General features: G+C 41.3%; 1 protein-coding gene across 7 annotated transcripts; it reads left to right on the plus strand.

The window, feature by feature from the left end:
• Window positions 1-339,757: 339,757 nt before the first annotated feature.
• Window positions 339,758-931,438, plus strand: grik3 (glutamate ionotropic receptor kainate type subunit 3). 7 transcript variants are annotated; one of them, XR_011883665.1, is made up of 17 exons: window positions 339,758-340,579; window positions 539,572-539,739; window positions 542,307-542,564; window positions 549,243-549,424; window positions 551,114-551,167; window positions 574,375-574,548; window positions 584,868-585,011; window positions 588,856-588,963; window positions 606,743-606,856; window positions 626,927-627,130; window positions 722,243-722,466; window positions 777,861-777,979; window positions 816,746-816,963; window positions 896,616-896,841; window positions 898,097-898,347; window positions 917,215-917,299; window positions 931,386-931,438. XR_011883665.1 is itself a non-coding variant. In XM_072247415.1 (16 exons), the coding sequence occupies exons 1-16, from the start codon at window positions 340,495-340,497 to the stop codon at window positions 917,227-917,229; spliced, it is 2,544 nt and encodes an 847-aa protein (XP_072103516.1). In that variant the 5' UTR covers window positions 339,758-340,494; the 3' UTR covers window positions 917,230-918,070. The 7 variants fall into 7 exon arrangements, 5 of the variants coding, with proteins under 5 accessions (XP_072103516.1, XP_072103514.1, XP_072103515.1 ...); XR_011883664.1 differs by lacking the exon at window positions 931,386-931,438 and adding an exon at window positions 903,365-903,754 and having other exon boundaries at window positions 917,215-918,070; XM_072247415.1 differs by lacking the exon at window positions 931,386-931,438 and having other exon boundaries at window positions 917,215-918,070.
• The last annotated feature ends 221,995 nt before the right edge of the window (window positions 931,439-1,153,433 follow it).

The following is a 1,153,433-nucleotide window of genomic DNA, read 5'->3' on the forward strand; positions in this document are numbered from 1 at the left end:
GGACCTCATGTGGTCTGTACACACCAGCTGTGTGGTGAAAAAGGCACAACAGCGCCTCTTTCACCTCAGACGGTTGAGGAAGTTTGGTATGAGCCCCCAGATCCTACAGGAGCACAATTAAGAGCATCCTGACTGACTGCATCACTGCCTGCTATGGGAACTGTACTTCCCTTAATCGCCGGACTCTACAGAGAGTGGTGTGGACGGCCCAGCGCATCTGTAGTTGTGAACTTCCCATGATTCAGGACATTTACAAAGACAAGTGTGAAAAAAGTATCTGAAAGATCATTGGGGACCTGAGTCACCCCAACCATAATCTATTCCAGCTGCTACCATCTGGGAACCGGTACCGCAGCATAAAAACCAGGACCAATAGGCTCCAGGACAGCTTCTTCCACCAGGCCATCAGACTGAAGAATTCACGCTGACTTGAGTGTACTCTATATTACATTGACTGTTCTATTTAATATAAATTATTATAAATTACTATGATTGCAAATTTCACATTTAGATGGAAAGGTCACGTAAAGATTTTTATTCCTCATGTATGTGAAGGATGTAAGAAATAGTGAATTCATTTCAATTCAATGATATAAAAGAGGATAGAACATAGATTAGTACGGCACGTACAGGCCCTTCGGCCCACAATGTTGTGCCGACCGTCAAATCCTGCCTCCCATATAAGACCCCACCTTAAATTCCTCCATATACCTGTCTAGTAGTCTCTTAAACTTCACGAGTGTATCTGCCTCCACCACTGACTCAGGCAGTGCATTCCACGCACCAACCACTCTCTGAATAAAATCCTTCCTCTAATATCCCCCTTGAACTTCCCACCCCTTACCTTAAAGCTATGCCCTCTTGTACTGAGCAGTGGTGCCCTGGGGAAGAGGCGCTGGCTATCCATTCTATCTATTCCTCTTATTATCTTGTACACCTCTATCATGTCTCCTCTCATCCTCCTTCTCTCCAAAGAGTAAAGCCCAAGCTCCCTTAATCTCTGGTCATAATCCATGCTTTCTAAACCAGGCAGCATCCTGGTAAATCTCCTCTGTACCCTTTCCAATGCTTCCACATCCTTCCTATAGTGAAGTGACCAGAAATGGACACAGTACTCCAAGTGTGGCCTAACCAGAGTTTTACAGAGCTGCATCATTACATCGCGACTCTTAAACTCAATCCCTCGAGTTATGAAAGCTAACACCCCATAAGCTTTCTTAACTACCCTATTCACCCGTGAGGCAACTTTCAGGGATCTGTGGACATGTACCCCCAGATACCAAAAGTTTTTTTTCAGAAATATAAAGAGTAAAAGAGAGGCAAGAGTGGATATTAGACCAGTGGAAGATGAAGCTGGAGAGGTAGTAATGGAAGATAACAAAATGACAGGCAAACTTACTAAGTATTTTGTGTCAGTCTTCCCTGTGGAAAACACTAGCAGTATGCCAAAAGTTGGAAAGTGTCAGGTGGCAGAAGTGAGTGTCATTGCTATTGCTAAGGAGAAGGTGTTTGGTAAAATAAAAGATCTGAAGGTAGATCTGTCACTTGGACCAGATGGACTACAACCCAGGATTCTGAAAGAAGTAGCCGAGGAGACTGGGGAGGCATTAGTAATGATCTTGTCAAAAATCTCTAGATTATGGAATGGTTGCTGATGGCTGGAAAATTGCAAACGTTACTCCACTCTTTAAGAAGGGAAGGAGGCAAAAGAAAGGAAATTATTGGCCAGTTAGTCTGACTTCAGTGGTTGGAAGGATGTTGGAGTTCATCATTAAGGATGAGCTTTTGAGGTATTTGGAAGCACATGATAAAATAGGTCAAAGTCAGCATGGTTTCCTTAAGGGGAAATCTTATCTGACAAATTTGTTGGAATTCTTTGAGGAAACAACAGGCAGGATAGACAATGGAGAGTCAGTGGATGATGTGTACTTAGATTTTTGGAAGTTCTTTGACAAGGTGAGGCAACTTAACCAGATAAGAGTCCCTGGTATTACAGGAAAGATACTAGCATGGATAGAAGATTGGCTGACTGGCAGGAGGCAAAGAGTTGGAATAAAGTCATAGTCATAGTCATACTTTATTGATCCCGGGGGAAATTGGTTTTCATTACAGTTGCACCATAAATAATTAAATAGTAATAAAACCACAAATAGTTCAATAGTAATATGTACATTATGCCAGGAAATAAGTCCAGGGCCACCCTATTGGCTCAGAGTGTCTGACCCTCCAAGGGAGGAGCTGTAAAGTTTGATGGCCACAGGCAGGAATGACTTCCTATGACACTCTGTGTTGCATCTTGATGGAATGAGGTGAAAAGGAGGCCTTTTCTGCTGATGTCCAATGTTGTTCCAGGGTTGGAGTTGGAACAACTTCTTTTCACGTTATATATCAATGAGTTGGATGATAGAATTGATGGTTTTATGTCCAAGTCCTTTTGCAGACGATACAAAGACAGGTGGAGAGGAAGATAGTGTTGAAGGAACAGGGAGTCTGCAATGAGGTGGCAGATGGACTATAGTATAGGGAAGAGCAAGGTTATTCCCTTTAGTAGAAGTAATAAAGGCACAGACTATTTTCTAAATGTGGAGAAAATTGAGAAATCAGAGGTACAAAATGTACTTGGGAGTTCAAATGTAGGATTCCTTAAAGGGAAAATGTTGAGTTAGTGGTAAGGAAGGCAAGTGCAATTTTGGCATTCATTTTAGGTGGACTAGAATATAAAAACAAGGATGCAATGTTGAGGCTTTGTAAGCTATTGGTCAGACTGCACTTGAGGTACTGTGAGCAGCTTTGGATCCCTTATTTAAGAAAAGACGTGGAGAGGGCCAGAGGAAATTCATGAGAATTATTCTGGTAATGAAAGGGTTAATGTATGAGGAGCGTTTGATAGCTCCGGAGTTTAGAAGAATGAGGAGGACCTCATTGAAACCTATCAAATATTGTAAAGTCTAGATATTGTAGAGTGACTGTGACGAGGATGTTTCCTATAGTGGGCAAGTTAAGAACAACAGAGCACAGCCGCAGAATAGAGGCAGAGTTGAGGAATAATTTTTTTAGCCATAGGGTAGTGAATCTCTGGAATTCATTACCATAGATGACTGTGAAGGCCAAGTCTTGGGTATATGTAAAGTGGAGGTTGATAGTTTCTTGATTAGTCAGGGTTCAAAAGTTATGGGAGAAGGCAGGAGAATGGGGTTGAGAGGGATAATAAATCAGCCATGATGGAATAGCAGAGAAGACTCAAGTGGCCAGGTTACCTAATTCTACTCGTATGCTTTATGGTCATGTTTCCCTAATGCATCTGCTTCTATCATTACCTCTGGCAGGGTATTCCACGCATCCACCATTCTCTATTAAATATCTTACCGCTGACATCCCCCCTATACTTTCCTTCAATCACCTTAAAATTATGCCCTCTGGTATTCATATTCATCCTTTTTGCTTTATTGAATTGGTAACCCTCTTCCAGGGCTTAAAGATGGAAATACTGAAGCATTGCATGGAACACCAATGTTTTTTTTCTGAACTCCTGGCAGCCCATCACAATGTTAACCAGTGTCAGCCTAGACAGTCACTCATCTCCAGCAGAGCTTCCTAAGAGACACTTCACCCTTCAACCTTTCTGTCAGAGAGAACACTATGAGTTGATCAAAATAAGATTTTGTGGTATAATGGAAAAAAAAACTTCTCCAGTTTCTTGGGTAGATACTCTATGTGATCTTTATGTGAATGTGACTGTCACTGTCCTGTCAAATCATGGCAAATGATACATTTTGAAAGCTCTTCCAAGAATGTTGAGTTCAGAATACCAAACCTTTGCAGTTTCTTTTTTACACCCAGCCTGGACAGAATAAAAAACCCGATACTCCAGATATGAAAGCGAGTGTTCTAATCCTTTCACTTATACAACCACAGTGCCTTTATTATTAAGGGGAGCTGTAGTATATCTGGATCAAGTAATAGATTTCACACACAGTAATATAGGAACCCAACAATTTCTGTTAAATTAATTCATTGTGGCAGCACTAGAAGGGTTTGTATCCTTGTGTTCATTACATGAATCAATGCACCGACCAACACACACAAAATGCTGGAGGAACTCAGCAGGCCAGGCAGCATCTACGGAAAAAGTATAGTCGATATTTCAAGCCGAAACCCTTCAGCAGGACAGTGGCATCGACCAATATGGTTAAACTGGAAAATATTAAAGGAAAAAATACAGTCATTTTGCTAATTATTTATAGGTCACAGCCCATTTGTAGTTGTAAAAGTTGATATACACCCTCCAGCACCACAATTTCCCGATGTGAATCAAGGCTGTGATACGCCAAAAATATTTGGTAGTTATCGATTAAAGAAATTGTCACATAATACTGTAAAATTAAATTAGTAAAAGAAAATAAAACACAAATGATAAACCCGCTAAATAGTTCAAATGCAAAATTAGAATGTCTCTCACAAAGCTGAACTTCAGTGAAATACAGTGGAAGATGTTTGAGTTGCTTCAGTTCCACACTGAGGAGATGTCAGGTTTTACTGCCTAGATTTACGTCTTGGAATGATTGACAGGTGAATTGACTCCATGAACCACTTACCTGTACATCACATTCTCATTGAATATAAGTTCCCACCCTCTCTCCCTTCCCTCAATTAGGGTACCTCAAAATGACAGTGAATGAATTATGAGGGGTGATTGATAAGTTCATGGTCTAAAGTAGAAGGAGTCAATTTTAGAAAACCTGGCACATTTATTTTTCAACATAGTCCCCTCCTACATTTACAAACTTAGTCCAGTGGTCGTGTAGCACACGGATCTTGGACCTCCAGAAAGTGTCCACAGCAGGGGTGATTGATAAGTTCGTGGCCTAAGGTAGAAGGAGATGAGTTATACAGCTCTTCTTACATGCACATGCAGTTCAACTCTTTGAGTGATTATGCAGAAAGCTTGAAGTTAATAACTCATCGGGGTGATTGATAAGTTTGTGGCCTAAGGTAAGAAAGACCTACAATGTACAAAGAATTGTATACATTAGGGAGTCTACTGATCATGGTGTTAGACTTATCTGTTCACAATGTTGAGAGAACAACATATTAAGGACAATTGCTTATGAGTCTTGATGCTTCCCTTTAGGAAACTTACAGAAACCCTTTCCTACAACGTGGTTCATAATTATGATAAACTTCATTCTGTAGATGCAACCGATGGAAATGACTGTTGTACCACTTCTCTCACACGTCAATCATAAATTTTTGGAGAGTGGATCTTCAAACTGTTACATCGTATATATTGCTATTAACTGCAAATCTCTTCAAGGGAATAATTTATGTAATATCTTGGATGAGTTTCTATAGGAACGTAAAATCAATGTTCTGTTTCCACAAGATTTGTGGTTATTTTAAGATGCTTTATCAATCATGCTGAAAGCTGCCATCTGATTTTTGATAATGTCCCGTCATAGTTGTTGTTTTTGCAGAATACCTATTTTAATTTTATTCTCCACATTGAAGGCACAATTACCTTTATTTGGAGAGCTGATATAGGCTTTATGTCACGTCAATTTCTTCCCTGCATGACTTTGGCGTAGCTTTCATCTGATTTCAAATACAAGTCATATCTTTATGCCCTTATTTGTGTTTGTTTACCTGGCTATCAGTTGTTCAATGGTGTCATGACTGATCCTGATGAGTTTTCCAATTTTCCAGTTTCACCTCATTTCAGTCCAATCCTTCACTATCCAATATTTTGCCTCTGTAATCGTTTTGTTATTGAAAATGGCAGTCAGCTCACTATTCTATCACTGGGCTGGTCTTCCGTTATCTATCCCCAAGGCTGTCCTATCACTGCTCAATAGCCAGATGTCTTTCTCGTAGGGTCATGGAGTTTACAGTTTGGAAACTGGGCATTTGGCCCATCATGTGCACACTAACCAGTGGATAGCCACTCATATGAATCCCATCATCTAGCCCTCGGTCCGTAGCCTTCAATGTCAAGGCGATTGAAGTGCTCATTAAGACACTAATTAAATTCTGTCAGAAACTCTGTTTCTACCACTTTCTCAAGCAGTACTTCCCAAATACTCACTGTGCTCTGGCTGAAAAAGAGCCCCCCCCCCCCACTCCAATCCTTTCCAAATCTCTTACTCTAAACTCTTGTCCTCTGGCTTTTTCCGGTCTCTCATATAGGGAGGTTTCCTGAAATCTTCACCATTTCTACCCTTAGAGTTTTATATACCTCAGTCATATTACCTCTTAACTGTTTCCATTCCATGGAGAACAGACCTTAGCCTCTCTAGTTGTCCCTCATAACCAAAATGTTCTATCCCAGAGCAACATTCTGGTAAATATCCTCTGCACCTTCATCAGCACTATCACATCTTCCCTATAGTGTAGTGATCAGAGCAGCCCGCAGCACCCCATCTGAGAAAAGACAAATGCTTTATAAAGCTGGAGCATAACGTCCTTGCTCTTGTATTCAGTGTGCTGGTTAATGCAAGCCAGTATCCCATGTGCCTTCTTAACTTAGTTATCTATATTTCTTGCCACTTGCAAGGATTGCAAGGATTTTTTGACTTGCACACCAAGGTCCCTTTGTTCCTCAGTACTCTGTGGAACATGACCATACATGGCATACTGTATATCTCAGCCTCATTAGTACTAACAAAATTCATCACTTCACATTTATCAGTATTAAACTTCATCTGCTGCTTCTTAGCACATTCTTCCAAATGTACTGATCATATCTCCTACATCCAGATCCAAGTCATTCATATATGTTATAAGTAGCAAGAGTTCCAGCATGGTGGGGCACTAGTCACAGGGATTCCATCACAAAAAAACAATCCTCTACCTTCATTCTCTTTTGTTTCTTGCCAAGCAAGTTTTGGATGCAGTTTACTAACCTGCCCTGGATCCCAAGAGCCTTGACATTTGGATCAGTATCCAAAGTGGAATCTCGTCGTAGGCCATAACGAAATCCTTGCAGACTATGCTACTACACTGTCTTCATTGATACACCCATTTACCTTTTCAAAAAATTATCAGATTGTTCAGACAGAATCTGCCCTTGACAAAGCTAGGCTGGCTATTTCTGATTAGCATTTGTCTTTCCATATGATCAGTAAATCTGTCCCTCAGAAATTTTCCCGATAAATTCTTTCTTCTGATGCTTGGCTCACAAGTCTGTAATTGCCAGGATTTTCACTGCTGTGCTTCATGAAATGGGCTTGGGAATGTTTGGTCACCTGCAGCCTCTGGTACCTCGCTTATGGCCATTGAAGATTTAAAGATCTCAAACAAAGACCCAGAAATTATTGCCCTTGTATTCCAAAGCAGCCTGGGATAGACTTCACTCAACCCTGGGGATTTATCTATCTTTAAGCCTGTTGGCCCATCATGTATCTCCTCTTTATTTTTGGAGTTTAGTATCAGGATTTTATCTGCTTTTTCACTGAATCCTCAACTACAAAATCTGTTTATTTTGTATATATTGGCAAAACTATTTATTTAGGGCTTCACTTATACTTTCTGATTCCACGCACCGATTGCCCCCATTGTCCTTCATAGGCTCTACTCATTTACAGGTTCTTTCTTTATACTTAGTATATTTATAAAACACTTTTGAATTGCATTAATTCTGTCCATTAGCAATATTTTGTGACTGTTCTTCCCTTTTTAAACACCTCCTTAAAATTTTTATACTCTTGACCATCCTCCCTCCTCTTTAGTCCTCCATACAATGTTTCCCATCATCTCTATATCTAACTCTCGATACCACTCAACATCCAGGGTTTTCTATACTTGCTGCTCTGGAATTTCACTTTTACAGGGACATATTGGCCTGAACTTTCACTATTTCTCCTCTGATCTACTTATCGGCAGCACACAACTAAATACTTTATTAATAACACTTTTTCTGTTAAATGTTTACTGCAAACAATAGCCTGTATCTTCCCTTTGGACTTGGAGGCGGCAGAACAGAGAAGGCAAAGTGAGACAGAGTCAAAGCAAGTGGAGACGAGGCAGCAGGCCCATCGCTGAAAAGTGTGGAAAGACATGAGGTTTGACTGATTTAAGTGCTGGGCTAAACTGAAAAGTTCATGTACAGGCTGAGTTGAGGTGGGATGGTTCCAAGCCCAGGCTGTATCAAAGCACAAAAAAGCAATGTTTGGACAATGATTTAAGCAATAGGCCAGATTGAAAAGGTGAGACTGTCAGGGCCAGTGCAGCTTTCTGCTACATGACGTTTACTCAGCTCTGTACTGAACTGAAGCTATGGTTTTGTGTCTGTGGACGGACTCTCTTTCATGGACTTTAGTTCTGAATACTTTTTGCTTGCTTTTATTATTTGCACAATTTGCTTTTTTTTTCTGCACATCAGGTGTTTGACGGTCTTATTTTCTTAATTTTTTGGGGGGTTTCTTTGTTTTGTAGCCATCTATAAGGAGACAAATAACAAGGTGGTATAATGTATACCTACTTTGATCATAACAGTACATTGAACTATGAACTTTGAATACTGCCTTGTGCAGATAGAGTCTTTGTTGCATTAAGATGCTGCCAGAGTACCTTTGCCATATCCTGTATCATTTTAGTGAAATTTAAGACATTTATTCTAGACCAGGGGATCCTAGCTTTTTCTATATGAACAGGGATCAATACCATTAAGCAAGGGGTCTGTGGACACCAGATTGGAAACCTCTGTTGTAGACCCGTTCCTAATTTTCCCATGACAACGTTGAAACAAATGGAGTGATCGACACTATCTGCATAATGTTCCTCCATTGATCCTCCTTCTATTTGACTGGCTACATTTCCCAAAATAATAATTCCTTCCCTTGGCAGAAAGCTCTCATAGACACATCTCAAAATTCCTAGAAATTAAACTCCTCCGATATTGCAACCCAATTTTTATTAGTTCTCTACTCTCTCTACCATCAAAGTACAGTCCTCTCACACTAATGGCAAAGATCTGACCCATTGTCTAATATTAGTCTGCTTACCTTATGCTTAACAGCCCAGCCTCTGAATCTGTCCTGTCCTTGCTCTGTCAATAGGCTGCCTATTCACACTTCTGCCATAAGGCCACGCTCTCACTCTTCTGACAATGGTCAGTTCCTTTTACATTGTTGTTAGAAGGCCATCCCCTCGCTATTCTGTCAATGGGCTTGTGTGTCATGCTTCTGACAATGTGCCACCACAGATTCTCATAGACTCATAGAGTTGTACAGCATGGAAGCTGCACCTTCAGTCCACCCCGTCTATGCTGACCAAGGTATCTAGCTGCGCTAAACCTATTTAGCTGTTTTTGGACAGTTCCACTAACTTCTACCTTGGGAAAAAGACTGTGGCTATCTAACATATCTATGCATCCAAAGATTCTATAGATCTCTATAAGGTCACCCCTCAACAACTTTCACTCCAGGGAAAACAAATCCAGTCTAAACAATCTCTCCTATTAATTTAAGTCATCCAATCCAAGCAACATTCATGTCAACCTTTCTTTGCACCCTCTCCACATTAATCATATCTACAATACAACTGTCAATTGGACATCCTTCTCCTTGACTATTTATATATAGTTTCCCTCTCCTTCCACCTGATGAGCTATTGTCTCATTCATTAAATCCACCCTCCCCACTCTTAATATGGCTGTTCAACTTCCAGCTTTGTTTACTATTTAAATACCCATTCTTCTATTTCTGCCTCTTCTCTCTTTTTTATTATAATGTTAGCATTTGATGCTCTTAAAATTCTCATTATTTCATTCATGTTTACACATCTACTAACATCTAATGCCTTGAGATGATTCTGTAGTGAATAGTTATCTTATTGAGACTGGCCCAGTATGTATGCAGCGCTGTTAAGTATGTTCCTCGTATATATTATACAAGTCCAGCAAGCAATTAATTATACATATGTCCAGCAAAGCATTTAATTCAATTTAATCTCTTTTACTATTGACTGAGTTTAGAATAGCAATACAATTTATAAAGTTATGTAGACAATATTTGTATATTAGTTGACTATGGATAAAATGTGCCAGTCTTAGATTGTCTAAATAAATAAATAATGCATCCGTTAGTCTTGCGAGACCATGGATCTGCGCCTGGAAAGTCTTCACTCTTCAGGGCACAGGCCTGGGCAAGGTTGTATGGAAGATCAGCAGTTGCCCATGCTGCAAGTCTCCCCTCTCCACAACACCGATGTTGTCCAAGGGAAGGGCATTAGGACCCATACAACTTGGCACCAGTGTCATCACAGAGCAATGTGTGGTTAAGTGCCTTGCTCAAGGACACAACACATGTTGCCTCGGCTGGGGCTCGAACTCACGACCTTCAGGTCACTAGTCCAATGCCTTAACCACTTGGCCACGTGCCCACACTAGATTATCTAATATCCTGTGTACTATTACAATAAACATGCCTTTGGGAGGCAAAAACAGACAAATTTCTGAGATGTATGTGTTGTTTACAAGGCCAGTATTTATAGCTTATCCCTAACCATCCTTGAGAAAGCCAGTTTCTTGAACTCTGTTTTGATTCTGAGAATTAGACCCAGAGATAATGAGAGACAGCAACATATTCACAGGTCAGGATGTTGTGTGACCCAGAAGAGAGCTTGCAAATAGTGGCTCCCAAGCACATGACACTGATAGTAGAGGCAGAGGTTTTTGTGTTTTGGAGATGCTGCCTGACTAAACAAGGAACTGCAGTGTGTTTTGTAGATGGCTACTGTCAGGGCAACACATGTTTAGAGCTGTCATTTGGTACCAAATAATTGGTTTGCTTTGTCCTGAATGAGAGTTGTCGGTGCTTCACTCATCCAGTCAAATGGAGAATATTACACTGCGTCCTGGAAATGAGCTTTGAATGGGAATTTTTTAGCCATCCTCAAATAATTCTTTTGATGGTCCGCTGCTGTTTCATAATTCTATTTCATGGAAGACCTACTGTGATGTTCACAGTAGATTAAGCTTTATATACTTAGTTCAAAAATAACACAAGTGGAGGAAACCATGTAATGTACTGCAAACAAACAAGCCAAGAATAAAGTCTGCTTCATAACTGGAACCAGTCCTAATGAAGGGTCTCTGCCTGAAACATCGACTGTTCACTCTATTCCATAGATGCTTCTTGGCCTTATAAGTTCCTCCAGCATTTTGTGTGTGTTGCCTTGAATTTCCTGCATCTGCAGACTTCCTTGTGATTGGAATAAATCAGCAGGGAGGGAAATAGACAGTTGACATTTCACGTTGTTGCTCTTCATCTGATCTAAAAGATAGAGCAGAGTTAATGAGTATAGACATGCAGAGAGAAGAGCTGGAACAAGAACAAACAAGCAAAGGGTGGATTCAGTTGAGGATGGTGATAGGCAAATGGAGGAGCAGAGAGCTGAAATAGCAACTAAAGCTGGGAGTTGCTAGTTGGTGACACCAATGAGTTGAAGACAATGGAATCTCATAGGAAAGGAAAGTGGTGCATGGAATTAAGTGAGGGGGGTGGTCTGGGTAGATGGGAATGCTGCGGAAGGGCTGTAGTGTATTCACTATTTCAGTAATATTTGACTAACATTGCAATATATAATGTTTGACTAAGCCTTCTTTGTTTACATAATTCATAATGTGTTATATTTAACAAGTACGTGAATGGCATATGTCATTATGCTGCCACTCCATATACAGACAGGAATCCCAGCCACTATTTTTTTCTTTCATTTAGATTCAGGAGTTCAAAACATAACAGTGGTCTTCAGGAAGTTGTAAAGTGAACCAGAGATGACTACCTACCCATTGAAGTGCACCAGTTATTTTTTCGGAAGAGGTGAGAGATATTTGAGTTTTAAAAAAGGGACAGAAAAAGGATGAAATTAACAAGCAACGTTAATGGCCATGGGTTCATAAACAGTGAATACTGGGTGATAATAACAATAATTTTTTATAAAAGCAGAAAGTTAGATGGGTTTGATTGCACAACAGATAACAGGACGGTGTATACTGAATGAACTGAGTGGTATTTTGAAGCAAGTAAAATAGCCGATGAAAAATGAGTACCAGTGTTGTTGAGTGCATATAGTTGAGATGCATTCTCCATTGAGTTGCTTAAAGCTAAGCAGAGAGGAGTGTTGCGTATTTAATATTTCAATAATATTTAAGTAATCATGCATATATATTGTTTTATTAAGCATTCATCTACATTTAAATAATTAATTACAGGTTATATGTAACCCATAGTTGTATTATGTAACATACTTTACATATTTGAATTGAGATGCATATCGAGTTGGAATTTATAGCTCAGTAAGTTTCAATAATTGAATGGTTCCATTTAATATCAGAGAATGAATACAATATACAACCTGAAATTCTAACTCTTCACAGACAAATAGAATTACCCCAAAAGAATGAATGACAGAAAAACAAAGAATTTCAAAGCCCATTGCCCCCTTCAGCATCAATCAGCATCAATCCTCCCCTCCCCTCCCCCCACTTATTGTAGCAGAAAGCATCAGCATTCCCACCATGCAAGCAACAACAAAACCCCAAAAAGATACCATGGTTGACCTTCCATCAAAGACTATTGTTCATCCCAACAGTTCAATATCCCTCAGGGTCTTTGTCTCACTAACAAGGGAGAGACAGATATCATTCCTTCCACAGCAAGAGGGGAGACAATCAGTCACTGTTTCAATGTTACAGTCTGTAGCACCACTCTTATTCTGAGTTCTCCCCACTCAAGTATTGGCAGCAAACTCTCACTCAACTTCGAAAGAGTGCAGAGGTTTCCCACAGTACACTTGCTGTCTTGATGTTCTGACACCCCACGATGCTTTAGTTCACAGTACTGGCAAGAATTTGGGACCACAGCACCACATTAGGCCACACCCCAGTCTTCCAGGATACTCCTGGAAATATCAAAAATGCAGCCGATGCACAAGCTCCAAGAACGGAAACACGCCGCCTTGCAGAACCAGAGTTTGAGTGCAGCTGTAGATTACAGACTCTGACAGGACCCCAACCACCTTGAAAAGGAACAGAGACAATAGAAGAAAAAAGTTTAAACTGTTCCGCTGATGGATTGGGCGAAGTCACCCCCGGTGACATCTTTAGCTCCACCTCCTACTAGGAGTGTGGAATTTTCAATATTTCAGTAATATTTGAATAATATTATAAATATATTTTTGATTAAGAATTCTTTGTTTACATAATTCATTATGTGTTTTATGTAAGAAATACGTGAAGTGTGTATGTCATGATGCCAACATGTCATAGGTGAGTACCACACTAAAGAAACAAAGGAAAATAAACTGTAGACAAGGATTCTAGCTCCTGTGTTTCCCTTTCAATTAGTTTCTGGAATTTTAAAACTAACAGGGGCTACCAAAGGGAATCCTGTGGGTGACAGGCAATGGGATGGAGTGGAAGGCAAAGAAACATGGATATGGAGGCTATGGTGAGTGTGGGAAGACCTCAGTGGGTGAGGAGGAGAGAGCTATGTGACGGGGGTGGGGTGAAGTTTAGCAGAAGTTAGAAAATCAGGATCACATTTAATATCACCAGCATATGTCATGAAATTTGCAGTCTTTGTCGTGTCCATGGGTTCAATGTCCATTCAGAAATCAGATGGCAGAGAGGAAGAAGCCGTTCCTGAATCATTGATTGTATGCCTTCAGGCAATTCCGTGTCCATGGCATTGGGCTGTAGACTATTCCGATGGGATGTGAGGTGCTTTCCCTGTAGTCTGCATTTCGTCTCACCCTGTCTGTGGAGGAGCCAAGAATGGGCATGTTGGTGGAGAAATGGACAAGGAAATTAAACTGGCTGGCAACTGGGTGTTCCAGGCAGCCATGGTGAACGGGGTACAGGTGTTCAGTGAATCATTTGCCCTCTTTGCACTTTTCTCAGTGATGGAGAAGGGGCCACAGCAGAAGCACAAAATGAAGCTGGAACATTTCTTTTATTCTCTGCTCTTCTGCTCACACTCATTCTCTCTCAAACAGAACAGGCACCGAGGTCCGCTGGCCTACTCACCAGCCTACACATCCTGTATATCATTCTTCACAATTTCCACCAACTCCACCATAATCCCACCACTATCCACAATTTCTCCTACCCACTCTTCTGCCTTCCACAAGGACCATTCTCTCTCTAACTCCTGAGTCTTTTCACCACTCTCCGCCCATCCCTTTTTCTCCCTGGCAACAGTAGAAATGCTACTGCAATCTGCAATAAATGTACTGGGGAGAAAAGTAAGAGAGATTGAGGCTCCTAGTTCTGGACAACCCAGTTAAGGAAAGCTTTAAATCTGCTTCTATCATGTTTCACCCTGTAAGAATTTTGTATGTTCAATGAAATTGTCTCTTATTCTTCTGAACTCCTGAAACTGAAAACTGAAAACTGCAACAAACAACAGGAATTCTGCAGATGCTGGAAATTCAAGCAACACACATCAGAGTTGCTGGTGAACGCAGCAGGCCAGGCAGCATCTATAGGAAGAGGTACAGTCGACGTTTCAGGCTGAGACCCTTCATCAGGTCCTGACTAAGGGTCTCGGCCTGAAACGTCGACTGTATCTCTTCCTATAGATGCTGCCTGGCCTGCTGCGCTCACCAGCAACTTTGATGTGTGTTACTGAAAACTGTGATGCATTTCAACCCTATATCCCTGTGATATGTCAGGATAAAGCACAAATGTCTAATAAAATATGAAGAATTTAATAACAAGCTAATAAAATATGGAAATCCAAACTGACTGAACATCAATTGTAAATTACAATCTGATTTTGTCAATTAAAGGGTTAATGTATGAGGAGTGTTTGATAGCTTTGGGCCTGTATTTACTGGAGTTTAGAAGAATGAAGGAGGAATCTAATTGAAAGTTAATGAATATTGAAAAGCCTGGATAGAGAGGATGTGGAGAGGATGTCTTAAGTGGGATAGGGAGGTGGTTGGGTCTATGATCAGAGGGCATAGACTCAGAATACAAAAGACAGTCCCTTAGAAGAGAGATGAGGAGGAATTTCTTTAGTCAGAGAGTGGTGAATCTGTGGAATCCATTGCTACGGATGGCTGTGGAGAGCAAGTCATTGGGTATACTTAAGGCAGAGATTTTTGATTAGTAAAGGCATCAAAGGTTACATGGTGAAGTCAGGAGAATGGGGTTGAAGGGGAAGAATAAATCAGCTGTGATGGAATAGCAGAGCAAATGATGGGCTAAGTGGCCTACTTCTCTCCAATGTCTTATGGTCTTATGATTTATGAAGAAACTAAGCTGAGGTGGATGAAAGTGACCATGAAGCTGAGATTGGTACTGGTTTATTTTTGTCACATAAACTTGGTCTTTCACTGTATCTCAGTACATGTGGCAAAAGGAAATCAATACAAATCATCCCGACGCAAAATTATATTGAGTTAGTACAAAGGGAAAAGTAATAACAGAATGCTGGATGCAGAATATATTGTTGTATTTACAGTGAAAGTACAGTTTGGGCAAGAGCGACAAAAAGAGAAGAGTTCTTGGAGGAAAATCTTGGAAGGTTCAAAGGTTCATTAGTGGCCTTTATAGGGGACAACATCCCATTGAATTTACAATTTCAATTCAGCATATATATTGTTAATCATAAACACAAGAAATTGATGCTGGAAACTTGAAGTAATACACACAAAATGCTGAAAGAATGCTAAGTGCCTCAGTTCAGTCATATCAAATTCCAATAATTCTTTAGGAAGGTGTACCACTGCTGTCCTCTCAGGAAGACTTGGAATGTCCAATAACAATAGGTCTTGCCAGAAAAGCATGTTTCCAAGAAAGAATATTTAAATTAGCAAAATTTGCACCTCTTCAATTTGCAGAGAAATCCCTTTTGATTCTGTGCTTGTTCAAGGAGTGAAAATAAGGCTGACCAACACTGAATTCAAACCAGAGAAAAGTCCACGTACTTGTATGATATTGTATCTAAACGTCAATGAAATAAGCACCAATGTTACTAGTTAAAAAACTATATGCATCACATAACATGTGCTTTATGAGTACTAGCATCTGTTAAATTACCTCCAGGTTTAATTCTTGGATTATGATAGCCTACTGAACATATTTTAAAATAAATTTACACCTTAACTGTTTTGATGTTATATAATAGTTCCAGTGCCATATGGAGAAAAAAATAAAATGTACTTATAATGTAGAGAATTCATTACTTACATATTTTACACATTAATGCTTGATTCTATTTGAGGCAAACAACTCAACTAATGTAAAGTATTGATGAATGTTGCTGACAGTACGCAAAATAATGGTTATTTTATTGTCCACTGCAAGTTAGTGCAGCACATCTTTAATATGCACATTCCCTTATAAAGATATGACAACTAACTTGATATTTCAGCAGAAATAGTAAGCAACTAGTTTAATATGAATGTTACTTTGCAGGTCCTTATTAGGCAAGGTATTAGTAGAAAACAAGTTTCTTTCTAATACATCCTCATGTGTATTCAGATTCCTGTATGAACTCACCAGCTTCTCAGTTTCATCAATAGTAACTCACTGGTTTGGGATGAAGCTGCTATCTCCCCAGCACAGCAATGATCAGGTACGGGAGCAGCAGAACATCAAACCAGAAGTCTGTACCAAGAACTGTGAGAATGACTGAGGGGATCATAGGGATCTCCCTCTCATTCATCAGGGACAGTTATGAGGAGAGCTGCATACACAGGGCCTTCAGTATTATCAAGGATCCCACCCATCAATCCAGAATCCTCTTTCTTTCTATCATCAGGCAGGAGAGTCCGATGCATAAAGACAAGAACAGTTAGGATGGGCCATTAGGCTTCGGAGCTTCAGGCTGCATCACATTCGGTGTCACTGGATAATTTGTACTGTACCCAACAATATTTAATGTATGCACTTTGCATTTTTTATGTACGTGTAATTCACTTGTAGGTTATATTCTTACTTTCCTAAGTTATTGTTTGGTACATGTGTGTTATATGTGCTGCTGTGCTCTACACACTGGTCCAGTGAAACATTGTCTTACATGTACATGGCTAAATGACAATAAACTTGACTTAAAAATGACATGATCTGTCAAAAGCACCCTTTGTTTAGTTGGAACTATGGGCATTGTACATTCTGTATGAAATGGGGCATCGTTGTAACAACATTTTCAAATGAAACTGATAACTGATCACTTGTGAGTTGAGACAATTGAGAATTGTGGCTCCATGAGTAATTACTTCCCCAAATGGTTAACCTCCCATAGCTCCCAAAGCTTTCCCTTTAGAATCAAACAATGCTTGAACTGCATAATAAGCTGAGTGAAGATTCAGTGTCGTGATAGATGTACTTATATGCATCCCAAACTACATTAGAGCATGGACATTTCAATATATTGATTTTTCCAACTGGTACCAAGACATAACCCACAGACAAGAGCTTCTGCGATGAATACAGGAACTGGCCCTTCGTCCCAACTCATCCACGCTGACTGAGATGCCTTTCTAAGCAATTCTATTTGCCTACATTTGACCCATCTCCCTCTAAACTTGTCCTATCCATGTACCTTTCCAAATGCTTTCAAACACTAAGACTTTATCTGGCTCAACCATCTCCTTAGGCAGCTTGTTCCATATTGTTCCACAACTTCCTCTGTCTGGAAAAACATGTATTGAGTGTCTCTCCCCTTTCACCTTAAACTTATTATCTCCTGTTTTAGATTCACCTACATTGGAGAGGACTGTGACAATCTCCAGCCTTTCCCCTTTCAATCTCAAACTTATGATCTCCAGTTTTAGACTCACCTACATTGGACAGGACTGTTATTATCTCCATCTTCTCCCCCTCAACCTTAAAATGATGACCTCTAGTTTTAGACTCCATTAACTCTGGAGAGGACTGTGATTATCTACACTTATTAGCCAATAATTTAACTCGTGGGCATTTTAGTTTCCATTTGCTCCTGGGTGGTTACACAAAACACATAGACAGCTCGTTTTATTAACATTCCCAGTATGAGTCATTGTTAGACCATTAACGAACCAAGTAAATATCTGAAACATCTAAGTTCAGCATTTCTTTTCTTTTTAAATCCCCTTTATTATCACTCCCCTCTTTAAGAATCATCAGTGTAGTACAGTATATATGGTAGAACAGATGACACTTTAAAAAGAACTTACTCATAAAATTCATTGGTAATTTTTTATGACCAATGTTTAGTATGTTCATATAACAGCTTGTCTAATTTCTTATAGAGCTATTAACATGACAATATAGTAGAAAAATGCCAGGCATATTGATTATTATCTGAAAAGTTTTTGTTTGCACACATCTCATTCCATACACGGGGACAATGAGGTCATAGAAAAGGGAAAAAATAGAATGCAGGTCAAAGTGCAAGAGTTAAAATAGATGGAGACATCAAGAGTTCATCTTGACCAGGTCTGTTCAAGAGTCCTATAACATTGGGATAGGAGCTATCCTTGAGCCTGGTGGTATCTGCTTTAAACTTTTGTATTTTCTGCCTGATGGGAGTGGGGTGAAGAGCTGTGTCAGGATGGGTTTTTGACTATACTGGCTGCTTTCCATCCTTCTCTTACTTTATTTAATAAATCTGTGTGAATGGTATCAAGTATTGCAGTCTTAGTCAAAATCTAACTTCTCATAGTCAAAATCTCCCTTCAGTAAAAATGTTATTGATCCAGAAATGAGATGTATCTTTCCATTCCTGGGGTGGGACTCTCTTTTGTGCCAGCTCTGGCAGGGGTGGTTCACTAGAAATGTAGTAGAATCCAAAATGACTCGGCCAGGTAGAAAATATAAAAAAAAGCCTGCAGATGCTGGAAAACTGAAATGAAAACAGGAAATACTGGAAACATTCAACAGATCAGACAGCATCTGTGGAAAAAGAAATAGAGTTATTGCTTCATACTTAAAAACTTTCCAATCTCTCAAATGGTCTTGGGCCTGAAATGTTAATTGTATTTCTTCCTCCACAGGTGCTACCTGACTAGCTGAGTGTCTTCAGCTTTTTTTTTGTTATCATTACACTCAAATAAACCTTCCATTCCACATGGGGTGATGAGATAACAGCAGAGAAGAAAGCTTCGGTCCATTGGTCTCCTGATCTTTGTCAGAAAGCTATTCTGTGAGTAGATGAAACCCCACGTGAATGATCTGATCCATCAGAAATTGCCATGGTGTTGGTAATTGGACCAATCAAGTGACAATTTGGTTCTCCAAGGATTTTGGTAGTGTGAAGCTGAAAAATCCACAATGCCTGATTCAACAGCTATGTGGTTGTTACATTTTCATTAAAAGTTGGTTTCTTTTGTACCAAATCTTGACTGTGCTTTCCATTTAGAAAATCCATTCTTAGCAATAGGTTGAGGAAGTAATCCAAACTGTCAAAATGTACTTTGATATGGCAATTGTATAGGAAGAAGGAGAAATATTCCTGGTTATAATATTACTACAAGATCACTTGTAAGACATATCTCTTTTTATTAGACAATAAAAATCTGCCAGTCTTTGCAAAAGAATCTTATGGAAATCACCTCATATAATTAGAAGCTACTTTGCCAAACAAACAGCAGCAGCATCTGTGCCAATCAGCACTCCTGGCAGGTGATTTATGAGAATGCATCATCTAAAAATAACTGGGGAAAATGAAAGCCTTTCTCAGTCGTATTGTCTGAGTATACAACCTGACTAAAGTTGGAAAATTACTCCATTCTCAAATGGGAACAGAGTGCACTCAGTGTTCATCTGATCCTTACGTCGTTGATAAATGAATAAAATTTGCCTTTGATTTTTTTGTCAGTGAAATAACACTATTTTCACAGCTTAACACTAGAGTGGAATAAATGAATGTGAAAAGTAATGCTCATGTGAATATATATCTGGATTACAAATATAATTGACCAATCTGTAGTGTTCCATGCTCTACAACCATTGTGTCATATACCCCGTGACGGGTTAAAGATCCAGGAGAAATGGAAAACACTTTGGAGTCCAGTATTGCTATCAACTAATGGTATTTATTGGTAACTACGCGATACAAATGCAGATATATCAAACAGCTTAGCAATGATTTTATATATATAAGTAAGTGTGGAAATATATGAAAACCAAATTTCTTCAAGTCTAGGGGTAAATAGATAGTCTTACGATGATGAGTAAAGTTCAGTTCAATTCGTGGTATTGAGTTGAGTAGTGATGGAGAGAGAGAGAGGGAGAGATTTGAGTCTTCAAGGTGAGCTGACACCGTCGATCTTCCCATTGTCCTCCGAAATCCTTTAGAAGTCACCGACTGTGACTACAACAAAGGGGACTGTTCTTCTGTGGTGGAATTATCAACCCAGGCGAGGACTGGACACACAAATAACACCCCACCGGTCACACCCTTTTCACACTGCAAGAGCCACTGATCGATCCGCCTGATCGATTCTCCAAATCCCACTTTTCTGTGGGCACAACAAAGCTCATTCAGTGTCCAAAACCATGTGTCTCCAGGTCTAACAGCTGACCTTCTATTTATCTCACCGTGCTGAATACTAGCTGTCCATCAAACAGCTCCTCCCTTCTCTCTCTATAAGAGCTTGGAAGTTGCCAGTGTCCTTATAGAAAGTAGAAACAAACTGTGAGCAATCTTTGCCTCCCCCTCTCTCTTCCTTTCTCCCTCTTTTTCACAAGGTGTCTGGTGTTGAGCAACTCTCTCTCTCTCTCTTTTCAAAAGCACAGTTCATAGGGGTAATTCAGGACCCCGTCACAATTGTTATTAAAAGGTTAGATGCTCTCACTTCCAATATTAATTGGGCAATCTTTACAGGATAGTGTCTCCAGCAAAGAATCATTGGATGATCAAATATGGCATACTGATTTATTACTCTGCTGGAAGAATATGAAGGGGGGCAATCAAAATGTCAAAGGTAGCAAACAGCATCACTTCAGTTAACATGTCTATCAGAAAACCCCAAGATAGGGTGCTGACCAACATAACCACTCAAAGCGAATTAGGATAGATAATAAATTCTAGCTTTGTATAAAGGTAGCATTCCCATTAATCAAATTTACCACTTTAGAAGGGTACCCGACCTGAAATCTCAGCCCCATTTCTGTCCCCATTGCTGCCTGATCTGTTGAACGTTTCCACCATTTTGATTTTGGATTTCCGGGCATCTACATTTACTGTTCCTTTGGATCCTTTGCCTAGCTTGAATACACAATGTCTTCTCAAACAATTGTATCTTACATGAGAAATCTAGGATTTATAGGTAGTCATTTTCTTTTTATATTCATTCAAGGGATGTGGGCTTGGCAGGCTGAGTCAACATTTAATTCATGATCCCTAGTTGCTCCTGTTGGTTTGAAGAGTAGAGTTATTATTGTTCTTGTAATTTAACTTTCTAATGCGTGTTTGTATTTTTGTATCATGTTCCACATTATTTTAATCTAATTTCTATATAAGTGGAATTGTTCAGTGAATTTTCCAGGAATTATAGTTCAGTTCCTTCTGTATTTTTTTTTAGCAACTTCATAGTTTTGTCATAATTTTGTTTAGTGTGGAGAGGCTGATGTACAGGAAGCCACCACATGGTTTTTGACAGATCAGGATCAGGATCCCGAGGCGTGGAATGCAAGACAACTAGGGACTCTTCAGTTTTGCATCTCTCCTCCACCTTCACTGCTGCTGTGATGTGCCATCATCTTCTGCTAGCTCCACCACTGAGGTCTTGGTTGGATCACACTTTGTATGGAACCTTCCTGTTGACCTTCCTGCCATGGGTGACCTCACTAGGAGCTCTGTACCAGACCGCTAAACTGCAGACAGTTTTGCCCTTGAAATCTCAGGAACTCACAAGTCTCTCCATCACGACAAGGTGACGATCATCGGAGAAGCTCTATGTTGTACTGTTCAAACCTCATGTCCATTCCACCATTCAGTATAACAACTTATCATCTATGACTCCAATTTCCTGCACCAGCCCCACATCCCTTGGCTCATCGTCCAGCCCCAGCTGCCTTTGAGAAGGTGAAAATGAGCTATCATCTTTCCCTGCTGAAGTCCTTCTGTAGAAGGCATTCCTACAGTACTATCGAACAGGGAATCCCGGAACTTGGATTACCTATGACGCAGGAGCAGCAATGGATTTCCAAGTCGGGATGGTGTGTGATTTGGAGGGAAAGTGATGACATCCCCAGGAGCCTCCTGTCTTTGATTTTCTTGGTGACAGAGGAGGCAGGTTTACAGACTGTTGACAGCATAGCTTAGGTGAGTAAATTCAGTGCATTTTGGAAATGGTACCACATAAATAAAATGACTTGCCGAATGCACCTTTTGTTAAGTTGGAGGTTTGGGGACCACACATATGAAATGGGACACCTTAACAGCAACATTTGCAAATTGAACAGGTAACTGGGGCCCTCTGCTAATCCTGGCTTAAGCCACAATGGGAGTTGTGGCTCCATGAGTAACTACTCCCCTCAGACTCAATGCCGATCTAGATAACCTCTCATACCTCCCAAAGCTTTCACTACAGCATCAAATAAATCTTGACCAGCAAGTGCAAAGATGCAACATCACCTTTAATAGATTTATTTGGGTGGGGAGAATGAAAGGTTACAGAGGTTTCCGTGAAAAGGGTTGTTTTATTGTAAATACCATCAAGCCAACTGCACTCACCCAAACAAGAGATATTCTGTCATACTCCTGACAGGCCTTGTGGAAAAGTTATAAGTTACTCAGTTCCTCACCTTTCAATCAATGCACACCAGAATTTGACAGCTTTCTGCGTATGTTGATGTTTGCCTTAAATTCAGTACGTTTTTTTGAAAAACTTTTAACACTCGCATACCCTTCATAATAATCATTTAATAGCCCAAGTTAATTCTACAACAAAAAGAGAATGCATTGGAATTTCAAGATAAGAGTTCATATGTGATGTATTGATTGATATTTAAATTATGAGTATGAGCGATAACTGTAAAAGGTCCATCATTAAAGAATTGCCAAGTTGTTTTGGTTCTGAGTCTACATATAAAGTTGAATATTTTAATACCCAGTCTGCATCAGTGATAGTGTATTCAATATTTTTAATGAATGAACAACAGGGCAAAGACTGCCAATGTTAAAACTTGCTAATGTTAGATGGTCTAAATCCTACTCAGTGACACACCTCTGATACTGTAAATTTAATGCATTTACAATCTCCTACTTGGAACAGATTCAAACACATTCACTAAACCAATTTATAAAAAATAGCAAATTGTAATAAGACGTCATTAACCCAGTATACCAGGAACTTTGGTTGTGCTGGATCAAATTTTTCTGAATTGTTCTGTGTTACTCTTATTAATACACCAACACACCTTTAATTTGCTTTTTGTTGAATGTTGAATATTACAGTAAAATCATAGTTTTTTCTGGGAATTTGATAAGCTGAAAGGAAGCACATAAACTGGAGCCCTGCTGAGTTTCAAGGAACTGTAGAAAGCAGAACTAGGTGAGGGTAAAATGAGTATGGGAACTGGAACCTCAGTCGGTTTAAAGGGAGCATATTTAAGAACTGCGGTCCCAGTGTGTGAAAGGAGGTATGGAAATCAGAGCCTTGGTGTGTAACAAAGAGCTTTGGAAGTGGGACTACAGTGAGTGAAAGTAGGCATAGGACCTAGAACCCTGGTGTATGCAAAGGAGCACAGTGGTGCATTTAAACCAGATGCTGAACCATATGGATTTCCAATCAGTTAAACGGTAGATTACCAGAGTTCAGCTGTTTTTCAAAATAACAAGAAGCAAAATTCAGTCATTATGTCTCTCATTTGGGGTCTATTACACGAAACAACAATCATATAAATTTAAAGTAGTTTCAATTTTAATCATTTATTATATCTATCATAAAGATTATGTGAAATTAAAATAAATCTAATTTAATTAATTTTAACAAATTAAAAAACACTACTATTAAACTTTTTGGCAAAAGAAGATATATTTACACGTTTGTATATTAAGAATATAAGTTAACATATCACTATCAATAATAGAGCTAAAATTCAGCTCATGTAGCTCCTGAAATGTTAAGCATAATTCATATTGTTAAAGTCCATATTTTCATATTGTTTTATGGAAGGCAGCCAGAGCATTCACCGAGGCAATGTTGGCTCACAAATAGTCCCATTGTCCCAATTCTTTTCTTATTTTACTCAGATACCAATCAACTCCTCTACGTCCTTCCAACTCCGCACTGGAGTTAATGAATAGTAATCGATCAACCCACTTTTCCCTAGCATGTGGGAGAAAACCAGAAGCATTTGATAGGAAGCAACATGGTCAAAGTGAAAATGTGCAAACTCCACTGTAGGTCATGATTGACCCCAGGTCACAGGAGCGGTGAGGCAACAGCTGTACCTGTCAATCCACTGTTCCACTCCAATATGTTGGGTACAAACCACACACAAAATTATAGCAAAATGTAACTCCTCCACATAATGGATCAGGGCAAACAATAGTCAAAGTTCAAGATAAATTTATAATGAAAGTACACATATGTCAGCTGGCTGGTGGCGCAGTGGCATCAGCGCTGGACTTCGGAGCCGGCTCCCTTGCACACTTTCCATCCGTGCTGGGTTGAGCTAGCAACTTGACCTTGTAAAAAAGAAATTGCCTGATACAGAAACATCAACAGCAAAAAGTTAAACTCTCTCGTGAGTTTAAAAGACAATTTCTTTCCTTTCCACACATATGTTCATTTTCTTGCGGGCACACTCAATAAATCCACGGTAGAATAATAACCACAATAGAATCAACGAAAGACCGCACCAACTTGGGTATTCAACCATTGTACAAAAGACACAAACTGTGCAAATACAAAAAGAAAGATCTAATAATAAATAAACAAGCAATAAATATCAAGAACATCAGATGAAGAGTCTGTGAAAGTGAGTCCACAGGTTGTGGAGGTACCTCAGTGAAGGGGTGAGTTACGATGAGTTAAGTTATCCCCTTTTGTTCAAGAGCCTGATGGTTGAAGGTTAATAATTATTCCAGAAGCTTGTGGTGTGAGACCTGAGGCTCCTGTAATCTCTTTATGATAGCGGTAGCGAGAAGAGAGAATGTCCTGCATGGGTGAGGGTCCCTAAGGATGGATGCTGCTTTCTTGCAACAACATTTCATGTAGCTGTGCACATTGGTGAAGAGGGCTTTACCCGTGATGAACTGGGCCGTATCCATATCATTTTGTAGGATCTTCCGTTCATGGGCATTGATATTTCAATGCCAGGCTGTGATGCAGCCAGTCAATTTACAATCCACTACACATCTATGGAAGTTTATTGAAGTATTTGATATCATGGCGAACCTCTGCAAACACCGAAGGACGTAGAAGCCCTGCTGTGCTTTCTTCATAATTGCACTTATTCGTTGGGCCAAGGACAGGTCCTCCAAAATAATAGCACAGAGGAATTTATTGCTGACCTTCTCCACCTCTTATTCGCCAATGAGGACTGGATCATGGGCTTCTGATTTCCTCTTCCTGAAGTCAGTAATCAGCTTCTTGATCTTGCTGACATTGAGTAACATGTTGTTGCTGTGGCACCACTCAGCCACATTTCCAACTTCCTTCCTATATGCTGAAACATCACCACCTTTGATTTGGTCTACGACAGTGGTGTCATCAGCAAACTTGAATATGGCATTGGAGCTGTGCTTTAGCATTGCCGTCATATGTATAAAGCTTGTAGAGCAGGGGTCTAAACACACAGCCTTGTGGTGCACCTGTGCTGTTGGAATCAGTGGAGATGTTCTTGCAAATCTGAACTGACTAGGCCCTGCAAGTGAGGAAATCAAAATTCCAATTACACGAGGAGATATCGAAGCCAAGGACTTGAAGCTAATGGATTAGTTTTGAGGGGATATTGGAAAAGAATGCTGAGCTGTACTTGATAAAGACCATCCTGATGTATGCATCTTTGCTATCTAGATGTGAAGAGCCAGTGAGATGGTGTCTGCTGCAGATCTGTTGCTCTGGTATGCATATTGGAGCAGATCCAAACATGGAGTCGACATGTCTCAAGCAGGACTTAACATGTTTCATCACTCTCTGTATATAAAAATAAACTTGCCCCTCATGAGATCATTGAAATTACTCCCTCTCACCTTAAATGCATGCCCTCTGGTATTAGACATTTCAACCCTTTGACAAAAAAGATACTGTCTGTCTACTCTATCTATGCATCGCATAATCTTATAAACTTCTATCAGATCTCCCTCAACCTCCGCCACTTCAGAGAAAACAACCCAAGTTTGTCCAACCTCTTGTTATAGCATATGTTGAGAATAAGGGGTAGGCCATTTAGAATGGAGTTGAGGAAAAACTTTTTCACACAGAGGGTTGTGGATCTGTGGAATGCTCTGCCTCAGAAGGCGGTGGAGGTCAATTCTCTGGATGCTTTCAAGAAAGAGTTAGATAGAGCTCTTAATGATAACGGAGTCAAGGGATATGGGGAGAAGGCAGGAACAGAGTACTGATTGTGGATGATCAGCCATGATCACAGTGAATGGCGGTGCTGGCTCGAAGGACCAAATGGCCTACTCCTGCACCTATTATCTATTGTCTATTGTCTATCAACTAACTTTCAAAACACTTCATCACTGTGGATGTAAGTGCTATTAGATTATATCCATTGAGGAAGGTACCATGTTGTTCTTAGGCACCGGTGTAATTGAAGCCTGCTTGAAGCAGTTTGGTACCTCAGTCTGCCAAAGCGAGAGGTTAAAGATATCGGTGAACACTCCGCCCAGTTGATCAGCACAGGTTTCTCGTACTTGGCCAGGTACCCCATCTGGGCCAGATGCTTTTTGTGGGTTCACCTTCCTGAGAGCTGCTCACACATCAGCATGAGAGACTGAAATCACAGGAGCTGGACAATCACCGTCAGGGGTGTGTAAAAAGAGCCAACTTTTAATCAGGATGGCAATCAAGATTTTAAAGGCAGAGTTTTGCGGCAGTTTCTCTGAGTTGAGGAGCAACCATACAGCAAGAGGGATTCACTAGAAAGGGCCACTAAAAATAATTCTTCTGGAGTGTGTTAGTCGTTAGAGTGGCTTTGGCTCATCAGGCTTGGGCGAGTAAATTGTCTTGTAGGTTGCTCTACCTCTGTTCTTACTTGTTCTTTCCTCATCTATTAGTAGTTTAGTGAGAATGGCTCCAGGGGCGATGTTTTGTGGGATGCGGGAGGTCTGGAAGACTTCCTGTCTCCCAGATAAACACATCTGCACCAGGTGTATCGAGCTGCAGCTCCTGAGAGAACGTATTAAGCAACTGGTGCTGCAGCTCGAAGACCTTTGACTCATACATACGGGTGTATGAGGAGGTGATAGACTGGAGCTACACGGAGGTAATTACCCCTAGATTGCAGGAGACGGATAACAGGGTGACTGTCTGGAGAAGGAAGGAAAATGCATAGCCAGTGCAGAGTATACTTGTGGCTGTTCCCTTTAATAAAAAGTATGACAACTTTAGATACTATTGAGAGGGAGAACATACTGCGGGGGGGGGGGAGCCACAGTGACTGGGTCTCTGTCATTGAGTCTGGTGGGGTGACTCAGACAAGCAATGAGGACTCCAGTGTTGATGGGAGATTCCTTAGTTGGAGGAACAGAGGTGAGGCACCATAGGTGCGATAGACACCTGGGTGGCATGATACCTCCCTAGTGCCAGAATCAGGGGTGTCTAGGGTCGGTCCCATGGTATTCTGAAAGGTGAGAATGAGCAGCAAGAAGTTTCAGTACATACGGGCAGCATTGACAGAGATAGACAAGGTGAGGAGGTCCTGAAGAGAGATTTTAGGGAGCTGGGTAGAAAGCTGAAAAATAGAACCTCCAGGGTAGTAATATCTGGATTGTTGCCAGTGTCGCATACCAGCGAGAGTAAAAATAGGCTGATCTGGTAGGTGAATGTGTGGCTGAGGAACTGTGCATGGGACAATAGTTCAGAGTTCTGGATCATTGGGATCTCTTCTGGGGAAAGTATGACCTGGACAAAAGAGATGGGTTACACCTGAACCCAAGGGGGTCCAATATCTTTCTGTGCAGGTTCGGTAGAGTTGTTCGGGTGGGTTTAAACTGATTTGGCAGGAGGATGGGAAACAAGTGATAGTGCTGAAGATGAGGTAGTTGGTTCACAAACAGAGGAAATATGTAGTGAGTCTCCTCTCCTAGCAAGGAGAGGCAGATGGTACAGCAAAATTGCAGCCAACAGGATGAGTTGCCATGTAAAAGGCAGACTTGAATTGAAAAGGGTGAATACAGGACTGAAGGTGTTATATTTCAATGTGTGCAGTATGCACAATAACTTTGATGAACCTGTGACACAGTTATATATTGGCATGCATGATGCTAAGGACATCACTGAATCATGGCTGAAAGAAGATTATAGCTTGGAGCTGAATGTCCAAGGATACACATTGCATTGAAAACAGGCAGGAAGGCAGAGGGATTGGCATTGCTCAGTTAGTAAAACATGAAACAAATCATTAGAGAAAAGTGACATAGGGATGGAAGGTATTGAATTATTGTGGATAGAGCTAAGGAATTTCAAGGTTAAAACGACCCAGATAAACAGTAATAAGACCATAAGACAGAAGAGCAGAATAAGGCCATCTGGCTCATTGAGTCTGCTCCATCATTTCATCATGGTGACCCATTTTTCCTCCCAGCCCCAATCTCCTGCCTTCTCCCCGTATCCCTTCATGCCCTGACCAATAAGTATCTGGTCTACAAGTTACAATGGGAAATAGAAAATGCATATCAAAAGGGCAATGTTACAATAGTCATGAGGGATTTCAAAATGCATATAGATTGGGAAAATCAAGTTGGTGCTGGATTCCAAGAGGGGCAATGTCCAGAATACCTACGAGATGGCTTTTTAGAGCAACTCATGGTTGAGTCCAGGACGTTGGAGAGGTAGTAATAGGGGACAAGGAAATGGTGGATGAACCGAATAAAAATTTGCATCAGTCTTCACAGTGGAACACGCTAGCAGTATGGTGGAAGTTCCAGGTGTAGGGGTCATGACATCTGTGAAGTTACCATTAATAGGAAGAAGGTTCTTGGGAAACTGAAGGTCAGAAGGTAGATAAGTCATCTGGACCAAATGGTACGGGAATGAGAGGGTTAACATATGAGGAACGTTTGTCCGCTCTTGGACTGTATTCCTTGGAGTTTAGAAGAATGAGGGGAGACCTCATAGAAACATTTTGAATGTTGAAAGGCATGGACAGAGTGGATGTGGCAAAGTTGTTTCCCATGATGGGGGAGTCCAGTACGAGAGGGCATGACTTGAGGATTCAAGGGTGCCCATTCAGAACAGAAATGCGAAGAAATTTTTTTAGTCAGAGGGTGGTGAATTTATGGAATTTGTTGCCACGGGCAGCAGTGGAGGCCAAGTCATTGGGTGTATTTAAGGCAGAGATTGATAGGTATCTGAGTAGCCAGAGCATCAAAGGTTATGGTGAGAAGGCGGGGGAGTGGGACTAAATGGGTGAATGGATCAGCTCATGATAAAATGGTGGAGCAGACTCGATGGGCCGAATGGCCTACTTCTGCTCCTTTGTTTTATGGTCTTATGATCTTATGGTACATCACAGGGTTCTGAAGGAGACAGTTGAAAAGATTGTGGAAGCATTTGTAATGATGATCACTAGATTCTGGAATGATTACTGAAGGCAGGAAGACTGCAAATACCACTCCCCTCTTCAAGAAGGGAGAGAAAAAAAAAACATTATATGCCAGTTAGTCAAACCTCGGTGGCTGGAGTAGATTATTAGGATGAGGTCTTAGGGTACTTGGAGACACATGGTAAAATAGGCCATTCTCAGCATGGGTTCCTCAAGGGAAAATCTCGCCTGACAAATCTGTTGGAATTCTTTGAAGAAATAACAAGCAGGATAGACAAAGGAGACTTGATTGATGTTGTGTACATGGATTTTCAGAAGACCTTTGACAAGGTGCATACATACGGCTGCTTAACAATCTACGAGCCAATGGCATTACAGAAAAGGTTCCAGCATGGATAAAGCAGTGGCTGATTGGCAGGAGGTAAAGTGAGAATAAAGGGAGCCTTTTCTGGTTGGCTGCCTGTCGCAAGTCATGTTCCACAGGGGTCAGTGTTGGGACCAATTCATTTTACATCATATGTCACTGATTTGGATGACAGAATGATAGCTTTGTTGCAAAGTTTGCAGTCGATATGAAGGCAGGTGGAAACACAGGTAGCTTTGAGGAAGTGGAGAGGTTACAGAAGGACTTAGGCAGGTTAGGAAAATGGGCAAAGAAGTGGCAGATGGAATATAGTGTCAGGAAGTGTATGGTCATGCACTTTGTTGGAAGAAATGAAAGGGTTGACTATTTTCTAAGTGGAGAGAAAATACAAATATCTGAGGCGCAAAGGGACTTGGAAGTCCTTGTGCAGGAATCCCTAAAGGTTAATTTGCAAGTTGAGTCTGTGGTGAGGAAGGCAAATGGCATTCATTTCAAGAGAACTAGAATATAAATGCAAGGATGTGATGTTGAGACTTTATGAAGCACTGGTGAGCCTCACTTGGAGTATTGTGTGCAGTTTTGGGCACCTTATCTTAGAAAGGATGTGTTGAAACTGGAGAGGGTTCAAAGGAGGTTCATGACAATGATTCCAAGGTAGAACAGTTTGTTGTATGAAGAGTGGTTGATGGCTCTGGGCCTGTATTTACTGGAATTCAGAAGAATGAGGGGTGACCTAATTGAAACCTATCAAAACCTGAGATAGTATGGATGTGGAGAGAATGTTTCCTATGGTGGGGGAGTCTAAGACCGGAGGATGCAGCCTCAGAATAGAGGGGTGTCCTTTTTGCAACAGAGATGAGGAAGAATTTCTTTAGCCAAAGAGTGGTAAATCTGTGGAATTTGTTGCCATGGCAGCACTGGAAACCCATTCTTTACATTTAAGGCAGAAGTTGATAGATTGTTGATTGTTTAATGAATGAAGGGATATGTGGGGAAGGCAGGAGATTGGAGCTGAGAGAGAAAATGGAATATCCATTGATGGGCCAAATGGCCTATTTCTATTCCTATATCTTATGGTCTTCTGATCATCTGGGGCTGTAGGAGTTTCTGATCATTCCTCCATGATTTGACGGTCGAAGTGTGCATTGTAGGCATTGAGCTAATCTGGAAGCGAAGCCCTGTTGTTGACTATGTTGCTTGATTTGACTTTATAAGAGGTGATATAATTCAAGCACTGTCACAACTGTCAATCATCCTTCATTGATTCAGGTTTAATCTAGAACTGCCACTTCATCCGTGAGATGACTTTCTGGAGATCTTACCTGGACTTTTTGCAACTTCCCTGGTCACTAGACCTGAATGTCACTGATGTGGCTCTCAGCAGATTATGGATCTTAATGTTCATCTGGTTGGGAAAGACTCTGAATGACTTTGTGGGTTCACACTCATTCTACGACTGTTTTAATAAAACCTATGACAACCGTAGTGAATTTATTCAGATCCACAGATCTGAGCATGGCCTAGTCCAGCAACTCAAAGTAATCCCATTCTTGCTTCTTTGCCTCCCATGAGCACCTCTTTGTTATCTTATTCTCTGGAACTTTGCTGTTTAGCCTCTACCTGGATGCATGGAGGAGGAGGACAGCCAAGGTATTCAATTTACTGAAATGTAAATCCTCAGCTTAGTATAACAGTGGTCTAGTGTGTTGGGCCCTCTGGTGCTATAGGTTAAATGCTGATGTTAATTGGGTATGGTTTTCTTCAAACAAGCCTGGGTGAATTTCCCAAAAATGATCTGAAATGCGTTGGGATGAATTGTTCCTTGTTTGTAGACAGCATCATGCAGTATCTCAAGTTCTTGATTACAGTCAGCCACTGGTTGTATGTAATCTGCAGTCAGGAGAACTCCTTAGGTAAGTAGAATGGATGGCATTTGATCGTTAGGTGTTCAAGGTTGAGGAACATGAGTTTGAAAAAACCATCACATCAGAGCAGCACTGGGAGTTTATAATGGTGCATGCATCTCCACCTTGACCTTTCCCAAATTAGTAGTTAGATCCATTCTGTTAAATGAGAAGACTTCTTGTCTGATCACTGTATCTAGCATGCTGGGAGAAAGCCATATCTTGCTCAGACATAGAACACAACAATCCCTCATTTCCCCCCAATACAGCAATCTTGACCTCAGGTCCTCAACTTTGTTCTCCAGCACCTGCACATTTGCTAACAGGATGCTGGGTAGAGGAGTCACTCTGCATTTCAGCCTGGCTTGGAGTTCCATCTTCCATATCTTCCATCACACCACCCCCCTGTCTCACTTCTGGAGATGGTGATTAACTTTCACCCACTTAAAACTGCTGTATCTGCTTTGTCCGGCAAGTCCTTTAGAAGACTGTGAAGTTGTCAATCATTAAGTTGATTTAAAAGTATATAGCTTAGAGGGAGATTACAAGCTGCAGATTGCAGTGAGAGTAATTGAAAGGAAGTAAGTTTAAAAATAGCCCTCAGATCATCACCATTGTTCACCAGTACCATTTTGTAGTAACAAAAAATACAGGCTGTCTTGACTCACTAATTAGTTTCATTGTTCAAGTAGCATATGATGAAATGATAACTCTATGTACAGAGTCAACACACAAAGAAATCACTATTTAAATAATTCCCAATTTTGTTTGTGAATCCTTGCAAACTTAGAAGAAAACTCTTGCTGGAAAATTGACTGAATTTGTTAAGCTCATCCCTGATTCCATCCTCTCCTATTTTAACATTCAACCCGACATCAACATTTAACCCCACTGTTGTTATTCCTTGCTGCATCTTGCGGTGCCTCAGGTGATAATCTTTCTGTTTTTTTCAGTATTTTGAGGAAAGCTGACGCTCAACCCAGCATGGATGGAAAGCGTGCCGGATTCGAACCTGGGACCACTCACCTTGAAGTCCGGTGCTGATGTCACTGCACTACCGGCCAGCTATCTAACCTCAGTACTTAAATATGCAAACTATAGTCATTTTGAATACATCTGCTGTAATGGTATGTGTGCTTCAAATTTAATTTTTCCTCATTTAATTTTAACTTCTGTATCTGATCTCAAAATGGACCTAAAACAGCTTTAAGGGCATGAATAAGCATGAAGGAGTAATGTCAGCATTTAATGTTTCAGAGTTTGAGTGGATAGACACAATTAAATCTACCATTAAGATAATTATGCTGTATTATTAACGGCTGACAATACAAACCTATATTCTTCAATTTAACAACGTGTTTGCATGCTTTGTAAGCAAACACAATGACATATTATCTGAGAAACACAAGCATAATCTTTTGCTTTTCACTTGTGTCTGGGATTTCTTTACTTAGCACAACCTAAACTCCCTGTCCCAGCCTTTTTTTTTAAAAAAAAGAAATACTTGCTCATCACCAGACACAATAATCACTTTGATATTGCAATGTGTTTCTTGAGGTTGTCTGTTCCCATATCAACCAGCCTGAAAGTAATTGTTGTCCAGTAATGGAGATGCAAGGGTACTTTTCCAAAGCTCTGTGTGTGTGTCTGATAACTCCTGCTGTTCTGACTCAGAGTCAGTTTTCTGTTTAAAAAGTAAATGGCTGCAAAACAAAAAAATGCTCTAATGCACAATGTACCAGGGTGTTTCAGAGATTGGGGATAATTATAGTGCACCAGCAAATCTGAAAGAGTAGCTGGTTGTGCTTAAAAGTCTCCTTCATCTGAGGGAAAAATTGATTAGAGGTAGATCGGGAAGAGTTTAGATTCTGTCACGTAACTTTAGATTTGTGCAGAGAACTAAATGACCTGCAATAATGAGCAACCACCCTGCAACATGGATTGATGTGGGAGATATAGTGTGAACACTCGAGTTGAGTGTGTTGTTCTTCAGATGGGTTGTCCATTAGTGGGTCCTCAAGTGGCTGAAGAGACTGATCTGGGATTCACATAACCAGGATGTTAGGATGGATTCTCTTAACGCCTTTGTGTTACTTTATCTTATGCACAGACAGCCACCACACGGTCCTTGGCAGAGGAGGCTCGGAGTCCAGTGGCATGGAGTGCAAGATGACTGGGGACCCCTCACTGCCGCAAACTTCCTCTGCCTTCACTGCCTTTGCGATGTGTCATCATCATCTGCCTGCTCCACCGTTGAGGTCTTGGCTGGATTTCTCTTTGTCTGAAACATCCCCTTGACCTTACTGCCTCTCCCCCCCCCCCCCCGCTGGAAGAGCCTGTTACTGTGCTGTATCCCTATAACTAAAAAAAAATGGGATTCCATGCTTAAGGACCTCATAGTTACTGCAAAAATAATAAACCAGAACAGAATGCGAGATTGAGAGATGTTATTTAAGGATAAGCATACTTAGAAGCAGTGGAATGAAGATTTCCAGGATGTTCATGGCTGTGGATGGAGGGTGTGGATGGAGAATTGCTCAATGAAGAAATATTGCCAGAGTTCTGCTGAATTCGGATATTCCTTTGACTGCTTCCCACTCTGACAGGCTGTTGCCTCCATGGTTTGGAAGATCCTCTATCTGCTCAGTACTTCCTAATCTATTTTAACCTTGCAATCCTTTCCAGCTCTTGACAATTTAGATCTCTTTACTCCTCTGATTCTCTCCTCTTGCATGTACTTGATTTTAACTGCTCTACCATGAGAAGCTATGCTTTCACTTTCCTCAGCACAACACTTTGGGAGTCTTCCTCTGAAGCGTTCTGTCTCACTGCACTTCATTAAGAAAAGAGCTTAAAATCTACCATTTTAACCAAGCCTGGGATCATCTGTTCTCATTTCTCTCTCTGGCTCAATGTAAAATTTTGTCAGTTTATTTTGTCTGATAATATTCCCATGAAGGGACCTTCCTTTAGAAAAGAGAGCATTTGTTCAGGACGAACTACTGTTGATTTTGTACTAGAGAGAAGAATGAAATATTTCTTTGATGTTTACAGTACCTTAAAAGGATAGCAAGCGGTTGGATGTTTCAGGTCTCTGGAAAACTGATGGATACTGATTATCTGCCTCCTGACCCTCAACACAGGTGCCCCTCAGGTTTGTATCCTAAGCCCCCTCCTTTACCCTCTGTATACCCATGACTGTATCGCCACCCACAGCTCCAATCTGCTAATTAAATTTGCTGACGATACAACACTGATTGGCCTAATCTTAAATAATGAGGCAGCCTACAGAGAAGAAGTCACTGACGCAGTGGTGTCCAGAAATCAACCTCTCCCTCAATGTTGCAAAACAAAGGAGATGGTTATGGACTGCAGGAAGAATGGAGAGAGGCTAATCCCTATTGACATCAATGAATCTGGGGTTGAGAGGGTGAACAGCTTTGAGTTCCTCGGCAAACATATCACCAAGGACCTCACGTGGTCTCTACATACTGGCTGTGTGGTGAAAAAGGCACAACAGCGCTTCTTTCATCTCAGACGGTTGTAAGAAGTTTGGTGTAGACAAATCCTAAGATATTTCTACAGGGCCACAATTAGCATCCTGACTGGTTGCATCACTGCCTGGTATGGGAACTGTACTTCCCTCGATTGCAGGACTCTGCAGAGAGTGGTGTGGACAGACCAGCACATCTGTAGTTGTGAACTTCCAACTATTCAGGACAGGTGTGTAAAAAGGGCCCAAAGGATCATTGCTACCATCCGGGAAATGGTACCGCAGCATAAAAGCCAGGACCAACAGGGTCCAGAACAGTTTCTTCTACCAGGCCATCAGACTGATTCATTCATGCTGATACAATTGTATTTCTATGTTATATTGACTGTTCTGTTGTACATACTATTTTCATAAATTATTATAAATTGCATATTTAGATGGAGTCGTAACGTGAAGATTTTTACTCCTTGTGTATATGAAGGATATAAGTAATAAAGTCAATTCAATTCAATTCAATGATGGGATCAGTTGATTAACGCTGTGATGAGAAGGTATTTCCACAATCTCAAGAAGTTAATCTTTGGAAATTTCTGCCACAGAAATTTATGGACATTTAGTCATTGAGTAAGAATGGCAAGAAGCTGAGAGATGTCTGAATGTGAAGCTATTTAAGGGTTGTGAGATTATGGCAGATTTAAAATAAGACATGAGCACCTTAGTAATGATTGATGGGCCAAATAACATGTTGCTACACTGTTATTTCTTTATGTTCTTAGCCTCTGTGTTCAGAAGTATTTTTCCCAGGGACACAAGATTAAAGGAGTATAATAGGTATACTTGAAACAAAGTTTAAAAGTTCAAAGGTCAAAATAAATGTTATTATCAAATTACATATATATCACCATATACAACCCTGAAATTCATTTTCATGTCAGCATACTCAACAAATCTATAGAATAGTAATGATTACAGAATCAACAAAAGACCACTCAACTCAGGTGTTCAACCAGAGTACAGAAGTCATCAAACTGTGCCAGTGCAAATATAAATAAATAGAAACAAATTTTGAGAACATAAGATGAAAACTTCTTGAAAGTAAGTCCGTTGGTTGTGGGAACATTTCAATGCTGGGGCAAGGGAAGTTGAGTGAAGTTATCCCCTTTGTTTAAGTGTCTGATGGTTGAGTGGTAATAACTGTTCTGAACCTGGTGGTGTAAGTCCTGAGGCTCTTGTACCCATGGTTGTTAACACATAGTTGTCTTACATTTGTGGTCAAATTTACAAAGAATAATGGAAATATGTTTTATGTAAGGAAGACTTCAGTTGAGTATGGGATAACAGGAGAAAACTGAAGCTCAATTTTACAAGAACAGCTGGAAAATGAACCATTACATGTTATATTTTCAGTTCATTGACAGGAGAACACATTTAACTATGTCCTAATTATCATGATCAATCAGTAATGATTGATTTGACTACTTTTGCTTCGCAGTTCACATCTTGTCTCAGCCTATCTTTCTTTGTTCATCTTTTGGTTCAGAATCATTACTGTTAAATACTATTTCTCATGATGCACATGCCACTGCACCTGCTGGAGTGAGCTGATCTCCAATCCACAGAAATTTATTTGTTCTCAACAAAGATAAGCACAGGTAAGGAAAATAGTTCAATTCAACATTTAAAGATCAAAGTAAATTTTTTTATCAAAGTATGTACACCATATAGACCCCTGAGATCCATTTTCTTGCAGGCACCCACAGGAACACAAAGAAATACAATAGAACCATTGAAAAAGACACATATAACAAAGGCCAATAACCGTCCAGTGTGCAAAAGAAGACAAATTTTGCAAATAATAAAAAAAAACAAATAATACTGAGATCATGTGCTTAAGAAAGTGAGTCCACAGGCTGGGGAATCAGCTCAGCAGGGAGGTGAGTGAAGCTGGTCCAGGACCCAATGTCTGCAGAACAACAAACTGCTTCTGAATATGCCAAGTGTGGGATCCAAGACTTCTGCACCTCCCACTTGATGGTAGCAGTGAAAAGAGAGGGAGACAGAGACACAGGCAGACAGGTTGTGCTCAGGTGGGGGATCTTGGCTGGCATGGAGTAGTTGGGTAAGCACCGGTTTGTTTTCCACTCTTGGGCCTCGACGCTTTAATCTGGTTTAAAATCTGCCCTGGTCAACTCTTCCAGTAATGACAGCCAGGTGCTATACCTGTATTCCTGAGAATCAAGCTCACTGAGTCCTTCAGGAGATCGTAAAATCACTAGTTTGTTTAGACGGTTCAAAAGTACATTCCTTAATAAGAAATTAGAAGCTGCAATAGTAGCTCAGAAGAAATATATCTGGTAAAATATCTAGTAGTTTTCTGTCTGCATAACCTGGTCCTTATTCACCAGCGCCATCTTAATTGATCCACTTTATTCCTTTAGTGACACAAAAAAAATACTCCTGTTGCCTCTTTTGGCATGAAAGCTGAACCTAGTTCTTACATATGATAGGAGTCATGATGAAGAGATGGTCACTGGCACTTGTTAACATTTCAACCCATTTTCCTTTTTAACTCAGTTTAATGTTAGGGTTAAGTGGAAAGGCATATATTAGCTGTCACCAAATGTCAAAATTTTTATTGAGAGATACAGCACCAAGCAGGTCCTTCTGGCCCACCGAACAACCCAAGTTCAATCTACACAAATACCGTAAAGCTGTCTTTAGGGGTTTAGTCTAAAGAATAGAAACAAGAAGCATAATCCATACAGGTACAACGGATACAATGCTTTGTTCATTACATGTATTACTAGCTGTTTCTCTTGAATTTACCCTTCATGGCGTCAAAGAAGTCATAGAACACTATGGCAGACAGGCAGGCTCTTCAGCCCAAGAACTCCATACTGAACTAATATGCTGCCTAGTCCAATCGACCTGCACCCAAGCATAGTACCCCATACCCCTCCCATCCATGTACCAATCCAAATTTCTCTTTAGTGTTGAAATCGAACCCATATCCAACACGGGCAATTTGTTCCATACTCTCACCATCCTCTGAGTGAAGAAGTTACCCCTCATGTTTCCCTTAAACATTTGACCTTTTACCCTTAACCCATGATTCCAACCTCAGTGGACAGAGCCTCCTTACATTTATCATATCTATATCTCTCATAATTGTGTATACCCCTGTCAAATTTCCTTTCATTCTTCTATGCTCTAGTGAATAAAGTCCCAATCTATTCAACCTTTCCCTGTAACAAATGTCCTCGAGTCTTGGCGACATCGTTGTAAATTTTCTCTGCACTCTTTCAATCTTATTGATATCTTTCCCGGAACTACATACAACACTCCTAATTAGGACTCACCGACATCTTATACAACTTCAACATAACAACCCAATCCTTGTACTCAATACTTTGATTTATAAAGGCCAATGTGCCAAAAGCTCTCTTTGTAACCCTATCTACCTGTGTCTGCACTTTTAAGGTCCCTTGTTCTGTCACACTCCTCAGTGCCCTACTGCTTCCCATACAATTTCTACCCCAGTTTTGGCCTCCTAAGGTTATTGAAATTAATGCAGCATGTCAAATTTCAAGATATTTAATTAAATTAAATTGTTTATAACATAATACTTCCAGTAGATAGAATCAGTCAAGAATGCTTCAGTATTTATTATTCTTAGCTTGTTACCGAAGCTTGCTGAAGAGTACAAGGAGAAAATAGACTGGAAGATCACAGAAGATGCAAAATGCTGAAGATGTTTCCAATTGACGAGACTATCTAGATAGTATGCTCTACTATGTCCACAACAACAATTTCTGAGCAGTATAATATCTGCATAATCAATGGCTATCAATGACTGAGAACTCAAACTATTTATCTTTATGATAACCATGAGAAAGTCTGCAGATACTGGATATTCAAAGCAACACACACAATATGGAAAAGAGTAAACAGTCGATTTTTCGGCAGAGACCCTTCATCAAGACAGAAATGTCAGTCTCGTCCTAAAACACTGACTGTTTACTCTTTAACAATGATTCTGTCAGGCATGCTGAGTTCCAGCATTTTGTGTAATTATGGGTGTGGCTTGCTTTGATCTGGAGCTGGTGATGTTGCCAAGAGCTTACAATGCTCTGCTCTGGAAGGAAATGGTTCTCAATGGAAGTACAGGTGCGAAAATGGGAATTAAAAAGAGAGATATCAGAGTATGGGGTTATCAAAGTCTGATGAAACTTTGTACAAGGCGACTGCATTAGATTCCGCAATACCGGTATTTGCAGGGCATAAAATATACTCTCAGTCTGTTTTATGCTGAGAACCTGCAATAAATGTTACTTCTATCCACAAGACAAACAGGTGAAGAAATTGAGCAACAAAAGAGGGAAAACAAAAGGTTTTACCTTTGTGAAGGAATTATTGAAGTTAAGGCCCTAAGGAACCTTGAAGTAGAACAAATGAACATGTGAAATCGTTCATGTTTATTTTTTTCTATAACTTCACTTGAAAGTTTGGGCTGATAATAAATTATCAAAAAAATGTTTGGATAAAACTATCACTGCAATAATGGTATTTATTTCATTAATGTTATAAAGGTTCTCCAGTAGCCTTGGGTTATATAAAAGTGAACATAAAATTTTAACTTTAATTTCTTTCCTGGACAGACATTGATTGCGAACCCTACTAAAATCATTAAAAAAAAGGATGTTTCCATGGGGACACTTCCTGAGTAAAGCAAGATCATTAAACCTGTGTAAAGTATAGCTTCTAAAATCATTTGAAATACCAAGCATGTCTGATTAGTTTGAAGGATGTGTGCCAGAATTTGCAATATTGACAGCTTTATTTTATTTATATCTCATCAGGTCAAGCAGCAGCAAAACAAGTAGTGATGAGTTCATTAAAGAAGTCATTAAAACAAGTACTGAATTTTGTTTAATAACGCATCACGATTTTCAATCATCTTCCTTTCTCCCGGTGATCGCTCTTGCTCAAACTGATGGGACAGGAATGGGTCAAAACCATCATTTATCAGCAAAAGTGGTAATGGGGTGCATGATGGATCAATTTATCAGCCCAAGTAGTGATGATATATGGAGATAGTGGAATATGTTAATGTACAAGTCCCATGGCCATTGCAAAGGCAGTGAGTTCATTTTACAGTGAATGTCAGAATAAATGGCACACTACAATACTATGATTGTCAAAGTATCATGATTTATTTTTACTAATTATTCTGGAATAACAATAAATCATAACACAACATTTCTATTCTGAGACAGTGCTCGTGCTCGCTAAACTTACCTTGAACCATCTCTTCAGGTTAGCTCAGGAAACTGCTGCAGTATAATTCGGCACTTTAAGATTCAAGATCTATTCTGACATCTAGCAAAACACTGTCAGGTGGTTAGCAATTATACACTGATTTTTGGAGATGAAATAATAAGCCTTGAACAGTTAATTGCATGTATTATTTTGAATATTCAAATAATCACCGTAACCCTATGAATCTGAGGATGTGAAATGGGAAAGCAATTTCTTAATTGGACCTGGAGTCTGTTATAATTCATGTAAGTATTCACATAGCAGGGATCTCAAGCTGATTAAATGTCTCAGCTGCACCCTGAGTTTTAATCAGCCTGCCATTGACTCTTACCACAAAGAGCACTGTGCTGAAAATATTAATCAGATCGGTGTTCTATTGACTTCTTCATCTACACATGTCATGAGCATTGTGTAACTTACTTATACGAGGTACATCAAGTGAAACAAACCTGTTTTCCATGTGACCTAGTGTGTTAAGGTAATTGTAATCCCACTACTGATAATACAATACCTACATTTAAAATTAATATACGTCCTTCTCCTTTAAAAAAGTAATGAACATTTGGACAACATATTTATCAGTGAGGATTATGCTGGGCAAATGTTAGAGTAACAGAGGCATAGAAAAGTACAGCACAGAAACAGAACCTTTGGCCCATCAAGTCCATGCCGAAACCATTTAAACAAACTACTACCATCGACCATAGCCCTGCATACCCCGACCATCCATGTATCTACCAAAACTGTTCTTAAACTTCGAAGATAAGCTGGCATGCACCACTTGTGCTGACAGCTCGTTCTACACTCTCACGACCCTCTGGGTGAATAAGTTTCCCTTCATGGTCCCCTTAAACTTTTCATCTTTCACCCTTGAGCCATGATCTCTGGTTGTAGTCCCACCCAACTTTGTGGAAAACCTGTTTCCACTTACCCTATCTATACCCCTCTTAATTTTGTACAACTCTATTAAATTTTCTCTTAATCTCTTACATTCCAAGGAATAAAGACCTAATCTATTCAATTTTCCCTATAACTCAGCTCCTCCAGACCCAGCCACATTCTTGTAAATTTTTTCTGTAATCTTTCAACCTTGTTTACATCTTTCCTGCAGATATGTGACCAAAACTTCTCACAATACTCCAAGTTAGTCCTCACCAATGTCTTATACATGACATCTCATCTCCTGTACTCAATACATTGATTTATGAAGGCCAATGTGCCAACATCTTTCCTTATGAACCTGCCAACCTATGACACCACTTCCAATGAATTATGGACCTGCATTCCCAGATCCAATTGTTCTACCACACTCCTCAGTGCCCTACTGTTCACTGTGTAAGACCTACCCTGGTTGGTCCTACCGAATTGTAACACTTCCCACTTCTCTAAATTAAATTCCATCTGCCATTTTTCAGCCCATTTTTTTCAGCTGGTCCAGATCCCGCCACAAGCCATGATGGCCTTCCTCACTGTCCATGACATCCCCAATTTTGGGGGTCATCTGCAAATTTTATGATCCAGTTAACCATATTGTCATCTGGATCATTGATGTAGATGACAAACAATCATGGACCCAGCACCGATCCCTGCGGCACTCCACTAGCCACAAGCCTCCAGTCAGAGAGGCAACCATCTATACCACTCTCTGGCTTCTCCCACTAAGTTAATGTCTAATTTACCAGTTCATTTTGAATGCGGAGCAATTGAACCTTATTGACCAACCTCCCATGCTAGATCTTGTCAAATGCCTGGCTAATGTCCATGAAAACATCATCCACTGCCTTGCCTTGATCCATTTCCCTGGTAACTTCCTTGAAAAACTTTACAAGATTGGTTAGACATGATCTATCACACACAAAGCATGCTGACTATCCTTAATCAGTCAATATCAATCCAAATACCTAAATACTCAGCACCTTAGAATAACTTCCAATAACTCTGCCACTACTGATGATAGATTCACTGGCCTATCACTTTATAATTTAGTTTTAGAGCCTTTCTTAGACAGCAGAACACCAGTGGCTATCCTCCAATCGTCTGGTGCCTCACTTGTTGCTAATGATGATTTAAATATCTCTGCTAGAGCCCCGGCAGTTTCTGCATTTGCCTCAGGCAAGGTCAGAGGGAACACCATGTCAGGTCCTGGGGATTTATCCACACTAATTTGCCTCAGGACAGCAAACATATCCACCACTGCAACCAGTCTAGGGTCTGTGAAGTTGATGCCGCTTTGACTCATTTCTATAGACTCTGTGTCCATCTCCTGAGTAATTTTTTTTAAGATCTCCCCCATCTCTTTTGGCTCTAGGCATAGATTACCATTCTGATCTTCCAGAGGACCAATTTTGTCCCTTGCTCTTAACATATCTGTAGAATGCCTTGGGATTCTCCTTCATCTTGTCTACTGGGGCAATCTCATATCTTATTTTGGCCCTCCTGATGTCTTTCTTAAGTATTCTCTTGCATTTATTATACTCCATAAGCACCTCATTTGTTCCTGTCTGCTATACCTGATATGTACCTCCTTTTTTCCTCTTAACCAGGGGGCTCAATATGGCTTGAAAACCAAGGTTGCTGGCACCTGTTATCTTTACCTATTATTCCGACAGGCAAGTACAAGGTTTGTACTCTCATATTTTGCTTTCAAAGTCCTCCCACTTACCAAGTAGTCCTTTTCCAGAAAACAGCCTGTCCCAATCCACACTTGCCAGATTGTTTCTGGTGCTATCAACAATGGGCTTATTTCAATGTTGCTATGCTTCTGGCATCAACATAGCATGCCATTCACTCACTAACCTGAACTGTTTGTCTTTGAAATGTGGGAGGAAACTGGAGTACCCTGAGGAAACCCATGTGGTGACAAGCAAAACATACAAATTCCTTACAGACAGCAGTGGGAATCAAACTCTGTTCGATTTTACAGCTGACATTGTAAAGGGTTGTTCTAACCGCCACACAACCATGCTGGCCATTAGAATAAAATAAAAACATATGACTTAATTGTAAACTTTTTGAATTTAATGTTCTGCGCCTGTGATGCTGCTGCCAGCAAGTTACATGCACAAATGTGTCAAACTGCAACATCTCACAAAGTGTGTCAAATTCACACTGTAATCATTGACTGTCTCCTCTGGCACATGATTACATGGACAGAATGTCTAGTTTGAAATATTTGCAATGGTACTGAATGAAAGTAAACCTTCAATATCTAAACCAGCCAATTAAACAAGAACACAAGGAAGCTGCATTGACATTTTTTTTGGAAGTATTCAAACTGATAATGTAGTTTTCTTCCACTTTACAGATATGTCCTTTACAGGTCATATTTTGTCATTTATGGTTCAGAAGCCTTTATAGTAAATGCTAAATTCATCTCAAGTTTCATACCAACTGAGAACAACAATTTCTGTTTTTGCAATCATATCTTGAGCTCTGTTTATTCATGCTAATTCTCACATTTGTATTCAGGGATGTACCCAGCCATAATTTCACATTTTCTTTAAAATGTAGACTCCCCAGCCTCACTTTAGAGATGTAGACTCTTCCTGAAGGGCATCAGAAAACAACCTTTCCCTTAATGTCAACAAAAGGAGCTGGCTGTTGACTTCAAGAAAGGGAAGACAGTGCACAGGCTCCTGTCTAGTTCAACAGTGTTGAGATTGAGATTAAGAGCTTCAAGTTCCCAGGAGTGAACATCACCTACAGCCTGTCCTGGTCTAATCACATGCACACCATGTTCAGGAAAGCACATCAATATTTCTACTTCCTCAGGAAGTTAAAGAAATGTGACATACCCCCATCTACCCTTCCCAATTTTTATTGATGTACCATAGAAAGCATTCTATCTGGATACCTCTTGGCGTGGTTAGGCAACAGCTCTTCACGTGCCCACAAGAAACTGCAGAGAGCCGTGGACACAACCCAGCACATCAGAGAAACCAACCTCCCCTCCATGGATTCTGTCCATACATTTCACCGCCTTAGTAAAGCTTGCAGCCTAAACAAAGCTTCCCAATTTTGCTCCAGAAATTTTCTCTTTTCCCCTCTTCCATTGAGCAGAAAATACAAAAGCCAGAAAGTACATGTGATCAGACTCAAGGGCAACCTCTATCCCAGTGTTATAGTTCTAGTTTGATAAGATGGACTCTTGGCATTGCAATGTACCTCATTATGATCTTGCATTGCACTCTTTTGTAGCTGTTATATTTTATTCTTCATTGTTAGTGTTTTACTTTGTCTTCTTCAGTGCAATGTGTAATGATTTGATCTGCATGAACAGTATGCAAAACAAGCTTTTCACTGTATCTCAATACATGTGACAATAATAAACCAATTCCAATTCCATCCCTATCATGAGTATGGTGCATTGGGTTCTTTGTGCACTGAATTTGTGGAGCATTATGTAACTCAATTAACTTAGTATATTAAGGCAAAAATGTCCTTCAGAATGGTTGTTGATATTCATCTACCTAAAGCATGCTATATAGAGAGTGGCTAAAGGGTTACTTACACAACACAATACCTTGAGGTATATAGAACATAGAATATCAAACTTTCCAGCACAGTACAGGCTTTCAGATCACTATATTATTCCAACTTTTTAATCCACTCTAAGAGCAATCTAACCCTTCCCTCCTACAAAACCCTTCATTTTGTTATCATCCACGTGCCTATCTAAGAGTTTCTTAAATGCCACTAATGTATCTGCCTCTACCACCACCCCTGACAGGGTGTTCCATGCACTCACCACTCGCTGTGTAAAGAACTTACCTCTGTCATCTCCACCTTATGATGATAATAGGGATCTCTCTAACCTTTCAAGTAAAGTATTATGTCATGTACACAACCACGGCGAGGTACAGGTACAATGAGAAATCTTTTTGCAGCAGCATTACAGACACATACATATAGGCAATGCACAGAATATAAATTATACTCTCATGTCTTGGTTTGACCATCTGGGGGCGCCAGAGTCCTCCAGGCGCTGATGCTTCTCCTCCCCTTATTATTAGTTGATTATTTTTAACTGTGTCTTGTTTTAGTTATTAGTGCACCTGTGCCTTGTTTTGTTTGAGTATTTAAGTTCCTTCTGTTTTGTTTGTCTTTGCTGAGTTTTGAGTTTACCTACCCTGTGTGCAGTGATTCTCAAATCCGAGCCTGTATTCTCTACAACCCAATCTTCAAGTAAAGATTATTTGTTCAATTCCATCCTTCACTCTGGTATCCTCTGCATTTGAGTTCAACTGGTTTAAATTTCTCCTGGTAATCTGTTGATTAAAGATACAGAACTTCACCGTACAGCCCCAGTTCGAACCAAACCCTGTAACCGTTCCTGGTACAGTAAGACTGAATCATTCATGGCCCTAGCAGAGTATGAGCAGTGTTGGCTAGCCAGGAAGTCACGGTGAGTAGACATGAGCAAATACTTCACCAGATCTTGATCACCCAGGATGTGGATGAAAGGCAGCCAAATGACTACTCCAAGTTCATCAGGGTACCTGTAGAGTGACTGACTACGTAATCGAGTTCCACGCCCTGGTGGTGGAGAACATTGAGGACTTCATAGTTACGTTCCACCATGAGTTATCAGATAAAATTAAAGATGAACCGGCAGATAGAGACCCAGTTGAAGATCTTGAGACTCTCATTGATACCTCCATCCAGGTTGACAATCATGTCCAGGAAAGTAGAAGAAAGCATCGCAGTAAGTCTTCTAAGGTTGCCATTCCATGACCCTTCCCGCCTCATCGCATTGGATGTAGTCATGCGCACCTTACTGCTCCCCTCATCTTCCTCCACAAGAGCTGATGCAACTGTGCAGTACCTAACTTCCTTCAGCTGAGCAGGACCAGAGAATGAAGGCCAAGTGTTGTTTATATTCAGGTTGAGAATCACTCTATGTAACTGTAAAGAGACACTATTTATTCAGGGTGAGGGTCACTGAGTGTGGAACTATACAGAGACACTGTTTATTCAGGGTGAGGGTCACTCACTGTGGAACTATACAGAGTAGCAGTAATATGATACCATAGCCTGAATGGAGGTGTTCCTTGAGGATAATGCCACCTTCTTGAGGCAGTACCTTCTGCTGAAGCTGTCAAGGTGGAGTTGGGGTTCATGTGAAGATGGATGTGCTGATAATATTCTGAGTTGCCCTCACTACTTCCTGCTGCTTCTTTAATTCCTGCTCATTGAATGTTACACTTCAGCTGGTGCATGTGTATCATGGCAACCATTCACCAGCAGGATAAACAAGCGCACACATTGGCAGACAGTCGCCTCCCATGTACCAACAGCGCTGCCAGTCTGCTGAAAATGGCTTCCGCTGTGCCTGACCCTATGCAGAGCCAAATGGGGTGCAGACGGTAGTTTGCATTTACTCTCCTCTGCAGGGTCATCCTCATGCTACTGAGGTAGGGCATGCATGTACGTGCATAACCGCACCAGATTTGTACGATGAGGGGTTGGTGGAGGGTGTAGGTGTATGTTAGTGTGACACTGCTATGCATGATACAGGCAGCTGATGCCTCGTAAACAGCTTCTGAATCAAGATCTGGTCACTTTGGTAACCTTTCCATGATGACATCCTCTTTTCCTCTCACTACCTTGCAACCCCCAAGGAGATTCTTATATGCTTTGAAGAAAGAATATAAATGCAGATATTTTACCTAGTTATTACTTTCATTTCAGTGAATAATTCCTACAAATTGTCCGTTTTAACCTCTTAACCACGTACAAGTTTTTGTAAAGGATATGTTTCATATTAGCTGTGCAAGTGTGGAATATTGCAAGAATTTGCTGTTATTGATCTATGCAAAGAAACAAACGAGCTTTTTGTCCGTTTTTATCTATGATTTGGCAGTTGGAAGCCATTGGAATAACATCAAAGATGTAATGACAGCTTAATCATCCTACCCAAAAAGTAAATCAGCTTTACTACGTTCAAGTGTTTGGCTTAAATAGTAATAGGAATAATGCTGTCTAAGGTTATATTAACACATTGTGAGATCTTAATCGCTCAAAATAAGTTTCTGTCTCCTTGTCAAAAATTCCAAAAGGTATAATCCAATTTTAAGTTACTATGAACTGTATGTGTTTTGCTCCAACAAGTTATGGTACCATCAGGGACCCTGAATTGGATTGCTTTCTTTTAATCACACCTCTACACTCATCCCTAAAAATCTGGCTATGTCCTGTCCACAAGTCAGCTCGTCATGTGTTTCTGAACCCGAGTAATGTAGTGTGAAAATGTGAGTAATCTATGGTCAGAGGCTGGCGCAGCCGATACTGCTGCACAGCACAAGCATCCCGAGCAGAGAAGGCAGGATGCATTTTTCATCTGGCCCCTCAACCTTACCAGACATTACCACATTTGTGCATATAGAATTGCTGATCTTAATTAAAAAGATAAATAAAGGCAAGTAGGTTTATTTATTTATTTATTTATTTATTTATTCTATTTACATTAAAATTATGTTTTATTTTATTATTTCTACAGTTTTAGTGTAGGGTTATTTGAACAGTTTGGAAATGTTTCTGACAATTTCAAGGAAGTTAAAAAAAACTGTTTCAAGCTCTTACCCAGCAATGGGCGATCAAAAGGTCACCAATGTATTGCAAGAGTAGGACTTCAGGATTAATTGACTGAAGTGAAAATGCAACTCGATTTCTCGGGACAGTCATAGTAGCCAGGCCTTTCAGTCACCTGTTGATGCAGAAGCACAAGAACTAAGTGTGACCATGGGGTGGAAAAGGTGCCTGACTAAACATGATCCAGCCCAATAATATCTATACTGTAGGATTCAAAATGGTGTATCCTAACCCTATATTCTACAGGGTGCGACACAGTAGCATAGCAGTTGGTGTAATTGCTTTACGGCGCCAGTGATCACCGATCAGGTTTCGATCCCCATTGCTGTCTGTAAGGCGTTTGTACGTTCTCCCAATGACTACATAGGTTTCCTCCAGGTACTCTGGTCTGCTCTTTCATTCCAAAGACGTATGGTTAGGGTTAGTAAGTTATGGACATGTTATGTTGGCACTGGAAGCAGGGTGCTACTGGCGAGCTGCCCCCAGCACAATCTTTACTGGTTTGATCTGACACAAAACAATGCATTTCACTGTATGCTTCAGTGTACATGTGACAAATACAGGCTATCTTTAAACCTTATCTTTACTCTACTTTAAAGGCAGTGACCATAGAAATGAGGATGACAGTAAGACCATTGGTCACCTCAAGTTGAATGCTTTTGCAGTAGCCTCACTCAATCAAATCTTTTTTATCCATGTAATTTCTCATTATTTTATCTTGCTGAGTGCTTTCTACGCTGGCTGCTATCTTCCCTGTCAATCAATCACCTTCACCGTAGAGTTTTTGTGAAACTTATTTTGTCACGAATAAAAAGCAATATCATGATTTTAACTGAGCCTGGGCAATCATGGGTTGAAAATAAGCACAGTGTGCTTCAGCTTTCACAGCTTTAAAAAGCCGGTAGCTCAGTGAAGCCCCCAGGTGTTGCTCCTGGCCATTCATTTCTCTATCTCCTTGTAGATTATTAAAGTAACCAAGTCACAGTATCATTCATTAGACCAAGAGCTTACACAAATGCTCTTTTAGTACAGTACTGTGAAGCACTTAAAGAAACAACAACACACATCAAAGTTGTTGGTGAACGCAGCAGGCCAGACAGCATCTCTAGGAAGAGGTGCAGTCGACGTTTCAGGCCGAGACTCTTCGTCAGGACTCGGCCTGAAACGCCGACTGCACCGCTTCCTAGAGATGCTGCCTGGCCTGCTGCGTTCACCAGCAACTTTTATATGTGTTGCTTGAATTTCCAGCGTCTGCAGAATTCCTGTTGTGAAAGAAACAACAGCCAGCCTTCTACATTTGATGAATGATTATCAACCTAAAATATCATCTCTACTTTTTCACTCCACAGAAGAAACCCAGCCTGCCATGTATCAGCAGGGTTTCTCATTTTTATTTCAGTTTGCATTATTTGCAGCTTTGTGCACTGCAGCTTCCAATTGCAATGGCTTTAGCAAGGCAATGTACCCAAGGTACATTTGTATTTTACGGGGACAATAATGTGTCTCATTGGGCGGGCAATCAAAGGCTCATTCAAATGGAGATACTGCAAAGCATCTATAGGTGGAGAGGGAGATACTTAGAGAATTCTAGAGTTTTTAAAAGCCATTCCTCATTGACAAAGTCAAAGTAAATTTATTATCAAAGAGCACGTATGTCAACATATACAACCTTGAGATTCATTTTCTTGCAGGCACTTACAAGAAAATATATTAAGATTAAACACATTCTAATAGTATAGATCTGAGCACATTCCAACAAGATTTTCATGTAATGGAAAGGAGCAATTACTTAAACATACAAAAATAAAGCACGGGAATAGGCTCCTTATCTCCACAAGTGGATGAATAGTTCCTTTCTCCATTGTAATTTCTGCTTCTGTGGGACCAGTTGTAATCTGAACATGTATCCAGACTTGCTTTGATGACGATAGTTGAATCGAGAGGAATTTTCTGTTGCTTTTTCACATATATCGAGATGTCACCCAGCTGTGGGTAAGATTGGAAATGCTGAAGGCATCATTAACATATGGGGCACAGGTTGGAACATTTTGAAAAGAAGTTATATTTACTTCACCCCATAAAATCCTTGGGGCACTCGAACATATTTTACATTCAGTTTAGTATCTCCAAACCATTGTTGTTGTTATATTGTATGAAAAGTGGTAGTAAGATGTATACAGCAAAATCCCACAAAACTATAGCGTGGTAATAACCAGATAAACTCCTGATTGCCCAGGGATAGACATCAGCCGGTTGTGCAGGTGTAAGTCACATGTGCTTCTTCGAAGTGGTACTAAATGGTAATCTCCATAGTCATAGTCATAGTCATACTTTATTGATCCTGGGGGAAATTGGTTTTCATTACAGTTGCACCACAAATAATTAAATAGTAATAAAATCATAAATAGTTAAATAGTAATATGTAAATTATGCCAGGAAATAAGTCCAGTGCCAGCCTATTGTCTCAGGGTGTCTGACCCTCCAAGGGATGAGTAGTGAAGTTTGATGGCCACAGGCAGGAATAACTTCCTATGACGCTCTGTGTTGCATCTTGGTGGAATGAGTCTCTGGCTGAATGTATTCCTGTGCCCAACCAGTACATTATGTAGTGGATGGGAGACATTGTCCAAGATGGCATGCCACTTGGACAGCATCTTCTTTTCAGACACCACTGTCAGAGAGTCCAGTTCCATCCCCAAAACATCACTAGCCTTACGAATGAATTTGTTGATTCTGTTGGTGTCTGCTACCCTCAGCCTGTTGTTCCAGCACACAACAGCAAACAGGATCGCACTGGCCACCACAGACTCGTAAGACATCCTCAGCATCGTCCGGCAGATGTTAAAGGACATCAGTCTCCTCAGGAAATAGAGATGGCTCTGACCCTTCTTGTAGACAGCCTCAGTGTTCTTTGACTGGTCCAGTTTATTGTCAACTCGTATCCCCAGGTATTTGTAATCCTCCACCATGTCCACACTGACCCCCTGGATGGAAACAGGGGTCACCGGTACCTTAGCTCTCCTCAGGTCTACCACCAACTCCTTAGTCTTTTTCACATTAAGCTGCAGATAATTCTGCTCACACCATGTGACAAAGTTTCTTACCACAGCCCTGTACTCAGCCTCATCTCCCTTGCTGATGCATCCAACTATGGCAGTGTCATCAGAAAACTTCTGAAGATGACAAGACTCTGTGCAGTAGTTGAAATCCGAGGTGTAATTGGTGAAGAGAAAGGGAGACAAGACAGTCCCCTGTGGAGCCCCAGTGCTGCTGATCACTCTGTCGGACACACAGTGTTGCAAGCACACGCACTGTGGTCTGCCAGTCAGGTAATCAAGAATCCATGACACCAGGAAAGCATCCACCTGCATCGCTGTCAGCTTCTCCCCCAGCAGAGCAGGGCGGATGGTGTTGAACGCACTGAAGAAATCAAAGAACATGACCCTCACAGTGCTCGCTGGCCTGTCCAGGTGGGCGTAGACATGGTTCAGCAGGTAGACAATGGTATCCTCAACTCCTAGTTGGAGCTGGTAGGCGAAGTGGAGGAGATCTAAGTGTGGCCCTCACAAAGGTTTGGTTTAACCTACAACAAAGTTTCCTTCATATGGTATTGGACTCTGCACATTCTTGTATCTCAGAGTCCTATCATTTGAACCACCGAAGTGAAAGATTACCTTTACTTTTCACATGTACCCCGAAGCATCAGGACGTACAGTGAAATGCATTGTTTGTGCCTGTGCCTGGTACCGTTCGAGGATGTGTTGGGGCGTGTCCGCATGTGTTGTCATGCTTCCTGTGCTAACATAGCGTGCCTACAATATACTAACACAAGCCCAAACAGCTCTGAAATGTGGGAAGAAAGCAGAGAACCCAGGGAAAACCGATGTGGTCATGGGGAGAACGGCAAACTCCTTAGAGACAGCAGTAGGGATTGAACCCTAAATGGCAATGCTGTCAAGTGTTGCACTAATCACTGTGCTGCACAACATTACCATGCCACACAATATATTCATGGCACGTGGACAACAGTGGCATTGCCAGCAATTACTGTCCATCCCTAGCTACCTCCCAGTTTACTTTGAGAAGGGCAGTCAAGAAGCAACAATACTGAAGGGTCTGGAGTGGAGTAAGGATGTCTTCCTTTCGATAGCCAACTGTGAAGTAAATGGGATTTTATAACAATCTAGTGGTTTCATGGTTTCCATTACTGATGCTAGTTCCAAAATCACATAACTACCTGAATTTCAAATACCTCAGTTGCCATGGTGCCATTCGATGTGAATCAATGATCTGGGGCCCTGGTTACTAGCCCTGTAAAAACTATTATACCACTACAACCTTTTGTCTTCATCTGGTGCCAAAAAAGGAGAATTATAAGTATTTGTTTTGTTTGGCCATGCATGTAGCTTTATCCAACTCTTCTTCATCGCTACTGAACAACAAAACAATAGAATCCCAGATTTAAGTTCACGTCACTACATCAGTTTCTTTCTGGTTTGATTGAATTCTCAACAGAGCTATGCCTCTCAGACTTCACTGGAGTGCTGATGTACAGGACTCTCAGAGTTTATTCTTTTAGTTATGATATTGATCTAAGAGCAAGCTAAGACATCTCCCGCCGGAAAATATTAGTAATGAAAGCTGCCACAATTGTAGCACATGTTAGCTTTAGCTAAAGTATAGAATCTCAATTAACTGGAAAGACCTTGTAGATTGTTTATAAGATTATAATTCACTTTGCCATAATTAATTTAAGTATATTTAAGTAACAAGTAATTTTCTGCTTAAGGTTAGTAATATAATAAAATTCCCAGTTGTTGTAACCTAATTTCCAAAGATCCCTTGTTTCTCCACCCCCTCCAAGAATTTATCAATATTTACAATTTACAAAACTATTTTGACTACCACCAGGGAGGAAGTACAAAAGCCTGAAGACACACATTCAATATTTTAAAAGCTGCTTCTTTCCCTCACACGTCAAATTTCTGAACTGCCCACGAACAAGTGAACACTACCTCGTGATTTTTCTCTCCTTTTGCACGATCTATTTATTTTATATTTCTTATTGTAACACAATATTTTTATATATTGCACTGTACTGCTGCCACAAGAGACAAATCTCACGACATATATCAATGGTAATATACCCCATCGAGTCTGATTCTGAATTAACATCAAGGTCACTGAAAAAAAAAATAATTGCAGCTTTAAGACAAAGCATGCTTCTAAAAAGATAATTTTCTTGGCAACAGCACTTTAAAATCTTGTATTCTCAGAGTACATTATGGGGATTGGTGAAGTCATAAGTCACGACATTCAGCCAGGCAGATGTTACATTTTAAAGTGACTCTGACTGATTTGATTTAGCCAGATAATATTTCAGCCTTCGTGTCATTCACTATCACTACCAGAGAGTTTGGTGTTCAATTACCCACAACTAAACTGTTGGTGTAGACTTGGACTCCTTTCATTATATGACCTGGAGACGGGACAGAGACTAAAGCGAGGTTGAGTATTTCCTTGCTATCCCTGTTATGATATGATACCCAATGTACCTAGCAAGATAAAGCCATGTTCTAATGACCGGTATATGGAACATGTATCCCTGGTCATTAGATTGAAGTGTTATTTTGCTTGGTATACTGATCATCGTATCAGAAGAGGCATATCAAAAAATATTGGCAAGGAATTGAAGTTTCAGAAAATGCTGTTTTGCCTCTATGACCACTATCTTCTAAAGTCACCTTCAGTAACTTTAGATTACAGGCATTTCTTTCGGCTCGTCATTAAACCTATTCCCTGCAGAACTGTCTGCGCATTTTAATTGCCAATAATTACCTCACTATCTGCTGATCTTCTACTTACATTGCTGAAGACGCTTTCTTGTCTTTCTTTTATCGTCTTCACAAGAGTGATCCTTATGATTCTATTTTTTCTAGTTTCAGGAGTTATGCAAATAAATTGGACTGACCTGCATAGTTTTTGAAATGCAATTCACACTTAAAAGCCATACTTTCAAACAGTAGTTTGCACCAACAATCATTTCCAGGTTTATTAGTGCCCTTTTGGACTTAGTCATGTAGCTCATGATATCATAGTTTCTGCCTCCACTGCCAGCAGAAATTAGGGGTTTGGGAGAAAACCTACAACATTAATCATTCATTCATGAAAAGTCTAGGAGCACATCACACAGGGATCAGGAACAAGATGGTAATTAAAGGACCTATACAGACTCATTAATCTCCTGCGTACAGCCTTCCTCAGCCTCACTTTTAATGGCCAGCATAATTTTGCATGACTCTCTGAAGCTCCCATCACAGTTTGCAGCCTTTATCCAAATATCATTGCTGAAATGTGTGTGACAATCACCGTGGTCTTGATCGCTGCAGCTCCCGAGGACATTTGGGGAGCTACAGAACTCATTCATTAGGTGTTAAAGGGTTTCTGTGAAAGGTACATTTGAAATGGCCACGTGTCCCTCTCCTTTCTTTTCCACCTTCCCAGTGGTGGTCCATGCAGAGAGTTCTTTAAGCAGCAACTGTGTTCCCAACAGTCAATGTGGCAATGACTCCACAGTGAAAACCTTAATAAAATGAGACGCACCTGGTTGTAGCACAAAGATTGTACAAAGTCACACAGTGATGTTTGCTGAACTGCATAAATTATCTGGGGGATCAGAGGAGGCTGAACCCAATACAATAAATATCATCCCCTTAACCTTCCTTCTCCACAATGTCTTTTAATGTTGGCATTGGAATTGACAGGATTACGGTTGTGCACTTAATATTTCAATGACCTTTTAATTCTAGTGTTTGATTAAGCGTTATTTTTGTTTATATGCAGTAATTCATTATGATTATATGTAAAAATATGTGAATTGCATACAGTATCATGCTACCATGTGATAAGTGCACGCCTTCCTTAAGGTAAGAATGAAGTTAGACTCACATTTCAGTCTCCCATGTCTTCATTTGAATTAGTTTAATTTTTTAAAGTCACAAAACATAACAGTGGAAATGAGGTGTTTCTAAAATGAACCAAAAATGGGTAACGACTTGTTGAAGCGTGGAGAGACATTCAAGCTAAGAAAGAAGCAGTATAGCACATGCTCTTCGAAAGGGAAGACACGATCGAGTTAAAAAGTTTCAAGTATTTGGCTTTTGTGAGTATGAGGAACTAGAATCTAGTTTGCATTAAGGGTATTGCATGAACTTCAAGCGGGAGACAAAATTTGCTTGTAAAAGTGGATGGAAAAAAGAATGTCCAGCTGGATGAATGGAAGGTCAAAAGGAAAGGAGTCAATAGAGATATGAATACAAAGGATTCATCAGGTAATGTTGTGGATGAGGAAACGATGAGAAGAGATCAGATCGTAAAGGGACCAATATGAGGATTAATAAGAGAATACCCCAGTGAATTAACTGTACCTTCCCAAGATCAAGATGCACAAACTAGAAGAAGAAAAGGAAGAGGAAGACTGTCCAGAACTGTTATAACCATATTTTGCAGCCTCACAATCAACTCTTACAACTAGCACAGAGGAGACCCCAGAGCCCCTAATACAAATTTATTGATAGCTGACCTCAGGCTCTTTAACTCTATTATGCACCATCATGTCTTCCAAAAATGCTACTCAATCCCTTATAACCAGCTCATTCCCCATAGATTGTAACTCCATTTTCATCACAGACAAAATGCTAGAGGAACTCAACAAGGCAGACAACATCAATGGGGGGGGGGGCGGGGAATAAACAGTTTATGTTTTAAGCTCAGACCCTTTATTAGGATTACAAAGGAAGGGTGTAGAAGCCAAGAAGACCCTTTCCTTTCCATTCTTGATGAATAGTCTATGTCCAAAACATTAACTTTTTATTCCCTTCCATAGATGCTGCCTGACTTACAACATTTCATCGGCATTTTGTGTGCATTGTTTAAACTCAAAATTTCTGGCATCTGCAGAATCTCTTGTGTTTGTAATTTCACTTGCTTCAATTTGGTTTCCTAATGTCAGATTGAAAACTTCACATTTCATCTTAATGAAGAATTGTTTTTTTCTGTTACAATAACACGCCTCTAAAGATTATCACAAAATTTCTCACTAGCTGGTATCTAATGTATCTAATCTTGGTTTAGCCATTCCTCCATTGGTAGCAGATTTAAAAATTTACATTTGAATTTCACCTCGGATTGAAGTTTCTATCAGGAAACAAGTTTAGTCATTGAATATGTGAAGTGATACTAAATGTTGGAAATAGTTTACATTTTATTTGTCAATATTACAGTGAATTTAGTGTTATCACTTTTTAGATGTTCTGATGTTATTGCACACAATTTAAGAGAATATGCACTTACTGTTATGTTTAGTTAATTTTAATTTGCAGTTAAATTTAGAGACTTTCCTATATGAGTTAAAAAGAAAAGAGAGATCAGCATGAGACGAAACTAAGCTGATCACTGGATGCAGTGGAGCATGAGCTGATTATTGTATAATATGCTATGGGTGTTTAGTGTTGAGAAAGCCTGTGGATTCATCCAAAAACTCATATGTCTAGTAGGAATCAGGGCAATGCAAAGCTTGGTTTTGCTTTTAGCTTAAAAATATTAGTTTCCTACTTATTAAATGTTTTCTTAAGTTTTTAAGGACATCATTTCAGGATTTTTAATGGGATGATTAATCTATCATATTTTTTTCGTGGTTGTCATTGCTGGTAATGATCACAACCTTTTGCCAAAAGCTGCCTAGAGAATTAGACATCTACCAGAAGATTGCAGATGGGAAAGATCATCCTTGTGAGAAGGAGAGCAGGGAGTCAGGGCAATGGTCGGGAACAGGTGCAGTTAATAGGCATTGGAGCAGGAGTGAGATGCAGTGTCACGTCTACAGACTCAGCTGCGTGGTCTACACGCCCAATCCAGGGGCTGCGGAACAGGTTCAGCAATTGCCCTCGTAAGTATGCCCATTACAGTGAATTACTTGTTCATTATGGTGGTATTTAACTCCCTTCTTTTCATTCTAGTGTTGTTGAGACTTGATTAAAAGTGAGCAATGTTTATGCTCCTTGCTTAACCTTGTCCTTCTTTGGGAAAAAAAAGCTAACATTTTGATATATGCTGTAAAGGAGTGGTATTCATTTAGTATTCAGTTATTGCTTCCAGTGCAGTATTAGCATTCTACTTTCAGTTTGAAGTGCTCTCTGCACTTGGGCCATATCCAAACGTTTTGACAGCAAGTCTCAACTACAAAAATAGACCCACCAGAGAGAGAACAGCTGACCTTGACCCTGAGATTCTTTGTCTGGGTAGGAGAGAAGTTACAAGCAATTGAATCTGTGTTGGGAGAAGTGACCAAAGCAATGCGACAGGTAATTTCTGTTCAACAAGACCAGTCTCAGCTGGAGGAACAGGTGACATCCCTGGTGTGGAACTGTCTGAGATTTATTTATTTTCTGAGATACCATGTGGAATAGGCCCCTCCAGCCTTTCAAGCCACACCACCTAGCAATCCCCCAATTTAATCCTAGCCTAATCATGGGACAATTTACAATACTCAATTAACCCATCAACTGATACATCTTTGGAGCACCAGAGGACACCCACACATTTATGGGGCAAAAAAAATCCCTTACAGTCAGCATTGGAAATTGAACCCAAGTCGCCTGTTCTGTAGAGTGTTGTGCTAATATAATGATCATCTTAAGGTCTTCAGTGAAAAGAAAGCCACTTCCCTGCCTCCACACTGGTCATATGACTGCACCATTGACCTCCTACCTGGTGCTAGTCCTCCCCGGGGCCGGCTCTTTTCTCTCTCTCATCCAGAAACAATGGCCATGGAAGAGTACATCAAGGAGGCATTGGTCTTATGATTTATCCATCCATCAACCTCGCCAGTGGGGTGGGCTTCTTTTTACGTGAGTAACAAGGATGGGATGCTCCATTCCTGGACTGATTATCGGTACCTAAACAATACCACTGTAAAGAACCATTACCGCCTTCCCCGATAGCCTCTGTGTTTGAACATCTCTAGGTGGCAATCATATGTCGCAAGAAAGATCTACGCAATGCTTATAATCTTGTTTGTATCAGAGAAGGGATGAATGAAAGACAGCATTCAACACCTCCACTGGCCACTATGAGTACCTTGTGATGCCCTTCGTTTTGGCTGTTTTGCAGGCCCAAAATCAAGAATGCACTCTGGGACATGTTGGGTCAGTTCATTTTTTGAATATGGATGACATTCTAATCTATTCCTGCTCTCAACACTCCAGCATATCTGAAGGGTTCTCAAATGGCTCCTTAAAAATAACCTGTACGCCAAGCCAGAGAAGTGTGTTCCATTAAAGCCAGGTGTTGTTTGTGGGCAACATATTTACAACTTCCAGTGTTTAAGTAGACCTAAGTAGAGCTCAGGTGGTCACGGAGTTGTAAGAGAGTTACAGGCTAAGAGAGTTGTAAAAGAGCGCCTGAAGGCTTTGTGTGTCAATGCAAGGAGCATTCGTAACAAGGTGGATGAATTGAAAGTGCAGATTGTTATTAATGATTATGATATAGTTGGGATCACAGAGACATGGCTCCAGGGTGACCAGGGATGGGAGCTCAACGTTCAGGGATATTCAATATTCAGGAGGGATAGACATGAAGGAAGGGGAGGTGGGGTGGCGTTGCTGGTTAAAGAAGAGATTAACGCAATAGAAAGGAAGGACGTAAGCCAGGAAGATGTGGAATCGATATGGGTAGAGCTGCATAACACTAAGGGGCAGAAGACGCTGGTGGGAGTTGTGTACAGGCCACCTAACAGTAGTAGTGAGGTCGGAGATGGTATTAAACAGGAAATTAGAAATGTGTGCAATAAAGGAACAACAGTTATAATGGGTGACTTCAATCTACATGTAGATTGGGTGAACCAAATTGGTAAAGGTGCTGAGGAAGAGGATTTCCTGGAATGTATGCGGGATGGTTTTTTGAACCAACATGTCGAGGAACCAACTAGGGAGCAGGCTATTCTGGACTGGGTTCTGAGCAATGAGGAAGGGTTAATTAGCAATCTGGTCGTGAGAGGCCCCTTGGGTAAGAGTGACCATAATATGGTGGAATTCTTCATTAAGATGGAGAGTGACATAGTTAATTCAGAAACAAAGGTTCTGAACTTAAAGAGGGGTAACTTTGAAGGTATGAGACGTGAATTAGCTAAAATAGACTGGCAAATGACACTTAAAGGATTGACGGTGGATATGCAATGGCAAGCATTTAAAGGTTGCATGGATGAACTACAACAATTGCTCATCCCAGTTTGGCAAAAGAATAAATCAAGGAAGGTAGTGCACCCGTGGCTGACAAGAGAAATTAGGGATAGTATCAATTCCAAGAAGAAGCATACAAATTAGCCAGAGAAAGTGGCTCACCTGAGGACTGGGAGAAATTCAGAGTTCAGCAGAGGAGGACAAAGGGCTTAATTAGGAAGGGGTAAAAAGATTATGAGAGAAAAGTGGCAGGGAACATAAAAACTGACTGTAAAAGCTTTTATAGGGACCGAGATTAGGAAAAACTTCTTCACACAGAGAGTGGTGAATCTGTGGAATACTCTGCCACAGGAAACAGTTGAGGCCAGTTCATTGGCTATATTTAAGAGGGAGTTAGATATGGCCCTTGTGGCTACGGGGGTCAGGGGGTATGGAGCGAAGGCTGGGGCGGGGTTCTGAGTTGGATGATCAGCCATGATCATAATAAATGGCGGTGTAGGCTCGAAGGGCCAAATGGCCTACTCCTGCACCTATTTTCTATGTTTCTATGTTTCTATCTATGGACATACAAGGACGGCACTTCTTGGGGTTTGTGAAATTTTGTCTCTGCCTCATCAGACGTTCCAGCTCTATCACAGCCCCCATGAATGAACTCTCCAAGAACACCCCTGCAGACTTCCAGTGAACCAATGAAGCAGACCGAACATTCTCAGAATTAAAGTGATGCTTCACCAGCAAAGCTCAGACCCATCCCGATCATTCATTGTCGGGGTCGATGCATCTGATGTTGACATTGGACCTGTACTCTGTTAATGTTCTTCTGAGGTTAGCTGGCCACACCTCCGTGCCTTTCTTTCCCGTCACTTGATTTCGGCTGAGAGTAACTATGATATTGGGAACAGAGAATTTTTGGCATTCAAGGAGGCCCTGGAAGAATTGCAACAGTGGTTGGAGGGGTCAGAGCATCCCTTTTTGGCTTGTACATATCGCAAGAACCTCTACTACATCTGGGATGCGAAGAGACTCAACTTCCATCAAGCCCATTGGGCTCTCTTCTTCACACAGTTTAATTTCATCCTCATCTTTCATCCTGGCAGCAAGAATACCAAGGCCGGCACTCTCTCCCGGCAGTTCGACATGTCTGAGGACAACACCAATCCGGAGCCCATCCCTCCTCGTTTGCGCATTGCTACTTCGGTGATTTGGAGAATAGAGATGGAGGTAAGGGCCGCCCAGAAGCCAGATCCAGACTTCCTAACAGAAAGCCTTCTTAAAATGGGATGTTGAATTGTGGTCCTTGATCAGACCCTTTCTCCTGATGGAGGTCGTGAACCATGATGATGGGAGACTCATGAGCCAATGTGAGCCTAGGGAGAGCAATGAAGTGGGCAGCCTTGGAGAACTGATCCACAACGACCAGAATAGCAGTGTTTCCTTAGACAGGGGCAGACCAGTGGTGAAATCCACTGAGAGGTGGGACCAGGGGCAATAGGGTACAGGCAAAGGACATAACAGACCTGCAGGGCACTGTGCGACATCTTGCTCTGAGCACAAGCGCGATCTGTCAGCCAGCTGCTTGTTCCTGCTACTTTGCACACCAAAATGTTGGAATGGGGCCATTCCTCCTGTCTGGTTGGCCATCCAGGAATTCAGCACACCTGAGACTTTATCAAGAGGTTATTTTGTTTCCAATCAATGTCTCAGGATGTCTATGGCTTCATCTCTCTCTCTCCCACTTGTTTTCAGAGCAGGAAGTCACATTTCTATTGACGTTGCCTGACCTGTGAGTGTTGAATGGATGGGCTGACATTCAATGACTCCCCCTGGTGCTCCTCCCTCATTTTCTTTCTTCCATGGCTTTCTGTCTCTTCACCTATCAGCTTCCAAGCTCTTTACTTCATCCCTTCCGCTTCAGGTTTCAGCTATCACCTTGTCTATCTCTCCCCTCCTCCCCCCCCCTTTTAAACCTACTCATCAACTTCTTTTCTCCAGTCCTGCCGAAGGGTTTCAGCCCCAAACGTTGACAACACTCTTTTCCATAGACGTTGCCTGGCCTGCTGAGTTCCTCCAGCAATTTGTGTGAGTTGACAGGATTTCCAGCGTCTGCAGATTTTCTCGTGTTTGGGCTGAGTATCCTCCCAAATTTCAGTAAATATCTTGAAAATCCTACAAAAGTTGATTTTGTACCGGGCACAACGTGTTTTATTTATGCATCCAAATTTATTCCAAGTGACTAAATAACACAATTGTTAAAACAAGGTTGCGAAATTCTCACAGAGCTTCTCTGATTCCTTGAATTATTTGTGCTACAGAAATGATCTGGACTTTAGAAAGTTCTAAAGAAAGAGAATGTTTGCATTAACCAACATTTTGGTTAGAGTCAGAATAGTTTGGTATCAAGTAAGGCGGCTGTGAACATATTATCTGTTCAAAATCTACATTCACCACTTGTCTGATTCAATCCCCTGTGTGCTACACTTACTTGGGAATTGACTCAGCACACACTCTGAGCTATTGCAATTTTATGTCAAAATGGAGAATTTCTTGAAAGTACTCCTCTGGATCTACAGATTTTCTTTTCACAATGCCTGTGCTTTGCTTCTTAAGCTAGGTTTCTATGCTCTCCTCCAACCATCGTTAGCCCATCAAAGCATGATCCCTAGAAGCAAATGCACCATTTAATCAACAAAATCTTGAAATGGAAGTGTTGACTCTCGGTGATATTTGTAGCAAGGTTTCTTGCTTTTTAGCTAGGGATATTCAATAGCTATAAATCAATAAAGAGAGGGAGGGAGAGAGGAGGGAGGGGGAGGTTATTTTGCCACTTGCCAACACTGAAAGTCTATTTCTAGTAGCCAATTAATTAGTAGCATATTTTTAGAATGTAGGATGGCGTGGGAGGAGCTAAAAATGGCACCAGCGGTTTTTGCGGACCTGGGAAACTTCTTTCAGTTCATCCACAAGACAGTTCAATTTCCTCTCTTTAATGACTTTCCTTTCCTTTTCGAGGTGGCTGGGTTCCTGTCGAAGTCTGTGATCTACGGCTGCACTGATTGTGGACTTCAGGAAGGGTAAGACGAAGGAACACATATCAATCCTCACAGAGGGATCAGAAGTGGAGAGAGTGAACGGCTTCAAGTTCCCGGGTGTCAAGATCTCTGAGGATCTAACCTGGTCCCAACATATCAATGTAGTTATAAAGAAGACAAGACAGTGGCTATATTTTATTAAGGGTTTGAAGAGATTTGGCATGTCAACAAATACACTCAAAAACTTCTATATTTGTACTGTGGAGAGCATTCTGACAGGCTGCTTCACTGTCTGGTATGGGGGGGCGACTGCACAGGACCGAAAGAAGGTTGTAAATCTAGTCAGCTCCATCTTGGGCACTAGCCTACAAAGTACCTAGGGTATCTTTAGGGAGCGGTGTCTCAGAAAGGCAGTGACCATTATTAAGGGAGCGCAAAGCGCAGAATCAGATATCACTGTGATGATTGTACGTTCTATTATCAATTGTTTGGCGACAATAAGGTATAAAGTATAAGGTCCTCCAGCACCCAGGGCATGCCCTTTTCTCACTGTTACCATCAGGTAGGAGATACAGAAGCCTGAAGGCACACACTCAGCAATTCAGGAACAGCTTCCTCCCCTCTGCCGTCCGATTCCTAAATGGACATTGAAGTTTTGGACACTACTTCACTATTTTTTTAATATACACTATTTCAATATATGTAATTGATTTACTTGTTTATTTATTATTATTATTATGTTTTATTTTATTTATTATTATTATGTTTTTTTCTCTCTGCTAGATTATGTATTGCATTGAACTGCTGCTGTTAAGTTAACAAATTTCACATCACAGGTCGTTGATAATAAACCTGACTCTGATTCTGAACTGTAGTTCTTCACTCTCGGAGCTCGACAAGCAGCCTAGCATTTTCGATATCTCCAGGAGCAGCTAGGATTGCGGCCCAGTTCATAACCTGATTCCTCGCCAGTGTCACCACTGATGCATCGTGGGAGATCGTAACATCGAGACAGCAGTGTACGCTGCCGTCAAAACAAGCGACATTGCAGACAGTAACACCAGGACAGTGATCTGCTGGCCTTCGCTCTTACTGTGGCAGTAGCGATACCCCTTTCTCCCTCATGAGTGAGAGAGTGGGCCTGTGAGATGCTGAAGTTATGTGGTGGACGGTAATTTTTTTGATGGGTACCAGATCATGGTCTCTGAAAGGTTTTGCTATTGCTTGTATGGTGCATGGAGTGGGTTGATGTTTTTACTGGAGCTAGTGGGCGTTGGGGAGGGGGGAGGGTTGATTTTTTTTGCTGCTGCTTGTTCATGGGAGGTGGGAGGGGAACTTTGACATTCTGACATTTCCGATCATTCATTCTTTGGGGTTTCTTCTTCTGTTTCATGGATGCCTGCAAAGAGTAAGGATTTCAGGTTGTACGCTGCATACATTCTCTGATATTACGTTGAAACATTGAACCATTAAACTATTGAATAAACAGGAGCCCCCGGCAGAAACCCATATAAGAACTGGAAGAACTTACGAACACCGCAGAGATGAATGACTCTGTGAACATTCAAAGATCAATTATTTAACTTGTTAAATTGTATTTCTGCATACCTCAACACGGTTTTATCCCCCCTTGTTCAATCCCTTCCTACCTATGTTCATGACACTTCTCACGCTCTTAAACTTTTTGATGATTTTAAGTTCCCTGGCCCCCACCGCTTTATTATCACTGTGGATGTCCAGTACCTATATACTTCCATCCCCCATCAGGAAGGTCACAAAGCTCTCCGCTTCTTTTTGGATTCCAGACCTAACCAGTTCCCCTCTACCACCACTCTGCTCCATCTAGCGGAATTAGTCCTTACTCTTAATAATTTCTCCTTTGGCTCCTCCCACTTCCTCCAAACTAAAGGTGTAGCTATGGGCACCCATATGGGTCCTAGCTATGCCTGCCATTTTGTTGGCTCTGTGGAGCAATCTATGTTCCAAACCTATTCTGGTATCTGTCCCCCACTTTTCCTTCGCTACATCAATGACTGCATTGGCGCTGCTTCCTGCACGCATGCTGAGCTTGTTGACTTCATTAACTTTCACCCTGCCCTCAAGTTTACTTGGTCCATTTCCAACACCTCCCTCCCCTTTCTAGATCCTTCTGTCTCTATCGCTGGAGACAGCTTATCTACTGATGTCTACTATAAGCCTACTGACTCTCACAGCTATCTGGACTATTCCTCTTCTCACCCTGTCTCTTGCAAAAATGCCATCCCCTTCTTGCAATTCCTCTGTCTCCGCCGCATCTGCTCTCAGGATGAGGCTTTTCATTCTACGACGAGGGAGATGTCCTCCTTTTTTAAAGAAAGGGGCTTCTCTTCCTCCACCATCAACTCTGCTGTCAAACGCATCTTCCCCATTTCACGCACGTCTGCTCTCACTCCATCCTCCTGCCACCCCACTAGGAATAGGGTTCCCCTTGTCCTCACCTACCACCCCACCAGCCTCCAGGTCCAACATATTATTCTCCATAACTTCCGCCACCTCCAACGGGATCCCACCACTAAGCACATCTTTCCCTACCCCCCACTCTGCTTTCCGCAGAGATTGCTCTCTACGCGACTCCCTTGTCCATTCGTCCCCCCCATCCCTCCCCACCGATCTCCCTCTGGGCACTTATCCTTGTAATTGGAACAAGTGCTACACATGGCCTTACGCTTCCTCCCTTACCACCATTCAGGTCCCCAGACAGTCCTTCCAGGTGAGGCGATACTTCACCTGTGAGTCGACTGGGTTAATATACTGCGTCCGGTGCTCCCGATGTGGCCTTTTATATATTGGCGAGACCTGACGCAGACTGGGAGATCGTTTCGCTGAACATCTATGCTCTGACTGCCAGAGAAAGCAAGATCTTCCAGTGGCCACACATTTTAATTCCATGTCCCATTCCCATTCTGATATGTCTATCCACGGCCTCCTCTACTGTCAAGATGAATCAACACTCAGGTTGGTGGAACAACACCTTATATTCCGTCTGGGTAGCCCCCAACCTGATGGCATGAACATTGACTTCTCAAACTTCCGTTAATGCCCCACCTCCCCCTCGTACCCCATCTATTATTTATTTATATACACACATTCTTTTTCTCCCTCCGTCCCTCTCACTGTACCCCTTCCCATCCTCTGGGTTTTTCCCTCCTCTCCCTTTCCTTTCTCCCTAGACCTCCTGCCCCATGATCCTCTCATATCCCTTTTGCCAATCACCTGTCCAGCTCTTGGCTCCATCCCTCCCCCTCCTGTCTTCTCCTATCATTTTGGATCTCCCCCTCCCCCTCCAACTTTCAAATCCCTTACTCACTCTTCCTTCAGTTAGTCCTGACGAAGGGTCTCGGCCTGAAACGTCGACTGCACCTCTTCCTAGAGATGCTGCCTAGCCTGCTGCGTTCATGAGCAACTTTGATGTGTGTTGCTTGAATTTCCAGCATCTGCAGATTCCCTCGTGTTTGCGAAATTATATTTTTGTTCATTCTTTATGAGATGCTGGCATTTAATGACGATCCCGAACTGTGCTGAACTGAGGTGGCAGTGATGAGTTGCTCAAATTAGTGGGTTTGGAGTCACATGGAGGCCAGACTGGGTTAAGATTTCCTTCCCTGAAGAACTTTAAGGAACTGGTGCAATTTTATAATTCTGGGACTATTATCTCTAACACGAGCTGTTATTTTGAAAAAAAAGATACTCCAGATTTATTAAATTATTTGATTTTAAACCCAAGCTACTATGGCAGGGTTTGAACACTTGCCCTTGAGTCAATAGTCCCAAGTTCTGGATACCAGACTTGCAAGTTAACCCTAGCATTATAGAATGAGAATCAAGTTAAGTAGTGGATGAAGTCCCACACAACCAGCTTCAGGAACAGATATTACCCCTCAACTATCAGGCTCCTGAACCAGAGTGGATAACTTCACTGACTCCAACACTGAACTTGATTCCACAACCTGTGGACACACTTTCAAGGACTCTACAACTCATGTTCCCGGTACTATTTATTACTTATCTATCTATTATCATTTTGTTTTTCCTTTTGTATTTGCACAATTTGTCATCTTCTGCACAGTGTTTATTTGCCCGTCTTCATGTGCAGGTTTTTCACTGATCCTATTGTGTTTCTTTGTATTTGCTGTGAATATCCACAAGGAAATTAGTCTCAAGGTAGTATATGCTGACATGTATGTATGTTGATAACAAATTTTACTTGATCTCAGCAGCACTGAGCTAGCAGGATATAACTTGGGCAGCACGGTAGCATTGTGGTTAGCACAACACTTTATAGTACCAGCAACCCAGGTTCAATTCCTGCCACTGCATGCAAAGAGTTTGTATGTTCTCCCAGTAGCTGCATGGGTTTCATTATAAATTGTGATTACGCTAGGATTAAATTGGGGTTTGCTAGGCGGCATGGCTCAAAGGACTGCAAGGGCCTATTCTGCTCTGTATTTCAATAAGTAATAAAGAAAAATACTTCTTAGGCTAAATGAATAGTTCAAAAAATTACAACATTATTCTTCTAAACTTGCTTTTGGAGAAAGCAAACCAGGGAGAGGAAAGCAACAAAATCTCAATGATGACTGAAAAACCTGATCCAGAGAACACAAAGTTGTGTCCTTGAATCAAATGCTCATAGCTCTGAAAGTCATAACTCTGATATTCATTGTTACCGGTCTTTCTGCTCCCGTCACTCATGCAATAGAAAAACAAAACCTCATACCCTATGTGCCTGCATTATTAAATCAGAGAGCAATCCTTTCCCACAAGGCAGAAGAAAGAAATGTGCAGAGGAATAAAAAGTTGTTTCCAACCTGTGTAAGTTCAGCAGCAAAATTAACTACGCGGTATTCCTGAGCTGAGTCAATGACTGTTCTGACAGTCCTTTTTTTTCTGAAGATGACCTGCCCTGCTCTCTAGCTAAGAACAGACTATCTCACACTATCGATCACAACACTCCTGTCTTCACTCAAAAAAAAGAAGAGATTGTAAGGGATATGTGGCCACAAAGTGACTTCATCTTTCAACTGAAGGCAGATGTTTCTGGAATTAAGGAATGACTCAAAGTTCGATTTCTAGGCTCTGTAATAAGGTTTTTTCTTGTTAATAGAAAACTGCTTGCTCCTTGCTGTAATGTCTGGAGATTCCTTTGGTGTTGCAGCAAGAAATATCAGTCAGACAATTCAGAGCGAACAGCAGAACATCCTTTATTGAAGGCAGTCTTTCTGGAACTTGACAAGTGTCTGATACAACAATGTATCAGGATCAAAAGACAAGGCAAGCTCAGTACTTAAACGTGTACTTATAGTCACATACACAACACCATCAAAACCGAAGTTGTCCATTTAGCCTATGAGTCTGTTTCACCAAGGTAATAAGATGTCACTCTTCTATGATCTAACTCTAAGCTTCCTGCCTTATAACCTTGTGAACTATTGTTCTTCAATCCCAGAGTTCTGTCACTTGTTCTCTGCAGTTTCAAGTTCACATTAATTGTTGTGGATATAGAAACATAGAAACATAGAAAATAGGTGCAGGAGTATGCCATTCGGCCCTTCGAGCCTGCACCGCCATTTATTATGATCATGGCTGATCATCCAACTCAGAACCCCGCCCCAGCCTTCCCTCCATACCCCCTGACCCCCATAGCCACAAGGGCCATATCTAACTCCCTCTTAAATATAGCCAATGAACTGGCCTCAACTGTTTCCTGTGGCAGAGAATTCCACACATTCACCACTCTCTGTGTGAAGAAGTTTTTCCTAATCTCGGTCCTAAAAGGCTTCCCCTCTATCCTCAAACTGTGACCCCTCGTTCTGGACTTCCCCAACATCGGGAACAATCTTCCTGCATCTAGCCTGTCCAATCCCTTTAGGATCTTATACGTTTCAATCAGATCCCCCCTCAATCTTCTAAATTCCAACGAGTACAAGCCCAGTTCATCCAGTCTTTCTTCATATGAAAGTCCTGCCATCCCAGGAATCAATCTGGTGAACCTTCTTTGTACTCCCTCTATGGCAAGGATGTCTTTCCTCAGATTAGGGGACCAAAACTGCACACAATACTCCAGGTGTGGTCTCACCAAAGCCTTGTGCAACTGCAGTAGTACCTCCTTGCTCCTGTACTCGAATCCTCTCGCTATAAATGCCAGCATACCATTCGCCTTTTTCACCGCCTGCTGTACCTGCATGCCCACTTTCAATGACTGGTGTATAATATACCCAGGGTACAAGTACCATGAAAATTTGCTTTTTCAGCACATTGCGAACATGTTACAGAAACGTAAATTAACATAAATTATACATAACATATGTGTCAAAATAAGCATAAAATGAACATAATGTCAAAATAATCATAAAATGATAATGTCAAAATAAGCATAAAATGAACATAATGTCAAAATAAGCATACATAAATATAAGGCCATCAGTGCAATTTGAGGGTGTTAAATTACAGGGTAGTATTGAGTTTTTCCAGGCCACTTCAAGGACCAGATGGCAGTGATAAAGAAGTTATTGTTGTACCCTGAGTGTAGGTCCTCAGGCCTCTGTATCTTCTGCCTCATGGCAACGATGAGAAGAGGGCATGAACCAGTTGGTGTGGGTCCTTAAAGATGGATGATGCTTTCCTGAGCCATTGCCTCTTTTAGATGTCCTTAGTGGCAGGGAAAGCTAAAACTATGATGGAAATGGCTGAGTCCATCACCTTCTGTCACCTCTTGTGTTCCTGTACATTGGAGATCCCATATTAGGACATAATGCAACTAATCAGAAATTGAAGGAGCTAGCGTGCATACTTCATGACCGCATCTATGTGCAGGAAGGACCCAGATTAGATCCTCTAAGATGCTGACTTCCAGGAGCTTGAATTTGATCCCCCATTCCAGCACAAACCCTTCAATGAGAACTGAAGTTAGTTCACCGGACTTCCCCTTCCTAAAGTCCACACTCAGTTCTTTGCTTTGGTTGACTTGACGGCAAGGGAGAGTTCGAAGTTCTACCACAGCCTATGTGTAGAAATGTGTCTTACCCTGAAATTCAGGCCTGAATTATCAGCAACCTTCCCACATCCTTAGTCTCATAATCAGCAGAAGTAACTTTGCGCTATCAAGTGTAATTACCTCCGTCCGCTGAAGGTGTATGTAATAGTGTGCTGCATGTTTCTGAACTACCCAAGCAGACGCACACCTGAGTAGAGCAGCAATAAAGGCAAGTTCTACCATACTACGGAAATGCATTATAGACGGTTGTACAAGGAGCCATGAAGCATAATTCTACATCTATAATGTCCTCAAGCTATTAATGCTGCGATAATTGTTTTGGATTCAGTTATCTGTTCTTTGCAAACCGAAATACCTCTAATTATCCATTTAAACGCTATAATGATAATTACAGATAGTGTGTGATATTATGTTTGTACTATATGCCATTAAAATTAATCTGGAAGGCTTCAGCAGTTACTAAGATGAATGAGACTAATAATACTAAAATGATAATAAATATTTATATAGGTTATGATCATTTTATAAAGATAATACAGTGCTGAATTTATTATTCCAATATTCAATTGTACAACAATGAAGAAGGAGTTGTGAAGTTAAATGGCTGAGAAATTGAATTAGATAACACCACCTTTGTGTGCTACAGGATTCAATTTCAATGAGGTATCAATTATAAAGGAAAGTTTTATCATTTTGTGAGTTTCATAGAATCCATTATTTTCTTTTAGCGTGTGCTAGTAATGATTAAGGGCTAGGTGCCCTGACAGATAGAGACTGCTGATGAGCGGGTGACAAGTATTATCAACGGAGATGACTTTTCGCATTACCTGGATCGTCCTGATGAAGTCAGGCATTTACAACATTACTACAGCTAGATGCTCAGGACTGAAGTCCAACATTGACCGTGTCACCAATCTGCTCCCGTTCTCTTCAATAGGTATATTTAATGTCAGAGACATGCATACAATATACATCCTGACATTCTTTTTCTTCACAAACATCCACGAAAACAGAGAAGTACCCCAAAGAATGAATGGCGGTTAAATGTTAGAATCCCAAAGCCCACCCACAACTGCCCCCCCAAACGCACAAGCAGGAGCAAAGCGTCAGCACCCTCCACCGAGCACTCAAGCGTGCAGCAAACTTCCATAAAGACACAGACCTGCAGTACCCCAATGTCTACTCGTACACCCGGTAATTCAACACACCAAAGGCTCTCTCTCTCCCTACTGTGTGAGAGTAGCTGAAGAACCTATGGATGAATTACATCTTTTATCCTCCTCCTACTTGCCCCAAATTCTCTCAAGGATTGCTGGAAAACTTTGGAGCTTGTTTTCCTCCATGCAGTGGTACCTTGTAAGGAATCAGGCCCGGACCAACTTATTAAAAAAACACTGAACATGGCTTACAGCTACAAATGCCTTCAACCTACAAGTGCAAACTTGCTTATAATACTTTATATAACAATACTATAACAATGTTAATCCTTATGTATGTATAATGAGCACCTCTGTCAGCATTGGTTGACATTTGTCTGTCTCAAAGGATAATGTGTGAAGATGATCATCATCACAAGCGTGGATGGAAGGTATAGCGATCCTGAGATGTCCAGTCATCAATGTTCCCCTCTCGGCCTCGCCAGTGTAGTCCAAAGGAAAGCATATGAACAATACATTTGGCACCAGCTTGACTACAGGAGCAGCCAGAAAGATTTTCAAAGACATCCAGCCGCCTTAGGGGCTCCACTCCAGATTTGCTGTCTGGGTTTACTCCCATAGACTTTGCCTCTCCCAAAGTTGTCCACAAGGCAATGGGGCTATTTACCCATAGCTGGGAATCTGGTTCACAAGCACCAGGTCGTGCCCACACGCTGGTGGGCCTGCATGCTGTGTGAGCGGGGACCAGGCCTCATCCCCATCCTCTGTAGTTCAGCCTGAGTCCGCAAGGAGTTCAATTTCTGTGTGTCGCCAGCGAGGAGGCACTGCTTGAGGCTTGCTGTTGGAGAGGCAGGGAGAGACTTACACATTCAGCTCTCCTTTTCACAAGACTGCTAGCCGGCGGTGGAAGCTGAAAGTGAGAGCGACAAGCACTATCCACTATGCTACCTCACTAGTCACATCACAACAACCATTTTGACACTTCTCAGCATTGCCTTACCGGAAATCATAAAATTGTGCATTAAAAATTATCATTCTACTTGTGTTGTAAGCAATTGGGTAAAGCTGCACAAACTGTCAATTTGCTGGGGAAAATATTCAAACAATGGAGGAGACATCCTGCCATTAAATTTGGTAATAACTGCAAGAAACCCTTCTGTTTGAAAATTCTCTCCCTTCCTCAGTCTATAAGACACCGGAATGAAAAATCTTTTTAAAATGCCACCAGCATCCTTCAGGCAGTGCCCTGTTTGGCATGCACTCCATCTCTATGTTTTCAAGGATAGATGAACTTATCTTCCGCTACAATGGATCAGCAAGGAAAGTTTTGATACTGTTTGGATGAATATTCTGTTTAAGAGTCTTGTTGTATGTCATTATATTCAGCCAGAGTCTGATACAGAAAGATTTTAGGTCCCAGAACACACTGTTGGTTGCTTTTCTTCATTAATCTGATACATTTTTGAGTAGCTTCCAAATAGTAGAATCAGCAGTTCATCCAAATTAAATTTCATACTTTGTGCTCAGATTTTGGATAAAAATTAAAGAGGTTTATTTCATAAGAATGCTGATTATAGATTATAATTGGAATGTTTATTAGTTACAGAATGTTGGTGATTGGTAGCTGACGGGGTAGATTGATTGGCATCTGTTGAACCAGAAGGCAAAGACCATAAGACGTAGGAGAAGATTTACACCATTTAGCTCATCGAATTGATCATGGTTGATTTATTATCCCTCTCAACCCCATTCTCCTGCCTGCTCCCCCTTACCTTTGACACCCCAGGAAAGTTAAATTAACACCAAGAAATTAATAATAAAAACCGAAAAGCTGGAAATACTCAGGGCATCAGGCAGCACCTCTGGGGAGAGATATGGTTAATGGCCTTCAAGGTTTAAGATCTTCCATTATGATCCATTGGGTGGCCAGGTGGAGATATTTCTCTACCATAAAAGGAGGAAGGCACTTCTTCCCTCCACTAGCCTTCAGGTCTCTCTTGGGCAAGGTGTAGCACCTGGTTATCCCCCCAACCCCGAATAGGGTCATATGAAGCCATTGGAGAAGGTGGTAGATGGTCATATGAGCAGCTGGTGCAGATCACAAATCCTGGTTATGCCACCATTGATGCCAGGCAGACCATCTCCGAAAAGTATCGATAATGGCTGGAGTCACCCATCGTGTAAAGAAACTGCCCAGAAGAATGTAATGGTAAAGCATTTCTGTAGAAAACTTTGCCAAGGACAATCATGATCAAGGAGAGACCATAATCGCCTAATTCATTGGACATGGCACATAATGAATGAATGATTATGATCCAATTCCAAAGGAAAGTAAGTTGACCAATCAATGATGACCTTCATGGCAAAGCGTTCTCAATCTGAGTGGTGCATTTTCTAAAACCTAAGCTATTTGTTCTTATGTTTATATGAAGACAAGTGTTATAATGGAATAAAAATTTAGAGATTTGACAGGAGATTTAACATAGATGTTAGAAACATGGAAAATGGAAATGGTGGAAGGACAAAACCAAAGTGGTCTGACACAGGCTAGGATCAGATCAGCTGGGGAAAAAGGAGTTAAAAGGAGAAAAGGTAAAAAGAGTGAAAGATATTGCAGAACAGAACTGATTCAGAGGAAGTAACAAATGCAGAACCAGTATCTGCTAAATACAGCAAAGGAGTTGCTGACCTCAGTATTTAGCATGGACAAAAGATCAAAGGCCACTCCTCAGATTACTGTAGAGCTGCAAAAGGGCAGTGTAGGAGGCTGAGAAAAATGAGATCCCAGTGGGATAGGGAATTAATATATCAGGATCATACATGTGGACTGAAACAAGTGTCAGTTAAACAAGAACTAACATTGCACCTGATCTCTCTCCTGAGTGAGTTTTGAGCTGTTCAATAAGCTGAAGGTACATCAGAGATTTCAGCTTTCACCAGGAAGAAGAGTTTCATCTTCAGTTCCCTTCTACTCTTGCGAGCAGCCTTTCCTTGCCTCTGAATTTGTTCAAAAATAGATACATCTCTTGCTTTATCCAACCTGTTAAAAGGTCATAAGAGTATCAGAGAGAGCAGCAACTGTCAATTGATCAGGCCCTTGATCAGCCCCTTGATTCTGTGGACGCAGTCCAGAGACCCGGATGGTAGTTTGCCTCCCTGGTGCCAGGGTCCGGGATATTTCTGATCGTGTCCAAGATATCCTGAAGTGGGAGGGTGAGGAGCCAGAGGTCGTGGTACATATAGGTACCAATGACATAGGTAGGAAAAGGGATGAGGTCCTGAAAGGAGAATATAGGGAGCTAGGAAGGGAGTCGAGAAAAAGGACCGCAAAGGTAGTAATCTCGGGATTACTGCCTGTGCCACGCGACAGTGAGAGTAGGAATGCGATGAGGTCGAGGATAAATGCGTGGCTGAAGGATTGGAGCAGGGGGCAGGGATTCAAGTTTTTGGATCATTGGGACCTCTTTTGGCGCAGGCGTGACCTGTACAAAAAGGACGGGTTGCACTTGAATCCTAGGGGGACCAATATCCTGGCAGGGAGATTAGCGGGGGCTACTGAGGTGACTTTAAACTAGAATGGTTGGGGGGGTGGGAATCAAATTAAAGAGGCTAGGCGTGAGGAGGTTAGTTCACTACAGGGGGATGGGAACCAGTGCAGAGTGGCAGAGGGGCGTAAAGTGAGGGTAGAAGCAAAAAGTACTATGGAGAAAAGTAAAAGTGGCAGGCCGACAAATCCAGGGCAAGCATTAAAAAGGACCACTTTTCAGCATAATTGTATAAGGGTTAAGAGAGTTGTAAAAGAGCGCCTGAAGGCTTTGTGTGTCAATGCAAGGAGCATTCGTAATAAGGTGGATGAATTGAAAGTGCAGATTGTTATTAATGATTATGATATAGTTGGGATCACAGAGACATGGCTCCAGGGTGACCAGGGATGGGAGCTCAACGTTCAGGGATATTCAATATTCAGGAGGGATAGACATGAAGGAAGGGGAGGTGGGGTGGCGTTGCTGGTTAAAGAAGAGATTAACGCAATAGAAAGGAAGGACATAAGCCGGGAAGATGTGGAATCGATATGGGTAGAGCTGCGTAACACTAAGGGGCAGAAGACGCTGGTGGGAGTTGTGTACAGGCCACCTAACAGTAGTAGTGAGGTCGGAGATGGTATTAAACAGGAAATTAGAAATGTGTGCAATAAAGGAACAGCAGTTATAATGGGTGACTTCAATCTACATGTAGATTGGGTGAACCAAATTGGTAAAGGTGCTGAGGAAGAGGATTTTTTGGAATGTATGCGGGATGGTTTTTTGAACCAACATGTCGAGGAACCAACTAGAGAGCAGGCTATTCTGGACTGGGTTTTGAGCAATGAGGAAGGGTTAATTAGCAATCTTGTCATGAGAGACCCCTTGGGTAAGAGTGACCATAATATGGTGGAATTCTTCATTAAGATGGAGAGTGACATAGTTAATTCAGAAACAAAGGTTCTGAACTTAAAGAGGGGTAACTTTGAAGGTATGAGACGTGAATTAGCTAAGATAGACTGGCAAATGACACTTAAGGGATTGACGGTGGATATGCAATGGCAAGCATTTAAAGGTTGCATGGATGAACTGCAACAAATGTTCATCCCAGTTTGGCAAAAGAATAAATCAAGGAAGGTAGTGCACCTGTGGCTGACAAGAGAAATTAGGGATAGTATCAATTCCAAAGAAGAAGCATACAAATTAGCCAGAGAAAGTGGCTCACCTGAGGACTGGGAGAAATTCAGAGTTCAGCAGAGGAGGACAAAGGACTTAATTAGGAAGGGGAAAAAAGATTATGAGAGAAAACTGGCAGGGAACATAAAAACAGACTGTAAAAGCTTTTATAGATATGTAAAAAGGAAAAGACTGGTAAAGACAAAAGTAGGTCCCCTGCAGACAGAAACAGGTGAATTGATTATGGGGAGCAAGGACATGGCAGATCATTTGAATAATTACTTTGGTTCTGTCTTCACTAAGGAGGACATAAATAATCTTCCAGAAATAGTAGGGGACAGAGGGTGCAGTGAGATGGAGGAACTGAGCGAAATACATGTTAGTGGGGAAGTGGTGTTAGGTAAATTGAAGGGATTGAAGGCAGATAAATCCCCAGGGCCAGATGGTCTGCATCCCAGGGTGCTTAAGGAAGTAGCCCAAGAAATAGTGGATGCATTAGTGATAATTTTTCAAAACTCATTAGATTCTGGACTAGTTCCTGAGGATTGGAGGGTGGCTAATGTAACTCCACTTTTTAAAAAAGGAGGGAGAGAGAAACCGGGGAATTATAGACCGGTTAGCCTAACGTCGGTGGTGGGGAAACTGCTGGAGTCAGTTATCAAGGATGTGATAACAGCACATTTGGAAAGCGGTGAAATGATCGGACAAAGTCAGCATGGATTTGTGAAAGGAAAGTCATGTCTGACGAATCTCATAGAATTTTTTGAGGATGTAACTAGTAGAGTGGATAGGGGAGAACCAGTGGATGTGGTATATTTGGATTTTCAGAAGGCTTTTGACAAGGTCCCACACAGGAGATTAGTGTGCAAACTTAAAGCACACGGTATTGGGGGTAAGGTATTGGTGTGGGTGGAGAGTTGGTTAGCAGACAGGAAGCAAAGAGTGGGAATAAACGGGACCTTTTCAGAATGGCAGGCGGTGACTAGTTGGGTACCGCAAGGCTCAGTGCTGGGACCCCAGTTGTTTACAATATATATTAATGACTTGGATGAGGGAATTAAATGCAGCGGATTTAAGTTTGCGGATGACACGAAGCTGGGTGGCAGTGTTAGCTGTGAGGAGGATGCTAAGAGGATGCAGGGTGACTTGGATAGGTTGGGTGAGTGGGCAAATTCATGGCAGATGAAATTTAATGTGGATAAATGTGAAGTTATCCACTTTGGTGGCAAAAATAGGAAAACAGATTATTATCTGAATGGTGGCCGATTAGGAAAAGGGGAGGTGCAACGAGACCTGGGTGTCATTATACACCAGTCATTGAAAGTGGGCATGCAGGTACGGCAGGCGGTGAAAAAGGCGAATGGTATGCTGGCATTTATAGCGAGAGGATTCGAGTACAGGAGCAGGGAGGTACTACTGCAGTTGTACAAGGCCTTGGTGAGACCACACCTGGAGTATTGTGTGTAGTTTTGGTCCCCTAATCTGAGGAAAGACATCCTTGCCATAGAGGGAGTACAAAGAAGGTTCACCAGATTGATTCCTGGGATGGCAGGACTTTCATATGAAGAAAGACTGGATGAACTGGGCTTGTACTCGTTGGAATTTAGAAGATTGAGGGGGGATCTGATTGAAACGTATAAGATCCTAAAGGGATTGGACAGGCTAGATGCAGGAAGATTGTTCCCGATGTTGGGGAAGTCCAGAACGAGGGGCCACAGTTTGAGGATAGAGGGGAAGCCTTTTAGGACCGAGATTAGGAAAAACTTCTTCACACAGAGAGTGGTGAATGTGTGGAATTCTCTGCCACAGGAAACAGTTGAGGCCAGTTCATTGGCTATATTTAAGAGGGAGTTAGATATGGCCCTTGTGGCTACGGGGGTCAGGGGGTATGGAGGGAAGGCTGGGGCGGGTTTCTGAGTTGGATGATCAGCCATGATCATAATAAATTGCGGTGCAGGCTCGAAGGGCCGAATGGCCTACTCCTGCACCTATTTTCTATGTTTCTATGTTTCTATCTTCTCTACTATTTTCGCTTTGGCACCACTTTTCTGCACTAACCCCATATCATTTGATTGACTCAATGCTTAAAAATATATTGATCTGAACTGCTTGTCCTGCAGACATGCTTCCAAATTTTCATCATCCACAACAATTCACCTTTGCAACACACACACACAAACTGCTGGAGGAACTCAGTAGGTCAGGCAGCATCAATGGAAGTGAATAAACAGTTTTTGTTTTGGTCGAGACCCTTCACCAGGACTGTAAAGGAACTGTGCAGGAGCCAGACCATTCCAGCCCTGATGAAGAGTTTCAGCCGAAACTTCGACAGTTTACTTCCCTCCATAGACGCTGCCTAACCTGCTGAGTTACTCCAGAAGTTTGCATGTGTTCTTTTGGATTTCCAGCACCTGCAAGATCTTTGGTGCTTATGATTCCACCTTTGCTTTCTGTTCCATGAATAAAGAAGAAACTTTGGCCACTGCTTTATACAATTCAAATGAGATTAAGGTCAGGAATTATAGTCACTAGGGAGGACTTGAAAGGAAATCAACACACAACTTATCAAAACTATGAACAAATTCTTCACAACAAATGATGTAAATACTTATGATTCATGCCGTGCTTGGAAGAAATTATCCCTCTTAGAACAAACAGTAGAAATTGAGAATTTTAAACCCTTACATTCTGCTTGAGCAAAACACCCCACTGAGAGTGAGATTGTTAAATGTAATTAATTTCTACCACACATCAGGGTCTGTTCTTCAAATATGATCAAAGACAAACTCAAAATGAAATTAATCCAAATTAGTAATAGCAGAGATCAGTAACCTTTTGCTAATAGAGGTCTCATGGTCAGCACAACGATAGTATTTGAAAATGACACAGCAAAGGAAAGCAATATTTCAAACAAACATTTAATTCAGACCAACACACACAAAATGTTGGAAGAACTCAGCAAGTCAGGCAGCATCTCTGGAAAAGAGTAAACAGAGGACGTTTTGGGCCGAGACCCTTCTACGGCACCTTGTGTGTGTTGATTTGGATTTCTGGCATTTGCAGATTTTCTCTTGTTTGGGATTTCACTCAGAGCTGCCAGTGGAAATCCACTAGTACGTTCAAATGGGGTCATTTAACAGGAAGATTAGGCCCAGGAAGGTAAAGGAGAAAAAAAAACAACAGGATAGAAGGTCAACATCCTTTTCATCTCTGGAATACTGCTCTCTTCCACAGATGGCACTTTAGGTATTTAGCCAGTGCAATTGATCAGTAAATAACATTTCACTGTGCAGCTTGAATCCTGTCCAGTGATTGAAATCTACCTCATATGTAATCTGGATAGAGCTCAGTGCATTCTGAAGAAGCATAAGAAGGGTCAGAGCCGTCTCTATTTCCTGAGGAGATTGAGATCATTTAACATCTGCCGGACAATGCTGAGGATATTCTACAAGTCTGTGGTGGCCAGTGCGATCATGTTTGCTGTTGTGTGCTGGGGCAGCAGGCTGAGGGTAGCAGACACCAACAGAATCAACAAACTCATTCGTCAGGCCAGTTATGTTGTAGGGGTGGAACTGGACTCTCTGACGGTGGTGTCTGAAAAGAGGATGCTGTCCAAGTTGCATGCCATCTTGGACAATGTCTCCCATCCACTACATAATGTACTGGTTGGACACAGGAGTACATTCAGCCAGAGACTCATTCCGCCGAGATGCAACACAGAGCATCATAGGAAGTCATTTCTGCCTGTGTGCATCAAACTTTACAACTCCTCCTTTGGAGGGTCAGACACCCTGAGCCAATAGGTTGGTCCTGGACTTATTTCCTGGCATAATTTACATATTACCACTTAACTATTTATGGTTTTATTACTATTTAATTATTTATGGTGCAACTGTAACAAAAACCACTTTCCCCCGGGATCAATAAAGTATGACTATGACTATGACTAAAGAACTGACCCACACTAAGGACCCGCCCCCCCCCACCCAGGACATGGCCCCTTCTCATTGTTGCCATCAGGGAGGAGGTACTGAAGGCTGAAGGCACACACTCGGCGATTCAGGAACAGCTTCTTCCCCTCTGCCATCCAATTCCTAAATGGACATTGAATTCATGAACACAACCTCATTAATTTCTGTTTTTGCACTACTTATTTTAACTATTTAATATACATATATACTTACAGTAATTAAGTTATTTTTTTCCGTATTTATCACATATTGTATTGTACCGCTGCCACAACGTTAACAAAATTTCACGACCTGTGCCAGTGATATTAAAGCTGATTCTGATTCTGATTCAGTCACAGAACACTGAAATAAGCAGAGTTATGCCTCCTTGTTAAATGTGGTTGTGTATTTCTTAAGGGAACACATGCATTTGAATCAATATGAACACAGAGATTATATCCTTAGCTTCATGAGGAAGACTGGAATGAATACTGATATCCTGCTAAGCCCTGTGTAGCATTACGCGGAGTAAATTACCTGCAGAATGTACGGATTATCATGCAAAGCAAAGTACATTACCTCCCAGCTCTATACCCCAATTAATAAACTGTCCTGCAGTGCATTGTTCATTGTGCTTTCTTCTACATTCATCTGTCGGATAAAGTCCCTTACTATTTCACTTCGATATGGAGCTTCAAGTAAACACAGCCTTTACATGAAAACAGAAAGTGCTGGAAACACTAAACAGATCAGCAGTAACTGTGGAAATGAAAAGCACAGTACATGTGTCAGGTCAAAGAGTGAATACAAATCCTCCTGTTCCTCAGTGACTGATTTGAATCTCACTTGCTCACTGTGCACTAGAGCTATATACAAATGCAAACAATCCCACTCTTACACAGAGACAGAGGCCATCAGATCTTTCCGACAAAGGCTCTTTAACCAGAAACATTTACTTTGTTTCTCCTTCCACGGATGCTGCCTGAGCAGTTTCAAGTTCCAGGGTGTTAATATTTCTGAGGACCTCACCTGAACCCAACATACCGACACAGTTATAAGGAAGGCAAGACAGTGACTATATTTCATTAGGAGTTTGAGGAGATCTGCTATGTCACCTTAGAAATCTCTACAGATGTACCATGGAGAGCATTCTGGCCAGCTGTGTCACCATCTGGTCTGGTTGTGGGGGGGCTACTGCAAAGGATTGAAGTAAGTTGCAGAGAGTTGTAAGCTTAGTCAGCTCCATCTTGGGTACTAGGCTCTGGCAGTATCGAAGTTATCTTCAAGGAGTAGAGTCTCAAAAAGGTGGCATCCATCATTAAGGATTCCCACCACCCAGGGCATGCCCTCTTCTCATTGCTACCATCAGGAAGGAGGCACAAAAGCCCGAAGACACATACTCAACGATTCAGGAACAGCTTCTTCTCCTCTGCCATCCGATTCTGAATGGACATTGAAACCATGAAAGCTACCTCACTACTTCTTTATTTCTGCCTCTGCACTACATATTTAATCTAACTATTTAATACACACACACACACACACACACACACACACACACACACACACACACACACGTGTGTGTCTATTCACAGATCTTTTTTATACATTATCATGCTGCAAAGCTAACAAATTTCACAACATATACTAGTGATATTAAACCTAATTCTGACTCAGATTCTGATCTGCTGCGTGTTTCCAGCATTATCGGAGTCTTTGTTCAGATATACAGTATCTGCAGTCTCTTTACTCGTGATCGACATCGATGCAACAGAATCTAAGCATGTGACACATTCTCTTAAATTAGCCGTAAAACATCAACCACAAGGTAGTGCTTTCTTTCGCTAATGGACATACACATAGAGTGGTTAAAGAATCAGGCATCAAAAGGGTGCAATAATTCATAGGCATAACAGGCAGCAGCTGGTGAATACACAGCTGCATCCCTCAAATAATTTAAGCTCCTTTACATTGGTTCCATGCATATTAGTCCCAGGGGACTCCCTGGCAGGTGACCACAGTAAAACTGCTTAATTAGGACATCCTTCCAGTCACAGGCTCACAGTCTTATTTGACACAAAGCCAATACTGCAACCATTTAATTTTACTATCTAGACAGATAAACAAGGGCAGCAGGCATCTGGTGCTATAGAATATGTGTTCAATGGCATTGCTCAATGTAAACCCCAAGTGAATATATTTTCTACTCTTTTATCACCACAGTGAATTCTGGGCATTTATTTTTGCAAGTATTTCAAAGAGCACATAAGAATGCAAAGTACCTGTTGCCCTTGTAATGATGCGCCTTGGGAACTTGAACCCATTTTTGATCCGTTGGTTTCATAATTCTTGCTGCATTCAGAACCTCGGTGTACCTGCTGGGCTACTGAGCGGTTATTATTGTTCCTGAGAGCTCTTTCAACTTCAGCTTCTGTCAATGGGGCCTGTTAGTTCTGATACCTCTGGATGTGCCATCTCTATGCCTCAGATACCAATGTTCAGACTCTAGAATTCAAAATGCCATGCACATTCTCAGTATCATGTAAACAGCATGCATTTTTTTCCCTGTCAATACCAAGCCTTGACATTGTGGGATTAACAATATGATTAAAGAGGGTGGATACGCTCGTTAAGTTAAACAAACTCAAATCTGACATACTCCTCATCAAAGAAACAGGACATCTGTGAAGCTACACCAGAGACTTGCTTCTCTGAACCAGCGTGCACCCTCCATTGGATGATGAAAAAATGCTGTCTAATTTTTTCCCGACAAGTGCTGAAGTTCAGATTAGCTTCCTCCTTCTGTACATGTCTCCTACTTCATCATCCTGAGATCCTCAAGCAAATAGAAAGAGAAGGGTTCTGGTCCGAAACGTTGACTGATCATTTCCACGAATGCCGCCCGACCTGCTGAGTTTCTCCAGCGTATTGTGAGTGAAATGAAAAGAGAATCCTTTAAACTCCAAATTCAAAGTAGCTTTATTATCAAAGTACGTATATGTTTCCATATACTACCCTGAGATTCATTTTCTTGCAGGCATTCAGAGTTGAACAAAAAAGTACAACAGAATCAATGAAAAAATGGACAAACATCCGATATGCAAAAAAATGCAAACTGTGCAAATGCAATCAGTCAATCAATAAATAAGTAAACAAACAAATAAATAATACTGAGAACATGAGATGTAGAGTCCTTGAAAGTGAATCCATAGGTTGTGGAGTCAGTTCAGTGCTGAGGTGAGTGACATTATCCACGCTGGTTAGAGGAACTTCCACAACAGTGTTAGGTTGAGTTTAGCTCATGAGTAGAAAGTGAGTGAGCATTGTATTAGGCACATTGGGATAATATGGAAATGTAAAATAGATTTCAATGGAGAAAGAAATGAGGGAGCTGATAGCATTAGTACAATTTATTATTACTTTATTGTTGCTAAACAATTGATACTAGAGTGTACAATCATCACAGCGATATTTGATACTGCGCTTCGCGCTCCCTGTAATACAAATCGATAGTAAATATAATAAAAATGTAAATTATAAATCATAAATAGAAAATAGAAAAGGAGAAGTAAGGTAGTGCAAAAAAACGAGCCGCAGGCCCAGATATTTGGAGGGTACGGCCCAGATCCGGGTCAGGATCCATTCAGCAGTCTTATCACACTTGGAAAGAAGCTGTTTCTAAATCTGGCCATACGAGTCTTCAAGCTCCTGAGCCTTCTCCCAGAGGGGAGAGGGATGAAGGGTGTGTTGTCTGGGTGGGTCGTGTCCTTGATTATCCTGGCAGCATTGCTCCAACAGCGTGCGGTGTAAAGTGATTCCAAGGACGGAAGATTGGTTTGTGTGATGTGCTGCGCCGTGTTCACGATCTTCCATACCAGGTTGTGCTGCTTTCTACGGTGCATCTATAAAAATTAGGGAGGGTTTTAGGGGACTCTCTCATTTCTTTCTCCATTGAAATCCATGTTACATTTCTATATTATCCCAGTGTACCTAATACAATGCTCACACAGTTTCTACTCATGAGCTACATTTCTTTAGCTTTCTCAGGAAGTAAAGGCGCTGGTGGGCCTTCTTGGCAATAGACTCTGCTTGGTTGGACCAGGTCAGGTCATTTGTGATATTGACCCTGAGGAACTTAAAGCTCTTGACCTTTTCCACCTGCGCACCACTGATGTAGATGGGGTCGTGCGGTCTGCTACTCCTTCTGAAGTCAACAACCAATTCCTTCGTCTTGCTGACGTTGAGGGATAGGTTATTGTCTTCACACCATGCCACCAGGTTCTTAGTTTCCTCTCTGTACTCAAACTCATCATTACTCGAGATACGGCCCACAATTGTGGTGTCATCAGCTAACTTATATATTGAGTTTGATGGAAACTTGGCTATACAATCTTGGGTGCACAGTGAGTACAGCAGGGGGCTGAGTACACAGCCTTGTGGGGTACCGGTGCTCAGAGTGATTGTAGAGGAGAGTTTGTCACCAATTTTTACAGCCTGGGACCTGTCTGAGAGGAAGTTGAAGATCCAGCTCCAGATCTGAGTGCCAAGGCCCAGGTTCCAGAGCTTAGGAATCAGTTTGTTTGGAATGATGGCATTAAAGGCAGAGCTGTAGTCAATGAAAAGGAGCCTTACATATGCGTCTTTATTCTCCAGGTGTTCTAAGGAGGAATGTAGGGCCAGGGAGATGGCATCTGCCATTGATCTGTTGTTCTGGTAGGTGAATTGCAAAGCATCAATGTTGACCAGTAGGCTGTGGTTGATGTGTGCCATAACCAATCTCTCGAAGCATTTCATAGCAATTGAAGGTTAGCAATTTACTCATCTTTGTTCATTTGTCATTCTTTTATTAGAACCAGACCAATATGAAGTATTTCTAGGGGTTCAGCTTTTCTGTTTCACTCACTAAGGTGCCAAACATGAGGCGGCTTAACAAGACAAAATTCTATGGCATTACAGGAAAGATACTGGCATGGATAAAGGAACGGCTGACAGGCAGAAGGCAGCGAGAGGGAATAAATGAGGCCTTTTCTCATAGGCTGCCAGTGACTAGTGGTGTTCCTCAGGGGTCAGTATTGGGACCGCTTCTTTTTACATTGTTTGTCAATAATTTGGATAGTGGAATTTACAGGTTTGTGGCAAAGTTTGTGGATAATACAAAGATAGGTGGAGGGGTAGATAGTGCTGAGAAAGTAATGTGTTTGCAGAAGGAAGAATGTATGATAAATGGTGTTGGGAAATATATGATAAATGTGCAGACTATTATCTAAATGGGGAGACGGCTCAAACATCAAAGGTGCAGAGGGACTTAGAAGTCTCATGTAAGACTCCCAGAAGGTTAATTTAAAAGTTGAGTCTGTAGTAAAGAAGGCAAATGTGCTGTTGGCATTTATTTCAAGGCAAAAAGAACATAAAAGCAAGGAGATAATGCTGACACGAGGAATTCTGCAGATGCTGGAAATTCAAGCAACACACATCAAAGTTGCTGGTGAACACAGCAGGCCAGGCAGCATCTCTAGGAAGAGGTACAGGAAGAGATAAAATCTCTTACTAGCTCTTCCTTCAGTTAGTCCTGACGAAGGGTCTCGGCCTGAAACATAAATTTCTTACTAGCTCTTCCTTCAGTTAGTCCTGACGAAGGGTCTCGGCCTAAAACGTCGACTGTACCTCTTCCTAGAGATGTTGCCTGGCCTGCTGCGTTCACCAGCAACTTTGATGTGTGTTGCTGGGATAATGCTGAAGCTTTATTAGACAATAGTCAGACCGCACTTGGAGCATTGTCAACAGTTTTGGGCCCTATATCTTAGAAGGGATGTGTTGTCATTGGAGAGAGTCCAGAGCAGATTCACAAGGATGATACCAGGAATGAAGGGGTTAAAATATGAGGAGCATTTTGCAAATATGAGGCAGCTTTGGGCCTGTACTCAATGGAATTTAGAAGAATGTGGGAGTTCTCATTGAAACCTACCGAATGTTGACAGGACAAGATAAAGTGGAGGTGGAGAGGATGCTTCCTGTGGTGGGGCTATCCAGAACTAGAGGGCACAGACTCAAAATTGAGGGGCAATCTTTTAGAACAGAGGATAGGGAGGAATTTTTTTTAACCAGAGAGTAGTGAATCTGTGGAGTGGTCTGCCACAGACTGCAGTGGAGGCCAAGTTTGTGAGTATAATTAAGGCAAAATTTGATAGTTTCCTGATTGGTCAGGGCATCAAAAGATATGGTGAGAAGGTAGGTGTATGGTGTTGACAGGAATCTGGGATCAATCGTGATAGAATGGCAGAGCAGAGTCGATGGGATGAATGGCCTAATTCTGCTCCTATATCTTATGATCTGTTGAACTATCCCATACAGCTCTCCCTCATCACTTTCCAATGGTCTCTTTTCACTACATTACCAGTTACATTCTGGAACAATTGTGACTTTTTAAGTGTCTGCAAGTTTTGATGCTCCACAATTCTTTAAAATAAATCTTTCAAAGTTATTGTAGGTGTCTCTATACCCAAACATGCATGCTTTACATGAGCAGTTTTCTAACATCATTTCTAAATGTTCTTCTGGCAGATTATCACTTCTACCAGACAAGATCATTAGCCTGAAGTGGTAACTCCATTTATTTCTCCATCTACAGTCTGCTACCTGGCCTGCTGAGTAATTCCTGCCTTATTATTTTTTTAATTTCAGATTCAAGCATTCAGAGAAAATTGCTTTCATAGATTCTGTTATGTAGACAATTATTGTGAAAACATCTGAATGATCTCCTTTCAAAGGTTATAAGTTTTCAGATCTGCTTTACACTCAATCTTGTTATAGAGTTTAGAACATAGAACACTACAGCACAGTACAGACCCTTGGGTCCACGATGTTGTACCAACTTTCTAACCTACTCTCTATAACCCTCACAACAACAGGAATTCTGCAGATACTGGAAATTCAAGCAACACACATCAAAGTTGCTGGTGAACGCAGCAGGCCAGGCAGCATCTCTAGGAAGAGGTACAGTCGACGTTTCAGGCCGAGACCCTTCGTCAGGACTAACTGAAGGAAGAGCTAGTAAGAGATTTGAAAGTTGGAGGGGGAGGAGGAGATCCAAAACGATAGGAGAAGACAGGAGGGGGAGGGATGGAGCCAAGAGCTGGACAGGTGATAGGCAAAAGGGATATGAGAGGATCATGGGACAGGAGGTCCAGGAAGAAAGACCGGGGGAGGGGACCCTCTATAACCCTCTATATTTTTACATCCACATGCCTATCGAAGAGTTTCTTAAATGGGTCTAATATATCTGCCTCTGTCACCACCCCTGGCTGGGCATTCCACACACCCATCACCCTTGTATCTCTACCCTGAACTGCATTGTAATATACAATAACTCCCTTGATGAAAACCAGATACAGGACATAATGTGGTCTGAAGTTCTGTATAATCAGAGATCTACTGGACATACCCAAACCTAAAGCCATGGATGAACCAGGAGATTCATAGTCTGCTGGCATTCAAGACCAATGATCCAAATGATACAAGAAATTCAGATATGACTAACGGAAAGCAATCTTAAGAGTGAAACAACAATTCCGATTGAAGTTAGAGACAGAATCAGATGCACATCAACTCTGGCAGTGTTTGTAGGCCATTACTCTCTCTAAGGTAAAACCTAGCATCATGAATGGCTGTGATGCTCCACTCCCAGATGAGCTTGATGGCTTTTATGCACACTTTGGAAGAGTAAGACAACACCTACGTAAGCCCCAGCAGCATCTGGTGACGCTGTGATCTCTGTCTCAGAGGCCGAAGTCAGAACATCTTTCAAGAAGGAGAACTGTGGTGAGGGTCAAGCCCCGGTGGTGTAGATGGTTGGGTTCTGAAAACCTGTGCCAACCAACTGGTAGGAATGGTCAAGGATATCTTCAATATTTCACTGCAGCAGTCAGAGATTCCCAACCTGCTTCAAAAGATCAACAATCATACCATTGCCCGAGAAGAAGAATGGGTTGTCTCAACAGTTATAGCCCAGTTGTACTCACATCTACTGTGATTAAATGCGTTGAGAGATTGGTCATGGCCAGAATCAACTCATGGCTAATCAAGGATCTGGACCCGCTGCAATTTGCTTATCACCACAATAGGTCTACAGCAGAAGCAATCTCACTGGGTCTCCAATTAGGCTTGGATTGCCTGGACTATAGCAATAAAACACATTCATACCCTCAGTTCTAATTAACAAGTTCCAAATTCTGGGCCTCCGTACCTCCCTCTGCAACTGGATCCTTGTCTTCTGACAAGGAATAACATCTCCTCCTCACCGCAAATCATCACTGTCACACCTCAGATAAGCATTCTTAACCCGCTGCTCTACTCTACAGCCACGACTATGTGGCTACGCATAGCTCAAACAGCATCTATAACTTTGCCAGTGATACAACTATTTTGGCAGAATTTCAAATGGCAACGAGGAGATGTACGGGATCGTGATAGATCAGCTGGTTGAGTGGTGTGGCAACAACAACTTTGCAGTCGATGTCACTAAGACCAAGGAATTGATTGTGGACTTCAGGAAGGGGAAGTCGAGGGAACCAGTCCTCAACGAGGGATCAGAAGTGCCAAGGGTGAGCAGTTTCAAGTTCTGGGTATCAACAACTCTGAAGATCTATCCTGGACCCAACGTACTGACGCAATTAATCAGAAGACCCGTGGAGATCATTCTAACTGGTTGCATCACCATCTGGTCTGTAGGGGCCACTGCACAGGATAAAAAAAGATGCAGAAAGTTGTGAACTCAGTCAGCGCTATCATGGGCATTTAGCCTCCCTATCATCATGGACATCTTCAAAATGCAATTCCTCAAAAAGGTGGCATCTATCATTAAGGACCGCCATCACCCAGGGCATGCCCTGTTTTCATTGCTACCATCAAGAAGGAGGTATAGGAGCATAAAGACATGCACTTCTTGCCCTCCACCATCGGATTTGTGAATAGACAATGAACCCATACGCACTATCTCATTATTTTTTATGCTTGTTTTTTGTACTATATATTTAATTTAAATTTGAATATATATTTCTTATAATAATTTACATTTGTTTAATTATTTTGTATTATAATGTACTGCTGCCACAAAACATCAAACTCCATGCTGCACGCCAGTGATATTGAATCTGGTTCTGCTTCTCAGACTCTCTCAATAAGTAATCCATTGAACTCATTATATTGTTCAGCATTTCAGTTGAACAGATGCTTTGGATGAAAGAAAGTTACAAATGACCTGGGATGAATGGAAATGAGGAGCATGCAAGAGTGCCTTTGGCAATTGAAGAGTTGGAGAGTATTGATGTGAGGGGGAGGTATTAGGAATTGGTTGCAATGGTAGCAAGGAGGGTGGAGGACCAGTGTGTTCCAGAGTGAAAAGGACATAATACAAGAAAGACCTTGACATGGCAACCAAAATTAAGATGTACCATTTATATTTTATAACATTTATATTCACTAAAACATGTGGCTTAGTTACTAAGCCCAGCTGAACCGTTTCTACTGACAAGAGACGAGACAAAGGCAAGTTACTGGCACCTTAAAACCAGTTGCTTTGGGCAGATTGGTCTCGTCATCCATGGTTGGCAGCTCACTAAGAAGAAGGGAAACTCTGATCTCAAACCCTGCCTTGCTTCTATTCCCACTCATGGGGAATACTTTGGGATAAACCTCGAAGGAAAAATCCAGAGCTGGAGTCCCTAAAGTAGTCCTACATTGAGTTCAAAATTGACTGGCAACTCCTGCGATGCTGCTGGTACCAAACTGCATTGATCTCTGCCGTTCTTTGGGTTCATCAGATGCATGGAGAAGGGGAGCTTGCTGCATGGGCAACAGCTTGCATGCATTGCCCAGGTTTGCATATCTAGATAGCTAGGCCGCAATATCCATGGTAACTCTGACCGTTGGAGGCCCTCGTTCATACATTAAATGAAGTTATCTCAAAACAAACTAAACTTCTTTTGCAGATGAGAAATTGAAGCTTTAGATTTAAATTCTCAATAGCATTTTGATAAAGACCATGTTTGCATTGTGGCACTGAATGCATTTTATTAGCAAATAATCAGGATTTTTGTCAATAATAGTTGGTCTAAAAGTTTCATGTTTACTGAGAAAAGCATAGTGTGATTATTCTACTTGCAATTTTGTAGCTTTATTATTTTTCTATCTTGTGTTTTGGTCTCAACATTTGTACAGGATATCTGATTGATTCTTTCAAACCTACCACAACTAATTGACTGCCTCTTTGTTCCAAGTCACTGAGTTTGTGAAAATTTATGATCTTCTCTATTGGATATAATATTAGAAACAGCAGATAAATCATCTTCACTGGTTAATGTTGGTGTGCCTGGTGCATTCATACATCAATATTACCCTGTGAACCTATTAGTGTTGATGTGCCAGGTACATAGATAGATGGACACTACAGAAACTGGCTATTCAACACAATTGGTCTAAACTGGCAATAATGCTGTACTTAAACCTACCCCTATCTCTCTTCACCTCATGCTGACAGCAGATTCTTCAATTTCCTTCTCCATCAAACTTTCATTGGCTGTATTTCAAAGTTCTCATTAGTTGGCCTCTGATTATGCTGATTAAAACTTAATTGGTAGAGAGCACAGTAAAGACATTTTTTAAGAGATCAAGCATATATATAAAAAAAAGCAGAGTGGATCACATTACTCCACACTCCACCATCCTCCCACCTCCTGCCCTTGTCCTGTTCTACCATCCATTAAGATCACAGTTGATGAGTTCTCTAAAATCTACTCACATCCTCTGATTTCTTTAGTGCCTTAAAACATTACAAAATCAGCCTTAAATATACTCATTGACCTGAGCATCCAGAACCCTCTCTAAAGATTCATAACTATCTGGATAATTAAGACATCTTGTCATGAATTCTAAAGTTATATTAAACAAACTCTCCTTAATAACATGTAAATCTTTAGAATCTAAAGAAATGTGATGGTTCAAAACATTGATCCAAAATCAAACAAAACAATTACCACCTGCCTACAACTGTATGGATTTGATTATACTTGTATGACACACCCACAGCTCCAATGGTTGCTCTAAGGAATCAAATTCCTTATTTTGTTCAACACACATAAAAGTTGCTGATGAACGCAGCAGGCCAGGCAGCATCTCTAGGAAGAGGTACAGTCAACGTTTCAGGCCGAGACCCTTCGTCAGAACTAACTGAAGGAAGAGTTAGTAAGAGATTTGAAAGTGGGAGGGGGAGGGAGAGATCCAAAATGATAGGAGAAGACAGGAGGGGGAGGGATGGAGCCAAGAGCTGGACAGGTGATTGGCAAAAGGGATATGAGAGGCTCATGGGACAGGAGGCCCAGGGAGAAGGAAAAGGGGGAGGGGGGGAAAAACCCAGAGGATGGGCAAGGGGTATAGTGAGAGAGACAGAGGGAGGAAAAGGAGAGAGAGAAAAAAAGAATCTTAGAAGATGAATGAAGTCATGTGGTGAAAGTAGAAGCCACAGAGCTGAACAACATTCAACCCAGGACAGAGGACGCTGGCGACCTGCTGTCAGCAGCCTATGCATCAGTAGTGGTGCTGAGAAGAAGAAGGATTTTCTGCTTCAAGTAACACAGTAAGCATCAAATTACTGTATGAAACCCATGTTGGTTCCTCAAATTATACTTTCAGTTTCTATATATTTTTGGTATTATTATTTGAGTAATGAAAGATCTATTATTTTTCCTGCCATTGATGTTTAGCTAAATATCTTATTGTTGAAATCTAGCCCTCTTTTATTTCAACAGAGGAATAGTATCAGATATTTAGTAAAACATGTGGCGCAATCCAGACCACCTTTTTCTTAACCCTGAAAGACAAGTACATTATTTGCATTAACTACCTTGGGAATTTTATTTGATTTCTTTGTCTGACTCTGTTTGCTTCCCTGATAAATGTGGGATTAAAGTAACTGTTCAGTCTTTTTTTTCCCATTTTGCTGCTGTTCACTATCAGCTTAAATTGTAAATCCCTCATTAGTACTGAATCAATCCTGGTTTTTGTTTTATTATTTAAAAAATTCTAGCATACTTTATCATTTCTTTTCATACTCTGTGACAATTTAGTTTCATAGTTTAGCTTTGCTTTCCCAGTAATTTATTTGGCTTCTTTCACTGACTATTCCATTGTCATTTTCTTCATGCGTAATCAGAATGCTTTTTTCGATGAGTTTGAATGTACCAGTTATTTCCTTATTTATCTGTGGCCACTTTCATCCTTGTCCAATTTATTTTTACTTGTGTTTGAATTGTTTTCTCTTATTGATTTCTTTTTGATATTTTGTCTCTGTTCGCTCCCCTTGCCAATTTTGCACAGCTAACATTCTCTTGCGCACTTCTTACCCACTCAAAGTTATCTTCTCCCATTCTGTTCCATTGGTGCTTTGGCTTTACCTCTGTTATCCTCGATCAGTATTTTAAAGCTCAGTGCTGTGAATACTATTGCTAGAAGTTCACCAGATAATATTATTGTTATTGATTGTTGGTTGTTGTTGAAACCTCAGGTTCACTAAGTAATACCAATAAATCACGCTCATTAGTGCATCAAGAGAGGGTTTCAGGATAAGGCAATGTTAACTGGTAAACAGTGATGACTTTCACCTTGATGGGTACAAATACTGGACTCCATAAAATATGTGTTTGTTTTATTAGAATGTCTCCTTATTTCTTATTAATGTATAATTTATGGTTACTAAGACATAAATAATAAATAAATAATTACTTATATATTGCTAGCTGTTCCAGTGATGGAGACAAGTGTCACAAACATGAGAAAATCTGCAGATGCTGAAAGTCCAAAGCAAAACACACAAAATGCTGGAGGAACTCAGCAGGCCAGGCAGCATCTGTGGAAAAGAGTAAACAGTCAACAATTCAGGCCAAGACCCATCCCAATGAAAGGGTCTGTGCCTGAAATGTTGACTGTTTACTCTTTTCTGGAGATCTTGCTTGGTTTGTTGAGCTCCTCCACAGAGAGGCATTCAAAGTGATTTGGAAATAAAATTTCTTAAATGCTTTGTTTATTTTTAAATTTCTTGTTCTGCCATTTAAATTACCAGAAGCAGGAATTAATGTAATTAGTGATATGCAGCACTTAGCCATCTGGAATTCACAATGCCTCCAGTACGAACAGCGTTCAATATTTTCAGGGCAAGTATAAAATAATTCAGATACTTAATTAATTCCTCCTCATTTTTATGCCAACTCTGGTGTATTTTTTGACATTTGAGGAATATTGTATTCTTTGTTGCTTACATAATTCACTATGAGTTATACAGTATGTATGAAGTATGTGAATGACATATTATTTTGCCACCACATCATATGTGAGCGACTCTCTAAAAAGAAAATAAGTAGACATCTATTACTGGTTCCAGTGTTTTTCTTTCAATTAAATTCTGGCGTTACAAATCATAACACCAATAATCTATCTTTATTATTAAATACTTCATTAGACATTTATTAGTTTTTTTGACTTCATCATTGTACTCGTCCTTAAATATTGATCCGTTCTTATAGATTTTGTTTGTTATGCTTTCTAAGAGCAAATTTCCTAATCCCTAGCCATGCCAAGCATTATAAATTTTACACTGTTCAACCAGACAGCTATGTATAATATTGATACAATTAAGCAGAAGTGTCCATCTTAGCTTAACAGATGGTAGCTATGATCAACAGATCAGATTGGTTGTACCTGTAATAATAAATGCTTGAGAATGAATTGTGTTCTTTAACAAAGTAAGAAATGCATTTTTTTATTTTTCATACCACCATTCAATGGATAATTTGCAATCTTGCTCTGCAATCTGTTAGACAGTATTGTTCATCCTTTTTTTATTGGGTTGTGGCATAAATCTCTTGAGAAAATTTCATTACATTGCCATCTGAATGACTTTCATAATGAGTATGGTTGAGGACGTGGTCCATGGCCTCCTCTTGCGCCAAGATGAGGCCACTATCAAGGTGGCGGAGCAACACCTTATATTCTGTATGGGTAACCGCCAAACTGCTGGCATGAATATTGATTTCTCCTTCTGGTTTAAAAAAAAAATTCCCTCTCCCCTCTTCCTCTATTCTCCACTCTGTCCTTTTACATCTTCTCACCTGCCTATCACTTCACCTCCAGGCCCCGTCCTCCTTCCCTTTCAGGTCCCATCCTCCTTCCCTTTCTCCTACAGTCCACACTCCTCTCCAATCAGATTCCTTCCACCCCACGCACCTGACTTCACCAATCACCTCCCAGATAGCCTGCTTCCCCTCCTCCCCCACCGTTATATTCTGTCGTCTCCCCCCCGCCACCTTTAAGACCTGAAGAAGGGCCTCAGACTGAAACGTCAACTGTTTATTCATTTCCATAGATGTCGCCTGACCTGCTAAGTTCCTCCAGCATTTTGTGTGTGTTGCTATAGTTAGCAATTCTCATTTAATTCTGATGACCTGAGGAGGATTGATTACTGACACCCAAATCTATAAGATCTAAGGAAATGGATGTCAGCCCATTCAATAAAATCATTGCTGAACAAGTAGATAAATTTGTTAGAAAACAGTGACTGTGTGTTTCATAGTGATGTTGGACCAGAGTAAAATATCAGTGGACTAATTTTTGTGGAGAGAAAAGTGACAAATGAAGTTCTAAATGGTGGGTACAAGGAAACAAGTAATTGTGCACTAAGTGGCAAGAAACCAAATGGTAAAGAAGATGCAATGGCACAGTAGAACATCTGCCTTAAAGTATGAGATGGCCAGCTTCAATCCTGACCTTGGGTACTATGATTGTGAAGTTTGCACAGTGTTTCTCCAGGTGTTCTGATTTCATCCCACGTCCCCAATGCATGCAGGATGGTAGCCACTATAAACTATTCTTAATGTGTGAAGCTAAGTGGTAGAAGCTGGGATAAGTTGATGATAATTTAGGGAAAATAAAATAAATGGGATCAATATATTCATTGTAAAATGGGTGGTTGATGGGCGATTGGGGTGAAGGGCCTGTTTTGTTGTATCTTACAAAGGCTCCATAAATCTGGGAACTGAGACATCTTGGACACCTAGACCTCAGGTTACTGAAGTCAGCAAGGTAAGTAGATTAGATGACCAAGAGTGCAAATAAAGTACTTCCTTTAATCATCTAGGGCATACTTTTAGTGCCCCCTTTATTAGGCATGTGGCCAAGTGGTTAAGGCGTTCATCTAGTTATCTCAAGGGCAGCGTGTTTGTGCCCTTGAGCAAGGCACTTAATCACACATTGCGCTAGTCTGTGTGAGGGGTGGCGCCCCACATAGACTTCCAATCTGCGCCTTGTAAGGCATGAAAATGCCCGACGTAGGCCTCAGGTCTGAGTCGACATTCCCTCCCCTTTATTAGGTACAGCCTGCATACCTGCTCATTAAAGCAAATGTCTAATCAGTCAATCATGTGGCAGCAACTCAGTGCATGGTCAAAAGGTTCGGTTATCGTTCAGGCCAAGTGTCAGAATGGGGAAGAAATGTGATCTAAGTGACTTTGACTGTGGAATAATAGTTGGTGCCAGAATGGTTGGTCTGAGTGTCTCAGAAATTGCTGACCTCTTGGGCTATTCACACACAGCAGGTTGCAGAGTTTACAGAGAATGGTGTGAGAAAGGAAAGCAGAATATGCAATGAGCAGCAGTTTGGTGGGCAAGAGCATCTTGTTAATGAGAGAGGTCAGAGGAGAATGGCCAGACTGGAAGGTAAGAGTAACTCAAATAGCCATGCCATTCAACAGTAGTGCGCAGAAGAGCATTTCTGAACGCACAACACGCTCAACCTTGAAGTGGATGAGCTACAGCAGCTGACGACCATGAACATGAGGGGCATTGATCGTGTGGACAGCCAGCGGCTGAAATGGCTGACACGAGGGGAGATAGTTTTACGGTGCTTGGAAATAGGTACCGAGGCAATGTCAGGGTTAAGTTTTTCACACAGAGAGTGGTGGGTGCGTGGAATGCACTGCAGGCAGTGGTGGTGGAAGTGGATACAACAGGGTCTTTTAAGAGCCCCTTAGATAGGTACATAGAGGGCTATGGGCGAGGGAAATTCTAGGCTGTCTCTAGAGTAGGTTACATGGTCGGCACAACATCGTGGGCCGAAAGGCCTGTAACGTGCTGTAAATTTCTATGTTCTATGTGCGAACATACACTCAGGAGGTATCTAACAAAATGGCATCTGAGTGTAGAACAAAGGAGCTGAGAGTTGTGTACAAAACACATGTAGGGTTGAGTTATTGGTTTGGTCACAACATTACAGGGAGGATGGCACAGTTGAGAATTACAGATCTGGAGAAATTTATGTTGTGGGGAAACTCTGGGTTTGTGACTCAAGTAGGTGTTAGGTCTTCTTTTGTGGGGAGAGGTCAGGTTTTGTGATAGTAGCTAGGATATCAGGGTTGGTGGTTACAGCCTGGGATGGGGGTATGTGTAAATGAGGAGCTTCATGGGTAACCGGAGTCCTGGACATTGGTTGAAACTGCAGTAGAAGCTGGTAAGGTTGCATCATGTGATTAATGGTTGGGGTTGATTAAATTGGATGAACTGTGGGTGGTAACAATACGATTCATGAGCCATTTGTTAATATGATGGGTGGAGTCAGTACCAAAATGTGCAGGTGGAGGCCACACTCTGAACAAGAGCTTGGAAACAAATATACTGAAGGATGTCTGCCCAAGTCAGGCTGGGAATTTAGCCTCCAACCTGATGGCATGAACATCAACTTCTCTAACTTCCGCTAATGCCCCACCTCCCCCTCGTGCCCCATCTGTTATTTATTTTTATACACACATTCTTTCTCTCACTCTCCTTTTTCTCCCTCTGTCCCTCTGCATATACCCCTTACCCATCCTCTGAGTTCACACCACCCCCCCCCCCCCCCGTCTTTCTCCCCGGACCTCCTGTCCCACGATCCTCTCGTATCCCCTTTGTCATTCACCTGTCCAGCTCGTGGCTCCATCCCTCCCGCTCCTGTCTTCTCCTATCATTTTGGATCTCCCCCTCCCCCTCCCACTTTCAAATCTCTTACTCACTCTTCCTTCAGTTAGTCCTGACGAAGGGTCTCGGCCTGAAATGTCGACTGTACCTTTTCCTAGAGATGCTGCCTGGCCTGCTGCATTCACCAGCAACTTTGATGTGTATTGCTTGAATTTCCATCATCTGCAGAATTCATGTTGTTTGGGAATTGCTCAGACAGGACTCCTGTAAATCACACCCTACAGAGCATGTATGCACTACGAGCGTCTGCTTAGATAATGAATGCTGAATCCTGGGAATATTTTGGAGAATCATATTCTAATATGTAACAGCAGTTCACTGAAAGAGGATTATGGTGAGAATTATGTCATTATGTTAGCCCCTGTACAGACAGGGTAGATCCAAAGAAGCAAAGCTCAATTCGTGATTAGAATCTCCATGGTTCATTTTCAATATTCTTTCACTGATTTTTTTTTCATCTCAGCATTGTTGGAAGACCAGCATTTATTGCCTACCTCTAACAGCCCTTCAGATGGTAGTTGAAAATTGCCTTCTTAAACTATTGAAATCCTGCTCCCAGCAGTCCACCACAGCATTTGCAGGATTTAGATCCAGAGGATGAGGGACCAACAATATATCTGGGGTCCCATAATTGGCAGGACTAGAGTTCAAGGCCTAATTTTCAGGGCCCTGTCATCAGCAAGTCCGGTTTTTGAGGCCTTGAGTTTGGGGCACTTGTCCAGGGACCTCAGTCATCATCCGTATATACTGAAGATCGAAGCCTGAGGCTGAATGACAGTCTGGATCAAAGCCCAAAGGCCAATCAGAGGTCTAGATTGAAGTCCATAGATCAACCAGAGGTCCAAATTGGAGCCTGAAGGTCGATCAGATGTCCAGATTGAAGTCCGGAGTCGATCAGCAACCCAGAACTCGAGGCCTGATGGCTAGAGCCTGGGTCAGTAAATCTCTGTGAGTCCACTGGGAAAGCCTGCGCGCAGTTTTAGTGAATCCAAACATCCATTGGAGACTGAAGAAGATAGCGAAATCTTGGATTAGCAAAGGTGTATGTGTGTGGGTGGGTGCCTGTGAAAGACGAATGGGGGTTGTGTCACTGCCGTTGCTCTGTTACTTAATATGTTCTGTTTTGTTGTATTCAGTGTTGGTCTGCTGAGGATGGTGGGCGTGTTATTTTGGCACCAGAATTAATAATTGAATCCAAATCCAAAATCTGAACTCTCAAATCTGAAATCAATATATTTCCATGTGAGGATGATTTGTAATATCCTGAGGAATATGTAAATGACAGTTTTCCCAAGTAATTGCTGTCTTTGTCCTTCCTGTTTGAATTTGGGAGATCAGCCAAGTAGCTGCACAACATTTTGACAACAGAACACAAGATGGTTGGGAGATCAGCTGCATTTACAAAGTTTGGGGAATTTAGGGGAATTAGGAAAGATGGTAAGGCCACCCAAATTTTTGCTAAGTTTTTTATTTACCTGTTATACTCATGGTCAAAACGATGGGGTTCAATGATAGAGCCCAAAGACAGCCGCCTCCTGAGAACATGGTTCTCGTTCTACCCATAATCTCTCATAAATACTGCACTTAAACAAACATCATCTTCTGCAAGTCTAAGTCCAAAGTCACTTTAGGATTGCAAGCAAGCTCACAACAGGAAGAGTCCAGTCAGCTTTCATGAATGGAGTGACCTGAATCAGAAATTATTGCAAACATGATTAATTCGGGATTAAATTGATTTTCTGTGACAGTGCATCAGTGCTACATTACCCAAATGCAGAAAAAAAACTGTTATTGTTTAGCCTGTTGCAGGTTTATTGCTCATTAATTGATTAAATATACGGTGCAGATTCAGTCCAAGGACTGAGACCAATGTACAATCAACATATGTTAAATAATAATGTATTTTGTCACAGCATGACTGAGCAATTCAGAAGTGTTGCACATCAGAAAGCAACAAGGTTTAGTTTCCATAGCAACCCACAATACTGAGAGTGTTGGATTCTTAAGCTCATTAATTTTAATGTTAAATGTTCTGAAATGCATAGTGAGTGCATTCTGGTTGGACCGCTCATAATGTCAGTGTTTGGAGATTATTGGTGAATACCTTATTATACTCCATAAAGGTATATATGCCTTCTAGAGCTCCACTCCTGCAAGACAAGACTGCCAGCTTACGAGGAGAAGGACACATCATGCAGCCGCACACCATCAAATTAAACTGAGAGTGAATGTCTGCTAAATGACAGCAATTACTGCACTTAAAAATGGTGATTCATTGTGTGAGAGGGATTGTGAGATTTTGATATGACAATGCAGGATAGACACGCAAATATGCCTTTCACTGAAAGGGTTAGGGAGCACAAAATCATATGAACCAGTTCCTATTTCAAATTCACATATCACTGTAGATGTTCCTACCTTCGAAAAATAATACCCTGGGTAACAGCTGTTTAAAGTATTCAATCAAAATTCTAACTTCTCCAGATTTATTATAAGCAGATGAATATTTCTTTTAAATTAAAATAGAAATTTGGCTAAAATTTACCTATTATTATCCTAAGGAGTCACTTATCAAAATGGTGTCAAAATGGTTGTTGTGACGTGTCTAGTGTCGTAGTGTAGTGGGTATACCTTGTTGCTGTCACTTTCAGCTTCCAACGCTGGATAGCAGTCTTGTGAAAAGAGCTGAGTATGCATGTCTCTCCAACATGTAGTGCCTCCTCACTGGCGACACATGGAAACTGAACTCCTTTCGGACTCAATCTGTACTACAGAGGACGGGGAGGAGGTCTGGCCCCTGCATATGGAGCACACCATCCCACTGGCACATGGAACACCCTACTGCTCATGAATCAGATCCACAGATAAATAAATAGGCCCATTGCCTTGTGGGCAGCATCGGAAGAGACGAAGGCTACGGGAGTAAATCCAGACAGCAAATCCGGAGTGGAGCCCCTCAGGCCACTAGATGTCATTGAACATCTTTCCAGCATCTCCTGCAGCCAAATGTATTGCTTCATAAACTTTCCTTTGGACTGCACAGTTGAGGCCGAAAGAGGGATCTTGACAACTGGGCATCTCAGGATATCCATACTTTCCACCCAGGCTTGTGATGGTGATCATCATCACCCGTTGTCCTTCCAGACAGACAGATGCTAACCACTTATCATCATATAGATTTAAAACTTTAACTGAAACATCCATAGAGAGAAATAAAAGAATGCGATTTATAAACTCTTTTAAACAAGCATGCTTCATTAAAGGTAAAAAAAAAAAAGGTGGTTCCGCTCAGCACCTAGGGTGGGTTTGTGAGTTGGAGCTTCTGGACAAATCTGGCTCTATTTTATTTTAATTTAGAAATATGAGGAAAGACAAAGAGATTGATTCTCTTTTATGAAACACATTACTATCTGGAAAGCACCACCCGAGAGGATAATGGAGCTGTAACTTCCATTAGGGATTTGAATAAATAGTAGAAAAGATGGCATTTGCAGATGTGGTGAGGAGAGTTAGTAGTTATACAGACATTTAATAAGAAAAAAAGGCTCTTTGGCACAATGAATCCATACTAGCTAGCAAGTGCATGTTTACTCTAATCTCACTGCATTCTCCCTTAATTCCCATCAGCACGGCCTTTATTCCACCGCTCTCCTGTGCTCTGAGGACAGCTTACAGAGGCTAATTAAACTTCCAACCAGTATATTTCTGGCCAAAATAATTCTTCCTTGTGCCTGTTCTAAAGAGACATCCTTGTATTTCAAGGCTGTGCCCTCTAGTTCTGGATTACCCCATAAAAGGAAACATCTTCGTCAAGTCCACTCTACCAAAGCCTTCATCTACAGGGAACACATTCACCTGGAGACTGATTTTATGCATGAAGGGAATCATGAATATGGGGTTAATATGGGCTTTTTTTTACCGTGCCCATGGTCTGTTCTTTATCAAATTACGGTTTTGCTTTGCACTGCTGTAACTATATGTTATAATTATGTGGTTTTTGTCAGTTTTTTTAGTCTTGGTTTGTCTGGTGTTTCTGTGATATCATTCTGAAGGAACATTGTATCATTTCTTAATGCGTGCATTACTAAATGATAATAAAAGAGGACTGCGTGTCCTCATAACCTAGTCTAATCTAATACAGGAAACTGGTGCTGAGGTCAAAGATCCTGAATCATAATACTGAATGGTACAGAATGCATGAGTGTGGAATGGGGAGTGCATGACCTATTCCTACTTCAATTTCATAAATTTTAGCCAGTCTGTAATGATAGTTGAAGCACTTTCATTCAAGTAAGAATGCTTTATCTATGAAGTTGTCAATGATAGAACAAGAAGCTTAAATGAACTATCAGCAACATGGAACATTAGACAGAATCCTTTCTAATCCCCAATGCTCTCATTGCCACTGAGATGCCAAAAAAAGACAATGGTCTATGCTCCAATGGAATGTGCAACAGGCAAGTTAGCTGACATTTCACTTCTCTATTCCAAAGTACATGAACTACAAAGAAAACAGTATCCTCTCGTTAATGGGGGTTTACTTTCCTTCATTGTTCTAACATATGTTTTACAAATTGTGTAGACAACCAGTGCACTGGCCCAGGCCTAATGTTAAGTCTAGACCAAATGCAACAGAAATGGCATTAGACTGTAGTTATGTAGCAGGTGACACACTCAAATCCAACTAAAAAAATGTTCACTCTAATATTCAGCACTTTTCTTTCTGATGGATTATCACTTCAAATGCATCATATTTTCCTTCATTCTACTAAAAAAAAAAGAAAACAAATCACCAGTCATCATTATTTTTATTTTTTTTCCTAGTTCAAGCTGGTAAAACCTAAGGTACATGCCTAGCCAAGCACACTCCATTTCACAATTGCTATGAGCTTTTGGACTATTCTAATGATGTTTACTATTGTGGCTTTCCTGAGATTTACATAAATGTTGCTCTGTCTGTCTAATTGTTTAATACTATTGTGCAGTGACTTTGAGATGATAGCAATTGTAGATGTTACTGTTGGAACAATGTACACCCTGTTTACAGTCCACAATCTTTCAATTTCCTCTTTTAATTCAGCATATTGCTGGTGTTTTTCACTTATTGCTTTCTATGAGTTATGTGTGTTTGGAAAGATTATATCTAATAAGTAAGTTGCTCTTTCTTATTTATCCTATACTATTAAATCTGGATGATTATTATGAATTACTCTAGCTGTATTAATCGATTGTAATATAATTTGTAGGACTCTGACTCTAAAACTGAATCGGGTTTGTATTTATAGTAAGGTATGGTGTCTTTCATGAGTTTGTATTTTAAAGCAAGATTTTGGGGAATGATGTTTGCTACTTGGTGGTGCCTGTGTAAGTAATCGGATTATGTTAAATGGCCACACGATCCTGTAATGTGTTGAATTGTTTCTGGTTTCTCTTGATGTTTTCTGCATTGATCGTCTTAAATTTGTTGGTCTTTATTATGCATTTTTGACACTTGTTTGTGTTAACCACCTTGTCCTATATTGCCACAAGGAACCCCTTTGTTTATAAGAAGAGGTCTCCAACTCTGAGCCAGGCTTCCTTGTTGACATCTAGTCTGCTCAGACCATGAGGATATCTCCTATGGAGGGCCATGTTCTTCCATTGGTTAACTTTTTCTTCTATAGTGATAATGTCTTCACTTTTCTAGGTTGTGCTTTCATTTAAGTTTGCTTCTTATCAGAATTGCATATGCTCATGAATCCTGTTTTCATTGATGAATATATATCCTTAGAAGCTTTATCTGACTGTTGTGCAAATTTTTTGTCTGTAATTCTTCTTCCTCCTTCTGTCCTAGGCAATGTTAATCTAAGTGCATTCAAGCCTACATAGTGTTTTCTAAAATTTGTCATTTCAGTTCTGATTTTACTTTGTAAATTTTCCAGATTGGATTCTGTCCAAGATATTATGCTAAAAGAGAATGTTAATGTGGGTATAATGAAAGTGTTTATTGCCTTAGTTATATTTTTACTATTGAGCTCTGTTTGGCAGTTTTTCTTAAACCTTGTAGTAAATTCTTTCAAAAGTTTTTTTTCTATGATCTATTTTCTTTGCTTTTTTTTACTAGTTCAGTAAATTAACGAGCGGGTTTAAAGCTAGACAAAAACCATTGTGGGCTTAGGGAGTCACCCTGGAAAATGCCTTGGTTTGTTTTGATAATGGTGGTTGTTGCTTTTCAGTTGTTAATTGATATGGTGATTATTATTGTTTTATTTCATTATTATTTTGTGACTGTATGTTCTTCTGCTATCATATGTGCTCTATGTGTTACGTTATGTGCTGTGTGCTGTTGGGACTGTGTTTTACACCTTGACCCCAGGCGAGTTCTGGTTCATTTGGCTGTATTCATGTATATGGTTCAATTACAATTAAACTTGACCTTATACTTAAAATACATAGTCCAGGATGGTAGACACATAGAGTCGGATATAGGGTTCGTAGGGTTGTTAAGGAGGTAGATGGTATGTTAGCCTTCATTAGTTGGTGATTAAGTTCAAGAACTGCATGGTAATGTTGCAGCCCTATAAACCTCTGGTTAGAGCACACTTGGAATATCTTATTCAGTTTTAGTTGCCCCATCATAGTTGGAATATGGAAGCTTTACAGACAGTGCAGAGGAGATTTACCAGAAGATAGGTGGGGCTTGCTATGGTTTTTCTCTTTGGGGCAAAGGAGGATGAGAGGTGGCTTGATAGAGGTATCCAAGGTAATAAGAAGCATAAACTGAGGGGATAGTCAGGGACTTATTGTCCCCCGTGTGGAAATCCGAGGGGGCATCTGCTTAAGGTGGAAAGTATAGAGTAGATGTCATCACAGAGTGATGGACTATTGTCTAGGATAGAAAGTTTCAGTTATAAGGAGAGACTGGTAAAGCTGGATTGTTGTTCTTTGATGGGAAATTGGGCAGTTTCATAACAGATATTGAATGAAGATTTTATTCTTGAAAATTGTGTCATGTAAGGCCCTTGTGATTCATGAATAGTTCTCAAATGTTAAAAAAAGAAATCACATCATTTTTTTTAGCCTAGACTAAATATGAGAAATATTTAGAGTTGGATAAGAGTCCTTCCTGATCTTCAATGAAAATATTAGGCTTTATTACAGAGCAACAAACACAAAATGTGAAAGGGACTCAATCCCTTGTGGTTAAGCTTGATTATGAGTTGGCAATCTGCTTTATGTTAATTTCAACTGAAATTGCATTTAAGCCATCGAGTAATGTATAACCAGTTAATTTTTCTACTTATCTGCTTATCTATGGGTGGCTATTATAAACCCATTGATTCTCACAGCTACCGGGACTATACCCCTTCCCACCCTGTTACTTGTAAAAATGGCATCCGCTTCTCTCTATTCCTCCGCCTCTACCATATCTACTCTCGGGATGAGGATTTTCTTTCCAGAACTAAGGAGATGTCCTCCTTCTTCAAAGAAATAGGCTTCCATTCTTCCATCAACAGTGCTGCCCTTAACTGCATCTCTTCCATTTCGCGCAGTGTCTGCTCTCACCCCATCCTCCCGCCACCCCACCAGGGATGGGGTTTCTCTTGTCCTCACCTACCAACCCACCAGACTCTGTGTCCAGCACATCATTCTCCGTACCTTCCGCCAACTCCCGTGGGGTCCCATCATGAAGCACATCTTTCTTTCACCCTCAATTTCTGCTTTCTGCAAAGATCACTCCCTACGTGACTCCCTTGTCCATTCGTCCCTCCCCACTGATCTCTCTCCTGGCACTTAACCTTGCAAGCGGAACAAGTGCTACACCTACCATACTACTCTTCCTCCCTCACTACCATTCAAGGCCACAAATGGTCCTTCCGGGTGAGGCAACACTTCACCTGTGAGTCTGTTGGGGTGCCATCTACTGTATCTGGTGCTCCCAGTATGACCTCCTGAATATCGGTAAGACCCAATGTAGATTGGGAAAACTCTTCACCAAGCACCTGCACTCCATCTGCTTGAAAAAGTGGGATCTCCCAATGGCCACCCATTTCAATTCCACCTCCCTTTCCCATTTCATCCTCCTCTACTGTCGTGATGAGGCAGTCAGGTTGGAGGAGTAACACCTTATATTCCATTTGGGTAGTTTCCAAACTGTTTGCATGAACATCGAGTTTTTGAACTTCTGACAATGCCTTCCTCCCCTCCTTCAACATTCTTCATTCTCTTTCCCCTCTCTCGCCTTTTCTCCTTACCTGCCTGTCATCTCTCTCTGAAGCTTTTCTTTCTTTCATGGCTTTCAGTCCTCTCCTATCAGGTTCCCATTTCTCCAGCCTTGTATCTCTTTCACCTACCAACTTCCCAGCTCTTTACTTCACTCCCCCCCCAGTTACACCTATCACCTTGTGTTTCTTCCTCCCATACCCCCACCTTCTCACTCTGATTCCTTTCCTTTCTTTCACCAATTCTCATGAAGGGTCCCGGCCCGAAACCTCGACTGTGCTCTTTTTCACTGATGCTGCCTGACCTGCTGAGTCTCTCCAACATTTTGTGTGTGTTTAAAAACACAAACACGAGCGAATTTACAGATGCTGGAAATTCAAGCAACACACACAAAGTGCTGGTGGAATGCAGCAGGCCAGGCAGCATCTGTAGGAAGAATCCCTTACTATCTCTTCTTTCAGTTAGTCCTGATGAAGGGTCTCGGCCCAAAACGTCTACAGTACTTCTCCCTATAGATGCTGCCTGGCCTGCTGCGTTCCACCAGTATTTTGTGTGTGTTGCTTGGATTTCCAGCATCTGCTGATTTTCTTTTGTTTGTAATTTTCTAAAGCCCGGTTTACATGATTGATTAAGTCTGCTGAATATTCCCCATAACACTTTTAATATTGATTAATAAACTTTTTTAAATTATTATTAAAATTTTATTAATCAATATTAAAAGTGTATGGGGAATATTCAGTAGACTTAATCAACAGCTCCCTCTAAAGCTGACTGGAATAGCTAGCCACCTTATACATTTCGCCAACCCCGGCACAACTTGACATACAATGCAATGCACGGTGGTGTAGTTAATAGAGATGCTCCCTCACCATGCTGGGGACCGAGATCTGACCTCAAATGTGCATTCCCCTGTGACTGTCTGGGCTTCCTCTAGGTGGCCTGATTTTCCCTCACATCAATGTGCTTGTGGGTAGATTAACTGGCCACTGTAAATTGTCCAAGTGTGTGTGTGTGGGTGTGTGTGTGTGGGGGGGGGGGGGGGGGATTGTTTATGAAAATGTGGAGTGAATAAAGAAAAGATTAGTGAAGGATTAGGGTAAATGGGTGCTAAAAGGCCAGTTTTAAGTCTATACATAAATATTTCATCTTTACAACAATGTTCATTCAAAATTCAAGATTGTTTATTGTCATTATTCAGTTCACAAGTATGACGAGAATGAAATGATTGTCACTCCAGATCTGATGCGGCATAAAAAAATTCAAAAATATATACAATAATTACATAAGATGGAAACGTTTGATGATGAAATTCAATAAAAAATAAATTACAAAAAAATTACAGTAGCTTATATACATAGACTGATAGTATGTACATAAAGTTACATTATCTACAGGAGTATCTGCACATAACGTAACAGGAAATAATAAGGTACTGGTGGTGTGAAGTGTGGTGGGGTGGGTTAATGGATGGAGGTGTTGATCAGCTTGATGGCTTGGGGGAAGTAACTGTTTTTGAGTATGAGTGTCATGGCATGCCCCGTAGCCTCTTCCTTCATGGGGATGGAACAAGCAGTCCATGAGCAGGATGGGTGGGATCTTTTATGATGTTGCTGGCCTTTTTCTGGCACCTATCTGTATGTACACTCAGTTTCCACCTTATGTATTATACCTGTACACCAGCCCATTAATGCAAATATCCCACCTGCCTATCACGTGGAAGCAACTCATTGCTTAAAAAGCATGCAAACATGGTCAAGAGGTTCAGTTGTTCAGACCAAATATCATAACGGGGAAGAAGTGTGGCCTAAATGGCTTCGACTGTGGTTGGTGCCAGATGGGGTGGGGTGGTATGAGTAACTCAGGAACTGCTGATCTTCCAGGGATTTGTCACACGTAACAGTCTCTAGAGTGTACAAAGAATAACGTGGCCACTGAGTGTATACCCTTGATGGTGGGTAGGCTGTTGCTGGTGATTCTTTGGGCAGTTTTAATTACCTGTAGTAGTGTCCTCCTGTCCACAGTGCGGGTTCCATACCACAGAGTGATGCAGCTTATTGAGATGCTCGCCATTGCGCACCTATAGAAGGCCATGAGTGTTGACTTGCATAATCCAGCTCAGCTTCCTTAGAACGTAGAGGCATCGGTGAGCTTTCTGGACTGTGGAGGATGTGTTCTGGAACCATGTGAGGATGTGCAAGACGTGCGCTTCTAGGTGGTTGAAGGTCCTTGCAATTTCCATTGCTGTGCCTCCGATGTACAGAGGGGTGTGAGTGATATGGGTTGTCATGGAGCCGATAACCATTTCCTTTGTATTACTGGCATTGAGTGAAAGGCTGGTTGCCTGGCAGCAGGACTTGAGCTCTTCCACCTCTTTTCTGTCGGCCATCTCACCATTGTTGGTGATGAGCCCCAGCACGGCCTTGTTGACAAACCTGACAGTGTGATCTTTCGGGTGTTTAGCCATGTGGTCTTGTACGAACAGAGCCTACAGCAGTCCAGGGGGGTGGGGGGCACCATTTTGAGGATGATGGGGAGGGAAAATGGTTATTCATTTTGACTGTCTCACCATGTGGGAAGACAATGCAGCTCACAGCGAACACTCCGGTGGTGATGTCTGTTATTTATCAAGTAGGGTGCCGTGCACAATCCTGATTTGATGGAGACGGACGTGAGAAGCACGGAGGAACATCTGGTGAAACTTCTTGAAATGCCTGCTTCGCTGTTGCTGCTGCTGTGTGGTCCAGAATCTCCGGAGGAGACGGCTCCGAGTCCTTGGCTTTGCTTGCTACTCAGCAGCCGGGGCGGGGTCGAAGTGCTCGGCAGAGGATGGTGCTCGGAGAGGCTGTGTTGGAGGCTCAAAGTTCTCAGACAGACTCAGAGTCCACTGCACTCGGGTGCTTCCAATGGTGCTGTATCGGCAAGTTTGCGGTGCTTGGAGGTTCATGGCGGGGAGAGTTCCTCCCTTCTGCCACCTGCGTGAGATGATGAGTCTATCGGGACTTTGAGACTTTTTTTTACCGTGCCCATGGTCTGCTCTTTATCAAATTATGGTATTGCTTTGCACTGTTGTAACTACATGTTATAATTATGTGGTTTTGTCAGTTTTAGCCTTGGTTTGTCCTGTGTTTTCTTGTGATATCATTCTGGAGGAACGTTGTATCATTTTTTTAATGCATGCATTTCTAAATGAAAGTAAATGAATACTGAACTGAACTATCTGTGATCTGTTTATTTGGAAATCCAACACGTAGTTGCACAGTGAAGTACTGAGACTGAGGAGTAGGAATTTATTTACTAAGGTCTCTGGGCCAATAGTACTGAATGCTGAACTGAAATCCATAAATAACATTCTGACATAGTGTCCTTGTTTTCTAGGCGTGTCCGGGCTATGTTCAAGGCAGATACTATGGCTTCTGTTATACAGCAGTACTATATTTATATATATAATTACTGCATATATAGAATATTTTATACATCAAGTTTGAGGCACAATAGAGCAACATCAACATTGATAGAAACATAGAAAACCTACAGCACAATACAGGCCCTTTGGCCCACAGTGGTGTGCCAAATATGTAGTTACTTTAGAAATTACCTGGGGTTACCCATAGCCCTCTATTTTTCTAAGCTCTATGTACCTACCCAGGAGTCTCTAAAAAGACCCTATTGTATCTGACTCCACCACCATCTCTGGCAGCCCATTCCACACACTCACCACTCTCTGTGTAAAATACTTACCCCTGACATATCCTCTGTACCTACTTCCAAGCACCTTAAAACTGTGCCCTCTTGTGTTGGCCGTTTCAGCCTTGGGAAAAGGTCTCTGACTATCCACATGATTAATGCCTCTCATCATCTTATACACCTGTATCAGGTCACCCCTCATCCTCCAACGCTCCAAGGAGAAAAGGTCAAGTTCACTCAACCTATTCTCATAAGGCATGCTCCCCAATCCAGGCGACATCCTTGTCAGTCTCCTCTGTACCCTTTCAAAACTTTCCACATCCTTCCTGTAGAGAGGTGACCAGAACTGAGCACAGTACTCCAAGTGGGGTCTGACCAGGGTCCTATATAGCTGTAACATTACTTTTTGCTCTTGAACTCAATCCCAAGGTGTATGAAGGCCAATACACTGTATGTCTTCTTAACCACACAGTCAACCTGTGCAGTAGCTTTGAGTGCCCTCAACACTAACCACAGCACACCCAACCTTTGTGTCATCAGCAAATTTACTAACCCATTCCTCCACTCCTTCATCCAGGTCATTTATAACAATCGTGAAGAGAAGGGGTCCCAGAACAGATCCCTGAGGCACACCACTGGTCACTGACCATCATGCAGAATATGACCTGTCTACAACCACTCTTTGCCTTCTGTGAGTAAGCCAGTTCTGGATCCACAAAGCAAGTCTCCTTGGATCTCATGCTTCCTTACTTTCTCAATAAGCCTTTCATGGGGTACCTTATCAAATGCCTTGCTGATATTTCAGTACACAAAATGCTCGAGGAAATCAGCAGCTTTGTCATCTCTGGAAGGAAATAAGCAATCAGTGTTTTAGGATGAAACCTGATTTTATTCTATTAGATACTTCTTCTCCAACCCTTTGCCTCTTCCACCTATTAGCTCCTTGTTTCTCACGTCATTCCCATTCACCTCCCACCTCCGCCATTCCCCTACCTTCACCATCTCACCGACAACTGCCAGCTTGTGCTCCACCCCCTCCTCCTACCTTCTAATTCTGGATTCTACCCCTTCCTATCCAGTCCTAATGAAGATCCCCAGCCTCAAAACATCAACTGTTCATTTCCCTCCATAGATGCTGTCTGACCTACAGAGTTCCTCCCACTTTTCTGTGCAGTTCAAGATTTCTTGTAACTGCAGAACTTCCTGAACCAACGTTGGCACTAACATTTTCTGACTTTGTCTGAGTTAGGCCAGTGGGGAACATGAGAAGAATCCTTCTATTTTTCTTACAAGAACGGCCTTGTCAACTCTTGTGCTGTGCTTGCCTGTGGAATTATTGCCTAGGCAAGTTTAGCTGCTTCCATTTGCAGTTTTCCATAATCAGGTATAAACCATTTGACAACCAGTCAATGAAATGCAAATAAATCCCATGTGCTTTTACATAACATTTTACAATATTACAGAAAAATAAACGGCCAGAATTGACTACAAATTGGTGATTTGATCAGTGAAATCCCAACAGTGCATACATTTACGATTCTCCCAAAGATCAGACCTAGCTGGATGTGGATAGTTTACATATGTTAGGGTATATTCTGATGTTAAGGTATGTAGCATATATTAATTTCTACAGCAACTGATCTTCAGATTTGAATGTGGATTGTAGGTTGAATTTAAAATGCAGCTCTGAACAATAGTCTTCCAGAAGCTGCAGACTGGGGCTGATTGCAAACCAGGATACACCAGTTCACTTGATATCTGCAGATGCAAGAATGCAGCTAGAGAGATGCAGTGGGGTGTAACATTTATTTTGGATGTCTGGAGTATGGGTGTGAAGAAGAGCATGTTTGAAGTCTAGTGCACATTCTGGAGCAGGGGGTGGCGGTAATGCACCATTAAGCTGGATGCCAACCGCCGTAAAACAAGATACAGACAGACAGCATGTTTGAAAACTATACGTAATTCAAAGGAAGCATTGTAGATACATTGCTGTTACCTTTGATCTTTATCATATAAAATGTCATGTAATATTGTCTGGAAGGCCTCTTCTTCCAACAGTGTCTCAAATATGATGCCCACCATTTGTTTTTGCCGAATAAAGTCTTCTATATCCATTAGCTTCAGTCTCTCCAGTGACTTTGTTCACAGTCATAACACATGCATAAAATGGATGGAAAATCCAGGTGTGGAATAATTCATATCTGTGATTGATTACTGTGCTTTAATTTAACCATATTTCCTCAGGAAATCATATCAAAGCTGCGAAGGTAGAAAAATTCCAGCTGGTTAAAATCGTATTCCCAATGATAGTAGTGTTGGCTGAAAAAATATGCCAAAGTATCAGCTCTGCTGAGCACTCATCACTGTGAAAGGTGGATTTTATTCAGCTTTTGCCCAAATTGCTCTTCAGCTTTTGCTCTCATTTATACCTTTGGGAACTGTCTGTATTGCCAAAGGACCAATGAATTAATAACTGAGGCATCATTACTTTGAGTTTGAGCCAAGGAATGGTTCGCAGTCAATTCCCTGGACCAGTCCATACTGCAGAATAATTCTCAGCAATTCAGTGCCACAAGCAGCCCTCCCAGGGTCCGATCTAATAAAGTCACTGCAGTCAGATGATCAAATGATTTAATATTGAGAACCCTTTAAAAAATCCCCAATGATTAATTTAATACACAGTTGCCTGTGCATTTCTTGCTACTTCAGAATGAGAATCTAATAAAGCACAGAACAACAGAAGGCGACAACGGCTATTTAAACACTTGGTATTTCACAAGGTGACCCCTTTTCTTGTGGCTTTTCCATCTACTGTCAGTGACTAAAACCTGCAAGCTATGCCTGTGATATGCATATTACTGTCCACAATCAACGTAAAGAAGAAACATTTCCGTGACTTGTACAGAATGCACTTAAATCTTCCGCTATCAATTCAGGAACTTATTAGGAAATTACAACTGGATTTCCAAAGCCAGTTCTTCCTCATGCACGAGGAACAAAGTTTTCCACAGATTTTAAATCATTTATCATACTCAGGTTTTGAACCCAACTGTTCCAGCTGTAGCAATTAAAAATTAAATACTTTTTTCAGGGCAAATCGAAACAAAAAAAAAGCCAAATTTTCCCTAATGGTTTGGAAACTGGATATCTGAATATTTTGCTACAGTTAGCACAATGTCAGATCTTGGACCAGCTGAATTAATTTACATGAGCACAAAGCAAATCAGCAATGCAATACAATAGCCTGATAGTCATATTTTTATACATCTTACTGTCTAAAAATTATTTTGTGGAAATTGAAAATATTTCTTTGTTAACCTTCCTTGCTTTTATATGACACTAGTAGCATTATCTTCGGTAATGGCGAAAATAAATGATTTTTTAGAAGTAGGGAGTTTCACTCTCCTATTTATCCTAGAGTCATGGATAACTTTAGGTTTGAGCTGAAATTCATTTAATCTCAATAGGAGATTCAGTAAACAGAGCATAATTCATTCCTCATTACAAATTGGTGCCACTGTTGAAGCGGATATAGTGATTGATCTGGTACTGATGAGGGTGCAAATTCTATCTTTTCACCTGTTATGTAAAATCTAAAATACTTCCACATTCCATTGCAGGGAGTTTGGTGATGGCACTGGTAAGTGTGAGAGTCATTTAAAAGCAGTTCCTAAAACTTTCTTCTTGGTGAACTTTCATAAGGCCATCAGCACAATTTGTGGTTGTGACCCTATTGCGACCCTGACACTGGAGTATTTTCCACCCAGCATGACTAACTTTGGAAATGTGATTTTAAACTGCTTGGATTTTTTCTGCCTTGACTGTACTGACAACTGTGGTGTCTGAGTCTCTGTTGCTGCTTGACAACTCCTCTGCTTCCTGGAAAGGATCTAAGGAACAAAATATCATCTCAGAAAGTTCTGCATCTGGTTAAAGCATGCAAGAGGTTCATTAGACTATAAGACATAGGACCAGAAGTTGGCCATTTAGCCCATCAGGTCTACTTTGCCAATGTGGCTGATTTATTATCCCTCTCAACCCCATTCTTCTGCTATTTCCCTGTAACTTTTGCCATCCTAATTAATCAAGAACCTATCAACCTCCACTTTAAAAATATCCACTGCAAATGGAGAATGCGGGAAATGGATGTGATCCAGTACAATAAAATCTCATGCTAATCCATTATCATCCATTCTATCTTTACCTCAAAAAATGTGAGAAACAATAAGTTCAAGTTGACTGTTTTCCAAGGTGAAATGGGAATGCTACGTTTGTACTAGTTCAGGGCCCCAACTATTCAGTTATGACAAGAACTGCCAGAAATAGCAACAAGGATGCATTTATTATCATGGCAGTCACATGGAACAACATCAAGATGGAGGATGACTTGCATCTATGCCAATTCTCTGAGACCTGAGGTGATTGATGAGGCCAATGTTGGACACACCATCTCTGCCATATATGGGGCAGGAGGTGCCCAAAGCAACAGGCAGGGAGTAGTTTCTGAAACATCTTGCTTGATGCTACAGCTACCAGCCTGGCTCCAAGTTTACACACAAAAGGCACGGACAATAAGGCAGCAGGGTTTATTATAAATACCACCCAGTGGTGTAGTGGCATCCCCACCAGACCTCATGGTAAGAGGTCCCAGGTTCGAATCCAGCCAGCTCCTTGTATGCTTTCCATTTGTGCTGGGTTAAGCACCAGGCCAGCAACTAGCCTCATTAAATAAACAGACAAATGTTAAGGAAATGGCAAAAGGCTGCCGCCTGATGTGCTAAAGGAGCGGAAAGGAACAACAGCAATTTATTTTAAAGAAGTAATGGAGAAATTAATGGGACTGAATGGCAATAAATCCCCAGATGTGTTGACCTCCACCCAAATGTTCCAAAGAAGGTGACCATGCAGTGAGTAAGTGTCATTACATTCTACAGAGATACAACACAGAAACAGAACCTTCAGCCCAACGAGTACATTCTGAACATCAAGCTCCCATATTTACACAAATCCTACTCTATCCTGATTAAGGGTCTCAGCCCAAAGCATCAGCTGCTGATTTCCACTGCATAGATGCTGTCTGACTTGGCCAGATTTTCAGCATCTGTAGAATCCGTTATGCCTCCTACTCTAACCCATTTTATTATCCCGCTAACACGAGGAAATCTGCAGATGCTGGAATTTCAAGCAACACACACATAAAAATTGCTGGTGAACACAGCAGGCCAGGCAGCATCTATAGGAAGACATACTGTCGACGTTTCGGGCCGAGACCCTTCATCAGGACTGGCACCAACAACCATTCTACTGTCAAAATCACTTAAATCACATTTCTTCCATATTTTGATGCTTGGTCTGACTAATAACTGAACCTCTTGGTCAAGTCTGCATGTGTTTACGCGGTGAGTTGCTGCCACATGATTGGCTGATTAAATATTTGCATTTACAATCAGGTGTACCTAATAAAATGGCCACTGAGTGTATGTTTTACCACTATTTGACTGTCTAACATGCATCACTTCACATTTGTCAATATTAAATTCGTTCTGCCAAGTGTTCCATCTGATTTGCATCCTGCTGTAGATTTAGATAACATTCCTCATAATCTATACACCACCAACCTTCATGTCATCTGTAGACTTAATAATTATACCTTCTAATTTCACATCCACAATGATCAAGGATCCCAGGACTGATCCCTGCAGTACACCACTACTCACAGACTTCTATTCAGAAGAGCATTACCACGTCACCCTACAACTACTATAACCAAGCCAAGTTTGGATCCAATTAGTCAGTCTGCCTTGGATCCCATGTGCTTTAGCCTTCTGGACCAATTTACTATATGAGACGTTATGAAGTGCTTATAGGCAACATGCTGATATGACTACATCGCTGTTGACCCTTTGAGGGTGGAGGTATGCTTTAAAGTTTGAACAGTGTCTAATGGAGAAACATAACTTATTTGAGTACTACTATATTCAACATTGCTAGGACTGGTGAGCACCTCCTCAGGATACAAGGACGTCCCTCTAAAACAGAGATAATGAGGAACTTCTTTAGCCAGGGATTGGTGAATCTACTGCAGAGGCCAAGTGTTCTAGTATATTTGAAGTAGAGGTTGATAGATTCTTATTTATTCAGGGCATCAAAGTTTACAGGGAGAAGGCAGGAGAATGTGGTTCAGAGAGATAATAAATCAGCCATGATTTAATGGTGGAACAGACTCAATAGGCTGAATCGTTTAATTGTGCTCCTACGTTTGATGATCTTATGGTCTTTTGGGAACACAGCACTGCGCAGCCCTGTCAAGTAGCAGCCAGTGGAATGCTGATTCAACTTGAAACCCAAGGAAGGGACTTTGAGAGTTTCAGATCATTGCTAACATTGAGGTTAAAGGTGCACAACAACAGGAAATTGAAGTTAATGGTTGGTTATTGGATAGCCAGTATGAAATCAATTTCAGCTGGTGAAGTTTCCCCTCTCTGATCTGAAATGGATATCAAAATATTGCTTACTGTTAGTGTATGAACTATGAACCAATAAAAGTGTAGGAACTTACATATGTAATATTGGAGTCTTAATCTGTTGGAACTGTGATTTTGTTGTTCCTTTCTACACCCTGTAATGCATTGGGCAACAACCTTGCCGTTTCTTTGGCATTTTTGTCTGTTTTTTTGACAAGGTTGAGTTGCTAGGTTGACACTTAAAGCAGCATGAATGAAAAGCATGCAGCGAAACAGCTGGATTCGAACCTGGGCCCACTCGCCTCGAAATCTGGTGCAGATGCCACTACTCCACCGGCTGGATAACTGGGTGGCTCACTAGCAATGTACTTTACGTCTTAATTAAACTGCATCTTCAGAAGGCTTGGAATTGATTCATGGCAAATATTCCGTTACCCTTCAACATCCTAAGAGCACTATATGCATAAAAATTTCCTATGATCGGTCTATGAGCCATTCTGAGAAGTGCATACTTCACAATTTGTTGCTAAGAATGGCCTTGGGTGCCAAAACAAGATGTTGCTTGATAGTATTGCACTTGAATTGTACTATTTAGTGCCAATTTTAAATGTTTTGCCTCAGCCCAGTAAAATTGATCTGCTGTGAGAATATTAATTCTCAGGCAATAACCTGAACTTTTTTTTAGGGATGATAATAGGAAAATACAGTTTATTGTAGAGGTCTTTCTTATGTCAATGGGGAGTGCTGCACATCGATGGAGCATATCAGCAAGACTATTGACTTTGTGAAAATTCCACTGCATTTAGTCTCAAGCTGCTGAAATGCAGTACACAGCTACGATAACACCACAGGCAATATAACTAAAAACCGTGAACACCAAAGAGGCCAACTAGATCTATAGCATGTAATTATTATAATTTGATCAATAAAGCAAGGTATTGATTACTAAACATATAATTGCATTATGCCTAATATATTTTTGATGGATTTTCAGATTCTGGCATTTATCATTTGAAAATCGGGAAAGATCAATAATAAAATTCTCACAAATCTCTCTAATTTGATTAAACCAATTTCAACAGGAGTTGTTCCCTTGTTATTTTTGTGGAGGCCTCTTCAAAGCAGAAGTAGTGAAAATAAAAACTGCCTCAGTATAGACCAAGAAATATAAACTCATTGTAGATTTATCCTTCAGGGAAGGTTAATAACGTCCGTAAGCTCAAAATTAACCCATGCAATGCTATTTCCCCCTCTATGGATGCTGAATTTTCTTCCCCTACCTTCTTATTCTGACTTCTCCCATTTTACTTTCCAGTCCTGATGAAGGCTTCCACCAGCAATGTTTATTCATTTTCATAGGCACTCCCTGACCTGACAAGTTCCTGTTGCATTTTACGTGTGTGGCAGCAATAATGAGTTTTTCATACAAACACTTCTTGGCAAGTAACCTGATTTAGACATAAAATTTCCGAAGTCTGGGACAGCCTGTGCGTCATTAATAGCTGTCTGTTGACAAACTAAGATTACTTTTAAGAAAATATCATAAAGTACTGATCCCATTGAGCAACTGGGAGTTTTAAGGCAACTGATAGAATACTTTGACTGTCAAATTGTTGTGGAAAAATGCAGTAGAAAATTAAGGGTGTGCTGTGTTGCATTCAGGATTTGATTTGACTTTTTATTTTCAGACTGGGTACTATAATCACATATCACAAGATACAGGAGAAGAATTAGGCCAATTGCCCATAGAGTCTGCTCTGCCATTTTATCATAGCTGATCCAATTTTCCTCTCAGCCCCTAACTCCTGCCGTCTCCCTGTATCACTTCATGCCCTGAATAATCGAGAACCTATCGACCTCTGCTCTAAAGACTTGGCCTCCACACCTGCCTGTGGCAAAGAATTGCACAGATTCGCCACCTTCTGGCTAACAAAATTCCTCTTCATCTCCCTTCTAAAAGGATGCCCCTCTACTCTGAGGCCGTGTCCTCTGACTTTCCAACCATAGGAAATATCCTCTCCACATTAACTCGACCAAGGCCTTTCACCGTTCAATAAGTTTCAATGAGGTCACCCCTCATTCTTCTGAATTCCGGTGAATACTGGCCCAGAGCCATCGAAAAATCATTTTCGTAAACCTCCTTTCAACCCTCTCCAGTTTCAGCATTATCCATTCTAAGTGTCCGATAGCTGCTCACAATACTCCAAGTGAGGCCTCACCAGTACTTTATAAAGTCCCAAAATTACATCCTTGCTTTTATATTCTATTCCTCTTGAAATGAAAGCTAATATCACATTTTCCTTCCTCACCACGGATTCAACCTGCAAATTAACCTTTAGGGAATTCAGTACAAGGATTGCAAAGTCGCTTTGTACCTCAGGTTTTTGTATTTTTTCTTAATTTCTTCTATCAAAGTGCATGACCATACATTTCCTGACCTTATATTCCAGCTGCCCCTTCTTTGCCCAACTCCTAATCTAAGTCCTTATGTAGCCTTTCCTCAAAACTACCTCCCCCTCCAGCTATCTTCATAACACCTGCAAACTTTGCAACAAAACCGTTAATTCCATCACCCAAATCATTGACATATAACTTAAAAAGAATAGGTCCAAGCACAGACTCCTGTGGAGCACCACTATTCAACAGCAGCCAGCCAGAAGAGGCTCCCTTTATCCCCACTCTTTCCCTCCTGCCAATCAGCCACTGCTATATCCATGCTAGAATCTTCCCTGTAATACTATGAGCTTGTAGTTTGTTAAGCAGCTTCATCTGTGGCACCTTATCAAAGGTCTTCTGAAAATCCGAGTATACAACATCAACTGATTCTACTATGTATATCCTGCTTGTTATTACCTCAAAGAGTTCTAACAGGTTTGTCAACAGATTTTCCCTTGAGGAAACCATGCTGATGATGGTCCATTTTATTATGTGCCTCCAAGTCCCTCAAGACCTCATCCTTAATAATCGAGTCCAACATCTTCCCAACCACTGACGTCAGACTAGTTTCCCTTTTTCTGCCTCATTCCCTTCTTGAAGAATGGAGTGACATTTGCAATTTTCCAATCTTCCAGGATCATTCCAGAGTCTAGTATTTCTTGAAAGATCATTACTAATGCCTCCACAATCTCTTCAACCACCTCTTTTGGAACTCTGGGGTGTAAGCCATCTGGTCCAAGTGACTTATCAAACTTCAGACCTTTCAGCTTCCCAAGAAACTTCTCTCTAGTAATGTAAACACGAGGAATTCTGCAGATGCTGGAAATTCAAGCAACACACATCAAAGTTGCTGGTGAACGCAGCAGGCCAGGCAGCATCTCTAGGAAGAGGTACAGTCGACGTTTCAGGACGTCAGGACGAGGGTCTTGGCCCGAAACGTCGACTGTACCTCTTCCTAGAGATGCTGCTTGGCCTTTCTCTCTAGTAATGGTGACTTCACACACTTCATGATCCCTCACAGCTGGAACTTATACCATACTGCTGGTATGTTCCATTGGGAAAACTGAAGCAAGATACTTATTCAATTTGTCTGCCATCTTGTTGACTCCCATTACTACCTCTCCAGCGTAATTGTCTTGAAGGACTGGAAATGGTCTAACATTTTCCCAGTATGTAAGAAGGGTGACTGCACTGACTTTGGTAATTATAGTCCACTAAGCTTAATGTGTATTGCAGAAAGATAATGGAAACAACAATAAATAATGAGGTGGAAAAGCAACTGATAAGAACAGACATGTTAGCAGAAAGCCAGCATGAGTCAAAAAGGGGAAATCATCTTTTACTAATATACTGGAGTTCTGTGAAGAGGCAACTAAAATTTATGGCAACAACAGAACAGTTTACTTTCCTTAGACTTTCAGAAGGATTTTGATAAGGTACCCCACCATAGGTTAATAATTAAATTACAGGAGGTAGGGATTCAGGGTAAGGTGTGTGTTGGGTGCAGAATTAGCTCAAAAGCGGAAAACAGGTTATGGTGAGAGGATCATTTTCACACCTAGAAGATGTTGAAAGTGTGGTTCCGCAGGGATCGGTTTTGGGGCCACTATTGTTTTTAATTTAAATTAGTGATCTGGATCAGCACATAACAAATAAACTACTAAAGTTTGCCAATGACACGAAATTAGGGGAGGGGCTAAAAACATTCAGGCAGCAGAATCAATACAGTTAGATCTAAACAAAATCCAGAAGTGGGGCAGATAAATAGAAGATGAAATTTAATGTAAGTAAATGTGCAATATTACATATAGGAAGTAGAAATTTTAGATATAAATACACAATGTCGTGTCTTGAGTTAGAAAGCGCACTGTATGAGAAGGATTTTGACATCCTGGTAGACTCATCACTATCAACATCTAGAAAATGCACAGAACTGATCAGGAAGGCTAATAGAATATCAGCTTTATAATGCGTTCAGTGGAATTCAAACCAAGAGATGTAGTTGTTCAAAAACGCCATCCCCTTCTCACAGTTCCTCCATTTCCTCCGCATCTGCTCTCAGGATGAGGCTTTTCATTCTAGGACGAGGGATATGTCTTCATTTTTTAAAGAAAGGGGCTTCCCTTCCTCCACTATCAACTCTGCTCTTAAACACATCTCCCCCATTTCACGTACATCTGCTCACACTCCATCCTCCCGCCACCCCACTAGGAATAGGGTTCCCCTGGTCCTCACCTACCACCCCACCAGCCTCCGGGTCCAACATATTATTCTCCGTAACTTCTGCCACCTCCAACGGGATCCCACCACTAAGCACATCTTTCCCTCCCCTCCTCTCTCTGCATTCCGCAGGGATCGCTCCCTACACAACTCCCTTGTCCATTCGTCCCCCCTATCCCTCCCCACTGATCTCCCTCCTGGCACTTATCCGTGTAAGCGGAAAAAGTGCTACACATGCCCTTACACTTCCTCCCTTACCACCATTCAGGGCCCCAAACAATCCTTCCAGGTGAGGCAACACTTCACCTGTGAGTCGACTGGAGTGATATACTGCGTCTGGTGCTCCTGATGTGGCCTTTTATATATTGGCGAGACCCGACGCAGACTGGGAGACCGCTTTGCTGAACATCTACACTCTGTCCACCAGAGAAAGCAGGATCTCCCAGTGGCCACACATTTTAATTCCACATCCCATTCCCATTCTGACATGTCTATCCACGGCCTCCTCTACTGTAAAGATGAAGCCACACTCAGGTTGGAGGAACAACACCTTATATTCCGTCTGGGTAGCCTCCAACCTGATGGCATGAACATCGACTTCTCTAACTTCCGCTAGGCCCCACCTCCCCCTCGTACCCCATCTGTTACTTATTTTTATGCACACATTCTTTCTCTCATTCTCCTTTTTCTCCCTCTGTCCCTCTTGCCCATCCTCTGGGTTCCCCCCCCACGTTTTTCTTCCCGAACCTCCTGTCCCACGATCCTCTCGTATCCCCTTTTGCCAATCACCTGTCCAGCTCTTGGCTCCATCCCTCCCCCTCCTGTCTTCTCCTATCATTTTGGATCTCCCCCTCCCCTTCCAACTTTCAAATCCCTTACTCACTCTTCCTTCAGTTAGTCCTGACGAAGGGTCTCGGCCTGAAACGTCGACTGCACCTCTTCCTAGAGATGCTGCCTGGCCTGCTGCGTTCACCAACAACTTTGATGTGTGTTGCTTGAATTTCCAGCATCTGCAGAATTCCTGTTGTTGACGTAGTTCTTAAGCTTTGTAATGTACTTGTGAGGCCACACCTTGAACTCTGTGAACAACTTAGGTCTCTATATTGTTTGAAGGATGTGTAGGCACTGAAGAGAGTCCAGAGAAGGACGACTAGACTCATTCCAGGTCTGCAGGGTATGAGCTGTGAAGAAAGATTGAAAGAATTTAATCTTTTTAGACGTAGAATGAGAGGAGACATGATGGAAACACAAAATACTCTGCAGATGCTGGGATCAAAGCAACACTCACAACACGCTAGAGGAACTCAGCAGTTGGGGCAGCATCCGTGGAAACGATCAGTCAACGTTTCAGACCAGAACCCTTCGTCAGGACTGAAGAGGGAAGGAGCAGAGGCCCTATAAAGAAGGTGGGGGGAGGGTTATGTACTGATCTGCTGTCTGTGCATGTGCTGTTGTCTACACATGCACATTGTTCTCTCGCTCTCTCTCACTCTAATGTGAATAGACCAGTTAAAGCCAACTCCCGTGTGCATGCTTTTATTTAATATATAGGTAGTTGTGCACAGACACAACAAATTGGCGATGAGTACAAACCTGAATGTCAGAAAATATCATCGACTCCATTGACAGTTACAGGACAAACAGCAAGAATTAAACAGCACGAGAATGCCGAAGGACCCGTTGGTAACAGTGAAAGACACGCTGAATTTAAACTGAAAATAATATGGCGATGGCTTCATTTGGGAAAGTTGATGAATTTGATAACACTAATGAAGACTGGGAGTGGTACAGTGGCATGCAAAAGTTTGGGCACCCCGGTTAAAATTTCTGTTACTGTGAAGGGCTATGCGAGTAAAAGACTACTTGATTTCCAAAAGGCATAAAGTTAAAGATGACACATTTCTTTAATATCTTAAGCAAGAAAACTTTTTTTTTATTTCCATCTTTTACAGTTTCAAAATAACTAAAAAGGAAAAGGGCCCAAAGCAAAAATTTGGGCATCCACATGGCAATACTTAGTAACACTCTCTTTGGCAAGTATCACAACTTGTAAACGCTTCCTGTAGCCAGCTAAGAGTCTTTCAATTCTTGTTTGGGGGATTTTCACCCATTCGTCCTTGCAAAAGGCTTCTAGTTCTGTGAGATTCTAGGGCTGCCTTGCATGCAGTGCTCTTTTGAGGTCTATCCACACATTCTCGATGATGTTTAGGTCAGGGGACTGTGAGGGCCATGGCAAAACCTTCAGCTTGCACCCCTTGAGGTAGTCCATTGTGGATTTTGAGGTGTGTTTAGGTTCATTATCCTGTTGTAGAAGCCATCCTCTTTTCATCTTCGGCTTTCTTACAGACGGTGTGATGTTTGCTTCCAGAATTTGCTGGTAGTTAATTAGATTCATTCTTCCCTCTACCAGTAAATATTCCCTGTGCCACTGGCTGCAACACAAGTCCAAAGCATGATCGATCCACCCCCATGCTTAACAGTTGGAGAGGAGTTCTTTTCATGAAATTCTGCACCCTTTTTTCTCCAAACATACCTTTGCTCATTGTGGCCAAAATTCAGCGAAAGAAGTTTGCAAAAGAACATCTAAACAAGCCTGATGCATTTTGGAAACAAGTCCTGTGGACTGATGAAGTTAGAATAGAACTTCTTGGCCGCAGTTGTGGCAATTGGTACCGTTTTGTCACACATTATGAAAGATGGATCTGAACACCCAATTGCATTTGTTTGAAGATCACTGATGAGTGCAGAATGCAACTATGCCCAGATTGACCAAGAGGCCCTTAGTCTAGTATGGGGAATAAAGAAGTTTCATCACTACCTCTATGAACAAAAGTTTATTCTAGTTACAGATCAACAGCCCCTTGTGTCTATTTTCAATCCCAGGAAGGCAATTTTAGTGATGACTGCTACAATGTTGGGCACTGTTCCTAGGAGCCTACTCTTATGACATAGAGTTCAAGGGTACCAAACAACATAGCAACACTGACTTCTTGTCATGTCTTCCACTATTGGCAAATGGAGAAGAAAAGTTTTCATACTGTGGTCCAACAGAAATGTTCCACGCCACACTGGTGGATCAGTTGCCGGTAACAAATTCTGAAAAACAAAGGGAAACGAGGAATGACCCGACATTGTCAAAAGTCTATGAAATCACTGTGCAAGGATGGCCAGCTCATGGTAACTCTATGTTTCCTGAGTTCTCAGTGAACTGAGACCTATTGTTGATATGTCAAAGAACGCTGATGTGTGGATCTCGTGTTATGGTTCTCTCTAAACTGTGCACCAGAGTGTTAGAAAATCTGCATGAAGGATAACTGGGTATAGTCAAGATGAAGAGTCTTGCTCGGAGCTACGTGTGGTGGCTGAGAATAGATAAACAGATTGAAGACTTGGCCAAAAGGTGTTCTGAATGCCAAAAAGTTCAAAATGCACCCCCACAGACACCGTTACACCTGTGGGAGTGGTCATTGTAACCATGCAAAGAGTACATATTGACTAAACTAGCCCATTCATGGACTTCGTATGTTTGTTACTGTGGATGCTCATTTGAAATGGCTGGAGGTCGTACCAATGAAATCAACCATCACAGCAAAACCGTCTCCACTCTGATGAATATCTTCGTCAGAAACAGCTTACCAAACAAATTTTAAGTGACAACTGATCACAATACACGTCGGAGGAATTCCAACTCTTCGTGAAGAAAAATGGCATCAGACATTTCAACTCAACATCCTACCACCCAGCAATGAATGAGTTGGCTGAAAGTTTTATCCAAACTTTCAAGATGTCCATTGAAGTGATTGACAAGTAGGACATTTCTCTACAGCACAAAGTAGACAACTTATGTTTAGTGTATCGGAACTCCGTTCATGCGACGACAAATCAAACACCTGCAATGCTGTTCATGAACAGGGGTCTGAGATCTCACATAGACATCCTGAAACCAGACCTCTGGAGGGAAGTAAAGAGTAAACAGTTCAGCCAGTTGCCAAGTGAAACAGCAAGGAGCTTCAAGATTGGACAGGTAGTCCTAGCACATAATTACCAAAAAGACAAGTGGACACTCAGTAGGATAGCTGCAAGAAGTGGACTCCTCATGCACACAATGGATGTTGGAGATCATACATGGGGACATCGTGTGGACAATATACTAGAAGCTCTACCGAAAAGTGTACCTGAGTCAATTGCTTCAAACAAGGCAGGCACATTACAGTCACCAGAATTACCTGTCATTGATGATCATGTCACTGACAAGAAACGCAACACCAGAAACTGTCTTGGACAAGACGCTTGCCAAACATGATGTCACTCCACAAGTCCAGAGGCACTATCCTGAAAGAAACTGAGTCTCACCCAAAAGACTGAACCTTTAGATCTATGAAGTTAGTTATGGATAGGCATCATGAAAGCATGTTTATTTGATATATGGGTTTATGAAAGGGAAATTTAATGCTTTGTACATATACAGTTTTATTTGTATTAATCTAGAGGAGGAAGAAGTGTAATGTATGGATCGATTTCTTTAAGAGAAATGACACCCTCCCCCCTTAGCACCAAGTATTGATCTGTTGTCTGCACATGCACATTGTTCTCTCACTCTCGCTGCATTGTGAATACACCAGTTAAGCCAAACTCCTGTGTACATGACTTTATTTAATTGATACATAGTTGTGCACAGACAAAACAGGTAAATTTCAGACTAACATTGGGAAGCATTTCTTAATACAGCAAGTTGTGGACACATGGAGCAAACTACCTAGTCATATAATTGAGAGTAGTACCTCAGCGAGGTTCAAATCTAAACTCAATAGTTATTTCAACACACTATGTGAATAGGAATTTGGCAACATTTGTTGGGCAGAATGGCCTGTTCTTGTCAAAAACTTTCTAATGTTTTAACTGTGTGTAGCTTATGTAGTGTGTGAGGTGTATGGTATTATGGGATGGCTTGTGTGTACCCTAACGTATTTCTCTCAGTCAATAATACTGTGAATGCATGCGGGTTTCAGCTCAGCCTGCCTCTCATTAGAGGGTGGAGGCACATGTTTATCTGGGAAGGAGTCTGAGCTTCACTAGCAAGGTGAGTATTAAGTATCAATCCCAAATTGCCTTTGGGATGACAATGTTGTTCGCTCTATTTGAACTACAGCAGTCCAAGTTGTGAAGATGCTCTCACTGTGCTATAGGATGGCAGTTCTAGGATTCAGACACTGTATCAATGAAGGTTCTGTAATATACTTTCAAATCAAAGTTCTGCACAACTTGGAGGGAGACCAGCAGTTAATAGCATCCCCATGCATCTATTGCCCCTTGCCCTTCTAGTTGGAAGAGGACGTGGCTTTGGAGTAGCATGGGTGAGCAAATGCAATGCATTTTGCAGATGGTGCACACTGTATCCACTGTATGGAGGAGGGAATAGATGTTTGGGGTGTTAATCAAAATGACTCCTTTGTCCTGGATTGCATCAAGCTACTTGATAGTCATTGCTCTTGCATACATCCAGATCAGTGGAGAGTGTTCTATTACACTCCTGGATATTACAGGTGGTGAATAGACCCTGGTGTATTAGCAGGCAAAATAGTCACTACAGGAGAAAAAAAATTAGACCCAAATTATAGTTGCAGTATTGAAGTGCCTGGAGCAATTAAGTTCCTGGTCAGTAGTGACCCCCTGGATATTAATGCTGATAGGTGCAGCAATGCTAATGCCATTGAAAGTCAAGGATATTGAGGTCGGCTTTCCTGTTAGTCAATGGCTGTCACTTCTCTGGCATGGAAACTAAGTGCCACTTCTCAGGCCTTGTCTCAATGTACTCCAGATCTTGCTGCCTGCTGGTATGGACTGCTTCATTTGCTGAAGAGTTGTTCTTGGGATTAAATATTATGCATTCATGACAGACATCCCCACTTTGGACCTTATGATGGAAAGAAATTTATGGATGAAGTAGTGGTAGATGGCTGGTCCTAGAACACTATCCTGAGGATGGTGTTCTAGGACCCAGAGGTTGTGATCATCATAATCAGAATCAGAATCACATTTAATATCTCTGGTATGTATCATAAAATCTATCGTTTTGCAGCAGCAGCACATTGAGATACATAATAATTTTAATAAACTATAAATTACTACATATATACTTACATTAAATTAGTACAAAAAATGAACAAAAATAGTGAGGTATAATTTACAATAAAAAGTACATAAAAAAGAAAAATAAATTAAATAAGCAGTGCAAAAATGCTGAGGTACTGTTCAAAATCAGAGGTTCAGTTAGAGTGATAAGAATCTGCAGATGCTGAAACCTGGAGCAAGAACATTTTGCTGGAGGAACTCAGTAAGTTGAGCTGCATGCATAGAGAGAAATAGACAGTTAACCTCTTTCAAGCCAAAATATCACTTGCCCATTTTGGTTTACAGATACTACCTGACCTACCGAGTTCCTCCAGCAGTTTGGCTTTTGCTTGAACTACAATTGGTACAATATCAGTAAAACTCTATGTGGTACAATCTTGTTCCTCATAAATTTGAGGAACAAGAGCAAAAGTATTTCTCATTTTACTTCAATTCTGAACTAGTACAATGGTAAGATTTACAAAAATTGTCTTCCTAGATAGTTGAGTGATTATCAACTTGACTATCATTCTAATTGTTCAATTTCTTGGTCAGATGCTGGTTGGTAATCATTAACAGCTAGCAGCTTATTAAAGTGAATTTTCTGCATCGCGTTTTCTGGGCATTTAATTTGCAAGTGCAAAACCTTCATAAAAGTCACAGAAAAGTGATTAGATGTGAAATGTTGTTTCCATAAAACTAATGGCAATTTAATGCCAATCATCCAGCAAATTATGACAATTCTCAGTTTAGATCTTTTGCTCACCATATGTTTCTGATTGATTAGAGTCTTACTAACAATTAACATCATTTTGTGGCCTTTGACTAGAGTGCTTTCTGGAACTATCACTGGTTTTCAAAACAAGTACAGAAATATGCATAACAGGAACCAGATTAAACCATGTAGTTTCTCAATCCTCCACCTACCCATTCAATACATCATGGGCAATCTCCTACCTCAATAGCATTCTGCAACGTTATCTATTATCAAACAAGAAGCTTCACAATTTCCTCCTGATTTCCCTCAAAATTTCAGGATAGACTCTATCCTGACCACTAAGCCTTCAAATCCAAGTGGTACCAAATTTTATACAAAATACCTCTTCTGTGTTCAAATGTACCTACTAAAATGGTCTCAGTGTCTCGTCCTTTACTGAGATATTCTGTAACAGCCAGGTGGAGAATAACCATTTAGTTCTTCAATCATGTCCTCTGTCCTCACCCTTCTTTAACTGAAATTCCATTACTGATTTGCTTAAATGTAAGGGTGTTGGAATTCTTTTTCTGTAAGAATATATTCATGGACTCTTTTTCTTTCTCTGCTTTTCTCTTTACTTTCATCTTTAGTTTTATTCTGTCAGTAAATTATGAACCTGATACTTATGGTAAACCTGCCTATCACCTCCCCCTGGGTCCTTTCTCCCTCCTTTTCACCTATGGTCTACTCTCCTTTGTTATCAGATTTCTTCTTCTCCAGCCCTTTATCTTTCCAACCCACCTGGCTTCACCTGCCACCTTCCAGCTATCCTCCTTCCCCTCCCCTCCAACTCTTCATTCTGGCATCTTTCCCCTTCTTTTTCAGTCCTGACAAAGGGTCTCGACCTGAAATGTCAACTATTTGTTCATTTCCATTGTAGAATGTTATTGCCTGACCTGCTGAGTTCCTCCAGCATTTTGTGTGTGAGCCAAAATAAATCTTGTTGTTTTTGTTTGAGTGAGGAGAAGATGGCGGCACGACGCAGCACACGCAACCTCTCGGGTAAATGATATCTGTACTTGTTAAGTAGGATGCCATGCACAGTTCTGATTTGACGCGAGAAGCATCTGGAGAAACTTTTGAAATGCCAGCTTCGCTGCTGCTGCTACTGTGCAATTGAGAATCTCCAGAGGGGAAAGCCCTGAATCCTTGGCTTTGCCTGTTGCTTGGCGGCTGGGGCCGGGGTCGAAGCGCTCGGCAGAGATGGTGCTCAGTGCTCAGTGTTGGAGGGCTGGTCCGAGGCTTGAAGTTTTCGGTCGGACTCAAGAGTTGGCTGCTTCCAGGGCGCTGCAGTTTCAGGGAAGGGAGAGTTTTCTTCCTTCTACCGTCTGCGTGAAATAACGGGGCTATCGGGACTTGAGACTTTTTTTTTACCGTGCCCATGATCTGTTCTTCATCAAATTACGGTATTGCTTTGCACTGTTGTAACTATATGTTATAATTATGTGTTTTTTGTCAGTTTTTTATTCTTGGTCTGTCTTGTGTTTCTGTGATATCATACTGGAGGAACATTGCATCATTTCTTAGTGCATGCATTACTAAATGACAATAAATGAGGACTGCATGTCCACATAATCTAAAAATATTATTTTTCTTACACAGGTAGTTTTAAGACCATAAGACATGGGAACAGAATTAGTCCATTCAGCCCATCGAATCTGTTCCAATTATGGCAGATTTATTTTCCCTCTCAACGCTCTTCTGCAGTCTTCTCACTGTAATCTTTGAAGGCCTTACTATACAATTTAAATTTTCCTGCCTTCTTTCCCCTGCCACAGAATTGCATTTCTGCTCTTACTAAACTGTCTCCTCTTTGGTCTCCAAGGTAAGTTTCACAGTCAGTATTCAAAGAATAACTAGTACATTTCCAAAGTCAAAGTTGTCTCTTGGGTGTCCCAAGTATAAAAGCATATAAGATTTTTCCCTGACTTGCTGGCTTAATGAAGCAGGTAGCCCTATCTTCCCTTTTGGATGTACTTTGTTCCATCTGAAACAAGCCGTCTTCAACAGTCATGACATTTTTTTAGATAGCTTCTTCTTCTAACCTAATAGACATGAAAGTGCTTTATTTTCTCTGTTATGTTAGCCCACATTTTATCTCTATCCTGATTTATTGCGTTATTTAATGAAATTTTCTAAGTTTTTGCATTCATCTAAAAGTTATAAGTTTCCAGTATGGTCACATTATAAAAGTGTAAAATCTTGACAGGCATTGTAAGTCATCTTAGGTATTACATAAGGGCAAGTCATTCTTTCTTTTTAGCTGTGTAACTGCATACTGTTTCCAAAGCCCCAAGCTATGTTAAACCTTTTGACTTTAGTACACTTTACTTTCTTCAATGCCTTCTGAAGGTCTTGCACATTGTTTTTCAACATCCATTTACAATTTACTTTCGTTTTAAAAGAAATTAAATTTACAAAACTGTCTTACCACTTTTCAAGCTTCCCAGGTTTTGCTTGTAAGGGAATGATAAAGTTTTGAGGATCTAGATCAATGAGGGAGAAAGAACACGCCAAAGTTGTTGCAGGGTATTTCATTAGTATAATAAGCAATGAGGAAAAAGAAACATAAAGATATATAAAACACTATGTCTAAAATAATATGTAAAGTGATTGACAAAAGAACAATCCCGCACCTTTCTATGAAGTGATGCAAAGGATTAACAAAACAACAAGTCTAAAATTAATAATAATTATACAAGAGCAAGTTTCACTGTCTTCTGCTAGTTGAGAACTCTAAATTACAATGACTAGCCTGGAGACTCTTAGATATTGCTGGATCTCTGTTTCATTTCTGATCCTCGGCGTTCTTCCGGGAGTCAAAAATGGCAAGCAGTCTTAATTCCAAGATTTCAGTTTATTTAAGAGTACAAACATGCAAATACTAAGCAAACTAAATAAAGAGCTGAGAAATGGTGGTTAAGAGGATAATTAATGCTAAGGAGTATAAGACAAAGGAATAAAGATGGCACTTCTGAAGAATCTGTCACTTTTATAGATAAGATAAAAGAAATTGCTTAGATAGGAATGAATTAATTAGTAGGCTGCACAATTAAAACAATTATACTATGTGGGTAATGTGCTAATACTTAGCCAATAAGAAAGGTGATAAACTGTTAGTTTAGCTGCTATACTCTTTTCTGCCAGTGAGTCTGAAAAATACATAAGTTTGTTAAAAAGAACAAATCTTATAAAAAGTATTATTTAAAAAAAGAGACAGTGTACATAAAATACACTTTTCAAATTACTTCATTCCCTTAATTTGTGTCTTCTTGCACTTGGGTTGAGGTAGTAAATTGGATTAGAAAGTGGCTTGTGGGAGAAGCCAGAGAGTGGTAGTAGATGGAAGCCAGCTTGCCTCACTTCAGTAGATTCTGTGTGCATCTCCTGAGTAAATACAGATGCAAAATATGCATTTAAGATCTCCCCCATCACTTTCGACTCCATGCGTAGATGACCACTCCGATCTTCCAGGGGACCAATGTTGTCCCTTGTAATCCTTTTTCTCTTAAGTAATGCTGGTGAATATGTCGTGGCACTCACTGAACTGACCTCACTCTGGAGCTCAGTGGCTTTGAAGAAAATTAGCAGTGCGTACTGCTGCCATTATTTACCAGTAAGTGGCAGGCAGACTATCCCAGTCTCAAGTTTTTGCATACCAGTTCAATCCTCCAAATGTTCATTCACTAAACCAATATCCATGAAGAGCTGTGGCAATAGACCTATAAAACGCTGTCCACAACAAGTATTGCAACTAGTTCTGGTCACTGCACATTTGCAAAGGACATTAAAAATCTTGGAGTGCAAAATAGATTTTTCTACAATTGCTCCACAGATGGGAGTACTTAAGGCAGAAAGTTAGACCGAAGGTAATAAAATTGTCCTCCATGAAGGAAATAAGGCTGATAAGAAATGAGTTCAAAGTATTTTAAGTCATTAAATATTTAGTTGTGTTGGGCCACTGCAAAGGATCGGAAAAAAGCTACAGAAAGTTGTAAACTCAGCCAGCTCCATCATGAGCACTAGCCTCCCCAGCATCTAGAATGCCTTCAAAATACAATGCCTCAAAAAGGCGTCATCCATCATTAAGGACGCACCCCCTCAACCCCGGACTTGCCCTCTTCTTATTGCTACCATCAGGAGGAGGTACTGGAGCATGAATACACACACTCAACGTCTCAGGAACTGCTTCTTCCCTTCCTCCATCAGTTTCCGAATGGACAATGAATCCATGAACAGTATCTCAGTACTATTTTTCCTCTTTTTATTTTCCACGACTTATTTAATTTAATTTCTTTTTTATGTACACTTCATATTGTACTTCATAGTTTTTATTACTATATATTAACAAAAGTTCGTGAGATATCGACATATTCCAGTGATTTTAAACCTGATTCCGATTCTTAAGTTTGGTAAAGGCAGGGAGCTCCAGGAAATAAAAGTGTTTTAGTGGGGAGTGTTCATGGTCTGGAAATCATTGTGAGTGAAGGTGGTGGAAACCGTCAAACCAGCTCATCCCAATTGCCCACATTCAGCCCATGCCCTTCAAGCCCTTCCCCTCTATACACCTATCCAAATGCCTCTTTAATGTTGTAATTGTACTCACCTCAACCACTTCCTCTGGCACTTCATACCAGTTACTCAGTGCCCTTTGTGTAAAGAAATTAACTCTCAGGTCATTTTTAATCCTCTTCCCTCTCATCTTGTATCTGTGCTGTCTAGCGTTGGACTCCCCAAACCCTAAGGAAAAGGCTATGAATATCCAGCTTGCCCATGGAAAAAAAACCTGTGGGAAAATAATTTTTAGAATTGTGACTAAGGAGTGGTATAATGGGACCTGATAGGGTGCTCCACAAGAAACCTGCAATACTTCGAGGGGCAAATGACTACCTTCTGTGTGATTATGATTTTATGGTCACAAATCCAACTATTTTAATGTAGTTGAAAGATCTCTATAAAATTGATTCAGAAGTATAGTTGTTAATGGCAGTTTGGCAGGCAGCACTTTTGCCAAAGGTGGTGAGGGGAGTGGAGAGCACATCACATAGTGTTTCTATTATTTCAACATTTCCTTTTTCCACCCCATTGATGGTTAATGGAACAACAATTTCAGAAGCAGTGGGCAAGAGTAAAGATTGTTGTGCCCAATTGTTGATGATAATTGTAGACCCTGAGCATTAGAAAGTTGGATTTACATCTCCCACATGGATGACATGCTCCCTCTAAAGTGGTAACTGCCACACAGAGCGTTTAGACCAATCATTTCTTTCTGAGGCCTGACAGCTGTGCAGAAGGACTCATCTTTAATTTTGAATAAGCATGCAAAATCTTAAATATTGTGGAGTGATTGTGTAATGCAGCACAGAACAAAATCCTTCAGCCTAACTGGTCCGTGCAGACCACAGCATCCTCCCTGCTCATCCCAGTTACCCACATTTGGCCCATAACCATGTAAACCGCTCATCTATACACCTATCCAAATGTCTCTTTCATGTTGCACTTCTACTCACTTCGACCACTTTCTCTGGTAGTTCATTCCAGATAATCACTACCCTCTGACTAAAGTAATTTCCTCTCCCCTCTCACCTTGTATATGTGCCCTCTCGTTTTGGACTCCCCAAACCTGGGGAAAAGACAATGAATGTCCACCTTATCTATACCCCTCATGACACTTGGACAAATGGAAAATTGCGTTGGAGAGTTAGACATAGGACAAAGGAATAGCAAATGATCTTCATTTGTACTTTGTGTCAGTCTTTACTCTGAAAGACATGAGAAGTTTGGCAGAAATTTGAGAGAGTCAGGGGCAGGAGTGCATGTAATTGCTATTACTAAGGAGAAGGACTAAATCTGAAATGTCTGAAGGTATCACCTCAACCAGATGGACTACACCCCAGGGTTCTGAAAAACTTAGCTGAAGAGGTTGTTGAGGCGTTAGTAGTGATCTTGCAAGAAACACTAAATTCTGGAATGGTTCCAGAGGACTGGAAAATTTCAAATGTCACTTCACTCTACAAGAAGGGAGGGAGGCAAAAGGCAGGAAATTATAGTCCAGTTAGACAGACTTCAGTGGCTGGCAAGACTTTAGATACCATTGTTGAGGATGAGGTTCTGGGGTACTTACAGGCACATGATAAACTAGGCCAAAGTCAGCAAGGTTTCTTTACGGGGAAATCTTAACCGACAAATTTGTTAGAATTTTTTGAAGAAATTACCGGCAGGATAGACAAGGATAATCAGTGCATATTATTTACTTGCATTTTCAGAAGGCCTTTGACAAGATTCCATACATGAGACTCATTAACAAGGTAAGAGCCCATAGTATTACAGGAAAGATAGTAACATGGATAAAAGATTGGCTGACTTGCAGGAGGCAAAGAATTGGAATAAAGGGAGCCTTTTCAGGTTGGCTTCCAGCTGACTAGTGGTGTTCCACAGGGGTCAGTGTTGGGATTATTTCTTTTTATGTTATATGTCAATGATTTCAATAACCAAATTGATGGTTTTGTGGTCTAATGCAGATGATACAAAGATAGATAGAGAGGCAGAGAGTATTGAGGAAGCAGGGAATCTACAGAATGACTTAAACAGATCAGGAGAATGTGCAAAGAAGTGGTAAATGGAATACAGTATAGGGAAGTGCACGCTTATGCTCTTCTGTAGAAAAAATAAAGGTGTAGACTTCTTTCTAACCTCCAAGAGGACCAAAACCTTGTTGAGGTTTGGAGGCTTTCATGCCTCAATGACCTAGAGAGCTATGTTGGCTGGAATTAGGGCTTTATGCTTTGGCTCTTTCTAGGGTCACCCATGCCTAACTGGTCAAAGGATTGACAGACTAAGAGTGGTCCACCGATCCTCCAGGTTCAGGGGTTCATGTCGGGACTAACAAATACAAAATTGTTATGGAAACAACAATCAAGAATCCTTCTATATCTGAGTGCGATGGTATTCCTGAATTTCCACCTGGGATTTGCATAACTGAAGTAGTGAAAACTGAGAGGAAGCTACTGACACAATGAAGGAAGCCCTGAACACTACAAGAGATGGAGGATCTTCATTGCCAACTTCAACGCTAGCAGCATAACAGGCAGTAAGTAAGTATTTGCTAAACAGAACAAATGCAAAAACCAGAGGTGCAAAGAGATTGGGAGTAGTAGTGCAGGATTTGGGATAACTTGCAGACTCAGTTGGTAGTAAGGAAGGCAAAACTTTTCCATGGAGGGCTTCCAGACCGTTCGGGCTGACCGGAAGTGCACTGAGAGCGGTAAGCGTAAAGGGGTTGGGGGCTTGCTGGTCTGGTTAACAACGGATGGTGCAATCCTGGTCATATTACGATCGAGGAACGTTTGTAGCCCGGATATTGAACTTTTTGCTGTTGGATTCCGGCCATATTCCACCGAGATACAACACTGGGCATCATGGGAGGTTGTTCTTGCCTGTGGCCATCGAACTTTGCAGCTCCTCCCGTGGAGGGTCAGACACCCTGAACCAATAGGCTGGTCCTGGACTTATTTCCATCTGGCATAGTTTGCATATTGTTGTTTGATTGTTTGTGGTTTTTGTATTGCTATATTTATGCTGTATTCCTTGTTGGTGCAGCTATAACAAAACTCAATTTCCCTCAGGATCAATAAAGTATGTCTATGTCTATGTCTAAATACATTGTTAGCATTCATTTCCAGAGGACCAAAACGTAAAAGCAAGGATGGAATGCTGAGTCATTAGAAGGCATTGGTAAGACTGCACTTGGAATATTGTGAGCAGTTTTGGGTCTTATATCCAAGAAGGGATGTGCTGGCATTGGAGAGGGTCCAGAGGAGATTCACAAGAATATCCAGGAATGAAAGGGCTCATGTATGTTGGCTTTAGGCCTGTGCTCACTGGAGTTTAGAAGAAGGAGAGGGGGATCTCATTGAAATCTATCGACTATTTTAAGACGTAAATAGAGAAAATGTGGAAAGCATATTTCTAGTAGTGGAAGAGTCTAGGACTAGAGGGCAGAACCTCAGAATATAAGGACGTCTCATTAGTTTAGAACAAATATGTAAAGGAATTTCTTTAGCCAGAAGGTGATGAATTTATGGAATTCATTACCACAAATCCTCTAATGATATTTAGAAAACTTCTTTGTCAGCTTCCAGCTAAACTGAAATCAGTGGAGAATTATGAGAATAATAGATTTGTTGTAGTATAGTAGCTGTTTATTACATTGTTACAGAAGGCATATGAAGGCTTTGGAGCCCTTGTTATTTCTGCTTTATATTAACAGTTTTAATTTAAGAACCCGTGCAAATTTACAAATGATACCAAGCTGGAATGGTCAGATAATTCCAAGGAAACAGCCTGGGAATTACAATGCGATCTGGACAAATGAATGGAAATGTGACAGATGAAATTTACTCCCCACAAATGTGATGTGCTGGCCCAGAAAAAGCCACAGATGAATTTGAAATCAGCCAAGGGCTGTTAATGAATTCACACTGAAGCAGCAGCAGTCAACCAATCTGCACAGCCAAAACAGATTGTCATGCTCTGTCTGTGGTCAGAAAATACCTTGAACACTATTTCCAGCAGCAAGAGAAAATTAGATATGTACCACTTGTGGAATGAGAGTGCTGATCGCATTGGAAAACAATCTTGGGAACATAGAAACATAGAAAACAGGTGCAGAAGTAGGCCATTCGGCCCTTCGAGCCTGCACCGCCATTCAGTATGATCATGGCTGATCATCCAACTCAGAACCCTGTACCAGCCTTCCCTCCATACCCCCTGACCCCCGTAGCCACAAGGGCCATATCTAACTCCCTCTTAAATATAGCCAATGAACTGGCCTCAACTGTTTCCTGTGGCAGAGAATTCCACAGATTCACCACTCTCTGTGTGAAGAAGTTTTTCCTCATCTCGGTCCTAAAAGGCTTCCCCTTTATCCTCAAACTGTGACCCCTCATTCTGGACATTCAGCCCATCTCCGCCATGTGGGGTGTCAACTATTTACCTGGATCTGCCCATATCCCTTGAAATATTTTCTACCCCCTATACTTGCCTAAATGTCTTTTAAACACTCAAATTGTACTTGTGTGTACCACTTCCATTGGCAATTATTCCACATACCCATCACTTTAAAAGTACTGGTCAGTGGATTTGGCAGAAGGTGAAGACATATCACAATGGCAGTCAAGGTAGAGGAAGGCTACAGCAATGAAGGGTCCCCAGTCCTCCTGGTTCCGATCTGTCGAGGACCTTGTGGTGGCTGCCCATGCATCAGCCATCCTGTGTTAAACAAATTCATGCACAGGCATTCTCCATAAAGAGAACCCACAACCCCTTTAGAGAACTTCAGACTCGACTCGAGTGATCACATTACCATTACTGGTCGAAGTATTAAGCAGAGAGAGAAGATCCGAGAGTATTTCAACTTTGAAGGATGGCAGCTCTGTGGAAAATGCAGTAAGCAAAAGGAAAACATAGATGGGGATCAGCAAATCATAAACACGAGCAAGTCTGCAGGTACTGGAAATCCAAGCAACGAACACAAAATACTGGAGGAACACAGCAAATCAGGTAACATCTGTGGAGATAAATAAACAGTCGATGTTTCAGGTCAAGTCCCTTCATTAGGACTGAAAAGGAAGGGTGAAGACAACAGAATAAAAAGGTGAGGGGAGGAGAAGGAGGCTAGCTGGAAGATAATAGGTGAAATCAAGGGCTGGAGAAGAAGGAATTTGATTGGAGAAGAGAGTAGACCATCAGAGAAAGGGAAGGAGGAGGTTACCCAAGGGGAAGTGATAGGCAGGTGAGAATAGGTAAAAGGCCAGAGTGAGAAAGAGAGGAAGGGGAGGGGGAAGGGAAAAATGCTGGAAGGAGAAATCGATATTCATGCCATCAGGTTGGAGGCTACCCAGACAGAATATCAGGTGTTGCTCCTTCACCCTGAAGGGTGAATAGGGGATACCACATGCAAATAAAGCTCGAACCTTAGGGAGTGCAATGCTAAGATAAATTAATGACCAACCAAGTTACAACTAAAAAGAAGGAAGGTATAGGAATGCAATAAGAATGATATTGTGCACTCCAAACTTAAAGCTGGCAAATGATTCACAAACAAGAGGAAATCTGCGGGTGCAGGAAATCCTAGCAGCACACACAAAATGCTGGAGGAACTCAGCAGGCCAGGCAGCATCCATGGAAAAAGGTACAGTTAGTGTTTTGGGCCAAAACCCTTCAGCAGGACTGGAAAAAAGAACTAAGGAGTAGATCTAAAAGGACAGTAAACATATCTTTCCCTCCACCCTCACTTTCAGTTTTCCACAGGGATCAGTCCTTGTGCATTTCCCTTGTCCATTCATCCCTCTCCACTGATCTCCCTCCTGGCACTTATCCTTGCAAGTGGAACAAGTGCTATAACTGCCCCTACACCTCCTCCCTCACTACCATCCAGGTCCTAAACAGTCCTTCCAAATGCGGCGACACTTCACCTGTGAGTCTGTTGGGGTCACTTACTGTGTTAGGTGCTCCCGGTGTGGCCTCCTGTACATTGGTGAAAACCGACGTAGATTGGGAAACCACCTCACTGAACATCTATGCTCCATCCACCAGGACAAATGGGATCTCCTAGTGGCCATCCATTTTAATTCCACTTCTTATTCCCATTCCAATATGTCCATCCATGGCCTCCTCCACTGTCATGATGAGGCCACACTTGGGTTGGAGGAACAACACCTTAAATTCCATTTGGGCAGTCTCCAACCTGATGGCAAGAATATCAATTTCTCGAACTTCTAGTAATGCCCCCCAAACCACCCCCCTTCTCCATTTCCCATCCCCTTTTCCCTTTCTCACCTCATCTCACCCATCAACTTCCCAGCTCTTTACTTCATCCCTCCCCCTCCAGGTTTCACCTATCTCCTGGTGGTTCTCTCTCCTCTCCTCTCCTCTCCTCCCCCCAACCTTTTAAATCTACTCTTCAACTTTTGTTCTCCAGTCTTGCTGAAAGATTTTGGTCCGAAGCATCGACTGTGCTTTTTTTTTTTCTATAGGTGCTGCCTGGCCTGCTGAGTTCCTCCAACATTTTGTATGTGTTGCTGGCAATTGATTGCTGTATTTGTTCGAGTTTTCTGTGTCCATTTGTAAAGCAGTGAAAAGTATGCACAACCCACACCCCCCACCCCCCACCCACCAAATGGGGGCTGTTTGTTGCACAGCAAAGTTGCCAATCAGCATGTAGTACATGTGTATTACTAGTGCTAAAGGGAACAGTCAAGTCCTGATACATGCTTTGGGGATGGAAGATTCAACATCGCTTTGTATCAGACGTCCACCTTTCACAGTACCAAACCCTTGGAGATGTACATGCAGATGCCCATGGATACATTTAACCTGCCCTCCCCCAAGCAAAAACCTGCCATCAGACTCCACCCGAGTACATGAATCAGGCAGGAAATTGGGGCTCTAAGTTAAATACTTGTAAGCAATATCACCTGTCCAGTGTGTTTACAGAAATTGCTCTATGAGCTCTGAGCAAAACTGATGTGAATCCCAAGCAGACGTAGTAAGTGTACATTTTGCAGTGCTCCAGTTCTAGATGAGGAATTTATCCATGACTCAAACAGAGCCAAATTGTGAATACCAGTATGCATCACAATAATGGTATCGTGGGACCATAAGACAATGGAGCAGAATTAGACCACATGATCCATTGAGTCTGCTCCACCAATTCATAATGGCTGACCCATTTTCCTCTCAAACCTGATATCCCGCCTTCTTCCCATATTCCTTCATACCATGACTAATCAATATACTATCAACCTCTGCCCTAAATATGGGGATAAAGGTGAGGCTTCCACAGCTGCCAGTGGCAACGAATTGCACAGATTCACCACATTCTGGCTAAAGAAATTCCTCTTAATCTCCATTCTAAAAGGATGCACTCCCCCCCCCCCATTTTGAGGCTAGGCTGTGTCCTCTGTTCTTAGACTTTCTCACCATAGGATACACCCTGTCCACATCCACTCTATCAAGGTCTTTCACCATTTTTAATAGGTTTCAATGATGTCATCCCTCATTCTTCTGAATTCTAGTGAATACAGGTCCAGAACCATCAGACACTCTTCATATAATAAGCTACTGAACTTTGGAATCACTTTTATGAACTTCCTTTGAACCACCTCCAATTTCAACACATTCTTTCTAAGATAAGGGGCCCAAAACTGCTGACAATACTCCAAGTGGGACCTCACCAGTGTTTTATAAAGTCTCAACATAACATCCTTGCTCTTATAATTAAGTCCTCTTGAAATGAATGCTAACATTGCATTTGCCTTCCTCAACACTGACTCAATCTGCAAATTAAACTTTGGGAAATCCTGCACAAGGACTCCAAAGGCCTCAGTTTTTTGTATTTCTCTCCATTTAGAACATAGTCAACTCTTTTTCATTTCTTCTACCAATGTACATGACAATGCACTTCCCGACACTATATTCCACCTGCCACTTCTTTGCCCATTTTTCTCATCTAAGTCCTTCTGTAGCTTCTGTATTCCTCAAAACTACCAGCCCCTCAACCTATCTTTGTGTCATCTGTAAGCTTTGCAACAAAGTCATCAATTCTATTATCAAAATCATTAACATATAACATAAAAAAGAATCTGTCCCAACACAGATCCCTGTGAAACATCACTAGTCAGAAAAGGCTCCCTTTATCCCCACTCTTTGCCTCCTCCTAATCAGCTACTGCTTTATACATGCTAAAATCTTTCCGGTAATACCTTGGGCTCATAATTGTTAAACAGCTTTATGGCACCTTGTCAAAGGCCTTATGAGAATCCAAGTACAGAACTTCAACTGATTCTCCTTTATCTATACTACTTGTTATTTCTTCAAATAATTCCAACAGATTGGCTGGCAAGATTTTCCTTTGAGGTAACCATGCTGACTAAAGCCTATTTTATCATGTGCCTTCAAGTTCTCCGAAACCACATCCTTAACAGTTGACTCCAACATCTTACCAACCACTGAGGTCAGACTAGCTGGCCTATAATTTCCTTTCTTCTGCCTCTTTCCCTTCTTGAAGAGTAGAGTGTCATCTGCAATTTCCCTGTCTTCCGGAACTATTCCAGAATCTAGTGATTCTTGAAAGATCATCACAAATGCCTCCACAATCTTTTGAGCCACCTCCTTCAGAACCCTGGGATGTACACCATTTGGTCCAGGTGACTTATCTACCTTCAGACCTTTCAGTTTCCCAAGATCCTTCTCTCTAGTAATAGTAACATGTCTCCACTTCACGATCCCTGACACCTGGAACTTCCAGCAAACTGCTAGTGTCTTTCACTGTAAAGAATGATGCTAAATACTTATTCAGTTTGACTGTCATTTCCTTGTCCCCCATTACTACCTCTCCAACACTGTCTTCCGATGGTCTAATATCCACTCTCACCTCTCTTTTATACTTTCTGGATTGCGACCTTGGAGATAGAAATGCAAATAAAAATTGCAGATGCTGGAAATATGAAGCAAACACAGAAACTGGTGGAAACACTCTGTGTATGTAGCCCCTTCCAGGACAGAGCAAATTACTTAGTTGGTAACACATTTATCACCTTAAACATTCATTCCCTCCACTTGTGGTGTTTAATGGTTGCAGTACACACCATATATAAAATGCATTGCAGTTCCTTTCCAACCCATTTCAATAACGTGTCCCAAAGCCATATCTATGATGAACAATGAGAACTACAGCTGGGTTCCAAGTCACGCACCATCTTGACTACTTGCTGGTCCTTGCTAGATGGAATTCTCTGCACTGTGGGAGAACCTCCACCAGAATGACATTGGAACTTCAAACCTGTGGTTAGTAAGCTTCTTCTCAATTAATGCTGGCATTGTCAACTGTTTCCTGATTCCAAATTTAAATGTCAATATAAAATACAATTGTGACAAGACAGAGTTAAGATTTCCAGTTGATGCCCATACATCAATTCCTACATGTTTAATCTAAGACCCACTCGATGGTTTGATCAAATGGCTTTCTTTTTTAAATTACTTTCATAATTTTCATTTCATAAGTGCTATTATTAAATATAGCTTATTAGGTAAATAACAAACAAAACGCTTTAACCTACAGTGAATGACTATCAGTATAATTTTAAAATATTAATGTTCACTTCATCTTTTAATAATAATTAATTTATGTGGTAAAATTTAAGACTGATCGTGAAAGCTATGCTGTTCAAAAATTTCCTGTTCCTGTCAGTGTACAACAGTGTATGATGATTGGCTGTCATGGCAAATGAAAGTTCAAAGTAAATTTTGTTATGAAAGTACATATATGTCACCATATACAACACTGAGATTCATTTTCTTGTGGGCATACTCAGCATATCTATAGAATAGTCACTATAACAAGATCAATCAATGCAGAAGACAACAAACTGTGCAAATGCAAATATAAATAAATAGCAATAAATAAATAGAATATGAGATAATGAGATAACATGTCCTTAAAAGTGAGATCATTGGCTGTGGGAACATTTTCAAACTAGATCTTGAGTGCCCACTCAGATTATTACCTTGCAGATCTTATGAACAGAGAGAAAGAATTTCCATGGAGATATTGACAGTGTCATCCGACCTTTGGTTTTAGAGCATGGGATATCTTCCAATATTTTCTAATATCTTCCAATGAAGTTATGTCAGTGATATATGAACAGAACCAAATAAAACTTCCCCGTGAGCTAATTTTCCATCATTATATACAGTATCAAAGCACTTCTCTTACAGGAAAGCACAGTGGTCCAGACTTCTTCAGAACAGGGCAGGTAACAGCATCTGTTCACAAAGGTACAGAGCTGGAAGGAGGCCATCTCCAGACAATATCACTAAGAACTGAGAAATGAATACAAGGACTGCTTATTTAATGTCAAGTCAGATTCTGAAATAGAAAGCAAGATGGAGCACCTCGAAGTTATCTGTTCTAGTCAGCACAGGAGTAAAATCTTCTACAAATAACATTACAGAGACATTGGGATTCAATCCCCTACCTATTAAATTAAACAGCTTCCTTTGGTAAAATCTGCAGATGCTGGAAATCCCAAACAACATATTCACACAATGCTGGAGGATCTCAGCAGGACAGGCAGCATCGATGGAAAAGAGTACAGTCGATGTTTTGGGCCAAGACCCTTCATCAGTTCTCTGGAGACAGCTTATCTACTAATATTTATTATAAACTCTCTGTCTCTGGGGAGAGCTTATCTACTGATGTCTATTATAAACCCACTGTGTTACCTGGAATACACTTCTTCCCACCCCGTTACTTGTAAAAACATCTTCCCCTTCTCTCAATTGCTCTGCATTTGCTCTCAGGATGAGGCTTTTCATTCCAGAGCTAAGGAGGTATCCTCCTCCTTCAAAGAAAGGGGCTTCTCTTCCTCCACCATCAACGCTGCCCTAAAACGCATTTCTTCCATTTCATGCACATCTGTCCTCACCCCATCCTTCCGCCACTCCACCAGGAACAGGGTTCCTCGTCCTCACCTACAAACCCACCAATCTCCGTGTCCATCACATAATTCTCCGTAACATCTGCCATCTCCACCGGAGTCCCACTACCAAACCTCCTCCTCACTTTCTGTTTTCCGCGGAGGTCACTCGCTAATGACTCACTTGTCCATTCATCCATCCCCACTGATCTTCCTCCTTGCACTTATTCTTACAAGCGGAACAAGTGCTACACCTGCCCTTACACTTCCTCCCTCACTACCATTCAGGGCCCCAAACAGTCCTTCCAGGTGAGGCGACACTTCACTTGTGAGTCTTTTGGGGTCATCTATTGTATCCGGTGCTCCTGGTATGGCCTCCTGTATATCAATGAGACGTAGATTGGGAGACTGCTTCACCGAGCACCTATGATCCATCTGCCAGAAAAGGCGGGATCTTCCTGTGGCCACCCATTTTAATTCCACATCCCATTCCCATTCCGACATGTCAGTTCACAGCCTCCTCTTCTGTCACAACGAGGCCACACTCAGGTTGGAGGAACAACACCTTATATTCTGTCGGTAGCCTCCAAACTGATAGCATGAACATCGGTTTCTCAAATTTCCAGTAATGCCCCCCCCCCACCTGCCTTCACCATTCCTCATTCCCATTTCCCTGTCTCACCTTATCTCCTTACCTATCCATCACCTTCCTCTGGTGTTCATCCCCACTTTCCTTTCTTCCATGGCCTTCTGTCCTCTCCCCTTCTCCATCCATTTCTCTCTTTCACCAATCGACTTTCACAGCTCTTTACTTCACCACTACCCCTTTGGTTTCATCTATCACCTTGTGTTTCTTCCTGTACTCCCCTTACCTTCTTACTCTGACTCCTCATCTTTCTCTCTCCAGTCCTGGTGAAGGGTCTCAGCCCAAAGCGTCAACTGTACTCTTTTCCGTAGATGCTGCCTGACCTGCTGAGTTCCTTTGGCATTGCGTGTGCATTCCTTTGGTAGAAGTTGGTTTTCAATTATAATTGGGAGATGATAAAACCGCACATATGCGAGCTGTTCTATGATTGAGCAGTAATAGAGTCATTGCATCAACAATACACAAGAAGATCCTTCAGCCCACCAGGTCTGTGCTGATCATCAGCCAACTATTTAAACTAAAACTACTAACCCCATTGGTAGGTTTGATGTAAGTAGCTAAACCTACAGCTAAATAGCTAAATCTACACTAATAAAGTTTTCTATCCTCATCAACTTCTCCAGGTCCCACCACTCACTTGCACACTCGGGGCAATTAACAATGACCAAATTGGCCGACTAGGCTGCATGTCTTCAGGATGTGGAAAGAAACCAGAATGTCTGTCTAGGTACCGTTTCTGATGCGGACTTTGGTGACCATGGTTTTCCATATAGATCTATCCTTCGTATTTTAGATGACTTCCATTTCCTCGATGTGTAGCCATCTGGCTATGCTTTTGATGTACGTAAGCCGAGGTCTTCCTCTAGGTTTACTCCCCTCAATCTTTCCAGAGAGTATGAGTTTTTCTAGTTCATCTTTCCGCATGATGTGTCCTAGGAATCTGAGTTGTCTTTCTCTTATTGTTGGTATGAGTGATCGAACTGCTTGGGCTCTTCCGAGAACTTCTTCATTTGATGTGTTTGTGGTCAATGATATTTTTAACATTCTCCTGTAGAACCATAATTCAGCTGCTTCTAGTCTTTTTTCCATTGTTGGAGAAATGGTCTAGCATTCACTTCCATAAGTCAGGATAGAATAAATGTAGCACTGCAGTATTCTGTTTTTAGTGTATGTGCTCATTTTTCTGTCTGTTAATATGGTCTTCATTTTTTGGAAAGCTTCTTTCGCCATTGCTATTCTGTATTTGATATCTGTGTTACACCTGCCATTACTTGTTATTAAGCTGCCAAGATATTTGAATTTGTTGACCTGTTTCATGTTTGTATTTCCAAACTTGATCACACATTGTGGGATGCTTATTCTTGAAACCAGAATACCTGGAGGAAAAACACCTGGTCACAGGGAGATCATGCAAACTCCACAGAGAAAGCAGTCATAGTCAGGATTAAACTCGTATCACTGGCATTTTGAGGAAGCAGCTTTATGAGCCACCAACATTATCAAATACTATAAGGTCCTTTCTTCAGTGTGCTAGTGCTGGATTTGAAAGTGTTGAACCAAAATTAAAAATAAGATAGATTCCCCAAGACCTAAAAAAACATTGAATGAGTTATTAATAGATTCTTCAGGCTTTCTGCTGCCCATTATAACTTGCTGGTTGGAAAATCAATTATTTAACAAGGTAATGCCTTCAGATTGGAGAGCTCTCTGCAATTATACATGTACCTAAATAACATGTATGAACACAAGAGGCATGGAAATCACATATTCTAAAATTGCTGAAGGGCAAAGTAAAGATATATACTTTTTAAGTTTTTTTTTTTAGTTAGAGTTACAGCACAGTAATAGGCTCTCTGGCCAAATGAGCCTGAACTGCCCAATTACACCCATATGACCTATTAACTTACCAACCCATACAGGCCAAACATGTTTCAAATTTGGGAGGAAACCAGAGGAAACAGACAGCAGCAGAATTGGGTCAACACATACAAATGCTGGAGGAAATCAGCAGATCAGGCATCATCTATGAAAATGAATAAATAGTTGGCAGTTCAGGCCAAGACCTTTCTTCAGGACTAGTCACAAATAGTATTCAAATGGTATTTTGCTTTTGCTGTCTTTATGCTGTGATAACGCAAAAGCCTTCGCTATCCAATATTCAAACAAACTAATTGATTGCTAACATGATATCTTTGGATATATCTAAGATTTCATTGTGTCCTTTGCAATCTCAACTAAGGTCCTTACAGCTGATGTGTCTTTATACTCCCGTCACTTCCAGACTAGGAGCCACTGCAACCACAAGCAACAACGTGAGAGAAACCAGTTGAGTTGTATTTTTGGTGATGTTAATGGAGGGATAGCACTGCCCGGGCAAACCTCTCCTACTCTTCAAAATAATGGTGTGTTACTTTACAAGTACGCTAGAACAGTTAAGTGCACGTATCCATTGGAAGTCTCATCCAATTGAAAGCACCTTTAACAAGATAATAAAATGTCACCTCGACATTGGATTGTAGCAATGATTTTTGTTCTCAATATTCTTGAGTGAAATTTGAACAACTGTAAGGCTCAGAGGCAAGCGTGATAGCCGGCAAGCCTTGAGGTCAATAAATTGAAAGGCAATGGTGTTTCAAGGTTTTCGGAATCATATGGAAGATCCCAGTCACAGCGCCCTCAGTGGGTTTCCAATTCTTCATGTGGTACTCTTCTGCCACCTGTAGGTGAGGGACACCCACTGCTCAGGATAGCTTCTCTCACAGCAGCACTAACTCATGCCTTTGCGTCAAACTTTGCTTGTCCATCAAATTTTATTCTAGAACATTAACTACATAATCTTCAGCAATGTTCCTACGATTCAGCAATGTTGGAGCTTGCAGTCTTTACAGGTGATGAAACGGCAAAGGGAAGTCCCAACAGTCTTAGCAAAAAGTCATTAGGAATATTATAGTAGATTTTTTAAAATGTGCAATGACAATTGGTCACAGTGTTAACTTATATGAAGAAAATAATTATAATTCCCCATGATTTCAGTGGCTGTAATGCATTGTGGGATTTCCTATGGCTGAGAAATGCTCTATCATTTCAAGATTCAAGATTGTTAAATGTCGCTTCCTGTATACAAGTGCAAAGAATAAAATAGTTGTTACTATGGATCCAATCCAGCACAAAAAATACAATAAAATAAAGAACTCAATAATACTAATAAAAACACAATTAATATAAATAGCTTTTATGCATAAATTCATAAAGTGATGCTTGGCACATGAGTGTCTGTTTAGAAGGTGACTGACAGGAAATGATAAAGTAGTGCTGGTGGGGTAGTCATTTGTTCTGGCATTAATTCACTAATACTTGGGAAGCTATAGATCTATCTCATGATCTGTATCTCACCCCTATTGTATGCAGCTATGAAAGATGGCTCACTTACCCTTGAAAAATAGCACCTGGATATTCCTATGACAGGTGAGCAAGTATTCAAAATTCAAAGTACATTTATTATCAAAGCATGTATACTTCATATAACATTGAGATTTTTCTCCTAACAGGCAGCCACATAACGAAGAAGCCCAAAAGAACCCATTTAAAAAAGACCGTCAAACATCCAATGTGCAGGGAAAAAAAAAACAAATCATGCAAACAATAAACGTAAGCAAATAGCGTTCTGAACTAAAGTTCACAAAGAAAGTCTATCTGCTAACTGTTTGACGCAGAGTCGAGTGGTGAAATGAACTGTTTCGAACCTCTCCTCAGGCCCTGACACCCTAACCTTTTCATTCTGGCCCAGCAGCTAAATCGTCATCCAAACATCAGGTTTAGCTGCTTTAATATACTCTTGGGCCTGGACCCTGCAGCCTCGATTCAACCTGTACCTGACCTTTCCAAGTTGGCCCAGCGTTTTATTAAGAGCAATGTGAATGCATTGTACTGTTTGCCTTTTTTCCCTAATATATCATTGAATTAATCTTTGGAAACCATTAGTAAATATGAAGACAGAGTGGACAGCTATGTGTGGAGCCAAAAGAGATGGGGGAAATTCTGAACAATTTCTTTTCTTTGGTATTCACTAAGGAGAAGGATATTGAATTGTGTAAGATAATGGAAGCAGGTAGGGAAGTTATGGAAACTATGATGATTAATGAAGAGGAAGTACTGGAGCTCTTAAGGAATATAAAAGTGGATAAGTCTCTGGGTCCTGACAGGATATTCCCTAGGACCTTGAGGGAAGCTAGTGTGGAAATAGCAGGGGCTCTGACAGAAATATTTCAAATGCCATTAGAAACAGGGATGGTGCCAGAGAATTAGCGTATTGCTCACGTTGTTCCATTGTTTAAAAAGGGTTCTAAGAGTAAACTTAGCAATTATCGGCCTGTGAGTTTGATGTCAGTGGTGGGTAAATTGACGGAAAGTATTCCTAGAGATGGTATATATAGTTATCTGGATAGATGGGACTGATTAGGAACAGTCAACATGGATTTGTGCGTGGAAGGTCATGTTTGACAAATCTTATTGAATTTTTTGAAGATGTTACTAGGAAAGTTGACAAGGGTAAAGCGGTGAATATTGCCTATATGGACTTCAGTAAGGCCTTTGACAAAGTGCCACGTGGAAGATTAGTTAGGAAGGTTCAATCATTAGCTATTAATATTGAAGTAGTAAAATGGATCAGTAGTGGCTGGATGGGAGACGCCAGAGAGTAGTGGTGGATAACTGTTTGTCAGATTGGAGGCTGGTGACTAGTGGTGTGCCTCAGGGATCTGTACTGGGTCCAATGTTAGTTGTCATATACATTAATGATCTGGATGATGGGATGGTAAATTGGATGAGTAAGTATGCAGATAATACTAAGATAGATGGAGTTGTAGATAATGAAGTAGGTTTTCAAAGCTTGCAGAGAGATTTAGGCCAGTTAGAAGAGTGGGATGAAAGATGGCCGAATGAGTTTAATGTTGATAAATGTGACGTGCAACATTTTGGTAGGACTAATCAAAATAGGACGTACATGGTAAATGGTAGGGCATTGAAGAATGCAGTAGAACAGAGGGATCTAGGAATAATGGTGCATAGTTCCCTGAAAGTGAAATCTCATGTGGATAGGGTGGTGAAGACAGCTTTTGGTATGCTGGCCTTTATAAATCAGAGCATTGAGTATAGGAGTTGGGATGTAATGTTGAAATTGTACAAGGCATTTGTAGATTTGTAAATCTGTAGATTTTGGAGTATTGTGTACAGTTTTGGTCACTGAATTATGGGAAAGATGTCAACAAAATAGAAAGGGTACAGAGAAGATTTACTAGACTGTTACCTGGATTTCATCACCTAAGTTACAGAGGAAGGTTGAACAAGTTGGGTCTCTATTCTTTGGAACCTAGAAGATTGAGGGGGGACTTGATGGAGGTATTTAAAATTATGAGGGGGATAGATAGAGTTGACATGGATAGGCTTTTTCCATTGAGATTGGGGGAGATTCAAACAAGAGGACTTGAGAGTTAAAGGGCAAAAGTTTAGGGGTAACATGAGGGGGAACTTCTTTACTCAGAGAGTGGTAGCTGTGTGGAATGAGCTTCCGGCAGAAGTGGTTGAGGCAGGTTCGATGTTGTCGTTTAAAGTTAAATTGGACAGCTATATGGACAGGAAAGGAATGGAGGGTTATGGGCTGAGTGCAGGTCGGTGGGACTAGGTGAGAGTAAGAGTTCGGCACGGACTAGAAGGGCCGAGATGGCCTGTTTCCATGCTGTAATTGTTATATGGTTATATGGTTATATAAGATACCCAAGTTCTAGTGCACCCTATTTCAAGTCTACCATAGCACCTGGATATATCAAACATAAGAGGTGCTGGTAATGCTTAAACAACACTCACAAAATACTGTATAAACTCGGCAGATCTAGCACCATCTATGGAGAGGAAAAAACACTGATGAAGGGTCTCCGCCTGAAATGTCAACTGTTTATTCCTCTCCATAGAAGCCGCCCGACAATGCTCAATTCCTCCAGCACCGGAATATCTATCTTTTGTTTGCATACCACTAGTGTTATTGCAATACATCGACAGATGTAGTTTCACTGCAACAAACTAAGATTCTGAGGGAAAATTTTGAGGGGATGGCATGGTAGTCTAATGGTTAGCACAACGCTTTATAGTACCAGCAACCCAGGTTCAATTCCGGACGCTGTCTGTAAGGAGCTTATACATTCTCCCCTTGAGCACATAGATTTCTTCTGTGTCCTCTGGTTTCAAAAGACAAACTGGTTGGAAGGTTAATTGGTCTTGTAAATTGTCCTGTGATTAGAGTAGGGTTAAATAGGGAATAGCTGTGTGGTGCAGCCAGAAAGGCCTATTCCATACTGTATCTCAATAAACAAATGAATAAATAAATAAATATTAATCCTAATATTTCTCCAGCTGTTTCCTTCTTGCACAGTGCTCTCACAACACCTAACTAATATGAAAACTGTGAGGAAGTAATGGGAATGTGTGTAAGTACAGGTACTGCCATCCTACCTGGTGCAATTTCTCAATCTCAGTGTAAAGTTAAATAGTTTACAGTCTGTGAAGCTTCCTAGAATAATTGCACCTCAGTATACTTGCAGCAGTGTCCTGCTGTACAGTGCTATGCTGGTGAAATGTTGAGCTGCCTAAAAATATGTGTGATAACATAGCAATTTGTGAAAAATAGCAAAGGTTTTTCAGAGTGCAAAAAACTCACAAATTTACATCCTGTTTAAGCTCTGCTTATCTTACTGGAATGTACATTAGCTTAGTATAACTTTGTTAGCAATGTACCTCAGAGCCATAGGATACTACAGCACCAAAACAGGCCATTCAGCCCATCTAATCCATGCCAAACTATTATTCTGCCTCGTCCCATACTTGGGCAGATGTGTGCAGCTTCAACAACAGTCATGCAGCTTGACACCATACAGAACATAGTAGGCCACTTGAATTGGTATCCCATTGTTTTGTACCTTTCACGAGGTCATATAACAAAAAAAGCAAAAAACACAGAGTGGATCTGTTCAAATACATGCTTATTAGTTGCAAGGAGAAGCACTTCCACTCCTCATAGATGGCAGGCTACTTTTGATTTACAGCTTACAAAGTTTGTTTTTACAAACATTTTCAGAGTATTCTTTGGTTGATACCTGTCTTGGAGGTCAGCTCCTCCACTGCTGTACTGCTGCAGTACTGAAGGCCACAGAGTACATTCATCTCCCCTTGCTTACACAATGAACAATGATCAGGACATTGCATGCCACTTGACACGTACAACACTTAGCTTGTAGAAAGACGTTCTGGGTTTATATAGGTTCCATTGTGTCACATTACAAGATTAAATGCACAACGAGTCTCTAAGTTTTGAATATATTACCACACCATCCACCATCAACATATAGTAATAGTTTGTAGCATCTTCAGGGATGCATTTCAGCAAATCGCAAAGACTGCTTTGGCAAACACCTTCCAAACCAATTACCTCTATTTGCTAGAAGATAAACAGCAGGAAAAGCATGGAAACACCTAAGAAATTGCCCTTCAAAACACACACTACCCTGGCCGTTCCTTCACCATCACTGGTTCAATATTCTGGAGCTGCCTTGTCAGTGTACCCACACCTCAAGGACTGCAGTGGTTCAAGAAGGCAGCTCACCACCACCTTCTCAAGGTTAAGAAAGGATGGGCAGAGACCATACCCCTTGAATGAATATAAAATAAACACAAAATGCTGGAGGATCTCAGCAGATCAGGCAGCATCTGTAGAGGTGGAGATACAGCCAACGTTTTGGACAAATACCCTTGCTGAGTTCCTCCAGCATTGTGTGTGTTCTTCTGGATGTCCAGTATCTACTGAACCTCTTGTACTTATGAACATAAAAAAAGTTTCGTTACTCAAGGACTTGGGAATTGTCATAAACAAGTAGATAGCCATAGTTAATGCTCATCTTGCCACTGAGGGGTAAAATCCATATAAAAACCCCTTAGACTGCTTTAGATATGGAAATTATGTAAAATATGAATTGTATTATGCTGATATAATGTGAATCTTACCAGAAAGTTCTATGATCTATCTGTACTGTACTAAATATGCACATATTTTAAGAATAAAATATTTTTTGGGAAAAAATGCTATCATTAATGCACCAAGCCAAATTATTGAAGTGCATGAGAAAGAAAGGAACTAAAAGAATATACTGATAAAGTTAGATGAACTAAGGTGGGAAGAGACTTATGTGGAACATAATACTGGCATATACCAGTTGGTTTTATCTCTGAGATGTAAATACTATTTAAGTCATTTTAAGGGTTAGGTCAATGATTTGACAACTATAAGATTTTCAATATTTTAATAATATAGGTTCTGCAGAGGTTTCCCTGGTTATCAGTTTAATTGAAACTGATTTAATCCCATGCAACATTATAAACTTCGTTTCAGTTGGCACTGCAAACTTGTATGATAGAATCATTAAAGAAAACAAACACGTATCATTCTAGTCTACCGACCTTGCTACCGAGGTGGCACATTAGAGTAATCATTAGCACAGTGCTTTACAGTACCAGCGATGCAGGTTCAATTCCCACCTGCTGTCTGTAAGGAGTTCATACATTCTCCCCGTGACCACCTTAGTTTCCTCCCACAGTGCAAAGACATACTGGTTGATAGATTAATTGATCACTGTAAATTGTCCTGCGATTAGCTCAGGTTAAATTGGGGGTTGCTGGGCAGTGTGGCTCAAAAGGCCAACTCAGCTCCTTATCCCAGTAAAATAAAATACAAATAATTCTTGTTCATTTCTCCCAGAATATATTTAATTGTGTCCTGAATTTCTATTTTCACCTTCTATTTTACTTTATTTCCCAAGCTGTTGATACCACAATCTCATTTGCCTTCATTATGAAGCTTCTGCCCAGCTAAATTTTCCTGACCTTCAATCTTAAATCTCCATACTAAAGGCATTTTGTCAAGATAGGGATTATAAATAGACTCTTAGCAAACTTTTCCGAAATAAGAAAGTTATTTGCCCGTGGATGGTCAATAAGCCATGTAATTTGCCTAAGCAACAACAATTGTGTAAACTAAGAACATGTTGTTTAAATTTATGCTTTTGTGAGATTATTTTGTTCTCTCTGAAATAATATTATTTCTATTCAAAGAACAGATCACACTTGGGATTTAAACATATTGTCATGTGACTTTGAAGGAGGATGTTCAGTCCATTGAGTCTTTGCTGGTTAATAGAGTATTAATTGTCATATGTGCACTGGCAATGTTGGAACCCAAGTGCGGAGGAAAGGCAGACTCTGATGTAGAGTTGGCGAGCAAAGTGTATTCAAAAGAATTCCAACAGAACATTGGCGGCTCAACTGAGCGACAGCACATGACATAACATTCTCAAAACTACAACTTCGTAATTAGCGTTAACCAGGAGTCTGCATAAATAAAAATAAACTTAGAAAGCTTAAATAGAAAGTACCAGGAGACCGCATTGCAAAGAACGAGTCACTCAAGAGAAACACAAGCGTGATTATGACTCTCATTAAACTGAAATAACCATGTGTTCTAACAGTGGTGTGTAGAAGAGCATCTCTGAATGCACAGCACATTGAACCTTGAAGTGGATGGGCTATGCCAGCAGAAGACCATAAACATACACTCAGTGACCACTTTATCAGGTACAGGATGTAGCAAATAAAGTAGCCACTGAGTGTATGTGACAATAATTTACCAATTCCAATTCCAATTCAGATGTAAGGAACTTTTAACAGTTATCAAGATGGCCATTCTGGTCCAGGCCTTGACTTTGTTACCAAGTTGAAGACTTGTGCACAATGCAACTAAAACCACCTGTGCAACTCAAGAATAGATCTTACCATGAATGGAAGTTAGGTAACAATTAAACATACTACCCAATTCTCCATGATCTATGAATATGACAATTTGGTATAGTACAAATTCCATCAGGAAATCAGAAAACGATTGATGATATCCTACCAGGTTATTTTTTAAGGACACTGCTGCATGCTTAGTCAGGATGCACAACCACACGGGTAATCAAGAAACACCTGAGTAACCACATTGTCAAGTTCACTGATGAGTCAGATGTGGTGGGGCTCATCACCAACAACAAAGAGACAGCTTACAGAGAGTTGATAGAAGAGTTTGAGGCCAGATGCCAGGCAAATAACCTCTTCCTCAATGTCAACAAGACAAAGGAGATGGTGATCATCTTCAGAAAAACTCGCATTAATCACACCCCTCTTTACGTCAGCGGCAAAGCTGTGGAAACTGCAAGCAGCTTCAGAATCCTGGGAATGCACATCTTGCACAATCTCTCATTCTGCACAGTCAGGAAAACTCATCAACGGGTTCTACTTTCTGAGGAGACTGAAGAGAGCTAGAATGTGTGCATCTATACTCCTGTCCTTCTACAGATGTGCAGTAGATCGCATCCTAATAAGCTGCATCACTGGAAGGACAGGAAGGCTCCACAACTTGTAGTCAAAATGCCCAACACATCACCGGCAGCAGCCTACCCGCCATTAAGGACGTATATACAGAAAGGTGCCAGAAAAGACCAATAACTTCATAAAGGAACCCACCCACTTTGCTCATGGACTGTATGTCCACTCCCATCAGAAGGAGGCTACGTAGCATCCACACTAGGGCCAGCAGATTCAAGAAACAGTTACTTTTTCCATCAGTAAGGCTGGTCAACACATGCACCCACTAACCCACCCCTCCACAACCCCAACGACCACTACTTTACCATCTCCTGTTAGTCACCTTATGCACAGACACTGCTCTGCCAAGCATCACCTTATCAGCAAGGGAGATAAGGCTGAGTACAGGGCTTTGGTAGGAACCTTTGTCACATGGTGTGAGCAGAATTATCTGCAGCTTAATGTGAAAAAGAATAAGGAGCTGGTGGTAGACCTGAGGAGAGCTAAGGTACCAGTGACCCCTGTTTCCATCCAGGGGGTCAGTGTGGACATGGTGGAGGATTACAAATACCTGGGGATACGAATTGATAATAAACTGGACTGGTCAAAGAACACTGAGGCTGTCTACAAGAAGGGTCAGAGCCGTCTCTATTTCCTGAGGAGACTGAGGTCCTTTAACATCTGCCGGATGATGCTGAGGATGTTCTATGAGTCTGTGGTGGCCAGTGCTATCATGTTTGTTGTTGTGTGCTGAGGCAGCAGGCTGAGGGTAGCAGACACCAACAGAATCAACAAACTCATTCTTAAGGCCAGTGATGTTGTGGGGATGGAACTGGACTCTCTGATGGCGGTGTCTGAAAAGAGGATGCTGTCCAAGTTGCATGCCATCTTGGACAATGTCTCCCATCCACTACATAATGTACTGGGTGGGCACAGGAGTACATTCAGCCGAGACTCATTCCACCATGATGCAGCACAGAGCGTCATAGGAAGTCATTCCTGCCTGTGGCCATCAAACTTTACAACTCTTCCCTTGGAGGGTCAGACACCCTGAGCCAATAGGCTGGTCCTGGACTTATTTCATAATTTCCTGGCATAATTTACATATTACTATTTAACTATTTATGGTTCTATTACTATTTATTATTTATGGTGCAACTGTAACAAAAACCAATTTCCCCCAGGATCAATGAAGTATAACTATGATTATGACTATGACTATTTGGAATTGTCTATTAGTTCATAGCAAGTGCACTGAGATTAGGTCAAGGTTTAGTGGTATAAGAACATAAAAACATAAGAAATAGGACTAGGAGTCGGCCATCAGTCCCATCGAGCCTGCCCCGCCATTCAATAAGATCATGGCTGATCTGTCCGTAAACTCAGCTCCATCTACCTGCCCTTTCCCCATAGCCCCTAATTCCCTTTCTATTTAAAGACCTATCTAACTGTTTCTTAAATATATTTAGTGAGGAAACCTCAACTGCTTCCCTGGGCAGAAAATTCCACAGATTCACCACTCTCTAGGAGAAACAGTTTCTCCTCATCTCCGTCTTAAATCTTCTCCGCTGAATCTTGAGGCAATATCCCCTAGTTCTAGTCTCACCTACCAATGGAAACAACTTTCTTACTTCTATCTTATCTACCCCTTTCAAAATTTTGTATGTTTCTACAACATCCCTTCTCATTCTTCTAAACTCCAGAGAGTATAGTCCCAGGCGACTCAATCTCTTCTCATAGGTTAACCCCTTCATCCCTGGAATCAACCTGATGAACCTCCTCTGCACTGCCTCTAAAGCTAGTATATCCTTGGTCTTTGTATGAGATGTGAGAACTCTGGGAGATCTCCAGTCCCCCTATTAACTACATGAAGTCCATTGATCGGTAGCTCCTTAGTGACCATGTTATGGAACTGGAGCTGCAGCTTAGTGACTTTGGGTGAGACGGGAGAATGAGGAGTTGATAGATAGGAGCTACAGGGAGGTAGTCACCGCTAAGTTGCATGAGACAGGTACCTCCATGACTGCCAGGAGAGGAAAAGGGAATAACCAGGATATGAGTAAAAATTACAATAGGAGATAGAAAAGACATGTAAAAAGGGCAAGTTACAATAGTGATAGGGGATTTCAATATAAGATGTCAGCATGATTTCCTTAAGGGAAATCTTGTCAGACAAATCTGAGGCTGCTTAACATGATTTGAGCCCATGGTATTACAGGAAACATACTAGCATGGAGAGAAGATTGGCTGAATGGCCTTTTCTGGTTGGCTGCTGGTAACAAGTTGTGTTCCACAGGGGTTGGTGTTGGGACCACTACTTTTCTTGATATATGTCAGTGATTTTGATGACTAAATTGATGGTTTTATGGTCAAGTTTGTGGGCGGTGCAAAGATAGGTGGAGGGGCAGATAGTGTTGAAAATGCAGGGAGTCTGCAGAAGGGCTTAGACAGATTGGGAGAATGGGGCAAACAGGTGACAGATCAAATATAGTGTAAGGAAGTGTATGATCATGTACTTTAGTAGAAGAAACAAAGGTGTAGACTATTTTCTAATCAAGGAGAAAATTCAAAGGTCAGAGGTGCATAGGGACTTGGGAGTCCTTGTGCAAAATTCCTAAAGGTCAATTTGCAGGCTGAGTTGGTGGTAAGGAAGGCAAATGCAACGTTAGCATTCATTTTGGGTGGACTTGAATACTGAATCAAGGATGTAATTCTGAGGCTTTATAAGTCATTGGTCAGATCGTACTTACAGTACTGTGAGCAGTTTTGTGCCACTTATTTAAGAAAAGATGTGCTGGCATTGGAGGGGTTCTAGAGGAGGTTCACAAGAATAATCCAGGAATGAAAGACTTATCATTTGATGGCTCTGGGCTTGTACTCACTGGAGTTTAATAGAATGAGGGGGTGATCTCATTGAAACCTATCGAATATTGCCAGATAGAGTGGAGGTGGGGAGGATTTTTTTCCTATAGCAGGAGAGTCTAAGACAAGGAGGTGAAGGCTCAGATTAGAGGCATATCCATTTATAAAAGAGATGAAGAAAAAATATTTAACCTGAGGGTAGTGAATCTGTGGAATTCATTGCCACAGACAGCTGTGGAGGCCAAGCCATTGAGTATATTTAAAGCAGAGATTGATAGGCATCAAAGGTTATGGAGAGAAGTCAGGAGAATGGGATTGAAAGGGATAATAAAATCAACCATGATGGAACGATGGAGCAAACTTGATGGGCCAAATGGCCTAATTTTGCTCCTATGTCTTATGGTCTTATTATGATCTTATGAATATACAATCAACCTTTGTACGCAGTATAACTATCTTACGCATTTATATTTATTGTTCTTTTCTATTATTGTGTACATTATCTTACTTCGGATTTTTTTTGTGCTGCATTGAAGCCAGAGTAACTATTATTTTGTTCTCCTTTCCACTTGCACATTGGAAATTACGTACATTAAGCAATATTGAATATTGAATCGTTGCTGCAGTATCAACAAGCAGCAGTCTTAATTTATTCAAGGACGTGAAAACTTTTGGATTTAATTCTGCCTTACATAAATGTGAAACTATGAGGCTACAGACAACCAAATGTGACACTGCGTGTCTGAGTATTCACTGGTGTGGAGCTTGCAAGGAATGTTGGTAAGCGTGTGATTATTACCTCTGCTTCCAAACCTAGAAAATATAGCAGTGAGCTTAGTGATAATTGACATCCAGGTTGCTCGCAACACCAGCTCAGCAGGCATAAAGGGATATTGGTATAGTGTGAGTCTTGCCAGACATAGTGAGGATGGCAGGTTTCCTAATCTAGACAATGAGACATTTGGGTTTTTATGACAATCTGGCAGCTTTCATGTTCTCGGTTCCTGTCAGCAGCCTGCAGATAACCAGCAGTGAGTTCAATTTCACAATTTCCAGTACCGGGATTTAAATTCGCAACCTTTGCTTTGATAAGCCACTGTACTGCCACTTTCAATGGAAAACATGCTCCTGACAAGCTACTAAGCACAGTGTGTCTATCAGAGCCAAGGCACTGGGAGGAAGGGGTGCAATTTTAAACATGTGAGAATTGCAGGCTATGAAATTTCAGCAGGTGACTGATTCCTCCCATGAGTACATCTGTTAGGACCATAAGACATAAATTAGGCCTTTCGGCCTGTTCAGTGCTACTTTATAAATTACAGAGAAAAAGATGTGGCAGGGTATGGAAGAAACTGAGTCAGAAAACTTTCACCAGCCATGGAGTTGGGGGTAGGGTGTATGAGACGCTTAGTTTGAGGTGAAGACACAGATAATCTAAAATAATGCCAAAAGCAACGTGCCTTGTAGAACTGGTCTTGAATATGGGTTAGCACATTAAGGCTCTCCACAAGTGAGGGCAGATAAATCGAATGCTCAGTAGTAAGAGGGAGATTACAGGAAGAGTAAGATGTTTTGTGCTAAAGACTGTCATGCAGGGTAGGTGCGAGTATGCAGAGGAGAACACATGTGGCAAGATGAGGGAGAACAGTGAATGAAAGAAGAGCCAGTTGCTAGCTAGAGATTGGAGATTAATGTCAGGGGGTGAGGAGTAAGTTGCGAGGTAGTGTTATTGGGAGGTGGTATTCAGAGGGAAGATTCGAGCAGCTAGGGAGGAAGTCAGAGGAGTTGGGAAGTAGCGCAAAGATGCACAGGAAGCGACTGAGAACTTCCAGTGCTGGGATATAATCAAGAAGAGAATGGGAAATAAAAGGGGAAATGAAATAGAACTGAGTGGAGATCGAGCAATGAGTGGGTTGGGAAAAATCTCAGGCAACTGAAAGAAAACTATTGATGAGGTAGAGAAGTACTCAAATGCCACAACAGGCATTGTAACAGTTGGGGTAAGTACTGTGGATGGAAGATTAAACTGCAACCTAGAGTCATAGGGTTAGACAGCATAAAACTTGTCTATGCTGACTAAATTGGCTACCTAACTAATCCCATTTTCTAGCATTTGGCCCATATGCCTCTAAATCTCTATAAACATTATATTGGTATGTGTCTCACCATTTTCTCTGGCAATTTGTTCCACATACTCACCACCGTATGTATGAACAAGTTGCCCCTTCGTTATTTTTTTTTAAGTCATTTCACTCTGACTTTAAACTATGCTTATGCTTTCCCTATATCCCTCAACATCCCTGTTAATCTTCTTCTTCGCTTTGAGAAGTTGGTCATGGCTAGAATCAACACCTGTCTCAGGAAGGACCTGGACCCACCGCAACTTGCCTATCATCACAGAAGGTCTACAGCAGACACGATTTCAATGATGCAGCCTTGGATCACCTGGACAATACAAGGTCCTATCTCAGGAAGCTGTTTATTGACTATAGTTCAGCATGTAACACCATCATTCCTGCAGTCCTGATCAAAACGCTGCAGAACCTAGGCCTCTGTACCTCCTTCTGCAACTGGACCCTCGACATCCTAACCGGAAGACCACAATCTGTGCGGATTAGAAATAAAATCTCCACCTCACTGACAATTAATACTGGCGCTCCACAGGTATGTATGCTTAGCTCACTGCTCTATCTCTCTACACCCATGACTGTGTGGCTAACATAGCTCAAACAGTATCTATGAATTTCCTGATAATACAACTATTGTTTAGCAGAATATCAGATGGTGACGAACAGGTATGCAGGAGTGAGATATGCCAGTTAGCTGAGTGGTGTCACAGCAGCAACCCTTGCACTCAACATCAGCAAAACCAAGGATTTGATTGTGGACTTCAGGAAGGGTAGGACGAGGGACCACAAACCAATCCTCAGAGAGGGATCAGAAGTGGAGAAAGTGAGCACTTCCAAGTTCCAGGGTTGTCAAAATCTCTGAGGACCCAACCTGGACACGATATATTGATCCAGCTATAAAGAAGGCAAGACAGCGCTATATTTCATTAGGAATTTGAGGAGATTTGGTTTGTCAAATAAAGCACTCAAATTTCTACAAATGTACCGTGGGAGCATTCCGACTGGATGCATCACCATCTGGTATGGCGGGGTGGGTAGTTGGTGCTACTGCACAAGATTGAAATAAGTTGCAGAAACTTGTAAAATTACTCAGCTCTATCAAGGGTACCAGCCTCCGCAGTATCCAAGACATCTTCAAGGACCAGTACCTTAGGAAGGCAGTGTCCAACATTGAGATCCTCACGACCAGGACATGCCCTCTTCATATTGTTACGATCGGGAAGGAGGTACAGAAGCCTGACGGCATACACTCAGGGATTCAGGAACAGCTTCTTCCCCTCTGCCATCCATTTTCTAAATGGACATAGAACCCACGAACACTACCTCACTACTTCTTTTATTTCTGTTAATTTGCACTACATGTTTTAACATAACTATTTAATGGACATATATATATATATACTTAATGTAACTCACTTTTTTTACTCTATATTTATTTATCATGTATTGCATTGTACTGCTGCCATAGTGTTAACAAATTTCACAACATATGCCAGTGATATTAAATCTGATTCTGAATATATATCAGTGATGTTAGAACCACAGCTCTCTGGGGCACAGAATTCCAATGAGACAGAATCCTTTGCAGGGAAGAAATCCCACGTCATCTCTTAAATGGATGAACTGTTATTCTGAAACTACAGTATGCCCTCAAAATTTTCATACGGGGAGTTATTCTCTCAGTATTCACCTTGTCAATCCCCCTCACAATGTGATGAGTCAAGAAGAATGTCACTTACGTTTTTGAAACTTAATGTGTGTAAGGTCAACGTGCTCAACCATTCTTTAAATGTCAAGCCATTCAACTCAGGAATCAATCTTGCAACCCTTCTCTGTACTACCTTCAATACTTTCATAATTACTTGCTGAACCTGTACACAAATATCTCCAGAACACATGGATTTTCAGTAGGTTACAACTAATATGTTGTCTGTCTCTGCAACCACTTGGTTTACAACCCTAAAATGTAGGCCTGGGGGAGCTTGTCAGAGACTGGTCATATTGGCTCACCTAGTACTCTCGCTTATTGTTTTCCTTAAGTTCCTCCCTCCCATCCTTTATCGCCTTAATTACTAATTAATTTTGGGATGCTTTTACCTGAATTCATCTAAACCTGAAGGCAGAGTACAAGTTAATGGCAGTATTCTTAGCAATATTCTAATTTCAAAGTTCAAAGTAAATGTTATTATCAAAGGATGTATATGCCACCATATACAACTCTGAGATTTATTTTCTTGTGGGCATACTCAGCAAATCTATAGAATAGTAACCATAACAGGATCAATGAAAGATCAACCATGGTGCAGAAAACTGTGCAAATGCAAATATAAATAAGTAGCAATAAGTAATGAGAACATGAAATAATGAGATAAGGAGACCTTGAAAGTGAGATCATTGATTATGGGAACATTCCAATATAGACAAGTGAGAGTTGAGTGTAGTTATCCCCTTTTATTCAAAAGCCTGATGGTTGAGGGATAGTAACTGTTCTTGAACTTAGTAATGTGAATCCTGAGGCTCTTGTACCTTCTACACATGGTCAAGTGGTTAAGGCATTTGACTAGCAATCTGAAGGTCGTGAGTTCAGGCCCCAGCCGTAGCAGCATGTTGTGTCCTTGAGCAAGGCACTTAACCACACAGTGCTCTGCGACAACACTGGTGCCAAGCTGTATCGGCCCTTGCCCTTCCCTTGGACAACATCAGTGTCGTGGAGAGGGAAGACTTGCAGCATGGGCAACTGCCGGTCTTCCATACAACCTTGCCCAGGCCTGCGCCCTGAAGAGTGAAGACTTTCCAGGTGCAGATCCATGGTCTCGCAAGACTAACGGATGCCTTAACTAACTGTACCTTCTAGCTGATGACAGCAGTGGAAAACATCATGAGCTGGGTGGCAAGGATCTTTAATGCTGGATGCTGCTTTCCTATGACAGTGTTTCATGTAGATGTGCTCAGTGGTTGGGAAGGCTTTACCCATGATGTACTAGGCAAAAATTCATTGCTCCTTGTGGGACTTTCCATTAAATGTCTTTGACATTTCCATACCAGGCTGTGATGCAGCCAGTCAATATACTCTCCACTACATACCTCTAGAAGTTTGTCAAAATTTTAGGTGTCATGCTGAATCCCCACAAACTCCTGAGAAAGTAGAGGCACTGCCGTGCATTCCTCACAATTGCACTTACATGCTGGGTCCAGGGCAGGTCTCTTGGGTCTCAGCCTGATGTGCCAACTGTTTACTCTTTTTCATAGATGTTTCCTGGCTTTCTGAGGTCCTCCAGCATTTTGAGTTTTGCTGCTTATGAGGAAAGGGTGAGCGAGCTAGAGCTTTTCTCTTTGGAGTGATAAGGAATGAAGGGTGATGACAGAGATTATGAAAGGCATGGACAAACTAGACAACCAGCACCTTTTTCCCAGTGTGGCAATGACAAATACAAGAGGACATCTGTTTCAGGTGAGTGGAAGAAAGTTTAAGGGAGATGTCAGTGGTAAGTGTTTTTCACATGGAGAATGGTAGGTCCTTAGAATGTACTGCCAGGGTTGATGGTAGATGCTGACACAATAGAGGCATTTAAAAGACTCTTGGATAGACACACAGATTTATGAAAAATGGAGGGCTGTGGTCTGTGAAGGAGGTAAAGGTTAGATTGATCACAGAGTAGATGTATACATATAGATTAACACAACATAGTGGATCAAAGGGCCAAATTATTCTATGTTGTAAACCAAGCCCTCCAGTCCAGGTAAACTTTCATAAATTGCTTTTGCACCCTCAGGACTTTAATAACATCCTTCCTATATAAGGATGAATGGAACTCTACATAGTAATCCAAATATGGCCTTATCAACATCCTGTAGAGCTGTTAGTTAATGTTCTAACTCCAATAATATAATGATTGAGGAAGGCAAGTGTGCCATATGCCTTCTCAACCACCCTGGTTGCCACCTTTAAGGAAGTATGTGCCTGCACCCTGAATTCTCTCTGTTCCACTACACTCTCCAGGATGCGATCATTAATTGTCTAAGTTCTGCCCTGGCTTGTCTTGCCAAAATGCAACAGCTCAGCTTTATCTAAATGGAACTCGTCCACTTTTCTCAACCCTCTGGCCCAGTTGATCAAGACCCTGCTGTAATCATAGATAACCATGTCCAAAGTCCACTATTCAGTGCCCTCTGCCAACTGTTCACAAGTCTGAGTAACATGCAACTGTTTGTACCCCACTGGAACTGCTTCCACATAAAGCATGTTACCTTGATTTTGCTGACAATATAATTTAGCCCATCAGCAATATAACATCCTTCTGCTCTGTGGAGATTCAGCATAATTTCCAGCTGAATTTGGAAGCAGCCTCATCTTGCTTCAGCTCATTTTGTTTTTATGTGCCATTTACTGTGCGACCGCCGGCAGAATTTTCATGAAATGGCCCAGTTGCAATGATCCTTTTAATAATGCAGCTGATCAGCATTATACCTGCTCTCCAAAAATAATAAGTTGTTGGATTTAAAAAGCCATTGATAGACTCTGCTGAAGATGATTTTCTGCACACCATTCTATTCCAGCTACACAACTCCAATGATATCAGAATGTTAAAAATCAACCCCTGTTCTTCAATTAAAGAATCTTTAATCAGATTGGAAAGGAGGTTTCCCCAATACACAGTTCACCTGTGTTAGACTATTTCTAAATGGAGAGAAAATTTGAAAAATCTGAAGCGCAAAGGGACTTGGGAGTCCTTGTGCAAGATTCCCTAAAGGTTCAGGTTGAGTCGGTGGTGAGGAAGTTAGCATTCATTTCAAGAGAACTAGAATATAAAAATAAGGATGCAATGTTCAGGCTTTCTACAGCACTGATGAGGCCTCACTCGGAATATGGTGAGCGGTTTTGTGCCCCTTATCTTAGAAAGGATGTGCTAACACTGGAGAGGGTTCAAAGGAGGTCCATAAAATTGGTTCCAGAAATAAATGGCTTGTCATATGAAAAGTGCTTGATGGCTCAGGGCCTGTATTTACTGGATTTCAGAAGAATGAGGGGAGACCTAATTGAAACCTATCGAATGCCTTGATAGAGTGGATGTGGAGAGAATGTCTCCTATGGTGGGATTGTCTAGGACCAGCGGACACAGCCTCAGAATAGAAGCGTGTCCTTTTAGGAGATGAGGAAGAATTTCTTCAGCTGGAAAGTGTTGAATCTGTTGAATTTGTTGCCACAGATGGCTGTGGAGGCCACATCTGTACATATGTTTAAGGCAGAGATTGATAGATTCTTGATTGGTCAGGACATGAAGAGATACCGGTAAAAAGCAGGAGATTGGCGCTGAAAGAGCAAATGGATCAGCCATGATGAAATGGTGGTGCAGACTCAATAGGCCAAAGGCCTAATTCTGCTCCTATATCTCATGGTCTTATGGTCTAATTACAAGGAACAGGACATTGCAGTAGTCCCAGGTACCAGAACATGACAAAAAAAAAGAAAAACTGAAGGCCATTTATTTACAGCAATGTCCAAACAGCAGTGTGACAACCATGCATTCTGTATCCTTGCATTCACAGCTTCAGTGGCTTACGTTCTATCTTGATCTTCAGTGTTGTCTGTTTGGAGTTTGCGGATTCTTCCTTCAACTGTGTGGGTTTCCTTCAGCTGCCCTGGTTTCCTGCCGTGTCTCAAAGACAGGTTAGTAGGTTATTTGGCCAATATAAGTTCTCTCTAATATGTGGGAGTGATGTTATTGGAGAGAACAAGATCAGTATATGAATGGTACAGATGGTTTCTTTATGGTCAGAATCAGCTGTGTGGGCTGAAGGGCCTATTTGCATGTTGTATGGATGCAAAGTGGAAAAGAGTGAGCAATTTCATATTTCTGTGTGTCAACATCTGAGGATCTCTCCTAGGCCCAACGTATCAATGCAGCTACAAAGAAGGCACAACGGCGGCTGTATTTTATTTGGAGTTTGAGGAGATTTGGTATGACATCAAAGACACTCGCAAATTTCTACAGATATACCATGGAGAGCGTTCTGACCGGCTATGGGGATTTGGGCTACTGCGCAGGATCAAAATAAGCTGCAGATTTGTAAACTTAGTCAGCTCTATCATGGGTACTGGTCTTCGTAGTATCCAGACACTACATCTTCAAAGAGCAATGCCTCAGAAAGGTGGCATCCATCATTAAGGACCCCAATCACCCAGGACGTGTCCTGTTCTCATCGCTATCATCAGGAAGGAGGTACAGGAGCCTGAAGGCACACACTCAATGACTCAGGAGCAGCTTCTTCCCCTCTGTCATCCATTTTCTGAATGGACATTGAACTTATGAACACTACCTCACTGGTATTTTTAAATTTTTATTTTTACTCTACTTGTTTAATGTAACTAACATATATACTCACACACACACACACAGCAATATACACATATACACACTTGACGTAATGCACAGCATTTTTCTCTGTTGTTATGTATTGCATTGTAATGCTGTTGCATAGACATCAAATTTCATGACATATGCTGGATACACTCTGATTCTATGAGTCTATCAATAGCTGACATCCTTGTCTAAAAGTGCTCCAAATGCCTAGACGCAATTGCAATGCAGTTTGTTCAGGAAATATTATTAGATTAATTAATGAATCTTCCAAGATGACCACAATCTTGTCATGGTTTGTAGGCTTGCATTCTTCAATGACCCAGAGAGCGATGTTGGCTGGAGTCTGGGCTCTTGAGAGGGTCATCCATGCCAAACAGGTCAAAGGGTAGAGGCCAGACTAAGAGTGGTCCACCGATCTTCCAGGTTTGGGCGTTCAGATGAGGGCTAACAACTCTGACTGGTAAAACAAAGTTGTTATGGAGACAGCAATGAAGAATCCTTCTACACTTGAGTGTGATGGATTTCTGGAGTCTCCGCTCGCTTCTTGCATGACTGACAGTAGTGAAAACCGAGTGGAAGCTACTGATATTATGAAGGATGACCTGAACACCAGAGATGAAGGACCTTCACTGCTGCCCTAAATTCCAGCATCATAACGGGCAGTAAGTATGTAAGTATTTAATGAGTGTTTGTTGATGGGTGCACTAATGGATTTTCTTAGGATGTTTGAGAGTTGCTCCACATAATGTTGAAATGGAAGACATTAGAAGGAATGAAGAAAAATGTGTGATCTAAGGGTGATTAAAGAATGAAAAATAAGCAGCAGTAGCTAATAATTTTTCATCAGATTGAAGATCAGTGTTCTCCTCAGTCTATTTCGATCACCCAGAATATGGTCAGAGGGTAAAATATCAGAATGCGCAGACAATACAAAAATTGGAAGTATGATTAACCATGATGAGAACTAAAAGTGACTCCAGGAGCAGATCGAGTTGGTAGTTAATTGGATAGATCAATTTAAGATGAAATTCATTGCAAGGAACAGCAGATAATACATTTTCGGAGCAAGAATAAGTCAAGGAAATATAAAGTAAATTACAAAGCTTTAGAAAGTGTAGAGGAACATCAGTACTACTCTTTAAAACTGGGTGCATCAATTGACAAATCAGTCAACTAAACTTTATAACTTCAAGTTTTATGAAGTGGAACACAGCAAAGAGAGGGAGAAATAATATTAAACTTATAATCTATACTGTATCTTATATCCAGTTTTGGGCAATATAAATTTTGGAAAATACCAAAACCAAGAGAATTATGACCCTGGATTTTGCAGAAAATTTCAGCAACAGCACAAAACTGCTGGAGTCTGAAACAGGTGGAGTGGATTGAATCAATGAGTGGAGTGGATCAATGTGCAATGAGTTGACAGAAAGGCTACCTGCGACTGCTGGCAGAGGCCGTGAGTCAGAGCATAGGTAATAATCTCAATCACAGAATGTGACCTAGGAGGAGGATTATAGTAGACAGTTCAGCTAAGGGTCATGCTCTTGAGGGTTGGAAGTTATCACAGTGTATGGGGGTAAGGCTGGAGGTGGCTCCACTGGCAATTTTTGCAGATATGGGGACTTGATTCACTGCTGGATTGGGGCTACGTCTGGGAGGACATACAGTTGGTATTTCAGGTTGAAACTCTTCGCCTGCACTGACCCAGAGTCTAGCTGAAAGTGCCTCAGACTGAAACTTCAACAGTCCCTTTCCCACCGTAGATGCTGTCTGAACTGCTGCCCAGCTTTTTCAGGGTTTAAGATTGCTTATTATCATCCTTCTGTACACAAGTGTAAAGGAGAACAAACTGATTGTTGCTCCAGATCCAACACAGCATAAGAAAACACAATAAGCATAAAGAACACAATAAAGAAAATTTAAATACACAATAAATATAAATATGAAAGCAATCCTATAAACTGCAATGTGCAGGTATCAATTATATACATAGACTGATTGTATGTACATAAAGTGAAGCAATATGATGCATATGTAATTGTGAGGAGTGGGTTAATGGGTGAAGGTGTTGATCACCTTGGCAGCTTCGGGGAAGTACAGTACCTGTTTTTGAGTCTAGTGGTTCTGGTGTGGGAGAGGTTCAAACAGTCCATGAGCAGATTGGGAGGGATGCTTCATGACATTGCTGACATTTTTCCTATGTTTTTCTCTCTGTATATCCCTGATGGTGGGTAGGCTGGTGCCAGTGACACATTAGGAAGTCTTAACTACCCGATGAAGAGCCACACTAAATGCCTCAGTGCAATTTCTGTGCTACACACCGATGCAGCATTTTAGGATGTTCTCCACTGCACACCTGTGGAAGGTCATGAGTATCGGTGTTTATAGACCAGCTCTCTCAGAAAGTTCCAAAGTTCAAAGGTTCATTTATTATCAAAGTATACAACTCTGAAATTCTTCTTCTCCAGACAGCCATGAAACCAAGAAAGAAAATAAATGGCAGCATGATTGTCAGCTCTTGAATCCTTCCTCCCTGCACGAAAACGAGGAACAAGCACATTGACCCCCAAATACCCCTCCTCCACAAAAAAAATTAGAAAGAGCGGTCAAAATTCACAGAATATAAAAAAAACTTCTGTAATCCATATCCAAAACGCAGAAAACCTGGGTAACGTTCTCCGAGTACAGCATCAGGCCTTTCACTGTACAGCAGCATAGCGATCAAAAGGCGGTTCCCCTCTCCGATAGCAGAGCGATCCCACCAGCGATCAAAAAGCAGTCTCCCTTCTCTGTAGCAGAGTGATCAACCACCAGCAATTAAAAGGCAGTCAATCTGCGCTCACCTCAATGTTTCAATCTCCCTCGTCACTTTAATCAGCGATGGATGCTTTAATCGGAGAAATGGAGTCGAACACCAGCTTGCACCCTGCAACCTTCTTGCCACGAGGTTCACACCTGCTACCCCTGCCTCCCAGAATCCTTTGGGAGACAGCAGAGCACTGAAACACCCAAACAATCTCCAAACTGCAAATCACAGACTCCAGCAGTTCCAGAATCACATTCAAGATTAAAAACAAATGTAAAAGACACAAAGGAAGTGAAATATATGGTTTCATGATCTATCCAGATGAAGCCGACCGAAGGAGCGTTGTACACAACCGCCATCTTGACAGGAAGTATATGTGTTGGTGAGCTTTCTTGACTGTGGAGAAGTGCTCTGAGATCATGAAAGGTTGTGTGGGGTGTGCCCTCCCAGGAGTTTAAAACCTCTTGCAGTTTCCACTGCTGTGCTGTCAATGTGAAAAGGGGAGTGATTGTTGCAGGTTTGCTTGAAGTCATTAACCTTCTCCTTTGTCTTGTTGACATTGAGGAAGACGTTACTTGCCTGGCACTAGGCCTCGAGCTCTTCCACCTCCTCTCTGTAGGCCACCTCATCATTGCTGGTGATGATCCCCACCACTGTCGTGTCGTCAGCAGACTTCACAATGTGACTGCTCGGAGTTTGGCTGTGCAGTCACATGTGAGCAGAGTTTACAGCAGTCTGGGGGGGGGGGCCCACGTTGAAGATGATGGGGAGGTTGGACCAATTGTGCATCCTGACTGACTGAAATCTGTTGGTTAGGAAGTCCAACACCCAGTTGCACAGTGGTGTATTTGGAGTGGACTGAGGAGTGGGAGTTTATTCACCAAGGTCTGTGAGACAATGGTGTTGAATGCCGAACTAAAATCCAGAAACAACATTCTGACATAAACGTCCTTGATTTCTAGGAATGTCAGGGCCAGGTGCATGACAGACACTGTGGCATCTGTCGTAGAGCAGTTGAATCAGTAGGTGTATTGGTGAGTGTCCAGTGTGGCAGGAATAGAGTTTTTAATGCGTGCAATTATCAGCTGCTCCAAGCACATCGTGATGATTGGTGTCAGTGCCACAGGTGGTAGCCGTTTAGCCTCTGTGGTACCTGGATAATGGTGGCTAATTTGCCTGGATTATTGAAGTGTTCAAGATGTTGAGTTGCTCATGGCTCATGGAAATGAGTTTCCAGTATGGAGTAATTCAAGCAGGAAATGATTGCATTTACCTTCCACTTGAAAATCCCCAATTTAATTTGCACAGCAGCAAAAGAAAGGATACTTCACACAAGAGTTCCTAGCCCATGTGACATACATTTGGTTACTAAAATGAGTTTGCAATTAATACAATTCAATATGCTGTTAATTTTCATCATTATGTATCCTCTAATTAATGAACGTGTGTTTAAACTGCTTCATAAAGAGTTGGTTATACAGTGAGCAAAGAGGCTTTCTTTTCTTTCAATAAAAATTTCAAAACCATTCAACATAATTGTGTTACACTGAGATCAATAGAGATTTATATTCAGCTTCATTCAAAGGTTGAGTCATTGAAAGAAAATTATCACCTTGCTATACAACTTCCTGTCCTCCTATAGAGACTGATCTGGCTTACTTTTTGTTACGTTGAAATATTCTTTATTTCATCTCCTCTGGAATAATGATTGAGAATGGGATTGCAACACTTCACAGCCTATCAGAATAAGTTTTATATCTGTATTGATTTAATATAGCTGTTATTTTCTTTCAAATCCATCAGATTCCAGAAGTAATAAATGCATATATAACTTATTTACCATTTCTATTCTGCAATGAAACTGACACAAAGAGGAAACAAGCAGGAGTAATATTTGTTAAATTACATGTTTTTAAAATATTTCAACATAAAAATTTGAAATACATATCCCAGATGAAATCCCATTGGAATCCTCCCAATATTTGATCAAGATCAGAATGTAGATAAATAGATTGCAGAAATCTAGAAACATAAACAGTAAGTTTTCTATTTGTGCTAATAGCTTTAAGAAATAATTATTTTAACAACATATCAAGAGGATTATTTGGACTTCAATGAGTGATGTTATGCTGTAAAACATTTCTAATATCCATTGAGAATAAAGATAAAATATCTCCAGGTTAGGTAAGCACCATTAAATGTGGAAAGCAATTAACATTGTTTAACATGGAGCCTCAAATTGAGTCAAAATAAGGTCGTATTATTCTGTCTTCCCCAAACCACAACAGGTATTTTCTGACTTCCTCAAGTAAAATTGCTTTTAATATTAATCATAGCTGAAATGGTATCAACATTATGCTGCAGATTCTAATGTAAAATTCTTATCCTTGATTCAGTTCTCTTCATGCCTCCCCCTTCCCTTTTGTTGCATACATCTCAAGTCAAAAATGGCTTTAGGCTCCTTCCATTCCAACATGTTGCTCCATTGAAGGTTATATTTGTCAATCTTTTTTTCAGCGGCCTTGGTCATAAGATCTAAACTTCTCTAAACCCCTCAGCTACACCAACACACTCCCTCTCTCTCATGAAGTTTTTCTTCAAATCTTCCCTCTTTGAATGAGCTGTGGACTCCAAGTTCAAATGAAGAGGGTGTCTTCACTGTTGCTGGTGACTTCAATCACACCAACTTAAAAACAGTATTGCCAAAGTTCTATCAGGATGTCAACTTCACAACTAGAGGAGAGAATACAATAGACTTGGTTTACACCAACGCTCATGGAGCCAACAAGGCTGGCCCCGCCATCACCTTGGCTGCTCAGACCATATATACAGTTTGCTAAATCCTGCATACAGACCACTGCTTAAACACGTCACACACACAAAACGCAGGAGGACCTCAGCAGGTCAGTCAGAAATCTACACGAATGAAGAGCAACACCTAATATTTCGTCAAGGTAGCCTGCAACTTGATGGCATGTTTTCCGATATCAGTTTTTCAGCTTCTGGTATATTTTCCCCTTCCCCTTCCCACTTCTTCATTTTCTCACTCTGACCTCGTACCTCTTCTGCCTATCACTTCTCCCTGGTGCCCTCCTTCCCATTCGCCCATGATCCACTCTCCTCTCCTATCACATTCCTTCTTCTCCAGCTGTTTGCCTTTTTCACATCACCTCCCAGCATCTTACTTCATCCCCCCGATCCCACACACTTGGCTTCTAGCTTGTCCTCCTTCCCCTACACCACCCACTTTCTTATTCCAGCATCTCCCCCCTTCCTTTCCAGCCCTGATGAAGGGTCTCAGCCCAAAAAGTCAACTATTTATTCATTTCCATAGATGCTGCCTGACCTGCTGAGTTCCTCCAGCATTATGTGTGTGTTGCTCTGGATTTCCAACATCTGCAGGATCTCTTGTGTTTAGGTTAAATGAGTCACACTAATTAATAGGGAGATCGGGACCTGACCATAGGGTCACCTCATTGCTGCATGGATGCTTTGAAAGCACAGAATGGAGCATATTTAGGGAAGCAGCTACTAATGATCAACACATCAACATTGATGAATATGTGGGATTGGTGACAGTCTGTTTGGGAAAATGCTTTGAGGACATTAACACTACACTGTCAGAGCAAACCAGAAACCATGACTGAATGCCAAGGTTCATGCACCGCCAAAGGACTTTTCTTTCTGACCGGGGGTCATAATGACTGCAAGGTTTGCAATAGTCCTGCTCTTCTATGCCATCAGGGTGACCAAGCGTGAGTTTGCACAGAAAAATCACAGATAACTTTGTGACAGCAAGGATATGTGGCGCATGTGGCAAGGTATACAGACCATGACTGTCTACAAGTTCTCCTTGTGCTTCAATGACGGTGACACTTCCCTTTCTGGTAGGCTGAATGCCTTCTATGCACAATTTGATGCATTGAATGATGTGATATCAAGGAAAGCCCCCCTCTCTGCCTGAGGAACCAGCACCGTACGCAGTACACAGTCGAGGTGAGGAGGATCCTAGCCAGGGTAAACTCATGCAAAGCTACGGGGCCAGACAACATACCTGGTGAGGTGCTAAGGGACTGTGTGGCCCAACTAACAGAATTCTTAATGGACATCTATAATATCTCTTTGAAACAACCCACTGTCCGTGCAGGCTTCAAGGCAGCCACCATCATTCCGGTGCTCAAGAGAGTGACGATAACTGGCCAAAATGATTACCGCCCAGTGGCACTGACTTTAACAACATGAAGTGCTTTGAGCAGCTGGTAATAGGTTGTATAAAGTTCCTCCTTTCAGCTACATTGGACCCTTTCCAGTTCACCTACCACTCAAACCAGTCCACTAATGATGCTACAGCTTCAGCTCCCAACTCCACCCTGTCCCACCTGGAAAGTTATGCCTTATACTCCATTGACTTCTGTGTTTAACAAGATAATCCCTCAGAGGCTGTCCTTGTTGGGCCTCAACACCCATCTCTACAACTGGATCTTGGACGTCTTGGTGGAAAGATCTGAGTCAGTCCAAGCGGGTAGCAACAAATCGAGCTCCATCATGCTGAGCGCTGGTGCCTCACAGCTAGGAGTGCACAGTCCGCTGTTGTTCTTGCCGCTGACTTATGACTGCACTGCCAAATCCAGCTCAAACCTCTTCATCAAGTTCACTGATGATACTGCAGTGGTTGGCCTCATCAGCAACAATGATGAGTCGACATGCAGGGGGGAGGTAGAGAGGCTTGTCAAATGATGTGAGAAGAACAACCTGAGTCCCAATGTGGACAAGACAAAAGAGCTGATTGTGAACTTCAGGAAGGTGTATGTTAACCACTTTCCATTGCTCATCAATGACTCTGACAGTGAGTGAAGTTCCCTGATGTACACTTAATGGATGATCTAACCTGAGCCCACAACACCTCATCACTAGCCAAGAGGGTTTGCAAGGCTTTCCGGCCTCATTCCAACAACTTCCTACAGAAGCACCATCGAGAGTGTCCTGTTGCCTGTATCATTGTGTGCTACGGAAATGCAAGGCATTGGACTGCAAGACCCTGCAGAGGATAGTAAAACCTACCAAAAGAATCACTGAGGTTTTCCTTGCCCCCTGTTTGTGACATTTACCAGCAGTGTTACAGGCGAAATGCTTGAGGCATTGCTGAGAATCCCTACCACCCATTGCACAATCTCTTTGACCCACTACCACCAGGAAGGAGGTACAGGAGCATCAGGACTACGATGGCCAGACTGGTTAACAGCTTCTTCCATCAGACTGTGAGACTAATGAATACCCTGCCATCACCGAGGTCTTGTCACTAACATGGCAAGTTTTCTGTTTACCTGTGCTACACACTACATGCATTTTGAATTATATTTTATTAACTAAAATAAAATGTTTCATTGGTCTCCCCTCTCACTGTGGAAAAGGAGCGACACCCCTCTGGCCCTTTATTAGGGGGAGAGAGAGCCTGTGGCATGTTGAATTGTCGGGTGAACAAGTTGTTTTTGTTGGACTGCAGATCATGGACTCTCTTTAGGGGCTGTGCTTTTACTTGCTTGGTGAGGGGTGGGTGCTGATGCTTTCTGCTGAAATAAGTGGGGGAGAATTGATGCTTTACAGCTGCTTGTGCAGGGGAGGGGGGAGGGGGGGAGGGAGCTTTGGGATTATAACACCACAGCCATTCATTCTTTGGATTCTCTTCTGTTTTTGTGGATGTCCGTGGAGAGTGAGAATTTCAGGCTGTATATTGGATACATTCTCTGATATTAAAAGGAACAATTGAGCCATTAATATTTTGATTTATGTGCTGTGTGTGAACGTTGTTTCATTTGGTTGTATATATCTGCTGTACAGTTATATGACAGTAAACCTTGAGCTGGAACTTATGGAGATTATGTTTGTTAATTGTTCTGAGAAGCGCTTTGAAGTATTAGACTGTTAGCAGGTGCATTTTGTTGCCTCGCACACATGAGAAACTGACAGGAGACCATTTGGAATTCACAGTGGGCTGAATGATGTGAACTGATGGGCAGTGATCCATGGGGTTCCACCAGATTGTGAGCTGTTCAGGATTCAGTTTATACATGGTGAAAAGATAGATGTTCATTTCAGACATATGACGAGATGTGCTGAAGAGAGGATCAGGACATACCTCAAAGCTGATGCATTTGAAGGAAGTCAATAGTGCTGAAAAATGTACAACTTAAAAAAAAATTCTCACTGTCATAATCTCTATAAACAGCTAAGAATCTTTTCACAGCAGGTGAGCAGGAGTTGTTGGGTCTGAGCCCTTCATTATGTTATAGAGCCAAAGAGTCATAAAGCCTTCCTGATTAGTGTGTGCTTGGCTCACACCCCTTTAAACCTTTCCTACCTACATACTAGCCAGCCAGTGGTGTAGTGGCATCCGCACTGGGCATCGAGGTGAGTGGCCCCAGGTTCGAATCTGGCTGGCTCCTTGCCCGCTTCCCATCCGCGCGGAGCTGAGCAACTCGGCCCCGTAAAAACCAGACAAATGCAAAAGAAATGACAAGGTTGCCCCGCACCCCCCCCCCCGATGAAAGGAACAACAACAAACTACATACTAACTGTAACTTAAATGTTTTAATTGTACCTGCTGCTATCACTTCCTCTGGCAGCTTGTTGCATATACCTGCAACTCTGTGTGTCCTACATGTCCGCTTTAAATCTTTCCCCCTCTCTTTAAGCCTGTGCCCTCTTATTAGAGATTTGTGAAGATATTCAGTGTTTGAGGCCTGCTTCGCATTACTGGGCATCTTCTGAGTGCCGGGTGTGGGGGCAGGGGTGGAGGGGAATAGTGGTGTAAGGGACAAGCTGAACCATTACATTTGTGCAGATGGCCAGGGGCCACTTATGGAAGGCATAGACAGCAGGCCAGTGCCAGGGCAATCTGGCCCATCTGTTGGACATCAGTGAAAACCCACTTGCATTTCATCCAAGCTAGATTCAAACCGGAGTTTTAAAAGTTAAAATCCATTCCATTACCCACAGTGCTTCTACTTTTCATAGGGTAATGGAGCATGAAAGCAGGCCTCACCACTCGCTGAGTCCGTGCCAAACGTAAGTACTCATTATACAAGAAATACAAAACCTCACGAATAGAGGGAAACACAAGCAAGAAAGACGGAATGAGTTCAATTTTCATGCCAGTTCATAATCTTTGATCTTTCAAATATTTACTTTTATTTCCACATTAATTCAGGCCTTGAGCACCTTCAGGGGCACAGCATTCCAGGGATTCACTACATATTGGGAAAATAAATTTCTGTCCACCTCGGCATTAAATAACCGGCTAGTTATCCTTTAGCTTTGTCCTCTTGTTTGCGACCCTCCCGCTAATGAAAACATCTGAACATCTAATGTTTAAAATTTAAAATAAATTTTATTATCAAAGTAATATAATTCATAATATACAACCCTGAGATTCATTTTATCATGGGCATACTCAATAAATCTATAGAATAATAACTATAACAGAATCAATGGAAGACAACCCAATTAGGGTTTCCAAACAGTGTGCAGAAGACAACAAATTGTGCAAATACAAAAAGAAGCAATAATCATCATAAATAAATAAGCAATAGATATCAAGAACAAGAGATGAAGAGTCTTTGAAAATGAGTCCATTGATTATGGGAACATCTCAAAGATGGGATGAGTGAAGTTATCTCCTTTGCTTCAAGAGCCTGATGGATGAGGAGTAGTAACTGTTCCTCAACCTGGTGGGGTGGGTCTTGAGGCTCCTTTACCTTCTTCCTGATGGCAGCAGCGAGAAGAGAGCATGACCTGTGTGGTGGGGGCCCCTGATGATGGAAGCCCTCTTTGAATATAATATCCCTGAGTGAGGTCACCCCACATTCTTCTAAATTCCAGGGAGTACAATCTGAAACTGTCTAACTTCTCTTGAAAGGACAAGCCTCTCTCTCTCAGTTTAGGAATTGGATTTGAGAATCTCCTTTGGACTGCCTCAAATGCTATACTTCTCATCAACTCCCCTTGGATTCTACCACTCATCAGGGGGAATTTACAGTGGCCAAATAATGTACCAAGCTGCATGTCTTTTGGATATGCAAGGAAACGAGAGTACCAAGAAGAAATGGAAAGTGTCACGGTCAGCAAGATGTCATTATACCTTGGGGTATTAGAGTTTGGAGTTCAATTCTGCTGCCATCTGTAAGGATTTGCACGTTCTCCCTATGACCACCTGGGTTTCTTCCAGGTGCTCTGGTTTCTTCCCACGGTCAAAAGACGCACCGGTTAGGAGGCTAATTGGTCATTGTAGGTTGTCTCGTGATTAGGCTCGAGTTAAAAAGATGGGTTGCAGGGCAGAGCAGCTACGGAGAAAGAGGAATCTCTAGCCTACAAGAAAAATGTGCAAAGACAGGCAGCTCCAGAGTTCAGCACTGAACACAGGTCACTAGAACGGTGCTGCCCTATCTCACAGTAACTTTTTTAATACTGCTCTCTAGTAAAATTGAAATCAACAGCAATGAATAAAAACATTTTTCACAGACTTGGGTCATACCTCACACTAATGAAGATGGTTATCATTATTGAAGTAGTTCAATCATCGCCATCCCAGAATATTCCTTAAAACCACGTCTTTTGTAGACCTAACCATCCACAACAACTTTCTCAATAATCTTTCACTATCATAAGGCCAGAAATTGAATCTGTCTTGTGTTGGTGAGTTGAATAATTTCATCAGCATAGGTACTTGGTCAGTCCAGAGATCCTTCAAGCCTTCCTTCACAAAAGACTAAGCAATGATATCTCCAACAAGAGACTAACCACCCCTGGCTACCATTCAACAGTAAAACCATTGCTCATTTCCCAACTGCCGATCTCCAGCGAGGTCATCATTGACCAAAAATATAAATAGGTCGGCCACACAACTACATTGGTACAAGAGCATGCCACAGTCTGATTGAGCCAGGCTCAGCTGAAGAGGTCAACAGAATAGTCTTCAATGCTGTGATTGGAAGAAGTTCCAAAATCCATAATACCATCCAGGAACGAAGCTTAAACACAACAAATTCTGCTGATACTGGAAAGGCAGAGCAAATAAAAACACACAAAATGCTGGAGGAACTCAGCAGGCCAGGCAACATCTATAGAGAGAGATAAAGAGTTAACACATCTTTTCCACCCACCCTCACTCTGCACTTCCAACCGGGATTGCTCTCACTATGATTCCCTTGTCCATTCATTCCCCCCGAGTGATCTCCCTCCTGGTACTTATCCCTGCAAGTGGAACAAGTGCTACTCCTGCCCATTCACCTCCTTTCTCATCACCATTCAGGAGCCCAAAAAGTCCTTCTAAGTGAGGCAACACTTCACCTACAGGCTTGTCGGGATTAGCAACTGCGTCCTGTTTTCCCGATGTGAAACCCAACGTAGACTGAGTTCTGGCAGCTTTGTCGAGCACTTTCACTCCATCTGCAACATAAAGGAATCCCCGGCGGCCAACCATTTTTGTTGCACTCCTCATTCCCATTCTAACATGTCGGTTCATGGCCTCCTCAAATTTCATGATGAGACCACACTCAAGTTAGAGGAGCAACACCTCATATTCCAACTGGATAACCTCCAAACTGATGGTATGAGTGGAGACTTCTCCAACTTCTGATAATTCCTCCTCCCCTTTCCTTTCTCTTTTTCCACTTCCCATTCCAGTCATAGTCATAGTCATAGTCATACTTTATTCATCCTGGGGGGAATTGTTTTTCATTACAGTTGCACCAAAAATAATAGATAGTAATAAAACCATAAATAGTTAAATAGTAATATGTAAATTATGCCAGGAAATAAGTCCAGGACCAGCCTATTGGCTCAAGGTGTCTGACCCTCCAAGGGAGGAGTTGTAAAGTTTGATGGCCACAGGCAGGGATGACTTCTTATGATGCTCTGTGCTGCATCTCAGTGGAATGAGTCTCTGGCTGAATGTACTCCTGTGCCCAACCAGTACATTATGTAGTGGATGGGAGACATTGTCCAAGATGGCATGCAACTTGGACAGCATCCTCTTTTCAGACACCACCATCAGAGAGACTAGTTCCATCCCCACAAGATCACTGGCCTTACGAATGAGTTTGTTGATTCTGTTGGTGTATGCTACCCTCAGCCTGCTGCCCCAGCACACAATAGCAAACATGATAGCACTGGCCACCACAGACTCGTAGATTCTGACCCCTCTTATCCCATCTCTTTTCCTCCCCTGCCTATCACCTCCCTCTGGTGTCCCTCCTGCTTCCCTGTTCCCATGGTCCACCTCCATCTCCCTTCAGATTCCTTCTTTGTCAGCCCTTTACCTTTTGCGCCTGTCACCTCCACACTTCTCAATTTACCCACCCTACCCCATGCACCTACTTCCCCCTCACTTGACTTCACCTATCACCTGCCAGTTTGTACTCGTTTCCCTCACCCCCCCCCCCAAGTTCTTATTCTGGCTTCTTCCGCCTTCCTCTCCAGTCCTGATGAAAGGTCATAGCCCGAAACATTGACTCATTATTCCTCTTCATAGATGCTGCCTTCCCTGCTGAGTTCCTCCAGCATTTTGTGTGTGTAACAAAGATGGCTGCTTGCATGTCTTCTATCCACTATCCTATATATAAAAAACACTCCACCAGAATGTATCTGGTTTGCACCACCTGTACAATGTATATGGCTGCAAATCACCAGGGTTTCTTTCACTTTTCCTGCAATTACAAATTCTGACGACAATGCAGCAGGGGTTTATGAGCAAAGACAGTTTATCTCCTCAGTTCCATACCCAACATTTCCCAACTTGTGTTGTCACTTCGAGTGTGAAGTATATCACTAGTCATTTCTGGGTCAGTCATAATCCAGGATTTCCCTTCCTAGCAGCAGGAGTGTTTTAACCATGGGAGAGCAGCTCACCACAACCTTCGGAATGAACGTTAAATGCTGACCTTGCCAGTGGCATCCACATCACGTGAATGAATTGAAATAAGCTTTACATACATAATTTTCATTAACTTTATCAAGATCAGTCCATTCCACTGCTCTCCCTTTCTCTCTATTTAAAGTAGTCTTCCCTTTGTTTAAGCAGAGCAAGTCAAGTTTATTGTCATTTAAACATATATATATGTATAATACATAAAATCACAGCACGCTGGAGGAACTCAGCAGGTCGGGCAGCATCAGTGGAAACGAGGAGTCAAGGTTTCGGGCCGGAACCCTTCGTCAGGACTGAACAAAGAAGGAGGGGGAAGGATTCGAAGAATGCTTGTAAGTTCAGTTGAAAGACCAGTAATTTGAAAGACAAAGGGCGCTGTGAGTGTTGCTTTGATCCCAGCATCTGCAGGTTATATTGTGTTTATAATATATATAATCATATAATGTATATAGAAATGAGACAACATTTTTCCGAACCAGGGTGTAAAGCACAGTAGTACACATAACACACAATAACTTATGAAGGTAAGGATAAAATCTGCAGATGAGTCACTCATAAATAATGAACTGAAGTGCATAAAGTAAATACTGTACGGTACAGAACAGATTACCCAGTGACACTTCGGGTACAATGTGGCAGGGAGTTCAGAAGCCTAATGGGCTGAAGGAGAAAACTGTTGCCCATCCCAGCCGTTCTTGTCTTTATACATCAGAGTTTCCTGCCTAATGGTAGAAAGTCAAAGAGGATGCTGGTTGGATGGTGGGATCCTTAATAATACTAAGGGACCTGCGTACGCAGCATTCCTGATAAACGTCCCCAATGGATGGTAGGGAGGCCCCTGAGATCCTCTCAGCCATCCTCACAGTCCATTGTCAAGCTAATAATATCACTGATAAAACTGTCTGGGATGAATAAGTGAGTCTGGTAATGTGGGGATGCTGATTAGCAATAACAAATACAATCATTAACCTAATGTACTTCAGTAATATCTATATTACAACCATGGGAGTTTTAACCTAACTCCCTTCCTCATACTGCAGGCTCAGCATCTCCCCCAAGCTCCAGTGTTAACATCAGCACCCATTCTTAGAGTATGTTTTGAGAAACAAAATCAAGATACTGCAATATTAAGCATATTTACTGGAAATTTATTTTCAAGATTTCATAGTTAATTTCATTTAATCCCAAGTGTTCATTAATTGCCGGAAACATTCATCAAAATGCTTCTGCTAGATTAACAATTTGTCATGGTACATTGGAGGATTATGTAAACAACATTTAAGTCTGCTGCATCTTGTGGAACCCTGTAATATCTGCTTGCTAATAAAAAAACTTCCCTGTTATCAGATTGCTGATAAGCATAATTGGTTTAATGTGTTCTGGCCAAGCTGAGAAGAATCTAACCCTTGAGCATTGAGGCTATTTATTCATCAACTTCCCCCATCAATAATGTAATTGCATTAACCTAGAGTTCTGACCTCCTATGAACCTTCCATTGAAAGTTTTCACCGTAAGTAAGTTGCCTCTTAAGACCATAACATATAGGAGTAGCACTAGACCATTTGGCCCATCAAATCTGCTGCTGTATGTCATCATGGCTGCTCCATTTTCCTTCTCATCCCCAATCTCCTGCCTTAGCTCCGTATCCCTTCATGCCCTGACTAATCAAGAACCTGTCCTCCGTGGATTGTCATCTTGTCGCAGTGGAAAAGCTTGTGTGGTCCTGAGTTCCCGAGAGCGATGCCGTCTGGAGCTGTGCTCCTGGTAGGGTCACCCATGGCAATAAGGTCGAGGGTGAAGTTCCTGACAAAGAACAATCCAACCAAGACCCCAACGGTGGAACAAGCAGACAAAGTTACTTCGAACCCAACGGCTGTGAAGGCGTATGAAGGCTGCAACAAATCCATCAGCTCCAATCATCGTGGTTTCCGTACCATTGGAATCAGTTGGTTGATTTGTGAAGTATCGTGTGCTTCTTGGAGCACAACATCAAGTACACGTTAAACAAATACACGCACAGGCATCTTCCCTCTGTGGGCCACTTCTTCAGAACGAAGACCATCATCCTCGACCTCGAGGGATAGCCATGATGGCAAATCAAGAACCTTTCAAGCTCTGCCTTAAATATATCCAATGACCTGGCCTCCACAGCCATCTGTGGCAACGAAATCCACAGATTCATCACTCTGTGGGTAAACAAATTCCTCCTCATCTCCATTCTTAAAGGGACAGCCCTCAGAGTTGACTGAAGAATGCAAGTACCCTGTGCCTGTATTCGGAATATCCTGGAAATTATCCCAGCTTCGGCTACAGCAGGTCAAGAAATCATTAATTCACATATGCTAGGGCTTGGCTATCATAGAGAAGGCCACAGAGTGGAGCAAGCTATTGGTACTGCTGCCTACTATGCAAGTAAGCTGGGTTCAATCCTGCCTATACGCAGTTTGCATATTCTCCCGGTGAACTCATGGCATTCTTCAGGGTGTCAAAGTAGTGCAAGGTGGTAAGTTACCAAGCCAGTGTGAATTGCCCCTGCCGTGTCAGTGCATGTTAACATCTGGGAGGCATTGATTAGAATGTAGGGAGAACGAAATAGGATTTGTGTAGACAGGTGCTCAACGGTAGTGGAGACCCAGTTAAGGGTTGTTTCTGTGTTGAATGACTATGTTTATAAGCAAGATGTACACAGCCATCCCTCTGTGTCATTCAGAATCACAGACATTGTCAGGCTCCTTTCCATTAACCTTCTGAATGTCACACTTGACTAGAAATTCAGCTTGAACGGGCAAATAAATACTGTTGACACCAACAATGACAACAAGCAATGTAAATTCCTTATGTCCTGACACCATGGTTAATTAATTGTCTATAAGATATAAGTTAGGAGTACAATGGAATCTAAGACTCTCACTTATTATTAATCGAGATACAGCATGAAATAGGCCCTTCCAGCCCTTTGAGCCAAGCTGCCCAGCAATCCTCCAATTTAATCCGAGCCCAATCGAGGGACAATTTACAACGACCAATTAACCTGCCAACCAGTCTTTGGACTGTAGGAGGAAAATGAAGTAACAGGAGGAAGCCCACACGGTCACAGGGAGAACGTAAAAATTCCTAACAGGCAGTGGTGGGAATTGAACCCAGGTTGCCAGTACTGTGAAGCGCTATGTTACACAATGATAGCTGCCCACAGTTTACAAGACTTGCCTTATCCACAACAAAGCAGCTCATTAGCCTGGAATATAATCTATCAGTTTAAACTGTGGTGATGTGCCAGTACATGATTCGACAGAGCACTGAGCATGCGCGGGATTGCCAGAATGTTCCAGCACGTGGCTGGGTTAAGACGTGTTTGTTTATTACTGTAAATAAAAGTTCTCTAACTCTTCCATAATATGATTCTTTATTGTTAACCCACGGTATGTTTAAACAGAAGTAACATAACATAAACATTTACAGTTGACACAGCAGGGCTCCTTGTTTGCAGTGTATAATAGGGGTCCCCAAACTTTTTCGCACTGCGGACCGGTTTGATATTAACAATATCGTTGCGGACCGGCCAACCGGGGGGGGCGGGGTGGGGTGGTAAGGTTGCCAACGAACAAGAGTGGCAGTCAAGTACGTTGGGTTTACCCCAAGAAAGACTACAATGACCATGAAGCCTTGCGCGGGCACCAGTGCGCATGCGTGAGTTGCGCATGCGTGTACGTGTCGATTTTTTTCTACAATTCGGTTTTGGCGATTTGTGGGAGGGGGCTGTTAATCACGAACACAATATAGGTGATAAGTGGCTAATACACTCAATTTCGTTTCTAAAAGGGTTTATCTAATGAATTTAATATTAAACACACAGCGCATATTTTCCTCGCATGAATATAGCAATAAGTCATTTATCAGGGGAGATTGTAGTAAGTGCTGAACGAACTTCCAGTAGAAGTGGTAGAGGCAGGTTCGATATTACCATTTAAAGAAAAATTGGATAGGTATATGGACAGGAAGGAAATGGAGGGTTATGGGCTGAGTGCAGGTCGGTGGGACTGGGTGAGAGTAGCGTTCGGTATGGACTAGAAGGGGAGAGATGGCCTGTTTCTGTGCTGTAATTGTTATATGGTTATATAAGTCAATAGCATCATAACATTTTAAGTAACGTTTGGATATTAAACACACAGCACATATTTTCCCCATATGAACATATAAAATCATTGCAACACACCAATATCACTGAATCAGTGGGAACCCTGGGCTTATTTCCCTGCAACAAGATGATCCTATCGAGGGGTGATGGGAGACAGCGATAATCGAAGGAGGTTCCTTATGTCCAGTCTATTTCGCAATTTAGTTTTTGTTGCATTCATTGCAGAGATATGTTGGAAATGGAAGCAACGTTTTCAGTGCTTTCGTGGCTATCTCAGGATACTTGGCCTTGACTTTGATCCAGAATGCCGGCAGAGATGTTATGTCAAACATGCTTTTCAGCTCGCCGTCATTTGCAAGCTCGAGGAGTTGATCTCCTTCCCGCGCTGACATAGATGACAAGTGCTTAATGACCTCACGTGCATTCAGTCTCAACAGTGGGCGTGACAGGTAGTGAGGAAAGGTGCAGCTGACTCCTATCGCCAAATCATATCGTTTCCTCGCGGCCTGGTAGCGCATGCTTTGCGGCCCGGTACCGGTCCATGGCCCAGTGGTTGGGGACCGCTGGTGTATAGTGTCTCCAGGTTACACCACAGGGGGACTTGACTTGCACCATCTAATGGGCAATTGCAGTAGAAGCATTATCATGCCCATAATCTCCCAGATTCACCTCTGACGCATTTAGTAACGTTCCTTTAAGGTCATATGATGATAATCTAGAATCTCCTCTCTGATCATAAGCATCAGTGCTGCAGTATTTCAAGCAAATTTCATCACCAAGATTTAAAGATCTGATAAAGATTCGCTTTATTTGTCAAATAAATCACGTCAAAACATTCAGTGAAATGTGATGTTTGCGCTAACAACCAATGCAGTCCAATGATGTTCTGGGGGCAGTCAGTAAGCCATGCTTCTGGTGCCAAAATAGTGTGCTAACAACTTACTTACCCTGACTTGTATGTCCTTCGAATGTGGGAGGAAACTAGAGCACCCAGAGGAAACCCATGCAGTCATAGGGAGAATGTACGAACAGATAGCAGTGGGAATCAAACCTGATCTTAGAACTAGCACCATAAAGCATTACACTAACTGCTATACTACCAGTTCAGGTTAAATTCAAGAAGTCCCCAGTGAGAACTCAAAGGGTTTAGGCTTGGTCTGCATGACCCAAATTATAAAAATATATTTTAAAGAATTACAAGATGTAACCCCATTACATCTTTAAATCTACTTAAAGATGTAATGAGGTTACATCTTTGTAACTCCTTTCCTTTAATTACTGTACATCAAAGAGCTTAATGCTCTCAATCCCATAAATATATATATATTTATATCTACACAAGAGTCATCGCTCTTCAATTTTTTATACCCAAATGTTTTAAAATTAGAAATCAGAAGGCATCATGCATGTGTATGTACTTCAACTGACAACACAAATTCCATTGTGGGGTTAAAGCATACAAAGCAAATGAAAATGCTTGCCTGTGATACCAGACTTAATTCTGGTTTGTCAAAACTAGCAAAATTCTCACAGAAACGTGCAAGTTCTGAAAGGGGCTAGATGTAGGAAGGTAGTTCACTGGATTGAGCAGCACTGGGGAAGGGAGCACAGTTTCAGAATAAGGTGTAGAGCAGGCATTTCAGTAACAAGACGAGCAGACATTTCTTTTCACTTTGGAAATCACTACTGCAAGTGGAAATGGAGTCTGAATTGCTGAGCACACATACTGCAGAGGTTGATAGAGAAAGAGACATAAAGGGAATCAAGGGAGATGGGGTGGTTAGGCTGGAAAAATAACGTCGAAATTGAATAACAGAGCAGTATTAGAGAATTAGATGGCTTTCTTCTGATCCTAGTTTCACATTCTTTATACCTGAAGATCATAGTTATGGATGAACCAAAAATGGAAGCTTCAAATATCTAAACATCTTTTTCCTTCCAATCTATTTATCTGTGCATAACTTGTTAAAGATTGAATTAATTAGTGAAAGGTAACACCCCTACATGGCCTTTTGCTTTATTTCCTATCCAGATTTAATGACATCAGCAACATCCACTGGCAAGAGGATAAGGCAGACTGAAGGCAGACTGGCTGCCATTACAACCTGCCTTACTCTCTTAGCAACAGAGAGGCAGTACCACTAATGTTCTACTTACCACACAGCCACTCAGGTATTTTCCTTAATGAACCTGTTCTTCATTAAACTACCATTGCAAGCAATGCACATTAGGACAAAGTAAGTGACTGCAGTAAGGGTACTTCACAAATGATGCCGCAATAGCAAACTAGTATAAAACATTAAAAATACTGCCAGAATACTTAGATGCCCTGACGGTATCTGAAGAAAGGGACAATAGAATCAAAAGTCTGGTCTTTCATTGGAATTTCATCCTTTATGATCAAAGCTGTTTTCTCAATATAAAGAATATATAACAAGAAGACTGAGGAAAGTACCACATTGAAATAGATGCCTTAGTCACTGAGAAACTTGTATTTCTTTGGAAATAGATATTATTACTCAGGATAAGATTGCTAGAAAGACTGAAGCCTGTACTTATTCAATTAACATGCCATTACACCAAGGATTATGTTCCTCACCTGCACCTGTCTTATGACTCACTTCCTCTGAGATACATCAGTCAGATGGTTAAGCCATTTAGAAATTATTTAATGAAATGTGTGAATATGAGAAACCAACTTACTCTTTCATAACCAAGCTTAGAGACACTAGATAATTCATGAATCAATTTAATCATGAAACAATTTTAAAAATAAGATTCATTCATTAGAAACTCATAAAAACTATAAGCAGTACTTTGAAAACTAACTGTTAATTTCCACTTTAAATAAAAGAGAAGCACTGAAGTTTTGCAGAACTTCAACGGATTCTCTTGGGGATGCCTACGCCCACTATATGGCCCCACGGTTTAGCGTGTACTCTCACACATGACCATCAAATCAGTGGGTCTAATCTGTCACGATTCAGATTTACTTATGTAGGAATATCACTGGCAAGCTTTTGCCAACACCATTAGTTTGATTGTTTGTGCTTGCCCAGCCATAGCTATGTTGTAAATATAAACTTTCCAGGGAATATATCTTTATATTATCAATGACTTTCTATCCTTTGTGGATTTAAACAATCAAATGTTCAGCTGCCTCCAATCAAGCAGGCCATTTTGAATCATTAGCAAAATTTACCCTTCCTCAAAATTTCCCTCAACTTTCATGAAAATTGCCAACATACTGTACTTGGGAGGATTTCCAAATAATAAATAATTTCATTCTGGAGAACCACGCATACAGCTTGAAGAATTAAACATTGCTCACAAACAGTGGAGAACATCAACAACTTAGATTCATTCGCAGTAGGCGTAACCACTTTGTCTATAAGCAGAAAAGGAATTGCCTCAGCAGTAACCATGGAGCTTCTAATCTTATTTGAGCATGTCATACAATACCACCTCTGGAGACAATCTGGGCATGCTACAGGATATCCTTACACTTACAATGGATGTTCTGGTCTAGACAGTTAGCATGCACATTAACATTGGATTTGCCTCACTACTGCCATATGAAAGAAGACTTTCAATACTGTTGTTCAACTAAAATACTATCATTTCTATCTCAGTAAATCAACTTCACAATCAGTTGTAAAAATAATAGACCATTTTTTTATCATTACACTTTAATGAATAGATGTCACAGCTATTCTTTCCTTAGCTGTGAGTGAAAACAATAGCTATTTTTATACTTAGAATTTTAATAGGTCCATCATATAAATGGTGTATAACAGTTGGAACAAAATTAGATGGAATGAAAAATTCATTCGGGAGTAAAATTCTTATTGCAATTAAATTTAACATTGAAGTATTTTATCCTTTCAGACATTTTCTTTCCATCTTAAAATATTCATGCTCCATTTAGTGAATATTTTACAGGCTTTTGCCGGATCTGTTCCAGGGATTACTATTATATGTGTAAATGAATAAGCATACAGTACATGCGATTTTTTTTAACCATACGAAGTCTTTGACTGATCCAATTGAGAAAGATTATAGATTATTTCTCCCAGATTTGGATACCTGCAGAAACTCATCTCCATTTTAAGCCTGCTTCACAATGGTAGACCGCCAAGAGGACCACAACCCCTCGCCATGGTTTGGAGGCTTGCTTGCCTCAATGACCTGGAGAGCTATGTTGGCTGGAGTCAGGGCTTTATGCTTTGGCTTTAGTAGGGTCATCCAAGCCAAACAGGTCAAAGGGTAAAGGCCAGACTGAAAGTGGTCCACCGGTCCTTCAAGTTCCAGGGATTCAGCTCAGTTCTAACAACCATAAAACAAAATTGTTAGGGAAACAGCAATGAAGAATCCTTTTGCACCTGAGGGCAATGGTATACCTGGCTCTCCATTCAGGACTCGCATGACTGACGGTAGTGAAAACTGAGAGGAACCTACTGACATGATGAAGGAAGCCCTGAACACTACCAGAGATGAAGGACCTTTATTGCTGCCCTAAATTCCAGCAGCATAAAGGGCAGTAAGTTAGCAAATCACAAAAGCATGTAAGTAGTCATCCTAATCAACAGATCTATAATGGATCCAATCTCAGAACACACTGGTGGTTAAGCAAGGGTGTGCATTCATCTCAGTACTCCTCTCAACCTTTCACATCTCATTGTGCATTTTATCTTCATTTCCCAATGCAGTGGAGATAATCTGCAGCACAAATGAGAAACTGTTCCACCTACTTCATCTCCATTCTACAGTTCTATTCTTTACTCTGTCACAATAAGGTATTTCCTAGGGGGTCAAAGCAAAAAAAAACTAAGGATACGCAAAAATGTTCATGAAAAATTTAATATGCGGGAAAGGTCAAAGATCAAAGATATTTGGGATAGCATTAAGAATTGTGAGTCCATTCATCAGGAGCATAGAGAAGTCCAGTGGAAAGAGTGCACATCAGGTAACTCATCTAACTGTCCTATCAACCTTGCCCACCTGTAGCTGCTTCAGTGGGCACAACCCTCGTCTCATCATTATTTTTGTATAGGTATTGCATTGTGCAAAGAAAGGGAGATGGAAATTGAAAGTTAGACCAATTCCTTACTTTCAAAACATTATCAAAGCAGTCCAAAGTTTCAGTGCAAAGTCCGTGCCAATCCAACACCAATTGTTTCCAACGCTTGTGACAGTTCCTTTATTAATTATTTTGGGACTACTGCAATCATGATGCATCAGAAAACATTGTTAGCCAGGATGTTTAAAAAAAAGTTCTTATGAAGTCAGAAGAAGCAGTTCCAATGTATAATACTGTTGTAATCTCTCCTTCTGGACTTACTCAAGGACCAGACTACTGAATCATTCCATCCATCACAACAAACTAAAGCAGGCTGCTGGCTGGCAAGGGTAGTTTTTAGATAGTCGGGACAAAATCCTCGTTCAGGGAGAACCATGCTGCAAGATCAGATATGATGAATGCCATGCTGGAATCACTCCTGAACCATTCCAAATCCAAGGAGGCACAGTAGTGTAGCAGTTAGTGTAACGCTGTTACAGTCCTAGTAATCACCAACCAGGTTTCAATTCCTACTGCTATGTGTAAGGAATTTGGACATTCATCCCATGACCATATCAATGTCCTATGGGTGCTCTGGTTTCTCCCACGTTCCAGATATGTTTGGTTAGGGTTAGTGAGTTGTGGGCATCAAATCAAATCAAGTTTAATTATCAGTCAACCATACATGGAACATCAGCTGTTCCTCTACAAGCAAAGCATACACAGAGTATTCAAAATAGCATGAAAAAAGCACATTGCCTTGCAAGAAAATACATATATAGTCCAAAACCCTGAGCGACATGTCCCACAAATTGATGGTATAGTTCCTGGCATTCCAGCCTGTCACTCCACCAGTCGAACACTGGAGGGCAGCACCGACAGGAGAGGCCAGCTCTTAAATGCCGACAAGGCTATGTCACCACCAGAAGTATGTAACATCTGCAAGCTGCCCAACACAATCTTTGGTGATTTGATATGACATAAAGCAACACATTTTACTGTATGCTTTGATATACATGTGACAAATAAAGCTAATCTTTCTCTCTACTTTGAAGCACAAGAGATTCTGCAGATTGTGGAAATCCAGAGTAACACACACAAAATTCTGGAAGAACACGGCAAGTCAGGCAGCATCTATGGAGAGGTATAAACAGTCGATATTTCAGACCGAGATCCTTCATCAGGCCATGCACTCTCTTGTGAGGTGCCTGTACTCTGGACAGAAGGTCATTGTTAGTTATAGGCTGCACAACTTCCCATCATGAGGAGTCAAACCTGTGCAAGAGAGCAACTGAGGAGAAACTGGAAAAGGGAGAAGAGAAACAGGAGGAAAAAAGCAAAGAGGAGAAGGAGCTGCATGGGGGTGGCGAGAGAAACACTTCACTATGCTTCGGTTGACCATGTAAAATTACTTTGAATGCAATCAGAGAAATAGCAATCACTATTTCCATTCATGAAAGTTCCAACACTATACCTTCCTTGGTAAATGACCATCACCCCTTCCATTTGACCATAATGCAGGGGTATAGATAGGGTAAATGCAAATAGGCTTTTTTTCTCTGAGGTTGGGTGGGACTACAACCAGTGGTAATGGGTTAAGGCTGAAAGGTGAGAAGTTTAAGAGGAACATAAGGGGAAACTTCTTTACTCGGAAGAACATGAGAGCATGGAATGAGCTGCCAGCTCAAGTGATCCATGCAATCTCGATTTCAACGTTTAGGAGAAGTTTGGATAGATACGTGGGCAGTAAGGATATGGGGGGCTACGGTCCTAGTGCAGGTCGATGGGAGTAGGCAGTTTAAATGGTTTCAGCATGGACTAGGTGGACCAAAGGGCCTGTTTTTGTGCTGTACTCCTTTATGACTCTATGCAGAAATAAAGACCAAGTTATTCCAAACTAAATACATAAAAGTAATTCAAAATGCATTAAACACGAACTAGTTGCCATTGCAGATCACATTGGTACCTGCTTCTCTCCGAGCCTTTGTTTGCTGGTGCGCCTGTGTAATGTTATTCAATTTGCTGGTGGAAGACCATTGATGCACAGTGGAAGAGCACTGGGCTGGAGCCAGCTGGAACCTGGTGTGTATCAAAACTCAGGCAATAACAATGACCATAACTTCATGCTCATGCAGAGGGGAATAAGAAAATTTGGCATGGATAGCCATGTGTAATGGTCAAATATAGAGCTAACAAGGGCCTGGGCAAGGATCTTAACAACAGATTAATGGACCAGATTCAATATATTATGGGGAAAAAAAATCATTTTGAAATGTGTGTACTTACAACCCAATATGATAACAGATGGCTAATACACTCTGCTTTTGAAATTCAGTTCTATTCCCTTCAATGAAACCAAATTTCAAAGTGGAGCACAACATGCAGCTGGCATTCATTCAAGAGTACTTAAAGACTTAAATTTTTAGGCATTTGTAACTCCATGGCAATTCTATAAATGTACCGTCTTCTGTTGGAGTTTTGCAGAAACTTGTACAGCCTCGCCGCATTTCAAACATCCCGTTGGTCACGAGTAGGCCCTCACCATGACTTATTCATGCCTTCTACAGTCCTGAAGGAGTAACCATTGCCTTGCCTCACAGGAAATGCTCTTTGTACTGAAAGGAAAAGCAAAATAACTTGTAACGCAGGCACACACTGTGCTTACATTTCTGTGAAAAATAATCACAGACATCAGAAACTGACTTAACCCCTGCAATATACCATACTCACTCTGAAATGTGGAGCTGAATTATTCCATGAATAAGAGGTCTGTGGCTTTCTGCTATTCAGCGCAATGTATGGAATAAGGGTGTATGATGTGATTTCTTTATCTTTGCCCTTTTCTCTTCTCAACAAGGTCATCTAATCCCTTGGAGACTGACAACCATTCAGCTCATGTGGGAGTTCTGGCACAATATCACAACAGGTAGAGTTGCTAGCTCAGAGCTCCAGGTTTCTGCATTCAATCCTGATGCCTGTTACTGTCTGTATAGAGTTTGCACGCTTTTCCTGGAGTCTGAGCTTGTTTGTATGATGTATGATTCTGACACTGTCTCTGACACCTGCCTAAGGTGGGTCTTGGTGTTTTGACCGTGTTCACGAGGATTTGCGCAATGATGGTATGGCGGCTAGGGAAAGAAGATCTTGCCTGATGCTCATTTGTTCACACACAAATGTACATGGATGTGCACTTGCATTCAGAATCAGAATTAGGTTTATTATCACCGGCATGTGTCAAGAAATTTGTTAACTCAGCAGCAGCAGTTCAATGCAATACATAATATAGAAGAAGAAAATAATAATAATAAATAAATCAATCAATTACAGTATACATGTATTGAATAGTTTTAAAATCATGCAAAAAAACAGAAATAATATATATTAAAGAAGTGAGGTAGTAGCCAAGGGTTCAATGTCCATTTAGGAATCGGATGGCAGAGGGGAAGAAACTGTTCCTGAATCACTGAGTGTGTCCCTTCAGGCTTCTGTACCTCCTACCTGATGATAACAATGAGAAAAGGGCATGCCCTGGGTACTGGAAGTCCTTAATAATGGATGCTGCCTTTCTGAGACAACGCTCCTTGAAGATAGCCTGGGTACTTTGTAGACTAGTACCCAAGATGGAGCTGAATAGATTTACAACCCTTTGCAGCTTCTTTTGGTCCTGTGCAGTAGCTGCCCCCTCCCAAGCCAGACAGTGATGCAGGCTGTCAGAATGCTCTCCACGGTACATCTATAGAGGTTTTTGAGTGTATTTGCTGACATGCCAAATCTCTTCAAACTTCTAATGAAGTATAGTCGCTGTCTTGCCTTCTTTGTAACGTCATTATGTCTTCTTTATAACTTGTCTTCTTTGTCATCTTCCCATGACAAAATATATTTCCTGGTAATCAAGTTTTGGAATCATAGAATGATTTCCCCTTCCTAGTGTGGAGATCCCTCTTTTATACACTTTATGCAAGTGTATAAATTCATGAGGGGTACAGATAGGGTGAATGCACAGTCTCTTTCTCAGAGAAAGGGAACCAAAGCTAGAGACAGTCGATGCCTCCAGAAGACACGGTACGTCATTAAAGACCCCTCACACCTTCTCCATGAACTGTTTGTTCTTCTGCCATCAGGCAAACGTTACAGGAGCATCAAAACTAAAACCACAAGGCTACTAAACAGCTTCCTCCCACAGGCAGTCAGACTGCTAAATAGCTGCTCCACCTGACTCTGCTTTGGACACTTTTAACTTGCACTGGACACTTATAACATGATTTTAACTGACATGTGGCTGTTGTGTTTTACTATTTATTGTTATGTTTATTATTTAGTGTTACGTTTGTTATGTTATGATTGCACTGCTCCTGAGAAGCGCTGTCTCATTCTGCCCTGCAGAGCTGATGTACGGTTAGAATGACAATAAAGTTTTTTGAATTTTTGAATCTTGAATCTTAAGACAAGAGTGGGATGATTTAAAAGGCTTATGAAGGGGAAATTCTTCACACAGAATGCGGTGCGTATATGGAATGAAATAATAGAGGGAATAATAGAGAATAATGTGGAGGCAAGTGCAGTTACAATGTTTAAGAGCAATTTGGATATGTATACAAGTAGAAAAGGCTTGGAGGGGCATGCTCCAAACGGGGTCAAGTGGGACTAACTTAGATGGGCATTTTGGCTGGCATGAACCAGTAGGCCCGAAGAACCTTATTCCATACTGTATTACTGTACAACTTTTTAATCAAAATCACTTGAGGCCTTCTAATTCGATTTTAACTCTGATGCCATGACTGTGCAACTGTGTGTGTGTGTGTGTGTGTGTGTGTGTAGTTTTTTCATTGATTCTATTGTATTTCTTTGTTCTACTGTAAATGCTTGCAGGAAAATGAATTTCAGAGTAGTCTATGGTGATATATACATAGTGTGATAACAAATTTAATATGAATTTTGAACTATGGCTGTGTAGGGATCCAATGAGAGACTGATCTCCTTTGGTAACCTTAGCCTAATTTAATATCTGAGCACTGCAATTAACTTTAAATGAAAAACCTGTAACTGGGAACAACAGAACAGCTACCACTATGAAGCGCACGTATGGAATGGGAAGAGAATGAGAACTTTATCCACAATGTCCTCCACTTACAAATGGCTGAGTGATTTCCCATATAGCTCCAATACAAAGGACTGAACTAATGGGCACATTTCTCAGCAAAAGTCTCCACCTTCAGGAAAGAAGGAGGAAAACAAAATGTTGAACAGAAGATCTCTTAAGAGTTTCTTCACAGCCCCATCATTCGCACAAGGATTAAATGACTTTACAATCTACTAAGTGTCTTGATTTGACTCACAACCGAGTTCAAGTTCAAATTTGTGGTAATCTGACTGTACATATATACAACCAAACAAAACAATGTTCCTCCAAACTACAGTCCACCCACAAATCTGCACATAAACCAAAATATTGCCATAAATAAGTTGATAAAATATAATTCAAAGTTCACTCAGCACGGGTAAATAGTGAACAGTACAGCGTACAGTATACAGCTCAATGACCCAGTGACAAGGCCTCGGTGGTGGCAGGGTATTATTAGTCTCAGTCTGAGGGAAGAAGCTGTTACACGTCTGGAAGACCTAGTCCTGATTCTTCTGTACCTTCTTCCTGACGGCAGTGGGTCAAAGAGATTGAGGCATGAGTAGTGGGAATCCTCAAAAATGTTTTGGGTCCTTTGTCTACAACGGTCCCATTAAATGTCAGAAGTACAGGGAAGAGAGATCCCGTTGATCTTCCTGGTGGGTTTTACTATTCTCTAGAGGATCTTGTCATCTGACGCCTTGAAGCTTCATATCACAAAATAATGCAGTCATTCAGGACACTGTCAATGGTGCTCCTGTTATGGGGAAATGCTATGTGTATCAGCAAGTATACCACCCCAGGGATTTGTTTTAAATATGCTAACTTTGAGGTTGCCACTTTAGGTAGTTACTGTACTTTTCAAAATGAAGCAGCAACACACTTGCTGAGCATGAACGGTCGTTGCTGAGGCAGTATCTCCATTTGACAGAAAGGCACATCAATCCTGAGTTCTCTGGATTTTTCAGATGCAGAGAATGACATGCAAAATGTGCCTTAGGTGTTTTCTGGTGTCTTTCCCTGGCTCTCTAGTGTATATTCTTCTCAAGAGAGAGAGTTTCTTCTGATTACAATGCACCTTTCAAAATAGCAGATGTTTTGGGATTATTGGGGACCATAACTTGGAAGACAAAAAGGTGCAATGACCGACAATACAGAAAGACAAACTGAGGCAGAGAGAGGAAAATAGGGCTAAGCTCATAGTCTTGAGGCCAGGCACACCAGCTGTGAACATAAATAAATACAGAGCATAACAGATAGATCCTCCAAGGGGGTGCAACCCTGTTGTGGTTTAAAGTTTGGTGCCTCAATGACCTGGAGAGCTATGCTGGCAGAAGTCAGGGCTTTATGTTTTGGCTCTTGGCTGGGTCACCCACACCAAACAGGTCAAAGGGTAGAGGCCAGTCAGGGAGTGGTCTACCAGTCCCTCCAGTTACTGCAGTTGTCACGGTCCTGGTCGTTTATTCCCTAGTTTCCTCTAATTTCCTTTGATTGCGCCACTGTTCCGACCGTTAATTTCCCAATTGCTTCTAATTTTCTTTGATGACAGCAGACCTGGTTTCCATCAGGACCTGCAGTGTAAGAATCCCGACATTACAAAACCTAGTTACCAGATCGTTGTTTTTTTTTTCCTGTGTGATAACTAACATTTTCCGACCGCTTAGAACCATTTATTCTAAGTTTAGCTCCAGTTTCAAGGTTTACCCATGAAACCCTGCGTCTCCATGTCAAGGTTCCGTGTCAAGGTCCCTCCTGTTTGCTGTCGAACGTTCAGGTCTGTGTAAGCATCCTACCTTAATCTCCAAGCCTGTGTCCTGCACCTGGGTTTGCCTCAGTCGTTCATTGCAACAGAATGATCTGGCCACTATGAACCCAGCAGACACGAATACCCTGCAACAAGCCCTCGCCATCCGGGGATCCCTACTGGGTCTGCACGACCAGTTTCTCTGGGATGCCATGGAGAACATCCGTTCCCTGTCTGCTAATGTAACGAAGATTGGTGACCAGGTGGACCGTGTACCCACTTACCTGACCCATCCACTCTAGGTACTCTGTCTAACCAGCCCAGACAGCCTGTAGTGGCAACCCCCTACATGGCAGCAACACCCCCGCCAAGAGAGCCACACGTACCTGAACCAGAACACTATGCTGGGGATTTGTGGAAGTGCCGGGCCTTCCGTCTGCAATGCTCCTTGGTGTTCAAACAACAGTCATCCATGTACTCCACGAGTAAGTCGAAGATAACTTATATCATGGGGTTATTGCAGGGAAGTGCCTTAGCGTGGCCTACAGCTGTTTGGGAGAATCAACCAGATATCTGCTCTCCTTTCCTCACCTTTATTACAGAAATGAGGAAGATCTTTGACCACCCCATCCGTGGTAACGATGTCGCTAAGCATCTATTCACTCTCCATCAGGGCTCACGCAGCGTTGCCGATTATTCTGTGGAGTTCCAGACGTTAGAGGCCGACTCGGGGTGGAATGATGAGGCACTCCAAGGGTATTTTGGAATGGTCTCAGTGACATGGTGAAAGACGAGTTGGCGGCAAGAGATGATACCGACAGCCTGGATTCATTGATCTCTCTAGCCACCAGGTTGGACTTCGAGAATGCCATAGGAAGAGAACTGGTTGTTCACCACTTTTGGCCGCTCCCTGGCACTCTTCACCATCTCGCACAAGCACAAACCTCTCATCTCCTCCCGCTCATAGAATAGCTCCCAGCCCAGCCGTTTCCACCGCCCCGGGAGAGGAACCAATGCAGCTGGGACGGAACCGTCTTTCTCCCACAGAGCCAGAGCAGGGGATTGTTTCTATTGCGGCCAGTCAGGCCACTTCCATGCTACTTGTTCCCTTCGGCCAAAAGGGAGGGCTCACCAGTAGAGAGGGGGATGCTGGTGAGCCAGACAACATTCCCTTCTGTCCCCTGAACCCCGATGCAGATCCAAGCTACTTTAAGTTACAACCAACAGTCCCTGCCTCTGTCCGCTCTAGTGGACTCTGGCGCTGAGGGAAACCTGTTGGATGAAGACATAGCTTCCTGGGCCGGAATTCCCCTGGAGCCATTGAGTACCCCTCTGGAAGCCTGGGCACTGGATGTTAGACTTCAGGCCCGAGTGTACTCACTGCTCACCACCCCTGTCTCTTATTCTGTCTGGGAACCATGAGGAACAGGTACAATTTAACCTAGTTTCCTCTCCTCAAGCTCCTATAGTTCTTGGGTACCCCTGATTAAGCCGCCATAATCCCCACATTGATTGGCCCACCGGGAGAATGGGCAGCTGGAGTCTGTTCTGTCACTCCACTTGTATTCAGTCGGACCTTTCCTCTGTGAGAGTCACCGTGACCTCGTCTGCCTCTGAAACCCCTGACTTATCCAAGGTTCCAGCAGATTATCACGACCTGGGACAAGTGTTCAGTAAACAACAGGCCTTTTCCCTGCCTCCACACTGCCCTTACGGTTGTTCTATTGACCTTCTCCCCGGAGTCCCTCTACCACCAGTCGGCTATATAACGTCCTGGCCAGAAAGGGAAGCAATGGAGGCTTACCTAAATGACTCTCTCGCGACTGGCATTATCCGCCTCTCATCCTCCCCTGTTGGCGCAGGTTTCTTCTTTGTGGGGAAGAAAGATGGCTCACTGCGCCCCTGAATTGAGTACCGAGGCCTAAATAGCGTAACCATAAAGAACAGGTATCCACTGCCTCTTATCAACTCTGCTTTTGAACCACTTCACGGAGCCACCATCTTCTCCAAGTTGGACCTATGAAGTGCCTACCACCTGGTCAGAATAAGGGAGGGAGATGAGTGGAAAACAGCATTTAACACCCCTCTTGGTCACTTTGAATACCTGGTCATGCCATTCGGCCTCACCAATGCCCCCGCCATCTTCCCAGCTCTGATAAATGATATCCTTAGAGATTTTATTAACCATTTTATATTTGTTTATGTAGCCCCCCCTTGCCACCCTCAGGGTCACTCGGCTTGCTGTTGTCTAGGGAAACAGCCCTCGGCCCCTCCAAGCTGGGTAATTAGTTTGTGTGGATGCTGTGTGAGGTACCCCACCCCGCCCCAAATAACGGACAATACACCAGATACAATTAAATGATTTACAGTTTATAGATACTACTGGGACTATATAAATAATAGAGAATAAAATATAAAAGGAAAATAAAAGGCGCCACACTTATCAAAGTTCAATCTCTTCATGCACAAACAGTTGGAGCCTTCTTCTTCACCCTGCAACCCCTCAGACCACCTCGACCGGCCGTCTCGGACCAACAATGGTGGTCGACCAGACGCTCCACATGAGTCCGTCCCCGTCTCCCCTCCTCGCCGAACGCCCTCCTTGGGGTCTGACCCCATTGGCGGACATCACAGCACCTGATTCATTCTCTGTCCCTCTCTCCCACCTTCTGCCCCAAAACCCCGCGCATACAGTATCTTCAAATACACCAAAAACATAACAACTATCCCAATTCGTTCATTCATCCTCATATCAATAGATAATACAAACAACTGCTAGCAGGAAGGACTTTCTCAGCGTTTAACATAACAAAGAAGCATTCCTAAGTATAACATAACAAAGAAGCCATTTAATTAGCCTCCACAGTAACAAAAAAGATGAAACCCCCTTACATTTATTTGGATGACATCTTAATCTTCTCCAACAGTCTTCAGGAACACACCCACGATGTCCGTCAGGATCTATAGAGGCTATGGGAAAACAAAATATTTGTTAATGCTGAGAAGTATGTGCTTCATGTCCCCTCAGTCAGCCTCTTAGGGTACATCATCGGGCGCAGGCGAGTGAGAGCGGATCCCGCAAAGATACGGGCGGTGGCAGAGTGGCCAAAACCCACGACACGCAAGCAACTGCAGCAATTTCTGAGGTTTGCAAACCTCTATCATCGTTTCATCAGGGATTACAGCCGGGTGGCAGCACCCCTTACTCGACTCACCTCACCTACAACCCCTTTTCACTGGGACCCCGAAGCTGACTCAGTATTCTCGGAGCTGAAGAGGCGTTTCACCTTCGCTCCCGTCCTGGTCCAACCAGACCCCTCTTATCAATTCATTGTGGAGCTCAATGCCTCCGACTCTGGGGTGGGAGCGGTCCTCTCCCAACGTTCCGGCCCTGACCAAAAACTTCATCCCTGCGCCTTCTTTTCTCGCCAGCTGGCCCCCACCGAGCAAAATTACAATGTAGGGAACCGGGAGTTACTGGCCATCAAACTGGTTTTGGAGGAGTGGAGGCACTGGCAGGAGGGAGCCAACATCCGTTTGTCATCTGGACTGATCACAAGACCTCACATACCTCCAAACCACCAAATCCTGAATTCCCAGCAAGCCCGTTGGGCATTATTTTTTGGCTGGTTCAGGTTCACACTCACCTATCGTCCGGGGTCCAAGAACGGGTCTTTCCCGTCAATACCTTTCCAAGGAGGATCTTCTCAACCCCAAGACCATCCTTCCACCATCCTGTGTAGTGGCTGCCTTCACCTGAGAGATCAAGTCTATAGTCAAAGAGGCCCAATGGACTCAACCTGACCCAGGCAACGGACCCTCCAATTGCCTCTTCGTGCCCGATTCTGTTCGGTCGCAGGTTCTCCAGTGGAGGCACACTTCTCATTTTGCCTGCCATCCCAAAATCGATTGGACTCTGTCCCTTCTGAAGAGACATTTCTGGTGGCCCTCCATGGATGCTGACACCTGTTCCTTTGTCTCTTCATGTTCTGTTTATGCCTGCAGAAAAGCCTCCCACCGACCACCTGCTCGATTGCTTCATCCCCTACCTGTCCCTAGCCGCCTTTGGTTGCACATTGCACCGGACTTCGCTACAGGACTACGCCCTTCACATAGGAACACTGCCATTCTCACCATGGTGGACCACTTCTCTAAAGCCGTGCACTTCATAGCCCTTCCCAAACTCTGTACAGCCCGTGAAACAGCCGACCATCTCGTCCATCACGTCCTCTGCCTTCATGGGATTCCCTCGGATATTATTTCTGACCAGGGTCTCCAATTCGTCTCTCAAGTCTGGAGATCTTTTCGTCAAGCCTTTGGAGCCTCAGTAAGTCTGTTGTCCGGCTTCCATCTGCAGACGAACGGTTAAACAGAATGGGCAAACCAGGATTTGGAAGCAGCATTACGCTGCATAACCGCCAACAACCCGTCTTCCTGGAGAACCCATCTCACTTGGGTAGAGTACACCCACAACTCCCTGGTCAGCACCGCCACCGGAATGTCTCCCTTCAAATGCTCCCTCGGTTATCAACCCCCTCTGTTTCCCGCCCATGAAGACGACATTGCTCTGTTTTCTGTTCAGGCCCATCTCCGCTGGTGCTGCAAGATCTGGAAAGACACACGCACGACCTTGCTCCGCTCAACTGACCGCAACCAGGGGATTGCTGATCACCATCGGATCCCTGCACCTGATTATCGGCCTGGGCAGAAAGTTTGGCTCTCTTCTAAAAACATTCCCCTCAAGAATGAACCCAGGGAACTCGCCCCTCGCTACCTGGGACTATTCGAGATTGACAGTATAATCAACCCCTCGGCGGTCAGACTCAAACTGCCAAGGTCTATGTAGATTCATCCTATATTCCACATCTCCCAATTGAAACCAGTATCTGTCAGTTCTTTGTGCCCTCCTGCCGAACCCCCTTCACCTGCCCGGATCATTGACGGCCACCCACCATATATTGTCCAGCATATACCTTCCAGCGAATACTGGATGTACACCGCCGAGGCAGAGGCCTCCAGTACCTGGTCAATTGGGAGGGATACGGCCCGGAGGAACGCACCTGGATTCCCCACTCCTTCATTCTGGACCCTTCCCTCATTAGTGATTTCCATTGTGACAATCCAGACAAGCCTGGTGGTTCGCCTGGAGACCCCCATGAGGGGAGAAACTGTCACAGTCCTGATCGTCTATTCCCCAGTTTCCTCTAATTTCTTTTGATTGTGCCACCGTTCTGACCGTTAATTTCCCAATTGCTTCTAATTTTCTTTGATGACGGCTCACCTGGTTTCCATCAGGACCTGCAGCATAAGAACCCCAGCGTTACAAAACCTAATTTCCAGATTGTTGGACTTTTTTCCTGTGTGACAACTAACGTTTCCCGACCAATTAGAACTGTTTGTTCTAAGTTTAGCTCCACTTTCAAGGTTCACCTATGAAACCCCACGTCTCCGTGTCAAGGCTTTGTGTCAAGATCCCTCCTGTTTGCTGTCGAACGTTCAGGTCTGCATAAGCACCCTACCTTAATCTCCATGCCTGTGTCCTGCACTTGGCTTTGCCTGAGTCGCTTATTGTAACAGGGGTTCAACTCAGGGCTAACAACCCTGACTGGTAAAAAGAAATTGCTACAGAAACAGCAATGCAGAATCCATCTACATCTGAGTGTGATAATATTCCTGAGTTTCTACCCGGGGCTTGCATGACTGACAGTATTGAAAGCCAAGTGGATGCTATTGATCTGATGAAGGAATCCCTGAACAGCAGCAGAGATTCAAGATTCAAGTACATTTACCATCAAAGGATGTATAAGTTATACATCCTTGAGATTTGCTTGCTCACAGCTAGCCACAAAGCAAGAAACCCTAAATAACCCAATTAAAGAAAAAGAAAAAAATAAAAGACCAACACTTGATGTGCAAGAGAAAGAAAAAAAATAGAAATCATGCAAACTATTGAAGCTAACAACAACAGGTGTCACGGTCCTAATCGCTTATTCCCTAGTTTCCTCGAATTTCCTTTGATTGTGCCACAGTTCTGACTGTTAATTTCCAAATTGCTTCTAATTTTCTTTGATGACGGCTCACCTGGTTTCCATCAGGACCTGCAGTAAAAGAACCCCAGCGTTACAAAACCTAGTTGCCAGATCATTAGTTTTGCCTATGTGGTGATTATCGTTTCCCATCTGCTTAGGACCCTGTGTTCTAAGTTTTGCTCCAGTTTCAGGGTTTACCTATGAAACCCCATATCTCCATGTCAAGGCTCCATGTCAAGGTCTCTCCTGTTTGCTGTCGAACGTTCAGATCTGCGTAAGCATCCTACCTTAATCTCCATGCCTGTGTCCTACACTTGGGTTTGCCTCAGTCGCTCATTGCAATAACAGGATTGCGAACCAAAATTGAGTCCTCAGATCCAAACCCCTGAGCAGCCCAGAGTAAGCCCAAAGCTTCGTTTATCAGTTGTCATATTAGTGAGCACAGAGCACAACAGCAGGAGCAGCTTCATAGTCTCGGAGCCAAGGAGAAAAGAGTGACCATCAAGGAGAACAAGTGAATTTGGCTCTCGTCCTGATCAACACCCTGTCCTTTCAGTCTATCTGGGTCAGCGTTTGAATTGACCCAACAACAGAACAGCGAAAGGCTCCGGCACCCTTAAGAGAGGGGTGAAGATCGCGGAGAGCGAGCGAAATCGGCCCACGCCTTGGATCTGGTCCGGCGTTTAAGTTATCTAAACAGTACCTCGCAATAGGATCCAGGCACTGGGTCTAGACCATGGCTTCCAGTGACTAGTGCCGGGCCCAGATTCCATCACTCAGCCCAAAGTTCTTCAGATCAGCTCAATGATGGTGGATCTTCATTGCTGACTTAAATGCCAGTGGCATGATGGGCAGTAAGTATAAACAGACACATACACGGGCTGTTGGAGGTAGTGGTTGAGGCAAGCACACAGTGAATTACAAGTTAAGACACTGACGTACCAGTTACCCAAATTGAGATGGGCATGTACACCTATAAAGGGATACATGTTCCTGTACAGATATACAACTTACATATACAACAAAGGTATAGCTAAATACCATATTCAAAAACACAATAAAATGGTACCATTTAGACTGGCTATCTTGTGTTTATATTTATCAAATGAAAATAATCAGTAATATGTACCAGCAGGAGTACATGATTACTACTGATTAAGCAAGACATTTACGTACTAACAGTCAGATCACTGGCCTAAATCCACTATATAATGACTTTAAAAATACAATTAAACTCCAAAGCAGAAGTCTCAGAACAGATCATATAAGTCGTGAGGAAATGATTGGGTTGTATGGACATCACATTGAAGAGGATGTGAAGCTTGAATCATTGGAGAGTAAGATGAATGAGATAATAATGGATGAAAGGAAAAGTTCAGATGAGGCAGGAAGACTAAAGAAGACAAACTACTGGGGCCTTTTCAGAATAGATCCTGGATCCTGAGAAAGAAATTGCTGAGGTCCTAGAAATTATATCACAAGGTCTATTTATTGTGGATTTTTGCCACTATAGACAACTATTTTTTGCCCTTTTCTGAAAAGAGAAACCGAGCTAACTCAGGTAATACAGGTCAATTGGATCAAAATCAGTGGTAAGAACCATTTTAGAGCTTCAATTTAAGGACAAAATTATGATGGATTGGATAAAGAAGAAAAGGACAGAGATAGCATGGTATTGAAAACCCAATAGTACCAGAAAGTCCTCAGAACTTTTGAAGAGTCAACATGCCCTGAGCTCTAATAGTGTCATGCTAACTGCTGAACTACAGCAACTGCAGTACACACAGACTTAAGGAAAACCTGTGTCAATATGTCACGTAATTGTTACAGGAGATACAGAGGTTGTCTCGCAGTTTGTTCTAGACTAGTGAGGTAAATATGCCAAAGATAACAGGTACTTTGCCAATTTTTGAAACATTTTTTTTATCAAAGCTAAGTGGCCTGCTAAAATACAAGAGATTCTGCAGATGCCGGAAAACATGATCAACACACATCAAAATGCTGAGTGACCTCAGCTCAGCAAACTCTGGCTTCTGCCCCCTTCCTTTCCAGTCCGGACGAAGGGAATCAGCCCGAAACGACGACTACTTTTTCCGCTCCGTAAATGCTGCCTGACTTGCTGAGTTCCTCCAGCAGTTTGCGTGTCAGACTCTAAAACAGTGGATCAGATAGTGAAAGCAATCCATGTTGTCAAAAACCTCATTGACAAATGCAGATTTTAAGTGGAATGGCGATGCCTGGGGTGACACGACAATGGTAGTTTTGGTATTTGTCGGTGTGACATACTTGGTGCATGCACTGGGGAAATGGATTCTCATTATCTGCAATTCATCTGGTAAGAGCAGATAAGACTATATGATCATACGTCACAGGAGCACAATTAGGCCATTTGACCCATTGAGTCTGCTCCGCCATTCCATCATGGCTGGTTTAGTAGTCCACGCACCCCATTCTTACGCCTTCTCCCCGAAACCTTTGACACCCTTTATTAATCAAGAACCTATCCACCTCTGCTTTAAATATACCCAGTGACCTGGCTTCCACATCCATACATGGCAAGTTCACTGACAAAAAAATTCTCCTCATCTCCATTCTAAAGGGACATTCTTGTATTCTGGGGAGGTGTGCTCTGGTCCTAGAGTCCCCCACTGTAGGAAACACACTCTCCATGTCCACTCTATCCAGTTCTTTCAATATTTGATAAGCTTCAGTAAGATCCACCCCACTCATTCTTTTGAAATCTTGGGAGTAAGGAGTAGGGAGTCAGAGCCCTCAAGCAGCCCTGTCACTCCCAGGATCATGCTCCTCAACTTCCTCTGGACCATCTTCATTGTCAGCGCATCCTTTCTTAGATGTGGGGCCCAAAACTTCTCACCATATTCTGAGATTGGTCAGATTCCAAGTTCAGGTTTAATTGTCATTCAACCATACACATGAATACAGACAAACGAAACAGAGTTCTTCCGGGGCCAAGGTACAAAACACAGTGCCAACAGTCACGCACAGCACAGGGTACATAGAGCTCGTATAACTACAATAGTAAAAAAACACAGAGTAACAAAAAGTAATGATATATCCCTGAGGGTCATAGCCTGTAAAATGATAGTGCATGGGACAATAGACAATAGGTGCAGGAGTAGGCCATTCAGCCCTTCAAGCCAGCACCACCATTCACTGTGATCATGGCTGATCATCCACAATCAATACCCTTTTCCTGCCTTCTCCCCATATCCCTTCGCTCCGCTATCTTTAAGAGCTCTAACTCTTTCTTGAAAGAATCCAGAGAATTGGCCTCCACTGCCTTCTGAGGCAGAGAATTCCACTGACTCACAACCCTCTGTGTGAAAAAGTTTTTCCTCAACTCCGTTCTAAATGGTCTACCCCTTATTCTTAAACTGCGGCCTCTGGTTCTGGAATCCCCCAACATCGGGAACAAGTTTCCTGCCTCTAGCGTGTCCAATCCCTTAATAATCTTATATGTTTCAATCAGATCCCCTCTCATCCTTCTAAATTCCAGTGTATACAACCCAGTCCCTCCAATCTTTCAACATATGACTGTCCTGCCATCCCAGGAATTAACCTCGTGAACCTACGCTGCACTCCCTTAATAACTAGAATGTCCTTTCTCAAATTTGGAGACCAAAACTGTACACAATATTCCAGGTGTGGTCTCACCAGATCTGTAGGTACAACTGCAGAAGGATCTCTTGCTCCTTTACTTAATTCCCCTTGTTATGAAGGCCAGCATGCCATTAGCTTTCTTCACTGCCTGCTGTATCTGCATGCTTACTTTCAATGACTGATGAACAAGGACACCTAGATCTCGTTGTACTTCCCCTTTTCCTAACTTGACACCATTCAGATAGTAATCTGCCTTCCTGTTCTTGCCACTAAAGTGGATAACCTCACATTATCCACATTAAACTGCATCTGCCGTGCATCTACCCACTCACCCAACCTGTCCAAGTCACCCTGCGTTCTCATAACATCCTCCTCACAGCCACCCAGCTTTGTGTCATCTGCAAATTTGCTAATGTTACTTTTAATCCCTTCATCTAAATCATTAATGTATATTGTAAATAGCTGCGGTCCCAGCAACGAGCCTTGCAGTATCCCACTAGTCACTACCTGCCATTCTGAAAAGGACCCATTAATCCCTACTCTTTGTTTCTTGTCTGCCAACCAATTTTCTATCCATGTCAGTACCCTACCCCCAATACCATTTGCTCTAATTTTGCACACTAACCTCCTATGTGGGACCTTATCAAAGGCTTTCTGAAAGTCCAGGTATACTACATCCACCGGCTCTCACATGACCATTTTCATAGTTACATTCTCAAAAAATTCCAGAAGATTAGTCAAGCATGATTTCCCCTTCATAAATCCATGCTGACTCAGACCTATCCTGCTACTGCTATCCAAATATGCCACTATTACATCTTTTATAATTGATTCTTCTCCGCATCTTTCCCACCACTGATGTCAGACTAACTGGTCTATAATTGCCTGTTTTCTCTCTCCTTCCTTTCTTAAAAAGTGGGATAACATTAGCTACCCTCCAATCCGCAGGAACTGATCCTGAATCTATACAGCATTGGAAAATGATTACCAATGCATCCACGATTTCTAGAGCCACCTCCTTAAGTACCCTGGGATGCAGACCATCAGGCCCTGGGGATTTATCAACCTTCAGTCCCATCAGTTTACCCAACACCATTTTGTGCCTGATGCGAATTTCCTTCAGTTCCTCCATTACCCTAGGTCCTCTGGCCACTATTACATCTGGGAGATTGTTTGTGTCTTCCCTCGTGAAGATAGATCCAAAGTACCTGTTCAGCTCATTTGCCATTTCCTTGTTCCCCATAATAATTTCACCCGTTTCTGTCTTCAAGGGCCCAACTTTGGTCTTAACTAATTTTTTCCTCTTCACATACCTAAAGAAGCTTTTACTATCCTCCTTTATATTTTTGGCGAGCTTACCCTCGTACCTCATCTTTTTCCCCCTTGTTGCTCCGTGTGGCCAAGTGGTTCAGGCGTTCGTCTAGTGATCTGAAGGTCGCTAGTTCGAGCCTTGGCTGAGGCAGCGTGTATGTCCTTGAGCAAGGTATTTAACCACACATTGCTCTGCGATGACACCAGTGACAAGCTGTATGGGTCCTAATGCCCTTCCCTTGGACAACAACGGTGGTGTGGAGAGGAGAGACTTCCAGCAAGGGCAACTGCTGGTCTTCCATACAACCTTGCCCAGGCCTATGCCCTGGAACCTTCCAAGGCACAAATCCATAGTCTCATGAGACTAACGGATGCCTATAGATGCCTTTTTGGTTATCCTCTGTTGTTCTTTAAAAGTCTCCCAATCCTCTGGCTTCCCACTCATCCTTGCTATGTTATACTTCCTCTCTTTTATTTTTATACTGTCCTTGACTTCCCTTGTCATCCACGGTCGCCCCTTCCTCCCCTTAGAACCTTTCTTCCTCTTTGGAATGAACTGATCCTGCACCTTCTGTATTATTCCCGAAATACCTGCCATTGTTGTTCCACTGCCATCCCTGCTAGGGTATCTTTCCAGCCAACTTTTGCCAGCTCCTCCCTCATGTGTCCATAGTCCCCTTTGTTCAACTGTAATACTGACACTTCCGATCTTCCTTTCTCCCTCTCAAATTGTAGATTAAAACTTATCATATTATGGCCACTACCTCCTAACAGCTCCTTTACCTCGAGTTCCCTTATCAAATCTGGCTCATTACACAACACTAAATCCAGATTGCCTTCTCCCTGGTAGGCTCTAATACAAGCTGCTCTAAGAATCCATCTCTGAGGCATTCCACAAACTCCCTTTCTTGGGGTCCAGTACCAACCTGATTTTCCCAGTCGACCTGCATGTTAAAACCCCCATAACAACCGTGGAACTACCTTTGCGACATGCCAATTTTAACTCTTGATTTAACTTGCACACTATATCCAGGCTACTGTAGATATCTCCCATCAGGGTCTTTTTGCCCTTACAGTTTCTCAGTTCTATCCATACTGACTCTATGTCCCCCCTCGCAAGTGACTGAATTTCTTTCCTCACCAACAGAGCCACCCCACCCCCTCTGCTAACCTGTCCGTCCTTTCGATAGGATGTATATCCCTGAATGTTCATTTCCCAGCCCTGGTCCTCTTGCAGCCATGTCTCTGTTATTCACACAACATCATACTTGCCAATTTCCAACTGAGCCTCAAGCCCATCCACTTTATTTCTTAAACTCAGTGCATTCATATATAATACTTGTAATCCTTTTAAAGTAATACTTTTACTCCCCTCAGCTTTCACATCGATTCCTATTGCATTTGCCCATACTCTCCGATCCCTTCCTGATCTTTCTGAGAATTAAAAAGAATGAGAGAATAAGAAAAGTTAAGAAAGACAACAGAATTACTCTTTAACTCCATTCTTATATTTCCAGTTCATCCCCTCCCCTCCTGACATTGTCCTGGAGCCATGTTTCTGCAAGTACAAGCCTGCAATAGTTTATTTTCTCCATTCTGAGGTACAATAGCAGACATCCCACCCTGCAAAAACTCATTTCAGGGAGGTAACACCATCAATTTGCAGGAGACTCCAGAAACTTTCGGGAGAGGTGGGATGTCTGCAATAGAGTAGCTCCTTAGCAGCTAGCCAGCTAGCTTAAATAACATTAGCTATGCTAATGAATGAATGGCACCTGTTAAACTCACCTCAACATGCCTTTTACAGTCTTAACCCACCACGGGCAATAGAAAAGTCACTGTTGCAAACAGTGCAGCGAGCAACACTGTCATTATTTTTGACCCCTATTAGGTAGTGGTACACTTTAGTGTAGTCTGCAGTGAAGTACGTTTTATATTTTCTTTTTTTGGAACACTCTGCCATGGCGCTCTCTCTCTCTCTCTCTCTCTCTCTCTCACTCTCACGCTCTCTCCCACGCCCTCTCTCATGCCCTCTTTCGCTCTCTCTCTCTCTCTCTCTCGCGCGCTCTCTCCCACACCCTCTCTCATGCCCTCTTTCGCTCTCTCTCTCTCACTCTCTCTCTCTCTCGCTCTCTCTCTCGTTCTCTCCCACGTGCTCTCTCTCTCGCTCACTCTCAAAAAAATGGATTTCTGAAATATTGTATCTAATTTGCGGGCATCAGGGAGCCGCTATCAATATGCGGGAGACTCATGGAACTTCCGGGAGAGGTGGGATGTCTGCAGTAGGCTGCGTTGTTCAGACCCAAGAGACCCAAACCAATCCGTGTGTGCAGAAAATGTAGTTAGAAGCATGCAAGCACAACTAAGTAACTTAACCCTAACTTATTATCTAAAAACGGTAAGCACAAATAAACTGCACTAGATACTACATTGTAAGTTACAAAGATCTCCACAAAGATTTCAGGGTACACGCTTCTCAGCGTTGTTGGGAGAACCCCAAATTCCAACTTGTGAAATCACTCTGGATCCATCCTGGACATCCATCAATCGCGATCCTTGGTCCATATGAAGTCCCAAGAACTAAGTGAAAAATGCCTAAATAATAGGGTTTCAATCCGCAACCTTGAGAGACATGCAGAGACAGATAAATTCTTTAGTCTTTTGTTCTCATGCCACTATGATTATGAAGACACGCAGTCCTCTTGTATTGTCATTTAGTAATACATGCATTAAGAAATGATACATTATTTCCTCCGGTGTGATATCACAAAACTCAGGACAAACCAAGACTGAAACAACTGACAAAACAACATAATTATAACATATAGTTACAAACAGTGTAACAATACCATAACTTGATGAAGTAGTCCGTGAGCACAGTAAAAGTTCAAAGTCTCCCAAATGTCCCACATCTCACGCAGACGGGAGAAGGAAGAAAAACTCTCCCTGCCATGCCGACCACAATCCGACTCTGAGTCATCCGAAAACTTCGAGCTCTGATCAGCTCTCTGACACCGAGTACTGAGCGCCATCTCTGTCCGAACGATTCGACCTCCTTCTCCGTCGCCAAAAGCAGGCAAGGCCTGGGATTTTGAGGCCTACCCTCCGAAAGATTTCCGACCGTGCAGTAACGACAGCAGCAAACGGGCGTTTCAGAAATTTCTCCAGATGCTCCTCTGTGCTTTCACGTCCATCTTCATCAAATTAGAATTGTCCACGGCCCCTATTTAACAGATACAATATCATTCTTTTCCACCGGAGGGCTGCGCACGCGCGGCTCGCCGCCATCTTCTCCTCCTGCCCGTGCCTGAGGCTAAGAAAGAATCCAGAGGCTACTAACAAACATTTAACAAATCTACAGTTTCTACTTATATAGACACCTTACATACTGTGAGCTCACAAAGAGCTAAAGCGTCACTTGGAATCGTTCAGACTTTCATCTAATATTCTTACAAAATTTAACACACGATAACACATGTGGTCAGGATTTTAAAGTTCTGGAGTAGAACACAATATAGGTTTGATAAGATACTGACTGATGTGAATCGTTCAAATGTTAAAATTTGATCTTGGTTTTTTTTCATTAAAAACTAAAAAACTTAAGAATTATTTTTTAAAAAAATTATAGTATTTTTCAATATTTAAGGTTAAGAACTTGTGGATAAAAGCAGAATGCTTTAGATGTTTGGGAGTCTGCAATAAGTGTTCAGTAATATGTTTAAATCAAAGATATTGAATAGAGGACTGGAAATAGTTTTTCCACAGAGATCTGCAAGGTTGATGCTTCTACAGTCACTGCTTTGGGCAAGGTGTTCCCGATATGGAGTCCAAAGATCCCTTGGTTAATGGTAAGGGTCCATGGCATAAAAAGTTTGAACACATGTTAACATTCAGTAGTACATTAGATGGGTGGATAAATAAAACAGTAATAAAATAACTTAGGAATGAAAAGGGTAGTCAATGGGTGTGTATTAACAAATGATCACAATCATAACAGAGATTGAAAAGAAATACTCAGCAGGTCAGGCAGCACCTGTGGGGAGTCTTCACATTTCTAGTCAATAACCCTTAAATGGAAGTGGGACAGGTTAGAAAGTTGGGTGAGCAAATTGCTATATGGAAATCAAACCAATTTGCATCTAGTTTAAAGATGAGGTGAGAAACTGTCTTTTCCCATTTGAGTAGTATGCACCGACGTGAGGTGATTCAACTCAATGATGCCTGTGGCCTATCACATGCACCTTCCCTCTGGAATGTTCAGCAATTTGCACACGCTAACTATATCAAAGAAAAGGCAACAACAATTTTCCGAATTAACTTATTTCATTCAATAACATGCTGTGTCCAATAAGTGCATGCACATTGGGAACACATCATTGAATCCTTGCTTTTCTCTGTATAGTACTGTTTGATTAAACTGTAATCATGTCAATCAGTTCCACTATTTCGTTTTGGGAAAGGAGCAGGTAGCAATGATTTCAAAGCAACACATTCAATCTTATGGATGTTCATGAACTTCAAAAGAGCAGTTCAGTGTTGTAAACAGAATTACAACTTTGCATTTTGTGCCAGTTATTTGCATTAAACATTTGTGATTGGAGGGTGTGTAGTTTGTTTAATTAAACTAGACTTCTATTGACTTTCTCAATATAATACAATTTTGTGTCATTTGCATTTAAAATTTGAGAACTTAAAATGTGCAAAGTGTTGCAATTTTCAATTAAATCTGATTTGGATTATTGCATGGATCTAGCAGGAAACTCAACAATAAAGCAATAAAGTACTCCTGGAGAAATAGCTACTGGCGAATGCGGCCTTTCAAATTAGAACTTTTGGAGCCAAGTTGCAATTGACCAGTATCGTATAACTGGGATTTGTATGGCATTATTGTGTCCTGCTGCTGATGTAAACTGGTTCACAACGTTGTCATAAACACATTTAGCAAGAGAAGACATTTGTTGAATCAGCAGGCAGATAGCAATAAAAATAGATTAAACAGCATGCAACGCTTTAAATTGGCAAAACGGAATTATGAGTCAATTTTAAGAAATGCCTAGGATTCACACTGCACCTTAACTATCTTAGAAATTCCATTTAACTTACTTCTTTAAGCCCATCTCCCCTACTGGGGCACAGGCCATCAATGGCAGCTCACCAAAGTCCTCTGTCCTGGGACATTTTTTCAAGTTGTCGCCAGGTGCAGCTCATCTTCAAAGATTGTTTCTCTAACAGGAATGAGATCTTTGAAGCTTCTGTTGGAGTTTCTGCAGGTCTGGGTTTTTAGGGGATGGAGTGCCCAACCTTCCTCCTTCCACAACCGGAGTTGGGACTGTCTATAATAGAATTCAGATTACTTTATATTACTTGCAATTATAAATCTTGCAGTGCCAGGAAATATGATAGATAATTTATACATGGGACATTCTCGTATACAACAAGGTGATAATAGCCGACAATTGCTTTAACGATGCATAAAATCTGTTGGTGCTAGAAATTCTAATATAACCATAAGATTTTTGTTTTTTTCACCAACAATTATTTAAAATGTTGATTAATGAAGAAGTGTTGGGTGTATTGGAGAACTCTCCTCTTCTTCCTCAAAAGTCCCAGGAACCTTCACAACATTTAGGAATTAAGGAATAAAACTACAGCTTAAAATAACTTCATGATAAAAACATGTCATCCTATCCGCAGAAACTCTGCTCCTGGCCTGAGGAACACAGGCATTATAACTTCGCTGCTAAATAAATTATAAATTTTCAATTGACTGCAGCTTCAAGGAGAATCTTTCAAACAATGTCAAGAGATCCAGTGGGAGACTGAGTGGAAAAGCACCGTGCACCTTAAAGCAATCAATATGCATTCAAGGGGATAGCAATGCTTCATTAACCTGGTGAAGGTTTGCTAAGCACGTGCAATTAATACTTAATTTTTATTTCAATAGGTTTTTAATTCTTTTTGGAGATGTTGCTATCTGGCCAAGCAGTGTTACTGCCCATCCTTCATTTCCCTTGATTAACATAGAACAAAGAGGACCACAACATAAGAACAGGATCTTTGACCCACAATAATCCCAATCCAAACTGATCCCATCTGCCTGCACATGGTCAATATCTTTCCATTTCCTGCCTCTTCATGTGCTGTCCAAATTCTTCTTTAATGTTGCTACTGTATCTTTTTTCACCCTGAGAAAAAGAGTCTGACTATTTAACCTACCTATAAACACAAAATAATCTGCAGATGCTGGGGTCAAAGCAACACTCACAACACACTGGAGGAACTCAGCAGGTCAGGCAGCATCTGTGGAAACGTTGATTGATCATTTCCAAGGATGCTGTCCGACCTGCTGAGTTCCTCCAGCGTGTTATGAGTGTTGCTTTAACCTATCTATGCCTGTTATGATTTTATATACTTCATTTGGGTCTCCTTCCAGACCCTGACAGTCCAGAGAAAATCCAAATGTGTCTGACCTCTCCTTATGGGTAGTACTCTATTCCTGCATATTTGATTGACATAGCAGACCATGACGCAACCACTCAGAATGAAAACCAATTTCCCCCGGGATCAATAAAGTATGACTATGACTATACTTTCAACAACACACTTGTAGGAGTTTGATATAATGTTTGGTAACATGCTGTACCTCCTTAACCTTCTATGCTAGGCCCAGGATAGATCATTTGATATGTTAATGCCCTAGAATTTAAAACTCCTGATCCTCTTCATCACTGACCCTCCAATATGGACCAGTACATATTCATCCTCCTTCCCCTTCCTGAAGTCAATGATCAGTTCTTTAGTTTTAATGATGTTGAGCAAGAAGTTTTGACTCTTTACTTGTAGATGATAGGGAGAATTTGGAGTGACTGGAAGTGCCAAGATATCCAGGTTCACTTTTGATCATCGTCTATATACTTCAGTGGCTGTTCAAAGCTGTCTACCTCAGGATGTGGAAAGCAATGAGATAATGCCATATAACCATATAACAATTACAACACGGAAACAGGCCATCTCGGCCCTCCTAGTCCGTGCCGAACTCTTACCCTTTCCCACCGACCTGCACTCAGCGCATAGCCCTCCGTTCCTTTCTTGTCCATATAGCTGTCCAATTTAACTTTAAATGACAACATCGAACCTGCCTCAACCACTTCTGCTGGAAACTCATTCCACACAGCTACCACTCTCTACCCTCATGTTACCCCTAAATTTTTGTCCTCTAACTCTCAACCCATGTCCTTTTGTTTGAATCTTCCCCACTCTCAATGGAAAAAGTCTAACCACGTCAACTCTATCAATCCCCCTCATAATTTTAAATACCTCTATCAATGCCATTAGATATCAAGGTGGGGTGGATGCAATCTCCATTGCTGGGGATGATTCTTCTTGGCACTTGTGTGTCCTTTTATATATGCACATATGCATTGCATATTGCTTCCTTCAAACAATTGTTGCCGTACATGGCACAGAACACAATGCAAAAGAAAAAAAAAACACAAACTATGTAAATTTGGTCACCAGTGAGAAATGGGCCAGCAGAAGTGAAGAGCCTGATTGCATTATTCTGCTTCTCTTTTTAATAACTGGAATAGGAAACTCGACGGAGTTGCTAACTCAATATGAAATGCTTATACTCTACATTGCCAAATTATGTTAAAAAATCTGTAGCTTTATATCAACTTTGTAGCAGTCCATACCCACCCTAGAAGTACACAAAATCTGAGCACAACGAAACCAGCTTCAAATTCACACTTTTTCCCACAAACACTCTCAAAGCTTTCTCCATCCTACACACTGATCCCTCTAAGCTGTGCTTGCGTGTGGGAAATACTCCCATGCACATAGCCTTTATTGTCACACAGCTGGAATTATCATTTATATAATGTTTTAGTAAAGTGCCACGCATTTTTCAGGCCATGTAAAAATTTCCCGCTCAGAGGAATGGTTGGTCCGCGAAGCGGTAAAAAAAAATGAGAAGGAACGCTGATCCTACCCAACATTCTCGGAAAGATTCTCAGCTGCATTTTTCACAGATAGACGAAGAGGTTAAATTGCAAAGGGGAAGAAAGCAACTTTTCATGGGGTAAGCATAATAGTTTCTAAATGTGTAAAAGCTAATGTCAGAAATCAATTCCACTGTATTACTTCTAGAAGAAATTCTTTTCAGAGCACTCTCTCTCTCGCAATTATAATTGATTTCAGTATTACACATTTCTCCATTCTCTTCGACTTCCTTCTAATTAGGTTTCGATGTTTGTATCCCCCTGGTTAGCCTGATCATACATTTGTCATAAGTTTGGCAGCATTGAATTTTAATTGCACTGAAGTGACTAACTCATCATTGTCAATAATTAAATCTGTCTGCATCCACACTGATAATACCTGAAGACCACGCAAAGCTTACTGCTTTCATAGATACCCAGCATAGTAGAAGTCGGTTTTGTTTGTCCAATAAAAAGAATCCAATCATCAGCTATTTATTAGAAATAACATTATTAAGAAAATGGCATTATAGTAAGTATTCATTGATCTTCAATCTCAAATTAATTCTGCTAGGTCAATTCTCATTATCTTAACTGCATTCTGATAAAGGCCCTTGTTAGTTTAATTCCTGACTCCATTACCATGTATCCATTACAGATGGAGAATTTTTGACTGAAAAACCAGGGATCAAATTCCTTGAGGAATCAGCGTTCATATATTCATTTGCTTTCTCTGAGGCCCAAATTCTGCCCACCTCTCTGCTGCACATAGTGGTGTGCTCAAACAAAGGGGTTCATAGATTCAAGATTGTTTACTCCAATTTTTAAGTACAGAAGTGTAAAGGAGGCCAAAAAAAATGATTGTTCCTCTGGATCTGATGCAGCATAAAAACACAAAAAACACAATAAAAAAAAATCACAGTAATATTAAATCAATTATATAAAACACTTGGGTAACATGGTAGCATTGCGGTTAGCGCAATGCTTATATAGCTCACGGGCGTCAGAGGTTGGAGTTCAATTCCAGCATCCTCTGTAAGAAACTTTGTACATTCTCCCTGTGTGCATGTGGGTTTCACTTTTGAAGGTTCCCTCTTACCAAGTACACCTTTTCCAGAAAACAGCCTGTCCCAATCCACACTTGCTGATCTTTTCTGATACCAACAAAATTGGCTTTTCTCCAGTTTAGAACCTCAACCCATGGACCAGACCAATCTTTTTCCATATAGACTTCTTGATGGCACTGTGATCACTAGATGCAAAGTGTTCACCAATAAAAAACTTCTGTCACTTACCCTGTCTCATTCCCTAATAACAAATCAAGTATCGTACACTCTCTTGTTGGGACATCTAAGTATTGATTAAGAAAACTTTACTGAACACAAACTCTATCCCATTCAGTCCTTATGCAGTATGGGAATCCCAGTCAATATGTGAAAAGTTAAAATTACCTACTATAACAACCTTACGATTCTTGTAACAGTCTTACAAAGTTCTTCCCCTAAATCCCTCAGATTGTTGGCATGTTCTGTAATATAGTGCCATTAATGTGGTCATACCTTTCTATTACTCGGCTCCAGCCGTAACACTTCATTAGACGAACTCTCCAGTCTGTCCTGACTGAGCAGTGCTGTAACGTTTTCCCTAACAACACCACCCCTCCTCCTTTAATCCGTCCCATTCTGTTGCGTCTGAAACAACAGAACCACAAAACATTGAGCTGCTAGTTCTGCCCTTCCTGCAACCAAATCTCACTAATGGCTACAATATCATAATTCATGCCCCGAGCTCATCCGCCATTCCTACAATACATCTTACGTTGAAATATATGCAGCTCATGACACCAGTGATGCCATGCCCAATCTTTTGATTCCTGACTTTGTCTGAAGCGTTAACAATATCTATCTCCACAACCTCTCCACTAACTTTTCTGGCACTCTGGTTCCCATCCCCCTACAACTCTAGTTTAAATATCACCACGCAGCATTAACAAACCTTCTCTCTAGGATATTAGTCCCCTTCCAGTTCAGGCAGAAACCATCTCTTCTGTACAGGTCCCACCTTCCCTGGAAGAAGCCTAATGATCCAAAAATCTTATGCTCTCCCTCTTACACCAACTCATTAGCCACACGTTAAACTGTGTAATGTTCCAATTTCTAGCTTCAGCAGCACATTGCATGGGCAACAATCCTAAAATCACAACTCTGGAGCTCCATCCCTTTAACTTAGCACCTAAATCCCTGAATTCATTTTGCAGAACCTCGTCACTCTTCCTACCTATGTCATTGGTACCTCCATGGACTACAACCTTTGGTTACTCCCTCTCCACCTTAAGAATCCTGACAACTCACTCCGAAGTATCTCAACCCTGGCACCCAGGAGACAACACACCATCCAGAAATCTTGATCACATCCTTTCTGTCTTCTAACTAATGAATCCCCTATCACCGTAGCTCGCCTCTTCTCTCCCCTTCCCTTCTGAGTCACAGAGCCAGACTCAGTGCTAGAGACTTGTCTGCTGTGATTTTCCTCTGTTAGGTCATCCCTCCCAACAGTATCCAAAGTGGTATACCTGTTGTTGAGGGGATGGCCACAGGGGTATTTTGCACTGACTCTTTAACTCATTTCCCCTTTCTTGACTCTCATCCAGCTTCCTCTGTTCTGCATCTTGGGTGTAACTACCTCTATACATGCCCAATCTGTCTCCCCTACCCTCACCACAGTTCCATCTTGCTATGGACTATGGATTCTCCCAAACATCCACCAATCCATCCTACATGATTCATATTTTATATCTTTAAAAAGCATAGTTGGTGCACTCTCCTCCAAAGTTAGCAGGGAAAATATTGCATTTCAGCCCAATGTAGGGACTGTGAGCAGTAATATACACCAGTTAACATCTGAAAGGAAAGTGTAAATCTAATGCAAAACATCTCCCTACCTCTTCCAAAGAAAGGAATTTAATGTCCATCCAATCTAAACCAGAGTTCACCAAGCAACACTTCAATACAACATACAGCATTAAAGGAAGTATAACGTGTAACCTCATGGGATTGATAACTCATTCCAATGACATTCCTTCAGTCTGAAATATTGCATCCATTAGCTTCCCCAGAGATGTGTCCTGACCTGATATTTCCAATATTTTGTATTCATTCAAAAACACTTGTGTTCATGCTTTAAAGGTGTTCTGTATTTATATCGGGGTTAAACAAAGTTTATAGAAAATACAGCCTTATAAATTCAGAGTATTTCAACTCAAGTTTACTATCATTTAATTACATACATGTATACTGTCAAACGAGACAACATTTCTCTGAACCAGGGTGTCAAGCACAGTAGTATATATCACCCACACATAACACACAATAACTTATGACAGTAAGGATAAAATCTATAGTTGAATTGCACATTAATAAACACAGTAAAGTGCATCAATTAAATACTGTAAGGTTCAGAAGAAATTAACTGGTGACACTTGGAATGCAATGCAGCTTTTGAAAGAGCTTAAATAAATAATTATTGTTACTCGACAAAGGTGATGAAGCACATTACAGTTTTCCAGTGAAAAAAAGGCAGAATGCCAGTAGAACAATTCAGAATGTGCTTTGGTTAACTTTTATAATTCAATTTCAAACAAACTAGAGGTCAAATTATAGGGAGTTATGCAGCTCATCAGATGTCACCTTACATAATGTTTCTGTTCAGCAACTGTAGCAAGTTAAAACTGGCAACACTTCATTACTGCATTTTTCATGTTTAATATCTTATTGAATGTATTATTATCTCTTGCTTCACATAATAACAATGAATAGAGTTGACATTTCATTATGTGATTCTGATGAGGTCCTGGTTGTTGTATTCTCGGCAGTCATTCAGTTTAGCTGAAAATGGAAGATCTTTCGAGTATAACTGCTTTGCTGAATGACTATTTTTGCGGAGAATGCAAAGGTCTCAGCTGCTGGGAACATCAGCTTCACAGAAACATTCAGTTATGAATTGCATGCTTGAATTCCACAGCAATGCTACCATCAAGTACCTTAAAGTACCATTTTATCTAAGCGGTTAAGTATTAATTGCATTGGATGTTAAAGAGATAAGGACATTCAGTTGAGTGAGTGAACATTTGAGAAAAAATATCCGTGCTAACACTGAGGTATGTGATTTTTACAATTATTTTAAGAATGTACCTCCTGTACTTAATTAAGTGGCCACTAAATGCATGTTTGTGGTCTTCTGCTGTGGTAGCCCATCCACTTCAAGATTCGAGAGCATTCAGAGATGCCCTTTGCACACTGCTGTTGTAACACATGACTATTTGAGTTATTGTCGCCTTCTTGTCAGCTTGAGCCAGTCTAGCCATTTTCTTCTGACCTCTCTCATTAACAAGGCATTTTCATCCAAAGAACTCTTGCTCACTGAATGTTCTTTTTTTTTGTTTTTCATGCCATTCTCTGTTAACTCTAGAGTCTATTGAGTGTGAACATCTCAGAAGGTCATCAGTTTCTGAGAGACTCAAACCACCCAGTCTTCCACCAACAATCATTTCACGATCAGAGTCACCTCGATCACATCCCTTCGCCATTCTGATGTTTGATCTGAGCAATAACTGACCATGTGAGCATGCTTTTATGCATTGAGTTGCTGCCAAATGGTTGTCTAATTAGGTATTTGCATGAACAAGCAGGTATATGGTTGTACCTAATAACGTGGCCACTGAATGCAAAACAGCTGTTTTAAAAATAAATAATTATTCCTTAATAGCCGTGCTGATAAATGTAACAAGCAGCATTACTGTACTACATACTAGAAGATTCCTGTCTTCATTCATTGTGGATACGATATATTTGTTCTCTTCACCTCCTGCACGGAGATGTGATAAATTGAAAGCAATAGGAAGCCCTCCAGTCCTTCAAGTCTGTTCCACCATTCAGTAGGATTATTACTGATCTTCTATCTTCACTATTTTTCTTAAATTTCCTCTTTATGACTTCATGATAAATTCTTAGTGGTTCTGAGACGCAGCAGTCTAGTCGCACACTTGTTCCCGCAACCTGGAACATCTAATAATTAAGTGCCAATCATTCTACTTAACAAGAGATTTCTATACCGCCAAAGGCTAATGTTAAGCAGGCTCTAGGTATTGAGTGCCACCTTCAGCAAACAAGAAACAGCCTACTCCACAGCCTTTCAAATCATTGTTGTTCAAGCTACGCCGGATAATTTTGAAAATGCCGGTTTTGAGTAAAAACGACAGGCGTACACACTAAGCATTTTTCAAAATATCTCTGTCCACACTAACACGGATATTTGGGCGAATCTCCTCTACTGGGCATGCACAGGACGCACAGGACACACAGAAAACAAGCGAAGAGGAAACGCGTTTGTCCAGTTACAGAGTAGTGCGCGTTTGTCCAGTTACAGAGTATAAAAACTTCAAAGGAATTGCTCTTGGCTCTCGCGCAAGAGGACTTAAAACTAAAAAAAAACAAATACTGGAGCGTATGGAGGCAACCGACAGGGAGTTCATGGACAGTATGACCCGGCTGACGGCGAACATTGGAAAAACTGACTAACTATGTTGCATTAATATAGCACCTGGTTAAACGTATAAAACATGTCTGCATCAGTGTTATCTTGTATTTCCATACAATGTTACATTAGGCTGTTACACATCTATTGTCAGAGAAGTACTTGCATAAATAGGTAAACCACCTTCATACAAGCAAGGACAGAAAACAGGGCAAAGTGAGTATACTTATTTATTCAGTAAGCTATAGGTCAAAGTATTTGGTGAGTACATTTCTAACTGTTTTATCTTCAGTCTCGTTGCCGTCTGTTCTGAAATTGTTAAGTTGTGTTGGGGGTTGCGATCAAGAAAACAACGAAATGCTGCGCTGCTGTCCTCTGTTCCGGCACGTCATGACAGCGTTTTTAAATAGTCAAAAAAGTTCATTTTACAATTTAACTCTCACGCCGTTCACACCGACTGCGCGTTATAACAGCTGTACCGCAGTGCTTGTGCAGTACCAAGCAGAAGCAGAAAAGCATTGTCGTTGTGGTGTTGTCATGACAGCGTTTTTAAATCTCTCCATTTACCCTGTACACACTACAATGGATATTAAGCGTTTTCAGCTTTATTCACTCTGGAGACCGTTTCTGAAATTCCCCGTTTTCGGGGGATGAAGACGCCGCTTTAGTGTGGACGGAGGATCAAAACGAAGAGAAAAAGCTTTGTTTTCAAAATTATCTGGCGTAGTGTGGACGTAGCCTCAGTGAGGCTTGTTTGAAGATCTCTCTACCCAATAATCATCAGCATATCACCTGTGGCACAAGGGGTCCCAACACACATTCCATTCCGAGACTGCGTTTCTGTAAATCTGATCACCTGGCTGTCCTCCTGCTACCTATATACAGGCAGAGGCTAAAGTGCAAAGCTCCAGAAGTAAGGACAAAGAAGAGGTGGTCGCAGGAGGCAGAGGAGTGACTATGGGATTACTTCTAGGTGGTGGAATGGGCCGTGATCAGGGATTCATCAGAGGATCTGAATGAATACACCAATTGTCAGAGATTTTATGAAAACTGTCGTAGATAAGTGTATCCCCACAAGAACATTCAGAGTCTTCCCAAAGCAGAAGCCCTGGGTGAACCATGAGATCTGAAATCTGCTGAGGGCCAGATCAGTGCCCTTTAGGTATGGTGATTAAGCAAAATGCAAGAGGTCCAGGTACGAACTCCAGAAAGCCATCTCATGTGTGAAGTGGCAATTCTGGATGAAATCTGAATCACTGAGGGTGCTCAACATCTGTGGAAGGATGTGAATGCTATTATTTCCTTGTTATCAACCTGGCTGATAACAAGGTTTGGCTCCCAGATGAGTTCAATGCTTTTTATGCTCACTTTGACTGTCAAAACATAGAAGCACCTTCATCAACTCCCGCAGCCCCCAATGACCCTGTGATTTAATCTCTGAGGCCGACATACTAGCAGCCTTCAAGAGATTAAACCTAAGAAAAGTAGCCGGCATGGACGGGACACTTGACCAAGTAATAAAGACGTGGGCTGATTACCTGGCTGGAGTGTCCACCAGTGTCTTTATCCTGTCACTTTGGTCGTCTGAGCTACCCATCTGCTTCAAGCAGGCTTCAATTATACTGGTGCCTTTGAAGAATGTGATAACTTGGCTCAATAACTATCATCCATTAGCGCTTATATCCACTGCGATGAAGAACTTTGAGAGGTTGGTGGTGAAATATATTAACTTCAGCCTGAGAAGTGACTTGGATCTGCTCCAATTTGTCTACCAGGTCAACAGCAGGTGCCATTTGCTTGGCTCTTCACTCAGTCCTAGATCATCTGGTCAGCGAAGATGAATACATCATTATGCTTTTCATTGAGCATACCTTGGCATTCAATCTCCTCAAAACAAATCAATAAGCTTCAGAACCCAGGCCTCAATACTTCCTTGTACAACTGGATCCCCAGTTTCCTCACTAGCAGACCCCAGCCAGTTCAGATTGTCAACAGCACCTCTTCCACAATCTACATCAGCACATGTGCACCACAAGACTCTGTGCTTAGCCCCTGCTCTACTTGCTTTATACTTATGACAGTGAGGCTAAGCACAGCTCCAATGCCATATTTAAGTTTGCTGACAACACCACTGTAGTTGGCCAAATCAAAAGTGACAAATCGGCATATAGGAGCGAGAATGAAAGTTTGGGTGAATGGTGCCCACAATAACAACCTCTCACTCAATGTCAGCAAGGCCAAGGAGCGGATTACTGACTTCAGGAGGAGGAAGCTGGAAGTCCGTGAGTCAGTCCTCATCAGGTGAAATCGGAGGTGGAGACAGTCAGCAACTTTAAATTCCTCAGTCTCATCGTTTCAGAGGATCTGTCATGGGTCCAGCATGTTAGTGCTGTTACAAAGGAAGTATGTCAGCACCTCTACTTCTTTGAAGTTTGTGAAGATTTGACATGTCATTTGAAACTTTGACAAACTTTTATAGATGTGCGGTGGACAGTGTATTGATTGGTTGTATCAGGGCCTTGTATGGAAACACCAATACCCTTGAATGGAAAAGCCTGTAAAAAGTATTTAGCCCAGTCTATTATGGTTAAAGACCTCCCTACCACCAAGCACATCTACATAGAGTGCTGTTGCAGGAAAGCATCATACATCATCAAGGACACCCACCACCCAAGTCATACTTTCTTCTCATGGCTGCCATCAGGAAGAAGGTACAGGAGCCTCAGGTCCCACACCACTAGGTTCAGGAACAATTATTACCCCACAACCATCAGGCTGTTGAACCAGAAGGATAACTTCTTACTAGCTCTTCTTTCAGTTAGCCCTGACGAAGGGTCTCAGCCCGAAACGTCGACTGTACCTCTCCCTATAGATGCTGCCTGGCCTGCTGCATTCACCAGAAACTTTGAGGTGGGTTGCTTGAAATTCCAGCATCTGCAGATTTCCTCGTGTTTGTGGATAACTTCACATATCGCTTGCCTCGTAACTGAACTGTTCCCACAACCGATGGATTCACTTTCAATAACTCTGCAACACATTTTCTTGATATTTATTGCCCATTTATTTATTTATTATTATTATTTTGTTTTCATTTCTCATTTTGTATTTACACATTTGTGCATTGATTGTTTTTCCTCCCCTTGGGAGGTGGTCTTTCATTGATTTTATTGTGTTTCTTGTATTTACTGTGAATGCTCATAAGAAAATGAAGCTCATGGTTGTATATGGTCACACACACACACACACATATATATACATTCTTTGATAATAAATTTACTTTGAACTTTATTGCTTATTCCATTAATATCTGTAATATCTGTGTTGAAAGAACATGATCAGCAAGCCTCTGGGAGATTGGAGCACTTCAGAAAATAACCTGGATGCTCTTCTAGTTTTCAAAGTAAAGGTGAATGCACAATGCAGCAAAATAATTTGTGAGTATAAACAAGTTAAACCTTCTGTATAAAATTTTGATTCCATTTTCCTCTCATTATAAAAATGGAGATCAACAAAGATTATTCATACTTATTTTATTTCACAAAAAAAAATGGAAGTACAATTTACTTAGTTCAACAGAAGGAAATGCAGAACAATTTAACATCTGTTACAACGGGATTAAATTGTCTACTAAAATAAAGTACTTTGCAGAAGGATTTGCTTCATATATTTTCCCAGAGGATTTTAATAAAATGTAAGTTGATGGTGAATGAGCTATGTCATATTGGCATCTACATAGTGAGACAAACCCTTAATTATATTCTTTGTGATTTTGTGTAACATATTAGTTTTTGCATTCACCAGCATATTAGAAGAATTTGCAGTGCCTGCAAAAAAAATGTTTTATCTTTCTTTAAGCCTAGGTAAATTAGAGCGAGACTCTGTGGTTGAAGTAAGAATCCTTGAAATCGTTCCAGTGGAAAGGAAAAGATTATATTATAATTTGGTTTTCTATGATTTTAAAAAGAATATGTATAAAATTGAACAGATGCAGTATTAAAAAATTAATAAAATAATTTAACATTAAACTTAAAAGGGAGGGAGGGAACATCAACTCAGACTGAGAGGCCTGCGTCGGGCATTTTCATGCCTTACAAGGCGCAGATTGGAAGTCCATGTGGGGCGCCACTCCTCACACAGACATTAGAGCAAGGTGTGGTTAAGTGCCTTGCTCAAGGACACAAACATGCTGCCACAGCTGAGGCTCGAACTAGCGACCTTCAGATCGCTAGACAAACACCTTAACCACTTGGCCATGTGCCCAACAAAAAGTAAAAGTAAACTTAAAAAGTAAATAAAAATTCAGTACCAATACTTTATTTACAGAGGTAGCTTTACTACTCTCCTTTAAATGTAATAGCAAGAACATTTATAGAGGAACAAAAACAGACGGCTCATAAGTGGGCTCTTCAGCTCAGCACATGCACAGCACCCTTCACCCAGACTTTCATTCTCATTCCTATATGCCGATTTTTCACCACTTTTGATTCGGCCATCCACATTAATCTGACAGATGGGTATTCTTCTATGCTTTGCCTATTTAAGTGCCTGTGCAGAAGTCTCTTACATGTAGTAATTACATTTGATTCTATTATCGCCTCTGCAACACATTCAATATATCATTCTGTGGACTCCGTCGATCAGGGTTGACCATGAATGTTGCGTCCTAGCAGTCTAGATACGCAAAAGCACAATATGGAGAGCAAGTTATTGCCCATGTAGCAAGCTCCCCCTCTCCATGCATCTGATGAATCTAAGGGAATGGTAGAGACCAATACAGTTTGGTAGCAGCAGCATTGCAGAAGTTGCCATTCAGTGTTGAACTCAATGTAGGACTGTTTTAGGGACTCCAGCTCTGGATTCCTCTCTCGTGGTGTACTCCCAAAGTCTCTCCCATGAGTGGCATTAGCCTCAAGACAGTGGAGGTTTGAAATCAGAGTTTTCCTTCTCATAGATGAACTGCCAACTTAGCTGATGAGCCCCATCTGCCCTAAGGGAATGGTTTTGAGGCACAGGAACACTTGCTTTGCCCCTTTTCCTGCCAGTAGAAACAGTTCTACTGAGCTTAGTAGCTAAGGCACACATGAAAGCCAGGAGTTTGCTTGGTAGTCAGAGGCTATTTCAGGCACATGCCATTGGGAGCACTTAATAGGAAGTAGCAGCTTATCCCCATTACCAACCCCCGTGAAAACACTCTTAAGGAACCACATATCAATCACTCTGTGTAAAAATGAACTTACGCCTCTGGATCCTTTTAAAACTCCTTTATCTCCCTTTTTTCCTATATTCCCTCTTCAATTTGATACTCTTAAAACGGGAAAAACATTTTGACTATCTTACTTATACATGCCTCCCATAATCTCACAGGCTTCCATCAGATCACTCCTCAATGTCCTCTGCTATGATAAAAACAAGCCCAGCTTATCCAATCTCTACCCATAACTAAAGTATTAGAACATAGAACAGTACAGGCTGTTAAGCTGACAATGTTGTGCCAACATTTTAACTTCGTCCAAGATCAATCTAATGCTTCTAACTCTCCATTTTTCTTTCATCCATGTGCCAATCTAAGAATCCATTATACTATTTGTCTCTCAGGCAGTGGTCCACATACCCTTTATAGTATGGTCAAAGGTACAAAAAAATTTGGGAACCCCTACTCTACTGTATCTGTTTCTAACACCAATCTCCAATCTTTGTGAATTTCCTTTGCACTCTTTTCAACACAATTAAATCCTTCCTACAGTGTTGCTGACTAGAAAGGCACAAAATACTCTGACTGAAGCCTAGCTAATCATTTGCAGAGTTACAACATAATGCCCAACTCTTGTGTTCAACGGCTTATCCTATGAAGGGAAACATGCTAAATTCACCACCCTATCACCCCGTGCTGCCACTTTTAGAAAACTATAGACTTGCCTTTCTGTTCATTAACATTTCTTATTTATTGAGTATGTCCTAACCCAATTTGACTTCCCAAAATCCTTTGGTTTGCACTTTTCTGGAGTAACTTTGTTATGGTATTGGGTTTGTTGTCCATGGAACTCTGAACTCAGACAAAGATCTTTATCCCTAATCAATATAGATAGCTATGGGTATCCTCACTAAAGGGAGGTTATACTGTAGCCACCTACTCTTCAAAGGCTAGATCACTTCCCTACATATCCTCCATGCTGAGCTCAATATCCACTATTTGAACCCCTTCCCTACCAAGGAGGAACCAAGAAAGATACCTTAAACAGAGTTCATTTATTTTTAGCAATATGCATTTCAATTTTGACGAATTTCTTCAAACACATTTAAAATTCACAGTGGATTTCTATCTTATAGAAGATTTCCAAATTACAAACAATTTCAAAAACACAAAGGATTTCCAAAATGTACTTATAATTCCCATAAACTAAAAAGATACCAACGAGTTACACATGAATAAGTCACCCATTGCGAAATCTAATGCAGAAGAACTGATTCTAGTCACCCCATTTTTCTGTCATTCTTCTTATCATTGCTTGACCAATCCTAACAAGTTTGACTGCTCTCTTACATTTTTTTTTTGCACTTGGTGTCTTCATGTGCATGTGATATTTTGTCAGATACTTTTTCACACAAATAGTCTAAAAGATCTGGAGACAGAGATTCCAGACACACAAAATTAATGCTGTGAAGGCCGACAAATGTGAAGTACACAAATCTCCCAATGATTGATAGATCAGCTACTTGATGTGCTAAGTGACAGTATCAGTTTGGATTGTAAGATTCTTGAACTAAATAACTTAGCCAATGCTGTCTGTTTTGATGCAGGTGCAATTAACACAACCCCACCTCTTGAGCAACCAGTCCTATGCTGTGGCCATATAGCCTGTGCTCTATAGACAGTGTAGTTAGTTTACAAAACTGTTCTTTTAACTTCAGACTGTTTATTATTTACTATTTAGATTAAGAAATGAAGACTGGTTCTTGTTTATGACAGGAAGCTGAGCAGGGAATTTTGTTTGGAAGTTTAACCTACCCAAAAACAACTTGTTGATCTCTGGAAGTGCCAGCTGCTGTGTTAGAAAGCTGAGCTTGTCAAAAAGCCCCCTCCCTCAGCCCTAGACAGTGAATATCCATCCCAAATTCTAACTGCCAATTCTTCATCAAACTTTCCATTTGATCTTAAGTTAAAAACAAATCATCATCATTCATTTGTTCTATGATAATTTTTTTATAATTTCTACTAATATGATATTACTGTCATAAATATTATGGCTGCACAGTGAAGCAGTTAATCGAGCCATTGTCTCCCAGTCCCAGCAACCCGGGTTCAACCGAATGCTGTCTTTGTGCAGTTTGCACACTTTCTCTTCACCTGATTGTTTTTCTCTGGATCTTCTGATTTCCTCTTGAATTTCAAAGATGTGTGTGTCTGTGGCGGGTGGGTTAGTCACTCTAAACTGCCCCTGGTGTGCAGGGGAAATTACAGGAATAATAATGAGGGTCTAGGATTGCTCTGTGAGTTGGTACAGACTTCACTAGCCTCACAACTTCCCTGTATGTCATACAGAAATATGAGTTTCCTTCAACATTTACATGTTGGGCATCATAACTTTTTAAAAAACAATCCTAGATAAACCACATGGTCTGGGACTCTCCTGCTTCAATAAGAGCATCCATTTAGAAACTCCATGGAAATTACTAGTTAGCTTTTTCAGAGCTAACTTCATTAACAATGATTTTCTAATATGATTGCAGTGCTATGTTGTGATGATTGTCTGTATCTTCTGGTTGTGATTAGTAAATGCTATGACAGCATTGCATCTATCAGCTTGAGTGAATGTTGGTGGGGCAACTTCTAGACATGATAAGGTGCTATGTAAATTAAAGTTTATATTTTTTAGGATTCTTCATTAGTTAACCAGATATAGAAGTAGTAATTACTGTTATTCATGATATGTAATTGTACTCAAGCACACTGTCCTTCAGCTGTACCAGTCAGGATCTCCCAATGGCTGGCCTTTTTAAATCCACATCCTATTCCCACATGGATATATCTGTCTGTGGCCTTCTCCGCTGTTGGGCCAAGGATCAACATAGAGGAAGTTCTCCTAATATTTCACCTTGGTAGTCTCCAACTTGATGACATGAATATCAAATTCTCTAACTTTTGGTAATTACTCCCCTCTGTCCCTTCACCTTTTTATTTAATCTTTCACCTTCCTCGCCTGTCGGATTCCAATATCTTCAGTCCTTTCTCACTTCCACCTATCTCCTCCCAGCTTCTAACATCATTCCTATTCTCTGCCCTCCTTCACCTGCCTTTCACCCCTCTCAACTGGTTCCACCTATTACCTGCCACCTCTTGCTCCATGCCATCCCCCACCTCTTCGTAATCTTTCTTTCTGGTCTTGATGAAGGATCTGGACCCAAGACATCGACAGTCTATTTCCCTTTATAGCACAGGTTCCGACTTTTTTTATGCCACAAACCAATACTATTAAGCAAGGGGTCCTTGGACTCCTAGTTGCAAACCCCTGCTCTATAGAAACAGCCTGGCCTGTTGAGTTTCTAAGCTCCTTTGTGTATAGCTTCAGATTTCCAGCATCTGCAGTCTCTTGTGTCGCCTCTCTCCACAAGTTCCTCGTTGCAGACTGATCCACTTTCGAATATCATTCTATTGTCCGTTACTTGATACAAACCTAGACTAAACTTTCATGAATTCAAATACTCATGTGGAAACTTTAATAATTTATTTTGGCTGATCGATTTTCGTGATGAGATTGATGTATCACAAAAGCTATGCTATTACTCAGTCTTTTTGAAAATTGATCGATTTGCAATATCACTGAAAGGGAACAATAACCATGTACTCTATACATCTGGAAAGTAAATTGTTTTACCTGATTGTGGTATGTGTGATATTGATTATGAACAAGATGTGTTTGTATTGTGGTCATTACTTCTTTAAGGGTAGTGTCATTGGATTATTTGCTCTTTCAGTTGCAACAATAACTCTCGAAAGTTATTCTGAGAGAGAACAGTCTAAGGAATCTTGGATAATAAGGGCACATCTTGTTTTGAGATCCTTGTGTTTCATGTGTATTTGTCTGCAGAACCTGCAAAAAGATTCGGTAGGATATTATTAATCCATGCAAATCAGGTCCCACAGGAACTAAAGAACATTACCATTAATATTAGTTCTTGTCATAATGCTATGGTTCCTTCTTCAAATTTTCAGATCACATCCAGGCTTCTGACTGAAATAGTGCATCAAGTAAAGCATAGAAATTCAAACACTTCTTTTTCAATACAGTTTCCAACTCCTCCACAGGCAATGGCCAAGCTGCTTTCCCTTCATTAGTGAACTGATGAATGTCATCAAGAATGTTATTTATTCTTTAAAAGAGAGGTTTCCTGCAGACCGGATAACTTCTGATCTAAGAGATGAGTGGAAAGTGCATCACTGCAAGCAGTCACAAATGGAACTGGACAGCGGGCAGTCAACACAGATAAAGTCAATAAATCTGTCAAGGAAGACTGATAGTGATAATATTCACACATCTCTCATTTATAAACTGATATCAAGATCTCTGTTCTGCCTGCTGCGACTGCTTGGACCTCCAGTTACTAGCCGTTTTAATCCTCTATTCCCATTCCCACACTATCAGGTCTATCCTTGGCCTCATCTGGGCTAAGTCAAGGGCAAATGCAAATCAGAGGAACCGCATCTCATTCTCCACCTAGGTGGTCCCCAACTTGACAGCATGAATACTGAATTCCCAAGCTTCCAGTAATCACTCCCCATCTGTCCCATCTCTATTCTCTAACCACCTGCACACTCTTCCCACCAGTTGCGCTCCCTACCTCCCTACCTTTATTCCTCATCTTAGATCTTAGATTCCATCAACCTCAGCCCTCTCTTACTTCCACTTGTCTCCTTCTGGTTTCTGACACCATTCCCACTCTCCCTCCACCCTAGATGTCTATCACCCTCCTCACCTGGATACACCTGTTGCCTGTCAGCTCTTACACTACCCTCACCCTCCACCTTTTTATATTGGCTATTTGCCCTCTATGTTTCAGCCAAGACAAATGGTCTCTACTTGAAATATGAACTGTCCTTTTCCCTCCCTGGATGACCTGCTGAGTTCCTCCAGCTATTTGTGTATTGTTCCAGATTCTAGCATCAGCAGTTTCTTGTATCTCAACTAAAATACTTGCCTTTCTGATGTTCACAATTTAACATTGCTTGGTCAAATATTGTCATGGTCCAGTCCGTGAAGTCCGTATTCCGGTTCACAGTCCGGTCCATAGTTCCTTATTCCAGGGTTTCTGGTTTTCCCCAGTTTCTGTTGTAGGCACATGATTCTCATTTTGGGGCTGAGACATAAATACTTCGGCAAACCAGGGATTCCCTGCTGGACTGTCCTGTTCTCCTCCTTGTCTTTCCCCCGCTCCTTGCCTGACTCTCTACCTGCTCACTTAACCTGGATACCCCGCCTGTATCGCTGAAGTTTTACCGCCGGAGTAAGACCGGAGCCTTGTTAAGTCAAGATAAGGAACTGTCTTTTGTTGTATGGAATTGTCTCTCTGTGAACATGCCTTCGCTAGGTAGGTCTGGCCATTTGCTGCTACCTTGTGTTGGGATCCGTCTCTTCATGTTCAGCGTTCTGTGTATGAGTCCCAGCCCTACGTCCTGCTCCCAAGGAGGGGTCCCGGCTCTGTGTTCCATGCTCCAGTCTCTTCTAGTCCAAGGCTCCGTGCTCCTGAAGGCGCTCGTCCAGTCCATGCCTAGTCCAGTCCTATCCAAATCCTGTCCATGTGCCCTTATCTGTCTGTGTGTCTCGCCCTACAAGGGAAGTTCCTCACTCAAGCCATGTCCAGTCCTATAGCCTCGTCTTGTCCCCACCTAGTTCTGGAGTCTGAGCCTGAGTCAAGTCCCAGGTTCTGGGTCCTTGCCCAGTCTCTGGTTCGGAGTCCATAGCCAAGTGTCGAAGTATCCTAGCCTCAAGACCCCAAGCCTGTCTCCAAGCCTCAAGCCTCAAGACCCCAAGCCTGTCTCCAAGCCTCAAGCCTCAAGACCCCAAGCCTGTCTCCAAGCCTCAAGACTCAAGACACCAAGCCTGTCTTCAAGCCTCAAGCCTCAAGACACCAAGCCTGTCTCCAAGTCTCAATCCTCAAGACACTAAGCCTGTCTCCAAGCCTCAAGCCTCAAGACCCCAGCCTCCCGTCTGCAGTCATGTCATGTCCTTGCCTGGTTCTGGGGCCCGAGCTCAAGGCAAGACGCAGGTTCTGGGTCCTTGTCCAGTACCTGGCTTGGGGTCCTAGCCTAAGTCTGCGTTCTTATCCCTGCTCCTTGTCTGTATTCTGTATCAAGTCCTGTTCTTTGTACTTCAGTGTCTGTGTCTTGCATTTGGGTCCGTTCCCAATGCCCCCCATTGTGACAAATATAGAAGCTATCCTCTGAAAGTATTATGAATGGTTCAACTTATGCAAAAAGTCTACATTTTGCAACATTATTAGATAATCCCTGATTATGTACATCCTCACTGGTATAAATGGATAGGAATTTAAAGGATCTTAAAGTGACCTCATTTAGTCTGCCTTCTGATAGTCTGGGTGGAAACATTGGTTGAAATGTCAAGGAATTGTCTCAACTGATGATTTTTTACATCATCTATTGGCTCCATTTTTCCTTTTGATTCTTAAATCATTTTGTGCATCAGTATTAACCTATCCTCTATAAGTTGGGAATACATATCTATTGGATTGCATCTGCAGGAAGTTGGAGCAATGCTTCCATGCTGATTAGAAAGGTTGGCTCTGTTATAGGTGTCAAATTTAACACACTAGAGGCTGTGGTAGAACAAAAGACTCTACAGAAAATCCTGGCAATTCTGGACAATGTTAATCACCTTCTGCGTGTCACCTTGACTGAACAGAGGAGCACATTTAGTTATAGACTAAGACAATTGTGCTGTTCCAAAGAGCGCTGTATAAGGTCATTCTTACCCTTGGCCATTAGGCTTTAAAGCTGGGGAAGTGATGACCCCGCCTGTTAGAATGTTTATGGTAACTTTTTTTTTATTCTTTCTACTTCTGTTCTAATATTTATATCTGTGCTCTTGTAATGCGAATGTGATACTAATTTCCTTTGGGATTAATCTACCTATCTATCTATCTCTACTTTTTTTTAATCTTTGATTTTTATGCATAGAAGGAATTATTGACTTTCATTTCCGAAAGTTGATTATTAGGTTTGTCATATTCATTTTTACATTTTACATGGCGATTTGCTTTCATGCACATTTACCAACTCTCCATTTGTCAAAATAGAACCCACAGACAATGTAAAGGGTGCTGCTCTTTTCCCAATGTCTTATAATCGTGAAAATCAATCACCCAGTCAGATGGAAGCTTTCACTTTCAGCCCATTGTCTGACTTCATCAAGCCAAAAATATTTAATCTCCATGTCAGTACATCCATTTCTGAATTGAATTCTGTTTAGAATGTTGAATGTGCTTTCATTTAAGTCCAATACCAAGTAGTTGCTACATTCTCTTGTTAGTTTGCAGAGACACTGACAGAGATGAGTGGTTTATTGCTCAGCTTTAGCCGTGAAAGCATCAATCAATAGGCAAATGCAGATGATGCTCCAGCAGTAGGTTAACAGTTCTTTGAAACACAGTACATGCCCGTGGCATTCTTTCATTCTGATTTCAAACCCGTTCTGTTCCATGCTACCATTGCAGTCAGATCTCTAGCCAGTTAACATCCCCACCAACTATCCGTCTGCTATCAACTGATTAGTAATCAATCATTAATAAATCTTTCATCAGTGATTGGATCTGATTCAATTACTTTGAGAACATAACAAGGAAAATTGAATAGAATAGAGTAATTAGATTGTCTGTATGGATTTTAGCTCAGCGTTTGATGAAGTCCCACATGGCAAATGATTCAGGAAAATGTAAGCCCAGGGGTTGCAATGGAAAGTGATAATTTGGATTTAGCATTGGTTCAGTGGGTTGGTGCAAAGAAGATCAGTCAATGAGAGTTTTAGTCTTTGAATAGTTGCACACTGTGGAGTTCTTCAGGACATTATACAAGAATTCTTGTTTTTGTGGTATTATCATGAAGGATTAAAGATTGATTCATTGCAGGAATGCAAAATATATTAGTCAATGAGAGATGTGCTCTCCTTTTCAACTGCCTTCACCTCTCACCTTCCAGCTTGTTCTCCTTCCTCTCCCCCACCTTCTTATTCTGGCTTCTTCCCCCTTTATTTCCAGTTCTGATGAAGAGTCTCAGCCCAAAATATCAAAACTGTTTATTAATTTCCGTAGATGCTGCCTGAACTGCTGAGTTCCTCTGGCGTTTTGTATGTGTTACTCTGGTCATTGATAAGTTATACACAATGGAGTTCTTCAGTACATTACTTCAAATGTATTGCTTTTTGTGATATAATTAATGATTTGAACCAAAATGAAAGGTTTGTAATACAGTTCAAAGTGCATTTATTATCAAAGTATGTATACATTATACAACCTTAATATTTATCTCCTTATAGACAGCCACAAAATAAGGAAATCGAAAAGAACCCATTAAAAAAGACTGCCAAGCTCCAATGTGCAGAGAAACAAAAAACAAATCATGCAAACAATAAAAGCAAGCAAATAACTTTCAGAACTGTAGCCTGCGGAAGTCCACAGACATGAAGCCACAGCCTCAGCTCAGCGCCGAGCCGAGTAAACGTCGTGGAGCAGCGAGTTGAACCGGCCCTTCCATCGCCTCCAACCTCGACACCCTGACTTTTTCTAACTGGGTCCAGCTCTTAAATCATCATACAAACATTAGGTTCTGTCACTTCGATACGCTCTGGGGTCTAGACCTTGCTGCCTTGATTCGAGCTGCACCGAACCTTTTTAAATCGGCCCAGCACTTAAATCGTGATCCAAACATTGGGTTAATAAAGATGTTTTGTGACAGTAACAAAATTAGTAAGGTAAGTTAATAATGGTGTAAACTGTCATTAAGGAATAGATCAATTCAGGTAAACAAATAGAATTTGGTTCAGAAAAAAACCGGCGAGGCAACACACTTAGATCCCCTCCAGTTCGCCTACCAGCCCCGACTAGCAGTTGAGGATGCCATCGTCTACCTGCTGAACCGTGTCTATGCCCACCTGGACAAGCCAACAAGCACTGTGAGTGTCATGTTTTTTGACTTCTCCAGTGCGTTCAATACCATCCACCCAGCTCTGCTGGGGGAGAAGCTGACAGCGATGCAGGTGGATGCTTCCCTGGTATCATGGATTCTTGATTACCTGACTGGCAGACCATAGTACGTGTGCTTGCAACACTGTGTGTCTGACAGAGTGATCAGCAGCACTGGGGCTCCACAGAGGACTGTCTTGTCTCCCTTTCTCTTCACCATTTACACCTCGGACTTCAACTACTGCACAGAATCTTGTCATCTTCAGAAGTTTTCTGATGACTCTGCCATAGTTGGATGCATCAGCAAGGGAGATGATGCTGAGTACAGGGCTACGGTAGGAAATTTTGTCACAGAGTGTGAGCAGAATTATCTGCAGCTTAATGTGAAAAAGACTAAGGAGCTGGTTTTCGACCTGAGGAGAGCTAAGGTACCGGTGACCCCTGTTTCCATCCAGGGGGTCAGTGTGGACATGATGGAGGATTGCAAATACCTGGGGATACGAATTGACAATAAACTGGACTGGTCAAAGAACACTGAGGCTGTCTACAAGAAGGGTCAGAGTCGTCTCTATTTCCTGAGGAGACTGAGGTCCTTTAACATCTTCCGGATGATGCTGAGGATGTTCTACGAGTCTGTGGTGGCCAGTGCTATCATGTTTGCTGTTGTGTGCTGGAGCAGCAGGCTGAGGGTAGCAGACACCAACAGAATCAACAAACTCATTCATAAGGCCAGTGATGTTGTGGGTATGGAACTGGACTCTCTCACGGTGATGTCTGAAAAGAGGATGCTGTCTAAGTTGCATGCCATCTTGGTCAATGTCTCCCATCCACTACATAATGTACTGGGTGGGCACAGGAGTACATTCAGCCAGAGACTCATTCCACCGAGGTACAGCACAGAGCGTCATAGGAAGTCATTCCTGCCTGTGGCCATCAAACTTTACAACTCCTCCCTTGGAGGGTCAGACATCCTGAGCCAATAGGCTGGTCCTGGACTTATTTCATTTCCTGGCATAATTTACATATTACTATTTAACTATTTATGGTTCTATTACTATTTATTATTTATGGTGCAACTGTAACGAAAACCAATTTCCCCTGGGATCAATAAAGTATGACTATGACTATGACTAAAATGAAAGGAAATGCAAGTTAAACTTGAGGGTATCCAGAGATGTAAAGCATCAGAGAGATCTTGAAGTGTATCTGGGACAGAGGGACAGATAGTTTTCTTTATTGGTCAAGGCACAGAATGTAGGAATTAGCTGTCAAGCTAGAATTGTATGAAATACTAGTTTGGAATCACTCAGAGTGTTGTGCATTGTTCACAAAATTATGAGATGCCTAGAAAGAGTATAACTCGAGAAAGAGGCTGAGAAAATAATTTTTAATACCAAATATGTGCTAAAGTTATTTTTTTCAAGGAGAGGATGAGCCATTCAAAAGATGTGCAAATGAGCAAGTGAAGGATAGTTACAGGATAAGAGCTGGGAACTGGGATCGAAATAGTTCCATTTTAGTTTGTCATGGACAGAATGGACTGAACGGCTGTCCCTCCAACTCACCCTTTCTCTGGTTCCATTCCCACTTCTAATCCAGTTCTTTGATTGGGATGATCATGTGCCCAGAACCAAGCTTAATTTTGGCCACTACCTGCTTCTACTCTTATCCCAAATGTTCAATATTATCTTGCTGTGATCAATAGTGCCTTTCATGCCAACGTCTCAGATAAATGCCTAGCTGGGCAAATCTCTTAAGATCTTTCATTGCCATGTTTGTCATAAAGGAGGCATTGGGAGCAGACCCAAATGCAAGACACAGACACTGAAGTACTAGGAACCGGACTTGACTAGAGAGCGGGGACAAGAACACAGACTTGGGCTAGGACATTGGCTAGGCAAGCAGGACCAGGACAAGGAACTAGGAACAAGGAGCCTGGGCTTGGTCTCCGAGCCAGAGACTGGACAAGGACCTAGAATCTGGGTCTTGACTCAGGCTCGGACTCCAGAACTAGGCGATGACATGACATGGTCGTGGGAGACAGGACTAGGTGAGGCTACAGGACAGGAAGAGAGAACTTCAGTAGAGGACGAGTGGGCACATAGACAGGACGAGAGAACACCAGTACAGGATGAGTGGGCACATAGACAGGATGAGAAAACACCAGTACAGGACGAGGGGGCACATAGACAGGATGAGAACATGAAGCCTTGACTTGGTACTCAGGAATAACCCAGCCTTGGACTTGGGATGACAGCAACCACAGAACCTTGGACTCGAGACGACAGGAACGCAGAACACAGGACCTTAGTCTTGGGGAGGACAGGAACACAGATCCTTGGTCCAGAGCACGGGAACATGGAGCCTTGGTCTACAGAGACAGGAACACAGGGACATGGAACACAGAGCTGGGACCCCTCCTTGGGAACAGGATTTAGGGCTGGGACTCATACCATAGAACCATAGAATCATAGAAGCTACAACACAGAAATAGGCCCTTTGGCCCTTCTTGGCTGTGCCGAACCATTTTCTGCCTAGTCCCACTGACCTGCACATGGACCATATCCCTCCATACACCTCCCATCCATGTATCGTCCAATTTATTCTTAAATGTTAAAAAAGAACCCGCATTTACCACCTCGTCTGGCAGCTCATTCCATACTCCCACCACTCTCTGTGTGAAGAAGCCCCACCTAATGTTCCCTTCAAGCTTTTCCCCCCTCACCCTTAACCCATGTCCTCTGGTTTTTTTTCTCCCCTTTTCTCCTCAGTGGAAAAAGCCTGCTTGCATTCATTCTATCTATACCCATCATAATTTTATATACCTCTATCAAATCTCCCCTCATTCTTCTACGCTCCAGGGAATAAAGTCCTAACCTATTCAACCTTTCTCTGTAACTGAGTTTCGCAAGTCCCGGCAACATCCTTGTAAACCTTCTCTGCACTCCTTCAACCTTATTTATATCCTTCCTGTAATTTGGTGACCAAAACTGAACACAATACTCGAGATTCGGCCTCACCAATGCCTTATACAACCTCATCATAACATTCCAGCTCTTATACTCAATACTTCGATTAATAAAGGCCAATGTACCAAAAGCTCTCTTTACGACCCTATCTACCTGTGACGACACTTTTAGGGAACTTTGTATCTGTATTCCCAGATCCCTCTGTTCCACTGCACTCCTCAGTGCCTTACCATTAACCCTGTATGTTCTACGTTGGTTTGTCCTTCATTGGAACACAGAGCCAGGATCCCTCCTTGGGAACAGGACTTGGGGTCAGGGCTCTACACAGAACACGACGAGATGGTTCCCAACACTAGGTGGCGGCAAACAGCCAGACCTACCTAGTGAAAGCGTGGACACAGAGACAGTTCCAACTCAATGATAGACAGTTCCTTATCTTGACACAGCAAGGCTCAAGTCTCGCTCTGGTAGTTGTACTTGACAAGGTTGCAGGGCAAGGCTCCCAAAGGGAAGGGAACAGTCCAGCCTCAGGGTAACAGCAAAGATGGCCTGGCTTACCCAAAGGAGGCAAGGACAGGAAGGGACATATCCAACCGCAGGGTAACAGCAAAGACAGCCTGACTTACCCAACAGGGGCGAGGACAGGATATTGACGAGACAAAACCAGCAACCACACTCGAACCCAGCTCCAAGATGAGCATCAGGTGCCTATGATTAAGCACAACTGAAACAAAGGAAAGCCAGACGACCCAGAGTCTGAAGTCCATGGACCGGACCGTGAACCGGAAACAATGTTTTAACATTTTCAGATGGAGGATGAAAAATTTGATTAAGAATAGGCTCTCCAGTTAAAGGTTATTGATGTAAAACATAAATTCTTTTTCTTTCTCTACAGGTGCCTTTTGACTTGCTGAAGGGTTCCAGTATTTTTTATTTTTATTTGAGGTTAATAAAGTACATTGAAAGTGAGATCAATACATTTCTGGACACTGAGGGAATCAGGAGTTATAAAAGTAGGGAAGAAAAGTGAAATTGAGATAGAGGATTAGCTGTAGTCCTTTAAGATGCAGAACAGACTCCAGGAGTTGTTTGGTCATTTCCTGCTACCAGTTCCTATTGTCTTATTATCCTGAGACATGGCAGGGTTTCAGTGTGGTCAGTCAGATTAAGTAATATTGTTCTTTTCTCTCAAAATAGCAGATGCAACATGATTGACTGATACTTAAAGTTATGTTTTAGCCTTGGGAAGGAAGTATGTCTGCAAGTTACTGAACACTGGGCCAGCGATTCCAATGGAAACACCAGAATTCAGCCAGTCGCAGTTAAGCTTATCACAGATTTATGGAAGCCCATTGTAATTCTGGGACGTGCTGAGTAGCAGATGGTGTGAAAACTCCAAATCAAAACACAGTTTAATTTCCCCATCCTTGCCCATATACTCTACATCTTGAAGATTGTTTCATTTGTTACTGCTTCCAGTTCTAAAGAAAACACAGTAAATAGTAAACCTGTGTCCCCTCTACTGCTGCTGCCTGACCTGCTGAGCACTTCCAGATTTTCAGTTTTAATTACGCTGGGAGATTCCTCCCCACCCCAGTCTTATCTTGTATAACTCAACCCCAGGAAAGAACTGGGACCCAGTAATTAAAATGAAATTTTTAGATTTTTTTTTAGATTATGAGAACACTCAGTCCTCTTTTATTGTCATTTCTTAATGCATTAAGAAATGATAAAATCTTTCTCTGGAGTGATCACAGAAAACAGGACAAACCAAAGACTAACACTGACAGAACCACATAACTATAACATATAGTTACAGCAGTGCAAAGCAATACAATAATTTGATGAAGACCAGACCATGGGCACAGTAAAGAGTCTCAAAGTCCCCAAGTCGATCGACTCCTGAGTCCCCGATAGCAGGCGGCAAAAGGGAGAAACTCCCTGCCATAAATCTCCAGGCACCGTTAACTTGCCGATACCTTGGAAGCAACCGACCACAACCGACACTGAGTCCGTCCGTCCAAAACCTCCGAGCTTCTGACCAGCCTCTTCAATACAGCCTCCCGAGCGCCATCCTCTGCCGAGCGCCTTCGACCTCTCCCCGGCCGCTGAAACACGCAAAGCCGAGGATTTCGGGGCCTTCAGCTCCGGAGATTCTGGATCACACAGTAGCAGCAGCAGCGAAACAGGCATTTCAGAAGTTTCTCCAGATGTTCCGCCGTGCTCTCACGTCTGTCTCCATCAAATCAGAATTGTGCACGGTCCCCTACTTGACAGGTAACAGTTATCATCACCGAAGTGGCCGCACGCACTGCCGTCGTGCCGCCATCTTCTCCCCCCTCCCGGCTAAAATTCCCCACCTAAATTTTATGACAACGTTTGCGAGAGAGACATGAAGTCACTGAAAATGAATGTCGAGAGGTGGGAGGACATTGCAAGCGATCGCTCTCACTGGAGGCTGGAACTACGCAGAGGTCTAAAAAGAGGAGAAGAGAAGCTGAGGCTTGCTGCTGAAGAAAAGCACACTCCTCGGAAAAACAGCACCAAGACAACACTGGAGGACAGCGCCTTCAAGTGCAGTCGCTGCAGCCGAGACTGTCACTCCCGTGTGGGCCTCTACAGCCACAACAGACACTGCTGTAACACAGACTGAAGCAAGACCTTCCAGGCGCAGATCCATGGTCTCGCAAGACTAACGGGTGCCACCACCATTATAGTAACACACACAAAATGCTGGAGGAACTCAGCAGGCCAGGCAGCATCTATGGAGAAGAGTAGGCAGTCGATTTTTCGGGCCTAGGTCCTTTATCGCTCCTGAGTTCCTCCAGCATTCTGTGCGCGTTGCTTACATTTCCAGCATCTGCAAAATTTCTCTTGTTTGCAAGTTATTTATAACTTTATTTCTTAGTGTCCTAATTAGCTTTTCAATTTCAATTTTTGTAGATTTTAGATGTCTGAGTAACAGAGACGTTTCAAAGCTATTGCTAAAAGTCTCTCAGCTTTGCTGGGAGATAACATTTACCGCTCGCCCTGCTTCTTGTCAAAGGCTGTGAAGGTCCTTGGGGACAAAGCTGAGGCTCACTCACTGCTAAGGCCTCGTTAAAGCTCACTGGTCATCTCCTGGATACAGTGCGTCAGCTTACTTGGTAGTCCCTGTCTGGCTCAGACAGGTGCTGGCCAAAAGCAAAACCCAGATCAATCCAGGCCATGGTGTATCACCAGCACATTAAGAACATAATTGTCTTATTCCACTTGCACTGTCTGACCTTTGTTAAGGTACTGCCAATTATCAGTTGTAAGACTACATTTAATGGTTGCTTCGGACTTAATGCAGAACAATTACCCATTATATGCCAGAGTTTGGGACGTAGTTCAGTGACCTACCGAATGTGATTAGACATAACAAGGTGTCGGTGCAGGAGCAAGGAGTGCTAGTGTCGGTGTGGGAGCAAGAAGTGCTCGAGGCCGACGGACAACTGGAGATCGGAGGATCCGAGGATCAGCCGTTGTAGGTAGGCCGAGGAAGATCGGGACTACCTAGGCATTACCTGAGGAGGAAGGTAAAACTGCGCAGGCGCGGGTGACGTCAGCGGCAAGCGCGGAGTTTAAAAAGAGGCCCACTTTCAGGTGCGGGCAGCGGAGTGCGTGGGAGCAGAGTGCTGGGCTTTGGCTCAGTGGGCTTCGGCGTAAGGGGGTCTTTGGTGAGAGGTAATCAGTGAGCCTGAGTATGTGCTTGCTGAGGAAAAAAGGTAAGGTCGGTAGGTACTTTTTCATTTATGCTGATTAATCTGGGATCAGGTAATGGGGGAGATAATTAGAGCAGTGGTGTGCTCTGTATGCAGTATGTGGGAGGTCAGGGTCAACGCAGTTGTCCCTGATGACCACACCTGCAGAAGGTGCATCCAGCTGCAGCTCCTATCAGAGCGAGTTAGGGAATTGGAGCTGGATGAACTACGGATCATTCAGGAGGAAGAGACAGAGATAGATAAGAGTTATCGGGAGGTAGTCACACCGAAAAGATGGGAGGTAGGCAACTGGGTGATTGTCAGGAGATGGAGGGGGAGCAGGCAGAGAGAGCAGAGCACCCTGTGGCCATTCCCATCAACAATAAGTATACCGTTTTGGATACTGTTGGTGGGGATGACCTACCAGGAACAAGTTGCAGTGGTCCTGTCTCTGGCACTGAAGTTGGACCCTCGACTCAGAAGGGGAGGAGGGAAGAGAGGACAGCGGTAGTGATAGGGGATTCTATAGTCAGAGGGGCAGATAGGAGATTTTGTGGGGGAGATCGGGAGTCTCGGATGGTATGTTACCTCCCTGGTGCCGGGGTGTGGGACATCTCAGATCGGGTGCAGGTTATTCTCAAGAGGGAGGGCAAGAATCCAGATGTTGTGGTCCATGTAGGGACCAACGACGTGGGTAGGAAGAGTGAGGGGGTCCTGTGTAGTGAGTTCAGGGAGTTAGGTGCGAAACTGAAGGGCTGGACCTCCAGAGTAACAATCTTAGGATTGCTGCCTGTGCCACGTGCGAGTGAGGAGAGGAACAGAAGGACTATACAGATCAATACATGGCTGAAAGGATGGTGCAGGAGGGAGGGCTTCAGGTTTTTAGATAATTGGGCTTTGTTCCAGGGAAGGTGGGATCTGTTCCGACGGGACAGTTTACACCTGAACTGGAGGGGTACTAACATTCTTGCAGGAAAGGTTGCTAGTACTGCTTGGGGGGGGTTTAAACTAAATTTGCAGGGGGCGGGGATCCAGAATGTGAGAGAGGATAGCGAGATGAAGTATAAAAGACGGGTGAGGACTACACAGTTCCAGAATATTAAGTGTGAAGTAGAGAAAGGTGAGGCGGAACGAGTGATAAGGAGGATACATGTGCAGAGGGATGGTCTGACGGAGCATGGAGTTAAATGTGCAGAAAGAGTAAGTAAGTTTAAGAAGAACAACAAAATTCAAGGGGCATATAGCCCGATGAGAGTTGGAGGAGCTGGGTTATGCACAATAGGCAGCGATTTAAACAGAGAGAGGAGAAATGGCTTAAAAATTCTATATCTGAATGCACGAAGTGTCAGAAATAAGGCGGATGAGCTTGAAGCTCAGGTGTGAATGGGTAACTATGATGTTGTTAGGATAACGGAGACATGGCTGCAGGGGGATCAGACCTGGGAATTGAATGTACAAGGGTATACGTGCTATTGAAGGGACAGAAAGGTGGGCAGAGGGGGTGGGGTGGCCCTGTTGAGTCCCTTGCAAGGGGGGACATAGAATCAGGACAAGTAGAATCAGTGTGGATAGAACTGAGGAATAGTAAGGGCAAAAAGACCCTAATAGGCGTTACCTACAGGCCCCCAAACAGTAGCATGGATATTGGGTGCAAGTTGAATAGGGAGTTAACAATGGCATGTGGCAAAGGAAATGTCGCAGTAGTTATGGGGGATTTCAACATGCAGGTGAACTGGGAAAATCAGGTTAGTACTGGACCCCAGGATACGGAGTTTGTAGAGTGCCTACGGGATGCATTTTTGGAGCAGCTTGTACGAGAGCCAACCAGGGATAAGGCTATTCTGGATTTAGTGTTGTGCAATGAACAGGATTTGATAAGTGATCTTGAAGTAAAGGAGCCATTAGGAGGTAGTGACCATAATATGTTAAGTTTTTATCTGCAAGTTGAGAGGGATAAGGGCAGATCAGAAGTGTCAGTATTGCAGTTGAACAAGAGACTATGGAACCATGAGGGAGGAGCTGGCCAAAGTTGACTGCTCGGATATCCTAGCAGAAAAGACAGTGGAACAGCAATGGCAGGTATTCTTGGGAATAACGCACAAGGTGCAAAATCAGTTCATCCCTCGAAGAAGGAAGGATTCAAAGGGGGGAAAGTGGCCACAATGGTTGACAAAGGAAGTCAGAGATAGCATAGCATTAAGAAAGAAGTATAACAGAGCTAAGGTGAGTGGAAAGACAGATGATTGGGAAATTTTTAAGGAGCAACAGAACTTAACTAAAAAGGCAATACGGGGAGAAAAAATGAGGTATGAACGCAAGCTAGCTAGGAATATAAAGGAAGATAGCAAAAGTTGTTTTTAGGTATGTGAAGAGAAGGAAGATAGTTAAGAACAATGTTGGGCCCTTGAAGAATGAATTAGGAGAAATTATTATGGGAAACAGAGAAATGGCAGACAAATTTAATAAGTACTTTGGATCTGTCTTCACTAGGGAAGATACAAGCAATCTCCCAGATTTTGGATCTCCCCCTCCCCCTCCAACTTTCAAATCCCTTACTCACTCTTCCTTCAGTTAGTCCTGACGAAGGGTCTCGGCCTGAAACGTCGACTGCACCTCTTCCTAGAGATGCTGCCTGGCCTGCTGCGTTCACCAGCAACTTTGATGTGTGTTCCCAGATGTATGGATGGGCCAAGGACATAGGGTAACAGAGGAACTGAAACAGATTGACATGAGGAAGGAAACGGTGATGAGTAGACTGATGGGACTGAAGGCTAACAAATCCCCACGTCCACATGGTCTGCATCCTAAGGTACTAAAGGAGGTGGCTCTGGAAATTGCAGATGCATTGGTGATCATTTTCCAATGTTCCTTAGATTCAGGATCAGTTCCTGAGCATTGGCGAATGGCTAATGTTATCCCACTTTTTAAGAAAGGAGGGAGGGAGAAAACGGAGAACTATCACCCTGTTAGCCTAACATCAGTAGTGGGGAAGATGCTAGAGTCCATTATTAAAGATGAAATAGCGGCATATCTTGATAGCAGTGATAAGATTGGGCCAAGCCAGCATGGATTTACCAAGGGCAAATCATGCTTGACTAATCTATTGGAGTTTTTCGAGGATGTAACCAGAAAGATAGACACGGGAGATCCAGTGGATGTGGTGTACCTTGACTTTCAGATGGCATTTGATAAGGTACCACATAGGAGATTGGTGGGTAAAATCAGAGCTCATGGCATTGGGGGGAGGATATTGACATGGATAGAAAACTGGTTGGCAGATAGAAAGCAAAGGGTAGCAGTGAATGGGTGTTTCTCGGAATGGCAGGTGGTGACTACTGGGGTGCCACAGGGCTCGGTATTGGGACCACAGCTATTTACCATTTACATTGATTTAGAGGAAGGCATTGTGAATAACATCAGCAAGTTTGCTGATGTTACTAAGCTGGGTGGCAGTGTGACATGTGATAATTATGTTAGGAGAATTCAATGTGACTTGGATAGGCTGGGTGAGTGGGCAGAAACTTGGCAGATGGCGTTTAATGTGAATAAGTGTGATGTTATTCACTTTGGGAGCAAGAACAGGAAGGCAGATTATTATCTGAATGGTGTGGAGTTAGGTAAGGGAGAAATACAAAGAGATCTAGGAGTACTTGTTCATCAGTCTCTGAAGGTGAATGAGCAAGTGCAGCAGGCAGTGAGGAAGGCTAATGGAATGTTGGCCTTTATTACAAAGGGAATTGAGTACAAGAGCAAGGAAATCCTTTTGCATTTGTACAGGGCCCTGGTGAGACCACACCTGGAATATTGTGTGCAGTTTTGTTCTCCAGGGTTAAGGAAGAACATCCTGGCTGTGAAGGAGGTGCAGCGTAGGTTCACTAGGTTAATTCCTGGGATGTCCGGACTGTCTTACGCAGAGAGGTTAGAGAGACTGGGCTTGTACACGCTGGAATTAAGGAGATTGAGGGGGGATCTGATTGAGACATATAAGATTATTAAGTGATTGGACAAGATAGAGGCAGGAAATATGTTCCAGATGCTGGGAGAGTCCAGTACCAGAGGGCATGGTTTAAGAATAAGGGATAGGTCATTTAGGACAGAGTTGAGGAGGAACTTCTCCCAGAGAGTTGTGGAGGTGTGGAACGCGCTGCCTCAGAAGGCAGTGGAGGCCAATTCTCCGGATGCTTTCAAGAAGGAGCTAGATAGGTATCTTATGGATAGGGGAATCAAGGGTTATGGGGACAAGGCAGGACTTGGGTATTGATAGTAGATGATCAGCCATGATCTCAGAATGGTGGTGCAGGCTCGAAGGGCCGAATGGTCTACTTCTGCACCTATTGTCTATTGTCTATTGTTTCATCATTGCTGTAATCAGGAAAGCATCGGCTGAATGGATACTGGAAGCATGTCCAAAAGCAACACACAAAAGAAAATTGTACAAGCTCTTGCGAAAGAAAAATAAATGTAGGAATTACGAAAAAAGAGCATTTTCAAGGACTGACACACGCATGATACCTGTGGTGTAAGGCTCTGTGAAAAACCAGGATGCTGCCTGGTTTAGAGGGCATGTGCTATCGTGACAGGTTGGATAAACTTGGGTTCTTTTCTCTGGAGCACCGGAGGCTGAAGGGACATTTGACGGGGGTTTACAACATTCTGAGAAGCATTCACAGAGTGGTCAGAGAGTATCTGTTTCCCAGGGTTGAAAAGTCTAATATCAGAGAAGGTGAGAGGGGGTAGATTCAAGGGGGATGTGAGGGGTAAATCTTTTACTCAGAAAGTCGAGGGTGCCTGGAATGTGCCTCTGGGTCTGGTAGTGGAGGCAAATACATTGGAGCAGAGGTTCCCAACCTTCTACAGGCTACGGTGTCCCTCCATTAACCAAGAGGTCCGTGGACCCAAGGTTAGGAACCCCCTACGTTAGAGGCTTTTAAGAGACATTTGTTTAGGCATATAGATGTAAGAAACATTGAGGGATATGGACGTTGTGTAGGTAGGAGGGATTAGTGTTTGGGTGGTTTTCATTTGCTTTTTAGCTGGTTCCGCAGAACACTAGGAACCCAAAGACCTGTTCCAGTGCTGTACTTTTCCATGTTCTATATAAACAGCTGGATGCCTGCAGGAAGGTATGGCATTAAAATTGTAACTGTGGTTTCTTTCATCTAGGATCAATCAAAGTGAAAAGTCAGAAAGAGATATAGCAAGGAATGAGTGCCTTTGGCCCACTGACTAATTCTATCTTAACTCATTTTACCTTATACTTTATTATCGCCAAACAATTGGTACCAGAACGTACAATCATCACAGCGATATTTGATTCTGCACTTCACACTCCCTGGATTACAAATGTTAAATATTCAAAATAGTTAAAATTAGTAAATATTAAAAACTTAAATTATAAATCATAAATAGAAAATAGAAACATGGAAAGTAAGGTAATGCAAAAAAAAACCGAGAGGCGGGTCCTGATATTTGGAGGGTACGGCCCAGATCCGGGTCAGGATCCGTTCAGCAGTCTTACCACAGTTGGAAAGAAGCTGTTCGCAAATCTGGCCGTACGAGTCTTCAAGCTCCTGAATCTTCTCCCGGAGGGAAGAGGGACGAAAAGTGTGTTGGCTGGGTGGGTCATGTCCTTGATTATCCTGGCAGCACTGCTCCAACAGCATGCGGTGTAAAGTGAGTCCACGGACGGAAGATTGGTTTGTGTGATGTGCTGTGCCGTGTTCACAATCTTCTGCAGCTTCTTTTGGTCTTGGACAGGACAACTTCCATACCACATTGTGATGCACCCTAGAAGAATGCTTTCTACGGTGCATCTATAAAAATTAGTGAGGGTTTTAGAGGACAGGCCAAATTTCTTTAGTTTTCTCTGGTGCTGGTGGGCCTTCTTGGCAGTGAACTCTGCTTGGTTGGAACAAGACAGGTCATTTGTGATATTGACCCTGAGGAACTTAAAACTCCCACCTTCCCCTTGTCTCCAGATTCTACTACCCATCTGGGGGAAATTTACAATGGGCAGTTAACTTAACCTATGCAGTATTGGGATGTGCAGTCTCCTGATCAAAATGGCGCCAGCGTACAACACTCCATCGGTCGCCATCTTCCAGATAGCAAATGAAAGTAGATTTTATACTTCTTTCACATCTGTTTTTCACCTTAAATGTGAGTGTACCAGCGCTTTACTGGCTCTGAGAAGATTCCGGGATGCGAGCACGTACTCAGTCAGCCTCGATACAAGGAAACTTTGAGACAAGGCGCAAGCCGATGTTCGACACCATTTCACCATTTAAAGAGTAGATTAATCACTGATTAAAACGTTGAGGAGGACTGAGACGCCGAGGTAAATGCATTAGGTGAGCGAGAGTTTCGCCGGCGACTGCCTGTCCTTAGATTACTGCTGGAGAAGAAGTCTATGAGCAGCCTGTTGCTGTGTGGCTCACTGTGGCAGGCGTGTAGGCCTCTCTGCCTCACATGGTGTCCCTCTCTTTCCATGTTCTGCTTTTATGGATTGAACTGTTTCCGAGTTGTATATGGATACATACTTTGATAATGAATGAACCTTTGTGTTGGGCACGTGGCCAAGTGGTTAAGGCATTCATCTAGTTACCTCAAGGTCGCTAGTTTGAGCCTCAACTGTGGCAGCGTGTTTGTGCCCTTGAGCAAGGCGCTTATTCTCACATTGCTCTAGTCTGTGCGAGGAGTGGCGCCCCACACAGACTTCCAATCTACGCCTTGTAAGGTACGAAAATGCCCGACGCAGGCCTCTCGTGGTCTGAGTAAACATTCCCTCCCCTTTGAACCTTTGTAGGAGGAAGCTGGAGCACTTGGAGGAAACAAGTGTTCACAGGTGCAAACACCACACAAATTGTTATATGTGGGTTAAGTATTTCTTTCTTCACTTGCAAATCTTTTTGTAAAATATCCATCCTTCCCAGGGAAAAAAATTCCCAGAATTATAAAAAAATAAACTCATGCTTACATCTGATGTCAGGGTAAATCCAAAGAAAAAACTCCGTACAAACCTGTTTGTATTCAACCGGATAAAAGTCGCAATTACTTAAAAATACCCATGAACTAAAATGGGAAAGAAACATTATAATAATGTTTAAGGGTTAAGGCAGAAGCATTTGGTGAGCTAGATTTCACAATGTTTGAGTTTGTAAAGACTAAAATATATTTCAAGTTTTCACTCTTCTTTAAATCAGTTCCTTATTAATCCGCGTTGGTGCTTCAGTTCTCTTTAATTTAGAATAGAGCTAAATAAAAAATGAAAAATTGTTTATAATGCACTGATAGAAATTAGATAGAGATAGGCTTTATGCAGTTAACAGTTGTCATTAATTTTCCAAATTGTACTATCATTTCAACAAATAAATTTCAGATCGTCATTATACGTAGAAACACAGAGAACACGTCAACCAATTGTTCCTATCATTTCATGTATTTGTCTAATTCCTTTTTGAATATTATTTCTGACTCTGTTACCAAGCTGTCTTTCACATACCTTAATTCAGATCTTTGCAAATTGCAGAATAAAGCTAAGTCAACTTACAACTGCTTCATTTACTGTTAGCCCGTTCACAGTTAATTTAAGATGGTGCCCTCTAGTTATGGACCCTTCTGTCAATGCAAACTTTTTGATCTAACCTGCTCTTTCAAACTCCTCAAAACTATAAACTATATTTTCCTTTCAGTTTCAACCAGGCAATTAATAACAGGCCAAAGTTTACATGAAAAAGTTGATTAAGATATCTAGAGAAATAATAGTAACATAAGACATAATTAGTTGGAACTTTGTCTTCCATGAAAGTTGTAGACTAGATTTCAGAAAGTCTACAGCACAACTGAGTTGCAGAATTCACTAACGCTCATGGGCTTTATTAGGTACAGGAGATACCTAATAAACTGGCCACTGTGTGTATATCTGTGGTCTTCTGTTGCTGTAGCTATATACTTCAAGATGCATTCTTCCGCACTCTGCAGCGGTTATTTGAGTTACTGTCACCTTCCTATGAGCTTGAACCTGTCTGGCCATTCTACTCTGACTTCTTTCATTAACAAGGCACTCTTGCACACAGAATTGCCGCTCACTGGATTTCTTTTTTTGTTTTTCACACCATTCTCTATAAAATCTAGAGGCTGCTGTATGTGAAAATCCAAGGAGATCAGCAGTTTGTGTGAAACCCAAACCACCCCATCTGGTGCCAATAATCTTTGCACAGGTCAAAATCACTTAGGTCATATTTTTCCCCATTCTGATATTTGGTCTGAACAATAACTGAACCTCTTGACCATGTCTGCATGCTCTTATGCATTGAGTTGCTGCCACATGATTGGTTGATTAAATATTTGCATTAATGAGCAAGTGTACAGGGGTGCCTAGTAAAGTGACCACTGAGTGTAGATGAAATAAAACATTCATAGACTGAGAGAAGAAAGTCGAGGTAGTGACTCTGATGCCGAAAATGTCTGCCATAACAGGTATTTTAATTCTTGCATTATATCCCATGGTTTTGCTATTCTGACAAATACTCGTGGCTTTGCATTGTGAAAATCAGAAGTAGTAACATTCAACAGATTATCCCCATGGAATGAGAGGTAATTGCGGCCAGGCTTCTATTCTAAACAATATGTTTTTCTCTTTAAGGAATATGAAAAATCAATTGAAAATTTTGTTTTTTTTTTCAGTTCAATTCTACTTGTGCAATTTTGCTGACAATATGAGGTATAACGCACATTTTACAGTTTTAAGTTTGACACATACACTAACATACAAGTATTGTGGGGAAAAAAGCCTTTTTTCAGGCATTGTCTTTGGCTTTACTCTGCAATGATTATTTCAAAATTGCATGCATTCATGAAGGCAATCAATTCAGATAACTGAATGCATTGGCCATTAATACCTGCTGCTTTGAGACCTACAAAATATATAATGAAAATCTTTGATTCCTCTGTCTTGGATACAAAAGCAGAATTATATTCTAATGCACTACCCACCCTAACTGTACCACAGATTGATTCTCAAAGGCCACAGTTGAAAAACAACCAATACTGGTCAGTTCCTTAAATGTTATGAAACAAATGTGAGAACAACAACCTTATTAATTTGACAGTGCATTTTACAAGTAAACATGAATAACAAAGTACATCTACTATGCAACATCTCTGATCAAAAAAACATCTTAAAGTGTGTTATAACCTATTTGTTCTGTTTCAAAATTTTATAAGCAATGTGTTGAGAACTTTAATATAATCATCCATTTAACAAAATCAAAATGTCTGATCTAATTCAGTGAATAATCATATATATTACATCTATCCAGTTTAACCCTACTATCATGCAATTTAAAAGGAACATTGATGCACCTAAAGCACAATAAAACCCTGAAAACCAGAAGCCCAGATATTTGCAACACTTAATCTTCCTCTTTTGGTATATTTTACTTCAGGAGAAGCAGTGGATACACTTGTTGTCAGGAATCTTGTCAGCAATGATCATAAAGTTCAAACGCACAATTTCAGAACAGAGAATACTCCATGTCAAGTCAAGTCAAGTTTATTGTCATTTAACTATATACGTGTATACCATACCATCAAGCAAGACACGTTTCTCCCATGCAGGGTGTAAAGCACAGCAATACACATAACACCCAATAACTTAGGAAAGTAAGGATAATATCTACAGATGAATTACACGTAAATAAACAAAGTAAAGTGCATAAATTAAATATTGTCAGGTACAAAACAGGTTAACGGGCGACACTTTGAATGCGATGCAACAGAGAGTTCAGAAGCCTAATGGCCAGAGGAACAGTTCTTGTTTTTGCGCATCGGAATCGCCTGCCTGATGGTAGAATGTCAAAGAGATAGCTGGATGGATGTGTGGGATCATTAAGAGCCCTGTATACGCAAAGCTCTTCTCCCATTCAGCACTTCAGAGGAACAAAATTTCTGTTCCCAGGCAATAACTAACCCACAATACACATATAAAATTTTGAGAACCAGCAACATGGCCCTGATTTTAGCTAGTTCAAGCAAAGGGCAATGCTATAAAATTTGATCAGATGTCTGTTTTACTGCCTTCCTGGCATTATTCATTTTACAGAGCAAATAGAAGTTAGGATTAGAAAGTCAGTGATCATTTAGTTCAGAGGAGCTAAGATCGATTGGTAATTTGAAAGAAGAGTTCAATATTTAAATATATAGAATATAGAGAGAAAATATTTCACCCTGTGGAGAACAGACCAAAAATACAAAAGTGACATCAAGAAATCCAACACAAATTTAGAAAATGCAAACACGAGGTAATCTGCAGATGCTGGAAATTCAAGCAACACACACTAAAAATGCTGGTGAATGCAGCAGCCAGGCAGCATCTATAGGAAGAGGTACAGTCGATGTTTTGGGCCGAGACCCTTCGTCAGGACTAACTGAAAGAAGAGACAGTAAGAGATTTGAAAGTGGGAGGGAAAGGGGAAGATCTGAAATGATAGGAGAGTCAGGAGGGGGAGGGATGGAGCTTAGAGCTGGAAAGTTGCTTGGCAAAAGGGATACGAGGCTGGAGAAGGGAGAGGATCATGGGACGGGAGGCCTAGGGAGAAAGAAAGGGGGAGGGGAGCCCAGAGGATGGGCAAGGAGTTCTAATGAGAGGGACAGAGGGAGAAAAGAGAGAGAGAGAGAGAGAGAATGAATGAATAAATAAATAAATAAGGATGGGTTACGAAGGAGAGGTGGAGCATTAACAGAAGTTAGAGAAGTCAATGTTCATGCCATCAGGTTGGAGGCTACCCAGATGGAATATAAGGTGTTGTTCCTCCAACCTGAGTGTGGCTTCATCCTGGCAGTAGAGGAGGCCGCGGATAGACATATCAGAATGGGAATGGGACGTGGAATTAAAATGTGTGGCCACTGGGAGATCCTGCTTTCTCTGGCAGACAGAGCGTAGGTGTTCAACGAAACAGTCTCCCAACCTGCGTTGGGTTTCGCCAATATATAGGAGTCAGGGCTTCATGCTTTAGCTCTTGGTAGGTTCAACCATGCCAATCAGGTCAAAGAGTAGAGAACAGACTAAGAGTGGTCTACCAGTCCTCCAGGTTTGGGGCTTCAGCTCAGTGCTAGCAACCCTGACTGGTAAAACAAAATTGTTATGGAAACAGCAATGAAAAATCCTTCTACACCTGAGTGCCATGGTATTCCTGAGTCTCCACCTGGGAGTTGCATGACTGACAGTAGTGAACACTGAGAGGAAACTACTGACATGATGAAGGAAGCCCTGAAGTCAGAGATGGAGGACCTTCATTGCTGCCCTGAACGGCAGTGTCTAATGGGCAGCAACAGATCTGGATGAGGACTGACTTAAGGAAGCTCAAGTAGATCACCAGAATGAATTATTTGGGCTGAATGGCCTGTTTTTGTGCCATATCATATGCAGCCTCCCACGGGTTAGAATCTCATTTAGGGTACATGCAAGTTTTACTTTAACTGAGTGTCAGTACTGTTCAGAGCTTCAATAGCAGGTGTAATATAAGCTTACTCTGAGAGAGTAACTGCCTTGGTCATCCCAAAGAGGAAGAAAGATCCCAAGGGAAGAAAGGAGAGGCCGTGGCTGACAAGCAAAGTAAAGGACAGTGTAAAGATAAAAGAGAAGATGTATAACATAGCAAAGATGAGTGGGAAGCCGGAGGATTGGAAAACTTTTAAAAAGCAACAGAAGATAACTAAAAAGGTAATATGCGGAGCAAAAATGAGGTATGAAGGTAAACTAGCCAAGAATATAAAGGAGGATAGTAAAAGCTCCTTTAGGTATGTGAAAAGGAAAAAAAATAGTTAAGACCAAAATTAGGCCCTTGAAGACAGAAGCGGGTGAATTTATTATAGGGAACAAGGAAATGGCAGACGAGTTGAACAGGTAATTTGGATCTGTCTTCACTAGGGAAGACACATCAATCTCCCAGATATAATAGTGGCCAAAGGACCTAGGGTAATGGATAAACTGAAGGAAATTTATATTAGGCAGGAAATGGTGTTGGATAGACTGTTGGGTCTGAAGACTGAAAAGTCCCTGGGACCTGTTGGTCTGCATTCCAGGGTACTTAAGGAGGTGGCTTTAGAAATCATGGATGCATTGGTAGTCATTTTCCAATGTTCTATAGATTCAGGATCAGTTCCTGCGGATTGGAGGGTGGCTAATGTTGTCCCACTTTTCAAGAAGGGAGGGAGAGAGAAAACAGGGAATTATAGACCGGTTAGCCTGACGTCAGTGGTGGGAAAGATGCTGGAGTCAATTATAAAAGATGAAATAATGACACATTTGGATGGCAGTAACAGGATAGATCTGAGTCAGCATGGATTTACGAAAGGGAAATCGTGCTTGACTAATCTTCTGGAATTTTTTAAGGATGCAACTATGAAAATAGACAAGGGAGAGCCAGTGGATGTAGTGTACCTGGACTTTCATAATGCCTTTGATAAAGTCCCACATAGGAGATTAGTGGGCAAAATTAGGGCACATGGTATTGGGGCAGAGTACTGACATGGATTGTTAAAATTGGCTGGCTGACAGGAAACAAAGAGTAGCGATTAACAGGTCCCTTTCGGAATGGCAGGCGATGACCAATGGGGTACCACAGGGTTCGGTGCTGGGACTGCAGCTGTTTACAATATACATTAATGATTTAGATGAAGGGATTAAAAGTAACATTAGCAAATTTGCAGATGACACAAAGCTGGGTGGCAGTGTGAAATGTGAGGAGGATGTTATGAGAATGCAGGGTGATTTGGACAGGCTGGGTGAGTGGGCGGATGCATGGCAGATGCAGTTTAATGTGGATAACTGTGAGGATATCCACTTTGCTGATAAGAACAGGAAGGCAGATTATTAAGACGAGATGGTTCCCAACACTAGGTAGCAGCAAACAGCCGGACCTACCTAGAGAAGGCGTGGACACAGAGACAGTTCCTAACACCGGGTAGCGGCAAACAGCCGGACCTACCTAGCGAAGGCATGGATACAGAGACAATTCCAACTCAACAAAAGACTGTTCCTTATCTTGACACAGCAAGGCTCCGGTCTCGCTCCGGTGGTTGAACTTGACAAGGTTGCAGGGCAAGGCTTCTGAAGAGAAGGGAAGAGAGCAGTCCAGCCTCAGGGTAACAGCAAAGACAGCCTGGCTTACCCAACAGAGTCAAGTATGTGAGTAACTGTCTTGGTTGTGATAGCCCCAGTGAAGCGAAGGGCATCTGTGAGAATGGTACTGCATGAGAATATATGTTCACCATCATGCCATACTAACTAAAGATTCTAAGTTATTATGCAAAATCTCTGACGATTACCAGGAAGAACAGTGAGAAACTTAGTTTTTTCTGTGGGTGAAAAAAGAAACTTACTTAAATTTTAATCATGAAACAAATATGCTGAAGAATAAAATGATTGAAATACACGTTTGGTTTAGCCGTGGAATCGAGAAGTGCTATAGAAATGTTGCAGCAGCATAACATAAAAAGACCAAAGGCATCAGAACCATAACATTACACGTACTGAAGAGTTTCAGATGGATGGTGACAGCTACAGCATGATAAGTTGCTTTGCTGTTTAGTTTATCAAAGCCACAAAGTACCTTGTCATCTCTCCTTCTGACATGAGACAAGCTTTGAACATAGTTTTAATCAACGAAGATTTGAAGGCAAGGCAAGTCATGCTCTAAATTCCACCATACTAACCGCATTCTGTTGCTGCAGAAGTAGCCTGTGAGGACTGAAGGAGGGCTCAGTATCAGATCTGGTTCTTTGCAGAATATTCACAGGAACGTTTAAGATGCAGGCCTGGGCTGAAAATAATTCTGGCACGCAGTTCTGAGGAAAACAAAGCACTTTCAGAGATGAGAAAGGTGAGTCACTGTCAGAGGGTTATGAGAGACGGTGGCAGAACACATGAAGAGTAATGTTCTGTGCAGCAAAGATCATCGACCCAAATAAAACTCATATTATATCAACATTCAATTTAACAAGCAAGACAGAATGAATTGTAAGCATGGCAACCATATTGAAGGCATAAAATATAGCACTAAGCTGCAATAAAAATGGCTCTAAAAGAATCTGTGCTGGTTGGTATTGTTCGAAATGAGAACAAATCTCTTAAAACTGCTCAAGTACTGCAGATTAGCAAACTGTAGAAGAGTTTGCTCTTAATATACAGCTAGAGAAACAATGGAAAATTCATGATTAAACAAGAACCATGGCGCACGAGGGAATTGGAATTTCCTCTATTGATGCATGATGAATAGACAAATAGCTTATAGTAGTATTGTGTATAATGAGAAATAGTTGCCTCACTTAGCTTGGAATTAGATTTTGTAAACAACAGGAATTCTGCAGATGCTGGAAATTCAAGCAACACACAACAAAGTTGCTGGTGAACGCAGCAGGCCAGGCAGCATCTCTAGGAAGAGGTACAGTCGACGTTTCAGGCCGAGACCCTTCGTAAGGACATTTAGATTTTGTAAATGTCTTTCTTACTTCAACAGCCTCATTTCTTCCACTGTTCACTTCTCTGGCAATCAGTGGGCATGTGAAATGGTGTTTAGCATTTGTAGCTTGGCAGTGTTTGGAATGCATGTGTTGGTATTGAGTGGATGACCCTCTCACTGCCTGTTACAAAGGCAGTGAATATATTCTCATCAAAAGTACAAGCAACAGACTTTCGAATTTCAGAAACACAAGAGATCCTGCAGATGTTGGAAATCCAGAGGGACACACACAGAATGCTGAAGGAACTCAGCAGGTCACAGATTACCTATGGAAAGGAATAAGCAGTCAGTGCTTTGGGCTGAGAGCCGTCATCGGGATTGGACAGAAAGAGGGAAGAATCCAAAATACAAAGGTGGGGGTGGATGGGAATACAAACTGGCAATTAATAGGTGAAAACAGGTGGATAGGTGAGGTAGGGGAGAATAATGATGATTATGAGGACACGCAGTCCCCTCTTATCGTCATTTAGTAATGCATGCATTAAGAAATGATAGAAATGTTTTTCCAGAATGATATCAGGAAAACACATGACAAACCGACTTAAAAACTAACAAAAAACACATAATTATAACATACAGTTACAACAGTGCAAAGCAATACAAAGCAGTGCAAAGAAAGAAGTGCAAAGCTGGGAAGTGATAGATGGAAGAAGGAAAGGACTGTGGAGTGAGTCTGAATAAGCATACAGCAAAGAGTCAGAGAGTAGCAGAGATCACCACGAGCGTGAGACTCCTCTTTACCTTTCTCCTCAGAAGCTGCCTGGCCTGGTGAATATTTACAGCATTTTCTAATTCTGATTTTCAGCATCTGCAATTTCATTTGCTTTCCAATGTCTGGAACATTGTTCCTTTCTGAGCTTTACACACAAAGGGAAGGGCTGTCTATAGATCACAAATGGTGGAACCAACGTTGACTGTGTGGACACAGGACACGCACAAAATTTCCTCCATGAAGTCACAAGGATGCCTAAAAAAAAGTTCAAGTGTGACTGATTATAGTTGAATATTACAAGTACCTCACTCTCTTGATCCCTTTGTGGGGTGACTGACCAAGCTCACCCACCCAGCCAGTCCCCTGACTGTGTTCTGCAGTGGTTATGAAAGGAAGTGCAGGGAACCGTTTCTAGGAATGAAATCGCTTCTAGAGACGATGAAATAAGTGAGGGATGAGTGTGAACAGATGACTCATAAACAGATGGGATAAAGCTTCAGGGTAGCCAAGATAGAATAAATATATTTCAAGAGAAGGTGTACAGCGCACAGTGCAAAAATTAGCTTTAGAAAACAGCTGAGAAAATAAAATACAACAGAAAACCTGCAGATGCTGGAAATCCAAGCAACACACACAAATGCTGGAGGAACTCAGCAGGTCAGGCGGCATCTATGGGAATGAATAGACAGTCGATGTTTTGGACTGAGGACTGAGAAAATAAAACAAGGGTTCTGTAAATATCAAGTAACATTTCAGAAGAAAATGTTTCTAATGCTGTACCGCAGAAGTGAATGAGCCCATGCTTTGCTAAAGAGAGAGGTTTGCATTTATTATGTAGCTTTAACAATAAAGAAGATCCAACACACCACAGAGTCAATTAATTGCCTCCCAACAGCAGACACTGTTGTAATATGGGACACACAGTAGCTAATTTTCACTCAGCATCACCCACAGACATTAACATGGTAATGTTGGATCGTGACCAAATACATGTGAGATTCGCCCCACTTTTCTGCATTGTGCTTTTAAGATCAGAACACAAAACTTTTTATTTAAAGATTAAAACCAAAAGTATAAATTACAGCTTTTATAAAAGAGAGGCTTTTTGCCTTGTTGATAATCTGACAGGAGAGAAAGAATGAGGCATTGGACTGAGCCAAACGACAACTGAAATCACACAGCCATTACAAAACCTCTCAGGTTTATGCTCCCCAGTATGGGTTCTGTATGAAGTGAAATCTGAAATGTGCTTTCCCTTATTGAGAGCCAATTACACTCTAATTCCAGTGCTTACTAAAATGATCCTCATTGTCAGGGAGAATACCATTATAAAGAAATCGAAAACAACAGGAATTCTGCAGATGCTGGAAATTCAAGCAACACACATCAAAGTTGCTGGTGAACGCAGCAGGCCGGGCAGCATCTGTAGGAAGAGGTGGAGTCGACGTTTCAGGCCAAGACCCTTCGTAGGGTCTTGGCCTGAAACGTCGACTCCACCTCTTCCTACAGATAAAGAAATCGAACACTGGTTTTCTTATTGAATTTATATTGGAAAACACAATTATGCTGTCAATGAAGGAAATCTTGCCCAGTTCCATGTCAAATTTGCCCCACACAAACAAAACAAATTCAAATTTTTAAATGACAATATCTGATAAATTTGTGTCATAAAAAGAACTTGAAGAGAAATTAATTAATGTTGCTTAGCATCAAAATGTTAATGGCTCTCCCTTGCAGCTCTCTATGTATTCATTTCATATGCACCAATTTCTGTCCTCCAGTTTTGCCTTATTTTCATTTGTTCTTTTCCATTCCTATCTTCCACCACTCCTTCTCGCTCCTGTTTAACTTGCTCTACCTCCTTCCTGCTTCTCAGATTCATTATCATCATTGACTGAGTTGGTGAAATTTGTTGTTTTTCTTTTGTTGCAGCAGTACAGTGCAAACGTATAAATTTACTGTAAGTTATAAAAAAATGAGTGGGAAAAATATGAATAATGATGTAGTGTTCATGGGTTTATAGATCTTTTGGCAGGGAGAAGAAGTTGTTCTTGAGTGTGGGTCTTCAGGCTCCTGTTCGAGTAATGAGAAGAACGCATGTTCTGGATGGTGAAGGTTCTTAAAGATGGATGTCATCTTCTGGAGCACAACCTCTTGAAGACGTCTTCGATGGAGGGAGAGATTGTGCCCTTGATGGAGCTGAATGATTCTGCACCCTCTTGTGACCCTGTGCACTGGAGCTTCCATACCAGACGGTGGTGCAACCAGTCAGAGTGCTCGCCACCACACATCTAAGATACTTAGCAGAGTCTTTGGTGACCCAGCGAATCTCCTTAAATTCTGAAACAAGTAGAACCAATGACATGCCTCTTCCTGATTCCATCAATGTGTAGGTCCCAGGAGAGGTCCTCTGCTATTCTCCCCATGACTTTCAACCTTCTCTTTTCATTTCTGAGCCCTTCAATTTGACTGTACCAATATCTCCAGTCCTACATATTTCCCTTTCATAAGTTTTATCTTTTCTAAATGCCTCTGACCTGAGTTGCAAAATACAATGAAATTGCAGTTGCTGTGTAGTTCAGAGACAGGAGCTATCGGCATGCTCACTGATCCGTATCGGAATGATTGCGAAGATGAGGCAAGCGTGCCTGCTGCCGATTATCCTCACGGTGAATTGGTTGGCCATCCGATGCCCGGGAGGCTCTGTTGGCATGGACTTCCAATTGTGCATGCTTTCTCATCTTGGTGGGCTCAGTCATCGAGGGAGAGAAGTTGAGGACTGGGAGTAAATTGGTTTGTTAACCGGGAGAGAGCAAAGCTGGGGTTATGTACCAGAAAGGAACGAAGGAAATTAAGCTGAAAAGTAACAGAGAAAATAGCACATGTAGATTTGAATGGAATATGTGTGATTCTCAGATTAATTATTTAGTATATTCATGAACTGCTCTTGTATATAATGTACTGTTTATATTTTAACATTGTGCTGTGCTTATTTCATCAATTAATTCAGACTGTATTACAACTTACCTCACTACATTGTAACTTCCTCCAACAAATTAATATCAAAATTTGTCACAATATTATTATTTTATAAAATACTTCTGTTAGCATATTTCACACCATTAATATTCTCATTCATTATATTGCAGATTTAAACATTCTGTGTCTATACTATATTTTAACAGAGTACGGAAAATTTTAACCTGCACTGCAAAATTACCAATCGGAAAGAGTCAAGCAGATTTACTACCCATCTATTGTTGATAGCTTGAAGCCCAAGTTTTTTGAACTTTGTATCTTATTTAATGGATACAACAAATTGCCAGCCAAAAGCAATGAAGCCCATTGTTTGGGAAGGGTGGGAACTCAGAAAACTCTTTCTCTGAAATAACCAGCGATCTGCCGCTTGCCAAGAATTTTTGCTTTTCATTGCCTCCAAAACAAAATGTTGAAAATGGAGACATCAGAAACTGTAGATGTTGATATCTGGAACAAAAAGTAATCTGCTAGAAGAACTCAGGACTCCTTTCACTTCCTACAATTCAAAGGTGTGGTAGTATTAGAATGATCACTCGAGTCAAGTATGATATTCTCCGAAGGGGTTGTCTATTGGTGGGCTTCAGGTGGCTGTAGAGGCCCATCTGGGATCCACTTATTCTGGTGCATTGTAGGCAACAGTAAGTGGTGGTTATGGTTAGTAGTTAGTCTTTTGGTTGTTTATTCTCTCCTTTCACAGCTACCACTTGTTCTCTGCAGCACAGTGGAGGTGGCTCTCATGTAGCACAGCTCCCTCTGTACTAAGCCCCCTTCTTTACTCTCTGTATACTCATGACTGTGTCGCCACCCACAGCTCCAATCTGCTAATTAAATTTGCTGACGACACTACACTGATTGGCCTAATCTCAAATAATAATGAGGCAGCCTACAGGGAAGAAGTCATCACCCTGACACAAAGATGTCAAGAAAACAACCTCTCTCTCAATGTTGCAAAAACAAAGGAGCTGGTTGTTGACTACAGGAGGAATGGAGACAGGCTAACCCCTATTGCCATCAATGGATCTCGGGTTGAGAGGGTGAACAGCTTTAAGTTACTCAGCATAAACATCACTGAGGATCTCACGTGGTCTGTACATAACGGCTCAAAAAGGCACAACAGAGCCTCTTTCACCTCAGACGGTGGAAGAAGTTTGGGGTGGGCCCCCAAATTCTAAGAAATTTCGATAGGGGCACAATTGAGAGCATCCTGACTGGCTGCATCACTGCCTGGCATGGGAACTGTACCTCCCTCAATCGCAGGACTCTGCAGAGAGTGGTGCGGACAGCCCAGCGCATCTGCAGGTGTGAACTTCCCACTATTCAGGACAATTACAAAGACAGGTGTGTTAAAAGGGTCTGAAGGATCACTGGGGACCCGAGTTACCCCAACCACAAACTATTCCAGCTGCTACCATCCAGAAAACAATACCACAGCATAAAAGCCAGGATCAACAGCCTCCAGGACAGCTTCTTCCACCAGGTCATCAGACTGATTAATTCATGCTGACACAACTGTATTTCTATGTTATCCTGTTGTACATAATATTTATTATAAATTACTATAAATTGTACATTGTACATTTAGACCGAGACAGAGGAATAAAGATTTTTACTCCTCATGTATATGAAGGCTGTAAGTAATAAAGTCAATTCAATTCAACATATTTCCTCCAGGTGCACCTGTTGAGTGCAGTCTTCCCGGTTTTAGATGTAATGTTGAATTTCTTCAGGTTGATTTTGATGTTATCCTTGATGCGTTTCATTTGACAACCAGGTCTGAAAGGTGTAGCAGTGACACTCACATCAACCATAACTCCCTTGTCTTTGTGTTCATTAAATGGATTAGTTCTTTTCTGATAGAATTTGCGGATTGTTTCTCCAGCGACAACAACAACTGCATTGGGACCACTCCTTGTATTTTGGTGGAATTCATCAATTTTATCACCTTCACTATTAATTTCCACACCGCTCTCAAACTTACTGTGCAAAAGTCTTAGGGACATGTATATAACTAGAGTTTTTAATGTATTACACTGTAGAACTGCAGCAAAAAAAAGCAAATTTCAAATTTCAGACATATGTGAGTGATGATAAACCCTGATTCTGATGTGGGACTCTATTGTATACTGAGAGTGGGAAGGGGGGTAGGGAGAGGGGAATCGTGGTTGGGAAATGGGGAAGGGAGAGGGAAGCACCAGAGAGATATTCTGTAATGATCAATAAACTAATTGTTTTGGAATCAAATTACCTTGACTGGTGTTTTACAGTTGAGTGTGACTGCACCCGCACCACCCCCACCCCTGTCCCACACCCCTCCCATGGCTCTACAACCTCACCATTCCCAACATCCTTTGCTCATGCCAGATTTACAAACTTGCTCTTTGCTTAATGTTGACAAATACAGTAGTGTAGAAAACTTAGACACCCTAGCTACATATATGTGCCTAAGATGTTTGCACATTACTGTATTTCTGACACTTCTTGCCATTTGCTGGATCTATCTGTCTCTATTTCAAGAGACAAACTGTCCACTGACATTTATCCCATACTTGCTGACTCCTACAGCTACCGAGACTAAACCTCCTCTCACCCTGACAATCCCTTTCTCCTGGTTTCTCAGTATCCATTATACCTGCCCTAAAGATCAGGCCTTCCAGTCCAGCACATCTCAAATGTCCTCCTTTTTCAGGCAATGTGACTTCACTTCTACCGTAGTTGATGGAACCCTCACAATTTTGCTATACCAACTGTAGCACTATTCCTTAAATGAATCATCTCTTCCACTTTGTCAGAATTGTCTCAAACAACCCCCAGTGACGGAAATTCCACTGGATGAAAGCCTTCCCCCAGGAGCTAGTTGCAACTGGGCAACCTGGAAGTGCCTTAACAGACCTAGGACTGGTGTAGGTCGTTCAAAGGTGTCACTAAGCAAATGGGGATATACAACCAGCCCGACAACTTGTGAATGTGGAACTGAGCCACAAACCATGCAACACCTCCAGCAATGCCCATCACTAGAGGAACCCTGTACTGTTGCAAATCTTGCCGCATTCAATAACAAGGCGCAAAAATGTGTCCATTTCTGGCTGGGCCATATATAGGCTGTCCGTGGACACGATAAGAAGAAGTCAGAATTCCTATGTCACTCTATATCTTGTTTGTCCTCTATACCAAGATGGCTCTGGCTTTCTATTTAAAATTTATATTTGCTGAATTGCACTGACAACCATTCGTAATGTTTGTATTCTCAATTGGAATGACTTTGGAATTTGGCTTTCTCATGCAATTATATATTTTTAATCAGTTCTAAGGGAGACTATTCTTGTGCAGACCTCTGGCGTATTGGATAGAAATACTTCTATTTTGATCAAACGCTATATTAATTAAGTTAACTCATGTTGTACGTTAACCTTGCTCCATTATTCCAATAAAATTGTTCAAATATTCATCTTCATGAAACTCTTTGGTCTGCAAATTCATTGGTTGCAAGGAATATGATGAAAGATTATCTTGAAGACATGTCAATGGCTATTTTGTCAAGGGGCCACCATTTTAAAATTCAGCAGCCCCAGGGCTAATACAATTGCTTTTCAATTTTTTCCTTTGTATTCTTCAATGGGCACATATACAGGACTGCCTGGGGTATATCTGAGACAAGAAATAATCTCAAGTGGGGTAGGATGAGGCTTTCTTTGAGGATGCCAGAAATGGCATGTCTTTGATTATTGTATTATCTAGGGACCAGTTATGGTTCTGATTGGGAAGATGGTGCACAGACGAGAGTGGTTATTTAGGTTCAGACACAGAGGCGGGGAAAGGTGACAGAAAGTGAAAGATTATCTTTATTTTTACATTGCAACATACATTGAAATGTGTTGTTTTGCATCAAATCAAATCAGTGAGGATTGTGCTGGGTAACCTGCAAATCTTGCCTTGCTTCCAATCTCCACAACTCATTAACCCAAACTGTGCGTCTTTGGAATGTGGGAGGAAACCAGAGCACCCAGAGGAAAGCCATGTAGTCATAGGGGGAATGTACAAACTCCTTACAAACAGCGTTGGGAATTGAACTCCAGAGTGGGAGCATTATACGACCCTACTGATGAGATGGATGAAACGGAGATTAGCAGAGGTTGAAGGGTGAAGGTCATGCCTGAAGACAAGTCAGGGAACCTACTGAGTAGAATTGCAAAAGCACTCTTCAAATATAGAGTATTTGTTCAGAGGACATCCAATGGCAGGTACAGCTCAGAACAAAACAAATACACTTCCCACACAATACTCTATAGGACTGCGGTATGGGGAATGTGATCAGGTTTTGTGCATCTCATTTGGAACTATGTAATTTCTGCATGTGTGATTTGCAGCAGAACAAGCCTGAAGAAGTTCAGGATTGGCACAATTTATTTGAGAAACCATTTCAATCATATCCGTTCTAAAGGAAATTGTTTTTTTATGGAGGCATCACCAAAGCAAAGTACTAAAACAAGTAAACATGAGGAATTCTGCAAATGCTGGAAATTCAAGCAACACACATCGAAGTTGCTCATGAACGCAGCAGGCTAGGCAGCATCTCTAGGAAGAGGTGCAGTCGACGTTTCAGGCCGAGACCCTTCGTCAGGACTAACTGAAGGAAGAGTTAGTAAGAGATTTGAAAGTGGGACGGGGAGGGGGGGATCCAAAATGATAGGAGAAGACAGGAGGGGGAGGGATGGAACCAAGAGCTGGACAGGTGATTGGCAAAAGGGATATGAGAGGATCATGGGACAGGAGGCCCAGGGAGAAGGAAAAGGGGGAGGGGGGAAAAAACTCTGAGGATGAGCAAGGGGTATAGTCAGAGGGACAGAGGGAGAAAAAGAAGAGAGAGAGAGAAAGAATGTGTGTATATAAATGGGGTACGAGGGGGAGGTGGGCCATTAGCGGAAGTTAGAGAAGTCTATGTTCATGCCATCAGGTTGGAGGTTACCCAGACGGAATATAAGGTGTTGTTCCTCCAACCTGCTCAAATATGGTCGTTGTAATGATGGCTTCAGCATATTAGGACATGAACATTATATCTGCCCATATTTAATCATTTGGTTCATCTAGTTGTCAACCATTGTTGATGTGTAACTATGTCACACAATTTATCTTCCCCCAATAAATAGCAGCAACAACTCCAGTTTCTGCAGTCAGACTCAGCAATATCACTCCTGAGTGCTAGAAATCAACACCATGAGAGTTCCAGGTTGGTTGATGTTCATGATGGTGCAGAAGATAATCTGTGTTCTCCCAGACCTTCATCAATTTTCTGGAATAGAGAATGGCAGCCCATACGCCTGTGTCGAGGATGGATCGCTGGTTCTGAGATATGATCGTACAGGTACTGAACAGTACCACTCCAATCAAAATCCACTATCCAATTCATTGGAGAGTGTTTACTTTGAAAAGCAGCAGCTGGTGAGCTTCTCCGACGTTATGTGCATCGAGTCAAGGTGACGAGAGTGGTGAAGAGGCTTTACCAGATGCCTCTGTGAAGAACAAAATTTAAAGACTGAAAGGACACACTGTGAGCAACATCAGTGAAGAAATGAAGAATTTATCAAGTGCCTTTCAATGACTTGGCATAGTTTATATTAACATTCATAGTAACCATTTGTAAATACTTTTAAAAAGGAAATTATATTCTTACTAATAAAAGCATTTAACCGTGCCTGAATTGTTGTAATGTGTGAATTAAAATCCATTCCCATTCTGATATGTCACACATTTTAATTCCACGTCCCATTCCCATTCTGATATGTCTATCCATGGCCTCCTTTACTGTCAAGATGAAGCCACACTCAGGTTGGAGGAACAACACCTTATATTCTTTCTGGGTAACGTCAAACCTGATGGCATGAACATTGACTTCTCTAACTTCCGCTAATGGCCCACATCCCCCTCGTACCCCATCCGTTATTTATTTATATACACACATTCTTTTTCTCTCTCTCCTTTTTCTCCCTCTGTCCGTCCCACTATACCCCTTGCCCATTCTCTGGGCTTTTCCCCCCTCCCCCTTTTCTTTCTCCCTAGGCCTCCTGTCCCATGATCCTCTCATATCCCTTCTGCCAATCACCTGTCCAGCTCTTGGCTCCATCCCTCTCCCTCCTGTCTTCTCCTATCATTTTGGATCCCCCCTCCCCCTCCCACTTTCAAATCCCTTTCTAGCTCTTCCTTCAGTTAGTCCTGACGAAGGGTCTCGGCCCAAAACGTCGACTGTACCTCTTCCTAGAGATGCTGCCTGGCCTGCTGCGTTCACCAGCAACTTTGATGTGTGGTACTACATCAAGAATTTTAAGTCTTTGTATTTTTGTTCTCCAGCTCTGTTTCAGAGTGATGTTCTTTATTTGTGTTTTGCCTTGTACTCTTGCTATCTATTCTTTTATAATCTCATTGACATTAAACATGATAGAATATTATCAATACCACATAATCCAATCATTCAACCGCTGCACTCTCTGCTGCCCTCGCCATTGCCATGCAGAGCTATTTGCATATCCTTATTAACGTCTTGTAAAGAGAATGTAATACTACAATAATAATTATGTTGAAAATCCAGCTCAGGGAATTGAAGCGAAAGCCAAGTTGATAACCGACACACACACAATATTCTTAATTAAATGCAAAGAAATTATGTGTAATGACTGTCAGAATATTATAAGAGTTGTTTAAATGTAACCAAATTATCAGCAATGTTTTTGAAGAGTCTGTTTTATATATTTTAAAAGGAAATAAAATTGTTCTGACAGCTTCAATAGCAATTTTCCCTGCTAAGATCTATTTGATCCATGTTGTGATAAGCTAGAGACTGTATTGTACATATATCTTCCTTTGTTGATTTTTATTTCGAAGTGGAGAAACTTGATTTTAACCTAAGGTGTTACACAGAGTGGTAATCATTTTGCAGCACAGCAAAATTGAATTTAATTTATGACTTCATACACATGAGGAGTAAAAACCTTTATGTTATGTCTCTGTCCAGGTGTGCAATGTTCAATTTATAGTAATTTATAATAAATAGTATGTACAACAATATAACATAGAAATACAGTTGTGTCAGCATGAATTAATCAGTCCATGAATCTTACAAATGCATTTAATATCTATTACTGTATATCCATTGAAGTCACTGAGTAACACGTCAGATATAGTCATATAAATGGCTCATCATCAGAAACATTTTCTTTGAGATAGTACAGGCATAGTCATGTTTATCAAAAAATGCTATAAGCCTGATGAAGACTCTTAGTCCGATTCGTCAACTCTTAATTCTTTCCATACATGAGCCTGGCCTGCTGAGTTCCTCTGAGTTATTCTGGATTTCCAGCATCCACAGAATTTCCTGTGTTTATGATTCACTGCTCTAGTGTAAATCTGATGTAGTTCTGGCAACATTTGCAGAGACAAAAGCAGAGTTGGTGTTTCAGATGGAATCTCATCAAGGAAGGATTTATCAACTTGAAACATTATTACGGTTTCTGTCCCCAAAAATTCTTGCTGAACTAACATATATAACATATAACAATTACAGCACGGAAACAGGCCATCTCGGCCCTTCTAGTCTGTGCTGAACTCCTACTCTCACCTAGTCCCACTGACCTGCACTCGGTCCATAACCCTCCATTCTCTTCCTATCCATATAGCTATCCAAATTAACTTTAAATGACAACATTGAAATTGCCTCAACCACTTCTGCTGGAAGCTCGTTCCACACAGCCACCGCTCTCTGAGTAAAGAAGTTCCCCCTCATGTTACCACTAAACATTTGCCCTTTAACTCTCCACTCATGTCCTCTTGTTTGAATCTCCCCCACTCTCAATGGAAAAAGCCAATCCACGTCAACTCTATCTATCCCCCTCATAATTTTAAACACCTCTATCAAGTCCCCCCTCAACCTTCTATGCTCCAAAGAATAAAGACCTGCTGGGTTTTTTCCGGTAGTTTCTATTTGTATTAATACTTCAAAAATTTGGCACAGCCAAGGTTTTGCGTGTTGTGGTAATGAACTAATATGGTAATTATACTTCTGTCAAAACCTTAACATTTTGTTAAATTCATTTATTTTTAGATGTTAGTAACATAATAATAAATTATCAAGTGAATGAGGAAAGTTGAAAGCCAAAGCCTGCCGGTTGTAAGGGACTGCAGAAAAAAAGAACCCAGAGAGTTATAAGTAGCAGGAGAATCAGAAACCCTGATGAATGGGATGACAGTGTAAAACTTGGTCTCTGGTGAGTGGATAAGGGATGCAGGACTTGGGCTACAATGGGTTGAGAGGGAGTTTGGTAAGCATGCTGAGCCATTGGGATTTCCAAACGCAAACACGAGGAAATCTGCAGATGCTGGAAATTCAAACAACACACACAAAATGCTGGTGGAACGCAGCAGGCCGGGCAGCATCTATAGGAAGAGGTACAGTCGACGTTTCGGGCCGAGACCCTTCATCAGGCCTTGGCCCGAAACGTCGACTGTACCTCTTCCTATAGATGCTGCCTGGCCTGCTGTGTTCCAACAGCATTTTATGTGTGTTGCTGGGATTTCCAAATGTTGCTGTCCAGTAGACCATCCATAAATATGTGTGGATTGAGTAGACAGCCACCACCTTTTTCCCAGGAAGGAAACGCCTAATATAAAAAGGCATCATTTTAAGGTGATTTAAGGAAAGAATAGGGGGATGTCAGAGGTAATTTTTTTTCAACACAGGCAGCAGAGGGTGCATGGAACGTGCTGCTGGCAGTGGTGGTAGAGGCAGATACATTCAGGACTTTTAAAAGGCTGTTAGACAGACACAAGGCTGATTGAAAAATGGAGGACTATACAGGAGGGAACTATTAGATTCATTTTGGAGTATGTTAAAAGGTCAGTACAACATTATGGGCCCAAGAGCTTACATTGTGCTGTTCTGTTTTATGTTCTATAAGTACATGCATAATATTTATAGAAATCTTTTTCCTAATTGAAATACACACAATATCATTTCTAAAGAAGTATTTTAATACTGCGTACAAGTTGACAGAGTTTGGAGAAGTAAAGTGCAGTTCCACATTGTGGGACAATCTGTCACAACCAAAGACTTTGCTGTGGGGTCTGGTCTCCCTTGTAAAGAGACTTGCGGAATGGGGTTGACAATCATGTTTGTGAGTATGCATGTTAATTAGTGTTTCATTGTGTTGGTATTTAACTCTCTTCCTCTCATTTCAATCTTGTTGAGTCTTGACCAAAAGCACAGAAATATCAATACTCTCTGCTTACCATTGTCCTTGTTCCGGGAAAGAAGACTACTGTTAAGATTAAAAGAGCAGTATTTATTTAGTGTAAGTTATTGCTTCCAAGCTACAGTGCTGGCATTAGCTTTCAGTTTGAGAGCTTTAGTTAACAGCCCTGTTGGCTTAGCATTTATTGTTTTTCCTTTAATTCTACACAGCTGTTATTAAGATTCAGTGAACTGTTCATCTGATTCAGCGTCTCTCCCTCTGCACTTGGACCATAACTGCACAGCCTTGTCAGCAGAACTCAAGAGAAAGAAAATGGGCCCAGATGAGGGAGAATAACTGAACATAGCCCTGACATTTGTTGGTCAGATAGGAGAAAAGTTACAGTCAGTGGAGACTGCATTGGCAGAAGTAACTCATGCAGTGCAACAGATACTTTTTTGGTTTGGACGGATCACAAGAACCTCTCTTACATTTGGGATGCCAAGAGACTCGACTCACATCAAACCCATTGGGCTCTCTTCTTCACCTGGTTTAATTTCCCCCTCACCTCCCATCCTGGCAGCAAGAATATCAAGGCCGATGCTCTCATCCACCAGTTTGACGTCTCTGAGGACATTGCCAATCCAGAGCCCATCCTTCCTCACTTGTGCATTGCTGCTCCAGTGATTAGGGGAACTGAGGCAGAGGTGAAGATGCATCCATGCCCAGGTAGAGAATCTCCCAACTGGTTGTTCGTCCCTGCCCAGAGTGTTGGAGTGGGGTCACTCTTCCCATCTGGTTGGCCAACTGGGAATTTAACAGACCCTGGAATTTATAAACAGATAACTTTTGGTGGACATTTATTTCTCAGAGTGCCCACGACTTTGTCTCTGTCAGTCCCACTTGTGCCCAGAACAAGACATCACATCAGCACCCAATTAGTCTGCTCTTCCCACTGCCTGTGCATCACCGGTCTGCCACCAACAGATGGAAACACTACCGCTCAGGTTGTTGTGGACCGGTTCTCCAAAGTTGATCACTTCATTGGTTTCCTCAAACTCCCGTCGGCTCATGAGACTGCCGCCCTCGTGGTCCAATACGTGTTCAGGCTGCACGGTTTCCCTCAGGACATAGTGTCTGATTAAGGACCACAGTTCATGCCTTGATTTTAAAAGGCTTTCTGTTCTCTTTTGGGATTCACAGCCAGACTCTCATCTTGTTTCCACTTCACTCCCAATCGAACGGCCAGACTGAGAGAGTGAATTAGTAGTTGGAGACAACCCTTTACTACCTTGTCTCTTCCAACCCCACAACCTGGAGCTCCCAACTGGTTTAGGCTGAGATTTCCCACAATGACCTCCAGTTGCTCTCCACTGGCATGTCCCTCTTTAAGTGCCAGAAAGGATTCCAGCCACCACTCTCACCTGACCAAGAGATTGATGTGAATGTTTCTACCGCTGAACAGTTGGTCCAGTGCTACATGAGCATGTGGAGACAAGGTTTCTCTGTCATGCGCTTAGAAACAACATGCACGGAAGACTGATTGACTCCGCCAACAGGTGAAGCCAGTCAAGCCAGAGGAGGATGTCTGGCTGGTGTCTAGATATTTTCCTTTGAAAATTGAGAGCCGCAATTTGGTCCCATGCTATGATGGGCCGTTCGGAGTGAAGAAGACTATCAACAAGGTCTTATATAGATTGTGTCTACCATCATCAATGAATAGTCACCCAGTGTTCCATGCTTTCCAGTTCAAGCCAGTGACTACCTTGCCCCTTGATCCAGTAATCCCACATTCCCTCTCCCCACCACCTCCACTCGGTCGATGGGTCCCTGGTTTGTTTTGTGTAGCACCTCCTGACATCTTGCCAGGTGCTGGGCAGGGCTCATTGTAGGGGTACGGTCCTGAGGAACGTTCCTGGGTTACAGCCCAAGACATCCGGACAGGTCCCTCATCTGGGACTTCCTGTGGGAATAGGCCTCTGGCACCTCAGGAGCTGCACCTAGGGAGGGAGGCCCTGCCACAACCACATACCCTGCCGAACAGGGTCAGCAATCAAGCTTGTGAGCATGCACCTTCCAGCCAATTAGTGTTTCAGGGTGGTGGTATTTAACCCCCTTCTTCTCGTTCCAGTCCTGTTGAATCTTGACCAAAATTACAGCAACATCAACGCTCCCTGGTTCCCGCTGTCCCTGTTCCAGGAAAGACGGCTGCTGTCTAGATCGATGCTGTAAAGGAGTGAAATTTATTTAGTGTACGTTACTGCTTCCGGGCCATGGCGATGGTGTTAGCTCTCAGGTTGAGACTTTTGGTTAATGGCCCTGTTGACCTAGCGTTCGTTGTTGTTTTTTTCATTACACCTGCACAGTTCTGATTAAAAGTTTGTGAACTGTTCATCCGCTTTAGTGTCCTTCTCTTTGCCCTTGGGCCACAACCACACACCTTTGCCACAATCGGGATGAATCTACAGGGAATTAAACTTTCTGATACTCTTCTGCTTCCTGATAACAGTTTTCTGATGTCACAACAAGAGGCTGGGAAGTGGTCTGGGTAGCAGACCAATCAATACGGATGCCTCACAGCTGCAGGAACGCAGTTCCAGGCTGACTTCTGGTGCTTGCTGTGCGGAGGTGTACCTTCCCCCTCTGACTGTGTGCAGTCCCTCCCTTATCCCAAAGGTGTGATGATCGATTAAGTGGCTGGTGTAAATTCTCCTTTAATCAGGCAATGGCTAAGCAGAATCAAACAGAAAGATAATTGGCTTATGAGAAAGAATGCATAGGAGATTTGAGAGTACTGTACAAGGAACGGGCATGGATTCAAAGGGCTTAATGTATTCTTCTGTCCCATTCAAAGGAGATTAAAAATATGACATAAAGGGACATCACAGCAAATTTAATTTCCCAATTCATACCCATGCCCATATATTTGTGAAAAATGTATTCATGTGCTCAGTTGTACTTGATGGAAGCAGACTTCATGCTGGTTTCAATAAATTTAGATTTCACTGGATAGTAGCCATAACCATGATGTGCAGATGAATGCATCTTCAGAGATATTATTTTGACTATTCCCAGTTAAGGGAAGTGAGATTGTCTCAGCCTATTAAAGGAAAGATAACTTTTGGCTGGGCAGCACTCTCGAATCCAAAGAGAACATCCCAAAATAGTACATTGAATGAAACTGGGGGTTCTACCCATGTTTCTGATGGTATACCAGGAGATGGAGGGTACTAAAATCCACTGGAGCCCAGAAACACACCTAGGAGGCAATGGGGACAAATAGTCAGTCAAGGTCCTCGATACAGTGCTTCAAGAAGTTGAACTAACTGCACAGGAGTGGTTAAGGTCAGAACTGACTCTCTAAATGCCCAGTACACCATAAATCTCCGGCATTACAACATTACTGTCACTATTATCGGTCTTAGAGAGGAACATGTATATTTCAAAAACAAAGGATAAGAACAAATGTAAAAAATCCTTGTATTTCAGTCAGAGGGGTGAATCTATGAAACAGTTGTAGTGAGAATGTAAAAACATGCACCACGCTTAACAAGTTTAAAAAATTATTTCAAAATAATTTAATGAGCAAATATAAAATACATGATTTAAAATTAATGGGAGTAATGTAAATAAATGATACTTGGAATTGGATTTTGTGTTAAAAGATTATGAAATTTTTTGTTTTGATGTGATGATTGACGCCAAATATGTTGTTGTATAAGTAAGAGAGGTAGGCGTAATAAGCTGTAGCTTCAACCTACACCCTTTCGGTCTGTTTTAAAGAATATCTATGCTTTTTGTTGTAATTTTGTCTTATGAAATCATCGTTGAAAATGATACTTCTTGTTATGTTTTACTGACCGAAATAAATTTCATTCATTCATTCATTCTTAACTAGGGCTCATACCAATATTCATATGCTACAACCCAACTTCATATTTTATGACGACACCCACACCTCACAGATCGCTTACACTTACAGCTATTCAGCTATGAAAGCCGTAACACAATTTTCATCACTCAGTAGCAGAGTTTCCACCTTCCTGTAGGACAAAGAAATTTCCTAGAGTCAGCAGAAGCTAACGGAGACTTCCGACTTACCAGTCTTCACCATGCGAGAGGTAGAGTGACCAATAGTGAATAGTCATAGATGAAGCTGTGACCAATTGTGATTAGCCACAGCTGAGCCTGTGACCAATAGTGGATAGCCCCAGCTGGAGTTGTGACCTATAGTGGGTAGCCACTGCTAAAGCTGTGACCAATAGTGGGCCGCCACAGCAAAACCTGTGACCAATAGTGGGCAGCCATAGCTCAAGCTGTGACCAGTGGCATTAAAAAAGGTGAATCCTCTTTCCCAAAACCCATCTCCCGTTCAGCCCCCTTACTCTCCTCTGATATGTTGTTACAGATGGTGTAAATGTGCTCCTTCACAATGCCCCATCTCACTACAACATAAACTTATGGTAATTTCCTTCAGACATCAAAGATGGTAAACAGAGGGGAGCAAGACAACCACAAGACAGTTGTTCTTACACTCCCAGCGACCAGTTTAGACGTTCTCAGTCTGCACCATTTAGAGATCAGTGTCAAGGGTAAGTTTGCAAGCAGTGAGACACTAAGTCAGTGTAGAAGAAAGGGCATTGCAATTGTCAGCTCCTCAGAGGCACACGCAGGCTCTTCAGCAGGGGGCTCAATTTGATTGTTGTTCATAGATGAAGGCAAATATTTGGACACAGTGATATTACTGCTGCTATGATAAAACTTGTCAGAAACCTTGTATGTAACGTGAAGAGAAACAGTGGGCAGCATGGTAGCAGTACCAGTAACCTGGCTTCAATTCCACCACTGTCTGTAAGAAGTTTGCACGTTCTCCCTGTGACCATGTGGGTTTCCTCTGGGTACTCCCAAAAGGTATGGGTGATAGGTTATTTGGTCAGTTAGTGTAATTAAGTGCTGCAGGCTTGTTTAGCTGGAAGGGTTTGTTACCATGTTGTGCCTCTACATAAAAAAAAGTCCACTGGCAAATGCCACATGGCTCTGTACACAGATCATCCATTTCAACTTGAAAATGGTTGTCAGCTCTTCACGAGCTCTTGAGTACCCGGTCATCATGCAGTGATTGACGGGTGATATCACTCTTCTCCTGAAGCACAGTCAGCAGCCACGTACATCCTGGAGTGGAAGCTGAGAATGAAGCAAAAGAGGGCAATGTGCTTTTGTCTTGTTGCTTGTTGTGCTCTGTGTTGATCTGTTGGCATGCCGTGTTGGCGCCGGAATGTGTGCTAACACTTGCAGGCTGCCCCCGGCACATCTTTAGGATGTGCTAATTGTTAACGCCTATGATGCATTTCACTGTGTACTTCAATGATAAATAAATTAATCAGAATCTGAAACAAATGAGATTCAAACTACATTTATTATCAAATTATGTACGTAGTAAACAAGCCCGAAGTTCGTCTTCACGAAACAAGGAAGAACCATGGAGCCAATCTGCTAAAAGAAAAACATCAAACATCAACCCCCCTTCCTCACCCCATGTGCAAAAATAGCACAAATGGCAACAAAAAAAACCTACTGAAAACACAAAATGTAAAACACAGCAGACATATTTCAGGCAAACATGAGGAAATCTGCAGATGCTGGACAGTTCAGAGTTCATTAACTGTAGGCTGCCAGATTCAAAACTCAACCAATAGTAGCAATGAGAAAAGAGCAACCAAAACTAGACCTAGAAATAGAGCACGTCGTAAAAACTGAATTAGAGAACAAATCTACAAACCGCATCGACAAAACTTTGCTGGGTAACTGAACTCATCATTTTGCTGGACAGAGTGAAATGGTGCTCACAGGCTTTCACAGTGATCCAACAATCTGCTGCTCCAAGTTGCCAGGATTGGTGAAGTCCTATGCTAGAGACAAAAAACATAGATCTACTGAGTGCAAATCAGTTTTACTTTACTGGATAGAAGCTTCCTTCCTCCTCTCAATGCCACTCTGAGAGTTCTTTTGCAGCTGGTGTTCAGTTTGCTGGTCCCTGCGTACATGAGGTTATCTTCCAAAGTTCAAACTCGAAGTTCAAGCTTCAAATTAAATTTATTATCTAAGTACATTTATGTCCCTAATCCCATCCTGAGATCCATTTTCTCAAACATTCACGGTAGAACAAGGAAATACAACAGAATCAATGAAAAACCACATGACTGACAAGCAACGCTAATGTGAAAAAGAAAATAAACAGTGCAAATACATAAACAAACAATAATAAACTAGTAAATAATACGGACAACATGAGTTGCAGAGGTCTCTTCCACCGTTATCCACTCATTCCCATCCACTGATGACCAACAGTCTTCCTGGGGTTGTTCTGCTCATGAGCAGCAGGTCAAGAAAGAAGGTCAACTCCCAAAGCATTGAGGAACTCTGACCATTCTTTCAGTCATGCCACTCGTGGTAGAATGGCGGTTTGCGCGGAACTATTACAGCTTGGGTGTTCCAGGGTTCAGAGTTCAATTCCTGTGTCATCTGTAAGGAGTTTGTATGCTCTTCCTATGACCATGTGGGTTTCCTCCAGGTGCTTCAGTTTCTTCTCACAGTCAAAGATGTATCAGTTAGTAGGCTAATTGGTCTTGTAAATTGCCCTGTGATTAGACCAGGGTTAAATCAATGGGTTGCTGGCCAGTACAGCCTGTTCCACTCTGCATTTCTAAATAATAAAAAGAAACAAAACAAGGAGAAAGCTCACTTAATGCACTGAGGACCAATGTATTTTGCAGAAGCTTTAAAGCCTAAGTTTCATCATTTTGTATATACCCTTGTAACCCAAATCACCAGAGGAAGCACGAAACGTTTATGGAATTGTCGCAGTACGTCACATGAAATTGATCAAAAACTTACCTGTAAGTAATTGATGATGTCTGTAATAGCATGGTGGAAGGATTTTCAACAGGAAAACAGATGTGTGGTTTTGTAAGGCAGCAATTGGATTGATGGATCTCGTGATTTGTCATGCAAAATTTAACAGCATATCCACTAATGTGATTGACCCTGAAATACGTAAATGCAGTTTTACTGCCTCTTTGGGTCACTAAGAGCACTTGCAGCACCTAAATGTTGATGCTAATCATCCCAGTATTTCTCAGACTTATTATCCCATCTTTCCCGTAACCTCTTTTACTCTCAGTCTAAGAAAATACTGGCTCAACTCTGACCTATTCTTACTTGTTGGTCACATGGCTATAAGTAATATTTCTGTGGCTAACTGAGGGGGATTGGAGAAAAGGGAAGTGATTTATCTCATCACAAAGAAGAAGAATAAATGCAAATATTGTAAGCATCTGAATGTGTCCTTTCCTTGGACTCCAAGCCTGTGCATTCTTCACATTTTCATGACAGTAGAAGGCCCCTACCCTCACCACCCCATCAACCCAGGGGAACGTGGTTATATTAGAAGGGGAGCACAATCATTAATGTGAATAGCTTTTATTCAATGTTTATAATTAACAAGTGGGGTCAAAAAAATCCCACTGAAATAGGGCACAGTAAACAATGTCAGGGAACCTTTGATGTATTCCTAAAGAATCTCAAAGGTTAATTCACAGGGGACATTAACAGATTGATTGCAAAGTAGACTATTATCAGTACAGTGAGGGTTAGTGGAGCAGAAAACGAACAGCCCACTATAAGCAGCTTCAAAGGAAAATCGGGAAAGGCATTTATTAATGGGTTGAGCAGTATCAAAAAAGGACAGTTTTACTTGTTCTTGTACTCAAAATGTTATATATAAGCTGAACTACTCACATAAGGATTGTTCAAAATTATTCTGTTTCTGATGATGTGACTCTTGAAGAACTGACTGCCAGGTGGTAGAGATTCTTACCCACGACTTAGTGAAAATCAGATGCAGCACAGGTGGCAAGTCTTCTCTCTGCAACCGGAGCCTTTTGGGAGACGGTAGGAATGATGTAAGTGAGAGATGTTCCAACTGTCAGTGATGGCAAAACCTCACAACTCTCTAATGCAGGAAACATGACCCACGAACAAAAACCACCCAAAGCAGATCTACTGCTTGTTGCAACGGTGCAGAGATTTTTCAAGTGTATTACATATTGTTTCTCATTTGAACATGGATGTACTTCCTGAAAATTGTGGATAGAAAGCCTTGTTCCTGCTGGCAATATATATAGCATTTATTAAATGTCCCATGTCTTGAAAAATCAGTCATATGGAAAAACTTAAGATTAATGTCTTCCACGCAATTTTTAAGCCCTTTCAGCAAGGCTACATCCCATTTATGCACATTCACGGACTAACAGCATGTAAAAAACTGAAGAGTGATCATGTAAAATGAAATGCAGTGATACTGAGGATTATCACTCCACAAGTTTGGCCAGTAGTGCGCATTTCCGTCATGAACCCTTTGGATCAAAGGGCGGGCGAGGTCCCTGAGGGCTCCAGCCCTTGGCGCTCTACTTCACCTGAATATCATTAAGTTACATAATTTTAGCTTGTACAACCTGATAATTGCTTCCTGGAAACTTTCCGTGCTGTTCATTGGTAACTGAAAGGTCCTCATGCAACCTTGTACTATTTAAGTTACACGTGGAGTACTCGCCACTCTGTGTTGAACTAGCCATTCCATAGCAACATTCATTCCTAGTATTCTGTGTTTCTTTGTGAATTCATCTGTGTGGAAACCCTCATCAGTGTTTCATACTGGAGCCTCCAGTTATCAAACGCCTGGGTTCACTAGCCTGAATTCATCGTTATAATTTGTGTCGTAAGCATTGGAGTATATGCATGCTTTAATATGAACATTGAAAAGGGGTGCTTGGCATAAATTTAGTTTACATTATATTTGTGCAATATACCCCATTCAAATTCGCCAAAGGTAAAAAAGAGCCATTTTCAAAAAAAAAGGATTGCCATGAGAATTATTTCTTTCATGTATATTTCATATATTCATATACTTCTGGTTTCAAAATATGATATAAATCATGCCCACTGAGTGATGAGATGAAAATAGAAAGGAAACACATTCATTGAGATAAAGTGAGTTCTAAATTCTTTTGTGCTCCTAACTGGGCACAGTTTGATTGATCTTAACAGGCTCTTAACAGCACTCTAAAACAGACTGACATGAGGATCAAATTCACACAAAATGTGTGAGGAACTCAGCAAGCCTGGCAACAGCTACGGAAAAGAGGACAGTCGACGTTTCGGGCCGCGACCCTTCAGCAGGACGCCTGAAGGGTCTCGACCCGAAACGTCGACTGTTCTCTTTTTCATGGATGCTGCCTGGCCTGCTGAGTTCCTCCAGCATTTTGTGCGTGTCGCTTGGATCTCCAGCATCTGCAGATTTTCTCTTGTTTGTGATAAGGAACCAATGAATCTCATTCTCCGCATCATCGAGATGTATCAGTTTGTCCCCATGGATCTCAAATGACAAGAAAATTCTATATAATTCTGTATTTCTATATCAGTTCAATGAGAATATGTTTATTTATAGTGATTTCCTTCAAATATTTTTGGTAATAAATATACATAAGAAATAACATCTCTCGCTCTGAGAAATGTTTTCTGAAGCTTGCTATAAATTATTACTTGCGGCAATTCCAGTGTGCAGGAATATAAGAAGCTGCAGAGCAGTGAACTCTGCACAATACATCACAGTACATCACAGACATGTCTCTACCAGCATCAGTAGTATCTACAGAAGGTGCTCCCTCAAGAGGGCAATTCCATCATCGAAGGTCCCCAACATTTGGACTATGCCATCTTCTCATAGCAACAACTAGGCAAGGGATACAGAAGCCTGAAGTCCCAAACCTCTGGGTTCAAAAACAGCTCCTTCCTTTCAGCCATTCAGTTCTTGAACCAACTGGCAAAAAAATAATCAGCATATTTTAACAGCATTGTGAAAACTTTGCACTGAAGTTAACTTTTCTTTCTTCTAGTTATGTTCTTCCTTTTAAAAACAGTGTATAATTAATGTTTAATTTATGATTTTCTTCTGAAGGCTGCTTATATGATCTTACCTGCCTGTGCATATGTGTGTTTGTATATGCAATCATCATCATCATAGGAGATCATGGTCTCAAGACCGTAATTGTTTGTGGCATTTTTTTCTACAAATGGTTTGCCATTGCTTTCTTCTGGGCAGTGTCTTTACAAGATGGGTGACCCCAGGCATTATCAATACTCTTCAGAGATTGTCTGCCCGGCATCAGTGGCCACATAAGCTCATCAGGAAGGCTGGTTCTGTCATCAGAATAGAACTGGATTCCCCAGTGATTGTGTCTGAGAGGAGGATGCTCCAGAAGATACGGAGCATTATGGACAATCCCTCTCACCCCCTCCATGACATACTGGACAAACAGAGGAACACCTTTAGTAACAGACTGATTCCGCTGAGGTGTACCACTGAATGCCACAGGAGATCCTTTCTCCCTGGGGCTATAAGACTCCACAATTCTTCCTCCTTAAGTATATGGTTTCATTGTGTATCTGTATTGTGCACTATTACTGTTTTAATGCACACTTTGTATTTTTCGTAACTCAATGCTTACATTTTGCATTTTAAAGTATATATTACTGACTGAACAACCTTGCAACAATAATTTCCTTCAGGATAAATAAAGTTTTACCTTATCATATCTTATTACAAAACTTGTGACATATATCAGTTGCTCATAGGGCCATCCACCACCTGCTCCCATGGATTCACGAGATCGTGGGTGGAGAGGGGAGGGTTGCTAAGCAGGCGCTACACTTTGCCCAAGGGTAACCTACAGGCTAGCGGAGGGAAAGAGCACCTTACGCCTTCCTTGGTAGTGACGATTCTCCACCCCGCCACCTGTTGTATATACGGTATGGCAAAAAAAAAATCCTCAACTTTGTTTCTACTGGTGCAAGCAACTAGCCAGTAAATTCTCCTAATAACCATTCTTAATGAGATTCAACATTGGAAAAATATGATTCATACTTATATGTTATAAGTAATTGCTGTGTTATGAGAGTGAGTGTGGGTTGCATTCCTATAAAACAGTTCGCATCACGTTTTCCGTAATGTAAAATTGTATCTCCTGTGCATGTGTCATGAAATAGGAGTTAAACAATTAATTTTATATTGATTTCACATAACTTTGAATGAGAACAAATTTTATTCCATTTCTCAATGGTTTGGATAGTGAATTGTGAATACCATAAGGGTGAATTGCTGTTAAACTAATGGGGCAGGTGGAAGTGCGGGTTGTCGCCTGTAAAGGGAATATTATGACATGGTGTGCGTAAGTCATAACAAGGCTCACATAAAAATCAGTTAGAAACATAGAAATAGAGAAAACCTGCAGCTCAATACAGGCCCTTCGGCCCACAATGCTGTGTTGAACATGTACTTACTTTAGAAATTACCCAGGGTTACCCATAGCCCTCTATTTTTCTAAGCTCCATGTACCTATCCAGGAGTCTTTTAAAAGACCCTATTGTATTGTTAGGCCAAAGAAATACAATATTTTTACTCAGTGTTTTATCAAACTGGTCCTATGAAACTCTAATCATACAACTGCCAAACTATGTCCTCATATTGGTTGTAAGTTCTTTGAAAAACTAATTCTTGCGATCTGATACACCCAATCACCTGATTCAGTTAAAGGTAAGAAATTTGCAGACCTTTTACATTACTCTTTCGGAATAGTGTATTTTTTTTTCCCATCCCAAGAAATCTATACTTATAGTTGAAGGTAGTTTGATCTTTCTTCCAGGGTGCCACATTTGAAGTGCTTAAGCAATCAATAATCTTTGAGGGCAAAATTAATAATTTGCAATTGGTTAGATACAAATTGCTTTATTTAAATCCTTTCTGGTCTGACAGGAATTCAAGAGGCTTTCCTTCAGCTACAAATCTGTTGGCCTTTGCTGATGTAACTGAGGTTGCAAAGAGTGAGGAAGGTAGGCTACCACATACAGCAGGGAAAAAGGGAATACTGAAATCCAGACCACAAGTTCATCAACTTTTATCTGCATAACTAATCACAGTGCTGGTGAAAGCTTATGATACCGAGATAAAATGTTATTCAAACCTGGAAGATTAACTATCAGTCAGGACTGACACTTCGAAGTTCATTCTTGAAGTTGGGGTGCCATTGGCCAAACTGCCTTGCCCTAAGAGAGAAAGGAGAGGTACATTGCATCCGGAGTTACTCCAGTTAGCGGATGATTTCCCTCCATGCCTCTCTGACGTAGTGGGGAACAGCGTACGAGGTAAGTTACAGCAGTGGTTTGCCATTGCCTTCTGACGGGTGAGTTTCCAAAGAGAGCACCAGCTCGGATGGAAAGCATGCAGGGGAGCTGGCTGGATTCGAACTCGGGACCTTTCGTCCCGAAGTCCGGCACTGATGCCACTACGCCACCAGCAGCGTCTGCCCTAAGAAGATAATCATAAATATCCAACTTGCTTGATGCATGATGCTATTGAAAGTTCAAATTTCAAAGTAAAATTTATTAGCAGATTACATTCATGTCATCACATAAAACCCTGAGATTCTTTTTCAATAGGTATGCTTAGCAAATCTATAGAACAGTAACTGTAAAACATCAGGGACTGTTAACTGTAAACAAGCTGCGCAAATGCAGATATAAATAAATAATAAGCATGAAGTAACAATATATTACAGTCCTTAAATTAGTGGATCTGTCTCCTTTTGTTCAAGAGCCTGATGGTTGAGGGGTCCTGAGGCACTTGTACCTTCTGCCTGATGGCAGCAGAGAGAGAAGAGACTAGCCTGGGTGGTGAGGATCTTTGATGATAGATACTGCTTTTCTACGGCAACAAATCACATGATTGGGAGGGTTTCACCCGTGATGTACTGGACCGAATGCACTACCCCTTGTAGAATTTTCTGCTCAAAAGCCATAATGCAGCCAGTCAGCACACCTTCCATCACACATCTATAGAAGTTGGCCAAGGTTTTCAATGAATGCCAAACCTCTGAGACTCCAGTGGAAGTAGAGGCACTGTCGTGCTTTCTTTGCAATAATATTTTTGTGATGTGTTCAGGACAGGTCCTCTGAGGTAGTGACACCAGGAATTTAAAGTTACTGATCTTCTGCACCTCTGGTCATCCGATGATTACTGTCTCATGGACCTCTGGTTTTCCTCTCCTGACATCTACAATCAGTTCCTTGATCTTATTGACATTGAATGAGAGGTTGTTGTTGTTACACCACTCAGTCAAGTTTTCAATCTCCCTCCTGTAATCCGATTCATCACCCTCTTTGATACAGCCCATAATAGTGGCGTCATCACCAAACTTGTACATGGTGCTGGAGCTGTGCTTAGCCACAGAGTCACAGGTGTAAAACGAGTCGAGCAGGGGGCTAAGTACACATCCCTGTGGTGTCCTGTGCTTATGGAGATTGTGGAGGAGATGTTGTTGCCAATCCAAACTGACTGGGGTCTACAAGTGAGGAAATCCAGGATCTAATTGCACAAGGGGGTATGAGGACCAGGTCTTGGAGTTTATAGGTTAGTTTTGAGGGAATGATGATGTTAAATGCTGAACTGTAATCGATAAAGAACATCCTAATGTATGCATCTTTGTTGCTCCAGGGTTGTGTGAACAGCCAACGAGATAGCATCTGCTGTAGAACTGTTGCTTCACTTGGTGAATTGGAGAAGATCAAAGTCACCATTCAGACAGGAGCTGATATGTTTCAGCACTAGCCTCTCAGAACACTTCATCACTATGGATGAAAATGCCACTAGACGATAGTTGTTTAGACAGGTTACCACATTCTTTTTGGGCACTGGTACGATTGAAACCTGTTTAAGGCAGATAGATACCACACATTTCTGGACTAAGAGGTTAAAGATATCTGTGAATACACCAGCCAATTGGTTAGCACAGGTCTTTAGTACTCAGCCAGGTATACCTTCCAGACCTGTGGTCAGGATCACGGATGAGAACTCCTGGGGCAAGCAGAATAGTGTACATTTAATCGTTAGCTAATCTAAGTCAGGGAAACAAGCAGTTGTCATAACCCCAACATCCTTTCACCAACGAGAATTGACTAAAAAGCATATGCCGCCATGTTTTTCCTTACCAGAATTTGAGGTTCTATCCATTCTGAAAATCGTAAAGCCTTCTGGTTGGTTAGCTGCATCCGGCATGTTCGCTGGTAACCAAGTCTCAATACAACAATAATTGAGATCTGCCTCATCTGCCTCTGATACAGCAGCCTTGCCCTGAGATCGTCAATATTATTTTCAAGTGACTGTACGTTCGCCAACAAAATGCTGGGCAGAGGAGGCCTCATCCCCCTGCTCTTCAGCCTGGTTTGAATCCCACCTCTCCTGCCGCACTTTCAGCCATGGCGTTCACCCTTAAAGATGCCATGCTTAACCACCCTGCATTTAACCAACAAATGTGAGATCGAAAGATCATTGATGTAGTTTCGCAGTTGACGGCTAAGAGGAAATTTATATGCTGCAGGTTGCAGCGAAAGTAGTTCAAAAGGAGTATATTGAAGAAGAAAACTGGTATAACTTCCTGCAGCCCGCAGAGAGTACAAATGTATGCCAGCTCTGTCTTGTAAAATTGTAACTTGTTCTTATTTCCCATCATGGTGTACAGCACACTTGGGTTCCTGCTGACCTACGTTCCACCTTGTTTGTTTTCGTCCGCCGTGACGCACACCAACATCCCCTTAGACCCCTTTACGATGGCCCATTCCGCACTTTGAAACGGGGAGAAAAGACTTTTATCATCGATGAGAGGGATAAACCTGAACGTATTTCGGTGAGTCACCTTAAACTGGCCCACCAAGACTTGGAGTATCCTGCTGCCATGCCCCTGACGCCACCACATGGCCGTGAGCACCACTGAATGAGCCAGAGGCTCCTGCGGTTTGTCCAGCCACGGAACACAGGACCAGAGTCTGGCGGCTCTTCCGAGCTCCAGACAGGCTCACAGTGACGGTTTTAGCAAATTGTGGGGGAAAGGCTGTGTAGGGTAATGAAACTGGGAGAAATGTACATAATTCACAACCGCAGACATTGAATTTGGGTTTCGCTTTGAGAGGCTGGTTTGACGTGATGACGCATTTACGAAACAGGTTTGATGTGCACTTCTTGTTTAGGTTTTGGAGTTCAATAAAATGTGTTACGGGTTTCATTAAACATAGAATTCCTCACTTTCTTTTATTTGCAAAAATCCACAATACAAGTCATACTCCACTTGTATTCCATTGACTGTCATGCTGTCCTATCCAATAATGGACAAGCCGCTATTCTTTTTAATGGACTGTTTGACATCTGTCATTGTTAGGTAATAGGTGATCCATCAATTGTAACTCACAGCTACAACTGGTCAGGTGAATCATGTACTTCAGTCAAAGAACAGCAATGAGACAAGATTGAGAATTACATGCAAACAGCATCTCTCATCTCCGGTGTCATATTAATTCATAGTAGGAGTAATGTTATGTTATTTTACAATTGCAAAAGCAATACAAAGTTTCATTCATTCTATAATAAGACCCCTGAGAGTTACATGGATGCCTGTCAGTATGAAAGAGAATGCCACACTTTTTAGGAAAATTTTAACTGAACGTCGAAGACACATTCATTTTAAGATAAACGCAAGCAATTCTGCAGATGCTGAAGAACTTCCGGGCCATCACATCAGGACTGGAAAGGAAGGAGGAAGAAGCTGGAATAAGAAAGTGGGGGGATGGGAAGGAGTACAACCTAGAAGGTGATAGGTGAATCCATGTGAGGGGGATGTCGGTGGGTGGGCAAGTGCGGTGAATTGAGAAGCTGGGAGGTGATAGGTGGAAAAATAAAGGACTAAAGAAGGAGGAATCTGATAGGAGAGGAAAATGGACCATGGGAGAAAGGGAAGGATGAGGAGAAGAGAAGGTGTAACAGTGGAGTCAGATGGGGAATGGAAAAAGAGAGAAGGGGGAAGGGAGAAAAATATCTGGAAGATAGAGAAATCAATGTTCTTGTTGTCAGGTAGAAGGCTTCCAAGAACAAATATGAGGTGTAACTCCTCCATCCTGAGAGTGGGCTCATCATGTCAGTAGAGGAGGCCACGGACTGAAATGTAGGAATGTAAAATGAGGATTGAAATTAAAATGGCTGGCCACCGGGAAGTCCTGCTTGTGCAGACCTCTCAGCTGAGGTCTTCTCGAATTCAGAACAGCTTTTGACACCAGATCTCAAATTCTACTTTATACTTAATATACAGTGGATTTTGGTCACTTGGTCCATTTGTTAGTTTGGTCAGCCGCTTAATTGTGACAACTCTAAAAGAACAAACAGAAATCAAGAAAATAGGCAGGACTCCCTTAGTTTATTTGGGACAATATGTCACTTAACTGGGGCAGGAGACTGTTGGCAAACATTTTCTAATGTTTTATGATGTTTCTAATGTTCTATGATCAGAGATTAAGGGAGCTAGGGCTTTACTCTTTGGAGAGGAGGATGAGAGGAGACATGATGGAGGTGTACAAGATAATAAGAGGAATAGATAGAGTGGATAGCCAGCGCCTCTTCCCCAGGGCACCACTGCTCAGTACAAGAGGACATGGCTTTAAGGTAAGGGGTGGGAAGTTCAAGGGGGATATTAGAGGAGGGTTTTTTACTCAGAGAGTGGTTGGTACATGGAATGCACTGCCTGAGTCAGTGGTGGAGGCAGATACACTAGTGAAGTTTAAGAGACTACTAGACAGGTATATGGAGGAATTTAAGGTGGGGGCTTATATAGGAGGCAGGGTTTGAGGGTCGGCACAACATTGGAAATGAAACTGTTTCACTACTTCAACAAGTTACGAACTATGAAGACTTTGAAGATATCAACAATAATCTTGAATATTACCTTTGGTCCCCACCAGACAATCAGCACTTGTGGCTTCAAACAGCTGCTTGCATGCAGCAGCGGCCACACCCCTGTACTCTGCTTCGACAGGTGGGCTAATCCAGGTGAGGCTAGCTGGCAGGTCTCATACCCCAGTGAGGAAGGGACATGTCTGTGGTAAAGTGTAAAGTGAGCTCCAGTAAAGTGCAAATGAGATCTACAATGATATTCCCATGTCCAAGAAAGTGGTTCTTCAACGCTACATAGAGAGAGCAAAGGGCACAGATGAATTCATGGGCATCCACAGCAACCGGGGAAACCCTGATTGTGATATCTACTCATCTCACTTAACCCAGACCTCTGAAGTCAAGAGAGTGGAACTGCTGCAGTAAAGTGGCTTTTCCATCTTAAAAACTCTCCCACACCGGTTTCCTGGCATCGTTGGATGTGATGGACAACCACCAGTAATACTGGTTGTGTTCTAATTAGTTCTGCATTTCATTTCAATACATAATTTGTTACTCAGTTAAATGACGGTTTGTCTTTTTTATACTTTTTAACAATTTCCAGGGAACATCGGCTAATTGGGGAAGCCGCTTAATTGGACAAACTGTATTGGTCCCAACGTATCCCAATTAACCGGAATCCACTGTAATTTGATTGAATTTTTTTCTTTTGATTCTTCTAACTTACCTTATGTTTTTCTCATTCAATGGTTATTGAAAACCAGAAAATTCTCAACACGAATATGAACCTGCAGTCTTCTATTCTGCAGTACGATATAGCACTCCAGGGCACAGCTTTTTGTGTAAACCTTGTTTCACTGATGTAAATGTTATCTTTATCAATATAATTAAGCTGCAATATTTAGTGTAAGTACACCTTATTGTATCGAGCATTAACTGCTATCAATCAAATAACCAGTATGTGAAAAACATCCTAATTTGTTTAAATCTCGTTTATTTGGATATGAGAATGAAAAGTTGCTGATTTGCAAACAGCAATCATATTGCAAAATCATATTGGCTCTTCCTTTCCTTGATAATTGCTAATCTGTAAGCCAAGCTGTGTCTGAAAGGAATACTCTGGAAATACCCACTTTTATTTCCACAAACTCTTCCATAGAAACATAGAAACATAGAAAATAGGTACAGGAGTAGGCCATTCAGCCCTTCGAGCCTGCACCGCCATTCAGTATGATCATGGCTGATCATCCAACTCAGAACTCTGCACCAGCCTTCCCTCCATACCCCCTGATCCCTTTAGCCACAAGGACCATATCTAACTCCCTCTTAAATATAGCCAATGAACTGGCCTCAACTGTTTCCTGTGGCAGAGAATTCCACAGATTCACCACTCTCTGTGTGAAGAAGTTTTTCCTAATCTCGGTCCTAAAAGGCTTCCCCTTTATCCTCAAACTGTGACCCTTCGTTCTGGACTTCCCCAACATCGGGAACAATCTCCCTGCATCTAGCCTGTCCAATCTCTTTAGGATTTTATACGTTTCAATCAAATCCCCCCTCAATCTTCTAAATTCCAACGAGTATAAGCCTAGTTCATCCAGTGTTTCATCATATGAAAGTCCTGCCATCCCAGGAATCAATCTGGTGAACCTTCTTTGTACTCCCTCTATGGCAAGGATGTCTTTCCTCAGATTAGGGGACCAAAACTGCACACAATACTCCAGGTGTGGTCTCACCAAGGCCTTGTACAACTGCAGTAGTACCTCCCTGCTCCTGTACTCGAATCCTCTTGCTATAAATGCCAGCATACCATTTGCCTTTTTCACCGCCTGCTGTACCTGCATGCCCACTTTTAATGACTGGTGTATAATGACACCCAGGTCTCGTTGCACCTCCCCTTTTCCTAATCGGCCACCATTCAGATAATAATCTATTTTCCTGTTTTTGCCACCAAAGTGGATAACTTCACATTTATCCACATTAAATTTCATCTGCCATGAATTTGCCCACTCACCTAACCTATCCAAGTCACCCTGCATCCTCTTAGCATCCTCCTCACAGCTAACACTGCCGCCCAGCTTTGTGTCATCTGCAAACTTGGAGATGCTGCATTTAATTCCCTCATCTAAGTCATTAATATATATTGTAAACAACTGGGGTCCCAGCACTGAGCCTTGCGGTACCCCACTAGTCACTGCCTGCCATTCTGAAAAGGTCCCGTTTATTCCCACTCTTTGCCTCCCATCTGCCAACCAATTCTCTATCCACATCAATACCTTACCCCCAATACCGTGTGCTTTAAGTTTGCACACTAATCTCCTGTGTGGAACCTTGTCAAAAGCCTTTTGAAAATCCAAATATACCACATCCACTGGTTCTCCCCTATCCACTCTACTAGTTACATCCTCGAAAAATTCAATGAGATTCGTCAGACATGATTTTCCTTTCACAAGTCCATGCTGACTTTATCCGATGATTTCACTGCTTTCCAAATGTGCAGTTATCACATCTTTGATAACTGACTCTAGCAGTTTCCCCACCACCGATGTTAGGCTAACCGGTCTAAAATTCCCTGGTTTCTCTCTTCCTCCTTTTTTAAAAAGTGGGGTTACATTAGTCACCCTCCAATCCTCAGGAACCAGTCCAGAGTCTAAAGAGTTTTGAAAAATTATCACTAATGCATCCACTATTTCTTGGGCTACCTCCTTAAGCACTCTGGGATGCAGACCATCTGGCCCTGGGGATTTATCTGCCTTTAACCCCTTCAATTTACCTAACGCCACTTCCCTACTAACATGTATTTCCCTCAGTTCCTCCATCTCACTGGACTCTCTGTCCCCTACTATTTCCGGAAGATTATTTATGTCCTCCTTAGTGAAGACAGAACCAAAGTAATTATTCAATTGGTCTGCCATGTCCTTGCTCCCCATAATCAATTCACCTGTTTCTGTCTGTAGGGGACCTACATTTGCTTAACCAATCTTTTTCTTTTCACATATCTATAAAAGCTTTTACAGTCAGTTTTTATGTTCCCTGCCAGTTTTCTCTCATAATCTTTTTACCCCTTCCTAATTAAGCCCTTTGTCCTCCTCTGCTGAACTCTGAATTTCTCCCAGTCCTCAGGTGAGCCACTTTTTCTAGCTAATTTGCATGCTTCTTCTTTGGAATTGATACTATCCTTAATTTCCCTTGTCAGCCACGGGTGCACTACCTTCCTTGATTTATTCTTTTGCCAAACTGGGATGAACAATTGTTGTAGTGCATCCATGCGATCTTTAAATGCTTGCCATTGCATATGCACCGTCAACCCTTTAAGTGTCATTTGCCAGTCTATCTTAGCTAATTCACTTCTCATACCTTCAAAGTTACCCTTCTTTAAGTTCAGAACCTTTGTTTCTGAATTAACTATGTCACTCTCCATCTTAATGAAGAATTCCACCATATTATGGTCACTCTTACCCAAGGGGCCTCTCACGACAAGATTGCTAATTAACCTTTCCTCATTGCTCAATACCCAGTCTAGAATAGCCTGCTCTCTAGTTGGTTCCTCGACATGTTGGTTCAAAAAACCATCCCGCATACATTCCAAGAAATCCTCTTCCTCAGCACCCTTTACCAATTTGGTTCACCCAATCTACATGTAGATTGAAGTCACCCATTATAACTGCTCTTCTTTATTGCATACATTACTAATTTCCTGTTTAATACCATCCCCATCCTCACTACTACTGTTAGGTGGCCTGTACACAACTCCCACCAGCATTTTCTGCCCCTTAGTTTTATGCAGCTCTACCCATATCGATTCTACATCTTCCCGGCTTACGTCCTCCCTTTCTATCGCGTTAATCTCCTCTCTAACCAGCAACGCCACCCCACCTCCTTTTCTTTCATGTCTATCCCTCCTGAATATTGAATATCCCTGAATGTTGAGCTCCCATTCTTGGTCACCCTGGAGCCATGTCTCTGTGATCCCAACTATATCATAATCATTAATAACAATCGGCACTTTCAATTCATCCACCTTGTTACGAATGCTCCTTGCATTGACACACAAAGCCTTCAAGCGCGCTTTTACAACTCTCTTAGCCCTTTTACAATTATGTTGAAAAGTGGCCCTTTTTGATGCTTGCCCTGGGTTTGTCGGCCTGCCATTTTTACTTTTCACCTTACTACTTTTTGCTTCTACCCTCATTTTACACCCCTCTATCTCTCTGCACTGGTTCCCATCCCCTTGTTGTGAACTAACCTCCTCTCGCCTAGCCTCTTTAATTTGATTCCCACTCCCCAACCATTCTAGTTTAAAGTCACCTCAGTAGCCCTCACTAATCTCCCTGCCAGGATATTGGTCCCCCTAGGATTCAAGTGTAACCCGTCCTTTTTGTACAGGTCACGCCTGCGCCAAAAGAGGTCCCAATGATCCAAAAACTTGAATCCCTGTCCCCTGCTCCAATCCTTCAGCCACACATTTATCCTCCACCTCATTGCATTCCCACACTCACTGGCCATAATTATCACAAAAATATGAAAAGTGTATTTTTTTATTTATATTCACACATTTTTCAGGATTTGGTCATGCCAGCATTAATTGCCCATCCTTAATCACATTTAAGATAGCAGTAAGCCATCATCTGGAAGCACTATAGCTGTTCTGGAGAAGGTTCACCTAACAGCATGGAGGGAGATTCAGGATTTAGACCCAAATGGCAAAGATTGAGAATGAGTGGGGTACTGCTGGAGTATACTGCAGTGTATTTTTGTGAGCGACACACACTATGCCTATCGTGTACTGCTGTTCAAAGGTATGGTGGTAACAGACTAATCATGTGGCCTGCTTTGTCCTGGATGCTGTCAGCTTTCTTGGGAGTTATCTGAGCTGCACAAAACTATTCCACCCATCCCCTCATTTTTTCCTTGAAGATGTTGGAAAGACATGGAGGCATCAAGTGGTGAGTTATTCATCACAGAATACCCAGCTTTCTGATGTGCTCTCATGAATGATCCTGTTGAATTTCCAGTCAATAGTGATCCTCAGGGTACTGATGTTGACATACTTGGTGGTGACAATATAACTGAATAACAGAGATAGGGAATAAGACACTCCAATTTAAAGATGCTCATTGTCTGCTAACTTATTGATGCAAACCTTATCAACCTATGCCTGAATATTGTCTGGATCTTGCTGCATGCAGATATGGCTACAGACATAAACAAATATGTATATTCAACTGCTTGTTGAAGGAAGATCATGAATGAAGGTGATAAAGATGACTGGACTACTACACTGTACTGAGGAATCCTAGGGATGATTGGTCTCCAGTACAAAGTTAGTTTTGTTCGGGATTGAACCATATAACCATATAACACTTACAGCACGGAAACAGGCCATCTCAGCCCTTCTAGTCCGTGCTGAACTCTTACTCTCACCAAGTTCCATCGACCTGCACTTGGTCCATAACCCTCCATTCCCTTCCTATCCATATATCTATCTAATTTAACTTTAAATGACAACATCGAACCTGTCTCAACCACTTCAACCGGAAGCTCGTTCCACACAGCTGCCACTCTCTGAGTAAAAAAGTTCCCCCTCATGTTACCCCTAAATTTTTGCCCTTTAACTCTCAACTCATGAACTCTTGTTTCAATCTCCCCCACTCTCAATGGAAAAAGCTTATCCACATCAACTTTATCAATCCCCGTCATAATTTTAAACACTTCTATCAAGTCCCCTCTCAACCTTCGATGTGCCAAAGAATGAAGACCTAACTTGTTCAACCTTTCTCTGTAACTTAGGAGATGAAACCCAGGCAACATCTTAGTAAATCTCCTCTGTACTCTCTCAATTTTATTGATGTCTTTCCTATAATTTGGTGACCAGAACTGTACACAATACTCCAAATTTGGCCTTACCAATGCCTTATACAATTTCAACATTACATCCCAACTCCTATACTCAATGCTCTGATTAATAAAGGCCAGCATACTAAAAGCTTTCCTCACCACCCTATCCACATGAGATTCCACCTTCAGGGAACTATGCACCATTATTTCTAGATCCCTCTGTTCTACTGCATTCTTCAATGCCCTACCATTTACCATGTATGTCCTATTTTGATTAGTCCTACCAAAATGTAGCACCTCACATTTTTCAGCATTAAACTCCATCGGCCATCTTCCAGCCCACTCTTCTAACTGGCCTAAATATCTCTGTAAGCTTTGAAAAACTACTTCATTATCCACAACGCCACCTAACTTAGTATCATCTGCATACTTACTAATCCAATTTACCACCCCATCATCCAGATCATTAATATATATGACAAACAACAATGGACCCAGTACAGATCCCTGATGCACACCGCTACACACCCTCCTCCAATCTGACACACAGTTATCCACCACTACTCTCTGGCGTCTCCCATCTAGCCACTGCTGCATCCATTTTACTACTTCAATATTAATGCCTAACGATTGAACCTTCCTAACTAACCTTCCGTGTGGAACCTTGTCAAAGGCCTGACTGAAGTCCATATAGACAACATCCACCGCTTTACCCTCATCAACTTTCCTAGCAACCTCATCAAAAAATTCAATAAGGTTTGTCAAGCATGACCTACCACGCACAAATCCATGTTGACTGTTCCTAATCAGACTCTGTCTATCCAGATAAGTTATATATACCATCTCTAAGAATACTTTCCATCAATTTACCCACCACTGACGTCAAACTCACAGGCCGGTAATTGCTAGGTTTACTCTTAAAACCCTTTCTTTTTTTTTAAACAATGGAACCATATGAGCAATACGCCAATCCTCTGGCACCATCCCCATTTCTAATGACATTTGAAATATTTCTGTCAGAGCCCCTAACTATTTCCACACTAACTTCCCTGAAAGTCCAAATACCTTGTCCGGACCTGGAGACTTATCCACTTTTATATTCCTTAAAAGTGCCAGTACTTCCTCTTCTTTAATTGTCATACTTTCCATAACTACTCTTCTTGTTTCTTTTACCTTACACAATTCAATATCCTTTTCCTTAGTGAATACCGAAGAAAAGAAGTTGTTCAAAATTTCCCTCATCTCTTTTGGCTCCGCACATAGCCGTCCACTCTGATTCTCTAAGGGACCAATTTTATCCCTCACTATCCTTTTGCTACTTATATAACTGTAGAAACCCTTTAGATTTATTTTCCCCTTACTTGCTAAAGCTGCCTCGTATCTTCTTTTAGCTTTTCTAATTTCTTTCTTAAGATTCTTTTTACATTCTTTATATTCCTCGAGCACCTCATTTACTCCAATCATGATTAGGGAGTTTAAGGTAAAGGATACTTAGGAGGCAGTGATCATAATGTAATAGAATTCACACCGCAATTTGAGAGAGAGAAGATGAAGTCAGATGTATCAGTATTACAGTGGAGTAAAGAGAATTATAGAGACATACAAGACGAGCTGGCCAAAGTTGATTGGAAGGGGACACAAGAAGGGATGCAGAGCAGCAATGGATGGAATTTCTAGGAACAACTTGGAAGGCTCAGGATAGATACATAGCAAAGAAGACGCGTTTTAATGACAAGATGACAAGGGATGTCAAAAATAACATAAAAGCAAAAGGGAGGCCATATAATAGAACAAAAATTAGTGGGAAATTAAAGGATTCGGAAGCTTTTAAAAACCAACAGATGGCAACTAAAAAAGCTATAAGGAAGGAAGAGATGAAATACAAAGGTAATCTAGGTAATAATATAAAAGAAGATACCAAAAGCTTTTTTTTCAGACATATAAAGTGTTAACAGGAGGCGAATGTAGATATTGGACCACTGGAAAATGACACTGGAGAGGTAGTAATGAGGAAATGGTGGACGAACTGAAAAGGTATTTTGCATTAGTCTTCATTGTGGAAGTCGCTAGTAATATGCGAGAAGTCTGAGATTGTCTGGGAACAGAACTGAGTGCAGCAGCTATTACCAAGGAGAAGGTGCTTAGGAAGCTGAATGGTGTGAAGATAGATATGTCACCTGGATCAGATGGACTACACCTCAAAGTTCTGAAAGAGGTGGCTGGAGAGATCGTGGAGGCATTATTAATGATCTTTCAAGAATCACTGGACTACCATGGTTCTGGAGAACTGGAAAATTGATATTGTCACCCCACTCTTCAAGCAGGGAGGCAGAAGAAAGGAAATTATAGGCCAGTTAGCCTGACTTCAGAGGCTGGGAAGATATTGGAGTTGATTGTTAATGATTAGGTCTCAGAATAATTAGAGGAACATGATAAAATATGCCAAAGTCGGCATGGTTTCTTTAAGGGAAAATCTTGCCTGACAAACCTGTTGGAATTCTTTGAGGAATTAACAAGCAGGATAAAGAAAGGAGAATCAGTTGATGTTGTGTACTTGGATTTCCAGAAGGCCTTTGACAATGTGCCATAGATGAGGCTGCTTAACAAGATAAGAGTCTATGGTATTAGAGGAAAGATACTAGCATGGATAGAGGATTGGCTGGTTGGTGGGAGGCAAAGATTGGAAATAAAAGGGGCCTCTTCTGGTTGCCTACAGGTGACTAATGGTCTTCTTCAGGAGTTGGTTTTGGTACTGCTTCTTTTTATGTTATATGTCAATGATTTGGATGACAGAATTGATAGCTTTGTGGTCAAGTTTGTGAATGATACAAAGATAGGTGGAGGGGCAGTTAGTGTTGAGGAAGCAAGACTTACTCAGCTCAGGAGAATGGGCAAAGAAGAGGCAGATAGAATACAGTGTTGGGAAGTATATGGCCATGCATTTTGGTAGAGGCTATAAAAGCAAAGGTTGTTCTCTAAACAGGAGAAAAATTTCCAAAATCCAAGGTGCAAATGGACGTGGGTGTTCTCGTGCAGGATTCCCCAAATGTTAACTTGCGGGTTGAGTTGGTGGTAAAGAAGGCAAATGCAATGTTAGCATTCATTTCAAGAGGACTAGAATAAAAAAGTAAGGATGTAATGCCAAGGCTTTCTAAGGCACTGGTGAGGCCCTACTGTGAGAACTTTTAGGCCCCTTATCTGAGAAAGGATGTGCTGACATTGTAGAAGGTTCAGAGGAGTTTAACGAGAATGATTCTAGTAATGAAAGGGCAATCATATGAGGAGCTTTTGATGGCTCTGGGCCTGTACTTGCTGGAATTTTAGAAGAATAAAAGACCATCTCATTGGAATCTATCAAATGCTGAAAGGCCGAGATAGTGAATTCCCTGTAGTGGGGGAGTCTAGGACCAAAGAGGATAGACTCAAAATAGAGGGATAACAATTTAGAACGGAGATGAGGAGGAATTTCTTTAGCCAGAAGGTGGTGAATCTGTGGAATTCATTGTCACAGGTGGCTGAGGAGGCCAAGTCATTGCGTGTATTTATGATGGAAGTTGAACTGGTCTTGGTTAGACAGGACGTGAAAGGTTATGGGGAGAAAGCAGGAGAATGGGATTGAGAGGGAAAGTGGATCAGCCACGATGAAATAGTGGAGCAGATTTAATGGGCCAAATGATGTAATTCTTCTCTTATCTTTTTTGGTCTTATTAAAATAACTACAAGAAGGTTCCTACACAAGTTTGCCATTTCTCTGGGTCATTTTGACAGATGTACCAACAACCAATTACAGGTTTCTCCCGCCATCCGAAGGTAGAGCGTTCCTATGAAACAGTTCGTAAGCCGAAATGTCGTAAAGCGAAGAAGCAATTACCATTTATTTATATGGGAAACACCTGTGAGCGTTCACAGACCCAAAAAATAACCTACCAAGTCATGCCAAATAACATATAAAACCTAAAATAACAATAGCATACAGTAAAAGCAGAAATGATATGATAAATACACAGCCTATAAAAGGTAGAAATACTTTTCTACAATCATTGCCGCACTGTCCACCACAGCAAAAATCTCACGCAAGCGCTCTCGGCAGAAACACTCTCTCCAGTAACCTTTAAGCTATGAAGCTGCCAAATCATACCAAATAACACGTAAAAATACACAGCCTATATAAAGTAGAAATAACATATGTACAGTGTAGTATCACTTACCGGAATCGGGAAGACAGCGAACACACTGGTGATGGTGTGTTAGGCTGAGTCATCAGAGGCTGGGGTGGTGCGGTGGTCCCAACCTCTGGGCTGCGGACCGATACCGATCCGCGAAGCACGCAGTGGTGCAGCGGTAGCTGGGACGCCTCCAGCACCTCTTTAAGAAAAAAAGCCAAAATAAACAAGCTAATTAATTAGGTGCCGCCCGGCACATAAATATCAGCTCAGATCAGAGGCGATTGACGATTGTGTCGTCTCTGATCTGGGCCGACATTTACATGCTGGGTGGCTTAATTATGTCTAGTTTTACACTAAGCGTAACACCCTTACAAGCTCTTTTAGGCTCTTCTGATACGTTAGAACTCATCTTGCAAACGGATGCTCAAAATAAATCAACATAATGCACAGATGCTCACAGGCACGTGTATAAGCAATGCCGGCTAAAATTCAGTTCCGGGGGAGAAGCTTGGCTGTTCGGGGCGCATGCTGCCTTTTTTCGTACGGTGAAAACATCTTCTGTTAAGGAAAACAGGTAACTAATGTAGGTCTTGCATAACAGCGAGGTGTCGTAAAGCGAACGTTCGAAAAGCGGGGGACACCTGTGTATGTGAAATGTTTAAGACATGAGGGCTAATTTCATTTTAAGCGTTTTTTTTCAAATTAATTCTGAGATAATGAAATATATACTTAGACACAATACACAAAAAATTCATTGACCTTAAAACCATAAAGTATAGGAGCAGAGTTCAGATATTTGGCCTATCAAGTCTTCTCCATAAATCATGGCTGATTTATTTTCCCTCTCAACCTATTCTCCTGCCTCCTCCTCATAACCTTTGATGCCCTGACTGCTCGAGAGCCTATCAACGTAGATGAAGGATTCTGCACAGTAGAAGAAAAATGAAGGTGAGCAGAGAAAATTTAAACTTGATGTGATGGGCAGCTTTTGGAATAACCTCCCAATGTTGTCAATTATTGCAAAATAAAAGTGTTCTTTAAGATCTTATCTTTGTTATCTATTTTCCTGATTTATTTTTTGTTTTTTGTGAGTTATTCGGGGAGTGGAAAAGGCCTTTGAAAGGAAGCTGTCCAAGTACACAGGACTGGTCAGCAACTGTCAGCAGGCTGGATGGAGAGCGAGGTGTCTCCCAGTGGAGGTTGGTTGTAGGGGATTCATAGCCCGTTCTTTAGCGAGAGCCTTCGGCATTTTGAGCATCGAGGGAGAGAGGAAGAGGAGAGCCATCCGCAGTACCACCGATGCAGCAGAGAGGGCCTCAAGATGGCTGTGGCTCAAAAGAGGGGAGCCATGGAGTCATAAGTAGCTAGCCATCTGGGCACAAGCTGGGGTCTGATCAGCCCCGGCTGGGTCACCTGGAGGAGGTTGTATGATGTTGAAAGACCCGAAACACCCGATGATTCCAGGAACATCACTGAAGATATGTCCAGAAGCATCAATAGATGTATGTACACAGCAGGAGTTGTCCCAAATAAACGGCTATCCTGATTGTCTGATGGACCAATTCATTAGAATCCACTGTACAATATATTAAAATATTAACTGTACTTATTTCAATTTTAATGCATTATAAGAACTCTAAATGAAGCAGACAAAACCTGCATCCTATATGAATACAGACCCATCGCATGGGTTATGTTGAACGTAAGCAGGCCATAATAGGGCATATCAGTTAATTAGAAAACAAATTAATGCCTCAACTACTACATTCATTACATGCATTTGTTATCTAGTTTTCCTCCTTTACAATTTCCTCCTTTACGCAGTTATTTCATGTCAACTCCTGAGTTGATAGAGATTTTAAACTCATTGCACCACAGAACAATTACAGCATAAGAGGAGACAATTTGGTTATCATGTACCCACCAGCTTTCTACCAATGCAGCTCATTTGTTTTACTCAATCAGCCTTGGAGATTTTTGACTAACTAAATATTTATCTAATTCTTGCATGAAAGCTACAATTGAACCTACCATCACAAGGTCTGCCAGCAGTGACTTCCACATTCACCACATGCTGTATAAAAAAAAGATTTTTCCTCATGCCTGTATTTTGTTTTGCATCTAATAGTCCTCAACATCTGCAGCAAACTGAATCCTATATGAAGACAGACACACCATGTAGGTTATGTTGAATGTAAGCAGGCCATAATAGGGCATATTAGTTAAGTAGAAAACAAATTAATGCCTCAACTACTACATGCATTACATGCATTTATTGTCTAGTTTTCCCCCTTTACTACCCACTCTATCCCAGATCTCCCATCAATTTATGGACTTACATCAAATATTCCCTCAGTTTTCTTACAAACTTAAATAAGTTGAGGATATGGCAAAGGTGGTGATGCAGGTAAAGCAACAGACATTATCTACGTGGACTTTAGTAATGCATTTCATAGGGTCCTTTGTGGCAAGTTGATCCAGAAGATAAAGATGCATGGGATCCTGTGTGAATTGCAAGTTTTGATTCAGAACTGGTTTACCCACGTAAGACAGAGCAGGCTGTTATTCTGACTGGAGGTCCATGACTAGTGGTGTTCCACGGGGATTGGTACTGGGACCACTGTTGTTTGTGATTATATACCAATGAAATAGGGATGTAAATGTAGACAGATATATTAGTAGGTTTGTAGATGACACCATGATTGGTGGAGTTGTAGACAGTATAAAGGACTATCAAATGATACAACAGAAGATGGTCAATTAGATTCTGATTCTGAGGTAGAGTTTAATCTGTGCAAGTGTGAGGTATGGTACTTGGAGGAGTGAAATGAAGAGAGAAAGAACACAGTTTACCGTTGGCCCCTGAATAACATTGATGTGCAGAGGGATCTTGCGGTACAAATGCATCACTCACTGAAAGCGGCTACACAAGTGTATAAAATGGTAAAGAAGGTGTGTATGACCTGGTTTCTGTCATTGGTAGTGGTGTTGAATACAAGAGTAAGGAAATAATGCTGCAGCTATACAAAACTTTAGTCAGACCATACTTGGAGTATTGTGTGCAAATTTAATGATCCCATTATAGGAGACCTTGGAAAGGGTACAACTGTGGTTTACCAGGGTGCTGCCTGGATTAGTGAGTATGATCGATATGGAAATTAGGAGGAGCTGAGAAAAGTAATGATAGAGACTTTTTAAATCATAAGAGACATAGATAGTGCAGGCAGTCTGAATCTTTTCCCCAGTGAAGAAATGTCAAAACTAGAGGATATGCTATAGAGAGGGGAAGTTTAAAGGTACTGTGAAGGGCAAGTATGTTTTATGCAGAATGGTGGGTGCCAAGGGAAATAGTGGAAGCAGACAGTCTGATGGGGTTTCAGAGGGTTTCAGATGAATTTCAGTATGAATACGATGGGAATTGAGGGATATGGATGATACACATAAAGAAGTAATTTACTATAAATTGGCATCAAGATCAGCACAACATTGTGAGCTGATTGGCCTGTCCAGTGCTATACTAAACTATATTCTATGATATTCTTTTCTCTGGAGAAAACAGTGCCAGCTTGTCATATCTATCCATATCATTGCAGCTCCAATCCAGAATTCATTCCCATAATCTGTTTCTAGACCTTGTCTGCTGTGCTCATATGTTAACTGTACTGTAGCAACCAGAATTTAACAGAATACACTAGATGACGTTTTGAAAATATCTTAGAAAGGTTCAGCTTATCTGAATACTTGAAGGTAAAAATACCAGTTACACAAGGAACAGCAGTGTGTCTACAGTCAAAGACCTGGGGGGACTTCAGCAGCTTGAGCAAAATCTTCAAAATTGTAAATAGTGGCGTGTGTTTCCAGGTGTATGTCATTCATATATATTTACAGCAAGTCACCCTGAGAAATGTTACTCTTCACATACCTCCAGTCTGAGTTCAACAGTTCACCATGAATTGTTGCTGATCCAGCTTTCTATCCATGCTATCAGTTCTGCCTCTATGCTATGTGCTTCAACTCTGCTGATAAATCTGCAGTGTGGCAACTTATCAAATGTCCACAGGAAAACTATATTCTCTGCATCTACTGCATCACCCTCATCAACCATATTACCTTAATGAAAATTTTATCAAACTGGTTAAACATAATTTACACTGAAGAATCCTTGCTGGCTTCTTTTCAAATGGGTGGTGATTAATCCTGTTCTGGATCAATTTTCTAATTGCTTTCCCATCATCAGTGATGTTAAAACAACTAGCTTATAACTGTTGAGCTCATCTTTCCTCCAATTTTGGCACAACATTGCCTTTCCTCCAGCTGGGGTAAAGTCTACACAAAATCCAAACCAAAAAACTGCCATGAAAGAGGGAGAAATACAAAATAAGGTTGTCAGGGAAGAGGAAGTTAATCCAATAATGTCAATTAACAAACTCCCATGGATGGCAAGACCTTTATAATTTAGCCTTTTCCAGCAAGATGGTGGATGTGCAACTCTATAAAAAGAGCATCACAGATTTGACCGATCATATCGGCAAAGAGTCAGGGAACACAAGAAATAATGGAATATTAACATATCAAAAAGGAGAGGGTACCAATTTAACCAAAGATCATATAGACTTTAAGGAACAGTAATATAATGCAGAGACAGTAAACACTATAATTTCAAATCATTTCAGCTCTGGAGAGCATACAATTTTTCTGTTTTTCTGGGTGTTTATGTTTTTTTCATAACACCTGTGAAGCCTATTTTAATTTTTTTCCCTGACAAAGCAGAATATCGGGCAATGTATTTTGCAATATCAGGAATGCATTTTGATAAATGAAGTGGCTATTAATGCAAATGTTTTGCCAATGCTAATGGGTAAACATACAAAACACTGGAACTACAATAGGTAACTTTGATCGGGCAGGTGTTGAGGCACTGTACAGAATGTCCCATATCCAAAATACCTGCCCTAATACTAATATTCTGGTCGTATTTATGTCTTGCAACTGTATGGCCTCCGAATATTCCGAAATTCTTGTTGCCAGCCCATTACACAAATTGGTTATTACTGTCACATGTACTAAGGTACAGTGAAAAGCTTTCACTTGCATTCCATCTGGACAGATCAGTCCATACACGAGTACCCTTAGTATCCACTTCATTAGGTACACCTTTACACCTGCTGATAATGCAAATATCTAATCAGTAAATCATGGGGCAGCAGCTCAGAGCAAAAAAAGGCATGCAGACATGGTCAAAAGTTCAATTGTTCAAACCAAAATTCAGAATGGGGATGAAATGTGATCTAATTGACTTTGACTGTGGAATGATTGTGGGTACCATACAAAATGGATTGAAAATTGCAGCCCCTGCCACTGATCTCAGCGGCTCCAACACCTCAGGGCATATTCAAAACCCGGACTGCACAACCACCAACTGCGACTCCAGCCTTGAACTCCAGGCCGGGTCTTTATGTGCTGCTATTGTGACTCCCGTCTCCCCTTCCCCTAGCACCACTCTGCAATCCCGTCTCCCTCGGATCCCACCCTCAGCTCCTGGGCCCTCAGAGGCTCCATCTTCCTCTCACCCCAACCCTCCCCTCTCCGCTGACACCCCCTCTGATCCCAGCTCTCATTCGTGCCGGGTCCTTACCATCCCCTCCGACCCTCAACTGTCGGAGGCAGAGCGCTCTGTCCTCAGTAAGGGCCTCACCTTTGTCCCCCTTCGCCCACACCTCAGCGAGTTCCGTGTTCACCATGACTGTTCTTCCGCCGTCTCTGTCTCCGAGCCTACTTCTTCGGCAAGGACTCTTCCACCCCCACTGATGACCCCTTCTCCCGTCTTCAACCCTCCTCATCTTCATGGACACCCCGCTCTGGTCTTCTGCCTGCTCTGGATCTCTTTATCGCTAACTGCCGAGGGGACATCAACCATCTCGACTTCACCGCACCTTGTTCCCATTCCAACCTCACTCCTTCGGAACGCTCTGCTCTCCACTCCCTCCGCACCAATCCTAACCTTACTATAAAACCCGCCGATAAGTGGGGTGCTGTTGTCGTCTGGCGTACTGACCTCTACCTTGCCGAGGCACAACCGCAACTCGCGGATGCCTCCTCTTATTTACCCCTCGATCGTGACCCCACTAAGGAGCACCAGGCCATTGTCTCCCACACCATCCCCGACTTTATCCGCTCAGGGGATCTCCCATCCACTGCCACCAACCTTATAGTTCCCACACCCCGCACTTCCCGTTTCTACCTCCTACCCAAGATCCACAAACCTGCCTGTCCTGGCAGACCTATTTTCTCAGCTTGCTCTTGCCCCGCCAAACTCGTTTCTGCATACCTCGACACGGTTTTATCCCCCCTTGTTCAATCCCTTCCTACCTATGTTCGTGACACTTCTCAAGCTCTTAAACTTTTCGATGATTTTAAATTCCCTGGCCCCCACTGTTTTATTTTCACCATGGATGTCCAGTCCCTATATACTTCCATCCCCCATCAGGAAGGTCTCAAAGCTCTACGCTTCTTTTTGGATTCCAGACCTAATCAGTTCCCCTCTACCACCACTCTGCTCCGTCTAGTGGAATTATTCCTTACTCTTAATAATTTCTCCTTTGGCTCCTCCCACTTCCTCCAAACTAAAGGTGTAGCTATGAGCACCCGTATGGGTCCGAGCTATGCCTGCCTTTTTTTGCCTTTGTGGAACAATCTATGTTCCGAACCTATTCTGGTATCTGTCCTCCACTTTTCCTTCGCTACATCGACGACTGCATTGGCGCTGCTTCCTGCACGCATTCTGAGCTCATTGACTTTATTAACTTTGCCTCCAACTTTCACCCTGCCCTCAAGTTTACCTGGTCCATTTCCGACACCTCCCTCCCCTTTCGAGATCTTTCTGTCTCTATCTCTGGAGACAGCTTATCCACTGATGTCTACTATAAGCCTACTGACTCTCACAGCTATGTGGACTATTCCTCTTCTCACCCTGTCTCTTGCAAAAACGCCATCCCCTTCTCGCAATTCCTCCATCTCCGCCGCATCTGCTCTCAGGATGAAGCCTTTCATTCCAGGACGAGGGAGATGTCCTTTTTTAAAGAAGGGGGCTTCCTTTCCTCCACCATCAACTCTGCTCTCAAACGCATCTCCCCCATTTCACGCACATCTGCTCTCACTCCATTCTCCCACCACCCCACTAGGAATAGGGTTCCCCTTGTCCTCACCTACCACTCTACCAGCCTCCGGGTCCAACATATTATTCTCCGCAACTTCCGCCGCCTCCAACGGGATCCCACCACTAAGCACATCTTTCCCTTCCCCCCTCTCTCTGCTTTCCGCAAGGATCGCTCCTTACGCGACTCCCTTGTCCATTCGTCCCCCCTATCCCTCCCCACTGATCTCCCTCCTGGCACTTATCCCTGTAGGCGGAACAAGTGCTACACATGCCCTTACACTTCCTCCCTTACCACCATTCAAGGCCCCAGGCAGTCCTTCCAGGTGAGGCGACACTTCACCTGTAAGTCGGCTGGGGTGATATACTGCGTCCTGTGCTCCCAATGTGGCCTTTTATATATTGGCGAGATGCGACGCAGACTGGGAGATCGTTTTGCTGAACACCTACGCTCTGTCCGCCAGAGAAAGCAGGATCTCCCAGTGGCCACACATTTTAATTCCACATCCCATTCCCATTCTGACATGTCTATCCATGGCCTCCTCTACTGTAAAGATGAAGCCACACTCAGGTTGGAGGAACAACACATATTCCGTCTGGGTAGCCTCCAATCTGATGGCATGAACATTGACTTCTCCAACTTCCACTAATGCCCCACCTCCCCCTCGTACCCCATCCGTTATTTATATACACACAATCTTTCTCTCTCTCTCTCCTTTTTCTCCCTCTTTCCCTCTGACTATACTCCTTGCCCATCCTCTGGGTTTCCCCCCCGCCTTTTCTTTCTCCCTGGGCCTCCTATCCCATGATCCTCTCATATCCCTTTTGCCAATCACCTGTCCAGCTCTTGGCTCCATCCCTCCCCCTCCTGTCTTCTCCTATCATTTGGATCTCCCCCTCCCCCTCCCCCTCCCACTTTTAAATCTCTTACTAGCTCTTTCTTCAGTTAGTCCTGACGAAGGGTCTCGGCCTGAAACGTCGACTGTACCTCTTCCTAGAGATGCTGCCTGGCCTGCTGCGTTCACCTGCAGCTTTGATGTGTGTTGCTTGAAAATCTCATAAACTGCTGATCTCCTAGGATCTTCACACACAAAAGCTTCCGGAGCAGGGAGTCCCAATCCTTTTAACGCTATGGACCGTTACCATTAATCAAGAGATCGCTGGACACCAGGTAGGTAACCAGTGCTCTTGAGTTTAGAGAGAATGGTGTAAAAAAAAAACAAAAAAAAAACAAAAGTCATCCAGTGAACTTCACTTATGTGGGCAAAAACTCCTAGAGAGAGGGTCAGAGGAGAATGGTAATAACCACGCCTTACAGAAATGTTGCACAGAAGAGCATCTCTGAATGCATGACTCATTGAACCTTGAACTGCATGGGCTATAACAGCAGGAGACCATGAACATACACTCAGTTGCCATTTAATTAGATGGAGGAGATAACTGAGCGCACGTTAATGAGATACAATAGGGAAAAGCAAGATGCAGAAAGCTCAGTAGAAGGTTGTAGCACTGTAAACAAGTAAAGTGCAAGGGCCAAGACAAGGTAAACTGAGAAATCAAAAGTTCAATTTTAGCACACAGGAGACCTTGCAAGAGACTGATAGGAGAGGTTTGCTTGCTATCTTGAACAATGTTCCCTCGAATTTGTAAACTAGTGTGCGCAAAACTCTTGTGCTGTGCAAATATTTGCCCAGGGACAACAACATGTGTGCACCGAATGATTTCTTCAATAAAAACAGTATAAATAAGGCAGTCCTAAAATCTGCAGGCAAATCATTGCAAACACCAAGTTGTCAAGGCCATTCGCATGAGAAGCTGGAAAAGGGAATGCAATTGTGTACGATCGTGAAATATTCTTAAAATGCCAGCGAGGTAGAGGGTGACAACCTTTTGTGCACAGTTTAAATTCCTTTGTGCGCTAGTAGCAAAAGATGTGTGTGTGTGTGTGTGTGTGTGTGTGTGTGTGTGTGTGTGTGTGTGTTTGTGTGTGTGTGTGTGTGTGTGTGTGTGTGTGTGTGTGTGTGTGTGTGTGTCTGTGCGTGCGCACACCTGAGAGGGAACATTGATCTTGAATGTGCTGTGTATGTTTGCACCTTGGCCCCAGGGGAATACTGTTTCGTCCAGCTGTATGTTTGAATTATATAATCAAACTTGAACTTGAACTTGGATAGGAGCTGCCCTTGAGCTGACTGGTTCATCTTTGCAAGCTTGTGTATTTTCTGCCTGATGGGAGAGGGGAAAGCACAGCAGTAATTCAGCCTCAGGTGAGGGAACCTGATGTCCCACTTTAAAATGCTCTGTTAACCCTTTGACTGCAGATGCTGACAAAGGCCTCTTCAACTCTGTGACACACATCAAATTTGCTGGTGAACGCAGCAGGCCAGGCAGCATCTGTAGGAAGAGGTGCAGTCGACGTTTCAGGCCGAGACTCTGTGACCTGACTCTAATGACTGAAATTTTGAGACAGTTGAAATACTTAGATAAAAAAAGACGTCCAAATTTTAAAATTTGAAAGTTAACTTTCATTAAAATGCATTAATCTGGGCTAGCTGGTGGGGCAATGACATCAGCACCGGACTCTGGAACAGAGGTTCCCGGATTCGAACCCATCCGGGTCTGCTCCCGAGCACGCCTTCCATCCATGCCGGGTTGAGTGTCAAGATCGCAACTCGACCTTGTAAAATAGAAAACGGAGAAATACTGTGAAATGTCTGTGTGAGGAGTGACGCGCCACACAATTTCTCTCTCTCGCTCCACGCCTTGTAAAGGCATGAAAAAGACATCGTCCCGCAAAAATTGCACACGCATGGACGCACACGCCAAATAAAAAGTATTAATCTACAGTAAATTAATTAAAACATAAATATAAGGTGAAATAAAATTATTGAAAAATGAAGAAAATAACTACAGAAACGTTTAGTAAAGGTCAGTGTTCCTGTTTAATTGAATGTGCTGCACCTGATGTAACAGCTGTGGCTGGTGTAAAACTATGGGGCCAGATAAGAAAGGTATCTGATTTCTCAGTTCAAAGTTCAAAAGTAAATTTATTATCAAAGTACATTTATGCGACCAAATACTACCTTTGTGATGGTATTGGGTTTACTGACCACAAAGATCTAAATTCAAACAAAGATGTTAAGCCCGATATAGATAGCTATAGTACCCTCACTAAAGGGAGAGTACACCACAGCTACCTACTCTTCAAAAACTAGTTTGCTTGTCTTCTTATCCTCTATGGCCAATACTCACTATTTAAGTGGTGGGCCTCCTCTTCCTACCAGCTAACAAAGTGGTTGTAACACAGTTCATTTATTTTTAGTGATATAGGTTAAATCCAGACAATATTGTTAAAACACTTTTAAAACTCACAGAGGATTCCAATGTATAAAAGATTTCCAAATTATAAACTATTTCTAAAACTCATAAAAAAGCACATACTTATGAGTTGCAGATGAACAAATTGCCCATCAGAGAAATCAAATGCAGAGGAATGGATTTTAGTCCCCTGTCTTTCTGTCATTCTTCTTAGTGCTCTTTGGCCATTTCTAATATGCCAAACTGTTTGCTTCATTTATGATGTTCTTTTGCCTCTTCAGTGACTTCAGACACATGTGATGTTTCTTTAGATATCTTTTCACACAGGTGGTCCAAAAGCTTCTGGGCACAAAGATTTCCAGAGAACACAAACCTTCCAACTACTAATAGATCAGCTACTTGATGTGTTTAGTGATAGTATCAATCTAGTCTGCAAGTTTCTTGAACTAAATAACTTAGCGTGTGTTGTCTGGTTTGAAACAAGCCCAAATAAATAACCCTGTTGTCTTATACTGCAACTGTTGAGCAGTCAGCTCAGGCAGCATCCAATGCTGTTAGTTTGCAAAGCTGTCCTTTTAAATTCATAGTGACTTTTTCTTGCAATTTACATTAAGAACTGAAGACTACCTCCTGTTTGAGACAAGAAGCTAAACAAAGAATATTAGTTGGAAGTTTAAATTACTCAGAAACAACCTTTTGGTATCTGGGAGTTCTCAGCTGCTGGTTAGAAAGCTGAGTTTGGCAAAAAGGACAGGGCCCCTGGCCCTTGACAGTGAATATCCATTTCATCTTGAGGTTCATTTCTTGCAGGCATTTGCAGTAGAATCAATGAAAAAACTACACACAAAGACTGGCAAACACCAACGTGCAAATAAAAAATAAATAAATACTGTAAGTAAATAAATAATACTGAGAATATGAGCTGTAGAGTCCTTGACAGTAGGTAAGTGAATTTATCCATGGGAGTTCAGGAGCTTAATAATTGAAAAGTAATAACTGTTCCTGAAAACTTCAATTCTGGACAGTGGTATGTCCAGCAACAATCACCTTGTTAGGTAATTATAAACATTAAAAGAAGGAACAGACACCATAGCATGTGTAAAATATCTTTCCAGAGATCAGTGTGTTCCAAGATGCTTAACAGCCAATGAAGTCACCGCTCTTGTAACACAAGAAGTATAGCTCTAAATTTGCAAACTGCAAACTCCCAGTTGCGTCAAGAAGTTAATGACCAGTTAATATATTTCAGCAATGTTGATTAGAGGATAAGTACTGGCTAAGGAGATACATGTTGAAAATAACAGCACCATTGCCAAGCAGATCAATAAAATGACTTTTGTTGATATCCTTAATAAATGCAATTACAATAAGGTAATTTAAAGCACTTTTCACATTGCCTTTCAATCTCTTAATAAAGATTTTAAGATATGGAATTTCTTTGGGTTCATTCAAATAGAGCTAAGTGAACTTTTACATTTCCACTGAAAGCAAGCTGGGCTACAGTTGAAGATCTTATCCAAAAGATAGCACAACAAATGGTGCAACATTCACATAGCACTATCCAGATTTACCATCATAGAGTTATTGAGTCATAAAGCACAGAAACAGGCCCTTCATGCTGACCTTGCTATCCATATACAATAATCCCATTTGCCCTCTTTAGCTCCACATTTTCCTATGCTATGCCTATGTAAGTATCTATCTAAATCTTTCTGAAAATTATGTTACTTTCTATCTGAATGGATCTTAAGACTTTCACTTTAAAACTCTACCCTTGTGCTTTTAATATGTCAATCACTGGAAAAAGATTTTGACCATCTGCCGGTGTTGGTTGTCCATCATGTCCGACGATGACAGGAAACCTGTGTGGCAGGGCTTTTAAAGTGGAAAAGCCAGTGCACCGGGGCAGTTCCATTCTCTCAACCTCTGAGGTCCGGGTTCATTGGTGTGAACAAGTATCACAAACTAGGGACGTCCTTGATTGCAGAAGATGACCATGACATTTTCTGTGCCTTGACATGCCCTTTGCTTTATGGAGCATTGCAGTACCACCTTCCAAGCCATTGGATCTCACTGTGGGTCTCACCTGCCCAGTCTGCCAGAGCTGACTTCATATGCTAGGACTGGCATGTCCCTATCCACCTCAGCCCCTTTAGAACCATAGAACATTACAGCACAGAAACAGGCCTTTTGGCCCTTCTTGGCTGTGCCGAACCATTTTTCTGCCTAGTCCCACAGACCTGCACCTGGACCATATCCTTCCATACACCTCTCATCCATGTACCTGTCCAAGTTTTTCTTAAATGTGAAAAGTGAGCCAGCATTTACCACTTCATCTAGCAGCTCATTCCACACTCTCTGTGTGAAGAAGCACCCCTCTCCACGTTCCCTTTAAACTCTTCCCCCTTCACCCTTAACCCACGTCCTCTGGTTTTTTTCTCCCCTAGCCTCAGTGGAAAAAGCCTGCTTGCATTCACTCTATCTATACCCATCATAATTTTATGTACCTTCATCAAATCTCCCCTCATTTTTCTACGCTCCAGGGAATGAAGTCCTAACCTATTCAACCTTCCTCTGTAACTGAGTTTCTCAAGTCCCGGCAACATCATTGTAAACCTTCTCTGCACTCTTTCAACCTTACTGTATCCTTACTGTAATTTGGTGACCAAAACTGAACACAATACTGCAGATTCAGCCTTACCTGAGGTAAAACAAGCGTAGCTAATCTCTCCACAGAACTAAAGCTTAAAATCCAGACACCACCTTAGTCAATCTCCTCCGAGCGCACTTCAGTGTAACCACATCCATCCTATGGTATGGCAATCAAATCTGAACATTATATCCCAAATGTAGTCTAACTAGTGTTTTATAAATTTACAACATAACATACCAATCTCTTGACCAATGACAGCAAGCATACAATAAGCTTTCCTCATCATCATTATATTTTTTGTCCCTATTCTGCCATTAGTGCTGAAACTATAAACATTTTTTTTATCTTTTCATCCCTCAGTTACCACAAAGTTCACTGTCAGATGTGCTTATTAGTCTTGCAAGATTATTCGTGGGTTTTTCAGATTCATTAAGTGTCACTCATTTTGAGCAATTGCTCATTTTGGGTTATCTCACTCTTACAAGGAAATCAGTCAGGGTTCAGTAGGTTTAAAAAGGCTTGAAATCGGTGTTACAGAAATCAAAAACGGTTCTCAAATCATTTTCCAAGAGATGCCAACTCAGTCAATCCCTGTACAGTTGAGAACCTGGGCAAAATTTACAGCACTCACAGATATTTACACTCATGCACTGCCTCTTTCTTGGGAAAATACAGACAAAATGCAATTCTTTCGCTTCATGGAGAAGAGAAATCAGATTTATGTTTTGATCCTTTGCCAAAGCGGAAAACTACAAGGTGAGCAAGTCCTTTTTAAACTAATTAAATGAGGCTAATTTGGGGAAGCAGAGAAAACGACAAGCATGTTTACATTGATGCCTGTTGTAATCTTCTGCTCAGTTCATATAACAAAGCCACCGATTCAGATTTATTTATCATATGTACATCAAAGCATGTAGTGAGATATATCATTTGCATTAACAACCACCACAAGCTAAAGATGTACTGAGCATAGCCTACAAGTGTCGCCACACATGCTGGTGCCCACATAGTATGCCCACAATGCCCAACATGCTATAGTTAGTAGTGCTTAAACTGTTGTAGGACATTGTGATTCCAGCTGCTAAAAATGGAGGTAATTTCAAGAACCAATCAAACCAAAATGGAAGACTGGTGGTTAAATTTAAAAAGATGCTAACACAGAATATATACTTGCTAGTAGTGTGATGACTTGAGTCGAGTAGGATGTTCTCCGAAGGGGCTGTCTATTGGTGGGTCCTCACATGGTTGTAAAGACAACCAGAATCCATATATTCTGGTGCAGTGTGGGCAAGAGTAACTGGTAGTTCCAGGTGGCCCCCAGCATGTCCTGATGTTGTCTTGGTTGTTGATGCAAAGTACAGTTCACTGTATGTGTCGATACACGTGTTTTAAATGCACATTTTAAAATTAAAAGTGACTTCTCGCAACCCATCAGCTTAAATTCTTCGTCTTCTAATGTCTTAATTTTCCTTTTCAAGGTGGCTGGGGTCTTGTTGGAGTCTGTGATCTGCAGCTGCACTCAAACTGCAGTTCTGCACAGTGGCGTGTTCCCGTTCTTGGAGCTGGCCGATTGGCAGCATTTTTGATATCTCCAGGAGCGGCCTGAAGACAGGTGCCTTCAGGGTGCGGCCTCGAGCCGCCCTGTGGACACAGATATTCGCCCATGTCACAAACTGAACTGTCACAGGGAATTGGAACATCGAGACAGCGAGCATGGCTGTTGGAGACCTCTACACTCCAGCGATTGCTCTCTCTCTCTCTCACTAGTGAGTGAGAGTATGCTGACAATTCTCGAGTTGGGGAAACTCAAAACTAAAGCTACGCTACAAACTGTAACAGACTGTAATATTGAAACCTCAAGCTATTTTGTGTCCCTCCCCCCACTGTGGAAGGAGTGATGTCTCTCTCTCTCTCTCTCCCTTGTTAGTGAGACAGAAAGCCTGAGGCTTGTCGAAATATTGCGATGAACTGTAGTTTTTGATGGACTGTAGACAATAGTCTCTCTTTGGCACTTTGCTGTTGCTTGCATGGTGGGTGGTGGGAACGCTGATGCTTTCTGCTAGAATAAGTGGGGGAGGGGGAAGGAGGGGAGAGTTGATGCTGCTTCCTACTGCTTGTGAAAGGGAAGGGCAGTGGGCTTTGGAGCTCTTATGTTTTTCTTTCTGTCATTTGTTCTTTGTCATTTTTCTTCTGTTTTGAGGATGTCCGTGGAGAGTAAGAATTTCAGGTTGTACTTTCTACACATTCCCTGATATTAAGTGGAGCCATTGAACCAGAAATAAATGAACTGACCAGAAGATTACAACAGAGATCAATGCAAATACAAATACACCAGCCAAATAGAGCATAGACCAGTATAGCGCAGAAACAGGCCCTTCAGCCCGCAATGTGGTGCTGAACATGAACAATTAGTTACAATGTACATTGGAAGTGAAAGTGATCAACATTCTGAATGTTCCTACAAGGGTCACGTCACCAGCAAGGGATGGATCAGTAGTTCTCCAGTTGAAGTACCAGCTGCAACTAATAACAATCACGGGAGGTAAAAGTCAAACACTTTTTCATTTTGTGCAAAAGCTATATCCAAGAGACCAAATATAAGGGGTACTCATTAGTTACCAAAATTCCCATCAATTATTTTAAATTTAAAGTCTGTCCCGAGCCTTGTGGCCCATCAGGCCAGTGCTTATGCCAGTTTCTGTGGTGTGAAGTGACTGAGAGTACGAGACTCCCCTCCAGATAGGACGCTAGTCTATCGCGAGGTTAACTCCCAGCATTTGCCCGTACCCATTCACAGCTGGGTGGACTGGAGCAGTGTGTGGTTAAGTGCCTTGCTCAAGGACACAACACACTGCCTTTGCCAAGACTCGAACCCACGACCTTCAGATCGTAAGCCCAACGCCCTAACCACTTGGCCACGGGCCACACCCATCAATTATAGATATGCTGTAAAACTCTGATAGCCTAACATCTTTGTAACTTTGGTGGTGCTGAAGTGGGAGATTTTTCAAACTGCTCAATATTACTTCTGTTAATATATCAACATGGTTTAATCTGTACTCTTTAAATAGTACACAGTATACAATAAAATCTGCAGTGAAGGAAAATTGCTGAAGAGCCCATTGGATTTTGTGCCCAGATTCCAGCATCTGCAGTCTCTTGTGTTTTCAGTGCACCAGGTGAGATTAAAGTGAGTGTGAGAAGGACTGGAGCCTCACTGTCTTTGAAATGTGCCTGGGAAGAGGGATCTGATAGCTAAATACCAAACCATTGTGCTTTTGAAATATAGGATAGTAGAGTTTAACTACAACCGCAAAAGAAAATATGAGTAGGAACAATCTACAAATCTTGATTTTACAGTAAAGAGAATAAGAATAAATTTCAACACGAGAAATTCTGCAGATGCTGGAAATTCAAGCAACACACATCAAAGTTGCTGGTGAACGCAGCAGGCCAGGCAGCATCTCGAGGAAGAGGTACAGTTGACGTTTCGAGCCAAGACCCTTGGTCCGAAACGTCAACTGTACCTCTTCCTAGAGATGCTGCCTGGCCTGCTGCGTTCACCAGCAACTTTGAAGAATAAATTTCATGTAGTTTTCTAGGTGCTTGGTGGTCAGCACAGTCATTGTGTAGTTACTGTGTTCTTTGACTATGACAGTCGGAATTTCAGTGTTGTGGCAGGTAGCACAGTAGCAGACTAGTTAGCACAAAGCTTCACAACACCGGCACCAGTTCCCGCCACTGCCTGTAAGGAGTTTGTACGTTTGCCCCCTGACCGTGATCGTTTCCACCAAGTATTCCAGTATTCTCCCACTGTCCAAACACGTACCAGTTGGTAGGTTACTTGGTCATTGTAAATTGTCTCATGATTAAACCCGGATTAAATTGGGGAATTGCTGTGCGGTATGGCAGGAAGGGTCAGAATGGCCTACTTGGCACTGTACCTCAATAAATAAATAAACAAGTATTGAAAGTTTTAGGGAAGATACATATTTGAAAAAACACACACACACATGCACACACATACACACAGACAGTCCGTGGTACAGCTCTTACCCAATATGAAGCCATAGAACCTTGCATTTTCAAATTCATTGCTCTGAATTGGAAAATCTTAAAGAACAGTAATAAATTATAAATATTTTACAAAGGAGATAAATTTTAGCTTTTCACCATGGAAGGTTTTTGCCTACATTGCTAACAAACATATTTATACAATGTATCATTATACTAAGTTTCAGACAGATGGCGCGATGCACAATGTAATGATTTTAAGATTGATTTTTCAAAGTTCAAAGTACATTTATCATCAAAGATTGTATGAATGCTGTATACAACCTTGAGATTCAAATTCTTGCAAGCAGTCAGAAATTGAAGAAACACAATAGAACCCAGTAAAAAAGCCCACTCAACTAAGACAACCAAGCACCCAATGTGCGAAAAGGAACAAACCATGCAAACAATAGGAAGTAAACAAATAACACACAAAGCATGAACTGCAGGGTCCCTGAAAGTGAGTCCACAGCCATGGAACCGGTTCAGCGCTGCAGGCGGTCCAAGAGCCCGATGGCTGCAGGCTACAGCCTCAGATCCAGTTCAGTGCTGAGGCAAGTCAAGGCCTCTCAAGAGTAGTGAGCGGAATACCAGTTCATCCTCTGCCCTCAGCCTTGATGCCTTGATCTTTTAAACCTGTCTCGGCTAAACATCAGTTCATTTTCCACTCTCAGGCCCAGGCCCCGTCACTTCAATCTGGTCCAAAGTTTCAAACTGGCCCCTAGTCCTCTCCGGCAATGGCCGTCACAACCGTACCTGCATAATCGAGAGTCTAGTTTTCTGAATCCTTTAGGATACTGAAAAATGGTAGATTATATAGATAATTTCAAAGCACAACATGCAAATGGAAACTACAGGCTCTGGATTGCAGTTATCGTGATCCAGAAAAAGTATAATTAACAGAATAGTTGATAGTTTTGTTTACTGTTCACCTTCTTTCCAGGACTGGCCCCTTTTATTGATTATTTTTTGTCCCTTCATGCCATAAAACTAATATTTTTGATGTAAAAGATTCTCCAGTTAATTACAATATTACAATTTTCATTCTCTCCTGACATATGCACACAGACACTCTGTGGAAAATTCTGCTTCGAAGAGACAAACAGCCATTTACTATAAACAGACACTTCACTTGTTATCAAGACTTGTACACAATGCCCTAAGTGAACCATTGGCTTATTTAGTACTGATACATACAATGGATTCAGAGAGTGTTATTCAGTGAATTACCAAAGAGACACAATATTTTAAGAAAATAATGGTGGAGTTATTGCCACTAACTCTTATTTATGTACATTTAGAGAGCAGCTCTGCACAACTGAACATAAATAAATGGAAGGTGATGTCTACATTGCACTTTCATATATTATACAAGCATGACCGTCTGCCTTCTGGCTCCCCACTCCAATGCATTAAATGCAATTAGTTTCCTGTACTGGCATCATAGATATGAACTAAACTATAACAAAATGTTTAACTTCCCCACTGAATGTAAACAATAAGCCTCAATAATGCCAAGCCACCAAGATAGTTGAGTTATAAATGTGAATAGCAATGCACATTTGTATATTAGCTTTTTAAATGTGGTATGCCATTCCTTCAATTTTTAGTTATTATTGATCTTTTTCAAAATGTCTAACTCCTAATCATTTTCTTTGGCTTGCATATTTTTATTGGTATCTTAATCCAATTGTTATTTTTTTGCTATACTTGAGTTGAAACTAAAATGTCTTATTTGATTCCAAGAATGTTTCTGGCTAGGCTGTTATTTATAGGCAGCCAATGGAAAAAACCTCTGTGGCCGTTCTCCTCAATAATAAGTACACCGGTTTTGATACTGTTGGAAAGGATGACCTACCAGGGGGAAACTACTGCGACAAAGTCTCTGGCACTGAGTCTGGCAGTGTGTCTCAGAGGGGAAGGGGGGAGAAGAAGAGTACAGCAGTGATAAGGGATTCCATAATTAGAGGAGTATAAATCAGATTTTGTGGATGTGAAGGAGATACCCAGATGTTTCCTCCTAGGTGCCAGGGTCAAGGATAACTCAGACTGGGTCCACAGCATTCTAAAGGCGGAGGATGAACAACTGGAAGTTGTGGTACATGTTGCTACCAATGACATAGATAGGAAAAGGGAGGAGGTCCTGAAGAGAGAATATAGGGAGTTAGGCAGAAAACTGAAAAGTAGTACTTACAGTGTAGTGGATTGCTGACTGTGCCATATGCCAGGAAGGGGAGGACCAATATTCTTGTAGATAGACAGGTTTGTTAGAGCTGTGGGGAAAGGCTTAAACTAATTTGGGAAGGGAATGGGAACCTGAGTGATAGGGCTGAGGATGGGGCAGTTCGTATACAAGTAGATGCAGTGGGTAGTGAGAATATGAGGAAGGACAGACAGATGAAAGGGAAAAATTGCAGTCAGTGGGATGAATTAAAATGTAACAGGAGGCCAAAATCAAAAAGGATAATGAATACAGGACTAAATGTGTTATATTTGAATGGATGCAGTATTCAGTGGATGAACTTGTTGCACAATTAGAAATTAGTACGTAGCCCCCCCCCCCCCGGCCAGCCTCAGGGTCGCTCGGCTCGCAGTTGTCTAGGGAAACAGCCCTTGGCCCTGGCAAACTGGGTAATTAGTTTGTGTGGATGCTGTGTGATGTACCCCACCCCGCCCAAATAACAGACAATACACCAGATACGATTAAATGATTTACAGTTTATAGATATTACTGGAACTATATAATTAATAGAGAACAAAATATAAAAGGAAAATAAAAGGCGCCACACTTATCAACGTTCAATCTCTTTGTTCACAAACGGTTGGAGCTCAGGACCCGTATTCTTCACCCTGCGACCCCTCGGACCACCTCGACCGACCGCCTGGGACCAACAACGGTGGTCGACCAGACGCTCCACACGAGCCCGTCTCTGTCTCCTCTCCTCGCCGAACGCCCCGCTTGGGGTCCAACCCCGTTAGCAGACTCACAGCACTTGGTCCATCCTCTGTCTCTCTCTCCCTCCTTCTGCCCCAAAACCCCACGCATACAATATCTTACAGATACACCAAAAACATAACAACTATCGCAATTGGTTCATAACAACTTTCTTATCAGTAACGTGATCCAAACAAACTGCTAGCGGGAAGAACTTTCTCAGCAGTTAACGTAACAAAGAAGCCATTTTAATTAGACTATGCAGTGACAAAAAAAAAGAAACCCCTTACACTCTCTCCCCACCAAATAAAGTCATGTCCTCATGACTTCTAAATAACTCGCCAACCAGTCCTACAGACACAGAAACCCATCCAGATACACATAGTGACATTGCTGCCCAAACAGTGGAACTTCTGCCCGTCCACGGGCGCTGCATAGGCCAACCCATCTGAGAGCTTCCTAATCCTCCGAGACCTCTGTACCCCCTCACCTAAACCCTAAAGTCTCAGACACTACTAGGGATACCTTGGGCCTGCTTGCCATCTCCTCTCTCACTCAGGTCACCATTCCAACTTGAAGCCCCCTGTCCCATGTCCAGGGCCCCGCTTCTTTTCCTTCCTGGTCCTGCCATAACTCAGACTGCCCACAGCTAGCCCTCCCCACTACACGTGACTCAGTGGGAGAAAGGCTAAAGGTCTCTTCCTCAATCACAGGGAAGTTAGCGAAAGGCAGCATGTACCACATGTCCAGCACATCATCCTTCGAATCCGTATTCTTCCTCATTCCCTCGATTGGTAGCTGCTGTTTGAGTTTCTCCACAATGAAACATTTAGCCGGGGCTACCCCTTCCACCTCCTGCAGTCGAGACATCAGCTTCCTCGGGGACTCCTTCAACTCTCGCCACAGCCTCAGTAGTTCTGACTTACGGTTCTTGGCCATCTCAATCTGGGACGCAGTTACCCCAGGTCAGCTTTCAGTTTTTCCACTTCATTCAAACTGTCAATAGCCATCTTCAGGTTCCTTTCAAGCGTCCGCCTCCCTTTTCCGAGATTTGTCCTCCATTTCTTCACCTCCTCGGGAGTGTGGTCAAACTCCCCTCCCTGGGCCCTCAGTTTTCTGTTGGCCTTAGTCAGAACACTTCCTTGATCTTCCCCAACTTGCAAGTCTTCCAATCTTTTCTGAATCAACGCCTTGAGTTTCTGCTGATCCCTTCGAAGGTGGGTCATTGTTTCTTCTTGCTGGATTAATTCATCAGTACATGACCGTAATGTCAGCTCGGAATTCTGTTGCTCCTTCTCCACGTTGACGAGCATGAATTCCAAGTCTGCAATGGTCGTCCAACAAGTGCGGCACTCAGTCTCCGGCCGGCATTTCTGAGCACTCAGTTCAATGGTGCAAATTCCCTCTCTCCCCTGTGTCTCATTCAAATTGACGACCTGGGTTTCCATCCCCGGGTCCACCACCATCTGTTCCAACACCAGGAAGTTCAACTGGTATGTCAGGTCATTTTTCTCACATTGCACCAAACTCGTCCAGCCAAAAACTCCTCCACATTTGACACTTCGCTTTGGTCGCCTGGGCTCAGCCACTCGCCTCGCCTCATAGTCCTCCCAGGCGAATCCAAGCTCTAGGCGGTCATCCACATACGCCAAAACTACACACACCTTCACTTCCCCCATGGTCTTCCTCATGCCCCGCAGGAAGGATGCAGGGGCTCCGGATATGCCCTTGGGCATCTTTTCGGATCAGAATAATACTAGGGAACTAATAATAGCCATCTTCGGCTCAACAGCCGCACTCCTCGGGATCTGGCAACATCCACTCCTCAGATCCAGCACATTAAACCACGTTGCATAATCCACACACACGCTGCCTACTTTTTCCACAGTGTCATTGTCCAGTTGCCGCGACCTCTCTCTCGCTGAGGTGTCTTCAGCAGTCAACTCCCCTCCCTCGTGGTAGCTCAGAGCATCTACTAAGAAGGTCTCACCCTCAGCTACTTTCCCCAGGCCGTACCACCACTGGGTCTCGTTTAAATTTGGTACCGGCTCAAGGTTGTGGACATCTCTGTGTCATGGCTGAAAGAAGATTGTAGCTAGGAGCTTAACATCCAAGGATACACATTGTATTGAAAGGACAGGCAGAGGGACAGGGTGGCTCTGTGGTTAAAAAAAAGAAATTAAATCCTTAGAAAAGGGTGGCATAGGACTGGAAGATGTAGAATTCTTGTGGGAAACGTTAAGAAACTACAAGAGGTAAAAAGATCCTGACTGCACTTATATACAGGCCTCCAAACAGTGGCCAGGACCTGGACTACAAATTAGAATGGGAGATAGAAAAGTCATATAAAAAGGACAATGTTGTGATAATCATGGGGGATTTCAATATGCAGGTAGGTTGGGAAAATCAGATTGGTGCAAGATCCCAAAAAAGGGAATTTGTAGAATACCTATGAGATTCCTTTTTAGAGCAGCTTGCGATTGAGCCCACTAAGAGAAAGACAATTCTGGATTGGGTTTTTTATAATGACCCAGATTTGATGAAGGAACTCAAGATAAAGAAACCCTTTGGAGGTAATTATAACAATATGATAGAATTCACCCTGCATTTGAGAAGGAGAAGCTAAAATTGAATGTATCAGTACTACAATGCAGTAAAGGGAATAAGAGGCATGAGACAAGAGCTGGCCAACATTGATTGGAAGGGGACACTAGCAGAAATGATGGCAGAACAATATGGTTACATCCCAAAGATGAATAAGTATTCTAAGTGGAGAAAAAGGCAACCATGGCTGACAAGGGAAGTCAAAAACAGCATAAAAGCAAAAGAGAGGGAATATAACATAACAAAAAATCAGTGGGAAGATCGAGGATTCAGAAGCTTTTAAAAAATAATAGCAGACAACTACCAAGCCATTAAAAGAGAAAAGATGAAATATGAAAGTAAACTAGCCAATAATATAAAAGAGGACACAACATTTTTTTTTCAGATATATAAAGACTAAAAAGGGAGAGAGTTATGGTGCTATCACGTGTCAGAACATGATTGGACAGAGTTCGGAGCATGCGCAGAAATGTGAGAATGATCGAGAAACTTGTATGGTGAAAACGTGGTTGCGGCTTCCTATTGTAAATAAAAGTTCTAGTTTTAATTCTTCTGGAATATGGTTTGTTCTTAGTCACCCTCGGTACGTATCAACATGGTTTCAGAAGTTGGTCTGGAAGAATAATATGTTTCGTTAACACGGGAGAAGCGAAGATAATCAAAAAAAAAGAGCGCAAGTTGTTTTGGTGTGCTAACAGTTTTAAAAATGGAAGTTTTACAACTCCCATCGACACTTCAGCTGACTGCAAACATAGCTGATAACTGGAGAAGATTTAAACAGCATTTTGAAATGTATTTATCGGCGATCGGAGCAGATGAAAAATCTGAAGATACGAAAGCTGCAATTCTACTGCACATAATACGGGACAACACAATTGAGGTATATAGCCATTTTACTTTTGAAAATGGAGAAAATTTAAATTTCAAAGCGATAATGGACAAATTTGATGCATTTTGTATACCGAAGCGCAATGTGATGCATGAACGGTACAAATTTTTAAAATGTCAGCAGAGACATGGTCAAACAATTGGTCAATTTGTTACGGAGTTGAGAAACTGCAGTAAAGCATGCGAGTTTGCAGAACTCACAGACTCTCTCATTAAAGACGGAATCGTTTATGGCATTTTGGATAAAGGTCTGAGAGAAGGACTGTTAAGAGAACAAGACATCGACCTGGAAAAAGCTTTGAGGCTCTGCAAGGCCTCAGAAACTGTGATGTTGTAGGCAAAAGAGCTTTTTATTGAGAGCTGCGTAGATGCTGTAAAGCACAAACATATTAGAAAAAATAATGAAGCGACAACAAAGCTGACAGAAAGCAAGACATCATCTGAAAGTAAAAAAAACTTTGTGAACTTTGTGGGCAGCAGCACCGACCAAAAAAGTGTCCAGTGGATCGGAAAATGTGCAACAACTGTGGTAAGAGTAATCATTTTTCATGCTGTTGCAGAAGTAGAAAGGAAATAAAACATGTAAATACAGCGCCTGAAAATGAACATGAGGAGTTTTATACGGATATGCTTTGTGAAAACAAGCAAAGTAAGAATGACTGGACTATTCCATTGCAAGTGAACCAAAACAATATTCTGTTTAAACTTGATACCGGAGCACAGGTAAATGTTCTTGCAGAATCTGAATTTAATGCATTAAAGCCAAGACCAAAGTTAAATCAGACAAATATAAAAGTGACTGGGTATTCAGGTGCAAACATTCCAATTAAAGGAACATGTGTGGCAAAAGTATCACACAAAAATATTGTGCACATGCTTTCATTTGTGGTCGTGCCAAATAATGTACAGTCAGTACTTGGTTTATCTGCCTGTGAGAGACTGAATTTGGTGAAAAGTATTTTAGTCCTGGATAGTGACACAGCGTCAGAATACAGTGACTTGCTTAAAGAGTATGAAGACTTGTTCAAAGGGCTTGGTTGTCATCCAGGAGAGCACATTGACAACACAGTGCCACCCGTAGTAGAAAAGTGCCTTTTGCATTACGTGATCAACTGAAAGCAGAACTTGACAGAATTGAACGGCTAGGAGTCATAAAAAAATTGATGAACTGACTGAATGGGTCAATTCACTTGTCATTGTTGATAAGAAAAGTGGAAAACTGAGGATTTTCTTAGATCCTTGAATCGAGCCATTAAAAGAGAGCATTTCAAATTGCCTACTCATGAAGAAATTATGTCACAGTTTGCTAATGCAAAGTACTTTAGTAAATTAGATGCATCCTCTGGATTCTGGCAACTTAAACTAGCTGAACCGAGTTCAAAGTTGTGTACCTTTAACACTCCTTTTGCCAGATACCATTTTCTTAGGCTTCTGTTTGGAATTGCATCAGCTCCTGAAGTGTACCATAAAACCATTCATAGGCTATATGAGCACATTGAGGACGTTCGTTCTTCCATGGATGATATTATTGTTTGAGCATCATCTGAACAAGACCATGATGCCAGACTTAGACAAGTCTTAGAGGCAACACACAAGGCAAACCTGAAGTTGAATCAAGACAAATGTCAGCTAGAAGTGATTGAACTTACCTTCGTGGGTGATATCATCAGCAAAGAGGGTGTGAGTCCTGATCCATTGAAGGTTTCTGCTATTGAGAACATGCCAAGACCGCAATGTGAAAAGGATGTTCAGAGGTTTATGGGAATGGTCAACTACATGGGAAGATTCTTTCGGAACAGCTTCCTCCATTGAGGCAGCTAACATTAAAGGAATGGAGCTGGAATCATGAACAGGAGACGGCATGGCAAAATCTCAAGAAAGTGCTCGCTAAAGAACCTGTGTTGAAATTCTATGATACTATCAAAATCTCATGTGATGCATCTCAAGCAGGCTTAGGGGCAGTATTACTCCAGAAACATGATCAGGAATAGCTACCAGTGGCATATGCATCTCGTGCATTGTCCGATCCAGAAACAAGGTATGCCCAAATTGGAAAAGACTTGCTCAGCATTATGTTTGCTTGTGAGTGATTTCATCAGTTTGTGTCAGGGCAATCTATTGATGTTGAAATCGATCATAAGCCTCTGACTGCATTGTTTTGCAAACCTTTAAGCGACTGCCCTTTGTGAATTCAGCGAATGATGATCAAATTGCAAAGATCTGCATTGAATATGTCATACACACCTGGAAAATTCATGTACATGGCTGACACACTTTCCAGATCTGTGGATCCAACAACAAAAGACAGTCACAGGGACGTTATCGATGTTCAGGCATTTGTTGATATGATCATAGAGACTGTACCTACTCATTACTCTCAAAAAGTTGGAACTGCTGCATCTTGAGAAAGAGAAGTATAAAATTCTCAGTCAGGTAATACAAGTGGTGATGGATGGATGGCCAGATAATAAGCATGACTGTACATCAGTAGTACAAAAGTATTGGAACCACAGATCAGAACCGTCTGTTGTGGATGGGATATTGTACAAAGGTAGCAGAATTTTGATACCTAGAAGTCTCCGAAAAGAGATGCTTGGGAAAATTCATGAAGGCCACCTAGGTATTGAAAAATGTAAGAGAAGGGCACGGGAGGTTATGTTTAGGCCCAGGATGAATCAAGAAATTGCAGAATTGGTGACTTCTTGTCAAATATGTTTTAAATAGCAACCTAGTAACCCTAAGGAGCCACTGCATCCACATCCTACTCCTCATAGACCTTACCAGAAGGTAGGCATTGATCTTTTTGTAACTGACAACAAAGATTATCTATTAATAATAGATTACTGCTTTTGTATCCTGAAGTGTGTGTTTTGAGCAGAACAACAGCAGAGAACATAATTACATGCATGAAATCAGTTTTTTCAAGACATGGTGTACCTGATGAAGTTTTCACAGACAATGGTCCACAGTTCAATGGTGAATGTATGAGACCATGAATGAGGCTTTGGTCATACAACATCTAGTCCATTTTTCCCTCAGTCCAAAGGATTGGTTGAGAAGTCGGTAGGAATTATCAAGAAACTGGTGCCCAAAGCAAAAGATAGTGGAGGTGATTTTAATAAAGCTTTGTTAGCCTATCGTAGAACTCCACTTGAATGTGAACTTTCATCTGCTCAGCTCTTGATGGGACGCTGTTTGAGATCCAATCTGCCAATAGATGAGTGCCTTCTGAGAACAGTGGAAGGTGAACAAGTGAAAAGGTGGAAAGTTGAACACAAAGCAAAGCAGGAAATATACTTTGATAGATGTTCTTATCCATTACCTGAACTGCATCAAGGAGATGAAGCGAGGATACAAGACAAAATGAACATATGGACACAGAAAGGTACAGTACTTGAAGAAGTACAACCCAGATCATACGTGGTCCAAACAGAAGAAGGAACAGTGTTAAGAAGAAATCACAAAGATCTCAAGAAAGAGCCAACTTCAGAGTTTCAGTTAGCTGATGCAGACCAGATAAAACATAAAAATAACAACGAAACACAAGAACTGTGTGAACCACTTAGAAGGTCTACTCATGTTTGTAAACCCCCAGGGAGACTGATAGAGACATGTTAAATTATGCATTTGTTTGTTTAATGTTGCTAATTGTTTTTCTTTTTAAGGAAAGGAAGATGTGGTGATATTATGTGTCAGAACGTGATTGGACAGTTTGGAGCATATGCAGAAAAGTGAGAACGTTGGAGAAACTTGTATGGTGAAAACATTGTTGCTGTTTGCTGTTTTAAATAAAGGTTCTAGTTTTAATTCTTCCAGAATATGGTTTGTTCTTAGTAACCCACGGTACATATCAAGAACACTACAGGGGTGGATATCAGACCCTAGAAAGTGACACTGGAGAGGTAGTAATGGGGACAAAGAAATGGAAGACAAACTTACTAAGCATTTTGCATCAGTCTTCACTGTGGAAGACACTAGCAGTGTGCCAAAAATGTGAGAGTATCGGCATGCAGAAGTGAGTGCAGTTACTATTACTAAGGAGAAGGTGTGTGGGAAACTGAAAAGTCTCCTGGGCAAGTTGGACTACACTCCAGGGTTCTGAAAGTGGTAGCTGAAGAGATTGTGGAGGCATTAACAATGATCTTTCAAGAATCACCAGATTCTGGAATGGTTCTGGAGGACTGGAAAATTCCAAATGTCACTCTAGTCTTTAAGAAGGGAGGGAGGCAGAAGAAAGAAAAGTATAGGCTAGTTAGCCTGACTTCTGTGGTTGGAAAGGTATTGAAGTCTATTACTAAGCATGTGGATTTGTGGTGCTTGAAAGGCACATGACAAAATAGGCAAAAATCAGCATGGTATTCTAACGGAGAAATCCTGCCTGAAAAGTCTGATGGAATTCTTTGTGGAATAACAGGCAGGAGCGTCAATGGACATTGTTTATTTGGATTTTCAGAAGGCCTTTGACAAAATTCCACACATGAGGATGCTTAACAAGATAAAAGCCCATGGTACTAGTATGGATAGAAGATTGGCTGACTGGCAGTAGGTAAAAGAGGGAACAAAGGGGGTCTTTTCTGGTTGGCTGCCAGTGACTAGTGGTGTGCTGCAAGTGTCAGTGATGGGACAGATTCTTTTCACATTATATGTCAGTGATTTGGATGAAGGAATTGATGGTTTTGTGGCTAAGTTTGCGGATGATACAAAGATAGGTGGAGAGGTAGCTAGTGTTGAGGAAGCAGGCTGTCTGCAGAAGGACTTAGAGAGATTGGGAGAATTGGTAAAGAAGTGGCAGAGGAAATATAGTACAGGGAGTTCATGGTTGTGCACTTTAGAAGGAATAAAGTCAACGAGGAGAAAATTCAAAAATCAGAGGTGCAAAAGGACTTGAGAGTCCTCGTGCAGGATTCCCCAAAGTTTAACTTGCCAGCTGATTAGGTGATAAGGAATGCAGATGCAATGCTAGCATTCACTTTGACAGGACTAGAATACAAAAACAAAGATGTCATGCTGGGGCTTTATAATGCATTGGTCAGATTGCATTTGGAATATAGTGAGCAGTTTTGGGCTTCTTATCTAAGAAAGGATGTTCTGGCATTGGAGACTCCAAAGGAGGTTCACGAGAATGATCCCAGGAATAAAAGGGTTAACACATGAGGAGCATTTATTGGCTCTGGGTCTGTACTCATTGCGGCTTGGAAGAATAGCGGGAGATCCCATTGAAACTTTTCAAATATTGAAAGGCCTTGATAGAGTGGATGTAGAGAAGATGTTTCTTATAGTGCGGGTATCTAGGAATAGAGAGTATAGCCTCAGAAAAGAGGGTTGTCCATGTAGAACAGAGATGAGAACAAATGTCTTTAGCCAGAGGATGGTGAATCTGTTGAATTCATTGCCACTGACAGCTGTGCAGGCCAAGTAATTGGGTATACTTAAGATGGAAGTTGATTAGTCAGGGCATCAAAGGTTACGAGGAGAAAGCAAGAGAATGGGGTTAAGAGGGATAATAAATCAGCCATGATAAAATGTTGGAGCAGACTTGATAGGCTGAATGGCCTGTTTCTGCTCTTATGTCTTATGATCTTATTGCCCATACATAATAACCTTTGAGAAGATGATGGAGAAGATGGTGAACGAAGCGATGTGTATGTTGAAATGAGTTCTGCTGCCACGCGGCTGCAGGGACTTGGCTTCAATCCTTACACGGGGTATCTTCTGCGTGAAGCTTGCAGGCTCTCCCTTGACCATGCTGGTGTTCCTCAGGAGCTGTAGTTTCCTTCTCCATCCCAACAACATGCTCATGCTTTGAATGGCTACAGTAAATTAGCCCTGGTGCAGGTAGGTAGCAAGAAAACTTAGGATAACTGACTGCCATGTAGTAAAGAAAGGGCTTCTGAGGAAAACTGAGAGAATGAGATGGACAGGAATGCTCTGACAATCTGCAAAGAATAATTTCCTTCTATGTCCGAAGGAGATATGAAAAATGCTGTCTTCCTGAACAGAGTGTGACATAGGATTAAAATAAGTAAAGCAGTTTATTTCTACATTAGTATGTTCTGTATCTTCAGGGGAATTGATGGCTGTGGTATTCTCATGCACCTGTTTTCTTTGCCTTTCTTGTTGGTACCCTTAGCTGGTTTAGGAGGGACTTATTCTGTTGGCACAATAATTAGTAGGTGGCACGCACTGCTACCATTTTACTGCAGATATGGAGGGAAGGAACATTTAAATGGTTGGATGGAATACAGATTGATAGGGTTGCTTTCTCCAGGACACTATGCTTCTTTAGATTTGATGGAAATGAACTCATCAAGCAACGAGAAAGTTCACTTAATGCACCCATATTGAGGAGTACTGGATTTGGCAGAAGCTTTAAAGCTTTAAGCCTACATCATTTTGTGTAAACCCTTGTAACCCAAACAACCACAGGAAGCACCAAACATTTCAGGAATCGTCGCAGAAGGTCACATGAAATTAATCAGAAATTTACCTGTAAGTAGTGGATGATGTCTGTAATCACATGGTTGAGGGATTTTCAAAAGGAAAACAGATATGCAGTTTTGCAAGGCTAAGAGAGGGCAGCAAATGGAATGATAAATCTCATGAGTTGTCATGCAAATTTTAACAACATATCCACTAATGTGATTGACTCTGAAATACTGTAAGTAAATGCAGTCTTCATGCCATTTTGGGTCACTAAGAGCACTTGCAGAACTAAAATGTTGATGCTAATCATGCTAGCATTCCTCAGACTTATTATCAAACTTTCTCATAACCTCTTTTACACTCCGTTTAAGAAGATGATGACTCATCCAATAACCTATCCTTACCTGTTTGTCACATGGCTAAAGATAATGTATCTAAGGTTAAATGAGGGGGAATAAAGATTAAAGGTTAGCTTTATTTGTCACATGTACATCAAAACATTGAAACATACAGTGAAGTGCATCATTTGGAACAAATCAAGGATTTGTGCTGGGCAGCTCCCAAGGGTCACCAGACTTCCAGTGCCAACGTTGCATGCCCACACTTACTAATGTTAACCCTAATATTTTGAACATAAGTTAGTGAGTGGCAACAGAGCTTGGTAGATTTGCCCCAAGATTGTAATCATGAAATCTTACTGTTTGTAATGTAAAAATTGGCTTCTGTAAATTACTCTTCAGAGAAAATTAATAAATTCCAGGGCCACAACCGAAATAAAACACTTTAAACCACTTTTTGGAAACACGTTAGGCCACTTCTTATAATGCTGTTTACGTTGTTAATACATGCCAGTGTTTATCTATTTATGTTTACAGGGTTGACCTTCACTAATCCGGCACCATCGGGACCTGAGGAGAGCTGGATTAGGGAAAATGCTGAATTACAGAAGGATCACATTAAGCAATGGCTAACCTTCCCTAATCTGGCACCACTGGGACCTGAGGAGAGCCGGATTAGTGAAAATGCCGAATTACAGAAGGATCACATTAAGCATAATCAGTGCCGGATTATCGAAGGAACCAGATTACAGGTAGTTGGATAAGTGAAGGTCGACCTGTATTTTATTCCATATCTGTACTTCAACTTCTAAATTTATATTTTTGTATAATGCATAATTCTACATTCTTCTAACTGTTGAATGCTGTTTTTTGTTGCATGTTGTGCCAACACTCCATAGCAAATTCCTAATACATGTAAATGCATGTAGTGAATAAAGTTTATCCTTGATTCTTCAAAAAGATTGTACTGATGATACTACTCAGTATGGACTTGATGGCCAATGGCATCCTTCTGTAAGCAGGAAAATGGAGCAGCAGATTTGATCTCTGCAAGATCATAGAATTTCACATAAATAATTGTTTAAACTGCTCACCAAGAGATAAATATCAACCCATCACTAGGGATAATGCCACCAGCCTTCAAAGTAATCCCAAGGGATTGTTTAAGCCATTTTTTTTAGAAAGTGTAAGGTGATCTTGCTTGAAAATACACCTGAGACATGGTACCTCGAATAGCAGTACGCTCCTTCACTATTGCATTGAAATGTCCGTAACACATAAAAGTAGAATTAGATCATTCAGCTCATCGAGTCTGCTCCATCATTTATTCATGACTGATATACTTTCGCGACCCCATTCTCCTGCCTTCTCACCGTAACCATGGATTTTGTGCCGTCACTCAGATTGACCTGATTTTATGAATTCAAACAGCAGTTGCCGCTGTGTGCCTAGTCTGATTCATTTTTATCTTTTTCCTTGTCATTTCCCTCTTCCGTTTAAGCCTGGGTGTTTTCCTCTAGTTTTTCCAGTTACTTTCCCTTGGTTGCATGTTCATATTTTCCTTTCCCTACAGTGTCTTCCCTTTGTTTTGATCTTTTTAACATGCATAGTAAGGATATCAAAGGTTGTGGGTAAACGGCAGGAAAATGGGGTTGAAAGTGGTAACATATCAGCCATGATTGAATGGTGGATCAGACTCGATGGGCCAAATGGCCTAATCCTACTCGTATGTTTTATGGTTTTAAGGTCCTTTGGTCTATTTGCCCCTTTTTTTCTCCCCTATTATGATGAAGGACCACACACGAGACATTTCAGCACTGTCCTGAGCTTTGACTAACTTGTTGAGTGTGTTTTTTTTCTTGTCTTCTAAAGCATCACTTACTGAAATGAGAAGTTGTGCTAAACAATCCTCTCAAATGATTGAGCAACACGCTTCAATGTCAACTACTTAATTCAATACAAAAATGATGAACCATGTAGTATTTATGTCTCCAACGCAGTCACTTCCAATGTAAACTTAAGTGTTCACCCTAACTTTGCTATTTATTAATTTGTTCTACTTTAAATTTTATTGACACCTTACACTCGAGAATTTTCTATGTATCTTTACACATTGAGATTAACTGCCAGCAAAAATCACATGTTATCGAAGTGTTTAGAACCAGGATTCAGAAATTAATTTCTGTTTGTTTAAAATAAGAGAAAATTTTCCAAAATTTAAAATTATACTTTTTTTATTTACCTTTCAATGGGGACAAGGCAGTAAGAGGTTCAAATCTCCTTGAATCAAAAGTTCAATGTCTTATTTGTTACAAACACTAGATACTGTATATGGATTGCATTGCAAAATATGTCCTAAATTCTAAACATTGCACAGTTTTTTTTGTATGTTGAAATCTTTGGCCAAAATCATTCAGAAGTTTCTATCATCTGCACTTATATCAACAACCTGTAGCTCTGTCTTAAATCTATTATTACAATCCACTAATACTTAGCAGGCCTTTTTTATTACTAATATACCAGGTGCCCCTATTGAATTAAGTAAAGATTGTTCTTTATATGAATTCAACAAAGATTTGTCACCATTCATATATCACAAGATTTCCTATACAAAAATTTCTACTCCAGTTCATGGAGAGTTACTGATTGCTGATGCAAAATATTACAATGAATTTGCAATGATGAATTGCTTCCTGCCATCAGCTTTGTCCATGCAATCACATTGTCAACATACTGATCACACCACCTTAATATTGCCCTTGAAAGAGATGATGTAATTCATCTTTATCCATCCCTCCCTGCTCTTCAGAAGGTAATTCTCATGCGAAAATCAAAATATCACATGTCGCAGAATCAATTGGAATATTTGCTTAATTAATAGAAATTGTTTGATTCAATCAGGACTTCTACAAATTATCCATTCATTGTCATGTGAAAGAAATGTTTTAAAATGTTACTTTTAGCAGGAAAGTTCTCTTCTTTCTGGTTGGAAATGGTAATTGAGAGAATAACTAAACTATTTGAAGTCAAAAGGGCCTCAGCACCTGGCTTGAACACATGAAGCCTACAGTCATATGTTACCTTGCATTCTTGGCTTTACCGTGATTCTTCTGGGAGCAAAAATATGTTATGCAATTACAATATGTCTAATTCTCTGATAAAAGAACAAAGTAACTGCACAGAACCATAGAGAATTCACACTGACAAACTACTAAGGCTGAGCATACGCATAGAATAAGAATTCTGTTCCAATCACAGACAAGATAATTTTGCAGATCAATTTGGATAGCCCTAGTGTTGTTAAGGGGGTACAGGAAATATCAACGTGCTGTATGAATAAATAAAAATGAAAAGAAAAGAGCTCCAACCTGTGATACATTATTATTTAGAAAGGATAAAGAGTACTTCAAAATAAAATGTAAGGGCTGCACAAATGCATTAAAATTGTTGTAAGTAATCAAGATAGTCTTCCAAAATGCTTTGATAATGAACTGTAAATCTCAAACATTGATCTTACAAGGATTCAGCTTTTCAAGGGGTCACAAAATCAGCTGAGAAGTTGGGATTTTGATAAACATGGAAATATGTAGGTGAAAGTGTCATTACATTCTTAAGTAGTGTTCTGTAGACAGATCATTAATTTGGCATTAACTTTAACTTGCACATTAGTTTAGTCTTAGTCAACACTAAGGAGCTGTAGAAATAAGAAATTGAAGGAAAGAAATGAAAAAAAGAGAGCATTTTTGGCAGAATGGTGATACTGGGAAGTAACACAGGGGAATGGGTTACCTGAAATTGGACTTATACCATTGAATTGTGGGCTTCCCAAGTGGAACATAAGGCAAAATTCTTCTGGTTTGCATTTATCCTCACCATGAAGGTTGAGAGGGCTAAGGACAAGTAGCCTGATGTGGGAATAGGAAGGGGAGTTGAAATAATATACAGCTGAAAGCTCATGATGATTTGTAAGGACAGAGCACAATGGCTCTGCAAAATAGTCACCTAGTGATGCCTAGTCTTGCTGATGTAGGGGAGGCTGCATCAGGACCATCAAATACAAACAACCAGGTTATGGAAGATGCAGTGGAAATATGCTTCATCAGGGAGGAATGTCTGGGGGGGGGGGCAGTGCGGTGAGGGAATAGTTGAGGGGTGACAAGTGTTTCACCTCCAACAGTCGCAGGGAAAGTGGCAAGAGATGGAAGGGGAAGGATGAGTGCATCAGAGTGTCACAGAGAGAGTCATCCCTCCAGAAAGCAATATGGGCTAGAGGGGGAGGATGGTAGGAGAGGAGAAGGTACGACTGGCAGTCAGATCCTGTTGGAACTCATGGAAATGGTATGGAGAAGCACAGCAGTTAGTAATATGTTAATACAGCATCAGCCGTAAGATTGGGATTACATTTGCATCGCTGTCTGTAAGGAGATTGTACATTCTTCCCAAGATTGTCTAGGTTTCTTCCAAGTGCTCAGGTTTCCTCCTACATTCCAAAGACGTACAGGATAGGGCTAGTGAATTATGGGCACACAATGCTGGTCCCAGAAGCATGGCGACATTTGCAGGCTGTCCAGCATAATCCTTGCTGATTTGATTTGACTCAAATGACACATTTTATTGTTTGTTTCCATGTAAATGTGATAAATAAACCTAACCTTTTTAACTTTTTTTTTATCTTTAAATGGCAAAGGACGATGTGCTGTTTGTGTAGGCCAGTGAAATAAAAGGTGAGGACCAAGGGAGATATCTCCGTTCTGTTGCAAGGGTGAAGGGGTGAGGCAGAAATGGTGTAACTTGTTAGTTAGGGCTCTATCAACTACAGCCAAATTTCCTGAAGGAGAAGGAGATTTCAAAAGTGCTCAAAGAGAAAGCCTTATCTTGAAAACAATAGAGCAGAGACAGTGAAACTGAGGGAAAGGGATGGTGTCATTACAGGAGGCTAGATGGGAGTAGGTTTAGTTGAGGTTGCTGTGGGACCCTCTGGGTTTGTAGTGGATATTGTTGGATAGTTTGTCTCCTAGGAAGAAACAGAGAAGTCCAGGAAAGGAAGGGCGATATAATCAAAACACCAGGTGAAGCTGATGTCAAAAGTGATAAAATTAACAAGCTCTGAACAAACCAACCAACAGAGAAATCATTGTATCAAGAAAATAAAGATTTGGGGTGTGTGTCTGTAGACACTTGGGACAAGGACTACTCCATGCAACCAACAAAAAGACAGGCATAACTGGGGCCCATGTGAGTGTAGGACCTAATGCACAAAAGAAAAATATATGATTTTTAATCATGAAATTTTGATTAAAAATTGAAAGCAGATTGCTTAGTATGAAAAAAATTAAATAACTCAGTCAATTAGCCATCATCCAAAGAGATAAGTTTTGACCTAAACATTATTGGTCATTTGGCTTTACTTCTACTGTAAGGGGTTTCTTCTTTTATGTTACTGCTAAGGCTAATAAAATGGCTTCTTTGTTATGTTGTAATAAAATGCCTTCTCTGTACTGTTAACTGCTGAGACAGTGGTTATCTGTAGTAGCATGTTTGGGTTATAATTAATGATAACGAGAATTGTATTCATTTGCTAACCAATTGGGATAGATGTTATTCTTTCTCATGTGTCTGTAAACTGTTGTTTTCACGGGCTTTGGGGAGAAGGCGCGATGCGGACAGAGAAAAGAGACGGGATGCTGTGAGCTGGGCGACGGAACGGACCCTGAGCAGGAGTCCGAGGCCCAGGGTCTTTGACGAGGAGCGGAGAGGAGGACAGACTCGAGTAGAGCGTTTGGTCGATCACCTAGGGTGATCCCATTCATAGGTAGGCGGAGTTCGGTGGACATCGACTGGAGGAAGGGGGACCCAGTTCTGTAAGAGCTCCAATGACGTGTGCACAAGCTGGTTAACAATAATGTCACCTTTTTCTTTTTTTTTAACAGTTAAACAGTTTTTATTTTGTTCCTTTACTATCTACATAGTCAAAGTAAGAGTTATAATGTGCAATCACTTAATCGCATATGGTGTATTGTCTGTTATTTGGCGTGGTGGGGTACATCACACAGCATCTACACAAACTTGATTACCCAGTTTGGCAGGGCCTAAGGTTGCTCCCCCTAGATGAAAGCGAGCTGAGCGACCCTGAGGCTTACCAGGGGACTACACTACTAAATTTAGACATGGTAACTGTCTTCAGTCCATTTGTAGAAGAAATAAAATGCTAAATGCTTTTCCTTTTCTGGACAATCACTCCGTGGAAATGCTGTCAACTGCAAGATTATATGATTTGGCTTTCAGTCTATGAGCAGCTGTTGATGTCGTTAGAGTGCATCCGTGAGGCTCATGTTATGTGGGTGTAAGTTATAGAAGGTGGATGCCTTATAACTGAAGCATCTCAAGGAGGAAGCAAATGTTACTGCTGGATAGACTGAGGCTATACCACGTACTCTTAAATGTCCCAGACTTTCAGATATTCACTTCTGAGCACTGAAGAAGGCAATAGTTCCTCAGGGTATTACAGTCAGAAACAAGTTCAAGGCAGCATGGATAACTCACCTGAGGGGGGTGTGCAGGGAATTGCCGGAGAACTGCAGTCACTGGGCTGTTGCTGAGGTTGGGGCATGGTGAGTGATGCCAGTCAGGCACTCCTGCGACCACTGTTACAATTCAAGGGTGGACGTCATCCTAGTGCCAGGCTCAAAAATCTCTGAGGGAGAATGAGATGAAGTGAAAGAGGGCGTACAACCAGAAGATTTGGCACAAAGGACATGCGTAGAAAGACAAAACCCAGTGGGCAGATCATAGTGAGCTGGGAAACAACTGAAAAGCAGAACAAAAGAAAACATTCTCCTAATTATAACAGGTTCACACGCCAGTAAATACAGAAGTAAGAATGATAATGGAAAGAATTATGCTGCTGTAGAAATAATACAGAAGGGAGGACTTTGGATTTCTGAGAAGGTTATTAACTCTCAAATCATACCACTTCTGATTATGAACTATGATGGACTGTTTCCAAACTATAGGCAGCACAGAATTCCAAGAAGATTCTCATCCTCAACAACAGTTGTGTCCAGACAAGGCTATAGAGTTCACATTTATATCAGCTGGATGTTGCATGGGGTTGAAGCATCTCACCTTAATCCTGAGATCCCAAGACAGAAGTGAGTCTTTGCCCAGTTTTATTCACTCAACATGCCATTAAGAAACACTTGCAAGCACTAGGCAATGGGACATGGCAAAATCCTTGCCCTGACATTGAGGTACTGTGCTGTACAAATAGCCATTCCTGAATCCAAGCTGTTCCAGTACAATTACAACACTGGCCTCCTGTCAGCAATGTGAAGTTGCCCGGGTATGTCTTGTTGACCTAAAGCAAAAACCAGAATGATTTCAACTTGTCTAATTCTAGTCAAATCATCCTTCATTCAGTCATCATCAAAGTGAGGGACAATGTAATTGACAGGGCAAGGAAGAGGCACTCTTTCTCCTATAAAATGCTCAATAATGCTTATCGTGTTTTTCCAGGTGAGCTAATATCCAGACATTCCAACAGCATAGGTCATAAAAGGAATCAATGAGCAGAATTCCAGAGGTGAAGTGAGAGTGACATCAAGGTAGCATTTGACTGACTATGTCATCTTGGTGCCCTGGTAAGACACCGTAATATTGAAGCTAAATCTCACACAAAGGAAGATGATTGTGATTCATCCGCTAAAACGATGCTGTAGTATCCGAAGAGGCTGAGGTTGCCATTTACAGAAACTGTAACATTGAGCATGCAAAAGGAGGATTGGTGAGATTAGGTTTCAGCAGGCATTGCACTATGTACCAGTGGGATATTACAATATCTACACCTAATATGTGAGAATATCACCCATCAGTCAACTCTCACCTATATGAAAAGTGATGATAGGATTTACCCATAATGATAATAATTGAAACTTACTCATCATAACCTGCTCCTTGATGACAATTATGATTTTTACCATTACAACCAAACGTGAACCAAAGAGCTGAATTTCACAGATAATTTGAGAATGACTATGCTTTATATCAAGGCATTATTTACCTGAGTTGTTGTATGACTGACTTACTGCCCGATACGCCATTGGCATTGAGGGCAGCAATGAAAGTCCTCCATCAGTGGCAGTGTTCATCCTGTCTGTAGCTGTCAGTCATGCAAGTCCGAGGAGGAGACCCAGGGATAATACCCCCCTTGCACTCAAATATAGAAAGATTCTTCATTACCGTTTCCATGACAACTCTGTTTTACCAGTTAGAGTTGTTAGCCCTGAGCTGAACCCCTGAAACTGGAGTATTGATGGACCACCCTTAGTCTGGCCTCTACCCTCTGACCTGTTTGGCATGGGTGACCCTACCGAGAGCCAAAGTATAAAGCAAGCATAGCTCTCTAGGTCATTGAGGAACACAAGCCTCCAAATCAGGATACGTTTGTAGTCCTCTTAGAGGAAGTTGTTTTATCAAGCACCTTTGAAATACTCCAATGAGCAGAATCAGACACCACACATGTGAAAACCTTAATGACTGTTCGAGGCAAAACATTCCAACTTCAGAACATTTTTGGAGGAGTTTCTCAGAAAAGTTTCGTTGGCCCAGCTACTTTCAGCTACTTCATCAATTACCTTCCTTCCATCATAAGATCAGAAGTAGGGAAGTTCACTGACAATTATACAAGATTTAACTATATTTAAAGCTCCTCAACAAATGCACAAGCCCATGGCTATATGGCAAGACCAAGACAACATTTGAGCACAGGTAAATAGTATCTGCAGCACATCGGTACCAGACAATCAGCACCTCTCAAAAGGGAGACCTTAACTACCCATCCTTCATATTCAAAGGTATTGCCGAGTTACCAACCATCAACATCCTGATGGTCAGCATTTACTAGTAGCTCAGCTTGACCAGTCATGTAAATAATGTGGCTACAGAAGCAGGACAGATATTGGAGTAAGTTACTTCACCACCTGAAGTCACCTACAAGGAACAAACCATCTACTAGGACCCTCTTGAAATAGCCTCCATTTGTCTCGATGATTCATTTGACAGGCACAGCATTTTAATGTGGAGGTGTACACCAAGCTTGACAATTAGCTTGCAGTTGCTTCATCACCTGTCGAGGTGACATCCTCAGTGCACAGTTGTAAGTATTTCTCTCTGGGAGTTCTCACATTTATTTAGGCCCCATTCATTTGCCTCAGTCCTGATTGGCGACCTCTGCAGTTGACCTTTGAATTCTATTGGCTTCTGTTTCTTTAGCCCTATTACAGGCTCCTCTCTAAGTCACACACCATCTTGACTAAGAAATATATTGCCATTCCTTTAAGGATCAAGGATCAACTTTACCACCATTTACATCTATTAGGAATATGTTGTGGTGTGTTAGTCAGAGAGCAACATGAAACAGAAAACAACAATATTCAACAATTCCAAAGAACTATATGAAAAAATAAAGTTAGAGATTAAACTATGGATATGGAGTAAAATATTCATAGAAACCAGCATGTAGGGAGGAGGGAGGAGAAGATGCTGGCGTGACGCAGCTTGCAGTGGCCACTCTGGTGAATGATATCTGTTATCTGTGAAGTCGGGCGCCGTGCACAATCCTGATTTGATGGAGGCAGATGTGAGAGCACGGAGGAACATCTGGTGAAACTTCTGAAATGCCTGTTTCACTGCTTCTGCTACTGTGTGATCCAGAATCTCCAGAGGGAAAGGCCCCAAGTCCTCGGCTTTGCTTGGTGTTCAGCAGCTGGGGTGAGGTTGAAGCGCTCGGCAGAAATGGTGCTCGGCGCTCGGTGTCGGAGGGCTGGTCGGAGCCTCTAAGTTTTCGGACGGATTCAGAGTTGGCTGTGTTCGGGTGCTTCCAATACACTCTAATTATGTGGCGCTTGGGGGTTCATGGCAGGGAGAGTTTCTCCTTTCTACCGTCTGCATGAGATGATGGGGCTATCGGGACTTGAGACTTTTTTTTTACCGTGCCCATGGTCTGTTCTTTATCAAATTACGGTATTGCTTTGCACTGTTGTAACTATATGTTATAATTATGTGGTTTTGTCAGTTTTAGTCTTGGTTTGTCCTGTGTCTCTGTGATATCTTTCTGGAGGAACATTGTATCATTTTTTAATGCATGCGTTTCTAAATGACAATAAACGAGGACTGAGTGAACTCATAATCTAATCTAATGTTAACAGCATTATAAAAAGTGGTTTAAAGTGATTACAGTACAGTGCAGTGATGGGGCAATTGATAGATGGGGGTGGGGGGGCAACAAGAATGATTAATCAAGTTAACTGCTTGCGGGAAACAAACTTTTAAACTGACATTAAATGTTTGTGTTTTAATACCCCTGTACTGCTTTCCAGAAGGGAGCTTTGGGGAAAGGTAGCTTGCAGCTTAAGTAGTGTCCACAGTAATTTTTCCTGCCTGCTTCATTGTCCTGAACATGTACAAGTCCTGCAGTGATGGTAAACACAGCTAATGACCTTTCCTGCTGGCCTGACAGTTCGCAGCAGTTTTCATCTGTTGTGAGAGGATGCTGCACCAAGCAAGACAGTAATGGCTGATGTGAGGATTCACTCAATGATGGCTCATCCCATGATCTCTTGCGTACACAAAGAAAGCTAAATCAAGTTTACATTGGTTTATGATCTGTGATGTAAAGGAGAAGTTAGTATCATTCAGTAACAGAATTAAGATATAATCAGAGTGGATCAATTACAAAAAAGCACTGATTGCTTTTAACCAAGCTTTCAAGCCATTTCAAAATTATTAAGTTGACAAAGCTGCAGTAAGTCCTATTATCAAAAGTTGAATAAGTAGGGATCTTGCATTCAGCAGTTAGCTCACCATGTGTCCAAATGGCTGGCTGGGAGTGCAGTGAGAAGGAACAGAAAGTTCCTACAGCACTTAGCTACTTTAGAAGTGATTCTTCTTTTCTGATGTCAAGCAAAAACAAAAGGAAGATAAAAACTTCTAACACCTCAAGGATAATGTTTCAGAATCTCATCACACAATTCACATATATTCAGGACAGGGTCACTAGGTTTTCTCTCCAATATTGCCCTGGAGTGCCAAGGAAATGAAGTTTACTGGGAAATGCTGTAAGTAACTCAGAAAGAAAATCAATGGAGCAGGAAATAAGAAGCATTTAATCCCGGTTCTTTGTAAAATAGATTACATGTTTATGGGCAGTAGATGTTGGTAAAGGTTCTGCAACTGACAATTTGAGTCCAGAAGTTGAGGCCCAAAGTCAAACCTGTGATTGGTGAGTCCTGCAGTCTGGGCCCATGATTGGCAGGTCCTGTGGTCGGTACCCAGAAGTTAGTAAAGTCCTAAGTTGGAGGTCCAATATCAGTGAATCTGAGAGTATGAGAGGTGGTCTGACCTGGGGATGGAGGCCTGTGTGTGTATGTTGGTGGGAGGGTGGATGATAAGGGGGCTTGCTTTGCTGTTGTTTCGTTTAGTTGTGTTTTTGTTGTTGCTTGTATTGTTTGATGGACATCATTAGCATGATATGTTGATGCTGAAATGTGTAGCAACACTTATAAGTTGCTCCAGCACATCTTTAGGTGTGCTGATTGTTAACGTAAACAACACAATTCACAATATGTTTTAATATACATCTGATAAATAAATCTGAATCTGAATTGGAGGAACACTGATCCTTTTATATAGCCACTTTGCTTTGTACGATAGTTTCTTCTGTTATTTGATCACTTCTCCATCCTATCATCATGAGCCATAATTGCTTGTTCCACATTTCCTCTACTTGCAGTGTCATTGTCCAATTATTAAAAATCTATGGGTTCCACCATCATGCAGTTCTGATGAAAGTTCATAAACATGAAGTAGGACCTCTGCTTTACTTCCTACGGGTGCTCCCTAACCATCACTTCCTCTATTTATTTTAGCTACCATAGTATTTTCCTTCGGTTAACCGGATAGGAAGTTCCCTGCAGGGAATGGACAAAGATTGCAATGCCTTACCATGAGCACTCCAGACCATTTTCTCATCAGATTCTGAGCTTCCTTAAGCTAGAAAGCTACAGCCAGATGCTCATAAATCAGGCACAGCAGTTCATCTTATAAGCTTAAAAGGTTGGCTAAATGCAACCTTCTGCAAGAAATTTCTTATAGAAGGCTGTTTTTTTTTGTAATCTGTATTAGGACATCGACTGGTCTGATGCAAAAGTATAATTGCTGTTTGATTAAAGAACTCTACAGATTAGAACTTGTTTTTGAATGTCAACATTTGCTTTAATTAGAAAAATATACACAGCATTTAGCAAAGTGCTCAATGGGTACCAGATGCTGTGTATAGAATTGTACAGGTGATATGTATACTTATGTATAATGTGCTTATATATAACTTAGATTATGTATATTGCTATATATTAACATCAGCACAACAGCTGCACAAAACTGAGATATAGATCTGTGGTGAGGCTCATGATAAAGTAAAAGGTGCACCCCATTGTTAAGAAAAATTTATTAACTCAAATATACAGAATATAATTTTTACATGCTCATATAGATCTGTGCTGCTTTAAGACAAAATATAATAGCACTACAATCAATAAGAATGCAATTATTCTGCATAACAGTTGTAACTGGGTTTAGGTCAGTCTGATTTCATTTGTACTGAGGAGGAGTGGGACCTGGGATGAAATATCCAGCTTTTTAAAGTATGATTAAAAGGTTTTTCTTTATGCAATTCATAGCCTATAGATATCTCTGTTTTATTAATAAGCTATGTTGTATCTGTGAAAAGATTCTATACACATTCTGTTACTTTTTTTTTAAAAGAAAGACTGACAAAGTTGAAAAGCTGCAGGAAAGTTACCCTGAATAAAATATCTCATAATTACACATGATATGATGTCAAAAGTACCTGGACATATCTCATTTCAAAATATATAATAAACTGATAGATGGTGATACAAAGATTCAAAGAAAATTAGATTTTCCTCATTCCTTTTGCCGATTCAATTTTGAACAAATTAATTAATTATTCAATAATTATCAATGTATTCATTTAAATTTATCAAGTGATTAACAACGTGCTCACAAATGTGATGTTAATTTGAAATGGCTCTGCAATAGAACTGTGGTAAGAGAATTTCATGGTATGTTATCTAATGATAGCTGGGGCAAAAGATGAGTTGCTTACTTCTGCTAGCATGCTAATCCCATGCTGATAATCTTTCATACTTCGTAGATCAAAGATTCCCTATATTGATTTGAATTAATTTGCTGGATGGTCAATATTTTCCTAGTTATTCTTGTTATACTTCCTAAATTCCGAACATTACCCTAAAAGCAGTTGATACAAAATCTATTTTTAATCATTAATTTGATTAGACAATTCAATATTCTCCAAAAGGTCTGTTTCATTATATAAGAATATATAGTATGGTACTAAGAATATATACAACTGATAATATATATATTGTGTAGCTTTTTTTAAGCTGACAGTGTCTTAAATAGTTCTTAACACTTACAACTGGTGCTCCTTGATAGCTGCAATCATATTCTTGAAATGTAACCAGGTTTACAGTGTGAATGTGGCAGGGCTTGTTTGGTGTACCAGGCATGAGCAATAAGAGTGATACAGACTACTAAGGCAATTACATGAGAAGAACTGGTATTGAGGAAAACCGAATCCATTCCTAAAATCAGAATAAGTTAATGATGGTTATGTGAGCTCCAACATCAACTGACAATAATGTTACACACACACACACAATGCTGGAGGAACTTGGCAACCACTATGGAGTGAAATAAACAGTTGAAGTTTCAGGGTGAGAACCTTCATCAGGACTGGTAAAATGACTATTGTATAACAGACTGCCACCTCATCTCACCTCCAACTGATTAACTCTGCTTCGATAATAAATATTCTCAAGTACAAATGCTGGGAGTTGTTAAACTTGGCATTGAATTGAAACATATCTAATGTGCTTAATTAGAAGATGGAGCAGCGTAGAGGAACTCAAAGCAACACACACAAAATGTTTGAGGAACTACTCAGCAGGCCAGGCAGCATCTATGGAAAAAAGTACAAATGACGTTTCTGGCTGAGACCCTTAAACAGGACCCTCCAGGCGAAGGGTCTGAGCCCGAAACGTTTTCCGTACTTTTTTTTCATAGATGCTGCCTGGCCTGCTGAGTTCCTCCAGCATTTTGTGTCTGTTGCTTTGGATTTCCAGCATCTGCAGATTTTCTCTTGTTTGTGGAGGAACTCGGCTGGTTTGGCAATATCTCTGATAGGAAATGGCCAGTTGATGTCTCTCGTCCGGACCAAAAAAAAGGCCTCGACCTGAAATCTCGTCTGTTGATTTCCCTCCATAGATGCTGCCTGGCCTGCTGAGTTCCTCCAGCATTTTGTTTGTTGCTTCAGACTCCGGGATCAGCTTCTTGTATCGCCTTAGGTTTGAGCTGCTGTCCCGGGAGTTCATTTTGTTTATGTGTTTTAAGGAAGAGTTGATGGTCTGAAACGTTGACTCTGATTCCCTCTCCTTTGTCGGCCTGACCAGCTTGATGCGGGCAGTTTGACAATGGATAAACAGATTTTCCTGACTTTCTGTGGTTTCCACGTTGCTTGCTCTCCAATTTATTCAAGAGAGGGCGCTCTGAAACAAGAATACGTGTAGGCGAGATTCGCTCTGGAGCTCCCGTGAACTGATATCCATGAATCTCCCTAATGTGAGCTCTGGGGCTTCATATTTCACACTGATACTCTTTATATTGCGCAGTGGGTCTATAAATCCAAACACATGGCATGAATATGGAGCAGACACAAATGAAAAGAATTAAATATCTTAGTTTAGAAAATGTAGACATTGTCTTTCTTCACCACGTCAATAGTTAAGAGAGTTATTAGGGAGGAGCGGAAGAATGGCTGTTATACTGAAGGTTATTTCCACTCGACATGACAGCGAGCCAGGAGCATTAATGGTGATAAAAGCATTGGTCAGTTAGTTCACTGGGGTAAGAAATGACCTGGAGTTTGCAGTCAGTGAGGGATGAAAACAAAATTAAAAGGGGCGGGGAGCTGAGAAGTGGAATTCAAGGCTATGGAAGAGTCACGAAACCAGAGAAACCGTCTGATTAGACGCGGGGGGGGGCGGCGGTGTGGAGAGTGAGAAGTTAAATAATTATATGGCCGCCTAGTGAACGCCGATTCATTTTGTGATGACTTCTACTGCCTTTTCTCCTGTATGGTTGGCCGCCTTCTTGAGTCGTTACCTCTCTGTGCATGGGCACGGCTCAGCCCGGGGCAGCTCAGAAGTTAACAGCACACGGCCGAAGCTCACCAGTGAAGCGCCAAAAAAAAACAACAAAAGGTTTTCCAAACACCCTGTCATCTGAAACACAGAGCGCTGGGATCTGGCGGCTGCTTTGACTCAGGTGCCATGCACTTTAAATCACTAAAGCAGACACACGTATCCTGAGCGGGAATTCAAATAAAAAACATATAGCATTTTAATTCTGTCTGCATTACCAGCGCATCTGATCAAATGTTTATTTTCAAACCTGCCCTTGTTAGTGTGGGTGGGGTGGGGGGCGTGGAGATGGTTTGGTCGATGGGCGGGGAAATAAAGATCGCTTGGACTGTTTCGGTAACATTCTTTTCCCGGGCACAAGTTGTGAGGCTCATGAATATTCCAGGTGAAGCGCCACGACAAACAGACAAGTTCATAACGGAGATGGAGAGGAAGATATTCTGATTACGGCCGGGTTCGGGTCGTAGAAGTTTCGGGAAAGATAAAAGGACAAAACGCTCAGAAGCAAGAAGCCTCCGGGAGGAAGAAAAAAATAGCAATGACATTTGAAAGCACGGTATTAAATGCACAGTGACGATAGGTAAAAGGAACAGCTAATAAGGCACATACTTAACCCACTTGTTTCACGGTCAATGTTATAATCACCAGTCGCGTTTCCTAGCAGATTGTTTTGCCTCGCTGTATATCCTCCCTGTTTGCTTTTTAACTTAGCCCTGCAGCCGTTTCCAACCCCTCCCCACCTGTCTGTGTGTCCGCTGTTCATTTTGAAGTGAATTGTTGTTTGGATTGGTTTGGAGCTAGATACTTTCTGTCTGAACGCTCAGCTCCCACGATCCCTTGCAGAGTTGTGTCTCTCCTCCTCTCCGCTTTATTGGAGTAAGTCGATGTGAGACGTGAAGATCATGTTGAGATTTCTGCGCTGCTCCGGGAAGCCTCCGCTCACTCCAGACACTAAAGAGTTTTAACCCCAAAATCCAGCCTGCGCCGTGTGGCTGGACAGTGGGAGCGGCGAACAAAACCTTCGTCCGGTGGAATCTTGCGTTGAACACACTCCATCAGACTTGTGACCACGAGAAATCGCTGGCGGTCTCCTTTTGAGTATGATTTTGGAATACAGGACGGGACTTATTTTTTACTTGTTTTGGATACGATATTCTCATGGGATGCCTCATGTTATTCGAATTGGTAAGGATCTCTTTCGACATTTAAACTCTGTTTTATTTTGAGTTACTGTTATATTCCTGGGTCGGGTTGAGTGAAATTGGGAGGAGATCTCTTGAGGGTCATTTTTGCCGTTAACATTTAGCCTGGGGAGCAGTGAATGAACAGGGGTGATAGTAAGGGGTGTGGTGGCAATGGGGGGGGGGGTAGTATTTGGCAAGTTAATGCATACGTCAACTTAACAAAATTGTTAACTGTTAGGAATGGACTCGATCTGTCCGCCTTTGGTTGTTTGGTTGTTCCGCACTATCTTCAAATACACAGAGCTAAAGACAAATATTTGAAGATGGATCATAGTCGATGTAATTATATTTAGCTAAGGTAAATGGATGATTTTAAACGGCATGGAAACGAATCATTCTGTAAAGAAGTTTAGTGTCAACGCTGAGTTAGTCAACAGATGAAGGCGATACCTCGCTTTTTTAGCTTCTGAGCTGAACTCTGGGTCCAATTATGGTAACAGCCATACGGCGGGCTCCATTATAATGTGTTATATAAGGATTTAATTGCTAAGTAGAAGTGACGGCGTTTAAAGTTGTTCGATATGATTTACCCCTAAAATAACCAGGTTATCGCGTAGTGTATGTACACCAATAATGACCCAGGGGACAAGAACTCTGATTTAGGCAGCAAATTAAAAGACATCCTCCCCCCCCCAACTGCAAATTAGTGAATGTAAATTGTACATATGCAAGTTAATAGGAGAAACAGAGACTGCTTTTCAAGCGATATGGGGGATATGAACAGGGAACATTTATACTAATAGTTCTAATGATACAGTAAATTCTAGAAACAGCGGCGCCGGGATTAGAAATGGGAGTAACCAGAAGATAAAGCCTAAAATACAGAGACGGACAAGATGATAGATGGACAGGGAGCAGTAGAATGGAGAAAGCAGTGCTATCTATCTAGGTTTCGTGTGTGTCAAGCTTAGACAGACACTTGCACCGAGAGCATGACAGGGTGGTGAATATGTCACCACAATGCTGGTCCCGTCTCTTGCTGTATTCCTGTGCTGCGATCTCTCACGGTGACTTGTTGGCTGATGTCCCTCAAATTCGCATCAGCTGTTCGTGGCGGCTTACGCTCGAGCTTTATCGGAAAGGAAGAGGACCGAGGAAGAGGACCGTTGAAGAGGGAACTGTCTATCTGAGAGTGAAGAGGCGATCCGAACTTTGTTCCGCTCTATCAGACAACTCAGTGCAAATCAATACGTTTCTGACTGTTGGCAAACAGCTTCAGACAAGTGGTTTACCATTATCTTGGACCGCCAAGCAGATAAGCAGAAAGCTCTAAACCACTCAACATTCACACTGGAATTGTACAGCTCTTCATAAGTGGGGACAGCCAGTAGTATTGCCTTTGCTGTTCAATTAAGACTACTCCATTCATAGCCCACAGATTAAATCATGCGCACTTGATGACAGCTGTATGTACACATACCTGGAAGAACTCCGTTTCATAGTTTAAACCGTCGTTCCGAGCAGTTGTCTACAATCAATAAGACCAAGACGTCAAGGGAGCTGTTGTGAACAGCGGGACGGAAGGAGCAATTCTAAATGCAGGAACTTGCGGCGTGGCAGGTCGCTGAAATATATCCTACGTTTCACGGATTCCTTTTCATTCTTAGGGTGCCTGTAATAAGATTTAAGAAATGAAGGCGGTGGCGCACAATCTAGCCATCCTCGATGAAAGGAAGGCTAGAGGTGCAGTCTTTAAGGTCATCGGGTTGACTGAAATATAACCACCCTCTAAAACACAAGCAATCAGTCTGTAGTAAAAGTGATTGTTGTTTCAATTTTCACTTTGGTGTATTTTGCACTGCTGTATGCAGGACCAGGACATGTCCTCTTCTCATTACTAGCATCAGGAAAGAGGTACAAGAACCTAGTCACTCAACATTTCAGGGACAGCTTCTTCCCCTCCGCCATCTGAATCCTAAACGGTCCTTGAACGCATGGACACTACCGTACTATCTTGCTCTCTCTTTTTGCACTACCGATTGATTTTTATATTATTGTAACTTATAGTAATTTAAATATATTGCATCAAAACAACAAATTTCACAAGACGTGTGTCAGTGATAATAAACATGATTCTCATATTTATTCTCATAAATCGGGAGTGAATGAGTTGCCTCGGCCCAATTGGACCTCATCCACAATCTAAAATGTAAGCCAAGCAATATATAATAGTTAACGTGTAACTCAGTACCACATACAGGGTGAATAACTCTAAGTAGTTCACAGTCCGATCATTCTGGCGATTTTTTAAAAATTCACTTCATTGTAAGACAGAGTGCAGGCACAGTGAAGAGCATTGGCTGCGAATTCTTCAGTGTTTATGCCGCCCACAGTCCCGACAACATGTAGGGGAGAGGGAAGCTCAAGCCATGTACTTTCCATTCACTCCAGCTCGAACCTTAGCCTATCCAGAGAGATTTCGGCATTATCATCTTATTAAGGCCGAAGATACATGAACGTCATTCCTCAACGGGCATTTTCCTCTTGTGCAACACACTCGAAACGCTTGAGGAACTCAGCAGGTCAGGCAGCATCATTCCCTGGAAATGAATGAACAGTCGATGTTTCCGGCCGAGACCCTTCATTGGCACTTGGCTCTTCCACTCATGTTCCTCGCACAACAGAGAGCATTTGGTCCCACTGAAGCTATAAAATAAAACTGAATGGAAGAGTGGTGCCTGCCTCGAGGAAAGGAGTTTTAACTAACTATGTCCAGTTAAAGGAAACATTGACGGTTATTTTCGGGGTTACAACTTTTGAAGAACGTTTCCTTATAGCCGATATCCATTCCAGCCGTCTGGCACCTATCTGAATTTACCCATTGTTTAAGCACTCGGTTTACATCTCATGGTATTCCAGGTGTTCATATGCATACTTACTGTGAGTACCCGCTTCCCACTCCCCATCCACCCTCAGGAAGGGATTCCAGATTGAATACAGTTTAGGTGTAAACAAAAAAAAATCTTCCTCAAATCCCCTTTAAATTGTCTACTTTAGAACTCTGCCTTCTGATTATAGGCACCTCAAGGCGGAAACTTTTCCTCTAACCTGTCTATCTGCGCCGTTCACAATCTTCTGGAGAAGTTCACATATTGGAATTACCCGAGCAACTTGGGGGGGGAAAAAAACACTTGGAGAACTTAAACGGTTTTCAGAGGTAGACAATCGTAGACAGAATAACCTCATTGTACAGCGTGAATACGGCAGGGCTGTGTGGTTTTCTATTCAATGTGAGAGTCAACTTTATTTCAAGGGGCAGGGGGAATAACACTTTTAATGCTGGATCTAAAGTAGCATGGATGAGTTCGGAGGAGTTATCCCTTCTGATATCTCAAAAGCAGAACTTGTGCCAGGTTACAGGACTAATCCTTCAAAATCTATGGATAAAAACAGAAGTGGACCCCTCGATCTCGCTTGCCTTGCGCCTTTTTATTGTAGTTGCGAATTTAACAGGAGCAGTATGCAGCGGGTATTCTGGCCAAGGAACATGGAACAGAACGGCCAGTGTATTGTATCTCCCCAGCCGTACACATCAGGGAATTCCATTCTGTAAGCGGTTTCGTTCAGGCTCGGGGCAGATTTACGATATCTAACTTTTCAATTGAGCAAGTCAAGGTTGGACAATGATTTATTGAGCAATCAATTAGCCACGCGTCCACCTGGGTCTAATCGATCAGTTGGTTAAGTAATATATCATCGGCCTGCTCAGTTCACGTAGACATAGCGAATCCCAAACGATGTCCCCGCCATTACCTTGGCTAGTAGCCCAGAGCAAACTATTAACACATTAGAGAAAGAAAGTCTTGGGTGGATGATTAGCTGTGGAATTCGATCGGATCAGTGGGAGCCAAAATGAATTTGGTCTAAAGGCCAAAATCCCCGCCCACGTCCCATCCCACATCGTGAGTGTTAATCCTCACAGTCACTCTTCTCCAGAGTATGGAGACTGGTGCTGAACTGGCGCAGACTGTTGTATAGATGCCAAGATAATGCAAATGGTATTCCCAAACCCCAAATACTCGCAGGGCGATTTCAGTTCTGTTTCCAGCCTTTCCCCTCAAGATACTGCAAAAACTGTTCGATTCTTAAAATCACACTTTTAATTACACATTTCCACGTTTTACATATTTGCAAAGAAATTGGTTTTAAATACTCCGTCTGCTACGGAGGCAGATGGATGGTTCATATCCATCTTAAAGTATTATTGATTACAGAAAGATAAATCTGCGTTTGTTTATGTTTATCCACCTCCGCCTCTCACATTCCCCCCCCCGCCCCCCCACAATGGACGGTCCTGCTCTGCCCGTCTCCACTGTTCTGTTCATTGCCTTCAGCTCGGCCCATTCTCTCCTCGACTTTCAAACGCCACCGATCTCTTTCTGTTTCAGAAACATTCGTGAGGGGCAGCATGTGCAAACCGTCTTTCCAGTCAGTGTCGGGCCGCAGATTAAGGGATTCGGGAAGCTACATCTCGACGGTCGGGGCGGGTGTTGTGTGTGTGTGTGTGTGGGGGGGGGGGGATAACCGGATTCTCTTCCCAATTGGTATTCAGGGAAGTGAATGTTTTAGGAAAAGGTGGGGGTGTTGCCAGGCGTTCGGAGTCTGATAGTTTACGAAAGGGATTACCGCCAATCAGAATCAATGCCAATATTAATAATTGAATCATGACCAGTTTGGCTTTGGCTCCTGGAGTTTGGGGACTCCCAGCTCAGAAGCATCCCGTGGCCATTCCGCTTTTTGCCAGTGCAAAAGAAAATTGTAAAAAAATGTATTGGTTGCATTCTTCGCCTCGGTTGAATTTATTTATTAATATTCATAGGTTTCAGTTCAATACTTCAAAATTGAAGTTATTCAGTTCGCAGTATTTGTTGAAGGCGAGGACACAGGAGACACCCGATGCTGGACTCTGCAGCAAAACACAGGCAAACTGCTGCAGACGCTCAGTACGTCGGGCAGTTTCTGTAGGAGGAAATAGTCAACTTTTCGGGTCGAGTCCCTTAACTTAGGTCTGGACTTTTGACCCGAAACGTCGCCTCTTGATAACATGGGAGAAAGGAGGCGTGTGGCTATACCAAGGAAAGTTGACAAATATTTAGAGGAGAAAGAATCAATTGGTTTTGCCGTATTTGTAGCCACTGTTGGAGAGATGCAGATTAATCCTCCCTCCACGCCAGTCTATTCACGCACACTGAAAGGTAATTATCGAAGCACAGAACGTTCTGGCATTCAAGTTTTCAAACAAGGGTTTTTGTTCTGTTTCACGACTCCAGTGCCTCATTAAATTGTAGGTCTCCATGCTTTTGATAGCAATTAAAACACGCGCTAGCAACACTCGGACCTTTATTTAATGTCCCTCTGCCTACACCAGGCTAGTTATTTGCACCGTATATTCTTGAGCAGCCCCGTGTGTGCCTGATGGCGTACCGACGATTCTGTTTCCGATCAACTTACGCACGCTCTAGTTAATTCCAAAATGCTGGATCTGTTGGGAGATGGATGAGGATCACGTGCGGATCCTCATCCATCACGTCCACAGACACCCGAAACATATTCCTTGTGTTGTCAGGAAACAAAAATTAACATTGAACTGGGAAACTTGTAAAAAAAAAATTCGCAAAATTAAATTGGTTCATACAGTTTTGTCCAGTGTTTCGATTTTTTTCCCCCTTTGTTGACCATGATCATCGCCCTCTCCTCCGCCACTTAGCTCCGTTTACTGCGTTTTGCTAGTATTTTCCGCATTTTATCTCAGTTGGAAACCCGGGGCCAAAATTAATTCAGCATTGAGTCACAGGTGGGAAGTGAGAGGACCGAGAAGAGGAGGGTGGAGAAAGCCGCTTGGAGAGTAGAACTAGCCCCAGTCGGACAGCTACCCTTTTAAATCCCTCGTCGTCTGGCGTGAAACTGGATGTGAGTATGCAGAGGGGGGCCTTCGGCGCATTACTGGATCAAAAGTATCCAAATCGACAAGATTACGTCAATTCCATTGCAATAATGCAACAGTTAAATATATTCAAAGTTGCGCCGGTTAGTTGGAGTTCGACCAGAATATTAAGTGATGGAATTGTACCAAAGCTCTCTATTTCGTAAACGAGTGGAGTGACTTCTAATGGATTATCCGGCACTTATTCAATGACAAATGACTTCCCTAGTACTCCCGCTGTTAACTTCCACAAGGCAAATGTTTTCATATAAAGTTAGTACTCTTCCATTGATTCGATGCCTGGTGGCCCATTAGTTGCTAGTGTTCTATTAACTGGCTGCTTTGTCGTATCTTCTAACGGTGATGGACTCGCGAGGGAATGTGCAAACACGTGAACATATAAAATAAAACCTTTCTGTGCCTTATCCCCGCGTCGGACCTGTGAGCATACAACGAGGGAAGGATACATGTCTATCGATTTCACTTGAAAGCTCTACCACAGGAATTTATATTTGAGTAAATGCAAGTAGAACTGCACACCTCCAGTCCGATATCCTCCAGCACAGTTCTAAACTAATCTACGATCAGTGGGCACTTTATGGGGTACAGGAGTTGAACTCGGTGTGGTCCACTCCTGTACCCAGTGATAAAGGAATTCACTATGGATTCAGGAAGAAGTCGAGGGAACACACAGCAGTCCTCATCCAGGGATCAGCAGTTTCAAATTCCTGGGTGCCAACATCTCTGACGATCTATCCTGGACCCAACATATCGGTGCAATTACTCAGAAGGCACAACAACAGCTATATTTTATTATCAGATTGAGGAGAATTTGTATGTCACCAAAGACGCTGTCAAATTTGTACAGATACACAGTGGCAAGGATTCTCACTCTTTGCATCGAGGGGCCACTGCACAGGATCAGAAAAAGCTGCAGAATATGGGCACTAGCCTCCCCAGCATCCAGGACACCGTCAAATCACAGTGCCTCAAAAAGGCAGCATCCTTCATTAATAGCCTTCCCCACCCCCATCACCCAAGACATGCCTTCTTCTCATTGCTAGCATCAATGAAGTACAGGAGCTTCAAGACACATGCTCCTTGTTTTTAGAACAGCTCCTTCCTTTCTGCCATCGGGTTTCTGAATCGATGATGAATCCATGAACACTCTCTTTTTGCACCATTTCTTTATTTTTATACATATACTCAATGTAATTTATAGTTATTATTGGTATTGCAATGTACTGCTGCTGCAAAATAACAGCAAATTTCATGAAATATGCCATTGATATTAAACCAGATTCTGATTCTTTTACTGCTGTAGCCCATCCAACACAATGTTCAAAGTACATGATAAAAGTATGTATATAGTATACAACCTTGAGATTCGTCTTGTTGCAGGCAGCCACAAAACAAAGAAACATGGTAGAACCCGTTTAAAGAAAAACCCCACACAACAAGAACATCAACCATGTGAAAAAAGAACAGATCATGCAAATAACAAAAAGCAAACCTGTAACACAGAGAACAATGAACATCAAACGGCAGCGCCCCTAAAAGTGAGTCCACAGACATAATTTGCCAAGGCAAGTGAAGTCAGTCCAGGAGCCAAATGCTGTGACCACAGCCACTGAGTCAGTCAGTTCAGCACTGTGATGATGTCTGCAGGCCACAGTCACAATTCAGTTCCACGCCAAAGCTCCTTGACTAAATCGCACAAATAGTAAAGCATGTTCTGCACTGAGGACATTAAACCTCAAACCACAGCCAAAAGTGAGTCCATAGCAACAAGCCATGTGCTGCAAGCCGCAGACATGATCGAACCTTGTGGCATTGGAGCCAAGACTTCTGCATTTTTTGCTGGCAGCAGCACAAGGGAGACCGGACAAACACAGGCAAATAGCACTGAATACCCATTTGCTTTCTGCTCTCGTTAATTGTAATCTTACTCGATGCTATAATCAGCATAGAGCAATGGAGTGGTCCACGGATTCATGTTCCACAATTAGGAATTTATGCAGCATACACCCCCCGTGATGGCCAAGGCTGCACTCCAGGTCAAATCCCCCAGGAGATCGTAGAAGCACCAGATCATTCAGTCTGTTGAAAAATGCATTCTTAAAAATGAAAGTACACACTGCACTTGACTGCATGTCAGAAGAAGTATATTTAGAAGAAGAAGAGTATCCAGTAGTTTTGTAAGCTGTCAGCAAGATGTCGCCATTGGTCATCTTCTGGGATTAGCGAGCTTGACAAGTTGTGTGTTTAGAGATGCTCTTCTGCACGCTGCTATTGTAATGCATGATTATTTGAGTTACTGTCACCTTCCTGTCAGGTTGAACCAGTCTGGACATTCTCTTTATCACGAGGAATTCTGCAGATGCTGGAAATTCAAGCAACACACATCAAAGTTGCTGGTGAACACAGCAGACCAGGCAGCATCTCCAGGAAGAGGTACAGTCGACATTTCAGGCTGAGACCCTTCGGGCCAAGACCCTTAGTCCTGACAAAGGGTCTTGGCCCGAAACGTCGACTGTACCTCTTCCTAGAGATGTTGCCTGGCCTGCTGTGTTTACCAGCAACTTTGATGTGTGTTGCTTGGACATTCTCTTCTGACCTTTCATTAACCAGGTGTTTTCACCCACAAAACTGCGGCTCATTCAATGATTTTTTTTTTGTCTTGCACATCGTTCCCCAGAAATCCATAGACTGTTGTACATGAACATCTCAGGAGATGAGCAGTTTCTGAGATGCTCAAACCACCCCATCTGGCGCCAACAATCACTTCATGGTTAAAGTTCCTTAGATCACATTTCTTCTCCAGTATGACGTTTGATCTGAACCTCTTGATGACGTTTGCATGCTTTTATGCATTGAATTGCTGCTACATGACTAGCTGATTAGATATTTGCATTAACACAGATGTGTACAGGTGTACCTAATAAAGTGGTCACTGAGCGAAAGTGCAGTCTGTTTCTATAACAATTGTACTGGTTGTCAGGAAAAACATATATGATCTACTTTTCACAACCCAATCCCTGTTATTTGATTGGTTCAAGCTCTGCTTCTAGATTTAAATGGTTCATCACTTGATTGATGATGTTGTTTCAATCAGATCATTTGATGCAGAGTTGGAAAGGGGAAAGGTATGGCCCCATTCGCCCAGTTGCTCTTGTGTAGCTGTCAATTCCAAATAGAAAAAGAATAGTTTGGAATATTCCCATGATTTATTGGCAAGTGGAGTGTGTAATGAGGTGTACAGTAACCACTTATTTCTGAAGATAGGAACAGAACAGTTAGAAATTGAAAAGGTTATACACAGAGTTGAATGGAACACTGAAAGAATGCTACGCAAAGAGTTGACTCTGAGAAGCATGATAGCCCCTGATAATTTTGGGGTGTGCGTGTCATGAAATTGCGATTTATGTTAATAAGTGTAGTATAATTATTTTTAGATAAGGTGAAGAAGGGGTAAGGCAAGTGGTGCAGGGCACCCGGAAGGTTAAAGAAGAGTGATGCACACGAGCAGTTTAATTAGTAAAAGAGCATGCAGTAATGCCTAATTGTCACCCAAAAACTTGCAGGAGGGATGTCGCATGTAATAAATGCGTGTAATTGTGTGACACCAGAGTGTGACGAGACTGTGGGCTGCGCCGCCTAGTGGGCATTAACTTCTTACAGAGCTGCTAAAGTGAACAGAGATTGCAAACAACAGGAATTCTGCAGATGCTGGAAATTCAAGCAACACACATCAAAGTTGCTGGTAAACGCAGCAGGCCAGGCAGCATCTGTAGGAAGAGGTGCAGTCGACGTTTCAGGCCGAGACCCTTCGTCAGGACTAATCTAGGTTGACGGAGCCATTAAGAGTGAGCACAAGGATGATGGAAAGGGTGTGCATCCACATAGTAGAAGATGACATTTACTTTTGAATGTAAGAAAAGTGACACAAGGGGAAATATTTCAATGCTATATCTTCAAGCCACCACCAGAAGTACTTCAAGCACAGACATCCTTTTGTGAAGAAAAGTTGCAGAGGACTTCTAGTTAACAAAAAGGCGAACTGCTGAAAAAATGACCTTTCATCCATCTTGTATTTAATTAGCAATGAAATCTCAAAAACCCAAAGGGATTTTCAGCCTACTAGACAATTTAGCCTCAGAGTAATTAGTTCTCCTGGTAATTAGTAACCAAGAGATCGAGTTACGACTATATAAAAATGTTAGCAGAAAATATTTGAAGAGCTTATTAAGAGTAATAAAGTTGTTTTATTAAATTTAGATTCTGGACTTGGCAGAAGAGTCCCTTTAACTGAATTAGGCTATCGCTTATATACATACAAGGCCAGTCCACATGAATAGGTTTATGACTTCACTTAGTTTCCTGAAGCAAAAATCACAGCTAGCATGGAAGGGTTGAAGGAGAACTTCAGGTTCATTTTGTACCTTTGATGACTTGTTGGATAACTCAATTAATCACACTTCTCTGTCCCTCACTTTAATTTCATTTCATATAGAATCTCCTTCTGCCGCAGCATCAATGTATTTTTTTGATTTTATCTCACTGCATGTTTCCCCCTCATGTCTTGATTAGTTTCTGACAATAACCTTAAATCTATGAACTCTTAATACCAACACTTTTTCAATTGGAAACATTTTCTTCTTATTTGCTCCATGTGGAAAGTTCATGATTTTGAGTATTTCTTTCAATTTTCCTGACTTTTACAGTTCTAAGGACAACAATCCCAAATTTCTATCATAGGTCTTTCAACATTCATACGATTCTGGTAGAGTCTAAACAGTCTGCATAATTTCTAGAATGTTTTCTACAGATTGTAAGATATTACCACTACTTAAAGAAAATAAGTGGGGAACTAAAGACCGATTAGCTCAATATCTGATAAATTAAATGCTGGAATTTATTGTTTCAGCAATAGACTGAGACAACTGCGCTACTCCAAAGAGTGCTGTATGAGGTCATTCTTTCCCTTGGCCATTAGTCTCTATAATGAGTCAACTTATAGCTGGGGAAGTGATGATCCCCCCCGTTAGAATGATTGAAGTAACTTTTTTTTAATTCTTTCTTACCTCTCTTCTAATATTTGTATATCTGCGCACTTGTTATGCTACTGTGACACTGCAAAATCCTTTGGAATCAATAAAGTACCTATCTACTATCTTAAGGAAGTGGTAACAGAACACTTGGAAATGATAATGGGTTTGGAGACAATCAGCATGGATGAACAAAACAGAAATCACCTTTGACAAATCTGTGATTTTTCTTGGTGTAACTAGAGTAGAATTGATTAAAGTACCTGGGAGGTGAGTGGGTGTGATATCCTCAGTGGCCACTTTAATTGATATCTCCTGTACCTAATAAAGTGACCATTGAGTGTATGCTTGTAGTCTTCTGCTGCTGTAGTCCATCCACTTCATGGTTCAACATCTTGTGATGCGAGGTTATATGTGTTCCTGTGGCTTTCCTGTGAGTCTGAACCAGTCTGGCCATTCTCCTCTGACCTCGCTCATTAACTGAGCATTTTTGCTACTCACTGGATGTCTTTTTTGTTTCTTGCACCATTCTCTGTAAACTCTAGAGACTGTTGTGGGTGAAAACCCTCGGAGATGAGCAGTTTCTCAGATACTCAAACCACACCATCTCGCACCAACAAACATTTCACGGCTCAAGTTACTTAGATCACATTTCTTTCCCATTCTGATGATTGATCTTAACAACATCTGAATCTCTTGATGATATCGACATGTTTTTATGCATCACGTTGCTGCCATTTGATTGGCTGATGCTTTCATTAACACTCAGGTGTACAGCTGTACTTAATAAGGTGGCCACTGTGTCTATATTGTTCAGAAAGCTTTCAATAAGATATCCCCTTCAGTTATTAAAATTATAACAGATGGGATTGGGTAATATATATATATATATATATATATATATATATATATATAGATACACATGTGTGTGTGTGTGTGGACTGTAACCTAATGGACAGAAACAGAGTTATGGAATTAATGTTTACTTTTTGGGATTGGAAAGCCCTGGCTAGTGGGGTGCAACAAGGATCGTTTTGGGGGTCTGAGCAATTCACAACCTATGTTGACAATCTGTTGAGGAACCATATCAATATATTACAGTGTAATGATATAAGCAAAGTTGCAGTGTGAGTGTGAGGAGGATGCTGAGAGGTATCAAGAGGAAATAGATAGACTAAGGAAATGGCAAGGGCATGGCAATGGAAAATAGGTACTGTAATATTTAAGGAATGCATCATTGAAAAGGTTCTGGTGATTAGAGGAATTGGAGCCCTTTTACCAAACTTAATGAAACTTAACAGGCAGTTAAGAAGACAAGTGGTACATTGGCCTTAATTGCAAGAGAATTTGTTTGCATGAGCAAAATTATGAAAACTGTCTCTAGGATTATTTCTTCATCTTAGGCAGTCCTTTGTTTTCATTCTAGTTTGTGGGTTCTGAAGTTATTGATGAGGCCAATGCAAGAACCATTGACTCTTTCACAGGTGGAGCAGGTCGGTGGGTAGTTGGTGAGGTGTGTGTCCTCCTTCTGCTATTTATGCATGACACCTGTGTGATCCTGTTACATGGATTTATGATTTTCAGTAACTTTCTGAATGTTTCTTCTTCACTTTGAGCACTTTGGGCCAGAAGGTCTCAGGAATCAGTGGGGATAGGACTTGAGATCATCTTTGAATCGTTTTCACTGTTTCTTTGGTCAGCACTTCCTATGACTGAGCTCACAGTAGAGTATTTGATTCCATGACCTTGCTTATGCACGGGAACAATCTGACCTTCTCAAAAGAATTGACTGAGTGCATCTAGGCCCTCAATGCTGGAGATGTTGGAGAGGTCACTGATGTTGGTTTGCTGATTCATTCATTGATTTTGCAGAGTTTTATAGAGGCAACCTTTCTGGTTTTTTTCCAGTTGCTTGAGATATCAGAAGCTTAGGAAGGACAGAGATCACTGCCCTCTGATTGACATGGATTTGAAGTCTTGATCTTCAAGCATAACTTAGCTTAATAAACCAAAGGCTACGTTGGCAGATTAAAACATGATGAATTTAATCACTGATGTCCATCTTTGTTGAGATGCAACTTCTTAGATAAGTTAACACTAGACAACAAATATTTTGCTTCCTGAATACTTTTGGGTGTATCTTATGGATTTTGAGCAACTGATCGTGAAAGTCGTCATGAAATTTCCCTATCACACACCCGATTTTTTGAAATCACCTGTATTTGTCATTTCAGTTCATAATTTGAGTCATAATAACTGATGCCAAGGTGCCAAGTAAGGCATTTTTTTGGTCCTCAAATCAAACAGGTCAACAATGAATTGTTTTCACTGACAATTTGAAGAACTTCTAGTGGGACCGGAGAAAATCACATGGAAGGCATTCAAGGATGTTGTTGAAAATTTTCTTGGCAACTACAGAGCACCAAACTATGTGCAGTTGCTTGACAACATACCTCAAGCATACAAAACCATGGAGTGCAACATGTCACTAAAGATTCATTTTCTGCTATCCCATCTAGGCTTGCTTCTGTACTTAATACCAATGCCAAAACAAAGGATTATGTTTATAACTATTTCTCAACCTGTCCTATTGATTCAAAGACATGTGCCAATCCATAGATCCCATCCCCTATTTCTGTTAACTCCTTAAAACTATACCTTGTAGTTTATGTTGCTTCTTCTTATTCTTCTCATGATAGATATAAATCACCACAATTTTCCTTTCTAAATTTTATCTGCTATACAATGGTAAATTTTGCTAGTCTTTTGATTTTTTTCTAAGATTTGTTATTATCCTTCTAACTTTTGTGAATCAGACATTCATCATGAAATTTGGCTGTGAATGGCGAAGTCAATTTTATATTCATGTAGCCTCCGCCCTTGATTCATGAGCTTTAATTTTCCTGGCTTGTCTATTCTGTGGTATGTTATGAAAGCTCTTTTGAAAGTCTAAATGCACAGAACAGCTGCACTCCTCTCAACAAGCATCACAACGTGCTTTTCACAAATTCTTGTTGCTCTTAACATCATTTCATTTTGGCCCAGACTAATGCTTTTCAGGACATTAGACTATCTGGCCTACAAATGTAGAACTAAAATATTCCCAATTTATTGAAGAAAATTATAAATTTACATCCTCTAAACCCCTGACATCTCTACCATATTCAGAGGAGATTGGAAGATTGAGGTTAGTGGCTCTGCAATTTTTCTCCTTAATTTCTTAGCAACCTTGGATACATCCCATCTGAATGAGGATGATATTTCTAGTTTGATTACAGACAATTCTTTTTATTGCTTCCACTATCAAATTAATCTGTAACTCTTCTGTGGCACTGAATGCCATCTTCTTCTTTAATGTAAATGATGGAAAGTGTACACCTGCTCTTCCATAGCGTCTGCCTCAATAAGGAAATCTTTCTGGTCTCTAAATGACCTCGGAATTATTCTGACTATCTTCATGGAAACTCAAGGATCAAAGTACGTTTTATTATTATAAAGTACATATATTATACATGTATGTATTATAAGTACATATATGTTACCATATACAACCCTGAGATTCATTTTCCTGCTGGCATAGTCAGCAAATCTATAGAATAGTATCTATAACAGTATCAATGAAATATCAACCAGAGTGCAGAAGACAACAAACTGCAAATGCAAATATAGATAATTAGCAATAAATAATGAGAGTTTGACAATTCATTGAATATAAAACAAAATATAAAACTAAAATATTTAAAAAAATAAGTATGAAAGAGTTGTTGCTTCATGTGAAATAACCTTTTCATGTCTTCTATCTCTTCCCTGAAGATGACTCTGAACTACTATTGATCCTGAAGATAAGAAACCATCTTCTTTTCTTTATTCATTGTCTCCTCCACCCTATTAAATTGCTGATCCTTTATTACCATTGGTTTTGTGCATATGATTCTTTTCTGTATTTTGTCAAAAGTCCAATGCATGAAATTGGTAACTGGATACAACTTTTGGTTTATCCGAAGTAATTTAGTAACCTTTAGTTTGCACTCTAATCAATCTTCTCCTAACGTCTGTTGAAAATCTAGCAGAATGTAAATTAAACCAATGGTTCACTACTTTCCATTGTGAATGTCTCTGTTGGCCAAATTTGATTGAGGTTTGACATATCCTTTTTATCATGTGACCATTATATTCAAATATTCTCCTAGCCACACCCATCACTTCCCATCGCTGAAAGTGCCCATGTATAAATTTAAGATTATGAACATATCAGTGTTAGGCTTTTTTCCTATCCTTTACCCACATGTGTTGAAGTCAGTCAGAGCATGCCAGTAGGTGTATCATTGTAGGACTAGGAATGGAAAATGAGATAATTCTGCTGATTATGATATATCCACCCATTGAATAGACTAGGTATATTTTGCTTTTAATCTCATACTCATCTTCGTGCCATTAGCAGTTCATATTGGAATGCCCTAATTTCTAATTAACTTACCATCCCATTACTATGATTGACCTTTACTATTTGATTCCCCACCTTTGCAATATCAGGCTTTGGGATCAGAATCTGACTGCTCACTGACTCCAGAGGGAGATGAATTATAGAATAGTGTAAAAGAAAAGGAAGCCATTTAATCTATTAGAATTTGCAATGGCACTTTCAAGCAGCAATTGTATTTTTAACAATCCCCCTTTATTTCTCCTACCTCTCAGAAAAAAAAACACCTCTCATTTTTTTTCTGTTCCTTTTTGAAGAATCTGGATCCATTATTTTATGTGGTCCATTCCAAACCCAAACCACCACTTTACAAAAACATTTCGTCTCCAGCTTTCTCCATTTCCTGTTTTGATCACCAAAAACTGGAGCTCTTTGAATTTCTGTTCTTCAACCAGTGGAACTAATTTCTCTTTATTATTCTGTTTTTAATATTATGCACTTACTTCAAATTTCCTTCATTCTTTCTACTGAGCTGAACAACCGTGGCTCTATGCTGTGAACATTACCTTCTTGTCCTGAAATTAGCAGAGTGAAGATCTTTATATCCTCTTTAAGGTATTTATTTGTATCTTTTCCAGAGTGCGTTGCCCCAAAATTTAACACAATACTGCAGTTGGACCATAAATGGTGACTTTAACCATTAGTACAACTTCCTACCTCTTGGACTTCAGCTTCCAATATGAGGACACCAAACATTTTATTAACTGTTTGTTGTCCTGCAATACCATAGATGTTAGTTTATAACTTGTCCTTAAAATACTGCAATTTGGTTGTCTTATTTCTTTTTATTCTTCCTAACAAAATACAGTTTTAGAAACATAGAAAACCTATAGCACAATACAGGCCCTTCGGCCCACATAGCTGTGCCGAACAGAAGTCTTAGGCACAGATATATAGCTAGGGTGCCTAAGACTTCTGCTCTGTACTGCAGTAATTTTATGTTTTACAATGTACAGTTTCTGCAAAAAAGAAGCACATTTCATGACCTATGTGAGTGATGATAAACCTGATTCAAATATGGTGATATGGGTTTACATTGTGGACTGAGAGTGGGAAGGGGCTAGGCAGAGCAGAATCATGGTTGGGAAAATGGGTAGGGAGAGGGGAGGGAGCAGGGAGCACCAGAGAGACATTCTGTGATGATCAATAAACCAATTATTTGGAATCAGATCATCTTGCCTGGTGTCTGTGGGCTAGGTGTGTCTGCAGCCACGCCACCACCCTTCCCCTGACCTAGCACTCCTTCTCTGCCACCTGCCCGACACCCATTCTGCATCAGTCCACCCTCACCATTCCTAACAGCCTTTGCCCCTGCCAGATTTACAAACTCGCTCTCCGCTCCACGTTGACAAATACAATACTGAGCAAAAGTCTTAGGCACCCTTGCTACATATACAGTCTATGCCAAAGACTTTTGCATGGTGCTGTACAACTACCACACTATTTTTACAGATGGGTATAATGCAATATTTAATGTCTTAAATATATTGCTATTGATTCTGGAAGATAACTTTGCAACTTTTCATCTTGAAGGGTGTTTCTCTTGTGATTGAGAACAATAGATACAGGTTGTGAGGTGAATTGTTTAAAACTCTGTTGATCTCAGGAAGAGTCGAATTATCTAGTCATTGCAAATTTTATAGCTAGCTGTTGTTTTCCCTGACAGGACATTCCAGAACCCGAGACTGAAGTCTGAAAATAAAGGGTTGTCAATGTTCATGAGAACAAGGGGAAATTTCTTCCTCCAACAAACTTTTGAACTTTCTACCCCAAGGGAATGTGGAGACTAAATAAATTCAAAGCAAAGATCAATAGATTTTCAGACATTAAGTCATATTGGCAAAAAAATAGATTTAAGAAATAGTGGGTTAGTACTGAGGTAAAAATATCATGACATTGAAAAGCAGAATAGGCACAAGGCCCCGAAAGGCCAACTCCTGCATCTGTTTTTTGTTACATTCATTTGATCACGGTCCCCACAAATGCTTGGCTAATTGATGATTATCAGTGATGCCTGTCCTCACCCTGCTGGCATTTACTCTCTCCTTCTCCATCCTTATTATGTAAAAATAAATAATTGGAAGCTTCTGAAGGGACACTACTTACGCTCCACTAAGCAAGCTGTGTGATAGACAGCAGCACAAAACTGGTGGCGTCTCTCCTGCCATTCACATGGAGCACTCCTCTCATCCATGTCAATGTCATTGAAAATCCAGCAATCTCCATGGAAAGCAACTCATTCAGCACATTGAAAATCAAAATAACTGAAGTTGTTGCGAATATGAAGGAAAACAACGAACAGATTAAACATCCGGCAGGTAATGAAACAATGACCACTTTTTGACATTGATGAAGAAGAACCATCATTCTGAAATGCAAAATTTGTTTCTTTTCCCATAGATACCATCTGAGCTGCTGAGTGTTTCCAACATTTTCTTTTACAATTATGCACAGTATGCCATTGTCCACATCTTATTTGACCTCTTGACCTTAGTTTTGAAAAGTAGGGCATTATTATTTTGAAACTTCTGATATAATGGCAGCTGCCTCTCCCTCAGATATTTGGTTGCTATGACAACTTCTGACCTGGCTGTGTCAAAAAAGAAATGGGTTTGTTTCTAAGTCAACTAAATGTGTCAGCTCATAGTAGGGTCTGACAGAGGTAATTAAAACGACAAAAGTTGAAAGTAAATTTATTATCAAAGTACCTATATGTTACTATATACTACTCTGAAATTCATTTCTTTACAGACATTCACAGTAGAATGAAGAAATACGATAACAGCAAGGAAAAACTACACACAATGAAAAACAACCAATGTGCAAACAAGACAAACCGTGCAAATACACAAAAACTAATAATAATAATAGCAATTAATAAATAAGTCAGGCAAGTCAGGTGATGTCAACGGGAAAATGAACCAATTTAATAAATACATATAATAAAAAAATTAAGACAATGGATGGACCTGATAGACAGAAATTCAAAATCAGAAACAGGTTTAATATAACCAGCATATGTGGGAAATTTGTTGTTTTTGCGGCAGCAGTACAATGATAATAAAAACTGTGAATTACAGTAAGTATGAGTGTCTATATCATATGTATACACACACACACACTCATATATAATGGTTAAATTAAATTTTATAGTACAAAAAATAGAGAGGTGCGATTTGTGGGTTCAATATCCATTCAGAAATCTGTTCCTGAATAGTTGCCCTGTTGGCTGGGTGGTCAAGAGCTAGGAGGCAAAGAATTAGAGTGACTGTCAAGATAATAAAAAGTGAAAGGATTTTATTTTACACTGGAAGAAATTTGATCCTGGAATGCATGGGCAAGGATAGAAATGGAAGTAGACTCAATTGTAGCGCCCAAAGGGTCTTCAGTTGTAACGTTCGAATTAAATTTGAAATATCTAATATGAAATCATTTGTAGAGCCACGGGGACAAGAATGGAATTACTGGGTTACACTCACTTAGAGGCGTTGGGGCTGGACTGACCAAATGATTGTTGTAACCATTCTGAATTTTGTTTTTGGTGTGTGTGATTCTCTCTCCGTTTTACTTTACATTATTCCCTTCAAATTTCGGGAGGTGGGTGTAACTGAGGCAGATCCGTTTCTTTCAAAATAGACTTGAATCTGAAGCGTTACATTATGGTAAATATTCGTACCGTTTTGATAAAAACAGTACCGTAAAGTAATTTGGGAAATGGAAGGACAATTTGCACATCAGTTACAAATGTCCTTAGCCTTGTGCAAACTGAAGCCGACACCGCCAGCTGCAGTTTTTTTTTGGCAACTTTAAAGGACTGTTTTAGACAGCAAGGCTATTGTAAATCATTAGCATAATAATTGCTCTTCCTTTGAATTCGAACGCTTTGCTGATTGAGTTTGCACTTGGCTCCGCAAAGGTTAAAGGCAGATAAAAGCTATTTCGCTGTGGCGGTGAAAGGACGGTTTCATTTTTAGCAAAGCGGGTGAGTTTGGAGTTTGAGGGATTAGCATAAGAAAAGAACTGCACCGTTAGCGTTAAGGGAGCAATGTTTATAGATGTCCACCGCAGTTCCCAGTGAATTTGTATCAACCCGAGCATGTGAGGACATTGTGAGTGCTGCTGGTGGAAGGATTGTCTAAAATTTACTGTACTGTTTTTTTTCCCCCAAGTGTAATGTCGTAAGCGGAAGCAGAGATATGTAGAGGTTTCAAAAACTACTCGGCAGTGGGCAAAATAAATGCATTTTGAAGAAGATAATATAAATTTGGGTCCCCGATCCTTTAACTCCAAAAACACAGAATATGTAATAAAAGTGCAAGAAAACTTTATATTTTGCGTGTCATACAATGCTCTCTAACCAAATGTGAAATTTCTAAAAACACGTGAAAGTCTGAAGATGCTGGAAATCCAAAGCAACACACGTAAAATGCTGGAGGAACTCAACAGGCCAGGCAGCGTCTATGGAGAAGAGCACAGTCGACGTTTTGGGCTGAGACCCTTCTTCATGCTGCCTGGCTTGCTGAGTTCCTCCAGCATTTTGTGTGTGAAACTTGTAGTTTGCTTAGAAGGTGACAAAGTTGGCGCGTACGCTGGAACACGTGTCAAGCACAGGGAAGGGGTTAGTCTCTCTGTTTAATTCCAACATGGAGAGACCTTCCTGGTGTGCCTTGTCAATAAACCAGGAAATATCCCTTTAACTCTGAGTGGGGCAAATTTTGCTGAGTTAGTCGATAGTGTCTTATTGTAGCGCCAAATGTCAACAGATTCCCTTGGGGGTTGCTCAGTCGGCAAAAGAAAGGGGAAAAATACCCATAATGAGCGTATTCAAGGAGTGTAAGACGGACATCAGTGAAATGGTTTCCCGCATGCGTCTGATATAATTGGAGTGCTATTGCTGGAGACTTGCTGGAGGCCTGCACCATAAACATTGTTTTGTTTCCATTGAGGAATGCGAGCCTCACTAACAAGGTCAAATATTATTACTTAACCCTACGAGCTTTTAACAAGAAAATGGTGAGTAGGTTTCTTGAATTGTTTTGGTGCATGTCTTGCAATGCGGCCTGTTTGGGGCTTTTTAACCCAGTACGAATATATTTCCAAGTCAAGTTGGTGCGCGACTGGGAGGGGAACATACAAATGCTAGTATTTTCATACAGCTGCTATGAGTTTTCTTGATTGATGGAGGACTGGGGCTTGACTAGTGTTAGAAAAAGTCTTGGAGGAATTGTTGGAATGCTTTCTGTTTTGGTGCACACTCTTGTCAAGTAGTGCCAGTGGTGAGGAGAAATTAGTGGATGAAATGCCGGCCACAGGAATCTCTGATTGTGCTGAGCTTGCCTGTTGCTTGGATTTCCAGCATCTGCATATTTTCTCTTGCTTGTAATTGGATTGCCTGTTCTTGGAGTTGTCTTTTCAATTGTGGCATCCGAAGGGATAGATAAATGATGAAAGAGTTTTAGGAATTAGGAGGCGATTCCCTCACTGCAGAATACTATTGTAGTTTGATTCTTATCTGAACCAGTTACGTTTCCAGATATTAATGATACCTGGGATATTGTCTGTAGGGGATTCAATGAATGTAATGCTGTTCGAGTTTGTACCATTAGAAAGTCTCATCTGCTGTAATGAATGATGTTTGCCACCAGTTTAGACTTCATTGCTGCTTCAGGTTTGCTGCATGTGGGCAAAACCAAACAGATGTTTCTTTCTTTAAGGAGCTGGAAGAGAGCTGAAGATTGTACAATTGTACATTTCTGACCTGACAAAGGGTAAAATTCATTGATAAAGTAGCTGAAGGTAAAGGGAATTAAAAGGCAGGTCATGCATGACCTGTAATTCAAACTGCTTTGAGTTCAAGGCAACCTCTCTCAGCTCTCCCATAGAACTCAGCAATTTTGCTCATGTTTGGACAGATGAAGGATACAGCTGTGAGCCGCAGATTTCGGACCATGTGGGATTCATGAATCAATGAGATGAATCCTTCATTTTAACACTGGATTCTTTGTGGTGGATCAGTTGTTCCCAGAGCTCTGGATCTTTCAGCTGCAGCAATCCACTCAGAGGATTGGATCCTTGGATACAAGTGTGCTCACCAACTGAATTCTCAGCTCTAATTTTGTGATTGCAGAGCCCAATCCCTTGCTGAGGCTGATCAACAGCAGTTATAGTGTGTCTAATAACTGGGGCGCTGGTTATAACCCTCTCATGACAGTTGTTCCTTGAAATAACAGCGGGTCCACTGGTGTTAACCACCTCCCGGCTTGGAAAGTGTGTTGTTTTAAAGAGAATCATTATTAGCTTAGATAATGTGACTTGCACGATAATGTGCTTCATGTCTGTGTGTGATACTTTGCTGTCAGAAATAATTACTGATCTTCCTGTTACGGTTTGTCTCCTAAACGAGAATGATTTTGAAACCAGTATGGTTTGGTCATCACTGCTAGTTTCCTCAGGTTAATGTAACTATTGGGACTTCAGCTCAGTAACACAGCTGAGAGTTAGTGGAGGAATACTTCCAAATGCAGTAAAGGCTAAAACACAAATACACAAGAACACAGGAGGAGGAGTAGGTCACCAAGCTCTAAAGCTTGTCCTGTTATTCAATACAATCATGACTGATCCATGCTGACCTCAATTTCTCTTCCAAGTCACAGTTCTAATGATTCAAATATTTATCTGTCTCCGGCTTTACTTATTGGGTACATTGAAATATACAACAAAATGCATCAGTGACCAACACAGTTTGGTGATTGTCCTGGGGGCAGCCAGCAGTTTACTTGCTGCAACCATACAGCTTCGGAATGTGGGAGGAAGCCCATGTGGTCCAGGAGGGAACACCCAAACTCCTCGCAGGCAGCGGTGGGTGTTGAACCCTGATTGGTGATTACTGACGCGGTGAAGTGATTGCATGAAGTGCTTTGCTACCATGCCTCTTCTTAAGTATATCCAATGATCTACCCATCACCAGCCTTGGGCAGAGAACTCTGGAGGTTCTCTGTCCTCTGAGAGAAATTTCCCTGCATTTCAGTCTTAAAACACTAGCTCTTATTTTGTTGTTCTCTCCTTTCTTTCTGTAACTCTCCCATTAGTGAAAATCCTTCAACATGCACCTTATCAAGACCCCCTAGAATCTTGCATGTTTGAGTAAGTTCAGCCCTCATACTTCTGAACTCTTTAAGGAATACAGACTCAAATAGTATAGCCTCTCTTGATAGAATAACTTTCTCAAACCAGGAATTAATCTGATGAAACTCCTTTGTGCTGTCTCCAGGGCTACTATATTCCTTTGTCGTGTATAGGAATAACAGTATGTTGGACATTCCAAATGTGTCCTTGCAATCACTGCTATATCAGGACCTCACTATGTTAAACTCCATCCTAATCTCTTTTAATAGTGCAAAAAATTACCTTCTGCAGTTTTCTTCTTGTCTAGACCCGGTTAATAACCAGAGAGAATGTTAGGAGGGAAAACGATTAAATGGGACTTGAGGAAAATGTCATTGACTCAGCATTTGTTGGAAATCACAAACTTTAAGACTGAAAGTGGTTTGAAGACTGGTACGCTATTAAAAATTAATTGAGGAAGCAAAAGCTATAAGACTAGGGGGCAAGAGGATCTGAACAGGTCCATGTGGAGTTTTGTGTGCGTTGTTGAAGATTACCAGCATCTGCAGAACGTGTTGTGTTTACAAACCAAGAGCTGAGACGTAGAATTAATTTTAAAATTATTTTGGGCTAGCATGGAGAGAATAAGGTGAATGACCAGCGAAGCTGAGCTACATCTGAGGATGTGCTGGGACACATCAGCGATGTAACCTGCAATCACTGGGTGCCTTGGGTCTTTCAACGTCAGACGCTCTCACCCAGGTGACCCAGCCAGGGTTATTCAGGCCCTGGCTTGTGTTGAATCAGCGTTGGTCAAGGGATCACACCTCCTAATACACAGCTCACTCAGCAGCCTCTGTGATGGCCCTGATGTTTCTTTGCAGCCTGGTAATGTCAAGGAGAATGTAGGTTCTCCACAGCGAGAAGCCAGCAAAACCTCTACCATCTTTCTGTCATAAATTTCTTTGTTAAAACCCACACTCCTGGACAGGCACTCAGAAGAGATGTGTGGAGAAGCAATTAGAAAAATGTTATTTCTAAGGGATCATGTTATTCTAATTATAAATTCTGGGACCATACTGTACATTAAATTTCCAAGATGAAGTTATACACCTAATTAGTTTCTAGGGCTGTTGATAGATGCTTTGGGGTTTAAACAATTTTTAAACCTTTACATTAAATAATGGGGTAAAAATTGCTTTGGGTGTTTTCAAAAATGATCTCTAGCTGTGTCCAATTATATTGTTTAATAACATTTCCCATTGGTGGTCAACTAGCAGGTAGATTACATTGACGAATGTGTGGAATTTGAGTTAAGTTATTACATATTACTTGAGATTCTCATTGCTTGCTGTGACAGTAGGAAACAGCCTAAACTAGTATTGACCTTGCATGAATTATGACTGTAATTGGTTACTCATCAGAGGCAGAATAGCTCTTCGTTAAGCACATTGTTCATTTGCGTATTTTCCGCATCTGCCAACTCTTCCACAGGAATGTTAAATTGGTTCAGTGTACACAGAGTGGGCATGACATTGGAGGATTAATTAGGTTTTAATGAAATGTGTGAAAACAAATCCTGAATAAATAGGAAGCTGTCATCCAGGAATTCTAATGAGATTTTTGTATTGAATGGAAAACACGGATTTGGAAAATTAAAGCGCTTGAGATGAAGATTAAAAATTGGTCACACAGTTGTTAGGAAGAGATTTTTATTCTTGATGCAGTGAACTGTTCAAATCAAAGTAAAAAGAAAGTCAAGCTGATGTCTTTAGCCAAGATATCCCTAAAACGATATAAATAGAGCTGTAATTGTTCTTGTAGCTATTTAATGATTAGCACCTTGTGTATTATGAGCTGCAGAAGATTTGAAGGAGATTCCTCTTGGGGAGAGAAGTTAAGTTGCTTCTGTTCATTTAAGTGGATGTTAAAGAACCCAAGTCCCTATTTGAGGAATGTATGTACCTATAGACTAAAAATCTCTGTTGTCCCCTATTGGAGATGCAATGGTATCATCTTAGTACTTTATTTATTTAGCACTATAGTGTGGAGGAGGGCCTTCTGGCTCTCCAAGCCCTGCAACCCCCGACAAATGCCATTAACACTAACCCAATATGAGACAATTTACAATGACCAGTTAACATACCCAATATGTCTTCGGACTATGGGAGGAAACCAGAGGACCCCCCCAAAAAGCCATAAATTCCACGAGGACAATGTACAGAAACTCTTTTTATTACAGACCAGCGATGGAATTGCACTCTGATGCCCCAAGCTGTAATAGCATTGTGTTAACCACTATGCTACGGTGGAGCCTGTGTCTTACTGTACCCAAACTGGCAAAGATTTATTACAATTACGAGTAATACAACTCCACCTGATTGTATCTTTCAATAAAGTAGGCAATGTGATCTCCTTTTCTAGAAGTTATTGCATTATTGGAATTTCTTAATAAAAGTTCCTTGCTTTTATAACATTCAACAGAAATAGTTTTTAAATTTCAAGGAGAGGGGTGTGGACGTTGCTGGCTGGGCTGGATTTAATTGCCCAGTACTACTTGTCCCTTGCAAAAGTGATGGAGCCAACTTCATGAACCACAGCATTCTATGTGAAGATATTCCTACAATTCTATTGTGCCGGAAGCACCAGGATTTAGATGCAGTGAGGATAAAGGTACGGTGATATATTCTGGTCAGCATAATGTATGATTTGGATTGGCGCCTCTTTCTGCTAGCATTGAAATGTACATCTGGTGATAGAGATTATTGGTCTGGGAGGCGCTAATGAATCAGCTTTGAGTAATGCTTTGGATTTTGTAGATGGTACACACCTCAGCTCCTGTATCATGGTGGTAGAGGGAATTAATTTTAATAGTGGTACATGTGCATATTGAATATTTTGCACAGGATCACTGGATATCCTTGCAAGTGGGATAAGTGCCATACCTGCCCCTTCACATCTTCCCTCACTACCATTCAGGGCCCTAAATGATCCTGTCAGGTGAGGCGACACTTCAGCTTTGAGTCTTTTAGGGTCATCTACTGTATTCAGTGTTTCCGGTGTGGCCTCCTGTATATCGGTGAGACCTGACCTAGATTGGGGGACCGTTTCACTGAGCACCTGCCAGGAAAAGTGGCCATCCATTTCCATTCTACTTCCCACTCCCATTCTGTCATATCAGTCCATGGGTGCCTCTGGCTGTCGTGATGAGCCCACACACAGGCTGGAGGAGCGACGCCTTGTATTCCGTTTGGGTGGCCTCCAATTTGGTGGTATAAACATCGGTTTCTCAAACTTCTGGTAATCCCCCCCCCCCCCCTCACCATTCGCATTCTCGTTTCCTTCTCTCACCTCATCTCCTTACCTGCCCATCACCTCCCTCTGGTGCTCCTGCCCCTCCCTTTCTTCCATGGTCTTTTACCCTCTTCTGTCAGTTTTTCCCCTTCTCCAGCCCTTTATCTCTTTCATCTATAAGCTACTTAGCTCTTCACTTCACCCCTCCCCCTCTCCTGGTTTCACCTATCACGTGTGTCCGACAGAGCGATCAGCAGCACTGGGCCTCTACAGGGGACTGTCTTGTCTCCCTTTCTCTTCACCATTTACACCTCGGACTTCAACTACTGCACAGAGTCTTGTCATCTTCAGAAGTTTTCTGATGACTCTGCGATAGTTGGATGCATCAGCAAGGGAGATGAGGCTGAGTACAGGGCTACGGTAGGAAACTTTGTCACATGGTGTGAGCAGAATTATCTGCAGCTTAATGTGAAAAAGACTAAGGAGCTGGTGATAGACCTGAGGAGAGCTAAGGTACTGGCGACCCCTGTTTCCATCCAAGGGGTCAGTGTGGACATGGTGGAGGATTACAAATACCTGGGGATACGAATTGACAATAAACTGGACTGGTCAAAGAACACTGAGGCTGTCTACAAGAACGGTCAGAGCTGTCTCTATTTCCTGAGAAGACTGAGGTCATTTAACATCTGCCGGACGATGCTGAGGATATTCTACGAGTCTGTGGTTGCTGTTGTGCGCTGGGGCAGCAGGCTGAGGGTAGCAGACACCAACAGAATCAACAAACTCATTGGTAAAGCCAGTGATGTTGTGGGGATGGAACTGGATTCTCCGACGGTGGTGTCTGAAAAGAGGATGCTGTCCAAGTTGCATGCCATCTTGGACAATGTCTCCCATCCACTACGTAATGTACTGGTTGGGCACAGGAGTACATTCAGCCAGAGACTCATTCCACCGAGATGCAACACTGAGTGTCATAGGAAGTCATTCCTGCCTGTGGCCATCAAACTTTACAACTCCGTCCTTGGAGGGTCAGACACCCTGAGCCAATAGGCTGGTCCTGGACTTATTTTCTGGCATAATTTACATATTACTATTTCGCTATTTATGGTTTTATTACTATTTAATTATTTATGGTGCAACTGTAACAAAAACCAATTTCCCCCGGGATCAATAAAGTATGACTATGACTATACTACCTTGTACTTGTTCCTCCCCTTCCCCCACCTTCTTGCTCTAACTTCTCATCTTCTTTTCTAGTCCTGATGAAGGGTCTCGGCCTGATACATTGACTGTTGTATCTTCCTTAGATGCTGCCTGGCCTGCTGAGTTCCTCCAACATTTTTTTGTTGTGTGTCTGTGTCTGTCTGGGATTTGCAGCATCTGCAGATTTTCTTGTCATGTTGCACAGGATGTTATGTGTGAGTGCCTGGGTGTTGTTGGAACTGCACTCCTTTGGCAAGTGCAGGGTATTACTTCACACCTTTATCTCCCCTTGTAGAGATAATAGAGGTAGGAAGTGTGTCAACAGTGACATGATACCTGGGCTCTCCCCTGCTCTTTCATCCCCTGAAGTTGTATGGTTGGTTCTTTGTATCCTTGGAATGTAGATGGCTGAGAACTCAATGATGCCAATATTTAGCTAGTTAGATGTTTTCTCAAGAGAAAGTCACTGTGTGTTGAAAGCATTACTCACTACTATGTTCTGATATATGTGGTTCTGCTTAATATTCTGATGAGTTGTGAATGGAATTGAAAATTGTGTGTTTATCATTGAACTTCCCACTTCTGACTTTGTAGTAGAAAGAACCTCACTGAAGCATAATTGCAATTCCCTGGCAAACTCTTGTGGCAGGTTGTGGGTTGATGGACTGCCAGCAACTACTACCGTTTTCCATTGTGTAAGATACAACTTTAGTTTTTACATGTGATTTTATTGCCGTCATCAGTCAAGTAACTCTGCCATGAATGGTCGCAAGCACAGCTGTGAAAGGAGGCAGGTTGGGCATGGGACAAACAACCCCATCCTGTAAAAACCCAGAGCTCCAGAAACTCCAATAGAAGGTCCAAAGGCCTACTCCCTGGAAGTGGAATGATCTTTGCCAAGGAGACGTATGAATTCGTGTGGGCAGAAGCATGCCTGATCAATCAGGACAGAGAACTCTGCGAGCTGCTGTTGGTAGGGGTTATGAGCTTAAGAAGAAGAATCAGTAAAATGTTGATTTGGCATCAGACTAAAAAATGCGCTTTCTTTCACTTTGAAAAGCAATTCATTAGTTCGAAATTACTTTCAAGGACCTGGCAGCCTTCTATGTTACATAAACATTCTTTGGTCCTTTTGAAATTGGAAGACATTTAACATTATTTATGTTTGTATCTAAAATCTTTCAGCTACCCGACAAGTATTTTTGTGAATTTTATTAGTTAACTATAAGTTACTGTAGCTTCATTCTCTGTGTTACTATAATGGGAAGGTATAAAAATAAGGGGGAAGGTTTAAACATAAGAGATTCAGCAACACAAAATGCTAGAGAAACTCAGCAAGTCAGGCAGCATCTGTGAAGGGGAATAAGCAGTTGACTTTTCATCAGGATTGGAAAGAAAGGGGGAAGAAACCAGAGGAAGGTGTACAAGCCGGCAGGTGATGGGTGACACCAGGTAAGGGTGACTGTCTGATTTTATTTCACAAGGTTTGTGGAATTTCTTGCATTGCTGCACTTGATCTGCAAGTTTACAGCCCTGTAATCTCTGAGAAGACCAAATGGGAGTTGGTATCTGGGGTGACATGGGCTAATCCAGATTTTGGTCATTTTAAAGTTGTAAAGCATTTATCCCAAACAAGTGCATGGCCAGTGTGTCAATGTCTCAATGAAAATTGAAGGGGCAATTTTAATATGTCCTTAAGCCTAATGTATTGCTGAAAAACTTCCCTTTTGAATGACTGACTTGTAGAAAAAAGTGCATCAGAGACACCAAAAGTGTTCAGTTTGTTAACCGGCATTATTAAAATTATATTGGTGAAATGCAGGAGATTACCATCCAAAATGTAGTGGACATTTTTGTTGCAGTGGTAAATGTTTGAAATAATGTTAAAGCAATACATGTTTTAAAAATGATAATTAAAATGGGAAGCCTCCCTTGGTTGTGTAATGCTGTTGACACAATGAGCAGAGGACATAGCCCATTCCCATTCTGACATGTCTATCCACGGCCTCCTCTACTGTAAAGATGAAGCCACACTCAGGTTGGAGGAACAACACCTTATATTCCATCTGGGTAGCCTCCAACCTGATGGCATGAACATCGACTTCTCTAACTTCCGCTAATGCCCCACCTCCCCCTCATATCCCATCTGTTACTTATTTTTATACACACATCTTTCTCTCACTCTCCTTTTTCTCCCTCTGTCCCTCTGAATATACCGCTTGCCCATCCTCTGGGTCCCCCCTCCCCTTGTCTTTCTTCCCGGACCTCCTGTCCCATGATCCTCTCGTATCCCTTTTGCCAATCAGCTGTCGAGCTCTTGGCTCCATCCCTCCCCCTCCTGTCTTCTCCTATCATTTTGGATCTCCCCCTCCCCCTCCAACTTTCAAATCCCTTACTCACTCTTCCTTCAGTTAGTCCTGACGAAGGGTCTCGGCCTGAAACGTTGACTGCACCTCTTCCTAGAGATGCTGCCTGGCCTGCTGCGTTCACCAGCAACTTTTATGTGTGTTGCTTGAATTTCCAGCATCTGCAGAATTCCTGCTGTTTGAGGACACAGTTCTGCCTTGACTTCCACCAATGCTGAGTTCCTGACTCGACCATTGTGAGGAAGCTCATGCTACGCATTGGGGAAGGTAGTGGGGGGATGGGAGGGGGCTGACAATGGATAATGAATGTGGGCCACTTTGGCTCTGACTGCTGCCATTTGGGCAGAACCAGTAAGAGAGGGCTGTGTACCAGAGCAGGAAGGTATTTTAACATAACATACAAGGAAAGAAATTACAAGTAGCGTTGATCAAAAATGACAGTCAATGGTTAACTTTGACGATGCTGTAGAATGATTGACTGCATGTAGTTCTCATTTTAGATTCCTCATTTACAAAGTTAAAATCATTCCCTTCTCATAAAGCCAGTTCTGTGGATCTATCAGACCTTGTTCTACGCAAGGTGAAGCACCCAGCATGGAGTTGGAAGTCAGGCCGCCACTTTGCGCTCGAAGGCCAGTGACGTGGACAGGTGACGCAGAACATCCATGGATATTGAGCTGTCCCAGATTGATGTGCCCAGGGTTGGATGTCCTTGCCAGCATGAGGGCTGATCAGTCTACGTGACTGGAGTTCATGCCTGTGTTTTGTGGCCTCATTCTGGGGCTCGATACCAATGATGGAAGCCACAGGGTCAATCAGGAGTCTGAAAGTTGAAACCCAATGCTTGAGACCTAGTTGCTGGAGACCAGAGGATTGACCTGGAGTTGTAGGGCTATTTGTGGGAGTGGGTGAGTGGTATGGAAGAAAGGGACATGATTTGCATTGTTGTCTTGTTGCTTGTTGTGTTCTGTGTTGTTCTGTCAAGCACTTTTGGCATGCTATGTTGTTACTGGAAAGAGGGGTGACTATTGAAGACTGCTCCCAGAACATCTGACGCAAGTGACGTATTTCACTGCATGTTTTCATGAACGTGTGAGAAATGTGTCTCAATCTGAAATATACAGCACAGAAACTTGTCTTTTGACTCATCACATCTAAACTGACCTTTTAGCCTATCTCCACTAATCCCTTTTGTTCACATTAGGCCTGTAGGCTTTATGCCCAAATGCATCTTAAAATGTGATAATGTATCTGATAACACCACCTCATTTGGCAGCAGATTTCAGATATCAACTACTCATTGGGTGTTTTCATTTTAAAAACAAAACTATCCCTCCTGGCTCCCCTTAAACCTCATACCTCCATCTTTATACCTATGTTCTTATGTTTTTGATACCCCAATCAAGAAGAGAAAATTCTGACCATCTGCCTGTTCTTTGCCCCTCATAATTTTATATTCCTCTTTCAGGTCAGCCTTCAACTGCCTTTTCTCCGAGGAACACTTGCCTAGCCTGTCCAATCTATATAACAAAAGCTGGCCAATCCAGGCAACATTCTGGTGAATTTCTCCTGTGCTTTTGATAAATATGACAGGTATAAATTGTTGGTGGTGTGCAAGGTGTATAAATAATGCATTGCGGCTAGAGTGCTCACAGTTGGTGTCTCTGGTTCTCAAACATGAACTGCATAGCTTTATAAAGGATTTTCTGTACAAGGCAGCATGATCCTTTTAATGAACACCATACATGAGAGGACTGTGGACTCAGGTGAGAGATTCGGACTGCTTGCCATGTACCATTAAAATACATTTGGTACAGAATGTTGGGTGACTGGGTGTGCGAAAGCAGGCAGTTGTTAAGAGTCATCAGAACCTCAAGATGGCTATTGCCAAGATTATTTACTTACTCATTCATCATCACTGTTGCTGTCTGTTGCAATTGCTCACTGCACAATATGTAGTGTTTGATTATTTGCCAACTAACCAATGCAACAACACATGAAGGACTATCGAAGGTCTAAGCATTTGTGAGGCAGACTAACTATTGTTACGTACCCCGTAACTGGGTTGCCAAACCAGCAGAAATGGATCACTCAGTTGGAGTCTGGATTACTAGAACTAAGAAAGTTTTATTAAAGAAACAAGCAACTCAGTACTCTAATCAAAAGGATAATAAATGCAACAGTTCAGCAATGATAAACACACATGTACACAGAATTAAGATAACAGGATCAATCAAGCTCTATCGTTGTCTAGGGGTAAATGACCAGTTTCAAAGTGACGCAAAGTTCAGTTCAATTTAGTTCAGTTCAGTTCGCAGTAATCGCTGCCGTGGCGATGGACAGTGGGGGCAAAGAGAGAGAGAGCAAAACGAATGAATATTCAAAACGGCTTCCACACAGACCTTCACAGTCAGCTTTCGGGCGAGTCCTTCGTGATGTCATCTGAGGTCACCGACCGTGACCCCTCCGTTTCTAGATACGATCGTTTCCCTGCAGTGAACCTGGCACCCAGGCAAGGGTAGACACACACCAGGTTCCCGCCGATCGTGCCTTTCCACCCTGTGCGTCTATGGCCCGGTACTTCCCACCGACTTGTGAGAGACGCACCGCTTCCAGGGTCTTGTTACCTCAGGTGTCGTGTGTGTGTCGCCTTAGCGAACCTGTCCCTTTTTATCCCCCTGCTGGAGTATCGCCTGTCCATCACTTCAAACAGTTCAGGGTTCAAAGGGGGAGCCAATCTTGACAGCTCTCCTTCCTTCATTAACATCTCCAAATGCTACTCCATTGTTTTCCTTATCTCTCTCTCTCTCTCCTGAAGACAGGTGGCAGACCAACTGCTGATTCCACTGGTGCCAGCCCAGGCCAGCTACATCTTAATCTATGTGTATTCTTGTTACACTATGTATGCGGACTAACATTGTTGGCAGAATCTCAGATGGAGACAAGGGCGTAAAGGAGCAAGATAGACCAGCTAGTTGAGTGGTGTCGCAGCAACAACCTTGCACTTGTTGTCAGTAAGACCAAAGAGCTGACTGTGGACCCCAGAAAGGGTATTATGATTTAATTTAATTTACATGAATATAAGGTAATGTAATTGCAAGTGTGATTCTAACATAATGTTTTTGGTATTATTTTATCTTTTTTTTAATCTATAGTCTATACCTTCTTGTACTCTGTATTCTTATATGCAGAAACTAATAAAAATATGGAAAAAGTAAGAAAGGGTAAGACGAGGGAACATGAACCAATCCTCATGGAGGAATCAGAAGTGGAATAAGTAAGCAATTTCAAGTTCCTGGGTGTCAATATCTCTGCGGATCTAACCTGGTCCCAACATATTGATGTAGCTATATTTCTTTAGGAGTTTGAGGAGGTTTGGTTTGTCACATAAAATGCTTTAACTTCTATAGGTGTACTATGGGGAGCATTTTGACTGGCTGCATCACCTTCTGATATGGCGGGGGGTTAGGGTTACTGCATAGGATTGAAGTAAGTTGCAGAAAGTTGTAAAATTAGTCGGCTCCATCATGGGTGTATCAGACGTATCTTCAAGGAGTGGTGCCTCAGAAAGGTGGCATCCTTATTGAGGACCCCTGTCACCCAGGATGTGCCCTCTTCTCATTATCACCATCAGGAAGGAGGTACAGAAGCCTGAAGCCACACACTGAATAGTTCAGGAACAACATCTTCCTCTCTGCCACCTGATTTCTAAATGGACATTGAACCCACAAACACTATTTTTATTTCTGTTTTTGCAGTATTTTTTAATTTCACTATATATTATATATTTACTGTAATTTTATTTTTTCTCTATATTGTGTATTTCACTGTACTGCCGCTAAGTTAAAATTTCACAACATATGTTTGTGTTATTAAATCTGATTCTGAAACACATCAAATTTTTAGTCTGGCTTTTGACACGTGATCAAAAATCCTTGAAAATTAATGGAGCTAATTCAGCATTTGATGGTAACTTGATGTATTTTCATGAAATGTTTAGTAAATTAACCCCTAAAATGTGTCCAATCCTGCCTCACAACCTGGCTTACTGTGTTGGGATGTCATTTCTGTTTGCCATAGCAGTCATCCATGTGAACTCCCAGTGTGAAAATACCAGTGTAAAACCAATTAGTACCTGACTGTGGACAGTTTATGCTGAGGGCTGCTGGCCACCAGGGAGAGAGTTGAAGCTTTCCTCTCAACTTGAATAGATTGGAATCCAAAGCCCCCAGGGGTGAAAGGCAAGTGAAATGAGCCAGCACATCATCCATCGTCCATCACTCACAATAGGATCTGACATAATTTCTATCAATTTTATTGTCGTGATAAAATAACACGCAGCTAATGAATTTTAAAACTACGTCCTGTGTTATTTAGTCTGTAGACAGTGGTTCTTCATAATTTTGGTGCATCACATTTTACAAGGAAGTTAATTTGCACTTGCTAAGCAAAGTTTTGATATTACATTATAGTGTCATTTTATAATGCAATTCTTAGTAAATTTATAATATACTTTGATTTTTCTGACTATTTTAATGCCCGTTTACTATTTAAATCTTGATAAGCGACTCTTAAAATAGGCCGTCTTATCGTACAGTTTTTAATTTTATTTCCGGTCTTTCAGTCGTGAAGCAGACTCTTAAAATTGCCACAGAGCTGGTGAACGTTTATTAAATATAGGTGTTGAGGGAATAAAGTGCCGAGTTCTATCCTGATGGTGTATATTTTGTGATTTGACTGGATAAAATTCATTTTACCAGGCCAATGGTCTGGGACTGGCTATATTAAAAGCTGTTGAACCTCAACGGCAACATTACTGGAGTGCATGACAGGTGAATTAAAAAAAATTGTCATTAAGATGATTGATTGATGGGGGTAAAAATAAAGCTAAAATGGAGTAGTCATCTGCACTCTTCAATGTTCACATTTCGATTTAAAAGAAAATACTGCTGAGCTTTGTTTTGAGTTTTCAATAGATGGTGTTTAATAATCCAAATTCTGCAGAATGCATTTGCAATTTTGACCCTTTCTATAACTTGTGTCCATTTGATATTTCAATAATTGCAACTTGCAATTATTAAGCATTTTTAGGAAAGATATCCCAAGATGCAGAATTTCTTGGATTGGTCAAAGATGCCATATAATGTAGGGAATGATGATGCACTTTAGTGGAAAGAATAAAGGCATAGATTATTTTCTAAATGGAGGGAAATTTCAAAAATCTGAGGTGAAAAGCAACTTGGGAGTCCTGGTGTAGGATTCCCTAAAGGTTAACTTTTAGTTTGTATTAGTAATTTGGAAGTCAAATGCAATGTTGGCATTCATTTTCAGAGAACTAGAAAATAAAAGCAAGAATGTAATACTGAGGCTTTGTAAGGTATTAGAGTATTGTGAGCAGTTTTGGGTCCCATATCTAAAAAAGGATGTCCTGCCACTGGAGAGAATCGAGAGAATGTTTATGAGAATGATCTTGAGAATGAAAGGGTTAACATAACGTGAGTGTTTGGCTCTGGGCCTGTATTTAGTTCAGGACTAGCGAGGACAGCATGGATGTCATCTTAGAAAAGAAATGAGAATGAATTTCTTCAGCCAGGTTGTAGTGAATTTGTGGCATTCATTGCCACAGAAGGCTGTGGAGGCCAAGTCATCGGGATATTTCAGGTCGAGGTTGACAGGATCTTGATTAGTAAGGGTGAAGGGGGAAAAGGCAGGAGAAATGAGTTGAGAGGGAAAATAAAGTGACCATGATCAAATGGTTGAATAGTTTAAATTTTGCATATATGTCTTATGGTCTGAAAAGAAATGTTGGGCAGTTAACCAAATTTTTCGTCAAAAGAAGATACTCGAAAGAGTATATTGAAAAATTACACTTGGAGATACTTGGGAGTGTAGAGCTGCACAGGTATCTTAAATTGCAGGCTTAGAGAAAGTTGAATAAGTAGGAATGGCTCAAGCCCAGGAAAGAGGTGGAAAAACAATGAAAGTTGAAAATTGAGGCAGAACCATTGTAATGGAGCAGAATAGGCGATGGCTCACTACGTTAGGATATGGACAGCAGAGCTTTGAATGGCTTTGTTTTCTGTGTAGGCTGAGAGAAACAGGCCAGAAATACATTGAAACTGTTGAACCTATTGTTTTTTAATGAGATTTCCAATTGTTGATGAGCTAAGTCAGGGATGAGGGTCAATGTTACAAAAATGCAAATGGGGAGGTTTTGTAATGTGACAGCTGGCGATAGTCTAGATCTCAACTGATGGATAATAGATGTCACCAAGACTGATAAGTCTTTCAGTCACAAGCATTGCCAAGTTGGGTGGCATAGCTGGTGGTGAGAGGACATTGTGAGGTAGGGATTAAAGATAGTCGCCCTTCCCATTATATGGTTAGAGAAAATTTCTGTTCATCCACTGGATATCAAGCAAGCAGTCAATATTTTGTCAATAATGAATGCACTGAAACAATGAGTTGAGATGAGTTTTGCAACATGTGTATGAATCTGTGTTTTTGGACGACATTGCCAAAAAGCAGGCTGTTGATGATAACTTGAAAACGTACAGCCATGGAGTGGGCGGGGAGCCACTGCAGGTGTACAACTGACTAAAGCTGGATTGGAACCTGATGAGTTGGGGTCTATCCAGCTGGATCAACCCAGATGTGGAGCAACTCCATGCAGGTCTGGGAATTGCTCACTTGAAGAAGGCTGAACAGTTCCAAAGCCAGCACAGTTTGGTCCAGTGCTAATAAGACCATCAGACAGAGGAGCAGAATTAGCCCATTCATCCTGTCAAGTCTGCTTTGCTCTGTCTCCACAGGTTTGAAAGCTGATTCCTATTTTGTCGTTGTCTTTGTAGCTTCCAAATGTGACCAGCTTGATAAACAGGTGAATAATGAACATCATGGACATTGTGCACAGAAAAAAATGGGGTCACTCGTTACTATCCTGAGCACTGAGTAACAGGAGGAAGACATTCTCAAACCAGAAGTTGAGATAGAATTCAAATCTGATGCGGTTTTTCTCATTGATGGGAAAGGTTGTCTCCTTGCCCATTTAATTTTTCCATCTACTCTGCATCTTGTCCATCTACTGAATGATTTTCACTCATTGGCAACATCAGAAGTCCTTCTTATGATTTTCTTGGAGGCATATGAAGTATGGCATCTAGTAAAAATGAAACACAGTGGTCAGTTTGCAGTTGGAGGGGTTTAAAGTCTGCATGTAGAATGATAGGTACTTAATAGAGGTAAACTCAGTGTAACCAAAGAGGCAAAAGAAGATGGGTATGATCATGTTAGGTTGGAAAACTATGGAGAGTACAATAGTCTGAAGTTGATTTTGGGATTGGGCAAGATGTGACAATGTAAACGCTTTTGATATGACCCAGAGATAATTCTGTTCTATTAAACAGCACCAGCAACTCTCTTGTCCTCCTCCCATGACTAGTTACTATATGTTCTTTTCACAATTAAGGACAGTGGCCCAGTTGCCTGAGACCTTAACCCTAGAATTCTTTCCCTGTACCAAAGAACTCCCCCTCATCCTCAACATGGGTGCCCCCCAGGACTGTCTGTGAGCCCATTGCTGTACACTCTGCTCCCACATGTCTGCACAGCCAAACAGCCGAGTAATCACATTATCAAGCTTGCCAATAACACAACAGTGGTGGGGCTCATGGCCAACAATGATGACATGGCTTACAGAGAGGTGATTGAAGAGCTCGAGGCCTGGTTGCAGGCAAATAACCTCTTTATCAGGGCCAACAAGACACAGGACATGGTTATAGATTTCAAGAGAACTCTCGCCACTCACACCCATTGTATGTTAGTGGCACAGCAGTGGAAACTGTGAGCTGTTTTATCCTCCTGGGATTGCACACCTCTCTTGGTCCCAGAACACATTCTACACAATCAAGAAAGCTCACCACTGCCTCTTCAGCCTCCTCAGAAAGTAGAGAGCTGGACTATTCACATCTATACTCACAGCCTTCTACAGATGGGCATTAGAGAGCATTCTAACATGCTGCATCACTGCATGGTATGGAAACTGCACTGTAGCAGACAGGAAGGCTCTACAACGCGTAGTTAAAACTACCCAATGCATCACTGGCACTAGACTACCCACCATCAAGGTCATATACAGAAAGGTGTCAGAAGAGGGCCAATAACATCATGAAGGATCCTACCCCCCCCGCTCATGGACTGTTTATGCCACTCCCATCAGAGAGTTTCCACACTAGGACCACCAGACTCAAAAACAGCTATATTCTATTGTTAACTCAATCTAGTCTGAATGGTGCTTTCATGTATACTACTTTTGGTGTGCTTTTAGCAACACCAAGGAAACCCTTGGATGCCAAGTTCATTTGTTTGACTCTGTGGGGATAATAAACAGAACACGCTAGAAAGACTAGCAAATTGGTCAGCATCTGTGGAAATAGAAGTGAGTAATATTTCAGATCCAGAAGCCCTCATCAACGTTTCCAATACATTAAGCCCTTCTCTTAACATTGCCTGAACTGCTGAATTTTACCAGTATTTTCTTTTTTTTTCTTTCAGATTTCCTGCATCTAATGTCTTATTTTTTATTATTGCATATTCAGACATGGTGGCACTTTGGAAACTGATGACATATTAGCATAAGCTGTGATGTGTTTTGTATATTTTTATGTATTAAGCTAAGCTGGCCAAGTGGTTAAGGCATCAGTCTAGTGATCTGAAGGTTGCTAGTTCGAGCCTCAACTGAGGCAACATGTGTCCTTGAGCAAGGACGACACTGGTGCCAAGCTGTATCGGCCCTAGTGCCCTTCCCTTTCGGTGGCGTAGAGAGGGGAGACTTGCAGCAAAGGAAACTGCCAGTTTTCCATACAACCTTGCCCAGGCCTGCACCCTGGAAAAATTCCAAGGCGCAAATCCATGGTCTCACGAGACTAACAGCTGCCTATTTTATTTAAGCTAAAATTTACAAAAAGGATTCCTACTGCTTGATGTTTGTGAATGGAAAAAATCCAAGATTTCATATCATCGGTGGCGGGGGTTGGAGGAGAATGGTGATAGTTTTTTAAAAATAAAATTCAGAACATCACTGACTACACAATATCGTGAGGGTAATAAAACACCACAGTATTGCATAATACTGTGTAAATCAAGTGTTTATAACATTGTGCAATGTCCCAAGTAAAAAAATTGACTCTTGAGCAGCACAGGTATAGAAACGTACATTAACACATCATTCAGACTAGACAGAGCTAACACAGTGTTCTAAGATTCACTAACAACAGCAAAGCCTGGAAATGATAATGTCTCAAAGGCTTATTACAAGGTGCACTCAGTCCTTAAGGCTACAGTCACAGTCATATAATTTGTCCTGTTGGGAGATATTGGTCAGAGCAATAGGTTTTTAAGGATGATTGAGGGACATAGTGTTCCAGAGACGTGAAGATACAGTCACCAGTGGTTACACCACAGGCTAGAATTGGGAGAAAATAGAGGTTTTGGAACACTGTGGACTGCAGAAACTTGTAGAGGGACTTGGCTGTGGAGGCACCTAAAGACAAGGATGTTGATATTTTAACTAACCTGTTGGAGATTGGTGATGGGGAGCCAATGTAGTTTACTTTAATTGTTGGACCATCCAGAAATTGTGTATATTGGAGGCAAGCTAACAGCATTTGAATCACAGCAGGAAGACTGAGAAATTTTGTACTTAAGGGTTCATTCTGAGTTGGATATGGCATCATGAGATGGTCTATGCCTGCTACCTTTTTACTCCTTTTTCTTGCACTATACTTTCTAATTTTTAGTAATTTTATGTCTTTACACCGTACTGCTGCTGCTACAAAATAACAAATTTCACGTTGTGTGAGATCAGAACAAGAACCTGACGCTGATCCTAAAATGAAGACAGGAAGATTGGCTGAGGTTAAAATGGGAAGAGATTGGAAAATGCACAAACTTAAAGAGAGCATTCTTTGTAGTGTGAGCTGCCCACAATTCAAACTCCATTCTTGTCCACACCTGGGCTAGATGCTGCATTTCTGTACCCAGGAAATGTCCTGTGAGATATGGCAAAAGCTAAATGGTATATAGTCCTGGAGCCGCCTTGGGAAGCCTCTGACAGAAAGCAAAGCTTGAGTTGGGGATTTAACTCTGCCAAAATTTTTGGGGCTGTTTTTTTTTGAAGTTTTTAAAAGTCTTTGATAATTCAAAGATTAAAAGTGTGTATGCTGTAACAGCCCTGGGATTTGTCTTCTCAGAGGTAGCCACAAACAATGGAACCTGTTCAGAGAAAAACATCAAATCCCAATGTGCAAAAAAAAAGCAAAAACCATAATATAAAACACTAACTCACAAAGTCATCAAAAGAGTCTAGGCATGTTCAGGTTAGCTCAGTTTAGTTCAATCTTATACTTTATACTTTATTGTTGCCAAACAATTGATACTAGAACGTGCAATCATCACAACGATATTTGATTCTGCGATCCCGCTCCCTGGAGTACAAATCGATAGTAAATATTAAAAATTTAAATTATAAATCATAAACAGAAAATGGAAAGTAAGGTAGTGCACAAAAACCGAGAGACAGGTCCGGATATTTGGGGGGTGCGGCCCAGATCTGGGTCAGAATCTGTTCAGCAGTCTTATTACAGTTGAAATGAATCTGTTCCCAAATCTGGCCGTGCGCGTCTTCAAGCTCCTGAGCCTTCTCCCGGAGGGAAGAGGGACGAAAAGTCTGAATTTAGCATTGTGTCTTATGTTAACTTCAGGCCACAGTGCTGGACTCCCCGATCAAAGTCACACAATTTAGCAGCAAAAAAATGGAGTGACCAGAAACACATAATAATGTGAACTACAAAGGCCAATCCACAAACTGGCAATGACTTTTTAAAAATAATTAAAATGCGTAAATAATAAATCAGCCATGATGCAACGGTGGCGTAGACTGAAAGGGCCAAATGGTCTAATTCTGCACCTATGTCTTATGGTTTATTATTTTGAATTTTACAGTGAGCCTGTTATGATTAAAAGGAGTGTAGGAAGTGAGACCCTGGTCCGTATAAAGAGAGTGTGAAAAACTGGGTCTTAATGACTTGAGTAGGAGTGTGGGACATGGGGAACTAGTGAGTTCGAATGTGTGGCTAAAAGTGTGGAAATGTATGAACCGTAATGGAAACATCTGCAAAGATTTGACAGTCATTGAATGGTTTATTGTACATAATTTTATTTTTGAATAGAAGTATATTTTGTAAAAAAAAAACTAGTGAGTTAGAATGGAGTGGGTTCTTTTTCGTTATATGCCAAATGATCAGGATTTCTTAATGAAGGTATAGCAGATTGAGATTTTTCTTCACATTCTGCCTTATCCACTTGATTTTTTTTCTGGAGCAGCTTATTTGGTATGTAAATTCTGTTATCCTTGCTGCTTCTAAATTTCCTAGTAACAGATCCTGCATTTTGACTATTTCTAATATTGCAGAATGGACCTGTTCATTTTTATTATAATGAGTTTAGGGTGGTAATGTCATAGCCTGGTATTTAATATCTGAAGAAATTGTTGGAGGCCTTTATGATTTTATTAATTGGAGCAATTATTTAAAAAGCTATTTGCAGTAAAATACTGTCTGTGTTTTATTTCAAATACAAGCAGCAGTGCTCAATAAGTTTCTGTGAAAGATCATTCATTTATCTGAACGCTATTGTGTAGTTTATAGAGCTGGCTCGTGATTAAAAAGGAAACATTTCTAATCAATCACAGAGGAGGATAATGGTCACTGAAATTTTCATAAACCTATGTTCAATTAAGCTGATATGTTGGAATGAAAGAACAACAGCCTTCATTTTGTCGTCTTTAATGCCTCAAAAATATCCGGTGGCTTCCGAGTGGCAATGTTAAACAAAAAAAGGTGTTTATCAATGTTATCAATGTTAAACAAAAAGGTGTAAAGTGAAATGCCGATAGATTCCAAAAAGCTTGGCCAATGAGATTTTTTTTTAAGGAATGCCTTAAACATGGGAAGAGAAATAGAGAGGCAAATGATTGGGGAGGAAAATCCATAGCCTGGGTATTCTCTGTTTAATATTTAAGTAATACTTGAGTAATCTTGCATATATGTATATAGATATGTGTGTGCCTCGCTTAAAGTAAAACACCAAGTTAGAGCTGTATTTTGGACTCCCATGTCTTCCTTTTAAATTAGTGTAATGTTTGAAGTTACGAAACCTAACACTGGGGCCTTGGAAACTGAAAACATGGCTGTTATTGGTATAATAATTTTTTTTTAAGCGTGTCGTACCATATGTTCAGCCGTTCTTGCCGTGGTGTCAGGATTAACTGGGTCACGTTATGAACGCTCCTGACTCGACCCTTGTATTTTTTACTTAGCCGAGTGGCTAGCTTGACGCTCAACCTGGCACGGATGGAAACCGTGCTCGGGGGTGGCCCGACCTGGATTCGAACTCAGGAACCTTCGCTCTGGAGTCCGGCGCTGATCTCACTGCGCCACTAGCCGGCCAACTGCATGATAATTAAATCTCGAGATTTGCAAGAGACCAGAATTAGAGCTGCAGTAGGTGATAGAGCTAAAGGATATTACAGAGCTAAAGAATGTTGATAGTATATGCAGTTGGGTTTGAAATCAATGAAAGGGTGGATCTTTTCAATTTGAGAGATTGCTTAACCAGAACTCAATCTATTGTCAGCTTATAGAGGAGTGATGGTTGAAAGGATGCATGAAGAAAGAGCACCCATTTCTGAAGTGTCTTTATTGACCTTGGGGTGCCTCCAAGTGCTGAAGGACCAATCAACTATATTATGTCAGTAATACATGAGTATAGCAAGTGTGATGATATGATGTGTCAGAACTTAATTTGCTAACATGGGAGAAGCAAAGATAATCGAAGAAAAAAGAGTTTGAACTGTTTTGGTGTTTGCTAACAGTTTTAAAAATGGAAGGTTTGCAACCTGCACCGACACTTCAGCTGACTGGGATCGTAACTGAGAAATGGAGAAAATTCAAGCAGCATTTTGAAATATATTTATCGGCGATCGGAGCTGATAGAAAACCGGAAAAAAAACCAGAGCTGTACTTCTACTCCACATAATAGGTGATGATGCAGTTGAGGTATATAATCACATTATTTTTGAAGATGGTGATAATTTAAAATTGGAATTGATAATGGACAAATTTGAGGCATCTTGTATACCGAAGCGTAATTTGATGTATGAAAGGCATAAATTTTTTACACGTGTGCAAAGAGCTGGTGAAACAATTGATCAATATGTTACTGAATTGAGACACTGGAGTAAAGCATGCGAGTTTGCAGAACTGACAGACTCTGTCATTAAAGACAGAATTGTTTGTGGCATTCTGGATAATAGTCTGCGAGAAAGGCTCTTAAGGGAACAAGATTTGGAGTTGGAAAAAGCTTTGATGCTTTGTAAAGCTTCAGAAACAGTGACGTCGCAAGCTAAAGAACTTTTCACTGAGAGCTGCCATGTAGACTCTGTAAAAAAGTGCGAACATATTAGGAATAATAACAAAATGACAACAAAACCAACAGGGAGCAAGATGCCATCTGAGATGAAAAAGATGTGTGATCACAGTGGGCGGCAGCATCGACCAAAACAGTGTCCAGCGTATGGGAAAATGTGCAACGACTGCTGTAAGAGTAATCATTTTTCATGCTGTTGCAGAAGTAGAAAGAAAATGAAACAAGTAAATGTAGTGCTTGAAAATGAACGTGAGGAGTTTTATATAGATATGATTTGTGAAAACAAACAAAGTAAGAATGACTGGACTATTCCAAGTGAACCAAAACAGTATTCTGTTTAAACTTGATACTGGAGCACAAGTAAATGTTCTTGCAGAATCTGAGTTTAATGCATTAAAGCCAAGGCCAACGTTACATAAGACAAATATAAAAGTGACAGGGTATTCAGGTGCAGACATTCCAATTAAAGGAACATGAGTGGCAAAAGTATCACACAAAAATATTGTGCACACGCTTTCATTTGTGGTGGTGCCAAGGAATGTATATGGGTTTATCTGCCTGTTGGAGACTGAATTTGGTGAAAAGAGTATTAGTCCTGGACAGTGACACAGAGTCAGAATACAGTGACTTGATGAAAGAGTATGAAGTCATAAAGAAGGCTCCCAGACCCATCCCTTTGTTACCAGCGTCTGACAAAGCATTGCCACCAAAACCGGGAGTTGCAATTTTGCCCTCTGGAAGTAATGTGCATGCAACAATGGGCCATGAATTCCATCACGATCTCACCTCTGCAGGAGGACAGAGGCCAAACTTGCCGGTACAGTACAATACTGATCTGAAGCCAAAGAGTGACAAGAATCAGGATCCAATTGAAGAAGTGAAAGCAAAAGTGAAGGAATTAAGAAGTTTTATTGAAATTATGAAGTCTCAGCATAAAAAAGAGATTATACAGTTAATGAATGAATTAGATGAAGAAAAGAAGATTCGTATTTCATTACAAATGGAAGTGGAAGGGATTAAAAAAGCTACAGTACTTGAAGAAGTACAACCCAGATCATACATGGTCCAAACAGAAGAAGGAGCAGTGTTAAGAAGAAATTGCAAAGACATTAAGAAAGAGCCAACTTCAGAGTTTCAGTTAACTGATGCAGACCAGACAAAACATGGAAATAACAACGAAACACAAGAACTGTGTGAACCATTTAGAAGGTCTACTCGTGTTCGTAACCCCCCCCCCCCCTCAGAGAGACTGATAGAGACATGTTAAATTATGCATTTGTTCTGGTTAATGTTGCTAGTTGTTTTTCTTTTTAAGGAAAGGAAGATGTGATATGACGTGTCAGAACATGATTGGAGAGAGTTCTGAGCATGCGCAGAAATGATAGAATGATCTGGAACATGGCTTGGTAAAAACATGGTTTTATTTTGTTACTGTAAATAAAATTCTAATTCTTCCAGAATATGATTCTTTATTGTTAACCCACGGTAGGTATAAAGATAAAGAACACAACAGCAAGTGCCATGAACTCCCAGTGATGGTAACCAGATCATCTCTTTAAAGTCGGATGTAGCACCATTCCATTTGTATACCACAAATGAGAATATCGCACACATGTCTGTAGAATGCCAGACACTCAGCAAAGATTGCCTTCTTCTGGAGCAGTCCCTTGGGATCACTGGTGATGTGTTTCCATTGGAGTTTTATAGTTTCGAGGTGACTGAGGCTGATATGGGAACCGTAGGCTCATCCACAGCTGGGACTGAGTATGTCTGATGGTGTAGGTTTCTGGATAATTGTCTTGGAGATGATGCTGGCATAAACAAAAGAACTAGGGACTAAAGTTCCCTGCTCCAGAAAAACCTTCCACCATTTATGCAGGGCTTCTTGTGTGCTGCTGAAGTCTGGACTTGACATCCTGAGTTCTTTCTCCTCAAACAGAGGTTGTGTGAATGGGATTCCAAAGAGTCAGCGATATTGCAAATCTTCTCAAGGAAGGTTTGAAGGCATTCTTACAAATTTTCCTCTTTTTTTTCTATGAATAGTTCAGAAGTATCAATTTCAGGTCTCTGGGCAGGTGTACAACATGATCTTTCTTAATGAGCCAGTTGAGTTATCTAGGGTCCCAAATATTATAGGGACCTAGATACAGCACACCAACTTAGTATTAGTTCTCCTTTGATTCTTAAAGCTGTGCAAACTTCCTGATACTGGAAATGTAAAGTTATTCTCTGCATTACTCATTCGCTTCATCCTCAATCTACTTTTGTTGGTCGATGGTTCTTTTATTGGAAACTATTTTATTCTGTGTTGTATCACAGTGCACTCTCGATGGGTGTCAATTCCAAAAATATAACAGGAGGCAAATGTTAATTCTAATACAACTGTATGGACACCACTGTGATGAATCTGTTGCAGATTATTATATTACCCTTAAGGATATTTTGCCTTAATGTCTGTGGTCATAAAGGTGCTCAATAGAATTATTTTGCAATGCCTTCAACAAGCTGTTGACATTATCATTAAGAGACTAGCAAGCAGGCTTTAGGAAAGATTGCTCCTACACAGACCGAATAATCATCAAACAGTCAATCAACTGGAATACTTCTCTCTACATCATCTCTACATCATCTCCATCGACTATAAGAAAGTCATTGATAGTTCACGAAACCCTCTATGGAAACACTATGGAATACTGCAGAAATTTATCAATATCTACAACAATGTCATGCAAAGTCGGAAAGCTTCAATGTCAACACTGGAGTGAAGCAGGGATGTTTGGCCCCTTTCCTGTTCCTGTTGGTGAAGTGACTGGATTATGAAACAGACAGCAAGTGAAAAATGAAACGGAAGCCAGTGGACTATGTGGCAGCAACTTGATGACCTAGAGTTTGCAGGTGACATCGCCCCACTGTCTATCTCTGACCAACAGCTGCAAGAGAAATCAACACTCTTGACCACTAACTCCTCCATGCTGGGTCTAAGACCAAATGTGGATAAAACAGAAGTGATAAAGATAACCACACCAACAATAGATCCACAGGGGTGAGAGATACAACCCTGGAAGAAGTGACTTCCTTTGTCTATCTTGGAAGCATTCTGAGTGTATATGATGGAATGAACGAGGACATCAAAGCCAAGATGAAAACAAGGCCAGAGTAGTTTTCAACATCTTGAAAGTGTGGACATCCAGAGTCGTATCAATGAAAACCAAAATCAGAATCTTCAACTCTTAAAGCAGTGCTCCTATATGGCTCTGAAACCTGGAAAACAACATTGAAGACACTAGAAAAACTGCAGGCTTTCATCAACCAGTGCCTGAGAAGGATCCTAAACATCAGATGGGCTGGCAAAGTAACTGACTGGACACTGTGGGGAAAACACCTGGTCCACCCTTGAGAAGCTAGCTTAGACCAGAGGATGATGGAGACAGGAGGTCATCGATGGTCTATGCTCCAGTGGGAGGTAAGGGCCCAAGAAGAAGAGGGATATTTTGGAGATACTTCTCCATCTAAATTATGTATGTAAGGAGTTTGTACGTTTTCCCCATGATCGCATGGGAATCCATGGAGATACAAATACATAAATGGAAATGGATTGGCCACATCCTGAGGAAGCCAACTAACAACATCACCACCAGGTAGGCATTAAAATGGAATCCACAAGGAAAGAGGAAAAAGGGCCATCCAAAGAACACATGGGGGAGAGACGTGAAGGGTAATATTGCATCTTGGGAGTACTCCTGTTCCACCCTTGAGGAACTGGCTTAGAACAGAGGATGATGGAGACAGGAGATCAACAATGGCCTGCGTTCTACTGGGAGTGAAGGGCTCAAGAAGAAGAAGAAGAATTTGGAGATGCTTCTCCATCTAAATTATGCCTGTAAAGAGTTTGTATGTTCTCCCCATGATCACATGGATTTCCTCCGGGTGCTTTGGTTTCCTCCCACAGTCCAAAGGCCTGCCGGTTGGTAGGTTAATTGATCATTGTAAATTGTCCTGTGATTAGGCCTGCGTTAAGATGGGGGTTGCTGGAAAATGCATGCAATGAGGAAAGTATAATCAATGAAAAATTTAGATTGATTTAGACATGGTAGAATGCCTTCCCTTAAAACAGGCAAGGTAAGAATGACCAATGTAAATTAATTCATTTCAACTGGGAAACTGAGTGAATTTCTCAGTTCCTTCCACCTACCCTCAAATTAACCTGGATTTTATATTTTGTTTTCCTCAAAAGAAGATTATGGAATTTCTGGCAGAAGAAAGGTTTGTTAACATGATGTTCTTCTTCAGTCATTATCAGAATCATTATTATCACCAGCATGTGGCGCGAAATTTGTTAACTTAGCAGCAGCAGTTCAATGCGATACATAATATAGAAGAGAAAAAAATAAATAAAATGAAAATAATAAATAAGTAAGTCAATTACAGAATACATATATTGACTAGATTAAAAATGTGCAAAAATCTGAAATACTGTATACTTAAAAAAAAAAAAGTGAGAGTTCAATGTCCATTTGGAATCGGATGGCCAAGGGGAAGAAGCTGTGCCTTCGGGCTTCTGTACCTCCTGCTTGATGGTAACAGTGAGAAAAGGGCATGCCCTGGGTGCTGGAGGTCCTCAATAATGGGCGCTGCCTTTCTGAGAGACTGCTCCATGAAGATATCCTGAATACTTTGTAGGCTAGTCCACAAGATGGAGCTGACTAGATTTACAACCCTCTGCAGCTTCTTTCGGTCCTGTGAGGTAGCCCCTCCATACCAGACAGTGATGCAGCCTGTCAGAATGCTCTCCACAGTATATCTATTGAAGTTTTCAAACTTCTAATAAAGTTTAGTCACTGTCTTTCTTTCTTTATAACTATATCAATATTTTGGGACCAGGTTAGATCCTCAGAGATCTCGACACCCAGGAACTTGAAACTGCTCACTCTCTCTACTTCTGATCCCTCTATGAGCATTGGTATGTGTTCCTTTGTCTTGCCCTTCCTGAAGTCCACAACCACCTCTTTCGTCTTACGGACGTTGAGTGCCAAGTTGTTGCTGTGGCACCATTCCACTAGTTGGCCTATCTCGCTCCTGTACACCCTCTTGACAGTACCTGAGATTCTACATTAGTAAAATATGGTAACACTTGGATCCTCCATTCTGCCTAATGCCCACACATTGGGGCAGCAAGTGATATTCTTGCGTTACTTGAGGTAACACAGGTTCAGTTGATTTCCATTCCACTCTCTGAATTTCCTCCAACGTCCTAAGCAGCTTTTGGTAGGTTGACTGATTATTGTACATTGCTCTCAGTTTAGATGACTGATTGAAGAATTGAGATGAGTTAAAGGGCACGTGAAGGGAAGAATAGGATGGATGGGATTGCTTTGGAATGGAGATAGATTCTGTGCCAAGTGGCCTCTTGTGTTAGAAGCAGACCTAATATAACAGTGCATTTAGTGCTACCATTTGAGAATGAATTACTTTGTGAGAGACAGTGTATCATCATAGTGTACAAAGGGCCAAATAGAATCAAAAGTTTTCTCCATCATTGTTTATATTCATGTTGCTGAAGGGTAATTTTATTTGATGGAAATAATGAATTTGCCTTTTATAAAGTAATATTATTACAATTTTATCAGCAGAATTCTATGACTTGAACATTCAGTGTAATTGCAAATAAGGCGTCTGGTGCCTTTGTTCATTTTGTGCTTGCTTCCATCCGTGAACATAATGAACTAAAATAATATTATGTTTTTGCATTGGAAGAGATTTTTTTTTCATCTTGGATTGAAACAACCAGCTTTTAAGTTGATTTCTGGGAAATATGGGGTAATGTGTTTGATAATTCACTTTTAAGATGCCAACACTATTAGAAAAAATATAAAGATATTACTTCTTTGCAATATTTTAATTATAGTCTGATCTTGCCAAAACTACATGACCTGTTTTCTAATAAGCTGTTAATTTGCTCCTTACAATGTCCAAATCTGTGTCTGGCTAGTACAAAGGGCATATGCACAGTGACAAACTTAATAGAACCTAGAAGTAGAAATAACTAATTGTAGGATGGTATATGGTAAATTTATCCCAACCCCAGCAAAATCCAGTATGCTTTTATCTATTTGTTGGAATTTCTGAACTCCTCAAGGATGAATTCTTACGGGCTTTCCTGAAAACTTCTCCAGCCGAACAACCATTGAGACCTCCTCCAGTTCTTACCTTGCCAATTTTTCTCTGATCGTTCCCAGTGAGGTACTCATTGGATAAACAATACGACTCCTGGGTGGATGAGGTGTGGGAGGTAGTATATAGAATGGCTCAGGTCATTGCCGCAAATTTGATAATGAGGTTTATTGTGGGTTGTTGCTTGCTGTCCTAACAAGGTATGAGATAAAGAGCCTTTGGGTACTCAACACTGTAGGCAAGATTGTTTTCCTCTCCTTGGAATAAGATAAAACTAATCATTGTTATGATTTTCACTGATGAAACATAATGATTTGAATTATCTTTCTAGTTGGATGAGCAAATTTCTGCTGCAATCAGCACTGTGCTTGAAATGGTTTGAGTTGATTCAAGCCTCAAGGTGATTCTGTGTGCCTTCTGCCAATTAGCAGTGCTGACTCGTCTCAGCACTGTCTATTTCACTGGTGCTGGGCATCAACTGAAGAGTTTAAGGGGAACTTCTTCACCCAGAGAGTGGTGTGAATATGGGACAAGCTGCTAGCAAATGTGTTGAATATGAGTTTGATTTCTGCGTTTAATTTAAGTACGTGGTTGGGAATAGTATGAATGGCTATGGTTCAGGTGAAGGTCAATGGGATTAAGCAGAATAATGGTTCGGCACGTTCTAGCTAGGCTGAATGGCCTTTATCTGTATAGTAGCTTTCTATGACCGTATGACCTTATCTGACAATCTATCTTTCTATAATGATACTGCACTCTGTGGTAAGCTTAATGTCACAGCAGAGGTTCCACTGAACTGAGTGATCTGTCATTAGTAGAAAAGTAAAAAGGTGGCCTACCCACATTTTCCAATCAGAGAAAGCCTAGGTGTCAGCAGTCATGGAAATAATCGTTGGCAGGCCACTAGATGGAATGCTTCAATACATTGGGAACATTTGTGTTTGACTACCAACACCACAGCCTGTTGATACAGCTCAGGTACATCAAAGGCTTAGGCTGCATGGTGCTCCCTGACTTCCAGTGATGTAGAAATCTAAAATGTCACCTGAGGTAGCCACTTTTCCTGCCTTTGAGGCTGAATGTTCAGTGATCCACTTTACTGATTGTAACATTAAATATTACAATATAGTTCTTTTTTATATATATAATCTAGTACTGACATAACTGGAACTTTGCTACTTTAAGGGAAGAAATGAAATTTTTCAGATTTGTATAGTGCTTTTCTTTAACTTAGGGCATCCTAAAAGTAAGCGCAGCAAAGTAATAACTTTTAAAAGGTGGTTACTCGCTGTAGCTATAGGAAATCCAGACATCAACAGCACCCCACATAACTCTGGATGATTTGTTGAATGATATTGTTTGGATTCCACATTGGAAAAGGCATTGAAGAACATTCCTATGCTCATCATTGCAACTATGCCTTTTGATTAGTTGACACCCATAAGAAGGGTAGCAGAGTCTCTATAAACTTTCCTCCAAATAATCAGCACCATGGACAGCACAGCATCGTCCAAATTTCAATGTGATTCTCATTGTTCATCATTTTATTGAAAATCTTTGTTAATGTAATGTCCATCATCATTTTACCTCAATTGTTTGATGCCAATTATTAAACCATGAACACATTTGAACATTTACATTAGAGTCAATATATTTAAATCCTTGGGTAGCGCTGGGGTAGAACTGGACTCTCTGATGGTGGTGTCTGAAAAGAGGATGCTGTCCAAGTTGCATGCCATCTTGGACAATGTCTCCCATCCACTGCATAATGTACTGGTTGGGCACAGGAGTACATTCAGCCAGAGACTCATTCCACCGAGATGCAACACTGAGCGTCATAGGAAGTCATTCCTGCCTGTGGCCATCAAACCTTACAACTCCTCCCTTGGAGGGTCAGACACCCTGAACCAATAGGCTGGTCCTGGACTTATTTCCATCTGGCATAATTTACATATTATTATTTAATTATTTATGGTTTTATATTACTATATTTATACTCTATTCTTGGTTGGTGCAACTGTAACGAAACCCAATTTCCCTCAGGATCAATAAAGTATGTCTGTCTATCTATCTATATATCTATCTATAATCTGACTCCTTTGTTCCAAGTGTATCATATGCATTACTGAATTTAAAGGGAGTTATAAAACAGTGAAACTTTGGAGTTAAAATCCTAGTTGTTAGATAAAATGCTTAGCATTCTTCATCATAAGAAAATGAGAAATTCTTAATTCATTTCAGCTTTGCATATCAAGAAAGTTGCAGCTATTTTAAGCATAAACCATTGTAGTTTATTTATCCTTTGGCATTACTGTATCAGCTATGAGCTTATGCAGAGGGGGGGCTAGCTGAAATGGTTGCATGCCTGATGCTTTCTCCAGTTTAAATTGATGCCCCTGTACCATGTTCCCCACTGGAGAACATAGAAGCAGTCTACCTACTGAAAGCAGAGCAAAGGAACATGTCCAGTAGTTCCACAGTAACAATGCCTTAAATATTCAGGACCAATACATTCAAAATTAATTTCATCACCTTTAGAAGTGATGTTAAAAATTCAAAATAAAACCTTATCTCCATGTCCCTATATCTTTTACCTAATATTTATTATTTTCACATGATATATAAATTGAATTTATACTGACAGCTTTTACTCTCTGGGTTAGACTGTGTGGGGCTCTGAGAGGATTATTCAGTCTGTTTGGTTGAAGAGCTTAAATGTTGCTTGCATTGTTCAGAGACATCGTGCATCAGCAGAAATCCTATCTTGGATTTATTAGCAGTTTCTATTTGAAAGCCTTCAAAATATTGTAGACATTGGTCAGTGAGCTGAATGTTGAGTGATGTCCCTTTGCTACAAACAAAAGACCAAGCCTAATGGATAATGTTTGGTGCACTGTATTCTGGGAATGACTACTTCACTGCAATAGCAACAGTGAAACTGTACTGGATCATTTAATAGTTCTGTTGTATGGTATAATTGCACTATAATCACACTAGATAATTTTAGCTCATAAATAGTTCATTTATTTTAATTAATTTTCACAATTTTATGAAGAGTCTCACAGCAGCTATAGGGCCGAAGATAGCTGGGATGAAGGTCGTCACCTTACAATTAAACTTTATCATTAATCACAAAATCTTTTGTTACTTATCTCTGTTAGCTGGCTGGGTATTATGATGTTCTGTAACTCCTGCAAAATATGTTAAAATATTTTTCACATTTTGATTCTGTAAAGTTCAGGTATTGTTTGCTCTGGTTATCATCTGGAATTCTTCCTGCAAATCGGTGTCTAGCAATCATGGCTACACTATTTAAGAAAGAAGTAAGAGGGATAACAAGAAATTACCGACCTTTCAGCCTGACAGTGGTAGTTGAGAAAATGTTGGAATCCATAATCAAGATACTTTTTTAAAAACAAAGAATGATGGAGTACAATCAATATAGATTTATGAAATGAAAGTCAGGTTTGACTGATCTACTTGAATGATCAATAATGAGAAAGCCCTCTATTCTGTTTGATACAGCTCAAAATTTTTGAAAACCTATTTGATCCCTTCCCACAGAGGAGATTATTGATAAGGTTGGGCCACTTGAAATTCTGTGTATTATACTAACATGGATTGAGAGTTGATGAACAGATAAAAAACAATGAGTAATACACAAATACTCCTTGGAATGGCAGGCTATTTCTAGTGAGGAGATTGGGCTCGATTGGGACCCTATCGATACGGATGGTTTGGCTGGGGGGAGGGAGTCGGGTGGGGTCATGTGTAACATTCCTAGTTTACTGATGACTTGGATTGAAGTTGGAACATAAGTAGTGCTGGGGATGGAAAGGGGCTTTAAGAGGAAAAGGCAATCTAAGTGAATGGGAACAACATGAACAGGTGGAGTACAATGGAGAAAAACAGAGGAGATTCACATTGTAGAAAAATAAATGGAAACATTGACTTTTTAATAGTCTGAAAAGGGAAAACCATGATCAAAGTACTTGTGGCAAATTCATCTTTAACTAACTTGGGTCTGTAAGTATTAGAAAAAAAATGTCTTATAATTAAATAAGGCCTTGGTGAGAGCACACAGTATTATGCATAGTTTGATCATTTTATCAAATAATGGATGTATTTTCTTGAGAGAGACTGTGCTGAATGTTGACTAGCCCATTTTTCTTGGGTAGTATCTTTATAATGCTGTGTGACAGTAGATTATGTCAGCTGGACTTGTATTGAAGAATGACAGATGATAATGTATACCCTGTATAGAGGGTTCAACTGGTTACACGTGGGGAGACTATTACCCTAATTGAGGAACCTAGAAGTAGAAGTCAGCCAAAATAATTGATAAGCTATTTAGGACTGAAATGATGACATATTTCTTCAATAGAGTGTTGTGGACCCTTTGGATTCGCTATTCTGGAATGCTGTTCTAAAATAATTCAAGTGACCCTCAAATCAAATATATATAGTGTTTTGCACCTTGGAATACTGTTACTTTTAGCTGTATACATGTGTATGGTTGAATAACAATTAAACTTGAACTTGAATGAACCCTTAAAGTAAGTGTGGGTGTGTGTGTGTGTGTTGCTTAAATGATTGTGGTTTTCATCCTTGATGATGAGCTTCTTAGTCTGTTCTGTGCTTTCACCTCCTCTGGTAATGGGAACTCGCAGCATTGAACATATTACCATGGCTGCTCCATTCTATATCTGCTTGAATACATTGCAACAGTCCTTTTTGATCAAAAAAGCTTTTAAAAGTCATGCTTAGTATTAGTCAGAACTTTGAATGATCATGGAACTAGACAACAATAAAAGTAAGAATCGTTGCCTTTCTTGTCAAACAGAGCGATGTCTTTATATTATTCAGGATCTGGGTGTAAAGTCATTGATGTTTGATTTGGTCCAGGAGAGCAAAAGGGACAAAGATGAAGAGCAAGAGGTTCCAATAAGGTTAGGAAAGCGCACGGTCATTAAGAGGGGGAGGTAGTTTCAGAGGAGAAGATGATAGGAACAATTGCTTATTCTATTCAAGGTTAAATTGGGCAAGTGTTTTGTAAAGGATATGACTCTGAAGAATATGGCTTGTGATTTGCCGAGGAGTCTGCATAAAGGCATTTTGGCAGCATGTTAAAATGAACGCACTGCAATAATGTAATTTCTGATTTTTAGTGCCATTGTTATTGTAGATTCTACAAATTTATTTTGTTTTGAGATTGAATTAAAGTAAATTGAAACGGGACAAGTCTAAGCTGACTGACAATTAGCTAACATCAATGATGTAGCAAAGTTAAGAGATACCACTTGAGTTTGTGTTACCTTGTGTCAATCTCTATGCTGGACCTCAGCGTTTCTGAAAGCTTCTTAGAGCAGCACCAGTTTATTAAGTAAAGCTTTAAACTTGCGCTGCTTTTCGAAAATATAAATAGCAGCACATTAAACATGTGTTGCGGACATGAACAAGTTTCCAGTTTCACAGCATTGTCCCCTTATCTCTAGGCAGCACCGGATTTTATGAACACTCTCCAGCTACTGATTCCTTATAGACAGGTAGTGTCGAGTTATAAGCGGAAATGAAGGAAGGTATTTGACTCCAGGTGAAAGTTTGTTTGAAGAAGTTCAAGACAGACATAGAATGTAAAGCAGGCAGCAGAGTTAAGAATAGCAGAGGGTGCAGGCTGTGTAATGAGGTCTTTGAACTTTCTTGATTCTAATTAGTAGTACGGTGAACCCTATGTCCAGAGGTCATTTTTATTTAAAATGGCACAGATTAGGCCTGTCTAACTTGATGGTGTTTTCCTGAACAGTGAGGAAAGGCTATGTTACATTTGATTCATCTTCTGCAAACTATTGCTAGGAATATACCATCCTATTGCTCACAGGTTCCACCTATAGTGGCACTATGTCACACAGGTGTTCTGTTCTCATATGATTGATTCGTGGAGACAAACAAAATGGAAGCGGGCACTTTGATCCAACAAGTACAGGTCAAGCACCCTTTTACGGTACAGATTTTCTCTGGTTAAGGACACCCCTACAGTTTCTGGAAAGAAGGCAGCATGCTCGATTGTTGTAGCCTCTCTGCAAATGGTGCAAATGTTTGGCTTAAACATTGTTTTTCTGATTGCAAGATCAACCCTGCTGGACATTGGTAATACAACATATTACAAGTCCAGTTCATTGGCTTAGCTGGTGAGACCAACCGTGAGGGAGCAGTGTGGTCTCAGTTGTTGCGTAAACTAGGGCCTCGTGCTGCAGTGTCGTCTGTTACAGCCACCCAGGGGAGGAGGCACCAGAGGCTATGTGGGCAAGTATAGAGGTGTGGCAGATGCATTGGAATTTGTTCTGGGTTGGGGGCTGGCCCTGCAGGCTTGCTCACCCATCGGGCTGCTCCCCAATGATCGCTGCCTGGAAAACAAACAGCATTACCTGATCCAGAGTGAGACGAGCTGTATTGCCTTCATCTGCAGCTGACCCAATGCTAGATGAGGAACCGCCGTATGCTTATTCTCGCGGAAATGTGGTTCCAGGACAACACACCTTACCTTATCAATCTTCAACCCATGCCACTCTGGGACTTGTGCTAATATTATTTTGTGATTGCATGTGCTATCGTATCTACAGTGCCTTTAATAAGTATTCAGCCCCCTTGGAAGTTTTCATGTTTTATTGTTTTACAACATTGAATCACAGTAGATTTAATTTGGCTTTTTTGACACTGATCAACAGAAAAAGACACTTTCATGTCAAAGTGAAAACAGATCTCTGCAAATTGATCTAAGTTCATTACAAATATAAATCACAAAATAATTGATTGCATAAGTATTTGCTCCTTTCAAGTCAGTATTTGTAGATGCACTTTTCGCAGCAATTATGGCCTTGAGTCTGTGGGGATAGGTCTCTATCAGCTTTGCACATGTGGACATTGCATTTTTTCCCCATTCTTCTTTACAAAACTGCTCGAATTCTGTCAGATTGCATGGGGATCATGAGCAAACAGCTCTTTTCAAGTCCAGCCACAAATCCTCAATTGGATTTTGGTCTGGGCTCTGACTTGGCCACTCAGGGACATCAATTACTTAGCTGTTTTTAAGCCATTCCTGTATACCTTTGGCTTTATGCTTGGGTCATTGTTTTGCTGGAAAACAAATCTTCTCCAAAGTCAGAGTTCTCTTGCAGACTGCATCAGGTTTTCCTCCAGGATTTCCCTCTACCTTCACAAGCCTTCCAGAGCCTGCTGCTGTGAAGCATCCCCACAGCATAATGCAGCCACCACTGCACTTCATGGTAGGGATGGTGTGTTTTTGATGATGTGAGGTGTTTGGGTTATGCTTTATGTGATGGTCAAAAAGCTCAATGTTGATTTCATCAGACCACAGAACCTTCTTTCAGCTAACTTTAGAGTCTCCCACATGCCTTCTACAAACTCTAGCTGAGATTTCATCTGAGTATTTTTTCAACACTGGTTTTCTCTTTGCCACTATCCCATCAGCCACTGAAGCTTGTAACTCCTCCAGAGTTGTCATTGGTCTCTTGGTGGCCTCCCTCACTACTTCCCTTCTTGTGTCGTCACTCATTTTTTGAGAATTACCTGCTCTCAGCAGATTTATAGCCATGCTGTATTCTTTCCATTTCTTAATGATTGACTTAACTGTACTCCAAGGGATAATTGGTGTCATGGAAAATTACTTGTATCCATCTCCTGACTTGTGTTATTCAATAACCTTTTCGTGGAGTTGCTTGGAATATTCTTTTGTCTTCATGGTGTAGTTTTTGCCAGGATACTGACTCACCAGCATTTGGACCTTCCAGATACAGGTGTATTTTTACCACAATCAATTGAAACACCTTGACTGTACACAGGTCTCCAAAAAACAGATCTCCATTTAACTAATTCTATGACTTCTAAAACCCATTGACTGCACCAGTGGTGATTTGGTGTGTCATATTATAGGGGGGGGGGGTGAATACTTATGCGATCAATTAATTTGTGTTTTATATTTGTAATTACTTTAGATCACTTTTTAGAGAGCTGTTTTCGCTTTGACACAAAAGAGTCTTTTTCTGTTGATCAGTGTCAAAAAAGCCAAATTGAATCCACTGTGATTCAATGTTGTAAAATAGTAAAACATGAAAACTTCCAAGGGGGTTGAATACTTTTTGTAGGCACTATATATGTGCTGTGTGTGACAGGCTGTACTGTGTTTTGCACCTTGGCCCTGACGGAATATTGTTTCATTTAGTGGTATACAGATATATGATTAAATAGCAATTAAACTTGAACATGAATGAGCTCCTAAGCTATTATTAAATTTAGAAGTTCAACTTGTGTACATAATTTGATTCCTTTGGACAGCAGAACCTGATTCCTCTCTCTCTGCTTTCAGTAATTGTTCTTTCTTAATAGTCTTCTGTACTTGTGATGCCGTTTAGTACTATGGTGGTATTGTTGGCATATAGAGTGATTTTTTTTTAAATTGTGGATGTCTTAAAATCGGAACCTTTTCATTACCTGGAATCAGCTTATGATACTAAACTAACTCCATTTTATTCTCATTTCACCATCAACCCCCCCCCCCAACACATTCTATCATTCACATAATGTCTAAAGGACCAGTGAACCTACCAATGAGTATGCTATATGTAGGAGGAAATCATAGCAGCCTAGGGGAAACTGGCAACCACGGGGATAACATAAACACTCTACGCTGCGGCAAAATTCGGGATTGGGTCCAGATCCCGGGTACTGTGAGATAGCAGCTCTCACTAGTTGCACCACCATGCCGCGCCCTCTGGAGAACTGGTACTGTAATGCCCTCTGCTTTCACCTAAGGTTTTGTCAACACAATCATGTACATGCCATGAGTTGATTGTGGATTACTTGGCTGAACAAGGCTCTCAATGAGTGTCAGAAATCAAATTAGGATTGATTGTATTCAGCTGACCCCAATGAGCAGGTTATTAAAACCCACACATCTCAACAGACACTTTCAACAGCATGCTGAAGGAGGAATTATTTTCATACAGCAGGATTCTAAGGAAGGAAGAAATGAAAAGGAGGGTTGGGGAAAGACTGATGCAGCTGAGATCTCCTGAATTGTCTGAGCTTTCCGATTTAGTATGTATAACTTGCATTTAAGTCTTGGCTCAAAAGAGCCTTTTGGCATCCATTTTAAAAGTACCTTGGTTTATGATAAACAAGCAATCATTGACATAATACATGAAATGCAGCAATGGGACCTACAGTGAAAATTTACTGAGCACTGCTGGAAGTACTCAAGTACTCAAGAAAGATCATGTCCAACTTTATCCCCAAAAACTAAAAGAAAATCCACGTTTTTTTATTCAACTCTTTAAGTGTTAGTCAATTTGTAAGAAGGTGAATTTTCTGAGTGTTATGAATGTACATGTATAATTTCTGTTGATGAGAGAAGGACATTTCAAGGAGTTCAGAGATATTACAGACATAGGTTATGACAAAAAGAAACAAATGGCTGGAGTCACTTTACACTTCCGTACACAGGTGTTTATTAGGTGCGTCAAAAAACAAACTTACAAAAATTATTGGAAATGGTAAAAAGAAAACTGATAATATTCAGAAAAAGGTAATCCATTAGAAAACATTATAACAGCTCTATATTTTGTCCAGTGTGAACTCCTGGCAGCCCTGATATCTCTCTCTCACCCCTTCTCACCCCCAGATAAGCCCTATTTATTAGGCACCAGGACATATCATCTTTAATTACTCACAACGTTAACTTAAGACGACACATGAGTTAGAATATGATGCATCCTACAATGTAGTTATGATCATATAACAAAATAAACAGAAGTACCTACTTTAAAAACAGTATACAAACAACACATTGGCAAGTACACATCCCTATCACTAAAAAATGGAAGATTCTACAGTGTACGGTGGGGAAGGCACCACTGTAAAGCCAATCTGAGCGCATCAGCTCTATTATGGACCCATTACTGGATTAGATTAGATTGTGAGGACACACAGTCCTCTTTTATTGTCACTTAGTAATGCATGCATTAAGAAATGATACAATTTGTTCTTCCAGAATGATATCACAGAAACACAAGACAAACCAAGACTAAAAAAAACTGATGAAAACCACATAATTATAACATATAGTTACAACAGTGCAAGCAATACTGTAATTTTATAGAAGAACAGACCATGGGCATGGTAAAAAGTCTCAAAGTCTCTCGAAAGTCCCATCATCGCAGGTGGTAGAAGGGAGAAACTCTCCCTGCCATGAGCTTCCAGCGCCGCAAATTTGCCGATGCAGCATCCTGGAAGCACCCGCCCACAGTCCGACTCCGAGTCCGTCCGAAAACTTCGAGCCTCTGACCAGCTCTTTGACACCAAGCACCGAGCACCATCTCTGCTGAGCGCTTCGACCCCGACCCCAGCAATAGGCAAAGCCGAGGATTTGGGGCCTTCCCCTCCGGAGATTCTCGATCGCACAGTAGCAGCGGCAGCGAAGCAGGCATTTCAGAAGTTTCTCCAGATGTTCCTCCGTGCTTCACACGGCTATCTCTGTCAAATCAGGTTTGTGCACGGCATCCTACTTCACAAATAGGATATCAATTCGGAGCAGCCACTCGCGCTGCATCGCGCTGCTATCTTCTCCTCCCCTTGGACCATACTGCGGAAAACACTGAAGTGTGTACACTAAGTGCAATGACAGTAGAATGCAGAATGACAAGTGTGTGTTTGGAGAGTGCATACTGAGCGCTCTCCATCACAAATGCACATATATAATATCTGTTCATGAGAGAAAGAGATTTCAAGGAGTTCAAACAGAACACTCCAGGCAATGGAAAGTTGTAAAAGTTTTATAAAGTTCAGTTGCTGTTCAGTTTTATTCAATATAAGGATATAGAGACCTTCTACAGGGATTTTTTGCTGAAAAGAAATTCAGGTATATACTTTGGTGCCTTTCAACATTTTCAGTTGCAGAACCCGAAATTAATCCATGTTCAGTTGAATAGTTATACCTGTTGATTCAAAATGATTCATCATTTAGTAGGGAAAATAATGAATATTCAGGAAGTTGAAATTAAAAAGAAAACTGCCTATTAAAATTAAAAGGAAAACCATTGACCAGATAATACTTTTTTTGAGGAAGTAATTGAGAACTGTATTTTGCTGATGTGAGTGTAGATTTTTCTATCACTGATGAAGTAAACTGCAACTTGGCAATATGGTTGATAAACTACCTTTCTGGAAGTTTGATGATTCAGCTCTGTCTAAATATTGAAGAATATGTGATGCTTTGAAATTGTTTGATTTCTCTAAGTACTAATCTCATAAAAAATTCTATTTTACATTATTTTGTTACTGCTTAAATTCATTATGAATTTAAACTTATTATTTCAAGCATCCTGCCATTTAGTAATTGGATGCATTGGCATTTAGATTGAACAGGAAAATGGAACTTTCCTGATTGTTGATGTATAAGACCATCAGACCTTAAGAAATTGGTTTAATTCTGTTCCTATCAGCTCAGATGAAAGTTCAAAGTAAAACTTATTATCAGAGTACCTACATGTCACCATATACAACCCTGAGATTCTTTCTCCTGCGGGTATACTCGGCAAATCTGTAGAGCAGTAACCGTAAACAGGATAATTGAACAAGAAACTGTGCAAATGCAAATATAAATAAATAGCAATTAATAATTGAGAGTATGAAATAACAAGATAAAGAGTCCTTAAAGTGAAATTATTGGTTGTGGGAACACCAGAAATGGAACGAGTGCAGTTATCCTTTTTTGTTCAAATGCCTGATGGTTGAAGGGTGGTAACTGTTGTTGAACCTGGTGGTGTGAGTCCTGAGACACTTGTACCTTCTACCTGATGGCAGCAGTGAGAAAAGAGCGTGACCTGGGATGTGAGGATCTTTGATGATGGATGCTGCTTTTCTAAGACAATGTTTCATGTAGATGTGCCCAATGGTTGGGAGGGCTTTACCTGTGATATACTGGGCTGAATCCACTACCTTCTGCAGAATTTTCCACTCAAAGGCATTGGTGTTCCCATACCAGGCCATAATGCAGCCAGTCAATACATCAAGTATGCTCCACGATTTCATCATGGCTGATTTATTAACCTTCTCAACCTCATTCTTCTGGCTGTAACATTTGACACCCCTACTAATCAAGAGCTTAGCAACCTCCAATTTAAATATCTTTCTGTGACAGTGAATTCCACAGATTCACTATTCTCTGTCTAAAGAAATTCCTCATCTCTGTTCTAATTTTGGAGTTTTACAATTATTTTACAAATGGTATTATAAGACCATAAGACAAAGGAGCAGAAGTCAGCCATTCGGCCCATCGAGTCTGCTCCACCATTTTATCATGAGCTAATGTTTCTCGTGTTTACCATCTGAAATTTACCTTCAAGATATCCTTTAAAACTTCACTTTGATTTTTTTTTGGCTGCCTTTTTCAACATTTTCTTTCTTTTTAAAAAAAAAAATTATTTATCATATTGTGCTTCAATGTTCATGAAGTTCCTGAACATTTTGCGTTTAAAGCACAGTTTGTATGGAATCGTGTTTCTGTGTGCAGAATTATGTGTGCAGGATTAAAGATTTATCATCAAAATACATTTGTCAAAACCTTGGTTCTATTGGAGATATTGGAATGAGCATTTGCAATTTATCAAAGTTGATTTCTTTAGACTGCTGTACCAATCGACCGGACACTTGGCTTGATTAAAGAGACCATAAAGAATATATTGTACTTTGGTGTGTTTTTTTTAAATTTTATTTTTATTTGGATAAGGAATTCACAAATATCATGTACTTTTTCCACACATATAACCTTTTCCATTTTTTTATATGTATAAAACTACAATTATTTATACATTCTTAAGTACACATTGAGATGATATAAAAGGAAAATAAACATTTAAATAGATAATTATGTACTGTGGTAAATCTAACCTATTAGGCTAAGTAATGGAATTAGTTGTTAAGAAAAATGGTAATAATAGTTTCCATATAACCCTTCTGGACCATTTCCACTGGTCCAAAATGTTGTACATAAGCCTATGTATCAACTATTGTAGGTGTTTATATCCTAATTTGTTCATGCTTGCGCCTGCCCGCAGACATAATTATCCAATCCCTATGTACTTATTTACTTAATTTTTTCATTTTTTTACCCCTTTCCCAAATCTTTCCCTTTACTTGTGTTAATTCTCTATTTTCCAAAAGAAAACAAAAAAAACCAAACATTTAGACTAGGGGTGCTTACGTTAGCAATATTACTGTGTTGATGAGAAGAGCAGTATAAATCATTAGGAGAGTCATCTAAAGTCTGCTCGCATTGGGGTTATATATTCAATCCGTTTATTCCAGATTTGATAATTTTTTTCTTTTTGAGTTCTCAGGGAGTAAGTTAACTTTTCCATTTTAAATAGTTCCAAGATAATTTTGTACCAATCTTCCAATGTAGGTGGTATTGGATTTAGCCATTTTCTAGTGATTGATTTCTTACTTGTCGCTAAGAGGGCCTGCAGCAACTTTATATCTTCCTTCTGTTCAAGAAACAATACATGCCCCAAATAGAGCGTCTCAAAGTTCAGAGGTATCTGGGACCTAAGTACCTTAACTAATGTTCTATGAATACCTTCCCAAAATAGACTTAATTTAGGGCAATCCCAAAAAATATGAAAATGATTTGCCTCCTTGGAGCCACACCTTCTCCAACACATCACATTTGTATCTTTATATTTTTCCTGATATGGGGTCTTGAAGTATCTTATAATATTTTTTCAACAATGTTCTCTCCAAGTCAAAGAATTAGTCGAGGACCATTGAAAGCTGCAGATTTTCTCCCAAGCCTCCTCTGAAAGTACCAACCCCGCTTCTTTCTCCCACTTCTCTTTAATATATAGTGTATTTACATTTTTAGCATGGGAGAGTGCATTATATAATCGAGAAGCTGATTAAGGTCCTGTTAAGAAAAACAAGGAATTTGTCTTAGAAATATTATGAAAAACCACTTTGTGGGACATGCGTGTGAAATGATATTTTTGATAATCACTATTACTGTAATCTTGCGCAAAATGATGCATCCTTGTATGGAAACACCAATGGCCTTGTACAGAAGAGGCTACAAAAAGTAATGGAACAGCCCTGTCTATTGCAGATAAAGCCCTCCCCACAGCGTGCATCATCAAAGAAACCCCGCCCCACCCCCCCATCCATCCAGGCTCTCTTCTTCCTGTTGCCATCAGGAATGAGGTACAGACAGAAATCTTGGGTCCCACACTACCAGGTTCAGAAACAGTTATTACTCCCCAACTATCGTGCTCCTGAACCAGAGAGGATAACTTCATTCACTCCATCACTGAACTGATTCCACAACCGTGGATTCACTTTCAAGGACTCTACAATTCCTGTTCTAATTATTTATTTATTTAATTTTAGGGGGTTTTTTTCACCTTTTTTTTGTTTTCGCACGATTTGTTTCTTGGCACATTGGTTGTCTGTCTGCCTTTGTATGAAGTTTTTTGTTGATTCTACTGTTTCTTTGTATTTACTGTGACTGTCTGCGAGAAAATGGATCTCATCATCATATACACATGTACTTCGATAATAAATTTACTTTGAACTTTGAAATGATAGATTTCTTCTCCACTTTTTATTTTGCTGTAGTTCCGAATAGTCTTATTTGTATGAGGAAATTTTTCCCGTATAGTAGAGAAAAAAAAAATGAGTGTGAACCATCAGTCAGAGAGGTTATAGGTGGAAAAATTATGTTCATTAAAAAATTTACTGTTTTATTATAAACTGACTTTTAAAATTATTTGATATATCACATGTCTAAAGATATACAGAAAATGGAGAAAGCTCAGTTTAATGTTTACCTTCATGTTATGGATTTTAAGTTTCAAACTCTGCCTAATTGTATTTCAGCTCACAGAACTGAATGCAAATGGTATCACTGGGCAAATGCATCACTTACCAAAGCTTTTGCAGCCAGTTGAAGTCGTGCTGACAGGCATGCCGATCTGAGAGTGAAGAATGAATAACTGTTATGTTTATGTTCTGAAGAATATTAATCAAGTCAGCTAAACTTGTAACTGTAGTCTGATTATTTAGCCGCAATCGGAAGGGATGCTAGTTAGAAATGAAGAGTTATGAGTAAATATTTCCTAAGCTTTGGGACAGAGGAAATCAGAAGACTTCATTTTCAAAGGAGAGAATAGCATAAAATATTCAGTCCCGTCAGTATGCTTCACTTTTGCAAGAGTTGCATCTCAGATGAGAGATTAAGTCTGAAGCCCTGCTTTCACTCTCAAGATTATCTGTATTATTTTGTGAATAGCAAGAATATTATCCCTGTTTACTGACGGGGACCTTACAAACAATGTTACATTAGTGCTTATTGGAGCTTTTAGTGTATGTCCAACATAATTCCTCTGTTATGAAGTGCTCTGCCACATTCTGAATAAAATTATGTAAACCTACTTATTTTATTATTACTTTATACATCCAAACACATTCTCAGAACTGTGTTGCATGTAAGAGGGATAAGATGAGAGAATTACATCAGCAACTGACAGTAGTGGCCAATCAGTATTGAATTCAATGTACAACAGGACTGGGGACTCCAGCTCTGGATTTTCCCTCTGGGTTTACCCCCATGAGTGGGTATAGCCACAAGGCAGTGGAGGTTAGGGTTAGGGTTCTCCCAGATGAGCTGCCAACTACGGCTGACAATCCCCATCTGCCTGAAGGGACTGGTTTTACGATGCCAATAACCTGTGTTTGCCAATTCTCCTATCAGGAGAAATGGTTCTGCTGGGCTTAGAAGGTCTCCCACACATGAAGGCCAGGAGCTGGACTTTGTTGTCAGAGGCTATTTGAGATGTATATCATTGGGAGCATTTACTAGGTAGTGGGAGCTTATTCCCACTACTCCCCCCCAGCTAGGACAACCTTAAGGAATTGCACTTGGAGTATTATGAGCAATTTTGAGCTCCTTATCTAAGAAAGGATGCGCTGGCATTGAAGAGGGTCCAGCGGAGGTTCATGAGAATTAATCTGTGAATGGCGGGATTAATGTATGAAGAGTGTTTGATGGCTCTGGGCCTTTATTCACTGGAGTTTAAAAGAAAAAGGGGGCATCTCATTGAAACCTATTGAATATTTTAAGGCCCAGACAGAGTGGATGTAGAGAGGATGTTGTGTAGGATCTAGGACCAGAGGGCAAAGCCTCAGAAGTAGGTGAAAACTTTTATATTACAACGCCACATCCTGAATGTGGATTTACATTCAAAATAAACTCCATTTTGAATCACATTAACGAGGAAGTAAATCTGCATCTAGTTTAGAAACCATTTTAAAAATTTATTCGGTGCACTGGCATGTGCAGACTGCAAACAGGCAGGATAAGGGTTTGGTAGTGGCTTGTCCATGGCTAATTTCAAATCTAATTTGTTAGAGAAATGAACAGTGTTGAGTTTCATTTATAGCACTCTTCAATGAAACAGTGTTATGCCTTTAGGTATGTTTGGTTTTTATTGTAGTTTGGGTTCACTCTGAATGTATACAGGGAGAAGGCAGGAAATTGGGGCTGAGGGAAAATGGATCAACTATGATGAAATGGCAAAGCAGACTCGATGGGCCAAATGGTCCAATTCAGCTCCTATATCTTATGGTCTCACTTGGCAGCAAAGATGGGCTGTGCAAAACTCAGTGATTCAGAGGTCTCTTTTCTATCCTTGCCTGTGATTGGCTAAGGCTATCTGGAAACAGTACACTTGTTAAAAAGGAATGGTACAGTAAAGTTGGGCTAATAGGAAAGCAGGCTTCCATTATCCACCTGGTATTAGTGCTCTTCACGTTGGGTCCTGTGAGCTGCAGCATAAAGTGCTCTATAGACAATAACGAGAACCTTGTTGAAAGATATGTGAGAGTGCGGTCCCTGTTAATGGGAAATGGGGATGATTTAGATGATATTTTTAATATGACCGTTCATGGGGCATTATTTCCCCTGCACTGGTGGACAGTTTGACGTGTCATTCAATGAATCGGCGTACTTGAACTGTCGCTATTAGTTATAGGAGTGAAAAAGGCTGGTGTCTCCCCTAGCCTGCTCCATCATTCTGTGAGATCATAACTAATTCAGTCTTGGCTTCAACACCATTCTTGTTTTCTCCCCATAGCCTTTGTTCAAATGCTTATCAATTTCCATCTTGAAGTACTTGGTGACTTTACCCCTCTAGGCTAGAGGATCCCAAAGAGTTGTTTCTCTCTGAGAGAAGGAACTTCTCTTCCTCTCTCTACCATGCTGTCAGACTTGGAATTCCTAACTTCTCAATCCAAATAAATGTGGGATGAGGGAGCAATCAAAGTCAGTGTATATTTTCTTCAGAATCTGGTTACACAAGGTCATATTGAATTGTTATAATCAAACAGCATATCTGTAATGGTAACAATGGAAACAAGGGGCACTTGTTAAACATGCAGAGGTCTTGGTAAGAAAGGGCTTCAGGAAGGATATCAACATTCAAAGTAAAAATTTATTATCGAAGTACATGTCACCATATACTACATACTGTAAATGTCACCATATAATTTTTGTATATGTCTTATCATTGGTCTCTGAGACCTGTAGAGGAGTTGGATTATGAAGGGTATGAGATCCAGGAAACTGCTTGCCGTGGAATTGTACGGCATGGAAAGAGGCCATTTTTGGCCCAACAAGTCCACACTGACCAGTAGGATCCCTTGATATTAACCCCATCGCCCAGCTTTCAGGCTTGTTGATTGTTGGTAAGTAGATTGTGTGATTCTCATTTCCTTTTTTAAAAAAAAATGTATTTATTTAGAAATGTAATAATTCTTAATGATTCATCCTTTTCAAAAGGCCTTTTATGACAAATTGGGTAGGCTGAACTAAACAGTCGGGGTCATTTATATGTTACTACAATTTGGAGATGCAGAGTATTAATTTTAGAACAAAAAAGGGCAGTAAATAAAATGGAATAATCAGAAATGGGTATGTGTCACTGGCATGTGTTGTGAAATGTGTTAACTTAGCAGCAGCAGTACAATGTAATACATGATAATATATAAAGAAAAGTAAGTTATATATATATATATTTTTTTAAAGTGAGGTCATGTTCATGGGTTCAATGTCCATTTAGGAATTGGATGGCAGAGATGAAGAAGCTGTTCCTGAATCACTGAGTCTCTGCCTTCAGGCTTCTGTACCTCCTTCCTGATGGTAACAATGAGAAGTGGGTAGGCCCTGGGTGAATGGGGTCCGTAATTACTGATGTCGCCTTTTCTGAGGCACCGCTTCTTGAAGACGCCTTGGATGCTACGGGCGCTATTACCCAAGATGGAACTGAATAATTTTACAATTTTCTGTAGCTTCTTTCAGTCTTGTGTAGTAGCCCCACCCGACCCATACCAGACAGTGTTGCAGCCTGTCAGAATGCTCTCCGCGAGACATCTATAGAAGTTATCAAGTTTTTTTAGATGACATACCAAATCTCTTCAAACTCCTAATGAAATATAGTTGCTGTTTTACTTTCTTTATAACTGCATTGATATATTGGGACCAGGGTAGATCCTCAGAGATCTAGACACCCAGGAGCTTGAAATTGCTCACTCTCTCCACTTCTATCCCTCTGAGGACTGGTACGTGTTCCTTTGTCTTACCCTTCCTGAAGTCCACAATCAGCTCTTTTGTCTTAGAGTTAATGCAAGGTTGTTGCTGTGACACCCTTCAACTAGCTGATATATCTTACGCCTGTATGCCTATGTCTCTGTCTGAGTTTCTACCAACAATGAGTATATCATCAGAACTGTATAGATGGTATTTGAGCTATACATAGCCCCACAGTGATGGGTATAGAGGAAGTAGAACAGTGGGCTAAGCACACACCTCTGAGGTGCACCAGTGTTGATCATCAGTGAGGAGGAGATATTATCACCAATCAGCACAGATTGTGGTCTGTGATAATAAGCCCTTTGATTACCAGTCCAATTATGAGTCAGGAACGTTCATGCCGTGACCCTGTTAATCCAAAAGGTGACCAATCCTGACATTACACGCCAGACCAAGTGGGTGGTAAAAGAATAAACCCTCAGCCCACTGGAAATCATGAAAACCGTTAGCCACAACATCGAAGGCTTCAGCCACAGTAAAGCAGAAATCCTGGCAAATTTAAAACCGGACATCTTGTGTATACAAGAAACTCATAGGCTGTACAACCAACTCTATGTGCCAGGAATGCACTTGGCTATTGACACCCCTAGCCAAAATTAGGTAAGGGCAATCTTTGTTAGAAATAGATCTATAGCAATGAGCACAGCAAACATCCAAGCTAGCTCAATGGAACTTCTAAAAGTTGAAACAAAACACATAAATATCATCTTGGTCTACAAACCCCCTAATGAACCATTCATGTGGCCACCTAATCTAGATCTCCAGGACAAAATGTGCCTCGTTATTGGTGACTTTAATAGCCATAGCACCAACTGGGGATACGAAGATGACAAAGCAAATGGAAAAGAAGTTGTATCATGGGCTCTAAACAACAGCCTTGAGCTACTATACATGTCAAAGGACACCCCTACCTTCACAAGTGCCAGATGGAGAAAAGGATACAACCCAGACCTTGCCTTTGTAACCTCGGCAAGCTCCAACCTCTTCACACGAACAGTCCTGCAACATATACCCAAATCCCAACACCGTCCAGTCCAGATAGAATCCCTTCCAGTTCTAAGACCTGTACCATCAAAGTACCTTTCAAGAATTAACCTGAGAAAAGTGAATTGGACATCTTTCGCAGAATCCCTTGATCAACTTATTGATGCCATACCACCAGAACCTGATCATTATGATGAGTTTGTCCGACTAATCTGGAAAGTAGCGCAGCAGAACATACCTACAGGCTACAGAACCAAAAACGAAATATATTCAGGGATTGACTAGTGTTATCGAGCAAAGTTATGATGAGTACGTCAACTTATATGGCCAAGACCCCTCTGGTCAAGACACAATTGAAGTGGGAGAGTTAGTTCTGTCCCTGCTGAGCCAAGAGAGATAACAGCATTGGCAGGAACTGATAGAAAACACAGACATGACCAAGAACAGTAAGAAGGCATGGGCAACTGTTCGGAAACTCAACTTAGACAATAGACCACCATAGAGAATTGCTGCCGTAACACCCAATCAGGTTGCCCACCAACTAATACTAAATGGTCGACCAAATAACAAGGAACGGAGGCAAAAGAAAAAAACAACATCAGGAGATGGAGTCAGCTCTCTCAAATGGCAATAACACCTTCCCACCTCTCACCCTAGAAGAATTAAAGGATGAAGTATCGCAGCTAAAATCCAACAAAGCTGCTGGCATAGATGGGAATTCTTAATGAATTCCTTAAATATTTTGGACCTAAAGCACTCCATTGGCTTCTGTCCCTTTTTAACTGTTGCCTAAGATCATTAAAAATACCTAAAAAGTGGAGAAGACAAAGTTGTTGCTCTCCTAAAACCCAATAAAGACCCCAACATTCCTAAAAATTACAGACCGATGTCCTTGCTCTGCACCCTCTATAAACTCTACGAGAGACTCATACTGAAAAGAATATCCCCCTTAGTCGAAGATCTTCTAACACCAGACCAAGCTAGGTTCAGGCCAGGCCGCTCTTACTGTGGTCAATTCCTGAACTTAACCCAGTATATTGAGGATGGCTTTGAAATGCGACAAATTACAGGTGTAGTATTCCTTGACTTAACAGCAGCATACAACACTGTGAAGCACAGAGGCCTTCTACAGAAATTATCTAAAATGTTAAAGAAGCAAACCACAGTCAAAGTAATAAGAAGCCTCCTAGAAAATTGGAAATTTTATGTAGAAATGAATGGAATTAAGAGTAGGTGGTGTCCACAGGGATCAGTCCTGGCACCTCTACTATTTAATGTTTACACAAACGACCAACCAGCCTTTCCTAACACACGCAGGTTTATCTATACAGGCGACCTATGCATAGCAACACAAACTTACTCCTTCCAAGAAGTTGAAGTACGACTTACAGCAGTCCTCGAGGCAATGAAGCAGTATTATGAAAAATGGTCTCTGAACCCAAATCCATCAAAAACTCAAGTGTGTGCATTCTACCTGAGGAATCGAGAAGCAGCTCGGAAACTCAAGATCTTCTGGTGTGGGAAGGAGCTTGAACGCAATCCGACTCCAGTTTACCTGGGGGTGACACTGGATAGGACGCTGTCATTTGCTACTCACATCCAAAAAGTCCGAGGGAAAGTTGGCTCTCGCAATTCTCTCTTGAAACAATTAGCAGGCACGAAATGGGGAGCTAACGCTCATGCATTTAGATCAACTGCCCTAGCACTCTGCTATGCACCTGCAGAATACTGTGCACCTGTGTGGGGCAGATCAGCCCACGTGAAGAAAATAGACCGGTTGCTTAACGAAGCCTGCTGAATAATCACGGGCACACTGCGCCCCACACCCACGAACATTATTTACAGACTTGCAGGCATTGCTCCCCCCAGAGATCTGAAGACACACTACAACAAAAATTGAAAAGGGTAAGCAGAACTCGGATCCACGGCACCCACTAAACCATCATGTGCCAGTTTCCAACAGCCTAAAACCGAGGAAAAGCTTTGCTACAGTGGGGAAACTACCGCACGGAACATCCCCCCAAACATACAGATTGACCTCTGGCAACAAACAGAAGCCAGAGCCCCACCAAACAATACAGCGCAAGACCCCACAGAAATGTTGCCAGACTGCTTTTGACAGATGGAAGTGGTGCACTCTCAACAGAGCGAGAGCTGGAGTTTGTAGGACAGGAGACAATATGGTGAGTTGGGGTTAAAAGACCAGTGAATCCTGTGAGTGTGGCGAAAGGGTGCGGAACTTTGAACACATTCTGAGCAACTGCCCACTCTCACCTGATTTCGCTGACACTGACCAGTTCAATGTCAACCAAACAACACTAGAGTGGCTGGCTGTCTGGTGTGACAAGCTATGATGATGATGATGATGATTATGAAATGGCCTGTAATCTTCTTCTTTCAAAGCACAGAATATTTTCAAAGAATCAGTAGAGAAAAGAAATAGAATTCAGCTGTTAAACGCTGCACTCACGTTTAAATCAGGCAGCTCAGTGTGATGAAATGTGGCTGATTAAGGATGATTAAGGTCAACTTGGTTAAAGCTGCTCTTGTGCTTCCCATCATTTTTCGACTACTTCAGCTACCTCCACTGCATGTTTCAGTGATTCACCATGTCAGAGGGCAGTTCCCAGGGCACCTGCTTCATTAATCAGAGGCAAATAAGATTCATACCACACACGTTCATTCCGTGACAATCTCCAACAAGAGTCGAGCTGCTTCTCCTCGATATTCAGCAGCATTACCCTGACTGATTTCACTCTCTGCTGGGTGAGTTCAGCAGGTCAGGCAGCATCCATGGGAGGGAATAAAGAGTCAAGCTTTTCAGCTAAGAGCCTTCATCAAGACTAAAACATCAACTGTTTATTCTCCTCCATAAATGCTGTCTGACCTGCTGTGTTTCTCCATCTTTTTGTGTGTTGCCTTGGCTTTTCAACATCCGCAGAATCACCTGTGTTTATAATTTCACCCTCTGCCTGGCTTACCACAAACACGTCAGCTACAGTGTACGCCAGGGAGAATAACATATGTGAGTGAGGATAAACCTGATTCTGATATGGGTCTCTATTCTGGACTGAGAGTGGAAAGGGGGCAGGGAGAGGGGAGAGAGACATTCTGTAATAATTATTCAATTGTTTAGAATCCAAAGACCTTGCCTGGTGTTTCAGGATTGGGTGTGTCCGCACCCATGCCACCCCTCCCCCCCCAACATCTCTTGCACTCCTTCTCTGCTATCTGTCCCACACCCCTCCAGTGGCCCTCCACCCTCGCCATTCCCAACATCGTTTGCTCCTGCTAGATTTACAAACTCGCTCTTTGCTCCGTTTTCATAAATGCCAGACTGTGCAATAGTCTGAGGCACCCTAGCTCTATATATGTGTGCATAGGGCTTTTGCTGAGTACTGTACATCCTTGGGCTCACCACTGGCTACTGAAACTGGTCCAGATATGCAAATTCTGTTACTGCAAGAAATAGAGGCAAATGATGGAATTGACCTCCTGATGTTCCAAAGGCTTTTCACCATCTGCAAAACACAAGAGATACATAATGCAATGCTCTCAACTTGGCAAGGTGAATGTAGTACCAGCAACTGCTAGAAGTTTCGGTACTGAGCAAGCCACCCATTCAGCTCATTTTGTTGGCAGCCATTCACTCAGTGCATTGTATTATGGCTGCAGGATATTCAATCGCTATAATCCAGTAGTACCTCACAATGCAACAGACGCATAGCAACGCCACCACTGGCAGTTCATCCTCTAATGCACATATTGTGTCTTGACATTGTATCACTATTCCTTCAGTCATTCTTAGTCTAAGTCCTGGAACTCTCCATCCAGCCACATTCACTTCACCAATGAGAGACCCTTGTGCTTAAGGATGACCTGCTTCCAGTGGACATCTCTGAGTGAGTTCTAAGGAAATTAATGATTAATGTGGTCAGTGTGGGACTGCAGACTCTATCATAAGCAGAGCCATGAGTGCTTATTGGGGCAGGCGTGTTTCTCGCATGGGAGCCGGTGTACTCCTATAACCCTTACTGGTTTTCTGCCTGTTGCCAATAGGGCGGAGGGGTGTTTTTTTATGTGCTGTCCCGCTATTTTTCTTTTAGCATTCACAGCCTGCAGATTCCCAGCAACTGGTGAGAAAGTAATGTTTTGTTACAGTGAACATCCTTGAGACGTTTACTGCATCCTGCAGGTGAATCTTTTCTCATGAAGGAATGACAATAGGAGTGCCCCTTTTGTTTTGGAGACTTATCACAGGCAAGTGGATGATTGGTATGTCCACCAGAGGTGATCAATAGTTTACATGCAGGATTGTTGGTCTATGGGGGGAATCTGATGCTTGACCTGCCAATAGGTTTGAAGAGTATTGCAGAGTTAACGCTGAGAATCCTGCTGTTGTTCCCCAAGGCATATAGGAAGGCTGGGATCAACACTGCCCAGCAGGTCATAAACTTAGTCCAAGATTTGAGGTCTTGGACTCTGACCACACTCTTCCTCAGACATTTGAAGGATACTGCAGTAGCTGAAGTGGTGAATCTGATCATCAATGTGTCTGTTTTCCCTTAAGATTTGTTTCTGAGATGTGGAAAGTGGTCCACGTTTTTTCAGAATCAGTTTTCCTATCATTGGAATATGTCATGAAATCTGTTTTGCTTGAAGTAAGTAGTGCAGAAAGAGAGGAAAAAATACTGAGATAGTTTTCATGGGTTCATTGTCCATTCAGAAATCTGATGGCAGAGGGGAAGAAGCTGTTCCTGAAACGTTGAGTTTGTGCCTTCAGAGTCCTGTACCACCTCCTTGATGGCAGCAATGAGAAGAGTGCATGTCCTGCGTGATGGGGGTCCTTAATGATGGATGTTGCCGTTTAAGGCATTGCCTTTTGAAGGTGTCCTGGTATCTGTGCTGGGGAAGCTAGTGCCCATGATGAAGCCAGCTGTGTTTGCATCTTCTAAGGAAGTCGAAGGACTGTCGTGCTTCCTTCCTAGTTGCACTTGCATGCTGGGCCCAGGACAGGTATGGAAACACCAATATCCTTGAAAGGAAAATCCTACAGAAAAGTAGTGGATACAGCCGAGTCCATCATGGATAAAGCCTTCCTTACTATTGAGCACATTTATATGAAGTGTAGTCGCAGGAAAGCAGCGTTCATCATCACAGATTCTCTCCATCTGGGTCATGCTCTCGTCTAGTTGCTGCCATCAGGAAGAAGGTACAGGTGTCTCCGGACTCACACCACCATGTTCAGGAACAGCTATTAGCCCTCAACCATCACGCTCTTGAATCAGAAAGGATAACCTCGCTCAACTTCACTTGCCCTATCACTGAACTGTTCCCTTGACCTGTGGACTCACTTTCAAGGACTCTTTATATTTATTGCTTATTTGTTTATTGGTGTATCCTTTCTTTTTGTATTTACACAGTTTGTTGTCTTTTGCACACTGGTTGTCCTCCCTGTTGCTCTGGTCTTTCATTGATTCTATTATGGTTATTGGATTTGTTGAGTAGGCCTCCAAGAAAATAAATTTTATGGTTGTATGTGGCGACAGATATGTACTTGGATAATACTTTCAACTTTGTGAAGCTTTCTCCAATCCTGTGCAGTGGCCCCTCCATACCAGATGTTGATGCAGCCAGTTAGAATGCTCTCCATGGTGTACCTGTAGAAATTTTCCAGGACGTTGGTGTGAACGTTTTGTTGTCAGGATCAGGTCTGGAGGGAGTTTGCAAAAATACCCTTTCAAAAAGTACCCTTTGCAAGAGCATCTTTATGCAAAAGTAGCAAGTTGCTTGAAGATCTTGGTCTTACTGAAACTTACTGTAAGGTCCATGCTTGGGGGACCCTGGGGAAGGAACACATAATGGCCACTGGCTTGATGGATGACCTCTGAACTGGTGGGATGGAGCACATGCTGAATGGTGATCGCAATATTTTAACCAAAACACACAAGATTCTTCGAATGCTGGAAATCCAGAGCAACAAACACAAAATGCTGGATGAACTCAGCAGGTCAGGCAGCATCTATGGAGCGGAATAAACAGCCAACGTCTCGGGCCGTGACTCTTCATCAGAACTGAAAAGAAGCCAGAATAAGATGAAAGAGGAATAAGTATAAGCTGGCAGGTAATGGGTGAAGACGGGTGAGGGGGAAGGTGGGTGGGTGGGGGAAGGTATGAATTAAGAAGCTAGGATCTGATAGGTGGAAAAGGTAAAAGGCTGAACAAGAAGGGGAGTGAACCATGGGATAAAGGAAGGAGCAGGGGCCCCAGAGGGAGGTGATAGGCTGGTGAGGAGATGAGAAAAGCGGTAAGAGTGGAGCCAGAATTGGGAATGGAAAAGGAGGGAAAGGGGAGGGAGATAAATGACCAGAAGATAATTTAGGTTGGAGCTACCCAATCTCGCCTGGCATCACCCATCATCTGCCAGTTTATACTCATTCATCTCCCTGCACCTTTTTATTCTGGCTTTCCCTCCCTTCCTTTCCAGTCCTGATGAAGAATCTCCTCCTGAAGCATTGACTGTTTATTCCTCCGCAATAATTATCTGTAGTCTCTTTTATGTAAATGGTATCTTGATCTTGATGTTTCAGAGTGTATATTTGCAAGTGTTCTACTGTATGTTCAGCAGTTTGATGATAAAGTATGGGGGATCTTGTTGCTGAAGTGACTCTACTCTGTTGGGAACTGAACCCTTCATTTAGAATAACAGTTAAATTTTATCACATTGCAGGCATAGGTTAGAGACATATTTCTGAGACAACAAACTTGAGAAAGCTTCTTTATTCTTCTTGGTTGAGAATTAAAATTGTTGTAAGTTTAACATTTTACTTGGAGTTGTCATGCAGGGGGAAAGAAACATGCTTTTCCCCCTCATGATAGATGTACTGTAATCCAGCGGTCCCCAACCACCAGGCCGCGGACCGGTACCGGGCCGCAAAGCATGTGCTACTGGGCCGCGAGGAAACGATATGATTTGGCGATATGAGTCAGCTGCACCTTTCCTCATTCCCTGTCATGCCCACTGTTGAACTTGAACGCATGCGAGGTCATTACGCGCGCGTCATCCATGTCACCGCAGGAAGATCAACTCCTCGAGCTTGCAAATGAAGGCGGGCTGAAAAGTATGTTTGACATAACATATCTGCCAGCATTCTGGATCAAAGTCAAGGCTAAATATCCTGAGTTAGCCATGAAAGCACTGAAAACGTTGCTTCCATTTCCAACATATCTCTGCAATGAATGCAACGAAAACCAAATTGCGGAATAGACTGGACATAAGGAACCCCCTTCGAGTATCGCTGTCTCCCATCACCCCTCGATGGCACCGTCTCGTTGCAGGGAAACAAGCCCAGGGCTCCCACTGATTCAGCGATATTGGTGTGTTGCAATGATTTTATATGTTCATACGGGGAAATATGGTGCTGTGTGTTTAATATCCAAACGTTACTTAAAATGTTATAATGCTATTGAGTTATAAGTGACTTATAATTGACTTATCGCTATATTCATGTGCTGTGTTACATAAAACCTGAAATAACACTAACATATATTAAAAGCAGGAATGATATGATAAATACACAGCTGATATAAAGTAGAAATAATGTATGTACAGTGTAGTTTCACTGAACAGAATTGCCAAAAACGATTAGTAGCAAAAAAATGGGCACGTACACGCATGCGCATGTCACGCATGTGCACATATGTGCCCGCGCAAGGCTTCACGGTCATGGTAGTCTTTCTCGGGGTAAACACAACGTATTTAACTGCTACTCTTGTCCGTTGGCAACCCTACCCCGCCCCCCCCCCCCCCCCCCCGCCCCCGGTCGGCCGGTCCTCAAGAATATTGTCAATATTAAACCGGTCCGCAGCAGTGCAAAAAAAGTTTGGGGACCCCTGCTGTAATCCACACTATATCTGTCAGGGCGCTGAAGCAGGGACCCAATCGCGCACCAAGTACTGTGCGCACTGCGATATTTACTGAGTAGCAAATCCAGAGGGGCAACAGAGTCGGCATTAAAGTTCAGGCGAGATGAAAAATTCCAGAGAAATCCAAAAACCAGAATCGGGAAATAGGCAGAGTCGATATTTGGACGGATAGAGTTCAGATACGAATGCTGGAAAGGCTCAGGAAAATTAACTGGCACAATCTGGCAACAACAGGTGAAAACACAGGACTGAAATACACTGAGCAATAAACAGAAGGGCAGATGATAGGTGGAGCACAATGAGACAGAAGTGGCAGCAATACAGGTAATAATGAGAAGCAGATGAGAGACGGAGTACTCAGTAATACAGGGGCCGGAGTAGAGCAGGAGCGGGGACAGGAGCACGTGGCAATACAAAACCACAGACTGACAGCTAGGGGGAAACACACAAAAAGACAGAGTTCCTGACAATATCTCAGGATGTAGCTATTTGACTCCGGGAAAGAAGTGATTTGGGGAGAAGCTTTGCAATGACTTTCTCTGCAGCAGTGCCAGGAGAGCCATCTCTGTCAGTATTGCAATCAAGAAGATAGCTCATTAAATCTTTTCTATGGATACCTGCAGACCACCAATAATTGTTGGCCCTGACACTGAAACATCTGGCTAAAGTCAGGTGCTCATCTATCAGGTGATATGAAGATGCATAGTTGAGGACTTTTCTGAAAAGATTTTAAATTGGGTCCTAAAGGAGCAAAGGACAGCACAGAGTTTCAAGGCAAATCTACAGAGCATATGGTCCAAGTAGCTGTAGGCATGGTCCTCAGTCATAAGACCATGAGATAGGGTTACCAACTTTCTCACTCCCAAATAAGGGACAAAAGTAGCAGTCAAATATGGGACACTTGGGTTTATCCCGAGAAAGAGTACCATGACCATGAAGCCTTGCGCAGGCACCTATGTGCGCCTGCGTGATACGTGCATGTGTGTATGTGCTGATTTTTTTCTACAAATTGGTTTTGGCTTAATCTTCCCGATTCTGCTTTTACTATATGTTGGTGTTATTTTAGGTTTTATGTGTTATTTGGTATGATTTGGTAGGATATTTTGGGTCTGGGAACACTCAAAAATTTTTCACATATAAATTAATGGTAATCGCTTCTTGGCTTTACGCCATTTTGGCTTACGAACGGTTTCATAGGAACGCTCTATCTTAGTGGGGGAAATACGGGACAAGGGCGGTCCCGTATGGGACAAACCAATTTAGCCCAATATAGGGGATGTCCCGGCTGATATGGGACAGTTGGCGCCCCTACCGTGAGACCATAATATATAGGAGCAGAAGTAGGCCATTTGGCCCATCAAGTCTGCTGCACCATTCAATCATGGGCTGACCCAATTCTTCTAGTCATCCCTACTCCCCTGTTTTCACCCCATACCCTTTGATGCCCTGGCTAATCAAGAACCTATCTAACTCTGCCTTAGATACACCCAATGACTTGGCCTCCGCAGCCGCTCGTGGCAACAAATTCCACAATCAAATGACAGAGGAAGTGGTTTATGTATAAGTAGGCAAAACTGAAGGCTTCCAGAACTCATGGGTATCCATTGACTCTGGTGCAGATGATGGCAGGGGTGGAGGCGGGGGGGGGTTGAAAGGGTGAGACCATAAATGTGATCCTCTCAAACATGTTAATAATAGTGTTGGAAAATAGAGCAAAATTTATTTTTTTCTGGGAACTAAATTACCTTTTTTTGGAGGTGTTGTGAATCTCTGTGTTTTGTTATATGTATTGACTGCAATTTACATTTGATGTCAGCAACAGAAGCTCTGACTCATAACTGCTGCAACACTTGTACAAATCTGGGCATCAAAAACATAGAACATTGTTCATTCAGGTTAGGAAAGGCAAGCTTCTGGTTTCATGTGGATTTCCCAGGGGAAATGCAGTAGTCTTGAGATGCTTGCTAAGTGATAGTGGTAGTTCCTCTTGTCTGTGAAAGTGAAAGACTTGAGTGAAATGATCACTTAGCTGCAGTGATAGTTTTCAGCCATTCTCTAGACCTTCAACGCACTGTGTGTAGCTTTTCTTCACATCAGTTTTATTTAAATGGGAACAAACAACAAGGAGGAAATCAAATAGAGGTGAGTTTGATTTGGTAATGCATCCTGTCTACGACAAGAGCTGGGAAATCTTCAAAGACATGATCTGCAAGTGTATAAATAAAAACCTCAAATATTACACTTTGCTGTGTCAAAAACAGGTAGAACAGAACATCAGTTACTCTCTGCTGTATTTCCTTGTCAACCTGCCTTCATCTTAAGGCTAGGTACAAGCTTTTTCTAAACTGTTTGGCTACATACAGCTACTGATGGCATGAACATTGACTTCTCAAACTTCCGCTAATGCCCCAGCTCCCCCTGGTACCCCATCCGTTATTTATTTATTTATATACACACTTTCTTTTTCTCTCTCTTTTTTTCTCCCTCTGTCTCTCTCACTGTACCCCTTGCCTATCCTCTGGGCTTCCCCCCTCCCCCTTTTCTTTCTCCCTAGGCCTCCTGTCCCAAGATCCTCTCATATCCCTTTTGTCAATCAACTGTCCAGCTCTTGGCTCCATCCCTCCCCCTCCTGTCTTCTGCTATCATTTCGGATCTCCCCCTCCTCCTCCCACTTTCAAATCTCTTACTAGCTCTTCTTACAGTTAGTCCTGACGAAGGTTCTCGGCCCGAAACGTTGACTGTACCTCTTCCTAGAGATGCTGCTTGGCCTGCTGCGTTCACTAGCAACTTTGATGTGTGTTGTTTGAAATTCCAACATCTGCAGATTTCCTTGTGTTTGTGAAGATGAGAAGGTCTGGGTTCTGTAGTAGCAACATACAAACAACAATTTGATGTGCACTTGACATTAACTGATTTTCAAGGTTATGGGTAGGAAGCTGGGTTAGGATGTAGCTAGTTTCTTCTACAGTTATTCTTGAGTTTGGCTTGAGCTTGGGAGAAACATTTCAGTCTCACAGAACAGCACAACTTGGAACCCTTTCAAATGTGATTAAAATAATAGAAATATCAACATTACAAATAATCAACAAGTAACATTACCTGATATTACTGAAGACTTGAAAGGAAGCATTAAAAACTGTTAGCTTCTTTTAAAAAAATTAGTGCTATCTGTGAACTCTCTGCAATAGTTTGAGATAGAAATGGAAGACAGTTTTATTCAATTGTTCAGTCACCATGCGTTTTTATTGAAAGAATCTGGCTCCAATGGGATGAAACAGTTCTTTTCAATTGGCAAAAAGAGCCAAATGGCCTCTATTTATATTACAGATTCTATAACCAGCATTTGATCTTTGGATATGCTACTTAAGTCAGTTTCTTTAAGAGAGTAACTTGGTGCTTTAAACTGACAACTGATTCATCAAAAAGGACTATGATCTGACATTGTAAGCTGTATCATGGGCTACTGATTTTGTTAAAAAAAAACTCCTAGGTCAACCTCAAGGTTAAAAACAAATCAAATAATAATATTCTACAATGCAGAAGGCACACAAAATATACTCCAGGAATTCCAGTTTTAAAAATCATTCTGAATAGTTTTTCTTCAGTCATTTCATACCTAAACTAGCACGTTCAATAACATTTCAGACAGTGACATGCCCTCTGTCATAGTGGCAAACCTTCCAAACATATATAATTGGATTCCCACCTCCTCAGAAAAAGGCACACTCAGAAGTGGCTCTTGTGTGACAATGCATCGCAAATTATGTAGCCAACATTGTATGTTCCTATCTAATTATTGCTGTTGCATTTTGATGCTTGAATGTACTTTTCCATTGCAAAATAATTAAGATTTACATTTGCATTCATTCTGACTGATGATACTTATTAAAATTAAATGGAGTGTAAAAGTTCCTTTACTTTCTGCGTGTATTGGAAACATTTGGTCTTCTCAAATTCTAATAAATTTGCTGAAATGCATTATGTACATGAGTTCACTGAAGCAGATTGGATATTCCTTCATACCACTGCCCTTTAGTAACCTTTCTAGTACATCTTCAGGGTGAAGTCTTAAATGATACTGATCAGTATTTTAATTTTGTTCAGTTTGCTCGAGTCCAAAAGGTAGACAAAATACAGTGAAAAATCTGTGTTTTAAACAGAACAGTAGTCTGAAGTAAGGAAAATATGTCCAGTTCATAGCATGGTTTACAATAAAACATGATCAAATGTAATTTTATTGAAACATTAAAATGTGTTTTGGAGAAAATGCACAAAGTCTTGGGAGAGAAAATTAGTGCCTAATTCTTGATTTTTCCATTCATGGAGTCATCCTCTCAGGATCTATCTTGTCAAGCCCCTTTGAAACATTAAAATGTTTCGAAGGGGCTTGACAAGATAGATCCTGAGAGGATGACTCCACGAATGGAAAAATCAAGAATTAAGCACTAATATTTGGGCAAGAAGTATGAGAGATGAAGCTCATTTTTTCTCTCCCAAGACTTTGTGCATTTTCTCCAAAACACACTTTTCCAGAGTGATTTGGAGGCTGAGTTGTGAATATACAAATTAAGAGCTGGAGCAAGCTACTTTATACCTCAAGCCTGCTCCACCTGTTAAGATCATGGCTGATCAGATTGTAGACCTAACTCTGTTTTCTCGCCTAATTGCTGTAATCTTTTACCCATCTGTATTAAAAAAAAACACCTCATTCTTCTACTGCACTTTCAGGAAGAGGAAAAGACTTGCAAAAACACTAAATTTCCTGAATGAAAAGAAATCTTAAACTCGAATCGCCAATGCCATATTTTTGCACGGTGACCCCCAGTTCTAGGTCCCTTCACAGGTGGAAACGTACTCTATATCATGATCCCTTAGCATTTTATGTTTCATTTATCTCCCTTTCTTCTAAGCTTCTGGCTAGTTCAATCTTTACTGTTAAGACAAACTGCATATTTATTGATGAGTTGGGCAGACCTTTCAACTTTAGGAGAATGAAGAGTTATGGCGTGCAGACAGGAAAGTTGAGATAAGAATAACGATGAGGTAGATCACTTGAGATCTCAGCGAACAGCAGGAGGGACTCAAAGGAGCATTCAGCCTATATATCCTACATCTATATTCTCAGAGAATGGGAGAATGACCCTATAATTTCTGATGTTATTTTCTTGAAGAGAGAATAGTTTTTATTATTCTGAGAGGCGGGACTGCGCAGGTGTGTGATGTCGGGCAGTGCAGCGCGGCAGAATTAAAAGGGCAGACATCCTGCTTCGGATTTGATTCGAAGAAGGAGTCTGAGTGGGAGTGCCGAGAAAGACGTTTTTGAAATTTTCGTTATTTTTTTTTCTCCAACGGCGTTCTGAGAGGAGGGACTGCGCAGGCGTGTGACGTCGGGCAGTGCAGCATGGCAGATTTAAAAGGGCAGACATCCTGCTTCGGGTTTGATTCGAAGAAGGAGTCTGAGAGTCTGAGTGGGAGTGCCGAGAAAGACATTTTTGAAATTTTCGTTATTTTTTTTTTCTCCAACGGCATTCTGAGAGGCGGGACTGCGCAGGCGTGTGACGTCGGGCTGTGCAGCGCGGCAGATTTAAAAGGAACAGAGCCTCATAGAGCAGGCAGCGTAGTTTGTGGGCGGCGGAGTGAGCCGGGAGCAGAGTGAAAACTTAAGGGCTTCGGCTCAACGGGCTTAGGCGGAAACAGGCGAGGAAGGTTTGGCATTCATTTTCTGTTGTTATTTGAGGAGAGGGGCAGTATGAGTGTGAGGGCAGTTTGCTGTTCTCGGTGTCGGATGTGGGAGGCCCTGGAGTCTCCAAGCCTCCCGGACGTCTACATCTGTGCCAAGTGCATCGAGATGCAGCTTCTAAGGGACCACGTTACGGAACTGGAGCTGCAGCTCGATGACCTTCGTCTGGTCAGGGAGAGTGAGGAGGTGATAGAGAGGAGTTGCAGGCAGGTGGTCACGCCGGGGCCACGGGAGGCAGACAAGTGGGTCACGGTTAGGAGGGGGAAGGGGAAAGGTCAGGTAATAGGGAGTATCCCGGTGGCTGTGCCCCTTAACAACAGGTACTCCTGTTTGAGTACTGTTGGGGAGGACAGCTTACCCGGGGGAAGCGATAGTGGCCGTGCCTCCGGCACAGAGTCCGGCCCTGTAGCTCAGAAGGGTAGGGCAAGGAAGAGGAGGGCAGTTGTGACAGGGGACTCGATAGTAAGGGGGTCAGATAGGCAATTCTGTGGACGCAGTCCAGAGACCCGGATGGTAGTTTGCCTCCCTGGTGCTAGGGTCCGGGATATTTCTGATCGTGTCCAAGATATCCTGAAGTGGGAGGGTGAGGAGCCAGAGGTCGTGGTACATATAGGTACCAATGACATAGGTAGGAAAAGGGATGAGGTCCTGAAAGGAGAATATAGGGAGCTAGGAAGGGAATTGAGAAAAAGGACCGCAAAGGTAGTAATCTCGGGATTACTGCCTGTGCCACACGACAGTGAGAGTAGGAATGAGATGAGGTGGAGGATAAATGCGTGGCTGAGGGATTGGAGCAGGGGGCAGGGATTCAAGTTTTTGGATCATTGGGACCTCTTTTGGCGCAGGCGTGACCTGTACAAAAAGGACGGGTTGCACTTGAATCCTACGGGGACCAATATCCTGGCAGGGAGATTAGCGGGGGCTACTGAGGTGACTTTAAACTAGAATGTTTGGGGGGTGGGAATCAAATTAAAGAGGCTGGGCGTGAGGAGGTTAGTTCACTACAGGGGGATGGGAACCAGTGCAGAGAGACAGTGGGGTGTAAAGTGAGGGTAGAAACTAAAAGTACTATGGAGAAAAGTAAAAGTGGCAGGCCGACAAATCCAGGGCAAGCATTAAAAAGGGCCACTTTTCAGCATAATTGTATAAGGGCTAAGAGATTTGTAAAAGAGCGCCTGAAGGCTTTGTGTGTCAATGCAAGGAGCATTCGTAATAAGGTGGATAAATTGAAAGTGCAGATTGTTATTAATGATTATGATATAGTTGGGATCACAGAGACATGGCTCCAGGGTGACCAGGGATGGGAGCTCAACGTTCAGGGATATTCAATATTCAGGAGGGATAGACATGAAGGAAGGTGAGGTGGGGTGGCGTTGCTGGTTAAAGAAGAGATTAACGCAATAGAAAGGAAGGACATAAGCTGGGAAGATGTGGAATCGATATGGGTAGAGCTGCGTAACACTAAGGGGCAGGAGACGCTGGTGGGAGTTGTGTACAGGCCACCTAACAGTAGTAGTGAGGTCGGAGATGGTATTAAACAGGAAATTAGAAATGTGTGCAATAAAGGAACAGCAGTTATAATGGGTGACTTCAATCTACATGTAGATTGGGTGAACCAAATTGGTAAAGGTGCTGAGGAAGAGGATTTCTTGGAATGTATGCGGGATGGTTTTTTGAACCAACATGTCGAGGAACCAACTAGAGAGCAGGCTATTCTGGACTGGGTTTTGAGCAATGAGGAAGGGTTAATTAGCAATCTTGTCGTGAGAGGCCCCTTGGGTAAGAGTGACCATAATATGGTGGAATTCTTCATTAAGATGGAGAGTGACATAGTTAATTCAGAAACAAAGGTTCTGAACTTAAAGAGGGGTAACTTTGAAGGTATGAGACGTGAATTAGCTAAGATGGACTGGCAAATGACACTTAAAGGATTGACGGTGGATATGCAATGGGAAGCATTTAAAGGTTGCATGGATGAACTACAACAATTGTTCATCCCAGTTTGGCAAAAGAATAAATCAAGGAAGGTAGTGCACCCGTGGCTGACAAGAGAAATTAGGGATAGTATCAATTCCAAAGAAGAAGCATACAAATTAGCCAGAGAAAGTGGCTCACCTGAGGACTGGGAGAAATTCAGAATTCAGCAGAGGAGGACAAAGGGCTTAATTAGGAAGGGGAAAAAAGATTATGAGAGAAAACTGGCAGGGAACATAAAAACGGACTGTGAAAGCTTTTATAGATATGTGAAAAGTAAAAGATTGGTTAAGACAAATGTAGGTCCCCTGCAGACAGAAACAGGTGAATTGATTATGGGGAGCAAGGACATGGCAGACCAATTGAATAATTACTTTGGTTCTGTCTTCACTAAGGAGGACATAAATAATCTTCCAGAAATAGTAGGGGACAGAGGGTCCAGTGAGATGGAGGAACTGAGGGAAATACATGTTAGTGGGGAAGTGGTGTTAGGTAAATTGAAGGGATTGAAGGCAGATAAATCCCCAGGGCCAGATGGTCTGCATCCCAGGATGCTTAAGGAAGTAGCCCAAGAAATAGTGGATGCATTAGTGATAATTTTTCAAAACTCGTTAGATTCTGGACTAGTTCCTGAGGATTGGAGGGTGGCTAATGTAACTCCACTTTTTAAAAAAGGAGGGAGAGAGAAACCGGGGAATTATAGACCGGTTAGCCTAACGTCGGTGGTGGGGAAACTGCTGGAGTCAGTTATCAAGGATGTGATAACAGCACATTTGGAAAGCGGTGAAATGATCGGACAAAGTCAGCATGGATTTGTGAAAGGAAAATCATGTCTGACGAATCTCATAGAATTTTTTGAGGATGTAACTAGTAGAGTGGATAGGGGAGAACCAGTGGATGTGGTATATTTGGATTTTCAGAAGGCTTTTGACAAGGTCCCACACAGGAGATTAGTGTGCAAACTTAAAGCACACGGTATTGGGGGTAAGGTATTGGTGTGGGTGGAGAGTTGGTTAGCAGACAGGAAGCAAAGAGTGGGAATAAACGGGACCTTTTCAGAATGGCAGGCGGTGACTAGTGGGGTACCGCAAGGCTCAGTGCTGGGACCCCAGTTGTTTACAATATATATTAATGACTTGGATGAGGGAATTAAATGCAGCATCTCCAAGTTTGCGGATGGCACGAAGCTGGGTGGCAGTGTTAGCTGTGAGGAGGATGCTAAGAGGATGCAGGGTGACTTGGATAGGTTAGGTGAGTGGGCAAATTCATGGCAGATGCAATTTAATGTGGATAAATGTGAAGTTATCCACTTTGGTGGCAAAAATAGGAAAACAGATTATTATCTGAATGGTGGCTGATTAGGAAAAGGGGAGGTGCAACGAGACCTGGGTGTCATTATACACCAGTCATTGAAAGTGGGCATGCAGGTACAGCAGGCGGTGAAAAAGGCGAATGGTATGCTGGCATTTATAGCGAGAGGATTCGAGTACAGGAGCAGGGAGGTACTACTGCAGTTGTACAAGGCCTTGGTGAGACCACACCTGGAGTATTGTGTGCAGTTTTGGTCCCCTAATCTGAGGAAAGACATCCTTGCCATAGAGGGAGTACAAAGAAGGTTCACCAGATTGGTTCCTGGGATGGCAGGACTTTCATATGAAGAAAGACTGGATGAACTGGGCTTGTACTCGTTGGAATTTAGAAGATTGAGGGGGGATCTGATTGAAACGTATAAGATCCTAAAGGGATTGGACAGGCTAGATGCAGGAAGATTGTTCCTGATGTTGGGGAAGTCCAGAACGAGGGGTCACAGTTTGAGGATAGAGGGGAAGCCTTTTAGGACTGAGATTAGGAAAAACTCCTTCACACAGAGAGTGGTGAATCTGTGGAATTCTCTGCCACAGGAAACAGTTGAGGCCAGTTCATTGGCTATATTTAAGAGGGAGTTAGATATGGCCCTTGTGGCTACGGGGGTCAGCGGGTATGGAGGGAAGGCTGGGGCGGGGTTCTGAGTTGGATGATCAGCCATGATCATAATAAATGGCGGTGCAGGCTCGAAGGGCCGAATGGCCTACTCCTGCACCTATTTTCTATGTTTCTATGTTTCTATATTATGGTACCAGAGTTCATTTAGTATTTATTACCACAATATTGGCAGCATCCATCAAAGAGATCCCATTTCATTTTAATGCCTTGTTGATTTTTCTGTACATTGAGTTATACAGCTGTTCGTTTTAGATAAGAAAGCTCTGTTGTAGTTTCCCAAAGGTGAAACAAGACTCTACAACTTTCTAGTCTAGAGAAGTGAAAGGAACAGTACATGCATTCGGTGAGAATTAACTGAAATACAATTATATCCCTTGGTAATAATGGGTATCAGTTATCTCGCACATTAAACCTCACTTGATAAAAGACAAAGTGGTTATAATTAATTAAAAGATGGTTATTGGGAATATTCATTAAAACAGGAAATGCTCTAGGTTTTCAATTAATTCCCAGTTTATTAAATTCTGAATTGATGGATATACCCATTGTAATAATTTTATTTCTACTAAGTTGACTTTCATGAACAATAAGCCTGTTCATAAATTTGAGTGGAGTCGGAGAGTCAAACCAAACGATCATTAAGATGCAAAAATATAAGAAAGAGGTAATGAAAATATTATTCCAGAACATGAAGGTGAATTTCTAAATTACTGAGACCCTGAAACTCCTCCAAGTCCCTCAAGTTATTTCACTTTATTTCCAGAGATGTGCAATTTCTCCTGAGTTCTCATTCCAAAAAAGGTTCAATTGATTTATTTACATCCACAAACTTTTGGGCACCACCATGAAGCATGTTTTAATTAAAGTCATTTGTATTAGCTGCATCAAATTTCAAGCTAATTTAGTGATCTGCCTATCAAATTGTTGGGCAAAATGTCCAACACTAAAGAACATCAAAATAAGAAACAGAACCTCATGGCAAATTGTGACTAATGATGTTGCAAATTAATTTTTAAAACATGTCTCAAGATTGAAACACATAATGCCAGTTTTGAAGTGTTATTTGGTGGGACAATTTTTTTTTCCAGGAATGAAATGTGATAATAATCATTTCCAGCTCATTTCATGTTGTCTTTGAAGTGAATGGATACTCCTGAAGATATGTCTTCAGCTTTCCTTTCATCCTTTTGGCATGCACCTTAACCTGCACTACATTGACCTCAATCCTACTGAATTTACATCTAGTATGAGACCCCCAGTGAAGACTTCCTTCTCCAACTTCTAATTCAACTCTGACCCATCACTTATCACATTACTGTCACTGAAACAGTTTGAAATCTCTCTCCCACTTATCCCCTACCTTGCATCCTTTTTTTGGAGAACAAACCACACTTTCCCTCCAAATGTCACGGAAATTCAAGTGGAATATCACTCCTCTGCCAAGCCAATCTTGAATCCAAATTATTAAGTCTTCTGGATCCTATATCCATCATCTGGATTAGCCTACTATGAGGGACCATATTGAAAATTTACATTGTACACAACATCTACTATCATACTCTTATCTATCATCTTTGTCGCCTCTTCAAAATATTAAATTATATTAAGACATGACCTCCCTCACACAAGACCTTGCTAACTACCTCTAATAACTGTATACTCTTCCAGATGTGAGTGATTCTATCTTAAAGAATCTTTACCAATACACTTTCTACCACTGATTTAAGTCTCACTGACCCATAATTTCTTGGATTATCAGTATTTCCCTTCTTAAACATAGGAACAATACAAGCTATTCGCTACTTCCCTGGAACCTCATCTTTGGCTAAAGATTTTAAAAACTTACTACCTAAATCAATGAGCAATGCTTTGGTTGTGCTTCAACCAATCATTGGATTCTGTTGCAACTCCTATCTAAAGCACCCCTGTGCATGTCATGGTATTCAAAGACACTTTATCTAGTAACTAGCACTGATGACACATCTCTAGGTACATTAAAAACAGAGAACAGTACAGGTCATTCAGCCCACGAGGTTGTGTCCCCATTTTAGCCTACTTTTAAATCAATGTAACTTCTAAATCTTAATGTTATAGACAATAGACAATAGGTGCAGGAGTAGGCCATTCGGCCCTTTGAGCCAGCACTGCCATTCTCTGTGATCATGGCTGATCATCCACAATCAGTACCCCGTTCCTGCCTTCTTCCCATATCCCTTGACTCCGCTATCATTAAGAGCCCTATCTAACTCTTTCTTGAAAGCATCCAGAGAATTGGCCTCTACTGCCTTCTGAGGCAGAGCATTCCACAGATCCACAACCCTCTGCGTGAAAAAGTTTTTCCTCAACTCTGTTCTAAATGGCCTACCCCCTATTCTCAAATTGTGGCCTCTGGTTCTGGACTCCCCCTACATCGGGAACATGTTTCCTGCCTCTAGCGTGTCCAATCTGTTAATAATCTTATATGTTTCAATCAGATCCCCTCTCATCCTTCTAAATTCCAGTGTACACAAGCCCATTCGCTCCAATCATTCAACATATGACAGTCCCGCCATCCCGGGGATTAACCTTGTGAACCTCCGCTGCACTCCCTCAATAGCAAGAATGTCCTTCCTCAAATTTGGAGACCAGAGCTGCACACAATTCTCCAGATGTGGTCTCACCAGGGCCCTGTACAACTGCAGAAGGACCTCTTTGCTCCTATACTCAACTCCCCTTGTTATGAAGGCTGACATGCCATTAGCTTTCTTCACTGCCTGCTGTACCTGCATGCTTACTTGAATGTTCTATGAATCTAGCACACTTAAGACTTTGGTGTCAGACTGGCATATTTTTCAGACATATTGCATGTTTTTTTTGATATATTAAACCAGTATGGTAAAATTTTCAGTGAACCCTACAAGTTTAAATGAGGTGCAGGAAAAAGAACAAAGTGAATTTCAAGGAAATTTGGGACACGGAGATGTGGTGAAATTCAAGCAAGCACAGAACATGGGGCATGAATAAGTTTCATGGAAGTGCAGTAAATGTGGCCACTGGTTATAAATAAGGTAAGCAAAATATCATTCAGTGAGCTAGATGCTGAACCATCAGGGTTCCCAAATAATCAGATAGCAGGTTATGAAAATGCAACTGCATCACTATATTTTGAATGAAACACATAATGAAATTCTACCAAAAGCGCAGCTTCCTTATTTCACTGGCAGTCAAATTTCATGCCTTCCTATGTAACAGTAAAAACCAGTCAGTTAAGAATATTAATAACCACAGTCGGTGGCAAGGTCGTGATACTTCTCGTTGACCCAGAAGAGAGTATCCTAACCGGCTGCATCACTGCCTGGTACGAAAGCAGCAATGCTCAGGAATGGAAAATGCTACAGAAAGAAGTGTATACAGCCTGTCCATCACAGGCTAAGTCCTCTCCACTATTGAGCATATTAACATAAAGTGCTGCCAAAAGAAAGCACCAGCCATCATCAAAGAACCCTCCCCTATCCGGGGCATACTCTCTTCTCACTATCATCGGGCAGGCGGTACAGGAGCCTTAGGTCCCACAACCAACAGAACTAGAAACAGTTATTACCCGACAGCTATCAGGCTCCTGAACCAGCATGAATAGCTTCAATCACCACTGCTCTGAACTGATTCTATGACCTACAAGCTCACATTCAAGGACTCTACAACTCTTTTATTTCTCATTATTATTTTTTTTATTTCTCTGTATGTCTTTTGCACATTGGCTGCTTGCCGATCTTAGTTTATACAGTGCCTTGAAAAAGTATTCAGCCCCCACAACTAGTTTTACCTTTTACTGTTCCATTTCCTAAATTCAAAATATACTGAAGTACGATTTTTTGAGCTAATCTACAAGAATGTGCAGCATGTGTAAGATTCCAAAACCTTCAACAATTCACTGAAATTAAAAAAAAACAAAATTATGAGGCTGAAAATGTATTCATCCCCTTTGTAATTACTGTGCTGAATTTTCTCATGTGCAACATACTGCATTACGTTACCAACTCACCCAATTTGTTGATGTAAAATATTGGAGGATTACCTGGTTTCAACGAAATCTTAAGAGTGAATACCCTCTCTCCCTATAAGGTCCAACAGCATGGTGGATCTTCAATAGACCAAATCAAAATGAAGACAGAATAGCATTGAAGACACTTCAGGGAAGTTATAATAGAGAAGCATAAACTTGGGGAAGGGTACAAGACCATTTTAAAGGCATTGAACATACTCCCAGTCCATAGTGAAAGAGTGGGAAAAAAAATGTAACCACATCCACGCTGCCTAGGTCAGGCCACCCCTTTGCACTTAGTGGCAGGAGAAGAATGGCACTTCTAAGAGAGGCTATTGTGACGCCAACAGCAGCCTCTTACAAGTGAGCTGCTGAAGTTAGAAGCTGCAACTGGAGATGAAATACATGGTTCCATAATCTAAGGCCTTGCACAAAAAAGGCTCAATTAAAAAAAAATCATTTTCTTGCCCATAAAGGCATTGCAAAGTGTTACTTAGAAGATACTGTACAGCTGTAGAAAAAGGTCTTGTGGTTCGATGAGATTAAAGTGGAACATTTTGGGCTCAACAATAAGCTGTATGTGTGACGTAAATCTAATACTGAGCATCAGGCAAGTAACATCATCCCTACGGTAGAGTATGATAGAGGTAGAATCATGCTATGGGAATGCTTTTCAGCAGCAGGGATAGGAAATCTGGTCAGGATTGATGGGAAATGATTGCTGCTAATCAGAGAGAGATCCTGGATTAAAACCTCCTAGCTTGTGCCAGAAAGTTTAAACTGGGGAGGAAGTTCGTCTTTCAGCAGGACAAACAACCTCGAAGCACATTGCCAGAGCAACCATGGAGTGGCTTCCGATGAAGAAAATTGATGCCCTTGAGTGGTCCAGAGTCCTGAACTTAATCCAATTGGACATCTCTGACAAGACCTCAAGATTGTTGTCCACTGCCTGGAACCTAACTAACCTGGCATAGCTTGAGCAAGGAAGGGTGAGCAAACCTTATTCCGTCACATGGTGCAAAGCTGATAGGGACTTATCCAGAAAGACTGCTGGCTGTAATAGCTGCGAGAGGTGGTTCAACTCAGTACTGAGTGAAGAGGGATGAGTGCTTTTAAACTGCTGTCATTTCAATTCTTCAATTTTTCATTTTTCATGCTCTAAGATTTTCCCTGTTTCTTGTGTTCTACTGTGGGGAAAAAAAAGGAGTACGTGATTCATAAATAAAAATTCTCAGTTAAATTGACCAAAATCCCCGATTGTAATACTCATTTTGTGAACAAAGGGTTGGGGGCTGAATAATCTTACAAGGCACTATATAGCTTTCCATGAATTCTGTTTTCTTCCTGTCAATACCTATAATACAATCTCAATGTAGTATATGGTAGCATACAGTATATATAATTTGATAATAAATTTAGTTTGCAAGTTAAACTTAATTTGCTCTTTCTGAATGCAATTAAATGTTGTACTAGCATAAAATTATATTGCAGGAAATTTCTTGAAGCAATTTCGGTGAGTTTGTAACTAGTAAATTGAAGTTCCATCTACCTCATATTCCTGTAGCTGCCTGTGCGACATTCTCAGTTGTCTGGACTCAATTTTCAGTTGGAATCAAAAATGATTTCTCATTGTAAATGGAAAGGCTAGACATGTTGATCGTTAATTTGCTGGTTTTCTTGTGAAAGTGCATTTCTTTACCTGTTGCATAACCTCACGTACTTCCTTACTTGCATGATGCCCTCAGCACGATCCTCGGATTGTTAACGCGAATGGCACGTTTCACTATATGTTTTGATGCATGTGTCAAATAAATCTAACCTTCTTCTTCTTGTCATCTGAGTCCTCAATGCTCTCCCTCTGCCAAGAGTGGAACCTAAGAACCAGGTTCAAGTTCAGTTTATTGTCATTCAACTGTACGTGTTTGCTGCCAAAGTTCCTCAGGAGCAAGGTGCACAACACAGTACATACAGTATAACTCACATACACAGCACATAAAGTAATATTACCACAAATAAAGTAACAAATAATAAGGTGCATTTAATATACAAGTTAAAAAGTAAACATTTTAACGCCTCTGGTGCTTCATATGTGACGAGAGCTGGGTGGTGAGACAGGGATTGAAGACATGGGGACCATGTAGAGCCCATGATCAGATCCACTTCACAAAAGGCTCTAGTTAGGGGTTTATTTTATTGGTGGGCATGGGTTTTACTATACAAAATTAGGAACAGTATTGGAGGGTGCAGCTGTCACTCTATGACCTTGGGGTACTGCACGATGTGCACAGGTCTGCTATTAAGACAGATTCTGATCTTGTTCTGACGGTGTGTCCCTCTGGTGTTCAGTACCAGTGGGTAGAGATCTGCCACTATGTGACACTGGAGTACAGATATGCTGCTGTACGGTATTCGGGTACTGTTTTTTTTACTGTATAAGTTTGGATAAAATGTCAATTGCAGTGGGTCTGTCACTGCGTATAACATGGGTTACCACAGAACTGGATACAACTGACATTGTATCTACTGGGGTACAGAATCTAAACACAAAATACTCTGCAGATGCTGGGGTCAAAGCAACACTCACAACACGCTGGAGGAATTCAACAGGTCGGGCAGCATCCGTGGAAATGATCAGTCGACGTTTCGGGCTGGAACCCTTTGTCAGGACTGAAGAGGGAAGGGGCAGAGGCCCTATAAAGGAGGTGGGGGGGAGGGTGGGAAGGAGAAGGCTGGTTGGTGCCAGGTGACAAACCAGTAAGGGGAAAGATAAAGGGGTGGGGGAGGGGATAGGCAGGAAAGGTGAAGAAGGAATAGGGGAAAGCACAATGGGTAGTAGAAGGAGGTGGAACCGTGAGGGAGGTGATAGGCAGCTGGGGGAGGGGGCAGAGTGAAACTGGGATGGGGAGGGAGGGGGAGGGAATTATTGGAAGTTGGAGAATTCAATGTTCATGCCAAGGGCTGGAGACTACCCAGACGTTATATAAGGTATTGCTCCTCCACCTGAGTTTAGCCTGATCATGGCAGTAGAGGAGGCCGTGTATGGATATATCCGAATGGGAAATGAAGCAGAGTTGAAGTGGGTGGCAACCAGGAGATCCTGTCTGTTGTGGTGGACAGAGCGGACACGTCCCTCCCCATGGATCTCCCACCCAGCACTTATCCCTGTAAGCGTAAGTGCTACACCTGTCCCTACACCTCCTTTCTTGCCATCATTCAGGGCCCCAAACAGTCCTTCCAGGTGAGGCAACACTTCATTTGTGAGTCTGTTTGGGTCATCTATTGCATCTGGTGCTCCCGGTGTGGCCTCCTCTACATCGGTGAGACCCGATGCAGATTGGGGGATCGCTTTGTCGAGCAACTCCGCTCCGTCCGCCACAACAGACAGGATCTCCCAGTTGCCACCCACTTCAATTCTGCTTCACATTCCCATTCGGATATGTCCATACATGGCCTCCTCTACTGCCATGATGAGGCTAAACTCAGGTTGGTGGAGCAACACCTCATATACCATCTGGGTAGTCTCCAGCCCCTTGGCATGAACAATGAATTCTCTGACTTCCGGTAATTCCCTCCCCCTCCCTTCCCACATCTCAGTTCCACTCTGTCTCCTTCTCCAGCTGCCTATCACCTCCCTCATGGTTCTGCCTCCTTCTACTACCCATTGTGCTTTCCCCTATTCCTTCTTCACCTTTCCTGCCTATCCCCTCCCTGCTTCCCCTCCCCCACCCCTTGATTTTTCCCCTTACTGGTTTTTCACCTGGCACCTACCAGCTTTCTCCTTCCCACCCTCCCCCCCACCTCCTTTATAGGGCCTCTGCCCCTTCCCCCTTCAGTCCTGACGAAGAATCCTGGCCCGAAACGTTGACTGATCATTTCCACGGATGCTGCCCGACTTGCTGTGTTCCTCCAGCGTGTTGTGAGGGGTACAGTATCTACTGGGGCTCTAGCTACAGCTTGGAGAGCCATGTTAAGTAGCTGTTACAGGCACTTCTTTATGAGACTTCTTTAAAACCCTGTCACTGTAAAAAAAAAACAAAATGAGCTGTTGGATGAACTACAGCATCTGTAGTCCCTTGTCTTTCCAGAATATATTCTTGAGGAAGATCAGGCATGGAATGCAATTCCCCCAGTGAAGTTAATGCAAAGTTTGATAGTTATTCAGAGTCTTGAAGAAGCAAAAATGTCCATTTTCTTGACCGAGGGGGACTGGGAATCTTTTTCCTTTGAGAAGGAAGTGTGAATAGTTAGCTTTAAATAGGTGTATTTTCCTGGCTTGCCAGGTGTGTTACCTTTAGGGTTTATGTCTGAACTGTTCCAGGCACTCTTGTCATTTAGTGACATTTGACATTAGATTGGACTCTATTCTCCTTTAAGCAGATGGGGGGGGGAGGTTGGGGTGGGTATTGGGGCACAGGTGCTTTAAAAATAGCACAAGAGCATATTTCCAGAAATTTCTGACTTGCAGAAAATTGAGGTCATTGGCAAGGCAACGTGATGAGCAGTCAGTGTGAGAGTGAGAGAGGAATGAGTGGGAGAGATGAGTGTATGCGATGAGGAAACAGTGACGTGTAGTGAATGGGGAACGACAAGTTACTGAGGGGCAGGGAGTAGGGAATGAAGGGTGAGTGAGGGGGGGTCTGTGAGAAGACTGCCATGTGGCCCTCTGGTTTGGACTACGAATCCGATCCTCACTGCCAACAGACTGTGTGGCACATAATAAATTAATACACCTTTTATCTTATATTCAGTAAACATCTCAGTTCTTTGCATATTCAGTTAGGAAAATAAATGACTTTCAGTATTTAAATTGGGCATAATTATCATAATTTACCTCTTTGTTTTACTTGCTTCTCTACATTTGGTAAAGAAAGGTATATAAATGTGAATGCATATTCTAGTAATTAATGTAATTACTCAAATTACAGAATTTGTTTCATTTGTGTCAGCCAAGAGAATGAAGATTAACTATACCTACAGATTCTTGGAAAGTGAACACACCTCTGCAACTCTAAAATAGAAAGTCTTTTTCTATAATTGATATAACAAGTTAAAATATTGTGCATATTTAATGTAATGCATTCAATATTTATCTTTTTTTTAAACGTTGATGTTATGCAAATGAAGTCAAATAATTGATACAATATAAGCTTAGCAATTACTAGGCTGGATCATTATAGACGCAGGCTACTGTCACCTTCGTTCTGAATACAGAGTGCTCGATAAGCTAATTTCACCCCGACCTTAGAGTCCTCCAGCAAGTCAGACATATTTTTAAAAAAGGCTGCAAGGCAGAGCAGCAGTTAGTCCTGTTGTCTGCCATTTCCAGGGATGCCAGTTCAGTCCCGACCTGGGCTGCAATCCGCAGGGAGCTTCTCCATTCTCTCTGTGATCCTGTGAGTTTCTGCTTCCACATCGCAAATCAGCACTGGTAGGTTAATAATCTGCTGTGAATTACCCCCTCGTGAAGGTAACCGGCAATAGCATCAATTGAAGGGGTTGTGAGGGTGAAAAACAACAGGGGAGTAGGTCTGATGGGATTGCTCGGCTACGAGATGGCCTAGTCACAATGAGCTGAATTGCCTCTTTGTCATAATAAAGAAGCAATTTAAAGCACTAATAAGTCTTTAAATTATTAAAGTAAAGATGTAACAATAGGCCCTTTTGGCCCTTCGAGCCACAATGCCCTGATTTGACCCTAGCCTAATCATGGCACAACGTATGATGACCAATTAACCTACCGACTGGTATGCGTTTGGACTGTTGGAGTAAACCACACAGTCATGGGAAGACTGACAACGCTGGGAAGTGAACCTGTGTCACTCGTACTGTAATTTGTAACTACTACGTGAGCCCACCACCCCTAATGGATAGTTAATCCCATTTATTGCTTTGCCAGCCCTCTCCAGCCTATGCATTTCTTCACTGAGTCTCCCATTTGGCAATGGGTTGAATGGTAAATCCAGCAATGGAGCAGATCAGCATTTGATTGTCACTAATGGTATCCGTTAGTCTTGCAAGACCATGGATCTGCACCTGGAAAGTCTTCACTCCCCAGGGCACAGGCCTGGGCAAGGTTGTATGGAAGACTGGCAGTTGCCCATGCTGTAAGTCTCTCCTCTCCACGACACCGATGTTGTCCAAGGAAAGGGCATTAGGACCCATACAGCTTGGCACCAGTGTCGTCGCAGAGCACTGCGTGATTAAGTGCCTTGCTCAAGGACACAACATGCTGCCTCAGCTGGGGCTCGAACTCACGACCTTCAGATCGCTAGTCGAACGCCTTAACCACTTGGCCATTGTCATTATGTCTCAAATTTCCATATTCATTTGCATATGCACAGAAATTGGAGGTGTCCTGAAGTAAGAGCAGCTGATAGCTGGCAGTTCAAAAGGAAACTCTCAGCAAGCTCAACGATGAAGGGACCAATAGATGATAATGGACTAAGCCTAATAGTACGGTAATTGGCACTTCCTGTGATTAAGGTATAAATCAGGCAGTAATTACTGGAGACCTGTTCAAATTGGAAATTGGGAAGGATCAAGCTGCCCTGCTCTGTTCCACAGGCTGTGCTACCCTGGTGTGTTTCTACGAAATGCAGCATTGAGATCCATTTACAGGTACTTGATCCAATCAAGCACTGAAATTTTACTTTGAAAAATATGAATATTCTTTATTTTTAAATCAAAATTAAAAACAAACTTTTCATTTTCTTGTATCTCATTCTTTCCCAGTATATTTTTACTACGTTATCATTAGTTTTGTTTTCTATGCATAATATTTCATTGATATATTCTAACTTGCATCTGCATCTTTAGAATTTACATTTCATGGTATCCCCTCTATTATTTACTTCTTTGTTAATGTTATCTGTAAATACTGCATCTCCTATGTATACCTGGAGTTTGTGTGATTTACTCCGAGTTCAGTTTGTTGGAGGATTTGTGGATCAGAGGCTATAGGAATAAGCTAAATGGGTTGAGAATAAAGAGTGACATGGGGATTTTTTTTTATGTAACACATAGTTGGAATCTCTTATACAAAATATGGTGGAGACGGATTCTAGTGTGGCTTGCCAAGAGGGAATGGGATAAATATATATATTGTAGAGAAGAACCTACTGATTTGAACTAGAGAGATACTCCGTAGAAAGCCAGCATAGGCACAATGGGCCAAATTCTATAATTCAATGTATTTAATCATGAATAAGAAGATAGATATGTCGTGGCCATCCCTCGAGGTCAAGGATGATGGTCTTCATTCTGAAGAAGTGGCCCACAGAGCGAAGACGCCTGTGCGTGTATTTGTTTAACACGTACTTGATGTTGCACTCCAAGAAGCACACGATACTTCACAACTCAACCAACTGATTCCAGTGGCATGGAAACCACGATGATTGGAGCTGATGGATTTGTTGCAGCCTTCATCCGCCTTCACAGCCATTGAGTTCGAAGTAACTTCATCCGCCTGTTCCACCGTTGAGGTCTTGGTTGGATTGTTCCTTGTCAGGGACTTCACCCTTGACCTTACCGCCATGGGTGACCCTACCAGAAGCATAGCTCCAGATGGTGTTGCTCTCGGGATCACAGGACCACGCAAACTTCTCCAGCACGACAAGGTGACAATCCACGGAGAAGATAATTATGTATCAATGGGGTGGCATGATAGCGTAGAGGTCAACACTACGCTTTACAGTACAGGCGACCCAGATTGAATTCCTGCTGCTGTCTGTAAGGAGTATCAATGTTCTCCCCGTTATCACATGGGTTTCTTCCGGGTGCTTCGGTTTCCTTCCACAGTCCCGAGACGTATTGTTTGGTAGGTTAATTGGTCATTGTTAAGTTGGGAGATTACTGGTTGGCGCAGCTCAAAGGGCCCGAAGGGCCAATTCTGTGCTGTATCTCAATCAATCAACCAATCAATCAGTCAATATATAAATAAAGCAAAATCACATTAAAATAGGTTGAATGAACCTCATTGGAGCTTCAAGTAGGCATCTTTAGGTACAAATGATGATATCTCCATTATTGCAAATACCTAATCAGGAGCAGATATCAAGAGTGCATTGTCTCCTATATATTCAATGATCCAGCTAAGTAATTGTTGAACGTCAGTGTTCGAGAACATTGCTGTGGATGTTTAGTTGTTTTAACCTAAGATAAACAGATTCTAATTGTGTTCTTGGCATCCAGCAGCACAGAGTAGTTCCCAGCTTGGGACAGGATCTCAACCAGGGTAGGGATGTTGTAATTTGTTACTTACTGGTTCAACTTGAAGTTTCAGATCCTTTTGTTGCTGCATGCCAAACTCTCACACACCGCCACCTATAGCCTAACCACCAGTCTTTATTTGCACTTGCTGATAAGAAGGTGGACCCAATCAGTAGTCATATGCCCACTGGAATGATGAGAAAATTAGTAATAGATTCATAGAACATTACAGCACAGGAAACAGGCCCTTCAGCCCATCTAGTCCATGCTGAACTATTACTCTGCTAAGTCCTATCGATCTGCACCTGGACCATAGCCCTCCGTACCCCTCCCATCCATGTACTTATTCAAATTTCTCTTAGGAGTTGAAATTAAGAACTTTGATTCATAAAATGCTGATGTTATACCTTGTAACCCATGAACAAAAAGCACAAACATAAACACAGCAGATTCTGCAGATGTTGGAAATCCAGAGCAACGTACACAAAATGCTGGAGGAACTCAGCAGGTCAGGCAGAAGCTATGGAAATGAATGAACAGACTATGTTTTGGGCCAAGACCCTTCTTCGGGACTGGGAAGGGAGGAGGATGACATCAGAATTAAAAGGAGGAGAAGAAGGACTAGATAGAAGATGATAGGTGATGCCAGGTGGGTAGGAAAGATAAAAGCCTGAAGAAGAAGGAATCTGATAGTAGAGGAGAGTAGACTATGGGGAAAAAAAACTTAAATCATTTATGTAAGAGGAGGAAAAATCTCACCCAACCCCATTCTGACTTGTATGCAGTGTTGTTGACCTGGCTGAATATAAGAAATAAAAGTAGGAATATGACATTTGATGCTCTGCTTCTGTTTTGCCATTCAAAAAGGACATTTTAAAAATGTTCCATGCTGATTCCATATCACCTCGAATCCACTAACATTCAATACTCTGTAGCTTCCAATGATAGCTCTTTCACAACCCTCTTGGGTTGTAAATTCAAGTGATCCACCCCCCCCAGTTGGAGAAGTTTCTTTTTCTTCTGGTCCTGAATGGTTGACTTGTTAGTCTGAGTTTCTGACTATGGTCACCATGTTACCATGAGATCTCCAGGTCCTCCAGTCTTCTCCCATATTGCCAAGATTGTGGATTGGAAAGTTAATGGGCCACTATATTTGATCTTGGTGTTTAGATGAGTGATGGAATGTAAGGAGAATAAAAGGGAATCAGCATAGGATTAATGTAAACACAAGAGATCCTGAAATGCTGGAAGTCCAAAGCTGGCAGAACATAGCAGGTCAGGCAATATTTATGGAAATGAATAAACAGTCAATATTTTGGGCGGAGACACATTATCAGTCCTTCTAAGTTCCTCTAGCATTTTGTGTCTGTTGTATAGGATTAGTGTAGACCATGAGACCATAAGATATAGGAGCAGAATTAGGCCATTTGGCCCATTGAGTCTGCTCCATCATTTCATCATGGCTGATCCATTTTCCCTCTCAGTCCCAATCTCCTGCCTTCTCCACATATCTCTTCATGCCCTGGCCAATCAAGAATCTATCAACCTCTGCCTTAAATATACGTAAAGATTCACCATTCTCTGCCAGAAGAAATTCCTCCTCATCTCCATTCTAAAGGGATGCCCCTCTATTCTTAGGCTGTGTCCTTTGGTCCTAGACTCTCCCACCATAGGAAACATCCTCTCCACATCCACTCTGATGAGGCTTTTCAACATTCGATAGGTTTCAATTAGGTCAACCCTGATTCTTCTAAAGTGTAGATGGGTATTTAATGGGCAATATGGGTTAGGCAGGTTAAGGACCTGTTTCAGTGCTTCTAGCTTCTAATTTTTGCAAATCATGTGTTGTATCTTTAGAACTGGAAAAGTACGACAGTAGACAGGTAATCAAATACAACCAGCACATTCCACATACCTTCATAGTATTGCTTGTTTAATTTTAAATATTACTTCAGAGCAGTGTAGTTTAATCTGAAATTAGGGTCTAAGTTTGAAAGTAATATTGAAATTGAAAGATAATCTTTCTCATTGCACAACTTTAGATCTAACTGCATTTTTGCCTAGTTTGTTCCTCAACACATTAATATATGGAATCATCTGGTACACACTGCATGGACTTGTCTTCCACCTTATTACCACTAACTTGACATACCCATTGAGATGATTTCGGTGTTAGCCTGTTAATGCATACTGAATTTGCTGATATATGCTTTGTGTAAAATTGGTCTGTAAGTAAAATCCACTAATGTCATTTCTTGTTTCTTAGCTCCATGAAATCATTCCATGTTGTGATTAGGCATTTAGTAAAAGATCGCTTTGAGTGTGCTGTACATAGTCAGGCACATAATCCTAATTAGACTTAGTGAAGATTCGATTATGTTTATAAAAATTACTTAGGAGAATGGTCATCCTATCCCTGTGTGTTGCAACCTTGTAAAATTATCATAAACAAACGATGAATATTTAGGAGGAGGAGGAGAAGATGGTGGTGCGACGCAGCGCGCGCAGCCTCTCCAGTGAATGGTATCTGTAATCTGTCAAGTAGGGGACCGTGCACCATTCTGATTTGATGGAGACAGACATGAGAGCACGGAGGAATATCTGGAGAAACTTCTGAAATGCCCGCTTTGCTGCCGCTGCCACTGTGTGGTAACCGGAATCTCTGGAGCAGAAGGCCCCGAATCCTTGGCTTTGCTTGTTTCAGTGGCCGGGGTGAGGTCGAAGGTGCTCGGCAGAAGATAGTGCTTGGGAGGCTGTATCGGAGGGACTGGCCGGAGGCTCGAAGTTTTTAGATGGACAGACTCACTGTCGGTTGTGGTCGGCTGCTTCCAATGCATCGGCAAGTTGTTGGTGCCTGGAGGTTTATGGCAGGGAGTTTCTCCCTTTTGCTGCCTGCTATCAGGGACTCAGGAGTTGATTGGGACTCAAGACTTTTTTTTTACAGTACCCATGGTCTGTTCTTTATCAAATTATGGTATTGCTTTGCACTGCTGGAACTATATGTTATAATTATGTGGTTTTGTCGGCGTTAGTCTTTGGTTTGCCCTGTTTTTCTGTGATATCACTCCGGAGAAACACTGTATCATTTCTTAATGCATGTATGCATTTCTAAATGACAATAAAAGAGGACTGAGTATTCTCATAATCTAATCTAATATTTTCAATATCGTATAATTATTCCTCTTTTGGAAGAGGAATTATAGATGTAGTACTTAGTTTCAGAATTGTTGTGCACTTGCTTCTCCACGTGCTTCATCTGGTTACTTCAGAGCAGGGGTTACCAACCTTTTGTTAATGCCCTGGACTCCTACCATTAACTGAGGGGACCGTGGACCCCAGTTTGGGAGCCCCTGCTTCAGAGGGAAGTTGTACATTGAATTAACATGGTGGTTCCCAATCATCTCTAGTAACTCCTGTGAACAGTGCCAGTATTCCATGGATCACAGAACAGGTCAACAGATGGAGTGACATAAGATCTGGATCAGCAAAAAGGTCTCCTATTAAATATTCTATCAAGAAACGCTGTCGAAGCTCACAGATGAGCACAAGGATGAACTACTCAAAATATTATGATACTTCTTTCACTCAGCTTCATCAGTATGGCTCCATCAGCCTTGGTGGCATCTATTTACTCTGCAAGCTAATCTACAGATAAAGGATCATTGACCTGAAACAATAGGCCTGTTTCTCTCTCCACAGATGTCATCCAACTTGATGAGAATTTCCAGTAGATTCTACCTATAGTTTTGATTTCCAGCACCCATAATTTTATTTTGTTCTTCAGGGTCATTTTACAGTAACCTTCTACTCCAAGCATCAGAGTTAATTGTTACACCCGGTTGCAATCGTTTATACTGAAGCAACATGTATTAGTGAATTGTAATTTACATCCTTCAATCTTGTTTTGGTCTTACTGCCCATCACACTGCTGGCCTTTGGGACAGCAATGAAGGTCCTCCGTCTCTGGAGATGTTCAGGGCTTCCTTCATCATGTCAGTAGCTTCCTCACGGTTTTCACTTCTGTCAGTCATGCAAGTCCCAGGTGGAGACTCAGGGATACTGTCACACTCTGGTGTAGAAGGATTCTTCATTGCTATTTCTGTAACAATTTTGTTTTAAGATTAACATTTTGATTATTAAATCCTTACATCTGATATACACATAATACATATATATGCTTAATCCTCATTAATAGACAACCCCCTACCTCATAACATATATATGTTTAATACTCATTAACCTACTTTACGCTATTTCATTTCATATCTATTCAATTTCTCCTCATTAATCTATAATCCAAAGATTGCTTGGTTGGGAAGATACTAACCTATTAGGCCTGAACTGAGCCTCTGAACCTGGAGGACCAGTGAACCACTCTTAGTCACCTATTTGACCCTACCAAGAGCCAAAGCATAAAGCCCTGGTTCCAGCCAATGTGGCTGTCTGGGACATTCAGGCATGCAAGCCTCCAAACCACGATGAGTCCATGGTCCTCTTGGCGGAAACTTTAACATCTACTTTCCAATATTGAACTGATAAAATATAAGATCTTAACTGATCCATTGAAATGCAGATTGATTCTGTTGGTAATTAATAACTATTTTCACACTTACTCATCCTTTGTGGTAATATGCTAGTGAGAAATCTATTTGTGGGTTGAAAGACATAGTGAGATTAGTTATTCAAACTGTCAGATAGCTTGTTCAATGTGGCGAAAGCTTGTTCATTGAATTGTATTTGTTGTTGGTAGTCATTATTGGTGTGGTAAACCATATATATATGTTGTAACTGGGTTACCTGTCTGGACATGCCTGGACACGCCCCTCTACTGACTGTTCCTGTGGCTCCTCCCACAGACCCCTGAATAAAGGCAATTGTGCCACTGCTCCTCCCTCAGTTCACTCCCAGCCTCCAGTCTAATACTCACTAATTCCCATCCATCCCAGAGCTAGCCATTCCCCAATCTACCAACCAGCCTCCACTGAATCCCATTCTACATCCACTCTTCATCATTACCAATGCCTCATCCCCATCCCTTCTCAAACCCCAAACTACACTCCATTTCCCATGTACTCCCAATCCCAATCTAGACCCCAATCCCAATCCTCCCCGTACATCCCAACTACCAATCCATTTGCGATGCACATTTATATGCCACACCTGTACCCCACTCCCCGTCAACCAACTCAGAACACATATCCATCTGCAGACCCACTCGCCACTACCCCTCTCCTATCCCATTCATCCCCCATTTTTCCACCATCCTGTCCCCCTATTCTGCAATTGGTAGGAGCTCTAAATCCTACCAAATAATCACTTTCTGGAAAACAATGTTGCTATTAGACTAAGTAACCATTAGTTTAGTTGGGACGTTATTAATCTGCCATTTTTTCAAGAATCCTTTCAAACAGGGGTTCCCAACTTTTTTTATGCCATGGACCAATACTATTAAGCAAGGAGTCTGTGGACCCTAGATTAGGAACCTCTGCTTTTAAAGAAAGGATACTAGAACACCAAACATAATAGTTGACCCTTAATCCTCTTTCCCATATCTGATGCTGTTATTCATCCAAACAAAATTTCTCACTTCCTGTTATCTAAACTGAGAGCAAGCCACAGTATGGGATCTCCAAGAAGTATAGCTAAACACTCATGCATTTCTGAATTTTCATATTTGGGGGCAAGTGACTTTGGTGCAGTGTGAACAACAGTGAATGGGAAGCCCTTCAGTTTTGAAAGAAACGTAAGTAAATATCAGGAGAGTTGCAATACAAGTTCCCATTTCTTTCTCTTTAGTTTTACACTGTGGCAGAAAGTCAAAGTCTGCCTTGTAACCAAACTGGTCAAAGTTAAGAGAGGCAGAAGATGGCACAAATGTAGTCTTCAGAAAGACAGAAGACAGTCTATTTGCTTTCTGATCTCTCTTTCTCGGCAATCAAATCCTATTTCACAGTTTTGAAATATGCACTTCCTGAGAATACAATTTTGCTACCAAGCTCAAGAAATTGGAGCCAATTTGTAATCCATCTGTTGTAATAATTGTTCTAAAGCAGCTAATGAGCCAGTTAACCAGTATAAATGTTTGAAAGCTTGCTCAACTGTTCTGCGGTGGATTTATGAATCAAATGGTTCAATAAAAGATTAGAATTACTAATTTAATGCTGGACTTTCAAGCACACATCTTCATCTTAGAAGACAATCGAATCTGATGGTTCACAGTGCCCTGTCCATAAACATTGGATCCTACCCAATTCCCAATGCAGTCAATATCAGAAAAAAATAAAATGTAGCAATGTCTTCATTGAGGAAGCTGTTTTGATGTAGAAAGAGCAAGAGTTTTTCGGCAGATAGTGAAAGGTTTTATTATGCTATTATTATGCTCCATTCAGAAGAAAAAAGTTGCAGTGAATTTCTGTTCTTTTTTTTAACAATTTTCTCTGGAAGGCAAATATAGCTTCATTTCATGCCAGTAAGAAACGTAGTGACATAGAAATACCTATCACACGGTGCATTGCTTATGTGCAGTGCAAGATCAAATTTCAATAAAAATGTTTGATAAAGAAAATCAGCAGCTCTGCATGTGGATTGCGAAGTTCATGAACTGGGACCTCTGTGAATCTGACAAACAAACTTATGGAGCTGCTCATACTTGCACAGTTCTGTCCATAACATTGACAGTCTTCTTTTCTTTAATGGGTTCTTTTGGGTTTCGCTGTTTTGTAGTTGCCTGTAAGGAAATGAACCTTAGGGTTGTGTAATGTATACATAATTTGTAATTTGAACTTTGAGCATTGCTGGGACCATCCATAACATTGCTGGACCTATTCTCATCCACGTATACTGGTTCTGCTCGGGATCTGTGATGGTATCTTTTGCCCTGCTTACATCCCCAGGCCACAAGCAGTGAGAACGGGAACACTCTTTAAGTAGTTCCATGTTCAGGTTCAAACCCTCCTTGTTGGGTCCTCTCCCCCTACCAAATCTGTGCAAACACATCTCGAGTCAAGTACTTTATCCACCCCCAATACAGTAATAAATACTAACTTTACTCTCTTCACCCTAATTCTAACCTAATTCTTACCATCCAAATGTGTTCTATCCAATTGCTGATGGACAGTCCTTTTCATGTATATATCCATGATGGAAAAGTTATCAAGTTAAAGTACTCTTTCACTATAAGTATGGTGTTGTTACCTAACTGCCCGTTATAACTGCCGAAGGTTAGGGCAGCAATGAAGGTCCTCCATCTCTGTCTGTCCTTGGTCACTCAGAAATAGGATTCTTCATTGCTGTTTCCATACCAATTTTATCTTACCAGTCGGAGTTGTTAGCCCTGAGCTAAACTCCTCAATCTGGAGGGCTGGTGGACCAGTCGTAGTCTGGCCTCTACCCTTTCACTTATTTGGCATGATTTACCCACGAAGAGCCAAAACAAAAACCTGACTCCAGCCAACATAGCTCTCCATGTCATTGAGGCATGCAAACCTGCAAACCACAACAAGATTGTGATCCTCTTGGAGGAAGTGTGATGTCTGCTGTAACTATAATTGAGGGGAAAGCAGTGAACTGACAAAACTCTTAGGTTTTCACAAATTATCTTTTAAATAACCTTAAATAATTATGTATTGCAGGATGATGTCTAGAGTGTTTTAAATGTCAGACTCACCAACAATTATTATGTAACAAACTCTTTGACCATGAAGAGATGTAACTGAATAAAATCATAACCATGCTTAAGGGTGGCACGGTACCATAGCTGCAAGTGCAACACTATTACAGTGCCAGAGACCCAGGTTCAATTCCACTACGGTCTGTAAGAAGTTTGTACGTTCTCCCTTGTGACTGTGTGGTGCTCCAATAGGTAGGTAACCAAAGCTGCACACAATATTCCAAATTAGGCCTCACCAAAGTCTTACACAACTTCAACATAACATCCCAACTTGTATCCTCAATACTTTGATCTATGAAGGCCAATGTTCCAAAAACTTTCTTTATGACCTCATCTACCGGTGATGCCACTTTCAATGAATTATGGACCTGTATTCCCAGATCCATTTGTTTTACAGCATTCCTCAGAGCCTACCACTCACAGTGCAAGACTGTGCTGGTTGGTCCGCCCAAAGTGTAACACTTCACCCCTATCTGCATTAAATTTGATCTGCCATTTTTCAGCCCCCTTTTCTAGTTGGTCCAGATCCTGCTGCAAGCTCTGATAGTCTTCCTCATTGTCCACATCACCCCAAATCTTGGTGTCATCTGCAAATTTGCTGATGCAGTTAACCAAATTAGCATCCAGATTGCATCGATATAGGTGCCAAACAACAATGGACTCAGCACTCACCCCTGTGGAGCTCCACTAATCACAGGCCTCCAGCCAGAGAGGCAACCATCTCTATCTTCCGTTAACTTCTCCACAACTGATGTCGGGCTCACCAGCCTATAATTTCCTAGTTTATTCTTACAGCCTTTTTGAAACAATGGAACAACTTTAGCTATTCTCCAAATCTAATCTGTTGTTAAGGATAACTTAACTCTCTCTCCTAGAGTCCCTGCAGTTTCTGCACTTGCGTCCCACAGGGTCTGAAGGAGCACCTTGTCACACCTTGGGGATTTGTCCATCCTAATTTTCCTCAAGGCAGCAAGAACCGCCTCCTGTGTAATATGTATAGGGTCCATGATATCGCTATTGCTTTGTCTCACTTTTATAGATTCTGTCTGTTTCCTGAGCAAATACAGATGCAAAGAAAATCAATTTAAGATTTTCCCCATCTCTTTTGACTCCACACATAGATTGCCATTCTGATCTGCCAGAGGAGCTATTTTGTCCCTTGTAATCCTTTTGCTCTTAACGTATCTGTAGAAGCCTTTTGGATTCTCCTGGCGTTGTCTGCTAAAATGAGTTTTCACTGAGTTATAGTCAGGGCTGAGTGTGTGTGTTAGTAAGTTTATGCAGGAGAGCCTGGTCTCCAGTCATCTTGACCTTCTTGTTATTGAATTATTGTTATCAAATTGGTATTTTTTTAACTTTTTTCGTATTTAGAGATACAGCATGGCAATAAACCATTCCAGCCTGATGAGTCTGCTTCGAGGACCCACAATACTTGGCTTCACCAGCATCTTATACAACTTCAACGTAACACCCCAACTCCTCTCCTCAGTACTTTCATCTATGAAAGCCAATGGGCCAAAAGCTTTCTTTATGTCCCTATCTACCTGTGATGGCACTTTCAGTGAATTATGGACCTGTATTCTCAGATCCCTTTGTTCTATCGCACTCCTCAGAGCCCTACCACTCACAGTGTAAAGACTACCCTGATTGGCTGTCTGAAAGTGTATCACCTCAGACTTGTCTGCATTAAATTCCAGGAGCACCCAGACGAAACCCATGTGTTCCCGGGGAGAACGTAGAAACCTCTTAGAGACAGAGGCACTGTAATAGCATTACGCTAACCACTACACTACTGAGACACCATAATATGGCAGCTTATGTGGAACATTCAGCTCAAATTAAAATAATTCATGCAAATTCATCTTTCAGTCCTCAGAACTGGAGGGGAAGCAAGTCATCTGTGACTCCAGGAGACTAGCTAGACAGAGCTCTGTTGGACCCTAGTTTCCATGTGATTGTGCTGAATGTCTGCTCCCAATCTCTGACAGTATATCTAGGGAGAGACCAGTCACAAGAAGTTTCCAAAGAACAGTTCACAAAGAAGATAATTAAAGATGGGACCTTTTTAGGTCGTGACTTTGTGAGGTTCACTCAGAGGTTGTGAGGCATAAGGTCGCTTGCTCAGTAAGCGAGAAATAAAGCCAACACAACACTATAAGGTTTCTTTGGTGTTGCGTTGTGATCTTGAATCAGTAGATTGAGATTTGGGACCATCTCCTATCCTTTAGCCAAAACCTCTTTACATCTCAGCTCCCCCAAGTTTATGACCAAAAATTCACCTCAAAGGATTTCTATCTGCTAATCCCGAGGACATCCTTTTAAGATGAGTGGAGGAAAGTTTAGCGGAGATGTCAGAGGTAGTTTTTTTTTTACATAAGAGTGGTAAGTGCTTGGACTGCACTGCCGGGGTGGTGGCAGAGGCTGATATATTAAGGGTATTTAAAGGCATTAAAGACTCTTAGAGAGGACTCTCGGTAGGCAAATGGATGGAAGTAAAATGACAGGTTATGGGCTCAGGAGAAGGGAAGGGTTGATTGTTGGCACAACCTTGTGGGTTGAGGGCCTGTTCTGTGCCGTGCTCTTAAGTTTTTAGTGAGCCTTAAACTCTGAAGTTCCCTTCAGAAATCCTTTTTAAATCCTTTAGGTTAGTCCTTGGAACCTGCCTTCCAGACCAACATTTGCTGTTCTGTAGATTGGTGTATAATTTGACAGTTTTTTCTGTCAGTGTTCATCTTTAATGCCTTGCAATGTCTACATCAATAGAAATTTGGGTTGTTGTTATAAAATCAATTGAATTCACTCTGTTTTCAATTCCTAGGGATATATCTTATCAGTAAGCTGAACAGTAATATCCAGTCTTGATGAAGGGTCTCAGCATGAAATCTCAACTGTTTATTCACTTCCATAGATGCTGCCTGACCTGTTGAGTTCCTCCAGCACTTTGCGTGTGTTGTTAGTAATATGTATATTCTACATAGTCACCAATTGAAAACAGCTAGACAACCAAAAAGAGAAATGCACATATGTCTCTGCTCAAAGAGGGACATGGTAGTTAACTACCAGAACACTGAATATTTGAAATAAGATTCCCAATATTTTACAGTCTCAATTTTGTTAATGGCAATTTTAATTCTGACTAAATTATGTAATTTTGCCAAAATGGCATACATCACATTAGGTCTCTTAATGGAGTGTGGTTCTGAAAAGAATGTTTCTTTTCTGTTACCATCTCTCGGAGTTGCTAATGTGAAGAAAATGGTGGAATGGGAATTAAACTGCATTCACATTTTTGATACATTAATGCTTTCAAGAATAAATCTCTAATTTACTTCTTAGCCTTTATTTAGTTTGCAAAGTGTCTCCTTTCACTGGCTGCCCACTTTGTGACATTTTGTCACCTGAATATGGGCTATTACAACTATTAGTGTTCACTGTGGGGGAGTCATTAGTTCTTTTTTCTTCTCAGAAATCAGCTAGAACAGTTCACTTTGAAACTCTCCTTTTTTCACGAAACAATCACATGTACCATTTTATTCCCCTTCTTAAGTCATTATAATAGCTGTAATTCAATTCCCATGGAGAATAAGTCCAATTGGTATAATCGCTCACAGGCCACAAAATGTTTTTTAAAGGAGTTAACTGGCAGGATTTTGAAAAGAACAAGTCCAGGTCAATCTGAACGTTGTGATGTATGCATGACACTGTTCTTCAATCAGTAGTCCATGTTCCTGAGTAATCAGCTCACCTGCAGAGATAAATTAATCCTTTTGCATGTGGTTGTGCAGCAAAGTAATGTATTGCAGCACTGTATTGAATTGGACTAGGACCCCAGTTTCCTGCTGATTCTTCTGACAGCCCTAACAACCTGTCTGAGAAGTCATTGGCAGCAAGGGTAGTCGTTTCCAAAGCAGAACTCACAGAGAAGGTAATTCAAGTTGCTAAATGTTAACTTCATGAAGTTATTCAACAGATTTAGTGGCTGGGTCCTCTTTCTTGTAAAATAATATCTGACACTATGTTGTGAGTCTGAACCTCGAAATTGGTGCTCATACTGCCACTATTTAAAACTACTGATCTTATTTTTTTTGTTATTCTCTCCTTGCCTTATGGCACATTGGGCAGCAGCCTTGCAGTTTCTTTAGCATTTTGTCTGTTTGTTTTTACTAGGCTGAGTTGCTAGTTCAACACTCAACGCAGCATGGATGGAAAGTGTGCAAGGAGCCAGCCAGATTCGAACCTGGGACCACGCACCTCGAAGTCCAGTGCTGATACCACTACACCACTGGCTGGCTTAAATTATTTTTTTTACCACCACAAAAATCACTTCAACTGAATAGATCTGCTAAGAGCCACTCGCAAAGAATTATCACACTTTGGTGCCACCTTGGGTTGAATCCATCTACACTTCCCTGCTGCGTCAGGAGAGTAGCCGACATAATCAAGGACCTCTGTTACCGCGATCATTCTTCCAAGAAATCAGCTAGAACAGTTCACTTTGAAACTCTCCTCTTTTCACAAAACAATCACATACACCACTTTATTCCCCTTCTTAAGTTATTACAATAGCTGTAATTCAATTGCCTCTTTATCAGGAGGGAGATAGGCAAGTTTGAGAGCATATACCACAATGCTCAAGGTCATCTACTGTCGAGCAGTTTTCTTGAATGGACCTCTGATATGTAATATGGTGAACTCTTGATCTCCATATCTACCTTGCACTTCATTTGTCTACCTGCCCTGCAATTACTAAATATAGAAAAGTACAGCACAGAAATGGGCTATTCAGCCCACAAGTTTCTCTATAACTGTAACACTGTTCTGCATTCTGTTTTCCTTCTTACTATCCCAACATACTTATGGAATGATCAGTCTGGATGGGATGCAAACATTTTTCACTGTATTTTGGTACATATGACAATAATAAACCAATATCATTGGCAGTATTGATCTAACTATAAATTTAAGTCACTAAAATTCACTGTTCAATGCCATACATCCAAAATTGAAATAACTTAATTTTAAAGGCCTACAAAACATGCCACTGGTGGAAAGCTGTAATGATTAATTCACCTGGGAGAGTGGCCAGGATCTGAATTAGAATGGTGCTTTTTAAAAATGTACTAATATTTGCAAGAACTCAAGTTGTGGCCATTGCATTTAAAATCCCACAATGATATGATGATCTTTATTTATATGCCCCCCAAAAATTGGTAGAACTAAAGTGAAATTCTAGATTGTGGTATTTTCAGTCAGAAAATGGAACTGATTATTATTGTTGCTTTGGCAACACTTGCAATTGGAGCTGAACATTCTCTGAATTGGTTAGATATGGCCTTGAATTGTAATCTCCAGTTCTTCAGTGTTTGCTCAAGGTGTCATTTTGTAGTTTGAGTAGTTACCAGTATAGCCCCCGAGGCAATCTGTGCATCTGATTACTATTTAACCTAAGTATTAAATGATTATTGAAAAGGCTATTTGATAGTTCGTTGGCTTGTCTTAGTCATAATACAAGACACAAGAGCAGAATTAGGCCATTTGGCCCATTGAGTTGTCTGGCAAGCTTGTGTAATTGCAGTGAGTTGAGAATCAAGCTGGTTATTGCAATGTTCTCTCTAATTTGGAAATGGCCAGTGTGTGCAAAAATCTTGTGCTGTGCAATGTTTTGCCCAGTGACAACATGTACGCACTGAATCATTTTTTCAATAAAAGCAGTATAACTGAGCCAGTTCTAAAATCTGCAGACACATCATCACAAACTCCACATTCTCAAGACTTTCCACATCAGAAACCAGAAAAGGAAGAGTGATTATGTACGATCGTGAAATAGACTTAACATGCCAACGTGGTAGAGGGTGACAACCTTTAGTACGCAAGTAGCAAAAAGATGTGTGCGTGTGTACAACTTAAAGGGAACATTGGTTGCAAGTATTATTTAAAGCCAAGTTCATTGTTCATGTTTCACTTACTTTTTGAGGTCAGCTATTGGGGAGAGATTTTAATATACTTCGGGCTTACCAAGCCTCTGTCAACATTTACACCAAAATCCTCTGAAGGTTTTGGATAAAATGCTAAGCATGTGTACCAAAAATACACCCTACTTACACAAAGTTCTAATAGGGATAGAGAGGATGGAATCTGTTTTTTAATCTTTGTAGGCTTCTCTAAAACAGGAGATGTAGGTGTAAGGTGAGAGATTGTAGGTTAAAGGAGGATCAGAGGGGGATTTCAGAGAGTGATAAAATATTGAACGTAGTGCCCGAGGAAGTGTGAGGACAGATACTCTCACATTTATCTAATTAGTATCTAAATAGTCGGGGTATCAAGGGATATGGGGAAAAAGCCGGAAATTGGAACTAGATGGGTGAATAGTTTAGCTCATGGGGGAGCTGCGGAGCAGACTCGATGGGCCAAATGGCCTACTTCTGCTCCTTTGTCTTGTGATCTTGTGATTTATGAAGTAAGTGGACAAGTAATTGAATCTTCAAGTCATAGAAGATTATTATAGAGCAAATTCAGTTAGGTGCAACTAATGGATAAACACAATGGTTAGCACGGGCATGCTGAGCCAAGGGGCCTAATTTTTAATGCTGTGTGACTTCATGACTCTATGATTTTTTTAATAGGGTTTTACCAGAAAGGAAGTTATTTTTTTCTTTGGATGTGATTTGTGGTGCCCTATTAGTTGAGAGAAGGAATGAAAAGAGCAGATGAGTTGAGGAAGAGCAGCATCCATGGCAGGAAAAGTGAAAGAGAGCAAGGGCAGCTGAACAATGCTGGCTGGTAGCTGATTCAACGTCAGTGAAGGTTAACCATAAACACCAGCTGTGTCAGAAGGTCATGCTCAGGAGCTATGAAGACTAAGTGAAGAGTACGAGAGGGAGAGGAGGAGGGGAAGGGAAAAGTGGTTTAAACTTGTATTGCATCTGCTATAGTCCTGGTGATGCCAATCACGCAGTGCTGAAAACTAGGTGAGTCACTTGTTAGGAAGACCAAGCCTCTGAGCTACTGTTGTAGATAAACTATTTATTTGGCAGCTCCAGTTAAGATCCTGGTTGTTCTGTAAAATTTGGTGGAGGATCAGGTTGTGTTGAGGAAATCGGGGCTTTTCAAATGGACTTAGACAGGAGTGGCAATTGAAATGCAGTTTAGGGAAGTTTATTGCCTTACACTTTGGTAGAAGAAGCAAAGGCATAGACTATTTGCTAAACAGGGTGTAAATTTAGATTATGAAGACACGTAGTCCCCTTTTATTGTCATTTAGTAATGCATGCATTAAGAAATGATACATTATTATTTCCTCCGGTGTGATATCACAAAACACAGGACAAACCAAGACTGAAAAAACTGACAAAACCACATAATTATACATATAGTTACAACAGTGCGCAACACCATAACTTGATGAAGAAGTCTGTCAGCACAGTAAAGTTCAAAGTTTCTCAAATGTCCCACATCTCATGCAGACGGGAGAGGGAACAAAAACTCTCCCTGCCATGCTGACCACAATCCGACTCTGAGTCATCCGAAAACTTTGAGCTCTGATCAGCTCTCCGACACCGAGTACTGAGCGCCATCTCTGTCTGAGCGATTCGACCTCTTTCTCGGTCGCCAAAAGCAGGCAAGGCCGGGGATTTTGAGGCCTATCCTCCGAAGGATTCCCGACCACACAGTAACGACAGCAACAGATGGGTGTTTGAGAAATTTCTCCAGATGTTCCTCTGTGCTTTCACATCTATCTCCATCAAATCAGAAATTGTCCACGGCCTCTATTTAACAGAAATTTAGAAGTCAAAGCTGCAAAAGGACTTTGGAGTCCTAGTGCAGGACTCCCTAAAGATAAATTTGCAGGTTGAGCAGGTAGCAAGGAAAACAAATGCAATGTTAGCATTTATTTCAAGAGGACTAGAATATCAAAGCAAGGTATAAAGCCTTAATATTACAAGGCATTAGTCAAACCACTTTTGGAGTACTGAGACCCATTTTGGAACTGTATCTAAGAAAGGATATGCAGGCATTGGAAAGGTTCCAGAGGAGGTGTTATGTTACTTCTGTTTAAACGTACCGTGGGTTAACAGTAAAGAATCATATTCTGGAAGATTTGGAGAACTTTTATTTACAGTAATAAACAAACACGTCTTCACCCAGCCACATGCTGGAACATTCTAGCAATCCCGCGCATGCTCAGTGCTCTGTCAAATCATGTACTGGCACATCATTGCACGTGATATCACCACATCTTCCTTTCCTTAAAAAGAAAAAACAATTAACAATGTTAATCAAAACACATGTATATCAGATAGCTGAAACTCTGAAGTTGGCTCTTTCTTAAACCCTTTTCGATTCTTTCTTAACACCACTCCCTCCTCTGTTTGGACGATGTATGATCTGGTCTCTGTCCATGTGTTCTTTTTATCTTGTATCCTCACTTTGTTTCCTTGTCCTTCAGACAAACATTTCCTTAGATCAGTCAATCCACGTTCCACTACCATTTGTAATGATATACAAATATTCCTTTCTTCATCTAATTCATTAACTGTGTAATCTCTTTTTTATGCTGAGACTTCATCATTTCAATAATACTTCTCAATTGCTTCACTTGTGCTTTCACTTCTTCCTTATACTGTGCCCACTGTGAGCGTTCTTGCTCTAGATAGTGATGAAACTGAATCTCATATTTTCTCAGTGTCTCTTTCATTATCGCTTACATTGAAGTAACCTCCTCCTGCCATTGCTTTTTCATATCATCAATTGCCTTCTGTTTGGTCGTCTCGGACACTGCAGCTACTACTTGTATATTCTCCATGTCAGCATTTGCCTCCATGAGCTGGACCTGCAGTTGAGTTACATCACCTTCTGCCGACTATAAAGCAACATTCTGTTGCTTCAGCTCTGTGTCACTGTTCAAGACAAAAATTCTTTTCACCAAATTAAGTCTTTGACAGGTAGATAAACCCAGAATTGACTGTACATTATTTGGCACGACCAGAAATGAAAGCATGTGCACAATATTTTTGTGTGATACCTTTGCTATGCATGTTCCTTTAATTGGAATGTCTGCACCTGAATACCCAGTCACTCTTATATTTGTCTGATGTAACTTCGGTCTTGGCTTTAAAGCATTAAACTCAGATTCTGCAAGAATATTTACTTGCGCTCCAGTATCAAGTTTAAACAGAATATTGTTTTGACTCACTTGCAACAGAATAGTCCAGTCATTCTTACTTAGTTTATTTTCACAAAGCATATCTATATAAAATCCCTCACGTTCATCTTCAAGCACAGCATTTACTTACTTCATTATATTTTCCTTCTTTCTGCTTTTACAACAGTGTGAAAAATGATTAATCTTATCGCAGCCATTGCAAATTTTGCCATATGTGGGACACTGATTTGGAGGATGTTCCCGCGCGCAGCGATCCCATGACTTTTTTTTCTCAAATGCTGTCTTGTTCTCTGTCGGTTTCATTGACGTATTATTATATTTCTAGATGTATTCATGCTTTTTTACAGCGTTTACATTGCAGTTTTCGACAAAAAGCTCTTCAGCCTGCAACGTCACGGTCTCAGAAGCTTTGCAAAGCGCCAAAGCTTTTTCAAAATTTCAATCTTGCTCTCTCAACAGCCTTTCTCTCAGAGCATTATCTCGAATGCCACAAACAAGTGTATCTTTAATGAGAGAGTCTGTGAGCAATCCAAACTCGCATGTTCTACTACCCTTTCTTAACTCAGTAACATATTGATCAATTGTTTCAGCGGCTGTCTGCACACATGTGAAGAATTTATATGGCTCATACATTAAATTACGCTTAGGTATACAAAATACTTCAAATCTGTCCATTATCGACTTTAAATTGAAATTACCTCCATCTTCAAAGGCAAAATTATTTTATACCTCTACTGCGTCATTCCCGATTACATGGAGCAAAAGCGGTTTGTTTTTTTCTGATTTTTCTTCATAATCGATCGCTGATAAGTACAGTTCAAACTGTTGCTTGAATATCCTCCAATTCTCAGCTACGTTGCTAGTCAGCTGCAATTTTGGTGGGGGTTGTAAACCTTCCATTTTACCGTTTACAGTTCAAACTTTTTTCTTCTTCTCTTTTTTTCGATTATCTTCGATTCTCAATTCTCCCGTATTATTCTTCCAGAACCACTTCTGACACCATGTTATGTTACTTCTGTTTAAACGTACCACGGGATAACAGTAAAGAATCATACTCTGGAAGAATTAGAGAACTTTTATTTACAGTAGTAAACAAACATGTCTTAACCCAGCCACATGCTGGAACATTCTGGCAATCCCGCTCATGCTCAGTGCTCTGTCCAATCATGTACTGGCACATCACTGCACGTGATAACACCACAGGAGGTTTACGAGAAAGATCCCAGGAATGAAAGGTTAACATGTGAGGAATGTTTGATGGCTCTGAGCATGTAATCACTTGAGTTTAGAAAAATGAGGGAGGATCTCATTGAAATCCATCAAATATTGAAAGGCTTAGACAGAGTGGATGTGGAGAGGATGTTTCCAATGGTGGGAGAGTCTAGAACTAGATAGCACAGCCTCAGAATAGAAGGAAGTCCCTTTAGAACAGTGATGAGGAGGAATTTCTTTAGATAGAGGATGGTGATTCAGTGGAATTTATTGCCATAGATGGCTGTGGAAGCCAAGTCATTGGGTATACTTAAAGTGGAGGTTGACAGGTGCCTTACTAGTCACGATGTCAAAGGTTACAGGGAGAAGATAGGAGAATGATGTTGAGATGACAATTAAGTCAACCAAGATAGAATGGTGGAGCAGACTCTTAAGCTGGATGACCTAATTCTGCTCCTATGTCTTATGGTCTCATGGACCGCAAGGTATTTAATTTCATTTGTATCTCCTCAGTAAATGAAGCACTCCTCTCATCCTAGACTTCTCCAATATAGACATCATGCTCTCTACATCTACTCTATCTAGGCCTTTCAATGTTCCATAGGTTTCATTGCGATCCTTCCTCATTCTTCTATAAAGCCTCATATGGCCTGATAATCAACAGCACACATCCCTGATTGTAAGCAGCTGAAGAATGCTGCTTTCATGTAACTCTAATATCATAACCTATGGCGGGACCAATTGCTGTCCAGCAATCTTCTAAGTTTGTGCAAAAGATGACTCCAACCATTGCATTGTTGTTCTTTTGATGCCTAGTGTTTTAGCAGGGCTGCTCAATGTCAAGGGCAAGCACTCTGACCTCGCCTCTGGAATCCAACTCTTTGGCACATATTTTGAGCAAAGCTTTAATGAGGTCTCTACTCTGAGCCCAGTGTCCTGTCATGGAAATTCCAAGGACAGACCTCATTATTATTTTGGGTCGGGAGTAGTTGATCTTGTTGTTCTCCTACAGTACAATATAGCACAAGACCATTTTGTCCGCCAGCTCAGTCTCTAACCTGGTATTGAGAATTTAGACAAAGTGTTATGTAGAGGTTTTGCGTGATTTCATAGGAGAGATGGATCTTAAATGAGCATACTCACTAACAGCTAGATAAAAAGAAAAAAATGCTGGTTAAACTCAGTGGCATCCATGATATGAGAAAGAATGAATGTTTCAGGACTGAGATCCTTCATCAAAATTTAAAAAAAAACTACTTCCTTTCCTAGTTCTGATAGATGGTTCTGATCCTGAAAATTAACTGTTTCTCTTTCCACAAACGATGGCTGACCTGAGATTTCCTTGCATTATCACTTTTTATTTCAGATTTCCAGTATCTGGAGTTTCTTTTTGATTTTCACATTCACTAAATGCTGAGGTTTGCAAATGCCTTTCAATTCGTTACACAGCTATGATTTGGCATCTAACAGAGCATAGAACACTACAGCACAGTACGGGCCCTTCGGCCGATGATGCTGTGCCAACCTTTTAACCTATTCCAAGATCAATCTAACCCTTCCCTCCTACATAACCTTCCATGTTTGTATCATTATTGTGCCTATCTAAGAGTTTATTAAATATCCAAGATGCATCTGCCTCTCCCACTACTCTGGCAAGGCATTCCACACACCCACCCCTGACATCTCCCTATACCTTCCTCCATCACCTTCAAATTATGCTCCCTAGTATTTCTGCCACTTCTGCCCTGGGAATAAGTCTCTGGCAATCCACTCGATCTGTGCCTCTTATCATATTGTACAAGTCTCTGATTCCCCTTTACTCCAAAGGGAAAAGCCCTAGCTCACTCAAGCTATCCTCATACGACATGCTCTTTAATCCAGGCAGCATCCTAGTAAATCTCCTGTTCACTCCCTTTAAAACTTCTTCATTCTTTCTATATTGATCAATTTGCCATTCTTAATCAATAGCATCAGCGTCACAACAGTACCGAGAATCCTAAGTTCTCAATACATACTGTCAAAGCCAGAGAGGGAATTGGAATGCATTTCTAAATTTTGTATCCTTTTCCAATAACTAGTCTATACATTCCATTTAAATGGCGAGCAAAGATTCTGTTATTTTTGGCAAATATGCCTTAACTCTGACCTTAGAATAAGGGGGGAGAGGGAGGGGGAAAACATAATCATGACTCTGTGCTTGGCTTCATGTTAGGATTGGCCAGTGGTAGCCCTCGGTCTTTCAGAGTAGTGTTGAATGGAAAAGACCCACCATATGCAAAATTTAACAAATAAAATTTATATTGGGGCAGATTATATTGAAATCGTAGTTACAGAACAAATAATGAATCTATTAATCCATGTCATGGAACAAAATTACCTTACAGAAGCATTTCAACTAATTTTGATGAATGAAGTATTTTTATAAAAACCTTTTGGCAATGGAGGCTGCCAGAACACTGTTTAATTCAAAATTATTCTCATCAGAAGGGACATTAATTAACTGAAACTTACTTTTCATGATTTTTAAAAATAAATTAAATTAGATTTATGGGAACAAAATTGAATAAGTAAGATTTGGTCTGTAATAATTGAGTTAATGATGGCAAAATAGCATCAGAGCAATCAATATACTCAAAGGGACTGAGATAAGATTATTTGGCTGGTAGCCATATTCCTCCTCCTTCCATTTATCTGTATGCAAAGTGTCGATTTCTGTGGACCCAGGTTAGTTGCTGTAACTAATATAAGTAGCAGTTCATGTCATAGAATATTTCTTTAATGGATCTGTTCATCTGAAGTTACAACTGGGCAAATACAGGGTTTTTTTTAATAAATTTGTCTGTGTTTGATCATTCTGTCAGTGAACCATTTTGTGGCTTTGTTGAAGGCCAAAGTGCTCAGGGTGCCCTGGTTATTTTATGATAGGGTTCAGTAGATGAGAAATATGAGATTGACGTACAGAAGGATTTTGGAGTCCAAACTTATAGCTCTCTGAAAATGGTCACACAAGTAGACAAGGTGGTAAAGAAGGCCTATGACATGCTTGCCTTTATTTGTCAGGGTAATGAGTACAAGAGTAGGGAAGTCATGTTGCAGCTATACAAAGCATTGTTTAAGCTGCACTTGGAGTAATGGGGGCAGTTCTGGTCATCCCAGTACAGGAAAGATGTGGAGGCTGTGGAGAAGGTGCAGAAGAAGTTTACCAGGAGGCAGACTATAAGGAGTTATAAGGAGAAGTTCAACAAACTTACTCGTTCACTTTTGAGAGCATTGGGGGAAGACCTGATAAATTTTATATTTTTGAGAAGCATATACAAAGTAGACAGTCAGAATCTTCTTTTCCAGGGTTGAACCGTCAAATATTGGAGGACCAGTATTTAAGGTCATATGGGAAAGTTTAAAGAAGCTTTGTGAGGCAGGTTTTTTTTTACAGTGATAGATGTTGGGAATGGACTGCAGGGATAGAAGCAGGTACAATAATGGTGTTTATAGTCTGTTAGATGTATAGATATGCAGGAAATGTCGGGGGGGGGATATATTTATATGGTGTTGCTGACTGAGGCATTGCGAGAGAAGGACCATCAGGATTTTGCTTCAGCGGATATGCAGTCGAGGTCTCTGCAGTCAAACGACCATGCTCTCGCTCTCTCTCTCTCTCACTTTCCCTCAATGATGGGCAGATTTTGCTGCTGACTCTTGACTTGGAGAATTTCAGAATAAAAAGCAACGTGACAGACTGTAATAGCAAGAGAGACAGACAGACAGACAGAAAGACTGTGGCATGTCGAACTGTCGAGTAAACAATAGTTTTTGTTGAGTGCTTTGCTATTCTCTTTGGCTGCTTTGCTGTTGCTTGGTGGGTGCTGGGTGCTGACACTTTTTGCTGAAATAGGTGTGGGGGAGAAGGGGAGGGGGTCTTTGGGGTTCTTTTTTTCTGTCGTTCATTCTTCTGGGGGTCTTCTGTTTTTTTTGTGAATGTCTGCAAAGACCAAGTATTTCAGGTTGCAAGCTGCATAAATCTCTGATAATAAACTGGAGCATATTATATGGATCACATGCAGGCAGAAGAGATTCAATTTAGTTCAGCGCAGACATCATGGGCCAGAGGGCCTGTTGCTGGGCTGTACTCTTCAATGTGAGATAAATCTCATATCTATGCTACCGTGCCATCCGTATTTTGATATATGGGGGCACGGTAGTGTAGTGGTTAGCACAATGCTTTACAGAGCAGGTGACCTCGGTTCAATTCCCGCCACTGCCCGTAAGGAGTTTGTACCTTCTCCGCAAGACCACAGGGGTTTCCTCCGGGTGCTCTGGTTTCTTCCTACAGTCCAAAGGCATACCAGTGGGTCGGCAAATTGTTCCAAGGTTGGTCCAGGATTACATATGGGGTTGCTGGGCTCAAAGGACTGGAAGGGCCTTTTCAACTCTGCCTCTCAATAAGGTAAAGTATTTCAGAGAGCATGAGGGGAAAGAGAACTGCTCCTTATGCCTTCTTACTAAAAGTAGCTCTGTCAAGTTGTTATCGGAGAGGACTGAAGTTAGTGAGTGGACGGTTGTGGGTGAGTTTGGAGAGTGGTGAGAGGAAGTGCTGGGGAGGGTAGCTTGGGTGAGGGGAAGGCGGGGAAGGGATGGTTGTGACGTGGATCACTTTGCAACAACTTCAACCTTTATTTCAAATGGAAAGGAAAAAGTTAACAATTGCCAATAAAAACAGTAAGCTGCCTTTGTTTCTTGAGCTTACTCCGCAAATATATTTCCTGTAGCAATTACATTTACCTAATACTCATTTAAAGGACTACCAAAAAACATCCAAAATGATTTATATTTGCTTTAGAAATATAGCTGAAAATATTTTGTAATTATTATGCTGTTTATTTTCTGACTTTGCATGCTTCTGTATAAATTTATTGCTCCTTTAAATAAATTTGATTTGGAGCTCTAGCCTCGACTATTCATCTGTCAGTAGGATATGCTGCTTTGACCATGAGTTAAGATTGTTAGATACAGTTGAAATTGCAATAACATGGTGTTTGGGATGGAAGAATGAGAGCAGGCTTTGATCAATCCTTCTGCTAAAGAATTACCAGAAGAATCGTCCTGAACAGCCAGCAACAAACAATCTGCGGAAGGAACTCAGCAGGTGAAGCAGCATCTATGAGACAAAGGAATTGTCAATGTTTTGCATTAGGTTCCTCCAGCAGATTTGTTTGTTACTCCATCTGGAATCTCTTATGCGTCTGTCTTCAAATGCCATATCAGTTTCATAATCTTAACAGATAAGAATGTGAGTCGAACAAGATTTCTGATTTAGATTTACATTTATTCAGATGACCAGAATAACAGAAATGCAGGTCAAATGACGTTGTTGAATTCAACATTAAGTCCAAAATTTTCAGATTTTTTTTTTCAGATTCAAAATGATTTATCTTGTGTATAATGCATCAAAATGTGCAGAGAAATATATAATTTGCATTCATAACTCTAACACACCCATGGATGTTCTGGGAGCAGCCCATAAGTGATGCCATCTTACAAATATAAAAATACCCTATAAAGATAACTCAAGTCTGAGCCATGAGATCTGTGAAGACCACAGCTCAGTGCCATCTTGGGGGAGAGGGTTTTGGGTGGGGGGGGAAGTAAGCTACTCTGTCTCTTGTGCCTTCTCCACATTTTAATGACATCTCGCCTGATCTTTTACCTCAGTGCCACTTTGCAGCAAAGACCACTTATTCCTCGATTCCCTAACCATGTAAAGAAAAACACAATCACCCATTCACCTCAAGATTCAACATGTTGTGCATCCAGAGATGCTTTTATATAGACCACTGTTGTAACACATGGTTATTTAGAGTTACTGTCACTTTCTTACAGCTTGAACCAGTCTGGCCATTCTCCTTTGACCTCTCTCATTAACAAGGCGTTTTCACCCACAGAACGGCTGCTCACTGGATGTTATTTTTTTCATTTTGCGCACCATTCTCTGTAAACTCTAGAGACTTGTGAAAATCCCAGGAGATGAGCAGTTTTTTAAAATACTAAAATCACCACCTCATCTGGCTCCAACAATCATTACACAGTCTAAGTCACTTAGATCCCATTTCTTTCCCATTCTAATGTTTGGTCTGAACAACAACTGAACCTCTTGACCATGTCTGCTGTTCTTATACATTGAGTTGCTGCCACATGATTGGCTAATTATATAGATGCATTAATGAACAGGTGTACCAAATAAAATGGCTACTGAGTGTAGACTCATAACTCAGCTTCCAAAGATTCAGCGATCTCATTTTGAAGCAATTTTTTGCATCTCTGTGCTGAATGGCGGACTCCTTATTGTTAGACTATGACCACCACAGCCATGGGAAGCACCCAATCCTCATCTGCGCAGTCAGGCCCCTTCAGTGGAAAAAGTGGCATGCGCCAAGTTTTTTCAATGACTTGCTCTCTTCTTGCCAATACAGCCTCTATAATTAACAAAAGTAATTCCATCTCCCACTATAACTGATCAAATAGCTTCTTTGTTGCCAAAAACAAGCAATCCAGTTTGTTTCCATGCAAGCACTGCATTTATTGTCTTTGAAAGGGACAAAAATACTTCTATGAAATCATTCGTAATAGGGTAATTAGTTCATGCTGAGAAACACAGTGCCCTTAGCAATGCAGAGATATTTCTGCCAGAATAGATGCAAACAGCAAAACATCTAGGTTGACCATTGCCATTTTTTAATCTTCTGATACTGCTTGGTGCAATGGACAATCTGGCATTGATGACATTTTCTTATAGAAGTTCCATCATCCGGAGATTTAAAGGAGGCATGCACACATTTCCTTGGGCTGTCACTGGTCCCTAATTTTCCTTTAATAGCAAACGGAAATTTTGCTCACAGAGAGGATACAGCAGCACAAATTTATCACAGGCAACATTTGTGTCCAATGCAGAAATAAAACCCTGGAAGCTGATTAAGGTCTACAACACACAACTTTCAGTATAGGAACCAGCAATGCCAGTGAACTGAAAACCCATTTTTAAAAAAAATCACTGAATCCTCCTTCACAGCCACACAAAAGATGCCCATCTCGTTGGAACCATACAATCTTAATACTTACTTGCTTTTGTTTCAGAAGTATAATGGAAACGGCTACTTCAGCAGTTGGGAATGCATATGTATGTATTGGCCACTGAATGGTCCCAGGGAGTAAGTCTCACAGATGCATCTGATTATTTCCAGGTTTTAATGCCATCTTATTTTGCCTCCGAGTTAATATACAGAAGAACAGAAAGGTTACAATGCAGTTGGGTGCCATTTGGCCCATCTGTACTGATTCAATGCAGGAGCAATCTCGGTAGTTTCTCTTCGCCATCATCTCCCTTTAGACCTGGAAGTTCTTTCCTCTCAAGTACTTAATCAGTTCCCTTCGAATGGCATGCTTCAATCTGCACAGCCCTGGCAGTGCTTTTCAGAGCCTAATGACTTGTTGCATGAAAAATATTCTAGCTTCTTTGGCAATCATCTTACTTCCGTGTTCTCAGGTTTTGATTTTACCAATGAGAGTACTCCCTCTCCTGCTCTGCCCAGGCACTTCATAGTTGTAAGTATCTCTATCTCTCTTCTCTGTCCCGAAGAGAACAATCTCAGCCAATTCTTCTCCACAGTTTTCATAGCTTTCCAAAGGTATGGTGCTCAGCAATGCACTTAAAACTTTATGCGGCTAAGCAAATGTCTTTGAGGTTAATCATGACTTCTCTGTTCTTGTTTGTCTCCATTTGAGGTAATGCACTGGATTCTTCACAGCATAAGTTCACCAACATGGGTTCAATCCTGACCTTCAGTGCTACTTAAGTGGAGTTCGCATGTTCCCCCTGTGACTATATATATTCCCCCAGGAGCTCGGCTTGCCTCCGATGTCCCAAAGGCTAATTGGCTGCTGAGAGTAGGTTGACCCTGGTGCAGGTTGCTGGTAGCAGAGTTGGTTTGGAGTTGAGTATGTGAGAGAGAATAGGTTACAGGAAATGTGTGGGAAATGGGAGTAATGGTATAGTGTCTGAGAACTGGCATGGCATGGCTTTTTTTATGTTCTAAGGAAATTTGAGAATAGAAAGCATAATTGTAACTACTACAAAATCAATTATTTATATACATCCTGCAATGTATCAATATCAGTACACAAACCAACACGGGTAAATGCTAAAAATTATTATAGGGAAAGCTTTTACAAACACAATTTATCAAATGAACTTGGTCAGAAAAGCTGTTGATTATTGAAAGCATTTGCTTCTAGGTGAGGTGCAAAGATCTTTCAGTTTTTTCACTTGGAAATTTAAAATTCTATCTCATTTCAATAGTACGTAAGTGGGCCTATGAATTGGTTAGATACACTTTAATTCTGTTTAGAGCTTTCAGTTATAAATTCAGAAATTTAACCGTGGGTACCTTCTGTGATTTTTGATGGCACTCCCCACTGCTCTATGAATAATAGAAAAATTCTCCACTATCACAGAAAAATAAATTGGAAAACTCTTTCCCATCCCACTCTTGTTTCATTATTTATTTTATAATTCCACTTGGTTTTCAATTAGGAATATATCATCTTGGCTTTAAAGGGTCATTTCTTAAAAGATGAATGTTGGTTCCAGATTTTCTTACAGGATGAAATTATCTTTCCACGTCTGCCCTGCCAAGACAGTTTTAGTATTTTTTCTATATGTTTCAGTCAAATCTGTTCTCACATTATAGTCCATTCAAAGTTTCATAAAGTTCAAAGTAAATTTTATTATCTAAGTACATATAGATCTCCATACACAACCCTGAGCTTCACTTTCCTGTGGGCATACCCAGCAAATCTATAGAATAGTAATTATAACAGGATCCATGAAAGATCAACCAGAGTGTAGAAGACTAAAAATTGTGCAAATGCAAATACAAGTAAGTAGCAATAAATAACAAGAACATGATATACTGAGATAATAAAGGCATCCGTTAGTCTTGCGAGACCATGGATCTGTGCCTGGAAAGTCTTCACTCTCCAGGGCGCAGGCCTGGGCAAGGTTGTATGGAAGACCAGCAGTTGCCCATGCTGCAAGTCTCCCCTCTCCACGCCACCAACGTTGTCCAAGGGAAGGACATTAGGACCCATACAGCTTGGCACCAGTGTCGTCGCAGAGCACTGTGTGGTTAACTGCCTTGCTCAAGGACACAACATGCTACCTCGGCTGGGGCTCGAACTCACGACCTTCAGGTTGCTAGTTGAGTGACTTCACCACTTGGCCACGTGCCCATGGTAATGCGATAAAGGGTACTTAAAGTGAGGTCATTGGTTCTGGGAACATATCAATAACAGGGCAAGTGAATATAGTTATCCCCTTTTATTCAAACCTTGATGGTTGAGAGATAGTAACTGTTCTTGAACCTGGTGGTACAAGTTCTACGGCTCTTGTACATACTACCTGATGGCAGCAGTGAGAAGAGAACATGACCTGGGTTGCGGGGATCTCTGATGATGGATGCAGCATTCCTCTGACAGACAACCTGCCATTCCAGGCATTAGTCTAATAAACCTTATCTGGACTGCTTCCAACATATTAGCATTCTTAAATGAAGAGATCTGTACATAGTATTCCACATTTAATCTTATCAGTGCCATAAATAACAAAAGCATAACCTCCCTGTTTTCATATCCAATTCCCCTACCAATGAAATATAATGATTTAACTTCTTACATACTAGCCTTTTGCAAACCCCACATTAAGACACAGGTCTCTCTGTATCCCAAGATTATGTAACTTCTCACCATTTAGGTAATGCACTTTTTTATTTATCTTGTCAAAATGGACAATTTTACTCTTTCCCTCATTATATGTTATTTGTCAGAAATTTGCCCAGCCACAACCTCTGTACAGTACATCCAGCGGTGGTCTCCTTACAGGTGCTTTACAGTCTTACATAGCTTTGCATCATTAGTAAGTTTAGCAAGCATGAGTTACTTTAGTGCCTTCATCTAACTCACACGTATGAAAAAGTCCGCAGATGCTGGAATTCCAAAGCAACACACACAAAATGCTGGAGGAACTCAGTAGGTCAGGCAGCATCTATGGAAAAGAGTAAATGGTTGACGTTTCAGGCCGAGACTGAGAAGGAAGGGCAAAAACACCAGAATGATCCATAGCCCCTCTTGTGCCAAGATGAGGCCACTCTCAGGGTGGAGGAGCAGCACCTTGTATTCCTCTGGGTGCCCGTCAGCCTGATCATATGAATGTCGGTTTCTCCTTCCGTTGAACAGATTCCCCCTGCCCCCCTATTCCCCCTCTGACATTTCACTTCTTCTCACCTGCCTATTACTTCCTCCTGGGTCCCCTCCTCCTTCCCTTTCTCCTATTGTCCACTCTCCTCTCCTATCAGATTCTTTCTTCTCCAGCCCTTCACCGTTCCCACCCTCCTGGCTTCACCTATCACCTTCCAGCTAGCCTCTTTCCCCTCCATCCACCTTTTTATTCTGGTTTCTCCTCCCTTCTCGGTAGTGAAGAATGTTCTTGGCCTGAAATGTACACTGCTTGCTGTTTTCCATAGATGCTGCCTGACCTGCAGAGTTCCTCCAGCATTTTGAGTGTGTTGCATCCAATTTATTTATTTAAATGGTTAAACTAGAGGCCTTAGCACCGATCCTGTAGTATACCACTTAATCACATCTTGCCACTTAGAAGATCAGAATCAGAATCAGGCTTGTTATCACCGACATATGCTATGGAATTTGTTGTTCTGCGGCAGCAATACAGCACAAAGCATAAAATAGGCAATACCTAAAGAAGTGCAAAATGAGAGCAAAATGTGAGGTAGTCTTCATGTGTCCTGGACCATTCGTAAATCTGATGGTGGCGGAGGAGAAAAAGTGGTTCCTGCAAGATGGAGTGTGTGTGCACCTCCTGCCTGATAGTTAGGCCTAGATGGAAAGAATCCTAGTGACGCAGACTCTCTGTTTCTGGTTAGCAAGACTTTCTCTCATCCAGCCTCTCAAGGGGTCATGAGAGTGTGGAATGACAGCGAGCTCGATTTCAATGTTTAAGGGAAGTTTGGAAAGATATGTGGATGGTAGAGGTATGGAGGGCTATGGTCCCAGAGCAGGTCAATGGGAGTAGGCAGTATAATATGGTTTGGCATGGACTAGATGGGCAAAGGGGCTGTTTCTATGTTGTACCTCTCTATGACTTCCATCACTCAACCTTACATGTTACCTCCTTTCCTTTTTTTTTTGGCGTGTGCCTACGCGCGTGCGAGCCTGTGCGTATGTGTCTGCGTGTGCGTGCGTCCGTGATGATGTCTTTTTCATGGCTTAGGTGCGGAGAGAGAGAGAGAGACTGACACTGACACTGTGTGGCGCGCCGCTCCTCACACAGACATTTTCGCAGTATTTTTCCCTTTATTTTACGAGATCGAGTTGCAATCTCGACACTCAACCCGGTACGGATGGAAAGCGTACTCAGGAGTGGACCTGACTGGTTTCGAACCCGTGAACCTCCGCTCCCGGGTCCAGCGCCGATGTCATTGCGCCACCAACCGGCCCAATATTACCTCCTTTCCAATGACCTTTCATTTTCTGCAAAGAATGTTGATGCTGCACCCTACCAAATGCTTTTTGAAAATCTAGGTCAAAGTCTTCTGCAGGTTATGGCAGGGTTTTATTCCTGTGAATCATTCATAAACCAAGTCGTTCACAAGTTGAGTTCCCACTTGACAGAAGATGCATGCATTTCTGCAACAGTCGACCGACCGGTCCAGCCAGCTTCCAAAAGCTCATTAATATGCATGGACTGTACGTAAATCGGGTGTTCATAAGCTGGGTGGACTTGTGTAGTTCGTTTGCAGGCCCCCTTTTATTCCTGCATCTGACTTTTTGAAACAACTCCAAAAAAGTGGTCAAACATGATTTCCCTTCCCCAACAGTCTGTTGACTGCGCCTAATTACCTTGAATTGGTCGGTTCAGATCGCTGCTCCGGGACTCGGCTCTATGCTGAACCTCTCTGTGGACTTCAGTTCCAAAGGCTATTTGTTTGTGGTTATTGTTTGCATGATGTGTTTTTCTTCTCACTTGCATGTTGGGTGTTTTGACAGACTTCCATTTTTTTGGGTTTCTTTGCTTCATGGCTGCCTGTTAAGAGATGAATCTCAAAGTTGTATAATGTACCCATACTTTGATAATAAATGTACTTTGAATTCTAAGCAGTCTGTTATATCACTTTTATCAGTAGCTTCCAATATTTTCCCTATGATGGAGATGTGAATGTCACATTAACCACCATATTATTAAGAGCGATAGGTCATGCATAACTAACATCCAGCAAGTGTTAGCTATGCATGAACATAATATCAGTCAGGATGCACTGCCTGCTTTTGTACACTAAATCTTAATGCTCTAGCCATCTCCTTCTATTAACCTTGCACAGCTTGGCATACACTGGGCAGCAGGCACCTTGCCAGGGCTGTTTAAGGGGTCACCAGTTTGCTGGCAGGTCAGTTGCTGATTGATATCTGCTGGCTGCTGTTACAATTCTGTAAGGAATTGGTGCTTTCTGGGGTTCTTTAAAATGTCAGAAGTCTGCAGTTGATTGATGTATTCAGAGCTGAAGGGCCTTGTCTTTGACATTGAACAAACCATTTGGTCCCAAATGTACATGCATTATATAAGCATTCTCCTTGGAAAAGAGCAGGCAGAGAACAACAGAAGGTGCAGAATCTCAGTCTGAGATTCTTTGTTCAGGGAGCAATTCTCCTGCTGTAAACCCAGGTGTGAAAGTAAGGGTCTATGAGAAGGGCGCACCATTTGCAACCAATGAAGGAAGTTACAGGCAGTCTCGAATGGGAAGAAAATGCTTGTAGTGTGTTGAGTGGTAAGCTAGGAGAGTGGGATTTTTTTTTAGAAATAAGTAAAGGATCACTAAATGAATTATAAAGAGAGAAGATGGAGAATTAAAGCAAACCAATAAATAACACTAAAAGAAGATACTAAAAGCTTCCACACATATATAAAGAGGGAAAGAAGTAAATGAGGATTTGAAAAGGAGGACCCTTTGAGGATGAGGGTGGGGAATTAATCATGGGTACCAAAGAAATCTACTTTGAGTTCTATTACTGACCATTATCATTAATGAAAAACACTTTCTTCCATGAGATAGTGTGACGTTACCAGCTGATACATTACCTCTAGCCGTCCTTATCCCCCAGTATACAGTTTGGAACTTCCATTACTTCAAGCCACACTGCCCAGTGATCTCCTGATTTTAATCCCAGCCGAATCACAGGACAATTTACAATAACCAATTCCCCTTCCAACCGGTACGCCTTTGGACTGTGGGAGGAAGGCGGAACACCTAGAAAAGAGCCCACGCGTTCACGGGGAGAGTGTCCTTACAGGCAGCAGCGGGAATTGAACCCTGGTGTTCCTGTACTGTGCTTATCACTGAGCTACTCTACCACCATATTTAGTCGTTTCTGCCTGTATTCGCATGGCGCCTTATACTGTGGGAGAGTTGTGGAAATCTTTACGTATGGGTATGTTGTACTCAGTCTGAAGTGGGCCGACTGTTTGTCATTACAGGCAAGTATGCTGTGAGAGTTTAAAGCTTTAACGTAGGTGAATGAGGTGCTTTGGTGAGTGCTCTGAATGTGTCTGGGATAATATGTTATGAGGACAGGCATTGTGCAAATTGTGGCATGCTTTCAGGAGTAAGAAGTGTATGAGGATGTGGTGGGGCGCATGAATGTTTGCTAAGAGCTTTGATTAATAAAGATTGTTGGTAGGAAAGTAGTAAGTATTCAATGCATTGATCGGTGTCTGGGACTAGTGGTGCCGTTGCTGGGATAGAGTAATATTTCATTTGAACATACATTCATGAACCTTGTCAACCTGCATGAGGTCATTTGTCTTTGTGTGGCACCACTTCCAGCGTTGGTGGCTTGGTTCCTGGTGCTGATCTCCACTGCTACCTCCTCCCATTGACTGTACAGTGTGAGCCTGGGGACATTTCTGACTCCCTGGGGAAAGAGTAAAATTCTGAGTTTACAACTATTATTCTGACAACTCAATGTATAAAATTCAGAAACAAGTTAATTAAACTACTTAATTTTAATCAAAAATACGGTGAAAGATTAAAGTTTAGATTTATTTGCCATACATCGGAGCGTACAGTGAAATGCAACGTTTACGTTAAGTTACGCTGAGCAAGTGTCACCATGCATAATGTGCTCACAACTCACCAACCTTAACTGTACGTTGAGACTACGCAAGTTAAAATAGCGTCATTACTGACTATGTAAGGGAAAACAGTGTCGACTATACCAGTGACATCTCCCTCCCTGAAGCTCCTTTCACACTTGTTTCCAGGCGTGCGACACAATGCCAGCCGTGAAAGCTATCCCCCTCTCCCAGGTGAGCAGCCACTGGCTGTAACAGCAGCAGATGTGAGGACTCTGCAGAGAGTCAACCACTGTAAGGTGATCAGTCCAGACAACATCCCAGACCGAGTACTCAGGGAATGTGCACTCCTCCTCCTATTTTCTCATATTTGTGTCTAGGCATTCTTTCAGCTGGACACTTGTAAGAGTGTCTGTTCAGGTGAAGTAACCCTGACTCTTTCTGAAGGGAAATCCTCAAAGTACATGGGGATGAAAACATCTTGTTAATGAGAGAGGTCAGAAGATATTGGTCAGTCTAGTTCAAACTGACGGGAAGGCGATAGTAGCTCAAATAACGTATGTTACAACAGTGGTGTGAAGAAGAGCATCTCTGAATGCACAACACATTGAACCTTGTAGTGGATGGACTATACCAGCTGACGACCATAAACATACACTCAGTGGCCACTTTATTAGGTACAGGCTGTAGCAAATAAAGTAGCCACTGAATTTACGTGACAATAATTTACAAATTCCGATTCCAATTCAGCTATAAGGAACTTTTAATAGTTGTCAAGGTGGCCATTCTGGTCCAGGCCTTGACTTTGTTACTAAGCTGAAGACTTGTGCAAAATTCTCAAACCGCTAATATGACTCAAGAATAGATTTTGCCAAGGATGGAAGATAGACAACAATTAAACATACCACCATTTCTCCATGATCCATGAACATGACGATTCGGTAGAGTAGAAATTCCCTCAGGAAATTATAAAATGATTGAGGATATCCCATGAGGTTACTTTTTAAGGACACTGCTGCATGCATAGTCAGGATGCACAACCACACGGGTAATCGATAAACACCTGAGTAATCACATTGTCAAGTTCACTGATGAGACAAATGTGGTGGGGCTCATCACCAACAACAATGAGACAGCCTACAGAGAGGAGGTGAAAGAGCTTGAGGCCTAGTACCAGGCAAATAATCTGACCCTTAATGTCAACAAGACTTCAAGAGAACTTTCATCACTCACACCTCTCCCCCCTTTACATCAGCGGCACAGCAGAGGAAATGGTGAGCAGTTTCAAACCCCCGGTAGCGCATAGCTTGCACACACTCTCATGGTCCTAGAACAGAGGTCCCCAACCTGTTTTGCACTGCAAACCAGTTTAATATTGACAATATTCTTGTGGACCGGCCAACTGGGGGGTGGGGGGGTGTGAATCACGACCGGAATATAGGTGATAAGTCAACTATAAGTCACTTATCAGCTTATCAGTGGCTAATACACTCAATTTTGTTTCTAAAAGGGTATTCTAACAAACTTAATATTAAACACACAGCTCATATCTTCCTTGCATGAATATAGTGATAAGTCAATTATAAGTCATAAGAGGGTTCCTTTTGTCCAGTCTATTCCGCAATTTAGTTTTCGTTGCATTCATTGCAGTAAACTCCGCTTTGCAGAGATATGTTTTTGGAATTGGAAGTAACGTTTTCAGTGTTTTTGTGGCTATCTCAGGATATTCAGCCTTGACTTTGATCCAGAATGCCAGCAGAGGTGTTATGTCAAACATACTTTTCAGCCCAGCATTATTTGCAAGCTCGAGGAGTTGATCTTCTTCCCGCGCTGACATGGATGATTCACTGGGGACATTCACAAATGGGTCATGGACCCATTCCTTTGCACATCTTGGGTCATTTGCGGTTGGGAAGTAACGCTCGAGTTCTGTCGACAGTGAAGATTGGTGCTCGTGCACCAGCTGTGAGCCTCAGTCTCTCCCAAATTCCCAGCTAATGTTGGGAACATGTCAAGTATGCCCCTGTCCACTCGCCGACCCCACAGTTCCAATTTGGCTGTGAAAGTAGACACTTTATTTGCCAACTTGAAAACAGTTGTCATTTTTCCCTGAAGTGACAAGTTGAGTTCATTGAGCAGGTTGAAGATGTCACACAGAAAACCGAGTTTCGCTATCCACTCCTTGTCACTGAAGTGTGCTGCCAGTGGTGACTTGTTTCCTGAAAGAAATCTCTGTAGCAGCTCTCTTAACTCAAAACCCATGGCCAGGGCTCTCTCCCTTGACAGCCACCTGACTACAGTGTGTAAGAGAAGGCATTTGTGCTCTGCATCCATTTCCTCGTAAAGCTGCTCAAACAGATGTGAGTTAAGGGCTTTTGCTTTGATGTGATTGATAACTTCAACAACGTCACTCAATACGCTGTTAAGATCAGGTGACATATTTCGGCTAGCCAACATTTCCCAGTGTGTGACACAGTGTGTAGACTGGCATTCAGGAGCAACCTCTTTGACTTGGCTAGTGAAACCAGACTGGTTAAGCCGTTCCAACAGCTGTGCTTCGATGTCCTCCGCCATGTCATCGATTCTCCTTGAAACTGTGGTAGCTGAAAGAGAAACCAGTGCCATCTTGTTAGCTGTAGCTTCTCCCAACAGTTCACGGCACATGTCCTTGGCAGCAGGCAGAATCAATTCTTCACCAACAGTGAAAGGCTTCTTAGCCTTAGCAATACGGCTAGCCAGAAAGTACGACGCTGTCAGAGCAGCAGCATTTGTGGAGGTGGTGGCTCTCAGCACTTGCTTCTGTTCTGCTTGCTCACGTTTTTTCCGTTCAAAAAACTCAACTGGTTTGTCTTTAGTGCAGGGGGCTTGGAATCAGATTTGAGGGCTTCATTGCCTCATTAGACAGCTTGTCTCCTGATATCACACACAGGGGGCTTGGAGTGTGCAAGTCATCGGTCGTAATAAAGCCATATTTTATGTACGACTCGTCGTATTTTCTGTTGACATCATCGTTAGGCCTTTTATGTCCCCTACCGTCTCTTCCAAAGAAACTCTCAAGCAATGTTTGTTTTTTACTCATCGAGTAGTTGTAGGTTAATGACCGACTGATGTCCTCGTGTGGGTAATGGCCTCATGTGCGTTCAAGTTCAACAGTGCGTGACAGGGAATGAGGAAAGGTGCAGTTGACTCACATCATATCCTTGCGGCCCAGTAGCACATGCTTTGCGGCCCGGTGGTTGGGGACCAGTGCCCTAGAACACGTGCTTCATAAGCAGGAAAGCTTATCAATGTCTCTACTTTCTGTGGAGGTTGAAGAGAACTGGACTATGTACATCTATACTCGTTTTGTCTTACAGACGTGCAGTAGAGAGCATCCTAACATGTTGCATTGCTGCATGGTATGGAAGCTGCACTGTAGCAGACAGAAAGACTCTAAAATGGACAGTCAAAACAGTCCAATGTATCTCCAGCACCAGCCTTGCCCACCATCAAGGATACATATATATAAAGGTGCCGGAAAAGGGTCAGTAACATCATCCCACCCACCCTACTCATGGACTGTAGGTCACTCTCCTATTAGGGAGGAGACCAGGACTACCATACTCAACAGTTACTTTCCCCAAGCAGTCAGACTGATCAACATCTCCACTCACTAACTGCACACCCCATACCACTAGTACTTTATCAATTCCTGTTAGAGTTACCTGATGTACAAAAACTCCTGCGCCAAGTGTCACTTTATGGACATACTATATATAAAACTGTGTTGGCACGTGGCCAAGTGGTTAAGGCATTCGTCTAGTGATCTGAAGGTCGCTAGTTCAATTCTTGGCTGAGGCAGTGTGTTGTGTCCTTGAGCAAGGCACTTAATCACACATTGCTCTGCGACGACACTGGTGCCAAGCTGTATGGGTCCTAATGCCTTTCCCTTGGACAACATCGGTTGCATGGAGAGGGAAGACTTGCAGCATGGGCAACTGCTGGTCTTCCATACAACCTTGCCCAGGCCTGCGCCCTGGAAACTTTCCAAGGCGCAAATCCATGGTGTCATGAGACTAACGGATGCCTATAAAAAATATAAAACTATTTTATGTATTTATACTTACTGTGGTTTCTTTAAATTGTTCTATTTTTTAACGTATTCTGTTTTTTTTTTTCTGTGCTGCATTGGAGCTGGAGTAACAATCATTTTATTCTCCTTTACACTTGTGTATGGGAAATGACATTAAACAATTTAGAATCTTAAATGTGGGAGGAAACAGGAACCCATGTGGTCATGGGGAGAACATATAAACGTCTTACAGACACAGTGGGACTCAAGCCCCATCTTACAGCTGGCACTGTAAAGCATTGTGATAAACTGCATGCTACTATGCCCCAATACAAAAGACTTCTAGCATATTCTCCAGCTTCGCGGGTGGAGGGGAGGAAGCACCTTCACCAGCCCCAGTTTGCACCCCAGCCCGACTGACCCAGTATTTCAAGCCAATCCTTATCCCGACATTGCGGTGACAACAGGGCTTCACTTCCAAATGAGCTCAATGCCCGCTGTGCTCACTTTGGCCATCAAAACATGGATGAAGTATTGTGAAGCCAACGTACGAGCAGCCTTCGGGTGGGTGAACCACAGAAAGCATCCGGCCCAGACAGTGTAGCTGGCCAAGCACTAGATACTTGTGCTGATCAACTGGCTGGAGTTCACTGAGATCTTTAATTTCTTGCTTCGATAGGCTGAGGTACCCGTCTGCTTCAAGCAGGCTTCAGTTATACAAGTGCCTAAGAACATGGTGACCTGCCTCAATGACTTTCATCCAGTTGCACTTACATCCACAGTGATGAAGTATTTTAAGAAGCTGGTGATGAAAAATATCAACTGCCTGACGAGCGGCTTTGATCCACTCCAATTTGTCCATAGCAGATGCCATCTCATTGGCTCTTCTGTCAAACCTGGAACATCTGGACACTAAAGTCATCAGAATGCTCTTTATTGACTACAACTTGGCATGCAATACCATCATTCCCTCAAAACTAATTATTAAGCTTCAAGACCTTGGCCTCAATATCTCCTTGTGCAATTGGATCCTCGATTTTCTCGCCTGCAGTCCCCAGTCAGTTTAGATTTGCAACAACATCTCCTTCACAATCTCCATCGGCACTGGTGCATCACCAGGCTGTGTGTTTAGCCCCCCTGCTCTACTCGCTTTACTGGCTAAGCACAGCTTCAATGCCATATTCAAGTTCGCTGACGACACCACTGTCATAAGGTGAATCAAATGTGGTGATGAATCAGTAAATAGATTGAAAATCTGGCTGAGTGGTGCCACAGCAACAATGTGAGCAAGGAGGTGATTATTGACCTCAGGAGAAGGAAACCAGAGGTCCATGAGCCAGTTTTCATTGGGTGATCAGAGGTGGAGAGTGTCAGCAACTTTAAATTCCTTGGTGTTATCATTTCGGAGGACCTTTCCTGGGCCCAGCATGTAAGTGTAATTATGAATAAAGGCACAATAGTATCTCTACTTCCTTAGGAGCTTGTAAAAATTTAGCATGGCATCTAAAACTTCAACTAACCTCTATAAATATATGGTGGAGAGTATATTGACTGTCTGCGTTACAGCCTGGTATGGAAACGTCAATGCCCTTGAATGGATAATCTGATAAAAAGTAGTGGGTACGACCCAGTTCATCACGGGTAACACCTCTCCAACCATTCACCCTAACTACGTGAAGCATTGTCATAGGAAAGCAACATCTAACATCAATGACCCCCACCACCCAGGTCATACTTTCATCTCACTGCTGCTATCAGGAACAAAGTATATCAGCCTCAGGATTCACACCACCAGGTTCAGGTACAATTACTAACCCTTAACCATCAGGCTCTTGACTCAGAAGGGATAACTTCACTCAACTTCATTTACCCTATCGTTGAAATGTGCCCACAACCTAAGGACTCACTTTCAAGGACTCTTCATCTTATGTTCTTAATATTTCAATAGGTTCAATAGGTACATTTAATGTCAGAGAAATGTATACAATATACATCCTGAAATTATTTTTCTTTGCAAACATCCACAAAAACAGAGGAGTTCCCCAAACAATGAATGACAGTAAACGTTAGAACCCCAAAGCCCCCTCAACTTCCCCCTCCACGCATAACCAGCAGCAAAGCAACAACAACCCCTCCCCCTCGAGCAAAAAAGCAATGGCACTCCCCAATGAACACTCAAGCACGCAGCAAAGCATCAATAAAGACGCAGACTTGCAGTACCCCAAAGACTACTCATTCGCGTGGTAATTCGACATACCACAGGTTCTCCCTCCCTAATAACGGAAAAAGAGATGTCCCCATTTCACAGCGAAAGGGGAGACATACCAAAACAACTCGCTGACTTATGGTGTTAAAAGTCTGTTGCGTCACTTTTTCCAAGATCAAGAACTCGGGTCTCTGGGCACACAGCCAGCAGCCAGCTCACTGCATATGATCTTCCGTCTCCCATGACGCATCAGGCGGCAGGTACCAGCCTAGAATCCGCTTGCCTCCAGAGCCACAAAAATCTGGCACCCTGAAGGTGTGCTAGTCTTCCAGGCCGCCACTTTGGTATATTGAAAAGTGGCCGGTTGTGAGGCCCGGAGAACGGGTCCCATTTCCGCAAAATATTTATTGCTTATTTATTCATTACCATTATTTCTTTCTTTTTGTGTTTGCACAGTTACTTGTTTTTTACACACTGGTTGAATGCCCAAGTTGTTGTGGTCTTTCAATGATTCTATTAACTTTTAAAATTTTTAATAGGGATTTATTGAGTAAGCCCACAAGAAAATAAATCTCAGGCTTGTATATGGTGACACATATGTACTTTGATAATAAATTTACCTTGAACTTTGAACTTTATTCCCACTTTGCTATACTAATGACAAAGAAATGTGAAAGAGACTCTCTTTTGATTCCTAATGATTTTTAAAATGTTGTTAGCTAACAGTCTTATCAATTTAAAAAAAAAACAGTTTACAGTTATAAACTCCCTTTTTAGTCATTGTACTGGCCAAACCACTTTGGGGCAAGATGAATGTATTTTCCCCAAATGCAAGATTAATTTGCAAAAGCAGTAATGTCTCCTGTTGTATTAACCTGTGGAAATTCTCAATCCTGTTAATAGTATATGAGAATTTATATCTGGAAAATCAAATCCACAATCTACAGCACATAAAACAGATTCTAGATTGAGAAAATGTTATCATTTGGGAATAATGGAAACATGATTGAGTGTAAACATAATACAAAAAAATAGAAACTGTATTTCTTCTTGAAAAGACCGTGATTATGTTAAGATAAAAATTGCATTAGGGAGTGTACACTAGTAGTTGTTCATGTATTTTAATATTAAGGGATCTCAACACAGAAGATTATGCATAATGGTTCAGCATTCAAATGTAATGTGAGTTGAGTGAAGAGTGACTTTACAGATTAGACATATAATATGAATCTTTATTTTTACAAAGTTTTTACAGCTTGATTTGCAAAGCTGGTTTGTCTTTTTTTTTTACAAATATCTTTTTGGAAAACAACCACTGGGAATTATACAATTGGTTCAAATTCAGTTGAATTGGCAATAAGAGTCGGGGAGAATATGAAAAGGAATTGCAAATGTCACCCCACCAGTGTACACAGTGTGCAGATGAAACTAATATATATTCTTGCAGTGTATTGAGAGTATCTTTTCCACTAGCCCACGCACTGTAATTGTGCTGGAAGCAAAACATCATTCTGCCATTAGGTGGCTGCAATGGGAACCTCATAGGTTTCTTCCTCACTCTGATGAAACTGAATCTTGGAATTGGAGTTAAATACTTCCATTTTACATACAAAAGGATTTTAGTAAAAGTAACTGAAGATGTATTCTGTACCCTACTATCTTTTAGAAGAGTTATTAAATCAAGATGTTGTCTTACTCCAATCTGATGGCATGAGAATCGACTTCTCAAACTTCTGGTAATTGCGTCCCCCCTTCACCATTCCCCAATCCCACCTTATTTTTTACTTGCCCATCACCTCCTGTTGCTCTTCCCCCTTCCCTTTCTGCCATGGCCTCCTATCCTCTCCGATGAGATCTCCCCACCCCCCACCCCCACAGCCCATTATCTCTTTCACCATTCAACATCCCATCTCTTTACTCCCTCCTCCCCTTCTCCCAGTTTCATCTGTCACCTTGTATTTTTTTTTCTTCCCCTTCCCCCCGCTCTCTTAACCTGACTTTTCCCCTTCCTGAAGAAGGGTTTTGGCCCAAAACTTCGACTGTATACTCCATTCCATGCCTGGCCCACTGTGTTCCACCAGCATTTTATGTGTGTTGCTTTGGATTTCCAGCGTCTGCAGAATTTCTTCTGTTTGATATTGTCTGCCTATTCAATTGGATTACAACTGTGGTTCAAAAGCGCATCTATCATGTTAAAACATGCTAAAAATGTGGATCCAATTGTCCAAGTATAAAGTCCCATTCCCTCGTAAGTGGATTGAGAATATTATAGGACACAATTTAACATAAGATTCCAACATAAGAGGAGCCTTAAAGTCCTCAGTATATTAATGCATCCACTTAGTCAATAAATTTTTATCAATCAGCACTTAAGAAAAATTATTCACAGAGCTGGTGGTGCACTTACCAAGCTGAGTTGTTGAGACTGGCTAATCCATTTGCAAATGGAATAGAAATCAATGGATGTCCCAGACACATGAAATTTACAATGTTCGTGCACTTTTCCCTTTTTTATTTTTCTCTTGGTGATCATCAACGTACCCATTCTGGAAAGTTCTCTTCTGAGATTTGGCCTTGTGTTCCTTCTGCACAGGGAAGATGCCAGATTCAATTGATATAGAACTATTGCAAGAAAAGGGCACTGAGATCAAAGATTCATATATTCCATTATTTGTAAGTTTCTTATGCATGTGAAGTGCAAACTGTAAATACATCTGTGTCTAGTGGCTTTTTATTTCCACTCCTCTTATGTTGTTAGTTGTTACTTCCCTCTTGAGGTTAATTAATATGACAACAGAAGAAGATTTATGTAACTGTAAACCCTTTGAGACTATGCAAGAGAAATGGATAGTTACTAATCTAAAAGAAAAGTCAACATAGTTTGGGGAACGACCCAATCTCTGTTAACAATGTAAAATAATCAAATCTTTCTGAGTGAGTGAATTTGCTTCAGATCCCAGTCATGTCAAAATTCCCTTCTGAGATCAGTAAATTAATTATGGTGCTCACAGCTACAGAAAGTGGTGAGTGTGCGGATTTGTGATGAGGAGGTAACTGGGCATTTGGCCCAGAGCTGTGTATTAACTGTGCCAGCTGTTGCACAGCTGCCTGCTGTTTCTCTGGTCATTCTACCATCACAATTTGACAACACTTCTACGTTACGGTTCTTGCACCTCAGCGTGACATCTATAATATTAATCCTGCACTAAGTATGATAGAGGGCAGGGGTGTGAAGATAGCTGCGAAGTGCGAATTGTTTGCATGAGAAAATAACAACAAGAGCAAAGGTAATCATATTTTACTGTCCTTAAACTTGTTTGGCTGCAGGCATGTAGAATTAAAGAATTCTTTCTTTTTGAGTTGAGGAATTTTCCTCCAGTGCATTAGTTATAGTGGTGCAGTCAGTCAAGTCAAGTATGATGTTCCCCTAAGGGGTTGTCTATTGGTGAGTCTCAGTAGGCTGTAGAGGCCAATCCGGAATCCACATATTCTGGTGCAGTGTGAGCAGGAGTAAGTGGTGACTGTGGTTAGTTGTTCATTTTCTCCTTTCGCGGCTGCCACTTGTTCTCTGCGGCGCGGCGGAGGTCTTTCTCATGTAGCACAGCTCCGACTTGAACAGATTTCCTCCTGGTGCACCTATTGACTGCAATGCATTCCCAGTTTTCAGAGGTAAAGCCGATTTTGATGTCATCTTCAAAGCATTTCCTTCAACTGGGAGTAAAGGATCTGTTTGGGGAAGACGCGAGATAGACATCCGAATGACTTGTCCCATCCATCTGAGTTGGGATGGCTGAACCATGGTGGAGATGGAGTTCATGGATTAGATGTACTGCAGACATCAATATTGCACTCTGTAGCTCGTGGAGTGCGTGAAGCTACAGTGTACCTATTGGTAGGTCCGAGAGTTGGTAGTGTGACTTGTGTTACCAAAATGGTGACAGCAGACTGGAAGTACATGAAATGTGAAGCAACTTTCATCTAATACAACTTAGCTTCACTTTTATTAACTCAAAACACAACACTAATCACATGCGTATCACTTTGAGGTGCTATTTTCCCATATAGCCCCAATTTTCCATTGATGAGAGAAGATAACCTTGAGTTGATTTGAGCCTAATTTCAGACTTGTCCGCCATACAGAGAACTAGCCTGGCCACATTTTTCTCACACCTCAGTCGCAGTCTGTACAATACCCAACTTCAACCCTGATCATAACTCCTCATTTTATCATGGAATGAGAATAAAGAAATATTTTCCAGGAAGCTTCGTTCTTGAGAACAGGAGTTTCAGTGAGGATCGGATTGGTGCTGTATTTCTACTACTGGGGAACACCCTGTCACATTGGTAGAAAGGCCTAATTTCCTCTCAGGAAGTGTTGGCCAGAACATTAGATCAGCTGCCATCCTGATCCTTACTCAACCTTTTTCTTTTGCTTAGGATTTAACTAAAAATCATTAGCATGTGAACGTACATCTTCTCTTGCTGCAGATATATGTTCATCTTGATGGCCTTAAGCTTAAATTGAACCTTGAAATCCTTATTAGATTAAAGAGAATTCAGATTTTGCAAGAGCCCAATCAGTTAGCTTTGCTGGACCTTTTCAATACACTTTTTATATGCTTCATCACACCATTGACTTTATGATAAATGCAAATAATCTATTCCTGTTTGTAGCTCTATCTTTGCCAATACCCTCAACTTCATAAATTCCAGTTCATAGCTATCCTTTGCAATCAAGATAGTGGGACAAATCTGATATTTAAAATGTATGCAAAATCACAAGCACAAATCTTTATTTTTATTTAGCGATGATCGACTCAGCCCATTTTATTTGCACTTTTCCTGCAGCTCCTGGGATTTAAAATAAAATCTGGGCAGCAGGTTAATTGGACTTCAACCTAGCTGCGATACCAGAGGAAAAGCAATTGTAATAATGAAGCTTAAAAACAAAATCAATACCCTAACAGAGATTGATGTATATTGTTATGTGGACATCTATTAGACTACTTATGCTAATTATCTGTAAATCTTTTAATCAAAATGTCTGTTATTTAATACTGCACCACATCATTGCAGTTATGCCCACAGATTTTTGGCTTTTTTTTTTCAAATCTGACAGTAGCGATGGGAGCAACTTCCTATACAAAGAACATGAACTGCTCCTAAACCAAAATTCCTTGTATTCAGCTACATAACCTTCCTTTCCATTGATTGTGCCCATGACTCACAGTGTAATATTTTAAAAGGAACAATTGTTCTAATTAAGCAATATGGTGGTTGAGTATTGTAGCAAGTTACATTAATTGCTTTTCACAGGACTGATCAATATTAATCATTCTGGGTATGTTCTAAACCACATGATTCTGTAGAACCCTATCCAAGACCTTGAGCTACAAAGAACATCAACAATATAGCAGTATTTTCTTTTGGTTGTACGTTCTACACATGATTTGTAGGCTGGAATCCAGTAAACAGCTGCTCTCTTGTAAAGTTGCAGTCTTGTACGGTAATGGCTTACTGACTGGAATGTATTATTATGGACTCAAAGGGAGTTAGGAAAAAAAAACAAAATGGATGATGCATATATTACATTGCAGAGATCCTGTGTTTATTGGCAGAGTATGGTCAGTGAGAAAGAGGACTGATTAGACAAGTAAAACAAAAGGTGAGAAAATTTTTGACTCCAGTATTAGAAAGGGAAAGTTTTGGCCAAATTGGACAGATACTGACTTGAATGTTCCATGAGTAATGTTCCAGAAATGTGGATAATTCACTATGACAAATACTAGTATATCACAAGCAAGTTCTTGGTAAAGGATGGCTGGAACTGGAATTGAGGCAGATGAAGGTTTTGGTGGGGGCAGATGGGTTACTTGCATTTTGGTGTGATGAAACATATAAAAATGGTGAGAAAAAAGCTAGCATATGATTAGACGTAGTTTGGACAGGCTGGCGGGGAGCTCTTTCTGTGGGAAAGGAGCCTGGTATAAAATTAAGAGCCAGTCATGAGGATTTTGGTGACCCAGAATGCAAAGCACAAAACATACTCATCAACCCTTTGCCCTCTCGCACCTGAAGTTTATCTTCTTGCAGCTTTACTTATTAAATATCACACTCTTTCATCCTCAGTACTCCAAAGAAGTGATGAGAGCGGTATGTATAGAATGGAGAGCAGGTTGGATTCCAAGTCCATGGAATCTAATGCTGGGATGGAAAAGAAAACATGAGTACAAAAGGTCAATTGATTCAAGTGTGTTGCTTCCTGTGTCCAGTTTCTGCATTTACTGTCAGATCTTGCAGTCCACAATCGAGATAGGGAGAGTCTATTGCCAGAAGCACGACAGTGTAGTTTCCAGGATATCTTCAAGGAGCTGTGCCTCAAAAAGGTGGCATCCATCATTAAGGACTCCTGTTACCCAGGACATGCTCTCTTCTCATTGCTACCATCAGGAAGGAGGTACAGAAGCCTAAAGGCACACAGCCAGTGATTCAGGAGCAGCTTCTTCCCCTCCGCCATACGATTTCTGAATGGACATTGAACCCACTACTTTTTTTTTCTCTTTTTGCACTTCTTATTTAATATATATATTTACTGTAATTCAAATTTTTCTTCTGTTATTACGTATTGCATTGTACCGCTGCCATAAAGTTAACAAATTTTGTGACAAATGCCAGTGATATTAAACCTGATTCTGATTTTGATTCTGATCTTAGCAGCAGCACATATTCAGGCAGTTACACAAATTTGCTAGCTATAATAACCATGAGTTATTTTTAACATTTTATTGTGTCTAATCTATAAATAAATATATTTTTAAATTAAGTAAAAAATACTAAAACATTATAAATGTTTAAAGCATAAAACCAATGCAAAACAATTTCAATAAGTAACTCATCTTTCCCCTTAATCTCTCAACCACATCCGAAACAAATCAGACCTTGGATTCTGAGTGATCTTCCAGTGGCAGGTCGAATCTGGAGCCCAGTGCAGAGCAAATAAGTACTGGCAGTTCCATTTGCAAGGCAAGGTATTAGTCAACAGGATTTGGCTTGCAGTGTGTCCATGCAGCACATTCTGACAGAAGTCTTTTGCTTAGAAGACCTTATGCAGAGCACTCGTTCTTTCTGTAACTAGAGTTGCAAATAAGACACAGATAGAATATGTAGTCATTACTCCGATGAAGAAAGACTTTGAAGCAGACACACACAAGCAGACAAAGTTCAAAGTAAAATTTATCATCAGAGTACATACATGTCACCACGTACAACCCTGAGATTTATTTTCCTGTGAGCGAATCTATAGAATAGTAACTGTAAACAGGATCAATGAACAACAAACTGTGCAGATGCTGATATAAATAAACAGCAAAAATAACAAGTATGAAATAACAGGATAAAGGGCCCTTAACGTGAGACCCATCGATTGTGGGACACCAGAAATAGATTGAGTGTAGTTATCCCCTTTTGTTCACGAGCCTGCGTTTAGAGGGATGGTAACTGTTCTTGAACCTGGTGGTGCAAGTCATGAGGCACTTGTACTGTCGACCTGATGGCAGCAGCGGGAAGAGAGAATGGCTTGAGTGGTGAGGATGATAGATGCAAACACCTACAGATTCATAGAGACAGATTAGCTGAAGCTCATACAAGAATACATATGTATGTATTCTTTATGTTAATGTTTCGGGCTAATAATTATTATAGAGAGGTCAATGACAAGAAACAGTAATTGTTTATCGCATAGATGTTGCCTGAGCCACTGTGCTTTTTGAGCATTTCCTGCTTCTAGTATGAATTTTTTTGTATGTACACACACTCCTTCCAAGATGCAGTTAATGTGAGTCATCTTAAGCAAGCCAACAGGGGCTAATACATTGGTTACAGACATTTCACCAGCAGTCTCTCCAAATTCTAAATTCGGTAATTTACATAAAACTTTAATGTTGGTATAATAGGAATATTCTAAATCCATGATAGCAATGAAATTTGTAATTACATAGTGGGCTCAGACAACGCTGTCTTATCTTAGGGCACATTTGTAATTCAGTTTTGAAATTATTTTCATGCTTCCGTTTGAACCTGGGTCACGGAGTGGATTATGCAAAATAATTACCACAGAAGCAAAGAACTAAAATAAGAAATGTGTGTTGAATAGAACAGTCTTGGACTGATCAGCAAATAGATTTAGCAATTGTTGGGCCATTGAATGGTGGCAAAAAGAAAATATAAAAAAACGATAAAGCTGTTAACTGCATTCATAGTGTAAACACACATAATATTAATAGCAATGCAACACAAAATGCTGGAGGAACTCAGCAGGCCAGGCAGCATCTATGGAAAAGAGTAAATAATTGACGTTTCATTTCAAGACCCTTCATCAGGACTGGAAAGGAAGGGGAGAAGTTACACTAAATCAGAGAGTAGGAAGTACAAGGTGGTAGGTGACAAGTGAAACTGGGGGGGGGGGCGGTGTGAAGTAAGGAGCTGGGAAGTTGATTGGTGAAAGAGATAAAGGGCTGGAGGAGGGGGAATCTGATATGAGAGGACAGAAGGCCATAGAAGAAAGGGAAAGGGGAAGAGCACCAGTGGGTGGTGATGGGCAGATCAGAAGATAAAGATGAGAGAGGAAATGGGGAATGATGAAGGGATGTGGGGTCATTTACCAGGCATTCGAGAAATCAGTGTTCAAGTCATCAGGAAGGCTACCCTGATGGAATATAAGGTGTTTATAATAATATTAACATATCAGAAGAGGCGATGCTGTTTAAGGAAATGATTAGGTCCCATTTAAACTACCGTAGGAATACTAGTTACTGTTCCACAGAAAGAATATTAAGGTCTTGAGGGGTCGCAGTATAAAAATGATGTTTTCTCAGTTATGTTTTCATAAAATATTCAGAATTTGCTGTTCTCATCGCATACAAAGCTAGCTAATAGTCTTGAAGAGGTCTGCTTTTGACTTACTAAAACTGTCATTAGTGATAAAGGCTTGAACTTGGGAGATTATGAGTAAAGAAAGATGTTTGGTGTAAACACTAAATTCACACTTGCCCCCCTACCTCCTCGCCAAAAATTGCTATGTCTACTGACCTGCTACTTATCGGTAGAACGAGTCTTGGGTCTTGTTGGAGAAGGATAGCTTTCTTTCTCTTTAATCAAATTACAAAGAACTGAATATGATCATTAGAAAGTAGAAGAAATGAACAGTAACTGATCAGTACAGAAAGTTCTAGATTCCATTGTGCTATTCATGCCAAATAAATCCAGTCAATGATGATATCCAACAAAAGGAAATCCAGCTCTCACCCCCTGATATTTGATGGCATTATTTACTTTCTCACTTTCCATTACGCCACTGGCTTTTAGGGCAGCAATAGAAGTCCTCCATTTCTGGCCATGCTCAGGGCTTCCTTCATTGTGTCAACAGCTTTTGCTCAGATCTCACTACTATCAGTCACGTAAGTCCCAGTGGAGATTCAGGAACACCATTGCACTCAGATTCTTCATTGCTGTTTCCATAGCAATTTTATTTTACCAGACAAGGTTGTTAGTCCTGAGCTGAACCCCACCGAACCTAGAGGACCGGTGGACCACTCTTAGTCTGGCCTCTACCCTTTGACCTGTGTGGCATGGCTGATTCTACCAAGAGCCAAAGCATAAAGCCCTGACTCCAGGCATCGTAGTTCCCTGGGTCATTGAGATATGCAAGCATCCAAACCACGACAAGATTGTGGCCCTCTTGAAGGTTGATGTCATTACCGTTACCATCAGTGAAAATCCCATTATCAGCATCTTGGGGGATAATTACCATCTGAGCAGAAATAGAACTTGAGTATCGTTACCTAAGGTAGCTACGATCAACAAATCAAAGGCTAGGAAATCTGTGGCGGTTAATTAATCGATTGATTGAGGAAGAGTTGGCCCTTCTGGCCCTTCGAGTCATGCTGCCTAGCAACCCATGATTTAACCCTAGCCTAATCACAGGACAATTTTCACTGATCAATTAACCTATCGACTGGTAGGTCTTTGGACTGTGGGAGGAAACCAGATTGCCCAGAGGAAACCCATGCGGTCATGGGGAGAACGTACAAACTCCCTGAAGCAACAGCAGGAATTGAACCCCAGTGACTAGTACTGTAAATCGTTGGGCTAACAACGATGCTACTGCGCCACCCCAACTCATCCCCCAAGTCCCCAAAGCCCCTTCCCCGTCTACAAGGTCCAAGTCAGGAGTGTGATGGAGTACTCCCCGCTTGCCCAGCTAAATGGAGCTTCAACAATACTCAAGAACCTGGACGGCATGCAGCTGCTAAGGTTGAGGAATGGGGTGAGCCAAGCAGAGCTGAGATCTCTGAGCAGGCTCCATAAATGAGTCAGTGAAATTGGCTGGCAGCCACTCTACACATCCTTGTTGATTCTCCTGTCTTGGCTGCTTTTAGGTTTGATCTTCTCCTGTTCACTGTTTTTGAGTTACAGCTAGTCCAAATTGCGAACAGTTCTGAGGAACAGAATCTTGTTACCTGGGGACAGCCTGAACCATAGGCCTCCTTTTAAGCCACACATACAAAATGCTGGAGGAACTCAGCAGGATAGAGATCATCTATAGAAATGAATAAACAATTAATGTTTCGGGCTGAGACCCTTCTTCAGGACTGGAAAGACACCGGAATGAAAAAGTAGGGCGAGGGGAAGGGGGATGGCTAGAAGGTGATAGGTGAAGCCAGGTGGGTGGGAATGGTCAAGAACTGGAGAAGAAGGAATCTGATAGGAGAGGAGAGTGGACCATAGGAGAAAGGGAAGGAGGAAAGTACTTGGGGGAGGTGATAGGTAGGTGAGAATTGGTAAGAGGCCAGAGTGGGGAATAGACTAGATAGGAAAGGGAGAGTACTTCTTTTTTATTGGAAGGAAAAATTGATATTCATGCCATCAGAATATAATGATCAAAATGTCAAAATGGGAATGTGAATTGGGATTAAAATATTTGGCCAGTGGAAATTTCTGCTTTTGGTGGATGGGGCGGAGGTGCCTGTTTTTTTTAAATGTAGGCCTGAGGCATTACGGAGGGTGGGTATCAATACTGCCTGGTACACTAGGAGTTTGGTACTACTTCAGTAGTCCTTTTCTCCTCAGTCCACTCGAGGTTGTGCTGGCATGCTGGAGTCTGTGGTGGATTTTACCATCAAAATCTGACTTTGATGAGCAGTGGTTTCTGAGATGTGGAAATTAATCCTCAATTTGTCAAGATCTTGTTGTAGATCAAGGTGCAGCATCTAATGGCAGGGCCATGTTGATAATTTAGTCTTCTACATAGTTAATGCAAGTCATCTTCCCATAAGCTTCACAATCAGAATCCAGTTCATTATTACTGTCGGATGTCATAAAATTTGCTGTTTTATGGCTGTGGCACATTGCAATACATTAAGGCACAATAAAAAAAAATTAAAATACTGTAAACAGTAGTAAAAGTTATATTAATGGGTTCATACATCAAAGTTGCTGGTGAACGCAGCAAGCCAGGCAGCAACTTTGATGTGTGTGGCTTGAATTTCCAGCATCTGCAGATTTCCTCGTGTTAATGGGTTCGTGAACAGTTTAGGAATTTGATGACAGAAATCTGATGGTGGAAGGAATCGGTGATTTTATACATCACTCGGAGACGAGTGATGAAAGTTGATATTTTAGGACTCTATCCCCACTAGACGTATCTGTTTACACAGGACAAGAATCAAGCTACTGCTGTCCCAAGGAATTAATAAATTGCAAGAAAGACAAGTGTCTTCCTCTTCACTTAAACTAAGAGATTGCAATAATTTAACTTGATGGCCAATGTACTCTTCTTAAAGTTGCAATATACTTTTCCTGAAGTTACGGTCATGTGATCTAATGATGGCGCTCATTTTTTGACTGATACCTGCTATCCCAGCTACTGTGTCTTTGCAACTGAGAGGTGTTGTTTTAGGCTAAACTCTGCTGGTGTTTCATGCCTCTGTAGATTCTCCTAGTTATCCTTCCTCCATGAACTTACACACTGACTGCAGATCTTCCTGAGAGTACAAGATCCTGTAGAAGTATTCAAAATTATGAGGGGTATAGAAAGGATGATTTCTTCCAGGCATTTTCCCCTTAGGTTGGATCAGACTAGAACTAGAGATCACAAATTAAGGGTGAAAGGTGATGTGCTAGGGGCTATGAACAAGTGTCACCATACGTTCCAGCGGCAGCATAGTATGCCCACAATATTCAGCAGAACACCACAAGGAGCAACAATTATAACAACGAAACAACAACAGCAAACAAGCCCCTTTCCCACCCACTCTGGGCCTTCAGTCCTTGGCCCTGGACTCTCAGACTTCAGGTCTCTGCTGATGTCTGGATATTGACCCCAGGACTTGCTGACAACTGGTTTGATCTTCGGGGCTACCCTTCCAAACTCATATGGACATCCAACCCCAGTGACCAGTGAGGTCACTGGCCCTTGGGACTCTCTCGAGTCTTGGGAACTCGCTGACTTTGGTCTTCAACCTGCAGCCTTCTGGCCCTGGCGCACTGCTCCATCAGTCATCTACTGTGCCTCGTCTATTCATCCCACAGCCTGTTTTAGAAGTTCAATATAAAGCTCCTTGGTTCTTTTAGCATGCGAGGTTACGAAGCTTGGTCGGTTTTATGTATGATGATCACAATTGCCTTTACAGTAGAGATAGCTGACTCTTTCGGTTTGAATTAAATATAGTCTTCATGCAGGCTTGACTACCACAGGGACATTTGAAAAGGGACACCAAAAATATGGTTCATTTCTTGCTGATGCATATTGAATAGCAGGATAATACAGTTCATTCTAAAGGCTTGAGTGAAAAAGATAAACATCCAGTAACCCTTAACTGAGTTAATTGCAATGGGGATTGATTGATAAATAGAAATAGAAAATAGATTGCCAAGATTTGTAGAATGTTATGCCAGCTCAACACTTTAACAAGCCGTCTAATGACTGTATTGGTCCAAGGTGAAGTTAACCAATGAATTTATGAAAAATCTATTGGGAAATAAAACATTCATAGAGTAAGCAGAATAAACACAGAAAGCAATAAATAGGCAAGCCATGGAATAGACTTATTAACAAATGCTAAAGTTAATTGCAGTAGTTGCTTTCTAATTAATTATACATGGATCTAATTATCCTTAACAAAGGAAATAAACAAGTGGCTAAGGACTACAATTTTAAAGGTTTTTTGCAACAAAGAGACCTAGGTCTGGAACATGTGCACAGATCATTAAAGGTGGTAAGGCAGCTTCAGTAGAGGTGGTTTGGGGTCCTGGCATCATAAAAGTTCAGCTGCAAGGAGGATATCCTAAAGATGACAAATTACTGATTAGTTTTTATTTTGCTCCGTGTTCCATCCAGTTATTGACACACTCTTAGGAAGAGGTTTACTTGCCTCAAACAGGATGCTGAGATGATTTAATAGATTCATACTGGAGTGGGGAGGGGGAGCTCCTTAGTTACATAGAGAAGAAAAAAAAAAGAATGTTTTGGGGGAGGTTCAGAGAAGATTTAATGGTGATGTTCAAAAATATGAAAGTTTAAGTGGTTTGAAATGAGACTACAAGCTTGAATTTTTCAGGGAGTTAGGAGGCAGTATGATTCTCAAGAATAGTTTGATGGTAGACAGATGAGATAATAAAAAATAAACAACTTCACACCCAGCCAGTTAGTAAACAGTCCTTTCTCCTGAGTGGTGTTTGGAGGGTTAGGAGAGATGTTGATTATTAATTAGACTGCAACTTCTGTTTTAGCAGCTTTGATTCTCTTTCCACAGAGGCTTTGTTTACCAGCTGTAGAAGGAGGCAAGAACAGCATGAATAGTGGGTTCTGTAAGCTAAAGAGCTACTCCAGTGTTTCCTCCAGACCCAATGAACTAACCCCCCTGTGCATTCTGTGATCAGTCAAGTTCAACGATGCCCTCACCTACCACCAATTCCTGCTACTCCGACTGAGTATTGCAAGGACATTCTGTGCAACACACACAAAATGCTGGAAGAACTCAGGAGTCCTGATGAAGGGTTTCGGCCTGAAACGTCAGCTGTTTACTCTTTCCCATAGATGCTGCTTGACCTGCTGAGTTCCTCTAGCATTTTGTGTGTGTTGTTTGGATTTCCAGCATCTGCAGAATTTCTCATTGTTTGTGAAGGACATTCTGTATTTGCCTTCTTCAGGGTGTATGGGATACTTCACCCCACTCTGCCATCAACACCTGTCTTTACCAGCATCAACACCTGTCTTTACCAGCACCCACACCAGTTTTTAACCAAGCACTGACTTGTGATAGCTAACACTTTGTGATAACTAAGTCCTTGCTATCTGTGAGGGATAGTAGGGACATTGCCTTCAGCAGATAAAGAAACACATGGCTACTACCATGATCATCTCCTCTATGCCAATACATTGACTAACTAATTAAAATAAATATGCCCCTTTGTCCTAAAAGCTTAGTGCATGTTAATAAGCTCACTAAAATATTTAATTACTTTCATTGAAATTTCTGCAGCATTAACTGGTTTTGAAAGCACAAGCTGAAACTGTGTTAACATCAACTGGTACCTTTTCAGACAGCACACAACAATTGATGCAAGTGATGTGGAGATTCTCCACTGCCCTGTACTAATGATAATTAGTTCCCCAAAACTTAGTGAAATATATTTGATGAGTAAATGTTAGAAGATTTACAGTGCCAATAGAAAGTATTCACTTCCCTCCCCCTTGGAAGTTTTCATGTTTTATTGTTTTACAACATTGAATCACAGTGGGTTTAATTTGGTTCTTTTTGATGTTGATCAACAGAAAAAGACTCACGTCAAAGTGAAAATAGATTTCTACTAAGTGATCTAAATTTATTACAAATATAAAACACAAAATAATCGATTGCACAAGTTTAATATGACACAGCAAGTCATCACTGGTGCAGCCAATTGATTTTAGAAGTCACATAATTAGTTAAATGGAGTTGGTCCAGTTAACCCTGACAAAGTGCCTTGGCCCGAAATGTCGACTGTACCTCTTCCTAGAGATGCTGCCTGGCCTGCTGCGTTCACCAGCAAATTTGATGTGTGTTAATTAAATGGAGATCTGTTTTCGGAGACCTGTGTGCAGTCAAGGTGTTTCAATTGATTGTAGTTAAAATACACCTGTATCTGGAAAGTCCAACTGCTGTTGAGTCAGTATCCTTGTAAAAACTATACAATGATGGCCAAAGAACACTCAGACAACTCTGTGAAAAGGTTATTGGAAAAGCACAAGGCAGGAGGTAAGAACATAAAACATAAGAAATAGGAGCAGGAGTAGGCCATTCAGCCCATTGAGCCTGCCCCACCATTCAATAAGATCATGGCTGATCTGTCCGTAAACTCAGCTCCATCCACCTGCCTTTTCCCCACAACCCTTAATTTCCCTTCTATGTAAAAATATATCTAACTGTATCTTAAATATGTTTAGTGAAGAAGCCTCAACTGCGTCTCTGGGCAGAGAATGCCACAGATTCACCACTCTTTGGGAAAAACAGTTTCTCCTCATCTCCATCCTAAATCTTCTCCCCTGAATCTTGAGGCAATGTCACATAGTTCTAATCTCACCTGCCAATGGAAATAACTTTTCTACTTCTATCTTATCTACCCCTTTCAAAATTTTGTATGTTTCTATAAGATCCCCTCTCATTCTTCTGAATTCCAGAGAGTATAATCCTAGGTGACTCAATCTCTCCTCATAGGTTAACCGCTTCATCTCGGGAATCAACCTGGTGAACCTTCTCTGCACTGCCTCCAAAGCCAGTATATCCTTCTTCAAGTATGGAGACCAGAACTGCACACAGTACTCCAGACGCGGCCTCACCAGTACCCTGTATAGTTGCAGCATGACCTCCCTGCTCTTGAATTCAGTTCCTAAAGCAATAAAGGCCAACATTCCGTTTGCCTTCTTAATAACCTGTTGTACCTGCAAGCCAACCTTTTGCATTTCTTGAACAAGCACTCCCAAGTCCCTCTGCACAACAGCATGCTGCAATCTTTCACCATTTAAATAATGATCTACTCTTCTATTATTCCTTCCAAAGTGGATGATTTTGCAATTACCAACATTTTATTCCATCTGCCAGACCTTGGCCCACTCACTTAACCTATCTATATCCCCCTGCAGACTCTCCACATCCTCTCTACAAGTTGCTTTTCCACTTACTTTAGTGTCATCAGCAAATTTTGCTACGCTATACTCAGTCCCCTCTTCCAAATCATGAATGTAAATGGTAAACAGCTGCGGGCTCAGCACCGTCCCCTGCGGCACCCCACTCACCACCGACTGCCAACTAGAGAAACACCCATTTATGCCAACTCTCTGCCTTCTATTGGTTAATCAATCCACTATCCATGCCAATGCACTTCCTCCAACTCCATGCATCCGTATCTTATTTATAAGTCTCTTGTGTGGCACCTTCATCGAACGCCTTCTGGAAATTCAAGTATATGACATCCACCTGTTCCCCTCTATCCACTGCACTCATTATGTCCTCAAAGAACTCCAGTAAGTTTGTCAAACAGGACCCGCCCTTTCTGAATCCATACTGCGTCTGTCTAATGGAACCCCTCCTTTCTAAATATTTCGCTATTTCTTCCTTAATAACAGCTTCAAGCATCTTCCCAACTTCAGATGTTAAGCTAACTGGCCTATAGTTGCTCATCTTTTGCCTACATCCTTTTTAAAAAAGTGGTGTTGCATTTGCTGTCTTCCAATCCGCCGGGACCTGCCCAGAGTCTAGAGAGTTTTGGTAAATATGAGTAAAATTCAAAGATGGATACAAGTAAAATTCAAAGTCACTGTCTATCCCTTGGAGTGCAGTTAAATCAATCATCAAGAAAAGGAAAGAATATGGCACAGGTGTAAATTTCCATGTCCTCAAAAACTGAGGGACTGTGCAAGAAGGAGACTAGTGAGGGAGGCCTCCAAAGGACCTATAACAACCCTGGAGGAGTTACAAGCTTCATTGGCTGAGGTGAGAGAGGCTGTACATACAACTGTTGCCCAGGTGCTTCACCAGTTACAGTTTTAAGGGAAAATGGCAAAGAGAAAGCCGCTGTTGGAAAAAATCTAGGTGTTCATACCTGTACCCGGCTGGAAGCCGGAGAAGAGTTTATGTGCCTTTATATACAGTTTTTAAAATTATCCATGATGGAATGCCAGGAAGTGCCCTTTCAAAGTCCAGCTGGCTATCCTTAAGTTAAAAACACTGCAAAGGAGGAAAGGAGAAAGGAGAGGAAAAAACATATTAAAAAATTTTGAAAAGAAATTGAAAAAGATCTTACTGTTGCTGGGTCATCTCATTGTAACATCCCAAATTTGTACATATCCTGTGCAACAAAGTCAGGAACAAAAGTGACAAAAATACGAGGTAAGCTAAATAACCAACACAATTTTTTGATAGTGCTGGATGGAAAAAGAATTTAGTCAAAACTTGAGGCAACCATTTTCTTTTAAAAATAGTGTTATTTTATTTACACGTCCATCAGTTATGTAATTAAAATTTGTAATTAGGTAATGCAATATGTATGTAAGTTTACCCTGCTTAAGTCCTTTTAAATGTCAACAGGAAGATAATGTACAGGAGTACAGGGAAAGAATGGATGCATTGACTGGCACTATTCCTGCAGTAAGCTTAACTAGACTAAATGACCGTTTTCTGTGCATTACAATTTCATGATGTTTTCCTGAACTAATTACCCCAACTTCATTTTAAAAAAATCAGTACTTCGAAAATCATTGCATTTCGTTTAACGGATATTACATATCAGCAGAAACAGGTGCAAGTGCTCATCATCTTTAGCTTTTTATTAATTCAGTAAGTTCAGTTTTACATTTTTAGGCCTGGCCATTGGTTTTTAAGAGAATCTTTGAATGCAGATTCATCCAATAATTTTTCTCCAGATATCATAATGCTCTGACATGACAGCTTAGCCTGAATCTTGTTGGATGGAATGGCTTTCTCAATTTGAACGCTATTTGAAATCATTCATTTCCCTCACTAAAGGCTGGAGCTATTTTTAATAGTTCAATTTGAAATAAAAATAGATTTTTTTTCTTGCATGCCTGTGAATGTGAGATAAGATCTAATCGCAGAAAAGAGGAAGTCATGTGTGGATTGTGTCTGCACCAAGTAGCAATTGGATTGTGTCATGCCAACTACCATCAGTAGGAGAGCAGGACTCCACAATGATTAGGTTAGGTCAAAGCAGAAATTTTCAAACTATTTTGCTGCATTCCACTTCAGAAAAATGTTGGTATATTTTGCCCTCATGCCCTATTTTTATTTGAACATAAAAACTTGTATCCTCGGTAACTTAAGAAGTTACTGAATGTAGTGCAACAAAACTCCCACCATATAGGCCACGCTATCTTTTCACAGTTACCATCAGGCAAGAGGCACAGAAGCCTATCACACACAGGAGAAGGTCTGCAGATGCTGGAAATCCGAGCAACACACACAAAATGCTGGAGGAACTCAGCAGGCCAGGCAGCACCTTGGAAGAGAGTACAGTCAACCCTTCGGGCTGAAAGACTTCAACAGGAAGGATCGTCATATGCACAAGTCCTGCTGAAGGGTTTTGGCCTGAAACGTCAATTGTACTATTTTCCTAGATGCTGCCTGGCCTGCTGGGTTCCTCCAGCATTTTGTGTGAGTACAGGAGCCTTTAGTCCCACACCACCAGGTTGAAGAACAACTAATACCCTTCACCAATTTTTTTTCTTGAGCTAACTGGCAAGATCTTAATTACTGCGTTTTAGCAACATTACAATGACTTTGATCAATTCAGACTAAAATGGACTTTGCTTTTTTATTGTTCTAATTGTGTTGTGTCTTATAAAAATTATTTTTTAATTTATGCTGTATAATGGCGAATGTTACTGATATGATGCTACGTGTCTGATGCTGCCGCAAGTAATTTTTTTCAGCGCGAATGTGCGTTTGTGTACTTGTGCATATGACAAGAAACTTGACTTGGACTTTGACTTGGATTTGGAGGAGGTGATCACCAAACAAAATCATGACTGAAGTCTTTGGCTTCAATTTTTTCTACCTGACCCTCATTTCCCATGATTTCCCTGCAATCTAAAAACCTCTTCTTTAACTAATCAGTGCCATAGATAATAATTGACCAGCTTCATAACTGTGGTTAACTACTGATGTCATCCACCCCTCAAAGTAGCAGAATGGCTGCCCTCCATTTTCATACCTAGGGGACAATGTATTGTGGAATTTGGAAGTGAAACACAAAATATGGAATGGCCTTCTTTTCTTTAGTTGAGACTTTTTCCTGGTGCTGAAATCAGAAGAGGAGAATTTCTGAGTCTCTAGAATTTCCTAACTTTAATGATGGCCCAAATGAAAATGCTTCTTTGTACCAAACTCGCTCTCTCCCTACACTTCAAAGATGACCTGATTCTAAAATCGAAAGACACGAGTGTAAGTGGAGGTTTTCTTACCTTTAGCTTATGGGGAGTAAATGACAGAGCAAATGACTAATCTATTAAGCAACCAGTCAAGTTTTCCATTTTCACAAGAAAGGAATTTGAATGGAAGGGAGTATAAAATATGAACTACTGGTTTCTTGCCCAAGACCTAATAATGACGCTAATATTGTGAGGTACAGATAAAATATTCTGGTCACCTTATGTTTGGTATTATTTAGGAAACCTGGAATAAATTTAGAACATGCAGCCACTACAAACAAGACCATCAGTTTCCCCAACATATTGCTGTTCCATTCCGCACCTTATTGTGCATCAGGCAGCAGCCTTGCCGTTTCTTGAGCATCTTTGTCTCAGATGGAAAGCATGCAAGGAGCCAGCCAGATTTGAAACTGGGACCACTCGTCTCGAAGCCTGGTGTGGATGCCACTACTCTACTGGCTGGCTAATGCCCCCCCCCCCCCCCCACCGCCACACATGAAGTGACTAAAATGGAAGCGAAAGCCTTCATATCATGTAGAGTTCCTCAACCAAATCTGTTTCATCACTCCAGTCTTTCGCAGTACACATCACCTTCACAAAGCCTCCCATTAGATTAGAGCTTATCACAGGATGAATGAGAAACTATTCACCCTCCAATGCATCCGTTCCAGAACTGAGACAACCCAGCTTCAGCCAGAGAATTGAATGATGCATTTTTTTATGTGTGGATATGGCAGCCTGATCGCCCAGCCATAGCTGAATCCTGGAACAAAGAATGCAAGAAAATGGACCTTCCATATGATAAAGGCCTTCTTCCAAACATTCTCTGCTGTGGTGTACCACCACCCACTTCCCAATAATGAAGATCCATTTCAGTTTGACTTACCATTCCTATTCCGAAATGTCAGTCTTGTGGCTTCCTCTACTGCTCTGGTGAGACCACTCTCAGGTTGCTAGAGCAATACCTCATATTCCATCTGGATAACGTCCAACTTGATGGCATGGACTTCCATTTCTCTAACGTCCTGTAATTTCTCCCCTGCTCCCTTCTCTCTTTTTCCATTGCCTATTCCAGCTCACCCCCTAACCCCTCTATCATGATGACCAGGAGGATGGAAATCAAAAGCTGTAACTGGTTTCAGTAGAATTTGACATTTACCTTACCATTCTTTTCGAGTTACTAAATATTATAAGATTAATGTAAACTGGAAAAAAGACCATAAGACATAGGAGCAGAATTAGGCCATTCAATCATGGCTGATTCTTTTTTTCTATCTCTTCCTCAACCCCAGTTCTGGGCCTCTTCCCATAACCTTTGATGCCATGTCCAATCAAGAACCTATCAATCTCTGCCTTAAATACACCCAATGACCTGGCCTCCACAGCTGCATGTGGCAACAAATTCCACAAGTTCACCACCCTTTGGCTAAAGAAATTTTGCTGCATCTCTGTTTTGAAAGGGTGCCCCTCTATCCTGAGGCGATGCCCTTTTGTCCTAGACTCTCCCACCATGGGAAATATCCTTTCCATATCTACTCTGTCTAGGCCTTTCAACATTCGAAAGGTTTCAATGAGATCCCCTGTCATTCTTCTGAATTCCAACGAGTACAGACCCAGCGCCATCAAACGTTCCTCGTATGATAACCTTTCATTCCTGGAATCATCCATGTGAACCTCCTCTGGACCCTCTCCAATGCCAGCACATCTTTTCTAAGGTGAGAGGCCCAAAACTGTGCACAATACTCAAGGTGACGCCTCACCAGTGCCTTATAAAGCCTCAGCAATACATCCTTGCTCTTGTATTCCAGACCTCTTGAAATGAAATGAATTTTGAAATGAACAGAGAAAGTAATTAAAATGATGCAACCTTTGATTTTTATTAAAGCCAATGTAATAAAACTTGCTTATTGTCTAATAAATCTTTACTCTAAAATTCCCAATTAAGTCAATGCCTGGCCAGACCTTACACAGGAACTGAAAAATGATTACCTAGCATAATACTGGGGAATTGCAGCAAGGCTTCTGAATTTCTTTGTTTGATGACGGAGGCCTAATACTTGCTGCAGTTTTAAGTCAGGATGATGATGGTGATGAATATGTTTGGAAGTACTAACAATAGGAAGCAAGCTGCAGATTATGTTATTGCTACGTGTCTGCAGTACGTCATGCTGCAAAGGAGCATTGATTTCCAAAGCAGGCTAATACAGTCACTATACACATAATAATGCAAGATTTTAAGTATCCTTGTGCACTGAATGCAAGCTAAGTAATGACTAATGAGGGCATGCAAGTAGCAAGTTCTCATCATAGACAACTTTATCATATTGTTTCTTTGACAGATTAGTTGGCTTAATTTCACATTCTTAATATCACTCAAATAGTTTTTTTTATTTATGTTGATGAAACTCACCAGAAGTGAGAATCAATAGTCGTTATGCTTCGTGGTTTAATTACACTTGCCTAAATGAAGCTCAATATGTGTCCTTTCTCTATGGGAAACTTTGTCAATAAGCTAAGATATTAATGACTGAATTAAAATGATTATTATTAGATGCCTTATGCTGTCACTGCCGGTACTTGTTTTCACGTTTTACTAAATCTATTTGCTGCATTTTCTGAGAAAAACATTTTTGCATTTAATTTTTCAAATGTTTATCAATAAATCTCACATTGGGGTCTATTGCTTCCCTGATGTTCGCTGGTGATTATTTCTATAGTTTAACCATAATGACACATAGTGTCTACTCTACTCCAGTGGCATATGTATAGACACATAAATGTACATTCACGAATACATGTACTACCTGGTGTTATCTTTATATCTTATGCCATTTCCCACTTGTCCATTATACAGCACTGCAGTTTCTTTCTGACAAAATCCATATTCTGAGCTAAAATATTTCCCATGGTTGAAATTCTGCTATCTTCTCAAAACGTGTAACCAAAGACCTCTGATATCTGTCTAAAAATTTACATTTATCCCTGTGCACGCTCATAAAATATTTGTCCCTTTTAGCAGATTGTACAAAGTCTCTTTGGACCTATATGTTATGGATAGTCAGATTAAATCAGAAGGCAAATCTTATAGCAGCCTATTTCTGAAGCAGCCTAGCCCAGCATATCTCATTCATCTATTTGCCATTGCCAGCATTGTGTCCAGGTTAAAGTGGCCTGTTTCGTCTGTTGGGTCATTTCTGGAACATACCTAACCAAGCATATATCATTCCCTCTTTTTATATTTGCCACACATGCAACATGTTGAACAGTGGTCTGGTTTGTCTGCTGAGTTACTTCCAAAGCACAATATAATATCAATTACTTGCTTGCATTATCTGCTATTTTATTCACAGAATTGAAGTATAGGTTTGCATAAATTAGATGAAATGTAATTGAGGCCTTTAACTGATTTTTTTAATGGGCTCAGAGATTTTAATAAGCTTCATAAGTACTCAGCTTTCAAGGATCTGGGTATCATTCACAAGGGTATCACACCATTGACCAAGTGAGGATGGTATGTTTCCCTCCATGACATACATCAGTGAACTAAACGGATCTTTATCACATTTCAACAGCCTTATAAAATATGTTCCTGATTCTTGTTGCTTTTGGGAAAAAAAAAATCAGTCTTTGTGACATTGATCACAAAATTGATGTCTTGTCTTTTAAACTTGACTTCTTCATAGATGTCCTTGTGGAAAGAAAATCTGCCATCCTTTGCTGTCCTTGTTTGTGTGACTATAGACACACAGCAGTCTCTTAAATGTCTTCTAATAGCCTTGTTTCAAGACTTTAATATTAGAACAAACCGAATGGACCAGCCATCTTGGGTCTAGGCACTAACTTTGAACATGGCAATATTCCCTTCAAGGTGTACGCCATTCTGGTTTGGAATTGTATCATTGCTTTTTCATCGTCATTTGATCTAAACCTTGGAACTCCATACCGAGCCACGTTGTTTAAATACCTTCAGCCGAAGGACTACTCTGGATGTAGAAAACAGCTCACCTCCTCCAGGGCAATTAAGAATGCACAACAAAGGTCAGCTTTTCTTGTGCTGCCCAAATCCCTATACATGACTACATTAAAAGAAAACACTTTTTTTTTTATCATGCTACATCAAAACATTCAGCCTTTGAAAATTTAATTAAAAGGCCAATTTGAATCTCGTCTAATTTATGCAAAGTTATATTTTAATTCTGTGAATAGAATTGTAAATGTGAGAGGAGAAATAATTGAGATTCCATCATGTTTAGGGGGAAAATAAAACTAATCCAGTCTGATAATTAACCTGCATGCACAGTTTTATAAATAGCAAATGGATGAATGAGATTTATTTGTTTAGAGAATATATTAGAGACAGGCTGAAACAAAATGAACAGTATGATTTTTATCTGCTCACTCTTAACTAATAGATCATCAGGGACTTTAAAAACCTGCTAAAAATATGTGATACGCATACAGTGGGAAGATATCAGATGTCTAATTTTAGAAAATGCTGAACCTGGTCATGAAAATCTTTGAAAAATAGCTGATTTTTTAAATGAATATTACTGAGTAATGGATTTTGAATCATGGATTCTCCATATACCATTCACAAAATAACTAAGTTTGATATGTGTGTTACTTCAAAATGATGGAATATATATGCACAACAAAAGGATATGTGTTATTGTGTGTCTGTAATGTCAGTGCATACATTACAGGAAAATGACACCCTTTGAATATGTATATTTATTCAATGCGATTTTTCAAAGTCAAAGTAAATTTATTATAAATATAAAGTACATATGTATATAAAGTAAATTTTTGTCATCATATACTACACTTTGGCTCTCGGTGGGTTCATTCCTGCTGAATAGGTCAAAGGGTTGAGGCCAGATGAAGAGTGGTCCACCAGTCCCTCCGGGTTTGAGGGTTCAGTTCAGGGCTAACAACCCTGAGTGGCAAAGCAAAACTGTTATGGAAACAGCAATGAGGAATCCTTCTACATCTGAGTATGATGGTATTCTTGAGACTCCATCCAGGAATGACTGACAGTAGTGAATGTATGACTGACAGTAGTGAAAACCGAGAAGAAGCTACTGTCTCGATGAAGGAAGGTCTGAGCACTGCCAGAAATGGAGGACCTTCATTGCTGCCCTAGACATCAGTGGCTTAATGGGCAGTGGGTAAGTAAGTAATACCACTTTTGAAATTAATTTTCTTGTGGCCATTCACAGAAGAACAAAGAAACACAATAGGAGGTGATGAAAAACTACACACAAAGATGGACAAACAACCAGTGAGCAAAAGACAGCAAATTGTGCAAATAGTCAGAAAAACAAAATAATAATAAAAAATAAATAAGTCATAAGTAACAATGAGAACATGAGTTCTCAATGTTTTATTCAGACAAAAGTGCTATAAATTTTTTTATGGTGAAGGACAGGACATGGATAAAATAATATAAAATAATACAGTAATTTATAATTAACAAAGAAAGTGAAACAGCACGACAAGCTTAGCCTGCTGTTGTGTAGTTGTGTTAATCTACTTATTAAGTTTTTACTTATTAAGTTTCTACTTTACATTGTAGGTGATTGATCATGATTAATTACAGAGAACATGATCATTCATTCCCTTCAATATTCGACCGAGAAACAAGCACTTCATTTGATGAACATTCAATATTCAATTTCATTTTTTCAGTTTTATTTTATAGTCAGCTCTTCAGTAAATTCTACATACTGCTTATAGCAAAGGGCATTTCCCTCTTTTTTTTCATCTGCCTTTTGACCCTGGAACAAAAAGGAACACTTCCTGACTTAACTCACCTTCAAGCACACAAGTACATTTTTTTTGTATAATAGGCTATCATTTTGGCTTGTCACATTTTGGGTAACAGGGGGTATAGATTTAGGGTAAGAGGGGAAAGATTGAAGAGGACCTGAGGGACAGTTTGTTCATGTTTAGGGCATGGTGAGTGTACGGAACGAGCTGCCAGAGGCAGGTGTGGTTTAAGAAGCACTTGGACAGGTACGTGGAGGGGGTGCAGCTTTCAGGGATGTGTGTTGAAAACAGGGAATTGGGACTACATGGATGAGCACTGTGGTTAACATCGACTGGTTAGGTCAAAGGGCCTGCATGCGTGCTGTGTTGCCCTGTGACTCTATAATTTTGTAATGGTGAGTACTATGGACTCGAACAAAGACCATTGCAAAAAAATATTTTTTAACTAGAACAATTGCTGAAGGCAATTGCAAGAGATGCTTGTTTCACCAACACCTAAACAAGAGGTTGACACCTAGTTTTCACTAGTGTCACTGCATTGTTTCTCATGCAAGCCGCATGAAGCTGAACTTAAACCTTAACATTTCGTGGTGGAATGACGGCGCCAGTGAATAATGCGATTTGTGGACTGGACTGTAGTTCATGCAATGATGTGTTTCTGGTTTCAAATTCCTCCTTTTTCTGTTGCTATTTTATGAATTTTTGATCAGAGTGGACTGGCTCTGCAGTCAACGAACAACACAATGTTAGACTGAACTGATCTGAGCTGAAATTGAACATTCCTGGAGTGTTTTGTTGAATTTGTGGTTTGATATTTGATATTCTGTGTTCTTAACTTTTATTGCCGTTTGTGCAATTTGTTTTTTTTGTGATTTGGGGGTTTGCTGTTTTTCTTTGAACAGGTTCCATCGTTTTCTTTGTTTCATGGCAGATGGATCTCAGGGTTGTATACTGCATATATATTTAGATAATAAATGTACTTTGAATGTTTGAATCTTGGAAAATGTAACCCTATTTGCTGTGACGTTCTTCGCTTTTTACGGCTGTACATTGAATTGTACCTTTGATTACGCACTCATTGTGATTCAAGTGTCAATCTCCCTTGACAGGAGCAGGAAAGTTCAAGAGGAAACAAAAATTATGTCAACTAGGAGGAGGGAAATAAAATGATAGTTCTGGAGACAGTATCACAATGGTTAGTTGTGTTTCTGGAAAGATGGTCTGCCCATGGCATCAAACAAGTCAGAAGGGTATTGTAAAAACTGAACTGAAATAATTTAGACATGCGGGGGGGACATTTAAGAGAAGGAATGTTTTTGCATCTTTTAAAATGGATTATGAAAGACAAAGTTGGCTAATAGTGTTTCTAGCTTCATGATCCGACCTTTAGGATATCACATGGACCAGAAACCAAGCAAGAATGTAGATGTTGGAAATCCAAAGCAACACACACAAAATTCTAGAGGAACTCGGCAAGTCAGTCAGCATCTATGGAAATTAATAAACAGTTGGCGTGTTCTTCACAGGTCCTTCCTCAGGACTGAGTATGAAGGGGGAAGATGCTCAAATAAAAAAGGTTGGCGGGGGCGGGGGAAGGAAAATAGGCTAGCTGGAAGGTGATAAGTGAAGCCAGGTGGGTGGAAAAGGTCAGGGGCTGGAGAAAAAAAGAATAAAGATCGAAGAAGAGAGTGGACCATAGGGGAAGTGGAAGGAGGAGGGGGTGCAGGGGGAAATAAGCAGATGAGAAGAAGTAAAATATTAGAGTGGGGAATAGAGGAATCCAATCCTATCCCTTGTTGGGAGAATGTAAGAACCCAATAGCTGGCACTGCTTGCCTCATTAATATGTGGGGAAAAATGTGAAGGAGAATATTAAGTTGCTGCGAAATATAACGTTAATATTGAAGTAATGATGCTCTCTGATTGATTAGATTCAATGCCTTCTCACAGTAATATCCCACTCCATGAACAGTGGCAAGGGCCTTGCATGTTGATTCATCGATAGCAAGTGCCCAAAAGACATTGCTTAGTTTGCCAGATTAAGACAATAATTAAGAACAGCTCCAAAATGAAAGTAGAGCAAGCATGGTGCAATTCATCAATTTCAATGTGGCACTGATTCATCACAAATCAATAATCAACACATTTTTCAAACAACTGAAGTGTGGCTTCTGAAATGGAAATTGTTAAAACAGCTTAAAGTTCACTGGATATCATAGAGGATGGAAAATTATTAAATTTATAAGATTTGATTTCAATCCAACTCATGAGGGTAATCTAGAACTCTTGCACTGGATTCTATAGGGAAGTACCATCTGTTATAAAGTACGTAAGAGGAAAAAAAAAACACTTTCCTGCATGAGGAGCATCATTCAGAATGTTCACACTAACAGAATTTGTGAACTTGCTGCATGTTTTCTCCAGCCTTTTCTGGACTGTGCTCAAACACTGGAGACCAGGAGCTCAGCATAAAGTTGCAGTCATTCCCCATGACAGCTCCAGCTCCCAAATGGAGCTTCCAGTCCTATGAGTGTAGGAAAATGGCTGAGGGTGGCCAAGCTAAGTTTTAAATAAACACCTTGCTTGAACTAATTAAATACTATATTGTAAAACGTTTTCTTTTACTTTTCCAAAGGTGTTTAGTATTGTACTTTTTGTTTTTCTTCGTGAATATTGAGTAATTTTCATTTTTTTTTGATATTTTAATAGATCATGAATGACTTCAAACAGTTAATTCTGCATTCTATCGTTATTTTCCTTTCTACTGTCTCAATGCCCTGATGTGATAAAAAAAATCGTATGGATAGCATGCAGAACAAAGTTTCTCACTGCACCTTGCTATCTCTGACAATAATAAAACAACTTACTATTTTACCAAATGGTGGGTGCATTCAAACCTTGGTAACATTGGGCTGAAAAAGATGTGGGGCCAGTGGTGACATTGTCATCTGTCATAAGTTTATTTCTATCTGCTTTCCTTATAGACATTGTACAGCAAATTGCCTCTATATACATTATGGTATTAATGTTGAAGACTGGAGTATTGTTTTCAGTTCTAGTCTTAACAGAAATGATATGAAGTGAATCTAAGGGACTCTTGTCATGAGAAGAGTACATGGTGTTACCTAGGTTAATTTATGGGCTCTGGCATCACAGAGAAATTAATGCTACCAACGGCAGCCTACAGCATGTTCATTTAATTCTAGTAATTGTAGTGGACTCATGCATATAATGATATATTGCTGTAGAAGTCAGATTACTGGATAATGATTATATTAAGAAGTATAATCATTTTCAGGAAATCTGACTTCTGCAGCAAGATATAGAAGTCAGATGTGCTGGCAATGATTCTACAGTGGACTCTGGTTAATTGGGATGTATTGGGACCAGTACATTTTGGCCCAATTAAGTAGTTGTCTCAATTAGCCGAAGTTTCATGGACGTATTTAAAAAGATATATTAAAAAAACACAAACTACCATTTAACTAAGTAACCAATTATGTAATTAACTGGAATACAGAACAAATTAGAACACTACCAATATTACTACAGTACTGCAGGTCCACAATCCCTTATCTGAAATTCTGAAATCCAAAAAGCTCCGAAAACCGACATTTTTTTCATGGTGCATGGAGCGTGTGGCACGCCAACAGCTGACGTCACTCAGATGTGACGTGGCAGCACTAGCAGAGACCGCCAGACGTCAGTTGTGGCTCGGCGCTCGTACTGGTTACACGTGCATTTGCTGTTCGCTGATATCTTGTGTTCGCTGTTGACTTTGTGAATTTCACTGTGAAAATGTCAAAAGAGCTGCAGATACCCCTATGGGTAACAATGAGATTATGGCAGTTTACTCAGTTAAAGGGAGATTGCTTAGACATAAACCTATGTTAATGAGACAGATGACACTTGAAGAAGTCTTTAAAAATGCCGTCTGTCGTAGTGCTGCTTCATACCTTGAGAATCCTGTTCCCGGCCCATCAGGTATCTGTAGAGTATTTAGCTTAGTTTGAACCTGTATATGTCCTAGAGTATTTATGTTCTACATTTATTCCAATAAGTCAAAAAAAGCGCGGATCGGGAAAACCCGGAAGTTCTCTCTACAGCTCTCCTTGTTTGAGCATGTATAGACTTTTTTTCTTGTCATTATTCCCCAAACAATACAGTATAACAACTATTTACATAGCATTTACATTGTATTAGGTATTATAAGTAATCTAGAGATAATTTAAAGTATACGGGAGAATGTGCGTAGGTCCAGAGCTCCCACAGGTCCTAAATGCCACCCACACTGAGACAGGTTAATTATCAATATAATTCTCAATTTTCTGAAATCTGAAAAATTCTGAATTCCAAAACGCAACTGGCCCCAAGGATTTCAGATAAGGGATTGTGGACCTGTATAAAACTGTGTATTAGTCCCTAATAGTTATAGACGGAGGATTTCATCCAGTGTACATGCTGCCATGTTCTTTTGATTGATTGTAAATGAACAAAATCAATACAGACACCTAGCGTAGATAATAGACTGCCTTCATACAATTTTCGATGATTGCATCTTCCAAATCTTCATTTTCATTGTAACATTTAAGATGTTTGTCGATACATTCAAATTTTTCTTAGGTCCGAACTTGTTGAAATAGTGAAATTGTTCTATTTTCACTCCCAGCTATTTCAGGTATCTCCAAGCTTGAATGCTTTAAACCGCAGTGAGCTGTGTACATACATCTATTGATGCTTCTGGACACATCTTCAGTGATGTTCCTGGAATCATCGGGTGTTTCGGGTCTTTCAACATCATATAACCTCCTCCAGGTGACCCAGCCGGGGCTGATCAGACCCCAGCTTGTGCCCAGATGGCTAGCTACTTATGACTCCATGGCTCCTCTTTTGAGCCACAGCCATCTTGAGGCCCTGTCTGCCGTATCGGTGGTACTGCGGATGGCTCTCCTCTTCCTCTCTCCCTCGATGCCCAAAATGCTGAAGGCCCTAACTAAAGAACGGGCTATGAATCCCCTACAACCAACCTCCACTGGGAGACACCTTGCTCTCCATCCAGCCTGCTGACAGTTGCTGACCAGTCCTGCGTACTTGGAGAGCTTCCTTTCAAAGGCCTCCTCTAAGCTATCTTCCCATGGGACTGTCAGCTCCAGCAGCACCACTTGCTCAGTAGACTCAGACACTAGGACAATGTCTGGTTGCAGGGTGGTGGCTGCGATATGGTTGGGGAACTTCAGCTGCCCTTCGAGGTCCACCAACAGCTGCCAGTCCCTTGCAGAGGTCAGAATGCCTGCAGATGTTCTTTTGGCAGGTATTGGCTGCTCCCCAGCTCTGACAAAGGCAATGGTCTGCTTGGAGGGTCGAGACCGCTTCGCCCACTCAACTCCTGCGCTGATGGCTTCAGCGATGGTCTTCAGGACCTGATCATGCCTCCACCTGTACCGTCCCTCACCAAGTACCCTTGCACAGCCACTGAGGATGTGCTCCAGGGTTCCTCGCTTGGAGCACAGTGGGCACGCAGATGACTCTGCCTTGCCCCATGTGTGCAGGTTTGATGGGCTTGGAAGCACATCGTACAGTGCCGGGATGAGAAATTGGATGTGGTGTGGTTCGGCTTTCCAAAGATCAGCCCAGGTCACTTTCCTCTCAACCGCATTCTCCCATCTTGTCTAAGCTCCCTGTTGCTTCATTCCCACCGCCTTGCAGGCTCTCATCTCCTCCACTACTGCCCTCACCTCCTCCTGAACTAGACAATGCCTTTCATTCCCTCGGGTGTCCATTTGGGGAGTTGGAAAGGATCCTAGCCCAACTCGGCCTTATGTGACCACTCCCACCAGCCTCCTGTGACGCAGCCTCGCCTCTGCCTCCTGAACAGCTTCCTCTGCCCTCCACTTCCTGCCAGTACTTACTTGGATTCCTGCTCTAGCCACCTTCGGGTCACTTGAGTCCCTATACTGTAGCACTTCTCTGGCTCTTGTTACCTTGAATTCTTCCTCCAAGCAAAACAGTTGTGAATTGACTTACTGCTTATTTCTCACCAACTGTCAGTGACAAAAATCACTGCTTTTTGAATACAAACTCAAGCAACTGTTCACCCTAAGCATAGTGTAATGTCTAACAGCCACACAAGTGCATTTCTGACACTAGTTAGCAACTGCTTTGCAGTAAACTCCTGCCCCAATTAAATGGCATAATGTCTCAGATAAACAAAGGGAATCCTACCTATTTTCTTGATTAGTTTTTGTTCTTTAATAGTTATCCCAAGAAATCAGCTTCCCTGATTAACTAATGGCCCAATTGACCAGAATCCACTGTTCTTCCCAATCATTATTTAAGTTGATTATGAATAATATAATTAGGAAATTATAGGAAGAATGTGAAAACTTTAGAGAGGCTGCAGAGGAGATTTACCAGGATGCTGCCTGGATTAGAGAGTATGTCTTATGTAGAAAGTTGGAGCGAGTTAGGGCTTTTCACTTTGGAGCGAAGGAGGATGAGAGATGACTTGATAGAGGAGTATCAGGTGATAAGAGATGTAGATAGATTGGACAGCCAGCTCCTTTTTTTCCAGGGCAGCAATGGCTAATACAATCAGGTGATTGGAGGAAAGTATGGGGCGGGATTTTATACAGAGAGTGATGAGTGCATAATGCACTGCTGGTTGTGATGGTCCCTGAGAACAGTATCATCCTAATGGAAGTATCCTTGTACTCGTGTGTTAGGGGAGGTGTCTGGTGTATTGGGACTGGGCCTCATACTGAGTCTCTCCAGCAGTTTGTGTGTGTTGCTCGGATCTCCAGCATCTGCAGACTTTCTCTTGTTTGTGAGAATGTTGCTCCCACTGCCTGCTCGCTGCCAAGCATTTCTCCTCAGAAAATGTTCCCAAGCGGTTGGCATCTCAGCTGGTGCTCAGCCAGATCTGACATACTGGAACATCAAGGTATGATATGACGAGCTCAGCTGATGTGGCACTCAACTCCGGGACTGTAGGTGGCTCCACTGCTTCCTCCTAGATGGGGCTTAGGGCTCCCTTGTGGTTTATACATGTGGCTCACAGCTGCTTTAGGAACACTTGTGATCTACCACGTTCTGCGTCTTTCTACAAATACTGACTGTTGTGAAGGGACCTTTTGTTATTTGTGACTAAAAAAATAAACTCATGCAGAATTTAATATCTTAGAACTGGCTGGAAGAACCAAACATTTTCCACCAAGACCAAAATACTCCACGATTATCCAATCTCAAGAACATATGGCCAATTACAAGCTTTCTCTATATATTTGTGATACAACTCTGTTAGGAGTTTTCATAGCATGGGAGTCTTATGCACCATGTATACTGGTTACTCTGTGAGTTATACGCAGGCAAAGAATTTCATCGCAACCTGATGTATCTGAACTTAAATGAATCTGAAACTGAATCTTATGCTACCAGAGTTCTGCATGGAATCTCACAGCATCTTCTACTGTAGCTCCCTGGTGATATTTGTACAAGAATAGTATTGCTAGAACTAGGGGGACAAAGCCTCAAGATTCGGGGGAGTAGATTCAGCATGGAGATGAGGAGTAACTAATTTTCCCAGAGTGTAGTGAATCTGTGGAATTCTCTGCCCAATAAAGCAGTGGAGGCTACCTCAGTAAATATATTTAAGGCAAAGTTAGATAGATTTTTGCATAGTAAGGGAATTAAAGGTTATGGGGAAAAGACAGGTAGGTGGAGATGAGTTCATGGCCGTATCAGCCATGATCTTATTGAATGGCAGAGCAGGCTCGACAGGCCAGATGGTCTACTCCTGCTCCTATTTCTTATGTTCTTATGTTCAGCAGTGCTAGACTGAGCTGAACTGAATATGCCTGGACTCTTTAGTTTTTGTATTTTACATTCTAGGTTTTTTGCTCTTTTTTTTGCCTTTTGTGCGTTGTGGGGTGGGGAGGGGAGGTTCCAGTGTTTTCATTGCTTCATGGCTGTCTGTGGGAAGATGAATCCTAGGATTATATGCAGCATGCATACTTTGATAGTGAATGAACTTTGAGCTTTGAAATTTGTTCAAACACGTTTATATTGGTTTGTATGAATATAAAGGTACGCTTGGCATGGTGTGCAAGGTTGTGAAAGGAAATGCTGACATGTAGACGTGGGGCAATGTGTGAGCCTTTGATTCTGTGTTGGTGTTTGCTTGTTCAGTGCCACTTAGCGATATGTGTACCATGCATTATTGTCTGCACTTGGCTGATGTACCAACTTAGTGGCCTGCTGGTGTTGGATCCTGTGTGTGTGTGAGAGAGTGAGAGGGAGAGAGAGAGAGAGAGAGAGAAACAATAAGAGAGAGGGAGTCTTGCAGGAAAGGAATTAAAATATTTGTCAATAAAAGTTTGAAAAGTTTGCTGTCTTCACTAATGAAAGGTGCTCCTCACTGCAGTAAATCATAAACACAAGAGATTCTGCAGATGCTGGAAATCCAAAATAACAGACGCAAAATGCTGGAGGAACTCTGTAGGGTCAGGCAGTATCAATGGAGAGGAATAACCAGTCACCATTTTAGGCCAAAGCCGTCACGACAGTGGCAGATTCTTACGTGCTGCGGTAGGTAGAGAGAGAGAGATGGAGAGAGAGAGGGAGAGAGAGAGGGGAAGGTAGAAACAAGGGATATGTGCAGAGTTGAAAAGAAAGGGGAGTGAAGCAAGAAGCACAGGGAAAAGGGTGGAATGGAAAGGAGCAGCATCTTGCTTGTGTAAATGAGAGAGTGAGTCTATTATAGGGAAAAGTCTTCATAAAGTATGAATGGGATTGAAGGTGAAGGCATGGATGTAATTATGAAATATTAGATTGTGTGCACTTCCCTTGACTGACCTGATGAGGTAATGACAACTGATCAGCTGTGGGCCGTGCAGTTTCAAATGGAAACATTCCCAGCAACTTGCTATCACTATCACCTACAGTGTCTTTATTGCCTCTTTGAACACAGGCCATCCGTTTTATTGGTGCTTTGATTCACAAAACTCCCCAGGCCCTTCTCACCATTCGCAATGAATCTGGGAGCACATTTTCTGCTTTCAGGAGGAACTGCTGAACCCGTGTGAACCGCTGAAGTGTGTGTGTGTGTGTGTGTGTGTGTGTGCACGCACACACACACACCAATAAACATCTATTGAGATCTCAGTTGCTTGACTAACTTTGAGAAACTGAATTACTCAGTAAGGACAACTATTTCCAAAGCAATATGAAAATACACAATTTCATCAAAAACATTGATTTTAAAACTCCTCTGAGAACTACTCTGATATTTTCAGAACTTTTAAGTCAGTGTTATAGAGACATCCTTACCACACAAAAGGAAGGTTTTGGAGGCTTTTCAGGCACTGAATGGTTTTACAAGGACCACGTTAGGTACATTCATCTAGTTCGTATGTATAAATTATTAATGCTCAGGTTTTTAATCGTTAACAAAGTTTATTGCAAAATAAGCACAAGACTAAAAATTATGCATGCAACAGTAAGAGTTCAAATGAGCTGTTTAACCAAAGGCTCTTCACAGAACGTACAACAATTCATTGATGTGGCACAGGGAATAGTGACGCAATCCTTGAAGAGTTAGTTGACTTAAAGTATTACTTACTTACTTTCTTACTGCCCATTACGCCACCGGAAGTCCTCCATCTCTGGCGGTGTTCAGGGCTTCCTTCACCATGTCAGTAGCCTCCTCTCGGTTTTCACTATGGGCAGTCATGCAAGTCCCAGACTACTGTTGCATTCAGATGTAGAAGAGCTCTTCATTGCCGTTTCCGTAAGTCTTTTGTTTTACCAGGCAGAGCTGTCAGCCTTGGGCTGAACCCCCGAATCTGGAGGACCGGTGGACTACTCTTAGTCTGGCCTCTACCCTTTGACCTGTTTGGCATGGGTGAACCTATCAAGAGCCAAAACACAGAGCCCTGACTTCAACCAACATAGCTCTCCAGGTCATGCAGGCCTCCAAACCCTGTGACAAGGTCATGGTCCTCTTAAAGTATTGATCCCAAATAATATTGCATACACATAACATACTCTATTGCCAAAGGCAGTAATACATTGGATAATATTTGTATTGTACTTTGAAATGTTTTTGAATGTTAATAATGTACTCTTTTAGATAATGAATTTATCTTAATTCCTGTTATGACAGGAATTGTTGGGAGAGTTTTTTTTAATCTTATAGCTTTCACTGCAATCTTAATGCAGTACTAAAGAATGTCTATTGAATAGATGACAAACAATGGGAACAAAGAATAATATTTTCCTGTCAAAATATTTAGTTAATGTACACGGATCGCAAAGTGAATGAATCAAATCAAGAAAATAAAGAGCAGTTCTTGTTTTCCTTTGTTTTGGGAATTGTGTTCAGAGATTAACTAATCTTAAATCAATTAAATCTTACGCTGATACCAAGTAGTTAGAAACAGACATTCATGCAAAATATGCTGGCATATACAGTTACTGATAATTACCTGTGGGTAGTTTATTGAATCTTCTTCTCATGAGGGGAGGTAATAATAAGCCGGGTTTCAACTGCTTAATCATCAGTTTGTGGTGGAACCTCGTGAAGTTAAGTACGAAGCCCAGTTTACTGACAGTTTGCAGTCAGATCTGCCAGGTTGCTTCATTGCTGCTTGTCCGTGTCCTCAGCAGCACACCTCAGATTTGGAGGGCCTTCTCAGCCTTGCACTCTTGAACAACTTCTAGGAATGTACATTAGGTTAGGACCTATTGTAGGAGCTGACTCACACCATATTGATTTAAATAGGGATTACTGAAAAATGAATTAGGTAAAAGGAAGGGGGTTAAGTTAGTTCATTATTCCAGTTAATTAATTTAATATATGTTAATTAATTGGTTAATTAATGTTAAGTAAATACGTCTCTTTGCTGACTGTGGCTGTGGCCTGCATCTAACGGACTTCTGAATCGGCTGCAGTAATGCCTGGCTTTGTGTCTGTGACTCACTTCCGTGAACCTCAATTCTGAATACGATTAGCTAACATTTATTGTTTGCACAATTTGCTTCTTTTCCCCTGCACATTGGGTGTTCGACGGTCTTCTTTTGTTTTAATGGATTCTATTGGGTTTCTTTGTTTTGCGGCTGCCTGTTAAGGAGACGAATCTCAAGGTTGTATAATGTATACATACTTTGATAATAAATGTACTTTGAACTTCGGTTAATTATTTTTTGTCAATTAGCCAATAATTTTCTGTTAGTTTTGTTTCTGATTATTTAATTTTTTAAAGATTTCTTAGTAATCTCAAATTACAGCAACTTTAATACAAATTAGAAATCTAATTTTTTTTTGGTAAATCTGTTAACTGTTAAATGGCAAATGAGAACAGTTACTCTCTAATTCACCATAAACCATCAAAATCTTGAACACACTATAGTTACCCTTGGCCTTTATTGAGGAAGGTAACTGAAGGCTTGCCGGCTGGTGGCGTAGTGGCATCAGCGCTAGACTTCAGGGCGAGAGGTCCTGAGTTCGAATCCAGCCGGCTTCCTTGCATGCTCTCCATCTGTGCCTGGGTTGAGTGTTGAGCTAACAACTCAACCTCGTAAAAATAAAACATGGAGAGGGATGGGCTCCGCCAGGTTTCAGATGCCCAAGACACGCCATACAATGAGCATACCGAGAAAAAAGCTTGTCATGACGGCGCCCCGGATGAGTTAAGGGTGCGCGCGCGTGCGCGCGCACACACACACACACAACCGAAGGCTGTTCAACTTTGTGGATATCCTCAAACCCCTTCGTAAAGTCTTTGTATCACACTAAAATTCTGCTGACACAATAGTACAAATGAAACCAAGCCACATTAATGTCACAGAAATACTCATCATTAATTCTTTGGAATTGTCACTCATTTTTAAAACCAAGCATATCATAAGTATTTTCAATAGACCTCATCTTTATCTTCTACCTTCAATGATTTATCTTCCTGGGTCAGTTTTCTTAATGTTGAGCAAACATGTTTAATTTTGATTATTCAGTCAAGAAACACATCGACCAGTCTTTAAGTCTTTGTAAGCACATTTTACTGAAGATGGTGAGAATCTTTCCAATTTGCTGGGAGAGAGAAAATACTCATGTTACACATGACAGTGTTCCACCCACATTCACTTCTGTGGTTATAGAATGTAAGGGCATTACAGCTAGCTTGCCTCGGATCTTAGAGTTTCATAGAGATAATGCCATTTTAATTACACACCATGGTGGCAATGTAAAGCAAACCATTTTCAAAAAACTTCTGGTGACTATTTGTTGTACAACGTGTGTGTGTGTGTGTGTGTGTAAAAATGAGGGGAGAAAGACAGAACTCTTGTGACCGTGTTTGTGAGCATCTTGATTCTACTTTGTGATTCTACTGCTGTACTGCAAAGTCTCTTTGAGGAATGCCTGCCTTGAAGCTTCCCTTTGTTTCTAGTCCTGAAGAAGTGTCTTGGTCTGAAACGTTGACTGTTAACTCTTTTTCTGGCCTGCTGAGTCCCTCCAGCATTTTGTGTGTGTTGTTGTGACAGAAGCCTTTAAGAATCCCAAGGTGTTCTTAATGATAAGATCTTGGATCTCCACCTCCCCCTCCCACTTTCAAATCTCTTACTATCTCTTCTTTCAGTTAGTCCTGACGAAGGGTCTCGGCCTGAAACATCGATTGTACCTCTTTCTAGAGATGCTGCCTGGCCTGCTGCCTTCACCAGCAACTTTGATGTGTGTTGCTTGAATTTCCAGCACGTGCAGAATTCCTCGTGGTTACATGTTCTTAATGATGTTTTTTTTCATCTGACCATTGCAGTGGAAGCCAAGTGCTGCATCCTGAAAGGAAAATGTAAATTGTGCATGGATGATATTTATTGCTAGTACAGAATTTTATCTCTTTGAGTAGATCTAAAGCTCTAAAGATGTTTTATCTAAAATTTAAAAAAAAGATAAATCCCATTTATACTCAAGCCTTCTGTCAGAAAATTAGTACATATGTGAAAAGAGTTCCTACTAATTGAGAGACTGGTGCCTCTCTAAACCTTCAGACATTTACATGGGCAGAGATTGACCAACCATCAGCTGGAGAGTGACATGGAGATTTAACAAAGGACAACAGGTCATAATTTCTTCATCTATGATGATTGGTCTTTACATATAGTATACTGAGAAATTATAATGGCTGTCACTACTATTTCTGATAACCTCCTGCTCTAAGTTACTGATTTAACCATGAGTTCTTAAGTCCTTATCAGTGATCAGTACACTGGCACTGTATTAAGACCATAAGACATCAGAGGTCATTTGGCCCATCCATCGTGGCTGATTTATTACCCCACTCAAACCCATTCTCCTGCCTTTTCCCCTGTAATCTTTGATGCATCAACCAGGAATCCGTCTTTGCTTTAAATATACCCAATGACTTGGCCTCCACAGTCATCTATGGCAACCAATTCCACATATTCACTACTGGCTGAAGAAATTCCTCCTCATCTCTGTTGTAAATTACAAAATTTCTTGATTGAATCCTTACAGACTCGACTCTCTAGCTTGGTGGTCAATCAATAACTATTGATTGGTAACTGACCAGGTCACTTACTTATGGACTGCAGTATCTTCACAGCTGAGGGGCTGTGGCTTCAGCCCAAACCATGCAATCAGCATGGTCATGATAACCATGCTGGCTATCATGACCTTATCATCATGGCTTCCTATTCTCCTCCTCTTTGTCTGGGTGGCATTGTCATGCTGTTATACAATGGTACATGGAAACAGGCTCAATAGCCCATCCATTTACACCAATCCAACACTAATCCCATTTTATTTTTATTTATTCCCCATCCCAGTTGCCCCTTGATATGGTGGCACAGATAAAGATGCAGGTGTCTGGTCACTTAAAAGCCAAATTGGGCAAAGGTGGAAAGTTTCATTGTCTGAAAGGCTGGCTCTCCTCTTGCCCTTTCTCTTCTCCACACCTGCCTATCAACCACTCTATTGCCCTTCTGCCGTCCCTTTCTCCTATGGTCCATTCTCCTGTCCTGTCAGATTCGTTCTTCTTCAGCCCTTTACCTTTTCCATCCATCACCTCCAAGCTTCTCACTTCATCCCCCCTTCCCCACCCGCTATCTTTCCCCCTCACCTGGCTTCACCTATCACCTTCCAGCTTGTTCTCCTTATCCTTGCCCCCACCTTCTTTTTCCGGCTTCTTCTCCCTTCCTTTTCATTCTGGAGGAAGGGTCTGAGCCTGAAACATTGACTCTTTGTTCCTCTCCATAGGTGCTGCCTGACCTGCTGAGTTCCTCCAGCATTTTATGACTGTTATTCAGGATTTCCAGCATCTGCAGGATCTCTTGTGTTTGTACATTAATGAACCAGATGGGCTTTGACCAAAATCCAGTAATTTAGTGTCCTTGAACTTGTGAGAATGCAACTTAAATACTTTTATCTTGTATGTATCAATCTTACATTTGCCTTACCTAATTTTTAATATACTGTTCACCTACAGTTGTCACTGTGCATATTACATAATGGGTATGGTGGTTCTGTACTTTTATCCTAATTGTCTTAATTGGTCAATTTGCTAAACAGGTCCATTGTCATTAAGGAACAGTTACTTGTTTGATATTTCAAAATTGAAAGTACATTTTATTATCAATTATTTCCAGTATGTATACAGTATACAACCTTGAGCTTCATTCTCTTGCAGCCAGCCATATTTAATGGTTGTCACAACAAAATCATGCTAATAGGGGCACGTCCAGTTCTGGAAGTTTGCTGAATGAGTTTTATAATCCTGGTATTTTACATGGTGACAACTTCAGACACATTGGAACAAACATTGTTATCTTTCTACACCTTTCAGAGATTTCTGTACAGGTCATCCACAGGGCTTCATAAAGTAAATAAAAAGTTAATATGTGTAAGTTTATAGCCTACTTTAAAACTTTTAGTTAAAGGAAGATTGCTCTCAAAATTCTGGAATGTTACACTAGGTCAACTTTTATGTGTGCAGACACAAAACTGTGTTCACCATGCTGGCACCTGCCCATTTAATGTGGGCACGTGGCCAAGTGGTTAAGGCATTGGACTAGCTACCTGAAGGTCGTGAATTCGAGCCCCAGCCGAGAGAACGTGTTGTGTCCTTGAGCAAGGCACTTAATCACACAGTGCTCTGCGACGACACTGGTGCCAAGCTGTATGGGTCCTAATGCCCTTCCCTTGGTCAGCATCGGTGTCATGGAGAGGGGAGACTTGCAGCATGGGCAACTGCTGGTCTTCCATACAACCCTGCCCAGGCCTGCGTCCTGGAGAGTGAAGAATTTCCAGGCGTAGATCCATGGTTTCGCAAGACTATCGGATGCCTTTATTTATTTAATTAAATGTATATATGCTGCAGGTCCAGATATGTAATGTCAAAATTTGGAAAGGTTTGTTAAATTTTTGTCACCATGAGCTCATAATTCAGCAAAATGCAGGGTTTTTCTGGAGCTGTGCACCAGATTGGTGAATGGATTGAGATTAATATTAAAGATTAGCTTAAATTGTCACAAGAACATTGAACTGTTGAAAGATACAGTGAAATATGTTGTTTTCATCATCGTTTTATGGTGTGCTTGGGACAGCCCCCATGTGTTGCCTCGCTTCTGACACCAACATAGCCTGCCACAGCTCGCTAACCTTAACCGTACACCCTTGGAATGTGGGAATCCAGAGGATGTTTATCTTTTTGCTTACTTGAGCAAAACCGAAGACTTACTTCATCATTTACATAGTTTCTTTTCACTTCACCATCAGGAAGGGGTGATTTACAATGCATGAACCATGAAAGCAAGCTGCACTCTGACGTCATCAGTATTGATCGGTAGTTCAGTGGCTTTCCTTGCTATCTGTGGACTGCAAACAATAGATGGGCTTGAGCTTTGGGAAGGCAACCTCTGGGAATTTCTAGAACTGGGATCCTACTATAATTGTCAAAGTTACAATCAAATAATCACCAGACTGTAGGTCTAGAAATTCAACATGGACATTGGATAACCCCAATATTTGTATCCGTTGTTTATTGTTTTGATATCTTAATGGAAGGTCATTACAGGCAAATCTTGATTTTTGTATTCAAGCAGACATTTGTTTCTCTGAATGGTTATTTGGGAATTATTATTACAGGTATTTGAGATTGGTGATTAATATCTACACAATGAATCATTTGTGCTTGCAGGATTAATTTGCCATTCCTTTGTTGCACAAAATCTGTGGTGGGTACTTGAAGGATGTGGTAACTAATTGTTAAGTTACCGGAATATCAGAATTCTGGGCTATTCATTGTAAAGATGAATTTATGATTTACCAAGGCTTCTGGAAAGTAACTAGATATATCTTGAATTTAAAAAGGTAAGATGTCAGTAGCTAAATTACTAAATAGTAACTACCAGATTTACTAATCTTCAGGGATGGAAATCTACCATTCTTATTCAGAATATCTGTGTACGCTTGCAGATCCAGCAATCTGGCTGGTTCTTAATTGCCATCTTAGTTCAGGGGCAGTTAGGAAGAGGCGATAAATACTAGCGTTGCCAGTGAGGTCTACATCACAGGAGTTAAAAGAAACAAACGATGCCATTGGTGAGTTCTTTACACGCTCTGTGCAGATCTAGCAGTGCTTGTGTGATGACAGGAGGGGCTACGGTTTCCAGTTTGCAATTGGATTGTTGCAAATGGCAATGCCTCAACAATACCCTGCCTCATTGCAGACTTGCTTTTGGCAACTGTGTTCATGTTGCCAGCACATGGAAACTGTCTATCAACCATCTCATAATGAATGGGGGGGTGGGGGAGTCAACTAAATGATAAGTGTCACATGCAATCACTACAACCTGAGAAGCTGATATACTACCTTGGCCTTTTCCTGCTGAGCTGAATAAGACAACAACAAAGAGTGTTAAAAGATTTCTCATAACATTGGTGGATGGACTAACCAGTACTCCAATGAGTACTAGTGTTCATGGCTGAGTTTGGAAGTGTGTGGTGAGTTGCATACCTGTAATGAAAATTGCTGCTGACCTCTGCTTCAGCTTCAACAATTACTGCGTGCTTTGATGAGTTCTGACACTGGGTCCGCTGAACGACTCAACATTGTCCTCCTTGGCAGTCCTTCCCACCTTGTGTGGGTAGCTGCCAGCACAATAATAGTGTGGCTTTTTGCTCTGCTTACCTCAACAGTGCTGACAAATGTTCTGCGTCGATGGTTTCAGATGAGCAGGTCCGACCGGTGTCTGTCTGCACCTCTGAATCTGTGCATCGCGATATCTTTTGATCTTCCCACATCAGCTGATCTGAAAGTGACAGTGATCTTGCTCACGCTCAAACAGCTTGGATATCTTGATATCCTTTTCATTGACTTTCCTTTGAAGTTCCCTCTAGAATCTGTGTTTTTATCTCTCACTTAAGTCAGAAAATTCACATTTTATGCTATTTTGTCTCAGGCAACTACAATATTGATCAATTATTTCTTTAGCTTCATGGAACAGAATTGTCTCATACACTTTGGAGTTTGGTGTACAGCCAATACAAATTTTACTCGTACATTGTCACCAATTGAAGGTGACAAAGCTTAAAAAGTATCCTGTCATTTTTCACCACAATTGAGTAAGAGGGATTTTTTTTTGTTATGTCAACTGTGATTCTAAATTCTGTCATCCCCACAAACTAGCAAAGTTTGTCGCGGTCAGACAAGGCTGAGGATAACTAAATTCCATGTTGATTGGCATTAGATTAGGCATGAGATCACTACCTTGTCAGCATGTGAATGTAATTTTGGCTTCTGGATATGTTGCTGTTAATAGATTTATAGAAAATTGGCAAATTTACCAGAGGGCTATCAGTGTTGGAGCATGGATTGTCTGTTCTTGATATCTTGAAATTTTGCTGGCTAAGGTTCAACTGAGTCCTTATTTATCTCTAGCTCAGAGCTATATCAATCAGATCTTTTTTTAAATGCCAACATTTCAAGTTCAAGTTTATTGTCGTTCAACCGTACACATGTGTACAGCTAAACAAAACATCATTCCTTTGGGGCCAAGATGCACAACACAATAGTCACATATAACACCTAACCGGAAACCTTGGATGAATTATGAGGTCAAGTCCCTTTTAAAGGCTAGAGCTGCGGCTTTTAGGTCTGGGGATACCAGTCATTACACGGAATCCAGGCGTGAACTCTGGAAAGCCATTAGGGGCACCAAGAGGCAATATCAAGCCAAGTTGGAAGCCCAGGCTAACCAGAGGGATGCCAGTAGACTATGGCAGGGTCTAAATGAGATCACTGGGCACAAAGAAAAGGCTGGGAATGTCAATAACTGTGGTGCTTCTCTTCCTGACGAATTTAACATATTCTACGCAAGATTCGAACAGAAGAAGAGCGTCCCACTCCCTCTGGATGAACCGGACCTGGTGGCATCAAGATTCATTGTCACCGAGGAGGATGTTAGAAGGGTCTTCCTGAAGATAAATCCAAGGAAGGCGACGGGCCCAGATGGCGTCCCAGGATGGGTTCTCCGAGACTGTGCAAGCGAGCTAGCTGGAATGTTTGCTGACATCTTCAACTGCTCCTTGCTTCAGTCTAAGACTCCCCTCATGTTTTAAGAAGGCAACAATAATCCCAGTGCCGAAGAAGAGCAAGGTGGCATACCTGAATGACTATCGACCTGTGGCTCTGACATCAATTGCTATGAAGTGCTTCGAGAGATTGGTTATGGCACACATCAACCACAGCCTACCGGTCAACCTCAACGCTTCGCAATTCACCTACCGGAACAACAGGTCAATGGCAGATGCCATCTCTCTGGCCCTACATTCCTCATTAGAAAACCTGGAGAAAAAAGACGCATGCGTAAGCCTCCTTTTCATTGACTACAGCTCTGCCTTTAATACCATCATTCCAAATAAACTGATTCCTAAGCTCCAGAACCTGGGCCTTAGCACTCAGATCTGCAGCTGGATCTTCAACTTCCTCACAGACAGGACCCAGGCTGTAAAAATAGGGGACAAGCTTTCCTCTACAATCACTCTGAGCACCGGTGCCCCACAAGGCTGTGTACTCAGCCCCCTGCTGTACTCACTGTGCACCCAAGATTGTGTAGCCAAGTTTCCATCAAACTCAATACATAAGTTTGCTGATGACACAACAATTGTAGGCTGTATCTCGGGAAATGATGAGTTTGAATACAGAGAGGAAATTAAGAACCTGGTGGCATGGTGCGAAGACAATAACCTATCCCTCAATGTCAGCAAGACAAAGGAATTGGTTGTTGACTTCAGAAGGAGTAGCGGACCGCACGATCCAATATACATCGGTGGTACGCAAGTGGAACAGGTCAAAAGCTTTAAGTTCCTTGGGGTCAATATCACAAATGACCTGACTTGGTCCAAACAAACAGAGTTCACTGCCAAGAATGCCCACCAGCGCCTTTAATTCCTGAGAAAACTAAAGAAATTTGGCCTGTCTGCTAAAACCCTCACTTATTTTTATAGGTGCACCGTAGAAAGCATTCTTCTAGGGTGCATCACAACGTGGTATGGAAGTTGTCCTGTCCAAGACCGAAAGAAGCTGCAGAATATCGTGAACACGGCGCAGCACATCACACAAACCAATCTTCCGTCCTTGGACTCACTTTACACCGCACGCTGTCGGAGCAGTACTGCCAGGATAATCAAGGACACGACCCACCCAGCCAACACACTTTTCGTCCCTCTTCCCTCTGGGAGAAGGCTCAGGAGCTTGAAGACTCGTACGGCCAGATTTGGGAACAGCTTCTTTCCAACTGTGATAAGACTGCTGAACGGATCCTGACCCGGATCTGGGCCGTACCCTCCAAATATCCGGACCAGCCTCTCGGTTTTTTTTTTTTTGCACAACCTTACTTTCCATTTTTCTATTTTCTATTTACGATTTATAATTTAAATTTTTAATATTTACTATTTTTAATATGTTTAATATTTAGTAATTGTAATCCAGGGAGCGGGAAGCACAGAATCAAATATCGCTATGATGATTGTATATTCAAGTGTCAATTGTTTAGCGACAATAAAGTATAAAGTATATATTTATGACCCAGCACAAAATAATAGTAGCGTAGTTCCTGAGTGGCCTGGCCTGAATATGACAGGCTGACATAAAATGTGATGTGCATATTTATCATGGTATAATGTTATTGACACTATTATAATGAAGCAAGCAGCAGACCTGTATAACAGCAGTAATAAAAGATGGAATGTGACCAGTGCCAATGAGAATATGTCTGTGAGTTGGTGAGTGAGGCATTGAGACAGGGTGTATATGCGTGCTGGCTAACAGCCAGAGTGTTAAGAAGTTTAACAGCCTGGGGACAGAAGCTGTTACCCAGCCTGATGGTTTTGTTTCTTGTGCTGTGATACCTTCTGCCTGGTGGCTGGAGGTCAAAGAGTTTGTGGAAAGGATGGGAGGGGTCGTTGACGATGTTGGAGGCACTGGGTATGCCCTGAATGGGGGGTGTGGATGGAGAGAACCCACTGATGTTTTTAGTAGCCCTCACTATCCACTGCAAGGCCTTGCGATCTGATGCATTGCAATTCCCATACCAGGCAGTGATGCAGTTTGTCAGGACACTTTCGATAGTGCGTTGGTAGAATGACAGGGTGGGGAGCTTCACTTGCTTTAGTCTCTTCAGGAAGTGGAGGTGCTGCTGTGCTCCCTTCACTAAAGAGGAGATGTTGAGGGACCAGATGAGATCATCAGCGATGTGCACACAATAAATATGGTGCTCTTGACTCTCTCCATGGAGAAGCCGTTGATGTGCAATAGGGAGTTTCTTGGTCCATCCCAATTAAGTCATACCTGCACTGTATTGTGGAGACCAGAATATGTGCCATTCTCAAACTTTGGTCTTACAATTGTGAGCAATTTGAGCATAACACCCAGCCCTCTTGAGTTTACAGCCTCTTGTTGACTGCAGGGATGATGTGTACATTATCTGCAAACCTCCTTATTACCTCTGGATATTTCAGTGTAAATCATTAAACTTTATGGCAGAAAGATGAGTACAATGACTTCAAAACATTTACGGCTGAAGGAACAACGAAGCAATATGTAAGAACATGAGGGAATAAAAAATGAAAGCAGTGATGCCGGCATATATGTATCTCCAAATGGAGATGACAGGACACAGGGATATGACTTACACAGTGTAATTAGATCACAGCTAATCTGTACCTGAAGTCAATTGTGTCTTCTTTTCCTCATGTACCTTTATAGCCTAAACCTAAAATAAGTTCATTGCTGCAGTCACCTTAAAGGCACCCCTCACCCTTCTCTAAGGGATCTGGTTTGGATCAGATCAAAAATCTCAGCGATGATGAATTTACTAAGGCATCTGTGACTCATGTTGCTCTTCACTGAGGTTTAGATTGGAAAGCTGTGGGCTTTTTTAACTTTTCCCTTGTCTTGCAGGCAATTCTCTATACTCAAACTCCCCACTTCAGAATCCAGGTTTATTATTGCTGCCTTATATGGGCACGTGGCCAAGTGGTTAAGGCATTTGACTAGCGATCTGAAGGTCATGAGTTCGAACACCAGTGTGTTGTGTCCTTGAGCAAGGTGCTACACACTGGTGCCACGCTGTATCGGCCCTTGCCCTTCCCTTGGACAACATCGGTGTCGTGGAGAAGGGAGACTTGCAGCATGGGAAACTGCCTGTCTTCCATACAACCTTGCCGAGGCCTGCGCCCTGGAGAGTGAAGACTTTTCAGGCACAGATCCATGGTCTCGCAAGACTAACGGATGCCTTAACTGTATGACAAGAAATTTGTTATTTTGTGGTAAAAACAGATCATATAACTTCCCCTTCCTGAAGTTCACAATTAATTCCTTGGTCTTGCTGATGTTGAGTGCACGGCTGTTAGTGTGACACCACTCAACCGGCCGATTTTTCTCACTCCTGTGAGTCTCCTCATCGCCATCTGAGATCCTACCAGCAATAGTGGTGTCATTGCTGAATTTATAGATGTTGTTTAAGCTGTGCTTACCCACATAGTCATGAGAGTAGAGAGCAGAGGACTGTGCACACATCCTTGAATTGCATGTGTTGATAGCTAGTGAGGAGGAGACGTTATCATCATTTTGTACTAACTGTGGTCTCCCAATAAGAAGATAAGGATCCATTTGCAAGGGGAGGTCGAGAGGCCTAGATTCTGATGATTGGTTATTAGGATGATGGTATTGAACACTGAGCTGTAATCGATAAACAGTAGCTCAACATGTGTCTTTCAGTTGTCTAGGATCAGGGACTCTCAACCAGGGGTCCATGGACCCCTTGGTTAATGGTAAAGCTCAGTGGCATAAAAAGAGATGGGAACCCTCTGGATTCTCGGTATTCCAAAGCAGGGTGGAGAGCCAGTGAGATTGCATCTGCTACAGACCTGTTGTGGCATTAGGCAAATTGTAGTGGGTCCATGCCTGGGTTAATTTTAGCCATGACTTACTTTTCAATGTACTTCCTCACAGTAGATGCGAGTGCTACTGGGCAATAGTCATAAGACATAAAGCATACGAATATTGACGAAGAAGCGTACAGAGTTAGTTTCGCTGGTTGATTGGTGTCACAGAAATCACACGCTCAATGTCAGGAAGACAAAGGAGTTGAATATGGAAGGGAAGTTGGTGGAACATGCGCCAATGGACATTGAGGGTTCTGCTCCGGAATGGGTCTGTAGTTTTATGTTTCTGGCATCAGTATCTTGGAAGATGTATCATGGGCCCAGTATATTGACGGAATCATGAAGAAGATATACCAAGAGCTCTATTTCTTTAGGAATTTGAGGAGATGTGATAGATCTATAGATGTATAGTGGAAACCATTGCAATTGGTTTCATCACTGCCTGGTATGGAGATTCTAAACCACAGGATTTCAGGAGGCTACTCAGCCAGCTCAATCGCAGATACGGCCCTCTCCACCACTGACGACATCTTTAAATGGTGGTTCTTCAAGGCAGCATCCATCAATAAGAGCCCTCACTGTCTGGGGCATGTTCTTTTCTCATTAATACCATCAGGGAGGAAGTACAGGAGCCTGAAAAAAGCACATTTAACAATTCAGAAACATCTTCTTCCCTCTGTCAACGAATTTATGAATGGTCCATGAACCCATGGAGATGATCTCATTCCTATTTTTACACTCCTTGTTTTGTAATGTATAGCAATTTTATGTATTTTATTGTACTGCTGTCACAAAACAACAAATTTCACATCGTATATCTTGATTCTGATACAGATTCCTTTGTGGGGAGTGCCTTCCAATGTACCACATCTGGGACCATGCATTGTGGTCACGTTGACTACATTGAGTCAAGGCCAAGTCTTCAGCACTTGAGCCCCTCCATTGATCAGGGCTATCAACGGATAGTGCATCCTAGCTCCCTACATGAAACTCAAGACAGTATGGAAGTCAGGGCAGTATGCTGTTTCCCATGGATCAGGTTCCCCCACTCCACCCAGCTGATGCGTTCGAAGGAATGACAGAGACCAATACTCTGACACCAGAGGCGCTGGAGGAGTTTTCCTTCGGAGTTGGACTCAGCATAGGACTGTCTTAGGACTCCAATTATGGATGTTTCCTCAGGGGTTTACTTCTGAAGTCTTCCCCATAAGTGGGTATAGCCACATGACAGCAGAGGTTTGAGATCAGTTTTCCTTCTCCTAGATGAGATGCCAACTATGGCTGGTGAACCACATCTTCCCAAAGCAACTGGTTTTAAGGTACCACAAACCCACCTTTGCACATTCTCCTGTCAGTAGACACCACATGTGAAGGTCAGGAGCTGGGCTTAGTTGTCAGAGTCTATCTGAGCCGTACGCTTTTGGGAGCGTTTAATAGGTTGTGAGAGCTTTTCCTCACTACCTCCCCTGGCTATGATAACCTTAAGGAACCAACACTTATTAAATCACTTTCAGTGGAACTTAGCAACTTTAAAGAACAAGTCAGCAAAATGAATCAGTAACTCTCCTGCAAGAGAATGCAAACTCTTTTAAACTCCATTCATCAGTTGGAGTCCTTGCTGATCATCACTGGTCCAATTATGTGATGTTAAGAGAAGTCATTGGCTGGATTACTGAACTATGGTTCAAGAGTACTACTAAATCAATGCTTATCCCTGAGTAATGCCTTGACGTGCCTTGCAATGCATTATTCAGGATGTATTATTGCCAAATGTGCTTGCTACATGATGGTAAGTGTGGATTGCACCACAAATATTTTGCAACTCTATAAAGCTCTGGTTAGACCACACTTCGGATATTGCTTTCAATTCTGGTTGGTTTAGGAAGGATGCGGAAGCTTTAGGGACAGTGCAGAGGAATTTACCAAGATGGTGCCTGGACTACAGACCGTGTTTTCTGAGGGTAGGTTGAGCGATAGAACTTTTCTCCTTGATACAACTGGAGGAAAGTATAAGGGAGAGATGTAAGAAGTAAGATTTTTTTTACATAGACAGTGGTGGGACACCCTGTCAGGTGTGATGGTAGAAGCATTTAAGAAACTCTCAGATAGGCACCTGTATGATAGAAATATAGAGCGCTGTGTTGAAGGAAAAGGTAGATTGATTTTAGCATAGGTTAAAAGGTCAGCACAACATTGTGGGCCAAAGGGCCTGTACTGAGCTGTTTACATATTTGTCACCATATTGCAAATGATTCCAAGCCCTTGATGTTTAAACAAGAGGTGCTACAAAGCTGAAATATGCAGCTATAAAGTGAAAGTTTTTGCATGGTTTTTGCAGCCAACTGCTGTGGTGATTGCTGAACAGTTTAATGCCAAGAAGCCCACTGCGATAATATCTATGACAAACAGAGCAGAAGGGAATGATAATTAATGCATCTTCATCTATTGAATGTCACTCCCGAGAGATTAATTAGTGTGGTTTGTAACTTTAAAGAGAAGTGATGAAGCATTTAGGCCCATAGCCTGATTATATTGCCAACTAAACCTGAGGAATTTGCTGATAATGCATAATAAATAGCGGGCTGCATGTGATGAAAAGTAACTTAATTAGTGATTAATACCCATGCATGTTACTGGCTGAAAACTACCAAAAAAAAACAAATAAGCAAAATATTAAAAATCTAATCATGAATATATTTATTCCTCACTACTCTCTACTCTCATGACTATGTGGGTAAGCACAGCTTAAACAACATTTATAAATTCAGCAGTGACATCACTGTTGCTGGTAGATATTCCAGTTGATGCAGTTTTTTTTTAATCTTCAAGCTAAGATAGAATTGGTTGGTTCATTGTCTGAAATTGTGGTGTTAAAACACTTCATCACTGTGGGGAACATACACCTTTTACCCCAATCTGACATAAATCCAGTCAGAAACCCAAGAAAGTCTGCAGATGCTAGAAGTCCAAAGCAATACACACAAAATGCTGGAGGAACTCAGCAGGTCAGGCAGCATCTATGGAAATGAATGAACAATCAACATTTTGGGCTGAGACCGCATATCCAGTCATGTGGAGACTTGGTTAGCCTCCATGAAATTATCTTGAAGTCACACTCAAAGAAAGTTCCATCATCTATAACTGGGTAGAGTGGGATTTTTGCAATTGGAGGCCATAGCCAGAGCCCCACAATAACAATCTCCATTAGTCACTCAGCAACGGGATGGCAGAAAAGAGGGCTTTGGGAAGTGTGGAGTCACATTGGGGGAAGCAACTGTTAAGAGTGAGGGAAAGTTTTGTGTATGATGGAGAGCTGAGGTCAAAGAAGAGCAAACGCTTCTTTGTAAAGCTCAAGGTACTCAGTAGTTATGAACTGGTTCAAGATTGCATCATTTTTGCTTGGCATTGATCGCTTAAATCCAAGAAAGGAAAAGCAATTCATTCCTAAAGTTGGGTGTAGTAAATATAAATCTTATAAATGAATGACCGTGTGCTCTTATATCTGTGCTCTTTCTAATGTAGGTATAAAGTGTTACCTCAAATCTTACAAATGAGGATTGCTGCTTTAACAATTCCCAAAGAGAACCATAGAGCTGTTTTAATGTTTCCAAAAAAGAATAAAGCAATTTCCACCTCCTATAGTTTTTATTCATTTAGGACATTTTGATACTGTAGAACTATCATGAATACATTAAGACTCAGGTATACAATGTGAGCTTTTTCTGTTGATCCAGATTCCAACATCTGCATTCTCTTGTATGTCCGCAATGCTGTTCCATTGCAAAGGCTCTTCGAGGTATGCTGACTTTGAAGAAGATTTTCGTCATCTCTTCGATGGTTCTCACAGAACTACCATTCTCACTGCTCCTCCCATATGATCTCTGCTGCTGTTTTTATACTGGCTATATCCCTTCAAACCAGATGAAGGATCTGGACCCAAAATGTTGAGTGGTCATTTTTTCTCCATTGGTGATGCCTGGCCCATTGGGTTCATCCAGCAGGTTGGATGTCGCTCCAGATTCTAGCATATACAGTCTCTTGTGTCACAGTGTTTTATAAAGATTCAGCATGGCTTCTCTGCTTTAATGCTCTGTGCCTCTTTTCGTAAAGTTCACAATTACCAGCCCATCTCTTATTGATTTTCGCTGCAAGCTATCAGAGACATATAGCATGTTTTGTTGCTCCCTGCTCATTGCTTAACACACTTCCCAAAAAGCCTTTCACTGCTGCTATTGTATGGTAGTCAGCAACAATGAACTGATTCAAGACTGCATGGTGTTTACTCGGCATAAATCTTAAATCCAAGAAAGGGAAACAGATTCATCTCTAAAGTCGGGTGGAGTAAAAACATATTTCAAAGATAGGTGGAGGAGCGGGTAGTGTTCAGGAAGCAGGGAGTCTACAGAAGCACTTGGGCAGACTTGGAGAATGGAAAAAGAAGTGGCAGGTGGAATACATTGTAGGGAAGTGTATGTCAAGCACTTTGCTAGGAAAAATTAGACTATTTTCTAAACAGGGAACAAATTCAGAAATTAGAGGTGCAAAGGGACCTGGGAGTCCTCGTGGAGGATTCCCTAAAGGTTAACTTGCAGGTTGAGCTAATAGTAAGGAAGACAATTGGACTGTCAGCATTCATTTTAAGAGAACTAGAATATAAAACCAAAGATGTAATGTTGAGGCTTTATAAGGTACTAATCAAATAACATTCAAAGTGTTGTGAGCAGTTTGGGGCTCCAGATCTAAGAAAGGATATTCTGGCGTCAGAGGGAGTCCAGAGGAGGTTTACAAGAATGATCTAGGGAATTAAAGGATTTGTGTTTGAGAAGTGTTTGATGGCTGTGTGCCTGAAATTTAGAAGGGGGGGGGAATTCTCAATCAAACCTAATGAATTTTGAAAAGGGCAGAGAGAGTGGATTTTGAGAGGATGTTTCCAACACTGGGAGTTTCTAGGGCTATAGGGCTCAGCCTCTGAATATACGGACTTCCATTTAGAACAGAGAAGAGGCAGAATTCCTTTGCCAAGAGTGTGATGAATATGTGGAATGTATTGCCACAGAAGGCTGTGGAGGCCAAGTCATTGGGTGTATTTAAAATGGAGGTTAATATATTCTTAATTAGTAAGGGTATCAAAGATTTTGGGGAGAAGGCATGAGAATATGGTTGACATGAAAAATAAATCAGCCATGAGTGAATGGTGGAGCAGAATCAATGGGTTGAATAGCCTAATTCAGCTCCTACGTCTTATGGTCTTAGAAACAGTTGTGCTCCACCTTGTCTGAGACATTGTCCTGTCTACTGTAGGTATAAAATGAAACCTGAAGTCTGAGAAATAATGGTTGTTGCTTTAACCACAGCCAAAGTGATACCAGCAATGTACAAAGTAATGAAATACATATATTGAATGTTAGCAATTTGAAATGACCGTAAATTCTGGAAATATATAGCAGTTCAGGCAGTACCCAGAGAGAGAAATCCTGAATGAATGATGCAGGTCAGTGGTAATTCATCAGAACTAAAATATGGTTTCACTCTCTCCTCAACTTCTAGAAAGTTAAAGGTACATTTATTATCAAAGTATGTATACTGTATATAGCTTGAGATTGGACTTCTTGCAGGCAGTCACAAAACCAAGAAGCACAAAAGACCCCATTAATAAAAACACACACAATCAAGCACCCAGTGTGTGGAAAAAAAGAACAAATTATACAAACAATAAAAAAAGCAAATAACACACAGAACGTTAACCACAGAGTCCCCGAAACACAGCCACAGAGCCAGTTCAGTGAGTGAAGCCGGTTCAGGAGGCTGATGGCTGCAGGCCGCATCCATAGAGAAGGTTCCACACTGGGGTGAGTGCTGATGGTTGCAGGCCAAAGCTGCAGAGTGAGATCCATGCTGAAGTGCCTTGGTCAAATCTCAGAAATAATAGAAAAATAGTGAACAAAAACACATGGAACATAAACTGCAGGGTCCCCGAAAGTGAGTCCACAGCTATGGAGCCCGTTTGGTGCAGAGGCAAGTGAAGCTGGTCCAGGAGTCTGATGGCTGACCTGGCAGTGTGGGATCCAAGATTCCTGCACCTCCCGCCTGGCGGTAGAAGTGGGAAAAGAGGACGACCAGTCAAACACAGGTAGACACTGCAGAACAGTTGTTCATTTTTCACTCTCATTCTCAATGATTTTATTCTTGCTCGATGCTTTGATCAGCAAGGAGTAATGGAAACAATCATAGGTTCATGTTCTGCCATTAAGAACTGATGCAGCGTCCAACCCCAGCGATAGCTGCCTGGCTCCCTGTACCCGCACTCATCCTTGACAAATCCCCCAGGAGATCACAAAAGCCCACGTCTCTGAAACAGTTCCATGGAAATTTTAGCTTTGAATTTCATGGGACAGTTTTCTTCAGTTTTATTGTCGTAGTTCAAATAAATAGGATTTGTAACTTTAAAACAAGGATCAGCTTGTAAATTTTCAACCAAGAAATAACAACACCAGCTCTGCTGCGTTAATTAGCAGAATAATTGTAATCTGTGTTAGATACGGTCAGCTCAGATGGCAATGTTACAGGCCATAAAGTAGATTAAAATAATTAAAAACTCAGTCATGTGTTATCTTCAACTTCACAGTGAAAATTTTAATTAGATACAACAGGCAGCACAGTCGCACAATGCTTAACAAAAGAGGCGACCTGGGTTCAATTCTCACTGCTGCCTGTAAGAAGTTGTATGTTCTCCCCCTGACTGCATTGGTTTCCTCTGGGTGTTCTGGATTCCTCCCACAGTCCAAAAATGAACTGGTTAGTAGGTTAATTGGTTATTGTAATGTAGCCCCCCGGCCAGCCTCAGGGTCGCTCGGCTCGCTGTCGTCTAGGGAAACAGCCCTCAGCCCCGGCAAACTGGGTAATTAGTTTGTGTGGACGCTGTGTGATGTACCCCACCCCGCCCAAATAACAGACAATACACCAGATACGATTAAATGATTTACAGTTTATAGATATTACTGGAACTATATAATTAATAGAGAATAAAATATAAAAGGAAAATAAAAGGCACCACACTTATCAAAGTTCAATCTCTTCGTGCACAAACATTTGGACCTCAGGACCCTTCTTCTTCATCCTGCGACCCCTCGGACCACCTCGACCGGCCGCCTGGGACCAACAACGGTGGTCGACCAGACGTTCCACACGAGTCCATCGCCGTCTCCTCTCCTCGCTGAACGCCCTGCTCGGAGTCTGACCCCATTAGCGGATCTCACAGCACTTGGATAATCCTCTGTCTCTCTCTCCCGCCTTCTCCCCCAAAACCCCGCGCATACAATATCTTACAAATACACCAAAAACTTAACAACTATCCCAATTGGTTCATAACATCTTCTTATCATAGCGTGATTCAACAAACTGCTAGCGGGAGGACTTTCTCAGCATTTAACATAACAAAGAAGCCATTTTAATTAGCCTACGCAGTAACATAAGAGATGAAACCCCCTTACAGTAAATTAGGTAGGCTAGGATTAAATCTGATGCTGGGTGGTGTGGCTTGAAGGGCTGGAATAAATAAATAAATATTTTTAAAATAAATAAAATTCACGCCATATGTCATCTGTAGCTTCTCAAGTAGCGTTCCATCAGAATTGTGTTTTCATGTACTTTTCTGGCTTTGTGTCTCTGACAAATATTTGCAAATTTCTGAAGTGCCCTTCAAAATATTGAAATATTCACTCTTGGAAACTGTATCTGTGGCTTACGCTTTGAATGTAGACAGTCAGGTGTTGACAAAATAATGACAGCAAAATGACAAGTTATTCCATGTTACTTATGAATAAATTGCTCAGAAAAAATGCCAAGTTAGACGAATGCATTTAAATGTGAGTATTTAAAATCAAAATCTGAGTTGTTCAATTTATCCTTATGAAAACCGCATCCAGCTCTCAGTCCATCTGTTTGTCAGGGGGTATTGTTATACTTGCTTAATAATGAAGCAATGTCACTCGGAAAAATAAGCCTGGCCGTTACAACTCAGAACATAAGGTTAATGATATAATTAATAATCACTGGCAAGCTACCTTTCTGGTGGCAAACCAACTGTGATACGTCTCCTGCTCAAGGTTTTCACTACATTAGGAAAACTTTAAAATGTTAAATTCAAAATCTTAACATTTTCTTACATTTGCTTCCCTTTCACTCTAAGCCCAGTCTTTCGCTTCTCCTTCTTATTAATGTATGCACATGATTCGACTTTGAAATCATTCCCTCAAATTCACCTTTCTTAACATGGCTTTCATTGTTTCTTTCCACTTTTTAAACTGAAGATCTGCAGGGCTGTCCCATTGTTTCATTCATGTCACCAAATATCGGTGATGTATCTGGTACATCTTTACACTAAATGTCAACTTCCTCTTCCAGGAAATTAATGGATAAGAGCCAGGTCAGTAGTTTCTAAGAATGAGGTCAAATTAATAGCACATGTGCTTAGTGTCGTTTAAGTAGAGCACTATATTTCCCACTGATTACAATACGCAGGTCAGCATTGCACAATGCTTTGGACCCCATTTTGAGAGTGTGCACTACATTAATTAAATGCATAAATAAGACTGGATTGGCTTTTGAGAAAGGCAATGAGTAAAAAGAGCAACTTTGATATTATGTTGATCCATTTCTGCCAGAAAATAATTAGAACTTTGCACTTCTAACTGTATATTTCTTTAATATTTAAAAAAATGGTGAAAAAGGACCAGTAACAGGAAAAATAATTGTTCATGTAGTGAAAGCATAAGTAACATAGAGTATATCTTAATTGCATGTTGAATAACTGTATCAGTTTTACAGATCCAGAGCAAACAGCCATCAATGCCAATGACAATTTATCTTTATCTGGCTACTTATTTTAATCCCGTAAATATTTGTGTGCAACCCTCGCTGAGGTGGTGTGACATCAACTAGACAGTGAGCCAATCTCCATTCAAAAATTACTTGGGAGTCAGGATGTAGTGTTCTCGCTCCTTTGGTTTATTGTACACTCAATGGTATGACATAGTGAATAAGGAGAGAAAAAGCAATGCTTCTGCTGGGAAAATGACAGAATGGCTTTAGGTAGAAACTTCTTTAGCTCCTAACATAAACCTCTGACATTCTGCCAGCTAATGTGCTTTCCTACTACTCTTTCTGACTACACAGGAAGTGACCAAAATCAGATCTGAAACTGCTCATTTCAAAATAAAAGCTGAATGTGCTTAATTACATAGTAAAAACATAGATTGATTGCCTGAAGGACAGAACAATTTGATTTTTCTGGGTCAGTTAAATTTCCAAAAAGATGGTACTGATTCTCCAAGCCATCATAATGTGAGTCATTTTTGTGCTTGGTGATCACCGGGCTCTTAAATTTTTGTGCTTAATTTAATCAGAGCGTGTGAGCCCTGTATGGGGCGGGGGGGTGGGGGTGAGGCATTGGGAGGCTGGCTGACCCATTGCAGTAATTGTAGTCAATTTTCTCTTAATCACTCTCATTATGATTAAGATCTGAATATTGCCTTAATCCACTCCCAGAAGAGCAGTGGTTTACCTAGATGTTCTAGTTTAATTGCAGCATTTATATTTTAATTACAGTTTGAATGAATGAATGTTGATATAAATATCACAAAATACTATTGCATCTTAGCATGGTTTGCATCTTACTGAGATATTTGAATGCATTCTGCCATTTCTGAAGCTCTTCTGCTGTCAATCCACTCATGTGACAACCCCAATGTTTTCAGAGAATTTAAGTCCCAGTGCACTTTTGAAATATGCCACCAAAGCTGCTCTTTTTGGATACATTTCTGGGTTAAATGCTTGAAATTTCTTGCTTCACACACACAATAAAAACAAAATTGGCTGTCATTTGATATTTGGTACCCCACTTGCTAACATTTGATGAAGTTGGGCAGACTGATTCCAAGATCATGCTTTCTGCAAAGGCCATGCTTCTTATGCTAATTGATTTTGTTGATGTCCATTCTTTCTTGCATCCCAGTTCTAAATTCCCATTCTCTTTAATCATATGCTTCACTTTCCGGCATTTGTCATAGTTCTCCTGGTAACCACATTGATGTCTTCTCGGTGCTCTGGTTTCATCCATATCCCAAAGACATGTGGGTAGGCGGGTCATTTGGCCACTGTAAATTACTCCTCATGTGTGGGTGAGTGGTGGAGTCTAGGGGGAGTAATTGAGAACGTGGAGCAAATAAAAATGGGATTAATGTAGGTTTAGTGTAAATGAGTAGTTGCTAGGCAACATTGACTCAACGAATCATTGTGCCTGTTTGGGCACTATATCTCTCTGACTCTAATCCTGAATTAATGCATCCAGGTCTCTTCAAATAGGTTTAACCTCCTAAAGGGCCACTAAACAAAGTTCAAAGTAAATTTTATTATCAAAATACATATATGTCACCATATACAACCCTGAGATACATTTTCCTGTGGGCAGACTCAGCGAATCTACAGAATAGTAACTACAACAAGATAAATGAAAGATCAACCAGATGCAGAAGTCAACAAAACTGTGTGAATGTAAATATATGTAAATAGTATTAAATAATGAGAACATGAGATAACAAGTGAAAGAGTACTTAAAGTGAGATCATTGATTGTGGGAACATCTCAGTGGATGGGCAAGTGCGTGTTGTTGTCCCCTTTCTTTCAAGAGCCTGATGGTTGAGGGGTAGTAACTGTTCTTCAACCTGGTGGTGCGAGTCCCTAGGCTCTTGTACCTTCATAGCAGCCGTGAGAAAAGAACATGGCCTGGGTGGTGGGGGTCCCTGATGATGGATGCTGATTTCCTACAACAAGCATTTCATGTAGATGTGCTCAGTGATTGGGAGAGCTTTACCTGTGATGTACTGGGCTGAATCAACTACCTTTTGTAGGATTCTCCGCTCAAAGGAATTGGTGTTTCCTTGCCACTTTTCCATTCTCCTCGTGGAGAAGATGCTATGGTCTGCCTTCATTGTGAACTTAGAAAGGGTCTATCCAGGAAAGTTTGCAGAAGCTGTACACCCACCAGTTGGTGCTAAACTACATGAGCCAACATAAATCTATCACCTTTTGTGATCAATGAAGTAGTTGCAAAGACAGATCCAATTAAAAAAGTGTTCAGTTCCTCTGATATTATTCATTACATTCATCTGTGTGTTTTGTACTCTTTTCTATTGCTCCATTCTTAATGAGAATGTGCTTTTTATGATGAGTTATGGTGATACTTTTAACTTGTGACAGCAGTTTGATTGATTATCACACAATGAAATAAAAAATATCACTTATATGCGGAAATTTTGGCCATTTTTATAAGAGCTTGGTCACTTTGTAAAAGGTTATTCATTTATTACGTAACCCCTTCACTCTCTGCTTTGTTATCTTTGAAATCAATCCAAGCATTAATTTCCTGAAGTTTTAATGAACTGTTTAATTATGTTTATTTTTAAATTATCACAGTTGTTCTTGGTCTCATCACTTTGTCACCCATTACTCGATTAAACTATTGTAATATGCAGCACTCCATTCGGCAATTATTACGTTATTGTCATAGAGTGGATGGGGAATAAGGCTTTGGGAAAGGATAATTGGTTTCTGAGCATGTGGTTCAGATTTGTTTCCAGCTATGTCCAAATGCCTACTGTGTTGAAATATAAAGGCTTTGTATTTTTTTATATATACAGCGATAGATTTCTGTCACGCAACATATGAGTGTCATGAGAAAAGCTTTCAGTAGGGAGTAGAATTATTGGCAATAGATTTCAAAAGGAAATTGAATATATACTTAAAGCAGAAACATTGGTAGGGCTCAGGGGAAAGAGATTTACCGGATAGAATTTTCAAAGAAAATGTGCTGTGGCAAAAGGATGTATTCCTACCTACTCTGTTATAAGATGCTCAGACAGTGACTGTGAGACAGGAAGAATCTATGAGGGTGGATTGGCCTCTTCGTGGTTTGGACTGTGAGCTGGTTAGAGATTGAGATCTTCAGGTTTTGTACCGAGTGAGGGTTGGGAACAGATCACAAAGTTTATTTCTGGAATCATCAAAAAGAGATTGGGGCTTTTAGATTTTGAATTGAGGGTTTAGAAAATGGTTGGGAGCTAGGGTTTGGATTGTGGGAGTCTAATTGTGCGGAAGCTGTGGTAGGACATAAGGGTCAATGTAGAAGGTGTAGAGCAGGGAGCAGATTTTATGTATTTGTTTATTTACTTACTAACTAACTGTTTGGGCACGTGGCCAAGTGGTTAAGGCATTGGACTGAAGGTCGTGAGTTCGAGCCCTGCCGAGGCAACGTGTTGTGTCCTTGAGCAAGGCACTTCATCACATATTGTTCTGCGACGACACTGGTGCCAAGCTGTGTGGGTCCTAATGGCCTTCCCTTGGACAACATTGGTGTCATGGAGAGGGGAGACTTGCAGCATGGGCAACTGCTGGTCTTCCATGCAACCTTGTCCAGGCGCAGATCCATGGTCTCGCAAGACTAACGGATGCTTTTATTTTACTAACTAACTACCTACCTAACTATTCCCTGATTTAATCTGAGCCTAATCTACCAACTGGTAGGTCTTTGAATTGTGGGAGGAAACCAGAGCACCCAGAGGAAACACATGTGGTCACAGGGAGAACATACAAACTCCTTGTGGGCAGCGGCAGGAATTAAACCCGGGTCACCTGCACTGTAAAATGTTGAGCTAACCACCACACTACCATGCAGCCCCAATTGGTGGCACTTTGTTGCTGCTTGTTGACATTTAGGGTTAGTCTACAACCACTGGTGTATAGGTATCTAACCTAAAGCAGTTGTTTCAATGCACCTCACTTCAACTTGACAGGCTTTCCAAGGGCAGGAACCATGGTCTTTGGACAGGAAAAGGAAACTATTGAGGAATAGAATAACTAATCTGTCCATGTAATCTATTATGTAAACCACCTTCTGCTTCATTATTAGAGTTGGAAGTGGGATCCAAGTTTGCGTTATGTTGGCAAGTTAAAAAAAACACAACACCAAATGAAAGTGACTCACTTTAAAGGGTCATTGAATTCTCTTGCCTAGAAATTGGAGCTTAACTCAGTAATGTAATGCTAAACAGATTCTCTGCATCGTATTAGCACCCAGTCAGGTCGCCCACAAAAAGAGTGGGAATTAGTGAAAGTTTTAATTAAATATTCATTGGAATGGTTTAATAGTGAATCATGTCTCAGGCTTTATCTGCAAGTTTCCCCTTAGAAACTACCCTCTGAACTTGCAGTTAGCTCACCACTTCCCTGCTGTGAGAGGAAGTGATGAGGCTGTTAAAAAATCTGTCCAAGAAGGTGCAGTACAACAGCATAAAAGGCTGGCATTAGTGTGAGGGCAAGTGTAGAAAGTGGTGCCCAGTGCCGACCTGGGCACCTCCCACCTGATTTGACCTGAACAATCTCCTGGGCTACAGGAGGCTCGAGATACTTTGAGGTACAGCATATCAAAGGGACTGATTGCAACCTTTCTTTCACTAAGGCACACAAGTAGATGTAGCCACTGTCTTTATCAGTGATACTGGTGGGGGGAAATGGAGCATAGAAAACTCAGTAATCAGTGCAGGGGTTTCTAAGTTTTCTGCGAGTAGAAAAACACATATGATAGTTTATGCATCCAACAATAAATTTTTGTTGGTAACTCCAAAAATGGAATAACTGGGACAGTCTCCCAGTTGTTGCTGATTGATCCACGGTGATGGTTATTAATGGGATCTAATGTGTGCAAAACAGTTTTTATGTACATGTTGCATGTGAAGACAAATATACTCAAGTAGGCCCAATTTCTCATCATGAATTAATCAGAGAGTAGAAGAGATCTGTACACTGCTCCCACCTCCACTCACACCCCCATGAATTGTTTGTGTGGAAATGATGAAAATATAATCTCTGTCCACTAATTCTAGTAATGTTAAGGACACTTTGAAATAATAGTCAGCAGAAATGCTCCAGTGTAGCATGTATCTTATTGCCAGGACTGTACCATGTATCTATGACCAGAGATGATCTAACCATCCTCCCCCATCTCTGCACGGGCAAACGTTCCTGTGCATTTGGTGACCCTCTGTCTTTCTGTTGCAGGTGGGATCTTTGAGTTAGTGGAAGGTGGCTCTGTGGGAGCAGAAGAGCTGGCCTTCAAGTTTGCCGTCAATAACATCAACAGGAACAGGACCTTGCTCCCCAACACAACTCTGACGTACGACATTCAAAGAATAAACATCTACGACAGTTTTGAGGCATCTCGAAAAGGTACGTCCCTGTTTCAGAAGAAGTTACTTCCTTAGGTTTGGCAGCTAACTGATACAAATACATTTTAATTTTTTGCTTAGATCACCTGTAACTGTGTGCTTGTGGACTTTTTTAAACAATTCATTTTATCCTGTGGTAAAACAATTAAATATGGAGGTAAAGAAAGTCTATGGTGCGTTTGCCTGGGCATGCAATAAAAAATTGGGAAGCCACATTGTAGGTGAATATGCTTTGGATAGGCTTCATTTTGAACACTGTGTGTGGTAGTGGGTGGTGTCACATTACAGGGCAGATAGGGAATATTTGGAAAGAGTGTAAAATAGGTCCACCAGAATGCTGCCTCGATGAGAGAGTGTTGGCTGTAAGGAAAGTTTGGACAAACTTTGGAATGTCTTACTTGCTCTGGAATTTTGGAAGCTGTGGGTTGACCTATTTTGAGGTGAAGATAGGATAGGCAGTCAGAGTCTTTTTTCCCCCCCAGGGTGTAAATGTCAAATGTGAAGGTGAGAGGAGGAAGGTTTAAGAAGATTTGCAAGGAAGGATTTTTTATTCACGCAGGGAATGATAGGTGTTTGGAACATGCTGCTGGGGATGTGGTGAAAATGGTGTGTAAGTTGCATTTAGACAGGTACCTGAATGGGAAGGGGATGGAGGAATATGGACCACATGCAGACCCATGGGATTTAGTTTGAACTGGCATTGTTGTCATTGCATCAAAGGGCACCAAAGGCCCTTTTCCTGTGCTGTACTGCACTCTGTGTTCACTGGCGTTCCTCTCTGAACCTTGACTTCTTTGTTGGTTTGTCTTAAGTGCACACTTGGATTTTGAGAAATTTAGCTACAGGCTTTAGCTTGCTCTGGAATTTGGCTTGTAAGATTTTTGAACATTGATTGCGAGTAATCTTGGGAGTTAAATGCACTTCACTAACTGACCTTGGTTTTCTGGCCACAATGTCTGGAGCTCCAACTTCCTACACTGAATTGTTGCAAGTTATTGGACAGTATGGCATGAACATTTTGTAAGACTGGAGAGAATTATTTGCAGATATCTCACCTCTTTGATAGTAACTTTGAATTGGGGATGGTAGAGAAGATTAAGGGACATTGATCTCTCCAAATCTTTATTGATGGCTTTACCTAAAATCTGTTTCATTGCTGTGTTTCGAATCTTGCTTTCTTTGACAGGCATCTCAAGAAAGATGCAGGATTTGGTGGAAATCCTTTAAATAGTGCACTGTTGGGACTCATTCCTTGCGTTAAACTTTCTTTCCTGGGCACACTCCACACTATTTTCCGCTACAAAAATGGCAGCAGTGGCTTCACATGTACATTGCAATCCAGCAGATGTCACCACTGAGCACTAAAATTCCAGGCCAAGGCTGCCTCACCACATCCTTGAACTGCCTTCAAAGGCCTCACCTTTTCCAATGGACAGTCACGTTTATATAGGAAATTGGAGAGGAGTAACACTGAGCGAACCTGAGACTATTGATACCACCTAGCAAAGCAAAACAAGTTACAGTTGGTGTAAGATAAAATGTAAATTAGATTAGATTAGATTATGAGAACACTCAGTCCTCTTTTATTGTCATTTGGAAATACATAAATGCATTAAGAAATGATGCAATGTTTCTCCAGAGTGATATCATAGAAAACAGGACAAACCAAAGGACTAACACTGACAGAACCACATAATTATAACATATAGTTACAGCAGTGCAAAGCAATACCATAATTTGATAAAGGACAGGCCATGGGCACAGTAAAAAAAGTCTCAAAAGTCCCTGAGTCGATCAACTCCTGAGTCCCCGATAGCAGGCGCAAAAGGGAGAAACTCCCTGCCATAAACCTCCAGGCACCGTCAATATAGAGGAACGTAGGAAATGCTACATTTTGCCACCTTCCAGCTCTGGATCAACCAACTTTGAGAAGATGATATTCCATTAAACATAGGTTTTGTCATTTGTCATACCATTAAAGAGCTAAATCAATGGATTTCCAGATGGAGGGCAAAATGTGCCTTCAAAAAGCATGACTTCTTGTGTATGCTAATACAGTTGTTGATTAAAGAAAATACTTCAGTTTGTGAAGTTTAATTAGTGTCCGCGGGATATTAAGAAATCATTAATATTAATACTCAATTACTATCTACTCAACCTTCCATTTGGGTGGTAGGTTAGAGTTTGGGATTGGTGGGTAAAGGTCATGGATATTTAGAAACACGCTTAAAACTAGAGGGGATCTTCTCAGTCCCTTTACAAAGTTAGGTAAAGCCACAACCATTCTCAGTCTGCCAACATTCACAGTCGTGGAAAATATTTACTCAGGGAATAAGTCAGTGAGAGAAAATTGCATTTATTTTAATATAAATAAGCAAATGTATCTTAAATTATCTTCCTCCTCACAGTCACGGCCTTCTCCAAGGTAATTCTCTTGATGCTAAAGTCAACAGACATAGTCTGATAAAATGAAATTTCTTTGCAAGTTATACAATGAAAGATTTATTTGTAGTGTCACTATATCAACACGTGCTTGTCACAGTTGGTGGTTCTGATTTTTTGATTCAGCCTGTGATCAGCTGTCCTTGGGAGTGGTGGCAATATTCGGGCCTTCTCATAGTTCCTCATCCAATGCTGTTCAATCTATCTGCAATGCACTGGAAGTCCCTCACATCCAGATCCGATGGAAGCATCATCCCATGGACAACAGGGACTCCTTCTACACCAACTTTTATCCTGACTATTCCTCGCTGAGCTATGCCATTCTGGACCTGGTGCAGTTTCTAAAATGGCGGACAGCAACAGTAGTTTATGATGATAGCACTGGTAAGTCAAGATCTGGACTTGTGACGAAGTGGAGAGGGATGTGTATGAAATAGAGAGTGGATGGAAATCAGAGAATGCAATTATAAAGCAACATGGCACCTCTACTCATCATGACTTTGTTGGGTCTTTGAAATAGAACAAATTACTTTACCAGCCTCATATTTACTTTATCGCTCTTCAGATATTTATTTCCTTTGAAAAGTTATTATTGAAACTGCTTCCATTATTTCAGATCATAACAATGCACCATGTCCCTAATTACTGCTCTTCTGCTGCCAGAAGATATTTGCCTATCCAGTCAAAATTTATCATGTGTTTTATCACCACTGTTTCAATCAACCCTTAGCCTTGCTGTCCCAAGGATTGGCTATCTTGAGTCTCTTGGCTTAGCTGAATTCTTTCATTCATCACCCATTTCAACAATTTACTTTGCCCCTTTCATCCTTCTCAAAACATAATTTAAAGTTCAAAATAAATTTATTATCAAAGTATCTTAATGTCACTATATACCACCCAGTGATTCATTTTCTTGTGGACATTCACAGTTTAAGAAAGAAGTACAATAGAATCATTGAACAGCTAAGCATACTTTTGATAATTGGCCACAATACTCCAGATATGGATTTACATATGCTTTTCTTTAATTTATAGCTCTACGTCTTGCTTTTATATAAAAAAAAAACCTACATTGGTACTGCTAAAAGAATTCCAGATCTTTTTAATAGATATTTCAACCTGATGTTAGTAAGGATGTGCACGTCCATGTCCAAGTCTCTCAATCCAAATCTCTCCATTTCCTCTTCTTGTTCTTCTTACCACAATGAATAATTTTGGACTTCTCCACATTATGCTCACCCGCTCTGTGGCTGACCAATTCCCCAGTCTGCCATTGTCATCCAGCACTCCATTGCTGTCCCTCTCACTCAGGACTCATGTTCCTGAGTTTTGTGCAGGCACTATATTCCCAAGAACATGTCGCTAATAGATCAAAGAGAGCAATCGTCCTGGTACTGAACACCAGAGCTCACATTATGCCAGTTGTAAAGAAAGTGTTTACCATTACCTTCCATTTTCAGTCCCTTATGCATTCATCCATTGTCCTTAATTTCATGAGGTTCAATTTTGCCAACATGGACTACCTTATAAAATGTTTTCAGAAGGTCTATGTACAAATTAGTATGTACAAGTCATCATTTCATCAAGGCCTAACCAGCCCACACATATTTTGAAAGCTTGTATACCAAACATACAAATTTGTAAGTCATGGGAAAGTTCGGGACACTCAGCGTCCTCCCTCAAGCGTTCTCCACTATAAAATGAGATTCTTTATTCTTCTTGCAAACTCAGCTCTGAATTCCTGTTCACCCCTGCTTATTTTTCACCTACCTATTTCCAATTATCTCTGCTTTTGTCATAGACATATTCAAAGTCAACTTTCCAGAGCCCCTTGAAAAGCATGCCAAAGATTCATGTCCATCTTAAGAAAAAAAAGTGCATAATTTCTGTCCCTGTGTTTAAAGAATGACCTCGGTTCCCAGATTCTCTCTTACATCCTCTCCATGTCTTCTCAGGATCCTCTATGTTTCACTTAAATCCTCTCTCACTGTGCTAAAGTCTAACAGATACAACCCTAACCTGTCCAACCTGTCCTCAAAAGACAGCTATGAACTTTAGATTTCTCTTTCATATTAGCTGTAATTGAATGCTGCCTTTGCTTCTCATGTAGTTTTTTTTCCAATCTATTATTTGCCTTGAGCTTGGACTTTTACTGTAACAGAGCCTGATCCTTATCCTGAGTTATCCTTCCTCCATTATTTAAATCTCAGGCATTGAGTCATCCTGGAAACTGAAGCAGTTAATACCCTTTCATTCTTGTTGAATTATACTCTGTTCCCAAACCATGAACTCTTTGAAGGACTCCTATTGTAGGTATCCTATTTTAATCATTTAATTTGATTAAAATCCACTTCTGCTAAATCCTGTCCTCAATGTTTAAGCTCTTCCTCATTTACATTTACACTTGATTTCATTCTTTCATTTTCAGTAAATGCAATGATATTAAATCAATATTTTACATTTGTATCATCTCCAAATGCTATAATTGTATTGCTTCATTTCACAAAACAAGATGAATCAATGCTTCTTTCAACTTTAGCCAAATGGAATAAGACTGAATCCAGTGCCAATGCTTAACCTATTCATGTATTTCAGGAATACTATCTTCTCTTTTCTCTTTATACTGCTATCTTCCTAGTGTCTACTCATAAATTGAAGTCACCATTAGCATCACCCTAAATAATTTGTATTATTTTGTAACTTCCCACAAACTTCCTTCTCTGCCTCCTTCCCACTATTTGATTTTCCCATCGCTCAATGCTTCTCTTCAGTCCTTCAACGCCTGCCAGATAGATTCTGTGTTGCATGCCCGTCACTATTATTCTTATGCCGCCTCTCTAACAGTATTCTTAATTAATTGACTTGCTCGTCCTACTGTGTTTTTTCCCCCAATTTTGGCTTTCCCTGAATACATTATATTCAATGTTAATTCCTGCACTTATCTTAGCCAGGTTCCCATTTTTAGCTCTTTTGTGATTCTCCCATAATTGTGAGTCCGTAACACAACAATCCAGTTTAGCAGACTCTGTATGCTTGTTTGCATGCACTTTAAACTAATTTTACTCAATCCCACATTTCTTTCTTCCCTAGTCTCTGATTTTTCCTTATTTTTATATAATGGATTTTATATATATATATATCTATGAATTTTATACGTATTATTTGTGTTGGGCACGTGACCAAGTGGTTAAGGCATTTGTGTAGTTACCTCAAGGTCGCTAGTTCGAGCCTCAGCTGTGGCAGTGTGTTTGTGCCCTTGAGCAAGGCACTTAATCACACATTGCTCTAGTCTGTGCGAGGAGTGGCGCCCCACACAGACTTCCAATCTGCGCCTTGTAAGGCATGAAAATGCCCGACGCAGGCCTCTCATGGTCTGAGTCAACGTACCCCCTCCCCTTATAAAATGGTCTGTATTCTAATGTTATCACTTTCTCAATGTAACTCATTTCATTCTGGTGTTTTCCCACTGATAAGTTATTCTAATCCAAAGGCTCCCAACTTGGAGTTCACAGACCCTTTGGTTAATGGTAAGGGTCCATAACATATATAATGTTGGGCACCCCTGTTCTAATCCTTCACCATTGAAGATAATGGTCCCATTACCTTCTGATGGATTGAGATGGAAAAACTACTATCCCATTTCCTGTCTCAGTGCCCTGTGGACCTGAAACTTCCGCACTGTTTCTCCAGCCTTGTATAAAAAAGGAGGGAGAGAGAAACAGGGGAATTATAGACCGGTTAGCCTAACATCGGTGGTGGGGAAACTGCTAGAGTCAGTTATCAAAGATGTGATAACAGCACATTTGGAAAGCGGTGAAATCATCGGACAAAGTCAGCATGGATTTGTGAAAGGAAAATCATGTCTGACGAATCTCATAGAATTTTCTGAGGATGTAACTAGTAGAGTGGATAGGGGAGAACCAGTGGATGTAGTATATTTGGTTTTTCAAAAGGCTTTTGACAAGATTCCACACAAGAGATTAGTGTGCAAACTTAAAGCACACGGTATTGTGGGTAAGGTATTGTTGTGGATAGTGAATTGGTTGGCAGACAGGAAGCAAAGAGTGGGAATAAACGGGACCTTTTCAGAATGGCAGGCGGTGACTAGTGGGGTACCGCAAGGCTCAGTGCTGGGACCCCAGTTGTTTACAATATATACTAATGACTTAGACAAGGGAATTAAATGCAGCATCTCCAAGTTTGCAGATGACACGACGCTGGGCGGCAGTGTTAGCTATGAGGAGGATGCAGGGTGACTTGGATAGGTTAGGTGAGTGGGCAAATTCATGGCAGATGCAATTTAATGTGGATAAATGTGAGGTTATCCACTTTGGTGGCAAAAACAGGAAAACAGATTATTATCTGAATGGTGGCCGATTAGGAAAAGGGGAGGTGCAAAGAGACCTGGGTGTCATTGTACACCAGTCATTGAAAGTGGGCATGCAGATACAGCAGGTGGTGAAAAAGGCGAATGGTATGCTGGGATTCATAGCAAGAGGATTCGAGTACAGGAGCAGGGAGGTACTACTGCAGTTGTACAAGGCCTTGGTGAGACCACACTTGGAGCTTTGGTGCAATTTTGGTCTCCTAATCTGAGGAAACACATCCTTGCCATAGAGGGAGTACAAATAAGGTTCACCAGATTGATTCCTGGGATGGCAGGACTTTCATATGATGAAAGACTGGATTGACTAGGCTTATACTCATTGGAATTTAGAAGATTGAGGGGGAATCTTTTTGAAACATATAAAATCCTAAAGGGATTGGACAGGATAGATGCAGGAAGATTGTTCCCGATGTTGGGGAAGTCCAGAATGAGGGGTCACAGTTTGAGGATAAAGGGGAAGCCTTTTAGGACCAAGATTAGGAAAAACTTCTTCACACAGAGAGTGGTGAATCTGTGGAATTCTCTGCCACAGGAAACAGTTGAGGCCAGTTCATTGGCTATATTTAAGAGGGAGTTAGATATGGCCCTTGTGGCTAAAGGGATCAGGGGGTATGGAGGGTAGGCTGGTACAGGGTTCTGAGTTGGATGATCAGCCATGATCATACTGAATGGCAGTGCAGGCTCGAAGGGCCGAATGGCCTACTCCTGCACCTATTTTCTATGTTTCTATGTTAAACATGTCTTTTCTTTTATTTCCTATCCCTACCAGCATATAATACAGGAGTTGATTGAAAATGTTGTTACTTTTAAGGTTCTCTCTTGTATTTCCACCTTGTGACATACTCTCTGGAGGGTCTCGACATATATTTTTATTCATTCTAGTTTGATAACATTGGAATGCAGATTTATCCAAGAATGTTCATTCATCCACTGGCATTGGTGAGGCACTTCAAATATGAATAAGCGAAACTCTACGGCATTCCTCTTTCTGTTCTTGCTTTAGAAGACACAGAACAGTAAAGCACAGTAAAGGACCTTTGGCCCATGATGATGTGCCGATCTAAGATCACTCTAACTCTTCTCTCCTACATAGTCCTCCAATTTGTTCTATTTTTCATGTGCCTATTTAAGAGTTTCTTAAATGCCCCTAGTGTATCTGTCTCTACTACCACCTTGGCAGGGTGTTCCACGCACTTACTATGCTCTCTGTTAAAAAAAATTACCCCTAACACCACCCCCCCATACTTTCCTCCAATCACCTTAAAATTATGCTTCCTGATATTACATAGAACATAGAATAGTACAGCACAGTACAGGCCCTTTGGCCCACAATGTTGTGCCGACCCTCAGACCCTGCCTCCCATATAACCCCCCACCTTAAATTCCTCCATATACCTGTCTAGTAATCTCTTAAACTTCACTAGTGTATCTGCCTCCACCACTGACTCAGGCAGTGTATTCCACGCACCAACCACTCTCTGAGTTAAAAACCTCCCTCTAATATTCCCCTTGAACTTCCCACGCCTTACCTTAAAGCCATGTCCTCTTGTATTGAGCAGTGGTGCCTTAAGAGGCGCTGGCTATCCACTCTATCTATTCCTCTTATTATCTTGTACACCTCTATCATGTCTCCTCTCATCCTCCTTCTCTCCAAAGAGTAAAGCCCTATCTTCCTTAATCTCTGATCATAATGCGTACTCTCTAAACCAGGCAGCATCCTGGTAAATCTCCTCTGTACCCTTTCCAATGCTTCCACATCCTTCCTATAGTGAGGCGACCAGAACTGGACACAGTACTCCAACTATGGCCTAACCAGAGTTTTATAGAGCCGCATCATTACATCGCGACTCTTAAACTCTATCCCTCGACTTATGAAAGCTAACACCCCATAAGCTTTCTTAACTACCCTATCCACCTGTGAGGCAACTTTCAGGGATCTGTGGACATTAGCTGTTTCCACTCTGGGATAAAGTCTCTCGTTGTCCACTTGCTGGGTGCATCCTGGCAAACATCTCTGGAACAGCATGGGACATAATAAATGAACGTTGTCATGTTTACCTTACAACACCTAACATAGGATCTTGGTGAAACCATTCTTGGAGTCTTGTCTTCAATATTAGTTGTGTTTCCTATATGTGCTGCATATAGAAAACATGACTATACTGAACGCAATGCTCCAGTGAGGTGAATTATGTGCCAAAATGTAGTTGTCTTTTTATTCCAAATCTATAACTGAAAGTGCATTGGATTTTGTAAACGCTGAGGAAGTAACTTCCTTTTTAAATTGAATGACAGCAAATGGAGCACACTTTTGAACTTCGTCACCCAAAGGGTAATTAGAATCTGGAACATAAAGTCTGAGTGAGAGTTGGAAGCATTCACACGGTATCTAGATGAGTACTTGAATCATGAAAACGTAGAAAGGTGATGTTAAATGGGACAAATATGAACGGGTACCTGATGGTCAATGTGAACACAATGGGCAAAAAAGCCTATTTCTGTGTTCTATAACTAATCTAACTTAGATTGTAATATAAGATTCATGTAAAACAGATGATTCTGATACTGTTATATAAAATAATGAGGGAGCAGAGGAGAGGACGAGGCAAATTGTAAACTCAATTTGCTGGGACATACTGCACATCAGAAATAGCTTTTCTGCTTTATCATTGAAGGTCTCATACGTTTGCAAGAGTTGATAACAGCTCCCTCCAGGTACAATATCCGGCTAAAGATTCGCCAGCTTCCCATTGATTCAAGCGATGCCAGGCCTCTCTTAAAGGAGATGAAGCGAGGCAGGGAGTTCCGCATTATATTCGACTGCAGCTACACGATGGCTGCTCAGATCCTCAAACAAGTAAGTTCCATTCACAGTAGCTGTGCCTTTGTACTGATGTTTATATTAACACTCTGCAGGGCATAATATGCTGGATGCTGAATGCTGTGTCAACAAAATCAGCAGTGGAGTCTTGTTTTGGGATGTGTAATTTTGTGTTTGCTCTGTTAATTGTGTTTACTTTCACTGTTGTTAGCTGCATTCTGTAACTTTGAAACTTGTGTTTGCTCTGAACAGGTTGTATATCAACGCTGTTTTAACGCACATTTCAGCATGATAGGAACCATTTCAGGCAGAGGTCCTACCCACTGGTCCTTCCAGTTTCTATTCATCCTAGCATGGCTGGTACTTCTCTGACATCAGTTGTCTTCATGACTCAACTTTCATCTCTGCCTTACCAATAAGAAACTGGAGCAATACTGTGTGACCTTAGACTTTTGCTTTAAGGATCAAATTCACAAAGCTAGTTGACTGGAAATCTTGAATTACAGGGTCTCAAGAGGGATAGAAGCGTGTAGATCTCTGTGGGTACATGTCTGAAATTTCAGTTCCGTGTCAGACATTTTCCTAAGAAATCTCTCGTTGCAAGATGGGAAATGAGTCCATGCTGTTAGGGGCTCGAGAGTTTCAGACTTGCAATAATAAAGACATTTTTCCTGCAGGATTTTCAAAAACTTTTTCAAAGCCATATTTATTTTCTTATGCTGGAAGCTTTTGTTTACTTTGTTGAATAGAGGATCCTTGCACAAGTGTAATAGCAGCAATTACTGGTCAATTTCCAGTGGCCTCAAAGTGGGTTAATCAAGAAAGCAATAAACTCTGGTTTCTCTTTGGATTGTATAAATCTCTTGTCTTTCACTAAACATTTTAATCAGTGTCATAATTGAGATAAAAATGAATTTAAATCACTAAAATTAACTTTCTCAGTTAATTTAAAATTTTTCAAAACCTTTTGCAAGGTTGGTGTCTTTGCAAACTAATACTTGAGTGTTTGCATTTAGAGTCAGCAATATTTTAAGTTAGCTGAAACTCACAGCAGTGGTTCATCTATCTGGGCCAAGCCAAGTTTTTTTGCCTTCTAGGCTTTTTTCAAGCTAGTATGAGTGATTATGGAAACTCATTGCAGTACAAACGGCTGTATACTGAAAGTTCTGCCACTGATTTTACTAATTCCACCATTGTTGTGTGAAATAAATAAAAGATGAGCAGAAGTTCAGGTTGAAATGTACTTCCACAGATAACTTTTAGAATCCTTAACAGGAAATTGGTAAGGAATTTTTTTGAAAGGGCAGTGAGCATAGGCAAATGGCATCAGAGTGAAGAATTGGCACACTAGAGTGGAATGGCTTGAGGTGCCTCTTGCAATTCATATGGATTTTAAAAAATTGTTCATACCCCACACAAACATTGAATCAGATATCACAACTGAGGGAATAAGATTGCTGCAATTGGTCTTTGTGCCTTCGGGCTTGGAAGGGATGAGATAATTAAGACTTAATTGTCTTGACCATTCACCAGTTATTTTTGTGCACACATAGCCCAGTAATCTTTCCACACTTGTCTGAGATTACATCTAATGCCTACTTAGCATATAGAGTTGAAACCTTACACGGGCATGGAAAATAAAAATATTTGAAACCTTCTGCATGCGTCTCTCTGGGACTTTAGGAGAGACGCTTACTCTCTAAAACTGTTTTCTCTTCTTTTCAGGCAATGGCAATGGGGATGATGACCGAATATTACCACTACATTTTTACAACTTTGGTAATACATTTTGCTGTTTTATCTGATTGTAACCACTGGTTATGAAAATTGTATTCTATTTGTTTCCTCTATCAAACAAATCTTAATCATTTAACTTATACAATATATTCATTCATACCTTCTAGCTGTCTGGTACTGCTGAAAGCTAGATAGTCCAAATCAGGGAGGGGTCTTACTAGAACTTAGTTTGGGAAATAAACCTGGATCAGATGATGCAAAGTTTGAGTAGGAGGTGAATTTGGAAACAGTATCGGAATTCTGCAAATTCTTTGATGGCTAAGGATAAGACTGGACCACAGAGGAAAGTGTAAATTCGGAGAATGGTAATTTCAGCAGTGTTAGACAAAAGCTGCAGAACAGCTGGATGAGTCCACGTCAGATGTAGAAGTCATTGATGGGCCAGCTGGTTCAAATTCAGAACCAACACGTCCCTGCGAGTGAGAGAGACAAGTACGGCAAGGTTTGAGAACGTTGGATGAAAAGTGACATAAATTTCAGTTAAAATGAAAAGGAAGCAAAAAGTTTAGGAAGCTGAAGTTGGGTAGGATACTTGAGGGTTAGAAATGAAGCAGGAAGGAACATAAACAGGAAATCAGATGGACTAAGACAAGCTATCAGATGTCCATGATGTGTTTGATTAAGTAGAACCCCAAGGTGTTTTATACATACATTCAAAGCAAGAGATTAGCTAAGGAGAGGATGGAACCTGTCAATGGTAAAGCAGGGAATTTATGTCTGGAGCCAGAAGAACTGTGCAGGATTTAAAATGAGTACTTCGTATTGCTATTCTCCAAAGGTGATTTGGAGAGTAGTGGGATCAGGAAGGAATATGTGAATACTTAGGGGCATGTTGATATCAAGAAGGAGGAGGTATTGGGTTTGCTGAAGAACTTTAAGGTATATACTTCCCCAGGGTCTGATGGGATCATGCCAGACCAAGGAGGAGATTGCTTGGGAATTAACAGTGATCACTGTAACCTCTTAAGCCACAGGTGAGGTCCCAGAGGACTAGCATATGGACAATATTTTTCATTTGTTTCGGAAAGACAATATAAATCAAAAAGGACATTATTGGCTAGAGAACATTATGACAGTGAAGGGCTTTTATTCTGGCTGGAGGAAATACTTAAGAATTCAACAAAAATTAGGTGGGCTGATTAGTAAACTTGCAGAGGACACAAAAAATATTGGAGTTGTGGATAATGAGGAGTATTGTCAAAGTGTACATTGAAATATAGATCAGACGGAAATATAGATGGAGAAATGTAATTTAAAATTTAGTCTTGGCAAGTGTGAGTTTATGTACATTGGGAGGTCAAACATAGGAGGAAAATTTAGAGTAAATAGCAAGACCCTTGAAAACCAGTGAGGTACAGAGGAATCTTTGTTACAAATACATAGCTGTGTGAAAGTAGCAACACGAGTCACCAAGGTGATAGAGAAGTTATGTGACATATTAGCCATTATTGGTTGGGCATTGAATATAAAAGTCAGGAAGTCATATTGCATCTGTATAAAATTTTGGTTTGGCCACAGAATGTTTGCAGTTTTTCTTGCTGCTCTTCAGGGGAAGGACAGAGGGGTGTATAAAAGTTTAACCAGGATGTTGCCTGGACCAGTGAGTATTAGCTGATGAGGAGAGGTTGGACAAAATTTGATTGTTTTCTCTGTAGTATCAGAAGTTCAGGAGCAACCTGACAGAAGTTTATAAACTTCTGGGATGCATCAATAGTGTAGTTCATCAGAGTCATATTGCAGGAGTGGAAAAGTCAAATACCAGAGGGCATAACTTGAGATGAGAGGAAGACAATTTAATGAAGTTGTATAGAGCAAATTTTCTTTTTTTACACAGTTAGTAGTAGGTGTCTAGAGTGCATCATCAGGTGAAGTGGTGGAAGCAGATTCAATAACAACATCTACAATACTAATAAAGTTACTGGAGGAGATTTTGAGGGATAGAATCTGTCTTCATTTGGAAAGGCAAGGATTGATTTTGGATAGTCAGCATGACTTTATACATGGAAAATCATGTGTGATGAATTAGATTGAGTGTATTTAAAGAAGTTACCAAGAAGATTGATAAGGGCAGGGTTGTAGACATTGTCTACGTGGACTTCAGTAAGGCTTGAGATAGTCCCATATGGTAGGCTAGTCAGCAAGGTTAGATCACATGGGATCTAGGTTGCAATTGGTGAAAAAATGACATGATGGATGAAGACAAATGGTGGTGGAGGGTTGTTTTAAAGATTTGAGTCCTGTGACCATTGGTGTGTTGTAGGTATCAGCGATGCGTCCACTGCTGTTTGCTTTATATGTGTATAAACAGTGTAGATCAGAATATGGATGCCATAATTAGTAAGACTGCAGATGACACCAGAATTGATAATGTCATGGACAGTAAGTAATTGTGTTTAAGGATCTAGATCAACTGTAAAATATGCTCAGAGATGGCAGATGGTGTTTAACTTGAAAGGATGCATTTTTGTGCCTGCCTTCATTGGTTGTGGCATGGAGTACAAAGGTTGGCATATCATGCCACAACTAGTGAGACCACATCTGGAATACTGCATGCAGTCTGGTCAACATACTTTTGGACGGATGTGATTAAGCTGGTAAGGGTGCAGAAAAGATTCACAGAGATGGTGCCATGACTGAAGGACTTGAGTTACGGGGAGAGACTTAGGCTGGGGCTGTTCTCCATGGAGTAAAGGAGGCTGAGAGATGGTTTTATAGAGGTTACAAATTCCTGAAGGGTGTAAGTAAGATGGATTTTCTCTCTTTTTCCCATGGTTGGGAAGTCTAGCACTGGAGGGCACTGGTTTAAGGTGAGAAGCGAACGATTTAAAGAGGCAAGTGTTTCACACAGTGTTGTGTTTATACAATGAACTGCCAGAGGAGATGGGTACCATTATAATTTTTCAAAGACATTTGGGCAGGTAAATGGAAAAGTTTCAAGACATGTGGACTAGGACTAATTTATGTTGGCATCTTGGTTGGCATGGATGAGTTGAGCTGAACAGCATGATTTCTTGATATTATGACGCTCCAGGGGTGGGGGTGGGGGGTGTGGTTGTCAGCCCACCCCTGCATTTTGGATGACCGGCACTGTTTATTGATCATGTGTTAAAATGTTTTTGTGGGATTAAGGTGGGAAGTTCTAGTTCATTCATTGTTACATTTTAGCTTGGGTTATACAGTTATTCACTTGTGTCTTTGTGGGTCACCCTAACTGTAACTGGGAACACCACAATTGTAGGCCGTGTCTCGGGTAATGATGAGTTTGAGTACAGAGAAGAAATTAAGAACCTGGTGGCATGGTGCGAAGACAATAACCTATCCTTCAACGTCAGCAAGATGAAGGAATTGGTTGTTGACTTCAGAAGGAGTAACGGACCGCACGACCCAATTTACATCGGTGGTGCTCAAGTGAAACAGGTCAAAAGCTTTAAGTTCCTCGGGGTCAATACCACAAATGACCTGACTTGGTCCAGCCAAGCAGAGTCCACTGCCAAGAAGGCCCACCAGTGCCTTTACTTCCTGAGAAAGCTAAAGAAGTTTGGCCTGTCCCCTAAAACCCTCACTAATTTTTATAGATGCACCGTAGAAAGCATTCTTCTAGGGTGCATCATAACCTGGTATGGAAGTTATCTTGTCCAAGGCAGGAAGAAGCTGCAGAAGTTCATGAACACGGCGCAGCACATCACACAAACCAATCTTCCGTCCTTGGACTCACTTTACACCGTACACTGTCGGAACAGTGCTGCCAGGATAATCAAGGACACGACCCACCCAGCCAACACAGTTTTCGTCCCTTTTCCCTCTGGGAGAAGGCTCAGGAGCTTGAAGACTTGTACGGCCAGATTTGGGAACAGCTTCTTTCCAACTGCTGAATGGATCCTGACCCGGATCTGGGCCGTACCCTCCAAATATCCGGACCTGCCTCGGTTTTTTTTGCACTACCTTACTTTCCCTTTTCTATTTTCTATTTATGATTTATAATTTAAATTTTTACTATTTACTATCAATTTGTACTCCAGGGAGCGCGAAGCACAGAATCAAATATCGCTGTGATGATTGTACGCTCTAGTATCAATTGTTTAGCGACAATAAAGTATAAAGTATATAAAAAGTGTGTGATGGTCACCTCCCCTGTCTGGTATGAGACCAGTTGGGTTCACTCTCCGGGTCATGGTGCCTGGTCTGTTTTGTGTTTATCACAGTAAAATGGATGTTAAGTTTAACAAGCTTCCTCATCTGACTTTACCTACCAAATACTCGCCACAATATTTTACTCTGAGTCTATAACGTTTGAAAGTTAAGCACAAGTGAATTACAAATATATTCAGTACTTAAAAGGTACAGTTTTATTTCTCTGAAGTGAATTACTGACATTTAGTTTAGATTTTACATTTTATTTGCAGTTCATTGTGTTTGTGATTAGTTTCTTTCACTTCAATATTTTTATTAATTCCTTGCATAGATGAATACAAAATACATTATGATATTATGGAAACAAAAACAAGGTTGAAATGCCCCATATCTATGTTTTGTAAATTAACCACAATATTGTAAAGGTATATTTTATTCTAATCTAAAGCAAAATCAAAACCCCATAACAAAAAAAAAGTGAAAAAAAACAGCTGTTTGGTTAAAAGAAAAGAAAAAAAAATCTTGGACATATACTCGTAAATTCAAACATATAATAGCCATCAACATTTCTAAACAAATCGAAGATTGTGAAAGTAGTTCCAAAAAGGTCCCCATAATGTGTAAAAATCTTGTCTAGGTATAGAAATAGAATGCCTAATCTTCTCTAGATTTAACCATGACATAACATCAATCAACCAATGGGCATGTTTAGGCAGAACGGCATCTTTTCTTTTAAGCAACAAAACCCTTTTAGCTAAAAGAGAAATAAAAGCCAAAATATGCAAATCATTCAGCTTAAGAGTAAAATCATTTCCTCCAACAACGCCAAACAAGGCAGTCAGAGGTTGGGTTTAAAGTTTTCTTTAAAAAGCTCTGAGAAAGTTTGAAATACTTCTTTCCAAAATTTATCAAGCCATGGGCAGGACCAAAACATATAATTAGAGAGGCCTCTTCGACATTACACCTATTACCATTACACCTATTACAGTATGGAGAAAAATCTGAGTAAAAACGAGAGAGCTTATCTTTAGTCATGTAGACGCTATGAACCACTTTAAATTGTAAACGAGAGTGACGCGCACATAAGGAAGAGGTGTGAACAAGTTTAAAAATTTCATTTCAAGTATCCTGATCAATTGAAATCTGTAGGTCTTGTTCCCAGAGGTTTTTAATTTTGTCTAACAGAATGTTTCTTATTGCCAACAACATATTATAAATATTTGAAATAGATCCATTATGAAAAGGATTCAGAGTAAAAATTGTATCAATTAAATTCTTATCTGGACATGTATGAAGTTGAGAATGCAGGAAGTCTCTAATTTGTAAATATCTAAAAAAGTGAGCTTTATGAAGATTATATTTAATAGATAGTTGATCAAATAAGGAAAGAATATCTCCAACAAACAGATCCTGAAAACATTTAATACCTAGTCTATTCCACTCTTTAAAAACTACATCAGTCAAAGAAGGTTTAAAAAAAATTCGAAAAAATGGGACTAGAGAGTGAAAAACCAAATAACCCAAAGAATTTTCTAAATTGTAACCAAATCCTCAAATAATGTTTAACTACATAATTATCAGTTAAATTACTTAAGGATAGAGGAATTGAAGAACCAAGAAGAGAAATAATAGAAAATTTATTAACAGAAATAACTTCTGAAGAAACCCAAACCGGACAGTCTTCACGATTAATATAATGTAACCAAAACGTAAGGTAGTGTATGTTGACTGCCCAGTAGTAAAACCTAAAATTGGGTAGGGCTAATCCCACATCTTCTTTAGTTTCCTGAAGATGAACTTTGTTTAATCGGGGGGTTTTATTCTTTCATAAGTAAGAAGATATAATTGAGTCTAAAGAGTCAAAAAAGGATTTAGGAATAAAAACAGGTAGGGCTTGAAATAAATATAAAAATTTAGGTAAAATATTCATTTTAATTGATACGTCCAATCAGTGATTAAAAAAAGGGGAGACCAATTTGATAGTACCTTTGTGTTTATGATTAGTTTAAACATTTTTTTCTCTCTTTGACCATGATTAAATGTGAGGAAATCAGTCTCACTCTCCGTTCATGATGAATTACGTCTTTGAAATGGCTGGACATAGTTTCTAACAGAGTATCGACTGCAAAATTAACTTTTTTTAAAAAAAATCCACCATCTGCTCTGTATTGAAAGTGAAGCAAGAGTATCACAGGTTTTTATTATGTGCTGCATCTCCAAGACCAGAAATTCAGGCCAAACAACTTGATGACATGAATTCTGTGAAAGCAAACCAAGAAAATGTTCTATGTTTATTTGCCAGAGGTGATCTGATTAACTGTGCTTTGATCACAAAGTGCCGTCAAGCTGCACTTTCCCCACCTGCCGAAGAAGATGATTGTTTTCTTCCAGAAAATAACAAACAACCATCTGAAACCCATCTTGTGTAACAAGGCACATACTCCATGTCTGAGTTTGCCAACAATGGGAGAAAAAATCATTTTCTGAAAGTTCAATTCCAATCATTGTACAAGCCATGGCAGACGCCATTCATGTGTGTCTCCTCATATGACAGATTCTGTTGATTCCTATTTTACAAAAGATGTTCTCACAAATACAAACAGTATATATTTCACATTTTAGTTTAATATTTTTGAAGACACTGAAGAAAATTATCTGCCCTCCCAGTGTGATTGAATCACTAAACCAGTCTTGAAATTCAGAAACTAAACATAAATCATTTTTGTTTGAGGAAGCTGTTCCTGTCCCTCAACTTGATAACTGCATGTGATCCAATAACTGGAAAACTCTAGGTTTCTAATTATCTACTTCTCGTTAATCGTCTGTTTACTCTATGTAAGCAACTATTATTAGCTACAGTGCGATGTGTTAGAAAGTTTGAAATATATGAAGAGTTTTTGAAAAAAAGTATATGAAAATGATAAATAGGAGAAATTTTGCTGATACTGTATTGGAAATCCAAAGCAACACACGCAAGATGCTGGAGAAACTCAGCAGGGAAGGCAGCATCCATGGAAATGAATACAATGTAAAAATGATGCCCTTAATTATTTGTTTATGGTGAAGAGATGCTAAATGTGGGAGTGGTGGGTTTTGTGTGTAATTCGGGGTAGAAAATCCATCACAATATTCAAAGTGAAATTTGAATTTGTTTTCATATCTATAAGCACAGGTGTATTGAAAAATGTACTTGTAGTAATATCACAGCCACATAAAATCAGAGATTCGTAACATTCATAAAGAAAAACACATGTTAAACATAAAAACATTAAACATAAACAACGTGCTCAGATTGGTCATAGTGTTGCTAGACAGAGTTAATAATTTGGGTTATGCAGTTTGCTTCACTGATTGTCACTAATTAAGTTTAATCCTGACTTCAAAAGGGCGCTGGGAGATAGTGGAATTTTATGCTTCATGATGTACTTGAGGTAAATGACAGAGATGCATTTAAAGAACAGTTAGGTTTCAGGGGAAGAATTTAACAGGAACTGGAGGGGCAACCTTTTCATCTGCAGGGTGGTCAGTATAAGGAATGAACTGCAATGGGAGGTGATTACTTAATAGAGACTTGTACAGATACATGAATAGGAACAGTTTAGAGAGATGGAAGACCAAACACAGGCCAGCAGTCTGCTTTGTTCCTTACACGGGAGTCTTGGTCAGCATGGGCCTGAGACTGTGCCTTCTTCCTGATGGCAGTAGTGAAAAGAGAGCGTGGCCTGAATTGTGGAGGTCCTAAATGATGGTTGCTGCTTTCCTGTGACAGTGCTCCATGTAGGTGTGCTGAATGGTAGGGAGGGCTTTACCAGTGATGACCGAGCTGTATCCACTACTTTTTACAGGCATTTCCCTACAAAGTCATTTGTGTTTCCATACAAGGCTGTGAAGCAGTCAGCCAATTTTCTCTCCATCACACATTTATAGAAGTTCATCAAAGTTTTAGATAACATGCCAAATCTTCACAAATTTCGTAAAAAGTAGAGGTGCTGTTGTGTTTTCTTCATAATAGCACTTAAATGCTGGACCCAGGACAGTTTCTCTGCAATGATAACACTAGGAATTTAAAGTTGCTGACACTTTCTGCCTCTGATCCCCTCATGAACCTTTGATTTCTTCTTTTTGAAGTCAATAATCAGCTCCTTGGTCTTGCTGACATTGAGTGAGAAGATGTTGTTGTGGCACCACTCAGCCAGATTTTCAATCTCCTATGTGCTGATTCGTCACCATCTTCAATTCGGCCAATGACAGTGGTGTCATCGGCAAACTTAAATATGCCATTGGAGCTCTGTGTAGCCTCACAATCATTGGCGAAAGGCAAGCGGAGAAGGGGGCTAAGTATATAGACTTATGGTGTACCTGTGCTGAGGGAGATTGCGGCAGAGATATCACCAATCTGAACTGCAAGTGAGGAAATCAAGGATCCAATTGCAGAAGGATGTATTTGAGGCCAAGGACTTGGAGGTTATTGATTAGTTTTGAGGGGATGACTGTATTGAATGCCGGGCTGTAGTTAATGAAGAGCATCCTGATGTATGCACCTTCACTGTCCAGAGTCGAGTGAACAGTCATTGAAATGACGGTAGGCAAATTGAAGCAGATCCAAGTTGCTCATCAGGCAGGGCTTGACATGTTCCGTCTGGGCCAGATTCTTTCCAGGGCTTCACCCTTGTGAAGGATGCTGTCACGTCGGCCTCAGTGACTAAAATCACAGGGTCATCAGGGGCTGTGAGAGTTTGTGAAGGTGTCTTCATGTTTTGATGGTCAAAGTGAGCATAGAAAGCTTATTTGGGAGTGAAGCCTTGATGTCACTTGGTTTCACTTTGTAGGAGATGATAGCATTCAAGCGATGCCTGAGCTATCGAACATCCATCAGTGATTCAAGTTTGGTTGGAATTGGCACTTTGCGTGTGAACTGACTTTTTGGAGATTGTACCTGAACCTCTTGTATTCAGCTTGATCGCCAGACCTGAATGCTATTGACCTGGTTCTCAGCAGTTTTCCGATCTGATGTCTTGTCCAGGACTTCTGTTAGGGAAGACACTGAATGACTTTGTGAGGACCTGTTCGTCTATGGCTGTTTTTATAAAGTCTGTGCAACCGGAGTTTATTCGTCCAGATTCTCTGAAGAGTTCTTGAACATGGCCCAGTCTACCAACTCGAAGCAATCCCATAGCCACTCCTCAGCCTCCTGCGACTACTTCTTTGTTGTTCTCATCTCTGGACCCTTGCTCTTTAGCCTATGCCTGTATGCCGGCAGGAGGGGGACAGTTAAGTGATCAGATTTCCTGAAATGCCATCCAGGCATTTCTAATCATAGTGTAATAATGGTAGAGTGTGTTGGGACCCCTGGTGCTGCAGGCAATATGTTAACGATAATTAGGCAGAGTTTTCTTCAAATAAGCCTGATTGAAGTCCCTGACAGTTATTTGAAAGGTGTCAGGGTAGGCTATTTTGTGTTTGCTAATCGCGACATTCAGTGTGTCAAGTGCTGCTTAACACTGCAAAGCAATGTTGCTTACTCATTATTTATTCATTAGGTGCTTAAAATGGTAAGTAGAAAATTTCAGGCAATCCAATTTCAAACACTAGGGATTAAACACAAATAAGATAGAAAGAGATAATAGTCTGGAAATATGTAGATAAAATACTCGTAATCAGCAAGATCGCCTGTTAGCTAATTTACTAGGTGTATCTAAGCAATAGTGCAAACTATCCCTCCTTCTTATAGGCAACGGAGCAAAGGACTGTTTAAATGTTGTATCCAGGTGAAAGCTGACACCCAAACTTGATGTTAAAGTTAGTATGTGCATGCTGCCGCATTAGCCCATCGAGACCTTTCTCATTCTTGAAGTATATCAGACATTGAGGGTAATCCCTATTTCAATGAGTCTTACGATGCTGGTTTAATGTAGGTGTATATATAGAGTATATTATAATTAGGTTCAGCTCAATATATTGTTGAGATCAAAAATCACTTGAAATACAGCGGAAATACTATGATCATGAAGGCAACCTGATTCATGCTCACAGTTTCATCAGGGAATGTTATACAACCCAGTTTCAACCCATTTAGGAGGGTGTAGGATTAGATAAGTAAATGCATGAGCATGGTTCATTGCCTGCAATTTAATTAATGATCTGGGTGTGGTCTATGGTAGATGTTAGGATCTGTTGAAATTGGCTTTAACCAGCACCACTTAGAATATGTGATACGGAGTGAATTGTCTTGGGAATCAGGAGCAGCACAGAGAGTAATAGGAATGCCTTGGGGGAAAATCCACTTGTGTCATTACAGTTCAAGGGACAGTCAGTGATGATCTAAATTTAGGATAATCTTATTTAGGATTCATCAGCATCACGCTCGTTATCAGATGCGATGTCACCTTTGTTCTAGAACAAGGAACCCAGGATATTCTTGTATTCAGCAATTACACTGATTGAACTCAGACTGTAGTTTAAGAATCATATTCTGTGATTTGGTGAAAGAGTTGGAGGAGCAGACTCATAGGCTCCAATTCGTCAGTTTAAGAAAGTAAATATATGCTAAATCATTGATAACATTGATAGTCATTCCTCTCTCTCTAACATTATTCTTTTGCACGTCACAACACTGATTGACTTTATTAATCTTTTGCACTAAATTTTCCTGCTCTAAAGAATTCGATTTGGTATTTGCTCTTGAGTTGTTAAATAATATTGAGTGAGTGAGTGAGTGTCTGTGTGTGTGTGTGTGTGTGTGTGTGTGTGTGTGTGTGTGTGTGTGTGTGTGTGTTTATGCACCCTGCATTAATTCCACCCAAATATTCCCTTGGGTCAAATTATCACAAATATTTCCCTTTAGATAACGCATTAAGATAAAAGTATAAGTACAAAATAATGTAAGCTACTAACAGTAATCCTCTGTGAGGGATGTGAGCAATGCTTTCCTCATGATGGGAAGATCTTCTCCTTAGTTGAATATGTGGAATAATTTCACGTATGTGGAACATCTCCAAGGAGCAATGTCTCAAAAAGAAGGCATCCATCATTGAGGACCCCCACCACCCAGGACACCTCTTCTCACTGCGACCTTCAGGAAGGAGGTACAGAAGCCTGAAGGCACACACTCAATGATTCAGGAACAACTTCTTCCCCTCTGCCATCAATTTCTGAATGGACATTGAACCCATGAACACTACCTCACTACTTTTAATTTTCATTTTTGTACTACATATTTAATTTTATATATATATATATATATATATACACACACACACAAATGTTTGTATATATATATATATATATATATATACACACACACTTACTGTAATCAATGTTTTCTTCTCTATTCTTATGTGTTGCATTATACTGCTGCAGCAAAGACAACAAATTTCGCAACATATGCCGGTTCTGATTCTGATTCTGAATATTTTGTTCAACTCCAATGCAAATTACCTCACAGTCTGTCACAGCTCATAAACAATATATCTATGGCACCAAGGTTGTTGCTTTACATTTTTTGCTGTAGGGCGGATGAAGCTTCCTCTACTTGCGTGTTTTAGTTAATGTGGTTCCACAGAACCAGGCTCATGGGTCGAAATGAATTGGACTTTTATATTAAACTGAACATTTTAGAATGATCCCACGCTGATAGTCAAAGCATTGTGTTCAGACGATTGGCGCTGATTCAGAAGCTCATGCCAGCTGGCACCACTGAATACTCCCCTTTGAAAAGGAAGCATGGCAGGTGGATTTTAAATGGCACCTTAACCCTTATAGAACTCGTTTTGTCAGATGTCTGTGCAGTTCTGGAATTGTATACCATGGATTTAGAAATTATTAGAAAACAAAAGAAGCAATTCTAAGGGAGAAATATGTGTTCTTTTTTACTTGCTGTTTGGGAGGTTTTTTTTAAATAGGGAGTATAAAGTAATGATTTTGAAAGACAGAGTTAGTTGCTTGGTGAAGTGTAGCCTTCTGAGATAACATAAGCGCAATACTATAGATGTGCAGAATGATTCTTTGTTATGTTCTAACTTGGGGGTCAATGGGCTCCTACTTGATGATCAAATGCCTGGGAGCAATTGCAAGAAATTATTCCAACAAAATCACTTGGTTTAGGAAAAATCACAAGTAAAACTCGATGACTTTGAAAATCCTGAAATGGGATATTAGCCTTGCTATTGCCTTCCTATTTGCGCATTTATTGCCAACATTTGACATTCATCATTCTTCCCCTTTGCTTTCCTATCCTTTGGATGAAGCTTTCTAATCTTTACACCTTCATTCATCAGTCTGCACATTTACAGAGCAGGGATTTAAACTCAGATTATTGATGTCAAAATTATTGCTCTCTACTGTTAGTTCAAATGAAGAAAGTTTTCATATTTTCCTCTTGTATCTTGGTTACCTCATTTCCATCATTACTATTAAAATGCATGATTTTTTAAAAAAACAAATACCTTCAGGTCCATTTTCACTTAATGGGAATACATCAATATATGGGAAACACACATCAAAGTTGCTGGTGAACGCAGCAGGCCAGGCAGCATCTCTAGGAAGAGGTACAGTCGACGTTTCAGGCCGAGACCCTTCGTCAGGACTAACTGAAGGAATCGCTAGTAAGAGATTTGAAAGTGGGAGGGGGAGGGGGAGATCCGAAATGATAGGAGAAGACAGGAGGGGGAGGGATGGAGCCAAGAGCTGGACAGTTGATTGGCAAAAAGAATATGAGAGGATCATGGGACAGGAGGCCTAGGGAGAAAGAAAAGGGGGGGGGAGCCCAGAGGATGGGCAAGGGGTATAGTGAGAGGGACAGAGGGAGAAAAAGGAGAGAGAGAAAAAGAATGTGTGTATATAAATAAATAACGGATGGGGTATGGGGGGAGGCAGGGAATTAGTGGAAGTTTGAGAAGTCAGTGTTCATGCCATCAGGTTGGAGGTTACCCAGACGGAATATAAGGTGTTGTTCTTCCAACCTGACTGTGGCTTCATCTTGACAGTAGAAGAGGCCGTGGATAGACATATCAGAATGGGAATGGGACGTGGAATTAAAATGTGTGACACAGTAGGATGGGAATGGATTTTAATTCACACATTACAACAACTCAAGCACGGTTAAATGCTTTTATTAGTAAGAATATAATTTCCTTTTTAAAAGTATTTACAAATGGTTACTATGAATGTTAATATAAACTATGCCAAGTCATTGAAAGGCACTTGATAAATTCTTCATTTCTTCACTGATGTTGCTCACAGTGTGTTCTTTCAGTCTTTAAATTTTGTTCTTCACAGAGGCATCTGGTAAAGCCTCTTCACCACTCCCGTCACCTTGACTCGATGCACATAATGTCGGAGAAGCCTACCAGCTGCTTCTTTTCAAAGTAAACACTCTCCAATGAATTGGGTAGTGGATTTTGAGTGGAGTGGTACTGTTCAGTACCTGTACGATCATATCTCAGAACCAGCGATCCATCCTCGACACAGGTGTATGGGCTGCCATTCCCTATTCCAAAACATTATGAAGGTCTGGGAGAACACAGATTATCTTCTGCACTATCATGAACACCAACCAACCTGGAACTCTCATGGTGTTGATTTCCAGCACTCAGGAGTGATATTGCTGAGTCTGACTGCAGAAACTGGAGTTGTTGCTGCTATTTATTGGGGGAAGATAAATTATGTGACATAGTTACACATCAACAATGGTTGACAACTAGATGAACCAAATGACTAAATATGGGCAGACATAATGTTCATGTCCTAATATGATAAAGCCATCATTACAACGACCATATTTGAGCAGGTTGGAGGAACAACACCTTATATTCCGTCTGGGTAACCTCCAACCTGATGGCATGAACATTGACTTCTCTAACTTCCGTTAATGCCCCACCTCCCCGTCGTACCCCATCCATTATTTATTTATATACACACATTCTTTCTCTCTCTCTCCTTTTTCTCCCTCCGTCCCTCTGACTATACCCCTTGCCCATCCTCTGGGTTTTTCCCCCCCTCCCCCTTTTCCTTCTCCCTGGGCCTCCTGTCCCATGATCCTCTCATATCCCTTTTGCCAATCACCTGTCCAGCTCTTGGCTCCATCCTACCCCCTCCTGTCTTCTCCTATCATTTTGGATCTCCCCCTCCCCCTCCCACTTTCAAATCTCTTACTAGCTCTTCCTTCAGTTAGTCCTGACGAAGGATTTCGGCCCGAAACGTCGACTGTACCTCTTCCTAGAGATGCTGCCTGGCCTGCTGCGTTCACCAGCAACTTTGATGTGTGTTGCTTGAATTTCCAGCATCTGCAGAATTCCTTGTGTTTGCGAATATATGGGAAATGTGTTTTTAACCATCTTGCATTTCAAATATTGATGGAGTAAATAAGTGCAAGCTTGTGAAACCCCACTGGTTTCCTTGGCTGTGGAAGTCTAGGGAATACACATTCTGGTCCTGCCAAACCAGTGAAATTGAGATGGCTCTCCCACCCCAAACTCCCGTTTGTGTGGATGCTGTATCATTTGCTACCCTGTTACAACACTGTGCCGAGAAATAACACACAGCACACTGCATACGACTAATAAATCATATTTATGAATCTTATCTAAAGGGTTAGTAAAGAAAAGAAAAAGAAAGAACTAAAGAGCCTATTATAATTAAACAGTCAAATGTGCACAAATTGGAGCTCAAATCTTCCAAAAGTCACACATTAGATTAGATTAGATTATGAGGACCCTCAGTCCTCGTTTATTGTCCTTTAGAAATGCATGCATTAAAATATGATACAACGTTCCTCTAGAATGATATCACAAGAAAACACAGGACAAACCAAAACTGAAACTGACAAAACCACATAGGTATAACATGTAGTTACAACAGTGCAAAGCAATACTGTAATTTGATAAAGAACAGACCATGGGCACGGTAAAAAATAGTCTCAAAGTCCCGATAGACTCATCATCTCACGCAGGTGGCAGAAGGGAGAAACTCTCCCTGCCATGAACCTCCAAACGCCGCCAATTTGCCGATGCAGCACCATTGGAAGCACCCGCCCGCAGCGGACTCTTGAGTCTGTCCGAAAACTTCGAGACTCCGACACAGCCTCTGCGAGCACCATCCTCTGCCGAGCACTTCGACCCTGTCCCGGCCGCCGAGCAACAGGCACAGCCGAGGTCTCGGGGCCTTCCTCTCTGGAGATTCTGGACCACACAGTAGTAGCAGCAGCGAAGCAGGCATTCCAGAAGTTTCAGCAGATGTTCCCCTGTGCTCTCACGTCCGTCTCCATCAAATCAGGATTGTGCACGGCACTCTACTTGACAAATAACAGACATCACCACCGGAGTGGCCGCTGCGAGCTGCGTCGCGCTGCCATCTTCTCCTCCCACATATCCACCGATCCTCAGCAGATCCCGGGACCTTGCTCCATCGAATCACGGTCACCCACCAGGTCAAATCCTACAACCAATTCTCTCCAGCGTCTTCTCTCTTTGTCTCCTACCGAACCAAGAAAAACAAGACCAACCTTGGTGTCCCTCAGAAAACCTCTCAGTTCCACCATCCTAATTGGATGACACACATACCTTAGCATCCCTTATCTTCAACAATAACCCGAACAGGCTGAAAGCAGAACACACTGCTCTTACAGAACTGCTAAAATGAAATACCTGCAGCATAGCAGTAAAAATGTGAACCATGGTGTTGCACTTGATTAAATGATTAACACTTTGAGCCATTGATAATGTCTGCATTTGCAAGCCAAGGTTGTTTTTATATTGTTTAAAATGATCTGAGGTCTCTTTTCATTTGAGAGAATTATGCATGGCTGTCCAGTTCCTGCTTCAGCTGAACTGTTTTTAACTGCACCACTGAGTATCCAAAAGGATAAGAAATAATATTTCCACAGGGCTATCGATGACACATATACCCATTTTGTACATTTTGCAACAGCATGTGGTGCTGTTTATTGCCTTTATGTAAAATCATCCCGGTGAACAACCCAATTGGGGATCTGTTACATCGTGAAGTAAAAGAAACACATCTGTTCTAATATACAACAGCTGTAAGAATGTTATGATGGTTTTCAATAAGAACATTAGTACATAAAAAGGATGCAGTACATCGTAAAATTGAAAGATAGGCGTGATAATCCGATAGTTCATTATACGGTAAACTACTAGAATGAAGCATGCAGGATCATGTCTGAAAACATGGCAGCCTTGGAGGGGTACTTAATTACAAAAGAAAAATTCTTATGTGTTTTATTAAAGCTTAACTGTTCTGCCATTTGTTTGTGTTTACAGCATCAGATAAATCATTCATTAAATGATCGCCACATGGTAACCTGGATTGGAGAGGGTTTGAACAAGCACGCTGCATAAGTTTTGTGATCCGCTCAATTCCATACGCTTATTCAGGTGGCTGAAAGTCACAGTGGGTGGAACCATACTACATTTCCCAATCACTTTCCTGCACATTTCGTGACATGTCATTTAATTACAAGGCACCATTAAAATAAATACAGGGGGTCTAAGTTCAAGAGTAGAAAAGGTTTGTTAGTGATGAAAGTAAGGGAAGAAAATGAAAGAAAATAAATTTAAATTAGTGAGTTACAGCAAATTTTAAGTTGCTTGGTATGTAAGATCTGAATATTCATGCAGTATTTTAAAATGTTACTGCTATTATTACTTTAATCTTATTTATTGTGATATAGTAAAGCATAATATTAGAGTTTTGCATAGTTGCTGACTTTCTTTAAAAAAAGGTGTTGTCCAGTGATTTACAAGTTATCCTCAACATTAAGGAAGGATGATATGTTTTATTTCATCATACTAGTTTAAATGGGGCACGGAGAAACAGAGATTGTTGATACAGAAGTTGACTTACAAGCCAATAATAGTCTTACATCTTAACTTATATAATGCTAGCAATTAATTTTTCTATCTCATGGTCCCACATTAATGACAGAGTTCATCATTTTCTTCAAGTGCTCTTTAAGATTTGTTGCAAGTTCTTATGCAGGATTCCCTAAAGGTTAAGTTGCAGGTTGGGTTGGTGGCAGGAAAGGCAAATGCAATGTTAGCATTCATTTTGAGAGGACTAGAATATAAAAGCAAGGAGGTAATGTTGAAGTTTTATAAAGCATTGGTCAGACTGCACTTGGAGTATTATGAGCAATTTTGGGCCTCTTATTTAAGGAAGGATAGGCTGGCATTGGAGAGTCTGGAGAAGGTTCACACGAATGATTCTGGGAATGAAAGGGTTAATGTATAAGGTTATGTTTGATGGTCCTGGGCCTGTATTGGCTGGATTTTTGAAGAATGGGGAAGGGAATCTTACTGAAATCTATCGAACATTGAAAGGCCCAGATAGAGTAGATGTGGAGAGGATGTTTCCTAAAACGGGGGAGTCTTGGACGAGAGGGCGCAGCTTCAGAATTGAGGGATATCCATTTAGAAACGAGATGGGGGGAATTTCCTTAGCCAGAGTGTGGTGAATCTGTGGAATTCATTGCCACAAATGGTTGTGGAGGCTAAGTCATTGGGCAGATTTAAAGCAGAGATTAACAGGTTCTTGATTAGTCAGGATGTCAAAGGTTACAGGAAGAAGGCAGGAGAATGGTATTGCGGGGGATAATATATCAGCCATGATGGAATGGTGGAGGAGACTCAATAGGCCAAGTGGCCTAATTCTGCTGCTATGACTTATGGTCTCATGTTTTAAGAGCAAGATAGGCAGAGAATGAAATTTGTCAATGAAGAATGGTTAAAGAATAAAGAAAACACCACCATAGCTTGTGATTTGGCAGAATTTGGTGATTTCACATCTGCTTCTTAGCCTGTCTCTACAAATTAACTCTATTTTTTGAGCACTGAGGCAGAGGAATTTAGTTAGAACAAATTGTGGAGAATTTAGTAGTAAGTGATCACACCAATAATATGTCAACTAATTAAGTATGAGATAGCCGGTCAAACAAGAAGATTGCCAACTTTGAACACTGGTGTTTGTGGAACTGTGTGGCCCCCGCCTGAGTGGTAGATTATCAGGAATAGTCCTGAACTTCTGCTGGCAGTGCATATGCACGTACAACATCTAGATTTTGTTCTTCTTAGTTATTATAAATGAACATTATTCTATAGATCAACATTGAATCCTATTTTGAGATGATTCTGAAGAGATGTGACCTGCAGGGTATTAACCTGCTGCTGAAAGTTGGGAATAGTTTGTGCAGCTCTTTATCAACCAGCATAGACATTATAGGCTTCCTCTCTGTAGTAACTCTTGGTTTGGTTCCAAGATTTAACGGTCATTCTTGATCTCCATGTACTAAGTGGCCTGCGAATACAAGTGACACACTCTAGGGTTACCCAAAGCGCAGTACGTGCAACTATAGGGTACAGATGATACTTGTGTTTGTGTGCATTCAGCAGCTGAGCTCCAAGTCATCCTTAGCATGTCTGGCCAACAGTCTGCAGACGAAGAACTTACACTTAGCATCTGCAAAACAGAGGTTCTATTGTCAGTTGTCCTTACTGCTTTCTGACACAAGTGTTCATGAAATGAACAGAAAAATTTGGACCAACTACTGCATCTTGGAAACCACTCCTGAAGAAAGCAAAAGTCAATTTTGAAATTCACCATCACATATTGCGCTTCAGTACAGAATTTAGTCAATTGAGGAAAAGGGTAAATTGAAGATGAAGACACGGAAGTGGCAAAAAAACTAGAGGTCTGCCAGGGAGCCATAATTCCTGTCCTTCAATATGCTACGGAGACCTTAACTATTATTAGCAAGCATCTCAAGGCACTGTAAAAATATCAAAAATACCGAATTTGGAAAATTCTCTAAGTCTTCTTGGAGCAATGTCAGTGTACTCAGTAAGGTTAACATACCCAGCTCTGGGGCTTTAATTGGACTCCAGTATCTCCATTGGACAGGCTAAGTTTTTCATATGCCTGAAATGTTCTTCCAATCTCTGTCACAGGAAGAGATAATGGTGGAAAAGATTCAAAGATATGCTTTAAGTCTCCTTTGAAACTTTGGGTAAGGTAGCATTGCGTTTGAGCACAATGGCCTCTCAGGAGCCAACCAAAGGTGCTTTTGTCTTTTTTAAAATATTTTTTTTTTACAATTGCAAAACAATCCAGGAAATTAAGAAGTTCAAGTACTACAGGACTACCCCATTAGAGAGTTGCTCGTTGGCGGAGGAGCTGAACTTGGTGAGAACCATGTTACTGCCTGCTACAGGAGGGCATTGCAGTTGGTGTGCAGTCCAACAGCTGGTGATTGCCTTGACATTTCTCTTGGTGATTGCAAGACCCCGTTGGTAATGTAAAATGCTGCAAGTCCACTTCCCATGTTATTGGTGAGATAGAAGGCAGGTGAGTTGCGTGGCCTCATTTGTAGTGAGGACTAGGCCTCAAGCCATGGGCTTGCCTGTTGACGGAGTCCAGAGACATTGCAGTGCAGTGTCTATGCTGAGCTGGGGGCCGGCCCTCCTGTCAGTGCTGCCATCCAGTGTTCGATCAGTGGAATGACAAACTGGATTGCACGCCTGCATATGTTTGTCTACGGACTGCTGAGAAGTGCTTGTTCTTGCTGAAAACACCCATACACCATCAATATACAGGACTTGTCATTCAAGGCTACATTTTTTACCTGACTGTATGTTTACTTGCTATCTTATATATAATATATGTGCCTCATGCTGTGTATGACTGTTGGTACTGTGTTTTGTACCTTGACCACAGAGGAACACTGTTTTGCTTGGCTGTATTTGTGAGTTTTCATGTACGGTTGAACGATATTTAAACTTGAACGTGACAAAAATGCAACATCCCCATTCACTCTTGGGAATTCCGGGTCCATAACCACTCAGTGTTGAATAGGAACATTTGGGGTGAAACTAAGAGTCTGTGCTACATGAGCACAGAAAAACCCCACACAAGCAGCACACCAGCTGACAAAGTATCAACCAACTAGTCTATCAGAAACCTCCTGACCCATCTGCAGAAAAGGCTGTGGTTCCCATAGAACCCCCCCAGAATCGGAGCAGAGGCAAGCCATCCTTGATCTGAAAGCAATGCCTAAAAAAGGGCTTAAGCATTCAACCGGTTGTTGAATACTTAGAGATTCATCACTGAATTACATCAATGTCAGGCAATCAGATAATGACTGTAGATTTTCTTCACTGCGGAAAGTAAGGCGATCATGCCTTGTAGTCGATCTCGACTGCAGCAACTTGAGTTGAATTCCAAACCCTTGTGCTGTCTGTGTGGAGCTTGCATGTTCTACGGGTTTCCTCTAGGCTGTCTGGTTTCTTCCGACATCCCCAAAATGTTGTTAATTGGTCGCTGTAAATTTCCCTTAGATTCAGTAGGAAGATCAGGGGGTGTTAGTACCCATGTATTATGCATTATAGGGAAATAAGGGGAGGAATGGGATTGACAAGACTGCATAGAGTGCTGTTATATATTTGATAGACCAAATGGCCTCCCTCTATGTCTTCAGGAAATATTAATAGGAATTTGCTAAATTAATGGCTGACAACTTGGCCTCATTCTAAAGGAGCACTGATGTAATCCAAAAGTGTGACAAGTATTTACATAGTTGTATCATGGTAAGTACGATCATCTTCAGAATAAAAGGAGGAAAAAGAAAAATTGTTGGATAAAGGAAAAACTAATACTGATAATCTATAACAGGAAAAAGGACATTATGTGTCCCGTGAGTTTTCTTTTGCTTCTTTACCATTCTTTCATTTTGCGTACTCATGTATACAAAGAAATTAAGCTTTTATTTCAGGTTCCCAGTCATTCTAGTGCTTTGGAAATTGCCATCAACCTGCTACTTTCCCAAACATATGCCAGCCCTCTAAGACTTAAATACCTATTTTAGGAGCTCAAATCTCCAACTTGTTGATCCGCAAAACTCTGATGGTCTTCTGATGCCTGCTGGTCTTCAATGGTTTATTAAAACAGGAACTGACTAATTGAAAAGTGGTGATGGATGCTGCATGGCCTATTGAGTTCCTCCAGCATATTGTGTGTGTTGCTCGGATTTCCAGCATCTGCAGATTCTCTTGTCTGTCAATTGAAAGGCACCCAGGTTTGCTGATGGTGCACTGTGGGGTGTCAGCGTGGACTGATGTGGAGAGACTTCTGCGAATATACTGGAAATTCAAAGCAATACACACAAAATGCTGGAGGAACTCAACAGGACAGGCAGCATCTATGCAGAAGTGAGTCGCGATGAAGGGTCTCGGCCTGAAACATTGACTGTTTACTCGTTTCCATAGATGCTGCCAGACCTGCTGAGTTCCTCCAGCATTTCATGTGTATGGCTTTGAATTTCCAGTATCTGCAGATTTTCTTGTGCTTGTGGGAATATAGACTGGCTAAACGACAGATGGAGAAACACATGGAAAATTACCAGGTTATCCACTATGGCAAACAAAAAATGAAAAAGCAGAATTTTTTTTGAATGATGAAAAATTGAGAAGTGCTTGTGTTCAGAAAAACTTAAATATCTTTGTACATTCACGTTAACTTGAAGCCTGCAAGTACATGTTATAGGTTAGGTATACATTGGATGGAGTGGGGTTTTGCCATGTGAAGTGGTCTGCGTTGTGGCAACAGTTTGGGATCCATGGGTAAGTGTGTAGGGAGAAAGTATAGAAGTGTACCATATGTGGGGTCGGAGGAGATGTGGCAGAGCCATTCAGGAACAACTTCTTCACCTCTGCAATCTGATTTCTAAATGGACATTGAAGCCATTATCACTATCTCACTACTTCTTTTATTTATGTTTTCTTGTACTAATTATTTGAACTTAACTATTTACATTATACAATTAATGTAACTCAGTTTTTTCCCTATACATATTTATCATGTATTCCATTGTACTGCTGCCATAAAGTTAACATATTTCACAGCACATGCCAGTGATTTTAAACTGATTCTGATGTGTGTTCCCTGGTTGAGCCCGCAGCAGGAATAATGTGCACAGATTTAATCTCCATATCTAACGGAGGATACACGTGCAATACAGGCTGTGGAATAATGCTTCACCAAACTGATATAAAGACCAAATGATGGAAATACTCAGCAAGTGACATCGCATCTGTGGAGAGAGTATGTCAGTGAAAACAAATCAGATTGGTGACCTTTCATTAGAAAGCTGTAAGGTCATCAGCCTGAAACATTTACTTCTGTTGCTCCCTCTCTAAACAATTCCCAACCAGTTGAGTATTTTCAGCGTTTTTTGTTTTATTTCAGATTTCCAGCATCTGAAGTTCTTTTGCTCTTCATTTCCGTGATGAGGGAGTTTGCCTATAGAGGGGACATTAAGCAGGTTGTAATTAGTGTCTAGAGTTTAGAAAAAAAAGTGAGAGATTACCACATTCGACCAGAATTAATTCTTTTGAGAGTTCATTCTGACAGAGGTCGATAGATATTTGAATATAAAGCAAATAAAGGAATTATTGACATTGTGCAGGAAAGTGGCACTGAAGCAAAAGATCATTTGTGACATTAGTCAGTGGTGAAGCATTCCTGGAAGAGCCAACTGGCCTGCTTCTACTGTCGCTTGGGTCTTTATTTTCGGGTAGAGTTTACAGTCAGACACTTCTACATAATTTGTTTTGTGTTCATGGAACTCGCATCAAAGGCAGCAGAGATTGAAAGCAAATTAAGCAACTTATGAAAGAAACTTCTCAGCTCTTGGCAAAGCACTTTGACTATGCAAATGTCAAGTCCTCTGTTACCATGGCAGTTTTATTAATAGACACAATTGAAGTTCAGAATTCTTGTAATTAATTATAACCCAATTCAAACCTATTTGTTTTTACAACTGAGATGTCACAGTGCCTAGCAGATTCTTACAGTGGTTGGGGTTTAGCTCTGGAGGGTCTTAAACAGTGGACAATATTGATCATTGCAGCTGAAAGAATGTCGAACAGCAAAGCACTTGAGTGTGCCTTTGATTGAAGGCGGCTGCACTGGGAACAAAAGAGACAGTGTGGCTATTCATAACATGCAGCGTGTGAAATGTCTTAACATGGAACTTCCTCTCTCTTTCACAGGATCTTTTCGCCCTCGACTTAGATTCCTATCGCTACTGTGGGGTAAACATGACAGGATTTCGAATTTTAAACACAGAAAACCTGCATGTTGCTTCAATCATTGAAAAGTGGTCTATGGAACGGCTCCAGGCACCTCCCAGTGCAGATTCTGGCTTACTGGATGGAATTATGACGGTACGATAGACTTCCAAATCACGAGGCATGCCCTTTTTAAAAATTCATGGACGGGGAACCCTTACATGCTTCCTTTATAATAATAAAACCTGATTTTATATAGATAGATAGATATAGATATATATTTTTTTGCCAATAGACTCTTCCAGGATAATGACCTAGTTGCTTCTTTTGGTTTCCTGATACTTAACTTCTCCACACTATAGAACAAATGTTTCGTATGACTGAAAATAATTTAACGATCCAACATAAGGTTAAAGGTCTTCTGTCTGGAGTGAGATCAATGTACGTCTAAAGTACAGAGCTATGTGTGTAAAAAGTCGGTAAATGTTCACAAAAAAAAAAACAAAATTTCTACAGGGAATAATTCCTCAAATTCCTTTGATCAAACTTTTATTTGTTCCCATGAAAAGAAATTTCATGGAAATAAATTAACTTCCTGTCCATTCAACCTTCAGGCTAAATAATATCTCCCCCTTTATTCTGTTGGTTACTTGCTGGAGAAATCTATTGGGAGAGCCTCCTGCTATTGCCGGGGTTGTTGTTGGGCTGCTGTAGTTTCTATGGCTTCCTGAACGAGTCAGTGCCCTTGTGATGCTACAAATTTGTAACATCACAAGGGCTTTCCTGTTTCATTGTCCACAATGTCAATTGTGTGACTGCATTATTTTCTAACCTCATGTCGAAGATTTCAAAGATTTTCCCAACAGTTCAATGGAAGCAGCTGAGAGGAAATAATGCAAAGGGCAGAGCCAGAGAGAAAAAAAAATCAACAAAGCAATAAAGGAGAAAGATCTCTTCCCTAGAAGTAAAGAATATAGAGGGTAAAAAGGAACAATGATGAGCAAGCAACAAACATCAAAGTTGCTGGTGAACGTAGCAGGCCAAGCAGCATCTCTAGGAAGAGGTGTAGTCGATGTTTCAGGCCGAGACCCTTCGTCAGGACTAACTGAAGGAAGAGTGAGTAAGGGATTTGAAAGTTGGAGGGGGAGGGGGAGATCCAAAATGATAGGAGAAGACAGGAGGGGGAGGGATAGAGCCAAGAGCTGGACAGGTGATAGGCAAAAGGGGATACGAGAGGATCATGGGACAGGAGGTCCGGGAAGAAAGACAAGGGGTGGGAGGGACCCAGAGGATGGGCAAGAGGTATATTCAGAGGGACAGAGGGAGAAAAAGGAGAGTGAGAGAAAGAATGTATGCATAAAAATAAGAATGATGAGCAAGGGAAGATTAATGTGGGGCAAAAACTTATTACTGGCACAATGATTAGTACTGCTGCCTCACATCTCCAGTGAGCTGGGCACAATCCTGATATGTTTAAATGGAGTTTGCAAATTCCCCCTTTGTTTTCCCTAGCTTCCTCCCATATGCCATAGCTGTTCTAGTTGTTAAGTTGATTGACCGCTCTGAATTATTCCCAGTGTAGGAGGGTCGCAGAAGAATTGAGGGATGGGTGGGGTGGGTGGGTCGGGGTAGTGGATGGGCATCTGAGAGAGAATGGGTCACAGGGAGATAAGAGGAGGAGTGGATTGCTGTGAGAGCTGATTAGGCTTGGTGGGACAAATGCCTTCCTGTGTAATAACGCTAAAAGCTAAAGAGCTGGGAAGAATATTATGTTGTAGAGTCATTGAGAGATACGGCACAGAAATAAGCCCTTTTCCTATTGGGTCCTTCAAGTTCAAGTTTATTGTTGTGCAACTGTAGACATGTATACAGCTGAATGAAACAATGTTCCTGTGTGCCCAAGGTGCAAAACGCAGTACATTTATCACATACAGCACTTGAAGTAATATTAACAATAATATTTTTTAAATTGTGTAGATGTACAAGTTGACATAAAGTGCCTATACTACATATAGTTAAATTTACAACTGTGTAATGCTACTGGTGCTGTCATAAATAATGTCTACTGGGTGATAGCAGGGTGTCCAGAAGTCACACAGTCTAGGGGAAGAAGCTGTTACTCAGCCTAATAGTCCTTGTTTTTGGACTGTGGTACCTTCTGCCTGATGGTAGGAGGTCAAGGAGATTGTGGGACAGATGGGAGTGGACCTTGACAATGCAAAGGACTTTTCACTGACTAGACGTTCTATACTAATCCCATTTTTATTCTCCCTCTTTTCTCTTCAGCAAGCCCTGAGGTTCTAACTCTCACCAAGTTGCTGAGGGCACTTTACATTGGCTAATTAACCTACCAATTCTCAGATTTTCGGGATGTGGGAGGAAAACATATAGTGCTGAAAGAAAAGCTTGTCGCAAACTTTGACAGCATGAGGTGATCACAGGGTTGAACCAACACTCTGGTGCTGTGACATTGTGACTCCATTAACTGTGCCCTAGTTGATATATAGAAAATACATCCCTTTGATTTCTTAAATGGTTTTCCTCTCCTCGACCTATTTTTGTGCTAGTTCTGTTAACAATTCATTCTCATAAGCTGGTATAATGCAACTGTTTAATTGGCAGATTGGGAAGAGATGGAGTCATCCTTTACATCTAAATTTAATGCTCAAGTTTTCTAAAATAGTTTCTGTCTTTACCCTCACTCAGCATTTGTTTGTAGCATCACATGGGCATGTTTAATTGGATAAATGTTCTTGAGGCTAATTTTATCCTATTGTTCTCTAATCTGCATTCTTTAGTAATGTACTTAGGTTTAAAGAACAAGCAATATCAATATTACTTCCATTTACAAAGTGCAGAAATATTCCATGTCCGTCAGTATTGTATTATAAACCTTCCTCCCCACACAATTCACAGTCATCCACCAGTCTTTTAAATTCATGCTGGATCTCAAAGTCGAGATAAAACTGTTAAAACAGTTCATAGAACATAGAACCATTAAAGCACAGTACAGGCCCTTCAGCCCATGACGTTTGGCCAATATTTTTAAGCTACTCCAAGTTCAATCTAATCCTTCCCTCTCACATTGCCCTCTATTTTTCTTTCATCCATGTCCCCATATCTAAGAGTCTCCTAAATATCTCTAATGTATTTGCCTCTATCGCCAGCCCTGGCAGTACATTCCATGCATATACCACCTCTGTGTAAAGAAAAAACCTGTCTCTGACAACCCCTTTATACTTTCCTCCAATCACCACAAAATTACATCCCCTCATATTAGCCATTGCCACTCTTAGAAAAAGGCAATGGCCAGCCACTGTATATTTGTGCTTCTTATCATGTTATACACCTGTATCAATTTACCTCTCCTCTTCCTCCGCTCCAAAGAGAAATGTCCAAACTCACTCAACCTTGCACCTCTCATCAGGCATGCTCTCTAATCCTGTCAGCATCCTGGTAGATTGCTTCCTCACTACTTCTAAAGCTTCCACACCCTTTCTACTCTATTGGGAGTTATTCTTTAGGCCCCCTGGTAGCAGCAGAGATACCGAGGAGCAGATTGGAAGGCAGATTTTGGAAAGGTGCAAAAATAACAGGGTTGTTATCATGGGTGACTTTAACTTCCTTAATATTGATTGGCACCTGATTAGTTCCAATGATTTAGAGGGGGCAGAGTTTCTTAAGTGTGTCCGGGACGGATTCCTGTCACATTATGTTGACAGGCTGACTAGGGGGAATGCCATATTGGATCTAGTATTAGGTAACGAAACAGGTCAGGTCACAGATCTCTCAGTGGGTGAGCATCTGGGGGACAGTCACCACCACTCCCTGGCCTTTACCATTATCATGGAAAAGGATAGAATCAGAGAGGACAGGAATATTTTTTAATTGAGCAAGGGCAAATTATGAGGCTATAAGGCTAGAACTTGCGGGTGTGAATTGGGATGATATTTTTGCAGGGAAATATACTATGGACATGTGGTCGATGTTTAGGGATCTCTTGCAGGATGTTAGGGATAAATTTGTCCTGGTGAGGAAGATAAAGAATGGTAGGGTGAAGGAACCATGGGTGACAAGTGAGGTGGAGACTCTAGTCATGTGGAAGAAGGCAGCATACATGAGGTTTAGGAAGCAAGGATCAGATGGGTCTATTGAGGAATATAGGGTAGTAAGAAAGAAGCTTAAGAAGGAGCTGAGAAGAGCAAGAAGGGAGCATGAGAAGGCCTTGGCAAGTAGGGTAAAGGAAAATACCAAGGCATTCTTCAATTATGTGAAGAACAAAAGGATGACAGGAGTGAAGACAGGACCGATTAGAGATAAAGATGTGCCTGGAGGTTGTGGAAGTGAGCGAGGTCCTCAATGAATACTTCTGTTCGGTATTCACCAATGAGAGGGAGCTTGATGATGGTGAGGACAATATGAGTGAGGTTGATGTTCTGGAGCGTGTTGATATTAAGGGAGAGGAGGTGTTGGAGTTGTTAAAATACATTAGGCCGGATAAGTCCCTGGGGCCCGACGAAATATTCCCCAGGCTGCTCCATGAGGCGAGGGAAGAGATCGCTGAGCCTCTAGCTGGGATCTTTATGTCCTCGTTGTCCATGGGAATGGTACCAGAGGATTGGAGGGAGGCGAATGTTGTCCCTTTGTTCAAAAAAGATAGTAGGGATAGTCCAGGTAGTTATAGACCAGTAAACCTTACATCTGTGGTGGGAAAGCTGTTGGAAAAGATTCTTAGAGATAGGAGCTACGGGCATTTAGAGAATCATGGTCTGATCAGGGACAGTCAGCATGGCTTTGTGAAGGGTAGATCGTGTCTAACAAGCCTGATAGAGTTCTTTGAGGAGGTGACCAGGCATATAGATGAGGGTAGTGCAGTGGATGTGATCTATATGGATTTTAGTAAGGCATTTGACAAGGTTCCACACGGTAGGCTTATTCAGAAAGTCAGAAGGCATGGGATCCAGGGAGGTTTGGCCAGGTGGATTCAGAATTGGCTTGCCTGCAGAAAGCAGAGGGTTGTGGTGGAGGGAGTACGTTGGGATTGGAGGGTTGTGACTAGTGGTGTCCCACAAGGATTGGTTCTGGGACCTCTACTTTTCATAATTTTTATTAAAGACATGGATGTCGGGGTAGAAGGGTGGGTCGGCAAGTTTGCGATGACACAAAGGTTGGTTGTGTTGTGGATAGTGTAGTGGATTGTCGAAGATTGCAAAGAGACATTGATAGGATGCAGAAGTGGGCTGAGAAGTGGCAGATGGAGTTCAACCCAGAGAAGTGTGAGGTGGTATACTTTGGAATGACAAACTCCAAGGCAGAGTACAAAGTATATGGCAGGATACTTGGAAGTGTGGAAGAGCAGAGGGATCTGGGGGTACATGTCCACAGATCCCTGAAAGTTGCCTCACAGGTAGATAGGATAGTTAAGAAAGCTTATGGAGTGTTAGCTTTCGTAAGTCGAGGGATAGAGTTTAAGAGTTGCGGGGTAATGATGCAGCTCTATAAAACTCTGGTTAGGCCACACTTGGAGTACTGTGTCCAGTTCTGGTCGCCTCACTATAGGAAGGATGTGGAAGCATTGGAAAGGGTACAGAGGAGATTTACCAGGATGCTGCCTGGTTTAGAGACTATGCATTATGATCAGGAATTAAGGGAGCTAGGTACATGATAAAGGCATACAAGATATTAAGAGGAATAGATAGAGTGGACAGCCAGCGCCTCTTCCCCAGGGCACCACTGCTCAATACAAGAGGGCATGGCTTTAAGGTAAGGGGTGGGAAATTCAAGGGGGATATTAGAGGAAGGTTTTTTATTCAGAGAGTGGTTGATGCATGGGCTTGTGTCAGTGGTGGAGGCAGATACACTGGTGAAATTTAAGAGACTACTAGACAGGTATATGGAGGAATTTAAGATGGGGGGTTATATGGGAGCAGGGTTTAAGGGTCGGTACAACATTGTGGGCCCAAGGGCCTGTACTGTTCTGTGTTCTATAATGAAGTAATCCTTCCTATAGTACCCAACTGTTTTCCTAGAAATTGAATATTACCTTGAATTCAGAAAAGCAATAGCTGATCTGAACTGCTGTCCCAGATTGTGGAGGGAAGTATCATGAAAGTTGATCCCTTGAATATTAGGGGAAAATACAAGGTACTGTAATAGTTTTTGCAAGCTGTACGTGGTGGTAATGCATGTCACATAGGCTGAGTTGATTGGATAATTCCTCTGTCAGTCAAGCCATGCATGTCATATAGGCTGAGTTGATTGGATAATTCCTCTGTCAGTCAAGCCATCTTTCATACATGGCATTGATTTCAGACCTATCATTTATAGGTGAAAATCCTGTGCTTATTTAATTTTCTGAAGAAGCTTTCCTGCTCTTATTGGCTGTTGTTGCTGCTTCCTTTTAAGTTTGTTTCTGGAAAAAATAGTGAAGTGTTGGAGCGATGTTGCTGAACAATACAATTTGAGGATTTTCTGACTTGCTGGCCTTCATTCCCTATACATTGTCTGAGACCACATGCCTGGGGTTGGAGGTTTCTCAAATTACTTTTTAATTTACCATTGAGAGTGTGCCACTGCGTCACTGACTGGCACAGAAATTGCATGGAATCTGACTGCAAGACCCTACAGAGGATTGCAAGGACTGCAGAGAGGATTATCAGGGTCGCTGTCCCATCTATCCACGATATTTATCAGGAATGCTGCAAACGCAGGGCCCTTAGCATTGTAATAGATCCTTCTCATCTGTCCTATCACCTGTTTTGACCCACCCCGCTCCCTACTATCAGGTAGGAGGTACCATACCATTCTGACAAGGACTTGGGATGGGAAATAGCTTCTTCCCCCAGGCCATGAGACCACTGACCGCTCTGTCGCCACCCAGGTCTCATCAGGTATACACATCCTGTAGCATTATTCTGCTTAGTTCTTAACTGGTATCCTAAGTGCACCTTCTGCTAAATGTCAATCTTCTGGATATACTTTATTATTTGTTAATTTATTTGAGGTAATGTTCATTTATCTGTTGTGTGTGAGTTATATGTACTGTGTTGTGCACCTGAGTCTCGAGGAATGTTCTTTAGTTTGGCACTATACATGTATACCGTTGAATGACAATAAACTTACCTTGAATTCAGAAAAGCAATAGCTGATCTGAACTGCTGTCCCAGATTGTGGAGGGAAGTATTCACATAAAGTTTTGAGCACTCTTGTATCTTGCTTGTGTCAAGGAACAAGCGAAGAAAGAAAAAAAAGCCTATAAAACACAACATTTGATTAGTTCAGTTAACATAAATCAATGACTTGTTCACATATTATACATAGAAATGAAACTCTCATAATATTCTGTTTTTCACATACTCAGTATCTCTCAAGGCATTTTACAATTAATGAAGCACATTTACTAGATATGTTTACCTGTAATGAGCTGCTAAGTATTTTGTGTGCAATACGGTTCCACGACTGCAAGATGATAACTGCTAGACAAGGTTGTACTTAGTGGCAACTCAAGCCAGCCAGAATGAAGAGGATGAGATAATTCTCTTGTCAATAAAACTTGGTGGCACACAGCTCTTTAAGTGACAGAAATTGATTTTATGCACATCATTTAAATATCTATCAATCACTGTGTTTCTCTGGAGAAATTATTCTGCTTTTATGGCAATGTTGCTGTAATTTGTTTTGACTCTTCCTAACCGGATTGTTAATTGAGTAGGTTGATTTTGCTTGTTTTGCAAAAGACCACCTACCTACGTTGGTTATCATAGGACCTCTTGCAGGTCCTCTGTGCTGTCCACCAGTCTTTCTGCCTTTGGTGTTGTCCCTTCGGCTCCAGTCTCACTAAGTCACACTATTAGCAGTCATGCCTTTACATCTAGGCTCCCTCCCTGGAAATTCACGGACCTTCCTGCCATGAATTGACTACTCAAAATCTTCACTTTAATCACTTCCTCAGTGGAGCTAATCATGCTGACTGATGACTGGCAGTCCCAAAGAGAAGATTTGGCCATTAATTATTCATGGATTATCTTGTCTCGGACTCCTGCAAAGCGAGTAGTACAAGACAAGCTGTAGTTGAGATGTCGGCACATCTGTTTGTCATCTCCATTGGGACCAGTGGCCGAACACTAATATAAGTCCATAAGACATCAAGTCTGCTGATCCATTCCATCATTTCTGATTTATTACCCCTCTCAAACCCATTCTCTTGGCTTCTCCCCGTAACCACTGATGCCCCAACTAACCAAGAATCTCTCAATCTTTGATTTAAATATACTCAATGACTTGGCATCTACAGACATCCACAGCAAAGAATTCCACAGATATGCGACGATCTGGCTAAGAAATTCCTTCCCATCTCTGTTCTAAATGGATATCCCTCTATTCTGAAGCTCTGCCCTCTGTTCCGAGACTCACCCACTATAGGAAACTTCCTTTCCAAATCCGTTCTGTTAGACCTTTTAATATTTGATAGCTTTTCCCCCTCATTCCTCTAAACTCCAGTGAGTACAGGCCCAGAGCCATCAACCACTCCTCAAAATGTTAACCCTTTCATTCCCGGAATCATTTTTGCGACCCTCCTCTGGATCCTGTCCAATGCTAGCACATATTTTCATAGATAAGGGGCCCAAAACTGCTCAGAATGCTCCAAGTGTGGGCTGACAAAAGCCTTAGAAAGCCTGAACATCATATCCTTGTTCTTATGTTCTAGTCCTCTCAAAATGAATGCTAACATTTCATTTGCCTTCACAACCATTGACTTAACCTGCAAGTTAACTTTCAGTGAATCCTGCACAAGGACTCCCAAGTCCCTTTGCACCTCTGATTTCTGATTTTTCTCCCTGTTTAGAAAATAGTCTATACTTTCTTTCTTCTACCAAAGTGCATGATTGTACTCTTCCCTACACTATATTGCATCTGCCACTTCTTTGACAATTCTCACAATTTGTCCAAGTCCTTCTGTAGTCTCCCTGCTTCCTCAACACTACCTATCCCTCTACCTATCTGTGTATTGTCTACAAACTTGGCCACCGAGCTATCAATTCCATCATCTGAGGTGCTGATGAGAGGGTTTAGATGCACTCCTCGTCTTTACTCCAGGGAAGGCCAGCAGATAAAACATGACCCGTCATGTGAATGGAGTCGATGACCACTTGGGAAAAGCTACATGTTCAACTTAATTTATTTAAGTATTCTTAATTACCATGTGTACTTTAATGTTTTTGATAAAGTTTGCTAAAAAGTTTGTTAACTTGAGACATTGTTAGATTCAACTTTGAACGTCTCGAGACTAATTAAAGTTAGGTATAATGTCTTTGACAGCCAGCAAGCTGTCAAAGAGTCTTGGACACTGGGCTGAGCAATGTGATGGATGAGGTCTGCTCCTCACTCGGTCAACCCTGGCTAACTCAGCTCCTGTTGCATCTGCATGATCCATTCAGTCCACCTTCCGCATGCGGTATAAATCAGTGTCTATTGGTGAGGAGTCCAAGGAGGAGCCTGTGCCCTGGATGACTGAGGCAATATTTCTTGGCATTCAACTCTGACATTTCTTGATTTGTTTATCTGTATTTGAGGTCCTGTGTAAATACAAATCACTAATGTCGACTCTCGACAGTAGCCGCTTGGAAGGAGTAAACTTGCTTTTCCTTGCATAAATGCCTGTTAGATTTAGTACAGTCAAGTACCTACTTTGAGTGATATACTGTATATTATTCAAATTCAAGCATCTCTGGAAGGTGATAAGTTCTATAAAATCAATGTGGTAAATCATTCAAACAGGTCACTTTCTAGTTCACATGAAATATATTATTTAAGGGATGATATCTCTCAAAGATTATTCTCATGAAAGAATAAAAAAGCTCCTGAGCTAGAAATCTTCACAGGTAAATATTTTCCCGAGGTACCACAGTCTAACTAAATAACTCACTGTGCTCAAGCAAGTTTGTACTCCTAGAATAATAACCCCTTCTCCATTTCACTCCTGTCTGAGGCTGCAAACAAATTAGATACTGGTTTTGGAACCACGATGGATCCCACCTTTACCCCAGCTGCCTTGTAGCCAGTGCTGAGATCTAAGCCTTCAGTAAGCTGTGATGGTGCGGCAAAAAGGAAACTCATTCACTAGCAAGATGCTTTTTTTTTATAAATTCATCTGCATCATTTAGATTTAGATTTAAAAACTGTGAACAGAAGAATAGATGGCAGTTTGTCACCATGCCGTTGGATAAATTTTATAAAAGCAATCTCTATAAGTTATATAATATTTTGAATAGGACTGCTCAAAGTAAAAAGAAAAGCACAACGCTGACAGGTTAATTTACGGTGTAAGTAATGTTACAGTGCAGTGTAATATCTGGATCACGCTATAATATAAAGGTTAGCTGTCAAAGGCAAGGTACCTGTTCAGAGCTAATGTATCTGCAGAAAGCAAAGACATTTTGAGAAATCAACTTAAACAGTTTTCACATTTATTTCAGACAGATGCTGCTCTGACATACGATGCAGTTCATATTGTATCAATGTCCTATCAACGATCGCCTCAGATGACCGTTAACTCTTTGCAGTGCCATAGGCACAAGCCCTGGCGATTTGGAAACCGTTTCATGAACTTCATAAAAGAGGTAACAACCAATTTTGAGAATGCGTGTGTACATCAATATGTGGTGCTCATTTCTTGGCTCTTGGAATGTTGTGAAATCAAATTTACATTATAATCCCTAAACACGCAAAATAATTGTGAACATTTCAACACTGCAGCAATATTTGTTATGAGATCTGTTAACAGGACTTCCTCTGTCATTTTCTCACCTGAATGATGGGGTATTTGTTGTGAGGAAGGTATAAATTACAATGTTGATTGGCCTGCATGCTCCATTGGAGATTTGGGCACGATAGAAAATAAATGGATTCTCTTGAATACTTTGCCAGTATTTTATAAATCTGGATGGAGAGGTTAAACATATGAAGAAATCTCTGGGGAAGTTAAGCCTTTGAGTCTGCCTTGATCCCACACAGTGTAACCTTCTAACTGTCATACCCGTCTTTATACAATTACATCCTCCCCACCTGTCCATTCAAACTGGGAGAGGAATAATAATAATAATAAAAAATACTCTGCCATCTCTTGAAAGCTTTGGGGTGGCATGTTTACAGGAACTCAGAACTTTCTCTTTGTAAGAAAATATATCATACTCATGAATTTATCCAATGTTGGATGCCTGCACACAATCCACACACATTCCAAGAGTTTATTGGGTCTTTAGGAACTCTATCTTGTAACTAACAGATTAGGAACTCTTATCTTGTAAATCCCTCTTATCAGATTCCACCTTCGCCAGCTCTTGACCTTTCCCACCCACCTGGCTTCACCTATCACCTATCACCTTCCAGCTAGCCTCCTTCCCCTCCCCCACCTTTTTATTCTGGTGTCTTCCCCCTTCCTTCTCAGTCCTGAAGAAGGGTCACGGCCTAAAACGGCGACTGCTTATTCATCTCCATAGATGCTGTCTGACCTGCTGAGTTCCTCTAGCATTTTGTGTGTGTCGCTTTGCAACTAACATAGTCTATCTTCTTAGAGCCAATCCTTGTTGGTATGCTAGCTTTCTAAGAACTTCCTTGTTGTACCGGGATTTAGTGCTTGTTTTAGAATTGCAATATGAAAAGCAACAGAAGGCTATCAGTTAGAGGGGAGCTAACCAATGTCATGTTTTCACTGTAACCCAGTTCCAAACGGCAAAGTGCAAAATGTTGATATAACAGGAGATTTAACACAATTATATCGAGGACAAAATATACACGGAGGACCTAAAAATAAGTGCAGTCATTCTCATTAGAGATGAGGCAGGTAAGAGATTATTTGAGAGGATCAGAATGATAAAGTAAATAAGGAGAAGTAGTTCCCACTGTACTAGAACTGGTAAGCTGAAGGTATTGTTTTGAAGTGATTGAAAAAGGAACGAGACAATAGGAGAAGGTTTTACTTCTTAAAAATCTGTTATAATTTAAAATTGGAATTACATGAAGGGGTGAAATTTGCAGGGGTCTGTTGAAAATCCAGTTGCATTGGCTATTGACGTTGATTTTTCAGTAGTGTGGGGGGGTGGGTGCGTAGCAGTTAAAAACCTTCTGCCATGTAGAACTATGGCTTCATGAAGGTCCATTGTCCAATGTGACCCAGGGCATGGTCATCCTCAGTGCCTCTGCAGCTGGATGAGCCTGGTTCATTGAAGTGATAGATGCTTTACAAGAATAGAGATCAGATGTGTCACAAGAGTCTTCAGATGCTGGAGTCTGGTGCAGGGGCTCAGCAGGTCAAACAGCATCTATTCAGGGAAAGAAACAGTCAACTTTTTGAGTTGGACCCTTCGTCTGGACTGGAAAGAAAGAGGGGAGATACCTTATATAAAAACGTGTGGGAAGGGATGGAACAATAGCAGGCAGGTGATAGATATGTCCAGGCGAAGGGAGGTTGATATGAGATGAGGGAAGGAGGAGAGGAGAGTTGGAACGATGTAAAAAGCTGGAAAAGACCAAAGGGCTGATGAAAATGGAATCTGAGAGGAGAGAACATACCACACTCAGACTGTGTCGGTCTTTGACATAAACTGATGCATTTCCCTGTGTTTCTATGTACATGTAATGAATAAAGTTCATACTGAAAACAGTTTTACTTCCCATTAAATATAGCTTCCTTGTTTGTGTATAACCAGTACCAATGCAAAGTCCAGCAGAAAAGACTTGTAAAAGTGATTACTCAGTTGGCATCTTGGGCATTCTCAATGCAGATTTTAACAAACACAGTGGGTTGAAAACATGAGACCACCCCCCCCCCCCGGAAGCAGGTTCAGTGCAAAAGAGAATGAGAAAAGTCTTGTCAAGAGCAAAAACTGAACTTGTTTCATCTCACCTCATCAATTTGTTTTGACCAGGCTGTTTTGAAAGAGAAGGGCTGTTGAGCCCTTCTGTTTTATACCAGGTGTACTCAGTACCCTTCATAAATGTTAAATGGTGCCTTAGGGTGACTCTGCTTATAAACTAATACGCCTCTGTTCAGCACACACATAACTTCAGGAAGAGTAGCCTTCTGCCCCATGGTCAGTTATAACAGGTACATTTCAGTACTGCATTTGGAGTTTGAGGAGTTTTAGGAGATTTGGCTAAAAATCCTTTCAGATTTTAATGGAGTCACATTTCAAGTTGTTGAGTGCCAACATGGGCTTCAAATGGACAAGAGACTGTGACATTTCTATACAGATTGCCTTAACTACCAGCAGTGACTTGTGGGTAAATATTGTATCACATAGAAAAACACTCTATTAATCAGCATTTTTAACAAGGGGACGAACAGAAGACACATTCAGCAAATTTTATAGAGGGATGTTCTTCTAATTGGTCTTCTGAAAACCATTAAGGAGATGATTCTTAATATGTCTTTTGTATCAGTCACATTGCTATAACAGGTTGTAACACTGGTACACTATAAGGGGGGGCAGGGGCAGTTGCATTTTATTGCATTTTCAATAGTGCTAGCCTTAAATTCGGCCATAATATTGACATGAGTTAGAAGTCTACCTCAAATTTCCAAAAGACCCAGCCTGAATGAAGCACCATCAGCACCCAGCATTGACGGATACGTTATCCCTCTTGTGTGTTAACTTGGTTCAGAATTTACTCACGCGTGTTATTATTCCATACAAACATTCCAATGTGTTCCACAAGACCACACCGGATCATACGGAAGCTCGTAATTCCAGTCATGGATGTGCACCTTATATCGTTGTTACCACGCTGCTCCACAGCGTTAGAAACAAGGTAGATTGTGAACAACACTAACTCCACTGTTCGGCAGTCCAATGAAGCATTAGATTTGTTCCAGTGTAATTCCCGGGAGGTGACCCTGTGCATTCATTCATCATTCCCACACAACTGCTGACACAAGTCAGCAGGTGCACTAACAGATAGAGTCCAGCATGAACCCAAGTTTATAATTCATCACATACTAGCAAATTTGCAGTCACTATGGGTTATGAAGGTTAATGAGATTGCTAATAAGAAGTTCTACGGTTTTCCAGCTAGTACTGACTTGCTCGACTGATGATAGATACACATATAGTCGCAAAGGTTCTAAGATAAGAGCTTGCAGTGGGAGCTGGCAAGATGAGAGCAACACTCTTTCTTTTCTCTCCAATTGACATCTGAGCTACAGTGATACACATAATCTTATTAATGTCTGAAACAAAGTACATGACTTTCACAATAGCCTTGCCTATAAATCAGTGCACAGAGCCAAATGGGAATCGTAGAGTGAGTTGTAGCCAGTAGATGAAGAACAGCAATGATTAATTAATCATTTTCCACAAGGAGGGGGAATTAGGATCATTTCCTTCTGAGGTTGTAATTAAAATTTACTGCTAGAGTAATGATTTTTGTTGCTGTGTAATTACCACCATGCATTTTTCTGTTGAGGCTCAATGGGAAGGATTAACAGGCCGAATCACATTTAACAAAACCACTGGACTGCGAACTGATTTTGATCTGGACATTGTCAGCCTTAAGGAAGATGGCCTAGAAAAGGTTTGTATGTTTCCATGCATTTATAATTATTTTAGTTGTTTGAAGTTAAAATGCAATATATTGTAACAGTGCGTACAAACTTTTAAATCTCTCATATATTCTCTCCCATAATTGGGGCTTAAATGTTCACTCACCTTCACTTTGTAGGAAATACATGAAAAAGCAAGTTCAAGCACTCACACCAAAAAAAATCTGATCCCACAAAATAATGACTGAAACCTCTGGAAATACTCAGCAGATCAGCTAATATCTGTGGAAAGAGCAACAGAGTTAATGCTTCAAGTAGAAGACTTCCCATTTAATCTAATGACTGCCAGCAGAACTCAATTACATGATAATGAACAAATTCAAGCATAAGCAACCCGTAATTAATGATATATTTCATAGAAGTGAAAAGTACAGTTGTCTACATTGAAGGACAATGAAAAAACACATTATTACTTAAACAGAATGAGAACAAAATGTTGCACTGTGGAGGGATATGGAAGTCCTGGTATATAAAATATTTAAAAAAGCAGCTAGTCCAACAAGTAATTAAGAAGTCTGAAGGGAATAACGGTCTTTATTTCAAGAAATATGGTGTGTACATGTTGGAGGTTCTGATACAGCTTTTCTAGGATATTGCTGAAGCTGGATCTGGAATACTGCATGCTCCGTATCTGAGGAGTATTTTCTTACATTGAGGCAGGCACAGAAGTTTGTTTAGGTTAATTCTTGGAGTAGAGAGGTTGTTATATATAAAAAAAGATTGAACAGTCTGGACTTAATGGAGTTTAGAATAAAGAGAGATTAACTGAGACATTTTAACTTTTGAAGGGAATTGATATAGTGGACGATTCCTCTATTGGGGGTTTATAGAACAAGGGGTGAATAGGTTTAGAATTAGGGGATACACAGTTAAAACAGAGCTGATGAGGGTGTTTTCTTTTCTTTCAGAGCATATGTTTCCAGGAATTCTCTTCCCCTGAGAGCTGTTGTAATGGATTCATTGAATATATTCTAGGCAAAGATTGATAACCGTTTAATTTACAAGTGAGGAGTTTGGGAAGGGAGTACAGAGTGGATTTGAGGCCAAGGGTGGTTCAGTCCTGATCTTGTAGAATGACTGAGCATGTCCAACGATTGGCCTAATCCTGCTCCTTTATTTTCTGTTACTGTGTTTTGATATTCTTGCTGCATTATTGCATGATTTTTTACCTGATCTGTGCTCCAGTTTGTTAACAACAGCAACATTGCAATATTTTACGGATTTGCAAGTATTTAACTTAACTATTCTTTCAGATGAGCTATTAAACTGAGGCCTTCTCAGGTTAATGTAGAAAGGATCTGTTGTTATTTTGATTGTCTCTATGGAAATATTTATATCCCAATTAGCATTAATGAAACAAGTCTCCTGCTTATTTGTATATTGCTATTTGTTGGAGTGTGCAGATATTTGATATTTTTGTCTGATATTACTGCTGTGGTTCTTTGACTGTAAAGTGCTGCCATTATGGAAAGGGCTATATAAATGTTTCTTTCCCAAATGGACAGAGTGGTTGTGGCAAAGTTGTTTCCCATGACGGCGGAGTCTAGTATGAGAGGGCATGACTTAAGGATTGAAGGGCGCCCATTCAGAACAGAGATGCGAAGGAATTTTTTTAGCCAGAGGGTGGTGAATCTGTGGAATTTGTTGCCACAGGCGGCCTCCACTGGGTGTGTCATTGGGTGTATTTAAGGCAGAGATTGATAGGTATCTGAGTAGCCAGGGCATCAAAGGTTATGGTGAGAAGGCGGTGGAGTGGGATTAAATGGGAGAATGGATCAGCTCATGATAAAATGGCGGAGCAGAGTCGATGGCCAAATGGCCGACTTCTGCTCCTTTGTCTTATGGTCTTATGGTCTAAATCCAATATCAAAATCCATCTTTACAACCACATTTCTCATAGCTGTGTGGAACGACATTGACTTTGAGTTAATTGGTGGCTTCATAGAGAAGTGCCAAGCAGCCACAAAGCTGATACCGTCACCTGCTGTACTTGCGTACCAGCTGACTGCAATGTACAGGGTGTAGTGGAGGACTGAGGTGAGAGAATCTGCCCTCTCACTCTACCCTTAAATTCAGCACTGACTCCTGAGGCATCTCATACCTTACTTAGCTGAGAAGCCAGATACACTTTGAACCAGTGGGGGATAACTTCTCTCAACTTTACTCGCCCATAATTGAACTGTTCCCACAGCCTTATGGGCCCACTTTCAAGGACCCTTCATTTCATGTCCCTAACGTTTATTGCTTATTATTTCTTATTTTTCCTTTTGCATTTGCACAGTTCATTGTCTTTTGCACATTGTCTTGTTGAGTGCAGTCTTTCATTGATTCTATTATGTGTCTTTGATTTTCTGAGTATGCCCACAATGAAATAAATCTCAGGGTTGTACAGGATGACATACACAGTGTGCACTTTGATAATAAATTTACTTTTTGTGCTTTGTGCACTTCTTATCAGAGCTCCCAGCTTTGTGCCGTCTATTATTGTGGCCCCATTCGCTTGATTTAAAAAGATACGTTTTTACCTATTTTTCCGTCTTTCTCTATTTAGGTTGTTAACTAATTAACAGTAGTTTTTTTTTGTTTTCTTAATAATACTTATTTCTTTTGATTATTTAAATCCAGTCTCAGCATTTGTTGAATGTCCACGAGGGACATTAATAAAAACAGCGAAACAAGCTTTTCACAATACAAATTGTCAAAGACATTTATATTGATGCTAGGAACAGGCATCATCTAGAAATCTGGTCACCAGTCATGACTTTCTCTGCTCATAAATGTCCCAGCATCTAAGGAATGGGGGTTGCTGGAAGCCATGTAGATCCTAGAAATTAGAGCTGATGTGCGGGTACAGGCTGTGAGTTGGATAAGGATAACCTGGCTTAATGTCCATTCATTTCCTATCTTTAGTGAACCTTTTCCTCACCTTTCTCACTCTTCCCTTCATTTTTAAAGCACGGCCTCCATGAAAAGTTTAATAAATATGTCCAACTCAAGTCCTTACGAATAATAGAGGAAATCATGCTTCATAATTGGGGCAGCAAGGTAGTGTAGTAGATAGCATGACGCTTTACATTACCAGCGTGCCAGGTTCAATTCCCGTTGCTGCCTGGACACTCTTGCCAGAACCACGTGGGTTTCCTCTGGGTGCTCCAGTTTCCTGCCACAGTCCAAAGATCTACCAGTTGGTAGGATAATTGGTCCCTGTAAATTGTCCAGTGATTAGGCTATGATTAAATTGGGAGGTTGCTGGGCAGTGTGGTTTGAAAAGCTGGAAGAGCTAATTCAGCGCCATAACTGAATAGATTAAAAGATAAAAATAAATAATTGTGATGTCTTTTATAAGATTTTCAATATTATGAATATCAATAATTTAGTTGGGTGTCAGAGTGATACAGCTAGTAGAACTACTGCCCGAAAACTCCGGTGATCCAGGTTCAATTTGCATCTCCTCCAGTGTTTTTGTGGAGTTTTAACATTTTCCTTGTGACAATGATAGTTGTCCCCAGTGTCCAGGTGAGTGGTACAATCTGGCGCGGGGGTTTACAATTTCAGAAAGTGAGCATGTTTATGGCAACCACTTCTAGAAGAGAGATTGGAATGTGTGTAAGCATGATAATTACAAGATACATCAATTGAATGTGGTAGTTGCAAACAGTTGGCTCAGTGTGAGTATTGTCAATCTTTTTAAGTATTTACAATTTTGTGAAATTCAGCTATTAGAAAGAATATGTGAATATCAGATGTCAGAGAACATCCAGGAAATTTATAACGAGATGCTTTAAGTGATAATATGCTTGTTATGGATTCAGTTTTATACAATGTAATGCTCTGGTATTTACCACATAGAAACAAGCTCAAAACAGTGGCTGTGTTTGTATGAGCATTCCATTTCCAGATTTGTTAATTGAGATGTTAGAGTTCATAGATGCAGATATCTAGAGCAACACACAAGGTACTGGAGGAACTCAGTGCACCAGGCAGCATCCTTGAAAGGTAATAGACAAGATGAAGTGGGTCTCAACCCAAAGTATTTGTGTCCATTTTCTTCCATAGATGCTCCTGACATGTTGAGTTTCTCCAATGTCTTGCATGTTGCACCAGTTTCTTAAACCTAGTTTATAAAGTCACCAATGCTCTTGTGATGTTCCTTGAAAAAACATACAGTGAATAGAATACAGACCTGAGCTCAAAATTAATTGAGATAAAATTAAAGAGTATTCAAGATAAGCCAATCAGGATGCTCCCAAATTTGCTTTTGTGTCCCTCTGTGTGAATTTATCTCAGCCATAATTCCATGAGGATGTGAGAGGGAGAAACAGCTCATTCATAATTCTTTCTGCAGTTTAGATTCCAGCAGCATTTCTGAACAGTTGACATGCATGAAGTTCACAGAAGGGTACAGCTAAGGTGTTCCACCAACTCAGTACGGAGGAAAAATATAGTGTAAATCATCTCAGATAAATCTTGCATGGTTCTCACCACTCAGAGACCTGCAAGAGAATGGCTGTCTTTGGATTAACATTCAAAGACTTTATGCATGATAGGATGCTCTACTACAATGAGGTTATTCTTGATCGGACAAAATGCTGGAGGAAGAACAGAGTGTGGAACTGAACTGAGGAGAGACTGATAAGATATCAGAATAGAGAGAGACCTTTTAGACATCCAATATAAATTGACAGTTTGCATGGCACTTATGATGAATAAAGAGTGAACAAAAATGCATTATTTTTCTGTCCTAGTACAAAGTAAGTTTTATTATCGAAGTACATATACGTCACTATATACAATGCTGACATTCATTTTCTTGTGGGCATACTCAACTATGGACTAGTAACTGTAACAGAATCAGTGAACGACCACCAAGCTAGGGCTTTCAACCAGAGTGCAGAGGATAATAAACTGTGAAAATGCAAAAAGAGGAAGCAATAGTATAAATAAATAAATCAGTAAATAATTTTTAAATTCTTTCTTACTTCTCTTCTAATATTTGTATATCTGTTCACTGGTAATGTTACTGTAATACTGTAATTTCCTTTGGGATCAATAAAGTATCTATCTGTGTAAATATCAAGAACATGAGATGAAGAGTCCTTGAAGGTGAGTCCGTTAGATGTGGGAACACTTCAGTGATGGGGCAAGTGAAGATGAGTGATGTTCAAGAGCCTGATGTCTGAGTGGTAGAAACTGTTCCTAAGCCTGGTAGTACAAGTCCTAAAGCTCTTATACCTTCTTCCTGATGGCAGCAGTGAGAAAAGAGCATGTTTTGGGTGGTGGGAGTCTCTAATGATGGATGCTTCTTTCCTTGACAGTGTTTCATGTAGATGTGCTCAATGGTTGGGAGGGCTTTACCCATGATGGATGTATAGTGTAGTGGTAGAATATATTTGTATAGTTTAGAAAAATGAATTGGACTATTGTTTCCAATGGCACAGTAAAAGAAATCAATCACTGGGAGTGCTATATAGAAGCCAAATTAACTTGAGCACATGACACATGTGTTAGCATGAGGAATGAAAAACACTTTTTGTAAATTAGGGAATAATTCTTATTCTAACGGAAGTGTCCCCATTTATCTCAGTGTTTTAAATGTAATTTAGTCTGCATTAGTTCATTAATGTTCATAAATTAAGTTCATTAGCATTATTGACTATTAGAAAAGAAGCAACTAATTCTTCAGTAATATGACATTTGATATGGAATGTGGTAGAAATGTGTGTAGCGATGTGGATCAATACCATTAATACCGCTAGAAAACAACCTGTGGTCTCCATGGGTTCTGATTTCACTGCCAAAATGGTAAACTAATGCCAATACACAGTGTGCATGACCATATTCCAAATAAATCAAAGAACTGAGTATTCTTATAAAACAATCAGTCGGCCTGATCAAGGGTACAGTAACTTGTGTGCAAATTTACAATTGACTTTCTTTGTCAAGTGTTCTTAATACTGACAAACCTATGCAAAATTTGATGTACTACCTAAAATTTATCCCGATGTTGTTACTGTCACAAGCCTTGAGAATTCATTTTGATTTGTGATTAGGTGTCTTGCTGCATGATACTCTTTTGCCTTGAAGCTGCTTTACATATTGTTTTAATGAATTGTCATTCACATTTTCCGCTGTTATTACTTGGCTTTTCATTGTAACTGTAATTGTCTATTCCGGCTAATGCGGAAACTTTGCGAGTGATATTTCTGCCAAGGAAAATCTTCTGATGATCATGAGTTGTGTATGTAATCATTCTTCTCCCTTCAATTAATGGAGCCAAAACCTATTAGGATAGCATCAGCTCATTTTGAAGTAGATGAAGGCAGTTTCATCAAATGACAGTTTAGCTCTTCAATTCTATTCATGTTGTCAATCCATTAGTATTTCCATGTGATTTATGAATGCACGTACTCTTAATCTTTCTGTGACTTTTCAAATTACCTGCCTTAACACATCTAATAAATACTACCCAAAGTCCTTATTTAAAACAAAAAGTACAGAGAAATTTAGGAACATGAAAGTAGTAATATTATGTCAGTCAACAATATTTAATATCTGTCTGAGCAACACACATCAAAGTTGCTGGTGAACGCAGCAGACCAAGCAGCATCTGGGAAGAGGTGCAGTCGACGTTTCAGGCCGAGACCCTTCGTCAGGACTCTTCCTACAGATGCTGCTTGGCCTGCTGTGTTCACCAGCAACTTTGATGTGTGTTGCTTGAATTTCCAGCATCTGCAGAATTCCTGTTGTTTGCGTTTAATATCTATCTCCTACTTTTTCTCAGTTAAAGCTCACACTTACTGTGCCATTTCACTTTTTTGTCACTTGATTGAAAATTCTGTATAAAGATTATCTTAATTTGTTGCATGGACATCGAAACATACAGTGTCAAATCTAATCAGCAAGTATTCTGATAAGTATCTATCATTGTAATACACACAAATTGCTGGAGGAACTCAGCAGGCCAGGCAGCATCTATGGAAAAGTGTAACAGTCAACATTTCAGGCCAAGACTCTTCATGAGGACTGGAAAAAAGATGAGAAGTCAGTGCAAGAAGGTGGGGGAAGGGGAGGAAGAAGTACAAGGGAGTAGGTGATAGGTGAGACTGGGAATGGTGGAGGGGTGAAGTAAAGAGCTGGGAAATTGACTGATGGAACCGATAAATGGCTGGAGAAGGGGGGATCTGATGGGAGAGAATAGAAGACCATGGAAAAAGGGAGGGGGGAGGAGCACCAGAGGGAGGCGATGGGCAGATCAGGCGATAAGGTGAGAGAGGGAAATGGGAATGGTGAAGGGTGAAGGGCAATTACCAGAAGTTCGAGAATTGTTGGTGCCATTGGAAAGAGTCAAAAAAATTTGCTTGGGCTCCAGGGTGAGCTAGCCATTTGGATGCAAAATTGGCTTGTTAGAAGGAGGCGGAGGATGTTAGTGGTAGATTGTTTTTCAGGTTGGAGGCTGTGACTAGTGATGTGCTGCAGCAATCAATGCTGGACCCACTGCTGTTCGGCATCTATATTAACAACATACGTGAGAATGTACTTGGCATGATTAGTCAGTCTGCAGATGAAGCCAATACAGGCAGTGTAGTAGACAATGAAGGAGTAAGGTTACAAAAGGATCTAGATCAGCTGGAAAAGTTGGCCAAGCAAGGGCAGTTGGAATTTAACTCCAACAAATGTAAATTTAACCACAGAAAATGGCAGAGCCCCGGAGAGTGTTAGAGAACAGAAAGTGTAAGTTTATAAGTACATGATTCCCTGAATGTCGCAACATAGGTGGATACAGTGGTGAGAAGGTGCCTGTCTTTATTGGTCAGAGTACTAAGTACAGAAGTTAGGTTGTCACATTGCAACTGTACAATACATTGGTGAGATTGTACTTTCAGTATTGTGTGCTGTTTCTGGTCACCTGGTTATGGGAAGGATGTCATTAAGCCAGAAAAGCATGCATAGAAGTACACAAGGACTGGATGGCTTTAGTTATGATAAAAGACTGGATAGGCTGGAGCTTTTTTTTCCCTGAAGTGTAGGAGACTGAGGGGTGAACCATAATAGCGGTATACAAAATCATGAAGTGAATGGTTACAGTCTTTTTCCCAAGATAGAGGAGTCTAAAATAGAGGGCTTAACTTTAAAGTGAGAAGGGAATGATTTTAAAATGGGTAAGAGGGGCAACTTTTTCACACTGATGGCTGCAGGTATGTGGAACGAGTTGTCAGAGGAAACGAGAAGTAGTTAAAATTGTGATGTTTAAAAGGTACTTAGACAGGGACATGGATAGGAAAAGTTTAGAGCGACATTGGCTGAACACGTGCAAATAGGACTAGCTCAGGTAGATATCTTAGCTGGCGTGGATAAGTTGGAACGAAGGGCCTGTAGCTGTGATGAGAATCAGTGAGGGTGGTTTGATCTCTCTGTCACAACGCCGCAAGCAGATAATCTTTTTAAAAAAAGATGTTATATTGAAGGCGGTGGGGAATGAGAAGAATAAAACTAGAGTAGACAGTATAAACAGAAAAAGAGTGGCCCAGTCTTAGCCAAAGCTTGTTTTCTGCACTCTAACATGCTTTGATTTTATGATGCATGAAGTAGTTTCTCTCCTGAGTTACAGACAGCTAAAGATTTCCTCAGCCTAGTAATTACACTGATTCCCTATGAGAACTGAAAACCTAATAAGCTGCTTCTTCCCAACTGCTTGTTTCTCTCAATACTGTCCTTGTAGTTTTCCAATTGTATTTTCAGAAGAGTGATGTAACTAACTGCCATTGTGAATATGACTACACAAGTGTTTTATAGAATATCAATATTACGTGCTTTCACTCAGAAATGTTACCCATACCCCGACAGTTGCTGCTCTGTTTCTAATAATTGACCATAAGGTTTCCCTATAATACTGCGGTCTTGCATGTTCTTTGCTATGTGAGTATATTCATAATTTTAATGTTGTTAGAAACCCTGATCTACTTCCATTGCCTGAGTGGCCCACATTAGTTGTAAGGTCTTGTAACAAAGACCTATTCTGCAGAACACTACTGCACCGATTTGCCATCAACGTTGGCCATCAATGTTCTGTTCAGTAGCAAGAACTCTAGGGGGGTGAAAGAAAGTCAGAAATGGTGCTGTCAGAGGAGGAGTTAAGAACAAGCAGGATAGTCTAGGGGAAGTGCATAGAAAGAGGAGAAATGGAAAAGGAAGATGATAGAGACTCTGGGGGAAGGACAAAGAAAGAATAGAAAAAGAAGCAGTATCGGAGGGTGTGTGGCCTGAAGGCTGACTCACCATTTGGTTTGGGATGCAAGGGTCCCCTGGGAGAGAGGGAAACAGGGAAGAGGGGAAGGTAATCTGGGGTGAGAGAAAGAAGGGGAGGGACAGGGAGAAAAGGAGGTGGGATTGAATGAGGGCTTCTCTCCTTGCTCTGCTCGATAGCACTATAGTAGATCGTCTGCTCATCATTACCATGGTTGAATTATACTCTGTGCGAGTTAATGTTTTTTTTTGCTGTTTTGCTTTGACTGATCTTTGGAGTTGTTAAAAATTTCCATCATTAAAATGGGGTTGTGCTAGAAAATAGTATGATAGATCTTGTTTAGCACATCAAAATATTTATGTTATCATCTTAATTAGATCTGCCTTTGTGCTCTTTTATATTAGCCAATTTACGTGGAAGGGTTAAATTTCTTTCCCTGTCCACAGATGCTACTAGATCTGCTGAGTGTTTCCATTGTATTATACACCATTTTATTGGAGCACTGGCTCGTGTATTGCTCATACTGTTGAGTGACAATGGCGTCAGTCTACATTGATGGCTTTTTCTGTCGGTGGAATATCATGAGCCAGTACCTCTTCTGAGAAACATGTTCCCTTAATCCAACCAAATATTTATCAATCTGCACTTTGCTGGAGCTACAGCACAAATTGTTCTTCATTTCTGCCTTGAAGTGCAGCTGACAGCTTTACTGCAGTCCTGTCATGAGATCAAATGGTCATTTAACAATCTGCAATTTATGTGACTTAGTGCATCCTTGGAGAATAAACTGGTTATTTTTTGTGCAGTCTTGCTTTTTCATAAAATGCTCCCAAATGTCTAAAATAAGAAGAGCTGCAGAACAAATTTATTTATTAACAGATGGTTAACATTAATAAAGGGTTACAGCAGAAAATTGTGTACATAAAGCATTTGTCTTCGTCACAGAGGCAACAGATTAAAGCACTTTTACGTTAGAACTCAGAATGCCAACCATGGGCAATCATGGTATATAAAAAAATACTCCAGGTCCCTTATTCCCTGGTAAAAAAACTCAGCGAATTATGTGTTTCCTGAGTTATTCCACACAAGGAATAAAAGTTACATATTGTGAAACAAATACTACAGGAAGGCTTAAAGACTACAATATCCTGAAGTATATATCAAATAATCAAGTTTATACCTTTTCTATTAAGTTAAATCTTGATTCTAAATTGGGTTTAGCAAATTACATAGTAACTAGGGGGTTCTATAATTATTAGAATGCATGAACAGGTAGCACTAGCTGCTCACTGCTCCAGAAACTTGGCCTCAATCCTGACCTCCAGTGCTATTGTTCTTCTGGCAACTGTGTGGCTTTCCTCCTCAAGTCATGCTGGTTGGTAGGTTAATTGGCCAGTATAAATTACAATTTGTGCATAGTGGATAGGAGGAGAATCAGGGCAGGGGTAAGGGTCATGATAAGAGAAAAGGTCAGAGGGAAAGAAGTAGGGAAATGAGATTTTTCTGAAGGTGTGCATAAAATTGATGGGCAGAATGGCTCCCCTCCATATCATGAAGAACTAAGAGGACTTAGAGCTCTCTATAAAATTACATCAGATTTTAAAAGGGCATAAATAAGAAAATGCTGGAAACACTCAGCAGATCAGGGAGACTCCTTGGAGAAGAAATAGAATTAATGTTTTGCTTTGAAGGCTCTCATTCATTACATGTTACATTCGGACCAATGTGTTTTCTTTGTAATGCACCTCAGTCTTTACATGCCTGGCGAGGGTTCCATGGCATCATTTCTTGAATCATACTGAAGCAGTCATTATTCATGATCAGTTTATATTTGTTTTTGTCCTGAGCCAAGAACAAGAACATTTGTCTGCTAAATGTTAAAGCACAGGAGATTAAACTACAGGCAATGGTGTGTATGAGTAATTTAAATATAATTACCTTGTTTGTTAGGTTGTCTTAAGGAACAGAACTAATTCGGAACATCATTTAAGTAAATGATTTCATTGTCTGGATTCTGGAGGTGTCTTGTTATTTGATTATAAACTTGAAGTATTTCTTCAAATGAGAACATAAGGGGGTTAGAAATCTCTTCTCAGTTGCTAGCTTTAAATACGCTATTTTATTTTAAGGCATCCGGTAGTCTTGCGAGACCATGGATCAGCACCTGGAAAGTCTTCACTCTCCAGGGCGCAGGCCTGGGCAAGGTTGTATGGAATACCAGCAGTTGCGAATGCTGCAAGTCTCCCCTCTCCACGACATCAATGTTGTCCAAGGGAAGGGCATTAGGACCCATACAGCTTGGCACCAGTGTCGTCACAGAGCAATGTGTGATTAAGTGCCTTGCTCAAGGACACAACATGTTCCCTCAGCTGGGGCTCGAACTCACGACCTTCAGGTCGCTAGTCCAATGCCTTAACCACTTGGCCACACAACAAACATGCTATAGAGAAGATAATATACATTGTACTCCACTTTGAAATCTGGTGGCATTTATTCTGCACACCTCCCTCATTGCATATTTAACTCAAACCAAAAATGAAATTCTGCCCAAAAGATCTTTGGAAATAGGGCTAAGGTGATAAAGTAAACTACTTTCATACATTGACCTGCTGAGACACGATTCAATTACCTGCTGAAGGGTCTCGGCCTGAAATGTCGACTATACTCTTTTCCATAGAAACATTGACTACACTCTTTCCTGCCCTGCTGAGTTCCTTCAGCATTTTGTGTGTGCTGCCTGGTTTGTAGGTTAATTGGTCATCATAAATTTCCCTATGATTAGACATTGTCATGTGATTAAACTAGTGCTAGGTAGAGGGGTTGATGGGCAATGTGGCTCATTAGACCAGAAGTGCCTGTTTATCTAAATCAAAAAAAAAAGTTAACCCTTTGATTCGTACTTATTTTTTTGAATGCAGACTGTTCAGAATGAAAATAATATGCTGGCATTTATTGTGTACAGTTCAGTACAAGATTATAACTGCCTTATTGTAATCACATTGACACTAGTGAAAGGCCGCTTCTGGAATATTATCTGCAGGTTTGTTCAGTTACCCTACCTAAAAAATGGGTAGAGAGAGGACAATGATGGTTCACCAAATTGATGATTAGGGTGATGGCTGACTTTTATTGAGAAAGAACAGGCCAAGCTTTTACACTATGGTTTTACACTATGGTTTAAAAGAAAGAAACGTTATGTTATTAAAGTACAATTCTTACATGGACTGTATCCCCAGTTTGGGATGTCTTGAACCAGGGGTCAAGATGGGATAAAATTACTTCATTCCAAAGGGTGAGGTATCTTTGCAATTGTCCTCTTAAGAGGGTTGTTGAGTTTCAGTAGCTGAATAAACTCAAGGAAGAAATCAAAGGTTTTTGGCCATTAGCTATCAAGAGATATACATGATTAGTGATGAAATAATAGACCAACCATGGTGTTGCTGAACGCGAGAACAAATATCAAAGACTGAATTGCCTTCTCTGGCTTGGTTCTTACATTCGAATGGAGTACACTGATATTCCTGCTACAGACCTGGGATTGCTTTCCTGTTTAACACACTGCACCAGTATTTCAGTGAGTTCAGAATGCAAAGTACAGTTAAGAAAGAGAAAGTTAGTTGAAGAAGAAGAACAAAGGGAAGATGAAGGATTGAGAGGACAACAATAGATTTAATGACTGGGCATGTGAATTAACTAAAAAATTGATGAGTAAGTTCCGTCATTCTTACCAGTAAGAACAACTGGAAAGAAAATAAATTTGTAACTTCAACAATGAAAAGTTTTAGTACACATCAAAAATCCTAATAATTACCATAACCTACCTCCAAGCCAATTGCTTCTAGTTTTGACAGTGATGGCATGAGGTCTGACAATCAATTCAACTATCAAGAGGAAGACTGGTCCTTTGTTTTGTGTCGCTTATATGCCTGGCATGAGAATCCCACGACAGACACTCTGCCCTGACCTCTGCCCCAGTAAGAGATTATCAAGATAACAGAGGGAAAAAAATCAGAGTTCTTTGGGAATGAACAAAACCTTACATAAAAGGTGGAAGAAGCACATACGTTATGAACTGTCATCTATCCTTCCTATCAGGCTTCCTCTACTCCATCTGTAATTGAGTCCTCCGATCTGACATTAACTTCACCAGACCCCTGAGGACCAATAGAACCAGGGCCCAAGCAGATTGTCCTCAATCCCAAGAGGCTGCTTAACAATTAAGAAAGAGGTGGTGAAGAAGTCAAAAATTAGGCCCAAATATTTATGAGGATAGTTTGACTCTATCTATTGGATAATTTGAAATCTGTTCATTTTGATTTTGCAAACTTCTCATTCAGGGTCACTCATTCATGCACACTGTACACAAATAGAAAACTATCAACAGGGTTAAGTTATTGAGCTAAATTGCTGAGGTCATAGTTGATCAAGTTTTGCCCCTGATCCTTCATTAAATCTGGCTAATAAAATCCATCAAACTCAAATAAAAATAGACCTAAAACCAATAAAAGAATTGCAAAAGAAAAAAAATAATCCAAACTACCTTTTTTAAGATGGTAAGGTATTCAGGACGAAAGCAGGAAATAATCAGTCCTGTAACAAGGTCTCGGCCAAAAATATTAGCTGTTTACTCTTTTCCATAGATGCTGTCTGGCCTGCTGAGATCCTCCAGCATTTTGTGTGTATTCCTTTGGATTTCCAGCATCTGCAGATTTTCTTGTGTTCGCTTAAAACTGGTATGGCTCAGCAAGTGCAAAATGTGAAAGGAACAATAGCAAATAAATTTCAATCTAGCTAAGTGGGAGGCAATGCATTTTGGAAAGTCTTCACCATATGCTATGAATAGTAGAAGATTGGGGAGTGTCATGGAACAGAGGGGCCTAGGAGTATATATATAGTTCTTTGAAAGTGGTGTCACAGCAGTGTTCATTGAAAAATGGCAAAAAAGGCATTTAACAAGCTGGCCAACATCATTGAGTAAACGAGTTCAGAAGTTTTGTTGCAGATTCACAAGTCATTGGTGAAGCCATGCTTGAAGTGCTGTGTACAGTTTTGGTCACCCTGTTATCGGAAAGATGCGGTTAAACTGGAAAAAGTGCAGAAAAGATTTACGAGGATGTTGCCAGGACTAGAGGTCCTGAGTTGTAAGGAGAGGTTGGTCAGACCAGGTCTTTATTCTTCGGAACAAAGAAGAAAGAGGGGTGATATTGTAAAAGAGTTTAAAAATTACTGTATGACAGGCATAAATCAGATAGATGGTAGCAGTCTGTTTTCCAGGGTAGGGGAGTCCAAAGCTAGTGGGCATAGGTTTAACATGAGAGGAGAAATATGTAAAAGGGTCCCAAGGGACAAGTTTTTCACACAAAGGGTGATGAGTATATCGAATGAGCTGACAGAGGAAGCATTTGAGGCAGGTACACTTGGGTAGGGGATAGAGTGTGGTTGGAGGGTAATTGGATGGTTGGGGTTCAGGAGGACATAGGCCAAGCAGGAATTGGGACCAGATGTGTGGGCATGGACTGGTTAAACTGAAATTTATATATCCATGCTCAATTGCTCTGTGGCTCTGTAACAGAGATATTTTGACAAACATTTAGGAAAAGGAGTTGGAGGAGAGTTGTACAGAGCATGAACACCATCATAACCAGTTCTATCCATGTTTGTAGGTCAAAATTTTACTACCGTAACTATGGAGCAAAACTGGATGTGATTTGATTTGCCTTCCTGTGGGGAAAGTACTGTTTGTTTTAAGATACAGAGCAATATCAGGAGAATATCCAAAGTGTCCTTTCTTTAAATATTGGCACACTCCCTGTGACTTCTTACAAACAATGACAGACTCCCAATTACACCCCAGAACAAAGTGATTTTGTCCATCAAGTGTATGTGGCATTCTTCATAAAACAATTCAAAACAGTACCAGCATCACAAAGCTTCCATCTAACAAAACATAGAAAACTATTTTAATCTTCATCAATTCTCTTGCTATTTTTATCCATTTTTACCACTTTGTGATGATTTTAAATTGATAAACCCCGAAGTCTAATTTTCCAGTTGAAGAGATCCATCAAAATTCTTCATTTAAAAACATTTAGTTCATCCAGCCCTGGCATCTCATAGCTGGTATCAGTCAGATAAACATCTGCTGTACACTTTATGAAGAATTGTACTGAATATCTAACACATTCATCCCATCAAGCTCTTGTCGTTACTCCTTTAACAAATAAGCCCCAGTTCCTATTTTGCCTCTTTCCAATCTAGTTTTCCATGGATGTGTTTGCACTATTCCTTTCATTCACTCTTTGTTAAGGTAGGCTCCACATTCTCACTGCACTGAGTATATGTTTCTTGATTTTATATTTCTTAGTGAGTATCTTATGATGATTCCTGGTGATAGCATAGGACAGTTAACATCTTAGTCCACATGTATTTTTTAACTCTGATGATGACTTACAGTACTGTGCAAAAGTCTTAGGCATATATAAATAGTTAGGTTTCCTAGGACTTTTGCACAACCCTGTAGCAATTTTATGTATTGCACTGTACTGCTGCCACAGTGAGTGATGATATATGTGACATATGTGAGTGATGATAAACCTGATTCTGATATGGGTCTCTATTGTGGACTGGGAGTGGGAAGGGGGCAGGGAGAGGGGAGAGAGTGGGAAGCACCAGAAAGACATTCTGTAATGATCAATAAACCAAAAGGTTGCAATCAAAAGACCTTGCCTGGTGTCTCTGGGCTGTGTGTGTCTGCACCTGTGCCATCCCCAGCCCCTGGTATTCCTCTGCCACCTGTCCCACACCTTTCCCACAGCACCTCACCCCCACCATTTCCAAATCCTTTGCTCCTGCCAGATTCTAAGATTTTTGCGCAGTACTGTGTATGCTCTTCCTTGTGTTTTTATTTTGTCCCTTCACTGTGTTTTCATGGATTCACCGTGATTTCTCTAATAAAGTGATTCATTGTTTTAAGCTGTCTAGAAGCAACAGATATAATGTACTATTTAATCACCAGAGAGAGAAAAAAAAAGATCACAAGGAATATGAAATTCTTGAGATGTGTTCAGCTCAAAGTCTGCAGGAACAAACAGACTGTGAAACTACTGCTTTTCATATCATTGTCAACAGGCATCTACATCTGCCTGACAAAAGATTAATCAGACTCCTATATAAATTCTATTGATGTTAGGCAGATAATTTTTCAGAAACATGTTCCCAATTAAAAAGGAGACAGACAAAGGGAGTTAATGAGAATGCATGTTATGTAGTTGATAGGATATGCACAAATTATGATGCCTCAGAGAATATTGAGTGTACGCGTCTTTGTGCATGGAACTGAGAATTTGTGGAAAATAGCTGATTGATACACTGACTAGATTATTGAGACTATGTGTGTAAATAGCTTAGAGTATACCGTGGCATCCTAGGTTCCTATTATTGACATAGAGATTGGGTAATTGTAAATGAAGGTAAGAAAAGATTGAAATGTACCTATCTAGGTTGCATTGCATGCCCATCAGAGACTTAGAACCAGGTGCCTTAATCTAACCTTTCTTTAATGGCTGTATCATTTAATGCAGACTTTTGCAATTAATTCCTTGGAATCCAACTGCATTCCAAGTTTTTATTATCCACATTTTCTTCATAAAGAGCAAAATAGGTGTTTGAAGAATCTCTTTTCGGAATCATTAACCACATGAACTGACAAGCTGCTAGGTCAAGAACGGAATGTATAATGGGAGGCATGGCAACACAGCTGTTGGCGTAACGCTATTGCAGCTCTAGTGACGCTGGTTCAATTCTGCTGCTGGCTGTTAGGAGTTTATATGTGCTTCCTGTGACTGCGTAGGTTTTCTCGAGGTGCTCCAGTTTCTTCCCTTAGACTAAGGACGTACGGGTTAGTAGGTTATTTGTTGGTATGGGTGTAATTGGGTAGTGAGGGCTTGTTAGACTGGAAGGGCCTGTTACCATCCTGTACCTCTAAATGAAAAGAAAAATCAGTGGAAAACGCACCAATATGTAAATTCTGAGTGTGTTCTGTTATATGTTCATGATTGGGAACTTTGGCATGGTAAGGCTTTTAGGACTTACAGATAGTAGTTTGAAATAGCGAGTGGCCATTTTACTCAACTACTGAGGCTGGGACCCCTGAGGGTTTTTGTGATTCCCAGGTGTGGTGGAATCCAGCAGATACAGCAAGGTGGCCACTGTCTGTAGCCGAAGGTAAATGGGATCACTGTGCTAATTGTGGCCAGGAAGAGCAAGGGTTCTTTTACCTAGCTCCCTGTGCCTCAACTTCCTCTACCAGGCATTAATCCCAGAATAGCCACACGTCCACCATCCTTCCCAATCTTCTGAAATGCTTTCTTCCTTGGCTCTTAGACGGACTCTCTTTTGGGGTGTAAGGAAGATGGATTCCCACAACTTGCAGATTTTTATTCAACACTACACCCTAAACTCCTTCCCTGGCCTATCTCAGTAAATCTCTGTTGTCGTCTTTTATGCAGGTGGGAACCTGGGACCCAGTCAACGGCTTAAACATCACCGAGGTATCCAGAAGCAGAGGATCTAACATAACTGACTCACTGACCAACCGCTCACTGATTGTGACAACAATCCTGGTAGGTGACACTGTTGCAGGTCTCCTCTTTCACCTGACTGGCTGGAATTTGAAGCAGAGTTTCACACTGCTGGCCTTCACTACCAAACTGGAATCGAAAATGGGTTTTAAAATCCCACTGGCAGGATACAAATCTTCATCTAATTTTTGGCTTTTTAAACTCTAACGCTTCCAAATATGTGATTAATATTTTCCTCGATCAGCTTTAAATCGTGATCATTCAGTCCATCATTCAAGAATCTTGTCAATTTCAATGACATTTGAAATAATAAAATATTATGAAAATGATTCAATAACCATACAAAGTTTACACTGATACTTAATAAATTGCTCTATGGTAAGAAAGTAGAAATCACTACCACTAGAATTACTCTCTCTGCAAACTGCATCATGTACTTTTAAATCGACTTAATGAACTGCATCTTTCACGATCTTCTGACTTAACAGACTTAACTCTCAAGCAAGCAGGTATGGCACTTTTAAGCAGATGCAGGTTAATTGCCATGGTTGGAAGTGAGGCGGGAGGAGTCGGGGTGGGGGGGGTGGTAGGGTGTCTCCAAACCAAGCTGAAACACAAAGGAATAAGACACTTCTTTACCAGCATCTTGTCAGCAAATTTGCAGTCTCTAGAGAACAAAATTGTGAACAAAATCTTACCAGAGGGCAAGAATACTGAATCAGAGGGAAATGAGATTGTTGTGTTCTATGTGTAGTTGAGACGTGACATACTCCCAGCACACCAGATACGGCGATCAGACCCGAATGTTTCTCGATTCAAAGGATGAACTGAGCTGTTAATTCAGAGAAGGCAAATGGAGGAGCTGGGCGTTTCATAGTAAACTCCCGATGGTACTCTGATGTGGTGGTTTTGTTGACCTCATGTTCCCCCAACCTTGAACACCAAATGGTCAAATGCTATGTGTCCTATTTACCTCGGGAGTTCTCCTCCACAATCCTGACCATGGTCTACATGCCATCACCTGCCAATTATAATCAAGCACTTGAAACACTGCATGATATCGTTTCCAAACAAGAAACAGTTTATTCTCACAAACACGTGAAAATCTGCAGATGCTGAAATTTCAAGCAACACACATAAAAGTTGCTGGTGAACGCAGCAGGCCAGGCAGCATCTCTAGGAAGAGGTACAGTCAAGAGGGACTGTACCTCTTCTTATAGATGCTGCTTGGCCTGCTGCGTTTACCAGCAACTTTTATGTGTGTTGCCAACAGGTTATCCTGACGCATTTCAAATCATAGTCATTGATTCAACCAGGCTTGTTTGAAGAAAACTCTGCCCGATTACCATCAGCGTATAACCTGTAGCACCAGAGGTCCCAACACACTAGACCACTATTATATTGTTATACTAAGATAAGGAATGCCTATAGTTCCATGCCCAGACCGCATTTTTGGGAAAGCTGATCACTTGGCTGCCCTTCTCCTACCTGCATACAGGCAGAGACTAAAGAGCAAAGCTACAGACATTAGGACAATAAATAGGAGGTAATGGGAGACAGAGGCAGTGGAGTGTCTATGGAATTGCTTTGAGTCCATATTCAAGGACTCATCTGTGGATCTGGGTGACTGCACCATGGTTATCATGGACTTTATTAAAACAGTTGTAGAAGAGTGTGTCACCACAAAATCCTTCTGCGTCTTCTCCAAGCAGAAGCCCTGGATGAACGATGAGATCCACAATCTGCTGTGGGCAGAGCAGAGGTGTTGAAGCCTGGTGATCAAAAAAGTTACAAGGGGTCCAGGTATGATGTCTGGAAACCCGTCCCATGAGGAAATGGCAATTATATTCAGACGACAACAGGGCTTCGCTTCCAGATGAGCTCAGTGCTTTCTATGCTCACCTTGACCATCAAAACATGGAGGAACTATCACAAACTCCCACAGCCCCTGATGATCCTGTGATTTCAGTCTCTGAGGCCAATGTATGAGTAGTCTTTTGTGGGGGCGGGTGTGGGGGGCTGGAAGTGAGTTTACAAAATTATTCTGGCTCAGACAGGGTGCTTGGCCAAGTACTAGAGACCTGTGCTGCTCAGCTTGCTGGGGTGTTCTCTGAGATCTTTAAATTTTCACTTTGGCAGTCTGAGGTACCCACCTGCGTTAAGCAGGTTTCAATTATACCGGTGCCTAAGAAGAATGTGGTAACGTGCCTCAATGCCTATCATCCAGTAGTACTTACATCCATGGTGTCACGTGTCCAGCAACAATGAATATGAAATTGAGTCAGGTTATATAAACAAACAATGATATTTATTAACCTCTGCTCAGAACATTGAAAAGTAAACGAATGACTAACTTAACCGGAAGTTAACAGTTAGGCGTCTATATCGAACAAACAGTCAAACTTATAAACTGTTCTTAATGAATTCTGATCCAAGCACAGACTTAAAGTGGTAAATTCAAAAGTCCATGTGATGTATACAATCATTAAGGAGAGACTGCCCCAAAACAACGATCTCTTCGAAGCAATGACGAATCTGTCGATCTCAGCCGAGAGATGCCTTGTCCAAAGGAATCACGAAGAAATAGAGGAACTGACCTTTTGACTGGAGGGTGGTCACTGCAGAAACCTTCCCGCCCTGGCAGGGGTTTTACTCAAACGTGCATGCCACAATTCCCGACCGAAGATTAAAAAGGTCGATCATCCCCTAGAAGCTGAACGACATTAACGTTACCCCATGCTTCACTCAGATAACTCTGGTAATGTCTTCACTCTCCAATACTAGACTGTAAAGGTAAAGCAAAGGCGCAACAAACAAAAACTGGCAGCGATTGGCGAAACTGCCGGCCACAACGTTCCACTCAAAATAAGAAATGAGAACTGCGTCACTGTGGCGGGCTTTTTCTTTTATACCACACCATCACGTGACATCACAGCACCCCATTATCACAAGACCATTATATCATGCTCACAGGATATGAAACAATAGTAGTGAAGCATTTTGGGAGGCTGATGATGATAAGTATCAACTCCTGCCTGAGAAGAGACTTGGATCCAGTCCAATTTGCCTACTGAAACAAAAGGTCCACAGTAGGTGCCAACTCATTGGCTCTTCACATAATCTGGAACATCTGGACAGCAAAGATGCATACATTCAGTACCGTCATCCACTTAAAACTAATCAATAAGATTCAAGACCTTGGCTTCAATAACTCTTTGTGCAACTGGATCCTCGATTTCCTCACTTGCAGACCGCAGTCAGTTCAGATATGCAACAACGATCTCCATTAGCATAAGTGCACCTTAAGCGAGTGTACATAGCCCCCTGCTCTACTCGCTTTGTACTTATGACAGTGTGATTAAGCACAGTTCCAAATTCATATTAAGTTATTTGATGATTTCCTCTGTCATTGGCCAAATCAAAGGTGGCGGTGAATTAGCATTTTGGAGGGAGATTAATATTCTGGCTGACTGGTGCCACAGCAACAACCTCTTACTCAATGTCAGCAAGACTTCAGAAGGAGGAAACCAGAGGTCCATGAGCTGGTCCTTATCAGAGGATCAGAGGTGGAGAGGGTCAGCAACTTTAAATTCTTGGCTGTTATCATTTGGGAGGATCTGCCCTGGGCTCAGCACGTAAGTGCAATTACTAAGAAAGTATGGCAGCGCCTCTACTTCTTTAGGAGTTCACAAATATACAGCATGACGAATAAACTCTTCTTGGGCTTCCAGCCAAGTACTGGTATATGGAAACATATAACCTATGTTTCGATGACAAACTCTGCTGTATTCATTAGGGATGAAACCTGGGCATGTCTAGTCCGGTGGTACTTATACCCCCGTGCTCCGTCCCTCCTGATTGATTAGTCCTCATCCAATCCGGTTTCCGCTTGATGTACGAAGCCAGCATCAAGAAGCACAGGAGGTGTATCTGCTTGAGTTACCCGGAGAAATCAACGGGAGCAGAATATTGCATTCACTTTGGCCATAGGATTGACTTCGACTGCACAAAACTACTGTGCCACACCAATGGCTTTTGGGGCCACCTGGTATAGGAAGCTACGGAAATAAAACTAGAGGAAAATAATTTTAACAAAGACAAAGATCTCACTCTAAGTAAGAATTGGAATTTGATTGTAAACATGGTGGGAGAGTGGATGAGGGCTAACCAGTCAGGAGGGACCACCAGACTAGACATGCCCAGGCATCGTCCTTAATGAAGATGGCTAGTTTATCATCGAAACATCAATTATAATCGATACCTGTACCTGGCTGGAAGCCTGAGAAGAGGTTATTTGTCATATATGCCACGAAAGCACTAGATCCTTATTCAACATGACATCTAAAACTTTGACAAACTTTTATAATTGTCTACTGACTGGGTGCTTCGCAGCTTGGTATGGAAACACTAATGCCCTTGAACAGAAAATCCTACTAAAAGTAGTGGATACAGCCCAGTCTGTCATGGGTAAAGTCCTCCCCATCATTGAGCACATGTACTCATAGCATTGTTGCAGGAAAGCAGCATCTTTCATTAGGGACTCTACCACCCAGCTCATGCTCTGTTCTCGCTACTGCCATCAGGAGGAAGGTACAGGAGCCTCAGGACTCACACCACCAGGTTCAGGAACAGTTATTACCCCTCAACCATCAGGCTCTCAAATCAGAAGGGTTAACTTCACTCAACTTCATTTGCCCCATCATTGAAGTGTTCGTACAATATATGGACTAACTTTCAAGGACTCTTCATCTCATGTTCTGAATATTTATTACTTATTTTTTACTATTATTATTATTATTTCTTTCTTTTTGTATTTGCACACTGGTTAAACATTGATCTTCATTGGCTCTATTATGGTTATTATTCCATTTTGAAATCACTGAGTATGCCCACAAGAAAATGAATCTCGGGGTCGTATATGGTGACATATATGTACTTTGATAATAAATTTCCCTTTAACTTTGGAATCAATGGAAGCTGAATTGTTCCGTAATAAATCATTTAGTTCAGTGTTCATTTCACAGGCTCATATAATTTCCACATAATCACTTTGGTCTTCCTTAGTAGAACAGAGCGAACCATGCTGAGATGAAGATTGAAGAGAGAAGTACAAATCACTATATATGTGTGATTGAAGTGTCATCCCCATTCAATATAATTTGTAATAGTTAGTCTGGATAGGAATTCTGCCTCTTTTATAGATCTGCAGAATACCATTTCCAGTAGAATGCTGTACATGCTTGATGAAAGGCTTTTTTTCTTAATGACAAGATTCACGTTTTAGCCTTTTTTACATGGATATTACAAGATGGTATGAGCTGGTTCTCTGAAATACTCATTTAAATCTTTCCTCTGTCCTTGCCTCATATCCTGCAATATCATTTTCAATTATTTACCTGCTTGCTTTTGTCACTAACCCTGGTAGAACATACCAGACTCTATCTAATTTCTCCTGCTTATCGCTTGTTCTTTAAAATTTAATTTTATTTTACATGTTCTGGTTACCAAATCACCTACCAGCAGGAACATTTTCTCGATTTATTTTATGAAAGTCACCCATCATTTTGAGCACCTTGAGCACGTAATACTCTTAGATTTTTATTCCAAGGAAGAGATTCCAGTCCTACCATCTCTCTTCATAATATAATCCTTTGTTCCTTTTATAATCATAATGAATCTCCTTCATACTCCCTTTATGGAATTCACCTACTTAAAAGTAAGATGCACAAAACACGTACAATATTATGACTGCAGCTCCTAACTCACCATTGCTTTTTCTTGCTCTTTATGTTTTACTAATATATGTGTAAGTTGTCTCCTTTCCACCCTCCTTAGTGTAATTCTTTATAATTCCCCAACATCAAACTTGTCTACAAAATTGTCTATCTTGGAGAAGCCAATCATAGTTCATTTTCCCAACCATACATATTTGGTACTGTTTCTTTATGCCCAGGTGCATATTTAGTTTTTTTTTAATGTTCTGGTGAATATGAGATAAAAGAAAATGGAGTAGGATAATGGATACATGGGCTATATTAAGGTGGCAGTTTCTCATGAGGCTTTATAAAACTCTGCTTAGGCCACATCTGGAGTATTGCATACAGATTTTGTAGGAAGGATGTTGAGGCTATAGGGAGGATACAGAAGAGGTTTACCAGGATGGTGCCTAGCTTAGAGCTCACGAGAGGCTGGACAAACTTGGGTTGTTTTCTCTGGAGCGCCAGAGGTTGAGGGGAGATCCCATAGAGGTTTACAAGATTATGAGAGCCATCGATAGAATGGACAGAGTGTATCTGTGTCCCATGGTTGAAATGTCTAATACCAGAGGGCATGCATTGAAGCTGAGAGAGGGTAGGTTCAAAGGGGATGTGAGGGGTAAGTTTTTCTCAGAGAGTCATGGATGCCTGGTATGGTGGTAGAGGCAAATACGTTAAAGGCTTTTAAGAGATGTTTCGATGTAAAGAAGTTGGAGGGATATGGACATAGTGTAGGTAGGAGAGATTAGTGTTTCGGTGTTCTTGATTTGCATTTTAGTTGGATTGGCACAACATTGTGGGCCAAATGGCCTGTTCCTGTGCTGTATTGTTCTATGTTTTATAAATCACCATTATGGGGAACAACAGACACAAGTGGGATAATTATCTCACTCCCTACAAACTGACCCCCAAAGCCATGCTGCCAATTGTCATCAAACAATTCTCAGTCATTCTTAGGTAGAAAACAAGGGAGGAGGCATCATTAAGATCTCTTCACCGTTTTTATTGTCAGATATAGATTAGCTTTAATGTTCGAGTGATGGGAAATTGGAATAGAATATCTGGCTCTCAGAGAATGAAGCACTCCACACTGATAGGCCATAAGCACGTTCATAAGGGGCTGATAACACATAATTAACATTCACCCCACAGAAAGGCAACACTTAGAAAATCTGGCACATGACATTAAAGGGCAGAGCACAACCTTCACTGAACAACACACCATCAACACTTTGGATCCCACCATTGACTCATAACTTAATTTGGAATAGCCACATAATTGATATGGTTAAAACAAATGAGGTCAGAGGCTGGCTCACTTGATTTAACACCATTTAAAAATTACCTGCTGGTGTGTGGAAATCACAACCATTGTCCAACATCATATAATAGTACAACACTGGACAGGCAATTCAGCCCATGATGTTGTGCCAAATTTGATGACGTTTTACACAAAGTATCTTCTTGCTGTGTATCAGCCCACAGCCTAGATGCCTGTTAAACTCCACCAGACTTCTGGATTCTAATACCCCACTAACTTATTCCAGACGTCTACCAATCTTGCATTAAAAAAAAACTTACCCTCCTGAAAATCTACTCTATCTACACTGCTGGTGTATCATGGCACCAAAGAACACAATCTACAAATATTTCAATATGATTTATTCCACATCTTTCAGTCCAAGATCTCTACCCCTTAGACGTTGGAAGGAGTGCAGTGGTCCTTGTCAATGTTCATCCAGGTATCTGCTTAGCAGAGGACTCTGTGCTCTGTGGGCTGTTTTGAGAGATACAAACTGACTCAAATATTGACTGCTGCTGCATGATTGCCTTTGTTTTGCCCTAAACTTGTTAGTCATTCAGTATAAGGAGGTGTCTGCAAGCCAGTGGTGCAGGAATATGTAAACTGGGTTTTTATTGCCACATGAAACAACATACAGTGTTGTATACTAGTTATACAGACCAATTAATTTTAATCGTGCATTGAGCTAGTACAAGGTAGATTGTGAGGACAAGAATCTATCTTATACTAGGAACCATTCAATAGTCTTACAACAGTGGAATAAAAGCTCGTCTTGTGCCTGGTGGTACACGTTTTTAGGCTTTTGTATCTTCTGCCTTGTGGGAGAGGGGATTGTCCAGGGTGAGTTGAATCTTTATTAATCACTGAAGCTCAGTGTAGCTGCACAAAGCCTCAACTGGAAAAGGACACAGTCTAGTCACTTGTCATCACTGAGGGCATGGGACAAGTGTAACAGACCCTCAGACTCCTTAGTGATGTGATGTTGGTGATGTTAATCTACTCTGAATTAACATATTGAATTGATTGATGCAATGAATGAGGTCTTGGTTGTATTTACTGTATATGTAATGAATAAAATATATTTTGGGAATAAAATATATTTTGGGAGTAAAAAAAAATCTACCATCTAGAAAGACAATGACAGCCTGTATGTGAAGATTTCATCTGGGTAAAAGAGTCTCCAGACTTCATGTTGTGTTTGTGTATAGTAGATTTTACATATCTCTGTTAATTTTTGCCAGTAGACTCAAAACTCAACTTAACTTCAAGAGCGTCCCTCTACTACCCTTCTCGCAATTCCTCCGTCTCCGCCGTATCTGCTCTCAGGATGAGGCTTTTCATTCTAGGACGAGGGAGATGTCTTCCTTTTTTAAAGAAAGGGGCTTGCCTTCCTCCACTATCAACTCTGCTCTTAAACGCATCTCCCCCATTTCACGTACATCTGCTCTCACTCCATCCTCTCGCCACCCCACTAGGAATAGGGTTCCCCTGGTCCTCACCTACCACCCCACCAGCCTCCGGGTCAAACATATTATTCTCCGTAACTTCCGCCACCTCCAACGGGATCCCACCACTAAGCACATCTTTCCCTCCCCCACTCTCTCTGCATTCCGCAGGGATCGCTTCCTACACAACTCCCTTGTCCATTCGTCCCCCCCATCCCTCCCCACTGATCTCCCTCCTGGCACTTATCCGTGTAAGCGGAACAAGTGCTACACATGCCCTTACACTTCCTCCCTTACCACCATTCAGGGCCCCAAACAGTCGTTCCAGGTGAGGCAACACTTCACCTGTGAGTCGACTGGGGTGATATACTGCGTCCGGTGCTCCCGATGTGGCCTTTAATATATTGGCGAGACCCGACGCAGACTGGGAGACCGCTTTGCTGAACATCTACGCTCTGTCCGCCAGAGAAAGCAGGATCTCCCAGTGGCCACACATTTTAATTCCACATCCCATTCCCATTCCCATTCTGACATGTCCATCCACGGCCTCCTCTACTGTAAAGCTGAAGCCACACTCAGGTTGGAGGAACAACACCTTATATTCCGTCTGGGTAGCCTCCAACCTGATGGCATGAACATCGACTTCTCTAACTTCTGCTAAGGCCCCACCTCCCCCTCGTACCCCATCTGTTACTCATTTTTATGCACACATTCTTTCTCTCACTCTCCTTTTTCTCCCTCTGTCCCTCTGAATATACCTCTTGCCCATCCTCTGGGTCCCCCCCCCCTTGTCTTTCTTCCTGGACCTCCTGTCCCATGATCCTCTCGTATCCCCTTTTGCCTATCACCTGTCCAGCTCTTGGCTCTATCCCTCCCCCTCCTGTCTTCTCCTATCATTTTGGATCTCCCCCTCCTCCTCCAACTTTCAAATCCCTTACTCACTCTTCCTTCAGTTAGTCCTGACGAAGGGTCTCGGCCTGAAACGTCGACTGCACCTCTTCCTACAGATGCTGCATGGCCTGCTGCGTTCACCAGCAACTTTGATGTGTGTTCCTCTACTACCCTTTTACAGTTTGACAAGTAAGCCAGAGCCTGGTTAACAGTTTGATGCTGTGTTGAAGGAAAAGTTCAATTCAAATGACTATGTTGTCACCTGAGTACCGATGGACATGTACTCCTTGATGGTAACACCCATAATTTTCACCATTCTCATTTTGAGGGCAATGTGCCAATGGGTGGGGCTTTCCAATGTTATCAGTGCAGATTATATGTCCTTCTTCGTCACCAAGCAAGAAAGAAGTTAGTTAATGGAAGTTTTGCAATGCGTCAGGGTGAAATCACTGCCACAAGAGTTGGCGGTGTAAGTCACACGTGGTAGGCTACAAATGGTGGTAAGTGTGAGGATATTATAAACATACAAATGGGAAAGTGGAGATGTGAGTTGTACGTATTGTTTTGTGATTGATGGTGTATTCTGGGAGCAGTGTGAAAAACTGTGAGTGATTTAAAATCCTTGGAAATATTATGTTGAATCATCTAGTTGTTTAATTAATACAGGATTTTCAATTTCATAGGTGTTGATATATACTGTAGATACCTTTCAAATGTTGTCTTTCAGTATCCAATGGCTAAAATATTGAGAACAACTGGAACAACTTTCCTGAACTAGGGCAACCAGAGGAATCTTGTAAATTGGATCTGGGTGTAAGCCAGTGGCTGATGTGTCCAAATTCAAAATTATGCCACTTAAAAAAAAGAATGAAAACACAATCATTTATTTTTCTGGTGAATATTGCAGTGAGTGTTTGAAAGATAATGCTTTTTGTATTTCTTTATACACATGGCATAGATATATCAACAGAGAGAAATAGCTGAAATTCTTCAAAATGGTCTAAAAATTACATTTTAGAAGATATTGTAAATACAGTTTCTATTTTGTCAAAGCAGTATTTCTAAGATATATGATGTAGATTATTAAACCTTCTGCTCAGATGGAAGTGCAGTTTTAACAGAGTGAAGAAAATATTTCACATATCCCTGAAGTAATCTACAGGCCATAAGCCTTTGAAATTGAGAGCACCCTCAGTGGAAAATGCTGGTGTGGAATCTATTATTTTTCTGAAGAGTTGCCTGAATAGGATGCCCTATTTATTTTCAGTATCAAATTTTCTATTACAATGTGAATTTGCAGTTAACAGATCTCATCAAATAAAATAGGGACACCTTCAGAGAAAAGTGTATTGATTATAGTCATCATGGTGAGTGTGGTAGAGGTTACGGAGAAAACATCAATTCCAGTAATTCGGTAAAACACAATTCTGCTGCAAAGAGCCACGATTAATCTTTGTCTTAGTGAAATGTAATGCAGCAATAGGAAGGCAAGGTAATAATAAGCAGGTTAGCAACCTCAATAGAGTTTGACACGAATACAATTCGTGCACTAATTTATCTGATAGAATGAGAGGTGTTCTTCCAGTTGGTGGGTTGCTTTATCGATGAATCTAATGCATTCTTGAGAGGATTGTTTTAAAAAAGCTTTGAATTAAAACTTGAGCAATGAAAACCTCTCACAGAGAATGGTGGCTTCAACAGCAAGGTTGATGATAGAAGTGTTGAGGAACTACTATAATATAGTACCAAATTGTGAAGCTGAAGTCCATTCTTGCGTTATCTATATAATAGTGAACACAAATTCATTGCAACTGTTTGGACAAAGATGGGAATTTCACTGCTACTGAGAGATCCGCAGTTGTGATATGCAATTATTCAGATTTGGAGTTTCTGGGAATGCAAGTTAGACCTCAAAGTTCAAAGTTCCAAGTACATGTATTATCAAAGTATACAACCTTGAGATTTGTCTTCTTGCAGACAGCCACAAAACAAAGAAACACAGAAGAATCCACTAGATACAAAAGAAGATCATGAAACACCCAGTGTGCAGAGAGAAAGAAAAGCAAACAGTAAAAGCAAGGAAACATCATTCAGAACTGAAGTTCACAAAGCCAGGCATCACTGCAGCCGATCCAGAAGTCGGCTAGCTGCAAGCCACCGCCTCAGTCCAGCACAGAGACGAGCAAACCCAGTGGAGCACTGAGCTGAACTGGATCCTCCCTCACCTCTGACCCCGAAACCCTGACCATTTCAATGTGGCCCAGTTCTTAAATCATCCAAATCTCGGGGAGTTTCTCACTCTCTGCCACTCCGATACGCCCTTGAGCTCAGGCACGGCTGCTTCGATTCGGCCAGTACCTGACCTTTCCAATTTGGTTTGGCTCTTAGATCTTGCCTTGGCTTCACCTCACCTTGGCTGTGCCACATTGAGTTGCCTCCAAGTCTCCTCCAGCAACTCTGGCCCTGATATGCTATGCAGTGGCTATCACTTTTACTTTATCCTTACATGGGCTTCACTGCCACGGAAGTCAATGATCCTTCAAATACAAAGGAAGGACGAGGGCAGCTCAGTGACCTTTAAAGAGCGACCCTCAAGGACAGCTTCAGGCAACAGACATTAACAAGTTTAGATTAGCAAAGGCAGGCTTGCTGCTTTTATTGAATCGTTGTTTGGTGATAGAATCATTAAATATAGTCATAGAATCATGGTATGGTATGCAGTGTAGTGGTAAGCACAACGTTTACAGTACAGGTGATCCTGGTTCGATTCCCGCCACTGCCTGTAAGGAATTTGCACATTCTCACCGTGACTGCATGAGTTTCTTTTGGCTGCTCCAGTTTCCTCCCACAGTCCAAAGACGTACTAGTTGGTAGGTTAATTGGTCATTGTAAATTGTTCCGTGATTAGGCTAGGGTTAAACTGGGGGAATTGCTGGGCGGAACGGCACACTGAATCCACACCAACCATCAGCTACCCACACACGTTGTTTGGCGTAAATCATGTAATTTTATTCTCCTCAGTTTCTCATTAACTTTCCCCAGATTCTACCATTCATCTACACAGTAAGGGCAGTTCACAGTGGCTGGCCAACTAACTTCCCAACCGGCTCTTAGAGTTGTAGCATAGAAACTTCGTTTGGCCCTTTTAGTCCATGCCAAACTGTAATGCTGCCGAGTCCCATTGGCCTGCACCTGGATCAAAGCTCTCCAGAACCCTTCCACCCACATACGTACTCAACTTCCTTTTAAATTTCTTTCATCCACCTCCTCTTCTTTGTGACGTGTGGGGAAACCGGATCACCATGAGGAAACCCATGTGGTCACAGGGAGGCCAAGCAGATCTCACACAGAAAGCAGCCAAGGTCAAAACTGAACCCCGGCCTGTGAAGCTGTGAGACAATGGCTATACTCCCTGCACCACTGGGCCAACTTGGTTTAAAAAAATAAAACTGGTTCTGATGAATTCAAAGATAGAATCGTGGATTATGCACTGAATCTGCACAGAGGAGGGAGGAGAAGATGGTGGCGTGACGCAGCGCGCGCGGCCGTTCCGAATGATATCGTATGTGTAACTAGGGGGCCGTGCACAATCCGGATTTGATGGAGGCAGCCGTGAGAAGCGCAGAGGAACATCTGGAGTAACTTCTGAAATGCCTGCTTTGCTGTTGCTGCTACTGTGCGATCGAGAATCTCCGGAGACAAAGGCCCCAAATCCTCGGCTTTGCGTATCGCCTGTTGCCAGGGCCGGTGTCGAAGCGCTCGGCAGAGATAGTGCTCGGTGCTCGGTGTTGAATAGGTGGCCGGAGGCTCGGAGTTTTTCGGATGGACTCGGAGTCGGACTGTGGTCGGATGCTGCACCGGCAAGTTGGCGGCGCTGGAGGTTTACCGTCTGCGTGAGATGATGGGACTTTCGAGAGACTTTGAGACTTTTACTGTGCCATGGTCTGTTCTTATCAAATTACGGTATTGCTTTGCACTGTTGTAACTATATGTTATAATTATGTGGTTTTTGTCAGTTTTTAAGTCGGTTTGTCAAGTGTTTTTCGTGATATCATTCTGGAAAAACATTTTATCATTTCTTAATGCATGCATTACTAAATGACAATAAAAGAGGAATGCGTGTCCTCATAATCATAATCTATGCCAACTCATTCTAGGGCACTCAAAACTGGTTTCCCATCTTTGTAAAAGAATTGCAGATGAATTTTTGTACATCTTATTTTACCATCATTGTTCTTTCTCTGTCTCTCTAAGAGGGAATGAATGGGCGAACCTGGAAAACCTTGGTCCACTCTGCTCCTGACGTGCCTGTAGGCAGTGAAATCCGGATTAACAGCTCTCTGCACCAAAATATTCTTTCTTACTTACTTTAAATCTGTTTCCTTGAATCAGATTACAAAAGTAAAATGCTGGATAAAATAACATAACATAATGTTTTAAATGTTTATGAGCTAAATCATAAGATCTCCTTAAGTGTTATTGAAGACTAAAGCCGGTCATGTTACCCCTTTCAGAAATGTTTGAGCTTATTCAAAACTGATGGACAGTGAGCCTGCACTCTCATTTTCTCTGTACATATGGGTAACAAAATACTGCTCTCACCCAACCTGAGAACAGCACTCTCGGCAGCCCCATACCAGCCACAGAGAATCAAATGAAACTCATTTATTAGAAAATGACAGATGTGTTGTTTGCAGTTTCCTACCCGTTGATACTGTTGGCTGGGAGTTAACTAGCAATTCGCCCTTGACTTTCTATTTTGTGTCCCAGACTTTAAAGCAACTGATTTCTCTTTAACAACTGTGAAGTCCTGTCTGAATCTTTGCATAAAGGAACAGTCTTTCCTCACCATTCTGGCTCAGAGTTCCTAATTGTTCTGTCAGCCTTCTCCTACCAGTGTCCACGCACTCAACTCTCTCAACCATTACATCCAAAAAGACCCTGGGGTGACGTCCTCTGATAAAACTGCACATGACACCTCCGTAAACATTAGAGATTGTACTGATGCTGGAAATACTCGCAAAGTGTTGAAGGAACTTATCAGGTCAGGAAACATCTATGGAGAGGAAGTAGTTTATGAAGCACCTCAGCTTGAAATGTCTACTGCTAATTCCTCACCATAGATACAGAATGACCTGACATTTCCAGTTGTTTTCCAAACAAAGCTAAATTGTGAAAATTTTATAAAATCATCTTCCCTTAAAGATCTTTATATTCATAGGTTTCGGATTCCAATGCAAGACTTTCATGTTTGACTTTGATCTAGGTTAGCAAGGTGAGGTGCTTCTTTGCATCTTTGCATGGGAGCCTATTTGCACTGATTGAATCTAATCAGAACTATTGTTCTGAATGTTCACCACACTATGGAATAAAGCAGCTTAATGATTTGTATCAAACCTTTGAATCTCTGTACATCCTATTTCAACATTCAGTTTTTGTATCTGCATACACAACTCATTATTTAGTTACCATTATTTCATCTTGAATGATTAAATTTGAAAGTCATTTCCATAGCCTCGTAACATTCTGTGTGAAGAAATTTATGCTGTCCTCTGGATTAAATCTGAAATGATGTCTAATCTGCTATTCTATTATCATCTTCTCAATGGAAGGAATCACCTCTAACCTTACTATCTTACCATAATGTAAAACTCTTTTAATCTTTTAATACATTGCCCATAAACATTATTGCTTAAATAAAAATAATGATGGATATATTCTAACTGTTGTAGTTTTTTCAAATGGGCTGAGCCTAGCATAAAAAATATAGGTATTGGAGAAAAATAATTATAGTAAATGATTAAAATACGGTAGTTCCTGTTTTTTGTGGCCATTGGGTTGTTGTTATGGGTTCTTTTGGAATTTCCTTGATAAACTTTAGAGTTCACAGAAATATTATTAAGAATTCTCCTCCTTTATTCATGCACCTTAGATGGGTAAATATTGCCATTTGATTCCACATCTCTGTGGAGTACAATCCATTACATTGATGGGTGCCTCAATATCTGCAGGCGAAATGTTTAACCCTATCTGCATTAATGTGGCTAAGTGGCTGTGTAGGCAGCTGTAGAGCAAGGAAGATAATTCTAGAAAGTAGCCAAGAGTCGTATTCCACCATGTCCTGAGCAAAAACAAAATACTATAGGAACATACAAACTTTGGGGAAAAAAAAGAGGGAGAGAGGTATGTAGACCAGAACAACAGTGGTGACCTTATTTCAAATTTCTATGGAGACTTGACAGGGTAGATGTTGAAATGTGGGAGATTCATGATCAAGAAGACCTAGCTGCCAAATACAGGACTGGTCACTTAAAAAAGAAGTTTTTGGAAATTCCTTCTCTGAGTAAGGTGGTGAATCTTTGGAATTCTTTGCCCCTGAAGGTGGTGGAGGCCATATCATTAAGATAAATTAATGGTGGTAATAGGTAAATATTTGAGAGATTGTTGAATTGAGGGTGAAATGGAACTACTAAAGATGAATTAAGGTCAGGAAAGTACAGCCATGATCATATTAAATGATGGGCAAGGCTTGAGAGGCTTGGGGGCCTACTGCTGTTCCTATTTTCTGATGTTCTTGTGTTCTTCTGACAAGTGGCTTTTAATTATTCCAAGACCTACAGAGGTAATCATTATAATATAGAATAGAGAGTCCTTAAACTCTAAGAAATGTTCAGGAACACTGACATGTGGGGGTTGCCTGTTTGTACATGATGTGGTTAGGTTGGTGACGACAGAATTCAGGTGCTGGGTAGTTTCTAAGGTTTTATTTCCTCACCTAAAGTGTATCCAATTGTAAATGTGTTATTCCCTTAAACTGGCTTCATCCCTGAAATCTTATCGAAGTTTAGGGTGCCCAGCTGTAATTACTGAAATTGTGACTTTACAATACTAATAATTGTATCAAGCAGTTGATGTGAAGCTACAACTCAGCATGTCACAGAAACCAGCCTCCCCTCCATGGAATCCGTCTACGCTTCTTGCTCCCTCAGTAAAACAGCCAGCATAATCAAAAACCCTACCCACCCTGAATATTCTCTCTTCTCCCCTCTCCCATTGGGCAAAAGATTCAAACAATTGAAACGTGTACCTCCAGGCTCAAGTACAGCTTCTATCGTGTTGTTATAAGACTATTCAACAGACCTCTTGTATGATAAGATGGACTCGTGACCTTACAATTTACCTTGTTATGGCCTTACACCTTATTATCTGCCTGCACTGCTCTTACCCTGTAACTGTAACACACTTTTCTGCACTTGGTTGTTATTTTCCAAAGTTTTTTCTGCAATATCTCAGTGATGTGACAACAATAAACCAATTTACCAATTTGAATTTACTAGACAGTAAAGGAGAGGAGAGCTGGAGTCCTGTTTACTCAGTCCAGAGGAGTAGGGAGAACAAAACTGACTGTTAAAGTGGAGGCTGCAGATTTTATTGTCTGTGGCAGAGCTATGCTTTTGAAATATGACCTTGCACTCAGAAAGGAAATGAACTCCATGAATAACGGCTATAAACTCTCTCTCTTCAAATAGTTTAAGGCTTGGCCTGGCCTGTTATAAGTATTCATAGAGAGAAAGGGAAGTTATCAGGATACTGGAAAAGCTCAACCTCAAGCAATTGTATTTACTTTATTTCTTACATCCAAGGGAGCAAAATTCTTTGTGTTGCATCTCCGTCACAATGTACAAGCAATAAAGAGGGGAAATGTGGGAGGATATTGCCCAGACATTATGATTGTATACATAATTGTTTTGCATACATGTGCGTACTGTCAGATACAATGTACAGTCAGATATGCAATCAGATCAATGGGTATTGATAAATCTGATGGCCTGGTGCAAGAAGCTGTCCCGGAGCCTGTTAGTCTTGGCATTTCTGCTGCGGTACTGTTTGCCGGATAGTTCACATCCACAGTTGTGCTGGGCTGTCCGCACCACTCTCTGCAGTGCCTTGTGATTGAGGGAAGTGCAGTTCCTGTACCAACAATGACATAGCCAGTCAGGATGCTTTCGATGGTGCCCCTGTAGAAATTTCTAAGGATTTGGGGACTCATGCTGAACTTCTTTGGCTGGCTGAGGTGAAAGAGGCACTGTTGCGCTTTTTTCAACACACAACCAGTATGTACAGCCTGGGTGAGGTCCTCAGTGATGTGTATACCGAGGAACTTGAAACTACTCACCCTCTCAACTACAGTCCCATTGATGTCAATGGAGGTTAGCCCGTCTCCATTCCTCCTGTAATCCATGATCAACTCCTTCGTTTTTCCGACATTGAAGAAGAAGTTGTTTTCTTGGCACCACTGTGTCAAGGTGTTGACTTCTTCTCTGTAGGCTGTCTAGTCATTGTTGGAAATAAACCCATCAAGTAAAGGTACGTCAGCAAAGAATCAGAAATTCTGTTTATTTTGCTATTTGCTAAAGATCTTCAGAAGGCACTTAATTAACTAATAAGCTGCTGTAGCAAGTAGTTAAAAGACCAAATGTTACATTGGCCTTTATTGCAAAGGATTGGAGCTTAGAAATCGGGAATTTCATTACAATTATACAGAGCGCCAGTGAATCCACACCTTGAATGCTATGCACTATTTGGTCCCCTTTCCAAAGGGAAGATATAGTAGAATTGGAAGCAATCCAGAGGAGATTCACTAGAGATGGGAGTATTGTTACATCAAGAGAGGCGAAACAGGTTGAGTCTGTGTTCTTTGGAGCTTAGAAGAACACGGGTGATGTTAATGAGATATATTTGAAGGGACATAACAGGATAGATGTTGAAGTGTTTTCATTAATGGTGAAATCTCAAATGAGGGGACATAGTTTCAAAGTAAAAAAACCTGTCCTTTAAACTGAGGTATATAGAAAATTATTTTTGCAGAGGATATGAATCACTGGAATTCTTTGTGCTAAAATGTTGTACCTCGAAGAGGACCACAGCCTTGTTGTAGGGTTTGGAAGCTTGCATACCTCAATGACCCAGAAAGCTATGTTGGTTGGATCCTTTGGCTTTTGGTAGAGTGAACCATACCAAACAGGTCAAAGGTTGAGGCCAGACTAATAGTGGTCCACTGTTTCTCCAGGTTTGATGGTTCAGCTCAGGGCTAACAACTGTGATTGATGAAATGAAATTGTCATGGAAATAGCAATGAAGAATCCTCCTTCAGCAGACTGCAAGGGTTTTATTGAGTCTCCACCTGGAATTTGTATGACTGATAGTAGTGAAAACTGAGCTACTGACACAAGGAAGGAAGGCCCAAAAAGCACCAGAGATGGAGGACCTTCATTGCTGCCATAAACACCAGCAGCATAACAAGCAGTAGAGTGAGAATGATGTACCTCAGCAGCACAGACTAGTGCAGAGAAATACTTCTTTTGGCAGGAGATAAATTAGAAATACCTCAGTTGAAGGAAGATGCAGTAGAAGTACTTCAGTTGGAGGTAGATACTTCCGTGAAAGATCAAATAATTGAAGGAGAACTAAGTTGTATTGAATGACAGGACAAACTTGAGGGGCCAAATGACCTGGTATCCTTTTGTCTTCTTGTAAATGTAAATAGGCAGGTGAAATCAGCAGTCTTCCATGGACCATGTATCCTTAAACTATGACTTATTTGCGAAACATTTCATCGGTATCATTTGTTTCTGATGTTTGTGGGAACAGTGTTTAATAGCATCCCAGAGGATCCCATTAAATTGTTTCCTGAAAACAACACACTATCACCCCATTCATCAGCGGACAGCTTGTTTTACAAGCACCAGCTGCTGCGCAATGCCAGGATCAAGCCTATGCAGCACTTTTTGTTAAGGATGCTGTCTATTCACCTCAAAAACTAACGAGCTGATTACTTCAATGACCAGAACCAGAATCAGGTTTAATATCACCAGCACATGTCGTGAAACTTGTTAACTTTGTAGCAGACTGCAATGCAATACATGATAATAGAGAGAAAAAGGAAGTGAACTACAGGAAGTAAATGTATATTAAATAGTTAAATTTAAATAAGTAGTGGAAAAAATAGGAAATTTAAGAAAAAGTAGTGAGGTGGTGTTCATAGGTTCAATGTCAATTCAGAAATCAGATGGCAGAGGGGAAGAAGCTGTTCCTGAATCGCTGAGTATGTACCTTCAGGCTTCTGTGCCTCCTTCCTGATGGTAGCAATGCGAAGAGGGCATGTCCTGGGTAGTGGAGGTCACCTTTCTGAGGCACAGCTCCTTGAAGATGACCTGGAAACAATGAAAGGAAATGTGTGTTTAAATTAGTGGATGCCATTTTGGCAAGCTAAAGTTATATCCGATGGATGTTTTACAAATGGAAGACCATTTTCCCTTTTCTGCAAATTATCCTTTCATGAATGACATAATCAGAATAGGATATATCTCAAAAAGACTACTAGACTTTGAATGGCAGTCAGGTACCGAAGCTCTGTTCTGCCAGCAAGGCCACTTAAAGCATGAAACTCCACAGCAACATTTGAACTTCACCCAGAGTGTTTGCAAATCTGATTAAATGAGGCTTGGCACACATAATGTGCATGAGACACTTAAAAGAGAGGAAACTACTATCTAATTGGCTTCAAGCTAATTTTAGAACTTAATAAAGCCCTTATACGCAGTCTTAGCAATTTATTATTGTCATTCACCTAGGCAGGGCATGTATCCAGACTGAATGTTTTCAGTACTGAGAATGACCTTGACAATTAACTGTTACTAATTTGACTTGTTCACAGGAGGAACCATATGTCATGTTTAAGAAGTCTGACAAACCACTCTCTGGTAATGACCGGTTTGAAGGATACTGCATTGATCTGCTGAAGGAATTATCCAATATCCTGGGCTTTGTTTATGATATTCAACTGACACAAGATGGAAAATATGGAACTCCAGATGAGAAGGGGCAGTGGAATGGCATGGTGAAAGATCTCATTGACCATGTGAGTAGCTCAAGCATTTTGAATCTGCACCTAAGGGCTTTCTAGCAGTAAATTTGAATGCATTTCTGATACATTATTTCTCACCTTCACTTGTATGTTAACTGGCAGAATACAATCTATTGAAGGAACCACAGAAATAACCACCCTTCGGTAAATGAGCTTGTGAGATTTCTGCTTGATTCATAATGGAGCTGGGAATGAATACAAAGTTACATAAATGCTAATGAATTTTAATATTTAAAATGCATCAGGATTAATCACAGGACCTTGTGCCTGGAATTTGTGGAAATTTATTCAATAGAAGTATCAATGAAATTGTGATGAAAAAACTTTGTGTGAATATCTTCTGCTTGTTTGGGTCAAGTACAAGGAGTGCAGTTTCACTCATTTGAAAAGAGGGGAAAAGCTACAAAAGACTACAACAAACAACTGGAGGAACTCAATGGGCAGAGTATAATGTGTGCAAGGTGAAGGAATGGTCAACATTTCAGATTGTGACCCTGCATAATGACCTAACTCATGATCACAGCCCAAACATCATTAGTCCCTTTCGCTCCACAGATGCTGCATGACCCACAAGATCCTCCAGCAGTTTGGTTTTGCTCCATTTCTCAGCAGCTGCAGCCTCTTTGTGTCTCCAACAACTACAGGGGACTGCATGCTTATTAAGTATCATTAAATTGCTTGAATATTTTTCACTGTTTTAGGTTTTTTTAGGCATTGAGCAGACTGCATTTGGAATATTGTGAGCAGTTTTGGGGCCCTTATCTAAGAAAGGATATACTGGCATTGGAGAGGATCCAGAGCAAGGTCATGAAGTCCCAGGAATGAAAAGGATAACATTTGGTGACTCTAGTGCTGTACTCAGGGGAGTGTATAAGAGTAGGGGAAGGTCTCAATGAATATTGAAAGGCCTAGATAGAGTGGACTTTGAGAGGACATTTCCAGTAGTGGGAGAGTCTATGTGCAGAGGGCATTGCCTCAGAATACAAGGATGGCCATTTAGAACAGAGATTAGGAGGAATTTTTTTAGCTTCAGGGTGGTGACATTGATGGAATTAATTGCCACAGAAGAATGTGGAAGTCAAAAGATTGGGTATATTTAAAGCGGAGGTTGATAGGTTCTTGATTAATCAGGGGGTTAAGAGAGATAATACATCAACCACGATCGAATGGCAGAGCAGACTTGATGGGCCGAATAGCCTAATTCTGCTCCTATGTCTATGGTCTATGGACTTAATTCTGTTTATGTTTTATGAAATAACAAAAAAGAAACATTTTAAACATGTTCCAATAAGGTTAATGGAACAGACTATACTTCTGCTATTCAGCACCAGAGTGGAGTGGAGTAGGGTGGCAAAAGCAACACTGGCTGTCTCCAGCTCACTAGTCAGACTCCCCTCTGCACATTGCAGCTGTCTAAACACTTAGGCAGAGGTCAAATGTTTTTTCCGAAGTCAGTCAGTGGTGAGTGTTAATAGAGTGTGCACTGCTGACCACAAATTCTAGCCCATTGGAGTCAAAATTATTCCTTGGTTAGATAAAACCAGGAATCAATATTTAGAAAAGGATCAATAACACTGGTCAACAATTTTTTTTGGAAGTATTGCTTCCTCAGAAATTTCTTTTGTTTATGATAGATCACTTGAAGCTGAACACAAATATAATTTCAGACCGCTTGTAACAAGCAGGAATTTGGGGAAGCAAGATATTAACTTTTATTGAATATAACACATTTAATTGCACAACAGTGCTTATACTTTGCATTAGTTCAACTACGCTGAAGATGTTTTGTTGATGATTTTCATTTGTACTCAGTGTCTGAGGCTTCTTGCTTAAGTGTCCAACAACAATCAGCCAGCATTGATGGACTCCATTTGCCCTGATACTGTTTCTCCATGACCGCTATGTCCCAGTGAAACCTCTCACCATGCTCGTCACTGACAGCACCAAGATTTGCAGGGAAAATGTCAAAATGGGAGTGCAGAGAAATGAATCTTTAGTGACATGTTTCACTTCATAGTTTTGTATGCTTGATGCATAGTTTGGTGAGCAGTAATTGTCAACAAAATTTAAAACACCATCCTTGAATGCCTTTTATGTGTTTTTCTTCAGTTCCACCAGAAGTCCTTCCAATTGCCTGTCATTGATGACCTGTTTGATATGTGGACCAACAAAAATAACTTCCTTTATCTTGGCATCAGTTATTCTGGGAAACATCTGTCTCAAGTATCAAAATCGTTCACAGAAATTTTTGTGCTGGTGACAGCAGATTCCATCCTTGCAGTTTTGAGCCCAGTAATTCTGCTTTTGCCTTTAACAAATTCAAGTCTCTGACCAGATAATTTTACTTACACTGAGTTATCAGATGAGGCTCACTCAACATGAGGGGTTGGAAATCTGTAATGGTGGCAGTGTTGTTTTCCATTCCAGACTGAAACCAGTCCTGCCGTGCAGCAGCCACTCTACCTAAGCATACCCAGGCATGCCTGGACAAGATAGAAAACCTTACAGCTTACATTGTGAGCAAAATTTTAATTGACTTGAATTACGAATTGAAATAACAGTATTGGTGATTTTTTAAAAAATGGTGTGTGATAAGCCAGAGAAAGCAGGATCTCCCAGTGGCCACACATTTTAATTCCATGTCCCATTCTGATATGTCTATCCACGGCCTCCTCTACTGTAAAGAAGAAGCCACACTCAAGTTGGAGATACAACACCTTATATTCCATCTGGGTAGCCTCCAACTTGATGGCATGAACATTGACTTCTCAAACTTTCGCTAATGCCCCACCTCCCCCTCGTACCCCATCCGTTATTTATTTATATACACACATTCTTTTTCTCTCTCGCCTTTTTCTCCCTCTGTCCCTCTCACTATACCCCTTGCCCATCCTCTGGGTTTTTCCCTCCCCTCCCCCTTTTCTTTCTCCCTGGGCCTCCTGTCCCATGATCCTCTCGTATCCCTTTTGCCAATCACCTGTCCAGCTCTTGGCTCCATCCCTCCCCCTCCTGTCTTCTCCTATCATTTTGGATCTCCCCCTCCCCCCCCCACTTTCAAATCTCTTACTAGCTCTTCCTTCAGTTAGACCTGACGAAGGGTCTTGGCCCAAAACGTCAACTGTACCTCTTCCCATAGAAGCTGCCTGGCCTGCTGCGTTCACCAGCAACTTTGAAGTGTGTGGAAGGGAATTTCATGGTGATTTTCATCATCAGCAGCCCAAAATCCATAGAATACACCTAACAGTGTTCAGAAAGCAAAATCTTTGTTGTCCAATGTAATCTTTGAAAATCATTCAGAGCTAATGGTCAATGCCAGATTGTTTTCGTTTCTGTGGCATAGGATATTAAACTGGACAGTTGTACAGTTGTATAGTTGGGATTGAAATGACTGGCTTCTGTCCCACAAATGTGCAATTTCCTGTTCTTCATCTTCTCCTTCTTCACAAACAGTCCCTCCAGACTCACACTGACTTGCTTCTACTCTGGTTCTGGAAGTTCTGAGGTGAGTACTGAGGGTAAAGTGGGATCCACAGATTTTTCCACAGACAGGGCAGGAGATGCGAATGAAGCAGATGGGTGGGTTGTTTTTAAACATTTATGCAGGGTTTCTGTTTGTTCCTGTGGCATACACTTGAGATTCTCAATTCCCTTCCGGAATCCTTCTTGACAAGGAATGTCAGCAGTTACAATAGCAGTTACCCCTCAATAAATTGTTCCTCCACTGAAGTCAGTGGAGGGTTGATTTAACCCTCAGAAAATGGTGCAGATGATGCCAGTCAGTCACGTAAGTCCTGGGTGGAGACTCAGGAATACCGTTGCACTCAGATGTAGAAGGATTCTTCATTGCTGTTTCTATAACAATTTTGTTACAGAGCTAAGAGTTGTTAGCCTTGAGCTGAACCCCCAAAGCTAGAGGACTGTTGGATCACTCTTAGTCTAGCCTCTACTCTTTGACCTGTTTGGCATGGGTGACCCTGCCAAGAGCCAAACCATAAAGCCCTGACTCCAGCTGACATAGTTCTCTGGGTCATTGCGGCATGCAAGCCTCTAAGCCCAATGAGAAAGCTGTGGTCCTCTTGAAGACGCAGCCAGTACCTTGGCTTCAGTGGCAAGGTGCAACACAATAAAGATTAAAGATATTAAAGATCAGCTTTATTTCTCAAATGTACATTGAAACATACAGTGAAATGCACCATTTCCATCAAATAAAATCATCGAGCATTGTGCCAGGCAGCCTGCAAGTATTGTCACACTTTTTGTGTCAAAGTCGCATGCCCACAACTCACTAACCGTAATCCATATGTCTTTGGAGTGTGGTAGTAAACTGGAATAAACCCATGCAGGCACAGGGGGAACATGAAAACTCCTTACAAACAGTAGTGGGAATCAAACCCCAGTATTACAGTTGGCACTGCAATAGTGTTACTCTAACCATTACACTAACATGTCAACCTTGCATTGTAAGATTATTGGAACCAAGATGATTAAGTCAGACTTCCAGCATCTCTATTCATTTCCATGAGACCTCAATGGAGCTTTGACTAGTTCCCAATCAGTATGTGGGATTAATTAGTAAGAGCAAATTAAAGGAAGGCAGGGGCAAGCGCAGCGGTCATCGTCTGAGTGGACAGAATCAGAGCAGTGGTTTTAAGGCCCTAGCTCTTCAAGGCTTCAGCGAAGAGAGGCTTCACTCAGAGCAAGCATAGGAAAGAAAAGCTCAAGTTGTTTCCTTCTCTTATTTATATCTGCTCATCCAGGCAGAGATGCCAGGCAGGATAGCTCAATGCTTCTCGTGCAGGATGCGGGAAGGCAGGGAGACCTCCAGTGTCCCTGACCACTACAACTGCGAGAAGTGCATCCCGCTGCAGCTTCTAACAAGCTGCGTTAAAGAGTTAGAGCTGGAACCGGATGAACTCCAGATCACTCGGGAAGTTGAAGGGGTGATAGATAGGACATGTATAGAGGTAGTTACTCTATATAGAACACAGGAAACTGGGTGACAGTCAGGAAGGGGAAATGGGTTAAGGGACCAGTGCAGAGTACCCCTGTGGTCATCCCCTGGTGGGGGGGGTGGGTGGGGAGCCTTCTGACCTAACACAGGAAAGTCACAGTGGTCGGGACTCTGGCACTGATTCTGTCTCTGTGACTCAGAAGGGAACGGGGAGAAGAGGCAAACTGTGGTGATAGGGGAGTCGTTAGTTAGGGGAACAGACAAGAGGTACTGTGGGCAAGAACAAGATTCCCAGATAGTATGTTGCCTCCCGGCTGCCAGGGTCCAGGATACCTCAGATCAGGTCCTTGCCATTCTTAAGTGGGAGTGTTAACAGCCAGACGTCGTGGTCCATCTAGGTAACAATGACATGGGTAAGACCAATGTCAAGGCTCTGCATAGGGAGTTAGGTGCTGAGTTAAAGGTATATAGATAGATACTTTATTGCTCCGAAAGGAAATTACAGTGTCACAGTAGCATTACAAGTGCACAGATATACAAATATTATCAGATAATTAGGAAAGAATAAAAAATAAGTTACCTCAAACTGTATAACAGGAGGGGGTCATCACTTCCCCGGATGTAGGTTGTCTCATTATAGAGCTTAATGGCCAATGGTAAGAATGACCTCATGTACCTCTCCTTGGAGCAGCACAGTTATCACAGTCTGTTACTAAAAGTGCTCCTTTGTTCAGTCAAGGTGGCATGCAGAGAATGAGAAACATTGTCCAGAATTTCCAGGATATTCTTTAGGGTCCTTTGTTCTACCAGAGCCTCCAATGTGTCCCGTTTGACTCTTATAACAGAGCCAGCCTTTCTAATCGGTTTATTGAGCCTGTTGGCATCACCCCTGTTGATGCCGTTGCCCCAGCACACCACGACATAGAAGATTGTACTGGCAACAACAGAGTGGTAGAACATATAAAGGAGAGGCCTATATACTCTAATGGACCTTAGTATGCTCAGGAAGCGGTGGCCCTTCTTGTACACAACCTCAGTGTTGGTGCTCCACTCAAGTCTGTCATCCAGGCGCACCCCCGGGTATTGTAGCGTCTCATCACATCCACGTCCTCACCATCAATAATAACAGGGAGCAATGCAGGCTTAGTCTTCCTAAAGTCCATCACCATCTCCTTTGTCTTACTAATATTGAGCTGCAGATAATTCAGTTGGCATCATTTGACCCTCACCAGGGCCCTGTATTCATCCGCTGTCCTCCTTTATACACCCAGCTATGACTGAGCATCCAAGAATTTCTGGGGGTGACATGACTCAGTGTTGTATCTGAAGTCTGGGGTATACAGAAACAGGAAGAGAACCAATGCAGACCTCTGTGGGGCTCCAGTGCTGCTTATAGCCATGTCTGACACACAGCCCTGAAGCTGTGCTTAGCCACACAGTCGTGAGTGTAGAGCGAGTGGAGCAGGGGGATCGAGCACACAGCTTTATGGTGCACCTGTGCTGATGGAGATCGCGGAGGAGATATTGTTGCCAATCCAAACTGACTGGGGTCTACAAATGAGGTAATTGAGGAATGGAGGCCAAGGTCTTGAAGCTTATAGATTAGTTTTGAGAGGATGATGGTATTGAATGCTGAGCTGTAGTCAATGAAGAGCTTCCTGATTTATGCAACTTTGCTGCCCAGGGCAATCAGTGCTTGGGTATTGGCTTTGGGAAATTGGGTCCTAAAGATTGAGAGTTCAGGGTCCAGGCATCAACAAGTAGAGGGTTTGACAGACTGTGGGCTGGATGGCTGAAGTTAAGGGATGCAAGCCCAGGCCAGTCATGAGATCAAGGGCTTGGGGTGAAAAGATTCAAAGGTGTTGTAAAAGGGCAAGAGTTGTATTTCTGGGAATGGTTTATGAAAGTTAATGTCATAGAAAATGGCATTGCAATGGGCCTTAGGTAAACAGATTTGGAAATAAATTAAAGGAAACCTCTTTGAAATAGATTTCAACACTGGTGTGATCTGCTTAGGGAGAGGGAAGTTTTTACATCACTCTGGGATAGGGACTGTAATGACCTTATTGTTAGAGTATGCCCACATACAATCCTTTGGAATGACATTCACTAAATTTTTCTTACACAGGGAATGGCACCATTTTCTGCTTATCCACCAGCAAGAGCCCACTTCACAAGCAGAATTGGTTTGTTAAATTTCATGTCAGAAACCATCATATTCCAGTTCCTTTCTGGAAAAAAAATCAATACTAATGCACAAAATGATGAAGAAAATAACCCTATATGATCAAACTGCCAGGCAACCAAATTTTAATCTATAACATTACAGAGAAATAAACAGCTCTGTTACAAAAACAGAAAATGCTGGGAAAAGCTCAGCAGTAGGCCAAACTATGTGACTTTAGCTAGACTTCACATAATAAGCAACAGATTATACAGGCAACTATGCATTCAGTGACTATCTATTAGTTCAACCTATTACAGACATTCGCTTTGTTCCACCACCTTCTCTGCTTTCTCCCTTCTGCAATTATGATAACGCGTCTTCCACCTGAAACATTGTGGTTTCAGATTCCACAAAGTGCACAGAATTGTTTTCGGAAGCAAATAGGGCATTTAGAGAGCACAATGTAAAATTGTTTGTTGTTTGGCTGTCCATTTGTGTTGCCCCAGCATGTCTCAGTTTCTTGGTAGGCACAAATCCCACATGTGAATCTGTTTTTAATTTAATGCCATGTGGGACTCTTTTTCATAGGGTGCTGATGTGATAAGTGGAAGTGTAATATCATGGCAGTCTGTTTCTGACACGAAGGGACATGTAAGCTTGAGCGTCACTTTTCTGACACCTTTTAAAGGACACCACTTGGACACATTAATCTGAGCTTCACTTCATTCAGTCTGGAATGTAGAGAATTGCCAGTTAACAGTTGCCTGCAGTTCAGCTCACGTCTGACTTTCAGGCCTGTGGAAAGCAACAAATGCCGAGCCCAGAGGTAGAGCACAGATGTCCACAGTTACATGTCAGGGTGATAAAGACCATAGTTCCTGGTGGAAAATGAAAAGCATAAACTCGAGAAAATCTGCAGATGCTGGAAATCCAGAGCAACACACACAGAGTGCTGTAGGAACTCGGCAGGTCAAGCAGCCATCTGTGGGCAAGCAGTCGAGCCTTCAGGCCAGGACCCTTCCTCAAGATTGGAAAGGGAGAGGGAGAGATGCCTGAATTAAAAGGTGGGGGGAGAGGAAGGAGGATAGCTAGATGGTGATAGGTGAAGCCAGGTGGGTAGGAACGGCAAAGGGCTGGGGGGGAAGGGATCTGATAGGAGAGGAAAGTGGACCACAGGAGAAGGAGAAGGAGGAAGGGACCTGGGAGGAGGTGATAGGCAGCTGAGATGAGGTAAAGAGAATAGAAGAACAGGGAAAGGGGGAGGGAATCTTTTTTTCCCCAGAAGGAGAAATCAATATTCATGCCATCAGGTTGGAGGCTACCCACATGGAACATAAGGTATTGCTCCTCCACCCTGAGGGTGGTCTTAATGTGGCACATGGACCAACATGTTGGAATGGGAATGGGAATTAAAATGTTGGGCCACAAGGAAGTTCCACTTTTGATGGACGGTGGAGGAGCAACACCTTAGATTTTATATTATAACATGAAAATGTTTTTTTTAAATTTTGCTTAATCATATCATTTTAATTAATTTCTAGCAGTGTGTTTTAAGTAGATTAATAATTTTGTTTTTAAAAAATACTTCTATTTAAGCAGGTTTAAAATGTCCTTGATCGTTAGAAACGCTCAAAATCAGCTTGATGACATTTGACAGCAGTGGTCTGTCAGAGTTGTCCAGGCAGTTGTGCCTCAGGATCCAAACGCCAAAGCTTAATTGCTTCAGACAATCTACTCCACCATCTGAGATGGACCTTAGGATTGATTAAACGTGGCACGGTAGCGTAGCGCTATTACGGAGCCAGTGACCCAGGTTTGATTCCTGCCTCTGTCTGTAAGGAGACAGTACACTCTCTCCATGCCCACTGGGTTCCTCCGGGTGCTCCACTTTCCTCCCATTTCAGAAAGATATACGGATTAGTAGATTAAAGGTCCGATGGATGTAATTGAGTGGTGTGGCTTGTTGGTCCAGAAGGACCTGTTACTGTACTATATCTCTAAATGAATAAACCTGTGCTTAAAGGCATCCGTTAGTCTTGCGAGACCATGAATCTGCGCCTGGAAAGTCTTCACTCTCCAGGGCGCAGGCCTAGGCAAGGTTGTATGGAAGACCAGCAGTTGCCCATGCTGCAAGTCTCCCCTCTCCACGCCACCAATGTTGTTCAAGGGGAAGGGCATTAGGACCCATACAAGACGTTCCCTCGGCTGGGGCTCGAACTCACGACCTTCAGGTCACTAGTCCAATGCCTTAACCACTTGGCCACGTGCCCAACCTGTGCTTGGGAGATGAGTAAATTGACTAATCACAATCTAGCTGGATATATCCCGCCCCAAAAAAAAGTTCAAGTTATTTCATATAAATCTTGGGACAGATATATATTTTTTTTCTAAAATAGATCAAGTAAACCATAAAAATTTACTTAGATGCTACCACAAAAGAAAATAATTCACTTAACTACAGTTGACTCATCCTCTTATGTGGAAATAACTGGTGATGATTTCAAGCTATGTTGCTTGAGTATGATAATGGTCCAAAGAATTGTTTAGGTGGCCCTAAGTGAAGATGCTCTGAATCGGAGTCAAAATCAGGTTTAATATCACTGACATGTGTATGCCATGAAATATATTGTTTTGCAGCAGCAGAACATTGCAATACATAATTTAAAAACTATAAATTACAATATGAAATATATATAATGGGGTGGAGATATTTTTCTACCAAAGGAGATGTAAGGTGCTCCTTCACTCTGTTAGCCTTCAGGTTGCCCTTGGGCAAGCCCTCTCCCCCGTCCCCCAAGCCCTATCAGGGTCAGATGAAGCCATGGGAGCAGGCGGTGGATGGTCGTATGAGCAGCTATTGCATGTCACAGGTCCTGGTTATGCGACTATTGATGCCAGGCAGGCAATCTCTGAAGAGTATTGATAATGGCTGGGGTCACCCGTCTTGTAAAGACACTGCCCAGAAGAAGGCAATGACAAAGTACTTATGTAGAAAAATTCACCAAGAACAATCATGGTCGTGGGAAGACCATGATTGCCTGCGTCATACAACACAACAGGTAATGATATGTAAACTACCTCACCTCTGTATATAAAAATAAATTCACCTTTGAAGTTATATCTGAAATTTTGATTACTGGGTTTTCTCTGCGTTGGTTTGAACGTATGTTGATTGCTTGTGGCACTATTGCTTAAAATATTTTGCAGTTAATAAAAGTTTAATAAAAAAAACAGCAGATGCTGAAAACCTGAAACAAAACCAGAAACTGCTGGAAAGACATAATGTCAGGCAACATCTGTGGAAAGAGAAACAAGAGTTAATGTTTCCAGTCTGAAACCCCTTAACCATACAGAACTTCTGAAATGTTAACCCTGTTTCTCTTTTCACAGGCACTACTATTTGGCTGATTGTTCCAGTATTTTCTGTCTCTATTTTGCTGTTTCCTAAGTTTCAGTAGCACAAGCAATTTGCCTGTCCTATTTCTGAGGGCAGGTGTTAATATTCAGAAATCAGCAGTGTTCTAATCTCTCCAGTGGAGATTGGCTATGGAGGATGGGAGTAAAAACACTATGAAATAATACTTTTTAGGTTTTAGGTTTATTGGTTCTCATTTATAACATTTGTTTTATACTTACTTCTAGGTAATTACCTGATTATCTTTAAATCTCTTGTTTCCATAAAAAAAAAAGCAATAAATATTTCAAGAAGAGTTTACAACACAATGAAGTCCTACCATTTACTGTTATCTTTACATAAGAGTCAATCTTTATAGCCATTTGAGAAATAAGAGGATCAACTGATTGGTAAGATTAGAACAATACCAAAAGACTACAGGAATCTCAGAGGTTCACTGTTTCACAGAAGAGATTAAAGAGTGGATGTAATAGTACTTGAGAGAGAACCAGGTGTCTGATAAACCTTTATCGTTTAAGTAATGCTTCACTGCTGTAAATTGTGGAGGAAATACTACCAAGTAAACTAAAATGTACACATTTAGTCAACTGTCCAGCTCCTGGCTCCATCCTTCCCCCTCCTATCTTCTCCTATCATTTTGGATCTCCCCCTCCCTCTCGCACTTTCAAATCTCTTGCTAGCTGTTCTTTCAGTTAGTCCTGACGAAGGGTCTCGGCCCAAAACGTCAACTGTACCTCTTCCTATAGATGCTGCGTTCACCAGCAACTTTTATGTGTGTTGCTTAAAATTCCAGCATCTGCAGATTTCCTCATGTTTACACTAATAGCTATGTGTAAGGGCTTGGATTTTGGTTATTATGGTGCCTGCCTTCCTTTTGTTGATTGCAAAATGATTTGCAACATCTGAAAGTCATAAAGAATGTCGTGGAAATTAAATTCTTTTCACTTCCTTTGTTTACTAATGTTGGTTACTTCTTGAAACTTACGTTATAATTGAGGGATTGGAGTATGTTGGAACATTGGATGAAGATAATGTGATACAGCGGAAGAGATGATCGGTTGTGGTAGGAATGTTATAAATCAGTTAATCAGGGTTTAGGTTGAACTTTCTCTTTCTCGAAATAAACTGAATCTCTGCTCACGCCACAAGTACAGCTCGAAATTTTCAATTGACTATCACCTTATCTCTGTCAATTCCAAGTTTGATTTCTTTGACCTTTACCACCTACATACTTTTGAAGAAGCTCAGCTTAATGTCAAAATAGATTCCTTACCTTCCAAATATAAACCTTACACATTCCAGTGTCAACATTCCGGTCAACAATTTCAGATGATTGTTAACCTACCTCTTATTTTCAGACTTCCGTCATTCATGTTACATGGTGCACCTTCTCCCCCCACTTCCAAATCCCACAGCATGGAATATACACCAGTACAGCACAGGAATAGGCCATTTGGCCTACAATATCGTGCTGAAGTAATTAAGATAATGACGCCTAATCCTTTATGGCTCTACATGACCGATTCATGTACCTATCTAAGAGTCTCTTAAACACTTTCATCTTGTCTGCCTCCACCACCAGCCCTGGCAGTGCATTTCAGGTACCCACCGTTCTCTGTTCCGCAAACTTGTTCTCCAAATCTCCTTTCAACTTTTTCCCTCTCACCTTAAATGCAAGCCCTCTAGTATTTTGACTTTGGGAAGAAAAAAGATACTAAATGTCTACTCTATCTATGCCCCTAATAATCTTATAAACTTCTACCTGATCTCCCCTCAGCCTCCACCACTCAAATTCAAAGTAAATTTATCATGAAAGTACATATATGTCACCAAATACTACCCTGAGATTCATTTTCTTGCTGGCATACTCAATAAATCCATAATAGAATAATAACCATAATACATTCAAAGAAAGATCACGCCCCAGCTTAGGGGTTCAACGAATGTGCAACAGACAACAATAATAGTAAATAAGTAAACAATATGTAGCATGAACATGGAATGAAAAGTCCGTGAGTCCTGTTTGTTCTACATGTTTAATAATGCAGGTTGATCATCTCTTTGACAGGAAGTACCTTCCCAGAAGAAGGAAATGGCAAACCACTTCTGTGGAAACATTTTCTAAGAACAATCATGGTCATGGAAAGACCTTGAAACGTGCCTATGCAGCAATTCTTTTGTTTAAAATATTTTGCAGTTAATAAAAGTTTTAAAAAGGCCTGCAGATGCTGAAAATCTGAAACAAAACCAGAAAATGCTCGTATAACATAATGTCAGGTAACATCCATGGAATGAGAAAAAGAATTTCTACATTCTATTATAGAACTTCCCTTTTCTTGTCTTCTACGTCATACTCCCTCACTCCCAGCATCTTTTCTATGTGTAAATAATGCACATATAAAAGAAAACAATGCAGATGTTGTAACTGAAATATTTACATATCAGTAGGTCAGGCTGCAAATGCAAGGATTATCAAAGTTAATATTTTAGGTCAGTGACCTTTCGTTACAACTGGACAAGCGAGTAAACAGATGTGTTATTCAGTGTCAGAAAAGAAGGAAGGGGAATACTTGCAGTAGGATGGAGAACAAAAGTATCCATGTTACACTATTAGTGTTAATACACCACTATCAAACATGGAGAGTTTGATAGTCATAACTGATTTATACAGAGATATACAAATAAAAGGAGGTGAATAAAGGAAGGAGGATGAAACCCTGCAGATGCTATGAGGTACAGGGCACAGCAAATGTGAAATCCTGGAATAAAGGGGATTATAGGAAATACTTAGCAGGTTAGGCAGCATCCGTGGAGAGAGAGTTGATGTCCTTTCATCAAAACAGTCAGGAAAAGCAAAATTACTGAATTATAGAATTCAGTCCTGAGTCTCAAGGGTTGCCTCACTTCTAATGTGTTGTCAGAAGAGACGAGTTGCCATTCCTCATCAGAATTTTAATAGACATATGTTTTTCGTTACATGTTCCATGCCTGAAGAAAGGGCATCGATCTGAAACATAGGTACTCTTTCTCTCTGTACAGACGCTGCCTAACCTACTGAACATTTGTTGCATTTCCCTTTGTTTAAAAATGGAATTTGATGATTCTTTCCCATTGTACTGACATTGAATCATGCAGCACAGAACTGGCCCTTCAGCCCACAATGTCTATTCTGACCATCAAGTTCCTGTCTATACTAATCTCATTTAACAGCACTCAGTCCATACATTTGACAGAACATTCAGGACCATGTCCCTTCCCCTGCTCAGCACTTCCCCTTGCTCTTTATTTCACCTCATGAGTCATCTGTTCTTGACCAATAACAGTGCATATGGAACATTGCCCTTACAATTTCCAGAAGTTGGTCAGGTCAAGTGTTTGTGTGTGGGAAGGGGAATGAATGAAAAGTATATATCCCTGAAACTGTGTTAGATTTAGGTCAGGTTTTCACTATATACCTGAGCAGAGTTTAACTCCATGTGGTAGACATGGAGGAGGAGAAAGAAAAGGCTGGTGTTCACATCATGGTCATACATTAACAGATACCGTCCCCCCCCCCCCCATAATTAGGGGAGAGGAAGAGCTTTCCTTACTGAAACACAAATACATAGACACTTATCCGCAGAACTAACTTTGAGTGAGTTATATTATTAGTAAGTATGCAGGTGATAGGAAGATAGGTGCTGTTGTGGATAATGAAGTAGGTTTTCAAAGCTTGCAGAGAGATTTAGGACAGTTAGAAGAGTGGGCTGAAAGATGGCAGATGAAGTTTAATGCTGAAAAATGTGAGGTGCTACATTTTGGTAGGACTAATCAAAATAGGACATACATGGTAAATGGTAGGGCATTGAAGAATGCAATAGAACAGAGGGATCTAGGAATAATGGTGCATAGTTCCCTGAAGGTGGAATCTCGTGGATAGGGTGGTGAAGAAAGCTTTTGGAATGCTGACCTTTATTAATCAGAGCATTAAGTATAGGAGTTGGGATGTAATGTTGAAATTGTATTGGGCATTGGTAAGGCCAAATTTGGAGTATTGTGTACAGTTCTGGTTACCGAATTATAGGAAAGATGTCAATAAAATTGAGAGAATACAGAGGAGGTTTACTGAAATGTTGCCTGGGTTTCATCTCCTAAGTTACAGAGAAAGGTTGAACAAGTTAGGTCTTTATTCTTTGGAGCGTAGAAGGTTGAAGGGGGGACTTGATAGAGGTGTTTAAAATTATGAAGGGGATTGATAGAGGTGACTTGGATAGGCTTTTTCCATTGAGAGTGGGGAAGATTCAAACAAAAGGACATGAGTTGAGAGTTAAAGGGCAAAAGTTTAGGGGTAACATGAGGGGGAACTTCTTTACTCAGAGAGTGGTAGCTGTGTGGAATGAGCTTCCAGCAGAAGTGGTTGAGGCAGGTTCGACGTTGTCGTTTAAAGTTAAATTGGATAGATATATGGACAGGAAAGAAATGGAGGGTTACGGGCTGAATGCAGGTCGGTGGGACTAGGTGAGACTAAGAGTTCAGCACTGACTAGAAGGGTCAAGGTGGCCTGTTTCCGTGCTGTAATTGTTATATGGTTATATGAAAGAGATCAATTTGGAATCAGAGTTAAACGCATTAAACACAGTCCTGAAAAAGGGTCTCGGCCTGAAATGTTGACTGTTTATTCACTTCCATGGACGCTGCCTGATCTGCTGAGTTCCTCCAGCACTTTGTGGGTGTTGCTTCAAACACATTAACGCAGCTATATATCCCGTTGAACGGGATACATTTCTGTGTAAAGTTAAGGGGTTAAATCATGGTTTTGTAATAACTCCTTTATATAATAAAGGATCAGGTATTTCTTGTCGCAATATTGTTGGCTGTGCACTTCCTGGACACTACTGTTATTATAACACACCAGGCTGTCTATAATGGCTGAGTGGACTAGGACTCTTCTGGCCCTGGCAACTGGCTGTTGTCACAGAAGGGCTTACACCATTTTTGATGCACTGTCTTGGTGCACTTGATGCATTGCCCCTTATCTCACTGGCTCTTGCTGCCCTTTGCAAACAGTATCAAATGGTGTTGGCACGTGGCCAAGTGGTTACAGCGATCGTCTAGTGATTTGAAGGTCACTAGTTCGAGCCTTGGCTGAGGCAGCGTGTGTGTCCTTGAGCAAGGCACTTAATCACACATTGCTCTGTGACGACACTGGTGCCAAGCTGTATGGGTCCTAGTGCCCTTCCCTTGGACAACATCAGTGGTGTGGAGAGGGGAGACTTGCAACATAGGCAACTGCTGGTCATCCATACAGCCTTGCCCAGGCCTGCGCCCTGGAATGCTTCCAAGGCGCAAATCCATGGTGTTGTATTTTCCATTAGCAAATGGAAAATACAACACAAAGTTGTCAAGTTTTTTTCACATGTAAAACACAAAAAATTTCATTCACTGCCAGCAGAAAGATTGGGGTTGAATTCCAGCCACTGTTTGTAAGGAGTTTGTACATTCTTCCCGTGATCGCGTGGACTTCCTCCTGGTGCTCCTGTTTCCTCCCATATTCCAAAGATGTATGATTTATGGTTAGTAAATTGTTTTGTTGGCAACAGAAGTATGGTGACATATGTGGGCTGGACCCTGCACACCTCGGACTGTGTAGGTTGTTGACGCAAACAATGCATTTCACTATGTTTTGATGTACACGTAACGAATAAAGCTAATTTGTAAAATGAATTAAAAACACTTGCATAGGAGTTCAGTTTTATAAAACAGAAAATAGTTGAAACTTGGCCTCTCAGGCAGTACTTGTGGAAAGGAAAAGAGTTAACGTGTCAGAATGAAGACGCGTCATCAGCCTGTCTCTTAAGTGTTCAGGATTTATTTTCCTAATTTGATTTAACTAACTTTCACTCACTTTTGACATACACTACAGATACTCTGACACCAAATAGCGGTCACCAAAATTAGACACAAAATAGGGACATCCTTGTTTTATGAAACCTCCATCAGAATTTCCTCCCTTTTACAACCAGGAAAACAAAACTTGTGTGCTCACAACTTCTCGCAGGAATCTCTTTCTCAGGCTGACTGCTGGGAGGAAGGTCAGCTGAGTTAAAGTGAGTATGACAGTAGTACAGTTTTCCATGAGATGAGGGTGGAAGTTGAGTGAGTGAGTGAGATATATATACGCTTTTCATCAGGAAGTCAGAAATGTTCCGGTGATGATGTGATCTTGTGCACTAACTTTGGTGAGGAAATGACATCCACATCAAGGTAAAATGCAACCAAAAGTGCCCAGTCTAATTTCTTGATTGACAGGATTTTCACTATAAACGGAGCAAAGGCTCTAAGAGATGCAAATTTAACTTTAATCTTATATATAAAGCAGGCAAAATTTTCTTTTGAATCTCATAAAATTTCCATGAAATAAATTTAAATATAAAAAAATTGTTTACACACCTGTCATTATCTCCCGGTTATTATATGGGCAATTCAGTTTATCCTGGAATGGACTTAGTGGTAAATGCCTATCAGTCTGAGAGAACATTAAGTAGAAGCAGGAATTGTCGAACCAACTCATTGTGCCTGCTGTACCATTCAATAAGATTATTTCACCATGATACCACCTTCCTGCACCAATCTCATGCTTAGCATGTTTTCTCACTAGTTTGAATATTATGAAAGTACACCAACTACAGAACAAATAAAGACAAGTAACACCTTGTTCCTGTCCAGCTCTTGCTGTGCTTTTTATGTATTTCTTCATTTCTATAAAGTTCATTTTGCAAAAAGGCTTAAAGTTCATACCGAATACTAATGACAGTTAAGTAAATGTTGGTGTTGAAAACCTATTAAACTCCCTGTCTTAAGATGAGCTTCTTCTGCTCTGCCATCAGATTGTTGATTGGTCCATGAACCTATGACGGCAACCTCGTTATTTTACTTTTATTTTTATAACTTTAAGTAATTTCCAACACTCACAACACGCTGGAGGAACTCAGCAGGTCAGGCAGCATTTGTGGAAAAGAACAGTAAATGTTTCAGGCCGGAACCCTTCGTCAGGACTGAAGAGGGAGGGGGTAGGGGCCCTATAAAGAAGATGGGGGGAGGGTGATTTCCAAAGTAATTTCCAAGTCTTGCACAAAACCATGGATGTATGACATACATCCATGATAATAAAGCTGATTCTGATCTGCTATGACAGAACACCTATAGTCCTCTTCCACAGAAAGTTCCAAGTCTTCACTTTCCTCTTGGTAATAAGTTTCTTCTTCTCTCAGTTCTGAAAGGCCAACCCAATATTTTAAGATTATAACCCCTTTTAGTCAACACGCAAGCAGAGGAAAACATCAACTCCACAACTTCTCTATCGGGCCTAATGCGAATTTAATATTTTTAAATAAGATTATTTCTGGTATATTTTGTAACTCTAAAAACTAATCAAAAGGAAAACACGGGAGCCCAGGATAATGTGTCCACTTGGTTTTACTTTTAGTGAGGCACACTTGTATCATACCCTGGGGTGATGTCTTCAGTTACCTGATGAGGTAACTGTAGCCTTTGGTCAGGAGCAGATGTCATCAGGTGGCACCCAACCTTTATAGAGTGTTTTGACCCTTAACGACTACACTCTCCAGCTGGCGGGTCAGCAGTGGTGGCCAAATAACTGCCCATCTGTTCCTGACTTCCGGCTCAACTCTTCCTGCCTGCTCTATATCCAGCAAGTGGCTCTATCTGCTCCCTTCCCCATCCTGCATGCTGCTTGGTTCTTGCTCTTTTCATCAAGGCCCAGTGTAGACAGCAACCTCCGTACTGACCTTTCCGGGAACCCTCTATAGCCAATCTCCACAGGGAAAAGCCGGGTCTGCTAACCTTTGTCCCTCCATTCCTGGACTAAGGGGAGGGAACATCGACTCAGACCATGAGAGGCCTGCGTCGGGCATTTTCATGCCTTACAATGCACAGATTGGAAGTCTGTGTGGGGCGCCACTCCTCGCACAGACTGGAGCAATGTGTGATTAAGGGCCTTGTTCAAGGGCACAAACACGCTGCCACAGCTGAGGCTCGAACTAGCACCCTTGAGATCACTAGGCGAACGCCTTAACCACTTGGCCACGTGCCTGGACTAAGGACTAGTACTAATGTGATGTGGCAGTGTAATGGCATGTGCCATTCATGTACTTCTTATATAAACAAACAATAGCTTTACAGTATTACCAAAATACTACTGAAATGTTAAATAAACTACAATTCCTTTTGTGAATTGCAGAACCTTCTGTGGAATTCATACTGACTCTTTCAGCTCAATAAGAAGCTCATTGGCGTTAGAGTAGAAGATGTCACTGTTTTGTTCAGGTACTGGAAAATGGCAAAAGAACTGATGTTGGGGTGTAAAATTTATTCCAATATTTCTTCAAAGTAGTGTCTTTTTGCTGAGTATTTTCCAGCTCCATAGTACCGGAGATTTATTTAAACTTCACTAATGCTCAGTGTCAAATGTAACTCCCCCCTCCCCCTCTTCTAAAAAGAGGTTGGAAGAGTAGAGTTATATAAATGCCATGTCAAAAATTTCATGAGAGGGAATTCATGAATATGAAGGGATATGGATGATGCACAGGAGGAGGACATTTAATATAAATTGGCATCGATACTAGCACAACATCATGAGCCAAATGGCCTATCCAGTACTGTTCTATTTCTTATTTTTATTCATTATTCACTTAGCTCTTTTTTTGCTGCTTTCAGTTCATTTTAGCCAGCTGTAAACTGGCGAACAAGTACAGACGTTTCTGCCCAAAGTAATTGGTGCAATAATAAGCAAGAGATTTGTATTTGGACACCAGATTTAAATGCTTGTATGAATATCAACTGCCTCTTATACTCATCTTCAGCACTAAGTTTACAGAGCTCTTTGGATAGGATTGTGTATGGGAGAGTACAGTTTGCCAGGATAATATTTTTCCTACATCTCGTGCTGGAGACCAAAGCTAAAATTCTCTCCGATTATTAGGAGCAACTTTAAAATGGACAAGTTTGTAAATGTACTGTGGTTATTAGTACTTAGTGAAATAATTGGCTTCCTATTTCAAATATGGAGAAACAGTACTGATTTATGTGTTTTCTAATTGAATCCCTTTAATAGAATGCCTCATTTAAATTTATTATATTTTAAGTAAATAGTTGGCATTACTGCAATTAAATAGGTGGCAAGTATGATAACTGTCATTTTACTGGAGCCAAATAAATAACAAAACATTTTGAAAAAGAAAGATTTGTGTATTAATGGATTCTGCACACATTTTCTGAACTTTGAACTGCAGAGTATGTGGTGCACTTATAAATAAACACAGTTGAGTATGTGTCGAGTTTCCTTACATTTGCTACATGAAATAAGCTCCTACCAATTTCAGTTTACTTTAAATTACTTCCGAAATCAAAGCACAAATCTGTTTTTGCTGTGGAATGAAATCCCTTAATCTCCATAGAATGTGACAGCACCTTGGTACTGAAGGTGGCTTAAGCATGTTTCAATGAAATAGATGGCAGCAGAGACACTACCTTAAGGTTTCCAAGGTAATTGGAGATTTTGCATCTTGTTGCTAGGTGAAGCAGTGGCTGACAAATCACCTATTATTGGATCAGACTATTTGCTGTTCAGTGTTTTTCAGTAATTGATCCAATAGCAGTTTGAAGGTTGAGAAAGGAAATGATTCCTTTGAAAAGATTAGAAAAACATTATGTTTTGGGGTGGCTGTGAAAACCGTCTGCTTTGTACCATCTAGCAGCAAGTGGGTTTGATTTAATCTTTGTATACATTTACATGGGCAATTCCTTTTGTATTTCCTTAAATATCCATTTTAACACTGTATATTCCTGCGCCATCACCTGACCTGTTATACTCTTGACTGTGTAGGTTCACTGCAATTCAAGAAAAGAACTTAATTTGAATGCACTTTTGCAGTCTCGGTGACTCTAATTACTTTCTCCCTAACTAAGTCGTATCAAAACGTTACAAAGCAGACAAACGTGAATGTATGCACAGTGAAATCCTACAAATGATAAGGAGATAAATCTTTTGCTTTAATGACGGTTGAGGAAGAAAGACTCCTGAAGACTTGTGCTGGACTGACCACAATCTCTATCAGGTTGCATGCATTGGATTGACCACAGTATTTTTTTGAGGCTGGGAGCTGCAAATGTGTTTAGCTTGGATATTGAGTGTGTATGCATTGCCTTTGGCAGAGGAGGGGCTGGGAAAGGACAGTGTGGGGGCAACTAGGGCAGATGCAGGAGCAGGCCTTTCAGCCTCCAGTCCAGCAATCATTTTAAAGTCCCCGTATCCATGGTAGTTGTGTAGCCCCCCTGGCCAGCCTCAGGGTCGCTCGGCTCGCTGTCGTCTAGGGAAACAGCCTTTGGCCCCGCCAGACTGGGTAATCAGTTTGTGTGGATGCTGTGTGATGTACCCCACTATTACTGGAACTATATAATTAATAGAGAATAAAATATAACAGGGAAATAAAAGGCGCCACATCTTCGTGCACAAATAGTTGGAGCTCAGGACCCTTCTTCTTCACCCTGCGACCCCTCGGACCACCTCGACCGGCCTCCTGGGACCAACAATGGTGGTCGGCCAGGCCCTCCACATGAGTCCGTCTCCGTCTCCTCTCCTCACCGAACGCCCTGCTCGGGGTCCGACCCCGTTAGCGGACTCACAGCACCTGGTCCCTTCTCTGTCTCTCTCTGTCCCGCCTTCTCCCCCCAAACCCCGCACATACAATATCTTACAGACACACCAAAAGCATAACAACTATCCCCATTGTTTCATAACGTTTTCTTATCAGTAACATGATCCAAACAAACTGCTAGTGGGAGGACTTTCTCAGCAGTTAACATAACAAAGAAGCCCTTTCAATTATAACATAACAAAGAAGCCATTTTAATTAGACTACGCAGTGACATAAAAAAAAGAAACCCCCTTACACTTGGAACATAGAATATTACAGCACAAAACAGGCCCAATGGCTCACGATGTGGTGCCGACCTTTTAACCTACTTAAGGTCAATCTAATCTTTCCCTCTTCCATTTTTCTACCATTCATGTGCCTATCCAAGAGTTTCTTAAATATCCCCTCTGTACCAGCCTCCAGCACCATCTCTGGCAGGGCTTTCCATGCACCCACCACTCTCTGCTGAAACTCTACCTCTGACGTCCCCCTTATACTTTACTCCAAACACATTAGGTTTCACAAATTATCAAGGTCAAATCTGATGGCTCATGATTTTAATTATTCATTTCTAGCCCTTTTTCCTTGAGAAGAGGTCAGGAATTTCAAAGCAAACATGTTCACCCTCTTTAGTTAGCTTCTGGCTCTTAGATTCCAGTAGGATGGGAGTGGCAGGGAAGGCTATTCAGGAATGGGAGAATGTTTTAATTCTTGTGTTGTCCAAGGCTCATAGTCAACCTGAGAGATACATCGGGCAACATTAGGGTCTACCATAGCTTCAATAGCCCTCCCGCTTCAGACTCACATAATCATAGGATGACTTTGTCTGTAATATTTCTTTGTCTCTCAGTGGCCAAATTCTTCCTTCTACCTTTCACTTCCTGTCCCAGGAGAAGAGGGACAAGATTTTGTCTGTAATATTTCTTTGTCTCTCAGTGGCCAAATTCTTCATTCTACCTTTCACTTCCTGTCCCAGGAGAAGACGGACAAGATTAAGAATGGAATTAGAGCCGTCAATATAGCCCAATGTTTGTCAACTGTAACTGGTATGAACATTAACCTAGCAGTAGGGATATACTTAACATTGATTTAAGGACTGCTCTCCTTTAACCAAAAAGCGTTAATAAATGGCAGACCAGGTTTGAGGGACAGAGTGGTAGATTCCTGCTCCTATTCTATACTTGCGTAACCTGGAAAGTCGTCAAGTGGATAATGACCTTGGTCCTTATTTTCAATAGAAGTACTTCGATTCTGTATTTTTCTTGATATTTTTGTGTGATTTGTTCTTTTTGCACATTGCGGGTTTGATGTTTTTCTTTGAACGGGTTCCATGGTTTTCATTTTTTTTTCTTGTCTGTCCGTGGGAAGGCGAATTTCAGGGTTGAACACTGCGGCACAGTTGGCCAGCACGGTAGCATAGTGGTTAGCACAACGCTTTACAGTACCAGCAATTCCAAGTTCAATTCCTGCCACTGCCTGTAAGGAGTTGGTATGTTCTCCCTGTGACTATGCAGGTTTCCTCTGGGCTCTCTGGTTTTCTCGCACACTCCAATGACATATCAGCTGGTTCAAAGGTTCAATTTAATGTCAGAGAAATGTATACAATGTACATCCTGAAATGCTTTTTCTTCGCAAAACATCCAGGAAAACAGAGAAGTGCCCAAAGAAAGAACCACATTTAAATGTGGGAACCCTGAAGCCACCCCCCCAGCTCCCCCCTCCCCCGTGCAAATGGCGGCAAGCAACAAAGGTTAATTGATCATTGTAAATTGTTCTATGATTAAGTTAGGATTAAATCAGGGGATTGCTCCAGTGGTGTGGCTCAAAGTGCTGGAAGGGTCTATTCCATGCTGTATCTCTTCATAAAATAAAATTAAAACATATGTTCATAATAAATATACTTGGAATCTTTGTCTTTCTATAACAGGTTATATAATCCTTTTAGATTTTTCTAAATGCTTTGCAGCTAATGAAGTACACCTGAAATAAAATTCTTGACGTAGAAGTGGAAACAGAATCTAATTTGCACTTAGGCTGCACTGATAAGCAGCAATATGATAATGATCAGCTAATTTTGTTTCAAGGTATATCTGAGGAATAAGCATTGGCCAGGAAAGAAAGCCATGAGAGATCTCCTGCTGTTCTATATATATAAGTGGTTTGGCATCTTCTTGTTAAATGAGGGAGCAGCTGGTTTAGAGTTTAATTCTGATGCCAGCATCTCCGATAATGCAGCATTTCCTCAGTACTGCACCAAGGTGTCAGACTGAATTCTTTTTTTGCTGAGCACGTTGGACAGGAATTGGAGCCTGAGCCTTCTGACAGTGATAAGAAGGCCAGACCTGAGATGAGTTGTGACCAAAACTACAGTCCAAAAACAGAATACTGCAGATGCTAGAAATCTAAAACAAGACAGAAATATTATGGAAATATTCAGCAGGAAATTTCACAGAGTTGAAGAGTGAGACAAATTTAACATTTAAAGCTTGAAGTAATTCAGCTTGGACATTCTAATCTTATCTCTCTTTCTGCAAATTCTACCTGGCCTGCAGAGTGTTCCCAGCAATTTTTACTTTATTTCTGTCTGAAGAAAATATTGCCAGAGCCATCAGACAGATTGCCCGATACTCTGTTTGGAGGTACTTGACCTCTCCCTATCTGAGCCCTCTGGCTGCTGTCTGAGTTTGAAAACTTGGTCCATAGCAAGTGCAAAATGAGTCCATGACTCATTATCTCCAAATACTGTTGTGCTGTCAGCATTTTAATACTGCAAGCTATGGATAAACTCCACATTCTCCCAGACTCATTGAGTCTACTGTTTCTATGTGAACTGGATCTAGACTGTGCCTTGTTGCTGTTATCCGCATATCACCCTTTCCCTCTTCACTAGCCATGTGGTTGTATTTACCCTTATCAGGAGTACCATTTCCGATGTCAGATCTTCTCTAGACACCCTTTAGGGAAATAGTGTGCACCCCAAGAGAGCCATGGGTTGAGACTCCAGACGAGAAAGAGACAGGAGGGTTACTGTGGGAAGAGTGTGCGGGGTAAGAGTTGCACACTGTCCAGCATCATCAACCCTAGAGATGGAGTGTCCAACCATTCTGAACATCTAATAATGCTTGACGGTAGCCATGAAACCTCTCAGGATGCAGGCAGGATGGAGGAGCCCCCCAGGACCCTCTCTAATCCTAAACCTAAACCCCCAAAAAGGAGCTAGTGATAGTAGGGGACTCAATTATTGGGGAGTGAATGTGGGGGTGGGGGTGGTGTTGAGAATCAGGTGTGTACTGACAAGGAGTCTCGTATGGTGTGTTGCCTACCAGGAGCACAGGTAGGAGATGTCCCTGGATGTGTAGATAAGCTCCTGGCCAGAGCTGGGGTGGATCCAGTAGTTATTGTGCACATCAGAACAAATGACATAGGTAAGGGCAAGCTGCCAGTTCTACGAGACAGATTTAAAGAGTTAAGTGGGAAGCTTTGGGACAGAACTGTCAAGGTGGTCTTCTCAGAAGTTCTGTCTGTATTACGCGCCAGTCCAGTTAAGGTGGAGGAAATTAGAAGATTTAATGCCTGGCTCAAATGACGGTGTAGGTTAGAGGGCATAGGTTTATGGGACATTGAGGTGCTTTTTGGGGCAGGTGGAACCTGTATGGCTGGGATGGGTTGCATTTGAATGGGAGGGGTGCTAATGTACTGGGTAGGTATATGTTTCAGTTAGTTGATGACTATTAGCAGAAAGCCAGCATTGGTTCAGAAAGGGGAAATCATGTTTTAATAATTTATTGGAGTTCTATGACAAGGCAAATAAAATTTTTGGTAACAATAGAGCGGTTGATATCATTTACTTGGACTTTCAGAAGGCTTTTGAGAAGGTACCCTACGAGAGGTTAATAATCAAATTACATGAGGTAGGAATTCAGAGTAAGGGGTGAAAATGGGTGCAGAATTGGCTCAAAAACAGAAAGCAATGAGTTATGGTGAGAGAATAATTTTCACACCTAGAAGATATTAAAAGTGGAGTTCTGCAGGGATCAGTTTTGGGGCCGCTGCTGTTTTTAATTTTACATTAATGATTTGGATAAGCACCTAACAATTAAACTAGCAAAGTTTGCAGATAACACAAAATTAGGGGGACGGACTGATAACCTTTAGGCAGCAGAATCAATACAGTTAGATCTAAACAAAACGACACACACAAAATGCTGGAAGAACTCAGCAGGCTAGGCAGGAAGAAAGTACAGTCTACGTTTCAGGCCAAGACTTTTGGAGGGTCTTGCCCAAAACGTGGACTGTACTTTATTTCCATAGATGCTGCCTGGCCTGCTGAATTCCTCCAGTACTTTGCATGTGTTGCTTGGATTTCCAGCATCTGCAGATATCCTCTTGTTTGAGATCTAGACAGAATCCAGATTTGAGCATAAAAATGGCAGATTATGGGAAGAACATACTAAATCCTTACAGACAGCAGTGGGAATCGAACCCCGATCAGTGATCACTGGCCCTATAAAACGATTGTGCAAACCACTAGTTGTGATAAGAGGCCAGGTCTGAATGCCACCTTGCCCCTCAGTACTGTAACTTGTGGACGGCTGCTAGACACAGTGGTAAAGTCCAGAGTAGAGTGACAGGTCAGGGATGCCCATGTGTTAGTCATGTCCTGTGGGTTCTCGGTTTTCAATATGTTTTCAGTCTCTGTACTCAAAGTACTAGCAGGGATATCTGGAATGACCTGACGTGCACATTTTAGCTATAGAGCAGTTGGCTATGGAGCTGCTACTTCAGTGTGATTTTGCCCACAGGCCCCTCTTTGTCACCCCCCGAGACAGACTACTATACAAATACAGCTCATAGGAACATACACACAGTGAGTCCAAAAATTCATTCCAGGTTGCACAATTTATACATATCAAATGCAGGACATGGGATTTTCCCTTTACACTCCTCTCTCGTTCAGCACTATTGATATGAATGTTCACTCGCGACCTTGCTGAATAGCAAGGAGACACTGTATTGTTTACTTCTGCTTGTGAGTATCCTTAAGGAGAATGGATTCTGGCTGTACCAAAGCAGATGAGAACACTGCACAGAGTAACGTATACTAGGGGAGTCAGATGCAAAAGAAACAGGGCGAGCTGTAGAAATGCTCCCTTGTGGGGCTTCCCTCATAATGTGTAAAATTGTGCTGGCCAATTTTATTCTCCAAAGTTTTACATTCACGGCAAAGTTGAGAGGAATACACTGAACAAGCCAGGAAGTAACACACGAAAGCTGAAGGTTACCAGAGTCAAGGACCTGGGAGAAATATGTGAGAAATACCAAAACCTGCTTGGGCTAAATCTGGACTTACTTTCACAGCTGTTCATTCCCAAAGTGCATGTATTTGAACACCAAGGCCAGAGCCTGTTTTGTTCCATCAGTTTCTGAAGACTTTGGGGTAATTACAGATCTGTTCTAAGTGAAAGCAGATTTATTCTTAGCCGCTGAATATTGGAACCAGTGCTGTTCTCCACGTACAGTACTCTGTAAAAAAGTCTTAGACACATATATACTGTATATAGATAGGTGCCTTAGACTTTTGCACCGTTCTGTCGTAATTTTGTGTATTGCATTGTACTGTTGCAAAAAAAAAGACTGATTGTAAACCTGATTCTGATATGGGTCTCGATTGTGGTCTGAGAGTGGGAAGTGGGCAGAGAGAGCAGGATCATGGGGAAGAGGAGGGAGTGGGAAGCATCAGAGAGACATTCTATAGTGATCAATAAAACAATTGTTTTGAATCAAGTGACCTTGCCTGGTATCTCAGGGCTGGGGGTATCTGCACCTGCGCACCTCCTCCCCAACCCCTCGGCCCGGCACTCCTTCTCTGTATCTCCCTCAGAACTCCACCCTTGCCATTCCCAACCTGCTTTGCTCCCACCAGATTTACAAACTCGCTCTGCAAGTCCAGTTGACAAATACAGTACTGTGCAGATGTCATAGGTTCTCAGCACAGCTTTTCCTTCAGAGTTAACCATGTGTAGTGGTTCCTTCCAAACCCTCTGGCATTTCACTGCAGGATGAATGAAAATCTGGAGCCAGTGTACTTTCAATAATGTCATCCAAGGCCCAATAGTCAATACCTCAATGTATGGAGCCTTCATTTCTAAGAAGGATCTATGCACGTGCTACCACACAGTAACAGACCCCTCCAGCCCATGAGCCCATGATTCATTAATCTACTAACCCATGAAGAAAGCCCTTAACTCCGAGTGGAGTTATCGAGATGCCCCCACTTGGAGGCTTTCTTATTTTTTAAGCAGGCTTTCTTATTTTTTTTTCATATTCTTTTTTTTATTACAAACAGAAAAAACAAAAAAAAGCACATCTACAAAAACCACAACCTTAACAAAATCAAATTAAATATTGAGCAGCAAAAGGGAGAAAAATATAAAGGCAAAAGTAAACATACACAGCAGAGTTTCACTGCACCAAAAAACCTCAGTCCTCACCCCGTAAGAAAGTCCAATACAGGGCCCCATAACCTTTCAAAGATGTCCCCTCTGTCCTCATTACATAGTCTCAGTCTCTCCAAATGTAAAGTATTTGCCAGTCCTCTCAGCCACAGATCGTATGTAGGCACAGAGTCCATTTTCCACATTTGCAGGATTAACTTCTTAGCAATCACCATACCAAACAATACAGCCTTTTTTTCATACTTATTGGCTGAAGATAGGGAGCTTGCTGCTCCAAGGATGAGCAGGTCTGGTTCCCACCGCTTCCCATAAGCCTCAGAGAAACAGTGAAAAATACTTTTCCAGTATGGATAAAGCTTACAACATGACCAGAATGAATTTACTGTTCACAGATTTACATCTATTACAAACTGGTGAAACATCAGAGTAGAAACTCTGCAACTTTTCTTTGGAATAATGGAGTCTATGTATTGTTTTAAACTGTATAAGTCTGTGTCTGACGTTGACTGAACAATCATGTATACTCTTTAAACACTCATCCCAGGCTTTCTTATTTTTACGAGCTCAACTCAGCACGAATGTAAAGCGTGCAAGGGAGCCGGCTGGATTCGAACTCAGGAGCCTTCGCACCAAAGTCCGGCGCTGATGCCACTACGCCTCCAGCCGGCCCTACTAACCCATACATCTTTAGAATGTGGGAGGAAGCCAGAGCACCCAGGGAAACCCATACAGTCACACAGACAGAGACAGCAATTGAACTCAGGTTGCTGACACTGTAATAGCATTAGGCTGACCACTATGTTACCTGCCACCAAGGAATCACTCTGTCCAATTAGCACTGCATAGAAACTGCCCACTGGAAGATGACATTTTAACTTAAGACCACAATATCCAGCTGTTTTACATCTGGTGAGAAATGCATGATGTACCTCGCTCCACAAGTAGTCTTCATTTCATGGTAGTACCCGACCCAATGACTCTTCTTCATCTAGACATAGATTATTATAGGCAGTGCACCTAGACTGATGGTTTGGACATGGTGGATGAACCTCTGTAACTGGTCTATATATTGGGCGATGTGATATCACCTCTTCAGCTCTTAACAATTTTGGGCTTCATTGATTCGAGGAGAAATGATTCTTATCAGCATGAGTTACAGCTTCAATAACTGAGGCTTCAGCTTCTAATCACATCATATAATTTCAATTCCCCTCATAGCAGCATGGAGAATTTTCACCTTCATATTTCATATTTCCTCAGGACACTGAGGTAGAAAATTCAAACAATCAAATCTATTCGGTTCTCAGAGCTGGTCATCAGTCCCGTTTCTCCACTTAACTCCCTGCAGCTTGCTCTCACCCACTATTGAATCTCTCCAATTCTTCTGCCACTTGGGGTAATTTGCATTGGCTAATGAACCTAACAGCAAGCCTTTGGAATGTGGGATGAATCCAGAGCACCCATGGAAATCCAAGCCGTTATACAGGGAAGGTATAAACTCGACACAGGTAGTGCTTGAGATCTTGAGCTGAGCTTTTATAAGGCATTGGTCAGACCGCACTTGGAGTATTATGAGCAGGTTGGGCCCCTTATTTAAGAAGCGAAGTGCTGACATTAGAGAATGCCCAGAGCAAGTTCACAAGAATGATCCCAGGAAAGAAAGGGTTAATGTATGAGGAGCATTTGATGACTCTAGGCTTGTACTCATTGGAGTCTAGAAGGGAGGGGAGATCTCACTGAAACCTATTGAATATTAGAAGGCCTAGATAGCGTGGACGTGGAGAAGATGTTTCCTATAGTGGGTGAATGTAGGACCTGAGCACACAGACTGCGAATGCAAGGATGTCCCTTTAGAACAAAGATGAGGTAGAATTCACTGGCACAGACAGCTGTGGAGGCCAAGTCATTAGGTATATTTAGAGCGGAGTTTTGTAAGTTCTTAACTAGTAAGGGCATCAAGGTTTTGGGGAGAAGGCAGGAGAATAGGGTTGAGAGGGGTAATAAATCTGAATATTACTGAATGGCAGAACAGACTGGATGAGCTGAATGGCCTAATTCTACTATATCTAATGGTATTATGGTATTAGAATGGAAACCAGGTCAGGAAAGATGTACATGAGGAATGTACATTCTGATATGTCTATCCACGACCTCCTCTACTGTCAAGATGAAGCCACACTCAGGTTGGAGGAACAACACCTTATATTCCGTCTGGGTAGCCTCCAACATGATGGCATGAACATTGACTTCTCAAACTTCTGCTAATGCCCCACCTCCCCCTTGTATCCCATCCGTTATTTATTTATATACACACATTCTTTTTCTCTCTCTCCTTTTTTTCCTCTGTCCCTCTCACTATACCCCTTGCCCATCCTCTGGGCTTCCCCCCCTCCCCCTTTTCTTTCTCCCTGGGCCTCCTGTCCCATGATCCTCTCATATTCCTTTTGCCAATCAACTGTCCAGCTCTGGCTCCATCCCTCCCCTTCCTGTCTTCTCCTATCATTTCAGATTCCTCCTCCCCCTCCCACTTTCAAATCTCTTACTAGCTCTTCTTTCAGTTAGTCCTGACGAAGGGTCTCGGCCCGAAACATCGACTCTACCTCTTCCTAGAGATACTGCCTGGCCTGCTGCATTCACCAGCAACTTTTATGTGTGTTGCCGGAAAGATGTACACCATCTTTTATAGCTGTATCACTGTGAAGCTTCACCTGAATAAAATAATTTTTAAAAAATAGTTGGATTAGATGGCAACCTTGTCGCCACTGGATTGTCATAATATTCCTTCATCAGTTTCCTTCAGGGAAGAAAACCTGTTATTCTTTCCTTTCTATGAGTCCTGACTTGACAACTGCACTATGGTGTGATTGAGCAAGCCACTGAGCCAAGAGACAGTTAGGGATGGATTGTAATTGCTCACCCTGCTAGTTCAAAATTCATCAATTTTCTTTCAAATCTTTTAAAGTGAGAGGCGGCCTGAGGGGCGACTTCTTCACCAGGAAGGTGGTACGTATGTGGAACAAGCTGACTGGGGAAGTGGTTGAGGCAGGTATAATAACTCCACTTGAAAGACATTTGAACAGGTGCATGGAGAGGAAAGGTAGAGGGATATGGGACAAATGCAGCAAAATGGCACTAGTCTACGTGGGCACCATGCTCGGCATGGATAAGTTAGACTGAAGAGCCTGTTTCTGTGCTGTATTATTCTATGTCAGCTGAGAGTGAATGTACCTTCTTCCAGTTCCCCATCAGGATCAGCTTGGTCCTTCAGTTTGTCCTTCAGAATTTGTGCCTCTTCTTTTTGTTGTGTTGAAAGTTCAATGTCAAGGGCTCCTCTCCTGACAGCTTGTCACTTACTTGTCTCATGAGAAAATTTCTTTCAGAAGAACACAACGCCTGAATGGCTTGTCACAGTCTCCTAGTTTATCTCCAGTGAGTGAGTTGAATACAGCTAAACGGATATTTGGAGGTGGGAGCTGTATTCAGAGAAAAAATATGCATGAATCTGAGGACTGAATGAATGGAAAGACATGGTCCCTACAGGAGATGCATTGAAGTGGCAATCTATGCTTGGGAAACCTTCAAAGCTCACTTTCTAATAATTAAGCATAGCAAGTAATTTCTCTCTTGGCCGATCATACCAGATAATATCAACATTTAGCTAGCCTGTCATACTGTTTGTCAGTTCATTACAAGTTAACAATTACATGGAGGTGGAGCGTGTCCTTAATGTTTTCCAAGCAGTACTAACTATGAACCATCTACAAACAAGGGGCACATTTGTGTGTCCTAGTGCCAAATCCATGTTCTCCATAAAATCTCCTCTCGATCTATTCAGTAGCATTGTAAAATAAATTACAGTACTTCACATAATCATGCCAAAAGAATGAAATCATTTTCAGTACTGAATGATCCTGTATGACTACGTTGATGGGTTAGTGAACTAGCTTTTCCTACTCAGTGTCAAAATCGTATTCATATTGTTTTCAACCCAAGTAAGCTTCATTTTCAATACAATTACTGAAAGGGATAGCTTAAGGCCAGTTGAATTGCTTTCATAAACTCTACCAAGAACAATTGAGTTTCTGAATGTTATTCAATACCACATTAAATCCATCTCCCATTTCATGTACTTTACGTCACTTTCCTTATGCTGTCAGATGTAACCGAAAATAGACTAATTGAATTCATTATAGCAGTTTCGTATTTTCCCAATAATGAACTTTGCAATTGCTGTAATGGCCATGACTTTGTGACCTTGCCATTAATGTGCTTCCATCATATTTTAAAAATTTGCTGTAACAAATGTTGCCACATTAGTGTATTTTTCCTCTCAATAATATGTGTAGTATATAAATTAAGCATAGCAGCTTCAATAAGTGCACTTCAACAAGCTTGTTCAATTTGCCTTTTAAGGTTTAATAAGTTTGCTTTAACTGGTTTAATTTTACTATAATGGACCTAACCCATTCACTGCTATATTTTGGCTTGTGCTAAATTGAAGCAGGCACAGAAAGTAGTTTACTAATGGCTAATGACAGAGTTAGGGCCCTCCTGGATGTTGACCTGATATCAGAGCTGCCCAATTGTAAGTGCAGTTCTCAATGTGTTGGATGACCACCGAGCTATTTATTTACATTGGACAACCATCCAGTTTGTGCCTTATTTCCAATACTGACATGCTGAAAGGCATTAACTATTTGCACCTTTATAATGGTAACCCAACCAATCATGAAAGAAGGATGTTTTTGTCATGTAATTTAGTTATCATAAAGTCCTAGAACAATACAAAATGGGTACAGATTAATGTTTAGCTTTATTTGTCATTGTACATCAAAACATACAGTGAAACGCGTCTACACAAAATGCTGGAGGAACTCAGCAGGCCAGGCAGCATCTGTGGAAAAAGGTACAGTCGACGTCCTGAAGTCATACTGAAGGGTCTCGGCCGGAAACATTGACTGTGCTCTTTTCTATAGATGCTGCCTAGCTTGCTGATTTCTTCCAGCATTTTGTGTGTGTTGCTTGGATTTCCAGCACATGCTGCTGTTCTAACGTAGCATGCCCACAACTTACTAACCCTAACCGTATGTCTTTGGAATATGAGGGGAAACTGAAGCACATAGAGGAATCCCTTGTGGTCACAGGGAAAATGTACAATCTTCTTACAGACTATGACAGGAAGTGAACCCGGGTCGCTGGCACTGTAATGACATTACACTAGCTCACTAACTGCTATGCTCCCATGTTGCCCCCCGCCCCACCCCCTCACACTATCCCTGATACTGTACAGCCCTGTACAGGTCCTGTGCCCCATCAAGTCTGTGCCAGCTATTGGGGCCTACCATCAACTTCCAAGTTCCTGCATTCGGCCCATATCTCTCTAAGCTCCAACTCTGCTTCAAAAATGATACTACAGTACCTGTCTCAAGAACCTCCTCTGGCAGCATGTTCCATTACTTTTAACCAGTATTACTGGTGTCATTGATTGAATTTCTGCACAAATCAATCACTCCCAGACATGGGAACTTTATCAAGTCACTTGCCTTGTTTAGATAAAGAACAGTAGACACCCAGGGCAGGATGCACTGACGGAGGCAGATGGAAAAACAGTAAAACCCTTAATATAGGACAACATGAATATCCAGAATATGTAGTCACACATGTAAACATACAATACAGAGCCTTCAGCCAATCATTCCACGCTGATCATCAGTCACACGTTTCTATTAATCCTACACTAATCCCATTTTATTCTACCCTAGATTCCCATCAACTTCCCCAGATTCCACTACCCACTAACACTGGGAGCGCTTCACAGCCCTCAGTTAACCCAGTGGTCCCCGACTTCCAGGCCGCGGACTGATACATTGCCGCGAAGAATGCAGCGGTGCAGCAGTAGTCGGAACGCACCCAGCACATCTCTAAGAAAAAAGCCGAAATAAACAAGCTAATTAATTAGGTGCTGCACCGCTGTGTTCTTCACGGTAATGTATCGGTCCGCGGCCCGGAGGTTGGGGACCACTGAATTAACCAACCGACCTGAATGCCCTTAGCATGTGGGATAGAACTGGAGGACCCAAGGGGAATTCAGTGGCTCACAGGAAGGATATGCAAACTCCACACAGCTGGTCATGATTGGACTCAGGTCAATCAAGCTGTGACGAAGCATCTGCTACTAGTGTGTCACAGTAGCACCCTATGCCATCATAAGCGAGGAACGGTGCCATAGTCCTCATTGAAAAGTGCTATTGCTGCTGTCACACCTGCAGCCTTAGAAAAAGTTAAGACCCCATTTTTGGGAGCTAATGACAAAAAAAAACTTAGGTTCGTCCAAAAGTTCATCACTGGTCAAGAGGAGAAATAGTGCTCCAAAGTTGCAGCTGAAGAATCTGCCTTATTTCTAAAAATTCCCATATGATCTTGGAATGACATATAATATGAAACCAATGGGGTGGTGCCTAGACAAGATAACATGGGCAGCAGGAATAGTTTGATTTTAAAACATTGAGCGATTATTAAGTATTAAACTCTACACTTAATAACAGGTGGCAGTGTACAAGAAGCTCTCAGCCCTTGACCTACTGGAGCCCCTTGGATATTCATGACATCATGTTCAGTCTGATCTCCTATCTTGGCTTCCCACTTGGTACTTCAACTTGTTTGAACTTTCCTTCCACATCAAGGGTTACCAACCCTTTTTATGGCATAGACCCCTACCATTAACCGGGGAGACTGAGGACCTTAGGTTGAGGAATCCCTGTTTGACATGTTTATCTACATCCAGTGGACACTTTATTAGGTACACCTGTACACCTGCTCATTAATGCAAATATCTATTCAGTCAATCATGTGGCAGAAACTCAGTGTGTCAAAGCATGCAGATGTGGTCAATAGGTTCAGTTGTTGCTCAGACCAAATGTTACTATGGGAAAAAAATCTGATCCAAGTGACTTTAATGGTGGAATGATTATTGGTGCAAGACAGGGTGGTTTGGGTGTCTGAGGAACTGCTGTTGTCTGGAGATTTTTACTTACAACAATCTCTAGAGTTTACAGAGAATGGTGTGAAAAAAAAAACTAAATGCCCAGTGAGTAGCAGTACTGTTGGTAAAAATGCCTTGCAGTGAGAGAGGTCAAAGGTGAATGGTTAGACAGGTTCATGCCAACAGGATGGTGAAAGAAACTTAAGTAACGACATGTTACAACAGTGGAGTGCAAAAGAGCATCTCTGAATGCACTACATGTCCATCCTTGAAGTGGATAGGCTACAGCAGCAGGAGACCATGACATACATTCAGCGGCCATTTTGTTAGGTAGTGGCGGTATTAGTTTATTATTGTCACATGTACCAAGATACAGGGAAAAGCTTGTCTTGCTATTGTTTATACAGATCAAATCATGACATAGTCCATTGAGCTAGAATAAGGTAAACAACCACAATGTAGAGTAAAGTGCAAAAGTCACTGAAAGAGTCCAGTGCAGTTGAATGTTAAAGTACAAGATCTGAACAAGGCAGATTGTGAGGCCAAGAGTCCATCTTATCATACAATAGGCCCATTCAAAAGTCTGATAGCAGTAAGATAGAGGCTGTCCTTAAGCCTGGTGGTATGTGCTTTCAGGCTTTTGTATCTTCTGCTAGGTGGGAGAGGAGAGAAGAGAGAACGTCTGGGGTGGGTGGGGTCTTTGATTACACTGGCTGATTTTACTGAGGCAGCGAGAAGTATAGGCAGAGGCCATAGAGTGGAGGCTGGTTCCTGTGATCTGCTGAGCTGTGCGCACTCCTCTCTGCAGTTTCTTGCAGTCACATGAAGAGCAGTTGTCATGACAAGCTGTTAATAGCACATTGCCAATTGTACTAATCAATATTGCTTAAAATAATACTTGAAGGAAGAGAGATTTACATTGTTTTTTTTCTCAGCTCTGTAGCATCTTATATCTCCACATGTAATTACAAAACTGAAGGCCCTTTGTGCAGTTATCTAGAGCACCTGTACTTGTACGTTTAACATATTAGATATGCATTCTTTAATTCTAGAATGATTTAGCAACCTTTCCATAATTCTTTATGATAGAGACATGTAAGACTGCAGATGCTGGAATTGGAGCAACAAATGATCTATTGGAAGAACTCAACAGGTTGAATAGCATCTGTGATGGGAGGAGTGGCATGAGGAATAGTCTTGATGAAGATTTTCCTTCCACAGATGTTGCTTGACCCACTGAGATCCCCCAGCTGATTGTTTAATACCTTATTAGTATAATTTTATAACTGTTCAAAAATGATCAAAAGGAATTTGTTGATACCACTATTACTCAACACCACCAGCAGAGATAACCTGAGTTGAATGTGTAGGCATATGTTCTGACGCCTGTTAGGTTGAAGTCAAACTTTAGTTAACCTCTTGTGATTCATTGCTGCATAAAAGAATGCACTGGTGTTCTCTTTAAAGAGAACTAAATATACTTTGCTTCCTGCACATGTGAAGCAAAAACCTTGCAGCTATTCAAGTAAGATTTTCATTCTGTGATATTACATAGTGAGAAATTTTATCCTGAACATAACATAAACTATAATAACTATCTTTTTTTGCTTTATTCCTGAATTGAGTATAGCTGATGAAATACTTTAGCAGTATTACTGTTTTGCATTCTAAGAAAAAAATCACACATTGAAAGATCCAACAAACATAAATGAAATGAACAATCTGTAACTATGCTTCTGTTATGAATCTGAAGGATTCTGGGGAATCTCTTCAAATAAGAAGAGTAACGGTCCTCTCATAGGATCACCTGGGAGATTAGGAGGAATTTTGTTTTTCTTCTGTCTAAACTAAAGCATGATTTTTCCAATGGTGCAGTTTCTTCTGTTATTACAGTGAAGAGGATTAAATGATCCCTCACCTAGAGGCAAGAACCCACTGTGTCACATTACTCGTATGAACCAAATGGCTATCTTTTTTCTTTACAGAGTGTTTAATAGCACTGCATGATGTTGTAAGCTATAAATCTCTTAAATCAGTATTCATGCCAATAGGCAAGTAAAAGTAATTTCTGCAGTCAAGGAAGGTTATAAAATGCAGCTGACACAGTTATACGTTCTGACACAGACTTAACTATCTCAACAAAGGACACTAGTGTTGCTAACTATTATGTCTAAATGGAATAGGAATGTGATTTAGTGCAACAGGATCATTTCTTCCCGAAGATGCCATCTTGTATCCTTACATGCACTCGTGCCACACCTAAGTTCCTTGAGAACATGGCAGCCAAACTGAGGATGCCATAAAAAAAAGTTCCATTGTTGTCCCTCTAAATCCCAGAATTTTTCACTGCGAAATTCCACTCAGAAAATAGTCAAGGATTTCACTGCATATCCTGGCTAACATGAGAGTACCTTTTGCAGGATATGCATGAGACCTTAAAAATAATGCATAGATAAAACAGCTGTCTCAAGGTGAAATAACTCCTAAGTCAGTCACTTGAACCATCATCATCTGAAAAATACATTATCTCAAATCCCAATTACCCCGAAGTCTTGTCCAAGCATCAAACTCTATGTCTTGCTAGTTCCAATTCATTTTACAACAATTACCTTCAATATTGGTAGCAGCTGTGTGCTCCATAGTTCCCTTACTGGTCCTGTCACATTTAAACCTTCATATGCAGCACTGCCATATTCTGAACTGATATCTGCAGTGCCTCGTAAAAGTATTCATCCCCAAACCCCTAATTCGCATAAGTGAGTTTTAAAACCTGCTTAACTGAGAATATTTATTAGTGAACCACATGTTCTTTTTTCAAAACAGTAAAAATTGTAAAGCATGAAAAAATAAAAATTTGAAAACTGAAATGTCAGCAGTTCAAAAGTATTCATCCCCCCTTGGTCAGTACTTAGTTGAACCACCTCTCACAGTTACTACAGCCTGTAGTCTTTTGGGATAAGTCTCTTTTAGCTTTGCACAACATGATGAAGCAAGATTTGCCCATTCCTCCTTGCAAAATTGCTCCATCTTTGCCAGGTTAGTTGGGAAGCAGCAGTGGACAGCAATCTTGAGGTCCTGCCAGAGAAGTTCGAATGGGTTAAGATCAGAACTCTGACTGGGCCACTCACAGGCATCAATTTTCTTCATTTGAAGCAACTCCATTGTTGCTCTGGCAATGTGCTTTGGGTCGTTGTCCTGCTGTAAGATGAACTTCCTCCCCAGTTTAAGCTTTCTGGCAGAGCTTTTATCCAGGATCTCTCCATAGTCAGCAGCATTGATCTTCCCATCAATCAATCCTGACCAGATTTCCAGTCCCTGTTGCTGGTAAAGCATCCCTATAGCATGATCGACAGGAATTCTGCAGATGCTGGAAATTCAAGCAACACACATAAAAGTTGCTGGTGAACACAAACACACAAACCTGCCTGTCCTGGCCGACCTATTGTCTCAGCTTGCTCCTGCCCCACTGAACTCGTTTCTGCATACCTCGACACGGTTTTATTCCCCCTTGTTCAATCCCTTCCTACCTATGTTCGTGACACTTCTCACACTCTTAAACTTTTCGATGATTTTAAGTTCCCTGGCCCCCACCGCTTTATTTTCACCATGGATGTCCAGTCCCTATATACTTCCATCCCCCATCAGGAAGGTCTCAAAGCTCTACGCTTCTTTTTGGATTCCAGACCTAATCAGTTCCCCACTAACACCACTCTGCTCCGTCTAGCGGAATTAGTCCTTACTCTTAATAATTTCTCCTTTGGCTCCTCCCACTTCCTCCAAACTAAAGGTGTAGCTATGAGCACCCGTATGGGTCCTAGCTATGCCTGCCTTTTTGTTGGCTTTGTGGAACAATCTATGTTCCGTGCCTATTCTGGTATCTGTCCCCACTTTTCCTTCGCTACATCGACGACTGCATTGGCGCTGCTTCTTGCACGCATGCAGAGCTCATTGACTTTATTAACTTTGCCTCCAACTTTCACCCTGCCCTCAAGTTTACCTGGTCCATTTCCGACACCTCCCTCCCCTTTCTAGATCTTTCTGTCTCTGTCTCTGGAGACAGCTTATCCACTGATGTCTACTATAAGCCTACTGACTCTCACAGCTATCTGGACTATTCCTCTTCTCACTCTGTCTCTTGCAAAAACGCCATCCCCTTCTCGCAATTCCTCCGTCTCCGCCGTACCTGCTCTCAGGATGAGGCTTTTCATTCTAGGACGAAGGAGATGCCTTCCTTTTTTAAAGAAAGGGGCTTCCCTTCCTCCACTATCAACTCTGCTCTTAAACGTATCTCCCCCATTTCACGTACATCTGCTCTCACTCCATCCTCCCGCCACCCCACTAGGAATAGGGTTCCCCTGGTCCTCACCTACCACCCCACCAGCCTCCAGGTCCAACATATTATTCTCTGTAACTTCCGCCACCTCCAACGGGATCCCACCACTAAGCACATCTTTCCCTCCCCCCGTCTCTCTGCATTCCGCAGGGATCGCTCCCTACGCAACTCCCTTGTCCATTCGTTCCCCCCATCCCTCCCCACTGATCTCCCTCCTGGCACTTATCCTTGTAAACGAAACAAGTGCTACACATGCCCTTACACTTCCTCCCTTACCACCATTCAAGGCCCCAAACAGTCCTTCCAGGTGAGGCAACACTTCACCTGTGAGTCGGCTGGGGTGATATACTGCATCCGGTGCTCCCGATGTGGCCTTTTATATATTGGCGAGACCCGATGCAGACTGGGAGACCGTTTTGCTGAACACGTACGCTCTGTCCGCCAGAGAAAGCAGGATCTCCCAGTGGCCACACATTTTAATTCCACATCCCATTCCCATTCTGACATGTCTATCCACGGCCTCCTCTACTGTAAAGATGAAGCCACACTTAGGTTGGAGGAACAACACCTTATATTCCGTCTAGTTAGCCTCCAACCTGATGGCATGAACATCGACTTCTCTAACTTCTGCTAATGCCCCACCTCCCCCTCGTACCCCATCCATTATTTATTTATTTATTTATTTATATACACACATTCTTTCTCTCACTCTCCTTTTTCTCCCTCTGTCCCTCTGACTATACCCCTTGCCCATTCTCTGGGTTTTTTCCCCCTCCCCCTTTTCCTTCTCCCTGGGCCTCCTGTCCCATGATCCTCTCGTATCCCTTTTGCCAATCACCTGTCCAGCTCTTGGCTCCATCCCTCCCCCTCCTGTCTCCATCCCTCCCCCTCCTGTCTTCTCCTATCATTTTGGATCTCCCCCTCCAACTTTCAAATCTCTTACTCACTCTTCCTTCAGTTAGTCCTGACGAAGGGTCTCGGCCTGAAACGTCGACTGTACCTCTTCCTACAGATGCTGCCTGGCCTGCTGCGTTCACCAGCAGCTCTGATGTGTGTTGCTATAGCATGATGCTACCTTCACCGTCCCTTACAGTAAGGTTGGTGTTACTGTGGATGCAGCCTTACCAAGTGAGAGTTTCCAGTATTTTCTGTTTTTGATTAGCGTTGCAGGAAATCGGCAAATCTCTCTCTGCACAGTGCAGTGGGTGCTGGCACTGAGGTGCAATCTTTCTGACTGAAATGGAATTTCGGATATTATGATGCCTGAATTCAACATTGAAACATTAACACCTGAACAGTCAGAGCAAAGCACCTTTGTCTCTGACTTTTCAGTTGGAACAGGAATTGATGTCAGTCTGTTTCATAAAGGGTGTTCTGAACAATAAGATAGATGTGTAAATAAATTATTCAAAGATTTATAGCATTGCTCTTATTTGTTGAAAAGAGGGGTTTGGAATTATGTTTCTTTAATAACTAATGCAGCGTAGGTTGGTTGGTAGGCAGAATGGTAACTGGTTGTGACCATAGCTTTTAAGCTGGTAAGTTAGCTCCCACAAGTTCAAAACATAATAGAATGTTTCCTGAAATAAATGTTATAATGGAATCTTAAAACCAGTTCAAACAATTAGAGATTTATTTCAGCACAAATTGAAAGTAGTCATTTTGACTCCCAACTTCACCCTTGCTTTCCATGGTAATGACTTAATTGATTAAAAGCTGCAGCATGTATATTAGGGTCCTGGGCATAGACATTTGTACTTGGCAGCATGCAGCAAATGCATACATATTGTAAGCACTGTGCATTGTTCTCTAGTTTAGAAATTCAACTGTGATATTCAGCATAATTGAAGGTGAACTTCTCCTTTCATGGGGTGAACAATTAATGCTTTTTATTGGTAGTTGTCATAATGATTGAATGGTTTATTTTATTTAACGTCCAAGCAATGTATTTATTCAGAAGACCAAATGGGGTTGTTGCCATCCCCAACTAAAAGAGTACTACTAAAGAATGAGGGGAGAATTGATCGATGTATTCAAAATTATGAGGGGTAGGTAGGCATCCGTTAGCCTTGCGAGACCATGGATCTGCGCCTGGAAAGTCTTCACTCTCCAGGGCGCAGGCCTGGGATGGAAGACCAGCAGTTGCCCATGCTGCAAGTCTCCCCTCGCCACAACACCAATGTTGTCCAAGGGAAGGGCATTAGGACCCGTACAGCTTGGCACCAGTGTTGTCGCAGAGCAATGTGTGATTAAGTGCCTTGCTCAAGGACACAACTTAAGCAAGGGCTGGGGCTCAAACTCACGACCTTCAGATCGCTAGTCCAATGCCTTAACCACTTGGCCACGTGCCCACTATGAGGGGTACGTGTAGGGTAAATGCAAGTATGTCTTTTCCACTGAGGTTGGGGGGGACTGCAACTAGAAGTCATGGGTGAAAGGTGAGAAGTTTAAGGGGAATATGAGGGGAAGCTTCTTCATTCAGAGGGTCGTGAGTGTGGAATGAGCTGGCAGTGCAAGACGTGCGTGTAAGCTCGGTTTCAATATTGGAGAAAAGTTTAGATAGGTGCATGGATAGGAGGAGTGTGGAGGGCTATGGTCCTGGTGCAGGTTGATGGGAGAAGGCAGTTTAAATAATTCGGTATGGACTAGATGGGCTGAAGAGTCTGTTTCTGTGCTGTGCTTTTCTATGACTCTAATGAATGAAATGTTTTCCCAATACAGTGCCTTAAATGTCCCTGACATAATGTCCACTAGCTTCGGTGTGTTGTACTCAGCTTATGAAATTCATTCTGTACAATGTGGTTATGTGAACTTTTTGTCTATAACATGCAGTTTACATTAAATTTTTACAATTTATGCTTCAAATGTTGATTTAATTGTTTGATTCAGTAATTCAACTATCACAAGTTATGTACGTATTACTTGCTAACACACTAATTGTGAAAGACCTACCCTTAAAAAGTTATAAGGCCAGTTTGTTAAAAATCTCAAATTACTGTATACCTAGAAGCCATTGTTAGAGTCGTAGAGTGAAAGAGCATTACGACACAGAAAAAGCCCTTTGACCCATCTAGTTCTGGCAGGAATGTTTTTCTGCCTAGTCCAGGGGTCCCAAACTTTCTTAATACCAACGAGTCTTACAATTAAGCGAGGAGTCCGTGGACCCCAGGTTGTGAACCCCTGGCTAGCACTTAGATCATAGCCCTTAGTACCCCTTATATCCATGTATTTATGCAAACTCTCTTTAATGTTATAATCAAACCTGCATCCATCATTTCTTTTGGCAGCTTGTTCCACACTTGCACCACTCTCTGAGTGAAGATTCTCCCCCTGAGGTTCCTCTTAACTATTTTACCTTTCACCCTTAACCTGTGACCTCTAGTTCTTGACTCACCCAACCTCAGTGGAAAAAGCCTGCTTGAATTTACCCTGTCTATACCCCTCATAATTTTGTATACCTCTATCAAATTGCCTCTCATTCTCCTACGCTCCACGGAATGAAGTTCTAATCTGTTCAACCTTTCCCTTTAACCCAGGTCGTCAAGTGCTGACAAAGTCCTAGTAAGTTTTCTCTGGGCTCTTTCAATCTCATTTAGTTTTTCTGAATTTATCACTAAGTTGCTCCTATTATTGGAAGTTTGATGATAAAGATCACAGGTCAAAATAAACAAAGAGTGAAATAAAAAAAAATGTTTTCTCAATGTGTAGTTGGAGTCTTGACTGTGCACTTGGTAGAGGCAGATTCCACTTTTGGCCTTGAGGGATTTTGATAGATATATTAGATAACAAGTGAAAAGTACAATCTTATGAGAAAAGGGCTGGTGTGTGGAGCTTATGGGTTCTGGTAGACCGAATACCCTCCTGTGTTGTAATCGTCTGTTATCTTTTTAAGAAATACCTTATCAATGCAGAAGAGTTTATCCAAAGAGCAGAGACTATGTGGAACTCTCTACCATAGTTTGAAATGAGTAGTCAGGAGGAAGGTGGCAAGCTTATACGGGAGATGGAACTAGGGGGTTACACTACTAGATGCCAATGTAAGGTGGTCAGTGACATGTAAACTCTGGTATTGATGTACTGAGCTGAATAGACTGCTGTTAGCCTTATGTTATCTGCCAGATTACTTCACCACCCTGAGATTGAGAAAGTGTCACAGCCGATTTCAACCTTGCCTTCACAATGTTAAAAACAGCCTCAGAAATGTTTTATTTTGCCACAATGAGACAACACTCAGGGTGGAGGAAAAACACCTTATATTCCATCTGGGTAGCCTCCAACCTGATGGCATGAATATTGATATCTCCTTCCAGTATAAAAAAACCCTCCCCCACCACTCTTCTATTCCCCACTCTGGCCTCTTACCCCTTCTCACCAGCCTATTACCTCCACTTGGATCCACTCCTCCTTCCCATTCTCCTATGGTCTACTCTCCTCTCCTATCAGTTTCCTTCCTCTCCAGCCCTTAACCTTTTCTACCCACTTGGCTTCACCTATCACCTTCCAATCTTTCACCCAGAGAGTGGTGGATATATGGAATGCTCTGCCCCAGAAGGCTGTGGAGGCCAAGTCTCTGGATGCTTTCAAGAAAGAGATGGATAGAGCTCTTAAAGATAGCAGAATCAAAGGTTATGGGGATAAGGCAGGAACTGGATACTGATAGTGGATGATCAGCCATGATCACAGTGAACGGCGGTGCTGGCTCGAAGGGCCAAATGGCCTACTCCTGCATCTATTGTCTATTGTCTATTGTTATCCTCCTTCCCTTGCCCTCCCCCTTTTTATTGTAGCATTCTTCCCCCTTCCTTTCCAGTCCTGAAGAAGTGTCCCGGCCTGAAATATCGACAGTTGGTTCATTTCCACAGATGCTGCCTGACCTGCTGAGTTCCTCCAGCAATTTTTTTCGTGTTGCCTCAGAAATTCATCCCATCTCACGTGTTGATTTGGATTTACCAGTAGAAATGTCCATTTGTCAGTTTTAGTCTTGGTTTGTCTTGTGTTTCTTGTGATATCATTCTGGAGGAACATTGTATCATTTTCTAATGCATGCATTTCTAAATGACAACAAACGAGGACTGAGTGTCCTCATACTCTAAATTAAAATGGCAATTTAATCGTAAGATTATTGCACATTGAATAATCATTGATTCGTTAGTTATACATGGATAGTGAAAGATTAGATGCAGCCTTGATAAAAATTAGGTACATCAGCAGAGTTTACTGAGGGGCAGTGGAGTTGATGTTTGAACTAAACACCAATGTGTGGATGCATTGTGCGGTGGCACAGTAGCATAATGGTTAGTATAATGCTGTTACAGCACCACTGTATGATCAATGGTCATTTCCTGCCGCTGTATGTATGAAGCTTGCATGTTCTCCTCATGACTGTGTGGATGTTCTAGTTTCCAAAGATGTGTGGGTTAGGGTTAGTGGGCTGTGGGTATGCTGTGTTGGTGCTGGAAGTGTCGAAAGTGTGATGACACTTGTGAGCTGCCAATACCCACCAATATGATTTGGCACAAAATAAAGCCCTTTGGTGTACGTTTCAATGTATATGTGACAGAGCTAATCCAATCTAATACGCACAAAATGCGCGAGGAAATCAGTACCCCAAGCAGATTCTATAGTCAACATTTAAGTCCGAGACCCTTCATCAAGATTTCCAGCATCTGCAGACTTACTCTTGTTTCTAATCTAATACATAACAGCCAAAGAATAAAACCTTATATGTCTTTAGTTATACAGATATATGAATTATATAATAATTCACAAGCATTTATTTTGTAAAGTATTGGTAAAGTTCCAGCCACGGACATTTTGAAGATTTTATTATAATACTTAACAATGAAAGCATTTCTGGATTGTTATACAGTCTTGCCTCAACACCAGAAAGGCTGAGATATTCTGTCAGTGCTAATTTCTTGGAATATTTTACAGTACATTTGGGAGGGAGCTGTGCTGTTGCTCTCAAACCCTCTGCTTGAGATGAGAGGAGGGAAGTGAAGAGGGAATAAAGATGTAATCTTCAGCAGGACTCTCCAGCGCAGGAAGAAAATTCCTTTCACTGAATCTGATAATCACCACAACTGGTTAAGTTTCGACAGAAATGGTGTCTTTGGAATAGGTGTCCCCAGAGTTGAGAGTCTCCTGAGCAAGTAAGGAGCAACCTTAATTGAACGTCATTGCTATCAATGATGCTCCACGTGGACCACCTTCACATAAAAAGGCTGAATGCTCTTCGCATTTATTTTTGTCAGTCACTTGATACCATTGCCAGGCACTGTTGATGGAGCTGTAGAGCTGTTCTCTCCAAATCTCCTCAGCACACGGTTACACAATCTGTACAATCTAACCACAGCATACAGATTTATAGTCAACGCAAGCATGCCTCACACTCAAACTGTTTTGCAAATCTGTAGAGAGTCTTGAGGTAATACATGAGATTTTTGGGGACCTCTTGTTTTTTACTGGATTTGTTCTGACTTAAGTCCACGGATAGATAAGTAACACACACAAAATGCTGGTGGAATGCAGCAGGCCAGGCAGCATCTATAGGAAGATGCTGCCTGGCCTGCTGCATTCCACCAGCATTTTGTGTGTGTTGCTTGAATTTCCTGCATCTGCAGATTTCCTCGTGTTTGCGAGATTGCAAAGTAAGTAGCAATATGTTATTGCAACTTTGTTTGGTAGTAGTAACTGAGAGGCCAAGAATATGTGGTTATATCAAAACCATTCTGCCGCAATAGAATTAAAAAACAGTCATTTTTACCTTTGTGGGAGATTTAGTAATTGAAGAAAAGTGTTTGGCAACAATTCCTTTTGGCGTGGAGAGAAATCCCTATTTTTTGCACAATGAAGTGATTAAGCAGTGATTTTTCAATACAATTTATTTAATGATGCTTTTGTGAAATAGGTTAGAAAAAAAGACAGAGGAAGGATAAAAAGTAGGCTGATGATCTTTTTTAGAGTGAAGAAGGAAAGGGAGGACTTAATGGAGGTGGTGAAATGTATATTTGATAAGAGCAGATAGGCAGAAATAGCTTATAGTGACAGGAGGGTCATTGGCTGGAGGACACAGATTTAGATTTCATTACAAAAGAGCCAAGAGAGAAGTAAGAAGATCTGCATGTGACCTGGAAAACTGTATCTAAATGAGTGGAGGAAGCAGATAGAGTAGTTACTTTCACAGGGGGATGGATACAGTACAAAAAAATTGTTGGTCGCTGGAGAAAGAATGGGAGAAGACAATGGGCAAAAAGAGGGCATGAAATGGCAGAATTGAAGAAAATTCCAAAACCTTTTTATAAATATCTTGAAAGGAAGATGGAGGTTAGAGATAAAGTAGATCCTCTCAGGGATAAAAAGGGAAGTCAGTGTACACTGTATGTGTAGTGTCCTCAGTGAATGCTTCATGCCAGTATTCACCAGTGAGAATGATTGGGAAGATGGAGAGTTAGGGAATGCATATATTGGCAGACTGGAGATTGGAAGTGCTAGAGATATTGACTCACATTAAGGTGGGCAGACCCACAGAGTCAGGGTGTTATGGGAAGCAAGGAAGAAGATTGCTAAGGCTCCTATGAAGATCTTCACATCATCTTTAGCCATGGTAGGTACGAGAAGACTGGAGGCTAGCTAGTGTTGTTCCCATATTCATAGGGGTGGTGAGGATAAGCCAAGAGCATACAGGCCAGTGAGCTGAACATTATAGGTAGGGTAACTCATGGAAAAAAATATATTCTTAGCAATAGAACGTATAATAATCTGGAAAGATACTGACATGAAACATTTTTTTTCGGGATACTCCATATACTGTATACCATGCACAGTAAGGTTGATTAGGGGAATTCACATAACTTGGGGCACAGGAAATTCTGTCTCACAAATCTGACTGAGTTTTCTGTGGAGGTTACGAAGGAAATGGATGAAAGGAAGTCATTAGATATGGTATACATGCATGGGCTTTAGCAAGGCTTTTGACAAAGTCCTGCATTGTAGGCTGGTCCAGAAAGTTAGAAAACTTGGGGTCCAAAGATTTTTTAGCAAAACGGGTCCAAAATTGGCCTGCGGGTAGGGGATGGAGGTTGGTGGTGAAGTATTGCTTTTCTGATCAGAAGTCTATAACCAGTGGTGTACCACGGGGATCATTGCTGAGACTTTTGTTGTTTGTGACATGCATACACCCAGTTACCATACAATTAGGTTCCTCCTGTATCTAATAAAGTTCAAGGTCTTCTGCTACTGTAGTCCAACCATTTCAAGGTTTGAAGTATTGTGCTGTCAGAGTGCTCCTCTGCACACCACTGTTGTAACGTGTGGTTATTTGATTTACTGTCACTTTCCTGTCAGCTTGAGCCACTGGCCATTCTCCTCTGACCTCTCTCATCAACAAGACATTTTCTCCCACAGAACTACTGCTCATTGGATGTCTTTTTTTGTTTTTCACACCATATTCAGTATACTCTAGAGACTGTTGTACAGGAAAATCCGAGGAGATCAACATTTTCTGAAATAAACCAGCCTGTCTGGCACGGTTGAACTCACTTAGATCACATTCCTTCCCCATTCTGATGTTTAGCTTGAACAACAACTGAACCTCTTACCCATGCCTGCAGGCTTTTAGGCATTGAGTTGCGGCCACAGTTCGTGCAGCTTTAGAGCTGTGTGTCAGACATGGTTATAAGCAGCACTGGGGCCCTACAGGGGACTGTATTGGCTCTCTTCCTAATTACCCTATATACCTTGAACTTTATAGCAGTGAATAATGTTATCTTCAGAAATTCTGTCATGACCCCGCAATAGTTGAGTGTATAAAGGGAAGACAGGAGGATGAATACAGGGCCCTCGTGGATGACATTGTCAAATGGTGCAAGCTGAATCATCTGCAGCTCAACATCAGTAAGACAGAGAAGATGGTGATGGACTTCAGGAAGATTAAGCCTGCATTGCCCCTCTTACTATTGATGGTGAGGATGTGCATGCGGTGAGGATCTACAAGTACCTGGGGTGCACCTGGATGACAGTCTTGAGTGGAGCACCATCACCGAGGCTGTGTACAAGAGGGGCTACAATCGCCTCTACTTCCGAAGGAAACTGAGGTCCTTTGGAGTATGCAGCCCTCTACTTCACATGTTCTACCAGTCTGTTGTCACCAGTACCATCTTCTATGCAGTGGTGTGCTGGGGCAATGGCATCAATGCAGGTGATGCCAGCAGGCTTGATAAACTTAATAGAATGGCTGGCTCTGTTATAGGAGTCAAAGTGGACACACTGGAGGCAGTGGTAGAACAAAGGAGCCTATGGAAAATCCTGGGAATTCTGGACAATGTTTCTAACCCTCTGCATGCCACCTTGGCCGAACAGAGGAGCACTTTTAGTAATAGACTAAGACAATTGTGCTGCTCTAATGAGCGTTATATGAAGTCATTCTCACCCTTGGCCATTAGGCTGTATAATGGTCAACCTATAGCCGGGATAGTAATGACTCCCTCCTGTTAAACTGTTTGAGGTAACTTATTTCTTATTCTTTCTTACTTCTAATGTTTGTATATTTGTATATCTGTGCACTTGTAATGCTACTGTGACACTGTAATTTCTTTTGGGAACAATAAAGTATCTATCTATCTTCACATGATTGATATTTGCATTAATGCACATGTGTATAGATATACCTAATAAAGTTGCCACTGGGTGTACAGTATATGACTTCAATGAGAATGTCTTTTCTGGTGGGTAAGTTTGCTGACAACACGAACATTGATGGAGTTTTGAAATGTTTGCCTAAGATTACAGAGATGTAGGTCAGCTGGAAAATTGGGCAGAGCAGTGGCAGATGGAATTTAATCCAGTCAAGTATTAGTTAATGCGCTTTGAGTTACCTAATAATGGCCGGAAATATGCAGGAAACAGCAGGGACCCTAGAAGTATTGATGGACAGAGGACCTTAATTCATTGCTCACTGAAAATGACAACGCAGGTGGATGGGATACTGAAAAAAGGCAATTGGTTTCCTTGCTTCCTTAAGTAGAAGTATTGAGTATAAACGTTCGGACATTATGTTGAACCGGTACAGGGCATTAGTTAGGCCAGACTTGTGAATATCCTAAATATTTCTGGTCACTGTACAACAGAAAGAATGTGGTACTACTAGAAAGAGTGCAGAAGAGATTTACCAGAATGTAACTGGGAATGGAGGCTTTAAATACATTGGAGAGATTGGATCGGCTGGGGTTGTTCTAAGTGGATTGCAGGAGGCTCAGAGGTGACCTTACAGAGCTTTATAAAATTATCAGGTGTATCGATTTGTTAGACAGTCACAGACATTTTGTCAAGGGTAGGAATCTAAAACTGGAGACATGGACTTAAGATATGATGGGAAGTATGTAAAGGAGTTCTGAGCTTTTCGCACAGAAGGTGGTGGGTATCTGCATAGATGGTAGAAGCAGGTACGACTGCAGCATTGGAAATATATCTGGACAGGTACATAGACCAAGAAAGGGATAGAGGGATTTATGCTAAATGCAGGAAGCTGAGATTAAAATTGATAGATGTATCAGTCAGCATGGATGAGTTGGGTTAAACCGCCTCTTTTTGCGCTCTACATTTCTATGACATACGATCCAATCGGCTTCCTTGTGTTCGGTATGTTGTCTGTGTCATGCTGAGGAGTGTTCAGTAGTTTATACTTTATTCTCTGAGAGATTGGTTTCCATGTCCTCCTCTTTACATCTCAAATCATTTTTGTGGCTCACACTTGATTTTCAACAAGCTAGGTTTCAATTCCTTCAACTGAAACATGTTCCTAATATCAATATACATCCAAACAAAACACTCACTTGAAATGTTCTTTTTTACTTTCCTGCTGTTGAACACCTTGTGATAGTTTAAGTTCACATTTTTTTCCTGTGTACAGCCCCATAAAAATCATCCTTCAATCACGAGAACGTAAAACCGAGCAGTAAAGAGAGTGGTCAGCTCCCGAAACATGTACCACCATTCAACATGACCTTGAATGCTCTGCCCCAGGCCTCATCTCCTTTCTTGTGCCATTTCTCAATCCCCTGATCTTTCAGACAATTACCTCCTTCTGTTTTAAATAGCCACAACAATCTTGCCTCCACAACCCTCCAGAGATTCACCACTTATTGCCTAGGAATCCTTCTGATACAGTGGAGTTTTCTTGCACTAATCTCTGAAGGTTATAGGACAGTAAACATAAAGGTTAAAAAGCATGCAGGATAATTGTTTTGTACAAATATTCAGATTGCACATATCAGAAGCAATAGTAATACCGAACCAAAAGCTGAATGCTGAGGAAATGTAATTGCAGTCCTCCGTTCTAGGCAATATCCTGGTGAATACTCTTCTGCAGTCTTTTTAGAGAAGCCACAGTTTACAAGTACTTCCACACCTCAGACTGAAATAATCACCCTTGAATCTTGTAACTATATCCCTTCTTTGAGGTTCTTCCACAAGTGGTGCTGAGCTACATTCTAGGGTACACTGGGGCACATCTTCAGTGACGTAACCTGGGGTCATGAGGTCTTTCAGATCTTTCAACTTCAGACTCCCTCGTGCAGGCCCTGACTAGTGTCCCAGCATCATCGGTCCCCACATCACGCCTCTTGATCCAGAACCATCGGTGGTGGTCCTGATGGCTCTTTTCTTTGCAGCTCTTGTAATTCCACGGGATAGTAGGTTCTGCAGAGCGAGCAGCCAGCGAAACCTTTACACCCCACTTTTAGATGCTCGCATCATGCTCTCCACCCCTGTCTCTGGCATTGCTCTACCTGCTCCTGGTGCTTGGCCTTCTTATGCTCAAAAGCCTCCTCAACCCAGTCTTGTCAAGCAACTGTCAGTTCTACCATGATCACCTGCATCAATGTTTTGGACAGAGCGACCATGTCAGGTCTCAGGTATGATGATGCAATGAAGTCAGGGAACTTTAATTGCTTGCCAAGATTGACTTGGAAGCATGTTAATAGTTACTTCTTTATTACCCCTGAGGATCCTGTATGTTTCATTTAGAATGCTCTTAATTTCTCAAAACTCCAGTGAATATGGATCTAATTCCTTTAGCTGTTCATGATACAACAAACCTCTCTTCCTAGGAGTTAGCTGAGTGCATCTCTTTTGGACTTCCTTCAGTGCTAGTATACCCATCCCTAATTAAGGGGGCTAAAATTGTATGCAGTATGTCAAGTGGGGTTTCACCAGCGTTTGGTACAATTATAATGATGCCTCCTTATTTCAATCCTCTTGCAATGTTTGCCTTTCTAATCACTTGCTGAACCTGTCTGCTAATACTTGTGATTTGTGTACATCACCTTCTATATACCTCTAAACCTAAGGCAGGAGGAGAAGATGGCAGCGCGCCGCGCGTGCGCAGCTCTCCGGTGAAAAATGGTGTCGTATCTGTTAAATAGGGGCCGTGGACAATTTCTGATTTGATGGAGGTAGACATGAAAGCACAGAGGAACATCTGGAGAAATTTCTGAAACGCCTATCCGCTGCTGTCGTTACTGTGTGGTTGGGAATCTTTCGGAGGATAGGCCTCAAAATCCCCGGCCTTGCCTGCTTTTGGCGACCGAGAAAGAGGACGAATCACTCGGACAGAGATGGCGCTCAGTACTCGGTGTCGGAGAGCTGATCAGAGCTCGAAGTTTTCGGATGACTCAGAGTCGGATTGTTGTCGGCATGACAAGGAGAGTCTTTCTTCCCTCTCCCGTCTGCGTGAGACGTGGACATTTGAGAAACTTTGAACTTTACTGTGCTCACGGGCTTTCTTCATCAAGTTATGGTATTGTGCACTGTTGTAACTATATGTATAATTATGTGGTTTTGTCAGTTTTAACAGTCTTGGTTTGTCCTGTGTTTTTGTGATATCACACCGGAGGAAATAATGTATCATTTCTTAATGCATGCATTACTAAATGACAATAAAAGGACCACGTGTCTTCATAATCTAAAACCTTGCACAATTTGACTACTAGGTATTTTTTGAATTATCTTTCTTGTACAAACTACCTTAAATATTTTATTGGTTATTACTGAAAGTCAGTGATTTTCCAGGTACAAATATAATGCGGAAACAGGCTCTTTAGCCCATGTGTCCTTCTGTTTTGGAAACTGATCCATTCACCCCAAGTACCAGACCTTGATGTCCTGCAACTTGTTATTTGTTTCAATAAATTATTCAATTCTTCTTTAGAAGAGTCTGGCTCCAACGAACTATCAAGCACTGCATTGCAAATCCATTATGTAAAAATATTTCCCCTCACATTGCCCCGGCTCTGTTGACAATTCTGGGTTCACAGGTCATTGAAATTTAAGCCAGAACAATGCTTTGTCTTTACTCAACTTAAAGCCATCTTAATTTTAAATATTTCAATAAATCTCTTTGTAGCTTTCTCCACTCTAAGGAAAAAGCCTTTGCTTTTTCAGTTTTATCCGTGGATCCATTCTCATAAATCTCTTTGCTCCATCCTCGTAATGTGTGATAGCATTAGTAGGAATCAATACCTTGACTATCGCTGATTATTTGGTTTAGTATTAGTTTTTTTTGCTACTTGTACTCAATGCACGTACAAAATCAATTATAGTGGATGCTTTATAACTTCTTAATGAATCAATTATAGTGGATGCTTTATAACTTCTTAATGACCTACAACCTTGAAAAATTAGTGCAAGAACACTCCCACTCCTCCTGTTCTTGCACTCTATTTAAATTCACATAGATCAGTGGGTTAATAATTATAAGATTCATTAGGCTGGCTGGTGGTGCAGCGACATTGGTGGCGGAGGTTCCCGGGTTCGAATCTAGTCGGGTCCATCCCCGAGTATGCTTTCCATCCGTGCCGGGTTGAGTGTCGAGATCGCAACTCGACCTCGTAAAACAAAGGGAAAATACTGCGAAAAATATCTGATGAGTGGCGTGCCACACAGTCTCTCTCTCTCGCTCCGTGCCTTGTAAAAAAAGCCATGAAAAAAAGACATCATCACGGACAAAATGGCTAGCCCAATATCTTTATGAAAACTAGTTGCATGGATAGTTTTATTGGCAGGTGCCATTGGGTAAGTCTATCAGTCATGAGTGAGTACATGTATCAGAGTTTGAGCTTTGCCTCCAATGTCTACTTCACACATGTTTAATCACCAATCTGTGTTCGATACCCACCACTGTCTCTAAGCATTTTCCCATTAACCATGTAGATTTCCTCCATGTGCTCTGGTTTCCTCCTAATTTCCCAAATAAAAAGTATGGTTAGGGTTAGTGTTTGTAACTTGTGTACGTACAATGTTGGCACCAGAAGCATGATGACAATTGTGGGCTGTCTCCTGCAAAAGGGGAGAAGATGGCGGCACGACGACAGCGCGCGCGGCCTCTCCGGTGATAAGTATCTGTTATCTATCAAGTAGGGGACCGTGCACAATCTTGATTTGATAGAGACAGAGCACAGCAGAACATCTGGAAAACTTCTGAAGTGTCTGCTTTGCTACCGCTGCTACTGTGTGGAATCTCTGGAGCTGAAGGCCTCGAAATCTTTGGCTTTGCGTGTTTCAGCGTCCGGGGAGAGGTCGAAGGCACCAGGCAGAGGATGGCGTCTGGGAGGCTGTATCGGAGAGGCTGCTCAGAAGCCTGAAGTTTTTGGACGGACGGACTCAGTGTCGGCTGTGATCGGCTGCTTCCAAGGTATCAGCAAGTTGATGGTGCCTGGAGGTTTATGACAGGGAGTTTCTCCCTTTTGCCGCTGCTATCGGGGACTCAGGAGTCGATCGACTGGGGACTTTGAGACTATTTTATTTACTGTGCCTATGGACTGTTCTTCATCAAATTATGGTATTGCTTTGCACTGCTGTAACTATATGTTATAATTATGTGGTTTTGTCAGTGTTAGTCTTTGGTCTGTCTTGTTTTCTGTGATATCACGCCGGAGAAACATTGTATCATTCCTTAATGCATGTATGCATTTCTAAATGACAATGAAAGAGGACTGAGTGTTCTCGTAATCTAAATCTAAAAATCCTTGCTGATTTAATTTGATGCAAATGATGCATTTTACTGTAGGTTTTGATGTTTCACTGTACAGTACATGTGACAAATAAAGCTAACTTTTTTTTATCTTGCCTCAGATGTCACAATCCTATACATTCAACGCTGCACATTTTGTGTATCAGAGTGGTGATTCCCAGCACCCTTGTACCAATTAGTGCAGCTCCCCCACCCTATGACACTAAAATACCTGTTTTCACATGCAAACTCTACTCTGTAGGATTTATATTTTGTCGGTATCTGTGCATTTGTGGTAGCTCTGACTTTCTCAATTGTTAAAGTGCGTATAATTTCAGAAATTTGAGCATTAAGAAGGCAGAAGTTTCCATGAACTTGATAGCCATTTAAAGATTAATACAACTTAATGGGCTTAATGTCTGGAGCATAGTACTCAAACCTTATGTGACAGTATGTCTCTCACTTTGCATTACACAGTAATTGTTCATTAAACTTTGAGCTTGATTTCTGGCAGAATGTAATTGCATTCTACACTGATCGACAAACTGGATGCTGTCTCTTTAAATGAGCCAGCCATAACGGTGAGGCTTCTAATGGCATCATTCTTAATGACAAAGTGCCTTTTCTCCTTTGTATATCGTCAGACAAAGGCACAAAAATGAAGATTGTTAATCCTGCACAAGCTTCAATTATTATCGAAGCCTCTTAGTTACAGCAGAATCAAAGCACTGCAGATATTTAAGTGCTGTCCGGTGCAATCAGCATTATCTGATCATTGATTGTACCTTTTAAGCTTTCATTTCTTTGTGAAATTTTCCTGTCGATCACAATACAGTGCTTGTCCACTGTGAAACAAGGCTTCTAATTACAAAATCTTAGGAGATCAGTATTTCTGAACAAAGAAAAGATCTGCAGCATATGTTAACAACCACTTTCTACAGTCATCCATCTTAATACAGATAGAATTTTTGTGTGCTGTTATCAAGGTACCAGGGACAATGCAGTCCAAGACTTGCTGAATATGATTGATAGGTTGCATCATGTCACAAATGCACAACAGCAGCCGTTAAAAAGGTCAGATAAAAGCAAATGCTTTGATTAATGGATTATTTGTTTTGTAGATTTGTGGGAAATGATTTTCCTGGACATATTGTTCAGTGAATTTCAATAGCTGTTAAATTGGAAATGGTGTGTTTTTAGCTTTAGTAACAACCACTCCTTTCAAAATCCATCAGAGGGGAATAAAGGCACCAACTGTTTTTGTGGGGATTCCATTACTTAGTGGCATAGTCCTAACCATAGTCTCTTCCAGAGACTTTCAGCTGACTGTTGCTGCAATTTGTCAAATGTCTCTCAAGGGACCTCATCATTTTGATGTAGAGGGAATGCTAACATGATACTTGGGATGTAATGATGTCACCACTTTGCTCTTTACTTGACATGTTATTATTTTGAACTATTGATTTATTTCTTAAAGAAAAGATTAATGATAAAGAACTTAAGTTAAAGACTGAACAGCAGCTAACATTTATATAATACGTTGAATGTAGAGAAAGACAGACATTCCACCCTGCAAAAACTCATTTCAGGGAGGTAGCACCCTCAATTTGCGGGAGACTCCCGGAACTTCCAGGAGAGGTGGGATGTCTGCAATAGAGTAGCTCCTGAGCAGCTAGCCAGCTAGTTTAAATAACGTTAGCTATGCTAATGAACGAATGACACCTGTTAAACTCACCTCAACATGTCTTTTACAGTCTTAACCCAGTCACTGTCGCAAACAGTGCAGCGAGCAGCACTGTCATTATTTTTGACCCCTATTAGGCAGGGGTACACTTTAGGGTGGTCTGGGGTGACGTATGTTTTATTTTTTTTTGGAACCCTCTCCCTCTTCTCCCTCTCCCCCCCTCCCCCTCTCTCCCTCTCTCCCTCTGTTGTGGTCGCTTGCGCATGTGCTCTCTCTCTCTCTCGTGGTCACTCGTGCGCGCTCTCTCTCTCTTTCTCTCTCGCGCTCTCTCTTGCTTTCTCTCTCTCGCTCTCAAAAAAATTGATTTCCGTGATATTGTATATAAGTTGCGGGCATCAGGGAGCCACTATTAATATGCGGGAGACTCCCAGAACTTCCGGGAGAGGTGGGATGTCTGGAAAGATGTCCAGATGCTTTGACATAAACACAACGAGGCCAGAAAATAGACACTGATAGGGAAGGATGCACTTGAGAGGATAAAACTTTTCAAAGTGATGGGTATTGAGGAAGGTCTGAAAGAACGAAGGGAAGAATTTTTTTATAAAGTAGGACTTCAATCAAAACAGTCATAGAAGCCCCATTGATGTTGTGTACATGAGAGCTGCATTTCATAAAAGGTCAGAATCATCAAAATGCCCAGTACTGGTGTTCAGTGAGAGAAGTTATACTTGCTGGGTTAGGGATGGTCAGAAGCAAGAGGAAATTAATGCATTTTGGATTGGGGTTTTTGCTAAACAAGAGACAATTTAGTTCACTGGTCAATGAATTACAGGTAATATCAATAGGGAAAAGAATCAGAAGAAATAATGTATAGGTAGCTGATTCACTTGTCTTACACAAACACGCAAGCTTAAACTCTTACTCTTCATTTTTGAAGCTGGAAAGAGTGAGGGAAGAAATACATTGCCAATGGTTCATACTTGTTAAATTATGTCACCAAATCTTTTCTAGTGGATATATGAAGACATAACATGCTCTTTGCCAGGACAATTGTGGACTAGTTATTACTGAGCTGGAATGCACTTGGAAAGAACTTGATAATGCCTTCACCATTTAGAGTAGGGGTTCCAAACCATTTTTATCCCATGGCGCCTTCTTTACCGAGGGGTCCGTAGATCCCAGGTTGAGAACCTCTGGTTAGAGGATGTCAGGCTAGGTGCACAAGATATTTAATCTGTTTGATTATGCACCTCAAAAGGACACTTGACAGTTTTCCCTTTTCCTTCTGGGCTTTTGATCATGAATAATCCTACAGCTAGTATTGAACTGGCATTAAATGTGATTTACATTCCAAATTTTTAAAAGGGGTTGAGAGATTTGCTGCAGTCGTACGGCACCATTGGTATGTTACTCAGTGCGACACCTCATCTGCTCTCCAGCTTCACTTGAGCACTACAACCTTTCTCCAGTTTCGAGTCACTTCAATTGGATGACTCACAGTGAAATCAATCACATACAGACTCATAAAAGTTGTTCAGATGCAGGGTTGTTTATTCAAAAAGTTCATGAAATTTCTATGACACCTTGGAAAGTCTTCACAGTGACAAACTTAGAGTTGGAGCATGATGGTCTCTTGGGTTGAATTATTCATTTGCGGTATTTATTGATCACATCTAGGCAGAAGCTAGGATATGATCATTAGTCCACGTGCACCAGGGTGGAAAATCAGTAAGAGTTTCTCCTCCATTTGTTACTCAGCTGCCCTAGTAGGTGTGTGGGTGTTGGAAAGAGCAGAATCGGGCTGAGCTGTGCACTGCATTCTGTGGTTGAGAAGCCTGAACCGATCAGTTGTTGAGGCAGACTGTGCTGCTCACTTAACCAAAAGGGGTACTGTTTCTAATGGCTGCAGAACTTTGCATAACACAATATCAATGGCTCTGGGACAAGGGGGATCAATCTGGTAGGGGAAAAAAAACCAAGAGTGAAACTCATTTTATATTCTGAAACTTCTGCAATGTTCACGCCGTGAGATACAATGGAATCCCTTTGGAACTGTATCAAGGAAAAGGGAGAGGAGGTTAAATCACCTTTAACTTATTGTTATTCTCCTTTTCTTTTTTCAAGCTAATTATGAAGCCACTGCCTTAAAGCTGTATAGAGCATGCTTTGTCATATTTGAATGAAGGCCTTCCTAAAATTCAGCCAGATGTTATCTCAATGCTGCCTTTAAAATTCTATTTCATTATATCGCCGTTAATGATGTAAGATTTACATTTTCATGCTAATGTTCAATTGGCTTGCAAAATGCTGAAAGAGGCCACTGACTAATCCACAAAACGGCAGAGGAACTCAACAGAACAGGCAGCATCTATGGAAAAGAGTAAACAGGCAACATTTTGGGTCTCCCGAAATATGAACTGTTTACTCTTTTCCTTAGATACTGCCTGACCTGCTGAGTTCCTCCAGCATTTTGTGTGTGAGTGTGTGTGTGTGTGTGTGTGTGTTACTCTGGATTTCCAGCATCTGCAGACTTTCTTGTGTTAATGACTAATCCCAGGTGTTTATGGGTTGCCTTGGTCAGTGTTGACCTTGTAGGGGGCAGCAGATTTTATTAGCTATAAAGACTCAATTGCTTTATTATACACACATAATTTTACCAAGTTTGATTTAGTTGTGCTTTATTGAGAACTAAAGTTCATACCTTGACTATTTTAAATACCAAGTAGTTATACAAAACAATTATGCTGAAGCAATGGCTTTTCCCAGTTCAAGCTGTTTCAGTTTCTGAAATGCAGCCAAACGTTCTTAAAAAAAATTAGAAAAGCACTTCAGAACTAGACCAAAATTTGAAATCAAAAAGAAAATCAAGCACTGCTTATTTTTAAGGAAAGGTACAAAAATAAACAACCTGAATTCAGGCATTCAGAGAAAAGAAAAGAGTTCTTAGAAGTTTCCATTTATTTAAATTAAATCTTCATTTAGTTGCAAGATACAACTGAGATGATATTGTACTCCCTTCAAAGAGAGAAGTATTTACATCTTTTGCAGCATCAGATTATCACAAAGCATACTATAGTCCATTAAAAGGCAATTAGAAATTACACTGTTAGAAATAGGGCAGGCAAAATACACACTACGAACACCTACAAAATGATGATGATTGAAAGATTAGCTTTATTTGTCACCCCTGCATCAAAACATACAGTGAAATTCATCATTTACATCAAAGACCAACAAGTCCGAGGATATGCTATGGGTTGCGGTGCTTCTGGCACCAGTGTAGCACCTACAGTTTACTAACTAACCCATACGTCTTTGGAATGTCTGAGGAATCCAGAGCACCTAGTAGAAACCCACGGATTCACAGGAAGAACATGCAAACTCCTTACAAGCAGCAGCAGGATTGAACAGTATACTTTGTTGTTGCTGACTGAGGGAATATTTTGAGGACTGCTCAGTATTTCCAAGGGATCTTTGAAGGAGGAAAAAGACAACCTCCCCAAAACTGCTAACAGCCTGGCACTGCAAATGTGTTCATGTATCATGTATCCTGAATTGGGGTCATATCGGCAAGTCTATAAGTCAGAAGCTGGCATTAAATAACAGAGCATTAATGACACTAATTCCAACAACAACTTGCATTCATGTAGCATCTATAAAATTGAAAACTGTCCAAGGGCATTTCACAGATTCATAATCAGACACTCTCAACATTGACCTGTTGTTAAGCTGTGTTGAGAGGCAAAGAACAACAGAAGGGAAGAATGGTGTAGTGAGGTAAGTGATAGCTAGGGAGGAATTGTGGAGCCTAGTTCATTGCAAGTTGGTGACTCAACAGAGGATCATAGATTTCAGTATTAAATATGGCGGAGGTTTCAGTATTAAATATGTCTTAAGTCCGACATCTAACCATTATTCCCCTCATCTATGCAATCCACCGTTCTTCCCCCACCCTTCCTGCCTGCCTACATATACACAGACATAGTCCATTATACATCTGTGAGGTGTAACATATCTGTGCTTGAAGAACAGCATTTATTAGCTCATGACTAATCCACACAAGATAGTGGTGATGGACTGCTCTCTTTGAAGAAACTGTTGAAGACAGCACAAAGTTTGAGGATTTTGATCCAGCAATCCCAGATGAAAGCTAATGTATTTTCAAGTCAGAATGGTGCACGACTGTAATGAGCTCTTCGGGCTTGTGCAGGGAGCCAGAAAGCATTAGGCTCCAAGGTTTCTAAGAGCACCTGAATTGGTTAGTTGTTGTTTAATGAGAGTCATTAATTATTTAGAGTTCCTTGTGTTTTTCTCAAGCAACTCGCTCTTTGTATGAAGTCTCCAGGTGCTTTTTGTTTAAACTTAACAAGTTTATTTTTGATAGGCTTGGGGATTCTGTGTTACTTGTATTATTGAAGTGGACGCCCAATTAGCGCTAATCACAGGGATTAGCTTTTTGAGAATTTTATATTTCACCGTGTTGCTCAGCCATGCCACTGATGTTCTGTTGAAATTCTTGTGGATAAATTTTGGTCACCGTGTCTATGTTGAAGTCTCTTCCCTTGGGTTCCCACATTGTCAGCGCACATCATGACAATGACTTGTTGGGGAGCCTGCAGGTGGTGCATTTTCAAAGTATCTGATGCTTGATTTCTTGGTGGTTGGTAGAGGGAATGCTTGTGGTAGCTATTGTTGGGTTAGCCAATGTTAGTATTTTGTAGAAAACAATCACTACTGCTTAGGCATACTGATGGTGAAGGATTGATTATCTAACATGGTGAATAGTGCTAATCCAGTGAACCACACAAGAAATTAGAGGAACTCAACATGTCAGGCAGTGTCTATAAAGGAAAATGTATAGTTGATGTTTTGGGTCAGAACTCTTCATCAGGACTGAAGAGAGTTAGCCTGTATGAAAAACTGGATGGAACAAGGTGAGGGGTGGATAGGGCATGGAGAGTGGGAATAGTGCCAGAAGCTGGGAGGTGATAGGTGCAAGTGACAAAGAGCTAAAGATGATGGAATCTGATATGAGATGAAGGTAAAGTTTGGAATCAAGAGAGGAAGGTGGGGAGGGCAGCTGGGAGAAGTGGGGAGGGGAGAGGAGACCATGAGAGGATGGGCGGATGGATAGTGAAGGAGAAATGGTCGAGGTAATGGAGGCTGTGTAGATCGGGGGAAGCTGTTTCCTGGAAGTTGGAGAATTTCGTGTTCATGCTGCTGTATTGTAGGCGGCCTGGGCAGAATGTGAGGCGTTGCTTCAGGTTCTCAAGATGTGGCTTTTCAGGTATTGGTCAGGCCGCATTTGGAGCATAGTGAGCAGTTTTGGACCCCATATCTAAGGAAGGATGTGCTAACTCTGGAGAATGTCTAGAAGAGTTTCAGAAAGTTGAGGCCAGGAATAAATGGCTCAACATATGAAGATACTTTGATGTCTCTAGGCCTATACTCTACAGAGTTCTGAAGGAAGTAGAGAGATCTCACTGAAACCTATCAGAGACTGAAAGGCCTGGACAGAATGGACGTAGACAGGACGTTTCATAGAGCACAAGAACAGGCCTCAGTGTTATGCCAAGCAAAATAAATTAGTAATCAAATGGTCATAAACTAATCCTGATGCCTACATAATGTCCATATCCTTCCATTTTCCTCAAATTCTTGTGCCTATCTAAACTTCCCTTAAATGTCCCTAATGTACTGTATCTGCCTCTACCAGCTCCCCAGGCAATGCATTCCAGGCACCCACTGCTCTCTGTGTAAAAACAACTTGCCCCTCACATCTGCTCTAAAATTGCCCTCTCTCATCTTCAATGCATGCCCTCTGGTATTAGACATTTCGACTCTGGGAAAAGGTATTGCCTGTCTACTCTATCTATGCCTCTCATCGTCTTATAAATATCTATCAGATTTCCCCTCATTATATCACGTACCCTTAAAACCAGGCAGCATTTTGGTAACCTCTTCTGCACCCTCTCCAAAGCCTCGTCATCCTTCACATAATGGGGTGACCAGAACTGTATGCAATGCTCCCAGATGTGGCCGAACTATAATTTCATGAAGCTGCAACATCACTTCCTGACTTTGAAACTCATTGCCTCGACTAATAAAGGCAAGCATGCCACATGCCTTCTTAACCGCCCTATCAACCTGCGTAGCCTCTTTCAGGGAGCGATGAACTTGGACCCCAAGATCCCTCTGGTCATCAACACTGTCAAGGGTCTTGCCAGTAACGGTGTATTGTCACTTCATGTTTGACATACCAGAGTGCAACACTTCACATTTGGCTGGATTAAACTCCATCTGCCATTTCTCTGCCCATGTTGGCAACTGGTCTATATCCCATTATGTTCTCTGCTCGTCATCGATGCTATTCACGACACAACCAGTCTCCAGATCATCTACAGGTTAATAGGAGAGTCTAGGATCTGAGGGCACAACCTCAGAATAAGAGGGCATCCCTTTAGAACAGAAATGAGAAGAAATTTCTTCAGCCAGAGGGTGGTGAATCTGTGCAAACTGTTGCACAGAGGGCAGTAAAAGCCAAGTCAGTGGGTGTACTTAAAGGTTCTTGATTGGTATGGAGGAAAAAGGTGGGAGAATGGAGTCAGAATACAGTAGATTCAATGGACTGTATGGCCTAATTCTGCTTTTTTATCATATCATATCATTGTTAAATGTTTCATGAGCTTCCGATGTGTTGCTGGAGTTACACTCATCCAGGCAAGTAAAAAGTATTACATCACACTCGTGACTCGTATATGGGAGAATGACTTTGAGCAGTCGGGAGGTGAGAGACGCAGTGAAAGAAGCTCAGTCTTGGATTTGATCTTGCAGCCAGAATATTAGCATAATTCCCCCATTTATATCTGCAAACAGTTCACATTTAACCTCAAGCAGAGATTTCAAATTTTAAAATGAAGCAGTATTAGATGTCCTGTGGCCATAATGAAATCTTTTTCTCTGACAGTTGAATTTTCTACTGTATATTATAGTGTAGTTCTGATGTTTCCCACTAGTTGCGTTGTATCAATAATGCTGATTTTTTTTTTTTGATTTGCTGCTTTGATATAAACCAGCCATCAAATTGGAAAATTTTCTTTTCCTGCCTCAGTGATTCATCTGTATAATTCTAACATTTGTTTACATATTCAGAAACAAGAATTCACAATGAAATGTCTCAGCATTCAGTTTACATTACCTACACCCAGTAAAATTACTAATCAATTCAATATTTCTTAATTCAATGTAAATAATACAGCCAGTCCCAGGGTTACATGAGGATTCCATTACTGAGGCAAGCAAGCCTCCAAACCCTACAATAAGGTTGTGGTCCTCTTGGACATTTTTCACATGCATAAACTTCTTAATGTGAACAAGTATTGATACATTTTGAGTTGAAATAGAGAGAACCCCACTTAGGATCATTTCTACTCCCTTCCTTATCTTTCATTCCAAACAGACCTGTGATTTAATGAAGGCACAAGAGACAGCACCATGTACGATGGAGCAGAAACCAAACGAGTCGACATTTTGGATCAAGATTCCAAATTGAGTCTTCCAGCAATTTGCTACAATATAATCTATTCCCTTGTTTACATTCATAGCCTTCCTTTCTCTGAGCTATCACTAGAATGTCCTCAGTTAAATAAAAATAATCAAAATAATATCAGAAGATAGGGCACATCAGCAAAATAAATTGGTGCAAATAAAATCTATTGTTTCACATACATTCCTATATGCAGACACAGTGCTGGGAGTGATACATTTGAATTACAAAGATCACTAGACGTCTTCAGAAGTGTGGCCCTTGCCACTACAATCCATGGTGCAGCATGCAGCATTTTTGATAATGAGGCTTTCAACATGGCTTTGACAATATTCAGGCTTGGGCTAACAAGTGGCAAGTAACATTCGAGCCATGCAAGTGCCAGACAATGACAATCTCCAACAAGAGAGTCTCTAATCATCGTCTCTTGATGTTTAGTGTCATCACCATCACTGAATCCCCTCCTATCAACATCCTGGGGGTTAGCATTGGCAGGAAACTGAACTGGTCTAGACATATAAACACCATGGCTACCAGAGCAGGTCAAAGGCTAGGAATGCTGAGCTACGTAATTCACCTCCTGACTCCCCAAAGCCTGTCCACCATCAACAAGGCTCAGGTCAGGAGTGTAATGGAATCCTCGCCACTCACCTGGATGAGTGCAGTTCCATCAATACTCAAGAAGCTTGACACCATCCAGTACATGGCAGCCAACTTGATTGTACCCATTCCACAAGCATTAAATCCCTCCACCATCCACGAACAGTTGCAGCAGTTTGTACTATCCAAGATGCACTGAAACAACACACCAAAGTTCCTAAGGCAGCACCTTCCAGACCCACAATCACTACCATCCAGAAGGATGAGAACAGCAGATACCTGGGAACACCACTTGGAAAACCCCCTCCAACTCACTCACCATCCTGACTTGGAAACATATCACCTTTCCTTCATTGTCGCTAGGTAAGATCATGGAATTCCCTTCCTAACAGCAATGTGGGTGTACCTACACCTCAGGGACTGCAGTGGAACAAAAAGGCAGCTCATCATCACCTTCTCAAGGGAAACTAGGGATGGTCAATAAATGCTGGCTTAGCTGGCGATGCCCACATCGCATAAATGAATATATATATAAAAATCACACATTGGTAAATGGTCACACTTAAACTTTGTGCAATCATGGTCGTGTTAACAATACACTTTTTTTCAGTTTTCATTGTTCATTTGCTGGGATGTTTTTTGTACCACTTTCCTATTCTTGTCAAGTCACGCTGTCCTCCTGACTGAGATTGAGGCCAATGAGTCATTAATGTAACACACACAGTTATTAGTGAAGCAGTTTGTTGTCTAATTTAGATAAATTGCACTAATGAGCTGTTTTTTCTCTTTTTTTATGCTCCATGAGATAGCGTCAGGATGATGAAATTTCACCATCAATGGGTGATGGATAGTGTGAGATTAAACTATAATATTTAATAAAAATATTAGTAACAAAAACAGAAATAAGCTTTCATAACTGGGCTGTCTTTCAATATAATGATGGCTGATCTATTCCTAGTCCCAACCTCATTTCCCTATCTATTTCCTTTAACCCTTGGTATACTTGGAAATGGAAAATCTCTTTACTTTGGCCTTGAATTCATCCACCATCGATCTGCGCAGTTGAGTGGTCCAGAAAATCAATGTTGTCTAAGAGGTGAAATTTCTCCTTGTCTCTATCTTATATGCATAACCACATATTATGAAACTATGTCTTCAGTTCTGGATCACCTCATGAGCAGAAAGTTCCTTAATAGCCAGGAGCGATTCTAACCCTTCTAGATGCTTTTGAAAATTGGATTATCTGCAGAAGCGAATTTTGATGAGCTGTCTGAGCGAAGAAATTTCTCCCTATCTCTGCTTTACATGTGCAACACTTATTATGACTCTATGTCCTCAGTTCTGAGTTACCTCACAAACAGAAACTTCTTCATAGCCTTTACTCAGTCAAGGATCCATGGAATATATGTTTCAATAAGATGTCCTCTCATTCCTCTAAACTCTATTGATGACAGGATCAACCTGCTCAACATATTCATGAAATAGTCCTTTTATCTCTGGAATCAACCTGGTGAAACTCTCTGCACTGTCGCTCGTATCAGCAGACTCTTGGTGAAATCTTTTGCAGTCCTCCTATACGTTTGAAGCCAATGATTTCCTACTGACATATATTCTTGCAATAAACCAAAAGTTGAACAATTAAATTGGCTTGCAAAATTAAAACATTGTTTCATGTGTTCAGTTTGAGAACTTGCTTTGCAACGCAACTCCCGTTGGTGAAAAATTTTTCCATAACCCCAATCCCTTTTAAATTGTTTCTTCTTGATCACTTTTTAGATTTCTCTCTATAACAATAATAAACTTAAAACTAACTTTAGAATGACCTTACACTAATCTCTTCCAATAATGTAATGCATGCTCTATTGTACCCTTCATAATTTTGGGCTTCCCAAAGTGCTTCATTATCATTAAACTATTTTTGAAGTATGGTTATTTATTGTACTGTGCCACATCATGGAAGGCAGTTCACACACTGGTGCTACAAAGGAAAGAGACAACTGATCTGACACCGTGACACAGGTTGAAGAATAAGTGGTAAGCAAGAGAAGAACTCAGTTTTTCTCTTGACAAATGATGCCATGAAATTGTTTCTCAGAGCTGCACTAGCATGGATTATGTGGTCAAATCACTGCGTACAATCAATCACCTTATTCAGTAGTAAAACTGCTGTCCAAAACTGAAAACTGAAAATCTCTGTTCATTGCCATTTGTTCACAGACTTTGACCTTTCCATTGAAGTAACTTAGGCAATGAGAGTCAGGACACCAACAGACCCAAAATTCTTGACTTATGGACTTTGAGAGAAAATATTATCTGAAGATACAGCTCAAGATAATTGATAGAAAGTGTATGTTTGCAAACATTGTTCAAGGCCAAGATTAGTATGGGCTGCAAAATCGATTGTTAGAAATCCACTATTTGAAATTCAAGAGCCACTATAGTCATGACAAGTTATTGCAAGATTAAACAGCATCAACTATATATTCCTGTACCAGATGATAAGTCATATTGTTTCACAGCTAGGATGACTGTGAAACTACAAAACCAATCATCAAACAGTTGAGACGGTAGACAGTCTTGATGTATCCATCTATTATGCTTACAGATTCTTTTTTGGAAATCCTGTTATTCCATTGTAAGCTCTGTCTTTCATCCAAACACTAATGTAATTTACAGCAGCTCCATAGAACTCACAGTGCCTTGTGTTGACTATGTAATAAACAGAAATGCCATATATAATTTAATTGTTGAAAGTTAATGAAAGTCTGTCACCATTTGTGTCACTGGGAAATAATATAATCATTGCATATAATGGATTATTAAAAAGCAGTAATCAACTGAAGTGAATAGGTTTGTAATTTCCATTTATATGTTGAAGTTAAACTGGAGTCCATGAATATACACTTTGTTTTTTACACACTTTACATATCTCCTCTGATAGTGAAAAAGAAGCATTTGTCTCTGGACACCCTTCCCTTATCAACAGGAAGGAATTGCCATGGACAAAGTTGTTAAGTTGGAGCTTCACTCAGTGGCCACTTAATTAGGTTCACCTATACACCTGCTTGTAAATGCAAATATCTTACCAGTCAATCATCTGGCAGCAACTCAATGAATAAAAGTATGCAGACATGATCAAGAAGTTCAGTTGTTCAGACCAAGCAGCAGAATGGGGAAGAATTATGATCCAAGTGACTTTGAACATGAAGTGGTTGCCAGATGAGGTGGCTTGAGTCCCTCAGAAACTGTGGATCTCCCAGGAATCTTATGTTCAACAGTCTCTAGAGAGTAGAGGGAAAAAAACACATCCAGTGAGTAGCAGGTTTGTGGGCAAAAATGTGTTGTTAATGAGAGAGGTCAGAGGAGAATGTATGCGTGTGCATCCATCGTACGCGATGAGGACCACTGACATCCTTGGGTGGGTGTGTTTGTTATTTGTGTGTCTGGAGGTGACTGATGAGTCTAATCCAGGCTAGGAAGTTAACTCCCACACGTGGGGCAAGTGTGTGAGGGCCCTGTAGTTGAGGTACCTGCTACTCGTTCTTTCCGCTGTTGTCATTTCTGTTTTGCTTCAGCGTTGTGATTCTTTTCAGCTTCGGTGGCAACTTTATTGAGAAGGCTGTGCCAGGCTGAGTGATTCAAGGCTGCACGTTTCCGAGAAGTGTGAGTGATCACAAGGGCCTTGAGCGAAGTCTTGAACGTGTCCTGGAATCGTTTTCTCTGACCGCAACGAGAGCACTTCCCTGTGGACGGTTCCCCGAAGAACAACTGCTTGGGGATGTGATCATCTGACATCCTGGCAACATCAAGTCAAGTCAAGTCGCTTTTTGTTGTCATTTCGACCATAAGCTGCTGGTACAGTACACAGTAAAAACGAAACAGCGTTCCTCCAGGACGATGGTGCTACATGAAACAACACAAAACTACAGTAGACTAAGTGAGACAACACAAGGCTACGCTAGACTATGTAAGACAACACAAAAACTACACTAGACTACAGACCTGCACAGGTGTACATAAAGTGCATAAAACAGTGCAGGGCAGTAGAAAAAATAATAAACAAGACAATGGGCACAGTAGAGAACAAATTACAATATAATAATAAATGATGTAGATGTCAGTCTAGACTCTGGGTATTAAGGAGTCTGATGGCTTGGGGGAAGAAACTGTTGCACAGTCTGGTCGTGAGAGCCCGAATGCTTTGGTAGCTTTTGCCAGATGGCAGGAGGGAGAAGAGTTTGTATGAGGGGTGCGTGGGGTCCTTCACAAAGCTGTTGGCTTTACGGGTGCAACATGTAGTGTAAGTGTCTGTAATGGCGGGAAGAGAGACCCTGATGATCTTCTCAGCTGACCTCACTATCCGCTGCAGGGTCTTGCGATCCGAGATGGTGCAATTTCTGAAACAGGCAGTGATGCAGCTGCTCAGGATGCTCTCAATACAACCTCTGTAGAATGTGGTGGGGACGGTGGGGTGGGGTGGGAGATGGACTTTTCTCAGCCTTCACAGAAAGTAGAAACACTGCTGGGCTTTCTTGGCTATGGAGCTGGTGTTGAGGGACCAGGTGAGATTCTCTGCCAAGTGAACACCAAGAAATTTGGTGCTCTTAACGATCTCAACAGAGGAGCCATCAATGTTCAGCGGAGAGTGGTCGCTCCGTGCTCTCCTGAAGTCAACAACCATCTCTTTTGTTTCGTTCACATTCAGAGACAGGTTGTTGGCTCTGCACCAGTCCGTTAGCTGCTGCACCTCCTCTCTGTATGCTTGCTGATGAGACCCACCACGGTCGTGTCATCGACGAACTTGATGACGTGATTGAAGCAGTGTATTGCTGCACAGTCGTGGGTCAGCAGAGTGAACGGCAGTGGACTGAGCACACAGCCCTGGGGGACCCCGTGCTCAGTGTGATGGTGTTGGAGATGCTGCTCCCGATCCAGACTGACTGAGGTCTCCCAGTCAGGAAGTCTAGGATCCAGTTGCAGAGGGAGGTGTTCAGGCCCAGCAGTTTCAGCTTTCCAATCATGTGGTGAGGAATGATAGTGTTGAATGCTGAACTGAAGTCTATAAACAGCATTGAAACATACGTGTCTTTTTTGTCCAGGTGGGTGAGGGCCAGGTGGAGGGTGCTGGCGATGGCGTCGTCTGTTGAGCAGTTGGGATGATACGCGAACTGCAGGGCATCCAGTGAGGGGGGCAGCATGGTCTGGATGTGCCTCATGACGAGCGTCTCGAAGCACTTCATGATGATGGATGTGAGTGCAACGAGACGGTAGTCACGTTGGGATGTCTAGACTAGTTCAAGCTGACGGGAAGGCAATGGCAAATCAGATAACCATGTGATACAACAGTGCTGTGTGGAAGAACATCATTGAATGCATAACACGTTGAGCCTTGAAGTGGATAGGCTACAGTGGCAGGAGGTCATCAACATACACTCAGTGGCCACTTTATTAGGTGCAGGAGGTACCCAATAAAGCAGCCACTGAGTGTAATTTGCAAAAAAGTTCAGGTGAGGGCAGGAGACATTTTTAATGTTAAAGTTTGTTTTGATCCAGAATAAACTAATCGACAGGATTTCATAACTGTAAAATAAAAATATGTGTAAAGGAGAACAGGGAAATGAGCCTAATTGTGTATTTGCTTCACAGTCTAAATGACCGTATTGTAGGATTCTGTTGGCTAGAAGTTGAACTAACTTGCGCCTGGTAGAGTTTGGCAGTCCGCTAGGCTGGCAGTTTCTGCACAGTACAGATTTCACTGGGATGCAGTGACAGCTATGCAGCCAACCTTCATGCACACGGAAAATGTAGCTCTCAGTTGTTCTGCTGGAGGAGAACCACATCAGTTAGTAAATCTATCTTTTATTCTCACATACTAATAACACAAATTAATGATATTTTTCACATGTGCAAGTAGATGTAGCTTTAGGTTAAGGTGATCTATAAAATCATCTTCAATCCAGTTTAGGTTTCAATTGAGAGTTCAAATTGAAATAGATGCTATAAAGACACAACCTGGTTCTTCCAACAAAGAAATGTAATTCCTCTCTTTCTTTTGATCTGTATCTAAGAACTAGAATAAAAACAACCATTTAAGCATGGAGCAGAAACGTCTTTCATAAAGTTTCCAGCAGCAGATCTTTTTGAAATTAAGTAAGGGTGAGGACAGGAAAATTAAATGACATACCCTGGATTGCAGAGATAGTTGTTAACTCCGGTATGCTCACAAGGTGATACAAGTGCTGGAGATGCATAATTATTTCAAGTTGCTGCCGTTGGTGAGCACTAGGTTAGCACATACTAAAACTGAATTACTGCATTTAAATCAGGTTATATGGTAAGATGATAGAAACCTTGTCCTCTATGCTGGATTGAAGTGTTTGATTCATTTTGATTCTGTGCCTTTATACATGAGTCCATCCACATGGTTGCTCTGATCCAAATACAGTGAGATGATGGATAGAGAGACTGTTATCTGTTTTTTAATTAGTTCTACATTTTACTTGAAAGTTTCTGGCACGGACATGAAATGCAGTGTTTATTCTCAGTTATAAAAGCTTTGCATTTTAGATTCATAAATCAGCAAAATATAATAAATATAATTTATGATCAAGATGAGGAAGGGTAAGTACAGAACATTACCACATGGTGCTTTCATTATGTGCCATGTCGTATGATGTGGCAATCTTGTCTTGTCTTGTCCATACTGCACCAACTGCCGCCTCTGGGCTATAAACGTGCAGGAGCAATGTGTGGTTAAGTGCCTTGCTCAAGGACACAACACGCTGCCTCAGCTGAGGCTCGAACTCGCGACTTTCAGATCACTGGTCCAACGCCTTAACCACTTGGCCATGCACCAACAATCAGGGTCTTTTCACAACCAACATTGTTCTTGACAATTTTTTCTGCAGAAGTGGTTTGCCATTGCCTTCTTCTGGTTAGTTTCTTTACAGGACGGGTGACCCCAGCTATTATCAATACTCTTCAAAGATTGTCTGCTTGGCATCAGTGGTTGCATAACAGGGACTTGTGATATGCACCAGCTGTTCATGCAACCATCCACCACCTGCTCTCATGGCTTCACGTAACCCGGATCGGGGTGGTGGGGGGGTGCTAAGCAAATGTAAATCCTTGCCCAGGGATGACCTGCAGGATAACAGGGGCAATACACCTCCTATGATAGAGACATATCTCCACCCCGCATATCAACACATATCCTTATTTAAGGAAAAACAAGATTCTGGAGGAGCTCAATTGGTCAGGCAGCATTTCTGAAAGGAACTGGACAGTCTACATTTCAGGTTGACTAAGTTCTGATGAAGAGTCTTGACTCAAAACATCAGCTGTCAATATCCCTCCACAGTTGCTGGCTGATCTGCTAAATTCCTCCAGCATCTTGTTTTTTTTTTCTGTTGCTCCAGATTCCAACATCTGCAACCATTTGTATTAACAAATATCCTGATGTTGACATGAATATGTGAAATACTGAAAAAAAATAATTTTGCATTTATTGAAAAGTACAAGAATATTATCTGCCAAAATTAATTAAAGCTGATTGAGAATGCAGAGGAACATATGAGTTTAAAGTTTCAGCAGTTATTTTATTTTAGAGATTCATAATGTCATGATTTATAATTCATTGCATCTTGATCACATTTTCTGTATCTCAAAATAATGTTCTTATTTTGCTTTGCTTTATTGAAACATATCGTTACTTTCCAGTTCATAGAACCATATTTTGCAGAGTCTTTTGTTTCTGATTATTGAACCAAATATACATTTTATAATGTTAGCACATTGATGAGATCATAGAATATTACTACATTGAATAGTTCAAACATGGTCTTTGCCATTGCTAATGCACTATGTCTCCATATTAATGTACCTGGAGTAATTTCCAAACAATATTGTTGATATTTTTGTTACTATACCATTAACCATGCACGGCTTTTTGCCATCTTGGAACACCAAAATGAGCTTAGCATTGGTATAATTTATTAGCCTATTTGAATATTCTCTGAAACATAAGAAATGCCCTTTTGGTTGACTGATCTGCAATAGTGTTTTGAAATTCAAATGTCCTCTTACAATGGAAAACCCAACAAAAATTATTTTAGGCTTTCTGCTGGTGAGAGTTGTAATTTTTTCTAAAATTTAGTTTCATTATAACCAGTAGTCCGTACTGTTTGTAACACAGGAATGAATAGGAGTTTATACACTGGGAATTAAAGGCCAAAATGGAGTTTTTCCTTTCTTAGCTTCTCAAAATTTATCTTTTGGGAGAAATGCTGTTCCGATGCACACAGAAATAAATCTCCTTCCCTCCTCCCACTGGATGTGCTGCACTTCCACCCAACCCCCATTTCTGTCCCAGACTGAGCCGGAGACCCAGTACCTTTCTCTGTGTTTCACTCAGCAGTAGCCTCCCCACCTTTGACCAGTCCAGGTACTCCATGATATCTTGACCACACTTCACTCACTTTAACACAGTACCCAGGATATTGTTAGCTCTTGACACGGGGTGAGTGGTTGGTTTGATTATCACACAGTAAAGTCAGGCGTTCAGAACTTTTGATCTACTACTTAACATAGGAATGGGTAAAATATTAAAAATAGGAAATATATTCCCAATTAATTCCTTCTCTGACCCTGTATTCATCTTTGGAGCATCTGAACAGTAAAGATTCCTATTTTACATTATTAACAAAAGCTCCATTTTCAATCATGTTAATCCAAACAAACTCATCTCCAAACTTAAATACCAAAGACTCAATACCTCCCGTCTCAGCTGGATCCTTGATCTCCTGCCGAGAGATTACAGTCTATAAGGATAAGGTAAGGCTTCCACCACGATTACCCTCAACACTGGTGTCCCACAAGGCTGCATCTTCAGCTTCTACTTCCTCTAAACTTACAACTGTGTGGTTGATTCTTCTTTTATTCCATATACATAGACCATAAGACATAGGAGCAGAATTAGACCATTCAGCCCATCGAGTCTTCTCCGCCATTTCATCAAGGCTAATCCCGGATCCCACTCAACCTCATACACCTGCCTTCTCACCATATCCTTGGATGCCCTGAACAATCAGGAAACTATCAACTTCCAGCTTGAATATACCAACAGACTTTGACGCCACCTCAGTCTGAGGCAGAGCTTTCCACCAATTCGCCACTCCCTAGCTCAAAAAAAAACTCCTTACACCTCGATTTAGAGGCTGTGCCTTCTAATTCTGTATATCCATCGTAGGGAACATCTTTTCCACATCCACACTGTCTAGCCCTTTCAGCACTCAGTAGGCTTCAAAGAGCACCCCGCATTCTTCTAAATTCCAGTGAGTACAAGCCAAAAGCTGCCAAACGCTCCTCATATGTTAACCCTTGCATTCCCGGAATCATCCTTGTGAATCTCCTCAGGACTCTCTCCAATGCCAGCACATCCTTTCTAAGATATGGGGTCCAAAACTGTTGACAATACTCCAAGTGCAGCCTGACTAGTGTCTTATAAAGCCTTAGCATTGTCTCCTTACTTTTATATTCTATTCCCCTTGAAATAAATGCCAACATTGCATTTACTTTCTTTGTCACAGGTTCAACCTGTAAATAAACATTCTGGGAGTCTTGCATGCTCTCAAATCCCTCTGATGTTTGAATCTTCTCCCCATTTAGATAACGGTCTGCAGCATTGTTCATTTTACCAAAATGCATTATCATGCATTTCCCAACACTGTATTCCTTCATTTTTGCCCATTCTTCCAATTTGTCATAAGTCCTGATGCAATCGCATTGCTTCCTCAGCACTTCTATGTTTGCAGACAGCTTCGCTGCTGTGGGGAGAATCCTAAATAACAAAAAGACTGGGAGCAGGAAGAAGACAGGGAGCCTGGTGACGTAGTTTGATGATAACCTCTCCCTCAATGGCCGTAAAACAAAAGAGCTGGTCAATGACATCAGGAAGGGTGGTGATGCACATACTCCTGTTTACCATCAACAATGTTGAGGTGGAAAGAGGTGAGAGCTTCAGATTCCTAGGTGAAAACATCACAATAGCTTGACCTAGTCCAAGAACGTTGACATCACAGCCAGTACCAGTACCTCGACTCCTGGAAACTCAATGAATTTGGCTTGTCCTCTTACCAAGTTTTATTAATACGCAGAGATTGCCCTATCTGGATGCAATGTGTTCTACATGGCACCTGCGCTGCCCAGGGCTGTGAGAAACTGCAGAGTTGTGGACATCGCTCAAGAACATCATAGAAACCATCCTCCTCTTCATGGACACAGTCTACATTTTTTTGCTGCCTTACTAAAGCAGCCAACATCATCAAAGTCTCCCCCCACCCTGGACATTCCTTCATCTCCTCTCTCCCAATGGTCAGAAGGTTTGAAAAAAAGCCTGAAAGCAAGTACCACCAACTCAAGGGCCACTTCTATCCCACTGTTAAAGACTGTAGAGTGTACAGTAGAATGTACAGTAGAAAGAAGATGGACTCTTGACTTCACAATCAATCTTGTATGGTTTTGCACATTATTGTCTACCCGCACTCTATTTTCTGTGTAGCTTTAGTACGCTATTCCGCATTGGCCCGAGTATGTGGTCAAATCTGGGAGGAATTAATGGGAATGTAGGGGAATGAAATGGGCTTGGTGTAGTATTCGTGTAAATGGATGCTTCCTGGGTGGTGCAGACTCAAGGCTGATTTATACTTGTGCATACGGGCTATGCCATAGGCCTGATTTATACATTTGCGTAGCCCTACACCGTAGCGAGCATGTGTAGTTGTGTCTGCGTCGCTCTACAATTCACCGCCAAAATGCTAGTAGGCGGTGGGGTTTCTACGCCACTGTGTTGAGTATCTTCGTGAGAGACATGGATGAGGAAACGCATTTCAAATATTTTTGGATGTCGGCAGATAGATTTGACGATTTGGTTCATCGTCTCCAACCATTTATTTCGCATCAGTGTGCAGACATGGAGGAGAAAAGCAACCGGAAATGCGTAGGAGGAAATGCGATGCTACCAAGCGGACCAATCACAGTTGTTGCGGCCTGCATCACCGCGATGCGTGAGTTACATTTTTGGGGAGGCGCACGTCACCCTACGGTGTACATTGGACGCACAAGTATAAATCAGCCTTCAGAGAACAAAGGACCCTGTTCTGTGCTCTGTGACTCAGATTACATTCAACAAGCTTCTGACCTAAACCTCCAGCTTAAGGGATAGCAAAATACCGTGATGATAACTTTCCTCTGTTGAGTAATGTCATTCTTCCATTATAAAGTGTTGAATCTGTGGAATGTATTGCCACGAGCAGCTGCGGAGGCCAAGTCTTTATGTATATTTAAGGCAGAGATTGATAGATTCATGATTGGTCAGGGCTTGAGGGATATAGGGGGAAGGCAGGAGAGTGGGGCTGAGAAGAAAAAATGGATCAGACATGATGAAATGTTGGAGCAGACTGAGGGGTCAAGTAGCCTACTTCTGCTCCTTTGTCTTATAAATCAAAAGTCAACATCGCAAGAAGTATATGGCAGGTCAGGAAGCATCTGTGAGTAAGAAACAGAATTGCAGTTTAAGGCTGTGTGATTCAACGATACCAGTGAAAACCTGCCTGATTCATGGTCTTTGGTCTGTGTTCACTGGGGTGTAGAGTCCCCTCTTAGTTCGAATAGGAATATAGAGGCAGCACCTGCAGAGTAAAATTGCACCACAACTCCACAATAAGGCAACTAGCAAGTTCTCTGTGACTTCTGTAGAAAGCAGTGAAAATATTGATGGCAAAATGCTTGCGATGCGTTGCAAATATCTGAAGGCACTTAACATTCATTATCATGGTCACTTTCATGGTTGGTGCCATTGTGACCAGCTCTGAGGTTGTAATAACTGGAACAGATTGTGAGGTTAAATGAGCTCGGTCTTACTGAACTGATACTTCAACACAAATATCTTGCTGAGAACCAGGAAATGAAACTGGTCCCCAGATGGCGTGAACAAATGGGTCCTCCTGTGGAGAGCTCTTTGCCATCTCTTCATTTCTTTGTTCATTCAGGATCTTGACCTGCATTGCTTGTTGAATTAATGATGAAGTGTCTTGGGCCAAAACACTGACTGTTCATTCCCCACCATAGATGCTGCCTGACCTGCTGAGTTCCTCCAGGTGTACAGCACCTGCTATATCTCTAGTGTTTCTGCACTGCTCATTGCTCTTTTGCAAATGAAATGGTGTTTAATTGGCTCATACTGGGAGCATCTGGAATGTGCTAAATATTGAAGCCAGCAAGGAGTCCTTCAGCACTTGCCCACGCCACTGCCTTACTAATATGAAAGAATTCTGTAAAATACCAAACGTTCGATGAAAATACAATGGTAGCATTCATTTCAAAAGGACTGGAATATAAAAGCAAGAATGTAATGTTGATCTTCATAAGGTATTGGTCAGAACACATTTGGAGTGCTGTGAGCAGGTTTGGGTGTCATATCTAAGAAAGGACGTGCTGGCATTGGAGAAGCTCCAGAGAAAGTTTACACGGATAATCCTGGGAATGAAAGGAGGAGCATTTGATGACTCTGTGCCTGTACTCTCTAGAATTTAGAAGCATGATGGTGGATTACATTGAAACCTACTGAATATTGCTAGTCCTAGGTAAAGTGGAAGCGGAGAGGATGTTTCCAACAGTGGGAGATTCTAGGGCCAGAGGGAACTGTCTCAGAGTAGAAGGATGCCCCTTTAGAACAGAGATAAGGAGGAATTTCTTCAGCCAGAGGGAGGTAAACCTGTGGAATTCATTGTGACAGGCAACTGTGGAGGCCAAGTGAAGGGTATATTTAAAGGAGAGGTTGATTGATTTTGAACTAATAAGGGCATCAAAGATTATAGGGCAAGGCAGGAGAATGAGGTTGAGGGATATTATATCATCCATGATTGAATCATAGAGCAGAATCGATGAGCTGAATTGCTTAATACTGCTCCTATATCTTATGGTCTTGTCAATCACTGCAACAAGTGAAATAAATCAATCAGTTACCAAAACTGCAGGCAGTTGGGTTGGTCCATTGAAATAGCATTGGTGGATGGTTCTTACTTCTGGTGAACGCAGTCAGTGTATAGGGATTAGAAAGGCATTAGTTGGAGCATTGTACATTGAAATGGCAGTGCTGGCATCTCAAAGCATACTGATAAATGCTGTGATCTTGCAAACTTCTACCAGATTTCATTTACACTAATGCACTCATCAATTTGAAAAGTGTGTGTTGCCTGCATCTAACATTTTGGAGCAGTTAAAAATTAGTTACCGAAGTTTCTATACCAATTAACTTCCCACATATTTCCTGCTGTCCACTGTCATTCTCTGGAGTCTTCAATTTACTAACATCTTATTTTCAAGAATTTTCACAAACATTTTACATCCATCACTATTGTTTTTGTAATTTTGGGAGTGTCCGCTTGAACTCTGGAACTCATGATAATTCAAAGATTAAAGATTTAAAATTATTTGTCAAATGTACATGAAAACATCGAAACATAGAGTGAAATTATTTGTTTGCGTCAAATCAAATCAGTGAGGATGTGCCGCGGGCAGCCCGCGAATGCCACCACACTTCCGGCTGGCCTACAATTCACTAACACTAGCCATACATCTTTGGAATGTGGGAGGAAACAGGAACACCCAGAGGACACCTATGTGGTCATGGGCAAAACATACAAACTCCTTATAGACAACAGTGTGAATTGAAGCCTAATTGGCGATTACTGTCACTGTAAAGTGCTGTGCTAGCCATTACATTACCATGCCAACCTCTCCTATCCTGTTCCATGTATTTTCTTGGGTTGGAAATCCAAGTGGAAGATTAACCATTAGACATTAAGTCTTCGTGTTCTCTCAGCTCTCAATAACCCAGGATCAGTTTTGGCCCCTGGTGCAGTCTGTCTAGAGTTTTCATGCTCTACTTTTGATAGAATGTGTTTTCTCATGTTATTACAGCTTTTTCTCACATCATAAGGGTCAATGCATTACTCAGGTACAGTAAGTAGCCTGTAGTATATATTTACTTACTTGACCCCTTAACGCTACTGCTGGTTAGGGCAACAATGAAGGTCCTCCATCTCTGGCGATGTTCAGGGCTTCCTTCATCATGTCAGTAGCTCGGTTTTCACTACTGTCAGAAGTGAAAGTTCTGGGTGGACACTCAAGAATACCATCACACTCAGATATGGAAGGATCCTTCATTGCTGTTTCTGTAACAAATTTATTTTACCAGCCAGGACTGAGCAGAGTCCTGAGCTGAACCCTCAAACCTGGAGGTCTGGTGGACCTCTCTTAGTCTGGCCTCTACCCTTTGACCTGTTTGACATGGGTGACCCTACCAAGAGCCAAAGCACAAAGCCTGGCACTCAACATCAGTAAGACGAAAGAGCTGATTGTGGACTTCAGGAAGGGTGAGATGAAGGAGCATAACGCAATCCTCATAGAGGGATCAGAAGTGGAGAGAGTGAGCAGCTTCAAGTTCCTCAGTGGCAAGATCTCTGAGGATCTAACCTGGTCCCAACACATCGATGTAATCATAAAGAAGGCAAGACAGCAGCTAAGCTTTATTAGGAGTTTGATGACATGTCAACAAATACACTCAAAAACATCTATAGTTATACCTTGGAGAGCATTCTATCGGGCTGCATCACTGTCTGGTATGGAGGGGCTACCGCACAGGACTGAAAGAAGCTGCAGAAGGTTGTAAATCTAGTCAGCTCCATCTTGGGCACTAGCCTCCAAAGTACCCAGGACATCTTTAGAGAGAGGTATCACAGAAAGGCAGCGTCCATTATTAAGGACCTCCAGCACCCAGGGCATGCCCTTTTCTCACTGTTACCATCAGGTAGGAGATACAGAAGCTTGAAGGCACACACTCAGTGATTCAGGAACAGCTTCTTCCCCTCTGCCATCTGATTCCTAAATGGACAGTGAAGCTTTGGACACTACCTCATTTTTTAAAAAATATACAGTATTTGTGTTTTCGCACATTTTTAAAAAATCTATTAAGTAATAAATAAACAATTGATTTACTTGTTTATTTATTGTTATGTTTCATTCTGTTTATTCTTTTCTGCTAGATTATGTATTTCATTGAACTGCTGCTGCTAAGTTAACAAATTTCATGTCACATGCCGGTGATAATAAACCTGATTCTGGTTCTGACTCCAGCCAACATACTCTGAGTCATTGAAGCACATGAGCCTCCAAACCCTCTAACAAGGTTGTGGTTCTCTTGAAGGTGTAGAACATAAGCGAGAGTTACAATCTGTTGTGGAAGCTAATAGAAATGTTCCAAGAACTATATGTGGTTGATGAAAGATTTGCACAAATGGGTGGTTGACGTTTTTTGCAGATTTGGGCTTTTTCCATGCAGTAACTATAAGACTTGAAGTGTTTGAACTACATTGCCAATCTGTAATCCAGCTGTACTGCCAACAATAAAACAGGGTCCACCTATTACTTTATACTTTATTGGCGCCAAACAATTGATACTAGAACGTACAATCATCGCAGTGATATTTGATTCTGTGCTTCCCGCTCCCTAGATTACAAATATTAAATATTAAAAATATTAAAAATAGTAAAAATTATAAAAATTTAAATTATAAATCATAAATAGAAAATAGAAAAATGGAAAGTAAGGTAGTGCAAAAAAACCGAGAGGCAGGTCCGGATATTTGGAGGGTAAGGCCCAGATCCGGGTCAGGATCCGTTCAGCAGTCTTATCACAGTTGGAAAGAAGCTGTTCCCAAATCTGGCTGTACGAGTCTTCAAGCTCCTGAGCCTTCTCCCAGAGGGAAGAGGGACAAAAAGTGTGTTGGCTGGGTGGGTCGTGTCCTTGATTATCCTGGCAGCACTGCTCCGACAGTGTGCTCTATAAGGTGAGTCCAAGGACGGAAGATTGGTTTGATTGATGTGCTGCACAGTGTTCACAATCTTCTGCAGCTTCTTTCAGTCTTGGAAAGGACAACTTCCATACCAGGTTGTGATGCACCCTAGAAGAATGCTTTCAACAGTGCATTTATAAAAATTAGTGAGGGTTTTAGGGGACAGGCCAAATTTCTTTAGTTTTTTCAGGAAGTAAAGGCACTGGTGGGCCTTCTTGGCAGTGAACTCTGCTTGGTTGGACCAAGTCAGGTCATTTGTGATATTGACCCCGAGGAATTTAAAGCTTTTGACCTGTTCCACTTGCATAGCACCGATGTAAATTGGGTCGTGTGGTTCGCTACTCCTTCTGAAGTCAACAACCAATTCCTTCGTCTTGCTGACATTGAGGGATAGGTTATTGTCTTCGCACCATGCCACCAGGTTCTTAATTTCCTGTCTGTACTCAAACTCATCATTACCCGAGATACGGCCTACAATTGTTGTGTCATCAGCAAACTTATATATTGAGTTTGATGGAAACTTGGCTACACAATCATGTGTGTACAGTGAGTATAGCAGGGGGCTGAGTACACAGCCTTGTGGGGCACCGGTGCTCAGAGTGATTGTAGAGGAGAGCTTGTCCCCTATTTTTACAGCCTGGGTCCCGTCTGTGAGGCAGTTGAAGATCCAGCTGCAGATCTGAGTGCTGAGGCCCAGGTTCCAGAGCTTAGGAATCAGTTTATTTGGAATGATGGTATTAAAGGCAGAGCTGTAGTCAATGAAAGGAGCCTGCTATTGTTGCTGTACTCACAGCTGCTGACATTTTCACTAGTATGAACATCTTCACTGGACTTCAAAAGGACAGAGAAAAGACTGCAGAGAACCAGTTTGAATTCAGGCTGTGGTTAGCTTGAGTTAATCAGGCACAAGTATAGAGTCATAGTTACATGTGTCTATTCTGTCAGAATGAATTTTGAATTTTTTGCCATCTGACTGATAGTAGTCCCTGTCACATGAAACATTTAAAGTAGGTTTTCTCCCCATTTATTCATTTCAAAGGAATCATAACACAGACTGCCTGGGCGTTTGATCCTGTAACAGACTGTTCTGTAGTTGTGATCACTTGTCTTGCCTTTAGATCTCTGAGTGAGGAGAAACAGTGTTATAGAACATAATTCATCAGAAGTACCCAGCCTGAGCATCTAGCGTTTGTCACCTCTGGGACAAGCCTTCCAGCTCGTTATGGAATAAAGCCCTGAACCTGTCTCAATGTATTCCATGCAAAGCAAAGGGGAAAAAAAGCAAAAGAGGAAAAGGAATTTAAAAAGGGGGCAAAAAAAAGAATTTGCTTTGACTCTGCATCTTTTTACATATTGCTACTGAAATGAAATAGCAGGAGATTTGGTCACATGCTTAGACTGTAGAACAGCACCCTGTCAGAATGATGGTCTCATACTCAGTTCTGAATTCAGGGAGTCAGATATTTGTAACAGTGAGAGTTTGTTTTATTTCCCCAAAAGGCAGAAAAAGTATAACTGACAGTCGAAATGTTTTAGAGTCATAGAAAAGTACAGCAGAGAAACAAGCCCATCGAGCTCATGCCGAAAACTATTTAAAATGCCTACTCCAATCAGCCTGCATGAGGACCATTGCCCTCCATACCCCTACCATCCATGTACCTATCCAACCTTCTCTTAAAACTTACAATTGAACTTGCATGCACCACTTGTGCTAGCAGCTTGTTCTATGCTATCACGACCCTCAGAATGAAGAAGTTTCCCCTCATGTTCACCTTTTACCCTTAACCTATAAACTCAAGTTGTAGTTCCACCAAACCTCAGTGGAAAAAGCATTTACCCTATCTATAGCCCTCACAGTATTGTATACCCCTATCAAATCTCCTCTCAATCTTCTACGTTTCAGTGAAAAAAGTCCTAACCTATTCAATTTTTCCTTGTGTCTCGTCCTTCAGTCCCAGCAACATCCTTGAAAATTTTTCTCTGTACTCCTTCAACAATGATTACATCTTTCCTGTAGGCAGAGGATTGGATTAGAATATAGGATGGGCTCAGCAGCTTTTTTTTTGTCATTTGTTTATGTGTTATTTGCTTTTCCTCGGGAAACGATTTGTTGCTTAATGCAAAGACACTGCATATTTCAGCTGCAGCTGACTAAACCAGGGCTCATTTTGAATCCTGTGATGAGTGGTCTTCATAAATGTTATTTCAAAAATAAACTTAAAATAAATCTATGCAGGAAATAGATCTCAAGCAGTACATGTTGTTCCTTACGTTTGCAGTGTCATCAAGTCAGTACATTCAAAAGCTGTCATCAAGTTGATGGATTTTATTTACGAATCACCACTGCCACTCTTGTGGCTTCTTTGAACAATACACCCATCAAGTGCTTGAGAGGCTGTTACACAGGACTCAGCCTCACAGTATCCAGTGACAAGATGCTGCCTGACCTGCTGAGTTCCTCCAGCATTTTGCATGTATTGCATTAGACTGTAGTCCTTCCTCAATGAATCTCCTTCCCATGTTAGTATCAATGTGTTGCAAAACATCTCTTTCTGTCTCACTAAAGGAGTAGGAACAAAAAGGTGGCACTGTAATTTAAACTACATGCCGTAAACTCCCCCCGTCACATTGTTTTCAGATCAACCATAAGCTATTAAATTAACTGTGCTAATGACTCCTTCATTAGTATTAACACAACCCAAACATTAACATGTAGCTCTTCGAAATGTAGTGATTTAAGAAAATTGATTTTTAGGAATTTATTTCACTATTTTTTCTAAAGCAACTAGATTTTAGGAGTGGCTGAAAACAAAAGAAATAGAAGCAACCTCAGCCATAACTTCTCAACAAACAATCTGCTGGGGGCCTCAGTGGGTCGAGCAGCTTCTGAGGGAGAAAAAGAATTGTCAATGTTTCAGGTCAAAACCCTGCGGCTTTATTTGTTGCTCTAGATTCCCGAATCAGCCATCTCTTGTGTCCCCATGCCTTCTTGATCCTGTCCCACTATTCAACAAGATCCTGTTTGATCATTGACTTTTGCACCACTTTCAAACACTCAGAATCAGAATCAGGTTTATTATCACCGGCAATTGATGTGGAATTTCTTAACTTAGCAACAGCAGTTCAATGCAATACATAATCTAGCAGAGAGAAAGAGAGAGAGAAAATAATAACAAATAAAATAAAACGTAATAGTAAATAAACAAGTAAATCAATTATGCATATTAAATAGATTTTTAAAAATGTGCAAAAACAGGAATACTGTATTTTAAAAATAATGAGGTAGTGTCCAAAGCTCCAATGTCCATTTAGGAATCAGATGGCAGAGCGGAAGAAGCTGTTCCTGAATCGCTGAGTGTGTGCCTTCAGGCTTCTGTACCTCCTACCTGATGGTAACAGTGAGAAAAGGGCATGCCCTGAGTGCTGGAGGTCCTTAATAATGGACGCTGCCTTTCTGAGACACTGCTCTCTAAAGATGTCCTGGGTACTTTGTAGGTTACTCCCCAAGATGGAACTGACTAGATTTACAATCTGCTGCAGCTTTTTTCGGTCCTGTGCAGTAGCCCCTCCATACCAGACAGTGATGCAGCCTGTCAGAATGCTCTCCACGATACAACTATAGAAGTTTTTGAGTGTATTTGTTGACATGCCAAATCTTTTCAAACTCCAAGTATAGCCGCTGTCTTGCCTTCTTTATAACTACATCGATATGTTGGGACCAGGTTAGATCCTCAGAGATCTTGACACCCAGGAACTTGAAACTGCTCACTCTCTCCACTTCTCATCCCTCTGTGAGGATTGGGAGGTGCTCCTTCGACTTACCCTTCCTGAAGTCCACAATCAGCTCTTTCATCTTACTGACAGTGAGTGCCAGATTGTTGCTGCGGCACTACTCCACTAGTTGGCATATCTCACTCCTGTACGCCCTCTCGTCACCACCTGAGATTCTACCAACAATGGTTGTATCGTCAGCAAATTTATAGGTGGTATTTGAGCTATGCCTAGCCACACAGTCATGGGTATACAGAGAGTAGAGCAGTAGGCTAAGTACACACCCCCGAGTCGTGCCAGTGTTGATCGTCAACAAGGAGGATATGTTATCACCAATCTGTACAGACTGAGGTCTTCTGGTTAGGAAGTCAAGGATCCAATTGCAGAGGGAGGTATAGAGGCCCAGGTTCTGCAACTTCTCAATCAGGATTGTGGGAATGATGGTATTAAAGGCGGAGCTATAGTCGATGACCAGCATCCTGACGTAGGTGTTTGTGTTGTCTAGGTGGTTTAAAGCCACGTGAAGAGCCATTGAGATTGTATCTGCCATTGACCTATTGTGGCGGTAGGCAGATTGCAATGGGTCCAGGTCCTTGCTGAGGCAGGAGTACAGTCTAGTGATGGCCAACCTCTCAAAGCGTTTCTTCACTGTCGATGTGAGTGCTACCGGTCAACAGTCATTAAGGCAGCTAACGTTATTCTTCTTAGGCACTGGTATAATTGTTGCCTTTTTGAAGCAAGTGGGAACTTCTGCGCGTAGCAGTAAGAGCTATCTCTCTCATCCTCATACATCTGAGCTGTATGAAGGACCATCTGCCAATGTTGTACCGAAGGAGAATGCGAAGTGCTTAAAATCATGATGGCAGTAGATTGTGTGGAAACTGGTCCCAATGGTCAGGAACTCATGGATGTTAAATAAAGGTGACTAGCAAATGAACCAACAATGAATTTTTTGTGCAGTGACAGGTTAGTACTGGATGTACTTCAAGGGTCAGTGGTGGAGACAAAGTCAAGTGTATCTTGAAAATGAACTGCATAATTATCTGAAAGGAATGAATTTGTAGAGCCATGGGGACAGGACAAGGAATCAATGCAGCAAGATGGAGCTAACCTAAAAGATCAACCAATATCTTACCAAATAGTAGATCATGGGCAAGAGACCAAATGGCCTACACTGTTTTGTTGATTTTCTCTCTCCTTAACTCCTTGGGTATCTTGCGTGTTGTACATTCAGAAGAGATGGAACAAGATAGCAGCTAAGGATCAGAATTAGCAATGGAGATTTTGATTTAAGTCCTTTGCACATAAAAATATTGCTCTGTGTGAAAATATTTTCATTTTTTATGTTTTGGATACCCACATGTAATATTAGCCATCGCGTCCAATATTGGTGCTTTAATCAGTACAGGTTTATATCCACATAATATAGCTCCTACTATAAAGGTGAAGATCTCCTCTCTATCACATATATACATGCAACTTCCTCTTAAGTAAAGGAGTTTACATAACCATGGGATTTTTTTAGAGAAATAAATATCTGTTTTGAATGAAGTTTTTATACATATTTTAACTCTAAGAAATTTGAATCATAAAGATATAGGAGTAGTTTTAGACTATTTGGGCCCACAAAACTGCTCCGAAGTCAATAACATTAGAGCTGATGTTCTACTTATGCTTCATCTCCTGTTCATCCCCTATCACATGATTGCTTTAGTTTTCAAAACTATCAGTTTCAGTCTTCAGTTATATCAGTAATTGAGATTGTAAAGATGCAGTCTTGAAGACCCAGTTACCTCAATTTCTGTACCATATTGTCTTGGGCATTAATCTGTTGCAAATTCAATTATTTCCCTTCATCAGAAGACCAGATTTAAACATACTAGTTCAGGAACGGCCTTCCTGAGGTTTGGCATAATTATGATCATTCTTCCTGGATACTGCTCTCCAAACCTTTTTCATGAAGGCCAGATCAGTGTTTGTGTTTCTAATTGCTAGCTGTACCTGCATCAGGGAAGCATCCACAATACCAGGTTATAACCAAACTAGTACTATTGCCTGCAAGAATTTGTGAATGCATTGGACTTCAACAAATGCCACCTCACTTTGTTTGACCATTTTTTCTTAGCATGGTAAGAGTGACCATTCTATGAAAACACTTGAATTGGAACAAATGGAGGACAGAAATGCTTTTTAAACAATTCCATGGTATAAAGCCCCATTAAATCTTATTTAGATAAATCGATGAGCAGGGATCAGTGTACAGACCATATCAGGAATTTGCAGCAACATATTTTTTTTTCTGAATCAGCCCTCATTTCTATGTGTGCAGCAGTTATAAGTCTAGCCAAATAAAATCAATTTCCATTTCTGCCTTGGCTTTAACTGCTGCAGACACAGAATGAAAGAAACAGATTCAAGATAACAAGAGAGCCCAGTCCATTTATTGCTGTCAAGTACATAGACTACTCTGCAGGCATCAATTGTGTGAACAGCATTCCATATTTGGAAAAGCACTTTATGGAAGTGACTGGGAAAATTGGAAATAAATCAGAAAGCTACTAAGTGGTGGTAAGTAGCTTTTCACTAAATCAGCAACTGATATAACAAAAAATACCCAATTATTTCTTTCAGAAATATTGAATGTCAAAGCATTTTCTTAATGTATTGTTATGCTGAATATATTGTGAAAAGAGGGAATGGGGAGCTATTACATTTTGAGTCGGTGAAGCAATGTCACAACTGGCCCCTTGCATTAAGTCACAGACATAATTTCACTTCCTAATTGTTGTGCCGACATCATTGGGAGCAGTCCATAACAATAAGGCCTGCTGGCCATGTCATAGCTAGTCCAAACCACGCTGTGTACAATCAACTGATTCTTCTTAAATTTGTGGCTTTCACCCGGGAGGCTAACGAATAGTTAAAAGAGCAGCTGACAAAGGGTGAAAGCTCTGCTGTTCGAGAATTCAGTAACTTGAGATCCCTGCGAGTACATATTTCTTCCTGGCACATGACAGAGTAAAAACACTTGCCAGGCACACTTCGCTGCCTAAAGCAATAGCAATTCAAGTGAAAGTGGGAAGGACTTCGGAAGATGCCAGTGCATTTTCCCTTATTGGAGTATAACAGTAGAATAGCAGTCAGCACGATGCTGCTACAGGGACATAGGACTTCAGAATTCAGGTGCAGTGCCACCTGTAAGGAGTTTGTACATTCTCTCTATGAATCTTATGGTTTTCCTCCAGATGCTCTGGTTTGCTCCTACAGTCCAAAGACATGCCAGTTAGTAGATTAATTGGTCATTGTAAATTATTCGCTGATTAGGCTAGTGTTAAAACAGGCGAGTTGTTGGGTGGTGCCTCTCTCTGGGCCAAAAGTGTCTGTTCCACTCTGTAGTTCTGAATAAAAAAGTCGATACCTGGATAGGTAAATATCCAACTAACCTCTCAGTGAAATGTGGCTAAGAACTCATGACATACCGGGGTACCACACATGATTCCATTTGCTAACCAAGAACAAAACGTTGAAATTTGTATGCAGGTTAATTCAAAGACTGATACCTGTGGCACTCTACTTCTTGTGATAAGCATGTTGGAATTTTAAAGCATCATCAAAACTCCCAGTATTCCAGAAAAGTAAAGCTGTCATCAGTTGAAAAGGCCAAGTTAGTTCGCATTGACCTCAATTAAATGTGAAACAAAAACATGCAGTGGGATCGATGCTGTAATTATCTAAATGTCTCTGATGAGAAATATACTTCATACATATATTGGTCAAATTCATTAATCATCAAAGAAGACATGAGAGAAATTATATCTTGTCTGCTTATGAACAAATTGGTCTCCTACCAGTCTGGTCAACTAGATTTCTACAAAATGGAATATTTGATATATGGGCAGTGTCTTCTCAAGATAACTGTATGTCCCAAAGAAAAACCTCAGTGTGGATAATGCTTAAAGTACGCTACTGATCAACTTAAGTTCTGAGCATTGCAAAATAATCATCATTTTAGACCATTCTTCAAAATTCAAAATTAAATGCCAAAATGATAGTTTATGCTTTGCAGCTGTTGCAACGTGAGCTGTGGCTCAGATTCCTACACAAATCTGAATCTCAAAAGAATACATACATAATGCTGCTGATTTAGTCTCTCTTCTTTGGCAGTCTCTTAGGAGGAGAGATGACTTGCTTTCAGTCAGGTTCTCTAGGTTCTTAGATGGCTGATGAAGCCAATGTGGGACCTGCAGCTCCTATCATGTTTGGGGTTGGAAGTTCTTGGTGGAGCAGATAGGTGGGAAGTTGAGATGGTGTTGTTCTCATTCTGTTGTTTTGCTGGGATTTTATGTGCTTTTGATGCATAGAGGTTCTCAGTGCCATTGTTCATGCTTCTTCTCCACTTTGAGTGGTCAAAGTACAGTCACAAGGTATCACTGTTACCAGGATTGATGTAAATCTGAAGGTGTTTTGTAAGTATACTAAAGACAAAAGAATATCCAGTGAAATTTTCCAATGGGGACAAAAGTGGCAAATAGCCCCTCCTTACCCATTCCCATTTCTGTTTTCCTCCTCTCACTTTATCTCCTCAGCTGCTCATCACCTTCCTCTGGTGCTCCTCATCATTCCCTTTCTTCCATGGTCTTGTACCCTCTCCTATCAGATTCCCTCTTCTCCAGCCCGTTATCTCTTTCACCAGTCAGCTTCCCAGCTCTTCATTTCAACCCCTCCCCTCTCCTGGTTTCACCTATCACCTATCACCCTGTATTTCTTTCTCCCCTGCCAACCCCCACCCCACCCCACCTTCTGGCTCTAAACCTCTGGTCTTTTCTTTCCCCATTCCTGATGAAGGGTCTTGGCCCAAATGTCGACTGTTTACTCTTTTCCATAGATGCTGCCTGGCCTGCTGAATCCCTCCAGCATTTTGTGTCTGTTGCTCCCATCAGTGAATACCTCACTGGGGACAGTTGAGTCAATCTGTGTGTAGAGACATAAGATATAGGTGAAGATCTAAATGAATTTCTCGATCAGGATTCACAAAGGAAACAAACTTTACATTTGGAGAATTCAGAGAAGGACAATACACCATATGAGGAGGCACTTGATGCCCTAGTGGACTTAAAAGTGAATATGTTCCCAGGACAAGATGGGATTTATCCCAGACTATAATGGAAGGCAAGGAAAGAGATTATTGTGGCTCTTACAGATATTTTGGAATCTTCCCTGGCCACAAGTGAGATACCAGATGATTAGAGGATGTTAGATGTGGTCCTCCTTTTCCAGAAGTGCAGCAAGGAAAATCCTGGCAATTATGTACCAGTGAGCCGAAAGTTAGAGGTAGGGAAATTATGAGAAAAAGATTCTGAGGGAAAGGATGAATGATCACTTGGAAAGGCAGGGACTAATCAGAGATGGCTGGTTTGGCTTTATTAGCACAGACCTGGCATGACAAACCTAAATTAATTTTTTGAGGAGATAACAGAGAGTATTGATAAGGCCAGTGCATTAGATGTTGTTTGTATGGGCTTCTAGCCCTTTTGTGTCTTAGAGGCAATACAGTAGGATGTAAAGGAGATAGGGGATTTGTATTGTCAATCAGGGAAAATGTCACAGCTACACTTAGGGAGGACAGCTTGGAGGTTCATTGAATTCAACAATGTAGTTGGAGCTCAAAGATAAGAAAAATGCAATCACTGTGATGGGCTTATAGTACAGGCTTCTGAATAACCAGTGGAAGATAGAGGAACAGGTATATAGACAGATCATGAAACAATGTAAAAACAAGAGGGTTGTTGTAGTGGGTGAGTTTAATTTCCCCAATATTGTCTGGGATTTCCTTCATGCCAGAAGCTCAGATGAGGCACAATTTATCCAGGAGGGTTTTAGTATGTAGGTAGTCCAATCAGTGAAGGGGCTATGCTAGATCTTAAATTTGGAAATGATCCTGGTCAGGTGATTGGTGCTTTAGTGGGAGAGTATTTTGTGCACAGTGATGCTAACTCCATAACTTCTTCACTAGTTATGTATAATGATAAGTTTGGACCTCAGGGAAAAGTGCTAATTCAAAAGAGGACTCATGACTTCCTAAGAGGCTTGGATAGATACATACACTAGGTGGCCACTTTATTAGATACCTCTGTACCTTATAAACTGTCAAAATGAGTGTATGTTCATGATTTTTTGCTGCTGTACCCCATCCACTTCAAAGTTCAACATGTTGTGCATTCAGAGAAGCTCTTCTCTACATCACTATTGTAACATGTGCAAAGTTCTCCAGTCCTGCCGAAGGGTTTCTGCCCGAAACATCAACTGTGTTTTTTCCCATAGATGCTGCCTGGCCTGCTGAGTTCCTCCAGCATTTTGTGTGTGTTGCTTGGATTTGTAGCATCTGTAGATTTTCTCTTGTTTGTCTATTGTAACATGTGGTTATTTGAGTTACGCTTGAACCAGTCTGGCGTTCTCTTCTGACCTTTCTCGTTAAGAAGGCATTTTCGCCCACAGAACTGCTGTTCACATTTTGTTTTTGTTTTTTGCACTACTCTCTGTTAACACTAGAGATTTTTATGCATGAAGATCCCAAGAGGTTAGCAGTTTCTGAGATCCCCCATCTAGCCCCAACAATCATTCCACTGTCAAAGTCACTTGGATCACATTTTTCCCCATTTTGATGTTTGGTTTGAACAACAAGTGAACCTCTTGACCATGTTGGCATTGAGTTGCTGCAACATGGTTTGCTGATTAGATATTTGCATTAAGGAGCAGGTGTACAGGTGTACCTAATAAAGTGGCCACTGAGTGTAGCTGGGAGGAGTATGTAGGCCTATACTGAAGGTATGGGTCAAAGGTACTAGGCAGAATAACATTTCAACATAGACTAGATGGGTCGAAAGGCTCTTTTCTGTATCACAGTACTCCATGACTATTATTCTCTGCCAACAGTATTAGGCAGGAACCTGGAAGGTAGATTAGAAGTGGCTGTTATTGGGTAAGTCTGCATCTGACATATAGAAGTCTTTTAATTGACAGCTAGTCAGAATTCAAGATCAACGTGTTGCTGCAAGGAATACAGATAAGGATGGCAAAGTACAGGTAATTTGGATGACCGGAGCACTGGGTTAAGATGAAAAAGGAAGCATATGAAGCATATGGAAGATTGAAGCCAGCCAGGGACCTTGAGGAATATAAAGGAAGCAGGAGAGAATTTAAATAGGGAATTGGGGGGATGAAATGGGACTAAGGAAAATCCCAAGGTATTTTATACATAAATTAGAAACAAGTAGGTAGCAATAGAAAGGGTACATCCGCTCAAGGACAAAAGTGGGAATTTGTAACTGAAGCCAGGGGAGTTAGGCAACTTGCTAAGTGAGTACCTCGTATTGGTATTCACCAAAGAGAAGGGCAAGGGGTACAGTGAGATCAGGGAGTGATATGTTGATTATACAGCATGTGTGGTATGAAGAAGGTGGAGGTGTTAGGTCTCTTGAGGACTATTAAGGTGGCTAAGTTCCCAGAACCTGAAGAGTTCTATGCTGCATTATTGGGAGAGGTCAGAGAAGAGATTGTTGGGGCTTTGGCAGAGATCTTTATATCCTTTTTAGTCACAAGTGAGGCCATGGACCACTGGTGAGAAGCCTATGTTTCTCTTTGTGTAAGAAGAACAAAAAGAAATAACCCAATAAATTGTAGGTCAGCGACTGGAGAAGAATCTTGGGAGTAGGATTTACTCGCATTTGGAAAACCATGGACTTAATACAGATAATCAGCATGTCTGTATGGAGGTAGTCATAGCTTATGAGCCGGATTGAGTTTTTTGAGGAGGTGACAAAGGTGATTGATGAAGTTTAAGGCAGTGGAAGTTGTCGACATGGACTATGATAAAGCATTTGACAATATCCTTCATGGTACATTAAGGCAACGGAATCCATGAAGACTGGTAGATTGGATACAAAATTGTCTTGGACATAGGAGGCAGGGGGTTGCAGTGGAAAGGTGAAGTTCTAAATGGAGGTTTCTGGCCACTGGTGTTCTGCTGGGATCATGTGTTATTTGTGATATGGGATATATGTTGATCAGTCAGTTTGCAGGTAAGGAGACAACACGAAAATTGGTGTCATTGTGAATAGTGAGGAAGATTGCCAAACAAATCAGTAGAATATAGTTCATTCAGAAATATAGATGGAGAAATAGCAGCTGAAGTTTAATCCAGACAAGTATTGGGTGATTTACTTTGGGAAGGGAGTCAAATGAAAGAGGAAAGTGTACAGTACATAGCAGAAGCATCGATTTGCAGAGGGTTTTTGGTTGCAAAACCTCAGCTGTTTGAACGTGTGCAATGCAGCTAAACAGGGTGGTAAAGGGGGTGTATGACATGCTTACCATCATTGGTTGGGGCAATGAAAATATAAAAGTATGGAAGTATATTGCAGCTGTATAAAATTTTGGTTGAGCCATATTTGGAGTACTGTGTGCATTACAAGTTGCCACATTACAGGAGGAATGTGTTGAGGCTTTAGAAAGGGCACAGAAGAGTTTCATTGGGATTTAGACTCAATTACATGGATTTAGACAAAACTTGAATTATTTTCTCTGTAACATTGGAGACTGACAGGCGACATGATAAAGTATAGAAAATTATGAAAAGAATAGGAAGGGTAGATAGACAGAGTCTTTTTCCCAAGTCGGAAATGTCATACAAGAGATCTGAGCTTTAAGGTGAGACCGGAAAGTCTAAAGGAGATGTGAGGCAATGTTTTTTTTATGAAGAGAATGATGGCTTTTTGGAACATGCTTTTAGAGATGTGTTGGAAGCAAATATAGCAACATTTAGGAGATATTTAGGCAGATACATGGAGAGGCAGAGACTGGAACTATGTAGACCATGTTCAGGTATATGGATTAGTTTTATTTGATTTACATTTAGCTGAAACATTGTGAGCAAGAGGACTGATTTCCTGTGCAGTTCTATGTTCAGCAAAATCTCTGTGGAAGGCATGTTCAAAAAGTTAGGACCCATGTGATCCAATAGGGCAAGTTACCAAAATGGATTCAAAATTTGCTTGGCAATAGGAGAAAGAGGGTAATGACAGAGGGCTGTTTTTGTGATTGATGCCTGTGGCTAGTAGTGCTCCACAGCGATCTGTGCTGGGGATCTTTCTGTTTATAGTATACATGAATGATTTGGATGTGAACGTAGAAGACATGATTAGTAAGCTCTCCACAGAGATGAAGGTTGGTGGAGCTGTTGACAGTATGGAAGGTAGCCTTGGGCTATGTGGTGATACTGATGTGTTGTATTGAAGAACGAAAGGATCTTGGCATACAAGTTCAAAGATCCTCAAAGCCAGCAGTGCAGGTTGATAACATGGATATTGGTATTCATCAGTCGGGACATCGAATATAAGAGCACAAAGATTATGCTCCAACTTTATAAAATGTTGAGTAGACTTCAGCTGGAGTATTGAATGCAGTTCTATTCACCACACTATGAGAAGGATGTGCTGATGCTGGAGAGGGTGCAGAGAAGATTCATTATGATGTTGCCTGGGATGGAGCATTTCAGTTATGAGGAGGGACTGGAAAACTGAAAGTAAGTGTAAGGAAGGCAGAGGAGGAAATAAGGGAAGAGAAGATATGAAAACAAAGGAGGGAAAAGAAGACAGGAACATAAGGAACAGAGAAGAAGAGATGTGAGAACCAAAGTCAAAGAGAAAGGAAAGAGTTTGAAAAGAGAGAAAGAGGAGAACATTAATGAAGAGAGAGATAATACGGAAACCACAAAAAGAAAGAGAACAAGTAACTTACTATCCTGAATGACTTGCTGAGAGAAGGGAGCATAACATTTTGAGTCCCAGGGAGCTGATCAATTGAGAGTAAGGTGGTAGTGCCTTTCATGGCACTTATACAAAGTTGCACAGCTGGCAACCAATAAAAGTGACAAAGCTAATTAATAGCAACATCACAACAAAAAATCTATAGGGTACAGAAAAAAGAGACAGAGAATGCAGCTGATTTCTGTGCAACAGAAACAATAGCAGGAAATAAATTGCATGTAGCAAATCATGTTGAAAATAAAACTGGGAATAAATTGATTAAGTACAAAATACATTCCCAAAAGTAACCTTCATAAAACACCCGTCCAAGATTTCTCAAGTGTATTCCTTTTGTGTAATAAAGATGAATAAAATGAAAAAAATGTAAAGCACACCAGGCAGAACAAAACAACTGACAGAAAAGTAATTGAAGACTACAAGTTGAAAGAACAGGAAAGTATAAAGAATTATTTTAGTGTGGCATCAGTTTCATGTAAATTGTTTGGCTTAAGCTAAGAAGCAGATTTCCTAAATAATGAATGACATTTAATAATAATGTTGCTTAAACCAATTGTTGTTTTGCAATTTCATTATGAACAATATTAGTATCAAAATAATTCAAAGTGATTCTTAAGCTATGAAGAATCCCCCAAAGCAATCAGACATCTCAGAGATCTCCTTTGAGTTTTGCCAGTCAGGTTTAAAAGTGTTAATTTGTTTTCCAGGATTAAAATGCAATGATGACTGATGATTAATATTGAAAATAAAATATTGGTGTTGTGGAGGAATATGAATAGATTCCATTGAAACAATGAGAAGGCTGACTAGATAACTGAACTACTGAGTAGCTGGTTGTATCAGGGAGAAAAATAAGTTTGCATTAAAATTAGCAAAAAGGGAAATCTTGATAAATAAATACAGAGCGAGTAACAGAAGTAGCTGGAGTGAGAAGGACGATAAAAGATAATTATATAGAAAAGTAATGGAATTATAAATTCTATTGCACCAACTGTTTCTGTGAGACGTTAGGCATAATACTTAGGAAGAGTCTTGCATACCTGTCGAACACTGCCATAAGAAATCAACTAGTTATTTCATAAACACGAGAAAGTCTACAGATGCTAGATATACAAAGCAACACACACAAAAATGCTGAAGGAACATCAGCAGGTCAGGCAGCATGTATGGAAGTCAATAGATTGTCAATGTTTCAGGCTGAGACCAGGACTGAGAAGGGGAGGAGTGGGGGGGTTAGGCCAGAAATTTCGTAATCACTGATGGTCCAATGGTTCTGAACCTGGACAAGAAGTTGTATCAATAGTGGTGGATATTGTTAAATATGACCCACACTCTGCTTTTACTTAAAACTGGAGAATAAAAATTTTTGGTGTCTTGAGATCTCTCTCTCAGAAGGGTAGAAATTGCTCCTGTTCTGTCAGTCTGCAGCATCTAGTAGGATCACCTCTGAGCTACGGATTAGTGGCATCATGTCAGCACATTGTGCTGGACCACTGATTTATTTTCACATTCATCCCTCTGTTATATTGTTGTTGGTGTAGTTCCACAACGTACATATATTACTGCCAATCAAGCTGACAGACAATATAAACTTTTCATTACAGGGAACAGAGTGGTATTCTGACAAATGCAAATATGTGATTTGTGGTTATTTAATGATGATACTTAGCATTTCAATTCATCCACTTACTCTCAATGGAAATGCACAAGAATTTAAAAATATGATTGATAAAACTTCTATTTAAAGAGCATACTTCTCTCAACAGAAAGCTGACCTTGCTGTTGCTCCACTCACCATCACCTATGCCCGGGAGAAGGTCATCGATTTTTCTAAGCCTTTCATGACGCTGGGGATCAGTATTTTGTACCGAAAATCAAATGGAACAAACGCAGGTGTCTTCTCCTTCCTCAATCCCCTCTCGCCTGATATTTGGATGTACATCTTACTGGCATACCTTGGTGTCAGTTGTGTGCTGTTTGTCATAGCCAGGTAAGATATGGTTGATGTTAATCTCATGACTTTGTGACTGTTCAGTCATCTGTCTACATCTTCTATTGACTTTTCCAAAATATTTACTCTATATAAATTTTACTCCTCAATTTCACTACAATCCATACCTGAGTTAAGAGCCCCCAGACTGTGGACACTTCCTATATAGGATTGAGCTCCCATAATACTACTAAATTCAGAAGTACTATCTACCTACATATGCTTTTTCTTGAAAACATAGAACTAGTTTGCTTTCTCCCTCCACTTTTAATATTTTTTTCTCTTATCAATGTTGTGGATTTTTGATGTCATCCATCACAAGTTGTGGTTACCAAAATGAATGGTATTTGTGTACTGTCTGACTTTTGGACAGCATTGACTTATTGAAGGATTGTCTGTAAAACAAAACCCATTCATTCCCTGAGGCAGCCTGGATAAAAGAAACAATTCATGAAGTAGGGGGATGGATATAGAAGGATGTTACAGTGTCAAAGGACACTCCTTAGGTTGTCCTTGGAGACTTCTTCATTTCAGAGAGCTGCTGAGGCATTTGATTACTTATGTCAATTTACAGTACAGTGACAGGTTGTTTGATCTTTTATTTCCCTACAAGGTTCCACTCAATCTTTCTTCATAAAAAAAGCATTGTTTTCAATATTTGTTTATCAAACAAATGGCTCTGTGGTCTGAATGGAGTAAGAATAATCAGTCACCTCTTCTCATAGTAACAATAGGCCCTCAGCTAAGTGAACATCTGGCATGCCTTGTAAAGCTATTTCTAAAAAAAATCTCGATTCTTTGATTCCAAGCATTTTCATACTTGTAACAAAATGAACTCATTGACTATTGTTCAAGAAAGCTTGACGTGATAGCTATGTGTCAGACTGAGGAAATGCAATGAATTGAAAATTTCTTCTCATCGAGTGTTGACATTTTCTCTGTATAAGAGAAAATACTGCAGATGCTGGAAATTTGGAATAAAATAGCAAATGCTGGAAATATTAATGCTTCAGATTCATGACCTTTCTTCTCAAGAACTATATTCTTCTCACTAGAATCTACTAAGGAAATAAATCATTGATGAGTTTTAGATTTATTTATTTATTGAGATACAGTGCAGAATAGGCCCTTCTGGCTTCTTCAAGTTTCATTGCCCAGCATTCCCCTGATTTAATCCTAGCCTAATAACAGGACAATTTACAATGACCAATTAACTTAACAACTGGCACATCTTTGGTTTGTGGGAGGAAACCCATGCAGTCACAGAGAGAACGTACAAACTTATTACAGGCAGTAGTGGGAGTTGAACCTGGGTCACTGGTACCGTAAAGCGCGCTGCTAACCATTACGCTACCGTGCCACCCTTTTTAAAAACATTAGTTAGATATTTTTAACTGACTCATATTGCAGGTAAACTGAGAGGTACGTAAAAATGTGTAGGGGCCACTGAATTCATTTCAAAGGAGATGCAATTGACTAGTTGATTCTCCAAATTTTGTATGCTACTTTAAATATTAATTGCACCATTGATAACAATGTTATTTTAATCAGTGAATTCCAGGGCTTCATCCAGCTAACACATGTTGGTAGTTACTACCCACTCAAGCAGCAGTTAATGTGTATTTTGCCCTGGCTGTTCTTAGATTTGTTTTATATATTCTATCTATTTGGCTTATTATAACTAGAAGTTGTTTCTGATCAAATATTAACCTGTTAAACAATACACACCCACACAATTAGCTGTGTGAAATAAAGACCTCTATTCCAATTCTTTAATGTCTGTTGTTTTGTCCTCTTGCTATAGGCCACCTGTATCATGGGAATTGATTCGTTTTATATACAATGACTGATCGTTCACCTTGTTTCTAAATATTCCTTCAAATAATCTCAGAATTTTTTTTCAAAGCAGAGATCTTTACTACAATAAAGTGCTCTGTTTGCAAAGAGTGTACACATTTTCTTTGAGATATATTCAGTGGATACCGTCAGAAGAAATATCATAGTGATTATCATGGTGTGTGGGAGAATTGAGTCACTGGGGAACTGGCAATGACAATAGTCAGGTACTGACCTATTTCATTAAACATACTTGAAGAAATATACGTTGTACTAGATGCATGTTTGCCTCAGGCCTCAAAATGACACCGTTGTAGACATCAGAAACGCAATTGCATGGTTTACACAGAAGAGTGGGGTTTAAATTAGATTTCCCTCTCACAATTTGTAAGGCTGAATTACACTTCTGTAATTCGCAGGTGTATCAGGTGCCCTATTTATCAGGAATTCTAGAGGAGACTTGATCCAAAAACAGAGCAGCAGAGACAAGTTAGTGGTCAGTGTTAACTTTATTAACAGACTGCAAAATACAAAGCTACGAGGGGCTGCAAAATGAGAGAACTGATACTAAACACAACAGGCAACAGGATAACTAGAGGTTAGGAGCAACTGGTCGAGTCCGGTTGGTCCAATCAGCAAACACAGATTGTGATTAAGAGCTGGGTTTAAATAGGCTGCAGGTGATGAGCTAGATATGAGTGGCAGATGACTCCTTTCAGCTGGGTTGAGACTGAGGGGTGCCTGCCTGTGCAGGACTAACAGGAATGATGGCCCCCGATGGCCCAGAACAATCTGGATGGGTTCGGTAGAACTTCTCGATGAGCCATGGATGCAAGCTGAAACTGAATGGCACTCAAGACCTCTGCTCTGGGCTGTACCCTTGATCGACCAGGTACTGCACGCTCTGTCCATGACAAAGTGAATCAATCAGCTGGTGAACCGTATACACGGGACCATTCTCCACCATCCTTGGTTCTGGGAATGCAGCCTCAGTTGGGTTGAGTGGTCCATGGGTAGCAGGCTTGAGGCAGGGCACGTGGAAGGTAGGTGCGGTCCTGAGGGACGGTCGCAGCTGGAGATGATAAGTGACAGGATTGATGCGATGTGTGATCTTGAAGAGATCAATAAATCAGGCGAGAGCTTGTGAGAGCTGGAATGTAGGGATAGGTCTCAGGTGGGTATCAGGAAATGGCTGGGTGGTGGAACTGGCATTTTTCTAACTTGCAGTGCAGTTGATTCTCAAGGAATCACTGGAGGACTGAGTAGATGTGATCAGTGTGGGCTTGGAGGTCCTTGGAGAAGATGAGGATGTTGTCAAGGTAGGCAAACACATACCTGTGTAGCATGTCTCAGAGGATCTTGTTAATGAAGGGTGGAGTTCTCAGGCTGAGTGTCACCGGTGGTTGACTTGGCAGTAGTAGGCATAGTTAGTAACTGGGATAGCCCGCCATGCCAGCTTCTAAGCACTCTGGCACGAGTGAACCCGGACCCAGGCGAACAGGATCTCCACCATTCGCTCCTCCATGGGAAACAACGGTGATGGTAGCCAGGAAGCACCTCAATGTGTGACATACAACACTTGTGGCAGAGGAGGTGTGTAGATTGCGGAACAGCTCGGCGCAGAGCTGCTACTTCTTCCATGTGAAGGGTTAGAGGCAACAAAACTTCTCCACTTTGCTGATTGGCTCTTTTTGACTGACTGTTGGTCTGCAGATAATGGCCAGAGGACAGACTCACTGAGGGTCATAGAAGGGAGAAGAAGGCTCGCCAGTAGTGGGAGCTGAATTGTGGGCCCCAGTCCAACACAGTGTCCTGAGGGAAGCCATGGAGGAAAACTACATGTTGGAAAACAAGTCCGAAGTCTTAGCAGCTGACAAAAATTTGGGGAGGGCAACGGAGTGGTGAACCGATCCACCACAGTCATGGTCATGGTGGCCCCATCAGAAAGTGGAACGTCAGTGATATAATCAATGGTGATGTGGCACCACAGGCGCCAAGGGACTGGTACAGGCCACAGGAGCCCAGACAGCTGCCGGTTGGAGGAATTGGACTGGGCACATTGAGGGCAGTCGGCGACGAACTGATGTACATCTGCAATCAAGGTGGGCTACCAGAGCAGGTTTTGCAAGAAAACAGAATCTGTTGTGCACTTGGATGGCTAGAGGGGGGTGAAGAGTGGGCACACTAAAGGTCTTCAGAGCACGTGGCTGCCAGCATGTATATGCAATTGTCAGGTGTGTCAGCCAGAACAGGCTCGTCCTGCTAGATCTGGTACTCAATGCCCCAGTCAATCAAGGCAAGCCTCTGTGAGGATGGGATGATTGACGAAGGTCGATCTCCATTTCAGCTGAGTCAAACTGTTATGACAGGGAATCTGTCTTAGTGTTCTTGGAACCAGCATAGAGGAAGTAGTGGCATTGAATTGTTCAAAGAAGAAGGTCTAGAGAGCCTGCCATTAGCTGAGTTGGTGGGTCTGCTGTATGGATGTGAGGTTCTGGTAGTCAGTCCATATCAGGAAGGTCTTAGTCCTTCTGATCAACCAAGACCTCCGTTCCTACAAGACCCTTTGTCGGCTGGTAACTCCATCTCCATGACAGTGTTGAGCAGAGTTGAACTTGTGTGAGAGGAAGGGTGTGTCTTCCTGTCCAGTCCTTGGTGGGAGAGGATGGCCTGGCATCCATGTCAGATACATCCATCTCTACCATAAAAGATCAGAAGAGGTTCGGATGGCAGAGAATGGGCGCTGTGGTAAACGTCTCTTGAGCTCCTCGAAAGCATAGTCCGCAACAGCAGACTAGATTATCCGTGAGGTAATTGATTTGGTGAGGGAGGTGAGAATGGCAGCAATTTGGCTGGAGCTTCTGATGAAACAGTGGTGGAAGTTGGAGTAGCTCGAGAAGCACTGTAGCTGTTTGAGGGTACGTGGTCGGGGCGATTCAACGGTGCGCACTCTCTCTGGGACTATCATTATGTCTTGGGGTGCAAGGACATAATCCAGGAAGGAAATAATGGGGCCATGAAACCGTCATTTTTCTAACTTGCAGTACAGTTGGTTTTTGAGAAGATATTGATGGTCTGAGTGGATGTGACAGACATGGTGTTGGGGGACCTTGGAGAAGATGAGATTGTTGTTGCGGTAGACAGGCACATATCCGTGTAGTATGTCTCACAGGATCTTGTTAATGAAGGCTTGGAAAACAGTTGGGCTGTTGGAAAGTCCAAAAGGCATCACTAAGTAGTCATGGTAGCCAGTGGGTGTTCTGAAAGCCATCTTCCACTCTTCCCCTTGGGATGTAGATCATATTGCATGCGCTCCGTAGATCCAGTTTTCTGAAGTTCTGGGTCGCAGGGAGTGCTTTGAATGTGCCATCCGTCAAGGGGAGTGGGTAGCGGTTCTTAATGGTGATTTTGTTGAGTTTACAGTTGTCGAAGCAGGGACAAAGACCCCCATCTTCCTTTTTGACAAAGAAGAATCCTTCACTGTCTGGGGACTGAGATAGTTGAATGAAGCTATGCTATAGTGCTTTGGTGATGTAGTAATTCATACCCTTGCTCTCAGGTGAGAGGGTGAACAGGCAGACTCAGGAGGGGTGCTGCCCAGGAGGAGATTGATCATGCAGTTGTGTCACCTCTGTGGTGGCAAGATGCTGCCCTCCCTTTTACTGAAGGTGATGGCTAGGTCATGATATTCCTGTGGGAGCCTCTCTGACGTTCATGTGCACAGGCTGTGTGCGTGCTTTGACCATCCCAGACCCCAAGGGACATTAATGAATGGCAATGAGGTAGAAGGGTGACAGCTAGGCTCAGTAAGGAATCCAAGCTGCATACATAAAGTTGCCTGCTGCGCTGGAATCCTCCATGCCTCCTGCGTGTGTAGAGCCATCGGGGTGTGGCGAAAGACACAGAGTGAGTTGGGCTTTGGTGCCAGAACTGATGATCTGGGAATGGAGCTGATAATCTGGAGGCTCATTCCATAAGATGCTTGTCAATACAGAGGGCCAGAGTGATGAGATTTTCAAGGTTGACGGGCATCTCTCGGGTAGACATCTCATCTTTGAAGCACTCCGACAGCCTGTGATGGTAATGGACCAGCACTCTGCCGTGAGGGAACTGAATTCCGCAGCATAATCTCGGCGTGAGCCTAGACACAGGAAAAGTATCCAATTCATTGCCTCCATTCCACTTCCTGGATTGTCAAAAAGCTGCACATCTCAGCAGTGAAGTTATTATTTTTGATTATAAATAGTGGTTTTATTGTCCCAGTCAGCAGTGGCCCAGGCTTGAGTTCATCCAGTAAAGCGATACGTGACAAAAGCAATACAAAGAAAGTTGGAGCTCGAAGTCTTAGGTACACTGAGACAGGAAGTTCTATCATCGGGTTGGGGATCCGTCAAGGTGTTCGGGCACCAGAATCCAGACTTGTAGAGAAGAGGATGATGAGCATAGAGTTGCTGTATCAAGATGGAGGATTTGGGAGAGAGTAGCGAGCGAATGGTTAATGGTTTCCTGCTGCTTCAGGATTGTGTGCTCATGTTGGCAGACAAATTTCTTTAGGCGAGCAAACTCTGCTGGGTCAGTCGATGGTTCACTCGTCCTGTCGGGAATTGCAGAGGAAGCTTGACCCGAAAGCAGAGCAGCAGAGACAATTCAGCGGTGACCGATAGCTTCAATAACAGAATGCAAAATAACAAGCTGTGAGGGGCCTCAAAACAAGAGAGAACAATAGGCAGCAAGGTAGCTGAAGGCTAAGAACAACTGATTGAGTCTGGCTGGTTCAAATGACTGAACGAGAATTGTGACTGAGAGCTGGATTGAAATAAGCTACAGGTGCTGAGTTAAAAGCGAGTAGCAGGAGACTCCTGTTAGCTGGGTGGAGATGGGGCTGGGTGTTGCTGCCTGTGCTGGCCTGACATTATTGAATATCAGTCGAATGTCTGTGTTTGTTTGTGAGCCGAATTATTGTAGTACAATCTAAGCACTGGAAATAAAGAGCAGGATTGCATGGGGTGCTGTGGGGGTAAGGGGTGGGGCTCCGCACCTCATAGTAAGGATCTGGATGAGGAAACAAAATGTAAAACTTGATGGGATTGTGAATTGTGAAAAAGTTGTGAAGCAAAATTTCCTTCATCACTTTCCCAGTAAAATGTGCTCCCTGATTCAAGTCCACCTGGACTGGGGTTCCCCAACTTCGGAGGATTTCCTGAATTAGAATCTGTGCAGCTATGCTGGCGGTGCAGTCTCTTGTTGGGAAAGCCTCTACCTATCGGGTGAAATGAACCATAATTACTAGACAGTCGCTTTGCCTCCTGCTTTTTTGGCAGGGGTCCCTTGAAGTCCATCTTGATATTTTCCCAGGGTCCCCTCGGCCGTGGCTGGTTTGCCAGCTGTAGCTTTGTGCCCTTACCGGGGTTATACTGGGCACAAATGATACAATGGTGGCAAAATGTCTCAAAATCTCGGCCCATCCATGGCCACCAACAGTCCTGTCAGAGTGTTGTGATCATGCTCTGCCTCCCCTGATATAACTTCAGCTGTATCTACCTAATGCAGTGGTCCCCAACCACCGGGCCGCGAGGAAATGATATGATTTGGCGATATGAAACTGTATGAGTCAAGTGCACCTTTCCTCATTCCGTGTCACACCCACTGTTGAACTTTAACACACACGAGGTCAGCCGTGACCCAAGACGTGCAAAGGAATGGGTCCGTGACCCATTTGTGAATGTCCCCGGTGAATCATCCATGTCAGCATGGGAAAAAGATCAACTCCTCGAGTTTGCAAATGACTGGGCTGAAAAGTATGTTTGACATAAACATCTCTGCCGGCATTCTGGATCAGAGTCAAGGCTGAATATCCTGAGATAGCCACGAAAGCACTGAAAACGTTGCTTCCATTTCCAACATCATATCGCTGCGAAGCGGAGTTTACTGCAATGAATGCAACCAAAACTAAATTGCGGAATAGACTGGACATAAAGAACCCCCTTCGAGTATCGTTGTCTCCCATCACCCTTCGATAGGACCGTCTTGTTGCAGGAAAACAAGCCCAGGGCTCCCACTGATTCAGCGATATTGGTGTGTTGCAATGATTTTATATGTTCATACGAGCAAAATATGCGCTGTGTGTTTAATATCCAGACATTATTTAAAATGTTATGATGCTATTGACTTCTAAGTGACTAATTGACTTATCACTATATTCATGCAAGGAAAATGTGCGCTGTGTGTTTAATATTAAATTCGTTAGATAAACCCCTTTAGAAACAAAATTGAGTGTATTATCTGCTTATAAGTGACTTCTATTTACTTATCACCTATATTCCGGTTGTGATTAACACCGTCCCCCCTCCACCGCACCCCCCCCCCCGCGGTCGGCTGGTCAGCAAGAATATTGTCAATATTAAACGTGTCCGCAGTGCAAAAAAGGTTGGGGACCCCTGATCTAATGCATGGTGGGGCTACCGTGAATCCATCTTCCCCATGCGTCCAGCTCCCATCTGGTCCTGCCTTTGCTCACTTTCTCTTTTGTTTCTGCTTCTCTTCTGTCTCACCTCTAATTTTACTCAACTGGCTTCAGTTGTTTCTTCCTGCGCACTTGCAATTTCAATTGCCCCTTGTTCCTCTTCTGCCTCCTTTGCAGTGATGTCTGCCCACTTATTTCCTTTCTGCTCCTGACACTCCCTGATAGCCCTTACTTTAATCACTGCCACCTCTGCTGGCAGACTCACTGCTTCCAACAGTTCTTGTATTAGGAACCCGAGCTGAATACCTGCCACTCCTGAGGTTACAAATCCTCATCGTGCCCATGCCACCAGATAATCGTTTACCACCCCAAAGGTGTACCTGCTGCCTGTATATATATATATATTTGCTTGTCTGCCTTTACTGTAGCACAGTGCTTCCATCAAGGCCACCAGTTCCACCACCTGCCTTGAGCAACCCCCGGTAGTGCTGAAGCTAAATTTTTACCTATTTCCTTCAAAACGGCCCGCCCAGTCTGTGGTTTCCTGTTTATGTACCTCCAAGACTCATGTATAAATATTTTCTCTGCTTCCCTTTCCAGAGGTGTTTCCTTCACACTGCTATCTTCTTCCCACTCTGTTTCCTTTTGGTACTCGCTTGCCTCCCCGTCTGTTAGGATGGTGCCCGTGCGATTCATTCCAGTGTCCATAACTATTGTTCACTGACTTGCAAACAGCTGTCAGTGCATACGCTGGCTATGGTGTGTTCTCTGTTGGTTGTATGTGTTCACTGCCCCTGGCTTGTCCATATTAATTCTACCTTTCCTGAATCTGTAATGGGCCCTGCTTCCTTTAGGATGTCTAGTCCAAGAATAATACCCTCATTATTTGGACAGGCCCAGAAATATATTGGAAGCTGCACTCCGTTGATTTTGGGCATTTGCAACTCACTTCTTTCTGCTTTTACTGTTTTTCCTCCTACACCCGTAATATGAATAGCCTGTCTGGTTGTTGGCAAGGAAAGGTCAGTTATCAATACCAGTGCCCCTGTATCCACTTATCCACTAGCAGTTCCTTGCTACGTGCCCCAGCTGCCAGCACACGAAGCAAACCCTCTGTGATGTCACAGCAGCTGCATCCACTGTAGCCACTTTACGATTTCTCTTGCACTTCCTTTGGTCGAGCTCACTGGCCCATGAAACTATCACAGAGTAGGTCGACCCCACCGCTATCTCTAAATATAAAACTTGGTGGTAGGCTGAGCTCAGGCCTTCCTTCATCATTTTCAGGAAGAGTGGGGTGTCCCTCCCTGGATTATCTAACCCTGAAGAATCATCATATGCCCGATATTTATGTTCTGCATAATCCATAGCTGTCTCATCAGCTCTTTAAATCATCACCACTGTCATTCACCGGTTACTCTCACCTCCCCTCAGTCGCTGCCTCCCTTCCCCTTTTCAAAGAGTGAAATCTTGCTTCATTGCTGGCGTTGCTGGTAGTTGCCAATGTACCATCCCGAGCCTCCTGGGTCATACTGCTCCACATACTCTCTGGGCACTTAGTTTTTACCAACACATGTATATCTTTTAGCCATTTCCTTGAGCTTGTGCTGGAATTCTGAGCTCCCACATGCAACTTTAAGAAAGGGCAACTCTGACAAAGTGCTTTATTTCTACCTGGAGGTGAAGGGCTTATGAATTGTTGTAATCAGGGTCAAAGGCTGGCTCAGATCATCAGAGTTCTCAACCTGATTTTGCCTGACCTCAATAGGTGCCATCCTGACAGATATATCTGGGTAACACACTCCATGAAATATCTCCACACTAATTCCCACAATACACAAAATATAAATGACAAGTACCAATTAAACAGCTCATACTTAAAACCACAATCTGTCACTTTTGTTCACCTGATTTCATGATGCTTGCTGTGTTTCTTTGCATCACACTCACAAAACATTTATGCTAAATTGTAGCTCCCAGAGTGAGTATACACTGCCATTACAAACCTTCAATAACTACCCTTCACAACTGATGTTTGTGATAACCTGCATTCCCATGTACCACTGACTTAAGCAGATCCAAGTGTGAGAGCTATTTTTAAATATACTCAGCCAATTAGACTGCTAAGATTGCTGGCCACACAATGGATTACATGAAGGTATCCCACTCCAAACACCAAATGTTGATGTGTGAATGAAGTCACTGAGGAAAAGTACTGCTAGCTGTGAAGCAACCTCTTTATTCGACTAAACAAGATACAAAAGATGCCATATGGAGAACTACTCGGTTGAAAAAAGGTCTGGCTGGCCTAATGCAACCATTTGTTTTATGTGCTGAACTTCAAAAGACAATTCTATATTTACAATGCATCCAAGATGCTTTCTTTGAAACTACACACAAACTTCATACCTCCTGAGACATCTAAATGAATTTTAATTAGCATTGTCTAGTCGGTGATTCAAGACTTTTAGGAACCTATTGTTTAAAGCTGCCTTTTAAATTAATTCTACAATCTACATTCAGATTGAAGTTATTTGCAAAATGTGCTAAACCCCAAAATACTCTAACACTGAGATTAATGATCAACCAGGATCCGTTTGAATGATGGAACAGGTTTGAAGGCCAGAATAAGATATTCCTGCTTCTCTTTTTCTATCCTGCAAAAAAAATCAAAACAAACATTTTTTTTTCTAGCAGGGCTAAAATTGAGGGTGACAAATATGCTTAACCTCAGGACACAGAAAGTCACCAATTTCTCTATTTATCCTCTTCACCAATTTACTTATGTATCCTGAAGCTGATATAAGGCAACAGATACAGCACAGGCCATGGGACTTGCATAACTTTCCAGGTCTGCATTGGACAGTGAATTTACTTGCCACATGGCTGAACTAGAACCAATTATCTCGTGATTTAATTTTAAACATGGTGCTGAAAATAATTTATCTTGCTCCAATGAAGGGTCTGAGCTTGAAACGTCAACTGTTTATTACTCTCCATGGCCGAGTTGCTGAATTGCTAAAAGTCAACTGTTATTCCTCTCCGGACTTGCTGAGTTCCTCCAGAATTTTGTGTGTGTTGGTCAAGATTTCCAACTTCTGCAGAATCTCTTGTGTTTGGCACTTCACCTTGTGCAATCTACTGCTTCCTCTTGTTCTTCTCATGATCTATAGTTGGCAAAATTTTGGCTGCATTGACTGATGCTTGATTCTAACTGAGTATTATCAACATTAACCCAAATGTAATGGAGAAGAGTCTGTGCAGGCTGTGATTCATTGCTTTTAAACAGTTTATCATAAGTACATTATTTCAGTTTTGCGAAAATCAAAATATTAGACAAAGAAATAGTCACGAGCTCACATCGATTTCCTCCTCCCACTCTCATCCTTGACTCTTTCTGTTGGGATATGACAGAGGTAATCTGAATGTAATTTAATACCTACACGTCGATAGGTGTAATAAGGCAGATGACAAAACTGATGTATGACATCCGATGTAATTGGATTGTGGCAGTGCCTCTCCTACAATCAAAGATAAGAGTACAAAAAAACTAATAGATAAGAAAAAATATCCAGCTCAAAATTAATTAGAAGTATGAATTAATTTCAATAATCTGGTTTCCAGTAGTCTACTTTTGTAGATTTTGTTCAGTGGCTTTCAAGTTGAGATCTTTGATTGGGTGATGGTGTGCATTAGAGCCCTTCACCTCTGGCATCTGAAAAGAAGAGTGATTTTTTTTTATCTGCTGGATTTGAGATAATAAGCTGAAAATTCCTTTTAAAGCAAAGGTTTCCAACCTTTTTTATGCCATGGACTCCTACCATTAGCCGGGGAGTCTGTGGACCCCAGCTTGGGAATCCATGATCGAAAATAATGTTAACACGGTCTGTTGTTTGATTCATATTCATCAGTAAACATCAATAGGCAGAGCAGAACTTCAACTCAGCAAGTTTGCTGCTGCCAGATTTACAAACTTGCTCGCTGCTCCATGTTGACTTTTTGCACAGTATTGTTTGAAAGATTAGTATTCCACCTGAAGTGAGTAATGTCCAAATGGCTCGATACTCTTAATAATAAAGAACTAGAGTTTTATCAGTTTTATGAATCGAAAATAAAGAGTTTACTCAGCCCACTTTATATTTCAGACATAAGGTATGATCCATGGCTAACAAGAGAAGACAAAGCCAACATAAAAACTAAACAGAGGGTATATAATAAAGCAAAAAATAGTGGGAAGTTAGAGGATTGGGAAGCTTTTGAAAACCAACAGAAGGCAACTAAAAAAAGTGATTAAGAAGGTAATGAAAGAAGATACGAAAATAGACAATAGTATTAGAGGATACCAAAAGTTTCTTCAGATATATAAAGTGCAAATGAGAGGTGAGAGTGGATGTCGGACTGTTAGAAAATAATGTTGGCAAGGTAGTAATGGGGCAGTGAAATGGTAGACGAACTTAGTAATTGTTTTGCATCACTCTTCATGGTGGAAGATGTTAGCAGTAGGGTGAAGTTCCAGGTGTCAGGGGTCATGAAGTGTGTGAAGTTACCATAACTAAAGAGAAGGTTCTTGGGAAACTGAAATGTCTGAAGGCAAATAAGCCACTTGTACCAGATTGTGTACATCCCAGAGTTCTGAAAGAGTTGGCTGAAGAGATCATGGAGCCATTAGTAATGATCTTTCAAGAATCACTAGATCCTGGAATAGTTCCAGAAGACTGGAAAACTGCAAATGTCATTTTATTCTTCAAAAAGGGAGAGAGGTAGAAGAAAGGAAACTATAGGCCAGTTAGTCTGACCTCAGTGGTTGGGAAAAGTAGATTATTAAGGATGAGGTCTCAGGATACTTGGAGGCACATAATAAAATAGGCCGTAGTCAGCATGGTTTCTTCAAGGGAAAATGTTGCCCAACAAATCTGTTGGAATTCTTTGAAGCAATAATAAGCAATGAAGAATCAGTTGAAGTTTTCTACTTGGATTTTCAGAAAGCCTTTGACAGGGTGCCACACATGAGGCTGCCTAACAAGCAACGAGTCCATGGTATTACAGGAAAAATCTAGCATGGATAAAACAGTACCTGATTGGCAGGAGGCAAAGTGTGAGAATAAAGGGAGCCTTTTCTGGCTGGCTGCTGGCAACGAGCGGCGTTCCACAGGAGTCTGTGTTGGGACCGATTCTTTTTATGTTATATGTTAATGATCTGGATGGTGGAATTGACGGCTTTGTTGCAAAGTTTGCAGATGATATGAAGATAGGTGGGGGGGCAGATAGTTTTGAGAAACTGGAGAGGCTACAGAATGACTTACACAGATTAGGAGATTGGGCAAAGAAGTGGCAGATGGAATACAGTGTCAGGAAGTGTATACACAAGGAATTCTGCAGATGCTGGAAATTCAAGCAACACACATCAAAGTTGCTGGTGAACGCAACAGGCCAGGCAGCATCTCTAGGAAGAGGTACAGTCGACGTTTCGGGCCGAGACCCTTCGTCAGGACTGGCGAAGGGCCTCGGCCCGAAACGTCGACTGTACCTCTTCCTAGAGATGCTGCCTGGCCTGCTGCGTTCACCAGCAACTTTGATGTGTGTTGTCAGGAAGTGTATGGTCATTTACTTTGGTAGCAGAAATGACTATTCTCTAAATGGAGAGAAAATACAAACAACTGAGGTGCAAAGGAACTTGGGAGTTGTCATGCAGGACTCCATAAAGATTAATTTGCAGGTTGAGTCTGTGATGAAGAAAGCAAATGCAATGTTAGCATTAATTTCAAGAAGACTAGAATATAAAAGCAAGGATGTAATGTTGAGACTTTATAAAGCACTGGTGAGGCCTCACTTGGGGTATTGTGAGCAGTTTTGGGCGCCTTATCTTAGTAAGGATGTGCTGCAACTGGAGAGAGTTCAAAGGACATTCACAATTTTTTTTCCCAGGATTGAATGTCTTGTCATATGAAGAGTGTTTCATGGCTCTAGGCTTGTATTCACTGGAATTCAGAAGAATGAGGGGTGACCTATCGAATGGTAAAAGGCCTTGATAGAGTGGATGTGGCGAAGATGTTTCCAATGGTGGGAAAGTCTAAGACTAGAGGACAGAGCCTCAGAATAGATGGGCATCCTTTTAGAAAAGAGGTGAGGAGGAATTTGTGTCGCCAGAGAGTGGTGAATCTGTGGAGTTCTTTGCTACAGGCAGATGTGGAGGCCAAGTCTTTATGTTTATTTAAGGAAGAGGTTGATAGATTCTTGACTGGTCGGGGCATCGAGGTTTATGAGGAGAAGGCAGAAGACTGGGGCTTAGGTGAAAATTGGATCAGTCATAATGAAATGGTGGAGCAGTATCAATGGGCCAAATGGCCTAATTCTACTCCTATATCTTATGGTCTCAGGGACTCAACCTGACTGAAGTTCAGCAGCCTGACCGATCCATCTTCAAACTGTTTCGCAGAGAGTAGAGTTGGATATCTTTTTCTACTGAAGCTGCCCCTTGGAGTCCAAATTGACTTGCTGCCACTGCGATTCTCTCATTACTAATGTGGCTAATGAGGCTACAATGGGAGCTGCAACCTCTTCCACATGTGGGGCAGAATGTACTTGAAGAGGTGCTGAGGTGCTTGGGCTGTTTTTGTTCTGACAGTTAGATTCTGTGCACTGGTAGCGATAATGAATATCGTCATCAATTTCTGCCATCATTACGAGGTGCATGGAGATTAAGCAACAATCACCAGTCTATGAAGTAGGCCTTTGGTGTTGGTGTTCTAAAGCAAGGGTTGATTGGTATAGGAAATTTCTTGATGGATATTTTGTGCAAGTTCCACTCAAACACAGTGACCCAGTCAATGATGATTTAGAGTTCAGCTTCTGAACGTGCATTGTGCAAGCATGTGGAGATGTGACCAGAGCCTTGAATATAATTTATGTTTTTTCACTGTCAGACGGAGACAGTACTATGCTGAAATGCTATGATAAATAATGTTGCTTAGAAAAACTCTATTTTATCAATGACTCGATTAAAGAATCGTACCAGAGTGTGGTTTATACACATTCTTTGCACAAATGCGTATTGATAGACCACTTAATATATTATTTTCTGTTTGGCAATTGAAGGTATTCATGACATGTTGAATGATGGGGTTGATGCTGACAAGGCACCCTTGTGGTACCCATGAGGTATAAAGTAGTCTCTGATAGACTGATATGGTTGCTGCATGCCAGCCAGTGTTCCATTTTCATCATTAGGAAAATGATTTAATTATCATTTTCTAGCAGACATAATTAATCACATTTTCCTTCTGCAGTTCAGCATTCAGCATGTCTTCAAGGTCACTGAATTTTTCCTGTAGAATTAAGAACTTCATTTTCTCGTCTTTGAATGTAAATCAGCTATGAATGAGATCGAGCTGAGAAACTGTATTCAAAGTACCATGCCATTACCAGTAATTCTGCCGTGAATCTTCATTGTTTTTTGGCTGTTGGCTTGTTCCTTATGGATGTGATTTTTAAGGGCGAACATAATTAAAATGATAGTCATAAAATGGCCAGGGTAAGTTTTTAATATGCAAAAGTACACATGATTTGCAAAACAATAGTCCTTTAAATGATAAGTGTTATTTCAGGAGTTTGCATTTCGAACATCCTCTGTTCCTGGTGTTTTAATTATACTAAAAATAACTAAAGCAGATGGGATTAGTAAAGTGATTATGTTTGAATAGAATACATACGACATATGTGGCACAAGAAGTTATCAGGAAACAGCTAATCAATCCCTGCAGCAGTTATTTGCAAACTTTTTCTTTATATATACTTCAGAATATTAATATCTAAAAGTGATTTTTTTTTCTCTGAGGTCAGTAAAAACTGATATCAAACTTGGAATCTTATAATTAGTTAAGGCACAGTCGTTCCTTTTGGTGTAATAAAACAAGCAGATAAATAAGTTTTAGTAAATCGTGCAAAATAACTGGGAGTCCATTGTAGAAGGCTCTAGGTCTAATGCATCATGTGGACTAAATATGAATATATGTATTTATTTTGCACCACAATTTGATGTGCAAGTTGATTAAAACTTAGTAAGGAGCCCATATCTGGACCACAGTGTAGAATGGCAATTGCACACCATCTTCCCAATCAATTGGATTGAAGGATTGAGAAAGAATCAAAGGAAAATCACCAATAGGCTGTCCTCGTCGGACCACGTACAAGAGTGCTCATCAGGTCCTCTGTCCCTCAGCACGCGAAAGAAATTTGTCATGCTCCATCGACCCTTACCAATTTTTACTGATGCTTTACAGCACATCATTTCTAGATGCATAACAGCTTGGTATGGCATCTGCTCTGCATGTGACCACAAGAAACTGCAGAGGCCTAGGGACACAACTTAGCACAGCACAAACACCAGTCATACCCTTGTCTTAGTAAAGCAGCCAGCATGATCAAGGACCCGATCCTGGACATTCTCTCTTTTCCTCTCTTCCATTGGGCAGAAGATATAAAAACCTGAAAGCACATACCACCAGTCTTTAGGACAGCTTCTACCCTCCTGTCATAAGACTATTAAGGGACTGTCTTGTCTCCCTTTCTCTTCACCATTTACACCTCGGACTTCAACTACTGCACAGAGTCTTGTCATCTTCAGAAGTTTTCTGATGACTCTGCCATAGTTGGATGCCTCAGCAAGGGAGATGAGGCTGAGTACAGGGCTACGGTAGGAAACTTTGTCCCATGGTGTGAGCAGAATTATCTGCAGCTTAATGTGAAAAAGACTAAGGAGCTGGTGGTAGACCTGAGGAGAGCTAAGGTACCGGTGACCCCTGTTTCCATCCAGGGGGTCAGGGTGGACATGGTGGAGGATTACAAATACGTGGACAATAAACTGGACTGGTCAAAGAACACTGAGGCTGTCTACAAGAAGGGTCAGAGCCGTCTCTATTTCCTGAGGAGACTGAGGTCCTTTAGCATCTGCCAGACGATGCTGAGGATGTTCTATGAGTCTGTGGTGGCCAGTGCTATCATGTTTGCTGTTGTGTGCTGGGGCAGCAGGCTGAGGGTAGCAGACACCAACAGAACCAACAAACTCATTCGTAAGGCCAGTGATGTTGTGGGGATGGAACTGGACTCTCTGACGGTGGTGTCTGAAAAGAGGATGTTGTCCAAGTTGTATGCCGTCTGGGACAATGTCTCCCATCCACTACATAATGTACTGGGTGGGCACAGGAGTACATTCAGCCAGAGACTCATTCCACCGAGATGCAGCACAGAGCGTCATAGGAAGTCATTCCTGCCTGTGGCCATCAAGCTTTACAACTCCTCCCTTGGAGGGTCAGACACCCTGAGCCAATAGGCTGGTCCTTGACTTATTTCCTGGCATAATTAACATATTACTATTTAACTATTTATGGTGTTATTACTATTTATTATTTATGGTGCAACTGTAACGAAAACCAATTTCCCCTGGGATCAATAAAGTATGACTATGACTATGACTAAATAGTTCCCTGATACTATAAGATGGAATCTTGACCTCACAATCTACCTTATGAACTGGCACATTACTGTTTACATGTACTGCACTTTCTCCGGAGCTACTACAGTTTATTCTGCACTCTATAATTGTTTTACCTTGTTCTACTTCAATACAATGTGTAACGATCTGATCTGTTTGAACAGTGTGCAAAGCAAGCTTTTCTCTGTATCTTGGTATATGTGACAATAATAAATTATTTGCAATTGGAAATTCCAGTTCCAGAACAGGAAGTGCCTCAGTATCTCCTTAGTTCTCTTTCTATGATACCGGAAAACTTCAGTAATATAAAGCATCAGCAGATCTCCAGTAAAAGCTTTTCAGTATGAATTTCTGTAGGAGAAACCTATCTGAAATCTGCACCATGAAGCATGTAAATCTTCCAGTAATAGTTGTGAATACTGTATAACTAATAAGGGTGAAAATTACGACTGAGAAGATGCTCGGAAAGCTTAATGTTCTGAGGTTTGATAAATCTCCTGGACCTGATGGAATGCACCCGCAGGTTCTGAAGGAAGTAGCTGGAGAAATTGTGGAGGCATTAACAATGATCTTTCAAGAATCAATAGATTCTGGCATTGTACCGGATGACTGGAAAATTGCAAATGTTACTCTGCTATTTAAGAAGGGTGGGGGGCCGCAGAAAGGAAGCTATAGACCTGTTAGCCTGACATCAGTGGTTGGGCAGTTGTTGGAATCGATTGTTAGGGATGTGATTATGGAGTATCTGGAGGCACATGACAAGATAGGCCACAGCCAGCATGATTTCCTGAAAGGAAAATCTTGCCTGACTAACCTACTGCTTTTTTTTGAGGAAATTACAAGCAGAGTAGACAAAGAAAATGCAGTGGATGTGGTGTACTTGGGTAATCAGGAGGCCCTTGACAAAGTGTCACACATGAGGCTGCTTAGCAAGATGAGAACCCATGGAATTACAGTTACTAGCATGGGTGAAGCATTGGTTGAATGACAGAAAACAGAGTGGGAATAAAGGGATCCTATTCTGGCTGACTGCCGGTTACCAGTGGAGTTCCACAGGGGTCGGTGTTGGGATGCTGCTTTTTATGATGTATGTCAATAATTTGGATTATAAATGGACTTGTGGCTAAATTTGCCGATGATACAATGATAGGTGGAGGAGTAGGTAATGTTGAGGAAACAGAGAGCCTGCAGAGAGACTTAGATAGCTTAGGGGAATGGGCAAAGAGGTGGCAAATGAAATGCAATGTTGAAAAGTGTGTGGTCATGCACTTTGGTGGAAGAAATAAACAGGCAGACTATTATTTAGATGGGGAGAGAATTCAAAATGCAGAGCTACAAAGGGACTTGGGAGTCCTTGTGCAGGATACCCTAAAGGTTAACCTCCAGGTTGAGTCGGTGGTGAAGAAGGTGAATGCAATGTTGGCACTCATTTCTAGAGGTATAGAATATAAGAGTAAGGATGTGATGTTGAGGCTCTATAAGGCAATCGTGAGACCACACTTGGGGTATTGTGTGCAATTTTGGGCTCCTTATCTTAGAAAGGATATACTGACATTGGAGAGGGTTCAGAGAAGATTCACAAGCATGATTCCAGGAATGAAAGGGTTACCATATGAGGAACATCTGGCAGCTCTTGGTCTGTATTCCCTGGAGTTCAGGAGAATGAGGGGAGATCTCATAGAAACATTCTGAATGGTAAAAGGCCTGAACAGATTAGGTATGGCAAAGTTATTTCTCATATAGGGGAGTCTAGGACAAGAGGTCACAACTTCAGGATTGAAGGATGTCCATTTAGAACAGAGATGCAGAGAAATTATTTTAGTCAGGGGGTGGTAAATCTGTGAAATTTGTTGCTACGAGCGGCTGTGGAGGCCAAGTCTCTGGGTGCATTTAGGACAGAGTTAGATAGGTTCTTGATGAGCCAGGGCATCCAAGGGTATGGAGAGAAGGCAGGGGAGTGGGTATGACTGGAAGAATTGGATCAGCCATGATTGAATGGTGGAGCAGACTCGATGGGCCGAATGGCCTACTTCTGCTCCTATATCTTATGGTCTTATGGTCTAATATTTACCATTCCCTTAATTAGAGACAGTGCAGTGGAACAGCTATTAGAATGCTGTTCCACAGCTTCAGTGAACTGGGTTTTATATTGGCCTCTAAGTTCAAAATATATTTATTATCAAAGTACATATGCTGTTCTAAGATTTGCTGTGGGCATTCGCAGTACAAATACAATAGAATCAATGAAAAACGACAAAGACTGACAAACAATGAATATGAAAATATTTTTAAAAATTAACAGAGGTGTCATCAGCAAACTTAAATATGAACAGCCAAGCTGGCATATGTTGTGGAATTGACAGTACCATGGGAAGATGGTGTCGAAGAAGCTTATGAGAGGAAAAAGACCAAATACTCTGAACTGGCAACTGAAGCTGCCCAGAATGGCTGGAAGACCAAGATTTTCCCTGTAGAAGTGGGATGCAGAGGATTCGTTGCTACACCTACGACCAGTCTATTGAAGAAGATGGGGGTGAGGGGTCACTCCCTCCAACAAGCAGTCAAGTCCTTGTCAAACGCAGCAGAAGAAAGCAGCAATTGGATTTGGATTAAAAGGAAAGACAACAACTGGGCTGCAAGATGAAGACAGGAGGGTATGGAACTGAGGGTGGGGGTGTATCTGGGATGCCAGGTAGCACCGTTGAGCCCTCTGGAGATGTCGTGGGCTTATCAACGAAACGTCAAAGAAGGAGGGTGCCCACCTGATGACCCCGAAGACGTATCTACCCTCCCTCCTTGTCACCACTCCAAACCCACTGCCAACATCGAGAGTGCCAACTTACCATAGGGATTGAAACATCTAGTCCTAGTAGCTCTACTGGCATTGGACCTGTAGTTAGCCTCACAGTCACAGGTGTAAAGTGGGGCTAAACGCACTGCCTTGTGGTGCACCTGTCCAGATGGTAATTGTGAAGGTGTTTTTCCCGATCTGAACAGACTGAGGTCTGTAGTTGAGGAAACTGAGAATCAAAAGTGAGGTTATCAGGGTGGAATGTGCATTGTCTCACCGTGATCATGTGAGTTTCCCCGGGGTGCTGCTGTTTCTCCCATCACCCAATGATCTGCAGGTTGGTAAATTACTTTGCCACTGTGGGTGAGTGGTAAATCTACAGAGAGCTGATATGAAGGTGGGCATAATAAAACAAGGCTCAGTGTAGAATGAATGAGAATGGGTGCTTGCTGCCTAGTGCAGCCTGTTTCTGTACTGTATGACATTGACTATAAATAAATACAGGTACGTGCTTCTTAGAAGTTTTATACAGTTGCATAGTATTCACTTGTGGAATGGGACAAGAATGAATATTTACAAATTACATCAGGTGAAATTGCAAAGTAGCACTAATTAATGACCCAAATTTGTCCATAACCCCGAATGCTGCTATATCTCAAAGAATATGAAACTGTGACCTGAGTTCAGCAAACACCTTCCAGCTATCAAATGCCAGAAGGCTAAGGCAGTGATGGGGCCTTTAGTTATAACTGTACTGTGAAGTATCTATGTATGGATAGTCAAAATTATAGGAGTGTGGGGAGAACTGGGAAAGAGAGAGGGGCAAGTTGGTTTCATTAGGGGAGAAGGTGGGGAGGGATATGTAGAACAAAGGGAGCAAATGTGATAGAATGAATCAAAATAGTTCATAGTTCAAATCACAAACAAGAGAAAATCTGCAGATGCTGGAAATCCAAGCAACAAACACAAAATGCTGGAGGAACTCAGCAGGCCAGGAGGCATCTACAGAAAAGAGTAAACGGTCAACGTTTCAGGCCAAGACCCTTCATAGTTCAAGTTCAATTGTCATTCAACCATGCATGAATACCCATGAATGCAGCCAGATGAAATAGTGTTACATTATAAAGTGGCTTAATGATTGCAGTTACCAGCACATTAGGCTCTTTGATCTGTGTAATGGGTTGTCATTGGTAAGGTGATGGGACCATATTCCCGATGAAGGATCTCAGTCTGAAATGGCAACCCGTCATCAGATGCTGCCCGGCTTGCTGAGTTCTTCCAGCATTTTGTGTGTGTTATCATATTGTTGTTGGTTCCTAAGACCTCACTGAGCAGGGCAGACCTCGGTTTAGGAAGACACCTATAGATTTTTCTAACCGAACAGCTCTCCCCAGACCTTTCCTTTTACCCCTCCCCATTGTGAAAACCTCCAACCACCTTAAACCTCTAATACATGACTGAATTTCTATCTCTTGCCACTCCAAAATCCCTCCATGGTCCTGATCCCATCAGCCACACTGCACCTCAAAGTCAAAGTTGAGCTTTGTGTCATATGAGCAAGTATAGGAATGCACAGGCACAGTGAAAAATTTACTTGCAGCAGCGTCACCAGAACATCAAACCTCGATTTTAGGAAAAGCCTTGAGAGTCCCACGCCACCTCTCTGAAATCCAGATATATCCCTCCTCTCTCAGGTCCCATTTTAGGAATAGGGATCCAATCCCAGTCTCACTATTTTCCTTTGTGCATTGAGCACAGTTTAAAGCAATGGGCACAATGGGCTTTTACTGTAGTATTGTAACATTTGGGTGTCAGGCAGACGTGAATATTTAGCAGTGGACCTATCCAAGACAGTTGTTGATCAGTCACACTTCAACCATTAGCACCTCTAATGCTACTGATCACTTTCAAGATTATTAATAGAAAAGCGATGTGGAGCATTCCGTATATTGATATATTGCTCAGTCAAGTAATTTCAGTATTAAGTTTTCAAAAACCAAGTGATTCTAGCCTGGGCTATGTGAACCTCCACTCCTGTTTACAGAGAGTCCATGAGATTTCAATAATATTAGGACAATGTAGTTAGAGAGTGCAGAACAATGTAAAAATAGACTTAAAAATTACTTAGTGTGCAAGCTACCTCAGCTGAAATTTCTGGGTCTTTTCCTTTAGAAATGGACAGTGAATGATGTTGTTTATTCATGGTGTTTTACAAGTGTGACATTCATTCACAGGCAAATCATTTCATCCTTGTATTGACCAAGTACAGTATATTGGTGACAAGAGAATGCATCCTATACGTGGAATCAATGACTCTTCCTACCACCATTTTGACCCATTCTATTGAAGACATTCCTCTTTGTTCGACAGAATCTGCACCATTTTCCAATAGCATGAACATTGAATTCTCTAATTCTAGGTAGCCTGCTCCGCCTCAGTCCCTTTTCTCACTCCCCCTTATCTATCCAGTTCTTCCTGCACACACTTCAGGCCCCCAGCTGGCCTTCTCTGGCTGCCCACGACCTGCACATTTCTTCCACTGAGTCCTCTTGCCCCTACTGTTCCTATCTGCCCACTTCCCTCCTTTGGCTCTATGTTCCACCTTCCTTTCCTTTCAATTGCAATCCCCTGCAGTCTTTCATTGCCTTCACCTAACCTACCCTTCCCAGCACCTGTCCACTCTGTCCATGATTTCTGCTCTTCTCTCCTCTATCAGTCAATTACCTCTCCTTACTGGGATCCACCTACTGCCTGCCAACTATTACGCCAACCTTCACCTCATATTTTTATACTGGCCGTCCCCTCTATCCTTCAGGCACAATAAAGGGTCTCAATTCAAAACATCAGTTCTACATTTTCCTCCACAGATGCTGCCTGACCCACTGAATCCTTCCAGCAGATTCTGTTGTGCTCCAGGTTCCAGTATCTGCACTCTCCTGTGTCTCCTTTTGTACAGAAAGGGTTGGGAGGACACAGTAGTGTAGTGTTAGGAGCATCGCTTTACAGCACCAATGATAACTGATTGAAGTTCAATTCCAGCCACTGCCTGTGGGGAGTTTGTACATTCTCCCCATGACTGTGTAGCTTTCCACTAGGTGATCTGGTTTCCTCCTACATTCCAAATATTAAGGATAATGAGCCGTGGGCATTGGACATGCTATGCTGGCAATGCTTGCAGGCTGGCCAGCACAATTCTTGCTGATTTGATTTGATGCTGATGATGCATTTCACTGCATGTTTCGATATTTTGTCGTACATGTGACAAATAAAGCTAATCTTTATATTTAATCTCTTTGAATCACTGCTTTAGTCTGACCCAATAATCTAATTTTAGCTCAATTTCAGATTAATATTCCTCATTTCATTAAAATATCACAGAGCCTTCTCGAACATTTTTTCAAACAATATTATATCCAGTTTATATACAGGATCAATAAACATTGATTTAATTTAAATCAGAGTTCTTTTCTCAGTCAAATCAGAAAAAATGGAATTATAACCATTTGACTGTTATGGTGAAAGTTCATCAACCTGAACAGTTTAGTTTCTTTCTCCACGCACTCAACCTCATCTTCTGACTATTTCCAGCATTTTATGCTTTCATTTCAGATTTTGAATATCCACAGTACTTTACTTTGGTGCACCAGTCACGTGGCTGGAAGCAAACAGGCTCCAGGGAGAAAAGGCCAGTGATTTCATAATTAAGAGGCTTTCCCTGGATGCCAATAATACTTAGTCAATGTAAGGATGAAATGATTTGCGTATGAGCATTCCCTCGCCACCTGTAATTACGGATTAAATGCTACAATTAGGTAACTCATTAGAGCCTGACTGGAAATGTCAGCCTTCAAAATAGAAACTACCAGGGATTTGTTGAAAGCTACTTCAATGACAACATCAACAACAACTTGCATCTGCAGAGCATCCTAAACATTATGAAATGCCCAAAGATACTTCGCATTTGCCTTAGCACCATTGTGCCAGGGTTTAGATAACAAAGACAAAAGAAAAAAAATGTAGATGCTTGAAATCTTAAATAAAGCAAAAAATGTTGGAATTACTCGGCAGGTCAGGTAGCCTCTGTGGAAAGAAAAACATTATTGATACAATTCAAAGATTTTCCTTCTGATTTAGGTAAATACTGCAGCAGATGATCAAAAGCTTGGCCATAGAAATAGATTTTGAAGAGTATTGTAAAGGAGCTAGAGAGGCAGAAGGTTTAAAGAGTGAGTTCTAGATCATGACTTGGGGTCTTCAGCACAACCTGTAATGAGAGAGTGATTAGAGAGTGATTAAGAGGCTAGAGTTTGGACTGGGGAGAGAAAAAAGGATGAAGCCATGAGTGGTAGAAGCCAATGGGTGATGCAGCTGGTAGAGGTACTATCTTACAGCTCCAGTGAATCGGGTTTGTTCCAGCATCAAGGGCAACCTTTGCGGAATTTGCTCATTCTCCCTGTACGTGTTTCATCCAAGTGCTCTGGTTTTCTTCTGCACCCCAAAGATATGCAGGTTCATAGGTTAATTAATCAGTGTAAGTTACCCCTAATGTGGATGGGTTGTAGGATTGTTAAGGATGTGGGAGAATCAGAAGGTTGGTGGAGAACTGGGCTTGCCCTGTGAGTTGTCATGCACCCAGTGGGTGGATATATTCATTCTATGACAAATGGAAACGTGGGGAGATTGGAAAAAGTGATGAGAACTGTGGAATCAAGGTACTTCTTCACCAGGATTCAAGGAGAGTCGACAAAGCAAGTCATACAGTGCACAAACAAGTCCTTGGGCCCCACAGGCCTATACTCACTAAAGTGCCCACCTGGGTCAATCTCGTTTGCCTGCCTTTGGCCTACATTTCCCTAAGGCTTTCCTGTTTGTGTATGTGTCTTTAAAATGCAATTGTACTTGCATGTACCATTTTCTCAAACAGCTTGTTCCATCTACCTGGCTGAAATATTTGTTCCCATTTAATTCCCCCCCCACTTACCTAAAACCCATGTCTTCTACTCCCCTACACTGAGAAAAGGACTGTGATCATTCATCGTATCAATAACCCTTGTATTTCATACACAATAGATTCCAGTTAATTGGTACACATTGGGACCAATATATTTTTGTCTAACTAAATTGCTGTCTCAATTAACCAAAGTTTCCTGGAATTAATTTAAAAAGATAAAATACTGTTTAATTGAGTAGCAAATTATGTATTTAAGTGAAATACGGAACAAATTAGGAAACTACCAATACCACTACAGTACCTTAAAAACTGTGTATTAGTTTTTTATAGTTTTCTTCAGAGGAATTCATCCAGTGTATGCTACCGTGTTCTGGGACCTCTATTTTCATGATTTTTATTAATGACCTGGATGTGGGGGTGGAAGGGTGGGTTGGCAAGTTTGCAGATGACACAAAGGTTGGGGGTGTTGTAGATAGTGTAGAGGATTGTCGAAGATTGCAGAGGGACATTGATAGGATGCAGAAGTGGGCTGAGAAGTGGCAAATGGAGTTCAACCCGGAGAAGTGTGAGGTGGTACACTTTGGAAGGACAAACTCCAAGGCAGAGTACAAAGTAAATGGCATGATACTTGGTAGTGTGGAGGAGCAGAGGGATCTGGGGGTACATGTCCACAGATCCCTGAAAGTTGCCTCACAGGTGGATAGGGTAGTTAAGAAAGCTTATGTGGTGTTAGCTTTCATAAGTCGAGGGATAGAGTTTAAGAGTCGCGATGTAATGATGCAGCTCTATAAAACTCTGGTTAGACCACACTTGGAGTACTGTGTCCAGTTCTGGTTGCCTCACTATAGGAAGGATGTGGAAGCATTGGAAAGGGTACAGAGGAGATTTACCAGGATGCTGCCTGGTTTAGAGAGTATGCATTATGATCAGAGATTAAGGGAGCTAGGGCTTTACTCTTTGGAGAGAAGGAGGATGAGAGGAGACATGATAGAGGTGTACAAGATAATAAGAGGAATAGATATAGTGGATAGCCAGCGCTTCTTCCCCAGGGCACCACTGCTCAGTACAAGAGGACATGGCTTTAAGGTAAGGGGTAGGAAGTTCAAGGGGGATATTAGAGGAAGGTTTTTTACTCAGAGAGTGGTTGGTGTGTGGAATGCACTGCCTGAGTTAGTGGTGGAGGCAGATGCACTAGTGAAGTTTAAGAGATTACTAGACAGGTATATGGAGGAATTTAAGGTGGGGACTTATGTGGGAGGCAGGGTTTGAGGGTCAGCACAACATTGTGGGCCGAAGGGCTTGTACTGTGCTTTACTATTCTATGTTGTTCTATGTTCTGATTGACTGTCAATGAACAAAATCAGAGCAGATACCTAATGCAGATCATGGACTGCCTTCGTATAATGTTTTTGAGGATTGCATCCTCCAAATCTTCATGTTGTTTGAAGCATTCAAGATGATTGCCGATATGTTCCAATTCTTCATAGTTTCTATCTTGTTGAAGGAGTGAAATCATTTCATTTTCACTCCTGGCCATTTCTCGCATCTCCAAGCCTGAATGCTTGAAACAATAGTGAGCAAAACTTTTCCAAATTGTTTTACTGCTAACTTGTCACCAATCAGTGACAAAAATCACTGCTCTTTGAACACAAACACATGCAACTGACACTACTTAAAAACTTCGCTCTAAGCATGGTGTCATGTCTAACAGTCACACAAGTGCACACGACTGAAGCTAGTTAAAAACTTTTCAGCTTCAGTCTCCTGTCCCAATTAACCGGCATAGTGTCCCAAATAAATGAATAAATCTTGGCTACATTCTCATTTAGTTTCTGTTTTTTAAGAGTTGTCCCAAATAAGCAGCAGCCCTGATTAACCAATGGCCCAATTAACCAGAATCCACTGCATTGTATCTCTGTTAGTTCAACGTAAAGTCTTCCTTGCTGCAGTCTCAGTCTATTCACTCTTTCATAAACTCATGGCCTCCATTTTCAGTAAGAGCAACAGAGGTTTGGATGTCCTTCATTATAGAAGGTGGAAAAGGGAAGATTGTTCAGGTATATGTTGGAATGGCTAAGTCCAGAGGCAAGAATGCCGTATATTTTTCCTTTGCCATTCTGTGCTGTTTTGCTACATATCCCAGTTTTAATCAAGCTTTCCACTCTTAATTGTCAGTTAGTAATTCATGTGAGACATTCACAAGGTGATATTAGATATGACTATCAAATGAAAATTTAAAATACCTCCAGATGCTTAAAATCTGAAAAAATACTGGAGACACCTGAAGGGTAGACATCATATGTGGAAGGAGAAACAGTTAGTGTTAATAGTTACATTTAACAGTCAAATAAGGACTGTTTGGTTTCAGTTGTGATACCCCTTTAAGACCAAATATCTTGAGGACATTGACAACCTGTAGTCCGGTGCTGTCAGAACTCCACCTGTGCTTTAGTCATCAGGAATTATGTCTTACTCTATTGGACACTTTAGGAAGCATTGTACAATGAACAGTATTAGATCAGTTTTAAAAGTATGTTTCTTTTTGATTAATCATGTTAATTATGAAGTATTATTGACTGCATGACAGTCAAGATTCATCCAAGTAGGAAGTGAAAGGTCTGTTGACTTTCCAATTGGCATGCTCATCATAACAAAGTAGAAAGTAAATTTATTATCGAAGTAGATATATGTCATCATAGACAACTGTGAGAATACGTTTCTCATGGATAATCACAGTAAATACAAGAAGCACAATGGGGTGATAGACTTGATGATGGATCTGTCTTGCAACTATTGGCTAAATTATTGGGGAAGGGAGAAGGGAGCCAAAGATCACATGATTAGCTTCATGATTCTTGCCATTTCTTTTGTTGAACAATGTATTAATTGGGTAGTGTTTTAGCAGGAGTGACCTTTAATACAGAAAAGAATATACTTAATGTTAAGTAGAGTGTTTCAATGCATTTTTTAAAACGTTGATTTATTGTGATGACTTTCACACCCATCTACTTTTTCTTTAAGCAATGGATAGTGATTAGGTTAGCCAAGAAATTGAGCTGGAGAAAATAAAGCCCAATAATGAGATGGTTCTGAATTTAGTAAATTTTGAAATGCCACAGTTACTGAATTACCCTAAGGGTAATCACTGTCTACCAACGCTCATTTAGCTGCTTCACACTGCCTGCTTATTATGTTCTCCTGGTCTTCTCTCCTGATTACGTTACATCACATTTAAGAGATGTACTGTAAATCTGTGAAAATAACATCCTTTTTACCTCAACATTTCCCCATTCATATTAGTGATAGGCAATTTCATACAGATACCACATTATCCAAAAGTCCTTCTAAAAATTGAATATAAATATTCTGAATTAAACAACACATTATACTAGGAGGTTTGTAGTAAAGATTTATAGCAATTCCGAGAAATGAAAGGGTATTATTATTGAATGATAATTATTTGCTCTGAGTTGATTCTAAAAAAAACCTCATTAATGTTTAATAGGCTCAAACTGGAGGTTGAAATAAAACCGAATGACAGAAAGTATGTTTTAAATTGGTCATTTTTCTGACTAAAGAATTTGAATATCCATCCACAGCTACTACTTGTATAAATAAATAATACACTCCTCAAAACAGTTACATTATATCATTAAAGGGCCATGGACACTAATCACGAGCCAGAGACTCAGTAGTGTTTGTTGGGAAATTCTGTCAGTACACTGACCTTGGACACCAAAGTCTGCACTTTGCATGCCCTGGCATTTCCAGTGAAATGATCTGTGAAATTTCAATCTTGCATAAAACATTATAAATCAGGACTTGGTAGCCTGATAATTGTAATACTTAAGTTGGCATGTTAGTGGAATGAAATGGCTTGTACGTGAGTCATACAAAATTGGCAAAGGAATCATAACTAATGTCACATACTTTGTAACATACGACTGATAAAGGTCATGATTGAATGTTTAGTAATTGAGAATGTATCAGACCACAATCAATGGTTATTCATTAGTGAAAAATATATACATCTGGGATTAATTATAGGGTATTATCGAGCTGAAGCTCTAACTGTTTGTTTACAGGATAATTGAGATCCAGGAATGATTATAATCTAATCAAGGTGAAATTCTTCTTGTGTCAAATTATTAATACTCAAGAGTCGCTGTACCTTGTACTCTAATCAAGGGATCAGGCAGGTTGTATATTGGATTCTGTAACTCAGTCAGACATAATGACAGATCATATATTGAGACTCCTCAAGGAGGTTCCTTCAGTCACATGACCTCACCTACTTAAATATACATCGTTACATTCTTTTGATTGTTTCTGTTTTCTGTGTTTGTAAACGTGCATGTTTCTTTGAACCCACACTCAGATCCCCTTTGTTTATTAAGCTTCAGGCTAATTAACTGCAACACACACAAAGTGCTGAAGGAACTCAGCAGGTCAGGCAGCATCTAAGGAAATGAATAAACAGTTGACATTTCAAGCCGAAACTCTTCGCTGAAAGGTGATAGGTGAAGAAGCCAGGTGGGTGGAAAAAGTCAAGGACTGGAAAAGAAGTAATCTGATAAGAGAGGGGAGTGGACCATAGGAGAAAGGGAAGGAAGAGAGGACCTGGAGGACATAATAGGTGGGTGAGAAGAGGTAAAAGGTCAGAGTTGGGAACAGAGGAAGAGGAAGAGGGGATAAAATTGTTTACCCGAAGGAGAAATAGATAGTCATGCCATCAGGTTGGAGGCTACCCAGACGGAATATAAGGAATTGCTGCTCCATCCTGAGGGTGGCCTCATCTTGGTGTAAGAGGAGGACATAGAACGACATGTTGGACCAGGAATGGGAATGGGAATGAAAATGTTTGGCCACCAGGCTGCTTAACTTGTTCTGGCTGTTGCTCATAGAGTTTTCAGGACAGTTTGTTTAACCTTTTTTTGCCATAGAGCAATAGAGGTTTACATTAGAGAAACTGACTCATTGGCTTTCCAGGTCCACGATGGCCAATAGGTACCTATCTATATTAACCCCATTTACTAGCATTTGTCTTGTTGCCTCATATTCCTTGGCATTTCAAGTGACCATCTATTTACAGTTTAAATATTGTGAACGTTGGTCTCTAACATTGCCTTAGGCAGAGTATTCCAGATTCCATCACTCCTCTAGATGAAAACAACCTTCCTCTGATCCTCTGCAAGCCTCTTAGGCCTTGCCCTAAACCTGTGCCCTCAAGTTGGAAATAGCTCTGCTACAGAAAAGAAAGATCTAAAATCTATCCTTTCTATATTCTTGCATTATTTTGTGCACCACTACCAGCTCTCCCCTTCAGCCTCCAGTGCTCCAAGGAGTGAGCAAGATGTGTGCTTTTGCCTTGCTTGAATTGCCCACTTAAGTTTCCAACCCCACATTTACTACCATTATCAAAGTAAGAATCTTTGTCCACGGCCGGGAGAATCCAAATAATCTGTGGCTGTAATAAGCAAAAACTGCCCAGTTATTTAAAATCCAACTCTTTCTATGTGAGGGGGAATCCCTTTTATTATCTCCAGGGGAAGATATTGAGAAATATTAAATCAGAATTAACATACATGTATAGTGGAATAGGTGCCATGTCTAGATATCTGACTCCTCCACTCTCAGAGACATTGCATTTCAATGTAGGGAACCATGCTTCTGTTAATTTTGCTTATTTGCACATTATGGTTTCTAACATTGCACCTCAGAAAACAAAGGGATACGTTGTGGGAGTGGCTCGTTCTGGTCATTCTGCCTCACTGGGAAAGAATTTCCTTTGTCATTCTTGGAAGCAGCATGATGACCCATATTCCAGTAGCCAGCTTTTGCTAAGACAAACGTTAATGTTGAGTCCCGCCATCAATCTCAGCTCTTAATTGCTTGACAGAAGTTGTATTTGAAGATCACACTTCAGATCAGGCAGCAGTGATTCCTGTCCTTCGAATCTGGCGTGTTTGCTTTTTGTCGAAGGTTCAAGAGATATCAAAGTGCACTTGTTATCAAAATATGTATGCAGTATACATCCCTGAGACTCATCTCCCACAGACAGCCAGGAAATAAAGGAAGTTAACCATGGAACCCGTTCAAAGAAGAACATCAAACCCCAGTGCACAAAGAAGGAATAAATCGGGCAAAAGACAAAAAAAACACAGAGTGGAAAAACACAGAATATAAAAAGTCAAAGCACAGATCATTAAATCAATCTGGGCATATTCAGTTCAACTCAGTTCATTTCACTCTAGCTCTGTGTCATTCATTAACTTCATGCCACAAATCCAGTCCACCCTAATCAATTTCGCACAAGATAGCAACAAAGAAGGAGCGATGGGAAACACGTGATAACGTGAACTACAGAATCCAATCCACAAGCCGTGTTGATTTAACCCTGCCCAGGACACAGGACTCCTGCACCACCACCGCAGCGGGAGAGAGAGAGAGACAATCACACGCAGACATCTTCCTCTGGCAGCAGCGAGTAAGAGGCTGGTAGATGGCGCTGGACACCTGCTCTTGCCTCGATGATTTCAATCCTCCTCGACGTTTTAATGGTCGAGCAATGGGGTCGAGCAATGGAGTTGATCATGGGCTCGCACAGGTTTAGGATACTGCTTATCTAGACATTTCTCGAATGCCGTAAGAGTCTCTGCCACCAACATCCCCACATTGTGTTCCAGAATCCAACCACCCTCTGGGTGGAAATGCTCTTCATCAGATCATCTACAGACCTCTGGATTTTTTTAAATCTGCTTTCTAAGAGTTTTTCAGATGGCTACAGGGATGCCATGTGAGGCAAGGACAAGTTATAGGCCCGGTAAAGCATGATCCATCCTGAATTGTCCTGTCAAAATTAAAACTGTTGACACTTAGTCAATAATTAGCATCCATTCAATGCCAATAATAAATAGGTATCCATTAGTCTCGTGAGACCATGGATTTGCGCCTTGGAAGGTTTCCAGGGTGTAGGCCTCGGCAAGGTTGTATGGAAGACCAGAAGTTGCCCATGCTGCAAGTCTCCCTTCTCCACACCACCGATGTTGTCCAAGGGAAAGGCACTAGGGCCGATACAGCTTGGCACCAGTGTCGTCGCAGAGCAATGTGTGTTTAAGTGCCTTGCTTACGGACACAACACGCTGCCTCAGCTGAGGCTCCAACTAGCGACCTTCAGATCACTAGACCGATGCCTTAACCACTTGGCCACGCGCCGACACTCAATGCCAATAGCTGATATGAGAAAAAAAAAGAGGGGGCACGAGAATGGAGGTAGGGTTGGGGGTGGCTTCAATGTGGATGGAAATGGAATACTAACAAGATTATTGAGAACTTGCCTCAAATGGACCATCAGCATTTGGTGGGCATGGGGTGAGAAAGGTGGCTGAGCAGTACGAAGGGAAGTATGGTTATGTTACTATACAAGTTGCCTCAAGGCAACAAAACACAAGGTTGAGTTCATAGCTACATTTTGGCAGATTGGAAATTGGTATCCAATTTTTTTAAATATCTTAAGAATTTAGTACCAGTGAAAGATAAGGCAACTGCAATAATATTATAAAATCTAAGAGATCTGCATTTAGTCAAGGTTATTGGTAGCAACCAATATGCATTGAGAATCCTTCAGGTGATCATCAGTGTGGCTGCCATAGGGCTGTTCTGAATTGGAAGTCCTGTATTTTATGGCAAAATCACAGTCAGTGAAACCTATAGTGTCGAAATGGGCCACTTGTCCCTCTGAGTTCATGTCATTAAACACCCATTTGCACTAATCCCAGCTATTCTCTCCACTAGTAAAATGAGGGCAGTTTTGGGTGGAATACACATGTGTCTCTGATAACAGCCAAAGTAGAAGCATTCTCCCATATTTCTAAGTACTGCTGAACTCTTGAGTCAATAAAACAACCATTAAACACAAACAATAACAAAGAGTCATAGAAAATTACAGCCCTTACATGTCCTTTGGCCCAATTAGTCCAAACTGGCGACATTGTCCATGTAACCAGTCCCTATTTCCTGTATCCTGCCCATATCCCTCCAGCCCCCTCGCTTCCTTGTACCTATCCAATTGCGTCTTGAATGATATGACTGTACCTGTCTCAATCAATTCGTCTGGCATGCAAGAAATACTGCATATGCTGGAAATCTTGAGCAACACACACCAAATGCAGGAGGAACTCAGCAGGTCAGACAGCAACTTCCTGGCCCAAAATGATAATTGATTAACCCCCTCTATAGATGCTGTCAATTCCTCCAGCATTTTGTGTACGTTACTCACTTCCTCTGGCAGCTATTTCCATATACTCACAATGCTCTGTATGAAAACGTTGCCCTTCAGGTCACTTGTAAGCCTTTCCCTTCTTACTCTAAAGTTTGGACTCCCCTACTCTTGGGAAAAGACTTAGCATGAACCTTATCCAAGCTTCTCATATTTTTAAACATTTCATTAAGTTCGCCTTTCATTCTCCTACATCCCAAGGAGTAAGTACTTGGCCTGGCAACATCCTTGCAAATCTTTTCTGCACTCTTTCCACTTTAACCACAGCTTTCATATAACAGGGTGACCAAAACTGTACACAGTGCTGCTAGTGCATCCTCACCAACCACTTACAGAACTACATCATAATGTCCCAATTGCTATACTCAGTGCCCTGACTAATGAAAGCCACCTTTTACATCACCCTGTCTATCTCTAATGCCACTTTCAACAAATGCTATACAAGTCGACCATCACTAATCCGACTACCTGTAATCCAGTTCCTTCGATAATCCGGCACTGATTATGCTTACTGTGATCCTTCTGTAACTCGGCATTTTCACTAATCCGGCACTCCTCAGGTCCCAATGGTGCCGGATTAGTGAAGATGGACCTGTACTTCACTCCTATGTCCCTCTGTTCCATTTCACTTCCCAGCCCCTGACTATTCATTATATAAATCCTACATCAGATTACTAGAACCATTCAGATGCTGGAAATCGAAATTAAATGCAGGAGAAATTGGAAATACCCAACATGTCAGGCAGCATATGTGGAAAGCCTCTGAAGAAACACTAAACCATCATTTCAGATAATTGATCTATTTTTGGTTTCTAAGAAAGATCAGCGATTGCTGATGTTAACACCCTCAACAGTTGTTGCCCAATCTGTTGTGTATTTCCAACAGCTTCTGCTTTTATTACTTAAAATACTTTGAGGCATAAGGGTTTTTCTCTCCTTTATCCGCAAATTCTGCAAGCTGTAGCAAACATGTCATTCCATATCTCATCTTTCTTATTTGCTGGACCAGTGATTGGAACAAACAGCCCAGGGTACCCCACACTGGGGAGATATAAATGTTTAATAATATCAAGACTGTTCTCTCTTCAGTGCTTTTGGAATGTCAAAATAACATTAAAACAAAGCACCTTAATTAGCTTCAGTGTTCAAAATGTCCATTAACTAACTTAATGCTTTTTAAAATCATGTTTTAATTAGATTTCTTATTAGTTATGCTGCTAGATTGTTGGTGGCATCTCCTCATGATAGCTAATGGCAAATTGACTAGTACCTAGTAAATAACTCAGTGTTAGCAGTTTTACAATTGAATGGAATTGTTGCACCTTTCCAAATTTAGGTAACTTTTATCTGATCACTTTTAGCATTTTCTCTCTGAATTTTCTGACAGCCTGTATTTCCAGGAGAAAAGCCTGAATATCCTAACATGAATGCAGCTCAGTACATGAAATATAGATTTCCAGTCCTGATGAAGATCCTCGACCCGAAATATTGATAATTTACTCTTTTCCATAGAAGCTGCCTGGCCTGCTGAGTTCCTTCAGCATTTTGTGTGTGTTGCTTCGATTTCTTGGTCTTATTTCCTCTTATTTCCCCTTTTTGTATCTTGTTTGATTCCCCTTTTTTGCAAATTATCCGAGAATGAAGAACAAGTGCCCCTACAGCCTCTCAAGAGGATTGACTCATAATGAGGATGAATAAACATAGAACAGTACAGCTCAGTACAGGCCTTCCAGCTCACAGTGTTGTGCCAACCTCTTAACATTTTCTAAGATCAATCTAAACCTTCTCTCCCACATAGATCTCCGTTTTTTCTTTCAGCCACGCGCCTATCTAAGAGTCCCTCAGCTACCTGTCTCTATCTTCACTGCTAACTCTGTACTCTACACAACCCTACTTTTGTGAAATCCCCCCTTACTTTCCTTCAGTGGCCTTAGAATTATGCCTTACTGTATTAGTTATTTCTGCACTGGGAAAAAGTCCCTGGCTGTCCCTTTTTTCTACACCTGTAATCATCTTGTAAACCTCTGTTAATTAATTTCTCATCCTCCTTTACTCCAAAGAGAAAAGATCCCTCTGTTCTTCCACACTGCTATGAATCCTGCTATTAGCCCTGAACTCTGTCTTCAAGTGTGACCTTCCAAAGTGAATGACTTCGCACCCTTTTGGATTAACCTCCATCTGCCACCTCTCAGCTCAGCTCTGCATCATATCACTGTCCTGTTGTAACCGTCTACACTAATCACAAAAATTGGGCCAGAGGATTGTGGTATTTGTATTTAAAGTTTAATTTTGTGTCTATAAACTGGACTTCTCTCCTGTACTCTGCTTTTCTAGTGTAGTAGGCTAAACACTGCACAAGAAATCAGATGTACCGTACTGGTAATGAGGATGGAGTTGAAAAAAAAGTTTGAACTTCTCAAAGGAATAAAGTCATTGAACTTAGCCGCTTTCTAAGTAACCATGTAATTTGGTTTATTCTTTGAGTGGAGATATTCCTAGTTCCATTTAGTATCCTTATAAATGCATGTATTTTCTCTCTACCTTGGTTGATAATGTTACCCTCAGCCAAAGATTTTCAATAATAGTCAGGGATTCTCTTGAATCTGATAACATAGGTAGAGTAGACAGGGAATATCTGTTTTCCAGGGTTGAAATGTCTAATACCAGAGGGCATGCATTGAAGATTAGAGGGGGTAGGTTCAGGGAGGTGTGGTAAACCATGTATATATGTTGTAACTCGGTTACCTGTCTGGACACACCCCTCTGCTGACTGCCCCTGTGGCTCCTCCCACAGAGTCCTGTATAAAGGTGTTCGCCTTGCCCCTCCCCCTCAGTCCGGGGGCAGACACTCACTGTGGAGGTCATATTGTACAGCGAATTAAATTGAAGCACCTTCAATTACTCCAAAAGACTGAGGTTTGGTAAAATACTGAAAGGCTTTTATTCGCTGTACAATACGACCTCCACAGTGAGTGTCCCCCCTCCGCCTTGTCTTTCTTCCCGGACCTCCTGTCCCATGATCCTCTCGTATCCCCTTTTGCCTATCACCTGTCCAGCTCTTGGCTCTATCCCTCCCCCTCCTGTCTTCTCCTATCATTTTGAATCTTCCCCTCCCCCTCCAACTTTCAAATCCCTTACTCACTCTTCCTTCAGTTAGTCCTGATGAAGGGTCTCGGCCTGAAACGTCGACTGCACCTCTTCCTACAGATGCTGCCTGGCCTGCTGCGTTCACCAGCAACTTCGATGTGTTGCTTGAATTTCCAGCATCTGCAAAATTCCTGTTGTTTACTGTTTTATGTTCTATGTTCTTCAACAATCCTTGTTACTTCTAGAATACCCCACTTCCATTCTGGGCAGATGTAATTAAATGGGGAATGTGTGATGAGGTGACAACTATTGCTGTCATGGCAATGGAGGATAGGTTATTTCATTTATCACTTTTTATTTAGAGATACAGTACAGAATTGGCCCTTACAGCCCTTCGAGCTGTGCTGCCCAGCAACCTCTGGTTTAACACTAGCCTAAACACAAAAAGAGAAATAATGTATGAGATCATGAAACGGCAACGTAACTTCATTAGAGCAACTTTGATGTGTGTTGCTTGAATTTCCAGCATCTGCAGAATTCGTGTTGGTTGTGTGTGTAACTTCATTGGACATGTGATTAGGAAAGAGGAGTTAGAATGCACATTAACTATGGGAAAGATTGAAGGGAAGAAAGCAAGAGGAAGACAAAGACAAATGATGATGGAGACAGCAGCCAGAGAACTGCAAATGAATACCAATGAATTGATACACTTGACCCGAAACAGGAGTATGTGGGCCATGGCAGTCAAAGCTCAAACTGGGCACGGCACCTGATGATGATGATGAATCTCAAGACAATTTACAATGACTAATTAACCTAGTAACCAATACATCTTTGGACTGTGGGAGGCAACAATGCACCTGGAGAAAACCGGCATATTCCACAGGGAGGACGTACAAACTTCTTATGGAGGACAGTGCAATTGAGCTCTGAACTCCGATGCCCCAAGATGAAATAGCGTCATGCTAACGGCTCATCTACCAAGGTGCCTCAACTTAATCTGTCAATTGAAAGGTGGTATCTTTGAGTGTACAACACTTCATGTGGGCACGCGGCCAAGTGGTTAAGGCATTGGACTAGCGACCTGAAGGTCATGAGTTCGAGCCCCAGCTGAGGTAACGTGTTGTGTCCTTGAGCAAGGCACTTAGTCACACATTGCTCTGCGACGACACTGGTGCCAAGCTGTATGGGTCCTAATGCCCTTCCCTTGGATAACATTGGTGTCGTGGAGAGGGGAGACTTGCAGCATGGGCAACCGCTGGTCTTCCATACAACCTTGCCCAGGCCTGCGCCCTGGAGAATGAAGACTTTCCAGGCGCAGATCCATGGTCTCGCAAGACTAACGGATGCCTTTACTTTACTTACAACACTTCATCTGTACCAGAGTGTTAGTGCAAATCTTTGAAGTGTGATTGGACCCACAAAGTTCTGACTTGAAGTGGGAGTGCAATTTATTGAGGTACAGCTGAAGTCTATCAGCCAATAACCACATAAAATAGAGTAATGTCAAGTTTTCACGTATAAGGGTTGGTGTTTTCAAGCCAAAGATAAAAACAAAGGTTAAAGGGAGTAATTACTTGAAGAAACCATCAATAAATATATTTTTTAAATTTATTCTGCAGCAGCATCCTTGTAATGCTTCTGCAAAAATAATGGATATGTCTTGATAGAACTTTTCAAAAGAGCCATTCCTATTCTTCAGCAGCATCACAGAAATCAAAGGAAAACCATTTAAAAGATTGATTTGGCTCTTCCATTGTGTTTGCTTGTATTGTGAAACTTAAACTCAGTTCAGCAAGAATACATCAGACATTTCACATCAGTACTCAGTACAAATGGTGAATTAATAAGATTGCAGTTGTGTCAGAGGAAATTAAAAAATTCAGTAACTTTTATTGCTTCTATGCAGATACCATGTCTGATTTTGACATTTACTTTTAGATTGATTTCTATTATTACTATAATTTATATTTAGAAAAAGAATAGTTCTCTGTTCCCTATGAAAGTAAATGGATTAATATATATGCTTTGGAATCTAATCATGCTCGCTGTTAATAACCAAAATTAGACATGTATACTTGGATTTTCGACCTGTCCAAACAATCATTGACCTTGATAAATCATTGGTTGTCAAGTACATTTAATAATTTTGATGAAAATCTCAGTTCTAATATTCTTCCTCAATATTAGGTTACAACTACAATCCAAAAAAATCTCTTATATCTACCATTTCTATGTAGTAGTGATGTAAATTGGACATAGGATGTTATCTTTCATCAGTACCTCACTTTGCTTACATATTCCCTGCTTTACTTATATATATTTGTGAAAATCTCTAAATGGGAAATTTCCTGGCTAAAAACCAGCAGAATACCTCTTGGTTATTCATTCTGCTTGGTTCCAAATATCAAGATGAGTTTGATATTCTGGATTCAGGAGTAATGTGGGTGAAGGTGATGAATCCTGTGTAAACCTCAGAGTATGGACCAAATATTTTTTGCTGATATTAGGTAACCGGAAAAAGTAAAATCCTTTACTCAGCTCTCAATTTTTCAGATGCCCTCGTTTAAAAATATCTTCAGATTTGCTAATGTTTCTATTAAGCATGATTTTAAAAGGTCAGCCATCTATAGTATTAATGGAGATGGAGCTGCAAGCATAGTCTAGCCCATCTGGTGAGCGGCACAAGAAACTGTAGGTTCTAGACTCTGGAGCAAAAAATCAAAGTTCTGGAGTAATGTAGTGAGACCTTTCATCTGGACTTTCACCTGCTTTACTCTCGTTCCAGCAGCACAAATACCAGAGCCTTTTGCCTGGATAAGTCAGAGCACTTTCAACTCTACTTTTATGTTTGTCAGCCGCTAGCTACCAAGTCCAAAATCAGATGGAGAAATGGGATGACAAAGGTCCTGCCGAAGGGTCTCAGCCTGAAACGTCGACTGTACTTTTTTACTATTGATGCTGCCTGGACTGCTGAGTTCCTCCAGCATTTTGTGTGTGTGGCTTGGATTTCCAGCATCTGCACATTCTCTCTTGTTTGAGACAAAGGGAAAAATCAGATCTAAATTGTGACAAGAGCTGGGAAATGATGAAATTGTTTGCGAAAAGGGAATCAACAATGTTCTCCTCTGTTTCTGATGCCATTCAGTTTTAATTTTTCTACTCAGAAAACAGAAAGCAATTTTTCACAACCATTATAAATCGTTTGTAAAATCTGCAGATGCTCAAAATCGAAGCAACAGACACTGAATGCTGGAGGAACTCAGCAGTTCAGGGAGCATCTCTGGAAAAGGAGTAAACATTTTCGGCTGAGCTTTTCATTCAGGCCGAGATCCTTCTTCAAGACTGAGAGGGAAGGAGCGAGATGTCTGAACAAAATGGTGGGGAGGAGGGAAAAGAGGCTAGCTGGAATGTGATAGATGAAGCCAGGTGGGTGGGAAAAGTCAAGGCTAGAGAAGAAAGAATCTGATAGGAGGGGAGAATGGGCAATAGGAAATAGGGAAGGCGGAGGGGATCCCAAGGGGAAATAATAGCCCGGTGAGAAGAAGTAAAAAAAGGTTAATCAACTTTGACTTTCATCTTTTAAGGGACCTTAAAGTGTCTTAAACTTAGAGCCATGAAAAATAAGGAATAAAATTACTTTTAACAAGGGTAACATCTTTAGAGAATCAGAAGACTTTGTGACAGTGGTTTGCAGCTCTCACCACTGGTAGAGATTTCTTTCTTTTCTTTCCAAGGCCACTTTAGACTAATTGATAGACGTTGATTGCTGTAATTAGTTGGTAACACCATCACTGTTGCAATATGATTTAAGGTGAAGATGATGATCCTGTGTCTTTTTCATCTATCAATCCTAATAATCATGACTACTTAATTTGCAATCATGAAATTTTAACTATACTTCAGTGTTGCCACCAGCAGTTAGATACCAGCAGACTGATTATAAATGGTTTCTCAACAATTTTTTCTAAATGTTATTTTAATGCTTTGATTTATGAAATCAGAACAGTTACTCAAAACAATAAAAATGTCAACCACTTCTTTGATAACGAAAGAAAATTTAGACATCCGCAGTAGTTTTTAATTTCTTGGGCTGCCCATCGTATGTACCTTGCAAGCAGTGAACGACTTCTAATGAACAGCTGTATTGAATGCTCTTTTTCTTGCCACTATTTCCAGTAGCTGGTCAAATGTCCATTCTTCACAGGAAAGGATTGATTTTGCAAGAAGCACCAATTGACTGAAAGTCATTATCCTGTTGATTGCTAGTCAGCTTATATCTGTTTAAGCTCACACAGCCGACAAAGCATAGAATGTGTGAACAGAATAAAAATAATGGACATCTTGTTAATTAAGAGTGCTAAAGATTTCCATTTATTTTTACTTAATCCAGATTTACAGTTTAAACAAGATAAAAATATGAGCTTGTTTTTCTACTGTTGGTAGACTTAAATCTGCTTCTTGTACTCAGAGTGATATCTTGGAAGGCTCCATCTTACTAGCTGCCTGAATGTGTAGCCTTCCATTTTGTACAACTCATGGTTCAGCTTTTGGCTCCGTCAAAAAGGTTGACTAATAATGAGGAACGTTATGTGACTGTATGCATAACCATAAGACCTTTGTGGGCCTAGAAATTCTTTGAGGATCACAGAGGCATGTGAAGTGATCTTGTTTGTATGTGAAGATGGGAATGGAAGTGGCTTGGGAAGACATAGTGAAGCATAAGACCATAAGATATAGGAGCAGAATTAGGCTATTTGGTCCATCAAGTTTGCTCTGCTATTTCATCATGGCTGATCCAATGTTCCTCTCAGCCCCAATCTCCTACCTTCTCCCCACATCCCTTCATTCCCTGATCAACCAAGAATCTATCAACCTCTGCCTTAAATGTACATGTGGACTTGGCCTCCACAGCTGCCTGCAGCAATGAATTCTACAGATTCACCGCTCTCTGGCTAAAGATATTCCTCCTCATCTCCATTCTAAAAGGACGTCCCTCTATTCTGAGGCTGTGTCCTCTGGTCTTAGACTTTCCCACCATAGGAAACATCCTCTCCACATCAATTCTATCAAGGCCTTTCACTTTTGAGAGGTTTCAATGAGGTCATCCCTCATTCTTCTAAATTCTGATGAATACGGGCCCATAGCCATCATATGACAAGCCATTTAAACCTGGAATCAGTCTTGCGAACTTCCATTGAACCCTCTCCTTTGTGTATCCTACTTGGTATTTCTTCAAAGCATGGGGGTTCTTTGATCAGAAGAAGGGAATGGGTAAGGGTCAGCTGTACTTCCATGGTGATTTTGAGAGATAGTGGCAAAGGCTTTCGTGTGTGTGTGTGTTCTGACTGCTGATCAATGGGTAATGGGAGTGCTGGGTTATTGGAGAAATCATGATCATTAATTTGGGAATCAATGGGTGAAAGGTTCAAAGTACACATATGTCAACATATACAACCCCAAGATTCATTTTTTGATGACATGCTGAATAAATCCAATATCCATAACAGAATCAGTGAAAGACCACAGCAATGTGTTGGACAATCAGTGTGTAAGAGGCAACAAACTGTGCAAATACAAGAAGAAAATAATAAATAGATAAATAAATAAACAAACAAACAAACAAGCAAGCAATAAATATTGAGAACATGAGATAAGGTGTCCTTGAAAGTGAATCCATAAGTTGTGGAAACAGTTCAGTGATGGGGCAAGAGAAGTAGAGTGAAGTTCTCCCCTCTCGATCAAGAGCCTGATGGTGAGGCTGAACCCCCGAACCAGGAGGACAAGTGGACCACTCTCAGTCTGTCCTCTATCCTTTGATCTGCTTGGCATGAGCGAACCTACCACGAGCCAAAGCTCTGACTCCAGCCAACATAGCTCTCCACGTAATTGAGGCATGCAGGCCTCCAAGCCCTACGACAAGATTGTGGTCATTTTGGAAGTGATCTACATTAAGGTATGAACATTTTAACCATCTCTTGGATTGATTTCAGGGGCAACTTGTGTTTGGTTAAACCTACAACCAGAGTACCTAAGTCTTCTTCCTAAGTCTCTTTCAATCCCAATAGATAATATTGATTCAAAATATAGAAATTTAACCTTGCCACTACTAAATCCTTTGATTAAATATATGAAAGTACCACACATTCTCAGTTATTTTTCCAAGTGATCATTGAGCAATTGTGTTAGTTGTGTCACTCCAACCTTCTGGTTCAATTTCAGACATTTCTGTCACTCTGCCTCTCCTATTACATTTACAATTAGTCTTTCTTCTATTGATTGTTTGAATTTAGCTTAGTAGTGAGAGCTTTGCTTACATATCCCTTTTGAGAATCAGTTTAGCTCATGTTGAAGGAGTATTTTAGTAAGGTAACATCATGTTTACCAATTTGTAATCCAATAGTAAATGATATTTGATTTATTTTGGACCTAGGGTATGTTTCATTCTGTGTCCAGCTGCCCCCTTAAGGCAGTATGAAGCAGTGGAACTCTTGTGTGTTTTACAGATTGTGCGGATTCTTCTGAACAAAAATCTGCCTCATCAAGAGAGATTTTGTTTTCTGGAAACCCGCGTGATATAAACAAACCACAAAAGATCTAATGTGCACTGTTGTTAATCACCATTATATTTGTCCACTCTAGTAATGACCTAGTCCAATGAACAATTATTGCACTTCTAACTACAAGATCTACAGAGTCATTACCAAGCAGTATTAGGCCACTTCCATGGGTACAAAGGAACTGACTCAGCTTTTTCTTCGCTGTCTTATGGTGAATATATTCGCTATTTGTTTGGGAACAGCTTCTTTCCAACTGTGATAAGACTGCTGAACGGATCCTGACCCGGATCTGGGCTGTACCCTCCAAATATCCAGACCTGCCTCTCGGTTTTTTTGCACTTCCTTATTTTCCATTTTTCTATTTTCTATTTATGATTTATAATTTAAATTTTTCATATTTACTACCGATTTGTAATCCAGGGAGTGGGAAGCGCAGAATCAAATATCGCTGTGATGATTGTATGTTCTAGTAACAATTGTTTGGCGACAATGAGGTATAAGTATATTAATGTATTAACTTGGGCTACTATGCTAAACTCTTTGTCAGACACATCTTAAAGTCTTTGGCTTGAAAATCTTTCAACAACTTTGGGTGGTATGGCAGCATAGTGGTTAATGTAATGTTGTTATATAGCTCTAGTGAGCTGAGTTCAATTCCAGTCACTGGCTGAAGTTTGCATCTTCTCTCCGCGACCATATGGGTTTCCTCCAGGTGCTCTGGTTTCCTCCCACATTGAAAAAATGTATGGATTAGTAGGTTAATTGGTCACAGATGCTTAATTGGATGGCACATGCTTATTGGACCAGGAGGACCCATCACTGTGCTGTATTTCTATATAAAAGAATGAAAATCATAAAAATAACTAAGAATTATATTCCTTTGGAATCAATACTCTGACACATCATAGATCAACTAACAGCCTTTTCTTCTGGACAAAGTATCAATAACTTTTCAGCCAAGTCTCTCAGAGGAAAGTGAATTTCATGGGTTCTCTACCCCTGGCAACTTTTGAGATTCAAATATTTATCTTTCAATTTCAGTGGATTCTGGTTCATTGGGCCAGCGGTTAACTGGGGAAACTGCTTATTTGGGGCAACTCTTAAAGAACAAAAACTAATCAAGAAAATAGTTGGGAATCCCTTTCTTTATTTGGGATACCTTGCCTCTTAATTGGGGCAGGACACTGTTGCCTAACAGTTTCCAACTAGAGTCAGTTCTGTGCATTTGTGAAGCCGTTAGACACCACATGTGCTTAGAGAGAACAGTTTTTAAATAGCATTAGTTGTGTGTGTTTGTGCTCCAAAAGCAGAGTGTTTTGTCACTGATAGTTAGTGAGAAACAGCAGTAAGGCAATTCACTGTAGCTTCAAGCATTCTGATGTGGAAATGTGACAAATGGCCGGGAGGGAAAATGAAATGGTTTCACTACTTCAATGACTTAGTAAATAAAGTAAAGGCATCCGTTAGTCTTGCGGGACCATGGATCTGTGCCTGGAAAGTCTTCACTCTCCAGGACGCAGGCCTGGTCAAGGTTGTATGGAAGACCAGCAGTTGCCCATGCTGCAAGTCTCCCCTCTCCACGACACCAATGTTGTCCAAGGGAAGGGCACTAGGACTCATACAGCTTGGCACCAGTGTCGCCGCAGAGCACTGTGTGATTAAGTGCCTTGCTCAAAGACATAACACATGTTGCCTCGGCTGGGGCTTGAACTCACGACCTTCAGGTCACTAGTCCAATGCCTTAACCACTTGGCCACATGCCCACACTAATGAGTTAGTAACTACAAAGAATTTGAAGGCATCAGCAATCATCTTTAATATTACAATGAAAATGAAGATTTGGAGAATGCAGTCATCAAAAGCATTATATGAAGGCAGTCCATTACTTGCAAAGCAACACTCTTCCCTCTACAGTCCTGAGGAAGAGTTCCGGCCCGAAACATCGACCGATCTTTTCCACGGATGCTGCCCGACCTGCTGAGTTCCTATAGCGTGTTGTGAGTCCATTATTTGCACTAGGTATCTGCGCTAATTTTGTTCATTTACAGTCAATCAAAAGAACATGGCAGCATATCCATCAATAGCTATTAGAGACGAATATACAGTTTTATAGTACTGTAGTAGTATTGATAGTGTTCCAATTTGATTTGTATTTCATATAAATACAAGATTTGTTATTCAGTTAAATGGTAGTTTGTCTTTTTTATACCTTTTAGCTAATGAATAAATACTTCTCGGGCTTCCAACCGGGTACAGGTATCAATTATATTCGACGTTTCAATGACAAACTCTGCCACCTTCATCAGCGAGGATGATCCTTAATGACGATGGCAGAGTTGTCATTGAAACATTGGTTATAAGTGATTACTGTACCCGGCTGGAAGCCCAAGAAGAGTTTATTCATCCTATATGCCGGGAAAGCACTAGATCCTTATTTTACCTTTTAATTATTTCTATGCAACTTTGGCTTATTGGGGCAGCTGCTTAATTAAGCTGAAATATACTGGTCCCAATTTGTCTCAATTAACTGGAATCAACTATATTTATATATTTGTACCTATATACAAATAATAAGGAACACTACAGAGGCCTGGTGGCCTACCCTTATTATTTTTGTGACTAACCATTGGCAATGTCAATTTCTCCTTGACTGAAACAGAATCATATTTGGTTGCCATGCCAATATCATTTGCAATGGCAGGTAACTCCTCCTGATATGGGGAGTAAAATACATCTTCTTTGTTTGGAGTAACCCGTGATGGGGACGGTCACCTTGACATCTGCTGATCTTCTGCACTGTAAACAAACCAAATCAATGCTCACCTCTCCATTCATGCTGCATCTATTTTGAGAACTGGCAATTTTAAATCCAGAATAGCTGTCAGGACCCCATTTTCAATTATGATAGCTACTTACACAAATTTCTAATCCCAAAGATTATTGATAATGCTTTTACTTGATCATCATTCACAATACCTCTCCTAAGTAACCAGTACAACCATCTTGAAATGCCAGTCAAGCTATGTGTACAGACATACTGGTCTCACTTTCCAAATTCCACTCTCCTTTCTGTACGCTTCTGACAAGAGGTGATAGAAGATGCTGAGGGGAACTGATAGTGTGCATGATGCAGGGTGATTTCCTTTACAGTGCAGTCTTAAATTAGGTGTCAGAAAAGTTTGGTCATCTATTGCAGGGTGCAACTTTAATCGGCATTGCAGAGGATCAGTTGAAACAAAAAGATGCCTTTGGCAGACAGTTCACACAACAGCCGAAGCGGCAGCATTGCTGAGTATGTCAGCCGCCCCGACAGTAGGCTGGAATACTAGGCATATTCCAGGACTCATTCTAAATGTAGAAAGAGAAACAGAATTAATTCTTCAGGTTTCAAATCCTGTTGATAAAGAATCTTCATTCTGAAAACTGAATCTGTTTCACACTCTTCTCCCTCCCCTCCCCTTCCCCCCACACCCTCTTTCCTCCTCCCCACTTCCCCTCTCCCTCCCGCCCATCCCACTCCCTTCCACCCTAGTCCTGTCCTCCATCCTTGTCTTCCCCTCCCCTTCCCCTCCCTCCTCCTCCCCACTTACCCTCCCTTTCCCCTCCCTTCTCCTCCCCAGTTCCCCTCCCCTTCCCCTTCCCCCTTCCACCTTCTTCTCCCTCCTCTCTTTTCCCCTCCCCCTTTGTCAGTCCCTTAGGATTGAAGATACCTTGCTTCCGAGGTCTGACATGACTGTTGAGGCTGATGTTGAAAGTGTAAACACTTCTGCAGATGGTGCAGGAGATGACTGAGGGCTCCTGCTGCTTAATCAGGACTTCTCTGTGTTTTTAATGACAGGCTTTCATGAATGCTGTCTTTCCATATGGAGTGGTTGTGTGTCAGTGGTTCCCAGGAGTGAGTGGAGGTGTTGCATTTCTTCAAGGGAGCGCATCGTTGAACATTTTTTTTTGCTTTTCTACTTGGTATGATCATCCAATAACAGAACTGAGAATGGACTCTGTAGTTTCGCGAGTCTGGTAATGGACGTGGGAATGGCATAGACTACCGGGTATAGTGACTGAGTGTAAATTGGGCTTCAGTGATCAGGATGTTGTTTTGGGAGAGGACACTGGCATTGATCTGCTTATCCTTCTGATGGATCTTGAGCATTTTGCAGTGATGGAGTCGATAAGGCGACCCTAGTACCTTGGCATGCCTGCTTTTAGCTCACAGAGTTGGTGTGTTATACAGTGATGAACTGACGTTGGTAAGTGAAGAACTAGGTGTTAACCCAATCAGTAGGTTCAGAAGAGCTAAATAAAGTGTGTGAAAAGGACACATGCTAATGAGTGAATTTTTTGTTCCTTGAATGCAGTTGTAGAACTGGACAGCACTGAAACACACTCTTCAGCTGCCATATCTATCACCAGGTACTCATCTGTATTAATCCAATTTTCCAGAAATTAGCCCAGTTGTTTATCTTGGAAGCTTTAATGGTTATGCAGGCAATTCTTAAATGTGAGAAGCTCTGTCACCACCACCCTCACAGGCAAGCATTCAGATTTGAACCATTCTTGGTGGGGGAGAAATTATTTTCTAAATCCTCTCTGAACCTCCTCTCCCTTTTTAACATTTGGATTTCTCAATAAAATGCACTTTAAATATTTGCCGTCTTTGATAGCAATTTTTATTGTTGGAGTCTTTTTATTCATATTTTCTTTTTCATTTGGTGCTGCCTGTCATGATGCAGGGTATTGACCCAAAATGGCAACTATTCCTTTGCCTACATGAATGCTGTCTCGTCCATTGAGTTCCTCCAATTTCACTGCAGGGAATCCTGGACTAATGTAGGCTCAGAAATCTCATTGTGAAAGTGATTGCAATATATGTATATATTCTGTATATAGAATTAAAAAGAAGTTGTTCTTGTTGCACAGGGTCCTACCCTCCTAGCAGATAGTTCAGAAAACATATCTGGCAATATTTTTCCTGCTCGAAATTAAGAATTTCTTTCCATAATTCATAACAGTGAATGAGTGAGGGTCTTTCCTACTGTGGAAGAGGTCTGGGTTCCCTATTGGAGCCTTCACAAATGCCCCTCTGATGCTGTAATGAGCAGTAAATTATGGTATGTGGCTGAAATCTGCTGTGGTTAGTTGGAAATATTCCTGTAGCGAGGAAGGTGGGAAGCACTCTAACTTTAATCACCGTGAAGAGACCTGTCTATGTGCAAAGTGATCTCCTTGCAGTATTTCACATATCTCTGTGATTTCTGCCCTGGACAATGTGATCTTCTGACTATGTAGATGCTGGATTCTGGGGTAACACAAAACATGCTGTAGGAACTCAGTGAGTCAGACAGTATCTTTAGACAAGAACTGATAGGCAACATCTCAGGTGTAAACCTTTTATCTGGATTAATTGGATGGACTCAACCCAAAGCGTTACTGTCTGTTTCAATCCGTAGATACTGACTGACCCACTGAGTTTCTTTCAAATATGTTGCTTCTCAAAGAGATCCATGTTGAATGCAGCATCTCTGAAAATGCTGCAACAATGTTCTTTTTTCACAAATGGGCATGTCTTTACCTCCTGCCTCCTGAGATTGCTGGTCCACCCCTCATGTTACAGTGACACCTTAGGTAAGAGATTGCTGCCAACTGTGACGGTGACTCTGCCAAAGCAGTCGTTGAAAAAATATATCAGGAGCTTGATCCTGGAGACAGTACCCTGCTTCTTTAAGCATATTGCGTGAACTTTGTGAGGTACAGTATTTCAAGTGACAGCATTCCCTTATAACAGGGGTCACCAACCCTTTTTTTGTGCCATGGAACCTTACCATTATCCAAGAGATCCATGGACCATTATTTGGGAGCCATTGCCTTACAATGATAAATGCAAGAAAGTATCACTGCATATTCTTAACTGTGCTGAGAATGTTCCAACATATTTGCAAGCTATGCAAGATATGATGTGCCAGTATCTTGGAACATCTTGCAAAAAGTTCTGATTTATCCTGATGAAATAATGACAGTAGGTGTTCATCTGATGCCTAAAAATAGCAAACCGGCCAACAAAAATATCATTCAGGGCTAGAGATAGATAGATAGATATACTTTATTGATCCCGAGGGAAATTGGGTTTTGTTACAGCCGCACCAACCAAGAATAGAGCATAAATATAGCAATACAAAAACCACAAACAATCAAACAGCAAAATGCAAACCATGCCAGATGGAAAAAAGTCCAGGACCAGTCTATTGGCTCAGGGTGTCTGACCCTCCACGGGAGGAGCTGCGAGTTTGATGGCCACAGGCAGGAACGACCTCCCGTGCTGCCCAGTGTTGAATCTCGGTGGAATGTGGCCGAAGTCCCACAGTAAAAAGTTCAATATCCGGTCTGCAAACACGTTCCTCGATCGTAATATGACCCGGGTTGCACCATCTGTTGTTAACCAGAACAGTAAGCACCCAACTCCTTTACACTTACCACTCTCAGTGCACTTCCGGTCAGGCGGAACGGTCTGGAAGCCGTCCATGGAGAAGTTTTGATCGCAGCCCCGTTCCAGTGAAACACATCACACTGCGCTCCCGAAATGTTCTCTCACACCTGGCTAGCGCCGAGAACTCGTCCATTTTATTACCCACCGAACTCCTCTTCTCCGTAAGTCTCTGTTGTCTCGACCCGGTCCTCTTTCCTCGACTTTGTGATCCCCCTCTGCATCCTCTGTGTGCTTTCCTCCGGATTTCAGCAAGGGTGTCCACCGCTCTGCTCGCTAAACCGGCCGGCATTAGCGCAAGCAGCTGGTCCCTGGAATAAACAATGCGACCATGCTTCTGTCCCGCGTGTCAGGATGTAACTATTTCCAATGCTAAAAACCCAAATAAAACTCTCTCTACCAGCATGTTAGAGAGGGTGCAGCTTCGACATGTTACCGTGAAAAAAAAAACAAAAAATAATGTAAGTTAAAAGTAAGAAGAAAAAAGTAAGAATCCAATCGGAACGACTGTAACAGGCTGCATGCACGACCGGCGCATGTGCACTATGTGGTCCTAGTTTCCCGGTGGGCACAACTTCATTGAGAAATTATCACCAGAAAAACCTCATCTGGGTTAAATTGTTTTTCATTCTTGATTCGTGCATAAAACATGAGTTCCAACCAATCCAATTTCTAGACAACGTTGCAGAAGCAGAGAAGAAAACAAAATTAAAAAACTGTGAAGCTTTACTCCTTTCTTCTGTTCGAGATCACTGAAATCGAGGAGCTCTAATAGACTTCTGTTGCACCAGCCCAGATTGAAACAGAAAGGAGGGGATTACAAATTGCCATCTCTATTGCACCATTGTCACTATGCACTAACAACACTCCCATTCAGTCCTGTCAGTGTAAATGTGAGCACTGAATGGATTGATAGGCCTTCTATGTCTCCCACAGCAATCTTGCAACATATGTTAGCCCAGAGAGCATGTTTTAATGTTCCAAATCAGAAATAGATAAATAATTCAAAAATTTGGTAAGATTCCAACTTGTGACTGCATTCATATTCTGTGGTGAAAGTAATCGAGACACGGGGTTCTTTGAATCATCTCCCCTTTATTTGCCTTTAAAGTTTCAGTTTAAAGTTACATGATCTACATAAAAGGGACATTATTGCTGTGCAGTCACAAAGTACGAGCGTTGCACAGGAAACGTGAAAGTGCTTTTGCAGGAAAGTTAAGAGTGGCTACATTTGAAGTGAACTGGAATGTGAAACTCAGAATCACTTTTGAGAGTTTGAAGTTAAGTACTATTGATGCATTCAGGCAGAAGCATATGCAGAGGAGTGAGGAAGGTTCAGAATGATAAAGTAACTTTGGTATAGTGGGCTCATGCAGGCAAGGCATCAGCAATGGACAAGTGGCTTGTTTCTCAGTTGTAAAATGTGTACAATGAAGAGTCTGATCAGGACAAAATAGCATTTTTCTTTTGTTACATCTTTGGGGTCACCCATTCTTGCTGCTCTTCCCACGTGCTCCCACTCTCTCACTTCCGTGAAACACCTCACACAGTTCTTCATAACCACCATGCAGTTAGCCACTGAATTCAGATCTCTACATTGTTTTTTGATCAATTTGGCATTTGTAAAGATTTAATTTCTAATCCTGTATTTATAAAGAAAACACGGTTCAAAATTGACATATTTTCCATTTTCTGAGTATTGTGGGAAATCAGGTTCCGTGAAAGGGGACATAGATAGAGCAACTATTTACAGGACAAGACAGACACTGAACTTTCATTATACCCTTCCAGTTAAACTCATTTACAAATACCCAAAGTAGCAGTACAAAGCAGACACTAAAGATGCGTACAGTGGGAAATGCTTATCTAAAGTGTGCACCCTGGCCACCTTTGCTGCAGCACTGTTTCCATGATACCGTCTATCCGTGGCGACCGGGAGAGAGGAGAAGAGGAGATTACCGCATGTTAGATTTAAACTTCCGGTGCTGTGACGTCAACAGCTAAACAGAAGCTAGTGAGAGGGGCTGTGTTGCTCCTTACATGGGCCAGTTCTTGTCTCCCTTGGGGGTGGGGGGCAGAATTTCCATAAGCAAATAAGTTAAGACACTTGCTGCATCATTTCATCCCTCAGAAGCCACAATACTGTGATACTCAGCCCCGCTGGCTAGTATAACTCCCGCGGATGCCCCACTACACTACACATAAACAGAATGCAATAATACCCAGAATTATCATCCCACCAGTTACCACACAGTCCACCAGACTCCTGATGTCCCAAAAGACTACCAGATTCCCCTCAGGGTGTAGTAGTTATACAGCTGGCCCCCTGCTTTCCTGATCTCACTTATTGACTGCTGGGTGAGTAGATTTCCCAGACTTGTTGGAGATGCAGGTGCAGAACTCCTGACCAATAACAAGACAGGTGCCATCTTCCTCTGCGAGCACATGGTATCAGTTCCCAGGGCAGCCTGGCCATACCATACAGGGAAACGGCTATCATCCAGAGCATTTCTGCCTCCATGATAGCCCTCATACTGGGCCCACCCTCATGGGCAGGTGCTCATTCATGCTATTGGTATGTACGTTACCACATACCCTGAATAGCAGCATCTGGACCTTCCATTCAGAAGCTACGGATAGGCCCAGGCGCTGGATATCCAGTATGTACCGCTTAGCATCCAGGACGTGCCCACTTTCATGGCATCTCAGGATAATGCTCCCTCTCGTGCTCGCTCTGCCCACTGACTGGTTAGACGTGTGCTCATTGTACTGCCTGTATCAACACCCCTTCCCCTACCCTGTTGGCAGAGTGCTTACCCTCTGAGACGGGACCTTGGGATTAGGCAAATCGTACATAAGGAAGTACCAGCCTTTAAAAACACTTACTCCGATGGGGGTTACCTGAAGCACAAGTTCTTTAAGGCTATTCCCATACTATGGGGCGAGGTTGGCTGGAATGGACCAATCCCTTTCGGTTTCTTCCAAAACAGAATTCCAGGACCTGAGAAGCTGGACAAGTTCCTCCAACAGTCCTGTTCTTCATTATTAAAGGGGATCTGTATCAGCAGCGCCCTTTTTGCAGCGTGTAATGGGGCCCCCGTACAAATCCAACAGTCCAGAGCATTGGTGCGGTTCACCTACTCATACGCCATCCGTAATAATGTGTTAAAGCATCTCACACCAATCACCATCATCGCCATTGCATCCACCACTTTGTCATTCTGTAATGTAGAGAGACACAGACTCACTCCCTCCTGGTTAGTCATTGGGTATTTAGACAGGCTTTCTCCCGTTCCCCCCGGTGACGCCAGCTCATCGCATTGCACTCTGAACTCGTGCCACAATCTCCCTATGCTCTGGGGACCCCTATGGGTGCTGCACCTGAAGTGGCAGGACAAAGCGGACACTGAAGTGGCAAATACTTATCTAAAGTGTGCACCGGGTCATCTGCAATGCAACACCTCCCCCATCTACCGTATCTGGGGTAACCTCCCATCTACCGTATCTGCGGTAACCTTGTCTACCCAGCCTACGGAGACCAGAGGGGAAAAGAAACCGCATGGTTACCGCGCACAAGATTTAAACCCTACCAGCGCCGTGACATCATCCGCTAAACGGAAGCTAGTGGGAGGGGCTGCAATGCTCGCTCCTTACATGGGCCAGTCCCCGCCTCCCATGGAGGCATGGCTTTCGAGGAGCAGGTAAGTTAAAACACTTACTGCAACGCTGAGAAATTGTTGCTCATGTCGCTAATCATATTTTAAAGTAATCTTGCTGACCCATTGAATATAATTTGGTACACACCTTGGCATCACTTCAAAGCAGGGTTTTCAGAAAGAAACAGTGAGGAATATCACAAGCACTGCATTTTGACCACGGAATGCAGAATATGTTTCACTTGTTACAAGTATCATCACAAAACAATTTTGTAATTAGTTCTTTAAAATAAGTTACACACTTAGTGACCATACTGGGAACGAATCTGACTTCATATTACCACAGTTTGTAGAACGTAGAGTGTCTCCTCCCTGAGCCTACTGTACCCAAGTTATTCTAAACCTGTCAGAATATACTACTGTCTTTTATTGTTTTGGGAACTCTTTCTTGCATTTAATTCCTGCTTCTGAAATCATTGAATAATGCCTGGGCTATCTGTTCCTCCTCTCTGCTTCTCTTATCTCTCATCTTGAAACGTGTAGTCATTACTTCGTCAGGACTGCATGTGTCCCCCGACTCTTAGTGATGTAGTTCACTCTCAAGCAGCCTGTGGAATGACCTGACAAGCTATTCTATAGAAGGGACGTTAAATCTGGGTGATAAATGCTGACCTTGTCAGAAATGCCCATGTGCCATAAATTACAACTAAAAGAAATCTCTTCATTTTTGCCACGCTGCTGGATCTCCCCCACAGTGTACTCAAACTTAAACAATATTCTTCAGTATCCTGAATTGAATTCTGAGGCAAAAAAAGCTAATCATAATTACAAGTTGAAAGAAATTAAAATGTTCACAGTGGCATGAACTTTGTTTTTGAAAACACAAAGGAATGACAGGTTGTTCAAATGCAATTTTGTTTACTTGCTCGGTGCAAGGCAGAGGTTTTGATATTTCATTCTGCATTACATGAAGTAATTCTTTTTAATAAAGCAATGTACCTCCCACTCAGTGAAGGCAAAGCTCAATAGAAACTTTTAACAATATGTTGCCTGACTTGTTAAAAATGATGAGGGGCATTGATCGTGTGGATAGTCAGAGGCTTTTTTTCCAGGACTGAAATGGCTAGCACAAGAGGGCACAGTTTTAAGGTGCTTGGAAGTAGGTACAGAGGAGATGTCAGGGGTAAGTTTTTTAAGCAGAGTGAGTGCGTGGAATGAGATGCCGGCGATGGTGGTAGAGCCGGAAACGATAGGGTCTTTAAAGAGATTCCTGGATAGGTACATGGGGCTTAGAAAAATAGAGGGCTATGGGTAACCCTAGGTAATTTCTCAGGTAAGGACATGTTTGGCATAGCTTTGTGGGCCGAGGTGCCTGCATTGTGCTGTAGGCTTTCTATATTTCTGTTTTCTATGTTATATCCTTCACTGCACTTTCTGTCACACTGGAGACAAATTAGAATGTACAGAACTACCACTGGAAATAACCATAATGAATTGCCTAGAAAGGTCTATGTGCCAAATAAGTCTGTGAGAGAGAGTAATAAGAGAACCATACACACTAGCTAGGAAATAAATGTGGAGAATAAACATCAGCATAGACTGAAACTTTGATTTGAATTTTGCCAGTTTCTTCTCATGGGCACAATTGCTGATGATCATTTTTCTATACAGAATATTAATCTATTTTTTTCTTTCAAGTAATAATCGGGTTTCGTCTGAATAGTTAACTTTGTCTGATTCTTCTCAGGCTTTAATACTTTGAGCTTTCTGTTCACTGATTTTCTCGTTCTCCTTCCTGTTACAGGTTCAGCCCCTATGAGTGGTATGACGCCCATCCATGCAACCCTGGATCTGATATTGTGGAAAACAACTTCACCCTGTTGAACAGCTTCTGGTTTGGTGTCGGAGCTCTCATGCAACAAGGTGAGATGTGTTTCATTGGCTGCCCTTCTCTCCCTCCTCCCTGTCCTCTGAAAGGCGAGGCATTCCCATTGGCTCATTAACTGTATTGTGCTCCTTCAGAGCCAGAGTTTCAAGCAGAGCTACTCAAAGATAAGTAGAGACTGCTCCAAAACTTTTAAGTAATCAATATCTGATTTTTTTTCAACTGATGACTCAAGCACATGAACATCCAAACAGCTGCTGTAGTAAACCAGGTTCCTTGACATTGTACAAATCAGTGGTCCTGAATACTCCCACCATCAGCTCCCGTGTCAGTGCACATGGACCAACTCAAGTAAATCTCTACATCAGGGAAGGAAGTAGATGACTATGAGAAAATATGTACCAGGAAACTGGATCACATAATTTTTATACACAACACAGTACAATTTTAATGGAAAAAATATGTAATTAAAATGAGGTTCTTATTTGTCTCAGTTGAGTGGTTTTCCTTCCATGCATTTTACTTGTAGATGCCTGAAGATGTACAGTAGTTTCCAGTGGCATGCCTCATTTTCATTTTCATTTATGGAGCACTCATGTTGGTACAGGCTTCAAAGCTCCAGGGACATTTCCCAGCTGTGCAAACGTGAGTGTCTTGTGGAGAGTGACCCCAGCTGGTAGAGTCCATACGAAAGTATCTTTTGGATGCAATTTTGAAAATGTTTTTACTTGGCTCTCCCTGAGGACACATTACACTTTTCTCTTCCCAGTCCCACCTTCCTAAGACTAAATTGCTCCCATGGTTTTGCAAATTTTGCCTGACATCCTTTGCAGACCATTTTACCATCCTCTGATTTGAGTACAGAATCCCCTTCCAACTCAATCCCCAACTCTTTCTGACCAATGATCTGCCTTCTCCAAACTGAATCTAATAGTTGTCTCTAGTTCCAAATGTTCTACAGACTCTCCAGCAATCCTTCTCCTTACTAGTCGGTACTAACCCCAATCCTCGTAGGACTTGACCCACTCCACCTGCCTTAGACCTCTCTCATCTCTCCTACCTCCTTCCGCTACCTACTCAACTTCAAAGAGGAAAACCTGAGAAAATAACTTCCGAGAGCTGGGGGGGGGGGGGGCGCAGTAGCTTAACGATTACCATAAGGCTATTACAGCACCAGTGGCCTGGGTTCAATTCTGTCACTGTCTGTAAGGAATTCTGCCTGTGGCTGCGTGGGTTTCCTCTGAGTGCACTAGTTTTCACCCACATTCTGTAGGTTACTTCATCACATGAATAATTGGACAGCATGGGCTCATTGGGCCGGAAGGACTTGTCACCGTGCTATATAAATTAATAAAAAAGCTGTAACTGAGATAGACTGAAGAATGTCTTTTTCTAAGAATCAAGTCTATGAGATACTCCATTATCCATAGAAGTAGGACATTTTTTGCTCCATTATTGAAACTTTGTTTACTTGCATGTCTATGAATTATCTTGGCACTTTTTGATGAGATTAAAGGTTTCTGATGAGATTAAATATCTACTCCTATTTTTGAAAAGTTATCGCCGCATTTCCAAAATAATATTCAGATCTGCAGCTTTCACACTTTTGTGCCAGAAATTTGCTGTTAGCCTCATTTCAAAAGAAAAGGCAATAACTGACAGCAGCGTAACACTGGATGATTTCACACATCAGTTCAACATGGGATGGAAGATGATTATTGAACCATTTTAAAATTAAATAAGAAAGTGCAATCAGCGTGCAAGTTGAGGGCAGGACTCTACCCCTTAATATAAATACACTCAGTGGCCACTTCATTAGGTACCTCCCAAACTTAATATTAAGTGGCCACTGAGTGTATATTTGTGGTTTTCTGCTGCTGCAACCCATCAACTTCGAGGTTCAATGTTTTCTGTGCTCAGAAATGCTCTTCTGCACACCACTATTGTAACGTGTGGTTATTTGAGTTGCCGTTGCCTTCCTGTCAGCTTGAACCAGACTGGCAATTCTTCTATGACCTCTCCCATTAACAAGGAGTGATTGCCAACAGAACTGCCGCTTACTGGATTTTGTTTTTGTTTTTCACATCCCATTCTCTGTAAGCTCTAGAGACTATTGTGCACGAAAGTCCCAGGAGTTAAGCAGTTTCTGTGAAAATCAGATCACCCCATCTGGCACCAATAATCATTCCGTGATCAAAGTCACTTAGATCACATTTCTTTCCCATTCTGAGGTTTGGTCTGAGCAACAACTGAACCTCCTGACCTTGTCCGTGTGCATTTTTGCATTGAGTTGTTGCCACGTGATTGGCTGATTAGATATTTGCATTAACATGTGGCAGTACAGGTGTAGCTAATAAAGGGACGAGTGTGTGTGTGTGTGTGTGTGTGTGTGTGTGTGTGTGTGTGAAGAGAGAATATGAATAAATGAATATTTAGGATGAGTTTACCTGTGTTGAATTAACAATGAGAAAAACAGAAGTGAGTGTCATTTTCTGCAATAAGAACTACTGTGCAAATCCCTAAAGCATTTTTTGTTTACGATTGCTGGTTTTATTTTGGTCTGTTTCACTGGAAGATTCATAAGTTTGGGAGCAAAATATATCGCTTGACTTGTATTCCAAGATTTAAACCATTGATCCAGAAACCATTATTCATGTCCCTTTATATTATCCAGGGAAGTTAAATCAGTTAATGCGTGGAACATGTTGTGAAGTCATGGTGATGTTGTAGCTGGTTTGCTCCGGTGGAGTTGGGATTAGAATGATAGCATTCTCTTTTTAAGCGTAAAATTCAAATTTTCTTGGTCTTCAAATCAGAGTTGTTTATCTGCTCTGAATGACCTCGCTCCCTAAGTAAGAAGCTTCAAGGTTAACACAGCAATAAAAAAAAATTGTCCTGCTGAAATTCCAGAGTACACCAAGCTGTTGGAGCTGATAGTTTTTCCAACAGTACAGCACTCCTTGCCCTGACACCACATATTTATCTCGGTCTCCCAGTCATGACGAAGGGTTCTCCAACCTGAAATGCTAACTTGTTTCCCTTTCCCCAGAAGCTAAGCATTTCAGTGCTTACTTCAGGTTTCTGGCATCAGCAGTATTTTTTTTAATATCAGTTGACTATTGGTGAAGCGATGGCAGAAGTCTAATATGGAACTGTCAGCGTAGGGAACCACTTTGTCCCCCTACCCACAGCAATTTTTTACTGCTCTTATGATACCTAAAGAGCAAGGGTTTTGTGTGAAATGTATGACCCCAAAAAGTTTAAAAAGTATCGAGTTATTTTTGAAGAGGCGGGGGTAAAAAACTTAACCCAGTGAAACAAAAACCATTATCGTGTATTGCACATCAAACAGTAATTTCTCTGTTGATATTTAGTATTTCAATTTGGTAACCTGTTTTGCAAAGTTATTGAAAGATAGTTCACTGATGAAAGCTGCAATGGAAAACTCACACTTAAAATGTCATAGTACTGTTCAGGTAAATTGGAAGGAAGCTTTAGATTCCTTTCAGAATGGTCACTTAATATGATCTGCCTTCATGTGGTAATAAGCATAACATTTCAATGCAGCTGTCAATTCTGATTGATTTTTCTCAGCGAGAGAATTAAAATATTTTCAGACACATACATCAGCTTTGTGGTCAGTGAGCCTGTCTAATGCTGTTCCCTATTAAATCTATGAGAATGAGTATGGGATTACTCAGTATCATCAAGCCTGAATTCATGGTACTGGATGGAAGCTGAATGTGCTTTTATGATATACAGAGGTTAACCTTTGCAACTGTGTACTCTTCACACACAAGAATACAGCGCTGTGTCAAAGACGTGACTTCCCGCAAATTCTAATTAGAAGGTTATTGAAAGGCATTAGTTGTCTTATCAGAGCACAGGTAAATGTTTATTTAGTGCGGAAATAGATGGTGTGTCATAGTCGGTAGATTGAGAAGTTAAATACAGTACGTCTCCGCAAATGATGAAACAGTGTGTTTAACCTAGGAAAATAAGATTGTTCAAATGATTCTATTTAATATCAGAGAATGTGTAGTATACCACCTGAAATTCTTACTCCTTGCTGACATCCACGAAACAAAAAAAAACCAAAGAATGAATGACAGAAACATCAGAACCCAAAAAATCCCCCCAAGCACAAGCAAAAGCAAAAGCACTGACCCTCTCCCCACTTGCACCACCAAAATCACCGAACCACCCCACCACTATGCAAATAATAGCAAAAGCCCCCAAAGAAACCTTGATCTAAAGTCTATCAAAAAGTACAGTTCATCAAAAGGCCCAATACTTTAGTATCTCAGACAGACTATCTGTCATTAGCGAGGGAGAGAGAGATCGCTCCTGTAACAAGAGTGGGAGACCAGCAGCTGGCTGCTCCGATGTTACAATCTTCTGTGTAGCTTCGCTTAGTCCCCTGACTCGAGGATCGACAGGCTCTCACTCATCAAAAAGTGAGAGTATTGCTCGAGTCCAGGGGAGTTCTTCCGACAGCAGTACAAGCTGCCTGCTGTCTTGATGTTTCAGTCTCCCACAATGCTTCAGTCAGCAACATCAATGTGGTCATCTACAGGGCCACACGCCGAAGGCACACTTCTTTCAGGCCGTCCTCGGAGATATCAAAACGCCAGTCCGCACGGTGAGTCTGAGAATGAGAACTCACCAGCCATGGAGAACCATAGTTTGAGTTGTAGCTGTATATCACCAACTCTGACGGGACCCCTGCCACCTTGAAAAGAAAGGCATGAGAAAAGAGGAATAAGCTGTTTCGTGGACAAACTGGAAGAAGTCACCTGGGTCTACAAAAAACCCTGGTGCCATCTTTTCTCGCTCCTCTCCTTGAACTAGCATTTTCCTTTTTATAGCCTCATAAAATCAGGAAGTGGAATATGAGACATTAATTATTTGTCTGTTTCCTTCTCAACCCAACACCACCACCTAATCAGTGTTGATGGTGATCACTGGTCTATGATTAATTAATTAAAAATGTGAATGAATGTTGAAATGAACAAACACAAAAACAAATACCTAAATATGCCTGTTAACTGTTAACCAGTCCTGTGTAAATGAACAGCTATACTGAAAATGTTGGCTGAGGATGGAGTAAAATTGAGGGGTCGGGTGTGAGGTATGCCCAGCCATTTGGTTCAGTCACCTGTACCATGTCTCCAGACCCATTGATGAGTTCAGGGGCAGAGCAGGAAGTTATGAACATCCAATTTGCCTGCAGTTCTCCACAGACTCATCCTTTAGTCATCAGTGTGTTGCAGTTTATTATTTCAATGTAGGGAAACACTCCAGGCAGTGTCTCGACAGCAGCACAATAACTCCCCAACGCAATGATAGTGGACGAATATGAAGGGTCTCTACCCGAAACATTGACTGTCCAGTTACCTCCATGGATGCTGCCTGATCCACTGAGTTACTAAAGCACTTTTATGTGTTACTCCATATGACCAGCATCTGCAAATTATTTTGTCTACAAGAAAAATTACCATATGGCCTGCTTTAGTAATATTGGCTGGAAGATGTCTTGACCAGAAAACCCCTGAGCACTTCTTCCAAGAGTGATTCAGCGAAATTCAGCACTCTACAGATTAATTTGATTGGTGCCTGGGATGAGGGACAGCCTTATGAACAGATATTGAGTAAGATGCTGTGTAGTTTACTACTAGGGAGGGGTGCTGGTAGAGGCAGATTCATTAGAGATATTTAAGGGACACTTAGATAAGTGAAAGAAAAAGAGGGGCTATATGGGAAGGAAGGGTCAGATTGAACTTAGAGTAGGTTAAAAGTTTGGCACAACATGGCCTCTACTATGCTGTAATGTTCATTTTCTATGTTAAGATTGGCCTTCATTCATTGGGATTCAGAAGGAGAAGAGATGCTTTCATTGAAGCATGCAAAATTGAAAATGGCTTTCACGACTTAGGTGCCAAAGGCTACTTCTGTCATCTATGGTGTTTAAAACCAGGGAAACAGGCTCAATGTAAGGGGTTAACAACTTAAGGCTAAGCTGAGGAGCAATTCCTTTCTGATGGTCGTAAATCTCCAGAAATCTCTACCTCAGGATGTTTTTGATGCCTAGTCACTGAGTATGTTCAAAGCAAAGACGAGCAGGTTTTTGGATGTTGGAGAACAGTACCTATGCACAACATAAGAACATAACATAAGAAATAGGAGCAGGAGTAGACCATCTGGCCTGTTGAGCCTGATCCACCATTCAATAAGATTTGGCCATGGACTCATCTCCACCTACCCACCTTTTCGCCTTAATTCCCCTACTATGCAAAAAAACTTGATAGGTAGTTAGATGAGGCACAGGATCAGCCAGAATAGTGTGAGATGTAGATGCAGGAAGAGGCCATTCAGTCCCTAGTGGCTGCTAGAATATTGAGTAAGATCATTGGTGATCCCTTATCTCAGAACTACTTACCCTCACTAAACTCATATCTAACCAGATGGTGCTTTCTACACGTTTTGCTTTTATTTCAGATTTCCAACATCTGCATTTTTTTCCCTTTAAAATGAAAAATGTTCCTGAATAAAAGAAGCTCTTAATGACACATGACACAAATCACCTCCCCAGTTTTAAATTGGGTTGTCCTACTTGATGTGGACTTAGGCAGTGAGGAGAAACGTTAATCCCCTTTCTCTACAGTGTGGATGGAACCCACACAATTTAACTCAAAGCTGAGAACCTGAACAAAGCAAGTTAAAGGGAAATTTAGTGGGATAATAGAATTGTTCTGTGCTCCAACATAAAGTCAATGGTCCGGAATGACCTCCTTCCATAATTAAATATTGAAATGTGGAAATTATTATTATGGGCTGGCTGGTGGCGCAATGACATCAGCGCCGGACTCCGGAACGAAGGCTCCCGGGTTCGAACCCAGTCGGGGCTGCTCCCGAGTACGCTTTCCATCCGTGCCAGGTTGAGTGTCGAGATTGCAACTCGACCTCGTAAAATAAAGGGAAAAATACTGTGAAAAGTCTCTGTGAGGAGTGGCGCGCCACACAGTCTCTCTCTCGCTCTGCGCCTTGTAAAGGCATGAAAAAGACATTGCCCCGCCAACATTGCACAGGCACGCACGCACGCACACACAGATGCACACACACGCCAAAAAAAAAGGAATGTGGAAATTATATGATTGAGACTAACAAAACAAACACATTTATTGTGCAATAGCTAACAGGAAAAAAACATCAAAAGAATTAGAAGACGGATTAGGCCACTCTTTCCCTTAAGCCTGCTCCACAGTTCAAAAGATTGTGGCTCTTCTGATCTTGACATCAATCTCAGACGTCTAAAGAATTACTTATCTCAGTTGTTTAATGTACACAATTAACTGAGTCACAACACCTCTCTGTGGCACAGAGTTCCAGAGATAAATGTTCCAACAATGGAATAAAATAAACTTTTCCAAGGGTGATTCCTATCCCATTATTTGGATCTTGGCTCTAGATTGATCACAGGAGAATCATTCCTTTAGTATCCATATTACCAAGCTCTCCTGGGATCCTGTATGTTTTATTTTCAAATTGCAGATGCCGGAAACTTGAATTAAAACCAGAAAATGCTGGGAAAACACAGCAAGTCGGGCAGCATCTGTGGAAAGAGGAATAGTCGAATGTTTCAGGTGTGTGACCATTCACTAAAGCAGAGTGGATCTTGGATCATAGAAGGATTCTGTTTCTACAGATAATGCCTGACCTGCTGATTGATTCCTGTGTTCCATCAGGATCTTGAATGTTTCAATAAAATTACGTACTCTAAATTTATGAAAGCTTAATATTTACTTTTAAGACAAGGAAGCAATCTTGTTAGCATTCTCTGGAACAGGTATATCTAATTTTACTTCGATAGTAGCTACCTGACCTGCTGAGTATTTCCAATATTTTCAGTTTTTATTCATAAGCGTGAGTCTACTTATTGTCAACAATATGGGTAAGACATTTCCCAGTATAAATATGTTGTTTTGAAATGTCTGTTTCCCTTTTCTCCACTTTGTTGATTGAGAATTCTTGCTGAGAACCAGCATCAAAACTGTTCACTTACTAATCTTTGGAGACTTGGGGTTATCATGTGACCTTGTGCAATGCAGTCCCAGTGAGTAATCATCCATTAATGATTTTCAGTCATGTAAAAAGTACCTACCTGAATGTGAAAATGGCCTGTTATTCCAAGGTAAGAACAAGTGGAGGTGTCACATTAAGTGCAGTAATGTAGTGTGACATCTGACTGTTCGCAGATAGTCTAGCACTCTCAACTGGTATTGGGAAATCTGAAATTTTTAGAAAGTTGGCAGAATCCTGAGCATCATATCAGGGGTAAAACAACTGTGCATGCAAATCCAGTCTGAATATACTGACAGCAAGTGATTAACATCACAATTTATTATATTACGTTCAAAATCTGGGAGCAGTGACTGTGAGTGAAATGGCTTTACTGATCGTAGAGGCTCTACCTTGTTTTTTCTCAGGTTATAGAAAAGACATACATTTACACAGTGCCTTTCATATTCCTGGTTGCAGGAGGGGTAACACATGTAGCTCTGTGTTCTGGGATTTCATTATTTTCGACATGATAGAGCGGGAGGTACTAAAGGGGGAGGGATGTCATTACTCATCAGTGAAAATATCAGCACAGCGCTCCGAAGGGGCAAACTGGGGGGCTTGTCTACTAAGGGAAATTTGATGGAACTGAGGAATAAAAAAGGATGACCACATTATGGTATAGTATATATTATGCTATAATAGCACGGGACAACAAAGATTTAGCTTTCTGAATACTTTTGGGTGTACCCAATGTATTTTGGGCTGCTGATCATGAAAACTACCATGCAATTTTTCTATCACATACCATTTTTTATTGAAATCGCCTGTATTTGTTGTTTCAATTCATAATTCAAGTCAAATAAAATGTTGCCCATAATGTAAGCTAAAAATTTTTCTGTCTTGTCCTGGCATACCTGGGCATGCTTAGGCAGGGTAGATGCTGCATGGCAGGACAGGTTTTACAAAAGCCTTAAAAGCATCACCTACATGTTTTTACATGTATATCGGTTTGCAGTCATGTTGATGCACATGCTCTACACGCATAGTATTTTGTGAGTACTCATTATAATAAAGTTATTTTTATTGCAAAATGTCTTGCCAATGTTGCAAGAGCTGCAATACTCTCTGTTATATTTGTGGTGACTATAAGCTTAAATCTTGAAGATGGGGCATTACTCCTCTTAGTAAGAAAGTCTATGTGCTCTACTTTGGGAGTAAAATTGATGAACAAGACAAAGCATGGGCTCCTCACATTTGTTGTGGAACATGTGCTCTCAATCTTAGAGCTTGATTCAAAGGTACTCAGAAGTCAATGCCATTCGCTGTCCCAAAGGATCATGTGACAGACTGCCTCTTCTGTCTGACCAGTGTGCATGGTTTCTCCTCTAAAAACAAGAAATCCAATGAGTACCCCGATCTGCATTCAGCCATGTGCTACATAGCGATAGTCTTCCAGTACAGAAGCCACATGAAGTCTAGAGGAGGCAGATAAAGATGCTGAAATGCACGAGCCCAGAATCAAAAATGACACTGACACTCTTAACAGATTTTTGAACACTTTATATCGAGTGAGCTTCATCTGATAACTCAATCTAAGTTAAATGACCTGGTCAGAGACTTGGGTTTGTTAAAGGCAAAAGCTGAATTGCTGGGTTCAAGACTGCAGGGATGCTTTTCTAGGCACAAGAATTTCTTTGAAGGATTTCGATATTTAAGAAAGATGTTTCGCAGAATAACTGATGCCAAGATTAAGGAAGGTATTTTTGCCGGTCCACAAATCAAACAGGTCATCATTGACAGACAATCTGAAGAATTTATAGTGGGACTGGAGGAAATCATGTGGAAGACATTCAAGGATGTTATTGGAATTTTTTTGGCAACTACAGAGCACTAAACTACGTGCAGCTGGTTGGTACCATGCTTCAAGCATCCAAAACCATGAAGTGTAATATGTCACCGATTCATTTTCTGCATTCCCAGTTTAACTTCCCTGCAGGTCTTGGCACTGTTAGCGATGAGCAAGGTGAAAGGTTTCACCAGGACAATGCGGTCATGGGCAAATGGTGTCAGAGCATTTGGAATCCATCAGCGCTGGTTTATTATTGTTGGGCACTTAAGCAAGAAGCTGCAGAGACACTGAGTACAAATGAAAATTATCAACAAATCATTTTTAGCTTAGTTGAACTTTTGCAAGGCATCAGCACCGTTATGCAATTAAACACATTATATTCAATAAAAGATAATTTCTTGTTTCTCCAATTATATTTCTGAAAGTATGTTTGTGTTCAGCTTCAAGCTGTCTATCATAGCCACAAACAACCTCTGAGGAAGCAACAATTTCAAAAAAAAAATGTTGTCCAGTGTGGTCAGTGGGATCTAGAAAGTTTGGAAAGATAGAGTAGAGAGTTGCAGGAAATATAAGTTTGTGATAGTAGGTGTTTTTAATGGCTTGCATATTCATTTTGACTCCCATATTGTAAAAGGACTGTGTGGAATAGAATTTCTTAAATATATTCCAGAATGTTTCCTTCATCAGTATGTAAACAGCCAGAGAGAGCGGGACTGAGTCAGGACATGTGACTTAAGTGTGTGTAGAGGAACGCACTAGTTATAGTGCAAATGATTGTATTTACTTAACAATAATTATGGAGAAGGATAAGATGGATCCTTGGACTAAGATTCTAAATTGGAGAAAGACCAATTTTAATGGCATTAATTCAAGTTCAAAGTCAAAGTAAATTTATTGTCAAAATACATGTATGTCACGAAATTCAACCTTAAGATTCATTTTCTTGTAGACATTCATAGTAAGTACAAAAAACACAACAGAATCAATGAAAGACTGTACCCAACAGGACGGACATGCAAACAATGTGCAAAAAACAACAAACTGTGCAAAACCAAAAAGAAAAAAAAATAATAATGATAATAATAGGCAATAAATATTGCAAGAATGAGATGAAAACTCCTTAAAAGTGAGTCCATAAGTTGTGGGAACACTTCAGTAATGGGGTGAGTGAAGTTAACCCCACTTGTTCAAGAGCCTGATGGTTGATGGGTAATAAATGTTCCTGAATGCGGTGGTGTGGATCCAGGGGCTCCTGTACCTTTTTCCTAATAGCAGCAGTGAGAAGTGAGCATGGCCTTGATGATGGATGCTGCTTCGTGCAACCACGCTCTATGGAGATCTGTTAAATGGTGGGGAGGGCCTTACCCTTGTTGGGTTGGCTGAATCCACTACTTTTTTTAGGCTTTTCCGTACAAGGGCATTGTTATTTCCATTCCGGCTGGCCGATATGCTCTACATTGCACATCTGTGGAAGCTGGTGAAAGTTTTAGATGACATACGGAATATTCGCAAACTCCTAAGGAAATAGAGGCACTGCTGTGTTTTCTTTGTAATGGCCAGGAAAGGTCCTCTGAAATGATAAATCTGTTGAATTTCAAGTTGCTGATCCTCTGATGAGGCTCATGGTCTTCTGATTTCCTTCTCCTAAAGTCAATAATCAGACCTTTCATTTTGCTGACATTGTGTGAGAGGTTGTTGTTGTGGCACCACTCAGCCAGATTTTTATTCTCCCTCCTATCAGCTGATTCATCACCACCTTTGATTAGGCTAACAACAGTGGTGTCATCAGCAAACTTAAATATGGCATTGCTTAACCACAAAGTCATAAGTATGAAGTGAGGAGAGCTGGAGGCTAAGCACATAGCTTTGTAGTACGCTTGCTGATGCTGATTGTGGAAATGTTGCCACCAATCCAAACTGTCTGGGGTTTTCAAGTGAGGAAATCAATTGCACAAAGGAGGTATTGAAGCCAAGTTTTGGAGCTTATTGATCAGTTTTGAGGGGGTGACAGTGTTGAATGGTAAACTGTAGTCAATGAAGTTCATCTTAATGTATGTATCTTCACTGTCAGGGTCTTCCAGGGCTGAGTGAAGAGTCAATGAAATGGTATCTAGTATTGATCTGTTGTGGTAGGCAAATTGGAGCGGACCCAAGTCACTTCTCAGGCAGAAGGAGAAATGTTTCATCACCGACCTCTCAGAGCACTTCATCATAGTAGGTGAAAGTGCTACTGGACAATACTCATTGATGCACGTTACCATGTTCTTTTAAGATAGTGGTATAACTGAAGCCTGCTTGAAGCTGGTGGGTACCTCAGACTGCCGAAGTGAGGGGTTAAAGTAATCGGTGAACACTCCGGCCAGCTGATCAGCACAGGCCTTTAAAACTCAGCCAGCTACCCCGTCTGGGTCGGATGATTTCCGTGGGTTCACCCTCCCGAAGGATGCTCTCTTGTTGGCCTCAGAGACTGAAATCACAGGGTCACTGGGGGCCTTGGGAGTTTGTAAAGTACCTCCCCATTTTGATGGTCAAAGTGAACATAAAAGGCAGGCATTGAACTTACCTGGGAGTGAAACCTTATTGTCATCTGTCTTACTTGGTTTCACTTTGTAGGAGGTGTTAGCATGCAAGCTCTGCCACAGCTGTTTGAGCTTTCTTCAGTGATTCGAGTTTGGTCTGATATTGTCACTTTGTATGTGAGATGGCTTTCTGGGGGTTGGACCTGTACCTCTTGTATTTTACTTGGTCACTAGACCTCCACACCACTGTTCTGGTCCTCAGTAGATTGCAGAACTCATGGTTCACCCAGGGCTTCTGGTTGAAAAAGACTGTGCCAGTCAGCTTTGAACTCAATGTAGGACTGCCTTATGGACTCCAGCTCTGGACTTTTCCCTCAGAGTTTATTCTCATAGCCTTCCCTATGAGTGGGTATAGCAGCAATGAAGTGGGGGTTTGAGATCAGAGTTTTCCTTCTCCTAGATGAACTGCCAAGTACAGCTGACAACCCCCATCTGCCCAAAGCAACTGGTTTCTAAGAGGCTCTTTGAGATGCTTGCCTTTGGAAGCATTTAATAGGTAGTGGGTGCTTATTCCCACTACCTACCTTGGCTATGACAGCCTAAATGAACTGGATTCTAGGAATATAGAAGGAATACATCTATAATTGCTTAAAAGTGGTGGACCAGGCCAATAAAGTTATCAAGAGAACATTGACATGCTGTTGTACTTGTGATGCTCGTTGATGCTGTGGACGTCTTTCACTCTTCACCATGAACTGGCGACCCACTGTCAATTAGCTCAGTCAGCACACTACAAGATACTCAATAGAGGCTACTGACAAATACTGTATAATCGAATTGTTCATTGTGTACCAATTACTGGCTTGTTAGAGGAAGCGCATAATCTCTTCCACTCATAGCAATGTACTTTACATATCTAAACCAGAATGATTTGATGTATAACAAGGAACTATGTACAACTAAATATGTGATGAGCATTACCCATTCATCTCCAGGGTCTCACATCCGTGTCAGAGTAATACTCCAAAAGTCCTCCTTAATTAAAGGCTTTGACGAGCCATCGTCTGAAAATTCTCCTTAATCAAAGAATTTGACAGTGTTGAGTGAAGTGAGTTAGTGGTATCCTGACTCCATTTTCTTAACTTTGAAGAACAAAATTATCAAAATTGGGATTAAGTAATAACTCAAACAGCTGACAATTCTGATTGATGGGAGAGATGTAAATGTCTGTCACAGTGAACTTGATCAAGAGCTGAGAAGGGTGCAGAGAGTGTATTGGTTCAAGTCACATGTGCAGTACCTAATTTGGCAATGAACTGTTGAAATGCTTTATTGAGAACCGCTGACTCTGTTCACCACCCTGCTCCATGTCCTTTCTTACCTATCATTGGGGTGAGGTTGAATAATGAGCTGCAACTTAAGGCAATGTAAATGCTATGTATAAACAATAATTTGACGTCATGCAGAATTGTTGAATTTGTCAAACACTTTCTCTGCATCCCATTGTCCTTTGCATTTATTACTACCTCTTGATTTTTCTGCTGATCGACAGGTTGTTCAACCAGTTACTTTCTTTTGAGCAGCTCTATCCTAGTGAAATTATTCATTTTGGAACTGTAAGGAAACTGAGTTCTGTTGGGAGTTTCTAAAAATGTATACAGTATATTTATTCATTTATTCAGAATCTGTCCATCTCTGGCAAGCCCAGTATTTATAACCCAGACCCACTTGCCCTTGAGGAGCTGCTTTCTTGAACTGGTGAATGTATTCCTATAGTACTGTTAATAGTCTATTCCAGAATTCATAATTCAGCAACAAGTGAAGGAATGGTAATATATTTCCAAGTCAGGCTGGTGTGTGACTTGGAGGAGAACTATAGATGGTTTTCCTCCTAGATGATGGTGTTTCTGTGCACTTTCTACCCTTAGACCATAAGACATAGGTGCAGAAATAGGCCATTTCAGCCAATTGAGTCTGCTCCGCCATTTCATAATGGCTGATCCCAGATCCCATTCAACCCCACACACCTGTCCTCTCATCATATCCTTGATGCTCTGACCATTCAGGAATCTATCAACTTCCGCTTTAAATATACCCATGGACTTTGCATCCACCTTAGTCTGTGGCAGAGCATTCCACAGATTCACCACTCTTTGGCTAAAAATGCTTCTTCCTTACTTCTGTTCTAAAAGGTTGCCCCTCCATTTTGAAGCTGTGCCTTCTAGTTCTGGATACCACCACCAGAGGAAATATCCTCTCCACATCTACCTTATCTGGTCCTTGCAGCATTCGATAGGTTTCAATGAGCTACCTACCCTTCCACCTATCTCCATATCATCGGCAAATGTTCCCACAAAGCCATCAATTCCACTATCTAAATTACTGACAAACAATGTGAAAGTAGCGGTCCCAATACTGACCGCTGAGGAACACTACTAGTCACTGGCAGCCAAACAGAAAAGGCCCCCTTTATTCCCACTCACTGCCTCCTGCCTGTCAGCTATTCCTCTATCCATGCCAGTATAATTCCTGTCACTCAATAGGATTTTATCTTGTTAAGCAGTCTCATGTGAGATACTTTCTTACCTATCATTGCCTCTCCTTTCTCCACCCTGCTTGTTACTTCCTCAAAGAATTCTAACTTATTTGTCAGGCAAGATTTCCCTTTACAGAAACCATGCTGACTTTGGCTTATTTTATCATTGGTCTCCCAAGTATCCCGAAACCTCATCCTTAATAATGGACTCCAACACTTTCCCAACCACTGAGGTCAGGCTAACTGGCCTATAATTTCCTCTCTTTTGCCTTCCTCCCTTCTTAAGGAATAGAGTGACACTTGCAATTTTCCAGTCCTCTGGGACCATGACAGAGTCAAGTGATTCTTGAAAGATCATGAACAATACATCTGTTATATCTTCAGCAACCTTTTTCAGGACTCTGGGATGCAGTCCATCTGGTCTAGGTGACTTATCCAGCTCAAGACTTAGCACTTTTGCCTTAGCACTTTGTAAAAGCAATGGTACTCACTCCTGCCTCCTGACACTCACGGACCTCCCGCGTACAGCTAGTGTCTTCCACCGTAAAGACTGAAGCAGAGTACTTATTATGTTCATCTGCTATTTCTTTGTTCCCCCATTACTACCTCACCAGCATAATTTTCCAGTGGTCCAATATCAACTCTGACCTCCCTTTTATTCTTTATATAGCTGTAAAAACGTAGTATCCTGCTTTATATTATTGGCTAGTTTGCCTTCATATTTAATCTTTTCCCTTCTTATAGCTTTTTTAGTTGCCTTTTGTTGGATTTTAAAAGCTCCCAATCATCCAGCTTTCCACTCAATTTTGTCATGTATGGCCTTTTCTTGGTTGTAATGCAGTCTTTACTTCCCTTGTTAGCGACGGTTGCTTAGCCCTGCCATTTGAGCACAACTTCTCTGTGGGACATATCTATCCTGTGCCTTGTGAACTATCCCCAGCAACTTCAGCCACCTCTGTTCTGCCATCATCACTGCCAGTATCGCCCTCCAATCTACCTGCCTTTGTTCCTCTACACCCACAGTCACTGGTTTAGAAGCCCAAGCAATCAACAAGGTACTTATTCTGTAATGATACAGACTGCTCCATCTGTGTCAATGATTCAGGGAATGAACCTTTTGATGGAATGATGGATAGGATACTAATCAAGTGGACTGTTAGTTCTAGTTGGTGTCAAGCTTCTTCAGAGATCTTTCAGCTACATGTGTCAGTAATAAGGCTGTTGTATCCCGTGACTTCAGCCATTTAATTTTAAGTAGAAGGAATCAATTGGGCTGAATTCCTTCCTTTTTAAGTGCAGATCCATATTTGCTCTTTTCTCATTTACTTATTCTACAGACCCAGTAAAAGTATTCACTGTGACCTGTAGTGCAATTTAGAAAAATTGGCATGACATTAGCTTCCTTACATTCATAATGTTTTAGGGAATACCATGTTTTCGATTGATTGATAGAGTTTAATAGATTCATTAGTCAACAACAGAATTATCATGTTATCACTTGGACAAAAATCTAGATTTGTATTTCTCTTTTTAAAAATTTTTGATCCAGAGATTTCTATATTCCAGTGGTATTTGCACTCTATGGAGTTGCCCAATTTTAATTATCAAACAGAAAGCAAAAGTAGTTCAAGGAGGCATTTTGAATTGAAAAGATCAGATTTACATGCTAATCTGAAAAGTGTAATTATGGCAATGAAAATGGATCATGCATAAGTGAATAATGAAACACAACCAGCCATACTAATCACGTATCAGAAAGAGCTACTGATGCAGGTTCTCCTTGCAGACTAATTGCAGCTCTCCTAGCTGTGCCTCGTGTACACTTGCATTTTCGGATCAAATGTATTTTGTCTGAGAGAAATGAAACAGACATACAAGTTCAAATGCAGTTACTGGGCAGTCATTATTTTGACACAATTTCTCCATTTCCTTCCGGACTTATTTAGATATCGTAAAAGCCTAGCACAGCTATAATCTAATTTTTATGTTTCAACTGCTGGATTTCCAGAATCCATCCCACCAGCACTGATTTAAGATACAGATACATCTCAAGCTGTACCTAAGTCTACCTTTACTGTGTTCGTCCCACAGTTCAATGGATGTGGGATGGGGATGAGGAGTGGGGAGTCCAGTCATCATTCCAGAGAATCTAGGTGGGAGGGATGCTGTTTCAACATTGTAATGAGGCATGCACTTGGGACTTCATTACCTGTTTAGCTTTGATACTGACTGCAGGATTTCTGGAATCCCACTTGCTGAAGGGAAGGAGTAATTTTTCAACATTGCCTGTGAGCCAGAAATGTCACTACATTATCTATCCCTAACCCTCTCCCAAATACACAAAGCTAACCTGACTCCTTCTCTTCAAATGCACCCAAACACCATACCAAATAGTCCCAAGATGACCGGACCAGACATGCCTCCAGATTTATTCCAAATCTGTGATAAGAGTTGGAGATTCCACCACAAATCTCACTCAAGCATTGGTGTGTCCTCCCTTGCAATGAGATTGAGATTGCTGAAAAGTTCTCCACCCTTCACTCCTCCTCACAATGATTCAAACCCCCGCCATGAAACACATTTCTTCCTTCCTCTCCCTCTCTTTTTCTCTGCCTCCCTTTCTTACTCTGTCTCTGCCCCTCTCTCCTTCTGCCTGTCTCTCATTCTGCCTCTCTCTGTCCCCCTCTCCTGGCTCTCTCCCTTTCTTTGCCCCTTCTCCCTCTCCCTGTTTCTCTCTCAATCTCTGCCTCCCTCCCTCACTTTCTGTCTCTGCAACTCTCTCTCTCCTACCCCCTCCCCTCCCCCTTCCTCTCCCTCTCCACCTCTCTCTCTCCCACTCTGTTCCTCCCCCTTTCTCCCCTCCTCTCTCCCTCCCTCTCCTTCTCTCTCTCTCTAATTATCCCTTGCTCAGCCTGCCTCTCTCTGTGTCTCTCACTTTCTGCTTCTCTAACACACACACACATACACACACACACACACACACACACACACACACACACACACACACACACACACACACAGACTCACAGACACACACACACACACACACTTTGCCATGTTATCGCCTAAATTATCTTCTTCTAACTGGAGCCGAACTTGACAACTTGTGAATCAGGCTAATATGTAGGCAGGGAACCTCATCAAATAATCAGCAGGGAAATGAAATTTTGCAACTCTAGCTCTATCTTGCTCCGAAAGCCAACACAATGAAGACTGAGGAAAAACATCTGCATTAAATACTTGCTGCAGTAATTAAAATGCTGTCCTCATGTCTGCTGACCTTCTGAAAAGCCCTAGCATCATCTTACTTTCAAATACCTTCCATTTTCGTCTTAATACATGCAATGGTCTTCACCCCAGATATTTTATGAGATGGATCCAAAGCTTCAGGTACAAGCTGGGCAAAGCAATTGACCCTCTCTCCTTGTTTTCAGGTTACGCTCAACAAATAACCATAGACTGTTGAATAGCATCTCCCAGTCCTGGGAATTCTAATAGGCACCAGTTACAGGACTGCAGACACGGGGAAATAAGTTCTCTTCCGTGTTGTAATTCCCCCCAGACACGGAAGTATATTGGCATCCTTCAGTGTCACTGGTTCAAAATCATGTGACTCCTTTCTCTTTAGCACTGCAGTGATTCACAAAGCCACCTTGCCACCTTCTCTAAGGCTTTAATGGTGAGCAATCTGTGTTTTTTAATTTTAAACAGCAGAATGTGAAATATGAAACAAAAACCAATAACAATGGAAACCTCAACTGGTAGGGCAGCACATGTGGAAAGAGAAACAGCCAATGTCTTGGGCCTGAGACTCTTCATCAGACCCTTTCGAAGGGTCTCAGTTCTAAAACACTCATTCCAGTGATGTGTAATATCCTCATTGACAGCAGTATCACTATCTTATGAATAAAGACAATCAGATGTGAGGAATAGACTTAGAGGACACAACAGTGGGTGTTTTATATTACTACCAGGGTAGTGTTATGCCTGATTGATCCTACCTCCGCTAACATAAAGCTATATTTACTTTTCATTGGCTGGAAGCCAAACGTCATCTTCTTGCTGCTTCCCAATCAGTTGAAGACTCAGAAGTCAGGTACTCAGACGACACAGGTATCTGTCATTTGGCATTGATTAAGCATGCAGATAGCCAGTTTTGTCCTGGCCTTGCATGGTTTTATTAGCCCGCAGTGTCTGCCTCACCTCCAGCGTTGACTATGAAGACATGCAGTCATCCCACACTCACCTTCCCCATGTCCTTGGCAGTGAGCTTATTAGTCAAGAACATTCCCATCTTGTTTGACCAGGCCCTGGAGCAAAGCAGGCTTTACGCAAAGTAACCCTTGCCGAAAGAAACAGCTTAAAATAGCTTTCCCAGATGGGTTTGCTAGCCCTCAATCTTGGCACTTTCTCAAGGCTTCTAAATGTCCCTGACTTTTCGAATCATACAAAGCTCATAAATAACTGAAAGCACACAAACACTTAAAATGCTTTCCAATCATTAAGTATCTGTGCCTGGTAAGATTATTTTAAAATAAATGTTTTTCTTGTACTTCTTCCTTACGGCCATTAAAGTTCCATAAATGGGCTCCCAGATCCTGCATTGGGAATAACCCAGGAGAAACACAGAGTTTTCTAGGAAACCCCAGGTTAGTGCTAACTACAACTGGGAAATCAGTGGGGGAGCTCAGCTAGTAATCCGAGGATTTTGTAACTGAATATCACTGACATATGCTGTGAAATTTGTTTTTGTGCAGCAGCTGTATAGTGCAAAGCATACAGAAACTATAAATTACAATAAGAAATACATAGCATATACAGTATTTAAAATTAAGTTAAATAAAGGAGTGCAAAAAGAGAGCAAAAATAGTGAGTTAATGTTCATGGGTTCTTTATCCATTCAAAATCTGATGGCGGATGGGGAAGAAGCTGTTCCTAAAACATCCTGTACAACCTCCTTGATGATAGTGATGAGAAGAGGGCACATCCTCGATGGTGGGAGTCCTTAATGATGGATACCACCTTTCTGAGGCATTGCCTTTTGAGGATGTCCTCAGTTCTGGGGAGGCTAGTGCCCGTAATGCAGCTGGGTGTTTGCAAGCCTCTGCTTTACTTTCCAATCCTGTGCAATAATTCCTCCACATCAGACAGCGATGCAACCAGTTAGAATGCTTACCACAGTACATCTCTAAAAATTTGGAGCTGTAAAACTTTTGTTAATTCTCAACAGAGTCCTATTCTTGAAATGCTATTACTGGTCAATACTTAAAAATGAAAGGCTGGTTGGTAGGTCAGGTATAAAAAGGGATATGCTGCTGAGGGAACTATTAAAAATACTTCGTAAATTAGTGAAGGTGATGAGATCAAGTACAGATAAAGGAGAACTGCAAAACTCAACCAAAGTAAGTAGATCAATGTAATTGAAGAGATAATGTTGCCAACTGAAGCTACCCAGAATGGCTGGAAGACCAAGATTTTCCCTGTAGAAGTGGGATGCAGGGGATTCGTTGCTACATCTACGACCAGTCTATTGAAGAAGATGGGGGTAAGGGGTCACTCCTTCCAACAAGCAGTCAAGTCCTTGTCAAATGCAGCAGAAGAAAGCAGCAATTGGATCTGGATTAAAAGGAAAGACAACAACTGGGCTGCAAGATGAAGACAGGAAGGGGGTGTATCTGGTCACCAGGTAGCACCATTGAGCCCCCTGGAGACGTCGTGGGCTTATCAACGAAACGTCAAAGAAGGAGGGTGCCCACCTGATGACCCCGATGATGTACCTACCCTCCCTCCTTGTCACCACTCCAAGCCCAGTGCCAACATCGATTGTGCCGACTTACCATAGGGATTGAAACATCAAGTCCTAGCAGCTCTACCCCATGGCTCCCTACTGCATCACTTACTGACCTGGTCAGTGGAAGACCAAGAGTGTGTCAGAGGGTGAAGGACAGCCTGATAGAAGGAGATAATTTTATGAAAGACATACTGTAGATAGTTAGAATCTTTTTACAGAGTGGAAATAACAAATATCAGCGGACACGGCTTTACACCGAGCGGGGAAGAATTGAAAAGAGGCTTATGAGGCAAGTTTTGTATTTACATACAGAAAGTGGTGGGTGGCTGGAACATGCTGCCAGGTGTAGTGTTGGAGGCAGATGCAATAGCAACAATTGACAGCCATTTAGACAGGCACATGAGCAGGCAGGGAATGGAGGTATATAGACCATATGCAGGCAGAAGAGATTACTTTGTACTGGGGTCACTGCCTGCTACTTCCCTCAATCACAGGACTCTGCAGAGAGTGGTGCGGACAAGCCAGCGCATCTGTAGATGTGAACTTCCCACTATTCAGGACGTTTACAAAAACAGGTATGTAAAGGGGCCCAAAGGATCATTGGGGACCCAAGTCACCCCAACCACAAACTGCTCTAGTTGTTATGATCCGGGAAACGGTACCGCAGCATAAAAGCCAGGACCAACAGGGTCCAGGACAGCTTCTTCCACCAGACCATCAGACTGCTTAATTCATGCTGATGCAACCTTCTTTCTATGTTATATTGGCTATCCTGTTGTACATAATATTTATTATAAATTACTATAATTGCACATTTCACATTTGAAAGGAGATGTAACGTAAAGATTTTTACTCCTCATGTATATGAAGGATGTAAGTAATAAAGTCAATTAAATTCAATCCGATTTAATTCAATTCAGTGTGGTTGGCACAGACGTAGCGACACTAAAAACATGTTTTTCTGTTGGACCATTCTGTGTTCTGTGCCATATTCATTTGCTGTGCTTTTCTATGTTAATCACCTCAACCAAGGAGGTGGATTAAACTGCCTCAGTTGTGGCTGTGAAATAAATACCTCCTCCCTTCATATATCTGATCAGAATAAAGTAAGATTGCAGTGGAATTCTTGGTCATTACTGTTAATCTCCTAAACGATCGCCATCAGCATAGTTGCACCACACGGCTGTACGCTTTGCCCACAGCTCTCCTCGCTTTATTCTTATGACAGTGAGGCTAAACACAGTTCCAGTGCCCTTCTTAAGTTTGCTGCCACTAGCCAAATCAAAGGTGGTGACTGATCATAATATACAGTAGGAGGGAGATTAAAAATCTGGCTGAATTGTGTCTCTAACTCAACGTCAGCAACACCAAGGAGCAGATTATTGAATTCAGGAGGAGGAAACCAGAGGTCCCTGAGCCATTCCTCATTGAGGGATCAAAGGTGGAGAGGGTCAGCAACTTTAAATTCATAATTGTTATCATTTCAGAGGATCTGTCCTGAATCCAGCATGTAAGTGCCACTATGAAGAAAGCACACCAGCGCCTCAGCTTTTTTAGAAGTTTGTGAAGATTCAGCACGTCATAGAAAACTATGATAAACTTCTCAATTGTATACTAACTGTTTGCATCACGAGTTGGTATGGAAACACCAATGCCTTATGTCCTCCTCACCATTGAGCACACTTAAAAAGAATGCTGTCACAGGAAAGCAGCATCCATTAACAAGGACTTGACAATCCAAACCATGCTCTCTTCTCACTACTGCCATCAGGAACCACAGACCAGATTCAGGAACAGTTATTACTTTCAACCATCAGGCTCTTGCTCCAGAGGGGATAACTTCACTCAACTTCACTCGCCCCCCCCTCACTGTCAGTCAGTCAGTCAGTTCGTGCTGTCCCGAATCCAGGGTTGGTGACTATGCACTTCCATCTTCTTCGATCTTGCAACAGCACTGAGTATAGCCTCTCCTCCAGTTTGTTCTCGCTGGCCGCCTGCCACTGCCCGCCGAACTCGAGCCCAAGGCTGTGTCAGCCTCCAGCCACGGCCGCTTCTTCGAGCTCGACCCTTCCTTAGACGGAGGCCTTGGGCAGGTCCGGGCACACGGTGCAGCGCCCAAGTTCATCATGTCTCTTCTAACTAGGTGCGTAGCGTACGATTCGTAGATACGTGGTGAGGCTTTAATCTCTTCCACGGAAGATGGCCGTTGGCTCACAAGGAGCTCATCCGCCCTTTGTCAGGTCTTGTTTTTTTTTAGTCCTGCTAGGTGTCCTCACACCCTCCTCACCAGACTAAGTCCGGTCAGGGAGCCAGCCAAGTACTGTACTGTTCCCACAATCTGTGAACTCATATTTAAGAACTCCTCATCTCATTATGTCAATATTAATTGTTTATTTATTTATTATTTTTCTTTTATTTTTGTATTTGCACAGTTTCTAGGTGTGGTCTTCTATTGATTCTATTGTGTTTCTTATATTTACTGTGAATACCAACAAGAAAATGAATCTCAGATGTGCATATGGTGATATACAGTAGTTTGATAATAAATTTACTTTGAACTTTTGATAATTGACTCTTTACTCAAAAATATGTTACTTTGGGGTTACTTGTCAGAGACTTAATCATTCTCATTTATTCTTGAAACCTTTTTGTATAAAATAGCTTGGTGTACTTATTCTTTGAGCTCTGATATCCCATTTGGGTGAGATAATGTCAGGAAAACTGGATCTCACTTCTTTGAAAACAGGAGTGGAGAAATCATGGAGGTAAATAGAGGCTAGTGCAATATTATAAAACTCTATTTCATACATAAGAAACACATGAGGAATATAATGATGACACTTACATTATTTTTCACAGAAGTTCAATTTTAACATTTAAAATACACTTGGATGAGTACGTGGATGGTAGGGGTATGGTCCTGGTGCAAGCTGATAGGAGTAGGCAGTTCAATTGTCTTGGCATGGACGAGATGATCCAAATGGCATTTTCTGTGTTGTACTTTTCTATAACTCCATGACTCTGAAGGCAGCTGTAATCATGTTGGTTTATTTTTTAGAACTGGAACTAATAAACACTAGAACTAGGAGACATAAACTAAGATTCGGGGGAGTAGATTTAGGATGGAGATGAGAAGGAACTCCTTTTTCCAGAGAGTGGTGAATCTGTGGAATTCTCTGCCCAATGAAGCAGTGGAGGCTACTTGAGTAAATATATATATATAAGACAAGATTGGATAGATTTTTGCATAGCAAGCGAATTAAAGGTTATGTGGAAAAGGCAGGTAGGTGGAAATGAGTCCGTGGCCAGATCCGCCATGATCTTATTGAATGGCGGAGCAGACTCGATGGGCCAGATGGCTGACTCCTGCTCCTATTTCTTATGTTCTTATTATCCAATGATACACCTTATTTTTTCAGAATATGGAAGTAAAGGTCCTCCTATTTAAAGAAATCTATTATTTCACTGGATGCAGTTCAGAGATAGTTCATTAGGTCCTTCAGTATGGAAGAATAGTCCTGCAAGGAAATAGTGAACAAGTTTTAAGAATTATTTGGATAGCCAAGGGATGTTAGGCAATGGACCAAGTCATGGAAAATAGGATCAGTATAGATCAGACATGGTGGGTGGAAGGAACTTTGTCTGTGCTGCTTGACCCCAAGGTTGGGAATATACCCACTGGATGTCAGTACATTGAGACGTGACCTCGGTGAAACATCCAAGATTCATAGAGGCTAGAGAGTATAAATCTAAGATGATACTTTTTCCTCATGCGGAGCTGAAGACATTGCTGCCAATGGCAGAATGCTCAAAAAAGATTGAGAAGAGGAAGATTTTCTTCTCTCAATTCCATGCTACAGAAAACTGTGGAGCCAGCATCCTTGTATACTTTTAGGTCTAAGATGGGTATTTTTTGGGGGGAAGGGGGTAAAGAAATAGTTGATGTGTCATGTCAAAACTCTGCATCATTTCTCCCCATCCCACAGATGTTGCTCGACCCTCTGAGTTCCCCAGTATCTTGTGCCTCCATAGCCATGCATTGACTTGTAATCAATAGGGAAATTGAGAGTTATGGAGAAATGACAGCAAAGTGGGGTTGAGAAAGTAGACCCCACTCTTCATGATTTTCTAGAATGGCAGAACAGAATAGAGGGGCTGAGTGGTCTACTCCTCTTCCTGTACATCATGATTTTCATAGTATAAATTTTAAAGTCAAAGAAGCAGAGGAATATGCAGAATGGAAATAGGCGCTTCAGCTCAATGGGTCCTTATCAACCATCAGGCCCCCATATTCTCTAAGGATTCAGTGCCACTAGGGAGCCATATTAATGGACAGAACTGCCTTAAAAAAGGAACTTGTCAGTGTCTTTTTAAATGGAAATCTGTAACAGCGTGTGTCTGGAACCGATAATAAGGAACCTTGTTCTGACAGTTGCAATGACATTGATATAGGACCACTGGGAATAATTCTGGAGATGGTCATTAATTATGAAAGACTAACAATGCTGACAAAATGGAAGTCCTCCCTAATGGAGAAGGTAAATCCAAAGAGGTACACAAAACAGCTACTTGAACTAGAACAATGAAGGACACAGCTTTGTCCTCTTTGACGATGCTACTGAATTCCTGCATTCTTTGAGGTGAGGAATGCTGTCCTTTGAGAATATCAAGTCCACCCAAGTCATTTATATTGTAAATTAGACATATAGTAGTGTATGCTAGAATATTAAGGTAGTATAATGTAATAATTATGTCACTAAACTAGTAAACCAGATTGCCTCTTCTGTATTACTATTTGGTATAACTGTAGAACAGTAAGTATTACTTTACACTGAGCTAACGAATCCGATGATTATTGTGATATCTGCTTCATCTTCTGGGTTGCACGTTGTTTTCTTGTGTTTCTGGTCGACACAGTTAGAAGGTATTTCTTAACCTTGATAGTTTAATCAATTGTCATATGCGCCCAAGGTTGTGGGAATGTAGTTTAAAGATGGCCACAACCTACCTTGCAGAAGAAAGCCAGTCCTCCATGTGTTGGATCTTTCATGAGGTACATTTTTGCTGACCCCTGTGAGTTCTATTCAGCTCTGCAAGCTTCATCGGCGCTGATGTAGCCTGATCTGAGTTTTAGAATGTACAGAAGACTACGAAAGACTTCCCAAAGTCACAAGTGAGGATGTTAGCCAATGAATACATGATGTTCAATTCTATTTGTAATTCCTAAATGTTAAGGAAATAAGCACTCTTTCCCTCCATCAGCAAAACATAACCAACATCCAGTCATTAGGTGATAAATATCAAGTAATCTTCACAAAACTAAGATAACCACCTCCAACAAGAGAGTCTAAACACCCAACCCTGACATTCAGTTCCACTGTCATCTCCTTGTTCTCTGCTATCTAGATCCCATTGACCAAAAACTCTGTGGCAGCTACATAAATTCTGTGACTGCAAGGGCATGTTAGATGCTAAATATTCTCCACAGGGGGAGAAATTTACCTTCTATCCACCATTAGAAGTTGGGTTTGCGTTTCACTTGCCCATATGAGTGGAACTCCAAGAACACTGAAGATGCCTTAATATAGAGCAGCCTACTTGATTAGTTACTCTGTACATCAAGCTGAATAATCTTTTCATATACAGGTGTTGAACAGTTGCTGCAGTATGTTCTATCTTGAAAGTTACTGACCCAGCCCCTGAAAGTGTGATGGTTTTGGTTCTCTGTCCATAAAGCCATAAGCTCAAAGGGAGATTTTGAGCCCTATCTGATATGGGTATCTACAGGTATTCTCAGTATAGTGAGGTTATACTGCATCAACCTACCCTCAAGTGACTAGCTTACTTTCCTGTCTAGTTTCTGCATCTCTTTCTGAGGACTAGCTGCCAATATTCTCCCTTCCCTACCAAGGATGAGGTACTTCCAGCTAACACAATAGTTTAAACAAGGTTTATTTTATTTGTAATGATGCACGTTTAAATTTAGACAAGTAGTATTTAATACACATTTAACACTCAGGAGATTTCTGATTTATAACATACTTCTGAATTACAAAATTTATAAACCACAAAGGATTTCAAAACGTTGATAGAATTCTTGGGAACTGAAAGAGCATACCAATGAGTGGCAGATGAATGCTTTGTCTGTTGCAGAAACTGAAGGTCGAGGAATAAATTCTATGTTTTGTCATCCCATCTTTCTGTCATTCTCTCTGTCATTCCTAACAATCCCAAATGCTTTCAAACATTTATACTGTTTGCTCAGAGTTGAAACTATCTGCATGAAATGCTTTTCAGATACATTGCTGGGGCAAATAAATTCACACAGATGGTCTAAAAACATCTGGGGACAAACACCCCAGCCAAACACCCAAAATTAAAACTGTGAGGGCTGACTCTCTGAGCGCAAAAGTATCCCAACTATTGATTGATCAATCTTTTCTGTGGCCATGTTTGATGTGCTAAGTGACAATATTAAATGAATCTCAGGGGTGTAGTTTATGGTGACATAGAAACATAGAAAATAGGTGCAGGAGTAGGCCATTCGGCCCTTTGAGCCTGCACCACCATTCAGTATGATCATGGCTGATCATCCAACTCAGAACCCTGTACCTGCCTTCTCTCCATACCCCCGATCCCTTTAGCCACAAGGGCCATATCTAATGCCTTCTTAAGTATAGCCAATGAACTAGCCCCAACTGTTTCCTGTGGCAGAGAATTCCACAGATTCACCACTCTCTGTGTGAAGAAGTTTTTCCTCATCTCGGTCCTAAAAGGCTTCCCCTTTATCCTCAAACTGTGACCCCTCCTTCTGGACTTCCCCAACATCTGGAACATTCTTCCTACATCTAGCCTGTCCAATCCCTTTAGAATTTTATACGTTTCAATAAGATCCCCCCTCAATCTTCTCTATCCAGAGAGTATAAGCCTAGTCGATCCAGTCTTTCATCATATGAAAGTCCTGCCATCCCAGGAATCAATCTGGTGAACCTTCTTTGTACTCCCTCTATGGCAAGAATGTCTTTCCTCAGATTAGGGGACCAAGAGGACATATATGTACTTTGATAATAAATTTACTTCAAACTCTGAAACCAGTCTGGTCTGCAAGTTTCCTTGAACTTAATCGCAATGGTGCAAATAACTCAGCCAGTGTTGTCTGGTTTGATGCAAGCCAATTAACATAATCCCATTGTTTTATGTTGATTAAACCTGCAACTACAATGCATCATTATTTACTTGTTTAAAACAAGATGCGGAGCAAAGAGTGGTTGTTAGAAGCTTAACTTTGTCACAAGCAGCTCTGACCCTTGGTCATGCAGCTGTCAGCAGTAATCCTCTTGGGCCCTGGAACATGAATATCTATCGCAAAAGCACTCCCCAAATCCACCAGGAAGGATGAGGAAGCAACTGGTGGAAACATCACCATGTACAGATTTCTCTTCAAATATCATATTACCCTATTTCAGAAATATATCACCATTACTGCACCCACACTGAGACTAAATCCTTGAACCTTCAATGGACGTACTTCCACCAGAAGCATTACAGCAATTCAAGGTGATGGCTTCCTGTCACTTGTTCGAGGGCAGTTAAGGTGAACAGTGAAAGCCGTACCATTTATCCTAAAAAAAAAGAATAGTTTCTGATAGAGGAGAATTAGTGATGTCCTGGTGAATTGGGATATTTTTGTTTCCCTCATTTAAATGGTTTTCATGGTGATTGGAACATTATGGAACGTGGTTGAATTTGCCAGCAAAATTGGCCAATAATCCAGTCAACTACTTTTCCCAATGAGCTAGAGTTTCAAATTCAATTCAGTTGGGTATTTTTAAATGGGATAATTATATAAAACAGGAACAAAAGTTGACTCCCATAATGGTACACAAGGAATTACTAGATTGTCATTAAAAACTCATCTGGTTCACTAATGTACAGAGAAAAATGTCCTTACCCATTTAATCTAGACCCAAGGCAATGTTGCTGATTCTTAGCTGTACTGTGAAATAGTCCAGCAAGACACTCAGCTCAAAACCAACCAAGTATAAGTAACAAATGTTTGCAAATTAGACCAGCATCCTGTGAGGTTGATGAAATTCTGCTTTAAAATTTTGGAAGTAAAAGGGAACTGATAGCAACAAAGTAAATGTGATACTGCCAGATTGTTGGATAAACCCAGATGTTCATTAAACCCCTTCCATCCTTGCCCAGAATGACTATTAGATGACTATGTTCCCACATCAATTAATATGACTGAATAAAGTTATGAAATTGCCACTTTAAGTGCAGCACATAAGCATTATTGAAATGAACCCAAAATTTAAGTATCAAATTGATTTGCACTTAGTACAAGAGTGCTACTTTTCTTACTTTTAGTTGTTCTTTAATATTATGTGGGGATAATAATAATTACTGAAAATTGATTTGTAAAGACTACATAGCCCTGAATTTGAATGGCATCAAACTTTGCATCAATGTGCTGCTTGAAAGAAGAATTGCCATACGTGATACAAGAGGTACCACTGATGATCAGATGGTGAGAGACGCACATGATGTGAATCACAGCAGTTTTATTAGGCCGTCAGGAACTTTGGTGGCGGACAGGATGATAGAAGCAATGCAGGAGGAACAGGATGAATTAGGATTAAATCAGATACAGAACAAGGGTTAAGGAAAAATTGCTTTAAGAGATAGTAGGCTGGAAATTAGCAAGCTTTTTTAATAATCAAGTTTCTCATTAAAAAGTTCCTTTAACTGGGTCAGATCAAATGATTGTTTCTTTGTCAAACTGTACCCATTAGGAAATTACCCAGCAAATTATTTTTGCATGCATGTGGTGTCAAATGCATACTTTATGATGTTGCTTCTTGTGCATGGCCTCTCTTGGAAGAATAATTAGGAGCTATTAGTTGCTGAATAGTCATAGGAACTACTTCAATGCATTAAAAACTGAAAAATGTAGGAACATTCAGCATGTCAGGCACCATCTGTGAAAGAAAAAATGATTAACATTTTTCGACCTAGAAGAATCTAACCTGTTGTCATTTTCTTTATATAATATCTATATATGTATATATGATTACATATTTAAATAAGATTAAAAAATCAATAAATGAGCCAGCCAGCTCCCTTCCACCACCACCACCGTCCTCCATCTCGAAGAGCTGGTGCTCACCCTCAACAATATTTCCTTTACCTCCTCCCACTTTTTCCAGACTCGAGGGGTAGACAGCTATACCTACCTTTTTGTTGGCTAAGTAGAAGAGTCCATGTTCCAAGCATTCCCTGGTAATGCTCCTCAGTTCTTCCTCTGCCACATTGATGAGAGCACTGGTGCTGCCACATCCACCCATGTTGAGCTTGTCACTTTTATCAACTTCGCCTCTAACTTCCACCCAGCCTTCCAGCTTTTAAATTTACTTGGTCCATTTCTGATACCTCCCTCTCCCTTCTCGATCTCTCTGTCTTGATCTCTGGAGACAAACTGTCACCGACATTTTTTATAAACCCACAGGTTCCAACAGCTATCTTGACGATACCTCTTCCCACCCTGTCTCCTGTAAAAATGCTGTTCACTTTCCTCGGTTCTTTTGTCTCTGCCAGATCAGTTCCCAGGATGAGGCTTTCCTTTCCATAATATAAGAAATGTCCTCTTTCAAATAGTAGAATTTCCATTCCTCCATCTTTGACGTTGCCCTCACTTGCATCTCCTGCATTTCCCAAGCATTCACACTCACCCCATCTTTCCGCCACTTTAACAGTGATAGAGATCCTCTCGTCCTTCCCTACCACCCCATGAGCCTCTGCATCCAACACATCATTCTCCACAGCATCTGCTACCTCCAAAGGGACCCTACCACAAAACACACATTTACTTATCCTTTCTCTCTCAGCTTTCATCTGGGAATCTGCTGGGATCATCTATTGTGTATAGTGCTCCCGATGTGGTCTCCCCCACAATGAAACCCTTCATAAATTGGGTTCCGCTTCGTCGAGCACCTCTGCTCCATCCACCAAAAGTGGAACTTCTTGTGCCATGAAGAGGCTACCCTCAAGGTGAAGGAGCAATATCCTTTAATCCATCTGCGTGGATCCCAATCAGATGGCATGAGCATCAATTTCTCCTTCCGGTTAAAGAAAAATCTCTCCCCCTCCCCTCATGTTCTATTCCCCACTCTGATTCCTTGCTCTTTTTACCCGCCAATCACCTCCCCCGGTGCTCCTTCTCCTTCCCCTTCTCCTATGGTCCATTTTCATCTCCAATCAGATTCCTCTGTCTCCAGCCCTTTACCTTCCCTATCCACCTGGCTTCACCTATGACCTTCTAGCTAGCCTCCTTCCCCTCTCACCACCTTTGTATTCTGACATCTTCCTCCTTCCTTGCCCATCCTGAAGGATGGTCTGAGCCCGAAACGTTGACAGTTTGTTCGTTTCCATAGATGCTGTCTGCGGAGTTCTTCCAATATTTTTTTCTGTGTTGCTTTGTATTTCCAGCATCTGCAGAATTTCTCATTGAGCCATAGAAAATTACAACACAGAGCAGTCTCTTTGCGTGTGTCATTTTCTTTGTTTCGTTTTATTTCTGAGTTGTTTCCTGCATTGGTCTGCACACTATGCAATCTGGCAATCTCTAATCGAAAAATGGTTTCAAAAGTGAAACTTTTTACCCATGCCTTGAGCTTGATCATTATTTTATTAATTGTTTTCTCTGGAATGCATATCCCTAACTTGCTTCGTTTGTAAATTTCCGACATCGTGGAATTAAATCTTCTTCGAGATGTTGACTGTTTTCCTGAAACGTCACCCTCCCAGGCACTAGCAGATTTACTAACATCTTTGAATAGTGCAAGTCCACTCAGCCAATCAGGTGGAACTAAGAATGAGAATCAGAGCTGATGCTTCCAGTCTCTGACACCATTAGAGTAGGACAGGAGGGCGACATACAGATTAGTTTTCAATCACCGAACAGGTGTCAGGAAACAAGGAGAATATCTTGAGTATGGTGTGATCAAATAAGTTAATTTGGCAATTGGAATCAAATTGTGCTTCATTGTTTTATGTGTTACTCATAGCAGCATTATGGAACATGCCCAGGTCAGGCTGTACCAATGCAGAGAAAAACTGAACCAAAATCAAAGCCAAATGATGGGTTGCAATGGTCAGTTCTGACATTGACAAAAAGAATGGCAGAGCTACCTAAAGGTAAAGAATGTGACATTGCATCCAGTTGGCCGTGACATGCCAGAATAGTTGATGTGCTGTTCTCCCTCAAGCTTGCACTGGACTCCGAAGTAACAATACAGAAGGCAAAAGACGGAGAGGTCAGAGTGGGAGTGGGATAGACAATTAATGTAGAATTCCCCAGCCTACTCCCAGTCTAATTTACTGCCTTTGTATCAACCAGTGGGGGTGGGGGTCGGAGGAGTAACTCCACTCAGGCAACGTCCGTAGTCGGGACTGAACTGATTGAAGGGTCATCATTCTGGTACTCGTGAGAATGTAGAAGGATTTACAATAAATGCAGATTTGTGATTATGCTTCATAAAGTAAAACATAGTAAAAAAGTAAAACAGTAAAAGAAATAGAGGTCTTGAAGTTAAAGGCTGAGCTTCAAAGTTCTCCAGGGAGAGAAGCCTTGCCTGACATGTTTGAAAATGAGTTGATGAGTTCCTCGGCAACTGTATGTTTTAATTAATTATAAGCTTTATCAATGCAGAATCCATCTTTGTTGTCACTTTCCCCTAACTCTGCTTGAACATTTTAAATTCAGGAAACATATCCGGGAATTGAGTTCACCCAGCAAAAACATTTATTGTTTGATGCAAAGTGCAATGGCAGATATGAATATGATGGAAAATAAATCATCTTTTAGAGCAAGAAGTGCAAAGGATTCAGGTTGGAGAAAACAATTAACAAAAACAACTTATTTTGAGTTATTCATCTTTTGGAAAAACAAAGTTACAGTCTTTAGTTTCTTTCCAAATTCTACATTTCTTCACTATGTTTCTTTCCCCTGGCAACTGGCAGAAGATGCTCAGCCATTTTGTTTGGAATTGAAGTGTCAGGTTTGATTCCGAAAAGCAATTCTCACACTTACTCCCACTACTGCTTTAACCAGGTGTTCCCACATTCATAGTGGAAGCATTCAAAAGGTTAGGCAGCATCTATGCAAAGAAGAACAGTCACAGTTTCAGATCTAATTTTCTTCTGCTCTCGACCTTGTCTGAATTAGTTTTACCATTCTCTCCTTGTAGCTGAAATCTCACAAGCTCTAGAAATCGTACCAACTCTAGGACGCTGATATTTTTCAAAACTGCGATAAGCAGGACTCCACATTTATGGTCTAACCGGGATTATGTACAGGTTCAAAAACAAAATTTGTTTTATTTTTTTCTCCAGTTTATGAATCCCAGATCCTAAGTTGAATGATGTGGCCACTGTACTCACCATGTTCCCATTATGCCCGAACAAGGATTACTGCACACATATACCCAGCTTCTTTGGTACCTACACATTGCTGCCATTCCTCTGGGATATTACCACATAAATCTTTATAATCTTTTGGGAATGACAGTAAGTTGAACTTGAATGATAAAGTTTTATTGCAGAATCCGGATGATAGATGGGTTCTGTTTGTGCTACAGTGGAAGATGAGAAAGTATACTTTGTATTCTCTCCACATTACAACTGGGACCCCAAGTGTGTGAATGGAGTCACCCACCTTTTGTGTGCTGGAAGGCATGGACTTCAAACTCTGCACAAAATCTCATGTACGATTATTGCTGGATCACTTGACATTTCCAGTAGGGCTTCTGGCAGGTCTGTAAACCCATAAAACATTTCATAATTCACATCCAGCAGTTGTCCTGCTGAAGCATCCTGCTGAGTCTCCGGCATCAGAACTCATTTCTGGGCTCACCCTTAAATAAAAAAGAACATGTGCTGTCTGCCCTCTCCCCCTGATCTTACTGCAGGCTAAACATGCCTAATGACTGTAACGTATAGGTCCTGGTTCCGTTAGCGCATAACTTTTGCCCTGAGTTGGCGACCAGAGTGATATTCACTCTTCTACACCTCTTGGCCAGTTGATGCATCCTGTTGATCTGAGAAGAGAAAGGGACAAGCATAGGAAAACTTCTCTGTTTTCAATAATTTGGAGGAGATTGTGTCCTGGTGAGAAAGCTTGTTGGATCAAGTGAATATGGGGATAATATTATCTTCAAATATTTTCTGCCTCTTTGCTGGTGAAGGATTCAGGAGTGATGGTGTGACTTTAGTGATGGTGACTCTGTTTTCTCCAAGACGATTTAGTGACGTAGTTCCATCTGAACCCTGTAGCCAACAGCTGTTTCTAGTGTTATATTTGGATGATGTTGCTGTCATGGATGCTAATAGGGTGCATAGGCTTTGAGGGTTTTAGATAGTGGAGGAGCATAGGGATTTGAAATCCAAGTGCTAACTGATGAGAGCACTGAAGCTTTGTACATTGTGCGGTGTGTAAGGTTCTTGCTCTTGGTCAAATAAAGCATTTCAAAGCGAATTCACTGATTCTCTACACATTTTCCTCAGTATCCATGCCTCAGTATGTGTGGGTTCAGAAGGATCAAACATTTCCAGTGCCTTTTTAGATTCATCGCTACAGTGAGACACCAGTGTCCTCAACCATCTATTTGATGCCTCTGGTCCTAAATGGTCCCGCTTTAATTCTGTGCCATAAACCCTTGTGTCATAAATCTGAATGTTAAAAGGCCTGAACAGATGAGATATGGCAAATTTATTCTCCATGGCAGGGCCTAGACAAGAGGGCTCAACTTCAGGATTGAAGGACGCTAATTTAGAAAGAGATGCGGAGAAATTACTTTAGTCAGAGGGTGGTAAATCTGTGGAATTTGTTACCACGAGCGGCTGTGGAGGCCGAGTCACTGGGTGTACTTAAGGCAAAGATAGATAGGTTCTTGATCAGCCAGAGCACCAAAGGGTATGGGGAGAAGGTAGGGGAGTGGGCATGACTGGAAGAATTGGATCAGGCCATGATTGAATGGAGGAGCAGACTTGACAAGCTGAATGACCTACATCTGCTCCTATATCTTATGATCTTATGATTCTCCTAGGCACTTCTCTCTTCCGCTGCACCAGACCAGCTCGCTGTCTCTCACATCCCATCCTTGCAAGTTTCCCATTTTATCTTCAGTTGTAGATCATTGGGCTGCTGCCATTACAGTGCACACACTGAGAAGAGCGGGCAAGTTCACAGAGTTGGCTTGCTTTCATTTGTGTTGCTCTTTCACAGAATCTAGCCCCGCTTAGGCAGTACGCCAACTCGCAGCTCAGTTAACGCTGCTAAAGTCCATATAATGAGCAGGAAGCATTTATTTTAAATGCCACCAGTACTGGAAGCAACAGTTAGAGCTTAACTGCATGTTGTGATCTCTGAGTTGAATTTTTGGGATAATTCTACTTATTCGTGTGTGTGTGTGTGTGTGTGTGTGTGTGTGTGTGTGTGTGTGTGTGTGTGTGTGTGTGTGTGTGTGTTTGTTTAAGTGGGTGGAAAATGAACTGCAGGTGCTGGAAAATCTGAATCAGGAGCAGAAAATCCTGGATGCATTGGATATTTCAGGCACATTCTCTGGAGAAAGTGGATGCATTCATGTTTTGTGTGGAACCTTTATTTTGCCAAAATTGATGATTTTTAGAAAACGGGAGTATTTAAAATGGAACACATCACAGATGAATGGGAATCTCTCCAATTTAAGTAAATACTGTACGTCAGCTTTTATATGTACTTTTTTGATTAAAGACAGATTCGGATTGAGCTAAGTGTATTGGCTTTTAATTCAAAATAATGTAATTAAATGGAAAAAATCAGATAACATATAGTCCAGTGTGCCTTTGGCATCTCTTTAAAAATATATATTTAAAATAATTTCACTCCATCACTCCATCCACTACAACAGGTAGGGTTCACCAGCAGCCCCTCATTTTAATTCTACTTCCTATTCTGATATGTTGGTCCATGGTTGCCTCCACGGTTACGATGAGGCCAACCTCAGACTGGAAGCTCAACACCTCATGTTCCATCTGGGTAGCCTGGGTAGCCTGCTTGTACTCCTTTGCTTTCTCCCCACCCCCCATGCCCCCATTTTCTTATTCTGGCTTCTTCCTTCTTTCTTTCTAGTCCCAATGCAGGATCTCAGCTGGAAATATTGACTGTTTATTCATTTCCATGATACTGCCTGACCTGCTGATATCCTCCAACATTTTGAGTGTGTCTGGATTTCCAGCATCTGCAGAATCTCTTGTACTTAAAATAGCTTGGTTATAATGAATTGAATTGAGTTGACTTTTCTTCTTACATCCTTCACATACATGAGGAGTGAAAATCTTTATGTTACTTCACCGTCTGAATGTGCAATGTGCAATTTATAGTAATTTGTAATAAATAGTTTGTACAACAAGACAGTCAAGGTAGCATAGAAATACAATTTTATCAGCGTGAGTTAATCAGTTTGATGGCCTGGTGGAAGAAGCTGTCCTGGAGCCTGTTGGTCCTGGCTTTACTGCTGAAAAATATAAAAAAGAACCTTTGTGGTTTCTGAAATAAACAACAGATTTCACCAGCGGTTGTCAAGATGGTCACAGTCAGTAGGTGATCACTGTTTGATTGTAACTATGGTTGTATCTTGACTATGCATAAACCAGTTGATGATACTTATCAGACATCTTCAACCTGCCTACTCTAAAAAAAAAGCAGCTTTATCAAAAGTATCTTTGCATCTTAAACTTCGCCCTCATCTGAACGCCTGATATGAATGATGAATTGTTGAGGTCCTAGTACTAATACCTACAGCATTCCATAATCATAATTTCCCATTTTGTCCCACTTTCTATTTTCTACTTGTTAACAAATCTTTATGCTCTGATAAGTGTATTAACTATAATAACATGCATGCTGATCTAGCTTAATAAGGTCTTGATTAGAACTTCATCAAAGACCTGAAAATTCAGATACACCATTTTAATTGGTTCACTCTTAACTACTTTGCTGGCAGCAATTCAAGGAGACTAACAGATTTGTCAAACATGAATTCACCATCAAAACTCTATGTTCACACAGTCCAAAGCTGGTATCTTCCCAGTGCCCTGCTAACAGTTCCTCATGTTTTTACCTTTTCTGAGAGTTTTTCTGTGCCTTATGAAGACAGATACATGAAATTTGTTTCTTGGTCATTTCCGTATTTCCAAAGTCATTTCCCCTGATAATTCAGTAACTGACCCTCATTAACTTTAGCCAGTTTTATTTTTTTTCTTTTTACCCATTAATAAATGTTACTAGTTTCATCTTATGTTTTCTGCTGAACCGCTCCTATAAACTCCTTTCTCTCGCAACCAATGCTATCAATGCCTTGGTCTTCCTTTGCAGAATTTTAAAATGTCTCAATTCTCCAGCTTTTTCTTTTAGTTAGAATCATCATTAGCTTTTCCTTTGTCTTAAATCTATTTGTAATTTCTCTTGCTACTCGTTGTTGATAAGCATGACTTTTTTTAGTTAACAGAACATATTTGCTCGTAAACCATATATAAATTCTTTACGTTGTCCATTGTTTTAACTGTCATGTCTTTTAACATAGCTTCCCCGTGTAATTTAGCCAAATGATGTCTCATGCATTTGCAATTTGATTTATCCACATTTACAATCCTCATTCCAGATTGAACAAATTCACTTTCAATCTTCATATTAAATTCACTGGAAGTTAGAGCTGAACACGAGTGGATACCACTGTGATATAGCAGCTCTACAGGATATGCCCACTCTGCTGCCATCTCCTCTGATGTTCTGAGTGTAGACCATTCTTTTCCACTTCCTTTATCCCTCCCGTTAACGTCAGGGCTAGTCTGGAAATTATTCCATTTTTTCAGAACTCTTCTGAAAATATTCTGTTGTTTCCTCTTTGACAATGCAAGTTACAAACAGAAAAACACATGGATGACCGTCAGTTTCTTCCATGCAATATGCACATGCAAGCCTGCAAAGAGTAGCCAGCCGATGGCATACACACTGGACTTACAGGCAAGTGGTCCTGGGTTCGAATTCAGCCGGCTTTCCATCCATGCTGGGTTGAGGATCGAGCTGGCAGCTTGGCCTCTGTACAAAAAAAACAGACAAATGTTAAAAGAACTGCAAGGTTGCTGCCTGATGCGCCGCAAGGCGAGGAGTGGAATGAAAGATTCATTTGGCTCTGACTTTGAGTTGCTAAAAATCCAGACTGATTAGAATAGAGCATAGAACAGTACAACACTGGAACTGGCCCTTCATCCCACCATATCTGTGCGGAACATAATGTCAAATTAAACCAAATTTCTTCTGCCTGCACATGATCCATGTCCCCCCTGTCCCTGCAAATGCATGTGTCTAATAGAGTCTTGTATGCCCTGATCATATCTGCTTCCTCCTTACCCCTGGCCACCTGTTCAAGGCAGATACCATTCTTTATATTTTCTGTATAACAAAAGAAGCTTGCCCCCTCTCCCCTTAAATGCATGTCTTGATATTTTACTCTGGGGAAATGACTTTGACTGTACCCTATCTATGTTTCTCACAATGTTATTATTTTCTAATAGTTCTCCCCTTAGCCTCTGATGATCCAGAGAAAACAACCCATGTTTGTACTGTCCAATCTCTATTTATAGCCCTACCCTGTAACCAAGGCAGCATCCAGTTAAACATCGCCCATGGCCTTTCCAAGGCCTCCTCGTCCTTCCTGTAATGGGCAATTAGAATTGCACATAATAACAGTTGTTATAAATGTATCAGTAAAAAACACTAATAGATTAAGGATATGTGCAGTGTTTGGTTCTCAATTCACACCTTCCTGATTATGAATTTTAAAATAGATCATTCATATCACTTTCCATTATTGAACCAGACTAATTTCATGAAATCAAATGAGAAATAAGCTTTCATTTATTTTTGAAAATGATGCATAATTTTACTGTATAATTTGTTGCTAACTAAAGAAGATAATTTTATGGTTTTTGTTTTGTTTGGTCCAGGATCTGAACTGATGCCAAAAGCCCTTTCTACCAGGATTATTGGTGGGATATGGTGGTTTTTCACCCTCATCATCATCTCATCATACACCGCAAACCTGGCTGCTTTCTTAACCGTTGAGCGAATGGAATCCCCCATAGAGTCAGCCGATGACCTAGCGAAACAAACAAAAATAGAATATGGGGCAGTCAAAGATGGAGCCACCATGGCTTTCTTCAAGGTAAAAAAAATCACACTTACTTGACACTTTGCTTACCATTACGCCTGGTTTTAATATCATTTTAGCCAGGTTTTAATACCATGTAGACAAGTGTTTAAGCATGCATAATAGATTATCTAAATCTTTGTTTGAAAGGAAGATTTATTTGAGCTGGTGAGATTTATGTTGTAAATATGAATGACTTATTAGCATTTTTAAGTTCTCTAAGTTCTGTACGTTACACTGTTATAGCCGTGGGGTCACACATCCATTTGTTATGTTTTCAAATTTTAATCTCAGAATGTCTATTACTCAGGACCACATTCCGAATGAAAGTCATTTTCCATCACCCCCTCCCACAGCCTTGTCACCAGGAAATATTATTTTATCTGCAAATTATGCTTGCAGAACAGCAGGACTTGAGCACAAAAACATAACTCTTCAGCAAGAGATCAAAAGACTTCCCTTCACCCCACTGAGTAGTAAATAGGTAGAAATGACTTCCATCAAAAAATGTTTGATCGATTGAAATGCTAACTTTGAAATGATGACTCTAAAATAATGACTATCTGGTTCAAGAAGGCCATAGGTTGGAAGGATGCAGAAAAAGAAGTGAATTTATGATCAAGTTCTATTTAGATCCTGTGATGCTAAGGCTTGGAAGTGTCAACTGTGGAATGCAAATGCTTGAGAAATGAATAATATATACTATTTTGTATAATGCAAACTACATTAAAGTCAAATTCCATGAGCCCAGCAACAAGGAGCCAGCTTCCAGTATATATAATACATACACATATACTAATTAGATTTTATAGGATCATGAAAGTAATTCTGCAATGTAAAGTGTGGAAAATCAGCTCCTGAAATATTACTGTTTGAATATGAATTGATAATAGTAGAGATAAAAACAGAAAATGCTGGAAATTTTCAGCAGACCAGGCAGTACCTGTGGATGGAGAAGCAATCAGTGTTGTGAGTGCATCAATTCTGAAGAAAGATCATGGACCTGAAACACTGACCAAATATCTCCAGCTTTTGTTCCTTTTGCAGTATTTGTAATTTGTTAACGTATCAGGGTATGTTCGAGTATACGTGTATACTGGAGAGATGTTTAGAACACTTTGCAAATTTTGGAGTAAAAATTTTTATGACGCTAATCTCCCTGTGATTGCTGAAAGGAGGTTAAATGCATTTAATAGAGCGAGTAGAATGAATGAGAACATAGTGTAGCGAGGTAGTACCTGAAGTATATTATCTTGTTGTTTGTTCTTTTTCATGCCTTGTGGCGCATTGGTCAGCATTTAACTGTTTTCTTACAAGGCTGAGTGCTAGCTCAATGCTCAACCCTGCATGGATGGAAGGAGCCAACCAAATTTGAACTTGGGACCATTCGGCTCAAAGTCCGATGCTGTTGCCACTACGCCACCAGCCAGCAACATTGTGTTGGCAGCATGAAGTAGGTCAACTGAGTTTAAAGGGGCAAGTCTAGGATTGGAACCTTGACAACTGAATACACAGCTAACCAAGGATGGAACAATTCAAATCCAAAATGCGAAACATCCCAGATTAGGAGTCAAACTGTCTTGTGGAGTAGGTTCTATTGTGCAGTAGGCAGAATCAATTCTTCACCAACAGTGAAAGGCTTCTTAGCCTTGGCAATACGGCTAGCCATGAAGTACGACTCTCTCAGAGCAGCAGCATTTTTGGAGGTGGTGGCTCTCAGCACTTGCTTCTGTCCCGCTTGCTCACGTTTTTCCCTCTCAGAAAACTCAACGGGTTTATTTTTAAGTGTGGGGTGCTTGGACTCAAGGTGCCAACGCAGTTTTGAGGGCTTCATTGCCTCATTAGACAGCTTGTCTCCACATATCACACACAGGGGGCTTGGGGCGTGGAAGTCTCCCGTTGCAATAAAGCCATATGACTCGTCGTATTTTCTGTTGAAGGAAGCTTTCTTTTTTTTCACAGTCTCGGCCTCAGCTGTGTCCACGTTATCATCATCATTAGGCCTTTTATGTCCTCTACTACCTCTTCCAAATAAACTCTCAAGCGACGTTTGTTTTTTACTCATCGAGTAGCTGTAGATTCATGACCGACTGATGACCTCGCATGGGTAATGACCTCGCATGCGTAATGGCCTCGCGTGCGTTCAAGTTCAACAGTGGCCTTGACAGGGAATGAGGAAAGGTGCAGCTGACTCATATCGTTTCATATCGCCAAATCATATCGTTTCCTCGCGCCCGGTACCAGTCCGCAGCCCGGTGGTTGGGGACCATTGGAGTAGAGGGTAACAAGTAGTTGAGAGGAAAGAACATACATGAATGAGAAAACAGAAATGAGAGTTTTAAAATCAATGTTACGTTACCAGAGTTAATCACTAGTGCAGTGTTATGGCTGAATGTGATGGTACGGCTTAGAATGGGAGGCTGAAGTTTAGACGACTTTGAGTTCATGATCAGAAGAAGGAGATTATCGATTCAAGAGCACACTGGAGACGAGTCAAATTACCGAGGCATGGATAAAAGTTTCAGCAACAGTTAGGCTGTGGGAAAGACAGTTAACGATTAAAGGTTAGATTTATTTGTCACATATCAAAATATTAGAACGTATAGTGAAATATGTCATTTGCATCAATTAAAATCAACGAGAATTATGCTGGGCAGCCTGCCAGTGTTACCGCACTTCAAGCGTCTACATAGCATGCCCTCAACTCAGTAACCTTAGCCTCTGTGTCTTTGGAATGTCACTGGAGGAAACCCATGTGGTCTTGGGGAAAATGTACAAACTCCTTAGAGACAGTGATGAAAATTGAACCTAATGGGTGACTGTTGACACTGCAAAGTGATGCACTACTCATGCACTATGTTACTATGCTGCCCCTATTCATATAGTTTGAGGAAATGTTATGAAGGGGGAATAGTTCCACCACAGTGATTATCCCTGGATCAAAAAATGACACCATCATTTGAGAAGATTAGCCAAAGACGATTCTCTGGGAGAACTGCCCAGTTGTTGAAGGGACCACTGAGATAATGTGTTGAGAACAGAAGACTTTATGAACTTGTTGAAGGGAACTTGTGTTAACCCTGATTGTTGGGCAAGTTACCTAATGTTTTAGCAACAATGGCAAGTAAAAAGGAAACGGAACTGCTGGTTCAGTGGAAACAAATATTATGTTTTCAGATAACATTGCTAGCACCTAGATATCAAACGGAGAAGGCTTGGAATGAACCAAAGTAACAGTATGGAAATGAAAGAGGTCATTACAGGTAGGAGTAGGCTTGAGTTCCCAGGATATATGTCATGCACACAGCTGAATTTAAGGATGACATGAGCGGAGTCAGGTGAGAAATTGGAGAATGTCACAAAATCAGGACAAGGAAAATGTGAGATTGGAAGTGGCAGGTATTGTTAGCGAATATTTGAGCTGCTGGGCTAAGATAAAGAGGAAAATAGCAGTAAAAGTTGATAAGATGTTCTCAATGTTAATAGCATGTCCTTGCACATTTTTGTGGAGATGAAGGTTGACAAGACAGATTGCCGCAAGGGAAGAAAGCCAGAATGGTCATTGCGTTTTAGTATGAATTGGAATACTGAATAGTTCTGACAGGCTAGAGGTTGACCTTAGTACTTTATATGTTATGACCAGAATGACTAAACTTGTCATCTGTTATATCCATTCAAGTCAAGGTTGCTTCGAGAGAGTGTTGTCTGTACCACTGAAAATAGGCAGGGTGAGAGAGACCAGCCATTTTAATAACAACTTGGTCATCAAAGTTTGCAGTGAGAGTCTGATTATGTTAACAGAGAGTGAACCAAGGGAATAACCAGGTAAGGTCCATGATCGAGGTAAAGGGAGTAACACAAGAGATGGCAAAGTCAAAGACACAGACTTGGTGTCCTTTGTGATGTGGCATAGTCCATCTCAGGCATGTGGATGAGGCAAATGGTGGTAGCTGTTGCCAAGTAAGGAGTTAGAGTCAAAGTCAAGTTAATAGTCATATATTCAAGCAAATGGCTTTCACTTTGCAGGAGTGAGTGGGAGTGGTGAGAGGCACAAGTCATATTGCATGTGAGTCTCACTTTGGAGGTTTGTGATTTGAGAGCGAGAGTGGGAAACATTGGAAAGAACAAGTCTTGTTGCTCTTGAGTTTCGCCAGGACCAATGAAACAGAGTTAAGTTTAAGAGGAGCAGCCATTGTGGAAATAGACAGGGTTAAAGTGGGAGAGCTGAAACATTGCCTCGAGTGGCTTTGGCGAGAAATGGCGGCTAAGTGGAGTTTCTGGTAGAGTTCTCTTTCTTTATTTTTTCATAGTTAGAGTAGCAAGAATGGAGCCCAGGGTAGGGTGTGCTCCTCATCAGGTTGACCTTCAGTGTCGCTGGTGAATCTATCTGTGAGACTGCATCTGGCTGTAGCTCCTTGTAGACCGCATTAGGGAACTGGAGCTTGAGCTCAATGACCTACGGATGATTTGGAGAACAAGGTTATTGATAGATAAGAGCAACAGGGTGGCAGTAATACCTAACGTATGCTTCAGAAGGCAGGCACCTGGGTGACTGTCAGGAGATAGAAAGGGAATAGGCATCCCCTGTTGTTGTTTTTCTGAATAACAAATATACTTCTTTCAATACTGTAAGGGTGAGGGGCAACCTAGCATGATAAAGCTCCAGTCTGGCACTGGGTCTGGCTTTCTCGCCCATGTGGGAAGCAGGGAGAAGGGGAGAATGATCATGATAGGTGAAAAATAATTAGGGGAACAGACAGGAGATTCTGTGGACATGAAAGAGTCTGTTGTGCCTCCCAGCTGCCAGGGCCAGAGCCATCTCAGAGAGGATCCACAGCATTCTACAGGGGAGGGTGAGCAGCCAGAGGTCATGGTACATATTGGTACCAACAGCTTAGTTAGGAAAAGTGATGAAGTCCTGAAGAGCAAATATAGGGAAGGAAGCTAAAAAGCAGGACTTCAATGGTAGTAATCTCAGCTTTGCTGTCTGTGCCACATGCTAGTGAGGGTACAAGTGGGATGAATGCATGACTGAGGAAGGGTGCAATTTGCAGAGTTTCATATGTGTGGATCATTGGCATCTCTTCTGAGGAAGGCATGACCTGTGCAAAACAAACATGTCATGGCTGAAATCGAGATGGACCAATATCCTTGTAGGCAGGCTTGCTAGAGCTGTTTGGGTGAGTTTCAACTAGGTTGGAAGGGTCTAGGAAACAGAACCAGAGTGAATGATCAGAGGATAGGGCAATTTGTATACAGGTAGATATAGCATGTAGAGAGACTGTGAGGAAGATAGGGAGTTGATAGGGTAAAATTACAGTCAGCTGTTGGGCTGAAATGTATTGACTTTAATGCAAGAAGTATCTGGATCAAGAGTGATGAACCTGAAGCATAGTTCAGTACTTGGAACTATAATGTTGCAGCCATTATAGGGACTCGGCTGTCACAAGGGCAGGAATGGCTGCTTGATAGTCTGTGTCTTAGATAATTCATAAGGCACAGAAAGGGAAATAAAAGAGTTGGGGGAATGGCATTCCTAATCAGAGATAGTATCACAGCTGTCGACAGGGAGGATTTTGTGGAGGGATAGTTTACTGAGAGGGTGTTGGTGAAAGTCAGAAATAGGAAGGAACAACCACTTTACTGGGAGTATTCTATTGGCCTTGCGTAGTAACAGAGGCATTGAGGAGCAGATCAGTACGCTAATTTTGGAATGGTGCAAAAATAGTATCGTTGTCATGGGTGACTTCAGGGGAACGTCGACTCAGACCATGAGAGGGCTGCGTCGGGCATTTTCATGCCTTACAAGGCGCAGATTGGAAGTCTGTGTGAGGTACCACTCCTCGCACAGACACTAGAGCAATATGTGAGTAAGTGCCTTGCTCAAGAACACAAACACGCTGCCACAGCTGAGGCTCGAACTAGCGACCTTCAGATCACTAGACGAACGCCTTAACCGCTTGGCCACATGCCCAGCACAACTTCAATATCCCTGATATTAATTAGCCTCCTTAGTGCAAGAGGCTTAGGTGGGGCAGAACCTGTTAGGTGGGTCCAGGATGGAATCCTGCACAAGATGTGGACAAGCCAACAAGAGGAGGGGCCACACTGAATCTAATATGAGGTAATGAACCTGGTCAGTTGATAAATTGCTCAGTAGGCGAGCATTTTGGAGACAATTATCACAACTCCCTGATCTTTAGCATAGCCTTGGACAAAGTTAGGACAAATGGGGGATAAGAGAGAATGACTGGGATGGAAGAATTCCTTGATCAAATGCCTGTTTTCCCAAGGCAGCAGGAAGTATAGACAGCTTCAGTGGTTTTGTTGATTGACTAGACTGCATTTATAACTCTGTGCAACTAGGCAAAACAATTGCCATGCCAAGCTGTGATGCAAATGCATTGGACACTTTGACTTTCTGTGGTGCAGCTGTAAAAGTTTGATGAAAGTCATTGGTAATGTGCCAAATTTCCTTCGGCTCCTGAAGAAATTGAGACAAGCTGAGCTTTCTTGGTTGCAGGTCCACGTGGCTAGACCAGGGCAGATTGTCCATTGATACAGACAGGAGAATGTATTCCACCCCACTTGCTGAAGTGAATAAACTGCTCCTTAATTTTGCTGCAATCTACGCAGGATCTGAAGCAATGGCCTGTATCGCCATCGGGGTCGATCTCTTTTTTCATGGGTTCACTCTCCAGTAGGTCGATCTGTGGTGACTGTATTATAGATGCATCAGAGGGTGTCAGGGAGGATGTCATAAATTCTTGTGTTCAAAATGAACATTACTCCCTGAGCTCATCAAGGAGAAATACATTTTGCCAGCGATTCTACTGAACTTTGCTTTTAGCCCATTATTGCATGAAACCCTTGCGATAATTAATGGCTGACCTGGGACCTGAGCTCATCTATTGACATCCATGATAGCATTGTGAAGCTTGTACCTGGTTGTACCTGACTTGAACTTCATTCTCGGTTCATCCATGGTTTCTGGTTGGGGAACACACCTGGACTGACCTCTTGGGCATGCTGTCCACTGTACGCTTACTGATGCAGTCTGTCACAACAATTAAGCTGGACACTGAGTCCTTTTATATGGAGTAACGCACAAAATACTAGAGGAACTCAGCAGGCCAGGCAGCATCAATGGAAAGGGATGAAGAGTTGGTGTTTCAGTCATTCATCAGGATTGGAGAGGAAGGGAGGAAAAAGCCAGAATAAGAAGGTGGGGGGACGGGAAGGTGATAGGTGAAGCCATTGAAGGGGGAAAATAGGTGATTGGAAATAAGTACCTGGAGACAAAACAATCGAAAAAGCTCATTTATTTCCTCAGACCAGTTACTATATGACTTTTTATACCAGATTCTCATGTTTCACTTTGTATACAGGAAGAAGGAGCACAGCCTGGTAGTCTGATTTTCCAGAATGCAAACATGGGATGGAGCAGTAACCATCTTGGTGGTTGTTGAGGATGGTTGAGCCTCCGGTGTGACAGGAGATGTGGTGATATCTTGATAATGTACTCTTGAAATTGGTCTGGTTGAAGTCCTCAGCTTCTTACTCACCTGGAGGAGAGGGATGCCAACGTTAGAATGCTGTTCCTGGATTACAGTTCAGCATTCAACACCATAATTCCCTCCAAGTTCGACAGGAAGCTCAGAGACCTTGGCCTCCACCTCGCCCCTTGTGCAACTGGATCCTAGACTTTCTATCGGATCACCGACAATTGGTGAGGATCAGTTCCTTCACCTCAACCCCCCTGACCCTCAACACAGGTGCCCCCCCAGGCATCATGTCCTGAGTCCCCTCCTCTACTCCCTTTACACCCATGACTGTCCTGCCACACACAGCTCCAATCTGCTGATCAGATTTGCAGATGACACAACCTTATTCCTAGTGGTGATGAGACAGCCTACAGAAGGGAGTTTAACACCCTGACACAGTGGTGCCAAAACAACAACCTCACCCTCAATGTCCAAAAAACAAAAGAGCTGATCATGGATTACGGCAGGAACGGAGACAGGTTCAACATCAATTGGACTGCAGCTGAGAGGGTGGATAGTTTCAAGTTCCTCGATAAACACATTACCAAAGATCTCACCTGGACTGTATACGCCGGCTATGTGGCAAAAGAAGCACAACGGCATCTCTTCTACCTCAGGCGACTGAAGAAGTTCAACATGAGCCCCCAAATCCTCAAGACTTTCTAAGGGGCACTATTGAGAGCATGCTGACTGGCTGTATTACCACCTGGTACAAGAACTGCACCAACCTTGATCACTGAGCGCTGCAGAGAGTGGGACAGACAGCCCAGTGCATCTGTGGATGTGAACTTCCCCCCACTGAGGACATTTACAGCAGCAGGTGCATAAAGAAGGCCTGGAAGATCATCGAGGACATCAGTCACCACAACCATAAACTGTTTCAGCTGCTTCCATCTGGCAAAAGGTACCACAGCATTAAAGCCAGGACCAACAAGCTACGGGATAGGTTCTTTCTACAAGCCATCAGACTTATAAATCCACATAGAAACATAGAAAAACTACAGCACAATACAGGCCCTTTGGCCCACAATGCTGTGCTGAACATGTACTTACTTTAGAAATTACCTAAGGGTTACCCAAAGCCCTCTATTTTCTAAGCTCCATGTACCTATCCAGGAATCTCTTAAAAGACCCTATCATATCTGCCTCCACCGCCAGCAGCCATTGTGATGGAGTCGTAATGCAAAGATTTTTACTCCCTCACGTTGTGGATGGATGTAAGACATAAATAAATTCAATGATGAACAAGGCCTGAGATTACACAATTTCAATGTTATTGATAGAAATGTAGTTCCCCAAGTGCAAGCTTCACATCGGCCTGGGGTTAGACATAGACTATCAAAGAGTAGCCAAAGTGAATTCCTGTAACATGGATGGAATTTCACCATTAGATATTCCCAGTCTGAGGAACAGGAACTTAGAAAGATAGTCATGTGAATGCCACAGGAAGCTGGTTAGAAAGCAATCCCTCTGCCTGTTCCTTTGCCTGCAGATTCCATAGTTGCATCCAGTAAGTTGAGAAGCCTTCAGTTCGTATGGTGCAGTCGGGAGAAGCAGATGTCAGCCATGTTTCCATAAGACAGAGCACTTGACAGGGACAGACTTCGAGGGACTTGTGTGAAATTATAGTGAAGCTTACCTGTTTTATGATTTCAAGAATGGTTAATTTATATAAATAGAGAAATTGACTAGGATAGGTATACTTACTCCCAAGTTTAAAGGAATAAGGTGTGATTTCACAAAACTGTATAAAACTTTTACAGGTTTGAGGAAGCTGGATGCAGAGAGGGTGATTTGCCTGACTGCAGGGTCTAAAATGAGGAGTTTCAGTCTCAGAATAAGAGGTGGAATGTTCAGAACTGTGATGAGGTGAAATTTCTTCATTCAGAGTATGTTAAAGCCCAGGAATTCTCTTCCCCAGAGAGCTGTGTGGATTCAGTTGCTGAATTCATTCAATTAGAGTTTGACAGATATCTAAACATTTGAGTAAAGGAATATGAGGATAATTCATGAAAATGGCCTTGAATAGATCAGCCATGATCTTGATGAATGTTATAGCAGGTTTGAAGAGTCAGACACATGAGCCCTGCTCCTATTTCTTACTTTCTCATGTTATTGGTACCTCTTGAGTCTTGAAACATACACTCACTGCCTGCTTTATTAGGTACACCTGTACATCTGCTCATCAATGCAAATATCTAATCAGCCAATCATGTGGCAGCAATTCAATGCACTTTTGAAAGCCTCCCACTTATGAAATATACCTTTGTTAGAAAACAACCTGGCCCAATCCACACTTGCCAGATCCTTTCTGATACCATCAAAATTGACCTTTATTCAATTTAGAATCTCAACCCAAGGACTAGAACTGACCCTTTCCATTATTACTTTGAAACTAATGGCGTTATGATCACTGGATGCAAAGTGTTCCCCTACACAAACTTCTGTCACCTCTCTGTCTCATTCCCGAATAGGAAATCTAGTATGGTACTCTCTCCAGCTGGGACTTCTATGTACCGATTAAGGAAACTTTCCCGAACACATTTGACAATCTCTTTCCCATCCAGCCCTTTTATAGTATGGGAGCCCCAGTCAACATGTGGAAAGTTAAAATCACCCACTATTACAGCCTTATGTTTCTTGCAACATTCTGCAATCTCATTACAAATTTGCTTCTCTAAATCCCATGGACTGTTAGGTGGTCTATTATATAGTCCCAATAACATGGTCATACCTTTCTTATTCCTCAGACCTCCCTATAAAGCCTCACTAGACAAGCTCTCCAGTCTGCCCTGATTGAGCACTGCCCTGACATCGTCCCTGACTAGTAATGCCATTCTTCCACCTTTTATCCTTCCCGCTCTATCATGTCTAAAACAGCGAAAGTCCAGAACGTTGAGCTGCCAGTCCTGCCCCTCCTGCAACCAACTCTTGCTAATGACTACAATCCCATAATTCCACATGCTTATCCATGCCCTGAGTTCATCCACCTTTCTTAAAGTACCCCTTGCATTGAAATAGACGCAGCTCAGAACATTGGTCCCAGCATACTCGACCACTTGATTCCTGACTTTGTCTGTAGGCTCAGCAACATCTTTCTCCACAACCACTCCACTATCTGTTCTGGCATTCTGGTTCCCATCTGCTGTGATCAATTGACTCAGCACAAACCAGTGATAGAACACTGGGACCGTAACACACAGCACTGCAGCTTGGCCATTAGCAGGATCTCATTCATCATTGTGAAACTACACAAACACATGGTCTGGATGCAGTGGATAAATACCGAGCACAATTAATACTAGAAAATTCTAAATCTTCACTGTTTTTTCTGTTAACGAGGACTGACGGGTTAAATTGGCTGTCTGTTTCTGCAAGAGTTGTAAACTAGAGTTTCTAAATAATTTTATCCCTTAAATACCCATCTCCCTGCAGAGTTAAAGTCATGGTTATACCTATTAGAACTTTGTTTATGGTTTCAATTTAGAGAAGTTTATTGCTCTAATGATTCAGAGGTTTGTGCAATGCATGTAACTTCAAATCACACTGAAAGAAGATTGGAAGAATTCTCTTTATGGCTGAGAGACTATAATCCTCCATAACAAAGGAAGAGTGAAGTGGTCATTTGATTACTAAATGATTAGAGAAAAAAATAATTCCTGGATTACTTTTTTTGATGCAAAAAAAATGCAATTGCTTTGAAAAGCACACATGGCATAATTTCCTATCAGGTTAGTTGTGTGTTTGTGGAAACAGTGTCAAATGTGTGGATTTAAATTTTAACTCTGGCACAGGTCATCAGCAGCATTAGTGAATTTACAGTTCCTTGAAAACATGGAAACAACAAGAGGCCTGTCAGCCCAGTGCTTGAGATGTGGTAGACTCTCCAATTAGTACAATATGCCTGCACACTCACTGTATATCCGTACAAGTTCAAGTTGAAACATATTGTCATCTGACTGTGTATATATGTGGTTGGCATCCATCTGTCTTGAAGGACAATGGGTGATGATCACCATCACAAGCCTGAGTGGAAGTTATGGAGATCCTGAGATGCCCAGTCATCAAGATCCTCCCTCTCAGCCTCACCAGTGTAGTCTAAGTGGAAGCTCATGAAGCAATATGTTTGGCACCAGCTTGGCTGCAGGAGGATGTTCAATGACATCCAGCCACCTTAGGGGCTCCACTCCGGATTTGCTGTCTGGGTTTACTCCCGTAGCCTTCATCTCTCTCGAGGTTGCCCACAAGGCAGTGGGGCTGTTTATCCATAGCTGAGAATCTGGTTCACAAGCACCAGGGTGTGTCCGTACAATGGGGGGCTCGTGTGCTATGTGTGAAGGGGCCAGACCTCCTCCCCGTGCTTGGTAGTTCAGCCTGAGTCTTAAAGGAGTTGTTTCCATGTGTCACCAGCGACGACATGAGGCTTGCTGCTGGAGAGAATATGTACTGGCAGGGAGAGAGTTACACATTCTCCTTTTCACAAGACTGCTAGTCAGCGGTGGAAGCTAAAAGTAAGTGCAACAAGCACTACCCGCTACACTACCACACTAGAAGCGTCACAACAACCATTTTGACACCAATGTCAAACATACATGTCAACTGTACATATATTCAACCAAACAAAACAACATACCTCTGGACTACACCCATAAAAGATATATTATGCATTGCACATAAAACAAAATATTACCACAAATAAATTAATAAAATATAATTCAAAGTGCATGTGAAGAGCACAGCACAGGTAGTACAGTAAACAGCTCACTAGCATAGTTAAAAGATGTCGGTGGTGACAGGGTATTCATTAGTCTCGCAGCCTGGGAGAAGAAGTTGTTACCTAGTCTGGAAGACCTAGTCCTGATGCTCCTGTACCTCTTTCTAGATGGTAGTGGGTCAACGAGTTTGTGGAATAAGTGATAATGATCCTCAACAATGCTTCAGATCCTCCAAATACAATGTTCCTGCTGAATGTCTCAATGAGGGAGGAGGGAGACCCTGGTGTTCCTCTCAGTAGTTTTAATATTCCCTGTAGGCTGTTGTGGTCTAATTCCTTGCAGCTTCCATGGCATACAATGATGTAGCCAGACAGGAAACTTTTGATGATGCCGCTGTGGAAAGTTGTTAGAATGGGCTGGGGAGGGTTGCGCACCTCAAACTCCTCAGAATATGTAGACACTGGCCTTCTTTAGGCCTTGTAGGCCTTCTTTACTCATGAGGAGGTGTCGTGAGTGCGGGTTAGATCGTCTGTCACGTGCACACCAAGGAACTTTGTGCTGTTCACTCTCTCCGCGGCAGGGCCATTGATGTGCAATGGAGAGCGGTTGACCTGCGCCTTCCTGAACTCCATAGCTTTTATCTTTTACCTTGTCCACATTGAATTCAGGTTGTTATTCTCATACGATTTGACAAGCCTCTCTATCTTCTCTCTGTATGCCAAGTCGATATTGTTGCTGATGAGGCCAACCACTGTGGTATCACCAGTGAATTTGATGCTGCGGTTTGGGCTGGATCTGGCAGCGTACACTCACCGTGGCCCCCTGCACTCTCACCGGAAACTCACATTCGTACTCTCACTCTCACTATTACGAACATATTTCAAGTTTAAACCCTATTCTTTATTGGAAAGTTGCTATAGAATCTACTTCCTACATCCTTTTTGACAGCTCATTTCAATTAATACAGTTTACTGCATTACAAACATTTCCTTTCCATTCTCCTCTGGATTTATGGTTAAATTTAATCTTAATGTATTGTTTTAAAATATTATCTTAAATTTCAGCCATCTAACCACAGAACATCCTGCAAAGAGGAAAAAGTTTTCTCTCAATAATGGAACAAAACACTTAATATTTTTGAACACCATGGTTAAATCTTCGCTAAGTTTCTTCTACTGTAAGGAAAACATTCCCAGCTTTTCCAATCTCTCCCTGCTGCCCAGTTGAACAACCAGGGTATGGGAATCAACAGCTGATATTATTTTCAAGAAATTGGCAAGTTTTGATGTAGCATTGTCAATGCTTTTTACAAAAATACACCCTGCAAGTCCCGATTTTGTCTGCCTTGGATGCCTTTCTCTCATTCTCCATTCTCAGTGCGACAACTCCCAGAGCACAGTGATTGTGGCGCAGTAGTGTAGCAGTTAGCATTAGACTTTACAGCGCCAGCTGTAAGATTGGGGTTCAATTCCTGCCACTGACTGTAAGGAGCCTGTCCATTTTTCTGATTACAGCATGGGTCTCTTCGAGTGCTCCTGTTTCCTCCCACATTCCAAAGATGTGCGGGTTTATGGTTGGTGAGTTGCGGGTGTGCTATGTTGGTGCCAGAAGTGTGGTGACACCTGCTGGGTGCTCAGTACAACCCTCGCTAGTTTGATTTGACGCAAATTACGCATTTCACTGTATGTTCCGATGCACATGTGACATATAAAAGCTAATCTAATCTATGATAATAAAATATGGTTTACTGAAGTCACTTTCAAGAGTTTGGGGAATGGAAATACTGCCTTTTGGACAGTATTGGCAATAAATTAGAACCATATTTCTTTATTGATTGAAGAAGAATCTATGCACATAGCTGAACACAATGCAATAATACCAATCTTACAAACGTAATAGCGGCAAAATTCATTGCACTCACTCTGTTTATTAAAGGTAATATTTAATCTGCCCCATTTTGTACAAACTAAATCTGTTAGAAGTGGTTGCTGCGACAAGAAGCAAGCACTGTAGGCATCTCGTATCACTGAACTCAAACCCACAAAGGTTGTGACAAAGATTATAACAGTTCAAAGGACAACCGTGGTTAAGGTCAGACAACTTGATTCTTGAGTTCTGTCCTAACAGGGTATCCTGACATTGACCATGGCTGTTTCTTCCTATAATGAAGCTAAACAAACACATACAATGTTTCCTGTGGTCCAGTTACTGAATCCTTTCAGCAGAGTTTAAAATGAAAGAATTTGAGAAAAATGAGTAACAAAATGAGTCGGAAGAAACTGCCGCTCTTCTTTGTTCCCTGTTGATTCCTATTGATTCTGTGCAAATCAAGTCTCAATTAATGTACTCACATCCTGAGAAATGGTAAGACATGTAATTGCTTTGCGGGAGTGAGCTCTATGCATCGCTTTGAAGAGTGTTCCTATTCACTTCCAGGCAGTCCACTGCGCAGCAAGTCTGTTCGCAGTCCCGAGGCCTGGATTGTGCTATCCAGAGATGGTGTCTGATACTGAGCACTACAAAGCGAAATATGATGGTGCTTCAATAGATAGTATCAGTCTTTTTGTCAGCATAGGAGCATCTAAAACTAGGCAGGTGTAGGGTTGAGGCAAGTATTTTAGAGGGGAACTAATAAGCATGTTTTTCACTCTGAGAAGTTGGTTGATATACCTATCATCTGAACACTTAAAATATGTTTGGACAGCTATATACAGTACTGTGCAAAACCCATAGGCACATATATATATATCTAGGTTGCACAGTACTGTGATGATTTTATTTATTGCACTGTACTACTGCCGCAAAAAACAAACATATTTTATGACATACGTGAGTGATAAACCTGACTCTGATATGGGTCTCTATTTTGGACTGAGCATGGGAAGGAGGCAGGGAGAGGGGAATCATGGTTGGGGAAAATGGGCAGGGAAATGGAAGCACCAGAGAAACATTCTGTAATGATCTATAATCCAATTGTTTGGAACCAAATAACATTGCCTGGGTGTGTCTGCACCCGCACCACCCCTCACCCGTAGCACACCTCTCTGCCACCCGCTCCACGCCCCTCCCGCAGCACCCCACCCTCAACACTCCCTACATTCTTTGCTCCTTCCAGATTTACAAACTTGCTCTCCACTTCACGTTGACCAATATATTACAGTGCAAAAGTCTCAGGCACCCTAGCTATCTACATATATATGAGACTCTTGCACAGTTCCATAGATAGGAAAGACTTAGAGGGCCTATGGCATTGGCATCGTTAGACATCTTGCTTGGCATGGAGGAGGTGGAATGCTATTCCCATCTTGTATAACAATATGAAACTGTCTGTGAATCTACTGCATTTTCACGTATATTGTTTAGATGAATGCAGCACTCGAGTTCTGATGGCACAGTACTGCTTGCTTAATTATATCCTGGCCTGAGTAACACTGACATTAATATTTGCCATGTCCTTTGATTATTCTGTGTCAACTTTGCATGAATTTATTTATTTTTCTCCATGCTCTTCTCCTTTTGGGGAATTCTACGGGATTAGCCCAGCAGTGAGCATCACAGCACTCCAAGGGCAGCAACATCTTCATAGCCCAATCCAGGACTAAAAGTTCCAGATTTGCTCTTTTATTCTTCATGTTTTACTGATCCTCATTCTCCAGACACTGCTGTATCTAACTTCCTACCCCTCAACCTCCTACCAATCAATTTAGGCTTTGCCTTTATGGCTTCTTGCCTGATTGCTGACTCTACCCCAAGCCCAGATCAGGCGTGTAGCCACCAGCTCCCCTTTCTCACCTTCTTTTCACTGACCCTCGCTCCGTCTTGATTTTTGTTCACAAAAATGTGATTTTAAAGTTTTAAATATTTCCCTCTAAGCTGACAGAGCCTAACTTTCCCTGCTCCCTTTAAACTCACTGTATATTAGGAGATTTACCAGGATGCTGCCTGGTTTAGAAAGTATGCATTATGATCAGAGATTAAGGGAGCTAGGGCTTTACTCTTTGGAGAGAAGGAGGATGAGAGGAGACATGATAGAGGTATACAAGATATTAAGAGGAATAGATAGAGCGGACAGCCAGCGCTGCTTTCCCAGGGCACCACTGCTCAATACAAGAGGACATGGCTCTAAGGTAAGGGGTGGTAAGGGGGATATTACAGGAAGGTTTTTTACTCAGAGAGTGCTTGGTGCATGGAATGCACTGCCTGAGTCAGTGGTGGAGGCAGATACACTAGTGAAATTTAAGAGACTACTAGACAGGTATATGGAGGAATAATTTTTCCGGCCCGAAACATCGACCGATCTTTTCCACGGATGCTGCCCGACCTGCTGAGTTCGTCCAGCGTGTTGTGAGTGTTTACTGGAGGAATTTAAGGTAGGGGGATATATGGGAGGCAGGGTTTAGGGGCTGAAGGGCCTGTACTATGCTGTAACTATTCTATGTTCTATGTTCCATATTCACTGTATGATTATACAAAAACTAAAAAATAAGAATATCTTCAAGAAGCAATGACTCATAAAGGTGGTTTCAATTATTAAGGACCTTCACCATTTGGGACATATCATCTTCTTGTTACTACCATCAGAGAGAGGGATCTAGACAGGAAGACCAGCATACAATGATCCAGAAGCAACTTTTTCCTCTCTCCTACTCTCCTATCAGATTCCTGAACAGTCCACAGCACTACTTCATCATTCCCTTTGCGTTATTTATTTATTTCAGTAATCTTTAGCAATGTTTATGTCTTTGCATTGTACTGCTGCTGAAGAACAACAAATTTCATGTGATATAAATCAGTGACAAATCATAATCTGACTCTGAATTAAAAATGTGTGGGGTTATTAATGGCAGCAGATGCAACAGACCAGAGAATCTGCTGGTGTGAAATTTGCCATTGCCAAAGTCCCAAAACTACCATGGTGGACTTTCCCAGGCAGGCATTTGAAAGTTCTGCCCAATAATTGCCTGCCCCTCATCTGGGATTATGTCCATGCCTGTGTGTCCCTGGAGAAAAAGCAGATAGTATTCACGGACAGAGTGAGGGATTTCCGGGAAAGGTGGATGCAATGGGGACTTGAGTGTGCTGGACAACAGGGCTCGGCCCAAAACTTCGACTGTACTCTTCTCCATAGATGCTGCCTGGCTTGCTGAGTTCCTCCAGCATTTTGTGTGCGTCACCTGAATAAATAATAAGTATCATGAAGTACTGCAATATTGGATAAATTACATCCTATGAATCACTGAGTAAACCACCTTTGGAAAAGGAAACATCCAAAGACTGCCAGATTATTGGGGTTTTATTAATACTAGTGGAATGGTGCTGTGGCGTCGTGACTGAAACTGGTAATCACTCCAAACTGATTATTCCTGTTTCTAATGAGTAGGAAAGTAAAGGGGAAAATTGAGTAAATGGAAGCCGGAATCCAGTTGGAGTATGTGGAGTATATGAGATCAGATTTAAAGGCTGAACATGCGGTCCTAAGTGAGAGAGAGGGAAATGCAGTGGGGGCTGTCACATTGGGTAAGTGGCAAAGTGATTGAAGAAGCACTGTATCATTAGAATGCCTGCGTAATCTGTGCTATTCCAGGATGAATATTTCAGCAAGCTGCAGTGGTCAAAATGATCAGCACGTTCACCACTGCATTACTCTGTATGTTGGAATGTTGCAACTCTGAAAGCTAGGTTTCCCAGTGATATCACATCCAATGTATGTGAAGTCCTGTTAATAGAGAGACCGCCACATTGTGATACAGATATCTGGAAATTGAACAGTATTTTTACCTTTTATATAGAGTTACAGCCTTCATCCTCATAGGCCTGCACCACCCAACTATATGTGATCAATTAACATAGTTACCTTTATGTCTTTGGAATCTGGGAGGAAACCAGAGCACCCACAGGGAGAATGGACAAACTCCAGCAGGAATTGACCCCGAGTTGCGGGAGCTGTAACAGTGTTATGCAAACCACTACACTACTGTCTGTTCAAGGTCCTTTCCATAGAGGAATTCACTACTGCACCAGGTACATCCACTGCTGGAAGTTTAGAAGAATGAGAAGTAACCTTATTGAACCATTTAACATGTTGGAGAGCTTGAGAGTATTGATATGGGATAATGTTGTCAATGACTATAGATTCTCGAAAGAGAGGCCACGATCTCAAAATGAGGTAGCCCATGTAAAACTCATTTGAAAAGAAACTTATTCACCTGGATGATGGTGAATTTTTGAAATTCTCTATCCTAGAGTTCTACGGAGGATCACTCATTAATTGCATTTAGGGAAAAAAACTGATCAGTAGCTTTCTTGATATTCAGCAAAGGATTGAATGTGGGTACAGGGCAGGAAAGTGGTGTTTGAGGTAGAAGATAAGCCATAGTCTTGTTGCATTGTGGAACAGCACAGGTTTGAGGGGTCAAGTAACAAATCCTACTCCTATTGTTTAAATAGGAATAGCCTGAAGGTCACCCTTGGGCAATGTATCGCACCTGCTTAGTCCCCTGATCAGGGTCACATGAAGCCATGGAAGCAAGAGGTGGATGGTTGTATGAGCAGCTGCTGCATATTACATCCTGGTTATGTGATCATTCACGCCAGGTGGTCAATTTCTGAAGAGTATTGATAATGTCTGGGGTCACCCATCTCGGAAGGATACTGCCCAGAAGGCAATGGCAAACCACTTCTGTAGAAAAATTGGCCAAGAACAATCACGGTCATGGAAAGACCATGATCACCCATGTCATGCAACACAGCACATATCAAAATCCCCTTTAAGCAAATCTGACGCAGGTCTGACAGTGTTCTGAAGAATTGCTTTTGCAAATACAGCCTACACTGGTCCTTGGGAACTCATGTATCATCAGAAATCCCAAAAGCTGTACCTTGCATGGATTGTATGCTATTCAACACTAGACCACAGACCCTGATCATTCATTAACAGTCAGCATCACATAGGAACTGGTAGGAAAATTAAATATTCTGAAGACTCTGCAATTTTCCCTTGCAATTTATTTTTCTTTGCAACTGAATCACATGGTGCAAAAATACACTGATACATGATCCATTTTCAGGACAAATGGGTTAAAACATTCCTGATGCATGCTGGAGGTTCTTAACTCTATAATATTCAGGAATACTATTTAAGTGTTTTATTTATTGATCATAAACACACACTATCATACATATGCCCCTTGATGTAGAAAGCACCTGAACATCTTCATAATGATTTTACTTGATGTTTCTATTTTGAAAATAGCCATGCAAAAAGTAATCCTGTTAAAGTTAATATTTTTTAAAAATAACTGGAGATAATTCTTCATTTTTTCCTTTGCACTTTAGTTTCTGCAAGTGTTAATTGCTATGCAATGGAAACAACAGTTATAGTCATTGGAATATGTGATAATCATCAATGAAATGTGAAAAATATGCATTGTTTTGTTGTGTTCATATAATATATACCAGATGTAAGCATGTTAGTTCTCTGCAGAGCAGGTTATATTTATGTAACTATATGTGATTGTCTTATCTTGGTCGACACACACAAAATAGATAACAAGTCAGTCTTACATGAGAGCTTATGTGAAGGCCAGCCTCAGTCTATATTTTTCTCTTTTATTTGTGCACCTCAAAAGAACGGGCTGTTTCTCCTCTCCTCTTTGCAACTGCATCTCCTCTTTCTTAAAGATACTGCTCCCTTTTTATAGCATTCTGCCACTCTTTACTCACCAAAACCTGTCCATAACCTCCACATCCATCTCCGTCTGCTGATCTGTTTGCCATTCCTCACAGGGTATGACTCTTTCCCCACATCACCTCAATTGCCTCTTAGTAAAGCATTCGGTCTTCCCCTCTCCAAAGTCCACAGAACCTAGCTGTCCTCTTTTCCTTCTCTGCTATTACCCCGGATTTATCAACACTGAGCTCGGGCTCAGCGCATTTTCAGGCTCCAAGATACAATGGTCATTAAATCCAAACTCCATTTATTTTGGTCATTGATTCTGAATGCATTAATACATACTTTTTGAGCAAAACCACCAAGTTTAATGCCAGTCACATAAATGATTTCTGCTCTATCTTCTCTGTGTGTGCTGTATTTCATGTGCTTGCTTTTGTTCTCTCTTTGTCTATTTATACAATATTTCCAGTACCGGGTACAGTTTTGGAGTTGTGCTTCAGCCACAGAGGCTTGCTTGATTTTAGAGTGGATTAGACTAGTAGTCTAGGAAGTCAGCATCGACAGCCTTTCAGTCTCTCAACACATTAAAATTAAGTGAACTGCATTGTAAGATGTGCATTTACTTTTTCTTTCTATTCTTTGTTTGATCTCTGTTCCTTATTTCCATGCTCTGCAGTGTCTGTGATGTTTCCCCTTTCATTTTCTTCCTTGCTTTGTGATTCACAACATCCTATCTTCCTAACCCCTGAGCCACTTCTGTCGTCTGACCCCTCATCCCTGCCCTCACGATTCGGTGACTTGCACGCTAGCGCCACTAGCTGAATGCAATCACATTAAAAATAAAATGGAAAATAAGGTCTTGCCATTAACACAGTCCACATCATCTTTCTCAATTGCCAAGTATGTGCCTTTCAGCCATTTGCTATGATTTCCATGCCTCTGTGATGTCTCCTACTTGAATAAATAAGGCTGGAATTTCAGCTCATTCATTATTCATGGCTTTTGATGCAGATGTCTGAACTGTGTCCATGACCAACAGCTCAAATTGTCTTTATTACCTGAAAAAAATGCTGTCCTGTCCATTCTTGGTTAGCCACAGAGTGGTTAAACCTTCTTCCTTTTTACAACTATGCATTAAGATGTGGGGTAGACTCACATGCAGGCCAGCTAGACCATAAGACACTGGAGCAGAATTAGGCTATCCTGCCTATTGAGTCTATTCTGCCATTCCATCATGGCTGATTTATCATTCCTTCTCAACCTCTCCCCCATAACCTTTGATGCCCTTACTAATCAAGAACCTATTAACCTCCACTTTAAATATACCAAATTACTTGTCCTCTGCAGTCGTCTACGGCAAAGATTTCCATAGATTCACCACACTCTGGCTAAGAAATTCCTCCTCATCTCTGTTTTACAGAGGTATCCTTCTGTTCTGAGGCTGTACCCTCTGGTTCTAGACTCCCCCACTACAGTAAACATCCTCTCTATGTCATCTCTATCGAGGCCTTTCAAGATTCAATAGGTTTCAATGAGCTGTCAGGTTTCTTTCTGGAAAGGGTGTTATCAAGCCAATAGCAATTTTATGAGAACCCCACAACTTTCAGCCATATTATCACAGCACTAGCCCATAAATTTATTGTACTGATTTCTTGCCAAGGCAGGATTTGTACCATCAAAATTAGAATTGCTAGTCCAGCACAGGCAGAGAAGGGAGCAGAAAAGCAACAATGCATTCAGTGCTGTGCACTCAGCACATATAAATATCTTGCCCTCCAGAAACTGATCAGCGAAAGTTACAAGATTACAATTTGCATTAATCCAGCGAAGATGGTTAGAAATACTGCTTTACTCTAGGGATAAAAAAGGAAACATGAACAGGAGTGATACATAAAGCCATTTGCTTCTGCTCTTCCTTCACTTGCTGATCCCCTATCTCAATGGTTCTTGTATCCTAAAGTCCCTCGGTCTTTTGTTTGGTATATTTAATGACTTGCCATCCGTTACTTCTGTGGTAGAAATTCTGCCACAAAAGAATTCCACTTGCTTTCCATCCTCTGAGTGAAGAGATTTCTCCACATCTCAATCCTAGAATTTTACCCTGTATCCTGAGCCTTTGATTCCTCGTTCTAGACTCCTTCCACCCCTGAACTCAGAGAAGTACCCTCCCTGCATCCAATTTTTATAGCCCTATCAGAATGTTGTAATCTTCAGTGAAATCATTTCTGATTTTTACTACTCTTGAGAATATGATCTATTCAATCCATTCTCTTTTCTTATGACAGTGACTTCTAGATACTTGTCATCCTCTGGATGAAAAATCTTCTCCTCATCTCTTCTCTAGCCTTTCTGCCAGTTACTCTAAATTGATGGACCCACAATCATAAAACAAAATCCAGCAGTTTTGATTGATCCTAGCAACAGATTTACTCTTCTGTTTAATTTGAGTTAAGTTTGAGTTTGGATTCCTTTGGTTGACAGTAATAGTAAAATGTCTGGACAAATGTTTTCTGGCGTCTACTCCAAAACTGCTCAGACTAGAAAGTAAAACATTGGTTATTACTTCAGCTGATGGTCACAGGAATCTTCATTGTGACCATCAGGTGAAGTAACAACCAAATAATTTTGCAATATTACGGAGTCCAGAGTGCTGTCCCAAACAGTGTTCATAAATTATGGACAGGAGGTACGGAAACAATACTATCTTATATGTTTATATTTGTTTTGATATCCAAAGATATATATTTATAGAAAGATGCTGGAAAAAGGCCAGCAAAGTCATAAAGGATCCAACTCACCCTGCTCACGGACTGCTTGTCACACTCCATCAGGGAGGAGGCTACATCACATCCATGCATGGATCCCCATTCCCAAAATCAATTATTTTCCCCAAGCAGTGAGACTGATCACCGTCTCCCCCTACCACTACTACTTTGTCATTTCCTGCCAGATTCACCTTATGTTCAGACATTCCTGTACCTTGTGTTATTTTATGGACATACGATCAATCTATGTATATATGCTATCTTATGTATTTATATTTATTATGGCTTTTTAAAATCTTTTTGTGTGTTGTTTTGTGCTGCATTGAATCCAAAGTAACAATTATTTCGATCTTCACACTTGTGTACCTGAAATGAATTTAAACTATCTTGAATCCTTGATGAGGGATGAGAAAATTTAGAGTGGTACAGAGCTATTTCATGCCCTTTGCATGCTGTTGACCAAAGGCCCAGTGCAGGACAATAGTCTGATGGAATCCCCTTTCATAACTGAATTGTTTTATTGTCCTTCCAAATAATAAAACCATCCCAAATACAACCCAAATTGGCTTCCCCTACATTTGGTGCAAGAAATGGACATTGTGACCCTCATGCTATAAGATATGCCATTCTGTGTTTTGATATGGGGTGCACTTCAATAAAAAAAATCAAATGAAGATTGTTTGAAGTATTGCCCATTTTATCGAGTTTTAAAATCAATGTAGGTATTGTTTGACAATGTAAACCATAGACCATTTTCAGGTATTGCCCTCCATCATGGTTCACTGTAAAATAAAAACCCAAAATATGGTTACTCTATTACATAGAACATAGAATAGTACAGCACAGTACAGGCCCTTGTTGTGCCGACCCTCAAACCCTGCCTCCCATATAACGCCCCACCTTAGATTCCTCCATATACCTGTCTAGTAGTCTCTTAAACTTCACTAGTGTATCTGCCTCCACCACTGACTCAGGCAGTGTATTTCACACACCAACCACTCTCTGAGTAAAAAACCTTCCTCTAATATCCCCCTTGAACTTCCCACCCCTTAACTTAAAGCCATGTCCCCTTGTATTGAGCAGTGGTGCCCTGGGGAAGAGGCGCTGGCTATCCACTCTTTCTATTCCTATTAATATCTTGTATACCTCTATCATGTCTCCTCTCATTCTCCTTCTCTCCAAAGAATAAAGCCCGAGCTCCCTTAATCTCTGATCATAATGCATACTTTCTAAACCAGGCAGCATCCTGGTAAATCTCCTCTGTACCCTTTCCAATGCTTCCATATCCTTCCTATAGTGAGGCGACCAGAACTGGACACAATACTCCAAGTGTGGCCACACCAGGGTTTTATAGAGCTGCATCATTACCTCACGACTCTTAAACTCTATCCCTCGACTTACGAAAGCTAACACCCCATAAGCTTTCTTAACTACCCTATCTACCTGTGAGGCAACTTTCAGGGATCTGTGGACATGTACCCCCAGATCCCTCTGCTCCTCCACACTACCAAGTATCCTGCCATTTACTTTGTACTCTGTCTTGTCCTTCCAAAGTGTACCACCTTACACTTCTCTGGGTTGAACTCCATCTGCCACTTCTCAGTCCACTTCTGCAACCTATCAATGTCTCCCTGCAACCTTTGACAATCCTTGACACTATCTCAAACACCACCGACCTTTGTGTCATCTGCAAACTTACCAACCCACCCTTCTATCTCAACATCCAGGTCTTTAATAAAAATCACAAAAAGTAGAGGTCCAGGAACAAATCCTTGTGAGACACCACTAGTCACAATCCTCCAATCTGAATGTACTCCCTCCACCACGAGCCTCTACCTTCTGCAGGCAAGCCAATTCTGAATCCACCTGGCCAAACTTCCCTGGATCCCATGCCTTCTGACTTTCTGAATAAGCCTACCATGTGGAAACTTGTCAAATGCCTTACTAAAATCCATATAGATCACATCCGCTGCACTACCCTCATCTATAATGCCTGGTCACCTCCTCAGCTTGTTAGACATGATCTGCCTTTCACAAAGCCATGCTAACTGTCCCTGATCATACCATGATTCTCTAAATGCCCAGAGATCCTATCTCTAAGAATCTTTTCCAACAGCTTTCCCACCACAGACGTAAGGTTCACTGGTCTATAATTACCCGGACTATCCCTACTATCTTTTTTGAACAAGGGGACAACATTTGCCTCCCTCCAATCCTCCGGTACCATTCCTGTAGACAACGAGAACATAAAGATCCTAGCCAGAGGCTCAGCAATCTCTTCCCTCACCTCATGGAGCAGCCTGGGGAATATTCTGTCAGGCTCCGGGGACTTATCCGTGCCAATGTATTTTAATAATTCCAACACCTCCTCTCCCTTAATATCAACATGCTCCAGAACATCAACCTCACTCATATTGTCCTCACCTTCATCAAGTTCTCTCTCATTGGTGAATACCGAAGCGAAGTATTCATTGAGGACCTCGCTCACTTCCACAGCCTCCAGGCCATCTTCCCACCTTTATCTCTAATTGGTCCTACCTTCACTCCTGTCATCCTTTTGTTCTTCACATAAATGAAGAATGCCTTGGGGTTTTCCTTTACCCTACTCGCCAAGACCTTCTCACGCCCCCTTCTTGCTCTTTCCAGCCCCTTCTTAAGCTCCTTTCTTGCTACCCTATATTCCTCAATAGGCCCATCTGATCCTTGCTTCCTAAGCCTCATGTATGCTGCCTTCTTCCACCTGACTAGATTTTCCACCCTACCATTCTTTACCTTCCTCACTGAGACAAATTTACCCCTAACATCCTGCAAGAGATCTCTAAACGTTGACCACATGCCCATAGTACATTTCCCTGCAAAAACATCATCCCAATTCACACCCGCAAGTTCTAGCCCTATAGCCTCATAATTTGCCCTTCCCCAATTAAAAATTTTCCTGTCCTCTCTGATTCTATCCGTTTCCATGATAATGCTAAAGTCCAGGGAGCGGTCGTCACTGTCCCCCAGATGCTCACCCACTGTGCCCTGACCTGGTTCGTTACCTAATACTAGATCTAGTATGGCATTCCCCCTAGTCGGCCTGTCAACATACTGTGACAGGAATCCATCCTGGACACACTTGACAAACTCTGCCCCATCTAAACCCTTGGAACTAATCAGGTGCCAATCAATATTAGGGAAGTTAAAGTCACCCATGGTAGCAACCCTGTTATTTTTGCACCTTTCCAAAATCTGCCTCCCAATCTGCTCCTTGGTATCTCTGCTGCTACCAGGGGTCTATAGAATACTCCCAATAGAGTAACTGCTCCCTTCCTGTTCCTACCTTCCACCCATACTGACTCAAAAGAAGATCCTGCTACATTATCCACCCCTTCTGTAGCTGTTATAGTATCCCTGACCAGTAATGCCACCCCTCCCCCCTCCCCCCCCATCCCTTTTAAAGCATTGAGATCCAGGAATATTGAGAATCCATTCCTGCCCTGGTGCCAGACAAGTCTCTGTAATGGCCACTACATCATAATTCCATGTAGGTATCCAAGCTCTCAGTTCATCACATTTGTTTCAGTTGCTTCTTGCATTGAAGTACACACACTTTAGCCCTTCTACCTTCCTACCTTTACACCCTTTATTCTGTTTCTCTTTCCTCAAAGCCTCTCTATTTGTTGGATCTGGCTTTACTCTATGCACTTCTTTCACTGCTCTGTAGCTTAGAGAAAACATTGTTTGACTATATTGCTTAGAGTGCTAAAATGTTACCTGAATCCCAGCAGGACTGCCTACTGCTGTCTCAGCATATGAGTATGACATTAGCTCAGATTGACTCAGTTTTGTATATGAACAAAGTATAAATTAATCTCACTGGATTTAGAATAATATATATGTGAGTTGTAGTAGCGGACAGAGCAATTTATTTTTTTCTAGTTTTTATTTATTTTTGTATTAAATTAACATATAGATTTTCATCAACTTGTATAGTTCAGTTCTATCTCCCCTCATTTGTAGATTTGCCAGGGCCTGCTGTTCATTTATCTATTGTGGGATGTTGAAAGCAAAATCAGACTTGTAAATCATTCACAGTTACTAGAAGTATGAATGTCAATAGAATGAACTGCTTTGCCTTCCTTATTAAGATAGTTTTAATCAAATTATCCTGTTTAGTTGCAGTGTGAAATGAAGGAAGGAAACAGAGACTAGTCCACAGTTTATGGTTAAGGAGATCTACTTTTTCTCTTCCCTAGATTTAAGCTTCAGCTTTCCATAATTGGGAATTTGAACAATGCTTTTTTTGTGACCCAAATTGTGGAATACAGTTACAGTATGTAGAATAACTTTTTTCCAGTAATAGTAAAGCCCAGATGTAGTACTACAAGATGTCAAAATTATGGTGAAAACCATTCCTGTCATGGGTTTATAGTCTTTGCCATGCACGGTTCCCCAAAATTACAAAAGTAGTGGCAGCCCACACCTGATATATGCTATGTGGATTTTGTAATGTGGAAACATCTCTTTCAGAAATGGAAAAACAATGAGTTTTCAAAAAAAAACAGCTGCACAGATTTTTTTGGGTCTGTTACATCATCACTGAAGGAAGAAAATAATGATAAATTTGGCTTTAGGCACTCTTCTCACTGAAATTTTCTGAAGTGATTACCACTTATGTAATTGAGAATGTGCCACTTAGGACCAAACTTGACCTAAGCCAGTGTTTCCCAACCTTTTTTATGCCATGGACCAACACCATTAAGCAAGGGGCCTGTGGACTCCAGGTTGGGAAACCCTGGCCTAAGGTTTCTGGAGCAAGAAAAGTTAGGCGACCATTGACTGATGGTCAGTCCCTGGCATTGGGTCACTGAGCTCTATCAATAGCTGAGTAAATGATTAGTGAGTTGAAGATGCTAGGGGAATAAGGGTGTGAAATCGTGAGGGACAACCTGAGGCTGGTTGAGTGAGTTTAATGATGGATGGTATTAAGGCCTCCATCAGATTGCATTGGAAGTCTGAGCTGATTTAGGGGGAAGAATAGTTATTAAATATGTATTGTAATCTTGGATAATCAGAGAATCAACCAGGCCCTAGGGAAGGGGAGGTTGGTGGAATGGTAAGGTTATTGGAGATTTAGGATGTCAGGATGTGGCATTTGTGGATCAGTTAATGGGAAGAAGAAAATTCTGGTGTTTTCTTTTGTACATGTTAAATGGGGCCTAAAACCTATAATCGAAGTCACAGAGCATCAATGTATCATATCTAAAGAAGTGGAGATGTTTCAAGTTAAGGAAGCCTAAGAAAAATCAAAATTAAAGCTAAATTTTTAAACTTATCATTTGTAAAAAAAAGTGAATGAAACTAAGTAAATTACAAAAGTTATCTAAAAATGAATGTGGAATTTATCAAGTGGAAATGAGGATGACTCAACAATAAAAACATAATGGAAGCATTGGACCGATTGAATATGGACGGTCATGATCTGATGGAAATTGTTCCTTGGGAATCTGTGTTGAATCTCCTATTTTTCAGAGGAGTTTAAATTGAATAATGTTATGCAGTGATGTCTTTAATATAGAATGCATAGGAAAGGCTGCAATAGACAACATTTATTCTTCTTCGTAGATGCTGCCTTACTTGTGGAGATCCTCCAACATTTTGTGTGTGTTACTTTGTTGTGAGAATTTGCTTTGGAGAATGTGACGTGTATTATAAGTGCTTGGTTAGATAGTGTATCACAAAGTTTTGTATGGCACTTGTTCCGTAGAAGTCTGCATCAAATAGAAAAGAAAGAGACAAATGATGGAAAAGGATGAAGCTAAGTTAATCACAGAAAGACAATAAAAGAGGGATAATAGAAAAATTTATTACGATAGGGAAGTTACAAGAAAGTTACATAAAATGCAGATATTCAGCAGATCAGGCAGCATCTGTGGAAAGAGAAGCGAGCTGAGGGTTTGATGTGACACTTTGTTTCCACAGATCCTGCTGAGTTTTTATTACATTTTTGTTTCATACTTCCAGATTCTGATTTTTATTTTTTTTTAATTTTCATTTCCTCCAGATATAGTAGTGTCAGTAGTAGTCCAGGAGTGTAAATCTCCTCACTAAGAGGGTCCGTTAACATGACAGTACACCAGCCTTTGCTTTCTGTGGAGAGTTTTATTGACATTAACAGTCCAAATGCAGCAATCTCTTGAAACTCACAAGGAGGTGGTCGTTCAGTATCTGTTTTTATGAGGTAAGTGATACAAATCGCACAGCAATTTATGACAATTTGCAACTTACATTGTACTTCCTTTTACCTCAAATTGCTAGGTTATTTACATACAAATAGCTGATGAGTACATTAAATTCACTGTTATTTTCCCTGGAAACTCTTATGTCATTCTTGAACCAGTTCTATGAGTTTTCAGAATGAAGCAGGTCAGGCAATTTTCCCTACCTCATTTTTGGGATGTGCTTAACCTGTCATTCACTTGACTAAACAGGTGAACCTTCAATACCAACGGGAGTGTTCATAATTTATGAAGCATATATGTCAACCAAAACTGAGCAGCATCACAGGGCAATGATAACAAGCAAGAGAAAATCTGCAGATGCTGGAAATCTGAGCAATACACACAAAATGCTGGAGGAACTCAGCAGACCAGGCACCATCTATGGAAAAAAAGTACAGCCGACATTTTGGGCCGAAACCCTTCAGCAAGACTGAAAGGTCCTTTGACAGGAGCAGTATCACAATGCAATGGTAGATCTTATCAATAGTTCAATAGTTCCATTTAATTTCAGAGAATGTTTACAATATACACCCTGAAATTCTTACTCTCTGCAGATATCCTCGAAACAGAAGGAAAAAAACCCTAAGAATGAATGACAGAATAAACATAAGAGCCCCAAAGACCCCTGCCCCCTCCCATGCACAAACTGTAGCAAGCAGCATCAATCCTCCCCCTACTTATTCTCACATAAAACATCAGTATTCCCACCACGTAGGCGAAAGCAAAGCCCCCAAAGAGAGATTGTGGTCTACTGGCCGTCAAAAACTAATTGTTCACTCCAGCATTTCGATATCCCACAGGCTCTATCTCTCACTAACAAGGGAGAGACAGATACTGCTCCTTCCACAGCAACAAGGGAGACAACTGTCGCTATTTCGATGTTACACTCAGTCTGAAATGTTACATTTTTGTTAATTCGAGTTCCCCCGCTCGAGAATCGGCAAGTCGATTACCGAGTGCAGAGCCCTCCGACAGCCACTCTCGCTGTCTTCGGTGTTCTGGCTCCCGCTAAGCTTCACTACGCGACACTGGTGAGAACTCATGTCCACAGGACCGCACAAGCTCCGACGGCGCCCAACTTCAGGCCAAACCTGGACGTGCCAAAACGTAGCTGATCGGTGAGCTCCAAGAACTGCATAAATAAAGTTTCCCATTTTAGAAATGATCTATTCTCCTCGCATTTCTGCAAGGTGACTTCCATTGATCAATTCTTAATTTCTTGCTCAAAGATTTGCCAATTAAAACAACTATAATTTTGAACATTTTTCCCGCATTTTCATCTCTATTTCAGTACAGTGGTGAGATTTTAAATACTTTTGATTTTATTGTGCGGCAAGTGTTATAGGAATGACATATACCATACTCATGTAATTCAGCCTTCATAGTGGACTGTAATGTCAGAACATATTATTCGTGTATATAAATTCACAGCTCATTTAAAGATGAGACCATTATACGGCTTTCCAATCATGGTGCAAAATGCACTGACCCAGAAAAGAAACTCGTTCATTCTGAATGGTGGAATCAATTTAGATTTACAGTACTTCTTGAAGCCAGCATTGAAAGTATTATAACTAAGCACACTGTTTCTCACAAACCAGTGTGATGAAGAGGACATAGACGGCTTGGCACAAAGCCACATATTTCAGCTTCCATCAGCCTATGAATCAATTTATTGGGGTGCTTTGGCTTGTAACAAAAGCTGTTGATGCTGGATCCAAAGTTAATTCAATGAATTATTGTCTTAGGTCAAGGAGGGAGCATAATTTTTGTATGCAAGGATAATATTGCACTTCCTCACTAATGTACCAAACACAGTGAGATCAGAGAGGTTTTGAAACAGATTGAAATAGCAGCCATAAGTCATGGTAAGTGGCAGTCCAGAAACATTGGCACATATTTTCCTTCCATGGTATTAATATCACTTTTAGCGTCAACGCTTATTTAGTCACTTATTGATTTACTTCTACTATAAATCTGATCCATCTCAGCTTCTGCTTAATGTGGGAATGTTAGGCCTGGGCAGCTATTACAGCTAAGTAAACAAATGTTACCGTTGACTCATGACAGCTTATTAGCATTTTGCGGCTTATTACACTTAATGCATTGTAAGCAATCATTCATTCAAGACCTTAATTTTGCATTTGGTTGATTTTGCCTTGTGATCTTATTCCCAGATTAGTATACAGTAAATGTGTATTCTCATATCTTGAAGCAAGTCTCAGTGTTCTCTGAAAAATGCTAAATGCCATAGACACCTGAGGTGCGAGAATTGTAGAGCAGTGTCAACTATATCTATACTCTACCACATTTTGACAATGTTGTCTAAATGAGCCCAGATCCTAAAACTTCACCCATAGCTCTGCATCTTTTTTTTTCCATTTCAAGTAATTATCCGCGCACAGCCTCTCCGGTGAATGATATCGGTATATGTAAGTAGGATGCCGTGCACAATTCTGATTTGATGGAGACAGATGTGAGAAGCACGGGGGAACATCTGGAGAAACTTCTCAAATGCCCTGTTCGCTGCTGCAGCTACTGTGCGATCGAGAATCTCCGGAGGGGAAGGCCCCAAATCCTCGGCTTTGCCTATTGCTTGGCGGCCGGGGCAGGGGTCAAAGCGCTCGGCAGAGATAGAAACATAGAAACATAGAAAATAGATGCAGGAGTAGGCCATTCGGCCCTTCGAGCCTGCACCGCCATTTATTATGATCATGGCTGATCATCCAACTCAGAACCCCGCCCCAGTCTTCCCTCCATACCCCCTGATCCCCGTAGCCACAAGGGCCATATCTAACTCCCTCTTAAATATAGCCAATGTACTGGCCTCAACTGCTTCCTGTGGCAGAGAATTCCACAGATTCACCACTCTCTGAGTGAAGAAGTTTTTCCTAATCTCGGTCCTAAAAGGCTTCCCCTTTATCCTCAAACTGTGACCCCTTGTTCTGGACTTCCCCAACATCGGGAACAATCTTCCTGCATCTAGCCTGTCCAATCCCTTTAGGATTTTATACGTTTCAATCAGATCCCCCCTCAATCCTCTAAATTCCAACGAGTACAAGCCCAGTTCATCCAGTCTTTCTTCATATGAAAGTCCTGCCATCCCAGGAATCAATCTGGTGAACCTTCTTTGTACTCCCTCTATGGCAAGGATGTCTTTCCTCAGATTAGGGGACCAAAACTGCAGACAATACTCCAGGTGTGGTCTCACCAAGGCCTTGTACAACTGCAGTAGTACCTCCCTGCTCCTGTACTCAAATCCTCTCGCTATAAATGCCAGCATACCATTCGCCTTTTTCACCGCCTGCTGTACCTGCATGCCCACTTTCAATGACTGGTGTATAATGACACCCAGGTCTCGTTGCACCTCCCCTTTTCCTAATCGGCCACCATTCAGATAATAATCTGTTTTCCTATTTTTGCTACCAAAGTGGATAACTTCACATTTATCCACATTAAATTTCATCTGCCATGAATTTGCCCACTCACCCAACCTATCCAAGTCATTCTGCATCCTCTTAGCATCCTCCTCACAGCTAACACTGTCACCCAGCTTCGTGTCATCCGCAAACTTGGAGATGCTGCATTTAATTCCCTCATCCAAGTCATTAATATATATTGTAAGCAACTGGGGTCCCAGCACTGAGCCTTGCGGTACCCCACTAGTCACCGCCTGCCATTCTGAAAAGGTCCCGTTTATTCCCACTCTTTGCTTCCTGTCTGCTAACCAATTCTCCATCCACATCAATACCTTACCCCCAATACCATGTGCTTTAAGATGATGCTCAGTGCTCGGTGTCGGAGGGCTGGTCGGAGGCTCGAAGTTTTTGGACGGACTCAGAGTCGGACTGTGGTCGGGAGCTTCCAGGATGCTGCATCGGCAAGTTTGTGGCGCTGGAAGCTCATGGCAGGGAGAGTTTTCTTCCTTCTACCATCTGCGTGAGGTGATGGGACTTTGGAGAGACTTTGAGACTTTTTTTTATCATGCCCATGGTCTGTTCTTCATCAAATTACGGTATTGCTTGCACTGTTGTAACTCTATGTTATAATTATGTGGTTTTTGTCAGTTTTTCAGTCTTGGTCTGTCTTGTGTTTCTGTGATATCACACTGGAGGAACATTGTATCATTTCTTAATGCATGCATTACTAAATGACAATAAAAGAGGACTGTGTGTCCTCATAATCTAATCTAATCTAGTCTATGTAACACCCTGGTAGAGGTTTCGCTGCTATCGTAATGGCCTTTCTGTAGAACCAGAGAATGAGTTATGGTTAGAGATAATGGGTGCTTTAGAATGTGGGCTAGGTCCTTTATTCAATGAGAGATGAAGAGCGAAGATGCTGGAGCGAACGGGTTGTAGGGTTCGACCCAGTGGGGCACCATAAATCGATGGAGCCAGGTGCCGAGATTGACTGAGGATTTACTGAATATGAATTTTGGGAAAAGTTGAGCTCCAATTTGACTGTTTAATTATAATGGGCCCCTTTTGTTATTTTCTTTCTTTCTTTTCTTTACTAACCCTTTAGCTAAGATTCATCAATATAATTCCATTACTCTTATGCAGTATGCTGTTTGTTAAAAACCTGGCACTGAGTTGTGAAAGGGTAGCAAATTACACAGCATCCACACAAACCAGGGTTTGGGATGGGAGATCCATTTCAATCTCATAAGTTTGGCAGGACCGGGAAGTGTCTTCCGTAGACTTACGCAGTCCAGGAAACCAGCGGGGTTTCAGGTACATATCGATTCTACCCCTCCAACCTTTTACGGCAGGTTTGTCCTACCTTTTCTTCCCCATTTCTATGGGCAAATTGAATTCTACTGCCATGCCTAATCCTGGTAGTTGTAGTGTCTCACTTCATCTCTCATCCTTGTCATCTCTCACTCGCCCTGTAAGGAATTCAAGTAAAACACTGAAAATAATTTGTAAGCCTAGCCCTGTTTTATTCCATACTAATTTGGCTATTTCTGGAGAGGAAAACAGTTATAATAGTTTCTGGGATGATTCATAACACTCTGGCAAATGCTACAGGACACCCTATCTCAAAACACTGCGACAATGATGGAGATTTCATGTCAGCTTCATATGGAAGGAGATTCACCTCGTACAATGCTGCTGTAGGTGTTCCTAAGGGAATTAGATGACCTTGTTACACAGTGTGCTCCAGAAACACAATGTTGTATGAAAGGTATCAGCTCAGAGCCCCTACTCCAACGTCTCAGCTCAGAGTTGGGAACCCATGAGGAAAGTTTCTTTACTTGTCTCCTCTCCCTTGGACAACCATGCCCTTTCACCATGTTCCCAACCTAACTGTACACCATCCTCTACTTTTAGTTCCAATCTCCTCACCAGTTACGTGTTACTCATTGCAACTCCAGAGCACCCCATGACTGTAGGCTGACTTCCAGCTCCCCAATCACCATCTTCCTTATCTCTCCCTACCCCCGTCTCCATCCCAACCTCATACTGAAGCTCTTTTCTAACTCCCTGCCCTAGCTCTGGTTGGCCAGTCCTCCTCTGCAGACCCCTGCACCCGGTTTTCCCAATACTCTTCTGATACAGAGAAATTCATTTTTGGGCTTCATGTGAACTTCAGAATTACTCATTTGTTCTTGTCCTCTGAAATTTTCAAATTGATTCAAAGAGCATACAGACCTGCCTAATACCCTTTGGATGATATGTACAAAATATATTGTTCATTTTGGTGTCACCTGAAGACATGTCAATACCCCAGTGTCTTTTGTCATACAGAGGGCACGTTATTAAACCTACTGGATATTAGTATCATCACCATGCCCTGCGACACTGGGAAAGTGATCTAGTTAACAATATGTGGAAATTTGTATTAACATAAGGTATTTACATGATTAAATGTAAATTAAAATGATTAACTCAGGGTTTTGTGTATTACTGGACGATTTCTGGCAAAGATGTAACTAGTGTGGCAGGCAGATATTTAGATGTTCATATGCCCCACTAGATCGACTTAGATTACTTATTTTGATTTCCACTCTATTTTATTGGTAGGTTTTTCTGTTGGTTGTTACCAGTTCACGTTAATTTGAGCCTCCTCAATTCTGAGTTGATGATGGCTTCAAACAAGGCGACGAAGAAAATTAATACTGAAGAGATAGCAAACCAATTTTGACAAATCAATTGCTACAGGAAAGTTGTGATAGATTAAATAAGGTTTCTATGTATAAGAAGTGCACGCCTTAATAACATTTTAAATACTCTTAAACACCATTTTTTTGCCTGGATTATATACAATGGAAAATTCCTAACACTGTGACAATCATGTAGACAGATCAAATTGTCATTTTGCAGTGAGCTAGTTGCATCAGTTCATCACCAGGCCGGAGTTGAAGAGAAGCTTGTGTGGAAAGAGGAGAGAAATCAGTCACAATTACTGCTCAGAATGGTTTTTTGATAAGCTTTGCTGGAAGTAAACGGCGCATGGATGCTGCAAATCACATCACATTTTCAAGGCCTGATTAGATTCACCATTCAGGTCCATTTGAAGTGAATGGTCATTTTGGAAGATGTCCTCAAAGATTGTCACTACCATACAGCTCCAGGCACTTCTTTTAGCCAAGAAAGTGTGAGAGAAAAAAAATCTAGAAAATTGTTACTAAGGGAAAATTTTTCCCTTCAAACCAAGTTGGAGGGGTGGGTGATCTACTGGGGGGAGGAAAGCTGCAACCATGTCTCTGGTCCTGAGGCTCTGAAGGGAATAGGGGAGAAGAGGAGTGTGGAAGTGAAAGGAAGATCCCATAGTTCGAGGAGCAGACTGGAAATTCTGTGGACATGAAAAAGACTCCCGGATGGTATGCTGCACCTAAATGCCAGCATCAGGGATGACTCAGATCGGGTCCACATCATTCTAAAGGGGAAGGGGCAGCAGCCAGATGTAATGGTACATATCTTTACAGGTAGGAAAAGGAAGGAGGTACTAAAGTGTGGGCATGTGGCCAAGTGGCATTGGACTAGCGACCTGAAGGTCATGAGTTCGAGCCCCAGCCGAGGCAACGTGTGTTGTGTCCTAGAGCAAGGCACTTAATCACACGTTGCTCTGCAACGACACGGGTGACAAACGGTATGGGTCCTAATGCCCTTCCCTTGGACACTTGCAGCATGGGCAACTGCTGGTCTTCCATACAACCTTGCCCAGGCCTGCACCCTGGAGAGTGAAGACTTTCCAGGTGCAGATCCATGGTCTCGCAAGACTAACGGATGCCTTTACTTTACTTACGAAAGAGAGAATATTGGGAGTTAGGTAGAAAGCTGAAAAGCAGGACCTCGAAGGGAGTAATCTTACATGCCAGGAGGTGAAGAATAGGATGATTTGGCAGGGAACTGCCTGGCTGAGGAACTAGTGAAGGGAGCAGGGTTTCAGATTTCTGGATGATCAAGATCTCTTCTAGAGAAGGTATGACCTGTACTAAAAGGACAGGTTACACCTGAACCCCAAGGGGGTCAAATAATTCACTTGCGGACAGGTTTGCTAGCAGTGTTGGGGAGGATTTAAACTAATTTGGCTTGAGGATGAGAACTGGATTGACGGGACGGAGGATGGGGCACTTGGTGTACAAGTAGCGACTTTCAATCTCCGTCCTATATGCTAATTCATCATCACCTTTGATTCAGCCAACAGCAGTGGTGTCATCAGCAAACTTAAATATGGCATTGGAGCTGTGCTGAGCCTCACAGTCATAAGTATAAAGTGAGTAGAGTAGGGGGCTAAGCACAGAGTCTTTTTCAAAACATCTGAAGTTTTATTTTCAACTGATCAGCACAAAAATCCCAATATCCAATCTCCATGGCACTTCAAAATTATACTAATTATTATTTCTTAATGACTAAAAGTCTAGTGGGACATATTATCTCATAGTAGAAGCAAGCACTTCTGTAAAATTACTGAAACAGGTTGATAGCCCCGTACAATGGATTGTGGCCACCAGAATGTCAATTCCCATATAACATAGATCATCGAACAATACAGCACAGGAGGAGGCCATTCGGCTCACAGTGTTCTGCCAAACCAGCTATAAAGTTAGTCAAAAAACACCCAAACACTAATCCCTACTGCCTACTCCATGTCAATATCCTTCCATCTTCCTTACATCCATGTGCCTATCGAAACATCTCATAAAAGCCTCTAATGTATTTGCTTCTGCCACCATACCAGGCAAAGGAGATGACATGGGTCTATCCCCTAGGTTTGGGCTCCCACCCCGGTTTACCTATTTGGTTTTTGGATTTTGCATCAGAAGCAAACTCCAACCAAAAATCTGCAGTAACTTCAACTAATAGGCCTTGTAGTTTGATTTAGCAGTCTGCAATATGGACAAGGCAGAACCTCCATTCAGTTATCATCCGGAGTGGCCTATAAGAAAAATGCTGCTGTAAGATGCGTTAAAACCAATTATTCAATGTACTCAATAGTGTACAAGATGCACTTGAGCTACTGAATTCTATCCAATTTTTCTGCTACAATGCAGTGTCAAATAGGTGAAGAAAATAATGCTCCCATTTGATTTATATAATTGTGTTTACTTTTGTTGATTCAGCTCATATGAGCTAATTACAGTGCCATAATGATATTACAACAGACCTGCATTTCAAGAGACATTTAATATCTTAGGACTGGTTGGGAGTATCCAGGTTCCTTGGTGTATATTTATTCTCTGTGCAGGCTAATTGTTCCATTGTGCATGTCAGTCTTTCATAGACATTGAGGATGGGGCTGAAGCAAGTGAAGATGTCATTTTTTTGTTTTAGTTGCAGGAAAATGAATGAATTGAGAGTGGATCCACAAACAAAAGTTATCGATATTGAGTCATGATTTAGTTTTACAGACTTAAAATTGTTAATTCCACATTCACCTGATGTGAAAATCAGGATAAACATTTTGCAGAGTATTGTTATGGATACACTATCCAGCCTTTGTAATAGGAATTGGTTTGTTATTGTTACATACACTAAGATGCAGTAAAAAGCTTGTCTTGCACACTTATTCATACAGATCAGATTGAGGGAGAACAAGGCAAAACAATAACAATGCAGAATATAGAGTAACAGCTACAGAGAAAGTGCAGTACATGTAAATAATAAAGTGCAAGATTATATTGAGGTAGATTGTGGGGACAAGCATCTATCTTATCATACAGGGAACCATTCAATACTTATAACAGTGGTGTAGAAGGCATCCTTGAGCCTAGTGTTTTTGTACCTTCTGTCCAATGGAAGAGGGGAGAAGAGAGAATGTTCGGGTTGGGTTGGGTCTTTGATTATGCTGGCTGCTTTACTGAGGCAGGGAAAGAAGGAAGATTGGTGTCCATGATGTTCTGAGCAATACCCACAACTTTCCGCAGTTTCTAGAGCACTGTATCTCAAATAACAATGAGTCAGAGTACAGGAAGGAGACTGAGAGCTTAACATCATGATATCATGAAAACAACTGTTCCAACAATGTCGGCGAAACAAAAGTGCTGGTCACTGACTTTAGGAAGCGGGGCAGCACACATGCTCTTGTTTACTTCAATGGTGTTGAGGTTGAGAAGATTGATGGCTTCAAGTTCTTTCAGAGTTAACATTACCAATAGCTTGTCCTCATCCAGCCACATAGATTTCCATGGCCAAGAAAGCTTGGCACCACCTCCACTTGCTTAGGAGGCTAAAGAAATTCAGCATGTCCCCATTAACCCCCTGCAATTTTTATTGATGCCCATAAAAACTTGCTATCTGGATGCATAGTGTAAACACAAGAAAGTCTGCAGATGCCGATCGTTCAAAGCAACACACACACAAAAAGTACTGGAGAAACTCGGCAAGTCAGGCAGCATCTATGGAAATGAATAAGCAGCCTACGTTTTGGGCTGAGACACTCTTTTCAGAACTGGAAAGGAAGGGGAAAAACGCTAGAATAAAATGGTGCGAGGAGGGGAAGGTGAGAGGTGAAGCTGGGTGGGTGGGAATGGTAAAGGGCTGGAGAGGAAGGGATCTGATAGGAGACGAGAGTGACTATAAGAGAAAGGGAAGGAAGAGCGGATCCAGAAGGAGGTGATAGACAGGTGAGAAGAGGTAGGAGGCCATAGTGGGGAATAGAAAAGGAGAGAGAGAGGGAACAGTTTTGTTCTGGAAGGAGGAAACAATATTCATGCCATCAGGTTGGAGGCTACCCCAGTGGAATAAAAGGTGTTGCTCCTCCACCCCGAGAATGACCTCATCTTGGCACATATCAGAACAGGAGTGGGAATCGGAATTAAAACGTTTGGCTACCAGGAAGTTCAACTTTTGGCGGTTGGAGCGGAGGTGCTCGATGAAGCAGTCCTCCAATTTATGACAGGTGTCATCAATGCAGAAGAGGCCACATCGGGAGCACTGAGCACAATAGACGAACCCAGCAGCTCCGCAGGGGTGAAGTGTTGCCTGACCTGGATGAATTGCTTGGGGCCCTGAATGGAGGTGAGGGAGGATGTGAATGGGCAGGTGTAGCATTTGGCGACTTGCAGGGTAAATTGCGGGGAGGCAGATTAGTGGGGAGGGATGAATGGACGAGGGAATCACAGAGGGAGCGATCCCTGCAGAGAGTGGAGAGTTGAGGGAGGTAAAGATATGTTTGGTGGTGGGATCTCTTTGGAGATGGCAGAGGTTACGGAGGATGATGTGTTGGATGCGGAGGCTCATGGGTTGGTAGGTAAGGATGCATAATGGCTTGGTATGGCAACTACTCTGATTGCGATGACATTGTGATTCCTTATGCAACCTCTTTCCAGTCGTTGATATTTTTCTGACTATAAATGAATCTCAATATCGGATAACTTTATAAGACATTGGTTCAGCCACAGTTGGAGACACTATAGATAGGACATGCAACCTGATGTGCTGAATATTTCCAGCTTTTGTTGTTTATATTTTAGGTTTTGAGCTTCTATCAGTTGATTTTAGTTTTGTGCAAATGGTGTGATCTCACTGGAGAGGATATTTTTCTGGATGTTGCATGCATGAACATGAGGAGAGAACACATAGGCTGGGTTTTGAAGCAGAGGAAACTGAGGCAAATTTTGACAGTGGTATGCAAAATTATGAAGAACATTGGTAGAGTAAGTTCTTGGAAACATCTGCCTACAGCAATAGTATCTATATCTATAACTAGGAGCCATTGCTCAAAGTTCAAAGTAAATTTCATTATCAAAGTACATATATGTCATCATGTACAATCCTGAGATTCATTTTCTTGTGGGCATACTCAACAAATTTATAGTATAGCGGCCGCTCCGGAAGGAATATCTGTAATCTGTCAAGTAAGATGCCGTGCACAATCCTGATTTGATGGAGATGGACGTGAGAAACACAGAGGAACATCTGGAGAAACTTCTGAAATGCCTGTTTCACTGCCGCTGCTACTGTATGATCCAGAATCACCGGAGGGGAAGGCCCCGAATCCTTGGCTTTGCCTGTTGCTTGGCGACCGGGGCGGAGTCGAAGCGCTCGGCAGAGATGGTGCTCAGCGCTCAGTGTCGGAGGGCTGGTCGGAGGCTCGAAGTTTTTGGACGGACTCAGAGTCGACTGTGGTCGGGTGCTTCCAGGGCGCTGCATCAGCAAGTTTGCAGCGCTGGAGGCTCATGGCAGGGAGAGTTTTTCTTCTTTCTACCATCTGCGTGAGATGATGGGGCTATCGGGACTTTGAGACTTTTTTTACTGTGCCCATGGTCTGTTCTTTATCAGATTACAGTATTGCTTTGCACTGTTGTAACTATATGATATAATTATGTGTTTTTTGACAGTGTTAGTCTTGGTCTGTCTTGTGTCTCTGTGATATCATACTGGAGGAACATTGTATCATTTCTTAATGCATGCATTACTAAATGACAATAAACGAGGACTGAGTATCCTCATAATCTAATCTAATAACAGGATCAATGAAAGATCAACCAGGGTGCAGAAGACAACAAACTATACAAATGCAAATATAAATAAATAGCAATAAATAGTGAGAACATGAGATGAAGAGTCCTTGAAAGTGAGTTCATTGGCTGTGAGAACATTTCAATAATGGGGGCAAGTGAAGTTGAGTGAAATTATCCCCTTTTGATCAAGGTTGAGGGTTAGTAACTGTTCTTGAACCTGTTGGTGTGAGTTCTGAGGCTCTTGTATCTTCTACCTGAATGTAGCAGCGAGAAGGGAGCATGGCCTGAGTGGTGGGATGCCTGATGATGGAAGTCTTAGGGCTGTGGAGATCTGAGGAAGAAAATTTTCATGCACTAGAAACACGCACTTAACGGGGAGGTAAAGGCAGGTACCATCACAGCATTTAAGAGGTATCTGGATGTGCACTGAATTGCAAGGCAGAGAAGGCTATGAATGAAGTACTGGTACATAAAGATTAACTTTAAATGTCACATGTACATCAAAACATACAGTGAAATGCGTTTTTGGTGTTAAATCAAATCATCAAGGATTGTGCCGAGCTGCCAGTAAGTGTTGCTATGCTTCTGGGACCAATGTGGCATGCCCACAACTTACTAACTTTAACTGGACATCTTTGGGATGTGGGAAGAAACCACAGCACCCGGAAGAAAACATGAGGGAAAACGTATAAACTCCTTACAGGCAGAGTATGTAGGCACTTGATGGTCAGCATTGGCAGGATAGGCCAAAGGGCCTTTTCCTTTGTTGTATGACTGACTTTATGAGCCTATAACTTGGAACAGTCAGATATTGAGATAAAACATCCAGAAAATTAATCAATATTAGAAAAGTACTAAATAGCTTAAGAAGAATACAATAACAAGCCCCCACTACTTAAGAAGAGACAGTGACTGGAAAGAGTACTGAATACATTTGAATGACAACATCGTGCAAATCAACATTGATAAGACGTTGTAAACAAAGTGGGATCTCATATAATCTTAAAAACTGCTGATATTCAAGTTCCCTCTGCATAGACGTTCATGTGAATGTTAGAGTAAAAAGTTAGGACTTCACTTATAGAAAACATTTTACCTGAAAACCTCTGTGTTGCCCTAAGCCAGGTGTGCCCAGCCTTTTTTATGGCACGGACCAATACCATTAAGCAAGGGATCTGTGAACCCCAAATTGGGAACCCCTGCCCAAGGATAAATTTATTTCACACCATTTCATGATATCAGTTGATCAATGCAGGTTTAATCTAAGAAGCTATGCGTGGAGATGCAACAGCAGCAACCTATATCCACTTTTACAAATTAAATAAGATCAATATATCAAGGTTAACAGGATAACATTCACAGTTATTCAAAATAAAGATATTTAAAAATCAAGCAATTTTACACCAGGTACTAGAAAACTGCATTACTACATACTTAACACGAGATTGGGCAAATACTTTAAAATTAAAACAATTCTTTGAAAAGTTGTAAAGGAAAAGACATCTTTCGGGCATTCCTTCTTTCTTATCTAAGAGCTGAAGATGATAAGTCTTGGAATTTTATCCAAGCAGTTCATTGTCTGTTCTTGCTTGTCATCTACTGACTAAATTGCTTAAACATTTAAAGACTTAAACCCAATTAGCATCCATTAAGATTAACTCAATTCTGAAATTTCTGTGGGGTTGCACAGCATTTGTCACTATAGAAATGAGTGGAGTCAGTGTCACTGCGTCAGATCAAATCCAAAGTAGATTCAGTGGGCAGATAACCTTGTACAACTGCTGGGAAAGTACAAAAGGTTGTGTTCTACAGCTGGATTCCACGAGGAATCAACCATCGGACCTTAGCAGTCTTGACAGTGGAGACTGGGTGTGTAGAATATAATGTCTTCTGGGTTCATACACACCTGAAATTGAGTCCCAGACTTCACACAGCTGCAACCTCTTGTGTAGAAATTCTGAGCCAATGACATTTGGTTTAAGTTTTTGCCATAGCCACTCTCATTTAATATATTTAATTTCTCCCATTTATCTACTTTTAGTCTTTAACATTTTGCACCAGGTTATTTTTACATTCATTCTTGGTGCTATATTCCATAATTTCACTCATCTCTCTTGCTAAAAGCTCTACACTGGATTTTAAATGAGCAATTAATCCACAAGGGTAATAACTGGGCATTATTTTTAAGGTAGAGAAATGTTCACCCCGGTCCTCTCTATTTCATTTGTAACTGGTTTTAAACTATTTGCCAATTGAAATATTGCAAAAAATTATCCAGGTGCATGTCCATTATGGAACTATGGATAAAATTAGAACTCATAGTTGTGTTTCCTTGTACTTCTTGGAGAGTGTGTGTGTTGAAATGGTGCTAACATCTATAAAATCTAATGCCCTGCTATTATGTAATGCTGAAGTTCACATTAAACAATGTATAGTGGTTGAGTTACTGAAAATCCATCAAATCTGTGAAAGAATTTACAAATGGTAGATAAAGGGAGGTGGGCAGGAGTGGGGGCAGTGACAGTTGAGTCATTGTCAAAAACCCAAGAGATTCTGGAGATGCTAGAAATCCAGAGTAACACTCTCTGAACAAACTCAGCAGGTCAGACAGCAACAATGAAGAGGAATATAGAGTTGACATTTTGGGCTGAGACCCTCATCTGACTGGAAAGGAAGGGGGAAAGAAGCCAGAATAAGAAGATGGTGGGAGGGGACGAGTACAAGTTGGAAAGTAATAGGTGAAGCCAGGTGAGGGGGAAAGTAGGTGGGTGGGGGAGAAGCTGGGAGGTGACGGGTGGAAAAGGTAAAGGTCTGGTGGAGAAGGAACCTGTTAGAAGAGGACAATGGGAGAAAGGGAAGGAGGTGGGTCACCAGATGGAGGTGATAAGCAGGTGAAGAGAAGAGAAAGGGGGGAAGGGGTAACGGGGCACCAGAATGGGGAATAGAAAAGGGAGAAGGTGGGGGGGGGGGGAAGGAATGACCAAAAGTTAATGCTCATGCCGTCAGTTTGGAGGCTAGCCACCCAGATGGAATATGAGCTGCTGTTCCTCTGACCTAAGTGTGGCCTCATCTTGGCAGTAGAGAACACCATGGACCGACATGCTGGAATGGTGATAGCAATTCAAATGTGTAGCCACTGGGAAATCCCGCTTGTTGCAGACGGAGTGAAGGTGCTCAACAACATGGGTCATAATCTACCTCCAATGGGTCATAATCAACCTAACAGTGTGAGCCAATATTACCCTCATTATAACTATGGTAAATTACTTTGCTTTCCTCGCAAGTGTGTAACAGATTCAGTTTGGCCTTCTCCTTATCTCCCTTTCTCAAAATGGAAAATGTTATCTACTATTCGCTCCTCTAACCAATATTTCTAAGCAGACAGATTGTTGATATATATTAACATAGCAATATAACTGTGCTGATACCTAACAACATGTCATAAAGCATTGGGATAGGGCACTACAGAGAGTTCAATAGTGAAATTTCTCTAAATTTTCAATAAAAAATATACTTTTCAAATGAAAGAATCCATGAGTGCTACAATATAATGGCCAATTATCGTGAGGCTCATTTGGTTGAATCCTTGTTTCCGATCAGGTTGTCTGACCAATGCTCACTCCTATACTTGTTTTACTATTTATTATTATGTTTATTATTTAGTGTTGCGTTTGTTATGTTATGAATTGCACTGCCCCTGAGAAACGCTGTCTCATTCTGCCCTGCAGAGCTGATGTATGGTTAGAATGGCAATAAAGTTTTTTGAATCTTTGAATCTTTGATGAATAGAATCTGGACTAACACTGCATGCAGTGCCAAGGGAGGGCTGTACAACTGGAGGTGCTGTCATTTCAAAGACAAGGAGGGGGCATCATCCTGGTGCTTTGGCTAATACTTCGCCCTCAGGAAACATGTATAAAGAACATTTTGGCCCAGAACTTCATTAGACAGATTACAAACTTAGAGCAAATCCAGCAATGTTGCCTAGTCACCAGAACGATCCTCCTGGACTTGCAAAACAGTGCTGCAGTCTCTCTATGCACCGTTGTTTCATCAACATATCGGTGTTACGTATATGTCAGCAAGAGCAACAACAGATTGGTATGATTAAATGCTTTTATGGAGTCATGTTAGCCATGGTACCAATGTACAGTGCAGGTGTGATGAACCAGGCCTGATGAGACAAAATCACGCTCACTTAAAAGCCCACAAAAGTTCAACGTTCAAAGTAAATTTCATTATCAGAGTACATATACTGTATGTCACCATATACAGCCTTGCGATTCATTTCTCTGCGGGCATACCCAGCAAATCTATAGAACAGTGACTAGAACAGGATCAATAAAAGATCAACCAGAAGACAACCATCTGTGCAAATGCAAATGTAAATAAATAGCAATGAATAACAAAAATATGAAATAACAAGGTAACGAGTCCTTAAAATGAGATCATTGGTTGTGGCAACATCTCAGTGGATGGGCAAGTGGGTGTAGTTAACCCCTTTTATTCAAGAGTCTGATGGTTGAGGGGTAGTAACTGTTCCCGAGAAATGAGAAAAGAACATGGTCTGGGGGTTGGGGTTCTCTGATGATGGATGCTGCTTGTTTCATTTGGATGTGCTCAATGGTTGGGAGGGCTTTACCTGTGATGTACAGGGCCAAATCCATTATATTTTGTAGGGCTTTCCATTCAAAGGCATTGGTGTTTCCATGCAGCCAGTCAGTATCCTCTCCACTACACATCTATAGAAGTTTGTCGGAGTTACTGTTGACATGCCAAATCTCTACGGACTCCTCTGGAAGTAGAGGTGCTGTTGTGCTTTCCTTGCAATTACGTTTACATACTGGGTCCAGGACAGGGCATTCTGCACATAGATCTGCCACATTCTCACAATCAATCTGATACGGTTCAATTGGGAAGTCGCGTAATGACCCCTGCGTGTATTGATGTTCTCAGTCTAAAAACCACACCACCACCCCAGCCTCCCAAAAATAAAGTGGCTTTTGAATTTCATCTCCAGCAACAAACTGTACCTGAATTCTGACACACTTTTCTTAGTGCAATAGGGAAATGGAAAGCAGAAAGAAATACCTTGGATGAAGCATAATTAAGTGCTGCTGACTCCCCTGCAGGAAATTAGCTTAGCATAAATCATCAAACTTTTAGTCATTGACATATGGGACACAAATTAGAAATGAAATTGAACAACTTGTGGAAACACAACCCAGGTCCTTTAATCATAATTTGTTTATAATTGCAAAACCAGAATTAATTCAGGCAATACATGATGCTAGTCCAATATTTGACTCTATTTTTTATATTAAGCAACATAATTAAAAGATACAAAGATAATCTTGGTTCAATTTAGTCTTTAAAAAATGAAGTCCTGTATCAGTGGAAAAATTTGATTCAAGCAAATTAAAATATCCAATGTTAAAGCAACCAGTCTGCAGACCTACATCACAGAACAGACAGAATATCTAAGTAAGGACATCAAAATTCACCAGTCATAACGTATGCCTATAGCAATATCAGAAGCCATTTATATTTAAAAATATAGCTGGAGCTCTGTGGGGAAAAAGTGTGAAAATTGTAAAAATGCCAAATTCTACAGAGGTAACATTTGTGCAATATTCAACCTATGTGAAAATTCCATTAAAGATCAAACACCACAACCATAAGTTGTTAATTTTCTGTGAGAAACCAACACACACAAAACGTTGGAGGAACTCAGCAGGCCAGGTAGCATCTATGGAAAAGAGTAAACAGTCAATGTTTTGGATCGAGACCCTTCATCAGGACTGGAAAAGAAGATGAGAAGTCAGAGCAAGAAGGTGGGAGGAGAGGAGGAAGAAGTACAAGGGGTAGGTGATAGGTGAAACCAGGAGAGGGGGGGTGAGTGAAGTAAAGAACTGGGAAGTTGACTGGTGAAAGAGATAAAGGGCTGGAGAAGGGGGAATCTGACAGGAGAAGTAGAAGACCATGGATGAAAGGGAAAGGAAAGAGCACCAGAGGGAGCTGATAGGCAGGTAAGGAGATAAGGTGAGAGAGAGAAACGAGAATTGGAGAATGGTGAAGGGGGAGGGGGACAATTACTGGATGTTCAAGAAGTCAATGTTCATGCCATCAGGTTGGAGTCTTCCCAGATGGAATATAAGGTGTTGCTCCAGCAGCCTGAGTGTAGCCTCATTGTGACAGTAGAGGAGGCCATGGACTGACATGACAGTATGCAAATAGGAAAAGGGATTGAAATGGGTGGCCACTGGGAAACCCCACTTTTTCTGGTGGATGGAACATATGTGCTGAGCAAAGAAGTCTCCCAATCTCACCAATATACAAGCGGACCACACCGGGAGCACCGGATATAGTAGGTGACCCCAACCGACTAACAGGTGAAGTGTCACCTCATCTGGATGGGCTGTATGGAGCCCTGAATGGAATGGCCGTGAGGGAGAAGGTGCAGGGGTGGATATAGCACTTGTTCTGCATGCTGGGATAAGTACCAGGAGGGTGAACAGTGGGGAGGGACAAGTGGACAAGGGAGTCACGTAGGGAGCGATGCCTGCAGAGAGCAAGCAGAATGTGATAGATGTAATAGAAGTAATTTTCAATAATGTAAGTTTGTCAATATATTGAGTATATAATAAATCCTCAGGAGCTCAATGTGACAAAGAAATTTAAGGATTGCCAACATGTTGGGAAAGGAATCTTTTTGAACTGGGATGCCAACAGCAGTGAGAATCCTGTGTAATGCTGACTTTTCTAAGGATCATCACATCCACTAGGCTATGCAAACATTTTTTTAATGTAAACTCTGCATCATTTTTATTTGGGGTTGATCACACAGTTGCAAAGTCAGTCCTACAATGAACAGAAACTGACTGCATTACGATATAAGACCAGAAACTGCAGGAAGTACTTAGTAGGTCAGGGTGCATCTGTGGAAAGCAAAATAGTGTAAATGTTTCAGGTCACTGACTTGATGCTGTCTGACCTGCGCAATACTTCATAGGAAAGTACCACATGGGAAAAGACCCTTAAGCCTATTGAGTCTCCAATCCTCCATTAACACTTGTTTTCATTCTCCCCACATTCTCATCCACTCCCTCCAAAATCTCCATTTTGCCCGCATACGGAGCCAATTTACAACAATTGACCTACTGACCTGTAATGGTTGTTTCAGATTTCCAGTGCCTGCATTTTGTTTTTGCATTTCCATCACTAGTTTAAGAAAATGTTAAAAAAAATTCAGGGTTAAAATAATAGAAAACAGAAAATGCAGGCAATATCCATAGACAGAAAACATTTCAAGCCCATTCTGTCATGTCACAACACTGCAGGAGAAATATCGTCAAACTGAAACATCTTTGGGTTATTATTAATATTTATTACTAAAGGCTTTCTACAACCACTAGCATTCCTCCATCCCCCCACACACACACATGCCCTCTGCAAACTCAACAACAAGTCTCCATGCCAGAGTAAGAGAAACCACACAGATAGGTCTAGATATTCAGTTCTTAGCAGCATGATAGGTTTCTGGTGAACAGTCTACTGCACTACTGGCAGTATGGAGACCCACAGAACACAGCACTAATCCAACCATCTTCCACATTTACAAAGTAGTACCAGCTTCTATAATCACGTGTCATGAGTTTGATGAATGACCCTTTATCTGAACATAACCACACTGATGTTTGGGAAAATTTGAAGTGAATCTGTCCACTGCCTTGTTGATATTGATTTTGAGTTATTGCTTGTAAAATAACTTAGTACATTCTGAATGGGACTTGAAATGGGTTGCGTTAACATTAAAACTTTAATCTTCTTTTAGTTAATTTGTTTGTACTGTGCATTTTGTATGTATTTTTGGTTGCTGTAATGCTGAAAAATGATGAATGTATGAAAGAGCATTGGAAAAAAGGTTCAAAGAAAATTTATCATCAAAGTACATATATGTCAACCCTATGATACATTTTCTTGCAGGCATACTCAGTAAATCCATAATAGGATAATAACCATAATAGAATCAATAATAATCATCATCATAAAACATTCTAAAACTAAACAAAAACTGTGAAAGCGAGGAAGAGCACATCCATTGTGCAGTGGGATGTGGTACAAGTTCTAGGATATCGCTGTCATGCTCCCCATATTCAAACCCTACCCTGTGCCTAAACACAATAATCCAGACTCTGAGGTAGGAATAATGACTTAGCACTCATTGTTAATACAAAGTCTGTCAGAGAGCAACTTCCTGCATTGGCATCTCTGCAGATACACATGGAAAACAGCACGTTGTCACCCTACTCCTCCAGGCCTTCTGTAAATCAGGCAAGTCAGCAGAAAATTCAGTACGATGAGAGCAGTGCCAGGGTGAAACATAAGTCAGTGTTGCTTGCTATGAAGCTGAGGCAGGGGAGTCAAAGTCAAAGTCAAGTTCATTGTTAAACACATAAGTACATAAAGTCATCGAAAAAGTGAAGCACTGAAACAGGCCCATTGCCCTGTCTAATCCATGCTGAGCCATTTAAACTGTTACCATGTGTGCAAAGGTGCAATTAAAAAAAACTTACTTATAGTAGTATCACAGGTATGTAGCATCAGACAAGCAGCATTCACAAAAAAAAACATAAATTAAATATAAATTATACAAAATTGTAGAAGAAAGAACACAATCAGTACAAAAAAATCAAGGCTCATTGTATGCAGAATGGTCAAAGTGGTCATAGTGTTGCTAAACAGAGGTAGTAATTAGGGTTCTGCAGGTTGGTTCAAAAAGAAAAAGCTTGAAAGGAAGAAGCTGTTTCTGAAACCGATGGTGTGGGGCTTCAGGGTTCTGTGCATCCTGCATAATGTGAGATGTGGCATAGTCTGAATAGTGGGGATCTTCATAGAGCTTTATGTAGGTACTGTCAATGGTGGGCAGGGCGATGCCCGTGATTTATGGGCAGATTCCACTGATATCCTTAGTTTCTTACATTACCGCATATTTAAATTTCTGTACCAAACCAAAATCAGGATACTTTCAACAGTACATTTTGCAGGAAATTATTAGTGCTTGGTGACATGCCAAACCACTTTAACCTTCTAATAAAAAAAGGATATTGGTGCATCTTCCTTGTGATTGTATCTACGCACTTGGCCCAGGACAGGTCATCCAATATGTTAATGTCCAGAATTTTAAAGCTGCTGACCCTCTCCATCAATGATCCCCCCAATGTAGACCAGTACACATTCATTCTGCTTTGCCTTTGTGGTTAATAATCAGCTCTTTTGTTCAACAATGAAAATGGCAGAAGCATTGAACAAATATTTGTCATTTTTCTTCATAATTTAAAGGGACTAATGTAAACAAAAAGTAGCCAAATACACTAATGAAACTAAAGCTGTCTGGACCTGATGGTTTTGACATAAGTATCAAGAAGAAATGGCTAATGAGATGATTCACTATTTCCAGATTTCTAAACAGCTAGATTCTGGAAAGTTTCCTGTGTCTTGAAATATCCACAATTGTAATATAGGAACAAAATCAATAATTGAGCAGTTGGCTTTACATATATTTTTGGGAAAATGGCAGGAGCTACTTCCATTCAAAAACAACACAATTTTAACAACTTTATTAGAGCTCTGAATATGTTCTATCTGGATGCATAGATGGCTTGGAATGGGAATTGTTCTGCAAGGGGCAGTAAGAATCTGCAGAGAGTTGTAGACACAACTCAGCATATCATGGAAACCAGCCTCCCCTGTATGGACTCTGTCTATACTTCTTGTGAGATCAATAAAACAGCCAGCATTTGGAGAAACCCCTGCCCACCCTGAATATTCCCTCTTTTCCCTCTCTTCCATTTGGCAGAAGATGAAAAAAAAACCTGAAAGCACGTAGCACAAGACTCAAGGGCAGACTTTATCCCACTGCTATAAGACTATTAAATATTTCCCTAATGTGATAAATTGGACTTCTGATCTCACAATCAACCTTGTTGCAGATTATGGTCTGCACCATATTGTTTAGCTGCACTGCACTTTCTCTGCAGCTGTTACACTTCATTTTGCATTCTGTTATTGTTTTACCTTGTTCTACCTCAATAACCTGATCTGTATGAGCAGTGTGCAAGACAAGCTTTTCACTGTACCTGGGTACATGCGCAAATAATAAACTAATTCCAATCCCAATTGTTAAAAAGTTCATTATAATTTATTTTTGATTTTCAACCAGTGTTCAATTACACATTACATAAAAGGTCAGTCCCAAGATATAAGATTGTGGTATTGAGAGCAATAAGGTAAATGTGGATTGTGGATTGGTTAATTAACTGAAAATAGTGAGTAGGGGTAAGTGCATGGTTTTAAGTTTGGCAAGTTTTAATGGAAGATCTCAAAAATCAATAATGGAACTTTGCTTTACTCATTACAGCTTATAATTATTAGTTGGATGATTGATTCAAGGCATTTACATCTAAGTTTGTTGATATAAAGTAAGTTGGAAAAGTAAGTTGCAAGATGATCAGAAGAACCTGCTCAGCCTGTCTATAGACAAATGTATTCAAACATCGACCGGACAAAAGGATAGCACTTGGGTTCTAGTATGAGTAAATGTGAGATTATAAACTTTGATCTTGAACTTGGTAGGATGAATAGAGAATCAGAATAGATTTAAATGGTTGAAGACCAATGAATAGTAGTTTCACAAAGATCTGAGTTATCTCATAATGCAATTAGCATCCAGATCCAGCAAGTAATTTGGAAGCCATATGGAATATTTGCCATGAAGGTGGGCTGTAAAAGTGGACAAGTATTGCTACAATGCACAAGGCTTTAGTGAAACTATGTCTAGTTTACCGGGTACAAGTTTTGGTCTCTATTTAACAAAATATATACTTGGAGGCTGAAGGGGCTGCCAAATGAAAAAGGGTCAAATAGATTAAGTCTGTATTCTCTGGAGTTAAAAGAAAGAGCTAATTTTATTCAGATATTTAAGATTCTTACACAGTCATTGCTGAAAGAATATTTCCCCTAGTGAGCGATTCTAGAAATAGATGATGTGTAATCCGATTAAGGGACATGCACTTGAGACAACAATGAATTGGAATTTCTTTTCTCAGGATCTCTAAAGTTTTGTAGTTTTCTGCCCCAGAAAATTGTGGATGGTTACTCATTTTGTACATTTAAGTCTGAAACATAGATGTTTAGATTATAGAGGGTTCTATGGTTATCGAAAAATAGGCAGGAAAGTACAGCAGAGAAGTTGAGTTGACATGAGGTGGAGAATGAGCTACGTACATTTGCTGCTATATCTTAAGTTTTTATTATGTTCATTCAAGTATGAACAAATTCTTAATGGAAATGTAATGCCAGACAACTTCTCTGATTCTGAAAATCTACTTTAGTAAGTGCACTCATTCCTTCAGATTTCAATTACTGTTAAGAATATTTAAAACTGCAAAAATATAACTTCTTAAACTTCTCTCTTCCTGTCTTTTTTCTTAATTTCCTTCCCTTTATTTCAAGGTCTACCTTTAGTCAATGAAATATTTTAATTTACAGTTCCTTCATACTTCATAGAGGATTCTTCAAGCCTGTCAGTGCAGGAGACCTGGCTTTGCTTATCCAACCACACCCTCAGTGCTCTGAGAAAGTTGTTGCACTGTGGGACAATTAGTAGAGGTAGCTGTCTCATAGCTCCATTGATCTGCTTTCAATTCTGACGTGTTCCATGTGACTACACGCTTCCTCCCGAGCGTTCCATTTTCCTTCCACATCCCAAACACATGCAACTTGGTAGGATCATTAGCATTTCACCCTATTGCAGATGAGTTATAGTCTCTAGAGTGGGGGAAATGGGTTACAGGGGAAATTAGTGGGGACCAGAATTAGTCTGTGAGCTGGCATAGACTTAATGGTCGGAAATGACTCCTCTTACGTAACATAGAAATAGGAAATGCTGGATTAGGTTTCCAATGGCTATACATTGATGCACAGAAATCCACCACCGCTTATGGGCAACACAATCAATGGGGAACACTATTCTTTTGCCAATACCTGCAATATTTGGCCCAAAGACCATGATTCCAGTCAGGAATCAATCAATCTAACAATTGACTTGGGAAGAGAAAGAAATACTGTTTGGAGCATAGATGTAAACATATCAAAATACACAGACTTGAGGGTATAGGAGACATCATCAGTTCATTGTACCTTGTTGTGACTGAATGATTAGCATGGTACCATATCATTTATAGTTAGCTTTAGAGACTTCAGGTGCAATGGGCAGATCTTCCCTCTCTCAGAATGGCCTTCTGTCTGTCCCACATTACACCAGATACAGTCACCTGTTGGGGCTCTCACTTCTTGCACTTTAAAGACACAAGTGCCTGCAGAAGCTGGAACCTCGATCAACAAATGAAACGTTTCAGATTCTCAATGAGTTAGACCGCCGCATCTGTGGAGGCAAATGGACAATCGAAATTCTAGGTCGAGACCCACAATGTTGACTGTAAAATATTCCATCATGAATGCTGCCTGACCTGCTGGATTCCTCCAGAATCATTTTCTTTGCTCCCAGCACATAGAGGTCCTGCCTCAGACCAGGCAGTCTGCTGCTGTCACAGCCTGCCTTCAACAATGAATTAAAGTCCCTGCATTCACAAACATTTAGTAACACCTGAGATCCCAGTTGTTAAAAAAATTTAAAATATTAATTTTAAATTTTAAGCATTATAAGTACTATCACCACACATGAAAAATCAGTTTAAGACATAGAAAATTTTTAATAATTGATATCTCTAGTACACTATCTCCCAGAAACTGATGGGGATTGTGGTGTTTGTGAATGGCATAACCCAATGCAAGTCAGTAAGAAACTTCAGCTCTTCAATTGGGAGGCCTGTTGAACTGTGTGGAAATTGAGACTTCTGTATAAATATGGAAATTGGGAGTTCTATGTAAATTTCAGCTCTGTCCCAGTTTAAGCATGGTGTTGAGGCAGTAGTTTTTGGTGACACAGTGCTGCAGCTGCCTCTTAGCTGGAATGACTCAGATTTGATCCTAATTGCCAGCATTAGGGACACCGTACATTTGACTGCACGCATTTCTTCTGCATGCTCCATTGTAGTTCCATATCCCAGAGATGTGAGGGTTGGTAGGTTAATTGGCCAGTATAAGTTGCCCCAGGTCTCTTGGAAGGAGGAGCCGATGGAAAGCGTGGGAGGCTAAAATAGGATCAGCACAGAGAGAAGCTTGATATCATGGTCTCAGCTGACCAAAGGGCCCATTTCTGTGCTGCATGTTTCGATAATTCTATGATGCACTCTGCTGAATTTAGTTAGCTTACTGTTGTCAATGAATCAAAAAACAGGTTCTGTGACAATGATTGCTAAGTATTTGAAGCTCTGAGGTTTTATTCTTGAGAGATAAACTTTCTTATTGACTGTATTGAGTGAAAAGATGGCACATGCAGTGCAAGTACTATTGAGTTGTTGTGTTAAATGATTCGTATGAGCAAAGCAGGTCTTTTCAATGCATGTAACAATAAGAAAGAAAAAAGAAAAGCACATTTGTGATCTACTGGAAAAAGTGCTGTAATTACATTGATTGAAAAAAAAATACAAAGACTTTATAAGAAGCAGAACAAGAGAGGATAGAGACTTAAAAAGCTATAAACTAGTGACAAGCATAATGGCGAGAGGGCATTCTCATAAATGTGCACTGCCACGTGGTTTGGTTGCCAGTTGTATAAAGGAACCGAAAGAGGTAAGATATTGTAGCAAGCATTTGGTCCATAATGATAGACGAGGAAGCTCATTAACTCAACAACCATTTTATTGTGATAAACGCAGAACAGACCGGGCTCCATGACGCAGAGAGTGAACCCAACCAGTCTCAAACAGACAAAGGAGGTGACCATCACACACCACGGTCAGGGTGACCCACAAATACACAACTGAATATGGTAACTGTATAACCCAAGCTAAAATGTAACAATAAATGAACTGGAACTTCCCACCATCATCCCAGAAAAGCATTTTAACACAAGATCAATTAACAGTGCTGTTGTCAACCACACACCACCCCGCCCCCCCCCCGCCAGAGTGTCACACTACGTTTGAAACTGAAAGCGTTAGAATTGCTTAGGATGAGAAATGATTGTTCAGGCTCTCGAAGCTTGTCCGGTGGTGTTCCCAACTAAGGAATATTGAACAATACACCTCCGTCAGCTGCTAAAGATGAACCAATCTAGTGCTGTCTAAAGGAAGCTGAGAGACAAGTCTAAATCATCTTAGAAATGACTGAGCTTAGAGGGAAATGATAGTTACTGTTTAGCTTTTACTGCTTAGATGAGACAGTTGCCTGGCTACTTGATTTTCAAAATGTAATGTAGTTGGTTAAAAAAACACACTCAATTATTCTACATTGCTAACTAATCCTTGCACTTTATTGGGAAAAAAGAATTATTAATGTGACTCACTGTTACTGTAGAATGCTCTTAGTGGCCACTTTATCAGGCACCTCGTTAATGCAAACATCTAACTAACCAACCATTTGGCAGCAAGTCAATGTATAAAGCATGCAGACTTGGTCAGAGGTTCAGTTGTTGTTCAGACCAAACATCAGGATGGCCAAGAAATGTGATTGGAGTGACTGTAACTGTGGAATGATAGTTGGTGCCAGGTAGTGTGGTTTGAGTAGCTCAGAAACAGCTGATCTCTTGGGATTTTCACGCACAACAGTCTCTAGAATTTACAGAAAATGGGGTGATAAAAACAAAAAGAAACAGCCAGTAAACAGCTGTTCTGTGGGGAAAAGTGCCTTGCTAATGGGAGCGGTCAGAGGAATATGGTCAGACATTGAGGTGACAGTACCACACATTAAAAACAGTGATGTGCAGAAGGGTGGGGGGGGAGGGGATCGTCGACTCAGACGATGAGAGGCCTGGCTCGGGCATTTTCATGCCTTATGAGGTGCAGATTGGAAGTCTGTGTGGGAAGCCACTCCTCGCACAGACACTAGAGCAATGTGTAGTTAAGTGCCTTGCTCAAGGACACAAAAACACTGCCATAGCTGAGGCTCGAACTAGCGACCTTCAGATCACTAGACGAATGCCTTAACCACTTGGCCACATGACCAACAAGAAGGAGTGCAGAAGAGTATTTCTAAATGTACAACACGTCAACCTTGAAGTGAATAGGCTACAGCAGCAGAAGCCACTTTGTTAGGTAGAGGAGCTACATAATAATATGGCCACTGAGTGTATGATATCTTGGCCACTGAGTGTATGATATCTAATCTGCAAAAAGACGTCTTTTCATAAGCTTATTGTATTAGAGAATTAGCCCCCTAACTGTTTTATCCACTCATCTCTTCCTGCAACAACTGCAGAAACTTCAAGGGACATAAACCACCAACAACCTTTCTTTACTTCTCTCCTGTCAACAATGTTTAGAAAATATGAGATGCTCTAGTTGAGGTACTGCTTAGGAATACAAGATTTTTAGCATTTCACAGGATACCAGCAATAAGGAAAGGCATTGTTTTGATGAAGCAGGATCTGTGTATAGTTTAACATGAACACAAGAAAGTCTGCAGATGCTGGAAATCCATAGCAACACATACAAAATGCTAGAGGGACTCCGCAGGTCAGGCAGCATCCCTGAAAATTAATTAACAGTTGGCGTTTTGGGCTGAGACCCTTCTTCAGGACTGGAAATGAAGGAGGAAGACACCAGAAGAAAAAGATGGGGGGGAGGGGTAAGAAGATAGGTAGAAAGTGACAGGTGAAGCCAGGTGGATACAATAGACAATAGACAATTGGTGCAGGAGTAGGCCATTCAGCCCTTCAAGCCAGCACTGCCATTCACTGTGATCATGGCTGATCATCTACAATCAGTACCCTGTTCCTGCCTTCTCCCCATAGCCCTTGACTCCGCTATCATTAAGAGCCCTACCTAACTCTTTCTTGAAAGCATCCAGAGAATTGGCCTCCACTGCCTTCTGAAGATAAAGATAAAGGGCTGGAGAGAGTAATGTCTGATAGGAGAGGAGAGTGGGCCATAGGAGAAAGGGTAGGAGGAGGGGATCCAAGGGGAGGTAATAGGCAGATGAGAAGAGCTAAGGGGCCAGAGTGGAGAATAGAAGAATAGGGGAGGAAGATGGAATTTTATTTTTATCAGAAAGAGAAATTGATATTCATGCCATCATATTGGAGGCTACCCAGACGTAATATGGGGTGTTGCTTCTCCATCCTGAGTGTCACCTCCTCATGGCACAAGAAGAGACCATGGACCAATGGAAATAGGAATTGGAAATAAAATGCTCGGTCACTGGGAAGTTCTATTTCCAGTCAAAGTACTCTGGTGTGTAGTAAGAGATAATGGGGGGTGGGGGGGGGTGCGGGAGGACATAGAGTGGTTCCACAGCTGGTTATAGCTGAGACTGCAGCAAATATTTACCAATCTTTCTTATTTTTGCTCGGTGATTTAAGGAGCATTAGGGTTGGATTGCTTTGCATTTCACATAAAGATATGTCACAGTTAAATGCAGAATAAGGATTCCTTTTATTCAAATTCTTTCCTAATTTCAGAAAAGCATGCAGTGTGTCTAACTCGGATACCTTTCATTGTCCACACCAGCTATCTTTTTCATGCAGAGTAGCTTTGCCAATTTTGAGTAATGTTTATGGCCAATTTTACATGAGAGCCAATTCCTTCAATCCCCTCTGTCGCTTAAAGACTGAAATTCATCAGGAATTGGGCTACAAATTATGACTTCAGTTGATAGTGATTGATGAAAATAATTTCAAAGAATATCCATACCCTGCACAAAATCCAATAGTCTCCCATTGCATTAGATAATGTTGGAAAGAACCATAAAACATTCAGTTAATTAGAAATTTATTAAGTAAACAAAAATCTTGCAACTTAAATATCTTAAGGCAGAATGATCTTTCATATCATCAAACATTGCTCTGTGAGGATTTGGAATTTGAGTTTTTTTAATTATAATTAACATTTAGGGCCAGGACTGGTGTTTTTTTGTTTCTATTCTGATTGTGATTCTTCATTCTATAATAAGAGTTTTGTGGCTAACATCAGCAATAGAATTAAAAGAAATAAACAGTCTGAACAATTATGTTATTCAAAAAAAAATTAAATTCATTTTTCTTTGGCTCTGACTAGTTTGTAGCATCCTTAAAACACTTCCTTTTCTGTGGCACGATATCACTGTCGTTAGCACAAGGTGTTACATTACAGGCGACTGGGGTTCAATTCCCACCACTGCCTGTAAGGAGTTTGTATGTTCTGTCCGTGAATGTATGGGCTTCTTCCAGGTGGTCTCGATTCCTCGTACAGTCCAAAGATGTACCGATAGTAGATTAATTGAACATTGTAAATTGTCCTATGATTATGCTGAGATTAAATTTGGGGGGGGGGGGGTGATTCATAGGCAGCATGGCTTAAGGGGCCAATAGGGGCCTATTCCACATCGTTACTCAATAGATAAATAAAAAAATAACAGCATCAAAATTTCTTAGTGAAGATAGAGCATCTTTGCAAAATTCTTAAAGGATGGCAATCTATGATATCAAGTTTTAGCAGCAATGGATGTTGAATTGGTAGATTCATTTGTGCGTGATCTGAACTTAATCCAACAAATAACTTAATTCAGCCTATCCTGCTGGCTTAGCTGAATGGATGAGTCATACCACAAAAGAATCCCAAGTTTGATTTTAGTCAATGGTTATTTAAAATTTTCTTCTTGGCCTTCTAAATTAAGGAAGGAAATCCTGGCAGAAGAGTGTACTGCTAGTTATAGGCCGGGATGTCTATCAGAAAGGTAGTAACTGGGCAAAACTCACATTTGAGGTGCTCAGTTTTTCCACTGCCACCCTCGGCTCTGTTAAGTTCAAGAACAGCTAAACCATATGGTTCTCGAATAATCCTGTGCAATCCACTACAATCTAGCAGCACAATGATCACTTTGATCATTTTGTACGAGAATTGGCTTTGCTTTTTGTTTCATTTGTGTTCTTTATTGTAAACAAACGTGTGTGATTTAAGACTAATTTATGTTTTTATGAATACTGCGTACATGATGCTTTGTGCCTGTGATGCTTCTGCAAGTTATACCTGTGTATACATATACTTGTGCGTATGACAATAAACTAGACTTTAACTTTTGGCTTTGATCTTGACAACTGATTAATTTCTCATGTCTCATGAGGATGATCAGTGAATGTGAAGATCTCATGGTCAATTATATAAGAAAGAAACTCATGATTTGAAGAAGGCGCGGGTCCTGGATCAATATTTCAACAAAGAAAAAATTATGTCGAGCAATTTAGTGCCACATTTTATTCAGTTTCAGCTAATACCTAAATACAGCAAAGCAACTGAAATTTTAGCAAGTTGCATAAGCTCTGCAATTTTCTTTCCAGCTGTTGGCACCTACCAACGTGCCTCCTACTGTTCCAGCCTGCGTGCATGCATTTGATATGCTAGAGGATGAAGAGGCCCAATGACATTCTATTTGCCACTCACGTGCACTTAAGTCCTCACACTGCTTGTGATCTCTGCTTCAGCTTAACTTAGAGGAATTGCCAGAATAGGTCCTAGCTCAGCAATGGCAGTCCCTCTCAATAGGTCCTCATCAATAATGTATGATGACATTATTGTCCTCATTAATGGGCAATATTATTGTCCATTACTTCCAACACTTCCTCAGGTCTCCCTTGCTTTCACCACGTCTCCCTCACTTTATGGTGGCGATCACTTCCCCATTTGTAAACTCCACTTTCATTCCTACCAGTTTCTAATCAGATCCTAATACCTCCCAATCACTGATTTCCAGACTACAGATCCCTCCCTCCTGTTCATTGATCCAATCCTTCTACTACCAATCTCAGTTTTCCTTCGCCCCATACAATATGCTATTGGCTTTCTCTGCCAATTGGCTCTATCAATACAAGTCAAACAGCCAATCATCATTGTAGAATCCCAGAAGCCGAGTCTCCTATCCATCCTCATCGACCTCTTGAGTAATCGATTGTCTTGACACACTTAATTAGTAAGCAACATATTTCAGTCCCATTCATTTCCCATCACAAACACAACCCTTCCTCCTGCATTTCCTAATTTCCTTGGCACTCTCTGACTCTTCGCATATTCTTCCATTTGTCCCAGTGTGAGAGATTTTACTCCTTTTGTTTCACGAGATTTGTTTAACAGCGTACACAAGTTCGAGCTTCCCAGCAACAGAAATTCAGACAAAACTTCCCTTGATTTTGTAAAAGGTGAAAGCTTTTTCTTTCAGTTTTTGTGTTGAAGAGCTTGGGAAAGCGATGGTTAAAAAAGAAAACCTGAAAAAAGTCAAGAAAAATCATTGCAAGTCATATCACTAAATTTTAAAATTTAAAGCACTTTTTGGGGCTTTGATTATTCCAGGTGTGAAGTGTTTTTGCCAGTGTACTAACTGTCAAATGGCAGTAAAATTGACATGATGAATTTATATGGCCCTCATCCAGAAGTAATAAACGTCAGGAGTGAGATATATAATTTTAAAAAGAGGCAGTTCACAAATCCACTGAAACATATAGTTAGCTGATCATAAGTAAATTTCATTCTAAGTGGATGAGCTGACTTGTTTGGTCACAATCAGTTTGATGCTGCCATATTATCCTTTGCTCAATTAGTTTAAAAATGGCGTTTTTTATGTAGACTAAGTTTTTGGGAGCAGGGCGTCATTGACGATGCCTGGGTATATTGTTTATCATTATTGGCCTGTGAGAAGGTGGTGGTAAGCTGTCGTTTAGTTCTTCTGGTGAAGGTATGCCCACATTTTTGTTGGGGAAGGAGTTCCAGGTTTGGGGTCCAATGTTGGTAGTGGAATGGTAATACATCAACAAATCAGGGTGGTGTATGATTTGAACAGAAACCTGCAACTTTGTGGTGTTCACATGTGCTAGCTAACTGTGTCCAACTTAGGGGTACGAATTGTGGGTTTGTGAGATGCTATCAGCGTAAGCTGACTGCGTAAGGGTAATGCATGCTTTAGATGGTACACGCTACAGATGTTGTGCACTGATAGCAAAAGAAATCAGTGTGTATGGTGTAAAATCAAGTGGGCTGCGTTGTTTGGATATCGTTGTAATTCTTGACATCTGATAGATCTTTAACAATTTGGAAAAATATTTGATAGGATCTCCCGTCTCAACATCTTCAGGAAAACTGATTATTCGCAAATTCTTTCGTCGAGAACGATTTTCAAGATCAATAGCCTTAGCTTGATAATGTTCCAGCTGTTGAGTTACCGACGATAAACTTTTTTCAAGAGCTTCAATTTTTCGATCCCTTTTGTGGCCATCTTCATCTAGTTCTGAGATTCTAGCTTGTTGTTAATCGATTTCACGTCTGAATGATTTTGAATCATCTTGCATCATCTTCAACATTCCTTCAATTGATTAACTGTATCTTCTAGAAATTTCTTCATTAGTTCCATATTTATCAGAGCTTCCTTCGCTGTTCCAGGATCACCATCTTTTTTTCCGTTCCCTCCGGGACCCTTTCCATTTTTAACTTCTCGTCCTCTGGTGTGCATTTCCAGTAAGTAAAAGTCGAAGTTCAATGATGTATTTGTAGTATTATTCGATCAGTGTAGGTATAGGTAAATTAAACAAGAGTGGTTACATATAAAAAAGTAAAGGGTATGGACAAAAATTGCCTGTAAAGGGCATGTTGTCATACTTATTCATGTTGGAGATGGTCAATACCAGACACTTTAATGGTGCAGTTGTTACTTGCCACTTACCAGTGTATCCCAAAGAAATTGTCCAGGTCTTTGTGCATGCACACTTAGACTGCTTTGTTTACCGAAGAGTTTCCAACGGAATGGAACACCAGTGAATATCCTCCTTCTGAACTTATCATGGAAGGAGGAGCATTGAGATAGCAGCTGAATATTATTGAATCCTTAGACTGCCCTGAGGAACTAATGCCCTTTCCTGGGATGGAGCCATTCGCTTTGGACAAGCAGAGTCAAGTTCTGATTGTTTTTGTCAAGTTCCTCATCATCAATATCTTGGGGATCACCAGTGAACAGAAACTCAACTGGACCAACCACATAAGTTACATGTGAGACCTGACGACAATCATTGTATCTTTGGTGTACTTTCCCTCTGATACCCATTGTCTTCAGTTTTGTCAAGTCTCCTTGAGCCCACAGTCAAGTGCTGTTACACAAATAGAATTATGTTCTTTGCTCCATATATCATCTAAGATTGTGATGAAGAATGGAATAACTGATCTGGCAATGCCAGAGCTAGACTTTAGTGAGTAGGTTAGTAATAAGTTCATGCTGCTTGGTAGTTCAATCAACAACACCACACTTTGCTGGAGTAATTGGCCAGATCTCAATGACGAGGGTCCAATGTACAAATTGCAGACATGCATGAAGCACACAGTGCAATGTCAGCTCTCATTCAAAGTCCAATGTGCCCTTCCCCTGTGAGACTGACTCACCATACTCGAGGTTCTTACATTGTGGTCCATTCACGAGAAAGCAGACATGAACGGCAGACATGAGCATCGTGTCAATGCTATTTAAAGGAAGAAGAAGGTGGAACAGCCAAAGGTAACAAGGAAGTGTGTTAAATGAGAGGCCCTCTCTCAAGGATCTATTAGGCTGTACCTCACAGTCCTGGGTAACCTAGTTCACTAAATGAACAAACAAACAGTACGTTGGAACTGGCTGTGGGGTGACATTACTGAGGTGTATACAATCATGAGGGGCATAATTAGGATGAATGGACACAGTAGTTTTTCCCAAGGGAAAGGAAACCAAAACTTCAATGGCATAGGTTTAGGCTGAGCGGAGAAAAATTTAAAAGAGATCTAAGGGGCAAATTCTTCATGCAGAGGATGACGCATATAGGTAATAAACTGCAAGAGAAAATAGTTCGGGTAGGTACAATAACAACATTTAAAAGACATTTAAACAAATACATGAGCTCCATGATTCTATAACGGGAATTTTCTACACTTGAATGCACCAACACCTGGAATGCTAAGCGGGAAGTTTGCACCACCACAATTATGTAGGCCCTGGCAGGTATCATCAACCTTTTTCTGTTGGGCTCCCCTATCTATGTACTACAGATTGGAAATTACTAGAGAATTTAACTCCTGCAGAGCTATCATGTGAGCTACCCTCCCCCATCCCCTCAAACTAGGTACAATTTACTCAGCAACCCACACAAAATGCTAGAGGAGCTCAGCAGGCCAGGTAGTATCTATGGAAAAGAGTAAACAGTCAAGATCTTTCATCAGACCTGATAAAGGGTCTCAGCTCAAAATGTCAACAGTTTACTGTTTTGCATAGATGCTGCCTGGCCTGCTGAGTTCCTTTAGCATCTTGTTTGTGTTGTTTGGATTTCCAGCATCTGCAGAGTTTCTTGTCCTTCTACAAATTACTTAGACCTGATGTCTGGCAACGTGCATATCCACACTAAACTATGTATGACTGCCTCAGAATGCCGGCATCTGACTGTGTATCTGACAGAGCACCAGATGCAATAACATGGCATTTCTCCTCACTTCTAGAACAGGACGGATTCATTGCCATAAGATAAACCCTAGAAATTTGAAATGAGAAATATAAAAGGAGGTGATCATGTTGAATGGACAGGCTGTGATAAATTAGCAGTGATATTGCACCTCCCCTGTGAGATAGATTGCATCCATGTGATTCAGTCTGGTTGGTTGTTAATGCAAACAACACATTTCACTGTATGTTTTGACCTACACAAGATAAATAAACTGTAAACTTTAAAAAAAAATTCAATTTTCAAATTTAATTACATGGAATAATATCTACCCTCCCCCTCCCCTTAACCCTTCCCCCCATAACATACCCCTACCTAAAAAAAAACAGAAAAAAAAGAAGGAATGAAAGAAAGACTGCCTGGATATTGGAAGGTCTCCACATGCTCCATGGGATTCAAAATAAATTTAATACATGTATTTGTTTCTTATAAATAAATTTATTTGTTACAAATAAACTGTAATCTTGAATCATTATTTTGAATTGTTCAGCATGAAAAACACACAACAATTCAGAAGCAGCTCCTTTCCTTCCACCATCAGATTCCTGAATGGCCCATGAACCCATGAAGGCTACCTCACTATTCATTTTTGTGCATGATTTATTTAATTTGTAATTAATCAATCTTTATGTCTTTGCACTTCACTGCTGCTGCAAAACAACTAATTTTACTTCATACAGTATGTCAGTGAAAGTAAACATATTATGATTATAGGGTGCGGGCATGTAGGAAGAGAGAATAGATATTTACACACACAAAATGCTGGAGGAACTCAGCAGGCCAGTCAGCATCTATAGCGAAAAGTACAGTTGACGTTTCGGGCCGAAACCCTTCATCAGTCCTAATGTTCACTGCACTTTTTTCAAAAGAAGCTATCTGGCTTGCTGATTCCTCCAGCATTTTGTGTGTGTTGCTTGGATTTCCATCATCTGCAGATTTTCTCTTGTTTGAGATAATTATACACGCTTGCCCACAAAAATTCTGAACCACTGCCTTTGTCACAGCTGAACCCATGGTTGGCAGCACCTCGTAACTAAATGATTACACTCCTGAAAATGCCCGCTTGAATTTCCAAAGTGATGGTAACAGCCCAGAATTGGCCATTACTTCATTTCTCCAAGGAAAGCAACTGACTTTCAATTGATTAGCACTGTGAAAGAAACATTGTGAGGTAATTGGAGACACAGGACATTCTCCTGAGGCTGGAAATGTTAAGCAACACACACAAAATGCTGGAGGAGCTCAGACAGGGTCTATGGATTCCCTTTCATTCCCCCTACTCCACCCACCTACTTTCTTCCTCACCTGGCCTCACCTATCACCTGTCAGTTTGTGCTCTTCCCTCCACCCCCAACTTTGTCTTTTGTTTTCTGCCCCTTTCCTTTCCAGTCCTGATGAAGGATCTCAGCTGAAAACGTCAACTATTTATTCCTCTCCATAGATGCTGCCTGAGTGCTAAGTTCCTCCGGCAATTTACGTGTGTAGAGAAGTAATTAAGTTTACAAGCATATGTAGTTTTAATTTATATGATCTGTTTGATACTACAATTATTGAATCTATTGCTTGCCATAATGAGAAGGATAACGTAGGAAGAGCACAAGAGCAACTGATGTAGAAAACTGCACGGTTAAGTTGCAGTGTGGTGTGATTTTATGTCAATGTCAAAGTATATAGATCTAATGTAAAATTGGGTCGATACTTTATTCTTCAACAGCTAAATTTGATTATCTCCACTGAACCTCTTAAAAAGAAACCCTTGAATACACTGTAATTATTCAGAGCAACAAGCCTCTTATGCTTGGTTATATCGGCTTGCCACTTCATTTCAAATGCATTTTTTTAATGGATTCCTTGCAAAATCGCCATCAGAGAAACCCTGCTTCACCTCATAAGGCAATAAGACCATAAGACATAGGAGCAGAAGTAGGTCATTTGGCCCATTGAGTCCTCTCCGCCATTGGATTATGGTGAATTTATTACTTCTGCCAACCCCATTCTCCTGCCTTCTTCCTGTAAACTTTAAAATATGCAGATTCAACTGTTATTGTTTAACTAATCCATAACTGCTTGCTTCTAAATGCTCTGATTAAGCCAGGGCTATATTATTGTACATTAGCACTGTGGCTGAATCTATTTTCACTTGAAAATACTGCTAAATTTTGGAGCTTAATTGAAGAAGATGAAGAGCTCACATTGACTCAGAAACATTGATCAAACTGAAGTGCCTGGTTTTCATTTTAAACTGAGGAAGCCTGCGGTTAATTTCCAGCTATCGTCAGTTTAGATCTTCCCATAGGGCAGCGCTCTTTGGAAAGCTAGTTTTTAGTCTTAATGAACAAGCCATTGACTTGCCCCTGACCTGCTCTAGTTCCAGTTCTGAAATGTTCCTGGATTTCTTACCCTCGAGCTTAGATAAGACTATCTGTATCTGCTTGTTCCATTTCACTCTTCATCTTGAATTTCATTTACTTCAATGAATAAGACTACTGAAATCTTATTAACCCCAATTCCGATTCTTTTGGAAGAGAGGGAGAGAATGTGGTTGCTTAATTTTAACATTCATTTTATTAGGCACACATGCTCATTATTGCAAATAACTAATTAATCATGTGGCAGCAATTCAGTGCATAAATGCATGCATTCATGGTCAAAAGGTTTATTTGTTGCTCAGATCAAATATCTGAATGGAGAAGAAATGTGATCTAAATGACCTTGACTGTGGAATGATTGTCAGTGCCAGACAGGGTGGTCTGAGTATTTCTGAAACTGGTGATACCCTCGGGTTTTCACACACAGCATACTCTAGAGTTTACAGAGAATGCTGTGAGAAACAAAGAAAAAATCCAGTGCGTGGCAGTTCTGTGGGCAAAAATGCTTTTTAATGAGAGAGGTTGTAGAAGAATGGTTAGACTGGTTCAAGCTGACTGGAAGGCGAGACGGCACAGTTTTAAGGTACTCGGAAATAGGTACAGAGGGGATCTCAGGGGCAAGTATTTTACACAGAAAGTGGTGGGTGCGTGGAATGGGCTGTCGGAGATGGTAGTGGAGGCGGATACGATAGGGTCTTTTAAGAAACTCCTGAATAGGTACATGAAGCTTAGAAAAATAGAGGACTTTGGGTAACCCTAGGTAATTTCTAAGCAAGTACATGTTCGGCACAGGATTGTGGTTTGAAGGGCCTGTATTGGGCTGTAGGTTTTCTATGTTTCTATGTTTCTAACTCAAATAAACATGTGTTACAATAGAAATGTACAGAACAGCATTGCTGAATTCACACGTTGAACCTTAGTGAGGATGGGGTAGAGCAGAAGAAGGGCAGGAGCATTCACTCAGTGGCCACTTTATGAGTATAGAAGGTACATAATAAAGTATGCTCTGAGTGTAGAATCATTGATTCAAACCTCACAAGAACAGCTATTCAGCCCCTCAGATCTGTGCACTTCTATGAAAGTGCTGTCCTGTTATTCTTTTGCCGAGGTCTTGCATTTTTCCTTTTCAAGTATTTATCCGACTTCCTTTCTGAAGTCATTATTGAACCTGCTTCCACATTTAATCCAGGCCATGCATTACCCATCCCTGCCCATCAGGCTGGCGTGTGATACGTCCCCTTATGGCATTGGAGCCATTTTGTCATTTGTTGTGAAAGATGGATCTGAACGCCTGATTGCATTTGCTTCAAGATCACTGATGAGCACAGAACGCAACTACACACAGATCGACCAAGAGGCCCTTAGTCTGGTACGGGGAATAAAGAAGTCCCACCACTACCTCTCTGGACAAAAGTTTACTCTAGTGACAGACCACCAGCCCCTTGTGTCCATTCTCAATCTCAGAAAGGGATCCCCAGTGATGTCTGCTACCTGGTTACAACATTGGGCACTGTTCCTCGGAGCCCACTCTTAAGAAATAGAGTTCAAGGGTACCAAACAACATAGCAACAGTGGCAGCTTGTCACTGCCTCCACTGTTGTCAACTGAAGAAGAAAAGTTTTCATACTGAGACCCAGCAGAAGTGTTCCATACAGCACTGGGGGACCAGTTGCTGGTGACAAATTCTGAATTACAAAGAGAAAGGAGGAATGACCCGGCATTGTCAAATGTCTAAGACATCAGCATGCAAGGATGGCCAGCTCATGGTAACCCTATGTTTCCAGAGTTCTCAGTGAGACTCTGGAATGTCAAAGAAGGCTGATATGTGGATCTTGGCCAAAAGCTGTTTGGGATGCCAAAACATTCAAAATGCACCTCCACAGGCCCTGTTACACCCATGAGAGTAGCTATCTTCACTGTTTTCATATTGACTTTGCTGGGCCATTTATGGACTCCATGTTTCTGATTGCTGTGGATGCTAATTTGAAGTAGCCAGAGATCATACAATGAAGTCAACCACCTCAAAAAAGACTGTTTCCATTCTGAGGACTATCTTGGCCTGAAATGGCTTAACTGAACAAATTGTGAGTGACAATGGACCACTATACACATCAGAAGAGTTCAGACTATTTAAGAAGAAAAATGGCATCAAATATTTCAAGTCAGCTCCTCACTACCCAGCAACGAGTGGGTTAGCTGAAAGGTTTATCCAAGCCTTCAAGAAGTCCATTAAAGCTATGGACAAAGAGGACATTTCTCTTCAGCATGAGGTGGATAATCTCTTTTTGTGTATCAGAACTCTGTTCATGTGACGACAAATCAAACACCTGCAATGCTGTTCATGAGCGGGAATCTGAGATCTTGCATAGACCTCCTGAAACCAGGTTTATGCAGGGAAGTGCAGAATAAACAGTTCAACCAGTTGGCAAGTGAATCAGCAAGGGTCTTCGAGATTGGACTGGAAGTCGTAACGCATGGTTACTGTGAAGACAAGCGGACACCTGGTAGGATATCTACAAGAACTGGACTACTGATTTACACAGTGGATTTTGGAGATCATACATGGAGATGTCATGTGGACCAGATACTGGATGCTCAACCGAAGAACACACCTGTCTCGAATGCATTCAACAAGATGAATACATTCCAGTCACTGGACTTATCACTCAGTGATGACCATGTTACTGACAGCAACGTGACACCAGCATCCAAGATCCAGCACCTGCCAGACCTGACCTCCACAAGTCAGAGGCACTATCCTGAAAGAAACAGAGTGCCATCCAAAGGGCTGAATCTTTAGTATTCAGTTAGTTTTGAACCGTTGTTGTGAAAGCATGTTTATTTGAATATATTTTGCAAAAGGGTAGTATTAGATTAGATTAGATTAGATTCAGCTTTATTGTCATTGTGCCGACTACGGATACAAAGCCAATGAAATGCAGTTAGCATCTAACCAGAAGTGCAAAGAATAGTGTTATTTACAAAATAACTGTGAATAAAAAGTAAGTGCTACAGCACACAAATATAAAAGTACTGAGACAGTACAATATGGATGCAATGCTGCTTAGCGCTGCGATGTGAGGTTCAGGCGGGTTATAGCCTCAGGAAAGAAGCTCCTCCTATGCCTGCTGGTGCAGGAGCGGAGGCTCCTGTAGCGCCTACTGGATGGGAGGAGAGTAAAAAGTCTACGGTTAGGGTGAAATGCATCCTTGATAATGCTTTTCTCCCTGCCCAGGCAGCGTTTATGGTAGATGTTCTCAATGGTGGGCAATTGGGTGCCGATAATCTGCTGGGCAGTTTTCACCACACGCTGGAGTGCTTTGCAGTCCAATACGGGACAATTGCCATGCCACACTGAGATGCAGTTGGTGAGTATGCTCTCAATGGTACAGCGGTAAAAGTCCATCAGTATCCTGGGACAGAGGTAAGCTTTCTTGATGCTCCACAGGAAATAAAGGTGCTGTTTCACCTTTTTGATCAGAATTGAATGTTTTGTACATACACAGGTTTATGTTACATTAATCTAAAGAGGGAGGAAGTATAACATATTGATCGATTTGTTTTAGAGCAATAGCTCCCCAGCACTACATTTAGACTGTTGTCTACACATGTATTGTTCTCCAGTGTCCATGCATGTGTATTCCTCTCCCTCTCCCTCTCCCTCTCCTTCCCCGTCTCTCTTTCTCTCTCCCCCTTACACCCCTTCCAACCCCACCTCTCTCCCTCTCTCCTTCCTCTCTCTCTCTCTTTCCCTCTCCCTCTCCCCCCCCAAAATGAATACACCAATTAAAGCAATCTCCTGCGTGCGTGCTTTTATTTAATTGATTTGTAGTTGCACAGACACAACAATGTACACCATCGAGATCTGAAAGATCTAAAGAGATCGTGGAGGTATTAGTAATGATCTTTAAAGAATCACTAGATTCTGGAGTGGTTCCGGAAGTCTGGAAAATTGCAAATCTCACTCCACTCTTCAAGAAGGGAGAGAGGCAGAAGAAAGAAAACTATAGGCCAGTTAGTCTGGCCTTAGTGGTTGAGAAGAAGTTGGAGTCAATTATTAAGGATGAGGTCTCAGCATGCTTGGAAGCACATGATAAAGTAGGCTGTAGTCAGCATGGTTTCCGCAAGGGAAAATCTTGCTGGACAAATCTGTTGGAATTCTTTGAAGAAATAAGAAGCAGGTTGGACAAAGGAGAATTGGTTGATGTTCTGTACTTGGATTTTCAGAAGGCGTTTCACAAGTTGCTACACATGAGGTTGCTTAACAAGCTTCAAGCCCATAGTGTTACAGGAAAGATTCTAGCATGAATAAAGCAGTGGTTGGTTGGCAGGAAGCAAAGAAGTTGAATAAAGGGTGCCTTTTATGGCTGGCTACCAGTTCCTAGTGGTGTTTCAGAGGGATCTGTGTTGGGGTTGATTCTTTTTACGTTATATGTCAATGATTTGGATGATGGAATTGATGGCTTTGTTGCAAAGCTGGAAGGTAAATTAAATGTTCGCATCCATTTCAAGAGGACTACAATATAAAAGCAAACATGTAATGCTGAAATTTTATGAAGTACTGGTGAGGCCTCAGTTGGAATATTGTGAACAGGTTTGGGCCCCTTATCTTAGAAGGAATGTGCTGAAATTGGGGAGGGTTCAAAGGTGGTTCACAAAAATGATTCCAGGATTGAATGGCTTGTCATATGAAGAGTGTTTGATAGCTCTGGGGCTGTATTCACTGGAATTCAGAAGAATGAGGGGTGACCTCATGGAAACCTATCAAATGGTGAAAAGCCTTAACGGAGGATACAGCTTCAGAATAGAGGGGCAACATTTTAGAACAGAGATGAGGAATTTCTTTAGCCAGAGAGCGGTGAATCTGTGGCATTCTTTGCCACAGGCAGTTGTGGAGGCCAAATCTTGATGTATATTAAAGGCAGAGGTTGATAGATCCGTGATTGATCAGGCCATAAAGCAATACAGGGGGAAAAGCAGGAGACTGGGGCTCTGAGGAAAATTGGATCAACCACAATGAAATGGTGAAGCAGACTCGATGGACCAAATAGACTAATTCTGCTCCAATATTTTATGCCTTTATGGTCATATATAGTCTTTTCCAACATAGCCACTGAGCAGTAAAATTCATATAAGCGTCTGGAGCAGATTCATCATCTATGTTTTTTTAAAATACTCTTTAAAATTAAATGTTTCCTGTGGGGGTATTGGATTAACGCGATAAATCATTTTTTTGGTATCTGTTAATGATGATTGACATAAGCAATATACATAGTGGAAAATACTATCACCAATTTATTCTGCTTCAATATGTCTGTAATTCCCCTGTGATTTGATGATTATAAATTCTCAGCAGTTGCTCATCATTTCAGTATCGGTACTACTTCCATATCACTGTATACAGACAATTTCTGGAACATGATTCAGTTTTTTTTATATAGCATCTGCTACTATGGAAAGCAAAATCAGCTTAAATATTTTTCACCCTTCAGTTTGAGGGGTTGAACCAAAAGGATGATGCATCATCAAACGCAGGCAATGTGCACTGGATGTCAGCAAGACCAAGGAGTTGATTGTGGACTTCAGAAAGGGTAAGACGAGGGAACAGAAACCAATCCTCATAGAGGATCAGAAGTGAGCAATTTTAAGTTCCTGGGCGTCAATTTCTCTGAGGTGCTAATCTGGACACAACATATTGATGCAGCTACAAAGAAGGCATTTCAACTGCTATATTTTATTCGGAGTTTGAGGAGATTTGGGTAAAACACTTGAAAACTTCTACAAATGTGCTGTGGAGAGCATTCTAACTGACTGCATCACCGTCTGGTATGGGGGGAGGGCGCTGGTCTACTGCACAAGATTGAACCACGTTGCAGAAAATTGTAAAATTAGTCAGCTCCATCATGGTGCTAGCCTCCATCGTATCCAAGACATCTTCAAGGAGCGGTGCCTTAGGAGGGCAGTATCCATTATTAAAGACCCCACCACCTAGAACATGCCCTCTTATTACTGCTAGCAATGGGAAGGAGGTACAGAAGCCTGAAGGCACACAGTCAGCGATTCAGGAACAGCTTCTTCCCCTCTGCCATCCGATTTGTAAATGGACATTGAACCCATGACTACTCTACTCACTACTTTTTTTAACTTCTGATTTATTTTGCACTACTTATCTTGAACTTAACTATTTCATATATATATATATATATGCTGTAATTCAGTAGTTTTTCTCTATATTTATTTATCATATATTTCATTGTGCTGCTGCCTTAAAGTTAATGAATTTCATGACATGTGCCCCCATGACATATTAAACCTGATTGTGATTCTGATCTTGCCATCCTGGTTTATGTGTTTGGGCTTGTATTGTGAATCCACATTGAAGTTTGGCCTGGGCTTATCAACTATCATTTGATAATGGAAGTGTGCTTTCAACTATCCTTCAAAGTGAGAATAAACAGAAACATTGAAGAACAAAATGCTGCAGTTACTTGGAATTCAAATTCTAAAAAAAAATAGACAGAAGAGCTTTCACTCTCGTTCAGTGAGTCAGCATCAGACAGAGATAGTTAGCATTTCAGACTGACGGCTTTTCATCATCGCCCTATCTATTTCATCAAAAAGACAAGCAATATGAATATATATGAGTTGTTTCATTGTCCAATATTATTTAGGAACCAGCTGGTGGCGTAGTGGTATCAGCGTCGGTCTTCAGGACAAAAGGTCCCAGGTTCGAATCCAGCCAGCCGGCTCCCCTGCACGATTTCCATCCGTGTTGGGTTACGAGCTGGTGATCTCTTTGGAAACTCTCCCGGCAGAAGGCAGTGGCAAACCACTGCTTTAACCTGCCTTGTATGCAATTCCCCACTACGTCAGAGAGGCGTGGAGGGAAATCGCTAACCGCAGAAACAACGGATGCGACGTACCTTTCCTTTCCTTTATTTAGGATGGTCCATGGTCCATTGTTGAAACAAAGTAATTAACTGAATTAAAATGGTTTAGTTTATGCTTGAGAGACATAACACCAGCCAGGGAAATTTCCTATCAACAAGATATCATAAAGATTTCCTGAAAGTGATCAATGAATCATGAACATCCAAAAAATATACTGCAGGTCATGGGAATCTGAAAGCAGAGAATTCTAGAGATGCTGTATAGGCCAAGCAGCATCAGAAGACCCTTCATCAAACCAGGGAAAGAGAGAGAAAAAAACATTAATATTAAGTTTCCATTAAGTTTGAGGGAGGAGCGGGATGGGTAGAATAAACAGAATACATGTGATAGAGTGAGGCCAGGCTTACAGTGGATATCAGTTGTAAATGAGGCTGTGAGAGGGAAAGCTTCTGTGTGATATATAGCAAGTCACAAGTTGAAGTTGTTGACAGAAAGAGAGAAAGCATATTGAACCAATATCACAGATGGCTGACTTGCAGCAAAAATGGCCAGTTCTATCATCATCAAAAAGAAGTTATTGAAAGTTGGAGAATTCAATCTTGAAACTTATTGGTGAAGGTGATATTGTGCTTACATCTGAGTGAAGAATTGAAATGGTGATGTCTTTATTTATCAGATCTCAACAATTGGAAATCAAGACCCAAATATGACAAATGGAATTTCACCTTTGAGATATAAATGGACCAATTACTAAGCCAAACCATTTTAATTCTAAATCTATTACTGACCTCCTAATAAATCACAGAAGTGAGGCTGTAGGACAACAGAATGACATGAATAGAGTGCTGCAAGGGAAGGAAGGTTAAGTAAATAACTTTACAATGGAACCTGCAAACCTCAAATTTAGATACCATGTTCACTTCCCTTGAAATGATTTCTCTCATTTTTTCATCCATCTGCTTGATCTGGAAACTAAAAGATATACTGTGTTGGACAAAAAGAGAACATTTCTCCAAGTTCTGACATAAGTCACTGTTGGAGAAATAACTGGAAAATAAATCCAGTCTGTTGCAAATGAAAGGTAGTTGACTGGTTAGAAATTGAGGGGTTGGGGGATAGATGTCCAGTTTTTCAGTGCCTATAGTTTCTTCAAGAAGCCATAATAGTTATAGCATTTATTCCCCAGGCCATAGTTCCCACCACCTCCAGTTCCAATCCCAGCCACAACCACCTTGACTTTTCATGTCACTGCTGTGTGCTCCTGTTCTTCTTCTTCCAGCACCACTCCCTACTCATCTCTGGTCCCCCAGGATTCCTCTGCCCCACATCAATCCTTCTCTCCTCTGAACCTTCCATTACTCCCACCCCATCTTCCCTGACCTCTCCAGCCCTCTGCCCTTTCCTCACACTGCTCTAGCCCCTACCATATCTTCGCCATCCCCTCCGACCTTCCCCTCTCTGAGGCAGAATTTTCACTCCTCAGCAAGGGCTTTACCATGAGTTCTGTGACTGCCATGACATTGAGCTCTTCTTCCACCATCTCTGTCTCCGAGCTTACTTCTTTGGCAAGGATTTCCGAACACCCATTAATTATCCCTTCTCTCATCTTCAACCCTCTTCTCTCCTTGAATGTTCTGCTCTGTCTTTCTACCCACTCTGGACCTTTTAATCTCTAACTGCTGGAGGGGACATTACCCAACTCAACTTTGCCACTCTTCTCACCTATTCTAACCTCATCCCCTCTGATCACACTGCTCACCATTCTCTCCACACTAATCCCAACCTCACTTTCAAACCCACAGACAAACTGTGTTGTTGTCGCCTGGAAGATTGCCCTCTAACTTGCTGAAACCAGACAGCAGCTCTTGGACACTTCCTCTAACTACTGAACCAGGACCCTGCTCAGAAGCATCAAGCTACTGTCTCGCTCACCATCATTGACCTCATCACCTCTGGCAATCTCCCGTCTACAGACTCCAATCTCATAGTTCCGTACCCCAAACTGCACATTTCCACCTCCTATCCAAAATCCACAAACCTAACTGGCCCAGTAGGTCTACTGTTTCCACTTGCTCTTGTTTTACTGAAGTCCTGTCCTCGTATCTCAACTCCATTTTGTCCCCCTTAGTTCAGTCCCTTCCCACCAACATCTGTGACGCTTCACATGCTCTCCACCATTTCAACAACTTTTGGTTCTCTGGTCCTGACTGCCCTTTCGCTGTGGACATCCAGTCCCTCCACACTTCCATGTCCCTTCAGGAAAGCCTCAATGCTCTCCGTTTCTTCCTTGACAACAGACTCAGCCAATTCCCCTCCACCAACACCTGCCTCCATCTGGCAGAACTGGTACTCATCCTTAAGAACTTCTCTTTTGGCTCCTCCCACTTCCTCCAGATACCAATCGCAGCCCTGGGCCCAGCTCTGTTGGCTTTTGTTGTCGGCTAAGTGGAGCATATGTTCATGTTCCATGTAGCCAACCCCGATAATGCTCCCCAACTCTTCTCCACTACATTGATGACTGTATTGCTGCTCCTTTTGCACGTGAAAAATTCATCAATTTCGTAAACTTTGCTTCCAATTTCCACCCCACCCTTAAGTACAATTAGTTAATCTCCAACATCTCTCTTCCCTTTCTTGATCTCTCTGTCTCCATCTCTGGAGACAAGTTATAGTTATCAACTAGCATCTTTTGCAAATCCGCTGACTCCCTCTGTTAACTTGACTACACCTCTTCCCACTTGTCACTTGCAAGGGTGCTTTTCCCTTCTCTTCCATTCTCCATACCCACTGCATCAGTTCTAATGATGAGGCTTTTGAGATGTTCTCTTTCTTTTTTGGAAAATGAGCTTTCCTGTCCTCAGTCATCACCCGTATCTTTTCTATTTCCTTGAATGTCTGCCCTCACCCAATCCCACAACCCCCCCCATGACATAACAAGGATAGATACAGTTACCATCTCATAAGTTTCTGCATCCAACACATTATTCACTGCAACTTACGCTATCTTCCGTGAGATCCCAGCACTAAGCACAATTTCCTCTCTCTTCCCCTCACCACATTCTGCAGGGGATTCCTCTTTCTGCAGTTCCCTTGTCCACTCATCCTTCCCCCACTGTTGCCCCTCCAGGCTCTTGTTTCTGCTAACTGTTAAACCTGCCCCCACACCTCCTTTCTCACCACCAGTTAGGGTCCTCAAACGTAAACCCATTGCACTCTGAGCACCGGGTGAGGCCGCCTCTACATCAGTGGGACCTGACACAGAATGGGGGATTTGTTTCACTAAGCATCTTCACTGTGTTCACTGCAAGAGCCAGGATCTCCTGGTGTCCAGCCATTTTAATTCCACTTTCCATTCTCACACTGACATATCTGTTCATGGCCTCCTCTATCGCCATTTTGAAGCCAGACCATTCTGTTCTCTTCCCCCTCCCATCCTTATTATAGCTCATCCCATGGTCCCTTTACCCCTTCTCTTTCCCCTCCCTCACTGTCCATTATCTTCACTTTCCTCACTCTGATTTCCCCACCTCCTTCCATTGTCATCTGTCCTCCCCTATTGGATTCCTTCTTCTCCAGCCATTTGCCTCTTCCACCTATCATCTCCCAGCTTCTCACTTCATTTCCTTTTTTCCCCTCCCCCCCACCCTCCTGTCTTCTCCCTCACTTGGTTCAGATATTTCCTGCCAACTTATGCTCCCTCTTTCCTGCTTACTTTTTTTATTCTGGCTTCTGTCTTCTTCCTTTCCAGACCATGAACAGTGTAGTGGGGTGGCTCTGTAGGGTAGCGGTTAGCGTAACACTGTTACCTCACCAGCAACCTGGGTTCAATTGCTCTGCTGAATGTAAGGAGTATGTACAGTACCTTCTGTCCATGACCATGTGAGTTTTTTACGGGTGCTCCCACGTTCTAAAGCCATATAGACGAGAAGGTTAATTAACCATGTGTCTAATTGGGTGCTGTAGGCTCACTGAGCCGAAAGGCTCTGTCACTGTGGGCTAAAATTTGAAACACTAAATCCTATTGAAGGGTTTCCATTCAAAATGTTGACAGTGTACATCCATCTATATACGCTCTTTGCTCTATTGAGTTCCTTCAGCTTTATGTATGTGTTCTTCGCAATGAAGTTTTCTTTTTGTAAGACATTTCTCTTAACAGCAATATATATTTTTAAATAATCTAATTTTAATTACATGGATTTGAACTTAGGGTGCGACTGTTGCCTCCCAATGCTGGATGAATAATTGGTCGGCATGTAATCAATCTTTCCAAATGTGATTCTGTAAACACCATACTTAAGGACTGATGCATATCACAGTTTTCAAAGAAGATTTGGAAATAAGTTCTATATTTCTTAACAGATTTTGCAGTAATATCTATGATTTGTTTTCATAAAAGTGTTCAGTAAGTATATATGCTTGCTGGCCTGGGAGGGATGTATACTCACCGGCAGGCGAATGTTGTGAGTTACCGCATTTGCCAGTTCAGGGTAGAAATCAAGTGCATGCCCTCCTGCACCGTACCTAATGCAGTTCATATGTACAACACGGCCTCATTATCAGTGTGACCAAGAAAGCAATGCCTACAAGTACATAAAGAGTTTTATTTTCCAGTCTCACTGATTGAGTAACCAGCAATGCATTTTATATGTGTGATATGATTGACAGAATTTTCCCTTTCTGTATGGTAATTTATTGAAGTTCTGTGAAGCGGAGGCAGACCATTTACAGTCTTGGTGCTGCATTTGACCCTGATAGAAGCTTTCAAATTTCATCTTTTTTCTGTCAAAAAGATGACCTGCTTCAACCTCCATATAAGACTGTGGCTCTCCCTCAGTGCATCTGCTGCTGAATTTTCATCTGTCCCAAGAGCTTTATTTTAATGCCACTCAAACTGTTCTTGGTATCGGTATTGGGTTGCTTCTGTCGCATGTTACGAGATACACTGGAAACTTTAGTTTTTCAAGCTACTTATACAGATCATTTCAAAACCTAAATACTTTGAAATCGTACAAGGAAAAAGCAATAACAGAATTCAGGATATAGATTTATGCTTAGAGTTAATGAGAAAGTGCAATGCAGGTAGACAATAAGGTGTACGAGCCTTGACAAAGCAGGTTGTGAAGTCAACAGTTCATCCTTAATGTGCAAAAAGTCCATTTAAGAGTTTGATAACAGTGGGATAGAAGCTGTCCTTGAAAGTGGCGGTGTGTGCTTTCAAGCTTTTGTGTCTTCTGCCTGATGAAAGGGAGTAAGCAGAGGAGCGAAGGTCTGCGATCGGAGGGGGTCTTTGAATAGTTTGGTTTTCGAGGTGTGAGAAGGGTAGAAAGAGTCCAATGCATCCCGGCTTCCTTTTGTATAAAGGTACTTATAGAGACCAAAAAAATTGATCCAGAATCAAAAAAAGATTGTCGCCAGCCTGTGACCCCAGATGGAGTTGTTACATTTGCATGACGCACCCTCAGCTCCAATGAAGTGACTGTTCCAAAGGTTTAAATCCTTTATTGATAATTAGCAAACATACAATCTTCATCCAATATTAAGTGATATTAAATGGTCAGCAAAGATATGACCTCCGCTGGTACCAAACTACAAGAATAGGCAAGAAGACATAACTTATTCCTTTCACTTTTACCACGCCCCCACTAATGTGACTAGTTACCGTAAAGGCATCTGTTAGTCTTGCGAGACCATGGATCTGCGCCTGGATAGTCTTCACTCTCCAGGGCGCAGGCCTGGGCAAGGTTGTATGGAAGACCAGCAGTTGCCCATGCTACAAGTCTCCCCTCTCTACGACACCGATGTTGTCCAAGGGAAGGGCATTAGGACCCATACACACCAGTGTCGTGGCAGAGCAATGTGTGATTAAGTGCCTTGCTCAAGGACACAACACGTTCCCTCAGCTGGGGCTTGAACTCACGACCTTCAGGTCATTAGTCCAATGCCTTAACCACTTGGCCACGTGCCCACACCTCTAGTTACCGTAATGCACATAATAAATGGTCAACACGAACACATGGCTTCTACATTGTCTATCCAAAACTCTGCTTCCTGTACTTCAGCTTGTACTGTCCCATACATCCAAAACTTCAACACTGGTATCCAGCATTGTCCTAGTTTTAACAAGTTCTAACTTATTTCTTTAAACTTCTCCTTCTCAACAATCACCTTCGAGTAACACAAGTCTCGGAGATCGCTGTGCTCCTCTGCTTCTGGTATTCTGTGCATTGATGCTCGAGACATACCAGTAAGAGAAGCAGGGGAAAATAAAACATAAAGTACAAGAAAGTAACAAAAGAATTTATGAAAAAACGTTAGAAAACTGAAAAAGGAAGACATATTTCTGTAGTTTGGTAATGGTGACTTAAGACCTGAATGACTTCCTGTCCCTGAGCATTAATAGGAGCTACCTGCTGTAAATGGAGCAAAGATTTGGGAACAGCTTCTTTCCAACTGTGATAAGACTGCTGAACGGTTCCTGACCCAGATCTGGGCCGTACCCTCCAAATATCCAGACCTGTCTGTCGGCTTTTTTGCACTACCTTACTTTCCCTTTTCTATTTTCTATTTATGATTTATAATTTGAATTTTTAATATTTACTATCGATTTGTACTTCAGGGAGCATGAAGAGCAGAATCAAATGTGATGATTGTACGCTCTATCAAATGTTTGGCGACAATAAAGTATAAAGTATATTCTCATACTAAATTCTGTGGCATCAATTGCTTAATTTGTGTAGTGTGTATGGAAAGAGTTAAATTTGATTCCTTCATGGCATGTGATAAAATATGTGGCACTAAATGGAAAAATAGAAATACTTTGAGGTCCAAAGCATCTAGGCCAGAACCTACGTCATTATGTCCCACATAATGACATCAGTAAAGGATTAAATAGTTTCGCACAAAATGTTAACAAAATCCTTTACTCATTTTGTAACAGAAATCAAAGATTTCCACTTTTGAAAAGATGTGGGCTTTCATGAGCAGCAGACAGCAAACGGCCCTCGTTAAGTCCAATGAAGAAGGAATCCAGCGAGTTCTTGCTGCCAATTATGCCTTTCTAATGGAATCTACTACCATTGAATACATCACCCAGAGGAACTGCAATCTGACCCAGATAGGAGGTCACATTGACTCAAAAGGCTATGGTATCGGAACTCCCCTAGGTATGAGAAAATCAGTTCTTAAAAAAAAAGTTATCACAGTAGCTTTTAATGCAGACTGGAGTGGACTCTGTTACCAGCTGGTTAAAAAGTTCATTTTATCCTCTGATTTATTTATTGCAAGTATTTCTAATTAAAATTCAAGTACATAATGTTTCATGACAGATACAATTCAATTTAGAACAATTTAACAGGTTTGCCAAGCAGATTGTTATGAATCATTGTATATCTGTATTCGGGTTTTCTGCTGCTAGTTTAAATTGAACGTTCAAATTGAATTTGGGAAAATGCCATGAAAATATCTTTCACTGCCGTGGCTTTACGCTGGTTGTTAGCATAATAACAGCTAGTGCAAAGCCAACTTAACTGAGAGTGACTAGATGTCGGCAGTCTGCAAACTTTGCTTGCTATCACTTCACTTCAGTCCTGGCTATCAACCAAATGTCCCACTGAATTATCATGACCCTTAATATTTAATGTACATAACTGACCATGATACAGAGATCGTACACGCCAACATTGCTACTTTGAAGTGGCTCCAGTTTACCCAGAATAACTAGACTACATTTATATTCTTTTAATTGACCATTAAATCCATAAGACCATTAGACAGCGGAGAATAATTAGGCCATTTGGCCCATAGAGCCTGCTCTACCATTCAGACATGGCTGGATTTTTATCTCTCTCAACCTCGTTCTCCTGCCTTCTCCCTGTAATGTTTGATCCACCTCTGCTTTAAATATACTCAATGGCTTGTCCTCCACAGCCATATGTGGCAATGGATTCCACAGGTTCTCCACCTTCTGGCTAAAGAAATTCCTCCTCATCTCTGTTCTAAAGAGGTGTTCTTGTATTCTGAGCTGGGCCTCCCCATTATTGGAAAATAACTCTCCACATCCACTCTATCAACAGTCGGCCTTTCAGTATTTGATAGGTTTCAATGAGATCCTTCCTCAGTTTTCTAAACTCGGTGACTACAGGCCCAGAGTTACCATGTGTTAGCCTTTTCATTCCCTGGATCTTTTTCGTGAACCTCCTCTGGACCCTCTCCAATGCCAGTACATCCTTTCTCAGATAGGGGGCCCAGTGCTGCTCACAGTACTCCAAATATGACCTGACCAATGTCCTATAACACCTCATTTATATTCAAGTGCTCTCGAAATGAATGCTAAGATATGAAAAGGACAGAAGTTTGCATTAACTGTATTGTTCTTTAACGTGTCATGATCTACGTACTTCCTCTTCCCTCACGCTGCAGGCTCCCCATATAAAGAAAAGATAACTATTGCAGTCCTACAGCTTCAGGAGGATGGCAAGCTGCACATGATCAAAGAGAAATGGTGGCGGGGCAACGGCTGTCCTGAGGAGGAGGGCAAGGAGGCCAGCGCTCTTGGGATCCAAAACATCGGGGGCATCTTCATTGTGTTGGCAGCCGGGCTGGTGTTGTCCGTGTTTGTGGCAATAGGAGAGTTTATTTATAAGCTCCGAAAAACTGCAGAACGTGAACAGGTAAGAGAGAAATAAAAATCAAATGCCCTCACCTATTTACAACAAGGAGAAATATATAGATTGTTATTCCTGAAAATTGGTTTTCAAGGTGTCCCTGGAAACAGGACACTTTTGATGTTGTCTTTCCCTTTACGCTTTATCTTTTGCTTGCTCTTGGCAACATGACTGATTTATTAGGTTCACGTGCAGGTATCTGATCTGGAGCTTTCACCCCTGTTTCGAAAGTTGGGAGGAGCATGTGATCTGAAAGTAGCTCAGATCTGTCCACGCTGACACAAGGTTTCTAACTGCGTGTCCGTGTGCTAATTTTGTTTTCCGTTTGAGACTCCTACCTGAATAATGAATGAAGCTGTACATCCACAGTAATAACGAACGAGGAGAGCAACACGTTCAGTGTATATTGACGAAAATCAAAACACTACAGAAATTAGAAAGTTGAAATGAGGACGAATAGTACTGAACGAACTCAACAGGCTGTATAGCATCTGTGGAAAAGGAAAAGGAGTGAAGATTTCAGATTGGAGACCTTTCATCTGTACAGTCTTTCACTTTTTCACTTTCCTCGAATGCTGCCTGACTAGCTGACTGTTTCCAGTATTTTTGTTATTAATTATCGATTACAGTGATATTGAGACTGCTCCTGACAACATTGATGCCCTCTAGCAGAGGAGAAAACAAGCAAGAGGAAAAAAATAATTTAGCCGAGGCTCCTATTTCTAATCACTGTCCTGTGATAGGTTTGTCAAACTGAAAGAAAGTTGTTTAGGCCATGTTCAGATTTAACTTGAATGCATTAAATCATCTGCCCCTAACTCGGTGTTAAAATATTACCCACAATATTATTGGTGTTTTGAATGAATTGCCAGTTTGGATCTATCCTTCAGCAGAAATCGAATAAGCTGGTTGATCTGACACGAAACCTTTGCAGCACAGATTCCAATATAGATAAAATGTATTTGAAAAGGGAATTGGAGAAATACTAGAAAAGGTAACTTCAGGGATAGTAAGGCAATTGGCTACTATTTTTGTGTCTCAGCCAAAATGTCGACTATTTATTCACCTCCATAGATGCTGCCTGACCGGCTGAGTTCCTCCACCATTCTGTGTGTTGGGATTTGTAGCATCTTCAGAATCTCATGTGTTTAAGATTCTTGCTGCTGTATTTTCCCCCAGTACATGAAATTGATGGGAATGTGAAAGAATAAAATGAGTGTCGTCTGTGTGGGGTGTGTGCATTTCCCTGTGACTGCCTGAGTCTTTCTCAATTACTCCCATTATCCACACGATGCGTGGGCTGTTAGTTCGATTGTCAGTGTGAATTTCCCATCGTCTGTAGGTGAGTGACTGAGGCTGGAACGCTTTAGTGGGAATCTGATTGTTGTGTGAGCTGACATTGATTTGATTGGTCAAACTGACCTCTTTCTATGACATTTAGGAAAACCTAAATGGGGCAGATCTTAAATAGGTTTTTTGCATCTGTATTTACTAAGGAAACTGGCATGAAGTCTGTGGAATTAAGGGAATCAAGTAGTGAGATCATGGAAACTGTACAGATTGAAAAGGAGGAGGTGCTTGCTGCCTTGAGGAAAATTAAAGTGGATAAATCCCCGGGACTTGACAGGGTGTTCCCTCGGCCCTTGAAGGAGACTAGTGTTGAAATTGCGGGGGCTCTGGCAGTAATATTTAAAATGTCGCTGTCTACGGGTGAGGTGCCGGAGGATTGGAGAGTGGCTCATGTTGTTCCGTTGTTTAAAAAAGGATCGAAAAGTAATCCGGGAAATTATAGGCCGGTAAGTTTAATGTCGGTAGTAGGTAAGATATTGGAGGGAATACTAAGAGACAGAATCTACAAGCATTTGGATAGACTGGGACTTATTAGGGAGAGTCAACATGGCTTTGTGCGTGGTAGGTCATGTTTGACCAATCTATTGGAGTTTTTCGAGGAGGTTACCAGGAAAGTGGATGAAGGGAAGGCAGTGGATATTGTCTACATGGATTTCAATAAGGCCTTTGACAAGGTCCCGCATGGGAGGTTAGTTAGGAAAATTCAGTCGCTAGGTATACATGGAGAGGTGGTAAATTGGATTAGACATTGGCTCAATGGAAGAAGCCAAAGAGTGGTAGTAGAGAATTGCTTCTCTGAGTGGAGGCCTGTGACTAGTGGTGTGCCACAGGGATCAGTGCTGGGTCCATTGTTATTTGTCATCTATATCAATGATCTGGATGATAATGTGGTAAATTGGATCAGCAAATTTGCTGATGATACAAAGATTGGAGGTGTAGTAGACAGTGAGGAAGGTTTTCAGAGCCTGCAGAGGGACTTGGACCAGCTGGAAAAATGGGCTGAAAAATGGCAGATGGAGTTTAATACAGACAAGTGTGAGGTATTGCACGTTGGAAGGACAAACCAAGGTAGAACATACAGGGTTAATGGTAAGGCACTGAGGAGTGCAGTAGAACAGAGGGATCTGGGAATACAGATACAAAATACCCTAAAAGTGGCGTCACCGGTGCATAGGGTCATAAAGAAAGCTTTTGGTACATTGGCCTTTATTAATCAAAGTATTGAGTATAAGAACTGGAATGTTATGAGGTTGTATAAGGCATTGGTGAGGCCGAATCTGGAGTATTGTGTTCAGTTTTGGTCACCATATTACAGGAAGGATATAAATAAGGTTGAAAGAGTGCAGAGAAGGTTTACAAGGATGTTGCCAGGACTTGAGAAACTCAGTTACAGAGAAAGGTTGAATAGGTTAGGACTTTATTCCCTGGGGCGTAGAAGAATGAGGGGAGATTTGACAGAGGTATATAAAATTATGATGGGTATAGATAGAGTGAATGCAAGCAGGCGTTTTCCACTGAGGCAAGGGGAGAAAAAAACCAGAGGACATGGGTTAAGGGTGAGGGGGGAAAAGTTTAAAGGGGACATTAGGGGGGGCTTCTTCACACAGAGAGTGGTGGGAGTATGGAATGAGCTGCCAGATGAGGTGGTAAATGCAGGTTCTTTTTTAACATTTAAGAATAAATTGGACAGATACATGGATGGTAGGTGTATGGAGGGATATGGTCCACGTGCAGGTCAGTGGGACTAGGCAGAAAATGGTTCGGTACAGCCAAGAAGGGACAAAAGGCCTGTTTCTGTGCTGTAGTTTCTATGGTTCTATATGGCAAAATGAATTGGTGCAGAATTAGTCTAAATGGGTATTTGATGGTCACTGCAGATTTTGAGGTGCTGTACTGTATGACTTTGAGACAGGAGGTATCAGGAAAGGAGATGAGAATTTTCGAGAGTTTTAGAAGCAGCTGTGGAGCACACTCTGAATGCCCTTTGTCAGTACTATAGATTTTCACTGTAATTTGCAGCATATGGTGCAGAGTTTAAAAGCAATAGGGCTGACTAGCTGGAGCAAACATCAGCTTTCTGTTATTTTCCCAACAAGTTCTGGGCCGATATGTTTCACTTGTTCAAGTTTACTTGTCACTTCTGCTGTACACACGCATACAGCGTCCCTCCGGGGCCAAGGTGCAAAACATAGGACATACAGTCATACCCAGCACGACACACACAGGGTAGCGCAGTGGTGTCAGAGTTCAGAGGTCAATTCTGGCGTTCTCTGAAAGGAGTCTGTACATCCTACCTGTGGAATGTGTGGGTTTTCTCCAAATGCCTCAGTTTCATCCCACAGATGTACCAGTTAGCAGGTTAATTGGTCATTGTAATTTATTCCGTGATGAGGCTAGGGTTAAATCAGGGGTTGCTGGGCGGTGCCACTCGAAGGGCCGAATATATCTCAATAAATAAATAAATATACTTACAATATTATGTTTGTACATACAGTCACGAAGAGATATTATTAGGACAAACAACAGGAATTCTGCAGATGCTGGAAATTCAAGCAACACACATCAAAGTTGCTGGTGAATGCAGCAGGCCAGGCAGCATCTCTAGGAAGAGGTACAGTCGACGTTTCAGGCCAAGACCCTTCGTCATGAAACGTCGACTGTACCTCTTCCTAGAGATTATTAGGACAAGTTCCTGGGTGTATTGCATGGGATGTTGTCCTGGAGCCATGTCTCTGCAAGAACAATACACAGCAATTCCTCATCTGGTGCTGGTCAGCCACAGGAGATCCAGCTTGTTTTCCAAGGAACCAACACTGGAGAGCTGCACCGACGGAGGGGCCAGCCACCAACCTAGCACGGACGGTATTTCCAGCGTGCCCGCTGTGCCCCTCTGTTCTCTCCCACGTCACCTTTCATGCCTCCTACCCCCGGAAAGGTGAAAAGAGGGTGAGTGTCAATCACTGCTTGGAACCGCAAGGTATACTTTGAGTATATCTGCATCCCATTGTGACAGCAGTTGTCCCTCTATGCACAGATGCGATGGAAAACTTACCTACAGCAGCTTCACAGGCACTTAGCATCAGATAGGCAGCATTCACAAGAAGCCTCTCGTAAAGTCAGCATTGCCCTCTGTCCTTGATGTGGGCCATCATCTTGAACCATTGTGTCCATGTAGTGAAGGTATTTAGAAGGCAGTGCCATGTAATGAGACGCAGTAACATGACCCAGCAGTGTTGAAGGATACTAATTGATTACCACATTACCACATATTTTCCTACTTGATAAATGAAGCCATTCAGCCCGTAAAGCCTATGCCAGCTCACGGATCGGCATCGTCCCCATCGCCATTAACTTTCCCTAATTAACCAACCAACACAGGTCTTGGGATGTGAGAGGAAACAAGCATAGCCGGAGGAAACCCATGCAGTGAGAGCAGGAACTTCACCCAGAAAAGAGTAAAGCGATTGAAACAGGTTGTGTTACTGTGCTGTAGGAATATTATTTATTGCTTCTCTTTTATTTAAGTCTCTCGTGGCAAGCATGCATATTTCAGAATGAACATTGTATCATGACTTGCTTGTTCAAAATGGCCTGTTCATGGCTTTATCCTAGTGAAAAAATAATGTACACAGTAGAAGTGGTATTACCAAATATGTGAATATTATTTCCCCAGAGGTCCTTGTGCAGTGCCATGGTCCAGGAGCTACGATTATCTCTCACTTGCCAGCGGAGGGTGAAACACAAACCTCAGGCACCAGTCATGGTAAAGACCGAGGCAGTAATCAACATGCACACGTTCAATGACCGACGACTGCCCGGCAAAGACAACATGACCTGCAACACCGGGCTGACTCCGGTGTTCCCCTAGGAGACGTGGAAGCCTGTGCTGGGAGCAGAATTGGCGCGCTCTGGCACTGGACGAGGACAGAGGCTGGAGCTTTGTTTCAGAGGCAGGGCCTGCCGGACATTGAAAGTGTTTCGAAAGTGGCAAAATCACACAGAGCATGAACAATGCGATAGGCAATGCATGGACAAATCAAAAGAACACATCACAAGGCTGCAGGTAGTGTTTCTGAAACTTGGACCAGGATGAAAGGGGACATCAAAGTCCAAATGGTAAATGTGTGGGGAATTCAGTGCTGACCTGTTGGAAGGAATGGACCCAAGAATTGCAACAATGCAATTATACCTTGATGGAAACCTTCAGCTCGGCAATAACAGCATCCATTCTTTTGGGTATAGGTATTGACTCGGACAGGAGGCATCTGTGGATATTGATTTCAAACGTCCTGCACATAATAAGCTCATTCAAGGGTGCAGATAACCATTTAACTCACAGCATGGAAAGTTGCTGTCGTGTCTCGGCAGCTGTTACTCCTTTACCTCAGTGCTGTGCTTCCTTTTTGCCATTGAATGAGACTAACAGACAGAGCTGGAAGTGAATGTTGCCTCCAGAAAACTGTGAGAAATGGGGAGGGAGGGGAAAACAAAAAAAAAAAAAATCACAATGGAATGGACTAAGCAGATATCACAGTGACAAGCAGCGTATAAAAATTGTAGTTGTTTTCATATTTTGTGTCCAGATTTTTATCCAATTGTTTAATTTGTGCTTGATTAACAGAAAGAACACATGGCGGTCATTTTATCAAATGAAGGTTTTGAAGGGATTGTGGTGTGAACAAAATTTCAATTCAGTAGAAGTTACCAAAGAACTATCTGCTTACTAGAGGTAGTCTGTGGAATATCTGTTGCTTTTTTTTTTAAAAGAGTGTTTAGGCTTTATATATATAAAATCTGAACTTTTGGAGTTTCTGACTACTAAACCACAGGTGGCTTCTGGCTTTTTGTAGGTGTCAATATCTCGGGGCATCCCAGTAGATGGCTGGCTGGAGCCTGACCTATCGAAAGCATGCACCCTTAGGACAGGGGTGTAACTGAATAAAACAATCCCCTTTGTGATACCACTGGAGCCACAGAAAGCACATCTTCTGTAGTTAGGTTCTGGCTTGCCTTCTACTAGGCCACAACAGGTCAGCAAATGTTCATTTAAAAGATGCTTTTTGCTCCTCCTATCTTTTTATTCTCAGTGTTAAATAGAAAATGCTGTAACACCCCTCATTCCAGATTTTGAAAATTTTGACATTTGTAAATGATACCACTTTAAATTCAACATTACTAGAAACACAGAGTGCACAATCATAATCTTTTCAATCTTCTTTGAAGCAAAGGCGTAAAAGAGAGGAAGACAAGCACTGAGGTAGACTATTGAGATGAGAACCTTTCTAATGCTTTACGTTTGAGACAAGTTGAGTTAGTTGCCATGAGAGTTGATATTATTAAAATCTTAATCCCCTTAACGCCTGCTCTGATTTATTATTAATAATATTCATCTTTAAGGATCTCATGAACTTATACAAATTGAGTCTATTTTTGTTTCATTTTAATACTTGCTGACAGTTCTTTGGCATTTGGTTCCCCTTGACACAAGCTGTAAAACTAGGAGACTCCCAGATATTTCCTGCTGTGTATCAGTGTTGACCCCGTGTACTTTTAAAACTGTAGAGAACTCTGTGAATCTTGTTATATATTGATAATTTCATGAAGAGGCCTATAATGAAGCATTTCTTTGAACTTGCTTTAGTAGTAATAATTAAGAAGGTGAACTGGACAAGTTAATGGAAGCTGAACAGTGTACCTGTGGTCTATGCCATGGTAACAAATCTGATGCAATATTAAGAAATCAGGCTTCATTCACTTCTCCCAAAGATGAGAAATGAAAGCCAGGAGGAGGCCAAATGGTCTCTCCTACATTCTCCATATTCAATAAAATTATGGAGACACAGACACTGCAAATGCTGGAATGTGGGACATCAAAATGCTGGAGGAACACAGCAACAACTGAAGAGGGAAGGGAATTTTTGACTTTTCAGTTGTGATCATTCTGAAACATTGCTGATCCCTCGCTCCCTCCCAGATGCTGTTCAACCCATTGAGTTTCCCCAGCAGATTGTTTGCTGGCTGATCTTTCTTCTCTACACTTTTTCACAACAACCCTCGTTTCTTTGATTCACATAATGTTTAAATATCTATTGATCTCAGCCATGAATATACTCATTCCTTGATTGTTTGAGAAAACCACAAAGCCAAGACTTACTTTCTTGAATGCCTGTTATCTGAGGCACATTGGAGATACCATTGGTTTGCCACAGATTAGATGGGTTTGGACAGAAGGTCAAGGCAGTTCGGTGCACTGCAGTAGTTAGCTGACCGTTTGATGAACCTGTGTCTTTCAGAAATAATGATGGAGAGCTCAGATGTGTTAGCAAATGAGCAACATCTTTTGTTCACTGCCTCATTCAAAATGCAACATTTAAAAAAAATAATGACTGAAACCTAAACTGACAGACGATTCTGGGCAGGATCATCCCAAAGCAGGTCCCCATGTTATTTTCCCTCAATCAAAAGAGGAAAGTGGGTTCAGTTAACTTTAACTGCCATCAGGGTGCTCAGCAATACCAGTGCCTGCCTGACGTTTGCCGGCAATGAATTTGAAGACACACATTCTGGACGGGAGCTTCTTCCCCTCCTCTATCAGATTTCTGAATAGGCAGTGAAAAAATACATGAGCATTACTTCTTTAGCTCTCCTTTTGCACTACTTAATTAATTTAATATTTTATATATATTTCTTATTATGATTTATAGTTTTTATGTATTGCTGCTGTAAAACAACAAATTTCAACATGTTTGTTCATGATACTGAACCTGATTCTCATCCTGATTCTGAAGCTCTGTGAGAATGTTGTGATTCTCTTGATCAGAACACCTTTTTTGTAATTTGATTTGAAGGCCGAATTGGGCTGTAATGGGTGTGCATATCCCATTAGACTGGTGAGTAAAGGATGGGTCCATTAATTTCTAAAGGATCTCTTATGCACTACGGCAGGACTGTGCACATGGAGTTGATTATTAGTATTCATTCACAGCTTGAAGGTTGTTAAAGTTGGAATGTAATACATCTCCTGCAAGTATTTTAAATGGCTTCTCTGATTGATGTGCAGCTTGTACAAGTTCCCCTGCCATTCTGCACATATTCTCTCTCTCATGCATGTGCATGTCTATATCCACAGACTCTCAGGACATCCATTTAATTCCAATAAGAAATCATTGATGGTATCAGTGGATCTTTCAGCCTATCAAATCAATCATTTGGCTATGACAAAAACAAAATAAATCACATCTTCCTTTTTTACCCCTTTCAAATTTCCTTGTTCGCATTTTCTGCAAATTATATTTGAATCCTATTCATATTGACTGTGAAGCACTGCAGTGATCCCAAGTTCTGTGTTCTCATTTATGGTCTCTTCTTCCTGATATAAAAGGGGTTAGATTATGAAGACACGTAGTCCCCCTTTTATTGTCATTTAGTAATGAATGCATTAAGAAATGATACATTATTTCCTCCGGTGTAATATCTCAAAAACACAGGACAAACCAAGGCTGAAAAAAACTGACAGAACCACATAATTATACATATAGTTACAACAGTGCACAATACCATCATTTGATGAAGAAAGTCCGTGAGCACAGTAAAGTTCAAAGTTTCTGAAATGTCCCACATCTCACGCAGACGGGAGAGGGAAGAAAAGCTCTCCCTGCCATGCCGACCACAATCCGACTGAGTCATCCGAAAACTTCGGGCTCTGATCAGCTCTCCAACACCGAGTACTGAGCGCCATCTCTGTCTGAGCGATTCGACCTCTTTCTCGATCGCCAAAAGCAGGCGTGGCCGGGGATTTTGAGGCCTACCCTCCAAAAGGTTCCCGACCACACAGTAACGACAGCAGCAAACGGGCAATTCAGAAATTTCTCCAGATGTTCCTCTGTGGTTTCACGTCCATTCTCCATCAAATCAGAATTGTCCATGGCCCCCATTTAACAGATACAATATAATTTTCACCGGAGAGCTGCGCACGCGTGGCGCGCTGCCATCTTCTCCTCCCACCGAGTAGGTTACCCTTGGCAAGCAATTCTATCAGTCTCAGAATAAGTCATATTTTAAAGTGGTAGTTACAGGGAGTTTAAAAAAGTACCAATGTATCAAGAAAGTTGCACTGATAACTAAAATATAAAGAAAATACTGGTCATAATCTAAGATTACTGAGTTCCTTATTCCTGCCAAACCACTCAGTCCCAGTACTTTTTCACAGGCTCTTCGGTTACCCCAATCTGAACATCCAGGTTTAAAACATGAATACTCTCGTGTACTTTAAGGTTCAAACCTTGCTGGAGATAATGCCAGACAACATTCAGAGTCCAGTAGATAGCTCCAGGAGCAAATGAACCAGAAATCTCTCAACTCATTTCTCCATTTGATGTTTGCAGACAGTATAGAAAGGAAAGCTAATCTGAATGGGAGATACACCAGAGGCATTTTAGACATGAAACCAATTCATGAAAATTGTTCTCTACATTTAAAGATGTGTGGTATTATTTTACCTTGAGTTAGTATTTAATGTTAGTAAATGAGTCTAACAAGAATGTGCCTTCTTAGTTTGTTGCATGTTACGTACTAAGGAAAATATTGCACTAACTCCAAACTGACTCTGTAGTCATAGTCACAACCACCATGGCCCAAACCCCAACAATGACATCACCCCACTTCCCAACCAAACACTTGCAAACTTTCACAATGTTCTCATATACAAAACATAGCATGTATATACAGCTGGTTGTTCAACCACAGCAACAAAATCATCCACAAAGATCCCATTAACACACTCCATTTTTTCCTGCAAGTGAAGAGTATGCATAGTCATTACCAGCCTCAGTAATGTGCATGGCTCCTGCAGCTTCCATCTTTAAAGACAGAATCTTGGCTGATATAAGGCCAGCTGTCAGAGAGACAAAGACTATGATGTGGAGATCACTGTACACTCACCTTCCACTCCCTCATCATTGCACAGTCATTTACAAACTGCAAGCATTGTAAGCAAACATGCCTAATTTGTCCTCAACCCCTTGTCAAGTCCCTTCCCCTGTATCTTTCTTCTTTCAGCGAGCCAAGGCTCCCCTCTGGTCAGCCGGTGGCAACCGAGCATCAAGACAATAATGAAGAAGGTCAATATCACACGAGCTAGCACTCCAGGTTAACACCTCAGATGCTGGTACTGTAGGTGCACAAGCAGCGGAGGCTAACTCAGTGAATATATTGAAGACAAGGTTGGATAGGTTTCTGCATAGAAGGTGAATTAAGGGTAATGGGGAAAAGGCAGGTAGGTGGAGATGAGTTCATGGCAGGGCAGGCTTGATGGGCCAGATGGCCTACTCCTGCTCCTATTTCTTATGTTCTTATGTAACCAGGTTAAGAATCAGAGTATTATCTCTGATACAGTATATGTCATGAAATTTATTGGTTTTTTTTCTGGCAGCAGTACAGTTCTGAACTGTACCTGTTTTTAAATTGTAATAAATAGTGCAGAAGAAGAACAGTGAACTGGTGCTCTTCAGTTCGACACCCTGCAGAAATCTGATAGAAGAGTGGACGAAGCTGTTCCTAAAAAGTTGAGTGTGGGCCTTGAAGCTCTTTTACCACCTCCCTGATGGTAATAATGAGAAGAGGTCATGTCTTCGATGGAGAGGGTCCTTAAGAATACCATCAGAAGTTGGAGTAGAATGAGGCCATTCATCTATAGAGATTGCACCACCATTCAGTCATGGCTAATTTATTATTCCCTCTCCTCCCCATTCTTTTGTCATTTCCCGACAACCGTTGATGACAAATGCTGCCTTCTTGAAGCACTGCCTTTTGATAATGCCCTCAATGGGGGTGTGGGGGGGCTTATGCCCTTGTTGAAGCTGGCTGGGTCTCTTGTGGTGAGGTGTGGGTAACGAGTAGTACAGGAGCCAGCACACCAAATGGTGATGGCACAAGTGAATTCAGCTCCTAAGTGTTCTCATTGAATATGGAAGTCTGCTGGCTACTTTTATGTCAATAATGATCTTAAAGAAAGAGGGTTAGAAGAAGTAGTTCTTTAGAATGTTAAGGGGAATGTTACAATCTGTTTTATTGAAAGTGGTCAAGCCTCATATTCATTTGATGCTTTTCTGGTATTGTTGTTGTCACCTACCAGCCATTTGCCTCAACGTTGTTGATGTCTACCGTATGGTTTTGCTGCAGATAGATCTGCTTCAGTGGTTTCGTTTTGGGCTATTTCTGATGACAACACAATGCTACATTTCTTTCCCTGAATTTACTACAAGAAGTAGGCTTCTTAAATTACTTCTCCATCTTCTACTGCTCCCACTTCTCCCTCTCTTCAGCGACAGATGAGCCGAGCCTCCATAATGTCAGCATAGTGGCTGGGAGATCCATTCAGTTCAGCCATTGGAAGCATTGCTTAAAGAATGTGATTATTACTTTATGGCATTTAATAGTTTGGGACATTACCCTCTCGCACGCAGTCTTTAGACAGTTATGAGGAGTTGGAGGTTGAATGGATCCCCTTTCATCAGGGGAGCAATACTCAGTTTGACTTGGCAGCCATTGCTGCCCCACAGTTGTAGGGAGTTCACCATCATTATCTGGTAGCCACTGTCACTGATGTGCTGGGCACTCAGTATGATACTTTCCTCACAGGTTATAGGGCAGTATCCTCAGGGCAATAAAGAGGCCCTCAATACAGTGGACATCTGCGCCAGTGAGAACCCCATGAAAGGTATATCTCAGATTAAAAATGCTTTGTGCTGTCTCCCAAAGGAGGAGTCTGCTTGAGAAGTGACCATGTGACTATGGTGACAGCACACAGCACAAGGTGAGTGGTTGGAAAAGCAGGGAGAGAGGCGAAGGATTTTAAGTTCTATCTGACATTCAATTTCAAGGTGATTTGGACCCTGCTGTATATATGAAGTATGTGGCATATCCCTGTGAGAACATCTCCTAAATAACTACTCCACTGTCAAATTAATGCGAAAATGCTGCCTGTAAATCTGTGTGGACAGTGAATCTGCAAACACAGTCGTTCGTCCACTTCTCCATCATCCAGCTCTGTGACCGCTTCCCTGCTCTGTCGTGTTATATTGAAGACTCCGACGTGCAGTTACCAAAGCCCCATACCTGACTGGAACTTGATTGTATTAACATAAAATTCTACCTTAAAATCACAGCACTCTCGAATGACCTCTGAAAGTCAACTCTACACGGCAATGAAGTACCAAGAATATGCATATCCAACTCCCCTCCCATCCAGTTTCCAGAGACTTCAGTGATTACTTTGGTGAAAGGGCAAGGTTTCTTCCTTCTGATGGTCACTGTGTTCTCCACATGAGGATGTAGAGCTTTAGCTGGATCATCACTGGTCTTAAGTTTGAATTACAAAAAAAAGATTGCTACCACACTCTGTTCACTCCATATTTTCCTAGTGGAGGGGCAGATAGTGTTGAGGAAACAGGTAGGATGCAGAAGGACTTAGATAGATTAGGAAAATGGGCAAGGAAGTGGTAAATGAAATACAATGTTGGAAAATGCATGGTCATGCACTTTGGTAGTACAAATAAATCTGCGGATTATTTTCTAAACGGGGGAAAATCCAAAAAGCTGAGACGCAAATGGACTTGGGAGTCCTTGTGCAGAACACCTTGAAGGTTAACTTGCAGGTTGAGTTGGTTGTGAGGAAGGCAAATGCCATGTTAGTATTCATTTCAAGAGGTCTGAATAGGAGAGCAAGGATGTGATGCTGAGGCTTTACAAGACACCGGTGAGGCTTCTCCTTGAGTATTTTGAACAGTTTCAAGCTCTTCATCTTAGAAAAGATGGGCTAGCATTGGAGACGGTCCAGAAGAGGTTCACAAGGATAATTCCAGGAATGAAAGGGTTATCATATGAGGAACGTTTCATGGCTTTGAGTCTGTACACGCAGGAATTCAGAAGGATGAGGGTGGATCTCATTGAAACCTTTCGAATGTTGAAAGGTCTAGACAGAGTAGATGTGAAAAGGATGTTTCCCATGGTGGGAGAGTCTAGGATAATAGGGCACAGCCTCAGGATAGAGGGGTGCCCTTCCAAAACAGAGATGCAGAAAAATTTCTTTAGACGAAGGGTGGTGAATTTGTGGAATTTATTGCCACATGCAGCTGTGGAGGCCAGGTCGTTGGGTGTATTTAAGGCAGAGATTGATAGATTCTTGATTGGACATGGCGTCAAAGGTTACGGGGAGAAGGCCGGGAAATGGGGTTAAGGAAGTGAAAAAAAGGTCAGCTATGATTGAATGGCAGAGCAGACTCGATGGGCCAAATGGCCTAATTCTGCTCCTATGTCTTATGGTCTAGTGTGTGAGAATGATGCACACACCACTGAGCTAATAGATAGAGTCAATGTGGAGAGGATGTTTCATGTAGTACGGGAGATTTGGACCAGACGGCACAGCCTCAGAATACGAGGATATCCTCTTAGAACAGAAATAAGGAGCAGTATCTCCACAAACAACTATGGAAGTCAACTCATTGGGTATATTTAAAGCAGAGGTTGATTGTTTCTTGATTAGTAAGGACATCAGAGGAAGAAGGCAGCAGAATAGGGTTAAGGTCGATAATAGATCAGCCATGATGGAATGGTGGAGCAGACTCAATGGGCCAGATTCTGCTCTTATGCTCTCATGGTTTAATCAGCATTGCTGGCTATATGGGTCATGCAATGGATGTGCAAGTCAGCACTTAGAACACTGGAACAATTAATGATACAAGTCTTTATTATGAGAAGTAAAATATGAGAATAAATTAATTCAGCATCCTTCTGCCTTTATTTAGACAATCAAGTAACACATTTTCTAACATAATTTGTCTGGCTCTCAACTGAGAGCCTACACAAAACTGCTTAAACAACACAAAAATTGGCAATTTCTACCCTGGCCGTTCCTCACTAGAGCCTGGACAATGTGCTCATTGGGACCATGAGGTTCAATATTCACAGCATGTTGTGTGAAATGTGCTTAGTTTCTTTCAACTGGCCCAGAGCAAAATCTCACCATGAATTCCATAACATAACAAAATTCCTCTTTCTTCTCACAGAATCTGGAAGGAAGATTCTTTAGGAAAGAGAGTGTCTGCTTTTTTTTTGCACAAGTAACTTGGATGCAGAAGTTTTAAACACAACCTTACCCAGATTAAGAATTTTTTGAGCGCAAAAGATTCTGCAGGTGATGGAAAATCAAAAGCAACAAACGTGAAATGCTGGAGGAACTCAGCAGGTCAGGCAGCATCTATGGAGAAGAATAAACAGTTGACATTTTGGGCTGAGAACCATCATCAAGACCCTTCATAGATGCTGCCTGACCCGCTGAGTTTCTCCATCATTTTGTGTGTGTTAAGGGTTTTTGATACCGGCTGTCTGAGTTGAAAGATGAGCTGTCAGTCTGGGTCCACTATTTCTATTAAAATAAATCTTTCTCTGAGATATGGTTGGTATATATTTTGAAGAATACATTCACTGAACACAATCATCCGAAAGTGAGAAGTTTCCTTTTTCAGTTGTGTCAAATAATCTATCTGTGTCACCCAAAAAAGACCTTGAATATTCCCTGAACTTGAAATCCATTTAGAATTATAATGTAATTTACAGCTATGCCAATTTCAGTGAAATCAATCAAAAGACTGCAGATGTGTCAAATGATTAGATTTTGTCACTGTAGTAACAGACAGGAAATTCTTACTGGCTTTACATGCCTGGATAAAAAGTCTGTTTGCAGTCATTGTTCAATAGGATTGGTATAGGCCAGAGTTGTACCTTGTCTACATTAAATTTAATAACTTTATCATAAGTGTGGGTCCCATAAATCTAGAAAAAAAAAGTATGCAGACACTTCATTGCTCAGCCAGTAAAAACAGTACGTCTATTTATCTGCACAAATGAGAGAATGTAACTTTATGCATTATTGGGTGTTGACAAAATCATAATCAGTTTTGTTATCACTAACATAGCTAATTATTTGTTTTTGTTTAGTGTAAGACATAAAATTACTATAAGTTGCAATCAATAGATAGATAATGCAAAAGAACATTAGCAAAAAGTGCTCATGAACCATAAACAAATCTAACCATGAGGGGAAGAAGCTTCATAAGATTTTGTGTGTGTCTTCAGGCTGCTCTACCTCCTCCCAAATAGCAACAATGAGAAGACGGCACGTTCCACATGCTTAACGCCCAAGCTGGTTCTATCTTACATTGATTCTATTATTATTCCGTTATGGATTTGTTGAGAACGCCCACAGGTACATGAATCTCAGGGTTGTATATGGTGAGATCTATGTACTTTGATAAAAAATTTACTTTGAACTTTGAGGCAGAGGCTTTTGCCCGTGGTGGCTAAGACAAGCCTTGGCAGACTACTAAGCTCACAGTTAAGGAACATACATTACTGCTTATACTTCCGGCATTTGCCATCATCAGTGCCAAATATTGTTTTACTGAAAATTTATGCTTATCAGTGTGAGATGTGTAAGTGCTAAAACCATAAGATCATAAGACATAGGAGCAAAATTAGGCCATCTGGCCCATCGAGTCTGTTCCGCCGTTCAATCATGGCTGATCCTTTTTTTTTCTCCTCCTCAACCCCAGTTCCCGGCCTTCTTCCCATAACCTTTGATACCATGTCCATTCAAGAATCTATCAATTTCCACCTTAAATGCATCCAACCACCTGGCCTCCACAGCTGCATGTGGCAATAAATTCCACAAGATCACCACCCTTTGGCTAAAGAAATTTCTCCACATCTCTGTTTTGAAAGGGTGCCCCTCTATCCTGAGGCTGTGCCCTCCTGTCCTAGGCTCTCCCACCATGAGAAACATCCTTTCCACATCAACTCTGTCTAGGCCTTTCAGCATTCAAAAGGTTTCAATGAGATCCCCCCCAATCCTTCTGAATTCCAGCAAGTACAGACCCAGAGCCATCAAACGTTCGTTGTATGATAACCCTTTCGCTCCTGGAGTCATCCTTGAGAACCTGCTCTGAACCCTCTCCACTGCCAGAACATTATTTCTAAGGAGCGTAACACTTTCCATCTCAAGTACTTAATAAACTGACAAGTGACTACAGCGTCCAGTATAAATAGATGCAAAAAGACTTCTCTGACACAAAATACCTTTTGCCCCAAACCCAGCCACATTTCTGTGATTGTCTGCCAGTGAAATCTCTCTCATTCTCACTTTAGCAGATCTGTTGCTCTTTGACTGAAATAAACAAATTAAGGGAAAGTTTGATCTGTCAGTTTTGAAAATTAAATTTAGATTAAGACTCCTTAAACATCACATGGAAGATTTTAGCAATAGGTTAGAATAGTGATGTGACTCGGAAAATTCCACTAGCACTTGGGAAGTTTGTGAATAGATTTCTGTATAGATTAAATGAAACAAATTCTTTAAACTTTCTTTTGCCTGACTATGGCAGTGTGAAAAAGGAAACTTAATGCTGTTGTCAAATCAGTATCTGGATTACAACTGCAACCTGAGTCATATCTGCAGGGATGATGTAACATCTGACACAATCTGATTATTGAATGTCACTCAATGATTGGATTGTGCCAAACAAAACATAAACCCTAATATGATAAACTTAATTATAAAATAGTGGTGCAACTTCTAGACTGGCTTTTAATGTCACAGTCAGCATTGTTCAAGAATAATCATAAAGCAACTACAACGCTTTGAAAAGAATGATTGATTTTAAAACAGAAATATTTATTTGTCAGCCACTTGAACAATTGCACCCTCCAGTCAAAAGAAACCAAATGTAACCACTCATTTTTCTGACACTCCATAAATACTTTTTGGTTCCTTTTCATCCGTTTTATTCTTTCTGTTTATTCTGTGCTCCAAAGTGCATTTAATCTCAGAGTACAGTAAAACAAAACATTGAATTGCTATTAAAAAGCCATGTCCTTAAAATTAGTGCTTAAACTGAATGCCACACATTGTACAATTACATGCAACACTATAATTTAGATTAAGAATGTTATCCACACAAAGCCATTCCCATTTACTGTAATGTAGCAGTTAGATATTAATGGTGACATCAAATCTCATTTACAATCACTTTTCAAGACCAAAATTCAACTAATGTTCATTTGAACAGATTAATTTCCTACCAGTGCCCCCAACAACCAGAAGTCTCTCACAAGTATTTGTTTTCAGAGGAGAGAAGTATATGTGACCTCGATGATTTTCACAATGAAGGGTATTGGTACAGATAAAGGATTGAGTTTTTCCCTCGGTACCCACCACACCAGCAAATATTAGTTTAAATTTCACCAGTTGCAAGTCATGGATAATATGGCAGTGCACAATAAATCTTCCTTTCCTTTGGCTTAATCTCACTTAGAGGAACTCCTGCTGCATTGGTGCAGTGTTTACATTTTGCAGTCCAGCTTTCCTTGTATTGAAGGTCATGTGGGACAGCACAGTAGCCTAGTGGTTAACACAACGCTTTACAGTACAGGCAACTGGGGTACAACTCCCACTACCGCAAACTGTTTGGAGTTTGTACGTCCTTCCCGTAACTACGTGGGCTTCCCTCGGGTGCTCCCTTTTCCTCTCACAGTCCAAAGACATACCAGATGGGAGGTTAATTGGTCATTGTAAATTGTCCAGTGATCAGGCACGGGTTAAATTGGGGTTTGCTGGGCAGCATGGCCGGAAGGGCCTATTCCGTGCTGTATCTTACTTAATAAAAAATGCATAAAACCAATTATCATTCAAGTGTGTAGAATCTCAAACTGTGGGCCCACTACACCCAGAAGTCTTCAGTACTTTTAATGAGTTAACATTACTGAAGCAAAACTAAGATATTATTTTTCTCACTATACTAGTAATATTCAGATGGAGCTTTCAACATCCATTTGAATCAGATCAGTCTCTTTCATTTTGTGACGCAGTGTATGTCAATACTGATATATAACTCCATTGCTCTTCAAGGATACCTTAGAGTGTAGCATTTACGAGGGAAATAAATGGTAAGAACAAGGCTCCTGCCTAACTTGTTCATTACTTTCTACTTTAACTAACCTGCTACGCGAAAATCCTATTTTACAATTTTTCCCTTGGAAAAGAGAAAATCAGATTTCAGAAAAAAAGCTACATATCTTACAGGGGAAAGCAAAATCTCAAGTATGTAATGAGAGGGATGGGGGAAAATTCCTTTTAATTCCATGCAATGCTCCCTAAGGATTTTAATATTTAATGTTATATGTAATGAAGTCTTAACTCATTTATAATGAAATGGTTGATCGGGAAAAAGGATGGGAGTGAATGCACCAGAATAAGTGCCAGAGCTTCTTGTTTAACCATTAATTGAAGAGTCGTCAGTTGAATTTCAGCTAGAGATCAGATGTACCGTATTGATTAATGGTTATGTTGGAGACTGATGCTGCATTGATATTTAACGTGTTTACTAACCAGGTCAATGCCACTGCATTCACAAAGAATAGAAGAGGGTATAATTTATTGCACTGACACATTCCTTTCTGTGTCCAATATAGGCTTACCTGAAATAGAACACAAATCTTTGCTGGAGAGATCAAATATATTTTACATCAATTGCTCTCTTCACATCCATACACGAAGGTGAGTTACACTCATACAGAAAGGTTTCCAGTGGAGACCAGGAAAATCTAGAAATCAAATATGACCGATTGATGGCACTCTTGAACATTTTCTGATTATCAGTTATAAGAGCAGAAGTCAGAGAGAAATCTCCAGCCAGCATTTTGAATAATGCATAGTGTAAAGTCGGGCAGAGGGAGGTAAGAACTCCTACAAAGCATATAACAATTAATTAGTTTGCAAATGTATTTAATGAATAAAGAAAAAATACTTCTGATGTGTTAATTCTTTTGAAGTTAATGAAAGGGACCCCTAGAAAAGTACACAAGACCTATGAAATAAAAATCCTGCGCATTATTTTAATTTAAAGCTGAGCAAGAAGGCAAAGAGACTTAGGAACCAGATGATAAAAGGCAAGTTGTCAGAATTCACATCTTCACATGAAGGCAAAATATCATGAATATATTCAAGAGACAGAATGGTACTCTGATGGAGGGAAGGACTGTGAATTTGTGTTAAAATTTATGATCCTTGTTTCACTTACTGGATCTATAAAAAGTATTTTGTTTAATGAAAGTTCTTTCTGACAATCACAGCATGAGGTTTTTCTTTGTAAAATACCTTTTCCTTTTGCACATTTGCTGAACACATTTCTCTGTGACAGTCTATGTGCCAGTCAGGTTTCTTTCTGTGGACATGCAGGCAAGTTGTTGTATAAGTTTTGTACAATATTTACTCCATAGTTAACTTGGGTGCAAAGTATTAGCTGCTGTTCACTATAAAAGGAGATGTGTAGGTTCCAATGTTGAAATTCACGATTTTAGTAAGTTTGCCATCTGAATCTCTAATTTTAAAAGTCTTTTTTAAAAATAAAAAAAAATCATTTTTCTGGCAAAGTTTGTGTGCTTTTTGAACTATTTTGTAGAAGGACTGTATCTTTGTTTATATGGTAATGAAATCCTTCCAGTTTGCAGCTTGGGTCAGTCTCAGGTAAGTCTGCATCTGTCCAAAATGTTCACAATCTGTTGTGTTTGCAGCATCCAGTACGAATATCTTCCTTCAGGTCTTTCCTTTGTTTATGAGAAAATACCTGTTATCCACTTATCTTCAATAGCTCCTAAAAAATGTGGGAACGAAAAGAATGTCAGTTTGGCGCTGACAACTTTCAGGCAACTACGGGACCTGGAACCATTTGCAATCGTTGCTCTGGGCAGAAAATGTAAAAACAAATAAAAACAATATTCCTCTTGCTCATATTTCTTGATTTCAGTCATCAGAACTTCTTAAATATTGCTGTGTTCATTGTTCCTCTGTGTGTTTTATCTTTTCTCCTCTTGGTTTCCTGACTGTGAATTGTCATTTCTATCCTTGATTTTTTTTTCCTTCAAGTTACCTTGGGATCAAAATAGGAGATTAATGCTCCATTAATACAGGTGAAGCAACTGTTGTGTTGTAGAACAGTCCGCCACTGAGCTCAGGAATATAGAACAGTACAGCACAGAAATAGGCCCTTTGGCCAAGCATGATGCCAAATTAAACTAATCCCTGCTGCTTGAACATAATCCAAATCCCTCCATTCCCCGCATTTTCATGTGCCTATCTGAAAGCTTTTGTATCTGCTTCCGGTACCTCCCCCTGGCAGTTCACAAAGATTCTGAGAGACTGTGATGTACACAATTAAGGACAGAGATATGTTTATGAGTACTCATTTGACTGGTAGCTCAAATCTCAAAGTCAGTTGTTCCAAATCTTAAGTACCAATGTTTTGTTTGAGGTGTTGACTATCAAATGAGGTATCAAACCAAGCGATGTCTATCCTTTCCAAAGAGTATTATTGCACTGTTTTGAAGAGGAGCAACATTATCCCCATTGTCCTGACAAGAATTTAACATTCAAAGTTCAAAGTAAATTCATTATCAAACTGCATTTTTATCACAATATACAACCCTGAAATTTGTTTTATTTATTAGTGATTCAGTGTAAAGTAGGACCTTCGAGCCAAACCATCTCAACAACTCCCGACAAACTCGATTATCCCTTACCTATTCACGAGATGATTTACTGAGAGCAGATAACTTACCCAGTACACCTTTGGAATGTGGGTGGAAACCAGATGACCCGGAGGAAACCCATGCGTTCTATGGGGAGTACTCCTTACAGAATGGTGCTGGAATTTCAAATTCCAAACTCCGGGATGCCATGAGCTGTAATAGTGCTGCGCTACCATGGTGCCCTTTTCCTTGCGAGCATACACAATAAAACCCAATAACCGTAATAGAATCAATGAAAGACCGCACCAACTGGGCATGTAACCAGCATGCAAAAGCCAGCAAACTACGCAAGTACACAAAGAAAGAAGACAAATAAATAAACAAACAAACCGACAATAAATATCAAGAACATGAGATGAACAGACCTTGAAAGTGATAGGTTGTGGGAACAGTTCAGTAATGGGGGCAAGTGAAGTTACCCTTGTTTCAAGAGCCTCATGACTGAGGGGTAATAGCTGTTTCTGAAACTGGTAGCGTGAGTGCTGAGGGTCCGGCACCTTCTTCCTGATGGCAGCAGAGAGAAGAGAGCGTGACCTGGGTGGTGGGGGTCCCTGGTGACGGATGCTACTTTCCTGCAACAATGTTCCGTGTAGATGTGCTCAACAGTGGGGAGAGCTTTACCTTGATGGTCTGGGCCATATCCATTACTTTTTGTATGATTTTCCATTCAAGGGCAATTTGGTGTTTCCATGTTACTAAAAATTACAGGTTATTAGTTCACTGTTGTTGCTTTTGTGAGTTTGCAATATTCAAATCAGCAGAAATTACCTCAGTGACAAGGCATTGCTTTGAACTATGGTGCGTCACAGCATTGATTTCAGGATTGACTCACAAACAACAGAAAAATCTGCAGATGCTGGAAATCCAAACAACACACACAAAATGCTGGAGGAACTCAGCAGGCCAAGCAGCATCTATGGTAAAAAGCATAGGTCCTGCAGAAGTGTTTCGGCCCGAAATGTTGACTGTGCTTTTTTCCATAGATGTTGCCTGGCCTGCTGAGTTCCTCCACCATTTTGTGCGTGTTGTTTCTGGATTGAAGGCAGGTTTGAATGTAATTATCTTTGAGCTACTTTTCACTTATTGCACCAAGTGGATTCAAAATTCTCTTCCCAATTGCAGTAACATCTAATTCTTTTGAGATGGAAATGTCATATATAGCTGTTTTGTATATTGAGGTTAGGTGTAAATTATGACAATGTGGCATATCAAAAGCTGAAATGCAAATTGACACTTTTCTATGCTAATCATTGCAGAACAATAAAATGAAATAGAAAGCAATGATGAACCCATCCCACACAAAATATTAAAACAGATACCATCTTCCATGATGATAGAATATGATTTGCTAAAATATGTTCCCATTCCTTTGCAATAAAAATAATCACTTTTTTAAAGTATTTTCTCCTTACAACTGCAGCAGATCAAGTGCTTTGCAGCAACGTAATAATGCAAACTACCATTTCCAACTGTTTTTTTTTCATTATGTAGCTGAATGTCGAACCCTATTCCTAATGTAACTGTCTCAGCTCTATAGATTGCAGGCAGTTCAGAAATAGAGTGGGCTCATTGCAGTGATATGACATAGATTACTGATAGCAGCAGGTAAATGTAAAGTATGATCCAATTAGTTCAAAATATGCCCTGTCTGAAATTAAACTACATGACATGATATAATTCTTATGTTGCAAAACTCTTCACGAATGACATTGCCATAACCAGGCTAGGAATCCGATATGATTACTTCCCAAGCATAAGCATTTGAAAGATGGAATTCTTTCAAGCAAATTATTTTGATACTTAATAAGAAAGGTGAACTACTTAGGCTAGGTCTTTTAAGAGGAAACAACACTGCATTTCTCCAAGAGCCTGGAGACATTCACAATAGCAACAGCAAACAGGTACAAAAAATACTTAATTTCAGAATAGATAGTCCCTGCAACATGAAACATTAACTGATTCCCCCTTTCCACATGCACTGTCTGGTCTGCTGAGTGTTTGCAGTATCTAATGATTTTCCAACATCTGAACTTTTTTTTTGATTTGTGACAGCAGTATTAATAATGCATTTTATCACAATGTTCAGTGGTTCAAATGGTTCCATTTAATATCAGAGATTGTGTACAGTGTATAACCTGAAATTCTTACTCTTTGCAGACATCCACAAAACAGAAGAAAAGCCCCAAAGAATGAATATCGAAAAATGTCATGGGGGTGGAGTTAAAATGTAACCAAGTGGATGCCTCTTTGTGTTCATCTGTGGAAGTGGCTTAAATTCCTCTCTTTTATGTCTCTTTTATTTTATTTTCAGGATGGTTGGGGTTCTATCAAGGTCCTGATCTGCAAGGCACTCAAACTGCGTATTTTTTTACAGTGAATGAATTCCTGTTCCTGCACTGTCTTCTGACTTTCTCCAGGAGCAGCTTGGAAGATGGCACCTCCAGGGTACGGTCCCATGGATGGCCGATTCCAAGGTAGTTTGCCAACTGAGGCATCGTGGGAGAAGGAACATAAGGTTTCGCTGCAGCGGATGTACGGATGGAGTTCTCTGTAGTCGAGTGATCGCGCTGTCTCCCTCTCTTTCTCTCGCCGGTGGGGAGAATCTCAGAATAAAAAGCGATGTGGCGGACCGTAATATCATACGAGTAACTGTCAGTCTCCCCTTCCACTGTGAAATAGGTGATCTCTCTCTGTCCCTTGCTAGTGAGAGAGGGAGCCTATGGCAAGCCAAACTGTCAGCTAAACGATAGTTTTTGTTGACTGCAGATCACGGTCTATCTTGGGGTTCTTTGCTGTTGCTAGGTGGGTCGGTGGGCGCTGACTCTTTTTGCTGAAACGGGCAGGGGGAAAGGAAAAGGTTGACGCTGGTGCTTGCGCTAGGGAGGGGAGAGGGTGTTTTGGGGTTCGAACATTTTTCCTTTGTGCTTTTGGGGTTCTCTGTTCTTCGTGGATGTCTGCAAAGACAAGTATTTCAGGTTGTATGCTGTATACGTTCTCTGATAATAAACAGAACCATTTGAACCTCAAAGCCCCCTCCCCCTCCCATGCACAAGCAACAGAAAAGCATCAACCCTCTCCCCCACCTGCCTCAGAAAACAGTATCAGCCCCCACCACCTGCCAAGCAAAGCCCCCCCAAAAAATGATCTAAAGTACACAAAAAAAACACCGTTCATTCCATTACCTTAACTTGCCACAGGCTCTTTCTCTCACTAACAAGGGAGAGAGTGGTATTGCTCCTGCCACAGTGAGAGGGAAAACAACACCTCACCGTTTCAGTGTTACAATCTGCAGTGTCACTTGGTTGACAGCAACGTACACTGCTGCCTTGATGTTACAGTCTCCCGTGGTGCCTCAGTCAGCGACACCGGTGTAGAATCAGGTCGTCCACAGGGCTGCTGGGCCGCACCCTGAAGGCGCATGATTTCCAGGCCTGTCCTAGAGACAGCGAAAACGCTAGCCTGCCTACCAAGTTCCAAGCGTGGAAGCCCACCGCCGTGAAGAACCACAGTTTGAGTGCAGCTGTAAATCACGGACTCCAACATGACCCCAGCCACCTTGAAAAGGAAAGAAGAGACATTAAGAGAAAGAATTTAAACTGTTTCGCAGATTAACCCCCTGGCGCCATCGTTAGCCCCTCCCCCAAATGTAACTCAGTCTTTATTAGCTTTACATGCCACTCGTGTTCTCCCACTGAAACTCTATTCAAAATATTTGACCATCTATGTATAAATATATTCTCTGTACTGCCCTTCAATTACTTTTGTATCTAATTCTCTACTGCCAGTCCTCAACTGTGATTTTATTGTAATTCTGGTTTTTCCTTCAAATCCACCCCTTCTTCAGATACACATTACATTTATCTCTTTTCAATTGTTATTTATGTGTGCTAACATAGCCCAATTCTATGTTAAATCAGAATTTTGAATTAAATCTCTATGCTGCCGGTGATCCATATACCCAGTGACAATCAGGTCGATGGACATGTTAATTATTGCTAGTGGTTCTGCATCAAATGTTTCTCTTTCAACCATTCCCATTTCAAATTACATCTAATAGGCCCTATTAGTTTGCAAACAAATGTAATGAAGCTGAAATCAAATATAGTGGAAGCTTCAATAAGTGTTGTGCTAAAGGTTTGACAAAATTGTTCACCAACAGCAGAAGGAAATCATTTCAGGGTCAAATGGCTGGAAAGCAAACCAGAAGCAGGTACACCATGAAATAATTTAACTGAGAATGAAATTGAACTGGATAACTTGAGTGTCATGCAGTTGGGAATGGAGAATCATGGGGATATATGGAGCAGTCCCAAATTGCAGGAGTCCGATTGCAGAGCGGGTAAAATTGATGTTCTTGGCTCCTGGTGCTCTTTGTTGCTAAGGGCACTTACTTTATGGACCTAGCCAATGGAAGAATAGGATTCTTATCCCAATGTTGAAGATTAATAAAGGACAAAGAGCTAGGGTAGATTTAACAACACCTTTCTGAAATTACCAATGCATGCAATCAGGGCCTGGAGTAGCTTACCTTTCCCCTGTGGGAAAACTTGGATTCAATGTGAGAAACCAGTCAGTGACCTGACACACTCAGGACCATTGAGTTCATCATTTCATTCAGCTACATCCTGTGATCATGTAGATCTCCAGATGCAGATCTTTATGAGCTTCTGCACTCATACAGATTTGATTAATTTGATTGACTGAACATCTGCTGTGATCTTTCTAATCTATATGCATTGAGGACATCTCCAAAAGGCCATAACTCAAAAAGGCAGCATCCATCATTAAGGACTCCCATTACCCAAGGCATACTCTTTTCTTAGTGCTGCCATCAGAAATGAGGTACAGGAGCTTGAAGACACACAGTACAGAGCCTTCAGCCCATGATGTTGTGCAGACTTTTTAACCTACTCTAAGATTAATCTAATGCTTCCCTCCTACATAACCCTCCAAACCCTCCATTTTCTATCATCAAAAAATCCAAAGTGTGTATACAATATACAACCCCGAGATTTGTCTTCTCCACAGACAGCCATGAAACAAAGAAAACTATGGAACTCAATCAAGGAAAAACTCAACCGCCCCCCCCCCCCATATGCAAGAAAACAAATCATGCAAAGGGCAACATGAAAGAAGTAGCAAAAACACCGAATATAAAACACAAAACTAAAAGATTTCATATTCAGTTCAGTTACCTGCAGGCCGCCCTGATTCTAAGCCACCGAAAATAGCAACAGAATAAGGAGTGACCGGGAACTACTGTCCAATCCACAGACCCAGAACTTTAATAGCAACCTCTGACAGCATCGAGGGAGAGAGAGACCATATAAATGTAGGGACCTTCCCTCAGGACTGGAGAGCAAGACTGAGAGAGAGAGAGAGACCATCACACACAGACACCTTCCTTTGGCAGAAGTGAGTGAGAGACTGGTAAACAGCGCTGAACACCTGCTCACCTTGATGTTTTCAGTCTCCCTAGATGCTTTAATCAGGAAGATCAGCAAAAAATGGAGTCACCATTGGCTCATGGCCCGTCTCTAAGATCTTTGGCCTCAAGGCCACTAGCCTTCCAGAATCTTCTTGGAGACAGCAAAGCGCCAGATCGCTCAATCATCCTGAAAATACACCATCAAACTGTATATCACAGGCTGAGGTAATAAAAGCCCCTAATGTATTTGCCTCTCCCACCACCCCTGGTCAGGTGTTCCATGTACCCACTGCTCTCAGTGCAAAGATCTTATTTTTGACATCTTCTATGCTTTCCTCCAATCATTTTAAAATGATGCTCCTTTTGTATCAAGCCTTTATGCCCTGGGTAAAAGTCTGTTGCTTACCCGCACTATCTTTGCCTCTTATCATTTGTACACCTCAATCAGGTCACCTGCCATCTTCCTTTGCTCTAAAGAGAACAGTCCTGGCTCGTTCGAACTATCTTCATAAGACATGCCCTCTAGTCCAGGCAATTTTGTGGTAAATCTTCTCTTGCACCTCTCGAAAGCCCCACATCCTTCTTATAACGAAGCGACCAGATCTGAAATCATTATTCCATGCATGGTGGCTCTTGAACTCAACTAATAAAGCCCAACATACCATAGGCCTTATTAACGAATCCGCTCAACTAGTGCAGCAACTTTGAGGAATCTATGGATGTGGACCACAAGATCCCTCTGCTCCTCCACATTGCCAAGGATCCTACCATTACCCCTGTATTTTGTCTTCAAATCCAACCTTCCAAGATGAATCACTTCATACTTTTCTAGGTTGAATTCCATCCAGCGTTTCTAGGCCCAGTTCTACACCTGGTCAATGTCTCGTTAAAACCTACAACATCCCTCTACACTATCCACTACTCCACCAACCTTTGTGTCATCTAAAAACTTACTAACTCACCTTTCAGTTCCTCATCCAAGTCATTTAGAAACATCACAAATAACAGGGGACCCAGAAAAATCACAAATAGCACCGGTCCCAGAACAGATTCCTGCAGAACACCACTGGTCACTGACTTCCAGGCAGAATACTCTACATCTACTACCACCCTCTACCTTCAAAGACCAAGCTTCTATATTGACACAGCTAGAATTCCTTGGTATCCATCTCCTAATTTCTGCTTTCCTCTCAACCCTATTTTCCTGCCTTTTCCCTGTAACCTTTGATGCCTTTACTAATCAAGATCCTATCAACCCCTGTTTTAAATTTACTCAGTGTGTCCACAGCTATCTGTGGAAATGAATTCCAAAGGTTCACCTCTTTCTAGCTACTAAAGAAATTCATCCTCTTTTCTGTTCTATAGAGATGTCCTTCTACTCAGAGGCTGTGCTCACTGGTCCGAGACTCTCACTATTGGAACTATCCTCTCCACATCCACTATATCTAGGCCTTTCAATATTCGATAAGTATCAGTGAAATCTCACCTTATTCTTCTAAAGCTCAATGTGTACCAACCCAGAACATGAAATGCTCCTCGTACATTAACCGTTTTATTTCTAGGATCATGGTCATCCTCTTTTGAAGGGCCATCACACCAAGGCAGCTATCCTCCTGATCACATCAGTTTGAAATCTTCAAGAGGTTCAAAAAAACATACCCTGTCAAACATTTGCCAAAAGAAACTAAGGCTCCAGCAGCAATTTGTGATTGTATTCAGATTGGAGAAGTTCCCAGACAAGCTGCTGCTCAAACACATCTCCATTTCCCTTGTTAGATCTTTGAGCTCTGGGAGACTTGTGCTGCTTGGTAAGCTTAAAGCCAGGCTAAAATCAATTAAAGAAGCTCACATTAACATCTCATAAGGCGACACACGCGCACACACACACACACACACACACACAAAATGCTGGAGGAACTCAGCAGATCAGGCAGCATCTATGGAAATGAATAAACAGACGATGATTCAGGCCAAAACTCTTCCTCGGGACTGGAAAGGGATGGGGGAAGATGCCAGAACAAAAAGATGGGAGTAGGGAAAGGAGGATAACTAGAAGGTGATGGGTGAAACCAAGAGAAAAAATCAAGGGTGGAGAGGAAGAAATCTGATAGCAGAGAAGGGTGGATCTTGGGAGAAAGGGAATAATGTGGGGCAGCAGGGGGAGGTAAAGGCAAGTAAGAAATAAGCTGCCAGAGTGATAAATAGAAGAAGAGGGATTTTTTTTAACAGGAAGGAAAAAATCAATGTTCATGCCATCAGGTTGGAGCACACCTCAAATTACATCTGGCTAGCCTCCAACAAGATGGCATGAACATTGATTTTTCCTTCTAGTAAAAAAATCCCTTCCCCTTCCCTCCTTTTCTATTCTTCACTCTGGCCTCTTACCTCTTCTCACATGCCTTCACCTCCTCCCTGTTGCCCCTCCTTCTTCCCTTTTTCCCATAGTCCACTATCTTCTATCAGATTCCTATCCATTTCCTTTCTCTGCGGCCCTTTACCTTTCCTGTCCACATAGTTTCACCTATCACTTTCTAGCTAACCTCCCACCCCTTCCTCCACCATTTTGTTCATGTCTCCCACCATCCTTCCCAATTCTGAGAAAGGGTCTCAGCCTGAAACGTCACCTGTTTATTCATTTCCATAGATGCTGCCTGACCTGCTGAGTTCCTCCAGCATTTTGTGAATGTTGATTTGGATTTCCACCATCTGCAGAATTTCCACTGGTGAACATCTCATAAAGCCTTGCATCTGAGGTCGCAAGTATCTGCTCACATACAGTTATCATTTGTATCCAAGTATTTTTCGAATGAAACTATAAATACCTACGAAGATCGTGAACACGGCGCAGCACATCACACAAACCAATCTTCCGTCCTTGGACTCACTTTACACCGCACGCTGTCGGAGCAGTGCAGCCAGGATAATCAAGGACACGGCCCACCCAGCCAACACACTTTTCGTCCCTCTTCCCTCTGGGAGAAGGCTCAGGAGCTTGAAGACTGATACGGCCAGATTTGGGAACAGCTTCTTTCCAACTGTGATAAGACTGCTGAACGGATCCTGACCCGGATCTGGGCCGTACCCTCCAAATATCCGGACCTATCTCTCATTTTTTTTTGCACTACCTTACTTTCCATTTTTCTATTTTCTATTTATGATTTATAATTTAATTTTTTAATATTTACTAATTTTTACTATTTTTAATGTTTTAATATTTAATATTTGCAATCCAGGGAGCGGAAACCGCAGAATCAAATATCGCTGTGATGATTGTACGTTCTAGTATCAATTGTTTGGTGACAATAAATTATAAAGTATTAGGATTGGGCCTGATACCTACTCCAATGGTCTTAACTTTTCACTCTCCACTGGATGCTGAGGGTAATTTTGCTTTATTACCCAAATTTTATTTTGTAAAATGATGAGCTTGTACCAATATTTAATTTAGTCCAGATATAAAAGCTGGTGAGACACAATTTTATCTCCCTTCAAGTCACATACAGTATTTGTTACACACACAAAATGCTAGAGAAACTCAGCAGGCCAGGCAGCATCTACAGAAAATAGTAAACAGTTGACATTTCGGACCGAGACCCTTCATCAAGGGAGAAGTCAGAGAAAGAAGGTGGGGGGATGTGTAGAAGAAGTACCAGGTGGCAGGTGACAGGTGAAAACGGGAGAGGGGGAAGGGTGAAGTAAAGAGCTGGGAAGTTGACTGCTGAAAGAGAAAAAAGGCTGGAGAAGAGGTGTCTGATAGGAGAGGACAGAAAACCATGGAAGAAAGGGAAGGGGGAGGAGCACCAGAAGGAGGTGATGGACAGGTAAGGAAATAAAGTGAGTGAGAGAAACAGGAATGGTGCGTGGTGAAGGAGTGGCGTGAGGAGAGGCAATTACTGGCAGTTCGAGAAATCAATATTCATCAGGTTGGAGGCTACCCAGATGAAATATGAGCTGTTTTCCTCCAACCTGAGTTAAACCTAATGTGTTAAATTTTTTTAATGCTACACCAGAGTAACCAAACTGTTTTTCCATAAGAGTACAAATGCAGGGTCACGTTGAATTTTTAAGTACTTGAACCACAACTAGAGTATTAAGTCCAATTCTACCACTACAGTTTCTTGGAACTTCCTGGATTCAGAGCAAGGAAGATTAAAATTGAAAATGGAGAATTCAGCTATGACTGCACAAGTTTTCCTTGGAGCATAGATAGTTGAGAACAGGTTGGAGGGGGGTCTTTAAGATCATAACAGGTACAGCAATCAGTGAGAAGGTTTTCCTGCTAGTGGACGGTTCAGGGACAAAAGGGTGAGATACATGAAAGATGTGAAGGAAGTTGTGTTCTTTTTATGTTGAGCATGTTTATGATTGTGAATGTATTACCTGTAATGGGAAGGGGGAGGTTGAAGAAGAGTCAAAATAAATTTGATGGATAATTGAGAAAATAAGCTGTAGGGCAATGATAAAAGAGAAAGAGATTGCTGAAAGTGGAGACATCATGGTCGGTCAAATGACCATCCCCTGTGTAACAATAATTCGATCATTTTATAATTCTACCTCTGCATAGTTTTCCAAGGAATACCAATAATGACAGTTAAAATTTATATGCATTGGTCTTTGATATATAACAAGATGCACTAATATGTCTTTGCAGAGCACCAACAGACATAAATCAGTTCTCCACTCTAAATTTTCTGCCATTAAAAGAAACTCCATTTACAGTGTTGCCACTTTTTGAGGAAGAATTTAATTTCTAAGCAAGTCTGCATGCCATAGGTGTTGCTTAATACAGATAATCCTTCCATTTTTACTTCATTTTAATCAGTCAAAGTGCTGCTTGATTACATTCAGGAGAGGCTGCATACAAAGCATGACTTTCATACAGGATAGTTCCCAGCAAGAAGATCATCTGGTAGATAAAATCATTCATCCTTTAGACCCCCTTTGCATTAAAATTAATCCCATTATTGTCATTAAATGATCCTAGTCTGGTATAAAATATAATGATTTTCAATGAGTTCATTGGCTTGATCTTCAAGGGATTTTAATACAAATTCCTTTTTATGTAGGAAAGAATAATTGAGAGGTATGTGAAGCCCTATCAGCATGCTATGATCTGTTTCATAATGTTTATTTCTTAAATCAATTGCATAAGTCTTCCGTACAAGAGATTTTGCAGTATTGTGAGCAGCAATCGAACACCATTAACCTTCTGTTAATCTTACACTTGGCTACACACTTCTCGCATGTGACATTATGTCAATGGAACAAGCCAGGGAGTCTCCTTAACCAATCAGACTGAAGAATCATTAATGGGCAGTGTAAAATTGCGATCAAATCTGTTGTTTAGAATCATGCAGGAAAGCAAATAAATATTTGGATTGCCGAGAAAGCTATGAGGATGAAAGGAAATTGTGTATAAAGCATTTGCAGTGGATTCCGGTTTATTGAGCCATTGATGAAAAAGGGGCAGCCACTTATTTAGGACAACTCTTAAAGAACAAAATCAAGAAAACTCATTTGTTTATTTGGGACACAATACCACTTAATTGGGTCAGGAGACTATTACCGAACAGATTCTAACTACCGTCAGTCACGTGCACTTGTGTGTCAGATACTACACCGTGGTTAGAGCGAACAATTTTTAGATAGTGTCAGTTGCATGTGTTTGACTTCAAATAGCAGTGATTTGTGTCACTGTTGGTTGGAAAGAAATAAGCAGTATGACAATTCTGAACTGTTCTGCTCAGTGCAGTTTCACGCATTCAGGCTTGGAGATGCCAGAAATGGTTGGGAATGAAAAGTAAACGATTCCACTATTTCAACAAGTTAGGAATTATGGAGAACTTGAAGGTATTGCCAATCATATTGAATGTTACAATGAAAATAAAGATTTTGTGGATGCAATCATCGAAAGCATCGTTTGAAGGCAGTCCATTATCTGCACTCGGTATCTGCACTGATTTTGTTCATTTACAGACAATCAAAAGACACAGCACCGTACACTGGATGAATTCCTCCATCGATAACAATTAGGAACTAACTCTCAGTTTTATAGTACTGTAATAGTATTGGTAGTGTTCTAATTTGTTCTGTGTTTCATTTAAATACTTAATTTCTAATTCAGTTAAATGGTACTTTGTCTATTTTACATCTTTTTAACGACTTATATGAAATTTCGGCTAATTGGGCCCAAATGTACTGAACATGATTTGTCCCAGTTAACCAGAATCCACTGTACTTTCAAATCTCAAACACTGGTTAGAGGGATGTACACGTAACATGACCTGAGCATGCACTTTAGAGAAAGTACCTATCCATAAGATATTCATATTCTTGAGATATAACATTTTAAGGCTATAACATCAGTTGAGGTTGTTCCATGAATTAAAAGCATAGAAAAATAGCAGTGGAGCAATAAACCACTTGGCTCACTCAGAATCCACAAGGATGCCCACTTTGCCCTCCCCATGTAGTCTCATGCAATGGATCAAGAAGACAAGAACCTAAGGTGATTAGTCTACAATCTGGAAAGTGCTTCTTAGATAGTAAAAGCCTAGATTTTAATCTTATTCGTATGTTTCAGACCTTTTAAAATATTAATTTTGCTACTCTTTCACCGCTTCTTCAGTTGCCTGCACTAATGGGATGAGACACCAGCAAATGGAACTATGTTGTGCAGTCAAATCATGTGACCAAGGACAGCATTCTGCACCTCATGATTTGAACTACTACCGATGACTGGATATAAGCGAAGGACTTCTGTTCTATTGACTTCTATTCAAATAATTACATATACCTCTGTAACTCTGCTTCTAGCAAATAAAGAACCAGAGAAATGAGCTCTGGTCTCATTGAAATGACCATGGTGTTTTTTTTCTCAGTGAACCATTTGACTCTTAAATTAATGTTATGTTAGCTTAAGTATTTAGTGGTCTGTGGTTTTTCGATAGGAATACTTTAACAAATTCTCCAGGCAGCAGTTCTTGCAGCGGCCAAAAAAAAATGCTGTTCTGAGTTTGATCTGAGCTTTGGAATAAAACTACATGACATTTATTTCTGGGTTGTTTCACATTGGAAAATTTGAGTGTACACTTCTGGACATGAGGAATCATCACTCTCCCCAAGGTGGTTTCTACTTCTGGAACTATCATTTCCCATGTTGGGCTCTCTTTTTTACAGTACAGAGGGACTTCGACCATATTGTCTGGGGCATCCAACTTGGAGGACTCCAGTGAAAATTAGGTTGCAGTGCGACATGGTTAGACTAAGGTGACTGCCAGGTAATTGTATTACTTGCCTTCATTTTGGTGATGCTCTGTTCCCCTAACCCCCACCCTTTCCACCACCACCTTTCCCCTATCTCCAATCCCTGTTCGTCACCTGCTGCCCACTCATTGCACCCTCTCACTGATTCTGTCCATCCCAGTCACTGCCCTGGTTGTAATCTCTGCCCCCACCACTCCAACGTGCATGTTCTCAGTCCCCATACTAAACTTCCCCCTCCTAATGCAACTTCCATTCTCATCCAAACCCAGTCATCTTCCCCTCTCAGCACTGCAGAGATACCAGCTTACCTTCCTTCAAAATGTCAGGCTTTGTAGCCCCCTTGTTCTCACTATCCAATCCCATGAGCCCCAGATTCCATGCATATTCCTCATCGTTCTCAGACCCCTGACCCCGTTCTTGAAAAGGAGTAACAAGCGGTACACCTTCAATGTGAAACTTCATCCACCAAGTCAGCTGCACCCAAGGCTCTATGCTTCAGGCACAACAGGAGGTTTCAGCTGCGGCCATTGCTATACACATCCAATGCATCTCCAGGGTGTGCTAGACTTTCCAGGTGAACTCTTGCCCAAGTACCAGAAGTGAATGAGCAGTCTGTACTGAAATGAGCATCAGAAATCTCTGTTTCACATTACAAATGAAGAATGTCCATTCTGGGAGATACAGAGTAACAAGGTATATCTTAGACCATTGCACTAATGCTCACTACAATCAGAGTCATCAGGAAGGAAGTTTGGCCCCACACCGCCAGGTGCTGGTACAGTTATTACCCTTCAACCATCAGGCTCATGAACCAATGTAGATAACTCAATTTGAACTGATTCCACGACCTATGAACGTACTATCAATGGTTCTACAACTTATATTCTCAGTATTATTTATCTATCAATCTAACTTTCCACTGTACAGAGAAGATAGCGGTGCGACCCAGCACGCGCAGCCGTTCGGAATGAATATCGATATGTGTAACTAGGGGCCGTGCACAATCCAGATTTGATGGGGACAGCCGTGAAGCGCAGAGGAACATCTGGAGAAACTTCTGAAATGTCTGCTTCGCTGCCGCTGCTACTGTGCGATCGAGAATCTCCGGAAACGAAGGACCCAAATCCTCGGCTTTGCGTATCGCCTGTTGCCGGGGCTGGGGTCGAAACGCTCGGCAGAGATGGTGCTCGGTGCTTGGTGTCGAATAGGTGGTTGGAGGCTCAGAGTTTTTCGGACAGACTCGGAGTCGGACTGTGGTCGGATGCTTCCAGTATGCTGCATCGGCAAGTTGGCGGCGCTGGAGGTTTACTGTCTGCGTGAGGTGATGGGACATTCGAGAGGCCCTAAGACTTTTACCCTGCCATGGTCTTTTCTTATCAAATTACGGTATTGCTTTGCACTGTTGTTACTATATGTTACAATTATGTGGTTTTTGTTAGTTTTTAAGTCGGTTTGTCATGTGTTTTCGTGATATCATTCTGGAAAAACATTTTTATTATTTCTTAATGTATGCATTACTAAATGACAATAAAAGGGGACTGTGTGTCCTTATAATCATAATCATAATAATAATAATCTTTATTTGCACAGTTTCTCCTCTTTTGCTTGAGGGAAGACAATCTCTGGCCCCGCCAAACGTGTGAGATTGAGACGTGAGCCCACCCCGAAACCTTTGTTTGTGTGTATGTTACCCCATTACAAATAAGTGCCTCAAAATAAAAGGCAGTACACCACATACAATTAAAAGATTTAGCTTTATAGCTATTAATTTGACTAAAGGGTTAGTAAAGAAAGAACAAAAAAAGGGCCCATTTTAATGGAACAGTCTAATGTGCACAAGTTGGAGTTCACTGTTTCCCCTTCGGCAATCCTCCTTCTATCTCACTCCGAGCTTCGTTGAATCACAGCCCCACTCCGGGTCAAATCTTTTAATCTCTGGCATCTTCTCTCTTCATCCCCTCAACAATAGCCCCCAGCCCAACCTTAGAGTCCCTCACCAGAGAAACCTCCCCTTAATCTGGCCATCTTAATTGAATGGCACACAATTCTCCGATCTCTTATCTTCAATAGCAACCCAAACAAGCAGCTTGCAGAGAACAGCACAAAAGTCAAATACAGAACAACATAATGGTAAAAAAATACGAACCAGGACGTTACACTTGTTTGCTACTTTGATGTTTTGTCAGTCTTTGTGTGTAGCTTTTCATTATTTCTATTGTATTTGTACTGTGAGTGCCCGCAAGAAAATAAATCTCAGGGTAGTAAATGGTCACATATACGTACTTTGATAATACATTTACTTTAAAATTAGACCTAACAATCGTATAGTTTTATTCTGTTGCCTCATCTTACTTTTCATTCAAAGTGGCTTGATCAAGTTTCCTGTAATTGTCACTCTAGTAAGGCACTTTATATTCAAATAATTGTGAAGTAAACTTCCTACATTACATTAATATACTTCGATGTGCGAATCTTAAATTTAAATATCTATGATATCATTTTGTAATTTAAAACATTTAAAGTTCCTAAAATCACTTAGTACTCAAAAGGCTAAATTGGCATCATTGTGTTTCAGCAATGGTACCAGTGGCAAAGTAGTTCCTTTCTGCCTTTCTTACAGTTCAATGCTTTTGCAACTGTTTCACTTCGAACAATATGACCTAGAAATTCATTTGTGCATAAAAACATCTGTTGAAATAACCCGTGAGGGGCATGCAGTGTTGTTACCTTCCAACTGTTTCCATTGCACAATTGGTGCGAAGGTTTTAGTGCTTTAAACTTGCCAGCTGAGGTGCTTTCTCCATTTATGCCCACCACAACGAAAGATGGCAGCACTGACTGAGGAGGAAGCAACTTTTTTAATTTGCTAACGCTGACATGTTCATCAACGTGATGGTTAACAGAGAGAAAAAAATAAGCATCTGGTACGCAAAGGTGATCAGGAAACTGTGAAGCACATCAATGAAACTTTCATGGGAGGAGGAAACCTGAGTGATTTTATCCTATTAGGGGAAAAAGTAATGGGCTTACTTGCCGGTCAAGGTCAACAGGAAAAAGCACCAACAAGTCAACCACAATAGTCATCCATTTACTGTTACTCTGACTCACACACACAGACACAAAAATTGCAGGTGCAAACCTTGGCTAACACCGCGACATATACACTAACAGATGGCGTCACTATTTTGCGAAGGAAGTTCCATACACTGTCACCCATTGCGGCAGGTTGGCAGCTGTTCAGTCAACAGACTGAATTATCAGAAGATCTACGTGCTTGAGATCTTGAACTTAGTGTTTGGAGTGCCACTGCACAGTGGAAGATTGGAATGCATGCCATCGTCTATAATAATTTTCACATCCCTTTTTGCTAATGATTCCATTATCTTCTTTGCCTTCAAAGGTTTTGGTGGGTGAACTGTGCCCCTTTCACTTGCCCCTTCTATCAGAACATTTTTTTTTATCTTTCTCATGTCAGAAATACAGGAAACAGCAGTAGTGGGTCTGACTGATGAATGTATACAAGCAAAGGAGAAAGGGTAAAAGGTAACACCAAGCTATTCCATCCAACACATGCAACCCCCCAGTTTAGTACCTGGTACATTGTAGACATTAACAGGATCATCTGAATCATCCAGCACAGACAAACTGCATCAAGACTAGGTACAAGTTCACGTAGCAAATCCATGGAGGATGCTATAGTTCTGTTCTGGCTGTCTCAGAAGGAGAGTAAAATGGTACAAAGGCTGATGACTTTCACTTAGAAATTCAGGGGTGAAGTTTAGTCTGTCTGAAAGTCTGTGTTGTATTACTAGGTGTATGGAGGTGCTCAGTACAAACTTAGTCATAGAGTGATACAAGCTCCTTGGACCACAGTGTTCATGCTGACCATTAAATACCAGTCTACAGTAATGCAATTGGCCAACACTTCGTCTCTGGTCTTCTATACCTTGTCTAGATAATTCTCAAATGTTGTGAGAGTCTGATGTGGTGGCTGATATATGAATTCCTTAGTGTAGTCATATTTGAGGGTCTATCCCAGGACCAGCACGTTCGGTGCCACGACAAAGAAGGAATGAAAGTGCCACTACTTTCTGAGAAGTTTGCTAAGGTTCAGCGTGTCAACAAAAACTTTGCCAAACTTATATAGATGCACAATGGAGAGTATTTTAGCCATTTGCCATGGAATCACACATGCTTAGGAAAGGAAAAAACTACAAAGAGAGGGTTACAGCCTAGTCCATTACAGGCAGCACTCTTTCCACCATTGAGCATATTTGCGTGGGGCATTGCCACGAGAAAGCAACATCCATCAACAAAGACCTCACCATCCAATCCATGCTTTCTTCTCACTACTACCATTGGGCAGAAGGTACAGAAGCCTTAAATCCCACACCACCAGAAACAGGTATTATCCCACAACCATCAGGCTCCTGAACCAGCATGAAGAATTTTTCTCATCACAACCCTGAACTGATTCTACAACTGACAAACCCCACTATCACGGACTCCGTAAAGTTTGAAGTTCAAAGTCACCGTATACAACTCTGATATTCATTTTCTAGCGGGCATACTCAGAAAATACAATAACCATGAAAGAATCAATGACAGACTGCACCCAACAGGACATCCAGTGTGCAAACAACAACAATACGTACAAATACAGAAAGAAAAATAATAATAAATAAATAAGCAATGGATATCAAGAACATGAGATGAAGAATCCTTGAAGTGAGTCCACAAGTTGTGGTAACAGCTAATCATCTAGGTGGAGTGTTCACTAAAATCGTGAACCTTTTGTTTCGATGGTCTGAGATACTCATTTAGTTCAATCAGGTTTTAATTATAACGGTGCTTAAGTTGTATGTGGTAACCTGCCTAAGTGACTATCGTACAGAAGCACTTACATCCACGGTGATGAAGTGTTTTGAAAAGTTGGTGGTGAAGCATATCATAGAGAAGCAACTAGATCTGCTCCAATTTCATGGGCTCTTCATTCAACCTTGGAACATTTGGATAGCAAAGATGCATACTTCAGGATGCTCTTTATCGACTACAGCTTGACATTCAGTGGAATCACCCCTTACAGTCATACAGACAAAGAAAAGTACAGGACAGAAACAGGCCCTTTGCTGGATCTCATCTGTAGCAAACTATTTAAACTCCCTACTCCCATCGACCTGCACCAGGACCACAGCCCTCCATCCCTTTGCCATCCATTTACCTATCCAAACTTCTCTTAAATGTGGCATGCACTACTTGTGCTTGCAGTTTGTTCCACACTCTCCCAACCTTCTCAGTGAAGAAGTTTGCCCTCATGTTCCCATTCAGCTTTTCACCTTTCATCCTTAACCCATGCTTTCTAGTTGTAGTCCCACCCAACCTCAGTGGAAAAAAGCCTGCTTGTATTGACATTATCTATACCCCTCATAATTTTGTATACCTTTATCAAATCTGACCTTAAAGGTCCTAATCTATTCAATCTTTCCTTATAACTCAGGTCCTCCAGTCCTAGCAACATCTTTGTAAATTTCCTTTGTACTCTTTCAACCTTATTCTCCTCAAAACTAACCAATAAGTTTCAAGACTGTAACCTTAACTGCCCCTTGTGCAATTAGAGCCTCAATTTCCTCACTTATAGACTCCAGTCAGCTCACATAGGCAGTAACATCTCCTTCACAATTTTCATCAGCACAGGTACACCACATAGCTCTGTGCTTTGCTCTTTCCTCAACTCACTTTACTCTTACGACTGTGAGGCCAAGCACAGCTCCAATGCCATATTTAAGCTTGCTATGACACCACCTTTGTTGACCAAATCAAAGTGGTGACGAATCAGCATATAGGAGGGAGATTGAAAATCTGGCTGAGTGGTGCCACAACACCAACCTCTTACTCAATGTCAGCAAGGACAAGCAGCTGATTTTTGTCTTCAGGTGAGGAAACTGGAGGTCTCTGAACTAGTATTCATCAACGGACCAGAGGAGAAAATAGTCAGCAACTTTAAATTCCTTTTCGGAGGTCCCCTCCTAATCCAGCACATGAATGCAATTATGAAGAAAGCACAGCCTCTACTTCCTTAGAATTTTGTGAAGGTTCAGCACGACATCTAAAACTTTGACAAACTTCTATAGATGTGTGGTGGGAAGTGTATTGATTGGCTGTATCATGGCCTGGTATGGAAACAGTAATGCCCTTGAACTGAAAATCCTACAAAGAATAGTGGCTATGGCCTAGTTCATCACAGGTAAAGCCCGCCACACCATTAAGTATATCTACACAGAACATTGTTGCATGAAAGCAGCATCATCAGTGACTTCCACCACCTAGGTCATGCTCTCTTCTCACTGCTGCCATCAGGAAGAAGTTACAGGAGCCTCGAAACTCACACCATCAGTTTAAGGAACAATTATTACCCCTCAACCATCAAACTCTTGAACCAGAGGAGATACATTCATACAGCTTTGTTTGTCTCATTACTAAACTCACTTACTATTTTTTTACTTGCACAGTTTGTCTTCTTTTGGATGTTGGTGGTTTGTCAGTCTTTGTTTTTTTTTGTTATAAATTCCATTGTAATTATTTTCCTGCAAGAAAATGAATCTTAATGTAGTAGGTTGTAACATACTTTGATAATAAATTTACTTTGAACTTTGAGCTTTGACATGAAGGACATAAATCGATAATGATCAGTGATGGAAACTGATGCACAACATGCAGCCCACGCCTCCCTGGATACCAGCAAATGGGGAAATCCTCATGGTCGACTCTCAGTGATGCACCCTGCTCAACGAGAAGGAGACCAGATCCTCCCTGACGGAGCCAGGAGTAGCTGTGGCATCTCTTTTACTGATGCAAGCTGAGCTGAACAGAATTGGAGAGCCAGCTTTTAGTCATAGGACATGAGGCAGAAATTTCAGGCGAATGGTCTTTCATTAGATGTAACCAATACAGCACTGGTATAACTTGCATCTCTACCCCTGCCCCCAGTCTACCTAATGAGCATGCGCTCCAGCATGTGTCCACTGAGGCACAAAATCTAGTAACTAAACAGGTCGTTCATTTCTTTGACTACAGTATCGTCATGGCTGAGTGCTCTGAAATTGAGGTTAAAGCCCCAATGTCAATAATACATGCCAAAGCACTTCTCACTATCTTTTCTCCTTTCTCACATACTCTCTCTCTCTCTCTCTTTCTTACTGTGCAAGTTACCATCTGAAATAAAACAGAAGGTACTGGAAACAAGCTGCATCTCATCTAACAACTGCGGAAAGAGAACAGAGTTAATATTTCATGTCACTGAAACATTAAATCTGCCTCTTCATAGAAGCAGCCCCAGCAGCTGCATATACCCAGAATTTTAAGTTTTTTTTTATTTCAGAATGTCAGCAATTTATTTTTTGCTTACTTCTAAGTATAGATGGTCTGTGATTTTCAAATAGTTAAACCCCTTGAAAGACATAAAGTCAGGTGCTCACTAGAATGTCAATTTGTGCAGAATTTGAAGGAATGTTGGTATTACTATTATTTCCTAAATGTTGCCACATCAGACTTGATACTTGATGAACCTTAACTTCTGTGAATAGTTTCCTATTCAGAATTCTGGTAATATTATAGTAGTAGTCATTATCCCCACTGTTACCTGCACCCTGTTGTTGTTCGTCCATCATTGACGTTGATGAGGACCTCAACACCATTATGATGGTGTCGAGACTAGTGCGTGATTTGGATTTAAGTGAGGGAGAGTTGCGCAGCGTCAGCCTCACTCTCTCTTCCCAATTCCCATCTGGATCTCGTGGCAAGATGGCTGGAGATGGGACTCGGCGCAGTGGATGACCAGGACGTCTTCTGTGTCTTGTCCTGCTCTACACGTTCCACGACGCTTGCAGGGACCGCCTTCTTAACCATTGGACCTTCCATTGGTCTCGTCCGCTCAATCCGCCGGAGTCTGTCTTCACATGCTGGGATGGACAACTCCCTATCTCACCGAGGGTTTGAGACCCGTCGGCTACCCTCACCTGGTTTAGCCGGCTTGTTGAAGCCGTTGCCTGGGGTGTGGCCGCTGTCGCATGCAAACAGCTACGGGGAGCCACAGGTGAGAGCTGAGTGCCAGGTGGGGACCAAAGGTGGACTAACCGCCCTGAAAAGGACGCAACATGTTCCCCCACCAGAGGTGCTACCCCTCCCTGACACCCCATACACCTGCACCTACAGTACTCTCAATGATATTGAAGCTAAATACTTACCTCCACCAGATTTTTAATAATTAATATAAGTTTAATGGTTCTAGCTTTTCTATTTTTGAAAGATTTATTAAAGCTTTTAGATTACCTTTGTGTGGACCCAATTTAGTCAGCTTAATCTTGGGTACTAGCCTACAAAGTACCCAGGACATCTTCAAGCAGTGGTGTCTCAGAAAGACAGCGTCCATTATTGAGGACTTCCAGCACCCAGGGCATGCCCTTTTCTCACTGTTAACATCAGGTAAGAGGTATAGGAGCCTGAACTCACACTCTGCCATCTGATTCCTAAATGGACATTGAACCCACGAACACTACCTCATTTTAAAAATATATATTATTTCTGTTTTTTAATGATCGTTAATCTATTCAATATACATATACTGTAATTGATTTACTCATTTATTTATTCATTATTATTTTTATTATTATTATTTTCTTCTTCTTCCATATTATGTATTGCATTGAACTGCTGCTGCTGCTAAGTTAACAAATTTCACGACTCATGCCGGAGATAATAAACCGGATTCCGGTTCTGATTCTGATTCTGACCACCAAATACTTCTGTACTCTTAACTTACTTTGAGACAGTCATAGATGAGAGCTACAGGGAGGTAGGCACACCTAGGCTGCCGGAAGCAGGTCGTTGGATGACAGTCAGAGGGGGGAAAGCGAAGGTGAGCAGACAGGTAGTGCAGAGCACCCTGTAGCCATTCCCCTGAATAATAAGTTTACCGTCCTGGATACTGTTGGCGGGGATGACCGACCAGGTGTGAGCCACGGTGGCAGGGCCTCTGGCACTGATTCTGACCCTGTGGTGCAGAAGGGTGGGGTGGAGAAGAGGAAGCTGCCGTCATTGGAGACTCTATAGTCAGGGGAGCAGACAGGAGATTTTGTGGACGTGAGAAGGACACCCGCGTGGTTTGTTGCCTCCCGGGTGCCAGGGTCCGGGATGTCTCTGACCGGGTGCACGACATCCTGGTACGAGAGGGAAAGCAACCAGAAGTCATGATACATATTGGCACCAACGACATAGGCAGGAAGAAGGATGAGGTCCTGAAGTGTGAGTTTCGGGAACTAGGCAGAAGGCTGAAGAACAGGACCTCAAGGGTGGCATTCTCAGGATTGCTGCCAGTGCTACGTGATAGTGATGGTAAGAATTGGAGGAGATGGCAGTTGAATGCGTGGCTGAGGAGTTGGTGCAGGGAGCAGGGTTTTAGATTTTGGATCATTAGTATCTCTTCTGGGGAAGGTGGGACCTGTACAGATTGGATGGGTTGCACCTGAACTCGAGGGGGAGCAATGTCCTTGCAGGTAGGTTTGCTAGCATGGTTCGGGAGGGTTTAAACTAACCTGCAAGGGGGATGGGACCCAGAGCGATAGAGCAGTGAAAGAAGTGCATGGAGTAAAGTCAAATCTGACATACAGAGAGGCTTTGAGGAAAGAGAAGCAGAATAAAGGGTGTAAAGACAATAAGGTAGAAGGGCTAAAGTGCATGTACTTCAATGCAAGAAGCATCAGGAACAAAGGTAATGAACTGAGAGCTTGGATACATACATGGAATTATGATGTAGTGGCCATTACAGAGACTTGGCTGGCACCAGGGCAGGAATGGATTCTCAATATTCATGGATTTCAGTGCTTTAAAAGGGGTGGGGGGGGGGGAGAAAGAGGAGGAGATGTGGCATTACTGGTCAGGGATACTATTATAGCTACAGAAAGGGTGGGTAATGTAGCAGGATCCTCTTTTGAGTCAGTATGAGTGGAAGTCAGGAGCAGGAAGGGAGCAGTTACTCTATTGGAAGTATTCTGTAGGCCCCCTGGTAGAAGCAGAGATACCGAGGAGCAGATTGGGAGGCAGATTTTGGAAGGTGCAAAAATAACAGGGTTGTTATCATGGGTGACTTTAATTTCCCTAATATTGATTGACACCTGATTAGTTAAAAGGGTTTGGACGGGGCAGGGTTTGCTAAGTATGTCCACGACGGATTCCTGTTACAGTATGTTGACAGACCGACTAGGGGGAATGCCATACTAGATCTAGTATTAAGTAACGAACTGGGTCAGGTCACAGATCTCTCAGTGGGTGAGCATCTGGGGGACAGTGACCACCACTCCCTGGCCTTTAGCATTATCATGGAAAAGGACAGAATCGAAGAGGACAAGGAAAATTTTTAATTGGGAAAGGGCAAATTATGAGGCTATAAGGCTAGAACTTGTGGGTGTGAATTGGGATGATGTTTTTGCAGGGAAATGTACTATGGACATGTGGTCGATGTTTAGGGATCTCTTGCAGGATGTTAGGGATAAATTTGTCCCGGTGAGGAAGATAAAGAATGGTAGGGTGAAGGAACCATGGGTGACAAGTGAGGTGGAAAATCTAGTCAGGTGGAAGAAGGCAGCATACATGAGGTTTAGGAAGCAAGGATCAGATGGGTCTATTGAGGAATATAGGGAAGCAAGAAAGGAGCTTAAGAAGGAGCTGAGAAGGCCTTGGCGAGTAGGGTAAAGGAAAACCCCAAGGCATTCTTCAGTTATGTGAAGAACAAAAGGATGACAGGAGTGAAGGTAGGACTGATTAGGGATAAAGGTGGGAAGATGTGCCTGGAGGCTGTAGAAGTAGCAAGGTCCTCAATGAATACTTCTCTTCAGTATTCACGAATAAGAGGGAACTTGATGACGGTGAAGACAATATGAGTGAGGGTGATGTTCTGGAGCATGTTGATATTACTGGAGAGGAGGTGTTGGAGTTGTTAAAATACATTAGGACGGATAAGTCCCCGGGGCCTGACGAAATATTCCCCAGACTGCTCCACGAGGCGAGGGAAGAGATTGCTGAGCCTCTGGCTAGGATCTTTATGTCCTCATTGTCTACGGGAATGGTACCGGAGGATTGGAGGAGACAAATGTTGTCCCCTTATTCAAAAAAGGTAGTAGGGATAGTCCGGGTAATCATAGACCAGTGAGCCTTATGTCTGTGGCGGGAAAGCTGTTGGAAATGTTTCTTAGCGATAGGATCTATGGGTATTTAGAGAATCATGGTCTGATCAGGGACAGTCAGCATGGCTTTGTGAAGGGCAGATCGTGTCTAACAAGCCTGATAGAGTTCTTTGAGGAGGTGACCAGGCATATAGATGAGGGTAGTGCGGTGGATGTGATCTACATGGATTTTAGTAAGGCATTTGACAAGGTTCCACACGGTAGGCTTATTCAGAAAGTCAGAAGGCATGGGATCCAGGGAAGTTTGGCCAGGTGGATTCAGTATTGGCATGCCTGAAGAAGACAGAGGGTCGTGGTGGAGGGAGTACATTCGGATTGGAAGGTTGTAACTAGTGGTGTCCCACAAGGATCGGTTCTGGGACCTCTACTTTTCGTGATTTTTATTAACGACCTGGTTGTGGGGGTAGAAGGGTGGGTTGGCAAGTTTGCACATGACCCAAAGGTTGGTGGTGTTGTAGATAGTGTAGAGGATTGTTGAAGATTTCAGAGGGACATTGATAGAATGCAGAACTGGGCTGAGAAGTGGCAGATGGAGTTCAACCCAGAGAAGTGTGAAGGGGTACACTTCGGACAACAAACTCCAAGGCAGAGTACAAAGTAAATGGCAAGATATTTGGTAGTGTGGAGGAGCAGAGGGATCTGGGGTACATGTCCACAGATCCCTGAAAGTTGCCTCACAGGTAGATAGATTAGTTAAGAAATCTTATAGGGTGTTGGCTTTCATAAGTCGAAGCATAGAGTTTAAGAGTCGCAAGGTAATGATGCAACTCTATAAAACTCTGGTTAGGCCACACTTGGAGTACTGTGTCCAGTTCTGGTTGCCTCACTAGAGGAAGGATGTGGAAGCATTGGAAAGAGTACAGAGGAGATTTACCCAGGATGCTGCCTGGTTTAGAGTGTGTGGATTATGATCTGAGATTAAGGGAGCTAGGGCTTTACTCTTTGGAGAGAAGGAGGATGAGAGGAGACATGATAGATGTATACAAGATATTAAGAGGAATAGATAGAGTGGACAGTTAGTGCCTCTTCCCCAGGGCACCACTGCTCAATACAAGAGGACATGGCTTTAAGGTAAGGGGTGGGAAGTTCAAGGGGGATATTAGAGGAAAGTTTTCTAGTCAGAGAGTGGTTGGTGTGTTGAATGCACTGCCTGAGTCAGTGGTGGAGGCAGATACACTAGTGAAGTTTAAGAGACTACTATACAGGTATATGGAGGAATTTAAGGTGGGGGGTTATATGGGAGGCAGGTTTTGAGGGTCAGCACAACATTGTGGGCTGAAGGGCCTGTACTGTGCTGTACTATTCTATGTTCTATACTTGTATTACTTCTGTTTTTTAATCCATATGTTCACTTTCTTTCATATTACCATGCTTAAAATATTGTTGCTGACCACTCTGTGGTCTTACTTCAAAATTAAACTCTCCATGTTATTGACCTTCTCCACAATTTATGTGGTCCTGCTCAGAATATAACAGTAATTAGACAATAATCTGTTCCTGGGCTTCCAGCCGGGTACAAATACCGATTTTAACCAAAGTTTTGATGACAGACTCTGTCATCTTCATCAAGGATGATGCCTGGGCATGTCTAGTCTAGTGGTATTTCTAATCCCATCGTCCGTCCCTCCTAAATGGTCAGTCCTCATCCAATCGTTTTCTGCTGTCCCACCTTGTTTACATTTGAATTCCAGTTCTTCCTTAGACTGAAACCTTCATGTCTGTTAAAATTCTTTTCCTCTAGTTTTATATCAATGGGTTCCCAAAAGCCATTGACACAGCACAGTAGTTTTGTGTCATCGAATTCAATCCTATGGCCATTGCGAGTGCAACCTTCTGCTCCCGGCAATTTATCCGGGTAACCCAAACGGTTGCGCCTCCTGTGCGCCTTTCTGCGGGTTTCCACTGTGGGTCCCATCTGGCTGGTATAGGCTGCTCCGCATTCACAGAGAGTCCAGTAAACACCAGCAGTCCTGAGTCCCAGGTCATATCTGACCCACATAAACTGATTTGAGCTTCCTTACGGGTTTGTGGATGGTATTAATCTGGTATTTCTTCAGGATCTTGCCGATCCGTCCAGAAACTCTGGAAATATAGGGAAGACAGGCAATAGCAACAGGTTCCTCCTCATTGTTAGTTTTCCTGGTTTTTCCATCAGCTGACTGGATTAGACATGCCCAGGCATCATCCCTGATTAAGATGGCAGAGCCTGTCATCAAAACGTCGGTTAAAATTGACCCCTGCACCCGCATTGAAGTTTGAGAAGAGTTTATTCATGTTATAAAGCACTAGATCCTTTTTCATCACTTAGTCAATTCTTTTCTATAAAAGTGCTACTTAGTATCTGTCAGCCTTTCCATATACTTAAAGAATTATATCATGGCTGCTTTAAAGTTGCAATTTTTGCAGCCAAATGCAATGTTTTAACTATTCTGCCTGTAAATCGAATTGCATGAAGATTCAAATGCTTATCCACTAAATTATATGGCTGTTCTCATTACTGAGTTCATCACTGTTTCTTTCACTTATTGGGTCTTAGTTTCCTGGCATGCCTGGTGCCAAGCATTTTCCTCCTATAGGATGTGGTTCTATGAGGGGTCCAGAGGAGGGATACAAGAATGATCCTGGGAATGAAAGGGTTAATGTTGGAACGTGTTTGATTGCTTTGGGCCTGCACTTGCTGGAGTTTAGAAGAATAAGGGAGGGTCCCATTGGAACTGAATATTGAAAGGCCTAGCTGGACTGGACATGAAGATGATGTTTCAAATAGTGGAGGAGCCTCAGACCAGAGGACACTGGCTCAGAACAGAAGGATGTCCCTTTAGAATGGAGATGAGAGGGAATTTCTTTAGCCAGAGTATGGTGAATCTATGGAATTCATTACCACAGAAGGCTGTGGAGGACAAATCATTGGGTATATTTAAAGTGGAGGTTGATATGTTCTTGATTAGAAAGTGCATCAAAGGTTACAGGGAGAATGCAGGAGAATAGTGTTGAGAGGGATAAAAATATCAGCCATGTTCGAATGGCAAAGCCGACTCAATGGGCTTTGTTCTGCTTTTAAGTCTTATGGTCTTATTATCCTTAAATGAATTAAGGACATTAATATTAATTTAAAATAAAATGTAATGCAAAGCTTATATCTGCATGCACCTTGTAAATGATGGTCAGTAACTCTGAAAGCTTTCAAAAGCTGAAGTGACAGACATAAAGTGCCTAGGCCCTCTGCACTACAATGCATAGACTGGCCATCCAGAAACATACTGAAGCACACGTCGCAACTGCAGAATTACTGGCCAAATTCTGGTGTAGACAGGCCCCTAACATTTCCATCCATAACTAAGTCATAAATTGCACCAAGTCAACATCAGATATCTGGACTGGAATTCCACCATGATCTGAATCAGATTTGTTTATAAAGTGCGCGCGCGCGCACACTTGAAGTGGAGGGGTTGCAAGGCTAGATGCCATCTGGTAATGCAAACATTTTGATCCATAATGGTGTGCATACAGGTCAAGGCACAGTGGTCTGTCTCCAAAATGAACTCCCAGCCAAGGAGGTAATTGCATAGACAGACCTTGACCTGGATCCACATCATGAAGGATCAAAATGCTCACATTACCAGATTGTATCTAGCCTTGCAACCCTTCTGCTCCACAATCTGTCCAGGAGCCAGCGCTCTTCCCCATTTCTCAAGATGAACTCTTCCACTGAGCCAGCACTGAGCATCAGCCACCACAAACAGGCACTTTTTGAGACACCACACCTATCAGTCAGGACCTTTCCCTGTTGTCCCCCAGAAGTCGGTCAGGTCTTCCTGAACCAGAAACCCTGGATCAATAGCTCCATGCGAGCAGCACTTACCGTGCGACATACAGCTTACATTGTCGGCAATCAGCAGGAGCTCAAGGAAAGCAGCTACAATCTGCGCAAAGCTATCAAGGCTGTGAAACAACAATACAGGGACAAGATTGAGTCAAGTTTCACAACGAATAGCACACTTGTGGCAAGGGCTGCATACTATCATAGGCTTCAAAGCCAAACATAGTGGTGCCGCCAACATCGCGGCCTCGCTCCCAGATGAGCGCAGTCGCTTTTATGCTCGGTTCAATGTCGCTAACTCTGAGCCTCCGAGGAAAGCCACGTCTGCAACCTGCAACCTGGTCATCTCTGAGGCCGAGGTACGCAGATGTTTCCAACGAGTGGACAATCGCAAGGCTGCGGGACCGGACAGCCTCCCAGGGCGAGTACTCAGGATGTGCACAGCACAACTGGCAGGTGTGTTTACAAACATTTTTAATCTCTCCCCCTCCCTGTGTAGAGTGCCCTCCTGCTTCAAATTATCCACCATTGTCCCTGTACCAAAAAAGACCAAGGTAACATGCCTGAATGATTGTGCTGTGACATTCAGCTCAATAATAAGCAAATGCTTTGAGAGTTTGGTTAAGGATTACATTTGCAGCTTACTACCACCCAAAATGGACTTCCTACAATTCGCCTACCAACACAACCGATCAACAGAAGATGCAATAGCCACTGCTCTACACACCGTCCTTACACATCTGGAGCAGAAGGATGCTTATGTGAGAACGCTGTTCTTGGACTACAGTTCAGCTTTCAACATTGTAATTCCATCCAGGCTCGACAGGAAGCTCAGAGACCTTGGCCTTGTTCCTGCCTTGTGCATCTGGATCCTGGACTTCCTGTCAGATCACCAGCAAGTGGTAAATGTGGGCTCCCTCACCTTCACCCCTCTGACTCTCAACACATGACCCCTCAGGCCTGTGTACTAAGTCCCCTACTTTATTCCCTGTATACCCATGACTATATCGCCACCCACAGCTCTAATCTGCTAATTAAATTTGCGGATGACACTACATTGATTGGCCTTATCTCAAACAATAATGAGATGGCCTACAGGGAAGAAGTCATCTCTCTGACACAGTGGCGTCAAGAAAACGACCTCTTCCTCTATGTTGCAAAACAAAGGAGCTGGTTGTGGATTACAGGAGGAATGGAGACAGGCTAACCCCTATTGACATAAATGGATTCGGGGTTGAGAGGGTAAACAGCTTTAAGTTCCTCAGCATCCACATCACTGAGGACCTCACCTGGTCTGTACACACCAGCTGTGTGGTGAAAAAGGCACAACAGCGCCTCTTTCACCTCAGACGGTTGAGGAAGATTGGTATGAGCCCCCAGATCCTAAGAACTTTCTACAGGGGTTCAATTGAGTGCATCCTGACTGGCTGCATCACTGCCTGCTATGGGAACTGTACCTCCTTTAATCGCAGGATTCTGCAGAGAGTGGTGCAGACAGCCCAGCGCATCTGTAGTTATGAACTTCCCACCATTCAGGACATTTACAAGGACAAGCGTGAAAAAGGTCCTGAAAGATCTTTGGGGACCCGAGTCACCCCAACCACAATCTATTCCAGCTGCTACCATCCAGGAAACAGTACCGCAGCGTAAAAGCCAGGACCAACAGGCTCCGGGACAGCTTCTTCCATCTGGCCATCAGACTGATTAACTCACGCTGATTTGAGTGTATTTCTATGTTACATTGACTGTTCTATTTATTATAAATTATTATAAATTCCTATGATTGCACATTGCACATTCAAACGGAGGGTCCATGTTATGTGTTAGCCTAGCTTGTGCACCTGATAAGCATAACACCAGCACTGCCAGACAGGCAGACATGGTAATGAGAATTACAGGCTACTGGGGTGGGGGGAGGAAGAAGAAATTACTTGTGGCACACCTGCTCTGTCACAAGACAATTGTCCATTTGAAAATTGACCATGTCTGTATACCCCAAAGCTCTTGGGTTTGTTTTACTTACAGCAAATACTTCAGGATTAATGTGATTGAAGTTTTATTGGATGGATTTTGCAATTAACTCTGAAAGGGGGAAAGTGCTTTACATCTGACTGCTTCATGTTTAAAGCTTAACTCGATTCCAAAGATGTACTCCACCAATTGGCAGCAATTAGCAAGGACAGATATTTATGCATGCGCCATTCGCAGAGAGCAGCAAAGAGTGGTTGATCATAATCAAAGCAGACTGTGGAAGCTTCCTATAAGCCTACTGACTCTCACAGCTATCTGGACTATTCCTCTTCTCACCCTGTCTCTTGAAAAATGCCATCCCCTTCTCGCAATTCCTCCGTCTCTGCCGCATCTACTCTCAGGATGAGGCTTTTCATTCCAGGACGAGGGAGATGTCCTCCGTTTTTAAAGAAAGGGGCTTCCCTTCCTCCACTATCAACTCTGCTCTCAAACGCATCTCCCCCATTTCACGTACATCTGCTCTCACTCCATCCTCCCGCCACCCCACTAGGAATAGGGTTCCCCTTGTCCTCACCTACCACCCCACCAGCCTCCAGGTCCAACATATTATTCTCCGCAACTTCCACCACCTCCAACGGGATCCCACCACTAAGCACATCTTTCCCTCACCCCCCTCTCTGCTTTCCGCAGGGATCGCTCCCTACGCGACTCCCTTGTCCATTCGTCCCCCTCATCCCTCCCCACCAATCTCCATCCTGGCACTTATCCTTGTAAGCGGAACAAGTGCTACACATGCCCTTACACTTCCTCCCTTACCACCATTCAGGGCCCAAGACAGTCCTCCAGGTGAGGCGACACTTCACCTGTGAGTCGGCTGGGGTGATATACTGCGTCCTGTGCTCCCGATGTGGCCTTTTACATATTGGCGAGACCCGACGCAGACTGGGAGATCGTTTCGCTGAACACCTACGCTCTGTCCACCAGAGAAAGCAGGATCTCCCAATGGCCACACATTTTAATTCCACATCCCATTCCCATTCTAATATGTCTATCCACTGCCTCTTCTACTGTAAAGATGAAGCCACACTCAGGTTGGAGGAACAACATCTTATATTCTGTCTGGGTAGCCTCCAACCTAATGGCATGAACATTGTCTTCTCAAACTTCCGTTAACGCCCCACCTCCCCCTCATGCCCCATCCATTATTTATTTATATACACATATTCTTTTTCTCTCTCTCCTTTTTCTCCCTCTGTCCCTGTCACTATACCCCTTGCCCATCCTCTGGGTTTTCCCCCCTCCCCCTTTTCTTTCTCCCTAGGCCTCCTGTCCCATGATCCTCTCATATATCTTTTACCAATCACCTGTCCAGCTCTTGGCTCCATCTCTCCCCTTCCCGTCTTCTCCTATCATTTTGGATCTCCCCCTCCCCCTCCCACTTTCAAATCTCTTACTAGCTCTACGTTCGGTTAGTCCTGACGAAGGGTCTCAGCCCGAAACATCGACTGTACCTCTTCCTAGAGATGCTGCCTGGCCTGCTGCGTTCACCAGCAACTTTGATGTGTGTTGCTAGCCATTCATCAGTTGTCATGAAGCTGTCACCATGATACGTCCCAGAGAAACAATTTGGGAAGGAGGCGTTTTGATGATATCAGTAAACTATTGTATTCTACAGTGTGCTCTAGAAATTTCTTCACACCCTTTTTGTTTAGGTCTCTCTAATGCTGCTTATAAAGGTCATATGAAAAGAATCAACCTTCTGAAATATGCACAGGACATAACTTCCTTGTGTAAAATGATGGTGAAACTGACATAGCTGGTTTCAGTGTGGTGTTCACATTTGAAGCCTTACAGGTAGCACAGCAGGTCTGATATATATGCGGGCACCTCTTTCTAAAAAAAAACGTATTACTATTCAAGCAGTGGTGCACCTCATGGAGCCACTGCTTTACAGCACCAGAGACCTCGGTTCAATCCTGTGCTCGGGTGCTGTCTATGTGGTGTTTGCACAAGCACACCAATTCCGATGCAGGGCTTGACCCAAAAAGATGATAATTGCTTTCCTCCCTTAGAATAGTCTTAGCCTGCTAAGTTTCTCCAGAAAACCCTTTGTTGCTTTCCATACTCTTTGCAGTTTGGAATAGTAAGAAATGTATTATTGAATATAATTATCTATTATTGGAATGTACAGTAAAGGTTCTAAGGGAGCTCAAAGAGGTGCTGAAGAAAATGTTTCCTAACTTGTGTAATTCTAGGACCAGGCAGCAGAGTTTCAGTAACATGAGAAAATCTGTAGATGCTGTAAATCCAAAGCAATGCACACAAAATGCTGGAGGAACTCAGCAGGCCAGGTAACATCTATGGAAAAGAATGAACAGTCAACGTTTCAGGCTGAGACCCTTCATCAGGACAGCAGAATTTCAGTATTGGCTGTCAGCCATTTAAAAGAGAGAAGGGAAGTGTTATGTTTTATAACTCTAAAGCATAAAACTAATTGACAGGAAAACATCGAGGATCAATAATGCGTGTCTAACTTAAATTTTCGTTTAAGCGAAGCACGTACGTATGATGTGGTAGCATCATGATGTGTGCAATTCATGTATTTTTACATATAACACATAATCAATTATTTAAAAAAAAGAATGATTACTCAAACAATATATTTACAATATTAGTCAAATATTACTGGAATATTAAATACGCAACACTGTATACTTACTTCAGCTATAAACTCTAACTCTATAAAGAATACATCTCAACTAAATGGATAACTTAATCTCAATAATATAATGTATACATGTATGTACATAAATATATACATACCATACCATTCCCCCCCCCACGTACACACACATATACAGTGCCTATAGAAGTATTTACCCCCTTTGGAAGTTTTCATGTTGTACTGTTTGACAACATTGAATCACTGTGGAATTCATTTGGCTTTTTTTGACACTGATCAACAGAAAAAGATTCCTTCATGTCAAAGTGACAACAGATCTCTACAAAATGATCTAAATTAATTACAAATGTAAAACAAAATAATTGATTACATAAGTATTCATCCCCTTTAATATGACACACCAGATCATCACTGTTACAGCCAATGGTTTTAGAAGTTACATAATTAGTTAAATGGGGATCACCATGTGCGGTCAAAGTGTTTCAACTGATTATGGTAAAAATACACCTGTATCGGGAACGTCAGTATCCTGGCAAAAACTACATCGTGAAGGCAAAAGAACACTCCAAGTAATTCCGCAAGAAGTTTATTGAAAAACACAAGTCAGGAGACGGATACGAGAAAATTTCCAAGTCACTACATATCCCTTGGAGTACAGTTAAGTTAATCATCAAGAAATGTAAATGATATGTCAGAGTAGTAAATCTGCCTATGGCAGGCCATCCTCAAAATCTGAGTGACTGTGCAAGAGGGAAACTAGTGAAGGAGACCACCAAGAGGCCTATGACAACTCAGGAGGAGCTACAGTCTTCATTGACTAAGATGGGAGAGACTGCGCATACAGCAACTGTTGCCCGGGTGCTTCACGAGTCACAGCTCTGTGGGAGAATGGCAAAGAGAAAGCCACTGTTGAAAAAAAAATTCACATATAAAATCTCAGGTAGATTTTGCCAGAAGGCATATGGGAGACTCTTTAATCAGTGGGAAGAAGGTTCCATGATCTGATGAAATCAAAATTGAGCATTTTGGCCATCAGACTAAACGCCTCATAAAAACACATTATCCTTACCTTGAAGCAGAGTGGTGGCTGCCTTATGCTCTGAGGATGCTTTACTGCAGCAGACCCTGGAAAGCTTTTAAAGGTAGATGGTAAAGTGAATGCAGCAAAATCCAGGGAAATCCTGGAGGAAAACCTGATGCCATCTGCAAGAGAACTGCAACTTGGGGGAAGATTTGTTTTCCAGCAAGACAATGACCCCAAGCATAAAGCCAAAGCTACATAGGAATGGCTTAAAACAATGAAGTTTTATGTCCTGACACGGCCAAGTCAGATCCCAGACCACAATCCAATTGAGAATTTGTGGCTGGACTTGACAAGAGCTATTCGCTCAAGATCCCCATGCAATCTGATGGAATTTGAGCAGTTTTGTAAAGAAGAATGGGGAAAAAATGCAGTGTCCACATGGTCAAAGCTGATGGAGACCTATCCACATAGACTCAAGACTGTAATTATCGTGAAAGGTGCATCTACCAAATAATGACTTGAAAGGAACAAATACTTATGCAATCAATTATTTTGTATTTTATATTGTAATTAACTTACATCACTTTGTAGAGACTTGTTTTCACTTTGACATGAAAATGTCTTTTTCTGTTGATCAGTGTCAAAAAAGCCAAATTAAACCCACTGTGATTCAATGAAAACAATAAAACATGAAAACTTCTGGGGGGGGGGTGAATAATATTTATAGGTACTGTATACACACACACACATACACACACACACACACACACACACACACACACACACACACACACACACATTCACATATACACAGTATACTATATAATACAACTACTATATATTTAATCATTTAATCACTATGGAAGATTTCTTACTCTTGTAGGATAACATCTTTCGTGACAAGGGGTGGGGGCTTTCACTCTGCTTGGCAGATGAGACTTGTGGCAATGAAACAATTTCAGGTTCTGATGCCTCCTCTGTCATGGTTATAGGAGCTGACCCTGAGACTGCTTGATGTGGTTGTGACTGCTCTGAACACTTTCTTCTGGGTGTGTTAGCATCCAGAACAGTGTATATAGCAAGCTTCATTGGGCAATGTGAATCACAATGTGTCAGTACAATGCCTGACATCACCATTTCCCTCACCTTTTTGAAAGCCGTCTCACGCTGCTTTGTCCATTACCATTCCTTACTGATCTGCGGTAATGAGTTCAAGGGGTGGAGCATTGGTTTGCCAAAAATATGTTATAGTAATTGACAAATGCTAAAAAAGGACTGCAACTGTGACATGTCCTTGGGGAATCCACCACTGCTTGAATTTTCTCAGCACACTTATATAATTCTTGTGCGTCAATGGTGTGACCACAGTAAGTGGTTCTTGATTTTAAGAATTCAAACTTGTCGCATCATGCTCTGAGCCCACAATCTTCTTATCTTGTTCACATTGACTTGAGATTTTGGACATGTTCTTTGTCATCCTTACTGGTAACAATGATGTCATCCAGGTAATCTCCAGTACCTAGATCACCTTGCAGCAAGTTCTCCGTAGCTTTCTACAAGATTGCAGGTGGAGGTGATACTCCAAAAAGAAGCCTGTAATAGTGATAACTCCCTTTGTGAATGTTGGTGATGAGGACTCTTCTTCCATTTCCATCTGTAGGTAGGCCTCAGCTAAGTCCTCCACTGAAGTGTTTTCCTCCAGAAATATTTACAAAGATACCCTCTATCCTGAGCAGAGGATACTGATCTACTTTCAGTACTGGGTTCATGGTGATCTTAACATCACTACAGATCCTGGCAGACCATACTTCCTGGCTGCTAGAACCACGAGCATTGCCCACTCAACCTTAAAAAGAAGTCCCTCAGCCTCCAGGCAATCTAGTTCACTGGTTACTTTATCACGAATGGTATAAGGAACCGGACGGGCTTTGTAAAACTTGGGTGTGACATTTTCATTTCATATTATTTTACCATCAATATGTCTGAATTTTCCAATAGCATTCCTGAACACAACTGTCATCCAGGACCTTTCCTAGTTCACCTTTCTATTACAAGGGATGTGGCATGCAAATGATGGATGGATCTGTAATCAAGTTGTAGTTGTCTCAGCCAATAATGGCCCGATCATACTGGCCCTCCTGTTTTTACCACATACAAGCTCAATATGGTTTGTTTGTTGTTGTATTTCATTGTTACTAATGTCATTTCCACAGGAATTATCTTTTCTCCAGTATAATTTCTTAGTTGGATATCTGCAGGCTTCAGTTCAGTATCTTTGAAATGCCATTCAACCTCATTTTGTGGAATGACTGAAACAGCTTAGCCAGCAACCAATTCAATTTAAGTTAATTTGCCGTTATCTTCTGGTGTAAGCCATTTTGTTAGTCTTTTGTTAGTTCTCACACTGTAAATCTCAAGGATATTCAGTCCTGTGTCACTCTCATCATTATCAGATTTTTCATCAACAACGTGCAGTTTAGTGATTTTTTAAATTCAACTTGACTTTTTAGTTTTTTTTCTGTTATTTTCTGTTCATTTATGTTTGTCTGCCTGACATACTCTTTGCATGTGTCCTACTTTGTTACATTTTCTGCAAGTTTCTACTTTAAAACTGAATTGTTCTGGTGTATGTGAATACCTGCCACAACAGTACCACAACTGCTTCAGCCAGGCCCATTTCTGTTAAGAGATTGCAATTCTGTTCAAGTTCACGTTCATCCTTGACTGCAACTCAGTTGCATCTTTGCTGTGTCCATTGATACAGCTATTTCAATTGCTTTTTAAAATGTAAGTTGTGCTTCTGTTAGGATCCATTTTTGAATGCTAACTTGTAAGATTCCATAAACTAAACGATTCCTCAGTGCATCATTAAGCTCATAACCGGATTGACAATGCTCAGACAACCACTTCAATTCAGCCACACGTGCGAAAATGTACTCCTTTTGATTCTACTTATGAAACCTAAAGCATTCTGCAATTCACAATGGTTTCAGTTCTAAATGTTCCTCCAGTAATTTCATGATATCAGCAAAGCTCGTTTCGGCTGGTTTCGTTGGAGCATTCAAAATTCCTAGCAAACTGTATGCTTTCCTACCTGTTACACTCCGCAAAACTGGTACATATTTCTCATTGGCTATTCCATTTGCTTTGAAATACTGCTCAATTCGCTCAGTATACATGAGCCGGTTATCTGTTGTGCAATTGAACGTGTCTATCTTTCTGCTATAGCCAGCCATTTCTGCTTTTCTTTATTTATGATTATTTATTCATTTTTATTTATTGAGGTACAACATAGAGTAGGCCCTTTGAGCCACGACACCCTGTCACTCCCTACTTAACCCCAGAGTAATCACAGGACAATTTACAAAACCAATTAACCTAACAACCAGTACGTGTTTGGACTGTGGGAGAAAACCAGAGGACCCAGAGAAGATCCATGTAATCACAGGAGGAATGCACAGCTCCTTACAGACAGCAGCCTGAATGAACCCAGGTCAGTGGTTCTGTAAAGCGTTGTGCTAACCATTATGTTACCAGGCCACCCCATACTCACTGTTTATGAACTTGTGACTTCTTCCATTTTCTGGCTTTTTTAAAAACTCTACAATTCTCTCTTCCAAAGAACACATGCTGCAATTTTTTTACACTATGATTTCTTGCTGTGCTTTTTTTTTTAACTTGAACTTCTCGTTGTGCTTCAACAAGTAAGTAGTCAATTTTGCGTTGTTTAAAACTTCCTTGTCACGTCAGTTATGTTTTGTAACACCGAGACATAAAACTAATTGAAAGGAAAACACAGAGAGTCCATAATGTGTGTCTTCAAGCATGGTGCACATATATAACATGGTGGTGTCATGACATATGCAATTCACGTATTTTTACATGTAACCTGTAATATTACTGGAATGTTAAGTACACAACAGGAAGAAATTTCTTCTCTTAGAGACCTCTGAATCTTTGGAATTCAATGTCATAACTACAGACTCACTCATGGGGGTCTTTGCACCCTCAAAGATGGCCTATGGAACAAGTTCAACAATCATGCTCATGAGTTTGCATATTCCAACTATAATAGTGTCTCATTCTGGTTCTATTTTACTCCTTTCCTCCCATTCCAGTCTTGTTGAGACTTGACGAAAAGCACAACTATATCTTTGCTCCCTGCTTTCTGTTGTCCTTTTCTAGGAAAGAGGGCTACCATTTCAACTGACGTTGTATAGGAGTAGTATTTATTTAGTATTTCGTTATTGCTTACTCTCACAGTTTGCATTAACTTTCAGTCTGCAAGCTTCAATTAATGGACCTGCTGACCTAACATTTATTGTTTTTTTTTATCTTTTCATTCTGCACAGTTCTCATTAAAGTTAGTGAACTGTTGACCTGCCTTAGTATCTCTGGGCACTTGAGTCATATCCGCACAAGCTGTTATTGTATGTTCCAGAAAGCATTGATTCATTATGATTAAGTTTGGCTGTCCATTGTATCCGTCAGCCACAGTTTGAAACTCCTGCAGGACAGTTTCTAAATTTCCACTCTCTTGACCTTAGAAGTCCAGGTCTAGTTGTATGGGCAGTCTTCACAACTGAGGTCTTCCTTGATTGCAAAGGATGGCCATGTCAGGCCCTTCACCCTCCATGAAGCTTTGCAGAACCGCCTTCCTGGACTTTAGGTCTCACTGTTGAACTCATCCACCCAGTCCAGTGGAAAGTTAATCACTAAACATAGTCAAAGTAGAAACAGCTTTTTACTTTTATGGTAGAGCAGGGATTAAAGACAACAAGAAAGAAAGATTAGGTGGGTTAAATATTATTGAATGGCAGAAGTGGCTCTATGGTGATCATAGCCTAATCGTGCATTTATTTCCTAAAGTTTTATCATAGCTTTGGGAGCCATGAATAAGTATTTCAAGAGAAGAATAATCTCTTAAATTCAACCTGTGTTAGCATTTCATACTCAAGACTAATGGCAGATTTAAAAAGCAGTTGAATTAAAATGCAAATTTTAAAGGGAAGATATGATGCCTTTTTTTTCTGGAATATGGGTAATGAAAATATGTGATCCAATAGAGCAATCCCATTGAGCACCATGGTGACATTTATTTTTTTTTTGTACAGAATCATTAAAAAGGCATAGTTACTAACTTCCTGTTTCAGAAGGATACAATGTGTATGAGATGTTGATGTAAAACTCTACATGACATTTCTTAAAATCCAATTAAATTGAGCTCAAAGTCATATTACAGGCAGTGAAACTGCCTTCCTTCAATAATTCATTCACTGACTGCCATTGTGCTGAGCTGTGTAGGTGCAGTGAAACACTTTGGAAATGGCAAGATCATTGAGTCAAAAAACCTATTACCTCACGTAATGCAATTTAATTCTTTTTGGTTAAGGGATTTCATCTTGAATTTCTTTTGAAGCTGTTTTGACTCATTTTATGCACATTATCACCATCTTATTCCAATATCTGAATAATTCAATTTCAAAGTAGGTTTATGTTAACAATCAGTGTTAGAAATTGGATTTTGAATGATTCTAAGCTAATCCAACCTGCATTTTCACTGAAGTAAAAATGATTTGTTTTTATTGTACGAACAATAATGTTTTCCAATGTACAAAAGTTTTCAATTGAAGAATCTTTTGGAGTCTCATTAAATATTTGTAGCTTCCATGTTTTAACAGATGACCCATACATAATCAGCTCTGCACTGATCTTTAAAAGCCTCTCCAATTTGAAAAGCTACAAAATATTCCAAGATTTTTTGTTGAAGTCTGGTTTCAAAGGCTCATGTTTAAACAGGTGTCTTCCTTTCAGAAATCTTGCTGTATATAAACCAGGGTTTCCCAATCTGAATCAACGAATCCTTGCTTAATGGTATTGGTCCACGGCATAAAATGGCTGGGAATCCCTGCTTTAAACACAGATGGAATGTAGGTATCTTATTTTTGTCTGCACTGTATATTTTTTAAATAGCTGATCACATCCAGATCGTATTCCTTTATATTCACTTGCATCCATTCACTGATTTCACAGACCTTTTTACTGACAGTCTTAATGCCATTGGTTTGTAATGGACAATGGGAGCAGGTTTGTCAATGAAACCCACATATAGTGAATAGTTCTGATATGTCTCAGTAAATTACTAAGTAGAGGCATGGTGAATGGTAAGTTTATTGAGGTAAAAATAGGAATGTGAGAAAACGCCGGTATCTAAAGAATAATCAGTACTCAATAGAGCAGCAGTGAGCATAATGGCATCACAGTGCCAGAGATCACTGATCAGGGTTCAATTTCAGACAGCATCTCTAAGGAATTTGTAGATTCTCCCTGTTCTCCCTGTGACTGTGTGGGTTTCCAACGGGTATTCTGTTTTCCTCCGGCATTCCAAAGACAAATGGCTTGGGTTAAAAATGTTGGCGAAAGAAGTGTGATGACACTTGAAGACTGCCCAATGCAATGCTCACTGAACTATTTTGACACAAAATAATGCATCTCCCTGTTAGTTTCAAGGTACATGTGACAAATAATGCTAATCTTTAAGGAGGCAGCGGTTAGCACAACGCTATTACTGCTCGAGGCGTCGAAGTTTGGAGTTCAATCACGGCATCCTCTATAAGGAGTTTGTATGTCCTCCCCATGGAATGCGTAGGTTTTATCTGGGTCGTTCTGTTTCCTCCCACAATCCAATGACATAATCGTTAGTAGGCTAATTGGTCATTGCAATTTGTCCCATGATTAAGCTAGAGTTAAATTGGGGTTTGCTGGGCAGAGCGATTTGTTAAATAACTAAATAAATATCTTTAGTATTCAGATTACCTAAAAACAATGCATGGATGAAGGCCCAGTCCTGATGAGCGCCTTGGAACTAAATAATTAACTCTGTTTCTTGTTCCAAGGATACTGCCTGATAGGCTGAGCATTTCCGGGGTTTTCATTTTTTTTAATTGCAGATTTCCAGCATCTGCAGCTTGATGACTTACGACTTAGTTTTTTTTTATTGGGATGTGAGAACCAGCAGAAACAGCGTGTATTTGATCTAAGCTTGATCCCCTCATTTTTTTTCTTATTTTCTGATTTTAAACAATGACGCAGAGAACCTGAAGAAACCAGACTGAAACTTCAATGAAAACCTGAATAAACTGATCATCTCAGACCTAAAACTTACCTTGTTATATATCTCAGCTATGATTTCACTTCCTTCTGCATCATCTTAGAAAATAGCTGTGATGTCTTTCTATGTACTAGATATTTGGTTCTCTCTATAAATCAAAAAAATCATTTTGTTTGTCTCAGGAACACTATTTATTAGTTTTTCTTTACGTTGTTGCATAAAGAATATTGTATATTATATTACATTCTCTTTCCTGTTATATCTCAGTGAACTCTCTCATACCTATCATTTTCTTGTCATTTCCATGTCTTGATGCTTTCTTGTTATGACCACTATAATTTCATCCTATCCACCCCAATCATTCCCCAAAATTGATGACTTTGACAACTTCTCTTTACTGCATCAGGTACTCCTGGAGATGACAATGGAACAAACACAGTGATGCTGTTTCCATTCTCATGATAAAGCTTTTATAGATATGTGAAAAGGAAAAGACTGGTAAAGACAAATGTAGGTCCCCTGCAGACAGAAACAGGTGAATTGATTATGGGGAGCAAGGACATGGCAGACCAATTGAATAATTACTTTGGTTCTGTCTACACTAAGGAGGACATAAATAATCTTCCAGAAATAGTAGGGGACAGAGGGTCCAGTGAGATGGAGGAACTGAGCGAAATACATGTTAGTAGGGAAATGGTGTTAGGTAAATTGAAGGGATTGAAGGCAGATAAATCCCCAGGGCCAGATGGTCTGCATCCCAGGGTGCTTAAGGAAGTAGCCCAAGAAATAGTGGATGCATTAGTGATAATTTTTCAAAACTCATTAGATTCTGGACTAGATCCTGAGGATTGGAGGGTGGCTAATGTAACTCCACTTTTTAAAAAAGGAGGGAGAAAGAAACCGGGGAATTATAGACCGGTTAGCCTAACACCGGTGGTGGGGAAACTGCTGGAGTCAGTTATCAAGGATGTGATAACAGCACATTTGGAAAGCGGTGAAGTGATCGGACAAAGTCAGCATGGATTTGTGAAAGGAAAATCATGTCTGACGAATCTCATAGAATTTTTTGAGGATGTAACTAGTAGAGTGGATAGGGGAGAACCAGTGGATGTGGTATATTTGGATTTTCAGAAGGCTTTTGACAAGGTCCCACACAGGAGATTAGTGTGCAAACTTAAAGCACACGGTATTGGGGGTAAGGTATTGGTGTGGGTGGAGAGTTGGTTAGCAGACAGGAAGCAAAGAGTGGGAATAAACGGGACCTTTTCAGAATGGCAGGCAGTGACTAGTGGGGTACCGCAAGGCTCAGTGCTGGGACCTCAGTTGTTTACAATATATATTAATGACTTGGATGAGGGAATTAAATGCAGCATCTCCAAGTTTGCGGATGACACGAAGCTGGGTGGCAGTGTTAGCTGTGAGGAGGATGCTAAGGGGATGCAGGGTGACTTGGATAGGTTGGGTGAGTGGGCAAATTCATGGCAGATGCAATTTAATGTGGATAAATGTGAAGTTATCCACTTTGGTGGCAAAAATAGGAAAACAGATTATTATCTGAATGGTGGCCGATTAGGAAAAGGGGAGGTGCAACGAGACCTGGGTGTCATTATACACCAGTCATTGAAAGTGGGCATGCAGGTACAGCAGGCGGTGAAAAAGGCGAATGGTATGCTGGCATTTATAGCGAGAGGATTCGAGTACAGGAGCAGGGAGATACTACTGCAGTTGTACAAGGCCTTGGTGAGACCACACCTGGAGTATTGTGTGCAGTTTTGGTCCCCTAATCCGAGGAAAGACATCCTTGCCATAGAAGGAGTACAAAGAAGGTTCACCAGATTGATTCCTGGGATGGCAGGACTTTCATATGAAGAAAGACTGGATGAACTGGGCTTGTACTCGTTGGAATTTAGAAGATTGAGGGGGGATCTGATTGAAACGTATAAGATCCTAAAGGGATTGGATAGGCTAGATGCAGGAAGATTGTTCCCGATGTTGGGGAAGTCCAGAACGAGGGGCCACAGTTTGAGGATAGAGGGGAAGCCTTTTAGGACCGAGATTAGGAAAAACTTCTTCACACAGGGAGTGGTGAATCTGTGGAATTCTCTGCCACAGGAAACAGTTGAGGCCAGTTCATTGGCTATATTTAAGAGGGAGTTAGATATGGCCCTTGTGGCTACGGGGGTCAGGGGGTATGGAGGGAAGGCTGGGGCGGGGTTCTGAGTTGGATGATCAGCCATGATCATAATAAATGGCAGTGCAGGCTCGAAGGGCCGAATGGCCTACTCCTGCACCTATTTTCTATGTATGTTTCTAAAACTCAGTTTAGCTTCTCAACTGCATTTGAAATCTCACAGAACTGATTAACACCAAGAAACATAGATTGGAATCTAAGTGTCAGAAAGAGTTAGAAAATAAAGCCAGGGGGTGAGGGGAAATTGAACACAGAAGTTGGTCTTAATACAAAGAAATAATCTTAATAAAATGCCATTATGGTGTATTTATATTTCAATTATTATTTATTCAAGAGAAGACACTAATAATTCTGAGATTTCTGAAAATGCTTATCAGACCTCTGTACTTCCAGGGCTATAACAGATCACAAAAGTAGACAGCATATGAATAGATTTAGTCAAGGCGTACTCTGCTTTAAAGTTTGACTAAGTTTTCTTCCCAAAGGTACATTCAAACTGTAGGGATCATAATCAGTACCAATCATAACATGAATGCAACTAGCATCTGGAAACATGGCCTGTCCTAACATAGTGATTGCATATTGTATCAAATTATTGTTTATTTTAGGCCAGGATGATGGAATTCATTTATTAACCATTTTTATTTGCATCATATTATCTTTGTTTCAGGAACCAAATAGAAATGCCAAACTTTTGTTCCTCTAGTTATATTTGTACTAAGCATTCATACTTAGAAGAATATATCTTCCATTAAACAGAAAAAAAGTTAACATTTCCCTGTAACTTCTTCATCACTTTTATCGTGAAATTCCAATGAAATAGGTGGTTTGAGGTCTCTCATTAACAATGAGAGAGCTCTGTATTTGGTAAATATCTATACTTTACTGTATCTGCAATACTTCTTATCCTACAATTTACTGCAAGATTCTGTTCCTTTGATCTGTTCATTTATTCATTCCCCTTCCCTCTTTTTATCTATATTTAGGGACCAATGTAATGGAATTCTTGACACAAACCTCTCCGCAACTCAATCCTCCTTTAATAACTCATTTACAAAATTAACCAAGTTTTTGGCAGTGCTTCTTAAAATAACCTACTCGGCTCAGTAAACCATGGACACTCATTGACATGCTGTAAAGCACAAAATCAAGGGGGCATGGGCCCCGTGTAGAGGGACACTGAATCCAAAATTGACTTCGTCATAGTCATAGTCATAGTCATACTTATTGATCCCGAGGGAAATTGGTTTTCGTTACAGTTGTGTCATAAATAATTAAATAATAATATGTAAATTATGCCAGGAAACAAGTCCAGGACCAGCCTATTGGCTCAGGGTGTCTGACCCTCCAAGGGAGGAGTTGTAAAGTTTGATGGCCACAGGCAGGACTGACTTCCTATGACACTCACTGTTGCATCTCGGTGGAATGAGTCTCTGGCTGAATGTACTCCTGTGCCCACCCAGTACATTATGTAGTGGATGGGAGCATTGACCAAGATGGCATGCAACTTGGACAGCATCCTCTTTTCAGACACCACCGTGAGAGAGTCCAGTTCAATCCCCACAACATCACTGGCCTTACGAATGAGTTTGTTGATTCTGTTGGTGTCTGCTACCCTCAGCCTGCTGCCCCAAGGTTGCTTGAAACAAAGGGTAGTGATTGACAGCTGGTTTTGTGATTGGAAGGCTAAAGTGAAATGTTCACTGCTTGGCTTCCTGTTTTTTCTTTTATACGTTATTGATTTAGATTTCAAAGTGGGAAGTGTGATAGAGAAGTCAATGGATGATACAAAAAAAATTATAGAATTCTCTGAATTGAATTCAGTGTTCAAATTTTCTGCCTAATTGTGAGTCAGTTGGGCAGAAACTGATACATTAAATTCAATAAAGAGAATCGTAAGGTAATGCGTTGAGGGAGGTGCAATAAGATACCAGGATGTGAAATAAATTGAAGAATATTGATGAGTGGAGTGTATATCCATGGATACTTAAAGGTAACAGAATTGGTCAATAAAGAGGCTGCAAGGGCATTTCCCAAGGCATTAACTGTGGCTTTGAATACAATGTGGGAAAAGTTTTGGTAGAATAGTTTCCAGTGGTTTTTAGGTCTCAGTTTGAGTATTATATACCTTTTTGCCAATGCTTTACATGAATGATATATTTCTATTGGAAAGGACCCAGGGGAAATTTGCAAGCTTTGCTAGAATGGAAAATCTTAGCCCATGAGGGAAGATTGGATAGGCTGGGTCATTTTCTTTGGAATAAATGAGTTGACAGAAGATCTAATTGAGCTGACAAAATTATGAGGGACCTGGAAAGAGGAAATTGGAAGGGCTCTTTTCCCTCAGATGAATGTTCAAAATCTAAAGGCCACAGAACAATATTGTGTTATGAATGGGATCAAAGTTGAAGTGTTTTTGCCCAGATATTAGGTGCCTGGAATTCATTGTCTAAAGTAACTCTCCCCATATTTAAAAACAGCTCTTGGATGCTTACTTGAAGCGTCACAACTTGCTGGGGTACAGAGCAAGTACGGATGGAATGGAATTAGGTAGGAAGCTCATTATGATCATCGTGGGCACAATGGTGGGCTGAATGGCCTTCTCGCATTCTTTCAATGTTATTTGATTAAACATGCTATGTTTTATTGTAATAAAAACACTATGTGCAAATAGGTCATTACTGTTTCAGTAGTAAGATGCATTTAGTTCCTGACTTTTTCAAGAGTTTTCTTCATACAGAATACCTAATACACCTTTGGTTCCTTGCACTGTCATTTCCATCCTTTCTCTATTTGAGGCACTTGGTTTTGTAGTCCTCCATTCAAAGAACTTGAAGGAATGATACTTATTTTTCAACATTGGCTTTTGGAACTCAACACCAAATGAAATCCCCAAATTCCAATGGATTTGAATCAAATCAGTTGAGATAATTTAGTGCCTATGGAATGTATGATTTAATTTAGACACCAAAGCAACTGAACAAATCGGATGTTATTGAAAAAGGTAATCAAGTGTTCATGTACACAGGGATAAAATATTATTTCTCAATCATATCTCGGCTACAATGCCAGATTATTCTTATTATGCTACAAGTGGAGGACAAACTGTGATTGCATTAGACTCTCTGAGGTAAAGGTTAGTGTATTTTTTAAAATATAGTTACTAATGTGGCCCTGATTTGACTAGACTCCAATTCTAAACAGAAAATCTGTCATGTACTGTACCACCAATAAAATGGAATCCTTGAACTTCATTCATTTAAAGTCTAGCAGGTATTGGGATGGTGATGTATGTTTGATCTATGTTTTTTTGAGAAAAAAACTGTCACCGATTAATATGATTATTTGCTTAATTCTGCAAAATAGAAATAATATAGTCCCAGTCATTATCTCAGACTGACTCAATGCACATTGCAGATACACTTTTCTGAAATATTCGTGGAATCTTTTACATCCTTCTGAGATACACGGCAAGACCTCTCACTTTGATAACTGAGATGTAATCACCATCTTTAATGGTCCACCATTTGGTACAAATATGATTGACGGAGAATGGATACAGGCATTTGTTTTACAACGAGATTGTAAATAGCACCAAAACTTTGTTTTGAGTGGTGCTGCATTCAATGACAAATGCAAATCCATATTCCAAACTTACCTTCTACCCCAGGACTTCCAGTTGTGCTACTCACCTTTCAACAAGTACAATATAAGAATTGAGACTGAACTGTGGCTATTTTTTAAAGTGACCTTTGAATTATGAAATGTTCTTCTGTTAAGTGCAAAGATGTTGCTGTACCATTTTAAAAGTTTAAATACGTTTATTGGCACTGTATGTAAACTCCAGTCAGAATGTTCATGTTGGTAGATTACAATGTTCAGATTGCTGTTTGGGACGGCATGTTTAAGTGACTTTTATTATTCCTGAATTGATTTTGATGAGTTTACTGCAGAGTTTCCTATACATTTCTGCCAATGTTCGATTGCAGGAGCTCTTAGAGTTCTTAATGTTGACATACAGGTATATAGAGTTTGACGTTTATCCTGACATCAATGAAGTCCCAATGCAATTCACAGCCAACCCACCAGGGAAATCGGCCAGCCCACCTCCTTGCTCTTCCACAACCTTAGTATAAGCTAATGCTGCAGAATTCCTTCCTTAACACCCTTTTCAATCCATAATAAAATAAGACCAATTCATTTGCATTCAACTATCTTGGTATGGAAATCTGGTGTCAAACATGTCTCCAAAATAAATTTTACCCAAAGAAGTTTCCTGATTCATTATCAAAATTCACTTAAAAGTAAGACAAACTAAAAATTCAAGATTGCATTGTTTGTTGCTAGTCCAGAGGATACAATAATCTATTCTGTTATCAGGTCAACACTCACATAATAAATTATAGAATGTATAATTACATTGAACTCAAGTCATAAAATAGAAGGTTCAACATATTGATAACTAATATCAGAACAATACAGCAACAAGGGAGACTTGCTAATCTGGCATGAGCAGGATGGGTCTGTTTGCATTCTTGGGAATGCACCAGTTCGTTTCTGAGATACTTCCTCTTCTGCTGATGCTCAGTGCATTTACCCTCATTCCTAGCCTTCTACCTTACCAAAACTAGTTTTGAAAGGTTTTCTAAGAATATTGAGTACTTATTAGTACTGTCTTGGAAAATATGTTCTGTACATTTTCCCTTATTTCACAAGGCAAAATGCCATTCAGTGCCCTTGACCTGAAGTCACCATGGAAACTAATTTTGAGACATTTGAGAATCCATATTTAAAATGCACATTATTGTGGACTTGTAAAAGTAAGAATGTGTATGCATTACAATAGAAAATGGAGATTAATGTCTGAGAATGATAACCTTGGGCAGCCAATACCCCATTCTAACGAGTGACAAAACATGCAACCAGCTGCTATCAATCACACCATGTGTATGCACAATTAAAAAAAGGCTGGACTTTTCTGAGTGTTTCCACCCCTGATACTTTCAGACATTAACTGAACATATGGCAGTGTTGTGGCTTACGTTCCTGGGCTTAAATTCCCAATGGCTTCAATGATAACTTTATTGCATGAGTTCAAATTTCTCTGCTGCGAATAATGAATCTGAATTCAGTTAAAGTATATACATCTGGGAATATCACAATGCAGATGACAGTAAGTGGTCATGTCATTTTTAACCCAGCTCTTTCAGCAACACCATTTAGAGAAATAAATCAGGAACCCAGGTACATGGAATGTACTGCTTAGGGTGGCAGTAGACACACATACATTAGGGACATCTAAAAGATTCTTACATAAGCATATGGATGAATGAAAAATGGAGGGCTATGTGGGAGGGAAGGGTTAGATTTATCTTGGAGTAGGTCAAAGGATCGGCACAACATTAGGAGACAAATTACCTGGACTGTGCTGTATGCTCTTATGTTATATTTCCTAATCCATGTCTGAGCTAACCTCAGTATAACTCTATTATCACTAAAGTGTCCTTCAAAATTTTTCAACAACTCACATATTCAGCAACTACGTATTAGATTAGGACAACTCCATCTTTTTAAACTGCAAAAACCTCTCTGCAACAGCTAGGAACTATTGCAAAGACCGTGAGTACAAAGTTGAAACCTTAACTTTTTTTCTCTCCCCATACTGCAGACTATTTCTAATATCTTCCGATTTCAGATTCCCAGCACCCACAGTACTCTTTGTTTGTACATGCCACACATTTCCTGAGAATGTTTTGTTCTAAGCACTCCTGTGTTATCTCTGTGAAGAGCTGATTGAAGAGGTAGGATTAATCTGAAGAATAGAGGAAATCTTTATTTCCATGATGATACTATTTATTTACCAGCCACCCTCCACTCAAAATAAACCTTAATAATCAAGAATCGTGGATTATATTAAACAATTTTTATATTCAGTCAAATAATCTTTCATTCTCTTGCTGATTTTCAGTTTGAACTTATTCTGTTCCTCTTGCTAATTTTCAATCCAATCTGCTCAATTAAATTCAGAACATAAATGTGTAAATCCAGTAAACTTTGTGGCAACAAAATCATTGCCTTTGCCTAAACATTTAGGATACAATTCATTAAGATTGCTTCAGGGCTGTCAAATAAAATTTACTGGAGAGCAAAAAGGGGGAGGACTTGTTTTACTTCCAGTTGTGTGCTTTTGATAATGTAACTGAGATTGTCCCATAGGATAAATTCAAACATGAGGCTTGAAGCTGCTCAGTTACAATTGATGGCTGCCTCATGGTTTTCTGTCTTACTGTATAGTTGTAACACCGCAGGTTGTTATGGGATCATAAAGATAAAAAAAATGTTTGTGCAAAGACAATTGATTACTTTAGTTTCTAATACAGGCTTCAAGTGGAGTTCCCAATTGACTGGCAATCACTTACTCTATAAAACTAATGTACAATTGTGTTTTCCTTCAGGCTCAGAACGTCCTCCGTTTAAGTCAAGGCTGGTTTTGGGAATGCACACGGATGCAGTGAATTCTCAGGAAGATTAATATAGTTTAATTCCAATTAAAATGACAAATGTCATTTTTAAGCACTGGTGGGGAAAACTGGATTCAGAGCCGTGTTTGGCAAGCTATGTAAACTGTTGTGAAGAAAAATGTGTACTTACTTGGAGTTTAATGATCTGTAATTTTTCTTTGTGTCCTGCAGTGTTGAGTGGACTAGTGTGCAGAGGATCCTGGACATCTGGAGTGTCAATGAACATAATGGAAACTATGCCCAAACACAGCTTCCCGAGCATGCATCCAAACTCATGTGCTGCCTTCCACCTCTCGGTCACTTAAAGTGATCTCAATTTTTTGGAGGTTGGCATTTTCATCATAGAAATTTAATAACATTTAGCAGGTTGTGCCAATTATAGCTGAACAGAGCTACTCACTCCAACCCCATCTCTCAGTAGTAGGCCCAAAGCCCATCAGGCCACAGCTCTTCAAGTGGGCAGTCAAGTCCTTTTTAAATGGAATTGAAAATTCCTGCCTCGACCACTCTTTAAACCTCAGACCTTTCTTAACCCGAAGGTCGAAGTTTTGTTCCATGCTCTCCCTCCGAGGGCATCTACCAATTATTTTAGTCTGTGCCACATTTTTCAAAACCCAAAACTGACCTTAACAATTTTTCAGTTTTCAGTGCTGACAATCTTTTCCTAAGTTTCCTCAGCACAATCTGGGCATCAATAACACCTTTATCAAAACGCGGTGCTAGGAGAGAACACCATACTCAATCTGTTCCAAACTTCTAGACCTACATCTCTTCTTTACCGCGCCCCCCCCCTCCATTGACCACAATCTATACCTGATAAGGACCATTACTTTGCCATTCTCCTTTAATGACTTTGTCACCCACTGAGCTGATGACCTAACCATCCACCCAGACTAATAATAGTCTATGTATCTACCTTTTCCCAACAGCTAACTGTCAAATGTCCCTTTCCTGTGATTTCCAGGTGCCTCACCATTGTAAAAAGCTTCACACTACCAATTATCTGACTTGACTCTTCAACTAAACTGGGCAAATTCCTTCAAATACACGTGGCCCTCACTGTTCAACTTACCAATGACCATTCCCTGGCCCATTAACTCTCCCACTTCTTTGACCTTTAACCCTAACTCCTGAGCATTCTCCTGCATTGACTATCTCAATCCAACCAAATGACCAGTCAAAAGGATTGGGCACTATTGATATTTTTAATCGTAAACATGTAAACACAAAATAAAATATTTTCCTGCAAACTGAATTGGGACCTTAAAACTGCAAAACAAATGAACTTCAAAGGCAGTCTGAGTTCTGATCATTGACCTGAAATGTTACCTCTGTTTCTCTCCCTCTGGTTGTGCTGCCTCCCTAATGAATATTTTCCAAATATCCATTAACAGCCACATTTCACTTCCAGTGTTATTTTTTTGAAATATCACCTCATTAAATGAATTTGGAAAATGAGACTGTTTCATTTGGTACAAACTTGTGTGTTGGTTATACTTGGCATTGTCTAGTGCCTGTGATATTCTCTAGACCCTCAGGAGTATACTTGCAATGAGATTTTATAAACAGATATAAAATTATTTTCAATGAGAGACAAATATTCATCATGATACTTTCAATAAATACTGCTAAATCTCATATAAGCAATTAGAACAAGCAAATTGCATGTTCGGCTTCATTTCACGAGGAGTTGTGGAAGGGGGCATTAATATGACTGGACTGTTTGTCTAATGGTGTAGTAGCATCAGCACCAGACTGCGAGGCAAGTGGTCTTGGGTTCGAATCTGGCAAGCTCCTTGTATGCTTTCCATCCATGTTGAGTTGAGCATTGAGGTAGCAAATCGACCTCAATGCTCAAGAAACGGCAAAGTTGCAGCTCGAAACACCTCAAGGCGTGGAGGGGAATACCGAGATGTCTGGGCTCATACTATCTTGAGTTTGGAAGATTGAGACGTAATCCAGTTTTTGAGGCTTGACATGGTAATTGCAGGAATGATGCTTCTCATAGTAGAGCGTCTAGAACCACAGGGTATTGTCTCAAAAGATGGCATTAGTCATTCAGGTCTGAAATGAAATGAGAGTAAATTTATTTAGCCATAGGGTAGAGAAATTCTCCACCCAAAATAGGTTGTGGAAGCTCAGTTGCTGAATATGTTCAAAGCCAAAATTAATAAACTTTTAGATATTGTGAGAATCAAGAAAAATGGAGCTGCTCGGGTTCTTTCAAGGGGAAGGCACTGACGTTAAATAACGATCATGAACATAGAAGATAAAAAGGATGAACTGGTCAAATCGTGCTATATCTTTACCTTTTGGGGATTTTGATTTCAGATTAAGACCATAAGATCATAACACAGAGGAGTGAAATTAGGCCATTGAGTCTTCACTATTGATCCTGGCTGGTCTATTTTCCCTCTCAAGCATATCTTCCTGTCTTCCCCTGTAACCTTTGATGCCCTTACTAAGCAGGAACCTATTACCCTCGGGTTTTAATATACGCAAAGACTTTGCCTCCACAGCTGTCTGTGGTAATGAATTTCACTGCTTCACCACTCTCTGGCTAACGAAGGTCCTCCTCATCTCTGTTCTCTTGGCCTGATCGAACTACATTCTACAAGTCAGTGAATTTGCAGGAATCAAGGGCAGTGGAAGCAGACATACCCATTGGCTTTGTTCTTGCCATGAGGAAAGAGCTGGGGTATGCCAATTTATGAAGATACTCTGTCTTCTCCATTTCATGAGATGAAGTTGCCTGGCTTGATCAGTGTTGCTTCAGGTAATCTGCTGATCATTTCCAAATCAGAAGTTATTTGTGAGGTGTTCTTTGATATTATATAACATGCAGATTTGTGATTGTTAGGGTCTGTGCTTGCCCCAAGAGATTTGAACTGGTTGCTGATTGAGAACAAAAAGCCATAAATTACCAGTTGTCACTTGCTGGAAAGAGGGCAATAAATAAATGCTGGCTTGGAGCAGAGCCAAGAAAAAGGTGTTGAAGGTCAACCAGGTGACCTACAGCCAATGACACTGTAATGCAATATTTGAATTGGTAAGAAATTAATATAAAAGCAGATGCTTAGAGTGTGCTAGCTGCAAAGACTCTGTAGGAGATTCAACTTCGTGGATGTGAGATGCCCCACGGACGTGGAAATTCGGAATATAACTAAGAGGAATGTGTGGCCAGCAGAAACTTATTTTTAACTGGTGTTATCCTTTTTATTCTTTGACTGTTCATGGAAGGCCAGGAAAACTTAGTTGGTGTTTACACAGGTACTTGGTTGTATAAGTTCACATGCTCTTCTGTTGAGACAATAAAGGTACTTGTCAGTAATTAGAGATTCTCTGTGTTTCCCTGATCATTATTACAAGGGATGATTCTTGTAACAGTTCCTAACAGATGCCCTTCTGTTCTAAGCTTGTGCCCTCGGGTCTGAGGCTCTCCAACTATTGGAAACATCTGCTCCATGTCCTTAGTTGATCTGAAGGTGAGGTGCATTGCCTGAAAAGAAAATTCAACTCAGTTTCATTCTAGTAGAACAAGGGTCCCCAACCTTTTCTTATGCCATGGACCAATACCATTAAGCAAGGAGTCTTTGGACCCCAGGTTGGGAACCCCTGTAGTAGAATACTTGTCAGGTGGGTTCAGTTAGTAACACGCAATTTGCTGTGATAAGTTACTGCTCATTTTGGCAAATGGATAATGTGTTCCTCCTGGTTCATTGATATATTGTGTACATTTCTGGTATTGTAAACCTCCGTAGTTGGTAGAAACAGGAAAACTGCCTGACAAACATTTCTCAGCTTTGATGCTGTTGCAAGTCTTAAAAACTAAACATTAACAGCCAGAATTTCATCACAAATATATCAATGTTGTTTTTTTTCAGTATCATTCTGCCCAGGATAAAGGCATAAGACCATAATACACAAGAGCAGGATTAAGCCATTTGGCCCATCGCGTCTGCCCCACCACTCCATCATTGCTAATTTTTTATCCCTCTCAATGCCATTCTCTTGCCTCTGCCCTTATTCTTTGATGCCCCTACTAATCACGAACCTATTAACTCCCACTGTATTATTACGATGTAAAATATTTGAGCATGTGGGTAAATATTCATGCCTGTCAAGTGGTTCAATCACAGCTGATTTGTATTGTAGCTGAAATGAATACAATGGGAGGCTTGGGTGAATGGTTTTGGTGATGTTGGTTGAGGGTTAAGTATTTTACTGAGTAGCAGGGATAGCACCCCTTCTCTGTTCCATCAGAGATATTCAGATATGGTGCAGCCAGCTGAAACTTCTGATCCTGAACTGTTCCTTCAGCACCTCTCTGGAATGTAACTTGACCTGACAATTCTCTGACTCAGAGACATGAAAGGTGACTCATCCCTCTTTATTAGCAGAGGCAACACTTAGGAAATACTTGAAACCTGACACGCTGCCAGAGGAAGTGGTACAGTTATAGTCACAATGTTTAAAAGATACTTAGACAGGAGAGGTTTGGAGAGACATGGGCCAAACATGGAGTCTTACATACCTTGAGGGTATCTTGTGACTGTCTTCTGACCATAATGTAATTGAGTATCTTGTGAGCATGATGTAACAGTCTTGTGATGGTGGGGTGATGTAATTTTCCCGCGAGTGTGAGGTCACATGATGACACATTCTCCACAGGTATATAATGGAAAACCCCTGTTGTTACACAGTTGACTCATTGTTTAATTTGTCAGTTACTCTGTTATGCTGCATATTCGTCTCATGCCGCAATTTCGTTTTAAAATGGAGTTTTACTTTCTATTGTAAGTCTAGTATTGGAGAGTGAAGACCTTACTGAAGTACGGAACCTGAAGGATTGAGTAAAGTTGGTGTCATTCGGCGGTTTAATACAGGATCGACCCTATTGAATCTTCATTCAGAAATAGTGGCCTGCATCTGAGATTAACCCCTGTAAGATCAGGAAGGTTTTTGCTGTGTTCATTCACCAGGAGGAGGTCAGTTCCCTGAAGCCGTTTTATTTCCTTCATCGTGAATCCTTTGGATGGGATCAGCAGTAACGTCACCTCTTCGAAGAAATCCGTTTCCAGAGAAGCCTCTCCTTATTGACTGTGTAAATCACTTGGACTTTCGAATTTACCACTTTAAGACTGTGTTCGAATTTACCACTTTAAGACTGTGTTCGAGTTTACCACTTTAAGGCTGTGTTCGAATTTACCACTTTAAGAACTGTTCCAGAGTTGCCGTATAGCAGTTAACTTCTGGTTAAGTTAGTCGATTGAATACTTCTCACTATTGTTGAGCAGAGTTTAATAAATGTTTATGTCTGTTTTTTAAAACCTGACTCAATTCTATATTCATTGTTGCTGATGATGTAACTGGAGAAATAATTCTATCTCAAATAGACAAATTAGTTGACGTGGATGAGTTTGGCCAAAGAGCCTGTTTCTGGGCAATATAACTGTATGATTCTAAAACTGAAAATACCAAAAACACTGGAAACTGAAACAAATTCAGGAAGAGCTGGAAAAGCTCAGCAGGTCAGGCAGTATCTGTGAAAGAGAAATAGTAAGTGTCTTGGGTCTTTGAAAGGCACTACTCCACTTTTGGCTTCATTACTGTAATAACCTTGCTGAATAAAAATCTGTCAATCTCCATTTAAAATTGTTCAGCTGACCCAGTTAACTTTCACTCATTAATTAATGTGCTGTGAAGAGAAACCTTTGGGCTGAATAGTGCTGAATAATGAGTGGAGAAATTACTTGAGAGTTCTTTTTACTTTGCAGGAATTACAATCCATTTTCTGATAACCCAGTGAAAATATAAATGATAAGATATTGGTGTAGCTTGCATGCTCTCAGTGTGCGAAGTGTAGTCAATGTGTGCTGAATGTCACATTGGAGATTTGATTCCATTAACTTTAATGGAAGCAGATTTCAAATGCTCTGTGCAGTGTGCAGATACAAGTCTGGCCAAGAATGAATTCCTAGCACAGGGTGTGCATTGTTTTTCTTTGGTAGAAAAGTTATTGTTCCTTGCAAATTCTCCAGGAGAATATTTGAAACATAGATATTGCTTTGGCAGGAGACTTGCAGCTTCCCGGAAGTATTATTTAAATTGTGTTCATGAAAAGGTTACTAAACCGAGAGTGTTTACAATGTAATTGAGTTCTACTTTATAATTCAGGTGAAATTTCTCTTTCCTCTGTAGTGTTGCATATTCTTGTATTATTGTCTTTCATTTCAGCAGAAGAATATCTAAATATTAGTGTACTTGTTTTATCCAAGCATAATAAAATTTTGGAAAATATTCATTGTTAACGTCATACATCAACAGACAATCCTGATCAAATGCCATATTATCTGGTGAGAGTTAATCGATTGTATTGAATTTGTATCAGACAGGAAAAGATGTGCTAAAGTGGGGGAATCTGCCCTAGTATTGGGGGTTGAAGTGGGGGATCAACATTAGACTTGGAGGGAACTATAGTATACCAGTACTCTGGCTTAAAGTAGGTTTGCAAGAATGTAAGGAATGTGAGAATGAAAGGGTTAACGTATGAGGAGTGTTTGATGGTTCTGAGCCTGTACACATTGAAATTTAGAAGAGTGAAGGGGGATCTCATTGAAACCTATCAAATATTGAAAGGCGTAGCTAGACTGGACGTGGAGAGGATATCTCAAATAGCAGAGGAATCTTAGACCAGAAGGCACAAGCTCAGAATAGAGATGAAAAAGAATTTCTTTAGCCAGTGGGTGGTGAATCTATGGAATTCATTACCACAGATGGCTGTGGAGGCCAAATCATTGGGTATATTTAAAGTGGATGTTGATAGGCTCTTGATTAGTAAAGGCATCAAAAGTTACAGGGAGCAGGCAGGAGAATAGGCTTGAGAGGGAAAACAAATCATGAATGATTGAATGGCAGAGCAGACTGGATGGGCTGAATGGCTTAATTATGCTCCTTACTGTCTTATGGTCAAACACAGTCTCTACCCCATACATCTGCTCTCTCGCCCAAATTTCCTGTCCTGACTCTGCACCAAACACAGTCTCTAATGCCAAATCATCACCACCTCACCATCCCATCTCCACATCAAAATCCCATTTCCATCCCCAATATTGTCTTTATCCACCCAATCCTATCTATGCACTTGTCATGTGTGATTTACAGTGGTTAGATCAGCCCTCTTTAGTGATGCAGGCTAGGATCCTCCAAAGCAAGTCTGACACCATCCCCAGGTGTGTACACTACAGAATGTGTTGGAAACATGTGAGTGCTGTACCCAATTGGAGGTCACTGCAAATCCCTTTCAATCTTCATATGTATCACATTTCACATATGAGAGATCAAGAAAGAAAGCAGGAAATTCTTCAATACAGTATATCACACAAAATATTGTATTTAGTGATAAAATTTCTAGGTTCCTTTACTTGAGGTATTTTAATGGCATGTTGGTCACTGTGGGAGAATTGCACAAATTCAAAGCATGTTACAAAACTTGCAGTAGTGAAGGCTGTTAGCCTTGAGACATGTTCATGCTCTTTAAATGCCTGCCTGTTAGAAGCAGTTGACACCAGCTCCTGGTTAGCTTTACCATCTGTCACCAAAGGCTTACAGGCACCAATATGGACGGTACTTCTTCTGTTTAAGAATTAATGAGAATTTAACATATTAGTATTTCAAAGACTTCACGTTTAGAATCAATGGTAACAGTAAAGGAAGATTAATTGACAGTCATCTTTAAAAAATATTATTTACTATTTTAGTGTCCATCAAGGGGAGGAAATCCTTGTAGATAATGTATTTGATATATTTTAATGATTGTTAAGTTATAATTCTAAATTCTGCTTGGGAAAGGAAAACAATACGATAAATGAAGTTTGAAAAAAATGTTAAATCCAGTTTGAAACAATATGTTAAATGCAGAATATTAGAACAGCAACCCCTTTTACCATAGGATTAATTCCCAGTTCTCAAATTAGTCAACCTATTTCCCCTCCGATTGAGATTATTAATTTAGTGCCAATTACTGATGCATTATGATACTTATTCATTATGGGACTTAAACCCATCAGGAACATGTTCTCCATAGTAGCATAAGAAGCAGGAGAGCAAAGAGACATATTCATTCTTGACTATGTGTACTGAGTGTGTGATATGGTAGCAAATTCCAACAAGATGGTACCCTTGACCAATGGTGACATCATGCAGACAGCTTACAAAACTACTGGATACTCTTCTTCTCCTAAACATGCTACTTCTCCTCCTTCTGAACTGCGATTCATCGCAGCCTGTAAATTTCCTTTTAAGAATGTATTTTTGGGTAGACTGAACGATCTGAACCTTCTGCAATTTCCTGGGGGACTCGGCGTGGATGAGATTCTGTGTCAATTCCTGATGGTAGAGCTCCATGATGAGTAAAGCATCGAGCAAGATTAAAATAATCGAGGAGGAGAGGAGAAAATGATCAGATGTTCAGTGCTATCTGCCTGCATTTGACCAATCTCTCTTGCTGCTGGTGGTGGGTGGAAGGTGCAGGAGGCTTGGTTCCCATGCCTCTGGGTTCAGGACTAATGCTGCCTGAAATCATTGGGCTTCTGTATGTGCTCGCATCAGCGATGAATGCACTCTGTAATTGTGGACTCACTTCAGGGACTCTGCAGTTCATGCTCCTTGTGTTTTTGTTTACTTCTTTTTTTAGTATTTTCGCGATTTGATCGGGGCACTTCAGCACTGAACTGACTCAACAGCTGTGGCCTGCAACCATTGGCACAGGAGTGAGGACTCACTCTTGGGGATTCTATGGTTAATATTATTTATTTACTTTTTATTGTTTGCATGATTTGTCCTTCTTTCACACGTTGTGTGTTTGATAGTCTTGTGTGTATTTTTCCTTTGACCGGGTTCCAATGTGATTCTTTGTTTTGTGGCTGCCTGCAAGAAGACGAATCTTAAAGTTTGTATACTGTATATATATACTTGATATCAAATATACCTTGAATTTAAATGTACACTCAGTGGACATAATATAAAGTACATTGTACATCTGCTCATTAATACAAATATTTAATCAGCCAATCATGTGGCAGCAACTCAATGCATAAAGGTGTAGAGACATGGTCAAGAGGCCCAGACTAAACATCAGATTGGGGAAGAAATATGATCTAAGTGACGTTGACTGCAGAGTAATCGTTGATGCCAGATGGGGTTATTTGATCTCCTGTGATTTTTACGCACAACAGCCTCTAGAGATTACAGAGAATGGTGAGAAAAACAAACATAAGAACACTCAGTGTTTGGTAGTTCTGCAGATGAAAACATTTTGTTAATGAGAGAGGTCAGAGGAGAATGGCCAGACTGGTTCAAGCTGACAAAAAGGTGACAGTAACTCAAATAATCACACATTACAACAGTGGCGTGCAGAAGAACACCTCTGAATGCACAGCACATTGAACCTTAAATTGGATGGGCTACAACAGCAGAAGACCACGAACCAAAGGAGGCACCAAGTAGAAACATAGAAAACAGGTTCAGGAGTAGGCCATTCGGCCCTTCGAGCCTGCACCACCGTTCAGTATGATCATGGCTGATCGTCCAACTCAGAACCCTGTACCAGCCTTCCCTCCATACCCCCTGATCCCTTTAGCCACAAGGGCCATATCTAACTCCCTCTTAAATAAAGCCAATGAACTGGCCTCAACTGTTCCCTGTGGCAGAGAATTCCACAGATTCACCACTCTCTGTGTGAAGAAGTTTTTCCTAATCTCAGTCCTAAAAGGTTTCCCCTATATCCTCAAACTGTGACCCCTTGTTCTGGACTTCCCCAACATCAGGAAAAATCTTCCTGCATCTAGCCTGTCCAATCCCTTTAGGATTGTATACATTTCAATAAGATTCCCCCTCAATCTTCTAAATTCCAGAGAGTATAAGCCTAGTTGATCCAGTCTTTCATCATAAGAAAGTCCTGCCATCTCAGGAATCTATCTGGTGAACCTTCTTTGTACTCCCTCTTTGGCAAGGATGTCTTTCCTCAGATTAGGGGACCAAAACTGCACACAATACTCCAGGTGTGGTCTCACCAAGGCCTTGTACAACTGCAGTAGTACCTCCCTGCTCCTGTACTCGAATCCTCTTGCTATGAATGTGAGCATACCATTTGCCTTTTTCACCACCTGCTGTACCTGCATGCCCACTTTCAATGACTGGTGTATAATGACACCCAGGTTGCACATCCCCTGCATCCTCTTAGCATCCTCCTCACAGTTAACACTGCCGCCCAGCTTCATGTCATCTGCAAACTTGGAGATGCTGCATTTAATTCCCTCATCTAAGTCATTAATATATATTGTAAACAACTGGGGTCCCAGCACTGAGCCTTGCGGTACCCCACTAGTCACTGCCTGCCATTCTGAAAAGGTCCCGTTTATTCCCACTCTTTGCTTCCTGTCTGCCAACCAATTCTCTATCCACATCAATACCTTATTCCCAATACCGTGTGCTTTAAGTTTGCACACTAATCTCCTGTGTGCGACCTTGTCAAAAGCCTTTTGAAAATCCAAATGTACCACATCCACTGGTTCTCCCCTATCTCCCCTATCCACTCTACTAGTTACATCCTCAAAAAATTCTATGAGATTTGTCAGACATGATTTTCTTTTTACAAATCCATGCTGACTTTGTCTGATGATTTTACCGCTTTCCAAATGTGCTGTTATCACATCTTTGATAACTGATTCTAGCAGTTTCCCCACCACCGATGTCAGGTTAACCGGTCTATAGTTCCCAGGTTTCTCTCTCCCTCCTATTTTGAAAAGCGGGGCTACATTAGCCATCCTCCAATCCTCAGGAACTAGTCCAAAATCTAAAGAGTGTTGAAAAATTATCACTAATGCATCCACTATTTCTTGGGCTACTTCCTTAAGCACTCTGGGATGCAGACCATCTGGCCCTGGGGATTTATCTGCCTTTAATTCCTTCAATTTACCTAACACCACTTCCCTACTAACATGTATTTCCCTCAGTTCCTCCATCTCACTGGACCCTCTATTTCCGGAAGATTATTTATGTCCTCCTTAGTGAAGACAGAACCAAGGTAGTTATTCAGTTGGTCTGCCATGTCCTTGCTCCCCATAATCAATTCACCTGTTTCTGTCTATAGGGGACCTACATTTGTCTTAACCAATCTTTTTCTTTTCACATATCTATAAAAGCTTTTACAGTCAGTAAAGTGGTTACTGGGTGTATATCAGACTCTGCTTCCTAAGTTTCAGTCAGCTGTATGCAATAGAACCAGATTTCTAAGACAGACTTCAGAGAGTGTACATTGCTGTGCTGTTGACTCAAGATTGGAAATTCAGGTTTATTTACCACATGTACATGGAAACATATAGTGAACATGTCATTTGCATTCACAATTAATTATAGCCTGGTCGTTTTGCCAAGCAGGAGTTTTCTACCTCATTGCACTGCCATGCAGATATTTTTGGTTCAGTATTGTTCAACATGAATTATCATTATTCTCTTGACAGCAGTGGAGCAGCTTGCAAATATCAGAATTTGAAACGGCTCATTAAGGTTATGGTGAAAAGGGTAAGGTCAACTTATCTGGACAAATTAAAAGCTCTATTAATTAGTCATGTAGAGATCCCAGAATAGGAGCAGCCCACCTATCACATGAGACTTTCCCACCATTCAAAGATATCCCGACTGATTTGTAACCTAACTGTATGTGTTTGTTTTCATACACTTAATAAATCTGATTAACTAACATCCACTAACTTTAGTCCCAAGGTTAACAACCTTTAAGTTAGAAATATTTTCTAATTTCATTCTTGAAAAAGCTAGCTCTCATGATATGCTGCAGGCTTTTCAACCAGTGGAAAAAGAAACTAATCTATAATATCGTCAAGCAACTCATGCCTTAACCTTCACATTTCTAGCTTACTAGCAGCATCACTAGGCATTAGTTTCTTTTCCATTGATGTTAATTCTTGAGGGTCTTGATAACAGATGGGGTAACCAGATGGAAAATGTTAAACAAAGTTTTTATAGTCCGATGAAGTGTTCTGAAATGAAGCAGACATTAACAGAAGTCTTCCAGTAAATGCTCAAGGCACATTCAATTCTCTGCCTCCCCTGCAGTGATTACTGCATTGGAACTTTGGGATTTATTTTAATTCAGTCCAAAGAAAAATCACAACACCAAGACTGAATGATTCCTGTGTTAAATTCTTAAGCCTTGTTTTACCAGTGATTTATTCTTCTCTTTCTTCTCCACATGCTTAGAAACTGCAAGATGTGAACCCAGTGGGACACCTCAATAACAAACTTTGTTTTTAATTGACAATTCATGCAATAGGTTCCAAATTGTATTGCTAATGAGTAAATACTTCTGTGCAGGACAAAGGAAAATCAAAAGAAATACTCAATCTACATAGTTTTGTTAACAATATTCTTTCATCCTCAATGCTGGCAAAGATACTAATTGATTGAGAAAATGGCCAAAACAAGCACACATTGTCAATGTAGGTAAATGCTATATCTGGAGCTAAGTCTTCTTTTTACATTATATGTCAATGATTTGGATGACACAATTGGTGGCTTTGTTGCAAAGTTTGCTGCTGATATGAAGATAGGAGGAGGGGCAGGTAGTTTTGAGGAAGTAGAGGGGTTACAGAAGAATTTAGACAGATTAGGAGAAGGGGCAAAGAAGTGGCAGATGGAATGCAGTGTTGGAAAGTGTATGGTCATGCACTTTGGTAGAAGAAATAGAAATGCAGATTATTTTCTGAATGGAGAGAAAATTCAAAATCTGAGACACAAAAGTGACTTGGGAGTTCATGTGCAGGATTCCCTAAAGGTTAATTTACAGGTTGAGTCTGTGGTGAGGAAGGCAAATGTGATGTTAGCATTCATTCCAAGAGGACTAGAATATAAAAGCAAGGATGTAATGTTGAGGCTTTATAAAACACTGGTGAGGCCTCACAAAGTATTGTGAGCAGTCTTGGGACCTTATTTATGAAAGGATGTGCTGAAACTGGAGAGGGTTCAAAGGAGGTTCATGAAAATAATTCTGGGATTGAACAGCTTGTCATATGAAGAAAGTTTGATGGCTCTGGGCCTGTATTCACTAGATTTCAGAAGAATGAGAGGTGACCTAATTGAAACCTATTGAATTCTGAAAAGTCTTGATAGAGTGGATGTGGACGGAATGTTTCTGATAGTGGGAGGGTGTAAGAACAGAGGACATAGCCTCAGAATAGAGGGGCGTCCTTTTAAAACTAAGATGAGGAGGAATTTCTTTATCCAGAGAATAGTGAATCTATGAAATTTGTTACCACAGCCAGCAGTGGAGCCCAAGCCATTATGTATATTAAAGGCAGAGTTTGATAGATTCCTGATTGATCAGGGCATGGAGGGATACGGGGAGAAGGTAGGAGATTGGGGCTGAGAGGAAAAATGCATCAGCAATGATGAAATGGTAGAGCATACTCAATGGACCAAATGGCCTAATTCTGCACCTATATCTTTAGGTCTATCGTATGCAGAGTGGGGTACTACCTAAATGGTAAAAAGGTGGCTGAAGATAGATCCGAGAAGAGTTAAGAGCGTGTGTAGAAAAGCATTAATAGATCATCAGATTGTATAGGAAATAATCAAATCTTATCCTAGAAAACTAACATTATGTAACTATTATAATGAATGCATTGGAGTGGGAGTTACGCTGAAGCTCCACAAAGCCCTGGGTAGACGAACTGAAGCAGAGAGGCTGGATTGAGCTTGGAGAAATCGACGCAACACAGATTTATCAAAATAATAATTGGGCTCCAACAGATAGAATGTGAACAGAGATTACACAGACTTAGCCAGCTTAATGGCAACCAAACAAATGCAGCCACTGAAAATGTGACACAAAGGCAAATGCTCAAAACATTTTAACAGATAAAATTTTGCAAACTAGATCCTTCATTGCAACTGACAAAAGATCCCAGAACAAAATGCTAACTGTTAACCATGTTAATTTTCAGTCATGACACATTTAGTTGCACATTACCTCACTGAGCTGAATTAGATGGTTACAGGTTTAAGCACATATCCTTGGCACATAAACCACGGGTGACTCTCTAGTCCATGACTAAGGAAGAACTGGATGGCAAGGCTAACTGAGACAGAAAGCAATGCCTTGTCTGCCCATTCACACGATCCTATTACTGCATCATTTTGAAGAAGATCAGAGGAGTAATTTTTGATGAGTTGGCCAAGATTCATCCCTCTATGAGCACCGTGGACACAGTTATTTCCACCTTATCGTGTGAGAGCTTGTGTGCAAAATGGCAAATAATGTTTCCTACATTGAAATGGTGGCCACACTTTGAAAACTACTCCACAGGCCATTAAGCAGTCTGGAGTCTCCTGTGGTTCATACTTACAGAAAATTTACCACACAAAGAGGCCATCTGACTCATTGCAAGAAAACAAGAAAATAGGGCCACTTGACCTCTTGAATTTTTCCCTGACATTCTATATGATCATAGATGATCAATGATGTCTTCAACTCCTCTTATGTCCCCATAGCCCTCAATTCCCTAGCCCTTCAAATATTTATCAACCTCTGTCTTAAGGTCTAAGAACATTGACTACCAGACTCAAGGACAGCTTCTAACCTACTGTTATCAGAGTCTTGAATGGACCTATCATAGAAAAGATGAACCCTTGAACTTTTCATCTTCCAATCTATCTCTTTGTGGCCCTTTATTTTGCTGCCTGCATTACACTTACTCTGTAATTGCAACATTATATTCTGCATTCTGTCTTTGTTCTATATTTAAAAAATAAAACAGTACAACATAGAAACACGTGATTTGGCCCATGATGCTTTGCTGAATTAATTAGACTTGCTACGTTTATATAAACTTATCTCTTTTCCTACTTATTGTCTATATCCCTCCATTCTTTGCAGATTCAAAAGCCAGATTTTTCCAGCTTCGTACTATTGCCAAAATCAAGTCCTTTCTCTCTTCCAAAGATCTCGAGAAAGTCATCTACACCCTTATATCCTCCCGCTTGAACTATTCCAACTCCCTGTACACTGGGATTAGTCAGTCATCCCTGTCCTGCCTGCAGCTGGCCCAGAATGCCACAGCCAGACTCCTGACAGGTGCCCAAAAGAGGGACCATATTACTTCTATCCTGGCCTCTCTCCACTGGCTACCAGTACGGTTTAGGATTGACTTTAAGTTTCTCCTGTTTGTTTATAAAGCACTAAATGGGCTGGTCTCCTCCTATATCACAGACCTTCTAAACCCTTATTCTACTTCCAGGTCCCTCAGGTTGGCTGACTTGGGTCTCCTGGCTGTCCCGTGATCTAAGCTTAAATTCTGGTGTGACCACGCCTTTGCTGTTGCAGCCCCTAGAGTGTGGAACAGCATTCCCCTCCCTCTCAGATCTGGCCCCTCCATCGACTCTTTTAAGTCCAGGCTCAAAACTTACTTTTGTTCACTAGAGTTTGAATCTTCCTGATGTGTCTGATTTTTGGCTCATGTGTTGTTTATTTTGTGCCTGTGAGCTGTGTGCCTTGCTATCTCTTACTCTTACTATCTCTTCTTTCAGTTAGTCCTGACGAAGAGTCTCGGCCTGAAACATCGACTGTGCCTCTTCCTAGAGATGCTGCCTGGCCTGCTGTGTTCTACCAGTATTTTGTGTGTGTTAACTGTGTGCCTTGTTGTTTATATCTGTGTTTTTTGTATTTGTGATTTTAGCTACCTGTTATGGTTTGTACAGCATTTTGGTCAACATGGGTTTTTTTTTAATGTGCTTTATAAATAAATTTGACATGATTTGACATGACTTGATTTATTTGTCTAACTAATTTGAATCACTACTGACCTTGCCAGTGATTTTCAGGCACTCACTACTCTGTGCAAAGGAACTTTCCCGGAATGTCTCCTTTGAACTGACCCTCACTCACCTTGCCTTCTTGTATTAAACACTTGACCTTTGGAAAATGATATCATCCGTGTACTCTACCTGTATAATCTTATAAATTTCCTTCAGCTCTCACCTCAGACTCTGCTACTCCACAGGTAACAACCCAAGTTTTCAGAAACTCTCCTCTTAGCACATGCCCTCTGATTCAGTGCCCTCAAGTGCCTTCTAATCCAGGCAGCCTCTTGGTTTTAATAGGTACATTTAATGTCAGACAAATGTATACAATATGCATGCTGAAATTCTTTTTTTTTCGCAAACATCCACGGAAACAGAGGAGTGCCTCAAAGAATGAATGCCAGTTAAACATTAGAACCCCAAAGCTCCCCCAGCTCCCTGCTCCCACACATAAGCAGCAGCATGGCTACGACCCCTCCCCCACAAGCAAAAAAAGCATCAGTGCTCTCCACCGAGCACTCAAGCATACAGCAAAGCCTCAATAAAGACACAGACTTGCAGTACCCCAAATGCTACTCGTTCACCCTGTATTCAACATACCACAGACTCTCTCTCTCCATTAAGGGATAAATAGGTGTCCTCGTTTCACAGTGAGAGGGGAGACTTAACAAACAACTTACTGATTTACAATGTTAAGTCTGTTGCGTCGCTTTTTCCGATCTCTACCTCAGAAAGGTGCAGCTCTCTGAACAAACAGCCCACGGCAGCTAACTGGCTGCTCCTGATGTTCTGTGTTCTCCTGCGCCGCCTCAGTCAGGGACACCGGCCTAGAATCAGCTCCTCCAGAGCCATGAAAATTCAGCACCCTGAAGGCGCGCTAATCTTCCAGGCTGCGTTCTTGTGATACAAAAAAGTGGCCAGTTGTGAGGCAGTAAGAGTGGGTCCCATTCCCGCAAAGAACCCAAGTCAACGTGTAACTCCAGGTCAGGGTCCTCAAAAGAACCTTGAAAAGGAAAAGAAAGAGATATCAAAGATAGAAATAGAGCTGTTTCCAAAGCCGCAAGCAAAGGAGTCGTCGTTTAGCGCCATCCTAACTTTGCTTCGCTTGGTAAACCTCTTCGGCACCCCCTACAAAGCCTCCACATCCTTCCTAAAATGGCAAGTCCAGAATTGACTCTAAAACTCCAGATGGAGCCTAACTAGAGGTCTATAAAGCAATAACGTAACCTCCTCATTCTTGAGCAAGTATGTCATTGTCCTTTATCACCCTATCAACCTGTACAGCCTCTTTCAGGCAGCAATGGACTTGGTCGCCATGATCCCTCTGTACACCAACAGTGCTTAGGGTCTTGCCATAAACAGTGTACTGTTCCATTACCTTTAATTAAATTATGTATGGCATATTCTGTTAGGATGACATGCATAACAAAAGCTTTTCATTGTATCTCAGTGTATGTGATAAAACTGAGCTAATATCAATGCCAATACCATTGCCAATGTATCTAATGATCTGACCTCCAAAACCCTTAAGGGCACAGTATTGTATAAATTCACTGCAAATTATCATCACTCTCTTGCCAATCAAAGAGGAGCACCCTTGCTTGTAACTCTGTAGCTCAATACTCGTTAAATTCATGTCCATGAAGAGTTCCCATATGATTAGACTTTCTGCCACTAGCAATCTTTCAGACAGAGTTCTCAATCCTCTCTGTCCTCTAGGTGACCATTCTTATTTCTTCATTGCTCCCCTAACCATTTGCCAGTAACTGTAAATCTGATGAAAGGTCTCAGTCTGAAACATTGACTATTCCTTTCAATGACCTGTTCATTCCACTGCCTGAGTTGATCAGTTCCTACAGAATTCGATATGTGTTGCTCTGGATTTCCTGCATCTGCAGAATTTATTTTGTTTAAACCTATTTTCTTGGTGTTGACCCCTCTGTTAAAAGGGTCCTTCCTAACCACTCTATTAATACCCCTTATAATATTGTTCGCCACAGTTGTCTTCCTTCATCCTCCTCTGTTTCAAAGAAAACAGTTGCAGCTTATCCATTCTTCTCTCACAGATAATATTTTCCAGTCCAGGTAATCTCTGGAAATTTGAAAAGCTCAATTCTGGAAGAAATTCACTGTTGCAGAGGTGTTGATAGCTTGCTACCGTTCATGTACGTGGCAATGCCATCATTCTGTGCTGTGTTCATTTCCTCAACAATAACTTGTACATCATTTGCTCAAAAATTAACTGCTGGAGGAACTCAGTGGGTCAGGCATTATCTGTAGAACTGATTCCACAATCTTTGGAGTCTCTTTCAAGGACTCTACATCTCAAGTTCTCAATATGTATGTATTTTTCTATTTATTTTTTATATATTTGTTCATCTATTGATTTATTAATTATTAATATTTGTATTTGCATATTGGCTGTTTGTCAGTCTTTGTGTGTACTTTTTCATTGATTCTATTGTATTTCTTTGTTCTACTGTGAACGCTTGAAAGAAAATTAGTTTCAATATAGTTAATGTATGGTGACATCTATGTGCTTCGATAACTTTACTTTGAACATTGAAACTGGATAGCTGAATTTTCAGACCCTTCATCTGTTCTGAATGACAGAGAGGAGATGGTCAGTGCAACGAGAAGAGGGCTAGCAATAAATGGACAGATGTCTACAATTTTGATTGTTGTACAAGGAATAAATCATACACCAAGTCTCCAATCATAAAGGAATTAGGGAGTCTCCACTTGAACAGATGGATGCTAATCCTCTATCTGCTTGTGGGAATGATAACTGATTTGCTTCACAGGCAATGCTGCGTATCTGGGGACTTGCAAAATCTTTTTACTGCAGAGATTATTGCTTGTTATTGTATTCTAACTTCTGGGTGGGGCTTTGAAAGTTGTAAGTAATGTATGGATACTCTACACTCATATGACCTCTCCACATGATAATTTCCCATTCCACATTTAGCAACCTGGCATTAGTAAACCACTGTTCTGGCACTTCAGGGTTCTAAATCTCTTTCCATCAGTAAGCACGGGACTGACTTAGCAGTTGAAAGTTTTACGTACAGCTGCTGTCAGTGAAGTGAAGGCAGTGTCTTGGCAATGGAAGTAGGGCTTCAGACTCCCTACTGAAATTTCACTAGTTTCACAGTTTTTATGACATCCAGATTGGGCATGAGGACAAAATGCCACAAAAATGAGTAAAATCCGAATTCTAGGCAGATAGCTAGAAATCTGGTCACAAAAGCAATTTTGTGGTACTGATAAAAATGAATAGATCAAAGTGGAGCCATTCTGGGCAAATTTCTTTATGTTTAACTATCTGTTTGGGTAGTTGTCTCCTTAATTTTGTCCTGGCTGATTTACTCAAATGCTCTTTATTTCTGGCATTAACCTGACCCAATGATGCCAGCAGTGGTACAGCATGCAAAGTTGGACTCCAGTGAAATTTTCAAACTCACTGCCCTGATAATTGAGACTTTACTCAGAGAACAATCACTTTTTACCAAGACCAAATAAAGCTGAAAATTCTGGGAAAAATCAGAAAGTTCTCCCAACATTGTAGCTTCTGTAGTTTGTCTGATTTTCATTTGCCTGCATTACTTCCAATGTGGGCACGTGGCCAAGTGGTTAAGGCATTCGACTAGTGATCTGAAGGTCGTGAGTTCGAGCCCCAGCTGAGGCAGCGTGTTGTGTCCTTGAGCAAGGTACTTAACCACACAGGGTTCTGTGATGACTCTGGTGCCAAGTTGTATCGGCCCTTGCCCTTCCCTTGGACAACATTGGTGTCGTGGTGAGGAGAGACCTGTGGCATGGGCAACTGCCGGTCTTCCATACAACCTTGCCCAGGTCTGCAGCCTGGAGAGTGAAGACTTTCCAGGCGCAGATCCATGGTCTCGCAAGACTAACGGATGCCTTTATCTTACCTTATTACTTCCAATGAAATCAGTTTAAAGAGACAGCTGCGTTTGTTCACTAACTTCTTATGACCTCAGGTCCAACCTCACGCTTGTGCCTTAGCTGCTCTGCCCCTGGTCCTTGGGGTCTTGGATCCTCTCAGCTCCTGAGCATCAGGACAATTCCAAGTTGCGGCCTACTGTAGTGTTTGATTTGCTGCTCACTGCTGCATCAGGGAGAACACCCAGACACCACACTCAAGGATCTTTCCTCCGGACAAGCAATAATCAGGGCATTTCAGGTTTCCCCAGCATGCAGAATTTCAAAGGCAGACCACACATCCCAGAGTCCCTGATTGTGGCCTCTCTGATTGCCCTCTTCCATCAGAACACGCAACCATTGTTTTTTGTCAAGCTGTCCAGGCCCTTAGATGAAAAACAAAAGCACTTTTTATCACAGTTATAGCTCTACTGTAAAACTGCTCTGTTGATAGGCTAGGCATACAGTACATCAAGGGTTGGTCATATGTCAGCAGTGTTTCTGTTGCACACCCAGCCCCTCTGACAGTACACATGCATCCATTTTTATCCTCCATGCGGCCCTTAACAACAGAATCATAATACTGGTATTATAACCATTGACTTCTGAACCCTTAGAGACCCTCAGCCCCACCCATCACTGTAATATCCATTTATTTATCAACAACTGTCCCCTGCAAATGGCGAAGGGGGATGCTTTGCAGTATGCCGCTTTAAAAGCTGTCTGCAAAGATTTGCACTTGCTGTGTAACATGCTGAGAACTACAAGAACTTGTAACACATTGATAAGGACCACCACACTGACATCAGTAATTCAGTGCCAGTGTGATGTTGCTCAGGGAAACCCAACCATGATCTGTAAACCTCATATTCGAAGTTTTCATTCTTTATACATATTTCATAAATACCATTCTACTCCTTCCCCTTCCACCACCTTTTATTCTGACTTCTGCCCTCTTCCTTTCCAATCCCCATGAAGCGTCTCAGCCAAAACGTCGACTGTCCACCTTCCTCCATAGAGGCTGACTGATCTGTTGAGCTCCTCCAGCTTTTTGTATGGGTGACCTAGAAAATGCATTTTTATGCTAAAAATAAGACGTCAACCAATCTCCTGGTCCTTTGAGGTTATTTGATGAATGTTTTCAATCTATTTCAGGGACACAGTGTACAGATAGAGAAAAACCATGTCTGCAATTTCAAGAGTCAGGGACTAGACTGTGCAGACTATAAATCAGAGGCAGAGTTTTTGAAGTGCAGTTGGGAAATATTTGTACGAGGAGTTTGAAATACTCTCCTACAAACTCCATCTTGCTCAGGAGATTTGTGGAAAATGCTGACAGTTTTGAAGAGCAGATTTTTATTAAGGCTCTTCATATGATTTATTTGATATCCTTGTAAATAACTTAAATTTCAAACAATCAAAAACAAATCTCAATTCCACATCTGCAGACTAGAATTATCTAGAGGCTGCATTTCAAACAATATTAGCATTAATGTTCAACATCAAGAAGTAGTAAGTATACAGTAGGAAGGTTCTTTGAGATTCAAAAGAGATAGTTTAAATGCAGACAACACTTTTTGCCAGCTTTGCTCACAGACCCAGTTTCAGACTTGCATACCTATTGGATTGGACTCACTTCCATTATCTGTGCAAGCTACTTTACATGCATTTTTGATTAGATCCTAAGACCATAATAGCAGAATTAGGGTATTCAGCCCACTGAATCTACTCTGCCATTTGATCATGGCTGATTTATTTTCCCTCTCAAGCCCAATCTCCTACCTTCTCCCCATAACCCTTGACGCCCTTATTATTAAAGAAACTATCAACCTCCACTTTAGACATACCCAGTGATTTTGTCTCCACAACTGTCTGTTGTAATGATTCCACAGATTAACCACTCTATGGCTAAAGAAATTCCTCCTCATCTCTGTTTTAAAGAGCCAACTACCTATTCTGAGACTGTGCCCTCTGGTCCTAGAATTTCCCTCAATTGGAAATTTCTCATTCTATTTAGGCCTTTCAATATTTAGTAGGTTTCACTGATGTCCTCCTCATTCTTCTAAACTTCAATGAGTATAGGCAAGAGCCATCAAATGCTCCTTATACATTAACACTTTCACTCTTGGGATGATTGTTGTGAATCTCCTCTGGACCCTCTCCAATGCCATTCTTTCTTCAATAAGGGGTTCAAAACTGCTCCCAATAGTCCAAATTCAGTCTGACAAATGCCTCATAAAGCCTTAGCATTACATTGTTGCTTTTATACTCTAGTCCTCTTGAAATTAATGCTAGCAACCCATTTGCTTTCCTTACTACTGACTCAACCAGCAAGTTAACCATTAGGGAATCCTGCACTAGCGATCCCAAGTTCCTTCGCACTTCTGATCTCTGAATTCACTCACTATTTTAAAAAAAAATAGTCTGTGCCTTCATTCCTTCCATCAAACTGTATGACCATAACATTTATAGCTGCGATTTGAGTTCAGAGCATTGCTGTAGTACCAATGAGCCCAAAGTTTTTATGAAAATGATTAACTACTCTCTTCAGTACACATGTGTGCCTGTATATGTGTGTGTGTGTGTGTGTGTGTGTGTGTGTGTGTGAAAGAGAGTGAGAGAGACATTTGCAAAATCTACTCCATGACTTGGCTATGCAAACTTGGCGATATTGTAGTGTAGGTGTAAGGGGGAGTTACCCTTCCAGATGTGACATTAAACTGAACTGCGGCTCTTACTCCAGAGCCAACAGGCTGGAAGACATTTCCACAGAAGTCATCGAAGATAGTAGTATTTTCCCAGGTTACAGCCCGGTGTTATGGAGGTCAAAACCACAAAAATTGATTTAAGATGAGGTGTATTTGGAATGTAAGTTTCCTTAAAAAATGATTTGAGAGATTGAAGGAGATCCATTTGCAGAGGGAGGCCCAGATTTTGGAGCTTGTTGATTGGTACTAGGGGACTACAGACATGCACATGGAGGCCATGAGTGGAGATAGCGCAGCAGGTGATTGGCTGGAGCTAACACCAAGAACCTTGATACAGTGACATTAAATATTCATTGATTTCACAGCTGTGATCAAAAATAGCTTCAGAAAATTCAAATGCTATATTCTATTAACTTAACTAGTAGCTTATGACATCAAGTGTGCCTTCCCATTACTTACATGGGAACAATTTCTGCCTATGAAAGCCTAGACCATCTACTGCTTCCTCACCCTGACACTGTACATGCAGTCAACTGTTCACCATAACGACAACCTCCACATTGTGTAGCCCTCATCAGCATCAGATCCAACCGGATCACCTCATTCCTGAGGTGGAGGCAGAGGCTTTGAGTGAGATCATGGGTCTCCCATGGATGTAGTAGTTGATTGTCCAGTGAAGACTGCGATTGACATGAGCGTGGATTGTTTGTTGGGTTGGGTCTCGTGTGGTTTGCTGTTGAGTATGAGACTATGATGTTGTGCAGCGCCGTCCTCCAGCTCCAGGGAAATCTTGCATTGGGACATGAAGATGTTGCTGTCATTGGCCACTGTTAAATACCCAAGGTGACCAATAATCATCAGAATTTCTAGAGCTGGGTGCTCTTGACCAAGAAGTGAGCCAATGAAATGGCTGGGCATTAGTGAGTCTATCTTAAGGGAATAATATAAAGAGATATTATTCAAAATTTCAGTCCTGAATTTGATAAAGTCATTTGCTTTATGCATGCAGATTAATGTATAGTATAACAGATGTTGGTGCTGCTTAAGAAAGCTCAAATGTGTAACTGACTGAATCAAGTTATGGGGTGGCTTTGTGGTACAGTAGTTACTGCACATTGTCTCGGTGACTATGTGGATTTATTCTAGGAATTCCAGTTGCTTCTGAAGACCCCAGAGAACCATTGATGAGTTAATTGCCCCGAGTTGATGATTAATAGTTAAAATAAATCAAAGGGGAGCTGATGTGCATGTGTGAGGGAGAATAAGTAAAAGGGATAAGGAGAGAAGGAATATGTTATTTTTTTCCATAGATGCTGCCTGGCCTGCTGAGTTGCTCCAGCATTTTGTCTGTGTTGCTTGGATTTCCAGCATCTGCAGCTTCTCTCTTGTCTGTGATATCAATAGAACTCTTCCTATTCGAGCTGACAGGAAACCAATAGTCTGAATGTCCTCTTTCATTGATCTGAGTTCAAGATGAATGTTTTGAAATGCATTATTCTGAGATGGGGGTAGTGTGGATGATTTTCAGTTACAATAAAAAGTTGCATTGATTCAGAACATATTGACCCCTTTGCTGTAAGCTTTATGGAAGATGTTTTTATATATATAAAGAGATACAGGCATAGAATTACAAATACAAAATACATATTTAAGAAGGTACAAAAATCAAAACTTCTGGATATTTATTGACAAATGGATAGCTGGGAGAGGACTTAGTTAACAGTTGAAGACATAAAATTGAACATGCAGAAATGTTCCCAAGTATATATGTGTTTGATGATAGTGATGCAGTTGGCATCTGTCAAGCAGGTCCACTGTTGTCCCTTCATTCATGATGCTGTCCACTTTGGCCTGCTGATAATACTTAATGCTCGGAGACAACAGGTTTATGTTCCACTTCAGATATTTAAGCAGGCACTGGGTTGTAGAACTGGGTGAGTTTCGACCGTTGCAGGTGCTGAGTTTCATTTCTACCTTGTCAGGCAATGTAAAGGACCCTGTGACATAAACAGAAGATATTTAAGAGAATGTTCCCGATGCAGTAGCTAATAGATACCCCTCAACTCAAGTCATTAAGCCGTGTACAGTTGGCTTAACTTGTGTGTGCAGGTTGGATCGCTTTAGTTCATTGTGAAGGGAATAAGGCATCTGCAAATGCAATGAAAAGACTCCTGATAAAAAGTCTCCAAGTATAAACATTAACTCTCTTTCTCTTACCTTGGATGCTGTCTGATCTGTTGCATGTTTCCAGCATTTTCTGTTTTTGTTTCATAAGTTTAGTATCTGCTGCATTTTTTAATTTTTCAATTTTTGGTTAATGGCCTCCCTATCTTTTAGAGGAATTAAGCAAATGCCCTCACAAAAGTATTGTGATTAAAGTGACATCTTCTGAAAAGTAGAATTTTACAATGTAAATTGGTTTAATGATGGGAAACATGAGTTATATATTAGAAGACTGACTAATTGGGGAAATGCAGCCAGAGGCATTTGCCAGGGAATATGACAGGAACTTCATTATATTTCTACCGTCTCTGGATGAAAGTATTAGAAGTTAAGTATCTAATTTAAAAGTGATTCTAAGTTGCATGGAAAATCAAAGAACTAAAGCAGAAGTTTAACACTCAGATCCAAAGTTAAATGTGCCGAAACTTCTCCTGTTTAATTGTGAAAATGAAGTAGCAACGCATTTGGTGAATTCAAAAGCCAGAGTTCCTCCTACTACTTCTCCAGTTACTTCAAGAGCTGCAATATCACCTTTTTCATCAGGTGCACAGCCAGCTGCCTCCTCAAGTGTTCCCATAGTTTTATCCGATAACATTAAAAGTTTGTTGTAATATTCATATGTATGACATAGTTACAAATGTGCAAGTTTACCTCCCCCCACAACTGTGAAGCTTGGATTCCTGGTATTACCATATGGAGGTGAGGCTCAGCTTTCTTTTCCTCACCTTTAATTCCTACCCACATTTGTAAGGGAGGGGTTTCTATTCCCCTTTGAACCCTCTTATTTTCCTCAAATCTAGCCATGACTTGTTCCTGCATCATCATTAACCATTGCACTCTGCAACAGATTGGACTTGAATGTTTCACTGCGCCGTGTCCCAAACACTTTGGAAAACAACTTCTAGTTTCTTTATTCCAATCCACTCCCTAATAGTAGCAGCCAATAAAACAAATATATTTTGGTAGTTTTTCTTTTAATTAGAAATTGTTCTTAAATGTCAGATCGCTGCTGAAGAAACCAACATAAACATTTGAACAGATGATCCTATTTGGAGCACTAATTTACTTATTATGAAGCAGAAGGTGGCCATTTAGTTCCCCGCTGAGCAATCCCATCAGTCATTATTTCTCTGTAACCCGGCAACCTAGTTTCTGTAATGTGCATCTCCTCCCTTCTGATTCTGGTGTCACTTACATTTTTTTATAGTTAATATGTTCTCTTTTATTATTACTATTTACAGGGGCCAATTAACCTGACGATACCTCTTTGGAATATGGGAGGAAACCAGAACACCTAAGAGAAACTCATGTAATTGCAGGTGAAGGTGAAAATTCCTTGCAGACAGCATCGAAACCAGGTCAACGAAACTGTGGAGGCAGATTGGGGTGAAGCATAAAATCGATGCATGGCTATGCTGCTTCCAATGAATGCCCTTTGCAGGATATGGGGAAAAGATCCATTTCTGTTGAAGTATCAGATATTGGCTGCTGATTTCACTCAGTCCCTGAGAATCCTTCCTGTTGAAGTCAAAGATCAATCCATGAATAGACCTTCCAAAGTGACACTCATAAAGCAGAAAGCTGTGCGGACTGAGCTGCGGATAATTTTGCCATTGGGTATTCAGTGTTTAAAATAAATCAATAGCTCCCGGCTAATTTTGAACATCGTCAATTAGCCATACCGTGTTTCCCAGTAGAGAGTTTTGCCTAACATAAAAGATCCATCTAAGAGTGGCCAGGTGAATAAATATTTCAGTAGTTTTCAGTGTTCCAACAAATTAGAATACAGACACTTAAGAGTGCTTTAAAGTCAAAGAAGGTAATTGCCTGTCAATAAGTAGTTAAAACACGTTGGTGGCAATAGCACGGATTTTGTGGTGGGATCACAGTGGGTTGCCGGCTATCATTCTGTAACAAGTGCAGGGCTGTGGACACATGCAGTGGAATGGAAACTTACACTTTGCCATGTTCATCGGTCAAACCAAGCTGGTACATGACTGGGAAACTGAGTATTATCTAAAAGGGGAGGTTTTGCAAATTTTAATTGTTTTCTCTGGAGAGTTGGAGACTGAGAGTGACCTGATAGTAGCATGTAAAATTGAGAGGTGTGGTTGGGGTAGCTAGTGTCTTTATCCACAGGGCGGATATGTCAAATGTCGGAGTTAAAAGGAGGAGGTGTAATGATCTGCCAGGCATATATTTTACACAGGGTGTGGTAGGTGCCTGGAGTGGAACTATGCAAAAGGAACACTGAAAGAGGCATTTAGGCAGATACACAAGCAATCAGAATCTAGAAGGATAAGGACCACGCACAGACAAGAGGGACTCGTGTGATTGGCATCATAGTGGGTGGAAAAATGGTGCTCTGAAGGGGCTGTTCCTTGTTTGCACTGTTCTACAGTCTATATTGCAGACTAATATAAGCATGTGGAGCTCGGTTCAGAAACATGCCTGAAAAGGGTAGGGTAGATTCATTCAAATATCAGTAAATTGTTAGCTATGTGCTAAATGGCACCATTTGTTCATTTCTTATGCAAGGTTCAGGCCAATGTTTTTCAGCCTTGTAACTAATGCAAATATGGAGATGACTTTTTCAGAAGAGTATCTATCATGCTAAAAGAGGTAAGAAGGTATGTCAGGGAGATTAAATAGCATTGGAGACAACCTGTCCATGATCATTACTATACTCTTAATTTGCAGGTCCAATTAAAGCTATCTGGTACTAGCCAAGGTAATTTAGTCTCTACAGACTCCACTTCAACAGCGCTGCATCATTCACTGCAAGTAGAGCGATTGCATTGATTTTTGCAGTAAAGGTTTCTTTCCCTCACTTTCCTATCTCTGAGTGTTGCTAATCCAGAGATCACCTCCACTTCTAGACAATTTGTTAGAGAAATTATGTCAAAAAGAAATAAGACCAGTGTTAGCACTTTTATCTACTTTGCCACAGGGGTGTTCTCATTTATGTAATGCGGCAATTTATTCTGGGTATCAAATATCGATGAGCCGTGGTTTATTTCGCATGCAGTTTCTTCACTGACATTGGATCTTCCCTGTCCAATTCTATTTGATTTATATGGAAATCAGATAAAAAAAAATACAAATCTCTTGCAAATTTTGCTCTCAATCTGCACATTCTGATGTATACCTGTCTCTCTGCCTTTCTCTAACCCACAAACAGACTCTACTTATTATAGATTCTAGAAGTTATTTTTTCAAATTGAGTCCTAAGATCTGGACTGACTGTTCAGAGCATTAAAACAAACAGTGCAATGAGGTGCTGTAAATATGTCATGCATAAATAATTCCAGTTTGGAGGATACTCAGTTAGAAATGTGTTAAGAGAGTTAATTTAAAAACAAAACAATGTGGTTAAGCAGTAAAACATTTCAAATTTTAATATATTAGGTCAAAGTTTGTTTGTCTAAAATAATTAAACTATGTTTGACTGGATCTCAGCTGCTATCACAGTATAGACATCCGTAGGTTAAATAATTGATCATTCTTTGCAGTACTCCTGCATTTGAGAAGGGAATTGTGACCATCAATTACATCAACAACTCAAGAATATCACTGGTAAAAAGCTCCTCTGTTCTTCAGGTGGATGTTTGAAAGCAAAGGACGGTACCATTATAATGGAAAAAGATGAAATTATGAACAGATACACTGAGTATATTCAGGAATTGTTTGAAAACGATCGAGGTGAAAGACCAGAAATTAAGAAAAACATTCAAAGTCCAAATATTTTAAAATCTGAAGTTCGTAATGCAATAAATAAGATGAAGAAAGGAAAGGCAGCAGGTCCCGATGAATTAGTAATAGAACAAATTATCACCCTTGAAGATTATGGAATTGAAAAACTTACTGATTTAATCAATGACATTTATGAGACTGGAATAATACCAGAAGAGATGAAAAAATCAGTATTTATCACTCTTCCTAAGAAACCCGGAGCAATAGAATGTGAATTACATAGGACCATAAGTTTAGACAGTCATATCACCAAGGTACTTCTAAGAATTTTGATGACAAGAGCCAAAAGTAAGATACAAGCTGAAGTAGGTAAAGAACAATGTGGTTTTGTGAAAGGCAAAGATACAAGAAACACAATATTGATGTTAAGGATACTATCAGAATGAGCTATTCAAATGCAAAATGATTTGTTTATTTGTTTTATTGACTATACAAAAGCGTTTGATAAAGTGATACACAATAAGTTATTTGAAATATTACAGAAAACTCTACTAGATTCGAAAGACCTCCGCCTAATCAGAAATCTGTACTGGGAACAAACTGCCGCTGTAAGAATAGATGGAGAAGTGAGTCAGTTTATGAAAATCTAGAGAGGCATTAGACAAGGGTATGTTTTCTCCCCTGATTTATTTAATCTGTACAGTGAAACAATATTATAAAAAATAAGAGACATCTTGGGAATCAAAGTTGGCTGTGAAAATATCAATAATTTCAGATATGCAGACGACACTGTGTTAATTGCAAGTACAGAGGAAGAACTACAAAACTTAATTGATATAATTGTTGAAGAAAGTGCAAAAATGGGTTTATCTATCAATTGCAAAAAGACAGAATGTATGGTGATATCCAAAAAGAAGGAGAATCCCAACTGCAGGCTGAGAATAAACAGAGAAGACATAAAACAAGTACAGAACTTTTGCTACTTAGCAAGCTGGGTGACATCAGATGGCAGGTACGACATGGACATCAAAAGAAAAACAGGGATGGCAAAATACACCTTTACGAGAATGAAGAGTATACTGACCAATACTAAGCTAGGCATGACAACACGCCTCAGAGTACTGAAATGTTACGTTTATCCAGTTATGTTATATAGCTCAGATTGTTTGACAATATCTAGTAACATGAGGAAACAAATTGTAGCAGCAGAGATGTGTTTTTTGAGGAGGGTGCAAAGAATATTATGGATGAAGCAAATATCTAACGAGAATGTCATGAACAGGGCCAACACAGAAAGAGAAGTAATGTATGAGATCATGAAAAGGCAACGTAACTTCATTGGACATGTGATTAGGAAAGAGGAATTAGAATGCACAGTAATTATGGGAAGGATTGAAGGGAAGAAAGCAAGAGGAAGACAAAGACAAATGATGATGGAGACAGCAGCCAGAGAACTGGAAATGAATACCAATGAATTGATCCACCTGATCTGAAACAGGACTGTGTGGGCCATGGCAGTCAAAGCTCAAACTGGCATGGCACCTGATGATGATGATGATTGTGACCATAAATCATATAATCATGAAGAAGTAGCACCAGCCCCTCTTCTTCATTAGAAACTGAAGGAGATTGTCTCCAAATACTCTAACTAGTGTCATGCGGGGGATTAGTTTACTTGTCGGTTGAAAACTGCTTCTACTGTGTCGGTCATCGATGGACCTGTTTGAAGGATGCAGCAGCTCCTTCCCATTGTTTGCCTTGTGTGCCATGGCACCTTTGACTTTGGGGCACTCATTTTTACACTGAGGTCGTGACCAGTGCAGAAGGACCATTGGGAAAGTATGCTGCAGACTTAGAAGGGTCCAAGCACACTCTTAGCCAAGTATCTGTTCGTTGAATGCTTAGTTTTGTAATTTGCGTAACTTAGGGTGGCTTAGATGTTTGGTCGAATGTGTTACTGCTTGTAAATAAATAATTAATATGCTTGCTCATAATCAGTGCCTTCTGTCTCACTGGCCGAACCTATGAGCCTGCTTCTTCGTAACAACTAGCTTACAGATGCTCTGTATAAGGTATCCTAAATGACTGCATTATGGCCTGGAATGGCAATTACATGGCATACAAGTGCAGGAGACCTCAGAGAGCAGGGGACACAACCCAGTGCAAAATAAGCAGGGGAGTACAGTTCCCACACCAGGCAGTGATGCAGCCAGTTGGGATGCTCTCAGTTGTGCCCCTGCAGAAAGTCCTAGGGATCTGGGGACCCATACCAAACTTCTTCAACCATCTGAGGTGAAAGAGACTTGCCACTGATTGTGTTTATTTGCACTAATGTCTTATTTTGCATGTTTTTTAAAACTTGTCTAAATTTGTTACAATCTATGTATAAATTATGTTATGTGTACGTGTTATCTGAATCTAAATGCTTGTGATAAGTCACTCAACCTGACTTATACCTACATCCTTGAAATGTGGCTTAGAATCATAACTTTCTGATTAAGATAGATTGAGTAATTCAATAGATTCAGCCAAAGCTAACATGTGGAGCCAACCAAATGATATGAAATGCTTACCTGTCTGTTTTCACTTCTGATGTTGGATGTCTGAGTATTTCACAGTATTAGGGTATAATCTAATTTATAATTCAATATTTGATAAACATGTAGATAAGATCAGTTTCTCATGGATTTGTGTAAGAATGTCAATGTTGATGGCAAAATAATTGTCTCTGAGACGCATTGACAACGTTGATTAACCTGTGATATGTAAGGTTAGTAATTGATCTGTGTTGCCAATGGATTGGATACAAACAGAGGGGAATATTAGACATAGCTACCTGGAGGTTTAAGGCTAAATCACTTCAGAGGAAATAAATGTAAGCTGCAGTCTTAATGATAAAATAAGTAAACTGTTCAACATCCAAGATGAAACAGAAAATGCGGGAGACATTTAGCAGATCAAGCTGAAGAAAAGAAACAAAGGAATAGGCCACTCGGCCCCTCAAGCTAAGCCTGTGGTTCAACGTGAACGACGGTGATCTGCTCCTAGTCTCATTACTTCTTCATTGCCGGTTCCCCATAGTCCACAATTCTCTGACCTTTCAAAAATTAATCATAAGTCTTCTTTACAATTGTCTCAACCTTTTAGGGGAGAGAATTCTTGACATTCGTCACCTCTGCCAGAAGTTCCAACACACCTCAGTTATGAATGACTGTACCCCACCGCCCCGCCCATGTAACTATATCTTGCCTTTTCAAATGCTCCCAGTAGTGGAGACATCTTGACGTTTCATCTGTCATGATTGTTCAGAATATTATCTGCTCATTCTTCTAAATTCCAAGGCACGTAGATAAAATTTCCTTAGCTGCTTGGGAAAGAACTATCATCTTATCCCAGGAATTAGCCTGGTGAATCTCTTTGGAAGAGCTTCCAATACAAGTATATTGTTTCTTCAATAAGAGGATCAAAACTGCACACAGTACTCCAGATGCAGTCTCACCAGCACCCCGTACAATTGTAGCAAATCTAAACTCTAATGTTATTATTTATTTTTATTTAGAGAGACAGCACAGTAATGGATCCTTGCAGCCTAAGCAGCACTCGCTGCCCAATAAACACATGGGATCAATTAACCTCCCAACATGTGTGTGTTACGCCCTGGTTAAGATTTTTACTGCTGTCCTGTAGGTATTTAATTTTAGCAGTTCTGTAAGAACAGACTGTTCCGCTTTTAGTATACTTGCGTTGAGCTAAAGATAAGGAGCCATGTTGTCCAACTTAGGAATTTTGTGTCAGCCAATTAGGATGGTGGAATTGGCAGAAGGTTCTAGAGAACACTGGGTGGAGAGGTTTTTGTGACAGTCACAGGTGTGGGTCGAGTTTTTTTTGGCGGGAGCTCGGAGAACACAGGAGGGAAGATGGCTGAGGATGCCGTCCCTGTTGTCCAAGGTGCTTTGTGCAGATGAATGGCTTCAAGGAGGAAAGACCAATACTCCCGTGGGCAAGTCCATTTGTTCAAGGTGGATTTCAAGCGAGATTCGGAAGATGGTGTGTGCTTTCATGCAGGCCATGAGCCCAGCATGTGAGTTAATGGCAACTTCACGCGATCTCCAAGCTTCTTGCACATTTGGACTGGGTTAACTGTAATGGACCCTTTTAACTTTTTTTCTTTTCTTTTTCCTACTAACTGTTCGATAGAGCTCAGATTTGTCAATATACTTTCTTTATAATTATATACACTGTACGATCTATTATTTCTTGCCGACTGCTCATTGGACGGGGGCAGTACTTACATCGTATTCGCACAGATCAGGGTTTGGGTGGGTGAGACATCCCATCTCCTCAGTTTTGGTAGGACCCAAGTGGTACCGACCCTGGACATACGGAGTTTGAGAAAGGTGGTTCTCTCACCGCGGAGTCTAGTGACTGTTAGCGAGGGGCCAACAAGTCCTATCTCTGGAGACAACTGGAAAAAAGGGGTTTGATAAGGAGTATACAGTATGTGTAAAAATAAATGAGAATTGCAAGAAGAGCAACTAAAAAGGGAACTAGTGTAATTTTTATCAATAAAGATGAATATTTAAAAACATTAGCTTTTTTTCTCTTTTCAGATGTGCTGGAAGTCACCAAATTATCATTCAAAGTTCAAAGTAAATTTATTATCAAAGTATATATACATTACACAACCTTGAGATTTGTCTCCTTACAGGTAGCCACAAAGCAAAGAAACTCAAAAGGACCTATAAAAAAAGAAAGCTGTCAAATGCCTAATGTGCAGAGAAAAAAGAACAGATTGTGCATTCTGTTGTTCTGATGGCTTTGATGCAATCCTGCTTTAGGTACCTGCACAGATTGCTGCAGAGGTGCTTGCTCTTAGCTGCACTGATGTGTCTGCATTCAGGACTCAGCTCATAATGATTATACATCATTACTTCATGAAAATTATGATTTGTCTTCCCCACAGAGAGAAAAAAAGAGATCCAGGAAGCTTAGCTCTGCACAATGAGTTAAAATGAGAAACCAGTGCTCCAATTTGGATTGTGGAATTTTTAAAAAAATGGTAATATTCAAAAGGCATGTGTCGGGGGCAGTATCAATAGAACTGCCAATTTCTGAAACTGGTTTGCTAGATTGTAAAGGGAAGTTAAGAATCCCACAGGGGATCCAACCTTTGTAAGGTAAATGCAATTTAATTTTCATACTGCAGTAAGCATCATATGATCAAATCTCCAGGAAACAGGTCAAGCAGCATTGGCAGTCCTACCTCAAGGTGCAATCCCACTGATTAGCTAAATTTGATTCAGGCTTCTTCATGCCTGAGTTGTGCCACAAGGTGAGTGGGCATGAGAAGCAGAAAATCCTTCTGAATATAGGAAATATTTTCTCGTGCTGAAGAGTAACAGGCGACTGGGAAGAAATTACAAAATTCTAACATAGTTACGGGTTTAGGATAACATCAAGACAGTGCAGCACTCCATAGTTGTACAAAATGGCTGGTTTAAAAGCTTCAATCAGGAGGGACTTCCAATATTAATACTTCAATAATGAAGTGCGGTGAGATCGTGTACCAGATAAATTTACAGAACATTTTTCAACATAAACTAGTTTAGACATTTATCAATATTTGAATGCATGTCATTAAAATTCATTTAAATTCAAATATATTCAAAGGCAAAAAAAACAGTACGTTCACATCAATTTAGAAAATAATACACTGTGAGTTTCTTTTAACTTCTTTTGCTCACTGCGGTTGTCTATTTTGATATAGCTACTCTTCATTATGCCAGTCCTTCACTCACTTTGACTATGTACTGGGGAAATAATTGCCTTTCTATAATGTCTTGTATCTCGCAGGGAGATTTTACGCTGTAATTGAAGGCTACGGTTACAAATGGTTTTTCCTGTGGGCTCCTCTCTTTTGTATTGGAAGGCTTTGTAAGAATTATTGAATCCTTCTGAGGGCATGTTTTTAAATGAGTCAATTTTCTTTCGATGGTGTTTTAAAGAAAAGCAACACTAAATTGTTTTATGATATGAAATAGCAATTAGTAAGTTTGTAAGAGATTAACTAAATGAATGTAGAATGTTTGTCGTTGATGGGAGATAATGAAATAGCAAGGGATCACACTGCTTTCAGTAATTTTAAACTATTCTATTGCTCGGTACTCGCCATAATTTGGTATTGCATTAGTATTGCTGCGAGCTAAGCTTGTTGCCAGCAAGGCAATCCCTACTTGCACCTTGTGTTCTTTGAGGATTAATTTACTAGTTTGTTAGTCCTAGTGTAGGGTTATGCCATGAAACAGTGAGCAGGTCAGAAAGTCTGCCTTGCAGTATTGTAGGCGTGTCTCAGTCTGATCCCTGGAGGCACGGAGCATGTCGATGTGGTGGGACCCAGGTCTTTGTGTGAGGAATGACCGGATCTTTGGACAATTTAAACACTGAGCCAAATGGGTTGATAAGGCAGGTCATTGGGACCGGAGGCAAGGGTTGGGCTATTCTGCTCAGCTGTTTGCTGCACTGAGGCTGGGGCTCTGGGCCTGCTCCAGGCTTCGTGTCTGTGAGCTCCTCGATGTTTTGCTCCGCCGTGTGATGATCTGAAGCTGAACCTATGGGTCTGCTCTGGCTGCTCTGGGCTTCACCTCCATGAACTCAGTTTCATTCTGAAAGTTATTTGCTTGCCTCTCCCTCTCCCTTCCCCTCCCCCTCCCCCTCCTCCTCCTCTTCCTCCTCCGCTCCCTCCCTCCCTCCCTCCCAGCATTCAGTGTTGTTGGTCTTTTTTAAATGGGTTCTTTTGGGTTTCTTATCTACTGTAAGGAGGTGAAATCTCAAAGCTGTATAATGTATACATACATTGATAATAAATGTTCTTTCAACAAGGAGAGATAGCTTCCACATTCATTGAACAACTCACAGACAGTCACAACATCCAAGTGAGAAAGATAGAAGGTACTCTCCATCTCTTAGCTGAATGAAGTCACATTCTTGGGAAACATAAGGCAGCTTAATACACAGACTTTGGCTCTGCGAAAGTGGCTGCACACTACCTCATCTGTGGTGATGGTGGATGAAAACATTGGCTATTTGGGAGCATAATGAGGATAAGTGGGATAAAATAACTTGTAAACTTCCTACTTACTCATTGAAATTTATTCATGTGACCTCACTGAACATAACTTAATATGCGTTTCAGCCTGAAAGAGTTAAATCTCCCCTTTGAAGGCATGCAGTAAATTACCGCTCACCTCTATGTCAGTAATTTGTTCCAAGTCTATGCTATTCTTGAGCAAAGGAGGAATCATTTAGCATCTAAGTTATTATTGATTTGTCACCATTTATATTTGACTCTCTTAATCAATTCTTACCTATCTTTATAAAAACTAAATTGTTCTCCAGATGGGATGACTGCTGACTGTGACGATATGTATTGTTCTTCTAGAACTGCCCCTGAACTAAGGAGGCATACAGAATCATTGGGTCTGGAGTCACATCTGGCCCAAACAAGGCAAGGATAACAGATTTCCTTCTCTGAAGAACGTGAATGCATTCTAGCGACTCTCTGGTTATTTTATTGGGAACAATTTAAAATCCAGATTTACTTAAATTTAAATTTCCCATTGGTCATTTTGGGATCTAAGTACAATTTCTTGGATCAGTGAGTAATGAATCCTAGTCCAGCACCTTAGCACTACATAACCTACACTGTTTGAGGTGATACGGGTTGAAACAAGTTAATCTAATTGAAATGAGTTGCCAGTTGCTGGATGATCTAGTCCTTTCAATTTGTTAAGGATCTCAACTGTAATGGAACTGACTCTAACCTTCGCAAAAATATTTTCAATCCAGGCTTTTTCAGCTTATCGATAATCAGTTTGGAGGCTCTCATCTGGGCTTACAATCACATTTGGACCAAAATTGGATGCCTAATTAAAATATAAACCCAAAAAGGGTTTAATATTTTTAATGCTGATGTAACCATAAAAGTACATGACCAATCAGCCTGTTAAAACTGGATACAGTAGTAAAATACAGATCTTATCAGGGTTCTGAAACTGGATGTGATAATAAATTACAGACCTAGCCAAGGTTTTTTCAAGGTACAAGCGTGTATGTGTTTAACATTGACCCTGTCAACATAAATTGAATTTATCTTCACTGTGTGACATTGTCATTTATCAAGTACAGACCCATTATTTTAATACACTAAGGTTTATTATCTGTTCCTTCTTTCATACACTTGAATAAAACTTCCCTTCTTTAGCATCTACTCCTGGCTTCTGACAAACAAGCCAACTGCTCACAACACTTCCTGGACTGTACTAGTAGTTCCACAAGATTCTGATTTTTTGAGTTTGCTCGTTGTTTTTAGGATTAAAAGCTCCCTGCAAACCAAGATGGAAATTTTCAACCAGTCCACCAATTTCATGATTGAATGAATTCAGTCAAGTTGCTAAAGCAAGACCTCCTGCTTTAAGTGTAACTCATCTGTCCCTGTATCTGCATCATTACCATTTATCATTACTATTTATCATTATCACTTACCTTCACTAAATTCCACAGCCCCCAATGAAACTGGTGGTTTCAATCTTTGAGGCCAACTTGAGAGCATGCTTCATAGGGGTGAACCCACAGAAAACATCTGGTCCAGATGGGATACCTAGACGAGTACTAAAGATCTGTGCTGATCAACTGCCTAGAGTCTGCACTGAGATCTTCAACCCTTTGCTTCAGCAGAACCCACTTGCTTCAAGCCGACTTCTATTATACCAGTGCCTAAGAAAGTATAGTAACATGCTTCAATGTCTATCGTCCAGTAGCACTTACCTCCACCGTGAAGAAGTGCTTTGAGAGGTTGGTGATGAAACATATCAATTTCTGCCAGAGAAGTGACTTGGATCCGCTCCAATTTGCCTACGTCACGATAGGTCAACAGCAGATGCCATTTCATTGGCTCTTCACTCAGCACTGGAACATCTGGACAGCAAAGATGCATACTTCAGGATCCTCTTCATTGACTACAGCTCAGCATTCAATACTATCATCCCCTCAAAACTAATCAATAAGCTTCAAGTTGTGTTCCTCAATACCTCCTTGGGCAACTGGATCTTGGATTTCCTCACCTGCAGGCTCCAGTCAGTTTGGATTGGCATCAACATCTCCACCATAATCTCCCTCAGCACAAGTACACCACAAGGTGTGTACTTAGTTCTAGGCTCTACTAGCTTTATAATTACTACTCTGAGACTAAGCACAGCTCCAATATGTCTGTTTGCTGATGACACCACTGTTATTAGCCAAATTAAAGGTGGTGACGAATCAGCATATAGGAGGGAGATTGAAAATCTGGCTGGCTGGTACCATAACAACCTCTCACTCAATGTCAGCAGGGGGAGCTGATTATTGACTTCAAGAAGAGGAAGCTGAAGGTCCATGAAGCAACTCCCATCGGGGATCAGAGGTAGAGAGGGTCAGCAACTTTAAATTCCCTCTGTGTTAACATTTCAGAACTTCTGTCCTGGGTTCAGCATGTAAATGCCATTACAAAGGAAGCACGCCAGCATTTCTACTTTCTTAGAGTTTTGTGAAGGTTCGGTATTTGATCTAAAACTTTGACAAACTTCTATAGATGTGTGTTTCAGAGTAAATTGACTGGTTGCATCACTGCCTGGTATGGAAATATCAAAGCCCTTGAATGAGAAAGCCTACAAACAATAGTGGATGCAGTCCATTCCATCACAGGTAAAACCCTCCCAACCACTGAACACATCAACATGGAGTATTGTTACAGGAAAGTAGCATCCAGCATCAAGGACCCCCACCACCCAGGCCATGGTTTCTTTTAGCTGCTGCCATTGGGTAGAAGGTACAGGAGCCTCAGGATCCACCAAGGTCAGGAACAGTTATTACCCCTCAACCATCAGCCTCTCAAACTAGAGGGAATAACTTCACTGAACTTCACTTGTCCCATCACTGGACTGTTCCCACAAACTATGGACTCATTTTCAAGGACTCTTCATCTTTACTGCTCCATATTTATTGCTTACTTATTTATTTTTTTTCTATTTGTATTTTCACAGTTTGTTGTCTTTTGCACACTGATTGTTTGTCTGCCCTGTTAGGGGCAGGCTTTTATTGTTTCTATCATGTTCCTTGTACTTATTGTAAGAAAATGAATCTCAGGGTTGTACGTTTGTATATGGTGACATATATGTACTTTGTTAATAAATATACTTTCAACTTTTATATTAATAATAGCACAGAAGGAGACATTTGGCCCATTAATGCCACTCTGTATCCATGCAACTTATATTCTTTCACACAAGCCCATCAGCTCCCCATGTTTTTGATTCTTCTTTCTATTGACTTACAGTAAAGGGTCATTTTGAGTTGCTAATTAACCCTTCAACACTCGTTCAGTGTACGCAAAGAAACTGGAGCATCCAGGGACAGATGCATAAAGTCATGCATATACTGTTCTGTTTCTTCACACACAAGGTCCAAGTTCTGGGAGCAGTGAGAGTGTAGCACTGCCTACTGCACTACCATGGCAAGTCAGGAATTCATGTGTGACATTGGTTCTTTCCTGACTTCTCTCTTCCCATTCTTTTCCTCTTTCAGTTAGCTTGCTTTTTTTTATTTTTTGCATCATTTTATTTAACTTGCTATGATTTTTGTTCCTTTCCATTTCTACCATATCCTCACCGTGACGAAGAACGGTGCTTTATTACAGCTTGAAGTTTTATCATGGCCGAGGACAATCGTGCTTTTAACTGAGATAGTATTAAGTAACATCATTTTGTTCTGCTTTGTCACACAAAGAAACAATTAGTCATTAGTGAGGCTTTCGATTTCAAATAAACAAACTCATTATCTGGTCTTATGACATAGAAAAGTACACTGAAAGAGAAAAGGATATAGAATGTGAATATTTATGGCATTTAGAATATCACATTTCCTGACAGGTTTGGAGTATTAAGTGTCGCGACAATTGCATGTAACTTCAATAAAATCAGAAGCTCAATTAAGCTGCATTGTCTCAAGTTTAGGTAACACTTTCCGTTTACAGCTCCCTAATGTTCTGGCTGATATACTTGTAATGTGAGTGTTCTATAACATAACATTCCTCCCCCTTGAACACTTGCCTGTAAAATACTTCAAAATGCAATTGTCACTTCCAGTCTTGATAATTCCTAAATGTGTTTTGCCAGTCTCCCATCTTCTATCCTCCATAAATTGCCTACTTCTCTGTAGCCTGGCTGCTTGTGTCAATTATCCAAATGTTCTTTCGTGGCCTCACAGGTTTCCACTGATTTACCATCCGTACTCTTATTCCACAACATCTTTGCATGAGTAAATATCCCACCATGCCATTTACCTGTGATTCTGGTCTGTTAGCTGGAATTAATTCTCTTGATGCTTTTGTCTTTTTTAAGAATCCATCTGTTCTATCTAACTTCTAAGTTCTTGCAATGAGCAGTTTCTTTGAGCAGATTTCTGTGCTCAAGGCAATAAGTCACTGTTATTGATTTAATATAAGTAGACAGTGTAAGTTGCTGATCGTTATCAAAGAACTCCCAATCTTAGTGCACTTTGAACACCTGAGAAAATATTGAGAATGGAGTTGGCACAAAGTAAAGTCATTTACTGTCATTTAACTATATATAGATATACTGTCAAACAAGACAACATTTCTCCAAATCAGGGTGTAAAGCATTGTGGTACTCATAACACATAATAACCTATGAAAGTAACAATAAAATCTACAGATGGATCATGCATAAATAAACAAACTGAAATGCATAAATTAAATATGTAAGGTACAGACCAGATTAACCAATGACACTTTGAATGCGATGCAGCAAGGAGTTCAGAAGCCTAATGGCGTGAGGGGAGAAATTGCTTCCATCCTGACTGTTCTTGTTTTTTATGCATTGGAGTCTCCTGCCTGATGATAGACAGTCAAAGAGGATGCTGGATGGATGGGTGGGATCCTTAATAATACTAAAGGTCCTGTTTACACAGCACTCTTGATAAATGTCCCCAGTAGATGGCAGAGAGGCCCCTATGATCCTCGCAGACACTCTCACAGTCCGTTGTAGGGACTTCCGGTCTGATGCTCGGCTGCTGTCATACCAGGCGGAGATGCAACTTGTCAGGGTGCTCACAATGGTGCTACTATAAAACTCAGCTAAGTTGGTGGGTTGGGGGGGTGAAGAGTAACGCTTGCCTCAATCATCTTAGGAAGTGCAGACACTGCTGTGCCTTCTTGTTCCGGGAAGTGATATTAAGGGACCACTGAGGCCACCCGTGATGTGAACTCCCAGGAACTTGGTGCACTTAACTCTCTCTACAGAGGAGCCATGTATTCACAAAGAAGACACTCCAGAGACTGCAGATGTTGGAATCTATAGCAACAAGCGAAATGGCGGACGCAAATGAAGTTTCTCAACCAAACGCGTTTCCCTCCACAGGAGCTGCCCGACCATTGAGTTTCTCTAGCACCTCGTTTGTTGGGAAATAGATCAATATCTGAGTCATCTTCAATGTTTTCCTTCAAGAAGTACAGGTTAGCATTAAGCTGAAACTGGGTATCCTTTTAGTTAACACACATAAAAATTGCTGGCGAATGCAGCAGGCCAGGCAGCAGCTCTAGGAAGGGGTACAGTCGATGTTTCGGGCCAAGACCCTTCATCAGGACTAACTGAAAGAAGAGATAGTAAGAGATTTGAAAGTGGGAGGGGGAGGGGGAGATCCAAAATGATAGGAGAAGACAGGAGGTGGAGAAATGGAGCTAAGAGCTGGAAAGTTGATTGGCAAAAGGGATGTGAGAGGATCTAGTGAAAGGTCTTGATAGAGTGGATGTGGAGAGGATGTATTGTCTGGTGGGCGAGTCTAGGATCAGGAGCCACAGCATCATGCGATCATGGGAGACAGCGTATGTTCTATGTACTATAATCTTTGGTAAGTTATTTCTAACCAGATTGTCAATGACCCATATGAATGGCCATAAATATTCAGAAATCATTCTCTATTGTGGGAGAAATCCTCCTTGTCTGTGTGATTGTTAATAAGCCTAAGTTTTATCAATGATTCAATGGTTTCATTTAATATCAGAGAATGTATACAGTATACAACTTGAAGTTCTTACTCTTCGCAGACAGCCACAAAACAGAAGAAAACCCCCAAAGACTGAATGACAGAAAAACCTTCGAACCACAAAATTATAAACCTTTTATTTAACTATGACTGGTGTATGAAATCTGGTTCATGGCATTGAATAGCCTATTTCTATACAATAGACTTTTTAAACCTTAAGCCAGAATTTCCAGTGATTTATTCTGCCCTTATTCTCTTACTATTCATGAAGGACAATTGTGCCTGTCTACCAAAAGTTGACATTTAGTCTGAGGGCATGCACCCTTTATTTTCTTTCTACAGCAATGAAGCCATAAGTATTAAACCACACAGTTATAAATATTCAGATTACTGCTTCTGATTATAATTGTCTTAATTAGTTTATTGTCTAAATGTCTAGCAGGATTAAGTGCTGCTTAAAATTATTGATTATCTTAGAACATAAATTTTCAGCAGGTTTCAAAGGTTAAGTGGTGGTCATTTTAAACAAATAGCTTAGAAGTGTATGGTCAGCTGGATTGGGAGGGAAGTATTCATATTATGATCATATACGCATATGAATCATAAGCCAGAGGAGGTTTTTCAGCACCTCAAGCCATTCAGAAATATAAAGAATGATCTGACAATAACATCAAATTCACATTCCTATATACCCATGTTAATCATCCCTTCCATTTGCTTTTCAATGATCTGACTACTTCTTCCTTAAAAATACTCTAAGAATTTACTCCCACTATGTTTTGAGGAAGATTTTCACAAACTTTCTGAGAGAAAATAAAATTACTTTAACTCTTTCTTAAGGAGATTGCACCTTATTTTTAGACGGTGACCCTTAGTTTTAGGCAGCCCTTTAAGAGCACTCAGTGCTTGTCACACCACTTTGTCAAGCCTCTTGGGATCTGATATAACTAAATTTGCTCCTCACTATTCTGAACTCCAGTAGAGACAATTGTTGCCTATTCAACCATTTCTGATAAACTAGCCCGCTCATTCCAAATATTAGTCTAGAAAAACTCCTCTGATCATGTTTCAATGAACCACCCTCCTTAAAAAAGGTCAAAACTGTATATTGTACACCTTAATTCTCAGCTCGTCTTAATCTACCACATGATTTATAGAAGGTAAATGAATCCGATAGGATAATGTATTCATAGCTCAGAATAACATAACAATTATAAATTTATAAATAAGTGAATTGTACATTTATCAAGAAAATACATTTTTATATAAAACTTTAATAGTTATAAAAGAGACAAATGTTTCATTAACTGAAGTCCATTAGTTACTTATTATACAAAATGTAAGTGGGTGGGACAAAAATCAACCTCCTCAGTTTTTGGGAATTAATTGTGTTTTAACGCAGTGTTGCGTGGCCGGACAATGCACCTGGTTGTGTACAGAGGGATTGTCCAGCCCTGTAAACCGAGGCCCTAACGCAGGGGTCCCCAACCTTTTTCGCAACGCGGACTGGTTTTTTATTGACGATATTCTTGCGGACCGGCCGACCCGTTGGTGGGGGGGGGGGATGGGCAGGGTTGTAGGGTTGCCGACGGACAAGAGTAGCAGTCGATTACGTTCGGTTTACCCCGAGAAAGACTACAATAACCATGAAGCCTTGCGCGGTACCAAGTGCGCATGCGTGACTTGCGTATGTGTATATGTGCCGATTATTTTCTACAAATCGTTTTTGGCGATTCTGTTGGGGGGGGCGGTGGTTGTTAATCTCGACCGGAATATAGGTGATAAGTGGCTAATACACTCAATTTCGTTTCTAAAAGGGTTTATCTAACGAATTTAATATTAAACACAGCGCATATTTTCCTCCCATGAATATAGTGATAAATCAATTATCAGGGGAGCTTGAAGTAAGTGTTGAACGAACTTCCAGTAGAAGTGGTAGAGGCAGGTTCGATATTATCATTTAAAGAAAAATTGGATAGGTATATCAAAGAAACGGAGGATTATGGGCTGAATGCAGATCGGCGGGACTAGGTGAGAGTAGAGTTCGGCATGGACTAGGAGGGCCGCGATCGCCTGTTTCCATGCTGTAATTATTATATGGTTATATTAGTCACTTATAAGTCAATAGCATCATAACATTTTAAGTAACATTTGGATATTAAACACACAGCACATATTTTCTCCGTATGAACATATAAAATCATTGCAATGCACCAATATCGCTGAATCAGTGGGAGCCCTGGGCTGAATACTTGTTTCCCTGCAACAAGACGATCCCATCGAGGGGTGATGGAAGACAGCAATACTCGAAGGGGGTTCCTTATGTTCAGTCTATTCCGCAATTTAGTTTTCATTGCATTCATCGCAGAAAACTCCACTTCGCAGCGATATGATGTTGGAAATGGAAGCAACGTTTTCAGTGCTTTCGTGGCTATCTCACGATACTTAGCCTTGACTTTGATCCAGAATGCCGGCAGAGATGTTATGTCAAACATACTTTTCAGCCCGCCATCATTTGCAAGCTCGAGGAGTTGATCTCCTTCCCGCGCTGACATGGATGACGCGTGCGTTCAAGCTCAACAGTGGGCGTGACAGGGAATGAGGAAAGATGCAGCTGACTCATATCGCCGAATCATGTCGTTTCCTCGCGGCCCAGTAGCACATTCTTTGCGGCCCGGTGGTTGGGGACCACTGCCCTAATGGACGCCTGTAATATTTCTTTGCAACAGTCCACTGTCCCCGCAGGCTTCAGGCAGCCATTGTTACCTCCGGCGCCCAAGAGAATGACGGTAACTGGCCTAAGGTACAGAGGAGATGTCAGGGGTAAGTTTTTTTACGCAGGTGTGTGTGTGGAATGAGCTGCTGTCGATGGTGGTGGAGGTGGATACGATAGGGTCTTTTAAGAGATGCCTAGATAGGTACATGGAGCTTAGAAAAATAGAGGGCTATAGGTAACCCTAGGTAATTTCTAAGGTAAGGACATGTTCGGCACAGCTTTGTGGGCCTGTATTGTGCTGTAGGTTTTCTGTGTTTCTAAGTGATTACCGTCAAGTGGCACTGACCTCAACAATTTATGGAGTGCTTGGAGCAGCTGGTAATGCATTGTTTAAAATCCCACCTTCCTTCAACATTGGAGCCTTATCAGTTCATCTACCACTCAAACTAGCCCACTGATGATGCCATAGCCTTGGCCCACTACTCCGCCCTGGGCCACTTAGAAAATGGTGCCTCATACGCCAATTCATTGTTCATCAACTTCAGCTCAGCATTTACCACAATCATCCCTCAGAAGCTGGTGGGTAAACTGTGCTCGTTGAGGCTCAATGCCCCTCTCTGTAACTGGATCTCGGACTTTTTGACAAAAAGAGCCCAGTCAGTCCGAGTTGGTAGAAACATCTCGAGCTCCATCGCACTGAGCACAGGTGCGCCCCAGGGCCGTCAACTCAGCTGGCTGCTGTTCACGCTGCTGACGCACTGCGCTGCCAGATCCAGCTCAAAGTACCTCGACAGCTTGCTGATGATGCAACTCTGATTGGCCTCATCAGCAAAAACGATGAGTTGGCATTCTGAGAGGTGGTAGAGAGGCTTGTCAAATGGTGTGATAACAACAGCCTGAGTCTCAACGTGGACCAGACAAAAGGAATTATTTATTTATTGATTTGTTCGAGATACAGTGTGGAACAGGCCCTTCTTGCCCAATGGGCCACACTAATCAGCAACCCACCTATTTAACCCTAATTACAAGACAATGTATAATGACTAATTAACCTATTAACCAGTTTGTGTTTGAACTGTAGGAAGAAACAGGAGCACCCAGAGGAAACCCACACGGTCATAGGGAGGACGAACAAAGTCCTTATAAATAGCGCTGGAATTGAACTCCGAACACAGTCACCCCAGTTGTAATAGCGTCACATTAAATGCTACACTACTCTGGATTCCCTTAATGATTGTGGACTTCAGGAAGGCGCAAATTAACCACATTGCACATCAACTGCTCTGCTATGGAGAGAGTGAAAAGCACAAAGTTCCTTGGTGTGCACATAATGGATGATCTACTATACTGTTTCCTGTTTACTGCTCACCTATTAACTTACTTGTCGTATTATTTTATGTTCTGTGTGTGGTATATGTTTTGTGAGTGCATTGTGTTCTGGAGGAACATACTTTTGTTGGGTTCTATATATGTACAGTTAGATGAAGATAAACTTCATACTGAGCTTGAAGTGAGTTAATCAATACTGCCTCAGAAGGTGTATCACAGGTAGAGGAGACCCTGTGTAAACAATCGTGCAGGTTTTTTATATTAATCCCCTTCTTAAATAAGATCAGGCTATCTCCTTTACTGTTTGTTATGTTGGAGTGCATGCAGCTGCTAACTGCACCTTTTGGCTCTTCTTAAAGCACAACATCTGTTTTTCTGAGTATTGTAATTTCCAAAAATTCTGACTGGTACACATCACTGAAAGACACTGAATCATTTTCTAAAAAACAAATATCGTGATTACAAAAAAAACTCAACGATTATGCCTAATTATGTTATGCAAATAACATATGATATTAAAGTGGATTTGGTGAATGACACAAAGTAGAATTTTTGTTCTTTCTCAGGCTGTCTTCAAATTTACCCAGGATTACATATATATAAATGTTAAGTCTCATTGTCACTATTTTCTTAACTCAACTGATGGCCCGATTTGTTACCTAATGTCAATCATCACAAGTATTCTCTTCAAAATAATAAATGTAGCATAAAGATTGAAAAATAAATACGCCACAAATTTGATAAAAACATTCCATTGCTTGAAAAATTGCTTTAATAATTGGGATTTCATTTTGTAAAACTGTCAAAGCAATTGGTTTTCAATTCTTGGATAGCTTTGAAAAGAAAAGGCTCTGGAATTTTCCCAACATAAAGGGAAAGGAGAAGGAGAAACAACTAAGGATTAGAGAATATTAGTTTGATCTATAAATTCCATATTACACAGTGGCATGCAAAAGTCTGGGCACCCCAGTCAAAATTTCTGTTACTGTGAACAGCTAAGCAAGTAAAAGATGATCTAATTTCCAAATGGCATAAAGTTAAAGATGACACATTCCTTCAATATTTTAAGCAAGACTACTTTTGTATTTCCATCTTTTACAGTTTCAAAATAACAAAAAAGGAAAAGGGCTTGAAGCAGAAGTTTGGGCACCCTGCAAGGTCAATACTTAGTAACACCCTCTTTGGCAAGTATCACAGCTTGTAAATGCTTTCTGTAGCCAGCTAAGAGTCTTCCAATTCTTGTTTGGGAGATTTTTACCCATTCTTCCTTGCAAAAGGCTTCTGGTTCTGTGAGATACTTGGGCCATTTTGCATGCACTGCTCTTTTAAGGCCTATCCATAGATTTTTGATGATGTTTAGGTTGGGGGACAGTGAGGGACATGGCAAAACCTTCAGCTTGTGCCTGTTGAGATAGTCCATTGTGGATAATGTGTTTAGGATCATTATCCTGTTTCATCTTCAGCATTTTTTTACAGACAGTCTGATGTTTGCTTCCAGAATTTGCTGGTATTTAATTGAATCATTCTTCCCTCTACCAGTGAAATGTTCCCCGTGCCACTGGCTGCAACACAAGCCCAAAGCATGATCGATCCACCCCCGTGCTTAACAGTTGGAGGGGTGTTCTTTTCATGAAATTCTGCACTCTTTTTTCTCCAAACATACCTTTGCTCATTGCGGCCAAAAAGTCCTATTTTAACTCCATCAGTCCACGGGACTTGTTTCCAAAATGCATCAGGCTTGTTTAGATGTTCCTTTGCAAACTTCTGATGCTGAATTTTGTGGTGAGGATGCAGAAAAGGTTTTCTTCTGATGATTCCATGAAGGTCATATTTATGCAGGTGTCGCTGCACGGTAGAACAGTGCACCACCACTTCAGAGTCTGTTAAATCTTCCTGAAGGTCTTTTGCAGTCAAATGGGGGTTTTGATTTGCCTTTCTAGCAATCCCACGAGCAGTTCTCTCGGAAAGTCTTCTTGGTCTTCCAGACCTCAACTTGACCTCCACCGTTCCTGTTAACTGCCATTTCTTAATTACATTACGAACTGAGAAAACAGCTACTTGAAAATGCTTTGCTATCTTCTTATAGTCTTCTTCTGCTCTGTGAGCATCATTTATTTTAACTTTCAGAGTGCTAGGCAGCTGCTTAGAGGAGTTCATGGCTGCAGATTGTTGGGTCATGGCTTGAGGAGTCAGGTTTTTAATAAAGCTTAGCAATTTGCATCACCTGGCCTTTTCTAACGATGACTGTGAACAAGCCATAGCCCTAACAAGCTAATTAAGGTCTGAGACCTTCGTAAAAGTTATTTGAGAGCTCAGATCTCTTAGGGCACCCAAATTTTTGCATGGTGCTCATTTTTTTTCACTCTAAAATTGTGCAAAACAAATTAATACGCTAATCTTGCTTAAAACGTTGAAAAGAATGTTTCATCTTTAAGTTTATGACTTTTGGAAATCAGTTCATCTTTTACTCGCTTAACTATTCACAGTAACAGAAATTTTGGCTAGGGTGCTCAAACTTTAGCATGCCATTGTATCTTATTTTACTGAGTAATTTGTTTCACATGCAAATGAGCAAAATTTTGGACGATTGGTGACAAATTAAGCACATATATTTATATCCAAACAATATTGCTGTAAAAATTTCAAATCACAGATGTGGGATTCTTAGAATGTTCAATTAAGATGGAAGCTGGAACACCTGCTTGGTGCCCCACAATGATACTGATTTTAATTTAGTCATTTCACTGAATACATGCTTAAGCCGAGGTAAATCATTGAAGATCTATGAGGTCCTAAGAGTTGTTGAAACCTTACAGTATTTTGTCGGTCTCTCCTTGCCCATTTATAATCAGAGTCATAGTCAGGACAACACACCGTGGATACAGGCCATTCAGCACAATGAGCCCATGCTGATCGTGTGCCCACCAAGATAGTCCCAATTTCCTCAATTTGCCACATGGGTTTCTCCCTCCATGTACAGCAGCTATCTATTCAAGCTCTTCTTAATTGATACTACTGATCCTGTCTCGACTACCTCCTCTGGCATCTCATTTCATATGTGTACTCACCGTTCTCTGGTGCCCCTCAGATCCCAATTAAATCTTCCTCCTTACAGCCTAAATCTATGCCCCCTAGCTTTGGTCTCTCCCCTACCCTGGGGATCAAAACTGTTCTCATCCATCCTATCCACAGCTCTCAGAACTTTTCAGTCTTCTACGTTTCAGTAAATGAAGACCCAGCCTGACTAACCTCTCTCTATAACTCCAAACCTCTAGATCTGAGAACGTCCTCATAAACCTTTCACAGAAATTTATTGATTTCTCATGCATAGTATTAACAATCGATCTATAATCAACCATGAACTGTAGAATTTAAATCCCAAACTTCCATTGCCCTAGTGTTGTCTAAATTCACTAAGGAAAGGCATGGTTATATATTTAATGCTGTCTTTATAGCCTAAATGCCTCATTCAGCATCAATATATTTTCTTTATCTGCACTGACTTAATTAACTAAATTTCATTGTCTAATGTCAGGGTTTACTACATAAATATCAAAAAGTACCAGACCTATGTGTCAGCGTTGTCAAATACAGAAGTCCTGAGCTTTACTGACACTGTGCTGGAAATTACTTCTCATTCTGACCTGGCGTAGGATTCAAGATCCCACTGAATTAAAAGGGGATTGCTGCACTTTGTATTAGAAGGAAAAAGGGAAAAGTACTGTTCTATAATTTTTAATGTGTTTTATTTAGCCTCTTTTCTTTTAAAATATTAAGTAGTTATAATTTATTTTAATCATTTTTAAAGTCCCAAGTGTGGGAGATACAAAACGCTTTGACAATCTCTCAAACATTTGACAGCTGGCAAAGCTAGAGGTCAGATTTTATCAGCTGTCAAAGCTTTTAAGAGTGTTCCCTGTGTAGGCACTGCCAGGGGTTTTATTGCTACTGAGATCATATCACTCAAGCATTGGGTGCTTTTGCACATCGAGTTTGGCTTTCCACATCTGGACCAGTAACCTCTGGCTGTGCAGTGACCGCAGCTAGCGATTCTAGATGCGGGGTGGGGAAGACAAGTAGAGCAGGGTTGACAGAAGCCAAGCAACACCTGACTTAATACCCTGGAAGCATTTCAATGGTTCTTCTGATCTGCACTCTTAAAAATTCTGCTCTTAATTGCTTTGCAATGCCAAAGTTATTTCACCTTGGCTTATGACATTGGCCATGTTTGTATGGTTGGTGACACTTACCCTCACCCTTCACTGCAAGCTCAATCTTGTATCTGGCCATGCCTCATTCCCCCACCTTCACCTCTTTCCGCCTTCATGCTTCACTGGAATATAAAAACAAGCAGGCAGTACTATAATGTAAATTGTTTTGAATAATTACCAAATATTATATGAGGTGAAATACTACAAGATACTGTGCCCTCTGCACATGGATCACTATACATAAATTTAAGCATAGACTGTGAAGCTATCTGTCCCCTGTTGTACAATGACCACTCCAGAGTTCTCCTGCAGGCTGCCATTTAAGTTTAAATATCATTCTCTCTTTAAGTCTTATGATTTCAAATATAACTTGCTTCAAGTGTGTTCCCATATGCACAGAAATGAGTTGTGAGGCCAAGTTTCAGCATTGCAAAGTTTGCTGAATCTCCTCAATTTAAGATGCACAAATTATATCCGTGACGATTTGATTCATGCTCTAACCCTGCCAGTCCTTTGATTATATCATCTTCATTCCTTTTGTGGTAAATCATCAACTGACTCAATTTAGAAAATATCATCTGACTATTAGCCAATAAAAACATTCTGACAGAGAAATATCTGAGCTTATTAGCAATAAGTTTAGAGCAGAGGTTCCCAACATTTTTATGCCATGGACCAATACCATTAAGCAAGGATTTATAATCCGTTAACCCCGTAGTCCATAGAGGAATAGATTCCTCTAATAAGGGATAGGAGATCTGAATGGATTGTCCAGATGAGCATTATATCACCCTGGCATGGAAGATGAAATTTATATAGATGTGTGCCATTGGTTTGATGGCAAATCTATGGAGAAGCTTGTTATTTTGAGAAGAACAAAAGCTTTTTGCTAATGATTTCTAAAATCAGTTGATCATGTTTGCCAGTAACTTTGAAGTGCATTGCCTTCAGACAGACCAAACATGTACATGGAGCAACTACCTTGACTGACTTTTGTATGGAGGCAACCAAGGTGCTTAATAAAGATAGGACAGTGGTTTTTGTGTACATGGACGTTAATAAGGTGCTTAACAAGACCTTTCATTATAGGTTGATCATAAAGTTTAAGAAGTTTAGAAACCTAGATGAATTAATAGTTTGGATTCAGAACTGGCTTGCCCATAGGCAGAGGGTTATTGTAGTAGGGTGTTATTTTGGCTAGAGATCTGTGACCAGTGGTATACACACACACACACACAGTCGGGGGGGGGGTGCCGAGGGGGAGAGATATGTCTCTCTCAAAGGAGGTGTAAGGCGCTCCTTCCCTCCACTGGCCTGCAGATTACCCTTGGACAAGGTGTAGCATCTGCTTAGCCTCCCAATCAGCATCACATGGAACCATGTGAGCAGGTGGTGGGTGGTCACACATCACAAGTCCTGGTTATGTGACCACTGAAGACAGGCAGACAATCATTGAAGAGTATTGACAATGGTTGGGGTCACCCATCTTGTAAAGACACTGCCCAGAAGAAGGCAATGGCAAATCACTTATGTTGAAAAATTTGCAAGAACAATTATGGTCATGGATAAGACCATGATCGCCCAAGTCATACGACACGGCACGTAATGATGATGATACTATCAATGGGCATTTTATTAGGTACTCCTTTACCTAATAAAGTGGCCACTGAGTATATGCCTGTGGTCTTCTGTTGCTGTAGCTTGTCTACTTCAAGGCTTGACATGATGTGTTTTCAGAGATGCTCTTCTGCACACCACTGATGTAATGCATGGTTATTTGAGTTACTGTCGCCATCTGTCCATTCTCTTCTGACCTCTTTCATTAACAAATCATTTTCACCCACAGAACTACTGCTGACTAGCTTTTTTCTGCACCATTCTCTATGAACTCTAAAGACTTGTGCATGAAAATCCCAGGAGATCAGCAGTTTCTGAGTTACTCAAGCCACGCTATCTGGCACCAACAATCATTTCATTTAGATTGCATTTCTTCCCCATTATGATGATTGGTCTGAACAACAACTGAACCTTTTGACTATGTCTGCATGCTTTTATGCATTGATTTTCTGCCACATAATTGGCTGATTAGATATTTACATTAATAAGCTGTCACAGTGGGGCGCTGGGAACGGACCCAAATGCGAGACACAGACACTGAAGTACAAGGAATAGGAGTTGACTAGAGTAAGGATGTGACAGGATACAGACAAGGAGCAGGGACAAGAACATAGCCTAGGACTTGGACCCCGAACCAGAGACTAGACAAGGACCCAAGACCTGGGTCTTGCATCGGAACCGGGCCCCAGAACCAGGCATGGACATGACATGATTGCAGGACTGGAGGCTGGGGTCTTGAAGCTAGAGGCTTGGCTGCCGGCTGGGGTCTGACATCTTGAGCTTGGCTGCCGGCTGGGGTCTGGCATCTTGAGCTTGGCTGCCGGCTGGGGTCTGGCATCTTGAGCTTGGCTGCTGGCTGGGGTCTGGCATCTTGAGACCTGCTGGCTGGCGTCTTGGACTTGAGGCTGGGGTACTTTGAGGTTTGGGTATGGGCTCTGAGCCAGAGACTGGGCAAGGACCCAGAACCTGGGACTTGACTCGGGCTCGGACTCCAGAACTAGGCAAGGACAAAGCGAGGCTACAGGACTGGACATGGCTTGGGTGTGGAACTTCTGGTTAGGGCAAGTCACAAGGACATGTAAAGGCACATGGACAGGACTAAGCACGGACTGGTCGAGGGCCTTCAGGAGCACAGAGCCTTGGACTAGAAGAGACAGGAGCACGAAACACCGAGCCGGGAACCCTCCTTGGGACCAAGACGTAGAGCCAGGACTCTCACACATAACACAGAGCCGGGACCCCTCCTTGGGAACAGGACGTAGGGCCAGGACTCAGACACAGAACACTGAACATGAAAAGATGGATTCCATCACAAGGTGGCGGCAAACGGCCGGACCCACCTAGCAAAGGTGTGGGCACAGAGACAGATCCCAACACTAGGTGGCGGCAAACAGCCTGACCCACCTAGCGAGGGCGTGGACACAGAGACAGATCCCAACACTAGGTAGCGGCAAACAGCCAGGCATACCTAGCGAAGGCGTGGACACAGAGAGACAATTCCACACAATGAAAGCTTATCTTGACCTAACAAGGCTCCAGTCTTGCTCCAGCGGTAAGACTTCAGTGATACAGGCAAGGTATCCAAGCTAGGTGAGTAAGCAGAGATTCAGGCAAGGTATCCAGGCAGAGATTCAGGCAAGGTATCCAGGCAGAGAGTCAGGCAAGGTATCCAGGCAGAGAGTCAGGCAAAGTATCCAGGCAGAGAGTCAGGCAAGGGGGGAAAGGACAGTTCAACAGGGAATCCCTGGTTAGCAGAGGTATTTATGTCTCAGCCCCAAAACGAGAAACATGTGCCCAGAACAGAAACCAGGGAAAATCAGAAACCCTGGAACAAGGATCCATAGACCGGACTGTGAACCTGAACATGGACTTTACGGACCGGACTATGACATAAGCAGGTGTACAGGGGTACCTAATAAAGTGGCCACTGAGTATATAAATGACTTGGATGGAAATGTTGATTAGTTACTTAGAACGTTTTCAGATAACACTAAAATTAGCAAAGTTGTGGACAGTGAAGATGATCGTCTAAAGATACATACAATATAGATCTTTTTCCAGTTATAGTCAGAAAAATGGTAGGTGGGGCTGCAGGTATGAGGTGTTGCATTTGGGAGGTAAAAGTAAGGGAAAATTATACAGTTAAAGGCACAAGACATACAGTGACTGCACTGATGTTCAGAGGGATCTTGGATCCAGGTACAGAGCTCTCTGAAAGTGGCAACACAGGCAGATAGAGTGATACAGAAGGCATACGGCTTGCTTGTCTTCATTGCTAGGGCCATAGAATATGTGAGTCAGGAACTCATGCTTGCAGTTGTATAAAACTTTGATGAGGCCACACACAATTCTGGTCACCTCAGTACAGGAAGGATTTGGAGGTTTTGAAAAGAATGCAGAAGAATTTCACCAAGATACTTTGTAGGTTAGAGAGCATGAACTGTAAAGAGAAGTTGGTTTATTTACTTGAGTTTTGAAAGCTTACAAAAGACCTGACAGAAGTTCATACAATTATGAGAGGCATAGATAGAGTAGGTATCTAGAAGCTTTTTCACAGGGTGGAGATCTTGAATACAAAATGATATACATTTAATATCTGGCCTGACTTGTACATTAATTTGTATATGTGTGGTTGTGTGGGTGTGTGTGAGTGGGTGTGATTTCACACACACAATGCGCTTAGTGGCATTTTGGAAATCTATAGTACCAGACTGAGTCCAAGTTTGCCTCCCCATATCTATGACAATCAAAATCATTTGAAAGCAATTGATTTGGTGACAAAACAAGAATTTTTAAAAAACCTTTTATACATACCCATAAATGTGAAATTATAACTTTGAGAAGCTGTAATGTAAAGCACCTGTCCATGCTCAATTATTGAAATATTTTTCAGACACTAGTAGCAATCATAAAAAATAAATATTCTACATATGATATTTATGTAAGAAATGTAATGATTAATATTCAATTCCTGAAATAAATTTCAATCATATATTCAACAATAGAAAATTTTACTTTGCAGCTTGATTCTCTGCACACAGTCACTCATTCATCTTTTCTTCCATAGTGGGTAAAAGGCTAATGCATTCTTTTATACTCTGATGTATACTTACCTTCTATTTCAGATGACCTTTGCATAGTTCGCAACCTTTTACTCCATGTTCTGATAGATTAATTCCATTCCAGGCTATTAAACTCATGAGCTGCCCTTTAATGAAAGCCGTAAGTCAATTGATCTCTGCCAGTCGCTCTGTCTTTCTCTTTTTTTGTACCTTGACTGGTCAGGTCAGAAGTGCATATCCTGCTGAATACGCTTGGACTGATGAATGGTGAAATCAGATACGTTGACCTATTATTCTTGGGTCCTGTCATGCCAACTCTTTTTATGGGAGGTTTCCACATCTCTTGTCTCATCACAGTTTCGCCGGAGATTATTTCTTTCTGCAAGATCACCATTTTATACTAATTAGAATAATACAAATGAGAGCAATTTATTTGGTTGCTCTATTCCCTTGCAAGGGTTTGTCAGAAAAACAGCCTGTCACAGAAATCTGCTTTCCTTAGTGAATTTAGGAAATTACGTCCCAGGACTGGCTGTCAATCAGCTTGTTGACCTGGCTGAGTTATGAGACTGGGACTGAACGTAACATGTCAATGCCAAGTGGTCATACAGATGGGCTTGCTATTCATTCCAGTGTTACTTATCAATCAAACTCAGTTGACCTAAAGACGCTGTATGAGTAGGTCATAACTAGCTGTCACTCAAACTCCTTTTCCTCAGTTGGGTTACTCAATGTTTGTGTGCTGAATCATGAAGCAGAATACAAACAAGATACATTACGCAGTGGGAAATGGAGACGTGAGGAGGAGGAGAGAGAAAATAGGATAACTGAACTCCAAATTTACATTTTCAAAAGGGAAGAATTAATTCACCATCCAAATCAAATGTGTCAGATAAATATGTATTTTGTAGAATCTCTTTTAATATATTTAAACTGTAAAGATGTTAGGGAAGTTAACAAGCCAGGCATTTTTAGTTTCTGGTTTATATTTTTGGATAGCCATGATATTCACAGGTAGATAATTTGAAAAAAAACTCACTGTTTATCGTTGCAATCCTTTACAAACAAAACTGCTTTAGACTAAATGCAAGTTTTAATAGAAACGTCAAGAATGTAAAGATTACAGTACTTCGATAGTGCGGCACATGAGTCTTTAATTCTAATTATGAAGCTAATCTCTGGAAATGTAATGGGCATATTGTCAAAACAGAGTTTCATTCAGCTTGTGTTTCAATGCTTTCTTCATGAGTACAGGAAACTGTTGGCTAAGCCCCAAAGGCAGTGTTATTTCCTTTATGTTGATTAATTGTACAATGAATGGTATCTGACAATAAGATTCTTCTGAGCGGGGCTTGCCACAACAGTATGTCAATGATAACAGTTCCATTCAAGCCTGATTAAATGTACTCTTGTGCTTGCAGCAAAAAAAAATGTTAAAATTGTGAAAAGAGCTTTACTTTTATCTCTTACAAAGACTTGGAAGTTGCTTTGTGTGTCAGTGTTTAAACGGAAAGATGGTTGGTGATCTTTGGAAAGATGATGGGCACATTCTGCAAGAGCAGACAATAGGAATCGGTGAACTGGCTGATGTTTTTCATCACACAAGAATATTAAAAATTTTGAGCATTATAAGACCGCTGGCTTGCTGATTCCCTTTTCACATTGTTTTTAAGGTTAATCTCTACCCTAATATTCTTCAATGCCACCATCTATTATTCCTTAAGAAAATTCAGCTGTTATACCAACATCCAAAGAATGGATGGTTGCACATTTTGACTGCAGTCAGCTGATCGGTTCATTCATTGATTTTAATCGGGGTCTTCGAAGGAATGGCTATAATTGTTGCCATAGATAACTAGGAGCCTATTCAGTTTATCTGCACTTGCAGCTTATTGATAAGGAATTTTTTTAAACATTAAATCTGCAAGGCCTATTAATATTCTGAATGGTTGAAGTCACCAATGCACAGGGAGATTTTATTTGATTAGAAGTTTCTGCACAGTTAACCATTTTCACACAGAGATAAAATATCACGTTGCTTGAGAGAGTTCAGCTGGAATCTGATTAATAATATAGTCTGGCCATATATGTGTAGTCAGTTCAGCAGCTTTCCTTTTCCTGGCTTGTTGGTATTTTGTTAACCACTGGGGAAGTAACCCAGGACACTTAGTTGCACAGTACAGTAGTATATTACACAGTTCGGGTCACTGTTCTCTTTATTCAAAAAGGACAAGCTATATTTCATGAATAGAATTAAAATCTACAGGGAGTATTGACATGGTAGTTTTTCTGATTGTGATGTATCGGGGGTTTTAAAATGTCACAGACAGTCTTTGGCTGATTAAAGGTCATGTTATTAAAGGTAAAGTTACATGACTATTAATGGCAAAGTTAAAGCACTAAAACTAGAAACTAGCAGCGGAAGAATTTTTCCTGGAATAACTAAAAGTGACTAACAATGTGTGTCGAGGGATTGTGTTGGACCTTTCATTTATTTTCTATAACCATGTATAACATTGAACGATTCAAATTTAAAGGAAAGTGGGCAGTTGGACTAATCACCTCTCAGCCGATATTTTGCTTCAGCCATCTAAAACCAATCCCACTGACCTAATCCATCTTCATAACTCTGTAAATACATCTGCTTCAAATGTTTATCTACAGTACCTTTTCTTCAAAAGCAGCAACGGCCCTTGCTGCAAAGTATTCTACATGAAGATAAAGATTAGATTTATTTGTCAAATGCGCATCAAAACATCGAAGCAGGCATAGAAAAATGCATTGTTTGTGTTAGCAACCAACGCAGCCCCAAATATATGTCGGGGCAGCCAACAAGTGTCTCTATGCTTCTAGTGCCACCATAGCGCCCAGCAGAGATGGTGTTTGGTGCTTGGTGTCGGAGGGCTGGTCGGAGGCTCGGAGTTTTCAGACGGACTCAAGAGTCGGCTGTGGTCGGGTGCTTCCAGGATGCTGCATCGGCAAGTTTGCGGCGCTGGAGGTTCATGGCAGGGAGAGTTTTTTTTCTTCTTTCTACCGTCTGCGTGAGATTATGGGACTTTCGAGAGACTTCGAGACTTTTTTTTACTGTGCCCATCGTCTATTCTTCATCAAGTCACGGTATTGCTTTGCACTGTTGTAGCCATATGTTATAATTATGTGGTTTTAGTCCGTTTTTCAGTCGGTTTGTCTTGTGTTTCTGTGATATCATTCTGGAGAAACATTGTATCATTTCTTAATGCATGCATTACTAAATGACAATAAAAGAGGACTGTGTGTCCTCATAATCTAATATAGCATGCCCATGATTTACTAACCCTTACTAACCCATAAGTCTTTGGAAAGTGGGAGGAAAGCATAGTACCCATGGTGACAGGGAGCATACACAATCTCCTTGTGGTGTTTGAGAACTGAACCACAAATTCCGGTGTTGTGAAGTGTTATGCTAACTGCTACTCTACCATGGCATGCACCATGAAGAACTATCTCTTTGCTTTTCTTCTTGACCTTCATGAAGGAAATTTTCACTCCTCCACTCCAAGCTAGGTAAGCTACTAACTGTGTCACTTCTTTGAAGGTTAAAAATCAGTAAATATGGGAAACACTCGGCAGGTCAGGCAGCATCTGCAGGAAGTGAACAGAGTTTGAGGGTCAGCACAACATTGTGGGCCGAAGGGCCTGTACTGTGCTGTACTATTCTATGTTACAATCTATGTTAACGTTTCAGGTCAAAAACCCGTCTTCAGAATTGGAGAAGTTTGAAATACGTGCTAACATCAAACTGCAGAATGGTTGAAGGAGAAAGGATAGATCAATTGGTGTATGTTTGATAGGGAGGGGTCTAGGATTGCTATAATGATAAGATACTTAAAAAACAATCTGGTGGGTAGGTGGATTAACGTGCGCGAGGTCTTCAGTGCGAAACAATAAATCTCTTTCAGTACAGCAAAGTCCCAATGACAGAGTGCGCAATATTTGATCTCTTATTAGGGAATGAGATAGGGCATGTGACAGAAGATTATGCAAGGGAATACATTGCATCTAGTGAACATATAGTGCCATTAGATCCAAGATAACTGTGGAGTAGGATAGGTGTGGTCCTTATGTTGAAATTCTAAATTGGAGAAAGGCCTATTTTGATGGGATCTGACATTGGATTGGGACAGTTCTGAGAGTACAAATCTTGTATATACCTGTCATAATAAAAGGTACAGATAACAGGTTTAGAGGACTGCAATTATTATGTGCGCATAATAAAGAACTTCAGCTGCCAGGGGCCAACGCGAGGGGTTCACACAGAACTGGACTCTACAATGGTGACCTGGTTGCATGCTTACAGGGTGGAGCAGCAGTTCTGTAATAAATGGTCTAATGTAAACCCATGCCAAGTTTGTCTTTATTAAGAACTAACATAACATGGTTTCAGAAGACAGCATGGGATCTAAACATGGGCAGTAAGTAAATACCATGCGTGACTGAGAAAGAGACTACGTGAGTACAAAAGGAACTAGCAGCAAGTGAGGTCAGCCACTAGTTACGATGGAGAGAAGCTGACCAGCAAGTCGAGGGAGCACTTTGTTACCAAAGTTCAGCAATCACGGGATTCACCAAGAGAGATTCAGGTAAGAGACTGACAGTTCCCATCATGGATAAGCTCAGTCCTCCCATGCCTATGCAGTTTACCAGCAATCAAACTGATCACTGGAAATGCTTCAAACAATAATTCAATATATATTTAGCCATTAGCAGAGCAGGAGAGAGTGAGGAAAATTTGAAAGAGTCTATTTTTCTGCATGTAATTGCCAGATGCTTTTGGTATCTGTAACAGCTTTCAAACTGATAGGACAGCTTTTACGTTGGATACTGATAATAACATTTGACAAGTATTTTGTCCCAAGTGAAAACATCACATTTGAGAGATATAAGTATTTTTCCTGTGACCAAAAAACAAGGTGTTAGCCAATACTTAGCTGAGCTTCACACCCCAAGTAAGTCCTGTGAATTTCGAGATTTGAGAAACTCACTAGTTAGAGACAGAATAGTTTGCAGTGTTACATACCTTATGGGTATCTTGTGACTGTGTTATGAGGATGATGTAATGGTCTTGTGGAGGTCACATGATGTAATTTTCCCGCCAATGTGAGGTCATGTGATAAGCTGTTCTCACCAGGTATATAAGGAGAGACCCCTGGTGTGACGCAGTTAGTTTTCCCAGTTGAGTTTTAAGTTTAGTTCATCAGTTACTCCATATTGCTGTGTATTTGTTTTATGACGCAGTTTCATTTTAAAATGGAGTTTTCCTTTCTATTTTAAGATGCAAAGATATTGCTGGCAGTTTCACAAATCGCAGCCAGCTTTGTTGGTATATCTTTGATTTACCTTTTCAGTATTTTGGAGAGTGAAGACTTTATCAAAATACGGGACCTGAAGGATTGAGAAGTTGGTGTCATTCAGCAGTTTAATAAAGGATCGACCTTATTGAGTCTTCGGTCAAGAAGTAATGACCTGCATCTGAGATAACTCCTGCCAAAAGAGCAAGGAAGTTCATGCAGGGTTTGCTCACCAGAAAAAGCTCAGTTCCTTTTAAGCCGTTTATTTCCTTCGTCATGAATCCTTTGGACAGAACCAGCAGAAAAGTCGCTTCTATGAAGAAATACTTCTCTAGAGAAGTCTCTGCTAATTGACTGTATAAATCTCTTGGACTTTTGAACTTACCATTCTAAGAAATGTGTTCGAATTTACCACTTTAAGAACTGTTTTCGCATTTATCCTTTTAAGAACGGTTCCAGAATTGCCGTATAGCAGTTAATTTCTGGTTAAATTAGTCGTTTGAATATTGTTCGCTATTTTTGATCAGAGTTTGATAAATGTTTGTTTTTATAAAACCTGACTCAATTGATATTCATTGATGCTGGTCACGTGACATAATTTGGGGGGTTCGTAGGATCGTTCTAATTTTGAGCTTAAGTGCTTGCTTAAGTATTAACCTGATTTGGAAAAGGGGTAATACCCAATTCTTTTGTTTGATTGGTCTGTGGGTGGTATTCGGCAGCAATGAATATTGACGACTTTATGGATTCGCCTGACCCGGAAGAATTAGCGAAGGCGAGAAAAACTGTTGTATCGGAGATTGCTAGGAGATTGGATCTTAAAGGAATTACAAAGGTTACAACAGAGCCCGTAATTCAGAGAAAAATAGCGGAACATTATATAAGTTTGGGAAAGTTTGATGACCCGATGAGGTTGTTACCCATGACTGTTTAACTCGGGATTCGAATTTTGAGGATGTGTCAGGAACTTTCTTACCTTCATTATTTGATCAGGATTTTGGTAGTAAGTCGGACCATGAAAATTTGTCTTTATCTCGGAAGGAGGTGATAGCAGAGCAGAGACGAGACCCTGAGACAAGCTTCTCCAGATAGTGAAATTGAGAAGCTGCCTGTAGGATATTATTTTGAAAAGGGAGTATTAATGAAGAAGTGCAGATCACCTACAATTCCTGCTAGTGAGGAATGGGAAGTTAATCACCAGGTAATAGTTCCTAAAGTTTATCAAAATGAGATTTTAACTCTGGCTCACAGTATGCATTTGGGTGGACATCAAGGTGTAAAGAAAACTATGAACAAGGTCTTTAAACATCTTTACTGGCCTAGTTTAAGAAAAGATCTGGCAACATTTTGCAGGACATGTCATACTTGTCAAAATGTGGGTAAACCTAATCAAGTAACTCCAGTGGACCCACTGCAACTGATTCCAGCATTTGCTGAGCCGTTTTCCAAAATTATTATAGATTGTGTAGGCCCATTGCCAAAAACTAAAACTGGGCATCAATATTTGCTGACCATTATGTGCACAGCATCTAGGTTTTCAGAGGCAATACCTCTTAGAAATATAACAGCCAAAACTGTGACCAAGGCTCTTATAAAATTCTTTACTTATTTTTGGTTGCCTAAGGAAATACAATCAGATCAAGATAGTAATTTTATGTCTGGATTGTTTCAGCAGATAATTTATAAACTGGGAACAAAACAGGTTGCCTCATCTGCATATCATCCAGAATCGCAAAGAGCCTTGGAAAGATTCCATTCAACCCCTAAAACTATGATCAGGACGTATTGTATAGAAAATGAAAAGGATTGGGATGAAGGTGTACATTTACTACTTTTTGCAGTACGGGAGGCAGTACAGGAATCATTAGGTTTTAGTCCTTTTGAACTTGTGTTTGGGCATAGAGTTCGAGGACCTTTGGCATTGTTGAAAGAACAGTGGATTTGTAAAGAGGTACACACTAATTTGTTGGATTATGCTTTAAAATTCAAAGAAAGATTACATAAAGCTCGTAGTTTAGCCAAGGAAACTTTGAAATCAGCTCAAGAGAAAATGAAAACTTGGTATGATAAGGAAGCTAGAAGGAGGTCATTTAAGCCTGGAGATAAGGAGTTGGTTCTTTTCCCCGTGCAAACGAACCTATTACAAGCAAAATTTTATGGTCCTTATAAGATTAAATCTAAAGTAAATGATATGGATTACATGATAAAAAACCCCAGATCAAAGAAAGCCAACACAGTTGTGTTATATAAATATGATAAAACCATAATATGAGAAACAGGCTGCTACTATGACTGTTGTGGTCAATAATGAGTTTGATCTTTCTAAAAACTTAATGGGTGATTCATCTGAAACTCATTTTAAACCAAACATTATTTCTACCAGGTTACCAAATTCAACAATTCTGGAAAATATTGATGAGAAATTAGCTCATTTACAGCCAGAGCAGAGACAGCAGATGAAACAATTAATTTTTAAATATAGGGATGTATTTCCAGACATTCCTAGAAGAACCACAGTAGCTTCACATGATGTAGATGTTGAAAATGCCAAACCCATAAAACAAATCTGTATCAGTTAAACAGGGAAAATTGTGAACTTGCTGAACAAGAAATTAAGTATATGTTAGAGAATAATATTGTTAGACCTTCTAATTCCAATTAGAGTTCACCGTGTGTTATGGTGCCTAGGCCAGACAATAGTATTCGGTTTTGTACAGATTACAGGAAGGTGAATTCTGTGACAAAAACTGATGCGTATCCAATCCCTAGGGTAGATGATTGTGTGGATAAAGTTGGACAAGCAAAGTTCCTTACAAAGATTGATTTGTTAAAAGGTTATTGGTGTGTTCCATTGACGGATAGAGGTAGAGAAATTTCTGCATTTGTAACCCCATCTGGGTTATATGAATATAATGTTCTTCCATTTGGGATGAAGAATGCACCAGGTATTTTCCAGCGGATGATTAATAGTGTGATTCATGGGTAAAAAAGATACAGATGCCTATATTGCTGATATAGTTACAGGAAATAATACTTGGAAATCATGTATTACTGTGGTGGAGAAACTATTTGAGGGACTTTCAAAAGCTAACCTAACTATTAACTTAGCTAAAAGTGAATTTGGTCATGCCACAGTAACCTACCTTGTTTATGTTGTGGGACAAGGAAAATTAACTCCTGTTCAAGCAAAAGCTCAGGCAATTTTAGAAGTACCCACTCCAACTGGTAAGAAAACCCTCAGAAGATTCTTGGGTGTGGTAGGATATTGTCGAAAATTTTGTAAGAATTTTGCGAACATTGCTCTTCCATTAACTAACCTCTTGAAGAAAAATGAAAGGTTTGTTTGGACAGAGCCTTGTCGAGGGGCTTTGATAAATTGAAAACTATAATATGTAGTTAACCTGTGCTTAAATCCCCTGACTTTGAAAAACCATTTTCATTAGCTGTAGATGCTAGTAATGACGTTGCAGGAGCAGTGTTCCCTCAAAGGGATGAGGGTGATGAAGTTGATTGTCCGGTAGCTAACTTTTCTAAGAAATTTAATGTCCATCAAAGAAATTATTCAATGTTAGAAAATGAATTATTATCTCTTGTTTTGGCTTTACAACATTTTGAACTGTATGTTGGTGATACTCAGAAACCACTCACAGTTTACACCGATAATCCATTAATGTTTTTGGGTAAGATGAAAAACAAAAACAAAAGATTACTAAATTGGAGTTTGATGTTACAGAAGTATAATATTTTGATAACTCATATTAAAGGTAAAGATAATGTGATTGCTGATTGTCTATCTAGATGTTAAATGTACAATGTAAAAATTTTTGGAGTGGTGTTTTAACATTTGTAACACTCCTGTATATTAGTTTGTAAAAATGCTGTATGGTAATACTATGTATATCGTGTAGGTTGTGGATTTTATACATTTGTATTTTTTTTTTGTAAGTAGTTAATTGTTAAAAGTTTGCTCCTAAAAGGACCAAATTTTTTTTGGAGGGAGGTGTTACATACCTCATGGGTATCTTGTGACTGTCTTATGAGGATGATATAATGGTCTTGTGAAGGTCACATGATGCAATTTTCCCACCAATATGAGGTCACGTGATGAGCTGTTCTCAACAGGTATATAAGGAGAGACCCCTGGTGTGATGCAGTTAGTTTTCCCAGTTGATTTTAAGTTTAGTTCGTCAGTTACTCCGTATTGCTGTGTATTCATTTTATGATACAGTTTCATTTTAAAATGGAGTTTTCCTTTCTATTTTAAGGTGCAAAGATATTGCCGGCAGTTTCACAAACTGCTGCCAGCTTTGTTGGTATATCTTTGACTTACCTTTTCAGTAGTTTTGGAGAGTGAAGACTTTATCAAAGTACGGGACCTGAAGGATTGAGAAGCTGGTGTCGTTCAGAAGTTTAATAAAGGATCGACCTTATTGATTCTTCGGTCAAGAAGTAATGACCTGCATCGGAGATAACTCCTGCCAAAAGAGCAAGGAAGTTCGTGCAGAGTTTGCTCGCCAGAAAAAGCTCAGTTCCTTTTAAGCCGTTTATTTCCTTCGTCGTGAATCCTTTGGACAGAACCAGCAGAAATGTCGCTTTATGAAGAAATCCTTCTCCAGAGAAGTCTCTGTGAATTGACTGTATAAATCCCTTGGACTTACGAATTTACCATTCTAAGAACTGTGTTTGAATTTACCACTTTAAAAATTGTTTTAACATTTACCCTTTTAAGAACTGTTCCAGAGTTGCTGTATAGCAGTTAACTTCCGGTTAAATTAGTCATTTTTAATATTGTTCACCCTTTCTGAGCAGAGTTAAATAAATGTTTGTTTTTATAAAACCTGACTCAATTGATATTCGTTGATGCCGGTCACGTGACAGCAGAATTCAAGATAATGGGCTCAGAGCAAGACTGCTGCCTGAAAAAGATTTGATGCTGGAAAAGGCTATGAGTATGTGTAGGGCAGCAGAGATGACACAAGCAAAAGCTAAGGAGCTGTAAAAAGGCAGAGACAACAGTGCATGCTGTGAAAACAGAAGGGCAGCACACAAGGCATTTCCCAAAGCAAAGAGAAAGGCTCAAACAACAAATGCAACAGATGTAGAGGCAGTCATATTCCAAAGACATGTCCTGCTTATGAAAAGTCCTGCAATAATTGTGGGAAGAAGAAACATTTTGAAAAGTGTTGGAAAACTAGGGCCATCAAGAGAAAAGTGCACTCATTTGATGAAGAAATGAAGGAATTCTTTGTGGATTCTCTACAGACTGCTGGTGCTGGTAAAACAGAATGGGCCATTCCAGTGACTATGACTGAGACTGTAACTCCCTTCAAGCTTGACTTTGGAGCCCATGTGTATCTGTCGTCTATGGATGATTATGAGGGTCTCACAATACAGAGCAAGATTTACCCAGTGAAGTTAGAGGTGACAGCCTACACTGGAGAGAATGTTCCAGTAAAAGGGGGCTGTATAGTGACCTTCAAGCACAAGAGGCAGCACCTAAAGGCACAGTTACAAGATGTAGGTAAGAGAGTACAGCAAATATCAGGTCTGAGTACATGTACAAAGATCACCCTGGTGAAAAGAGTTTTCATAGTGATTTCAAAGACCAAAGGTGATCACACAATGCTCATGGAAGAGTACGCAGATGACTTTGAGGGGGCTCAGATGCTTACCTGGTGTACACAAAATTCAAGTAGATGAGACAGTGGCTCCTGGTGTCCATGCATGCAGAGAAGTTCTATTTCCACTTGGAGACAAACTGAAACAAGAACCAGCATGCTCGGAACAGATGAATGGAATATAGAAATGTGAAGAACCTACAGATATTGTGAGCTCATTGGTCATTGTGCAAAAGAAAAATGGAGCATTGCGGATATGACTAGACCCAAGAGATCTCAATAAAGCCACCAAGAGAGAGCATTTTAAATTGCCAACATGGGAGGAGATCATGTTCCAATTTGCAGGTGCCAAGTGGTTTAACAAGCTCGACATGTCATCCGGGTTTTAGCAGATGAAGATTGATGAGGCAAGTTCGAGACTCTGTACTTTTAACACACCACAGGGAAGATATCATTTTCTTTGGATGCCGTATGGGATTTTATCAGCACCAGAAGTCTACCATAAAACCAACCACATGTTCATTGAGAGCATACCTGTTGTCAAGACCATGGCGGATGATGTCATCGACTGGGGGTCTACCGAGGCTGAACATGATGCACAACTGAGACAAGTGTTTGATGTGACACAGAATGTCAATTTAAAATTAAATAAAAGGAAATGTGAGTTTGGTTGTAAGACACTCATCTTTGTAAGAGATGTCATATCTGAGGTAGGAGTGAAGCCTGACCCAAGAAACATTTCAGCCATTGAAAGCATGAAGAGATTCCAAAACAAAGAGGAGGTGAGACATTTCTTGGGGACGGTGACTTACCTGGCTAAGTTCGTTCCTCAATGGTCAACTGTGTCAGCATCACTAAGGTCACTCCTTGAGCAGCAAAATGAGTGGAATTGGTCTCATGAGCGTCTCCAGATGCTGAAAAGAGTCATAGCTGAAGAGCTTGTACTGGAGTTTTATCAGGGAAGGTGTACTAGGATCTCAACTGATACATCCCAGTATGGTCTTGGAGCAGTACTACTGCAGCTGCATGATGACAGATGGCAACCTGTGGCCAATGCATCAAGAGATTTAACAAGTGCAGAAGCCAACTATGCACAGATAGAGAAAGAGCTTCTTGACAGCACATATACATGTGAAAGGATCCATCAGTACACCTATGGACAAATGGAGACAGATCTATAACCTATCCCTCAACGTCAGCAAGACGAAGGAATTGGTTGTTGACTTCAGAACGAGTAGCGGACCACACGACCCAATTTACATCGGTGGTGCGCAAGTGGAACAGGTCGAAAGCTTTAAGTTCCTTGGGGTCAATATCACAAATGACATGACTTGGTCCAACCAAGCAGAGTTCACTGCCCAGAAGGCCCACCAGCGCCTTTACTTCCTGAGAAAACTAAAGAAATTTGGCCTGCCCCCTAAAACCCTCACTAATTTTTATAGATGCACCATAGAAAGCATTCTTCTAGGGTGCACCACAACCTGGTATGAAAGTTGTCCTGTCCAAGACTGAAAGAAGCTGCAGAAGATTGTGAACACGGCGCAGCACATCACACAAACCAATCTTCCGTCCGTGGACTCACTTAACACCGCATGCTGTCAGAGCAATGCTGCCAGGATAATCAAGGACACGACCCACCCAGCCAACACATTTTTTGTCCCTCTTCCCTCTGGGAGAAGGCACAGGAGCTTGAAGACTCGTACAGCCAGATTTGTGAACAGCTTCTTTCCAACTGTGATAAGACTGCTGAACGGATCCTGACCCGAATCTGGGTCATACCCTCCAAATACCCGGACCTGCCTCTCGGTTTTTTTTTTTGCACTACCTTACTTCCCTTTTCTATTTTCTATTATGATTTATAATTTAAATTTTTAATATTTACTAATTTTTACTATTTTAATATTTTTAATATTTAATATTTGTAATTCAGGGAGTGGGAAGCACAGAATCAAATATCGCTGTGATGATTGTACGTTCTAGTACCAATTGTTTGGCGACAATAAAGTAATAAAGTAAAGTAAAGTAAAGTAAAGTAAAGTAAGATCATAAACCACTGGTCTCAATTATGTCCAAACCACTGAATGACTGTCCCATGAGGATTCAGCGCATGTTGCTAAGGCTGCAGAAATGTGATGTGAAGATGATCTACACACCAGAAAAATATAAAGTATATTTGCTGCTGATGCAATGCCTTTGAGCAGTCAACAAGAAAGAAAAGAGCAATCAAGAGGTTAGCACAGATATGCAGGCCTATGTTGACACGATCATCACCTCCCTTCCAGTATCTCCTGAAAGAACAGAGAAGCTGAGGAAAGCAGCAGGGGCAGCTGAAACAATGAAAAAACTCAAAGATACAATGCGGCAAAGATGGCCAGCAGCTAAGAATAACAGTCCAATGTATATTCAGGATTATTGGACATGCAGAGCTGAATTGTCAGTAGTGGAAGATACGGTCTTCAAAAGGCACAGGTTCGTGATTCCAGCGTCACTATGCAAGGAAATGCTCCAGAAGATGCACAAAGGTCATATTGGCCAGGAAAAATGCAACCGTAGAATTCGTGAAGTAATGCAATGGTCAAGAATGAACCAAGACATCATTCAGACCACTGCCTCATGTGAAATATGTCTTACCTACAGACAAAAGCAGCAAACAGAACTGCTTATACCAGACTCTGTACCAGACAAACCATACTTCAAAGATGGAATGGATTTATTTGATTGTAATGGGAAGAGTCACATTGTTGTAACAGACTACTTTTCCAATTACCAACACTGAGCAGGTTACAACCAACACTGCAATCAAATCCAGCAAAGTGTCATCACCTTCCTGAATTGTGAGGCATGGAGTTCCATGTGATGGTATCAGACAATAGTCCACAATTCTCGAGCTGGGAATTTGAGTCCTTTATCAAAGTTTGGGGGTTTTGACAAATAACTTCAAGCCCACATCACCCAAAATCTATTGGCTTAGCAGAGACTTCAGACAAGGTAGTGAAGGGCTTCATGAAAAAGTGCAAGATGGATGAGAGGATTTCCACAAAAGTCTGATGATTTGCAGAAGTATACCACTGCAGAATGGCCTTTCACTAACCCAAATGCTGAAAGGTTGACACATATGCATTAACTTTTGAATGCATGAAAAACTGCAGATAGCTAAGGGAGCACATAAGGTCAAATTGGCTCAAGTGAAAGGAAAAGGAAAACAGAAACAGTATCATGACAAGACTGCAAAATGCCTACCAGTGCTGAAGCCTGGAGATCAAGTGTGAATCTGAGATCACGATTCTGGCACGGGGACCATGCAAGGATATGTGCAAGAGGAAGTAGCTCCATATTTCTACCAGATCTGGACTAAGCAAGGGACCACATAGATCTACGATACAAGCTCCAACCCACAGCTGTGATGCATCACCTGTCAGTACGTCAAAGCATCCAGCATATGTAAAAAGTGACATTATTGATCAGTGTTCTCGGAAAGATATATATAATAACATAGCAAATGCAAGCAATACACTTGTTGAAACAGATAGCAGACCTAAAAAGACCATCAAACCACCTCAGAGACTGATTGAAAGTTGCTGAGTGGATTAAAGGCTGTAGTTGCTCATTACAGTTGAAATTGAAATCTTGGAAATGGTTCAACAGTTCAAATGTTCACCTTATCATCAGAATATGCATCTAAAACACAACTCTTATATTCTTCTTCTCCAAATAGCCTTGAAATACAGAAAAAGAAACACGGGAGTCATTAAAAGAAAAGACATCAACCCACCCAAATGCATGAATGAGAAGGAAAAGAAGCAAAACACACAAACTGCAAAATTCCCACCCCTCCCGCACACTAAAAACCTAACATTGCCTCCAAGAGAAACGACAACTGAAACATCAAATCCCAAAGCCCCCCAAACTCTCTCTCACACACTGAAAACAACAGCTAGAACAACAAAATCCCCAAACCCCCAACCTCTCCCCCATCAAATGCCCAACACCCTCCCTTGCAAAAAAGAACAGCAACAATTGCGCCAATTCCCAACCCCATCTCTCATACAAAAAAAACTAATAGTTCACAGAAAAAACAACGAGAACATCAAACCCCAAATCCTCAACCCCTCCCTTGCACAAAAACTAATATATTACCCACCTGGAACCTCAACCTACCAGTCAGCAACAAGAAAGAAAGCACAGAAAGCAAAGAAAGCAAGAAAGAAAGCACAAAGCAATATAAATTCTGCTCCAATCATCACATAAATCTTAGAATTTTGAAAACATCTATGCATCAGATTCAAGGAGAGCGGTTGCTTGAACTCAGTCCTTCCTTGAAGAGCAACTGCTGTGCCGCTGACCTGTGGCCTTCTGATTGCCACTGACCCATTGGCGTCCATGGAGAGTGACCTCTGACCTCCTCTGCAATCTCCTCGATGTTTCAATCTTTCTCAATGTTTTGAAATCGAGTCGTTCATGGCCCTGTGCCTGCCTCTGGTCTTCTGCACAATGCAGCTTGTGCTCTCAGCCCTCTCTGGGGACAGTAGAGTGATAGGCCATTTCATGTCACAGGCTACAGATCTGTATCCTGCTACAGAATGTAAATATCTTTGTTAGAAAGGATTATTGTTCTTTGCAGGCTTATAAGGACATAGTATCATGTCTGCTTTTCTTTCAAGGGGGAAGAAGTGTTATCACATTATTATATGTGCATAATAAAAAACTTCAATTCCCAGCAGGCAATGTAAAGGGTTCATGTGGAACTAGAAGGTACAATGGTGACCTGGTTGTGTGCATAAGTTTGAGCAGCAGTTTGGTTATAAAATATTCTAAGGTAAATTCACACCAAGTTTGTCTGTATTAAGAACAAACATTACAGGAACTTTTAAAGAGATATTGAGGTCCTAGTTATATAAAAAAATGAAGTGAATAGCAGGTATGAGCAGGTAGGAACAAATGAGGCACTTATGGAGTACTGGAAATGCAAGGGAATACTTAAGGAAGAAATCAGGCGGGCTGAAAGAAGACATGAGGTTGCCCTAGCAGACAAGTTGAAGGGATTCTACAGATATGTTCAGAGCAAAAGGATTGGCAAGGAACAAAATTGGTCCTTTGGAAGACCAGAACAGTAATCCAAGTGTAGAGCCAAAAGAGATTGGGAGATCATAAATGGATTTTTTGCCTCTGTATTTAGTCAGGAGATAGGCAGAGAATGTATTGAAGTGAAGCAAAGCAGCAAATGATGCCATGGAGCTGCACAGTTTACAGAGGAGGAGGTGTTTGCTGTCTTGAGCTAAGTTAGGGTGGAATAATCTACAGTGCCCAACAGGTGTTCCTCAGACCTTGTGGGAGGCAAGTACAAAAATTGCAGGGGCTCTAACAGAGATATTTAAATAATCGTTAAAGGCAGCTGAGGCGGGTGAGGATTGGAGGATAGCTAATGTTGTTCTGCTGTATAAGGAAGGCTCTAAAAATAAACCAGGAAACTTCAGGCCAGTGAAACTGACATCAGCAGTGGGAAAGTTATTCTAAGGGACTGGATATATGAGTATTTGGATAGACATGAATAGATTAGGGATTGTCAGCATAGCCTTATGCTTGGTAGGTCATCTCTATCCAATCTTATAGAGTTCTTTGAGGATGTTACCTAGAAAATAGATGAAAACAAGGCAGTGGATGTTGCCTATATGGACTTTAGCAAGGCATTTGACAAGGTCCCATGTTGGAGCTTGATCAAGAAGTTTGAGTCTTTTGGCATTCAAGATGAGGTAGTAAATCTGATTAGACATCGGCTTTGTGGGAAAAGCCGGATAGTGGTAGTAGATGTTTGTCCCTCTGACTGGAGGCCTGTGACTATAGGGGTGCCATAGGGGTCAGTGCTAGATCCATTGTTGTTGATGTCAATAGCAACAATCTGGATGATTTGTTTAATTGGATCAGCAAATTTGTGGATGACACCAAGATTCTAAGTGTAGTGTTCAAGGAGGGAGACTATCAGAGCTTGAAGTGGGATCTGGACCAGCTGGAAAAATGGGCTGAAAAATGGCAGATAGGATTTCATTCAGACAAATACAACATCTTTCATTTTGGTGGGGCCAACCAGGGTAGGTCTTACACAGAGAACAGAAGGGCATGCAGGAGTGCAGTAGAACAAAGAGATCTTGAAGTACAGTTCCATAATCTACTGAAAGTAGAAGTACAAGTAGACATGGTTGTAAAGAAAGGTTTTTGCACATTGGCCTTTGTACAAAGGCTTGTAAATCAAAGTACTGAGTACAAGAGATAGGATGTTATGTCTAAATTGTATAACTGGGATGTCAGAATGTCGAATGAGCTCCCAGCTTAAGTGGTGTATGCAAGCTTGATTTCAACGTTTGAGAGAAGTTTAGATAGGTGCCTGGATGGTAGGGGTATGGAGGGCTATGGTCCCAGTGAAGGTTGATGGAAATAGGCAGTTTAGATAGCTAGGCTTGAATGAGATCGGCTGAAGGACCTGTTGCTGTGTTGCTGTGCTGCACTTTTCTATGACTCTACGGCTACAGCTGGTGCCTAACATGCTGAGGATTTAATAAAACCATTTGAGGGTGTTTAAGGAGGAGATTGACAAGTATCTAATTAGTCAGGGTATCAAGGGATATGGGGAAAAAGCTGGAAATTGGAACTAGATGGGTGAATAGTTTAGCTCATGGGGGAGCTGCGGAGCAGACTCGATGGGCCGAATGGCCCACTTCTGCTCCTTTGTCTTGTGATCTTGTGATCTTGTGATTTGGTGTGTGTGTGTGTGTGTGTGTGTGTGTGTGTGTGTGTGTGTGTGTGTGTACAAAGCTTGGGACCCACTTTTCCCCATATTGTTCCCTTATTTAATGATTCACAGTTGAGTTTTCACAGTTGAGTTTCACTTGTGAAAGAGGTGGTAAGAATTATTCTAACCACAAGGCATCCCAAATTTATAATATAAAGGCTAGCTTTATGTACACTAGGCCAGCGGTCCCCAACCACCGGGCCACAAAGCATGTGCTACTGGGCTGCGAGGAAACGATATGATTTGGCGATATGAGTCAGCTGCACCTTTCCTCATTCCCTGTCACGCGTACTGTTGAGCTTGAACGCATGCAAGGTCATTACGCATGTGAGGTCATTACCCGCGCGTCATCCATGTCAGTGCAGGAAGGAGAACAACTCCTCGAGCTTGCAAATGATGGCGGGCTGAAAAGTATGTTTGACATAACACCCCTGCCGGCATTCTGGATCAAAGTCAAGGCTAAACATCCTGAGATAGCCACGAAAGCACTGAAAACGTTGCTTCCATTTCCAACATATCTCTGCGATGGATGCAACGAAAACAAAATTGCAGAATAGACTGGACATAAGAAACCCCCTTCGAGTATCGCTGTCTCCCATCACCCCTCGATGGCACCGTCTTGTTGCAGGGAAACAAGCCCAGGGCTCCCACTGATTCAGCGATATTGGTGTGTTGCAATGATTTTATATGTTCATACCGGGAAAATATGTGCTGTGTGTTTAATATCCAAACGTTACTTAAAATGTTATGATGCTATTGACTTACAAGTGACTTATATAACCAAATAACAATTACAGCACGAAACAGACCATCTCTGCCCTTCTAGTCCTTGCTGAACGCTACTCTCACCTAGTCCCACCAACCTGAACTCAGCCCATAACCCTCCATTCCTTTCCTGTCCATATACCTATCCAACTTAACTTTAAATGACAACATCGAACCTGCCTCAACCACTTCTGCTGGAAGTTCATTCAGCATTTATATCAAGCTCCCCTGTCCTTCCCTGATAATTGACTTATCACTATATTCATGCGAGGAAAATATGCGCTGTGTGTTTAATATTAAATTCATTAGATAAACCCTTTTAGAAACGAAATTGAGTGTATTAGCCACTTGTCAGCTATATTCCGGTCATGATTAACACCCCCCCACGCCCACCAAATAGAATCGTCAAAAACAATTTGTAGAAAAAATCGGCACGTACACGCATGCGCATGTCATGCATGCACACACTGGTGCCCGCGCAAGGCTTCATGGTCATGGTAGTCTTTCTTGGGGTAAACACAACGTATTTGACTGCTACTTTTGTCCATTGGCAACCCCAATCCCCCGCCACCCCCGGTCAGCCGGTCCGCAAGAATATTGTCAATAATAAACTGGTCCGCGGTGCAAAAGAGGTTGGGGACCCCTGCACTAGGCTACTTAGAGGGAATTGAACAATATGGGAAAAAGTGGATCCCATGCTTTTAAAACCCAAAAGGAATTACAAAATAGGAGAGATGTCTTCCACTTTAGAAGGTCAATGTTAAAAATAAATTTATTATCAAAGTACATATATGTCACTATATACTACTTTGAGCTTTATTTTCTTGCAGTCATCTACAGTTGAACAGAGAAATACAATAGAATCAATGGAAACTACACACAAACAAAGATTAACAAACAACCAAACAGTGCAAATAAAAATATAAATAAGTAAATAAATAATACCTAGAACATGAGTTGTTGGATTATTTGAAAGTAAGTCCATAGGTTGTGGAATCCATTCAGAGTTGAGATGGGTGAAATTATCCACGCTAGTTTAGGAGCTTGTTGGGTGAAGGGTGATAACTATTCCTGAAACTGGTGGTGTCAGACCTAAACCGAGGGTCCTGTACCTTCTTCCTGAGTGCAGGAACAAGGAGAGTGCAGAGCCTGGAAGGTGGGAACCTTGATGATGGATGCAGCTTTCTTGTCCCAGCACTCCTTGTTGATGTGCTTATTGGTGGGGAGAGCTATGTCTCTGATGAATTGGGCTGCTTTCATCACTTTTGTCGGCTTTTCCATTCAGAGACGTTGGTGTTTCTATACTAGGCCACGTTGTAACCATTCAGGACACTCTCCACTGTGCGTCTATAGAAGATCGTCAAAGTTTTAAAAGACATGCCGAATCTGAGAAAACTTCTAAAGCAATAGAAGCATGGTGATGTCTTCTTTGTGATGGCTCTGATGCACAGGTTGAACTTGAAGGCAGGTGGCAAGATTCTAAGCAGTGTGGAGGAACGGTAATCTCATGGTCCACATCCCTAGATCTGTCAGTGTTGCTAGGGTGGTTAAGGAGGTGTATGGTGTGTTAGCCTTCATTAATCAGGGGCGTGAGTTGAAGAGCTGCTCTTAAAACTCTAGTTGGAATATTATGTCCCGTCCTGTCGCCTCATTATAAGAAGGATGTTGAATTTTTAGAAAGGATTCAGAGGAGATTTACCAGGATGCTGCATAGACTATAGAGCATGATTTGTGAGGAAAGGTTGAGCGAGCTCGGGCTTTTCTCTTTGGAATGAAGGAGGATGAGAGGTGACTTGATAGGGGTTTTTAAGATAATGAGAGGCATTCATAGAATGACCAGCCAGCACTTGGCTCCCAGGGTGGAAATGGCTAATATGATTAGATTAGATTAGATTATGAGGACACGCAGTCCTCTTTTATTGTCATTTAGTAATGCATGCATTAAGAAATGATACAATGTTCCTCCAGAATGATATCACAGAAACCAAGACTAAAAAAAACTGACAAAAACCACATAATTATAGCACATAGTTACAACAGTGCAAAGTAATACCGTAATTTGATAAAGAACAGACCATAGGCACAGTAAAAAAAAAGACACAAAGTCTCTCGAAAGTCCCATCATCTCACGCAGATAGTAGAAGGAAGAGAAACTCTCTTCCTGCCATGAACCTCCAGCGCCGCAAACTTGCCAATGCAGCACCCTGGAAGCAGCCTACCACAGCCGACTCTTGAGAGTGTAATGTTAAGGTGATTGGAGGAAAGTATGGGAGGAGAATGTCAGAGGTAGGTTTTTAACACAGAATGTGGTGAGCGTGTGGAATGCACTGCCAGGATGGTGGTAGAAGTAGAAGCAATAAGGATATTTAAGAGATTCTTAGATAGGTACATGGATAATAGAAAATGGAAGGCTATGTGTGAAGGAAGGGATAGATTGATCTTAGAGTAGGTTCAAAGGTTAGCACAATATCCTGTGCTGTACTGTTCTCTGTCCTATGTTCTATCCAATGCCAATCCCCAGTCAGACAGAATTGAGAACTGTAAACTGTGGCAATCTGTAACCAGTGTTAAACCACAAATGAATGATTGTGGTCTTGATAGAAATTCTGTGATCTCATGAAAGTGATCAAATTCTACAGTTGTATCTTCAAAGGCTAAAGTGCACCTAATCTAATATTGGACCTCCACTATTCATCCCCGCAAGCTCCATAACTATCTCCGAATGAAAGACTGCTGGCTGTCCTGTTAAGTAGCAAGTGCATCTCTCGTTCATTAACTCCACTCTCTCCTCACAGTTAGGACAGCTGGGAGCATCCTGCCCACATTTGATTTACTGCACATACCAATACCTATTCAAATTCAACAGTTACATTATCCCAAAATTTGCACATACTTCATGTTGTCCTTCAGGAGAAAGTGATACACAACTGGCAGTGTAGGAGTAAGGCAGGACAATGGGACAACGGCACAATGGCACAACTAACAGAACTGTGCCTCTCTGCTCCGGTGACCCAGGTTCATTTCTGTCACCTTCTGTTGCTCCTGTGGAGGTTGTAAGTTCTCCTTGTAACAATGTGGGTTTCACCGGGGTGCTCTGGTTTCCTCTTATATCCAAAAGCCATGTGGTCGGGAGTTTGATGGATCACTGTAAATTGTCCTTCGTGTGCACATGATGGGAATAAAGAGGAAGCAAAATAGGATTTGTGCAGGTCGTTCTGAGTGGTTGTCATGGACTCAGTGTATTTAAGAGGCTGTTTCCATGCTGTATGACTCCATGATTCTAACACTTGTATATCCCAAAGTTCAAAGTTCAAAGCACATGTTATCATGTGCTGTATGTATGTAGTACACAACCCTGAAATTCGTGTTCCACGCAGCCAGTCACGAAACAAAGAAACCACAGGGCCAACCCATTCAAAGAAAAACATCAAACCCAACTCCCCCACAGAAAAAAATTGTGCCAAGTGGCAGCAAAAAAGAATTTTAAAAAACTGAATATAAAAAACAATATCAAAAAGGATATTTCAATACTGTTCTGTTAACTTTTTAATTTCTGTGGAAGAAATATTTTGGGGGTCATAGTCACTGGTGCATGGAAGCTCTTAAAAGCAAAAGTTTTCTCATTCCTAATCTATCCTTCTTAATTCTTTTTCCAGAAACCACTAATTTATAAATTGCAAATGATGTAAGTGTGAACTCTTATTTGCCCATCATTATACCAGATACCTAAACATTTGCCTTTCTCTCTTTAGATGTTCACAATTTGCATCAAAATAGGATGTTGGAGAACAGCAGGAAGACAACAATGATGAAGATGTACTGTCACTGCCATAACTGCAGTAGGTGGCACTCACGTGGAGACGACAGAATTTGAAGAGCAACATTGTGGCAGAATGAGAAAGTAGCAACAGCTGAGGCCTGGGGCAAGGATAGACAGGGTGCTGCTTCTTGTTGCACAAAAGTTCCGCCACGAAGGATTGCAATGGGAATTTGATGTGAGAGGTTATAGATGAAGCGCAATAGTTAAATACTTAATGACTTTTTTTCAGTGATGTTATATTGGAAGAGTTGAACTGTGTTTAGGTGCAGGATTGAGCAGAGTTCAGAACCATTCCTTCCATCATGGAATTTGTGGCTATTCCACTTGCATGTTGTTGGTTATAGAATATGGAATGTAGAACATAGAAACTTACAACATATTACAGGCCCTTCAACCCATAATGTTGTGCCAACAATGTAGTCTACTCTAGACATTGCCTAGAATTTCCCTAGCACATAGCCCTCTATTTTTCTAAGCTCCATGTATCCATCTAAGAGGCTCTTAAAAGACCCTATTGTATCGGCTTCCACAGCCGCTACCCACACACCCATCACACCTTCATACCTTTCACTTGAGTTTGAGCTGACTGTGGGCTATAGGGTACAGCACGTGCCAGCAGTCGGCAGTCCAGCGACCTATCCTCAAACACATTCAAAACTATTGTGTCTTCATCCAGGATGCCTCTTCGACAATAATCAGCATCAGGTTTATTATCACCGGTACGTGACGTGAAATTTGTTAACTTAGCAGCATCAGTTCAATGCAATACATAATCTAACAGAGAGAAAAAAATAAACAAACAAATCAATTACGTATCTTGAATAGATCTTTTAAAAAACGTGCAGAAACAGAAATTCTGTGTATCAAAAAAAAATGAGGTAGTGTCCAAGGGTTCAATGTCAATTGCGGAATAAGATGGTAGAGGGGAAGAAGCTATTCTTGAATTACTGAGTGTGTGCCTTTAGGCTTCTGTATCTCCTACCTGATGGTAACAGTGAAAAAAGGGCATGCCCTGGGTGCTGAAGGTCCTTAATAATGGGCGCTGCCTTTCTGAGACACCGCTCCCTGAAAATCTCCTGGGTACTTTGTAGGCTAGTACCCAAGATGGAGCTGACTAGATTTACAACCTTCTGCAGCTTCTTTCAGTCCTGTACAGTAGCCCCTCCATACCAGACAGTGATACAGCCTGTCAGAATGCTCTCCACGTACAACTATGGAAGTTTTTGAGTATATTTGTTGACATGCCAAATCTCTTCAAACTCCTAATAAAGTGTAGCCGCTGCCTTTCCTTCTTTATAACTACATCAATATGTTGGGACTAGGTTATATCCTCCAAGATCTTGACACCCAGGAGCTTGAAACTGCTCACTCTATCCACTTCTGATACCTCTATGAGGATTGGTATGTGTTCCTTCATCTTACCCTTCTGCAAATCCACAATCAGCTCTTTTGTCTTACTAACATTGAGTGCCAGGTTGTTGCTATGACTCCACTCCACTAGTTGGCATATCTCTGTCCTATACACCCTCTTGTCATCACTTGAGATCCTACCATTGATGGTAGTATTGTCAACAAATTTATAGATGATATTTGAGCTGTGCCTAGCCACACAGTCTTGTATATATAGAGAGTAGAGCAGTGGGCTAAACACACACCCCTGAGGTGCACCAGTGTTGATCGTCAGCGAGGAAGATATGTTATCACCAATCCACACAGATTGTGGTCTTCTGGTTAGGAAGTCGAGGACGCAATAGCAGAGGGAGGTACAGAGGCCTAGATTCTGCAACTGCTCAATCTTGATTGTGGGAATGATGGTATTAAATGCTGAGCTGTAGTGGATGAACAGCATCCTGACTTAGGTGTTTGTGTTGTCCAGGTGGTCTAAAGCAGTGAGGAGAGCCTTTGAGATTGCATCTGCCATTGACCTATAGTGACGATAGTCAAATTGTAATGGATCCAGGTCCTTGCTGAGGCAGAAGTTCAGTCCAGTCCAACCTTTCAAAGCATTTCATCACTGTCGATGTGAATGCTACTGGGTGATAGTCATTAAGGCAGCCCACATTATTCTTCTTAGGCACTGGTATAATTGTTCCCTTTTTGAAGCAAGTGGGAAATTCTACCCGTAGCAGTGAGAGGTTGAAAATTTCCTTGAATACTCCTGCTAGTTGGTTAGCACAGGTTTTCAGAGCTTTACCAGGTTCTCCATTGGGACCTTCACCTTGAGAGATTTCACTCCCTTTAAAGACAGCCTAATATTGGCCTCTAAGACAGAGATCACAGGGTCATCAGGTGTAGCAGGGATCTTCACAGCTGTAGTTGTGTTCTTCCTTTCAAAGCGTGCATAGAAGACATTGAGTTCATCTGTTCTGGTCGCCTGCTATTCCACTGGTGTCCTTGCTGCTGCCTTTTTGGTCAGCCAACCAAACCAAGCCAGATGCTTTGCTCTGCAGCTGCACATAATAGATTCTGAGTTACTTGTGTTCAACTTCCAAAGCCATGTATAAGCTCCTCCTCTGAGAGACAGCATTCTTTCATCACTCAGTCATCAGGCAAAGTCAAGCAAAGGCCCAATGGTGATTAGTTAACTGTCCTACTTCATAATGCTGAGATTGTGCAGAATGGATAAAAAAGACAAGTCTTTATAAGTTCAGCAAGGGGTGTTGCATGGAATGGAACAGTCATTTGCTGATTTAAGTGCCTGTTTCTTGTTCTAGCATGGTTTGCTTTCCTTGTATGTAACTGTACATTGGACACTTGGATTAAGACATCAGTGCGCATGTCTTACCAGTTAACATCATCCTTTTATTGTTTTTTTTATCACAACACAAATGTCTTGTTCTGCATGCCCTGTGGTGATTCTCTGACTTCTGTTGTGATGTGTAAAATTAACTTGAGAAATAGAAGCAAGAATTGGTCCTTGCACACTTCCTGCCTCCTCCAAATTCAATAAAATCATCAATCATTAATAATCTTTTACCTTAGAGCTACTCTCTTGCACTAACCACATATCTCTGTTACAACACGTACCCATCCATACCAGCTTCCAAGGTTTAGACGCTCTAGCATCCCGGAGAATGGTTAGCTGGAGTGGCCCCTTTAAATATTCAGGACGGTCCCACGAGTTGGCAATCATGCTTTGGGCGCCAAAGATTGAGCATTTAAGGAGCACCTGAACTGAGGTTCGGTACTCAATTGTAAGCCTATTTGTGATTTCATCTCGTGTTTGCTTTGTACTTAGATTCTCGATCCAGTGTGAAACCAGGTCTCGATGCTAGCCTCGGATACTCCAGCATTTGGGTCCAAGCCATTCTTGTCAAGGATTCTTGTCACAATCCCTTCATACCAAAAGTCTATAAACTTGTTTTGTACATGAAAATCCAACAAACCTGCAGAAGTTGGAAATAGGAAACAAAATCAGACAACTCTGCTGATGGAAACAACTGAGTTTTAAAAAATAATACTTTATGAGATTTGTACTTGTTAACAAACTCATGTATTTTTTACCCACACTGGCAGAAAGCAATATAGCTGCTAAACTAGCAGTTTATCACCTTTCTCATTTTTCATTGGCTGAGTATTAGCAGATTACCCATATGATGTACTTGCTTTAATTATGTACAGTAACCTATTAACTAATTTATCACTATCTAAGCAATTTTCTTTATCTTATCTATAAAAATGATAGATTTTTGAGAAGGGCCATTTTCTTGTCCTTTGTTTTACACCTCTTAATGTTAATTCCTCTCTTAGCACCATTTTTCAGCTCTTTATTTACTTTGCTTAATATTTGTATGTTTGTTTGTACTCTAAACTAAACTGAAGTCTTGGAATTAAGAGTACTTATCATTCCTGACTCCCAAAAGAACCCTAAGGATCAGAAATTAAATATAGATCCAACACTGCATTGCACAGATCAGACAGCATGGAAAGAAAGAGAAACAGAGTTAATGTTTCAAGTCAAAGAGACATTGTTGGAATTTCTGATGAACCATCTTTAATCTGAAAACATAAATATTTTTACAGTGCTGCAGGAAATAATGAATGTTTCCAGCAATTCCTATTTTTGTGACTGTCTAGAATATGCCCAACAATGAAACCTTTGCAATTATTTTGTGTAGAGAGCTAAGATATGTTATGCATTGAGAGAATAAATTTACGTACATCTCTGACCTGAATGTCCAACTCCATTTTAAGATTTTCTTACACACCTTATATAGAGAAACATTACACCCACATGTCCTCTGTCAAACCCTGTAAGATGTTTGTGAATTTCAATTTACCCCTCGTTCTTCTAAAGTTTATGAAATATAGGCCCTATCTGCTTAATATTGTCCAGGTTGCAAGCTTATTCCCTGATAGTACACTCATGCCTGCTATTGACAGGTTTATGAAGGAGCTCTGAAGTCAGTAAAATGTCCTTCAGCACTTCTTCCTGCATTCCTGGGTGATTTGCAAACTGACAGAACCATTCAGAGCTCCACAGATCCATAGATTGTTAACAACCACCGGAAGACATGGATCAGAGTTAACCTGGGAGCAGAGCTGGTGGAGCATTCAACCTGACGCAGAGTTTATATTCCCTCATGTAAGGTTAAGAGGAAGCATTAAACTGCAGAGCTAAAATGCAAGGTGTCAGAACTGCCTGATGTTCTGATAATGCGCCACTGAAAAATACTCTATTTGGTACATAGTGCAATTCACTCTACAAAGTAAATGCACCATCTTGCATGCCAGTGGTAGTTCCATAGTCCCTCATTGCTCTGCAATTTGTTGTTTGTTTAGAGATATAGCAGGGTAACTAGCCCTTGCACCCCATCAAGCCTGTGCAATTAATTACAGATATGCTATGAATTAAAGCTATTAACCCATACATTTTTAGAATCTGGGAGGAAGCTGGAGCACTTGGAGAAATCCCATGTGAGGAGGATGTACGAACTTCTTCCAGATAGTGGTACTAATTGCAGTACCAGGGTTGCTGGCGCTGTAAGAATGTTACATTATTACACGTCCGTGCCACCTTAAAGATTGTGCTGGGCGAGGGTCACCATGCTTCTGCAACCAACATAACCTGCCTACCTCTCACTAACCCTAAACTGATAACCTTTCCTGCACCCAGAAGGAACTTACGTGGTCACGGGCAGAACGTACCAAATCCTTACAGACAGCAGCGCGATTCGAAGCTCAGTCGCCGGCACTGTAACACGTTATGCTAACTACTATGCTGCCATGCCGATAATGTTGGGCATGAACAATCCGAGTGCCTCCCCATCTCTTGATACATTCTGCCTCACTGCGGTTGTGCAGTGGTCAGCGCAATGCTTTACAACAGCCAGCTGTAAGTTTAAGGTTCAATTCCCAGTGCTGCCTGTAAGGAGTTTGTACATTCTCCCCATGACCATGTGGGTTTCCTCCACGTGCTTTGGTTTCCTCCCACATTCCAAAGTCATACAGAGTTCAAGTTTGTGAACTGTGGGTATGCAATGTTAGCACCAGAAGCATGGCAACATTTACAGGCTGCCCCCAGCACATTCCTCGCTAATTTGATTTGATGCAAACGACACATTTCACCGTACGATGTGCATGTGAGGAATAAAGCTAATATTATTACTGTTGCCAGTTCACTGCGATAGCTTGACTGCAATTCCCACTTGCTTTTCAACTTTCTCATGAAAATGATTACACTTGTCTGAGCAGATGGTGCCCTTTTGCTGTGGTGTTCTTACAATCAGTACCATCTGCTTAAATGTGCCAGGGATTGATATCCCATCCCAAGATATTGTGTGTTAAATATAAAGCATCATAGTTTTAAAAGAAAGGTTAACATTCTGAATGACAATTAAAACGTTAGCACACCGATATTCCACTAACAAGGTCTGTTTGGGGCAGCAAACAACCAGGCTATAATTACCCATATAATAAAAATTCAGCTCAATTCATCCACATTTCAGCTCTCCATAAAGAAACAGAAACTCTCTGTTAACAAAATACTGAAGGAACTCAACAGGTCAGGCAGCACCCATCCAGGGAAATGGACAGTTACCTTTCTTGGTCAAAGCCCATCATTTGGACTGAAAAGACTGAGAGGAGATGTCTGGGCTAAAAGGGTAAGGGAAGGGTGGAGCTAGTACTGGCAAGTGATAGGTGGATCCAAATGATAGGCAGGCGGAGGAGGGAACAGAGCAACAGAGCCTGGGAGATGATAGGCGGAGGCAACCAAGAGCAGCAGACGATGGAATCTGATGAGAAAGGAAGGTGGAGCTTGGAACCAAATAAGGAAGGTAGGGTGATGGGTTGATGGAGTTGGTGGTGGATGGGAAAGAAATAGGGTGGTTGAGTTCTGAGGTGTGTATGCATACGTGTAGGAGGAACTGAGAAGAACAGGAGAAGAGATAAAGAGACAGGAGAGAGCAGGTTACCTGAAATAGGGGAATTTAGTGTTCTTCTCTATTGGTCTGGTAAACTTTGTTATCTTGGTCATATCTGATTCCAGCTCATTTTGAACCAAGATTGCTTAATTATCTCTCTGCAGTCTTTATCTTTATAGGATCTCACAAAACTTATTTTAAACAGTACGCATTGACTATAAGACCATAAGACATTAGAGCAGAATTCGGCAATTCAGCCCATCGAGTCTTCTCTGTCATTTTATCATGGCTGATTTATTATCTGCTCCTGTCAAAGCTGAAAATAAATGTTATAATCAAAGCATATACGTGTTGTCACCATATACAACCCTGAGATTTGTTTTGTTGTGGACAAACTCAGTAAATTCAATAGTCATAAAAAAAATAATGAAAGACAGCGCCCAACTGGGCGGACAACCAATGTGCAAAAGACAAACTGTGAAAGTACAAAGGGAAAAAATGAAATATTAATAATAAATAACTAAATAAGCAATACATATTGAGAATGTGAGACCCATTCTCCTGCCTCCTTCCTGTAACCTTCAACGCCCTGATTAATCAAGAACTTATCCACCTCCTCCTTAAATATACTCAATGAATTGGCCTGTAGAGTTGTCTGTGTCAATGAGTTCCACAGATTCACTGCCTTTGGCTAAAGAATTTGTCCTCATTTCTGTTCTAAATAGATGTCCCTCTGTTCTGAGGTGGTGCCCTCTGGTCTTCGTCTCTCTACTAAAGGAAACATCCTCTTCATATCCACTCTATCTAGGCCTTTCAATATTCAGCAGGCTTCAAAGAGATACCTCCTCATTCTTCTAAACTCCAGCAAGTACAGGCCCAAAGCCGTCAAATGCTCCTCATACGTTTACCCTTTCATTTCTGGGTTTACTCTTGCGAACCTCCTCTGGACCCTTCCCAATGCCAGCACCTTTTCTGAAATAAGCAGCCTAAAGCTGCTGACAGTAACCCAAGTGCCGTCTGACCAATGCCATGTAAAGCCTCTGCATTATATCATCGTATCCTTCCCTTTGCATTCTCGTCTTCTTGAAATGAATGATAACATTGCATTTGTCTTCCTTACCACCAACTCAACCCACAAGTTAACATTTAGAGAATCCTGCACGAGGAGTCCCAAGTGCCTTTACACCTCTGAATTTTGAATTTTCTCCCCATTTAGAAAATAGTCCATGCATTTATTTGCTTTACCAAAGTGCATGACCATGCAATTTTCTGCACTATATTCCATCTGCCTCTTCTTTGCCCATCCTCCCAATGTATCCAAGTCTTCTGCAGACTCCCTGCTTCCTCAGCTTTACTTGCCCCTCCATCTATCTTCATATCATCCACAAAGCTATCAATTCTTTCATGCAAATCATTGTTATACACCTTGAAGTGGAACGGTACCAACACCAACCCATACAGTACATGACTAGTGACCAGCAGCCAACCAGAATAGTCCCTGTTTATACCTTCTCTTTGTTTCCTGCCAGTCAGCCAATCTTCTATCCATGCTAGTATCTTTCATGTAATAAAGTGGGCTCTTATATTGTTAAGCAGCCTCATGTACTGCATCTTGTCAAATGCCTTCTGAAAATCCAAATGAACAACATCCACTGATTCTTCTTTGTCTATCCTGCCTGTTATTTCCACAAAGAATTCCGATAGATTTGTCAGGCAAGATTTCCCCTTAAGGAAATCATGCTGACTGTGGCCTATTTTATCATGTGTCTCCAAGTACCTCGAAACCTTGCCCTTAATTTCAACATCTTTCCAACCACTGAAGTCAGGATAACTGGCCTATTTTTCTGCCTCCCCCCCCCTTTCTTAAGGAGTGGAGTGCAATATCGCAGTTCACTGGAGCCATTTGAGAATCTACTGATTCTTGAAAGATTATTACGAAAGCCTCCATAATCTCTTCAGCTACCTCTTTCAGTAGCCTGGGGTGTGGTCCATCTGATCCAGGTGACTTGTGTATCTTCAGACTTTTCAGCTTCCCAAGCACCTTCTCCTTCGTAATAGCAGCGACACTCGCTTCTGCCCCCTGGCACTCTCACATGTCTGGCATGCTGATTGTACCTTCCGCCGTTATTGGTCCCTCTCAGATTCAGGAGTACCCCGTCCTTTTCGTATAGATCATATCTTCCCAGAAGAGATCCTGATGATCCAGAAATCTGAAATCCTGCCCCCTGCGCTAATTCTCCAGCCACACATTCATCTGCCATATCATCCTATTTTTACAGTCCCTGGCGCGTGGCACGGGCAGCAATCCCTGGACATACTGCTTTTCAGCTTTTTACCTAACTCACTATGTTCTCTCTTCAGGACCCCTACCTTACCCCTATCTACATTGTTGTTACCAATATGTACAACAACTTCTGGCTGTTCACACTTCCCTTTTAGAATCCTGAGGACCATATCTGAGATATCCCCTACCCTGCAAGGCAACATACCACCTGGGTGTGTCTCCTTCACATCCACAGAATCTGTTGCCTGCTCCAGGCATTACAATAAGCCTACCCTCTAACAGAGGTCTGATTAAAACTCTTGTTTATCCAGGTTCTGTATCCCTGAGTATGGGTTGGTTTAACCTCCACCTTACTTACTCTCAACTGAATTAGGTTCATTGTCGCTTGTCATGTACCCAAAGATCTTTGGTCTAGCTGGGCATCTATACCACACACACTTGGGATAGCCACATTGGGATTTAGTAAAAACGTGGCAGTTTTGCACACACCAATGTAGAAAATTCATTGATTTTAAATATTGTTATTTAATATATTTTCTGTTGCAATCTCAGTTAAACCATTTTACAGTTGATAACTGTACATGAAATACTCTGGTGCACCTCAGCAAAGTGTGCTTACCACACTGCTCTACCCTCTCCATACCCATGACTCTGTGGCTAGTTGTAGCTCAAATACCATCTAAAAATTTGCTGATAATACAACCATTGTTGGCAGAATCTCAGATGGGGACGAGAGGGCATAGATGAGTGAGACGTACCAGCTAGCTGAGTGGTGTCACAGCAACAACCTTGCACTCAAAGTCAGTAAGATCAAAGAGCTGATTATAGACTCCAGAAAGTGTTGGAGGAGAGAACACAAACCAATCCTCATAAAGAGGTCAAAAGTGGAGAGAGCGACAAATTTCAGGTTCTGAGGTGTCAAGATCTCTGAAGATCTAACATAGTCCCAAAATATCAATGCAACTATAAAGAAGGCAAAGCAGTGGCTATATTTCATTAGGAGTTTGAGGAGATTTGGTCTGTCATCTAAAACACTTGAAAACTTCTATAGATGTGCTGTGGAGATCATTCTGACAGTCTGCATCATTCCCTGGTATGCTGGGGGTGGGGGAGGTTACCGCACAGGACTGGAAGAAGCTATAGAAAGTTGTAAAATTAGTCAGGTTATATAAACAGAAAGGTGTCTTTTCCAGTGACAAGTTGGATGTGGGTTGTTCCAAGAGTGCTCATTACACTATCTGGGTGACTGAGGACACCCCATTCAGAGAGAAGTCGTGGCACCTGACCCCTGCAGAGGTGGAAGACATTCAGCAGCGTTTGTGTAAGTTGAATGAAGCTGGGATCATCACTGAGTCCAGAAGCCCCAGTGCATCCCCAATAGTAGTGGCTAGGAAGAAGAATGGGAAGGTACGGATGTGTGTGGACTATAGGACTCTAAGCAGGCGTACTGTCCCCAACCAGTATACAATCCCAAGGATCGAAGACATGCTGGCCTATTTGAATGGTGCGAAGTGGTTCGGTGTGCTGAACTTGAGCAGTGGATATTACCAGATTCCCATAAGTGAGGCTGACAAAGAGAAGACGACATTTATTTGTCCACTGAGATTCTTCCAGTTCAGAAGGATGCCCTAGGGCATATCGGGAGCCCCTGTAACCTTCCAGCATGCACTGGAGAAAACAGTGGGGGAGATGAACTTGCTTGAGGTATTGGTGTAACTGGATGACCTCATAATGTTTGGGTCCACCTTAGAGGGACATGAAGTGAGGCTACTGAAGATGCTGGGCCGCCTGAAAGAGGAAGGTTAAAATTTTCCTTGAGTAAGTACCAGTTCTGCAAGACATCTGTTAGCTATGTTGGACAAATAGTCTCATGGGGGGAGTAGTTACAGATCTGTCTAAGATAGAGGCGGTGATCACATGGCTAAGGCCCTAGACTGTGAGTGCTTTGTGCTTATTCCTTGGGTTCTGTGGCTACTATCGGAGGTTCGTGAAGGTCTACACAAAAGTGAGTCACCCTTTAAATCAGTTTCTGTGTTGTTACCCTCCCTTGGGAAAGAAAGGGAGGAGGGTAAAGAGTATCTTAGCCCTTTGGAGCCTTTTGGACCGAGGTGGGATGCAAAATGTGAGGAGGCCTTTCATTCGCTGGAGGAGCTGCTGACCCAGGTGCCCATGCTGTCTTTTGCAGACCCCCAATTGCCATATGTACGGCATATGGATGTCAGCAGAGAGGCCTCAGGCGGTGTCTTGTATAAGGATCAGGGCGCCGGGTTGAGACCTGTTGCATTTGTCAGCCAGAGTCTGTTGCCCTCTGGGAAAACTATCTCATGCTCTAGTTGGAGTTTCTGGTGTTGAAGGGGCTGTGGTGGATAAGTTGAGTGACTCCCTTTTTGGTGGCAAGCTTGAGGTGAGGACGGACAATAATCCCTTAACTTATATCCTGACCTCAGCGAAATTGGATGCCACAGGCCATCGGTGGTTGGTGGTGCTGTCTGCCTGTAATTTCAGCCTGCAGTACCTGCCGGGAAGTAGGAACATTAATGCTGATGTTTTGTCCTAACGTGTGTGTGAAGGGCTGGACAGAGGCGAACAGTGGGAGAGCATTCCTTCCCCAGGAGTGAAAGCTATGTGCTGATTTGCCATCATGGTGAAGACACGTGGAAGTCAAGGGCAGGATCAAGTGGTAGATCAATTGGGAACTTCTGATGACGCTATTTCACAAGTTTACCGTCACCTAACTGCTCTGAAGACAAACCAATTACTGGAATTGGGTCCTGGGGAAGCGGCAGCTGCTCAGCGAGGTGACCTGGGCATGGGTACCGTTTGGTTAGTGGTTGACATGGTCCAAGTGGAGAAGACAAAACATGCTGTGGTGCCTCCGTTACTGAGAGAATGGCCTAGAATGGAGTTGAGGAACCAGATCCTATACTGGGCCGCATCACCTCCGGACTGACCTCAGGCCTGCCAGCTGGTTCTGCCTGAGAAGTATTGGAAGATTGTGTTGAAGTCACTTCATGATGATTCTGGAGATTTGGAGGTTGAAAAGACCTATGGATTGCTCAGAGATCAGTTTTACTGGCCCCGAATGAAACCGGAGGTCAAAGAATACTGCAAGTTGTGCATTCGATGCACACGGAGGAAGAGACTGCCTATGAGGGCAGCTCCCTTGTCCCACTTGCAGAGTGCAGGGCCTCCAGACTTGGTGTGTATGGATTCCCTATCAATAGAGCCAGATGCCAGCAACACGGCAAATGTCTTAGTCATCACGGATCACTACACCAGATATGTGCAGGCTTTCCCTACCAAGGATCAGAGGGCGTCCACGATAGCCAAAGTGTTATGGGAGAAGTATTTCATTCATTATGGCCTCCCCAAGTGGAGAAATAGTGATCAGGGACAGGATTTCAAGAGTAGGCTCATCTGTGAGTTACTGAGCATACTTGGAGTTGAGAAGTCGAGGACTACTCCTTACCATCTGTAGGGTGATCCCCAGACCGAGAGGTTTAATTGGATCTTGCTAGACATGCTCGGGACCTTGGAGATCAGAAGGAAGAGTAAGTGGTGTCAACATATTGGACATCTGGTCCACTGCTACAACTGTACCCGAAATGGAGCTACCGGGTACTCACCATATTATCAGCGCGAGGTGAGGTTGCCCATTGACCTTTGCTTTGGGGCTGGTGAGGAAAAGTGTACGTCTGATATGAGAAGGGAGCTGAAAAAGGCTTATGAATTAGCTGAGGTCATGACTGCCAAGCAGAATCAAGGAAATAAGAGGAGGTATGATCAAAAGCTTAGCTTCTCCTAACACATGCCAGGAGATCAAATCTTCATAAGGAATTTGGGGCTACCTGGGAAGCATAAGGTGGCTGATCGCTGGATGGCTACACCCTATGTGGTTGAGAGTCAGATGTCAAACGTATCCGTATTCCGGGTGAAACTAGAGGATGGGAATGGGCCTGTCAAGATTCTCCATCGGAATCACCTTCTGCCTCTGGGGCAAGAGGTGCAGGGAGACCCAGAGCCCGTCCTGGAGCCTACATCTAGTAAAAGGGCTCTGCTGCAATGCGGGGTGACGGAAGGATCAACAACAGGAGAGATTAGACTGGCCCCTGCCCATGAATGGGATGCTGATTCGGAGGATGAAGGGATGGGGATGGGGTATATGCTGCTTTTTGCTAACTCCCCACTGATTAAGAAGAGAAGATTCCCAACCCTTCTCACGCTGAGTTAGGTGAAATCGGGGCGGAGTGGGGGGGGGGAGGTTTATCTGTGGACAGTCTGGGTTTCAGCGGCACCCTGCAAAGGATGAAGTGGGGCTCAGCCAAAGGACAGAGGAGTCCGTGTTGCAGGAGGGCATGAATGGTAGTCCAGGGTACGCTTCACCAGGCAGACCAGAGGTATCTCCAGGAGTGTCGGAACATGAGGAGGCAGATAAGGGGGTATGGAGGTCTCAAAGAATCTGAGACCACCAAAAAGGCTGGCCTATGTAGCACCGGGGGGATAGAATGTGGCCCCTACCGCTGTGGGGAGCTATGTCACTGCCTTTTACACCTGGGTTAGACTTCGTGCTTTGCAGGAAGGGTTGGCAGATTATCTCAATGTCATGAGGACATGACTAAATTTGGTGGCGGGGGTGGGGGGGAGAGTGTAACACACTGGGAAAGGTATTCCTGCTCTTGTTATGGGTTTTCTGTAACAGCAGTGTTTGGGTTATGACTGGAGATAACGGGGGCTATGGAATGTGTGCCGTCCAATGAAGGGAGTGCTTTCTTCTTGTTGTGTGCCTGAGAAGGAGGTGATCTGGGTCTTTTTATTCGGCGAGAGATGAAGAGAAAAGACGCCAGAAAGGAGAGGTCGTAGGCAGCTGGATGGAGTGGACTTGAAGTGGGGCCGGGAGTCGATGAAGCCCGGGGAAATCGATGGAGGGAAACCATGAGCTCCAACTTGTGCATATTAGACTGTTCCATTAAAATGGGCCCTTTTCTTTTTGTTTTTTTCTTTACTAACCCTTGAGTCAAATTAAGAATTAGAAAACTAAATTGTTTAATTGCATATGGTGTACTGTTTGTTATTTCATGGTACTGATTTGTAACGGGGGATCAGATCACACAGCATCCACACAAACAAGAGGTTTTGCACCTCAGATTTCACACGTTTGGTGGGGCCTGAGACTGTCTTCCCTATACTAATGCTGCCAGCTGGACCTGAGGGTCACATATACATATATATACTTACTGTAATTGGTTTACTTTTTCTCTATAATATCATGTATTGCATTGTACTGCTGCCGCGCTAGGTTGATAAATTTCACGACATATACCAGTGATATTAAACCTGATTCTGTTTCTGACAACAACAAGCAATCAAGTCCTTGTCAAATGCAGCAGAAGAAAGCAGCAATCGGATTTGGATTAAAAGGAAAGACAACAACTGGGCTGCAAGATGAAGACAGGAGGGTATGGAACTGAGTGCGGTGTATCTGGGATGCCAGGTAGCACTGTTGAGCCCTCTGGAGATGTCGTGGGCTTATCAACGAAATGTCAAAGAAGGAGCGTGCCCACCTGATGACCCCGATGACGTACCTACCCTCCCTCCTTGTCACTACTCCAAACCCACTGCCAACATCGAGAGTGCCAACTTACTATAGGGATTGAAACATCAAGTCCTAATAGCTCTACTGATATTGTCCTTTCTAATATAAGAAATCTTTTCAAGAACGTGCGAAAATACTCAAGGTGAAAAATGAATGAATATAAATATATGGAGGTGAACAATCAGGATGGTTGACACTCCTGCACATGTGAATGCCCAAAGTTGAATTTCTTTCTGTGGTCTTTCAACTGTAAATTTCCCAGTGCACAGAATTAATCAGAGAATACAGTGATCAGCTCCGCTTGTGCTGAGTGAATTCATACCCTAAGGGAATATAAAAAAATTTCAAAGTTAGCCAGTTGTGTATGGTGCCACTTGTAATGTGTTGCTCACACTAGATATTTGCCGGGAACTCCCTGGGTTTGCCTGAGTTGCTGAATATTCTGTAATTAGAATATTTGGTTTACAATAGTGCTACTTACTGGTTTAAGCTATAACTTGCTGGTGGCCAATGAAATAAAGAAAGTAGTGAATACTTTGTTATTCACACTTCCGCTAAATGATCACTTCAAACAGAGGCCTGTGGCTTCCTGGTCGGGTTGAGCTGAATTGCTAGTACGATCTGGCATCTTTGCAGTGTGGCTGGAGTCCTTCTGGGGCATGATAGTCGCAGCCTGTCCAGGTTGGAGTTACTGGAGCGGACTTGCAGGCAATTTGATGCAGCGGAGCAGAGGCGAGGTGTGGAGAGGTCCGAGACTTTACGATCTGAGCCAAATTAGGAAGGTCAGGTTCTGGCCATGTTGAGGCAGCAGAGCCCAAACCAGTGGGTGAGGAACAACACGAGGTTTGGACAATTTAAGCATTGGACCAGATTGAAACAGTCGGGTTGCTGGGGTAGGAGGCGAGTGACGGGCAGGTTTGGCCTGCTGCTCCGCGAGGATTGTTCTCCTCTGTTGTTTGTCACTTGGGTGAAATACGTCTATTAACAGAAGAGCTACAACTACATAAAACATTATTAATGTGCAGTCATAAATCTACAGGACAAAATTGCCAGCACATTTTTGTTTTTGTCCTGAATTTACATTTTATGGTCCCATTACGCGTGTTTGCAAGATAGCAGCCAGATGTGGTTACAAAGTAAGACATGGTTTAATTAAGCAATGACAGTTTTGTAAGGAGCTGAAAGGGAGGTGGCAGAAAGTTCCTGAAACGTCTTCAGCATGTCAGACATCAGCTTATCACGAACAATGTACTGATCAGTGCTTGCCATGAAGATTGTTGAGGGGCAAAGTGCACTTTGACTCTGGTTTGGGTTTAGTCTATACTTGTGGTATCATTCCCACTGTATGTTTGCATTGGGAAAAGCAATATTGCTAATGATATATAAACTGTATATAGAAATGGCTTGGGTCAAACTCTGTAGAGCCTCATGGGGCTGAGTATTACATATACAGTTTGTAATATGAATCATTTATTACCATCACAGAAGGAAATGACAGCTGGGGTCCATGACACCAGGCACAGTCCCTGAAGGGAAGCAAAATCTCAGCTGTTTGAAGTCGGGGCAGGATTTCATGCGGAGCATCTTTGCTACAGAGCTGAGTGACAATGGAATCAATGCTATGGTAGACATCTAAACTCTGTGTTTCATAAATTCTGAAAGCATAACTGATCTGAAATTCAAATAGCGCATATTAAAACTTACCTGATAGCTCATATAAATCCAAACATGTGCTGTTCCTATGCCACTTGTGATTTTATTGTCATAACAATTCAATAAATCACACCTGTTCTTTTCTCTTTCAGAGCTGGTCCTGTCACTAGTTTAGATTATTACATTCCCTCCCAGATATTAAGTGAAATAGCACTAGCATATCTGAAATAGTGAAACTTTGTTAAGTAACTCTAGATGTATATTGGAACAGCATTATTAGATTGTGTGGGATTTTGAAGGTGAGTGATGGGAAAAACAATACTCAGACTCTACTGCGGTTGAAACTAGAAAAGGGAATATACAGTATTTCAGTACAGATTAGTTTAAAAATATTTGACAAAGTGAAATATTTTAAATTGGTGAACTCTGAAGTGTTCAAACAGATTAATTAAATTTTCAGGAATCTGTCGATGTTTTCGGTTAAAACCCTGCATCAACCTTGTGCTGACGAAAGAATTTGACCCGAGATATTGTCAATTTTTCCCTCCCTCCCATAGATATTACTCAGTCTGCTGAATTTTCCCAGCAGATTGTTGGTTGCTCCAGATTCCCGCATCTGCAGTCTTCAGTGCCTCAATTCAATTTTAAGTTTGGCTATTGAAAGGTCTTCTTTAAGAATTTGAAGGCCTGGAGAAGATTGGGAAACAATTGGTAAGGAACCAACTTGTGGACCCATTCACACCCAAATTGCCATTGTGAATATCTTTGCGGAAGATGTGGAACAGCGAATGGAAGAGATTTCTATGGAGGGGAGGAAGTTGATTTGCAAGATGCATTTGTAATGAAAATATTTGATCGATTTGGTACTCAAAATTTCTCAAGTAGGCTTCTTTTAGACTTTGTAGTTGGGTGGCATGGTGGTGTAGCGGTTAGTGTAACACTATTATAGCACCAACTAAGATCAGGATTCAATCCCCGTCGCTGTCTGTAAGGAGTTTGTATGATTTCCCCTGACCATGTATGGGTTTTCTCCAGCTGCTCCAGTTCCCTACCACATTCTAAAGAGATATGTTTAATGTTAGTGAGTTGTGGGCATGGTATGTTAGCACTGGAAGAGTGGCAACACTTCCAGTCTACCCCGAACAATCCTTCTTGGTTTGATTTGATGCAAACAATGCATTTTGCTGTAAGTTTCAATATAGGTGTAACATGCTGTAAGTTTCAATATAGGTGTAACAACTAAAGCTATACTTTTAAATTATTTATTTACTAGATCTCCTTTATGTGCTTCCTCTACCGCACCACACCCCTCCTCTAGGGGTGACAAACTTAACCTGGTCCAACTCCATTTCCACCTGTCATTAATCTCCTAAACATCCCAATGATTACCAGCCAAGAATATAGTCACTCAGTGCCCACACACTTGGCACTCAAGTGGACACCTACACCCACCAAACAACTGAATTCCACCCAACCCACCCCTCCCCACCCATAATCGTCAGGCAAACATCCCACCCAAGCTCACTTGATCAGGACCTGATTAGAGTTCTGCGCAGGTGCAACAGAAATGTTCCCACACAGGTCTAGCAAAGAGCTTTAAAATCCCAATCTCTGTAAAAGTGAGGTACCGCCTAGCAGAGCGGTCATTGTGGGAGCGGTCGTCGTTGGAATAGTCTTGAGTCAGAGTAGCAAAGCTTTGGCTCATCAGGGCTATGATGAGAACGGGTGGAGCCATGGTAAGTAGGTGAGTTCAATCCTTATTTCTCATTTCATTTTTCTTATTTAACTCTTGAGAGAATATGTCTACAGAGCCAGTGTTCTGTTCTGGGTGCCAGATGTGGGATTTCCAGGAGACTACCAGCCTCCCTGGTGGCCACATCTGTACCAGTTACTGAGATGCAACTCCTTAGAGACTGCGTTAGGGAACTGGAGCTGCAGCATGATGATCTTTGGCTTGTTAGGGAATGTGAAACAATGATTATTAGGAGCTACAGGGAGGTAGTCATCCCAAGGCTACAGGAGACAGATGAATGGGTGACTGTCAGGAGAGGGGAGGGAGAACATCAGATAGTGGAGAGGACCTCTGTGGTCATCCCCCTCAACAATAAGTACTCCATTTTGAGTACTGTTGTGGGGGGTGGGTGACCCACCTGGGGGAAGCAACAGCAGCCATGCCTCTGGCACTGAATTTGGCCCTGTGGCTCAGAAGGATAAGGAATTGAACAGGATGGCAGTAGTAATAGGGGACTCTATAGTCAAGGGGACAGGCAGGTGATTCTGTGGATGCAAAAAGGAAACACGGATGGCAGTTTGCCTCCCAGGTGCTAGGGTCCATGATGGTTCTGAACAGGTTGTGGTACATGTTGGTACCAACAACATGGGTAGAAAAATGAACGAGCTCCTGCAAACAGAATACAGCGAGTTAGGAAGGAAGCTGAGAAGCAGGATCTCAAGGGTAGTAATCTTGGGATTGCTGGCTGTGCCACACGATAGTGAGGACAGGAATAGAATGAGGTGGCAGATAAATTCGTGGCTGAAGAATTGGGGCCGGAGCAGGGATTCAGATTTCTGGATAACTGGGAACTCTTCTGGGGTAGATGGGACCTGTACAAAAGGGACAGGTTATACTTGAATCCAAGGGGACCAATACCCCTGCGGTCTGGTTTATTAGAGCTGTTTGGAGTGGCTTAAACTAATATAGCAGGGAGAAGAGAACCAATATGATAGAGCTGAGGATAAGCCAGCAGGTTTACAAGTAGATGATGGATGTAACATGAATGTAAGGAAGGACAAGCAGACAGAGCAAAGAGTTAGATTGTACCACAGAGGCAAAATTCAAAAGGGCAAACAATACAGAAGTAAAGGTGCTGTATTTAAATGCATGTAGCATTTAGAATAAGGTGGATGAACTTGTGGTGCATAGAGATTGGTCATTATGATGTTGTGGACATCGCTAAGTCATGAGTGAAAGAAGGCCAAAGTTGGGAGCTTAACATCAAAGGATATACTTTGTATTGAAAGGACAGGCAGGATGGTATAGGCAGTGGTGTGGCTCTGTTGGTAAGAGATGGAATTACATCTCTAGAAAGAGTTGACATAGGGTCAGAGAACGTTGAATCTTTGTGGGTGGAGTTAAGAAACTGCAAGGGTTAATAAACCGTTATGGGAATTATATATAGGCCTCCAAATAGTAGCAAAGATGTGGGGCTGAGATTGCAAAGACAGCTGGAAAAGGCATGTAATAAAGGTAATGATACAGTTGCAATGGAGGATTTCAATATGCAAGGGGACTGAGAAATTAGGTTGGTGTTGGATTGCAAGAGAGGGAATTTGTTGAGTGCCTACGAAACGGCTTTTTTAGAGCTGTTTGTGCTTGAGCCTACTTGGGGAAATGCTATCTTAGACTGAGTGTTGTACAATAACCCAGATCTTATTAGAGAGCTTAATATAAAGGAACCCTTAGGAGGCAATGATCATAATATGATTGAATCCATACTGCAATTTGAGAGGGAGAAGCGTAAGTCACGTGTATCAGTATCACAATGGAATAAAGGGCATTACAGAGGCATGAGAGAGGAACTTGCCCGGGTGGATTAGAGAAGGATACTCAGAAAGATGGCAAAGCAGAGATGGCTGAAGTTTCTGTAAATTGTTCACAAGGTGCAGGATAGATACGTCCCCAGAAGAAGAAGTTCTCAAATGGCTGCGGTAGGCAGCCATGGCTGACAAGGGAAGTTAAGGACTGCATAAAAGCCAAGGAAAGGGCAGATAATGCAGCAAAAGTTAAATGATTAGGAAGCTTTTAACATCCAACAAGAGGCAACTAACATGAGGGCAAACTAACCAATAATATAAAGCAGGATACCAAAAGTTTTTTTCATTCATACAAAGAGTAAAAGGGAGGTGAGAGTTGATATTAGATCACTGAAAATGATGCTGGTGAGGTAGTAATAGGGAACAAAGAAATGGAAGATGAACGTAATTAGTACTTTGCATCAGTCTTCACTGTGGAAGGCACCAGCAGCGTGCTGGAGGTCCACGAGTGTGAGCAGGAGTGAGTGCCATTGCTTTTAACAAAGGTAAAAGTACTAGGCAAACTCAAAGGTCTTAAGGTGGATGAGTCACCTGGATCAGATGGACTACATCCCAGAGTTCTGAGAGAGGCTGCTGAAGAGATAATGGATGAATTGGTCATGATCTTTCAAGAATCACTTCATTCTGGCATGGTTCTGGAGGACTGGAAAATTGCAAATGTCACTTCACACTTAAAGAAGGGAGAAAGGCAAAAGGAAGGATATTATAGGCCAGTTAGCCTAACTTCAGAGGTTGGGAAATTGTTGGGAGTTTGGGAATTGGTTAGGAAGTTATTAAGGATGAGATTTTGAGTGCTTGGAGACTAATGGTAAAATAAGTCAAAGTCAGCATGGTTTCTGTAAAGCAAAACGTTGCTTGACAAATTTGTTAGAACTCTTCGAGGAAGTAACAAGCAGGGTGGACAAAGAAGAGGCAGTGAATGCTATTTATTTGGATTTTCAGAAGGCATTTGATAATACGCCACACACGAGGCTGCTTAACAAGATAAAATGCTGTGGCGTAACAGGAAAGATACTGGCATGGAGAGAGGAACGGCTGACAGGCAAGAGGCAGAGAGTGACAATAAAAGAGGCTTTTTATAGTTGGCTGCCAGTGACTAGTGGTGCTCCTCAGGGGGCAATATTGAGACCACTACTTGTCACATTGTTTGTCAGTGATATTGATAATGGAATCCGTGGCTTCATGGCAAAGTTTGAGGATGATACAAAGGTAGGTGGAGGGGTAGGCAGCGCTGAGGAAGCAACAGAACTGAGACAAATTGGAAGAATGGGAAAAAATAGCAAATAGAATACAGTGTTGGGAAATGCATTTTGTTAAAAAGAACAATAGTGCAGACTATTATCTAAATGGAGAGAAGGTTCAAACATCAGAGGTGCAGAAGGACTTAGGAGTCATGCAAGATCCCCAGAATTTTAATTTACAGGTTGAGTCTGTGGTGAAGAAGGCAAATGCAATGCTGGCACTTAATTCAAGGGGAATAGAGTATAAAAGCAAGGAGATAATGGTGAGCCTTTACACTAGTCAGGCTGCACTCTGAGTATTGTCAACAGTTTGGGCCCCATATTGCAGAAAAGATATGCTGTCAGTGGAGGGAGTCCAGAGGAGGTTCACAAGGATGATTCTGGGAATGAAGAGGTTAACTTATGAGGCGCATTTGGCAGCTTTGGGCCTGTACTCACTGAAATTTAGAATAATGCAGGGGGGAATCTCATTGAAGCCCACCAAATGTTGAAAGGACTAGATCGGGTGGATATGGAGAGGATCCAGAACTAGAGGGCACAGCCTCAAAATTGAGGGGTGATCTTTTAGAATGGAAGAAAGGAGGAATTTTTTTTTAGCCAGAGTAGTGTATCTGTGGGATTATCTTCCACAGACTGTGTTGGAGGCCAAGTCTGTGTGTATACTTAAGGCAGAAGTTGATGGTTTCCTGATTGGTCAGGGCATCGTAGGTTATGATGAGAAAGCTGGTTTGTGGCATTGAGTGGGATCCGGGATCAGCCGTGATGGAATGGTGGAGAAGACTCGATGGGCTGAATCGCCTAATTCTACTCTTACGTCTTATGGTCTTATGGACCTTCCAGTGCCTGGTCTTGAGGATGGGGACAAAGGATTGTGGAGTGAGAGGAAGTCCAAAAGATGTGAGCGAGGACAGTTGGGCTATTCTGCACACCACAGTTCCTAAGGAAATGTTGGAGTGTGCATAATTAGGCATTTGGAAGTTAGGTTTACCTGGAGTGGCCATTGCGTGAGTGAGCCATTGTTAGAGTAGGGAGTTCAGGCCTTTAGGCCTATGTACTAAATCAGGAATCAGAAGTTTGATCATAGTGGAACTAATGTTCTTGGTTGTGAATACTTTAATGTAAAGAGTCTTGTAGGAAAGGCAGATGACCTTAGGGCATGGATCAGCATGTGGAATTATGACATTGTAGCCATTAATGAGACTTATTTGCAGGAGGGGCAGGACTGGTTGCTCAGTGTTCCAGGGTTCCATTGTTTTAGACATGATAGAGCAGGAGGGATTAAAGGGGAAGAGATGTTATTACTAGTCAGGGAAAATGTCACAGTGGTGCTCAGACAGGGCTGGCTGGAGAGCTTGTCTACTGAGGCTATATCAGTGGAATTCTGGAATAAAATAGGGATCACCACATCATCACAGAAGGCTGCGAGTGAACGGCTAAGGATTTCCGGAGCAAAGGCATTTTTACTACTCCTGGTAAAGAGAGGCAAGACTGCACAGGTGCGTGACATCAGCCAGTAGAGTGGGAAAAGTTTAAAAGGAAGGCCGCCATATCTAGCAGGCAGCGGAGTGAGAGGTGGCAGAGTGATAGGGCTTTGGCTCAACGGGCTTAGGCGGAAATGAGGCGAGGTAGGTCTACCTGTGTTAATCCGGAAAGAAAGTATGTGTGTGAGGCCGGTTTTCTGTGCTCGTTGTCAGATATGGGAAGCCCTGGAGTCTCCCGGCCTCCTTGACGGTCATATCTGCACCCGGTGTGTCGAGCTTCAGCTCCTAAGGGACCGCATTAGGGAACTGGAGATGCAACTCGATGACCTTCATCTGGTCAGGGAGAGCGAGGAGGTGATAGAAAGGAGTTATAGGCAGGTGGTCACACCGGGGCCACGGGAGTCAAACAAGTGGGTAACAGTCAGGAGAGGGAAGAGCGAGAGTCAGGTACTAGAGAGTACCCCTTTGCCTGTACCACTTGACAATAAGTACTCCTGTTTGAGTACTGTTGAGGGGTCAGCCTACCTGGGGGAAGCAACAGTGGCTGTGCCTCTGGCACAGAGTCTGGTCCTATGGCTCAGAAGTGTAGGGAAAGGAAGAGAAAGGCAGTAGTGATAGGGGACTCTATAGTTATGGGATCAGACAGGTAATTCTGTGGACGCAGAAAAGAAACACAGATGATAGTTTGCCTGCCAGATGCCAGGGTCCGGCATGTTTCAGATCGCGTCCATGATATCCTGCAGTGGGAGGGAGAACAGCCAGCTGCCGTGGTGCATATTGGTACCAACAACTTAGGTAGGAAAAGGGAAGAGGTCCTGAAAACAGACTACAGGGAGTTAGGAAGGAAGTTGGGAAGCAGGATTGCAAAGGTCGTGATCTCGGGATTACTGCCTGTGCCACGTGACAGTGAGTATAGGAATAGAATGAGGTGGAGGATAAATACATGGCTGAGGGATTGGAGCAGGGGGCAGGGATTCAGATTTCTGGATCATTGGGACCTCTTTTGGGGCAGAAGTGACTTGTACAAAAAGGATGGGTTGCACTTGGATCCCAGAGGGACCAATATCCTGGCGGGGAGGTTTGCTGAGGCTACTGGGGAGAGTTTAAACTAGAATTGATGGGGGGTGGGAACTGAATTGAAGAGACTGGGGAAGAGGCGATTGGCTCATAAATAGAGAAAGCTTGGAGACAGTGTGTGAGTGAGAATAAGCAAGTGATAGAGAAGGGATGTGCTCAGACCGATGGTTTGAGATGTGTCTATTTTAACGCAAGGAGTATTGTGAACAAAGCGGATGAGCTTAGAGTATAGATCAGTACTTGGAGCTATGATGTGCTGGCCGTTACAGAGACTTAGATGGCTCAGGGACAGGAATGGTTACTTCAAGCGCCGGGTTTTGGATGTTTCAGAAGGACAGGGAGGGAGGCAAAAGAGGTGGAGGCCTGGCATTGTTGATCAGAGATAGTGTCACAGCTGCAGAGAAGGTGGACGTCATGGAGGGATTGTCTACAGAGTCTCTGTGGGTGGAAGGTAGGAACAGGAAGGGGTCAGTAACTTTACTGGGTGTTTTTTATAGGCTGCCCAATAGTAACAGGGATACCGAGGAGCAGATAGGGAAACAGATCCTGGAAAGGTGTAATAATAACAGAGTTGTCGTGATGGGAGATTTAAATTTCCCAAATATCGATTGTCTTCTCCTTAGAGCAAGGGGTTAGATGAGGCGGAGTTTGCTAGGTGTGTTCAGGAAGGTTTCTTGACACAATATGTAGATAAGCCTACAAGAGAAGAGACTGTACTTGATTTGGTATTGGGAAATGAACCTAGTCAGGTGTCAGATCTCTCAGTGGGAGAAGCATTTTGGAGATAGTGATCATAATTCTATCTCCTTTACAATAGCATTGGAGAGAGATAGAAACAGATAAGTTACAAAAGCGTTTAATTGAAGTAAGGGGAATTATGAGGCTATCAGGCAGGATATTGGAACAGATGTTCTCAGGGAAAAGTACAGAAGAACTGTGGCAAATATTCAGGGGATATTTGTGTGGAGTTCTGCAGAAGTACGTTCCAATGAGACAGGGAAGTTATAGTAGGGTACAGGAACCATGGTGTAGAAAAAAGGAAAGCCAGAAGGGAGCATGAGAAGGCCTTGGTAGGCAGGATTAAGGAAAACCCCAAGGCATTCTACAAGTATGTGAAGAGTAAGAGGATAAGACGTGAAAAAATAGGACCTATCAAGTGTGACAGTGGGAAAGTGTGTATGGAACCAGAGGAAATAGCAGAGGTACTTAAGGAATACTTCACTTCAGTATTCACTGTAGAAAAGGATCTTGGTGGTTGTAGTGATGACTTGCAGTGGACTGAAAAGCTTGAGCATGTAGATATTAAGAACGAGGATGTGCTGGAGCTTTTGGAAAGCATCAAGTTGGATAAGTTGCCGGGACCGGATAAGATGTACCCCAGGCTACTGTGGGAGGTGAGGGAGGAGATTGCTGAGCCTTTGGCAATGATCTTTGTATCACCAATGGGGACGGGAGAGGTTTTGGATGTTGTTCCTTTATTCAAGAAAGGGAGTAGAGATACCCAGGAAATTATAGACCAGTGAGTCTTACTTCAGTGATTGGTAAGTTGATGGAGAAAATCCTGAGAGGCAAGATTTATGAACATTTAGAGAGGTACAATATGATTAGGAATAGTCAGCATAGCTTTGTCAAGGGCAAGTCATGCCTTACGAGTCTGATTGAATGTTTTGAGGATGTGACTAAACACATTGATGAAGGAAGAGCAGTAGATGTAGTGTATATGGATTTCAGCAAGGCATTTGATAAGGTACCCCATGCAAAGCTTATTGAGAAAGTAGGGAGGCATGGGATTCAAGAGGGCTTTGCTTTGTGGATCCAGAACTAGCTTGCCCACAGCAGGCAAAGTGTGGTTGTAGACGGGTCATATTCTGCATGGAGGTTGGTGACCAGTGGTGTACCTCAGGGATCTGTTCTGGGACCCTTACTCTTAGTGATTTTTATAAATGACCTAGATGAGGAAGTGGAGGGATATGTTCATAAGTTTGCTGATGGCACAAAGGTTGGAGGTGTTGCGGATAGTGTGGAGGGCTGTCAAAGGTTACAGCGGGACATTGATAGGATGCAAAACTGGGCTGAGAAGTGGCAGATGGAGTTCAATCCAGGTAAGTGTGAAGTGGTTCATTTTGGAAGGTCAAATATGATGGCAAAATATAGTATTAATGGTAAGACTCCTGGCAGTATGGAGGATCAGAGGGATCTTGGAGTCCGAGTCCATAGGACGCTCAAAGCAGCTGCACAGGTTGACTCTGTGGTTAAGAAGGCATACGGTGCATTGGCCTTCATCAATCATGGGATTGAATTTAAGAGCCAAGAGGTAATGTTGCAGCTATATAGGACCCTGGTCAGACCTCACTTGGAGTATTGTGCTCAGTTCTGGTCACCTCACTACAGGAAGGCTGTGGAAACCGTAGAAAGGATGCAGAGGAAATTTACAAGGATGTTTCTTGGATTGGGGAGCATGCCTTATGAAAACAGGTTGAGTGAACTCGGCCTTTTCTCCTTGGAGTGATGGAGGATGAGAGGTGACCTGATAGAGCTGTATAAGATGATGAGAGGCATTGATCATGTGGATAGTCAGAGGATTTTTCCCAGGGCTGAAATGGTTGCCACAAGAGGACACAGGCTTAGGTGCTGGGGAGTAGGTACAGAGGAGATGTCAGGGGTAAGTTTTTTATGCAGAGAGTGGTGAGTGCGTAAAATGGGCTGCCAACAACGGTGGTGGAGGTGGATACAATAACGTCTTTTAAGAGACCTTTGGATAAGTTCATGGAGCTTAGAAAAGTAGAGGGCTATGGGTAAGCCTAGTTATTTCTAAGGTTGGGACATGTTAGGCACAACTTTGTGGGCCTAAGGGCCTGTATTGTCCTGTAGGTTTTCTACGTTTTCTATCTTATAGACCACCCAAAAATCCACAGAATTTAGAGGAGCAAATTTGTAGAGAGATCAAAAGGTTGTGATAGTAGGTTATCTTAACTTTCCAGGCATTGACTGGGACTCCCATACTGTAACTTGAGTAGATGTGCTCAGGAAAGTTCCCTTAATCAGAACAGAGAGGTCCCAACTAGAGACAGTGTGATAGTAAGTCTCCTATTGCCATAATGCCATTAGGTTCAAGATAATTATGGAGAAGGATAGGTATAGTCCTCCATTTGAGATTCTAAATTGGAGAAAGGCCAAGTTTGATTGCATCAGAAAGGATGTAGCAAGTTTGAATTGGGGCAGGTTGTTTTCTGGCAAAAGTGTGCTCGATAGGTGGGAGGACTTCAAATGTGAAATTTTGAGAATACAGGGTTTTTATGTTCCTGTCAGAATAAAAAAGAACCTCGGGAACTTTGGTTTTTAAGGGATATTGCAGCCCTGGTTACGAAATAGAAGGAGGTGCATAGCTTTGCTAATACAGTTTGTGCAACATTATGCCAATGGACCTTGAGTATATGACAAACTGCTGAAAGACAAGCAGATTTGGTTACTGGAAGAATGCCAGGTACATTAATTGAGCAGACCAGCAGAATATACCCTGTTCTTGAACTGGCATGGGTAGACAACATTTGTGTATGAAGAAGTAGATATGTGGTTTGTATTATCAAAGCTATCACTGGCTCTTATATCCACCTTGGATAGCAGGGGAATTGCAGGCCATGGTAGAACTGCCTGACCCAGAGAAAGTCTTGGAAAAAGCTATCCAAAAACTCAAAACTATTATCTTGCGTCATTCACTTTGTGTTATGGTTTTGGAAACCTTAATGAGAGCATGGTTAAGCCCTAAATTTGAATTTTATGAGATAACATTTCAGGGCTTTCAAGAAGACTACAACAGTGCCAGGCCAGGATCTGCCATCATGCCAAATGAAGATTTTTGTACAAATACACATGATGCATTGCATGTTGGCTTTTCTAAGAAGGCTAATTGGACTAAAATTAAGAAAGAATCAGGTATTACCTTAGGTCCTTATGACCATTAGGGCCACAGCCAATAGAACTACTGGATTGACACTGATGAAATCCTAATGGGGTGGCGATTATTGGGGTTTAGTGCATCACTAGGAGTTAAGCACAGACTCCGGCAGATTGAGCGGATGAGACCAATGGAAGATCCAACGGTCAAGAAGGCGGCCTCTGCAAGCGTCATGAAACGCGTAGAGCATGACGAGACACAGAAGATGTCCTGGTCACCTACTGCTCCTAGTTCCATCTCCAGCTGTCTCGACCCTTGTCTTGCCGCTGGGTCCAGATGGGAATTGGGAAGAGAGAGTGAGGCTGACACTGCGCAACTCCCTCACTTAAATCCAAATCAAGCGCTAGTCTCGACAGTAAAAGAAGCCGGCCAGTGGTGTAGTGGCATCAGCTCTGGACTTCGCGGCAAAAGGTCCTGAGTTCGAATCCGGCCGGCTCCCTTGCACGCTTTCCATCCGTGCTGGGTTGAGCATCGAGCTAGCAACCCGACCTCGTAAAAAATACTAATGGTGTCGAGGTCTTCATCGATGATGATGGACGAACTTTATTAGGAGTTAAGCAAATGGACATACATAATTTGAATGAAAGGATATTGGCCTACTGTGTGTGTGTCATAGTCAAAAAATATCACCAAGTATCAGCATCAAGTGAAGGAAACACAACAACTGATGGGCAACACTAAGTGTCATGACATAGAGCCTGGAGATTACGTGGTTGTCTGGACACTTAAGAGGAAAAATTGTTTGCAAAGTTGGTTTGAAGGACCATTTCAGGTACTATTGAGGATTAATACAGCATACATTGTGGGTATACGCCTTGCACTGTAAAAAGATTTCCAAGCCAATAAAGACATGAGACCCCTCAACACTGCACTGATTGTCCTGCTCGTATTGGCAATGCTGGAACAATCAGATACCTCGGCGTACATAAACTGTGCCTCCACTCATAACCCTTTCCTTTCGCTCAGTTATGAATATGTCCAAGGATTGAATGTTTTGGAATGTTGGATTTGTACCCATATTCCATTCCATACTGAAGGAGGGATCCCGCTATGTGTGGTTCCCTTTAATTCCGGCAAATGGGGTTTGGTTCGCAGGGGTTCAGGAATAGTTTGGGGATGGGTGGAGTCGAACCGAAAACCCTGAACAGTTACACGTCAGACTCTGCTTGCCATTACGAGTGCCTTAATGGATGGCATGTTTCACCCTTTAAGCGTGATTGGCACAGCCACAGGAAATGTGGGGACTAGATTCTCCACATTAAACTGTCTGGCACAATGGCAGCAGCTGTTGATTACGTAACATCTCATTGCACATAAAGAGCAAGGACCCCTATCTGGGAAGTAGTAAAGGTACATGTACAGAACTGACAGATCTCAGTCCTCCCCATCCGCTGGACGGCACTTCTTTGCTACGTGGTTACTAGGCCTACCCCTGGCTGCTGGGCATGTCCCCCAAGTATGAGGGTAGTGGAAAGAGCTATGGCTCTGGAAGGGCCTAGGTAGTGTCCCACATGTGACACTTGGCATCACTACCTCACCGTCCAGAGACACCAGATGTCCGTAACAGAGGCTGAGAGATTCTGGATGATTGCCTTTCCAGGATACGGAACTGCTAGACTATCCCAGGAACTGGTTAATGTGGCATTGACTTTGGAGAAAATTGCGAATGAAACCACTAATGCTGTTGATCAAACCCAACAAGCATTAACCGATTTGTCGGCAGGACTGGCGTCTGTTTGTAAGGTAGCATTACAGAACAGAATGGCTTTGGATTTCATTCTATCAGATTATGGAGGCACTTGTGTGCTGGTAGGGCAAGAATGCTCAACTTACCTACCTGATGAGTCAGAAAATATAACAAACTTGGCACATCACATCTGAGAAGCTATCAAAGAAACTTAGAAAGTAGGAGAGTAGTATCCCAACTATTATACACTGAGAGGTGGATGGTGGTCATTTGGGGTGCTGGCAGAATGATGGGCAACTATTGGTCTGATCAGAGGCGATGACAAGACAGCTTACAGGGACGAGGTCCAGCACCTGTTCGCGTGGTGTGCCGACAACAACCTGGCCCTTAACACTCAGAAGAGCAAGGAGATCATTGTGGACTTCAGGCATGCCAGGAGTCACACTCACGTCCCCATCTACGTCAATGGAGCTGTAGTGGAGCATGTATCAAGCTTCAAATTCCTTGTTGTCCACAAGGCGCAACAGTGCCTTTATATCCTGTGGAGCATGATGAAAGCTCACCTCTGTCCCAGGATACTGACAGACTTTTACCACTGTACCGTTGAGAGCATACTCACCAACTGTATCTCAGTGTGGTATGGCAATTGTCCCGTATCGGACCTCAAAGCATTCCAGTGTGTGGTGAAAACTGCCCAGTGGATTATCGACATCCAATTGCCCACCATTGAGAACATCTACCATAAACGCTGCCTGGGCAGGGCGAAAAGCATAATCAGGGATGCATCTCACCCTAACAATGGACTTTTTACTCTCCTCCCACCCGGTAGGCACTACAGGAGCCTCCGCTCTCACACCAACAGGCACAGGAAGAGCTTCTTCCCTGAGGCTGTGACCCTGCTGAACCTCACATCACAGCGCTAAGCAGTATTGCATCTGTATTGTACTGTCTCAGTACTTTTATATTTGTGTGCTGTAGCACTTACTTTTTATTTGCAGTTATTTTGTAAATAACAGTATTCTTTGCATTTCTGGTCAGATGCTAAATGCATGTCATTGGCTTTGTATCTGTACTCGGCACAATGACAATAAGGTTGAATCTAATCTAATCTAATCTATTCAGCATTATGATATATCTATTGGTATTATAATAATGGCTGTTTTTAAAAAAATAACAGGACAAAAAAGAGGATATTAAGGAAATGAATGGGTACTTGTTGAAGTGGATAGATGAAAAGGGAATTTTGTGTAGGACTTTGAAACTACATCATTCTTTCTATACATATGTATACATATTTCAAAGGTTTCAAAGGTACAGTTAATGTCAGAGAAATGTATAAAATATACATCCTGAAATTCTTTTTTCTTCACAACCTTCCACGAAAGCTGAGGAGCGCCCCAAAGAATAAATGACAGTTAAATGTTAGAAGCCCAAACCCCTCCCCCCAGCTCCCCCTCCCATGCGTAAGCAGCAGCAAAGCAATGATCCCCCCTCTCCCCACCGAGCACTTAGACATGCAGCAAAGCATCAGCAAAAACACAGACTTGCAGTACCTAAAGACTACTTGTTCACCCGGTAATTTGACATACCACAGGCTTCTCTCTTTCCCTAGTAAAGGAAAAAGAGGTGTCCCCGTTTCACAGCGAGAGGGGAGACATAACAATCAACATGCTGATTTACAATGTTAAAAGTCCGTTGCATCACTTTTTCCCAGCCCTGTTACTAAAGAACTCTGGGATCTCTGGGCGCACAGCCAGAGATCTTCTATCTCCCACGACACACCGATTTCCTGCAGAGTCACCGACCTCCAGAGCCATGAAATTCCAAAACTCTGAAGGTGAGCTAATCTTCTAGGCCGCGTCCTTGGTATATTGAATAGCGGACAGTCAGGAGGCCCCGAGAGCGGGTCCCATTCCCACAAAGAACCAAAGTCGGCGTGTAACTCCAGGTCAGGGTCACTGAAAGGGAACACTGAAAGGGAAAAATAGACATACTAAAGATAGAAATAGAGCTGTTTCTGAAGATGCAAGCAAAGGAGTGGCCATTGTTTCCTAAGCAATTATTGAATAAATAGTTTTTTTCGGCACTGCAAGTGTATGTCTTTATTGATGCTTGCTGCACACTGTAGTGCTCGGTGGAGAGCAATGATGCTTTTTTGCTGGTGGGCTTGGGGGAGTGGTTCATTACCTGACTGCTGGTTGTGCATGGGAGTGGGGAGCTGAGAGGAGCTTTCAGGTTCTAATGTTTTAACTGTCATTCATTCTTTGGGGCACTCCTCTGTTTTCTTGGATGTTTGTGAAGTAAAAGGATTTCAAGATGTATATTGTATACATTTTTCTGACAGTGTAGAAGAATGAGGGGAGATTTGATAGAGGTATAGAAAATTGCAAGGGGTAGAGATAGGTGAAACGTGAGCAAACTTTTTCCACTGAGGTTGTGAGAGACTAGAACTAGACATGGGTTAAGGGTGGAAGGTGAAATGATTAAGGGGAACATGAGGGGAAATTCTTCACTCAGAAGGTGGAGAGAGTATGGAATGATCTGCCAGAGAAAGTGGTAGATGCAGATTTGACTTCAACATTTAAGATAGATTTTTATAGGTACATGGAGGGTTATGTTCCAGGTACAGAGCAATGGGACAAGGCTGGTTTATATTTCAGCATGGACTAGATGGGCCAAAGGGCCTGTTTCTGTACTGTAGTGTTCTATGACTCTTTGATTTTTATTCATGTGAGCACTCTTCAGAAATCCTCTCGATGCCTCAATTAAGCCTGTACAGTCATAACTGGTGCTGAGATAGAGTCCAGTTCCTCACAAAAGCATTGGTTCGCAAGGACTGTGGTCTAAACTCACAGAGTAGAGGACCTCCTTTTAGCATCTATTGCCTGCTTTGGAAGTTCCAGCTCATTGTCAGTATAATTACAGAGATAATCAATGCTACTCCATTGAATGAAAATCATTGAACTACAAACACTGGAAATCTGAAGTTACAACAGTACAGGAAATGTCTTCAACCTGAAATGGTAACTCTGTTTCTCATTCAGTACAGTTGTCTAACCCCCTGTATGTTTCTATCATTTTCTATTTTGATTTCAAGTGTTATTTTATTGAAATTGTCTTCTGCAAGAAGAAAAAATACACTAATCTTAACATTAGGTAAATAACATAAATTGTCTATCCTATGTGAAAAATATACTGCACCTATCAGACACTCATCAAAAAATATGCCACTGGTGAATGAAAACCAGCTCTGTGTTCACTAGCAATAGTGGTAAATAACATTCAGGTTCAGGGATAGAAGAGGTGTAGAGAGGTCGAAAGGGTTTAGAGATATATGGACCAAATGAAATGAGATGGGACTAATGTGGATAGATGCCTTGGATGGCAGGGGCATTTTGGGCCAGATTCTAGGCTTTTTAACACAATGACTCTAGCAGACCTAGAGATAAGCTAAGCTCCTGAAGTATAAGTCACAGAATATTTCCGCAAAGAAAGGCTCCCAGTTTGATCATTAACTTGATCAGAAGAACGTTGTTTTGTTTGGTTGAATATGCATACAGTCAGACGACAATAAACTTGAACTTGTGCTGTATAGCTGTGGATGCTATTCTCAAAGAGAAGTATTTTGCAGGCTTCTTGAATACAATGAGTGCTGATAGAAATGTATGGATATTGGCAAAGTATAGAATTGATCTCCCTGGTGCCGAATAATTTTCTGGCGCATACTATCAGGCTTACAAATGAATTAAGGGCATGTGGCAAGGAGTCAGAAGGCAACTAGCAATTATGGAATTGAAGTTAGGCCAGAAATAAGTACTTGCTGTGAATATAGACAATGGATAAAATTGAGGAAAAGAGAAGCATTTGCTTGTGATTAGTTTTTCAATGATTACCAAGTAATGGCAAACCTAAGTTTGGCAAACTCCAGCTTGATATCAGCTCATCCCTCTGCAATTGGACCTTGGACTTTCTGACTAACAGACCCTAATCAGTTAAGTTAGACAACCTCTCATCCTCCACTCTCACCCTGACCACCAGCGTGCCTTAACACTGTGTGCTGAGCCCTCTTTTGTACTCTCGTTTCACCGATGACTACATTCCTGTACATGGTTCAAACTTCATAATCAAGTTCACAGATGACACCATGGCAGTTGGCCTGATCAGAGGGGATGACGAGACGGCCTACAAGGACAAGGTCCAGCACCTGGCCGCGTGGTGAGCTGACAACAATCTGGTCCTTAACACCCAGAAGACCAAGGAGATCATTGTGGACTTCAGGCATGCTAGGAGCCACACTCACGTCCCCATCTACATCAACGGAGCTGTGGTGGAGCATGTATCAAGCTTAAAATTCCTTGGTGTCCACATTTCCGAGGATCTCACTTAGTCCCTGAACTCCTCCATCCTGATCAAAAAGGTGCAACAGCGCCTTTATTTCCTGCGGAGCATCAAGAAAGCTCACCTCTGTCCCAGGATACTGATGGACTTTTACTGCTGTACCATTGAGAGCATACTCACCAACTGCATCTCAGTGTGGTATGGCAATTGTCCTGTATTGGACCGCAGAGCACTCCAGCGTGTGGTGAAAACTGCCCAGCGGATATCAGCACCCAATTGCCCACCATTGAGAACATCTACCATAAACGCTGCCTGGGCAGGGCAAAAAGCATTATCAAGGATGCATCTCACCCTAACCATGGACCTTTTACTCTCCTCCCATCCATTAAACACTACAGGAGCCTCCGCTCCCACACCAGCAGGCACAGGAAGAGCTTCTTCCCTGAGGCTGTGACCCTGCTGAACCTCAGATCACAGCGCTAAGCAGTATTGCATCCATATTGTACTGTCTCAGTACTTTTATATTTGTGTGATGTAGCACTTACTTCTTATTCACAGTTATTTTGTAAATAACACTATTTTTTGCATTTCTGGTTAGATGCTAATTGCATTTCATTGGCTTTGTATCTGTACTCGGCACAATGACAATAAAGTTGAATCTAATCTAATCTAATCTAGAATCGAACAGTTGCAGTTTGCAATAAACAGTTTTTTTTTAGTTCCATGTATAATGAACCACCTCATGGCTATTCATAGTAAAACTCTGGTAATTTAAAGTAAACACCAGGCAATATCAAGGATTGGACAGATAATTTGACAAGTACAAAATGCATTGGCAAAATCAATGTCATAGAGAGCTTATATCTCAATCTTTTCTTGATGCTAACTCCTTAATGGCATTTTCATCATTGAAATTCTCCAACGCGATCACTGTGGGGTCTGCATAAATGCAAGCACAACCGGACCAGGCAGAGTCAAGGCAAAATTTACTTTCAAGGTATGCTTATGTTAACATATACTGTTCTGATATTTCTTGCAGTCGTTTACTCGAAAATGAAGAAATAAAACAGAATTTATGAAAAACGGAATAAATTAAGACTGGCAACCAATGAGCAAAAAAAGACAAATTATGCAAATACAAAAAATAACACTGAGAACTTAAGCTGTAAGGAGTCCTTGAAAGTGAGTCTGTAGGTTGTAGAAACATTTCAGCGTGGTGGTGAGTGAAGTTATCGACTCTGATTCAGAAGTCTAATGGTTGTTGGGTAATAACTGTCCCTGATCCTGGTGCTGTGGGGCCTAAGACTTCTCTAACTCTTTTCCCGTGGTTATTGTGAGAAGAGAACATGGCCTGGATGTTGGGGGCCTTTGATGATAGATATTGCTTTCTTGCAGCAGCACTGTTGGTAGTCAGTGGTGGGGAGGGCTCTTCCAGTGATGGATTGGGCTGCATCTCCCACTTTTTTAGACTTTTCCCTTCTTGGGAATTGATATTTTCATAAATGCAACCAGTCAGAATATTCTCCACTATGTGTCTATAGAAGTGTCTCAAAGTTTTAGATGATATACCGAACTTACGCAATCTTCAACGAAAGTAGAGACACACTTGTGCCTTCTTTGTGATAGCACTTGCGTGTTGGTCCCAGGACAGATAGTCAGAAATGGTAATACCAAGGAACTTTAAATTACTGACCTTCTCCATCTGCAGTCCCCTAATGGTGACTGCCTCATGGGCATGCGGTTTCTTCCTCAGCTGGTCGATAATCTGCTCTTTGGTTTTGCTGACGTCAGGTGAGAGGTTGTTGTTGTGGCAGCATTCAACCATATTTTTAATCGCCCTCCTATATGACTATGTGCCACCACCTTTAATTCGGCCAACAACAGTGTTGTTGTCAGCAAGCTTACATATAGCAATTCTTAGCCACACAATCATAGGTGTGAAGATTCCCACAATAAACTCTACAATAAGTTTTGAGAAGAAGCCTAACTCTGCCCCTTCCTGGCATTTACTCTAAGAAACCAGTCATAGAATTTAAGTCAACATGAAGGGACAATTAAGAACATAAGTGAGTTAATTTAAATACAATAAATTATTTGTAATGTTGAGGAATCGGATCACATAACATGGTACTTATCAATGCTATGCAGTGGAAAATTGATTTAACCTGGAGTAAATCACATTTGTTCCTGATTTTTGGTCTACTTACCCCAGCTGGAAAGTTAATTTGATCATTTCCTGCTGCAAACTATCCACTGAGATAGACCGTGTTGGGTCGTATCTGACGAGTTGAACAAAAAAAACACCAAAAATTTAGTATAACTTAGTCATTAGTAGTAATCTACTTAGACATATCAGTGTACAATTAACTTTCAATAACTTCGCATTTGATTTACTGTTCCAACTTATCACTTATTATGATAAATTAGCTCAAACTCAAACACTACCCGTGTGAGATGAACTGACCAGGCTCTCACCAATTGTGGTTGTAGTTTTCTCTGAGTTCTGAATTTGTATCTTCCTTTTGCAATGGTTGTTCCCAGTCTTGACTCTCCCAATGTCTTTGACAACCCTTCTTCTATACGGTTTCTCTAACAATCTTTTTTAAGGCCATCATTGTTCTCACCTCTGCCCAGCACTCTCAAAGGTCAAAGCTACTCACTCAAGATTTCATTCATTTAAGGACTGTGTGGACAACATACATCTGGGTTCCTTTCTCTTTTACTGTCTTTAACTTAGACCATCAAGTTTGTACATCCTTTACAATTGACATTCCAGGATTGGGTAAACAAGACACATCTCTTCTTATCAGGCCAGAAAGTTCTTTAATTGCAAGGGTGACTGATAGTGCTTTGCAATTCATCAGATTGCTCCTTTTGCAGTGTGGCAACTACCAAAACATTCCTGTCTGCTTATTCTCTGTCCAGAGCCAGCTCCCAGAACTGTGCCAGCATGACTCAACTTACTCCCATTAACCCTGATCAGGTTCTGATCATGTGCCCTTCTTTCACCGTGTCTCTTTGTTACCAGGTTAACTACGGTTACCACGGTTTCTTGCTCTCAACATCTTGACTCCACTTATATCCGCCTAGAATTGCACATGATGATATCCTTTCATAATCTTTATGGACTTAACATTGTGGCAGAAACCTGGGACAGATAAGTACAGCAAAAACCTTGCGCTCCTTGTCTCACAATCTTGTAACGCCCCACCTCACCCCTCCTCACACACATCTTGATATACAGATAGGTAGAAGACATTTGCCTCTGGTATATTTAGTGTAAAGCACTTCCCATTGCATGCTTCAGTAAATGAGTCAGCGATGGCTTGGAGCTCAGCCTTTGAGTACACACATTTGTAAATGTTGTCTGCACATTGGACCTTGATTAATGAGGTTTGATTGACCTTGATTAGGTTGCATAACCACTGCAGACTGAAGAGTATTCCCGTTACTCTGAACCCATGGGAACTTTATTGGAGGTGAAGTGCAACATTGCGGTGAGAAAAAACAAACTGAGAAAATTATTGAGGCGATAACACTTCGGCTCCACTGAAATTGGCTCTGTTGTAGGTCGACTGGATCATATATGGAGCAAATGCAAGGTGGAGATGTTTGTCCGTGCAGAGCAATGTTTAGGAAGAGTGTTCCGCAGCCCCTCCTCATTATTGGAATCAAAGGCTTTAAGTACAAAGCAGAGTTTGGTTCTGCTCCCTGGTTTTCTCATTGAATTGCTTCTGGTGTGATACAACAGCCGATTATTTATCAGGTCATCCCTGACAAATGTGTTTCCCGAGGATATATAGGAATAGGTCTCTGGGAAATATGTAAACCTTAACTGTTCCATGCAGGTATATAAAGATTGGTGAATAGATTGCCAAGTTTGACCAACCAATACATTAGTTTGACACCTCTTTCCCTTCAGGTGTGGACTGCCAACAACTTAAAAACCATAGAAACTACAGCACAGAAACAGGCCCTTTGGCCCTTCTTGGCTGTGCCGAACCATTTTCTGCCTAGTCCCACTGACCTGCACATGGACCATATCCCTCCATACACCTCCCATCCATGTATCTGTCCAATTTATTCTTAAATGTTAAAAAAAACCCGCATTTACCACCTCGTCTGGCAGCTCATTCCATACTCCCACCACTCTCTGTGTGAAGAAACCCCCCCTAATGTTCCCTTTAAACTTTTCCCCTCCTCAATCTTAACCCATGTCCTCTGGTTTTTTTCTCCCCTTGCTTCAGTGGAAAAAGCCTGCTTGCATTCACTCTATCTGTACCCATCATAATTTTATATACCTCTATCAAATCTCCCCTCATTCTTCTACGCTCCAGGGAATGAAGTCCTAACCTATTCAACCTTTCTCTGTAACTGAGTTTCTCAAGTCCTGGCAACCTTCTCTGCACTCTTTCAACCTTACTTATATCCTTCCTGTAATTTGGTGACCAAAACTGAACACAATACTCCAGATTTGGCCTCACCAATGCCTTATACAACCTCATCATAACATTCCAGTTGTTATACTTAATACTTTGATTAATAAAGGCCAATGTACCAAAAGCTCTCTTTACAACCCTATCTACCTGTGACGCCACTTTTAGGGAATTTTGTATCTGTATTCCCAGATCCCTCTGTCCACTGCACTCCTCAGTGCCTTACCATTAACCCTGTATGTTCTACGTTGGTTTGTCCTTCCATCTACCCTCTGATCATTACAATTGCGAAGTTATGTGCAGTATGTGCTAAATGTTAGCTTGGACTTGTCAGGAGCATGATAGCTTAATTTGAAGCTGCTGGACTCAACAGCTAGAGTTATGGATATATATTCCAAATGTGACCTTGAACCTACCATGGCAGCCAGGGAATTTAAACTAATCTGAAAGTTTTAATTTAAAAAAAGCTATGGTGACTGCAAAACTACTCAATTATTGCAAAAACTTGTTTGGTCACGTACACTTTTCAGGAGAGGAAATGTTCCATTATTTCACTTATTGCACAGTAGCATAACAGTTAGTGTAATGCTATCACAGTGGCAGCTGTAAGATTGGAGTTCAATTCCTGCTGCTGTCTTTAAGAGTTTGTACATCCTCCCTGATACCGCTCTGGTCTGGGTGCTCCAGTTTCCTTCCGCGTTCCAAAACGAATCGATTTGGGTTATGGAAATGCTACGCTAGCACTGGAACCATGGCAACACTTGAAGTGACTCAAATCAAGTCCTCAGAGATTTGATTTAAATGATGCATTTCACTATGTCATGATATCATCATCTTCATTATATGCCGTGTCATGTGACACAGGAAATCATGGTCTTTCCATGACCATAATTGTTCTTGGCAAATTGTTCGACAGAAGCGGTTTGCCATTGCTTTCTTCTGGGCAGTATCTCTACAAGATGGATGACCCCAGCCATTATCAATAGGCTTCAGAGATTGTCTGGCTGGCGTTAGTGGTCGCATAACCAGGACTTGTGATATGCTCCAGCTGCTCATATGAGGATCTACCACTTGCTCCCATGGTTTCATCTGATCTTGATCGGGGTGTGGGTGGGGGGGGGGTGTTAAGCAGGTGCTACTCCTTGCCCAGGGGCAACTTGTAGGCTAGCAGAGGGAAGGAGTGCCTGACACCTTCTTTGGTAGAGGCAGTTCTCCATCTTGCCGCCCATTATTTCGATATACACATAACAAATAAAGCTAGTTTAATCCGGGCCAAAAAGTGACTCCAGACCCAGTGCTGTTGAGACTTCCTTTCTTACTCATCTCAGGAAGATTTAAGGGTGCACAATAAATGTTAGCACTGATAGTGGCATTCATATCGATTGAACATATTTCAAAGAAAAAGAATAATAAAACTTGATGCAGGATCTCAACTCAAAATGTGGACTATCTCTTAATTCCACAGATGCTGCCTGACCGGTTGAGTTTCTCCATCAGCTTCTTTTCTTTTTTCTTCCAGCTTACAGCATCTGGGGGCTCTGGTCATAAGGAGAATATGTCAACATGGTTGAAAAGATTAACAGAATGCCAGCTTACAGAAAGAACCTGTATGACTCATGGTAATGTCATTGGTGATTACATTTAGAGAGTGAGAATGAATAAAAATTATACTTACAGGAAATATTTGGGGTATAATCTTCCAAATGTAATGACCAGAACATTGTAGGAACTGCATAATGGAAGAGAGAGAGAGGTCAAGTAATGAACAGGTTGATCAAACTTGGTAAAGTTACTGGTCCTGCGGAAGGGTATCTGCCTAAGTCATTGACTGTACTTTTTTCCATAGATGATGCTTGGCCTGCAGAGTTCCTCCAGCATTTTGTGTGCATTGCTTGGATTTCCAGCATCTGCAGATTTTTCTCTTGTTTGTCATTAAGTTCTGTTCTATTTCCTAATATTATAGAAAATATATAAATGCAGTAGAATACAGACAGAAGCAAAGCTCATCCCAAGTGTAATGTGAATGAGAAATGAGGAAATGTTATAGAAGCCTAATCTTAACAGTTAAGCAAAAAGGTAATGTGGACACTATATAAAATTATACAGACATGCCCAGTTTGTTAAAGAGCCTCGAGGAATTAGATTCAAGAGGCATAAAGTCAAATAAATTAATATAGATTAGATCAGATTCTGGGAAAAAAGCTTTCTATTCAAAGAAAATTAGTTATTTGGAATAATCAATAAAAACGAGACAGCTTTGAGGCTATACATCGGGAAAGTTAAAGGACTAAAAATGTTCAAGATTCAAGGTTCAAGTTTATTTTCTACATATATGGTACATCGAAACGTACAGTAAAATGCGTCATTTGCATTAACATCCAACACACCTTAGGGAAGGCTGGGGAGCAACAAGAAGGGTCCGATGTTCAGGTATTCAGGAAAGAATATAAATTTAATCTGACCAATAAAAATCAATCGTCACAGATTTCTTCGGCAGCATAGCATGCCCACAATGCTCAGCAGAACAACACAGAACACAACATATATCAATGGTAAAAACAAGCCCCATTTCTCCCTCCCACCAAAGCATATATACGGTCATTTAACCCCAGTAAAGGTCTCTAGCTCCAGCTTCTCGTGCATGTGGACTCAGGCCTACAGACATGGGGCTTCAACCCCAATGACAAAGTTCAATGGCCCAAGCACGCTTCTCTGAACCTTGTATGTTGTATCATTCTTCAGTTCTCTTGTCAATCTATAACTTCACAGCCATCCCAGGGATATCTGAAACTAAACAGTGCTGATGTACTGAGCCATGTTTGTTGCTGTCTGTCATGAAAGGACAGAATGGATCATATCAGCTGGCACGATGTTCGCAATTTCCTATGCATGATTAATAGGGTATCTGTGAAGACTCGTGCCTCTCCACTCCAGTTGAAAGGACTGCAGCAAGAAGGGTCAGACGTTTAAGAAAGGAGCCAAAATTAAACCAACCAATTAAAATCAGCTAGGTGGCATTCCTTAATCCCACCATTTAAACAGAATTCCGAAACGGGGACAAGCCACTGATGTAAAGACATCGACATTCAAAAATGTAGATCAGATTCCAATAATCCCACTAGACTAGAGCACTGGATAATTTTAACCCTGAACTCAGTTGCTCTTCTAGCTCAGGAAGCTAAAGGAAAGGAAGGTTAGAAAACTACTGAAGTTTAGTTTCCTTCCCACTGTCTTTGATGGGGTGTTTACTCAACAAAACAAGAAAATAAGAACAAGTGGGGGCCAACCAGCCTCCTCAAGCATTCCTTGCCACTCAATATGACCATGACTGATTAGCAGTGGCCTCAATTCCTCCTCTTTTGGCCCCTTTCCAAAAGCCCTCATTTCTTCAATCTTCTAAAAATTTATATGCTTCATTTTAGATACTTCTAACAATCTGTCTTCCACAGCCCTCTACCGTAAAGAATTCCAGAGAAGAAATTTCTACACACCTTAGTTTTAAATGACTAGCCCCTTGTTTTGTAGCTATGTCCCTTTGTTACTGATTTCCAACCAATAAAAACATCTCAAACATCTCAACATCAACCCTTCAAGCCTCCTTAGGACCTTACAATCCTCTGCCATTAAAGAGTCGTGAACATCCTCTTCAAGTTAATGCTAATTCTTATCAGCTATCTTTCCTTTGTCTGCACCCTCTGACCCACATTTTCTTTGTTCTCTCCATTCTTTCTGCTACAATTCTCTCAATGATCCAAACATTGTAATCCTGTTTCTCTCTCTGTTAGACCTCTTAACTTTTTCCATCAATATCTGAGTTTTATTTCAGGATAAATTTATTTCTGTTTTCTTCATGAGACCAGGAGGAATCAGAGGAATTTTCACCTGGAGATCACTTCTTCACTCACATAGAGTTTAAGGTCGGGGCAGCAGCATATTACAGTAATCCTACAGTTTAAAATGGCTTTATCACATTCTAAACATTCAAACAAATCCAATTTTCACGTAGAAGTCCTACTGGTATCTACATTTGCTCATAATATTAAATCCTAGGCTTCCTTGTTGTCTTTGGATGAGATTAATCAAGGTCTGGCTTGCAATATGAGAATTAATTTGAATTTCCTGCGCCAGTTCCTTTTGTCTCCCTAGGCAAATCAGATACTTTAATACTCATTAGTGTTAAATTGTGGAGGATGCTGTTGTGGATTTGAGCCCATGAGGAACTGATTTGACATTACTTCAAAAATTATGCTCATAGAGCCAGCAGAGGGAGCGGAATTTCATTTCATCACTCTGGCCTTGGGAAGGAAATATGTTTATTCATTGTGTTACAAGTCCCCCATCTAGAGTTCTGCTACTATAGAGCCTTGACAGAACCAAAGCAAAGCCTTTGCTGTGTTGGCAGATCTGTCTGAAAATGTTAATGCTGTGAGGTAAAATAGTTTCTAAGTTACAAAATAGAGAATGCTTACCATGTTATGCCGTGCCTATACTTAGCTAAGTACAAACTCCTGCTGCATTTCTACTCCCTGCGTCTGGGTAGATACTAAATACTGCAACCCTAGTGGTGAAGAAAGCCAAGATATAATCAAAAGAGGTAGAGGAGCAATCGAAGGACTGTTTTGAATTAATGAACTGGACAGCATTCAGGGATTTATTCTCAGGTCTGTGTGGATGAGTGTGCGCCTTCTAGAACATGCCAAGCCTTCCCAAACCAGAAGCCCTGGATGAACCAAGAGATTCATAATCCGCTGAGAGCTAGATCTAGATCTAGTTCAAGACGAATGACCCAGAATCCTGCCAAAATTGAATTCAATTGAATGATCTTTATTGTCATTTTACAGAGGTACAATGACACTCTGTTTGGCTTCCTCTCAGGCAATTAAATAAAGCGGTAGATAAAAACAAGACAGTCATAGAAAAACAGTATTAAATAGCTAAGTAGCAGAAAATAAGCTGCAGCAGCACCAGCATATCACAGTAATGCGCAAAGTGCCGTTGAGTGTGTGCATGTGTGTGCTCACAGTTTCAGTCATTGTTCTGTGGGAGTGGTGTGATGGAGGCCACAGCTCTGGGATAGAAGCTGTTCCTCAGTCTATTTGTTCTGGCTTTTAGTCCAGGTATGACCTGCAGAAGACCGTCAAGAGAGAGTAGGGCAATTCTGTATGAAGTCAGAGATACAATTGGACGCACCATAACTGTGGCCGGGTTTGCATGCCATCACTTGCTATAAAGTAAAACCTAAAAGCATAAGTGGCTGTCATACTTTACTCTCTGATGAGCTCAATGCTTTTTCTGCACACTTTGAGTGGGAGAATAACACCACACATGCAAATTTCTATAGCATCTGGGAATCTGTGACCTTTGTCTTGGAGGCCAATATCAGAACATCCTTCAAGAAGGTGAACCCGCAAAAAGCATTAGTTCCCGATTGTGCTCCTGGCAGGGTACTGAAAACTGTGCCGACTAACTAGGTGGAGTGTTCAGGGACATCTTCAATCTCTCACTGCTGCAGTCTGAGGCTCCCACTTACTGCTAAAGGGAATTAATCACAGCAGTGCCCAAGAGGAGCAGGGTGTGCTGCCTCAGTGACTGTGGACTGACAGTTTGGTCATGAGAGGTTGGACATCGCTAGAACTAAGTCCTGTCCGAGCAAGGTCCTGAACCTTCTGCAGTTTGCCGACTGCAACAGGAATATAGCAAATATCATCTGACTAGCTCTCTATTCAACTTTGAAGCACCCAGACAAAAGTAAAACATATGTCAGGCTGCTGTTTATCGATTACAGCTCAGCGTTCAATACCATCATCCCCTCAGTTTTAATCACCAAGCTTCTGAACCTGGTCCTCAGTACCTCCCTCTACAACTGGACCTTCTACTCCTTACTGGGAGAACACAGTCAGTGAGGATCAGTAGTAACATCTCCAACTCGCTGACAATCAGTATAGGCACACCTCAAGGATCAGTACATACCCACTGCTCTATTCTCTCTACACTGATGACTGTGTGGCTAAGCACAGCTCAAATGCCATCTATAAATTCACAGATGATACCATTGCTTTGGTAGAATCTCAGATGGTGATGAGGAATGAGATAAATTGGCTGCTTAAGTGGTGTCACAACACCCTTATACTCATTGTTAGAAAAGCCAAGAAATTGATTGTAGACTTCAGGAAGTCCTCATTGAGGGGGTCATTGTTGGAAAGTGTGAGCAGCTTTAGGTTCCTGGGTGTCAGCACCTCAGAGGATTTGTCCTGTGCCCAATGCATTGATACAATTGCAAAGAAGGTACAACAGTGGCTCTACTTCATTAGGAGTTTGAGGAGATTTGGTCTGTCACCTAAGTCAGTGGTCCCCATCCACCGGACCGTAAAGCACGTGCTACCGGGCCGCGAGGAAACGATATGATGTGACGATATGAAACAATATGAGTCAACTGTACATTTCCTTATTCCCTGTCATGTACTGTTGAACTTGAAATAACTTACCAAATCGTAATAAATAACACATAAAACCTAAAATAACACTAACATATAGTAAAGGCAGGAATGATATGATAAATACACAGCGTATGTAAAGTAGAAATAATGTATGTACAGTGTCGTTTCAGTTAACAGAGTCGGGAAGATTAAGCCAAACCCGATTTGTAGAAAAAAAATCAGCACGTACACGCATGCACACACAGGTGCCCGTGCAAGGCTTTATGGTCATGGTAGTCTTTCTTGGGGTAAACACAAGTGTCCCATATTTAACTGTTACTTTTGTCCCTTAATTGGGAGTGAGAAAGTTGGCAACCCTACTTGAACACGCCCCCTCCCCCAGTTGGCCGGTCCGCAAGAATATTGTCAATATTAAACCGGTCCGCGGTGCAAAAAAGGTTGGGGACCCCTGACCTAAGTCTGCTGCAAACTTCTGTTGGTGAATTGTGGAGAACTTTCTGTCTGGTTACATCATGGCCTGCTTTGCAAGTTCCAATGCACAAGGTTGCCAGAGTCTGCAGAGGGCCTGTAGCCAGATCTATCACGGGTACTATGCTGCTCACCATGGAGGACATCGCCAAGAAGTAGTGCCTCAAGAAGGCAGCATTCATCAGGAATGGCCCTCATTATCCAGGACATGCCCTCTTGCCAGAGAGGAGGTAGGGTACAGGAACCTGAGGGCTCACACTCAATGATTCAGCAACAACTTCTTCCCCTCCATTACCAGATTTCTGGACTGTCCATGACTGCAACCTTAATATTCTTCCTTAATATTCCATTTATTTTACTACTATTTGTTTTGTAATTGATATTCTATGCCTTTGCATTGTACTGCTGCAGTAAGACAACAGATTTAATGTAATATAAAATAATAAAAGTAAATCTGATTTTACTATTGTTATAAAATCTGTCCATTAGATCCACTTTCTCGTGTTCCTTCCCTGAACCACAATCATGCTTTACTTTATGTTCTTTATATATTACAGTCACCATAAAATGGACTGTTCCATGTTTAATTTGATGCAAGGAAAAAGCAGACACCAATTGTCAATACCACTTACTCTAACTAACTGAAGCTAAGGCAAAATAGCCAGGAGGAACGATAACAAGTTGAACTCCACCGCCTCAAACAATAAGCACAACAAGCAAATAAAAATACTATAAGACCATAAGATCATAAAATATAGGAGCAGATTTAGGCTATATGGCCCATAGAGTCTGCGCCGCCATTTCATCATGGCTGATCCATTTTCCCTCTCTGCCCCAATTTCTTGCCTTCTCCCTATATCCCTTCTTGCCCTGACTAATCAAGAATCTATCAACCTCTACAATGACTTGTCCTTCACAGTTGCTTGTGGCAACGAATTCCACCGATTCACCACTCTCAGGCTAATGAAATTCCTCCTCATCTCTGTTCTATCACCAGCGGCTTCCCCAGCAAAGCAGAAAATTCCCATATGCATATTTACAATGCTATGGACCTAATGTGGGTAATGGGATTAGTATTGTGAATGGAAAGGACATGATAGGCTGAAAGGCCTTGTCCTTTACTCTACATCTCTGTGACTCTATTGTTCTGTATCATGTTAAAATCCTGGAACTCCCTTCTCAAAAGCACTGTGACAGTATTTACATTAGTTATTGAAACTAACACTTAATTATCAGCTGTTTCAGGGCTATTAAGATCCGAAACAAAATCGCAATCAGACATATTTGCACCAATGAATGTGATGTCAGCTTTTCATTTATGTAGCAGCAAAGACATAAAATGACTAAAAAATAGAAAAAATAAATATGTGCCCAAAAAGGAATAACAAAGTTCTGTTTTCGGGTCCATCAGAAATCTGATGGTGGAGAGGAAGAAGCTGTTCCTGAATCAATGAGTGTGGGTTTTCAGACCCCTGCACCTCCTCTTCCATGGTAATACCAAGAAGAGGGCATGTCCCAGATAGTGAGGGTACCTAGTGATGGATGCCACCCTCTTGAAGATATCTTTGTTGTGCCCGTACTGGGCCTGGCTGAGTCCATAACCCTCTGTTGCCTCTTGCAATCCTGTGCATTGCAGCAATAAATTCCAGGTCTTGCCAAGCAGCCGACAATAGGAAAGCCACAGCAACGCTGTGGAAATCAAAAACTTGGAGCAACAGAACACTGGAGAGGTGCCACTCAATTACTGGGCAATTTTAACTTAACTTGGCTGAGAGGAAAGAAAATGTGATTAGGTGCAATGCCAGGTTTTACACCCAGTGACCTTTTACTCGTGACTGAAAGCAGAAAATAAAAGAAGTAATAATAAAATTTAAAGTGCATGCATCACCCAATTTCACGAGTTCGCCATCTGTCCAATTAGGTTAAAATGACGCTTTTGAGCTGCTGAAATCTGTAACTTACTAATTCAGAAACGCCAGACAGAACGACACCAATAACTTATAGCCTTGCCAGTCCAAGCACATTTCACTTTGTGATCAATGAATTGATTGAATGTGGCTCAGTTTTTGAGTACAATTTGAATAAAGAGGAATATTTATATTCAGGCTGTTATAAAATCTGGAAATGTTATTTTAAAGGCCTGTGTTTCACATATATTGCTGGGTTCTTCATTTTAGTGAAATTGAACAGGTAAGTGACAGATTACAATATCCTTACAATACCATGGAATATAAAGGAAAGTGCGATTGTTGGAACCTTTGCTGCATTTGATTAGATTTCACAGTTCAATTTTAAGGGAGAATAGTCAGCAAGAAAGGCGTGTTTTTCTCACATCGAAATTATAAGCACTCACAAGGCAAGAGCGTGTTGGCTGGCTTGATGGTAAGCGACAATTAAAAAAAAATGCTCACAGAATTGTGTTTGCCTCAGGATGCATCTCTATCCTAAGCACCAAGGTTTGAAAGACAGGCTGAAGTTCTCTCGGTTTCTGCCATGCTGCCGTGGGCGACATCCTAATTAGGTCATTAATAACAGGGACCAGCTGCTCCAAGTGGAAGTCGGTTGTTCAAAGATGGAGCAGCCCATTAGTTCCACTGTAAGATAAATCAAAGGGAAACTCAGAAGCCGAGATAAATGTCAAAAACAACATAAACTGGAGAATCAGTGGAGAGAGAAAGCAAGTTGACGTTTTGGGTCACAGACCCTTCATTGGGACTGGAAATGTAAGAAGGCAAACGTGCTTTAAGCTGCAGAAAAGGGAGGGATTGGAGAGAACTGCCTGTGAGAGGACACAGACCAATGTTTACAAGATAATAATTACCTTAAAAACCAGCAGCTGAAGACAAGAAAGTAAAGTAAGCCAAGTTGTAAAAGTCACTTACAGACACATCAATGGAGAAAGAAAGAGGGAGGGAGAGAAAGAGAGAGAGAGAGAGAGAGAGAGAGAGAGAGAGAGCGAGAGATAAATTGCTATTTCTTTAATATTCAGCATTATATCATGACAGCTGTATTGTATCAAGACAAACCCCTGTCAAAATGTTTTTAAACATGTTTGGATCTTCCTCTATCTTTTCTGACAGCTTTTTGCAGATAATCTCCACCCCACATGTGAAAAACATACCCCTCAGATCTTTACGTTTCTCCCCTCTCACCTCAAACCTATACCTTTCAGTTCTAGATCTCCTTGCTTTTGTGGACTCTATCTATCCTATCAACACCACTCACAATTTTACAAACCCCTACAAGTACATCCTTTAGCCCCAGCACTCAATGAGAATAAACTCAGTCCTTCCGATCTCTTGTTATACCTATGGCCTTTCATTCTGGGAATCTCTTCTGTGATCTCTCTATTGCTATCACATCTTTCACATGATGTGATAATCAGAACAGTACACAATGAAGTCAAAAGCTCTCTGACCAGTGTTTTGTATTGCATCAACTTGTTGTCCTAACTCTTATATTCAACGACTCAGCTGATGAAGGCAAGCATATCAAATACTTCTTCTCTACCCTGTTCACCTGAGTCACCAATTCCAGTGAGTGATGGAATGGCACCCCAGGTCTCTCTATCTTCCTATTGCTACACTCAGTAACATTTGGCACACCAAGTAATCTCAATATAATAACTCTGGAGGTCCAGCTTTGCAACTTTTGACCAAAGGTCCTAGATTCCATTTGCAAGATGATACCATCCTCTGGATAGAAGCCTTGGAGAGAATGCAGAGGAGATTTACCATGATGCCAGCTGGGTTAAAAGGTAGGTTTAGTGAGTTAGGGCTTTCTCTTTGGACCGAAGGAGGATGAGAGGCAATTAGAATGAGGTGTAAAAGATGATAAGTGGATAGCTAGAGACTTTTCCCCAAGGAAGAGATGGCAAATTTTAAAGTGATTGGAGGAATATATAGGGGGGGATATCAGAGGTAAGTTTCTTTTTTACACGGAGAGTGATCGTTGCATGGAACACTCGGCCAGCAGTGGTGGTAGAGGCATATCCTGTACATTAGGAATGTTTAACAAGGTCTTAGAAGGGTACATAGATGATGGAAAAATAGAGGGCTATGAAGAAGGGAAGGGATTATTAGATTAATCTTAGAGTAGATTAAAAGGTCAACACAATGTTATGGGCTGAATGGCCTGTACTGTGCTGTAGTGTTCATGTTCTATGATCTTCCAATATGGACTACAAACCCCGACCCTGCCCTCCTGTTTCATAATGTCGTGTACTTGCATTGAGACATCCCTGACCCTGGCACCTAGGAGGCAACACACCGTCTTGGAGTTTAATTGACTGCCACAGAAAACCCGACCCACCAACCCCATCCACGCCTCACTCCCACTGACTGCTGAGTCCCTTCTGCTGAGCTAGTCTTTGTCCTTCCCTACTATACAACAGAGCCAGTTGTGGTGTCTCCTTTTTGGCTGTTGCTGCTTTCCTCTGGAAGGCAAACACCCCTCTCCCCAACAGTATCCAGAGTGGACTACCTGATAATGAAGGAATAAGGTCTGCCCTTCCTAGCAGTCACCTATCTAGTATCCAGGTGAACCAATGATGTGACAAACTTACTCTGCAATAGTTTGCTCCAGTATACTTACACTTGTATACGTCTTCCTGTTTTCCACCATGAAACAACAAGTCTTTGCGAAGAATTGCACGCAGATTAGCTGGAGCAACTCAGTGGGTCAGGCAGCATCCATGAAGGAAACTGGACAGTTAAAGTTTTGGGTTGAGACCATCAGAACTGGAAAGAACAAACTAGTATAAAAAAGGTGTGAGGAAGAGGTGGAATAAGAGATCACACGCGATAAGTGGGGCGAGGGAGTGATTTGAGGCTCTGCAGATTAGAGGATTAGCATCTCATACTCTGCTTTGATGATCTCCAATCTGGTGGCATGAATATCAATTTCTCTAACTTCCAGCAACCACTCCCCTTTATCCTTTTTTTTATTTTTGCTTACCCAATTACCCTAGTCTACTGCCTTCTTGATCTGCCCATCACCCACAAACTGCTCCTTCCAGTTCCCCTTCCCACGTTGTCCCCTTATCCCATGGTCCACTGTCCTATCCTGTCAGGTTCCATGTTCTTCAATCAATCTATTACCTCTCAGCTTTTCACTTTGTTCCCACTCTCCTCCCTCATGCACTTGCCTATCTCACACCTGGATCCTCTGATCGCCTGACAGCTTTTGCTCCATCTCTTTCTCCCACATTTTTATACAGGCCATGTCGCCTCTTTCTTTCAACCCTGATGAAGGATCCCAATCCATTTCCCTCCATTGATGCTCCTTGAGCCACTGAATTCTTCCAACTCCTTTGTGTTTTATTCCAGAATTCCAGCATCTGCAGTTTCTTGTCTCCACTAGAATAGAACTGGTACTTAAATGGAAAATTTTTATTTTAATATTTGATACATTTATATTACTTGAAAGCCAAATGTGATGGTTAATTGTTTAAAATATGACAGCATTCTGAAAAATTAATTTTAAGTAGAAATATTACTCTGGTCAGAATTATTTAAATGTTCAATTCATTCAGTATTTTAACCGTAAAACAAGAATTAAATTTGTGAGCACAGGTGCACTAATTGACAGCTCTGAATCTTACAAACAATGTTCAAAGAAACAAAAGATTGCCATTATTCTAGCCACAATCCCAAAAACATCTTTTGCAGTGATCTAGGAATATTTTCATACAAAACATACGCATTAAAATAAACCTCACATATCATTTTTTTATATCCTACTAAAAATACACTATAGCTCCAGAAGGCATTGCCTTTAATGAGGAAACCATAACTGTGTGGAATACAGAGACAGTTTTTAAATCAAAGAATGCCAAGGAAGGATATAAGAGGTAGAAGTAGAAGTGGGTCATACTAACCCTCAGGCCTGGTCTGACATTCAACAAGGTCATGACCAGTCAGACTCAGCCAACAAAACTTCCACATAATCACCACCCTCAAGAAGTGAATCGATTTGGAGCGATATCTCCCTTGCTGATGAGAGGGAGAGCCTGTTTGAGATGGCAAAGTGTTGGGATGGACTGTAGTTCTTTTTTGATGGTCCTTAGATCATAGTCTCTGGGGGGTTTGCTATTGCTTGCTTGGTGGGTGGAGGGGTGAGGGTTCATGCTTTTTTTTTGCTGGATCAGGTGGGGGAAGGCGTAGGGGAGGGGTTGATGCTTTTGCTGGATCAGGTGGGGGGAAGGTGTAGGGGGGTGGGTTGATTCTTTTGCTGCTGCTTGTTCATGGCAGGGGGAGGGGGCCTTTGGGGATCTGATGTTTCCTGTCATTCATTCTTTGGGCTGTCTTCCTCCCTTTTTGATGGATGTCTGCAAAGGTTAAGGATTTCAATAGTTCAATAGTTCCACTTAATATCAGAGAAATGTATACGACATGCATCCTGAAATTACTTTTCTTCGCAGACATCCGCAAAAACCGAAGAGTGCCCCAAAGAATGAATGACAGTTAAAAAGATAGAACCCCAAAGCTCCCCCAACTCCCCCCTCCCACGCATAAGCAGCAGCAAAAGCAACGGCCCTTCTCCACCCACATCCACTTTTACAAAAGAAGCATCAGCATCCTCCGCCCACCAAAATACAAGACCATGTAAAGACCATGACCTGCAGTGCAACAGAAACTAATCATTTTCCCGATAATTCGACATGCCACAAGCTCTCTCTCATTTCCTAATAAAGAGAAAAAGAGGTGTCCCTTTTCACCGCAAGAGGGGAGACAAAACAGACCGGTGTTAACTTACAGTGTTAAATGTCTGTGACGTCACTTTTTACCCAAGTTCTGTGACTCAAGAATTGGACTTCAGACTGTATACTGTATGCATTATCTGATACTAAACTGAACCATTCAATCATTGATTTTTTCTTAGAAGAAGCTATCTGAGTAGCAGTATGTACTTCAGGTGGACAGGTTAGTAGCTTATCACCAAGAGTAGCTTGGCCGTGTCACTAGTGAGTGTGTTGCTGAGTCCTGAAGTTCTGAGCATGTAGTGATGAAGCTAACACAAAGCTAACAGACTTTTCCGCACCTATCTACCTGTGGCAACCACGCTGATCTATGACAACATTGGTAGGAGTGGCCATCTCACAGTTCGTGTGGGAACAAAACTCTGTCTACGCACTGGATTAATCAGAACGGCTAAAGAACAGCTGGGCACACCTAAGAGTGAGATGCCAAGTCAATGAATCTATAGAACAGGACTTTATGTATTCCAGGTAGCATAAATAACATGGAATTTACAGAGACAAGCAATCTGAAGGTAAAGATTACCTTTATTTGTTATATGTTCTTCAAAATATCAAAATATACAGTGAACTGTGTCATCTCAGTCAATAGCCTACTCTGTCAGAATACATTCTGGACATAGCCCATAAGTGTTGGACGTAGTACCAGTATAACATCCCCACAGTTTAGTAACCTTAATCCGTACATCTTTGGAATGTGGGAGGAAACTGGAGCACCTGGATGAAACCAGCGTGGTCTTGGGGAGAATGTGAAAAAATCCTTACTGATAGTGAAGTGGGAATTGAACACTAATTTTCTCATCACGGCCACTGCGAATTGTGACAATAACTGCCGTGCCACCGTCGTTACTACAATAAAATAATTCAGTCAGTAGCTTACGGTCCTGCCCTTAAGCAAAACACACAGAATGCTGGTCAGGCAATACCCACTGGGGTAAGTCAGCTACTGACATTTTGGGCCGCGACTCTTCATTACTGAAGACTGGGCCCAGAATGTGACTGCTAAAAGCAAGGCTGAAACATTCAAAACAGATTTCAGTCAGAAATGATAATACTTCATGTTGGAAATCAATCATTCCCGTGCTCGGATATCACTCGGAACTTCCTCAGGACAACGTGGTGGAACCAACTACTTCCAAATACTACTGCAACGACCAATCTGCAGGAAGAATTCTGAGAGTCAAGCAGCATCTGCTTGATGCTGAGGAAAGGAACCGTCTACATTTCAGGTCAAACTCCTACATCAGGACTGTGTCAATCTTTTGGATAAAACCCAAAATCATTGAGTCATTGAGTACTCCAAGTACTGTGCTGAAGTCTTAAGCATATATATATATAGCTAGTGTACCAAAGACTATTTGTCAACTTGGAGCTCAGAGGGAGTTCGTAATTCTGGCAGGAGCAAAGGTTGTTGGGAATTTCAGGGGTGGAGCATTGCGAGTGGTGTTTGGACAGGTGGCAGAGAAGGAGTGTCAGGGTGGGAGGTGGCATCGGTGCAGACACACCCAGCCCTGAGACACCAGGAAAGATAATTTGATTCCAACCAACTGGTTTATTGATCACTACAGAATGCCTCTCTGGTGCTTCCTGCTCCCTCCCCTCTCCCTCCCTTTTTCTCAACCATGATTCCCCTCTCCCTGCTCCCTTCCCACTCTCAGTCCACATAGAGATGCATATCAGAATCATCGCTCACATGTTACCCTAGCTATATATATGTGCCTAAGATATTTGCACAGTATCCTGCAGCACAGAACCATGCCATTCTGCCCATCCAGTTTGTGCCAAACTGTTAGTCTCCAACTGCTATTGTTTCAAATTGTAAGTAGCCACACTTGAAAAGTTGAGATTTGCATCACTCTACCAGTTCTAAATTCCCAAATCAGAATAAAATGAATTTCTAGACCCTGTTTCTGCCCATTGCCTAATTCTCAATCTTCTAATATATTAGTCCTAACCTCATGGTCTATGAATCCTACCTAACATCTTCCTGTATGATACCCGATCTAAAGAGCATCATGGATTCACTCTTGTTAAGGATAAGGTTTGACCTGTTTTAATTAAAAACTAATAAATGTTATCACTAAACATTAGGTTGAAGAAACTGGGAAGTTTCAGCCAATCTTACATTCAGTGGCCAATTTATTGGGTACCACTGTACATTGTTAATGCAAATATCTAATTAGTCAATCATGTGGCAGCCACTAAAGGCATATAACATGCAGACTGGTTCAAGACATTCAGTTGATGTTCAAATTAAACATCAGAATGGGCAAGAAATTTGATCTAAGTGACTTTGAGCATAGAATGATTGCTGGTGCCAGACAGGGTGGTTTGAGTATCTCTGAAACTGCTGATCTTGGATTTCCATGCACAATAGTCTCTTGACTTTACAGAGAATGGGTGTAAAGAACAAAAATTATCCAGTGAGCAGCAGTTCTGTGGGTAAAAATGCCTTGTCAATGAGAGCAGTCAGAGGAGAATGGCCAGACTGGTTCAAGCTGACAGGAAGACGACAGTAACTCAAATAACCATATGCTGTGCAGAAGAACTTGAATGCACAGCACATCAAACCTTGAAGTGGATGGGCTAAGCAGCAGAAGACCACGAACATACACTTTATTGGATACGGGAGGTACCTAATAAAGTGGCCACCGAGTGTATATTGAGGTTGTCTATATGCTAAGATATTTGCATTGATGAGGTAGCACCAGGTTTTTAGCAATGATAATTATAACTGCCTTCTAAGTTGTGGGGTTGACTATACATAATAGAGGTGAAGTTTGCTCATCAGGTGGGTGACGAATCTTTGGAAGTCTCCACTCAAAACCTGCTGAATGTTCAATTACTGGATACATTCAAAACATTGATTTTATTTAGATGTTATAGAAAACAGGGACAATATGCAAAGAAGAGGCAAAATATCAACCAGGAGTGTGTTGGCTAGCAGAGAAGACATAAGGAGCTGAATGGTCTCACCCAGTTTAAATTTCTCACGTTTTTTTTAACAAGGAATTGGTTTCAAGAATAAAGAATTAGAGTTAATGCACAAATGCTAGGTGTAAATGCCAAACTAAGGCAGCAAGAATAAAACATAAGGCAGCATTCATTGTTCTCTGCAGTTCTGAATTTAGCAGGGAATACTTCATGCACTTTATCAGCACACAAGCAGCTAGCTTGCAGGTAATTTATTTTGACTTAACACACCACACATGGCCAAATGAGATACCAGTGAGATTTCATCTGTACCAAGAGACATGCCCAGAGCATAGGTTGCCTGACTTCCTCTATATAATGTTCATTTCATTCCCTTTCTCGGCAGATGTTGTCATACAGCAGACCCTCACAGCATTGGTAAGATCAGCACATGACAGCGAGGTACAAAGTTGTCTGTCAAATAATTATTTATGTTGTTGCTCATGGTTATTTGCTAGTACCTCTTGAATTAGGGTAACAAAATGATTTCTCTCCATCTATCAAGTGAAGTTAACTGTATTAATTTCTTTAGGTGCTAAGTAGCCTCTGACCTAGTCAAAATGATCTTAAACACTGATTTATCTGCATTAAGTGAACCATTAAGAGGATGGTTGCTGGTTCCTTTTGTTTTTTGTATGCACCCAGAAGGTTATGCAGACTCTCACCAATATGCCCCTGACCAATCTTCCTCCTTTCTCTATTGACTCCTATATCATGTTCAATAAGTGAGAATTCAGATTGCCATCTCCTTTTAGCTGAAGTGTCTGCTCCAGTGGTGTAGTGGCATCCACACTGGACTTTGGGGTGGGTGGTCCTGGGTTTGAATCTGTCCAGTTTGTTGCATGCCTTCCATCCATGCTGGGTTGAGTGTCATGCTAGCAGCTCGGCCTCGGAAAACAGACAAACGCTAAGGAAATGGCAAGGTTGCCACTTAATGTGCCACTCAAGGTGTGGGGAGGAACTTTACCTTTTTTTCCCTGAGCTGAAATGCTAAAGGATACTTTGGATTAAATGTTAAATAAAAAGAAGTAAACTGTTCTAAGAAAGTTTGTGCCCCTACCTCCATTCCCTGTGCTGCAACGTGGTAGCTAGGAAAATCCACACCTTCTGCAGCTTTGCTGCTTTAGAAGTCCTCAGCTGGAAATTCAGCGTTAGATTTAAAAAAATATATACATCGGAATAAGAAACAGCTTCACAGGGGGTCTTTGGAAAGTGGTTTTCACACATCTATATTATGTAGGGTGTTGTTCAATAAACAGAGTGACTCACTGATCTTTTGAGCTGTCGCACAGACTGGTCCACAATTTCAATGCTTACCCAACTCAGGTTCTTGAAGTAGCTATACTCAGCTGCTGAAAGTGATCGGAGTCAGGATGAAGTTCATTATCGTTGTCTTACATGATGTGAAAGCTGTTGTTCTGCAGCAGCAGTACGGTGCAAACATATAAAATTACTATAGACTACAAAAGAAATGTAGCACAAAAAAAGAAAATAATGCAGTAGTTTTCATGAAGTATTCAGAAATAAAATAGCAGTGGGGAGAAAGCTATTTCTGAGTCACTCAGTGTGGATCTTCAGGCTCTGGTACCTCCTCCCCAATGGTAGTAACAAGAAGAGGGCATGTCCTCGATCCTGAGGGTCTTTCATGATTAATGCCACTTTCTTGAGTTATCAGCTCATGAAGATGTCACTGATGATTGGGAGGGTTGTTTCTATAATGGAGCTGTCAGAGTCTACAACCCCCTGCAGTCTCTTCCAATCCCATGCACCAGAGCCTCCATACTAAACTATGATTCAACCAATCAGAATGCTCTCCACCATATCTCTATAGGAATTCCCAAGAGTCTTTGGTGACCTACCAAATCTCCTCAAAGTCCCAGTAAAGTAGAGCCACCTGCGTGCCTTCTTTGCGATAGTATTAGTCTGTCGCATCCAGGGCAGATCTTTCGATATGTTGACGCCCAGGACCCAAATTTCTGATGCTCACCATTTTTTTAACAGACGTGCACCCAATTAGACATTTTATTTATCCCAGCAGTGAAAACTCACTTCAAAATTTCAAATGGTACAAGGATTTATAATCAAGATTTAGCTGCTCACCCGTTCCACTGCTGTCCCCTCACTGAGGGCTGGTGTGTGTCCACAATCAATTCCTTGGCCTTGCTGACATTGAGTGCGAGGTTCCTGTCACAGTGTTGCTCAACCTGCTGACCTACCTCACTCCTGTACTCCTCGTGGTCAGAAGGATTGCAATGTCCTGAGGTGAAAGCTGTTAGTAGAGATGCTGAAGGTAATGGCCTACTTCAACGTTGTGCTGCGTTTCCTATCACCAAACGCAATCACTTTGGGAAGTGATTAAAATGACCATCACCCACAAATTCTTTATAAGAGATAATTCACCTGACCCATAAGCTCTTTGTCCATTTTCCTACACCATAGTTTTGTCCTCTAATTAACATGTATTTCTATGTATCTAATAGTCAACCAGCTTTTGAAAGTGGACTTCAGAAGCCTGAAAATGGAGGTCAAAAATGGTGATTGCATCCTGCTCTTAAATTTCATCCACTAGGTTCCCTAAACCTCTCATCCATATTTCGTTTAAACCTGCTCACATCCCAATTGTCCCCAGGACATGAGAATTGTTAAGGGAGGACCCAAATTTCTGATGCTCACCATTTTTTTAACAGACGTGCACCCAATTAGACATTTTACTTATCCCAGCAGTGAAAACTCACTTCAAAATTTCAAATGGTACAAGGATTTATAATCAAGATTTAGCTGTGAGTGACGGCTGGCGTGGCACGGCTGCGTAGTAGTCAGCGTAACACTAGGAAAGCGCCAATGACCCAGGTTCAATTCTGCAGCTGCATGTAGGAAATTTGTATGTTTTTCCTGTTATAGTGTGGGTATCTTCTGGGTGTTTTCGTTTCCTCCCACATTCTAAAGATGTATGGGTTGGTGAGTTAATTGGTCACATAAGTGTGATTGAGCAGCACAGACTCATTGGGTCAGAATGGCCTGTTACTCCAGGTAAAACAAATAATGTTCATTTGATTTGATAAGTTAGTGAAAATTAACAAGCATTAGAATTCAAGGCTTCAAGGGAGTAAGAAAGAAAATAGCTGAGCAATAAATCTATATAATTTATAATTCCATATTTGAAAATGCTTTTTACAAACACATTTTAATCAACTGCTTCTCTGCACGTTCAGCCTTCCACTCTTGGTAGAATCTTCCTTTGATTTTCGCTTGTTAGATTGTTAGAAATTATTTCTGTTAATAATAGCCAAATTGAGGAGAGTGTTCCCAATGATAATATGACATTACTTCCATGCACGTTTAACAATGTTTTTCTCAAAATGGTGAAATTAAGTTTTTAAAGGCTGCACATTCAAGAAAATCCAAAATTTTACTTGAGGAAGGAGAAAAGTTTTGTGGAACTTTAGCAATACTTGATGGAAGTTCTTTTTAACATGGCCTTCCCAATTTTTCTCTTTGAGATAGGGTACATCAAGGAGAAGAAAATAGAGTAGAATAAAAAATATAGAGCCTTGTGGATTACAAAAAGTAATCAACAGCAAATTTTCTATTCTCTTATTACCTCATTAATTATTTTTACGCTATTTATATGTCTTTGTAATTTATGTTAGTCTTATGCCTTGTGTCTTTGCTGCTGCAAAACAATAAATTTCACATAATCTAACTTTGTAATAATAAGCCTGATTATGATTGAGATATCGTGGCCTCATTTGGACTAGAATGTAAAAAGAAAGAATTGAGTTTCATAGCATCCTTCTGGATGTCAGGATGTTGCAAAGTACAGTATTTTACAAAACATAACAAAAGCAAAAATAAATGCTGGAAGTATTCAGCAGGTCAGGCAACCTGTGGAGAGGAGTAGAGTTAACATTTCAGATTATTAACTTCACAAGTCGTTGGCAAGGTGTCTTGAACCTGAAATGGTAACTTTTTTTTCTCTCCGCAGATTTTGTATCACCTGCTGAGTATTTCCAGCATTTTCAGTTTTAATTTGACTTTTAGTATCTGCAGTTACTTTTGGTTTACACTTATTTTGTGGAATGAATATGAAGATGTTTTACTTTGACTGGCTTTACGCCGGTTCATTTTTACCAGTTCTATCGTGCCACTTTCAAAAGCTGAAATTTCAAGTAAAATGTGACACGTAGCGAGGAAATGAAAACAAAATTCCCCATAGGCTTTCCAAAACAAGCCCTAAAACAGCATGATGTATCACATCCATCATTACAGCAATGTGTTACATTTCTCAAGACATCTGTGATGTCTCCTCAGAACACTGAAGTATCTAATGGCCCACTTCAATACTTACAGTGAAAAATAATGACCTTTATTTTGTTCAGTTAAAACAAAGCTTTTGAGGACATTTTCACTTGCAGTTCTATAATTGTTTATTCCAATTTGCTTTTGCAGATTATGCCAGTGAATGTCTTCTCCTTTTGATGGGGAATAACTTAAAAGTATTCATAATTCAGAGTTACACCAGGGTTCTTCGAGGAATGATGCTTCTTACATGCTTTATGTGGAACAGAATTCTTTTAATCAATACCCCCTCAACCAAAAGTATTCTTCAATAATTTTAAGAGTAATAAACTCCTTCACACAAAAAATCTTACTTTTTTAGATGAGGAGGATGCAAGATGATAGGAAAGGAAATCAATTAGTTTTATTTCAATCGGCTAATGCCAACATTAGAAAACCACAAATCATGTTTATCAAAGCTCACTCCATCCTCCTGCCACCCCACTAGGAATAGGGTTCCCCTGGTCCTCACCTACCACCCCGCCAGCCTCCAGGTCCAACGTATTATTCTCCGTAACTTCTGCCACCTCCAACGGGATCCCACCACTAAGCACATCTTTCCCTCCACCCCCTCTGCATTCCGCAGGGATCACTCCCAATGCTTTGCTGAACACCTACGCTCTGTCCGCCAGAGAAAGCAGGATCTCCCACTGGCCACACATTTTAATTCCACATCCCATTCCCATTCTGACATGTCTATCCACGGCTTCCTCTACTGTAAAGGTGAAGCCACACTCAGGTTGGAGGAACAACACCTTATATTCCGTCTGGGTAGCCTCCAACCTGATGGCATGAACATCAACTTCTCTAACTTCCGCTAATGCCCCACCTCCCCCTCATACCCCATCTGTTACTTATTTTTATACACACATTTTTTCTCTCACTCTCCTTTTTCTCCCTCTGTCCCTCTGAATATACCCCTTGCCCATCCTCTGGGTCCCTCTCCCCCTCCTTGTCTTTCTTCCCGGACCTCTTGTCCCATGATCCTCTCGTATCCTTTTTGCCTATCACCTGTCCAGCTCTTGGCTCCATCCCTCCCCCTCCTGTCTTCTCCTATCATTTTGGATCTCCCCCTCCCCCTCCAACTTTCAAATCCCTTACTCACTCTTCCTTCAGTTAGTCCTGACGAAGGGTCTCGGCCTGAAACGTCGACTGCACCTCTTCCTAGAGATGCTGCCTGGCCTGCTGCATTCACCAGCAACTTTTATGTCTGTTGCTTGAATTTCCAGTATCTGCAGAATTCCTGTTTTTTGGAGTATTATGAACAGTTTTAGGCCCCTATCTTAGAAAGTATGTGCTGAAACTGGAGAGGCTTCAAAGGAGGTTCATGAAAATGATTCCAGGTTTGAATAGCTTGACATACCGTATGAAAAGCGCTTGATGGCTCTGGGTCTGTATTCCTTGGAATTCAGAAGAGTGAGGGGTAACTTCATTGAAGCCTATCAAAAATTGAAAGGCCTTGATAGAGTGGATATGAAGATGTTGTATGCTATAGTGAGAGAGTCTAAGACCAGAGGACACAGCCTCAGAATAGAGGGGTATCCTTTTAGAATGGAGATGAGAAAGAATTTCTTTAGCCAGAGAGTGGTGAATCTGTAGAATTCTTTGCCACAGGTAACTGTGGAGTCCAAGCCATTGTGTATATTTAGGGTATATTTGTGTACATTTAAGACAGAGGTTGATAGATTTTTGATTGGTCAGGGCATGAAGAGATATAGGGAGAAGGCAGGAGATTGGGGCTGAGAGGGAAAATAGATAAGCCATGATGAAGTGGAGGAGCAGCCTCAATGGGCCAAATAGCCTAATTCTGCTTCTATGTCTTATGGTCCATGGTCTAAACCCAGTTCAGCAATTTAACAAATATGCTTATTCCCACTTCAGTGATGCCACCAGATGAAAAAAAAATCAAGGCACTACATTATTTACAGAGGAGTCAGACACTATCTATGCCATTATTAATGATCTTCATTAACACCTTCATCAGGGATTGCAGTACCAGTCACAGTCTAGACAGAGTGTCGTTCCTAATATTGCCTCAACATGCTATGTTTGCCAGAGAGCCGTGTGAAATGGATGCCCAGGGAGTTTATGGTCTGTCATATCTGTGTGCAAGTTTGACATACTCTGGGCCAGTTTGGAAAATTCAAAGAAATGTGCTTGTCTAGCTTTAGGTATTTTCTTGTGGGCAGAACCAATAGTCAGCTGTCTGTTCATTGATGAAGTCTTGAGATCTTGACTTAAACCCCATGATTTCTGAATTTGTAGGATGTAGGAGTGGAATAAAAAGATTAAGCAACTTGGGAAGACAAGAGATAAAGTTTTCAAAATTTCTCTGATCCTTTGTGAATCTTTTAGTTTACGTCAGCATTCCTGTACTCCTGATGCAGGGATTCGGCTCAAAATGATAACAAATCCTTTCCCCTCCAACTACACCTCCCCCACAGATGCTGCTGAGTTCCTTCAGCAGATTATTTGCTGCTTTCATTTTCTCCCTGTTCTGCTCCAATTACTTTTCATGGATTTACCAGCAAAAGAAAAACTGAATTATTCAACAGGTCATTTAGCAATTGAGGAGAGAGAAGCAGAGTTAAAATATCTGATTGTTAGACTGGAAACATTTTGTAACGATATACTTGAAAGAAGCATCTTCATCTCTTTCCCTAAGAAACAGGGAAGGAGATGTCAATGACGTGGCAAGCACGATGTTAGTCCAAGAAGACAAAAGTGTAGGTGAGTTGTAGACACTGAGTAATTATCTGTAATTATCAATGAGGAAAGAATGCAAGAAGCTTGAAATTAAAAAGAAGAATGGTTGTAACTATTTGCAATTTGAAACTATTGCATCTGAAATGATGTAACATGTCCCAATGGACGATAAGGAGCTGTCCCTTGAACATACCATAAAGTCATAGAACCATACAGCATGTCGCTTCAGCTTAACTGGTTCATCCTGAGTAATATTCCCATCTAAGCTAGTCTCATTTGCCCACGTTTGGTCCATATCTCCCTAAACCAGTTGTTCCCAAACTGGGAAATATTTCCCCCACCCCCACCCCTCCCCGAGGGCGGTGGGAGTTCCTGAAGGTGCAATAGAGATAACAAGGGTGTTGGGTTGCACAGCAGCAAGGGGGAATCTGGGGGATTACAGGCTTAGTTTAAGAAATAAATTACTTATTATAATCATTTGGCTCTCAGTGTCCCATAACTGATTACAATAATCACGTAATCATCTCATCTCTTGTTAACCCATCATTCTCTTACACATTGCTCAAAGTGCATTATAGTCATTGAAAAGAAATGTGACACTTCTGTATTTGGCGTATCATGAGAAATCTGGTTGGAAGAAGTTATGTTATTTCCGGACATGGTCCATGCATTATTTCCATTCACTACTGTAGTATAGTGTGAGCTAATACAATTAGCATACTCTTATCAGTGAAAAAATTCCTGTGAATTAGGGTACGGCGTTCAATGGGGTAAAATACAGAATCTACCCTTTTGATTGACTTGCCCGCATTTGAAGGCTGTTCGATCATTCGAAGAAGATATACTCTGATAAAGCAAGGAAGAATTTGGCGTATTTTCAGTCACTTAATGAAAACGTTCAGAAATGAAAAACACTTCAAAACAGGTTTGCTCGTACTTCACAACAAAACAGTGATGGTTTGACTGCTTTATACAGCATTTCATTGCTCATTGTCAAATCTGGAAAGCCCAATACAATTGGAGAAGAACTGATTCTGCCAGAAGTAAAGGAGGTTCTGAGTACAGTTTTGCTTAAGTCACCAGACCAAATAATTAAAGCAATTCTGTTCAATGAGAACTCTGTTCAAATATGAATAGATGAAATGTCTGAGAATTTGGAAGGCACATTATGCAATATACTTAGGACAACAGAATTTCCTAGCCACATGGCTTCACCTATCACCTTCTGGCTATCTTCCTTCCCTTCCACCACATTTTTGTTCTGGGACCTTTCCAGTCCTGAAGAAGGGTCTTGGGCTGAAATGTTGATTGTTTATTCATTTTGATAAATGCTGACTGACTTGCTGAATTCCTCCAGCATTTTGTGTGTGTTGCTTAGAATTTTCTCCATATTTGATGATTCAACTTTGCCAGGCAATGAATCTTTGCTTCTTTGTTGTGTTTGCTTCATAAAAGATGAAAACATGGCTTAAGAGTAGTTATTTGCAAGGGGATTAGAAATAGATATGAATGGGTAGTCAATATTTCGGGGTGTTGAGCAATTTTTCAAAGGGAAGGATATTTCACTCATTACCATTCTTTCTTGTGCAACAGATAGGCAAGCATCAATGACAGGATGCCACCTCAGGGTTATCACTTTCTCGAAAAAAGCTGTACCTACTTAATATATTTACTATTCACTGTATAATTCACAGATAACATCTTGTCACAAAAAACCTAAGTGATAGGCTGCACAAGTCATTAAGTACTGTTATCACATTGTTAAATTAAACCATGCCCCTGCTATCAATTTTCAAGTGCTTTGTATTGAGAATGATGAACAGTTTGGACATTTGCTGTTGCACACAGAAGTTAGATCACTCTCACAAGGAAATTGAGATGCTTTCATGCACTTTTCGAAAGTGTGATTGGATTCTTTAAGATTAGAATGCTTCCTTCAGTAATCCACTAAAGAATATATGGCATGCCGTTGCTTATTTGTCAGAATTATTCACAAGAAGAGAAATAATAGAAATTTTTTTAACAGCGTTAGCTTCTGAAAAAACCCACATCGGGCAATCGTCACGATTAATGTAATATAACCAGAATGTAAGGTTTCTTATATTAACTGCCCAATCATAAAGTCAAGAGTTTGGTAAGGCTAATCCTCTATTCTTTTTATCTTTCTAAAGATGAATTTTATTTAATCTAGAATGCTTATTCTTCCATATATAAGGATATATAATAGAGTCAAGAGTCAAAGAAAGATTTAGGAATAAAAACAGGCAATGCCTGGAAAAGATATATAAAGTTCAGCAATATATTCATTTTAATAGAGTTAATTCAGCCAATCAGCGATAATAAAAGAGGAGACCAATTTTCTATTATTTCTCTTCTTGGATCCTCACTTCCTTTGTTTCTGAGTAAGTTAACTGACAATCTGGTAGTTAAACACACTATGAGAATTTGGATACAATTCCGAAAATACTTCGGCTTATTGAGATTCTCTCTTTCGAGTCCCATTTTTTCTAATTTTTTTGTAAACCCTCTATGATTGATGTGGCTTTTAAAGAATGGGATAGATTAGGCATTACATGCTTTCAGGACTTGTTTGCAGAGGAAAGTCTCTTTTCATTTGAACAACGGTCAACTAAATATAGTTTACCCAAAACTCATTTTTTCAATACCTACAAATAAGAGATTTTTTTACGGTCTCAAATAAGTACATTTCCTAAAAGTCCTAATAAGAATCTACTAGATGTAATTTTTAATTTGAAACCTTTTTATAATGGATCTATATCTAATATTTATAATATGCTGTTGGGAAAGAGAAGTGTTCCTTTAGATAAAATTAAAAATCTTCGGGAACAAGATTTACAGATTTCAATTTCTTTCTTTTCCAATCTTTTTATTGATATCAAAATGTTAAACATGACATAAGATTAATACAAAGCTATTGGGATTACATTATTAATAATTAGCATATAAAAATATAAACTCAGTTAACACACAGATGTTAGACCTCCCAAAGTCTTGAAAAATATGAATACAGATATAGCATAACTAAAAAAATGTAAAAATAACATAGAAAAAGTAAAGGAAAAAAAACAAAATCCCCTCCCCCGCAGAAAAACTAAACTAAACAATACTAAACAACTAAACTAATAAAAAAAAGGGACACGGGCTGTTATGTTACGTCAAATAGGACTATTAGTGCCATTAACTCCCCTCCTCTCTCTATATATTTGAAATTAATAGAATAGGTTTGGAAAAGGTCAAATAACATCACATGGAAGTGTTGAATAAATGGCCAAGTCTTTTCGAATTTAATGGAAGGATCATAAATGACACTTCTAATTTTTTCTAAATTTAAACTCAACATAGTTTAAGAGAACCAATGAGATGTAGTGGGAGGATTAATCTCTTTCTAATTCAGCAAAATGGATCTTCTAGCCATTAATATAACAAATGCAACCATTCAATGAGCTGAAGAGGTTAGTTGAATTAGTTCTATCATTGGTAAACTAAAAATTGCCGTAACAGGGTGAGATTGTAAATCGATACTCAAAACAGTTGATATAATATCCAAGATATCTTTCCAATATTTTTTTCAAAAAAGGACATGACCAAAACATATGAGTTAAAGAAGCTATCTCAGAGTGACGTCTATCATATACGGGATTTATATGAGAGTAATAACGAGCTAAATTATCCTTAGACATATGAGCCCTATGTACTACTTTAAACTGTATCACCGCATGTTTAGCACATATAGAGGATGAATTGACTAATTGAAAAATTTGGTCCAATTTTTCAATAAAGTAAGCTTTAGTTCTCTATCTCAATCATTCTTAATTTTATTAGATAAGTCTGGATGTATTTTCATAATTATATTATAAATGGTTGCTATTGCACCTTTCTGAAAAGGATTTAAATCTAAAATATTTTCCAAAATATCCATTGAATATATATTCTGAAAGAATAGATTAATATTAGATATTTTAAATTTTGGACATGGGACTTGGACATAATTTCAAGTCCACATTGGGTTAAACTTGAATGTAAATCTGTACAAGGGTATTCACTGGGTTCTATTTTAGGGACTTTGTTTCCCTTTGCTCTTTCTAAATTGCATAAACAACTGGATAATCCAATAGTTAAATATACTTTACGAATATGGTTTCAATTTCGAAAATCTTTTGGGTTGAATCAATTTATTTTAGTAAGTCCTATTACATCTAATTTTTTTTCAACCCTCTATTATGGATCAAGCCTATTTGGTTGGAAAACCAAAGGTATATTACGTTTTTGTGATCTATTTTTGGATAACTGTTTTATGTCCTTTGAACAATTATCTAATAAATGTAATTTGCCTAGATCCCATTTCTTTAGATATTTTTGCAGATTAGAAACTTTTAAAACACTTTTCTTCCTATCTTTCCGAATCTATATCCAACAGACTTCAATTTCTGAGTAAACTTGGAATCAAATGTTTAAATTGGTTAACACTTCATCGTTATGTGCCCGCCACTGTCTCCGACAATTTAAAGCAGTCCATAGGGCCCATATGATCAAGGAGAAGTTGTCTCGTTTTTATTTAGATATATCTCTGTATTGTTGTAATTGTAGTAATGGAGAAGCGTCACTCATTCATATGTTTTGAACATGTCCGAGTCTTGGAAAATATTGGAAAAAAGTATTTCAAACTTTCTTGATACTTTTCAAAGTAAACTTTAAGCCTATTCCTTTGTTCGCTTTATTTGGTATTGTTGGAGGAAAGGATATTATTTTGAAGTCATCTGACTTGCACATCTTGGCTTTTATGTCTCTTATGGCCAGAAAGACGCTCTTGCCTAAATGGAAAGATACGACCCTTCCTATTCACACTCAATGGTTACGTGATGTGATGTCATGTTTAAATTTAGAGAAGGTTCGATGTTAAATCTCTGAATCTACCCAAGATCTTCAAACATTGTGGGGACCCTTTTTTGAATTATTTTCAAAACCTTTGATTTGCTGTTAAAGCACAGATAATGACTAAATTTTTTTTTTCTTTACTAATCAGCTTCGGTCTTGGTAGTGGGTTAGATTTTTTTATATAATAAAATTGCTATTTTTCAATGTTACGAATTAATTAATCTGTATGAATATAGGGTAAAGAGTCTTTATATGTGACTTAGTGTAATGTATTGATATATTTTTTTCTTGTACTCTGTATTTTTATATGTAAAATTAATAAAAAAATTAATGAAATTAGAGTTCAAAGTTAAATCAGTCATCTCCAACATTTCTGTACAAGTTTACCCAATTTATTTGCAACATTGGCCATCACATTTTCCAATGTACAAGCCTCGCTTAGTTGGAAGAGAAAGAAAGAATACCAGATGATGATCTTCAAGTATAGTGTGCCCACCTGGGTGAGCTGCATAAAGACATGTCAGAGAGATTTCAGGATCTCCTTTCAATCCAAATTCTATATTGGGTAACAAGTCCTTGCCTGAACAATTTTAATGAAGAATTATCGGGAAGGAAGGAGGAAGAACTAATTTCCCTATAAAATGACTTTGAGCTGAAGCCAAGGTTCAAGAAAAATGATATCAAGACTGTGTTGCAGAAAGAAATTTCTAAACACTATCCTGCACTATGGAAAAAGGTCAAGAACATAAGAATAAAAGAAATAGGAGCAGGAGCAGGCCATCCGGCCCATCGAGCCTGCCCCACCATTCAACAAGATCATGGCTGATCTGTCCATAAACTCAGCTTTCCTTAGAATTTTTCCAACATCATATTTAGTAGAGCACAGTTTCAGTGCAGTCACCCAATTTCTTTCAAAGCAGACTGCAAATTACTGACCATGGGGATCTGAAGCACCTTCTGAGTGGCATTCAGCCTGATGTTGAAAACCTGATATCCTGTACTAAGCCTGTCCATCTCACTGAAAGTTGAATAAGCAATGAAGTAGTGAATAGCTGGACTACTAACATATGCACAAAAATTGTTTTATTGGAATTTAAATAAAGAAATAATTTTACCTGTGGCTTTAAAGAGATTTGAGTCACTGCTTTGAAACTGCAGTTCCTATTTTCTTACACTGTGCATTGTAAGTTAATTTTTAAAAAAAATTTTTATGCAATAGCCATAAAGGAAAGGGGGAGGAGGCACTGGGGATGTGGTCTGGGAATGAAGATGACAGTAAGCCAAAAAGGTTTGGGAACCACTGCTCTAAACCTTTCCTATCCATGTGCCAAGTATCTTGTAAATTATGTTATTGTACTAGACTCAACCACTTTCTCTGGCAGCTTATTCCATATACTAAACACTCTCAGGCTCCTACTAAACATCTCTCCTCTCACATTAAACCTACAGTATGTCCTTCGGTTCTTGATTTCCCCGAACTAGGAAAAGACAATGCACATTACCCGTATATACACTCACAGGCCACCTTTTTAGGTACACCTGTACACCTGCTCGTTAATGCAAATATCAAATCAGCCAATCATGTGGCAGCAACTTAATGCATGAAATCATACAGACACGGTCAAAAGGTTTATTTGCTCTTCACACTAAGCATCAGAATGGGGAAGAAATGTGATCCAAATAATTTTGACCCTGGAATTATTATTGGTGGCAGACGGAATAGTTTGAGTATCTCAAAAAAAGCTGATCCTTGGGATTTTTATGCACAACAGTCTCTAGAGTTTACAGACTATGGCACAACCAACAACAAACCATCCAGTGAGTGGCAGTTCTGTGGACGAAAATGCCTTGTTAATGAGAGAGGTCAAAGAGAATAGCCAGACTGGTTCAAGCTGACAGGAAGATGATAGTAAGTCAAGTCACCATTTGTTATAACAATGGTGTGCAGGAGAGCATCTCTGAATGCACAAAACGCCAAACCTTGAATTGGATGGGCGACAGCAGCAGAAGACCACAAATACAGAGGAATGCACCCTGCAGTGAGCGTATATTTGTTCTTTATCAATTCCATCTATTTCTACCTCTGAGATATCACTTGATGTCATCATTTCTTCAGTTCATCTGCTACTGAAACACAGAATGAAGTTGAATTAATTAGTGTCCTCACTAGTACCTCTGTTTGAACACAAACTACATTATATGTGAGTTAACTTTTAGGCTTCCGCTTCTGAATACTGTACTTCATCACTCCAAGGGCAAGATAATTACCAATAACGATTTATTTATAGACATCAAATCACTTATATTAACTGTCCAGTCTACTTAATGTCTCAAGGTGTGAAATTTTAGACATACAGTAATTTTTCTTCCTGCTCCACCTTTGTCAAGTCATTCACTGGGAATTATCAGCATGACAGCTCCTTCTCGTTACGATTTTTCACACGTGCTTAGCATGATATCCTGAGAGATTTCTTTTTAAAGAGGCACGTTATATCTGACTTATTCCCTTCTCTGTATTAACATAGCGCACCCTTGGGATCAAATGTAAGGTTAGTGAGAGAGAGAGAGAGAGACCGAAGCTAAGTTAATCATTGCCCTTATTATTACCTCAGTCTAAGACTGTTACCTGCATTAATTACCTCTCACTAAAGCCTGCCCATTGGATGTTAACATGTTCTTAAAATAATGCAGAAGTGAAAATTAAAGGCTAGATTCTGAATGCTAAAGATACAAAATGAAACAAAATGCTGGTAATGCTCAGAAAATAATTTATCTCTCAGAAAGCAAAAGGAAGGCTGGATTTCCAGTAAGGACCTTCATTAGGTTAAAAGACTGTATTTAATGAATGACTATTAATGCTCTCAGTAACTCTTCAACTTCATGGCAACTTAACAAGTTTATTGAATGAACAGAATTCAATGATTAAGAGGGAGCGCAAAGAGAAGCACGGAAAATTGTATGGTTATGTTCACATAATCTCCAGTGCCATTAAGCCTGGTGAATTAAAGATTCACCTTTAGGACAGTGACAAGAACAACCCAGAGCCTCCACACCATAGTGAAGGAAGTGGAGGCTGCTTAGCTTTTACATACCTCCAAAAGTTTCAATATACTGATGGTCTTGTTTACTGCCCTCTTAATCACATTTGGTTCCCTGTCCTAAGGATTGGAGAAAAGAAAATGATTTATAGAGTCATTCAGCATGGAGCTAGCCCCTTCTGCCCAACAAATACCTGCCGATCAAGATTCCCTATTTGCCGCATTTGGTGCATATCCCTCTAAGTTGTTCTTATCCCTTGAGCTCCAAATAAATCTTTCCCCTGCCACCCTAAACCTATATTCTTTTACATCCTGATACCCCAACACTGGAAAAATAGACAATGTACATTCCCCCTATCCATGCCTCTCATGATTGTAAATGTCTCTATAATATCAACCCCTATCCTCCTAATCTCCAGTGAATAAAGTCTGAATCTTCCTAACTTCTTCACGAGTCCTGGCAACATGCTTGTAAATTACCTCTGCATCTTAAAAAGCAGGTTAGGAGGCATTAGCAATATTATTCTTCTCCTTTTAGTCTTTAGAATAAATCAAAGGGATTGTTACAAGGAGAGACCACTGATCTTTTAAATCCATGCCGGCTCCCTGCAAGAAGTTTGCAATGAATTTCACAGCCCAATCCTTCCTGCAAGGTCCTGCCTTCCTTTCATTTTCAGGTACTGATTCCATTATCACTTTAATGTCATGGTTGAAGCTACCTCTACTTTCCTGTCAGACAGTGCATTCCAGATACCAAATCTTTTCTGAAATATCTTAAAAAAAATTATGTTCCTTCAGTTCCCTTGCCAATTGGCTTGGATCTAAGTATTCTTCTCCATACCCTTTTTCACATTTTTCTTTACCCCACCTATTTTGACCCCTCATTACATTCCTTCTCATACCCTCAACTTTTTCTGCTGCAAGGAGGACAACATCAACATTTTTGTTCTTTCCCTGTTCTTTCTAAAGCAATTATAAAAAAATTACTTCCGCATCCTCTCCAGGTTCTTCACGTGGTGACCAGATCTGGATGTAACACATACCCCTGTCGCGCCGAAGCCAACATTTTGTGAAGGTTCAAAATAACTTCCTTTAGTTTGTGTCTCTTAACCAAGTATGATAAAACATTGTGCTGGTTTGCACTGATTGCCACCTGGTGGTTCCCTGGAGATACACCGGCTTCCCGAGGGCACCACTGCAGCATAGTGCTTAGCACAACCTTGACAGTACCAATGACATGAGTTCAATTCCCTCCACTGTCAGTAAGGAGTTTGCACGTTCTCCCCATGACTGTGTGAGTTTCCTCCAGGTGCTCTAGTTTCCTCCCACAGTCCAAAGATGTACAAGTTGGTAGATTAATTGGTCATTGTAAATCGTCCTGCGATTAGGATTAAATCAGGGGATTGCTGGGTGGCGCAGCTTGAAGGCCCAGAAGGGCCTACTCCGTGCTGTATCTCAATAAATTTAAAAGAATAGTATGTACATCAGCATTTCCTAGATTTATGTTTGTGGGCACTACAAAGGTGAAAATACAGACAGTGCTAAAGGACAGTCTCAGTCATCAATGCCATTTCCAGAACTGAGGAGCTGGATACACTTTTTATCAGGCCCCTCAGCCTTTACTTGGCTGCAGCAAAGTCACTGGCCTGTAAGGAGAAGATGATTTTATTTATGGTTTTAAATGTAACAGTACTTTAACATGTTTGAGAATAAATTATTTTAAAATGTTTTTTTTATTTTTGTTTAAAATAATTTCTAGCTGTTAAATTTTTTGAAATTGTTTCATCTGCCAGGATAGGTGCTCAGGATGCCACATCATCAAGCCTGGTGACCAGTCCCTGCCAATTCCACTTATGAGATAGTTGCAGAACCTGGGATTCAAGCTGACCGTGAGTAGCGTGTTTGTTTGGCTGGCATAGGCTGGGACTGTCATGGGCAACAGGTCAGAATGAAAGTGATTTGGCTCATTTTTGTGATTCATAGCAAAACCCCAACACATGGACACCATTGCATGCAACAGCTGAGAGATGCCACAGGGTTTTCTGTGAACTTGTGTCTTGCTCATTACCGGAGCAATTGAAGAACTCTAAGGGGGCACCGAGATGAGGGTAGCAGATGGTGAAGTGTGCGTATGGGTGTAGGTGTAGAGTGAGAATGAAACTCTTCCAAAACTCTGGAAAACATGTCATTTCCATCTTCACATCTGCTCTCCACTCCCTTGACCTTTTGATTCACTCTATCAGATTTTGTTCTTCCTCATGCATTCAGTACAGGCATGTAATACATTTTCTAAAAATAATTATGAACCATACAAAGTAAGTATTTATGAATGAATGCTTTGAGCATTGAAATCCTAGTTACACTCACAGTCAGTTCCATTCGACAGCATGTGTTATTTCTATTCAAGGGCAATTCACGAAGCAGGCACATTATTCTGATTTCCGTCACTAAACAAAGTGAGCGGGTAGACAGAGGCAAAGATTCAAGGTGTGACTCCTAGAAATCTCAGTCATACAATTATTGTAAGTAGAGAGGTACATGTAGAACAATATGGAGAATATTGGGTGCATCCATTCCCTGGGCCCTCTCCACATATTTTGCTCCTGTACATCTGATCAGAGGTATAGAAACATAATGCATAGTCAGATAGTGCACATCCTCTTTATTCCTCCTTCCAAGGACTTTAAATATGTCATATTTATATTCTTCTTTATTTCCTATTATTTATTTATGTTCCTATTATTTCCTCAGCAAATTCCCATCTATCTATCTCCTTCACTCCATCTGTCAGACTGGGAATATTATCCTGGTAAGTGAGATTATTCCAGCAGCCATGATGCTTGTCAATGCACAAGTCCAAATCCAATCACTTCCAATTCCTTACTAAATATTTTCAAGATCACCTGACCCTAATGTTTATCATCTCCATCCCCATTACTGGTAGACCATGAGTACTTTCTATTCATTTAAACTGGTAATATTTTACAATGCTGCTTATGAATGAAATTTATTCAGTGTATTTCCCGTATGCCATTCACTTTTATTAGTATCCATTTATTATTTGTAGTCCTCTCTATTGCTATCAAAGTTAACTACCCACTTACATTTAATGGAATCAGAATCTGAATCAGGTTTATTATCAGCGACATGTGACATGAAATCTGTTAACTTAGCAGCAGCAGTTCAATGCAATAACAGTGAGAAAAGGGCATGGCCTGGGTACTGGATGTCCTTAATAATGGATGCTGCCTTTCTGAGACACCGCTCCCTGAAGATGTCCTAGGTACATTGTAGGCTAGTACCCAAGATGGAGCTGACCAGATTTACAACCTTCTGCAGCTTCTTTCGGTCCTGTGTAGTAGCCCTCCATACCAGACAGTGACGCAGCCTGCCAGAATGCTCCCCACGGTACATCTACAGAAGTTTTTGCGTGTATTTGTTGACATACCAAACCTCTTCAAACTCTTAATGAGGTATAGCTGCTGTCTTACCTTCTTTATAACTGCATTGAATGGAGTTTCACTTATGGACTAAAACCCTGTACATCCATAAATTTCACTATCCTCAACTGCTTAAATGGTCACTACAGTGTATTCTACATTCAAGTATATACATCATATAATAATCTTTATTTTAATTTCTAAAGGCCTAACCTCATTGTTATGATTTTAATAGAATATTTTATATAGAAAATCAGGCTTTATTTCCAAAATCACTGAAGGGAAAATCTTTTATATAATCTATCTAACAGCAGTTTCAATAAGGATACAGTTCACTACAGCCTGAAGGAATTTTTCGAAGATTAATATTTAAGATGGCCATTTTTTACTGACTGAGAGTATACATTCTGAGCTGAGGTGTAATTTGTGCATAAGAAAACTGCTGTTCTTTAGTTGCATATGCGATATTTTCCAAGGCTGTATGTCACAAGCAGAACAAAATCCTGCTAGGCACAAGACAACAGGTATAGTAGTTTATTTACACAGCTGAAACTTTACACTTCAGTTTCTTTAATGAAAAGTTACAAATTACTTTATATAATTAAATCATCATTACACTTGAGGAATAGCATTTGCTTTTTTAATACAGTGTTTGACATCTCAACTAAACACAACAAACTACATGATTTCAAAGTTCAAGGTAAATTTATTATTGAAGTATATGCTGTATATGTCACCATATACTTTACTACCATGAGATTCTTTTTTGTGTAGGTATTCACAGTAACTACAAAAAAAATGTAATACAATCAATGAAAAACTGTACAATTCACAAAACTTGTGAATAGTTACAAATTAATAACTGCTACTATTTTCTAAGGCGGTACGTTCTGCCCAGAGCATTAATGGTAGAAGTTTAACTCATTCTGTGTTGAGACATTTTCTCTACCAAGGGTTCACTTTTCCCTGTGTGCTAATTTTAGCCACATTGGTCTGAACCTGACTCTGTTCATATAGTTTGACCTCTGTTTTCACTCTGTTTTGAGTTAACAACCAATATTCTGTTGGTAACCAGATTATCTAGCTCACCAGAATAGTTTGATTCATATCAGAATTCATGTCCTTCAATCTGAATATATGGTGTGATCAACGTGCAAATCCCTAGCATTACCACTTACAATCACCTTAACCATACAGTATATGCACGAAGACCATGTACTTTCATGGCTCTTTTGGTTTATACTGTTAAGCTGGAGTTCACTCTAATACCTGGTTTCAATTTTAGATTCTTTACTGTAACTCTTCTACTCTTCGGCATTGTGTTTTCTTTTTTCTTGGCTTCAATAATAAAACCTCCTCATGCTTGAGAACTGCTCATTTTCCACAGAACCTACCACACTTGGTCTACCACTGAGTATTTTGACAAGTTATCAATAAGGCTGGCAGTTTGTAATTCAATGACAAATGACATTTTTTTGAATTGGACCTAGTATTTTCTATAAAAGGCCGTGCTTAATAGTTTACATATTGAGCTGGCCTGTTAGAGGCAGCATGATAGAAAGGAATCTCAGAGTGATTTGATACCATTCTCCTTCTGGGTTGTGCATATTCTTCCGAGCATAGCTGAGGTCCCATATCTCATTTGGAAACCCAGGTGATGCAAGAAAACTCTGCAAGATGTAAAAACTTTTTCTCATCACAAACAAGAGAAAATCTCTTGATGCTGGAAATCCAAGAAACACACACAAAAAGCTGGAGGAACTCAGCAGGTTAGTCAGCATCTATGGAAAAGAGTAAACAGTTGACATTTTGGGCTAAGACCCTTCGGCAGGACTCGGCCTGAAACGTTAACTGTGCTCTTTTCCATAGGTGTTGCCTGGTCTGCTGAGTTCCCCCAGCATTTTGTGTGTGAAACTTTTTCTCATAACTTATTGATCCTTTGGAAACAATTTGAATAGCTACCCATCATAATGAGCAATTGTCTTTCTAACTCTGTAATGCCTATTTGTAGCCTTTACTACACACTACTAGATCATTTTCCTGACTGCAAGAGAAATGATGTTTTTTGTTTATTGAACTTAGTGCACATCTTGCTATCAATCTATGTCCATAGATAATATGACCCAGTATAGGTAGCTCTGTGCAAAGCATTTGTCAAACACATCCTAATGTGTTGATCTTTAATCCCTGTGCTTCTTGAGAATTACTTCTTTGGCTCACTATATGATACATTATTTGTTAACCCACAGCTCCATACTTGAGAACAAAATATCAAAAATGTCTTCATCTGAATCACACTGAAGAGGTGACCAGCCATGGCAGATGTTCTGACACTCCTGGGCTAAAACAGAATTCTATTTGTTTGCCTGCCAATTTAACTGTAGTGACCGATAACTCACCCAAATATGAGCAGCAAAATATCTCTTTCTCAGGAGTAACTTAGACTGGGGCTGGACATAGCCTCTGTACTGCAGAGATCTGTTGAACTTTGGCACTGTATTCTGACAGAATTGAAACTCATCTCTGCCTTCATCAGCCATCTACTATGAGAATTAGTATTTTTGGATAAACTGTCAGAGGCTTATGCTCAGTTATGGTTGGAAAACCGTGATCCAGAAGGTTATGTAGCTTTCTGATCCTGAAGGTCAGGCAGTGCTTCTTTCACTACTTGAGTGAAGTACCACTCTTAAATACTAAGGGATGGAGTGATAAAGTGCAACAATTCTCTCTTTCCCAATATCTATCAGAAAAGGAGTTACTTCTTTTTTATTCTTTTAAAAAAATTTATTGTATTTTACATATATTTCACATATACAAATAAACAATAAAAATAATTAAACTAAATAGTGAAATGTCCTCATGTTTTTCACAATCATCAAAGGAAAATAAATATAACATTTCACATACTTCAGATATTTAACAAAGAAATAAAATAAAAACACATCAGAAAAAAAACGACAAAGCACTCAACAACACACAGCTACTTCAAAATGACTGTGCACCTTGACGTCCAAGAAACTCCAGTAAAGGTTTCCGCGCATTTTCAAATTCTCCTGTCCTTCCTCCGGTTATGTAAGTCAGACTCTCCAATACAATGCAAGATGTCATCTCCTTCACCTATACATATAGTGAAGTTATATCCATTTTTCTCCAAGATAAAACTATCATCTTCCTGGCCTGCTGGAGTTCAAAGTCAATTAAAATTGACCTTTTTGAACTAACAGTAAAGTTGTTTGGATAATATACCTAGTACACAAATTTTTGGTTGGCAAGGCGCTTTTGCTCCAACAATCTCAGATATAGTCCAAACAACTGTTTTCCAATATCTTTTTTAAATTTTGGACAGTCCCATACACAGTGAAACAGAGTACCCCTTTCTTCTAACCATTTAACACAAGTGTCGGGGATGTCAGGGGACCAACAGTTCAGTTTGACTAGGGTAATGTAAGTTCTCATTAACTATTTGCATTGTAATAGCTTCATTCTCGTGTTAATTGATTGTTTTTGGGTTTTTAAGCATTGCCATTTCCCACTCAGTTTCTTGTATGTCCTCTTGACCATCCAGTCTCCATGCCTCTGGCCTGTCAATGATGGACTCCTTATCAAATGACATCGAAGCTGTATAGAATAAAGAAATCTGACTCCTCCCCTTTAGGTTTAGGAGTATGAGATTTTCAAGATGTGATAGTGGTTTTTCAGATATTAAATGCTTATATTTTGATAGTATTAAATGTTTGAGTTGCAAATATTTAAAAAAATGTTTTTTAGGAATATGGTATGTCAGACACAATTGATCAAATGTAATAAGATTACCATTCATATAAAGGTCCTCTATTTTCTGCACACCTTTGTCTACCCAGATTCTGAAACCACCGTCTGCTCTTCCTGCCCTGAAGTATGTATTGCCCCATATTGGGGAGAAGCAAGAAATGGGAGGACTATCTTTAATATGCTGATGTGCTTTATACCAGATGTTAATAGTATTTTTGAGGAAAGGGTTCTCGGTTGTTCTTTTCAGATTTCTTGGATCTGCAGAGTATAGATAGAACTTTAATGGGAGGTTTACTACTGATGTCTGTTCAATTTTCACCCAGGCTGGAAGGGCCTCCATTGAGAAACAAAACATTGCAGAACGTAACTGAGCAGACCAATAATACCATTTCAGGTTCCGGAGCCGTAGCCCTCCCCTTTCATAAGGCAGGTATAGCAGCCTAAGTCTCAGCCTAGATTTTTTATTATTCCAAATGAATTTACTAAAAATACTATTAAGCTTATCAAAAAGTGATTTTGGTAGTGAGAAAGGAAGTGATTGAAAATGGTACAGAAATTTTGGTAATATATTCATTTCGATCATGTTTATACGGCCAGTCATTAATATGGGCATTGTTATCCATCGATCCAACGTCTCCTTCACTTCGCCCACGAGTGGATTATAGTTTGTTGGGACAATCGTTTTAATTTCAGTGGTAATTTTGACACCGGGGCAGGTAAATCCTTCCTTTGCATTTATAAATGGAGTTTTTATGACTGGTTTCAATCTTTCTTCTTTGTTCAAAAATAGTATTGATGATTTTGAGTTGTTAATGTTATAACCAGAGAACTGCCCAAACAATTCAATCTGTTGCATTAAGTTTGGAATACTGATGGATAAATGTGTTAAAAAAAGAATCACATCGTCAGCATATAAGGATATTCTATGTTCCTGTTCTCCTAGCTGGATGCCTGACAGGCCTGTCTGTGTTCTTATCGCCATAGCCAGGGGTTCTATGGCCAGTATAAACAACATCGGTGACAAAGGACATCCCTGGCGAGTAGATCACTCCAAGATGACTGGTTTAGAAACTATATCATTTGTTAAGACACTGGCTATTGGATTTGTATATACAATCTGAATCCATTTAAGAAAGTTCTTTCCAAATCCAAATCTAGGTAATACATTAAATAAATATGGCCTTTTTATTCTATCGAAGGCCTGCCGAGCATCCGGTGATAATACTGCTGTATCTTTAGCATCAAATTTTTTATGAATTATGTTAAGAATTCTTCTAATATTATGGAATCCTTGGCATTTTTGCACAAAACCATTCTGATCATTATGAACTAGATGTGGGATATAAGGATCTAATCTTCTTGCTAAGGCTTTATGAAGTATTTTTGTGTCTGATCCAGTTAGACTTATGAGGAACATTCTGTAGGCCTTTTGCCTGGTTTCAAGATCAGCGTTATCATTGCCAGCCTTAAAGAGGGTGGAAGAATTCCAATCCGATAAGATTCGCCATGCATATTTAAGAGTGGGACTAGTAATTTTTCTTGAAATGTTTTGTAGAATTCAATTGGTAGGCCATCAGGCCCTGGTGCTTTACCACGGTTAATATTTTGGATAACCTGTGATATCTCTTCAATCGTTATAACTCTATCTAACTCCATTTTTGCATCTTCTGTCAGTGTCTGGAATTGAAACTGATCGAGAAATGCGTCCCGTTCTTCTGAGGCTTGGGGGCATTCTGATCTATATAAATGTTCATAAAATTCTCTAAAACTGTTAATAATTTCCAATGGGTCTACTCTTGGTTTCCTGAAGAGGTTGTTATACTGTTAATTGCTCAATCAGACAGTATTTTTTTTAATTTTCCATGCCAAAAGTTTCCCAGCCTTTTCTCCTTGATCGTAATAAGATTGCCTCAGCCTCATTAAACTTTTTGCAACTTTATCAGTAGATAATTTATTATATTTGCCTCTCAAAAGTAGTGGATCGCTTTGTTTTGTTGGATCATCAGAATCTTATTTGTTTGCCCTGCCAATTTAACTGTAGTGACAGATAACTCACCCAAATATGAGCAGTAAAATATCTCTTTCTCAGGAGTAATTTAGACTGGGGCTGGTCAACTTGACATAGCCTCTGTACCGCAGAGATCTGTTGAGCTTTGGCACCGTATTTTGACAGAATTGAAACTCATCTCTGCTTTCATCATCCATCTAATGTGAGAATAGTACTTTTGGATAAACTGTCAGAGGCTTATGCTCAGTTATGGTTGGAAAACTGTGATCCAGAAGGTTATGCAACTTTCTGATCCCAAAGGTCAGGCAGTGCTTCTTTCACTACTTAAGTGAAGTTCCACTCATAAACACTAAGGGATGGGGTGATGGAGGTGCAGCAATTCTCTCTTTCCCAACATCTATCAGAAAAGAAGTTACTTCTCCAGTGCAGTTTCAGTATGCTTTATATCTCTTCTGTTTGATCTCTTTTGATGTTTCATGGTTCACAGCATTGAGTTCCTCACAAGCTAATACTTAACACGGTTTGAATGAATTGTTATAACAATTTTCCCCAGTTTCATAGCATATTTATCATGACTGGCTCATTCAACAAATGCTACAAGGTTGACAAACTTGTTGCCCATACATATTATATTAATTTGTCAAATGGGAGATTATCAACAGTTTATGACAAATGCATGCATTTTTCAGGCAAAACAATTGCCTTTTCTCCACCCATTAATTACCTCATTTTGGTCTGAATCACAGGAAATCTTCAAGAAATTTCATGCAGTTAGAAAAGAAAAGTTCAAGCAGTCCACATATGCACCGATGGGCTCTCATTTATTCCTGTACTCTCCCAATTGTCCCGTAGGCATTTCATGGAACAATGGTGCAACCATCTATACAAACACAAGGATCCTTTCCACCTTGGTCATACTTTCTCAGAGTTATAGAACATTACAACACAGAAACAGGCCCTTCAGCCCATCTAAACCTGGAACATGGCTTTTCATACTCCTGTTATCCATGTACTTAGCCAAATTTCTCTCAAATGGTGAAATCAAACCCACATCTATTCTAAACTTGCACCATGCTCCGACTGAAGAATTGGCCCTCAGGTTGCTTCCCCTTCTTCCCTCTTCCTTTGGGCAGAATACACTAATGTTTCAGAACACGTACTACCAGGCTCAAACACTGCCTCTATAAGGCACATTAATGGACTTTCTATATGCCAAAGATTAATTTTTGATCTCTCAATCACAAGGTCATAGAAAAGAATAGCAGAGAAACCAATAGAAAATGACGCTGGAGATATTGCAATGAGATGGCAGAGGAACTGAATGTGTATTTTGTATCAGTCTTCACAGTGGAAGACATCTGCAGTATACTGGAAATTCAAGAGTCTCAGGGAAGTGAAGTATGTGCAGTGAAAATTACGACTGAGAAGGTGCTCAGGAAGCTTAATGGTCTGAGGGTGGATAAATCTCCTGGACCTGATGGAATGCACCCTTGGGTTTTGAAGGAAGTAGCTGGAGAGATTGCGGAGGCATTAACAATGATCTTTCAAGAATTGATAGATTCTGGCATTGTACTGGATGATTGGAAAATTGCAAATGTTACTCCACTATTTAAGAAGGGTGGGAGGCAGCAGAAAGGAAACTATAGACCTGCTAACCTGACATCAGTGGTTAGGAAGTTGTTGGAATCAATTGTCAGGGATGAGATTACGGAGCACCTGGAGGCAACATGACAAGATAGGCCAAAGCCAGCATGGTTTCCTGAAAGGAAAATCCTGCCTGACTAACCTACTGCAATTTTTTGAGGAAATTACAAGTAGTAGACCAAGGAGATGCTTTACACGTAGTGTACTTGGATTTTCAGAAGGCCTTTGACAAGGTGCCACACATGAGGCTGCTTAGCAAGAATAGAGCCCACAGAATTACAGGGAAGTTACAAGCATGGATGAAGCACTGGCTGATGGGCAGAAAACAGAGAGTAGGAATAAAGGGATCCTATTCTTGATGGCTGCTGGTTACCAGTGGATTTCCACAGGGGTCGGTGTTGGCACCGCTGCTTTTTATGAGGTATCTCAATGATTTGGATTATGGGATTAACAGATTTGTGGTTCAATTTGCTGATGATAGAATGATAGGTGGAGAAGTGGGTAGTGTTGAGGAAACAGGGAGCCTGCAGAGAGACTTAGATAGCTTAGGGGAATGGGCAAAGAAGTGGCAAATTAAATACAATGTTGGAAAGTGTATGGTTATGCACTTTGGTGGCTGAAATAAAAAGGCAGACTATTATTTAAATGGAGAGAGAATTCAAAATGCAGAGATGCAAAGGGATTTGGGAGTCCTTGCACAGGATACCCTAAAGGTTAGTTTCCAGGTTGAGTTGGTGGTGCAGAGGGCAAATGTTATGTTGGCATTCATTTCTAGATGTATAGAATATAACAGCAGCAATGTTGAGGCTTCATAAGGCACTCGTGAGACCAGACATGGAGTATTGTGTGTAGTTTTGAACTCCTTATTTTAGAAAGGATATACTGACATTGGAGAGGGTTCAGAGAGATTCACGAGAATGATTCCAGGAATGAAAGGGTTGTTGCATGAGGAACATCTGGCAGCTCTTGGGCTACATTCAGAAGATTGAGGTAGGATCTCAAAGAAACATTCGGATGTTAAAAGGCTTGAATAGATTAGATATGGCAAAGTTATTCCCATGGTAGGGGAGTCTAGGACAAGAGGGCATGACTTCAGGATTGAAGGACATCCTTTTAGAACTGAGATGCGGTGAAATTACTTTAGTCAGAGGGTGGTAAATCTGTGGAATTTGTTGCCATGAGCAGCTGTGGAGGCCAAGTCATTGGGTGCATTTAAGGCAGAGGCAGATAGGTTCTTGATCAGCCAGAGCACCAAAGGTTATGGGGAGAAGGCAGGAGAGTGGGAATGACTGGAAGAATTGGATCAGCCCATGATTGAATGGCAGAGAAGACTCGATGGGCTGAATGGCCTATTTCTGCTCCTGTATCTTATGATCATATGGTCTTAAACAGGTCTTTTGGCCCATCTAGTCCATACTGAAATGACTTAAATTGCTTACTCCCATCAACCAGCACTGAGACCGTAGCCTCTGTACCCCTACCATCTGTGTACATACCCAAACTTCTCTTAAATGTTGAAATCAAGCTTGTATGCACCACTTGCGCTGGCATCTTGTTCCACGCTGTCACAGCCCTCTGAGTGAAGAAGTTTCCCGTTAAGTTCCGCTTAAACTTTTCACCTTTCACCCTTAACCCATGACCACTAGTTGTAGTATCACCCAACGTCCATGGGAAAAAAGCCTGCTTGCATTTACCCTGTCTATATCTCTCATAATGTTCGAGATCTCTATCAAACCTTCTCTCAATCTTCTATGGTTTTGGATTAAGGTTCTGTCTTTTCTTTTTAAATCTTTTTATTGAATAAGTATACAAAGGATAAACCATAGAGGCACTAATACACTGTTAGAAATTACAGAAATTACTGTTAGAAATACAGAAGAAAAAATTGATACAAACAGTGCAATTTAAACATAAAATAATAATAATATGGTAAAATAATAGTATATTAATTTATATATATATATATATATATATCAATAGAGAAAAGGAAAAAAAAACCCAAAAAAAGATCCCCCCAAAAAACCCACCGTGCAACTAAACTAAAAGCAAAGCAAAGCAATGGGCTAACTTGGAAACAGGTGGAGTTAAAGAACTTAAAATCATGTCCTCAAACCCGACCTCCATTAAAAACAGTTAAAAAAAGGGAATATAAATATGGAACAAAAGAGAAAAATAATTACATTAAATGAAAATATTGAATAAAAGATCTCCAGGTCTGTTCAAATTTAAGTGAGGAATCATAAAGATTACTTCTAATTTTCTCCAAATTTAAGCATAATATCGTCTGGGAAAACCAAAAAAAGGTAGTTGGAGCATTAGGCTCTTTCCAATGTTGTAAGATACATCTTTTCACCATTAAAGTAAGAAATGCAATCATTCTACGGGCGGAAGGGGAAAGATTACTGGAAATTTTAGGTAATCTAAAGATAGCAGTAATAGGATGAGGAGAAATATCTATATTCAATACCTTTGAGATAATATTAAAAATGTCTCTCCAATCTTTTGGATTAAGGTTCTAACCTATTCAATCTTTCCTTATAACTCAAATCCTCCAGACCCAGCAACAGAGCCTTGTAAATTTTCACTGTATTTTTTCAAACTTAATTACACGTTTCCTGTAGGTAGGTGACCAAAACTGCACAAAATGCTCCAAATTATGCCTCACCAATGTCTTATCCAACTTTAACACAACATCCCATCTCCTGTACTCAGTACTTTGAATTATGAAGGCCAATGTGTCAAAAGCTTTCTTTACATTCTTTTCTATCTCACTGGGGCCCACATTTGTCTATTTTGTAACTGTAACACTATATTCTGCATTCTGTTTTTCTTTTCTCTATACACTTCTTTAATGCACTTCCGTATGGCAGGCAAAGAAAAGCTTTTCACCACATCTGACACATCAGCTAGTGTTGGTGGCTGCTGGTACATTGTTGAATTGCACAGCTGATTTCAGGTCACTGTGCATTAGAGTTGTAGGTGGCACTTTAAAAAGATCATCACAGTAAATGTCTTATGTAGGGGAGAGATGAAAGCAAACGCCCAGCACCTCCATTGGAAGTGAAACTGTGTGGCGATGTCACTTGGGAAACTTTGTAATTTCTTGATTGTGTAAGTTAGAAGGTGCATCTAATATCAATCCAAAAAGCCCACTTTCACACTGCGTCAATGTAATGCATTCTTGTTGGAGTCAGCCCTGATTTAAAGATTTTCCTTCTGATTCTAAACTGAATGGAATTGACTTTATTTCTTACATCCTTCACATAATTGAGGAGTAAAAATATTTACATTATGTCTCTGTCTGAATGTGCAATGTGCAAATTACTATGATTTGCAACAAATAGTATGTACAGTAAGATATACAAAAGAACAGTCAATATAGCTTAGATATACAATTGTGTCAGTGTGAATTAATCAGTCTGGAGGCCCGGTGAGAGAAACTGTCCTGGAGCCTGTTGATCCTGACTTTAATGCTGTGGTTTGGTTTCTCAAATGGTTGCGGCTGGAACAGTTTGTGGTTGGTGTGACTCGGGTCCCCAATGATCCTTTGGGCCCTTTTAACGCATCTATTGCTGTAAATGTTCTGAATAGTGGGGAGTTCACACCTACAGCTTGGTTGTCTGCATCACTCTCCGCAGAGTCCTGTGATTGAGGAGAGTACAGTTCCCATACCAGGCAGTGATGCAGCCAGTCAGGATGCTCTCAATGTGCCCCTGTAAAAAGTCCTTAGGGTCCACGGTGATGTGTATACAGAAGAACTTGAAGTTGTTCACCCTCTCAACCACAGATCCATTGATGTCAATAGGGGTGAGCCTGTCTCTGTTCCTCCTGTAGTCCACAACAAGCTCCTGTGTTGAGGGTTAGAGAGGCCGAGATGAGGGAGCCCATTGTTACCACCTGCCGGCGATCTGACAGCAAGTCAGCTGCACAAGGCAGGGTGAAGGCTGAGGTCTCTGAGCTTCTTGTCAAGCCTGGAAGGAATTATGCTGTTGATTGCTGAACTGTAATCTATGAACAACATTCTCACATAAGCAGCCCTCTTCTCCAGGTGTATAAGGACAATGTATAGAACTGTGGCTATTACATCATCTGTTGATCTTTGTGTCGATAGACAAATTGTAGGGGGTCCAGTTTGGGTGGTAGCGTGCTGCAGATGTAGTCCTTGACCAGCTTCTCAAAGCATTTGCTTATTATGGAGGTGAGTGCGACAGGACGCCAGTCATTCAGACATGTTACCTTGGTCTTTTTAGTTACAGGGACAATAGTGGATATTTTGAAGCAGGAGAGCACTCTACACTGGGAAAGGGAGAGATTAAAATTGTCTGCAAACACACCAGCCAGCTGTGTTGCACACGCTCTTAGTACCCACCATGGAAAGCCATTCAGTCTTGCAGCCTTGCGGCTGTCCACTCATTGGAAACATCTGTGTACTTCAGCCTCAGAGATGACCAAGGTGCAGGTCGCATTGGCAGCTCTCCTCAGGGCCTCAGTGGTGGCGTCATCAAACTGTGGTTAAAAAGATTTAGCTCATCTGGGAGAGAGGCAGTGATGTTGGCAGCACTACTGCATTTAGCTTTGAAGTCTGCGATAGTGTGCAGACCTTGCCATAAGCTCCCTGTGTTGTTGGCGGAGAGCTGCATCTGGATCTTGTCGCTGTATTGTCGTTTTGTTGCCTTGATGACTTTGCGTAGATCGTAGCTGCATTTCTTGAGTTCCTGTGGTGAAAGCTCTGCATCACGCGGTAAGTGCAGTGCACACGGAACTGTTGATCCAAGGTTTCTGGTTTGGATAGACCCTGACCAATTTTTGGGGGACAACGTCCTCGATGCACTTCCTGATAAAGCTTGTGACCTCTTCCGTGAACGCGAAGACATCCAGATCATAAAAGACATTCCAGCTGATGTCATCAAAACACTCCTGTAGCATGGAGACTATTCAAAAGGTTCAAAGGAACATCTAAACAAGCCGGATGCTTTTGGAAACAAGCCCTGTGGACTGATGAAGTTAAAATAGAACTTTTTGGCCGCAATGAGCAAAGGTATGTTTGGAGAAAAAAGGGTGCAGAATTTCATGAAAAGAACACCTCTCCAACTGTTGAGCACGGGGGTGGATCGATCATGCTTTGGGCTTGTGCTCCAGCCAGTGGCACGGGGAAACAGTTATTGGTAGAGGGAAGAATGACTTCAATTAAATATCAACAAATTTTGGAAGGAAACATCACACCGTCTGTAAAAAAGCCAAAGGCAAAAAGAGGAAGGCTTCTACAACAGGAAAATGATCGTAAACACACCTCAAAATCCACAATGGACTACCTCAAGAGGCGTAAGATGAAGGTTTCGCCATGGCCCTCACAGTCCCCCGACCTAAACATCATCGAGAATCTGTGGATGGACCTCAAAAGAGCGGTGCATGCAAGATGGCCCAAGAATCTCACAGAACTAGAAGCCTTTTGCAAAGAAGAATGGGCAAAACTCCCCCAAACAAGAATTGAAAGACTCTTACTACTCTGGCTATGGAAAGCATTTACAAGCTGTGATACTTGCCAAAGGGGGTGTTACTAAGTACTGCCATGCAGGGTGCCCAAACTTTTGCTTCGGGCCCTTTTCCTTTTTTGTTATTTTGAAACTGTAAAAGATGGAAATAAAAAAAAGTTTTCTTGCTTAACATATTAAAGAAATGTGTCATCTTTAACTTTATGCCTTATGTAAATCATTTCATCTTTTACCCGCTTAGCTATTCACAGTAAATTTTGACCAGTGGTGCCCAAACTTCTGCATGCCACTGTATATAATTGCTGTTTATTCTGCCTTGGTGAACATAAACAGACTACATTTACCTTCATTAAAGCAGTGTCTATATTTCAAACTAGGTGGTGGGGTGGAGTTATGCCTTTACCAGAAGAAGTGTAAGGTGTTGGTGGTGGAGGCAGATACACTAGTGAAATTTAAGAGACTACTAGACAGGTAGATGGAGGAATTTAAGGAGGGGGGTTATATGGGAGGCAGGGTTTGAGGGTTGGCGCAACATTGTGGGCCGAAAAGCCTGTACTGTGCTGTACTATTCTATGTTCTATGCTCTATGTTCTATGTTCTATGTTCCTTCCCTCCACTGGCCTGCAGGTCACCCTTGGGCAAGGAGTAGCACTTGCTTTGTCTCCTGATCAAAGTCACATGAAGCCACGAGAGCAGGTGGTGGATGGTCATACAAGCAACTGGTACATACCACGAGCCCTGGTTGTGCAACCACTGACACCAGGCGGACAATCTCTGAAGAGTATTGATCATGGCTGGGGTCACTGTCTTACAAAGACATTGCCCAGAAGAAGGAAATGCAAAACCACTTCTGCAGAGAAATTTTCCAAGAACAATCATGGTAATGGAAAGACCACGATCACCCACGTCACACCACTCGGCAGGTAACACACAAGTTATATTTCAAAAGGACTTCATTGCCTGTGAGGCTTTCATGCGGTAGTGACAATAACTTGATGCTTCAGACAATGAAGCATCACTAATTTGAAATGTTGAACCTGTAACTCTCTCAACAGATGTTACCCAACCTGATGAGGATCTCCAGCATTTACTGTTATTTTTAACTGCAGAGTTATAAATAACTGCGGTAAAATGCTGTTCATGTGGCATATTTGGGATTTTTGTGCCAGACCAGTATAATTTCTAGATTACTGGATGTTATTTTATATTAATATTTCAGTTCCTTGCTAATTCACTGGTTTGAGTGATTTTTCATGATAATATCTCAGTGAAACAGGGATGAGGGTGAGATGCCAATGTAACAGGTAAATTGAAAATGAGCGTGATTATTGGGTCCTAGGCAAATAGTTGGGGAGCTTAGGAATGGGGTCCCTAATGGGTGATCGAGGAGCACTGAAACTTGACGTCTCAGTGAGTAGAAAGAGGGTATGGGTACCTGGGACATGGTAAGTGCAAGGGAACGGGAGGACTGCAGTCCAGCTGACTGTGAAGCTCATCAATCACTTGGGAAGCCAAATGCGGAACAATCAGGCTTTCCAAATGACCACATCGCAGAGAGCCTTTCTTTGGGTGTCTGCTTTTGCAAATGTGTCTGGAAAAATATAAGAACTTCGTACTGGCATCTGTTGATAGAAGTGGCATTTCTCTCTTGTAACGAGATTACTACTTACCTAATAATTTCACAATTGTTTACTTAATGGTTCCCCTGTGAATTGGTCCATCTCTTCTATTGCTTCAGAATATTGATTTATACTGATGTGTAAAGTAGCAGAAAATGACAATAAAACATATTCTAATGGCAAGGAAATCACTATCCCAATGTTTACTAAGTCATTATTTATTAGCTCTGTTTTTTTTGCTGATGGTTGCCATGTCTGCAGTGCTATTATGGTTTGCTTCACTGAATTTCCTACTGCCCTCCGCTCCCAAAAGGAACCTATGTTCTCAAGCCTGCTGTGAAGAGATTGTAGACATGCACTGCTGGCCCTCTGCTCTATGCTGGTGTTTAGGGGTTAGTGCCAAGGAAACCACAATTTTTGGATTGTTGCAGGATAGGGATAAGACACGACCTTCAAGATCATGGCTATTCTCTTTTGTATAAATCCTCCCTAAGTTTGCCAAGCATCCTTGTTCCATTCCCATGTCAGTGGCTAACTATTTCAATTCCATTTTCCATTTCTACATTAACATACATAACTCCTCCTTCACCAGGTTGAGACTGAATGCAAATTAGGGGAACAGCACCTTATATTCCACCTGGGTGGCATGAACATCAAATTCTCAAACCTCTAGTAACCACTGCCCCATTTCCCTCTAACCCTTTCCCATGCATTTTTCTTTCTCTCTCCTCCTGATTCAACTGACTCGTATCACCCTCTGCCTCTCCATCTGCCCATCACCCACACGCTCCCGCCCACCTACTTTTCCTCCCCACCTCTCTCAGTTTATTCTATTCTCCATCTTCTTCTCAAAGTTCTCAAAGTTCAAAGTAAATTTAACTTTGAAATTTAACAAAGAACATGTATGTCACCATATACAACCCTGGATTCATTTTCTTGTGGGTATACTCAACAGGCATCTGTTAGTCTCGTGAGACCATGGATTTGCGCATTGGAAGGTTTCCAGGGTGCAGGCCTGGGCAAGGTTGTATGGAAGACTGGCAGTTGCCCATGCTGCAAGTCTCCCCTCTCCATGCCACTGATGTTGTTCAAGTGAAGGGCATTAGGACCCATACAGCTTGGCACCGGTGTCATCACAGAGCAATGTGTGGTTAAGTGCCTTGCTCAAGGACACAACACACTGCCTCAGCCAAGGCTCGAATTAGTGACCTTCAGATCACTAAACGAATGCCTTAACCTCTTGGCCACTCGCCAATACTCAATAAATCTATAGAATAATAACCATAACAGAATAATGAAAGACGACACAGCTAATAAATCACCAATCAGTTTTCATTATTGTTGGCCCTTTGTCACTTCCACCTCTCACCACCTGGCTTCTGACATTATTTTCACTCTTTGCTCCCCCTCATTTGCCTATCAACCCCTCACCTGAATCTACCTACCACCTGCTACCTCTTGTTGCATCCATTTCCTCCACATCTTTATACAGACTTCCTCTCCTTCCAGTCTAGATAAGGGTTCTAACCTGAAGCAGTGACTGTCCATTTCCCTCCATAAGTGTCACTTGACCTGCTGAGTTCCTCCAGTTTTTTATTATGCTCCAAATTCTACAATCTGCAGGGTCTTGTCTCCATTCTCCTGCTTTTGTTATTTTTTATTTTGCTTATCTCCATAAACCATAATATTTTCCTTCTTCAAAGAATAGGGTTTCCATTCCTCCCCCACTGATGCTGACCTCACCCACATCTCCTCCATTTCCAGAACATCTGTGCTTACCCAGTCTTCCTTCCACCTTAATTCCTGTTGACTTACTTACCACCCCAGGAGACTTTGCATCCATCAAGTCATTCCCTGCAATTCCACCATCCCACCACCAAACATATCTTTTCCTCCCACCTCCCACTCTGGCCTCTTACCTCTTCTCGCCTCCCTAACAAACTGGGTCCTGTTCTCCTTCCCTTTCTCCTATGGTTCGCTCTCCTCTCCTATCAGATTCCTTCCTCTCCGGCCTTTTAGCTTTCCTACCCGGCTGGCTTTATCTACCACCTTCTGACTAACCACTTTCCCCCTCACCCCACCTTTTTATTCCAGTCTTCCCCGCTTCCTTCCCAGTGTTGAAACATCAACTGCTCTATTCATTTCTATTGACGCTGCCTGACCGGTTGGGTTCCTCCAGCATTTTGAGTGTGTGTCTTTGGATTTCTAGCATCTGCAGAATATTTTTTCCTTGCACTTAAAATGAAACATAAGGGACCAGCGAATTGGTTAAAATGTTTCAGGTTCAAGGACTATGAATAAATAACTTAATTTCAACTGTTAGGAAACCTGCCATTTCCTGCTAACTTTTATATCTTCTTGAACTCTGTAACAGCTATTAAATTACAATATTAATAAAGTGCTATGCTTTAGGCTTTTAAGATTACATGCAATCAGTCTAATTTAATACTTGCGACACACACAAAAAGTGCTGGTGAACGCAGCAGGCCAGGCAGCATCTATAGGAAGAGGTACAGTCGACGTTTCAGGCTGAGACCCTTCCTGACTTCCTGACGAAGGGTCTCGGCCTGAAACGTCGACTGTACCTCTTCCTATAGATGCTGCCTGGCCTGCTGTGTTCACCAGCAACTTTTATGTGTGTTGCTTGAATTTCCAGCATCTGCAGATTTCCTTGTATCTGAGTAATTTAACACTTGGTTCTGCAGTTTGCAGCCATGCACTAATGTGTACGGCAGGGTTCTGGGGTGCACTGTGATTACCGGAGGTCCAACAGAATCATGTCACCAGGCGTCAAGCAGGATCTGTTGAGAGCAATGAAGGTACATGCACCACGCAAAGTGCTTTCCAGCTTTGCTATTGCTGACTGTTCCACAATAAATTCTGGCCCTCGGGGGCGGAAGGGAGGGGTGGTGGGTAATGTTCGACAGCTCACCCTAGCACTTCTGGCGGCCAGCGCTATTCATTGTTCTTTTTTAAAATGCGCTTGTGGGATCATGGTGGGATGTTCAAGTTCATTTATTGTTACATTTTAGCTTGGGCTCTGCAGTTATTCACCCGTGCGTTCGTGGGTCACGCTGGCTCTAACCGGTCTGTGTGATAGTCACCTCCCTCATCTGTATGAGACTGAGTATTCTTCACCGAGCAATGGCGCTCTGTCTGCTTGTCACAATAAAACCGGCAGCTGAGATAAATGAGATTGAGGAGCTACGACGTTGGATAGAGCACCTTAAGACCCGTGGAATAAGTCGAGGGACCGAGCGGTACGCCTCCCCCGTCCCCGTGCTTGGCTCCTGAAGACGGGACGCTGACCCAGCGGGAGAACTGGGAACTGAGCATCGTGTCTTCCCAGGGAACCCTGACGAGGTAAGCCTTCCCAACCTCCCCAAACTCGAGCACTTGGTGGAGAACCTCCCTCACAGGGGAATCCAAGACTCCACAGCCATGGGAGAACGGGCAATGCCATGAGAAGAGCCTCTGCTGCCACTCCAGAAAAATCCCTACATTGTCACCTCTGAGTGGCTCATTTGGGTGAAGAGCAAGGCTTATATGTGAACTGTGTGGTGGAGGGCATCGGATGCCGTGCGTTGCTGGACATGGGGTCAGCCATCAACATTAGCTGTTTGGGTGTCCTCCCCAACACGGACCAGCCATCCCCACCTGGGTGGACAACAACGGCAGTCCAGCTGCCTCCGGTCACCGGTGACTGTGTGGTGATGCAAGAGAAGACATGGCTGCACATTGCAATGGGGAAAACCAAGTGGAGCACCAGGTGTGGCCGGCCGACATCCAGGATTCCTGCATCATTGACCAGGACCTACTGTACCGCTGTGGGGCCCGTGTGGATGTGCTGGGGCAACACCCTATCTCGGTGCTGAAGCCATGGCTCTCCAGCAGGGCAGCTCCAGGAACTGGCCCACTAATCTCACAGCAGCCTGCTACAGTGTAGCACATCCTGCAGTGGTCCAATGCAATACCGGTGTCCCCAGCTTTCCGAACGTTCTCTTTACGACGTTTTGCTTTTACATTAGTACCTGTTTTCATTAACCGAAGGAGGATTTCCGCTCTTATGAAAAAAGACGCTCGAACTCTTGTGTTTACCCCGAGAAAGACTACCATGACCATGAAGCCTTGCGCGGGCAGGTGTGTGTGCATGCGTGATGTGCGAATGTGTGATGTGCACATGCGTGTACGTGCCGATTTTTTTCGACAAGTCAATTTTGGCTCAAACTTCCTGATTCTGTTAAGTGAAACTACACTGTACATACATTATTTCTATTTTATATAGGCTGTGCATTTATCATATCATTCCTGCTTTTACTATATGTTAGCGTTATTTTAGGTTTTATGTGCTATTGGGTATGATTTAGTAGGCTAATTTTTCCCACATAAATTAATGGTAATTGCTTCTTCGCTTTATGCCATTTTGGCTTATGAACGGTTTCATAGAAATGCTCTACATTCGGATGGCGGGGGAAACCTGTACAGCGAAACCAGGGGCAAGCGACGGTGGCAGTATTTTAGACGGCAGCTGGTAGACCTCCCCACCATACACCAGCAGCTGTGTAATGAGCCGGAGAGTGACCCCATTCTGACACAGCTGAGGGGATGGCTGAGCGTGGTGGGCAGAGGTCTCCGCCCTGGATCTGGAGACCAAAGCCGTATACTCGCAGTGGGGAATGCTGGAGGTGCGCGACGGGTTGGTGTTCTGGTGGTGGCAGCTTCCCGATGGCAACAGACGTCTCCTGCAGCTGGTGGACCCCAGGAGACTCTACACCACGGTTCTGCGGTTGATGCATGGGCTGGTGGGGGCTGGCCATCTTGGGGGATGCAAAGGCGTTGTTCCAGCTGTGTGAGCATTTCTATTGGCAGGATGTGGAGCTGTCCGTGCACTGCTGCGAAGCTTGCATGTCCTAGAAGGGGGTTGGGCTGCCAGTGTAGGGTGACAATGCAGCTGCACCTGGTGGGGTCCCCAGTGGAGCGCATTGGGGTGGACATCCTGGGCCCATTCCCACCGCCCCCCCCAATGACGCTGGGAACTGTTACATTCTCATAGCCATGGATGACTTCACAAAGTAGCCAGTGGACCGGAGCACAACCACCACCGCTGAGAGACTCATAGAGGAGTTCTTCTGCCATTTTGTTGCCCCTGAGCAACTCCCACAGTGACCAGGCGTGCAACTCTGAGCTGCAGGTGTTCGGTGAGGTCTGCAGGCAGCTGAGAATCACTGAAACGCAGACCATCCCCTTCACCCACAAAGTGATGGGCTGGCAGGGTGGTTTAACCACACTCTGGCTGCACAGCTTGCCATCCTTGTTAGCTGGCACCAGCGTGATTGGCTGGCACCTAGCACTGTGGCTTACGGGACAGCAGTTCATGAGTTCAGTCCAGCGTTACTTATTGTTCTTGTTTTAAAATGCTTACGTGGGATTATGGGGGGGGGGGGTGAATCTTCAAGTTCATTTATTGTTACATTTTAGCTTGGGTTTTACAGTTACTCTCCCTGACTGTAATCGGGGTGGTGATAATCACCTCCCCAGCCTGGATGAGACTTAAGGCTGATTTATACTTCTGCGTCAACTCAACACCGTAACCTACGCAAGTGGCCTACGCGAGTTGTGAGCATTTATACTTGTGCAAGGCTTCATGGTCATGGTAGTCTTTCTCAGGGTAAACAAGTTTAAAGCCAGCGTCTTTTTCATAAAAGCAAAGTGTGTCCTCCATAATTTCGGAGGTCTGTAAAGCTTTATGGAAAGCATTGCAGCCAGAGTTCCTTCCCTGCCCTTCAGTCGGCCAATAGGAAGCTATTGCAGCGTAGGAGGAAATGCGATGCTACCAAGCGGACCAATCACAGCTGTTGCATTCTGCGTTGCGGCGACACGTAGTTACATTTTGGGAGAGGTGCGTGTCTGGCTCTGGCGTAGGGATCCGTGTCAGCTCTGCCTAGTGTTTGCGGCGACGCAGTACTTAAGGCTTTGTGTTAACGCAGAGGTATAAATCAGATGACGCTCAGTCTGTTACCTTGCTTATCACAATAAAACCAGCAGTTGAGATAAATGAGCTCTTCCTGGCTGACATCATGGTCTGAATGCTTGGTGACCTGTATTACCTGATTCATATTAAGTATCTGGGTTTCAGCATTGACAGCTTCCTTCCCAAAGAAAAATCTTGTCTCATGGACTCAAGATTCCCAGATGCTTTAAATCTTTTGGTATCTCAGATTAGCATCAAATTCACTATCAACAAGACCATATTGTCTTTACATCAGCAATATTCAGGATCAGAATCAGGTTTAATATCATAGGCATAAGTCGTGAAATTCATTAACTCGGTGGCAACAGTACAATGCAGTTCATAATAATAAAGAGAAAAAACTCCGAATTACAGTAAAAATACATATATAATAGTTAAATTAAATAGTAATGCAAAAATAGAATTAAAACAGTAGTGAGATAGTGTTCATGAGCTCAGTGTCCATGCAGAAATCGAATGGCAGAAGGGCAGAAGTTGTTCGTGAATCATTGAGTGTGTGCCTTCAGGCTTCTGTACCTCCTTTTTGACGGTAGCAATGAGAACAAGGTATGAACTTGGTCCTGGGGGTCCTTAATGACGGACGCCACTTTTTGGAGGCTTTGCCCTCATGTGTGCTGACCCTTACAGTATTTCTGAAGACTAACTGGAAATGTAAGGGCAGTTGACTGAACAGCACTCAATTTTCCACATCAAATCATGTTTAAGATGCAGTCCATTGCACATTCATTCTATTGAGTTACAGGCACACTTACTTTGCAGTCCAAAGCCCATCAGCAATTGATTTTAAGCCCCTTAAAGTTATCTGGAAAGTAGGGGTCTATGATCTGATTACACGGGGATGAACCCAAACCATATCTCAAAGGAGACCTGCCATGTTCCATCGAACCTTTCAGTCCCTCCTACGCTGTGTGCTGGTACTGACGTGAGAAATTAACTGTAGGTTTTGCTTAAGCTACTGAGAAAATATTCCCAAATGTACAATCTAGATGCTGAACCTTTTAATTTTTCTTTGCTACAAATCCTAAAATGGCTATGTTTTATATTTATGTGAAGGATTAGAGCAGGGGTTCCCAACCTTTCTATGCTATGGACCCCTACCATTAACTGAGGGACCAGTGGACCACAGTTTGGGAACCCCCGGATTAAAGAGAGGCTGGGAAGGAGAATTGCCCTATTAATTAACTAACATAAAGGTATCAAAATGGTTTTGTGATGCATCTAATGTGTTAGTGTAGTGGGTAGTGCTTGTCACTCTCACTTTCAGCTTCCAGCGCTGGTTAGCAGTTTTGCGAAAAGGAGAGCTGAATGTGTAAGTCTCTCCCTGCCAGTACAGAGCCTCTCCAACAGCAAGCCTCGTGTCGGGCCTCCTCGCTGGTGACACATGGAAACTGAACTCCTTTCGGACTCAGGCTGAACTACAGAGGATGGGGAGGAGGTCTGGTCACTGCACACACAGCATGCAGGCCCACTGGTATATAGACACGCCCTGAAGCTTATGAACCAGATCCACAGCTATATGTAAATAGCCCCACTGCCTCAGGAGAGACGAAGGCTACGGGAGTAAACCCAGACAGCAAATCTGGAGTGGAGTCCCTAAGGTGGCTGGAGGTCATTGAACATCCTTCCAGCAGCTCCAGCAGCCAAGCTGGTGCCAAACAAGTTGCTTCTTGAGCTTTAGCTTAGACTACACTGGTGAGGCCGAGAGGGGGATCTTGACGACTGGGCATCTCAGGATCTCCATACCTTCCACCCAGGCTTGTGATGATGATCATCACCCATTGTCCTCCGAGATACACAGATGCCAATTATCACCACCACCACCATAAATTGAATATAAACAGTGGAACAATCTTGATTAAAAAAACATTTAGGAGAGATAAATTGTAAATACCTTGACAGTTAATGTTTCAAAGACATTCTTGCACAAAGCACTTTAAAAAGAGATTGCAGTTAGCACTACTGATTTTGTTCAGCACTGATGTGTTTCCCACATCAGAAAGCTGACATTACCCACCTAAAACAAAGTTGGTCATTATAGTAATAGAATTGTACAGTGAAGATTATTCAAGTAATTTTTCTGTATGGTTTTGTGAATTGGTTTAGGAATGTATGGAGTGTCATTTTGCAGGTTGGCGTATTATTGTTTTATCTGGAAATTCTTGTTGTGAGTACATATTGCTCACATTGATACCCCGCTATTTAATTAAGTCAGTGAAAGATACAAGGCAAAATTCATGTAAGTAAAGTGAACTGAGAAATGGGTGGACGGTGAAATGAAGAAAGAAGCTTCACATCATAGAGATGCAGAATTGGTCTTTTATTCTCTGAAAGAGAAAGGACTCCATTTCAGGTGGGGTCCCTTATCAGAACACACCCCCCTCCCGGATTATTTTTAAACACTTGACCTTCGTTTTTGAGTAAATAACGTCGTTAAATTTTTATTGTCGTATGCAGAAAGCCTCGCATAAAATGCAGCAAATGCAATATTTATTTTCAAGATCAAGTATTGCTTGTGGAATTTTTAAACATTATTGTTTACGGAAAGCAGTCAACTTTCCCAAGTTGAAAGATCCATTTTGAATCAAAGAATCTATGCAAGGAGACATCTAGCTTAAAGCATAAACAAAGACCCAGTCCTCTCCACATTAGGGACATCAGGATCCATTTTAAGCAGACTCAATATTTTATATTAGTTTATAAGCATGATATTCTGTAGGCTTTTGTGGGACCAGATTTTAATATATATTCACATCCTGTGTTACAAAGGCACTCAGCAAAAATGATATACTATATATAAGTAAATGTCAAATGCAACCCTTAAGCCCTCGTGAAGAAATGTACATTGCCTCTTTCCACATGCGGTCTTCGTACCTTTCAGATACTGCAACAAGATGTAGGTTATGACAAGCTCAGTTACTGATTTCCTGCCCATTAAACCACTGGCATTTAGGGCAGCAATGATGATTCTCCATCTCTAGCCGTGTTCAGAACTTCCTTCTCATGTCAGTAACTTCTTTTTGGTTTTCACTACTGTCATTCATGCCAGTCCCGGTGGAGACTCAGGAATACCATAGCATTCATTAATGCTTTGTAACAATTTTGCTTTACCAGTCAAAATTTTTAGCCTTGAGCTAAATCCGCAAATCTGAAGGACTGGTGGACCATTCTTAGCCTGTTCTCTACCCTTTGACCTGTTTTGGCATGTCTGACTCTACCAAGAGCCAATGCATAAAGCTCGGACTCAGCCAACATCGCTCTCTGGGTCATTGAGGCATGCAAGCCTCCAAACACCAACAAGGTTGTGGTCCTCTCGGAGGTCAAGCTCAATTAAGCCTGATCTTATTCCTGATGTGAAGAATTCCCTTAAGCTATGTTCTTCACTGCATTAAGCATGAGGAACAAAGCTGATGAACTGAGAGCATGGATACATCTATGGAATTATGATGTAGTGGCCATTACAGAGACTTGGCTGGCACCAGGGCAGGAATAGATTCTCAATATTCCTGGATTTCAATGCTTTAAAAAGGATAGAAAGGCGGGGGGGGGGGAGGGGAGGAGGGGTGGCATTACTGGTCAGGGATACTATTACAGATACAGAAAGGGTGGGTAATGTAACAGGATCTTCTTTTGAATCAGTATGGGTGAAAGTCAGGAACAGGAAGGGAGCAGTTACTCTACTGGGGATATTCTATAGGCCCCTGATAGCAGCAGAGATACCGAGGAGCAGATTGGGAGGCAGATTTTGGAAAGGTGCAAAAATAACAGGGTTGTTATCATGGGTGACTTTAACTTCCCTAATATTGATTGGCACCTGATTACATCCAATGGTTTAGACAGCGCAGAGTTTGTTAAGTGTGTCCAAGACAGATTCCTGTCACAATATGTGGACAGGCCGACTAGGGGGAATGCCCTACTAGGTCTAGTATTAGATAACAAACCGGGTCAGGTCACAGATCTCTCAGTGTGTGAGCATCAGGGAGACAGTGACCACCGCTCCCTGGCCTTTAGCATTATCATGGAAAAGGATAGAATCAGAGAGGACAGGAAAATTTCTAATTGGGGAAGGGCAAATTATGAGGCTATAAGGCTAGGACTTGCAGGTGTAATTTGGGCTGATGTTTTTGCAGGGAAATGTACTATGGACATGTGGTCGATGTTTAGGGATCTCTTGCAGGATGTTAGGGATAAATTTTTCCTGGTGAGGAAGCTAAAGAATGGTAGGGTGAAGGAACCAAGGTTGACAAAGTGAGATGGAAAATCTAGTCAGGTGGAAGAAGGCAGCATACATGAGGTTTAGGAGGCAAGGATCAGATGGGTCTATTGAGGAATATAGGGTAACAAGAAAGGAGCTTAAGCAGGGGCTGAGAAGAGCAAGAAGGGGGCATGAGAAGGCCTTGGCGAGTAAGGTAAAGGAAAACCCCAAGGCATTCTTCAATTATGTGAAGAACAAAAGGATGACAGGAGTGAACGTAGGACTGATTAGAATTAAAAGTAGGAAGATGTGCCTGGAGGCTGTGGAAATGAACAAGGTCTTCAATGAATACTTCTCTTTGGTATTCACCAATGAGAGGGAACTTGATGAGGGTGAGGACAATATGAGTGAGGCTGATGTTCTGGAGCATGTTGACATTAAGGGAGAGGAGGTGTTGGAATACATTAGGATGGATAGGTTCCTGGGGCCTGACGGGATATTCCCCAGGCTGCTCCATGAGGCGAGGGAAGAGATTGCTGAGCCTCTGGCTAGGATTTTTATGTTCTCGTTGTCCACGGGAATAGTACTGGGGGATTAGAAGGAAGCAAATGTTGTCCCCTTGTTCAAAAAAGGTAGTAGGGATAGTCTGGGTAATTATAGACCAGTGAGCCTTACATCTGTGGTGGGAAAGCTGTTGGAAAAGATTCTTAGAGATAGGATCTATAGGCATTTAGAGAATCATGGTCTGATCAGGGACAGTTAGCATGGCTTTGTGAAGGGCAGATTGTGTCTAACAAGCCTGATAGAGTTCTTTGAGGAGGTGACCAGGCATATTGATGAGGATAGTGCAGTGAATGTGATCTACATGGATTTTAGTAAGGCATTTGACAAGGTTCCACACGGTAAGTTTATTCAGAAAGTCAGAAGACATGGGATCCAGGGAAATTTGGCCAGGTGGATCCAGAATTGGCTTGCCTGCAGAAAGCAGAGGGTTGTGGTGGAGGGAGTACATTCAGATTGGAGGAATATGACTAGTGGTGTCCCACAAGGATCGGTTCTGGGACCTCTACTTTTCGTGATTTTTATTAATGACCTGGATGTTGGAGTAGAAGGGTGGGTTGCGAAGTTTGCACATGACACAGAGGTTGGTGGTGTTGTGGATAGTGTAGATGATTGCTGAAGATTGCAGAGAGACATTGATAGGATGCAGAAGTGGGCTGAGAAGTGGCAGATGGAGTTCAACCTGAAGAACTGTGAGGTGGTACACTTTGGAAGGACAAACTCCAAGGCAGAGTACAAAGTAAATGGCAGGATACTTGGTAGTGTGGAGGAGCAGAGGGATCTGGGGTTACATGTCCACAGATCCCTGAAAGTTCCCTCACAGGTAGATAGAGTAGTTAAGAATGCTTATAGGGTGTTAGCTTTCATAAGTCGAGGGACAGAGTTTAAAAGTTGTGAGATAACGATGCAGCTCTATAAAACTCTGGTTAGGCCACACTTGGAGTACTATGTCCATTTCTGGTCCACTCACTATAGGAAGGATGTAAAAGTATTGGAAATGGTACAGAGGAGATTTACCAGGATGCTGCCTGGTTTAGAGGGTATGGATTATGATCAGAGATTAAGGAAGCTCGGGCTTTACTCCTTGGAGAGAAGGGGGATGAGAGGAGACATGATAGAGGTGTACAAGATATTAAGAGGAATAGATAGAGTGGATAGCCAGCGCCTCTTCCCAGGGCACCACTGCTCAATACAAGAGGACATGGCTTTAAGGTAAGGGGTGGGAAGTTCAAGGGGGATATTAGAGGAAGGTTTTTTACTCAGAGAGTGGTTAGTGCGTGGAATGCACTACCTGAGTCAGTGGTGGAGGCAGATACACTAGTGAAATTTAAGAGACTACAAGACAGGTATATGGAGGAATTTAAGGTGGGGGGTTATATGGGAGGCAGGGTTTGAGGGTCGCACAACATTGTGGGTCGAAGGGCCTGTACTGTGCTCTACTATTCTATGATCTATTATGAAACCCAAGGCCCATATTTGTCCACTGCATCTTAGTTGGAAGCACTGATACCTCTGAAATAAAAGGGTGGGTGTTCAATTCTCACCACAATGACTTCATCATATAATTATGACTGACATTCTAACGGAGATGATGTATTTTACAAGGTACTGTCCTTCAGGAGAGCGCAAGTAGCCAAAGAAGATGCCAGGAAAAGAGAAATTTTATCTTTGTGATTTGGGCAGTGTTTATTTATCAACTTACATCATGAACATTGTTGTCTGTGTTTGCCATTGTTGCCATTGTACAGACATTGGATGCTGATCTGTCCTATGGTACCAGAGTGTAGGCACTGCTGTTTTACGGGAAAACGACAATCTAAGAATCACAGTGAGTCACAAAAGCAACAACGTCTATGAACAATTAAAGAGCTTTGGAACTTAAAATGTGAAAATGTAATACGTAATTACAAATTATTTCTCCCAGTTGAGATTGGCACTTGGTTTTGACAAATTCACGGTTGTCAAATGTTTCACAAATTAAAAACTCAAGATTGAAAATTGTTTATTCGTTTTCTTCAGGACACAAGTGTAATGGAGAACAAACTAGTCATAGTCATAGTCATAGTCATACTTTATTGATCCCGGAGGAAACTGGTTTTCATTACAGTTGTACCATAAATAATAAATAGTAATAGAACCATAAATAGTTAAATAGTAATATGTAAATTATGCCAGTAAACTATGAAATAAGTCAAGGACCAGCCTATTGGCTCAGGGTGTCTGACCCTCCAAGGGAGGAGTTGTAAAACTTGATGGCCACAGGCAGGAATGACTTCCTATGATGCTCTGTGTTGTATCTCGGTGGAATGAGTCTCTGGCTGAATGTACTCCTGTGCCCACCAGTACATTATGTAGTGGATGGGAGACATTGACCAAGATGGCATGCAACTTAGACAGCATCCTCTTTTCAGACACCACCGTGAGAGAGTCCAGTTCCATCCCCACAACATCACTGGCCTTATGAATGAGTTTGTTGATTCTGTTGGTGTCTGCTACCCTCAGCCTGCTGCCCCAGCACACAACAGCAAACATGATAGCACTGGCCACCACAGACTCGTAGAACATCCTCAGCATCGTCTGGCAGATGGTAAGGGACCTCAGTCTCCTCAGGAAATAGAGACGGCTCTGACCCTTCTTGTAGACAGCCTCAGTGTTCTTTGACCAGTCCAGTTTATTGTCAATTCGTATCCCCAGGTATTTGTAATCCTCCACCATGTCCTCCACCATGGAGTCATAGAGAAATACAACACAGAAACAGATCCTTTGTCACATCTAGTCCATGCTGAAAGCATTTAAACTGCCTACTCCCATCAACCTGCAGTAGGACCGTAGCCCTCCATATCCCTACTACCTATGTATCTATCCAAAACTTCTCTTAGGCATTGAAATCAAGCTCACATTGACCCCTTTTACTGGCAGCTCATTCCATACTCTCATGACCTTCTCAGTGTAGAAATTTCCTCTCATGTTGCCCTTTAACTTCTCACCTTTCACCCTTAAGCCATGACCTCTGGTTGTAGTCCCACCCAGCCTTAGTGGAAAAAGCCAACCTGCTTGATTTTTGCTCTGGAAGTGATTGTTACTCTGGATCCAATACAGTATTATCATAAAGAACACAATAAAAAGACAAAACAATATAAATATGTAAACAATCCTGTAAAGCATAATGTACAAGAAACTGAATGTGACTGTATATACATAATTCAATGCAATTCAAGTTTAATTGTCATTCAGCCATACATGAATACCCACCATTAGAGCCAAACGAGATATTTTCACTCTGGGGCCAAGTTGCAAAACACAATACCAACAGTCACACACAGCACAAAGCACACATAGCACATACAAGATAGCAAGCACGTGTAAGTTTTCAGTAAAATACAGCCACACAAAAAACAAAAGTCCAGACCGTGAGTCCATGAGTGTCCCAGTGGAGTGCACTGGCTCTGGCATCTCTCCTAGTGGCTGTAAACAGGTAACACCGTGGCTTGAGGCCCTGAGACCATGAATGCTGACCAACTGAGGCCATGCAGCTCCCCTGCTGTCCCCCAATAAATCAGACATACAGCATCCAAAAAGGTCTTGCAATCACAATAAAATCGACTAAGACGGTTGCTTACTATTAGACTGCATGCAATCTCTGAAGCCTCTCTGATGCAGGCAGCAACACCATCTACACCAAGTCCAGCTCTTTCAGTTTCTCTGACAACAAGCAACTCGCTGATGAGGTAGACCTGCACTACTTTAAGTTTGTAATGTCTAGCAGGATCTTGCAATCATAAGAAATAAGTTTAAAAAGGGTGGTAGCACCCTTAGTTGACCCTGAAGAAGCCTCTGTGATCGAATGCGTCGCCATCTTACTGGATTAGCTTAGATACATAGACTGGTTGTATGTATTTAAAGTGACATTAAATAGATTAGATTAAATTAGATTCAACTTTATTGTCATTGTGCCGAGTACAGATACAAAGCCAATGAAATGCATTTAGCATCTGACCAGAAATGCAAAAGAATAGTATTATTTACAAAATAACTGCGAATAAAAAAAGTGCTACATCACACAAATATAAAAGTACTGAGACAGTACAATATGGGTGCAATACTGCTTAGCGCTGTGATGAGAGGTTCAGCAGGGTCACAGCCTCAGGGAAGAAGCTCTTCCTGTGCCTGCTAGTGCAGGAGCAGAGGCTCCTGTAGCGCCTACCGGATGGGAGGAGAGTGAAAAGTCCATGGTTAGGGTGAGATGCATCCCTGATAATGCTTTTTGCCCTGCCCAGGCAGCGTTTATGGTAGATGTTCTCAATGGTGGGCAATTGGGTGCCGATAATCCGCTGGGCAGTTTTCACCACACACTGGAAGCTATGCAGTCTGATATGGGACAATTGCAATACCACACTGAGAAGAAGTTGGTAAGTACACTGTCAATGGTACAGTGGTAAAAGTCCGTCAGTATCCTGGGACAGAGCTGAGCTTCCTTCATGCTCCGCAGGAAATAAAGGTGCTGTTGCGTAACTTTTCTAGGTAGCTGCAGGGCATATGGAAACACAGTTGGATAGTGACTGTGTCAGTGTAGGCATGAGGTGTGGACTGCTGAGGTGCCTTGGAGAGGTGTGGCTGATGTGTATGTACTGGTTGTGGAGGTGCTGGGTAGTTTAATGGGTGGAGGTGTTGACCAACCTGATGGTTTGGGAGAAGTAAATGTTTTTGAGTCTCGTGGCACAGGTATGGATGCTGTGTAGCCTCTTTCTTGATGGGAGTGGGACCAACAACCCATGAGCAGTGTGGGTAAGATCCTTGCAACACACACAAAATGCTAGGGGAACTGAGCAGCCCAGGCAGCATCCATGGAAAAGAGTACAGTCTCTTGAGCCGTAACCCTTCAGCAGGACTGAAGTAACCAAGATGAGGAGTAGATTTAAAAGGTTGGGTGACGGGAGAGAAAAACTCGAGGTGATAGGTGAAACTGGGAGAGCGGGAGGGGTGATGTAAAGACCTGTGACAGTAGAGATGGCTATGGATTGACATACTGGAATGGGAATGGGAAGTGGAAATAATATGGGAGGCCACTGGGAGATCCTGCTTCTTCTGATGAATGGAGCATAGGTGTTTGGTGAAGCAGTCTCGCAATCTACATCAGGTCTCACTGATACTCAGGATCCTCTGCTGTCATGATGAGGCCGCATTCAGGTAGGAGGAACAACACCTTATATTCGGTCGGGGTAGCCTCCAACCTGATGGCATGAACATTGATTTCTCAAGCTTCCGCTAGTGCCCCGCCTCCCCCTCGTACCCCATCCATTATTTATTTATATACACACATTCTTTTTCTCTCTCTTCTTTTTCCCCCTCTGTCCCTCTCACTATACCCCTTGCCCATTCTCTGGGCTTTTTTCCCCCCTCCTCCTTTTCTTTCTCCCTAGGCCTCCTGTCCCATGATCCTCTCATATCCCTTCTGCCAATCAACTGTACAGTTCTTGGCTCCATCCCTCCCCCTCCTGTCTTCTCCTATCATTTTATATCTCCCCCTCCCCCTCCCACTTCCAAATCTTTTACTAGGTCTTCTTTCAGTTAGTCCTGATGAAGGGTCTCAGCCTGAAACGACGACTGTATCTCTTCCTAGAGATGCTACCTGGCCTGCTGCGTTCACCAGCAACTTTTTTGTGTGTTGTTTGAAATATTGTTCTTTGCTTTCCAATTCAGGGATTGCTGCTTTGCATTAGCTAAACACACACAAAATGACCCCATTAAACACTGTGCTCAAATATGGTCGCTGTAATGATGGCTTCAACATATTAGGACATGAACATTATATCTGTCCATATTTAGTCATTTGGTTCATCTAGCTGTCAACCATTGTTGATGTATAACTATGTCACACAATTTATCTTCCCCCTATAAATAGCAGCAACATCTCCAGTTTCTGCAGTCAGACTCAGAAATATCACTCCTGAGTGCTGGAAATCAACACCATGAGAGTTCCAGGTTGGTTGGTGTTCATGATGGTGCAGAAGATAATCAGTGTTCTCCCAGACCTTCATCAATTTTTTGGAATCGAGAATGGCAGCCCATACACCTGTGTCGAGGATGGATCGCAGGTTCTGAGATATGATCGTACAGGTACTGAACAGTACCACTCCAATCAAAATCCACTACCCAATTCATTGGAGAGTGTTTACTTTGAAAAGAAGCAGCTGGTGAGCTTCTCCGACGTTATGTGCATCGAGTCAAGGTGACGAGAGTGGTGAAGAGGCTTTACCAGATGCCTCTGTGAAGAACAAAATTTAAAGACTGAAAGGACACACTGTGAGCAACTTCAGTGAAGAAATGAAGAATTTATCAAGTGCCTTTCAATGACTTGGCATTGTTTATAGCAACATTCATAGTAACTATTTGTAAATACTTTTAAAAAGGAAATTATATTCTTACTAATAAAAGCATTTAACTGTGCTTGAGTTGTCGTAATGTGTGAATTAAAATCCATTCCCATTCTGATATGTCACACATTTTAATTCCACATCCCATTCCCATTCTGATATGTCTATCTACGGCCTCCTTTACGGTAAAGATGAAGCCACACTCAGGTTGGAGGAACAACACCTTATATTCCATCTGGGTAGCCTCCAACCTGATGGCATGAACATTAACTTCTCAAACTTCCGGTAATGCCCTCCTCTCCCATTCACTATTCCGCATTCCTTTTCCCCCTCTCACCTTTTCTTCTTGCCTGCCCATCGCCTCTCTCTGGTGCTCCTCCCCACTTTTCTTTCTTCCATGGTCTTCTGTCCTCTCCTATTAAATTCCTCTTTCTCCAGCCCTGTATCTCTTTCCCCAATCAACTTTTCAGCTCTTTACTTCAACCCTTGCCCTTCTCTCTCCCCTACCTCCCACATTTTAAATCTATGCAGCCTTCGTTTCTCCAGTCCTGCTGAAGGTTGTCAGCCCAAAATGTCAACTGGTGCTTTTTGTTCCCTAGGCGCTGCCTGGCCTGCTGAGTTCTTCCTGCATTTTGTGCATGTTGCATGGAGTTCCAGCATCTGCAGATTTTCTCTTTGTTTGTTTTTGGGTAAGATCCATATAGCTCAACCCACAGGACAGTTTCTGTGAGATGTTTTGCCTCCTATCGTTCTCAGTGGCTCTACATGGCAAGGGATTTGTAACTACTTTCCGGAAAATGAAAGTCTGCTCAGCTGTTCTGATATTAGAGGCTCAGTAAGATATTGAAGAATTGACTTGCATCCCTGGCAACACTCGTTCCTTTCCCCTTCATTTCCAGTCCTGATGAAGAGCTTTGACTTGATACGTCGACTATTTATTCCCATAAATACTGCCTGATTTGCTGAGTTCTTCCAGGATTTTGTGTGTGTTGCTCTGGATTTCTAGTAACTGCAGAGTTGCCTGTGTTTATGATTTGAATCTCTGGCATATGGATTTGATTACAGGTCAGAGGAGTTACCCATGCACTGTAAATATTCTTTTCCGTTGAGAATGCTGTTCTTCTTTAGCAGTTGAAATGAAGTCATCTTAATTTATGACATGTACCTTTACCCATTGTTGAGAATCTCAGGCGTATGTGTACTTAAAATTTAGCTTTGAAGCCCAGTTTGAGCTTGTTCATTGTGAGTAACATCTTTTCTTTTACATTATGAACTACAGAATACAATAGCAATGAAAAAGTGAAAATAGAATTTACAGGGGGATGTTAAAGAAATAGTCACTTTCATTTATTCTTAACCATGAATGATCCCATTCCATTTCATTGCTATGTTTGTCAAAGCAATGAAAAGTCACTCAATCCGCTTTTATATTACATAGTGAAAGTGAAACTGAGCACAAAAGCCAGCAAATTATGAAGCTCATAAACTCATGAAATCTATGATTGTTCACAGAGTTGCATCCAGATCTGGTCATTAGATTTTAGAAAGGTCCTGGAGAGAGGGCAGAGGAGATTACCACCATGGTTCCAGGAATAAGTAACTTTAGATACAAGATTAGTCAGAGAAGCTGAGGTTATTATCTTTAGGGCAAGCTAAATTGAGAGGAGATTTAACAGGAGTGCACAAAATGATGGAAGATTTAGAAAAGGAAGCTTAAGGAAAGTTTTTGTTTCCCCATTAGCTTACGGCTCAAGGAAAGAGCTTAGGGATTTTAGTTTTTGGAAAAAAAATGTTTATGAATTTCTAGACACCAATTTCACTCTCTATGCCCCCTTCACTACATGTGGACCCCTATGTATTTGTGTTGATCAAAGGCATGCTTTAATTGGGAAGAAGTCTACTCAACTTGTAAGACCCAAGATTTAAGAGCACAGAACCAAACTATCATTATACTAAATATCCCATGTATTTTACTGTTGTGATTTTTTAAGCCTGTTGTATGTACAGTAACTTCAGTGTAAATGGAAACTGCAGTTTTTTTAAATTGGCATCAGGTACTATAAAATGGGGATATTTCTGCTAGAAACCCATTAAAATGAAAAAGGAGGTAAATTTAAAATGTTTGGCTTTAAATTAAACAGAAGAACAATGATCAGTTTGGAATAGCTCTCATAATATGATCCTTATTGTGCCATAAACTGATTTCGCTCAAACTCAGAGATAAAATTTAAAAACAACAATTTTGTATTTGACTCGGTAAACAAAGTGTTTGATTTCTTTTTTAAAAAAAAAATTCCCTTGCATCTTGTAAACCATCTGCTCTGTGATTCTGGGCCACTTCTGTGAGAATAAAGAGAGCAAGCGACAATCTCCCAGACTCACAGCAACTTCCTTGGCCAGCCACTGTGATAAGTTTTATATTAACATAGCAGAGTGTGATTTTGCTTTAACAGTTCCAAGGAAGCTAATGGTTCTATAATTGCTTCATAGAAATAAACTCTGTACTACTCATTGTCCAGCTGTTTATGGTCAATTATTAAGTTGTTGACTTATTTAACCACCTATATCAAAAATGTACTATGGGCCATTGATTCACTTTAAGTAGTGAACTATGCACATGGTCTTTAACCATTTTGCTGTCGATCATTAACTTAAAAACTTTAAATATGTGAAACCACTTTAGGTATATTTCCATCCTGATTTTTCCTTCTGGTACAAGATGTCATACCCTGCAAATTCTACCACTTCCAAGCGGTCCGACCACTAAACATATTTTAACCTACCCCTCCACCCTCCAGTTTCCGCAGGGATCACTCCTTCTGTGATTCCTTTGTCCATTTGTCGCTCCCCACTAATCTCCCTCCCGGCACTTATCCCTGCAAACAGCCAACTTGCCCATTCACTTCCTCCCTCACCTCCATTCACGGCCTCAAACAGTCCTTCCAGGTGAGGCACCACTTCACTTGCGGACCTGCTGGGGTCGTCTGTTGTGTCCGGTGCTCCTGATCTGGACTCCTCTAAGTTGGTGAGACCCATTGTAAATTGGGGGACTGTTTCGTTAAGCACCTCTGCTCCATTTGGTAAAAGCGGAACTTCCCAGTGGTTAAACCTTTTAATTCCGATTCCCGTTCCCGTTCCAACATGTCGGTCCATAGCCTCCTCTTTTGCCAAGTTGAGGCCAACCTCAGGGTGGAGGAGCAACACCTTATATTCTGTTGGGTAGCCTTCAGCCTGATGGCTTGAATACCGATTTCTCCTTCCAGTGAAAAAAATCCCTCCCCCTCCCCTCTTCTTGTATTCTCCAATCTTAACGCCTGCCTATAACCTCCTCCTGGGTCCCCTCCTCCTTCCTTTTCTCCCATGGTCCGCTCTCCTCTCCTATCAGATTCCTTCCTTTCGAGCACTTTACCTTTCCCACCCACCTGGCTTCACCTATCACCTTCCAGCTATCCTCCTTTCCCTTCCCTCATCTTTTTATTCTGGTGTCTTCCCCTTCCTTTCCAGTCCTGAAGAAGTATTTCGGCCCAAAAAGCCAACTGTTTTATTCGTTTCCATAGTTGCTGTCTGACCTGCTGTGTTCCTCCAACATTTTGTGTGTGTTGCTTTGGATTTCCAGCATC

The sequence above is a fragment of the Mobula birostris genome, chromosome 30 (genome assembly GCF_030028105.1).
Source record: "Mobula birostris isolate sMobBir1 chromosome 30, sMobBir1.hap1, whole genome shotgun sequence".
NCBI classification, from domain to species: domain Eukaryota; kingdom Metazoa; phylum Chordata; class Chondrichthyes; order Myliobatiformes; family Myliobatidae; genus Mobula; species Mobula birostris.

Bases quoted from the DNA above. Each gene is read 5' to 3' on its own strand.
- grik3 (XM_072247413.1), top strand. From the start codon at position 340,495: ATGATTTTGGAATACAGGACGGGACTTATTTTTTACTTGTTTTGGATA. The intron at 542,565-549,242 runs GTAAGTCAAGAT...TTATCATTGAAG, and splicing joins AGTTTATGATGATAGCACTG to GTCTCATACGTTTGCAAGAG. The intron at 549,425-551,113 runs GTAAGTTCCATT...TCTTCTTTTCAG, and splicing joins CTGCTCAGATCCTCAAACAA to GCAATGGCAATGGGGATGAT.